General features: G+C 41.4%; 6 protein-coding genes and 1 long non-coding RNA gene across 14 annotated transcripts; 2 read left to right on the top strand and 5 right to left on the bottom strand.

Moving 5' to 3' along the window:
* Nucleotides 1-33,585: 33,585 nt before the first annotated feature.
* On the bottom strand, nt 33,586-50,238 carry LOC109564584 (transmembrane and coiled-coil domain-containing protein 5B). Its single transcript, XM_070797219.1, has 12 exons — nt 50,129-50,238; nt 49,238-49,282; nt 48,419-48,568; nt 47,989-48,106; nt 47,653-47,703; nt 47,008-47,076; nt 45,230-45,286; nt 44,686-44,745; nt 44,052-44,116; nt 35,530-35,605; nt 35,224-35,267; nt 33,586-33,950 (listed from the first exon to the last, which is right to left on the bottom strand). The coding sequence occupies exons 2-12, from the start codon at nt 49,270-49,272 to the stop codon at nt 33,752-33,754; spliced, it is 924 nt and encodes a 307-aa protein (XP_070653320.1). The 5' UTR covers nt 49,273-49,282; nt 50,129-50,238; the 3' UTR covers nt 33,586-33,751.
* Nucleotides 50,239-97,816: 47,578 nt separating this feature from the next.
* On the bottom strand, nt 97,817-103,479 carry LOC139185149 (uncharacterized). The gene is made up of 3 exons (XR_011568678.1): nt 103,268-103,479; nt 99,438-99,578; nt 97,817-98,827 (listed from the first exon to the last, which is right to left on the bottom strand). It is a non-coding gene; the product is annotated as an uncharacterized lncRNA (long non-coding RNA).
* Nucleotides 103,480-106,910: 3,431 nt separating this feature from the next.
* On the top strand, nt 106,911-665,982 carry RYR3 (ryanodine receptor 3). Of its 8 annotated transcripts, none has more exons than XM_070797214.1 (103): nt 106,915-107,193; nt 290,613-290,732; nt 323,021-323,128; nt 353,428-353,502; nt 355,748-355,826; nt 361,723-361,835; nt 362,942-363,041; nt 365,822-365,915; nt 370,999-371,073; nt 373,831-373,987; nt 385,699-385,872; nt 389,777-389,898; nt 401,955-402,123; nt 403,468-403,603; nt 407,075-407,170; nt 408,608-408,726; nt 418,001-418,134; nt 420,278-420,519; nt 431,673-431,865; nt 444,997-445,213; nt 450,666-450,770; nt 452,437-452,540; nt 453,997-454,080; nt 455,865-456,024; nt 457,362-457,509; nt 458,384-458,589; nt 459,149-459,323; nt 469,729-469,937; nt 471,496-471,671; nt 472,551-472,587; nt 474,383-474,546; nt 477,518-477,683; nt 484,924-485,010; nt 485,424-485,650; nt 488,366-489,161; nt 491,574-491,774; nt 498,619-498,721; nt 499,508-499,645; nt 517,392-517,665; nt 520,788-520,902; nt 522,378-522,507; nt 523,709-523,812; nt 525,583-525,718; nt 536,880-537,060; nt 538,499-538,607; nt 541,239-541,359; nt 546,724-546,893; nt 549,834-550,054; nt 554,283-554,373; nt 556,234-556,374; nt 557,838-558,001; nt 560,239-560,317; nt 563,494-563,583; nt 564,655-564,801; nt 564,986-565,048; nt 566,219-566,294; nt 566,406-566,529; nt 568,952-569,067; nt 569,607-569,674; nt 570,635-570,756; nt 574,067-574,116; nt 574,494-574,554; nt 576,939-577,177; nt 578,536-578,617; nt 588,967-589,097; nt 596,260-596,580; nt 598,849-599,089; nt 607,865-607,952; nt 608,053-608,145; nt 615,425-615,595; nt 615,887-615,946; nt 618,527-618,658; nt 619,138-619,250; nt 622,323-622,419; nt 624,245-624,351; nt 624,751-624,802; nt 625,786-625,842; nt 627,079-627,178; nt 627,329-627,408; nt 628,870-628,946; nt 631,472-631,545; nt 631,801-631,818; nt 632,239-632,319; nt 632,775-632,863; nt 633,813-633,941; nt 636,879-636,983; nt 638,744-638,825; nt 639,484-640,817; nt 642,893-642,951; nt 644,086-644,257; nt 645,517-645,603; nt 646,823-647,023; nt 648,663-648,793; nt 653,094-653,136; nt 653,573-653,700; nt 654,117-654,177; nt 654,460-654,606; nt 658,670-658,804; nt 660,063-660,219; nt 661,280-661,344; nt 661,758-661,858; nt 664,006-664,057; nt 665,004-665,982. In XM_070797214.1, the coding sequence occupies exons 1-103, from the start codon at nt 107,143-107,145 to the stop codon at nt 665,097-665,099; spliced, it is 14,601 nt and encodes a 4,866-aa protein (XP_070653315.1). In that variant the 5' UTR covers nt 106,915-107,142; the 3' UTR covers nt 665,100-665,982. The 8 variants fall into 8 exon arrangements, with proteins under 8 accessions (XP_070653317.1, XP_070653316.1, XP_070653315.1 ...); XM_070797213.1 differs by having other exon boundaries at nt 538,496-538,607; XM_070797211.1 differs by having other exon boundaries at nt 474,386-474,546; nt 538,496-538,607; nt 566,219-566,529.
* Nucleotides 665,983-666,110: 128 nt separating this feature from the next.
* On the bottom strand, nt 666,111-858,168 carry AVEN (apoptosis and caspase activation inhibitor). The gene is made up of 6 exons (XM_070797218.1): nt 857,753-858,168; nt 818,367-818,544; nt 677,095-677,165; nt 670,831-670,926; nt 667,411-667,771; nt 666,111-666,616 (listed from the first exon to the last, which is right to left on the bottom strand). The coding sequence occupies exons 1-6, from the start codon at nt 857,996-857,998 to the stop codon at nt 666,501-666,503; spliced, it is 1,068 nt and encodes a 355-aa protein (XP_070653319.1). The 5' UTR covers nt 857,999-858,168; the 3' UTR covers nt 666,111-666,500.
* On the top strand, nt 789,858-878,276 carry CHRM5 (cholinergic receptor muscarinic 5). The gene is made up of 2 exons (XM_019968466.2): nt 789,858-790,723; nt 873,545-878,276. Exon 2 carries the CDS (start codon nt 873,622-873,624, stop codon nt 875,218-875,220), a length of 1,599 nt encoding a protein of 532 aa, XP_019824025.1. The 5' UTR covers nt 789,858-790,723; nt 873,545-873,621; the 3' UTR covers nt 875,221-878,276.
* A 7,710-nt stretch (nt 878,277-885,986) lies between these two features.
* EMC7 (ER membrane protein complex subunit 7) lies at nt 885,987-903,270 on the bottom strand. The gene is made up of 5 exons (XM_019968465.2): nt 902,982-903,270; nt 899,050-899,169; nt 892,000-892,138; nt 890,387-890,467; nt 885,987-888,250 (listed from the first exon to the last, which is right to left on the bottom strand). The coding sequence occupies exons 1-5, from the start codon at nt 903,212-903,214 to the stop codon at nt 888,098-888,100; spliced, it is 726 nt and encodes a 241-aa protein (XP_019824024.1). The 5' UTR covers nt 903,215-903,270; the 3' UTR covers nt 885,987-888,097.
* A 29,049-nt stretch (nt 903,271-932,319) lies between these two features.
* Nucleotides 932,320-987,942, bottom strand: KATNBL1 (katanin regulatory subunit B1 like 1). The gene is made up of 10 exons (XM_019968464.2): nt 987,783-987,942; nt 953,370-953,500; nt 952,423-952,463; nt 950,762-951,041; nt 947,827-947,945; nt 947,097-947,147; nt 946,913-947,002; nt 946,494-946,583; nt 944,494-944,587; nt 932,320-942,778 (listed from the first exon to the last, which is right to left on the bottom strand). Exons 2-10 carry the CDS (start codon nt 953,484-953,486, stop codon nt 942,746-942,748), a joined length of 915 nt encoding a protein of 304 aa, XP_019824023.1. The 5' UTR covers nt 953,487-953,500; nt 987,783-987,942; the 3' UTR covers nt 932,320-942,745.
* Nucleotides 987,943-988,506: the final 564 nt, after the last annotated feature.

Here is a 988,506-nt window from a genome sequence, read left to right as displayed (position 1 = left end):
AGATGCACGCCCTAGACTGATTCGAAGCAATGGGGGGAAGGGAGCGGGTCCATGGCAACCACGGTTTCTGAGATTCCCACGCCTCGGAGACCCCACAAGGCTCTGCTGCTCCAGTGATCAGGTCAATGGCCACTGCCCTTGCAACCCTAGCAACCCCAGATCATAAGTAGTGTTGCTGCTGCTGCTGCTGCTAAGCCGCTTCAGTCGTGTCCGACTCTGTGCGACACCAGAGACGGAAGCCCACCAGGCTCCACCGTCCCTGGGATTCTCCAGGCAAGAACACTGGAGTGGGTTGCCATTTCCTTCTCCAATACATGAAAGTAAAAGTGAAAGTGAAGTTGCTCAGTCGCGTCCGACTCTTAGCGACCCCATGGACTGCAGCCTACCAGGGTCCTCCGTCCATGGATTTTCCAGGCAAGAGTACCTGGAGTGGGGTGCCATTGCCTTCTCTGAAGAGCTAACCAGGTTTGGGCAAAAATCTGAACAAGGGGACTCGGCAATTCGGGAAAGGAATGCTGAGTCCGGATGTCAAGAGGCCTCACAATGGGGGGTACCTGCTTGCTGGCATTGTGTGCTGGAGAATCAGTGTACTTGATGCCAAGATAAATTATTTTTCCCCTAAATAAATGTAATTATTACTGGAATGAATTACTCTAAAACGTTTCATAAGAGGATTTGAAGCCTGAATGATACAGTGATTCTGTCTGTGATTTGGATGGCCTATCTGTTCCAAGTGGGTGGGCAAGAAGGGGCATTGCCTTTAATCTGCTTCCTGATAAATGCAAAATGTATCATCCTTCTGGGACTTAAGAAGAGCATTCAATCCCGAACAAATTCTGTGCAGATAATATTCTGTTCAAATCATAAATAAATGTGAAAAAAATTGGAAAGTTATTTTAAAGTGATTTTTATTCCTCAAATTTTTTTTCTAGATAATAGTTTATGGATGTTCTGATGTATTCTTACTTATATTAGTCAAATACTGATAGGCACTTTTTAGTTATCTCCTTCAATCCGTACATCTATCTTGTGTAAATTCCACCTTTTAGATAAGAACACCAAGGCCAAGATCAAGTAACCGTCCCAGGATCTTATAACGAATTAGGAATTGAGTCAATACTTCTTTTTAAAGCCCATGATTATCATTTAGAAGAACAGAAAACGTTAACACCACTCATTACTTTAAAACTTTTTTTAAAAACCTGAAAAACTATCTTAGAGGGACCCAATTCTCACACTTTTTGAAACTGCGTTCAGAAGCACTTCCAAGAGTGAAGCATCACCTCTGAAATGTGTTAGGAGCAATTGCAAATTAGCTTTGCTCATAGAACACAAATGGATTTGATATTGATGCTGCTAAGTTGCTTCAGTCGTGTCCGACTCTGTACTACCCCGTAGACGGCAGCCCGTCAGGCTCTCCCATCCCTGGGATTCTCCAGGCAAGAACACTGGAGTGGGTTGCCATTTCCTTTTCCAATGCATGAAAGTGGAAAGTGAAAGTGAAGTCGCTCAGTCGTGTCTGACTCTTAGCGACCCCATGGACTGCAGCCTACCAGGCTCCTCCATCCATGGGATTTTCCAGGCAAGAGTTCTGGAGTGGGGTGCCATTGCCTTCTCTGTGATATTGATGGGGAGGGAGTAAATTTTTCCAGGGCTTGAACCTAACTCGATTTTAACTGAAGTAGGAAGTAAGGATGGTGACTGCAGCCATGAAATTAAAAGACGCTTACTCCTTGGAAGGAAAGTTATGACCAACCTAGATAGCATATTGAAAAGCAGAGACATTACTTTGCCAACAAAGGTCCGTCTAGCCAAGGCTATGGTTTTTCCAGTGGTCATGTATGGATGTGAGAGTTGGACTGTGAAAAAGCTGAGCGCCAAAGAACTGATGCCTTTGAACTGTGGTGTTGGAGAAGACTCTTGAGAGTCCCTTGGATTGCAAGGAGATCCAACCAGTCCATTCTGAAGGAGATCAGCCCTGGGATTTCTTTGGAAGGAATGATGCTAAAGCTGAAACTCCAATACCTTGGCCACCTTATGCGAAGAGTTGACTCATTGGAAAAGACTCTGATGCTGGGAGGGATTGGAGGCAGGAGGAGAAGGGGACGACAGAGGATGAGATTGCTGGATGTCATCACTGACTCGATGGATGTGAGTCTGAGTGAACTCTGGGAGTTGGTGATGGACAGGGAGGCCTGGTGTGCTGCGATTCACAGGGTCGCAAAGAGTCAGACACGACTGAGCGACTGAACTGAACTGAACTGAACACAGCATTGTAAATCAACTATTAAAGTGAAAGTGTTAATCGCTCAGTCATGTGATCCCAAGGACTGTAGCCTGTCAGGTTCCACTGTCCATGGAATTCTCCAGGGAAGAATATTGGAGTGGATTGTCTTTCCCTTCTCCAGGTGATCTTCTCAACCCAGGGATTGAACCTGGGTCTCCTGCATTGCAGGCAGATTCTTTACTGTCTGAGCCACCAAATCAACTATACTTCAATTAAAAAAAAATGAGTTGATAACACACAAAGAATTGTATTTTTGTTAATGACCACATTTAGCAAAACAACTGGCATACCAGTATTACAGTAACAAACACATTTTTCTTTTGCTGTCAGTTCAGTCACTCAGTCATGTCCGACTTTTTATGACCCCATGGACTGCAGCACGCAAGACCTCCCTGTCCATCACCAACTCCCAGAGGCTACTCAAACTCACGTCCGTTGAGTCAGTGATGCCATCCAACCATCTCATCCTCTGTCATCCCCTTCTCCTCCTGCCTTCAATCTTTCCCAGCATCAGGGTCTTTTCAAATGAGTCAGTTCTTCATATCAGGTGGCCAAAGTATTGGAGTTTCAGCTTCATCATTAGTCCTTCCAATGAATATTTAGGACTGATTTCCTTTAGGATGGACTGGTTGGATCTTCTTGCTGTCCAAGGGACTCTCAAGACTCTTTTCCAACACAACAGTTCAAAAGCATCAATTCTTCAGCACTCAGCTTTCTTCATAGTCCAACTCTCACATCCATACATGACTACTGGAAAAACCATAGCTTTAACTAGACAGACCTTTGTTGGCAAAGTAATGTCTCTGCTTTTGAATATGCTATCTAGGTTGGTCATAACTTTTCTTCCAAGGAGCAAGTGTCTTTTAATTTGATGGTTACAGTCACCATCTGCAGTGATTTTGGAGTAAAAAAAATAAAGTCTCTAACTGTTTCCACTGTTTCCCCATATATTTGCCATGAAGTGATAGGACCAGATGCCATGATCTTAGTTTTCTGAATGTTGAGTTTTAAGCCAGCTTTTTCACTCTCCTCTTTCACTTTCATCAAGAGGCTCTTTAGTTCTTCTTCACTTTCTGCCATAAGGGTGGTGTCATCTGCATATCTGAGGTTACTGATATTTCTCCTGGCAATCTTAATTCCAGTTTGTGCTTTATCCAGTTCAGCATTTCTCATGATGTACTCTGTATATAAGTTAAATAAGCAGGGTGACAATATACAGCCTTGAAGTACTCCTTTCCTGATTTGGAACCTGTCTGTTGTTCCATGATCAGTTCTAACTGTTGCTTCTTGACCTGCATAGTTTTTGCTGTAGTAGAAAGCTGAACTACCTGCTGGTTTAGAGGTGGCAGGCCTTTGTAGGAAGTGTGGATAGAAGAAAACATCAGATCCTCATTAGGTGGTCCTTGCTCTTATTTGTCTTTTCCCTTTTCCACAGGGAATCTAAGTTCCAGCTCAATCACTAGCTTTGTCTTCTTCCTGGCTGGGAGCATCCTCACATCTCATGTGACTCCAGTGTCCAGGCATTAGATGCTCCTGTGTTAAATGAGAAAAAATTTATCTGAACAGCTTATCTGAAAGAAGGTCCATTGTGAAATCCAGCCAAAAATCCCAAATAAGTAGGAATGATATCTGTCAGTGAACGAATTATGTTATCTGAGATGAGGCAAATCCAGAAGAGAGGGATCTGGAAGGTTGTGAATGTGCATTCTGGTTCCTAAAAAGCTACATTACTGTGGGTAGAACCAAAGCTGGGTGGTGTTACACAAGAATTGTCATGTAACACAGGTGTAACACAGGGATTGGGGTGAGGTGGATGATGCTGGGGAGTAACTTGGGGGCTCAAAATCCATTTTTTGCCTAGATTCAAATCTGGGAGTTAGACTTTCAGCCTAAAGCAGAGAATAAAAACAACCCTGTCATGGGAACAAAAAGAATGCAAAATGCCAAATGCGGAAAAAACCCAGCAACAACTTGCTTAGGTAACAAGGTGGGCAGAGCACTGAGGCAGATGGGGATGGAGAGAGGAAATACACACCATCAGATAAGCTGTTGCTTTGGCAATTAGGGGCAAATACTTTGCTAACCATATTGGAAGGAAGCAAAGTCTTCTTATAATAGCAAAATAGATACACAAAGTTAAAGTTAATTGTGTATAATTCTGATATTCACGCATTGTGCTGAGCAGAGTACTAAATGCTTTGTCACATTTTAATTAAAAAAAAAAAACAACAACAGAAAAGTCACATTATGAGGAAAGCACAGATAAGAAAACTGAGGTTTACCAAGGTCTTGTATCTCCAAAATTACCGTTCAGATCAGATCAGATCAGTCGCTCAGTTGTGTCTGACTCTTTGCAACCCCATGAATTGCAGCACACCAGGCCTCCCTGTCCATCACCAGCTCCCAGAGTTCACCTAGACTCATGTCCATCGAGTCAGTGATGCCATCCAGCAATCTCATCCTCTGTCGTCCCCTTCTCCTCCTGCCCCCAATCCCTCCCAGCATCAGAGTCTTTTCCAATGAGTCAACTCTTCGCGTGAGGTGGCCAAAGTACTGGAGTTTCAGCTTTAGCATCATTCCTTCCAAAGAAATCCCAGGGCTGATCTCCTTCAGAATGGACTGGTTGGCTCTCCTTGCAGTCCAAGGGACTCTCAAGAGTCTTCTCCAACACCACAGTTCAAAAGCATCAATTCTTCGGCGCTCAGCCTTTTTCACAGTCCAGCTCTCACATCCGTACATGACCACAGGAAAAACCATCGCCAAAACTAAAACATAAACCCTGGTCTCTCATTGCAAACACGTCCTCTAACCACACAATTAAACTGAATCCACTGAAGTGTGTTCGCTTTGGTCACTGCTGTGCACCTGAAACTATCACAACATTGTTAGTCCACTATGAAAGCCAAAGTGTCTGTCAGTCCTGTCCGACTATCTGTGACCTCTATGGCCTGTAGCCCACCAGGCTTCTCTGTCCACGGAATTCTCCAGGCAAGAATACTGGAGTGTGTTGCCATGCCCTCCTCCAGGGGATCTTCCCTACCCAGGGATCCAAACCGGCCTCCTGCATTGCAGGCAGATTCTTTCCCATCTGAGCCACCAGGGAGGCCCAAATCAACCATACTCCGATATAAAATAAAAAGTTAAAGAATAAATAAAATGTGTCAGTTTTGGAAACAAGAGCCTTGGGAACAGGATATGACTAGGATCAGCTACAACATTTATGGGACTCTGTGCAAAGTGAAAATGCAAGGTCCCTTTTCTAAAAATTACCAAAAATAGTGAGAGAGGCAGCAGAGCACTATACAAAGTGTGAGCCTTCCTCGCTGGGACCCTGTATGACTATGCAGGTCACATGCCCATGAAGCTGTACTTGGATTTGCCATCAGAAAATGGAACTGAGACCCAAGAACACGAACTAGACAAGAGAAGAGGAATCCAGTGCATCCATAAGAGAGAACAGTAGCCTCCCCTTTCCCAGCCTCTTTCATCAGCTGAAAGTGGAAACGTATATAGGAAGTACTTTTCATTGTATTTGTAGTTTGTGACATATAGATTACACAGTAAAATAAATGTAGAATTCAATTTCTCTCCTTGTTTCATAAAGTTCTCAGGTTATACAACTATTCCAGTGTTGTTCTCTGGACTAAGTCCTTCCTGACCATGGCTGTCAAGATTTTGGTGACCCAGGTGTGTGACTCTAGGTAAGCCGTCCTGCCCCACCCCCACACCTCGCTAGTCCTCTCCCGCAGGTGTGGCTTTTGTCAGCCATGTGGTGTGATTTCAGTCCCAGAAGATGCCACATATACTACATACAATTCATGGGTAAGCCCCTGCAGCCCTCACACACCCTCAGTTTGTGCAGAAGGGACTGAAGGACAGAAGCGAGGCAGTCTCGTACCTAATGCACTTTCATGAACGCAGTGCTCCCTGGGCAGAACCATGAAGCTCTCGAACTTGGGTACAAATCGCTTCTCTCTGCAGCTCCTCTCACCTACCAGCCATCCATTTCTCCTTAGTGTGCAGCCTCCTCAAGGGGCCCTTTGTTCCTACTATTCCTTTACCTCCTTCAGCTTTGCCCATTTCCCCATCAAGCCCAGACCTGCCTCTTTCCTTTTCTCAACAGGTCGCAGCTGACTTCCATTTTACTCTCAGGGCTGTCCTATGTGATTGGCCAGGAGGAAATTAATCTCCTGCCCTCATTTGTGCTAAGACTAATGGTTAACACTAATTTGATGGATTGCTTTCACCTTTCAATTCCTTAGCTCAAGGATGAGTGATGAGGGCCCGTTAGGTACCCAGGCTGAAGCTTTGCAAGCAATATCTTCAACAGAGGGGCTATTCCTGCTGCCTTTGACTGACATTGACAATAGCGTACTTATTTCACGGACAGGAAAGTCTTGCTCTATGAGTGGCAAATGAAAAATACAACAGGCAATAAACATTTGTTCACTGTTAAAGGAAAACTTCAATGATACATGGTTTGCTTGCCAAATGTTGAAGGTAAAAAGAAAGATAATTAATGTTGAAGAAGAAGTGAAACTTACACATATACACTGCAAGAGAATAAACTGGTACACATGTTCTGGAAAGAAGTTTGGCAGTTTGGTGGTCATGATTAAACTATACAAATACATATATGTACACACATTATATAAACAAATGTTGTATATATGTATGCATGTGAGCATGCTCAGGCACTTGAGTTGGATCCAACTCTTTGTGACCCTTTGGACTGTAGCCTGCTAAGTTCCTCTGTCCATGGGATTCTCCAGGCAAGAATACTGGAGTGGGTTGCCATACACTCCTTCAAGGGAACTTCCGGACCCAGGGATCGAATTTGTGTCTCTTGAGTCTCCTGCGTTGCAGGCAGATTCTTTACCCACTGGCCACCTAGGAAGTCCATGTGTATATATATGTATATATGTATGTATGTATGTATGTATATATATAATGTCTACACACATACATGTGTATATATATGTATACACACATGTATATATACATACGTAAAAATACTTGAAGGACTTAGATGCCAGCCAACAATGCCCTGTGGAGTCTGACCCTGTCTGCCTCTCCAGGCTCATGTCCCCTCTCTCCTTCCAGCTCTGAGTCTATCCACACTGGCTTCTTTCAGCTCCACAACACACCTCATGTTTCCTGCTGCATGTTATTCTTTCTGCCTAGGTGGTTCTTCATCCATGTTTTCACCAATCATTTCTTGCTCATCCTACAGACCTCAGGATGGTCTCAACCTACAGACCAGTTTAATAAGAGTCACCTCCCCAGGAAGCCTTCTCAGACCACCACTCCTCTCCCTAGACCCCCTAAGACTGGACAGACTCCCTTATACTCTACTTTTAGGGACTAGATTCCTTTCCTTGTGCTACTTAGCCTAGTAAGTCTTGATCCTCTCCTTTTCGTGGTTATATTGTTCATGTCTCCCCTGGTCAACTGTAAGCTCAAAGAGAGCAGGTTTGTGTTCACCTTTCCATTCTTGGTGCTTAGAAAAGGACCTGGTATTTAGGAGGGGCTCAAGAAATACTTGTGGATTAAATAAATGAGATTAAAATCCACTTTAATTTTCTCCTTTGTGCTTTCTTGAATTTTTCAAATTTCAACAATCATGGGATACTTTTATAATAAAAAGACAATCATTTTAAAAAAGCTTTTCCTTTCCTTTGAGGCTGCAGCTGTTCTCTGCAGAGCCTGCTGCCTTTGGCACTGATTCCTCTGACTACTACTGTTCTAGGCTAGCCTGAGCCATGGAACAGGATTATGCTGCATTGTCTGAAATTGTCTCCCTAGCTGGAGACAGTCTTCCCTGCCCATCGCCTCTGAGTTATTGGCCACAAAGCAGAGGCTTGCTCCCATGACTCAGCAGATGACTCTTGGACAAAACTGTGTGCGAAGCGTGTCTTGCCAGCTAACGATGAGACAGCGGGGTTTGACTGAGTGCAAGCTCTACTCTAGTGTCTGAGGATATATCTCTTGGCATGAAACCATCACACATCACTCCACTCCACTCCCCTTCATTAAAACAAAACAAAACAAAACTACAGTTATTATGACTTTTCCTGTTGAGTCAAACCTTATCTTTTCCAGGGAATTAATATGAGAGAGTTAATGGTTTCAGTTTGAGACTCAAGTTCCTACTTTCTTCCTACAAGCTGACAGCATAAATGCAATAATGGTTGTAGCTTAGTGAGAGTAATTTCTCCATATGGCACTTCAGGTGGCATTTGAGATATTTTTAATACTTCTGGCAGGCAAGTTAAAAAAAAAATCTTTCCAGCCTGTTAATATTTTACCAGCCTCCACACATGCTCACCTATACATGGCAACATTCCAAGGATTATTTGTCATTTCAAATCCTTTTTGGAACGAGTTGGAGAATAAATAAATACGGATGATGCATCAGAAGGGATGGAGCCCCCTCAGTCTAAACAGCCATGATTCTAGTGGTCTGAATGGGAGTATAAATATAATATCACTGTTATTTAAGTTCTGGCTTTTCCATGGCTGACTGATGTTTGCTCAGACTGTGAATCCACATCAAGAGACAAAGTTGCAGCACAAAGCCTTGTTTTTCTGTGTCTGAGATCCCTGGGTGTGCTACAGAGATTGGCATCTTAGCACCATGGAGTATTTTCAGGAAATTTGGGGGTGATGAGCAGTTATCAATTGACAGAATAGCATCTATATTAGGATGAATGTGGCAGCAGGCACGATGCATTTATCCGGTGTTGAGATGAAAAGCTGATTACACAGCCGAGGGCAAATGAGGTGGAAACATCTTGGAGATTAGGTTTGCTCCCTGTGTCCTACATTTCAGAGGGATGCGATCATTGGTTTAATGTTTCCCATGGACAGCTTTTCTCGGGGTTGAAATAAACAGAAAATCTATCCTGGAGAATGTGGCATGTAGAAATTCAGCTCAGTCAGGACAAAGAGCGACATTAAAATCAATGGTCCTATGGTTGGCATTCTCGGATAATTGTGTCACCCCCTGTCTGGGACGGGGGAGGACACTGAGATTCAGACTGATTAGGGTGGTTTGGGCCACATTGTGTACTGAAAGTGTAAACCCTTTCTAGAATGATGTGATGCTGCTGTATCCTGTCAGAGCACAGTCCTTCTGTTGAAGGGCAAATACATTCCCCTGGGAATGCTCACTGGGGGGCTCTTCCTATCTGTGTTCCCGTGACATTTTCCAGAATGCACTTGCAGTGTCTAGTCCCCACGTTCACTCCAGCTGGTTTCCCCTTGGCATCCACACAGGAGATCTACAGATGCCTGTTCGCTGACATCAGTTCTTCAGTACAAGACACTCCTTGCTTCTGCCTGGACACATAATGGGAAGGTGGGATGTGGGACTCGAGCCACAGATGATGCCACCTGCCACATCTTATCTCTTTGTTCCCTGTGTGGAGTGGCATCCCTCCAAAGGGAGCAACCAAAATGTCCGTGTCCTTTCCTCTGCACCTGGCTTCTCTGCTTCTTTTTCAAATACTTCTGATTTTTCTTTGACACTGAAGTCACCTACCTCAGGGAAAGAGAGAGATGCAATTAAACATAGCGAATCACTTATTTTATGCAAGGCATTATGGTAATAAAGGATTTCCCTGGTGGCTCAGGCAGTAAAGAGCCTGCCTGTAACGCAGGAGGCTTGGGTTTGATCCCTGGGTCAGGAAGATCTCCTGGAGAAGGAATGGCTACCCACTCCAGTATTCTTGCCTGGAAAATTCCATGGACAGAGAAGTCTGGCAGGCTACAGTTCATGGGGTCACAAAGAGTTGGAAATGACTGAGCGACTAACACATGGGGATAAAGAGGTAAACCACTGCCAATCCTCTCCCTCAAGTTGCTTTGAACCCAAAGGAGGGAACAAATATGTCTGCAGCCCTTTATGAGGGACAAGGAGATAAGAGAAGGGCAAACAGCGTGCTACAAAAGCATAGAGCTGGACATGAACTCTGACAGGGAAGGAAGGAAGGCTTCAGGGAGGAAGTGGCTTGTAAGCTGAAGCATAATGGAGGAAGGAATTGCTTATTTCATTCTCTGAATGGAAGCACTTAGTGGTTGACCTGACATTCATGGTTTTCATTGACATAGCAGGTCACAGTTAGACTGAGAAGCATCAGGTATATGGAGGATCCATCTGAAGATCCATTCATCTTTCTTGTAAGAAAGGGATGGTTTAATCTTTTGAGAGAAGTTAATGATCAGTGAGCACTAGTAATGTTTCTTGCTGTTACAGGTTATAGTGGAAGCATAATTGAACAGGTACATTGCAGATGTTCCCTTCCCCAGTCCAAGGTCAGGAGTAGTCATCTTTGGGCATTAAGCTGCTTGAGTTATTAAATACATTTTACACAAACAGTACTTGAGTGCATAGGAATCACCTGGGATATTTTATGACACTGCAGCTTCCAATTCAGTAGGTCTGGGGTGGCTCTGAGATTCTTCATTTCCAATAAACTCCTAGGTGAGGCTGACCTGATTTCACTAGAAATGAACTAGGAGGTAATAAAGAGAGTTTTGGAACAGATGGGGAGTTAGATGAAAACCTTCTACCTACTACTAAGGGCTTAAAAAAAAGACATGTAAACATTACATGAAGCCCAAATAGACATGAACCATCTTTCGTATTTTCTTGCTTCCCTTTAGAAAGTGGAGTACTTTGATAAACTGACCAAATTCAGTATTTTAAAATACATACCACATATTTCAGAGAGGGGTGCATTTCTATGGGGCTTATTAGAGATAGCTTCTTCCCTTAGGGAGGCAGAATGGTGTATTGTAAAAATGTGGACCCCTGGGTCTGAAGGATTTGGAATGAAGACTTTCTGAACTGTGTAACCTCAAGTGAGTTATCATTCTCTCTGATCTCACTTTCTTATCTTTGGAATGAGGATAATACTCACCTTGCTAGGTGGCTGTGAAGACTGGCAATGATGTTTACAAAGTGATCTCTTCAAGCCTGATCCAGACTGTGTCCTCAACTCAGTTGTGCTTCATCTCGGTCATGAAATTGGTTTTACTGAAATGGACATTTTCAGAGTCTAGTACAGCCACTAACATTTATTCAGTTCAGTTCAGTCACTCAGTCGTGTCCGACTCTTTGCGACCCCATGAACTGCAGCACACCAGGCCTCCCTGTCCATCACCAACACCCGCAGTCCACCCAAACCCATGTCCATTGAGTCGGTGATGCCATCCAACCATCTCAACCTCTGTTGTCCCCTTCTCCTCTTGCCCTCAACCCTTCCCAGCGTCAAGGTCTTTTCAAATGAGTCAGCTCTTCGCATCAGGTGGCCAAAGTATTGGAGTTTCAGCTTCAATATCAGTTCTTCCAATGAACACCCAGGGCTGATCTCCTTCAGAATGGACTGGTTGGATCTCCTTGCAATCCAAGGGACTCTCAAGAGTCTTCTCCAACACCACAGTTCAAAGGCATCAGTTCTTTGGTGCTCAGCTTTTTCACAGTCCAACTCTCACATCCATACATGACCACAGGAAAAACCATAGCCTTGGCTAGATGGACCTTTGTTGGCAAAGTAATGTCTCTGCTTTTCAATATGCTATCTAGGTTGGTCATAACTTTCCTTCCAAGGAGTAAGCGTCTTTTAATTTCATGGCTGCAGTCACCATCTGCAGTGATTTTGGAGCCCCCCAAAATAACATCTTTCACTGTTTCCACTGTTTCCCCATCTATTTCCCATGAAGTGATGGGACCAGATGCCATGATCTTCGTTTTCTGAATGTTGCGTTTTAAGCCAACTTTTTCACTCTCCTCTTTCACTTTCATCAAGAGGCTTTTTAGTTCCTCTTCACTTTCTGCCATAAGAGTGGTGTTATCTGCATATCTGAGGTTATTGATATTTCTCCCTGCAATCTTGATTCCAGCTTGTGCTTCTTCCAGCCCAGCGTTTCTCATGATGTACTCTGCATATAAGTTAAATAAGCAGGGTGGCAATATACAGCCTTGACGAACTCTGTTTCCTATTTGGAACCAGTCTGTTGTTCCATGTCCAGTTCTAACTGTTGCTTCCTGACCTGCATACAGATTTCTCAAGAGTCAGGTAAGGTGGTCTGGTATTCCCATCTCTCAGAATTTTCCACAGTTTATTGTGATCCACACAGTCAAAGGCTTTGGTATAGTCAATAAAGCAGAAATAGATGTTTTTCTGGAACTCTCTTGCTTTTTCCATGATCCAGTGGATTTTGACAATTTGGTCTCTGGTTCCTCTGCCTTTTCTAAAACCAGCTTGAACATCTGGAAGTTCACAGTCCATGTATTGCTGAAGCCTGGCTTGGAGAATTTTGAGCATTACTTTACTAGCGTGTGAGATGAGTGCAATTGTGTGGTAGTTTGAGCATTATTTGGCATTGCCTTTCTTTGGGATTGGAATGAAAACTGACCTTTTCCAGTCCTGCGGCCACTGCTGAGTTTTCCAAATTTGCTGGCATATTGAGTGCAGCACTTTCACAGCATCATCTTTCAGGATTTGAAATAGCTCAACTGGAATTCCATCACCTCCACTAGCTTTGTTCGTAGTGATGCTTTCTAAGGCCCACTTGACTTCACATTCCAGGATGTCTGGCTCTAGGTCAGTGATCACACCATCGTGATTATCTGGGTCGTGAAGATCTTTTTTTCAGGTATACAGCAAGTGATTCAGTTATATATATTTCAGATTATTTTCCATTATAGGTTACTGTAAGACGTTGAATATAGATCCCTGTTATACAATAAATCCTTGTGAAATGAAAGTTGCTTAGTTGTGTCCGAATCTTTGTGACCCCGGGGACTAAATACAGTCCATGGAATTCTCCAGGCCAGAATACTGGAGTGGGTAGCCTTTCTCTTCTCCAGGGGATCTTCCCAACCCAGGGATTGAACTCAGGTCTCCTGCATTGCAGGTGGATTCTTTACCAACTGAGCTATCAGCCTATATATTTTATGTATAATAATCTGTTAATACTATCCTCTAAATTTATCCTCGTCTCGTTCTTTATCCTCCCCACCTTCCCCCTTTGGTACCCATAAGTTTGTTTCAAACTGTTTTCAACAATCTGTGAGTCTGTTTCTTTTTTGTAGGTTAATTTATTTGTATAATTTTTTTGATTCCACATATATGTGATATTATGTAATGTTTGTCTCTCTGTCTGCCTTACTTCACTTAGCATGATATTCTCTAAGTCCATCAATGTTGCTACAAATGACAATATTATAGTATTTTATGGCTAATATTTTATTGTATGTATATATTATATATATAATTTTTTTTTACTTTAAGGATACTAAATTCATAAATCTATTCCATGTTTGAAGCGATAGCCAAAAATCCACCTGATCGATGGCACATGCTTCACAATTCTGGCCACTAAGCTACACCGAGTTAGGATGAAAATAATGCAGCTTTCAGGCTTTAAAATGCCTACATTTAAATTGCCAAAAGCGTCATGAGGTTGTCCGTGCAGGACAGCATTCTCCATCACTTACAGAGTTATATTTGGCACGTCAAGAAGAGAGAACATAATCCCACAGCAGCAGCCATTTAAAATAGAAGAAGACAGTCACCAGGATTCATGCAGAATACTTTAAATATTCCCATTGAGCAAAATGATTTAACTGATTTTTGTGCAAGGGCAATGCTCCTATATGCATCCTCTGAAAAATGAAAGATCCTAGAGTAATGTCTTCCATGTGGGACATCTTGAAAGATAATATTTTGGTTTCAGTGAGTTACACACCAGTTATTGATAATTTAGCAGGTCTGTTTAGTGACAGATTTTATTTTCTTGGGCTCCAAAATCACTGTGAATGGGGACTGCCGCCATGAAATTAAGACACTTGCTCCTTAGAAAGCTATGAAAAGTCTGGATAGCTAGCATATTACAAAGCAGAAACATCACTTTGACAACAAAGGTCTGTACAGTGAAAGCTATAGTTTTTCCAGTAGTCACGTACAAATGTGAGAGTTGGACCATAAAGAGGGCTGAGCACTGAAGAACTGATGCTTTTGAATTTTTATATATATCACATTTGCTTGAACCAATCAACTCTGGAGTTCATGTCTCAAAGTATTTTTAAAAAAGCAAGTTCACACCTGGAATGGTGGGGTGGGTGTAGGACTAAGGTGACCAGGTGTCTCTGCTAATCATCAGATTTATTATCTTCCCTAGTACACTTATCTGGCTCCATGCTGGAGCAGAGATTCATTCGCTCCTTGCAGAACTCAGCATGACTTGAAATATCCATGTCTTACACAATTTTAGAATATGAAAGAGAGAGATGAGATTAATTGATTGGAAGATAGTCTTCACTTTTAGAATTTCCTTTCTCATCAACTTTTATTTTAGAGATCTGTGTATCATTGATTTAGGGCTGCAATCCAGAATTAGTTCATCCTGATCTGTTAAGCTCTAAGACAAGACTCTTTGTGACCCTGTGCACTGTAGCCTACCAGGCTCTTCTGTCCATGGGATTTTCCAGGCAAGAGTACTGCAGTGGGTTGCCATTTCCTCCTCCAGGGCGTCTTCCCAACCTAGGCGTCGAATCCAGGCCTCCCGTGTTGTAGGCAGATGCTTTACCATCTGAGCCACCAGGGGAGCCCAAGACAAGACATAGACTGAAGATACTTTATCTTCACTATATGAAGTATACATTAAAAAAAAAAAAAAACCAGGAGGGCTGGGAGGAACCTCCTCCTTTTGTTTCATTTTCAGTAATTTTCCTAAATGAGCTAATGGGTTTATTTTAACTTAATGTTAAAAGTGTTCTTGCAATCTGGGTCCTTGGAGGAAATGACTGGGGAGGTTTACAGATTTTAAAAAGCCCCACGTAAACAAATGACATTTACATAAAGTTAGTAGTAGGCAGAAACTTCCTAAAAATAAACCTCTTTTATAGTATGTATGTGAAAGATTAGAAAGTCATACCATTGCACCAGGTGGAAGCTTTTATGTTCATATAGTTGGGATCACTCACTCTTCTTTACCCTTCAGCCTCATGATAATGTATAAGGGGAGATGCTGCAATTGATCTTTGAACTCCTGGGAACCTGGAATCTGCCTAAAGATGAACCTGGTAAAACTGTACATGTAGCCCTAAGGCTTATGATATTCAATCACACCAACAATCAGTGCTCCAGCTGAGCTAGCAAATCCATTTGAAGTTTAAATCAGCTATCCCAAATCCTTCACAAACCAGATTCAGAAGGTGGCTTCAACTGGCTAATTTGAAATAGAGACACTTTGGCAAAGGCCCGTGAACCAGAACGATGCACTTTGGAGAACCGTTGTGCCACAATTTGACTTGTTTCGGGGAAGCGAGGCTCGATTCTGTGTCGTCTTTGTGCTTAGTTTTGTTTTGTAAAAAGATTTTACAGTTGTAGTTGGAAATAAAAACCTGAGTAACTCTAGATTAGGGACTATGGATTGTATAAGGACGTAGAGAATGAATATTTGCTTGGGATGAGAGAGGCTCGGGGAGGGACAATCTTATGGTGTTAACAAAAGCAGTTCCCAGGATCCTCCAGAACCTATGTTCTCATCCAGAGAGCCTAAGAAAATAGCCCCTCAATTAAGATTAATATCAGAGCACATGAAGGATAATGGTTTCATTGAACATTCAGTTATAAGGACACTCCTTCTTTCTGAGTGGGAACGCCTTGTCAATCTCATTAAGAATTTGACATCAGAGAATAAGGGAACAAGTGCAGGCTAGAATAATTCCTAAGAACAGAGTGGAGAGGATCCCTATTCTAGTTTAGCTGGAGAGGGAATCCAAGGAAAATGAGCTGATGGTTGGGTTTAGAAGTGTGTGTTTTTTATATAACATTCAAATTAGGTCATAGATCATTAAAAAAAAAATCTTAGCTGTCTAGGGAGGTCATTGAGTCCATTCCCTTGACTTTGGAACATTTCTGGGAAATTATTTTCATGTTTTGTAATCTAGTTGTCTCCTTTTGAATTTTTAAGTAAATGGTATATGAAGATTAACTTAGCCATATTTTGTGCAGAGTTCTTTCTCTGCACCTCACATTTATCCACTGTGTTTTCAAAAATGTGATTACATTATGATTTACTTTAGCCATTTCATCATGATGTTCTTTCATATTTCATACTCACATAATATTAAGAAGGATTTTCTATAACAGATGTATTCACAAACTTGTAGTTCTTATTTTCTTTGCATTTCACATGCAAATAAGTCAAACACACCAGAGTTTTCATTCTGCTGGAGTTTAATATCAAGTCCCTGTGAGTAAACTACATATACCCAAGACTGTGGCTCTTTGGCTCCTTCATTTATCTCCCTGGAATTTTAAATAGGATTCAACTTAATCATGAATAACAACATGGTCATCCATTATGGCTAATATTGTTAAACACCTGCTATCATCCAGTGAAAGGGTCAGTTGCTCAGCTGTGTCCAACATTTTGCAACCTCATGGCCTGTAGCCCACCAGTATCCCCTGTCCTTGGCATTCTCAGGGTAAGAATAGTGGAGTAAGTAGTCATTCCCTTTCCAGGGGACCTTCCTGACCCAGGGTTTGAACCTAGGTCTCCTGCATTGCAGGCAGATTCTTTACCATCTGAGCCACCAGCCAGACACTATACTTAATGGAAGAAGCAATTTGCCATGTATTCTGAGCATCCCTGCATGTTTGCTGAGTGTGCGGAGAATGCAAAGCTCTGACCAGTCATTGGCCAAGCCATTTCTCAGAGTTGTGTTTGTAGCACATAACCTTGACTTCTGAGGTAGTTACTCCCCCTGGACCAAGAGCAAGTTTGCTTCTGCTTATAAGAAAGTGGTAAATCCCCAAACTTAACTTAGTGGTGAATCCTGCAACTTAACCTGTTGTGTGTGCAAGTGTCTCTCACAGGCCTCCTATTGCCTCCATGGGACTTGGAGAACACAGAGAACCAATCCAAATGAACGGGAAGTTCTGGCTACAGTGAGTAATAAAGGTCTCTGTTTTTGACTTAAGAGTCTTGTCCCTCACTTCTGCCAGCACCCTACAGCAGGCTAACTGGGCAGCTTTTAAGTAGGGTAAAATTACAGACCCAGACTGCACAGTGTCCACCAAAGTTTTGTATGTTATCACATGTAAGGCTCATGAAGCCCCTATGAGACTTTTCCCCCCTGACTTTTCTGAAGTTATTCTTGACGAAAAGTTAATCAATGGTCATTCTAAGAAAGAATGGAAAATTTTATTTGTACCAACCTGACGATTATAACCTGGGAGACAGTCTCGGAAAGCTGTGAGGACTGTTCTAAAGAAGGTGAGGGGATAGCACAGACATGATTTTGGCAAAGGGGTATGTGCAATCAAGCACACACCTTGGCAGAATGGTACTTCTATTTTCAAGAAACAAATATCTTAGTTAATGGTTTTAGTGCTTTTCTACTTAGGGGAAGATGCAAGAAACCGGGCTAATAAAATTTTCTCCTAAAAATAGCTAACCATCTGAGGGCCTGTCCTGCCAGTCTTCCCAGAGCACAAAGTGTCTGCGTCATCCTGATCTTCGCCCTGAATTCCTTTCAGAGAGTATTTATTGTAGGTCAATGACGTCAAGCCCTGGAGAGAACTGGACGGTGGGCAACATTCTTTATTTCACAATCCCTTCCCTTTCGGTCTTGACTTCAACCTGGGTGTGGGAGACATTTAGTGACCAGTTTGTCCCATGATGCCAAAATGTTTAAGCTAAGAACTTTCACTAGATTCAGCCCAGCATCTCCCCAGGTGGTATGACCCAGTCAGTTCCACACCATTTTCTATCTTTAAAGGAAATTATTTATCAGCATTGTACTTATGGTTCACCAAAGACATTTGCACATACAGGGCTAGTGGTTTGTCATCATGACCTCAAACAGGATTGAGAAAGGAATGGTATCTTCTAAGCCATTACATTGCTGGAGCCAGAAGAGCAGGCCTGTCTGCTATTGGAGAGGTCTGGTTAATGCATAATGCAGATGCCCAGTGCATGCCAGAAGAAAGGGAAAAAGTCCAAAGGACAGGAAAAAAAAAAAAAAAGAAAGAAAGAAAAAAAAAAACACCTCTGCTATTTCTTGTCTGGCCTTAAAATATGAATTTTATTTCATCACTGTCAACACTCTACTGATCACATTTTCCTTCATCACTAAGTCAAGAATCCACTGTCATTCATTTGTCAGCACCCTCAACTTCATATGCTTCCCCTCCAGACACCAGGTACAACCCACGAAGCTGGACAATCCCAGGTAAACTTCTCCACACCTGTGCTGTTAAGAGCAGTGCTTTCATCTGCAGACAGGGAGAGTCACCTCACATAGCCTCGCTGAGACATCTCTGACTGCTCTTTGCTTGTCTAAGGAGTGTCTCCACCTCTGATCCACCTCAGGTCCTAAACTTCACTCTTTCCAGCAATCTCTTCCTCTAATTCCTGGACTTCAGTGTCCTAATTCACAGAAAGCATAGATATTCTTGGGAAATGATTTTATCAATTCCCATACACACAGACCATTAAAGATGTGTTTGTGAACATGGTCCCCACAGCTTCCATTCTTAAAACCCCAAGCTTTTCAAGTCAAATGTTTCCCCCCAACTCATGCCTTTGATCTAGTCTCTCTGCCCACCTATTGAAACAGCACATAAAACATTGACAAGCTTAAACTGGTTTTGCCTCCTTAAATAGGTTGTTGATTAATCAAACTTTGAGTTATTTTACAGAGACAGTACTGTGCATGTGTAAGATGACCTCAGAACCAAGAATTTCCATCTATGGAACTCAAAGAAAAGAAATATTAAGACCACAGACCTTTATAAATCAAGAAGCCCTCCATTAAGGAAAATCTAGCTTCCAGCAGTGTGGTATCTTAAATGGATTGATTCAAGACTAGCCAATCAGCTTCTCAGTTTGACATTTCCCTAACCCTTTAAATTGTCATCCAGATCCCGAACCCAAGAGACAGATCTGAGAGACTTCCTTCTTTTCTCCTTGGTGGTAGACCTCACAATAAAGCTTTTTCTTTTCTTAAAAGCCAGTGCCATAGTATTGGCTTCTGTTGCCCTTGGGCAATTCTCTCTGGCCCACCAGTCCAATTATGCTTGAACAGTCACAGTCTATAAACATTCTCCAATCCCTAGCCTTTACACAAAAACCTTTTCTCTAGACTTCTCTAGGATCTCTTCCTCCTTTTCTTTTCTATTCCAGCAAAGATTACTCTTCCCTGTCTTTGCTCCTCTTCCAGGCTTCCATCCATTGCACCTCATAAGTACTCTGGAAAATTTTAACTAAGATCTTCTGACTGCCCAGTCTGGTGGATCTCTCTCTTCTCTATACATCTAAGCAACAAGACAAAGGTTACCAGAACCAGGGAGATACAGGATTCGGTTGTTCTGCCCTGGTTAAGGGACATAGCCAGAGGGAGGTAACCTCTCAGGGAGTCGCCGTGAGAATTAATACCCTTGTCTCACTTTCCTCTCTCCCTCTTATCTGTCTTGGGTACTAGACCCAATGGAAAGTAGGGAGCCCTCACGGATGCAGGCTGAACAAGCCAGCCTCTAGGACCAGAGAGCAAGTGGAAAAGGATGAGAGTTGACCAGAAGGGCAGATGGAGGGCATGTAGTACAACCCAGCACAGCACACTATGTGAGAAGGCTTAGAGATATTTTTTCAAATTTTTAATAACCTAAATTCCTGTCTTGGAGACAAAAAGGCAGAAGGCATATATATAGCAATCAAAACAGGGCACAGAACCTAAAATTACAGATGAAATAAATGACTTTCGATTTTCTCCGTTTACACAGGCAAAAGCAGCACTTAAACTTCTATGATGGGCTCAGACCATGAGGCTGAAATGTTATTCTTAAATGATTGTAAGATGCCAAGTATTAACTATAGTAGGAGTTGACGTTTGAAGAGGCTGGGGGAAACTGATAGGTAATTTAGAATGAATGACCTTCAAATAGGTTTTGTTGGACATTTGTTACATAGGGAAGGCAAGAGCTAATTTTTTTTTTTTTTTCAGTTTCAGGTTAATTTATTTGCATCATTTTTGGATACTATTTTTATTGTGTGCTCATGTGTGCTGGGGGAGTATGTGGCATGGCCACCATTGCTGTTTAATTTCTTTAGAAACTTAAATGTTTAGCTTAAAGTGCAAAAATTAGATATTTCATGGCCCCATGACATCCTTTGGCTGAGCTCTGTATTTAATCAGTTGGCAACACCTTCCCCTGTGATGTCTGCCAAGGACAGACATCAAGTGTAAGAGCAGTAAGGACCTTGAAGATTACTGCATCTGACACCAAAATTTTACTGCTGAAACTAAGATTCAAGGATGCTGCAGGAATTACCCAAGGCCAAGCAGCAGTTTTTGTGAGAGATTAAACCAGAATTCAGTTACTCATAATACTTAATAGTAAGTCTGCTCTTATTTCTACTTTCCTGGTGTTGCACGGGGCCACTCAAAATGTGGAGCAAATGTTCTCTTAATGCTGTTCTGTTGCCTAGAGTCTCCTTCACCTGGAAGCAGCGGGGAGAGATGCTCGGTGCCCAGTGCTGAGCATTTGGGCACCCATGTCAGAACCCAAATTTGACCTAGAAGCATACATGCCCTTTTTCTCCTACTGGGCCTAAATTTCTCCTTCTGAAAAAAAGCAAGGGAGGGGAGTTAGGACAATATTCCTACGGTCTCATTCAGATCTATTTCTGCACAAATGCAAAAAGGAAAGCTTGAGTTACTGCTGTGAAATTTTGTTTTATGGAAATAAAGATGTGGGTGTACTATATCTGCAGGGCACTTTAAATCTCTCTACAGATATTCAAGGAGATTTCTAAGAATTATGATTTATCTTTTAAGTGGATTATTTTCTTATTTCTAAAATAAGGACACTTACTGAACTTTAATAACATCAGATTAGAATCACAAAAAATGCTATATATCCACTTTTGAAACTGGCACACTTTCACCCAAACATTTTAGCGAGCATGATGGGAAAGGATGTATCGTCATATTCACCCTTCTATCTATCCCTCCTGAAGGTTGGAGCCCCTTACTTAGATCTGTACTCATGCCATAGCCTTCCTGCTCTGGGATAGATCTGCCTTGTACTGGAGACCTTATTGCTAATTGCAGGAAATGTGTATGCTCGCAGGCTAGTAGTCATAGTTCAAATCATAGGTTCAAAAGTCATAGGTTTTAGTCAAAGTATATAGGTATAGTTCAAAGTCATAGGTTTTAAATCTAGATTCTCATCTGTAGTTAGAGTAAAGTGCTTTCCTCCAATTTCCATCCTTTAAATGCCCACTGCCAGATTTTTGTCACTTGGGAATGGGTTGCAAATAGATACAGGCAAAATTGGTCAAACAATCTCTCTTAGGTCCTTTTTAACAAAACAACAACCAAAAAGGTAGTCTCTAAATAGTTAGAGATGACCAAGGATTAGCAATCCTCAGGCTGTAAACAACCAATTTGGAATCAAGCCTTGAGTCCACACACAAGGTATAGACTATATGCCTCCCTGGATGCTTACACTCTCTGTTCATGCATGGATCAGTTCAGTTCAGTTCAGTCGCTCAGTCATGTCCGACTCTTTGTGACCCCATGAATCGCAGCTCGCCAGGCCTCCCTGTCCATCACAAACTCCCGGAGTTTACTCAGACTCATGTACATCGAGTCAGTGATACCATCCAGCCATCTCATCCTCTGTCATCCCCTTCTCCCCGTCCCCAATCCCTCCCAGCATCAGGGTCTTTTCCAATGAGTCAACTCTTTACATGAGGTGGCCAAAGTATGGGAGTTTCAGCCTCAGCATCAGTCCTTCCAATGAGGTGGATCAAAAATGTCTTGGCCAGATTTACTTTCATAAAAAAAGAGGGGATAATGAAGGGATAGAATAGAGAAAATGCTTTTTCATTTAATAATTTTTAATATTTCCAGATCATGTTTCATCTTGCTTTGCATGTCCCACTTTTATAAATGCATTGTACATAATAGGTATGCTTTTAATCTCCTTTATAAAATATAATTAAGACATATTGCCCTTTGGCCTGTAGAAATCATTTGGAAATCTTAAAAAATGTGGCCAGTCACAAAACAAAATACGCTTCATTAACAGTAAAAGCCAAATTTCTAATATTCAAACCATTTGACTAACCATTAATTTTATAGATAAGCTCATTTTTGAAATTTATTTCATTACCCAAGTTTCTGGTGTTGGTTGGTGATGGATAATAGAAGTGCATGGAGTTATTGCCTTCAGAACATGGGCTCCCTTTTTTAAAAATTTTATTGGAGTATAGCTGTTTACAGTGTTATGTTAGTTTCAGGTGTACAGCAAATTGAATTAGTTATATATATACATATATCCACTCCTTCTTAGATTCTTTTACTATACAGGCCACTGCAGAGTAGTGAGTAGAACATTGACTTTCTGATTAGATGCTAGCTGACCCTCAAGGCCAGCTGCATTCATGAGTGCAGCACCAGCTGAAGCTGGGCTGCAGCTTAACCCAATCTGATACAGACACATAATAATATCATGCCATCCATGCTGAAGTAATGAGGTAATTTCTTCCTCTCTGAGGAACCCTGGGGCTCTTCTTTCTATCACGCCTCTGTCTGCTACAGGGATGTGAGCTGGCCTTAATGAATTTCCACTGTTGACAAGAAATGCCTCCCTCCCTTCCCACACTTCCTCCTATCGCCCCACATCTCTTCCTCCCTCCCAGCTTCACTCTGAGTAAAGCCAGCTGTTTCCTGCCTCAAGGCTTTGTCCTTGGTCTTCTCTCATCTTGGAGTACTTTCCCCTTGGCCCTTAGTTGCCTGGTTCTTGCTCGTGCCTTCATTCTCAAGTTGAATGTCACGTCCATAGAGGACCTCTCCAGTGTACCCACCAAATTCATCTGACCTTTTCCCCCAGCTACACTGTATAACATCAGAGTTGTTCCTGCATATATCACTTTCCACACGTTTTAATTTTCTTGTTATTTGTTGTCTTGTTAATAGTCCGTTGCTTTAACTGTTTCTTATTCATTGTCTTGTTTTCAGAGCCACGAGGTCAGGTACCATGCCTACTTTGTTTACTCCTGTCTCCTTCATTACTAGAGTAGCACTTGCACCTAGTAGGTCTTCAATATTTGCTGAAAGAACCTACATGGTCTCCCCCACTGAGCAGGAGAGGGGGACCTCTAAACACTTTAGCTTACAGCAGTCAGGGTTTTCCTGTTTATTCATGTCAGGTTACCAAGGACATTTTGAGGGTCTTGAAAAAATAAATATTCTTTTACTTATCACTAGAGCTTTTATCCTTCATGCTCAACAAACTCCCTTCACTCCCTGTCTATGGAAATAGGATTGCTCAGTTTATCACACATGGCTTGTATAGGTCTTTTCCCACCATTCACTTAAGTTTTTTTTGTCCATTATAGACTATTGACTCTGAGCTCCAAATTCGCCCTATTTGCCTTCTCTGTGAAAATGGATCTTAGCCCAAGCACTGTTTCTTTGCCAACTGGCCAACTGTAAACTTTGCCAGTAAAGGACACAGGAGAGACGCTGCAGGAGGAAAAGATTTTGGTTCCTGGCTCCTGGTTTACTGTGCACAGATTCAGCAGAGCCTGTTAACCTTGTAGAATGTCTATTTATCCATGGCTGGAGACACAAGGCCCTGAATAAACATTATAGTGGAATAACACTGGGTTATGCTAGTCTTAAATTCTAGCATGAGAATTCAACATCTCAAGAGAACTGTCTGGTCTCTATGGACTGTTGCCAAATCATTTGTTAACAAAGTTTCTTCTAACTTACCAAAATCTACTGACAATGTGGCAGGGAATGTGAACTCCTGGTTCCTCCAAAAATTGCCCAATTTGTTAATAGCTCTGAAAAGCCTAATTCATCAAAAGAATTTATTAAGAGGCCCTATGCCATAGATGTCCAATAGACACTACAAAAGAATATGAGATGAATCAAAGCTAAAACCCTTCATTAAACTAGAACAACTATAAGGAGCACAGCAAGTGCAAAGTGACATATTGGATCCATGAAGAGATGAATGGATAAACAAAGAGTGGCATATATGTAAGTGGAATATTATTCATCTCTTAGAAAGGAGTGAATGAGCCTTAAGGACATTATACTAAGTGAGATAAGCCAGACACAAAGTACGTAATTGAATAATTCCAATTAGTGGGGTATAAAATCAAATTCATAAAGACAAAAAGTAGAATGATGATTTCCAGAGGCTGAGAGGAAGAGAGAAAGGAGAGTTATTGCTTAATGGGTGCAGAGTTTCAGTTCAGGAAGATGAAAAAGTGCTCAAGATGGAGCATGCTGATAGTAGCAGAATATTGTGAATAGACTCAGTGCCACCAAATTTTACACTTACAAATGGTTAAAACAGTAAATCTTATGTTGTGTACATCTTACTGCAATAAAAATAAAGTGACATTCCAAAATGAAAGCCTAAAAGTGTATCTTGCCCTGATCCCTTCTACTTCCACACTCACTTCATCCTGATTTTGTGAATATCATACTTTTTCCTCAGGAAAACGGCAAGAAATAGCTCCATAACTACAAAAATGTGCTATTTTACTCAATAGGCAAATCACTCACATGTTTTAAGTCAGTGGTATCCAACAGCAATAGCAGGTGAGGTATGTGTGAAATTTTTAATTTTTCAGAGGCCACATTAAAAGGTAAAGACAGGGCTTCTTTGGTGGTCTAATGGTTACAAATCTGCCTGCCAAGGCAGGGGACTTGAGTTCAATCCTTGGTCCCATGCACCACAACTACTGAGCTTGTGCTCTACAGCCTGTGAGCCGAAACTTCTGAAGCCTGCATGCCCTAAACCCCATGCTCCAGAACAAGAGAAACCACCACAATGAGAAACCCATGCACTGCAATGAATAGCCCCGTCTCTGCAAACAGAGAAAGCCCATGTACAGCAATGAAGACCTAGCAACAAAGACAGTCAGATAAATAAATCTTAAAAAAAAAAAAAAGTAAAAGCAAACAGGTAAAATTAATTTTAGTGTTATAGTTATCTAATCCAAAAAAATCCAAAGCATTAAATCATTTAGTTACAAACCAGATTTCAAAGGCTTCAGTTCAGTTCAGTCTGTCATATCCGACTCTTTGCGACCCCATGAATCACAGCACGCCAGGCCTCCCTGTCCATCACCAGCTCCCGGAGTTCACTCAAACTCACGTCCATCGAGTCAGTGATGCCATCTGGCCATCTCATCCTCTGTCGTCCCCTTCTCCTCCCGCCCCCAATCCCTCCCAGCATCAGAGTCTTTTCCAATGAGTCAACTCTTCGCATGAGGTGGCCAAAGTACTGGAGTTTCAGCTTGAGCATCATTTCTTCCAAAGAACACCCAGGGCTGATCTCCTTGCAGTCCAAGGGACTCTCAAGAGTCTTCTCCAACACCACAGTTCAAAAGCATCAATTCTTTGGCTTAGAATGATTAATATCTCTAGTAGTAATTTTCTGTATTGCTTATACACTGAAGTGATATCCATATAGATATGTGGATATTTAGTCTGCCTCCCACATTTGGAAAGACAGAAGTTTCTGCTTTACCCTGATCTCTATGGAATAGAAAAAAAATAAACAGGCTGAAGAAACTATTAAAGAAGGTTGAGTGCCAAAGAACTGATGCTTCTGAACTGTGGTGTTGGAGAAGACTCTTGAGAGTCTCTTGGACTGCAAGGAGATCAAACCAGTCAATCCTAAAGGAAATCAGTCCTGAATATTCATTGGAAGGACTGAAGCTGAAGCTCCAATACTTTGGCCTCCTGATACGAAGAGCCAACTCATTAGAAAAGACCCTGATGCTGGGAAAGATTGAAGGCAGGAGGAGAAGGGGATGACAGAGGATGAGATGGTTGGATGGCATCACAGACTTAATGGACATGTGTTTGAGCAAGCTCCAGGAGATGGTAAAGGACAGGGAAGCCTGGCATGCTGCAGTCCATGGGGTCACAAATTGTCGGACGTGACTAAGTGACTGAACAACAACAACAAAAAAGTATTCTTATCAGTTTAAGGTAGAAGGCAGCAAATGTAGACCCAGGTGGAATACACCAAAGCAGTTATAAATAGGAAAGGAGAATGATCAGATAGGTGGCTTCATATTGAGGTGAAGCCTCTGTTTTCCCACATAGAGATGTCCCTGCTTCTTCTTACTTTCCCAATTTGGAAATAGATGCCCACACCTTTCACTTTGCATAAAGAATCTGGTGGTTACTCTAAATGCTTTTAGAACAGTGGTTCTCAGCCTTGGCTATATATTGGAATCATTTGGAATGAGGGTGGGGGCTTTTCAAAACTATCAGTAACTTTAAATAAAATCAAGATAGCTAAGGACCCTCTTCAGAGCTTCTAACATCTGCAGGGAGCCCAGCCCTGCTAACATCTTGATTTTAGACTTCTGGCCTCCAGAACAGCCCATGTCTTATGTTGCTGCTGAGGAATTTTTTTCTTATTAAATATATGTATATATCTCCAGGTGATTCTAATGTATTATTCTCTAGTGGGAGTCTCTGGTGTAAAGAAGTAACTGAATTTCTCTTCTGCAGACTCACAAAATGTCCTTTTCCTTTTCTTTATGTTTTGTTTTGTTCTGAGTATCTCTGAAAATCACTGGTTTTAAAGATTTAAGAATTTTTAAAGTTCGACCAAGGAGGGTGTTGGAGAAGGTCATCAAGAGGACATGACTACTAATTGACCGACTAGCTGGACTTGGACAATCAGGGCTCCTTACCCCTCCCCTGTCCTTGAAATGTGTGTTTCACCTGTTCCCCCACCCACTCCACCCCACCCCCACACTAGAAGATGCCTCAAGAATGCTGCCTTGAGAGAGTAATGTTTTGTTGAAACCATCTGGGTGGTACACGTGACTAAGGCCCATTTAAGGCCTCTACAGAAACTTTGAGATCTGTTGGTTGGTGTGGAGGTCTCCTCATTTTTTTTTTTCCTAAGGCAAACCTCCTCAGCTTCTTGCTTATTAAACTGCTGCCCACCAACCAGGAGTGGTTTGCTTCTTCTGTCTCTCCTTACCCCTGGTGTATGGGGGCTAGTTTGTGAACCAACAGGGGATGCTCAGGGTTACCTGGAAAATTTGCCCTCCAATTGTGTCAATATTTAATCCATTGAAGACAGACGTTGCCTGAATCCGCTTTGGAACTCTTTCTTGAGTACCAAATATAAGTGAATAATTAATAACGTCTCTTGAACAATTAGTAATCAAGTAAACTGCTGTTAAGATTTTCTCTCTTGAGAGAATTTTCTTTCTAAGTTGAAAGGATTAGTGGAGCTCAACTCTTTCCCTGGGCCTTTTAGATTAGTTTATTTACAAGACCAGGGAGTATCTGAATCACCATTTCTCATCTTCCTTTCCAACTGAAAGCCCTTCCTTTGTCTCTGAGAGTTGAAATCTGTCTCTCTGTCAAAGCCTATTTCAAATGATACCTCCTCATCCGCTCCTTCCTGCTCTAGATATAATCTATTTCCTTTGAGCCTCCTTGACACTCTGTATCCTTTTTTTTTTTTTAATTTATTTTGAATTGGAAGATAATTGCTTTACAATATTGTGTTGGCTTCTGCCACACAACATCAATCAGCCATAAGTATACATAGATCCCCTCCCTCTTGAACCTCTCCCCCAAACCCCACCCATCCCACCCCTCTAGGTTGTCAGAGAGCACTGGGTTGAGCTCCCTATATTATACAGCAACTTCCCACTAACTATTTTACAAATGGTAATGTGTATGTTTTAAGGCGACTCTTTCAATTTGTCCCACCCTCTCCTTTTCACCCCACCCTTCTCCATGTCCTAAAGTCTGTTCTCTATGTGAGTCTGTATTTCTACTCTGCAAATAGGCCCTTAATGGCGCTCACCTCACTTTGCTTTACCTTACAGTTACTTAGTACTTTCTTCCCCTTGCTAGTAGATTATAAACTCTTTCAAGGTAGAAGTTAGGTAATCAATACACAATTCTGCTATGTGCTAGGTACGTACGAGAGACATGAAAAATTGTTGAACTGACTCTTTTTCATGCAAGGTTGGTCAGTGGTGATCTTCCCAGTTGGACAATACCTCAGGGAGAGGATATGTTTCTCATGACATAGGAAGTCACTGGTACGCTTGGCTCCCTGCTTTTGTTGACTCTGATCTAGTTTCCTAGACCAGAGATGCTCAGACTGTGCCTCGAGAGGCAGATGGATCTTTCAACACCTTGTCTCAAATTTACCTCTGGTTTCCAGACTGCAGCACTGACTGTGAATTGTACAGGGTTTACACGCTCATGTGGTTTTGTTTAAACTTGACTGAAAATGTAGTTCTAGGCCCAAGAGTCCTGGAAGGTATAGAATCTCCTAACCACCTACATTTGGAGCAGGAGAATTCTAGCAAAAGGAGGGATCCAAAGGCAGGAAATCTATTCCCCTTTTCATTAAACCTTCTTGACATTCCCCTCTGCCAAGCTGCCCTAGCCTTCACCTCCATCCCGTCTTACTGCCCCCTGAATTGTGACTCTTTTAATGCCTGCTTAAAGTCACTTCCCTCGTTCCCTTCACTCTTCTGTGAAATAGGTCTGTGGAGCTGAGAAAAGCCTCAGGCTAGATCCAGGCTTCGCTAATCTTCCAACAAACCTCCCAGAAGAAAACTAAATGCTGAGCTCCAAACAGGGATCAGTCTCCTACAGACTGTAGGCAAAGGGTGGACAGTCACACGCTAGGGCAACTTTGCCAGCTGAGCAGGAAAACCTTCTTCCTGCCGGAGCAAGTGGAGGGAGCAAAACCCGCTCATTCGTCGTCCCTACCACAGGGCTGGCAGCTCTTGAACTCAGGGACCATAGAGTCCACTGAACTCCCAGAGGGAGCCACTAATGTTGTTCTTTCAAGCCGGCACCCACACGCAGGGGGTGAATGACATAAAGGCATAAAGACAAGGATTTAAAAAGATCTGATGAAGTTCTAACTGGTGTGTATATATGGTGTGTGGGAGAATGATCCACCAGGAACGATTCAACTGGGCTTTGCAAGAGAGCGATCTGCAGGGGACACTGGCACCCCTGGACAGGGTCTGGTTCCCTCCAGGTCCAATTATTTTGTACTAAAAGATGTAACATGAGAGTGGCATGGTTATATGTAAGAACTAAAGCTTGCAAGTGGACTCCCCAAGGTCTGTCTCAGGCAAAGTTGCTCTAGACAAGTTACTATTCTAATGCTTACTTCAGTGTCCCTGTTACTACCTTGATTCAATACCCTCACCCACCTTCAGGTGACAACGGCCTTAATATTTCTTTCAGCTCCTCCCTTCCCCCTGTAAAATCCAGTTCTTCCACTTTGTATTTGTACTAAGATACAAATGGCCCTCAATGCCTTGATAAAACATTTATCCAAGTTATCTTTTATTTTAATGGGAATCATTAAACTAGAGGAATAATTCAGCTCCAAAGGAAAATTTAAGACAGTGAAAGGAATTATACTGGATCTCAAGAATATAAGTAATGGAAAAGTAACTAATTTATGAGTACTGATTCAATAGTTCTAATACTCAGCAGATTAATTTTATATTAGAAGATGACTTCAGGGGTCTAGATTATGTCTTTCTTACTTGCCCTGCATGTGTCCTAGAGGAGCCCAGAGGTGGCCTGTGAGCTCTGGCTCTGCCATTTACCATCTGGATAATATCAGGCATTTCAGCAAACTAGGAGATAGAGATCATAGGCCCAGAGAGGGTATGTGACTATTTGGCTTGTAGAAAATCAGCTACATAACAGAAAGACTGGGACTAGTGTCCAAGGCTTACTTCCTTATTTGGTGCTTTTTCCTAGACAACACTGGTGTTTACAAAAAGATATTATAAAGTGCATTTTTTAAAGGTACTTTTAGTGCTATGTTTGGAATAGGAAAGATGAAGGGTGGGCCACGTCTTAGGGTATGCTATATAATGTTAAAAGATAAGAGTCTATTCCACTTCAGCCTTCTTTATCAAAGAAATTGATCTTTAGCATGGATAAGAAATTTATCTTTCACATGGATAAGAAAAATAGCCAAAATAGTTAACTGGTTCAAGTTTTATGATAGGTTAAAAGATACAAGGAAAGTGCTTAATCCATTTAACTGAAGTCTTCAGCCCAAAAGACTTTCCATTTCAGAATACTGGAGAAAAAAACTTGGCAACTGCTGCAACAATTTCCTGAGGGAGAGTATAATTAGCTACTTTAAAGCCAGGGTTAACTAGCTGCCTGGGGTCAACAGTTATTACAAAACTGAAGACCTCTCTCCATCCAAAGTTCAGCAATGTCTACTCTACCAGGTGTCTCAGGTCATTAAATGGACCAGTAACTCCTTCATATAGTCTGAGTTTTGATTGCAACAAACTGAAACAAAGCATCCAAACCAACAAATGAAATTTAATAGAGCAAGCAGTAAGTTCTCCATGGTTTTTAGTATCGTTTTGTTTGTATGATTTTTTTTTAAATCTGTACAAATAAAAAAGAAGGGATGTAGGATAAAAATAATTCATGTCTAAAAAGGTTAAGAATCTCGGTTGACTCCAAGCTCATATTTTTGAGAGATATAGCAGGCAAAATGACTAATGAAATTTTAGGCAGTATTAATAAAGTCATAGTTGTTTAAACTAAAGGGATAATAGGGCTACAGTATTCTTGCCTGGAGAGCTCCATGGACAGAGGAGCCTGGTAAGATACAGTCCATGAGGTTTAAAGAGCTGACCATGCCGCTGACCATGCCTGAGTGACTCTCTCACACACACACACACACACACACACACACACACACACACACACACACACTCGGTGCCAAACAGACCTCATCTGTAGTATATTCTGTTCATCTCGGTAGGTGCCAGGGAAGGGTAAATCAGATAATACAAGATCTAGAAGCCATGTCATGTGACAGCTCAGAGGACTTGCACATGTTCATTTGGAGAACAGAAGGCTGTTCATTTTAGTGACTAAAATATACAAGAGGCAGTCACTTTGCTGTGTTGCTATATGAGGTTAACTGCTAGATGAAGGCAAACTCTTATATAAAAGAAAGGAAACTCTTGTAGTTGAATGCCCACCATGTGCCCTTTGCTGTGTTAGGCGTGTTATATCATTTTGTTACAATCTTTCAGAAACCGATGGGTATGTGAGGGTTGGATATGAAAAGCTCCCATTTGCTGGAAGTCCAATGTCCAGCTCAGCACTGTTCATTTAAAGCAGCAGTAACCACTCTTGTTCTTCCCAGACCTTTGAATGTTTTCCAGGCCCTTCAGGACTCAGCATCCTTCTTGGAGCCAGGCTCTCCTGGCGGCAGAAAAGGTCACTGTGCTTCTGCAATGTGAATTTCCAATACAACTTGAGGGTTTCAGTCCCCAGTGGATTGCTGACTACAAATAAGGAGGTACCTAGCCACAGTTTTCCTAACCCGGTATTTCCTAGCCAGTCTTGATTGGGACGGGCCCACATCTATCTAGGATGTGATATGGGAAGGGCTGGGTATTGGAGGGGCACCTAGGCATTTCATGCACTTATGAGGGACTGTGTGACCAGAGATGGGAATGACTCAGGAAGTAATGTTCTGTGGATACATCTCTTGGCCAGTTGCAGGTGTTTTCCTCACATACACCTGTAGTTTAGAATCAGCCCAGTCCTGAAATCCTCCAGCCTACGGCATGTGTCTGGCCAGTGAACAGAGGATCAGCCAGGATCTTGGTACTAACCAGTAGGCTATCCTACTCCTACTCAGCTCAGAGGATTCCAATGAAGAGAGTTTAACGAAGGGATTATTAGAGAGGTGTGAGCAGGAAATCAGCAAAGGAAACTCAAAAGCAACAAGAGGCACACTCCACTTTCTAGGCCAGGTACTTTCTGTCTCCTAATTGGCTCAGCCACTCACCTTGGTACCCGCATGCCTTCATTTCCTTCAGGTCTTGGTTATAATGCTACCTTCTCAAGGGAACATTGTAACTGCTGCTCATCATCCTTTCTTTCCTCCTCCCCCATATCTTAATACATCTGATATTTTTATATTTCAATAATTTATTATCTGACTCTACTCACTACAGCTTCCCAGGTGGCTCAGTGGTAAAGAATCTGTTGTAACACAGGAGATGGAGGTTTGATCCCTCAGTCAGGAAGATCCCCTGGAGGAGGAAATGGCAATCCACTCCAGTATTCTTGCCTGGGAAATCCCATGGACAGAGGAGCCTGGTGGGCTACAGTCCATGGGTTTGCAAAGAGTTGGACATGATTTAGTGACTGAGCATGTACACACCCACCACAATGAGAGCAGAGATTCTTTTGCTGTTTCATTCATTGCTTTAATCCCAGAGCCTGGACCAAGAAAAAGGTTCAATGAATATTTGTTGAATGAATGAATGAACGAATACTAATTGGACTTCTTAGAGCTCAGACAATTGTCCAAGACCCATCTTTCTGCTTCAACTTGTTAATCACACGCCTGCCTTTTGGAGGGAAGCCCGCTGAAATGCAATAGAGCTTGTATTTGACCACAAGAGGGTGGTGTTGATCAGTTTTTCTTTTTTTTTTAGGAGTCTTGAGACCACTCATTCACCCTCTCCTCCTTAGACCCCCAAAAGAAAATGTGGGATAGGGTCATGTCTGCAGCCAAAGCGAACACACAATGTGTCTCTTCCACCTCGACATTGCTATGCAAGTGAAATTCAGTTAAAACCTTTGCAAGAGAATGGTCTTGGAAGGAGAAAAGTCACCAGAAAGCAAGGGCCTCAGAAATGCATAGGAGGAAGGAGCTGCAAAAGGAAGATGCCTCCACTACTCAGCTTCAGTATCCAGGAGACGCTGCTCTCCAAGGAGTCTTTGTAAAGACGTTATGCTTGGGGCCATGTGTGCTAATACAGAATCTAGGTATCAGAAGCCCCACCCTCAAGACAGTAATGATACTGCAAGGCAGAAGTGGGCAGGCCAGTAAGGGAAGCCTGGAGAAGGTGGCAGCAGCATTTGGATGATCAGAGGAGGCATTATGGGAGGGAAGGCATTTGAATTATGATTTGATTTTATTATAGCACTTGAATTTTAGGGTAATTTTCTTCTCAATTGAGAATGAGTAACCATCTGTGTACATGTAAAGGGTCAGCTTTTCAGGCAATCCCACTCCTATAAGACATAGAACAATATAAAATAAGAGAACTTTAGGGAAGATAATGTATGGTTATCTTCCCTAAAGGACCCATGGACCAAATTCTCAGACTAACACAGTGGACTCTGATCAAACATATGTTTTATTTGAAAGAGAGACACTCTGGAGAAAAAGCATGGGAAAAGAATGAAATGAAGAGGTCAGATGTCAAAGCAGCAGCTCTGAGTCAGAGCTCCTACTTCTTTCCTGGCCCATTCCCCACTTGGGGGCTAGAGCCATGCCCTCCTCTCCACTTGGGTGCAGTGTGAAGCCTCCGGATCACTCCAGACTAATGTGGTAGAACTTCTTCCACCTCTAGAGTGAGGAAGGGAAATAAGGCATCCCTCAGCCTCGTCAAAGTTTCTCTGCTCATGACCATGGGCAGGGCGTCCACAAGGAGGTCTGGGTTTATGTACTGCAGGTAGAAAAGCACGTAACCCAGCAGCCTAAAGAAGATCATGACCACGAAGATAAAGTACCTGAAATGCCTGCAGAGAGACATTCATCGTTAGCGTAGGGGAAAGAGACGGCCTGGGAAGCAGCAGCGGGAGGTGAACCTCACCTTTGTAAATGACCGTGAATCGCTTTGGTTGGGCCGGCCTGATGAGGACGTGGGGCATGCAGACATAAAGGGTGAGGGCAGGGGGTAGGTGATAATAGAAAAAGACTGATGTGGTCGTGAGGACTGGGATACAGCCCTCCTGACTTCTAAGCCCTCCAACAGAATAGATGTCCACACAGAAGAGCTGGAGATGCAGAAGGATAAGACCTTCCAGGTACTATATATGCAGGCCTTTGTGGGGGTTGTCACAAGAGATCCAGAACTGCACTCTTGAGAGTCTCTCATCAGTGGTCCTCCCCACTCTACTAGAGCAAGAACTTTTAGACTGCGAAATATGTCTGGGCCATCTCTGACATTAACATCCACAGAAAATGATTGGGTTGTGGGTTTCTTTTTTTTTTTTTTTTTTGCTAAACATCAAGTGCCAAAAGAAACCAACTTGGGAATTCCCTGGTACTCCAGTGGATAGAACTCCATGTGGGCTTTCACGGTTGAGCGTGCAGTTTCAATCCCTGGTTGGGGAACTAAGATCCTACAGGTCACATGGTGTGGCCAAAAAAGAAAGGAAGGAAGAAAAAAAGAAAATAAGGAAGAAAAATAAACTGAAACAATAATAGGTTGTGTGCATGTGTTTTCTTGTGTGCACCCAAGAAAATTCCACCCTAAAAACTGGCCCAAGGCTTTCCATCTTTAACTATACTAAAATGTCACAAATTGGAGCTTTTCATTAAAGTGCCACATGGAGCATCTTAGTCTCCTTGTTTCAAAAATTAAAAAAGAAAAGGCATGGAGTTCAAGTGATTTTTTTTTCCTCTTAAATTTTACAGCCTGCAGTAAAAGAACTAAGAAAATTAATGCACCTTAAACTCTCTTTCCAGTAAAGAGGAGAGCAGATTATCAGGTTCAGGATCTGAAAAATAGAAAGAAGCCCTACTATGAATCTTAAGAGTGGAAATTGAAATTAAAATGCAAGCTTCACCTTAAAGGTCTCCAAAACAGCCATTTTCTCCAGCCACCAAGTCCTACATAACTCTGGTTTTCAGAAAAGAAGAAAGGGAGAGATGGCAGAAATCTGGGGCTGCCTGATATTTTCTGGTTGGTGGATGTGTTTATCCTTATTCTACATGCTCTTATCAAATCCTTATTGCTACAGACTGAACGTGACCTAGATTAGGAAAACAGGAGATTCCACCACTTACCTGTACCAAAAGATTCTCTTCTGTTTCTTGACGATGGTCTTCTCCTGTGGGAAGCAATAAAAGCCACAGGTATGCCTGTCCATGTGCTCATAAAAAGGCAGTGTAGTAGGGTGGCTAAGAGCTTGACCCAGGAGTCACTGCTCTGCCACTTCCTAGCTGCTGTGGTGTGAAGCAAGGTACTGAGCCTTGTTAATTTCCTACCTCTAAGGTTATTGAAAAGAAGGGATGGGACCAGGGGGCAGGAAGGGGGAAGCCAGGGTATGAAAGGACAGAGGAAAACTCCAATTTGGGACAAGGAAAACTTACCATATTGCTTTGGATGGTCTCCACCAGAGTTGACCCCGGTTTCACTATTTGGGTGGCGTTGTTCTGGGCTTTGCATCTGGGTGACAAAGATCAGATCCAAGAATTAAGTAACATAATCTGTGAGACTGATGAAAGATGCTTTTCTAAGTCATGCAATGTATGTGATTTATTTCCTAGATTCTTGATAACATTCACAAGGCTCAATATTCAAAATGCATAATTGGTCAATACGCAAAGAAACAGGAAAAGGTGGTCCAGTCTCAAGAGAAAAGACAACCAATGAAGAGTAACCATGAAACAACCCTGATACTGGATTCACACTGCAAAAATGTGAATTCTGTCTCGTGCTGGCAGTTCAAACTTCAGTTCAGGTCTGATGTCCTCAGCTGGCCACAGAATGCCTTGGGAGTGCATGGTTTTGGAGGTCAGCTTGTGATTTGGTCAGAGTTTAGATAAAACTCGAGACTCTCCATCTCTAGCTCTCTGTTTTTTAATCCAGCAGTTTGACCACACTGAGCTCTGTCCTCTAGTTTCTATCTCAGAAAGACTGTACAGTTCCCTCAAGACTTTTAAATTGGCCTTCACATCAAGTTTAGCTTACCCTCAGACTCAGTTCAGTTCAATTCAGCCACTCAGTCATGTCGGACTCTTTGCAACCCCATGGACTGCAGCATACCAGGCTTCCCACTCCATCACCAACTCCCAGAGCCTACTCAAACTCATGCCCATCAGGTCAGTGATGCCATCCAACCATCACATCCTCTGTCATACCCTTCTCCTGCCTTCAATCTTTCCCAGCATCAGGGTCTCTTCAAATGACTCAGTTCTTCGCATCAGGTGGCCAAAGTATTGGAGTCTCACCTTCAGCATCAGTCCTTCCAATTAATATTCAGGACTGATTTCCTTTAGGATTGAGTGATTAGATCTCCTTGCAGTCCAAGGAACTATCAAGAATCTTCTCCAACACCACAGTTCAAAAGCATCAATACTTCAGCACTCAGCTTTCTTTATAGTCCAACTCTCACATCCATACATGACTATTGGAAAAACCATAGCTTTGACTAGATGCACCTTTGTTGGTAAAGTAATGTCTCTGCTTTTTAATATGCTGTCTAGGTTGGTCATAACTTTTCTTCCAAGGAGCAACCATCTTTTAATTTCATGACTGCAGTCACCATCTGCAGTGATTTTAGAGCCCAAAAAAAGTCTCTCACTGTTTCCATTGTTTCCCCATCTATTTGCCGTGATGGGACCAGATGCCATGATCTTAGTTTTCTGAATGTTGTTTTAAGCCAACTTTTTAACTCTCCTCTTTCACTTTCATCAAGAGGCTCTTTAGTTCCTCTTCACTTTCCACCATAAGGGTGGTGTCATCTGCATATCTGAGGTTAGTTATTGATATTTCTCCCGGCAACCTTGATTCCAGCTTGTGCTTCATCTAGCCCGGCATTTTGCATGATGTGCTCTGCATATAAGCTAAATAAGTAGGGTGGCAGTATACAGCCTTGACGTACTCCTTTCCCGATTTGGAACCAGTCTGTTGTTCCATATCCAGTTCTAACTATTGTTTCTTGATCTGTATACAGATTTCTCAGAAGGCAGGTCCAAGGTGGTCTGGTATTCCCATTTCCTTAAGAATTTTCCACAGTTTGTTGTGATCCACAAAGTCAAAGGCTTTGGCATAGTCAGTCAAGCAAAAGTAGATGTTTTTCTGGAATTCTCTTGCTTTCTTGATGATCCAGTGGATGTTGGCAATATGATCTCTGGTTCCTCTGCCTTTCTAAGTTCAGCTTGAACATCTGAAAGTTCATGGTTCACATACTGTTGAAGCCTGGCTTGGGGAATTTTGAGCATTACTTTACTAGCATGTGAGATGAATGCAATTGTGTGGTAGTTTGAGCATTCTTTGGCATTGCCTTTCTTTGGGATTGGAATGAAAACTGACTTTCCAGTCCTGTGGCCACTGCTGAGTTTTCCAAATTTGCCAGCATGTTGAGTGCAGCACTTTCACAGCATCATCTTTTAGGATTTGAAATAGCTCAACTGGAATTCCATCACCTCCACTAGCTTTGTTCATAGTGATGCTTCCTAAGGCCCAGGACTTCACATTCCAGGATGTCTGGCTCTAGGTGAGTGATCACACCATCGTGATTATCTGGGTCATGAAGATCTTTTTTGTATAGTTCTGTGTATTCTTGCCACCTCTTAATGTCTTCTGCTTCTTTTAGGTCCATACCATTTCTGTCTTTTATTGAGCTCATCTTTGCATGCAATGTTCCCTTGGTATCTCTAATTTTCTTGAAGAGATCTCTAGTCTTTCCCATTCTATTGTTTTCCTCTGTTTCTTTGCACTGATCACTGAGGAAGGCTTTCTTACCTCTCCTTGCTATTCTTTGGAACTCTGCATTCAGATGGGTATATCTTTCCTTTTCTCTTTTGCCTTTAACTTCTCTTCTTTTCTCAGCTAATTGTAAGGCCTCCTCAGACAACCATTTTGCCTTTTTTCATTTCTTTTCCTTGGGGATGGTCTTGATCCCTGCCTCCTGTATAATGTCATGGACCTCTATCCATTGTTCTTCAGGCACTCTGTCTATCAGATCTAATTCCTTGAATCTATTTCTCACTTCCACTGTATAATCATAAGGGATTTGATTTAGGTCATCCCTGAATGGTCTAGTGGTTTTCCCTACTTTCTTCAATTTAAGTCTGAATTTGGCAATAAGGAGTTCATGATCTGAGCCACAGTCAGCTCCCGGTCTTGTTTTTGCTGACTGTATAGAGCTTCTCCATCTTTGGCTGCAAAGAATATAAGCAATCTGATTTTGGTATTGACCATCTGGTGATGACCTTCAGACTAAAAGTGATCAGATGAGAAAATCGCCTCTTGCCTTTCCCTTCTTCCAATTGTCAGCCCCCCCTCCAGAATTTGCTTGGTTTTATTCACTCTCCAGGGCCTTCTTATTGTTCATTCATTTGTTTTATTCTGTTGCTCAGAGTTTAGAACTGTGTCCTGCCAGAGGGTCAGTTCCAGTAAAAACTTTTAGACTTTTCATGGGAATCTTTTTGTAATCATCAAATATAGAAGAAAGGAGAGAAGCAGCCCAGATTTCAGGATCTGGCCTTGATGGAATAGTTTGCATCAGGCTAGTCCATCTCTACAACCAACTATAAAAACTGGACAAAGTACATAAACAGCCATTTGAATGAATTAAAGAATGCGGTCAGAAGATGAGGGGATACATATCCTGAGCAAAGTAAAGCATACTGAGATAATCCCTTCATTCATCCCAGGCCTTTCCCCAAGGGCACTTGTCAATTTGCGGTACAGTGAATAGAGTCCAAGCAGCAAGTGGCAGCATCAATTGGCTGAGGAGACAGAGATTGGAGTTTAATTCCCTAAGGGGGAAAGTCCAAGGAAAGAAGGAACCATAGAGAAATGAGTTCAAATATCTGCATGAACTTCCCTTAAAGTGATAGCTGGCTCTTAAGCTGTATATGAGTAGCTCAGGATTCCAAGAAAGCCCAGAAAGCAGAAGATGCCTCAAGAGCTGAGAAAAGATTATAGTAGTCATGCTGTTCTGGGAAGTAGAATTTGGAGTTTGAGACCTGTTACACTCAGACCCTGATGCTGGGAAAGATTACAGGCAAAAGGAGAAGGGGTGATAGAGGTTGAGATGATAGGAGAGGGTCACTGACTCAGTGGATGTGAATTTGAGCAAACTCGGGGGGATAGTGGAGGACAGAGGAGCCCGGCATGCTGTAGTCCATGGGGTCACAAAGAGTCGGGCATGACTTAACAAATGAACAACAACAAACATGGAGACAGAGACTGGAGTTTAAGATTGTGAGAGGGAAAACCCAAGGAAGGGTTTCAGTCCTGAATCTATCTGAACTATTCCAGCTTCCTGCCCTTCATTGCTGCTGTTCAGTCTCTCAGTCATGTCCGACTCTTTGCAACCTCATGAACTGCTGTGTGCCAGTTTTCCCTTTCCTTCAACATCTCCTGCTGCTGCTGCTGCTGCTAAGTCCCTTCAGTCATGTCCGACTCTATGTGACCCCATAGACGGCAGCCCACTAGGCTCCTTTGTCCCTGGGATTCTCCAGGCAAGAACACTGGAGTGGGTTGCCATTTCCTTCTCCAATGCATGAAAGTGAAAAGTGAAAGTGAAGTCGCTCAGTCGTGCCCAACTCTTAGCGACCCCATGGACTGCAGCTTACCAAGCTCCTCCATCCATGGGATTTTCCAGGCAAAAGTACTAGAGTGGGGTGCCATTGCCTTCTCTGAATATCTCCTGAAGTTTGCTCAAATTCATGTCCATTGAATCGATGATGCCATCCAACCAGTTCATCCTCTGCCTCCTTCTTCTCATCCTGCCCACAAGCTTTCCCAGCATCAGAGTCTCTTCCAGTGAGTTGGCTCTTCACATCAAGCGGCCAAAGTAATAGAGCTTCAGCTTCAGCATCAGTTCTTTCAGTGAATATTAAGGGTTGGTTTTCATTAGGATTGTCTGGTTTGATCTTCTTGTAGTCCAATTAACTCTCAAGTGTCCTCTACAGCACTACACAGATCGAAACCATCAGTTCTTTGGTGCTCAGACTTCTTTATGGTCCAACTCTCACATACATACATGACTACTGGAAAAACCATAGCTTTGACTATACAAACTTTCATTGGCAAAGTGATGTCTCTTTTTTTAAATTTGCTAACTAGGTTTGTCATAGCTTTTCGTTTAAGGAGCACGTATCTTGATTTCATGGCTGAAGTCACCATCTGCAGTGATTTTGGAGCCTAAGAAAACAGAATCTGTTTATACTTTTCTCCCACCTATTTGCCCACTACTATGAGGTGATGGGACTGGATGCCATGATCTTCGTTTTTTGAATGCTGAGTTTTAAGCCAGCTTTTTTACTCTCTTCTTTCACCCTCATCAGGAGGCTCTTTAGTTCCTCTTCACTTTCTGCCATTAGAGTGGTATCTGAATATCTGAGGTTGTTGATATTTCTCCCAGCAATCTGTCCTTGGGTGAATCATTTATTAATTCCTTTGCTTTTGAGGGATAGCGGTACATGAATTTTCAACTGTGCAGAGGACTTGTGCCCCTAACCCCCACATTGTTCAATCTATAAATGAATTTTTTTTTATATACCATTAGTAATGAATTAGAAAATCAAATTAACAATTTTTAAATTTACAATAGCATCAAAAATATCAAATATCAAACCTAGGAATAAATCTGATGAAAGATGCACAAAACACTATAGAAAACTACAAAACATGTTTAAGAAAAATTAAATAAGATCTAAATACATGTAGGGATAAAAATGTTCATGACTTGGAAAACTTAATGTTGTTTAGATATTGTTAATCTCCATATTTATCTATGAAGTGAAGTGAAGTGAAGTCGCTCAGTCGTGTCCGACTCTTTGTGACCCCATGAACTGTAGCCTACAGTCTCCTCCGTCCATGGGATTTTCCAGGCAAGAATACTGGAGTGGGGTGCCATTTCCTTCTCCAAAATAGATTCCATATAATTATAATCAAAATCTCAGCAATTTTTTTGGTAGAAATTTAGAAGCCAATTTTAAAATTTATATGGAAATTCAAAGAGCCAAAAATAGCTAAGATAGTCTTGAATAGTCTTGAAGAAAAGCAAAAAGTTGCAGAACTTAAGATATGCTAAATCAAAACTAATTAGAAAACTAAATTGTAATTGTAATCCCTGTCAGTCAGTCAGTTCGGTTGCTCAATCATGTCCAACTCTTTGCAACCCCATGGACTGCAGCACACCAGGCTTCTCTGTCCTTCACCAACTCCCAGAGCTTGCTCAGACTCTCATCCATCGAGTCCGTGATGCTATCCAACCATCTCATCCTCTGTCGTCCCCTTCTCCTCCTGCCTTCAATCTTTCCCAGCATCAGGGTCTTTTCCATTGAACCAGTTCTTCACATCAGGTGGCCAAAGTATTGGAGTCTCAGCTTCAGCATCAGTCCTTCCAATGAATATTCAGGACTGATCTCCTTTAGGATTGACTGGTTTGACCTCTTTGCAGTCCAAAGGACTCTCAAGTGTCTTTTCCAACACCACAGTTCAAAAGCATCAATTTTTGGTCCAATTTTTTATGATCCAACTCTCACATCCATACATGACTACCGAAAAACCATAGCTTTTATTATACAGACATTTGTCGGCCAAGTAATGTCTCTGCTTTTTAATATGTTGTCTAGTTTGGTCATAACTTTTCTTCCAAGGAGCAGGCGTCTTTGAATTTCATGGCTGTAGTCACCATCTGCAGTGATTTTGGAGCCCAAGAAAAGAAAGTCTGTGACTGTTTCCATTGTCTCCCCGTCTATTTGCCATGAAGTGATGGAACTGGATGCCATAACCTTTGTTTTTTGAATGTTGAGTTTTAAACCAGATTTTTCACTCTTGTCTTTCATTTTCATCAAGAGGCTTTTTAGTTATTCTTTGCTTTCTGCCATAAGGGTGGTGTCATCTGCATATCTGAGATTATTGATATTTCTCCCAGCAATCTTGATTCCAGCTTGTGCTTCATCCAGCCTGGCATCTCGCATGATGTACTCTGCATATAAGCTAAATAAACAGGGTGACAATATACAACTTTGACGTACTCCTCTTCCAATTTGGAACCAGTATATTGTTCCATGTCCAGTTCTAACTGTTGCTTCTTGACCTGCATACAGATTTGTCAGGAGGCAGGTAAGGTGGTCTGGTATTCCCATCTCTTTCAGAATTCCGGTAGTCTATGCTTGTAGTCTACACCTCTATCCTTGTGTAGTACTGGCGCAGGATAGAGGCACAAACCAATGGCACAGAATAAAATATCCAGAAACAGACTCACACAAATATTAATATGTCACCTTACTTATAAAACAAGGCACCACTGAAAATGCATGCTCTTTTAAATAAATGATGCTGGGCCAACTGGCTACCCACACATGGAAAAAACACATCTTGATCTCTACCTCACACCACACACACAAAAAACAAATTTTACATGAATGTTTACATTCATTTGAATGTAAGAGGCAAAACAAACAGAAAATTCTTTGGCAAAGCATTAAAGAATAGTTTTATTACCAAGAAAAAGTACTGAGCAAAAAAAGAAAAGAAAAAACTTTCATGGATTGGATTTCCTTAAAATTAAGAAATTTTTTTATCAAAAGATTCCATTAAAAGAGTAAAACAGAAAAGCCATAGAAATGACTGTAACGTGTGTTTGTGTGTCCATCCATAACTGATGATGGACCTCATTAAAAAATATAAGGAAATCCTATAAACCAATAAGAAAACGATGGATAATCTCCCAAATAAAGGCAAAAGACTTATTATAAAAGGAGATAACCAAATTTCAAGTAAGCATTTTAAGGTATATATATATATATATATTAATAATCAATAGTGAAATGCATTATTAAAATAAAAATTAGATCTCACTATACTCCTGCCAGAGTGGTTAAAATTAAAAAGACTGTAAATATGAAGTGGAAATGAGGAACAGAATAACTGGAACTAGTATAGATTCTCATTGGAGGAGATTCTGGTAATCCGCTTTGGAAAATCATTTGACTTTGTTTAGTAAAGCCACAGATATGTATACTCAATGACTTGGGAATTCTACTCCTTGGTATATAACTTACAGAAATGAAATATATATGTCAACCAAAATACATGCACAAAAATGTTTATAACAGCTTTAGTTGAATGACCCCAAACTGGAAATGACCAAAATGTTCATCAATGGGAAAATAGATAAATCGTGCCATATTCCTACAGTAGAATACTATATACACAGCTAGGAAAAGGATGAACCACAGAGCCATGCAGCAATGTGGATAAACATCAGTGAAAGCCAGAGACAAGAGAGAACATACTGAGTTCACATGAAGTTCAAGATCAGACAAAACCAAGAAGAAATGATGGAAGTTAGAATCACGGTTACTTTTGCAAGAAAGGAGGACTGAGAAGAGAGCACAGGGAGCCTTTTGGTGTACTCAGAATGTTCTGTATCTTGATCTGAGTCATGTTAACACACCACTTGAGATTTGTGCACTCTATGTATATTGCGTAATACAATATAATACATAACATAGTTAAAGAGTATAAGCAAACAATGGAAAGTGTGTCAAGTCCTAAACCACGCAAGTCTACAAATACAGAACGTATGTAAATGGCTCTCACCGGGGCCCCCAGTGGGGGTTCACCATGTCCTGGGAAAGGGGTCAGCACAATCAGTTTTTTCAAGAACAACATTCAACTGAGGACGCATGAAAAGAACGTAAAAAAAAAAGAGACCTTTTAAACACCAACTGCTGAGAAAGGCAAGAGAGAAGCCTGAATGCTGATGATTTTTCAGTACAGAACATGAAGCAGAAGTTGACAGGGATAACTTGTTGGGGGCTATTTATAGTGACACAAACTGGTCTGAGAAGTACTCTGTCCTTCAAGGACCACTGGGGACTATAGCTTCATCCCACCAATGAGGTCATTTTTCCAAACTTACACTTCTTTTTCAAGAAGAAGCATCTCCTTTTCCTTTTCCATCTGTCTCAGAATTTCCTGGTATTTCTTCCCATGGAAATAAAAAAAATATTTATCATAATCAAGAATTTCTGTATTCTGAATTTCTGTATCAATGACATTGATAAAAGATTCTCTTAAGACTAACTCCTAATTTTCCAAATGGTGCATGCAAGAATGTACACACACAAGTATGAACACATTCTAATAAAAATTAGGACATTAGTGACTGGATGGATGAATATGGAAAAAAAAAAGGAAAAGAATTCTCTCTTCGGAGCCTGCTTGTAGGAAAATCCCAGCTCTCACACTTACTAGCTATGTTTTCAGAGCGCATTACCAAACTTCTTTGAACCTGTGTCCTCTTGATCATAACAACATGATCCTCAAAGGGTTACTGGACAAACTAATTGAGGAAAATACTGTATGTAGATTGCTTAAAAATACTATATGGGCCAGTATAAATAAATCCTTAACATACATCTGGTTCTTGTTGCTGCTGTTGTATAAACGGTATTTCCCCTAGTGGCAGATTTTAGCCTAAATGAGAAACCAAGGGATCCATGGCATTGGAACAATTCTGCCTCTACTATGACTTGTCCCCAGAGGCAGTGTACCTTTATGTAGTGGGCCTGATCCTCACAGAGCTGATACACAGATTGATAGTCACTCTCTATCTAGAAAGAAAAGAGAATTAACAAATTTCATGGATTAAATCACAGTGAAGCCTGGGCTGCTCCCAACTGGTGCATTGGCTATTTGGCTGGTTACCTAGCAACTTCTTACCAGGGAAAGCAACCACATCATAAAACCTTTGATCTCATCATTCATGAGCAGGGTCTAATTTTGAGCAAAGAAAGTTGTTTTCCCAGGTTCTCATATGCCTTTTACATGAGACATCAGGAGATGTTTCAGGGCACTTAGATATGGGCTTCAACAACAGTGTTTGAGTATTTGAGGTAGAGGGGTATTTAAGGAATGACAAGACCAGTACTTTTAACATAAGTTTTCTTTTCCTTTACCTGCAGGTGAGTCAGAAATTCACTTGCCAGATATTCTTGCTCCTCCCCCTCCCCTGCCTCCAACTGTTCTTTCTAAAACCTTTGGGGTTCTCTCTCATTTGTATCCTGAACAGACCCTCAGTGGAGACTCCACCTCTACCTTGACCAATTCCTTCTCTTGACTGGCACAGGATTCTGTTGACTTCTGTAGTTTCACCTGTTAAAGACAGCGTGAGACAGCAGAAGGTTGAGAGCATTCTTCTGTGAAAGCAAATGGGTAATATTCATCTTCCCCAGACAGACAATGAGCATGACAATGGTGGTGGTGGTGGTGGTTTAGTCTCTAAGTTGAGTCCTTCTCCAGGGGATCTTCCTGATCGAGGGATCTAACCCATGTCTCCTGCATTGCAAGCCGTGTCCTGCATTGCAGGTGGACTCTTTACTGCTGAACCACCAGAGAAGCCCAGGGCATGATGATAATGTATCATATAGTGAGGACTGCTGCTGCTGCTGCCACCAAGTCATTCAGTCATGTCTGACTGTTTGCGACCCCATAGACGGCAGCCCAGCAGTCTCCCCTGTCCCTGGGATTCTCCAGGCAAGAATACTGGAGTGGGTTGCCATTTCCCTCTCCAAATAGTGAGGACAGACCATAACAATCTGGAGTGGGCAATATTATTGGCCCATTTACAGGTGCTGCTGCTGCTGCTAAGTCGCTTCAGTCGTGTCCAACTCTGTGCGACCCCATAGATGGCAGCCCCCTAGGCTCTTCTGTCCCTGGGATTCTCCAGGCAAGAATACTGGAGTGGGTTGCCATTTCCTTCTCCAATGCATGAAAATGAAAAGTGAAAGTGAAGTCGCTCAGTCGTGCCCGACTCTTAGCGACCCCATGGACTGCAGCCTACCAGGCTCCTCCGTCCATGGGATTTTCCAGGCAAGAGTACTGGAGTGGGGTGCCATTGCCTTCTCCGATTTACAGGTGAGGAGGAGACAAAAGCAAGGAGAGGTTTAGTGCATGACTTATTTAAAATCACACAGTGGCAGAGTCAACGTTTAAGCCTTGGTTTTCTGACTGCCCAGTCTTTGGACCTAATCACCCTTCTTCCTCCAGTCCTACTGACTAAAGTGCCAACCTGTTCCTCCATCTTATACTCCACTGGGTGCACTCACATGCAGTTTGAATCATGGAGCACAAGAGAAACCTTCTGCCTCTTTTTCAGAGAAAAACAGAACAGCAGTGCTCTGGCATGCTGGACTCAGCCAAATGGTCATATTTGCCACACAAAGCTGCAGAGAGCATCTCAACAGGATTTCTGCCCTCTACTGGGCATCCAGTTCATCTTTTCATTCAACAAATATTTAGCGAGCTACTACCATGTGCCAGACATTATTCTAGAATCACACAGACAAAACTTCATGCCCTCATTGGGTTTGCCACCTAGTAAAACATTCAATTCAATTAAAAAACAAACAAACAAAAAACTCCCTTAAATTACAAACAATGGGTTAGAAAATCAAATACAATTGTTGACCTATCCTTCTGCAATTGTGGAAGTTAGTATTTTCTTCTTCCTTGACTACCTGCATTTGTGTGTCATTTAGATAATAAATTTTTAGAGGGCAGGTCCCGATGGGCATTCAGAATGTATGTCCTATTGACTGATGGATGAAGAGGTTTCTGGAGCAATTCCCTTCTCTTTGGGGCATTGTAGTCATCTCTGCCACCAGTGTGACTAAAACTAAAGTTACGAATGCTGCAAAATAATTTATGAATGCCGCCCAGGTCAGGGGATAAAGCAGAGGGAGCAAAGGACACTGGCTCACCTCTGTGAGCACACAGACAGACTTAGCCTGGTGGGTTCTTGGAAGCTGTTCCTCCCCAAAGTTAGAATGACACCACATCTCCCAGAAAATCGGTAGATTTGCTTTTCTACTCACCTTCAATTCTGCCAACGTCTGCTTTAGGGCTTCTTTATCCAGGCCAACATTCTTAAATTTCCTTGAAATCTGAAATACCATCCCCCAAATTGTAAACTGAGTAAGGCATCCGGACATGAAAACGTGGCATAGAGTCAGACTTGAAGGTCTCAAAGTAGCAGAACAGTGGTTAATTGATTCAGATCCCAGATGGACGCTTAATAGAAAAGTGTCTCTTCCTTCCTCTGGAATCTGCCTGACTCCATGCCAGCTGAACAGACCCTTTTGTTCCCAGAGCCCATGAAAAGTACAGCACAAGGGAGGCAAGGCAGGTGGGGAGAGAGGGAAGAGAAACTGGTGCAGAGCAGCTGTGGGAGGGAGGGGCAATTCTCTCCTCTCACCTTCCTGTAACCTTCCCATCCCAGAGCTGTAATTCCCAGAGGACAAAGGATGGTATCAATTAGCCAGTTTGTTCTAAGAGATTTGGAAGGCAGATTGGGAGGGAGCACACACATTTTGCCAGTTCCTCTTCCTCCTGTCTTTCTGACTGGGGAGTTCAGGAAGATGATGGATCCTATTGGGATTCCTAAGAAATGAGCCTCCTTTCAAGGGTGGGCTTATTATGGGACCACCCTCCTTCCCCCCCAAAATCTGGTCCCACTTTACCTCCTTCTGTACCTCCACCACACTCCTGCTAAGAATTTCCTTATTTTTTTCCTGGGGAAAGAAAGAGGTAAAGGATACAAACCGCACGCTGCTCTCAAACCCTCTTCCTTGCTGGGCCACTGAAATCCCATCCAGGGACGAGGGCCCCACACAGAGGATCTGGGAACAGAGCCCCGGTCTCGTCCCCATGCCAAGCACATCATGCCCAAAACACTTTGTTAGACAGCTGTGATTTCCAGACACAACAATGACCAGCAATGATGGCCCCCTGGGAAAGAGAGACTGGTGGATTGCAGCAAAATGCATCACACTGTCCTTTTCTAGACACCTCCTTACCAGCTTGGCCGTCTCTAATTCCAGGTCCCGCAGGGCTGCCTCCTTCTCAGCTGTGCGGTGGTCCAGCTCCTCCCTCTCTCTGGCTTGTCTGACAGACAGCGTGATATCTCTTTCCAGACTGAAACACAGTCACCCAGGGGTGGCTCAGTCCAAAGGAAGCTGCCAGGGCCCCAGCTTGAGAAGCTACGCCAAGGTCTCAGGGAGCCAAAGTGATCACCCATTGCAGTGGCAATAAAATAATGACTTAATGTGGAAACGTAGTGAAAAATCTGTACATAAAACCTTTTGAGGACGCCACTGTTTATAGTTTAGAATTTAAACAACTTGCCTCAATTCATGGACAAAGAGGTAAACTTTCCTCCCACCCACCTCTTGATCCCAAGGGGCCTTCAGATGAGGAGACCTTTCCCATCCAACTACAAAGCCTGACCTTTGAATAGTTTCTTCTTTCTCTTGAATTTTTTTGAGAAGAACCTGATTTGCCTCATCCATTCTCTGCAGGTCCTTTTCAAGGTCTGAGTTCAGGGAGTCCAGGTTCTGCTTTGTGATCTCTAGTTTCGGTATTTCCATCACATCCCGCCTGCAGGAAAATCATCCCATTACCAAACTCAGGACAGGAAAACAGATGAGCTGACGTCTCATTTATCGCCCTGTCTTATGCTGTCACTATGCCTCACCAGCCTTGCATTATCATTGTCCACGATAAATTGATTTCTATGATGTTTTGCATAAAACAAATTCTTGGAGTCAAATCACATTTTAATTTAAAATATTATAAATGGAACCCGTTACAACACAAATCTTTTATGAAGCAAAAGAAGTATTTTTTTCATTTGAATAATTATATTCTAACTTACTTGTTTTCAAAAAATTTATACAGAGTATGTGGACTCCACGCCACACATATAAAGAATTCAAGGAAGAGGCACGTTTTCAGTTTTCCTTTGTTACAGTCTACTAAGGAGTTTATTATATTGAAAACCTTCTGCACTAGTCATGTAGGAACATGGACTTGGTAGGGGGCAGGGACGAGGGTCTTTTCCCTAAATAAGACTGATTTGCTTTTGGAGACATTGGCTGTCTCTACAAACCCCACTTCTAGTCTGATGAAGTCCAAAGAACTGAAACCGCCTTTCCTCCCTAGGAAGGCTTCCGGGCTTGAGGACACTGTCCTGCACAGTCAAGGTTTCCTTCCTTACTGAATTGCAGTAGATGCGTCCCATACCAGTTCCTCCTCCTTGTTACTTACACATCATCCAACGGGTCCTGTCCAGCTTCTTCCATTGTAGGTCTCCTATGTTGTGAACATAAACATGTGTTATGGAAACAAAGCTTCTACTGTTCAACATAGTCATTAGCCCAGGAAGGAGCAGAGAAAAGGTTTGACCAGGCAAGACAGAACCAAGACAAAACTTATGCCTCCTAGACCCTTTCGTATTTCAGGATCAGTTGCAATATTTTGCTAGATTTCAGTAAGCCAGATCATATCTCTTAAATGAATCTCATAAACGAATCCCATGGGAGTACAGAAATCTTTTTGTTTTCACAAAAGTGTTTTTACACTTTGGCTACCTTGCCCCTTTCTTGCCTGCACATTAGCAGCTAAAATGCTAGGAGAACTCAAGTTTGTGTCTATTGGCAAACACACTGAGAGTTTATTTCTAACCCTGACCTTCAGGGAGACTTAGGAAAAAAGAATAATAGAAAAATTGGAGGATATAAAAGAATTGGTTGGCTGATTTCTTTCGGTCTATAGCCATCCTACTTTTTTACAAACTCTAGATATTATGGCTGGGTTGATGCTGAAATGGGAACAGATAAAGCAGTGGGGGCAATAGGATATAATAACTGAAAGGAGTCATATGAAAATGTCAGGTTCTCAGGGATGGTATCTGCTCCACTGCATCAAAATTAAAGTTCACGACTGAACCCAATCTAACAAAAGGAGAACACCAAATCTCCTTTCACATTCCATCTTCTCTTCCTTCTCTCTTTCTTTGAAGCTTTTTTGGTTTTAATTCCCCTTTTAATTCCTTTCTGTACCTTCTTCTCCTTTCATAGCCCTCCCTGAATTTCCCTTTTCTTTCTACTCTCTTTACACATTAGGAAGCCCAGCTTGTGATGATGCCCTTGAGCTCACCCTTCTCATCCCAATAGAGATTTCTTCTGCTCCCACTGAGATTTCCAACTGAATGTCACAAGTTTCAGAAAAGGTATGTCCTTGATGATGGCATGCTCCACATACAGCTGGACCTGTCATCTCTAGCCGGGTGGGGCAGCATGTCATAGTGGGTAGGGGTGGGTGGGGTGAAAGCAACTCCTTGTCATCTCTGTAGGCAGAATGAGAGCAGAGTTCAGAACTTTAGGACAGTTTAATTCTCTCCCTAAAGAGCGATAAGACCCATGGAACAAATTTCTGGACACAGTTTAAACTGCTCTGAAACAGCACTCATCTCTATGGGACACATTCCTTCATTTCCCCAAACCCATTGACCCAGCAGTAGTTGATATCATGCTCATTTCCTTCACAACCTCTGTGTGGTATGTGAGCAAATTACTGTACCCAAATCCAAACCAAGCACCTCTAGTCAATGCAGTTAAGAGGTGAGAGGCAGGAACATCTGAGAGCAGGGTAGGAAGAATATGAAAGATGTCTTATCTATGAGCCAAGCAAATCCTCATTCTTAATCAAGTTGGATTTTTGGAGCAGCAAAACAAATTTCTTTATTTTTCCTAAGGAGGCACAGCCAAGTCATTGGGAAGGAAAGCCTGGTGTTTCAAAGGTAGTTCAGTATGTGGAGGTCAAGCTGGAAGGAGGAAAGAGGAGGGTTAGGTCCAGAGACCCTACTCAACTGCTCACTTATAAATAATTCTATCCTCATTTTTTTGAGATCTTAAATTACTGGAATAGTAGATGGGATTTTACATTATCAATGTCACTCTACTAACCAGTTCTAGATTCCTCTCTGTATTGATGGAGGAAATGAAGCGAGATACAGAATTGGCGAGATATCTATAAAGGGGTGTGCTTGGACTTCATATCTTTCATTTCTATCCTTCTTACTTGGTTCACTTCTCCAAGATTTAAGTCTAACCTTTTCCAGCTAAATTATACTAACCTTAAGTCCTTGGAAAGGCCTTACAGAACATACCACTCTCTCTCCAGGAAAATCTCTCTCCCACACAATTATCTGTCATGAGCTTACCCATCTTTCCCAGCTCAGCTCAAATGGTGCTTCTTCTACACTCTTTCAGATACCACACCCTCAAATCCTAACAGAATTAATCCCTCCAACCTCTATTATCTTTTCTTATTTTATGTTGTTTTTAGAAATGTGCTCACAATGGTCTTCACAGTTAATCTATAAACTTCTGGAAATAGCGTATTTTAATCAAAGCCATTTTGATTTCCCCCCTGATTTGTGCTCCAGGGGTACCATTTGCAGAATTCAATAGGAATGGTGCCCCGTGGAGTTGTTCAAGAAAAGGATGACCCTGAAAACAGAGAGTGGGTTAGATACAGAAAGCACACAAATCAAAACCGAATTTCATTGGATTTCACTCTATCCTGGCACTTGGAAGCTGTGGTACCCGGGACATTACTTAATCTCCCTGAGGTCAGGTTTCCTGATCTGTAAGATGTGCATTACTCCTGCTTCACAAAGTTATGTGTGCTCAGTTGATTAGTTGTGTGCAACTCTGTGCCCCATGGACTGTAGCCCACCACGCTCGTCTGTCCATGGAATTTTCCAGGCAAGACTACTGGTGTGGTTGCCACTTTCTACACCAGAGGGTCTTCCCAACCCAGGGATCGAACCTACATGTCTTGCATCTCCTGCATTGGAAGGTGCATTTTTTACTGCTAGTGTTACCTGGGAGATTAAATGAACTAACATATGTAAAACTCCTAACCTTATGTGTGCCATGCGTAAGTACTTAATTCTCATCATTAGCCAACACAAAATATGTTTCATTCTTTAATCTTATATTACTTTTGCACATGGCATACGCTGAATGTTTTTAGAATGAAAGAATGAACAATTCATTCCACTCCCTTTATCTAGAACACTAGATATATCCTCCCTGTCCTTTCCACCCTCCTGGGAGATGCTTACCTGTACACTCCCATTAGGACACTCATTGGCAGTACAGCACCCCATAGCGGAATTCTCAACAAAGGGCCACATCCCCCAGGAGGCCAATCTGTAATCACTGGGGATGCAGTTTGAAAGCCTCTGTTAAACTCCTTAGAGCAGTAGGCACCTCTGATTGAGAATCAGTGATGAAGAACATATTCTCTCCACTAATGGCAGCCTCCTTTCCTTAAAGACACTACACAAGGACTTCCCTGGTGGTTTAGTGGTTTAGACTCCACACTTCAACTGCAGGGCACACGGGCTGTCCCCTGTATTGGGTTGTAATTATCTTTATTTTAGCTATTCTAACTGATTTGCAGTAATAGCTCATCATGTTCTTGACCTGCATTTACCTAATGATTAACGATGGTGAACACTGCTTAATTTACCATTTGTATATTCTCCTTGGTGAGATGTCTCTTCATGTTCTTTGACTATTTTCTTCTTGGATTATTTTTTCTTGATGAGTTTGGGAAATTATTTATATATTTTAAATACAATCCTTTGTCAAGTATGTGATTTGCAAACATTTTCTTCCAGTCTATAGCATTTCTTTCATCCTATCAACAGTTTTCACACAGCAAAATTTTAAAATTTTAATGTCAGTTTATGGATATTTTTTATTTTATGGATCATGCCTTTGTTTGATCCAAGCCCTAAGTCCTTAAGTTATTTTATTATGTTTTCTTCTAATTTTATTTTTAGTTTTCTGTTTTACATTTAAGTCTATGATCCATTTTCAGTTAACTTTTTGTATGAGGGTTTATATTGAGGTTCATTTCCTTGTCTATGAATGTCCAATTCCTCCAGCACTGTTTGTTGAAAAGATTAACATTCTTCCAATGAATTGTTTTTGCACCTTTGTCAAAAATCTATTGGCCAAATCATGGTCTTTCAACAGGTTCAGCTAGTTAAATCCAGTTGTGGTAATACAACATTTAGCTCCTAGGTAAATGCTGTTGTAAGTGAAAATTTTTTTCCTTTTCATTGGAAAAGTAGAACTGTAGAGGTAAGTCTATTTTTATTCTGGGCTTCTCAAGTAACTCTATTAGTATTTGGGCTTCCCTTTTGGCTCAGATGGTAAAGAAACTGCCTGCAATGCGGGAGACATGGGTTTGATCCCTGGGTCGGGAAAGATCCCCCTGTGGAGAAGGAAATGGCAACCCACTCCACTTAGTATTCTTGTTGGATATGACTGAGCAACTAACACTAACAAACAAGTAACTCTTAGCATTTAGCAAGTGCATATATATGACTAATTAGTAAAGGGTATTTGGATCTTTCTATGGAATAAAACATAGTTTGAAGTCCTGGGCCCCTATATATATAAATTTTTAAGAGTATGGCCCATATGTTCCTTCTCCTGGTACAGTGTGTAATCCATGAATGTGAACCACTTGCTGTGAATACAAACCCAAATATATGCCTTCTTGATGTAGTTCTGTTCATGTGACCCTGGCAAATAGAAAGAATGATATATGTATCAAGAATATGAAGACCTATTTAACACATCAGTTTTTTTTTTTAATGAATCTAAAAACAATTAACTCTTTAGATTCCCTATGGCACTCCCTACACCTAGCTGTCCTCTTGTAATGAGGCACCAGAGAACTCTAAGCTTCAGCAGCTTAGGGAAACAAAGAATTGATGGTTTCCATTTACTGTTTTGGACTTCCCTGGTGGCTCAGACGGTAAAGCGTCTGTCTATCAATGTGGGAGACCTGGGTTTGATCCCTGGGTCGGGAAGATTTCTGGACAAGGAAATGGCAACCCACTCCAGTACTCTTGCCTAGAAAATTCCATGGATGGAGGAGCCTGGTGCAGGCTACTGTCCGTGGGGTCGCAAAGAGTCGGACATGACTGAGCAATTTCACTTGTTTACTATTTTGAGTTCTGACTCTTTATCTCAACAGCTTAGTTTTACTGAGAACTGCTCCTGTTTTGTTCCAGTACCTAAGGCTATAGAGGAGGTCTAGACTAATTAGCATGACTGCAGAATGCAATTTTAACCATTTTCTTAGAAATCCCACAAGTCAGAAGGATTTGTGCTGTCGTGCTATTTTAGCTCCCTACAAATATCACAACATAGCAAGACAAATTGTTGCAGCGTCAAGAATTAACTTTGTTTTCTGATTAAGGAGAATTCGTTTTCAGTCGTTGGATTGCATAATGGAAGAAGATCAGAAATGTAGCCTTAATACAGTTTAAAAATCTTGCATTACTCTCTTAACATGCAGATATGTGAAAAACGAAATCTTTTGAGATTTAAAAGAATTCACTTATTTTTCATTTTTATAACTTTTCATAACATTAAGACTAACTTGTCAATCAAAACTAATAGAAAAAAATAAAATTTCCTGTATCATTATTAGAGCTGTTCACAAGGTAACAGTGAATTTGCACACTTTGTGATCAAAGTTTATGACATCAGGATGGTAGAGGCCTTGGGAATGCCACTGGAGGCTGGAGGCTGTGTGATGTGGTCTCTGACGTAGAACAATGAATGTCCCTGCATAGGTCTGGCATCAGGGGATGAGGTTGAGTGGATGGCTGCCCCTTAGTCCTCACAGCAGTTGGATGAGGAGAATGTCAGTAGGGTCAGTAGGGACCATGATGTATGGCTAACTCTTCTCTCCCATTTTCCTGAAAGAACAAAAGCTGAAGATCCTGGTTATAATACAAGGAAGGGTGGGTGGCAAGGGGAGGAAGCAATACAAACATATTGATATCAGGTATCCCATTGATCTTGAAAAGGTGGGCTGAGGAACAGATTTGACTTGATGAAAAAAAAAAAGATCTTTTTTTGTACCGTGATTTCTATGGGAACATTCATTCATTCCATTTATGCAGTGTTTTACAATGACCTATTTTGTTGGGAGTTTTGGGCTTCCCTGTGGCTCAGGCAATAAAGAATCTGCCTGCAATGCAGAAGACCCAGGTTCAATTCCTGGGTCGGGAATATCCCCTGGAGAAGGGAATGGCAACCCACTCAAGTATTCTTGCCTGGAGAATTCCATGGACAGAGGAGCCTGGCGGACTACAGTCCTTGGGATCAAAAAGAGTTGGACACAACTGAGCAACTGACACTTTCACACTTAAAATAACATCTAAATGTTTCCAGTCCCTGTCTTTCCTCCCATTCAGAAAAAAGAATCTTGTGTTTGCTAGCATCTTCTTACTCTCTTGATCTCTGCTGATTGATCCCAGAGCAGTTGCTATACTTGAACTGCCAGAGTAGAATCAGAAATGGGTGAGAAAAAGTGAGGAGAGGGGGGAAGTGAAGGAAGGTAGCTAAATTGAGCTTCATCACATCAATAAATAGTGGGAGAGAGGGGAAGGGGAGAAAATGGATTGGGTAGAAAGGGGTGGGGAGCGTCTTGACAGGTGAATCAGCCTGAGGGCCAAGTGGTGGGAAAGAAATCGGTAGAGGACAGAAAGGTAAAGACCAGGGTGCTTCAGTCATGAAATAAGACCTCCCCTTAATATTTAAAATTTATTTAGTAGTTTGACAGACACCATATAAAGAATTGGAATTGCTCTTTGGCAGTAGGTGGGAGAATGAAGTCTCATTTGGACCTGATGCTGATACTTACAGAAGCAAGGCGATGAGAATCCAGGACTCATAAGCGTTACCCCACAGCATGGAATCCAACAGATCCAGACTCTGTAGAGGGGACTTTCACTTAAGAGGAGGGATGTGTCCAACTTTAGAACTGGGCAGGCAGAGGAGCAGATTCCAGTAAATCAGACAAGACATTGGTAAAGTCCCGAATCCAAAGGGAGTTGGTAAGGATGGTGCAAATTCGAATGTGATCAACCAGAGCTACAGCAGAAGTTGAGCACTGTCTCTATTTCTCTACTACTTACAGGGGTGGGAGGCTCTCATGTTTTGGAAGGAGGTCAGATGAAGTCAAGGAAACCCTGAGCTGAATTACTGCTGGAGTCACTAAAAGATCCTAAAAGGGAAAATATTTAGTAAATGTTTTTATACTTATTTTCCTCACCTGACCATGCCAAACTGTTGATTGGTGGGTGTTTATTTAGAATATAAACAAACGATTTTTATGATTGCTGTCACATACCATTCTAAGTATTGGAATTCAAATTAAACTCATTTAAATTCAATGCATATTTGCATAATGCCTATTGTTTATATAGTATTGAATTTTGCTGATTGTGCCAATAGTAGTGCCAATAGTGCCAATTCTGACAGCAATTTTTCTATATCTAGGATCGCACATCTCATTTAGTTGTCCATGTCTTTTTCTTATTATTATTGAAGTACAGTTGATTTGCAAATTTGCGTTAAGTTTCCAGTATGCAGCAAAGTGAATCAGTTATACATATATCCACTGTTTTTTTAGATTCTTTCCCCATATAGGTCATTACAGAGTATTGAGTAGAGGGCCCTGTGCTATACAATAGGTCCTTATTGATTTTGTGTATAGCAGTGCATATGTCAATCCCAAGCTCCCAATTTATCCACTTCCTCTCTGGTAACCCTAAGTTTGTTTTCTATATCTGTGACTCTATTTCAGTTTTGTAAATAAGTTCATTTGTACCATTTTTTAAAATTCCACATATAAGGAATATCCTATGGTATTTGTCTTTCTCTGACTTCACTCAGTATGACAATCTCTAGGTCCTTCCATGTTGCTGCAAATGGCAGTATTTCGTTCTTTTTTATGGCTGAGCAATATTCCACTGTATATATGTACTACATTTTCTTTATCCATTCCTCTGCTGAGGGACACTTAAGTTGTTTCCATGTCTTGGCTATTGTAAATAGTGCTGCAATGAATATCATGGTGCATGTATATTTTCAAATTATTATTTTCTCTGGATATATGCCCAGGAGTAGGATTGCTGGATCATATGGTTGTTCTATATTTAGGGATTTTTTTTAAATTTATGTTTGTTTTTTGCCAGGCCACCTACCTTGTGGTATCTTACATACCCACCAGGGATGAACCTGAGCCCCTGGCAGCAAAAGTGCAGACTTCTAACCACTGGACTGCCAGGGAATTCTCTATATTTAGTTTTTTAAGGAACCTCCATACTGTTCTTCATAGTGGTAGCACCATTTACATTCTCACCAACAGTGTTGGAGAGTTCACTTTTCTCCACACTCCGTCCAGCATTTATTGTTGGCAGATTTTTTGATGATGGCCATTCTGACCAGTGTAAGGTGATATCTCACTATAGTTTTGATTTGCATTTCTCTAATAATTAGTGATGTTGAGAATTTTTTCATATGCTTTTTGACTATCTGTATGTCTTCTTTGGAGAAAAGTCTATTTAGATATTCTGCCCATTTTTTGATTGGGTTGTTTGATTTTTTGATATTGAGCTGTGTGAGCTGTTTGTATATTTTGGAGACTAATCCCTTGTTGGTTGCTTTGCTTGCAAATATTTTCTGCCATTCTGGGGGTTGTCTTTTGGTTTTGTTTATGGTTTCCTTTGCTGTGCAAAAACTTTTAATTAGGCCTCATTTGTTTATTTTTACTTTTATTTTTATTACTCTAGGAGGTGGGTCAAAAACTATCTCTGTTTGCAGTTGTCGTGTCTTTCTAGCCTTCTTTTATATGAAACAGTTCTGCCTTCTTTTGTTTTCATGACCCTGATACTTTGAAGACTGTAACCCAGTTGTTGCATGAAGTATTCCTCATAGTACATAATCTTCTTAATATTAAAAAAGATACAGATAGAGAATATTCTTGTTCAAGGAACCTGAGAAATTATCCCACATTGCTTAATTTTACAGATGCGAAATCTAGTCTGTAAGCTAATTTAAAGTTAATTTTATATGAGTACTCCAAACATTACAATTTCATTAGGCAGCTGATGCATATAAAGGGTTTGGTGGGGTTGCAGTACATTCAGACGGTCCCATGGAGGCATCGGGAGGCTGAAGACTCATGAGACCTGGAGAGACAGAACACAGAGCATCAGGCCCCCCGTGAACAGGACCCCTCAGCAGAAGGAACCACTTTGTCACATTTTCTGAAGATGGCCGTATGTCTTTCTAGGACTTGGCCATTCCCTTATCAAGTGAGGAGTCCAAGTCCCTTCCTCCTCTAATCTGGCCAAACTTGTGACTGTTTTCATAAATAGAATGCAGTGGTGGCGACACTGAGTGGCTTCCAAGTATAGGTTAGAAAAGCCCCTGCAACCTTTGCCTGGTTCCCCTGGAATTTAGCCACCATACTTTGAAGAAGCCTGAGCAGCCCATGAAAAGGCTCAAAGTACTAGGCTCACAGGTCTGGTTGAGGTACTTGGAAACAGCCAGTACCAGTTTTCCAGCCACATGAGTGAGAAATCTTGAAGGCAGGTCCTCCATCCTCCAATCAAACAGCCCCAGCTAATACCTTGGAAAAGAGACTAGCTGTTCCCATGAGAACCTGCCCAAGTTGTAGATTTGTATGCAAAAAAGGAAATATCTTAACTGTCTTCAGCATCTAAGTTGTATGTGTGGTTTTTTTCCCAGAGATGTAGATAACCAGAACACTAACTTTCAGATCCTGTGAGCAGGAGGCAAGAAAGCAAGAGCAAGGTGCTTAGAGTCCTTCAGACACAAAACCAAGAACAGGGTCCCAGTTTAAGCATACTGCAACTGCAGGTACCCAACCAGAAGAAGTTAAACAGAGGGCTCTTTCCATCTACTGGACCTCATGAGCAAGACTCACTAGTCACTCCTGAAAGACTGCAGCCGAGAAATCCTGAGGGTCATCCCCGGTTCCCTGCGTGGCTCCAAGAAGCTTTGCTGGATTAACCTTCACCTTCCTGCACTCCATCCTTGGCCTTCACACTAAATACCACATCTCATCTTTGTCCTGCTTCTCCAGTTTGTAGTGAGTCTCTTCCATACCTCAGTGAGTCTCTGCCTCACCCTCAGTGCTTAACTCCAGGTTTTTGAAACTGGGACACTTGAAGCTGAATTGTAAGCAGTTGCCTCTATAGTATTGACCCAAAGTGTGCAAAGGCAATCAGAGCCATCATGCCTAAGACCAACCCACTTCCATAAGAGCCACTGCACCAACTACCCAAGTCCTGAGACTGTCTCAGGAAGATAAAAGCTAATCTATGGCAATCACTTCCCAAATGCGGGGTGAGGTTTTCTCCCACAGGTTGATAGTGGGCCCCTTGACAGTCATCGAAAGAGCTTTCAATCTTTCCTCAAATTTATTAGCCACTCATTTTCCTTTTCTCAAGTACATCTAGGGAGTAGTTGAAAGGCTTAATTGCAATTGATAAACTCTAATTAGGGACTTACGGTTTCTCTAGAGTTTAGGACCAATAGCTACAGACTCTTATTAGAAAATGTAATTAATGTATTCCCATTACATTTTCACTTACTAGTGGAGAAACCAGAACTGTGGTGGAAAGCTTTTCACAAAAATGAAAAAAGTTAGGTAAATTACCATTTTTAAATCTCATTACAGAAGGAAAACCCTCTTTTAACACAAGCTCATTCAGCTAAATGAATAAAAATGTTTCTCCACATTTTTTTTTAATTCCCATTTTTCTTCCTTGTTTTAAAATAAATTAAGGCTTAAAAAGATATTCCAGTTTCCAGTGAAATCAGTTCCTCATGGATTGGGAAAAATGTAATCATGGTCATAAAGAGCAAATGAAACAAAGATTCCCATGGCTAAGACACAAAGTTAACATCTGATGATTCAAGGGAAGGATGGTATTTCACAGTTCTGTCCATGCTGTGACAGAAGACATTAAAGCTACTGTACTAAGACATATCCCCACCAATCTACCAAAATGACAAAAATTCCACAAATAAAGATTCACTGCTACTGCTGCTGCTGTTAAGTCGCTTCAGTCACATCCGACTCTGTGCGGCTCCATAGACAGAGGCCCACCAGGCTCCCCTGTCCCTGGGATTCTCCAGGCAAGAACACTGGAGTGAGTTGCCATTTCCTTCTCCAATGCAGGAAAGTGAAAAGTGAAAGTGAAGTCGCTCAGTTATGTCCAACTCGCTTAGTGACCCCATGGACTGCAGCCTACCAGGCTCCTCCATCCATGGGATTTTCCAGGCAAGAGTACTGGAGTGGGTTGCCATTGCCTTCTCCGAAAGATTCACTACTTTTTACTAAATCTTTTTGCATTTGGAATCAACCTGTTAAAATACTATTATTCCTGGAAAGAGTACTATATCAATTATGACCAGTTATTGAGGTTTTATCTCAAACATTTTGCAATAAAGAATTGCTGCCTTAAAATGAGAAAACAAATGTCCTAAGTGAATGAGGGTACAGAACAGATGCTTTGGATATGAAAAGGAATTTCACAGCGTTTCAGGAAAGCTGGTCTTCGTGGGATACAGAAAGTTGAAGAACTAGTCTTCTCATCTTCCAGGGTTGGCCTTCATCTTTGTTAGCACACCCAGAGTAAACTATATTCTAATTGTGTGTTGTGTGTGTTAGTTGCTAGTCATGTCCAACTCCATGGACTATAGCCAGCCAGGCTCCTCTGTCCATGGAATTCTCCAGGCAAGAATACTGGAGTGGGTTATCATGCCCTTCTCTAGGGAATCTTCCCAATCCAGGGATTGAACCCTGGTCTCCCACATTGCAGGCAGATTCTTTGTCATCTGAGCCACCAGGGAAATCCAAGATTATAATTACATAAAAATAATGACAGAATTAAGCATAATGAAAATTTATTCATGCTATGTTTTTCCTCTTTAGCTGGAAGTCTTCTGCACTTTTTTCCCTTGGAAATGCCTAGTCTCTTCTCAAGATGTAGCTCCTTTGTGAAACTTTCCAGGAATCTCAAACTCCTAGAGCAATTAATTACTCTGTCTTATTTATTCTTACAGAATTTTGTATATACCTCCATTATAAATGTATAGCCCCTGTTAGAACATGAGCTCCTAATTTTTTTTTTTTTTTTTTGACCACATCCTGCAGCATTAAGGATCTTAGTTCCTCTGCCAGGAACGTAGCCACTAAACAACTAAGGATCAAACTCCCATCGCACACAGTGGAACAGTGTGGAAGGTCAGAGCTTTAACCACTGGATGGCCAGGGAAGTCCCAACTCCTAATACTTTGATGGTGCCTATAGGTGAAAAATACGCCTGCCAATACAGGAGAGATGTGGGTTCAATCCCTGGATTGGGAAGATACCCTGGAGGATGGCATGGTAACCCACTCAAGTATTCTTGCTTGGAGAATCCCATGGACAGAGAAGCCTGGCAGACTACAGTCCATAGAGTTGCAAAAAGTCAGACACAACTGAAGCAGCTTAACATGCACACAGGCGAACAGAAGAGTGTCTAAAGGTTAAGAGATGTGAGAAGCATTGGGACACCTGCAATTTCTGTGCTATAGAATTCTTTTCCAATTCAAATGCAACTCATATGTTATTTTTCCTTCAGGAACATTCAGAATAGAGACAAATAGAAATCATCAGCAATATGCAAATCAAGAAACTATTCCCAGTTAATGAGTATATATTGGCAGGCATTTTACCAAGCTTACTTAACAAAGCAAATCTCCTAAGAAATAAACTCGATGAGACCCTATTATATAACATCTGAACGTGTACATTTGCAAATCAGAAAAACAGAACTCTGAAATTAGCAACAAGTGCCTTGATACAAGGGAAACAGCCATTTAAGGCCAGGCCAATAACAGCACTCAGTAGAATCCGAACAAGCAGGAAAGGGTGCAGAGTCAGAAAGAAATAATTCACTAATTTTCTATAAGGATAGATTGGAAGTTAATCCTTAAATACCATGATATAGCATTTTTATTTATTCTCTATTGATCTATCATTTAGACACTGAGTTAACTGAATAGTAAACTATTGTTCTTGTTCATCAATGTGAGTTCAGGCATTCTCAATCCTTTGATGAAATTTTCAAAAATTAGAAATAATTTCTCAAGTATTATCATAGAGAGTTATCTCAGTCGATTCTACTGATTCAAAAATTGCAAAGGTAATTTGTAAAGGTAACCTTGGTATTCAGAATGAATCCAACAGATAAGCTTTTTTCCTTATAGAATTTTCCCCTAAGAGGCACATTTCTGTCTGATGTGCTATACAGCCTCCAAGCATACATTCTCTCTAATTTTATATTCCTAAGTACTAGTACAGTGACTAACATATGTGGGCACTCAATAAGCATCTGTTTATGAGTGAATCAAAAGGCTGCCATAGTTCCTTTCAGCTAAACACCAAAGGTGAGGCAGTTGAGTGTTTTACTGATGGGTACATAGTCTATCTTGCTGTTGATGATAAATATCATACAATAAACCTATTGGTACAACAGTGACTTTCATTAAATCAAACTGTGTGTGTGTGTGTGTGTGTGTGTGTGTGTGTGTCTTGATTCTTTACCAGCTGAGCCACAAGGGAAGCCCAAGAATACTGGAGTGGGTAGCCTATCCCTTCTCCAGTGGATCTTCCAGACCCAGGAATTCAACCAGAGTTTCCTGAATTGCATGCAGATTCTTTACCAACTGAGCTATCAGGGAAGCCCTTATATTAAGCAGCTCATGTAAATAATGTCCTTTTTTTTTTTTTTTAAATAGTGAGGTCTCTATAATTTTTTAAAAAGCGTGTTCTTACAGAGAAGATGGATCTAAATGGGGTCAATGAGAACTTTGAGATAATACTTTCTCACTTCTGGTTTAGTTTGGAATCCAGAAAATAGTGGTAATGAAGATCAAAGATATGGGGTTTCATGCAAAAGAGCATTTTTATCCAAAGGTACATCAGCTCAAGTTTGTACACACTATTTATGAAACTTTCGATTCTTCATCTCTAAACCAAAGTGAGCCCCAAAAAGCTTTTCTGAATCAAATTTAGATTGATTTGGGTCAGTATCTCAAAACTAGAATCTGAATGAGGATTCTTCATGTCAAATTTTAGTTAGGCTTTCTTAAAGCCATAAAGTATCCTCTTTACTCATGTGTTCTTCCAAAACTAGAAAAGTAGATATTTCTTTTTCTGATAAAGACATATGCCAAAGTCATAACTGCTACTTAAAATGGGGAAGATGGTAGGAAAAAATTAGTCTAATTAACACTTGGCAGAAATGCATCACTACACATATTTTTAATTAAAGTTTCTGAAACTAGACTCAACGTCAACACAATCAGTAGTAGTCACCATTTGTATTGACACATCAAGGTAAAACTGTAACTCTGGGATCAAAGAAGAATAATGAGTTGTGACAGTAAAGAAGTCTTTTATTAATTTGTAGGTTGAGTTATGCACAGAAAACTCTTCTCAGATTAGAGTCAAGAGATGGTGCACACAAACACGATCAACTTGAAGGACTGAAATGCTAAATAGTTCAACTCTCATTAGTTTGATTAAAACAGCATCTTTTATTGCTTAGAAAATATCCAGTCTTTGAGAGACCACATTTATTGTTCTCAGGCAACGCTTTTGTACAGTGGCTCTAAGTAATAAAATAGTTCTTAAGTTGGAACCAGAAGTATGCTAGCTTGTGGGAAGTCTAACCCAGTTCAAACCAAGAGGCAGGAGGGCTCAGAAATGACCTGATAGCTGTAAATAGAACCCCTATCTATTATCATACAGTCTGACCAGCAGAGAGAAAGGGTTGGCCAACTTTCCTATTTTATATCACTATGCTAATTCAACCCTTTTATTACATGGAATGGAGACACAGTCATTGAGGTAAAAAATAAATAAATAAATAAGACAGATCATATGGATACACAAGAACCAACCCTTGCAGGTCTCGGGATCTGAGGTAATTCCATTAACAACGTTGTTGTTCAGTGATTAAGTCATGTCTGGCTCTTTGCAACCCCATGAACTACAGCACACTAGGCTTCCCTGCCCTTCACTATCTCCTGGAGTTTGCTCAAACTCACATCCATTGAGTCAATGATGCCATCCAACCATCTCATCTTCTGCCACCCCCTTCTCTTCCTGTCTTCAGTCTTTCCCAGAATCAGGGTCTGTTCCAATGAGTTGGCCCTTCACAACAGGTGGCCAAAGTATTGGAGCTTCAGCCCTTCCAATGAATATTCAGGGTTGATTTCCTTTCAGAATGACTTGTTTGATCTCCTTACTGTCCAAGGGACTCTCAAGAGTCTTCTCCAGCACCTCTGTTCAAAAGCATCAATTCTTTGGCACTCAGCCTTCTTTGTGGTCCAAATCTCATATCCTTACATGACTACTGGAAAAACCATAGCTTTAACTAGACAGACTTTCATTGGAAAAGTGATGTCTCTGCTTTTTAGTATACTGTATAGGTTTGTCACAGTGATTCTTCTAAGGAGCAAGCGTCTTTTAATTTCATGCCTGTAGTCACCATCCACATTGATTTTGGAGCCCAAGAAAATGAAATCTGACACTGTTTCCATATTTCTCCCATCTATTTACCATGAAGTGATAGGACCAGATGTCATAATCTTTGTTTTATGAATGTTGAGTTTTAAATCAGCTTTGGCATTCTCCTGTTTCATCTTTATCAAGCGGCTCTTTAGTTTCTCTTCACTTTCTGCCATTAAAATGGTATCATCTGCATATCTGAGGTTGTTGATATTTCTCCTGGCAATCTTGATTCCAGCTTGTGCTTCATCCAGCCTGGCATTTCACATGCTGTACTCTGCATATAAGTTAAATAAGCAGGGTGACAATATATAGCCTTGACACACTCCTTTCCCAATTTTGAACCAGAGAATTTTTCCATGTTCAGTTCTAACTGATGCTTCTTGTCCTGCATACAGGTTTCTCAGGAGGCAGATAATGTGGTCTGGTATTCTCATCTCATTAAGAATATTTTATAGTTTGTTGTGGTCCACACAGTCAAAGGCTTTCAGTTCAGTTTAGTTCAGTTCAGTTCAGTTGCTCAGTCGTGTCCGACTCTTTGCAAACCCATGAATAGCAGCACGCCAGGCCTCCCTGTCCATCACCAACTCCTGGAGTTCACTCAGACTCACATCCATTGAGTAAGTGATGCCATCCAGCCATCTCATCTTCTGTCGTCCCCTTATCCTCCTGCCCCCAATCCCTCCCAGCATCAGAGTCTTTTCCAATGAGTCAACTCTTTTCATGAGGTGGCCAAAGTACTGGAGTTTCAGCTTCAGCATCATTCCTTCCAAAGAAATCCCAGGGCTGATCTCCTTCAGAATGGACTGCTTGGATCTCCTTGCCATCCAGGGGACTCTCAAGAGTCTTCTCCAACACCACAGTTCAAAAGCATTAATTCTTTGGCGCTCAGCTTTCTTCACAGTCCAACTCTCACATCCATATATGACCACTGGAAAAGCCATAGCCTTGACTAGACGGACCTTTGTTGGCAAAGTAATGTCTCTGCTTTTCAATATGCTATCTAGGTTGGGCATAACTTTCCTTCCAAGGAGTAAGCGTCTTTTAATTTCATGGCTGCAGTCACCATCTGTAGTGATTTTGGGGCCCCCCAAAATAAAGTCTGACACTGTTTCCACTGTTTCTCTGTCTATTTGCCATGAAGTGATGAGACCAGATGCCATGATCTTCGTTTTCTGAAAGTTGAGCTTTAAGCCAACTTTTTCACTCTCCTCTTTCTCTTTCCTCAAGAGGCTTTTTAGTTCCTCTTCACTTTCTGCCATAAGGGTGGTGTCATCTGCATATCTGAGGTTATTGATATTTCTCCCAGCAATCTTTATTCCAGCTTGTGCTTCTTCCAGCCCAGGGTTTCTCATGATGTACGCTGCATAGTAGTTAAATAAGCAGGGTGACAATATACAGCCTTGACGTACTCCTTTTCCTATTTGGAACCAATCTGTTGTTCCATGTCCAGTTCTAACTGTTGCTTCCTGACCTGCATGCAAATTTCTCAAGAGGCAGGTCAGGTGGTCTGGTATTCCCATCTCTTTCAGAATTTTCCACAGTTTATTGTGATCCACACAGTCAAAGGCTTTGGCTAGTCCATAAAGCAGAAATAGATGTTTTTCTGGAACTCTCTTGCAGAAGTCAATTTTTAAAAATTCCCTTGCTTTTTCTATGATCCAACATATGTTGGCAATTTGACCTCTGATTCCTCTGCCTGGTCTAAATCCAGCTTGTACATCTGGAAGCTCTTGGTTCACGTACTGCTGAAGCCTAGCTTGAAGGATTTCAAGTTAACCTTGTACTCCTTGTTCTCACTCTTGGCTGGTGAAACCAGCCTCTCACAAGGTCTTGCTTTACTGGGGCTATCTGTTTTATCATTCTATGTCCTTATTTTTAGATGAGGAGACTACTTCCTACTACATGGGACTATTGCAAAGATTAATGAGCAAATTACTAACAAGTACTTAGAGCAAGTGCACATTTTTAAAATCCATTCAGAGACTTCTCTTTCTTTCAATCTTCCAAACTTCCTGCCCCAATCTCATTCTCAGCTGATGACCTGCTTTATATTTCTGCAAATCCAAAACAATGAGAAGAGAAGATCCATAAACCCCCACTACCACCTCACCTTGCTAACCAGCATCTGTACCAAGCTGTTCTGCCTCCCATCCTAGAATCACAGAGCAGGTCTGTCTGTGCACCCCTCTGCTCATGCATCAAGCCCTTACCCTCTTTTCTACACAAGGTCACCACACCTGCAGTGTTCCTCTCTCTTCCCTGTATTATCATTTTCTCCTCTCTAGTGCATCATGCCCACCAGCATACAAACACACTGTAATTTACCCTACCTTGAAAAAATAAAAATCAAAGACCTTCTCTTGACTCTCACATCTGACTCTGGCTACCACCCCCTCTACCTTTTTCCCTTTAGGGCAGAACTTGCAGAAAGAATTGTTTATTCTTTTCCCAATTCCTCATGTCATATATTGTTTTGAAACCACTCCCACTGAGCTTTCATTCCCCCATGGCTCCTGAAGACATTAATAATTCCCACACCTCCAAATCCAGCTGTCTCCGTTGGCCATCTGCAGCGTCTGCCTCTTCTCCTCCTTCATTCTTCCTTCCTACTCCTTGTTTCCCCCCATCTCCCTGGGTCTCAAGCTCAATTTCATATCCTTGTGTTACTTCACCTCCCAGATCTCTAAATAGTGATGAGATCTAGGGGCGGTTATTAAACCTTTTTTCTTCTCTACCTATTTTTCCCTAGTTAGTCTTCTTCTGTGTCATATGCTGGCATTCTCAAGTATATGCCTGAAGGACAGTTCTCTCCACATTTATGCCTGCATTGCAGGAGACCTGGGTTCGATCTTTGGGTTAGGAAAATCTCCTGGAGAAGGAAATGGCTACACACTCCAGTATTCTTGCCTGGAGAATCCCATGGACAGAGGAGCCTGGTGGGCTACAGTCCGTGGGTCGCAAAGAGCTGGACAAAATTGAGCAACTTTCACATTCACTGTCACTTTATGCCTAGTAAGCACCACAAACCTATACCTGAATGAACATCTGATAATCACCCACCCCCATGGTTTTCCTTGTCACAGGAAAAGGCAATTTTATCCTTCCAGTTGTTCTGTCAGTCTTGATTCCCCTCTTCCTTTGAACTCCACATATAAATGGTCAGCAAATCCTGTCAGATCCATCTTTAAAATATGTCCAAAGCTTACCACCATGACTCCGACCTCCATCCCAGCCTCCATTGTCTGCCCCCTGGGGTGTTACAGTAGCTTCCCAGCCACCTGAGCCCCAGTAGTCTGCTCTCGGCATGTCAGCCAGAAGGAGCTTTTAATAAAAAATCAGAATATGTCACTCTTCTACCTCCCCCATCCAGGGACTCTCATTTGACTTGATGGTAGAGGCTGAAGTCACTACAGTGGCCTCTAAATAATGCCCAACACAAACCAGCCCTTCCCTCCACTCATCAGCCTCTGTCCTTATCTCCTCTATTCTCCTTATTCTGCAACCCAGCCTTTCTGGTTGCTCAGGGCCTTGGCACTGGCTGTTCCCTGGGCCTAGAACGCTTTTCCATGTGACTCATTACCTGACCTCTCCTTGGATGCTAATTCAAATATCACGTTCTCCTGATAGATGTCAGGGGTTCTCCTGACCACTGCTTTCAAAATCCAACTCTCAGACTTCCCTGGTGATCCAGTGGTTAAGAATCCATCTTTCAATTCAGGGGACACAGTTTTGGATTCCTGGTAGGGGAGGATCCCACATGCCACAGGGCAACTACGCCCATACACCAGAGTCTGTGCTCCACAGCAGGAGAAGCCGCCACAAGGAGAAGCTCACACCGCAACAGAGAAAGCCCACCTACAGCAGTGAAGACCCAGTGTGGTCAAAAATAAATTAATCATTAAAAAAAATCATGCTATCATCCTGTCCACCCCCCCTTTCCTGATTTATTATCCTTCATTGCATTCATCACCATTTAGTATACTTCTTATCTCACTTGTTAAAAAAAATTGCCTCATGTGAGAATGGAAGTTTCATGAGAGCAGGGTTTCGTTATGTTTTGTTTCTGCATTTTCAGCATGTGGAAAAATGCTTGGAACAAAGTAGGCCCTCCAGAAATATTCAAATAGTGACTGGTTCATGGTAAATGTGTCATAAACATCAGCAATAATTGTCATCTGCTCTCAACTGACCAATTTTACTTCTCTGAGCAGAGGACAGTTCATGGGGAAATTTCAGTTTCAAGAGAATGTGCTATAAAGAAGAATGAAACTGAGTCATTTGTAGAGATGTGGATGGACATAGAGGCTGTCATATGGAGTGAAGCCAGTCAGAAAGAGAAAAATAAAGGTTGTATATTAATGTACATATGTGGAGTCAGGAAAAATGCTACAGACGAACCTATTTGCAGGGTGGGAATAGAGACACAGCTGTAGAGAGCAGACATGTGGACACAGGAAGGAAAGGGGAGGGTGAGACAAACTGAGAGAGTATCACTGACAATATAAACTGCTGCTGCTAAGTCACTTCAGTCGTGTCCGACTCTGTGCGACCCCATAGATGGCAGCCCACCAGGCTCCCCCGTCCCTGGGATTCTCCAGGCAAGAACACTGGAGTGGGTTGCCATTTCCTTCTTCGATGCGTGAAAGTGAAAAGTGAAAGTGAAGCCACTCAGTCGTGTCTGACCCTCAGTGATCCCATGGACTGCAGCCTTCCAGGTTCCTCTGTCCATGGGATTTTCCAGGCAAGAGTACTGGAGTGGGGTGCCATTAAGTGTGTAAAATAGCTAGCCAGTGGGGAGCTGCAGCATGGCACTAGGAGCTCAGCTCAGTGATCTGTGATGACCTACAGGGGTGGAATGTGGGGGGTGGAGGGGAGGCTCAAGGAGGGGACATATATATACTTATAGCTGATTCACTTTGTTGTACAGCAGAAACTAACACAATATTGCAAAACGATTATACTCCAGTTAGAGAGAGAGAGAACAAGGGCTAAGCAAACTCCCAGGGTGTCTGTTTCTATGTTTTTGCAGAGCAAACAGCAGTCTGCTCATACTGCAGCCAGGGCATTCCACCCTGGCCTTCCACCTGAATTCCACCCTAAGAAGCTGGTGAACTGTGCACGCTGCTGGCCCCCTCTGCCCTGTCCCCCATTTGTCACCCCTGGGGACAGAAGGGAGGGATCAAGGGCAACTGCGACAGAAAAGATCAGAACAACAATGGATGGAACCCAAAGCATCTAGAAGAATCAGTAGGCTGTTAATGGCAGTTCTCTCTGGGAGGGTTTTGTCTTTTTAATATTCTGTGATAAACAAATAGAAGGAAAAGGGTTGAAAACTTCGTTTTATAAAAATGAGAAAGAAAAGTTACATTCAGAGATTCTTCTACCAGCAGCATATCTCCAGAAAGTCCAAAATAGCAAGTGCCGTGAGACTGGAACCTGCTGCCCTGGGGGCGCCTGTGTCCTGAGAGAGGGCTGGAAATGCATCCATTCCAACATCCGTGGGCCAGAGGTTCACCCTACTTGTTTCGCTTGCTGTGATGTTGTGAGCACCAAGCAATATTCTGATAATTTAGTATCCCAGGAAAATTGCCTACAGGGAGAGGCACGTGAGCATTCATCTTGCTGAGAGTTACATTTTCTTCATTAAAAATTAATATATTAGCTTTCTGGATTCGGCTTTTAAGATGATGAAATTTTTTTTTGCAGATCCTAGCTGAGAACAAACTCAAAGCCATTTTATTCAGAAATCCTATTTCCTTCTGGCTAACATGTTTGCCCTGGTATGTCCCTGGCTGAATGTGAGCCCTGCATCTTACCTGGTAGTAAAAAGTGGCCCTGAATTTCAGGTAACAGCTGCAACCAATGACCGAGCCCCTGGCAAAAGATCAAGTATTTTGTTGATACTATGATGAGCAAGAGAAGGGAGACTCCACTGAAAGAAGCAAATGTGTTTATGATGACAGAGAAGTAACTAAACCTCACTTTGGTGCATGGCTGCACGTTAAAAATTTATATCATGCCTGTAGCTAAAAATTGTAATCTCCTTCTTGGCGAGTGAATGATACAATTTATGCCTAGCAATATCTCTATAATTTTATTTGCATAAAAATCTCCAGGGGAGCTCATTTTAGTTGGAATCCTAGAACCCACTCTCAAACTCTGCTTTTGGTCAGCACAAGAGAGTGGACCTTGTTTGGCAACTTGGTTCTGCGCCTTGAAATCCAGCAAGGCTCGGCCCCTCTTCTTGTTCTGTCTCCTCAGTCTGTGTCTGCTCCTCTTGTCTCCTGCGTGCACGCCTGCTCAGTCACTCAGTTGTGTCCGACTCATTGCAACCCTATGAACTATAGTCCACCAGGCTCCTCTGTCCATGGGATTCTCCAGGCAAGAATACTGGAGTGTGTTCCCCTGCCCTTCTCCAGGGGATCTTTCTGACCCAGGGATCAAACCCAGCTCTCATGGGTCTCCTGCAATGCAAGTGGGTTCTTTACCCCCTACCACCTGAGAAGCCCCTTGCCTCTCGGATCTATTTGTCCTGTAGCTCCTCCCCTACCCCTCAGGTCTGATGTCTGTTAAGCCTCCTTCAGACCTCAGCTCAGCTTCCATCTTTGGTCCATTCTTTCTCCTCAAATCTGTGGTTTGCGATCATCCCAACCCTGATTTTAGGCCCATGATGGAATGAGAATAGAGGCTGGGAGCCATTGCCATAGGAAAAGTATGTATTCAAGTTTAGAGTCCACGAAAGATATAAAGGACTCTGCATTTTAAAATAACTCCAGGAGATTCTGATATACTGTGTGTATTGTGGGAGGTCTTTGGATCACATTTTGAGAAACACTTTAAAAGGCAATATACATTTTTCAAATTACAGATCTTAATCCACTAGGGGGCCATGACATCAATTTAATGGGTCACTACCAGTATTAAAAAATAATGACTAGACTAGGACAAAACAGGATAGACCAGAGTGTTACTGAGTCCAAGTTCATACTGCTCAGTGCACAACAGGCCAGTAAATCAAGAGATGAGTTGTCGGGGCAGGAATAGCGACTTTATCCAGAAAGCCGGCAGACAAAGTATATGGTGGACACATTTCCCAAAGAATCATCTTCCCTGAGCTAGAAATTTAAGCTTCATTTCTACTAAAGAGGGAGGAGTGGACATAAAGTCCTGGTTCCCCAGAATCTGGAGGGTATATGTTAATTTCTTTCTTCCTGCATTTATTCACAGGTGGGAAATAGCAACCCACTCCAGTGTTCTTGCCTGGAGAATCCCAAGGATGGGGGAGCCTGGTGGGCTGCCATCTCTGGGGTCGCACAGAGTCAGAAACGACTGAAGCGACTTAGCAGCAGTAGCAGCAGCATGGTTCAGGGTGTTTCCTGTGAGCTAAACAAAGGTAGCTCATTCCCTGGGAGGCAGGGTTCCCAGAGATGAGCCATTACAAATAATTTAAGCTTATAGGCAACATCCCTTTAGTGATTAACTTATAATGAAATAGAAAGGCTCTTCCCTATTATAAAAGTACATCATGGAAAATAAAATGTATTTCTTATTATGTGTGTGTGCTAAGTCACTTCAGTTGTGTCCGACTCTTTTTGACCCTATGGACTGTAGCCAGCCCTTCAGGACCCTCCAAGTGCCTCCAGACTTCTCTGTCCATGGGATTCTCCAGGCAAGAATACTGGAGTGGGTTGCCATGCCCTCCTCCAGGAGATCCTCCCAACCCAGGGATTGAATGCGTGTCTCTTACATCTCCTGCATTGGCAGGCAGGTTCTCTACCACTAGCACCACCCTGGAAGCCCATTTCTTATTATAGGTTACAGTTAAACAAACCAAAAAGGAAAAGCTCTGGCTTAAAGGATAGACTTAGGAATCACAAACATGAAAAAAGTTCTTCATAAAATGCTGATTTTGCTTTCCATACTGGAAAAGTAGGTGATTTGTCCCTATCTTTTTTTTTTCATTTATTTATTTTATTTTTGGCTGTGCTGGGTCTTCATTGCTGCATGCACTTTCTCTAGTTGCAGAGAAGGGGGCTGCTCTCTAGTGATCAGCAGGCTTCTGCTTGCAGTGGCTTCTCTTGTTGCTGAGCACAGGCTCCAGTCATGCAGGCTTCAGAAGCTGTGGTGCATGGGCACAGTGGTTTTGGCTCCTGGGCTCTAGAGTGCAGGCTTAGTGGTTGTGGTGCACAGGCTTAGTTGCTCTGCAGCATGTGGGATATTCCCAGACCAGGGATCAATCCAACTGGTGTCCTTTTCATTGTAAGGTGGATTCTTAACCACTGGACCGCCAGGGATGCCCTGTCCCAGTCTTTTTTATGCTCATACACTCTTCTGGGCCAGTGGTATCTCAAGTTCTGATAGTGTGTGGTTCACCGTTGCTATGGCAATTTTGATTTTAGTTCTATCCAATGGCAATTCCTTAACAAACATGGCCCTCCTCAGTCTCTAAGCTTAATTTGAGATTTAATTAGACAGAGTTACAAACCCCTCTTAATTTAGACAGCATTTATTCAAAGATTATTTTATAGCATTTTCTATTTAATTCCTTAAAGTAACAGTGGAGAGGAATAGCAACCTGTAAGACTGATTTTAACTGTTTATAAAATCATTCAGAAAGTATTCATAAGTGATCAAAAACCTTCACGTCCCAGGTGATGATAGAGTGATGGAAAGGAGTGAGATGACTGGGCTGGCAAGCCTGGAGCTCTGTTCCTGGCTCCCTGTTGGCCTCATCTTGCCTGGGAATATGCCCATGTATCCTGCAGAAAGGATGGGAAGTGCTGGGGGAGCCAGGGCAACAGCAGGATAAAGAGATTAATATGAGGGGGATCTTCATGTAGGAGCAGATGGCTGGGATTGAAGATTTCAAGAATGGGTACCATGACATGATCTAAGAGGTCTGTTTGGGACCAGCCACACTGTAGTGATCACCAGTTAAAGATGCAGATCAGATAAGCCATACTATTGTAAAGACCAGCAAGCCCCGGGGGATACCTACCGTAGGAACCCAGGAAGATGCATCATAGACCTCTTAGGAGGAAGAGACAGCACTCTGGAACCTGAGAATTTACCCAGAGAGACCAAGTCATCCAAAATATATGCTTTATACTAGCCCCCCTGGGAAACTGGACTGTGAATAATCTGATTCAGGAGATTGTTTAAACCCTAAGAGACAGAAACTTTAATTAGCAAGTTAATTAGTAAGTTTTTCTAGTACCTAGGGAGGGCTGAGGCTTATGGAAAATTAACTACATTTTTTTTTTTTGTCCATTTGAATATAGAGTCTGAGTTATTTGTAACCTTGCTATGTTGACTGAGAAAAACACACATGAAACTCCAAGGAAAGTTCTTTCCTTCACTTTTGCTTTATTGCAAACTAAGCTTAGTTGGGGAGGCAAAGGGCTGGGTGGACCCAATCTACCTAAATCACCCAATTCCCCGTCTATGAGCTCAAGTGTCACTGTCCATCCTTTAAAGTTATGCTCTGTGGGTATTTATCTCACCCACAGTGAATCGCTCCTCAAACCTCTTCCTCTTCCCTAACTCCTAGTGACCGAATGGTAAGGCACATATGACCTTCTATAACTAGAAGTCCAGACAGTTCAGGCCTGTTTGATTCAGTGGCCCAGCCATGCTACTAAGTCTCTGGTATGTTATCATTAATGTTGTCTTAACTCTCAGGCAAAAGTGGAAACAGTGAAAGATTTTATTTTCTTGGGCTCCAAAGTCACTGCAGACAGTGACTGCAGCCATGAAATTAAAAGACATTTGCTCTTTGGAAGAAAAGCAATAATAAGCCTAGACAGAATATTAAAAAACAGATACATTACTTTGTGACAAAGGTCCATATATTCAAAGCTTTGGTTTTCCAGTAGTCATGTACAGATGTGAGAGTTGGATCAGAAAGAAGGCTGAGAGCTAAAGAATTGATGCTTTCAAATTGTAGTGCTGGGGACTTCTGGAGAGTCCCTTGGACAGCAAGGAGATCAAACCAGTCAATCCTAAAAGAAATCAACTCTGACTATTCACTGGAAGGACTGATGCTGAAGCTCCAAAACTTTGGACACCTAATGCAAAGAGCTGGCTTATTGGAAAAGACCCTGATGCTGGGAAAGATTGATGGTAAGAGGAAGAGGGGATGCCAGATGGTGAGATGGTAGGATGGCATCACCAAATCAATGGACGTGAATTTGAGTCAGCTCTGGAAGATAGTGAAGGACAGAAAAGCCTGACATGCTGCAGTTTGTGGGGCTGCAAACAGTCAGACATGACTTAGCTACTGAACAACAACTCTCAGGCTAGGAGAAGATGACTGAGGAGGCAGACATAATGGTGTCCTTAGGAAGCAAGACCATTTCTTTCTGTACTTCCCAGCAGCTCTCAGCAGATTACTGTAGAATCTCATTGGCAGAATTTTGTCACCAGCCTATTCCTAGCCAAATGCTGGCAAGGGTGATGGAATTACAAGATGACTTAATCTATCTTCAATAAAACTAGTATTGTGGGATCAATAGCTACCCATTCCCCTTTCCCATTTTTCCTGCTCCAGTAAAGTATGATTCATTTCTCCCCAGCCCTTGAAATCTTGAGTACTTTCTTGGAGGGAGTGTCCCCTAATCTCTTCTGAAAACTTCAGGCTGGTAGCATCATACCGTTCACTGTGTGGAAGCTTCTGATACAGAGAGGAAGAGACTTCAGGTCCTGAGGGTGGAGCAGGCTGGGAACTCCACTGAGGAGTTCTGACTCCAGCCAAGAGCTCACTCTATTTATTTCTCTTTTCCTCCCAATATTATAATCATTTAAAAAGAAAGAAAAAGGAATCTCTCAGTGTGGGAGCTAATCTTCCACCTCATGTTTGAAGCCTGTTGTGTCAAGAGAGTGAGCCTCTGCCTCCCGGTCTGGGTTCATCCCCTACAGCTTTCTCCTCTTAACTTCCAACTGATTTGCCACAATTAGCCACACGTGATGTGTGCTTACTAGCTTGACCTAAGCTAGCCGGCCGTGGGATCAAACCATCACACTAATTGTTAAATATTTATTGGAGTAGAAAATGGGAAGACTCAAACAATAGTCAGGGAAGAAGCTGGATCCGTACACAGCCAAGGCCTGCAGAGATGAGCTCAGAAGGAGGAAGAGAGGAACTTGGTGCTGTGTCTGAAGTCTGTGAAACTCTAAGTTCCAGGCCATGAGACTTGCCTCAGTTCTCATTGCTACTTGAACTCTAATAATGTGAAGCTGAAAAGGAAATGACTTGCACATTATCTGTACAGAGTATAGCTTACTTTATAGCTACAGAGCTCTACTATAGTCATTAATGGTCAACTATTATTATAATTCCAATTACATAGTTACAAAATATTACCTCCATTAGAAAGTACACATATTAACTTAATGAACAGAAGAAAACATTCATAAAAACTTATTTTTTTCCAGCTGATAATGTAAAACTTGTACCTTACTGAAAAATTATAAAATGCAAAAACATGGCAAGAATAAAATAGCTGCAATTCCAGTGCTGTCACCGGTTATAATCTTCTTTGTCTCACTCAAATAATTTTCCTATGCATATACCCACACATACACACACACATGCATGCTTATACTCATTGAGAATACAATACATTTTATAAATACATTTATTTATCGCTCAATCGTGTCCAATTCTTTGTGACCCCATGGACTACAGCACGCCAGGCTTCCCTGTCCATCACCACGTCCCAGAGTTTGCTCAAATTCATGTCCATTGAGTCAGTGATGCCATCCAACCACTTCATCCTCTGTCCTCCCCTTCTCCTCCTACCTTCAATCTTTCCCAGCATCAAGGTCTTTTCCAATGAGTCAGTTCTTTGAATCAGCTGGCCAAAGTATTGGAGCTTCAGCTTCAGTCCTTCCAATGAATATTCAGGGTTGATTTCCTATAGGAATGACTGGTTCAATCTCCTTGCTATCTAAGTGTCTTCTCCAGCACCATAGTTTAAAAGCATCAGTTCTTTGGTGCTCAGCCTTTTTTATTGTCCAGCTCTCACATCCATACATGACTACTGGAAAAACCATCAGTCAGTTCAGTTCAGTCGCTCAGTCATGTCCAACTCTTTGCGACCCCATGAATCACAGCACGCCAGACCTCCCTGTCCATCACCAGCTCCCAGAGTTCACTCAGACTCACATCCATCGAGTCAGCGATGACATCCAGCCATCTCATCCTCTGTCGTCCCCTTCTCCGCCTGCCCCCAATCCCTCCCAGCATCAGAGTCTTTTCCAATGAGTCAACTCTTCGCATGAGGTGCCCAAAGTACTGGAGTTTCAGCTTTAGCATCATTCCTTCCAAAGAAATCCCAGGGCTGATCTCCTTCAGAATGGACTGGTTGCATCTCCTTGCAGTCCAAGGGATTCTCAAGAGTCTTCTCCAACTCCAACACAGTTCAAAAGCATCAATTCTTCGGCGCTCAGCTTTCTTCACAGTCCAACTCTCACATCAATACATGACCACTGGAAAAACCATAGCCTTGACTAGACGAACCTTTGTTGGCAAAGTAATGTCTCTGCTTTTCAATATGCTATCTAGGTTGGGCATAACTTTCCTTCCAAGGAGTAAGCGTCTTTTAATTTCATGGCTGCAGTCACCATCTGCAGTGATTTTGGAGCCCAAAAATTAAGTCTGACACTGTTTTCACTGTTTCCCCATCTATTTCCCATGAGGTGATGGGACCAAATGCCATGATCTTCGTTTTCTGAATGTTGAGCTTTAAGCCAACTTTTTCACTCTCTACTTTCACTTTCATCAAGAGGCTTTTGAGTTCCTCTTCACTTTCTGCCATAAGGGTGGTGTCATCTGCATATCTGAGGTTATTGATATTTCTCCCGGCAATCTTGATTCCAGCTTGTGTCTAGGTTTATTATTGCTTTTCTTTCAAGGAGCAAATGTCTTTTAATTTCATGGCTGCAGTCACCATCCACAGTGATTTTGGAGCCCAAGAAAAGAAAGTCTGTCACTGTTTCCATTGTTTCCCCATCTATTTGCAATGAAATGATGGGACTGGATGCCATGATCTTCATTTTTTGAATGTTGAGTTTTTTCATTCTCCTCATTCACCCTCATCAAGAGGCTCTTTAATTCCTCTTTGCTTTCTGCCATAAGGGTGGTATCATCTGCATATCTGAAGTTATTGACATTTCTCTTGGCAATCTTGATTCCAGCTTGTGTTTCATCCAGCCCAGCATTTCACATGATGTACTCTGCCAATAAATTAAATAAGCAGAGTGACAATATACAGCCTTGATGTACTTACTCCCTTTCCCAATTTTGAACATACTATCTTATAAGTTGCTTTTTTTTTCACTTTAAAGTATATCATGAACACTTTCCCATTTCATTAATTCTCTTGAAATGTATTTTGGTTTTTCCTTAATAATTATTAATCATCATGATGAACCTGCTATGTTTGGGGGAACTTGAAAAAAAAATGGACTAGAGCCATTTTTTAGCTTACATTTTAGATTTTTAGCTTACATTCTAACAAACCATTCTACCTGATGCCTTTCATTTTATCAAGTTTTCTGACCTTTTACATAATAATAGGACCACTCACTTGCCATCAGCAGTGGTTGTAAACCCTGTTTTTTAAATTGCCATCAGCACGTTAGTCTCATAATCTGAAGTTATTTTGATTGTCCAGATAAATGTCCTTTGATTGCGGTCTGAGAGAGGATTCCTTTTCACAAGCCTTTCTTTGGGGAAACATCTTGCCTCAGTATGTTTTCCTAGTCCCTGAGGGCACATTGTTAATTCTGAGTACACACTGGCCCCTTTCTGCCAAACGGGAACACTTTCATCCCTCTTCCTGCCTAGCTGGGTCCTGCTGCCCCCAGCACTGGCTGGGAAGTACCACCGTATATGCAAATAATGCCACAGGGACCAGGGATATGAATGGGAAAGATGTGTTTAGAGAGTCCAAGGTGGAGTTAATATATGCATAGTTCTATATACTGGAATTTGGTGTAAAATCTTGACTTCAGCATTGAGAACTGCCAACCATTTGACATAATGTTGCTCAGTGTCCTTCCTGACAAAATGATCCATGATGAGTGTCTTCATTTCGTTATTATGGTCGTAGTGCAGATTCCCTGATGTTGGGTAGCCACCTGTGTGGGAGCGTTACTCATTTAATGAATATATACTAGGAGTCTGCTGGTGGCCACTCATGAAGGAAGATGCATCAGGTAGACACAGAGACTACCTGCAAGGAGTTAGAGTCTGGTGAGGATGCCCACGTCTAAACGGGTGAGTCCAGCATGGTGTCATAAAGGCCAGGCATGCATGAAGGGAGGGGCTGAGGGGGCTGTGACAGCACCAAGGGGACACTTAACCCAACACTTAACCGCCTCCTGGGGAGGGGGTGGCAGACAGGGAAAGCATCCCAGAGAACGCTGTCTAGGCTGAGAATGGAAGGACTGCAGGAGTGGCCAGAGAAGACAGCAAGGGTGGGAGGAGTTGGGGGAGATACGACAGTAGGAGGGTGACACCTGAAAACTCACAAAAGTCGCGAGCCATACAGATTCTTAAGGAGGCTGTGGAGGGCTGCTCTTGTGCTTCAGACATTCAACACACCCTACTCCAGGCCCCAGCTGTTCAAACCCTGAAAGAAAACATATAGTGCTTGTCACTTAAAGGCATTCGGCAGGACAGAATTTCATTTATGGTATGTTTTATGAAGAGCATTCCTAGCAAGCTTAGTGGTACGCTGATACTTGTTGTCCAGTTCTTTGCGACCCCATGGACTGCAGCATGCCAGGCTTCCCTGTTCTTCACTATCTCCCTGAGTTTGCTCAAACTCATGTCCATTGAGTCGATGATGCCATCCAACCATCTCATCCCCGGTCATCCCCTTCTCCTCTTGCCCTCTATCTTCCCAGCATCAGGGTCTTTTCCAATGAGTCGGCTCTTCACATTAACATTTAGACACCACTAACTTGAGAGCTTTTTATTGCCCCCATGAAACAATTATATTCAGATAGCTAAATGCTGGGATAAAAGAAAATCCCAATTGTACATCAACTAAACTTCAACAAAAATAAATAATAATAAAAGAAGAAAATCCCAGCAAATACTTTGATCCACTATACAACAGAAATGTCCTGTGGTGCATAGGGATACTTACCACTGGGCTTTTTGCTTTTATTAATGTCCCATTTTAACAGGTTTTTATCTTCCCTCTGTCCATGAGAATATCAGATGTTTCTCCTCCCGAATGTCAGTATCCCTTCATACAGGCTTTCTCTCCTCCTCCAGTCAGATGTGGCCTTGAAACATAGGACCATATTTGCTATAAGTACATGCAATATAAAAACATATAGTCTGTGAGTGAGGAATTCTCCTCTGAAAAATAAATTTCTGCCATTGGGCCTGAATATTGGGAGAATTTATGGTTTTCACTATTTCTAATCATTTTTCATTCCTTTTCAGCTGTGTTCTAAAGAGGAAAGCTTTCTAAGTAACTGAATTTATTTAGAAAGGTGAGGACCTCTTTGTTCTGAATACTGCCCATCTCATGTCTATTTCCTGATCTGTGGGCCTGTAAACATTCAGTGGGGTTGCAAGGACAGGGAATTGCCATGATGGGTCAGAGTTGTAAGGTGGGGACCAGAAACCTTATGATCCATGGATTAAGGGTGGTTTGTAGAGGGAAGCCAGAGAGGCCAGAAAAAACCAGGAGTTCAGTTCCAAAGAAAACATCTAAAGTATCAAATCCAAGAGGTGAGTTAACAGCTGCAAACCAAATAGACAAGAGACTGGTAGTTACTCATCACTTTTTATTGTGATTATGCTGTGTGATAAACAACCCCAAACTCAACAGTTGCAACAATAAACTTTCATTTCTTCCTCTGTCTGTTAGGTGATTTGTGGCTCTGCTTGGCTTGGTTGGACTTGGTTGGGCTTGTCTAAGACTTGGGTATAAGGATTTGGGTCCACATGGAGGAAGCAAATTGAGCAGTCATTAGCCAGAGTTTGTGGTCCTGGCCGAGCAGAGGAGGACAAAAGAGGAAACAGAAACAGATGATGCTTCTGCTCAGAATTTGCATCTGTCAAGAGAGGAAACAGAAACATATAATCCTACTCAGAATTTGTACCTGTCATTTCCTCCAGATGGCCCAATCCAGAGTCAATGGGTGGGGAAGACCACAGGGTGAACAGGAAGGGAAGGAAGAATTGTGAGCAAGAGTTCCAGAAATACATCTATTTCTGCTTTATTGACTATGCCAAAGCCTTTGACTGTGTGGATCACAATAAACTGTGGAAAATTCTGAAACAGATGGGAATACCAGACCACCTGATCTGCCTCTTGAGAAATCTGTATGCAGGTCAGGAAGCAACAGTTAGAACTGGACATGGAACAACAGACTGGTTCCAAATAGGAAAAGGAGTTCATCAAGGCTGTATATTGTCACCCTGTTTATTTAACTTATATGCAGAGTACATCATGAGAAATGCTGGACCGGAAGAAACACAAACTGGAATCAAGATTGCTGGGAGAAATATCAATAACCTCAGATATGCAGATGACACCATCCTTATGGCAGAAAGTGAAGAGGAACTCAAAAGCCTCTTGATGAAAGTGAAAGTGGAGAGTGAAAAAGTTGGCTTAAAGCTCAACTTTCAGAAAACGAAGATCATGGCATCTGGTCTCATCACTTCATGGCAAATAGACAGAGAAACAGTGGAAACAGTGTCAGACTTTATTTTTCTGGGCTCCAAAATCACTGCAGATGGTGACTGCAGCCATGGAATTAAAAGATGCTTCCTCCTTGGAAGGAAAGTTATGACCAACCTAGATAGCATATTAAAAAGCAGAGACATTACTTTGCCAACAAAGGTTCGTCTAGTCAAGGCTATGGTTTTTGCAGTGGTCGTGTATGGATGTGAGAGTTGGACTGTGAAGAAGGCTGAGCGCCGAAGAATTGATGCTTTTGAACTGTGGTGTTGGAGAAGACTCTTGAGAGTCCCTTGGACTTCGAGGAGATCCAACCAGTCCATTCTGAAGGAAATCAGCCCTGGGATTTCTTTGGAAGGAATGATGCTAAAGCTGAAACTCCAGTACTTTGGGCACCTCATGCGAAGAGTTGACTCATTGGAAAAGACTCTGATGCTGGGAGGGATTGGGGGCAGGAGGAGAAGGGGACGACAGAGGATGAGATGGCTGGATGTCATCGCTGACTCGATGGACGTGAGTCTCAGTGAACTCCGGGAGTTGGTGATGGACAGGGAGGCCTGGCGTGCTGCGATTCATAGGGTCGCAAAGAGTTGGACACGACCGAGCGATTTATCTGATCTGATCTGATCTGATCTGAACACGTTCCACCATGATAGTTGGTAAGAAGAAATTTATTGGGAAATGCAAAGAGAGTGGAGGCTTAACATTTCAGGATATTGAAATGCAGATGAGAGAGCACCAGCAAGCTCTGGTTGACAGAGGCCTTTCTTATTGGGCCCAGTCACCTGAGAGGCCTGTTAAGGCCACAGAGTTGAGTGGGACAGCAGGTTCTATGAAAAGGCTGTGAGTTCAATAGGGATGACCAGCCCAGCTAAGCAAGGCACCTGTGCTCTTCTGAAAGTTTATCTCACAAGTAGGGGCTTGCTCTTGTTACCTTTCAGCATTCAGGACTCTTCGTCTTCATTGGGGATAAAAGCAGTCCTTTTCTGGCTGGGTGCACAAATACAAATTTACCAACTGGACCACAGTTAAATTTAATTGGATACTTTAACAACAACAAAAACTGATCGACTCACCTAATAAGTATTCAGGGATTCTAGTCGCAGTCCATATTATTCCCCTTCATGTCTCTTTCCTAGAATTACAGTTTTTATTTTGCAATATCATCAGTAACTCTCTACCATTCTCTCTGGCACCTTGACTTGAACATGTACCCCAGTGTTCCTCGCAGCACTGTTTATAATAGCCAGGACATGGAAGCAACCTAGATGTCCATCAGCAGACGAATGGATAAGAAAGCTGTGGTACATATACACAATGGAGTATTACTCAGCCATTAAAAAGAATACATTTGAATTAGTTCTAATGAGGTGGATGAAACTGGAGCCTATTATACAGAGTGAAGTAAGCCAGAAAGAAAAACACCAATACAGTATACTAATGCATATATATGGAATTTAGAAAGATGGTAACGATAACCCTGTATGCGAGACAGCAAAAGAGACACTGATGTATAGAAGTCTTTTGGACTCTGCGGGAGAGGGAGAGGGCAGGATGTTATGGGAGAATGGCATTGAAACATGTAAATTATCACATGTGAAACAAATCGCCAGTCCAGGTTCGATGCATGATACAGGGTGCTTGGGGCTGGTGCACTGGGATGACCCAGAGGGATGGGATGGGGAGATAGGTGGGAGGGGGGTTCAGGATGGGGAACACGTGTACACCTGTGGCAGATTCATGTCAATGTATGGCAAAACCAATACAATATTGTAAAGTAAAAAAAAAGAAAGAAAGAAAATCCCAAGTCATCTGAGTTATCTATTGTGTTGTCAATACGGGCACCTTCACCTGTATAATGTTTCTTGCTTCCTTCTCCCGTCTATTCCTGCCTACACCTGGCACTTATCACCTCTCACCTGAACCGTTGCAAGCCCCCTAATCAGTCACTCCACTCCACTCTGGCATTACATTATGGAATTTTTTTTTCCCTTAAACTTTAATTTTGACATATATTTGGTCCTACAGAAAAGTTTTAAGAAAAGTGCCAAGAATTCAGGACTATCTTTCAGCCAGATCCTTCAAATATTAATATTTTATCACATTTTATATTTTTTTCTCTCTGGGTAGATAGATAGATACACATACACCCCACATATGTGTAGTTGATACATATATTACATACACATACATATGCATGCATCTATATTTCTGAACCATTTGTCAGCTGCAGAAATATGTCCTTTTACCCCTAAATACTGAAGAGGACATTTCCAAATATCCTCCCTAACACTCTGCCTCACTTGCCTTTTAGATAAACCCATTATATTATGTAATCCTTATTCTCTGCCTGCCTTCCCACTTGACTACTTGCTTATTGTCTGTTACCATGATTTCCAGAAACTGCCTGTTGGACTGAGTTCCCTCCAACACTAACATGCGGATCTGTCTTCTGATGTCCTAACTCCCCTTCAACAGGTGAACTTTTACAGCTGGATTCTTTCCAAGTTATCCTAACTTGCCTTTCCTGGCCCTAGATAGCCATACTATCTCTCATCCCTGCAGAGTGTTAGCTAATTAAATAACTATATGTGTAGTCTGTTGATTGCTGGCTCAATGCCAGTTTGACAGGAGCTCTCTAGAGAATACTGAAGGGCTCTAGACTTTGTGCTGTACTGCTCAACTTTTTAATTTTTATATTTTAATCAAGGACTAAAGGAAACTAGAAAAAATACTCATCAAATTTTCAGATGATCTGCAGCCTTGGGAAATAGAAACTATGAATGAGTGAAAGTCGCTCGGGTGTGTCTGGCTCTTTGCAACCCCATGGAGTATACAGTTCATGGAATTCTCCAGGCCAGAATGCTGGAGTGGGTAGCCGTTCCCTTTTCCAAGGGATCTTCCCAACCCAGGGATTCGAACCCAGGTCTCCCGCATTGCAGGTGGACTCTTTACCAGCTGAGCCACCAAAAGGAGTCAGACTTTTGATATTTTGAGAATATTCTAAGACTACTATGAAAGGGCAAAACAAATAATATGAATATTAATGTTAATACTTTATTAAGTATTATTAAGTGTACTTAATAATACTTTATTAATACATTATTATACAGTATTAATACTGTATTAATACATTATTAAGTGTAATGACCTTTACTTAGGTTCTAAAATGTAACTGCTCAAGTACAGGAAAGGAAAAATCTGGTTGTCAGTGATTTACACTTGACAATCCAGCAATATAGAACCACCAATAGTTCCTTTTTACACCATGCTCTCTCTCATTCTCTGGGCCTTCCCTTGACATTTTTCTTTCATCTAGAAAGTCTTTCCCAGTTCTTTCATCTACTCGAGTCTTTCTCATATTGTAAGACTCAGACAGCCACCTCCTTCAGAGGTCTTGTTCCTCTTCTATGGCTCCTATGGCTCCTCCATCATCGTACTGATCATATTAGATGGCCTTTGACCATTGCCCAAAAGGAGGCTGTGAGAACTCTGAGATCTGGATTAGATCATCTTCATATTTTCTACCTAGTGCTTAGCCCAGGCCATAGCAAATAGGAAATAATAAGTGAAAGTGCTGGAACAGTCTTGGTCTTCTTCATAGCTTTCTCTTGTTCTCTGGGCTCATTCCTGGAAGACCTAAAATTGCTCCAAGTTTTCATTCTGGATACCACCTCTTTAACCTGTGTTGCAACTTTGCCTGTTTCTGCTCGAAACCATTTTACTATGGATCTTGGTTTTTATCTTGATTTGCTCCTTAGCTGTTAAATTTCTATTTTTCCCTTGCTTTCTGGCCTGCCCTCATTCAGGACTCCTTTTTCCATTTTCTCCTTAGCCTGGGCCCCCAAACTTAGGACAAGGGCCAGCCTGGTTCACTCCTCTGTCCGCATGCCCAGATTCTGTTCCAGAGACCCAGCAAATGTAAGAGACATTTCCTTAACTAGCCCTCCCTTCCCACTGCACAGTATAGTTCCCTTGGCCAGGATGTTGGCTGGAACAGCAATTTCTAGGGCTTTAGTTGATCCTGGATACCAAATATTCTTGGCTTCCCAGGTGGCACTAGTGGTAAAGAACCTGCCTGCCAATGCAGGAGACATAAACAATGTGAGTTTGATCCCTGGGTCAGGAAGATCCCCTGGAGGAGGGCATGGCAACCCACTCTAGTATTCTTGCTTGGACAGTCCCATGGACAGAGGAGCTTGGTGGGCTACCATCCACATGATTGCAAAGAGTTGGACACGACGGAAGCGACTTAGCATGCACACACACCAAATATTCTATAGAGTGTATACCCTATGAGAGAAGTCAGGCTACATAATTTCTAAGGTCTCTTTAGCTTCTGCAATTCTGATTCCACGAACTTATAAAGCACCCATTTCAGCCTATTTTCTAGTTGCCTGATTGGTCCTACTGTATTCTAGACTCCTTGCATATATGGATATTTTATCTTATTCACATTTTCTACACTTAGAAGGATACACACATTACAAACAGATTTACTCAATAGGTATCTGTTGGGAAATGACTGGATGAATTGATGAAAGGATCAAACAAGAACCCGTGAACTTCTCTAGGAGTTTTTCTGTGATCTTGAGAAGGCCCTCATTTTTTTTTCCTCTAATTAATGAAGTGGACATTAACTAATAATCCTTCTGCCTGCAGTGTTAGAGGAAATAGCTAGTGTATGAATCTAAAAACACTGGAAACATAAAAATGTTAGACAAAAATCATACTAAAAGAGTACTTCACCAATGATCTTTGATCTTGTCTCAAATCCTTCTATTAAAATTTGACTTTTTTTTTTTCAAATTATGGAATTTTATAGCAGATATTTAGGGCTTCTGTGGTGGCTTAACTGGTAAAGAATCTGCCTGCAATGCAGGAGACCTGGGTTCGATTCCTGGGTTGGGAAGATCCCTGGAGAAGGGAACGGCTACCCACTCCAGTGTTCTTGCCTGGAGAATTCCATGGACTGTATAGTGCATGGGGTTGCAAAGAGTCGGACACGACTGAATGACTTCCACTTTTCACAGCAGACATTAAGGCTCAGATGCATTCTTACCTAAGAGATTAGTTTTTTTTTTTTACTATTATATTCCTTGTAAGAAATCTTAACAGAGACATAAAACTTTTTTGTAGCATGAGGTAGAATATATTAAGTGAATAATATAACTTTAGTTCTACTACCTAAAGTCAATGAGATAAATAAAAAATATCCACTTCCTTGTTAATTATCAACAAAAGTAGCAGCAGGGTAAACTTGTACTTATTGGGGTCAAATCTAGAGATCATTCACTTATTTTAGACGATATGAATTTTATCCTTGCAGTGGACATCTGCTGAGTTACCTGCCCCAACCCCCAACCCTATCCTACTCACCCTGCTTGCAGTCATGGTTATGTGGACCTGGATGAACCCTTGCCCAAAGCTCATTTATAGACTCTTCCTTTAAAATTTGAATTTGAAATTAAATGTCAGGCCCTCTCCCTGCAGTTGTGTCCATAAAATGTCCACTTTGATGTTCATTTCTGCCATATTTTCCACTGCCTTTTAAATAATCAGAGGAAACCTTCTTCATGTATTCATTGTTTTTAATTATCTCCCTAATGTGTGTACACATATTATTGGTCAATGCTGATTGCAGCTTTCTGCAGAATACTGAGTTAATGTTACTTTGGTTAATATTTAGGTTGCAAGTAATACTGGAAACACTTAAAGAAAAAAGAGGAAATTAAAAAAAATTATTTCTTTATTTATGGCTGTGCTGGGTCTTCATTGCTACACAGGCTCTTCTCTAGTTGCAGGCCATGGGCTTCTCATGGCGGTGGCTTTTCCTATTTATTGCAGAGCATGGGCCGTAGGTTGCAGGGCTTCAGTAGTTGCGGCTCATGGGCTTAATAGGTATTGTTCCTAGGCTCTAGAGCACAGGTGCGATGGTTGTGGTGCACTGGCTTAGGTACTTTATGGCAAGTGGAATCTTCCTGGATCAGGGATGGAACCTGAGTCTCCTGTATTGGAAAGTGGATTCTCTACCACTGAGCCACCAAGGAAGCCCGAGAAAATTTATTTGAATATCATCAGAGTATCTAGTGAAATCCAAGAACACAGAACCAGACAGTGACAGTATCAGGGCAAGAATCCTGTCTGTTTATTAATTATTAATCCTATCTGCTTAGACGATGGTTGAAATTCAATTATTACCTTTTTTCCCCCTTATCACCTAGTTATTTTCAGTAATTGTTGGCCTTCAGGTTCATTTCAAGTAGGTTTGTGAAGGCTGTTTTGGCTGAAAACATCTACTTATAAATCAGAGTGTTTTATTTGCCATCAACAGTGAAAGCTTATTTTCCAGGCTTCCTATCAATCTCAGTAACAAAGAATCCCTATTAATGATACCCCTCCCCTTTTTATAAAATAGTCGAATAATTATTACTCAGGTTCTTCAATATCCCAAATTGCTTCCTGAATTATTTACAAGAAATTTAAAAGAAACTATAAGTAGTTTATATTTTATGGTTTCTTTATTCTGTAAAAATTGTGAGTTTGTATTTTCTTCATATGAAAACGCTGTTTACCAAAATGTTGAACTCATCAGAGGGAAGGCAGAGGATAAGATTAGCTCCTTGCCACCAGAGGGCGATCTAACCTAATTATGGGGATGCTCAGAAGTCAGGAAGGGTGATGGATGGATCAGAATTGGTTGTTGCTGTTTATTCGCTGTCAGTGTCCAACTCTTTGCGACCCCGTAAACTGCAGCACGCCAGGCTTCTCTGTCTTTTACTATTTCTCAGAACTTGCTCAAATTCATATCCATTGATTCAATGATGCGATCTATCTCATCCTCCTACTTCCCCTCCTCCTCCTGCCCTCAATTTTCCCCAGCATCAGGGTCTTTTCCAGTGAATTGGCTCTTTGCATCAAGCGGCCAAAGTATTGGAGCTTCAGCTTCAGTGGATAGATATTGGAGATGAATGAGCTGGATCTGGAGGGAGCCTCCAATCGTTGAGGGAGAATATCCTCAACAAGAACACACGTTTGGAAAATTAAGCATACACATGCTTGCAGTCTTCCATCTCCCCCTCTTCATACTTCCTTGTTTCTAAAAACCTGTTCATTTATTAAGGACACACTTACTATTTGCTACTTGATATTTTAATGTCTTGTCTTGGTTATTTTTAAACCCTGCCATTGCCTCATTGTTATTGCAATAACAAAAGTTTCTTTAGGTCAAAGTTCATGTGGAGGTCTTCCCTGGTGGTCCAGTGGTTAGGACACCATGCTCCCACTGCAGGGTGTGTGGGTTCAATCCCTGAGTGGGGAGCTAAGATCCCCCATGCCATGTGACCAAAAAAAAAAAAAAAGAAGAAGAAGAAGAAAAGATTAGATAGAGAATAACGCACTATAGTATTTGCAACTCACTGCCTAAAATTGATGGAGAAGGCAATGGCAACCCACTCCAGTACTCTTGCCTGGAAAATCCCATGGACGGAGGAGCCTGGTGGGCTGCAGTCCCTGGGGTCATGAAGAGTCGGGCACAACTGAGCGACTTCACTTTCACTTTTCACTTTCCTACATTGGAGAAGGAAATGGCAACCCACTCCAGTGTTCTTGCCTTGAGAATCCCAGGGACGGGGGAGCCTGGTGGGCTGCCGTCTATGGGGTCGCACAGAGTTGGACACGACTGAAGCGACTTGACAGCAGCAGCAGCCTAAAATTGAAAGATGGTTTCGAGCCACTCCTAACATGTAGGGACCCCTCCTGCTTTAATGATGCACTGAAGCATTTGTTCTATTTTCTCCCCTGTTACTACAGCAACAAAGTTCTGGTGACTTAACACTAATTCTAATCCACATTTTCCTCCTTTGTCCAGTAGTGATGGAAACAGCTTGTTAAACGCAGAAAGTTTTGTTTTATCTTTCCTCGGTTTTTCGCTCTTCCTATTAAACAATATGCATTCTTTTTAGCTTCTTTTCAGACATTACTTGGCGTTACAACTCTCTAGCTTCGTTGTTATTTCAGCGCCCTTTTCTGAAACAAACGAGTCAGTTGATTTCACATTCAGCACTCTTTCATTCCAACCCTCTGCATTAACTTGCCTCTTTGGGTGCCTTGGTGAAGTGGTGGGTGTTCGTTGTTTTCTTCAGTTTTACTTTAAACTCACACCAGAACCAGCCGTTTGGTGTGAAATCATTCTGCTTGCCATTCCTTCAGCAGAACAGGAGAGCAGTCCCCAAACCTGTCTCCAGACAAACAGCAGATCATTACCTGAAATTGGCCCTTTGATTCTCAAATGCAGATACCAGGCGAGTCACAGTCCCCTTGCTGCTGAAAGATCTTTTTGGGGGCAGGCTGATGACAGGGCTCAGCCTACAGGGGCCTGGGGAGGAGAGAAGACTTTGAAGTTAGGTGGCTGCCGCCCTGTCCTCGGTGCACATCGCTCATAGCGTTCATCTCTAATAATATCTCATGAAGACAGTCTTTCCTGGGAAACAAATCAGGTGACTGCTGCAATCTGTGTGATGGGCTTCCAAGACGTGTGTCACACTACAAATATGTGGGCATTTAGGAATATGTTTTCCTGGCTCCAGACATGAAAACCAACTCTGTGCTGACAGTTAACCAGCAGCCCAAAGATCCTTGGCAAACAAACACGCTGCCCGGTCAGAACCGTGCCCTTTCCCTCCAGCAAGAGAAGCTCCTGTTCCAACTCAAACAGGATCTTGTTGGATTGAAGGGGATTGTCCCAAACTCACACACAGCAGAAGGTCAAAGTGGAAGCACTGTGTCTTTAATGCCCCAGTGGTTGTCCTGCATTTCCGGGCTTTTGATGAGAATGAAGAAAGAAGCAAGACAAATCTGTGTTTTCCTTCCTCATCCACAGCAAGCACTGTGGGAAACAATGGTTCTCTCTAGTGCTTCGAATATTAAACATTAACGATCAAGTAGGAGCAGAAACTTTATTTTCTGGCCCCTCTATTCTGCCTAACACAAAAAAGTGTCAGGCGTATAAGAGCAATAGTATTTCACATTTTTTTCCAGGTGTTTCGTGGCGCCAGGCCCCTTTGCTGAACATTTGGCATACATTATATCATTTAATATTCACCACAACCTTTTCAACTTGTATTACTAGTATTCCTATTTTACAGATAGGGACACTGAGGTTGGTAGAGTGTAAGAAATTTGCTTAAGATCTCACAGCGAGTAGGATGAGCTTTGATTCAGCACTTGTAACTGTACTTTAGTCTGGACTTAAAAACTGTACAAGATAGACATGTACACAGTCAGTATACCCTGGGTTATATATCACCAGTCTCTAATCTGTAGTTGATCTAAGATCCAGGCTGTAAATATTGGTGTCCTGGCCTGCTAGTTTCTTGAAACAAAGGAAAACTTCAAAATCTCCTGGACCTAGTGACTCCATCCATGTACTGAGAAAAGGCTTCAGGCTCTAGGCTGTATGTGTGTGTGTGTGTGTGTGTGTGTGTGTGTGTGTGGTGGGGTGAGGGGCAGAGATTCCCACAAGGTCATTCAAGGTTCCACCGGAGAAATAGAATCAATGAGTTCTGCATTTATCTATACATCTATACACATATATGGATGCTGATGGCCCCCAACTTATGATGACTTGGCTTATGATTTTTCGACTTTACAATGGTACAAAACTGTTCATGTTGTAGCTTTTGAGACTGATATTAAGTTTCTTGAGCTGCATGACAGAGACCTCCTTACTTCAGACTAATACATTCTGCACAATTGAAGATCAACAGACATCAGTCAATGCATTTTATACAGTGTATGTTGTGTACTCATGGTCCTTCTAGGTTCTGTAGAAGACAAAGAAGGAATATAAAACACAGCCTCTGATGTGGATTTGACCATTAAGGAGAGGAACAGGCTTGAGGCTCCTTGTCACTCTAAACTGCTTCCAATTCCTGAGGCTGGCCAGTCAACCCCCACACCCACACCCACACCCCCGGGGTACACTGTGCTTCTCAGTCCAACAGAAACATAATCAGTGATGTATAACCACAGTTTCTCAAGCATTTGGTTTTAGAACTCTTTACTCTCTTCAAAATTACTGAGAGCACAAAGAGCTTTTGTTTATATGGGTTATAGCTAATGATATTTCTCATACTAGAAATTAAAACAGATCAAATTTCTAAAAATAGGCATGTACTAACTCATTTAAAATAATAATAAACTCATTGTGTGTAACATTTTATGTAAAATATTTTTTCCTGAAAAAACTAGTGAGAAAAAGACCACAATGATACATTTTTTCAAATCTCTTTCATGGATGACAGTAAAAGAGAACATGACTCTTAAATCTGCCTTTTCATTTCTAATATGTTCTAATATGCTGGTTTGGTTGAAGTGGATGAAGAATATATAGTATCGCACAGAAATACAGGTGGACATGGACAACCTAGCAGACCCCTTGAGAGTATGTTGGGGACCTGTTGGGATCTTGAGACCACACTTTGAGATGACTGATCTTTATGTGGATCTTTAACCATTTTGCATGGTTTAATATCAGTCTGTGACCATGTATGGGAAAGGGCACAGGAATGTGTATGAATACGGGTAGTTGATTAGGTGGCTGAGTAATAGGATTTGAGGAGCGTGAGGAGGAGCTCCTGCCCCAAGGTATTCTCTTTCACTGCCCCTCATGGTACATGAACCTGACCATTTGTCTTATCACTGGGTTAAGACACTGGATGCTCTTATTTAAATGTAAACTTACCAATCGGTCTTCAGGTAAACCTGTACAAAATGGCATAAATTGCAATGCTCAGAGCTAGGAATGTAAATGTGAATAAAACAGAGTAATAGAACGATGTATTGGCAATGAGGTCCCTGAGAGAACAGAAAACATGACAAGTAAAGCTTTGATGGGATAGGGAAGAGTGACTGAAAAAAGTCTGAAGATGGTGTTACCAGGGACTAATTCAGACCAGAGGGGAGATGGCCAGCATGCATAACTTGAGGGACATCCAGAATTTTCATCGCAAAATAAAAGTATCACTAACAATTCATTTCTTTACATTAATCAACTCCTGTTTTAAGATGAATGTGAGCCTGCCTCTCCCAACCACTATAGAGACTGCTTTCAGAACTCTTGGACATTCCCACCTGTGTCATTCTGGGTGCTACCAGAGAAGTAGAATCAGCAAGCTGTGTGTTTAGCTATATATCTATAATTCCATGGACAGAGGAGCCTGGTGGGCTACAGTCATGGGGTCATAAACATGCATGCCTGCATACTCATATATGGATACAGACAGTCCCCAACTTATGACAGTTTGACTATGATTTTTGACTTTACAGTGGTGCAGTAGAAATCATACTTCATATTTTGATCTTTTCCCAGGCGAGTACGGATACTCTCTTGTGATGCTGGGCAAGGGCAGCTCTCGGTCAGCCACGTGATCAGTAGGATAAGCAGCTGATGCACTTACAACCGTTCTGTACCCTTCAGCCACTCTGTTTTCCACTTTCAGTACAATATTCAATAAATCACATGAGATATTCAACATTTTATTATGAGAGAGGCTTTTTGTTTGATGATTTTGCCCAACTGGAAGCTAATGTAAGTATTTTGAGCATGTTTAAAGCAGGCTTAGGCTAAGCTATGATGTTTGGTAGGTTGGGTGTAGTAAATGCATTTTTGACTTAAGATATTTTCAATTTACATTGTATTTATTGTTTTGCTGTTGTTTAGTCACTAAGTCCTGTCTGACTCCTTTGTGACCCCATGGGCTATAGCCTGCCAGGCTCCTCTGTCCATGGGATTTCCCAGGCAACAATACTGGAGTGGGTTGCCACTTCCTCCTCCAGGGGATATGTATATGAAAAGAAATTGACTTAGGTGATTGTGGGAACTAGGCAAGTTCTAAATCTGCAGGGCAAGCTATCAGGACAAGAAATCTGGAAACTCTCAGGCAGGAGCTGATGTTGCAATCTACAGGCAAAATTTCTTCTTCCAGGAAACTTCAGTTTCAACAGTTTAGATCAGTTCCACTCATATTATTCAAGATAATCTCCTTTACATAAAATCAATGGACTATAGATCTTAATCACACCACAAAGTATCTTCACAGCACCAACAGATGGGTGTCTGAATGAACAACTGGTTCCCATGGTCTAGCCACACTGACATAAAAATGACCACCCTACCACCTTCTGGTGAATTTGTTTGATCTTGACTTCTTCCTTCCTAAAACCTTTTTATAAATTAAAACTTAAAAACAACCTAGGGAGAAAAAAGGATAAAAGATTAATATATACATAAATAGACGGGGAAACAGTGGAAACAGTGTCAGACTTTATTTTTGGGGGCTCCAAAATCACTGCAGATGGTGACTGCAGCTATGAAATTAAAAGATGCTTACTCCTTGGAAGGAAAGTTATGCCCAACCTAGATAGCATATTGAAAAGCAGAGACATTACTTTGCCAACAAAGGTCCGTCTAGTCAAGGGTATGGTTTTTCCTGTGGTCATGTATGGATATGAGAGTTGGACTGTGAAGAAGGCTGAGTGCCGAAGAATTGATGCTTTTGAACTGTGGTGTTGGAGAAGACTCTTGAGAGTCCCTTGGACTGCAAGGAGATCCAACCCGTCCATTCTGAAAGAGATCAGCCCTGAGATTTCTTTGAAAGGAATGATGCTAAAGCTGAAACTCCAGTACTTTGGCCACCTCATGCCAAGAGTTGACTCATTGGAAAAGACTCTGATGCTGGGAGGGATTGGGGGCAGGTGGAAAAGGGGACGACAGAGGATGAGATGGCTGGATGGCATCACTGACTCGATGGACGTGAGTCTGAGTGAACTCTGGGAGTTGGTGATGGACAGGGAGGCCTGGTGTGCTGCGATTCATGGGGTCGCAAAGAGTCGGACACAACTGAGTGACTGAACTGAACTGAACTGATACCTCAGGAGAGACTAGGAAGAGAAAGCTGGTCAGGTGGGAGGGGAATGGATGAGAGACAGAGAAATTGCCAGAGAGACCCAAAATCAGAGCGGGAAAGACAAAGGACAGGAAGACAAAAAGAGGGAAGAGGGATTGTTCCTCAGGTTAATTTCTCTTATCACTAACTTTACGGTTGGAATTAGAGAAGTAATTATCCCCAGCTTTTCCTTTTCCTTGTCCTTGGAGCTAAATGGCAAAGTTTGCAAGGTAGGGAAACATAATTCCCAAAGCGTAAGTGATCTGAAAATTATAAACTTTAGCTGGTCTCAGGCTAAGACATTCCATCTCTATGCCCTTTGTTGACACAGGTTTGGTTCTTCTGAATTTGACCATAAAGAAAACTTGTCCTTTTCCTCTCTTGATCAGTGCCTTAGGCTCTCAACTCAGACCGTGTGGAATGCATCATGCCCTCAATGATCCTGCTCCCTGGTATTGACAACTTTTGTATTAATATTATACACTCTGAGAGTGGGTAGGACTATGTAAAGTATGAGATAATACATACTGTTTTAAGTCACTAAGTTTTGGAGTCACTTGTAATACAGCAATAGATAACGATACAAGCTGCCTGTATTTAAATCTCACCACTGATTTACTATGTGACCTTGGGCAAGTAACTTTAATTCTGTGCCTTAGCTAACTCAATTGTAAAATGTGGACAATAATAATAATACTGACTATATAAGACTATTGTAGGACTAAATGATTTAATACATATAGAAACCAAATAGTGCCTGGCACACAGTCAAAAGTAACACAGAGCTTACTACCTCTACAGTGGCTATTACGATTATTATCATCAGCACCGTTAAAAGTTTAGGGAAGGATCATTGTGTATATCCTTCCAGAGAAACACACAGTCACCTCCAGATAATTAAGACTAACCGCTGCTCCTTAGGGAGTTAGACTTACATTTTCAACATTAACTTCCCAAGCTCGTGCTAGCTTCATGTGATTCTAAATTTGGAATGGCATGTCCACATACACAGGTGGTCCCAGAGAGCCTAGTGCCTCAAGGAGCCCAGAATATCCTAAAACCTTTCTGAAGTATTTGGAAAATGACTTCTAAAGTGATCCTTTTGTATCTGTTCCCTTTCATCCTGGTATGATTTTACCCAAGGATTTCCAGCACCCAGTTATGGATTTATCTGATTAAAAAAATTGGAGAAGACCTCTGGCCTCAGGGATTGGCAAGCCATCACTTAACCGGAACTCTGTGAAGAGCCTGCATCTGCCTTTCCTGTGATCTACTCCAGACGCTTGCAGAGTATTTTCTCTGGGGATGCTAAAATGGGAGGAGGTGGGTGGGGGTGTGGGGGGGTGGGCAGGGGAGTGTCTGCAAGAGGGAAAGGCCAAATTAAAGGATCGTTATTGGCCATCTCTCCTTACCTGTAAATAAAGAATAATATTTTACTCTCTTTACTTTCCTAAGCTGTCATCAGAAATGAATGAATGAATGAATATCTGAATGATGATATCTTTAACACATCTGTTACAGTGAAAGGAGGCTTCAGGTAATGAATACCTTTGATTAAAAAAAAAAAAAAAACTGCCAAAAGGTAACAGATGGAATGTTAAGTACTAGCTGAATGAGCCCTGCAATTTTTGCAGAAATGGGGCTGAACTCAGATCTCAAGGAATTCTTCTTCTCCTAGAGATCCAAGAATGCCATAAATGCACCATCTGTTGACCAAGGCAAGGAAGCTGTCACTCAAATGGATCTCAATCTATTCTCTTTTGTCCCTTTCCAATTTGTTTTCTCTAAGCTTGCAGCAGCTGCTGGGATAGAAGGAGCCTTAGAAGCAGTCCCCATAACAGTGCTGATACTCAGAAGAAAAAAACTATCAATATAAGTGCTTTAAATCAGTCTGCAGGATCTAATGTGACTATTCCAAATTTCAAGTAATTAAAAGAGTTCTTTGTCTCCTCTTTGCTTGAAATGAAGGCATCAAGTATAGTGATTTGGTGTGGGTTTGAAATGAGATAGACTATGGTGCAAATTCAAATTTAACTTTAGAGATATTCCTTAACCTCCACTCTTAATCTCCTCATCTGTAAAGTGGTAATAAAAATGCCTACCTCAAAGAGTTGTTGATAGTTATTATGATATGAAAGGTAATGTTTAAGATGGAAAATCTGTGCAGGGGTAGAGAGAGAGACTGAAAGCTGGATCTGCCTTTAGGAGTGCTGGTTTAGGGAGAATGGCAACACAGCTAGCATAAATCACATTGCATATTCCAGGGTAACTGACAGACCTTCCAAAGCAGCAAGTCCCAGCCCCTAGGCTTTCGGCATTGATACCTAGCATCTAGGACACTCTTGGGCGATAACTAGCATCTAGAAAACACTTGGGCCCAATCAGTGTATTGCTACCTCTTGTAAACTCTACTCTGCCTTTGTTCTTGTAACTGACAACTAATCGTCATGTTGTTGTTCAGTCACTAAGTCGTGTCTGACTCTGCGACCCCATGGGCTGTAGCCTGCCAGCCTTCTCAGCCTATGGAATTTTCCAGGCAAGAATACTGAAGTGGGTTGCCATTTCCTCCTCCAGGGGATCTCCTCGACCCAGGGATCGAAAATGTGTCTCCTGCACTGGCAGGTGGATTCTTTACCACTGCACCACCTTGGGAAGACAGTCGGCATATAGGGCTGAGTTTCATCCTATTTACTCCCTAGCGTCCATTCTGATAGCCCCAGTTCATGACAATCTCAGCCTTTCAAACAACTTCTACTCCACTTGCTGGACACTGAGCAAGTCCTAATTTCCATTGCTGCTTACCTTACAATACTATGTTTATAGTTTGTCTCAGGAACTAAGCTGCATTTCCTTAAGGATGGAAAGGATCCCAGGAGCAGCCACCATGAACTGTGCTTCTCAAACTGCTCTGTAGATCTCTAAGATTCTGTGCAGAGAACCGGGTTCCCCATGCAAACCTTGGGCTCATCACCCCCACTCTCTCCTCTCAGCCAGGAGAGCCTGGCTTTCATCTGTTTGCCTTTGGACTTCCACAGTGATGATGAAGATGTGTATTTATTGAGCATACTGGTAGACAATGTCCCCATGTATCTCCTTGGGCCCTACTATTGTAGGGGACTTGCCAGCCCAGTTTCCAACTGCCTGAGGGCTTTCTATGGCAGCCAGAGCTGGTGAAAGTGCCAGAGAATTCACTTCCCTGGGAGTAGGCTTCAACACTGACTGACCGGAGTTAGTATATAAATACCTCAGCCTCCTTGTCCTTCTGGGGGTGACTCTGAGGTGGGTGTTCCTTACTGACCCCTAGAGTTCCCCAGTGAGATTAAGTGTCCACTTTCTCACAGGGAAACTGACTTGATAACTTACCCCTTACTGGCTTTCTTCCCTTACCTGCTTCTTCCCTTCCCTTCCCTTCATCACTTACAGGTATTTCCTGGGATCAACTCCTAAATCCATGTCTCAGGTCTACTTCTGGGAAACCAGACTTGAACACAGTGTCTGTTCATTACCAGTCACTGTTCTAAAAGCTTTACAGATAGTGACCACTTTTAATTTTTCAACCATCCTATTAACAATTTTTAATTTTGAAATTGAAGCAAGGAAGAGCCGGGTGTCTTACCCAAATTCACAAAGTTAATATATGTTGATACCAGGATTCAAAGCATAGGGTTCCAGAGTGAAGAGACCTTGAAATTTGCTGATCCAGGTAGATACCACACCTATTCGAGAAGAATCACAGTTTTCTCCAGAAGTCTTTTGGCCAAGCTCATTTTCTCTCATTAACTTCTGAATCTTGTCTTTGCTTTTAAATATTTTAAGTCTAGATGACCTTGGTCTCTAGTTTGATGGTGATTCTTTGGGGGGCATTATATTTTTAAAAATTGAAGTTTTTTTTTAAAAAAATACTTAAAAATCCTTTCTTAAATTTTTTTAAAAAATGAAGACTTCAAAAATTGCAGATTTACAATGTTGTGTTAGTTTCAGGTGTACATCAAAGTGATTCCGATATACATATATCTATTTGTTTTCAGATTCTTTTCTTTTATAGGTTATTACAGAATATTGAGTATAGTTCCCTGTGTATATACTAGGTCCTTGTTGGTTATCTATTTTTTATATATTAGTGTGTATCTGTTAGTCCTAAATCCCTAATTTATCCCTCCCCGTACTTTTTATTTCTTACAGACAGTAAGGGCAGGGCAGTACAACAGGGAGAAGCAGAGTGTATTGATATCTTGACTGAGTGGTATTTATTATTTCTGCTGGTTCCCTTGTCCATGTCACTGGAGGAATAAGGGCTTGATTCTAGAAATTGTTCTTTCAAGGATGGTGGTACCAATAACAGAGATGTAGACACTGGGAGGAAAAAGAAGACAGCTGGTGTGGAAAAGGAGAGTTCATGGGGAGGGCTCTTACTTATGATATGAATTCTGCTTTAGTCACGTTGTGTTTGAAGAAACGGTGATACACACAGTTGGAAACGTTCAGCATGAGGTTAAACAAAATGAGTTTGGGACTTGGAAGAACTGGTAATAAAGATTTGGGCTTAGAAGTGGTGGTAGCTAAAGTTATAAGAAAGGATAGGCTTGGATTTTATAGAGGATGAAGGAGGGTCAAAGATGGAATATTGGGGAATGCCCATTCCTGATGAGGAAGAGAAGTCATCAAAGAAGGTGGAGACATAGGAGTGCCAGGGTAGTGCTCCTCAAGGATGGACCCTAAGGGTAAGGAAGGAATAGCGTTAGTTCCAAGAAATAGTAACTCATCGACAGGGCTAAATAATTCAATGGTCAAAGAGGAGAACAAGAACTAAAATTAAAATGCCATGCTTGGGATGTCGCTCTCAACCTTGGACGTCAGAGACTAAAATATTGAGGTAGACACTAATAGGAGGAAGGTCATGGAAAATGACTTTCACACAATCAATTTGGTCATGTAATTTAGTAAATCAATCCTCCACTTTTATGAAGGCTGTTCTGGAACCACCCTATCCCCAAGCCACTTCAACATACTGTTTTAATGTATAAGTGTTAATAATCTTTAAGACTGACCTCAATCTTAACTTTCTGGGTTTGTTTTGTTGTTACTGGTTTTAAAGACTAGGAAATCATTCCTTTGGGAACAAGGACTCCAGTTAGCCACTAGAGAATTCCCAAACAGGTATTTTTTATTTCTAAAGAATTAGACCATAGTCAATTCACTTAATATTACAACTTAAGAGAAGGCAAAATAATTGTATTTGATGATTAGGAAGACACTCCAGGATCAGGCTGTACCTCTGGGACATTACCCTGAATTTCATTACAAAGAAAACTGGAAAATAAATACCAGACAAGGAGCCAGAAGGTCTGGGTGCAGCTCCAGCTTTCATCAGTTCAATTAAACCTCAGAGAGGCTCCGTTTTCCCAATCAGAGAATAAGGAGGTTGATTCTCAGACCAGAATTTGTCTCTAATGATGTTTGCATCTCCTTTGCAGCAAAGGAGGGTAGATGGGGGAGGGGAGAGAGAGGGAGGAAGATAGAAAGATAGGAAGAAAGAAATTATGTAGTGAGTTGTTTATAAAGTAAAATTTATTTTTAATTCTAAGATTTGTCATTTCTACTGTTATGCTAAAATGTTCTTTATTTTATAAAACAATGGTCTAGGCATTCAGTTCAGTTCAATTCAGTCACTCAGTCATGTCTGACTCTGCAACCCCATGGACTGCAGCACGCCAGGCTTCCCTGTCCATCACCAACTCCTGGAGATTACTCAAACTCATGTCCGTTGAGTCAGTGATGCCATCCAGCCATCTCATCCTCTGTGGCCCCCTTCTCCTCCCACCTTCAATCTTTCCCAGCATCAGGGTCTTTTCAAATGAGTCAGCTCTTCGCATCAGGTGGCCAAAGTATTGCAGGTTCAGCTCTAGCATCAGTCCTTCCAGTGAATATTCAGGACTGATTTTCTTTAGGATGGACTAGTTGGATCTCTTTGCTGTCCAAGGGACTCTCAAGAGTCTTCAATACCACAATTCAAAAGCATCAATTCTTCGGTGTTCAGCTTTCTTTATAGTCCAATTCTTATATCCATACGTGACTACTGGAAAAACCCTAGCTTTGACTAGATGGACCTTTGTTGGCAAATTAATGTCTCTGCTTTTTAATAAGCTGGCATTAGCAACTGGATTTTTTAATGTGTTTACAAAGCAACAGGAAAAGCTGGCAACTTCATGGTACTGCTGACAATTTCCTCTAGATTTTTATTGGTCTATGGACTCAATGGGCTAGAACGCTTATCTCCTCTTCAACTCTAGGTTGAATGAGGCAGGTAGAGTTTAAAACCTCTGACTTTTATTTTGATCTCAGATGAGAGCAACAGGAGGCAACCAGGAGCCCTGCCAGTCTCCGAACTCTTATCAGAGTCTTGGAGCGATCTGCCACACTTGTCAGCAGCAGTGACATATTGAGAAGAAATTTCAAAAGCCGAGCTCGTGTCCCAGGACACCGCAGCTCTGAATGCCAATGGAAAATTGTGCATCCTTGTAAAGAGCAAGAAGATTTGCTTTGATAAATTCCTTAATCATTGTAAAGGAAATTTCACCAGCTCAAAGACACTGGAAATGAGATCTGCTCAGCACAGGCTGAAAAGACAAATTAACCCAGAAGTTGGTTATGGAAACATTACTTTAGAACCAGAATAAAAGTTGTTTACTTCCATTATTACCTCCTGAAATGTGGGTCTTACCCTGGCACCTGAAATAAATGACACGAAACTCCATTTATCTCCTTCCCACTGTGTACCTGCCTATTTCAGCAGCAACTCTTAAAACCGTAGCGGGTCAGAGCAAATTGTTGCTGGCAACAGTTTCAATAAATCTGTGCCACTGAACTGCAGGCAGGAAAAATTAAAATGCAGAAATTAGAAATCAAAGGCATTGAGTTGAGTGTAACTGAGACTTATCTGATTAAGTGTAGTTTCAGAGATCTCAGTCTCATAAAGCCCTAGGCAAAACCTGACGATGGAGGTGGGCAGGGAAAATTCCACCTACCAGAGGAAGCCATGAATTTCAATAAGCCATGGCAACAGAATACATTTCTCATTAAAGATGTGGACATAATACAGCTCGGAACAAAACTCTGTGGGAAACAAGCACCGAAAAGCAGTGTCGGCCTTCACCATGAACTCACAACACATGAGATTGGCCCAGAACGTTTTGCTTATTGGGGCATGAAATTGGGTCCTGAAATCAGAGGCATTGTGTCTTTCTTGGTGGGGAGAGGCCTCATGACAAATCAGAAGAGAAAGGAACTTTGACAGAGGCAGACCTATATACATTGTTTTTAAGATATCCTTTTCCATTATGGTTTATTACAGGATGTAGAATACAGTTCCCTATGTTGGCACAGTATTGTAAATCAACTATACTTCAATTTTTAAAGAGGCACTCAAATAGATATGAAGGGCAGGCATTGGAAACCAATACAAAGGAAGAGGAAGGGGATGGATCTGCAAGAGAGATCTCAGGATTTCCTACTGAGCACTTTTACTCTGCTAAGCATTTTCTAATCACTAGGTCATTTAATCCTTAAAGGAACCTTGAGAAGTAGGTCTTTTCATTCCCATTTTCCAGATGAAATAGGTTCTGAGAGCTTAAATCACCTGCTCAGGGTCATAGAACTCAAACTCTCATCTGTTTAGTGTAAACTTTGTCCCATGTACTAGCCAGAGTACAAGTTTAAGGTTAAATCGTGGTTTTCCTGGAGGCAAATGTAAATGAGCAATGGTCCTATTGTTAATCTATTGCTTTAACAACTGTTCCAGCTGGAGATGCCCTGAAGCTCAGCTGCAAGGAGACAGGGGGTGCGAGGATCCACCCTTCAGGCTTCTGCTGGTGTGCTCAGCTCGCCTCCAAATCTGTATTTGTTTTGCTGATGTTTAGTTGCTAACTAGTAGCCTCCAGTGTTCTTGCCTGGAGAACCCCAGGGACAGGGGAGCCTCGTGGGCTGCCATCTATGGGGTCGCACAGAGTCAGACATGACTGAAGCGACTTAGAAGCAGCAGCAGCAGCAGCCCACCAGGCTCTTCTGCCCATGGGATTTTCCAGGCTCTTCTGCCCATGGAGCAAGTTGCCGTTTCCTTTTCCAGGGGATCTTCCCAACTGAGGGATCGAACGCGTGTCTCTTTTATTGGCAGGCGTTTTGTTTTTTTTTTTAAACCACTGAGCTACCTGGGAAGCCTTTCCATATCTGCTGAAATTCAGTTAACCCCCTCTCCTTTGTCCCCTCTTTGAGTGGTTCACTAAAGTGGCGATTTAACCTTATTATATAATCTTCCAATCTTAAGGTGTCAGAAAAAGAATAAAGACATTTTTCGTGTGTTAACTGCAGGAAGGTCTCTTAACTATGACATCTTGTTTATGTTAAGCATTTGTGATGTCTGTGACTTTTATAAAAGAGATAAAACAGATATCAGTACAAGAAGATAAATATTTTTCTGCATCTGTCCCCTTGCTAATGAAAAAAAGGAATTCAAGTCAAGGCTTTTTGGTATGACTTCCAATTCTTTGGCAGAGACGGCAATGGCACTCCACTCCAGTACTCTTGCCTGGAAAATCCCATGGACGGAGGAGTCTGGTGGGCTACAGTCCATGGGGTCTCGAAGAGTCAGACACGACTGAGCGACTTCACTTTCACTTTTCACTTTCATGCATTGGAGAAGGAAATGGCAACCCACTCCAGTGTTCTTGCCTGGAGAATCCCAGGGACGGGGGAGTCTGGTAGGCTGCCGTCTATGGGGTCACACAGAGTCGGACAGGATTGATGTGACTTAGCAGCAGCAGCAGCCAATTCTTTGGACCAAAGGAAGTTATCAACTGAGTAACTTATTGCAAAACATTTTGGGAACTAATGATAATCACTGCTTAACATTAAATTAAAAAAAAAAGACATCTGTAAGTTTATACGCCATCATTCCAATCAGGGCCAAATCAAAAGCAGGTGTCCTTTTTAGGAATTATTTCTGTTCATGGGCTTAAATGGGGACAATCCTTTCTTGCCCTCCCATCAGTAAAAGAGCTTCACAATTTAAATACTTAGAGAAAAAGCACAGAAATGTGTTTTTTTCTATTTGTTAATGAAAAATTAAATAAATCTTCAGTCAATTTATAAATAGTACTTACATGTGTAGTGTTGGATCAGAAAAGGTGGCAGCTAGCAGAGGTCAGCCCCTCCTCTACAGTTTTTCCATCATTGCCTTTGATACTTTCCCCAGGTGGAATCTGAGTCAACTCAGGCCAAAGTCATGAGCACAATTAACTGGAGAAATGTATTTTCAGTAGATGGATGACTCCTGTAGTTGGGAAGTGAGGTTGAAATGGATGTTGAAGACGGATTCAATGTTGTGTCGAGTTTAATATATCTCTAGTACGATGGGGACGGCTATCTCTATCAAGTGTGGCCTCTTAGCTTCTGTCTCTCCAAGCATGGTAGGTCTTAGTTAGTCACAAGGCTTGGACCTGCCTTTCCTATGGATAAACCAGCAAAGATTTATGAGGCTCTTGGCCAGAGTAAAGGGACCAAGGTCTTTGACCAGCAAATAGAGTGAGACTAACTGGCCCTCCTGGAATTGAATCCACAGCCCTGGCCTTATTAATACCACTTGAGCAATTGACCACCATGAGTAATAAAGCATAGCAAATAAGATACTGAATTATATGACTACAGCAATTTTTCATTAATATTTTAAAGCTATATCAATCTTTCTGATAAAACACATATAAAAGGCCCTGTAATGTGAGAAAATCCTCAGGACTTCATTTGAGAATTTGCCAGAGGAAAAATAAATACATGAATTTTATTTCAATAATCAGGCTTTAGATTTTTTTCAGGGCTTTAAAATATGTATGTAAAAGGAACGTATATAAATGTACATATATAAATGCAAGGATAAAAATGTCCAGTTTGGCCCCATAGGCCTCAGAGTTGTTACAGTGTGCTTTCCAGCTGTTGGTGATATTGGCTGCTCAGCGCCCTACCTCCAAAGTTGCTAGCTTCCAGGGCTGTCTTTGAACAACTTGAGCATCCCAATGGTATTTGATTGCTCTGTGGACACCTTCCTGAAAATTTAATAATGACAGACAACTTTCAAGGATTTAGAAACCTGAGAGGCTTGGCTTTTTCCAATGAGACTATAGTAGATGCTAAGTCCTCTAAGAACTGAGGTCCAAGTCCTCTAGCTTTCTATGAAGAGTAACTAATTTTCCGAGAGATAGTTTGAAATACAGGGTGTAGGAGAACACGCCTGATATGTGATGGTGTTGGGTGGTGGGGAAGGGGTATATCAAACTGATGGTTTCCACTTTACTGCCCTAGAAGCAAGGTGGCACAGGACAAAAAGTACCAAAAAGTATTAGGCTTGGAGTCAGACAATCCATGTCTGAATGACAGCTCTGCCACTTACCAGATGTATAACTTAAGACAAGTAACAATCTTAGTTTATTCTATCCCAGGCTTCATGGAAGGACTAACAAAGCCCAATATCTGAAATCTGTCATCTATCTATCTTATCCATCCCAGTTTCCTTTCTTTCAAGTGTCTCTGAGAACAAGGGATTCAGCTGTCGTATTCAGTGTTATATCTGCAGACCTGGATTAAATAAATCCTAAAGTAATGAGATAATGTTTTCACCTGTTTAGAGCATCACTATTGGTGAATTTGGGGGACATTTTAAAGATTGGAAGAGGATTTCACATAGGGACAAATGTTCTACGTTCCCCTAAATGTATGCTGAGCCCCAGAATCAATCCTAGACTGGATACTTAAACAGCTCACTTTTAAACACACTAGAGGAATGTAAGGATCACCCAAAATCCAATTGGATACATTCACAGTGTTAGATCACTCATTACCACTTCCTTTTTCTCAGAGGTTATTTGACCAATAAAGCAAGTAGTGTTCTATCTCACATATCTTGATTTCAGTAAAGTGTGTGAAAATGTACTTGTAGTCTCATGAACAAGAAAAAATTAGGGATGCAAAATACTATATTTATGTAGGTTCTTTATCTGTCAAATAGTCTTAGATGAAAGTATGCAACATCACCCAAGAAGGTATGGCAAAGGTAGGCCATACTATAGATTAGTGATAATCAGCACTTTGAAATGGTATAATCTAGATTTTAAAAATGTCTTAAGGGACCATAGATAGAAATAAAATAAATTATAAATATTTTTTAAAGCTGGTACTTATCAATATTTGGACATGAACAAAATGTTAAAGTTTTGATGTTAGTGGCTCATGTGGGAAAGAAAAAAAAAAAAAAACACTACAGAAATTCTAGTTAAATGTACACATAAAGTGTCATTGGTGCTGCTCCAAAGCCAATCCAATTAGGCTTTGTGTACAGACTGTCCAAAGGAGGAGAGCACTCTGATTTAGGAGGAAGAAGACAAACTGGAATGCTTATAACAAGGCCATCAGAGATGATGGAGGCTTTGGAAACTATGCTAGAGGACGGCGAAGGAAAGAGGAATCTTTAGTCAGGAGGTGGGAAAAGTGGATGAGGGTGAGCATGACAGGTGCCCTCCAATATGTAAAGGGCCAAGATGTGCAGATGGCTTGGTTTATTCTAGGCAGGCTTCAGAAGAGGAACAAGGGTCACGGTGCAACCTCTGGAAGGAAGCAGCTTTGGTAAAATATAAAACAACACCACCACATTCTTCTTAGCATCTCTGATGTCCAGTAGACAAAGCAGAACTGGAGCCCAGGAAAGAGGTCTTAAGGCAGAATCAAGAGAGAGGCTGTCCACAAGGAAGCTGCGGAATTGGTTGAGGTTTCCAGTGTTCTGTGCCACCAGTAGCCCAGAATTGTCACCCATACCTCTTTCCGGTTTCTTTTCAACCTAGGTGTGCAGCTCTTCCTAGCGTGCCTTCTCTTGAAAGCTTCTCTGGCCCTGGAATTTCTTGGCCAGCAGACAGAAGGGGACATCCTGAAACCTCAGCTTTAGCAATGAACAATCTGACAGCCTCCCAGCTCCAGAAAGTGACCTAAGGCTGAGTGAGATGTCAGCAGTCCGAAGACAGAAGAGGTCTCACTGTTTCTCTTTTACAGAGTTCCCAGGGCTGGTACGCTAAAATGCAGAAGAAATTTAGGAGAGGAGGGTAGGCAGAGAGAACCAGTTCATGCCACCTAACCTCTGAACTGTGGATGGAATGGGGGAATCCCTGGAAGGTTTCTGAGGTGCAGAGAGATGGTACTCCGTCCACCAACAATGGATAATTAAGCAGTTTGGTAAAACATACTGACTGGGTTTTGCAGAGGAGAAGGGGTTCTCAGAAAGGGCCATGCAAGCAAAGGCAAAGGCAAACTTTGTTAGGAATGGACAGACATCCTAATTGCACCGTTTGCTCTCTGCTATCAGAAGATCACAGGCACGCCTCTCTCAGCCTTCCGCGGCTGGGGGTCCGAACGAGGCACTCAGGTTGGAGCAAAGCATTGGAGCCCAATACACACACATACACACACACACATGCACGAGGGCAGAGTGGGCAAAGAGAGAGGGTAGATGCCTAGTCTGGGCACGCTGGAGCTAAGCAACTGGCCTTTGTTTGCGAATCCGAGCAGGGTAGGGGCACTCTCTCGTCGCCGCGGGGCGCACGTCTCCGCTGAGCTGGCAGAGCGGCGCGGTGCGTTGCGGGGGAGGCCCCACTGCCCCCGCCCGGGTCGCAGCGCCGCCCCCGCCCGCTCTGTGCGCCAGGCGCTGCGCTGTCCGCGGGCTCCGTGGCCGCCGCGCACTTGGCTGGGGCGAGAGGCGAGAGGGTAGGCGGGCTGCTTGGTTGGCGTTGGCGCTCTGCAGTGCAGTGGAGTGTTGCCCAGCTCCCTATATGGTCGGGGATTAGCTCGGTGCTGCTGAGGCAGAGCCAGGAGCCGGAGGAGGAGGAGGAGAAGGAGGAGGAGGAGGAGGAGAAAGAGCGCAGCAGCTGCGGGCGCACGCCGAGCGGCTGCCGGTGGAAGCAGAGGCGCCGGAGGTTGGGGCACCGCCGACGCCTCGGGAGCCATGGCCGAAGGGGGAGAAGGAGGCGAGGACGAGATCCAGTTTCTGCGGACTGTGAGTCTTCGCGGCGGGGGCGAGGCGGCGGGCAGGTGGGGAGGAGCGCGGAACCGGGCGAGGAGGGGCTGCGCTGCGCCCAGGTGCCCGATGCGCGGTGCCCGATGCGCGGTGCCCGATGCCCGGCGCGTTCTCCGCACCCGCGGGCTGCAGAGACGGACCGGCCACCCACCCGCGGGGCCGCAGGGGGGCTGCGTGGGAAGGGGCATCTCTTCCTGCCTGTCCGTTTTTCCCCTATCGCCACCCCCACCCCAGACCCCCATCTTCCCCCGCCTCTACTGCTCTCCCGGCAACTTGCTAGTTGATCTGAAACCTTTGATGCCCAAACTTACAGGCAGGGTTTGCTCATGGTTCTGACCCGGAGGATCAGAAGTGGAAACTGTTGCCCCAGAGTCGACCCGCTCTTTCACCCCAATATTCCACCCCAGGCTCCTGTCGCCTCCTCAACGCACTGGAGAACCGCCAGAAGGAACCAGTGGGGCAGGGGCGAGCTTGGGATACGGAGAAGCCGGTGCCCGGGCTGGGTCCCGGACCTAGGATCGCTTGGAAGGGAATTCGCCCAGCACTGCCCCTCGCACTTTAAGCCCCGAACCAGCAGCTGCTGCTGGAGCGTTACTTGACTGCTCCGAGTGTAAGAACCGTGGTTTCTGCTGTTCGCTCTTCAGAGCCCGGCAGGACAGGGAAACCCCGGGCTGTGGCTCCGCGTCACTCGGGTCCCCTCCCTGGCACCGGGGGGCGCTGCTCCGCCCCAGATTTTAGGGCAAGTGGCGGGGATAGTGGTGGGGGTGGAGTTCCTTGTAATCACATCAACCTTGCCCCTTAGGAGTTAACATAAAGGTTTTCCAAGTGGATAACAATCAGGAGGGGTGGGAGCATTGGGATGCAGTCCCAGCTCTGACTTTCGCCAAGTGACCTTGAGCAAGTCGCATAATCCACCCTTCCTAGCCTCAGTTTCCTCATGGGTCAAATAAAGAAAATTACACCAGCTTTTCAGGGTGATAAGGATTAAATGAGATAGTGAATGTCCTAATGTTTTGTAAGCTGTAAGTTGCTCTGTAAGTGTTAGAGCATTTTATTTGTTGCCTGGATCTCAGGAATTGGAATCCTTTCCAATTCTCTCCCTCTTTTTCTAAGTGCCACCTTCAAACCTGGTTTCTGAAGATCCCAACTGAGCTCTTGTCCTTCTTTTGCACCATTCCCCTCTCCTTGGAGTGTTCCCTACAAATCCCTTTAGTTTTACTTCCAAATATGGTTTCTCTTTTGGGGCTGGGACTTGGGTCTTGTTTGGGACCTACTACCCTTTGGTACTACCCTTTGGTCCTGGAGAAGGAAATGGCAACCCACTCCAGTACCCTTGCCTGGAAAATCCCACAGACCGAGGAGCCTGGTAGGCTACAGTCCATGGGGTCGCAAAGAGTCGGACATGACTGAGTGACTTCACTTTTTTTCTTTCTTACCCTTTGATACTGCCTTTTGATACTATAGAATTATCCATCTCTTCATCCTGACTCTGATCCACAGACCCAGACCTCAGTCTCAGCTCTCACACTTTGAACAAGACAGCCTCATGTTTACCACTCTTTACAGCCTTTTTGCTGTGAATCTGCCTGTTCCTTCACACCAACAAAGCCCTGTGAAATCCTTAGGCTTTCCTTCCAACAGGTGTTCTTGGTATTGAATGGTTGGCAGCTCCTCCAGGTGCTTCCTGCCTTTTGCCTTCCTCAGTCAGTCATTTCTTCTGCTTATTATTAATGATCCTGTAGCTATTGCTGCGGAGAAGGCAATGGCACCCCAGTCCAGTACTCTGGCCATGGACGGAGGAGCCTGGTGGGCTGCAGTCCATGGGGTCGCTAAGAGTCGGGCACGACTGAGCGACTTCACTTTCACTTTTCACTTTCATGCATTGGAGAAGGAAATGGCAACCCACTCGTGTTCTTGCCTGGAGAATCCCAGGGACAGAGGAGCCTGGTGGGCTGCCATCTATGGGGCTGCACAAAGTCGGACACGACTGAAGCAACTTAGCAGCAGCAGCAGCAGCAGGTATTGCTGATTGGAGAAATTCCATTCTGACAGATAGGCTCAGTCCGAATGGATAGATGACCCAGAAGGTCAAGGTGAAGTCCTGATGGTTTTCTCGAGATCTGATGCTGTGTATTTCCTTTGGCTTCTGTGACCATCCTCCTAGACTGTTCCTCTCCATCAGGCAGTGTCGCTGGTTTTTTTTTTGTTTGTTTTTTTGGTACACCTGTAACCAAGGCTTACTGTAGGACAATGCTTCTTAAACTGTTTGTGTCAGTGGGTGTTCTGCCCCTAGATCAGAGCAGGTGGGTTCATTTTAAAGCCCATTTGTGGCCTCCCATGGGGTTCAAGGTCCCAAGGTAAGAACCTCGGAAGAAGTACTGAGTATCAGTTATGGCTTTGATCCAGACCTGCAAGTGACCATGAGGCTAGTGACTCCAAATGTGGTATTGATCCCTTTACTTCAAATAATGACCTTTAGATGTGTTCCTCAGTAAACCTGAGAAACAGCTTAACTTCCTCATCTTTAGCTTATTGGGGGCAGAATAGGTGATGAAATGGAAGCATAGGAAATTCAGTGCGTTGGCCATCGTTGCCCAGCAAGTTACTAATAATTGTCATTCCATAATGTTAAATTCCCGCTAGAGCCTGGCCTTGAGCATTACTCCAGAGGTTATTTATAATCTTAAGAATATACTGAGATGAGAACTGCCATTTTCTGAACCCTGACACTGTCTCCATATCCATGAATTAGGCAAAGTTATTTCTTCAAATCTAATCAACATGAGTTTTTGATACAAGATTTTGACTTTAACTTGCTGCTTTTAGGGCTATCAGGAATCATGGGGCTGTGCTGTCTGTGGAAATTTTTCACCTTTGACCAAGACTGGGCTAAAGAACATATTTTAAAGTTCCCCACCTATCTTTACCTTAGAGTTTCTTTCTTTTCCCAAAACAATATCTTTGAAAGCATTTGGACTGTGTGTTAGTCATGTTATGTCTTTTCACCTTAACATTGTTTTTAACCAGAAAGTCCTGAATCAGAAGTCGATGAAATAGAATTCTACCTTTGCAACCATGAACTTCAGGGGTTGCTGCTCCAAGAACAGATGCCTTTAAACCTACTTAAAAAAAAATAGATCATAGAATAGCGCTGTGTCAAGGACCCTTGGTGATCACTGTGCCCTATTTATCATAACGACAAAAATGAAAGCAGCTAGAACTATGGGTGACCTGAAATGGGCCAGAATTACTGCAGTAATCACTGGAGGCGTGTGGACGGGGGCTTCAGGCACTTGCTGGGTGGTGGTGTTCACTTTGACTCCATCCTCTGATTGAAGCCCACCCTCTCCTAAGTTGGAGGCAGGTCCTACACAAGGGGTTTGAAAGCGTAAGCCTTTACTAACTAAAACCTCCTGCACCCCCAACTCGAAAATGGCTGTGTAAAGATACCTATTTCCTTCTGGCTTTCTGAAATCAGTGGCAGTCATCTAAGTCAATGTGAGCGAGTCAGCCACACGAACAGACCTAAGAATTTTCTTGAAGGCTACAATCTTCCCTCCCACCTCTGCTGGCAGTGGCATCATGCTCCCTTCCGATTGCTCTTGCTGACGTAGCCAGTGTCACTGACGCGGCTCCGAAGCTGCTCAGAAGCAGATAAACCTGCCAGCCACTGATCTGAAAGCAAGAAGTTACGGTGAGAAGAGTGACAGTTACCTTCTCTCCAGACAGTTGGTGGAGCGGCTGGCACCGCGTCAGGCTTTGAGAGTGCCAGGGAGAAGATGGTTTCTCCGCCTCCCCACTCCCATTGTTTTTCCCCTTGGACTGCAGCATCCTTGGAAAAAGAGAGAAAGAAAAACCTCCAGGCCTCAGCTAGTTGTTTTTAAAATGTCATAGCCTTCTCTTTGCCAGCCCCCTCTCCACAATAAAGTTAACTGAAACAGAACTCAGCATGAGAGAGACACTCATTTCTATTAGTTTCCATTAAAAATTGGTCAAGTAGATGCCTCATTTAGCCCTCCTCATAGAAAGTTGTCCTCCTACATCTAAATTTGCAGCTCTCAAGTGACAGAAGGCACTTGGGCTGAGAATTGAGACTGCTCCTGTGGTCTTGGGTTCCAGCCTCGAGGAAGGCTAGGACAAATCCCTAAATTTGAGCTGCAGCAACAATGTGAGCTCATGTCGGTCCAGAAAATGGAGTAGTCCCGGGTTGGGATGACAGTGAACTTGGCCTCCACGGTATATAGATTCCTGCTTGGTTCTGCCCTCAGCTGAGTCTGATTACATAACAGCGGCATGTTGCCAATGCCGTGCCTTTGATCACTTTTCTCACGGAGGCAGGGGGGAGGAGGAGGACACCAGTGACTTCTTCAAGCACAGCGGCTTGGAACAACAGTGTGTGGTGATGGAGGCAGTGCCAGAATGCAGACCCAGTACCAGGCATATGTGGCTGGAAAGCAGGGCTGGGCTGTCCTGTAGAATCAGGTTTGACGGTTAAAATGGCAAAATGCAGAATGTCCCCCTACTCTGGATCTCCCAACATCACTTCCCACCTTCTTGGTCTCTTTTCCTTTGACTTTGGGAAGCTGATCTTATTAAGGAGCTGTAGCAGAATAGCTGGACATCCAATATCCCCTCCTTTCCAGGGAAATGGCCCAGGTGGACAAAAAAGAAAGCCAGGTCCTTCTCACAGAAATTGACTTGTGTTAGAAAGGTCACATCTGCACTGGGGGTGGCGGGGTGGTGGTAGCTTCTACCTCGAGGCACTGATTGTCCTGACCAGGGTTGTCCTGAGGGATTGTGAGCCATCGAGTTCCAGAGAATGAGGCGATGATAACTGTGAAATTGGAAATATTGGAATGCATTTTAGCCCAGTGTAGGAAGAGTGAGACCAGAGCAGGTGGGCAGTTGACTGAGGTGTGTCTGATGTTGGCATAATTTTTTTTATGTGAATATGATTGTCAAGCAGGACGAGGACACGTCAGTGAAATGCATTTTTTAAAACAGTTCTTTGTTTCCTTTCCAATACTGAATTAGAGGAAATACAAATATATTGCTGAGTTCCTTAGGGTCGATCTGAGGGGGAAAATGTTGAAAAAGAAAGGGTGAGAGGAATTTATCTGGAGAGTGAAATACCCTAGTAATTATTTTTTAAGGATTTGTATTATTAAATAGATTTTATTATGAGTATCTGTGTTTATTTGCTTCTGTTGCTTTTTTTGTGATCACCTGTTTTCACTGCTTCCTGGGAAGGATTATTCATTTCATCATTTGACTCTACCTTACAGATTAAAGAATGTTGAGTTTAGAAACAACTGGCTCCATCATTTTCTAATTGACCTGCATCCTCCTGCTTGATTCTCCCTCATCTCTTGTGTGGGCCCAGGAATGTCTTCAGAAACCAGCATTCTGGTTCATTTCCTACAATCCCACATCCATATAAACCCTTCTTTATTAGCTCTGTCTTTAAGCTACCCTTCTTACGAAATTTATCCAGTAGAGGTGGAATGATGTAATAAAAAGAATTAAACTGGAGGCAGGAATTCTTGTTTCTGTCCCTAGCTCAGTGTGACCTTGAATGAGTCCCTTAAGAAAATGAAGGTTTTCCTCTCTGTCTGGAGGTAGAACCTGCTTTAATTGCTTCACAGAAGAGTCACGAGTGGCAGTGGTCTTTCAACAGTACTTCAAAGGAGCGAAGAGGGTGTATTTCGTCAGGTGTTATTGCTGTGTTTCTCTTGCACGAGAAAAATCAACCCTACATGTGACTGGGTCTTGTTGAAAAGCACATTTCCCTTCATCTGACGTGCTCTCTGCCACAGGGCTTCCCCTTCATCCCAGAGTTGTTAAGTGGGCTCCAGTGTTGGTTCACCTGCAGCATATCTGGGAAATTACTTGACTAAAACCAACATCAGCTTCTCTCAAGCTATTTGACCGAAAGACTTGATTGAGAAGGCAGGTTACTTGGTGCTAGAACCTTCAAAAAGTACCCCCCCACCCCCCACCCAGGATTCCAGCCACCAAACAGAACATTCAGAGTTATTTTTTGTCTTCCCAGAAAATTACCAACGCTATGATTTCTTGTTGGACCACCTTTCCTTATTGAATCCCTTTCTCACTGAATATCTTCCTTTCAAAGCTGTCCCTCTCATTGCTTTTATGAGCCCCTTCCCCAGAGCATTGGGACCAGCTTTTCTCTAAAGCCAACCCTGATTTTCCTCCTAGAGATTTTGCTGCTTCAGTCACGTCTGTTTGGAGAGTCAGGACCTTTGAAGAGTTCCTTTTTGGCCGCACCTGGAGGAAGCAGATGCTTTTATGGCAGGATCCCAGCCAATGCTGAGGCTGCAGGGCACCAAATCTCCCCAGGGAGCCACGTCGGGTCCTTGGGCTGGCATCCTCTCAGTCCTCTCCCTGTTTAAAAGCCAGTGGGGTATTTTAGGGACAAAGACATTTCCAGTCACTGCATCTTCCTGTGCTTCAGTGAGTTTTGCCGTTATAGCACCTCTTCAACTCAGGGAATGAAAAGTGCTGGCGCCTTAGTCCTGATCCTGCCATGGGGATAGGCCTTGGGAGGTGCCAAGCTTGTTTTTTCCCTCCTCTGTCATTTCTGATTCCTGATTATTAGAAAACAAAGTTCAGATCAGCTCTGAGACCAATGATGCAGTGTTCAAAAATACAAGAGCTGTGCTTCCTCTCCTCACATGCACTGCTTCCCTTGGCTAGCTCAGAGCACTTGCTGACTCCACAGGAATGCTCAGGGCTACTGCCCTTTTAGGCTGGACACGGTCATACAAGTAGGAGACACTGAGGCATGAGGCCCTGATTTTCTCTTTGTTGGCTCTTTCTTCATTTTCACCTTCCATCTCCTTAGGCAGCGAACTCCTCTCATTGGTTACAGGTCTTGCAGCCCCATTCACAATTTTATTTATTTATGGTTATGCTCGATCTTAGTTGCTGCGGGGGCTAATCTCTAGTTGCAGTGGGCAGCTTCTCATTGCGGTAGCTTCTCTTGTTGCAGAGAACAGGCTCTAGGGCATGTGGGCTTCAGTAGTTGTGGCTCATGGGCTCTCAAGTGCGGGCTCAATAATTGTGGCGCACAGGCCTAGTTGCTCCATGGCACATGGGATCTTCCCGGAACAGGGATCCAACCTGTGTCTCCTGCATTGGCAGGCAGTTTCTGTACCACTGAGCCACCAGGAAAGCTCCCAGCCCCCGTTCAGGCTTGACTATTTGAAGAGGTCTTACTTTACTGGGCCCAGTGCCCAAGAAGGACAACAAACATTATATCCTAAAATCAGATCCCAAAGAGATTCAGAAATTTCACTCAACAGGAGCCATCCCCTCAAGGGTGGCAGCTGCTTGCTGCTGCTTACTGTTCAGAGAGCAGAGGAGGCAGGAGAGAACTCCAGAGACGGAGCAGCTGCCCCTGTGCAGAACCTTAAGCACCATCAGCAGTTTTCTACTGAGTTTATGTGTGATTTTATGCCATAGGAACAAACCCATGTGATGAGCAAGGCAGCATAGCTTTCAGGGAAGTGTAGGAACGGAAATCTGAGTTGGTGTCAGTGTTACCCATAGGGCTGTAGTTCTCCTTGGTCTGCCTTTGGGATAAGGCAATGACTCAAGAAATTCCCTCTATCAAAAGATAGAAATGCGAAATTGTTAGCTCAGTGGGTACCATCAGTGATTAGCATCATTAACAGCTGAGCAGAGCCAGTTTCTGAAGCACTAGGAATTGGATTGCTGTCACCTGAGAACACCTGGGAGAACTCCTAAGTGGGGCAAGCCTAGGTGAAGCACTTCACTGGTTCTTGGGGAACCCTGAGTAGGCAGAAGAAGCATCAGGGCATAGAAGTCTGGCCTGTGGGGGTGGTGGCACAGATACCCCCATCTTTATTTGCATGTGACTTTTGATCAGAGGTGAGGAATCCTTGAGCTACATAGAAGAAAGTAACCAACCTCATTTCAGGCATTAGTAGGATCACTGTTTACAGCCAGGATTGGTGCTACTTAATACTTTGTTTTAGATAATTCCGAATGAGAGACAACAGTTAGAAAAAGACGGACTCTGATTGTTATACAATAAGGTGACTCTACGGCAAATTGAGCACTAAGGCAGTGCTTTCTTGAAGAAGGAAAGAGTTCAAGCCACAAAACTCCATTGTCATTTATCATGTTTGGTGATGTGTTGCTCATCGTTATCCCAAACAAATGCTCCAGAGTCCCTGAGACCAATCCAGAGACAATTAGAACAATCCTGCAGCAAAAAAGAATGCCAAGGAAAGCCACCTATCCTCCAGTGGAGCAAATAGGGAAGGCTCTTACTGGAAGGTACACACCAGTGATAAGGCCTGGCATTTACTCCCTGATAATTTCACAGCTGAGTTCTCTAATGGGCCTGAGCAGAGAGAGCTAGTCAGTGGGACTACAGGAAGAAATGGAAAGTTCTCCATCAATGGCACGTAAATGTCTACAGTGTAAGAAGTATTGATTGACACTGCTGTACTCCACACCATGGACCAGATCCAGACTGTAAATAACACTGAGGCGGTGAGAGATCTGGTTGGCCGCAGCTTCACATTGATTCAAAAGCTGAATCCAAGAGGTCATATCGAAAGAGAGCAAGCAGTCCTGGAGGACTGTGAGCCCCTCCTAAGCCCCATCATCTCTATCATACAGGACATGTGGCTGTTATTCTCTACTACTGCAGTGGTCCACCTCCAAGTCAGCCTCTCTTCTCTCCAGGGTGTCTGGCAAAGAGGAGTCCAAGAATAAACCATGGTGATGTCTTGAATAAATCTCATTTCTTCACAAGAGGGGTTTTAAGATGAAAAATGTAACAGAGAACATTCCAGTCTAGTGGGTAAACTCGGAGTGAAAGCATTTGCTTTATTCTGGGGCATTCCATCACTGGATACCTGTAGGATTGTCTGTCCTTCCCTGGGTTGTAGTTTATCCATTTCTGAAGATGTGGCCATAATGAGTGTATCTCAGGGATGCTTTGAAAATAGGAGTGAGGTGATCCTGAGTCTCTTCTAGGAGAATTAGATATGTGTATATGGAAGGAGTCATTTGAAATAAAGGATATTTAGTGGCCTCATTGCATGAAAAGTTTTCTATCCACCTGAAGAGCTGACTATAGATTATAAATTTTAGGAGCACAGAGGTCTCTATTCAGTCTACTCCAAATCCCTGGGTACCAGTAGATTGGAGGACTCACTTTTAAACACTTTTGGGTCCAGGCAGGTAATGAAAATGGTAACCCACTCCAGTATTCTTGCCTGGAGGATTCAATGGCCAGAGGAGCCTGGCAGGCTGCAGTACATGGGATTGCAAAGAGTCGGGCACGACTGAGCTACTGACCCTTTCACTTTCAGGTAACAAAATGTGTGAATCTAGCTTTATTTGCAAAGAAAGGCAGGCCTGATCTACACATTCAAATAAAAATTTTAAACACTGCCAGCCAAGCAAAACACATCTGCAGCGGGATCCTGAGCTGTCTGCCAGTTAGTTTGCAGCCGTGGACACACCTTTAGATTCTGAGCGAATGTGCTCCCTGGAATGCATGAATATTTTTATGAGTAGGATCAGGTTCACAATGCACGTCAAGGTCCTTGGATGAAAATGTCAACATAAAAGACAATGTATCATCTGTCACAGTGTATAGGAGAGATTGGCAGGCAGACAGATTAGTAGGCTTAATAAATGATAGACTTGATCCTCAAAATGAATGCAGATTGTTCTAGCCTTTAAATACCCTTTAAAGTTGTCACATAGATATAGATATTGTGAAATATAAGGTAAGCAGGGTATTCATTCAACATTTATTGACCAGCCTGGCCCTGACAAGTGACCGGGAGTTGCATAGATGAGTAAGACATCTTAATGTACCACACCTCTAACAGCTGAAGGTCAAGAGGGGGCTCAGTTTGCTTTTGAGGTAACAAAGATATCAGTCACTTCAGATGCATTTATAACAATTTAACTTTCCCCTACTTCAGTGGTCCAGAAATTTTCTTATTAAAATCTACGACCTTAAGGACGTTTCTTAACATCTGTACCTATTTCCACATGGGTTAAATGAGAGTAGTAATAGTGTGTGTCTCCAAGGGCTGATGTGAGGATTAAATGAGTTAATCCATGTAAGGTACTTGGAAGAGTGCCTGGCATATACTAAGTCCCCAATAAATATTAGCTATTAATATTGTCTCAACAATCAGTGTAAAACATTGACCTTAGTCACATTAGCTACTCCAAATGTCATTGCACATCCATTTTAGAGTTGGAAAGTACAAAGGGACCGTACCTTGGGATTATTCCATGGTCTGGATTGCTGACATTCTGCTTAAGTATAATATGACCAGGCCTTGTGAATGAAAATGAGCTGGGGATGTACATGGCCCCAAGTGCACAGACTGAAAGGTCAGTTCTCAGAGTATCTGCTTCACACAACCTCTTGATGCAAATGCTAACTGATTCATCCTCTGGCAATTTTTGATTATCTGTAAGAGTGGATGGACAAAGTGGTTTGCAAAATCCTAAACACAAGCAACTCATTGTCCTTGGTTTGGCGAGACTTTTCTCAACCTATGTCTTAAATATAGGAATTTGCTTTTCAGGAAATTTTCTGTATTTTCAGCAATGCAGTCATCCTACTATAAAGATCAGCTATGCACCTTACCTGATGCCCTCTCATGTCTGCGGCTGCAAAGTCTGAACCTAACATAAACCTTGATACTTGCTTTAGAGCTCTCTATCCTGAGGGGTCCTGATGCAGGCAGTGGCCCAAGCTTCTGGTTTTTACCTAGCTCCTTCCCTACCAAACATTATTGCCATTATTTCTTCTTTGCTTTCTGTGGAATTAAGTTGGATAATGTTGGTTATTTAATCTTTATTAGAAATTTTCCCTTCCCTGGATGAGGGTAGATGTTTACCTAGTTAAATCTCTCTGGCCCTTGAGGTGTGGCAGGTATAATGGGAGTCTAATCCCAGGGATGGGGGAGCCTGGTGGGCTGCCATCTATGGGGTCGCACAAAGTCGGACATGACTGAAGTGACCAAGCAGCAGCAGCAGGCACGTGGGCTAGCTGATGGTTTCTTGTTTTTGATTAGGTTTTAACCCCCAGTGGGCTCTTTATTTTCATTCATAAAGCTGGTTCCAACAACCAAAATGATTGGGCTCAGTAGATGAGAAATTATGCTTTAAACAATTAAAATGAGATTTCCTCCAACTAATAGAGAATGGGTGGGCTTTTGATTTCTTTGAAGAAAAGAGATTTTTTGGGGGTGGGGTTACTGAATCTGGGTGTTTCACTAGCAATAAATTTCACTTTTTTAGTTGTGAATAGAAAACTAAAGTCTATGGATGAGCTATTTCATTGAATCTAGCCTCAGTTTCCTAATCTATAGAATTATGACTATCATAATTCATGGCAGAGGTCAGGATGAAATGATCACACCCTGAGATTCTCCAGAGCCATACCCTATTTTGTTATTATTAGTTGCCTGTTTCCTCCCAATACTTGATAATGTCTGGTGCTTGAGAATGTCCTCAGACAGCATCTTTTGCAGAATATAAAATGCTGTCAAGATGTCACACGTGCATGTTAGAACCTGGGCAACAGTGAAGTCTGATTACATATATAGAGAGGTGACTATTATAATCAAATCCATTTTAGATCAAAGTTATTCTGACATATTTATTTTTGTACATAAATATTGTGGTGACTTATAATTAGGCATAATTGTACACGATTCACATAAATGACTATAATTAGTATAAATGTTGCCTAGCAAGACCATTTTTAAAAATTGCATGTCTTAGCTCTCCTGTTATTAACAGTTCTTCTGTTGATGGTTTTTCTAGCACTACTACCGTTTTCAGATCACCATTACCTTCATTAACATCAGTGTCAACACCATCGTTGTATATCGTCCTTGATAAGAGAGTTTAAGAGCTGCAGGTCAAACAAATCTGAGTGTGAATTTTGGATTGATCGTTTGCACAATATAAGATCCTGATAGTTTCCTCATCTCTCAAATGCACATATTGATAACTTTTCATGTAACTGTTGAGATCATTGAGGGTGGTAACGTTTGTATAGCTGTAATGAGCACAGAAGATCATGGCATCTGGTCCCATCACCTCATGGGAAATAGATGGGGAAACAGTGGAAACAGTGTCAGACTTTATTTTGGGGGGCTCCAAAATCACTGCAGATGGTGACTGCAGCTATGAAATTAAAAGACGCTTACTCCTTGGAAGGAAAGTTATGACCAACCTAGATAGCATATTCAAAAGCAGAGGCATTACTTTACCAACAAAGGTCCGTCTAGCCAAGGCTATGGTTTTTCCAGTGGTCATGTATGGATGTGAGAGTTGGACTGTGAAGAAGGCTGAGCACCGAAGAATTGATGCTTTTGAACTGTGGTGTTGGAGAAGACTCTTGAGAGTCCCTTGGACTGCAAGGAGATCCAACCAGTCTATTCTAAAGGAGATCAGCCCTGGGATTTCTTTGGAAGGAATGATGCCAAAGCTGAAACTCCAGCACTTTGGCCACCTCATGCGAAGAGTTGACTCATTGGAAAAGACTCTGATGCTGGGAAGGATTGGGGGCAGGTGGAAAAGGGGACGACAGAGGATGAGATGGCTGGGTGGCATCACTGACTCGATGGATGTGAGTTTGAGTGAACTCCGGGAGTTGGTGATGGACAGGGAGGCCTGGCGTGCTGCAATTCATGGGGTCGCAAAGAGTTGGACACGACTGAGGGACTGAACTGAACTGAACTGAGTGAGCACAGTATCTCATGCTGTGCCTATGTCCTCCTCTGCTACAATATATGTGATGTGATAGGATACAGATTCTCATGGTAGGTCCTCCCCCACAGTGGCTGGGGATTCCCTTTGCCAGGTCCCCAGCTCCCATGCCCAGCCTGTGCTTCTATGAGCCACCTGGGATCCTGAAGCAGCTGCTCTTCAATGATATGGGAACTGTTTAGAGGGTAGAAAATGTACTTAAAACTGTTTATTTACTACAATTTCTAACTCAATTAATTGGAAAAAAATCTAAATAGCTCTCCCACCTGCTCCCTAGAAGCCTCCGCCAACTGAAATCCTGTGGGCGTGCACATGTTCCTCCTTGGTTTTCTGCACTCATGAAGGTTGCAGTCCCAAATCGTGCTTTTAACGAAGAACAGGAACCTGGGCCTGACTCCTGGATGCTTATTGCTGCTGCTAAGTCGCTTCAGTTGTGTCCGACTCTGTGTGACCCCATAGATGGCAACCCACCAGACTCCCCCATCCCTGGGATTCTCCAGGCAAGAACACTGGAGTGGATTGCCATTTCCTTCTCCAGTGCATGAAAGTGAAAAGTGAAAGTGAAGTCGTGTCTGACTTTTCATGACCCCATGGACTGTAGCCCACCAGACTCCTCTGTCCATGGGATTTTCCAGGCAAGAGTAGTGGAGTGGGGTGCCATTACCTTCTCCGGATGCTTATTAGGTGATGACAGATGCAGGTACTGATCCCCAGGCTCTGCTCTGGTCCCTGGTTGTGCTCAGTGCATATCACTCATGTTCACGTCCTGGCAGGGCCCCCAGAATACAAATCGGAAGGCAAATGTCTCACAGAGTACATTTAAACTCTTGAAATCAAATAAAAATTAAAAGTAGGTTTATTGGGGTTTTAGGGTTAAAAAGATTTAGGGTTAACCTCTCTTTAGCCCATAGGTTAAGTATGTCATTGGGGAAGAGAGGCCCCTTTGCCCGAGACTTCTCTCTCACTGTGTGACAAGGTGCATGAAATTCCTGATGTTCAAGAAACTCCTTTAGCTTAAGGCATTGTCTCTATAGTTTGGGCTTACCTGGTGGCTTAGTGGTAAAGAATCTCCATACCGATGCAGATGATGTGGGTTCTATCCCTGGGTCAGGAAGATTCCCCTGGGGAAGGAAATGGCAATCTGCTCCAGTATTCTTGAATGGGAAATCCCATGGACAGAGGAGCCTAGTAGGCTACTTTCCATGGGGTCACAAAAGAGTTGGACACAACTTAGCAACTAAACAACAACAAACATATTGTCTGAGGATAGGGGAGTGGCTTTAGATGTTGCTATGCTTCCTCTTGGATTATCAGATTATCTAGAAATAAAATACTGATCTCGTAATATAGCACGTGGGGCTGAAAGAAAAAGAATGGTCACCAGGACACTGGCAGTTTCAATTCCACAGTTGGTTACCCGGAATCTCCTAGGGGAATAAAGAGAAGGTATGTTTAAAAAAAGTAAATAGCACCTAAAGGATAAGGATAAGGAGCAGAGAGGCCAAGCATCATTAACTTCATAATTTTCATCCCAATTTATTTTGTAAATGTCAGTATCTTAGATGGAACTCAGTGTTTGCAATTGAGTGACTTTTATGTTAACTGTCTTTTCTTACTGCTGATTTTTCTTCACCTTTCACACTTACCAGCGTCTAGCATACTACTTATTTTATTTATTTAATCTCCTACTACTCGAGGGTCAGAATTTTATCTTTTTTCCTTTGTTAGATTTTCAGTACTAAGGATGGTGCTTGGCACATAGTAGGTCTCCAAGAACAGTTGTTAAGATAGTGAACACATTCTCACATGCTGGTCTTCCAGTCCATGTCCCTACCTTACTGTGTTCTCACGGCCTGATTTCCCTGTTCTCTTCCCCTCTCTGTGCCCTTATAGTTGGTGACATTGAAGCAAGTGAAATGTGGTTTACCATGAAGATAAAAATCCCAATCATATAATGGAATAATCCAGGCTTGGGGATATGAGGACTAATGTCTCACTTTCTGACCTTAATACTTACACGAATCAGCTTATAAAAAAATGGGAAATGAGAATGGCTCTGGATCACATATATGTTTGCCTGCCTCTCAGAATTAAACACGCATGGGACATTTCTAGGTCCTTATGGAAAGAGAAAATGAATATGGGGCAATTCCATATGTATGGAACATATGTCTGCGCTACATATCATTGATATCAGTTTGATGACTACTGACATTTTTATACTATTTGTGTTTCTAGATGTTTGTAAACTGATGCTTATTTGAGTAGCTGAAGGCTGTTCTGATGTCAGTCTACTTTGGGAAAGATTTTTATGTGCTTTCACAGTCTTTAATCTGTACAAGATAGAAACCATTAACCCTTCTGTATAGGCCCTTTATTTCCATGAGATTCTCGAGCACTAGCAACAGCATATAGCAGCATCCTCCACTGGAAGAGGCATGTTCACTGCACATGCAGATTTGAAGTAAAACTTAGCCACCATTCATATCTACAGATGAAAGGAAGTGTTTTACTAGTAGTTTAAGGTGTTGCTAATTCAAGATTTATTTTTGTTCGGCTTTGAAATGTCCTTTCCTACATTGCTTTTTGCTCAGCTTGTTTCTACTTTTATGCTACCACTATTTCTATTTCCTCCAAGTACTAGCCCTCCTTTAGAACCTAGAGGTTCTTCTAGACCCTTTTCTGAGATTTCTTCCTGTAGGATCCTGAGTAAGACTCTGGTGAGGCTCCTGTTTCTTTCTTGTGTGAATCTAATGAGATTTTTTTTACCCCCCGCTCAGTGTCTACTGAGCTAAATGAGAACTAATAGCTTTCTAAAAGAATCCTAAGACATTTATAGCTAGTTAATGTCCCTTGGAAATCATCTATTAATTTTTATGTTAGGAAACTGAGATGCTATGTGTTATTCATTCATCATCCATCTATCCATCCGTCCAAAAAGCATTTTTTGAGTACTTACTGTGTGAAAGAGACGTGCTAGGAACTGAAGAAGACTTCAGTTTCTCAGTTGTGTCTGACTCTTTGTGACCCCATGGACTGCAGTGTGCCAGGCTTCCCTGTCCATCACCAACTCCTGGAGCCTGCTCAAACTCATGTCCATTGAGTCAGTGATGCCATCCAACCATCTTATCCTTTGTCATCCCCTTCTCCTCCTGCCTTCAATCTTTCCCAGCATCAGGGTCTTTTCCAGTGAGTCAGTTCTTTGCATCAGGTGGCCAAAGTATTGGAGCTTCAGCATCAGTCCTTTCAATGAATATTCAGGACTGATTTCTTTTAGGATTGACTGGTTTGATCTCCTTGCAGTCCAAGGGGCTCTCAAGAGGCTTCTTCAACACCACAGTTCAAAAGCATCAATTCTTCTGCGCTCAGTTTTCTTTATAGTCCAACTCTCACATCCATACATGACCACTGGAAAAACCGTAGCTTTGACTAGATAGACTTTTGTTGGTAAAGTAATGTCTCTGCTTTTTAATATGCTATCTAGGTTTGTCATAGCTTTTCTTCCAAGGAGCAAGTGTCTTTTAATTTCATGGCTGCAGTCACCATCTGCAGTGATTTTGGAGCCCAAGAAAATAAAGTCTGTCACTGTTTCTATTGTTTCGCCATCTGTTTGCCATGAAGTGATGGGACTGGATGCCACGATCTCAGTCTTTTTGAATGTTGAGTTTTAAGCCAACTTTTTCACTCTGGCAAAACATGGTCCACTGGAGAAGGAAATTGCAAACCACTTTAGTTTTCTTGCCTTGAGAACCCTATGAATAGTTTGAAGAAGATGTAAAGGGGAACAAAATACATAATCCTATCCTCAGGCAACTTAAAGTTTTTAACAGTAGATTAAGACAAGGATAAAAGTTATATAGCCTAAATGGTTAATTTTGACTAGAGAGTCAGGAAAAATTTGAGGAGAGGGAGTATTTGAACCAGGTGGATTCTATAAAGTGTTGGTAAACGGAAAATGGGGTTAAAAGTGCATTTCAGACAGAAGTATCACCATCAAGTAACACCCAGAGGTGTGAAAATATATTACACATTCACAGAACACTAAAGAGTAGAGTCGGAGAAGGCAATGACATCCCACTCCAGTACTCTTGCCTGGAAAATCCCATGGATGGAGGAGCCTGGTAGGCTGCAGTCCATGGGGTCGCTAAGAGTCGGGCACGACTGAGCATCTTCACTTTCACTTTTCACTTTCATTCATTGGAGAAGGAAATGGCAATCCACTCCAGTGTTCTTGCCTGGAGAATCCCAGGGACAGGGGAGCCTGGTGGGCTGCCGTCTATGGGGTCACACAGAGTCCGACACGACTGAAGCGACTTACCAGCAAAGAGTAGAGTAGAGGGGGTACATGAAAGATTACTGGCGTATAAGAGTGGAATGTATGTTGGAGTTGGACCATAAAGAAGGCTGAGTGCTAAAGAATTGATGTCTTTGAATTGTGGTGCTGGAGAAGACTTTTGAGAGTCCCTTGGACTGCAAGGAGATCAAACCAGTCAATCCTAAAGGAAATCAACCCTGACTATTCATTGGAAGGACTGATGCTGAAGCTGAAGCTCCAATACTTTGGCCATCTGATGTGAAAAGCCAGCTCACTGGAAAAGACCCTGATGCTAGGAAAGATTGAAGGCAAAAGGAGAAAAGGGCGGCAAAGGATGGGATGGTTAGATAGCATCACTGACTCAAAGAACATGAATCTGAGCAAACTCCTGCAGATAGTGGAGGACAGGGAAACCTGGCGTTCATGGGGTCACAAAGAGTTGGACACAACATAGTGACTGAACAACAACAACGATAGTGGAAGACTATTTTGAGAGCAAATCAAGATGATCTGACCTTAATTCTTTGGGTAATGGAGAACAACCTATCATAAATACAATTGGTTCTGAAGATCTGAAGATATATGCTTATGGTAATTCACTATTACATAGCTTTGGTAGAGTAGAACATATAGATCCAGCTTATGTAAGGGTACTCTTTTCTACTGATTTCTTCAGTTCACAGTTGTATATCTGATACTTTGAGAATCCAGTTGTCCCTTTATGGACTGCTGCTGCTTCTAAGTCGCTTCAGTCGTGTCCGACTCTGTGCAACTCCATAGATGGCAGCCCAGCAGGCTCCCCTGTCCCTGGGATTCTCCAGGCAAGAACACTGGAGTGGGTTGCCATTTCCTTCTCCAATGAATGAAAGTGAAGTCAAAGTGAAGTCGCTCAGTCGTGTCTGACTCTTCGAGACCCCACGGACTGCAGCCTACCAGGCTCCTCCGTCCATGGGATTTTCCAGGCAAGAGTACTGGAGTGGGGTACCATCGCCTTCTCCCCTTTATGGACAGATACAGATAACTCAAGCCTCATCATCTGTAAAGACAGGACTTGACAGGACTTAGGCTATTACCAGCGAGAACCTTCACTAACAGGGTCCTGGCCTTGGCCATGGAATGGAAATGAAAGAAGAGTCTCATGTTGTACCTAAACTTTCCCTCATGGAATGAGATCTACTCTATAGCTATAGAAGATGTTTCATCTTGGCTCAGGACAAGGCTTTAAGGTAACAGAAAAAGCAGTGGGCACTTCAGGAACATCTAGAAAATAGAAACTGGCTAGCGCTGAAGGACTGTAGCTCTATTATAGGTGTTACTGAGGGAAGACTCTGGCTGTTAACAGTTTAGTATCATCAGTGTCCCTCATACCTCAGACAGTTTAACTTTGGCTCCTGTGCTTCTTCCAGAGGCCATTTCTTGACCACGGGGCACCTGAGCCCTAAAGCCACTGTAGTAGTGGAATGTGACCCTTTCTTGAATAGACTTTATAGGCTTTTCTACCCTGGTTCTTGCCTTTGCTGCCCTATCATATGGTTATATATAATAGTGAGGAAAAATAGGAGATCAGAATTCAAATCAGCACATTCAGATGGTTTGTTTAAAATTTTGCTAAAAGATTAGTGTGGACTATTACTGGAAAGTGCTCGCTAATTATTGTTGTCTGAACTAAGTAATCTGGCACTTGATCATATTGTGCAAACTTGGTTTCATGAGTCATAAATCTCCTTTTTTTCTGCAAAACAGAATTGCTCTCTAGGGGCAAGGTCTTCTTTAGTTGGTTTAATTTCTAACAATTCCTATCAGTGCTCATGTTCATGTACACAGTGGCTCAGTGATTTCTTGCATGATTTTTTATTGTGTTTCTGCAAGACCTCGTTGCTTAGATTAGGTATTCAGCACACCCAAATGGTGTGTTTTTACCTGCTGCTGCTGCTGCTAAGTCACTTCAGTCGTGTCCGACTCTGTGCGACCACAGAGACGGCAGCCCACCAGGCTCCCCCGTCCCTGGGATTCTCCAGGCAAGAACACTGGAGTGGGTTGCCATTTCCTTCTCCAATGCATGAAAAGTGAAAAGTGAAAGTGAAGTCGCTCAGTTGTGTCTGACTCCTAGCGACCCCATGGACTGCAGTCTACTAGGCTCCTCCGTCCATGGGATTCTCCAGGCATGAGTACTGGAGTGGGGTGCCATTGCCTTCTCTGGTGTTTTTACCTAGTTACTTACAAATTGCAGATTCCATTCTGAATTAGACAGTGTGCACTTCTAATAGGACTGACTCGTTTCCCATAAAGGTTAAAAAGTGTGTGTGTGTGTGTGTGTGCGTGTGTGTGTGTGTGTGTGTGTGTGTCTGTTGGTGGTGGTATGTCTGTGATTAAGGCATTTTAGACTTTTGCTGTTGTTTCTAATGTATCTCCAATGGCAAACAGGGCACTATAGCCTACGGCATGTACTGAGTAAATACTTACAGAACAACCTAATAAAACAAAGTGGAGAAAATAGGAGGAAACTTAAATTTATTTGAAATCTGATACCTCATGTTCTAACTAAACTCAGTCCAGGAAATGGAGCTGAAAGTTGGGAGTTAAACATAGCGGTATAAATGGGCAAAAAAGAAGTGATCCTGGATCTAAATACAAAGACCTCAAGGGTCTTTTAGGGCAGCCTGGTTATACAGGCTTGAGACATTGTGGGCCTAAGTCAGGCTGGTCAGTTTTTACTTGTGCTACATTCTCTGGAGGCACCATTCTGACCAATCCATCTCAAGAGTAACTAATCTCAAGGTGCTGGTTCTTTAATTTTGGGTAACATTTTCTTCATCCCCAAATTATTGGGGTACACCCTTTCATGGGCTCCCTTGTCTTCCATTCACCAGCCAAACCTACTTGTACTCCCTCCCCATGCCCCCTGTTTACTTCCAGAACGTACACTAAATAAAGCTCAAGGAAGTGTGTCCTTGCCTTTGTTTTTATTTTCTTTGCCCTGGTATCCCCCTTTCTGAAGAAGTCTCACGGGAACAGTTGCCCGCATGGCTTTTTTGCTCCCCAGCTTTCCTCCCACAACTGATGGTGCCTTCCTGCACACACGTACTTGGGAGTGCTGCTCGTAAGCTAGCTCATCCAGGAGGCTATGCTGTGCTCAAATTGTCTTCTTTTTCTTCCCTTCCGAAGTCTGCCTTCCCAGGGTTCCTTTACATCATGATTCTATTCAATATCTTGTTCCTATTGCTATGAATTAGTTTGAGCTAAGATATTAAAGAATTACCAATACTGTACCTAGATAGTTTTATTTTAAAATCAGTCTTCAATGCTTTGATTCATATAAGTGAATAATAACTGGGATTTTAGGTATACTACCAGCAGGATGGCATAGACTGTGGCTACAATAAGAATAGTCACTCACAGGCACCCTAGTCCTATGGCCATCACGTTCCTTCATCAGTCTTATGGATATTGTTGCACAGAATTAAAATGAACTAAAGAGCAGTGAAATATTTGTTTTCACAGGATTATCTCTTGAAAGTACACACTCATTTAGCAACTGGGTTGTAGTCTTAACTATGTCACTAATTCTGCAAATTTGAACTACTGCACATTCATTTCTAAAATGAACGTGGCTAGATAATTTGGCCTAACATTCCCTAATAATAACAGTAACTGACATTTTATTTATGAACTGTCTGTCTGAGTAAGCATTTCATTATTCTAGTATTCAGCAAATGTTTTTTGAGTGCCTACCATGTACCAGGCACTGCAGTAGGTACTAAGGATGTGATAGTAAACCTGACATAGGAAACTCCTGCCCTCACGAAGCTTACGTTCCAGTGAGGGAGACAAAGAGCATACAATAGGGAGTAAATGTAACTTCATAGAAGACTGAAAGCTATGAGGAAAAGTAACATATGATCTGGGTATAGAGAGCGAGGGTCTGCGAAGGTCTAGGTGGTTATTTAAGGTGAAATGATTGTAATGTTGGGCTCCGCCAGTGATGCAAGTGGTAAAGAACTTGCCTGCCAATGCAGGAGACTCAGGTTCGATCTCTGGGTTGGGAAGATCCCCCAGAGGAGGACATGGCAACCCACTTCACTGTTCTTGCCTGAAGAATCCCATGGACAGGGGAGCCTGATGGGCTACAGCCCATAGGGTCACAAAGAGTCAGACACGACTGAAGCGATTTAGCATGATTGTAAGGTTATATTTGAGTTGAGCTCTGAATGGTATGAGAGAGAAGCCACAGCGAACATAAGAGAAAAAAGAAAGAAGACAAGTCAGAGCCCTAAGCCTGGTGAGGCTGATGTGGAACGGACAGGAGGAAGATTGCAGGATGTGAAGTTGGAGGGAGTCAGCAGTGGGATCTCATAAGCCTTGTTAATCGTATCATGTGGGAATCATGTCAACCCTATGTTATAGGTAGGCGTTGTTATTATCTCCATTGTACTTATAATAAAACTGAGGCTCAGAGAGGATAAGCAATTTCTTCAGGTTCACACACAGTCTGCCCAAGCCTGAGCCAGGTAGTCTGTCTCCAGAGAATCCACCTCTGACCTTTGTGCTCTGTTTTTAAATAGGAAGTTGAGATTGAGTTGAGATGGTGTTTTGATAAGAAGTGGTTGGGGGGTTTTAAGAAGAGAATGACATGGCTGAAAGCTCTCGTAGAGGAGAAGTAGGACCAGGGAAACGTGTTGGAAGGTGACTGAAGTGGTCCTGGTGAGGAGGTAGTGGCTTAGATAGAATACGGTTTGCTTGGTCTTAGACCAAGATAGATTAAGGAACACTGAGCCGTGTCAAAGACTGATGTATGTGATTATGCACTTGTGCATCTTCATGCTTATTTTTATTTTCAAAATTATTTAGGCTTAAAAGTCCAAAAAACAAAAAAACAACCCACCCATTTCTTCTACCCACCACCCCATGCCTCTGGTAACCATCAGTTTGTTCTTGGTATCTATGAGCACACACACACACACATATGTATATACATATACATATATACACACTAAATATTTAAAATTCCACATATAAGAAAGATCATCTGTGTTTTTCTTTCTCTAACTTATTTCACTTTAGTATAATGCTCTTGAGTTTGTCACAAAAGGCAATATTTCATTATTTTTATGGCTGAATAATATATATATATATAATTGTGATAATATAATAGTATTTCTTTATTCATCCATTGATGGATGTTAAGTTATTTCCATGTCTTGAGTATTGTGAATAATACTGCAGTGAACACAGGAATGCATATGTCTTTTTGAATTACTGTTTTGTCTTCTTCGGATTAAAAACCCCAGAAATAGAATTGCTGGATGATATATGATAGTTCTACTCTTAATTTTTTGAGGAACCTCCATACTGTTTTCCATACTGGCTCCACCAATTAACATTTCTACCAGCACCACATAAAATTTCCCCTTTCTCTACATCCTCACCAGCTCTTGTTTTTTTTTTTTTTTTTTTTCCAATTTGTTTTTAATAGCCATTCTAACAGGGGTGATATCTCACTGTGGTTTTGGTTTGCATTTCCCTGATGACTAATCATGTAGAGCATTGTTTCATGTAATACCTCTCTTTGGGAAAATGTCTACTCATGTCTTCTGCCCATTTTTAAATTGAAATATTTCCTTTTTTTGCTATGGAGCTATATGAGTTCTTTACATGTTTTGGATGTTAGCTCCTTATCCAATATGTGATTTGTAACTATTTTATCGTATTCAGTAGGTTGCCCTTTTCATCTGATTGTGGTTTCTTTGGCTGTACAGAGGTTTTCTAGTTTGCTGCAGTCCCACTTGTTAAGTTTTGCTTCTGTTGCTCTTGCTTTTGGTGTCAGATTCAGAGAATCATTTCCAGACCTATCTCAAGGAGTCTACTGCCTGTGTTTTCTTCTAGGAGGTCATGGTTTCAGATCTATGTCCAAGTCTTTAATCTATTTTATAGTGGCAGAAAGTGGTCCACTTTCATTTTCCTGCATGTGACTGTCCACTTTTCCTAACACCATTTATTGAAGAAGTTGCCCTTTCCTCATTGTATATTCTTAATGCTTTTGTTGTAAATTATCTCACCATAGATATATGGGTTTATTTCTGGGCTCTCTATTCTCTTCCATTGATCTATGTATTTGTTTTTATGCTGATACCATATGATTTGAATTACTATAGCTTGGTAATAGAGCTTGGAATCAGAGAGCGTGATACCCTCAGCATAATTCTTTCTCAAGATTGCTTTGACTTTCCAGAATTATTTATCTCTGTGCTCTTATCTTTCCCTCCTGTATCTTTGTGCTCAGTATGTCTGTTTTAGTTTGGGCTTCATTTGGGATGGAAGAGGGTACATTTGATGATTTAATGTATTCAGATTTATCAACCTCCTATAAATACAGAGGACTTCACCTCTCCCAAGAGCAGAGCACTCAAGTGGCAGTGCCTTTTTTGCAGTTTTATGAGCTGAGTTGAGAGAATCTATTTGAAAGGTTGGTGTTTGAGGTTTTCAGCCTCTTCACTCTGTTGTATATATTTTTTAATACATTAGAGTTAACATCATTTTTATGGACAAATATTTTTTGTGTCTTTTGAAAAAATAATCTTTTAAAATTGATTCATTCTCTTTTAAATATATATTAATTTAGTATTCTTGATGTCAAGCACCTTGGGGTACATTCACATAGTTAAGGCAAAATAAACTATCCTTAAGTTCATTCTCTCTATTATGTTATAGCTGTTTAATTTGTTGATGTTCTTATAAAGTAGATCACTAGCTAATTCCACATTTAGGAAGATGTACTGAAGCATAGTCTGGTTTAATTAACTAATTTTTGGTAGCAAATTGGAAATAGTCTCTTCACTAGCAAATAAAATAAACTCTTAATAGTTTAACTAGAAATAGCCTTTTAGTTTACTTGATTCACCTAGAGCTAATGCTTCTAACTATTCAGTGACAAAAATATATACATACAACACATTTATATAGTACATATAGTAATTTTATAATTACTTTAATAAATATGTAATTAATTCCAGGGTGACAAAAACATATACATAAATATATTTTGCATATTAAGGGAGGAGATATCCAGTGAAATTATCTTTCAAGTATAAAAACTAAATATGAATATTTATAGACAAAACAAAGCCAAGGAGGCTTGCCACCAACAGGACTTAACTAAAAAATATATTTTATGTGAAATAAAAATGATCTCAGGAAGAGGGTCTGGGAAGAAAGAGGAAATGGTAAAAACAAAGCAAAACAAAAATAGTGAACAAGTTGATGTGAAACAGTAACAGTGAGTTTGGGGGTTAAAAGAATCTATATATATCTACAATTCTGGAAAATAATAGCATATAAATTGGGAAGGAGGTGATTGCTTCTTTTATTGTTGTAGGAAGGTAAAGACATTAATTTGAGACTTTAGGATAAATATATGTTAAAATTTCTAAGTTAACCTTTAAAACAAGAAAGAAAAATTATGTAACTTTAAAGCAAGTAAAGAAGAAAATACAGTGAAGGAAATGTCTAAAGGCAGACAAAATGAGAAATAAATCAGATAATCAAAGTAATCCAGATATATCAAATAATTATTATCAACTAAATGGACTTAACATCTAATTAAAGTTAAAGATTCTGAGTGGATACATAAAAAAATTCAACTATATTCTATTTATAAGAGACACACTTATGACATATGATTAGAAATGAATATCATTAGAAATGAATAGATACAATGCTTATCTTCATAAGAGAATCAGTTCACCTGGAAATTATAGAAGGTTTAATTGTTATATATCTGAAAAAGTGTGTATGGTCAGTGCTATAAGTGAAACTGATAAATCCACCCTTTAGTGGGGAATTTTAATACTTTTTTTCAGTAATTAATTGTTTGAGCAGACAATCAGTAAGGATACAAAAGATTTTAAAGATATGATTAATAAGACACTACACATACATATGTATAGAGAATACATATTATTTTCAAACATACATTCATTTCAGTTCAGTTCAGTCGCTCAGTTGTGTCTCTTTGCGACCCCATGAATCGCAAAAAATTACAAAAGTGATCATATACTAGGCCAGGAATAAAATTTCTAAAATTTTTAGAAAATTAATGTCACACAAATCTACCTTCTCATCATAGAACAAGTTAGTGTTCAGTTACTAAAAGCCTTGGGAGAAAAAAAACATGTTTGGAGAAAGATGGTAACGATAACCCTGTATACGAGACAGCAAAAGAGACACTGATGTATAGAACAGGCTTATGGACTCTGTGGGAGAGGGAGAGGGTGGGAAGATTTGGGAGAATGGCATTGAAACATGTGAAATGTCATGTATGAAACGAGATGCCAGTCCAGGTTCAATGCACGATGCTGGATGCTTGGGGCTGGTGCACTGGGACGACCCAGAGGGATGGTATGGGGAGGGAGGAGGGAGGAGGGTTCAGGATGGGGAACACATGAGAACTAAAATTAAAAAAAAAAAAAAAAACTTTCTAAATGACATATGAATCAAAGAAATCATACTAGATATGAGAAAACACAGAGTTCAGAAGAGTTATGCAAATATTATGTAGCAGAATTTGTGATGTCACTCAAGGAATACTTAGAGAAAAATCTATATCCTTAGAGCAAACTTTTTCTGTAAAGAAATAGCTACTAAAATATTACTAGTTACAGACACAGTGTTGTCATAACTACTCTACTTTGCTGTTGTAACACAGAAGTAGCCACAGACAATATGAAAACAAATGGGTGTGGTTGTGTCCCAGTAGAAGTTTATTTACAAAAACAAGTCTGTGGGCTATTGGTTTGCTGACCTCTGCCTTAAAGATGGATGTTAGAAAAAGTGAGTGGTTGAATTAATGACTAATCATTGAACTTAAAAACTTTTGAAACAAAACAGAAAATAGACCCAGAGAAAAGAAGAGGAAGGAAATGGTAGACTCTCTAAACCAAAGCCAAAATCTGATTATTTAAAAAGGTTACTTTGGACTTCATTGGTGGAACAGTGGATAAGAATCCACCTGTCAATGCAGGGGATGTGGGTTTGACCCCTGGTCCGGGAAGATCCCCCATGGCATGGAACAGCTATCCAGTGTGCCACACTGGAGCCCATGTGTTCTAGGGCCTGTGAGCCACACAACTCATGAGTCCACGCACTGCGAATACTGAAGCCTGTGTGCCTAGAGCCTGTCTCTGCTGTAAGAGAAGCATCTACATTAAGAAGCCTGCACACCACAATGAAGCGTGACTCCCACTCACTGCAGCCCCCATTCATTGCAGACCCCGCTCATGGCAACTGGAGAAAGCCTATGCACAGCAATGAAGACGCAACCGAAAATAAATAAATAATTTTTGAAAAAAAGACTGCTTTAGCCTCACTGCTCCAGAAGGCAGATCCTTACTTAGGTCAAGACTGAAGTTATGAACACTTTTTCACTTGAGAGATACAAGCCCAGGGCTGTGGGAGTAAGGTTAAAAAAAAAGAAAAGAAAAAGAAAAAAGAGAAAGCCCAAAGAACTATCAAAGGGCATAGTCCATCAGCACATTCATTCAGCAGTGTGACCTAGCATCCAGGTGACAGTGGAGGGGTGAGCCAGTGTGAGAGGGCCCCGTGCAAGCGAGAGAAAGTAGAATGTGGTCAAGAAAATCCAAGAATGCACATTATGTTACAATACAAAAACTAATAATATCTTTCAAAGTCTGATAAGATTGATATAAAAAGGAAGAGAAGGCATGAGTAAACAGTATTAGGAACAATATTGTTAAATCTCTGATGTAGCAGACACTGAAATGATAAGAGAATATCATGAACCACTTTTATGCCAATGATTTTGAAAACTTGGGTGTTAGGTCAAATTCCTAAAAGAGTATAAATTAGTAAAACTGATTTGAAATGAAAAAGAAAATTGGAATGCTCCTAAACACTATTAAATGAATCACTGTATTTATAAGTTTCCTTCAAAAACTGGGGCCTAGGTAATTTATTAGACAAATTGTACAACGGCAAAAAAAAAGAAAAAATCAAGCAACTGGTATTTCCAATCTTGCAAAACTTTTTGAAGGAGTGTAAAGAGAAGGAATACTTCCAAATTAATGTGTGAGGTCAGTATAACCTTTATATTAAAATCAGTTAAATACTATTTAAGAAAGGAAAGTTACCAAATTTACTTTTAAACACAGATGCAAAATCTTAAACAGAATATCACTGACTGATTTTTATCAACAGATGAAAAAGTTATGAGTGTCAATTGGTATAGCCGCTTTGGAATACAATCTAGTATTGCCAGATCACATGCACATACCCAGGGCCCAGCAGTCCTAGAAGCAGTCTCTAAACTTACACACATGTACATGTGTTCAAACATGTTCATAATATTGTACAAACACCCACATACCAGTCAGCAACAGAATGGAAAAGGGTATGCATACTGTACATATATATTTATGTAGATTTGTAGAGAACAGTGAAATGAATTAGCTACGTGCAACAACGTGGGCAAATCTTATGAATCCAGTGGTAAGAAACAAGTCCTTGAAAGCTACAAACAGGTGGTCTCTCTTAAAAACAAGCAAAAGTAATAACATTATTCATGGGTACATAAAAATCACTGCAGATGGTGACTGCAGCCATGAAATTAAAAGACGCTTACTCCTTGGAAAGACAGTTTTGACCAACCTAGATAGCATATTCAAAAGCAGAGACATTACTTTGCCAACAAAGGTCCGTCTAGTCAAGGCTATGGTTTTTCCAGTGGTCATGTATGGATGTGAGAGTTGGACTGTGAAGAAAGCTGAGCGCCAAAGAACTGATGCTTTTGAACTGTGGTGTTGGAGAAGACTCTTGAGAATCCCTTGGACTGCAAGGAGATCCAACCAGTCCATTGTGAAGGAGATCAGCCCTGGGATTTCTTTGGAAGGAATGATGCTAAAGCTGAAACTCCAGTACTTTGTCCACCTCATGTGAAGAGTTGACTCATTGGAAAAGACTTTGATGCTGGGAGGGATTAGGGGCAGGAGGAGAAGGGGACGGCAGAGGATGAGATGGCTGGATGGCATCACTGACTCGATGGATGTGAGTCTGAGTGAACTCCGGGAGTTGGTGATGGACAGGGAGGCCTGGCGTGCTGTGATTCATGGGGTCGCAAAGAGTTGGACACAACTGAATGACTGAACTGAACTGACACAAGTGGTAAAGCTACTAAGGAAATCAGGAGACTGAAAAGCTTGCATATCAAGGAGACCTCTGGCAGATGGAAAGAAGGAGAAGAGGGCTGTGTAAGATGGGTAATAGGTGACATTCTGTTTCTTATATTGGTGGTGGGGATATGAGGGTTGTTGTTGTTATAGATGACATTTCACACACACACATGCTCAGAGGAAAAAAATAATAAGCATTTCCCCAAAAGAGTTAAGACTACCAGATAATTCAATCCGGTAGAGGGAAGGGTCATGCTGGGTTTGGGGACTGGAGAAGTGTGGGGCTGCTGTGCCTGTGGAGGGATGGGCATGTGGCTGAAGGGTGGACTGGAAGGGCCGATAGGATTATGAAGAGCCTTGTCTGAGATCTGTCTTTCGGAAGGCAGACTTCTGACCATCTTTTGGAGAGAATATGAGAGGGTAAGTCAGTGATCAGGAGACAACTTATAAAACTTTGAAAGTTTAGCTCTGGCAAGAGGTGACGAAAGGATTATCAAAAACAGTGGCAGCCAGGACAGAGAAGAGAGGAAAGATTTGAAAGGTATTTCAGAGACAGAATGGACAGGACTGGGTGCTGCCTGGTGGATATGGAAGAGGAAAATCAAAAACATTAAGATGATTCTAGCTGGCATCATCAGAGGGATGAAAATGCTGTTACCTAGGCTATGGAAGCAAGAGGAGGCATTTGTGTGTGTGTAGTCCAACATGGAAGGAGAGAGGAAGATTACAGAGCTTGAGGGATATCCAGGGTTGGCTTGTCCAAAGGACATTTGGTCACTGCCCTCCTAGACCCTGTCCGTCTACTACTGCCTGCTTCTGCGGGAAGACAGGAACCTCATACCTAATGTTATTCGTTCTTTCTTAACTCTTCCTGATTTAGTGGCCCCGTTAAGCCCTCTTGTAGGGCTTCCCTGGTGGTGCTAGTGGTAAAAAACCTGCCTGCCAATGCAGGAGACATAAGAGATGCTGGTTTGATTCCTGGGTCACGAAGATCCCCTGGAGGAGGGTATGGCAACCCACTCCAATCTTCTTGCCTGGAAAATCCCATGGACAAAGGAGCCTGGCAGGCTACAGTCCATTGGGTTGCAAAGAGTTAGACACGATGGAAGCGACTTAGCACACACGCACACACACACAACCCCTCTTATGAGGACCACTACTCTCATATGACTGTGTCAAAATCTTTGCATAAGATGCAGGTTTGGAGAACTTACCCTCTGAGCAGTGTCTGGGATGTGTGCATGGTCAGGGCTCTAGGAAGCCCTCTTCTTACCATCTGTCCGGCTGAAGAACAGCCATTCTTGGGATTCATTTGTTTCTTTACATCTCAGAAAAACTTGTTAGAATTCTAAAGTCATTTTAATTGACATAATAGATTCATGTCCAGAGAATCAGAGGACCTGGAGTATTCATTTGCTAGAACTGTCATAATAAAATGCCACAGCCTGAGTGACTTAACAGAAATTTATTTCTCACAGTTCTAGAAGCTAGAACTCCAAGTTCAAGGTGTTGGTCAGTTTGATTTCTCTTGAGGCCTGTCTCCTTGACTTGCAGATGGCTACCTTCTCTCTGAGTCCCCACATGGCTTTTTCATTGTGTGTACACATTCTGGCCACTTCTCCCTGTTGATATAAGGATGACATTTCATTTTAGAGGCCCACTCTCTGACCTCATTAACCTTAATTACCTCTTTAAGGCCCTGTCTTCAAATTCAGCCACACTGGGGAATTAAGGCTTCAACATATGAGTTTGTAGGGAGGACATAATTCTGTCCGTAACATTTGATTCTAATCAAGGCCTAACCATACGTTAGAGGTGCCAGCTTGGGCAAGTGACTTTTCTTGCACTCCTGCCCTCTTCATCTGTAAAGGAAGGTCCAAGGACTAGAACAGTGGATCCCAAACGTTGGCATGCATTAGAATCACCTGTATGGCTTGTTGAAACCCAGATTACTGGGTCCCATCCCCACAGTTTTTGATTCAGTGGACTAAGGCGAGCGAGACTTTGCATTTGAAAAAGTTTTCAGGTGCTGCTGGCTGCTGCTGGCTCAGGGACCACACTTTGAGAACCAGTAGGATAGAATGGTTTAGCTTTGGCATTCTATGATGATCCTATGGGAAAGTCATAACTTGCAGCCTTTCCCAGTTGGAGTTGCTCATCTGAATCACATAACCTGAAAGTTGATCTGAGAGGCTGTTTCTCAGTTCTCCAAAGGATGGTGCATAACGTGTACCAATCTAGATGCATAAAAGGGAGGTTCTTTCATCACAGAGAGGGGATATCTTAGAATATGAAATCTTCACCCCTCATGGAAACTCTGTTGAAAAGGACTGATAATTAGCGGTCCAAGCATACTCAGAGGACTCCAGTAATGAACTTTTACTTTTCTCAAGGTGGTGTCCACAGCCTGTAAGAGAGCAGAAACTCTATCTCATCTGTCATTCCTTTCTGTCCAAAAAGAAATTTTAAAAAAATCAAAAGACAGTGGAGTTCAAAGAGATTGTAAGTTATTTCTAGACCAGAAAGCAATTTTTTTTAGAAGAGGAAACTGAGATTCAAGGATGACCTACTCAAAGCCACACGACAAATTGGTGGCAGGGCCAGAACTAGAATTGAGGTCTGATGATTCATCTGGCCAGTCCAGGTGCTCCATACCTACTTAGCATGATAAACAAATGATTCAGCAGGACAAGTAAGAGGGACAATAAGGGAGTGGATGGGCAGGGCTTCTGCTTTCCAGTGGAGCAGCAGGTCCTGCCCCTGCAGCTGCGGTGGGGTGGATTACATCAGCATTTAGGAAGGGCTGCATATGTTCCATAAACGCTCCTGCGGGGAGCCTTCACTGACTTCTGGCCCCTGCCATCTGCAAATTTCCGTAGTGTGGGGTTTAGAAAACTGACAATTAGTTGTGTTGCCTCAATCTCAGTTTTCACAAATCAGGAATAAAATACAAGATAATGAAAGTTATGCTCCTAAAAAGAACTTTGTACCCGATCAAAGTTGAGAGATGGTCTTTCTTCTCAGCTGAGCTGGGATGTAGTGTTCATTTCTTATACTGACATCAAGCTCTGATGCCCATTTTCTGCTTGATGCATTGATATCTGTTGACTAAGGATTGGAATGTTTTAATAAGGGAAATTTCCATGACCTGCAATAGTTTAAAAAATCATTTCAAGGTACATCTCTCATTGATGTACCTGATTTTATCCAGTGGTCTTGATGAGGGTAGTTAGAGCCAGTTCGTGTCAGTCAGTTTCCTTTTTATATTCCTTTTTCCATCCCCCAAGTCCAGAATTAGAAACAAGATGCTTCCCTTCAGAACTGCAGGGTTTTTATTAAAGAAATTTTTTTTTCCAGCTACCAGAATTTTTGCCTCAGATTTTAGCTCTTATTACAATTTTAATCAAACTATGAATTTCCCAGCCGCACTCTGAGACTAAACCTCAAAACCATTTCCAAAAGACAAAGACATTTCTTGTTGATGTTAACTCACAGCTCAGAGGTTCTGTTCAAATTCTAGCCCCTAGGTCCCTCGTCCTAGGTAATGTTGGAGAACAAATAGTGATCTGTTAAGAGATATTTAGATATAATATCTCAAGGGATTCTAAAGGTGCAGAAGTATAAAACAGAGTTGGTTGTTTTAAATGTTTTGTCTTGCTCCAGCTAATTAAGACAGAAAAAAACATCATAGCAAAGCTCTTTCTGATAATGGAAATGAGAAATTGGAGTCAGGGAACATCATGATATATATGTGTGTGTGTGTGTGTGTATATATATATATATATACACACATATATATAAGAGCAGTCGTTAAGGTAATGCATGCTGCTGCTACTGCTGCTAAGTCGCTTCAGTCGTGTCCGACTCTGCGACTCCATAGACGGCAGCCCACCAGGCTCCCCCGTCCCTGGGATTCTCCAGGCAAGAACACTGGAATGGGTTGCCATTTCCTTCTCCAATGCAGGAAAGTGAAAAGTGAAAGTGAAGTCACTCAGTCGTGTCTGACTCTTCTTGACCCCATGGACTGCAGCCTACCAGGCTCCTCTGTCCATGGGATTTTCCAGGCAAGAGTACTGGAGTGAGGTGCCGTTGCCTTCTCCCAAGGTAATGCATGGAGCTGTCTTTACTGGGAGTGCAGTATTTTATAGCATCATCATGGTATAAGTAAAGTCTACTTCCACAGATCCTCTGAAAGTTCTGAGTTCTTTAAAAACAAGGGGATAGCTCTTTGCTTCCCCACAAGCTCCCAGTTTCCCTCACCTGCCCTTTGTTGTCAAATGAAAAATAAAAAATGGCCTTCATCTTTTATTCCCTTTCTCCTTTGAAGCCTAACAAACACCTCCTTTTGTGTTTTTTTTCTCTGTACTGCCTTCTCTGTGGTACCTCCTGCTGAATCACACAAGAGAATTTATTTTGGGCTATTTTGTCACTATTTTTTGCTCTCCCTCACTCCCCTAGTTTGACTTCCCAGAAACTCACACTTTACTGTCTTTTGAATTTTTCTGCCCTTTGCATCTTCAGGATGATTTGTGATCATCCTTGCCTATTTTTTTTTTTTTTACTGTTTGAGGAAAAGAGATTGCTCCTTTAAGTGAAAAAACATTTTTTTTTCCTCTTAGTGTTTTATTTCCTGTCCACACATTTTGAGATTTTCAAAATAGTTGGACGTTTATTATTATCTTCTATCCCCATTGTTTTGATTTCATTTTTCAGATGAAGTAGCCAGGAGTCATGCCATCCCAAGAATAGAAGCAAGCTTTTGCTTCAGTTTCTGATTATCTGGCCCAGTTGCAAACAGCTTGACTACTTAATCAAAAAGATGTCTTGGGTGTTTGCATTTTTCCTGTACAGTAGTAATTTGTGGTAACCTCTGGCTTTGGAGCATGATTAGTGAAATGGAGAAAGGCTAAGGAGATTGCCAAAGATGGCAGCTTCTAGCAATCTTACTTTAGGATTCAGAAAGCTCTCTGAGGAAAAAGTCCTGAATTGTTATTGCACGCTTATATTCAAAAATACTTATTCACCTGCAAGAATTTTTATTGTTGCTTTTTTTACAAAGCAGTATTACTGCCCAGTGATGAGAAGTACCAAAGACAGAAAACTCTTTGCCTTTATTGAAGGTGAAGTTTCCATCCATCCTTGTAAACACCCACAACTCCATTGACTTAGTTTAACGTTGTATCTAGTACCAAAATCTGCCAAATGGCTGAACAGATGTTATGGAAGTACTGAGTTGAGTAATGAAAAGTTATTGCTTCCTAGAACGTATTTCCCAGTACTGACCATGTTCCAAATGAAGGCTGGAATTAGGACAGTTAGCCCCCACGGTGGCTGTATCCACACTGGTAAGTGTTTCCTAACAAAGCTCTCAGTTCTCCATTTGCTTGTTTTTAAGATATTCATTCTTAGCGGACACAACTTTTTTCCAAAAGAAGTTTTAGAATCAGCCAGTTCATATAGAAAAAAAAATGTTTATTTTCCCAGGCAAAATATTTTTTCTGGGTGGCACTTAAAACCACAGGTTTCAAAACATTTCTCAAATGTTTCCACTCAACTCTGAAGACTGGTTCTGCATTAAAGACTTTTGCTGAGTACATTTAATACAAGCATTTTGAAGATGGTTTCTTTAGACAACGTGATCTGTTTTCTATTCGTTCTACTTTCAGTTGAGTTATTAAATCTATGGCCACTAGAAAGCTGAAGTGGGCAAGGAGGAGGGTTACGAGATGTGACTTAATATACAGAATAAAAGAGCAAGACATAAAGGTTATATTTAATAAGTGTAAAAGCCCTGGGCTTAGACATAACTACTCTCACATAGGATGACAAAAGTCTGGATGCTGTAGCTTATTTTCAGAGTTTTTGTTGAAATCCACCTTCCCAATCCTCCCCACATTTTATAGATATGAAAGAAGAGTTCAGAGATGTGAAATGACTTCCCTAAATTTGCACAGTTGATAAACAGCACAACCAGAAACAGAACTCCTGTTTCTTGGTTTCTAATTCATTTCTTTCTTTTTTTTTTTTTCAGTTGTTGCTTTTTTCAGTATGAAGTAACTGTGTGATATAGTGTCTAAAATATATGATGCAGTCAGGTAAGAGAAGAATAGAGCAGAGTGTAAACCTATCTATTCTCAACAGTCAGCTTATGCATTCAATAAATATTTATTGAGTAACCACTGTAAGTCATGAATTATGCTAGACGTAGCATTAAAAATGGCTATTCAGGATGTCATTGAATAACTATTCTGTAATTTTGAATCATGTTTACAATTCTGGGGGTGCTGTGCTTAGTCACTCAGTTGTGTCGGACTCTTTGTGACCCCATGGACTGCAGCCTGCCAGGCTCCTCTATCCATGGGATTCTCCGGGCAGGAATACTGGAGTATGTTGTCATTCTCTTCTCCAGGGGATCTTCCCAACCCTGGGATCAAACCAGGTCTCTTGCATTTCAGGTGGATTCTTTACCATCTGAGCCACCAAAATTCCAGCAGAATTTTTTGGGGAAATACCTCCGAACTCCTAAGAATGAAGTAGCTGTCTCATGAGGTGGTGTGGTCCCCATGTCCAGCCAGGAGCTGAGTAACCACCAGGTGGAGATTCAATAGAGCATTTCTGCCATGAATGACATCATAGCTTAAAGTCCTGCTTGAGCAGAGGAGAAGGTAATAGGACAGAAGAGTGCCTCAGACTTCATTCTCTGTCAAGTGTGGGCTCTACCTGGGTCCTGGTAGAACAATCTGTGTCCTGGTGCACAGACATCTCCTGAATTGCCAGCACCTCCTTTCATCAAGCCACATGATATTCAAGAGAAAATACATTTTTTAGTATTGAAAAAGTTTCAAATTATAAAATTAATATTCTCTGCTTATAGAAGTTCAAACATGACATAAATCCATACACACAATTTTTTATCACATCATCCTCCTATAGAGGAGTTTGGAGTGCATTTCTCCAAAAGTTTCTTCTGAATATACTAACATATATTATTATATATAACTAATGTATTAGTATATTAATTACTATATTATTAGTAATATAATAACACATATATAATTAATGTATATTATACCATATTAATGTATTCCCTTTCTGAATAAAAATCAAATTACATTATGCTGAGTTTGCAACTTTTTAAATTTAATCATCCTAGATGTTTTTCCATGTTAGTATGTTTATTTTAAGAGGCTATTTAGCATTCTATTGAATGGGAGTATCATAATATAAAACTATCTTTTATATTTTTTCTATTTCTAAAATAATAATACTATAACAACTTCTAAAGGATGTTGAGTTTTCTTTGTTAAAAGATAAAGATGACAGGTGACTTTTGGAATATGGAAGAGAGAACAAAACTTTCTTGTTCTGTGTGTGTGTTGGGGTGAGAGACACATAACTGATGGAGAATTGATCATAAAAATTTACTGAAAAAAAGAGATTGTAATTTCTAGACGGACAGTGACATTCTGTTGTTCTTACTGACCTAAAGTGGTTTCAGTGCGGTGCTAGTGAAATGAATGGAGTAGACCTTCTTCTCATTATTTACCTTCATTCTTAAATAAAATATGCACCAAAGTATGGCAGTGCCCTAGGGAGCCATAAGACCAGGAACCCCAGAATCATCTGGGAGAGGCATACAGTGACTTTCAAGGATTTACTTCCTAATTGGAATAATTGTATCCAGGGAAATGTTTCAACTGTTGATATCTAAGTGTAAGAATTGACATGGGTTTTACTGTATAAGGTCAGAATCCTTCAAAATATGCTATTTTGGGGGTATATCCTGTCATAATTAGAAATCCTGTTAACATCAGAAAAAATTGTATGCAAGGTTCTCCTGTAACTCCCTCTTTATAAAATACCAGAAAAAGTGAGAGGCAACCAGCATACTCATATTGCTTTGCTGGTAAATGCCCTAAGAAAATAGTGTGCCAGAAGACAAATTAATGTTGTGGGGTTTTTTTCCATAAGCTTTATTTTTCAGAACAGTTTTATATTTACAGATAAAAATGAGTAGATAGTACAGAGTTCCCATATTACTCCCCTTCGCCCTCATGCAGCTGCTGCTGCTGCTAAGTCGCTTTAGTCGTGTCCGACTCTGTGAGACCCCATAGAGGGCAGCCCACCAGGCTCCCCATCCCTGGGATTCTCCAGGCAAGAACACTGGAGTGGGTTGCCATTTCCTTCTCCAATGCACGAAAGTGAAAAGTGAAAGTGAAGTTGCTCAGTTGTGTCCAACTCTTCGTGACCCCATGGACTACAGCTCACCAGGCTCCTCCGCCCATGGGACTTTCTAGGCAAGAGTACTGGAGTGGGGTGCCATCGCCTTCTCCTCCCCCTCATAGTCTCTTCTATTATTAGCATCTTACATTAGGATGGTCCATTTGTTACTGTTAATCAACTGATATTGATACCTTATTATTAACTAACATCCATAGTTATTCAGACATCCTTAGTTTTTACCTAATGTTCTTTTTCTGTTCCAGGATCTCATCCAGGATTCTACATTACATTTAGGTGTCATGCCTCCTTTAGATTTCTCATGACAGTTTCTCAGACTTTGTTGTTGATGACCTTGGCGATTTTGAGGCGTACTCATCAGAGAAGGCGATGGCACCCCACTACAGTATCAGGGATACTGTAGAAGGCACCTCTGTTGGAATTTGTCTGGTTATGTTTTTCTTATGTTTAGGCTGTGGTTCTGAGTTTTTGAGAGGAAGATCACAGGGGTGGAGTGTCGAGTTCATCACATCATATCAAGCGTACATGTTATCAAGATGGTTTATGACTCATGGTGCTGACCTTGATCAGCCAGCTGATTCAATGTTTGCAGGTTTCTCCGCAGACAAGGTGCTTTTTACCTGCCTATCCACATTGTCATCTTTGGAGGGAGGTCACTATGCATGGCCCACATTCAAAGAGTGGGGAGTTACGCTCCGCTTCCTTGAGGGTGGAGCATACATACATTATTTGGAAGTCTCCTGCATAGATTTGTCTCATCTCCCCCTTTATTAATGCATTCACTCATTTACTTTAGTGTGAAACAATGCAATGATTCCCAGTCTTTTTGGCACCAGGGGCTGGTTTTGTGGGAGACAGTTTTTCCACAGACTGGGGTTGGGGGGATGGTTTTGGGATGAGTCAAACTAATTAAATTTATTGTGCTAAGGATAATCTGTATTTGCAGACACTCCCCAGTGCTAGCATCACTTTCTCAGTTCTACCTCGAATCATCAGACAGTCCATTTTCACAAGGAGCATGAAACCTAGATCCCTCACGTACACAGTTCACAATAGGGATTGTGTGCGTATGAGAATTTAATGCCACCAGTGATCTGACAGGCGGTGTAACTCAGGTGGTAATGTAAATGATGGGGAAAGGACCCCAAAATAATGGATATTTGTTTTATACTTTGAGTTATAATCCGGTATCACTTTGTTTTGTGGCTCCTATTATTTGAGCTCTTGGGAGCTCTTTCAGTTGGCTTCTGTGCTCTTTTGACATACCCTTGTCATTTTATTTTTCCAGTAGTCATGTATGGACATGAGAATTGGAGTAAAAAGAAAGCTGAGCCCCAAAGAATTGATGCTTTTGATCTTTAGTGTTGGAGAAGACTCTTGAGAGTTCCCTGGACTGAGAGGGGATTAAACCAGTCAATCCTAAAGGAAATCAGTCCTGAATATTCATTGGAAGGACCCATGCTGAAGCTGAAACTCCAGTACTTTGGCCACCTGATGCAAAGGGCTAACTCATTGGAAAAGACCCTGATGCTGGGAAAGATTGAGGGCAGGAGGAGAAGCGGACGACAGAGAATGAGATGGTTGGATGGCATCGCCAGCTCAATGGACATAAGTTTGAGCAAACTGCGGGAGTTAGTGATGGACAGGGAGGCCTGGTGTGCTGCAGTGCATGGGGTCACAAACAGTCAGACACTACTGAGCAATTGAATTGAACTGAGTGAAAAATTTGTTTCCATCCATCCACCATCCATTTACTTAATGGCTCACTTCTGGTCTACACGTGTAACAATATCAGAACTGTTGACCCTTTGTTTCCCTGTGGGAGACAACTATGTCTACTAGAGTACAGGGCCATGTGCAGTTCATTTTGCCTGTAGTCTTATAGACTTCATTTCCAAAGTTACATGGAGTAGCGTCTTCTCTGCACTCCTCAATACATTTATTTCATACATTTGCAATTAAAATTAGATTCTCGTTGTCATCATAGTCATTCTTTTTCAATGTTTTCTCATCTTCCAAATGATTTTTCTAAATGTGCATGCATTAAGATTCACTTTTTACGTTATACAGTTCAGTAAGTGTTGACAGATGTTTAGTATCGTATATCCACATTATAGTATTGTATGGAATAGTTTCATTGCCTAAAAATCCCCTGTGCCTAATTTCACCCTTCCTCCCCTGGACCCCTGGCAATCACTGATCTTTTCACTGTATCTATAGTTTTGGCTTTTCCAGAAGATCATATATGTAGTTAGAATTATATAGTAGGTGACCTTTTCACACTGGTTTCTCTCAGTTAGCAATGTGCACTTAAGATTCTGCCATGTCTTTTTGTGGCTTGATAGCTCTTTTTATTTTTTTTAGTGAATAATATTCCATTGGACGGAGAAGGCAATGGCACCCCACTCCAGTACTCTTGCCTGGAAAATCCCACGGGCAGAGGAGCCTGGTAGGCTGCAGTCCATGGGGTCGCTAAGAGTTGGACACGACTGAGCGACTTCACTTTCACTTTCCACTTTCATGCATTGGAGAAGGAAATGGCAACCCACTCCAGTGTTCTTGCCTGGAGAATCCCAGGGACAGAGGAGCCTGGTGGGCTGCCGTCTATGGGGTCGCACAGAGTCGGACATGACTGAGGTGACTTAGCATTCTATTGGATGGATGTATTCTAGTTTGTTTATCCATTCACCTATTGAAGGACATCTTGATTGTTTCCAGTTTTGGCAACTGTGACTAAAGCTGCTATTAATAATATTCATGTGCAGGGTTTTGTGTGGACATAAAGTTTCAAATCAATTCAGTAAATACATAAGAGCATGAATGCTGGACTGGATAGTAAGACTGTGTTTACTTTGTAAGAGGCTGCCAAACTGTCTTGTAGAGTGGCTGTACCATTTTGCGCTCCCAGCAGCAACGAGCGAGACTTCCTGTTGCTTGGCAACCTTGCCAGCATTTGTTATGTCAGTTTTCTGGGTTTAGCTGTTCTAATAGGTGTGTGGTGGCATCTCATTATTATTTTAATTTCCAATTCCTAATGACAAATGATGATAAGCAATTATTCATAGTGCTTTTGACCATCTGCTTATCTTCTTTAGGTGTCTATTCAGATATTTTATCTGTATTTAATTGGATTGTTTGTTTCTTATTGTTGAGGGCTTTTTTTTTAGCCATGCAGAATCTTAGTTCCCTGGCCAGGAATCAAACCTGTGCCCCCTGCATTGGGAGCACAGTCTTCACCACTGGACTGCCAGGAAAGTACCTATTGTTGAGTTTTAAAAGTTCTTATTATACATCTTTAGATACAGATCCTTTTATCAGATATGTGTTTTGCAAATATTTTCTCCCATTCTATGCTTGTCTTTTCATCCTCTTAACAATATCTCTCATGTGTTGTTAAATTTTTTAGTCTCAAAGAACAGCTTTAGGTTTGAAGCCTTCTGGTGGTAAACAAGATCAGTTGTTCTGATACAGCCAATACTTTCTCCCTCCCCTTTCTGTCTTGATATCCACTGTTCCAGATTCTCCCTGCCAGACGAAGCCCACCACACTTTGGAGTCTCTTGCATTGACTTAACTGGGCTAAAGCAGTAGGGAAATAGGTACAAAAAACTCAAGGGATTTGATGCTTAGTTCTGGCTCTGCTTATTGCTAGCTATGTGGCTTTAAAAAGATAGTGGTATTTCTTTGCATCTCAGTTACTTTGGCTCTGGTACTCTGTGTGTGTGTGTGTATGCTTCCTCTGATACTCTTTTAGCTAATAGTGTATAAGATATTATTCACAGGCAAAAGCTTTAGTGTCAAAGCTTTTGATTAGTCTCACTGAGGCTTAAGGTTGGCTACTACAATTAGTCTTTTTTAAAAATTGAAGCATAGTTGGACTTCCCTGGTGGTCAAGTGATTAAGACTCCAAGTTTCCACTGCACGTGTGTGATCCCTGGTTGGAGAACTAAGAACATGCATGCCATGCGATGTGGCCAAAAAAAAAAAAGAAAGAATTGAAGTAGAACTGATTTATATTTCAGGTGTACACCAAAGTGATTAAGTTATGTATACACACACACGCACACATATATATGTATATATTATTTTTCAGATTCTTTTTCATTATAGGTTATTACAAGATACTGGATATAGTTCTCTGTGCTATACAGTAGGTTCTTGTTGTTTATTATATATATATATAGTAGTATGTTTCTGTTAATCCCAGATACACAATTCCTAATTTCTCCCTCCCCCTTTTCTGCTCTGGTAACCATAAGTTTGTTTTCTAAGTCTGTGAGTCTGTTTTGTGAATAAGTTCACTTGTATCATTTTAGATTCTACTTATAAGTGATATTATATGAGAGTTGTCTTTATCTGAGTTACTTCACTTAGTAATCTCTACATCCAGCCACGTTTCTGCAAATGTCAGTATTTCATTATTTTTTAAGGCTGAGTAGTATTCCATTGTACTTATGTACCAAATCTTCTTTATCCAGTCGTCTGTTGATGGGCATTTAGATGACTTCCTGTCTTGGTTATACAATTAGCTTTTAAAGCGGAACCCTGTCCTACTTCTGTTCATGCAGGGTGGTGATTTAAAGAGTCAGTGTCAAAACTATCACTGGATCATTTCTAAAAAATATATAAAAGCAACTCTAAATGTCTCACTTAACACATCAGGACTTTGTGGACCCATTTGCTTTTCTCTTAGAGTATTATGTTTACCATGGGCTGTAAACATCCCCTAGACCTAAATGAGCTTTGCTTTGGAAAATGCTTCTCAAAATGTAGAACCTACGCTGCAGGGTCTTCTTCTAACATTGTTATACCAAATAGAAAGGTTTAGAACTGCAAACCCAGTATTATTTCATCGTCTTCACTCTTCTGAGATATATAAATGTATTTTTTATTTAATTTGAATTTCAGTAAGAACAGCCTTATTTAGAAGGTAGCAATGTACAGGCAAGTCTGTTTTTTTGCCTTGATAAGATATTTCTGTTATTCCATTTGCCAAAGGAAGCAGCTGAAAGAGTTTAAGGAGGATATTGATGTTTTGATCTCTTTTTAAAAGAGCTTACTCTTAATGGTTCAAAAGATATATTATGGGGACAAGAGTGGAAACAGGGAAACACATTAGAGAGTGATTATGATGGGCAAGACTAGGAAATGGCTTGGACCAGTGGGGGTAGAGAGGCAGCATCAGAGTTGGTGCCTATTTGGGGGATTGGGCTAAGTAGACTTGCTGAGAGATTGAACGTGATTGGTGGTTGGTGGGGTAAGACAACCAACCACACTGATTCACCCAATACTGTCCCAGTTTTATCACGGGTCATGTTAGTAGGGAATTATCCACTCTTTAAAATCAGACATTGGATTAACATATCACGAAGGTTCTTCTTGGCTCTAAATTGTGTGTTACTGTGATTCTGTGAAATACTCCTTTTAAAGCAGTTTTCCCCCCAATTAATAGAAGGTCTAACAGCAATCTTGGTTTGTTTTTACCCCAGGGCAGACACTTCAGGAGAAGTCTCCTCTATAAGAATAACATATCCCCCCTCATCCCATAACATCTATGTGAAAGAGAGTTCTCTCCCAGTAAGGGAGCTTTAGCTTCTATAAAAGAGATAGCTTTCTAACTGTATAGCCCTGGGAAATGGAAAGCTGTGACTCCCCGCTTTTGAGAGATCTTTGAAGAGCTGTTTGGACATCCATTCATCTGAAGGCTGCTCAGAATCAAAGAAAAGGTTGACATGACCTTCTGAGATCAGTTTGTGATTCTGGCAAATGGTTTGAGATCTATAGCAAAAGAAGATGGCAAATGCAATTTAATGAGTGTTTATTGTCATTACCCAAGATAAATGTTTAACATTCCACTTTCTCAGATACAGGTGACGTCCATGAGAATCCTTAGAGATGCATTTGACCTTGAAGCTATTCAATTCAACCTCTCTGCAGCACCTGCCAAGAAATCATTTGTGAAAGAACCATGTAGTAAGATGCCCATTTGTTAATGTTTTGTCCACTCAGTTTTAATCCTCTCTTTGGAATCTGGTCTGCCCCCACCTTTTCTGATATAGCATTGCTTTCTATTTGCTTTTCTTTCTGCAAACTGTACACGTTAAATGCAAACATTTTGACTAATGCCATGTGTGAAGCCCTGAAACTACCCATGGGGAAATATCTGGAGTCTTTTCAAATTCTGTAAATGAGAGCATCTTTACAAAAAAGAAGAACTGCTAGGTGTCAAGTAGCACTTCATAATGCAGCTCTTGACTCATTATTTGAAAATGCAAGGCCTTTCATCTGCTTTGCAAACCTGCTCTGGTTGATTTAATCAGCTTTCTGAGCATGGCAGGAAATTGTGGTACAGGAATGGGGGTAGGGAGTAGTTTCTTACTAACTCTTACATATGAAGCTTCAATACTTTGGGCACCTTATGTGAAGAGCTGACACATTTGAAAAGACCCCGATGCTGGGCAAGATTGAGGGCAAAAGGATAAGGGGACAAAAGAAGAAGAGAAGGTTGGATGGCATCATTGACTCAATGGACATGAATTTGTGCAACCTTGGGGAGATAGTGAAGGATCGGGAAACCTGGAGTTCTACAGTCCATGGGATTGCGAAGAGTCGGACGTGACTGAGTGACTGAACAGCGAAGGACAATAACTCTTACATATGCTCTCTATAAAATAAGGAGATCTTCCTTTCAGGGAAGAGTTTCTCCAGGCTGAGCTGGAAGTGTACCCTGTCCTGTGACCTTTGATTTCCCTAGAAATTCACAGGTAAAGGAGCTGGACTTCATTGGCTAGTCTGTGACAGAACCACCTATGAGCACATTCACCACGTACCCTGACAGCCAAGAGCATGGCATCAGCAGGCAGGCTTATCATCCTTATATCTTCTAAAAGAAGCATGGGATTTGGAAAATTGTGTTTTCAATATTTAATCATGAAGGTTTCTAACTTGTGGTCATTTAATGGCAAGGAGAATAAAACATGCTTTCCTTATGTTCAAGCTGTTTTTAGAAAAGGCAGAGGAACCAGAGATCAAATTGCCAACATCTGCTGGATCATAGAAAAAGCAAGAGAGTTCCAGAAAAACATCTATTTCTGCTTTATTGACTATGCCAAAGCCTTTGACTGTGTGGATCACAATAAACTCTGGAAAATTCTGGAAGAGATGGGATACCAGACCACCTGATCTGCCTCTTGAGAAATTTGTATGCAGGTCAGGAAGCAACAGTTAGAACTGGACATGGAACAACAGACTGGTTCCAAATAGGAAAAGGAGTTCGTCAAGGCTGTATATTGTCACCCTGTTTATTTAACTTATATGCAGACTACATCATGAGAAACGCTGGACTGGAAGAAACACAAGCTGGAATCAAGATTGCCGGGAGAAATATCAATAACCTCAGATGTGCAGATGACACCACCCTTATGGCAGAAAGTGAAGAGGAACTCAAAAGCCTCTTGATGAAAGTGAAAGTGGAGAGTGAAAAAGTTGGCTTAAAGCTCAACATTCAGAAAACGAAGATCATGGCATCTGGTCCCATCACTTCATGGGAAATAGATGGGGAAACAGTGGAAACAGTGTCAGACTTTATTTTTCTGGGCTCCAAAATCACTACAGAAGGTGACTGCAGCCATGAAATTAAAAGACACTTACTCCTTGGAAGGAAAGTTACTACCAACCTAGACAGCAAATTCAAAAGCAGAGACATTACTTTGCCAACAAAGGTTCATCTAGTCAAGGCTATGGTTTTTCCTGTGGTCATGTATGGATGTGAGAGCTGGACTGTGAAGAAAGCTGAGCACCGAAGAATTGATCCTTTTGAACTGTGGTGTTGGAGAAGACTCTTGAGAGTCCCTTAGACTGCAAGGAGATCCAACCAGTCCATTCTGAAGGAGATCAGCTGTGGGATTTCTTTGGAAGGAATGATGCTAAAGCTGAAACTCCAGTACTTTGGCCACCTCATGCGAAGAGTTGACTCACTGGAAAAGACTCTGATGCTGGGAGGGATTGGAGGCAGGAGGAGAAGGGGATGACAGAGGATGAGATGGCTGGATGGCATCACTGACTTGGTGGACGTGAGTCTGAGTGAACTCCGGGAGTTGGTGATGGACAGGGAGGCCTGGCGTGCTGCGATTCATGGGGTCACAAAGAGTCAGACACGACTGAGCGACTGATCTGATCTGACAATAATAGCTAATATTTATTTTGCATCATGCAATACCTCATTTATTACCCTCCTATTATCACTGAGAAGTATGTTATTAGCTTCATCAAATAGATGAGGAAATTGAGGTTTGCAAACTTTAGGATGTTTGTCCAGGCTCTTTCTGCTAATGAACATTAGAGATGGGTTTGCTGCTACTCTGGCTACCCCATAAGACAATCAAAACTATGATTATCTTTTCTTCTGCCATATTTGCTCCTGGGATATTACAGAACCAATCTTAATCCAGTCATGAGACATCTAAAGGGTCTGAACCTCTCAGGCTGGTGTTTCTCCTACTGCAGCTGCATTTGTGGAGACTCTTTGTCAATTGAACTGCTGGAAGGAAATGGCTGCTCTCACCCCGTTCTGGTCTGGGCAGCACTGATGCCAGTGGTACTCAATGGTGCTGAGATGCAGAGGATGAGAGCTTGGTATCTCCTGGTTCCTATGCTGACCAGGTTCCCACCACGTCACCTAGCTCAGTTATGGGACTTTCTCTCCTTTTTCCTTTGAAATTATTCATTTATTTATTTATTCAGTAGTTACTATTAAGTACCCACTTTTTTTATTTTATTTTTTAACTTTAAAATATTGTATTGGTTTTGCCATATATCAAAATGAATCCACCACAGGTATACATGTGTTCCCCATCCTGAACCCTCCTCCCTTCTCCCTCCCCATACCATCCCTCTGGGTCGTCCCAGTGCACCAGCCCCAAGCATCCAGTATCGTGCATCGAACCTGGACTGGTGACTCATTTCATACATGATATTATGCATGTTTCAATGCCATTCTCCCAAATCATCTCACCCTTTCCCTCTCCCACAGAGTCCAAAAGACTGTTCTATACATCAGTGTCTCTTTTGCTGTCTCGTATACAGGGTTATTGTTACCATCTTTCTAAATTCCATATATATGCGTTAGTATACTGTATTGGTGTTTTTCTTTCTGGCTTACTTCACTCTGTATAATCGGCTCCAGTTTCATCCACCTCATTAGAACTGATTCAAATGTATTCTTTTTAATGGCTGAGTAGTACTCCATTGTGTATCTGTACCACAGCTTTCTTATCCATTCATCTGCTGATGGACATCTAGGTTGCTTCCATGTCCTGGCTATTATAAACTGTGCTGTGATGAACATTCGGGTACACGTGTCTCTTTCCCTTCTGGTTTCCTCAGTGTGTATGCCCAGCAGTGGGATTACTGGATCATAAGGCAGTTCTATTTCCAGTTTTTTAAGGAATCTCCACACTGTTCTCCATAGTGGCTGTACTCGTTTGCATTCCCACCAACAGGTTAAGAGGGTTCCCTTTTCTCCACACCCTCTCCAGCATTTATTGCTTGTAGACTTTTGGATCACAGCCATTCTGACTGGCGTGAAATGGTACCTCATTGTGGTTTTGATTTGCATTTCTCTGATAATGAGTGATGTTGAGCATCTTTTCATGTGTTTGTTAGCCATCTGTATGTCTTCTTTGGAGAATTGTCTATTTAGTTCTTTGGCCCATTTTTTGATTGGGTCATTTATTTTTCTGGAATTGAGCTGTAGGAGTTGCTTGTATATTTTTGAGATTAGTTGTTGTCAGTTGCTTCATTTGCTATTATTTTCTCCCATTCTGAAGGCTGTATTTTCACCTTGCTTATAGTTTCTTTAAGTTTTATTAGGTCCCATTTGTTTATTTTTGCTTTTATTTCCAATGTTTTGGGAGGTGGGTCATAGAGGATCCTGCTGTGATGTATGTCAGAGAGTGTTTTGCCTATGTTCTCCTCTAGGAGTTTTATAGTTTCTGGTCTTATGTTTAGATCTTTAATCCATTTTGAGTTTATTTTTGTGTATGGTGTTAAAAAGTGTTCTAGTTTCATTCTTTTACAAGTGGTTGACCAGTTTTCCCAGCACCACTTGTTAAAGAGACTGTCTTTAATCCATTGTATATTCTTGCCTCCTTTGTCAAACATAAGGTGTCCATATGTGCGTGGATTTATCTCTGGGCTTTCTATTTTGTTCCATTGATCTATATTTCTGTCTTTGTGCCAGTACCATACTGTCTTGATGACTGTGGCTTTGTAGTAGAGCCTGAAGTCAGGCAGTTGATTCCTCCAGTTCCATTTTTCTTTTTCAAGATTGCTTTGGCTATTTGAGGTTTTTTGTATTTCCATACAAATTGTGAAATTATTTGTTCTAGCTCTGTGAAGAATACTGTTGGTAGCTTGATAGGGACTGCATTGAATCTATAAATTGCTTTGGGTAGTATACTCATTTTCACTATATTGATTCTTCCAATCCGTGAACATGGTATATTTCTCCATCTATTAGTGTCCTCTTTGATTTCTTTCACCAGTGTTTTATAGTTTTCTATGTATAGGTGTTTAGTTTCTTTAGGTCGATATATTCCTGAGTATTTTATTCTTTCCATTGCAATGGTGAATGGAATTGTTTCCTTAATTTCTCTATTTTCTTATTATTAGTGTATAGGAATGCAAGGGATTTCTGTGTGTTGGTTTTATATCCTGCAACTTTACTATATTCATTGATTAGTTCTAGTAATTTTCTGGTGGAGTCTTTAGGATTTTCTATGTAGAGGATCATGTCAATATGTGAGACAAATGCTAAAAAGTATGAAAGGAGAAATTAACAATAACACAATAATAGTGGGAGACTTTAATACCCCACTCACACCTATGGATAGATCAACTAAACAGAAAATTAACAAGGAAACACAAACTTTAAACGATACAATAGACCAGTTAGACCTAATTGATATCTATAGGTCATTTCATCCCAAAACAATGAATTTCACCTTTTTCTCAAGCGCACACGGAACCTTCTCCAGGATAGATCACATCCTGGGCCATAAGTCTAGCCTTGGTAAGTTCAAAAAAATTGAAATCATTCTAAGCATCTTTTCTGACCACAATGCAGTAAGATTAGATCTCAATTGCAGGAGAAATACTGTTAAAAATTCCAACATGTGGAGGCTGAACAACACGCTGCTGAATAACCAACAAATCATAGAAGAAATCAAAAAAGAAATCAAAATTTGCGTAGAAACGAATGAAAATGAAAACACAACAACCCAAAACCTGTGGGACACGGTAAAAGCAGTCCTAAGGGGAAAGTTCATAGCAATACAGGCATACCTTAAGCAACAAGAAAAAAGTCAAATAAATAACCTAACTCTACACCTAAAGCAACTAGAAAAGGAATAAATGAAGAACCCCAGGGTTAGTAGAAGTAAAGAAATCTTAAAAATTAGGGCAGAAATAAACAAAAGAAACAAAAGAGACCATAGCAAAAATCAACAAAGCCAAAAGCTGGTTCTTTGAAAGGATAAATAAAATTGACAAACCATTAGCCAGACTCATCAAGAAACAAAGGGAGAAAAATCAAATCAATAAAATTAGAAATGAAAATGGAGAGATCACAACAGACAACAGAGAAATACAAAGGATCATAAGAGACTACTATCAGCAGTTATATGCCAATAAAATGGACAACGTGGAAGAAATGGACGAATTCTTAGAAAAGTACAACTTTCCAAAACTGGACCAGGAAGAAATAGAAAATCTTAACAGACCCATCACAAGCACTGAAATTGAAACTGTAATCAGAAATCTTCCAGCAAACAAAAGCCCAGGTCCAGACAACTTCACAGCTGAATTCTACCAAAAATTTAGAGAAGAGCTAACACCTATCCTGCTCAAACTCTTCCAGCAAATTGCAGAGGAAGGTAAACTTCCAAACTCATTCTATGAGGCCACCATCACCCTAATACCAAAACCTGACAAAGATGCCACAAAAAAAGAAAACTACAGGCCAATATCACTGATGAACATAGATGCAAAAATCCCTAACAAAATTCTAGCAAACAGAATCCAACAACACATTAAAAAGATCATACACCATGACCAAGTGGGCTTTATCCCAGGGATGCAAGGATTCCTCAATATCTGCAAATCAATCAATGTAATACACCACATTAACAAATTGAAAAATAAAAACCATATAATTATCTCAATAGATGCAGAGAAAGCCTTTGACAAAATTCAACATCCATTTATGATAAAAACCCTCCAGAAAGCAGGAATAGAAGGAACATACCTCAACATAATAAAAGCTATATATGACAAACCCACAGCAAACATTATCCTCAATAGTGAAAAATTGAAAGCATTTCCTCTAAAGTCAGGAAGAAGACAAGGGTGCCCACTTTCACCATTTATTACTATTCAACATAGTTTTGGAAGTTTTGGCCACAGCAATCAGAGCAGAAAAACTACCCACTTTATTCAGGAGCCTGTTGTAGATACTGTGAGGGAAACAAGCATAAGACCTACAGCTAGGACATTTGGATGGAGATGCCTAGCAGATGGATATTAGAGCTATACTTGAATTTGGGAGACAGATGAGGACTGTAGCAAAGATTTGTAAGTCATATATATGATGAGGTTCGATGAATCTAAGTGAAGCAAGGTGACTCACTGGAAACAGCTCAGAATTTGAAGTAAGAAGTTCTATGTTAGTCTCATTTCTCTCTATTCCTGAATGGTTGACCTCTGGCAATCTATATAATCTCAACTAAACTCAAGATTCCTTATCTCTTAAAACAGAATAATTATCAATTCTACTTCACAGCTTTGTCACAAGGAAAGCAATAAAGTATTCTGACATGCTGTTAATGTTCTATCATGGTTTATGTCATTGTTACTATTATTACTATAGTTACTGTCATTAACAAATGAGAAAGACAAAAGAAGGTGAGGGTGGATCTTCATGGAATCAACTCCCTGGCTACTGGCTGTCATTTTTGAGGTGGGCTTAGAAGTCTGAATTTGAATTGCTAGACCTTCCTCTATGGACAGATGCAATGGTACAGTCAGAAGAAACAATGATAGTTAAGAATACATCAAAATAAAATGTATAGAAAATATTGTCACATAGTCTCTCTGAATTTTGGTCTCTTCCTTAGTAAAATGGAAATGATTCTATATTCAACACATATATGTTTGTTTTGAGAATAAATGAAATTAACAATGTGTATACAAAGCCTCTTAACATAATCATTGCCCATAATAACAATGCAAGGCATTGGCCTAATGACTACTTAGAACAGTCTGGTGTTATGATGGTTGGTTAGTGCTGCCACCTGCTTTGACCACTTACTCAAGTGTTAGTCCCTCAGCTCTCCCGTCTGTATATAGATGGTTTATTGTGACAGTGCTTGCCACATACTAAGCATCCAATCAGGGTATATATTATTAACATAAGTTTGTATATTGAGTTAGTATGAGAGTTGAGATCCATGGAAGCTAAATACTTAGACAGATGGGAACAAATGGGAATTTCCCACCTGTTTTTTCCATTAGTCAGCATCAGTTGTCTAGACTGGTAGGAAGTTAGGACCTGCTTCCGACTATTCCTATATTCAACAGAGCCTGAGACAAAGGACCTAGAAAACACAGGTGGACCTGGAATTGCCACAGGTGAGCTATTTATAGGTAAAGATGAGAAACAGAAGTAAAAGTAGAATTTATTGCCCAAAATTGTGTAGGGAAAAGGAAAGATTTGCTCATTTCACTCACTTGCAAGACTATAACCAAATAAAATATTAAATTTATGGGCTTATGGATTCATTAACTTCAGTCAGCATCATAGGCTGTCAAACAACCAAAGATTTGAACTGCAAAACAATAATTAGAGTGATGGATTGTTATGGTAAGTCACAGTTTGTCAAAAGTAATTTATAAAAGCTATTGTTATAAGTTTATGTAAGAAGTCTTTAGTTGTATTCATTATATCAGAAGCACAAGAATCTTTCTGGAGGGGCTTACTCTTAGCAAATTTGAGAATGTTTTTGTTAAAGTCTGGTGATTTGGTGATTTCTCAAATCGAAGTATGTACAATAGACCACTAGAATTGAAGTGAATGAATGATAAAAATATCATCAATCTGTAAAGCTAGTCTGTTTTTAAAAGGTGTTATCTTGGATTAGATTATCAGCTTTTAGCCTTGACTGAAGGAAGATTTACTTTAGAAATGAATTTAATAATAGCAGCTTATACTTCCTTAGTAATGCTATTGACTTCTGTGATTCGGTTTCTTAAGCCTGGCAAAGCTCCCTCCCTGGACTAGCAGGGTGGGGGGCTCTGGGCCCAGCCTTGGCTCCTGAGGTTCTGAACGGAGGGTGGGGTCAGGCAGAGCTGATCACAATACATCAATCAAGGTAATCTGAGAGGATCTTGCGGGTGTGTTGGAAATCAAAATCCAGGGAGCCCCTCTGAAGAGGCTCCTGAGAGGGGACCAAGACACAGAGTGGAGGCAGGGACACAAGTTCAGACCAGGAGAGTGTATGGAGACTTCCCTGGTGGTCCAGTGGTTAAGAATCCATCTGCCAATGCAGGGGACGTGGGTCCAGTCCCTAATCTGGGAAGACCCCACATGCCACAGAGCAACTAAGCCCATGTGCTACAACTACTGAGCCCATGAGCCACAACTGCTGAAGCTCATGATCTTTAGAGCCTGTGCTCTGCAACAGGCAAAACCTCTGCAGTGAGAAGCCTGCACATTGCAACTAGGGAGTAGCCCCTGCTCGCTGTACCTAGAGATAGCCTGTACACAGCATGAAGACCCAGTGCAGCCAAACAAAAGGCACTATAGTTGCAAGATGAGGTTTACTATTGTACTATTGTTGCATTTGGAGAAAACAAACAACAAAAAAAGAGCATGTGAAGCTGGGTAAGGAATGAAGGGGAGAGAGTCCGCTGAGTCACTGGGATGGAGTCTCAGACTCATAGGACACTTGCAAGCCTTCACGAACTCTGACATCTGGAAAGAAAACCTTTATTCCAAGTCTTAAGAAATTGTTCAGTAGATAAGATTGAGGTTTACTCTCCAGGCACCAAGGCAACATTTAACTTCCCTCTTACTTGGCATAAGATAAGCATCCAATCCAATCCAACCAGTCCATTCTGAAGGAGATCAGCCCTGGGATTTCTTTGGAAGGAATGATGCTAAAGCTGAGACTCCAGTACTTTGGCCACCTCACGCGAAGAGTTGACTCATTGGAAAAGACTCTGATGCTGGGAGGGATTTGAGGGCAGGAGGAGAAGGGGACGACAGAGGATGAGATGGCTGGATGGCATCACCGACTCGATGGACGTGAGTCTGGGTGAACTCCGGGAGATGGTGATGGACAGGGAGGCCTGGCGTGCTGCGATTCATGGGGTCGCAAAGAGTTGGACATGACTGAGCGACTGAACTGAAATGAACTGAACTGAACTGAAGCATCCAATAAATGGTAGATAGTAACAGTTATAATATGGAAATACAGGATTTCAGGGGCCAGAGTTTAGCAGAGTTATTGATTATCAGGTGGTCTAGTCCAGATGCTTCTTTAGAAAGGACTGAGTCCCATGCCTCGTGACTTTGTCTGATTCTCTTGGATGGGTCTTTAGGAAGTGGAGGGTACGTTCCGGCCTTTCTGTTCTGCCTGCCTTTGCTTGTCTGTTTGCTGCCACTGTCTTTGTTTTCTCACCATGTGGTCTGGTATGTGACACGCGTGGTGTTTGCAGCAATGCTATGCTATGCTAAGTCACTTCAGTCGTGTCCGACTCTGTGCAACCCCATAGACGGCAACCCACCAGGCTCCCCTGTCCCTAGGATTCTCCAGGCAAGAACACTGGAGTGGGCTGCCATTTCCTTCTCCAATGCATGAAAGTGAAAAATGAAAGTGAAGTCACTCAGTCGTGTCAGATTCTTCGCGACCCCATGGACTGCAGCCTACCAGGCTCCTCCGTCCATGGGATTTTCCAGGCAAGAGTACTGGAAGAGGGCCTAGCCCTCCTTTTCTGACACTTAATCAGGTCTGTATTATTTAGGTACTACCTACTGTACTTCTTTAAGATGACTCTGTTCTTGAAAGATCTGAGAAAGAGCAAACAAACAAGACCCCCTGCTCTTGTAGGGACTTACTTATTTGGGGAAACTTATTTGCCACATTGCTCTTGCTTACTTGACAAGAGAAATGTAAGGCTGTGTAGATCAGAGAGTGATCTGGGACATCACTGTCATCCCTGAGGGACCTGCATGGCACCCCATATTACCCTAATCTATCATGGATTCTCCTAGGCTTCAGAATTTTTCTAATGTGCAAACACCTTCAAGTTTTAAAATTTGAATCTAATTCTACAGACTAAGCCATCCAGATTTCCCAACTTGCTGCGTTTTTGTATTTAAAGTTATTTTATAATGCCTATGTAAAATGAGCAAGGATCAAGCTTTCCTGGTGTCTGTGGTAGAGAGTCCGCCTGCCAATGCAGGAGACATGGGTTTGATCCCTGATCTGGGAGGTTCCCATATGGCAAGGAGCAACTGAGCCCTTGTACCACAACTGTTGACCCTCTGCTCTATAGCCAGCGAGCCACGACTACTGAAGCCCATGAACCCTGGAGCCTTTGCTGTGCAACAAGAGAAGCCACTGCAGTGAGAAGGCCATGCACCGCAACTAGAAAATAGCCCCTGCTTGCTACAACTTAGAGAAAAGCCTACTCAGCAGCCAAGACCCAGCACAGACAAAAATAATAAATAAATAAATAATGAGCAATGATCTTTATACATAAGCTAGAAATTTTAGAATTTATAAATATTGTAATACATAGCTTCTCCTTTCACTAACTTTTAATTACCATTTAAACACAAACATACAGAGTACTTTCTCCCTCCTGCCATCACTGTTGAACCTGATCATGTTTGGGGTCTTTTAGATGAGAAGTATTTTACATAAATGGCAAACTTGTATTGGATCAGATTGGAAACTTCACTGGAAGAAGGGCTGCATCGAAGACCTCTTTTACAAAGCAGTATAGCATCACTGCCTTTCACCTTAACAAACTGTGAAGGGACTTGCTTCACCTCTGATTACTTTCTTCTGTGCTGGCAGAGGAGAATGGAGTCAAGTTGGTTCAAATCCTGGCTGAGTGACCATTAACAACTCACGTATTTGCACTGTGCTTTGCTTTTTACTGTGATAAAATGAAGATAATTATGCTCACTTCATGGACTTGGCCAGGGAAACCACACCGGATCAAGCGGGCAGGGGCACAGGTGTGGCTGTGTCCTGCGCACTCCTGCCTATCTGTGAGCTCAGACTTGAGCAGCCATCCGGGAAAAGTGTCAGGGTTTCTCCTCTGGAAAACTCTCAGCCTCTGTATCACTCAGAGTTTGTTTGACAGTGTCTGTTGCCGACTCATACAGAAAGGGGTTCAGGCAAGACTGAAATGCATCAGATTCAGTTCTGTATCCAGGAGTAAAATTGTCTGTTGTGCTAATATGAAAAAGAGGCTGCAGAAACATAGCGACCTGACATGATTCAGCCTGGGACCCGGATGGAGCTCAGGTCCTTAATTCCTGCCCTAGAGTCTAATGTTCAGAAGAGTTTTGACTTCATATCCTTGTAATGGCTGTTATTGAAACAGGGGTAACAGTAGTGTGGGAAAAGTAGGAATAATTTTGCCTTAATTTTAACACTATTAAAGTTTGCTTCAGTCACAGTCCCCAGCACCTCAGCAGCAGTTAAACTTGTGAAGATGAGGCCCCCTCACAACCCTTTGACCAAGAACACAAAGGGCTGCCTTCCCCACAGGGATGATGGCTGTTCTTTTACCAAGAAGAGTGATGATCGTAGCTCACAGTGAGTCCTTAACTATATGCCAGGTGCTCTTTTAAGCACTTTTCAGGGGCTTAGCATATTCTAAGCACATTTCTATTCCATTTTTCTTACAATATTCTAAGTACTATTCTAAAGAGTATTTCAAGTGCTTAGAGTATTCTGAGCATGTTTTAAGTACTTAGGTACTTAGAGTACATGGACTTCTTTTGTTTTTCTTCAGAGCCTCTTGATGAGGTAGGTACTCTTTACTAGTTTAACTTGACCCACCTTCTGCCTCCTCCATTCTTACAGACGAGCCCTGGTCACTGCCACTTCTTGCCTGGGTCCTGCAATAGTCTCCTAACTACTGCTTCCATCTTTCCTTCCTTCCACCTCTGTTATGCAAAGCAACCAGCATGAGACTTTAAAAGTATAAATCAGATCATATAAAATCATTTGTTTCTTATACTAAAAAGAAGATACAGCAGTAACAATAATAATAACAAACAAAAATTTCCACTCATTTTCCAACATCAGTTCAGTTCATCACTCAGTCATGTACAACTCTTTGGGACTCCCATGCACAGCAGCACGCCAGGCTTCCCTGTCCATCACCAACTCCCGGAGCTTACTCAGACTCATGTTCATCGAGTTGGTGATGTCATCCAACCATCTCAACTTCTGTCATCCCCTTCCCCTCCTGCCTTCAATCTTTCGCAGCATCAGGGTCTTTTCCAATGAATCAATTCTTCGCATCAGGTGGCCAAAATATTGGAGCTTCAGCATCAGTCCTTCCAATGAATATTCAGGACTGATTTCCTTTAGCATGGACTGGTTGGATCTCCTTGCAGTCCAAGGGTCTCTCAAGAGTCTTCTCCAACACTACAGTTCAAAAGTATCAATTCTTTGATGCTCAGCTTTATTTATAGTCCAACTCTCACATCCATACATGACTACTGGAAAAACCATAGATTTGATTAGATGGACCTTTGTTGACAAAGTATTGTCTCTGCTTTTTATTATGCTTTCTAGATTGGTCATAGCTTTTCTTTCAAGAAGCAAGTGTCTTTTAATTTCATGGCTGCAGTCACCATCTGCAGTGATTTTGGAGCCCAAGAAAATGAAGTCTCTTACTGTTTCCATTGTTTCCCCATCTATCTGCCATGAAATGGTGGGACTGGATGCCATAATCTTAGTTTTCTGAATGTTGAGTTTTAAGCCAGCTTTTTCACTCTCCTCTTTCACTTTCATCAAGAGGCTCTTTAGTTCTTTGCTTTCTGCCATAAGGGTTGTGTCATCTGCATATCTGAGGTTATTGATATTTCTCCCAGCAATCTTGATTCCAGCTTATGCTTCACCCAGCCTGGCATTTTGCATAATATACTCTGTGTAAGTATTAAATAAGCAGGGTGACAATATACAGCTTTGATGTACTCCTTTCCCAATTTGGAACTAGTCTGTTGTTCCATGTCTGGTTCTAACTGTTGCTTCTTGACCTGCATACAGTCTGGTGGTGTTGGAGAAGACTCTTGAGAGTCCCTTGGACTGCAAGGAGATCCAACCAGTCCATTCTGAAGGAGATCAGCCCTGGGATTTCTTTGGAAGGAATGATGCTAAAGCTGAAACTCCAGTACTTTGGCCACCTCATGCAAAGAGTTGACTCATTGGAAGAGACTCTGATGCTGGGAGGGATTGGGAGCAGGAGAAGAAGGGGATGACAGAGGATGGGATGGCTAGATAGAATCACGAACTTGAGGGACGTGAGATTGAAATTCTTCAGTCTCTTGCTCCTAGAATGTTTATATTACATGTGTGTCTCACGTGACATCTGTTGGACAGTGCAGCACAAAACCGTGCATCTCAGTGGTTAGCTCATTGTTCACAGCACAGATCTATTCTTTCTCCATATTCTCAGTGTTTTATGTGGACCAAAGAGGTTCTATGATTACCTTAAAACAAGTGATTAAGCAAAATTGCTGCCTTCTATGCATACCTCATGAACACTCCTTTGTAGGATCCCCATCTTTACCTTTCCTCTAGATTCTCATTTTAGCCAGATCATGATTTTTGTTAGCAGCTTGTAAAACCATGGGCACAATACTGGGAGAAATGCAAGATACAGTTACAGTGAGAGACTTCAAATATTTGGACCTGTGCAGACAAACACATTCAGCTGAAAAGCAGAGGGTGAGACAATGCACTGACATGCTTTACAATAAAGGTCCTCTTCTATGATGGGGAAGAAGTGACAAGGTAGACAGAATTTTGCCCAACAAAGAAGCCCCAGATTGATGACCTGGAGAAGAATGCACTCCAAAAGAAAGCAATTCTCTCCTTAGAGTTTATTATAAAAAAAAATTTAAAGAAGACTAGACAGAGAAATTCTAGACTTGAACAAGGCAGACTGTAGGAATGTCAGAAAAAGCAGGAGATATGATTCCATGGTATCTAATTCTAACAGAAAAGAGACATCAATAGTGTTGGGGTTTTCTCAAAAAAGTAACTCAACAACTCACAAATGATCTCCACAAGGAAGAAAAGAAGATATTTAAGAACATATATTTAAGAACTTACCTTCTTTCCTTCATTGCTGAGATTCTTTGCAGTTCCCTTAGGAATGCTTAGGGAGCTTCTTCAAGAGCTCAGAGGAAGAGAGCACGTATTCTAAAGATGGAGAGAAGGACAAAAAGGAGTATGACAAAGCAGCAACATGTAAAGACAGCACTCAGAAGGCTGAAGCTTCAGGTCTGCTGATGCTGGTGAAAACTAATGGCAATGTTAGGAGCCATTTTAGTTCAGTTGGTGAAGAAAGGATAACAAGAAAGGACAGTCTGGATAGACTTCCTCCTTGGGGCCATGATACTTATCCTTGTCTTAAGATGGGGAGAACAAACATTAATTAGTTGTGGGGAATTGAGAGCTCGTGGCTTGTAGCCTGGATGAATTACATCTGAGGGGACCAAGGAACAGTAAGATCACTGAATTTTCTACAGAATTTCTAAGAGATTGAAAGGAGAAGAAAAGTGCTCAGAGCTAGGAGAAAGAGAGATATAAAGTTTCTAGATTTAACAAAAAAGGAAGGAAATTATAAAGACCAGTAGATTGTAAAGAATGAATTTGACATCAGTTCCATCCAATACTCAAGAATAGGTTATGAAAAGGGTAGTTTGTGAAAATTAGAAAAAGCTATCAGTGGTCAATAGAAGCAAATTTAGGTTCACCAAGTATAAGTAATCTTAGAGAAGGTGATTTTCCTTAATTTGTTAAGATTGAGATAATTTTTAACATATACACCCACACTTTATACAGTACTAATAGGGTCTCTTGTGAAAGTGTAAAGAAAAAAGAGGAATGTAAACTGAATGATACCAGAATTGTATTTGGTTACTAATGCTCACACTTAAAGGACACATCATATATTACTAGAATGCAAACAATTTTATCAATGAATTAGGTAAAGTTTAAAAAGACATGCTTTTCAATTTGTAGATGTCATGAAGTTTTCAAGAGTAGTTAATATACTGGATGGCAGAATTTTAAAAAATTGTAATAGGAATGACAGGCCCCATTCAAGGTAAATTTTTAAAATTAATTTTTATTGGAGCATGGAGACTCTTGAGAGTCCCTTGGACTGCAAGGAGATCAAACCAGTCCATCCTAAAGGAAATCAGTCCTGAATATTCATTGGAAGGACTGATGCTGAAGCTGAAACTCCAACACTTTGGCCATCTGATGTGAAGAGCCGACTCATTGGAAAAAACCCTGATGCTGGGAAAGATTGAGGGCAGGAGGGGAAGGGAATGACAGAGGATGAGATGGTTGGATGGCATCACCAACTCAGTGGACATGAGTTTGAGCAAGCTCTGGGAATTGGTGATGGACAAGGAAGCTTGGCGTGCTGCAGTCCATGGGGTCGCAAAGTGTTGGACACTACTGAGCTGAACTGAATGGTTATTTTACAATGTTATGTTAGTTTCTACTGCACAGCAAAATAGATCAGCCATACATATATCCCTCCCTTTTGAAGTTCCATCCCATTCAGGTCACCACAGTGCATTAAGTAGAGTTCCCTATACTATGTATACAGTATGTTCTCATTAGTTATCAATTAACACATAAATGTGGAATCTAGAAAAATGATATAGGTGATCCTATTAAATATTTGCAAAGCAGAAGTAGAGACACAGATGTAGAGAGCAAATATATAGATACCAAGGGGCTAAGGTGGAGGAGGAGGGGTGGGAGGAATTGGGAGATTGGAATTAACACATATACACTAGGATGAAATTTTGTAGGAATTAATGTTGGGCTTTTTGTTAATACTTAGTTTCAAAAAACTAAGAGAACCAGCTGCAGTGGTACATGTGAACAAGACTTAGGGGTTTTGAATTGATAGTAAACTCAATATGAATTTACTGTGTGGTGTGCTTGTTAAAGAACTAATGTGAATTTGGGTAACACTGAGATAGACAAAGATAAATTGGAGCATGGGTTTGCTAGGAAAATGACTAGATGTTGACTAGTTTAAGCATCATGAGCTAGAAGGAACTATTGGACCCATGGAATCATAGAGCTTGGAGACACACAATCGATGGCTTTACTCAAAAAATAAGAGAATTTTGCTATATGCGAGAGATTTGCTATACATGGGCCAAATGCAGAACAATAGGACCAGTTGGTAGAAAATGGGGGAGATGGATTTTAGCCCAACAACAGGGAGCATTTTCTAATAGTGAAGATGGAATAGAATATCATAGGAGGAAACAAGCCACCCCATCTCTAGAAGGGGGCAAGGATGCCTGGATGACACTGGGTATGTCTCATATCAGAGAGGTCATTCTGTTTAGTACTGGGAGTAAACCTTTTATTTATTCATTTAAATGCTACTGAAGACATGCGGATGATTTACGAGCTATGAAAAATAAATAACAAAACAGTATTTTTATTTTTTTAAGTGCATTATTTTCAGCAGCCAGAGGCTGTGATCCCACCAGTGGTTATGTCATCAAATCAGAAAACATGCAGTTTACTACCAGATGTTAAATTCTGTCACATTGCGTTTCTGAAAAGAACTTCAGAAACTATAAAGAAAAGAAATAGAAAAGAAGTAACTACAGAGACCTTATCTTTATTTCCTCTGAATTCTTAGTCTCCTCTTTTTTCATCTCTGCCTCCTTATTTCTGCCCTTTTTCTTGACTCTCTTGTTATTTTCAGATAATTGATTTATTTTAAAAATATTTATTTTGACCTCAAAGTTTTAAAAACCTTTTTTTGTGTTGTTTAACATGTACAACACGACTATATAATCCACATGTGTATTGCAAATTGATGGCCATAAGTGGGTTAGTTAACACCTCCACTTCCTCACATAATTATCATTTGCATATGTCTGGTGATACCATTTAAGATCTACTCTCTTCACAATTTTCAAGTATACAAGGCAGTATTACCAACTGTAGTCATCATGCTATATACACATTATACCTTCAGAACTTGTTCATCTTATACCTGGAAGCTTGTCCCTTTAACCAACATCTCCCCATTATTCCCACTCCCTAGTTCTCCCTTGGTAACCACCATTCTACTTTCTATTTGTGAGAATATATAGTGTTTGCCTTTCTCTGGCTGACTTCTTTCACTTAGTACAGTGTCCTCAGGGACCATCCATGTTGTTACAAAAGGTAGAGTTTTCTTCTTTCCTGTGGCTGACTAATATTATTCTTTTATGAATCCATCCATCTGCTGATGGACACTTAGGTTGTCTCTGTGTCTTTGCTGGAGTGAATAGGGTGACAGTGAACAAAGGGGGCACAGTTATCTCTTTGAGATAGTGATTTTGTTTCTTCTGGATATATACTCAGATATGGGATTCCTGGGTCACACAGTAGCCCTAGTTTTAAGTTTTTGATGAATGTCCATACTGTTTCTTATAGTGGCTGCACCAATTTATACTCCCACCAATAGTACACAAAGGTTCTCTTTTCTCCACATCCTTACCAATACTTATTTCTAGTCTTTTTGATAATAGCCATTCTAACAAGGGTGAGGTGATATCTCATTGTGGTTTTGACTTACATTTTCTTAGTGATTAGTGATATTGAGCACCTTTTAATATATCTGTTGGTCATTTCTGTGTCTTCTTTGGAAAAATGACTATCCAGATCCTCTGTCCATTTTAAAAGCAGATTTTTGTTGTTGTTGTTATTGAATTGTATGAATTTCTCATAGACTTTGGGTATTAACCCCCTTTATCAGATGGGTGGTTTGCAAGTATTTTCTTCTATCCCATAGGTTGCCTGTTCATTTTGTGATTGCTTCTTTTGCTCTGCAGAAGCTTTTCAGTTTGATGTAGTACCGCTTCTTGATTTTTGCTCTTCTTGCTTGTGCTTTGGGTGTCATAGCCACAAAATTGTCTCTAAGATCCATGTCAAAGAGCTTTTTCCTACCTTTTCTTCTAGTAATTGTATAGTTTCAGGTCCTACATCTTCAATCCATTTCAAGTAAATTTCTGTGAGTGGTGTAATCCAAGGGTCAAATTTAATTCTTTTCCATGTGAATATCCAGTTTTCTTAACTATTTATTGAAGAGACTGTCCTTTCCACACTGGATGACCTTGGCTACCTTGCCAAATACTGCTACTGCTGCTAAGTCACTTCAGTCATGTCTGACTCTGTGCGACCCCATAGGTGGCAGCCCACCAGGCTCCCCCATCCCTGGGATTCTCCAGGCAAGAACACTGGAGTGGGTTGCCATTTCCTTCTCCAATGCATGAAAGTGAAAAGTGAAAGTGAAGTCGCTCAGTCGTGTCCAACCCTCAGCGACCCCATGGACTGCAGCCCACCAGGCTCCTCCATCCATGGGATTTTCCAGGCATGAGTACTGGAGTGGGGTGCCATTGCCTTCTCCATGCCAAATACTAGCTGGTCATGTATACATGGGATTTTTTTTGGCTCCTGATTCCATTTCATTGGCCTATGTATTTGTTCTGTGCCAGTACCATACTGTTTTGATACCTGTAGCTTTATAGTCATTTGAAATCAGGACTTGTGGTCCTTCTATTTTGTTCTTCTTTCTCAGAATTCCTTTGTCTAATTTGGTCTTTTGTGGTTCCATATGAATTTTAAGATTGTTTTTCTTCCTCTGTGAAAAATACCATTGGAATTTTGATTAGGATTGCATTGACTCTATGTATGGTTTTTGTCTATCAACATTTTAACAATATTAAATCTTCTGATCCTTGAAAACAGATACCTTTTCACTTATTTGTGTCTTCTTCAATTTATTTCATCAGTGTCTCTCAATTTTCAGCGTGCTGCTAAGTCGCTTCAGTCATGTCCGACTCTGTGCGACCCCATAGATGGAAGCCCAGCAGGCTCCCCCGTCCCTGGGATTCTCCAGGCAAGAACCCTGGAGTGGGTTGCCATTTCCTTCTCCAATGCATGAAAGTGAAGAGTGAAAGTGAAGTCACTCAGTCGTGTCTGACTCTTAGCGACCCCATGGACTGCAGCCCACCAGGCCCCTCCATCCATGGGATTTTCCAGGCAAGAGTACTGGAGTGGGGTGCCATTGCCTTCTCCAAATTTCGGTGTATGGATTTTTTACCTTCTTGGTTAAATTTATTCCTAAGTATTTTATGACTTTTGATGCTATTGTAAATGGGATTGTTTCTTTATTTCTTTTTCAGATAGTTTATTGTTACTATGTAGTAATGCAATTTAGCTTTGTGTACTGTGTTTATATCCTGCAGATTTACTGAATTTGTTGATTAATTCTAAGAGTTATTTTCGTGGAGTTTTTAGGATTTTCTCTGTATAAGATCATGTCATCTGCAAATAGTTTTACTTCTTCCTTTCTGATTTGGATGCCTTGCATTTCTTTTCTTTGTCTAGTTGCTTTGGCTCAGACCTCCAGTACTATGTTGAATAGGAATGGTTAGTGTGGGCACCCTTGTCTTTTTCCTGATCTTAGTAGGAAAGCTTTCAAACTTTCACTGTTGAGGATTATGTTGGCTATGGGTTTATGATATATGGCCTTTATTATGTTGAGGTACTTTCTTTTTATACCATTTTGTTCAGGTTTTTTTAATTATGAAAGGTTGTTGAATTTTGTCAAATGCTTTTTCTGAATCTATTGAGATGATCATATCATTTTTATCTTTCATTCCATGAATGTGATATATCATATTTATTGATTTTTATGAAAACCATCCTTGCATCTCAGGGATAAATTCATGCTCACGATGTATGACCTTTTTAATATACTATTGAATTTGGTTTGATAGTATTTTTTGAGATTTTTTGCATCTATATTTATCAGAGATATTGGCCCATAGTTTCCTTTTCTTGTGTTCTTATCTGGCTTTTGTATCAGGGTAATGCTAGCCTTGTAAAATGAGTTTGGGGGTATTGTGTTCGAGTACCTGGGTAGGCAGGTCTTGCATCTGGACTAGAGAGTGGGGAGGCTTGATGTTTCGGTATATGGGGACAAGTCTGGAGCCTGCTGTCACTAGCGTGGGCCTGGTGTTTGAGTCCATGGCGGGGGACCTGGCACCTGGGTCTGCATGGGCAGGCTTGCATGGTGGATCAACAGGTATCAGAGACCATAAGTGTGGGCTCAGCACCTGGGACCCTGGGAAGTAGTCTGATCCTGGGACAGGCTAGGAGCTTGGTTTCCTGGGAGCTGGCCTGGTGGTTGAGTCTGTGGGGCCCTCTGGTGGTGAGGCAGATCAGGAGTCTGGGTCCATGGGGGTTGGCTTGGCTGGGCCTGTGGCTTTAGTGGTGAGCCTGGCAGTGGGTCCATCTGGAAGGTTGGGTTTGTGGGTACCCACCTGGAGTCTGGGTTTGCAGGAGCTCATTGGAAACCTGGGGCCACAGGAACTGCCTGGGCCATGAGTGCTGGCCAGTGCTGGGATGTGCTGGGGGCTGGGTTTGATGGAGAACCCCGGGAGCCTTTTTGGATCACAGGAATTGGCTTGGTGCTGGGTTGGGCTATGCTGAGGTCTTGAGTGAAATGAGTACCCACTTCACTCTCCTCTCCTAAAGGAAGGCTATTTCTCTCTGAGCTGGGGTGCCTGACTTGGGGGAAAGAGAGATGGGGGTGATTTGAATCTATTTTTTTACCCTCCTCAATTCATCTTCTCTTATTTCTTCACTTCATCTAAGTGCTATAATTCCTCACCTGAAATCCTTAGATCCTGTGAAGGTATTTTTGTGTGAAGATAATGGTTCCAGTTGATATTTCTGGGAGGGGACAGGTATTAGAAATTCCTGTACCAACATTTTGTTGATGTTCCCTCAGTTGATTTAATTTAAATGGTGGGGAAATCCAATTGCATTAATGAGAAAATCTGAACAAGAAAAGAAAACTACAGACCAGTATCCCTGATAAATATATAGCTGTTCCAGTCATGAGAACATGTACACAGAAACTTTGAAACAAGAAGAAAGAGAAAACGAAGCCCTCGAATGCTTCTGAGACTTAGGCTGGATGAAGACCATTTCAAATGAGCACGATTATTGGTTTGATACTAAGGCTGCCAGTAAAGGGATTTGTTCTTAACAAGTTAAACAATGCCTGTGCATGTTGTTGTTTAGTTGCTAAGTCATGTCCAACTCTTTGCAACTCCATGAACTGCAGCATGTCAGGCTTCTGTATCCTTCACTATCTCCAGGAGTTTGCTCAGACTCACATCAGTTGACTTGATGATGCCATCCAACCATTTCATCCTCTGCTGTCCCCTTCTCTTCCTGCCTGAAGTCTTTCCCAGCATCAGGGTCTTTTCCAATGAGTCAGCTCTTCACATCAGGTGGCCAAAGTATTGGAGCTTCAACTTCAGCATCAGTCCTTCCAATAAATATTCAGAGTTGATTTCCTTTAGGATTGACTGGTTTGATCTCCTTGCAGTCCAAGGGACTCTGAAGAGTCTTCTCCAGCATCACAGTTTGAAAGCATCAGTTCTTCAACACTCAGCCTTCTTTATGGTCCAAGTCTCACATCCATTCATGGCTACTGGAGAGACCATTGTTTTGACTATATGGACCTTTGTCAGCAAAGTGATATCTCTGCTTTTTAATGCCTGTGTATCCATGATGGGGAACACATATATACCTGTGGCAGATTCATTTCGATATTTGGCAAAACCAATGCACTGTTGTAAAGTTTAAAAATAAAATAAAATTAATTAAAAAATAAATAAATAAAATAAAATTTTTTTAAAAAGGGAAAAAAAATAAAAACAAAGCAAAATTCACCCCCCTCTTGATGCAGAAGTACAATATTATAAATTTCTGAGCTGCCCCCATATTCCTGAAGCTGACCCAGTAGCCGTTCTGGCTGATCTGATGACAACATATTCCTTTAAGTGCCCAGATTTTGTATGTTGCAAAGAGCTCAGGAGATCACCCCATTCAGCCTCAACATTTTGCAGATGTGAAAATTGAAGCCCGCAGAGATAATTGACTCATGTAAAGTTGTGTGGCTTCTGTGCAACCAGTGATCTCTTAGATTGGCTGTAAAGTTTTCCTTTGCTGTGCTTATGGGACGCATAGTCTAATGAATGTATGTATATAGATATTATTACTAGTGTAGACAGGAAGGGGGAATACAGGCTTGAACTGAACTCTAGTTTTATTGCAATTTTGTTATTCTGCCAGTAAATTGCAAAAACCCATTCACTTTGCTCAGGCTGCCTAGTCAATCCCCTTTGGAAAATCCAGCCCAGCTACCAGCTCTTCAAGGTAAATCACAAAAAGACATTAGGACTCAGCCTAAGGAACAAACAGACCCCTACAGAGTTTGAATTGCCTCAGCTCTTCTGAATATATCCTTTAGACTAGATTCTGGGTCATAGCCTGGTTTTGCAGCTTGAGGAGGGGAATCTCTCTCCCTGTAGTAACAGTTTCCCCCTCTTTCCCATGCTGGCTTCTTATCCTGAGCCCTGGTGAACCATTTTGCTTCTCTCCTTTCAGCATCAGCCAGGCTTATAAGTAAGCTTGGGTTGGGGATGCAGGGTTCGGCTTCAGCAGCCCTCATGTTGGTCTGTGCAGCCCGTTATCTGTTGCAGGCTTTGCCTTTGAGACCCTTCTGAGGTCGGACACGACTGAGCGACTGAACTGAACTGAGGCTGTTTAAGCTGAGACTATAGGTTGTGGTGAGATTTACAGATGTGCCTCCTGGCCCCATTTTAGTGGTGGTCAGTTCAGTATAAAAAGGGCGCAAAATGCAGTGAGGCGCCCCCTGTTGGTCCACCCCGTCAGAACAGGGTCTCTTCGCTCACAGGGTCCACAGCATGGCGCCCTCAGCAGGGAGAGCAGTGAGAGGGGTCTCTATCTGACGGTAGAAACAAGCCTGAAGGGCCAATCTCACAGCAAAGTCCAGAAGAGAAGATATCAGTCAGAGGGAAGGCAGTGTCCCCAAAGCTTTACCTTCCTCAGTGCACCTCAAAACGATGGGTCATTATCAGGGACATTTAGACATCACCAGGAACATCTCCCAGGTTGGGGGAGGGCCTGAGTGATCCCTGGCTTTGTGCCAGCACGCTTACATGGCAGCAACCACTCTCTCCTTCGTTGTAACTCATGTCACTATGTGCCTGATTCTACTTTACGCATTTGAATGATATAAAAATCATTTAATCCCTAAAACAACACAATAATCCCTGGTTTGCAAAGAATGAGACTGAATCACCAAAAGGTAAAGTTCACTCACCTAGGAAGTGGCCACACCAGGCAAGCTGGCTCGGAAGCTAAGTCCTAACTGCTCTGCTCTGCTGTCCCACGATGGACCTTGTTAGCTTCCTCCTTCCACCTTCTAGCATTCTCCTTACATTCTAGCCATTCCACTGTCACAAGAACGGCTGGCACTCTTCCATCTCTGTGCCTTTGTTCAGCTTCTTGACCTTGGATACTCCTGGCCTTCTCCCTGTTTGTTAAAACCTACATATCACCCATGGCCAGGCCCCTATGCTGTCTCTTCCATGAAGCCTACCCTTCTCCTCCTAGCTGTAATAATTTCTTCACCTCTGTGCTTAAGGAACACTTTTATTATACAGTCTTGTCCTGTTACCTTCATGGCAACCATCACTTTGTAACCCCTCATCTGTCTATCTTTCTATCTATCCATGTATCCACCCATCGTCTATCTATTCATTGATCATCTATCAATCTTCTCTCTATTATCCATCTATCTATCTTTTGCTGTTTAGTTGCTCAGTTGTGTCCAACTCTTTGTGACCCCATGGACTGCAGCACACCAGGCTTCCCTGTCCTCCACTTCCCTGTCCTTCACTTCTATCTATCTTTATCATTCAGCACTAATTTATCATCTGTTGCTCAGGTGTCTCCCTGCCCTAGTTGGAAAAGGAAAGACAGCCTGCTTATTTTTCTTCTCTTTTTTTCTAAAAAATTCTTTTCCACTATGGCTTATTACAGAATATTGAATATATCTCCTTGTGCTATACAGTAGGATCTTGTTGTTTATCTGTTCTATATATATTTTGCTTATTTTTTCTAATCACTGGATACCCAATATCTATAAGAGATCTTGGACTCAAATATTCATTTAATGAATGAGTTAGTAAGTAAACAGACATTTGTACCATTCCTTTAGCTGCTATCACATTCTGCCTTATGTTTTAGTTCTCTTTATGAAGTATTTCTCTGCCAAACTTGGTCATAAACCTCTAAGGCTTAGAGCATGGACAGCATCTGATTCATCCCAGCCTCTATCCCACACCTAATCCAGTGTGCCTAGCACATAGGAAGCACTCCTCCATGGATATTTGTTACTTGAATTGCAGGGGCCTCCTGACACTTTCAGCCATCATACTGCCATTTATTTGAATATTTCAAACAAGTGTTTGAAAATGCATCTTTTTTCTCCCTTGTAGGAGCCTTGGTACCATGGCAACAAAATTGGTTTGACTTGGAAGTATGTCTTAAGAGCTGAAGGCTTTTTCTTCTACCTGCTGCTATAAAAACCATGCAGTGAGACACTTTCCAAAAAGAGCTTTTGTTTCCATCTGAACAGATTTGAGTAGGTAGAGCCCTTCGCACTGCACCCTCTGACATGGTTTCCACCTGGTCTTCCCCATCTCCACTTCTCACCCCATTACTGATGAGTTATTTTGAGGCCTGTAATCATGATGTCAGAAAATCAACAGTGATCATTCCCTTGGTGCTCTCATTGGCTTGGAACACTGAAGTCCAGACCTCCCATGCCAGATGTGCTGAGAAAGGCAGCTGGCAAGCAGTGCTGCTTGCAGAATGGACACAGCTGGCCGTAAAGAGTGCTGACTCTCAGTTCTTGGCCAGGTTTCTCATCTTTCATGTAGGTAATCACTGTTGTGGCCCCAATGTAAAATAAACTTTTTGAAGTGGTGATATGTACCCAGTTTTCCATTTTCCAGCTGGGCATTTTATGGGAATTGTTGTGCCAGGATGCTGGCATCTTTGGTGCAAGACAAGCAAGGCTGGGAGCCAGGATGGAGCAAGTCAAGTAAAGTGAGTCAGGTAAAGCATCAAGAGGAACCAGAGGCAAAGCAGGAACCAAGGCAAAGTCAAGTTTAAGGCCACTTTAGACAGGCAGGGAAGACAGAAGAATGCATCGGAAATGAAGATAACTGAAGAAGCAGCTGTTAAGAGATAGGTGCTACTTCACACTGTCTACCACCTGCATTCCAGGGAGATTCAGGCCCTAGAATATAAACACCAGGAGACAAGAGTTTGGGTCTAGTTTATATCCTATTTGATCCTCACCTCCAAGTATAGTTCCTGGCAAGAAAGGGTGCTCGGTATATATTTGGTTAATGAATAAATGAACCGAAGACAGATTTTTAAAATTTAATATTTATAGCATATTTAGCAAAAGCATTCACCCACCACATCCCATGTGATCCTGTAGCAACTCTTTGAGGGAATATATTATCCTGTTTTATGAATGAGGGAGTAGGCAGTGGATAAAGGGACTAAGCAATGGGGTCACTCAGCTGGAAAGTGGCATCTCAGGGCCTCAACCCCGAGCTCCTTCTGCATTTGGAGTCAATCACCCCTCAGCAGACAAGCCAACAGGGATGGGGAGCTGGGAGCCAGGAACAGACTGACATCTGACAAGAGACCTCATGTCCGTTTTCTGAGAGTCAGGGGCTGGTTCTTCAAGTGGGCAGTGCAACACTGGAGATGCAGCAGCTCTTGATGCTTTGTGGGCTGTGGTGAGCGTGGCCAGGTTCTAAAAACAGTGCGTTCAGGGCCGGCTGTGAGGTGGGGGTTGGCAGAGGGCCAGTGGCCTGAGCCAGCAGTGCTGCTGCTCTGCTGAGCCCTCCTGAGCATCAGCCAGTTTATTTATGGGGTGTTTCTGCCAAGATGCTGAGGCCTGGAGGGCTTTGATACTCACCCTGGCTAACGAGCCTTTTGCCTTCCTGATGCCGCTGCGTGGATGAGAGCTGATACCTGTTGATGCTTGGTTTGCCAGGCCCTGTGCTAACTGCTCCACATGGGGCCCTTACGGCAATGCCATGGAGGAGGCACACGTGCTATTCTCAGTCTGTAGACTAGGAGACTCGGGCTTTGATGGTATCCTTGCCTGGCTCATGAAGCTTTGCCATCTCTTTACTGTATGAATCTGCCTGCAGTGCAGGAGACCTGGGTTCAATCCCTGGGTTGGAAAGATCCCCTGGAAAAGGGAATGGCAACCTGCTCCAGTATTCTTGCCTGAAGAATCCCATGGACAGAGGAGCCTGGCAGGCTATAGTCCATAGGGTTGCAGAGTCAGACATGACTGAGTGACCACGCTTTTATATTTTGATCACTATACAGTGTCTAAACAGCTTGCAGGTCCTCTCCTCTTGTGAAGAACCTGGCCTTTCACCGTGTGTCTCCTGCTTCACCTGGACCACTGGCTGACCCTTGTTCTGTCCTCTTCCTTCATCTGCCTTTGCTGGCCTCCCACCTGCAAGACCCTCTGGTTTTTGTCTCTCCTTGTGATTTAAAACTCCACTCAAGTTTCGGCTCCTCATTGGCCTTCCTGACTATTCCAATCTAGGTTAAACTATGCCATCTTCAAAATCATGAGTCCTTTAACTTAGTACATGACAATAGATACCCTTGCATTGCTCATGTTTCCATGTCTATGTTATACCTGATCTGGGTTACATTCCCTTTGTAGGCAAGGGCACTGTCCTAGCCTGCTCTGGCTGCCATAACAAAATACCATAGACTGGTGGTTTAAAAAAAAATACTTTTTGTTTTTTCTCACAGTTCTGGAGGCCAGAAGATCAGGGTGCCAGCCTGGTTGGGGTCTGGTGAGAGCTTTTTTCTTGATTTGCCATCCAATGGCATTTATGGAGTGTTCTCATGGGATGGGCAGGGGACAAAGTGAAAGGGGAGGGACAGAGACAGGAAGAAAGAAAGGAGAGAGGATGAAGGATAACTTACTCTCTTCTGTCTTTCCCTATAAGGGCACTAATCTCATCGTGAGAGCCCCACCCTCATTATCTCATCTAAATCTAATTACTTCCCCCAAAGCCCTACCTCCTAAAACCTTCTCTTTGGGAGTCAGGGCTTCAACAAGAATTTGATGTCATTTCCAATAGAAAACACTGTCTCATACTTCTCAGGTGTGTCTCTGCCTTTGCTCCAATCAATGAGTTTACTGACCTGCTCTATTTTCAGCTAGTTTTCTAGGAATGGTGGATTTTTGGTGTTTGAGTCCTCTCTTTCCTAGTCTCTTTTGGATCCACATCTGCAAATGGCTGATGAGAAGAGTCCTAGTTCATCACCTTCTGTCTTAAGAGTGCATCTCTGTTTTAGACTCCCTACTTGTTTCTGCCTTCTTTATCATCTCTATATAAACACCAGGGAAGATCTAGATCATTTGAGGTATTTATTCCTAGTTCATCTACCAGATGAGAGATTTTCAATAAATTAAACTTCTTTGAACTTTGTTTCTGTGTCCATAAAATGGACCGAGTAGTATCTATTTTCTAAGTTTGCCACAGGATCTAACCAAATTAATGAGGCAAAGGGTCTGGTATAGTAAATGATCCACCTATTTTTAGGGGAAATAGTGTTGGGGATACACCACTGAGTGGAATGAATATATATTTCTGGACATGTGTCAGATATTGACTTAACAACAGCTCTGTGTTTTGTTTTTTATTGTCCAGGATAAGTTTTCAGGAGATGACTTGCTTTTTGTATTCTGATGTGTTTTAAATTGCATATAATCCTAGAAAAAGGCATCATAATGCTTAGTTCTGCTGCAGATCCTCAACAATGAAATTGGATTCCCTTGAATAGGTTCGAGACGATTAAACTGAGGGCTGTTGGAAGTAGTAAATGTGGAAGAGGAAAGGCAGTACATGATCTAATTTGTGTCTCAGTCATCGTGGCTACATGAAGATGCAGTCAGTCCTTGGGGTTTGCGTGAAGAGGGTGAGAGGGAACTGTGCTCTTCAGAGTAGTACAACCCCCTACCTTTCCCCCACCCACCTCCCGTGAGCTTTGGGGGCTACATCATCTCAGAGCACAGTCCTTCCTCAAGTACCCTAATGGCTTAATTTATAAGCAGCTTACATGGTATGTGGAACTGAAAACATAACGTTTCCTTTTAAAATAGCTAAGAGTTCTGACCTTACAACCTTTAAAATACAATATACATCTCAGGGAGATTGAGCAAACAGCCATTTCATGGCACAGGATTTGGTCCCTACACAGTATCTATTTCTGACTCCCGATACAAGTGTCTAAGGCTTTTCCTCCCAAGAGCTGCCAATATTTCTGGTATTTTATAAAAGTGCAAGACAGATGAAATGGAAGTTGAAATCATTTTAAAATATGTTTCAGTAGGAATAGAGAATAAGAGGACAGAAACTATCAAAGATAATTAAAATTCACAGATGATTAAAGAAAATAAATCTAATTTTACATGATGGTATAAACCACCTTCCTCATAAGACCTTAAATCAGGGATTCTGGTAGAAAACAGAGTTTCAGTTGGTATCTTTTTATTTTCTCTGTCAAATCTCCAATGGAGCAACTAATCAGTAGTGAAATGTTGAAAAGATAGGTAACTGGAGGGAAGAAGATGAGTAACAACAACAGCAACAAAGAAATTAGAAAAGAAAAGCAAAAAGCTCATTTCAGACCCTGGATCGTCAGCATTAGAATAACTGAGTGTTGACTGTGGCTGCCTTCCTAACTGACCGATGTGGGGCTAATTCTAGACTCATCCCTCATTTAGTCAGTGGCTAAACATCACTCACACATATACACCTCACCCCCCACCCCCCACACACCCCCAACCCCCCAATCCCATTCTTTCTTTGTCTTGCTCAGTGCCATCTCTGCCTTTTTTGCTTCGAGCAGCCCAAGCAGAGGGAAGTGAAAAATATCCACGCTCAGTGGCATCGAGAAAGATGCCAGTTTCTCAACATATCAGATAAAATGTATTTCTTTGGGACAGTTTGAAGTCATAAATGGTGGCCTGAAATGAATCTCACTGGAGTTTAAAAAAACCAACAGCAAATCTGTGTTTTGAATGGTAATGAAGTAATGTTATAATTGAAAGCAGGTGTGAAGTATATTGCACTGAACATTCAACAAGCAGAAATGTAATTGTGGTAGCATGTGTTTGGGGCATTTTGGATGCCCCCCAAAGCCCCCCAGGACATTCAGCAGCTGCAGTCTGCTGCTGCACAGCCTTGGCCTTCCGTGGGTTATCAGATCAGTCGCTCAGTCATGTCCGACTCTTTGTGACCCCATGAATCGCAGCACGCCAGGCCTCCCTGTCCATCACCAACTCCTGGAGTTCACTCAGACTCACGTCCATCGAGTCAGTGATGCCATCCAGCCATCTCATCCTCTGTCGTCCCCTTCTCCTCTTGCCCTCAATCCCTCCCAGCATCTGTGGGTTATAGCCAGCCTAAATCAGAGCTTCAAGTTCATGCCTCTTGACTCTAAACCAAAGAAGTGCTATTATTTATTTTTAAAAGCTTTCTTGAGTACTTGTTATAATCATCACATTATTAAAAGCATAGCTATCATTTTTTATTCAAGTAAGATATTTTATTAAATCTGTCAAAAGAAAATATTGTCTAGTGGAGAGGATCCAGCCTTTGGAGTCAGTCAGTTCAGTTCAGTTCAGTCGCTCAGTCGTGTCCGACTCTTTGCGACCCCATGAATTGCAGCATGCCAGGCCTCCCTGTCCATCACCATCTCCCGGAGTTCACTCAAACTCACATCCATCGAGTTGGTGATGCCATCCAGCCATCTCATCCTCTTCCCCTCGTCCCCTCTTCCTCCTGCCCCCAATCCCTCCCAGCATAGAGTCTTTTCCAATGAGTCAACTCTTCGCATGAGGTGGCCAAAGTACTGGAGTTTCGGCTTTAGTATCATTCCTTCCAAAGAACACCCAGGGCTGACCTCTTTAGAATGGACTGGTTGGATCTCCTTGCAGTCCAAGGGACTCTCAGGAGTCTTCTCCAACACCACAGTTCAAAAGCATCAATTCTTCAGTGCTCAGCCTTCTTCACAGTCCAACTCTCACATCCATACATGACCACTGGAAAAACCATAGCCTTGACTAGACGAACCTTTGTTGGCAAAGTAATGTCTCTGCTTTTGAATATGCTATCTAGGTTGGTCATAACTTTCCTTCCAAGGAGTAAGTGTCTTTTAATTTCATGGCTGCAGTCACCATCTGCAGTGATTTTGGAGCCCCAAAAAATAAAGTCTGACACTGTTTCCACTGTTTCCCCATCTATTTCCCATGAAGTGATGGGACCAAATGCCATGATCTTCATTTTCTGAATGTTGAGCTTTAAGCCAACTTTTTCACTCTCTTCTTTCACTTTCATCAAGAGGCTTTTGAGTTCCTCTTCACTTTCTGCCATAAGGGTGGTGTCATCTGTATATCTGAGGTTGTTGATATTTCTCCTCGTATTCTTGATTCCAACTTGTGCCTCTTCCAGCCCAGCGTTTCTCATAATGTACTCTTCATATAAGTTAAATAAGCAGGGTGACAATATACAGCCTTGATGTACTCCTTTTCCTATTTGGAACCAGAGTTGGGTTTTAATCCTGGGCTCTATGAATATGGGTAAGTTGAAAATTTTCTTTGAGTCTTTGTTTTCTTAACTGTAAAATGGGGATAATAATACCTACTTTAAGGGGTTGACCTATTTTTAAGTGAGATAAGGTATAGATTGAATGTTTGTCTTCCTCAAGAATTCATATATTGAAAACTCACCCCATGGTGATAGCATTAGAAGGTGGGGGTCTTTGGGAGGTAATTAGATCATGCAGGTGGGGCCATTACAAATGGAGTTGGTGCCCTTATAAAGGCGGTCCTAGAACACTTCCTTGCTCCTTCCACCATGTGAGGTTCTGTGTATGAATCAGGAAGTAAGCTCTCACCAGATACCAAATCTGCCAGTGCCTTGATCTTGAGCTTTCCAACCTCCAGAACTGTGAGAAGTAAATTTTCTTTGTTTATAAGCCACCCAGTCCATGGTATTCTATTACAGCAGTCCAAGTGGACCAAGACAGTAAACAAAGCATTTAGAACACCACTCGACCCACGGTAAATACTCAAGAAAGGGCAGTGACTGTTACTGGTGTTGCTATTGCTATTGCCCTCCCTGGTCTGGGGATGGAAGAGAGATTGATTCTTTAGCTGGTAATATAGTCTAGCCACCTGGACTAAGAGATGGAGAGTAGAGATAAGGAAAGAAGTCGTCATAGTCCTCAAAGAACCTTAAAACTCCTAAAAGGAGGGAAATCCAGCTCCATTAAATTCAGGAGAGATTGAAGGGAGAAAGGCGGAGTTCTGAATGAGGCTAGCTAGGGAAGTTTCAAGGCTCCAGACTTGAACATGGGAGTCGTGTTGTGAACCACTCTTTAAATCCAACACAGTGGGATCAACAGTGGTAGAAAACTTCCACACATGGGGGTAAGAAAGGGAGCCCAGATTTGAGGCAAACACTTTTTATTGAAATAAAATCTTCATGCCACAGTAAAATGGAAGGAGCTTGCATGTAAAGTTTGAATTTTGGAAATTCTATAACCCCCGTTCTGATTAGGACATAGAACTTTTCTGTCAACACAGAAAGATCGTTTTTTCTACTTTTCAAGGAACTTCCTCCTCATTTCAGAGACAACCACTTTCTAATTTCTAGTACTGTAGTTTTACCTGATTTGGCATTTTATCCGAGTGGAATCACACTGTATGTACTTTTTCCTTTTTGGCTGCACCACACAGCATGTGGAATCTTAGTTCCCCAGATTGAATCTGAGCGCCCAGCTTTAGAAGCCCAGAGTCTTAACTACTGGACCACCAGGGAAGTCCCCCATATGTACTTTTTTGTGTGTAGCACAACCTAATGGTTTTAAGATCTTCCATGACACTGGATATATCAGCAGTTGGTTGTGTTTAATTGCCAGTGGTATTCATTTGTATGACTATCTCACAACTTGTTCATTCTCTTCTGATGGATATTTGGGTTTCCGTTTGGGGGCCATCATGAATAAGGCTACGGCAGACTAAATCTTTTGTGAGTATGTTTCATTTCTCACAGGAGAGCCCTTCAAAGTTGTCCCAAATTACAACAAAGGGACAGGTCTGTTTTGTTCCCAGTCATTGGATAAGAGCTGTCTCTGGGGACAGAATCTAACTCTAGCGAGGTAGATCCCTTTTGCAGAAGGAGGCATCTGGGAAGAAACTCAGCTGTGAACCACAAAAGCCAAACACTTGCAGCTAGGGGAATGAGGGTTTTGGTCTAAGAGGGGGCGCCTAGGTAGCTCACCACAGCATCCACTACACCGATCTAAGAAATTCTCTCCTACTGCAACGTCATGCTTTCTTTTATGTTTTCCTCTGAAAGTTTCATAGTTCTTTTACATTGTCTATGACTCATCTCAAATTTATTTTTGTGCATGGCGTGAGTTAGGAATTGAAGTTTTTTTTCTTTTCTTTTTTTTTAAATACAGATATCCAGTTGTTCCAGCACCATTTGTTGAAAAGACTTCCCTTTCCCTATTGAATTTCATGACGCCTTTGTTGAAAATCAATTGACCACATATGTGTGGGTCTATTTTTGGACTCTCTATTCTGTTTCATTGATCTATTTATCCTTATATGAGGCGGTGTTTGAAAGAAATCTGGCAGAAACAGCATAACCCTTTTTGATCAGGAAGGTAATTTAGTAGCTTAGGGAAGCAAGGAAAACATTATGGTTTATGCAGACTCACTAAGGCAGATTATACAATAATGGGCCCCCATAATTAAAACCCGAAGTAAATTGCATGGTATGTGCTCAGAATTGATGAGGCCATGCCATAGTTATAAACCAATCTTGAAATCTTAGTGGCTGGCTCTTACAGAAGTTTCTTTCCTGCTCACATCACACCTGGTGTGAGCTGAGTGACTCTCCTGGGTACCTCTTCTCCAAGCGATGACTGGGGACACTGCAGCTGCCTCCGTCTTAGAACTATGCCATTTGAAACTTAAGCTTTCCACAGTGCCATGGACAGGGACGAGAGAGCTGAAGGTCCACATGGGACATTTTTAATTGTGCGCCCTAGGTGTGCTCACACCACTTCTGTTGGTATTTAACTGCTCCATACCCAGTCACATGACATTTAACTGCTCCGTACCCAGTCACATGACACAAGGAAGACTGGGAAACGCAGTCTTCAGTAAACACAAGAATTGTCTCTGCCACAGCTGCCACGGGCCTTTCCTCGTGGGAAGCTTTTTAGTAGAGCTGTTAAATTCCTGAGATCTACGGCTAGATTTTTCCAGGTTCAATCCTGTTTCTTCCCTCTTACTACGTGGGTGACCTTGAGCATGTCACATATATTTTCTGATACCCCAGATTCTTTGTCTGTAGAATGCAATGGATAATAATACTAAAGTAGTTGTGGTGAGAATTTAAAGAATTAGTGTACATATAACCCTTCAGAGAAGGCAATGGCACCCCACTCCAGTACTCTTGCCTGGAAAATCCCATGGACAGAGGAGCCTGGTAGGCTGCGGTCCATGTGGTCACTAAGAGTCGGACACCACTGAGCGTCTTCACTTTCACTTTTCACTTTCATGCATTGGAGAAGGAAATGGCAACCCACTCCAGTGTTCTTGCCTGGAGAATCCCAGGGATGGGGAAGCCTGGTGGGCTGCCGTCTATGGGGTCTCACAGAGTCAGACACGACTGAAGCGACTTAGCCACAGCGGTACGTACAACCCTTAGCATAAGCTTGGCATACAGTAAGTATTAATATTTAATAACATTGTGGTTATTATTATGTGCATTCATAGAGACCTGCAGGCATTACTTGAAAGGGTTCAGATCCCTAGGAGCCAGTCAGCCTAGCTTCCACCCGTCTATTCAGTGTTTTGTTCCACAAATCCTAGGAACTCTTGAAGGGACCGCAAGAACTGAAACAGCTCTGTGCTCCACTGCCTGTTTTCTGAGCCTCACGCTGCTTTCTGTTTTCAATTAAAGACATTTTTTTAAAATTAAAGTACAGCTGGCTTACAATATTGTGTTTCAAGTGTATAGCAAAGTGATTCAGATATATGTGTGTATAGTATATATATATAATTATAATTTTTTTGATTATTTTTCATTACATGTTATTATAAGATATTGAATACAGTTCCCTGTGTTATGCAGTAAATCCTTGTCTTTTATCTGTTTTATGTATATCAAGCTTTACACTGCTTTGAACTTACAGGTGTTGTTTCCTGGGATAATGTTAAGGGCTCAAAGGCCATACGTAGCAGAATTTTAAAAGAATTTTTAGTTCCAAGCATCTTGGATTGTAAGAATTTTGAAGCTTTCTCATCATCTTTGATAGAGGCTAATGTGGTCAGTGATAAGCTGATTTGCGATGACAGCCAGTGAAACCCAAGTTGTTTAAATGAAAAGCAGATTAGGAGAGAGGACCTAGAGTCTTTTTATGGAGCAAGCTAGAAATGTGTACTCAGTATTTGTTTGGCTTGTCACAAGTTAGTTTTAGGACAGAGGGTAGATTGAAAATATGTTTTATTATTTTGATTAATCAGAGTTATAGTCTTGTCTGTGTTACTGCAAAGGTTCCCTTTTCTTCCTTCTAAATAACAGTGGATAAACTACTTCACCCTTCTGAGTGTCAATCTCTCCACATCTAAATGGGAAAAAATTGTAGACAGTGTTGATAAAAGACAACAGATTCTGATAATCTTCTGATCAGGAAAAAAAATGATAATCTTCTGATCAGTAGCAGTCTGGCTCCTGCTTGATAATCACATACAACTGGAGAAATGTTGGTGACATTGTGAAACACTATGGTTTTCAAGAATTTGAAATGCTGTTGATGTAATATTCTGAAATAAAGATAAAAATGACCCTTGGTTATTGATGACTAGTCATGCAGCTGTTCCTTATTATAGTCTGCTGCTAAGTCACTTCAGTCGTGTCTGACTTTGTGCGACCTCATAGATGGCAGCCCACCACGCTCCCCGGTCCCTGGGATTCTCCAGGCAAGAACACTGGAGTGGGTTGCCATTTCCTTATCCAATGCATGAAAGCGAAAAGTGAAAGTGAAGTTACTCAGTCGTGTCTGACTCTTAGCGACTCCATGGACTGCAGCCTACTAGGCTCCTCCATCCATGGGATTTTCCAGGCAAGAGTACTGGAGTGGGGTGCCATTGCCTTCTCCTATTATAGTCTAGAAGGACTAAAATTGAAGTGTCACGCTATGGGGGAAGCAGTTGGGGAAGATTGGACACTAAGGTCTGGTTTGACTTTTTTGTTTATTTGCTTTCAAAGAAGTCTTTTGTTATTATTCTGTTAACAAAGTGCACTTGACTTTGACTTGGACTATCCTGCCACCTAGATTTTATCATTGTTTGCTTATTTGTTTTTCACTTAATTGGAAGCAAACAATGGAATTAAGTCAACAAGAATAGAACTGAGACTGAGCCATCAAGTTCTGCTTCAGTTTCTAAATTGGTGACTTCTCTCTCTGCCGATCTTATCTAAAGAGGCTTCTGGTGCCCCAGCCTCAGCAAAGGGACTGACTGGAGTCTGCTCTTGGAGGCAGGAGATAGAACTCTGTATGGGGGGTTCTTAAGCAAGTGCCTATTGCTTGCTCCAGGGAAATCTTTCCAACATTTTATTTTAAGGTATTTTCTGGCAGGGAACATTTGTCTTTGAGTGACTTCTAAAGTTCCGTTAGCCATGGGAAGGCTGAACTAGAAATGGCTTTGTGATTAACTTCCAGGGTGGTAAGTACTCTAGTATTCTCTAGCGAAAGGGCTAAAGATAGCAAATTCCACATGCTGTACTTATTATCAGTATGCCAGGAAGACAACTCACATTACTTGGGCTTCATTCATCTTACATGGTGTAGCCAGGTGTGTATTTACACGTTGTAAAGCCGAACCCCTTGGAGTGTTCTGCATCTGGTACAGGCTGTATGGTATTCCTCTGGCATGCAGGACATTCCTTTGTAGCCTGTGAAGCAACACATGTACCCTTAAGCCTAGTCTTATGGAGATCCAAAATTGTTCTTAGCCTGCAGATCTATCTCTAGTTCTGTTGTTCTCAGCTAACATCATGGCAGTGAAGCCTTGATAGCCAGCTATTTAATAGAGACGGTATTTTTAGGAAGCAATGGCTTATTCATGGTTTATCAAATCTATGCTATTCACCCATGAATTTCAATCTTAGGATGTAGGTCTGGGTCTTCATCACCTTATAAAGATCAGTTATCTCTTAAATTGTTTCCAACTTCCTTTTTTTTTTCCTGCCTTCAGTTGATCAGACCAAACTCCTTAAGCCTCTTAAACCTTGAAAGTGTCCCCCATACACAGAAAACACAAAGGCTTTCTGCTGCCCAAATGAAGAAGTCCCACTTCCGTAGCTCTGTCATCTGGCTCCACCAAATTTCTAACCTTTTCCTATTAATCTTAGACTGTTGGAGAGAAAAAAGATTCCAATCTTAGAAATGCCCAGCACCCGTACAGTGGGGAAGCTTTGCTCAAGGTTACACTGGGAATTAGCAGCAGAACCCCTGGAATAGATGCTCTGTGAGGTCACAGCAGTATTTTGCTTCTTGCTGACACTGGTGTCCAGAACAGCCAAAGATTCAATAAATGTTTATTGAATTAATTCATGAAGGAGCCGGCCCTACACTGCCAGTCATCAAAATCTGAGCTCAGCTCTCTTCCTGTCTCCCTCTCTTCTCTGCAAACCCTACCCCATTACTCCTCCGGGTGTTTGCTCAGGGCATACTCCCTACTGTGATGGCTCCTAGTCATCACAGAATTAGACTCTCAGTCTAATTCTTCCTTCAAGACTCAGTTCAGTCCTGAAATAAAAGTGAAAGTGAAAGTCGCTCAGTCAAGTCCAACTCCTTGGAACCCCATGGACTGCAACCCAGTAGGCTTCTCTGTCCATGGAATTCTCTAGGCGGAAATACAGGAGTGGATAGCTGTTCCCTTCTCCAGGGGATCTTCCCAACCCAGGGATCAAACTCAGGTCTTCTGCATTGCAGGCAGATTCTTTACTCTCTGAGCCACCAGGGCAATTCAGTCCTACCACCCCTCAAAATCATTCTTGATGGCTCCAGATCTCGCCTTCTCTCACTCAGTTGGCCTCCTATGGTATAATGCATAGAGCAGAGTATAGCACAGGAATCCATGGAGTTCAGATAAGGAAGGACACCAAAATTAAAATTTGAGTACTTTTAGAAGAGGAGTGAAAGTTGGCCAGGCAGAGAAGGGCAGAGAGGACATTACAGGCAGATGTAACCCAGAAGCACAGAGTCTGGGGAACTGCACATAGTGTGGTGTGGCCAGGGAAAGACTGTGCATGGGGAAGTGGGGGAGATGAAACAAAGGGTGTCGGCAGCAGCCAGATGCCAAAGAACTTGCCCGCAGAAGAGTTTCAACTTGACTCCGCACACGTTGTCATTTTGTTTCTGAGAGTACAAGACTGGAAAAATGACATAAATCCTCACAGAGAGGTGCTAATTAAATATTATGGTTTATACTTGGAAATGAATACCATTCAGGAGAATAAAGTACATCTGTATGTGTTCATATGAGAGAATCTACAACTTAAAATGGGTAAAAAACATTTATGTAAAATTACAAATATCCATGCATATATCACAGAAAAAATTGTGATACCTGAGAAACTACTAATAGTAGACTTTCTCAGGGTCTGAGATGAGTGAAACGTTGACATTTCATTGTCTATCCTTTAGTAATATCCAATACTTTGTCCACCTGATGCAAAGAGCCGACTCATTGGAAAAGACTCTAATGCTGGGAAAGATTGAGGGCAGGAGGAGAAGGGCATGACAGAGGATGAGATGGTTGGATGGCAACTCTGACTCAATGGACACGAGTTTGGGCAGACTCTGGGAGATAGTGGAGGCTAGGGAAGCCTGGTGTGCTGCAGTCCATGGGGATTGCAAAGAGTCAGATATGTCTGAGTGGCTGAACAACATTAAAAAACTCAAAACTGTATCTGTATCACTTTGACTAAAAGAAAATCCTTACTTAAAACATGAGCAGTTACCTAGGGTCACTTGGCATCCTGAGAGATTTTAAATAAGGAAGTGATGTGATAAGACTTCCGAAAGATGGTAGGCCAGCACTGGAGAAGGCAATGGAGAATGCTGCTGAAGGCTGGAGACCAAGTGGTGGGCTGAGACTCCTGCAGGAATCCCAAGCAGTGATGAGAGGCAGCAGCGGAAGTCAAGATCAAGTGTGATGGAAGAGCAAAAGATGAGCATGTGAGAGCTCCAGGACAGGCATATGAGGAGCAGGGAGGAAGGTGGCATGACTACCAGGTTTATATTGTTGAGCAACTGGCTACCTAGTGTTGCTGCCACTGGAGAGGGAACATGGGAAAAAGATTTCTTATTTTAATGCATACAGTTTTTAGATACGTCACATTTGAGGTGCTTCTGTTAGGCAGTTAGTATTCTTTAACTAAGAGGACTGGTTGTCCATGTTGGTGTCTTCCAAGAATTGCCTTATAGATTTCACACTCAACATGAATAGACACCCACCATTTTCATGGCATCCACAGCACCTGAGTCTTGCCTTTCAAACCACAAGGGTCCAATTAGTCTTTAGTTAGTAGGACCAAGAAAGCAGAAAAACCAAAGCAGCTTCGGCCCTGTGTCCTGTGCCCCTGTTTGATAGGAAGGGAAGTTCTGTCTCCTTGATCTTGAATATAAGACCCATCCTCCCCACCTCCCAAGAATCTTGCTATTTGTGATACAGTGTGATACCAGTGTTTGAACCCAGACTAAAGAAAGATGGTTTGACTGCTTACGCTCTTTTTTAAATTTTCAGAGCCCAGCAGTCTAGTTTGTCTGCTTCTCTAGGTACTTGAAAAGGTAAAATGAAGGAACGCAAGTTTAGTTTACCAACCTATTTATTAAGTTAATTTCATTTACTAAATAATACATCCCAAGGGCAGCAGGGTGGGGGCGTGTTTCTCCAGAATTATCTGGATACTTCCTTTGAGCCTCTGATTGTAATTCAGTTTCCTGGACATAAATTGAGTACTTTGCACTTGTTGTTTTGACTAATGATTTTCCAAAGGTTGATTGGGGTGGTATGGGATTTCTAGGGCTATCTCATAAGCATTTAAAGCTAAAGGGTAACTATGGAAGGAAAAGGAAAATCAGACTGTAATACAGTAGCCTTGATATTTTCCCCTCCAAACCTAGGTGGTCCTCAGAATAGAAAGAAGGCTAAACCCCTTCCTAGGAAATTTGACATAAACCAGTTCCTCAGCTTTTTCTTTATTCTCCTACTTTTTTGTCTATATTAAGGATTGTTTAATTTCAGCATGTGTACAGCACTTGCCATTTCACTCATGGAAGCGAGATGCTGTGTGATTAGTTAATAAGTGTTTATTGATTACTTCTGGGCCTCTTGGCAGAATTGAATTACAGCCAGGTGCTACCTCTTTGTACTCATTGGTAATTTTTTTTTTTTTTAGTTTCCTTGTAGAAGATGAAGAAATATATTCTCTTTGCTAACAACAGTGACAATGGAAATTTTCTTTCTTACCTCTGTAAATGCCAAGATACTTAAGTGTGGCTTCCTATTTTTAGCTGCATGATGAGCAGTATGATTCAAGTCATTTTTTTCTGTAGCTACCTCCAGTACAGTTTTTATATATAAAGGGAGGAGACCTGAAGTTAAAAAGTGGCTGCTTCTTCCTACAGTAAAAAAACAAAAGCAAAACCTGAGAGTTTAAAATCTGAATGACAAAGCCAAATATTTATCCTCTGTCACTGATTTAGGGCAGGAATGCCTTGTCTCGTTAAAAATTTTCATGAAATGTATTGATGCCACTACCCTCCTTTCTTTTCTCCAAAAGTGCCTACTTTTGTAAAACAGAAACAACACTTTTTCAAGAAGAATGTATGGATTTAAAAGTCTGAAATGTTTATAATTTTTTTTAATTTCTAGCCGATTTATGCAAGTTGGTGGCAATTCATTTTATTCATAGGCCCTGAAATTCTTTCCCTTCCAGCATCACTCCCTTGTTTGCTTTATATATTCTTAGAAGAAGGTATAATTAAGGATAGAATGCCTAAGTTCTTCTACTCACTGGCCTTTCATTCCTTGATACCTTCATTTTAGTATAGCCATGACTTATTTCCAAATAATGCAACAACTTTTAAGGTATCAGAGAGTCCATTCTCTTGGAGAAAAAATGTTTATATGAATGTGTAATATTAATATTGATCATTGTTGTTGTTGTTCAGTCACTAAGTTGTGTCTGACTCTTTGCAACCCCATGGACTGCAGCACACCAGGCTTACCTGTCCTCCACTATCTCCCAGAGTTTGCTCAAGTTCATGTCTATTGAGTTGGTGATGCTAGCTAACCATCTCATCCTTTACCACCCTCTTCTCCCCACCCTCTTCTCCTTTTGCCTTCAGTCTTTCCCAGCATCAGGGTCAGAGTCTTTTCTAAAAAGCAGGGTCTTTGCATCAGATGGCCAAAGTATTGGAGCTTCAGCATCAGTTCTTCCAATGAATATTCAAGGTTGATTTCCTTTAGGATTGACTGGTTGGGGATCATTGCCATATCCAAAATTCATAAAATTGACATGAACTGGTACACTCAAATCTATTTGAAACCATGCCAGCATGGGCTGAAATGATAATTACCGAGAAATAATGGGCAGGATCACAGTGCTTCTGCTATAGCTTCCTGTAAGTGGTTGCTTTTAACCATCTTAACCACTTTAAATGCACGGAACAGTATTAAGTATATTCACACATTCACATGATTGTGCAACCGTGTCCATAACTTTTTCATCTAGCAGAACTGAAATTCTATACCTTTTAAACAACAATTTCCATTTCCCCCTCCCGTAGCCTCTAGTAACCATGATTCTTTATAATTTGGTTGCTCTAGAAACCTTACATAAGTGGAATCATACAGTATTTGTGTTTTTGTGACTGGCTTATTTCACTCAAGATTCATGCATGTGTGTGTCAGACCTTCTTTCCTATTTTAAAGTTGAATAATAGTCCATTTTATGTATATACCGCGTTTTGTTTATCCACTGATGAACAACAGTGTTGCTTTTACTTTCTGGCTATTGTGAATAATGGAACTGTGAACATGAGTGTCAGACAGTTGTTCTAGACTCTGCTTTTGATTCTTTTGCATGTAATCACAGGAGTGGGATTGCTGGATCATATGGCAGTACTGTGTAAAAATTTTTTTGAGGAACCAAATACTATTTTCCATTGCAGATGTATCATTATATAGTCCCACTAACAGTGCACAAGCGTTCCAATTTCTCTACCTCTTCACCCACACTTGTTTTCTGTTTTGTTAGTAGTCATTCTGATGGGTATGAAGTACCTGTTTGCTTTTTGTTACTTGATTCTTAATTATGAATAATTAAGGACCACCAGATAGTTGAAGAGAGTTTGATAAATGAAAAAGAAAGAAAAATGAATAGAAAAAAATGACCTCACAGAAAATAGAAATTAGTCAAATGGTAAGAGAGCTTTTTTAGTGATTTTTCAAGAAATTGTAAGTAGATATTGTACCCATAAAACAAGATGCTCTAAAATGAACAAATGCTCAGTTAAAATGTGACTTGATAAATAACAAGGTTCTACTGTATAGCACAAGGGACTATATTCAATATCTTATAATAATGTATAATGGAAAAGAATATATATATGAATCTATTTGCTATATACCAGAAACTGACAAGTTACAGACCAACTATACTTGAAATTTTTATTTTATTTTTTTATAAATCCATAAAATGTTGAGTTTTATTTTTTTTTAATTTTTTTTAAATTTTATTTTATTTTTAAACTTTACATAATTACATAATTGTATTAGTTTTGCCAAATATCAAAATGAATCCGCCACAGGTATACATGTGTTCCCCAATGTGACTTTTGAAATTTTAAAAATACTGAAAGCATAAAAGGTAACTTTGATACAGTCTCTTACAAAATAAAATAAAGAGATAGAGTAATGGAAAAAAGTAAGTCATGGAGAATAAATATGGAAGGATGAGACAGAGAGAACAAACAAAAGAGAAAGAAGAAACTTACCAAGCATATGTTTAAGATAATTTCTTTAAACTGAAAGACAAGAATGAAAAATTTGCTCAATGTCCAAAACAAATGAATAAAGCATGGTCTACAGAGAAAACACACAGTTTCAGAAAGTTCTGAATGCTTGGAATAAATGGAAGGTTTTATGAACTTCTTGAGAAAGAAAATAACAAAATAAACATAAAAACAGGCAAACCACAAGGGAACAAGAATCACAGCAAAAAGGGATATAATTTGTTCATGAGGTAAAACTTCAGGTTTTTGAGTGAAAATTTTCAATTTAGACTTGCCTATCCAGCAAAATTATCAGGCAAATGTGAGAGTAGAGTACAGATATTTTCAGACACTCCTTGAGAGGGAGAAAGAACAAAAGAGGAAGGTGAAGTTCTGAAAATAATTTCAGCCCAGGAGTATGAAGAAGGAGAGTACCAGGATAACAGCTAGGTTGTACTGACTGGTAGCAATTAGTCTTGATTAGAACAGGAGAAAAGATTGATTTAGGAAGAAGTTATCAGAGTAGGTGTAGGTGACAGAAAGACATTCCCATATAATATATCACTCCCTTTAATTCTCTAGATAATATAAGAAGGTGATACAGATAAACATTATAAGAAGGAAAACAAAAGCAACTAGAAACTCAAGGAAAAGTAAAGAACCATCAGTTCAGTTCAGTTGCTCAGTAGTATCCAACTCTTTGTGACCCCATGGACTGCAGCATGCCAGGTTTCCCTGTCCATCACCAACTCCTGGAGCTTGCTTAAACTCATGTCCATCGAGTCAGTGATGCCATCCAAACATCTCATCCTCTGTTGTTCCCTTCTCCTCCTGCCTTCATTCTTGCCCAGCATTAGAGTCTTTTCCAGTGAGTCAGTTCTTTGGATCAGGTAGCCAAAGTATTGGAGCTTCAGCTTCAGCATCAGTCCTCCCAATGAATATTCAGGACTGATTTCCTTTAGGATTGACTGGTTTGATCTCCTGTCCAAGGGACTTTCAAGAGTCTTCTCTAACACCACAGTTCAAAAGCATCAATTCTTTGACACTCAGCTTTCTTTATGGTCCAACTCTCACAGCCATACATGACTACTGGAAAAACCATAGCTTTGACTAGACAGACCTTTGTCTGTAAATGTCTCTGCAAAGTAATGTCTCTGCTTTTTAATATGCTGTCTAGGTTGGTCATAGCTTTTCTTCCAAGGAGCAAGCATCTTTTAATTTCATGGCTGCTGTCACCATCTGCAGTGATTTTGGAACCCAAGAAAGTAAAGTCTCTCACTGTTTCCATTGTTTCCCCATCTATTTGCCATTAAGTAATGGGACTGGATGCCATGATCTTCATTTTTTGAATGCTGAGTTTACACCAGCTTAATATAACCATACTGTACCATTTAGCTGTCAGAGTGAACAATATTTATGGAGTCATCATCATATAGATACTGTTTAGCCTAATTCTAAAAGTTGAAATCAATATGGACAAAGTGTGGAAGTGACTACAAAACAGCATGTAAACGATATCAATCTTACACTATAAAAATGTAAATATGAGGAACAGAAGTTCAAAATTGGAAATTGGATGGAGAAATGAAGGGTATTCATAACCCTTCATTCCCAGAGTGGGAAATCAAGAAAATCATTACTTATAGCAGATGGAAGAAGAAATGAAGAGATAATTTGTTGTTGCTTATTCACTAAGTTGTATCTGACTCTTTCATGACCCCATGGACTGTAGCCCATCAGGCAAGAATACTGGAGTGGGTTACCATTTTCTTTTCTAGGGGACCTTCCCAATCCAGGGGTCAAACCTGCATCTGCTGCATTGCAGGCGGATTCTTTACCACTGAGCCACGAGGGAAGCCAAAGACATAAGTATAGTATCTGGGTTTCCCAGGTGGTGCTAGTGATAAAGAATTCGCCTGCCAATGGAGGAGACACAAGTGATGTGGGTTTGATCCCTGGGTTAGGAATATCCCCTGGAGGAGGAAATGGCAATGCACACCAAGAGAATCTCAAGGACAGAGGGGAATGACAGCAGATGAGATGTAGTAAGGCTGTTGTGATATTTTATTTTAACTCATTTTTTGACCACTTGATTTTAAACAATATGTATAGGTTACATTGATTAAATGAGAATTTTTAATAACATATTAAAAGTAAACCTATAGCAAATAATGGAATGTAATAATAGCACATGACATTTATAGAGAAACACAGAAAATATTTGTTGTACCTTGAACAATCTGAAAGTAGAAATACAATGTGATCATAACTTCATCAAATATATATGCATGTGAGCAGAAATTAAAATGTAATATTCTGATAAAATAGGTATTTATGAAATTGTGAATGATTCTTTCTTTGCAAAATTTAATGTTTTTATATTACTTTTTCAAGGATGCAGTTTAGTATTTATTATTATTATTATATGCAGCTGTTTTACCTTTCAGAAATATTTACGAAAATGTAATGTGACAGTGAATTACATGAGAAAATAGCATCCTATAAATATGCTGGTTTGGCACTAAGAAAGGTCACTTTGGCTATAAAAGAGTTACAATGAAGAGGACCATTTATAAGGCTATGCTGATCAGTTTCCAATTTCTCTCATTTCAAACATAAATTATTGCTGAAAACATGGTTTATGTTTGTCATAAATGGATTTTATGTCACTAGATGAGTTGGCTTCATTGCTGGAAATCTATGCTTTTATTCCAAGCAGTGTCTTATGGTTGGGAGACAGGAGAAGAGATGGGCTTAGTTTCTAACGTGCTTTGCAAATGAAAGCAATCATCAAGCATAGCCCATTTGTGTTGTCAATTGGAGATTTACAAAATCTGGGGTTGGTATATTCTTTGGGCTGGGCCAAGACTGGCTTCAATACCTGTATACTTGGAGGCATCAGGCACTATGCCTGAGCCACTTAATACTGATGTTTTCCAAACTACTCAGGACTATAGAACTTCCTACTAATTTACTTTTCTTTCTCTATTGATCTTAGGATGTTGAAAATAGGGGGAAATGTGTTCTATTGGTTTTCACAAATTCTTATTTACAGGAATGGTAGATGTGCAGAAAAGAGTTAATATAACAGGCCTGAGGCCTTTTTTTTAAGGCTCTGCTTACAAGGCTGGCCCTTGGCTAGCATTTGGGAAAATGTGGCACTTGACTCCTTCCCTTTAGAGATAAGGGCAGTCCACTGTGCCTAGACTGTTCACACAATGTGATCATGCCAAACACCTGTTCGCTTCTGGGAAGCTAGCGTGGTGGTATGCGGTAGGCAGAGGGTGCCTGTGTGACCATACCCCAGTACCAACCTTGCATGCTGACCCTCTGATGGGATCCCTAGACATAAACATTGTACATCATTGCATTTTTAGTTGCTAGAGAAAGGAGAATACACAAATGTACGCTTCCACGGAAGGAGAGGGCAGAAGGAAGCCTGACATTGATTTTTCTGCCTGTCTTTTTCTATTATGATCCAGTTGTGTATTTTTACTATGTGGCTGTGACATATCCTAGCTAAGAATACAGTTATATGCTGAGTTCCATGAAACCTAGTAAATTTCCAAATAAGGAGGTGACTTTTTTGGGACCCATAAAATAGTAAGAAATAGATTAATCATGACCCCTTTCTCTCATTTCTCCAAACCACCCCTTATCACCACCAAGTCAAAGATTTAAGAGTAATTTTCAAACACTTTTTCTAACAAAGGACTTGAAGTCCAACCAGTCTGAACCAGTATGTCTCCACTGGGGTTATGCTTTCCACTTTACTTTTGAATAACTTCAAGATTTCATGTTTTTAAATGGAGTTGTTGTTGAGCTGCTAAGTGGTATTTGACTCTGACTCTGCGATTCCATGGACTGTAGCCTGCCAGGCTCCTCTGTCCATGGAAATTCAAACAATTGACTGGTTTGATCTCCTTGCAGTCTAAGGGATTCTCAAGAGTCTTTTGCAACTCCATAGTTCAAAAGTATCAAGTCTTCGGCGCTCAGCTTTCTTTATGGTCCAACCCTCATATCCATACATGACTACTGGAAAAATCATAGCTTTGACTAGACAGACCTTTTTCAGCAAAGTAATGTCTCTGCTTTTTAATATCCTGTCTAGGTTGGTCATAACTTTTCTTCCAAGGAGTAAGCGTCTTTGAATTTCATGGCTGCAGTCACCATCTGCTGTGATTTTGGAGCCCAAGAAAGTAAAGTCTGTTACTGTTTCCATTGTTTCCCCATCTATTGTGCCATGAAGTGATGGGACCAGAAGCCATGATCTTTGTATTTTGAATGTTGAGTTTTAAGCCAGCTTTTTCACTTTCCTCTTTCACTTTCATTAAGAGGCTCTTTTGTTCCTCTTCACTTTCTGCCATAAGGGTGGTGTCATCTGCATATCTGAGGTTGTTGATATTTCTCCCCGTATTCTTGATTCCAGCTTGTGCTTCATCCGGCCAGGCATTTCGCATGATGTACTCTGCACATAAGTTAAATAAGCAGGGTGACAATATATAGCCTTGACATACTCCTTTCACAATTTGGAGCCAATCCATTGTTCCATGTCTGGTTCTAACTGCATACAGATTTCTCAGGAGGCAGGTCAGGTGGTCTGCTATTTGATCTCTTTAAGAATTTTAAGGGATTAGAAGAGGGTATAGGTTTTTCTAGGTGCTCCAGCCACATTTGCCTTCACTCTGAAACACTGTCTCCTTAAGCCTCAAGGCTTTTATAAGTGTTGTTTCTCTGCCTGGGGCACTATTCCACCTACTGTTTACAATGCTCACTCCATACCCTTAGATTAGTCTTTGGCTAAAAGCTGCTTCTTAAGGGAACTCTTATCCCCACATGTAGATAGGTGTTTTTTGTTTTTTAATACTCTGGTTGTGTTCTGTACTTTGTCTTCATAGCATCCATCAATTAAACCTTTTTTTAATGTCTTTCTCTTCTGCTAGGGGCTGCCTTGGTGGCTCAGATGGTAAAGAATCTGCCTGCAGTGTGGGAGACCTGGGTTTGATCCCTGGGTTGGGAAGATCCCCTTGAGAAGGGAATGGCTACCTGCTCCAGTGTTCTTGCCTGCAGAATTCCATGGACAGATGAGCCTGGTAGGCTACAGTCCTATAAATTTAATAAGAAAAAGATGGTGTCTGTCTTGTTAACTGTTGCAGCCCTAAAACCCAGGACAGTGCCTAGCAAACCCTCAAAAAATTTATGTTGAATAAAGGCATGAAGAAACTCTGTTTGGTTGCAGTACTAAAGGTTTTGGTCTCATTGCACGTGTCTGTTTCTTAGGTTGGACTGAGCCACAAGCATATCTTAAGATAAGGTTGGAGTACCAGTAGTTTATTTAGAAAGTGATTTCAAGAAGCATTGTTAGGGGAGCTGGGAAGCAAGGCAGGGAAGGGAAGCCAACCCAGGGTGAGTAGCAGGTTATCTCTGTGGGCGCAGTGACTCAGTCCTGCTCAGAGCCTCCAAGACTGTGCAGAACATGCCTCAGAGTTATTCTGAGGGGTGAGAAATTGGGTATCTAGTCACTAATTCCCTTTTCTATCTTGTCTGAAGGCTGCTTCCAGCCTATTCCATTTGAGGGCCTAGCAGGCTCCTGCAGTGAGGGATGCCTCCTAGGCAAAGAGGAGAAAATGCTTATAATAGCAGGACCTCAGCCTTTAGTGGAATGCTGTTGGGGGGATATCATGGTGGGTCACCAACAGCTTCTGGGACAGGTAGAAATGCAACTGGATGAAACTGAAGCAAAGAGTATCTATAATTGTGTCCCGTGGCAAAAATTAAAGGAAAAATAAAAACTTGCATGTGCTCAGTTACTCAGTTGTGTCTGATTCTTTGCCACCCTTTGGACTATAGCCCACCAGGCTCTTCTGTCCATGGAATTCCCCAGGTGGGAATACTGGAATGGGTTGCCATTTCCTTCTCCAAGGGATCTTCCCAACCCAGGGATCAAACCAACGTCTTCTGCACTGGGAGTTGGATTCTTTACCGCTAGTGCCATCTGCAAAGTCCCCAAGCTTTGTATATGCAGTTGTTATTGTTGCTCAAGTATATTTGGGAAGTGTGTGGGCCAATGAATTTGCACAAGAAGCTGCACATGATGTATGTATAGCTGTAATCACAGGAAAGCTCATATTGGCTTAAAGTTGGAGATGTTGAAAAAGGTTCTTTCAAAGTCCCTGAATGAGGGGCTGAGACTGTCTCATCTCTGTTCCATGGAGTCATCTCTGCCAAGAGGGATGTGGTCAACAGTGTTTAAGTGTGTTTTGCAATTGCTCAAACATTTTTAGGAAACAGTCCTCCTAGCTAGAATCTAATAACTGACCTGACTTTAACAGGGAACTGAAAGATCCCAGGACTGAGTATTGGACCATAATCATTGCTTGCTTTCAAAACATCAGCAAAAATGTCAACTTTCTATGTACCTACTGACTTTCCTCTCTGTGGAGTGGTTTTGTTGCTAGAGCACGGCTATTGTAAAGACCACAAGAATCATGCTGAGAACCTATGTAGCATGTGTGAAAATGCAACATTTTCTATGTCATTTCTGGGACTCAGGGGAGAAAGAATCACATATTACAAAATAAGGGGTGGAAAAGGAATCAAAATAGTAAAAGTTGATTATTTGTTGGGAAGGAAGCAATTACTTGTTTTAGATTGAAATTGATCATGAGCCCACTCTAACCCATTATACTTGAGAAGCAAGATGGGAAAAATTCAACAACATGAGGTGATTATTGGGTTGGACTGCAAATTAGGAACTCTCTGTTCTGTTTTAGGCCTGGCATATTGCCAGTTTGGTGGCTCTCGGAACCTCTGATGGATGCTGGTGCCTAATGATAAACTTGAATTCCAATCTTGAATCCTTGCATCACCACATGGCATCTTCTGTTGGCTTTCCTGATTGATCCCAGGGAAAGAGAACAAGCACCACTGAGCAAAGAACATGTGCCTGACCCAGCAGTAGGTGTTCTATCGTATAGTACCTCATTTAACGCTTCTAGCAGCCACATAAGCTAGATGTTGCAATCTCCTTTTCAGATGAGGAACCTGAAACACAAAGAAATTAAGCATTTTTTCCCCAAGGCCAGACATCTAGTAAGTGGCAGGGCCAGACTCACATGTGTCTGGCTCCAAAGTTTGTGCCACCTTGTGGCACAGGTGACCTCTCCATTTTCCCATGACCTTGGGAAATCAGGTGAAGTGTTATTTCCCTTGTTTCCCCATGTTGGGGAATGTAAGGCCATACATTTAACACTGCTCAGCAGTGTCTCCTTCCCAGAGCAAAATAGCCCTTTATATTAGTGTGGTGGCCACCCTATAATGGGCTGAGATGGTGGGCAAGGAAGCAAGGCATTACAGGATAACAAAGCTCTCACTAGGGTTCAACAGTGTTTCAAATATTTTCTGCAGAACCAAAAAGTGAGTTGGGAGAATCAGAATATCAGACCATGTGGTAATCTGAATCCAGTGGTCAGAAAGAAAGAATTTATGTTTCATGATCTAACTTTCCGTGTGGTTTTAATTGGCCCAGATTTCAGATCTTTTGTTTTTTAGACCTCAGGGCACAAAGGTGGGTGGGTGTGAGACACCTTAGTTTTTTCCATCACTTTGAGTCACAAGTTGTCACTTTGTCTGCTGAACTGATTTTATCTCTTTGGGGTGTTATCCTGTGAAGAGAACTGTAATATCAGTGGAAGAATTCTTTCCTTCATTGCATAAGATTCTTGGCTGAGGCCACAAACTAATTTGATTCTGAAATGATGCTATATAGAAAACCTCATCTTTGAATCTCTGGGGCTTCCTCCAACTGAAATGTGCCGACTCTGTTTTTCACAAGTCATGCTAATTTCCACATAATGTAGCGATGGCTCAGGCAATAAGAAGGGGGAGGGAAATTGATTTTGAAAGCCAATTCTGAGAAATGAATGGAGAAAAAATTGGAATTTGAAAGGTAGGGAGAACTGGTATATGGTACACCATGAGTCATGACGAGTTTTAAAAATGCTGATGCCTGGGTGCCAGAGGTTCCGGTTTCATTTGAATGATATGGAGTGAAGCTTTGGCACTGGGATTTTACAAAGCCAAAATTTGAGAACCACCAGGTTAGAAAGTAATGTGTGTTCTTCCCCGAGTTGTGATGTCAAGATAAGTTTTAGAGAAAAAACAAAATTTACTGAGATGAACCAGAAGGCTTCCCTGGTGGCTTAGTCGGTAAAGAATCTGCCTGCCATGCAGGAGACCTGGGTCAGGAAGATCCCCTGGAGAAGCGAAGGGCTACCCACTCCAGTATTCTTGCCTGGAGAATTCCATGAACAGAGGAGCCTGGCAGCCTACAGTCTACAGGATCACAAAGAGTCAGACACAACTGAGCAGCTGACACTAGACGAAGAAGGTGGTTGTAAGGTCTGATTGAGAGAAACTAGTCCCTGCCCTCTTAGTGTGCACACATCGAAGTGTCACTTTCCATATTAGTCACAAACCCAGGGGGCTAGCTGGAGCTGGTACCTCAAGCAATGGACTAATGGGAAAGCATTTCTTTGGAGATGATGTTTTTAGGTTTCATATTTCTTTACCCAGAGCTCCGGGAGCACTGTTGTGCTTGTAATAGTTTGAAATTTAAAAGTGGAAGCCATCCAGGGCCCTTTTATCTCTACCATGGGCTACATAATGCACTGCGCAGAAGTAGTTTGGCACCAGGCATTTCTAAATGTCAGACTAGGCTCTCGGATGACTGACAGGCAAACCAGAGAGACAGGCAGAACATAAAATTTGAGCTGGTGATAGAATCTGTGCCGGACCCACTGACTGACAGGCTGCCAGGGAACCAGGCAGGAGCTCTACTGAGTCTTTCCTCTGGAGCTGGAGCCCCACATTTGTCAGACATCCTAGAAATCATATCTGGCTGCTCTCTGCAGTGACGAACGTGGACTTGCTTCAGTCTGGGGCTCCTGCCTGTTAAGTCTCCTCTGGTTAGCGGAGTGATTTATTTTGGGGACCGCTGGCCTCAGAATTGAGTGTTTTGGTCTGCTCTGCCTGTCCCTGGGGACATCTGGCTCGCGTGAGTGGGTGTCAGACTCCATCCACCTGTGTTGTCATTCAGGGACACAGACGTTTTGAAGTCATGACTTTTCCTTGGATTCTGAAGAAATGTGGGTGTTTTCTGAAGTGATCTTGTATTCAGTTGTTGGCCCACTTGGGTAATTCTGAAAAGTTGGGTGTATTCTAACCCAAAGTGGCTCACTGAAAGAGCCCAGCACAGGCTTTGTTGGGACTGCCCTCATTTAGATTAGAAATTGGAAAATATACTCAGCCTGTGTGGATGGGAGTGGAGCGCCCCCCATCATACCCTTGTGGTTAATGTCGTGGGTGGCACAGCTGACCCCTGCCCCATGGGGACAGTCATGGCTTTCACCTCAGTGGTCTTCTCCTGGCCTCTGCCCACTGAGAGCCGTTATCGCCTGCTCTTTGAAATAATGGGACTTTATCACAAGCTGTCCAACTCCTGTCTCCTTGACTCCACTCTCTAGATCAGAGATCTCATGCCCTTATGAGCACATGGCCAGACAGATGACGCAGGGGTGTGGCAGGTCAGGGTAAAGGACACTGGGGGTTCTAGGGACTGTGGCGAACTGGAGAACAGGGGACCCATCTGCTGAGAACACCTGCTACTGAACTTCAGCCAGTTGTTGCCGAGAAGGGACTCGAGCCCCCAGAGTCTCAAGACAAACGGTAAATACAGAATAATGTGAAATCTCTTGATTGTATATGTTGACAGCAAGTTAATATTTTAAAGAGAACGAGACAGACAAAAACTTCTATGTGTCAGATATGGTCTGTGGCTGCCACTTTGGTCACTCTCAGAAGCAACCTCTTTCAGCAGTAAAAAGAATGAATTGTTCTGTGGTATGATTTACAAACAGTTCATCTGTTCCCTTGTTGATGAAAATTTGGATTGTTCTCAGCTTGGAGCTATTATGAATAAAGATGTTATAAAGACTCTTGGTTAAAAAAAAGAAGGAAAAGAAGCAAGCTCTTTCTATGCCTCTGGATCTCTCTATCCTTCTACTGCCGCCCCTGCCTCTTGCTGCCTCTCAAAACTATACATGAGCATGTAGGAGGGGCCAGTCCAATATCAGGGCTCACTGTTACCAGTGAGAGAACAGATGACGTGGTTGTGGAGCCCTTTCACCCACAGAAACCTCATCCCACAGGATGGAAGACTTGGGCACCTTCCTCCTTCAACACCCTTTATAATCTTTGAAACCCAACCAACTTCTTTATTTCCTTGGTCAAGAAACTAAGCCAGATGTATTTTGTTAATACTGCTAACATAAAGCAAAGAATAATGTTTGCAGAAGAATTGGAGCTTGTATATTCCCTGAGAAGGAAACAATACATTTGATTTTTGTGATCTGTCAAAAACCTAGTATTGCCATGCCCTTCTCCAGGGATCTTCCCAATACAGGGATCAAACCCAGATCTCCTGCATTGCATGTGGATTCTTTACTGTCTGAGCCACCAGAGAAGCTATCTGATTTAATATTGATAATAATAATATAATTTATTTAAACTCTTTCTCTAGTGTCCCATTCAACTCAGGATTCCTTAAAGAATGATCCTTTATAAATTTAAGGTACCCTTAAATAAAATGTGTGACAAACACACAATGCTTCCAGAAACTATTCAGGAGCTTTCTTTGTTTCTAAGTTTTGTTTTATTTTTTAAGAGTGTATGGATCATGAAATGTCAGTGGTCAAAGCAAAGCTGATAGGTTTTGTTATTAGAAACTGTCAAGGTGGCTGTTCATCCATAGCCTTTGTGGATATCAGGTGTGCTAGACTTTGGTGTAGCAGCAGTAAGAGGAATTTGTGGCTTTGTAATATCTTTACTGTCAAGAACATAAGTAGCAGACTCAGGGAATAGAGTCTGGCAACCTCAGAGTCAGAAAACTGGGGATCTGAGTCAAAATTAGGTCACTGAAGAATTGTGTTGTACTGAAGTGTACTGTGGGGTCTTCCCTGGTGGCTCAGATGGTAAAGAATCTGCCTGCAGTGTGGGAGATCCAGGTTCAATTCCTGGGTCAGAAAGATCCCCTGGAGGAGGGCATGGCAGTCTACTCCAGTATTCTTGCCTGGAGTATTCTGTGGACAGAGGAGCCTGGCAGGCTACATACAGTCCACAGGGTCACAAAGAGTTGGACACGACTGAGCAACTTTCACTCACTCAAAATGTACTATGCTTGATAAAATGCTGTCCAATGGCAAACGAATCTGTACTGGTTTCACTATGTGTAAACCAAGTGTATGGGGTTTCAGGGGGAGAGACTGTCCCATGCTTTCCTTGCCCAGGCAGGGCAGGCTTTGGTTTCCTCCTGAGGGAATGAGGTTGCGTGGGGGGCACTGTGAAGTGCAAAGGTGGGCAGGGACCTTATGTGAGGGGTGATATGTGGTGCAGGCCCCTGGGTTAGAGCTGAGCCATGCATCTGGCTCAGAGGATAGTGAGGCCCCAACCTGGAGGGGTTCCCTCACCCTGGAGGATGTGGGCATCTCCAGTGGTCAAGGTACCTGGGTGCCGATGGGCACTATAAGCTGTTACCTGCCCACAGCATGCTAAGAATGGACCTTTCAGATTGTGCTGATATTTCTTGATTTTCTGCCTTGACTATTAGGTTTCTCCTAATTGTAGCATTAGACATAAATCCAGAATCCTGCACTGGGGTTGGGATTTAGTTGAGTAGTAATTGAGTCCTGAAATCACAGAGACCTCATGGTAAAGAACTCAGGCTTAGCATCTATGACACCTGGAGCCAGATCCTGGTATCACGTTTGACAGGGGACCTCCTCTGTCTAAGTCTCTATTTCTTTACCTGTGAAATAGAGTTGTGTTGTGGCGAGACTTTGATGACATAATTTGTATTTGCCTGTTACCAGTTTAAGGACAACATTTATAGTACTTGTTAAGGTCTGCATTGTTACAATATAATAAATCAATTGACCCAGAACTGAGCTCTCTTTCCCTATATTTAAAAAATATAACCTTGAACTGTTCATGGGTCACAGCTCTTTCAGAGAAGGCAATGGCACCCCACTCCAGTACTCTTGCCTGGAAAATCCCATGGACGGAGGAGCCTGGTGAGCTGCAGTCCATGGGGTCGCAAAGAGTCAGACACGACTGAGCGACTTCACTTTCACTTTTCACTTTCTTTCCTGCATTGGAGAAGGAACTCGGAACCCACTCCAGTGTTCTTGCCTGGAGAATCCCAGGGACGGGGGAGCCTGGTGGGCTGCCGTCTATGGGGTCACACAGGGTCGGACACGACTGAAGCGACTTAGCAGCAGCAGCAGCAGCAGCACAGCTCTTTACCTGTACCCTCCCACCCACAGGCAGGCAAAAAGTGATATGGCAGCTGACACTAACGTAAACCCAAAAGAAAGGTACATTTTTAGTTACAGCTGTAGCTATAAAGATATCCATATAAATATATATGCATACATATAAAGATATATGTGTACATATGTGTGTACATATGTGCAAACAATCAAATCCTAAAGCTATATTTTTAGTAAACTTCTAAAATTGAAGTATTTTTACCTGGGAAATTCTATGGGGTCACAAGGAGTTGGGCATGACTTAGCGACTAAACCACCACCAAACTTGAAGTAGAACAAATAGAGAAGTCCCTATATCATTACAATGCAGCTCAATGAATTATTACCAAATCTATATAACCCTAGATCAGGAAATAGAATGGATTATTAGAATCCCCAAAGCCCCTCCCATGCCCCACCCCTCTCCTTCCCCCTTCCCCCAAGGAGCACTCTGACCTGACCGGCTTTGTAACCCTGTGGCTACCTTTTGCTTGTTTTTGAACTTCAGATGGAATTGTGAATGTATTCTTCTGTGTCTGAATAATTCCACTTAAGAGTTACACTTGTGAAACTCAAACATATTAATGTAAAAGACAAAAAAAAGTATGTCCTAACACTAGGTGAATATAAGTTAACTGGGACCATCCTGGTTTATATTGTCTTATAATTATCGATGGCATATTTTTTCACTCTTGAAAGTGTCCTGATCTGGATAACAAATTGGATGACCAACCCTGCCTACCACCAAGGTAAAGCGTTGAAATCCTTCCTCACACATACCCTACAGGCTCCCCCTTTGTCACTCCTCTTTCTGTAAAAGCCAGTCGCTCAATGATGAAGATAATTGATTGAACCTATTGCCGTTGCGTTCACGGGGTGGGAACGCGCACGTGACACCCTGGGCCGTTTCCCGGCTGAGAACTTGGTGAAGCTGCCGAGGGCTGAGCTCCATCATTAACCTGAACTTCCTTTACCAAGACCGTCTTCCTTCATGGGAGCTGTGAGAACAAGGTAAGAAAAAGGGGTGCTTTCCTGAGGTGTGGAAGGAAGGGGTAAGGTGTCTTGATTCTTTTGGAGTTGGAAAGAAAAAAAGTAGCTCCCGTGGTGAGGTGCCTGAGTTGGTGTCCATCGGGGAGCAGTATTGCTAAAATTATCACTGATTTCTTTCTTGCCCCAAATTCACAGTTTAACACTCTGAAGCTATAACCTGAATGAAAAACAGCAGCCCATGAATCCACTTTTACAAGGGTTTTGTGTGTGTGTGTGTGTGTGTGTGTGTGTGTATTTTTCTTGCCTTTTACCTCTGAGTGACTGTTTGGGTCAGTTATACTCACTTAGAACCCAGGCAACATGGCCGGGTTCATCTTAGAGAAACAACTTGCCAGGCCAGCTGCCTGCCTTTACCACCCACAGTGACCTGGTCACCCTGAAATAGCTTTAGTTACCATAAGAAATATGTCCTAGTAACCAGGACACATTAAAGGCATTACCAACCCTGGGCGAGATGTGAAGCAGTACTCTCTTTTAAAAAATTATTTACTTGGCTGGGTCACATAGGTCTTGGTTGTGGCATGATACGTCATGCAGGTTTGTAGCACAGACTTCCTAGTTGTGGCTCACGGGCTCAATAGTTGTGCTGCCCGGGCTTAGTTAGTTTCCCAAAAAGGGATCGAATCCCTGTGTCTTGCATTGCAAGGCAGATTATTCACCACTGGTCCATCAGGGAAGTCCCAGAACTAGGGCTGTTATTCGCACCAGGTGAAGTGTGTCCCTTGAGCATCTCATTTAGTGTTATCTTCTGCTCAGCTATTATGAGATCTTAAAAATAGCACGGCCTTGTTGGGACAACCATCCTGAAGGAGAATAGAGTCAAGAAACCCCTGGGTGCTTTCATTTAGATGATGGAAGTTCTGCCTTACGTTTCTAGAGCACTTGTAACTTTTCAAAGCTCATTCAAAAAGTTAATATTTTTATTCTTAAAGTAATAGCCTTGGTCAGCATAGATGTAACTTTCTTGTTGATTTCACAAGCACTCTGTATTGTATGAATTTAAGCCACCTGGTAAAACCCTGTAACACACCATCCAATGATTACATTCAGCTGTCCCCCTCCCCAGCTGAATACTATGTAGCCATTAAAATGATGCTGTAAAGACAGAAATATAGATCAATGGAACAAAATAGAAAGCCCAGAGATAAATCCACACACCTATGGACACCTTATCTTTGACAAAGAAGGCAAGAATGTACAATGGAGAAAAGATAATCTCTTTAACAAGTGGTGCTGGGAAAACTGGTCAACCACTTGTAAAAGAATGAAACTAGAACACTTTAACACCATATGCAAAAATAAACTCAAAATGGATTAAAGATCTAAACGTAAGACCAGAAACTATAAAACTCCTAGAGGAAAGCATAGGCAAAACATTCTCCAACATAAATCATAGCAGGATCCTCTATGACCCACCTCTCAGAGTAATGGAAATAAAAGCAAAAATAAACATATGGGACCTAATTAAAATTAAAAGCTTTTGCACAATGAAGGAAACTATAAGCAAGGTGAAAAGGCAGCCTTCAGAATGGGAGAAAATAATAGCAAACGAAACAACTGACAGAATTAATCTCAAAAATACACAAGCAGCTCCTGCAGCTCAATTCCAGAAAAATAAGTGACCCAATCAAAAAATGGGCCAAAGAACTAAACAGACAATTCTCCAAAGAAGACATACAGATGGCTAACAAACACATGAAAAGATGCTCAACATCACTCATTATCAGAGAAATGCAAATCAAAACCACAATGAGGTACCATCTCACACCAGTCAGAATGGCTGCTATCAAAAAGTCTACAAACAATAAATGCTGGAGAGGGTGCAGAGAAAAAGGAACCCTCTTACACTATTGGTGGGAATGCAAACGAGTACAGCCACTATGGAGAACAGTGTGGAGATTCCTTAAAAAACTGGAAATAGAACTGCCTTATGATCCAGCAATCCCACTGCTGGGCATACACACCAAGGAAACCAGAAGGGAAAGAGACACATGTACCCCACTGTTCATTGCAGCACTGTTTACAATAGCCAGGACATGGAAGCAACCTAGATGTCCATCAGCAGATGAATGGATAAGAAAGCTGTGGTACATATACACAATGGAGTATTACTCAGCCATTAAAAAGAATGCATTTGAATCAGTTTTAATGAGGTGGATGAAACTGGAACCTATTATACAGAGTGAAGTAAGCCAGAAAGAAAAACACCCATACAGTATACTAATGCGTATATATGGAATTTAGAAAGATGGTAATGATGACCCTAAATGTGAGACAGCAAAAGAGAGACAGATGTAAAGAACAGTCTTTTGGACTCTGTGGGAGAAGGTGAGGTGGGATGATTTGAGAGAATAGCATTGAAACATGTATATTATCATATCTGAAAGAGATCACCAGTCCAGGTTCAATGCATGAGACAGGATGCTCAGGGCTGGTGCACTGGGATGACCCAGAGGGATGGGATGGGGAGGGACATGGGAGGGGGGTTCAGGATGGGGAACACATGTACATCCGTGGCAGATTCATGTCAATGTATGGCAAAACCACTACAATATTGTAATTAGCCTCCAATTAAAATAAATTAATTTTTTTTAAATGGTGCTGTAGAAATTCTAGAATTTCTGATATGTAGAATACTTTTTATAGGGACAAATGTTCACGATATTTTGTTGGAAAAATTAGGTGATGAACAGTATGTTCCATGTGAGGCCATGTGGAAAAATATATTTAAGACTAGGACAAATCGTTTTCTGTTTAACATTTTTGAATTAAGGATACATTTTACAATGTATGTGTCCCACTCTTATAGGGTTCTTATTAAAAGAAGGGTAAGTCTTCTATTTGATAGCATTTGGAATCAATTATGATCTCTCCCCCTCTGTCTAATCCATATCCATATAAATAATTGAGCAAGGATATCTACCAAGATGTTAACAGTGATTTTCTCTGGGAAAAGACTGTGGGTGACTTAATTTTCCTTTTTCTTTCTTTTGTGTTTTACAAATCTTCTGAGTGAATATTTATTCATTTCAACAATGACTTTTGTTGAACTATTGACAATGTGTTAGTTTCATGTATATAGCACATTCAGTTACACATATTTAATATATATTCTTTTAAAGATTATTTTCCCTTATAGTTGATTACAAAATATTGTGTATAGTTCCCTGTGCTATATAGTAGGTAATTGTTGGTTATCTATTTTGTATATAGCAGATATACTCCTAGTTTATCTGTCCCCCAGCCCTTTCCACTTTGCTAACCAGAAGTTTGTTTTTAAAGAGTCTGCAGATGCTTAAGGCGCCAAGATCCTTTAATCCATGGTAGTAGTCCCTAACAGAGAAAGATGAGATTCTTTCCCCATTATTATTATGAAGTAGCAGATAGAGAAGCAAAACATCTACAAATATGTCCTGCAGAAATTATGAAAAGTATTTAGAGAGAGGTTGCTTTGGGGGAAAGGGGATAGAAATCAGTCTAAATGTTGTGTTTTAAGAGTGCTTTCTTGGTCATAGATATTTCTGTACAATGTAAGAATATCATATGGGAATGGCATTATAAGACACTAATACCTTCAGAGTTATTTTTGTGGTTGATTCATTTGCAAATGCCTTCCTCATAGACCAGAGAGAATTTCCAAGAATGGTAAATCTTATATTTGATAGCATTTTGGAATCAATTATGATCTCTCCCCCTCTCTCAAATCTGCATCCATATGAATAATTGAGCAAGGATATCAACCAAGATGTTAACGGTAATTATCTCTGGGGTAGGACTGTGGGTCGGAGAAGGCAATGGCACCCCACTCCAGTACTCTTGCCTGGAAAATCCCATCAACAGAGGAGCCTGGTAGGCTGCAGTCCATGGGGTCGATAAGAGTAGGACATGACTGAGCGACTTCACTTTCACCTTTTACTTTCATGCATTGGAGAAGGAAATGGCAACCCACTCCAGAGTTCTTGCCTGGAGAATCCCAGGGACGGGGGAGCCTGGTGAGCTGCCGTCTATGGGGTTGCACAGAGTCGGACACGACTGAAGCGACTTAGCAGCAGTAGCAGCAGCAGGACTGTAAGTGACTTAATTTTCCATTTTAGTGGTCAGTGAGTTTTCCACATCTGTTTCCATTTTATAGATGAAGAGGGGCAATGAATAGCACTGCTGAAGTGGTATGATCAGTAAATACCAGTGGAATTTAGATTTTCTGATTTGATTTTCACTCCCCAAATACTGAAGGTGCAGAGGAGGCTTGCATACACCTGTTGCATCTGATATGTGAAAAGGTATTCACCAGGTGCTGGGTGTTAACTGTCATACTTGTGCCAATTCCCTATCTACCTTGGATAAATATCTTTTATTCATTGTCTTAACCCAGACCTCTACTTGAGAACCTGATATATGAAATACAGACAGTTAGGCTAGTGTTGTTTTTGTTAATACTAGGCTGAACTTAACATATTAAACAGCTTTGCTAGACTTAGGCCACCAGCTCTGGAGATGATCCATTCGGCATAAATCCTGCACAGACTAAGAGCATGTCTCTCAGGACTTGTCCAAAGCATGAGAACTACTACTCAAGGACTCAGAAGATTTGCTGCTGTGGGATATCAAGTTTGTGTTTTTAGACTTGGTGCTATTTGTTGTTATGAAATCCTATGCCCAGTAGGGCTGAGACTAATGAGGCTGACCATGGTGTCAGCTGCAGAGATGTTAGTGGCCAGTGAGTTTCCCACAGATGGACAGCGGGCAGTGCCAGCCCCTTGGGCTCAGCCATGACCCTATTGTGTGTGACTACATCTACCATCACATGAATAGAGACAGGGTTATTTAAATGAGCAATTATTGGCATTTCACTCTGGTACTTTGTGTCTTGTTTATGGGACGGCAAAGACATGAATGAATGGCTGGGACAGCTGATTGGGACATCGGGAATTGTAAAGACTTCGCTTCTGAACCAGGACTCTATAAAGAGGTTTGAAATCCAGTAACTGATGAAAGATCCCATTAGCCAGCTAACTATATTGGTATTTGCTTTTTAACCGTGTATGGCAGCAAATTAAACCTGTGAGAATGCTTTTTCTTTTTTAAAAATTCTGAACCAATATCTTTATAAGATACTTGAGTTTGTGAAGATAAGCAAATATAAACTCTAAGATATACACTTATAGCCATAAATCTAATACTGAAGACTATGCTGAGAAATGCTGAGATTTGTCTTGATTTTTACTGTTAGTGGGTATTAGATGCTTTTAGTAATCAGAGATGAAATACTTTATATGTCAATGGTGAGTGACTGAACTGGACAATATATGCCTGATATATTTTAAATATAAACATTCTTAGTACATAAATATATATATATACATACACAAGAAATGAAGATGTCTTTCAATATTGATAGGTTTGATGAAGTCTCCGAATATTCTTCCAGGTCAAATTTCACTATAGAATAATAATTCTGTAAGAAAACTTTTAGTAAACATGTATGATACATTGATATAAATATAATTTTAGAAAACATAAAATGAATCATTTTTCTTTTTTCATTGAAGTAAATAACCATGATATTGTCTCCCATCAGCTTCTTGGCCAATAATTATATTCAAGTATTTCTGTGTATGCTTGATATCCAGTGCTGAACTTAAACAGTTAAAAGGAATCTGTTCATAATCAAGTCCATTGTTTTCTCCAGTTTCTTCAAAACATCATCACTCTTAGTTAGATTTGGCTGAGTTCTTTAAATAAATCCTGGATGGTTTCCAAATTAAAGCCAGAAGAGAGATTCTTAGCCAGCCATAATTTTAGATGAGTTGTAAAAAAATAAATGGCATTGCCAAAAAGCATATGGAATATCTTGTCAACCTAGAGATAAACAGTTGTTTTGCATGGATATTTCTCACTTGTAATAGCAGGCCACATGTTCCTGTTCTGTCAGAAGTGTTTTGCCTCTTCCTTTCAAGGGTGATGTGGTAGTAAAAAAACAGTTAGCTTGCATCTGGGATGGTGCCTTTTATTAGAAGAAATGATGACAGTATATAAAATCAAAATATTGCTTGTGCTGTTGTTTTTTAGCTTATACTGGTGACTATAAATGACAGACATATTGGTGATCTTTAAAGGGAAGAAATTCTTTTATTGAACTTTTATGTGTCTGTTTCAAGGCATCTGGTTCAATCACTTCATGGGAAATAGATGGGGAAACAGTGGAAACAGTGTCAGACTTTATTTTTTGGGGCTCCAAAATCACTGCAGATGGTGATTGCAGCCATAAAATTAGAAGACGCTTACTCGTTGGAAGGAAAGTTATGACCAACCTAGATAGCATATTGAAAAGCAGAGACATTACTTTGCCAACAAAGGTTCGTCTAGTCAAGGCTATGGTTTTTCCAGTGGTCATGTATGGATGTGAGAGTTGGACTGTGAAGAAAGCTGAGTGCCAAAGAATTGATGCTTTTGAACTGTGGTGTTGGAGAAGACTCTTGAGAGTCCCTTGGACTGCAAGGAGATCCAATCAGTCCATTCTAAAGGATATCAGTCCTGGGTGTTCTTTGGAAGGACTGATGCTAAAGCTGAAACTCCACTACTTTGGCCACCTCATGCGAGGTGTTGACTCATTGGAAAAGACTCTGATGCTGGGAGGGATTGGGGGCAGGAGGAGAAGGGGACGACAGAGGATGAGATGGCTGGATGGCATCACCGACTTGATGGACATGAGTTTGGGTGAACTCCAGGAGTTGGTGATGGACAGGGAGGCCTGGCATGCTGCAATTCATGGGGTCGCAAAGAGTCGGACACGACTGAGCAACTGAACTGAACTATGTGTCTGTTTACTCATTTAATCCTCAAAATGATTCTAAATGGTAAACAATCATCCCTTCTTAACCAATTTGAAAATTGGGCTTCAGAGCTGCTGACTAATTTGGCCAGAGTCACGTAGATAGGGGTGGCTGTGATCTGAATCAAAGTTTATGTGATACCAAAGATCAAATTTGTTGGGCTAGACCATCCTCATTAGCCTGCTGGTTTGTCCACACACAGTGACTCTCATTGAAATGGATAATTCAATTAGCACAATGACTTAGCACAATAAACATAATACAAAATAGGGACCACTTTTAAATGAAGAATATCTGCTTACTATTGTTGTTACTTTCAACTGTCAAATTTGGAAAATACTAAGCTTGAGTCATTGTGAAAAGCATATAAACCAAGCAAATTATTTAAAAACCAAAAAATGTTACTGGTATAACAAAGTCTTAATGCAAATGGAAAATAGTTGAGTTCATAACCAGATTTTTGAAAGCTACAGACTAGTTTTTGTTTTTTTCTTTCTAGACAGTTATAGATTAGTTGCCAAGTCATATCTGACTCTCTTGTGACCCCATGGATCCTACGTAGCCTGCCAGGCTCCTCTGTCTATGGGATTTCCCAGGCAAGAATACTGGAGTGAGTTGCCATTGCCTTCTATTCTTTCTAGACAGAATATGTGCTTTTAACCTATACATATAATCTTTGCTTAAAGTCCTCCCCCACCCTCCACACCCATTATCAGATATCAAGTGTCCTAGAGGCCATCTCTTGGGGAAACTTGGAAGCAGAATTAAAATAGCTGAGTCAAATGGTCCAAATTTAAGTCCTAGTTGTGGCACTGACTAGTTTGGTGACCTTGGACACGTGGAAAACCTTGGTTGTCACATTTGGAAAGTAGAACCATAGTACTTCCTAGGTTGCTGTGAAAGTTCCAGCGAGATAATGTTTATGGAAATACTGTAAAGACATAGAGTTCTCTGAGTCAAGAATGATGATATTTTCTATCAAACATAAAAAGAAAGCTTCAGTCTTCTTGGGTGGGTATTTTTAGTGTGAGCTGTGGCTTAGCGATCTGAGCGAGCAGCCATGGCTGGTTTTCATTTTCTACAGCCATAGTCCTGGTGCCAGGGACAGGCTGTAAACCACATTCTTGATACACTAGGTTAAGTATGTGAGTTGGAGTTTAACTGGGTAAGATGTGCTCTTTAAACTGTCTTCTGTCCACTCTCTAGGGATATTCCCAGGGACTTTTCACTGAGTTATTTGGCCAAGATTCTAGGCCAAAAGACAAGATTCTGGGACCATGGGAGGTTTATCTTGCCTTCCATAGTGAAAAGAAATATGGTTGAACAAATCTGGAGAACCATGAAACCTCTCTCTGGTGTGCTGATATAGTCTTTTAGCCCATACATATTATGTGTTCAATAAATAGTTTCTCCAGTAGAAAACAGCAGTCAACTCTGGATAGATCCTTCTCTGATACAAACAGGTAGTGCCTGTAGGTAGTAATGAAGTGTATTAAAGATATTTCAAGTACAAAAATCCAACTCAAATGAGCTTGCAAAAATGTGAAAGTTATTTGCTAATGTAATTGGATAGTGATGGTGTTGGCTTCAGACTCAGCTGAACTGAGGATTTAGGTGATGTCATCAGGATTCTACTCTGTGTCTCCTGGGCTCTGCTTTATTTTCAGGCAAGTTCTCTCTATGGGGACAAAGAGGCCCACAGTGACTTCAGGTTCTTAGCATCCTCACAACTGTAGATCCTGGAGAAGAGAGTACGTTCCTTTCTTCTCTGCCATCTCTATTCTAAAAAAGGACTTTCAGTGGCCATGCTTAGGTCATGTGCCTACCCTTGAACTAAGCAGTGTACCTTGAAGGATGTGTTGCTCTGGTCATTAGCCTGAGTTACCTGCTCATCCCAGTGGCTAGGAAGGGTATTCAGTTGTAGTCCGGGGTTAGGATGGGAAGAGCATCGCGGTGGTTCATTAACACTGTGTGTGCTTTGAGGGGCATACGTGGACACAGCAGTGTGCCTGTCTGTGCCTTTGTGTGCTCAGTCCTGTCCGACTCTTTGCGACCCCATGGACTGCAGCCTGCCAGGCTTCTCTGTCCATGGAATTTTTCAGGCAGGAATACTGGAATGGGTTGCCATTTCCTTCTCCAGGGGATCTTCCTGACCTAGAGATTGAACCCACATCTCTTGTGTCTCCTGTACTGGCAGGCTGATTCTTACCACTCGCCACTTGGGAAGCCCAGCAATGTGAATGGATGCCAAAGAAATGCTTTCTTCCCTTACGATCTTCTCTGATTAGAGAGGTGATTATGGAGGAGGGAGTCTCAAGCAGTAGATAACTGATGACAGATAACTAACGCCCTTTGGCCAGATGGCTGGACCTCTGAGTATTTTAGCGCCCCTCGCAGGAATCCTCCAACGGTTTTCCCCTCACCTACGGCCTCACCCCACCTCCATAAAACATCTATCTGTGATCTATTCCCATCAATCTCTGACAGTAAAAGGGTTGACCAAATGAGATTTAATTGCCTCTCAAGAACACTTACACTGGAGCTTTTCATTTTAAGGATAAGCTTTTAAGAGTCAAGGAATCAAATAGTGGACAGAGGGTCTCTAAATGGGGGTCAGACAGCCCTGCCCTTCAAATGCTCAAGTACATGCTATGCAGGCAGGCTCTCAGTCTGCTATGGGCTGCAGTTTCTGGCCCTGTGTTCTGAAGAATCAGTTTGGATGTGGCTGAAATTTAGCCAGACGATGAGGACCCTCCTGCTGAAGAGAGGAGAAAGGTATCAGGCCAGACTATGAATTCCTTCCATGGATGTTTATTGAGTTCCTGATACCTGCCAGGTTTGAGTCTGGGTTTTAAGGATATATCAAGGAACAAAAGCAAAGCTCCTGTCCTCATGGAGTGTTCATTCTGGAACAGAGAGAACAACAATAAATAAAAAAGCAAATAAGTATGTATGTCAGCAGAGAAGTAAAACGGAGCAGTGGGAGTAGGCTGTGTATGGTGGAGGGGAGGAGCCTCACTGGACAAAGGCCTGATGGCCGAGTGAGAGCGAGACTTAGGGGGACCTGTGGAGAGAGTTCCAGGAAGAAGGGACAGCAGGTACCTGTGCCTGAAATAGGCCTTGCTTGACATGACAGAGGAGCAGCAGGTGAGGTAGCTGGAGCCAGAGGGCTGGGGGCTTCAGAGGCCACTGTGAGGACATTGACTTGTACTGTGAGAGAGATGGGAAGGCCCTGGAGAGGTGACATGCCCCTGTAACCCAGCAAAGACCTGAGAGCTGGGTTACTCATTTTGTGTCATTGGATGGAGTAGGATGGTGTTCATGTAACTTCATACCAGCCAAGTGGAACCCTTGCTCCTTGGCAGTGGGAGAGAGTGAGTAAAGAGAAAATGGCGGTGTCTGCAGAAAACCAGAGTGTATAAAGAAAGGCATTTACTCCTAATATGGCTTTTGGCTTCCAGATTAACCGTGAGTTGTATAGTTACCATCTGAGTGGTTCCTGCAGCACGTGTATTCTTTCCTTCCCTTTTTCCCTCCCTCGAGAGTCAAATCTAGTAGGGTTCTCCTATACACCGTTGCTTGGGAGTAAAGTTCCCAGATTTAGAAAAGAAAAAGAGCACCCTACTAAACAGGAATTTCAGATGAACAAGTAACTTTTCTATATGTCCTAAATGCTATATGCCATCTAGTATTTTTATCTGGCAGCCCTCCTGGGCAGAACAACAGTATTTTTAGTCTGAACCTCAACTGCTGCCCTCGTTGAATAGAAAAATGAATCTTCAAGATTTATAGCCATTAACTTAAAGTGATTGATACGTAGAAAATATTCTTCACAAATTTGACAGAAATATACGCTCATGCTTATGTATCTAGAGGGGAGTTTAAAAAACCCGTAAGTACTTCTTTTCCATAATGCAGCAGGGGGTCCACTTTTAAAGTGCTAACCTGTGGCCTTTCTGTCTGCAAGTACAGACAGGAGAATTTCCAGTTATCCAGTTGGTTTGGCCAAAATCCTAGGTGGCTCCATTCTCCTTAGAAATACAGGACATGGTCTGGGGCCTTCCTCTCTGTGTGCAGCTCTCACCTCTCTGGTCCTCTGTTCTGTGCACACTGGCTATTGCAGTCTCTCCAGATTCTCAGCTTCATCTCTTTCACTCAGGCTCCCCCTGGGGGGCCCGTCCCCATGCCATAGCTTGAAACCCTCAGAGGCAGAAAGCAGGGCCAGCTGTAGGGCTTACCACCCTGCTTTGCCTGCTGGCCACTGTCTTCAAAACTGTTGTTTCATATGGATTATCTTGTCCTAGATTTTTTTCTTCTTTTTTTGTTGGCATTTCAAGTGGGAGGGTAAATCTGGTCCTTTTGTCTCGTCTTGGCTAGAAGTGGGTATACAAGAGACAGTATCTTAGGAGTTTCTCACTCCTGGAGTTCTAGCTATGCTTGCAAAATAGCTAAGTTAAAACCCACCTCTTAGAGGGAATCAATTTATTTTACAGTCTAAAAAGTTACAAGGGAATCAGGCAGTGCTTGTTCCCATTGCCTTTTTCCTTTGGACCTGGAATGGAGGAGCATTTCAACCCAAGAGACTCCGAAAAGTACCAGGGTCTGGTGGTCCTAGGATTCAAATCATGTTTATAGCTTGAAGCAGTCCAAAGCAGGGATAAATCCCAGAGATGTAGAAGTCAAGTTCAAATAGATTCTGTTTCCTTTCTTTCATTGTTTGGTTTTGAACTTGGGAAAATTGTGCATCTTCACTGCATAAACGGATCTGGGGCTCTGTGTATAGTGGTAAATGAGAGTGAGAGGAACTATGTAACTGGCCCATAAAATGCAGCTGCTTGGGGGAGACATGTCACAGCACTGATAAAGCAGATATTTGGGCCCAAGCTGTTAGCCCATCAGACTCAGGGGCGCTGTTGCTCCTTATGTATTTTTAAATAGCCGAGCATGACACTTCACTTCTTCAGAGCACTTGACAAGCCCAAGGCTCCCTATATTGGAATCATCTGAGAAGAACTGAACAGGCAGGTAGCCGCTACAGTGGAAATTAATTATTCACCACATGTCAAGATGTTGGGAATGATTTGTTACAAGTTTAGACAAACTTTTTGTCACTCAAGTTCATCCTCATTATTCAAACACAGGACCAGCCATCCATAATGGATTCAAGAAGAAAAGCTTGTCAGGCAAAGAAAGTCGACTGCTCAGAGGCACTGAGCAGTCTGTGTGTGCTTCATTGCCTTATTTTCATCTAATTGTCAGAGAGACTTGGAATTGAGTTGTAAACATCTCTTGGAGATGTTGCTCTCCACTGTAAATTGTTTCATCTCCAGAGTGATGGGAGGGGTAGGGGCCTTCAGACAGCACAGCAGTGGGTGGAGAGTCCATCTGGGTACGCTTGCCACATCTATCCCTGGCTTAGAAGCTCACTGCTGGTACCCTGCTTCTTAGGCCCCTCTGCCTGGATTTCTCTTGCTCTTACTATTTAAAAGTTGCTTCCCCACTGCTGAAATTGTCTTGCTGAACCCCTGGGAAAAGTTATGAGATATCTAGACTCAGTGTAAACAATAGATCATTGTCTCTACACAACGCTCAGCCATCATCTTGACATCTTTGAGGTATTAAGTGACACAGGTAAATGTGCTTCCTGCCTTAAGAAGTATGGGGCAGACATTTGTCATCAAAGCGAACAAATCTGGCACATGCTATTCAAATGCACATCATAAGAGGAGTTTGTGTGGCCACATATAGACATGAGAAGGAATAAGGTATAAGACTGGGTAGGTAGGATACTTGTGGGGTGATTAGGCAGCATCACCTGTTCCTTGGTCATGTTCTTTTTTAAAAAAACTATTTTTTTAAAATTTACAGATTGAATGAAGCTGCCAAAATCTGAATCACAGAACTTACCACAGCATCAAATTTACCTTAAGTTAATTTCCCTGACTGCTCATATACGATAGATCATGAGGGCTACAGAAGTTTCTCACTTTCTGAGAGGTTTCTGTGGAGGTCTCTGTCCTTTAACTCTATCATTGATGGCTTGTCATGGACCTCGCTGGTGGCCATCACCTCGGCAGTAAGCCCCAAGACATAGGGAGAAAACTATCAGACCTCTTGCAAATGTCTGGTCTGTCTCTCCTGTCTTGTGGAGGTTTTCAGTAGTCATCAGCTCCATGAAGATGTTTTCGGGCCAAATTAACCTCCAAGAAAGAATTTGTCACAGTTGTCCGCCAAGGGATCTCCTGTTACTGTGAATGTAGTATCAAATGTATGTTTCTTGTGTGTCAGTTACACCTGTTGATGCCACTCACTAGGCTCCTTAGTGAAGAGTTTCTAAGTTATTGAGGATATTTACTTAGGCAAATAGATATAAATACAGCCACTGAAATGAACTAGACATCGCCCTCTTGGACACAGTTTTGGGCTCACAGAGGGAGTAGTTTCTGGCAAAAGAATGCATCTAATGACCCCTTTGGCCCCCAGTTGGGAAGGGCAGCTGCCACTGGTCCCTGACTTACCGCTGACCTCTTCCATGTGCCAGAGGTATGTTCCCAAGCTGGATCTGGGTTTGGATGCCACTCCACCCGGGGGGCAAGCTGACAGTGGAAACTCCAACGCTTGTTAAGCCCTTAGGAGAATCAGCAGCTGGTAGTGTGTGGGTTTCCATCAAGTAAGTCAACTGTCACCATAAGGATCACTTTGCAGCCATCCCCACCAACAGACCATGTGTGTTGGCAGAGGTCTCCTGCCCTCTGGGGAAAGAAGAGGAAAGCCCCACGGCTTCCCCTCAGGGCCTAGCCTTTGTCACCAAGGCTCAGGAGGACGGGACTCAGGCCTTTTCCTGCCCTACTGGGGATGGATGGGGTCTGGTTGTAGCTCCGAAGCTGAGCAGAGTGGCTAAATTGAGCTCCTGCTCTGCTGGTGCATTTTCAGAACTGTCCTCCGGTTTGTCTGTTTCACACCCTCCCACTTCGGCAGCTTCCTGTTTGCAAACAGACTGGCTTGTTAAATGGAGAAAACCAAGTTTGTATGCATTTGTGTCAGGGGAAGGAGGAGGAAAGCCAGTCTTCCTGGAGGAAGGCGGCTGGGGTTGAGTCTTGATAGGAAAAAATATTCTGTTCAAGAAAATAAGGTTCCATAGGATGGTTTCTTATCTTTTCTGTTGTTTTCTTTTTGAGGATGGGAATGGAGTGCCCATCTCTGAGCCTGAAAGCAAATATACCATCTTGATAGTCATGATTTTTTAATACCAAGGTTTTTTCATGTATAAAATGACTACTTCTGGAGAAGAAAAATGAGGTGTTCTTGCAACCTCTTGAATTCTGGCATTTGTGCTTCTAGAAGGGGCCTGGCTCTGCTTTTTAATAAAGGAAAGTAACTAGTATTTTCAAGGAAACATGGTAAAAACACACTTGTATTGTCAAAACACTTTTTTTTTTTTTTTTTTTTTTTGCTGATTTAGAGGATTCTCAAAAGATTTATGTCTTGGATAAGAATTCATCCTACTTTAGCAAACTTCTGAAAACATGAACATTAGAGATTCTATAACAAGTGTAATTTCCAGAAGGCTTAAAAGAACTCTGAATCTTCTTTTAAAAGCAGTCATTACAGTGCAGTATGTTAAGTGCTATGACAGAAAAATGTCCCAGTGCCATAGGGGCCCTGAGGACAGCGAGACAAGGGAGTGATCACTGCCAGCTAGGGAGTGGGGAGCTTCGGAGAAGAGTTGACACTTGAACTAGACTTTAAAGGAAAATTAGAAATAGATGGAGAAAAAAGAACAGACTCTAGCCAAAAAGAAAAGCATAAATGAAGACAGCAGGATATGAAAGGGCTGGACAAAGTGGGTTGTAACAAGAGTTCAATTTGGCCAGAAAAGGAATCATGCAGAGGAAAGTGATGCAGAGAAGGCAATGGCAACCCACTCCAGTGTTCTTGCCTGGAGAATCCCAGGGACAGAGGAGCTGGTGGGCTGCTGTCTATGGGGTCGCACAGAGTCGGACATGACTAGAGCGACTTAGCAGCAGAAGAAAGTGATGCAGGGCTGATAGCTGGGGAAACTGGACTTTAGCCTATAGAAAACATCCTATAGAATAAGCTACCTTGTAAGGGATGTGTAACTCAAAGTTTTTGAATAGGAAATGAATTCAGGTTTGTATTTTAAGACAACTAGCTCTGGAGGTAGTGTGATTGAATAACTAGGAAAGGCAAAGATAGAAGCCCCGCCAAGACCAAGCATAAACTTGTTGTCCAGAGATATGAGGGCCTTGACTTCAGACACTGGGAACAAGAATGAGACAAGGTGACGCATTCATAAGATATTTAGATGGTGTAGAGAACAGGATCTATAAAGTTGAGTTGCTTTAGGGAGTCAAGGCAGTCTGCTGACTGGAGGGCAGAAGCCAAAATATAGTTCTGAGTTTTAATGGAATGAATGGAGATAAAGAACAGGCAGCTGTGAGGACAGATGACTCTATTTCCAGAAGCTTGGAAGTGTAGGAAAAGCAGAAAGTTGATCAGACTTTGGTGGGAGGGCATGAGGGCGGTACACAGCCATCCTGCTCTGTGTTTCAAGATGAGGGAAGTTTAAGCTCTTGGTGGCAGTGAGTCGGGGATAGGACCAAGTAGAAAGAGAACAAGTAGCATTATAAGAGCAAGGGGATAGTCAGTGGGCAAAAGTTTCTGAGGAGACATGGGCAGGGCTGGGAATCAAGAACTAAGTAAAGGAGAGAAGTCAAATTTGAAAAAGCCACCGTGACAAATTGAGGTTCCTGAAACCCTCAATTCTCTCAGTAACAGTGGCATTGTAGACTTGAAATTCTTCAACTTGCAACAAGCATCTTAGAGGTATCCATCCTGTTTATGCCTGCTGTTGACCTCTCTAGAAGGGGTGGGGAGTCCTTTTCAAGTCAGGAGGTTGGGACAGGCTATTGGAGGTGGCCTGTGCCAGGAAGCAATCAGTCTGATGTTGGACTCTAATCACAAACATTGAGTTCCTGCTCTCTTCACCTTTTTGTTCCCTTTTTAAAAATCTATATGCTTTTCTTTGGACTTTAGTTTGAAAAGACATAAGGAAATAGTGTCTTGTAAAGTGTTCTTTGACACTTAATGATGATAGTACCTTTGCCTGATAATGTGACCAAATAAAGTACATTTTTTGTGCTTCATTTTCTTTATCTCAGTAACTTGGGCATTAGGTTTGATTACTGCTAAGAATCCTGTTTGTAGCTCTAAAATTCTGTGGTGGTGGCTCTAAGTTGAATTGGTGCCCATTTATAAGACGTGAAACAGAAGGAAAAAGTGATATAGTGTGTGCTCATCAGTGAGGGAGCCAGTGTCGATGGGCCACATATGTCTAAAGCCCCCGTGTCGCCTTTCCAGGCATCTGCAGTGCAAGGACATTCTGCCTGAGTAAGCAGCATATGCTTCAGCTCAGAATATATGCCAAGCACACTTGAGAACTTTCATATTTTGCAGCTGAAGTACAACACAGCTGGCCTCCTAAATGATGTAAAGTCTTCCTCTCCACCAGCAGAATTAAAACTAAGAGACTGTTATGGTGCCTCTAAGAGAGCAGAGATGCAACCTATAATTATGAATTTATCAGACAATAGGTGACTTCCCACAAGCAATCCTTAACGTGTTACCCTAATCACACTTTTTCCTTTGGAGAATCTAGCCTTGTTTTCACAAAATTGAGTTGCGTGGAAGGAAAAGACGATGGAATAGGGGAAATGGATGTGTTGCTCATCCATCAAGGGTACAAAAGAAAATTGATGGGTTTTCTCCTTAAGGAGAAGGTGGCGACAGAGGATGACTTGGTTAGACGGCATCATCGACTCAATGGACATGAATTTGAGCAAACTCCAGGAAACAGTGGAGGACAGAGGAGCCTGATGCGCTACAGTCCATGGGGGTCACAAAGAGTCAGACTTGACTTAGCAGCAAACAACGTCCTTACCTGCCTCTGAGCAAACCGAAAGATAGAGGAATCAGAGTGTCAGGGAGATGGGTGTTCAGTAGGTGGCCTGGGTGTCTCAAGCCTAGGGTTCTCTCTATGTCTCTCCACAGAGCTTAATCCAGGCCTGTGTGTCATGTTACTTGTGTTGGTATTTAAGTTTAGCCACTGTTTGGTGAAATTTGTTGCCTTTCTTGCTATGAGAGAACCAGAAGGCTTGCACCATGTAAGGGAAGGAGAAAGAGAGAAGTGTGCACAGAGGAGACTGCAGAGGAGCATCAGGAGCGGTCACAAAAGGACAAATAGTGTATGATGCCTGCCACTTACATGAAATGGCCAGGATAGGAAAATCCATAGAGACAGAAGACAGACAAGTGATTGCCGGGGCTGGGGAGAAGGTTAAATGAGGAGTGACTACCAGTGGGTACAGCATTTCTTTTTGAGGTAATGAAAATGTTTGAACAGTAGGTGCTAGGGAAAGCTGTGAATTATATCTTAATAAAACTGTCCTGTATAAAGGCAGCTTCAGTAAACCAAGCACCTTAATTGCGGAAGAGGTAGGGCTAGTGCAGGGTTGGGGGGCAGAGGAATGTTGTAAATTGGTGCCAACTTTCACCTACTTTTCTCCAAATCCTTCAGTAATTAGGCTGAGCCCAGCCAAGTCAGGGAATTGCAGGTGCCTAGAAGTTTATGCTTACAATTCAATACATTAAAAGCAAGAGACCAGCGTGAGAGGGACAGCTCATTTCAAAATCACAAGACTGTGAAAAACGTTTTCCTTGGTGTGATAAGCACAAAGCAGCCACAGTGTAAAAGGACTTGGAGGCATCCAAGGCTTTGAATTACCATCATTTTTCACATCACTCCTGACAGTGTTTTCTTTTTTCTTTTTATTTAACCCCAGAATAAACAGAACCTATTCTTGCAAAAATGGCAATTTAAAATCTTTTGACTTGAGTATGTTTTCCATTATTCTGTGGGCTTACCCTCAGCCTTCCATCTGCTTGGGATCCTGCTGAGTTGCTGTTGCTTTAATTCTCCAGAGATACCCAGGGAGTTAAAATGGACAAGTTAAAATGAAAGGGATGTGAGGAGATCCAACCCAGCCACTAGTCAGAGCAGGCACATGGGCAGCACATCTGGGAGGGCCAGGTTCACGAATCAGTCTTAGGAATTAGTCAAATTCCAGTTTCTAGCTCTTAGGTTTGTAATGATCAGTTCTTAGTAGAACAGTTTGGGGGGACCAACTTCTTAAATATAAAGGATGTATACACATGCATTAAAACTGGAAATTCAGAGGCTCAGAGGAGTGACTGATAATCCCAGCTTCACATGTGGGATGAAGTCAGGAAGCCAGAGTTGAAACCTAGGGCTTCCACCCTCTTCTGCTCATCATCTTTTCTTCCTGCAGCATCGCTGCCACATGGGTCCATCTGAGTGAGGACTTCTGAACTGGACGTGCTAAAGGGCATATGTGAACCTTCTCTGGGCTTGGACACTCATGACTAAGCCAAGCCACATCCTTTTGAATTGAGCCTGTTGAAAGCCTCTATGAGGTTCTGATGAAATGTGGCATGACCTTCAGGTAAACTTCTCAGCTAGGCCCTTTAGGACTCAATCACACAGCATCCAGCTTGTTTCTTTTGGAATTCCCCCTAAGACCAGCATGATGCCTGACATGGTGTCAGATGGGGGCTCCAGGAGAGAAGACTCAGACACACAGGTCATTTATTTCCAAGTGGTGGTCGGGGGCCCAGGCTGCCCTAGGGGAGCACTGGCTCTGGCTTACTGATGATAAAACAACTCTGGAGAAGCAAGATTTTGATATTCCATTCTAATTCTGTTCTTTAGTGGATGCAACATTCTGGTAAAAATAGGATCTTATTAGCATGACCAGAGTGGCACAGGGGAGGTGGAAATTTAGTGGTGATTCCTATCGAGTCAGGCCAGGGGTGCTAAATAGACTCCAGCTGAAAAGTAGTAAAAAGTTTACTTTAAAGTTAAATGTGAAGGATATGGAATAAGTTTTCCTAATGAAATAGTGGTGTAAATGTGGGTTGTAGGTAATAAAAATTGAGCAGAGCTGAAATTAGCTAACTGAGAAAAGGAGGGAAATCTAGGGAGTGTAATAACCAGGTAACCTCTTGAAAGAGAGGAAGAAAGGAGGTGATCAGGGAAAGATCTTTCTTAATATAACCCAGCCCCATTTCAGTCATAAAGAAGTTCTGTAAACCCCAGATGACATCATTCCTACCTAATGTTGGAATTCTCAGTCCTAAAGAACTAAATTTTCATTTTAAATTATGCTCGTGTAGGGCTGATTAGACCTTAATCATGCTGACCAAACTCATAGGAATTTATCAATTAGAACATCAGTTTGTTAATTCTTATCTAGAAACCTATCTTTCTGATGACTGGAAAACCACCTGTTTATATCAACTGCATCTGCTAGGTAGTGCTTTGGAACAATAGCCCAATTATCATATGTATTTAGAAGCAGAACAACAACAAAAATGGTTGGATTTTAAAGGAGGTTTATTTAGTCAAATAAAATGTGGAGGGTCTTCTACTGAGGGACAGACATATTTAGTGGCAAAAAATAATAAAGTTACCAGTTTGGTAGTATTGGATGATGATTAACATTTTTATTTTTCACCTTCAGATTTGATTTCTTTGCAGTGCAACTCAGTGCATCTTTATAGTTGACCAATTATACTTCACTGGGAGCACACTTTCAATAAACTGCTTCCCATTTGCCTTCTTAGGGAACTTCTAAGTTTCAAAGTGTGTGGATTTCTTAGTAGTCCCATGAAAGTGAAAGTGAACTCGCTCAGTCGTGTCCAACTCTTTGCGACCCTGTGGACTGTAGCCCACCAGGCTCCTCCGTCCATGGGATTCTCCAAGCAGGAATACTGGAGTGGGTTGCCATTCCCTTCTCCAGGGGATCTTCCCAACCCAGGGATCGAACCCAGGGCTCCCCCATTGCAGGCAGAGGCTTTAACCTCTGAGCCACCAGGGAAGCCGTAGGTACGGGTGATTCTTTGCAGCTTTTCAAACTTGGAGGTGTTTTACTTCTTACCTTGTATTCATGCTGAAATTTAGTATCCATTGAGGAAGGGCATTGAGGTGCATTGAGGAAGTACCAATGTATTGGTAGAAGTACCAAGTCTGGTAGACTACAGACATACAAATAATCAATTGCTATATTACAATTGCTATTATAAAGGGATCAGTAAATAAAGGCAATGGGCCATGGGTAAGGAGGCTCAGAAGTCCAGGCAAGGCTTCATGAAACTGAAATTGGATGATAGATAAGGCGTTTGCTAGATCATAAAGGGATGGGTACATAGAGAGCCCTTCCTAAGCACATGGAACAGAATGGGCAAACCATGGTATGAGGGAGCCCCATGTTTCATGGGGCATGTCAGTATCCCTGAAGCATAGAATTAGCAGAAATGATGTGGCAGATGAGCCTAGACTTGGACAGGTAAGTAGGAACCAGATCAGGAAAGGCCTTGCATCTCCTGTAAAATAGTTTCCATTGTAGCCTGTAGGTTGTAGGAAGCCACTGAATTCTTTTGAATAGTGTATTTTGAAGGTTCCAGGCTCGTTTGCATATATTGTAATTCTTATCCAGCATGGGGGCCAAGTTCGACACAGTTCTATAAAGAAAGGTTGCATTTATTTTCTCTGGCAATGGTTGAGGCAACTGCACATTAGCTTTTTGTTTTCTTTGAGGAAATTTTTTTATTGTGTTTATATATATATATACACACACATATATATGTATACACACACACATTCATACATACATACATACATACATATTTAGAGCTTCCCTGGTGGCTCAGTGGTAGAGAATTGACCTGCCAACTCAGGAGATGTTGATTCAACCCCTTGGTTGGGAAGATCCCCTGGAGAAGGAAATGGCAACTTACTACAGTTTTATTGCCTGGGAAATCCCATAGATGGAGGAGCCTGGCAGGCGGTCACAAAGAGTTGGACATGACTTAGCAACTAAGTAAAAACAACAACATACATTTAAGTACAATCTAGTGGCATTTAGTATTTTCAAAATATTTGTAATCATCTCTACTGTCTATTTCTAAAACTTTTCCATCACCCAAAATAGAGACTCTAACCAAGAAGCAAAAGCTCCCTGTACCCCTCCCTCAGACGCCTGGTAACCTCTAGTCTTTGAGTATCTGTGAATTTGCCTATTCTAGACAATTGAATTGTTTCTGCCTTTCGGCCATTGTGAATAACGGTGCAATGAACATTGGCCTACATATATCTATTTCAGTCTCTGTTTTTAGTTCTTTTGGGTATAAACCTTGAATTGGAATTGCTAGGTCATATGATAATCCTATGTTTAACTTTTTAAGAACTGCTGAAATGTTTTCCACAACAGCTGCACCATTTCACATTCCCACTGGCCGTGTAGGAGGGCTCTAATTTCCGTACATCCTTGCCAACACTTATTTTTCCTTTTTGATGTTGTTTTATTTTATTATTATGGCCATCCTAGTGGGTGTGAAGCGCAACCTCATTGTGGGTTCATGCCCACTATGTGGGTTCTGAGGTATGCAAAGACATTTTCTAGTAAGTAATATCAAGCTCTGAAGTCATTTTTGTCCCTGAGGCTTCGTGTTTCTGTTTTTTGCCATGAAAAATGTTTGACTGTAGATTTTTATTTCCAAATGAATGGTTGTAGTTAGAGCATTCTTTCAAAAAAAAAAATTGTTTTATAAAGTAAGACAACTCTATGCTCTGAAATGCCCTCTATTGTATTCGGGATCAATTTGCTAAAACAGCAGCTACTGGCTATAGCAATGTGCTAGCGGTACAAGTCCTACTTTCTTTGCCCTGGTTCAGATGCTCCACAGCTCTGGGATGGACTAGGGCACTGGCCTGCTTTCTGCCCTTCTTGCCTGTGATCTCCCTCTCTTCTAGTTCTAAGAGCATAAGCATTGGAATCAGCCCCTCATCAGAGATCCTCAGAGCTGTCACTAGCTGTGACACCTTGGGCAAATCACTTAATCTCACTAAGCCCTGTGTTCTTACCTATAGAACGGGGAAGCAGCAGTGTCTATTTGACTTGTCTGCTGGGAGGACAGTACCTGCGGAGCCCTTGGTATCTGGCTTAGTATGTTGGGCACTCAATAATTGTTAATTTGGGGCCCATTTTGCAGCCAGCAGACTTACCTTTCTCATAATCTGATTATAGACCTCTTCTATTTGAACTACGTTGGATTTCTACTTTCTCAAAACAAACTTCAAACTATTTGGCAGTGCACACAGGGCACTTCATGCCCTGGGTGGCTAGCCTTGTGGACTGTCTCACCCCCTTTCCTCAGCCTCGTAAGCCCCCGTCTAGTATATCCCAGACACATTCGTGTCACCAGAGCTTAGTGTTTGCTCTTCCCTCTGCCTGACTGAGCCTCGCATAAGGAATTTATCCTTGATTCTGGAAGTCCGTAAGACGCCCTTCTGTGTGAAGCCCCGTCTGGCGTGCTGAGCTGGGTCTTGGCTCACTTCTCTATATTATAGTGATTGTCTGTTATCACATGAGTGTTTTTGCGTTGAACTCCTCTGTCTTACTCATCTCATTTATTTTACGCATCCAGTAGGGGTTTCATCAAGATGTGAATATGGTAATTAATTACCTCCGTAAGTCCTTTATAGAAAGCAGCTCTACACCCTTATTCTCTAGCTTGACATGGTTTGGGCAGGATTATGGGTAGAATTTCCTTATCTTAAAGCTCACCTGTCTTTCCTGGTAGCTGTATAATCATCAAAACAGACTCCTTAACAGTGAATCTTATTTGCTTCTGTTGATCTTGACCACAGTTTTTTGTGTAGTTTTTTTTTTCTTTTTTGTATGTGGGTTTTTTTTTCTGTACATTATTTTCCTCTTTTTTTAAACTTTTAATTTTATATTGGAATAACAACATTGTGATAGTTTCAGGTGGACAGCAAATGTGCTCAGCTCTATGTGTGCAGGTATCCATTCTCCCCCAAACTTCCCTCCCATCCAGACTGCCATATAACACTGAGCAGAGTTCCCAGTGATACACAGTAAGTCCTTGCTGGTTATCCATTTTAAATACAGCAGTATGTACATGTTGATCCCAAACTCCATAATTATCTCTCCCCCAGTCCTTCTTCCCCACAGCCATAAGTTCATTCTGTAAGTCTCGTGAACAACCATGTTTTATTTATTCAGCAACTTTATTGAACACGCAGTTTGTATAAGTCACTAAGGTAGACAAAGAATTGCATAAGAAGTTTCTGTTAATGAGGCTTCTCAAAATAAATGGTCTTGCTTACCTGTGGCTTTGAAAAATGTAAAATCTAGCAGGAGAACTTGTAGTCTTTATCATTTCCTTCAGAGGCCTTGGGAATTCTGAGTCCTCGTGGCATCACTGTATTTCCAAAACAGCTCATCCTTCTTGGTCGGCAGATGGGGCCACTTGTAGTCCTGACTCAGCTCCTGAATTTCTGGTGAAATCTGAAACTAGAGAGATGAGAGGAATCCTGCTGTTTGCAAAGAAGTCAAGAGGAAGCTCACAATAGGTAGCAAGCAATTCAGCAGTAAACACTCAACAAAATAATCCTGTGTCATCTAGAGTCTACAGTGAGTTTTCTTATGCCGGCTGTTTAGTCTGAAACTATACTAGGTTGAGACTCACAATTTTGTCAATTTTTGTCCTTTAAAAAATGTTCCTTCATTGTTTATAACCTGACTCCCTCATCTTAACAAAAACTACAAATTTAGTAGCATTCTTTTGAAAAGACATTAATGAAAGTGGGAGGAGGTGAGTCAGGAGAAAAGTGCTAGCAAAAAGCACAGTTTTGAAAACTAGACATAAAACTGAGTTCTAAGCTTCTTGACAGTTAAGGCAAAAGAGAATAAAAGAAAGAAAGAATAAAATAAATAAATAAAGACCAAGCACTGAATTAACACTTTGAAATATTATGATTTCAAAAACTTTGAAATTGCTTAGCTGAAAGTTTTTCTTAGTTTTTAAGAAAATATGATTATAGGTTTCCTCTCTGGTACTTCACATCTTGAGATGATGTTGGATCCGCACTTGGAGTGAGAATGGGCTTTTGTTCCTAAGTTTGAAAGACAGCCAGCTACGGGCACTCACTATTATTCCATGTTTTTCAGCTGGTCATTAAAAATGTCACCCCTAGAAGTGGTACCTTGCCATCCTTTTAGTGGTCAAAGTGTAGTATTTTTGTGCTAAAGGCAGTTTAGTAGGTACAAAATAACACAAGAGTTACATAGTTTATTAACTGCATCTAATTGGATTCAGCCATCCAATAACTCTCATTGTTCATCATCATCCACATTTAACATGGGTAAACTGAAACTCATAACGGTTGAGTAAATTAACTGCTGATCTGTGGCAGAACCAGGATGGAAATCAGGTCTGGGGATTCTCTGGCCTCCTTTTCTCCGTTCCACCACACTCAACAAGTATTTGCTGGGTCCCAGAGTTACTAGCTAATTAGTGCTTCTGATAGATGCAAGGGTTCACGGGAGAAGGTGCAGCGAAGCACTGACTGAGTGTGTATGGATAGGTGAGTCAGTGGGTGTTCATTAAAAAGATACAGTGGTATCAAAATTTAATGTTCTACTCTTGAATTTAGCCCCAATCTCATTAAGAGAGCTGGTGTCAGAACATATTTCAGACTAAGGATCAAAAAAAAGATTCAAACTGTGATGATTGGTAATTAGTAATAGAGAAGTCTACTCATAGCTATAATTTTGTGTGTTTATGAGTGTTCTCTTCAATAAATGTTTATAACTAGTATTCTTTCTTCCTTGAAAAATACATTTTTGGATGATGACTTAAAAAAGAAATAAACTTTCATTTTCTGAAACTGGCTATTGTATGGTAGCCCATCCGTGGAAGTTTATTCATGACTGTCTTGGAAATGAATTTTTATGCATCTGTGCAAAGCTTGCCTCACGTTTCCAAGTGGGACCAGTCACCAGTCAGTGGCATCACAGTGAAAGCCAGAGATGGAAAGGGAGCAAGTCCAGATCCACTAATGTAACATATGATACTGGAGTCAGACATTAAAGAAGTGTTATGGCTGCATATCCTTTCCCCTATTCCTGTTTGGAAATCTTTTTCTAGATAGGAGCTCTGATTCAAAGAAAATAGCAAAGGTCAGGTCTTGAGTAACCTAGAAATGTTGGTTCAGGAAATATTGTCTTGATGAATTCTCTTTTCTCTCCTTCCCTCCTAAGGCATCTCCTTGACCTCACCTCTTCCCCTTCATCTATCTCAACCATTGTGTATAATAATCTACCGTGTATGTCCAATATGTGTGTATAGTAAGCTCCCTGAAGAAAAGGTTGACATCTTTGTCTTGTTGTAGAAGGCCTCCTCTTGCCTGGAGAATCCCAGGGATGGCAGAGCCTGGTGGGCTGCCGTCTATGGGGTCACACAGAATTGGACACGACTGAAGCGACTTAGCAGCAGCAGCAACAGCAGCAGAAGGCCTCCTGATATTCTTCAACAACAAGGAATTCCTAGATAAGCCTCATGTTTGTCATACAGGGAGAACGATGGTACATTTCTTTCTTTCTCCACATCTCTCTCCATCTCTTGTATTACAATGTGCTACTTCTGTGTCAATGACACAGTGATGCTTGACAAATGAGCACTTAGTCATTAATAGCAATGGGCACTATCTCAGGTTTAACAAACTCTGCTCCATGAAGGATATCACGTTCTCTCCCTTTATTTCCTTTATGAAAATTATCTGTATGGGTACAGATATTAAGATCTATACTTTGAAGATTTTAATAATTCTTACCCAAATATTTTGATAAAATCCTCTATATTGTTGAACAAACAACAAAAACAGAATACCTCAGTCCCTTGTTTCTGGGTCTTCCCATATCTACTTAAGGGAAAATAAATCGCCCATGTGGAAGTATAACCAACTTTAATCTAATTTTATTCAGGATTTTTTTTTTCCTCCTGTCTTTGAAAAGGAAGATGTGTGACAAAAATTCTCAGATTCATTCCAATTCTAAGATTACTTGATTCCTTAGTCTTTTCTAGCATTCATATAGTCAGGGCCAATTCAAATGTTTTTTTTTTTTTTTTTCCCCTGCAACTTTTAAGAGTGAATAATACAATGAAATTTTATTTTAGAGGAAATATTTTAATGAAAAAAAAAGTTGTTAACATGACTCTTTAGGGTACTATATTCAGCTTTTCATTGAAGTGGTTTTTGAGAGATAATAGACATATTAGTTTCAGGCATACAACATGATGATTATATGTATGCATATGTTGTGAAATGATTCCACGATAAGTTAACATCTATCACCACACAAAGTTACAAATTTTTCCTCTTGTGATGAGAACTTTTAATATCTACTCCCTTTCAGTTCAGTTCAGTTGCTCAGTTGTGTCCGACTCTTTGTGACCCCATGAACTGCAGTGCACCAGGCTTCCCTGTCCATCACCAACTCCTGGAGCTTGCTCAAACTCATGACCATTGAGTCGATGATGCCATCCAACCATCTCATCCTCTGTCGTCCCCTTCTCCTCCTGCCTTCAATCTCTTCCAGTATCAGGGTCTTTTCAAATGAGTCATCAGGTGGCCAAAGTATTGGAATTTCAGTTTCAGCATCAGTTCTTCCAATGAATATTCAGGACTGATTTCCTTTAGGATGGACTGGTTTGATCTCCATGCAGTCCAAGGGACTCTCAAGAGTCTTCAGCAACACCACAGTTCAAAAGCATCAATTCTTTGGCACTCAGCTTTCTTTATAGTCCAACTCTCACAGTCATACATGACTACTGGAAAAACCATATCTTTGACTAGACGGACCTTTGTTGGCAAAGTGATGTCTCTGCTGATGTCATTAAAAATATGCTGTCAAGGTTGGTCATAGTTTTTCTTCCAAGGAGCAAGCGTCTTTGAATTTCATGGCCTCAGTCACCATCTGCAGTGATTTTGGAGCCCAAGAAAAGAAAGTCTGTCTCTGTTTCCATTGTTTCCCTATCTATTTGCCATGAAGTTATGGGACCAGATGCCATAATCTTTATTTTTCGAATGTTTAGTTTTAAGCCAGCTTTTTCATTCTCCTCTTTTACTTTCATCAAGAGGCTCTTCAGTTCTTCTTTGCTTTCTGCCATAAGGTTGATGTCATCCGGGTATCTGAGGTTATTGATATTTCTCCCAGCAATCTTGATTCCAGCTTATGCTTCATCCAGCCTGGCATTTGCATGATGTACTTTGCATATAAGTTAAATAAGCAGGGTGGCAATATACAGCCTTGATGTACTCCTTTCCCAATTTGGAACCAGTCTGTTGTTCCATGTCCAGTTCTAACTATTGCTTCCTGACCTGCATATAGATTTCTCAGGAGGCAGATAAGGTGGTCTGGTATTCCCATCTCTTTAAGAATTTTTCACAGTTTGTTGTGAGCTACACGGTCAAAGTCTTTGGTATAATCAATAAAGCAGAAATAGATGTTTTTTCTGGAATTCTCTTGTTTTCTCTGTGGCCCAACGGATGTTAGCAATTTAATCTCTGGTTCCTCTGCCTTTTCTAAATCCTGCGTGAACATCTGGAAGTTCATGGTTCACGTACTGTTGAATCCTGGTTTAGAGAATTTTGAGCATTACTTTGCTAGCATGTGAGATGAGTGCAATTGTGTAGTAGTTTGAGCATTCTTTGCAATTGCCCTTCTTTGAGACTAGAATGAAAACTGATCTTTTCCAGTCCTGTGGCCACTGCTGAGTTGTCCAAATTTGCTGGCATATTGAGTGCAGCACTTCCACAGCATCATCTTTCAGGATTTGAAATAGCTCAACTGGAACTCCATCACCTCCACTAGCTTTGTTCGTAGTGGCCCACTTGACTTCACATTCCAGGATGTCTGGCTCTAGGTAAGTGATCACACCATTGTGGTTATCTTGGTCATGAAGATCTTTTTTGTATAGTTCTTCTGTGTATTCTTGCTACCTCTTAATATCTTCTGCTTCTGATAGGTCCATATCATTTCTGTCCTTTATTGTGCCCATCTTTGCATTAAATGTTCCCTTGATATCTCTAATTTTCTTGAAGAGATCTCTAGACTTTCCCATTCTATTGTTTTCTTCTATTTCTTTGCATTGATCACTGAGGAAGGCTTTCTTATCTCTCCTTGCTATTCTTTGGAACTCTGCATTCAAATGATTATATCTTTACTTTTCTCCTTTGCCTTTAGCTTCTCTTCTCTTCTCAACTATTTGTAAGGCTCCTCAGCCATTTTGCCTTTTTGCATTCCTTTTTCTTGGGGATGGTGTTGCTCCCTGTCTCCTGTACAGTGTCACCAACCTCCGTCCACAGTTCTTCAGGCACTCTATCACTTCTAATCCTTTGAATCTATTTGTCATTTCCTCTGTGTAATCATAAGGGATTCCAATTAGTCATACCTGAATGGTATAGTGATTTTCCCTACTTTCTTCAATTTCAGTCTGAATTTGGCAATAAGGAGTTCATGATCTGAGCCACAGTCAGCTCCTGGTCTTGTTTTTGCTGAATGTATAGAGCTTCTTAATCTTTGGCTACAAAGAATATAATCAATCTGATTTCAGTGTTGACCATCTGGTGATGTCCAGTGTAGAGTCTTCTGTTGTGTTGTTGGATGAGAGTTTGCTATGACCAGTGTGTTCTCTTGGCAAAACTCTGTTAGTCTTTGCCCTGCTTCATTTTGCATTCCAAGGCCAAATTTGCCTGTTACTCCAGGTATCTCTTGACTCCCTACTTTTGCATTCCAGTCTCCTATGATGAAAAGAACGTCTTTTTTAGGTGTTGGTTCTAGAAGGTCTTGTAGGTCTTCATAGAACTATTCAGCTTCAGCTTCTTCGGCATTACTGGTTGGGGTATAGACTTGGTTTACTCTGATATTGAATGGTTTGCCTTGGAAACAAACAGAGATTAGTCATTTTTGAGATTGCACCCAAGTACTGCATTTTGGACTCTTCTGTTGACTATGATGGCTACTCCATTTCTTCTAAGGAATTCTTGCCCACAGTGGTAGAAATAATGGTCATCTGAATTAAATTCACCCCTTCCAGCCCATTTTAGTTCAGTGATTCCTAAAATGTCAATGTTCACTCTTGCCGTCTCTTGTTTGACCACTTCTAATTTACCTTGATTCATGGACCTAACATTCCAGGCTCCTATGCAGTATTGCTCTTTACAGCATTGGACTTTACTTCTATCACCAGTCACATCCACAATGGGGCATTGATTTTTCTTTGGCTCTGTCTTTTCATTCTTTCTGGGGTTATTTTTCTACTCTTTTCCAGTAGCGTATTGGGCACATACTGACTTGGAGAGTTTATATTCAATGTCATATCTTTTTGCCTTTTCATACTGTTTATGTGGTTCTCAAGGCAAGAATACTGAATCTACTTCCTTAGCAACTTCCAAATATAGAATACAATATTATTAATTGTAGTCACCATGCTTTCATTATATCCCCTTGACTTACTCATTTTATAATTGGAAATTTATACCCATGACCGTCTTTACGCATTCCACCTACCAGCTACTTCTCACCTCTGGCAACCACCGGTCTGTTCTCTCTATCTGAATTTGGCTTATTTTTAGACTCCGTATATAAGTGAAATCATACAGTTTTTGTCTTTCTCTGACTCATTTCACTTAACATAATGCCCTCAAGGTCCATCCATGTTGTCACAAATGGCAAGTTTATTCTTTTTTATGGATGAATAATAGTCCATTGTGTCAACATTCAGAAAACGAAGATCATGGCATCCGGTCCCATCACTTCATGGGAAATAGATGGGGAAACAGTGGAAACAGTGTCAGACTTTATTTTTCTGGGCTCCAAAATCACTGCAGATGGTGATTGCAGCCATGAAATTAAAAGACGCTTACTCCTTGGAAGGAAAGTTATGACTAACCTAGATAGCATATTGAAAAGCAGAGACATTACTTTGCCAACAAAGGTCTGTCTAGTCAAGGCTATGGTTTTTCCTGTGGTCATGTATGGATGTGAGAGTTGGACTGTGAAGAAGACTGAGCACCGAAGAATTGATGCTTTTGAACTGTGGTGTTGGAGAAGACTCTTGAGAGTCCCTTGGACTGCAAGGAGATCCAACCAGTCCATTCTGAAGGAGATCAGCCCTGGGATTTCTTTGGAAGGAATGATGCTAAAGCTGAAACTCCAGTACTTTGGCCACCTCATGCAAAGAGTTGACTCATTGGAAAAGACTCTGATGCTGGGAGGGATTGGGGGCAAGAGGAGAAGGGGAGGACAGAAGATGAGATGGCTGGATGGCATCACTGACTCGATGGACGTGAGTCTGAGTGAACTCCGGGAGTTGGTGATGGACAGGGAGGCCTGGCGTGCTGCAATTCATGGGGTCGCAAAGAGTCGGACACGACCGAGCAACTGATCTGATCTGATCTGTGTGTGTGTGTGTATCTCACAATTTCTTTATCCATTCATCCACTGATCAACACTTAGATTGTTTCTTTGTCTTGGCTATTATAATACTGCAGTGAATATAGGGGTGCAGATATTGTTTCAAATTAATGTTTTCATTTCTTTTGGGTAAATATGCAAAACTGTAATTGATGGATCATATTTTTATTTATAGTTCTAGTTTAATTTTTTTGAGGAACCTCCATACTGTTTTCCATGATGGCAGAACCAATTTACATTCCTACCAACAGTACACAAGAGTTCCCTTTTTCCCTCCATCCTTGCACTTCTTACCCTCCATCCTTGCACTTCTTATCCTCTTCTTTTTTTTTTTTTTAAATAATAACCATTCTGACAAGTGTGAGGTGATATCTCATTGTGAGTTTGATTTGCTTTTCCCTCTGATTACTGAGGTTGGGCATCTTGTCATGTACTTGTTGGTCATCTATCTGTGTTCACTGGCAAAATGTCTGTACAGATCCTCTGCCCATTTTTAAATCAAACTGGTTTTTGTGTTTTTGCTATTATATGAGTTCTTTACGTATTTTGGATATTTACACTTTATTAGATATATGATTTGCAAATGCTTTCTCACATTATGTAGGCTGCCATTTCATTTTGTTGATGGTTTCTTTTGCTGTTTAGAAACTTGAATTTGACATAGTTCTCACCTGATTATTTTGGTTTAGTTGCCTTTGCTTTTAGTGTCAAGTCTAAAAACTTGTCAAGACCCAAGTCAGAGTTTACTTCCTATGTTTTCTTCTAGGAATTTTATAGTTTCTGTTTGTTATTTTAATCCAGTTAGACTATGTTTTTTATGATGTAGCATAGTGATCCACTTTCCTCCTTTTTTATGGGGTTGTCCATTTTTATTGATTTCCTAGGTGGCTCAGTGGTAAAGAATCTACCTACCAATGCAGGAAACACAGATCAATCCCTGGGCTAGGAAAATCCACTGGAGAAGGAAATGGCAACCCACTCCAGTATTCTTGTCTGGAAAATCCCATGGACAGAGGAGCCTTGTGGTCTACAGTCCATGGGGTTGCAAAAGAGTCCAACATGACTTAGTAACTAAAGAACAACTGCTTTTCTCAGCACCATTTACTGAAGAGACTGCCCTTTATCATTGTATATTCTTGACTTGTCATAAATTAATTGACAATATATGCTTAGGTTTTTTCTGGGCCCTCTATTCTGTTCCACTGATGTGTCTGTTTTTATGACAGTATCATTCTGATTTTGATTATATTTTTATTCTATATTTATGATAGAGTTTGAAATCAGATAATGTGATTCATCTAGCTTTATTCTTTCTCAAGTTTGCTTTGGTTATTCAGAATCCTTGTGGTTCCATACAAATTTCAGGATTGTCTTTAAGCTCTGTGAAAAATACCATTGGAATTTTGGTATTGCACTAAATCTTTAGATAGCTTTGAGTAGTATGGACATTTTAACAATATTAATTTTTTCTAATCCATGACCACAGAATACCTCTCTATTTGTGTCACCCACAATTTCTGTCATCAATATCTAGTCATCAATGTCCAGGTATTTTATCTCCTTGGTGAAATTTATGTCTGTGTATTTTTATTATTCTTTGTAATTTGCAAATGGGATTGTTTTATAATTTCTCTTTCTGATATTTCACTATTAGTATATAGATATACTAAAGATTTTGGTATATTGATTTTGTATCCTACAGCTTTCTGAATTTATTAGTTGTAGTTTTTTGGTCATGTCTTTGGATTTTCTATATGGGTCATAGTATCTACAAACAAAGCAATTTTACTTCTTACTTTCTGATTTTATGTCTTTTCTTTTTCTTGCCTCATTCCTCTAAGACTTCTAATACTATGTTGAATAAAAGTGGTGAGAGTGAGAATTCTTGTCTTGATCCTGAAGTTAGCAGAAAAGTTTTTCAGTTTTTTCACCATTGAGTGTGATGGTAGCTGTGGGCTTTTCATATATGGCCTTCATTATGTTGACGTGCGTTCTCTTGGTGCTCACTTTATTGAGAGGTTTTTTTTTTTTTTTTTTTTTCTGATTACCTCCTATTGTTTCTGATATTACTTCTTTTTTTTAATTTATTTATTTTAATTGGAGGCTAATTACTTTACAATATTGTATTGGTTTTGCCATACATCAACATGAATCCACCACGGGTGTACACATGTTCCCATAAATGGATGTTGAATTTTGTCAAATGCTCTTTCTGAATCTATTGAGATAGCCATGATTTTCATCCTTCATTTTGGTTAATGTTGTATATTACATTGATTGAAATGCAGATATTGAACCATTCTTGCACCCTTGGAATAAATCCCACTTGATCATGGTGTACAATCCTTTTTAATGTATTTTTGAATTCAGTTTGTTGTTACTTTGCTGAAAATTTTTGCATTGATGCTCATCAGGGATATCGGCCTGTAATTTTATTTTCTTGTAGTATCCTTGTTTAGTTTTGATATCAGAGTGATGCTGGCCTCACAAAATGAGTTTGAAGTGTTCCCTTCTCTTCTATTTTTTGGAAGAGTTTGAGAAGGATTAGTATTAATTCTCTCTGAATGTTTGGTAGACTCCATTAGTGAAGCCATCTAGTACTGGGCTAAAGGTTGTTGTTGTTGTTGTTATTGTTTTATTTTGGCTACACGAGTCTTCACTGTGGGCACAGGCTTTCTCTAGCTTTAGCACAGGTGCGCAGCTTGTGGTGCGCAGGCTCTGGAGCATGCGTGCTCTATGGGTGCGTCTCTTGCTGTGGTGCGCAGGCTCTGGAGCATGCGTGCTCCATAGCTGTGGCACGCAGCCTCAGTAGCTGCAGCCTGTGGGCTCAGTCATTGCGATGTGCAGACTCTCTAATTTGCGACATGAGAGCTTAGTTGCCCCGTGACATGTGAGATCTGATCTCCCCAACTAGAGATTGAACCCACATCCTCTGCACTGCAAGGTGGATTCTTAACCACTGGACCACCAGGGAAGTCCCTCGATTAACGTTTTACAAATACCTGTCATTTGAGACAAAGTATGATTTGAGTGTCTGGTGACTTCTGTTCCTTTATGCTATTGAAATTCTCTGCCATTGAAACTTGAGAATTTTAAGAATAGCATCTACACAGGAACCTTGTTTCCCAGCCGTCAAAATGGCCAGTCAGTCCAGAATCTTGGGAAAGAAACAGTACTTTATGTTTAAGGATGGGACACTGCAGGAATTTATTTCTCATTTTTTTCTACCCTGATCCTTTGTATTTTCAAATATTCCTTTAGAATAGTTGTTGAAATAGATGATGCAGGAGGCCAATGAAGCTAGTTTTTCAATGTATCTAAGTGTTTTTAAGAGTCAAACCACCAGGGACCCCAGAGAATTTATAATTTTATTTCCTATCAGTTATTATGGGTTGATGTGGAGTTTTGTGAGAAAGCAAGGAAACATTTTTTAGCCCAATTAGTACCCTACAGTAGTGAAGTATAGGAGTCACCAAGGGTTGTCATGTAGCTCAAAGAGGTTTAATGTTTTTCTTATAAACTACCTTCCTTGCAACAATAAAAGCAGCTCCTTCTGAGAAAGGTTAAAAAAAATCTGAGATGATAAATTATAAGTATGTAGTACTGTAGGATTCCTCTCTTTTTCTTCCACTTAGCTTCTGGGAGGCTAAGCTTTTAATGGTGATTATCAGATTTGAGCTAATAATGGTGTTCTAATTTACTGGTTAAAAAGTGCCATTGATGACACTCATGTTTTTATTGTGCTTTTAATAAAGCCCTTTGAAGAGAAGAAATGCTCCTCAGAATTCTGAATACTTCCCTAACACTCCTCTACATCCCCCTTTGAAACACTATTTTGAGGAACTTCTTCCTTTGTACATTTTGCTTAAATAGATTTATTGAGAACCTTTTGAACATGTATAGGAAAATCACAAAAATCCAATGAATAAGAATCTTTTTAAAGTGACTGGGTACCTCTGACAGTTGGTTTTTGGAAAGGCCAAAATATCATTTTAATATTATGTTTATATTATATGACACAAATAAAAGTTATTTGCATAAGATAGGTTATTATTAGTGTTTCTTTAGGAAATGGAAATAGCAATGGGATATGGGCTTCCCTGGTGGCTCAGTGGTAAAGCATCTGCCTGCAGTGCAGGAGACACGGGAGATGCGAGTTTGATCCCTGGGTCAAGAAGATCTGCCGGAGAAGGAAATGGCAACCCACTCCAGTATTCTTGCCTGGAGAATCAATCCCATGGACAGCACAGCCTGGCAGGCCACAATCCACAGGGTTGCAAAGAGTAGGACACGACCGAAGCAACTTAGTACTAGCACACAGACAGCGATGGGATTAAGACATTTCTTTGGTTTTCTACAATTCCTTCAGCCAGAAGTTCTCCAGAATACATAGGGCCCTCTGGCTGGGTATGCCTGGAATTGATCTAATACAAAAGGGGCGTTCATTTGACTAAAAGAATGCATGAGATTTCCGGCCAACATCAGAAAAACTAGGAAAGAGGAAGTGTGTATTGTTTGAGAGAGGTGATTCCTAGGAAGCTCATCAAATATCAGCAGCCTCAGAAAAGTTTAAATTTCTTTCTTACTGCTCTATTTTATTTTTACCCACCTTCTCTATCCCTGGTCAGAAAATGAACTCAGGGGTCCAAAAAAGAGTGGATCAAAGTGAACTGCCCCAGATAAAAATGGTGACAGTATCAAAACTAGCTGAGAATGCAGGGTACCTGGAACTCTCCCTCATTACTAATGGCACTATAGATTGGTACCACTACCTTAGAAGGTGAATTGCAAGTTTCTAACTCAGTGTTGCTGCTTCAGTGTATCTAGCAGGAGATAAGCATAAGAGTATCCTTTACCGAATAACAGCGTATTTACATACCACGGTAAACTATGACGCAGTGAAAGGGAATAAGCTAGATCTGTTCTAGCTCAGCACAGAGGAATTTCCAATATGCACTGAGTGGTGGGAATAAAAGTTAAGAGATTATACACACACACACACACACACACACACACACATGCCTGGAGGAAGAAGAGCATTGTCTTTTTTTTGTGAGGGTTAGGGGTGAATTGGGGGAATTTATGGGGGTAGAGGAAGTTTTTGCATCATCAGTGATCTGCTGACGTATTTTAGAGAGCAAACAACTGGACTGATTGGAGATAAGAATTGTTTCTACTGCTGAGTCAATGGGTTACCCCCATGCCTAGTGCTTTCCCTTGTCTTACTTCTGATTTGACTACTGGTGGCTCAGACAGTAAAGAATCTGCCCGCAATGCAGGAGACCTAGGTTCAATCCCCGGGTCAGGAAGATACCCTGGAGCAGGGAATGGCTATTTTTTGCCTCCAGTATTTTTTGCCTAGAGAATTCTAGTAACAGAGGAGCCTGGTGGGCTACAGTCCATGGGGTTGAAAAGAGTTGGACACGACTGAGTGACTAACACTTTCACTTTCAAAATGTGAATGTAAGAGCTGGCTCTCATTTATCCCAAAATTGCCTCACAGATATTAATTATTCAGTTTCACATGAGAGTAAGTTGATGTTCTCTTCATGGCTGAATGAGTTTTTTAGAGAAAGCCAAGATGAATGTTACGGTAGGAGCTTGTGAGGATTATAAAAATCGTTGGTACCAACGCACAAAGTTGACTAGGACAGCAAGAAAAGAGCCACGTCTGCTTTAAGCTAAAAGGAAGAACAGCTTGGTCTCTAGGGAGAAGAGGGGATGTTATTGAACTGCATAGATGTTGTCTTGAAAACAACACACCTACATTTAACCTGCCAGCACTCGTCCCATAGCTGTAGCATCTGTTTGAGAAAAATCACTGTTCCAAGATTTTTCCTCCCCTCTGGGCTGTGAAACATCCTATCACTTGAAGAGTCCTGCTCCAAAGATTTGGGACAAGACTTCACTTAAGTAAGGTTTTCAAACAACTGTGGAACTAGTCCTGAGATAGAGTCAAATGTTTTACCCATCAACTTTTGACCGTGGGAAGCACTTACATTCCACTAGATTCAAAGCTATTATTTCTAGTTCCACTAATTCCACACTGAATTAGTTTGTGTGGAACTATGAAGTCAGGATAGAAAAATCAATAGACTCCAACTCTTTGGCCTAATTTAATCTTACAACCTAGGAAATAATGCCCATCGTATTGGCTGCATGAAATTAGTTTATTGATTAACCCTTTCACTTGATTTGTCCATTGTCCTAAACTGTATTTGGAGAAGGAAAGGGCAACCCACTCCAGTGTTCTTGCTTGGAGAATTCCACGGACAGAGGAGCCTGTTGGGCTATAGTCCATGATGTTGCAAAGAATCGGCCACGACTGAGTGGCTGAACACACTAAACTGTGTTAACCTTTACTTTTATCAGGTTTTGACTCAGGCTAACATTCTGGAGGAAGATGAAATGGGATCTTCCAGTTCATTGCTCTCTCCTGTATAGAGATGCATTTTAAGTTGTATATAGTCAGATATGTGTTTTCTTTTAGTGTGTATGAAGCATAAAACTGCCACCTGGGCTTGGACCCAGGCGTCCCCACACTGCTCAGCTTACTGTCTCTCAAGGAAATCCATTGTTACAGAAGAGCATCCTGGTGTGATTTTTTTTACAGCATTAGTATCAGAGGATAGGCCCTCAAGCCCTTTATTCCATTATTAGACCCTGAGTGTACCTTTGAATTCATCTAAAGCTATTTTGGTCATTCATCATTTCATTTAGTAAGTATGTACTAAGTGTTCAAAACTTGTTGTGTATGCTAGACATCAAAGATGAAAAACAAGTAAGGATGTATTCTCAAAGAATTTAAAGGATATTTGGAAAAATTAATGTGTAAATAAATGCAGTGTTCAGTTAAGTTCAGTCGCTCAGTCGTGTCCAACTCTTTGCGACCCCATGAATTGCAGCATTCCAGGCCTCCCTGTCCATCACCAACTCCCAGAGTTCACCCAGACTCACGTCCATCGAGTCAGTGATGCCATCCAGCCATCTCATCTTCTGTCGTCCCCTTCTCCTCCTGCCCCCAATCCCTTCCAGTAGCAGAGTGTTTTCCAATGAGTCATCTCTTCGCATGAAGTGGCCAAAGTACTGGAGTTTCAGCTTTAGCATCATTCCTTCCAAAGAAATCCCAGGGCTGATCTCCTTCAGGATGGACTGGTTGGATCTCCTTGCAGTCCAAGGGACTCTCAAGAGTCTTCTCCAACACCACAGTTCAAAAGCATCAATTCTTCGGCGCTCAGCCTTCTTCACAGTCCAACTCTCACATCCATACATGACCACAGGAAAAACCATAGCCTTGACTAGACGGACCTTTGTTGGCAAAGTAATGTCTCTGCTTTTCAATATGCTATCTAGGTTGGTCATAACTTTCCTTCCAAGGAGTTAGCGTCTTTTAATTTCATGGCTGCAGTCACCATCTGCAGTGATTTTGGAGCCCCCCAAAATAAAGTCTGACACTGTTTCCACTGTTTCCCCATCTATTTCCCATGAAGTGATGGGACCGGATGCCATGATCTTCGTTTTCTGAATGTTGAGCTTTAAGCCAATTTTTTAACTCTCCACTTTCACTTTCATCAAGAGGCTTTTGAGTTCCTCTTCACTTTCTGCCATAAGGGTGGTGTCATCTGCATATCTGAGGTTATTGATATTTCTCCTGGCAATCTTGATTCCAGCTTGTGTTTCTTCCAGTCCAGCGTTTCTCATGATGTACTCTGCATATAAGTTAAATAAGCAGGGTGTCAATATACAGCCTTAACATACTCCTTTTCCTATTTGGTACCAGTCTGTTGTTCCATGTCCAGTTCTAACTGTTGCTTCCTGACCTGCATACAAATTTCTCAAGAGGAGTATGAATAAGAGTAAGAAAACGTAAAACATGAGAAGTAGCCCATTTATTTCTTGATTATGTAGCATCTTTTGGAGTAATGAATTTCACATAATTCTATATAAAAATTACTTTTAGTGTTTTTAAAATAAAGCGAATATGTGTGAGAAAGCACCTAACTTAGTAGCTAGTACATTTCAGATTTTCAGTATGTGTTGATTTCTCCTTCCTTTTCTCAAGCTTTGAGACACCTAGTCTATAAATTGATACATTCCAGTTACATCCCTTTTCAAATCTCATCTTCTAGATTGGCAAACTCTTGTATTTTAGTGTGACTTCATTGGGTATAACTTCATCCCCTTGATCATTATACTTAATTTTTTTGAATCTTCTCCAGATCCATTACATTTTTCTTTAAGAATAACAATTTGAACGGCACACAATGTACCAAATACATAAGCACCCTTGTTCTCCAGAATTATAGGATAATATTTTGTACCTTTTCTAATGATAGTTGACATTTTGTTGGCCATTTTTCTGGGCAATAACACACTGGATCAGTGTCATTAAAAATAGTCTGTGATGTCATCAAGGCTTCTTTTTTAAGTTGTGCCAGGGAGAAAGCTCTTTAGGCAGCTGGGAAAATATGAGTTAATTTTTTTTTAGTAAAAATACTGTCTTCTGGTCACCTGGGATGAATTTTTTTAATTAATTATCTTTTTAATTTATTCTTTTATTGAAGGAAAATTGCTTTACAGAATTTTATTGTTTTATGTCAAACCTCACCCATGGTGAAATTTACTAGTTGTTTGTTTTGTTGGCTGTTTGCCAGTCACAGCTTCACAAACTTGCTCTGCACATCACCTCCAGTGCCATGGTGGCTGTGGTACTTACTGTTTGTATTGCTGCAGAAGCTCTGTGTCATCTGCACATTTAAAGATTTCAAAGTATATTAGCTCCAGGAGGTGTTAGAACTCAGTTGAATCTATTCTTTCCTTCCCATATTTCCAGTGTGTCTAAAACTATCTCCTCTCCATTATACAGAACAGCACTGACCAATTTCATGGCGATGTTTTTGAAAATAGAGTTTGGTATGGAACCTTGTCAGTTTTATGACATGTTTCATACATATAAAAATACATAGTACCTCTATGTAAGGTACAAAGAATAAAATGAACATACGTACTTATTATTCAGCTTAGCCAACATTATCAATAACCGTATGTGTCTCTAACTGTATTTCTTTCCCTCCTCCCCAGAGGTAACTCCTGGCCAAAATTTTATAGTTGTTATTCTCTTGCTTTTCTTTAAGATTGGCTACATTTCTCTAAGCACTAATAAACAATGTTTGTATTTTTTTTTAATTTTTATATACATGGTGTCATATTCTTCTGGAACTTGTTACTTAATAATGTGAGCTTCGTTTATGTTGACATATATAGTTCTCATCAGTTAATCTTCAATTGTCCTATGGTATTCCGATGCATACATTTATCACAGCGTATTTATCCTGTTAGTGGAGAGTTTAGGATTTTTTATGTGTGTGTTTGTGTGTGCTATGCCATGAACATTCTTGTACTTGTGTGAGAACTTCTGCAGGATATAGACCTATAAGGGAAATTGATGAGCTGTGTGCCTCTTCATTCATATTGTATCATGTCAAACTGTATTCCAGAGTGGTGCTAGTTTACATTCCCACCATCGTTGTCTGAATCTGCTTTGTTCTGTGTTCTTGCTGTACTGGTTTTTGTTGGACTTGCATATTTTTTGCAGATCTGACAGAGTGAAATGGTGTTACATGGTGTTTAATTCTTATTACTGTTGCAATTGGGTGTCTTTTTCATGTACTTACCAGATTTCTGTGTTTTTTTCCTTAATCCCTGCTTGTGACTTTTTCCCATTTTTTATACTGAGTTACTTTCTTTTCTAAATAATTTGTAAGAGTTCTTAGATCTTATAATGTACATTATACAGTAAATTTTAGCTGTTAAGCTGTGGGCTATATGTTACAGATATCTCCCAATTTTTGGCCTATACTTTTATATTGTTTTTTAATAAAGCTGTATTTTTAGTTTTAATGCAGTCAGGTGTATTAGATTTGCAAGATATGTGATATTGTTTGTTTCATGTTAAGTGATCTTTATTTATCACAATGCCCAAAGTATTCTTATCTTCTAAAATTTTAAAAGTTTTTCATTTTACACTGAAATACTTAATCCACTGGAATTGATGTTATATGTGTGGTGAAGTGAGGATCTACTTTTATTTTTCAGGTAGCTAACCAGTTGTCTAGATGTCACTTACTGTAATGATTTATACTTTTACCTCTATCAATATCAAGATTGTGTACATGTCTACATGCAAGTTAATACTCTCTTTGATTATCAGCAATAGAAAATATCACTAAAGTGGCCTGTTAAGCGAATATGAAACTTATGTATCTCATGCAATAACTACCTGGGGAAAGGCAGTTCAGGCAGACAAAGCAGTTCAAAAGCATCATCAAGAGCTTGAACTTATTTTACATTACATCTCTGCCATCCTTCTCATCAACATTTTCTTCATGGTTACAAGGTAGCTGCTGTACCTCCAGGGATCATATCTATGTTCATGTCTGGAAGAAGAGGGAGAATTGTAAAGGGCAAAGATCCAGTCTTTGTGATGCTTTTCCTTGTATTTTTTAGGAAGAGAAATTTTTCCTTAGGAAATCTTATTGTATACAACTGTTAAAAAAAAAAATGCTAGCCTTAGCTTAACAGAGATTAGGAATTTCAATAGACTGTTTAATTGGACAGCCTCTGATGCAGAAGAAAGCAAGATGGAATGAGGTAGAAATAAGTGTTGAGTGAGCCAGCTTAACAGTACCTGCTACAGTGGCCTGTTTCTGAGTTTTCCATTGGTTATACTTACACTTTTCCATTGGTATATGCTTATGTTGAGCGCAACACCACATTATCTTATTATAACTTTAAAAGAGTGTTGTGGTAGGGCACGTTCTCCTTTCTTATTCCCTATTGTTCTTCTTTCAAGCATCTTAGCTATTCTTTTTTTTTTAAAGAACTTTTTATTTTGGATTGGGGTATAGCTGATTAACAATGTGGTGATAGCTTCAGGTGAACAGCCAAGGGACTCAGCCATACATATACATGCATCCATTCTCCTCCAAACCCCTCTTCCATCCAGGCTGGCACGTAACATTGAGCAGAGTTCCATGTGCTATAGCATAGGTCCTTGTTGGTTATAAATATAGCACTGTGTACATGACCTTCTCAAAGTCCCTAACTATCCCATCTTAGCTAGTCTTACTTCTTTTATACTCCATGTAATTTTTAGAATTATCAAGTTAAGCACATGCGCGCACACACACACACTGGTTATTTTGTGGGTATGTGTGTTATACTGAATTGATATATTAATTTAAAGATAATTGACATCTTTATATCTTTGTTCTCTTTGATCATGGTCCATTTATTCAGGTCTTCTTTAATCTCTTTCAGTAATGGTTATGAGTTTCTGCTGAAATTGATAGATTTGAAAACATAATGATAACTGAAAGAAAAGTGTGGAATCAATGGCACATTACCTTGTATGTCAGGTAAATATACAGGCACATAAAACAGTAATCAGCACTTTACAAGGACTTGTACAAACAAGGATACAAATCAAACACATTAGGATGTTTTTCTATGGGTGCTCTGGAACTGAAGTAGAAATCAAAGTGAATGGGCCAGTGTTGATTTTCCGGGCCAAGAGGTAAAGAGTGTTATCAGCTCAATGTTAAAAAAGTTAAAAAATTCTAAGTCCTATAATCCTTTGTTAATACATTTTTTCCTGGTTTATTTGTTGTTATTTAAATCTTGTTATTTTTTTAAATTTTGTTTTGTTGGTTTTCATGCTTTTGGTTTTTTGGATGTTGATCTTAGAACCAGCCATTTTTAAAATTTCTTAATATTTCTGTTTGTCTTTGGATTCTTTGGGCTTTCTGTACATGAAAGTATATACATTGCACACAGTGACGGGGTTTTTCTTTTGTGATATTGCATAGTACAATGTTAAATAGGACTAGTAATAGTGGATATACTTGTTTTAATTTTTAAAGGGACTGTTGCCAGTGTTTTAATCACTGAAGATGACTTAGCAAGCTCCCTCCACTTCTTGGTTTGCTGGAGCAGGGAAAAGAGGGTGGGGGTATTGGTTGTTTTTTAAAATTCTTTGTGAATTAATATTCCAGTGCTTTTTCTTTAGTAAGATCATCATGCCATTTTTCTACCTTATTCCATTAATGTGACTGGTGCAACATCAGAAAGTATATTTATGTACTCAATCTTAGTATCCCTGGATTGTGCTCAATTAGATTATGACATATCTTCTTACTCTGTTGGATTCAGTTTGCCATTATTTTGTTGTTGTTGTTTTAATTTATACTCATGAATGAAGCAGTCTTTGTCTTTTCTGCTATTCTCCTTAAGTGGTTTTAATTTCATAAAATAGGGAATATTTCCTATGTCTTACCTCTAATGAAGTGTTTTAAGACTAAATTAACTACGGCCATAAAATGGTTGTATGACTGTGGACCAGTTACTCAAATCTCATTAAGTTTCACTCTCCACATGAATAAATGGGGATGATAATAGTACCAGTGCAATGAGATTATTGAGAGGATTCATTGAAATAACCTTATGAAGCTTTTAGCTCATCGACTGACATTTCAGGAAGCAAGTTTACAAAAAAATGATACATAGAGTTGTATTATCCTTCATTAGTCCCTTTTCAACCGTAAACATATGGACGTGCTCTTTTCTTATGGAAAACAGGTTGCCTTTTATGTGCTGTAATTACCCAAGCATGGATATTTGAAACCACTGAACGCACCAGGATTGATTCCCCTGGAGCACAGTTAGAATAACCAAACATCAGAGGGCAGGTCAGTGGGGGCAGAAGTTTGTTCCTTGGCTTAAAACTCACTCCTAATTTGACATCTGCAACTAGCAATGGCTAGTACAAAACAAATTCCCTTCAATTTCTTGAATTATAACTTGTCTTTTAACAAATTGAGTTCAACCTTGTGCAAGCTGTTATGGGAAATATGAAGAGAATTGAGACTGGGATGCAGAGTACTGACTTGAACCGAAGTAAACAAGGAAGACCCTAGGTGAACGCTTGAGCCCCACAGCTTCACTGAGGCAGTCTGCTGATCCTTGATCCCATATGACTTTAAAGACAAAATAGCTCAGTTTTTCAACCAGGGGCGATTTTGTCTAGTAGGGGGTGTTTAGTGGTGTCCAGAGATGTTTTTGATTGTTATCCACTGGAGTGTTGGTAGCACTCCTGGCATCAGGTGGGTAGAAGCAGGAGATGCAACTGAACATCATACCATGCACAGGGTAGCCCTGATAACAGAGATCCAAAATAGCAATAATGCTAACTCTAAAACCTATTATGTATTTAAGGGACTGTGAGTCATAGCATCTCTAGTATCTTTTGGGTTTCTTGTTCAAAATTGTAAAAATTGTAGGCTCCATCCCTAGAGATTCCTTTTTTCCCCTTGTTTTATTTGTTGTGTGTTTTTTTAACTTTTTATTTTGTATTGGAGCATAGCCAATTAACAATGTTGTGATAGTTTCAAATGGACAGCAAAGGGAGTCTGCAGTACATATAGGTGTATCCATTCTCTGCTCAAACTCTCCTTCCATTCAGGCTGCCACATAACATTGAGCAGAGTTCCTGGTGCTGTACAGTAGGTCTTTTTGATACAGTAATGTGTCCACGTCCCTCCCAACTCCCTAGCAATCCTTTTCCCCGGCAATCATAAGTTCATTTTCTAGGTCTGTGAGTCTGTTTCTGTTCTGTCCATAAGTTCGTTTGGATCACTTCTAGTTAGATTCTGCATAGAGGGGACTATCCCTAGAGATTCTGTTTCAACTTCTCAGAACCTTAAAACATGGATCTTTAAACATGCAGATGAATCTGATGTAGGTGATGCAGGAAGTTCACCTTAGGAAGTACTGAAACAGATCCAGTGTGAGCATTTTAATCAATGCATTGACCAAGTACCCAGTACAAGAAGTACACAAGTACAAGAAAGAGTAGAACAGAAGCAAGAATAATAGTGATTCATCGTCAGGAGCCAGGAGCAGCCAGGCTCTCATTGGCTTGTTCTCAAGGCACTTGCCTTTCTGAGGTGGTGGCTTCTTAGCCCAGTGACAGGCAGAGCATAGCTGAACGATTTCTGTCATTATCGAGCACTTTGTGCTCAGCCAGCCACATCTTCAGGGTCACTTCAGTGGTGAGGATCTGCCATCATTCTAGGCAGGCTACAAACAAGGCTGAGTGCTATGGATTAAATTTATAGTACTCTTCACAGAAATGTATTTATTGCAATCCTGGTTGCCATTAGGGACGAGAATATCTAGAGGAAATTGCACATCAGGCTTTATTCTCTGTTTGCCAGATTGTTCATTCTGGCTTTTGAATCATCTGTTTCTGCAGCAGTGTTAACTAATGTCACTTTGACCAAAAGTCCCTTTGTAGGATTCATCTTTGTATAATAGGTGCTTCTTTAGCTAATACTTAAATAGCACTTAAATTTTCCAGGAGTTTTTCTAAGTAGTTGACACTGATGTTTTAATTTTTGAAACAGCCTTGATGAGTAGGTGCTATTATTATTCTCATTTTTAAGATAAGAAAATTGAGGAAGATAAGTGATTTCCCCCATAGTCACACAGAGAGTGCAAAAGGAGACCGAAGTCATTGCTTTGTTCCAGAGCCCATGCTCTCAGCCACTTGACCAAACCAACTCTCTCATTTTCTGTGATTATCGAATTAAATTTACAAAATGCTCATGCCCTAAAAGTTCATTGTTTAAAGATCTCTGCTTTTAAGTGGATGCTCTGCTTTATACATTTGGCTCTTTAATCCATGTTATTTCTCCAGATGTCCTAAATACCTTACTGCTGTTGACTGTGAAATACCTGTTGCAGGTCCTTAAACATGGTCACCATGACGGATTCCATGGGGAACCTCTTGCCAGAGACTGAATCACTTCCTTGAGAATAGGAGAGAGAAGAGAAAAGGTATTACTTGTACAGAAAGGAAGTGGTTTTCAGGCATATCACTGGAATGAAGTGAAATGAAAGTTGCTCAGTCATGTACCACTCTTTGTGACCCCATGGACTGTAACCTGCCAGGCTCCTCTGTCTATGGAATTCTCCGGCCAAGAATACTAGAGTGGATTGACATTCCCTTCTCCAGGGGATCTTCCCCTACCCAGGAATCGAACCCAGGTCTCCTGCATTGCAGGCAGATTCTTCACCATCTGAGCCACTAGGGAAGCCCCATCACTGGAATATCAATTAGCAAATTAATTCTCAGTTACCACTTGGGGATTATTCATAGGTATTTCCAAATTTCATTTTCTCTACCACTCAGGTGAGCCATAGCAATTGACTAGAATGAAACCAGAGAGAAGGCAAAGCTAGAAACTGACGTTAGTGTTAGGAAGTCATTTTTGAGTGAAACAAAAAATATTTTTTAACTTCTCAACTTGGTATTTGTCCCCAGTATTTAAAAGTTGACTATAATGATAAAGTAATATAATAAATTACCCTTTTTTCCATCCAAGAGTGGAAATGTAGCCAGAGCATGGTTGTGAAAACAGTATTCAGCCAGGCGGTTGGCATTTACGTCATGAATTAGTTATATAATTTCATTCCATTTCATTTTTATATTCTCCCAGAACCAAGTTAGCTGTTGAATACAACTTACCTTTGAGCATTTGTGTTCAATTTTTTTATTTTCTTAATATTAGGTAGTTAAAAAACTTAAATATATTTAATGCCCTCATATTTTGCTCCTAAAATTCTTTTCACAGTTTCAAAGAAGAATTCGATTTAAGGATTTCAGTGTGAAATGGTTTTCTGTGATGCTTCTGGCCAAACTAAATGGAAAAGGAGTTTGCAAAGAAGTGACATTCAAAACTGGCAATGCTGATAACAAAGACAATTAGCACTACAGGTTATAACTACCTGACTGTATCAGCAGATTGCACATGGCTTGGAAATGTCACCTTTTATTTCCTTTCCTCAAGCCAATAAGTTTTAGACAGAAATTTCCATAAAGACAGTACTTCCTTTATCTGGAGGTCACTTATCCAGTCTTTGAACATGTAAAATATAACTGGCGATCTAATAAGCAGAGGCCTCCAAACAACCAAAATGAATGTCACAAAGCCAAGACACTAAGTGCATGTATTCACTCACCCCAAAGGGCCATAACCAAAGGGCATTTCTTCTTAAGTTAGGTAGTTCTAATTGTTTTGCTCATTAGGATTTCCAGACCACTGCACAGTAGAAGATGGGAGAAAGGAAGGAATGACAAAAACTGCGTAGGCAAAAGCACAACATTTCTAGTTGATAGCTAGAAAATGAACCAAACCCTGGAAGTCAAAAACAAGCAAAGAGAAGTGCCCTGGGGCTGTTCAGATGGGCCGCCTAGCACAGTAAGGCCACAGAATCATTGTCTAACTTGATTAAATGAGTGTATTACGTTCAGTAGAGGCAGTTTAATAAAGCAAAAGTTTATAATCATTTTAAAAGAGATAAATCCATTAGTTTGCCCTGAGAAGTTAGTAAACAGTCCCTAATAACAGGACAATATCATATCAGAAGTGCCACTACAGGGAGCCCAGTCTGGCCTCTGCGATGGCCTGGAGGGGGAGAATGGGGAGAGGGGTGGCTTGGGAGGGAGAGGATGTATGTGTCATTGTGGCTGATTCACGTTCTTGTGCCGCGGAAACCAACACAGCGTTGTAAAAATTTTTAAAAACACTAGGGAAAAAAAAAAAGTGCTGCTAACTTCAGATGGTAGAAACAAGTTGTGATGTTGTCCAGAGTAGTAATTGTCAGGTTGTAGAGCCCCTTTTTGTTTTACATGACACGGGGACCCCAGAGTCTGGAAGTGATGGAGCGGACACACAGTTAACGTGCCCATCTTGCGAGTGCATTTGGGAATTCATGGGCTGTGTCGCAGCCACCTGCACACAGTGGCGGGCGCTCTTTGTCACATTCTCCCTTGTAATTCCCTCTTGTGTTCTGCCTTCATCGAGCTCCTGCTATCTTTGGTGACTTCAGCCTACGTGTTGACAGTTCATCTGGGGTTTCATGTAAGACAGCCTGAAAATCTGTTCCATTCCCACACAGCACAGTTCCTGGGGGAGGCAGCCTAAGTCTGAAGTCGACTTCTCTCACACCATGCAGGTTACGTTGGGGTGATCATTGCAGGGTGCCTCATGTGCCTGAAATGAATTTGAGGGCTTTGTGGCTAGCCGTTTTTGTTTTTTTCTTTTTGTATTAAAATTTTTTTTTTAGTCTGGAAAACCAAGTTGGGACCCATAGTAATACAAGTTGGGTGGTGGTGGGTAGGGGCAGATTTTTTTCTATGTCATGGCCTATGAAGAGTCCATACTCAAAGCTATGACCAGGAGGCTATCACAGACTTGGTCAAGATAGGTAAGTGACACTAATTATTTAGCTCCATGAACGGAAGCTTGTTAGAGCCTGGTTTTCCTAGCAGCAGCTTCTCTAATTAAGCCGATTTGCATTTTAATTTCCTTTCTGAAGAAGAGAAGGTTTAAAAGTATTTCATATTTTGCTAATTTCAACCACAGAGCAATAAGGAAAAAGTGCCTCCCAATGCTGGGTTCAGCATTAGATAGCCAGAGTCCTACTTAGAAATCACCTTTGTTTGGTGGCTGTTTATTAGGACTTTCTGCTGCTGCTAAGTCGCTTCAGTCGTGTCCAACTCTGTGTGACCCCATAGACGGCAGCCCACCAGGCTTCTCCATCCCTGGGACTCTCCAGGCAAGAACACTGGAGTGGGTTGCCATTTCCTTCTCCAATGCATGAAAGTGAAAGGTGAAAGTGAAGTCGCTCAGTCATGTCTGACTCTTAGCAACCTTCTAATAAGTCCTAATTAGGTGGCTCAGATGGTAAAGTAATGTGGGAGACCTGGGTTCGATCCCTAGTTCGGGAAGATCACCTGGATTAAGAAAATGACAACCCACTCCACTACTCTTGCTTGGTGAATCCCATGGATGGAGGAGCCTGATGGGCTATAGTCCATGGGGTCGCAAAGAGTTGGACACGACTGAGTGACTTCACTTTCACTTTTCAGCCAGTCATGGGACACAATGTTAGAGGCCCTCCCTGCCCTCAAGGTGCTTACATTCTGGTGGGCAAGAGACAAAGAGAAAGCATATGAATAAATACAGATTGTGACAGGACCCTGATATATTAACAGTGGTGTGTGAGAGAGGGTAGGGGTTGGGGAGCTCAGCATCGGGTTCCAGACTTAGACCTGAGTGGAGTGGTGAAAGGGAAAGTCACTCAGTCATGTCTGACTCTTTGCAACCCCATGGACTATACAGTCCATTGAATTCTCCAGACCAGAATACTGGAGTGGGTAGCCTTTCCCTTCTCCAGGAGATCTTCCCAACCCAGGGATCAAACCCAGGTCTGCTTCATTGCAGGCGGATTCTTTACCAGCTGAGCCACAGGGAAGCTCAAGAATACTGGAGTGGGTAGCCTATCCCTCCTCCAGGGGATCTCCCGACCCAGGGATTGAACCAGGGTCTCCTGCGTTGCAGGCGGATTCTTTACCAACTGAGCTATCAGGGAAGTGAGTGAGCCACCATACATGGAAACTAGCAGAACAGCATGGCAGGCAGAGAGAATGGCAAGGTCAGAAGTCCTGAAAGGGAAAGGGCTTTACACATTCAGGGACTGAAATGAGACTGGAGTGGGTGGGTCCCAGTGACCCGGAGGGACACTGATGACAGTCAAGGTAGAGATGAAGGCAAAGGGGAGGTCTCGCTGGACCTTGGAGGGCACAGTAAGGCATTTGGATTTGTCCTGAGAAAAATTAGATACCACCGAAGGTTTGTAGCCAAGGAGTGCTTTGATCGCTTAAGTTCTATAAAGATTGCGTTTGACTGCTAAGATGGCCAAGGAAAGTGAAGCAGGAAGTTTGAGTTCAGCACTGGCCAGAGCAGAGGTGGTTTGAGCTTGGGCTGAAGAGTCAGCCATGAGGATGCTGTGAAGTGGCAAGATCAAATGTGGTTTGGAAGTGGTGCTGGTGGGAGCTGCCAAGGAACTTGGAGGAAGATAAGGGGGAGGATGGGATTGAAAGTGAAGATTTGAGCTTTGGACAACTGGATGAATGGTGGCATATTTGCAGTATTGAGGATGACACAAGAGATTAAAAGATCGATCTGGGGCATAGTCACACTGAAATGCCTATTAGCCATCTAAGTGAAGAAATACATCTTACTTTTCTTGATTTGAGGTCCCCCTCTGGGGAATGTGGCAGACACATGGTAGGCCTTACATCTGGTAAATATCGTTAAATTGCAGAGAAGCTGCCTCTCAGTTTTTCAGTCTCAGATGTGAATGTCAGTTCCCATCTCTCCTTATTTCATTTTGCCACAAGAATAAGTACATACACACGAAACAAACATGAAAACCCTTTTGAGACTAAAAGAAGAGATTCAAGGGAAGAATTGATTTTGATTGAAAAGTTTAAAAATCATATTGACAAAGTGATATATTTTTTTTTTGGAGGTTAAAAAATCAATATCAGATCAGATCTGATCAGTTGCTCAGTTGTGTCCGACTCTTTGCAACCCCATGAATCGCAGCACGCCAGGCCTCCCTGTCCATCACCAACTCCCGGAGTTCACCCAGACTCACGTCCATCGAGTCAGTGATATCCAGCCATCTCATCTCTGTCGTCCCCTTCTCCTCCTGCCCCCAATCCCTCCCAGCATCAGGGTCTTTTCCAATGAGTCAACACTTCACATGAGGTGGCCAAAGTACTGGAGTTTCAGCTTTAGCATCATTCCTTCCAAAGAAATCCCAGGGCTGATCTCCTTCAGAATGGACTGGTTGGATCTCCTTGCAGTCCAAGGGACTCTCAAGAGTCTTCTCCAACACCATAGTTCAAAAGCATCAATTCTTCGGTGCTCAGCCTTCTTCACAGTCCAACTCTCACATCCATACATGACCACAGGAAAAACCATAGCCTTGACTAGACGAACCTTTGTTGGCCAAGTAATGTCTCTGCTTTTCAGTATGCTATCTAGGTTGGTCATAACTTTCCTTCCAAGGAGTAAGCGTCTTTTAATTTCATGGCTGCAGTCACCATCTGCAGTGATTTGGGAGCCTCCCAAAATAAAATCTGACACTGTTTCCCCATCTATTTCCCATGAAGTGATGGGACCGGATGCCATGATCTTCATTTTCTGAATGTTGAGCTTTAAGCCAACTTTTTCACTCTCCTTTTTCACTTTCATCAAGAGGCTTTTTAGTTCCTCTTCACTTTCTGCCATAAGGGTGGTGTCATCTGCATATCTGAGGTGATTGATATTTCTCCCGGCAATCTTGATTCCAGCTTGTGTTTCTTCCAGTCCAGCGTTTCTCATGATGTACTCTCCATATAAGTTAAATAAACAGGGTGACAATATACAGCCTTGACATAACTGATCCTTATTTTGTACTGGGATACTGGATTATACATTTTATAACCAAAGAGGAAGATTGGTGTAAGTTTTCGTACCATCATAAATAACAGTAGAAGTGCTTTAAGTCAGACAATTAAGACTCTGAAGGTTCTGAGACGCTGAAGCACTTTAGTAGGAGACTTGCTTCCCTTAAGCCTGTACATAAACTCTCAGGAGTGACTTCAGTGTCTATAGTCCTGAGGACAGTGGAGGCAATTTCTTAAGAATATTCCCACCCCCACCCCTGTATTTATTTTTTGCATGAAAAAGTTTTAGAACGGGAACTAAAAACATATCTTTTTCCCGTATCTGGAGAAAATGCCTTTTATTACTATTGGTCTAATTTCCCTTTTCCTCTTCTCTTGTTCAAATTAGTGTTCTCATGAGAACCAGGCAAAAGAGATTAAGGTAAAAGGTATAAATTGAAGACATGGGAAAACTGAGCTTTTCCCTCCCAGGTATAGAAACTTTAGAATAAACAGCAACATCTCTTTATGTGGGTGGAAATTGTTATAGAAATAGACTGAATATACTTGTATTCGTTTTCTAGGTCAGCTTTAACAAAATGCCATATACAAAGCTATGGTTTAAAGAAATAAATATATTTGCTCACAATTCTGGAGTTGAAATTGGAGATCAAGGTGTCAGCAGGGCTAGGTTCTTCTGAGGCCTCTCCCTTTGGCTCATGGATGGCTCTCTCCCTATCCAGTATCTTCATGGCCTTCCCTCTGTGCCTGTGTCTGAATCTCCTCTCCTGTTCAGGAGACCATTCATATTGGATTGGGGACCAGCCTAATGACTGAGTTTAACCTTAATCACTCCTTAAAAGTTAAGGATTTATTAAGATGGTTATTAAGCTTATTAGTTGACTTCTGAGGTGCTGGGGTTAGGAGGTCAACATGTGAATTTGGAGGAACACAATTATGCCTGTAACAGTATTTCCATCTTGTAAAGCTCCTCCTCTCCACCCCCCACCCCCATAAAACTCACTCTGGTGTGGAAGCTTCCAGCCTTCTCTTTTATAAAAAGACCAATTGTTAACTGTCATGGATTCCCATGTCTACTCTGTCTCCTTGCACACCCTCCCCTTCGTCCTGCTCAAGTCCAGTTTTTTTCTGTTGTTCAGTTGCCCAGTCGTGTATGAGTCTTTGTGGCCCCATGGACTGTAGCACGCAGGCTTCCCTGTCCTTCACTGTCTCTTGGAGCTTGCTCAAACTCATGTCCATTGAGTCAGTGGTGCCATCCAAACCATCTCATCCTCTGTCACCCCCTTCTCCTCCTTTTCTCAGTCTTTCCCAGCATCAGGGTCTTTTCCAGTGAGTCAGCTCTTCCCATCAGGTGGCCAGAGCTTTGGAGCTTTATCATCAGTCCTTCCAGTGAATTTTCAGGGTTAATTTCCTTTAGGATTGACTGGTTTGATCTCCTTACTGTGGAAGGGACTCTTAAGGGTCTTCTCCAGCACCACAGTTTGAAAGCGTCAGTTCTTCAATACTCAGTCTTCTTTATGATCCAACATTCACATCTGTACAAGTGCAGTTAGAATCTAACTGATCCCCATGCCCTCCCTCCAGTTTGTTTCCCACACAATGTTCAGAGTGATCTGATACACAAATCCTGTTACTACCCTGTTTGATATCCTTCAGTGGTTTCCCATTTTCTAACAGAAAATCTAAACTCCTTAGTATAGCTTCTCATAGCCTATCCCCACTTACTTTCCTATATTCCTCCAAGAGTTGCCCCTTCAGTGTTGATCATGAGCTGCTGATGCTTGTCAAAGGTGCTGGGCTCTGCCCATGCTGCTTCTCTGCCAGGAGCATCCTCCCTTCCCTTACACACGTTGATGAAGGCAAGTTCTGTGATGCCTTCACAGCCTCGATCAGCTGCCTCCTGCTCTTTTCCCAACATCTGCAGTTGATTACAGACTCTTTATGATGCCATATTGTACTTCTCATCCTACACCACAGTTCTTTACTTGCTTCTCTAATTTTGTAGAGAGAAATGAAGTCAAGATCTGTGTTCAATGTTGTATTCTAGTGTTTTGCCTGACATTTAAGTGCTTAATCAATAAGAAGGTAAAATATGTACAAATGTTAGATTTAGCTTGAAGGTGGCGTGTCAACCCCCTCCAGTATTCTTGCATGGAGAATCCCACAGACAGAGGAGCCTGGCAGCCTGCAGCCCATAGGGTTGCACAGAGTCAGACATGACTGAAGCAACTTAGCATGTACAGGCGTAGCTTATATTTCACGTAGTGTGAATGAAGGTGACTTATTGTTCATTGCTTAAGACCTGGTATAAATTATTTTAAATTCTCATACTCTCATTAACCTCACACAGAGAACCCCCTGACTTCAGCCAGCCAGTAGTCATTAAGGTGACTAGATAATAATGATGATAATTCAGTGCAAAGTGACAAGTATCCTTCAGAACAAGTAGAACTGAATATCCCGTTAGAAGTAGGTCAGATGCACTCTCTTTGCCTGAAAGGGCTTCCTCTCCATCCCATACCCATTCACAAAGTGCTTCCCTCTGAACAGTACTGCACCCTTGGACTCCTTAGGAGATCAAGGTGATATTGTGCAGTGGTCTTTGGCCAGTGCAGGCAATCTACTTGTGCTCCCTGTGGGAAGGATGTGAGAATGGCAGCCTGCTTTGGAAATGTGATAAGATATACATCTAAAGCCGCAATGTCCAATATGGTAGCCACTAGCCATACGGCCATTTATTCATATTTAAATTTTAAAAAAATAAAATAAAATAAAAAATGTAACTCTTCAATTATGCTAACCATATTTCAAGTATTCAATAGCCACCTGTGGCTAGTGGTTACTATATTGAATAGCACAGATTGTAGAACATTTCCATCGTCACAGAAAGTTCTGCTGTTCAACGTGGCTCTGAACTTTGATCCTAACTTTTTGCTGGCCATCTACTTCAGTATGTGACAATGGTGGTCCCATTTAGTGTGCACTCATCATGTGTTAGACTCCATAAAATCTCAAGCTGAGCATGTGGAAGTGGAGGCTCAGTGAATCAAGTAAACTGCCCAAGATCCCTAAATTAGAAAGTAAAGATTGAAGGCAGGAGGAGAAGAGGCCAACCAGAGGACGGATGGTCAGATGGCATCACCAACTCAATGAACACAAGTTTGAGCCAGCTCTGAGAGATGGTGAAGGACAGGGAATCCTGGTGTGCTGCAGTCTGTGGGGTTGCAGTGAGTTGGACACGACTGAGAGACTGAACAAGTGCTAGAATAATAATAATAAATTAGTCTTAAGAATTACTTATTTAATAAGTATAAAATGGTCTTTCACAATAACTTCAATTTGCATTCAGCCACAGTGAAATTAAATAGTTCAAAGATGATCCTGGAGAGACAGTCTTATGCTCAGCTGGTCTCAGGTTGCCACTACTCACCTTATCTGGGTCCCCAGTGCCTTGAGGCAGCTGAGTCTTCCACTGAGGGGCTCCCAACCATGAGCAGCTCTTCTTGGAGAAGCAGAAGTCTGTCCAGCTGCCAGACTCAAGAGAATGTGAAGGCAATCCCCATCCTGACATATCTCATTTAGAAGGAAAGTTTTGAGCTTTTTGTTTCTCCTCCTTTTCTAGATCCAAATCATGTTTAGTTGGGGCTAAGAGTAGGTAGGACTCTGAGAGAGCATAGTCTACCAAAGAAAAGATGCTCTGGTTGAACAAGAAAAGAACCTTGAAGGTCTTAATGATGTCAATTCTTCATTCATTTTTCTATGTGACTTCCAGAACTCCCGGATCAGGGGAGATTATTGTAGCCCTCTTAGAGAAATGGACAAATATTTCTAAAGAAGAGAACAAAGAAAATGCCTTGACATTGAGATTTGAAGGTGACTGAACACTAATGAAATAAGGAAATGTACATAAAATACCAATAATAAAACAGCAGTTTTCACAGAGGGTGTCAAAATAATGAGGGGCCTTTAGCTGATAAAGCAAAGATGAGATTTATCTGAAAATCAATTCTGTTTCCGCATAGTTGGGCTCCTAAAGAAAATCAAAGACAGACTGAGGAAACAGAGGCTGTGGGAAGTGGATTCTGGGCCTCATAGGTGACAGAGGGTGGCAGGTGATGGCATTCTTCTCACACTGTCAGATCCTGAGGAAAAATGGCTTTGTCTTGGTGGTCCATTCCGATTGATTGAAAGGGACTGCCCAGAGAGTGGGGAGAGAATGTGGTGTCCACAGATTCCAAAAGGGAAGCAGAGTACACATGTCAGATACAGAGTAGTTAGTTATCTGCTGCTGTGTAACAAGTTACCCCCAAACTTAGCAGCTTCAAGCAACAAATATTTATGATCTCTGTTACTCTGGATCAAGAATCTGGATGTGGCTTAGCTGGGTCCTCTGTCTCAAGGTGTCTCACAGGTCACAGTCATCTCAAAGTTCTAATAGGGGGGAGATACTTCCAAGGTGACTCACCTTGCTGTCAGTAGCTTCTGATCCTTGCTGGCTTTTGGCCAGCGAGGACCACCCCACCCTCACCGTGGGGCTGCGGGCATCCACCAAAGAGAGCAAGAGAGAACGCGAAACAGGAAAGCCTCGGTCTCTTTCTAACCTAGTCTTGGAAGTGACATCACACCATTTTGCCATATTCTTTTCATCAGAAGTATGTCCCCTGGTCTAGCCACACTCCAGGGCCATGGAATCCACAGGAGTGGGGGATCCCTGGAGCCCATCTGAGAGCCTGTCTGAGGCATATTGTGGTGTGGGAGGGCAGGATATTGAGCACGTTACAGAAATACATTTGTGTTCCTGGTAATAAATTTTAAAATGTAACAGTGCCATGTGTAGTCCCATACTGCCTATAAAAATAACACAAATGCCATAATGAAACTCGGAAAAACCCCGACAGTTCCCTAAGGTTTAATCAGATTGCTTTTTGTGATGACATCATGAGCCTAGAAGTTTTGACAAAGTGTGTAGGAGGTCAGTAACTTTGACGCATGGATCTCTTTGCTCCAAAGAACGAGAGCCCGTGCTGGCATGAAAGGAAGGTATTCAGCCAGAGGGAAGCATTGAATACACTGACATTTTGGAAGGGAGGAGACAAAGAGCAGTCAGGGAAAGGGGATAAAGTCTAAATGAGGTGGGAGAGTACACCAAAGACAATGGAACCTGTTTTGAATTTTCACTTAGGGTCGGTCCTATCCTTCCTTTTAGAAAAGATGCAGGTGTTCTTTCTCCTCTCTCAGCCCCTTTTCCCTGCCTCCTTGTTGCTGAAGCACTGAAACCTAGAGAGGAGATAGGGCAGCAGCACGGGGCTAGTTCTGTTGACACCTTCACAGGAACACCCCTTTAATGGAAGAATGATCGAGTATCACTCACCTGTGTGGCCTCACCCAACAAGCATGAACAAGAATCTGAGATTCTCCAGTGCCCTTCTATACACACACATACACACACACACACACACACACACACACCCATCCACCCACCCTGCCAACTAATTAGCTGTTGAGTCTGTTGGCTACACTTGATTTGGAAAAGCAAGAGCCTGATGGAGAGTTTCTAACACAATAATTGATTCCTCAGGCTGGGAGGAGGTGGGGAGGGACTGGGTGCTGCCAAGCCCCAAGTCACGTGCCATAGCTTAGTGCGCTGCAAAGCCACATCTCCTGCCTTCGTCTCAGGCCTCCCCAAGTCAGATGTTTCTGCACCACCATTTACAGAGCCCTGAGTGCTGAGGTAAAACCCTTTGGATCAGAGTGACATTGTCTGTTACCAGAGAGAGCTCTAGCACTCCCTGGTCATTTTTGTTCACTTGTTTAAACACAGTGTCAGCCTATGGACAATATACATAGCCTTTGTTTAGACTACAGAGTCTGCAGGATCCTTATCTTTGCAGAAGTGTCAGCCCCAGCTCCCTGATCTTCACTTCCAGTCAACAGATTTTGGTCATGTCCCATCTGCATGCACCTGTAGGGGGCCAGGACAGAAAAGCCTTCCAGAACACGTGCTCTGGACCACAGGAAATAGAGCAATGTGTCTCCTACCCTGGGTGCTCCTCACCACCCTGCTCTGAGGTGGGAGGTATACTCAGTGGCTTTCAGCTCACATGTTCCAGTACCTATTTCCAGCTTTGCCATGATCTCTGAAAGAAGCAGAGATGAGATGTGCTTTGGCCCTTAGAGGCTTGTTGAGGGGGCTGGAGAAGCCCATTGCTGGCAGAGGCAATGTAAAGATGAGGTGACTTTTCCCCTGATCCCCCTCCAGCAGACCTGGATTCTTTTTTTCTTAGTTCTCCATACTGTACATTTCATATACATGACTTACTTTGCAACTGGAAGTTTGTATCTCCTAATCTCCCTCACCTATTTCTCTCCTTCCCCTAACCCCCTGGATTCTCATTTCATCTCTTACACTGTGTGGCTTTGGGTAAATGACATGCACTCGGAACCTTATTACTTTTCTGTGAAATGTGTACGAGGTTATCGTCAGTGTTGATGAAGGACTGTTTACAAAGTGCCCTGCACAGAACCGGAGCTTCTCAGTTAACAGTTGCCTTCTTCCTCTCTTCCCCAGCAGATAGCAAGACTCTCAATTATTTGTGGATTCAATCCTGTATCCTAATCTTTTTTCTCTCTCTTTTTCACCATTATGCACCTTTCAGGATAGTAACAGTTCCCATTTGCCTGGAAGAGATCATGTATATTGTCGTTGTTGTTTAGTTACTAAGTACTGTCCAAGTCTTTGTGACCCCGTGAACTGTAACATGCCAGGCTTTTCTGCCCTTCACTATCTTCCAGAGCTGGCTCAAACTCATGTCCATTGAGTCAGTGATGCCATCCAACCATCCCATCCTCTGTCACTCCCTTCTCCTCCTGCCCTCAATCTTTCCCAGCATCAGGGTCTTTTCCAATAAGTTGGCTTTTCGCCTCAGGTGGTCAAAGTATTGGATCTTCAGCATCACTCCTTTCAGTGAATATTCAGGGTTGATTTAGGATTGATATAAACTGGATGAAGAAAAGTGCCCACTGGCTGTGTAACTCTGTTAGAAGTTGTCAGGACTGTCAAGAAAGAGGAGCTCAAGTTTAAAAAACCAAACATCAGAAAGGATTGTACCATCATATTAGGGAGGCAAACAAGGAGGTTCCATTAACTCCTGGGTTATTGATGGCAGTGGCCTCCCAGAATTTAACTGAATGGAAGAGAACCCAGAAGATCAAGAGGCCAGAGATCAAGTCCAGAGAGGAGCTTGGGGATTCCCTAGCAAGGATGGTAGAGCCCCAGGCAAAATGGGAGACTAAAAATAAAGCTGAAGACTAAAAGAATCTTGGTCACTAAACTTTGTTATGATCAGATTGTTGCCCTGCCTGCATGGTTATGTTACTTCTTACAGTTGTCTTTGACTTGGGCATTGTTAATTTCATTTTGTAAATAAGGCTCATAGAAGTGAGGACTTATCCAGAGCCATGCAGCCAGTGACTCAACCTGGGAACTTGGAAATTTTGTTTTGGTGCTTCTGCTGTTAAATCCACTGTCATAAACTTAATCAGACTGTCTAGGACACTGTAAATCTGGTTGAAAGACTGAGAAATGCCTCCATACTCTAGCAACCAACTAGAACTAGAGAGTGGAGTAATACTTTGTGGTCCAGGGTATGTTTATTTGTCTCTTTCCCAGAATTATAACTGGTTGCAAAGAATGGGAAGGATCCAAGCTATATTGGGAATGAAGAGGCAACCTTGGTCTTGGGGTCTAGAGCAGGTAGTTACTTGCTGTCTGGTCAGTGCTGGTGATACCAAGAGTGTCCATTGCAGAACAGAAGCAGGATGTTTATCGTTTAACTGACAACATCCCAAAGCAGGACTGATACTGTAGGTGAGGGATTTTAAGTTGTTTAGGTTTAAAGTAGCATCTCAGTTGTTATAAAATCAACCAGAAAATCAAAATCAGCCAAATTTCTCTTTCTAAAACATGGTTGTAACTCTGAAGATCAGTCTTTTCTATTGTTATAGGGAGACATAGGCCATTAAATGTTGCTTATTCTTAGAGGCTTCTTAAATTAAGTATGGTTGTAATAGTAACAAAGTACCATTATCTATTGAATGCTTGTTATGTGGAAGAACAGTTCCAGGGTTTTATATTCACTAATTTATTCTCAAATGATGCCTGAAGAAATTATTTCACCACCGAAAAATATTGAGAACAAAAAGTGATACACTTTGCCAAAGGCCACATGGCTAGATTCAGAGATAAGATCCCAACCTAGCCAGTCTGATTTCAGAGCCTGGTGCTCTTCACCACTCTGCTGTAATGGATTTTATATGAAAATTGAAGCAGCAAAATCAATCAATGTGCAAGACAGACTTGAAAAACATCTTAATGCTTTAACCATAATTACATGAAAACCTACAGCAATATGTTACTGCCAGTGAGGGTTTTCTCTCTCTGAATGTGTAACTTGTCAGATAAAATTTCCAGAGCAGCAAGGCCCCCAGCATTCTGGCTCTATCTGTTTCTGTCTCTTCAAAAACTCTAGGGAGGTTTGCTGCTATTGAAACTAGGATTTTCTTCTTAGGGGCTGCAACTGGAATTGTAGCTTGGAGCTTCAGAAAGGAGTCTAGTGAAGCAACAAGTTGTATCTCTAAGCTCTAAATAAACTAAGACCTTTATTAAAACATCCATTTGTCCAGTGAAATGGAATAAAGTTGAGAAGGCTAAGTACCATCTTAAAGCAAGATTCATGGACAAATAAACCTTAACCACTACTATTTAGAAGGCTTTTCAGCACTTTATATCCATTTTGCTCTCATCCTGGCTCAGATGCAATGAATTCCACCAGCTTTTTCCAACTCTGTTAGTGGTTACATTTAACTGTTTGGGAATTTTGAATATATTCCTCCTCTAGAGCCATCTCCCCATAAAAGTCTGGCATTACATGTGTAGAAAGCAAGAACATCTGTTTCCATGATTGCCTGGGTGAGAAAATCCTGTATATCGATTATTTGTCCATGAAAAAGCAGAAATCTAAAGAGGGACATACGACAATTCTGTAGGTTTAATGCAAAAGTTTGTAGCTTTAATGGTACTGTATTGAGTGACAATTTAGCTTCCCTAAGAGTGTACATCTGTATGCAAATGTTGATGATGCCATTATACTGCAAAGTTGTTATATCCATACTTGGAAAATGAGCAGGTGACATTGCATTATCTTTGTGTTTCTGCAATAGTCAACACACAGATTTCAGTTTGGCTTTTTTTTTTTTTAATCAAAATACAAAGCAACAAGGATTTTAAAAAATATAATATTTCTGTCCTTGGCTGCACCAGGTCTTATTTGTGGCACGTGAACTCTTAGCTGTGGCACGTGGGGTCTATTTCCCTGACCAGAGATTGAACACAGGCCCCCTGCTTTGGGAGTGCGGAGTCTTAGCCACTGGATCACCAGGAAAATCCCAAGGATGTTGTTTTTAAGGGAAGTATTGGCTTCAGAGGGGTAAACATGAAATTAATGCTCACACACACAAAGCAGCTGAGATGCACAGCACTGAGCAACCCTTGGACTCAGCTGAAGAGGCACAACACGTTAGGCGTGGGCTTTCTTTTGCCATGGGTTCTTTCTGAGGCTCCATAGGTAGACATGGACTCGTGTTGAACTAGGAGTTGCTGAGTTCTTCTCAGGCTTGGGGGATGAAACTGCCCTTGAAAATTGGCAGCTGCTCAAAACCTGAACAGGCATAGTGGGAGTTCAAGTAAGGCTGGAGGACATCCTGCTGGTCTGTCCCTTTAGTTCTTTCTAAGGTGGGGGCTCACTTGGCAAAGTCCTGTGATGAGACTGGAGGAGAGAAGACCATGGCTCCTGACATCAATGAGATACCAGTGAAGAGAAGACTTGAAGGCTAAGAAACAAGGAGCAACACAGTTGTTGAGCACTTTTAAACCAGAGTAACCAGACATCTTTCCTGTCTCATTCTGACCTCAGTGGGTAACAGATGGTCACCATCTTCCATATATCAATCCTTCCCATACTTGCAGATGGATAATAAATTTCCTTTCTGTTTGGAATTCCCAAGGCTAAATAACTCTAATAAAAACCCGAAGAATTGACCTCATAGAATGCCAAGAGAATTAACTAGTTAACAGGCCCTGGCGGTGGGTAGACAGAGCAGGCTAGTACATAACGGAGGAGGTTTTTAATTTGTAAAGAGATGGCAGTTGAGGCGCCCGCTCCTAAGAATGTTGAAACCAGCCTGCTGCTCCATTGCATGTCACACTGGCCTTTTCTTTCCACTGACTTTCCCATCCAGTGGCCTGGCTGAACAAATGAAAAACTAGAAATTAGACAATGAACTCTATTGTATAACAGGCTAAGTTGAAGACCCTGGGCCAACAAGCTCATCATTCATTCATGAGGCATTTCCAGGGTACCTTCTCTGTGCACAGTCTTGTTCTCAGCATACAGATGAATCAGAGAATCAGACATAGTCCACATCTTTAGGGATCTTATAGCCAGCAGAGGGAGGCAGACAAAGCTGCAGTTAGGGTACAAGGTAATAAATATGCAACGAGTACTATGGAAACAGAATGGTGGTCCTTTCCAGATTGGAAGATGTGTCTCCCAAGTCTTAGAAAATGGGCAGTGTCTTGGGGATAGGTGTTCTAGACTGAAAGAACAGTGCGTGCAGAGACTCAGAGGTAAGAGGAGAGCATGGCACTTCAGTAGTACCTCCAGAGGACTGAAGTTTAGCATTGAGGGAGGGACAGAGAGGGCAAGGATAGGAACTGAAGCTGTAGAGAAGAGGGAGGAGCCAGAGGAGGAGGAGGAGTCTGAAAGTTACAGGGAAACCACTGGAGAGATGTAACTAATGGAGTGAACTTCTCAGATAGGCTTTCTGGGGATGTTGCTCTGTCAGGAGCACGGAGGGTTGGGGGAGGGCAGTGAAACAGAAGGCCAGGCTTGGTAAGGAAGCTATTGTGATCCTCAGGACCTAAAACAAGGTAGGAACAGTGGGAATGGAGAAGAGAGGAGGAAGAAAGGATATGTGAGAAGGAGAAGCTATGGATGACTTCCAGTTTCCTGCCATGGGCATGTGGATGCATGCATGGTCCCTGCACGCCCATACAGGGAGTGCAGAAGAAGCAAAGTTGGGGAAGGAAGGGTAATGAGAGGCTTTGGATGAATTGACTTGTTCATCAGGGACATCCAAATGGAGATGATCATTTTACTGATTCTAACATAGGGGCCTGGGCACAGATAGGAGAGACTGAGGAGTTGTAAGTGAAGGAGTTGTGAGTTGAAACCAGTGACTTGAATGGAATCACTTGGTAAATAGCATGAGCAGACAGAAGCCTGAGGAGCCCCCACCTCTCTAGGCATGAGTGAGGCTGAATGAGAGGTGAGATGATGGGAATGCACTGGGAGGTCATGTGCTGCCTTAGAAGCCAAAAGAGAAAACATTTCAAGAAAAATGTAGAGATTTGCAGTGCCCATGGCCTCATCAGTCAGTCAGTTCAGTCGCTCAGTTGTGCCGACTCTTTGCGATCCCATGAATCGCAGCATGCCAGGCCTCCCTGTCCATCACCAACTCCTTGAGTTCACCCAAACTCATGTCCATCGAGTCGGTGATGCCATCCAGCCATCTCATCCTCTGTTGTCCCCTTCTCCTCCTGCCCCCAATCCCTCCCAGCATCAGGGTCTTTTCCAATGAGTCAACTCTTCCCATGAGGTGGCCAAAGGATTGTAGTTTCAGGCTCAGCATCAGTCCTTCCAATGAACACCCAGGACTGATCTCCTTTAGGATGGACTTGTTGGATCTCCTTGCAGTCCAATAGCCTCATAGGTAAAAAAAAAAAAAAAAAAAAAGACAGTCAGAAAAGATCCCGCATATATGACAAACTGGAGCTTACTGGAGACCTACAGTGAAAGCAGCTGGCCATAGGAGCAGAGAGAATATCACACATCATGAAGTAAATGGATGAAGCTTTGTCACATTGTCACATTTGTCACAAGGGACAGACCCCCGGAATCCTGGTCTTTTGATGCTGGCTCTAGACAAAAGTATTAGGCACAACTGTCTACCTTGTTAAAGAGCAGCAAAAATACTTTATTGCCTATTTATTTGCACATAGTGCCATGTTAAACAGAGGAAAGGGAGAATTAAACACAGTTTATGCTTTCATGGAGCTCACATCCTCTAATGCATGAGTATCAAGATGCTAAAATTGGGTAAATCGACCAAAAATAATCTTCTTTTAATGGCTATTTCTGCAATTGTGTTTCTACTGAATTTCCAACCACAAGATACTTTAAACACTGCCAGAGGAGACAGTTCTGTATTCTATTTGTAAATAACTGTAATCCAGTCTTGATAATTTATGGTCGTGTTTAACCCTCACTTTCAGTAAGACCTTCCTCATATCTCATTTTAGTCTTTTCTTCCATATCTTCAGAGCTTTCCTGTCTCATTCTGACCTCAGTGGATAACAGATGGTCACCATCTTCCATATATCAGTCCTTCCCATACTTGCAGATGGATAATAAATTTCCTTTCTGTTCGGAATTCCCAAGGCTAAATAACTCTAATAAAACCTGAAGAATTGATCTCACAGAATGCCAAGAGAATTAACTAGTTAACAGGCCCTGGCTGTGGGTAGACAGAGCAGGCTAGCACATAACAGAGGAGGTTTTTAATTTGGAAAGAGAAGTGTGAAAATTAGTATTACATCTTTCAGTGGGTTTTTATCTTCTCTTTTGATGCTGCGCCTGTGATTTTTCTCCCTCATTTGTGTGAATGAGCTCCCGAGAAATTTAGATTCAATGACTGATGAGATGCTACTCCTTCAAACATGCTATGGTTCCACGTAGATGGTTTTTACTCCCTGTATCTTGGTTTGGAGGGATATTTGCACAGAGAACCCGACCTTCCTTGTGGGGAAGAGGGAGGTCATGAGCACTCTGTTAGTATTTTGCTGGTAGAGATGGATACTGCTTTGGGCTGTTGCTGGTATGGTCTGCTCTGTACCGTTTGAGTCAGTCAAATCATCAGAGCTACAGTTAATTGTAACCATGGCGTAGTAGGTAAATCCTGCAGTACAAGAGATGCAAGAGGCACGAGTTCAGTCTCTGGGTGGGGAAGATCCCCTGGAGAAGGAAATGATGGCCCACTCCAGTATTCTTGCTGGGATAATCTCATGGACAGAGGAGCCTGGCAGGCTATAGTCCATGAGGTTGCAGAGTTGGACACAACTGAGCATGAGATTGTCTTGACTTGCAGGATAAAATAGGGGCCTTTCTGTATCATTGATCTGCTTAATAAAAAAAGAAAGCTAAACAATAATTATATATATAACACTGTAAATCACCTATATTTCTATTTTTCTTCAGAAGTATACTTAATCCCTTCTAATATCTTTTACTCATTCATTCATTTGTTATTTTTAATTGACATATAGTTGATTTATAATGTCATGTTAATTTCAGATGGACAGCACAGTTACGTATATGCACATTCCTCTTCTGATTCTTTTCCCATATAGTTCATTGCAAAATATTGAGTAGCGCTCTCTTTGCTATACAGGAAGTCCTTATTGGTTAACTGTTCAATGTGTGGCAGTGTGTATATATTGATTCCAATTTCCTAATTTCCCAACCACCTTATTTCCCAACCACCTATACTTCAATTTTTAAAAAGTTAGAAACAAATAAATGAATAAAAGCAATGAATAGTACTACTTAACTCTAAGTCAACTCAGGGATATACAATCTAAAATTATTAAAGGAAAGGTTCTTATCCCTAGGACCATAGATATTACAGTGACTAGAATTCTGCTTATGTTCAACACATGCATGGCCACCTATAGATGAGCTGTGATTTCAGAAGTTTGTTTGAAATATATTTACTTCTAAGTCACTCAAATTATGCAACATTGTGTGATCCCAAACATAAACATACCCCACCTCTAGGAAAGAAGAGTAACATTGCTTTCTCTATTTCCAGGTAGAAAATACAAGGCAAAGAAGCAGATGGATACCTGTTAGCTTTGGGACATCATTTAGCTATTCTGCCTCTCTTCCCAAATCAGCCACTGGGCGACTCTGAATAGTTCCCTTATCCATTTTGAGGCTTGTTTGTCCCTAGCTACAAAACTCTTCAGTTTCTTTAGGGAATGTAAAGAGCGTTATTAATTCAGAATGGTTTTACTTACTCTTCTCTGAAGTTATCAGAAATTCATTCCTACTTGTCCAGGATGGGTTTGGGAGTGCATTGGGGAAAAAAGAGGAAGGATCCACAGGTTTCATGCATAGATAATTTCAGGTTCACTGAAAATAGTCAATAAATAGTCGCTGGCTGGTTGGCTAGCTTTCTGTTTTAAACTTCTCAGCCCATTGTTACTTTATGATTCACTGGTTTGGGATGTGTCTGCAAGATGTTAGTTTCTCCTGGTGACTCACTTATAGCTGACAGATCATCTTCCTATCCCCTGTACTTAGGAAAAGGAGTCTCATGAGGCAGTGTTATAAATACCTAGCAAAAAAAGAGAAAAAGGGCATCAGGCTGTGTTCTAGAGAAACATACCTGATGAGGTATGCTCTTGAGAGTCCCTTAGACTGCAAGGAGATCAAACCAGTCAATCCTAAAGGAAATCAGTCCTGAATATTCATTGGAAGGACTGATGCTGAAACGGAAACTCCAGTACTTTGGCCACTCAATGTGAAGAACTGACTCATTGGAAAAGACCCGGATGCTGGGAAATATTGAAGGCAGGAGGAAAAGGGAACGACAGAGGATGAGATGGTTGGATGGCATCATGGACTCAATGGACATGGATTTGAGCAAGCTCCGGGTGTTGGTGATGGACAGAGAGGCCTGTGGTGCTGCAGTCCATGGGGTCACAAAGAGTCGGACATGACTGAGCAACTGAACTGAACCTGATGAGGGGCCTGCATCATGACAAATGACTGGAGGGCCTCAGAATAACTGTGGCCTAGCTTTTGTATCCTTGATTAAAAGGAAATGAGGATACTTGCTTTCCCCCAGAATTTTCCTTTTATTGCATCCAGAGGTCACTCATTTTCCCCTGAGATTCTGTATCTGTATCAGGGTATCTGCCAGTCTTCTCTGACTTCCCCAGTTGTCACCTCTGACCTGAGCCTGGAAAGGAGTTCTCCACTCTGACTGTGGTGGGTCACCTGGTGAGACCGCACCCAGCATCGCTCCCCAGAGATTGCCATTATTTGGCTCAGGATGGGGCCCTGGTGTCAGCATAGTTTAAAAGTGCTCCAGGTGATTCTCATGTCTCCATGGTTGAGCACCCCTGCTTTGCAGCAGAGACAGGTTTGGTCATTTCCTGTTGACTCATCGAAATGAGAGAAATTGGAGAAAAAATAATATAGAATAAAAATGAGTTACTTCTTTTCATTCTCATCCAGACAGGCTAGGCTTTGAGTCCTGGATACCTGGGACTTCCTTTTGTCCTGAGGACTTTTATTTTCCAGAGTCTCTTCGAGGTGAAAATTGGAGTGATCCTGATAGGGGATGGGTCCTGAGGCTTGGACGGGGGAGGCAAAGTTGCCAGACCCGGCAAAGCCTTGCTTTTGGAGGCGGGGGGAAAGAGCATGGCAGGGGCTTCATAGGAGCACCTCCAGCCCTGCCCATGTGCTACCCAGGAGATGGTAAGATGATGGGACTCAAGATGCTGATCCTGAAGCACCAAGACTTGGGGACCACAGTCTCTAAGAAGGGCAAAGAACTACTGGATTCCTGCCAGCAAATGGACCACACAGGCTTGGAAAATGGGTATCTTGACAGCAATTTGATGGGACAAGGACCAGCTGCTTTGTTCCAAATTTTATGGACTGTATAAATCTCCTGAGATTGTTATATAGCTCTGGGGAAGGGAAAGTTTCCCTGTACATGACTGAGATTGAAATCATTGCAAGTTAAAATCTGGAGCCAGATGTTACTATATTTAGAAAAAAAAGGCAATATGGCATTATTTTTCACCTGAGATATGGAGTAAATTCTAGTCTGTATAACAAAAAGAATCAAGCAATCAAATAACCCTATTTCATATGCTTTTAATTTTATTGGGTTTTCATTAGATTTTGGCTTGGCTAAGATTTCTGAGGACTTTTGCTAATTCTGACGTCACTTGCATTTTCTAAGCCTGTTCATAGAATGTAGTACACTCTGAAACTTAAAAAAAAAATTCTTAGGTTCAGGCAGGATTTACGGACAGCAGTGTGATCGTGATCTAGTAAACAGAGTGCCTGAAGAACCATGGACAGAGGTTCATAACGTCGTACAGGAGGCAGCAAACAGAACCATCCCAGGGAAAAGTAAATGCAAGAAGGCAAAGTAGTTGTCTGAGTAGGCTTTACAAATAGCTGAGGAAAGAAGAGGAGCAAAAAGCAAGGGAGAAAGGGAAAGGTACACTCAACTAAATGCAAAGTTTCAGAGAATAGCGAGGAGGAGCAAGAAGGCCTTCTTCAATGAACAATGTAAAGAAACAGAGGAAAACAGCAGAAGGGGAAAGACTAGAGATCTCAAGAAAATTGGAAATATCAAAGGAACATTTCATCCAAAGATGGGTACAAAAAAGGACAGAAATGGTAAAGACCCAATAGAAACAGAAGAGATCAAGAAGAGATGGCAAGCATACACAGAAGAACTGTGCAAAAAACATCTTAATGACCCAGATAATCACAGTGATGTGGTCACTCACCCAGAGCCAAACATTCTGAAGTGTGAAATCAAGTGGGTCTTAGGAAACACTGCTGCCAATAAAGCTAGTGGAGGTGATGGAATTCCAGCAGAGCTATTTAAAATCCTAAAAGGTGATGCTATTAAAGTGCTGCACTCCATAGATCAGTGAATTTGGAAAACCGAGCAGTGGCCACAAGACTGGAAAAGGTCAATCTTCATCCCAGTTCCCAAGAAGGACAGTACTAAAGAATGCTCAACCTACCAACAGTTGAATTCATCTCCCATACTAGTAAGGTTATGCTCAAAATTATGCATGCCAGGCTTCAGCAGTACATGAACTGCCAGATGTGTAAGCTGGGTTTAGAAAAGACAAAGGAACCAGAGATCAAATTGCCAACATTTGCTGGATCATAGAGAAAGCAAGGGAATTTCAGAAAATCGTCTACCTCTGTTTCATTGACTACACTAAAACCTTTGACTATGTGGATCATAACAAACTGTGGAAAACTCTTAGAGATGGGAATAGCAGACCACCTTACCTGTCTCCTGAGAAACCTGTATGCAAGAAGCAACAGTTAGAACCTTGTGTGGAAAAACTGACTGGCTCAAAATTGAGAAAGGAGTATGACAACACCTTTTATTGTCACCCTATTTAACTTATAAGCAGAGCACATCATGCAAAATGCTGGGCTGGATGAGTTACAAGCTAGAATCAAGATTGCTGGGAGAAATATCAACAACTTCAGATATGCATATGATATCACTTTAATGGCAGAAAGTTAAGAGGAGGTAAAGAGCCTCTTGATGAGGGTCAATGAGGAGAGTGAAAAAGCCAGCTTAAATCTCAACATTCAAAAAACTAAGAACCTGGCTTCTGGTCTTATCTGTGGTAGATAGAAGGGGAATAGAAGGAAGAGGTGACAGATTTCCTCTTCTTGGGCTCTAAAGTCACTGAGGATGATGGCTGTAGCCATGAAATTAGAAGACAGCTGCTTCTTGGCAGGAAAGCTAGGACAAAACTTGACAGTGAATTAAAAAGTGTATTAAAAAGCAAAGACATCACTTTGCCGACAAAGATCCATATAGTCAAGGTTATGGTTTTTCCAGTAGTCATGTACAGATGTGAGAGCTGGACCATAAAGAAGGTGGACCACCAAAGAATTGATGCTTTCAAACTGTGGTGCTGGAGAAGACTTGAAAGTCCCTTGGACTGCAAGGAGATCAAACCAGTCAATTTTAAAAGAAATCAACCTGAATATTCACTGGAAGGACTGGTGCTTAAGCTCCAGAACTTTGGCCATCTGATGCAAAGAACCAACTCATTGGAAAAGACCCTGATTCTTAGAAAGCTTGAGGGCAGGAGGAGAAGTGGGTGACAGAGGAGCAGATGGTTGGATGGCATAGCCAACTCAATGGACATGAATTTGAGCAAACTCTGGGAGTGAAAGGCAGGGAAGCTGGAGTGCTGCAGTCCATGGGGTCGCAAAGAGTCTGACACAACTTGGCTATTGATCAACAGTATGGTAGTGAATGGCAGGGATGGGTTGTAGCCAAAAAGAATGACCCTGGGGCTTGAAGTTCTATTTGCATTTGACTAAGATAAAGAAACAATTGGGTGTTTATATCTTATTTAGGAAAGAGGAAACTACCCCTTGAATTAAAGTCTTCCAGCTATACCACCACCAGCCCTAGTAAGGTGAGAAATTGAACAACAGCATGACAAGGTGGGAGTGGTGTCAGTTATTAAATTACTGAACTGCTTTCTTCACCAAAAGGCCTTGGTACAGTAGGAATGATGTGGGTTTGGAATCACACTGAACAAGATTTAAATCCCTACTCACTAACTCAGATGCATTTTTGTCTTCTCAGGACCTAGTAGTGCATGGCGTATAATAGGCATTAATGAATACTTCATAAATTAATGAATAATGGATGAACAAAAGCAATAACGTCTGACTCTAGGCTGTTACTTACCACTTCTGAGCCTATGCCCAAGTGGCTCTGCCTGTACGATGTGCATACTGATGACTAACGCGATGAGGTTCTTGAAATGTTACAAAATATGAAGTTTTTAAACCTGCACCTGGTGGGTTCTCCTCGTATTTAATTTGCCTACTAGCACATACCTTTCCTCAGTGCTGTGTATTCACTGATTGGTGATAGCAAGTTCCTCACTGAATTGAAAGCATCAAGTATGAGAAATTTTTGCACACAGTAGTCACCTTTTAACCCCAGATTAGACTCTGAGAATGAAACACTGAGTTCTGCTCCAGGAGGATGTGTCCAGGTGAATCCCTGTTAATAGAAACAGGCTTGTCTTGGCTCTCATGAGTCCTCTGCTTTTTCGTGAGGTGTGTCTTATGATCCCGGACAGTGTCTGGTTTTGGCGCTCTTGGTCCACAGCTGTTTACTCAGCTCTGACCCACCCTTTCTCCCCACCTTCATGATTTTCATTTAACAAGCATATATGGCATGTTGGCCATATGGTTATTAAAGTGGAATGTGAAAGTGTTAGCTGCTCAGTCATGTCTGACTCTACGACCCCATGAACTGTAGCTCACCAGGCTCCTCTGTCTATGAAATTCTCCGGGCAAGAATACTGGAGTGGTTAGCCATGCCCTTCTCCGAGGGATCTTCCCAACCCAAGGATTGAACCCAGGTTCCCCACTTTGCAGGCAGATTCTTTACCATCTGAGCCACCAGGGAATACCATACAAACAAGATGGAGATGAGCAGGATATTATCCTTGCCTGCCAAGCAGAAAAAGATCTGGTAAGGGAGATTTTAATAAGAAATCCAAGAGTTACAATATGGAGGAGTCAGTTCTCCAATAGAAACACATACAGGAGTTCAGTCAGGAGACAGAAAATGTCAGAAAGGAGAGAGAAGTATCTCAACCATTCCTGTGTTCTTCTGTCTTACTCAGATTCATCTGATTCTGAACTATATCATCTTATATCATCGTCTCTGCAAACCACTGCCACCTAAAGCCTATTTGAGCTGATCTGTATGACCACATTGTCATCTACTTGGATTAGGGGCTCCAGGAGGGCAGACGCCTCACCTTTGTATATGCCACTTCACCCCAGGCCATGAAACAGAATCTGGTGCAGCAGTAGGCACACAAGTATTTCTTGCATGACTGAATGTAAGCTGGATGAAATGGATATATTTTTTTTTAAAGAAACTACCCCTGGACAGTTGATAGGGTTTTATGCACCATTAAATGATGAGAACACTTCTTTTGCCTTTAAGTGACCTATTTTCAAAGACTTTCCTTCTCAATGTCAGTCCATAAATTTCATTATAGTCTACTAACTTCATCAAGCATCTTTTTTGAGAGAGGAACAGTGTTCCCTAGCTATTAGATTGTGTATGGAAATTGCTAGATGCTTTGTTCTTGCTTTCAGATGCAACCTCTGTCAGTAAGCTGGTATGCACACAGAGTATATGCTACATGTAGGGTATTTTAGTTCAGTTTGCTTTTTCTACAAATCTTAAAGGGGAAAATTCCAGAAAGTTCACCATCTGAGGCACTACCTTATGCCAGTAGAGAGAAACTCGATGCTTAGTTTATGTCTAAGAAACAGAAGCAGATGGTACTGTGGCCTACTCCCCCAAGCACAGGGATTGTTAGAAGATCTGATTTAAAATGGGTGAACTGCCACAGGTGAATTACATAGCCCAGGGAGGTGTTATACCTCAAGTCAGAGAGGTATAACAAAGATCCCAGAATCAATGGCAAAATTAAAGGAAACTGACTTAAAGACTAGATCTAATGTAAAAATGTAGGTATCACTGCACAGTTCATCAGAGTCTCCCAGTAGTGTCGTTGGTAAAGTCAGAATTGGATACTCTTTGTCTCTTTCTAGGGTTTCAAGGCTCATGGTTTCTCAAGATGAAGGTGGCTTGCAAATGCATCAGCAGTTATGATACAAACATGGGAAATTAAAAAGTGTGCTGTTCACATTCCCTATTTATTTTTTTAAAGCTTAACAATTTTTTTATTTTATATTGTAGTATAATTGATTTACAATATTGTGATGGTTTCAGGTGTACAAGAAAGTGATTTAGCTACACCTGTACATATATTTATTCTTTTTCAGATTCTTTTTCATTATAGGTTATTACAGGATATTGAGTGCTACACAGTAGGTCCTTATTGATTATCTATTTTGCCTAGAAAATCCCATCGACAGAGGAGCCTGGTAGGCTGCAGCCCATGGGGTCTCGAAGAGTCGGACATGACTGAGCGAATTCACTTTCACTTTTCACTTTCATGCATTGGAGAAGGAAATGGCAACCCACTCCAGTGTTCTTGCCTGGAGAATCCCAGGGACAGGGGAGCCTGGTGGGCTGCCGTCTATGGGGTCGCACAGAGTCAGACACGACTGAAATGACTTAGCAGCAGCAGCAACTCTAATCTTAGTTCTTTGTAGGTTTTTTTTTTAGCTTTATTATGGAAAATTTTAAACATACAGAAGTAGAGAAAATAGTATAAGAAATCTCATGAACCCATTGCCTATCTTCCAGCTATTTTTAACTCATGGCCAATATTGTTTGTGCTTCCTTTCCATGTCTCCTTGCCACTTATTATTAGGATATACTCAGGCATTATATCAGAGAAGGAAATGGCAACCAACTCCAGTACTCTTGCCTAGAGAATTCCGTGGACAGAGCAGCCTGGTGAGCTGCTGTACATGGGATCGCCCAGAGTCAGACACGATTGAAGCGACTTAGCATGCATGCATGCATGCATCGGAGAAGGAAATGGCAACCCACTCCAGTATTCTTGCCTGGAGAATCCTAGGGACAGGGGAGCCTGGTGGGCTGCCGTCTATGGGGTCGCACAGAGTCGGACACAACTGAAGCAACTTGGCAGCAGCAGCAGGAGCAGTGGGTGTATGTTAATCCCAATCTCCTAATTTTCCCTTCCCCTCTTTCCTCTTTGGTAACTGTAAGTTTGTTTTCTAAGTTTGTGAGTCTGTTTCTGCTTTGTAAATAAGTTCATTTGTATCATTTAGGGAGGGATTCCACATATAAGTGATAGCATGTGATGTTTATTTTTTTCTGTCTGACTTCACCTAATAAGATAATTTCTAGGTCCATCCATATTGCTGCAAATGGCAAGATTTCATTCTTTTATGGCTAATATTCCATTCTGTGTGTATATATACACACACACAGACACCCACAAATATCTATATCTATGTATGTATACACATGCCATATCTTCTATATCCATTCCTCTGTCGGTGGACATTTAAGTTGCTTCCATGTCTTGGCTATTGTAACAGTGCCGTAGTGAACTAGGGGCGCATGTATAGTTTCAAATATAGTTTTCTCTGGACACCTCATGCGAAGAGCTGCCTCATTGGAAAAGACTCTGATGCTGGGAGGGATTGGGGGCAAGACGAGAAGGGGACTACAGAGGATGAGATGGCTGGATGGCATCACTGACTCGATGGATGTGAGTCTCAGTGAACTCTGGGAGTTGGTGATGGACAGGGAGGCCTGGCATGCTGTGATGCATGGGGTCGCAAAGAGTTGGACACAACTGAGCGACTGAACTGAACTAAACTGGATATATGCTCAGGAGTGGGATTGCAGAGTCATATGATAATTCTATTTTTAGTTTTTTAAGGACCCTTCCTACTGTTCTGTATGGTGGCTGCACCAATTTACATCCCCACCTTTTCCAAATTAGGTTCAGAGCAATGTTAGATCCACAGACTTACCTTTCCCTGTCGTGACTATTATCAACCCTTGCTCCCTCTTATACATCAAACATCATGATTGCTATAGTAGTCTAGCTTTTTGGCTCACTCTTTACCCCGGCTGATGTGTCTGAAGAAGAAAGAAACCAAAGGGGTATGTGTATGCTCCTGGGTATGGTCACTCACTTGCTTTGGGGGAGAATATTCAAAATATCAAGTTATGTACAATTTTATTGGGGAAAAAAAAGCAAACCTTCCTGTGGGGCCTGAAATTGCCTGGTACCAACTCGATCATTATTTTTCTACCCTGTGAGGATCGGAAATTTAAATAAATTGACCATTATTTCTTGGAGACGATGTTACGGGTCACTGCATTCTTCCATGTCGGCTAGCAGCCTAGTCTACCTGACGGAGTGAACTGCACCTGGGAACCCTAGGGCCTGCAGATCTCCCTAATCAGCTCAGGGAAGGCTTTCCCCCTTTGCCTTCTTCTCTGCAAGTTCCAAAAGGACCAAGCCATGGGGGAGGCTGCGGCAACTGTATCACCAGACTTCAAATTCAGTCTTCTTGGCAGTCGGAAAAGTTATCAAGAGAAAACAGGACACTTTTTCCAGGTCCCTGCCTGCAGGCTGTGGGTTGCTTCTTTTGTTTGTCAGCCTTTAACATAAACCCTTAATCCCAGACGAGTCTGAGGAATGATTGCACAATTCCTGCAAAGGAATAAACCTCTAGTCTTTTTCTCGGGGCTGAGTACCTACCTTGTGGGGCTTCCCAGATGGCTGAGTGGTAAAAAGAACCCACCTGCCAACACAGAAGACTCAGGAGATGCAGGTTTAATCCCTGGGTGGGGAAGATCCCCTGGAGAAGGAAATGGCAACCCACTCCAGTATTCCTGCCTGGATAATCCCATGGACAGAGGAGCCTGACAGGCTACAGTCTGTGGGGTCGCAGAGAGTCAGACAAGACAGAGCGGCTGAGCACATACTCATGTACCTTGTACCAGGCTCTGTTGTACACACTGGAGATTTAGTGGTGCCAAAACAGTATCCATGGAGGTTACGTTCTAATGAGGAGGGAATAGATGAGAAACAAACAAGTATATGTTCTTAGGTGGTAAGTGCTAGTGGGGAAGGAAGGCAGATGAAGCAAGATGGAAAGTGCAGAGTGGGAATGGGGGTGTAATTTCATAGAGGGAGGGCCTCTCTGATAAACTGACACTGAGCAGACACCTAAGGGAAGTGAGGAAGGAGCCCTGCGGGGAACTGGAGAGGAGCATCCTTGGCAAAGAAAGAGCCAGGGCAAAGGGTGGGAGGGCGCAGCGTGCTTCAAAAATCTAAGCTCCTAGAACCAGGCCAGTACAGCTGAGACTAAGCAAGCAAAAGAAGAGAGATCACAGGCAAGTGGGGCTGGTTTTAGGACCACAGTAAGAATCCTGCCATTTTCCTGAGTAAGACAGAAGGCCACTGAAGAGTTTTGAGTAGTGGGGAGATAGGATCTCAGTAAAAACCTTCCTCTAGCTAGTGTGTAGGGAAGAGAGATGAGGGGGAAATAAGTTCAGAGGTGCTTGCAGTAATCATGTCAAGAGGTGATGGTGTGACCAGGTGGTGTGGTGAGGAGGATGCAAGCTGGTCCAGTCACATAGATTTTGAGGATAGATTTGGTAGGATTTGTTGCTGGTGTGGAAGTGAGGTGAGAAAAAAATGAATTAATTCAAGATTTTTCTTTTGCCTGAGTACCTGAAGGATGGAGTTGCCATGTCCTGAGATAGACCATCAGGAGGAACACACAAGGGACATGATTATGAGTTGCACCTGTTAAGCAATTGGAGATAAAAGAAGTTTAAGCAGGTTATACAAATTTGAGAGTCATTAGTATTAATGACTGGAGCTTCCTTGGCAGCTTCAGTGATAAAGAACCTGCCTGCCAATGCAATAGACCAGGGTTTGATCCCTGGGTCAGGAGGATCCCCTGGAGAAAGAAATGGCAACCCACTCTAGTATTTCTTGCCTGGAAAATCCCATGGACAGAGGAGCCTGGCAGGCTACATACAGTCTATGGGCTTGCATAGTGTTTAGACACAACTTAGTGACTAAACAAGAACAATATTAATGACTACACATGATTTTTAAAGCCATGAAACCAAATGATATCACCAGGGAGGAGAGTTCAGGTAAGGAAAAGAACTCTGAAGAATAATGTGGGGGCACAGCTCCCGCATTACAGAGGAGAAAATGAGGCGTGGCCAGCCAAGGAACCTGAGAAGGAGATGCTCTCGAATAGGAGCAACATGCAAGAGAAAGTCTACCCTATGAGCCGAATGATGACTGTATTTTACAAAGGAAGGAATTATCAACTCTATCAATTTTGTCTCTTGGATCCTGGCATTTCCATTTTATTGCATTGTGCAACAAGCAATGAGTAGTAAGGAATCAGAGATAGTAGCTTAATAATTTTTAAAATGGGATTAAGAATATCTGTAGGTCTCATTGAGCCATTGTAGAAGTGAACAGGATATTACAGAGCCTTATATAACATTCCAACTGTTTCCATGTTGACATTCTAGACTCTACAAGGAAGGAAATGCAGAAATATCTTCATGATGCAATTTTTATATGTCAGTATTTTGTTAATATTACTAATTTTCAATATATATGGTTCTTTCATTAAATTCACAAGTATGTGCTTTTCTACTTAGTGCCAGCCACTATGCCAGACACTGAGGATTCAAGGGGAAATGAGAGGTTCCTGCCCCTGAGGAGCTTAGAATCTGAGGAAGCAAATAGTTAAAATGATTGATACCTAGGGCACAGTAGACCGCCAGTGCTGTTAATCCTTATGAAACAGTCTGTAGATGGTCCTGTCATCCCAATAACCCACTTATTTTTCATTTAAGAGATGCTTTTGGGTAAAGCCTTGGAATAAGTTCTCTCACCCATGTTGGTATATATATTTAGCAGGTAGCTCTAACTGTATCAGTTCCCAAAATAGTGCCTGCTGTTCAAGAAGAGTGGCGAGGCCACATATTCCTTTTTAAAGCAATAAATGGTTATGGATTGTCCTCTGCAGTCCTGTCTGCACTTAAAGGTAGGCCATGAAATCTGCTGGACTGCGCTCTGTCCCACATGCCCCTGCTCACGAGCTGCTCAGCACCGGTGATGTGCACAGCTAACTATAGGGCTGTCGTCAACTGCCTAATGCTCGACCTTAAATAGGGCTCTCAGCCATTTTGTTTTGTCCCAAAGAGTCCTCTACAAATGACCCAGAGAGAAGAGAGGGAGCCAGGGTGCCCCCATCCATCAACTCCAAGATGGCAAACACAGACCTTCTCTGGCCCTGGTGCTGGGAGTTGGGGTATAAGAAAGAAGCAGCAGGAATAGAACAGGCAAGCTCCATTCATTTTCAAGTTCAAAGTTCTCTAGCGGGGTATGGGAAGAACGTTGTCAGAGGCAACCTGTGATAATAGGACATCTCAGCCAAGAGAGCCAAAGGCTGTATATTCTTGTTCGGGGACAATCACTCAGCACCACCCAGGCTGGAGCTATGACAGGAATAGCCAGCGCTTGTGAACCACATGGCTTGGGGGGATGCTGATATACGATATACCTTGGATTTTAATCATCCCCCCACCTCCCCTGCACTGCTACAAGTTTAGGGATGATGTTCACTCCTTCCATTGTTATAGTCATGGGACACTGAGAAATTTGATTTTATTTGATTTTAAGGTCTCTGGCTGTTCTCTCTGGCATCATGCTCTCTGATTTGGTTACTTTTTGAAGTTGGATCACCATGTGAGAGGGCCAGGATATATTTATTTTTATCAACACCATCACCATGGGCCTTAGAATCAGGAAGACGTATTTCAAATCTATTGCTAAGGTCACTCTCTTGGAGTCAAGAGCTGTTTTGGCATCATGATCAGGAGGACAGGCTCCTGATTCATGTAATCCCAGGTTCAAGGTTGGAAACTGTTACTTACATGTGGTGTGATGCTAGGCAAGTTAATTAAGCTCTCTATGCTTCAGCCTCTTTATCTATGAATAGAGAGAATATTAGGGAAGTTGTAAGGACTAAACTGAGGTGCTGGAACATGGTGTCACATAGTGACTGTTCATTAAATGTTTATTCATTAAAATTAGCTAAATCCTCAGAGCTTTGGTTTCCTCATTCTTAGAATGGTTGTGTTGTTATGAGTGTTACATCATCTAGGAGGGGAGGCTAGATTTCAGCAGAGTGTCTGGTATAGAATGAATGGTTATTATTATCAGCAATAATAATTAAGCAACAGAAACTAAGAAATTTTGAAATGGGCTCCAAAGCCTCATTATGGCTTCTTCCCCATTCCTTCTTTATGTCAATATCTATTCTCTTTTTATAACTTTACTCAGTTCTGACTCATCAGTGAAGCAGTGACCCCTTCTACAAAAACTATTGTTCCATGAGAGTAATCTCTTCTTTTAATCAGATTTTGAATTCCAATCAGCCAACATGATTTTACCAAACACATTACATTCCCAGCTTGGATGGGGAAGCTGTTTTCTGCTCTAACAGAGTTTGTAATTAACTGGGGTTGCAAGGTGGAAACACACCCACTTAATAAGTTATAATTGGGTGCATGATGTGTTTAAGGCACCATGCTTGTGAGTATCCCAATAGGTGTAAAGGTGAACCAGATGGGGACCCTGCCTTCAAGGGGTAAATGGCCAACTGAGAGAAGTTGGGAAAGAGAATGTGGATACAGTCTGTCCAGACTGGATACCAGGCTCCACCCCTTGCCACCCGGAGACCTTAGGCAAGTTACTCAACTGCTCTGCACAGGGGCTTCTCATCTGTCACATGGAGATTACAATAGTACCTACATCACAGCATTGACAAGAAGTTTAAATGGGTTATTGTCCATAAAACACAGTGCCTGTTACACAGTCAGAGATCAGCAAATGTGAGCCATTTCCAAATACATAACTGGGGATACGGCATATTGTGAATAATCATTATGCAAGAGGACAGTAATAATTGCTATGGAAGTTTGGCAGGAGAGGCATAGTGACCTGGACTTCATAAAGAATATGATATTTAAGCTGAGCTTGGGAGGCCAGCGAATCTGTGATCACAGAAAAACGGCAAATCAAGGCACAGAGGTAGAGATGGCAAAGACGTCTGTAGGGAAGAAGTTGGAACGTGGAGGTCCTTATATATTGGTTTAAGAAATTTATATTTGTTTTGTGGACAGTGTAGAGTCATTGTGGATTTTCAGCAGGAAAATGATGAAGTCAGGGCTGTGCCTCCAGTAAAAGACCAAAGGAAGACTGCTTTGGGTATTGTTATAGCCTTGTTCTGAGCTCTAGAGCTCCAGTGTCTGCTTCCTCTGGTCCATATGTTGCAGAAGAGGGGAGAGAGAAGACTCAGATAGGAGGTGATGGTGTTTGAGCCTGGGCTGCAGAGGGGTTGGATATGTCATTGACAAATACAGGAATCATAATAAAAAGATGAATACATGGAAAAGGAAGCCTTTTGATGCAATGGAACATATTGGTTTGAGATGTTGAGAAGTCCATGGATCAATAGGTGGAGATTTGGAACTATAGAATGCCATCAGGTTGGAGGTGTGTGTGAGTGTGTGTGTGCTAAGTTGCTTCAATCGTGTCTGACTCTTTACAACCCTATGGACTGTAGCCCACCAGGCTCCACTGTCCACGGGATTCTTCAGGCAAAGATACTAGAGTGGGTTGCTATGCCCTTGTCCAGGGGATCTTCCCAACCCAGGGATCATCTCTTATGTCTCCTGCATTGGCAAGCAGGTTCTTTACCACTAGCCCTACTGGAAGTACAGATGGCATAATGACTCTCAGAATAAACCTGGAAGCCTGAAGAATGAGTGAGATTTCTAAGGGAAAATGACAAAGACCCATCCTTGAGTGATCCCTATATTTAGGGGTGGCAGGAGAAAGAGAACATGGGAAGGATCCATCGGAAAGGGAGGAGAACTAGGAGAATATGGAGTTGAATGAAGGAAGGAAGGATTTCAAGAGTTGAACAAAGGAAGGAGGGATTTCAAGGAGGAGCATTCCATGAACTCTGAGCAAGACTTATTTGGGAGATGGTAGGCAATAGGAATGAAGGAAGATAAGACGAGAGGTGGAGGGGAGAACTCAGTGGTGGAGACATTTTCAAAGCCAGGCCGAGACCTTTTGACTTATTTGGTAAAAGAAGGAAAACCTTCTGCGGTCTTATGCAGATAATTTCTTGGGGCCCCAGGAGATTCATAACGCCCACCCAAGGACAGAGGCTGGGTCTGAAAGGTCTTACTGTTTCTGATTATTATGCCCTCCAGACTAGTGCTTTCTTCCCTTTAGTTTGCCTCTCTTTCTATTATAGATGGAAGCTATTATTATTTGATATTGACTGAGTTAAGTCTGCTATAAGTCCTATGAAAAAGGAAAAAATTTATGATTGTGTTTCAGTGAAGCAAGGTTCAAACAAGTTGAGAATGTTACCAAAAATAACCCTCATAAATTTATTTATTGTTTGTTTTGATTTTTATTGGAGTATGGTTGCTTTATACTGCTGTGTCAGTTTCTGCAATACAGCAACATGAATCAGCTGTACTGATTCATATATATTCATGTACACATATATCCCCTCTGAACGGAATTTCCTTCCCATTTAGGTCACTGCAGAGCATCGAGTAGAGTTCTCTATGCCATATAGTTAGGTTCTCATTAGGTGTCTATTTTGTACATAGTATCAACAGTATGTATATATGTCAATCCTGATCTCCTAATTCATCCCACTCCCCTTTTCCCCCTTGGTATCCATGTTTGTTCCCTATGTCTTGATTTCTACTTTGTAAATCATCTATACCATTTTTCTAGATTCTACTTATATGATTTAGTACACAATATTTTTAAAACTCCCCAAACTTCAAAGTTGTGGTGTTTTATCTTTCCAAAAAATCAATCATTTTCCTTGCTCAGGTGGAGAAAATAATGACGATGGCAGTGTGCTCTCTTGGAACTGGCCAATTTGCTGAAGGGGAAAGCAAGAATAGTGCAATGAGAAAGCAAGCAAGAGAGAAGAGTGCATCTGTATAGTAAAAGTCCAGTTTTGGATTTTAGAACTGGATTCATTCTAGGTCATGACAAGGAAGTTTCATTAGAGTGTGTTACCAAAGCAGAGGGGCAATCATTAGGTCAAGGTATTCATTTCGAATTTGGAAAACTCAGCAGTGGCCACAGGACTGGAAAAGGTCAGTTTTCATTCCAATCCCTAAGAAAGGCAATGCCAAAGAATGCTCAAACTACTGCACAATTGCACTCATCTCACACGCTAGTAAAGTAATGCTCAAAATTCTCCAAGCCAGGCTTCAGCAATATGTGAACCGTGAACTTCCAGATGTTCAAGCTGGTTTTAGAAAAGGCAGAGGAACCAGAGATCAAATTGCCAACATCCACTGGATCATCAAAAAACACAAGAGAGTTCCAGAAAAACATCTATTTCTGCTTTATTGATTATGCCAAAGCCTTTGACTGTGTGGATCACAATAAACTGGAAAATTCTGAAAGAGATGGGAATACCAGACCACCAGACCTGCCTCTTGAGAAACCTATATGCAGGTCAGGAAGCAACAGTTAGAACTGGACATGGAACAACAGACAGTTTCCAAATAGGAAAAGCAGTATGTCCAGGCTGTATATTGTCACCCTGCTTATTTAACTTACATGCAGAGTACATTATGAGAAACGCTGGGCTGGAGGAAGCACAAGCTGGAATTAATTTTGCTGGGAAAATATCAATAACCTCAGATATGCAGATGACACCACCCTTGTGGCAGAAAGTGAAGAGGAACTAAAAAGCCCCTTGATGAAAGTGAAAGAGGAGGGTGAAAAAGTTGGCTTAAAGCTCAACTTTCAGAAAACGAAGATCATGGCATCTGGTCCCATCACTTCACGGCAAATAGAAGGGGAAACAGTGGAAACAGTGGCAGGCTTTATTTTTTGGGACTCCAAAATCACTGCAGATGGTGACTGCAGCCATGAAATTAAAAGACTCTTACTCCTTGGAAGAAAAGTTATGACCATCCTAGACAGCATATTCGGAGAAGGCAATGGCACCCCACTCCAGTACTCTTGCCTGGAAAATACCATGGACGGAGGAGCCTGGAAGGCTGCAGTCCATGGGGTCACTGAGGGTCAGACACAACTGAGCGACTTCACTTTCACTTTTCACTTTCATGCCATTGGAGAAGGAAATGGCAACCCACTCCAGTGTTCTTGCCTGGAGAATCCCAGGGATGGGGGAGCCTGGTGGGCTGCCGTCTATGGGGTCGCACAGAGTCAGACACGACTGAAGCGACTTAGTAGTAGTAGTAGTAGACAGCATATTAAAAGGCAGAGATATTACTTTGCCAACAAAGGTCTGTCTAGTCAAGGCTATGGTTTTCCCAGTAGTCATGTATGGATGTGAGAGTTGGACTATAAAGAAAGCTGAGCATCGAAGAATTGATGCTCTTGAGCTATGGTGTTGGAGAAGACTCTTGAGAGTCCCTTGGACTGCAAGGAGATCCAACCATTCCATGTTAAAGGAGATCAGTCCTGAATGTTCACTGGAAGGACCAATGTTGAAGCTGAAACTCCAATCCTTTGGCCACCTGATGCAACCTGACTCATTTGAAAAGACCCTGATGCTGGGAAAGATTGAAGGCAGGAGGAGAAGGGGATGACAGAGGGTGAGATGGTTCGATGGCATCACCAACTCAATGGACATGAGTTTGAGTAAACTCCGGGAGTTGGTGATGGATATGGAGGCCTGGGATGCTGCAGTCCATGAGGTTGCAAGGAGTTGGACACGACTGAGCAACTGAACTGAATTGATTCATTTTGAATAGATTGTCCACAAGAACCTTGAAATTACTTGAGATGATGATTAAAGCAGAGTGGAGAAAGGCTGTGGGCTGGCCTGTCAGGTGTCAGCTCCATTATTACAATATTAACATATCACCTCTTACAAAACCTGGTGTACTTCATGATACCCTGGAAGAATTCTTTGCCCTTGGACGGCACTCAATAAATGTCAGTTGAATTCACACAAAAATGTTTATCAAATTCCCCAATTGTCATTAAGAGTCAGATAAAGGATGGGAGAAGTCACTAGTCTGTTGATAGATTGCCAAAGAAGATGTGGAGATTGGCTATCATGTGTCTCAGAATAGAAGATTTTTGGCACCTGAGTTGAAAAGTAATCATCTGAGTTGGCACTGAGGATTGTGAGGGGAGCTAGAGTTTCTGGAAGAAAAGATAACAAAAGTGGGAGAATTTGCAGCCTTCAGTTAATGGGGCTTCCTCGGAAATAGCGTTATCTGGAAATTCCCAGATTTGCTTTAAAGCAAAGGGATAAAGGAAGAGAGATAACAAGAGGGGAGAAAGCATACATCAGTATAGGGATGAGTAAACTAAATAGAGTTGGTAATGGCCTAGAAGGGGTTGTGTTCTGTGTTCCACTAGGGAGTGAGAGAATTAATGAAATGAGTTAAATTAACTCATCTCATGATTCCAAATGGTGCAAAGATTTCCACATCAAGCACTCTTTCGCCCCAGATGTCTGTCTGTTGAAGGTTTGTGGTGCTAATAGCTGCTGTCTGGAAGGAAGGCAGGTACAGGCTGCCATGCCAGGTGGTGTCTACAGCCAGGTCAGTCCAAGCTGTACAGTTCCAGACAGCAGGTGGAAAAAAGTGAACGTGTTTGGAGAAGGGTAAGTTGGTCCAGAGCCGCACAGTCACGTGTATCCCCCAGAGTGCTGACTTGGACAGTGCCTGTATGTGAGTGCTCTTCAGGAAGTGGTTACTGAGCCAGGGCAATTCCTTTATTTCATGAATTGATTGGTAGCCTAGGTTATGAGGATGTGAATTACAGCACAGGTCAATTTCAGAAGACAAATAGATCCCTGAGGCAGCTAGTGCAAGATGGTTTGGGCACTTTAGGGTGGAAAGAACATGGGAAAGGTGATTCTCTAAGACACATATTATAAAGAAAACTTTGTTGACTTTCTCTTTGTGAGAAATCTGGTCCATAGATCCAGTTCTGTGATTTCCAAATGCGTGTTTCCATTGGTGAATGGTACGTGGGTAGGAGATACTTAAAGTATTTCTCAACAGGTCTTCTTGACATTTTGGATGGAAAAATTATGTGTTTTGGGGACTGCCTCTTGCAGTACAGACCATTGAACTGCCACGCCCGTTTCGTGGCACCTTTCTGAAGTTTTGACAACTCAGAATCCTCCCCCATTCCCTGTGCCCCCCAGGGGGATGGTATTGGGCCTGGGATCTGGGGTATACTCTGCCTTGGGAAAAACTTCATTTTTTTCAGAGATCCCCCTGAGCCCACATTTCGAGAGAAATGATATTCTGGAGTTTTCTTCTGTCTCAACTCAATTGAAGACTGAATTCTGAAGCAGAGGCTTGAATTTACTACTGACTCAATTTAGTGATGAACAGTGACATTTCAGGGCTAGTGAAAGGATGGAGCCTTTTTTATTCCCTCAATGTTCACTTCATATGTCTGTGATTTGTGACGTCTCAAATTTCCCTGTCGCCGCTGGCCAATCCCTGGGCATTGCAGACCTCTTTGTGGGGGTTGGTCCTACTGAATCTCTTCATGCTCCCACCACATAGAGGATTTCATTTTTCCATGTGACTAGATGTGTTGTAGGCACCGTGGAGGAAAAAGCATGTCTATTTAGTGTGCCTTTCCAGTACTGTAGGATAGGATTGACACTAAGACAAGCGGATCTGGAACTGAGACGGGAAACAGGAGAGCAAGTGCTGAGAAGAAGCACTTCCACCTGGGGCGCCTCTGGTTCCCCCTTTAATTCAACTATGCCTGGAAGTCTTCTTTGATGTTTGAAACCCGAGGTCAGGTGGCGGTGGAGAGAGAGCATGTGGACTGACAGGTTGGAGGAGCAAGGATGGAGGGATGGGTAAGGAAGAGGTTTGCCGCTCCTGGTCAGGCAGGGTTGTGCAGGGGGTGATCATGTTCCTGTAAATGGAGGTCAGCCTCATTTCTGGACCATCAAGCAGAGGAATGCCACTCAAACAAGGTGTCTGCAATTGGAGGAGGGCTGCTTTTGAGGCTGCCGCCTAGGAGGAAAGTCCTTTCCTTGGCTTTTCTTTTTGACCACTCGTCCTTCCAGCCTGGATCCTCAAGGCTTCTCTCAGTCTTCCTTTCCTTTTAATCTTCCTTAGATGCATATCTAAAATGCATCTCCTTTCCCATGTAGATTATTACCGAGTATTGAGTAGAGTTCCCTGTGTTATATATGCTTGTGTTTATCTGAATCACTTTGCTGTACACCTGAAACACACCACATTCTCAGTCAGCTATAACTCAATATAAAAGAGAATTTAAAATTAAAGGCATCTGCTGGTATCCTCCACAGCCTCCTCTGTCATCTCCGAATGCGTTTCACTGCATACATCCCTCTCCTCCAACAAAGTATGTCTCTTTCCAGCCTGTCATAGAATGGACCTTCCCTCCACGGATCCTGCCTCCCTCTGATCTCTGCTGCCATCTCAGTTTCCCTCATTGTTTAATTGTTTATTTGGAGAAATTGCTTAGGTTTAGTTTAAGGTTCCCTCAAGGGTTGAAATCCTCTGCTTACCTGGATGGTGTGCAGTTTGTACGTTTCAGAAGGGAGGCTCACGCTGTGAACTTAAGTAGTACCTCTCTTCCAAGTCCTTGCTACCCCACTCCCCAGAGATGAGTAGAATCCTGACTCAGGGGAGGAGCTCAGGTATGCCATGCGAGGAACAAACTCTCCTTTATCTAATATTCAAAGGCATGTGCCCCTCAGCAGACCTGATGAAGATGCAGCAGGGTGCCTTAGGGGCTTGGCTCTGTGTTGGGAGGTAGTCCCTTGCTCCTCACATGGGTCTCTGTTCCCCTGGCAGGAAGATGAAGTGGTCCTCCAGTGCATCGCCAACGTTCACAAGGAGCAGAGGAAGTTCTGCCTGGCAGCCGAGGGACTTGGGAATCGCCTGTGCTTCTTGGAACCCACTTCAGAAGCCAAGGTGAGATTAACCGTCTGCTCTGCACCTTCCCTCTTGGCCTCCCAAGCAGTCGTCTGGGAATGGGACTGCTGGGAAGTGATGATGAGGGTGAGGAGGGTGGTGAGGAAGAAATTCGAAAGACATACTTATTTTTGAAATGGGAAGTAGATCCCATAACTCTCCCCAGCCTAGAAAGTTATACAGTGGAAGCCCAGAGGAATGCGAAGAATTAATAGTACCTATCTTTAAGTGTTCAGCAGCACATGGGGGAGATGCCTTGAGGTCACTGTCAGTCTTCAGGGAGAAGATGCTTTTATTATGCCCTGAACACCTTCCTTGTTGTTAATTCCTAGAAATCTAAGTATGTTTTCTTTACTCCCAGCTATCATTTTATTGCCTCAGCGATTCGTGGGTCCTTGGGCCTGTGTCTCACAACAAGCTCATCACTTTCAGTTGCAACTGTGCCAAGGTGGTTGTAACTGCCTGCTGTGACCCAGGGGCAGAAAGGAATGTTTGCCCTGGTCCCCGCCTGTGTGGGGGCATGTAGTGTTCTCTCTCCTCAGTGAAACTTTGCTTCCTCCATTTTCATTTGCTTTCTACTTTTCACAAACTGTATGTCAGGTGGATCTGTGTGCCCGTATTCTCACAGTACTTTGCAGTCCTGGAAAAACCTTTGTATCAGTCAGGGTTTTCTAGAGAAACAGAAGCAATAGGATCTCTTCCTTTTTCTGGACAGGTGGATGGATGGATACAGATTTATTTTAAGGAATTGACTTATGCAGTTTTGAGGGCTGGGAAATCTGAAATCCATAGGTCAGATCAACTAGAAACTCAAGAGTTGAATCTGTCTTAAGGCAGACATTTTTTTCCTCCAAGAAACCTCAGGTTTTATTCATAAGGCCTTTGAATGATTGGAGAAAGCCCACCCACATTATCAAGGGTAATAATCCCTTTTAAAGCCAACTGATTGTAGATGTTAATTATATGTACAAAGTATCTTCACATCAAAATCTTGATTGGTGTTTGATTAAATAACTGAATGCTATAGTCTAACCAAGTTGGCATACAATTATCCATCACCATACCTCCATGCTCAGTTTTTCCTATAGAATGTTTTAAATCAGAAAATGGTTATACTTTCCAGCAAAGCCGCCTGATTAGTATGTCATTTCTCCATGTTAACATATACAGCACAGACACATGCAGTTTGGCCAAATCCTAGAACATCAAGTGTGCCCCATGGTGGCCACGCCTCCCTGAAGCCCTTCTGCTCTTCATAACTTGCCTCTCTCCCATGTAGGGAGGTCCCTGGTCCACGAGCACAGGCATCTGTCAGTAGCACGAAGGACAGAGTCACATTCAAATAAATGGCAGAGCAAAGAGACAAAGAAGATTTTTATCTTTTAGAGGTCTTAGGTTTTATTTCCCTGAGGTCTTTCCTCATTTACTTTTGCTCTTAGTTAGGTATTTTTCTCTTCATTTCCAGCAGTCTGGGATAATAGGAAAATCATTAGATTATAAGTAAAGAAGTTGATTCTCAGCCATTAGCTCATCACGTGACCATGAGCAAGTCACTCAGTCTTGTTTCCAGGTTTTTCATCTTCCAGATAAGATGCAGTCTGGTGTAATGAAAAGAACATTGGTCTGAATTAGAAACCCATGTACCATTTGCTAGTCATCCATTGAGTAAGGTATAGGACATCGGTTTAGGGCATTGCTCTGGAGCCAGACTCTGAGTCTGAATCCTGTGTTCACCACTCACCAGCTAAGCTAGGGCCTTGAGCAAGGTACCTCACCATTCTGAACTTAGTTTTCTTCATCTGCTTAATGGAAATTTAGTAGTAACAACTTAAGAATGTTGTTATTAAGATTTAAATTAGTTAATATTTGTTTAGCAGTCCATGGGGTCGCACAGAGTCGGACATGACGGAAGCGACTTAGCAGCAGCAGCAAACTCTATTTCAGTTCAATTCAGTCGCTCAGTCGTGTCCAACTCTTTGCAACCCCGTGAATCACAGCATGCCAGGCCACCCTGTCCATCACCAACTCCCAGAGTTCACTCAAAATCATGTCCATCATGTCAGTGATGCCATGCAGCCATCTCATCCTCTGTCATCCCCTTTTCCTCCTGCCCCCAATCCCTCCCAGCATCAGAGTCTTTTCTAATGAGTCAACCCTTTGCATGAGGTGGCCAAAGTATTGGAATTTCAGCTTTAGCATCAGTCCTTCCAATGAACACCCAGGACTGATTTCTTTTAGAATGGACTGGTTGGATCTCCTTGCAGTCCAAGGGACTCTCAAAAGTTTTCTCCAGCCCCACAGTTCAAAAGCATCAATTCTTTGGCACTCAGCTTTCTTCACAGTCCAACTCTCACATCCATACATGACCACTGGAAAAACCATAGCCTTGACTAGATGGACCTTTGTTGGCAAAGTAATGTCTCTGCTTTTCAACATGCTATCTAGGTTGGTCATAACTTTCCTTCCAAGGAGTAAGCAGTCTTTCAATTTCATGGCTGCAATCACCATCTGCAGTGGTTTGGGAGCCCCCAAAAATAAAGTCTGACACTGTTTCCACTGTTTCCCCATCTATTTCCCATGAAGTGATGGGACCAGATGCCATGATCTTCGTTTTCTGAACGTTGAGCTTTATGCCAACTTTTTCACTCTCCTTTTTCACTTTCATCAAGAGGCTTTTGAGTTCCTCTTCACTTTCTGCCATAAGGGTGGTGTCATCTGCATATCTGAGGTTATTGATATTTCTCCCGGCAGTCTTGATTCCAGCTTGTGCTTCTTCCAGCCCAGCGTTTCTCATGATGTACTCTGCATACAAGTTAAATAAGCAGGGTGACAATATACAGTCTTGACGTACTCCTTTTCCTATTTGGAACCAGTCTGTTGTTCCATGTCCAGTTCTAACTGTTGTTTCCTGACCTGCATACAGATTTCTCAAGAGGCAGGTCAGGTGGTCTGGTATTCCCATCTCTTTCAGAATTTTCCACAGTTTATTGTGATCCACACAGTCAAAGGCTTTGGCATAGTCAACAAAGCAGAAATAGATGTTTTTCTGGAACTCTCTTGCTTTTTCCATGATCCAGCAGATGTTTAACCATTGGCTATTGTGATTTACTAGTACCTAGGCCAGATTACCTAAAACAAATTAAAGAGAACTATGTATCATAACCTAAGAATTCTTTGCATCCCTCAGGTGTAAAATAATAACCCATACCACTCAGAAGTGCATCAGGGATGAGAAAAACCCTTGCTAACACCTACTTGACTGATTGTTCTTATTTTGGTTTTTCATTTTAAATTTAAAACAAGATAACACAACTGAAGAAGTTTTGTAAGACATGTGTCATCTATGACTGTATTCCCTGTCCCAACTATTTTCATTTTTGTTTTTCACTCTGGCCTTTGTCCACATGTACCCATATATTTTCAAAGTCACACTCATCATGGATATTCAGACCTTCTGCCTTTTTTCTTTCACATTTCATCCAGTTCCATATTGCTATGTAATCTTCATGGTTATTAAAGAAAAATTCATGTACGTGGTTTTTGTTGGTTTACTCTTGCTTCCTGAATTATTTTTCAGGAGAAGAATTAATGGCAACAGAGTATAAACAACATTAAATTGGTTTTCCAAAAGGATAAACCAGTTGTTAGAGTTGGCACCCATGCTATCATTGCATGAGTGTGTGTCTCTTCTGTATGTAGTACGAAGAAAGTGCACCATGAGGGCTTCTCACAGAAAAACAGGATAAGTTCGTGGAAAGGATAGATAGGTCTTCAGAATTTCCTGTCACCACTCCTGGGAGCAGCCTGCTAGATTAACCCATTTTATGTGGCTCCAGGCTTTCCTATAGTCGGCTCCAGCTGTGCACACCCCTCTTCTGTCCTGTTCCCTCCCTTTTCACTAGCTATTTCTCCTAACTCTCTACCATCAGATTTCACAACCAATGGTGCCATTCTTACGCTCTTGGAAACTAATGTTAACCATGCAATAAAATGAGAAGGTGTGTTTTTTCCTGAGCCTGGCAAACTGGGTATAAGGCACAGACCTCAAATGTCACTCTTATCAACTGGCTACAGAGCCAGCTGGTGACCTTGGGCCATCCCAGTCAAGGGTATTTCAACTTAGTTGAGACTCAGAGAGGTAAAATTGAGATGAACTCTAGGGAGAAGAAAGACCTCAGAGAAAGAAGACATGAGATAAGGTACTTAAAAGATATTCTCTGTGTACAAGTCCTGAGAAAAAAGAGGTCATATTGAAGCAGGGAGCAAGAGGGTAGAAATACAGGAAGCAAAAGTTTTAGAATATCAACACCTGCCATAGACCAGGAACTGCTGAGCACTTGGGAGAGTTCTTGTGACTTTGAGTCTTGTTTGTCATGGCCTTTTCTGAAGGCCCCTGAAATTGCAGATATTAATTCACAGAAGCACCCTTATTCAGCTTTTCATTCAAATGAGCACAGTGTGAGGAGTTAAAAGGTATTTTGTTTTGTAGGGAAGATTCAGTGTTGAAACCAGGGAGCAGGCAACATTGAAGGGAAATGTTGCTTCTCTGTTTTTATTAATAGCAGCAAATGCTTATGGATGGTCATTTTGTAAAATTATTTATTTTTAATTGGAGGGTAATTGCCTTAGAAAATTATGTTGGTTTCTGCCAAGCATCAACATGAGTGAACCATAGGTATATATCCCCTCCATCTTGAACATCTCTCACACCTCCCTCCCCATTCCACCCCTCTAGGTTGTTACAGAATCCTGGTTTGAGATCCCTGAGTCATACAGCAGATTCCCAGTGGCAATTTATTTTATATATTGACAGTCATTTTTAAGTGGAAAATGTATTTCCAGGAATCAGAAATCGTCTATTTTTCCTCTAGTTCTTAATATTGTGTCTCATCTATGTTGTATCTGCAGTGTCCACCAAGAGGTTGCCTTTGGTTCAACTTAACATCCAGACTCATAAGATGCTGGTAGACCCCAATCTGCTTAGTAGGACAAGAGCCACAGCTTGCCTGCTGGGAAGTGTCAGGCACTTCTGCAGAAATCCTTGCAGCCTCCAGGGTCTGCCTTCTGAATCCCCACCCCAAATGACAGCTCAGGCTCAAAGAGACAAGGTCCACATCAGGCAAGTGTAGAGTCACCATGGCTTAAAAGGCTCTGTACCACAGGAGCTGATGTATCTTGTAACAACTCCACATGCGTAGCTTTTGAAGGACCACCCCTGATACAAGGGTCATCACACTTGGGGAATCACAAATAGAGGGCTTTCTATGAAGTACTGGTGATCTTTCCAATCCAGATGCAGGCTACAAATTAGGGATCATTTTCACCCTAAGCAATGTTCTCTCATAACATAATTAGCATATCAGTTTTATCAGGTTGTCCCAAGAACAAAACTGGACAATTAACTGAAGGTCAAATTCTCAGGCAAAAAGAGGAGAGTTTCATACGCCTTACCCCACAGGAATCTTCAGTGATGGTAGTTATTTACGATCATAAGCCAACACCTTTCCAAATCCTGACTTCTACCTTCCTTAATTGTAGAGCACCAAAAAAGAAGAAAAATATGGGAACTTTTTGTTGAAAATCAGTTGCAACAGACCAAGGTTTGTTTGTTTCACCAATTTTAATAATGAAACTGATGTTGATGAAGTGAAACAGTTTACCCTGGTGCCCTTTAAAAGTCAGTGTCACATCTGAACTCTTTGGGCTCTCACAGAAAAATGTTCCACCTTTCTGTCAGGGAGCACTGTGTCTTGCTGACCATGGTTTACTCAAAATGGAAAATCCAGTTTCAAATCTAATTTTCAAATTGAACATTTTCCAGGAAAATTTTATTCCTATTGTTTTCACCTCCTCTTTTGAAAACTGAAAAAAAAATAGTGTCCTGTGGTTTCTGAAAACTTGTATAGGTGCTGAACACCCAGAATTAAACATCTGTGTTTGTGCAAACATCATTATGTCAATGACATAAATTAGAACAGAATTCTTGGCTAAAAAAAAAAAAAAAACCCTTATTTTCTGTTGCTTTTATTATCTTCAGCTCAGAAAGATTTACTGTTTACTCCTAAAAAACTAAGTCTGTGCAAATTTATGGAAACAGAGGCTCAGTCTGAAGTTGTATACCTTTTTTTTGAACTTCTCAATATAATTTTAGTGTGTAGTCTTCTCTATGGCCTTGAGATCTTATAAAATCCAAACTATGATAAAACTGTAAAAATCCCATGTCTTTTAATATAGAGATTTAAGCATTGAAATTCTGATCTTTTTTTTTTAACATTTATCAAACATTATAGTCTGTGTGTTGTGTACTGTTGTGGGTGCTTACACACTCTCATTTAGTCTTTACAACCTATGAAGCAAAAATTGTTCTCATTGATTAAAAAAAAAAAAAAAGATAAAACAATTTAGAGTTAAGTCACAAAGTTAAGTGACTTCCTGAAGATGGTTCATTCCAAACTCAAATCACTGTCTAATTTCTATAATACTCAGGAATAGAGAGCATTATGATTCTTATTTAATGATAAAGAAGCCATATTTCTTCAAGTGGCTAGATTTTTAAGAATACCCCGGGAGATCTCCATACGCCCTCCCACAACCTTGTCGCATCTGTCCTCTGAACGCCTGACACTCCAAAGTTAGAAATATGTATTTGCTTAAATCAAACAGAATCCATTAAAATGCAAATGCTCTCAGTACATGAAGCAATATTGAAATTTTTATAGCTAACTTTTTTTTATAGATATAAAGATTATCATATTTTTTTCTAGAAAGTATGTTTTTAAAAGAGTGATAAGGCAGATGTATTGTGCCTCTGTATTGGGATATAAGGCACAGAAGCACTGTAAATGGGAGGGGTGTGTCAAAACATCCATTGCATTGATTTATGATGGTTTACCTGTCTTTTCTCCTGCACTCCACCACTCTATGTTAAAGTTGAGGATATGGGTATCATCAACTTTAAAGTTAAAGATTATATGGGTATACCTTAGAGATATTGCACGCTTGGATGCAGACCACCACAATAAAGCAAATATCCCAATAAAGTGCGTCATACAATTTTTTTTTTGGTTTTCCAGTGCATATAAAAGTTACATTTACATTGTAATATTGTCTATTAAGTGTACAATAGCATTATGTCCAAAAATGTACATACCTTAATTTAAAAGTATTTTATTGCTAAAAAATGTTAACCATCATTTGAGCCATCACTCAGCTGTAGTAGTAACATCAATGATCACAGCTCACTGTTACAAATATAATAATTTTAAAGAAGTTTGAAATATTGTGGGAAGTATCAAAACATGACACAGAAACACAAAGTGAGCGAATGTGGTTGACAAATGGTGCCAAGAGACTTGCTTGACTTAGGGTGGCCACAAGCCTTCAATTTGCAAAAAAAGGAGGGTGTAATATCTGCCCAATTTGGAACATACTGAATTCAAATGCCTGGAAAACATTCAAGAGGAAATTTTGATAGGCATCTGGATATATGGAGCAGAGAGGTTGAAATGGAGATAATATTTAAGAGATATTGGCTTAAGGTTAGAAAATTATGCTTGGAGAGAGTGAGTGGAAAAATTATGGATTAAGAAGGGAAGAGAAGAGGGCTTGAAAGTATAGATATTTAAAGATGAGTAGAAGAAGAGAAACAGAGAATGAGGGGGAGAATCCTAAGAAATCAGAGGTAAAGTAGGCATTTGCAATGTCATAGAAGCCACAGAAACCAAGGGAAGACTGTCAAGGACTATGGTCCACGTGGTAGAATATCACTTGGAGGCAAAGTAATGTGAGGTTGGGATGTCCATTAGATGTAGTAACATGGAGGCCAATGGCAGTCTTGGTGAGACCTTACTCACCAGGCTGACAAGCACAGAGCCAATTTGCCAATTTAGCAGAGGTGGAGTCCAAGTGGAAAATGAGAAAGACAGCCAGTGCAGAAGTCTCTGAAAGAGAGAGTGATGGCTGGAGAGGGTCGGAGGATGGAAGGATTTTTATAATAGAAGAGACTTAAATGTGCTTAAGACTTAAGCATGTTCCCATGCTGATGGAAAGGTACAAGTCAAGAAAGAGAAAAAAAAAGTGATGCAAAAGAGGGAATGGATGATTTAGTGTGCAAATTGCTGATATAGTGGGGAAAGCTGGTATTAAGAACAGAGGTGAGGAACTGGCCTTCAAACAAAAGAAGAGCTCTTATATCATTGAAAAGGAAGAAGGCAAAGATAGGACTAACCCTGTAGGTTTTGTGCAGAAAGTTTTGGAGAGTGAGACAAAACACTTGGCAGGGGTCTCTAACCCCATGCCATGGACTGGAACCAGGCCACACTGTAGGAGGTGAGCAGCTGGCAAGCAAGGGGAGGTTCATCTGTGTTTACAACTGCTCCCATTGCTCACATTACCGTATAATCACATTGCGCAATGTAATAATAATAGAAATAAAGTACACAATAAATGTAATACACTTGAATCATCCTGAAACCATTCCCCCATCCCTGTCCTTGGAATAATTGTCTTCCACGAAACCAGTCCCTGGTACCAAAAAGGTTGGGGACCACTGGCCTTGAGGAGACTAGTGCAATTGCTAAGTAGTGTGAGGGCTCAGCTGGAAGAGCCACTTGAGGTTGGTAACCATAACTTTTCAGTGTTACCAGTTTTCCAAATTGTGTCATCTTGTGCAGCAGCCCACCAGAGGCATGAAGAAAATGGATAGTTTAATTCTGCCAGGGTCAAAGTGTTGCTGGGTAAGTGTGATAAATGTCAAAAGGACAAGAGAGTTTAGGAGACTAGACCATGGTATCTTGGAATTTAAGCTGAATTGGGAAAGAACTGGGAGTGAAAAAAATTAAGGGGTATCAGTAGTGATAAGAGTAATTGAGTGAGCAAGCCAACTGGAAGGTGGCTGCATGGTTAGACAGTGGGGTGTGTCCCTGAGAGGCTTCAGAGGAGACCAGTTTGGCTGAAACTAGGGCCCAGATGTATGACCATGATAGACGGTGGCTGAACTGCAGTGTAGAATATCATTGATGAAGAGGAAGAAAAGTAGTTGAGAAACTGTAATATATAATAGATTATTAATATAGTCCATTAGTTGCCTAGGACAAATTAGCATAAACTTAAGTGACTTCAAATAGAAATGTATTCCCTTACAGTTATGGAGGCTAGAAGTCTGAAATCAAGGTGTTAACAGAGCTACTCTCCCTCCGAAGCCTCTGTGGGAGGATCCTTCTTGCCTACTCTGGTTTCTGGTAGTCCCGAGTATTCCTTGGCTTGTGACAGCATAACCCCAGTCTCGGTCTCCGTCTTCATATGGCCCTTCTCTCTGTATGTCTCTGACTTCACATGGTATTTTCTCCTTCTTATGAGGACATCAGTCTTGTTGGATAAGGCCTCACCCTAATGACTTCCTCTTTTTTTTTAATTTAAATTTATTTATTTTAATTGGAGGCTAATTACTTTACAATATTGTATTGGTTTTGCCATACATCAACATGAATCTGGCACGGGTGTACACGTGTTCCCCATCCTGAACCCCCCTCCCACCTTCCTCCTAGTACCACCCTCTGGGTCATCCCAGTGCACCAGCTCCAAGCATCCAGTATCCTGCATCGAACCTGGACTGGCGATTTGCTTCTTATATGATACTATACATATTTCAATGCCATTCTCCCAAATCATCCCACCCTCTCCCTCTCCCAGAATCTAAAAGACTGTTCTATATACATGTGTGTCTCTTTTGCTCTCTCACATACAGGGTTATCGTTACCATCTTTCTAAATTCCATATATATGTGTTAGTATACTGTATTGGTGTTTTTCTTTCTGGCTTCACTCTGTATAATAGGCTCCAGTTTCATCCACCTCATTAGAACTGATTCAAATGTATTCTTTTTAATGGCTGAGTAATACTCCATTGTGTATATGTACCACAGCTTTCTTATCCATTCATCTGCTGATGGACATCTAGGTTGCTTCTGTGTCCTGGCTATTATAAACAGTGCTGTGATGAACATTGGGGTACATGTGTCTCTATCAGTTCTGGTTTCCTTGGTGTGTATGCCCAGCAGTGGGATTGCTGGATCATAAGACAGTTCTATTTCCAGTTTTTTAAGGAATCTCCACAGTGTTCTCCATAGTGGCTGTACTAGATTTCATTCCCACCAACAGTGTAGGAGGGTTCCCTTTTCTCCACACCCTCTCCAGCATTTATTGCTTGTAGACTTTTGGATAGCAGCCATTCTGACTGGCATGAAATGGTACCTCATTGTGGTTTTGATTTGCATTTCTTTGATAATGAGTGATGTTGAGCATCTTTTCATGTGTTTGTTAGCCATCTGTATGTCTTCTTTGGAGAAATGTCTGTTTAGTTCTTTGCCCCATTTTTTGATTGGATCATTTATTTTTCTGGAATTGAGCTGTAGGAGTTGCTTGTATATTTTTGAGATTAGTTGTTTGTCAGTTGCTTCATTTGCTATTATTTTCTCCCATTCTGAAGGCTGTATTTTCACCTTGCTTATAGTTTCCTTTGTTGTGCAGAAGCTTTTAATTTTAATTAGGTCCTGTTTGTTTATTTTTGCTGTTATTTCCAGCATTCTGGGAGGTGGGTCATAGAGGATTCTGCTGTGGTTTATGTTGGAGAATGTTTTGCCTATGTTCTCCTCTAGGAGTTTTCTGGTCTTACGTTTAGATCTTTAATCCATTTTGAGTTTATTTTTGTGTATGGTGTTAGAAAGTGTTCTAGTTTCATTCTTTTACAAGTGGTTGACCAGTTTTCCAAGCACCACTTGTTAAAGAGATTGTCTTTTCTCCATTGTATATTCTTGCCTCCTTTGTCAAAGATAAGGTGTCCATAGGTGCATGGATTTATCTCTGGGCTTTCTATTTTGTTCCATTGATCTATATTTCTGTCTTTGTGCCAGTACCATACTGTCTTGATGACTGTGGCTTTGTAGTAGAGCCTGAAGTCAGGCAGGTTGATTCCTTCAGTTCCATTCTTCTTCCTCAAGATTGCTTTAGCTATTCGAGGTTTTTTGTATTTCCATACAAATTGTGAAATTATTTGGTCTAGTTCTGTGAAAAATACTGTTGGTAGCTTGATAGGGATTGCATTGAATCTATAGATTGCTTTGTGTAGTATACTCATTTTCACTATATTGATTCTTCCAATCCATGAACATGGTATATTTCTCCATCTATTAGTCCCTTCTTTGATTTATTTCACCAGTGTTTTATAGTTTTCTATATATAGGTCTTTCGGAGAAGGCAATGGCACCCCACTCCAGTACTCTTGCCTGGAAAATCCCATGGATGGAGGAGCCTGGAAGGCTGCAGTCCATGGGGTCGCTGAGGGTCAGACACGACAGGACGACTTCACTTTCACTTTTCACTTTCCTGCATTGGAGAAGGAAACGGCAACCCACTCCAGTGTTCTTGCCTGGAGAACCCCAGGGATGGGCGAGCCTGGTGGGCTGCCGTCTATGGGGTCGCACAGAGTCGGACACAACTGAAGTGACTTAGCAGCATATATAGGTCTTTAGTTTCTTTAGGTAGACATATTCCTAAGTATTTTATTTTTTTCGTTGCAATGGTGAATGGAATTTTTCCTTAATTTCTATTTCTATTTTCTCATTATTAGTGTATAGGAATGCAAGGGATTTCTGTGTGTGGATTTTATATCCTGCAACTTTACTATATTCATTGATTAGCTCTAGTAATTTTCTGGTGGAGTCTTTAGGGTTTTCTATGTAGAGGATCGTGTCATCTGCAAACAGTGAGAGTTTTATTTCTTCTTTTCCAATTTGGATTCCTTTTATTTCTTTTTCTTCTCTGATTGATGTGGCCAAAACTTGCAAAACTATGTTGAATAGTAATGGTGAAAGTGGGCACCCTTGTCTTGTTCCTGACTTTAGGGGAAATGCTTTCAGTTTTTCACCATTAAGGATAATGTTTGCTGTGGGTTTGTCATATATAGCTTTTATTATGTTGAGGTATGTTCCTTCTATTCCTGCTTTCTGGAGAGTTTTTATCATAAATGGATGTTGAATCTTGCCAAAGGTTTTCTCTGCATTTATTGAGATAATCATATGGTTTTTATTTTTCAATTTGTTAATGTGGTGTATTTGATTGATTTGCAGATATTGAAGAATCCTTGCATCCCTGGGATAAAGCCCACTTGGTCATGGTGTATGATCTTTTTAATCTTTAATGTGTTGTTGGATTCTGATTGCTAGAATTTTGTTGGGGATTTTTGCATCTATGTTCATCAGTGATATTGGCCTGTAGTTTTCTTTTTTTGTGGCATCTCTGTCAAGTTTTGGTATTAGGGTGATGGTGGCCTCATAGAATGAGTTTGGAAGTTTACCTTCCTCTGCAATTTTCTTAGAAAAGTACAACTTTCCAAAACTGAACCACGAAGAAATAGAAAATCTTAACAGACCCATCACAAGCACGGAAATTGAAACTGTAATCAGAAATCTTCCAGTAAACTAAAGCGCAGGTCCAGACGGCTTCACAGCTGAATTCTACCAAAAATTTAGAGAAGAGCTAACACCTATCCTACTCAAACTCTTCCAGAAAATGACTTCCTCTTAACTTAGTTACATCTATAAAGACCCTGTGTCCAAATTAGGTCATATTAATAGTTGCCAGGGGTCAATTGCTGGGGGTCATACATTTGAAGGGAGCACACAGTCCAACAAATACTGATGTGAGTGTTCTAATCACCAGGAATGGGAACGAAAAGGGGCCTGAGATTTCAGTGGAGATGGGGAAGGTGAAAGAAATACACAAATTGCAAAAAGGGAGGGAGCAAGGGGTGATGTCACCAGGCATAGGAAGCTTAAAGGAGGAGTTAACTTGTGGAAGAGCAACAGTCTAGAAACACTCCTGGGAAGGAGGAGGATGCAGACCCTACTTCCTAACCCTGAGTTATCTGAAGAATAAGAGAAAGAACATCTGGAATTGAGAGAACCCCAAGGGAAGATTGTTCACATTGGGCCAGGGACTTTTGTTGTTTTGCGTAGGCGGGACAAAGGACTCATTTCCTATTGGTCTATATGTAATTCATCAAGTTGAAGGACTGGAGTCCAATCCTAGGGATGCTCAGATTCTGCAAATCATGGCCGCATGGGGCAATTCTTCCCATTCAGCAGCTAACTGGTTTCCTGTCCAGAAATTTTCTTTCCATTTCTACATTCGTGTTGAGTCTCATGCCCTGCTGTTTCTAACAGTTAAGAGATAAGGGAAACAGACATTCAAATGAATAGCATAAAAGTTAAGAGCAATGCATATCAAGTTTATTAATGCATTTGTCGTTTGCCAGATATCTTCTCTAGTGAAAAAAAAAGGGGGGGGGGGATGTTAACCCTGAGAATTTGTCTCATCTATATTGTTCTCCTTCCTATTTGAGTTAATAATACTGTCTTGATAACATACCTGCTTGAGGCATTACCGTCCCTTCTTTTTATTTAAAGACAGTCTGTACCTTTAGAGGTGGGAATCTTCACAGAGAATTTATTCAGTGTAAAGTGGCACCATAGCTCGGCTGCTCATTTGTCATTCACTTGTTCACAGCAGGCAAATGGCCCCAGGTGAATTATGAGTAGGTATTATTCATACCCGGGCTCCTCTGCAGCTCTTAGTGCTTTGCTCTTCAGACCTAATAGCTGCTATTTTGGTCTCGATTAGCAGTATTTTTTCTTCTTCCACCAACTCCTCAACTTATTAATTAGATTACAAAGACTTGCCTTTTTTCCCCCTGTGATTAGAAGAACATCTCTTTTCCAGTTGTTACTTTTACATGGAATTAAAATGATGCATTGCATTTATGTTAGAATTTGTCAAGAACCCCAGGCATGTGACACCCACCATTTTTATTCCTCATGGGTGTTTTAAAACCTGGGGATAAAACCTAAATCATGCTGATGACCTTTTATGTGAGCTTTTGAAATGATGTGCATATTCATAGTTCACAGTTGAAATAATTGTTTACAAAGAACATTGGATAGTGATTCAAGAGATCTAGTTTTGCTCTCATTCCAACATGCTTTAAAATGTTACACAAAAGAACCTCTCAAATCTGATTTGCCTGGCCATCACAGGAGAAGAGTCTTGTAAAGGAAATGTTTAAATTGTTTTAGAAGTTAAGATTTTCAGTTTAGTTGACAACTTTATTTCTCCTTTTCAGTAGTTTTCAGTGGTTTCATTGGTTTGTAAATAGTGACCTGAAACAACTACATAAACTGAAATATTTTTGAGTCATTTGGAAACAGTATCTTGTTGGTTCTTAAATTCCTGTTGTTGTTTAGTCACTAACTCATGTTCAACTCTTTGCAACCCCATGAACTGAAGCGTGCCAGGCTCCTCTGCCCTCCACTATCTTCCAGAGTTTGCTCAAACTCATGTCCATTGAGTCTATGATGCCATCCAATCATCTCATCCTCTGCCACCCCCTTCTCCTCCTCTGCCACCCGCTTCTCCTCCTGCCCCCAATCTTTCCCAGTGTCAGGGTCTTTTCCAATGAGTCGGCTTTGCATCAAGTGGCCAAAGTATTGGAGCTTCAGCATCAATCCTTCCAATGAATATTCAGGGTTGATTTCATTTAGGATCAACTGGTTTGATTTCCTTGCAGTCCAAGGAACTCTCAAGAGTATTCTCCAGCACCACAATTTGAAAGCATCTTAAATTCCCGATGTATAGCAAGCAGTTGATTTTAAATAATTAAAAATGCTATGGAGAATGAGTTTTTCTTCATCCAAATTATTTCAGGGGATGATTACAAATTGTTCTTAAGACAGTCATTTAAGGATTTAGCTGCTTTCTCTGTTAGGATGTTTTCCAATCATTTTTCTTTTTTAAAAAAATTTTATTTTATTTTTTAACTTTACAATATTGTATTGGTTTTGCCATATATCAACATGAATCCGCCACAGGTATACACGTGTTCCCCATCCTGAACCCTCCTCCCTCCTCCCTCCCCATACCATCCCTCTGGGTCGTCCCAGTGCACCAGCCCCAAGCATCCAGTATCGTGCATCGAACCTGGACTGGCTAACAAACACATGAAAAGATGCTCAACATCACTCATTATCAGAAAAATACAAATCAAAACCACTATGAGGTACTATTTCACGCCAGTCAGAATGGCTGCGATCCAAAAGTCTACAAGCAATAAATGCTGGAGAGGGTGTGGAGAAAAGGGAACCCTTTTACACTGTTGGTAGGAATGCAAACTAGTACAGCCACTATGGAGAACAATGTGGAGATTCCTTAAAAAAACTGGAAATAGAACTGCCTTATGATCCAGCAATCCCACTGCTGGGCATACACACTGAGGAAACCAGAATTGAAAGAGACACGTGTACCCCAATGTTCATCGCAGCACTGATTATAATAGCCAATCATTTTTCTTCCATTCCACATAAACTCAGTTGAGCTTTATGCAAAGCCTTTAGATGAGAGCAACTGGTACAAGAAAGCTTTTTGTAAGCCTCTGTCAGATAGCTGTTTTTGAGCTATTGAGTGGTTGACAGAATTTAAAAACCCTTTACCCTAATGATCTATTTCTTATTAGAGCACTTTCATCAAAGACTTTAGCCATAAGCCCCACTTGAGCAGTTCACTATACATCCCAACATATTTCTGCTTCAAAACAGAAGAAATTATCTTCTCTTTGGGCTGATTCAGGTACAGTACTGCCTCAGAATACCAAGGGTGGAATAATTGATTGCCACCCCACCTCTCCCATACGAAGAGCAGTCACCTGAGACTTGAAATTTGAATTATTATCCTGATAATAATCAAACAGTTCCTTTGCCTAAAGACGAGAGGTTTTAGAATGTAATGCCAGCTCTGAGACTGAATGAACACAAGAAGGCTTACTGTTATCATTCAGCAAAGCATAGTGGATCACGGCTAAAGAGAATTACTTTTTTTGGTGAAGAATATAACCAAGAAAAACGAGGACTTTATGATGTCCATGAGGAAGTTTCCACAACCTACTCTGATCACTTTTCAAGTTGAAAAATGAGCACTGTGGTTTTGCTCACTCGCTGGTTTCCCAGATAAATTATGTCATGAATGCTTTGTCTTTAAAGATGGTGATCTTAGCCAGCATCTGCAGGGTTTGGCACCAAGCTCACCCAGAAGGGCTGTGGTTCTCAAACTTGAATGAGCACATCCTTATCTTGGGTGGGGCCAAAAATCTGCTTTTATTTTTTTAAACAAACTTCTGCCTGGCTCTTAGGCAGTTGGTCTGCAGACCTCACTTTTGGAAATTGTGGCAGGTCTGAATTTGCAGTCATCAGCCTTATACATCTGTTTCCCTGTTTGATTAAGTAATGACAAAGTAGCTAGATGGCATCACAAAATGAGGCAAACTACCACCAACCTTGACTTCATTAGCATCATGTTCACACTTAACTGCAGCCTGCCATGGAAAGTTTCCAATTGCTTTAGTGATGAATGAACTTGCTTCTTTCCCAAATGTGCAAGTTTACTAGAAAGCCAGACATGGCACTCAGCTTCATCTTGTTCACAGAGAACTTTAGGACAGATGGTGCTGGAGGGCAGCTGATTTGAGACATTTATCTTCATGCGGTCTGACAAACATCTTGGGTCACCATGAGCAAGGACTTTACATTTTGAGGTGTGGCATTGGTCTGTTGGTTTCTATCAGTGTGTTGATTCTCATGGTACCGAGCTGATACAACCATTGTGTACTGGAGGTATGAGTCCTGATGATGGCTTTTCCTTTCCCGTTCCCTCCCTGATAATCTTCTCTCTCCTCATTGTTGATGGGAAACCTCAGTCACCTGGGTTAGCTACCTAGCAGAGCTAAGGAAGGAAACTCAAGTTAAGGCTCTGTCATATGAATTTGGATGGGTGGACAGGAGCAGTATTCGACATGGTTATTTCCTAGGCACCTTCATCAGATGCTGAGTGATGGGTTGGGTTCAAGTTAGAAGAGACTGAGTCTCCTAATGATTTCCCTGTGATTATCAAATCTGGCACATGAGCTGAGTGAAAGGTATCGGTGACTTCAGCAAGAGGAGGTTTGGAGAGAATGGCATCCAACAGATCTCCATAGTTCAATGATCTTGTTGATGTTTGTTTGTCCTTCATACTTGGAATGCTTCCGGGTAAGGAAGGCACTAGTGAAATAGACACAGACCACTCCACTGTGAGAGTGCTTATTATTAAGTGAGCATTTTTAACTCATGCAGCTACTTCCCGAGGAGCAGTGCTAAATCTCTCTCCAGTGTACATGTTTTAAAATATCTGTGTTGAGTACTATATTCTCCCTTGCAAATGGGGCCTGTGGTGCTAATCCTTGCAAATATGAACATCTCCTGGTAGTAGTTTAGATCAGATACTATGAGGCAGTTGAAGGGGATGGAATACTGGAGGATTTGTACGTATTGGAGAAAAGTTTTATAAAACTTTAAACTATTAACATTTATAACTATTATTTATTTCCACAAAGGTTTTTAAAATTGCAACTTTTATGAACACATACCCATATAACCCTACCGAAAAAAATATTTTCGAATCCGGAAATGACATTTTAGGGATATTTACCAAAATGAAAATTCCACAGAGGGGACAAAAAATAAAAACTGTGTTTCCATTAGGAATTTGGACTCAGTTTGAGAGTAGGAAGGAGGTGTTGGAAGAAAAATTCAAACCATTTGGAAACCAGGCTGTTGTTCTTGGCCTTTGGTGCCCTGAGCTTTGTGTTCACTTCAGACCCTGAGTCCAAGAGCCTTGTGAAGCTAATGCTGCAGTCAAGCAGGACTCCGTACACAGAAGGTTCTCCCTGTTAGTAATTGTGGTGATCATTGCCCCTAAGGGGGACAGCACTGCTGTTGGGTACCCAGTGTCTCTGTTCCATCAGCCTTTAGTTGAGCTTGGCATTTTCTCTGCTCTGTGGGCGCCTCAGAATGCTTCCCCCAATCTTCTCCTTCCTGTTATGCAATGAGAGGCCAAGAGAAACACATTGTCCTCTCCTGCAGCTGCTGGATACCACTTCTGGGTATTGGAGAAAAGCTTCACCATGGTTTCTAAATTCTCTAACAACCATGTCATTTCACAAAAGGGATGCAAGAGCAAGTGAAATTGCCAAGGAATATGGGGGCGGTGCCCTGCTGGTCAGTGTTCCTCCTACCAAAGCTAAAGGAAACCAAGCTCGAGACTAAAACACAAACATTAGGTTGAGACTAGGCTTTCCTGCCAGCCTGCCCCCCTCAGCTTTGATCTCATCACTTGACATTTCTGTCAATCGTGCTTCATTCTTGCTCTTCCATCCTATGCCCTCTGCTGCTTTGCTTGCTGATGCTGACACCCCTAATTTATTCACAGCACATGGAAAACACATGCTGGTTTCATCTCCTTGCTGACACGCTGCCTTTCCTCTTTCCTGAGCTCTGCTGTTTTTCCAGCATGTAAGCTCTTTGGAATAATAACTTCAGTTTCTCGTAGTAGATCCCACTGAAAACTAGGAATTTAGGGTCCTATTTCTTACTACAGAGCTTGTTGTATTGCCTGTGCTACTCATTAAGTTAGAGTTTTATTTATGGCCATATTTTTTAGGACCATATAAAGAGTCATTGTTTCCACTCTGTCTATAAACAGTAGGTATTGTTTGCTGCTCCTCCGCACAGCTTGTTTTTGCCAGGTGCAAGTGTTCCGCATTTCCACCTTTTGGCACCTTTGTTATTTAACACGTCAGCCATGCCAGGCAGGAAAAACTTGGCTCAATCAAGAACCAAATCAACCATCCAGCCTGTCAGTTATGCATTTTCCCAGCAGGCAGCTTTACAAGCCAGCTGCCCAGCATTTTGACTCTCATTCTTTGGCTGCCCCTTCTTCCTCATTTTAAAGAACACAAGCTTCACAGCACTGATTTTTGCCAGGCTCTTGGTGGACATTCTTCCTAACTGTGCCAGAAGCAACTGATGCTTGGCAAAATATTGGTGTCCAGAGTACCTCAGTGTTACTTTTGGTTGGGGCCATAAGGCAAGATCATATAAACAACAATTATGTGTATTTCAAATTATTGGGTTATTCGTTTGAAAGAAATTCTTATATTTTGATGAATTGAGCTCTTTAACAAAAGATCTAGAGTAAAAAATCAGTTACTGTCCAGGGACCTGAATTTACTTGTTTGGTTCAGTTTCTCTGTGGTGTCTTTCAAATTAAGGTTAGAGGCATCCTGCTTCAGAGTCATCTGGGATATTCTTTTAAAGTACCACCTGAAGAGTCTCAGGAATCATAAGTGTCAGCAGTCTTGCCCTGAAGATTCTTGGGCCAGCTGTGTTTCTACATTCACAATTCCATAACAAGCTTATTTGTGCTGCCTCTTGTGAGAAATCTCTGGGCATCATCAAAAGGATAGGTGATGTTGCCAGTGTGGCTCATATTTGAATTAATAAATATTCTCCCTGTGAGAGGCTAGACTGTAAAAGATCTGTTGATCAGTGTCAATTAAATAGCCAATATCTGGGCATTTGAGGGATGAAGGAAGGAAACAGTGACTGAATGTTTTTAGTTCTTTATCACTTTCGGCTGGTATTTCCGGGCAGGACTTCTCTCAAAGGATATTTGGCCTGCAATTTGGATTTCCTGCTTCTAAGTGACAGTGGCTCCTTGCTCACATAGGAAGTGTTTCAGCGAATGTTTTACTCAAGTAAATTTTTAACTCCCTAGTAGAAGCTTTCTATTTGATTTTTTAAATATCAACACCTTTCTGTAACCTGATAATATTCTTCCTTTCTCTTGTGAGTGATCAACCTACTCCATCCCTTTCCTTCTGAATAATCTTTCTTTCTTGAAGTAAACCTCAGGCCAGCATGGCATCAGACGCTGAAGTCACTCTGCTCCGGACCATGATTTTGCCTAGTAAGTCTCCTTGCGCTGCGGTAGTGATTTTCCACAGCTGTCAGTCCTCCCACGGATGCTCACTGTTCCTTAGAATAAACAGCCACCAGGAGACTGGTGGACGCTGAGAGCATTGCCTTCCTGTGGTTGATTCCTTGGGCATCAAAAGGCACTTTCTTTACTCCATTCCTTTAAAACATAGTAACATCTTTGTCTTCTCCTCCCCAAGAGAATGTTTTCCATCTCTGAGTTTAAATTCTGTGTGCCTTGCTATTCACATACATGATTTTTGTTAGCAAAGTCCAGGCAAAAGTTGAACTCAAATGTTGTGAACAGTTTCTGAGTATAATATTTTCAGAAAGACCATCTAACCTTTTCCATAGCAAAATACATTTTTTAAAAACGTATACAAGGTTTTATACATTTTAAACTTGTTTCACACTGACTCTTAACACAGGCAAAGTCTCTTCCCTCAACATGTGTAAAATCTGGATGTATACATGTTTAAAATCTACATATGTATTGTGTCCTTAGTGGAAACTTGTCTCGTCATGCCCAGAGTTGAATTGCTTTTTGGAAGAGAGCACTTACCTGGTAATAAGTCAGTGTCAGATTTCAGAACTGTGTAATGATGGAAATAAGCTTGCCTGCCAGGAGTCTCAACTTGAGAAAGTTCTTGAGCCCAGATAGTCCCACCAACTGCAGTCATAATCTTTGCATTCCCAGTGGCCATTCCAGACCCACCCTTCCTGAGATAGTCAAGAACCTAATATGAAGTCCTTAAATTATTAAAGTATAAGAATTGGGAGGGGACTTCCAGCCCAGTGGTTAAAATTCTGTGCTTCTACTGTGTAGGGCTGATACCTGCTGGGGGAACTAGGATCCCCACGTGCCACATGGTGTGGCTAAAAAATAAAAATTGGGAGGGGGTAGCCTTGTAGAGTTAGAGTCCCACAACATTGGTGTAGAGATGAGAACCTTCTCTTCAGGAATATTGACACAGTATCAGAAAGAGTTGAATTTGGAATTCCCGACTTGAATGCTATTCTCAGATGTGGTAATGGGAAAGCCTTTCAGCCTTTCTGACTTACAAACGATCTATAATTTTTTGTTAAAGAGTTGATGTTAGAGTTAAATGAGATAAAATTTAGTACAATACCTGCTATGATTATATATATAGGTAAATGGATACATTGTAAATGTATATATGAATTCTGTTCTTATTTCTCCACTTGCCCATATTAAGTTTTACCTAATTCTTGTGTATCTCAGTTGAGCCAACTCGAAAATAGTTGTAACTGTTGGTCTTAGTTGCTCAGTCGTGTCTGACTCTTTGTGACCCCATGGAGTGTAGCCTCCTGGCTCCTCTCTCCATGGGATTCTCCAGGCAAGAATACAGGAGTGGGTTACTGTTTCCTCCTCCAGGGGGTCTGCCTAACCCAGGGATTGAACCCAAAGCCACCAACTATTTTTGTAGAAACACAGAGACTGAGCAACAACCTTAGATTTAAATATTCACTGTTAAAAATAAATAAATAAATATTCACTGTTATAACTTTCCTCATTATATTCTATCAAATATTTTGCAGAAGTAACAAAGGTAAATGTAAAAGGCACTTAACTGCATAAATACTTAAACCTGGCTGGGACAAGATATAGGTGCTAGTCTGGTTAATGATTGGCTCTGCCTTTAAAGTATAAATACAATGCAAATAATTATGTATTATCAATGATAGAGAAGCAGTCCACAAATGAGCTCATGTCTGCTGTAGATGGATGAGATCATGTCTATGAAGCGCTTAAAATTCCTGAAATACAAGCTGTATGTCCCGTCTCTAGCCATCCTGATGTTCTCCCATGGAAAGTTGGTCTTATCCAAAGATTTCTGTACCCAGTGGGGCCAGATTGACCTGGAACATTTTCTGGAGGAGAGAATAATTTTCTGCCCTCAAGGGCTTGGGAAATCTTCTCATCCACAGTCTTTGAGTAGGACTCCACTGAGCCTCATGGAATGAACCCAGGTTGCCTGCATTGCAAGCAGATTCTTTACTCTCTGAGCCGCCAGGGAAGATTCCTTGGAGCAGGGAATGGCTACTTACTCTGGTATTCTTGCCTGGAAAATTCCATGGACAGAGGAGCCTGGCAGGCTACAGTCCATGGAGTCACAATGAGTCGGACATGACTGAACAACTAATACTTTCATTCTTTTCACACTGAGCCTCATAGGGAGATTTTATCAATCCTGTTTGAGGCACTGTGGTGAAACGGAACAAACGAGTCATGTAGAAGCCAGACCACTGGGGACAGAGTCCAGCTCTGTCCGTCACTAGCAGACATGGTGCCCACAGAGATGAGTTGGAGGTGTGGCTGAATTAGGTGAAAAAGCAAAGGGAAGTAAGGACAGAGGTCCTGCAAAGCCTATAACTTAAATATTCAGCTTCAACTAGTGGAATTTTAAACAGAAAGAAAGAATCCACACAAGAAAATGGAAAAAGAACTCTCTCATCTTGTTCATTCATTAAATACAAATTCAGGTTCTGGCTCTGTGCCAGGAACTGCTTGCTCTTGTAACCCCTCTTCAGGCCGCACTCCAGCCTGGGCTGATCTTTTCCATCACAACATTGTTTCTGGGTCCAGCAAACATAAAACTCAAACTGCTCAATTTAGCATTGAATATCAACTTTTATATCGTTTCATAAAGCCTCATGTATGGTAGATCTGTCTCTTCAAATAGCTTAAAAATTCTTTAAGGTTAGAAACCATGTCTTTCTCTTTTTATTCCCCACAGCAGGTGACACAGTTGTTGTTCAGTCACTAAGTCATGTCCAACTCTTTGCGACCCCATGGACTACAGCACGCCAGGCTTCCCTGTCCTTCACTATCTCCCGGAGTTTGCTCAAACTCATGTCCATTGAGTTGGAGCTGTCATCCAACCATTTTATCCTCTGTTGCCCTCTTCTCCTCTTGCCCTCAATCTTTCCCAGCCTCAGGGTCTTTTCCTGTGAGTTGGCTCTTCACATCAGGTGGCCAAAGCATTGGCGCTTCAGTATCAGTCCTTCCAATGAATATTCTGAGTTGATTTCCTTTGGGATTGACAGGTTTGATCTCCTTGCCATCCAAAGGACTCTCAAGAGTTTCTCCAGCACCACCATTTGAAAGCATCACTTCTTTGGTGCTCAGCCTTCTTTATGGTCCAACTCTCACATCCATACATGACTATTGGAAAAACCATAGCTTTGACTAGATGGATCTTTGTCAGCAAAGTGATGTCTCTTGTTTTTAATATGCTGTCTAGGTTGGTCATAGCTTTTCTTCCAAGGAGCAAGCATCTTTGAATTTCATGGCTGCAGTCATCATCTGCAGTGATTTTGAGATATTTTTTTATTAAGAAAATAAAGTCTGTAACTGTTTCCATTTTTTCCCCATCTATTTGTCATGAAGTGATGGGACCAGATGCCATGATCTTAGATTTTTGAATGTTGAGTTTTAAGCCAGTTACTCACTCTCCTCTTTCACCTTCATTAAGAGGCTCTTTATTCCTCTTTACTTTTTGCCATTAGCATGGTGTCATCTGCATATCTGAGGTCGTTATTTCTCCTGGCAATCTTGATTCCAACTTGTGAGTCTTCCAGCCCAGCATTTTGCCTGATGTACTCTGCATATAAGTTAAATAAGCAGAGTGATAGTATACAGCCTTAAGGTACTCCTTTCCCAATTTTGAACCAGTCTGTTATTCCATGTCTGGTTCTAACTGTTGCTTCTTGACCTGCATACAGGTTTCTCAGGAGACAGGTAAGGTGGTCTGATATTCACATCTCTGTAAGAATTTCCCACAATTTGTTGTCATCCACACAAAGTCTTTAGCTTAGTTAATGTAACCAAAGTAGTTGTTTATTTTTTAATTCCCTTGCTTTTTTCTGATCCAATGGGCTTTTTCAATTTGATCTTTGGTTCCCTCTGCCTTTTATAAATCCAGCTTGTACATCTGGTAGGTTCACATACTGTTGAAGCCTAGCTTGAAGGATTTTGAGCATTACCTTGCTAGCTTGGCACAGTACTTCATGCACATTGTTCAGTTCAGTTCAGTTGCTCAGTTGTGTCCGACTGTTTGTGACCCCATGAACTACAGCACGCCAGGCCTCCCTGTCCATCACCAACTCCCAGAGTTTACCCAAACTCATGTCCATTGAATCTGTGATGCCATCCAATCATCTCATCCTCTGTCGTCCCCTTCTCCTCCAGCCCTCAATCTTCCCCAGTATCAGGGTCTTTTCAAATGAGTCAGCTCTTCGCATCAGGTGGCCAAAGGATTGGAGTTTCAGCTTTAACATCAGTCCTTCCAATGAACACCCAGGACTGATCTCCTTTAGGATGGACTGGTTGGATCTCCTTGCAGTCCAAGGGACTCTCAAGAGTCTTCTCCAACACCACAATTCAAAAGCATCAATTCTTCGGTGCTCACCTTTCTTTATAGTCCAACTTTCACATCTATACATGACTACTGGGAAAACCATAGCCTTGACTAGACAGACCTTTGTTGGCAAAGTAATGTCTCTGCCTTTTAATATGCTGTCTAGGTTGGTCATAACTTTCCTTCCAATGAGTAAGCGTCTTTTAATTTCATTGCTATGATTACCATCTGCAGTGATTTTGGAGCCCAGAAAAATAAAATCAGCCACTGTTTCCACTGTTTCCCCATCTATTTCCTATGAATTGATGGGACCAGATGCCATGATCTTCGTTTTCTGAATGTTGAGCTTTACGCCAATTTTTCACTCTCCTCTTTCACTTTCATCAAGAGGCTCTTTTGTTCCTCTTCACTTTCTGCCATAAGGGTGGTGTCATCTGCATATCTGAGGTTATTGATATTTCTCCCGGCAATCTTGATTCCAGCTTGTGCTTCCTCCAGCCCAGTGTTTCTCATGATGTACTTTAAATATAAGTTAAATAAGCAGGGTGACAGTATATAGCCTTGACGTACTCCTTTTCCTATTTGGAACCAGTCTTGTTCCATGTCCAGTTCTAACTGTTGCTTCCTGACCTGAATACAGGTTTCTCAAGAGGCAGGTCAGGTGGTCTGGTATTCCCATCTCTTGAAGCATTTTCCACAGTTTAGTGTGATCCACACAGTCAAAGCATATTGTTAGGTTCTCTAAATACTGGCTGACCACCTAATGGGGATGGGAAAGGAAACGGAGGATACTTGGGCTGATTTTGGCTGCTGGGCCTCCAGGAATTCTCCTTTTGTGGAGAACAGGTGTCATTCTCTCCAATTCCTTATGTTTTCCCAGATGAGCCTCCCTCTGCTGACACCCTCAGGGCTACCGCTATATCACCTTAGAGCCTTTATTCTCCCATCATCATTCTGTTGCCCAAATGGAGATCCAGGGAAAATTTGCTAAATGTAATTGCTATCTGTGTGGTTCTTCTAACTCTTGGGGTGGCTTGTTCTTCCTGAATTTTTTTTTTTTTTTGCCCTCTTTTGCCATCCGATAGAAACACTGACCATCTTCCCCTCCTCTCCTACATCCAATTCGTCACCAGATCTTCTCTCTCAACTTCTGCAGATTTTTCTAATTCACTACTTTATCTTCATGTCTACCACCATTACTTTACTTCATGTCATTGTTATCTTGTAAGCAGTTTATTGCAACAACCTCCTAACTTGTTTCTCTGCCTTGGTTCTAGCCCCTTCACACTGGAACTGCAGTGACTTTTCAGAGATGCACATTTGATCCTATCACTTCCTTTGATGTCACCTATTGCCCTGAAGATGAAGTTCAAAATCCTTGGCAAGGGACTCATGACCCTCAGTCTAATGCCTGCTTCTTCCCCAACCTCACTTCTCACCTTCTTTCCTTGTTCCTCTCTCCCACTTCAGCCCCACTCAGCTCCGTGTGCTTCCTCACACACTTCCTTCTCCTTCTGTGGGCCTTTTGAATCATACTTTAAAAACTGTCCATTTGTTTTCCCCATACACCACGAGACCACACAGCCTTAATGGGCAGGGATTATCCTTACACAAAATAAGAACTTGAAAAATTATATACATGAACATTTAAGAGAGTTATGGATGTTTGGACTTCACTGCCCTCTGTGGATAACATTTGACATTTATTTAGTACTTACTATGTGCCAGACTCTACATATAAGACTCTGTTTAAGTTCTTTAAACAAAAAAACTGAGTTTATTCTGAGGAGTAGGTACCATTAGATCTCTACTTTACAGACAAGGAAACTAAGGCACAAAGACACAAAGCTACCCACCTAATATCATTCAGCTAATAAGTGGTTGAACATAGATGGGACCTCAGGAAGTCCTGTATTACAACATTCGCTCTTAACCAATAACCCATTAATGTGTTCACAGAGTGTAGCATTGAGTCTTGGCTGTGTGAGGGCCAGATGGATCAACAGTAAATGGGAGCAGACCCATGACAATGAGAGAAGAAAAGTCCCTTGAATCTTAAGCTGGAGACTTGGGGAAGGGGCTCAGCCGGGCAGGTGTGTGCTCAGTGCAATATGTCTGCAACCACAGGCACCATCAGTCACGTGCTCTCAGATAGTCTAGGACACAGAGTCCATTTAAGAAGGTTTGAGTTGAGTTCTTGATGTTCTGTGTACTTTAAGAAACCAAAAGTAGAATCAGACACATATTTTACAAGATACCCACAATTTAGTGAAACAGATTGCACCGTGTGAAGAACTATGTAAGCCACAGAAGACTGTAGTTAACAGTGTAATGGAGAGAGGACAGCCCCACTTCTGTTAACTAATTCTTCTCTTCATTTCCCTGAAGGTTTGCCTCATACCAATTAGTACCCTTGTGAGTGTACAATGTGGGGTTGCTAGGTAGAAAAATGTTATGTGAAGCCAATAATAGAAATGTCAAATTCCCACCATCTTGGACTTAGTAAGCCCCAGAAAAATACTTGGAGTACCTAGATTAAGGGAACATGGAGGGTCCATAGGCCTTTTCTTTTGTTCTTTTCTATGTATTAGGGCTAAATGAATACCTAGTTCCTGGCTTAAACAGAGCCCTGGCATCTCAAGGTTTTCTGTAGGACATTTGGAAATGGTGCTTCTCTAGGCTGAGGACTGGGCTGCGGAGAGTGATGAGGAGCTATTTCAGAACAGATGTCAACAGAGCCCTTCTCTCCATGCTGAGAATCATCAAACACATGCCCCACGCCTGCCAGGCAGTGACTGAGGCTCAGCCTCCAGAGCACAGAGACAATGAGCCGGCCTCCTGGGGGCTCTTCTGCTGCAAACAAATTAGCTCTGATGGACCAGTAGCCTCTGCTCATTCTTGGGAAATGTGGAGGTGGGATCTCTGGCCGGTGTGGAGTTTAATTAAGGATGGCAGCTGGCGGAGCAGGTCAGATGGCTCTGTGCTCTGCACTTCATGTCACGAGTTGTTAGCTGCTTTTTGTTTTTCTCCACATATTCCCGTTGCCCTCTTCCTTCCCTTGCTACTGCCCACATGTCATTCTCTGTGCTCTTGGAGTGGTGTGTGACCTTATCCCTGAGTATGGAGAGTCCAGGCAGGACCACACTCTAGAGGTGGAAAAAATAAACTTTGAGGAAATGATGTAAACCTATGGGAGACACAGTGCTCTCACAGGAGATGCTTCCTCTCCATGCTCACTGTCTCTCTGTAAATGTACCCATTGGTACCAGTAATTAAATCACAACCATCTTGGGACTTTTACCTATTTTTAAACTTTAAACTTTTTATTTTGTATTGGGGTATATATAGCCAATCCACCTTGGGACTTTTAATATCTGGGGGGAAAAGAAAAGTTTAACTGGAGCCTGCCTAGTGTCTGGTATCAGGTTGGAGGATGGTGGTGCCCGAGGAGAATTCCTATCTTTGTCCAAGTAATCCAGACCAGGAGGGAAGAGAGCTGAGTCAGAATCACACAATCTTGTATAAGGACAGAATCTCTAGCACTTGGAGCTGTGAAAGTTTGTGTCTTAAAGAGACTGGACTACACGGGGTTCTTGTCAAAGTTAGCATGAATATCGGGGTTATTCAGTTAATTAACCCAAAATGCACCCCTTAAAGTACATTACACCCCTTTAAGTACAACTACACCTGCTGATGTTCCTGAATAGAAAAAAATTCCAAATCACATGTTCTAGTGAAGTGAAGGAGAAAGGAAAAACCCTCAAACCCTGGCTTTTTTGGCCTCCTATTCTGGGGACTTGAGATCCAGATAGACCAAGAAGTGGTAGGAGGAAAAACCTCTGTAAAATCTTGTGAGATGGCATCCTCTTTGGGAAGACTGAGTCAGACAATATACGTTTATGGCATATGATCTTTATGGAAATGCTTTATCATATTATTGTCAGCCACTTATAATGATGCGATATGTGCTCTAAAAACACTCCCTGAATGTGAAGCCTTGCCCTGCATCACCAGCTGTCTGCTTCCTCAAGTCCCATACAAATGAGTTAATTACCTGCAGCAGGAACAAACCTTGAAAACAAAGCAAGAAGTGTGTAAAATAAAGGCTGTTGTCTCCTGGTGGTACAATTTCTCCTTGGTTATATCATGTTCATAAAGAGAACTGGGCAGTTTCCTGTAATACCAGAATTCTAGGAAGTCTGGGTTTTTAGGATTTCTGACTGCAGAAACCCTGAATAGAAAAGCATTGAAGCGGCAAGTACTCAAAAGGTGAAGTTGCCCATGGGCCAGTAGCCTTTGGGATAGGATCGCAGATACTTGGATCAACCTATACTTGGTTGTTGTTTAGTTGCTCAGTTGTTTCTGATTCTTCATGACTCATGGCCAGTACCTCTCCAGGCTCCTCTGTCCGTGGGATGTTCCAGGCAAGATTACTGGAGGGAGTTGCCATTTCCTTCTCCAGGGGATCTTCCCGATCCAGAGATTGAACCCAATTCTCCACATGCTCTGCAGCACAAGCAGATTCTTTACTGCTGAGCCACTGGGGAAGCCCACTCTTGGCTTCTGTTCAGTTCAGTTCAGTCGCTCAGTCATGTCCGACTCTTTGCAACCCCGTGAATCGCAGCACGCCAGGCCTCCCTGTCCATTACCAACTCCTGGAGTTCACTCAGACTCACATCCATCGAGTCAGTGATGCCATCCAGCTGTCTCATCCTCTGCCGTCCCCTTCTCCTCCTGCCTCAAATCCCTCCCAGCATCAGAGTCTTTTCCAATGAGTCAACTCTTCGCATAAGGTGCCCAAAGTACTAGAGTTTCAGCTTTAGCATCATTCCTTCCAAAGAAATCCCAGGGCTGATCTCCTTCAGAATGGACTGGTTGGATCTCCTTGCAGTCCAAGGGACTCTCAAGAGTCTTCTCCAACACCACAGTTCAAAAGCATCAATTCTTTGGTGCTCAGCCTTCTTTACAGTCCAACTCTCACATCCATACATGACCACTGGAAAAACCATAGCCTTGACTAGATGGACCTTTGTTGGCAAAGTAATATCTCTGCTTTTGAATATGCTATCTAGGTTGGTCATAACTTTCCTTCCAAGGAGTAAGCGTCTTTTAATTTCATGGCTGCAGTCACCATCTGCAGTGATTTTGGTGCCCCAAAAAATAAAGTCTGACACTGTTTCCACTGTTTCCCCATCTATTTCCCATGAAGTGATGGGACGGGATGCCATGATCTTCGTTTTCTGAATGTTGAGCTTTAAGCCAACTTTTTCACTCTCCACTTTCACTTTCATCAAGAGGCTTTTTAGTTGCTCTTCACTTTCTGCCATAAGGGTGGTGTCATCTGCATATCTGAGGTTATTGATATTTCTCCCGGCAATCTTGATTCCAGCTTGTGTTTCTTCCAGCCCAGCGTTTCTGCATAGAAGTTAGATAAGCAGAGTGACAATATACAACCTTAATGTACTCCTTTTCCTATTTGGAACCAGTCTGCTCTTCCATGTCCAGTTCTAACTCTTGCTTCCTGACCTGCATACAGGTTTCTCAAGAGGCAGGTCATGTGGTCTGGTATTCCCATCTCTTTCAGAATTTTCCACAGTTGATTGTGATCCGCACAGTCAAAGGCTTTGGCATAGTCAATAAAGCAGAAATAGATGTTTTTCTGGAACTCGCTTGCTTTTTCCATGATCCAGCAGATGTTAGCAACTTGATCTCTGGTTCCTCTACCTTTTCTAAAACCAGCTTGAACATCTGGAAGTTCACGGTTCACATATTGCTGAAGCCTGGCTTGGAGAATTTTGAGCATTACTTTACTAGCATGTGAGATGAGTGCAATTGTGCGGTAGTTTGAGCATTCTTTGGCATTGCCTTTCCTTGGGATTGGAATAAAAACTCACCTTTTCCAGTCCTGTGGCCACTGCTGAGTTTTCCAAATTTGCTGGCATATTGAGTGCAGCACTTTCACAGCATCATCTTTCAGGATTTGAAATAGCTCAACTGGAATTCCATCAGCTCCACTAGCTTTGTTCGTAGTGATGCTTCCTAAGGCCCACTTGACTTCACATTCCAGGATGTCTGGCTCTAGGTGAGTGATCACACCATCGTGATTATCTGGGTCATGAAGACCTTTTTTGTACAGTTCTTCTGTGTATTCTTGCCACCTCTTCTTAATATCTTCTGCTTCTGTTAGGTCCATACCATTTCTGTCCTTTATCGAGCCCATCTTTGCATGAAATGTTCCCTTGGTATCTCTCATTTTCTTGAAGAGATCTCTACTCTTTCCCATTCTGTTGTTTTCCTCTATTTCTTGGCTTGCTGCTGCTGCTGCTGCTAAGTTGCTTCAGTCGTGTCCAATTCTGTGCGACCCCACAGACAGCAGCCCACCAGGCTCTCCCGTCCCTGGGATTCTCCAGGCAAGAATACTGGAGTGAGTTGCCATTTCCTTCTCCAATGCATGAAAGTGAAAAGTGAAAGTAAAGTCGCTCAGTTGTGTCTGACTCTTAGCAACCTCATGGACTGCAGCCTACCAGGCTCCTCTGCCCATGGGATTCTCCAGGCAAGAGTACTAGAGTGGGGTGCCATTGCCTTCTCCGATTTCTTGGCTTAGGGGATGTTAAAACTTTACTAAAGGGAAAGAGTGAGCGAGTCCAACAAGAGGGACGTCATTTTTTTTTTTTTTTGAGGGCATTGAGGCTGAGGAGGAGGAAGAAGGTACAAACACTTGGAAAGTGAGGAGAACTTAAAGATTGCTGATTGCATAATATTTATTTAATAAATGAAAATGTTGTGAAGCAGAGGGCTTGTCTCTGCTTTAGCAACAGGTTTGCTTTAGCTTTTTAGTTGAAGGTTCATGAAAGCAATGTTATCTGTCTCTGAGTGTTAGACATAGTTGTGGGTGACTTCTGGCCCTCATTCCTGGTATTCTCATGGTGCCAATATTACAGGGGCGACAAAGGCTCGATGTGAAAGGTGAATGTAAGCGGTATTCCCAAGGGAAATGGTGCGTCGTGGAACCCGGTTGTAAACTCCTAAAAAGTAGTTATTTTTGTTTGCATGTCTTTGTATCTTTCTGAATACCAAGCGCTGTGTCTTACAGAAATATAATACTTAAATATTTGCTGATTGAAAATATTGTAATTGTGGAAAAAATCTGCAGTGTTGTCAGCAGCAGGAATAGAGTTAGATGTATGGATTTGAATCCAACTCATCCAAGTGTAAGCCATCACCTTGGACAGATGACCTACCTTCTCTGTGTCTTACTTTCCTTTGCTGTAAGCTCAAATACTAATAATATCTATACATGAAATAGTTGTGTGGGTTAAAGGAAATCGCTTAAAGCAAAGCACTTAAAACAATATCTGGCCTAGAAAAGTACTCAATGAGCATTAACTGTTACTACAGTCTACAGAGAAGGCTATCTTTGTTTTTGAAAAATGTTTGAGAATATCATGGTATTACCTGAGCAATGATGTAGAATGATTGCTGTAGGGATAATCAATTCTTATAGTTCTGGACATTTCTTTGTTCAGAAGTAAATGTATGTAGCTCCTTTTACACTGTGGTATCCAGATCTTCTGAACAAGTAAATGGATTCCCTATTTTGGTCACTGTTGTTGAAAGCCAGTTTGCTCTTGTCTGCTTACAAATTATTATGGATAAGTGATTTTCTCCCTTTGCTCCCACCCAGACATCAGTGTCAATCAGCCTTCCCTGCTTCAATAAGGCTGTATGTGTAGTGTTCTCCCATGGGTGCCCCCAGCCCTCACTCAAGTTGATCCTGACATCTTGGTCACTGTTCCCTTGAGACTTTGGGATTTTCTTCTCTTCCTACTTTAGAATCCAGCTTGAAACTCATCTTAGCGTGAACAAGAAAAAATCTGCCTTTTGTACTCATCCATCCATCCATCCATCAAATGTTACTTTGATTCATAGGCTCTTTGCCCTTGAGATGTTACTGCATGACTGATCCCCAATCGACATGAGTAGGCATCCTCATTCTGGTTTTATTTCCACAGTATGTTCCTCCAGATCTCTGCGTCTGCAACTTTGTGCTGGAACAGTCCCTGTCTGTCAGAGCCCTGCAGGAAATGCTTGCCAACACAGGTGAAAATGGCGGTGAAGGGGTGAGTACCTGAATTATGTCCTGGGAAGGGAGGGATTGGGACACACCATAGCCCAAGAGTACACACTTCATTTCATTCCTCCAGTTTTGAACTAGAAAACCTTGATTTTCCAGTTTCCTTGAATCCATCCTCATATTCCTCTTATTCAGCAGCCCTACTTCCTTTGGGTTAACCAGCTTCCACCAGAAAATAGACTAGACCACCTTAATGCTGCCTGAGCGGGGCATAGGTCATTGAACCCATAATCCACCAGGATATATGGAGAGGCTGACAGAGCCTTGGGAAGGGGAGAGGGAGTTATCTGTTAGGCTGATTCTTTTTTCTTGGAAAAGTCTCATCAGAGATTTATGACTATGCCAATGAAGCACAGCCAGGTTACAGCCATTTGGAGAGGATTTCCTATAGAATTCAGAGTCATTGACATGTACCCAGATCTTCATGGTTTCACTAAAGATGAGCAAATACAGAGCTGTATTAAGTTTCTATTGTCAGTAAAATTGTTTCCAAGTCTTTAACTAAGGGATAATGGCCTCCCAAAGGTCTCCCAGGCAAGACATTGACTAGAGACTTCAGAATAATTTTTGACCCTTTCCCTAATGACTCACCTAGTTATATTCATTTATCGTTTCAAATATTCTAACTCTATGGACTGAATATCTCACATGCAGACACCACTCTCCTACGCCCCTTAGATACTGTGTTAGAGGACTATCCTTTATCTTCTGGGTTATTACATCAGACTCACCACTCTGATTCCTTCTGTGCTTACCTCATCTACTATTTTATTTTCCCTAAGCTGACATAATGCTCTTCACAAAATATAGACCTAATCATCACACTTTACCATTTAAAAATTGTCTTTCTGCCCATTACCATGAATGAAATCCCATATTCCTTAACTGGGCATAAAGAACTTCAGGATTTGAGTCCTGCTCACCTTGCCTGTCCTGTTTCTCACCACATCTTCCCAAACACCCAGTGATCCAACCACATGGAATTATTTTCAGTTCCTCAAACATAACCATTCTCTTTGCCTCAGATCATATGTGTCAGTTCTTCCCTCCATTTAGAACAGCTTTCTCCTCCTCTCTCTCTCCCCTTATATGATCTTTACTTCTCTTTCAAGGAACAAGTCTAAATATTAGGTCAACGGAGAAGCCTATAAGTTGACCCTGAAATTCTAGGATGGGTACCCTTTCTTGAGCAATGGCCAGTGAAGTGTTCTTACTACTGTGTGCTATAATTACAAGTCTAGTTCTTTACACTCTGTAGTGTGTGTAGGTAGGAATATTTATAGGACCTAGCACAGTTTATTTTTTGACTTGAATGAACTCATATATAATGAAGTGTCTCATTGGTGGTAGAAGAGACAATATCTGTAGCCCCAAGGGAACCAATATTTACATTTAGGTCATCTTTCAGCTCTTAATGTGATCTTACATAAATCTTTTAATCTCTTGGGACCATAGTGTTCTTATCTATAAAATTAGGAAGTATAATTAATTTGCTAGGGTCCTTAACACCAACATTTGTGATTCTTCACTCTTTTGGCTTAGAATAATATGCTTTCATCAACCACCTGAAAATAGCTTTGCTTTGTACCTTAGAGCATAAACACAGGTGAGATTTTGTTCTTTTCAAGTTTATCTCTCCCTGACATTGACCTCAGTACCCCCAACCTTTCGTCCTTAGGCACACACCCTCAAACATTTCCAACTCAGTGAAATAAATTAGTTTTTAATTGCTCACTTTTCCTCCAAGATAATTAACTCATGATTTATAGACATCTTTGGTGAGGAAGACCTGGCTGATTTGGAATATCACCACTTTCAGTGTCAACCAAGATCAGCTAGACCCTGCCAACATATGGCCCCAGGATAGAAATTGGGAAGATAGAAGCTATGCTCACTGGATAATTATTTCATGGGCATTCTCTTGTCTTCTTTGTTTACAAATTGCATTTCTAAGGACTTCTTTTTCTTTACCATCTAATTTGTGTAGTTCAGGGAATCCTGCAGGTGTCAAAGTCAACTAAAAAGTTCTGGTTATAATCCATGCTCTTCTTTGTTGCCAGGAACTTAAATAATAGTCTTATCCTGGTTTGTCTTTTGAAAAAGAATAACTAATTCATTTTCCATATAGAATAGAACGCCAGTCTAATAAGATTGAATGCATAGTTTTGGAATGTATGTCTAATACATACCTATAATTACCATCCATGTTCTAGCAGAAGTTTACTCCATGTAGTTATATATTTCAAGGACCATCTTTAATTTACAATATTTAAAGACCAATAGGTTAAGTCTTATTGGAGGATCCAGTCTCTTTGAAAACTCCAGTCTAAAATAAACAATCCATGACATTTTTATGATTAAATAGTCATTGGATAACAATCACCATATCGAGTCAGACTCTCAAATTTCCCATGTACTGTATTGCCATTTTGTGCTATTTTACCAAAGAAAAGACTGAGCTAATAGTGATTTCCCATCCTGATGTATTACTTCTATTGTAATTAATAACTGGAGATCTTAGAGCTGGAAAGAAGAGACTTGAAAAGAGAGCTGGGGCACAGATAGGAGAGGGTGCTGTCTTTAAATGATTTAGATTTTATTATTTGTTGGTGGCTCCACTAGTTACCCAAACAGCAGCTTCAGTTGCTAGAACCCTCTTGGAACTTGCTCACAATTCCATCTGGGCTCTCAATCTTTATTATGAGGAATAATATTTTTCATACAACCTCTTGAGTCTGAATGTTTTGCTTTTCTGAAGTGATTGCTGTATGCACTTACTATTAGTACTTAATTTGATTTGAAATGATAATATTCAGCAGGGGAGAAAAAGAAAAAAAGAAGAAAAATCAAGAAGGAAGTAAGTTAACACAACAGACCATAATGATTCTCTGGGGAGCCAAGGGATGTTTGAGTGGGTTGACACCTCCTCTGCATGCCAGTCCATTCTGTTTGGGAAGAGACATTTACTGCTTTTAAATGGATATTACTTACACTAATGATCATCACTACCACCAGACGGGATGCTTTGAAGAGTATCATTTTTCCTCCTGGGAATAAATTGGTCTGTGTGTGTCTGTTCACTGCTGCACAGCAGTTGGACTTTTTAAAAATGATATTTGTTTATTTATATGATGAGCATACAGAAGTCTTTCTGCAGGGATTGGTGGTTCTGCAGCAATTCCTTTCAGTAACAAAGAAAACAGAGGTGTCCACCTTGGTTTAACAACAGAGGGTTTATTATTGAAACATCCTTAGCTATAGCCAGTAGCAACTGAGAGTCAGCTTTATGTTGAAAAGGAAACTGAATGATGACAAGGCCCCAGGGGGGCAGAGGATGTCAGTGCCCCTCAGAGCCCACCCTGGCTAAGCTCATCCTTGGGTCACTTTACCTCTGGTTAAATCCTATCTGATGTTATTCTGGGAATATTACCAAGAGATGGATGCTTGGCACTGTAGCCAATTAAATAGCTGGACTTTGATGTAAAATCCCTGCATACAAATATAATATATTTTTACATTAATGGAACCTACAGTGTATGAGGTCCCCAGCCACCTTCAGCAGGACAGGGAACTAAAAAGGATGTCACATCTCCCTCTGAGTCCTCAGTCTTCATCATCCTATAACAATGACTGAACACAAAACTAGCAACATGTGCAGTGAGAGAAGCTCCATTTTTGGAGTCAGGTTAATATGTTTTCAGTCCAGGCTATACAGGAGCAAGTGACTTCTAGGACAAATTGCTTCCCCTTTCCGTACCTGACTTTCCACACCTTCAAAATGCAACCTCCCTCCTAGGATCAGGTGAGAATTACATAAGTGTTGACAAGTGCCTATGGGTGTGGAAATGAATATTGGTTCCTCTTTTCATCTCTGGTCTGCTTTCTCCTGTCACAGATCCTTCAGGCATACTCAAATGCCTCAAAGGAAGGAGATTCCCATGCTATATGACCATACCATATAACTACAAATGAATTTTGACATGAATGAAGATAATGCTTCTAAAAATGAAAGACCTTGGTTAACACAGTTACCAGCTGCACTCCTGATAAGGGCTCAGGTTTTCTCTAAAAGTTGACCTAATCACTGTCAGACTTTTACTACTTAAAAAAGGGAGATGCAATATATGTAAAAAGAATGAATGTTATGGTTGTATAAGATCATGCTTGACTTCAGATTCTAAAATCTCTAGAATGCAAATACACAATCAGCCTTTTAAACTTGATTGGGAGATGTGACCTGGAGAGACACTGTTTCTGTAAGAACCTCTCTCACAGATAAACTCACTGTGAAGGGGTCTTTTAATTCCCCGTATTACTTATGAGGGAAATCAACACTGAATATTCATTGGAAGGACTGAGGCTGAAGCTGAAGCTCCAATTCTTTGGCCACGTGATGCAAAGAGCTGACTCATTGGAAAAGACCCTGATGCTGGGAAAGACTGAGGGATGGAGGAGAGGGGCTAACAAGGGTGAGATGATTGGATGGCATCCTTGACTGAATGGATGCAAGTCTGAGCAAACTCCAGGAGTTAGTGAAGGACAGGGAAGCTGGTGTGCTGCAGTTCATGGGATCACAAAGAGTCGAATATGACTTAGCAACTGAACAACACTTAATTATGAGATGGTCCCTCTAACACGAAGAGGAGCTTCAGACTCCTTTCACGTGCCCCTGTCTTTGAGCAGGGAGTACTATACACAGCACAGTTGCTCAAGAAATGCACACATGTGGTGGCACATTTGTCATGCTCAAGAATGATGTGTTCATGCTTTCTGAGAAGCTAGAGGTTGCCTCCTGGCATTGTGTGACCTTCTAAACAGCCAAGGAGGCATAATCTTACATATTGCTGTATTCACGTAGATTTTATTTAAAGTATGTGTCGTGAGATACATTGTAGCCAAGTTCAAAGCATTCATCCTTCTTATAAAGTCACAGAAAATCTAGTCACAGAAAGGTGACAGCATCATTAAAAAAAGAATCTGCCAAAGATGCACCTCCCCTGATGTGGTTAGGTAATGAACAAATCAAAACAGATGCTGAGGAGGGCAATTAGAAGCCTGTTATCTAAAGTTTGAATTTTGGCTGTGCCCAGATTTAAGACATCTTGTGGGAACTTCCAGAATGAAGAAGGCCAATCAGAGCCTTACCTCTTTATTCCTGGGGCCCTGAGATCCCCCCATCATCTGTATATTACAGAAGAGAAGGGACAACCCCCATCAACCAGAGGTCACTTCTCAGTTTTCTGAGGTTTTAGTCTTCCCTCCGTAATTGTCAGAAAACAGCTGGAGTGAGAACTTACTTTGGTATGTGTGTGGGGAAGGGAACAAGACTGAGGGAGGAACTATATACACAATTCTAAATAAACTTCATCCCCATTGCTGTTGTTTAAAAGAAAGAAAGAAATTTGATGAGTCAAATCTAACAGGGGGTGTTAGTTGCACCTTTAAAATAGGACACATCAGATTTTCTTTGGAGAAAAAATACAAAGAAACCTCTGCCTGTTTGGGGATGTCAGTCCCAGGACTTGCCCATATATGCCTTACAGCGGGGGTAGTCAGAATGTGCCAGAATCACCACATTAGGTTTCCAAGTCTGGACTTCCTTTGTACTGGGTGGTGAGAAGCCACTGCGCCAAGCTCTGCAAGTGCCTCCTTGGTGCTCCCACTCAGGACCTCCCCTCGCCAGTGCCAGCGCCTGTCAGGTTGTTCATCCTGGGGATGTTACCCAAGCCTGCCTGCTGCCTAACTGGGAAGATCCAGATACCACAGTGTTAAATTCTTGTTTAACTTCATCCTGCTTTTTGTTTTGAAAGGAGAAAAATAACATGCTGATTTCAGATGCTTCCACTTCTTTTTTTAACCTATGGCTGGTCATCCACACCCACTATTAAAAAAAAAAATACTACTTTTGTATTAACAGAATCACCAAACCTGTTTGGTGAAATCCCTCTTATATGCAAAAGCTTGAGTTTATATATCAAAACCTCCTCTTGACAGTCTGCTCCATGTTAGAGTCTGCTCACATTTGCGAATGGCAGCCTGTTTTGGTGACAAAGCTGTGTCAGGTGGTTTAGCCCTAGAACTGCCACCTACTGGAGTTTTGCATGTTAAGTCGCTTCAGTCTTGTCCGACTCTGTGACCTATGGACTGTAACCTGCCAGGCCACTCTGTCCATGTGATTCTCCAGGCAAGAATACTGAAGTGGGTTGTCATGGCCTCCTTCAGGGATCTCCCCTACCCAGGGATCAAACCTGTGTCTCTTATGCCTCTTGCATTGGCAGGCAGATGCTTTACCACTAGCGCCACCGGGGAAGCCTTCCAGTGACAATAGCCCATCACTAATTGTGGAAACATTAACTTGTTTGTGTTAGTCGTTATTCTAGAGACCCTGGCTCCCATAATATTCGGTAGATGGATACATGGTTTTATTCTCTTTCTTTCTTGGTGTGAACAGAGAGAATTTTTCAAATTCCATCCATAACAGCAACCCTAAAGCTCTAAGTGATGACAACATGGTTTTAATTTTTTTGGAGACATGAATAGCCTATAAATCTTCTTATGGAAGAATATGAGAGGTATTTTATAGTTTTGACAGAATTTCTTTCTTCAAGAGCCAGATATCATTTTCAGAAATTATACAATAATGAAACATCTCCAAACTAAGGTTTTTAATGTATTTTTTTCACAGACCAAATTGTCATCAAACTATGCCCGTTCTCTTCTTTCTTTCCCCTCCTTACTATTCTCTCATTATGCTATTTTATAATTTCATGCTGATATAATGGATTTAAATGTTTCTCTGATAAGCTAATACTAATGAAAATGTGCACAAGTAACTCATATTGTTGAGCTGGCCTTTCAATAACATGATATCATTAAAATTTGCCATCTGGGAGACTTTACTTCATGGTAAGAAAACTCCTCTTTGGTAAAAGAATAAGTCTAATTGGTTGCTTGCAACATTTCTAAGAAAAAGAAATTCCAAATTTTCTGATGTAGGTACTGACCATAGTCCTTGGGTGGATTTTCTTGCATAAATATAATTACAAAAAAAAAAAAAAGTGCTACAGACAAATTTAGGCTACAGTGTGTGGCTTGTTTGCCAGTTTCTTGATGACATCAGCATGGTACTGGAAAAGTAAAAACAAACTTTTACATCTAGTGCTGCTGCTTAGTCCTAGCTAAAATCACAAAATATTCACTAGGTAGGAATTTTATTCCCATTGGGGTTTTTGCTCTTCTAAGTATCAGCAGATTCCTCAGATGACTTGAACACTTTCAGCGGGACTGGTCCACACTCAAATATACATTGACTGTTTTGTGTTTGATTTGCTAGCTCAGTGGCCTCTTGGAATGGGTATGTTATTCACTCCTTTACTGTATGTGTCTTTGCATGGACAGCTGACTCTAGCTGCATTTGTAATGAGCTAGGCTTTTCACTTGTGAGTGTTCAAGGCCGTTTCCATCCTCTGTACCTCTACAATTTAAAAAAGCACCACCGCACCACACACCTCAATCTGGTGGAATCAGAGGTGCCTGCACACTTAGAAATTTGTTGCTAAGAAACCTGTTAAACTGCTGCTCTGAAATTACAAGGATGGCTTGCCTGTGGACTCATTTTTTCCTTTTCCTTCAACATATTGAAGTTCAGTTCAGTCGCTCAGTCGTGTCCGACTCTTTGCGACCTCATGAATTGTAGCACGCCAGGCCTCCCTGTCCATCACCAACTCCCGAAAATTGTTTCTAAAGTCTTTTTCCCTCTGACTATGGTCTAGACGGCCTGTGTCCATACGGTTCAAGTTTGTAAGGTGACAGAAGTGTGCAGCCTTGCCTTACTCCAAGCTTCTCGGTGCTTCAGACTCACCTAGTCTATTATGCAAGTCCAACTCTGCTCCTCTGGAAAGCTGCAATTCATAATAAAAATGGAAAAAGCTAGTTGGATACTTCCCATTTTTCATGCAGCATCCCCAAAGTGAACCAGCAGAAGAATCAAATGTTAATTTCAACAGTTAAGAATAACCATTAAAGTTAACTAGCTTTTTACATTTATTCATATCCTGAGTAGAAGCATTTTAAAGTGAAGAGGCCACAGAATTAATTTTTAAAGCTCCAGACTCTATCAAATCTACTTCTTTCTGAATATAATGTTTCAGCTTTATTGGAATAGCCTTTTCTTCAGTGGATTTTTTTTTTTTTTTTTTCATTCTGAAGTCAGTACCTCCTGCTTAGAGTAAATATGCCTGTGTCATCCTGGGGTTATTTTGCTAATGTTACATCAGCTTGGCTGATGTTACATAAACCCTGAAATTCCTCTTATTGTTGCTGTGGACATTCAAATGCTCTGGGAGTATAGTCATGTCATAATGACCTAAGTTATCTTAGAAAGCTTGAGCTTCTTTCCCAGGGCTAGACTAGATGTAGTTTTCAGTGATTATGTACGTTTGTGTGTGTGTGCTCCTAACATATTAATTGCAAAAAATTAAACATCTTCATTAAAATTTCTTAGAGGAGTGAGGAAGGATTGGCATACTTAAACTTTCTCTGGAACATACTAAGAGGTAAATAGTTGTATTCTTACATGCGATATTTTGAAGATAAATTTGCTGAACTTAAAAAAAAAAAAAAACTAGTTGAAGAGTCAGAGATGAATTTCAGCTACATTTTTAGGAATTTGATTTAATCCTAAATTGTGGAATAGTTGAATTAGGGGAAATCTTTCAAGAGACTTGCTTACCTTTTAAAAATGAAGCACATTTGGAAATTCAAGAAATCCTGGGAGAATCGGAACCTTTCAGGTGATTTATTAGACTTCCCTTTGATTGTGAAATTTGCTTTAATAACTAGCAGGGTTTAAATTATATTTTTGTAGGGAAAATTGAATGAACTAGAAGAAAAGACCTCTTATTTATTTTCATTTCATGAAGCTTAATGTAAGCACCTATTTGGAAATTCTAGTAAAGAAAAATTTACTTGATCTCAACTGGTGCTTTAATCCTCACTGGAGTAAAAACCATGTAGCCAGTGTCCCAATGCTATGATTACTAATATTTGGTTTTCAAATGGAAGGATCTGGAATGACTAAATGGAATCAATGGAAAGAAAGCAAGAATAAAAACAAGGTTTCGGGAGTTTGTGTGATAAAAGTATTCCCGCTCTGTAGAAGAACAGGAGGAAAGCTAAAGGAAGGATGTATCTTTTTATCTGGCATCTCTGGTAGCTGAGACTTAGGCTGGTACTGAGAAGGAGAAGGGAGTGGCTGAGCCTTGTTCCTCAGTCTGGAGATACTGCTCTGGTGGGAGGGAGTAAATGCAGGACTAGAAGGGGCTAGGCATTCTGGCCCGGGCATTGCTCCTCTCTGGGCCTTGTTCTGCCCCTTTGCAAAATGGGGCTTCTGAACTACACTATTGACTCCTGAGCATCTTTAGACTCTCTTCCAAGACAAATGTCTATCCATGAGGAAGAATTTGCAAGTCATCAGGGAAACTTGGAAATAAAGACAATGTATGAATTGTTTCCTTAAGCAAAGTTTATAAATGGAAAGGTCTGCCTTTCTTATTTTCTGTGATTGTGGCATTTTTTAAAAATGTTTTACTTTTTATACCATTTTAACTGTTATACTGCATTTACAGCTACAATAGAAAACACTGGCTATATTCCCCATACTGTACCACACATCCTACACCCAGCGGTTTGTACCTCCCACCCAACTGGTGACCACTAGTTTGTTCTCTGTTTTTGTGAGTCTGCCTCTTTTTTGTTATATTCACCAGTTAGTTGTGTGCTTTAGATTCTAGGTATAAGCGATATCATACAGTATTTGTCTTTATCTGACATATTTCATTTAGCATAATGATTATGTCCTTCTTAGTATTTTATAACATAATTGTAATAAAGCTAGTGTATTTTCTTTTTGAAAATTGTAGTGATAATAGGGGACAGCTTTCTTTTTTAAAATGCAAAATGTATTGGGCCAAATATAAGATGGGCAACCACGGATGATCCGTTTTGGTCCTATTATTGAAATTGCACCAGTTCTTGAACTTGTGAACCTCTCAGGACTGTCTTCATGTACAGCTTGTGGACTTAGTATATTCTAAGTAATTCCAGCCAAACACCAGACATGTGTTTTGACTTCCAAAAACTGTTTTGATGAAACCCAGAGGGTCAATGCCCTTGTTGGTAGTAGGCACTCACATCTTCCTTGGTGGATTACTCTGGGTCTTAGCTCCATGATGGAAGGAAGGGGGCTCTGAGTTCCTGGGCACCAGTTGCCTGTGTTTTTGGTATGGAGAGACAAGTGAAGACAGCACATTATTAAGAATCACCTGCTGCCATTAGTGATATGGAGCTAGAGGCTGGGTTCCCTGCCTGCATTTCTCTGCTGTTCATCAGCTTTTATAAGGTGGAGGGCAGTGGGCAGGAGAACCAGGATGTTGCTCCTGAGAATGAGTTCAAAACTGTGTCTGGGTCAATGTGGCCAGCCCTAAGCAGGCTTCTGTGAAGAAGAGCTTTTGGGAATTTGCTTGAGGAAGTGTTTCCTCTTCCTGAGCCCCCTGAGTCCTGCTCTCTGGGTGGGGCTGGGCAGTGATGAAAACTTATGGCTTGATCACTACCGAAAAATGCCTGTTTTCATTCATGTCTCTGGTGAAATATTAGAAAGGTAAGATGAATGCATGGCTTTTTTTTTCTTTAAACTATGTGTTTATCTTTAAATAGTTGTCCCTTTTCTGAAGCTTATGACTTGGTATCAGAAGTTTTCAAAATTACAGCTGGAGTACAAAAATCTCTAGATTTTATCTTATTAGTGGATACAGGTGACTGAATTATCATTCTTGAGGCACCTTTAGTCAGGCAAGCAGGTGGAGCTATCCGTGGTGCTGATTCTGTAGGTTAACGCAGCTCACCTCGTGTTCATTCAGTTCAGGACACAGCTCCAGGGGTGAGAGGACCAGGCCTTTTGCTCCAATAATTTGTAGGACTGTTTCTCCATGTTACAACCCCAGCAACTTTACCTTATACCCTACCCTTGTGGGGATATTTCCATGTCAGCTTGCTAAAGGGACTCTTGGGAAACCCTGATCCAATTTAGGATTTACACAAATTTTGGAAAAAAAATAACCTCATGTATTACAGTATCTCAAATTCACCATTCTTTCTCTCAGCCTTTAACAGGGTCCAGTAACATGTTTCTATACCAATTTCATCCATTTTCAATAATGGGAAAAATGGAGGGTGTGTATTTAACAAGATGCTAGCATTTTCAAACCTCTTCCTCCCCTCAGGGTTGTAAATTTTGTGGTGAATTCAACTCCTTATTCTACTCCTGCATTGTACCCAAGCAGGCCTCAGCCCTAGGTGATGCTAAGGGCCAGGGGGTGGTCTGAGCAGCAGGAGTCACAATTCTCTGACCCAAAGTGATTGGCCTGCATCACCAGAAGAATGAGCAACTGCTGTTTCCAGTTCATTGTTCCCTCTGGGCAGCCGCTTCAGTGTGTAGGGCAACAGGGATACACAAATCCATGATTTATTGGCTACACTCATTTCAGTCAGTGTCGGTGGAAGAAACAATAGGACTGTGGTACTCCCAGGCTCTCTCAAGGATGCAGTCTCTTACAGACATAGAAAACAAACTTATGGTTACCAGAAAGGGGAGGGGGAGGAAAGAGAAGTTAGGAGTTTTGGATTAACAGATACACACTACTATATATGAAATAGACAAAGAACAAGGATCTACTATAGAGCACTAGGGAACACTACTCAATATTTTGTGTTAATAATAACTTAAGGGGAAAGAATCTGAAAAAGAATGGATACACACACATACACACACACACACACAAAACCAAATCACTTTGCAATACACCTGAAACCAACCACAACATTGTAAATCAACTATATTTCATTTTTTAAAACATCAATGTTCTAATCATAAGGAAAGAAAACTGAAAAATAGAATGGACTGTCAAGTTAACCTGTTTATGTAAAACTCCAATTCCTTGTCTCAAAACCTCAGTCTTTTCCTAGAGCACAAATCCCTCTTAAAATTTTAACTGTATCTCTCCTACAAATGGAGCTACCCAGGCCATAGTTGCTTCACCTCTAATGCTATTGACTTAGCTGGTAATTTTTTATTAGATTTTATTAGATTGAGCTGTTCCCAGGGCAACCAGGAATAAGCTCACTTGCTGAATCCCAGAGCTAACAGGTCAATTGGCAACTGATTTCTTGTTTCACTTAGTTTTTGTGTGTGTGTGTGTGTGCTTGTAGGAATATAAAATGCTCCTGGGTTCTGCCAGTCCTTTTCCCCCATTTTTCTGCCTGTCCATAAGGACTCACTGACTTGTATACTTTTTTCAAAAATGCATTCACTTCATTTTAATCCTGTTAATGAACCTTGAGATTTTTCTTTCTCGTGAATAATAAAATATCAATCAACATTCACAACATTCCTTCAAATTTACACTTGTCTTTCCAAACGTATCCTCCTATATAAAAGGAATCTATTTGTGTCTGTCCTTTTTATTTCATTTATTTATCCACTGTAATACTCTGCTACTAAACTATAGTTTAATAGAAGAAAAAAGGCTCCATTTAGTTTCTTGCATTAAATTATGGTGAAAACTTGCTTAAATCTCTCCTCTAAAAGGTGATATCCTGATTGTCGTTTATTGTGAAACATCCCAAATGAATTAAGAGATTTCCACACCAGACATTCACTCTTGTTTCATCCAGTAAGGGCTACTTTAGCTGATACTCAGGTCTAGCACAAAACATAGGTACAGCCATCCCCAGATGATCTTGTTTTTAGCGTATATACCTATGTGTATTCCTCCAAAACAAAAGACATCCAAATCTGTAAGATCTATTTTAAATATACTCACTTGATCTAGGACAGGAGTCTCAGGTTGAAGCCAGTTTTTTCCTTCAAGTCCCAGGGTCCTCAAGAGCAGGGAAGGCTCAGACTCTACCTCCTACACATGGTCCCCAACCTCCTTGAAGCTGGGACCTCCTGACTCCAGAAGGTCCTGTTTGTGGTTCATGAGGCCTTGTGCACCATTCTGTCCCAGATAGAGCACCTAAAATTCTTCATAACAGATTTTTTTTTTTTGAAAAGTGATCCCTGTGGTAGTTCACCAATAAGGGACAACTTGGGTCACCATGTTATTATAATCAGTGCAAGAACCAAACACACAACTCCAGTGTTCTCCCACTTTCTAAACAGACTTTCTACTTTCTACTTTTGTTTAATAATCTAGTGAATGAAAAATAACATCGATATAGGGCTATCATAATTTGAGCTTAGAATCCCTGCTGTAAGGCTGGTAGGAGCTCATGTGTATGTTATGGCGACACTTTCATATACTGTGTCATCGCATTCCTGCTTTAGTATCATCTTAGACTCACACCTCTCTTCAGGTACCTGGCACGTCCCAAGATGCAGCCTTCACGTTCTCTGTGATGCCCAGACCCCGTCTGTGTGGCCCAAGGCGGTGCTCATGAGCCCTTTTAGCTCCCGCTGAGGTCTTTGACAGCAGCCTTGTTTCCTTGCAGGTGTACGGTAGCCCAGGCCCATCTTAAATTTTTTTCTTTTTGATCACAGACATGAAATTGCATGACTCTTTAAATTCATAGTGAATAATATTAGAGATTAGATTCTGTGGTGAGAGCTGTGTGTTAGATTGACCGCATCATGACTGGTAGGAAGGAAGCATTCGTATGATACCGAAAGGAAATATTACTTATAGCACATGGTGATCAAGACTTCATTTTTATGAAGAACATGAATTTAAAGTTCACAATGATAACTCTAGTGTAATTTCAGCCTTACTTAATTTTTCTGCCTTATTAAAACATAAGCACTTGTGAAATTATTTTTGCTCTTTGAGGTGACAGGTTTCCTGTGACACTGTATTGGGCTGTCCTTTCTCCGTTTATTTAAAAAGCACTTAGGGGATCCTTTTGGTATATCCTTTCCCTCCTCTGGTTTCATGGCACGATTTTCTAGTGTATTAAGGAAGATCTTGAAAGTGCATAAACAGGTATATATAGAAGCATATTGATTATTAGACAGTGATAAATTACCACGAATTTCTTAACTGCTTTCAATCGAGACTCTCTGTTCCTCTGAGTTTCCCTCTCACTGCAGACTCTGTAGATAACAGAGTTACTTCTTCAGGTTTCTGAGGATCTTTCATAGACAAGCAGTGATCCCTCCCAGTGTAAAGAGGAGAAATCCACTGCAATATTCTTTTTGTTGCTGTTGTTGCTTAATTGGGATAGAATTGATATACAACACTGGTATTCACTGAGACAACTTGGCATACTCGTATTGGAAAACAATTACCATAGTAAGTTTTGTTGATATCCATCACCTCTTATCCACATTATTATAATTTTTTTCCTTGTGACAAGAACTTTTAGGATTTACTCTCTCAGCAACTGTCAAACATACCATACAGTAGCGTTACCTATAGTCATCATGTTATACACTGTATCCCCAATGCTTATTTATCCTAAAACCAGAAGTTTATACCTTTTAACCAACTTCACCCAATTCCACCACTCCCAATCCCTTGTCTTGGTAACCACAAATCTGATATCATTTGCTATGAGTTTGAGTTTTAGATTCCAAATGTAAGTGAGATTATACAGTATTTGTCTTATTTCATTTAGCATAATGCCCTCAAGGTCCATCCAGGTTGTTGCAAATGGCAGGATTTCCTTCGTTTATGGCTGAGCGGTAGTCCATTCCACCACGTTTTCTTTATCCATTCACTTCTGTTGATGGACTTAGGTTGTCTCCATGTCTTGGAAACTGTAAATTGCTGCACTGGACATGGAGAGTGTGGATATCTCTTTGACATAGTCTTTTCATTTCCTTCAGATAAATACTCAGAAGTGGACTGCTGAATCATATGTTAGTTCTATTTTAATTTTTTTTTAATTTAAAATACTGTTTTCCACAGGAGCTGCACTTCTTTACATTTCCATCAACTGTACACAAGGGTTCTCTTTTCTCTGTGTCTTTGCTAGCATTTATTATCTCTTGTCTTTTTGATAATAGCCATTCTAACAGCATAAAGTGATATCATAACATTTCCCTAATGAAGAAGTGCTTGTACCTCTTCATGTACTTGGCCATTTGTATGTCTTTTTTGGGGGAAAAAATGTCACTTCAAGTCCTTTGCCCATTTCTTAATGAAGTATTTGGAGTTTTGGAGGTTGTTTTGTTTGTTTGTTTGTTTGTTTTTTTTCTCTTGCTATTGAGTTGTCTGAGTGTTTTATATGTTTTGGAGAGTAACCTCTTATCTGATTCTTAATTTCAAATTTTCCTCCATTTCCATTTTGTTGATTATTTGCTTTGCTGTGAAGACATTTTTATGTTTGATATAGTCCCACTTGTTTATTTTTTAATTTTGTTGCATTTGCTTTGGGTGTCATATCCAAAAACAAATCAAAACATTGCCAAGACTTGTGGCAGGAGGCTTTTCTCTAGGTTTCCGTCCAGGGCTTTTGTGGTTTCAGGTCATACATTCAAGTTTTTAATCCATTTTGAGTTAATTTTTGAGTGGTGTAAGATCATTCTTTTGCATGTGAATATCCAGTTTTCCCAGCACTGTACTGAAGAGGCTGTATTTTCTCCACTGAGTATTCTTGGCTCTCTTGTCATGTATTGGTTGGTCATATATGCATGAGTTTACTTCTGGGCTCTTAATTCTGTTCCATTAGTCTATCTGTCTGGTTTTTTGTCAATACTATACTGTTTTGATAAAAGTTGTAATATAGTTTGGTTTCATACAAATTTCAATATTATTTTTTTCTATTTCTATGAAAAATGCTATTGCAGTCTTGGTTAGGAATGCACTGAGTCCATGGATGACCTTGAGTAGTATACATATTTTATCATCTAATCCATGAACACAGGACATCTTTCTATTTATCTGTGTCTTTTTCACTTTCTTGCATTATTGGTCTTGTATTTTTTCAGTGTAAAATTTTTTTACTGCCTTGGCTACATTTTTTCCTAAGGATGTTGTTGTTTGATGTTATCATAAATGGGATCATTTTATTTCTTTTTCAGCTAAATCATTGTTTGCAGTGTTCTTTTCTGTACCAAATCATCACATCACACTCCCACTGGGAAATGATTGATTGATGTTTCTCCAACCATTAAAGGAGTCAGATATTAGCACAAGTGTGATTTAGTTTTGCCTATTTTGGTATAAGTTGTTTCAAATTGTAAACCATGCTTGACATTTCTGAGCCATTCACTGTCTTCCTCCTCCTCTTCTCACAGGTTCAGTTCAGTTCAGTTCAGTCGCTCAGTCATGTCTTGACTCTGCAACCCCACAAACTGCAGCACGCCAGACCTCCCTGTCCATCACCAGTTCCCAGAGCCTACCAAAACTCATGTCCATTGAGTCCATTGAGTGATGCCATCCAACCATCTCATCCTCTGTCATCCCCTTCTCCTCCTGCCTTCAGTCTTTGGTTGGTCATAACTATCCTTCCAAGGAGTAAGCGTCTTTTAATTTCATGGCTGCAGTCACCATCTGTAGTGATTTTGGAGCCCAGACAAATAAAGTCAGCCACTGTTTCCACTGTTTCCTCATCTGTTTGCCATGAAGTGATGGGATCAGATGCCATGATCTTCGTTTTCTGAATGTTGAGCTTTAAGCCAACTTTTTCACTCTCTTCTTTCACTTTCATCATGAGGCTCTTTAGTTCTTCTTCACTTTCTGCCATAAGGGTGGTGTCGTCTGCGTATCTGAGGTTATTGGTATTTCTCCTGGCAATCTTGATTCCAGCCTGTGGTTCCTCCAGCCCAGTGTTTCTCATGATGTACTCTGCGTATAAGTTAAATAAGCAGGGTGACAATATACAGCCTTGATGTACTCCTTTTCCTCTTTGGAACCAGTCTGTTGTTCAATGTCCAGTTGCTTCCTGACCTGCATACAGGTTTCTCAAGAGGCAGGTCATGTGGTTTGGTATTCCCATCTCTTTCAGAATTTTCCACAGTTGATTGTGATCCACCCAGTCAAAGGCTTTGGCATAGTCAATAAAGCAGAAATAGATTTTTTCCTGGAACTCTCTTGCTTTTTTGATGATCCAGTGGATGTTGGCAATTTGATCTCTGGTTCCTCTGCCTTTCCTAAAACCAGCTTGAACATCTGGAAGTTCACGGTTCACATATTGCTGAAGCCTGGCTTGGAGAATTTTGAGCATTACTTTACTAGCGTGTGAGATGAGTGCAATTGTGCGGTAGTTTGAGCATTCTTTGGCATTGCCTTTCTTTGGGATTGGAGTGAAAACTGACCTTTTCCAGTCTTGTGGCCACTGCTGAGTTTCCCAAATTTGCTGGCATATTGAGTGCAGCACTTTCACAGCATCGTCTTTCAGGATTTGAAATAGCTCAACTGGGATTCCTTCACCTCCACTAGCTTTGTTCGAAGTAATGCTTTCTAAGGCCCACTTGACTTCACATTCCAGGACTTCTGGCTCTAGGTGGGTGATCACACCATCGTGATTATCTGGGTCATGAAGATTTTTTTCATACACTTTTCTGTGTATTCTTGCCACCTCTAATCTCTTCTGCTTCTGTCAGGTCCATACCATTTCTGTCCTTTATAGAGCCCATCTTTGCATGAAATGTTCCCTTGGTATCTCTTATTTTCTTGACGACATCTCTAGTCTTTTCCACTTCTCACAGGTAGAAGGTACTAATTTTAATGTGCCTTTCTCCTCTTGCCTGGAAAGCTTTGCTGTGGTTTCTTGCGGCTCTAGTTGGTTTTACTGTCAGTCCCAATCGGTTATCCTATCAATGTCCATGTGATGAATTTACTCTCTGTACAAAGGGGAGAAAATAGTTCAGGTAGTGCTTCCTCTATCCAGGGCCTGGCTTCTATTCACAGGCCAGAAGAAGAGACTTTTTCCCTCAAAAAATTTTTTTATTTTTCTTTTTGACAGAAGAATTAGTTGGTAGCAAGAACACTTAGAATTAAGCTAGGCTTTTGAAAGCAGCCATGTGAATCACACTGCCCAAGTGTTAGATGATTCAGAACAACTCTAAGAGACATTATAGATGTATGGAGGAAAGTGGAGTGTTATCAGTGAGAATGCAGAAGGGCCAGGAACACAGAAACCAGAGTGAGAATAGAAGATTGGAAGTGACTGAGTAGGGATGGGGTGACCAAGTAGTGAGAGAAGAAAAGTAAAAGTCGCTCCCCCTCATCTGTTCTGTTTTTTTGCCCTTAACTTCATCTCTTCCCAGGCCTTATAAAATCCAGACTGGTGGGAGAGGGAAGGCCAGATTGCAGGTAACACAGCTCAGGAAGGGTCTAGCTGGTCTTAGATCCATGACGATGGGTGTAGAGACCTAGAAGTCATGGGCCTGGACTCTTTTTAAACCAAGTCTAAATTGTCTAGAGCCCTCTCCACACAGGTTTTGCAGCAGTTATCTGTGTCTTTCCACCTGTCACAAACATGGCAGCAGAGCTAAGAGACTGAGAGTTTTAGCTGAACATGAGTCCTCGAGCTTTCAGGGACCACGGGCAGCAGCCATGTTTGTTCTTTGCTTTGGTAGGATTCTGGAGAAATGCTAAAAGAAAAATCAGCTGCTGGTCCAGAATGAGGCTTCTGAGAACAGGGAGGTACTTGCTGACTGTAAGCATCATATAGAGTACTTATATGAAGGGCCCACTGTGGCTGAGAAGGTCTCAGAAGGTGGTGGCTCTTAAGCCTGGCTATGTCTTAGAATTATCTAGGATTCCTAGGACTCATCAAAGATCTATCAAATAAGAGTCTTAGGAAAATAGCCCTGCCTTTGGGGTGTTTTTTTTTTTTCTTTATTTTCATTTTGAAAGCCCTACTAATGATTCTGATGGATATCTGGGATTGAGGTGCAATTCTGTATGATCAACCCATGAGAGGTTCTGAAGACCCATTGCCTCTGAACAGTGTGTGGTCCACAGACACATAGGAAGTACTAGGAGCACCTGTTCTATCCATCCACTGGCTCGAACATACACACAGAACTCTGAGAATCAGCTCCTCTACCTAAGGCCACTTCATATCCTTCAAGGAAAGATCAGGCTTTTGTGTGTTGTTTTTCTTGGAAGTGTAAAGTTGGCCCTAGGCTTATTTTGTGGATGTAGAAAGAACAGGATGGAGAAGGCAATGGCACCCCATTCCAGTACTCTTGCCTGGAAAATCCCATGGATGGAGGAGCCTGGTGGGCTGCAGTCCATGGGGTCACTAAGAGTTGGATACCACTGAGCAACTTCACTTTCACTTTTCACTTTCATGCATTGGAGAAGGAAATGGCAACCCACTCCAGTGTTCTTGCCTCGAGAATCCCAGGGACAGGGGAGCCTGGTGGGCTGCCGTCTGTGGGGTCGCAGCGACTTAGCAGCAGCAGCAGCAGCAGAGAGAGCAGGATACATTTATCTCTATGCAGCAAGAACATAATTGGGAATAGTGCAAGGGAGTTGGAGGGATAAAGGAAAAAGAAGTGGTGTTGATAAAGAGAGAGAGAGAGAGAAATAGGTTAAAGAGTGCAGGGGAGAAGGAGGACCAAATAACAGAATATACTAAAGTTCATTTTCTTCCTCATAGCTCATATGAATAGAGGTATTTGCACACAGTAGGACTCAATAGTGGTTTTGTAATAAAAACTGACCCCTATTTTGTTAATTCCCAGGGTGAATGGTGATTTTTCTTTCCCCTAGAGACATAGTAGATTAAAGATAGTATTTGATTTTTCATGTCAAGGTAATCTGACCTTTTAGATTTTTGTTGGAAATATTTGTTATTCATTAGCTTGGGTGAAAGGAAATGGTTGAGCACAGTTTTTGGTGCCGCTGGTCTATAATTTCATCAGAGGCCTGATGGATGATGAGGATGTGTGGTTCATATAAAAACTAGAGCAGTGACTGGAAAACAGATCTGGCTGACAGGGGCCTTTCATGTAAAGAATGGACTTGGCAATGTCAGGTTCTTACAAATCTGTTAGTGAGCTATAGGAGAAAGGGGGAAAATTAATTCAGAGAAGAAAATAATTGCTTCACCTCTTTCAAGCTATCCTTGTCATCAGCCTAAATGTCATTAATACCCTGACAAATATCTCCTGTCAATTTGCTTCTTTATAAGATACCATAATAGAAAATAAGTTCAAGCTGCCACCCTGGCTGTCACGTGTCTACCTTCTAAGAAAAGCACAGATTCATCTAGAATGACCCCATGCTCAATTTGGAGGCAATCCCATGTCCACCTTTGTTCCCCCTCAATGAAGAATGCTTATCCTCCTGTTTCACAATCAGCATTTGTAAAATCACAGCCCAAGTGGGAATCTCCAGAAGTCATTTAATTATTTCCTCACATGTCATGGGTCGGGAAAGAGAGGCGAGAACACGATTGCATGTGTCCACCAGTCTCAAAGAGCCAGGACCCTTATTTTTAAAGACTTGAAAGGCAGAAGATTCCTCAGTTGCCTTTAGTCATGAGTACAGGGCCCACATCTGCACCATCCACAGGTTCTTCCTTCTCATGACTTGAAGTACTCACAGGAAATTGTGAACTCGGGGTCATCACAGCAGCTCCTCTGCGATCCCTGTTATCTGAGCCATCTCTCAGATTTTCCTTACCCCTTCAGCCAGATCTGTGCAAAAGAGAAGCCCTGTAAGCACTTGCCTGAAAGAAAACATCTTCTTGCTGTGCAGCTTCTTGTTACTGATGATGCTTAAGACCCAGAACTTACACTTCCGCACATCAGGTTCTGGCCTTTCATCCTTTTGTCCTGAACTGTTCCCATGTGGCAATGAAATTAATGACTTGAACAAAAATGAGTGTCAAAATCCTCCTCACTGAGGAAGAATAATTCCAGGTGCATCCACGAGGGAAGGTTGGCTGAATTCAGTGAATTGTAAAATATCATTTGGCATTTTTGGTACAAACTATGGTATATTTGGCATTCAGTGCTCAGTCGGGGGATGGATTATTGAGGTTTTGCTTGTGTTTTCTCTATTTAAGAAGTGAAAGAAATTAATGATGCTGACCTGTCTTTGTGCACAGCTTCTGGAGCATCCTTTCCTTGGGCTCTGGGATATGCAGTGGTGGAGAGGAGGCAGCCCTGAGCGGGTGGGAGGTGGGGCTCCTTGGAGTCACAGTCCCCCTGCTGACCTTGCAGGGAGAACACGGCCACAGACAGAGCAAAGGCTGCCATAGGCCCTCTGCAAACCAGTTTCAGCCTTTTCTCTTTGGAATCTTGTTGTGCCTGCAGCCTGTGAACCGTGGGCCTGTCTTGTCATTCATGCAACTGGGGAGATGATCATGATCACTGAACTTGGGAAAGAGGGAGATGCTGCACGTCCTCCTCTTTTCTGAACTTCATCAAAATTCTGTTTCATGATTTCAGTTTTTAACAATATCCCTAGAGGCCCACAAAGGATGCCAAGAATGTGGCCTCCTTTCATGTGTTTTTATCTTAGGGGCCTGCACTTTCCTGGTTGAGTTGGCCCAGACTCGCTTAGAAGGTTTCTTACAGGGGAAACCTCATTAGGGGACTCTGTCCTGATGCTGTTGCTTTCTCAATGGCCAATGTCTCAGAAATCTTTGACTAAGAGTTTTAGATCCAGGTTAATTATCTTTTTACAAGTGGAAAATCAAGGTGTCAAATTAAGAGAATGATACCTTAGACTTTTTAGAATGTCTTTGTATCGTGAAATAGGGACCCAAAAGCTGGACTTGGCAATTACCTAGCTGAAGAATAGAGTATCGGATCCAGAAAAAGTGGTGAAGAAAAGGATTTAGTGTCCTGCATTGGGTTTTTCAGGATTTCACATATAGTGAGGGAATGAGGATGACTAGGATGTGCTTATAGAATTGCTCTTGGCATATTCCCTGGCTCTGACTCCAAATCACAAGTCAAACTAATCTGACCTTCTGACCTCGGCTCTTTCTAAAGTCCAGTATACTACTTTGCTGCTGCTGCTGCTGCTGCTGCTAAGTCACTTCAGTCATGTCCGACTCTGTGCGACCCCATAGACAGCAGCCCACCAGGCTCCCTAACTGTCATTAAAAATGGAAAACTGTCTCTGTTACCAGCAGTTTCCAGTCTAAGACCTGTTTGGAAAATGCCCCATTAGTTCCTTTGGTGCCATTTGAGCTGGCAGTTCCCATCTGTCCCTGATTATGCAGTTCTGTCAACCTCTCCTAGAAAAGTAGGGTGCTTAAGTGGAGTCTTGGGAATTTAGCCAGAGGGGCATGATGGCTTGTAGCAGTTGGCGAAGGTGGTCCTAGAATCTGATGGCTGGTTGAGGCAGCGTTGGAAGCATAGAATAGTGTAGAAACCAAAGTCTCTAGGAGCAAGGATGGAGAAAGAAATGGCAACCCGCTCCAGCATTCTTGCCTGGGAAATCCAGTGGACAGAGGCACCTACAGTCCGTGGTGAGCTATAGTTCATGGGGTCGAAGAGTTGGACACAACTTAGCAACTAAAGAGCAAAAGGAACAAGGATGGAATCCAAGGTGAAGGGTCCACTAAGGGCTATCAGAAGAGCCAGTGTGTTTGAGATCCAAGCAAGAGTGACTCCCTGGGCAAGAAATGTCCCCTGTGGAGTCTGGGCTAAGCCTGAGGGAACTCAGAGGAGAACAGAGGTGTCTGGGATAAAGCCTGCCTTTCTGATCTTTCCATCCAACATCAGGGTAGGGCTAGACCATGGAATCAGTGCCTAATTGCTAGCATGCTAAGTATGCTTTGCCAGCCACCATTCAGGCAGGTAAAGTCATTTACAGAGAATCCTGGCAAATTAATCAAACCTCAAGGAACTGAAGTTTTAAGAAAGACAGAACACTTTCATAGCCCTCTTTTCCTTAAAAATACATGCAATACAGTGCTGCCCCCCATGCACACACACTCATTACTGAAATGACCTTTTAGTAGTGGTGCTAAAGAAGAATTTGGAAAAGCAAAGTCCAGTGGTTCTGCACCCAGTCAGATGGCTGTTTCATTTTTATAGGTTTCCTTATCATTCTTACATATATACTAATAGTGGAAGGCATATTGCGCTCTGCCTTTTCCACAGTGGTCTATCAAAACCATCTTCTGTGTTTCTAGGCACCTCTGTAAATTGTCTTCTTTAATAGCTGCAGGATAGAACAGCCTGAAGAAGCCCCGTGTTTTACTTGACAATATTTTTCTTCTGGATATTCAGGTCCTTTCCAGGTTTTTTGCTTGTTCCACGATGATGCTTTTTTCACAACAGTACCCATACTGTTTGGCTTTTTTAAAAAATTACTCCCAGAAGTAGGATTACTACAGCAAAGGTTTTTCATTTCTTTATGCCTCTTTTTTTATATCACCAGATTGCTTTGCAAAAGAGTTGTACTCGGTGCCACCTTGTACGGAGTAGCACCAGCTAAATTATAGCTCTGATGGCATTCACACTTTTGCTCCATTTTTGACAATATAGTTGATAAAACATGATACATCAAAGTTGCTTTAATTGTCTTTCCTTTCATTACTAGGAGGAAGAAAATCTCTGCCATATGTTTTAATTTTATGCCTGATATGAATCATTTATTCATATCCTTTGCCCGCTTCTTTATTTGATGCTTTTCCCCCTACATTTCAATGAGATGTTCATCCTTTTGTCAACGTGATAACAAAGAGTTTCTCTACTGTATTAAATGTTGATACTTCCATTGTTCTGAAGTTTAGTAATCTTGGTAAAATCCTGTCTTTTATTCCCTGTGAGTTTATCTGTTGCTTCAGAGCATGGAGAAGCATTAGGTCTATAAAAGAATGTGGGCTGTTTATTACATGCTAGTTGTCATAGAATTTAATTTTAAAATGAATTATTTAACTGTTACCCACCCAGAATCTATCTTTTACATTTCCTGTGGATCTTACTGAACACTTTTCTGTTTTGCTATCCACATATCAAAGGGACATTTACTTAATAATCGTGTCTTCCCCTCATTGTACTAAAAAAATCTGCTTTATCATGTGCTGCATTTCAGATTTGTTTATGGACTATTTGTATTGTATTACATTCTTCTTTTGAACCATTACCAGAATCAATGAATGAATTTTGCTTCTTGACATTTCCTAAAACGTGGTTCCTTTTTAGAGTAAAACTTTCTTACTGTTTATGTTTGCAGATTAATTTTATAGTGATTTTGTTGAATTCCAAAATACCCTACCTGAATTTTCATTAAAACTACATTGAATCTGTAAGTTCAGTTTAGGAGACTGAGCATTAGCAAACACTAGTATTCTCATTCTATGGGCACCCCACTGCAGTACTCTTGCCTGGAAAATCCCATGGATGGAGGAGCCTGGTAGGCTGCAGTCCATGGGGTCGCTAAGAGTCGGGCACGACTGAGCGACTTCACTTTCCCTTTTCACTTTCATGCATTGGAGAAGGAAATGGCAACCCACTCCAGTGTTCTTGCCTGGAGAATCCCAGGGACAGGGTAGCCTGGTGGGCTGCTGTCTATGGGGTTGCACAGAGTCAGACATGACTGAAGCAATTTGGCAGCAGCAATAGCAACGAAGTACACCTTTGCATTTCACCAAATCAGTTTTTATTTTATAGAGCAAAAGTTTGTGGCTTCATTTTGAGTGTTTAACTCAACATTTAGGTAAATTCCTTAAAATTTTAATGTCTTGTACCAATGGTGTATATAAACTTTCGCTGTGTTTTCTAACTGAACATATTAGGTTCCTTTTGCTTCTGCTGCTAGGTGGTTACTAGTTTTGGGGGTTTTGGTTTTGTTTTTTTTTTTTTTTTCACTTTTATGGCATCATGGTTACTTAGTTGTCACCTGTGTCAGAGGAAACCTCCTGGGTGATGTAAAAGGCCCCCATGTGTTCAGGAAATGTTGCTCTGTGACCTTCTAGCAAGGCCTCTTTCTTTCTTTGATGGCCTAAAAGAATGGGGGTGGGTAGGGGGAGGAAGGAAGATGGAAGTACATACATCCCTACCCAGGAAGTAATGTCATGCCTTGCCAGCCCTCCAGGAAGTATGCCCCAAAGCTTTCACAGCTTATGTTGGATCAAGGAGTCTCTCCAAATCCTAGGACCCCCTAAAGTGGAGTCTGGGGTTCCAGATTATAAAAGAAGGTGGTTTAGAGATCTGATAGTCTTGAAACATGTATGGCTGGAGAGAAACAGAGTTACCCTCCCCTTTATTGCCATATCGGATTTATCTTACTGGGTGACAGTGTCCTCTGGGAACCACCAAAAGAAATGTCAGTGACAGAATCACTTTTGCAATTACAGATGAGATGATTGAATTAATGATCTAATGGAACATTTTACCGTAGGACATGGCATCAGGGCACTTTTGCTGGCTTCTCCCCTTGCTCCACTCCAGTCAAATGAGATGGTACCACTTATTCTCATTCTGCCAATGATGACAGCCAAGGTCACTCCGAGCCTAGACAGAACTGCCATCCCAATAAAGTCTCACTAACTTGAGGTCTGGATCCCCCTTATGAACAGACCCAAGAAGTCTTCTATGTGACACATCATTGCTTTCCTGGGATGTTATCCAGAATTAGTGTCAAATAATGAAAAGAGTTGGTAGAATTTGTAGTTAGACTCAAGTTCAAATCCAAATTCATTGCTCACAAGCTGACCATAAGAGAGTTTCTCTTTTCCCATCTGTGTAAAGGAGGCAAAAGGACCACTTCATCCAGTTATTATTCATTCATTCAGGAAATATGAATATGAAAATGACATTAAGTGCTTGTTTGCCAGGCACTTATAAGTCATATAGATGTGACAGAGAACATACCAAAGACTCATGGAGCTTATGTCCTCGGGGGAGAGAGGGAAGAGAGATACATATCAAAAATAATATATAAGCTAATAAATGCCATGAGAAATAATTTAAAAAAAAAATGTTATCCAGTAAGGGGGATTGTCTTTTAGGAAGGATGAACAGAGAAGGCTTCACTAATGAGATATCTGAGCACAGAGATGGATCAGAATGAGAATGAGCCATGAGAATGTTGAAGGAAGAGCACAGAGGGAAGCGCATGTGCAAAGGCCCTGCAGGAGGCATTTGCCAGTCTGAAGAATAGAGTAAGGGCCATGTGGCTGGAGCAGAGTGGGTGGTGGAGACCCTCCTCCTGGCAGGTGACGAGGTCAGATAGGTGGAGGGGACCACATCAAGTAGGGCAGGGATCACAACAGCAGGTCAGGTCTAGCCTATGCTTGTTTACATACAGCCCTCTAGGTAAGAAGAGCTTTTAATTCATGAAAAAGTTGTTTCAAAAAGAAGACTATATTACATGTGTCCTGCAACGCTCCAGTTACTTACTGTCTCATCTTTTATAGAGAATATTTTGACAGTTCCTGATGCGCAGCCTTAGAAGCCACAGTGTGAAAGGAAATCATGAGGGGAGGGTTGAGTAAGAAAGTAATGTGAGGTGATTGACAGTCTTAAAAAGACAGCTGTGACTGCTGTGTTAGCTCAGACTGTAACCAGAGAGGGTGCAGCGGGGAACGCGGTTAAAAGGCCATCGTTATAGCCGGGGTGAGACGGAGCAGTAGGAGGGACCAGACTGAAAGCACAGGGCGCTGGGTAGTAGGTGGATGGAGAATATATTTTGAAGGCGGCACCAAATGTGCTTTGGATGGACTGTGGCATGTGAGAGAAAGGGAGAAGTAAGGGATGATTCTAAGATTTTTCAGCCTATATCCTCTCTTTAGGTTGTCTTGGAAACTGAACGAGAGAGTCATCTTTTCTGTCCTTAGGTTTGATGCCTCCAGTTCTTTTACCATTTTGCAGTCAGGGTTACCTTCCTAAGGTACAGTTTTTATTGTTCTCCATTCCAAAGTCTCCCCCAGTGTCCCATGAGCTGTTGAACCATCAGATGTGGCTCTCCATAGTCTAACAGCCCCAAGTCATTGCCAGCTATTCCCTTTCTTCCAACCCTAACCAGTGAATTGTCTACCAGTCCCCCCATGAACTTCATAGTCTCAACCTCCAACCCTTTGCCTGTATGGGGTCGTTATTTTTTTTGTTTGTTTGTTACATTGTTAGATGTCAAGGATCCTACCAGAATATTATGGCCTACGTTTTTGATAAAGCAGCTCCTTAACACCCTCATCACCTTCCTGGTCTATTCCTATCCCAATGATGTTTGGCTTCCCCTCTTTTAACAGGGATGTCTCTCTGTAACATGGGTTTTTATGCACAAGCCTTGTCTCCTGCCAGAATACAGACAAGAAAATATTGTAATAGAGCACATGGTGAAATCCTCCCCTTTATTAAATCCCAGCTCTGCCCTTGGAACCTATATGACTGAGCAAGTTACTTTACTTCTCAAAGCCTCGGTTTGCGCTTCTGTAAAATGGAGGTAATTCCATTGTCACTTTGCAACACTAATCAAGAAGTAAAATGAGGTGACTCGCTTACTATAGTTCTGTGCCTGCCATATGATCAGAGCTCATTTAATTGACACAGTTGTGTCCGTTCTCCTTCATGAAGCTGAGGAGCTGAGACAGTATCTTTCTATTCTTCCTGGTGCTGTGTTCCCTGATTTTGTACACTGTAGGCAAATGAATATATTATTTAAAAAATTGGGTGAAATGAGTCAGGTTTTAGACTTAACTCTGAGTTCAGTTCCCCCCACCACCACATCAAGCTGTGTGACATCTAGGTAAGGCAAGAGCCTTACCTCTGAGTTTCAAATTCTTCACATTCTGAGAGTATGAAATCACCCCTACCTTGAAAAGTTAGGAGAATAAGCTATGATGGTTGTAAAGCACCCAATGTTTCTAAAGTGTGGTTTGTGCCAAGGATAGTGTTCTCTGGAATGATGATTACCAGAGCTTCTGCAGAAAAAGCTCCTTTGCTGTACTGCCACTGAAACTTGATCATTCCTTAAAGCAGTGGTCCTCAAAATGTGGCTTCTGGACCAGCAGCATCAGTCAATGCCATTTTCCCCAGAACCCTTTAGAAACGCATGTTCTCAGGCTCACCCCAGGCCTAATAAAGCAGACGCTGTGGAGTGGAGTCCAGCAGTCTGTGTATTAACAAGCTGATATTCTCAGGCACCTAAGACCCACTGCCTTAGCAGAGGGAGGAGGTGGCTTGTGATGACCCATACAAGCCCAGTGGGGTAGTTAAGTCACTCTGCTTTTCGTTTGCATCAAAATAGAGGACATGAGGGCCAAGAATGTTGCCAGCATTGGCAGAGAAGGGGAGCACAAGCCCCTTAGTGCCACTCTGGGGGGCCAGCAACTCCTGATTCTTTACTTAACGAGTCCTCGAATTGGAGGAAAGTGTAACCCATGATAAACAATAGGAAGTATAGTTCAGTTTGAGACACAAGACTAATCTGAGAGCATAAACCCACACCATAAACCATCACAAGCTATCAATTCACTTGCAGTAGTACAACTATACAGGAAGAATACCAGTGAGACTGACGAGATATGAAAACTCTTTTAGTACGACTAATTCTAAAGTAAGCTGTTGACACATTTGTAAATACAGCAACTAAAGTTAGTTCAGATGGTTTCAAGAAATCCTAAAACATTGCAAAGAACATTTAATCTTTTCATAGTATTAAAGTCTAGAGAGCATTTAAATATCTCTACAGCTATGGAAAAAGCACAGCCACATTCATATATAGTTGCTGGCTTTTTAACAAGATACCACATTTATTTTTTTCCTTTTCTTTAGGCTCATGATATGACATGAAAAATCATGTCTTTGACAGGGGGATTCTGTTAATCCAAATTTAGTCTGAATAGAGTTGAAATAAAAGTACTCTGCCTTCTTTCCCCCTTATTGTCTGTGACCCTGAAGGAGGGTCAACACAGGAGAGGAGCAGACCCTGAAACCAGCCCTTGGGCTGCTGCTCTGAAGCACTGGCTAAAATACCATGCATAAGGGGTGCCCTTGGCTTATGGAAAGAAAACATTAGAATTTCTCTGTATGATTACTTTTTTTATTCTACCTTGGCTGGCCAACAGTTTTTTTTTTCTTTTTTTGCCACTTTAGTTTTTTAATGGAAGGATAATTGCTTTACAGAATTTTGTGATTTTCTTTCAATCATCAACAAGAATCAGCCATAGGTACACCCATGTCCCCTCCCTCCCCAACCTCCCTTCCATCTCCCTTTCCATGCCACCCTTCTAGATTATCACAGAGCCTCTGTTTAAGTTCCCTGAATCATACAGCAAATTCCCATTGGCTATCTATTTTATATATGGTATTGTAGGTTTCCATGTTACTCTCTCCATATTAATTTTTAATCTCAGGCTTTGAACTTTCTTTTTATGTATATTTGGGGATGGGAGCCTACATTCACATATTTTTTCCTAAAAGGAGTGTGTGATCAAAAAAGTGTGACTGCCTCTGAGGGTAAGTTCACATGACAGGGAGAGACTTGGGTAAAAGGTTGAAAATGATGGGGGAAAAAATCTAGAATCTTCTATAGATTTCAGTTTTCCGTGTTACCTGGTCACCTGTCACTGGAATACATAATGGTTTTGTCTCCTATCATGTCAATACTATTCAGATCATGGTTGTGCAAATCAAATAAAAGGAAAAGCAAGAGGCAGACACCGTGGCTTTATGTGGAGCTGTCTCTTCTTCTTGAGTCTGTCCCATTGCTCAGACTGCCACTGAGTGGACAGCCAGAGTGGTGCTGCCTGGTGGGGCAGAGAGAGGGCACCTAAATGGCCCCTTAAGTAGAGGAGATATCTATTCCCCATCACTGGTTACCCTTTTAAAGACCCGGATATCGGAGCCATCACTCACTGGTGAAATGAGGGTAAATTAGACCCGTTTAAGTGAGCGAGTAGGAGGCACAGGTGCCTTAAAAAGTCCACAAGGCACAGACTGAGTATATGATATGCCTTGTCCCTCCCACCCCGTACGCTGCCTTTCTGTCACTAGGCTGTAGTTACATCACATTTGTTTCTCTCTCTCACTGAACGCTTCTGAGAAGTTTCAAAGGAAGGTAAGCAGTACCTATCTCATCCACGTGCTTTTCTGATAGAACAGCTCTGGGTTTCTGCTGATCCCGGGCAGGGGCCATTCTGGAGAAGAGGTTTGGCCCCACTCGCCCTCTCCCAAGGATGTTGCATGGCTGCGGTCAACCAGTCGCACCCCCCCGCCTGTAGGCTGGCCACTCGCTTCTAGAATGAATTCCTTGGGAGCTTCGCCATGGGTCTTTCCTCTGTAGTGTGTCCTCCAAGAATGCTTTGCCCTCAGAGTAGCCACGCCTGGCCTGTGCTGACACTTCTTGCCCTCTTTCCCCACAGGCAGCACAAGGGGGTGGCCACAGGACCCTGCTGTATGGCCACGCAATTCTCCTGCGGCACTCCTTCAGTGGCATGGTAAGCTCACCTGGATCGCTGTCACCACTCAAGGAGGCTGAGGAGGAGGGAAAGGGTGGGAAGCCAGCGAGTGTCTCAGTCAGGTTAAGAAATCAGCAGGAGCCACTCGGAATGGAAATTATAGTACATTACTGTCTTAGTAACTTACCTCACTTAGCAGTTGTACATCTGTGTTTGCTTAACGTCTGACCACCTTCCTTCCCACTCCATAAGGAAAAGGATTATGTCTTTTTTTAAAAATTTATGTAACTAAACCTAACTTGACCAAGTGTGGTGCTCTGATATACTAAATGCTTAGAAAATATTTGTTGAATGGATAATCAGATAAACCTGGAATAACTGATGACTCGCATGTATAAGGATAACCAGCATAGGTGGAAAATCAATCAAACGGGATTTTTGTGAAATTTCTCTTTTACTAGCTAAAGGAAATAGGATGCTATCTGGTCCTTCATTCCTGAATTTGAAGGTATTATGTTAATCCAGAGGCAGGAGGCAGATAAAGAGAAGAGCAGTCACAGAAAGCAGATCAAGCTATAACTATTCAGGGATCTAGAACTAGAATTAACCGAAATGAGATAACTCAGTATAACTTGAATTTTTTTTCAAGTTTTAATAAATGTAATTTTTAAAATTCAAATATTCCAGTTCTTTTGCAGGGAGTGTTAAGAGGAATATCATGACCTCAGTCAAGTATAATATGAGGCAATTCTAAGGATATTTACCCCCAGTTCCTACATGTATCATTCTCCCTTACTATCAGTGTAAGGAACATTTCTTTCTCTAATCCCAGTGGAAAACTGTTACGTTAACTCAGGACTTTATTTTCATACGTTTTACACCTGCAGCGGACACTGCAAAATTCATCTCAGAGCTTGAACTGTCAAATTGGCAGGGAGAACAGCAGCTGCTTCTTAAATAATTTATTTATTGCAGCATTTTTTTTTCCTGAACACTGGTAAGAAGTTGACCTTTTCAGCCTGAACGTTCATCTGTGATAGTCCCTTGTGGCAAAGGACAAACAAAAATGACCAAATGGAAGGTTATCTGAGCAGGAGATGGGGACCATTCGAGAGTAGGGAAATTTTGCGCCCTGGCAATCTCTAGAACTGAGAGGTGATCATTTATCTTTAGGAATCTGGTGCTTATCCATAGGGTAAATAAAACCCTAGCACCTCTCTTTTTCTCCCTAAATAGAATAAATAAAAGCTCAAACAGTATACTTCTCTTGGCTTTAAAAACTCAGGCTAGCATTGTGCTACAAAGAGGAAGGTTTACATTATTCATCATTAGGTTGGTTGCCCTCTACTCCCAAGAAATCCCACTCACAGTTAACATGAACTCTATACTAGCCAGTTCCTTTTAGGAGTAGCTCTGAGAATAAAGCCCGTGAGAGATGTCTATACCATACAATGATTCTGTGTTTTCCTGTTGCAGAGAATTAGAATTATAACTCAGGAAGTTTGTGCCAAATGCGTATCTGCCTCTCAGTCCAATTCTAAGACCACTTGCTGTGGCTGTCAATAAAAGAGGCAGGGAATAGGCTGTGGACTTTTTTCCTTTATTAAGTTACCTTTGAAAATAATTTTTAAATTTTACATGCACGTGTATTTTTATAATAAGAAAAAATCAGATATTACTTGAGAAGTTTTAAAGCTAATAAAAAAACTGAAAAACAGAAAATAAAAGAAATGAGGATATTATCATGGATGTTCCCACTGTCCAAAGACAACCTGCTATCAGTTTGGTGTAATTCCCTTTAGCCTGGTTGCTGGCATTTGAACTTTGCATACGTAGCAACCATACAAGTACACTGTTTTGTTTATATTCCATACTGTTCTACACTCTTGATAAATATTCTCCATGGTAACATAATATTCCATAAAATGAAGTACCAGAGTTTATCAACCTTTCCATTATTGTTGGTCATTTATGTTCTATTCATATTCTCAGTTTAAAAGTTTCAGAGTATCTTTGAACCAAAACATATTTCATATTTCAAACTTTTTCTATTTAAACTTATTTCTCATAGTCCTATGAGTCAAATCACTGGGTCATCAGATAAGAACATCTTTGAGGTTTTAAATACATTATGAAAATATATCCCAGAAGCACTGTAGCCATGAACAATAAAGAAACCCTTTTCATAGTAGCTCAGTGTTGAAACTGAGAAGCCAGCTAATGGTGAGATGCCAAGATCCGAGAGAAGAGTATGACTTCACTAGCATCTGCTCTTATTCCACAGTATCTAACATGTTTGACCACATCAAGATCCCAGACGGATAAACTTGCCTTTGATGTAGGTCTACGGGAACATGCCACAGGTAAGTCAACACACCCTAGATCTGTTGATCAGTGGGATCTTGGGCTAGGGGGTCTTGAGAAGGAGGCTGGATGCAAATCATTTGGGATTCCACACCAACCTGGTCAAGAAATAGGTCTGATAGAACTCTGCAGAAGAATAATAATAAAGAATATTATTGGAATGCAGAATGAAAACATAGGAATGCAAAATGAAGGTGAGCACGAGGCTTTAACCACAGTCTGCCAGAGTCTCAAAGAAAAACAATTTTTAGGGGTAGATACTGAAAATAGTAGAGAAGTTAATTCCACATAAAAACCAATGGTAATGAATAACCGCTTTAAAAAACAAAGCATAATGAAGGTTTACATAATAAAGTATAGTCTAGATTTTAAAAAAGTAGTCCCATTTTGTTCTGCAGCAAATCAGCTATTTTTAAAGCAGTGTTTCCAGATGTTAATCAATGATATCCACCTTCATAGATTTGCCATTCCTGTGCATCAACTTTATTATTAATTTATATTTTTCCTTAAATTTACTTTTGTGTTTAAAATTTTATAGACAAAACTAACATCATTGCTGTAAGTAGAAAACTGGTATTGTTTGCTGTAAAAAAGAATATAATGTAAAGAAAACCGTGTCACTCAATAATTGAAGAATGTTGGCAAATATTAGAAAAGTGTTCATGGTATACAAGTTCCAAACTGAAAACTTTCTGTTAGAACCAAAAGGTTTGAAAGTAGTAAAGGAAATGTCTCACTATATGACTCAGTGTTGTTTAATCGCCCTCCACCATTAGCACTATACATCATATACTATGGGAAACACTGGCTATTTTTTTTATTTTAGTTCGATCAAAAATGACAGTCAAGTGGTGGATCCTAAAAAAGATGGTAACCAGGACGATGCAGGTTTAAATGAACAACAGAAGACTAAGATAACTATCAACAAATGTTTCTAGTTAATCAAACAAGGGGCTGGCTTGCTGTAGGTTATTCCAAAGACCAGTGGAACAATGGATAGAAGTAGAAAACAGGCCCGTTTCATCTCAGTGAAGGAAATCACTTTGTAATATCTGCAGTATCCAGCAAAGGAACAGCTGGCCTCGAGATGGAAGGTGTTTCCTGTGGCTGGAAATATTCATGAGCAATCTGTCTGCCAAGGGCATTACGTATGTAATTTCTGCTCCGTTTAGAGGTTGGGCTTAAGGACCAATCAGGATTCTTGGTTGCAGACAGCAGAAACTGACTCCGTTAACTCAAGCAGAAAGAGAGTTTACTGGAAGGATGTTACATAGACTTCCTCTGAAGCTGAGCCCCAGGCTTAGAAATTGGGCAGGAAGAAAGGCCAGGGAAGAGCAAACAGCCTAGGTCACACGGCAGGAAGAGTCTCATTGGAGACAGTCTTTAATATGACATTTTCCCCCAAATAGGAGGGGAGTTCCATTGTTGGGGTCAAAGAAGGACAGTTCAGTTCAGTTCAGTCATGTCCATGTAATTATTCTAAAACTACAGCAGTTCATAAGGAGATGGTCCAAGATTATCTGATTTTACATATGATTTAGAAAAAAAAACTTATAGTTTAACCTGTTTTAAAATTAGCCTCCAATTAAATAAATAAATTTATAATAAAATAAATTTAAAAATCTAGAGATTAACCTAGATTTAATCTGGCGGGAAGGAATCTAGAGTTTACCTGGATCTGTTATTTCTGGATCATACATAGTCATGTCCAAGAACACCTGACGTAAGCCCCCTACCTCTCCTCCTCTTCCCCTTTTTATACAGAGCAGAAGAGTGGGCCTGCCTCAGCCCACTAGGTTTGGTTTTTTGTTTGTTTGTTTGTTTTACTAAAGTCAGATTATAGTTGAATATGATCTGAGGTTGCTTTGTTTCCAGCTAAAGCGTGTTATTCTTAAAATATAATCTCCTCTAAGGTGTTGTCAACCTTTGCTGAAAATTACAAAATGAGTGACGTGACACATTCTGAGTGTAAGCTGACTGACCTCTAAATATAAACTGTCTGTCTGTCTTGGAGCACATAATCAGAAAAGTCATATATGGTCACACTATTTATACCAGTAAAATGACTTTAGACTTTTTGAGACTTGGGAAGAAATTTGAGAAATAACCACTTTCTAGTCATGTGTTCAGGAAACCTGTTTTTTGTTTTTAGTTACTAGAGGCTTCAATAAAAATATAGGGAAATAGCAGAGAATATTACTCATTCTACCACTTTTTTTACCCCAAATTCCTAAAATCAAACTGGGTATGAATTCTGCTAACAGATGAGGGAAACACATGCATCAGCCCAGGTTCAAGCTGGCTTTTCAGAAGCTGACGTTGGCAGAAAGACGGGGGGACAGGGTTGACCAGGTGTTCGTGAAAACCTAGAACCTAAAATAATTTATTTTACCTCCCTCATCCCCAACCCATTTCATGTTCTCCTTGAAGAGAGTCAGCTTGGTATATGTGGGAGAGGGGAAGAACTTCCCGGCCGCTCAGATACAGTTCAGTAAGGCCTGGGGTGAGTCTCCTCTCTTTAAGAGGAGGGTTGCTCAGGAACCGACAGAATAGCATTGCTTCATTTACCCAGGTCATCCTGGGAATGCACTTTTCACTCAGAAGCCGCTTTTGAATTGAAAACAAATAGTTGAGTTGAATCTCTAGGAGAATGTGAGGAGAAGTTTGGAAGCAGTTTCTTGAATATTTCTGGAAGTGTTTCCCCTACACAGTGAAATGATTTGACTGACTTAACAGAACTGATGACCATTTTGCCCTTGGTTTTGCTTAAGGAGTTCTTTCTTTTTTCCCTTTGAAAAGTTTTTGTTGTTTTCTAGACATAGATTTAGGATTTGTTTAGAATTGGGGGAAAAAAACACCGAAAGGTATTTTGGTAGGAAAAAAACACCAAAAGGTGTTAGGTATTTTAGGACCCTCAACTGGCCCTCACATACCCTGCTGACTTGGGGATTGGCCCATTCCTGGGCTCCAGACCACTGCCCTGTCCCCAGGAGAGGGCGAGAGAGCAACAGTGCTCTTCGCCTATGCATCTCTTTAGGACCCCTTCATCCTGACCCCCCTCAGTGGTCCAGTGCACATGATGGATACACGCCTGTCATTTTCCTCTTTGAATGTAGAGACCAGCCTCTTCTGTTACAAAATTTTAAGTCTAGTGTAATCAATGTCATCATATGTATTTATCCAAAGTGAATCAAAGTAATACCTGTACATAAAGAGAGACATAGTGCTCTTTTGCGTACCGAAAGCATCTACCTCTTGCCCCGCGCCTCCCTGCTCTGGACCCCACCTCTCTCAGGCATCCACGTCCAGCTCCTTTAGTACGCTTCCCACTGTGCATAGTCATATGGCTTACTGATCTTTAGTTATTCTTTCCAGATTGGGCATGATATATTGATGTCCTAAATGAATAATAAAAACGCACCTCTTGTGGTCCTCTCTTCTCTATTTTCTCCTTCCACCTGCCTAGTATATTTGCGCCTATTTTTTATATAACTATCAAGTCAATATTAACTACTTACATTGGCATAACTGTAACTTTTATTTGCAAATGAGACTCATGATATACTATGGTCAGTTCACTTTGTGGTATTACTTTTGTGCTTTCCACTACTTAATAATTGTCTTGTTTGTTGCTTTACTTTCCGTGACCTAGTCATTTATTTCCAAACTGCCCCACAGAACAGTAACTGTCCCTGATTAGATCCAGTCACAATAGCTGTTCTGTTGGTTACATCTTCTTAGAAACATACACCGTCATGAGGGAAACTCCTGTTTCCTCTCTCCAAGATTCTGTATTTTCCAGATCTCATGTTTTCCTGCCTTATTGGTTGATCACACCATTTTGGGGGAGCCCGTTTCCCGTAACTTTTACAGAAAATATCCATGGGAGACAAACTGTTGTCTGAAAGTTTCTTAATTTCAGCTTCACAAGTAATTCATAGAAGCATTCTACATGGGAAATATTCTTTTCTCAGCATCCTGAAGGTTTTTTGTTTTCTTCTAGCTTTTGGTCTGGCTGTTGAGACGTCTGTCCACATTATGCTTCCTGATCCTTGGTGTGTGACCTGTTTATATTTTCTGAGATATCTGGATCTTCTCTTTGGCCCTGATGTGTACAGTTCCACAGTGATGTCTTGTCCTGCATCTTTATTGTTCTTTTTTCTTTCTTTCTTGTTCTTAGTCTCACAGGAGTGGACCCTGGTGTGTGTGTGTGTGTGTGTGTCTCCATTCTCCACTGTGCTAGGGACTCTGCGGGCCCCTTCACTATAAAAATGTTTGTCTTTCAGCCTTGGGAAAAGTCAAATATCTTTTAGTTAATGTTCTCCCTTTATGTTCTCTTACTGCTTTCTGAAACTCCTCTAGGTCGGTTTTCTAATTTTCTTTGCAGTCTTGTTTCTAATCTGCTTTTCTTCATTCTTCATTGTGGGAAAAATTTTCAACTTTATCCTATAACCTTCCTGTTTCTTTCTCTCTTTTTCAGGATCAAAGAGATTTCTTTTTCTTTGAAGGGACCCTTCATGGATACTCTCCTAGCTGCTTCATGAATGTTACTTTTTCTTATGCCTCTGAGATGATTAATTCTAAGAATTGTTTGAAGTTATCTTTAGCTCTCTGTAATCTTCATTTTTCCCCTTTCCTCATTTTTTGGTTTGTTCCTGTTGTTCATGTTAGAGACTTTCCTTACATGTCAGCTTATCCCTGGTCCCAGCTGATGTTTAGATCGAGGCAGTAAAAACCGACAGGAAGCCCCAACTGTGTGAGTGGCTTGCCGTGTCTTAAGTTTCACTTTGGGATAATCTAGCAGGGACCTGGACATTGCACTGGATATGCCCAAACAGCAGTATGGTTTTTGTTGGGTAGTTTTGCTTCCAAACTAAACAGTAATCTTCATTTGGATTGGGGATGGTTCAGCATCACGGCTGGCATTCTGGAAGCTGAGGAACGGAGGTAGAGGAAAGGGAGCTGAGATTTTACTAACCAGAGCACCAAATTCCAATTACTCTCCTTTTTCAGCGATACTCTTTAGTTCCACGTCTGACAGTGCCTGATACCTGGAGTGGTTTGTCATTCCACAGATATCACTTCTATTCTTCTGTAGACTGGAGGAGGAAGAGTTGCCTGGCATGCAGGATAGAGAAAAAGATCAAATGTTCCCTTAAAGCTTTCAGCCACTCCTCCTGTTTTCAACCCCATCTTCTATGGTTGCCTTCATAAGGAACTGTTATCTCCAATTCCACAGAATTTCTGGAGAATATGTAGCAGGAATGGCCTTACTTCTTAAGATCAACTTCTCAATCCATTTTCTTACCCAGAGACTGCAGTTGTAGCTTTGTCTTGGCTAAAAGCATCTTTCAACATTCCTTTTCCCAAAATATCAATTTTTCGCCTTTGCTATGTATTTCTCACCTGCTGTCTTAGACCTTATAGATTTAGACCTTTTGAAAACTTCTGATTTTTTTTTCTAGTGAAATTACTGATGATTTAGTAGAATTTCATGGGGAAGGGGTGAGGCAAAGATAACGGTCTATAAGTGGTCAGTAGACCAATGAAGTTATTTCTGAAATATTTGTAGGTGCATATGAAAAAAATATCGTTTTTCTGTATGTATTAAAAATGCTCAAAGGCTTCTATAGCTTTTGGGCTCCAGTGTTCTTCTCCAAACACTGTCTTTCTGTTTGTAAAGAAAATGAAAATGATAAACATACTCAAGAGCAGACGTGGGGGTAACTGGAATGCTTATAGATAAATAGAAATTGAGGTCTGGAGGGTGTGTGCATGTGTCTGTGTGTGTGTGTGTGTTTCAGGGATTCTGAACAGGAGGAAGGAGGATGAGGGGCAGAGTTAGGGACACTGACTTCTGTGATGCAGTCACTAACTCAAGGAGCCTTTGTGCAGGAGAAGCCTGTTGGTGGACCATTCATCCCGCTTCCAAGCAGAGGTCTGAGGGAGAAAAGGTTCGAATTGGTGATGACCTCATCCTCGTCAGTGTGTCCTCTGAGAGATACCTTGTAAGTACCTCCTAACACAAGCCTCTTTCATTTCCAGAATTGCTTCTTTTAGGAATGGATGGCCAGGGAAAACAGAACCACATCCGATTGGGTAGGATAAGATTACCTTTACACAGTATACTTGAGACATGATTAAATTGTCTTTCCTGCCATATTGTCATGGGGCCTGAAATGTAACTTTTTTTTTTTTTTTTTTAAGATTAAAGCACTGTTCCCAGCTTAAATGCCCCCAGGCACTTCCTAAAAAGCCAACAATTGACACATTAGTTTCCTTTAATAGTAGTGTTAGTTGTTCAGTCTTCCAACTCTTTGTGACCCCATGGAATGTAAGCCTGCCAGGCTCCTCTGTGCATGGAATTTTCCAGGCAAGCATACTGGCATGGATAGCCACTCCCTTCTCCAGGGGATCTTCCTGACCCAGGGATCAAATCTGGATCTCCTGCATTGCAGACAGATTCTTTACCATCTGAGCCACCAGGGACTCAGTTTATCACTTTGGTTAGCTCTTGTCTAATTAGGAACAAGCCAGAAAGTGTTGGATATAAAAACATAATTGGAGGGAGAAAGAGAATTGGACATGTTTCAGAGTGTGGGATGTCACAGTGGTTGGAAAAGGCAGGTGAAATTTTGCCCCTGGTAGTGGTATTTGCATACCATACAAGATGTCAAGCAGCATTGACATCAGGCCCTTAAGGGATGGGGGCAATTCCTTACAGATCAGAGAAATGTCAGAGATAAGTTTTTAAGTTTCTCAGCACCAGTTCTGCCAGCAGATTTTACTTTGTCTAGACCAAAGGCTGGATTAATTTTTCCCAATTGTAAGTCCCCTTCTCCTGCCAAGGATAGATATTTTGTAACTTCCTGTTGAATTTGAGATCCAGCTGAGGGGATGAAGTCAGCATGTCTGCCACCTCTGTAGCTGCATACTTCCTCTTCCCTGAATAAAGTGTCCCACTTTGAAGCTGCTTCAAGATGGGGTGGAGCACTCTCCCACAGTCTAGGTAGAAAAAGCCTGATGAGAGTAATCCTTGAAATTCTAGGTGAGCTGCTTCTGTCAGGACTGGCCTGGTGATTTAAAGGATGTCTCATTTCTGTTTCTGCTGCAGCATCTCTCAATATCAAATGGTAACATACAAGTGGATGCCTCCTTTATGCAGACACTCTGGAATGTACATCCTACGTGCTCAGGAAGTAGCATCGAAGAAGGTGTGCTTCTTTCTGTGCGTCCAGCTCTCAGCCCGCCTGTTTGTCTTGTGCTACGTATATTGACGTATTTTGTGACTTTCCAGTTCTGGCACGGGTGTCTCGGTACCCACTTAGTGTGATTTTTGGTTCACCTGAATTCCTTTCTCTCATGTTAATATGGATTATTTCCTGTCCTGATTTCTGATTTCATGAGCACTTCTGACATGATTTTTCAATTCTTTCAACGTACCATTGTTTTGGCACTGTGTGCGTTCAGGACCTTGGAGACAAACCTTTCTTCTCCCACTGACTTTTCAGTTTTATTTATGGTTATAAGTATACAGACCTTAGCAGGTTCAATTTTAGAAGACATTATTTGCCAAGAAGGTGATATTTTTTATATTTCTCCCCAATGCATCTCTCTCTACAGGTGGGAGGAGGACTTTCTCTATAATAAAAGGATGTTTGGCCATTTGTTTTTACTTATATTTATGGAAGTCCATTTAAAAATAACAAATGGCATTTTCTCCATATTTTATTTCTCCCTTAGAAGTAAGATCATCAAAGTTTGTTCAGCATATTCTATTTTTTGGAGCTAGGCAAAGTCAATAACACCTTTCAAGTTATATAATAAATACACTGGCATTATTTTACTCATGGGTAATATCACTGCTGAGCAGGATAATCAGATGCCAGTGACCTAAGGGATATCACATCATATTCTAGGACTTTATAGCAAGATCAGAATTTTTTAAAAATACTCATATCACAGGTTCTAACCCTATTTTAAATCTTGAGTCTGTGAAACCTCTTTCTATTAGATGATGTTGGAAAATGGAAAATTGAGAGTTGTCAAGGTGATACCCCAGTTTCAGGAGGCATCACAGCTAACTTGAAAAATGAGGAAGCAGCAAATTTTTAACTCTTTTGGCAACTGAAGGAAGGCTTTTCAAAGGCAGGATGTGTTCAGCTCTCTTCTTTCACACCAGAATTCACCCACTGCTCTAAATGTTTTGTCAGTCATTCCCTTTCTCTCAGGAACCAAGGAATCCCAGGTTAAAATATTCCCTGAGGAAGTTTTGACCGAATCTTCTCTGCATTAATTTTGTTCATTTCCACTATAGGGATAATATTAATGCCCAGTCCCACAAGAGGGTTTGTGGAGATTAACTGCAAATCATTTCACAACAATGCTTTTAAAAGTTTTGAGTGCCCTTGTGGTAGAGCTTGGGCAGCTGATCACTTGCGTTATCTGACTCTGCAAAATGTTCTCTCAGCATCTGCTGGTGAGAAACCCACTTCAGCCCTTGAGAAAAGGAGTGCTCCTCCTCGTGACCCTTCTCTCCTGATTATTGCCCTGGTATATTTCAATTAAGAAATGTTGTAAACCGCCAGCATTTGGCAGCTTCCTCCATGCCATAGAATATTGATTGGAGAAGCCTAGGGACTGTAAATGATGGGCTGCAAATGGAGCATGGCTGTGCCGTTGTAAGATGATAGATCATTTAATCAAGAACGTGATCATGGAAGGGGTTAACTTTCTAAATAAGTTGGCTGTTAACAGTGCCCCTACAGTATATCATGAATTATTTTAATGCAAAAAAATATACAATTGTAAATATTTGTACAGTAAAAGAGAGGAAGATGAGAAAATGACTTGTAAACATTTGAGGAAAGCTTAAGAGGAACTTGCCTTACCTGGACAGATGGAGAAAATGAACTAGGGAATATCAAGACTATCCCTGTATAAGATGTATTGATAACACCCTTTTCTCCCCTGGCATGACTTTTCCTTCTTACTATTATAATCCAACACTCAAAATAGTTTCACAGGCCCTAGAGTGATCTAATTATGTGATTTTCTCAAAAAATCCTGATACAGACATTGAACATATTAAGTCCATATGTCTCCTGAGAACAGACTAGTTGGGAGAAATTTTTATTTCAAAGGGATGACAAATTCCGCTTCTTCATGTAAAGTAAAGTTCATACTGGGACCCTTCCCCTGCTACCATGTTTTTTAAATGGAGACTTGCCGTTTATTTGAAGACTATTTGGTCATCATGTCCTTGAAGTTCATTGTTTCCTATCCGTCTCTGAACTCCATGGCTGTTGAGATTCCTTTCCTGATTGTGAAAGCTAAGGGCTAGGTGACAGCTGCCTCTCTGCTTGGCCACTCAGGGATTCCGGAATGTCATTCTGCCTTCTCTTGGTGTTGGGATAGCATTCAGGTTTGATCTGTGTTTACTTAACATGTTCGGAAACTAGCTACTCCTAAGAAAGCTCAGAATAAGTTTGCTTCTCCTTTCCCAGTATCATCTTACTTTCTCATGACTGCAATTTGATTTGAAACTTACCACAAAATGTACACATCCACATTGTAAGAGCTTATCCAGGAACTTGGTGTTGGGTCTATTTATGTCCTCAACAATTGGAAAATCCTTATCTTCCTAAGAGCAGCAAGTCAAATTTCCTTTTGGTTGTGTGTGTATTTTTTTAATGTATTATTTTATTGAGGCATAGTTGATATACATTGTATTAGTTACAGGTAACCTTTTGGCTTTTAATGACATGAATTGACATTGTTTTCACCTTCCCTTTTGATACTGGGCTTGTTCATCTCTGAAACCCTATTTAGCTTTCAGTGTTAGAATTGGTTTTTTTCTACCTGAGGCCTAAACTCGTGGAATCTGTCGTTTCCCAAATGCTTCTCTCTTTGTGTTTTCTAAAATAACTGACTCAAATATGTTCTCATTATTCAGCTTCCTGTCAGCTCATGGTAGGACATAATTCTGTTACAGGATACCTACTTGGTGGGCATGTAGTACGTCTTTTCCATGGTCACGATGAGTGTTTGACGATACCATCTACAGACCAGAATGATTCCCAGCACAGGTAAGCCAATAGCTTCCTCCTCCTTCTCTTGTCTCCTGTCTCTGGTGACTCAGACTAAAAATTTTGCATTTGGATATGTCCGCCAATGAATTCTGTAAGTGTTGGTTAACTGACAGACTTCTGTCCAGTCGTGAGTTGCAGTTGTAAAACAGGAAAGGCAGTATGCTCAAGTTTGCTCACAGGAATAGCATGCACATGCTGCTTCTTAGGCAAGAAATTCCATCATGCTTTTCAATCCCATTGTTTTCTTTGGTTACTCTGGAATCTAAGGAGTTTCTGGTAGCTTTAATTGCAGACTTAAGCCCCCATTTTGGTGATGGAAATCAGGGTAATCATTCTAGTGAGTCTGTGCACTTATATACATTATTCACCAGGTTCTTCAAAGGTAGATCATCTCTGTTACTCCCCCTTTTATGTGCTATGAAGGTGGAGTTCAGTGGTTTAATTCTGCTTATCACCAAATAGGATTGGAGAAACCAAATGTCAGTATCCAGACAGAGCTGGATTTAGCAGAGGACAGTGCCGAAGGGAGTGTGTAGAAGGAGCTGCTGAGGATGGTGCTTTCTCTGGTCCTCTAGTTATCCTCTCGGTGGATGTGTTTCCAGAATTCAAAGTCAGGAGATGGAAGATGTTAATCTAGATCTTAACTTCATGCTGAAGCATCCTTTTGTATTCTGTTTATATACAGAGGAACAGAGTATACAAACTTGGCCTCTGTAATTGTGAAACCCTGATATATTTTAAAAACTCAAGTCTCAGATCCAAATTAAACTGAACTTGATATAGCAAAGAATCCACCTGCAATGCCAGAGACCCCAGTTCAATTCCTGGGTCGAGAAAATCCGCTAAAGAAGCGATAGGCCACCCACTCCAATATTCTTGGCCTTCCCTTGTGACTCAGCTGGTAAAGAATCCACCTGCAATGCGGGAGACCTGGGTTCGATCCCTGGGTTGCGAAGGTCCCCTGGAGAATGGAGAGGCTACCCACTCCAGTGTGCTAGCTTGGAGAATTCCATGGACTGTGTGGTCCATGGGGTCACAAAGAGTCAGACACGACTGAGCAACTTTCACTTTCACTTTTTCACTTGAGACAACAGTGAGTCTGATCTCCCTGTTGTCTAATACGTCCTTTGTTTTTGCATGACACCTGTGGGAACCTCATTAACTGCATTTCTTTACTTTGTTAGAAACACAGGTTCACATCTACACATGTTAGAAATCGTCTAACTCAGGCTCCTGCCAAACATCACACACTGGATGATTTCAGTTGGGACCCTGAAAACCAGAGATGCTAACTCTCTAGCCAGGGCTCCTTCCTTATTTCATGTCCTAAATGACACTCAGGAGCACTGTGCTTGAGTGTGTTATTGTACATCTTAGAAACTATCCCTTGGCAATGCTGTGCTGTGCTTAGTTGCTTAGTCATGTCTGATGTTTTGCCAACCCCAGGCTCCTCTGTCCATGTGGATTCTCCAGGCAAGAATACTGGAATGGGTTGCCAGGCCTTCCTCTAGGGGATGTTTCCAACCCAGGAATCGAACCCTGGTCTCCTGCATTGCAGGCGAATACTTTACCATCTGAGCTACCAGGGAAGCCCATCCATCAGCAATGTCTATTGTTCTGAGCCTCTCCCGACTCACTCTGTCCTCTGTGTGTCCGTTTGTGGGAACCAGATGTGACCCAGATGGTGTTTAGGACACATAAAACACAGACCTCTGGCAAGTGCCTGATTAATTCTCATCCCGTGGCTCATGGTTATCTCTGAGTAGAAAAGAGGCTGAGTTGATGTCCATTGGAATTAAAGATTCCCTATGCTAAATGACGTTATATGATCCTATTCAGGTGCGATTTTCTTTTCCTTGTTTTTAAACTGTAAGGTTGTGCAGTAGCCCAAGTGCTGTCTCTGTAATATCTTATTCTGCTGCATTAAGGGGAAGGCTTGCAGAACTGAAATTTTGTGAGTAGGTTGTGCAGAGTTGTCTACATCTAAGATGGAACACGTTGGAACTCACTAGTTCTTTCCATCCCATTCTTTTTTTTTTTTTTCATTCCTATTCTTTTTTAAGGAAAGAAATTTGGAAAAAATTAAAATAACCTGTACATGGCCCTTTATCCCACTCCCTCACCTCCACATGCACACATGCGTGCGCGCACGCACACACACACACACACTCACATGTCATTACATTTAGAATGAAATTAGAAGCAGCCTAGGCAGAAACTGTGCTACTTGGAGAAGCTTATCATTTTCTGGGCATTCCTGTTGAGTGGTTCAACAAGATCCTGACCCAAAAGAAAGTTTGGACAAGAATTTGAAAGAAGATGCTGGGGAGAGGAATTCCCAGAATGGGCCCCCGAGCCAGGCTTGCATGCCATCATTGAGTTAAGGGTAAAGGTAGCTTTCCTTTGAGGATTTCATGTGAGCTAATTTGTATTTTGGAATAAAATAGATTAAAAACCTAGATAAAAAAAGAAATAGATAAAAAAAAAATTAAAAATTTGTAAGGAAGCATGAAAGGGTTGAGACTGGGTTGTCAGCAGTGGCTCCTTGTACTGGAACTTGGATCTTTGTAGTCACTGGTCTCTCATTCAACACAGGATGCTTTAGCATTACTTGATGTCTTTGTGAGGTGAGTGATAAGCCTCATCATTGTCATGAATCATCAGATAAACCCCCAGAATGGGCCAGGATGGCCAGGAGTACCAAAATGTGGGAGAGCGCAAAGAAATAGGAAGTTGAGAATATTCTAGGAGGTCCCCACAGCCAAGAAATCATGCAAGTGATTCCACTGTAATGGGGCTGGCTTTCCAGAGGAAATAGCTTGTATTCCTTGTAAAACCTGAGAGCAGCCAGGCCCGTGAGAGGCTGACCCTCCCAGGGTGCAAAGCCAAAAGGATAATCTAGCGTTCTGAGCTCTGATCCTTGGCTCTGCCTCGGGCTTGTCAAGCACCCTGGGGTAAGTCACTTACTGAAGCCAAGGCTGAGCTGTCAGCCACGCTTTCAGAATGCCTCAGTTCCCCACCCACTCACCTCCTCTCCTGGGGTTATTGTTTTAGAGAATGGGAACAGGTTGTTTCAACCCCTGTAACCTTGCAAGATTCACTGGAGCAAGCCGCCTCCTTTTCCTAGATGGGAAGAACTAACCTTCTAGAATTCTTTATATGTCAAAGGGAAAGAGTCCTCAAATCATGTGACCTAAGGTGACCTGCTCCACCTTCTCTACCTGAGAGACCCTTTTGCTCTCACTGAGGATGGAGACACATCCATGAAAATCTCAACTAATTTTCCTGTGGAGCTAGGTCAGAGCAGCCTCATTACTACTCTGGGCCTGGCACAGAGACACCTGGGATGCTAGACCTCCCTTTTAAATACTTACTACATATTTCCTGATAGTATGTACATTTGCAAAAAGTTTAGAATGTCTTCTATAATCCTACGAACCAAAGTTAACTATGGTTGATGTAGTGTTTTATTATATTTTTGTGCCATGTAATGTAGCTTTCCATGCATGTTCATAAGTGTCTATAAACAAAATTTGGATAAATCAATAGTACACAATATTTTGTACATCCATGAACATCTTTGTACATGTTCCTTACTTTAAAGAAACCACATTAAATGCTCACAACCATGCCTTGACGTAAATACCCTATTAGGTTCATTTTACAGACAAGGAAGCTGATGCATAGAGATTTGAAAGAACTTGGCAAAGTCATGAAGCTAATAGCTTCAAATTCAGGTCTACCTGACACCCAAAATTAATATTTGTAAGCAACTCATAATTATATTACTTCCTGGGAGAAAGAAAGAATTACTGTACTTTTCCTCTTCCCCTCTGTTAATTAACTGTTGTCTCAAGACATAGGTCAAGATTCTCCTGGGGTTTGAGTAATTCAGTAGTGATACATCCAAACCTTCTACAGTAGAGGTATCTTTTTAAATTAGTGAAATTAAATGAAGTTAAATGATCAGTCTTGAGCTAAAGTCACAGGATTCTCAGAAAGTATCTGGATTCAGTATGCCCGGTAATCAGGGACCACTATTCATGAGACGTACCTTTAAACGAGGATAGTTCATTTAATTTCTCATAATCTGATAGAGATAAGTTGTTCCCTATTGTGCAGATTTTAAAAAATAGACTTTGCTAATCATCAGATAGACATTAGACAAACCCATTTTTACAAAAAGCCTGACCTGTACTCTTCAAACCTGGCAAAGGCATGAAAAACAAGAAAATACTAAGAAACTCCAACAGACCAAAATAAACAGGGAAAACATAACAACTAAATGAAATGTGACATCCAGGATAGGACTCTGGAACAGGAAACAAAATTTATAGAAAAACTGGAAAAATCGAAATAAAGTCTTGAGTTTAATTAGCAGTGATGAGCCAATGTTGGTTTCTTAGTTCTGACAACTCTACTTCATATTGTAAGATGATAACTATAAAGGAACCTAAGTGAGACTTTACAGAATCTCTCTGGACTATCTTTGCAACATTTTTATAAATCTACAGTTAGTCCAAAATAAAACTTTTAGTTAAAAACACTTTAAAAGATGATTATTAATGCAGGAAAGGGGAGAACAGTGTAGTAATAAAACCCTGAACACCACAGTAGCTAAGCATAGAGCTTTGTCCCCAGCTTCCTAGAACAATGGAAATGAGTTCACCCTGTACTGCATATGTTTTACAAGTACAAATACATTTTCTAAAGATGTGAAAGTGCATCAGGGAGCTGAACGTGAGAGAAACGGAGCATTCAGTACTTAATCTGATGATATGTGTCTGGACTGTTTTGACTCCTGATGTAGAGATGGAGACGGTCCTTTCACTGTGCGCCTGACAGTCCATGAGTGTCCACGACGTGTATGTGGTGAGCATTGCCCTCGCCTTTAGCACCTTTTTTCCCTTTTAAGAGAGAATAGGAAATTGTGTCTTTCTTTGAGGTTTGTTTCTCATTTTGCTTACTATGAGTCCTGAGAAATACAGCGTGTTCTGAGCAGCCTCTGCAGGGAACTGTCCCCTGCCCAGTGCTGATCAACATCACACACGGAGGATCTAATCTCCACCTCTGTTCACAGAAGGATATACTATGAAGCCGGGGGAGCTGGCACGAGAGCTAGATCACTATGGAGAGTGGAACCCCTTCGGATAAGGTAATGGAGCTTCAGGGTTGCATTCTTTTCAAGATTGGTTTTTTGTTTGTTTGTTTGTTTGTTTTCCCGGACAACCTATTGTCTTAAATGTTACATTTGTTCTACATTAGCTGGCAAACTCTCCAAAGTTACTTGGCAGAGGTAAATTCTGAAATGTCTGTGACTTTTGTTTTTGTTTTTAAAGCACAACGCGCGCGCGCGCGCGCACACACACACACACACACACACACACACACACACACACACGACTTCCAAGACTTCTGCTTTGACTCTGAAGTTAGCAGGCTCTATTGCTTGATCCAAGCCCCCAGCTCCTGCCACCCTTGCAGTGGCTATGTTATAAAAGGCAAGCATAGACATGTCCACTGAAAGCCATCAAAGCTCTTCTCCCATTTATTTTCTTAAATAGATTCTATGGAACCCAGGTGAGTCTTCCTCCTCCCGGTAGCCTTGTTGGCTCCAAAGCAAAGTTAGCTTTAATTGACAGAGTGGCGGCTGTGATGGCATGAGGTAGGGAAGACTAAAATATCCCTGGACGTGTAGCTCTGAAGGAAACCACATTTACCAGAACTTGTCAGAAACAATTGGCTGGAAGGAACAGGACACCAAGACTTTGGAGACAGGGACTTGAGTAAAAGCATGGCATCTCTACTGCAGAGGAGTTCAGTTAAGCTCTGGACTTTTATTTTGCTGAGTGGGATCACAAGTTAGGCTCAAGCTAAACTGCTCAGGGTAAGAGCAGAGGGTCAGTGTGGCCATTTTTTGTTTTCTTTCTCTGCCTTCCCCTCTAGCTCTCTGTTCCATCTCTGCCTGAACACATGTTCAAAATAAAATCTCTAGTGGGTGGGGGTGTATGTGCCTCCAGGGAGTTCTCAAGATAATCCATTGGTGATCAGGAGAAAATATTAGAATTTCTCTTACACACACATACAGGTACATTCAATTTTTTTTTTATTGAGGAACTCTAGAAGAGGCTGACTGAAAGGGTATGGTGTCCTAAGGAGTACCCACTTGTTAGCTGGCTTGTGGCATTTATATTCTCTTTCAAGCCTGTTGAAGTTTTTATAGCAACATACTCTGTTTTTTTCAGGATATTAGGGCTTGGTTCTTGTTTAATGAACTTTTTAAAAAATAAAAATAAGTATGTATATATAGTTCCAGTTATGGTTCTTTATTTCCCCAGAGTCTTAAACATGAAGAATTTAAGGCTTCTATTAATGTAATTAGATTCTTTGGTACTCCAAAGAATTAGATCAAGGGGAGAGTCATTTTAAAAATTGATACATGTATTTCTGAAACATTTTGTTCTAACTGAAAAGATAATTAGATACAGATTATTCAGTGAATAATTTCTGCCCTAGCACTTACCATGACTTTTATTGAATGCCAGCCTTTTGATGTAGGACCATATGGTTCTACAACCCATTCAGCATGGACTCTCACTTATCGCAATCATCTTATTCTGCTTTACTTTTTCCCATGGAATTTAATGTCTTGTAACATTCCACAATATTTACTTATTTATGTTTGTTTATTATTTGTCTCTCCCTGGTGACTGTAAACTGCATAAATATTTCTCTTAAAGAGAGGATTCTTTTCATTATTAAAGTAGGATTGACATACAGTATTATATTAGTTTTATGTGTACAGTATAATGATTTGACATTTGTTTACATTGCAAAATGATTACTGAAGTAAGTTTAGTTATTATATGTCACCATTACAGAATTGCAATTTTTCTAGCAATAAGAGCTCTTAAGACTTACTTTCTTAGCAACTTTCAAATTGTGATGATAGTCAATAATATATATATATTACTATTACTATATATAATATATATATTATATAATATATATATTACTACCATGCTGCACTTTACATACATCCCCATGACTTGTTTTATAACTAGAAGTTTGTACCTCTTGATCCCCTTTAACCATTTCTCCCACCTCCCCAACCTCCCTTCTCTCTGACAACCACCAATCTATTCTGTTTCTCTGAATTTTGTGTTGTTTTGTTTGCTCATTTGTTTTGTTTTTCAGATGCCACATATGAGTGAAATTATATGGCATTTGTCTTACTCTGTCTGATTTATTTTATTTAGATAGTACCCTCAATATCCATCCATGTTATCACAAATGGAACAATTTCATTCTTTTTTATGACTGAATACTATTCCATTGTGTATGCATATATGCCACATTTTTTTATTGATAAACACTTAGGTTGTTCCCGTATCTTGGCTATTATAAATAATGCTGCAATGAACGTAGGGGTGCATATGTCTTTTCAAATTAGTGGTGGTAGTAAAATACTTGAGTGGAGACCGTGCATTTGGAAATGCCTCACTTTCCCAGAAACAAGTTTCTCTTCAAAAGCGGGCTTCTCATTTTTGTGTGTAATTTTGGCATCAAGACATTTCAGTGAAATGAAGGAAAACTTGGAAGCTTGGAACTTCCAGTTACATTAAACCATGGACCTGCCCAGAGGGCGATGTTCCTTGTTGGTGATCTTAAATGTTAGAAGAGAGCTCACAAGAGAATGCCATGCTGAGTTGTAGACAGACACTTGATCTTAGCCAGAAGACTGAGAAGTGATGAGTTGGAGGCAGAAACACAGTCCTAGAGCAAGCCAGGAGTCAGGGGATGTACCGTAGAACGGTACTGAGTCAGAACATATGTAAAAATGCACAGGGTAAATATTGAAAAAGACCTATTTTTTTGTGTAAATGCAATTTCTTCTCTCCCATCTGTCCAGCTGGAGTGGCAGTAACATCAGATGGGGACAGGCTTTCCGACTCCGGCATCTCACCACAGGCCACTACCTGGCCTTGACAGAAGACCAAGGCCTTATACTGCAAGACCGGGGAAAGTCGGACACCAAGTCCACGGCCTTCTCTTTTCGGGCATCCAAGGTGAGGTGAATTTTGACTTTATTCTCAAAGTGAAAGCTCTGAAACCTCCAGGTAGAACTATGACTGCAAAGAAAATAGGCTGGAACAAAACGGAGTTGGAAATTAGACCAATGATAAATACTTAGTTCTTTTATCTTTTAAACTGAATTCATAGAGGAATGTGTACCCTGGATGAAGACTGAAGTCTTAAGAGAGAAAGGCTTGAATGGAAAGTGGAAAGCCCTAAAAAACAAAAAGGATCACAAGAATGGACAGTGTTGCTCTGAGGCTACTGGAAAATGTTATTGTTGCTTAATACGTTCTGAATTGTTTTTACTACTTTTAAGTCTTATTAGGGCTTCCCTGGTGGCTCAGATGGTAAAGCGTCTGCCTGCAATGCAAGAGACCCAGGTTCAATCCCTGGGTCAGGAAGATCCCCTGGAGAAGGAAATGGCAACCCATTCCAGTACTCTTTCCTGGAAAATCCCATGGACAGAGGAGCCTGGTAGGCTACAGTCCATGGAGTTGCAAAGAGTCAGACATGACTGAGCCAACTAACACTTTCACTTAAGTCTTATTGCTTCACTCCCATACAGCAAAGATAACGTGGAGGCATGAGTTTCAGTGTTATGTTTATTTAAATCAAAGAAGTAATTTCTCTCAGGTGCAGAGAAGGCTTAATTCTGGACATGGCATCGTCTTGCAGTTATTCGTATTATACAGAATTACTAGTTCCTTTTCCTTGTCATGTGTTTTCTGCAGATCTCTTAGCTCCACTGTGCCTCACCTGCCTCCACGAAGAGCACATTCTGTGGTAGCTAGGTTCACCTCAAACATGTAGATTTGCCATTTGATGTGTAGAGAGAAAAATATTTTTTTAAACTTCTGTCTTTAACGGTCAGCCAAGTTTTGACTCTGTGTCACTCAGAGTCTGATCTAGCTGGATGGTCAGAATCACACGCTGAGCTAGCTCCTGATGTACAGTTTGGTGCTCTGCCACTTTATGATTGTTCTGGAAAGAGCACCCAAGCATGAGACAGGCTCGCACAGTGTATCCATAGTTATAGCAGCCCACACTTTCTAAGAGGCTCAGCATCTCCGTCGGGAGCTTCATCTCTAGCTTCACTCTTCTTTGCTCCTTTCCAGACACAGATCTTGATTTGTGTTCTCAATACGATTTCCATAAAGGGTTATTGATGATTCTGTTCGTGTAGGACTTGGTGTCAGGCTTACAGTTGAATTTCCATGGGGACATCTCTGTTTCATAATGAATCAGAAGAGGCCAGTTTTTCAGCACCACCTTCATTGAAGCAGGGGGTCAGACTCCTTTTCCCCTCTCTTACAGTCCTAAAGGTTTTGAAGCAGTGAATCTCTTTGGCTTAGAGATTTTTCTCCCCTAGTTACCCTGTATCAGATTTAGGCTTTCCTGCACCCATCGTTCAAAGATTAAGAAATGAGAGCTTCCTGGGACTTCCCTGGTAGTTCAGTGGTTAAGACTCCAAGCTTCCAGCACAAAGGCAAGGGGTTGATGCCTGATCAGGGGAAAAGATCCCATATGCTGTGTAGTGTGGCCAAAAAAAAAAGAAGAAAAGAGAGCTTTCTGCCCTAGATTTCCTTCAAGCATCTCCTTCTCTTTGCTTCTCTCTAATGGCGCATTAGCTCCTTGACTCCATTCAGGTTCTCAGAACACATCTCCATATGTTACTGTCACTTTTATTTTTTTAAGATTCCCCACACAAGGATTTTAAATTCAATTTTATGACCATGGAGTAAAAGATTTTTACCTCCAGGAAATGAGTTAGGGCATTGCAATTGGCTAAAAGGAGCAGCGAAAGAAAACAACAGGAAAGTCCTAAGAGCAGAGAGGAGTCTTCCCATTCTTCCCTGAGAGACACCTCGGATGTGGGATGTGGAGGCAGGGCAGGCAGGGGAAGCCAGGGAGGGGCGGAAGATAAGAGGTGACTCATCGTGGCCTATGACCAAGGAAATGCCTTTCTAAGAATGCCAACTTGGCTTGTCCCCTCTTCGAGCATTCCCTCCTGGTCTTCTCAGCCCTGGACAAACCCCGACTTGGAGACCTTTACCACTGCAGAAAGAGGCTTCTCTTGTGACAGCAGAAAAGTCAGATGGCCTTCCAGGCAGCTGGCAGGATCCTGTTCCAAGGGGACTCTTCCCTTCCATTCCTTTCTTGGCTCAGCCTCACGGAGCATGGCTCGGCGCTGTGCTGCGGCCTCTGTGGGAAGCCAGAAAGGCTCAGAGCACCACAGAGAGTCTCCATAACACTCCTTTCACTTGGCACCACTTCCAGCCTATAAGCACAATTTACCCTCAAAAGGCTCGTTGCATATCTCCCCCCGATTCCCACGCACAGGGAGGCCAGCAGCGGATGGCTGAAAGCCGTCGTGGTACCAGGGGCCTGCCCACATGGCAGGGCTGGACAGAAAGCTGCCCGTGAGTCACATTGTCCTGCGCACTTGGCGATGCACTTGCATTTCATTGGCGTCACGATGTTAGAGGTTTAGATAACTCTCAGTGCAGTGGTATTCAGCCCAGTTACCTTTATTTTAATTTGAAAGAAACTGAAATTAAAATGCCCTAGTCTCCATATCTGATCAAGATAAGGCTGCTTCCCCCAGGAGATCCGGGATTCCTTGGGATATTGTGTGGGCAGGGCATTGGGCATCTTAGCCACGAAGCTGCACAGGAAGGAAGAACATGCAGGAGCCCATAGCTCTGTCACCAGCAATCTGAAGAGCTCCTGGGGAAGAACTCTAGAGATGCCTTGATTTCTCTGGGCCTCCAGACTCCTCCTCAGTAAATGTCTTTTTTTAACTTCTTTTATTTTTGGCTGCAGTGGGTCATCACAGCTATGTGCTGGCTTTCTCTAGTTGCCATGAGCAGAAGGCTATTCTCTAGTTGCCATGAGCAGAAGGCTACTCTCTAGTTGCCTTGCGGGAGCTTCTCTTGTTGAGGAGCGTGGGCTCGAGGGCTTCAGTAGTTGCAATGCACTGCTTAGTTGGCCCATGACATGTGAAATCTTCCCGGACCAGGAATCAAACCATGTCCCCTACGTTGGCAGGTGGATTCTTATCTACCGGACCACCAGGGAAGTCCTAGTAAATGTCTTTTTACCATTCTTGGCACAGGGCCTCTGCCTTAAATACACTCTCCACTGTGCTTCCGCTCACTTGGGAATAGTGATGTTCCCCAACAGAGGGATTAGTTGGCTTTGGTTTTCAACAGCCGGAAGGTGTTACACTGTCTTTCTAGCTCTCGGCGGTACCAGGTGCTAGGTGATGGAGCAGACAGCAGAAAGTTGTCTGAAATAGTGGCCCAGGTTCTGAAAGGTGGCACAGGGGTTGGGGAAACTCACTGGGAAGGCTGAGAGGAAGAGATAGTGTGTTCTTTGTGCCTCTGTGAACGAGATTGAGTGGGGGATTATCTGATTATCTGATCTTCTCTGTATGCTGGAGAATCTGAAAAACAAGAGAAGAGACTCCTGGAAGGAGCGCCGTTTAGGCTCCTACATTTATAGGAGGACATTGGGGAAGCTGGGCTGTGAGTCATTGGCAGTGATGGGCTTCTTACCCCACGTTTCCTGTCAAGTTGCGTTAACCCATGACAGCTATGACTACAAGATCAGGGGCCTGGGGACAGCTGCAGGTATGTGTTCACATCCTCAGCAAGATGACCTTACAAGGCAGATGGCAGGTATCCATGTGAATCTTGTACCCACAGGACAGGACAGGGATATGACTGAGCCTTACTGTGAGGGGTCGAGGTCAAGCATCGGCTGCAGTGTTGCTTGGTTCAAATGGAATCAAACTGTGGGCTCTGAGAAAACTGTGTGACTGAGCAGAAAGGGATCTTGGTCAGAGCTCGCATTCCTCTCCTTCACCAGGAGATCCAAATCAAAGTGGAGGTCTGGGAGCTGTTGAGGGCTCTGAATTACAGCCTTACACCTGTCCCCTCAGTCTGGAAGGAGTAGGGTGTCAGATAGAGCATGGCTTCCAAGTCACCTAGATCTGGCCTTGACTCCCATCTACCCTCTGTGGGACCTTGAATACAATTCTTATTCTAGCTGCACCCCATCTGAAGTCTGTCGTGAAAGATGCTCTGAGAGCCGACCCCTGGGGACTTACCTGGCAGTCCCGTGGTTAAGACTTCACTTTCCAGTGCAGAGGGTACGGGGTCGATCTCTAGGCAGGGAGCTAAGATCTCACATGCCTCCAAGCCAAAACCCCAAAAACATTAAACAGAAACAATATTGTAACAAATTGAATGAAGACTTTGAAGAGCCAACCCCTGCCTACCCTTCCGTAATATCTCTGGCCACCAGCTCATGTTTGCCTTGAGCTCTAACATACTAAGTACATACTGTGTTTGAACATGGTATCTTTTCTCACAGCTAAACGTGTAGCTAGAATACCTTTTAACCCTCCATGTACCATAATCAGCAAACTCCTCCTCATTCTTCAGACAAGTGTCAAGTGCCCCTCATGGGAAGAAGGCCTTTCCCCGTAGGGCCCTTTTCGTGACTCCATTATAGCCATCACTCACTTGACTGGGAGCCCCTAAATGACAAGGAGCACACATCCCTCCGCCCGCCTTTTCTGCACCTCTGCACCCCATGCAGTGTGGAGCGTGTAGTAAGTTTGAATATCACTCACCAAAAGGTTATGTAAGTGTGGTCGTACAGCAAAATCCTTTCCATTTTAACCTCCATCCTCTTCACAGAATTTTATAGTCATTGTGTAATCATTTTCAATCACAACACAACCCCGCAAACATTCAAGGAGAGAGATTCATTAATTTGAACATCAAAGTCAAATTTCTGTGAACTTGATTTCGCATCATTTTCCCATGGTCTTGACATTGCAAGGCCATTCCCCAAGGATCATCCGGTAATGTGATTTAGTATTTACTCTGGCGCAGCAATGCTGTCTATTTAGATGTCACGTCTCCGAGTCAGTTTATAACACTCACTTCCTTTCAGGGAAGGATGAATTAATAATGTTAAAGCAAGCCTTATTATATGAAGCCATTCACTTTTTAGCTATTTTTTTAATGACTCTACCATAAGTCCAGAATGATTGAGATAGGATCTCAGATTTTGCCTCCTTTATTACAGAAAGCCAGAGAGCTATCACTGTTCTCAATTAGAGGAAATTTTTTTTCAGTGTGTAAAAACAATTCAAATCAGTCAACATTTGTCAAATGTTGCCTGCTATGTCCTGAGATCTGTGTTCTTGGCCAAAAATGATGTTTCCTTTGAAAACTGCCCACCGCTCTCTCTACTGTGTGCAGAAAGCATGCTTGTAGACCGGATCCTCTTCTACTCTTTAACCTCAGCGGTCCTGCCGGAAACAAGAGGGCAGCTGGGTTCACAGCATATCCCTCTGTGAAATCATGGGCACTGATGCAGTGCTGTTTGCGCATGTCCCCTTGCTTGCTCTGCAAGTTCTCAGTTGGGGAAAGAGAGGGTATGGAGGGAAGGGGAAAGAGCAAAACGTGGACCTTGAGATTCAGTCGTCGCCAGACCACACCACTTCCTGCAGTTTCAGTTTTTTTTTTTTTTTAAGTATTTATTTTTGGTTGTGCTGGGTCTTCATTGCCGCGCATGGGCTTCCCATTGTGGTGGCTTCTCTTCTTGCAGAGTACAGGCTCTAGGCACACGGGCTTGAGTAGTTGCAGCACTTGGGCTCAGTGGTTGCGGTGCCCGGGCTCTAGAGCACAGACTCAGTAGTTGTGGCACATGGGCTTAGTTGGTCCATGGCATGTGGGATCTTCGCAGATCAGGGATCAAACTCATGTTCCCTGCATTGGCAGGCGGATTCTTAACCACTGGACTGCCAGGGAAGTCCCTGCAGTTCAATTTTAAATAAAATCTACAAAGCATTTAAAAAATTTAAACTGACAATTTCCCAAGTCTTAATTGTTTCAAGTGGGCCAGACAGAGAGGTAGTCAAGAAGAGCCTTGAGCTTTGGAGTAGAAGAAACCTGGGTTTGAATCCTGGCTCTGCCTTTGCTGTTTAGCCTTCCTGTCCCTGATTGTAAAAGCGAAACAAACAAACAAAAAACAGGAGTGAAGAAGTGTGTCTTGAAGGACTCTTGTGAGACCAGGAAGATGACCTAAGAGACTGTTTCCTTATCCATGAAATGGCAGGAATGCTGCTTACCTGAAGGTGATTGTGTAGAGAGGGACTGACGAGAAAGAGGGAGGAAAGAGCCCAGCACAGTGACCTGCTCAGGACATGCACCTTCCCTGATGAGACAGACAAGCCCGCTCCCCTAGCATGCTGGAAACAGCGGAGGGCTGCCCTTGGCCTCCCACCAGCAGAGGCTCTGCAGCCAGCCTTGGGGCCAGTCAGGCTCCTAGCAGTGTCCTGCAGTGTGCGATTTTTTTAAGGCCATTCTAAGACATCCCACTCGAAATCATAAGTTCAAAGGGGGACTGTATTCATGGCAAAGTGACTCTAAAGGTAATTTCTGAAAGTTAGTCCTGGGAGTTTTAGGAAGCAGTGATCTAACCAGCACAGTATTGGTGGCTGACCCCAGCATCCATGAATGAGGTCCATCTTCCCATGTTTCCTTTTTCTCTGAATCTTTTTTGGTTGCTTCCTGTCTGTGGAAAGCTACTTTCTTGTCCTCTGTGGACATAGGTGGCTTAAATATGTCAAGTTCAACAAATTCCTGTCTAAGTAATAAGCATGAATTAGAACCTGCTGCTGCTAAGTCACTTCAGTCGTGTCCAACTCTGTGCGACTCCATAGACGGCAGCCCACCAGGCTCCCCCGTCCCTGGGGTTCTCCAGGCAAGAACACTGGAGTGGGTTGCCATTTCCTTCTCTAATGCATGAAGAAAAGTGCATTGTGAAATCGCTCAGTCGTGTCTGACTCTTTGCGACCCCATAGACGGCAGCCCACCAGGCTCCCCCGTCCCTGGGATTCTCCAGGCAAGAACACTGGAGTGAGTTGCCATTTCCTTCTCCAATGCATGAAAGTGAAAAGTGAAAGTGAAGTCGCTCAGTCGTGTCCGACTCTCTGCGACCCCATGGACTGCAGCCTACCAGGCTCCTCCGTCCATGGGATTTTCCAGGCAAGAGTACTGGAGTGGGGTGCCATCACCTTCTCCGGAATTAGGACCTACTCTGTTCCAAATATCATGCTCGATTTCTATTACCATGGCAAAAACTGGTCTGTCTCTGTGTCTTCATTTCTTTTCAACCCATCATTCACCTTGTGGCTGGAACAATTGTTCTAAGATACAACCCTTGTGTTTTCCCCGCTTAAAATTCTCGGTGGATTCCCATTACCTGCAATAGCTTTTCCCTAGAGGTGTTCCAAACAATGATTTATGAAAAAGATTTAAAATGCTTATGTGAAACAGTTGAATAGGTTGTTTTGGTTCCTTTTGTTCTTCTTTGTTTTTTACTGTAAGACTCATAACAATCTAGTTTATACTATCCTAACATTCCCTTTACCTCCTGAAAGAAAATACGGTACTGTCGGAAGTCCTCTTTTCCCACAGAAAGTCTGCAAACGGCGTGAGTTTGGGAAACATGCACCTGTAGGAGAAAGTCAGTCCTTGTTGTTCAGGTCTTTTCTGGACTTCGTCACTCTTCCTGCCACACTACTCCTACCTTCCTACAGTGTTGTCCCCTTCCATATTCCTCACCTCTCCTCTTTCCCCTAGCCATGCTCACATCAAGCAGAAATTGGTATAAAAGCATCCTGAAGTCCCCAGGCATGGTGAATTTTTCTCTCTTCCAAATTCCAGTTGCACCTTCAGTATGAACTCCATCACTTTGTTGTCATTGGTGGTTGGTGTGTGGGACTCCTAAAGCTTATACGTTAGAACCCAGAGTTATTTTTCATAAAATAATAACATATATTTTCAACTTCTTTGTAACAGCATCCTAATACCTAAAACATTAATATAACCAATGCTTAACTGTGCTGATGGTTACCATTCCAAAAATTATGTTCACATGACCAACAGGCTTTGGATTTACACTTGGTTTTGCATTCCCTTTCATCACTTACAAGCTATAGGGCTTTGAACAAATTGCTCCAACTCTACAAGCCTCAGTTTTATCATCTATAAAGTAGGAGAAATAAAAACAGCAGGTCCACTGAAAGGTTTAGAGAAAATGTTTTTAAAATGTCATGTATAACACATATCACTATGTAGGCCCTTGGTAAATTCATGATGGTGTTGTTATTATAAAGTACTTGGCAAAAATGCTTTGCTCAAAGTAGGCATTAAATAAATACTCATTCCAGTTACCTTTCTTGTCTCAGAAATTTTAAATCAATCTGGAGAGCAGCAACTTACCATCTAAACTAAATACATGTTTATGTGACAATTATTATGTGGTCACAACCATTTCCTTATAAACTCTCAGTGGAGACAAGGGATAATGATGATTATTCCTCTTCAAAACTTTGTTAGGGCCAAGTAACTTGTTCCTTCTCAGAATCCACTCATCATCTAAGATATGAAAGGTTGGTGCAGATACACAGATAAATTGATGCCCACTGACCAATAAAACAAAAACAAATTATTTGCAGCCTAGCAGAGCTTAGTGTGAAATGTAAAGACCAACAAACCTCAGTCTTGCCCTTGGAGAATTTCCAACCAGGCAGAGGACAGGAAGTCTACCAGCAAAAGATTCCTATCACAGAAGATGGTAAAGAGCCTTGAGAGAGAGTAAGGGAGGTGCCGTGAAATCAGAGGACATGCACAGTTGGATCTGGGAAAGGCTGATGGATAAGATGTAAAAATTCAGAGATAAAGTAGAGGCCTTCCAAGCAAGGAGTGTAATGTCAGTAGAAGCCCTGAGGGAGGGAATACTTGGTATAGCACACAAACATAATCCAGTTTGGTTAAAGCATGTGGCATATAAGAACTTTAGAGGTGAGAATTATATTCTGTAGGAATCAGGGAGTTACTGAAGGGAGTGATCAAAAGACCCCTATCATATGGGAAGGTTCCCATAGGAAGATTCAATAGAGGAAGGTTCCAGCCATAGAGTAAATACATCTGGGCCACATTCAAATGAAGACAGAGGGTAGAGCATTAGTTCATGACTTGAGTCGGAAGCTCACCCACCTGTGACCAGCCAAGTCCAGCTTCTCTGCCTCAGGACACTCTCATTTCTTTAAGCTGTGTCATTGTTGTGTAGTTTTGGGTAGAGTTGGCTTTAGTGTTGGGTTGTTTCTATGTTTTGGTTTTCATTTTTGTTGCTCTTGTTTTTCTTTAAATTAGAAGCAGTCCCAACAATGCTGGCCATAGAACTTTGGGAGTTGATGCTGTTTTGCAAAAGCAAAGACACAGAGAGACAGTCCATTCTATTATCAATAATGATCCATTTATTTTAGAGACTCTAAAAAAACAAATCTTAGTATTTATTTTATTTTGGCAAAGTCATATTTAAATTAATGACAAGTGATAAAACAAGTGAAATCATAGTCATTCATCATTGGGGAATATGCGCTATTTTAACTATGACCTCTTGGTGATCACCATAATTATTCATATTTAACAGTTGTAGTGTATAATATGTTTACTTTGCTGCATTGTCTTTGGTTAGGAAATAAGCTAGAGATGAAACCTTTGGCATATTTTAATTACATCTATTGGTTTGAGTGTCTGTACCGCTATGGACATTTTTGAAATGAAAATGAAGTATCCAGTATTTTATAGAATAAATGCATTCTTGACCACTTGCCTGTGGATAAATCCTTAAATATCAAATTCTGTTTTCCCATTGACTATGTTATAAAATCAGAAATATTTTCCTTTGGAAATGTTCATTTTGAGAAATGTCATTTTGAACAATCCAACCAGTGCTTCAGCATATGCTTAAAATAAGAATGTTCTTGTAGTGTATTAATATTGCTCAAAATGATCCTATAAATGTGTGCAGAATAACTAATTTTGCTTTCTTGAGGGTTTGAAGGAAAGAAATAAGAGCCGAAATGAAAAAAATATACATTTGAAAGAAAAATGACTCAGTTGTATACATTTGTTCCTTCAACATATGTTTGTTAAATAATTGATAGGTGCTGGATTCTCTGCATTGTTGTTCCATCGCTAAGTCGTGTCTGACTCTTTGTGACCCCATGGACTGCAGCTCTTCATTAGGAATCCAAAACTAACAATCATCTGGCCCAAACCCTTCATTCTCATAGCCTGGCAAAAGGAAACATCATATAAACAAGCATATTTACATTATAGTCTGTTAAGTCCTCAATAGAGGGATGAGACTCTGCTGGAGAAATACAGCAGGAGAAACTAACTCTGCCTTCACAAAGAAGGTGACACCTGAGCAGGGTATTGAGGATGAGTAGGAGCTGGGGCCATGGGACGGGCATGGTCTCTGGAATCAGACTTCCTGGTTTAACTCTTCCTCTTTCACTGCTTCTTGAGTGACTGTGGACAAGCTGTTTCTTTGTTCCTTCATTTGCTCCTCTGTAAAACTGGAATATTTGTAGCTACATCTGAGGCCATTATGAAGAGCTGGCATACGTAACAGACTTAGAACACTGCCTTGCACATGCAAAGAGCTCAATGCCTATGTTCCTGTTGTTCCATCATTAAGAATGAGAGTAAGGTTGGCACAAGCAGAGGAAACAGCATGCTGCATTTTTATTCCATGAAAAATTTAAAATATGCCCAGCAATTTAACACAAGATGTAGAGAAGAAATGGAAATAGGATAGGGCCATTCAGAGGCCCTGATTAATGAGGAGGGGGACAGAGTTACCAGACTACTTCTTGACTCACTTTGACAGGCATCTTAGGTGTGCCTAGATTTCTCCATAGGGAAATGGTCAACGAGCATTTATTCTATGAAACAATGGATACTTGATGCACAAAGGGAGGATGCATACCTGGTACACAGAAATTCCCTCTTCTGTACTAGCAATGAGTTTTGTGAAACAGTGGCAATTGAAGAATGAAATCCACTGACTGCAACATACAACTGAGGCCATAGGAACTAATATTGGGCTTCCCTGGTGTGTCAGTGGCTAAGACTCCATGCTCCCAATGCAGGAGGCCCCGGGTTCAATCCCTAGTCAGGAAACTAGATCCCATATGCCCCAATGAAGATCAAAGGTCCCACATGTGGAACTAAGACCCAGCACAGCCAAATAAATATTAAAAAAAAAACTAAAAAATATAAAATAAACTAATACAACAATTACTGCATTAGACGTAAGGCACAGTAGCCCCCTACCTTCTGCAAGAGTCTGTTTCCTCTGCTGATTTCTATAAAAGATATTTATATGATTTTAACAGATATATTTAAAGCCCCAAATGAAGGCTTTTATATAACTATTAAAATTATCGAAGGTACAACTTGCTGAAAATAAGTTATTTGGCCATTAAGGGTGAGTTATTATCTAAGTCAGGATGAGGAAAAGTAAAAAAAACATAATGGGGAATTATATAAAACCAGAACCAAAGAGAGACACTATAGGCTGCCTCCATTTCCCATGGATATAAATAATCACTAAAGTAGCCAAAACATGAAATCCATTGATTTTACAATTAGCAGCAGATAAGGGAAGCAAGCCTTTTTAAAATCCTGGCATGGAAGGCGTATCATGATTTTTGTGGTAATCGGTTCCTTGGCTTACAAATTCTGCACCAGTGACCTGTTTTATACATTGCATTTCTATTTAATCAGACATGCCTACGTTTGTTTCATTTTCTGTGAAATAGGAAATCAAGGAGAAATTGGATTCCAGTCACAAGCGAGATATAGAAGGCATGGGAGTCCCAGAAATCAAGTATGGAGACTCTGTCTGCTTTGTCCAACATATAGCCAGTGGTCTGTGGGTGACCTACAAAGCACAAGATGCCAAGACATCCCGCCTGGGACCTCTGAAAAGAAAGGTGAGGGGTCAGAAAGGCTGAAGCAACTAGGCATGAGAAGTGATTGTGGAAATAAGGTGGGCATGATGGATTTTTACTACTCAGCTTCCCAGATGGCTCAGTGGCAAAGAATCAGCCTGCCAATGCAGGTGTGGGTTGGATCCCTAGGTCAGGAAGATCCCCTGGAGAAGGAAATGACAACCCACTCCAGTATTTTTGCCTCTAGAATTCCATGGACAGAAGAGACTGGCAGGCTACAAGTCCAAGGGGTCACAAAAGAGTTGGACACAGCAACTAAGCAAAAATTCTTACTATTCTGAAGAATTATTTCTGTAACAGAGTGTGTAGCCTAGTGTGGTTACTTTGACTTCATATTCAGTGTGAAAAAGAAAAAGTTAAATAGATGACAAATCTGTGAAGAGGGGATACAATACGATCCTTGTGCTCTAGAACCTGTACTAAATGACTTTTGGTAGAATGCTATTTGGGGATTATCCACATCATTTCTCCTTTCATTTAAGTGGATAATTGAGTTACTATGCAGTTTTCATAATATACAGACTAAACAGAATCCCTACAGAGAGATGCAGATTGCATGATAACAAGCACACAGGAACCAACATGCAGAAAGATGAGATACTGTTGAATGATACCGTATCCACAGAGAATGGATCCAGGTCTCAGAGATCTGTTACAGCCTGTGACAGTGGGAAATCCAGCTTGAATACACAGAACATCTTTTTTTTTTCCAGAAAGTCAACTGCCATAGTAGGGTTTCTTTTGATAGGAATCAGGAAACAGATGCTCAAGTCATGCTTTAAAAAAAAAGCCCTTACAAAGCACAGGTTTGGATAGGCAAGGAGGCCCATGATAAGGTTCTAGGAAACGTACAATGTAGTTTGTGTAGGTCAGCCTAATATGGAGATGATGAAAATTTTCCCAGAATGCTGGTTATTGTAAGAAAGGAGGTTGGGGGGAACCCATAAGGTAATAGCTTATTTTTGTGCAAAGTAAAATTTACGAGGAAAGGGGAAAATTATGAAAAGGAGATAGAAAATAGAACACGAGGCCACAGAGACTCGCTTGTAGAAAACAGAATACGAGACCACAAAGACTGCTTGTAGGAGCCCAGAGCTTCCTCTGCCAACAATTGTAAAGGCTGGACTAAACATGGAAACATTGGAAGACTTCAACAGCAAGACACCCAGGACGTGAGTGCTGAAGATCCCACTAGAATGGAAGTGCACTAAAGTGAGTTCCTCCTGTATCACCACTTTGCCCTCAGTGTCTTGCTGAGATACCGCACAAGAAATGGGATCGCCTGTTAGTTCTGTGGGTTGGAGAGCCATAATTGTGGTAAGGTCAGCCGAGGTTTCTGAGACTTACGGGACCATATTCCAGAGTGGAGGAAGCCACAGAAGCATGAACTTGAAATTCCAAATGCGGTTTCTCCTAGTATCTTAAGCAGACCAGGAATAGGGTATAAAGCTAAGATGGCAAACAGAAAATGATATTTCTCTATGGTGGAGAAGAGCAAAGCAGAGATGTGAACAGTGTGACGGTGCTAGGGAGACAGAGGCTGGAGTACAAAGTCCCTCAGGCTGGAATGGCCTTGAAAGTACAGTGGACTTTCAATTGAATTCCAAATAAGGGCTATACCCCAGGAGTAAGGGCAAATGGAAAATAGATGCCAAAACCTGATCATCTACCCTAACAGCCTATCAGAAGAAAATGCAATCCTCTGAAGAGTATGATAATATCATCCAGAGTTTCCACAATTTTTCACACCTACTAAGATAAAGATGATATTGAAAGAGAGTAGAATTTGTGGATCTGGGCTCTAACTCTGGGTAGGTGGGGACGCACTTGAAGGACCCTGTCAACTAGGGGAGACCCCAGTTTATGATGTTGGTTTATTGTGCCTCTCCCTGCCTTTTTCTTCTGGGACCATAGTCCGTAGGTCCATCTAACTGCTGGAATGTGGATTGGGGAGATGCTTTCAGAAACTCTCTCTAATGATGCCCTAATGCTAAGCCATTTTTCAGGGCTTCCCAGCTCCATTTCCTGAAGAACAAGTTAAGTTCTCCTCTAAAAATACAAAGGATGTCCAATCTTGTTAATTGTTTTATGAAACAAAATAGGAATTTAGAAAAACCAGTGGGAAATAGACATAGTGAGAAACCTGATGAATGGTAGCTCACCTTTAAGGAAGCACCCTCTTTCCATTGCCATCTTGGGCTTCTGCTTTCTGCTGTCAGTTATGGAATTCCTCCAGGAAAGAAAAGAGGACCTTAGGACGTGAGCTGCAGCAATCAATAGGACACATCATAACAACGTTCTAACAGCTGCATTTCCCCCATTTCTCATTACATTCTTGTTTGACTGGCCGGTTTGAATGTGTTATCTGAACAAGCAAAACATAAGGAGGTGGGTCTTTAGGGACCCAAAAGCTGGGACTAAGGCCAGAGTAAACCTAGTGAGATGCATTGCCAAATCTAAATGCAACACTGATAAGCAGTTGCTGGGAATCTCAAAGTAATGTTTTGAAAGAGTTGGTGAATCCAATAGTAAGGGCATCCTTTGCTAATGCTTAAGCTACGGTATATAGATGAGATGCAGGTCTCTTCAAAAATGAACATAAATTTATGCAAGCCAGCATGCTTCTTCCTGGGTGAATTCATTAAATGAGGGTGCATTTTCAGAAGAATACAAATGAGAGGTTTTCACCTGGAAATGAGGAAATAGGTTGTTTATTTGTGCTAAAAATGAGAGATACCAAAAACCCTTATTCTAAAGATATTTTTTGGAGCCACATGTTTTGTTTAATTGATATATAAACTGACTGATTCCCACTCCACTTCCCTAGGACCTACAGATGGTCTCACTTCACTTACTCACATCAAGAGGAAACCATGCCAGGAAGTTGAATCAGAATTTGACCCTGACCTGAATCAGGGTCAAACCATCCCATTTAATAACCACACATATTTGGTTGGCCCTTTCAAGAGAAAAAAAAAGCACTGACCTCCACACCAAAAGCTGCTAGCCCCATCTTAAAAAAAAAAAAAAAAAAATGTATCATGATGTCATTTGTGAGCAATAAGTATACTTAACTTCCTAACAACTGATTTGAGATCAGTAATATGCTGTCCCTTAAAACAAATATTCATTGAATACCTTTTATATTGTAGGTAACATGCTAAATGACTGACATGTAAATCGTCTAGTCTTCCAAACAAACCACTAAAATAAGTCCTCCTGCAGATGGTGAAGTCAGAGCAGAGAGAGGTTAAATAATTTGCTGAAAGTCACACTGCTGAGAAGTGACCTAGAGGGATTAGAAGTCAGGTTGGCTGGTACCTAAGCCCATGCTTTCAAACCCCCTCTCTAGCTCCATGAGAAGCAAACCACTGTCTCAAGCTGCTTCCCTGGTTCCAGTCAACTAACCCAGTGTGGCCATCATCCTTCAGGAGAGAAAGCCACAACTCATCCCAGTAGAAGGTTTTAGAGGATTTTACTTTAATTTGTCTTTCCACTTCCTTGGTTTATCTTTGGAGAAAAAGGCTCTGAATATAGTGATTTTTCTCATTTCCAGAGATAAGTTTTTGTGTTCATTTTAAGAGAAAAATCTATCATAAAACTTGTTTTCACCCATTCAAATTGGCCATACCGGCCCAAGGAATTTATTGTAACTCAAACCATAGTGGCACATAAAATTTCATTTTCATCAAAGCACTGTGTCTCAGGAATGAATCATATATCAGTAATAGGGTATATGGACAAAATAACTTTGTTAATGTCCCACTTTCAAAATGAACACAGGGGAACTTGGTCCATTGAAGGAATACAAGGGATGAGGAAAATACTGCAAAACACATTGACTGTCCAATGTAACCTGGCCCTGGTGTCCTTGGCCCCGGGATAGGTCATACTACATCAGGAAGGCCACATGGATGATGGATTAACCCTGCAGAGATGCCAGCGTGAGGAGTCCCAGGCTGCTCGGATCATCCGGAACACGACCGCCTTATTCAGCCAGTTTGTAAGGTACGTGAGCTCCTTCCTTTTCTCTACTTGTTGGTTTCTATTTTGCAGCCATCCGATCCCACAGACCACCCCCTTTTAATACTATGGATTTTCAGGAAATAATTATGTACCAGCGAAGAGTTCTACCAGAAAGAGCTTGGGATTGAAACTTATTTCCCACTAGGCGAGCTCCTACCAGCTTCACTCTTGGCCCAACAAATGCCCAAGACTCTTCAGTTGGTGTCATTAGTTGGCATTCAGGTTGGCGCCATAAACAGCCAAGGTCTTCTTATGAAAATTAAATGGAAAGAGATGGAGTGCTGTAAGTCCCCTTTGTATTAGCGCATGAACAGGAGAGGAGAGAGAAAAAAAAATGGATCTACAACCTCTGTGCTATTTAGAAAGGTTTTCTACATCTTTCAAAATTGTTGCTATGGTTTGGACACGAGAAGATTTGCATGGAATGCTTGGGTCACCCACCTACGACTGGGACTTAAATGGGGAAAGTAACTTAACTACCTACTTGGATCATAATCCTTCCAGCCTCAACAGTGCTGCTAAAATAGAATTCTGGATTGTATTCACCAATTACCACACACACACACACACACACACACAAAAACAGATTCTGTTGTAAACAGTGCAGTGTTGCAAGCCATCCTTCTCTCATAGGAAAATCTCTCTAAAGCCTAAAGGATTTCAATTGCATTTGTGGATCTGCATGAAATGAGAAAAACCTTTGTTAAGGTCCCACTATACCTTTATTTTCCTTCCTGTTGAGTCACTGTGATCCAAGGGATATGTATTAGTTAGGATACAGGCTAAGCTGCTATTGTGGTTCAGAATAAACTTATTTCTTTTTCAAGTAATAGTATAGGGGAGGCAAGTGGTTTAGGGAAAACAGACCATCCTGCTACTGGGACAGTTTCCTTCTGTCTTGCTGCTTTGAAATCTCTGTAGGTTCTTAAAGTATGTCCAGTCCAGCAGCATCACCTGGGAACTTGTCAAAAATACATATTCTTGGGGTTTATCCCCAGACACCTAAGAGTGGTGCCTCAGAAAAGTTGAGTTTTGATGGGTCCTCCAGTTGATGCCGATGCATGCTAAAGTTTACAAACTACTGCCCTGGAATAAAGGTACCTGCCCTTGGCCAGGTATTAGATTCATCTGGGAAGCTTTTAACATCCTGATGCCAAAGTAGCATCTTCAATCAATTACATCAGAATCTCTGGAAAGTGAAAGTGAAGTCACTCAGTCGTATCCGACTCTTTGCGACCCCGGGACTGTAGCCGTCCAGGCTCCTCCGTCCATGGAATTTTCCAGGCAAGAATACTGGAGTGGGTTGCCATTTCCTTCTCCAGGAGATCTTCCTGACCCAGGGGTTGAACCCAGGTCTCCTGCCTTGTAGGCAAACGCTTTACTGTCTGAGCCTCAGAATCTCTGAGGTGGGGTCCAGACACAAGAGCCCCCTGGATAATTCTAATACTCAGTCACAGTTGAGAACCAACTGTCCTGGTATGTTTTCTTCAACTGTGTGATTAAAAATAGTGTACTAGCACCATGTCTGAGGTCTGACCTGAAAAGATGAGAGAAGAAATAGAGGGCAAGCCATTTATTTTTTTAAAAAATATAACCCAGAAGTAGATCGCCTTATCTTATACTCTGTTAGCTAACACTAGTCACATGGCCACACCTAGCTAAAGAAGGCTGAGAAATATCTCTGGTGGGTTACAACCAGAGGGTCTTGATACTAATTGAAGGAAGAAAAGCAGATGGTAAGGGTATTCTTGCCACAAGGTGGGACTGAGGCCTGAAAATCAATTATCTTTGCCTGATTTTGACTCTGCCACTGGTTTCCCATGATTCTTGAGCAAAATATATCCTCCTTTCCATTCTGCATTACATCCGAATTGCTCCCCTTCTTCACAGAAAGAGTGTAAGATTGAATGGCTTGGTATAGGTAGAAAAAATTAGCTACATGCATACATGAATTTTGCATGTAGTCTCTACTAGACCACAACCATTACTATAGGGAGTGGATAGTTTTATCTAATTCTCAATTCTCTCAACTTCTGCCCTTATATCTTTCTTAAGTCAAGGCCCCTAATTCACACATTTACAAAAATTAATTCAAAATGGATTAAAGACATTATTGTAAAACTTAAAATTATAAAACCTGTATGAGAAAACATAGGCTCAAATCATCATGACCTTGAGTTCAGCAATCTTTTATTCAATATCATACCAAAAACAAAACCTACAGAAGAAAAATTAGGTAAATTGGACTTCATCAAAATCAAAATCTTTTTTACTGTGAAGGGCACCATGGAGAAAGTGAAAAAACAATTCATGAATATTTGCAAATCATAGATCTGATAAGGGAATTGTATCTAGAATAAAGAAATCTCACGTCCCAACATTAAAAAGACAAATAGACCAACTGAAAAATGGATGAAGGATCTAAACAGACATTTCTCCAAAGATGATATACAAATGACCATAAGCATATGAAAAGATGTTCAATACTATCAGCCATCAGAAAAAATTAAATCAGAACCACAATGAGATAATGCTTCGTTCTCACTAGGATGGCTATAATAAAAAGGGCTATCAATTAGAAATGTGGGGCAGGATGTGGAGAAATTGAACCTACACTGCTGGGGGAATGTAAAATGTTGTAGTCACTATGGAATACAGTCTGGGAATTCCTCAAAATTTTAAGCATAGAGTTACCAGATGACTCAGCAATTTCATTCCTCAGTATGTGCCCAAGAGATGTTAAATATTGATCAGTTGCTCAAGCATGTCCTGCGTCATGCCAGGTTTCCCTGTCCTTCACCATCTCCCAGAGCTTGCTCAAACTCATGTCCATCGAGTTGGTGGTGCCATCCAATGACTTCATCCACTGTCATTCCCTTCTCCTCCTGCCTTTGATCCTTCCCAGCATCAGGGTCTTTTCCAGTGAGTCTGTTCTTCACATCAGGTGGCCAAACTTCAGTTTTAGCATTAGTCCTTCCAATGAATATTTAGAACTGATTTCCTTTAGGATTGACTGGTTTGAACTCCTTGCAGTCCAAGAGACTCAAGAATCTTCTCCAGCACCACAGTTCAAAAGCATCAGTTCTCCAGTGCTCAGCCTTCTTTATGGTCCAACTCTCACATCCATACATGACTACTGGAAAAACCATAGCTTTGACTAGATGGACCTTTGTCAGCAAAGTAATATCTCTGCATTTTAATACACTGTCTAGGTTTGTGATAGCTTTTCTTCCAAGGAACACGTGTCTTTTAATTTCATGGCTGCAGTCACCATCTGCAGTGGTTTTGGAGCCCAAGGAAATAAAGTCTCTTACTGTTTCCATTGTTTGCCCATCTATTTGCCATGAAGTGATCAGACCAGATGCCATGATCTTTGTTTTCTGAATGTTGAGTTTTAAGCCAGCTTTTTCACCTTCCTGTTTCAGCTTCATCAAGAAGCTATTTAGTTCTCTTCATTTTCTGCCATAAGGGTGGTGTCATCTGCATATCCGAGGTTATTGATATTTCTCCCCATAATCTTCTTTCCAGCTTGTGCTTCATCCAGCCCAGCATTTCTCATGATGGACTGTGCATATAAGTTAAATAAGCAGGGGGACAATATACAGCCTCAATATACTCATTTCCCAATTTTGAACCAGTGCATTGTTCCATGTCCAGTTCTAACTGTTGCTTCTTGACCTGCATACAGGTTTCTCAGAAGGCAGGTAAGGTAGTCTGGTATTCCCATCTCCTTAAGAATTTTCCATGGTTTATTGTGATCCACACAGTCAAAGGCTTTAACATAGTCAATGAAGCAGAAGTAGATGATTTTCTGGAACTCTCTTGCTTTTTTGATTATCCAATGGATGTTGGCAATTTGATCTCTGGTTCCTCTGCCTTTTCTAAATCCAGCTTGAACATCTGGAACCTCTTGGTTCATGTACTGTTGAAGCCTGACTTGGAGAATTTTAAGCATTACTTTGCATGTGCGATGAGTGCAGTTGTGCAGTAGTTTGAACATTCTTTGACATTGCCTTTCTTTGGGATTGGAGTGAAAACCAACCTTTTCCCGTCCTGTGGCCACTGCTGAGTTTTCCAAATTTGCTGGCATATTGAGTGCAAGAGTTTAACAGCATCGTCTTTTAGGACTTGAAATAGCTCAGCTGGAATTCTGTCACCTCCACTAGCTTTGTTCATACTGATGCTTCGGAAGGCCCACTTGACTTCAAACTCCAGGATGTCTGGCTCTAGGTGAGTGATCACACCATCATGGTTATCTTTAAGATCTTTTTTGTTTAGTCCTTCTGTGTATTCTTGCCACCTCTTCTTAATATCTTCTGCTTCTGTTAGGTCCGTACCATTTCTGCCCTTTATTATGCCCATCTTTGTATGAAATATTCCCTTGGTATCTCTATCTTTCTTGAAGAGCTCTCTAGTCTTTCTCATTCTATTGTTTTCCTCTATTTCCTAGTATTGATCACTTAGAAAGGCTTTCTTATCTCTCCTTGCTGTCCTTTGGAATTCTGCATTCAGATGTGTATATTTTTCCTTTTCTCCTTTGCCTTTCGCTTCTCTTCTTTTCTCAGCTATTTGTAAGGCCTCCTCAGATAACCAAACAAAAACTTGTACACAAATGTTCGAAGCAGCATTACTCATAATAGACAAAAAGTGATAGCAATGTAAATGTCTATCAACTGACGAATGAATAAATAAAAGGTGCTGTATCCATATACCAGAATATTATATGTCTGTAAAAAGGTATGAAGTTCTAACACACACTACAACATAAATGAACCTTGTAAACATGCTCAGTGAAAAAAAGCCAGTCGCAAAAGACTACATATTGTATTACTGCATTTATATGAAATATCTGAAATAGACAAATCTGTAGAAACAAAGTACAGCTGGGAATGGTATGATAGCAGGTGATAAGGGGGATGGGATTTGAGGAAAAGCTGATGAAAAATTCTAAAATTGACTTAGGTCATGGTTGCACAACTCTGTAAATATACTAAAAACAATTGTACCGTTTGAATAGATTATGGTATAATACATGAACTATATTTCAATAAAGCTGTTATTTTTAAAAATTCAGTGGGAGTTACATGCCTAACAATGGGAAAATTATTTTTAAACAGCTTTATTGGGTTATAATTTGCATATCATAAAATCCATCCCTTTAAGTGTACAACTCAGTGAATTTTAATAAATGTATACAGCTGTACAGCCATTGTTACTATTCAGTTTTAGAACACTTTCATCACCCCAAAAGGATTCCTTATGCCTATTGCAGTTTATACTAGTTACCACTCCCGGCCCCAGGCAACCAATCATCTGCTTCTCTCACATTTTAATGCATTAAATTGATAAACCATACAATATGTGGTCTGTTGAATCTGGCCTTTACATTTAGCATTACATTTTTGAGGTTCATCCCTATTGCAATATGTAATGGTGTTCTGTTCCTTCTTATTGCTAAAAAGTATTTCTGTGAGTATGTTTTAAATACGTATTACATATATAAATTGTACACACATACATACACAAAAAGGTATGCTGCTGCTGCTGCTAAGTCGCTTCAGTCGTGTCCGACTCTGTGCAACCCCATAGATGACAGCCCACCAGGCTCCCCCGTCCCTGGGATTCTCCAGGCAAGAACACTGGAGTGGGTTGCCATTTCCTTCTCCAATACATGAAAGTGAAAAGTGAAAGTGAAGTCGCTCAGTCATGTCCAACCCTCAGCGACCCCATGGACTGCAGCCTTCTAGGCTCCTCCATCCATGGGACTTTCCAGGCAAGCGTACTGGAGTTGGTGCCATCGCCTTCTCTGACAAAAACATATACATGTATGTGTATATATATATGATTGTGTGTGTATGTGTGTGTGTGTATATATATGGAGAGAGAGAGATACACAAGTATACTCATCTCACATACTAAAACATGTTTATAGTAAAATAGCACTATCTTGATTAATATACCTTTATAATAAGTATTAAAATCAGATAGAGTCCTCCTACAATGTTGTACTTTTTTTGATATTATTTTAATCCTTTGCATTCCCATATAAATTTAAGGGTGAATTTATCAATTTTTGTAAGAAAGCCTGCAGGGATTTTGATAGATATTGCAAAGGATCTACACATCAATTTTGGGAAACTTTTATCTTAATAAATCTTTCAGTCCATAAACACAGAATGTCTGTCCATTCATTTATTCTTCTTGGATTCCTTTCAACACGATATTAGAATTTCCAGTATGTAAATCTTACACTTTTTTTATGAAACCTATACAGTATTTATTTTTGATGCAACTACAAATGGAGGTGTTTTCTTAATTTCATTCATTTTTTTCTTAATTTCATTTCAGATTGTTCACTGCTGGTGTCTATAAATACTAACATGGAGAAACTGAGTTTTTAACATGTCAGCCATGTATCCTATGACCTAGATGAAATTTTTTATTATAGCGGGGGTATTTTTTGGTGTGGATTCTTTAGAATTTTCTACATACAGGATCGTGTCATCTGTGAATAAAAGGAGTGGTTTTTTCCTTTCCAATAAGAATGAATGCCCTTCATTTCTATTTTATTTTGCATGATTGCCCTGGATAGAACATCTACTACAATATGAAATAAAGTAGAGAGAACAGACATCCTTGTCTTGTTCTTGATCTTAGTGGGAAAACATTTGGTCTTTGACTATTAAGTTTGGTACTTACTTGCAGAATTTTCATAGATGTCTTTTGTCAAGTTGAGGAAGTTCTCTTCTACTTCTAGCTTGATGAGAGCTTTTTATATTGAATGAATGTTAGTTAGATTTTGTCAAATTGTTTCTGTCTATTGAGTTGATGGTGTGGTTTTGTCCTTTATTTATATAGTTTATTACATTATCTGCTTGAGAATGTGATTGAAATCAGTATTATTGTTGAATTGTCTATTTCTCCCTCAATTCTGTCAATTTTTACTGCATATATTTTGGTCTCTGTTACTGGGTGCTTTGAAAGTGTAAGTATTAGTCACTCAGTCACATCCGACTCTACAGTCCCATGGAGTGTAGCCCATCAGGCTCCTCTGTCCATGGAATTTTCCAGGCAAGAATACTGGCGTGGGTAGCCTTTCCCTTCTCCAGGGGATCTTCTCAATGCAGGGATCAAACCTAGATTTCCCACACTGCATGCAGATTCTTTACCATCTGAGCCACCAAGGAGTTTATAATAAATATATCTTCCTCCCAAACTCATTCTTATAAAATATCGCCCTCTTTTCTTTTTTTTTTTAAATTATCCCCAAGTGTTTCTTTTCTTTGAAATTGAAATAGTTGATTTACAATATTATATTGGTTTCAGATGTACACTGTGATGACTCAATTTTGAAGATTACATTTCATTATAAGTTATCACAGGATAATGGCTATAACTTCCTGTGCTATGCAATATATCTTTGTTGCTTACGTATTTTATACATAATAGTTTGTATCTGATAATCCCATACCCCTATTTTGCCCCTCCCCACATCCTTTTCCCCTTTGTTAACTACAAATTTGTTTTCTGTGTCTGTGAGTCTGTGTTATATATACATTGATTTGTATTATTTTTTTAGGTTCCACATATAAGCGATATTATATAGTATTTGTGTTTTCCTGTGTGACTTGTTTCACCCTGAATAATATTCTCTAGGCCCATCTGTTTTGCTGTAAATGGCAGAAGGTTATTCTTTTTTATGGCTGAGTCCCTCTTTATGTGAATATTTTTTGTCTCAATTTATTTTGTAGAGCCGCTCCAGCTGTCTCACACGCTAGTTACAGTTACTGTTTGCATGGTGTATCTCAGTCCTTTCACTCTCAACTTATTTGCGTCTTTGAATTGGAAATGTGTCTTGTAGATAGCATACCGTGAACCTTTTTTTCCCCCCAAAATGCCGTCTGACTGTCTCTTCCTTTTACTGGTGTGTGTAATCAATTTATAGATAGTGTAATTATTCAGATGATTGGTTTCATGTGTGCCATTTTGCTATTTGATTTTTATATGTCTTTTTGTTCCTCTATTCTTCCTTTACTGCTTTCTTTTGTGTTAAATTGACATTTTCTAGTACTATTTTAATTCCTTTGAGTGTTTTTAACTACTTTTTTAAGTTACATTCTTGGTTGCTCTAGGGAACTTAGTATGTCTTTGATACGAAATAATCTACTTCACATTAATATGAATTTAACAAGTAAATCAACTTTGCTCCAATATTGTTCTCTTCTCTCTCAACTCCTTTGTGACAATACTGATATATATATATATATTATAGCTTCATGTGGTATAAGCCCAGCAATACAGTTTTATAATTATTGTTTTATGCATTTTTAATTAGGTATAAGAACAAAAAAGAGAAACATTGGTACATATTCATATTGTTTTACATTGAACTGCATAGTAACCTTTACCACTGCTCTTTATTTCTCAGGATGGATTCTAGTAAGTGTCTCATGTCATTGACTTTCAGCTTGGAGTACTTATTTCTTGTGGGGCAAGCCTCCTACCCTTTGCTGATAGACCTGTGTGTGGGTTGGATAATATGTCCAAAGGTCAGGCAGTTTTAAGTTCATCCTGAATTTTACTTTCTGCTTGCACAAGGCTTCATCATATTCAGCCAGAGATGAATAATACCTGGGGCCCCCTCTGGTTCTTCCGGAGTGTGTCTGTCTGGGACCTTGCACATGGCCTGCCTCACCCTGTTAGACCTTCTTTTCCTTGGAGCTAGGGGAGAGGACCGGAGAAGGCAATAGCACCCCACTCCAGTACTCTTGCCTGGAAAATCCCATGGACGGAGGAGCCTGGTAGGCTGCAGTCCATGGGGTTGCTAAGAGTCAGACACGACTGAGCGACTTCACTTTCACTTTTCACTTTCATGCATTGGAGAAGGAAATGGCAACCCGCTCCAGTGTTCTTGCCTGGAGAATCCCAGGGACGGGGGAGCCTAGTGGGCTGCCGTCTATGGGGTTGAACAGAGTCGGACACGACTGAAGCAACTTAGCAGCAGCAGGGGAGAGGATGGGAACTATCTCAGGTTGAAATATCGTAGATTCCCACTGTTCTTACCAAGGTTCATTATTAAAAAAAAAAAAAAAATACTTCTCAATTTCCTGTATACCTTTGGTCAATTTCCAGAATCCTAAAACAGTTTTTTGGATGATTTTGTCCAATTTTGTCACTTTTATTGGGAGAAAGAACTCACTGAGCTCCTCATTTCTGGAAGCCCCACCTTCAGTGGAAGAGATTCTTGATTCTCCCTGACACAGGATGTTTTACAAGAAAGGAAGGCTAATGAATAACAAACCAGTACAGCAGAGGTGAGGGCTACAAAAGCCACGGTGCTTACATTTTGCAAGAGTTGGAAAGTGATGGATGACAGCATAATTTGGAAATAAATTCTCCTCTCTCACCCCTTTTGAGAAACCAACAGTGCATGTGATGTACAAATGGAAACCAGAGAGATTGACCTTCTGCAAGAACAAGTTAAAGGAATAAAGAATGAAGAAGAAAGAACAATGAAGAAGATAATGTTTAAGTTTCCTGTACTGTCTCATCATCCCCTGTGTGGTTGTTGGGAAATGTCCCATAGGACAAATGAACAGTGTGATGGACCGAGGAGTCTCAGATGTCCTGCTGGAGAGAGAAGATGCTATCCAGCTGTCCTCTGAGTTTAGCTTTTGGAGGGGAATGATATATAAATAATTATGGTAACTGTATGGTAAATGGGAGAAGGCAATGGCACCCAACTCCAGTACTCTTGCCCAGAAAATCCCATGGATAGAGGAGCCTGGTAGGCTGCAGTCCACGGGGTCGCACAGAGTCAGACACGACTGAAGCGACTTCACTTTCACTTTCTACTTTCATGAATTAGAGAAGGAAATGGCAAGCCACTCCAGTGTTCTTGCCTGGAGAATCCCATGGATGGAGAAGCCTGGTAGGCTGCAGTTCATGGGGTCGCACAGAGTCAGACACGACTGAAGCGACTTAGCAGCAGCAGCAGCAGTGTGGTAAATACTCAGAATCACCTGAGCATTTACTTAAGAAAAGAAGTCCTTGTCAAAGATCTGAGAACATAATGGGACAGTGGCTGTAGGGGCCGCAGGAAGGCTGAGCTGAGACGGGGGCCAGTTGTAATTAGTTCTGAACTGCGGCATCCTCTTGTCCCTGTCTGTCTAGATCCATCTGGGTCTCCTACCCCGAGGTTCTAGAGTAGACTGCGAGCATCATGAAGCCATTCAGAGGATGCGGCCTCAATGCCAAGCATATATTATGTGTTCTCCTTTGAAGGAAGGAAGCATTCTCCCTGGAGGACTGTCAGATTGATGTTTCTTCAAGAGGCAAGATGAAGTGATCCAGCACTTAGAACCCACAGGAAAAAAAAATTAGCCCCAGAAGGATCCTGGCAAACATAGTGTCTACCTTCCTATGTTTCAGTTAAATTGAAGCACAGGAGTCTTAGTGGCACTCCAAGGACCTCAGAGTTAAATGGCAGTGACTGTAACCTGGGCTTTCCCACCCTCTGTATACTGATGTGCTGCCCCATCAAGCTACAGAAATGCCTACAGACCTCTTCTCTCATCCTCATTTCTCATCACACGAGGACATACTCTTCACTTGACTGGCCTGAGTGTCTCTGATATATGGAAAGTATTAAATTTTTAAAAAGAGAGGGAGAGAAAAAAAAACTCTGCAACTAGCTCAGAAATATTGAGGAAAACGTATTCATTCTTACTGAATGTGCAACTGGGGAGTCATTCCTGATTGAGTTCTCTTTCCCAAACCTTCACCTCATATCCATGTGGGATTCTCTTCCTCACTGTCTCTGAATCCAGTAATATCCCAGAGAATGTTTAATAATCACTTCCTGAGCACCTGCCGTGGGCAGAGGACACACTGCTGAGAAGTGCCTCCTGCCTGTAATTCACTCTTTCTCTCATTGTGTGCACTTGGCATTTTTATACAGAAGTGGAATTACTGTCATCTCATGACCTGAATATTTTCAGGACTTGTTTATAAGCTTTGTCTGAGGCCTAGCTCACAATCTTTTCTTTAGCTTGTGTGCAGACAGATATGTAAGCACATCTTCAGTAAACGTAAAGGATGGCTCAGTAGAAATTGACCACAGAGGAAAACCCCTGATGTTATTTACTCACAAAATAAGTTCCCATTCCACTAGGGTCTCGACAGTGGGGTCTCAGATTCAGTTTCATGGACTGCATCCACTCCCGCTTCCTCTTCTTAGCCTTGGCCTCTGAAAAGCTCACCAGTGTACCTCTCAAGGAGACGGGAAAACAAAGGGTCATTTTGTCATCTGTGGAGGTTTGTGGCCTCTCTGTGTTGGAAGGACTCAGTTATAAGATTTGTTTGGAAAATTATGACATAGGGAGTCAGACCCACATACATATAGGATAGGAGGAACACAACAGGGGGAGATGGTGGGGGTGTTGAAGCAGAGAAGAAGAATGTTGAGAGATGGGACACTGGTGGGGGGTGGAAAAACAGAGACAGGCCACACAGAGGAAGTTGAAAGGAGAGACAGAGCAGGGAAGACGTCAACACATCAACAAATAGGGCGCCTGCAAACATACAAACATTAAGAGGAAAACACCCACAGAGATATCACAAAGACACATGGGGAGACAAAAGACAAAGATGTAGATGGAGGAAGAGACCAGTGATGAAACCCCTTCCAGCTGATGCTTAACCTGTCTCAGGAACATGTGGTAGTCTAAAAGAACTATGGGTTAATAATTATCTATAAAAGTACTTCTACCTAAAAAGGAAGACCTGGCAGACAGCCAGGGATCCTTTCCATTGATTTATAAAATGGTTTGAAAATTGAATCAGCAATTCCTTCCCATTATGCTGTTTGTCAGCAAACTTCAATTGGAGGTTATCTGTACAGCGACTATCCCAGGTGCCCAACAACCATACCAGTCGCTGTGCCCAGTTCAGGGCAGGGAGGAGCTAGGACCTAGTGGACGCTCGTCAGGGTCCTGCTAGAGACCCGCTGCCTAAGCCATATCCATCTGTGGTTTCAGTGGAAACAGTCGCACAGCTGCCCCGGTCGCCCTGCCAATAGAAGAAGTCCTGCAGACCTTACATGACCTGATTGCCTACTTCCAGCCCCCGGAGGAGGGGATGCAGCATGAAGGCAAGCAGAACAAGCTCCGCTCACTCAAAAACAGACAGAATCTTTTCAAGGAAGAGGTAAGTCCAAAACATTAAAAAGTGAGACGCTTTTTGTGTCCAGAGGTAAAAGTACCCCGATGACTGCAATTTAGAGTCTCCATGCAGTCTCTGTCTCCATGCATGCATGTGTTCAAGAAAGAGAGAAGAGCAAAGAGAGAAAGTTGGAAAGAAAAAGATCCATTGGGAGTTACCCTTTCCTGTCAGCACCTGGATCACATTAGCAGCAAACATTGTCATGCTTGTACTTTGGTACATTCAAACCAGATTAATTTAAAGCTTCAGTGTCGCCTATGTATCCAAAATTGGTCTTTCGTAAAATCTCAGCTATGACAGTATGGCATTAGCTGTGATTCCCAAATTTTGGAAGGTATGAGAACTATCTTAGAACTTTGTTGGAAAAATATGAATTCCCAGGTTCCACCACATCAGAAATGCCTGGAGAGCTGGTTTAAGACATACGGATGCTACTATGTCTCAAGGTGAACTTGAGCATCTGAGTCACGAGGGATGGGCATAGATATGGGGAAAATACTAACTTGGGGCTCAAGGAGTCCTGGCCCTAGTTCTGGCTTCATCCCTGGCTGTGTGTGATCTTAGATCACATGGCTTTTCTGAGCTTGGACATGATGATTTGGCATTAATTTTAAGGCCATGGTCATATTCCTGCGGCCTTGCATTCCTATGGACAGGGCTTGTCCTTTGGGCATTTCTAAAGTGTGGGAAGTAGACCTGTCCCTACTGAGCCTTCTGATGTGAGCAGACTTTGGCTGGGGGAACTTTCTGTGTGCCTTTATAGGCTGCTGAAACTACACTTAACATTTCCCTCCTGCTCTTTAAGAACAGCTGGGCACAGATGTTTTTAGTGGGTGGCATAGTACTGTAAATTAGATGGAAAGGTCGTTTTAGAAAATCCTCTTTTAGTCTTATTGTCTCTAAATTCCCTTTTTGGAGCAGATGGGGAGATGCACAAGTTTGCATCTTAAAGAAAAATAGATCCTATATCCAAGGGCTGTTTCTAGGTGAGTCAGAATCATTTCACACCAGACAGAGCAGGCTTCTGTGAGACTCATTCGTGTTCCCTCTTCCTCACTACGTCCTTGGTTTAAGTTAAACACGTGGGGGCAAGCCTGTCAGAGGAGACTGCTGACTCACTTCCAGAATGGATGCTATTTAGGTCTCTGAGGCATAGACATGCATATTTTGTTTTGGGGAGGAAAAAACAAAACCCAAATTGGCACCGTGAAGGTCTGTTTGTACATTAGTATCACCAGCTTTGAAAGGTGAATGATATGGGAGAGGAAAGAACAAAAGGGATCCTGAGATCTTACGTATTTTTACTTTTTTCCCAACTCGCCTTCACAGGGAATGTTAGCCCTTGTGTTAAACTGCATTGATCGCTTAAATATCTACAATAGCATAGCACACTTTGCAGGGATCGCCAGGGAGGAGAGTGGGATGGCCTGGAAAGAAATTCTGAACCTTCTCTACAAATTGCTCGGTAAGTACATGCCCAGAGCTCTCTCCCTGGGCAGGTGGCTATGGAGGTCTATAGGCATTTTTGTTCCAGGAAGGGGGAGCCCAAAAGGGGACTCTTATCTAACATTCAGAAATGAGTGGTCTAGATATATGTGCTAACAAAACAAGAGAATTTGTTGGGAAGGGGCACCTGGACGGAGAGGAGAGTTAGGGAACCCGGGAGGACTGCTCTGTCATGTGGCTCACAGTCTAGGGTCCTACGGTAATGGGATTAGTTTCCAGGTTGTCTCTGGCCAATCACTCTTACTCGCGTTCTCCCTGGTCGTGCATGCATTGCTCAGCCAAGATGGATTCCAGCAAGGAGAATTCTGGGAGGTCAGTAGGATATGTGATGTCTCCTTTTGACCTTTCCAAAATTCTTCCTGTTGGTGGTGCTTTGTTAGTTCTATGTTCCTTACCAGGATCTCCTATTGTAAAATAACTCATGCAACTGATTACTGTGGTGCCTGGCCAGGGTGGGTGGTTTCAGCCAATGTTTCCCTTAACATTTTCATGGAACAAACTGCTATTGTCATCCAGCCTCATTCCTTGGAAGATTGTGTTAACCACTTGATTCTAACCCAGTGGGTTATCAAATCAACCCTGAATATTCATTGGAAGGACATGCTGAAGCTGATGCTCCAATACTTTGGCCACCTGATGCGAAGAGCCAATTCACTGGAAAGACCCTGATGCTGGAAAAGATTGAGCACAAGAAGAGAAGGGGGAGACAGAGGATGAGATGGTTGGATGGCATCACTGACTCAATGGACATGAGTTTGAGCAAGCTCTGGGAGATAGTGAAGGACAGGGAAGCCTGGTGTGCTGCAGTTGATGGGCTTACAGAGAGTCAGACATGAGTTGGTGACTGAACAACAACTAACCCAGCCATTCATTGTGTTAACTGGTAACTTATTTTACTTTCCAAAATGACAGCAACTGGAAGCAAATGGTGATTGGTTTTATCAAACTACCTGTGAAGCACTTGGCAGTTTCTTACACTCCCTGAACCTCATCATTAAAATGAGAGAACAAGGCAAAAATATGTTTAACATACCCTCCAGTTCCAGACTTCTGACACCTGCAGTCAGAGGATGTCTACTCTCTTCAAAAGTGTACCCTTTCACTGTCCACTTGTTGGGCAGTCATGATTCCTGCTGTTTTGGCCTGTTTTTATTTCATTTTGGTGGAAAGAAAAAGGAAATTGAGTAGAGATGTTCCAGCATCCAATCTTTCTTCTCACAACTCTGAATGCATGGTGACCTTCCAGTGCCTGCTGTAACCAATGCCACATGGGCCCAGGCTGCCAGCCTGTGGGAAGAAGACAGTGCAAGATAGTATTGGCCTCTGCAAGAAGGTGGCCACCGATAATGATTTGGCCATGGTAACAGGGCAGCATTTTAGGGCTTTTCTCTGATGTAAATGTTCCATTGAGAGGAAATCCATGGAAAGTTGAGCAGGTCAGAGGGAAGCCTGGAGAAATCAGGTCAGATTCATTCAAGTTGTCAAGGGTCAAGCTGATTAGATTGTGACTGTACTGAGTGACCTCATAAAGTCTCTTCCAACTCTTAACATTTTATGATATGGCTTAAACTCAGTAGTAATTATTACAACAATAGTAGCTAACATTTGTTGATGCCAGGCAGTAGGATATCTCTTTTTGATCCTCAGAGCAACACTGTGAGGTGTAGGTACTCTGACCATTTTATTGAAGAATCTGATGCTCAGAAATGTTCATAACTCATCCAGGGTCATACATGTTAGAAGAGTGATGGAACTATGGCTTGAGTCCAGACAGCCTGGCTGCAGAGCCTCAAGCTCAACCCCCTAGTTGTTCATTCACTAAGTCACATCTGACTCTTTGCAACCCCATAGGTTACCACATGCCAGGCTTCCCTGTCTCTCACTATCTCCCAGAGTTTGCTCAAACTCATACCCATTGAATCAATGATGCCATCCAACCATCGCATCCTCTGTCACCCCCTTCTCCTCCTGCTCTCTTTCTTTCCCAGCATCAGGGTCTTTTTCAGTGAGTCTGTTCTTCACATCAGGTGGCCAAAGTATAGGAGCTTCAGCTTCAGCATCAGTCTTTCCAATGAATATTCAGGGTTGATTTCCTTTGGGATTGACTGGTTTGATCTTGTTATGGCTGATCTGAGAAGCAGGATAGGAGATCAGACTGAATTCTGCCCTTTGATGGCTGTGGAGGTATGAAGCAGAGGTCCTGAGGAAGAATTTCCTTATCCAAATACCTTACAAATGTCTGTGAATACCACAGTCTTTGAAAACCAGCAGCATGATGAGAAAGCCTCAGGGCCAATCAGTTTACATGGACTTGTTCCAGAGTCCCGTCCATAGTACTGGCCTATGGAGGGAAGGCTACTTGGTCTTATAGTGAAAATCTAGTGACAGCATATTCTCTGTCTACCTTTTCAGTATCATCTACCAGTGGTCCTCAAAGATGAACAGGCCTCAGAATTAGCTGGAGGGCTGGTTAGAACACAGATACTGGGCCCATTCCTGGAGTTTCTGGTTCAGTAGACATAGGACAAGGCCACGAATTTGTGTTTTTTAACACGTTCTCGGGTGATACTGACATTCCTATCCGGGGATCACACTTTGAGAACCACTGTTGTGTACTGATGCATTTTAGATATTTTAGAGTTTCATGTTTTGTTATTACTTGCCTAGTTTAGCCAACCCTTTCAGTTGTACTCATTTGGATGCCTTCTTTTAGCAGTAAAGAATAGCAAGTATTTAGCTAGATTTATGGAGAAGGCAATGGCAACCCACTCCAGTACTCTTGCCTGGAAAATCCCATGGGCGGAGGAGCCTGGAAGGCTGCAGTCCATGGGGTTGCGAAGAGTTGGTCACGACTGAGCGACTTCACTTTCACTTTTCATTTTCATGCATTGGAAAAGGAAATGGCAACCCACTCCAGTGTTCTTGCCAGGAGAATCCCAGGGACGGGGGAGCCTGGTGGGCTACCATCTTTGGGGTCACACAGAGTCAGACACAACTGAAGTGACAGCAGCAGCAGCAGCAGCTAGATTTAAGAAAACGTTAGAGGAAATTGAGTTCTGAAGCCAGCAACCAAGCAGATATTGTTTTCTTGCTTATCACTACCTAAAATAATTTTTTTTTTAATCTGTGTATATTTTGTCTCTCTCTCCCATTTCACAAAGGCAGGGAATCTGTTGTTGTGTTCCCACTGACTTTTCCCAGCAAGTAGACAGATGCCTCATACACAGTGGAATCTCTGGAAATATTTGAATGAATGGTAGATTTTTTTTTGCTCTTCGAAATGTAGAGACAGGAATGTATCAAAAGGCTTGGGAGGGGAAGGGGACTGTTTCATTCTTTCTAATTGCTAAGCAGATGGAGTATTCAACAGCATCCCGTTCCCATCACTGTGCCCTTTAACCTACATGATCAAACATGTTCTCATTCACAGCTGCTCTTATTCGTGGAAACAGAAACAACTGTGCTCAATTCTCCAATAACCTTGATTGGCTGATCAGCAAATTGGACAGACTAGAATCTTCCTCAGGTAGGATTTGACAGGAAACACAATGGGAGAAGGTGGGGTTTTTCATTTGTTTGTTTCTGTTTAAAAGAGAGAGAAAGTTTAATCTCTGAACAATTCTGCCCCACCCCCCACCCCCCAACACACACACACTGGATTGCAAGCAATCCTCAGTAATTACTTCAACAAAAGAAACATAACCCTAAATCTTCCTGGCACTCTTAAAACTTTGTTGATCAACTTCAAGCCAGCGTCCAAACTCTTTCTTTTCCTGCTTCATTTTTCACTTTGTGCCCTCATCTCCTCTCCCTGGGTCCTTGAATCATTCCCCACCCAGTCTGAACGTGGTCCTCTCAACTATTTAGAAGCAGGACTGAAAAATGACCAAGAACTTACAGGAAATGATACGCCTCGTACCCCCGAGTCACCCTCAACATCATATCTAGAGCCCTTCTTGATGATTCACAGAGAACTTGAGCCAAGAAAAGTGGTCATCGTTACTAAGTGACCATGCCAAGAGGCTCTGCAGTTTGCTTCCTCAGAGATAAGAGAACGTGACAGGTGTGGGTCCCCCTCTGGGAAGCTGAAAGGTTTCAGTGCTCTTTTCATCATTTAGAGATGACAGGAGCTTGAACAGACAAGCCAAGGGAAAGCTCCTCTAATGATCATCCGCCTCCACATATATCTTCTTCTTAAGCCTCTGTTTCCTTCAGTACCTCCTTTCAGGGCCAGACCACATTTTAGGGTAATTTATGAAAACCTTGGGGAAAAAAGAGAATCAAGAGGACTCTTCTCAATGAAACCTATAAAGATATTAGCCAACAACTTTCTGTGCATTTCCACCCCAGTGTTACATGCAGGTGCCAGGCTGCAAGGCCACCTGATCATTTTTCTTACACCTTCGCTTAATACAGAAAACCATCCACTGTGCCCAGAAGAGGGGACAAAGCCCAGTAATCTTTATTTGGTGAGCTTACAGATTACTCATATACCATACCAGTGCATCTAAAAATATTCTGGAGTAATTCCTAGAAAAATTCTTTTTCAAGGAACATTCAAAGCATTTTCTAAATTATTTGAATGACCTTTAGAATTTTTAGTAAACTAGGTATCCCTTTTTCTGTTTTTAAATTAAGTATTGCTTGGTTTTATTGGGTTAAAAATTCTGTTCTAAAGCTGCTTCTCTATATTTTGACCCAGAAGGATCATGTCTTCGTCCAGGAAGAGGGAGGAGGGGTTAGTAATAAATAAACTCACCTCTAAATTACGGAGTGTTGCCCCAGGGGCTCCTGAAGTCTATCCGAGATGGCCACATCTTTCTTCTGGCTGGAAATATTTAATAGATCCAAAGAATGATGGTATTCTGTCCCCTTAGGAGGATCATTTCTCTCTCAGGTTTCTAGTTATAATTAGCTCTGCCAGTTATTTAATGTCCAAATGATTTTTGTGGCATACATGCAGGTATCTTGGAAGTTTTGCACTGCATCCTCATTGAAAGCCCAGAAGCCTTAAACCTGATAGCAGAGGGCCACATCAAGTCCATCATCTCCCTGTTGGATAAGCACGGACGGAATCACAAGGTAGGTGTGGAAGGAATTCGGAACAGGGATTGACTTTACCTGACTTTTCCTTCCCTGCTGCTTAGTAACCCTTGTGTGTTATGGAGAGAGTATTGACTACTCTCTTTCTTGGCTTTGATTTTTTTTTAAAACAAATTTAAAAATAACAACAACAACAACAAAAAAAAAACCTCTGGAAACTGAGATCCTAAAAGAGAGAGAGTGATGACTACTCTCTTTCTTGGCTTTGATTTAAAAATAAATTAAAAAAAAAAAATCTCTGGAAACTGAAATCCTGAAAGACCTTTCCTTCTTAGGAGCACACTCTGAGCCAGTCACACAGGCCCTTGGGTGGTCCCCTCAGTTTCCACCAGCTTCCCAAGTCTGGCTCATCATTACCCCCTTAACACCCAGCTGGTTTGCGAGGCATTCAGCTCTATACAGGGTCGGCTGCAGGAACTGATCCCACCCTCGAGTCTAGGAGCTTAGAAATGAAACAGCTAGTGCCAACTTTATAAAGAAGCTACACAGAAATCAGATTTAGGATAATGTAGAAAGTTTTGGCAACATGGCATGTTCTTAAATGAAATCAGAGTTGCCATGAGTCAAAGCAGGTGGAAAAAAAAAAGGGGGGGTTTTCATGAACAAGCCAGAGGGGATGAGCGGTAGGGCTGTCCCCTGAGAGAAAACAGTTGCATGACCTTGAGCCCCCATCATTTCAGCTGTAAAATGAAGACAACGCCACCTCACTTACAAAGGCAGAATTCTGGGTCAAGTTTTTTGTTTTTTTTTTTAAGTTCTCTTAAAGTTCTAATTTCTCTATTTGTATGGAATTACATTTCTAAGACATCATGATCTCTGGGGATTAGTGTTAGCTGCTCAGTCGTGTCCAACTCTTTCTGACCCTATGGACCGTACCCCTCCAGGCTCCTCTGTCCATGGAATTTTCCAGGTGAGAATACTGGAGTGGGTTGCCATTCCCATCTCCAGGTGATCTTCCCAACCCAGGGATCAAACCTGGGTCTCCCACATTACAGGCAGATTCTTAACTATCTGAGCTATGAGGGAAGCATGATCTCAGGAAAGTCTATTAAAATATGTCTTATCCTGACCCACTGATATCTGCCCCGTACATGGAAGGCGATATCTTACTGACTCATTAGTGAGCAGGCAGGTACTATAAGGCTGAAGAGGAGCATTTCAAGATCAGGTGGCATATTTGGATGTGAGGGACAGCAGCTGGGCTCAGGCAGAGTGGAGAGAACACAGCTTGGTCACTGGCCCTCTCTGCTCAACCTCAGCTGGGGGGCACTGCACATCGGAGACATGTCTTGGAGTGGGGGGTCCAGGAGAACAAGCCTCTGCAGCACTGCTCAGATGATATGTATCATCCTTAGGAAACAAACAAGCCATGGGCCTTTGCATCTATGAAATTGCTTGGCGAAAAACAGAAAGAAATATGGGGGGTTGGTAATTGCTTTCCCAAATGTGGTAAATCAAAAGCAGGCATGAGGCTCCTGCTTCAGCCCAGCTTCGCTATGTCTGAACATGCCCCTTCCCATCTGCGAAGTGTAATAAGAGTAATTGATAAGCACCCGAGTAACCCATGGCCTGAGTCGGGAGCCATGGGCACACGTCAAGAGGAGCTCTTAGAAAGCAAAGCTGCTCTCCTTTCATTGCTCCTGGGGCTGCTTTGTGATCATACTGCAGAACACACTTAGTAGATGACGAACTTTGTGATGGCTTCTTTCAGCCAAAAGCCACAAGCCCTTACTGGATTGTCGCTCAGTAATGGCAGCTGAATACTGTTCTGACTACGGTATGAGTATTCCACGGTTGAGAATACTGAAACCTTTTGTTGTTGTTGTTGTTGTTGTTGTTCAGTCGCTTAGTTGTATCTGACTCTTTGTGACCCCATGGGCTGCAGCACGCCAGGCTTTCCTGTCCTTCACTATCTCCTGGCGTATGCTCAAACTCACGTCCATTGAGTCGATGATGCTATCCAACCATCATATCCTCTGTCACCTCTTCTTCTCCTGCCTTCAATCTTTCCCAGCATCAGGGTCTTTTCCAATTAATTGACTCTTCGCATCAGGTGGCCAAAGTGTTGGAGCTTCAGCTTCAACACCAGACCTTCCAATGAATATTCAGAGTTGATTTCCTTTAGGACTGACTAGTTTGATCTCCTTGCTGTCCAAGGAACTCTCAATGCCTAGGGACTGAGGGCTAGGGAGCTTTATTATTGTGCTAGGAATCCATGCCTGGCCTGATACGTTACCTGAATGTAGTAGCATAGTACTCTTACATCTTCCAGACTGAGAAGTTCTGGGCAATGATGTCAAAGCTGAGGCAATGTGATTGTGGTACAAAAAGAATCTCTTCTAGAATGTCCCATTTTTTTGTTTTCTGATGGATTTTTTGGATGGGGACTGGCTTGTCATGAATTCAGTTCCATTAGAGTTATTCATGTACATGACTTTTATTTTCAAGGGAAACCTAGTCTCAGATCATTACCAGGGATATTTGTGGTAGCTTGGCAAAGAATGCTGGGTGCAGACTAGACCTCCATTGCAGCATTGTATCTTAACTTGGAAAATGCCAAAGCAATGTTTTCCTATCCAGGCTGCTCTGTTTTCCATAGTCCCAGGTGTCCAGACACCTCTGACCTATTCACTTAGGTTTCTGTGAAGAGAGTGATTCAAAATACATAGAATTTTAGAGCCCAGGGCACCTCACAACTCCTCCAAAAACAGTGATGGTGATGATAATGATAGTGTACGTTTATTTTGCTTCTGACAAATACCAGGTGCTGTGCTCAGTGTTCGCATGCATTTTCTTTCTTCCTTGTTATTATTCCATGAAGTATTATTTCCACTTGAGGCGAAAACAAGGCCAGTGTATATGACACCTTAAAATATTAACTAAGGTTGCCAGACAAACCAGGACCATAATTTAGGTCTCCAACAGTAAGTTCAGTATTCTTTCCAGTGTTTCTCAAGCTGTAGTCTGGCATGTTCTATGAGACTATGTTTAATTTTGTGTTCCAGTTTTTTTTATTATTATTATATAAATATAAAACTCTTCACAGTAAAAAAATTCACAATCAGAAACCATTTCGTATAGTAAGTTAGTATTTCTCAGACTGGAATTTGAGAGTTCCTGTGGGTCCATGAAGGTGGTCTTCAGGACCATGACATTTTTTGTTAAAGGTTTATAGATATAGTGGGTTTGAGAAACATCCTTACTGTACCGCGCCTCCTCCATTCATATGTTTAGAAAGGAAAGGCATTCTTTGCTTCCGTTCTGAGCTCCCTCAGGGCTCACCATTCCAGTAGCTATACTGTGATGGCTGTGACATCCTTTGTTTACTGATATGGCAAGTAATATTTTAGTTCTCAGCTCTATACTGGCTGTGAAAAGTGTTGCCAGTCATCTAAAGCATGATCGAATTTAGGTCAAAAAGTTAGAGAGAAAGCACAATCTTTGGAGTAAAAAGAACAGAAGTGGGGTGTGCTGCCCCAGTTTCTGAATGGACTCTACCCCCATGACCTCACAAGTGACGAGGCTTACTCATCCTCAGCATCTCCTCACTTTCTACTTTTCCAGATCCCATCAAAATTCTCTTTGCCTTCAGAACAGTTCAGATGCCACCCTCTCCATGAATCTTTCTCTGAATCCCAGCTGGATGTGATCTCCTCTCCTCCCCTGTACACCATGCACTTTGTTCCATGGTGTTTCCACTCTGCCTTTCCTTGCAGATATATTGCGTGTATATTTCTCTCAGAGACTAGGGACCTTGTGATCCCCATAGTGCCCAGCTCACATGTTACACACAGCAGGCATCTAATACATGTTTTTGAGGGTGTGATTAAAAAAAAAGAGGAATGGATGAGTAGACCCACCATCTCCTCCTGTCTCATCTTGAATGGATGGAAGCTCACAAATGCACCCAAGTCTCATCTCATCCAACAGATGGCTGTTGGTAGTAAGAGACACACTTACTATGTTGGTGGCACCGATTTTATAGAGTAAAAAGGACAACTGTTGAATATTCTGACAGCAACCCTCTAATTTTTCCATGAAGTAAGATTCTAATAATACAAATAAAGTATGCCCTTTTCCCTCGTCCCTGCAACCTAACGTACTTCACACCTGCTCCATGTTATCACAGATGAATATTTTTTTATTCTTTGTTTCACACGGATTTGGAGCCACCTGTGATAAAATACATATATATATATATATAGTAAAATAGTCATATCATTGGTCCTGAGAAAGTGTAAATCAGAACTGAGATGTTAGCCCTAACAGGTAGGTGGGGTGGGCATGGCACAGAAGAGTACCAAGGTAAGGAAACCATTAACTCCCACAGACTTGCTGTAATAGCGCCACAAAATCACCTCTGAGATCCCAGGCAGTCAAGGCAAGATAGAAGTGCTCCAAACCACTCAGTTCACACCACAGGGAGAACAGAATCTGTTCTGCAGAGAGAAAGCACTCATTTATCAAATAAAAATTCACCACATTAAGTACCTTTTGTATTTTAAAAAATAAAGCTATTTTAATAGAAAGCTGAGGACAAAATGCAAGAGACAAATGCTATTTCCATGGATATGCAATGCCTCTTTCTTACCTTTAAATCAGAATTCCCATGTGAGCCTGTGTTTTGGGTAGTTGACTAATGGAGATTAAATGTGCAAGGAAAGATCTTGGATGAAATGTGGTGTCAGTGGTGAAAATGGCTTTACAATTAAGCAGCAAATGAATTTCACAGAGTGGCCCAGGGAAATTCTCAAGTTGGACCAATGTATAGATTCATTTCACTTCAGTTCAGTTGCTTAGTCATGTCTGGCTCTTCAACACCATGAATCACTGCACTCCAGGCCTCCCTGTCCATCACCAACTCCCGGAGTTCACTCAAACTCACATCCATCGAGTCAGTGATGCAATCCAGCCATCTCATCCTCTGTCGTCCCCTTCTCCTCCTGCCTCCAAACCCTCCCAGCATCAGGGTCTTTTCCAATGGGTCAAATCTTTACATGAGGTAGCCAAAGTATTGGAGTTTCAGCTTTAGCATCAGTCCTTCCAGTGAACACCCAGGACTGGTCTCCTTTAAGATTGACTGGTTGGATCTCCTTGCAGTCCAAGGGACTCTCAAGAGTCTTCTCCAACACCACAATTCAAAAGCATTGATTCTTTGGCGCTCAGTCTTTTTCACAGTCCAACTCTCACATCCATACATAACCACTGGAAAAACCATAGCCTTGACTAGATGGACCTTTGTTGGCCATATCTTGTTGTAATATCTCTGCTTTTTAACACGCTGTCTAGGTTGGTCATAATTTTCCTTCCAAGGAGTAAGCGACTTTTAATTTCATGGCTGCAGTCACCATCTGCAGTGATTTTGGAGCCCCCAAAAATAAAGTCTGACACTGTTTCCACTGTTTCCCCATCTGTTTGCCATGAAGTGATAGGACCAGATGCCATGATCTTAGTTTTCTGAATGTTGAGCTTTAAGCCAACTTTTTCACTCTCCTTTTTCACTTTTATCAAGAGGCTTTTTAGTTGCTCTTCACTTTCTGCCATAAGTGTGGTGTCATCTGCATATCTGAGGTTATTGGTATTTCTCCCGGCAATCTTGATTTAAGCTTGTGCTTCTTCCAGCCCAGCATTTCTCATGATGTACTCTGCATATAAGTTAAATAAGCAGGGTGACAATACACAGCCTTGACGTACTCCTCTTCCAATTTGGAACCAGTCTGTTGTTCCATGTCCAGTTCTAACTGTTGCTTCCTGATCTGCATACAGGTTTCTCAAGAGGCAGGTTAGTTGGCCTAGTATTACCATCTCTTTCAGAATTTTCCACAGTTTATTGTGATCCACACAGTCAAAGGCTTTGGCATAGTCAATAAAGCAGAAATAGATGTTTTTCTGGAACTGTCTTCCTTTTTTGATGATCCAGCGGATGTTGGCAATTTGATCTCTGGTTCCTCTGCCTTTTCTAAAACCAGCTTGAACACCTGGAAGTTCACGGTTCACGTATTGCTGAAGCCTGGCTTGGAGAATTTTGAGCATTACTTTACTAGCGTGTGACATGAGTGCAATTGTGCAGTAGTTTGAGCATTCTTTGGCATTGCCTTTCTTTGGGATTGGAATGAAAACTGACCTTTTCCAGTCCTGTGGCCACTGCTGAGTTTTCCAAATTTGCTGGCATATTGAGTGCAGCACTTTCATAGCATCATCTGTCAGGATTTGGAATAGCTCAACTGGAATTCCATCACCTCCACTAACTTTGTTCGTAGTGATGCTTTCTAAGGCCCACTTGACTTCACATTCTAGGATGTCTGGCTCTAGGTGAGTGATCACACCATCATGATTATCTGGGTCATGGAGCTCTTTTTTTGTATAGTTCTTCTGTGTATTCTTGCCGCCTCTTCTTAATATCTTCTGCTTCTGTTAGATTAGAGAAGCCTAATTCCAAGACAGATAACCCCAGATTCTCACGGTGAAGTTACTGTCTGAGGCTGGCCAGTGGGAGGGCTCCATGCTGTGTGGTCATTCAGAGACACACTTTTCTTCCATCTAGCAGCCTCACTGTCCCCTAGGACAGGACTTCACAGATTTTATGTGCTTGTGAATCTCTTGAGAATTGTGTCAAACTGAAGGCTCGGATCTGATAGGTTTCTGGGGGTAAGTCTGAGCATTTGTATTTCTGGCAAGTTCCTACATGATTCCAGTGCTGCAGGATCTCACTTGGAGTAAGGAAACCCTTGGGATTGGTAATCCTTCCTTGGATCTCCACATCCCACTGGAAAGGGAGAGTATAGGGGCCAGCCCTGAAAGCAGTGGACATCACATCCACCCACTTTCCACTGGCCAGAACTCAGTCACATGACTCCACAACACTGCAGATGTGCCTGGGAAATGTAGGCTCTGTGCATAGGACGAGAAGGAGGCAGAGTCTGGTGACCACTGGGAAGTACCCGCCACAGCCAACAAGCACCCCAGAGGTCACTGAGATGCTTCATCTCCATCAGGAAGTACAGATGACCCCTAAGGACTGTGTTTGCATTTCCCCAGGGTGGACTGACCCATCTACATGCCCTTCACTTTTCAAGAAAAATTTATTGGGATATAGTTGATTTACAATGTTGTGTTAGTTTCAGGTGTACAGCAAAAGTGATTCAGTTATACATGTATTAGTTCTTTTTCAAATTCTTTTCACACATAGCTTGTTACAGAATATCGAGTAGAGTTCCCTGTGCTATACAGTAGGTCCTTGTTGGTTGTCTGTTTTATATACAATACTGTACATGTGTTAATCCCCAGCTTCAAATTTATCCCCCCATACAACGTTTCTCCTTTGGTAACGATAAGTTTGTTTTTGAAATCTGAGTCTATTTCTCTTTTGTAAATAAGTTCACATATCATTTTTAAAATTAGATTCCACATATGAGTGATATCATATGATATTTGTCTTTCTCTATCTGACTTAACTTCACTCAGTATGACAATCTCTAAGTCCATTGCAAATGGCAATGTTTCATTCTTTTTATGGCTCAATAGTATTCCATTGTGTGTGTGTGTGTGTGTGTGTGTGTATGCATGCCACATCTTCTTTATCCATTCATCTGTGGATGGACACCTAGGTTGCTTCCACATCCTGGCTGTTGTAAACAGCGCTGCAGTGAATGTTAGGGTGCATGACCCCAAGAAACGCCTGGTAAAATAAAGCCTGAACACTGTCAGCACATTCTTGATGGCATCGTTTATTTGTAGGTGATGTACTATCCCATTAGGCTATGTGCTTTTCAGAGCCTTTTTTCTCCTCCCTGATCCTATTGTATGTGGATTAAGCTCTACTTTCCTTCCGGCTTGACAGCAAGGCTCCTACAGCCGTCACTTCAAGGCAAAACAGATGAAAATGTGCGCTAGGCTGGATGATAAGTATTTAATTTCCTGGCCATCTATGGGCTCTTTTCTTAGAGGGACAAATTATCCTCTGGATTTCCAGTGCCACGGTCATATGTTTCATGGAGTGGTAATGGTGAGAGTCCTCCATAAAACTGCCTTTGCAGTTCTTTTCTGCCTGTCCCATTAATGTGCTCTGTATTTATTTGGAATGAAGTTGACATTCAGTGAGCCAGGTAGAAAACTGATTTGTGAGAATTATGGATACAAATCCCATCAACAACGTGAAGCTATCCAACCCCACTAAGCATGGAGTCTCCGGTGGCCACTTTGTAAGACTGAACTGGGGCTGCCCCCTCCTTATCAGCGCAGCCTGCCACGGTCCTGGCTGTTATTCATCCACTGCCGTTTGCACACTCCTCCCCATGGGGGAGACAGGGAGGAGCAGTGCCTGGCCCAGCATGTTTGCTCTGCCACGTTAGGAACATGAAATACGGATGAATGAGGATTCAGCACAAGGAGACTGGGCGGGCAGGCCAGTGCATGGAAGAGGTGGCCAGAGGCTGTTCCCACTTCCCTGGCAGCTGGCATATGAGGTGGTTTAGGCACAGCTCGTGGTGGATCTGGTAGATTCAGGGTCTGCCTGGTTTGCTCGCTCTTATGGTTGACTCTCACTCTACGGGGGAAAAAAGCAGGTGAAATGTTTCTGAATAGGTATTTCTAGGAAGATAGGGATATCTTAGCGAGCTTTCATGGTATCATAGCAGAAGACCAGCACTCGGAATCTGCCCTGTCGTCCCCTCTACCCGACCCATGCGAGGATCCCAAGCCTGCCACGAGCAAGGGACTTTAGCCAGATGGGAATCTGAGTGTCCTTCAGGAAGCCCTGTGTGAGTGCCTGCTGACCTTGTGCAGAGGGCCCCCAAGCCCAGGCAGGAGCACGTGCTTCAGCCTGAGGTCCATGGGGGCCCTCCCAGCACCTACCCTGAGAGGAAGTTGTTGCCTCACCTCACCCTAGTCCTGGACCTCGCTGGAAAAGAAACCTAGACAGGCTATCTTCAGAGCTCAGACTCTTACCCTCTTTAACAGAACAGTGACCACAGGTGGCGTGCCTAGTTTGGAGGGATGGGTCACAAGACTAGAGCAGAGTAGCTAGAAAGGAACCCAAACTCATTTCCCCAAGGGCCAGCAGGCACCTGGGCATCACTCACTCATGTCTGGTGAGGCAGGTGTGGCTTCCTTGACTCTGAACAGGTGCTCACACCTGTCACCTTGGCCCTCACCTTCGTGAGGCGGGCTTCCTTCCTGTGCTGTGGCCGTCAGGTCCTGCCCACTATGCACCCTCCTCGGGTCCTAAGGTTGGCTGGGGTGTGTCCTGCTGCAGGTTCTGGATGTGCTGTGTTCCCTCTGTCTCTGTGATGGGGTCGCAGTGAGAGCCAACCAGAATCTCATCTGTGACAACTTGCTGCCCCGGAGAAACCTGCTCCTGCAGACGCGGCTGATTAATGACGTAACAAGGTAAGGCCACCACCATCATTGCAAATGCCCATCTTGTCCCCAGAAAGGAAAGAAAGAGTGCTGATCTCAACTCCAAAGCCACCTACCCATCATCTCCATTCTGATGTGACCACATAAGATAAGACCAGCAAATATGCACATCTTTTAGTGCCTTGTACTCCAACCCCTTCAGCTGAATTTCTCAAACTTCTCCCCATGGAGTAAATACACCACCTGAGGACTAAAGAATTTGGCCTAAGGGAGTGATCTACCATGTTTTATTTTAAACATGAATGTATATCTTATACCTTCTTCATAACATATTTTATTTTGATATGCCAACATTTTTTTTTAAATCTTTTGATAGCATGGATGTCCCATGTTGAGACCATGGTTTCTTTTATCCTCTGGCACTTGGCCATTTACCCCCAGGGCCATCTGTGAAGTCCAGAATGGGCTCATGAAGAACCCTGGGAGTCATGAACTCACTGGACCTGGACTAGGGAGCAACTTCAGCAGCTCTCCACTTGGGCTCCCTCCCTACTCTGCAACGTGAGAAAATGACGTCCCCTCCAAAGTGCAGAGCAGGTTCGGGTCTGTGGACATCACACAGGCTTTCTTCTGGGTATCAGTCTGGTTCTTCCCTTGCCCACCCAAAATGGACACAGTCTTATCCCAGGACAGTGGACCTCTAAGAGTAGGATTCCAAGAAGAAAAACTCCAAGTGAGCATGCACGGGTTAAAACTCCCAAGCTTTTAACCATTTTTTTCTGGATACATTAGAATCTCTATTTCTTAACAGGGTTGCCTAATACTGATGTATCTGCCCCCCACCTTTTTTGTCATAGAGGTTGAATTTTTTTCAGCTTTATTGAGGTATAATTGACAAACAAAAGTGTAAGATATGCTAAGTATACAATGTGATGATTCAACACATATAAATATTATGAAAGGATTCTCTCTCCCCATGAAGTTAATTAACACTTCCATCACTTCACACATTTACCATTTTTAAATGAGAACATGTGAGTCCTACTCTCTTAGTGAATTTCAGTTTTATAATACAGTGTTATCAACTGTGCGTGCCTGCATGCTCAGTCACTTCAGTCGTGTCCCCATGTGACCCCATGGACGTTAGCCCACCAGTCTCCTCTGTCCATGAGGATTTTCCAGGCAAGAATATTGGAGTAGGTTGCTGTGCCCTCTTCCAGGGGATCTTCCCAACCCAGGGGTTGAACAGGCATCTCCTGCATTGCAGGAGGATTCTTTACTCACTAAGCCATGATGGGAAGCCCATTATCAACAAAGTCACCATGTTATATCCTCAGACTTTACTCATCTGATAAGTGAAAGTTTGTGCCCTTTTATCAACTTCTCGCTATCCCCCTGCCCCTACTCTCCAGAACTGCTTTTCATTTCTCCCTTTCTAGGAGTTGGACTATTTTTTTTAGATTCCATGTGTAAGCGATACTATGCAGTATTTGTCTGGATTATTTCTAATAGTGACTTCTTAATGCTTTTAAGAGGCCATTATTATTAATAATGCCTATGGGGAAAAGCTTAAATCAATTTACCAGAAGATGGAACCTGAGTAAGTCATTTCTTACACTTATAGAAAGAAAGAGGAGTTTGCAATCATACAACTCTACACGATGTTTTCAGCATCTTTACCTATGGTTGGCACTCAGTAAATGTGTGCTGCCTTGAATATTGGAACATATATCTTTTATATTTTATAACGGAATTAATGTTGTCCTGACATCTCCCACTAAGAACTTGATCAAGTGTTGGAGGCTTGAAGATTATTCTGCTTTAGAACAAGACAAAAATCATGAAATTGCCCTTGCTCTCAGTTTAATTGGGCTTTCCTGGTGGCTCAGACCATAAAGAATCCACCTGCAATGCAGGAGACCCTGGATTGTGAAGATGCCCTGGAGAAGAGAATGGCAACCCACTCCAATATTCTTGCCTGGAGAATCCCATGGACAGAGGATCCTGGTGGGCTTTGCGGATCCCATAGGGTCGCAAAGAGTCAGACATGACTGAGCGACTGTCACGTTCACTTTTTGGTTTAATTGGGCCCGTGCCTCCTATGGTCTGGTTCAGTTTGCTTTCCTATTTCTTAAGAGTCTGTAGGTGCCACCTGTCTCATGTTTAATTTCAGTATTCGGCCAAACATCTTCCTGGGAGTTGCTGAAGGCTCAGCACAGTACAAGAAGTGGTACTTCGAGCTTATCATCGACCAGGTGGACCCCTTCCTCACAGCAGAGCCCACGCATCTGCGGGTGGGCTGGGCCTCTTCCTCTGGCTACGCTCCTTACCCTGGAGGCGGAGAAGGATGGGGGGGCAATGGTGTTGGTGATGACCTATACTCCTATGGCTTTGATGGACTTCACCTTTGGTCAGGTGAGCACCTTGCCGGGGCTTCGGCCCCTGATTGTTCAAATGGAAATGGTTACTTCTTGTTGAAATGATACAGGCTCAAGTCTCAACTAAGTAGATGGTTAAGTAGGAAGAGCACCACATCTGAAATGAGACTGCCCTGCTTTTTTGTATGTATGATTTTATGTGTTTGTTGGCTGTGCTGGGTCTTTTGTATATATGATTTTATGTGTTTGTTAGCTGTGCTGGGTCTGTGTTGCTGCATGGGGTTTTCTCCAGTTGTGTGACAGGTGGGGGCTGCTCTCTGGCTGTGGTGCACAGGCTTCTCATTGTGGTGGCTTGTCTTCTGCAGATCACAGGCTCTAGGGTGCATGGGCTTCAGTAGCTTAGTTGTGGCACTAAGGCTCAGTAGCTGCAGTTCCCAGGCTCTAGAGCACAGCTTCAGTAGTTGTGGCAGCTACTGAGTTGAGTAGTGGCAACTACTCAGTAGTTGAGGCTAAGTTGCTCCAAGGCCTATGGGATCTTCCCGGACCAGTGATCGTACCCACGTCTCCTGCACTGACAGGTGGATTCGTTACCACTGAGCCACCAGAGAAGCCTGAGACTGTCCTCTTTTAAACCACAAGTCTGTACTTCAGTTACATCATCTAGTACAGATCCCTTAACTTTTCTCAAGCTCAGTGTCTGCTGCTTTACAATCCTAATTGCATGGATTTGTCAAGGTTACATGGGCCAACAGGAAAGGAGAAAAAGACTGAGCATTTATTGACTTTGCAGTAAGCTGCATATCTTTTGTACCTTTTTCCTCTCATTTTATCCTTACAATGACCCCCTACAGTGGATAATATTGATCTCATACTACAGACATGGAAACTGAACACAAAGATGTTTAGTTAACTTACTCTCAGTCATGCAGAGAAGCCTCCATATCTGACTACAAGTCTGTCATCTGGTGGCTGTAACATGCCGCCTTGTCATACACCTTATAAGGTGTCTGGATCTGTACCTGACACACAGTAGTTGCTAATCTCTTAAAAGATTTCAAAACTTCCTTTTTAAATATACAGTTACACTTTCCCCAGAAATGTCCGTGGTGGTTGCCTGTGGAGAAGTGAGTTGGCTTCTGAATGGGTGGAAATGTAAGACTAACCCTCATACTTTTACCCACAGCAGAGGCTCTACCCCTCCCCTCTCCTATCTACAGCTTGTCTTATCTGTATCTTTTGCAAAACTGGAACTGGAGATATAGTGTTCCTTATAGAAATTTCTTAGGTAAGCATTGTGCTGTGTGCCTCTTGCATAAGGAACCAGGACATACAATCCTCTGTAAATCCAGTACAAGGGGAAAGTTTGTATGTACAAGGCAGACCTATGTATTTTCATTTGTAACCAAGAACTACAAAATCCATCACATTTTCCTCCTCCTTTTAGCTTCCAGCTGAAACCAATAGCTCAGGTCCTAGTGACATGTTTCTTACAGTTGATCTTTACTTTCAACTGATCAATATTTTTTAATATTTGTGCTATTTTATATTCAGTATAAACATTTTTTTACCTCTTAGGAATGATGCAAATATGTTTGTTTATATACGTATCTGGGATCATTTATAAGAAGAAATTGCCTGATTCTGTGTTTTGTGTATCCCAGGGGACAGTGTGTTGCAGACAAAAGTGGGTACAAAATGGCAGGATGATAGAGTGAAGTGAATGTCTTGTTCTCTTATCCTCACAGTTTAACTTTCCATTTCATGAGGGGTGAAGGTGGGTCTTCTCTGGATTCACAGAGCCCCACTGTAGAGGCATGGTTTCTGTGGTCATACAGTTGTAGTAACATTTAGCTTAGGTTATCATCAGATGGCATAAGGATCTCAGAAAGTTATCTCTGGGGAAGTGATTTGAAAACAAAAAATCACTATTCTCATATACTTACAGCTCCTGAGTTTAGTAAAATTGAACCTGTAGGGGGATGAGTGGGGTTGATGAGAGAAAAGTGTTGCCCACTGCCTGCTGGTTGCTGCTCACTTCCTGCCCTCTCTTCACCACAACCCGAGCATATTCTCTGGATCCCAGGTGCATGCGCTCAGTTGTGTCCAACTCTCTGCAGTCACATGGACTGTAGCCCATCAGGCTCCTCTGTCCATGGAATTCTTCAGGCAAGAATACTGGAGTGGGTTGCCATTTCCTACTCCAGGGGATCTTCCCAACCCAGGGGTCAAATTTGCATCTCTTGCACCTCCTGCATTGGCAGATGGATTCATTACCCCTCACTACCTGGGAAGCCCTCCCTGGACCCCAGGCTTCACTCATGGAGAACTCTGGATTGACTGAGGCAATATGAAGTCTACCAAGACCCTTAGATGGAGCAGATTGGCCCCTAGTTTCAAAGAAAAACCAACCATTCTCAAAAAAAAACCACATTTATTCCATCTTTTCCAGATTTCACAGCCCTCCATGGGGCACTTGACATATCCCTTTATAAAAATTTGCAAAATAAATGCAACAGTGAGTCAGGAGGCAGAGAACCCACAAATTGCACATCCAGAAAGCACTGCTGTCAGTGCATTTTAGGACCTGGACGTCCATCCTGTTGTAGGATCAATCCATCCTATTGTGTGTCATTCCAGGAATGTACAATGCTCCCTTTTTCCTTCTTATCCAGTCAAGACCAGAAATCCAGGTGAATATTACCCACATAGTAATATAACTTCACCTAGGAGCATTTTGGGGGTCTTCATCACTCAATCTTCAGCATCTGGTGAGATGTCAAGAAACCAGCATCCATAAAATTGGCATCTTTTATGCTCACTAAAATGCAAAGCTTCCTTGGGTCTGGGCATCATTCTGAATTCTCCAACTTGCGCCCAGGTAACATTTATCTTGCAGAAGGCAAAACAGGTAAATATGTCAGCGTGTGCACCAGTGGAAGAAATAAGGTTTCTGTTAATGACTCCCACCAGGACAGCAGTGAATTTTGGACTGTCTGATGAAGAGGTCTAATAGTTGATGGAGAAATGAAATGGAAGTGATGCTCCGACTTACTACAGGAGAGAATAGAGGGTGGCTAGGGAGAAATGGTGGATACTGGTCTGACCATTTTTCTTCCTTTCTTGAGATGTAAATGCCTGGGTCCACTGCCTGTGTTTCTTATTGGAGTATAGTTGATTTACAGTGTTAAGTTAGTTTCAAGGGCACAGTGAAGTGCATCAGCTATACATATATTCACTTGGGTTTTTTTTAGAGTGTTTTTCCATATAAACTGTTACAGAGTACTGAGTAGAGTTCTCTGTGCTACACAGCGTATTCTTATTAGTTATCTATTTTGTATATAGTAATGTATACATTATCAATCCCAATCTCCCAATTTATCTCTCCGCCCCCCAATCCCCTGGTAACCATAAGTTTGTTTTCTACATCTGCGCCTCTACTTCTGGTTTGTAAACAAGTTCATTGGTACCCTTTTTTTTTCAGATTCCACTTATAAGTGACATCATGTATTTGTCTTTCTCTGTCTGACTTACTTCACTCAGTGTGACAATCTCTAGGAATGGGAAAATGTTTGTAAGTGAAGCAACCAAGAAGGGATTAATCTCCAAAATATACAAACAGCTTATTCAGCTCAATATCAAAAGAATGAATAATCCAATCAAAAGATGAGTGGAATATCTAAATTGACATTTCTCCAAAGAAGACAAACAAATGGCCAAAGGCAAATGAAAAGATGTTCAACATCACAGTTATTAGGGAAAAGCAAGTCAAAACTGCAATGAGGTATCACCTCACACCAGTCAGAGTAGCCATCCTCAAAAAATCCACAAACAAATACTGAAAAGGGTGTGAAGAAAAGGGAACCCTCTTATACTATTGATGGGAATGTAAATTGGTACTGTCACTAGGGAGAACAATATGGAGGTTCCTTTAAAAAACTAAAATTAGAACTACCATATGACCCAGTGATCCCACTACTGGGCATATTCCCAGAGAAAACCATAATTCAAAAAGATACATGCACCCCACTGTTCATAGTAACGTATTTTACAATATCTAGGGCATGGAAGCAACTTAAATATCCATTGCCAGATAAATGAATAAAGAAGATGTAGTACATATGTACAATGGAATATTACTCGGCCATAAAAAGAACAAAATAATGCTATTTGCCACAGTGTGGATGGTCTATTACCTTTAAACTTATCTATATGCATAAATTAAGCCACAGCCTTGAGCTGGACTTTACTACTTATTAAAGCACAAAGGATGTTGCTGAAGTTGGAAAGGATGGCAGAGCCCTTAATACTTTTGTCAATAGAGAAATTTAAGAAGCAGCAGTGTGACTTTGGAGTTATCCCTGGGTTTGAATCCCAGCTCTTCACTTACTTGGTTTTTTTGACATCAGGCAAATTACTTAACCTCCCAGATACTTGGTTTCCTCAGATGAAATGAAGATGATACAAGACTTTTAGGAAATTTAAATGAGATGAAGGATGTGAAGTTCTTGACACACACTAAATACAAAATAAATATCTCTTACCTACTTGCATTGTCTATGAAGTCAACTATCATAGAGATCAAGTGCAGAGTTCCGGGTACCTCCCTCGAGACCATGAGATTAGCTCCATCCTGAGAGGAAACAGAGCCCAGGTTCCATGCTGAATGGGGAAGAAGGTCTCAAAGTGACATCCTGGGAAATATGAATGAGTTTTTCCTCTGTATAGGAGGAGGGCAGCCTCCATAGGTCTTCACCAAGCCTATGAAGTTTCTTTCAATCATCAGCTGTACAAATATCCCCCATGTGAACCCTGCCCAACCCTCCCTACAGGCTCCTGAGTCAGCCCAGCCACTGTGAATATCCTTTCAGAGGAACGGCTCTTTTCTTGTCCTCGCATCACTTTCCCTCTCCTGATACAGCCTTTACATATGTAGCCTTTCAGAACTGCAGTTGGGGGTGAATTTGGCTCTCTCCAACCAGTCCATTCTAATGGAGATCAGTCCTAGGTGTTCTTTGGAAGGAATGATGCTAAAGCTGAAACTCCAGTACTTTGGCCACCTCATGCGAAGAGTTGACTCATTGGAAAAGACTCTGATGTTGGGAGGGATTAGGGGCAGGAGGAAAAGGGGATGACAGAGGATGAGATGGCTGGATGGCATCACCAACTCGATGGACGTGAGTTTGAGTGAACTCCGGGAGTTGGTGATGGACAGGGAGGCCTGGCTTGCTGCGATTCATGGGGTCACAAAGAGTCGGACATGACTGAGCAACTGAACTGAACTGAGCCTATATAGTAGGGCTTCCTAGGTGGTTCAGTGGTAAAGAATTTGTCTGCCAATGCAGGAGATGCAAGATATGGGGATTCAACCCCTGGGTTGGGAAGATCCCTTGGAGTAGGAAATGGCAACCCAATACAGTATTCTTGCCTGGGAAATTCCATGGACAGAGGGGCCTGGTGGGCTACAGTCCATGGGAGTCACAAAAAGTTGGACATGACTGATCATGCACACACATGTACACATACACATACACAGCCATACAGTACATCACTGATTAGGGAGCAATTTCATAGGAGGAAATCACACCCCCTCTTCCCTTGTTGTAAATTTTCCCCTTGAAAATTTTGAATAAGCAAAGGAATTCACCTTCTCAAGAGATAAAGTGATACAGAAAGTAAATGAATGGGATAAAATTCTTTGCTGATTCCTTAGCACTTCTGACTCATCAGGACAATTTGATGAGAGGGCTCCTGCATCCCTACTAGGACGAGCTCCAGGGTATTGGTTCATCTATCAAAACACAGCCCACTGTGACTTGGACTTTTCCAACCACAGTGCTATATGTAGAGGATTCAAGAAGTTAGCTGTAGGACACCACAGTTTTGATGTATCTGGATCTTCTCTGTTTCCAAATGCCTGAGTATTTGTGTTTACGTTATAACACCAAACTCTGCGGTGCCTGGGGCGATGGAGATGCTGAGTGTCAGTGTTTCCAATTGTCTACATGACTCATCAGAAGAAATAAAAGCCTGCAGTAACACATCCTTAGGTTCATTTGAAGATGTGTGGCATGTGATTAAGTGGCTTTTTCCTTCATCTTAAAATTGCTAGGCTTGGAATGGCCTTTCCAAGCCCTCTGGGACCTTCCAACGGTCCTGAGCCTGTAAGTCAGGGGTTTTCTTCAGACTTACAGAAGCTGCAAGTCTTCCCAGACTGTCCCAATAGGTGGTCTCTAGGATTACTCAGAGTTCCTAATATCTGGCAAAGCAGTTAAAGTGATTGAGAAATACTCTCCGTGTCATATTTGCTTCTCCTTTCTACAGGATCACATGCCTGTTGGTTGTGCCAAAAGCATCCAGTACATTTTAAATGTATTTGAAAGTGCCTGTTTAGAGCATGGTCTTTCAGTAAGATTTACTGATTTTTCAGTAACTCAATTTTCAAGTCACTTTCCTGGACTCAGTCCTCAATGCTATGATTCTCTGTACTGTTGTTTTTACCTAATATTATAAAGGACATACTATCCCAACAATATGCTAGTAAGCTTATCTCCTATTAACCTAGTAATGGAAGTGTCTGGAGTTACACGAGCAGTAGAAATAGCATTTATTGTAGGTTGCACTGTGTCAGGCTCTTCCAGTTACTCTTATGGAATAATTCATTCAAAACTCACAGTCACCCCTGGACATTATTATTTTCATTAGATAGATGAGGAACCTGAGTTCACAAAGGTAAGTGACTTGCCCAAGCTCACGCAGTAAGTGGCAGCACCAGGACTCAAGCCCAGGGAGCCTGGTTCTAGAAACACCCTTTCCTGCTACGTGCAACTGCCTCTCGAGAGGTACACAGGACGTAAGTCATTGTCTTGTCAAAATCATGGGAATAATAATTTGCTGTGCTCAGTCGCTCAGTCATGTCTGATTCTTTGTAACCCCATGGACTGTAACCCATCAAGCTCCACTGTCCGTGGGACTATCCCGGCAAGGTTACTGGAGTGAGTTGCCATTTCCTTCTCTAGGGAATAATAACCATACCTTAAAAAACCTCTTGACAGCATCACTGGGAGCATTACTGTCCCCATTTTGTGGACATAGAAGCTGACTTTTTAATGAAATCACAGCAGGTAAAGACTGGGTATTTGAACTCAGCCCTTTCTGTGGCTCTGAGACCGCTCTCACCCCCACCCAACCCCCATGCCACCTCATTACAGGCAGTTGGAAAAACAAGCATATTGTTTAAATGTGGATGTAGAACCCTTCAGAATCATCTGGAGTCATGAATACTCTCCTCAGGTAGAGATTGCTTCTTGCAGATGGGAACGGTTTTATGAAACAGAATGTACAAAAGCAGTCTCACAATTCCAATTTTCTAGTTTCAAATCTTTACTCACGTTTTAGAGCTGATGTACTTTATCAAATGACCTTTTACAACATGAATGTTACATGAAATGGACTCTTTTATTCAAATAGACTTCTCATTACATTGCCCTAAGCACATGCTTTATATCCAGTGATTAACCACAGACTCCCTTCAGTTTCTGGATAATACTGATCCCAACTCTATAGTCTCTATATGTTTTAAATATAGGCTCAGACTACGATTTCAGCTTGCCTACAGATGCTCTTAACAAATGTTCCAATGGCAACTTCTAGGCTCGCAGCCTCTTAAAATAAGGAAGATAAAAGACAATGTCCTTCACCACAAGGACACAGTTGCTCATCCTGGTGGTGGCTTTCAACCGAGGGAGCACACTGGACAGAAACTCTCCCAGCCATCCTTCCTCAGGAAGGCCCCTGGTGCTGTGGTATAAATAAAGCTTGGAAGCTTGGTTTCTGATGGCATCAAAGCACTGCTGTGTGAAGAACATCCACCATGAAGGCTACTCTTCATCTTTTTACTGGCTGAGTCTCAGACTGGCACAGAAGCCAGGAGTAAACTCTGAGAGGGTGGGATGAGGGTGCCAGAGTCACAATTCAATACGGTCAGTTTTGTCCCAGTTAATGTGGATCTCAGAAAGGTGAGATCTGTTAGTATCTTTGTTTTCTCAGCTGTGTCAGGCCTTAGTTGCGGCACGTGGGCTCTCTCTAGTGTGGCATGCGGGCTTAGTTGCTTCTCAGCAAGTGGGATCTTAGTTCGCTGACCAAGGATTGAACCCATGTCCCCTGCACTGAAAGGCAGATTCTTAACCCCTTGGCCACCAGGGAAGTCCCTTCATTTGTATCTTTATCCAGTAAGGATATGGATACTTTTGAAGTTAGTTGTCTAACTCAGCATTTCAATTAATTCCTGGTTTTCACAAATCCATAGAAATCTCTTGGGATTTATTGAAATGACTGCAGTGATATTTTCCAGAAGTTAAACTAATTGAAAAAGAAACAGTTGACACAGGAAAGATTGGTTTTTAATGGAAAAACAAGAGCTCTTAAGAATGAGATAATTATGGCAAGGTTTGCTGAGGCCTCTTGAGAAACCTGTATGCAGGTCAGAAATCAACAGTTAGAACTGGACATGGAATAACAGACTGGTTCCAAATAGGAAAGGGAGTATGTCATGGCTGTATATTGTCACCATGCTTATTTAACTTCTATGCAGAGTACATCATGAGAAACCCTGGGCTGGAAGAAGCACAAGCTTAAATCAAGATTGCCGGGAGAAATATCAATAACCTCAGATATACAGATGACACCACCCTTATGGCAGAAAGTGAAGAGGAACTAAAAAGCCTCTTGATGAAAGTGAAAGTGGAGAGTGAAAAAGTTGGCTTAAAGATCAACATTCAGAAAACAAAGATCATGGCATCTGGTCCCATCACTTCATGGGAAGTAGATGGGGAAACAGTGGAAACAGTGTCAGACTTTATTTTTTTGGGCTCCAAAATCACTGCAGATGGTGACTGCAGCCATGAAATTAAAAGACGCTTACTCCTTGGAAGGAAAGTTATGACCAACCTAGATAGCATATTCAAAAGCAGAGACATTACTTTGCCAACAAAGGTCCATTTAGTCAAGGCTATGGTTTTACCACTAGTCATGTATGGATGTGAGAGCTGGACTGTGAAGAAAGCTGAGCGCTGAAGAATTGATGCTTTTGAACTGTGGTGTTGGAGAAGACTTTCGTGAGTCCCTTGGACTGCATGGAGATCCAACCAGTCCATTCTAAAGGAGATCAGCCCTGGGTGTTCTTTGGAAGGAATGATGCTACAGCTGAAACTCTAGTACTTTGGTCACCTCATGTGAAGAGTTGACTCATTGGAAAAGACTCTGATGCTGGGAGGGATTGGGGGCAGGAGGAAAAGGGGATGACAGAGGATGAGATGGCTGGATGGCATCACTGAGTCGATGGACCTGAGTTTGAGTGAACTCTGGGAGATGGTGATGGACAGGGAGGCCTGGCGTGCTGCGATTCATGGGGTCGCAAAGGGTCAGACACGACTGAGCGACTGAATTTGCCAGTGTGCATTGAATGTTTCAGATGCTGTTGTGCTGTTACTGTGCTGGTGGTCCAGGTTCTTTATTCCCCGACCACCCGTCATCAAGCCCAGCCTCTCCAAACTCTAGCCATTCTGCAGATATGTCATACACTCATATACTCCTTTTGCACAAGCTGTTCCTTCTGTCTGGAATGCTCATTTCTTTCTCATTTATCTAGTGAACCTTTCTTTCTTCATTTTAAACTTGTTGCACACTCCCAGGCTGACTTAGCATCTTCTGCCTTTAAAGACATCTCATCATGTACACCTTCACTCAAACTGTTACACTGAACTGTAGTTCTTTATTTGAACTACGAATTTCTTCAGGACTGGAACTGGGTCCTCTGTCTTTGATCCCCAGCCCCAAGTTCAATATCTGCCTCATTACTGTTTGTGGAAGGGTGGGAGGGAATATAGTATGGTTTTGTCAATTACCCAAAATAACCAGAAGTGGGTACCTAATTTTTCATTAAGGAGAATGTAGTAGTTTCACTATTTTAAAATCCACCACTTGGTTTGGAATCTATTACTAGAATAGTAATAACCACTGAAAACATTAAAGAGTTCTAAATAGAGATTAGAAATATTACATAGCATAGATGTATGTACAAGATTTATGAACAGCTCATATACTCATCATAAAGGGATTTTTAAATTACCTTTTAATGGTGTGTTATTGTCATTAAACTCTATTTTCTGATGAATATTCCATTATAAAATTAAATATTTGCAATGTGATAAATGGAAAAAACAAGTTACAAAACCTACAATATCCCAGTTTGAATATTAATATATGAAAAAGTTAAAATTTTTTATTTTACATTTTTCCATTATTTATAATTTTCTATATATACAGTTAACATTTATAAAAACGTGTACTGCTTCCATGATCAAGAAACACGATATACACTTCTAAGAGCTTTGCTTGAAACCCTGTTCAAGGGTTTTTGACGAAACCTTTTGCCCCTTCATTGCCCCCAACTGAACTGAAAAGTTGGTAGGGGGATGGGCAGAGTGGTTCCGATAATTTACTTCTAAACCTTTCAGAATTAGATGGTATAACATAGACAACTTAAGAGATGATTTTCCTACTACTTCAAGTTAGGTCAGGAAATGATAAATCATCTTACAAAAGATAAGCAACAATAAAAGAAATCAGCAGTACAGCAAATAACTGACAGTGGGTTTCCCTGCCTCAGTAAAGTAATAAAATTCTTTAGAACTAGCAAGTAAACTGTTGGTGACTAGATAGTCTTGCCCTACTCACTTGGACAGCTCCTTCATCCAGTGCTGAAGCAGCCATGTCTTTTAGAGGACAGGGAAGAGGGGAAGGTCTTTGAGTATCTGTGAATACACACACGCACGCACGCACGCTCGCTCGCTCACGCTCTCTCTCTTTCTCTCTCTCTCTCAGCCATCCCTAGCAATGCAGTTTGCCCATTACCTTAGACACCAGGCCAGAATCTGAGCACACATTGAATGGGTTGAATTCTCCTTTGTTCTCATTCCTGGCAGCCTGAGCGTTTGCTCTGGGACTCATCTCATCATGGCTGTCCATTCGCAGAGCTTAGGAAACCACTGCTCATTGCTCACCTCACACAGGAAAGGCAAAGTCACATTTAAATGCAGTGTATCCAGACCTCTGTCCCTCCTCCCCGCCAGGGTGGCCTGTGAATGTGTCCCCAGAGTCCCACATGCCTTCCTCCTGTTCTTTGCTCACCAGGTCGCATACCCAGAGCCGTGGCCTCCATCAACCAGCACCTCCTGAAGTCAGACGACGTGGTAAGCTGTTGCCTGGACATGGGGGCACCCAGCATCTCTTTCCGCATCAACGGGCAGCCTGTGCAGGGGATGTTTGAGAACTTCAACACAGATGGGCTCTTCTTCCCTGTGGTGAGCTTTTCAGCAGGTGTCAAGTAAGTTATGGCTGTGATTTTATGGAGAGTAGTTGTTCCCCCACCTCCCCATCATTCCTATGAGCTGGCAAGCATGGCAATCTCCTTCAGGGTTTCAGCACCATGAACCAAACTCCCCCAAGAAAGCAATGGAGAAAGGGGAGAAGCAATTTAGAGTCACGTGTATATACTTTTTGGACACATACCTCCTGCCTGGGTTTATATATAATGTCCTCTGATAAATAGTAAGATGAATAAGATAAATCTTACATAGAAAATGACCTTCATAATTATAGCAAGTATTTTATGCTCTTTATAAAAAAATTTCAAAGATACCATTATAAATAAGACAATAAATACCACCCATAATCCCAGTGTTTACTTATAATCTCTATTACTATTTTGGTGTATTTTCATCAAGATTTTTATATTATAGATACATGTATTTTTAAATTAACATCATACTAAGTAGGAAGTTTTATGTCTTGATTATTTTTTATTCAACAATAAGTAGTAAGTATTTTCCTGAGTTATTAAGTATCTTCCTCAAAATGATTTTTATGGCCAATAATACCCTTTTATTTGGCCATCCATAATATAACCATTACTTTGTGTTAGACTTTCATGCTGATTTCATTTTTATTGTCACAAATGAAATTATTATCAACATCCTTGAGGATAACTCATTGTCTGCATTTCTGTTTAGTTCCTCCCAGAAGCAGATTAAAAGGTATAATATTTTTAAAGTCTAACCTTATAGTTGCTTGGCTGAAAAGACTTTCAGAAAGATTGTATAAACATTCAGAATTCATGATCAACAATTCTAAAATCTAAAAAGCTCTGAAAAGCATCCATTTGTTCTTTAACTGATTTCACTGCAAAATCTGACCTGAACTCATTTTATGGCAAAAACCGTCATCAACAGAAATCAGACTGTTTTCAATTTTTCGTGTATTCTATTTCTTGTGAATATTTACGTGTAACTGCAAAAATGTCAGTGTGTTTAATTATGGAGTACAGCCTCTCACCTAGCTGGAAGTTCTGCTTAATATATACTACATCTTATCTTTGTTCTTTTTTATTTATTATTATCATTTGAATTGGCAGCTCCAGGTCTTATTTGTGGCACATGGGATCTTCGATCTTCCCTGCAGTATGCAGGATCTTCTTAGCTGCAGCATGCGGGATCTTTAGCTTTGGCAGAACTTTTAGCTGTGGCATGTGAGATCTAGTTTTCTGACCAAGGGTGGAACCTGGCCCCTGCACTGGTATCAGAGAGTATAAGCCACTGGACCATCTAGGAACCCCTGTCTTTTTTAAAATCTAAAGTCCCAAGTCTGAAGAACAGCTGCAAAAGTTTCAGAAAAAGGATTTGTGCCTGTGGTATCATTTAAAGTAACCCAACTGATTGGCTCCTCGTTAACTTTTACTGTTACTGGTTATTTTTAATCTTTGCCAATTTGAAGAAATTGTATCTTAAAGTTTTAGGTTCCTAGTTCTTTGATTACTGATGTGGTTAAACATCTTTTATGCTTACTACTCTTACATACTATTTCAGCCCAGTATTTTTTAAAATTTTTGTCTTCCCTGCCTTTCTGGTATTCATTTCATGAGCAATTTTTATATATTAAGGTTATTAAACTATTATTGCTTTCATGTATTTTCCTAGTTTGTGATTTACCTTTTTTAACACTGTTTTTTTCCCCTATTTTTTCCCTTTTACAAAAGTAATGCAAGTCCAAAGAAAAGAAATACCAAGAACCCATAATTGTACCATCCAGAGATAATCATATTACTTTTTACTTAGACATCTCAATAATTTTACATTACATTGGGCTTGTACTGTGCCTACTGTTGTCCTTCATACTTTAACAATGCCAACAATCATGTTCATTGTTCTGTCCCTTTCCTTGTACCAGTTGGATGCTGTATTATTTTAGTCTGAGAATACACTTTAACATTTTTAAGGCAAGACTTCATTATAACGCTCTTGTTGCAAAATTTTCTTATCCATTCTTGATCCCTGCTTGCTAAAGAGCTCATAATTGAGTGGGAAACTAGAGTAAATACATTTAAAATCATGTTGATTTCCATTTTAAAAGGGTCATGAAAAGAGGAGAGTTGTGGAGAAGGCAATGGCACCCCACTCCAGTACTCTTGCCTGGAAAATCCCATGGATGGAAGAGCCTGGTAGGCTGCAGTCCATGGGGTCGCGAAGAGTCAGACATGACTGAGCGACTTCACTTTCACTTCTCACTTTCATGCATTTGAGGAGGAAATGGCAACCCACTCCAGTGTTCTTGCCTGGAGAATCCCCAGGGATGGGGGAGCCTGGTGAGCTGCCATCTATGGGGTTGCACAGAGCTGGACACGACTGAAGCGACTTAGCAGCAGCAGCAGCAGTGGAGAGCATACACTTAGATCTGGGACCACGAAAAAAATCCATCTGAGAACTTCTAGTACCCTAGTGATGGGACTTCCAGAGTGATACCACTGTGACACCACTGTGACAGATCTTAGTACCTCCCGAAGGTTGATAAACCAAGGCATATGCAAGTATTCCCCCCCAAAAAATGGACATAACTTTCTGTTTCAGTTAAATAAACTATTTAGGAGTAAAGAGTTATCCTTTGGGTATAATATTTAGCCTTTGGAATTTGCCACAGATATGCAAACATATATCGTATATAGGGCTTCCCAGGTGGCACTACTGGTAAAGAACCTGCCTGCCAATGCAGGAGATCTAAGAGATGCAAGTTCAATCCTTGGGTCATGAAGATTCCCTGAAAGAGGGCATGGCAACCCACTCCAGTATTCTTGCCCGGGGAATCCCATGGACAGAGGAGCCAGGCGGGCTGCAGTCCATAGGGTTGCAAAAAGTTGGAAATGATCGAAGCAACTTAGCACACATGCATGCATGCATAGTAGGCAGTACAGTTGTACCTTGTTTTATTGCCCTTCACTTTATTGCAGTTTTTACAATTTGTAGGTTTGTGGCAACCCTGCATCAAGCAAGCCTATTTTTCCAACAGCATTATTTATTCATTAATGTATGTACATTGTTTTTCAAGACAGAATGCTATAGTGCATAACAGACTGCTGCTGCTGCTGCTAAGTCACTTCAGTCGTGTCCGACTCTGTGTGACCCCATAGACGGCAGGCCACCAGGCTCCCCCGTCCCTGGGATTCTCCAGGCAAGAACACTGGAGTGGGTTGCCATTACTTTCTCCAATGCATGAAAGTGAAAAGTGAAAGTGAAGTCGCTTAGTCATGTCCGACCCTCAGTGACCCCATGGACTGCAGCCTACCAGGCTCCTCTGTCCATGGGATTTTCCAGGCAGGAGTACTGGAGTGGGGTGCCATTGCCTTCTCCGATAACAGACTGCAGTATAGTGTAAATGTAACTTTTACATGTACTTGGAAGCCAAAGTATTTGTGTGACTCACTTTATTGTGATATTTGCTTTTGTGATGTCTAGAACCAAACTCATAATATCTCCAAGGTACGCCTGTAATGTATGTTTGCAACACACGTACCAGCACACGTATGCATACACATGTACAGGCATATTTATAAATATAGCCATGTAGATGTATATAATATATTGAAATTAAGCATTTTCATTGTTTGAGGTTCTTGTAACAAAAGAAGAACAAGTATAGTAAAACCTTGCTCTAATTGCTAAATCATGTCCTACTCTTTTGCTACCCCATGGACTGTAGCCCATCAAACTACTCTGTCCATAGAATTTTCCAAGTAAGAATACTGGAGTGGGTAGTCATTTCATTCTCCAGGGGATCTTCCTGATCCAGGGATCAAACCCATATCTCCTGCTTGGCAGGTGGTTCTTTGGTCCTGAGCCACCTGGTCAGTGACTAGGGTTGTAAATCTGCCCATCACAGGTTCAAGCCAGAGATGCTAACATCAGCATTAAAAACTATATTCTAAAGAGTTAAGAGTCACAATATTGTAAAGTAATTAGCCTCCAATTAAAATAAATAAATTAAAAAAAAAACAAACAAAAAGAGTTCTTTACCTGTGTTTCTCTGTGCTGAGAATATTTCCTTGAGAATGCCACCCCAGTTCTTCCTTTTGAAGTGTGACAGAATGTATCGTTTCTATTGCAATCCATAAGGAGCATGTAGAAAACATTATTGAAAGACACAGCCACTATAAACACAAAGATTGATTGGGCAAGATTCTCTGGCAATCAGGGAAAACCAGTACAAGCCACACTGTACATCTTTCCCACTCCATTCCCTGGGAATAGAGAGAAATGTGCCGAAATCTAAATCCAACATAACAGCATTTGGATCATCCACCTGTTGGCTCGGTGTCCTCTCTGGAGAAGCAAGGTCACTGATCAGTTAGTTCTCAGGACCATGTTTGCCTGAGTAGTTAATGACCTTGGTCACCCAGCATCAGTGCCATCCCTGTTTTGTTTGACCGCATCCAACTCTCTGGGTTTTGCAAATTTTCAAAGAAAGCTCACCTACTTCCCAAGAATCTCATGTGAGAAAAGTGCTTAGCTTGTAGTCAAATCTCTGGAGAAGATGTCTTTTCCAATCTGCTGGCTAATGGATTTTTCTGTGCATTCTGTATTTAGCTAACAATACATCTGATCCCACATGTTGCATGATTTTTAGTTATTAACCCATCCATCCAGTCTCCCTCAGAGCAATGAGGCAGGATTTTTAGAGTATGTACATTTTTGTTGTTTGCGATCTTTTTTTTTTTTTTTTAATCTTCTCTTGGTAAAGTTCCTGGTGGCTCAGATGGTAAAGCATATGCCTACAATGCGGGAGACCTGGGTTCAATCACTGCGTCGGGAACATCTCCTGGAGAAGGAAATGGCAGCCCACTCCAGTATTCTTGCCTGGAAAACCCCATGGACAGAGAAACCTGGTAGGTTACAGTCCATGGGGTGGTAAAGAGTTGGACACAACTTCACTTTCACTTTCACTTTCTCTTGGTAAAGATCATGGCTAGCAGGGAAAGACATAGGGGGCTGAAAGGTATGCATATGGAGAAGATGTTTCTAGTATCTTGTGACTAGGTCAGTGGGTCATGCATCCTTCTCAGTACACAGGAGGAAGAGAAGCAAAGATCCAAGATAAGAATGATGAGACATCTAACCCATTTAGAAGGCATAATTGCTGAGAGAATTTGAGAGAGGGGAGTCCAGATACAGGGACTTTAAAAGTTAACACCTTCAACATAAGAACTTCTTGCTTACAGAAATTGAAGGAGCGTAAACTGAAGAGTGGTGCTCAGGAACTTGATGTCTCTTTAGCCTCCTTGCTATCAGGAAAAATATTGCCTGTGACATATTCCTATCTTTGGTTCTCAGAACACAATATGGTCTGAGCAGAGGTGGAATCACAGTGGGTTGCATACATGGGAAATACATTTTACTGAAATACATACAGTCCATCACATGATGTCTTTACTCACGGTCAATGCCAGTCCTCTGTTGAAGTAACCAATTTGTTTATTTTCACTTTTGAGCAAAAGGGATCAACGTACCAGTACTTACTCTTTCACCTCAACTGGTAAAATATCATTTGGTACTGAAACTCAGCCATTCCCCTCTGTATTATTTTGGTTCACTTCTGCAAAAAGCTAGAAAAAGAAAGCAAGATATTAATTCCAAGTTGAAGTATCTTTTTGAAAATAAATGTATTTAGTAACAAAATTGAAAAGAAATTAGTGTTTTCACCCAATATAGTAGAATACTTGCATAGTTTTATAATGTCATTCTCAGCAAGATGCAAGGTTATTCCTATTAAGACAGAGATTTTTCTCCCATCATACAAGAACTCAGAATTGTTTCTCATATTTAACTTCTCCCATTTCCTCCTCTTTATTCATCTTTACTGAGGTCATAGTCTTGAATTTGTGATCCCACAATTATTTTTATAATTACAAACTATGTTGTTAACAGTACCTGATCAGGATGTTCCTGCCAGGGGCATCAGAGAGCAAAAATCTTTTTCAATTAGATTTACCCACAGTGAAGTCAAAAGCAGTATGAGTAATTACTAACAAAATCCACAAATCAATATGTGCTCTCTTTTCTAACCATTATCAATGTGCCTTCTTAGTGTCCTTCCCACACTAGTTTGTTTGTGGAGGGTATTAGGAGTGTAATAAACCCTCAATGTAACAACCCTATTTGTTCTAGGACAGAATTTGGGATGAAGCATGTGTACCTTGGAGCCCACCCAAAAGGTTGAATTACTTAGATATCAGAAAGCTTTTATTAAAAGGTAATCTCACCCTGCCAAATGGCATGATGGTGTGTGCCACACAGAGAACATTGCACTAAAGCCACAGTATATAGTGAAATTTGGGTGCTTAGTTTTGCCAAAAATTGATGAGTTAACTTGCTGTAGTAGAGTATATTTTATAGCTATGGTTAAATTCCCCTTGCGTGTGTGCTGAGTCACTTCAGTCATGTCCAGCTCTTCGTGACCCTATGGACCATAGCCCGCTAGGCTCCTCTGTCCATGGGGTTCTCCAGGCAAGAATACTAGAGTGGGTTGTCATGCCATTCTCCAGGGGATCTTCCTGACCCAGGGATCAAACCCGAGTCTCTTAGTCTCCTGCATTGGCAGGTGAGTTCTTTACCACTGGCGCCACCTGAGAATCCCAAATTCCCCATCGATTAATCTTCATATGTAAGTCTTTTACCAGCCTTTCTAATTTATTAAAACAACACTCTCCAAAGATGGTTGGTATTTGCGGTTGCTATTTGTTTTCTGCACCAGGCTTGGCTAAAATTCAGGTAACCAATAGCTTAGCTATTTCCAGCTTGCTGTGGTCAATGCTGTGGAAATTATTGCTGAGATAAATATACTTCTGCAGAGAACATGATGAGCACTGGCTGAATTGCCCTGGGCTTTCATCAAACACTGGCCAGAAAGAAATATGAATGTGGGAATGTACATAACTCAAATTGTTCTCCTGTCTTAGCAATGTGGACTAAAGATGCAATTATGAATCATGACTTATGAGTTGAATTCAGGTCAACAAAAGCTTACCATTTCTTTCTGCTGCTAACCACAGCCTGTATCTTTTTCTTCTTTGGAACACTGTCCCAACTCCTGGGAGGGATTCAGTAAGAATAATGAGACATCTAGTAAGACTAAAATGATTTCACACTTTGCTAGTACAGGATGATTAAGGAAACTTAGTCATCTTTTTTGAGTATGGCAAAGGTTTGTCTTGATTTTTACTCTATTTTTTATTCATGGGTCAGTCTTTCAAACTTGGGGATTTACGATAGGTTTTTTCATCTCTTCTGCAAATTGGTAAGTAAAAATGCACAAATCTTAAAAGATGAAATTGTAAATGCTAGTGGGGATTTTTTCAATGCCGTTTTCTCTGTTTATGAAATTAGCCTAGTAAATAAAAAATTCCTCTATGCATCCTCAAACTTCACTACTCCCAGGTGACTATTACTGAATCTATTGCTCATCTTTAAAGTAGAGAAATCTAAGGAACCTTCCCTTATCCTAATCACTTTAGGAAGAAAAAAAAGCCTTGGAGAGCTGATGGTGCATCTGAGTTATAGGAAGAACCTTAGAAGCTGATACAAGTGCTTTAGTGGAAGAGATTAAATTGATTAATGAAATTGATTTTCAAAATCTATTAATGTAGAGAAAAATCAGAGGATGAACTAATTTTAATGACCTCTTAAATTATCTTTTTATTTTCAATTTAATATTTTTTTGTGATACTAAGAGATTCAGTGGAACCCAAGGAGCAGGGAAGACTACACCAAGGGAAGAGAGGTTTATATTCTAATTGAAAATTTCTCATTGATGAATGAGGCCAAAGGATTTAAAAGATTAACAGTAAGTGCCAGATAACAGATTTATTAGAAAAAGTAGATAGGTGTAACTGTTGTCTCTCTCTCCACGCCTTTAAATCCTTTCTCTGGACTCCTGGATAAGTTCTTGGGCAGGTTCTGTAGCCCTTATTACTCCTTTTAAGACCAGGAACCATCTTGCCAATACTTAAAAATTCCGTCTTTTGAAAAGTATAAAAACTCTAGATTTGTATCCAGTTACCATTTGAGCCCTCCCCTACTCCCCCTGCAGTTTGAAGTCAGGCTCCTGCTCAGCCACCAGCTCCTGTCTCAGGCTCCTCCAGTGCCTAGGGTCCAGCCCAGACTCAAGATGATTTAAGGGTGAGCACATTCCATGGAGTTGGTTCAGCTGCCTTGTGACATCAAGCCTTTTTGTAGCTGCTACGTAATTGCTGCATCTTTCTCTTCTGAGGCTCTTTGGTAGGTTTCTTGGAGAGCCCCAGGCTGGGAGCATCCAACTTCAAATCTCTTGACTTGGCTTCCCCACCTGTGCTGGCTGCTCCCTTCTGGCTGACCCCAAGCCTCCTCCGTTCCCCTTCCCCCTCCAGTTATGTGGGCCTCCTGCCTCCCCCAAGCCCTGGGTTTCTGATCTCTGCTTAGTCATTTGCCTTTCCAGGCAGGATTCCTTTCTGATGGCTAGCAGCTGGCTCATCTGTCCCTCTGCTCTGCGCCATCACTAGGCAAACATGTCCCTTGCTGCATTCCAGGGACACTCACAAGCTTCTGAGTAGTTCCTTTAAGCCCTCATTTGACTCCACATGAGAAAGGACTCCCATCCCCTTCTTCCTGACAACTTTCTCCAAATGAATTCTTTACCTTTCTTATCTGTGTGGAGGTAAGGGGTGGGCTAAAGCTGCACTGATTTCACAGTTTTTTCATGGATCCTCATAGTTGGTCCAGCACCTCATTTCAGGATGAGAAAACATTGACATCCTCTGAATTATTTACATCTGGGACCTCTGCTAAACCAGAGACAAAGGGGGATCCCATTTTAATATCCTTACATCATTAAACTGGTCTTCAAGTATTTTCTTTCTTGCTTTTGGTTGTTCCCTTTACATCTGTATTTTATCCCTAATTATTCCCTTTGACCTGGTTGCTGTGGGTCTCCAGGAGAGGGTTTATGAGGACCACCGGCCTTCGTGGTGGTTTGTTGGAGCCCTTCCCGAAGACTCTGGGCAGCGAGGGGAGGAGCCACAGATGGTGGTGTGCCCGCACCGGCTCCTGTCCAGTCCTGCCTGCTGGGGAGCAGGGCTCCCGTCTGACAGGGCTTGGGAAGCCACCCAGAACCCTTCTTTGCTCCCACCGAAGCACAGCATAATGGCACTGGAAGATGAATGCTTCAGTAAGCAGTAAACATGTTAATTTTTATTTTACTATCTTTGTGGCCATTCAAGGCGATAAGATTAAAATTTACAACCAAATTATCATTCTCCTTTTAATAACTGAATATAAAAGCAGCATTGTTCTCCCTAAGTGCTACATGGATTTCTACCTTTATTAATTTGTTCTCTATCCAGAGGACAATAGCAGATTTTAAAGCATAAGAGAAATGTTAAAACTATATGTAACTGGCAATAGGGCTTATGAATAATTAAGTCCATCTAGACGTCCTGGTAAGAGATCATTTAGTTGGTCTTAGATCCATACCGGAGAAGGCAATGGCACCCCACTCCAGTACTCTTGCCTGGAAAATCCCATGGACGGAGGAGCCCGGTAGGCTGCAGTCCATGGGGTCGCTAAGAGTCAGACGTGACTGAGCGACTTCACTTTCACTTTTCACTTTTATGCATTGGAGAGGGAAATGGCAACCCACTCCAGTGTTCTTGCCTGGAGAATCCCAGGGACGGCAGAGCCTGGTGGGCTGCCATCTCTGGGGTCACACAGAGTCGGACATGACTGAAGCGACTTAGCAGCAGCAGCAGCAGAATCCATACACTAGTGAGTAACAAGAAATACACCAGTTGTACAAGCTCCTCTTGGACGTTCAGCTCTTCACCAAAAGAATGCTCAGAAGGGAAAAGCAGAAAACTTCCCACACAAATTCTTTGCTCAAAATGATTTAGTTTTGTCCCATAGTTCCAGCATGTTCCAGCATGTCTGTAATCCAGTCTGTTCTGTTGCAACTGAATTTTGGAAAGTTCACAAATATTAAGGCCTAATTATTATTTCCTTAAGGTTTACTAAATTAGTAACATTGCAAGCTAATGACTCAATTTTGTTCTAATATCATTGTTCATATTCTTAATACCCATAGATTGTGTCCTGTTATATAACGGTTAATGTAGGAACACTCACAGGGACTAATTGTGGTTCTAATTCTCTATTATTGTTGTTTAGTACTTTACAATGGGAAAGTGGGAGGCTTCATATGATTTCTGTAATTAATTTTAAAACAGCATTTTAAAGAATTTGTTTATGTTGGGAAGGGGGGAAGAAACTTAATATCTGTTACTTGGAGAGCCTTTTCTTTTCCAGTTTTACCATTAGCTGCTCATAATCACAGTTATTCAGCCAACACTGAGACTCTGCTGCAAGGCTTCCCCCCACTAGAATATTCCAGTTAAAGGAAGTGAGACCTAGTGGAGAGTATTGCTGTGAGAGCTTTGCTAGGTCATAACGTTCCCACATATCCCTCCACACACAAAGGCCCTAACAAGCCAAATTCCAAAACAAAATTGGACTCTAACCACTGCTTTCCAGCTTGGTCTTCATCATCTTGTTCCAACCCACCCTCATCTCTCACTGGGACTAGATTAATGTCAGGTGCCTCCTAATTGGCCCCAGACCTGTCTACATGAAACGGTGAAAAGAAGCCTGTGTTTCTTCTCCTTAAATCCCTCAGAAGCTCTTCACCTGAAAGAAACAGACCCTGCCTGATTTACCCCTGCCACCTCGTCTCTTACCCCTCGGGCTGCCCATGTTCTCGCTCACACCGCCCTCCACCCACATCTTCCCTACCTCAGGGCCTTTGCACGTGTTGTTCCTTTCACCCAGAATGCCCTTCCTCAGATTCTGAACTCATGGGCTTCTCCTTTTCCTTTAGGGTTAACAGAAATATCTCCCCCTCAGAGAAGCCTTTCTAGGCCCCAGTCTAGCACCCCCTCCTTCCCTGAGTTGTTTCAGTCTCCCTCTTTATTCCCTCATCAAATGTCTCCCCATCAGTTGTTATGACTGTTTGCCTCGTTGGATGTCTGCTCTGGGACACGGGGGACGGGGTGTTCTCTATTGCTGGATCCACAGTGTGGAGAACAGTGCAGTTCATGTGGGCTCAGTAAATATCATAGTTGGTTATGCTGAGGGGAAGTGGGAGGGAGCGAATACCTGTAGCTGCTATGTATGTGGATGGGTTTTTCCTGTGTAAGATTATTGGTGACCCTGCAGGACTGTGTGTCTTGTCATGTCCTAAATACTTAATGTTACCGTCATATTTTCTCATCAATTTAATATGGTTTACAGATGATTTGCAAAAGCTGTATTTCTAGTCTCAAACCTGAAAGCCTATAAAGTGTCACGTTGAAATACTTCATTTTCACTCTCTTCTTGCAGAGGAACTTTGTGCTCTAACCCTAACTTAACAATATATATGAGGCTGATATTCAGCCAGAATGCAAAATTAAAATATTTTTAAAATTTCAGCTTATTGGTAATCAGTGCCAGCCGTGACTGTGGCCCCATAAGGATTCTTCTTCCTTCCTTGGGAGGTCCCTGTAGGCACTGCTGGAGTGGGCCAGGGCACTAGGCCTGGGTGCCAACAAGGCAGTGGTGCCCCCTAGAAGGCTCTTGGAACCCTAGGGAGCAAACACTGGAGGCCCGTTTGGCCCCCCATGGCTGTAACCAGCTGCTGATACTTGCTCACAGTCTCCCTCATATGGCTACTTTGGGAACTGCAGCCTCTTCAGTGTATCTTTTCTATTAACATCTCCCGCCATGTATACCATTTCTGTTTAATATTCTCTTGTTACTTGATCTTTTTGCACCTTAAACTAGGAATTTCCTATTTTCCCCAAATATTTATAGCATGTTTTCTTTCGTTGTTGTGTGAGTAATCTCTCTCAAGTAAAAAGACTTGAAGTTCTCTACTGTTGTTTCAATGTGATCTTTCCAGAATCTGGCATTATCACTGTTACTCTTTTCAAACTATAGTAATAATATCTATATTAATGATATCTATAGTAATGATTCTCCAACTAGGGTAAGGATGAACTTGATTTTGTAAAATCTAGTGATTTTAATATATGATTTTTTTTTTCTTTCCGACTCACTTCACTCTGTATGACAGATTCTAGGTCTATCCACATCTCTACAAATGACACAGTTTCATTCCTTTTTATGGCTGAGTAATATTCCATTGTATATAAGTCATATCTTCTTTATCCATTTATCTGTCAATAGGCGTTTAGGTTGCTTCTATGTCTTGGCTATTGTAAATAGTGCTGCAATGAACATTGAGTGTATGTCTTTTTGAATTATGGTTTTCTCAAGGTATATATGCCCAGGAGTGGGATTTCTGGATCATATGATACTTCTATTTTTACTTTTTTAAGTGCCTCCATACTCTTCTCCATAGTGACTGTATCAATTTACATTCCCACCAACAGTGTGGGAGGGTTCCCTTTTCTCCACACCTCTCCAGCCTTTATTGTTTGTAGACTTTTTTGATGATGGCTATTTTGATGAGTGTGAGGTGGTACCTCATTGTAGTTTTGATTTGTATTTCTCCAATAACTGGCCGTGATGAGCATCTTTTCCTGTGCCTCTTGGCCATCTACATGTCTTCTTTGGAGAACTGTCCATTTAGATCTTCTGCCCATGTTTTGATTGGGTTGTTTTCAGTGCTCTGTGATGACCTGGGGGGGTGGGATAGGAGTGGGTGGGAGGGAGGCCCAAGAGAAAGGGGATATATGTATACATGTAGCGGATTCACTTCATTGTGCAGCAGAAACTAGCACACCATTGTAAAGCAATTATACTCTAATTAAGAAAAAGGAAAAAATCTAGTAGTTTTAATGTATCTTCATTTTTAATGTATCTTCATTTCACTTAGCTGACGTGGTCAATTGAGAATTGTGGGCAGTATGAACTGATACTTGCCTTTATCTCCAATTTAGGGTGTTCACTGTGATGTGTACTTTAGGGTGTTCACTGTGATGAATCGGACATCATTCACTTCCCAAAAAAATAATTTGGACGGGGGGAGCTAATCTTTAATTTTCACTTATTTAGGCTGGCATATAATTTTTTAACCTCTCTCTTCCTGGTCTCTCCAAATAACACAGAGTCCGTTTCCTGCTGGGTGGACGTCATGGAGAATTTAAGTTCCTGCCTCCCTCTGGCTATGCCCCTTGCTATGAAGCCTTACTTCCAAAAGAAAAGATGAGATTGGAGCCTGTCAAAGAGTATAAACGTGATGCTGAAGGAATTCGAGATCTGCTGGGTACCACCCAGTTCCTCTCCCAAGCATCTTTCATCCCATGCCCCATAGATACCAGTCAGGTAGGTTCAGGTTGCCAACAGGAGGCATCCCATGGAGATAATGTAATAGGGTTAAATCCTCCTTGCTTCTTCACCATTGAACTATTCTTATCATACATTTTGTAGCATTGTCATGATATGTGAACAACCATTATTCTTTACATTTCCACCATATGCGGCAATTGAAGTATGTCTCAAGATTCTCTGGGAATTCTCAACCAAGTTGAAGAGATAAGGAAAAAAAAAAAAGCACACGTGTAATTTTTTTTTTAAGTCTGACTTTCAGGCTGTGATTGACTAAGGAACACTTAATTTAAACAGATTATCTTATTTAACCAGTAAAACCCAAATACAGTAGTCATGTTTGCTAATAGTTTTTCCAATTTTGCTCCTTATCAAAACATCATGCCACTTAAGTTTGACTTTTCAATAATAAGTCGGTTTTTTAAAAGACTGTCTTTAGTCAAAAGTCAAATAGTGCCTTTCATACATAGCCTAAATATTTTATTGCTACTTTTCTCTGTAGTCTCCTTGTATATCACTGACTTGGTATACTTTTTCTAAAAAAACAAACAAAAAATTCTCTATGAGCTCCCCTCCTCAAACATAATTGGGAATTCTGTAAATAATGGAAACACTAATAGTCATATCAGAGCCAGGGAGGTGACACAAAAGGGAAGCAGGTCAAGGGTGCAGGCCCTCCTGAAGCAGGTGGCGATTTTTTAGCTCTGGCTTACAATCGCCAAGTAAAAGTGTCAAGACAAAGTTAGAGTCTTCCAACCGGTCAGGAGATATTAGAAATCTGAATTTTTATATGAACATTCGCACTTCTTATGAACTGTCAACTAATAAATGAAAATGGTAATAATTGTTTATTGTTGTTACTGTAGTAGTAGTCAATTAGAGAAAATAAGGGGGAGAAAAGAGAACTTGAGTCCCCAGTTTGTGACCTCTGTGGGAGAGGAGCAAAGTGCCGGGAAAACATAGAGAAACTTTCCCTGAAGGTCCTGGGGAAGACACTGAGACACTGAGCTAACAACAGAAGGATAAATATTGGGGGAGTTTGTATTAAAACCTTTAGCTTCTCTTCTTTTCACAGCTATTTGTAAGGTCTCTTCAGACAACCATTTTGCCTTTCTGTATTTCTTTTTTCTGGAGATGGTCTTGATCGCTGCCTCTTGTACAGTGTCACAAACCTCCATCCATAGTTCTTGGGGCACTCTGTCTATCAGATCTAATCTCTTGAATCTATTCTCACTTCCAGTGTATAATCATAAGGGATTTGATTTAGGTCATACCTGAATGGTCTAGTGGTTTTCCCTACTTTCTTCAAATTAAGTCTGAATTTTCCAACAAGGCATTCATGATCTGAGCCACAGTCAGCTTCTGGTCTTGTTTTTGATGACTGTATAGAGTTTCTCCATTTTGGGCTGCAAAGAATATAATCACTCTAATTTCGGTATTGACCATCTGGTGATATCCATGTGTAGAGTCTTCTGTTGTGTTGTTGGAAGAGGGTGTTTGCTATGATCAGTGAGTTCTCTTGGCAAAACTCTATTAACCTTACAAATAGCTGTGAAAAGAAGAGAAGTGAAAGGCAAAGGAGAAAAGGAAAGATATACTCATTTGAATGCAGAGTTCCAAAGAATAGCAAGGAAAGATAAGAAAGCCTTCCTCAGTAATCAGTGCAGAGAAATAGAGGAAAACAATAGAATGGGAAAGACTAGAGATCTCTTCAAGACAATTATAGATACCAAGGGAATATTTCATGCAAAGATGGGCACAATAAAGGACAGAAATGGTATGGACCTAACAGAAGCAGAAGAGATTAAGAGGTGGCAAGAATACACAGAAGAACTATACAAAAAGATCTTCATGACCCAGATAATCACAATGGTATGATCACTCACCTAGAGCCAGACATCCTGGAATGTGAAGTCAAGTGGGCCTTAGGAAGCATCACTCTGAACAAAGCTAGTGGAGATGATGGAATTCCAATTGAGCTATTTCAAATCTTAAAAGATGATGCTGTGAAAGTGCTGCACTCAATATGCCAACAAATGTGGAAAACTCAGGAGTGGCCACAGGACTGGAAAAGGTCGGTTTTCATTCCAATCCCAAAGAAAGGCAATGCCAAAGAATACTGAAATTACTGCACAATTGCACTCATCTCACATGCTAGTTAAGTAATGCTCAAAATTCTCCAAGCCAGGCTTCAAAAATACGTGAACCATGAACTTCCAAATGTTCTGGCTGGATTTAGAAAAGGCAGAGGAACCAGAGATCAAATTGCCAACATCTGCTGGATCACCAAAAAAGCAAGAGAGTTCCAGAAAAACATCTACTTCTGCTTTATTGATACACCAAAGCCTTTGACTGTGTGGATCACAACAAACTGTGGAAAATTCTGAAAGAGATGGGAATACCAGACCACCTTACCTGCCTCTTGAGAAATCTGTATGCAGGTCAAGAAGCAACAGTTAGAACTGGACATAGAACAACAGACTGGTTCGAAATCAGGAAAGGAGTACGTCAAGACTGTATTTGTCCCCCTGATTATTTAACTTACATGCAGAGTACATCATGAGAAATGCTGGACTAGATGAAGAACAAGCTGGAATCAAGACTGCCAGATTATCAATAACCTCAGATATGCAGATGACACTACCCTTATGGCAGAAAGTGAAGAATAACTAAAGAGCTTCTTGATGAAAGTGAAAGAGGAGAGTGGAAAAGTTGGCTTAAAGCTCAATATTCAGAAAACGAAGATCATGGCATCTGGTCCCATCACTTTATGGCAAATAGATGGGTAAACAGTGACAGACTTTATTTTTGGGGCTCCAAAATCACTGCAGATGGTGACGCAGCCATGAAATTAAAAGACGCTTGCTCCTTGGAAGAAAAGTTATGACCAACCTAGACAGCATATTAAAAAGAAGAGACATTACTTTGCCAACCAATGTCCATCTAGTCAAAGCTATGGTTTTTCCAGCAGTCATGTATGGATGTGAGAGTTGGTCTATTAAGAAAGCTGAGTGCCAAAGAATTGATTCTTTTGAACTGTGGTGTTGGAGAAGACTCTTGAGAGTCCCTTGGACTGCAAGAAGATCCAACCAGTCCATCCTAAAGGAGACCAGTCCTGAGTATTCATTGGAAGGACTGATGTTGCAGCTGAAACTCCAATCCTTTGGCCACCTGATGTGAAGAGCTGACTTATTTGAAAAGACCCTGATGCTGGCAAAGATTGAAGGCAGGAGGAGAAGGGGACAACAGAGGATGAGACAGTTGGATGGCATCACCAACTCAATGGACATGCGTTTGGGTAAACTCCGGGAGTCAGTGATGGACAGGGAAGCCTGGCGTGCTGCAGTCCATGGGATTACAAAGAGTCAGACACGACTGAGCGACTAAACTGAACTGAACTTGTATTAAAACCAGATCTGGGTAGCAGTTAAAGAGGTATAAACAGATCTTACTTAGCTGCTGCTGCTGCTGCTGCTAAGTCGCGTCAGTCATGTCTGACTCTGTGCGACCCCATAGACAGCAGCCCACCAGGCTCCCCCATCCCTGGGATTCTCCAGTTTTAGCAAGAATCTTGCTAAAATCCAGCCACTGGAGTGGGTTGCTATTTCCTTCTCCAATGCATAAAAGTGAAAAGTGAAAGTGAAGTCACTCAGTCGTGTCCGACTCCTAGTGACCCCATGGACTGCAGCGCACCAGGCTCCTCCGTCCATGGGATTTTCCAGGCAGGAGTACTGAAGTAGGGTGCCATTGCCTTCTCCCGATCTTACTTAGAAGCTCTTGCAATAGAGGAAAGGGAACTCCATTATAGAGCTGGGGTCAGTTCTGAATACAACACAGACAAGTGGAGATTTACAGCCAAGGAACAGGGTGGGGGTGGGGGTGGGCATGTCAGTGATGCAAAAGTAGTTAGTAGAACATTGGGGTTGGGATGGATTCTTACTAAACTGACCTAACAATTCTCTCACTGAAGGCAGGTCTGAGTGATCTGATATCACCTGGGGAAGGATTGGGGTTAAATAAATTTGTTCAGACGTGGTGGGTGATCAGATATCAAGGGTGTGGGTCAGTAAACTGAATTAGCAAGATTCTTGCTAAAACTGGAATCCTGAAGACAAGGCCCAGGATTGAGCCTACAGAAAAATAGCTCAGAAGCACCCATCTAGAGATTGGGCCAAGGAGAGAGTCTTTGTCATTTGTCATATGGCACGGGGGCAGGGAGAGTATACATATTATGTGTATTACAGGGAGTACTAATAAGAATAAAGGTTGCATATTTAAGGGCACAGAACTGTGAGACAGTGTGACCTTTTGGGGAGAATTTCAGGAGATTTGGAAAGGATATGTTTTGGGAGGACTGTGATGAGAGGGCTGAAGAATAACACTATATTCTTGATTAATACATCTAGTCTGTGTCTTAGAAGAGTCAAGGCATACTTGGGATGCTCAAGAGGAGAGTGTTTTGATGTAGTTGTATTATTGTCAGCTCATCACTCTGGTCACAGTGTGAAAAATAGATTGGTGGGAGTTGGCGAGACCAATTGTGCATGGTCTTGTAATGGTCCAGGTAGTAATGGTCCAGGTAGAAAATATCAAGGTTGAGTGATGTGAAGGAGGGGAACCTTCAAAAATATGTTTAGGAAATAAGCATGTTGGATTTTGTGACTGATTAGTTGTGGTTGGTGGGGGGATGAAAGTGGGAGTATAATGCCAAGACAAAAGACACTAACATGACTTTCAGGTTTAAGGCAATTGTGGACACATTCATTCAACAAAAAAGAGAAGCTAAAAATAAGAAAAAAATTTTAAAGGGAAAATAATGAATTCCGCCTTGAGCAACATACTGAGTTCACTTTGGGGGGAAAATCCTGCAGGCAGTTGGAATAGTGTATCTGAACTGCAAGAGAGACCATGAATGGAGGCTGGATGGTCAGGCGTGACCTGCGGATGGATGAGATCTCTCAAGAAGAGAGCATAGGGAGAGATGGAAAGGGAGAGATGGTCCAGAGGAAGCCAAGAGAGGAAGGAGTCTATAGAAACAGCCCCTCTTGACTGACATGTTGTTCAGTTCTAAGTTGTGTCCAACTCTGTGACCCCATGAACTGCAGCACACCAGGCTTCCCTGACCTTCACCATCTCCCAGTCTCTGCTCGAACTCATGTCCACTGAGTCGGGAATGCCATCCAACCATCTCATCCTCTGTCACCACCTTCCTCTCTTTCCCTCAATCTTTCCCAGGTCTTTTCCAATGAGTTGGCGCTTCACATCAAGTGGCCAAAGTACTGGAACTTCAGCTTCAGCATCGGTCCTTGCAATGAATATTCAGGGTTGATTTCCTTTAGTGACATGTAGTGAATTCAACTGGGGTGTCTGATCTGCCTAGACTTAATGATGAGATCTTAATAAAATTGATTCTCGTAGTTCTGACTTCTCATTTGTTGTTTCCTTTTAGGTTGTTTTACCACCTCATCTAGAGAAAATACGAGACAGGCTGGCTGAAAACATCCATGAGCTTTGGGGAATGAATAAAATAGAGCTTGGCTGGACTTTTGGCAAGGTATGTGTTTGAGTGACCTGGCTAGAGTGGAGGGTTGGGTAGCCTTTTACCTGGAAGAGTTCTTCAAAGACTCAAATGATAAAAAACAAAAACCTCACGAGCCCAAACCTACTTCTTACTGAGTCCCATCCAGCTCTCACTGTGTCCAGCAGCCTTGCTCAGAAGTTTGTTGAACTGTGGTTAGGTGTGCCAGGGAGACAGGCTCTGCACAGGCTGACCATGCAGTTGGCCTCCTCCTTACTCCCAAATGCTGGGTGTTTTCTTCAGGGAATATCGAGTGTGGTCATCCCTCATCTCCTCCTCGAGCGCCCTCACATCTTATTTCTCTTCGGAAAAAGCTGTCCTCTCTGCATGGCTGGTGAAAAGAGGCTGATTCATTGTTGTGAATCAGAATTTGTTTATTGTGGTTTTCAGATGTATCACTAAGATTCATGGATACTCGGAGGAGGTTAAGAAATCTCTTTCACTAGAGAACCTTGTTCAAAGAGCATGTAAATGGACTTTCTTCTGTGAATTGTGTAAGGTCATGTCCAAAGGCAGAAGGATCCATGATTCTAAAGCTTCCTATGAGCCTGACACTCTCAAATTATGTACCATCCAGCTTACTTAAAGGGTCCCTGTACCCCAGCAGTTATATATTGATACAGCTCATAAATATTCTCTTTATATGTGACCCCCTCTCTGCTAAATGCTCTTGTAATCACAGTTGCAATTCAGCACTTAATTCTTTGATGATTGTATTACTGCCCATAAGACTGTATCCTGTCCCAGCTCACCATGGAACTCCTAAGGTCTAGCCCACAGCCCACCACCTCGTGGACATTCAGCAAGTGTTTGTGAAATAAATGAACGAATGAATGAGTGAGTTACTGTCTGGATCTGCACTGTTTAATACAATAGCTGTGGGCCACATGTGGCTCCTAAGCACTTAAAATGTGACTAGCCTGAATTGACATGTGCTGTAAATAGAAAGTACACGGTGGCTTTTTAACACTTTCTATGAAAAGCCAATATAAAATGGCTCAGAAATAATTTCTTAATTATTTGTTAAAATGCTAATGTTTTGAGTGTATTAAGTTAAGTAAAATACATTATTAGAATTCATTTCACCTGGTTTTGGCTTTTGCTTTTTGGGGTTTTTTGTTTTGTTTTCTTTGGGGTTTTTTTGTTTTGGTTTGGGGCAGGGGGTGGAGTTTCTGTTGTTGTTGTTTTGCTTTTCTCATGTGGTTCCTAGGAAATTTGAAATTGCAAATGTAGTTCCCATCGGTGGCTGATTCTGTGTTTCCATCAGACAGTGCTGGTCCAGAGTCTGTAGTCCTTTATGTTCTGAAGAATGCTACCCTTCAGTGGCACCAGGGTTCTACAAATCTGGGACAGGCAGGAGCATGGTTGCCATGAATAAAATTGCTTCTCTGGGAAAGTATGTTCTGAATGCAAACACTTGACTAGAAGCAGTGCACAGAACGCAAGCCACCAGCAGCTCGGGGACTGCATGTGTCACTTACTAGAGAGAAGACTGTCTATTTGTCTATCAGCAAATAGCTGTCGTTGTTCTGCCCGACACGAATTGCCTGGGCCATGTCTTAAAGTGTGTCCTTTTCTGTTTCCCCAGGCAGTGCTGGTTGTGAAAACTTAAAATTATATTCTTTCTTATGTTGTCACCTAGATACGGGATGACAATAAAAGACAGCACCCCTGCCTTGTTGAGTTTTCAAAGCTGCCCGAAACTGAGAAGAATTATAACCTACAAATGTCAACTGAAACCTTAAAGTGAGTGTTTAATTGAATCTGGATTAAACAGTGAGCAGATGATTTAATGCCTTATAACTAAACTACAAACCTGTTGTCTCTTGCCTCGAAAACATGATGCAGTCTGACAAATTAGCAGGAATGGGGATTATTCATGCCACAAAAGGGTTTAGCATAGTCAGTAATATATCTGCTGTTGTTATTTAGCATATATAGTTCTTTAGAGACCATTTTGGACAAGGAAAATGTAGGCAGAAAAAAAGAGAAACTTGCAAAAGACTGATTGCTTCTTTTGTTGTTTAGTTGCTAAGTCATGTCCAGCTCTGGGATCCCATGGACCATAGCCCGCCATGCTCCTCTGTCCATGGGATTTCCCAGGCAAGAATACTGGAGTGGGCTGCCTTTCCTTCTCCAGGGGAGTTGCCTCTTTTAGTTCATGTATCATTAAGAAAAGAAGATAAGATATACAGTAGATTCTAGGTCATATTGAAATTGGACAACTTAACCTAAGTCTCTGTTCTCTCATCTACAAAGTGAGGATAGTAATAGTTCTTATCTTTTCATAATTGTTGTAATGCTTAAATGAGATGCTGAACATTAAAAAATAAGGATACAGTATTTCTAAAAAATCAATGGGAAAACATAGTTTAATTAACTAACATTCAACTTAAAAATAACTTTTAGCTTCTCTATGATCCCACCCATAGTTTCAACATTAATTCAGATCTTCATTAGTTTTTTTAGCCCAAGTTTATATCTCCCTTCTTCAATCCCTTTGTACTTGTTACCTGTGCTCTCTGCCTAGTGTTTCTCTGTTCGCTCCTTGTCAGTACAGAACTTTTTAACTTCAGGTTTGCTGGCATAGTGATGCCTTGTCTCACAGGAACCCACGTGAAATGTCTTCCATCATAGCGACCCTCCTCAAGGGTGGGGCTTTGGTACCTCGTGGTGTCCAGCACAGCTCAAGACACTGTGTGCAGGGAGCACCCAGGAAATGCTTGCTGACTTCTGGGTTTGCTATTAGGGTCCCATCTGTCCTCTGGAATCAGAGAATCAGGATACAATCCTAATGCAGAGTCATAAACTAGAAAAGGTCTCCCAGAATGAACAAACTTTTTGTTGCATTTTTATGCTATGCATTCAGGAGTTGGCAAACTAAGATCCACAAGCTTATCTAACCAGCCACCTATTTTGGTTAAAAAAAAATGTTTATTGTAACAAAGGTAGGCTCTTCATATTGTCTTGCATATCGTCTATGACTGTTTCCCCTCTGCAGTGGCAGAGGTGAGTAACTGTAACAGAGACCTAAGGACCACAAAGCCTACACCATTTCCTATCTCACCTCTAAGAAAAGTTTGGCAACCTCTGGTCTAATGAGTGAATATCGTCTGTTTTTATCACTTCTGATGGAGGTGGGGGCTCTCACTGAACTCTACCTTGCCGTTGACCTGTGTTTTCTCTGTCCACTACATCACAGAACTCTCCTGGCCCTGGGGTGCCACATTGCTCATGTTAACCCAGCTGCTGAGGACGATCTCAAGAAGGTCAAATTGCCCAAAAAGTAGGTGATCTTTTAATGGTTGGCAACTTTAATGCTTCGGTCTTAATGTTTAAACTGGGAGGACAGGAGGTCCACGCACAGAGGCAGGGAACTGCCCCAGATACTTCCAGCACCAGGTCAGGCAGTTCCTCCAGGTGCCTAGACTGCACTCAAACCCCAAGCAGAAACCAGCTGAAGTACAGGGTTTCCAGGCCTCCTCTCTTTTTACTCTTTCTGCCTGGACCCACACTACTATCTACTATTGTTAGTTTTGAGCCAGAAGATGCGGCACTCAGAAGGATAAGCTGTCATGGTCTATAAGAATAGCAATTGGCACGAGAACTTGAATATGGTCGGTAGCCACAGCAAAGATTCACTCCTCTGGCCTTGGGCCAGCCTTGTAAATCTTGCAGAAATGGGCCTCTCTGCCAAGATTTAATTTGGCCCCTAAATCTGCACGTATCCTTCTCTCCCTCTCATCCGTACATTCACTCGTCATGTGTTCTCACACTCTCAGATATGGGCTTGCTGGCACATCCCCTGGCTCTCTTGCTCACTCACACATATGCCAGCCTTGGGGGCACACGCATTCACACGCAGGTGTCATGATGATTTGAGAGCCAAGGCAGTGCCAGCTCTAATCGAATGCTTATCTTCCCCTTCCTCCCTGTGAAACCCCAGGCTGCCAAGCTCCACTCTCAGAGGCAGCTCCTGGGGCCAGGAGCCACACGTGTGAGAGGCAGCAGCTGGAGGGGTGGCTGGGCTCAGTGCTCAGCACATGGTGGCCCTGCCCAAGGTCAGGCATCCCTAGAGGGTGAGTGAGGGATGGCATGGTGCTACAGTAGACCTCGCATCCCCTACTGCTCTGAGGTTCTTGGGTGGAGTAGCTCCGGTCTGCAAGTTGTCAGATTTAGGTTCTGGCCCTGATCTGAGCAGTCAGTGGCCTTGGGGTCGTGAGTGCCTCTGGACTCATGTTCCCACATGACTATGGTCAGTTGCTCTCCTGTGAGTCACTCCACATGGACCCCTGCTTCTTTCCGTTCACACGATGCATCTCCCTGGGCTCCTGCTGAGCTTTTCCCATCCTCATGTTATCTAGCAAATTACAGACAACTGTGGCTGTGATTCCTGGACTGGACAGCAAACCATGAAGGTCATTTCACAAACTCTCTAATGCTATGATTTTTTTTTTTTAATTCTCAAAGTGAAAGTTTAGTTTTCTAAAACTGAGCAATCATATTCTGCTGCTTTATAAGAAATCATTTGGCTCATGGTCGCGTCCTTGCCCTGTGTATCATAACCTTTGTGTTTGTGAAGTGAGGCAAAGGAGCTTTGGTGATGCTGAATTATACTGAGTGTGCCCATGGTTTGCACACTGAGAAATAAGGATGGGTTTAGGTTGATGAATTAAGGGCCACATCCGAAGACTTGAAATCAAACTGAGCTATCCATTCTGCCAAGGGGAGAACCTGTGCTTGCATGCTCAGTTGCTCAGTCATGTCCAATTCTTTGTGATCCCATGGATTGTAGCCCACCAAGTTCCTCTGTCCACAGGATTCTCCAGGTAAGAATACTGGATTGGGTTGCCATTTCCTCCTCCAGGGGATCTTCCTGACCCAGGGACTGAACCCTTGTCTCCTGCATTGCAGGCGGATTCTTTGCCACTGAGCCATCTGGAAAACACATAGAACCTGTGACTGTAGCCTTATCTTTCTAGTATTCTGACCCTGTGCTATTGGTCAAAAATCCGAAATGAGAAAGATTTACAGTTCTGTTCAAAATATATATTTTGCATTTACTTGTAGCTACATGATGTCCAATGGCTATAAGCCAGCCCCTTTGGATTTGTCTGATGTGAAGCTGTTACCTCCTCAAGAAGTTTTAGTGGATAAGCTTGCAGAAAATGCACACAATGTCTGGGCAAAAGACAGAATAAAACAAGGATGGACCTATGGCATTCAACAGGTGAGAGATGCTGGGTCAGGCCTGATGGAGAAGCCAGGAGATGTGATCATCTATCAAAAAGGCATTTTGCTTTGGTGGGTATTAGATTGGAAGATGGAGGTTGCCTTTGCAGTCTGTTGCTCATCCCTCAGCACATTCATTGTTAATAGAATCATGGGGCTGAATGGAATTCACGATGGTCATGTTGACATTAACTCCAGCAGTGCATAGGCTTACGTTTCATTTGTTAGTCCGATACACTTGTGATCAGGTTGCCTTGTGTATATGGCCTCTGGCTGCATCTTCTCTTATTCCCTGTCTTGCTGCTTGTCCCATGGAAAGCTGAGCTTTCACTCACTCTCCAAGGCCAATGTAAGGTTCACATGAATCAACATCACAGCTCAGCAATATTTTTGGAGTGGTCCCAAGTATGTACCACTGAAGGGGAAACCAGCCCAGGAGAGGGGCAGACCAGCCCAACGATAAGCCTGTGTCCCCTTACTTCAGTCCACGGGGCCAGAATTCCCAGGCAGAGTTCTTGGCTCATCCAAAGGCAGCATGAGAGCCCAGCAAGAAGTTAGGTGGCGTTCAGAACCATGATTCAGCGCTAACCCACCTGCTGCACCTCTCACTCTGAAATAACCGCCTCATCTCAGGAAGGCTCAGGATCAGGGAAGTTCACAGATAGCTGTGTGCACACGTGCTCATTCATTCCTGAGCCTCTCAACCTGCACATGTCTGGAACCAAGAAGATGACAACTAGGAAACCGTGGCAGGGAAGGGAGTGGCGAATTCAAAACAGCATGTCAGATTATAACAACTTATCACTGCCATTGTCATTGTCGTCTTCTTAGTCCCCACTAAGGACCGGAAAAGGACTCATCCAAATACGTGCTATTATTACAGGGCAACAGCCCCACCGTGGCTCTGCCATCTTTTCAAATGTTTCTCTGTGAGCAGAGATGCCTCTCTGTGAAGGATCTGTTGTGAGGAGGCCATAGCAGTTTAAATCACGCATGATCTTTCATCGGGGAATAGTTACGCAAACCCCCATCTGCCTCGCCTTGGGAATGGAGAAGTCTAACTAATTTCATGACACTTCATTTTATTCAAGGGCTGGCATTATTAAAATGTGATTTTTACTGCTGGCTTTGAATGTTAGTACAAATTTTCCATTTGTACTCATTTAATCCTGAAGTGGCAAATATGTTCACTGGTAAATATCAAGGCACTGGGAGAAGAGCTGGCAGACTCACATGAGGAAACCAGGACTGTTGCTGGGGATATGTGAGTGGGAGGAGCTCTTTGTAAAGATGAAATGCATTTTCTCAGATTCTCTTTTCTCTGGCTTCACGTAGGATTTAAAGAACAAAAGAAATCCACGTTTGGTGCCATATTCATTGCTGGATGAGCGTACCAAGAAGTCAAACCGGGACAGCCTTCGTGAAGCTGTCCGGACGTTTGTTGGTTATGGCTATAACATTGAGCCATCAGACCAAGAGCTAGGTAATGAGTGCAGATTGTTCATTCTGGCTCCAGTTTGCTAAACACATCTTCTTCTGGAGGAATACTGATGTTCAATAGGTCTAACTTGCACTGTTAGAAATACCGTTGGTGCTAAAAAACATTAAAAACAATGGTGAATTTTAGGAAGTAGGGGGGTGGAGGGGGAACCATGTTGATCATAGAGCTGTGTTCCATTGACCAGATATTTCTGTAATGAGCACATCTATGACCCAGCCCCACAGGGAATAAGTTATCCTCCAGCATAGCTGAGCTTTTCAGGATAGTTGGTCCCAAAACAAAGTTAACCATTATTTCTCTTATTTTCCGAACATGAATATCATCTCACTTTGGGGCAGGTAATGTCATCTCTCAACTGAATTCTGTCACTGATTAAAATCACCACCTTATGAGTATTTAACATGTCACTGCCACCTCATACCTCAGGGGATACCATAGGCACGTGGGGCAGTAAAAAGTGGTTTAAGGGGATGGATTTGGAGTAAGACAGACCTCAGTTCAGATCTTGGCTCTCCTCGGTTTATTGGCTCTATGACCTTGAACAAGTGAACCTCAGAAGCCTGTTTCTTCATTGGTAAAATGAAAACAATAACACTGATTTCATAGGATTATTGGGAGGAAACACTGAGATTTCATTTCTACTGCAGAGCACTCACACAGTGAATGGTAGTTTGTGTTTTTATGAAATGATGATGATGGAGATGATTCTTTTATGAACATTATGTTATATTGACTAGCAGGAGATCTGCCATCAGCCTTTGTTGTTGAACATCCTTCGAGGAGTCCTCCCTAAATATTAAAAGCCTGTGTTCTCTCTCCTTCTCCGGCAATCTCTCCTCCCTTTCCTTCTTGATAGCTGACCCAGCTGTGGAGAAAGTCAGCATAGACAAGATCCGCTTTTTCCGGGTAGAGCGCTCTTATGCCGTGAGATCTGGAAAGTGGTATTTCGAGTTCGAGGTGGTGACCGGAGGCGACATGCGTGTTGGCTGGGCCCGGCCAGGCTGCCGACCCGACATTGAGCTGGGGGCAGATGACCAAGCCTTCGTGTTTGAAGGCAGCAGGGTGAGTCTGGCTGGTGCTCGCCACTCCTCAGTCCAGGTTTTTCTGCTCCAAGCATTTCTCCAGAAGTGAGAAGTGCTGAGTATCTGGACCTCTGGCTTCAAAAGGGAGGAGCCACCACACGCACTGATTTAGACCACAGCACACTCATCCCCTAGTGTTTGTCCCTTTGCTCTAGGGCAAAGGGGAGGGCTTGTACACTCTAGTCCTTTCTGTGATCACCTCCATATCTGCCTTGCCCCTGAACCCACAGAACACTGTGCAGCCAAGCATGTGGGGCAATCTTACCACTTTGTCTTCAGGGGAATCCAGCTCATTTACATAGCTGACTATGTATTGGGAGACTTGGCCACCTTTTCTGATGAGCCTTGTATACCTTGGTTTCCCACACCTGTAGATAGACCACTTCTCCCTGAGCACTGTCCTTGGTAGAAAGGGAAGTATCGTTTGGAAACCAGGCACCACTGCCCATTAGGAGAAATTGTTCATGGGGTCACTTCTCCAGCAGCACAGGGGCCTCTAGGACCTCCATTTCTCTAATCCCTGGGCTCTTGTCTTCTAGGGCCAGCGTTGGCATCAAGGGAGTGGGTATTTTGGACGGACCTGGCAGCCAGGAGATGTGGTTGGATGTATGATTAACCTGGATGATGCTTCAATGATCTTCACGCTGAATGGGGAGCTGCTGATCACCAACAAAGGCTCTGAACTTGCCTTCGCTGATTATGAGATTGACAATGGTAAATCCACCAACCTCCCCACCCCTTTCCATGTCCACAAGATGAAGGGAACTCCAGGGAGTGGGGTGAGATCTTATGCCTCCTCACTCATGGAACACTGACCTTTGCAGATCTAAAGCCCTGGGGTGAAGACAGCTCTTATACTATCATTTTTGAAGAATCAAAACAAATAATAGAGATAGTTGATATATGCAGCATAAATGTAAGTCTGAACTTCCAGAGAGATTGACCAAGGAAAGTGTTGGTTGCTCAGTCATGTCCATCTCTTTGCAACCCCATGGACTGTAGCCCACCAGGCTCCTCTGTCCATGGGATTCTCCGGGCAGGAATATTGGAGTGGGTTGCCATTTCCTTCTCCAGGGGATATTCCTGACCCAGGGATCGAACCCTGGTTTCCTGCATTGCAGAAACTCTTTACCATCTGAGCCAGATATAGGCATAGAATGACCAAGGCGCTCCCCTCTAATTCCCTGCTTTGTGCCTTGGCATGGTAATGTTCCCCAGGTTTCTCAGGATCACAAAGGAAGTGCTAATTGCCTGTGCACTGATGTCCCTGGCAGGAGAGAAAAATCAATGAATTAGAATTATCCTCTTATTCTGATTTGAATTGTCATTGTGAATGTTGGTATAATTGAACTTAATGTTTTGATGAGAATCACTGAAACATGGAAGTTGACTTAGCTGTTCCTTGAATGAAATAGAATTTATTCTGAAACTCAAACATGCTGTGAAACCCAAGCACAGTTGCACTTGTTAATGGCCAGGAATAGACTACAGTCAGGTTGGTGCTTCCAGCTACACAAAGGGGCAATAGGTGCTTCTTATTTCTTGTCTACAGAACTCCCTTATGTGCACAAGGCTGCTGGCCCCAGGACTAGGAACACTGGACTGTGAGTCAGCTGCCTTGCTCCTAACAAGCTGTGGGCTCCCAGCAAGGCTTGGTTTGACTCCTCTGGGCTTTGCCTCCTTCATCTGTACCAGAAAACAGGATGATAGACCATATAAATGCCAACATCCTCCTCAGATGTAATATTCTGTGGCAGTGACTTAATACCCGCTGTGATCACACCTCTGGTCTTGGTGCTGTGCCACTCTCTGCTCCTGCAGTACAAAGGAGGAGAAGGCAGGGAGGCTGAGAGGGGAAGAGGCTGCTCCAGGGCAGAAGACCTGGGTTCCCATCTTGCCTCTGTCCTTCTCCTCCTGTGACATCTCAGGTTGACTTTATTTAACCTCTTTGTGCCTCTTTTCCCCATCTGTAAATGATTAGGGTTCCAGGTAGCTCTAAATTTCTGGCACTTTACAAAAAGAGACAGTCTCCTCTCCCTGCATCAAACGTTAAAAAAGATAAAATTGCAGAGGCAAGAGCAGCAGAAATAAATGAGCATATAATTGAGGCTTCCCAGGTGGTGTTAGTGGTAAAGAACCCACTTGTGAGTGCAGGAGACATAAGAGACACAGGTTCAATTCCTGGGTTGGGAAGACCCCCTGGAGTAGGACATGGCAACCCATTCCAGTATTCTTGCCTGGAGAACTCCATGGACAGAAGAGCCTGGCTGGCTATGGGCCATAGGGTTGCAAAGAGTTGGACACAATGGAAGCGACTTAGCGTGCATGCATATTTTTAATACATATAAAATATTCTTTATTTACAATGTGTTTTAGCTTTATAAATCATTTTCATACTTTGTACAGACACCTATTATCTGCAACATGCATATCAACTGGACCTTAAAAGAGCTTTAAAGATTTTTCTAAGAGCCGTATATTTGGGATAATAGAAAAGCTGCAAGTCAGTGTATTTTCTTAGAAAGACAGGATGACTGAAGCAATATGGGTTCGTGTTTTAATGCCTTCTGAAAAGGTTTAAAATATGAATTTTAAAGAATATATTTTTGGAAACAACTGGGAAAGAAGTTGCTAGCAGAAAGAATGGCCCACGTACTGGTTCTGAGGCAAAGAGGGAGGAAATGTTGATGACATGAGGGGGTTGGGGACGAGCCATCCTCTGTCACTGCTCTTTGGAAACAGATATTCACTAAGTACCCAGCACAGGCAGTGCTCTCTTCATGTTGTTGTTGAGTCACTAAGTCGTGTCCGACTCTTTGGGACCTCATGGACAGCAGCATGCCAGACTCCTCTCTCCTCCACTATCTCCCAGAGTTTGCTTAAACTCACGTCCATTGAATCGGTGATACTATCCAACCATCTCATCCTCTGTTGTCCCCTCTCCTGCCTCAATCTTCCCCAGCATCAGGGTCTTTTCCACTGAGTCAGCTCTTTACATCAGGTGGCTCAAGTATTGGAGCTCCAGCTTCAGCATCAGTCCTTCCAGTGAATAGCCAGGGTTGATTTCTTTCAGGATCTACTGCTTTGATCTCCTTGCAGTCCAAGGGACTCTCAAGAGTCTTCTCCAGCCCTACAATTTGAAAACATCAATTCTTTAGCACTCACTCTTCTTTATGGTCCAACTCACACATCTGTACATGACTACTGGAAAAACCATAGCTTTGACTATTTGGATCTTTTTAGAGTCATCAAAGTGATGTCTCTGCTTTTTAATATACTGTCTAGGTTTGTCATAGCTTCCTTTCAAGAAGCAAGTGTCTTTTAATTTCATGATTGCAATCACCATTTGCAGTGATTTTGGAGTGCAAGAAAATAAAATCTTTCACTGCTTCCACTTTTTCCTCTTCTATTTGCCATGAAGCGATGGGACCAGATGCCATGATTTTAATTTTTTTAATGTTGAGCCAGTTTTTTTCACTCTCTTCTTTTGCCGTCATTAAGAGGCTCTTTAGTTCCTCTTCAATTTTTGCCTGGTATCATCTTCATGTATGAGGCTTTCTTCAATGAGCCTGGAGAAAAACAAAGAACTAGGTAATTTAGGCTCATCCCCAAGGAAAGGAGCTTCCTGGAGTAGGCAGAGTCCAAAGTCCAGTGACCCTGTGGACTCGGGGAGCTTAGTTATCTATAAGACTTTGGCTCAACATAAGGAAGAGAAAAAGATCTTGTCAGTTTTCAGAGTTGTAAGAACTCCATGAGGTCTAAATCCTTGATAATCAAAAGTGTGAGCTGCTTGTTATAAATGCAGGGTCTCAGACCCCACGCTAGTCCTACTGATTCAGAAACTGCATTCAAATAAGATACTCTGACAGCTCCCATGCACTTTGAAGTATGAGAAGCAGTGGTCTAAAGTATACACAAATGTAAATAGTAGCAAAATGAAGGAGTTAATTTTCTAGTTCAAAAAATAAATGAAAATACAGAAAGGTAACTACCAATAAAAAGCGATAGGTCAGAAATGGCAGTTTACCAATACAGGATGAAAATTCTAGAAGACTGGAATTGGAACTGAAAGTTAAATGAAAACTATGAACTGTCTCAGCAACTACAGATGAGCTTTTTACCTCTAAGAAGGGTCTTCTTCTCGGGGGAGGGGGTTGTAAGTAGAGTAATAGAGAGGAATCAGGAAACTGCAGAAAAGAGTGATAATAGCATTTGGATGATTGTGTATGGAACTTATAGAAGACAAAGCTGGAAAGAATGAGAAGTTACAGATTATAGCCTTGAATACCAAGACTTGGTCTTTTTATTCAGGAAACTGTATTGTCTAATCTGGGCCCACTCTTCTTGGACTCCACTCTCTGTGACATGGGGGGCTGTCCTAGGGTTTGAGCAGAATACTATAAAGAAAGGGGATGCTGTAGGAGAACTCTGCTTTTAGAGATCGTCTGTGCTGTAATGAAAGAGATGCCTCATCGACCCTTTGTACAGAGAGACATGATTTGACCTTCAGAATAACAAAGTCTATTATTAGGACTCTGTTTTATAATAGAATTGTACTGTATTATGTTAACACATTGTACTGTAGCATTGCACTGCACTTTAATAACATGGAGACAAGATAATTGGGAGGGCTTTTCAGTTCTGTGATGGCTCAGGAGTCAGAGGAAGGGCAATTGAAAGGGAGTCTGCATGCAATTCTTTGACTACAATAACCCAGAGGCTTAGAATAACCATAGAGCAGCTCTTTAACCATAGAGCAGCTCTGCATAAAATGGAAAGAGCCAGCAATTCTTGCCTTGAGCTGTTAGGAAAACCATCTGTTGAATATAAAACATTGTGTGCATTACAGCCCCTCAGAAAGCAAAATCCCGTTTGTGTGTGTGTTCTGGTCGCCAACACACCAGCCTTGATTCAGGCCATTTACCCTGCTGGGGTAAGTATTTTTAGTCCTTTGGGGGAAGGAATGGGAGCAGGCACTACGATTCGTGGCTGATTTTTTTTCTTTGGGTGATTTATAAGCTGTCATCTCCATCCTCGTCTGTGTCATAGGTGACATACTCTTATCAGCTTCGTTTTCCTAATCATTGTTCTCTACTGTGTTCCCTGGCCTGCACCCTCACAGCTCTCAATGTTGTCACCGAAAGGCATCTGGAAGCTGAGAAGCTCTCACAGAGAAACCTTTGCTGTTAGTCTTCCCTTTGATCCCATTTAAAGGAAAGGAAGATAAAATTCTGAACATCATTCTGGACCTCAGAACATGAGGTCTGAAAGAGTTTAATTTAGAGCTGGTCTCCCTTGCTGCTGCTGCCAGACACCCCCTGGGCACACCCTGCTTCGCTACAGCTTCAGTGTCTGCAGGGACAGCCTCCCAATCTCTTCCTCTATCGGCGTGTCACGGCTTAACAGATGCCCCAGCTCTGGCTCTACCAGCAGCCCTTCCACAGGCAGCAGATGAAACTTTCTAGCAGGCAGAGTCGCTGTCGTCTGCACAAGCACGCTGGCACCTAGAGCCCCCCGTCATTCTCTCTCCAAGTGGGTGCTGTGCTCCAGGGAGCGGCTGTGGCAGGGGAGCGCGGCCTCCTGTTCCCCGCATTTTCGACAGAGCTTGTGACAATCTTGGTGCTGTCCCTGAACTCCCTCTTTGTGAGGCTTAGGAAATTAAAATTAATGGATAAAACATGAACTGCTGGATGGAGACTGAGAAACACCCCAGGAATGGTCTGGGCAGCAGTCTCACCACTTCTCCCAATGATCTCAGTTTTTCCGCTACTGGGGAGTGATTGGCTCTCAGTAAATTTCTTCAGTTTGACATGGATTTTAAAAAGGATCCATGGTTGGTGTGGTCTAGAGAACTGGTTTCTTTCCAAGCTCCTGAATTATAAAAAGATGACCTCCTGGGGGTCCCTCTTCCTAATCACGCAACCCTATGAGGCCTTGTGATACAAAGTTTATCAGAACCTGGGGCCCTCTGCAGCATTTAAATGAATATGTTCTTGACATTCCTTTCCTCAAACAGGGATTCTATGTACATCTAGGTTCCAAATAATGCCATTTGCAAATTTCCTCCTCAGACCTCTTCAATGACGTCAGCATAATTGCATCTTCTAGTCTTCATGTCGGGATGGAGTATTGTTTTTCACTTTTATTTTTCCATCTTGTTACATCTCCTGTCTCATTTGAGCTGGGGGTTATAGTTGAGTTGTGTACAAAGTGTGGATCCTTGTGTGTAGGTGACATTGTTCATGGTGATGCCATGTGGTCTTACCAAGTGGCTCTGTCCATCCAGGTAAGACCACACCAACTCCAGGGAGCCATGCGGCCACTTGTGACAGGCAGCCCTTCTCCTCCTGGGGGCCTGGAGTGCTTCGTGGTCGAAGGTCTCCCGCTGCCTGACCTAGAGGCAAACTAGCCAACTATATGACACTTAGGAAAATCATCTGAACACTGAAGGAAGAGTTCATCACAAAGCCAGTCACCGGAAGTGAGAGTTAGAAAGCAGGCATCTGGGCCTCAGTCCTCACTGCTCACTCTGGACCGCTCCTCTGGCAGTCTTGTTCACATGCTGGCCCTGCATGCACTCCAGGAGACAGTCCTTTGAGCAAGTTACTCAACTTGTTAGGCCTCAGTTTCCTCACTGTAAGACAGTCACAGTAATATATCCATAGAGTGCTAAGCCCAGGGCCTGACACCTAGAGGTACTTGATAAATATTAGCTGGTGTGGTTTATCATCGTTGTCCCTCCCTCCTCTGTCTGTCAAGCAGAGTTCCTAAGTTGCATGAAGTTGTAATGTCTCAAGTAAGGAAGTTGTGGAGGAGTGATCCTTAGCTGTAGCCTCTCTACCAGGTGGAGGGAGCTGATCCAGTTTTAAAGTATTCCTCCCCAGGAGAAAGTGCTGGTGCTTGTGAGGATGTCGCTTTGTCTCAGTCCTTTCTGGGGTTTCGCTTTTTTGATGCAAGCCTGGGATTTAGGCTCTCGTCTGCCACTGTACAGAGTTGCCCCGCTGTGTCCACTTAGCTCCCAGGAGGTCCCTGAAACTCCCTCCCATTGCTTTGACATACCTGACTTTTGCTGCTGCTGAGGAGCCTGTTTACAGGCAATGTTCAGCTGGCCCCTGTAGAGATGGCTTCTGCCCCAGAGGGCCAGTGCTCTGCTCTGTAATGAGGGCAGCCCTCCGCCCCCGGGACATGACTGCTATTTAGATCTGGGGTATTCATCCCCTGTAACCTTCCCCCCTTGTCTTGCCCACTGACTGGCAGCTGGTCTGTGACTCAGAGGGACAGCAAAGTACTGTCCCCTCTGCTGATGTCTTAGGAACAATGAGGAGCCCAAGTTCCTTAGAAAAAGGGCTTTGAGCAAATATGACCTTTTTTCCTTTCTGTGTGCATCTTACATTGTCAGAGTGTCTATAATTAGGAAGTCACTGATGTGACCTGAAGTTATTCAGAAGTCCTCATGTTTTGAATCTGCTGCTTACTTATCCTATCATTCACGTTATTGGAGAAGAAAGGGAAAGAGTGGCTTTCTTTTTTTATTGATTTTATTGAGGTACACTTGATTTACAATATTGTGTTAATTTCTCTTGCACAGCAAAGTGGTTCAGTTTTATATCTATACACACACACATATATATACATACTATATGTGTATATATATATATGTATTTTTAAATTCTTTTCCATTATCATTCATAACAAGATATCAAATATAGTTCCCTATGCTATACAATAGGACCTTGTTGTCTATCTATTCTGTATATAATAGTCTGCATTTGCTAACCTCAAACTTCAAACATCCCTCCTTACCCCACGTCTCCCTTGGCAACCACGTCTGTTCTGTATGTCTGTGAATCTGTTTCTGTTTCATAGATAAGTTCATTTATGTCATATTTTAGATTCCATTTATAAGTGGTATCCTATGGCATTTGTCTTTCTCTGACTTACTTCACTCAGTATGATAATCTCTAGGTCCATCCATGTTGCTGCAAATGGCAGTATTTCGTCCTTTTTATGGCTGAGTGGTATTCCATTGTATATATGTACTGCATCTTCTTTATCCATTCATTTGGCAATGGACATTTAGGTTGCTTCCAAGTCTTGGCTATTGTCAAGAGTTCTGCTTTGAGTATAGGGGCACAAAAATCTTTCAAAATTATAATTTTGTCCAGATATATGCCTGGGATTGGGATTGCTGGATCATATGGAACTCTACTTTTAGTTTTTTGAGAAACTTCCATCAGATCAGATCAGTCGCTCAGTCGTGTCCGACTCTTTGCGACCCCATGAATCGCAGCACGCCAGGCCTCCCTGTCCATCACCAACTCCCGGAGTTCACCCAGACTCACGTCCATCGAGTCAGTGATGCCATCCAGCCATCTCATCCTCTGTTGTCCACTTTTCCTCCTGCCCCCAATCCCTCCCAGCATCAGAGTCTTTTCCAATGTTCTCCATAATAGCTGCACCAACTTACATTCCCCACCAACAGTGTCAGAGAGTTCCTTTTTCTCCACTTCCAAGAGACTTTCTTAAGATGTCATGTCTCTGCTCACATCAGGGATGGAATGCTTCAAAATCAGGTCTTCCAGATAAAGCTAACTCCAGTGGTACTTGTCCAGGTTGGAAACAAAAGTACTGTCTTGCAAGTGGGAATGTCTTACCACACACCATTCACTCTCCCACTTTCCACTTGTCATCCTCATTTCTCTAAGCCCCTGGCAACCAGGATGATTTCTTTTCCTTCCTTCACATCTCACAGCATAAAGCAGAGCCCTCTGTCCCAGTAGGCTCCCCAAAATTGTGCCAACAAGTAGTCCTTATTCCATACTAGAGTCATATCTTCAAAGCTTCCTTACTTATAAAAATCTCTGTCTATAGAAGGGGGTAGTTTCATCTATTATAGTCTCAGAGGCTATGAAACATAGTCTGAGGAGCAAAACAATACTCAGGAAGGCCCATGAATCTGATCGACCAGACCTTCCACCTTCCCGAGGGATGGGGCCACCCCCAGTGGTCCTGGGTGGAGGCTCTTTGTACAGACATCACCTGCATTGCTAGGATTTCATTGTAGCTCTCTTACTTAGAAATAGTATTAAACAGTATCACATAGTATCTTAAATAAATTCAGTTTCTGAAAACAACCAACTCAGCTTGGGAGGGATTTATCTTTCACTTATATGACTTATTTACATAGAAACTTTGTGATTTAGGTAACAGTATATACACACTGACTTTAGGAAGAGTGAATTTTGGCCTTGATCTCTATGAGTGACTTACTGTTGAACATAAATTCTCCCAAAATTGACCTTTAAATGTCCCTCACATAAACACTCCTTCCTTAGGAGTGACACGATTTTCTTTATGGGGGTGCTCCAAGCCCTGGTTTAGCCTCCAGCCTCAGAGCCCTTCGTCCTTTTCCGAGCAGTCTGCAGCCTCAGCTGCCCTCCAGCTGCCTGCCTCATGTCTTCCCAGGTCTGGGATAATTAGTGCTTTCCCAACTCTGCTGATTTGTTGGTCCACAATTATGATTCATAAATAGCCCACAGACAAGAACACCAAGCCATCTGAACTTCTGCTTTGGGTCTGTTCTGCATGGCAATGCTTTCTTTATTATCATGAGGACACAGAAAAGAGCTTGGAGAGACAGTAACTGTAGGAGCGAACAGTTTTCTACAGCTCCTGCTTGAAAATCTCACTTTCCTACTTAGCAGGGGACTGTAACAGTAGACTGGGAGGATGGGGTTTGTAAGATGTATTTTGTAAACAAGCAGTCATAGTGTAGCATCCAAAACTTCTTAGCATATTCTCAAATGACAAGAGCCACTGTACCTCTCATTTCACTGGAGAAGATGCTGGGACCTAGAGAAATTTAGCAGTTTACATCAAGTCATTCTTTGGGCTTCTTGCATTGTTTTATTTGGGGCAAAATTTAAAATTACATAGGGTTTAAGATATGGAAGCACTCTAAGTGCCTATAAACAGATGAATGATTAAAAGATGATGTGTCTGTATATGTATATACATATGTGTGTATATATCTATATCCACACACATACACACACACAGACACACACACATTATTAGTTATTACGAATATTAGTTAGCCATAAAGAAAGAATGAAATTCTGCTATTTGCAGCACCATGGGTGGATCCAGAGAGTATTATGTTTAATGAAATAAGTCTGACAAAGTCAAATGCTGTATGTTATCACTTATATGTGAAATTAAAAAATAAAACAACTGAATATATATAACAAAGCAGAAAGAGACTCACTGATACAGAGAACAAACTCATGATAAACAGTGGGGAGAAGGTAGAGGGAAGGAGCAAGATAGGGGTATGAGATTAAGAGACACAAACTACTGTGTATCAAAGAGATAAACAACAAGAATATATGTACAGCACAGGGAAATACAGCCATTGTTTTGTAATAACTTCAAATGGAATACAATCTATTTAAATATTGATTCACTATGTTGTATACCTGAAACTAATATAATATTGTAAATCAACTATAACTCAATTTAAAAGAAAGTATATCTCCAGAGATAAATAACTAAAATTACCCAGGGCCTAATTGGTGCTAGTGATAAAGAACTTGCCTGCCAATGCAGGAGACGTAAGAGATGCAGATTCAATCCCTGGGGTTGGGAAGATCCCCTGCAGGAGGGCATGGCAACCCACTCCAGTATTCTTGCTTGGAGAATCCCATGGGCAGAGGAGTCTGGTGGGCTACAGTCCATGGGGTCACAAAGAGTCGGGCATGACTGAAGTGACTTAGCGCACAAGTAATATCAGTTTTAACTAAGACATAAATAAAGAATTTCACTTTCTCTCTTATTGGTTTTACTTTTCCAGATGACATTTATTTACATCTTGGCTGGATGGTTATTTTTTCTGCCAGTCATTTTGAACCAGACTCGCTTGTCTTTCCCATATATCAAGGGCAGCTGTCAGCTCCACATGGCCTCCTGTTGTTGAGTATATGGGCCAGGAAGAAAGAAAAGGATGCTGTCCTATCTTTTCTACTAGGACTCAAAGCCGTGAGGGAAGCAAGGGTTCTGCTTCCTCCCAGCCTCCAGGGACAGTCCTGAAGGCTGACCGAGCTCTCTCACCATTCTGCAGGCTTTGTGCCCATCTGCTCTCTGGGGCTGTCTCAGATCGGCCGCATGAATCTCGGGATGGACGCCAGCACCTTCAAGTTTTATACCATGTGCGGCCTCCAAGAGGGCTTTGAGCCTTTTGCTGTCAACATGAATCGTGACGTGGCCATGTGGTTCAGCAAACGCCTCCCAACATTTGTCAACGTGCCCAAGGATCATCCGCAGATAGAGGTATGCTACATGTACACATCGTGGGGGACGCTGGCAGTGCAGGGGGACCCATGCACTGAGCTCCCACTGATGTTCCTGTCACAACTGGTGCTTGCCCCAGTCCACGCCCTGGCTGTCCCCAGTCACCTCCTTGCCGGACTCCAGAGCTGTCATTACAGGCACCTTAGTTGTGGCAGCTGAGTGGCATCTTACAAGGGATAACCAACCACCTTGGAGATCCATATCCCCAAATCTTTGGGCCACTACATATTCTCCAGATGTTGCTATAGTAGTATTAGAGCAAAACAGTATCTAGAGTCCTTAAATGTCATTTTCCTAAAATAGTTCAATACCTGCACTTAAGATGATATGTCCCGGACATTGTTCTCCTCTGCTCAGGACTTAATGTCTTTTAGGCTGTGTTTAATTCCTGCAGAACCATCTCCAGCTTTTTAGGTGGAGGTGCAATAGTTGATTATGATGCTTGTACCTTGTGTGGGGAGCAGAGAGGCAGAGAAGCCAGATTGTAAGGATCCTGATTTGGGTTCTGGTTCTACACCTCCTTGCCCTGCGTCGCCCACACACACCACGATTTTTTCATGGTGTCAGGGTGAGATGGGAGCTGATGGGATGTCAGACAGATCAACTCCACTGAAGCATTAGATTCAAGGGCTCGCTTCCACCAGAGTGTGTCTCCTTCACTCACCTCCCAATCTGAATTCAGCAAGCATCAGCTCTTCATCTCCCCTTTCCCCCAAACCCTTAAATAGTAGACTTGAATTTCTTCAATTTCTACCTGATAGTTACTTTAGAAAGCTGGCTCATAAACTTTTTGGAAGTCATGAGCCCCTTTGACAAACTGAAAATATGCAGACCCCACAAACCTAGGTAAGCATGCTCTTGGACCGCAGGATAGAAACTGGCTCTAGAATGCAGGGAGAAGTGCTCAGATCATAACAAAATCATCATTGTAAGTCTGCTCACTTTCTCTGCTCCCCATCCCATCCCCACACATACACTTCAAACACCCAGTTGTGATCTTTCCTCCTCCACTGCACTCCTCCAAGTGCTCACGCCCTGGAGCTGGGAATTTCCTCCTTTGTCAGGATCCTCTGTTTGACTCAGGCTACAGGTAAAGGCGGGAAGTCCACCAGGTGGGAGACAGGGTCCTCTGAGGAAACTCTAATGTCACTTCTGGAGTCTTGGGCTTTCTGGCGCCTTCCCCCTTAGATATTCTTATGCCTACTGACATGGGAAACCTATGAAAAGTTTCTTCTTTAGCCACTCGCCACCTTCCTAAAAGGTCAGCATCAGCAAACGCACTGCAACACCCCTGCTGCCTGGTGCCCTTGACCTTGCAGAAAACCCAGCAGTCATGTTTTCAAATCCCTAATCTCCCCAGCCAGAAGTGGGTCTATGATATTTTATTGGGCAGGGTCCACATTACGATAAGTGTAACGGTTGGGCTACCACTCATGACAACCTTTGCCGTTCGCAGAAAGCCTTACGTAGGTAGTCAGTGAGGGAAGAGAGGGTGGGCGGGAGTCAGGCTGTCAGGTGAGGATGGTGGCATTTCCAGGTCGTGAGGATCGACGGCACCATGGATACCCCTCCGTGCCTCAAGGTGACCCACAAGACATTCGGCACCCAGAACAGCAGTGCCACCATGATCTACTGCCGCCTGAGCATGCCCGTCGAGTGCCACTCCTCCTTCAGTCACAGCCCCTGTATGGACAGTGATGCTTTCCAGAAAAGGTGAGGGAGAGGGGGCTCCAGCTCTCAGAGGTGCTCAGCATGTCTGCTGCAAAACTGACTTTGTCTGCTTCTCACTGCACCATGGCACAGCTGGAGCCCGGTCTGTAGGGTTCCCTCTGCTTTCAGTCAGGAAAGAAATAAGAATGTGTGCTCATACGTGTGTGTGCCCATGTGTGTGCGTGTGTGCCCACAGTGTATAATTAGGGGGCCAATCAAGCTTGATTACGTCACATCCAGTGGACACGTTTCTGCTGTTCTCAAGCTCTGAGTCCCTAGCCTCCTTGCAACTTGTAATTCCTATGTTTTGGAGTAGAAAAGAATGTAAGTGCAATTGTTGTTGCCATTGTGTGAAATTAGAAGCTTCTGTAGGCAAATTCTACCTTCTTTGCATAACTATGGCCAATGTCCAACCCAGTAGCTGTGTGACTCATGAGTGATGTGACTTCCTTCTGCCTGATAAGAAATATATTCCTTGCTATCTTTCTTCCCTTTCATGTCTATTTTTAATCACTGATATAAGGCTGGTGCAGGTTTCCTCAAGAGTTTTACTATCTACCAAGCTTTAAAGAAGCAAAGCTGTTTGAGAGAACAGGATAATGTATCCCAGGGTATCCCTGCCTATATTATTAACATCTCCCCAGCCTCCCCCTTGCCCTACCTTACATCTGGGCTGAGAGACAAGAGTTAGAAGGCATAGTCCTGCCTGCTGGTAGCAGGTTGCTGATGAAAAGTTCCAAGATCAGTTGGGATCACTCATATGTGGGAAACATGCAGCTTCCTAAACTTGTCTTCGTCATTAAAGGTAGATCAATTGCCTGTCAGACTTGTTGGCTTCTTTATAGAGCTGAAGAACTAAAACATGGATTATCTTCCCCCCAGGAAACAGATGCAAGAAATACTCTCTCACACAACAACAGTAAGTAAATGTGCTCAATTATGGTTTTAATTATTTGATTCTTTGCCATGCCTGGTAATATGCCCCTTACAGCAAAGATCTGTCTAGAGATCCTCTTTAATTGCCAATTACTCTGCCTTTTAATATCCATCTTAATGCTTCCAGAACATATCTATGGCATCTCTCAAGTGGGGGAAAGAAAAACAGTTATTCAGTGCAAAACAGAACTCTACCTAGAGCATCTAATTGGGCATCATTGTGTACTTGGTGCCTATTTGCCACCAGGGACCCAGCACTGCCTTTCTGATTGAAAGGAACACCAGTTGAGGGGGAAAGGGGGGCTGTTAATTTAATCCTTTTGTTTGCTCTTTTATGTAAACTGTGAATCAACTCTCCCATCTCTCTGAGCAGTGCCAGGAATGATGTTGAAAGCAGTCAAATGAAAAAAAAAGAGCAGGGAGCCAGCCCAGAAGATGCAGGCTGCTTTTGATTCTTTTCTATAAACAGTGGTCAGAAAGCAATGCTTCCTAATTTCTTTCTTCCTTTTGAGCTTTCCTGGTAGTTCAGTGGTAAAGAATCTGCCTCCCAATGCAGGAAATGCAGATCTGATCCCTGGGTCAGGAAGATCCCCTGGAGAAGGAAAAGGCTACTCACTCTGGTATTCTTGCCTAGGAAATCCCATGGACAGAGGAGCCTGGTGGGCTACAGGACATGGGGTTGCAAAGAACCAGACACGACTTAGCAACTAAAAAACAACTCATTTTTATTTAGCACCTGACCAAAAAAAAAAAAAAAACTGTTTGTAAGAAATGCATGTCACCCCTTCAATAAAGTTACCCTGCAACCCGGTAATCATAGGTTAACTGTCTGGCATAAGATTCTTGCCTTGGCGTGTCACACACCTGCTGTGTGCAGAGCACTGCACGGAGCACACTGTGTCACCTTCCCCCTTAATTTCCACTGCAGCCCTGGGAGATGAACAATCTCTTGCACTCCAAGGCACAGAAGACAAATGACTTGTCTAGGGTCACACGATTAATAGCTGCCAGCCCCAGGATTCCAGCACAGGTTGTGTCTGGCTGACTCTTTTCTCTTCCAATCAAAAAATTGGAGATAACAACAAATATGAGGACTTCATTTAGAATAAACGTGTTCAGTTTCATAAAGAAAATGATGAAGCAGTCACTTAACTCAGTGCTTCAGTTGCTATTACAACACAGTGATAAACTTCACAAATTGTTACAGTGCCTACCTAAGAATGGCTATGGTTTTCAGCCCTGCCTGTCACTGAGCCTAATGGCCATATGAAGCACCTTTGGCCAAAATGTGGGCTTTTTCTTTTATGAAGCACCTTTGGCCACAATGTGGGCTTTTTCCTTCTTAAGACTTAAAAAAATATATCCCTGGACTTCCCTGCAGAAGTGGCAAGTGGCCTTGTTCTCTGAACCTTGACTGTTCTCTCTGAAGGCAGACAGTGCCCAGCTCCCCCCAGCAGCCCGAGGAGCCAGAAGAGAGTGAGGGTTCTATGTTGACCGTTGAGTGGCTGCCCCTGATCTCTGCAGCAGCAGCATCTTCTGGGCAGAGGGTGACAGAATAGGTGCCTGATTGTCTAGGTGCTAAAGCACAACAGAAAGCGGGAAAACAAGGAAGCCAAGTTCTCGCATCAGCCCTGCCCCTAGTCCAGAGAGCAGGGCACACTCCAGTACAGAGTGTGCTTTCTAAGAAAAGGGGACAAGTGGGCTGCTGTGTAATGTCTACCTCTTGAGCCCATTCCCCCCAGCTGGGGTCACTCACTCCATCTGTGGTCTCTCCCCAGCAGTGCTACTATGCGATCCGCATCTTTGCCGGACAGGACCCCTCCTGCGTGTGGGTCGGATGGGTGACTCCGGATTATCACTTGTACAGTGAAAAGTTTGACCTGAATAAAAACTGTACTGTGACTGTTACTCTGGGGGATGAAAGAGGCCGAGTCCACGAAAGGTAAGAGGACTTCCAAGGGGCAGGTTTGGCCATCAGGTTCCTCCCTCTCTCATCCAGCAGTCTTTTTCCTCTCTCTGCTCACAACTCAAAGAAGGAAACATCCCAACTTCTATTATAAAGAGGGGAAAAAAGCACAGGCTTAAAATCCTTGAGTGAATGAGCTTGGGGTGGGGCTGTGGAGAGGGTACTATGGTGGGCGAAGTTATTATCAGCCAGAATAAAGGGCAGTTTCATTACGTATATAAAACATGACCCAGGAATGGGAAATACAGATGGACAATTGAGAGGTCTAAGCTCCCTCTAAGTCTTTTCTCTGTGATTTCTGGACAAGTCCCAATTTCTGCAACATTAGAAAAAGGCAGAGAAAAATCCTCAGGTGCTTGAGGGAAATCAGTTCCAAAGAAATAAAAAGATGTACCACATCATACACAGCAGCTGATCAACTCAGAACTCCCCATCCTAAAAGTTGGTAATGGCTGAAAGAATAAAGACCATCAAAGAGACATGACGAATTCAGGAATAATTACCGCTGAGTAGAAATTAGGGATCTTAGAGAAAAACATGCCTTAGGTACACCCATATCCTCCCACCAGTCCACTAGAACTGCCATCAGAAAAAAGATCTTTGGCCACCATTGCCCCAGAGATGAACCAGCAGACTTTATTTCTACCTCAGTGAGATTTCCTAGAGTCCTTGCCCATACAGACTTATATAGAAATGTAAGAAGTTGGTCCTCATGCTGACCTTTATCCCTAAAAAGTCAGGATGTTTTGCAATCAATGCTCTTTAGATGCTACTTGCTCATCAAAGACTAGGGGCTGAGGTCAGGCAGGATTGCTGTGTCCTGGGAGACCATTGTGGTGGGTAGTTAAGAGGATAGAGGAAGCAAAGAGGACAATGGAAGCAAATTGCCCCCATTTTAAACTCAGTTCCAGTGTTTTCTAGAGGTGTGACTTTGGGCCTGTTACTTAACCACCCTGGGTCTGAACCTCCTCATCTATAAAATGAGAATAATAGTTCTAATCTAACAGAGTGTTATGAAGATTGAGATAAAACATAGGTAAGTGCCTACAGCAGTGCCTTGCCCCAAGTACTCAATAAACATTGCTCTTATTACCATTACTGACTGTCCAGCATGTTATGAGACCCAGAGGAGATGCTGTAACCAAATGCAACATCTGGTTTGGTTACAAAGAAACGTATGTGAAAGCCCTTGTCCAGTCCAGACTTCACTCTTCAGCCAAAAGAACAAAAAGCCAGACAGTCTCCTCCCAGCTGGGTCTCTTGCTCCAGTTTTCTGGCTGTGCCACACCAGACTGATAATTTTATTTATCTGAGCCTCAGACCACACTCACTGAGAAAAGTATGTGGCACATTGGCACCTAGAATAAGACGCAGGAAATAGTAGGTGCTCAATAACTTCACTTCAATAACTCTTGGTTCTTTGTCTTGTATAATAAGAAATAAACACGGGATCGATTTTCAGATGTTTTCGGGCATTTCAAACTTGAGCCCTTTAAAATAGGACCAAAGCGTAGCACTTCACACTCCCGTGACTTTCATACATTATTAACTGGATTCTGTAGTCATCCATGTACTTAGTACTCTAATCACTGAAAAGTAGTAGTAACACAGCTGCAGTTTAACCTTAATGAAAATCTAGCAATGGCTATAACTCACTTGAAGGGAGCAATTTGCACTGGCTCTGCCTGAGGGCATTTTCACTGCGAAACCAGCCCCACTGGTGCCCTAGAGAAGAGGCAGGCAGAGGAGGTGAAGGCATGCTTACAAAGGGGATTTCTAGTTGTTGGGGAAAGGGATAGACTTTGAGAATCAGAAAGAACCTGGAAGAATTCTAATCAAACTCTTGGCTTTCCAAGGCAAAATCAGATCGACCTTAGGAAGTTTAAAGGGCTGATGTAGTGTCCCATATAGAGTCACTTTCTCCTTTGTGTGTGCTTAGTCACTCAGTTGTGTCCCACTCTTTACAACCCCATGGACCATAGCCTGCCAGACTCCTCTGTCCAAGGAGAGAATACCAGAATGGGTTGCTATGCCCTCCTCCAGGGGATCTTCCCAATCCAGGGATTGAACCCAGATCTCCTGCATTGCAGGCAGATTCTTTACCATCTGAGCCACCAGGGAAGTCCTTTAGCCTGAGACAAGTCATTTGATGCAACTTTAAGTTCTCAGGTCCCTCAGATGGACACACGAGGGCTGGGCTTGCCCTCAGCCATCATAAGCGGCTCTGGGAACTCATCTACTGCTTCTTGAGAGCCCATCCAGTGGTTGAAATCTTACCATTAAGAAATTGGGCTTTGGGGGTTCAAAATCTTTTGGTTATTATAGTTGGCATTTTCATCAAAATGCCTGTGATGGAGTTTTCTTTGTGGGAGTGGTAGCCAGCTAGCTGAGAAAGGTACCCAAGTGCATAGGTCTGGAAGGGTGAGGGTGCGGAAGGCAGGACTCCAGACAGCTGGGAGGGCAGGTAGTACAGGTCAAGAGGAGAGAGGACATCAGATATTAACTTTATCTACTTTGCAAGTCTTCCGTGGCCCAGGCCTGCCATCCTAGGGAACGTGGGCCTGCATCTCAAGTGTCCAGTGGCCTTTTGCCCTGGCACTGGGCTGGGACTCAGGACACAGACCTTTTTGTTCCCACCTTTTATACCAAACCTCTCTCTAAGTCCACAGGCACCTTTAGTTCTCCCCTCTAATACTGTGGTCCCTGATATCTGTTTCAGAAATGCGAATTGACATTGAGCCAGGAAAAGATTACCTGAATACTCTGTTCTTTGAAGCAGATAGATTGCCACATTCCTAAACTCAGCGAATTCACTTAAGAAAAACAATTATTGGGGGCTGATTGGAAAGCTTCCCTGGAGGCTTTGGGGGCATTTCAGTCCTGAGTCTTGACTGCAAACTGCCCCAGTCCAGGTTATTCTTTGTCTTTTGCTCTCTTTGGCTCCTAGCGTGAAACGCAGCAATTGCTACATGGTCTGGGGTGGGGACATCGTGGCTACATCCCAAAGAGCGAGTCGCAGCAACGTGGACCTGGAGATTGGCTGCCTCGTGGATCTGGCGATGGGCATGTTGTCCTTTTCAGCCAACGGGAGGGAACTTGGCACCTGCTACCAGGTAGGAGTGGCATCAGGGACCATGACAGTGGCATCCCAGGCCTGGGTGCTCAGGGCTGTGCTCCTCAGTCTTCTGTGTGGTTGGCGTCTTCACCACAGCACATGGAGTTGATGTACCTACATGGTCCAAAGCTATCTAGGAAAACAAACAAGAACAAAATGACTTCATTTTGTTCAAAGAGGGAAAGATCTTATTTACTGGTTGATTAGAAATGCTGGTCATCTTTCTAGCAGATAAAAAGGTTTTTCTGTGGCATTGGGCTCTGAAAGGCTATTCATTAATTCCATCAGTATTTCCTGTGCAACTTTCACATTACCTACTCTAGAAGGCAATGGCACCCCACTCCAGTGCTCTTGCCTGGAAAATCCCATGGATGGAGAAGTCTGGTGGGCTGCAGTCCATGGGGTCGCTAAGAGTCGGACACGACTGAGTGACTTCCCTTTCACTTTTCACTTTCATGCATTGGAGAAGGAAATGGCAACCCACTCCAGTGTTCTTGCCTGGAGAATCCCAGGGATGGGGGAGCCTGGTGGGCTGCCGTCTCTGGGGTCGCACAGAGTCAGACACGACTGAAGCGACTTAGCAGCAGCAACACTATATAAGATACAAAGTCTAAAAGGTCAACAGAGATACTCCTCACTTTAAGAAACTTCTGTGCTCAAAATATAGACCTATAAAAACTGATTAATTTGCCAGGGAGTATTCCCTTTGCAAAAAAGGTTATTCTCATTCACTATGGCTTCTTTGCAGGGTCCTTAAAAAACTGCATTTATGTAAATAATGTATCTCCCTCTTTCACTGATTATAAACTGACAGAACTCCTTGGGGAAACTATCAACTATATACATGTAGGTTTACCTGTCATTAACCACAAGAAAGCTAATCTGCTTTAAGTCGGATTTTTCACCTTTGATGGCCAAATAAGCTTGGGAAAAGCCACAAATTATATCTTCCTTTGGAAGTTTCACAGTAAGTGTTAGTACAGGAAAACTTTAAGAAATGGTTCAGAAAGAAACCTAGCCAACCATTTCTCATTTAATCAAGAAAAGCTTTTTTTTTTTAATTTAACAATTAGTAATATTCTATCAGCCCAGAGTTCTACAGAGCATACTATGAGAAAGGCTAAGTTAAGGAATTAAATATCTGTATTAAACCTTCTTGACACTTCAAAGGTAGAATGGAAAGCTTCCTGTATGTATGGATAGAGTGTTATCCAAGTTCAGAAAAGGAGTCTACTTCCATGGAAAGTAGCCAAGAAAAATTTATTACAGAGAAATCTTGATTATGAAACAGAATACTTCCAGGTAGAGAGAGAGAGGCATGTACTTGGTTGAAAGAAGGGCACAAAAGCATAATGGAGATGAAGGCATAAGCGATGTTTATGTTTGAGGAATGATGGACAGATTAGAATGGGTAATGGTTGATGGTAACAAATTTGGAAAGGTAGGGAGGAATTAGGAAGCAACGAGGAGCTCCAAAAGTGTTCTCAGGACAGTGGCAAACAGTGTTGAGGGGAGCTCAGCCAACTGCTGCTGCTGATGCTGCTAAGTCACTTCAGTCGTGTCCGACTCTGCGACCCCATAGACAGCAGCCCACCAGGCTCCTCCTTCCCTTGGATTCTCCAGGCAAGAATACTGGAGTGGGTTGCCATTTCCTTCTCCAATGCATGCATGCATGCTAAGTCGCTTCAGTCCTGTCCGACTCTATGCCACCCTATGGACAACAGCCCACCAGGCTCCTCTGTCCACAGGATTCTCTAAGCAAGAATACTGGAATGGGCTGCCATGTCCTCCAGCTCAGCCAAATACAGGAGATAAAAAGCTCTGCTGTAAATGGCTCCTGTGTCAATGGCTAAAGCCCCAGATTCCAGAATCAGCCCCAGGTTACAGCCTGGAGGCTGAAAAGCCCCTTGGCAGCCCTTTGTCTGGCTTGTGGTTGGAGAGCAGGGGTCCGTAGCTGCCCCAAATCTGAAATGTTAAGTGACTGAAAACACAGGCAGAGCCCTTTCTGAGGGCCAGGGACAGCCTGCCAGTGTGGCGGTCTTCCCCAGGACCTCCTGCAGTGGGTAGCCCCCTGCACACTACGCTGGAGCTCTTCCTCCTCCTGGAAAGAAGTGGAATCATCACCACTACCCAGCAGCTGGGACCCCACCAGCTGCTCCCAGAAAGCGGCCTTTGCAAATTCAGAAAGTAACATAATGTTCTTCCAGTACTTTCTCATGATTCCACCTTCCCCTCCCCTCTTAAGTCCCCTGAGAGGAGGCTTATATACATTACTATCGTCCTTCAGAATCCATTAGCTTTTTTCCATTAACTTTTGAAATGAGTTTGACTAAAGGGTCCTCCCTGAGCTGCTGAGAGTTCCAAGGCATCTAATCACATTTAAGGTCCCTAAATAAATAAATAAAACCCAACCCAGGGCATTTGCAGCAGCAATGACTTGCCTGCTTCAGGAAAGAGCCTATGATGATAAGAAGATGTTACAGCAAAGAGCAGATTCTGTGCCATTTGTGTCCTGTCTTCCACTGCAGTTCCTGGATGATGTGAAGTTGGTCAGTTTTCTGAGCTGCCTATTGGTATCTGCATCCCAGGGTGGATGGTGTGACTCCATGTGTGTAAATCCTCATGACTCTGCTCAGGGCTTCCAACCAGCTCCCACCCTGGGGTGGGAATGGGGAGGAGGTCAGGGCTCTGAGCAGGAACCCTCCGGAAACTCCCACCCACCCAGCCCCCTTCTCATTCCCGGCGAGACAGTTAACATGTCCAGCCGTGTGTCTGGTCTCCCAGCCCTGGGATAATTGTTATTCTGCAGTTGTAGCCATTTTCATTTTTCAATTATCTTGAGCAGAGCAGGGTAGTAATATTTATACACTGGCTTTCCATTCAGAAAGGACCAGTAACCAAAATAATAAGGATTCTCTCCAAGGTTTCCAGACCTCCCCATTAAATACTGCTACGCAATCTGAAAAGCTTTTTCTGTCTCACTTAATGTAATCATGGGAGAAATGAGAAATAAAATGTATGTTCAAGAGATTGTCCTCAGTTACTGCCATCCCAGCCGCACAGCTCTGCGAGCAGAGGCCAGCTGTAAGATTCAGATTTACGAGAGGGGTTACCTTTCAATTCAGGCTGTTTCCTACGCCCTGACCTTCACACATGATTAGAGATAGAATGTCCATCATTGCAAAGACAAAGTAGATCAGCCAGCGATAAAAAGGGAAGAAACACAAAGGGAAGAAAGTCCATGGCACTTCGTGGCAGCCTCAAATCTGGACTCGCTGCTTATTCTGTCAGGCTGCAGTACCCCCTTCCAGAATATAAGCTCCTTGAGGGCGGGGCTGCCTCCCCTTGCGGGTTCACTCCCGTATCCCAGAACATGAGACCGTGGTACCTGGCGCCCAGGGAGTGCTTGCTAAGTATTTGTTGCAAACTGACCAACTTGGCTGGGAAGCCACTAGATTTTAGTCGCTGCATAACACATTACCACAGAATTAGCAGCTTCAAGCAGCATCTGTTTATCATTTCATGGTTTTGTAGATTTGACTGGGTTCTCTGCCCAGGTCCACACAAGGCCAAAATCAAGGTGTCAGCTGGACTGAGCTGGCTCTGTCCTGAGGCTCTGGGCAGCCTCCCTTGCAAGCTCCTTCATGTTGTCAGCAGGATCCAGTTGTGGTTGTAGGCAGAGGTTCTGAGGTCCCCACTTCCTTGGTGGCTGACCCCTCTCTGCTCCCAGAGGTGCCCACATTCCCTCTCACGTGGTCCCTTCCATCCTTAAAGCCAACAAGGGCACAGCTGGTTCTTCTCATCCTTTGACTCTCTGATTTTCCATTCTGCCCCCAGCAAGAGAAAACACTTGTTTTTAAGAATTTGTGCAATTGGATTAGGCCCACAAGGATACTGTCTCTATCTTAAGGTCAGCTTGTTAGTAGCCTTGCTGACAGAATCAGTTTTGCCCCATGACATCCAGGATCACAGGACTAACTGAGGGGTCAGGAGGGCCGTCTAGGATATTCCACTTACCGCACCATCAGTTGCAGTTTCTTTCCTTATGGACACCCATCAGGTGCTCACACTTGTGTGTTCTTGTTATTTTAGTGATTGAAGAAAATTTTCCATTGTTCATTGTGGTGGGAATGTACTCTGAGGGTAGAAATAAACCAATCCCAGAGCATCCATCCTACATGATTTCAAGGACCTCCTCTCTGCGGGGAAGTTTGAGGAGGACCCTGCCGTTTGACTGGGTAGCTTATGACGTTTGCAGGGATCATTCCTGAGGGACCTAAAAACGTGTCACCTCCTTTAGCCTGTCACTCCCCATGATGGTACAATTGAGTTCAGCATCAGAAATCTCTGAGTGAGTGCATTTCTCTCTCTTCCACCTGGCTGATTCAGGCAAAATTTTCTCACCCACCAGACCTCTGTTTGCTTCAAGTTGCAATGACTTGAGAGGCACACATTGTTCTAGAATGTTACCTGTTAGAGTATTTGAGAAATCTGGGGCCAGCCTAAAGATGACTCTTGCTTTGTGACCAAAGTCACACAGCAGCAAATCAGAATTTCCCATTTGTGTCTCTCACCCATAAACCCAGATCCTGGCACAAAGCAGGTATGTGATAGGCACTAAATAACTGTTGAATGTCCTCAGCAAAGCTTATTTTAGACATAGCCTAGGCAGTTCTCAGAGAAGGCAATGGCACCCCACTCCAGTACTCTTGCCTGCAAAATCCCATGGACAGAGGAGCCTGCAGTCCATGGGGTCGCTGAGGGTCAGACACGACTGAGTGACCTCACTTTCACTTTTCACTTTCATGCATTGGAGAAGGAAATGGCAACTCACTCCAGTGCTCTTGCCTGGAGAATCCCAGGGACGGGGGAGCCTAGTGGGCTGCCGTCTATGGGGTCACACAGAGTCGGACATGACTGAAGCGACTTAGCAGCAGCAGCAGGCAGTTCTAGCAGCTCCATCCCTACCTATTAGTTTTACTAGCATCATCCTTTCATAATCATCCAGAGGTACCTGAGGCATCAGGTATAAAGCAACTGTCTTATCTGAAATGTGAGCCCACTGCAGTGTGCTTGAATGCCATATGCTGGGAACAAGCCTGGTGTTTAACCCGTCTGGCCTCTTCATCATAAGCCAACAGCTCTGAACCAGACAATCCTTTAAGTCACTTCCAGTCTTAAAAATGTGTTTATAAATATTATGTCTAAATGCATTGAGGAAGTTTATTATTTACAGGAAGCCTGTAACAAATATCCTGGAAGAAAGGAAAATCGCTATATTCATTTTCTATTGGCTCATAACAAATTACCACAAACTCGGTGACTTAAGGGCCTCCCAGGTGACTCAGATGGTAAAGAATCTGCCTGCAATGCGGGAGACCCAGGTTCAATCCCTGGGTCGGGAACATCCCTCTGGAGAAAGGAATGGCAACCCTCGCTAATATTCTTGTCTGAAGAATTCCATGGACAGAGGAGCCTAGTATGCTACAGTCCATGGGGTCACAAAGAGTCAGACACAACTGAGCAACTAACCCTTTCACTTTACTTTCAGTGACTCAGAAGCATTCATTCATTGTCCCATGGTGTCCATGGGTCAGGGGTCAGGACAGAATTTATCTGGGTCCCAAGCTCAGCATTTCCCAAGGCTGCAGTCAAGTTGTCAGCCAGGCTGTATTCTTTTCTGGAGCTTGGGGTCCTTTTCTAAATTCATGTGGTTGTTGGCAGAAATTCAGTTGCTTGCATTTGTAAAACTCAGGCTCCATTTCTTGCTGGCTGAAGCCAGGAGCTTACCACTTTCAGCCCCATGAAACCCCCTAGAACTCCTTGCCACATGGCCCTCTCAAAACATGGCAGTGTACTTCTCTGAGGCTATCTGGAGCAACTTCTTCTCCAGTCTGCTGAAATGGAATCTTCTCTATAATACAACCAATCAAGGGAACGACAGGCCTTTAGCTTTTGCAATAACCTGTTTGCTGGAAACAAGACACAGATTCTAGAAGAGGCGATTATTCAAGGGAGTAACTCACTGGGGGACGCTTTTCAGGTATGTCCACAACACCCAGAAGCCCCTAATTTGATGGGTCAGGAGAGTTGTAAGCATGTCCTAATGTCTGAATTTGCTTGGGCTCCCGTCTGTGGGGTTGCACAGAGTCAGACATGACTGAAGCGACTTAGCAGCAGCAGCAGCAAAGGACTTTCACTGGTGGGATTAAAGTCGCATTTCTTCTTCCGTGGTCCTCCAAGTCTGATCAAAAGCTCCACATTGAAGTAAATAAGTGATAAATGAAGGCCCTGATGTCATAAACATATCACATGCCTCATTTAAGCAGCAGCTAAAAGGCAGTTGGTGAATCTCACACTATTTAATGTAAGAAGTAAAATCATAGAGTGAGGAAGGGGTGGAGAGAAGTCTAGAGGAACCAAGTGAGGAGGAGAGGTTTTGAGGGAGGAGACAGGCTCTGGGGGCAGCTTCTTCATGGAAGTACCATGTGGTCCTTGCCTGCAAAGTTAGCTCTCGAGTGGGGGGACTTCTCCCTTCAGGGACATCGGGCCATCTCTGGAGATATTTTGGGTTATCATGACCATGGTGGGGTGGAGAGTACTACTGACATGTTAGTACATAGAGGCCAGGGATGCTGGTAACTACTCTACAATGCCAAGGACAGCCCTCACACAGAGACTTACCCAGCCCAAACCATCAGTAGGACCGAGGTTGGGACATTCTGCTATAATTTCACCAGGCTTGCCTGACCAGCGCCACGTGCCTTCAGAAAGAATACTGAAGTCACCTCACTGCCCTCACTCGTCACCTCCCATGAGCAGGAGTAATGCATGATGGTGCTCCCTGAGGGTCTCCTTGTGAAGAGCCAGTACCCTACCTTGTTCTGTGACCAGAGCATGCACTGCCTCTGGTGGGCAGATGGTAGCTCCCACCTGTGACTGCCCTCCTGCAGGCTGGAGAAAGCTGCTGGCTTCTCAATTACCTGAGAGAGAAAATGAAAGGATGTGAGACCACTCAGCCCTGAGTGGAGAGAGGAGTATTGAAGTTAGGAACAGTGACAGTAGCTACCAGTAGGCCCTGGGTCTCTGGGAATTTCTGAACAGTGCCCAGTGAGCAGCCAGTTAGCTGTCCTCTTTCCCCTCAAGTTAGAATGAGGGCATTGATTGAAACACTCATGACTTAGCCCCCTAGGATTTTATAATTCTGGGCAAACCTCTGGATTTGTTTTGGTTTCCAGGTGGAGCCCAATACCAAAGTGTTTCCAGCCGTCTTCCTGCAGCCCACAAGCACCTCTCTGTTTCAATTTGAACTTGGGAAGCTGAAGGTATTTATCTGTCCCTTGTCTAATGGCTATACATAAGATGCACAGGCCATTATGGGGAGAAGCTCAGGCATGAGGAAACCAGGAAATCTCTGACCTCCTGCTTCTCAAATGCCCCCCCCCCACCTCTACACATCCATGTGAAATTCATGCCGCAGAACATAGGTTCCCATTTTCCCCTTCCCCTACTTCTTTTGGGTTCCAAAAGGATTAATGGATGCTCATATAACCCATTATGTCAGGTCTTTATTAGTGCTGGAAAAGCCCTCATTGGTCCCTGGATGCACTTGTCTCTCTTTAATGTACAGCTCACTTTAAGGTATGGCTCACTGTTGCTTATTGTGGGCTGACTGGACTGTGCAGTCACTGAGCATCTCTGAATTGCATGTGTCTGACGCCTTTCTGCCTTGTCCCAGAATGCCATGCCCCTGTCAGCAGCCATATTTAAGAGTGAAGAGAAGAACCCCGTCCCTCAATGCCCACCACGGCTGGATGTCCAAACCATCCAGCCTGTGCTCTGGAGCCGCATGCCCAGCAGCTTCCTGAAGGTGGAGACGGAGAGGGTGAGCGAGCGCCATGGCTGGGTGGTGCAGTGCCTGGAGCCCCTGCAGATGATGGCACTCCACATCCCGGAAGAGAACAGGTAGTAGAGGGTCCCATGGAGGAAGGGGAGGGGCCAGGAGATGGGGAGGCGGAGGCAGGACCCAGCAAGCCAGGGAGGGAAGGGGGAACATCCTCACCGGCCAAGGTCCAGGGTGGTTGCTGATTGCCCCAAAGCATGGGTTTTTCTTTTCTTTCCCTTCCCCACTTTAACTATCACTCGGAAATAGGAGCAGGATATTCACGATGATGTGCCAGCCATGGGGCTTTCACTGTAGCTCTGAGTTCTGCACTCAGGGACATTTCCGTGCCTTAAATTAAAAAAGGCATGGTCCAGAAATCTATTATGATGGCAATACTGGAAAGAATGAGGCAAGCCTAGATTGCTTGGAGAACCAAGAATCAGGCTCCTGGCCCCCCTTCTCATTAAGAGATTCTCCTGTTTTATGGCCTGGGTTCAGTTCCAGGGCTGCCACTTGCTGTTTGCGGCTCTTGAGTGATCTACTGGTACACCCCAGGCTTCAGTCTCCTCATCAATACAGTGAGATCAATGCTCACTCAATGGATTGCTGGGAGGGAAGAAAGGAAGTTGTGTAGGTAAAATCGAGTTCAGTTTCAGTTCAGTTCAGTCACTCAGTTGTGTCCAACTCTGCGAACCCATGGACTGCAGCACACCAGGCCTCCCTGTCCATTACCAACCCCCAGGGCTTACTCAAACTCATGTCCATTGAGTCCATGATGCCATCCAACCATCTCATCCTCTGTCATCCCCTTCTCCTCCCCTCTTCAATCTTTCCCAGCATCAAGGTCTTTTCAAATGAGTTAGCTCTTCGCATCAGGTGGCTAAAGTATTGGAGTTTCAGCTTCAGCATCAGTCCTTCCAATGAATATTCAGGACTTTCCTTTAGGATGGACTGGTTGGATCTCCTTGCAGTCCAAGGGACTCTCACAAGTATTCCCCAACACCACAGTTCAAAAGCATCAATTTTTCAGTGCTCAGCTTTCTTTATAGTCCAACTCTCACATCCATACATGACTACTGGAAGAACCAGTCTTGATTAGATGGACCTTTGTTGGCAAAGTAATGTCTCTGCTTTTTAATGCTGTCTAGGTTGGTCATAACTTTCCTTCCAAGGAGTAAGCATCTTTTAATTTCATGGCTGCAGTCACCATATGCAGTGATTTTGGAGCCCAAAAAAATAAAGTCTGCCACTGTTTCCACTGTTTTCCCATCTATTTGCCATGAAGTGGTGGGACCAGATGCCATGATCTTAATATTCTGAATGTGGAGCTTTAAGCCAACTTTTTCACTCTCCTCTTTCACTTTCATCAAGAGACTCTTTAGTTCTTCTTCACTTTCTGCCGTAAGGGTGGTGTCATCTGCATATCTGAGGTTATTGATATTTCTCCTGGCACTCTTGATTCCAGCCTGTGCTTCATCTAAGCCCAGCGTTTCCATTATGTACTCTGCATATAAGTTAAATAAGCAGAGTGACAATATACAGCCTTGACATACTCCTTTCCCTATTTTGAACCAGTCTGTTGTTCCATGTCCAGTTCTGTTGCTTCCTGACCTGCATACAGATTTCTTAAGAGGTAGGTCAGGTGGTCTGGTATTCCCATTTCTTTCAGAATTTTCCACAGTTTATTGTGATCCACACAGTCAAAGGCTTTGGCATAGTCAATAAAGCAGAAATAGATGTTTTTCTGGAACTCTCTTGCTTTTTCCATAATCCAGTGGATGTTGGCAATTTGATCTCTGGTTCCTCTGCCTTTTCTAAAACCAGCTTGAACATCTGAAAGTTCACGGTTCACATATTGTTGAAGCCTGGCTTGAAGAATTTTGAGCATTACTTTACTAGCGTGTTAGATGAGTGAGTTCAGTTTATGGACATAGAATTAAGTAAGTTTTATTTTGTAAATGTTATTACCCCTTGACACTTGGACAGGAAAAAAAAATGGAGGGCAGAGCTACATTGACATCCATGTAGCTCCCACTTAGGTATTCCACTGGGTCATGGACAGCAGCAGCAGCACAGGCACTTGTAGGGAAGGAGCAGAAAGGAGTCCTGCCAAGTAAGCTAATTGCAAAGGGTCCTCAGATTCTCAGTGAGAAGACAAAATGGAAAAATCTAAGCAGAGATCAGAGCCTGTGCCCTGGACCCCCACACCCATACACAGCTAAAGATTGCTACAGTCAGGATGGAGAAAGTGAATTGACACCAACTTACCTCAGGTTGGAAAGTGTTTCCTCTCTAGACAAGAGTGCAGGCATGTGTTTGTTTTCAGGAAAGGGAAAGCTGATGGTAAATTAGAGATCATGTAGATGAAGCAGATGGTAGATTGATGGAGAGCTTTAACTACATCTTCTTCAAGGGCAGAGGATGTCCTTGAGCCTACAAATAAGAAGACAGAGTCACCTGGCATGGACCTGATGAATGTTTTCAGTATTGAGGTTTGGACATTTCCCTAATGATGAGGACTTGGGTATTTGGTAAGCTAGTGTCTTCTTTAAGTCTTTCAGACTTTTGAGACCCTTATAGTTAGAAATAGTGGATTATCAGGAGCTGGGATATGGACCAGAGCTGCAAAAGGAGTAATAACCTGTAAGCCCTCTATCTGCTCTGCCTTCCTTGGGCTGCATGAAATCTGGGGATTCCCAGAGTGAGCACTCTGCTGAATCCTGGCACATGGATTCACGTGGAGGAAATTCACATTTCCTCCACATGGAGCAGTTGATTGCTTGTCTCTTCCTCAGGTGTGTGGATATCCTGGAGCTCTGTGAGCAGGAGGACCTCATGCGGTTCCATTACCATACACTGAGACTCTACAGCGCCTTGTGCGCCCTGGGAAATAGCCGCGTGGCCTACGCCCTGTGCAGCCATGTGGACCTCTCCCAACTCTTCTATGCCATTGACAACAAGTACCTCCCTGGCCTCCTGCGCTCAGGCTTCTATGACCTGCTCATCAGCATCCACCTGGCCAGCGCTAAGGAGAGGAAGCTGATGATGAAGAATGAGTACATCATCCCCATCACCAGCACCACCAGGAAAATCCGCCTGTACCCGGATGAGTCCAAGAGGCACGGGCTCCCTGGAGTGGGCCCGAGAACGTGCCTCAAGCCAGGGTTCAGGTTCTCCACCCCCTGTTTCATCACCACCAACGAGGAGCACCAGAAGCAGAGCCCCGAGATTCCCTTGGAGCTTCTCAAGACGAAGGCACTGGGCATGCTGACGGAGGCAGTGCAGTGCAGCGGTGCTCACATCCGGGACCCTGTCGGGGGTTCCGTGGAATTCCAGTTTGTGCCTGTGCTGAAGCTCATCGGAACCCTGCTGATCATGGGGGTGTTTGATGATGATGACGTTCGGCAGATCCTCCTCCTCATCGACCCCTCTGTGTTTGGGGAGCACAGTGGGGAGACGGAGGAGGGAGCAGAGAAGGAGGAGGTGACGCAGGTGGAGGAGAAGGCTGTGGAGGCTGGGGAAAAGGCCAGCAGGGAGGCTCCCATCAAAGGCTTGTTGCAGACCCGATTACCGGAGTCCGTCAAGCTGCAGGTAACCCGGGGCAGCCAGCATCTTGCCCTTGGAAAGAACTAGGGAGGGAGACAGGGCAGCCTGGTGATGCGTCTGGACTGTGGACATGGGCCTGAATGTGGAGTGGAGCAGAGATGAGGGAGAGCACCCCCTGGTCCTGCTTGTTTCTGAGCTGGAACGTACTCTCTAGTGAAAGTGAAAGTGTTGGTTGCTCAGTCGTGTCCAACTCTATGCGACCCTATGAACTGTAGCCCACCAGGCTCCTTTCTCCATGGGATTTCCCAGGCAAGAATAGTGGAGTGGGTTGCCATTCCCTTCTCCAGGGGTTCTTTCTGACCCAGGGATTAAACCCAGGTCTTCTGCATTGCAGGCAGATTCTTTACTGTCTGAGCTACCAAGTCTCCCTAAACCAAAATGAGAATACCAGCCCTCATCAATAAGGTACCTGTTTTAGAACTGTTTTTCTGGTACCAGTGATAGATTTTCCCTGATCTTATCTCCTATTCCTTGGGACTAAAGGGCTTATTGGTGAGATCTTGTCTAGAGACAGAGAGGAGCCTTTGACTGTGCAATTGACCAAAGGAATTGGCTTATAGGATGACCACACTCATCACCTACTCTCATACATTGCCATACCCTGATCACCAGGCTGATGTGGGCCTGTTATACTGGCATTCAAAGAAAATGCCATCTGAGCTAAGAGTCCTACTCATTTAGAGTTGCCCCCTTGGCATCACCTGAGGAACCTCAGTATTTCTTAAGACATAGTCTTACTAGACATGAGCTAGCATCAGTGATGTACTGGGGATGATGGTGACTTTGTCTTTTCAGCATTGAGAAAAGAGAAATGAAAAGAAATAGAGGAGAAATTAACATAGTGCTGTAAATCAATTGTACTTCAGTAACATTTTTTAATGAGTTAAAAAAAAAAAGAAAAAAGAATAATGGAGGAGAGGAGTTTGTCTTAGTGGAGTGAGCCTAGTCCAGGAATCCCTGGATTTTAATTCCTGCTCCTTGGCCACTTACTAGCTGAATAAATTTGCCAAGTTAGTAGCCCATCAGTCTTAGCTTTATGATTTTTAAAATGTGGATGATGATATAATTGTAAAACAATATTAAAATGTGTTTTTATAAAATATAATTTGAAATATATTTAGTATAAAATATATTATAAAAAGTAATCTGCAATTAAGTTCTCTTATCCAGTGTGATGGTGTTCATTTCATCAAAGCCTTAAATATAGAGCAGAAGCATAACAAATTTCACATATGTACCTTAAACATTTTATTAAAACATATAAATGTGCTATTCTGATGGAGGGCCAAGACCTTTTCTTTAACGTGAGTCCCTGACTGGCTCATTGAGCTCTCTCCTCCATAGATGTTACCTGTCATATACCATCTATGATTGCCAGTCTGGGGTCTTTAAGGTACCCTGAGATCTAGAGGTAATCAAAAGCAAGCTGAGTGCAAAATGCTTCTGGATTTTTATGATTTTCCTAATTTTTTATACTTGTCTAACACTCAGTTTTAGCATTTTGTTTTTTTAAAAAAACTTGACTTTCTCAGATGCTCCCTAGTCACTCAGCTTCATTTTCCTATTGTATTGACCTATGTGACTTTAAATGGTAATTATAATCACAAGTAGAATGGGTGTAAGAGATGGGTCCCACTTTACCTGGTGGGAGCAGAGGCTGTCCTGCTGGGCAACAGCACCCCACCACCAGGGGCCTTGTCTGTGCCCAGACACGCTGGAGGGTGCTCCTTAGTCATGTGTGTGGTGTTAAGTGGAGATGGGTGAATAGAACTTCTGCTTTAGTAAAAATATGCAAAAAACACATAAAGTATGGCAAGTGCCTGGCACAGTGTCTGGCAAATAGCTGGTGCTCAGTAAGCTACAGCTGTTGTTTTTTTTATTAGTATAAATTCTAATATGATAAGATTAGCTATAACAATCCTGATAAATTGATCAAACAGTGCCAATAAGCAAAAGCAATGAAAGATTCATAGAGAAACCAAAGACTGACTTACCCATCACCTAGAACCAGAAGATGTCAGAGAAGAGACTCAGTCCTCAGATGTGCGATTTGGTGATGGTCTCTGTACTGAGCTTTGAGCCCTGGGAGAACACCCTCCTACATGCTGTTCTCTGTCTCCACAGGCAGACGTGCTTTATGTCTAATGAGCTCATTTCCCTGTTGTAGTTCTGGTCTCAGCAGTGAAGAACTGGGCTCTAGGTTCAAATACTATTCCAGAGTCGTCCAGTAATAGCCAATTTGGATTCCAGTAATAGCTCTGTGGTTACTGTATAACACTGGGCAAGTTCCTCAAATTGTCTAAGCCTCAGTGTTACCGTCTGTAGATTGGGAATGATAATTGCATCACCAGGGGACATGAAGTGTTATTATATTCTCATGTGTGTACACTTTTACAGATGTGTGAGCTGCTCAGCTATCTCTGTGACTGTGAGCTGCAGCACCGGGTGGAGGCCATTGTGGCCTTCGGTGACATCTATGTCTCCAAGCTCCAGGAAAATCAGAAGTTCCGCTACAACGAGCTCATGCAGGCCCTGAACATGTCTGCGGCCCTGACCGCCCGGAAGACCAGGGAGTTCCGCTCGCCCCCACAGGAACAGGTGAGAACCTTCCAGCCTGTTCCTAGGGAAGAACGGCACCCTCTGGAGCAGGGTACACATAGCCTTTATGTGAAAGGGCAGCCATGAGAGCTAAGGGAGATGGAAAGACCCCAGCTAGCACCAGCAGACAGGCTAGTACTGGGCTGAGCTGATAAGCATCTGCCAGGCATCTTGGGTGGGAAGATAACCTTCTGAAACCGCATGGGGAGGGGGCCAGGCTTTCTCCCATCCTGCCATCCCACATGCCAGGGCCTCTGTCAGTAAGGCAAAGGCCAGATCACATCACATCACTAGACCAGCGTCCTGCTTCACCCTTTAGAAGAATTTTTGTCTAGTCCATCCAAAAGCCACTCCTCTCCATCAGAGAGCAACAGAATATGGTCAGCATTTCCTGATTCATGAGGGCAGGTGCACATTCTTTCTCATCTGAGGGCCCAAACCTCTCACCCAGTTATGGAGACCCCCCTGGAATCCGCCCCCCAACTCCAGCTCCAGGAAGCCTGGAGAGCAGAAGTTGTGTGAGGAAGTCCCTCCTGTGATGTTCTGTCTCCATTCTCTGTGGTCCCCGCCTTGGCCTCACTCAGATGGAAAGACTGGAAAAGAATGAAAATCCTGAGAAACTTGCAGATAACAGAGGGACATCTTGTAAAATAATAGTTTCCAGTCGTCTCTGCTGCCCAGCTGTTTCCATATATCCTGTAAGCCATTCAGCAAGGCTCCCTTAGCGTTCAAGGGAAAAGATAGATCTTTCAGGGAAGAAATTCATTTTCTGTCTCCAAAACCAAATCTTTGGATCTTATACATATTTGATAAGCAGCCTATCCATAAATTGTTGTCAGTATGATTACCACCACTTTATATTAATGAGTCCACCACAACTTGGTCCAGTTACTTTCCTAAAATCTGTTTAAAACCTGTTTTATAGGCTACAGATATTTATACTGGCTTAAAAAGGAATGGCCTCTCTGGGTTTTTTAAGATTCCTTTGAATGATACTGGCCTTGATACAGAGCAGATCCATCTGCTTCAGAACCCTTTGCTAGAGGCAAAATGCGAGGCCCTGTGGACGGATGGGAGCAGATAGTTTGTGCTGTGCTAAGGAAAACGGAGTGAGTGTGCAGTGAGCAAAGTGCAGTGAATTATTCTTGAAGGCTTTACAAATGTTGTCAGGCTGCTTTTAGACTGGCAACAGGTGTGAACATTCCCTATTTTGGCTGGGCAGATGCTGACTCACATTTGTGAAAAATGGGATGGCAGATGATGTGGTGATTAAAACACCGGTGTTGGCTTCAGAGCCTGGCTGCCATTCCGGCTCTGCCATCACTCATGGTATAGTCTTGAGCATATTACTTCTCTCTGTCTCAATGTCTTCAGGCTGCAAAATGCAGATAATGTTTGTGAAAATCCCACGAGATAATTCACTTAGTTTGCTTGGCAGGAACTCAGCCACGTAGTAAACATTCTGTAAGTAGGAAGGGCTGTCATCAGTTTTCGTGTCAGAGGTATTTGCCTTTGCCTCATGCCATGTTAGCTCAGTTGGTAAAGAATCTGCCTGCAATGCAGGAGTCCCAGGTTCAGTCCCTGGGTGGGGAAGATCCCCTGGTGAAGGAAATGACAACCCACTCCAGTATTCTTGCCTGAAAAATCCCATGGATAGAGGAGCCTGGCAGGCTACAGTCCGTGGGGTTGCAAAGACTCAGACACGACTTAGCAACTAAACCAAGTTCTATGACCTTCTGTCAGTGAGTCGGTGACTAGAGTTTACTCATGTTTTCTGGCATGTCCTCAGCTCAACCAGGACTGCATTGTCCATCTGACATTATCTTTATCAACCCAGCTCATGATCCTGGCCCCTGGAAGAACCCTTTCACTCTTACTGCATTCTGCCTCCTTACCTTCTCTTCTGCCATCCTCGGGGCTCACCATCACTTCCTCCTTTAACCTTGCAGGCAGTCCTCTGACCAATCATTTCAGACCCCTTTCAGAAGTCTCAAGAACTTCTTTCCTTATGTGTTAGACCAGTGATTCTTGAGCAGACATCAGAATCCCTGAAAGACTTAATAAAACACAGATTGCTGGTCCCACCTCTAGGGTTTCTAATTCAGTAGGTCTTGGGTAAGTCCTGAGAATTTGCATGTTTAGTAAGTTTTCAGGTGAGGCTGAGGTGTCCAGAAATGAAATAAAAGAAGGAACACTCTTACCAAACTCAGTAGTCTCTTTTGCCGCCCCTCCCATAGTATTCATTTTGAGAAGAATCTGCCAATAGAACTTTCTAAATAATTAAGAATTTAATAAAGGATTTGGAGGATTTCAGTCAATTTCAGGGCATAGGAATGCAAGATCACTTGGAAAATAAGATACATAGGAATTAGAATTTTAAAACAGTGATATGATTACCTCACTCTTCTGTAACTTTTGAGAATAAAATAGAGGTTTTCAGCCCTATATTCATTCACTGTTTAAAAAGATGAAATAGAAACATACTTGGGGGATATAACTAAGTATAAAGGTAGTAAAGCTAGGATTAGTCCAGTGATTGTTGGCAAGTTATTCAAGCATAGTCAGTAAGCCTTTCACTTTGAAAAGGACTTCATTTAGAGGGTATGACCTGCAGCAGAAAATTCAGCTCACTCCCATTTTTAGTTATGCCCTGAGGGCTCCCACTTGCTTCCTAAATGTTCTACCAAAAGGAAAATCTTTCAGTAAAGAAATTAACTTTTTGATTCTTGGAACCAGATCTTCAGATCTTATTTTAATGAACAACTCATTGATATATGTTGCTGATACAGTTACCATAATTCAACCAATCTTACCATCATGAAACAACTACAAAAATAACATTTCCAACCTGTGTTATGCATATTATACAAACAATAGTTTCAAAAAATTATTTTGCAGTAGAAGCTTTGAATAAGGATCTTCCTAACAATATTAAATAAGGTTCATAGTTTAATGAAAGACATTATAAATGTTTTCACCTAGAAATCCCAAACAAAAGGAGAAAATACCCCTTTGCCTGGTGTTTGGGTTACCCTATATGATAGAGTAAAATGGACAAGATTGCCTCTGGTGATTTTTATTTACTTATTTATGGCTACGGTGGTTCTTTGTTGCTGTGCGTGGGCTTTCTCTCTAGCTGTGGCAAGCAGGGGCTGCTCTCTCGTTGTGGTACGCAGACTTCTCATTGCAGTGGCTTCTCGTGTGTGGAATACAGACTCTCAGCACGTGGGCATCCGTATGCGGGTTCGGTAGTTGCATCTCACGGGCTTAGTTGCTTCACAGCATGTGGAATCTTCCCAACCAGGAATTGAATCTGTGTCCTCTGTATTGGCAGGTGGATTCTTAACCTCTGGACCACCAGGGAAGTCCTACCTCTAGTTATTACTTCAGTGCCTCCACATATTTACTAACCAGGGTCATGGGTCTGTGGAAGAATTTAGACATCAAGGAATCTGAGTGTTAGCTTTTTTTTTTTTTTTTTTAACCAAATTTTCATTAATTTCTAATAGCAGTTCTTTCAATTATTGATGTAGGCAGCAAAGCAAATACTTTGTCACCCACAGAAATTGTATATTTTTTCATATGGTATCACAGTGGTTCTAATACTTGGTAATATCATTTATATTCATCACTGCTTCAAGATCGCAATGGGTATGAGGGCTGCCCCTAGATCTTTTGTCTAATGAATTAATAAATAAGTATATATGTTGCTGCTGCTGCTGCTGCTAAGTCGCTTCAGTCGTGTCCGACTCCGTGCGACCCCATAGACGGCAGCCCACCAGGCTCCCCCGTCCCTGGGATTCTCCAGGCAAGAACACTGGAGTGGGTTGCCATTTCCTTCTCCAATGCATGAAAGTGAAAAGTGAAAGTGAAGTCGCTCAGTCGTGTCCAACTCTTTGCAACCCCATGGACTGCAGCCTACCAGGCTCCTCCGTCCATGGGATTTTCCAGGCAAGAGTACTGGAGTGGGGTGCCACTGCCTTCTCCAAGTATATATGTTACTATATCACAAATATGTTTTTTATGATCTTGATAATTAGATTTCATTATAACTGTTTCTCTTTGTAATCCCTTATATATTTAGGTATTTAAAATATTAATTTGAGAAAAACATCCATGAGTTTCACCAGACTGTCCAAGTAGGACATGCATGATCAGTAACCCAATTGTGTCTGACTTTTTGCAACCCCACAAACTATAGCCTGCCAGGCTCCTCTGTCCATGAAATTTTCCAGGCAAGAATACTGGAGTGGGTTGCCATTTTCTATTCCAAGGGATCTTCCCAACACAGGAATAGAACCTGCATCTCTTGCATCTCTTGAATTGGCAGGCAGATTCTTTTCCAATGAATCACTGGGGAAGTCAGGGTAATCCATGGCACAGAAACAGTGAAGTATCTCTGACATAAAATTGTAAAGGAAAGGATGATAGGCTGGCTTCAAAACATAAAACTGACATGTCAAAAAAAATTCTATAAATAGAATTAAAAGCTCACTAAAAACTAGGAAATGTATTTGGAATTGCAACCCCATGGACTGTAGCCTACCAGACTCCTCCATCCATGGGATTTTCCAGGCAAGAGTACTGGAGTGGATTGCCATTTCCTTCTCCAGGAATATATATTACCAAGAGATAATAGTCTATAGAGATGTGCAAAACACTTGCCAATTAATTTTTAAAAGATAATCACACAACAGAAAAATGGAGGAAGAACATGGATGGGAAATTTATAAATGATGAGATAAAAACAGTCCTTCTGTGAGAAAAAACAGATCAACCTCACCAATTAAATGCAAATTAAAGCAACAGGGATATGACATTTTTTACTCATTAGATTGGAAAATATTTGAAAATATGTTAATTCCCATTACTGTAATGGCGTTGGCAAAGTAATACACACTCTTGTATAAATTTGGTAATAATGCAAACTGTTGTGAGCTTTCTGGAGAGCAATCTGGCAATTCATATCAAAAGCCATTAAAATGTACAAACCTTTTGATCCAGGCATTTTGCTTCTATGAGTTTATCCTAAGAAAATAAACAGAGATGTGAACAAAAACTCCATAAAAGGAAATTCAAACTGACTTTATTTACAGGGATAAAAAAATGAAAGCAACTGAGATATTTCAGAGCAGATCATTAATTTTACATACATTTTATATAAATCACTGTTCATCCTTGTGATGAAATGCAGTGCACCTGTAAGAGATCGGGTTGAGAACATTTTAAAATGCTTGTGATAAATTAAGTTGAAAAATTGAGTTTCAAAAAAGTCAAGTTAGATTGTAATCTCAATCTGCCTATATAAAGATATTAACTAAAATATTAATGGCAGCTATCTCAGTGGGGAGATCTCAGTAAATTTTCTTCTTTAGCTAATCAAGTTCTGTATTACCTTTATAATCAGAAAAAAGGAAAAGCTACTTTTATTTTTTTAGCAACTCACAGTTTATGGCTTTATCTCATTAGTGTATTATTTACATCTTTGTATTCTCATGACCCATCTCTCCAAAGATCATTTAAAATGCATGCCCTGAATGCATGACTTTTTTCTCAGAATCATGTATTCCTTCTTAAAGGCAGGGATTAGAGCCATAGTCACCAAAATAGTTATTCCAAAGGAGGAGGGTAGAGACAGTATTTTGGTGATGTCAAGCAATATTGCTAGAATATTTTCTTTTCCTTTTTTTGCATTTGTAGTGGGGTCCCCCCCACCCGTTGTTGAGGTTTGGTTAACACAGAACACTGTATAGCTTAAGGTGTACAACCATAATCACTTGATATCTGTCTATATTGTGGAAGGATCATCACAGTAATTTTAGTTAACTTCTATCACCTCACATAGTTATGAATTACTTTTCTTATGATGAAAACTTTTAAGATCTAGTCTCCCAGAGGGGGAAGGAGAGAGCAGGACAAATTGAGAAAGTTGCACTGAAAGTCACACTACTACATGTAAACTAGGTAAGGATGAGGCGGTCAGACGGCATCACCCACGCAATGGACATGAGTGTGAGCAAACTCCAAGAGATAGTAAAGGACAGGGAAGCCTGGCGTGCTGCAGTCCATGGGGTCACAAAGAGTCAGACACGACCTAGCAACTGAACAACAAGGAAGCAGAGTGAGAGAAAAACTTTGTGCTGAATATATTTTGTACTTATTTTTTATCTATATGTATGTTGCCTAATATGGCAAAACCAATACAATATTGTAAAGTAATTAACCTCCAATTAAAATAAATAAATTTATATTGTAAAAAAATTAAATAGATTAAAAAAATTAAAAATTAATAAGAATTAATAGAAAAAAATAAAATAAATAGCTAGTGGGAAGCTGCTGTGTAACACAGGGAGCTCAGCTCAGTGCCCTGTGATGACCAAGAGGGGTGGGATGTGGAGTGAGGGTAAGGTGGGAAAAAGACTCAGGAGAGGGGGGACATATGTGTACTATGGCTGATTCTTCTTGTTGTACAGCAGAAACCAACACAACATTGTAAAGTAATTATACTCCAATTATAAATTTAGAAAAGATCTACTATCTTAGCAGTTTTCATGCACAGTGTTGTTATATTACTACCCCAGACTTACTCATTTCATAACTGGAAGTTTGTGCACTTTTAAAAAATATTTTTAGTTTTTTTATTGAAGTATGGTTGATTTATAATGTTTCAGGTATACAGCAAAGTGATTCAGTTATAAAAAACTATTTTTAAATGTTGGCTGTCTTTACACACACACAAAATCGAGTTAAAAGTTTGCAAAGAATGTTAGGTGTCTAAGGTTGGATCTGAGTTCTTTAGACAGACATTGAGAACCAACTAGCCAATCTTTTTTGCCCCTCCAAGATCAACATGCTTCTTAACTTTCAACTGGGGGAGAACTGCCCATGCCCAGAAGAGATCCGGGAAGAGCTGTACGACTTCCATGAGGACCTTCTCCTTCACTGCGGTGAGCTTCCAGATAAAAGCTTTATCCAAGACAAGGCTGTTCATGGTTCCTTGGTTAGAAGTTCATGGGGGGTTGTAAAGTTAATTTCTGTTTAAAATTATAGTGCTAATTGTCCAAGAAATAATTCTTTCCAAACTATTTGGGTCAGAGAAGATACAGGACATAATCCTGGGATAATACATGACTGAAACTCCTTCTGTCTACAAGAAATGTTGCTGAGATCTAAGAGAGGGGACTGGGTCTCTCAAGAAGGAAAGAAAAGAAAAGATCTTTATATAAACCTCACCCAGTTTATCTCAAGTTAGATATCTGGGACACTCTTCCCAAATGAACCAAGATTCTGATCACCTTTGCTTTTTAGCTTCTGCAATGATATGTCTGCCCTTAAGGATTCTAAACCAGCCATTTCTACTTTGATATGTATCTGCTGGTTTTAAGTGCCCATCAACAAGTGTACTGCTTTTGAAAGCTATGTGGATAACAGATGACTTTTTCATTTGAAGTAACAGATTGGTAACTGTTTCTTTCTAGATACTCTGGAGCCCATTTGGAGTATGGGTTAGAAAAACTTAAGTCTTGGGGTTGAAATTACTTTATGTTTTTGTATACAAGAAATTATAATTTAAAAAGATTGCCAAAAGACATGTAGATAAATATTTATAGGAGGCTGCCTATAGTATATTTAGAAAGTTCCAAAGGATGGAAAGCAGTGTTTCTATGTTCTTTCAATTATCTGGTGGCTTTGTGTACTGTTTGAGGTTGTCCCTCTTTCTGTGGCTTGCTTAGGGGTTCCCCTGGAAGAAGAGGAAGAGGAGGAAGAGGATTCCTCCTGGACTGGAAAATTCTGTGCCTTGGTGCAGAGAATCAAAGGCCCTCCCAAGCCAGAGAAGGAACAACCAACGGAGGAAGAAGAGAGATGCCCTAGTAAGTTCCCATGCCTTTCCATTATGGTGCTCCCAACCCAAGGCTCTTCTAAGGCATAATTAAAGTAAAGTGAAAGTGTTAGTTGCTCAGTCATGTCCACCTGTTTGTGGCCCCATGGACTATAGACTGCCATGGGATTCTCCAGGCAAGAATACTGGAGTGGTTTGCCATTCCCTTCTTCAGGGGATCTTCCTGACCCAGGGATCAAACTCAGGTCTCCTGAATTGCAGGGAGATTCTCTACCATCTGAGCCACCAGGGAAGCCCCTAATTAAGGTAATGAACTTCCTAAACATATATTGTGGGGTGGAGAAGGGCTGCTTAGCTTCCAGGAAGCATCTGGGCATTCTGTTATAATTGATGCTCTTAATGCTCTATATCTGGGGCTCTGCTTTCCTTCTGACTTAAGGAGCTTACTTTCAGAGTCTTCTGAAAGGGATAGATTGCTTGGTAGGTCTGCTCTTGTCTGTCTACTTTTAAATGCCTGATACCTGTACACAGATTTCTGTTTTTCTTTCTTTTATGTTTTCATAGTCTTCCTCTTGTAACCCTCATTGTTCTTGTCATTTTTGTTTGTGGTTCCTTTGCATTGAAAATCGCCCCATACTGTCTGAGCTACCAGGGAAGCCCCTTAGCAATCAAAGGGAATAGGTTGTGGAGTTTGGAGCAGGGAAGTTTGTTTTCATTTGGGGGCTATGATTTTCCTAATACAACACCCTAGAGGACTTGGACCTTCTATCTTTCAATTTTCCTGAACCTTGTTCAAATCATTTCTCTAATCTTTATATTACAGATAATTCCTACCATTGAAACTATTCCCATTTTGAAACAAGATCATTGTTTGTAGTGCAAGACAGTTTACTGTCCATAAACTATCTATACTTCAAGAGGAAGATTGTCTGCATATTATAATCAGTCTGCTCTGTACTATGAAATTATGCAAAGATTTTACTTGTCTAAAGAAGAAAGAATTTTCCAAGTTTAATGTAGTTGTCTTATTCCCTGTTCCTATCCATCTTAGAACATGCTTTCAAATTATAGACTAGAGCAATAAACTGTCAAGATATGATCAGTTTTTCTGAAAACACTGCTTTGGGGTTCATACATCTTATTGCCCTTTCTATTGACCTTCCATCTTTGTCAGACTATCTCTGAAGGGAAAGAATCATCCCCATTTATCAGCAGAAGTGTTGAAGCCTCAAAAGAGTGCCTGGGGTACTTGGCAGCAGTTGTACTGGCAACCCTTGATCGGTCCTATTTCTCAACATGGAGGGGGGAGGTCTTTGGTGAGAACATGCCAGCATGATTCAAAGGTTCATAAAAGTGAGTTTAGAGTTCCTTTGTGCTTACTGCCAAAGCAGAACTAAAAATAGACTGAACTGACCCACATTACCTGCGGAGAGTCTGTTTTTAAAACGGATGCTTCTTTCTAAGACAATATGTCACGACCAGGGGTCCTCCAAGGCGACCACTTCATGTTAGGTAAATAGAGTCAGTAAGATGAGCCCACCTGATTCTGAAGTCTCCCTGACTCTAAGAATGGTTTTCAAGCTCCAAGAACTACAGTGGTTAGCATTTGCTCCCCCAGGGTTCAGGCAGAAAGATTATGTTGTATCTGTTCTGGCAGGACATGTAGAGCAACCGGAAAGGCCACTCCAGCACGAGACTCCATGGTTCATCCCACACCTCTTCCCTTCCACAAGCAGAATTATGAGGGGTTCAAACTTTGTGTCATAAGCCTCCTATCCTGCAGTCCCAGAAATAGAATAGAAGGTGGCCAAGCATGTCTGGTTGGCAGCATATGGTTCCCTGCCAGGTGTTCCAGGGACACAAAGCTCCTCAATCAGGGCTGACTTTTTAAAAGAAAATCTTGGAGATGGTTTTACTTCCATACTCCCCGCCAAGATTGTTTTTCACTTGATTGAATGGAAATGATGGTTCTGAATACATACCCAGTTGCCATAAAGGATTCTAATCCTTTAAAATATTGGTAACGTCACCCATGTTATTGCTTATGATTTCTCTTACCCTTGTATTTGATAAAATATTAAAAGTTTAGATGATGAAAATAGCATGCTATGGTGAACTGACAATTTCCAAAATGCTTCATATGTATTAGTTTACTGCTGTTAGTTTTTGTTACTCTTCCATTGCGTAGTTGATGAACATAAGACTCAGAAGAGTTAAAGGATACTTATTCTTTCCAGCGTTACCTGGTTCTAGAAGAATTTCCAGGTGCTTGATGTCAACAGCCCAAGGTAACCAAGATGAGTAAAGCCGTGACTTGATTGAGGTCTTCCGACTCTGATTCCACACTCTTTCTGTCATCCAATGAAGCTTGCCATAGAAGTTACCAGCATATATATTAATATGATGAGCCCCCAACCTACATATTACATATAGAATGCCTTCTTGAAACCATCATCTTTTTATCTTGCTTATTGTATCTGTGAGGTAACTCACTTCTGTGACTTACTGTTATGTGTAGAAATCTGAACCCAACAGAGGTCAGAATTTTAACATCAAAAAATTGACCCAGCCAAAGACCTGGACTCAGGCTTTTCAGGGTAGGTGGTGCAATTTCTCCTCTATGAGCAATTGGTGTTGGCCAGATAACCTGCAGGGGAACCTCAACATCTAGGAAAGAGGAAGAACAGTGTCCTGAAACCCATAAGAATCCTGCTAGCTGGTTCAGTGTTAAAGGGATTTGCCCAAAGTAATTCCTACCCATATTGTGATAGAAGTTGCTACAATCTTATCAAAAAATTATATGATAATGAAGAGGTTAAGAAAAATAGTAGCAGCCCACCATACAAAGTAGCATTTTTTTTTTTTTAATATCCCAACCCAGCAAGTTGTCCAGAAAATCTTTTGCCTGTTAGTTGGAGGCCAGTGCTTCTCAGAAACACACTACAATTTAAGTAGAGTTTCCTTGAATTTAAATTTGTAACCACTGAGTTTTTCCTCCAGAAAAGGCCAACCAGCTCTTTCTGCTAACTTCTAAAATTAAAAAAAATAAAAGTCACTTGTCACTTCACAACTCAAAGTCGGTGCCTCCCTGACCTCTATCATTCACTGAGTGTTTCCCCATGGCAGGTTTTTACACTATCTTCTCTCTGCAAAGAAAGCTGCTGCCTGTATCAGCTCTCACCCAGTCACTGAATAACCTGAGGGTCCAAGCCCCAGATTCTCCCCTGCCTACATGCTGCAGCCTCTTCTCATGCTGAGGAGGGAAAACAGTCTACTGTTCACTCCCAAAATAAATCCTGGACCCCAACACAGATATACACAAAGTAAGATAATTTAGCAGTAGGTGTATCTGAGGTGCTCAGGCAGTGTTTCTAAGCCTCCTTAGATTCTCTCCAATCAGCTTCTCTCTGAGATGTACACACACAGATACGTCCTCCAGGAAGTCTTTTTTTTCCACCTCATCCTCCATCTCCCTGCCCCTGCCACGTTGTCACTAAATTTCTAACAGGGCATGTCATCCAGGGCATGACATAAATTTCTAACATTGCCATGTGTCTTACAAGGCAATGTCAGGAAAGTCATGCCACCTTAGGCAAAGTATTTTTTACTGGGACTTTGTACAGAGACCACATCTTACTTGTTTCTACATTCACCTCATCAGCACACATCTTTTTGACCTCTAATACATGTTAATCATTTGAGACTCACAAAGATGAAGAAAATGTGGCCCTTACAGACAAAGGAGGAAATGGGTGTGGACAGTCAAACTCCATATAGCATGCGGTCTGGTGTGCTACAGTACAGATAAAAGTACAGATAAGGGACAGCAGGTGGCCAAAGGAGGGGAGTGAAAACTCCATAAAGATTATAAATTGGTAGATGTAAGAGGGAAAAGTATTTTTAATGAAAGGAGCTACTTCAATAAAGCCCAGAGGGGGGAAAAAAAAATCATATTCCAAGAGTGGCAGTGAATTGAGATTGGCTGAATTGTCAAAGGAATAGAATGAGGAAGTGTAGGAAAGGCAGGGTGTGTTAGAGCAGCGTGTCCTGAAAACTCCAGTGGTTCACAGTCTCAGAGGGTGACATGTGGTTCTTACCGTGTATTTTATACTACTTGGCGTTACAGCTGCCAGGAGGGAGGGGCTGGCACTTACGTGGTGTACCCACTGTGTCCTGAGTGTTGTCCTGGCGCTTGTTTGAGTATCACTTCATTTAATTCTCCCAACAAAAATATGCAGTCAACAATGTTATTCCTATTTTACAATTGAAGAAACTGATGTAAAGACAGGTTAAATAACTTGCCAGAGTCACACGGAGGGTAGCATAAAAATTCAAATCTTTGTCTATCCCACAGCAAACAACCAGATATAGTGGCAGCCAGGTCCCCGTTTTGTACGCCAGGCAGCTTAGCCTGAGAGAAGCAAAGTAATGTGGACAAGGTTCTGGCAACAAGTGGAAAAGAGGCCAAGATGAGAATCACGCTCCATATCCAGGGCCCCTGATCTTTGAGAACTGTGCAGGGATGCTGTGGGGGTCGGGGGGAGAGGGCAGGGGAGGATGGAGAAGCTCAGAGATCAAGGATGCATGGCCAGGAGCTTGCCTCAGCATCAGTTTATTCTCCAGACCGAATAGACATAGACACTAAAATAAAAGCAATTTGATTACCTTCCCAACAGGGTAAAGACAAAGACCTCAGGTCCCTGAGTCTTTTGCTGTCCCATCTGTGTCCCATCTTCGTTCCAGGGCTTTCAGGGGCTTCCCTCTCTAGCACGTCAGCAAACATCATCTGTTCTGTCTGTGCTCTCTTCCCTGTTGTCATCATCGGTCATTTAATCGCCTGAATGTTTTCTAGAAAGTGATTATGAGGCTGGTTGACTGATTTCAAAAACAACAGGCTAATTATCTCCATATGATGGATGAGACCCCAAGAGGCTGCAGAGATGGGCTGGCAGAAGTGCAGTCTCACGGATGCTTTGTGAGGCTGCCTCTGATGGGAAGGGGTGTCCGGCCAGCTGGGGAAATGGTCCTGGGGGTGACGCAGTTGCTTCACAAGTGGGGAGGCTCTAGCCAAGGTAGAAAACCACTGAGAGAGGGAAACAGATTTAGCAGAAATAGTCAGCCACCAGGAGACTGTCCACGCACAACCAGCCCTGAGAGCCAAGGTCAAGGGCAGCCAGACCAGGGGGACTGGGAGTTTTGTGGGGTCCAGTTGTGCAGAGACGGGAAAGGCTCATCTCTTGTACAGCCCTAACTCCCATGCTGCCTCAGCCTGTAGATCATCTATAGACTGGAACCGTGATTTGTTTATTAAATTGTAGTGCTTCTTGGCTTAAATAAAAAGTAAAGCAAGGATTAGTCTAACAACAGCCATCAGTGTTGGGGAAACAATTCCTACCACATCTGTCTTTTCTGTTCTTACCTGATGATCTGGAGAGTTAAGTGATGATTCAGGTACCACATTTAGCACAGAGTCAGACTCACAAGAAGTTCTTAGCAAATATTGGCTACTACTGTTGTGATGAGAAATAGAGTGTTCTAGCAAGCTGCCTAAACTTTTACCCTTATTTCCCAGACAGGGAAGCCAAAAGAGAAGGAAACAAGTGTGCATGTCTACAAATTAAATATACAGCTGAGATGAAGGAGAGCGGGGTGCTTTCTTAGATGTTCAGCTGCTTGCCATGGAGCCCGGGGCGGCGGGGCAGTGGGGGAGTTGGCACATGACGTGCCTCTGGGGGTCTGACAGCCAGTGCCTGTTCACTGGGCCCTGATGACACAACATAGACAGAGCGGTTCTTTCCTGTCAGTGGGGAACAATGTCCAGTTGTCTGCAGGCTTTGCCTTTCAGGTTTTCAGAGCCTTGCAGCCTTGCTCTCAGGGATCTCTATAGAATCCTTGTTCTACTGAAATGAGGCAAAAGTGGTACCAAGTGCACAGCCCAGGCCAGAGAGGCACCAGGAAAGCTCAGAGAAGTTGTTTCGTCACTAAGTTGCGTCTGACTCTTTTGCAACCCCATGGACTGTAGCCTGCCATGGACTGTAGGTTCCACTGTCCATGGGATTTCCCAGGCAGGAATACTGGAGTGGGTTGCCATTTCCTTCTCCAGGGGATCTTCCTGACCCAGGGATCAAACCTGCATCTCCTACAATGGCAGGCAGATTCTTTACTGATGAGCCACCTGGGAAGCTCCAGAGATATTAGCATGATGAATTTTCCAGATATCCTTGAAATGTATGGATTTAACTTTCTCCCTAACCTTTTCTGCTAAGAAGTCGTAGGTATTTGGCCACTTTGTAACACAGAGCAGACTTTCAGCCCAGAGGAAGCTCTGGAGCATGGAGCACAGAGGGCATGACACTCTCCCTAGTAAATCTTCCCAACTAAATCTAGCCGGTGTTATTATACCATCTGACCCCTGACACAGGAAGGGCTCTTTCTCCACCAGCAATCAGGACAGTCATCAGAAAGGCCATCAAGTTGCCACAGCTCATCTTCTCGATGTAAGTGATTAGCGATGTGCAGTGATGCTTTGATAATGGCCACTTCTTCGCCAGGGTCAGTAACCACTGGCATTTAAAGATTTTATTTCCTCAGTCTCAGATTTTACTATTAGCAAGTACAAGCTGGGTAACATGGTGATAAGGCTGGTTGGCATTAAAATTCAGTGGTAAAATTCTTAGTGCTTATCAGTTTAACCCAGTGAAGACATAAGTGTTCATTTCACCATTTTAATAAACTAGGACAACCCTTTCAAGAACTCAGTGGGTCAGATAGACACAGAATTGTAGAATATTAAGCCACAAGTGACTTGACTTCATACAAGTGAACAGAGCCACAGAGAGGTAAAGCATCTTGACCAAGGTCACACAGGCGGAGCAGGAACCAAGTACCCAGCACTCTTGTCCCTAGATGACACACTCATTCATTTTCTTCAACATGAATTTTATATTGTTCACTTCATTTTATTGGTGAAGAATCTGAGCCTCTTGGGAAAGTGACTAATCTGCCCAGCTCAGAGTCAGTTAGAAAAAGAGCTAAAGCTTTATAATCTTCAGGATTTATTTCTGAATCCATTTTGGAGTTTATGAAGAGCGCTTCTAAGCAGTATAATTTAAATTTAAAGCGTTAATAAAGATAACTATTTTTCTGAATTTTACAAAGCTATTGAGAGTAAGCAGCGCTAAGATGGTAACATAGGTGGGTTTAGACTCCAGCAGGCAAGGTTTGATTCCCAGCTCTGTCACTTACTGCTTATGATATTAAGCCAATTTCTGAAACTTTTCTGTTTTAGTTTTCTTGTCTGTAAAAAGAGAATAATAGTTCCAGTCTCACAGGGTAGGAGAAGGGAATATAAGAACTCAGTAAAGCAGTGCTCAGTTTAATGTTCTGGTACTTAGAAGTTGGTGTAACTTTCAGCTCCTGAAGTGAATTTAAAAGGTATAGTTCATACATAAGAACTTCACTTCCATGTTTATCATTTCCGGTGCTTTCAGTAAAAAAAGAACAGAAAACCCAATTCAGATGGAGTAGCTGATAAAGGAATTTTATGACTGGTGTATCTGGAGATGATGGCCGCAGTCCCTTTGTTGAATTAATTCCTTGGCTCTCCTCACCTCCACAGCCAACATGGTGGTTGCATTTCTGGGCCTCATCCATCCCTTGAACGGTGTTCAAGGGAATGGTGAGAAGGTTTCTTCTACTCTGGTATTCAAGGCAAGAATCCTGCGATCACTTTTGACTGGAGAACTTGATCAGGGGTCAACTGTTGAACCAATGGGTGTGACCTAGAAAATAACGTGCTGGTGACTTAGTCGCCAGAGCCACCTTTGGAGGAGGGTTGGGTCCTTTCACAGAGGAACATGGCCATGAGGTAGAGAGGTAGGTATCTGTACAAAAGCAGGGTTCTGTTGAGAAGGAAGAAGGGTCAAATAGATGCTGACTCGGTGGTCAGAAATATTCAATATGCCATGATGGTCATCACCTCCAGCATCTTTCATTTATTCAGTGGGTAGTGTTGAGATGTATGCAGTTCTGCACTTGATGTTCAGAAAGGGAGTAGAGGCCAAAACGCTGTGTTACAGGAACTAGAGAATGTGCTGTCTGAAACGTGTATGTGTTATCTAATGGGCCACCACGGTTCTGTGGTGAGTACTTTCTGCATTTACTGTCATTCGCGTTTGACACAAGCCCTGGGCCAGATCCAGACAGTCTTCGCTTGTGTCACCAACGCTGTCATTTATCTACTCCAGTTGCCTCAGCAAAAACTTGGAAAACTAGCTCACTCTCAGGTCTGATGTCTGTAGTTCTTGCTCACTGAAATGCTCCTGTCTGATTTGGATCTTCAGAAAAGGACTCAAATATCCTCAACCCAGGACTTTCTATCCATGAGACTATGTCAGTTTCCTGCCCTGCTGTAACAAATCACCACAAATTTGGTGGCTTAAGGGCTTTCCTTGTGGCTCAGCCGGTAAAGAATTCGCCTGCACTGCAGGAGACCTGGGTTCGATCCCTGGGTTGGGAAGATCCCCTGGAGAAGAGAAAGGCTACCCACTACAGTATTCTGGCCTGGAGAATTCCATGGACTGTATAGTCCATGGGGTTGCAAAGAGTCGGACACGACTGAGCGACTTTCAGTTTCACTTTTGGTGGCTTAAAAACAGCACAAATTCATTACCACCCAGCTCTAGAGGTCGTAAGTTTAAAATGAATTAGTAGCATTACAGTTCTGGGGAGAATCCATTTCTTGCCTTTCCCAACTTTGAAAGGCTGCCTGTATTTTTAACTAGTGGCCCCCCAGCAGAGGTGCCAGTCCACCCTCTGCTTCTGTCATCACAGGTCCTTCTCTGACTCTCAACCCTCCTGCCTCCCTCTTATAAGGACCTTTGTGATTACATTGAGCCCACCCAGATAACCCAGGATAGTCTTCCCATCTCAAGATCCTTAATGTAATCACATCTACAAAGCATCTTTGACATATCAGGCAACATGGTCACAGGTTCTAAGAATTCAGAGCTGAACATCTTGGCGGTGGGGTGGAGGGGCCTTATTCGGCCTACCTCAGGGAGGAAGAAAGCAGAGGTTGAAATACACTTGTTCTTCCTACTTGAAATTGATCTACCACCTGTTATGCCTCCAGAGCATTTACGGCATACCACAAGCTGACTTTTAATCACCTAGAATTTAAAAATAAGTCTACGTAATTAAGAGGTACATAATTATTTTTCTTTTCCCATTGTAAGTGTGAGCGTTATAAATTGCTTTCTAAGTTTAAGTACAGTGCAGTTTTGTTCGCTCCTTCTCCACAATGTAATCAGAATACTTTTTCTTCCAAACTGACCCAGATTTAGGAGCACACTCAAAGAAATGTCACAGCAGCCTAGGCTTGGGAATCTGTAAGATGTTGGGATTTGCTTTGCCAGTGACCAACATCTGCTCTTTGATATTAAGCATGCACCTCATTGCTTGATGGCCAGTTGGACTGTGGTCTAAATTTAGGGATGAAAAGATTCTTTCCAGACCTCTGAAGCCTAAAAATTTAAACCTGTACCTTGAGAATAAATGATCTTTCTCTTATTATAGTTGGCACTGCAAAGCTGGTAATTTGACCATTTAGGAAAGAGTTATATCAAGGATGATGGGTGACTCCCTAGAGAAATTTCTTGCAAGTTTCACAGAATAAAGGACTTGAGATTCTGAGGTTCCATAGCTAGTTATAAAGTGACAAGTGGAAGGAAATAAGAAACCTACAAATAAATACTGGGCTCCAACACTAATATATTAAACCTAGGTCTAATTTGAAGACACTCTAATACTTTCTCTTATATGGAGTATCTATCTGACTAGTCGAGAAATCGAGTAGTGAAGTAGCTGTTTTTCTTTTAGACTATCTTTCAGTCATCAAGTCTCCCTAAATAATACAGTGCCTTAGAAATATTTCCACTCTGAGTTAACCTGAGCAATCATTTAAAATGTGGCTTCTAGATCATATACTTGATATAATTGCCTGAATGTGACTATCCCTAATTACACTAATTACAACAGTGGAGTGTGAGTCAGAAAGTTAATAATTTCATAAACGAAGCCATTTATAATCATCAAGGAAACCACGCGTATACATCTGGCTTCCCAAAGGCATTCTGTTTCATAGGAGCTGATTTTATTTCCCATCAGAAAAACAAGAGCTTGGTTCCATATCTTTCTTTCTTTTTCCTTTTTGAAAAAAAGCACTATAGCTTTTTTAAAATCCCATGAGCTGAACCATTCAGTGCACTTAACAAGGCCTTCTTGGAAAAGGTAAATCGGTGGATAAAAATCCTACGATTGCAACCAAGACTGTGGAAGCAACTTCATCACATGGTGGGGGGGTTCTAAGTGGAGCAGCTGGACGTCTGTGCACATGTGGGAGACAGTAAGAGGGGCCAGTCATGAAGGCAAATGGCAGACTGACCTCTTCGCCTCACTTTTATGTTTTGCCTAGAGCCTCATCCCCTTCAGGAGGTGTGTTTCTTTTCTCTTTCTCTCTCTCTCTCTCTCTCTCTTTTTTTTTTTTTTTTGTAGTTTTAACAATTTTATCTTCAATTGATTAACCATGTTATGTTAGTTTCAACTGTACAGAAAAATAATTCAGTCATAGATACACAAGTATCTATTCTTTTCAGACTCTTATCCCATGTAAGTTTTTACAGAATATTGAGCAGAGTTCTCTGAGCTATACAGTAGGTGTTTGTTTATCTATTTTAAGTATACCAGTGTATATACTTGTCAATCCCAAATAGGCTATCCCTTCCCCAACCCTTCCCCTCCGGTAACCCTCAGCTCATTCTCTAAGTACAGAAACAGTCTCCCAGACTTGGAGATGTTTTTCTTGTGAACACCAAAGTGTTCTCAGTCATGAAAGGGCAGCGTTTCCAAAGATGAACTTAGAAAAACAGCAGAAATGAAATCAGTATTTAGTTGTATCTGTCTCTGCTTAAGAAAGAGATTTAAGTATTCTTGAGAATCATCTCCATTGGCTTTTCTGAAAATCCTTCCAAAATTGTCAGCACTTTCCCATTGATACCAGAACAACAACAACAAAATAAGTATTTACTACATGAACTACTTGTGTAAATTATCTTTTGAAAGGAAATGGCATTGCAAACCATCGGAATGTGTTTTCTCTCAGATCATTTCATATCTTCCTTGGGAGATAAATTCATGATAGAATTTTTTCCTCCTTGCTTCTTTAGTCTCCATGCAGTGTGGACCTACAGCTTCCCCTGTGGCTCAGTGGTAAAGAATCCACCTGCCAAGCAGGAAAGGCAGGTTCAATCCCTGGGTCAGGAAGATCCCCTGGAGAAAGGAATGGCTCCCCATTCCAGTATTCTTGCCTGGGAAATACCATGGAGAGAAGAGCCTGGCGGGCTACAGACCCTGGGGTCACAAGAGTCAGACAGGACTTAGTGACTAAACAGCAGCAGCAATATGGACTTATTCTAGAATATAAAGAACTTCAGAAAAAGGACTCATCATTAAGGGGAAAAGTAAGAGAGGAAGATCTGATCATTTCTCTTCTCTGATTTCTTTTGGGCATGTGTATTATAATGGAAGTTGTACCTTCTTATAAATGGTCTCATTTCTAAATGTCCTGGGCAAATACAGTTTTACCCATTATTTTACACTTTATTTACATATTTAGTTTTCCCGGCTAGGCTGCTGTGGGTAGTAACTGTGTCTTGAAATAGTTTCATATAGAGTACTTTATTCAGTATTGGGCATGTAACAGAAAATGTCATTCAATTGATAAGCTAACTTAGGGGTGACATAACTAGAGGTAATTCACCTACTAAGATGAGGACAGGCAGAAATGGATGAGTGAGGTGTGTCCTGAGGCGTGGTTACACATGACCTCCAGAGCAAACCCTTCTAGAGCAGACCACCCTGGTTTCAGGTGTTACTGAAAATAAAGTCTTTGCTGAAGGGTCACCAAATGTCAGGGGCAGAAAATTAGTGCTTCCCTCTACAGCCTGCAGCCCTCCTTTGCTCTGTGCCTCACTGTACTGGCTGCAAAGCAGGTTGCAGAGCAGGCTGCAGAAGGCCTGGCTGCCTCGGTGTCAAAGATACCTGGCTCCCTCCTTGCTCCCAAGGTGACTCATCTTCAACCCAAATGAAAGAGGGAAGCTTAGGGCCCTTCAGGCTGGTGGGGAGCCCTTTGGTAATGAATGAATAATGGGCCAGGATTCAATTTTCAAAATAATGATTCTTTAATCTTCACTTTATTTCTCACGTGAGCTGTCTTACTCTCTTTATGCTCATTTAATTTACCTCTCATCCAGAAACAGAGAAAGCTTCCTAAGGCACAGTTTTCAAGGTTCTGGTCTCAACCACTTGATTAGAATCACAGTCCAACGGAATAGGGTTTATCTTAGCCAAAGGGAATGATTTGCCTTCCAGTAACAGCCATCCCCTAAGGTAGACCCTTTTATAGAGACAGTGATCCTCTAAATTTCAGCCTTGAGGCCCCTTTACGCTCTTAAAACTTAGCAAGGATCCCAATATGCCTTAGTTTATGAGGATTGTATCTATTGTATTACACAAGTGAAACTAAAATAGATTTTAAAACTGAGATTTTTTAAATATTTGTTAATTCATTGAAAAATAAGAAACCCACTTATGCTTAATGAAATAAGTCAGAGAAAGACAAGCCCAGTGTATTTATCACCTATGTGTGGAATCTAAAAAATAAACAAATGAATATAGCAAAACTGAAACAAACTCACAGATTTAGAGAACAAAGTAGTGATTAGCATTGGGCACAGTGGGGAGAGAAAAGAGGGGAGGGGCAAGATTGGACAGGGGAGGAAGAGATGCAAACTATTATGAATGAAATAAACTGGCGGATTCATGTTGATGTATGGCAAATCCAATGCAATATTGTAAAGTAATTAGCCTCCAATTAAAATAAATAAATTTATATTTTTAAAAAAAGAAGTAAACTATGGTGATATCGTGTACAGCACAGAGAATATAGCCACTATAACTTTAAATCAAATATAATCTATAAAAATATCAAATAAGTCTATTGGATACCTGAAACTACTATAATATTATAAATTAACTGTACTTAAATACATAATAATAGAGTAAACCCATTACATGTTACATAAATAACTTCTATGAAAAACAACTAAATGTTTAATAATTCAAAAAAATGATTTGGGATATTTTGCATTTTTATAAATCTCTTATGTCTGACTTAGAAGATAGCTGGATTTTTTTTTTTTATTCTTATGTCTGGTTAAAGAATTGGCCTCACACAGATATATAGTTGGAAAGAGAAGGACTACTATTGGTAGCCTTTTCAGATAATTGTGGATATTCTTTTGATACTATGTTAAGTCTCAGCAAGTAATAGTTCCTCAAAAGTTATTTGCTATGTGGAATTTGAAATAATAGTAAAGACTTTTTTTTATTGGGTTATATAACAATCCATTGGTCTATCTCGTTTGTTAATGGATTCTTTTATCCATGATGTTTTTTGTAACATTACACATTGATCATTGGGAAATGACTGGTTCACTGAGTTATACAGAGCTTTCAAATGTCGACACAGTTTATTATAAACTGTTTCTTAAGTTACATTCATTAATATCAACAACTTAATCAAAAAAGTCTTTAAATATTGGGAAGCTATCAAACTCACAGTGGCAGAAAAACATTTTTCCAAAATTCTAGTTTTCTCTTGAAAGCTTGAATTTTAAACTTGGCAACAAGTCCTAAGAGTTATTTTCCTTGAAGTGACAGGCTTGTTTCATTTTTAAGAAAATATCTGTCAGTTACTCAAGTGTGATTAACCATAGTTTGTCTGTTGTTCTCTTAATTAAGGTGGCATTCCAAGAAAGAAGCAGCTAGTTTAGCTAGCAACAATCATGACAATCACACAGGTGTTTTTCCTCAGCAAAACCACTGGCCTTTGTACAACAGAAGTGCTTTAGAAATATGTATACTCAGGAATTTGTTGTTCAGTTCAGTCACTCAGTCATGTCCAACTCTTTGCCACCCCATGGATTGCAGCACGCCAGGTCTCCCTGTCCATCACCAACTCCCGGAGTTTACTTAAACTCATGTCCATTGAGTCGATGATGCCATCCAACCATCTCATCCTCTGTCATCCCCTTCTCCTCCTGCCTTCAATCTTTCCCAGCATCAGGGTCTTTTCCAGTGAGTCAGTTCTTCACGTCAGGTGGCCAAAGTATTAGAGTTTCAGCTTCAGCATCAGTTGTTTGTTGTTAATAAAATTAATAATCTTTCTATGCCACTCAGAGCATTCTAATGCAAGCAGTACCGGTCATTGGTCTGGTAATGCAGCAGGAAAGCATAGAGTTTGGTGCTGCTGTCTTGATTTTGTGCTAAGGACCCAGCTTTTGTTTTAGTTTGTTTGTTTTTGCCCCACTAGTTTTACCCACTATTGCTTTTGCACCATTAGTGCAGCTGATCACACAATGAAAAGGGCAAATAGCATCTTGGAAGTATTATGAAAGTACAACAGGCCTTGCAAACTGCCTGAAGGGTCTTGGAGACCCCAGGGGGCTGTGAACCAAACTTTTATAGTTACTGGCACAGATAGCATAAGAGTTACCTTTTATTAAGCCCATGGTTTATGCCAGAGACGGTTATGTGCATTAATTATTTTAATCCCCAGATATGCAGTTACATGAAGAACCTATCACATTCTAGAAAATGTGTTCTCTTTAACCTCTCTACCCTGGTTCATTTATGCTGCTCTGTTGCTGGTTCGTGGGAGCTAATTAAAGTCTTAGCAATTTTCAACAGCATTGCTGCCAGGGGTATAAAGCTCCATTTTCTCAGTCCCAGAGGTGTTTAGACCTTTAAAAATTCATTATTCAGCCTAGGTTTGCTTGGTGGGTGCTAGGTCTCCAGCATATGTCAGGCCGCAAAGTACACCGTGCTTCTCAGGGCTCTTAAGAATGTTTCTCCCCCGTCCCCAGTTTGTTTTCTTCTCACAGTTATACTTTCTCTCACTTTCCGAACCTCGGTCTCACAATCTGAAACCTTGTCCAACAAGAATGGTCTTAAATGCTGTGCCTTCTACTGAATTACATCTGCCTATCGATACACGATGATGAGGTGCTTTTTCTGTTGGGAGCTTGGGGGTCACAATTTAACTGAGCATTAACTTGGTCACACATAGATAATTGTTTATCCCATTGCCTCACATATATGTTAAAGGCTGACCTGGACAAAGAACCCACGGGGCATTTCCTGTTCTTCCCTTTCAGGCTAAAGAGCTGTTTCCCAGAAATGGACTCACAGACATAGGGAACAGACTTGTGGTTGTCTAGGGGGAGGGGTTGGGGGAGAAGGATTGGGAGTTTGGGATTAGCAGATCCAAACCTATTACATACACATTAGACAACAAGGTCCCCTGTATAGCACAGGAAACTGTATTCAATATTCTGTGATAAACCACAATGGAAATGAAAATTTTTTAAAAGACTGTGTATATATATAATATATATACACACACATATACATAACTGAATCACTTTGCTATACAGCAGAAATTAACACAATATTGTAAATCAACTATACAAAAATAAAATCTTGCCCTTTCCAAAAAAAAGTAGCTATTTCCTTTCCCATTTGCCCTCTCATGAGGTGTTGTGCTGAAATGAACCATTCTCTAGGCTATAAATGTTGATTTGGATTGGTAAGTCAGTGTGTGGCTAAGAGCTCACCCGAATCTTGAACTAATCTGAAAGACAGGTTAGGGGAATATTTACATGATTTCAGTGTGACTCTGTAGAATTCCCTGTTGAAAAGAGGATGGTCCTTGAGCTGGTTAATACTTATGGTTGCTTTTCATGTGTGGCAGGGACTGTGGTCACGTGTATTATCTCTGCAATGAATTTGGTTGTAAGTATTGAGAACTGTAATTCTTTCAGTCCAAAGTCAGGCTTAAGAGGAAACTGTACATACAGGACCGGGTAAGCTTATGTTGCATACAAAAACATCTATGGTTTTCTCCTGCTTTTATTCATTAGTGTGACTATTAAGTAGGAGAAACAAAAACTTTTACATTTGACTGCAGAGGAAATAAGTTCCTGAGAGGAGACGAGGCTTAGATGGTAAATAACTTTTCTCCCCCAGAAAGTTCAGGTATTATCTAACCTAACAAATGTTAGTCAGCAATCCCTGCCTAGTGAGTTCTCTTAGGAACATCTTTTAACTGTGCTTCTCTCTGCCTTGGGTATCCTTTTTTTTTTTTTTTTTTTTTTAAGTTTTTTAGCTTATGTCTCCTGTCTAAACCTAAAATATCCCCAGGGTTGATAGACACAGAAGTAAGTTGAATTCATCCTTTACATCTAGATCTCTTCTGGAGCTTTGGTAACAAAGTTCAGTTTTCATATCCTTATGATGAGCCGTTATCGTATGTAGAGAAGACACCTGCCATATTTAGTGTCACAGAGGTAGAAAACTATATAAGACGGGGCACAGGCTACTGAAAGCATCTGAGTTTATTCCCAGTGCTTTCAGTGAAGGACTGCTCAACCCTCACCAGCCCCTGAGCTCTGCCTTTATCACGGGTCTGAATTAAGGGCCTTGGTGCCATCCATACCTTGCAAGAATGTGCCAGGCAGAGCTGGACTTGGAAGCAGTTATAAGAGCAGCGTGTCTCACCTGTGTTACAGCATCTTCTGGAAATGTGCATGACACGGAGCGGGGTGAGCAGTGCCTCCCAGACGTTCTGGCAGGATCCTCTATCACACTGTCCTCCTGCTCAGATTTGCATCTCCCTTTTGGTCATCTTCCCACACCAGTGACCATCAGCACTTTGTGGGGGCCGTTCAGCTCAACCTGTGAAGGTCCCAGTGCTGGTTTGCTTCCCACTTGAGCCATCTTTCCTTTACTTGTGCAGCCAGTGGTGTTTCTGTGCAACCAGCATGAGCCCCGATACGTTCTGAATTCACTCATACTGGATCCTCCCTTGATGCTTGTAAAGCATCTGACACAGTGTCAGCTGACTCCTGCCAAAGATCCAGGACAACACAGTCAGTTCAGCGGGTGATGGTCAGATGTCTGGTTGCAAAGTCTTTGGACCTAATAGAAGGTTCTCAGTCTACTTCTCTCCATCCCCTAGTGTATTTTTATGTTTGTGTCATCTCAAATATAGTTTAGAGTTCTTGAATCAGTGGTATGGCTTACTCAGTTCATGGTGGATAGTATCTTTAGGATACTTGGAGGATAGTATTTATGGTAGAGAAATCCTAGCACCTAATAGTGCTTTACTCCTAAGAGGCAGTGCCCAACGTCTTCTTATGTTTTCGTCCATCCAGAATCACTCCCCACTCTATCCTGTGGCACTTATACACAACCCCATCTTAGTGTGTATTGCATTGTATTATGAAATAAGGATAAAATGTAGCTTTTAAGTCAAAATGAAAATGTGAAGAACCAAGTTGTGAGCACCCTGATGGCAAGAAGGCATCTTATTTTGTCTTCCTTGTCAGCATCATTCAAGCATCACTGAATGCCATTTAATCCAAATAGAGCATTTAGCCTTCTCAGTTCAAATTGAAGATATTCGTTTATTATAATGTGGCTCATGCACCTGCCTTTTGGTATGCGTTCTACTTCTCTGTGTGCCATAATCCACCTTTAAGAATTTTTTTAACCCTACCCAGCTGATGTTGTACGTTATCACTGAGTGAAGTGACAGAGTGCGCAGTGCTCCTGAGCCTCGACAGCCACAGTACTGGTGCTTCCCCTTGTCCTTCCAGCGACCCTGAAGGAGCTCATCTCACAGACCATGATCCGCTGGGCCCAGGAGGACCAGATCCAGGATGCAGAGCTGGTCCGGATGATGTTCAACCTTCTGCGGCGGCAGTACGACAGCATCGGGGAGCTGCTGCAGGCGCTGCGCAAGACCTATACCATCAGCCAGGCCTCCGTGAGCGACACCATCAGCCTGCTAGCTGCCCTGGGCCAAATTCGCTGCCTGCTCAGCGTCAGGATGGGCAAGGAGGAGGAGCTACTCATGATCAACGGGCTGGGGTGGGTCATTCCCATCAAGGGCAAGCTTGCAGAGGAGGCAATTCTGAAATCAAGTCACATAAAAACCTCTGGGTTCCCCATCCTGATTTCACTCATTTTCAGATTATATGCTCATTAAATCAGTCCCCTTCAATAACCTCAGAGACCAGACAGTGGGCTACTTGGGGTGAAGGGCCGTGGCCAGAAGAAGGAGGAAGGAATCTTGGAAAAAAGCAGATATTTAGTTTGAATCTGATAAAAATAGTCCCAGGGAAGCAATGAAAAGATTCAAAGGAGGGGACAGTGTGTTCAACCCAACAAGAGAGAGACTTTTTGAGCACCTAAGGTTTTGACTGGAAATCTTCTGAAACTTCCCTTTGAATAACTATAGCCCTTTTCCTCCCTTTTCTTGGGAGTAGAGTCATTGTCATCAATTCTTCAAAATGTGTTTCCTCATGACAGTAGCTTGTAGATCTTCCTTAGAAGCCACATCACTAGAAAGATTGAATTTTTTTTTTTTTCCACCCCGCCCCCACACACACTGCTTCTGCAGGCTGAGCTCTCTGGATAATCAGAGATAGTTCTACACATGTGAAACAAAGATAACAGCACAATTCTGGGGTGGGGTTGTATTATATATAGTTGCTTTTATTTCATTCTTTAAGGAAACATGCCAAAGAATCTCTAGATATGCTAATATAAAATACTTTATAATGAACCAAATTCTCCCAGTAGACTATCTCACTGGTCATAAATTAAACAATCTGGTGGCTGTATTTACTCTCTCTGACCTTCAGTAACTGTCACTTTGCAGAATGGCCCATATGAAGAAACAAAACAAAGTAGAGGAATGGTCCTCCATGCCAGTTTGCTAATAAAGTGCCACTTCAGTTCCCTAAATGAATTTCTAGTGGCCTAAAAGAGTTGACATTGATCCTAAACCCTGTCAAACTTTAAGGAAGGAACTTAGAGGCTAGTAGGAAAAAGTTATAAATTATTAGATTTTTAAAGATTAAAGATGAAATTTAAAAAAACACTAGCACTGTATTCACACCTTAAGCCAAGAAGTGAAAGCCAATCTTTCTAGAAGGCAAGATGGGGCACAGTGATCTCAAATCTTAAGAATTTACTCCAAGAATAGACTAAGAATGCACTATATACAATGCTACTGGTTACAGTATAGAAGTGCATTGTACAGAATGCTGCTGCTTTCAGTATTATGGATTGAGGTGGCTATTTGCTACAGGCTAATTGAGGAGGGCAGCTAAACCTTTGTGGGATCACTATAGATCTGAGACTGGATCTAAACCTAAATTTACTTGTGTCATCACGTCATTCTCCTGATTAACATACTCCAGTGGTTTCCCATGGATCTAGAGTGAAGTCTATAAAATCTGTGACATGGCCTGCAACATCCTGCCTGATCTAGCCCTTGTATATTTCATGAGCTAAGGCTGGATGGTAGATTGAATTTTATTTGCTTGTTTTTGTTTTCATAATTTAAATTTTTAATTTTTAAACAATTTTAAAGGTTACTTCCCTTTTACAGTTATTACAGAATATTGGTTAAATTCCCTGTGTTGTACAATATATGCTTGAGCCTATCTTACACCCAACAGTCTGTAGCTCCCATTCCCCTACCCCTGTATTGCCCCAGCCTCTCCTCCCCACTGATAACCACTAGTTTGCTGTCTGTATCTGTGAGTCTACTTCTGTTTTGTTATATTCACTAGTTTCTTGTATTTTTTAGATTTCACTTATAAGTGATATCATACAGTGTTTGTCTTTATCTGTCTTATTTCACTTAGCAAAATGCCCTCCAAGTCCATTCATGTTGCCGCAAATGGCAAAATTTCATCTTTTTATGGCTGAGTAGTATTCCATTGTATATGTATACCACAAGAAAGATCGCATTTTAGATATCAAAAAGATTTCCTTTAATTAGGTAATATATATTGCAGATGAGAAACCTAAAGCCCCCCCAAAACATTCACTGACTAACCCACAGTTTTACCTGAATAAAATCGAGCACTAGAACCATAGTCTCCCTGCTGCTGGAACTGTCATCCTACCACCCTCAAACCAGCAAAGTAAAGGAGCGTCACTGAGACCCGGAACAGGGATGCTGGCAGTTGAGGCAGGACGAGGGGATGCATGCATTCCTTAAATTCATTTCCAAAGAGGACTCTTACAACAGAGGTGAAGAGACTTTTATGGGAAGAGGAAACAGCTGCAGAACTAGCCTTTCTCCAGCCCTTGTGGTAGACATAGCTCCACTAAAACCTACTGCTGTCTCCTTTTAACAGCTGCAGCCCTCTGGAGAAAGGGATATGGGCTGAGAGGAACCACGTGCAAGGAATTACACAGCCAGGCTGCAGGCTGCCTCTGTATTTTGATTTGCCTGCAGCTTTATTATGAGAATTTATGTCAAATGACTTAAAAACGTAATTCTTTTTATGTTTCATTTTGATCATTTTATTGAGTGCTACTGTCCCAGAATATCATTGGCACCTAATACACAACTGCCTTAAGAAGAGGGTACAACCCTGCCCTACCATTTGGATAACTAAGGTACATAGAGATATAGATATAAGGACAGGAGAACAAAAAATAGAAGACCCTTAATACACAGAGGAAGAGAATTCAGTGGTTTGGGCTATCTCAAAACTATCACAAGCAAAAAAAAACAAACAGACAAACAACTGAGGGGCAGCTACTTGATGTCATCAGAAGGAAATATTTAAAAGAAAAAAAGTAGAAATAAATGAGCATAAGATATTCCTTCAGCTAAAAATGGCCCTCCACATATATTCCACCAACCTAGTACCTTCTGACCATCTTTCCAGCAGATGGCATGTACATTAGAAGTGAAAATTTTAGTCCCTCGATCGTGTCCAACTCTTTGTGACCCTATGGACTGTAGCCTTCCAGACTCCTCAGCTCCTCTGTCCGTGGAATTTTCCAGCCAAAAATACTGGAGGGGGTAGCCATTCCCTTCTCTAGAGGATCTTCCCAACTCAGGGATCAAACTCATACATTAGTTCACCCCAAATGTGTGTTCATGTGCATTTGTGTATTCTCAACCCTGCATTGTTGTAGCATTGAAATAAGCAAGTGCTGACTTCTCTCTGTGATTACCCTAGAGACATAATGAACAACAAGGTATTTTACCAGCACCCCAACCTCATGAGAGTCCTCGGCATGCATGAGACCGTCATGGAGGTGATGGTGAACGTGCTGGGTGCAGAAAAGTTGCAGGTAATTCTCCAAGGAGAATTTATCTTGAATTTGACCCCTGCACGTGGCTGGTGCCCACTGCCTAGTGATTCTTCCCAGGGAGGGTACGGGGAGGAGCAAGGAGATGGGACCCAGCCAGTGTTAACAGTTCTCACTCATTTCACTGGGCTGCTCAGTCTCCTTCCCATCCTCTTCTGCAGTCCTGCTCCTTCCAAGATGGAATTCCTCCGGGTTCCACTTAGGAGCCTGGTGTGTTTGGTGCTGTGTCAGAAGGCAGTTCTAAAGGAAAATAGGATTTTAATAACGATCCTGGCACTGTTCCCATTGGAGGGTACGTGTTTCCTGTCTGAGCCAAGCTCCTGACGATGTCGATTTCCTAGCCAGCCCTGCCATAAGGGGCCCGGGAGCTCCTGCTGCCAAGGGACAGGGAGTGCCAGTAGGGCCCACCTGGGCAGGTAGTGCACCTTGTCCAGGTCCTTCTCAGAGTCAGAGAGGTTCTAAGGCAACAGATAGGGGATGTTTTTAAATATTGGAAATTCGAGAGTACCTGGTCCTAGGAAAGCAGTGCCACCAATATTGACAGGTGAGCATTGTGAAGGAAGAACACAGGAGCCCCATTCACCTTGCTCCTCATTTGCTTCCTTCTGATCTCTCAGGAAAGTGGACCCTCCCCAGAAGACCTCTGAACAAACGTCTGTGTGCCTCAGCAAGCAGACAGACTAACTTTTAGAATCTTACTTCCTAGAACACGTTCCATGATTCTAAAAGTGGAAATCAAGGGCTTTCTTGGATCCTGAGCCAAGGTTAACACTGACACCATTTATTGAGCATGATTGATCAAACAGAAGATGCGGCCAGCTCCTGGAGATGCTAATTACTTTGTTAAGCAGAGAAGCCAACCACTTTTGATGGTAATGGAAGTTGGCACTTTGGTGCTAAATTGTAAGAATCATGTTATGAATGCTCTAGGAGCACATAGGAGAGTGGTGATCAAGGACAGAGGTAATTGGGGGAGGCTCACATTCTGAAAGGGTGATGCTGTTGAGGCTTCTACAGCAGTAGAGGCCGACCTTTACCCAGAAGACTCAGGTTTGATACAGTGCTAGGTCTTATTTTCTGTGATCACCCATCTCCCTTTCTGTCCCCTCCCTTCCTACTCAGAAACAGTGGTCTGATGTAGGGTTGAACAATTTCACATGACATCTGAGGATGACTAGAATTCTGTCTTGACATCTGTTTTTTTTTTTTTTTTTTGAAAGAAAGATACTTCAGGAGCTATAATTAGCCCTCAGTATTTTTAGAAGCCTCTTCTTAGGTGTCTATTCTCTGTCCCTCCTATGAAAACGTCTTGGAAACAACCGGAAGCAAGGAGAAAATTCTTTTTCCCAACTGTTCACAGCTTGGAAGGCTCCAACCTAAGACTCTTTGAAGTCAGCCTTTTCAGAAAGACTTCACGATAGATTCTTCCCCGTGACACTTTCTACTTCTCCCTACAGATTGCCTTTCCAAAGATGGTTGCTAGCTGTTGCCGCTTCCTGTGCTATTTCTGTCGAATCAGCCGACAAAATCAGAAGGCCATGTTTGAGCATCTAAGTTACCTGTTGGAGAACAGCAGTGTTGGCCTAGGTAGGTCATATTATAACTTCTGCAGTTGGCTCAGGGGTTACCCTTCCCCTGCTGGCCACTTAGGCAGTAAAAGGAAAGAAGTCACATGTGTGCTATGGTATTTTTAAATAGAAGAAGGAATCCTGCCTGGTCTCAAAACATGTGAAATAATAATAATATGTCTCTGCTCTCCAACCTAAGGAGAGAAGTCACTGCCAACCAGCCGTGGTGACGGTAATGATGACAGATTTGTTTTGGCTTAGGCACAGTTTATAGTCACACAGTTTTGCCTCCTCTCTCTGGGGACCCGGGGTTCATGAAATGCTACCTGAGATTATGGATGTAGTCTGGAGATCCAGCACCTCCCAGCCCATTCAGCGGACCAGGGAGCAGTGCTAATAAGACCAAGGTCATGGATCCAATCCCTTCTTGGCAGGCTGGCTGCAGGCTACATGCCTGTCCCATCAGCTAACCAGCCAGTGCTTTCATAGCTGCAAGGCAGACAGGCCAGGAGCAACTATGGACAAACAGTGTAAATCCAACACCACCGCTGGAAAACCAATGCATGCACTTGCTGTACTCACTCTTCTGTATGTAAACTAAATGAATTTGTGGAAGACGCAAATACATTATATGCACGTGAAATCTGTAATCTCAGGTTTCCTGTTTCTCAAATGCAACCTCATGGGATTGCAAAAAGAGTTGGACATGACTTAGGGACTAAGCAACAACAAGCTTAGACTACACAACCTTTTTATAAAATGCCACCTAAAGTTTTTCTCAGTTTTAGCCTAAGAACCAAAGGGAAATGAAAGACAATGTTGGTGAGCTGATATAATTCTAAGAGTTGAGGTTATTTTTAAATTCTAGGTGGTGACCCCAGAAATGACCAAGTTATGTGAGCTTGGTTATCAAGTGACATCTGAGACTTGAATGATCACCAAACAAGGGCCCAAGAACTTCCATGTTAGAAAAGCACTTGAAAATACACGGTCCCAGGTGCTCCTATGAACTGATTTTCTAACTTAAGCTATATTCACCGTCAGTAATAAGTGTAGGGAGGAAGGATAGAAAACAAAGCTGTCAGCCCCCCCTTGAGGACAGCGATGTTTCCAAATTTTGTGTTTGCTGACCTCTCCTGGCCATTACTGGGCACTGCAACCTCAGCTCAGCACCGGGTGGCCTCTTTCTCCCTCTCTCCCCTTCTCTCCTTCTTCCTCAGCTTCCCCCTCCATGAGAGGATCCACCCCACTGGATGTGGCCGCTTCCTCCGTGATGGACAACAATGAGTTAGCGCTGGGCTTAGAGGAGCCAGACCTCGAGAAGGTAACTGGCCTTGGGGAGGTGCTATGCTTGCTCTCCCCTGCTTATAGCGCAGCCAAGCCAAGGAAAAGCAGACCAAAGGCTGAGCCTCATCAGAACTTCTTCAGCGTGTAAGGAAAGTGTGGCGGGATGTGAGTCCTGGGAGCCGTGTGATAATTAGGACCACAGCATCTCCTGTGGACAGGACTTGCCAGCTCCACAGACACCTTCACCTTCTTCCTATCCCATCTTCACTGTTTCCTTGACTGGACAGCTGACGAGACTGACAATGCACTTTCTCAGCTTGGAGGGGAGCCGTCTAGTCAGGAGGAGGGGGACAAGGAAAGGGCTGTCCACTGTGTGGTGGGTTTGGGAGCAGCTAGGAATGGGCATCTGACCCCAACAAGGGGATCGGGAAGGGCTCTCAGCAAAGAGGTGACCCTGAGGGTGGGCAGAAACTACTCAGTCATGTTGAAGACAAACATGTGCCAGGAATGTTTGAATTTCAGAGAAGAGAGCATGGTGTGCTTGAACTTCAGAAAGCTGGCTGTGACCAGAGCCCTGAAGCTTGTGGGAAGTGCTGAGAAGGGAGGAGAAACAGAAATGAACGGACCTTATGCTGCCATTGCTGCAAACCGCAGAGGTCCATACATCTGTGGAATCACTGCCAGGCCCCACTCAGAATTAAGTCACGTGATCCTTAGGACAAGCCTTTTTATCATTGCCCTAGTTATAGGAGAGGAAACTGAGGCATAGAGAGATGAGGCAACATCCTCGGAGTCATCGGGTTCGAGTGTCAGAGCCGGGGTCGAAAGCTCTGGGCTCTAGAGGCCGTTCTGTTACCTGTGATGTTGTGGGACCTCACTCTAGAGCCTCAAGCCACAGAAACTGCTGGAGGGCTTCAAGCAGCGGAGAAACATGACACAGTTTTTTATGTTCTGGAACACGTCCTGGTTTTAGTAAGAAGTGATTGGAACAGAAACAAGACAAACCCTGCCCCACCCCATACACACATGAACTCAGGAGCTGTGCACCCAGCAGCAAGTTACGTGATTGCTGTTATGTGAATGTCCTGGGCATTCCTGGCCTCTGCCTCTGAGGGGACAGAGTTTAGTCAGACTTGGCTATTCATCCATTTAAACGGCAATAAATACCTCAGCTTTCATTTAGGTGATATGATGCTAACTGACACCTGTATTTAAAGTTAGGTAGTGATTCTCACACGATAAGATAGTGCCCCAGGATGCCATGCTCAGCAGCCCACCCTCAGCCACATTCACCTGTTCACATGATAACTGCTTATCCGGGACCCTGAGTCTCCCTCGGAAGGGAGACCAGGAGGGAGGGAGAGGAGAGAGAGGGTACCCGGGGAAGTCTGTAGAGAAGAAGGAGGGCCTACCCAGTCAACCAGTGACTGAACATTTTGGTTTTGAAAGCCCATGGTCAAATGAACAGGCCCAGCCTGCATCCACCGTCGTCTCCCCCGGGGGAACCTTAGTTAGGCCTACATTTAAATGCCATGTCCCTCTTGCCAGAACCGGGAAATCATAGCATATGGCTTATATCTACATAGCAGTAATCATCAGTCTTGTCAATTGCTTGGAAACAAAAATGAGTAGAAGGTTCCAATTTCAAATCTGCTAAATTATTTACTTGGAAAGTAGTGGGCTGTCTCCAGCTTCTAGAGAAATGAAAGCCCTTCAGTTCCCAGAAATGTGCATGCCTTACCAACTATATAAAAAACTTACATTAAAAAAAAAAAAACTCACTTAACTTTTGTTTTGTTCTTGGCAGGTGGTGACCTACTTGGCTGGCTGTGGCCTACAGAGCTGCCCCATGCTTCTAGCCAAAGGATACCCTGATGTCGGCTGGAACCCCATTGAAGGGGAGCGCTACCTGTCCTTCCTGAGGTTTGCCGTCTTCGTGAACAGTGAGTCTCAGTTTCCCATGCCTTTCAGACCTAGGATGGCACAATCACAGTGCGTACTAGGAAAAGGAAATTCTTTGCACTGCTTCCTATCCATAAACACGGTAGATTGTATAGGTAGGTGGCAGCTGATAGAAAAACCTCTAGGACAATCAGGCTAGACAAGGATCAAGAGTGGAATCCAGTGGAGAGAGTCCTGAATGCTAGGACCAGAGCCTATAAGGAGCTCACTACATCGGCCTGGGCTTGTCACCTCTTCGTACCTCTTCTTCTAAAAGAGGGCGCTTGTTAATATCTTTGTTTCCCAGAATTAAATGCAAGTGTGTATCTAGATTCTTAGAGTTTTGAATGGATGAATGAATGGTTGGATGGATGAATGGATGATTGGATGGATGGATGAATGAATAAAAACATGGAAGAGCTGATAGCTGTTAAAGGTAACTAAACTCCCAGTAGGGAAAAAAAATAAAGAATTGCAAAAGAAACCCTAAATATTCTTCTTCTTAATGCAAACCGCCTCTCATTTATACTGAATTCCAAGTTGACACAAACTTTGCATTTCTACTAGTTTAATATGCTGAATTGATCACTGAGGAAGGCTTTCTTAATATCTCCTTGCTATTCTTTGGAACTCTGCATTCAGATGCTTATATCTTTCCTTTTCTCCTTTGCTTTTCACTTCTCTTCTTTTCACAGCTATTTGTAAGGCCTCCCCAGACAGCCATCTTGCTTTTTTGCATTTCTTTTCCATGGGGATGGTCTTGATCCCTGTCTCTTGTACAATGTCATGAACCTCATTCCATAGTTCATCAGGCATTCAGAGTGAAAAAGTTAGCTTAAAGCTCAACATTCACATGGCATCTGGTCCCATCACTTCATGGGAAATAGATGAGGAAACAGTGGAAACAGTGTCAGACTTTATTTTTGGGGGCTCCAAAATCACTGCAGATGGTGATTGCAGCCATGAAATTGAAAGACGCTTACTCCTTAGAAGTTATGACCAACCTCAATAGCATATTCAAAAGCAGAGATGTTACTTTGCCAACAAAGGTCCATCTAGTCAAGGCTATGGTTTTTCCAGTGGTCATGTATGGATGTGAGAGTTGAACTGTGAAGAAAGCTGAGCACCAAAGAATTGATGCTTTTGAACTGGTATTGGAGAAGACTCTTGAGAGTCCCTTGGACTGCAAGGAGATCCAACCAGTCCATTCTAAAGGAAATCAGTCCTGGGTGTTCTTTGGAAGGAATGATGCTAAAGCTGAAACTCCAGTCCTTTGGCCACCTCATGTGAAGAGTTGACTCATTGGAAAAGACTCTGATGCTAGGAGGGATTGGGGGCAGGAGAAGAAAGGGACAACAGAGGATGAGATGGCTGGATGGCATCACCGACTCAATGGACATGAGTTTGGGTGAACTCCAGGAGTTGGTGATCGACAGGGAGGCCTGGTATGCTGTAATTCATGGGGTCACAAAGAGTCAGACACGACTGAGCGACTGAACTGAACTGAATATGCTGAATATTGCATAAAATGAGTAGTTTCTTAAAACTGTACCTTGTCTCCAAAATTGTGTTATGATAGTAATACTAGCTTACTTGTATTTACATTATAGTTACAGTCTTTCTCCCTTTTCCCATTTTGGAGTTTCTGGCTAACAAACCTAGCTGCGCTAGTTAAATGATTGCAGAGAGGGATTTCAGCTAATAAGCAGTCATGCCGATTGTTCTATGAGAATTCACCTAAAAATGTATTGGTATCACACGGTCATTGTCTTGCCATGTGCTCTTCTTGTCTCCTTCTCCCCAACCCCCTGCTTATTTTCCTACATCATAATGCATTCTGTTCTTAATATTTGAATGGTTTCCAGTATCCCGGTTTTTTCCCTTTCTTGACTTGGTCACAGACCTTGAGATGTTTGTCTTTTGTCCCCCTAGGGCTTGTCCAGACAAGTTTTCAGGGATTTGGGTTTTCTGCTTCCCTCTGCAAGTTCCATACCTACTATGTCTTCATCATCAGCATTGCTAAACTACCATTTTCTTCCTCTGCGGCCAGTATCAGAATATCCTCTGATAGCCTGTCTTACTTCTAGTCCAGATGATTGAATATCCCAAATTAATGCAGAGTTATCGTGGTAATAAAGGGGATTTTGAGTTGATTTTAAAGATTCATCAGTTCAGTTCAGTTTAGTTCAGTCACTCAGTCATGTCCGACTCTTTGCGACCCCATACATCGCAGCACACCAGGCCTCCCTGTCCATTACCAACTCCTGGAGTTCACTCAGACTCATGTCCATCGAGTCAGTGATGCCATCCAGCCATCTCATCCTCTGTCGCCCCCTTCTCCTCCTGCCCCCAATCCCTCCTAGCATCAGAGTCTTTTCCAATGAGTCAACTCTTCACATGAGGTGGCCAAAGGACTGGAGTTTCAGCTTCAACATCAGTCCTTCCAATGAATACTCAGGACTGGTCTCCTTTAGGATGGACTGGTTGGATCTCCTTGCAGTCCAAGGGACTCTCAAGAGTCTTCTCCAACACCACAGTTCAAAAGCATCAATTCTTTGGTGCTCAGTTTTATTCACAGTCCAACTCTCACATCCATACATGACTACTGGAAAAACCATAGCCTTGACTAGACGAACCTTTGTTGGCAAAGTAATGTCTCTGCTTTTCAATATGCTATCTAGGTTGGTCATAACTTTCCTTCCAAGGAGTAAGCGTCTTTTAATTCCATGGCTGCAGTCACCATCTGCAGTGATTTTGGAGCCCCCCAAAAATAAAGTCTGACACTGTTTCCACTGTTTCCCCATCTATTTCCCATGAAGTGATGGGACCAGATGCCATGATCTTCGTTTTCTGAATATTGAGCTTTTAGCCAACTTTTTCACTCTCCACTTTCACTTTCATCACGAGGCTTTTTCATTCCTCTTCACTTTCTGCCATAAGGGTGGTGTCATCTGCATATCTGAGGTTATTGATATTTCTCCCAGCAATCTTGATTCCAGCCTGTGTTTCTTCCAGTCCAATGTTTCTCATGATGTACTCTGCATATAAGTTAAATAAGCAGGGTGACAATATACAGCCTTGACTTACTCCTTTTCCTATTTGGAACCAGTCTGTTGTTCCATGTCCAGTTCTAACAGTTGCTTCCTGACCTGCATACAGATTTCTCAAGAGGCAGGTCAGGTGGTCTGGTATTCCCATCTCTTTCAGAATTTCCCACAGTTTATTGTGATCCACACAGTCAAAGGCTTTGGCATAGTCAATAAAACAGAAATAGATGTTTTTCTGGAACTTTCTTGCTTTTTCCATGATCCATCGGATGTTGGCAAATTAATCTCTGGTTCTTCTGCCTTTTCTAAAACCAGCTTGAACATCAGGAAGTTCACGGTTCATGTATTGCTGAAGCCTGGCTTGGAGAATTTTGAGGATTACTTTACTAGCATTTGCAATTGTGTGGGGCCACCAAATTCTATAAATAGACTGTATGATACATACCAGATCCAGGAAAGACCCATTTATTCGTCTCGGCCAACTTCACAGGAAGATCAAGGGTTTTATGAGTCAATTAGTGGGACTGTCTACTTGGGTTATGAAGGTTGAGGAATCCACTGGCTGTTTTCTTACCTGGATGGCCGAATTCCAACACTTGCTTTTGCTTATGTGGTACAACCATATTCAACTAAACTCTGAATATGTTCGGTCCACCCTCTTTGCTTTCAGATTGTTTTATGCCTTTTTAATATACTCTACAGTACAATTTCATAACGCAGTAAACTCCTGAAAATCTATTAGACCATCAGTAGGAAGCTATGTGCACTTTAACCTTTATTATGTCTCTTATCATGTGAAGGTCACATTTGGTTTTGGCAAAGATTATTGGCTTCTGCTTTGAAAGAATTGACAGTCTACTAAGGGGAACAGACATGGACAGAGGTCACTATGATAAGGAGTAGAGTAAGGTAGGGACAGAGTACTAGTGGGTTTCATGAGGGGACACTTACATCCTGTTGAGATCAGAAAAGGCCTCTTGGGGAGGTAATATTAGTGATGAGCTTTGAAGGGTCAGATTTCCAGATGCTAAGATACAGGAGAGGAGCCAGTTGAGCAGTGGCCTGAGGGCTAAAGCACATGTGCTCAGAAAACACAGTGATCAGCTGGTCTTGGAGGATAGATGCACAGATGACAGTGCTAAGAGACAAGGTGTAAAAGGAAGGCAGGCAGCTCTGATGGGGAGGATTGAAGTGCCAAGCTGAAGAGTTTAGTCTTGATTCAGTGTGCAGAGAACTGGGAAACCTTTTCATCAGAAGAAAGACTGGCAACCACTGGGAACTTCTGTGCCCAGGTTAGGATAATGAGTTTCTGAATTGTAATGGCGGTGATGGGAATGGGATAGAGGAGATCCATGTGAAATAAATAATAGAGACAGAATTTATAGGACTCGCTGGTAGTGAGGATTATAATGGCTGGGTCCTGGGTATGTTGACATAAGGAAAAAAACAGGTCACTTTAGAGCTTAGAGATCTAAGGGAGAAAAGAAGTAAGGGTGGTCAGAAGGACAAAGTGGATGGAGATGGAGGGTCATGGGCTTGTGTGTTTTGGGGAGTAATTTTGCAGTGTGTGACCTCCCAGATGGAGATGCCCCAAATTGAGGCTATAGAATAGAGATCAATCAGGCAACAGATTGGGACCAATTGGGCCTGCAGGTCACCCGCAGTTGAAATGGTAAGAACAGACTGTCCAGGGGAGAACATAGAAGAGAGCGGGATTCATATGTGCAAACTGGTTCATTTATATAACAACCCAGTGAGTTAGATATAGTTATTGTCATCATTTTATGGATAAACACCTTGATGCTTAGAGCCATTAATAAGTACCGTTGCCAGAATCACACAGCTAGTAGACATTTGTGAGGATTTGAACCAGAACAGTTTGGCTCCAGAGGCCAAACTCCACTCAAACCATTATATAGCATTGTCTTGTAAACAGTGTCTCCCTAATGAACAAGGAGAAACAGCATTTTCTCCTTTGAGTTGATCAAAAATTGGAATTGTTTAATTTCTGTTTGGTGCTAGTGTTTGTTTAAAAATAATTTTTTTTAAGCCAAATCAAAAGCTCTTGCTATATCAAAATAATAGAATTAGAAAATTCTTTTCTAACATTATTTTAGTAGTTTCTCTTAATGTTGGTGTTAAATCTTCTTAAACAAGATTTGTTTTTAAGAGAACTTCTTAAAGCATATAATTTTCTCCACTTTATTTTTATTAGCTTGCTGGGAAACCTTGGGTTGTGTTTAACTCTGGGAGGACTAAAGTTGAGAGGTTTCTATTAACCCAGCAATTACAAACTTTATAGCCTGTCTAGACACAGATGTGTCTGGGTGTGTGATTAATCCCTTCCTAAGGTAGATACCAAGTAGGAAAAGATTCCTTACAGATCCGCAAGAGGAAGGGGAATTCCCTGGCAGCCCAGTGGTTGGGACTTGGTGCCTTCATTGCTGAGGGTCCAGGCGCAGTCCTTGGTCAGGAAACTAAGATCCCACAGACCATGTGGCACAGTCCAAAAACAAAGAAGAAAAAGAAGGGGGAAAGTAAATCTGTGCCTCCATAGAGTCCTTGGAGCATTTTAGTGTGTCTTCCTCAGGCTGCAAACTTATCTGAAAACACAATGTGTCCAGCTTTACTGAATCTGTTTCCCTAGGCAGCTTGATCATAACTCGGACGTCCATCGTGTGACATGTGAAGAGTGCATGAGGGGCTGTGAGAAGTGACAGGAGACATGCATGAGAAGCTCTACCCTGAAGTCACTGAAAGTCAAAGCAGCAAACAGAGCAAACTGAAGCAAAATGATCAAAATCATTATATACATACTAAAAAACTCAACTGCACCCACCTCCATAGTGACACATGTGGCTGTGGGCAGGCCAAAAATGATGGTGCTTGTTGGAATCTTGGAATAAAGGAATGCCTGGGGAAGAAGGCAGATGTTGAACAACATCCTGAGGAAAGAAACGGACCTAGTTTAACAGAGTAGTCAGGGGAGAGCATACTGAGAGGCGCTGAGCTGGGAGCCAGAAACCTTTTAGGGTATGACATTTATATCTCAATAATGCTGAAAAAAAGGTCTTTTAGGATCAAGAATACAAATTTAGCATGTTAGCTTTGAAGGGCATAGTAGGTACAGATGCTTAAAAGAATCAGCTGGTTCTGTATTCATGTCTTTAGAGTCATAAAAAATGTAATAACCACTCTTCATTGTGATTGGTATTGATGACTGGGGATGGTTAAGATTAAAATGTCTAAGATTTTGTTCTTGTTGTCAAATTTATAATCCTAGGAAATGGACAGCCTCAGTTCTTGCAAACAACAGCTGATAATTGCGTTGGTAATGCAGTGATGGATAATCACCCTCAGCATTCCATTTGATCCTTTCAAGCCTGTAAATGACATTAACAAGAGGCTTGAGCGTACAAGGTTAGATAATTCAGACATGGACCGTGTTCTCATTAAATATACAGTCTAGTATGAAAAATACAGATACCAAAACATTCATTAATTACACTTGTGTACAATGCTTTAAGAAATAAGATGGGGCGTTTTGGAGGATTACATCCTCTGGAACTTTCAAGTTTAAGCTGATCCTCAAGGGCAAAATGGAATTGCATAGGTCAAGGTTTTATGTCAAAGGAATGGAAAGGAAGAGAGCATTCCAAGCAAAAGAACTTAAAATAGGAATTGTGGTTAGAATACAGACAGTAAGAAAAGCAATGGGCAATCATGATACTCTTGTTAATCATTCCTGTGATGAGAATGACTGCTTAAGATTAAAACGGAGAGAATCATTCCATTTCCATCTAACTTCTCAGGAACATTGAAAACAAGGTGGTAATACGAAGGCAGTGTTGAGAGACTTTGAAGAGAAGCTCTGTGAATGTGCACCGTTATTAATCTTATTATTCATTTGGAACTCCAGCAAAAACACTGTTGTAAGCCCTTGGGCAAAACTAGTTTACCTCAGATCTCTCTTTCCCTTGAAAAATGCCTTCAAGATCAGTATTCCCCTTCTCCCTTGGGATTTGGTTGGCAGCCCAGCTTACTGAGCTACAGGTAATTAGAAGAGACTGTTCTCTTCTCTTCTAATCAGACCAACCTTTCTACCTTGCAAAACCTTCAGAAATCCTTTTCCTTGGTCCCCTCTCCAATTAGCATCAATGGTTGCACTTCAGTTCCTTCCTCTTGCAGAGTGCTCTCTGCATCCCCCACAGATGACCAATATCCAGTGATCAAGCTATAGCTTCCTGGATCCATTGTACCAGCCAACCTAATTAGCTTAGATGTGGCATCTGGTCCCATCACTTCATGGCAAATTGATGAGGAAATAATGGAAACAGTGAGAGACTTTATTTTGGGGGGCTCCAAAATCAGTGCAGATGATGACTGAAGCCATGAAATTAAAAGATGCTTGCTCCTTGGAAGAAAAGCTATTACCAACCTAGACAGCATATTAAGAAGCAGAGATATTACTTTGCCAACGAAAGTCCATCTAGTCAAAGCTACAGTTTTTCCAATAGTCATTTATAGATACGAGAGTTGGTCTATAAAGGAAGCTGAGTGTTGAAGAATTGATGCTTTTTAAGTGTGGTGTTGGAGAAGACTCTTGAGAGTCCCTTGGACTGCAAGGAGATCCAACCAGTCCATCCTAAAGTAAATCAGTCCTGAATATTCATTGGAAGGACTGATACTAAAGCTGAAACTCCAATACTTTGGCCATCTGATGCGAAGAACTGACTTATCGGAAAAGACCCTGATGCTGGGAAAGATTGAAGGTGGGAGGAGAAATGGACGACAGAGGATGCGATGGTTGGATGGCATCACTGACTTGATGGGCATGAGTTTGAGCAAGCTCCAGGAGTTGGTGATGGACAGGGAAGCCTGGCATGCTGCAGTCCATGGGGTCTCTCAGACAAAGAGTCAGACACGACTGAGCAACTGAACTGAAGACATAAGATTCAGATAAAATAAGGCTACCTTGGCAAATGAATTTCAATAGCAAACTCAATACAGAACTCACAGTCTTAATTCTTCAAATCCTTTTGGACACTGTGGTCCACGTTCCATCAAGCTTCATGACACTGATCACTTTGGAAAGAACAAAGTTAATTTCAGCATACTGGTTAAGACAAGGGTTGACCCATAAGTGTTTCCATTCTGAGAACTGAGAGAATCTGAGCACAGTGTTTAAATAAGCTTGACTAATAGGGTTGAATTTTTTCCTCCATTTTTGACACTTAAAATGTCAAAGTTTTAGCTTCATTATTCTTGTAATAGGAAATGACAACTGGGAGTGTAGATATATGTGCTACCTGAAAGGTGTTGAAGGCCAACAATATTTTAAAGTTGTCAACTGTGGGTTACATCTATAACTAAAAATACTTGCTTTCAAATATACTGATTCTCCTGGTGCTTTTCTTTAAGTATCTCTCTGTGAATAATCTCTATCGTGTATAAATGCTAGGTTGACCTCATGGAAAACATGTCCTTAGAACTAGCATCACTTCTTTATCTGAACTCCTCTGTAAACAGTACAATGTCAACCTCCCCTTGGGTTCCTTTCCTTCCTGATTCTTTCCACCATATCATTATTGTGACTATTTTACCCTTTCAGCATCTCCTGAGAATTTTCTTCACGTGGATTCTGGTTTAGTTAAAAACAAATGCTGTTTTGATACTATATTAGATGAAACTTGAAGAAAAACTTCTTTACAAAAAAATGTAGTCTCTTCTTGAAGGCTTGAGCTATAAAATAGTGAATGCATGCTGATGGGCTGTATAAATTCAGTTTAATGAAACTCTATTCTGAATCTAATTACACGGTTCTAAAACTTATGTTGGTGTAAACTTAACAATCTTGGATTTTACCTGTGGTATAGAAGGTCAAGTGATAAGAAAGGATGTCAGCAGGCCACGCTTAGACCAGGAATACTGGTAGACTGTCCAGGGCTGTGAGACACAGCAGTGTGTTCACATGTGAGTTTGAGTGGGACCAAGTTAATTTCAAGTATTTGGAAGCAAGCTCAGCCCTTCTAATGCTGTGGACATGATGGAAGAAATCTCTGCACATGAGTAAGACTAATGGACTCACCCTAAAACTAGAAGAGGCACGAGTATCTCAACAGGACAAATGAGACTTGGTGAGCTGGTGCAGTGTGCCTACTCACACAGGGATTTGCTAAAAATCTAGAGGAAAAGCCAAGCTTTATAGGTTTCCATTCTAATGCGCCATTGTAAGTTGATTCATAAAAATGTTCATTACACAGAACTTAAACTCTTGTGATAGTTTTAAAATACATCTCTAAATTCTTCCTTGTACCTCCCTCCAAAAGACGGAGCCTACTTCTTCTGCCTTTGAGTGCGAGCTGGATTCAGTGAACCACTTCTCATGGATAGGATATAGTAGAAGTGACAGTATGTGACAAGGTTGTAAGAGGTGTCGCGGCTTCTCCCTGACGCGCTCTCTTGGATCCTTTGTTCTGTGGGAAGCCAGCTGGCATGTCATGAGAACACTCAAACAGCCCTATCAAGAGGTCTCACGGTGAGGAGCTGAAGCCTCCTGCTCACAGCCATGTGAGTAAGCACGGAAGCTGATACTCCACGTCCAGTCAGGCCTTCAGAAGACGGCAGCCCTGGCTGACATTTTTACTGCAGCCTCATGGGAGATCCCGAGCCAGGGCTGCCTCGCTTAGTCACTCCCAAATTCCTGAACTACAAAAACTATGAGATAATAGTTAGTCTTAGCCTGTTAAGATTGAAGATAATTTTTAATGCAAGGATAAATAATTAATACAACAGCATATCAAGATGCAACCTCTATTATAGAATTGAATCCTCCAATAATATCTAGTAATTTTATAAAAATATTTTTCTTCAGGTTTCATCCAGTACACAGTGTCAAAAAGCCTTGTCTTTGAGGTTTGGCCCAGGGGTGAATTCTCAGACGCAAGTTAAGATTTTGTATGAGACACTGAGACAGAAAGTATGTCTCATGAAATTGTTTGAACAAGCTGTAAAACTACTTTGGATTTTAAAACTGACTCTGAGAAGCATTGGCGATCCCTGTCTACATGTGGCAGTTCACTGCTTAATCACTTCTTTGGGAAGTGATACCCTGTCTTGGTTATCTACGGTTTCTTCCAAACAGAAATACCAGCAAACACAGTCATCCAGTCTTTAGCTCCCCACAGAGCAATTCTAAGAACAACTAAGACAACTGTACCAAGTAGTTTCTTACCCAGATAAATGATTTCAGAAATGCCCTGAGGTCCATCCCCGAGAGTTTCCCTGGTGGCCCAGACAGTTAAGAATCTGTCTGCAATGTGGAAGACTCGGGTTGGATCCCTGGGTTGGGGAGATCCCCTGGAGAAGGAAATGGCGACCCACTCCAGTATTCTTGTCTGGAAAATCCCATGATACAGAGGAACCTGGAAAGCTACAGGCCATGGGGTCGCAAAGAGTCAGACAGAACTGAGCGACTAACATTGTCATCCCCAAGAGAGACATACCCCAGAGAGAACAGCTGAGGCACGTCACCTCTCCAGATGCTAACCGAAACACACCAGCTTGAGTTACCCTATTACCTCACCTCAAGGAAGCAAGGAAATACCTAATAAGCACCCCAAGGGAGTTAATAAAGACATAAAGGTCCTCTTTCTCTAAGTCACTTGTGAATTAATCAGTAATCCATGGTAGATGCAGTAGTCTATTTCTTGCCCTCTGAGGACCTAAATATACTGAAATAATGTGAATGGCATAAAATCCTGAACTGAGAAGCAAGACTCTGTTCTAATACTGGTTAATTGTACTACTTCAGATAAATAGATTCTGACCTAATTTATCAAAGCTTCCTCTGCATCAGTATTAGCTACTAATCTTAAGAGTATGTGACAAGCTAAACCAAAACTGTTCTTCCAGCCTTATCAGTTAGAAATCAATTCTGGGCAACTTTGTCAGCAGTCCAGTAATTAGGACTCCACGCTTTCACTGCAGGGAACACAGGTTCAATTCTTGGTCGGGAAGCTAAGGTCCTGTAAGTCACATGGCATGGCCAAAAAAATGAAATCAGTTCTGAGGTTGTCCCCTCCAGCGAGATGGTAAAAATGCCTCTTTCCCTTAGGTGAAAGTGTGGAAGAAAATGCTAGTGTCGTGGTCAAGCTGCTCATCAGACGCCCCGAGTGCTTCGGCCCCGCCCTGCGGGGTGAAGGAGGAAACGGTCTGTTGGCGGCCATGCAAGGCGCCATTAAGATCTCTGAGAACCCAGCCCTCGACCTCCCCTCACAGGGCTACAAGAGGGAAGTGTAAGTGAATAGAATTGCCTTCCCGCCTCCGTATGGTTGGTGAGCTCCCCAATATTCTCAGTACATGCATGATAAAGCAAGTGTCAATAACCTCTCTCTGGTAGAAGAAGCACAGGCTCCTTACAGCTGTTGCTCAAACAGCTTAGATCACTTTGTGAGCTTGTTATCTTGACTCTCCCGGTAAGCTTCATGATCAGTCTTATCTTCCCTGCCTTCCATTTCCCCTTCTCCAGTCAGGTCCGTTGGCAAATCCAGAAGTCGCAAGCTCAACCCCCATCACACCCCACCCCCATGCCTCCCTGTGGCATCCCCACCAGAGGAAACTGTATCTAGGCTAAGAGGCCTGGACCAACGGGCTCCAGTCACTGTCTAACTCCAGCCTGTCCCCTTCAGTATTTTGAATCCCACTGTTTCACCTCATACCTCTCATACTTTTAAAAAGAAGGAGCAACCTCCACTTCCTCTTCTGAAAGTGTCTGATTTGATTCCTGGGGTAAAAAGAAAGCTGCAGAATGTGAAAAAATCACAGCTCTACTAATCTTGGAATTTAACAGTTAAAGATATAGTTAGTACATTATCGGCCTTGTGACCTTCCTTTCACTATGTCTTGTGACCATTTCCCTTTTATCACGGCCTCTAAATTAGACCCCAGAATCTAGAGAAGGGATATAACTCAGCCTAGCTTGGGATATAACTCCAGCCAGGGGCTCTTTTTTCTTTTCTTTTCTTTTTTTTTTTTTCTGGTCATCATTTCTGGTAGGTGATCTGGTAGAATTAGAACCCAAAACATAAGCTATCCCAACTTCCTCATGTAACCTGAGAAAAACTGAGGCCCAGAGTCATATAGCTTCTTAGCATCAGAGCCAGGGCCTGAACTTGGCCTTCCTGACTCCTGTCCAATGTGCTTTCCATGTCTGCCTAGCAGGAAAATGATGGAACGGTTGGTAGATGTTTTGGACTTCCCTGATGGCTCAGACAGTAAAGCGTCTGCCTACAATGTGGGAGACCCGGTTTCAATCCCTGGGTGGGGAAGATACCCTGGAGAAGGAAATAGCAACCCACTCCAATATTCTTGCCTGGAAAATCCCATGGATGGAGGAGCCTGGTAGGCTACAGCCCATGGGGTCGCAAAGAGTCGGACACGACTGAGAGATTTCACTTTCACTTTCTTTCACTTTGGGGGTCACAGTGCTGCTCCATGAGTGAGTGTAGTCTTCATGATCCACTCATGTCAGTTAAGTTCATGGGAGTATATTTGGGTCATTTGAGCTTGCTGAGTTAAACCACCTCATTAACATCTGGGGGGAGAGAAAGAGTCCAGTGGAAAGGATGCATGATGCCCAGGGTGAGCAGAGAAAGTATTTCCATATCGTGTCTCGAGCATGGTGCCACCTGCATGACTTCTTTACAGCTCCTTGTGTCGCTTCTGTCTCAGCAGCACAGAGGACGATGATGATGAAGAAGAGATCGTGCACATGGGCAATGCAATCATGTCATTTTATTCGGCTCTTATAGACCTGCTGGGCCGCTGTGCTCCTGAGATGCACGTAAGTGATAAGTGCCCAGAGAGCAGCTTTGAGGGACTTGAATCAGGAACATGGTAGATGTCGTGAAGGTCATTTCTTCTTCTGTCCCTGGCATGTGTGAACGTGCCTTTCTCTCTATTCCTTCTAGCCAAAATCAAAAGTAGTTTCTGCCTCTGGTACCTGATTCTACAGCTTTCTGAGGAATGACTCCTGGGAAAATCTCTGTGTTGTATGATTTCTCTGTGACCCTAGTAGGGCATATCTGCTACATATTCTTGTTTCAGAAGCCTCCAAAAATTACATTTTCTTGCACCTCAGCCTGGTCACAATGTGACCAACTTGATTTCATGGTTGTCTCTGTCAGGACACTCCACATGGAAAATCTTTTTTTGATGACCATGGTGTTAGGCATCAGGAAGATAGTCACGATTCATGTTTGGTTATTTCCCAGCGGTAAGCTTTGCAGATATACTGGAAAAGATGATTCTATTTTTATGAGATGTCTTCTCAAACATTCAGTTTCAAACTGAATTTGTGTATTCAAAGTTGTGTTTTCACCTTCCCTTTTTCATCTCTGCTGAGGGTGGAGACACATACTGGCCTTATTTCTCATAAAGTCTCACATTATTAAGTGAGAGAGGAAATAATTGCTGCTTGTAGGAAAACAGAAAAGATAGTTCTTTCTATTTTAAAAGTACTTGGTAACTGTGTAATAGAACTTTGTTCATTCAGGGCTCAGGTGCTCTCTCCACAGTGTTCACTGCATTTGGATTATGCCAGTGTCTCCTAAAAGTACTTGCAATGCAGACTAGGATGATATAAATAGTGGTTTCTGGTATTGATGAGGTTATATATTTGGTCACAGCCAAGATAACAGTGGGTATGTTGTATTTAGTGCTAATGAAAAGATAGCATTGATTTAAGTAATGGCTTTCAAATTCTTTTGACCAAAAAAATTATTTTAACCATAGTAAGAAATTTGGGGTGGGCTAACAAGATCACTTGGGTTTTTCTGTAACAATTTGATCCAAACAAACTTGTTGAGAAAATTAATATCATTTACATTGTAACCTAATATACATATGTCCAGAAACAAAACTTATCCTTGCTATGGATACTGCATTCTAATAGTTTCTACTCTATTCTAATATATTTCATGCTTTTTAATGCTGGTGACAATCCACTAACTGATTTTATAACCCACTAGTTGGTCAAGACTACAATTTGAAAGATACTGCATTAAAACATAAACTCTTATCTTTCTTCCTGTATGTCATGTATTATCTACTTAACAATGTAGCCTGTTTGGAAATCCATCTACAAGGGTTTAGGGGAACTCTTCCGGTATGGAAGAATCTAGGGTAAAAGTACTGTGTGCTTTTGTGACCCCATAAACTGTAGCCCACCAGGCTCCTCTGTCCATAAGATTTTCTAGGCAAGAATACTGGAGTGGGTTGCCATTTCCTTCTCCAGAAAAGTACTGTAGAGAAAAGAAAATCTAAATCTTCAAAGGGGAGGCTGATCAGAGTTCTTAACTTGTAATAGTTTCTAGTTCCTACTGTGGAACTAGCACCTTACCCACATGGGCAAATCTTTCCATTTCTGTGCTGTTAAACAAATAAAGGAAAATGAAAGGGAGCTAGGGAAATTCTCAGGCGTCCTTCTGTCTTAGGGTGGGGGGTCAGTTCCCTTGATCACCTGTCATCTCTTCACAAAGCAGGTTACACAGTTTGCCTAGTCCCAGGAAGACTGGCCACATGGGATAGCTAAACCCTCAGAGCCCCACCTGGGAGAGAGTTTCTTCCTTGCTTACTGCCCCTCAGATTCAACCTCATAAACACATACACATACTTCTCCCATGGCCCTTCCTGTGTGAATAAGGGGAAGGGATGATGCAGTCATCACTCACAGCTGTGCTCATAGCTAGGGTCACACATAGGTGTCCCCCTGTCTCTGATTCTGCAAGCATTGTGTCCCAGCATGTCACCCAGCTACCTCCTAGGTAGGCTCAGTCCTGAGCTCATGACACTTCCATTGCCAGCTAAGAGCCTGTGCCCAGAAGCGTGCCTGCTGCCCCCACATCCAGGAGGATGTGGCTGTGTACATGCCCACCGTGGCCATAAGAATCAGGCTATCCATTCCCAAATAACTCCCTTGAGATTCTGAAGTTCTCTCTGACATCATCTATATCCCTCTTGTTGCCCTGTTCTCAGCATTAATCAAACTTTTTTAGGAAAGCAAAACACCTAAGTCATGTCTACATTGAGCAGAATTCCAGGGTCTGGAATCATGGCCACATTGTCACCACACTTGTCATGGCTACCTAGAGCTCCCAGGACTGCAGTCACACTGAGACTCAACAACAGGCTGCCATCACTGCTGAGACTACACGACTGTTGCTATCACAGCAAAGGAATCCACTTGCCTTCCTTGGCCAGAGTTATTCCCTCAGTAGCACCTCTTCTAGAAAATCAAGAGAAAGTGCTTCTTTTTTTCTGTGGCCACCCATGTCTAGAACAATTAGGGAGACACAAAAGTGTACCCAACCCATCCCCCTACAAGGAGAATAATTTTACTGCCCAAACTTTTAAGGTGGGGTGGAGTGGGCATATGGGAACTTCATTTATCTTACTCTCCAACCCTACCTTGCAGCTTATCCAGACAGGGAAGGGAGAAGCCATCCGGATCAGGTCCATCCTGCGCTCCCTGGTTCCCACCGAGGACTTGGTTGGAATCATCAGCATCCCCTTGAAACTGCCTTCCCTGAACAAAGGTAAGGGAATGGCTGAAGACTGAGTCCTGCCAGCCTCCCCAGGGCCACCCACTCGCAGCAGGACCCTGTGTGCAGTGCAGGGGTCCTCCCTGCCTCCTACTGCAGGGCAGGCTTCACAGGGACAGGATCTTGCTCTTTTTCTGGCAGTGGGGAGTTCTCTCCTCCCAGCTCCAGCTGGCTGCTTGTCTCCTCTGCTCCTTTGGGTTGAGACTTCCCTACACCATGTCCTATAAATATGGCTTGCCGAGACCTCACTGTCTTCTGAACTCCAGTTGTCTGGAGGGAGGCTGATGGACTGGCACCAACAAGAGCTCTCTCCAAACCTCCCATCTCCTTTGCCTCTGTGCCCCCAAACTGTGCAGCCAGCTGGGGCAATGGAAGGATAGGGTCTGACTCAGGCTCCCTTGGCCATAGTGCTATGTGCCTCACGGCCATGGACCATAAAGGGTCTTCTTCCACTGCTTCTTCTGACATTGGGCATCAGTCTGTGTTAACATTACAAAACTTATACTCTCCCCAAAACACAGAGGCTCTCCATGTCACTCCATCTGCTATCCAGTTAGTTTCCTCCTGGCTGGTGGAAAAGGTGGAAAGATAGCATGCTGCTGCTGCAGTGTTTCGCAAACTGGTGTTCCGCGAGACATTTTGGTAAAGCATGCTAATTGCTGTACATGTTAACAAGGGGTTTGGAGTCAAATAAGTTTGGGAAACCTTGGGATATACCACATTTTTCTGTCTTTACTGAGATATAATTGACACATAATGTTGTATAAGTTTAAGGTATACAGTATGATGATTTGATATGTTTATCAAAATAAAGTAAGTAAATGCATGCTTCACCTTGCATAGTTATCATTTGTTGCTGTTATGGTAAGAACATTTAAGTTCTACTCTCAAAGTAACTCTCAAGTATACAATACAGCGTTGTTAACTATGGTCACCACGCTGTACATTAGATTCCCCCAAACTTACTCATCTTATAACTGAAAGTTTGTACCCTTTGGCCAACACCTTCCATTTCCCTCCCTTCCCCCAACATGTAGTAACCATCAGTCTACTCTCACTTTCTATGAGTTCAATTATTATGAGTTCAATGTATAAGTGAGCTCATACAATACTTGTCTTTCTCTAACTTATTTCACTTAGCGTTATATCCTCAAGGTGCATCCATGTTGCTACACACGGCAGGATTTCCTTCTTTGATAGCTAAATAGTGTTACTCTCTGTGTGTCTGTGTGTGTCCTTATGTATGTACAGACCACATTTTCTCTATCCATCTATCTGTGGACACTTAGACTATTTTTTTCTATGTGTTGGCTATTGTGAGTAATGCCGCAATCAACCTAAGGATGCAGATACCTCTTGAAGATACTGATTTTGTTTCCTTTGGCTATATATCCAGAAGTGGGGTTGCTGGATCATTTGATTGTTCTGTTTGTGATTTTGAGGAAACTCGACACTTTTTCCATAGTGGCTGCACAATGTGTATTCCCACCAACAACAAGGGTTCCCTTTTCTCCTTATCCTCGCCAACATTTTTTATCCCTTGTTTTCTTTTTTTAATAATCTTTCTGCTGGGTGTGAGATGATATGTCCTTGTGGTTTTGATTTGCATTTCCCTGATGGTGAGTGATGTTAAGCATCTCTTCATGTATTTCTTGGCCATTTGTATGTCTTCGGAAAATATCTGTTTGTATCCCTTGACCATTTTAAGTCAGATCATTTGTTTTTGTTGTTGAGTTTTTGAGTTCCTTATATATTTTGGGTATTAACTCCTTATTAGATATATGGTTTGCAAGTATTTTATTGCATTCTGTAAGTTGCCTTCTCATATTGTTGATTGTTTCTTTTGCTATGCAAAAACTCATTAGCTTAATTTGTCCACTTGTTGATTTTTACTTTTGGTGTCATATATCCAGAAAAATCATTGCCAAGATCCTATCAGGGATCTTACCCACTGTGTTTCTTTCTAGGAATTTTAAGTCTTTAATCTATTTCTAGTCAACTTTTGTGATAAACTTTTGTGTAAGATAGGAATCCAAATTCTCTTCATCTCTGATTTTAGACAATTTTATTATAATGTGTCTCCGAGAAGATGGTTTGGGATTGAAATTTGAGGGTGACTTATTAGCTTTATAAACTTAGATGTCCAAATATCTCCTCAGGTTTGGGAAATTCTGTCATTATGTCTTTAAGCTTTCTGCTTCTTTCTTCCTCTTTTCTCCTGGACTCCAGTGATAGGTAAATTGTTTCTCTTAATGGTGTCCCTTAAACCCTGTAGACCTTCTTCATTCTTTTTTTCTGTTTGCTGAATAATTTCAAATGATTTATCTCTGAATTCACTGATTCTTCTGCTTGGTCCAGAAGACACTCTCTATTGAATTTTTCCATTTAGTCATTATATTCTTCAGCCCCAATATTTCTTTTCTGTTCTTTTTAATTTTTTTAATGTTTTGTTCTATCACTTTGTTGAACTCATGTTTTTGTTCTTGCTTTCTCTATATCATTAATTTGTTTATCTGGATTCTCTTGCAGCTCTCTAAGCATCTTTAGAATAACTATTTAAAAATCTTTGTCAGGCAATTCATGCATCGCTGTTTGTTTGGTTTCAGTTACTAGGCATTTACTGTATTCTTTTTGTGGAGCGTGTTTCTCTTGTTCTTCATGAGCCCTGTAGCCTTGCATAGGTATTGTGCATTTGAGGAAACAGTCACCTCTTCCAGACTCTACGGACTGACTTTGGTAAAGAAAGACCTTCGCCTTCAGGTGGGGCTCTTCTGGTATAGGAATGTAAGGCAACTTCAGGTCCAGACAGCACATGATGTCTTGTTGCCTCGGGCCCCTGGGGTCAGCAATATTGACAACTGCATGGTCCTTGGCCGGTGCTGCCTGGGGTCCTCTGTGACCGACAGGGCTGTCAGCTCCCTAAGCAGTGCTTCAGGTCTAGCTGCTAGGGTCCAGGGCAGGCAGTGGTGGTGGTGGCCAGGGCCAGTGGCACACACGCTTGCAGGGACCAGCTGCAGACACACATGTAGTGGCAAGGGCGGGGCCAGCAGCAAAGACCAGAGCCAGCTGTGGGTACACTGGCACCTGGGGAGACCCTGCTGGGTCTCACCTGGTGCATGTACAGCAGTGAAGGCCCAGAATCGGAGCTGGGCGGGCAGTGTGCGGGTGCACAGCTGGGGCGGTAACCCTGCAGCTGAAGGAGTCTAGATGGTGTCTCATGCTTGCACAATCACAGAGGCCGGGGCTGGCTGCTGGTGCAGATTTGGGGTTCTGGCTGTTCCTGGGGAGCAATGGGGAGAGAGTCAGGTGACTGGGCATCTGTGAACACACACAAACCCATGGGACAGAATCCTGTGAAATCTGGATTTTGTGGTGGCTGTGCTGGCTTTTAGTTTCTTCAGTGGCAAAAGCTGCTGGGTCCTCAGCAGGCAGGTCACTGGAAAACCAGGATCTCCTACTGTGTGGCTGATACTGGTCACCCCTGCCCTTCTTTCTTGTTCCTAGGTGTCTCTAGGCATCTCAGCTTTGCCAGTCTCTGGGTAGAGTGAAACCAAAGCTGGCCCTTCATGCAGTGCCCCAGAAGGCTCTGGAAACCAATCACACACCCTACTCTCAGTAACTGGCAAAAGAAACTTTCTAGTTGAGTTTCCTTCTTGGCACTGAGCAGGGCCAGCCTGAAGAATGCGGGCAACATGAAGTCACCCTTCCCTCCCTTTTTGTGCACTTACTTTCAGATGTTTTATTCCACTATATTCATTGCAAGGATTGATGCTGAAGCTGAAACTCCAATATGTTGGCCACCTGATGCAAAGAGCCAGTTCACTGGAAAAGACCCTGATGATGTGAAAGATTGAGGGCAGGAGGAGACGTGGGCAACAGAGGACGAGATGGTTGGATGGCATCACCAACTCAATGGCATGAGTTTGAGGAAACTCCTGGGGATAGTGAAGGACAGGGAAGCCCAGTGTGCCTCAGTCCATGGAGTCACAAAGAGTCGGACACGGCTGAGTGAACAACAAATGTTGCCGCAGTTTATTTGGTGGGGCCCTCCCTAAGCCCTCCAAAGCCCTCCCAAAGCTGGTGTTGCCCATGGGTAGCTGATCTTTGGGGGAGATCAAGCTTGTGGTCTCCTACTCCCCCCATCTTGGTGACGTCATTCTTGAACGTATCACATTTTATAACTTCATGAAGCCTCTGAGAAACCTTGTGGTAAAGAAGATAAATGTTGAACTCAGTGTTTCCCAAACTTTTTGAACACAGAACGCTCATTAGTATCCCATAAAAGTACTGTCTTTTAGACAGTATACTGGATATTTGAGATACTAACTCAGCCTCCCCTGTTCATAAACAGCTCCCACTAGTGCTCAGGGGAGGAGACGCAGGCAGCGTCCTGTCTGGAAGGAGTCCTCTCCTTGCTCTCCCAGAGTCCTGCATAGATGCCTGGGCTGAATTAGGTTTGGGACTGGATAGCACTAAATGTTTGCAACTCTCAGGGTGCCTTATGATGTACAGAATTTATATAAGGTGTGACTTTAGCTTGATCATTCTGGAGCTCTCTTTTCTAGTTTTTGGTCTTAACTAAACTGTAGGAGGAAGACTTTTTCTTTTTTATCCCCTTTAGAGATCCTTTTTGTTCTCCACGTCAAGAAAATTTTTTTTTTTTGCTTCATGGCACTTTCCTCACCTTATCTTTGACCCTTTTTATTAAAATAAGGTTACAATTCTTGGATGATTTCCTGATCTAAATTTCACCTAAACCAGATAATACTCACTAAAGACTGAAAGAGCATGTCCTCAGTGTTGTGCTATTTAGGTTGCAATGCTTATAAGCATGACATACTTTTCAATTTAATCTGCCTTACATTTTTCTCCCTCCCTTTTTTGTGCCATCATTGAACAAAGCAGTAAATCAAGCCCTGACTCCTGGCATTTGCTCACCAACCTCAAGCTCCCAATGCGATATCGCTGAGCATAGAGTTGGACAGAGAATTCACATAGCACCCTGCTGTACTGAATTTCCAACATACAAATACAATACATGTAAATAAAATCAAATATAGATTATAGTACAATAATTGGGAAGTGTTAAGCTTTGAATATTTGTCATGTTTTAAAATATATACTTAATTACAAAGCATAATTTTAATAATGGACATATCTAATATCGGGCTCACTAAATTCCTGAAATTTTAGCAATCAACTCTTCCAAGCCAATATAAACTGACTCTAGCACATTGTATTATTTCAAAAATTCCTATTTCTTGTCAGGAGAACAAGCCATAGACAGACAAGCTCCGTGTTCCACTTGAGACTGTGGAGACAGAAAAGAGAATATGACATTCTCTGTGTTTCTTTCAGATGGGTCGGTCAGTGAGCCAGATATGGCAGCCAACTTCTGCCCTGACCACAAGGCGCCCATGGTACTGTTCTTGGACCGTGTGTATGGCATCAAGGATCAAACTTTTCTGCTCCACTTGCTGGAAGTTGGATTTTTACCTGACTTAAGAGCCTCTGCCTCTCTAGATACAGTAAGTGGTTAAAATGAGAAAAGTATTATTGGAATTAGAAGTGAAGTTTCTATCTACTCCCTGATCACATATTAGTAGCTTGCTTTAAAGGGTGAGAAAATAGAGAAACAAGAAACGGAGGATCTGAATTTCCTGGTCCAGAGACTTAAATGTAGGTGAACTGGACCTGAGATATTCAATCGAGCTCCATCCAGTGCAGTGTCCTTTCCTCAGCACTGTGGTGGTGGCAGGGAGTGGTGCTATCCCGTGCATTGCAGGGTGCTTAGAATCATCCCTGCCCTCTGCTGGTGCTACACACCAGTAGCACACCCCCCAAAGCAATTCACCAGATGTACCCTGGGAGACAGTCACCCTCACATGAGAACCATGGCTCTATCACTTATGAAGAAGGATGGCTGGCAAGCATGATAGGCTGGAAATACTCTTCCTACTCTGACTTCTTACGTTATATGCACTGACCATCAGGAAGGATAGTCTGAAGCTCAGGGCATGACAAGGTCAAGGTAACAGGCCAAGTACAAATCCAAATTTGGCAGTCAAGTGTGAGGTAGGGTAATCCATCATCGACAGACATCAAGACAGGAGGCCCAGGAGTTCGAAAACAAGAATGCCAGGTACTCCAGATCAGGACGAAGCAGAGAGATAGAACACTAGAAGTTCTGGGTTTAAGGGGGAAAGACCAATGAGATCAGCTTAAGTTTTAAAACAAATATTGACCAGCTTAGGGTTGTTTTTAAATTGTATTATTATTTATTTATTTATCTAGCTGCGTTGGGTCTTTGTTGCCACATGTGGGCGACTCTAGTTGTGGCACCCGGGCTTCTTGTTGCCGTGACTTCTCTTGTTGTGGATCACAGGCTTCTAGGTGCACGGGGGCTCAGCAGCTGTGGCTTGAGGGCGTTAGAGCACAGGCTCAGCAGCTGTGGCTTGAGGGCGTTAGAGCACAGGCTCAGCAGCTGTGGCATATGGTCTTAGCTGCTCCACTGCATGTGCGACCTTCTGTACCAGGGATCGAGCTAGTGTTCTCTGCATTGCAAGGTGGATTCTTAACCACTGGACCCTCAGGGTTGTTTTTAAAGAGCCAGTGGCATATCTTCTTGATCAGTTGTAAAGTGTCTCAAAGGCACCACCTGGTGTCCAACAGCAGTAGAAGTCTGAGCTCCGGTGAGGGGTGGTCAGCTAGCCAGTACCTTAACTGGGGTGAATTCTACTTGAACAAGTTACTCAGAAATGGATGGGGTCACCCAGAAGTGGAAAGCAGTATGAGCCCCAATCTGAATGGGCATTCCATCCCTATCTGCGGCATGGAGGTAAGAAATGGTATATCCGTGAAGGCATTAGGGGCATATGGCTGTTTTGTAAAATTAAAACAGTTAAAAGCTTCCACTGCCTTTTTTTTTTTTTTGATCTTTCTTATAAGTTCTTTGATTTAAAAAATAAAAAAAGATTAACTTGTAGGACATTTCCAGGTTTCCTGATCAAAGCGTTCACCTTGTTTATAAATCAGATAAGCAGCAAATAATCTTCTAGAATTTGGTGTTCAAATCATAGGCTTATCTACACACTAGCTTCCACAAAAGAAGCTTTGTATTCAGTTTCTCAGCACATGCATTTTCATGCATTCTCTTTTGAAAACTTTTAAGCCACTGGCATCAAAGCTCTTCATCATTTTAATAACTCTGTCTTTTAAAGAGATAAATGTGGAAGATTAGCTATTTCTTTCCATATGATTACTGCAGCTCCTAGAAGGCAAACTTTTGATAATTAATAGAAACACCCAGAAATATGGACCATTCAAAGAAAACAGTTTATCAAATCATGTTATAGGAAATGTGTTATAGATATAATGGCTGTGATCATCACAGGAAACAAGGATATTTCATCTCTGTGGGCCACAAGGTTTCTTTAGAAGTTCTTCCCTTAAAAAAAAAAAAATGACAGTTAACCATGCTTTGGCTATATTTAGTGTCACTAAGTGGGCCTGCCTTAAATCCAGCCTGTCTAAATGAGCAAGAGAGAACAGTGTGAGTGATGATTACAGCTGAGTTTTAGAGAAGGCCGTAGGTTTCTATTCCATGTACACGTTTTCCCATGAAGAAGTGGGTTCCCTTTAGTGATGTCTTACCCTCGTGCCAATGATCAGATTTCAGATTGCTCACAGTGCTCGTAAACTAGGTGATGGGGTCAGAGCTCCACTTTCTTCCCGTGAAACTGTCACAAAATCAGTGTTTGAGTGCTTGCTGAGCCTCAACACCTTGTGGTGTTGGTAGTTTAGTTGCTAAGTCGTGTCCAACTCTTGCAACTCCATGGACTGTGTAGCCTGCCAGGTTCCTCTGTCCATGGGATTCTCCAGGCAAGAAAACTGGAGTGGATTGCCATTCCTTTCTCCAGGGGATATTCCCTACCCAGGAATCGAACCCACGTCTGCATTGCACGCAGATTCGTTACCACTGAGTCACCAAGGAGCCTGTAACCATTTGGTAATCTCGAAATCACAAGAGGACAGCTTGTGAGTCTCCATAATGTGAGAAAAGAGATGGAGAACCAGAATAATATTATAAATAATAATACAGCAACTTGGAAAGTGGACTTTGCAGACAACAAGGGTGTTGGGTTAGACTGGTCATCAGCTCATTTTAACAAGGGTTTGGGATTCTTCTTGAAGGAAACAGGTGTTTGTGGGCCATTCGGAATGAGTAGCACAAGTCAGCCTTTGCTTTTCTTTTGTTTATTATTTCTTTTAACCTGATTCTTTTTTTCCTTTAAGATGCAAAAGAGAAACAGGTCTCTTTAGACAGAGTAGGCAGTTGTTCAGTCTGTCACTGTGAAACACACATATGAGTACACCTCCCTGCCCTGCTGGTTGTGAGCTCAGCACAGGGGAAGCCTGGCCCTGTCCTTCCCAGGAGACTGACCAGCATCTCAATCCCCTTTTCGTAGGTTTCCCTAAGCACCACCGAGGCTGCACTGGCACTGAACAGGTACATATGTTCTGCTGTGCTCCCACTCCTCACAAGATGCGCCCCTCTCTTTGCCGGGACAGAGCACTACACTTCTTTGATTGACTCTACACTGCAGACAATATACAGGCTTTCCAAGGGGCGATCCCTCACCAAAGCTCAGAGGGACACCATAGAGGAGTGTTTGCTGGCCATTTGCAAGTAAGTGCACACTCCCATGTGTTTCACTTCTGTGTATGTATCTGTGTCAGCTGCATTTAACTGTGTAAACCTAGACCTGGCGAATCTAGTCTGAGGATACGCTCAGACTCTAAGATTGTGCTGGGTCCCCTACTTGCAACAGGCTCTTTCTTTGTTTTTAATGTTCTGTTGAAAAATAGTTGATTTACATTGTTGTGTTAAGTTTCAGCTGTAGAGAAAAGTGATTCAGTTATATATATATATATATATATATATATTCTTCTTTAGATTTTTCCACTGTAGATTATTAAAAGATATCATTCCCTGTGTCATACAGTAGGTCCTTGTTGTTTATATATATATATATATATATATATATATATATATTACACAAACACACACACGGGCATCCCAGGAGGCACAGTTGTAAAGAATCTATCTACCATCTCCTATGTAGGAGATATGGATTCGATTCATGGGTGGAGAAGATCCCCTGGAGGAGGAAATGACAACCCACTCCAGTATTCTTGCCTGGAAAACTCCATGGACAGAGGAGCCTGGAGGGCCACAGTCCACAGGGTCACAAAGAGTCAGACATGACTGATTGAGTATACACATGTGCATGCATGGGTGTACACACACACACACACACACACACACACACACACATACATGTAATAAACTCCTAATTTATCCGCAGGCTCCACAGGCTCTTTCTGATGAAGCTCGTCTCTTGCTCTGGGGCAGTGATGGGACTGACAGCTCAGGCTCTAGCCCTGAGGATCGGTAGGCCAGGAGATGAGACCGTCTCTCAGGCCTGAAGTATTCAGATTAAGAAGTGGTAAATTAGGCGGTTAGGATTACATAGTACTATATGTAAAATAACTAACAAAGACCTACTGTATAGCATACAGAACTCTACTCAATATTCTGTAATAATAGATGTAATACATGGGAAAAGCTGAAAAAGAATATGTGTGTGTGTATATATAACTGATTCACTTTGCTGTAGACCTGAAACTAACACAACATCGTAAATCAACTATAGCAGTAGCGGTAATGTTAGTCACTTAGTAATGTCCAATTCTTTGCAACCCCATGGACTGTAGCCTGCCAGGCTCCTCTGTTAATGGAATTCTCCAGGCAAGAATATTGGAGTGGATAGCCATTCCCTTCTCCAGGGGATCTTCCCAACCCAGGGATCAAACCCAGGCCTCCTTCATTGCAAGCAGATTCTTTACCTTCTGAGCCACCAGGGAAGCCTAAAATCAACTATACTCCAATACAAATTAAAAAAAAAAAAAAAAGAACTAATGCTTTAGTTCCTAAACTAGAGCCAGAAGCAGGTTTTCCCTTCTGGGTAAGTAGACCTTCACACAGAGGCCAGACTATAAAAGCATGAGTCAAAGCAGCCCTCCTCTATGCCACATTAGACCTGAAATAAAGAAAAGGCATCTCCAGTCCCCGTGGGGAATCAAGGCAGGAGTGCTCACTGCCGCAGATGGGCAACCAGGGACAGAGTGTCAAGCCACCCAGAGACCCAGAATTGTCAGAAAACTACATCAGATCTCGTGGGGTCAAAGGAAAAAGGGCTCTTCCAATGGTGAGCCTCAGCCACACAGTCCAGGACCAGGCTCTGCTGTTTAAGCCAGTGGTTTTCCACCTCAGCTATGTATTAGAATCACCTGGATGTCCAGGCCACATCTCAGTCCCTAAAATTCAAACCTTTAGGGATGGGAGCCAGGCCCCTAGCTTGTGAAGCTCGTCAGACAACTCCATGATGCAGCCAAGACTGAGAGTCACTGCTGTAGGTTGTCCTGGAGTCAAGCCCGGCGGTTTTCCCTTTAGTGGCCAACTAGGTCTGGCCCTGATTCTTGTTGAGTGGGTTGTTTCCTAGTCACACTAGAGATGACTGTGCAGTGGTGGGACTGGGGCTGCCTAGAAAAAAGCAATTGGTCAGTCCGTTTAGGACATCAAATTAAAAGGCCATCTCACATTTATGTTTCAAATGTAACGTGGTCCTTCTATTTTAAATGCTTTATTGAAATTAACCTTTAAATGCCATCTCGTACGGGAAGGGAGGAGGGAGGAGGGTTCAGGATGGGGAACACGTGTATACCTATGATGGATTCATGTTGATATATGGCAAAACCAATACAATATTGTAAAGTTAAAAAATAAAATAAATTTTTTAATAAGTTAAAATGATATAAAGAATCAAAATAAATAAATAAATAAATGCCATCTATCATCTAAGGCCTATAGACCTCAACTATTGAGTTGCCTGAAAAGTTTGTTCAGGTTTTCCTGTTAGACATAGAAAAACTCAAACATTTTGGCCAACCCAATACTTTTATGGGTTAAGCTATGTCATGCACAGTGCTATTTGCCTAGGATGTGGAGTGGAGGATGTGGGCCATCCACCCATGCCCCATAAAAGGGGTTTCTCTCTGAGATCCTCTACCAAAATCAGGCTCTTATACTCTGACAGCACTTCATTCATTCCAGTATCATTAGAACTGGCAGAGAAGCTTATTTGAATGCTCTTGGTCCTGGAAGGGAAACAAAGCTTGGTAAACACACTGCAGGCCTCTAGGAATGAATAGGGTGACTAAGGTTTCCACGCCACCACTTCACAAGGAGGAGCAGGAGCCCCTTGACTAGTGGATATGGTTGGGCATCTACTTTTCTCCTGAGTAATGGCCAAGGGAATAAACAGTGAGTCTGCACAGAAATCCTTCCTGTCAGCATCGGTTCTATAATTGGCTGGTGGCTATGTCCATCACAGCTGTAGGTCTTGTTCGACCTTTTCCTAGGTCTGAACTCACCAGGTATCTTGGGAACCAAACCAAAAGTCCTGTCTCCCAGCATAAGCTGCTTCCTAGTTTTTTTTCTTTTTTTTTTTTAAACTGATGTTAGCATATATGTTTTTAAAGAATCAGACTAGATGTTGGGAAAATTAGAATTTTGTATCAAACCAAAATTAGAGCTCACAGCCCTATTCCTATGTTCCTAGGAGCTTCTCCACTCCTCTTCTTGGCCATCTGAGCTCTAGAAACAGCAGACAAACTGATACTTAACTAGCTTTATTATTTATTAAGTTAGTAGTTAATTGAGTTTGAGATTTATGTTACTCCTGGATTTTATTTGTTAGTCTAAGGTGATACTGCTAATTAGGTAAACAGTGTAAAAAAAAAAATTTTATATGTTTATGATTATTACATTTAGAGACAAGATTTTACTTGCTATACATCATGATTGACATTTTCACTCCAGGGATTTTTATCGCAAGGCCAGTTCTAGCAAAATTTGTGAAACAGACGAGCTTTGTTGTCCATCTCCATTCACATCTAGCCTCCTTGTTCTAGATGCCTCTGAGGCTCTTTGTGGCATTTTAACATTCAAGATCAGAGTTATTAACTTTGCCTCCTTGTCTCTTAGGCATCTCTGGAAAGGGGCCTGTGAGCTGAACTTATGTGCCAAATTGTGTCTAAGTGTGTATTTTATCTGGGAAGAATCCAGAGCTTCCACAGGGTTTTAAAAGGTTTGGCAATCTAAAAATAATGGCTAAGTCAACCTGGTTTATCTCTTTTCTCTCAGAATTTACTTGTACCAATACCAAGGCCATGAATGCTTTGATAATTTGATATACTGTTCTCTAATTATTCAATTTGCTTTTTAAAGAAGTTTTTTTTTTTTTTTTTTTTTTTGAGGACAAACCCTTAATCCCAAAACATGATTTCGATAATGAGAATTTCAGGTTCAGCAACTCAGAGCACCTTTCAAATCACCAGTAGGTGTCCTCAGATTCCACCTGTGCAGCTGGTCACCTCTTGCTTCTTCCTTGGCAGAGTTCAGGAGCATGGTCAGTCTGTAGAGAGTTCTAAAACCACCTGGACTTTCTTTCTGTTGTATTTCTGTCATATATATTTCTTTGCCCATAGTCAGTGGCTGTATTTTGATTGAGTGTCATAGACCCTAGAACATCCTGTCACATGGTGATTAGAATTTAACCTTAAGGATCTCAAGCCGTGAGCCCCACTCTCTCTTTCTGCATTTTAACTACACTTGATTTTTAAAGTGTTTTACCATCGACTGTGGTTTTATCCATGATCTTGTGATTTAGGAGCTAAGTGTTTTGAAGTTTAGCTCTAATATATGGTTATCGCTGCTGAGTATTTCTTTCATTCTCTCTCCCTTATTTTTTTTTTTCATTATATCCTTTTGTTTTTCTTATTTTGTATTGCAGTCACTTGAGGCCTTCCATGTTACAGCAACTCCTGCGACGTCTAGTTTTTGATGTGCCCCAACTCAATGAATACTGCAAAATGCCTCTTAAGGTAAACCTCTCTGTTACAGAAATAGTCTATGGCGCAGGAAACGTGCCTTGTAAAACATGATCTTCACAACGAGGGGAGCAAAATACATCTGAAATGGGTTTTACCCCTTTGACTTGATAGCAAACTGAATACAACCTCCAAAATCAAGCCCTTTCTTTTTTATGATTTATTTATTTTTAATTGGAGGATAATTGCTTTACAAGATTGTGTTGGTTTCTGCCCTACATCAATTACATGAATTAGTCACAGGTATATATATGTCCCCTCACTCTTAAACCTCCCACCCCACCCCCCCCTCCAAGTTGCCCTAGAGCCCTGTGGAGGGCTGTGGAATCTCTGACAACATACAAGCTCTTGTCAACATACAACATACAAGCTTCTTGAGTGTAGAAGTTAGAAAGAATAATTCTGCTGGATTCATTAACGGCTCCAATTTGCCATAATCGATTTCCACCAATTACTTGTTATTTAGCAGAGGTTAGTGAGGGGACTTGGATCTTTGTACTTTCCTGCCCTAATTAGGTTTTCAGAAGGTTTTTAATCTCAAAAAGCTTTGAAGTCCTGTGAGTCTTCATTTAGGTACAGAAAGTAAAATGTCCCTTTTCTTTTCCATACTATGTTACGCTTTTTTTCCCTTTTATAACAGATCTTTAAAATTTTTTCACTTCTTTTCTCTTATTAGTAAAAAGTAAGGCCACAGAGCCCTGTTTTCATCATCTGGTTTCTGATTTTCTCACAAATTACCAACGTTTTATTGCTGGTATGGCAAGCATTCCGGCCTGGGCGAGAAGACACCAGAATCAGTCACCCACAAGGGCAGTGTTTTTCATCTCTTACCTCTGAGGCACCTGCACTAGTTGTATATTCAAAAGGGTCAGCAGTTTCCAGCCACACCTGAAAATTCTGCCTGGTGATTTCAACAGAACTTTCCTTCTTTTCAGAAATAATCTAAGCAAAGATTTCAGGAAGTGTTTTACTGGGATAAACAGAATTCCAAGAGGCCCTTAGTCCATCCTCTTGTTCCATGCCAGGTAGAAGACAGCTTGTATGTTGTCAGAGATTCCACAGCCCTCCACGGGCTTATTCTTCTGTCTAACCCTAAAACTCTTGGTTTTCTTCCCAAAAAGTCCTTTAGATAAAAAACACAAGTTTTTACAGTTAGCTTGGCATTGCTTCCTTGGAATGCCTGTGCCATCAGCTGAATTCTGGCTCCCAAAGAGACATCATCACTAGCACTCAGCAAGCTCACTTTTACCCCTTAGATCAGCAGGATTTTTCCTGGAGGATGTGGATTCCCGCCTGCTGGGATGGGACCTTGGCAGTGTACGTGTCCCCTCTACTGGCCACGTGGGGAACTGCTGTGACATGGCTAGACCATCAAAAGGCTCAAGGGAACGGCAGGGAAGCCAGGGGCAGGAATCAATGTGGAGAAATCTGTGGACCCACAGCCTGCTCCCTGCCCGCCCCTCCTCATATCAGCATTACCAGATTTACAAGCAAAGATCTCAGAAGAAATTTTCCTCAGGCCTTACTGGCTGGAACACAAACACTTCCAGAGGGTAGCATCTTCCCAGTGGAGTAGTAACAGGCCCTCTCCCATTTTATAGCAGCCTCTGGGGGTGATTGAGGAGGTATGAGAGTTAATGGGGCAGATTCCGTTTGGGCTGAAGCTTGTGAGGCACAAGAGCAGACCATTCCCAGTGCATCCGGGGGCCTCTCTGTAGACAGCCTAACTATTTGCATTGTTGGTTTCACTCTCCTCGTGGGTCTGTGCTGTTTTCTTCTTCCCTGTGTGCTGTCGATGCCTGCGGATCTTCTCTGCCCCACCCCACTGGTGCACACTTGTTCTCAACCTGCCAGCTTCTGACGAATCACTACGAACAGTGCTGGAAGTACTATTGTCTGCCTTCGGGCTGGGGGAGCTACGGTCTGGCCGTGGAGGAAGAGCTACATCTGACAGAGAAGCTCTTCTGGGGGATTTTTGACTCCCTCTCTCATAAGGTAATGGCAGTGCTCCTGGAACAAAGAGGGGGGTAAGGGTGGCTGGACCTCGGTGATACAAGCTGATTCCCAGTCACCCTCTGCCATGTGCCCGAAACTCTGCCAAGCACTTTGCAAGCAGATCACATGCATTATCCCAGCTACCCTGACCCTCATTTGACAGGTGGGAGATCTGTTGGTAACTTGCCAAACTCACAAAGTTAACATAGAGAGAGCTACTTTCAGAGTAAATCAGAAGAATACCTCTTGGTTCCAGGATTAATGACTTCATCCCCTTCCTTCCCTCCCCACCCACCCCCACCCCCAACCCCCATCGATGTTATATGGCCCCTGTTAGCCTGCTTTCACCAAGTTCAAGCCTAGAGAAGTCCTAGCATCTACCCTGAGGTGGGGATGTGGGATTCCCAGGAGACCCTTCGGGGAGGAGCTGTCCGGCCCCTGGGGAGGAGAAGCTTGGGGGAGAACTAAGGGCCTCTGCATCCCCAGCCTTCCTGTGCTGTCTGATTGGAACACAGCCCCGATCTCACACGTGCTCCCCTTAACATATATTTAGATTTGTGATGTGACCAGCTTTAGATGAAGTCAGTAACATTCAGGATGGTATGGCCGTAGATAGGTCACCAGCTTTAAAGTTTTTCAGGTTTTCATACAGAAGTCGAGAGCAGGTATACAGCTGCAGTCTGGTGTTGGTTGTGTGTATGTGCTCAGTCATGCCCGACTCTTTGAAACCCCATGAACTATACCCACCAGGTTCCCCAGTCCATGAAATTTTCTCCAGGCAAGAATACTGGAGTGACTTGCCATTCACTTCTCCAGGGGATCTTCCCAACCCAGGGACCAAACCCCCATTTCTTGCATCTGCTGCATTGGCAGGTGGATTCTTTACCACTGCGCCACCCGCACTTAAATGATCTTCACACCTGTCTTCTTTGGTCTAGTACAAGTAGATCAAAGGTTGTCCCTCACCCCACGTGTTTCAGCTGAGATTCCTTCCTGGCGAAGTTTAGGAGAGAATGGTGATACCGAGCAATCTGCTGACACTATCAGCCTGTGACCTGCATTGGCTACTGGGGGGCCCAGCCAAGCTGCTCTGCCCTCTCCAGGCACAGGCTGGATCAGTTTCTATAACCGTCTATGGCCGACAAGTTTGTAGACTTTTCTGGCCTAGTGAGAACCACTTTAACCTTTAGATATTCCTGCAAGTAGCTAATGATGAGACTGATTTAAACAGCAAATGGTGACTTGAAGGCTTTACAGATTGTTGCTTTTCTGTGACAAGGATACCTCAGTTTCCACCAGAATGCATTATAGGTCTTACATGTTCCCCATTTTGGTTAACCTGGGAAAATGCGTGTGTGTGTGTGTGTGTGTGTTTGTGTTTTCCCCAGCCAATCGGTGAGTGGTTCTGCCAGTGGCTGTGGTTCTGGTGTCTGTGCTAACATGGTTTTTGTCTTTTCTCACAGAGGTATGACCCAGATCTCTTCCGGATGGCCCTGCCCTGTCTCAGTGCAATAGCGGGGGCCCTGCCACCAGATTATTTAGATACCAGAATCTCAGCCACATTGGAGAAACAGGTCTCAGTGGACGCAGATGGCAACTTTGACCCCAAACCTATCAACACTGTGAAGTGAGTCTAGAGTCATCTCTAAGCTGGTCCTTGATTTTACCCCGTGGCTAGTGTTTCTCTTTCAGAAGAAAGCCAGAAATTTAAACTTCCTTCCCTTGTCTCCCTTCCCTTCCAACGCTGTTCATCATGTCCCTTGACACTACAAGTCACATCAGGTGCTGGATTTTGACCTCAACTCCTGAAGGTTTAATCCATCCATATCTGATTATATGTTATATTATTCTATTCTGCACTTCTTTTTGGAGGGTGGAGTTGGTTTATTTATTATAAAAAATGGATGCTCTCCACATATGTCTCCCAAGGCATTTGTAAGTATTCTGACAAATGATGCAATTAATTTATTAATGAGTTTTTTGACAAAATCTTTGCTCTTTGTGAATTAGGCCTGTACAGTACTAATAGCATCTTACATCAAAGCCCCTCCTTAAATAACACCCAGCTGAGCTCCCACAAGACTTCAGGATGTGAGGGCAGAACAGCGCGGGGGGGTGGGGGATGGTACTTATTTGAGAGACTGGACCTGCTCTTTACCAATGGATGCTGGATCTTTGGAATGACTCTACAATAACTCCTTTTAATTCCTCCCACTGATTCTCCAGCATGCCTCACTGGTGGTGATTAGGCCATGGACAAAGTATTAGACAAGATCTACTCGATTTTGCCTTTGGCAATTCTGCCCCAATTATGATTATGGGTCATGGGGCATACAGGCTTCATCTCCAGCTGCATTTTCAGTGAAAAGCTCCAGACCTGCTGTGATATGAGCAGGGAGAAGCAGGCATCCTGTGATGGACCCCTTGGACTTCTGTTTTACGGCAGTAGTTCTCAGATGAGAGCCATAGTCTGAGCCCTTCTCTGGAGCTGTCAGCTTTGATAACATATAAAATTCATCTTTGGGGAAATTAAATACACATTCCATCAGCAGACCCTTGAGCTGAATGAATGGTGGGAAATAGAATTGAACCTGCTGTAGGAGAGAGGTAAGGGATGTGGTATACCTTCAGGCTGGCCAAAGGGAAGGCAGGTATTGATTTTGGAGAACTCAGCCCCGTGAAAACATCATGGGCCAAAGAATGCCGAAAGGTGTGACAACATGGACGTTTTTAACATTATAAGACAGTGTGAAACTCTAGCAATTGTATGCCAATGATGACTTGTTCCACGCTAATTTGAGAACTCTGATTTCTTCAGATAGATTTCTGACATCAGAGGTTCTTTGAGTAATATGAATAATGAAGACTAACTCTGACCAAAACTTAAACAGAAAAGGACCTTATCGTAAAAAGATACAGGGTCATTATTAAAATCTAGGCAAAGGCTGACTAAGCAGGCCTCAGCAAGGACAGGAACTAAAGCAGAGTGACCACATGGACATTCTCCAGGTGTCCCCACTGGATGCGTCACCATGAAGAGTTGCTGTCCTGGTCTCACTCAACTCAAGGTTCAAATTATAAGTTCTCTGGTGGTCTAATGGTTAGGATTTTATGCACTTTTACTGCTGTGGCCTGGGTTTAGCACCTGGTCAGGGAACTGAGATCCTGCAAGCTGCACAGCACAGCCCTCCCCCCAAAAAAGATTCAAATTCCAGAGAGAATGAGTCCAGTTGGCCTCATCAGAGCCAATCCTCAATGACAGTTCACATAAGACTACACACAAGGCAGGGAGACTTGCTCCTTAAAGGGAAGCAAAGGTGTATTAGCAACAGATGGGGTAAAAGCTGTGGGGCTAACGGAAATGACAGATGTCCACTGGACTGTTGTGATTCTAGCATTTAAGCATGAATCACCAGACCTCAAAAGGTAGACAGGCACTACTTTGGATCACTAGGTACTCTAGCTACCCACTCCTACCATCCCCCGCTTGGAGTTGTGAGATGGCAGGGCAGTGTCTTTGATGAATGCATTCTCACAATCTGGCCAGGACAGGTCTGCCCCAGGCGCTGAAGTGGTTCTTAGGAGCCGAGGGAACCCGGGGCAGCTGGAGGGAGGCCGCCTGAGAAGCAGAGGCTGCTGCAGAGCCGCCCTCTGATTAGCCGTGGGTGTGTCTGTGACCTGGTCCTGAATGTGCCACACCTGGAGCTCAGGAAGATCACCGAGTCTGGTGTTCAGCTTCAAATCTGGAGTCAGCTGGTTGATCACATCCAACTTCTGTCGGTTGATTGTTGGTTCTATCTTTTTGGCACATCTGGCCGAAGTGCTTGGGGAGGTAGTAATTTTATTTTTCCCCTCCTTTCACAGTTTCTCCTTGCCTGAAAAATTGGAATACATTGTCACCAAGTATGCTGAGCACTCCCATGATAGATGGGCCTGTGACAAGGTAGGGATTATCATCCAGCTGACAGTTGTCACGGGGGGTAAAAATAAGCAGCCCAAGAACATTAAAGTGTTCAGTCCAGGAAATCTGCCTGACGCGTCTAAGTGACAGACTTGCCATGCCAAGAGCATTCATTATTTTTGAGTGGCCATTTCCCAGGGATGGTGGAGGTCGGAGAAATACGTGGTGGCAGCTGCTGATGCACCTTTTCTTGTCTCTCAAGAAAATGATTGATTCTGGGAGGGCTGCTGTCTCTCTTCCCATTGCATTTCCTGGAGTTGGTGCTCAAGCACATGCTTATGTATGTTTGACATAAATGCTTAATGTGGGGCCAGAAGCTTTTATTCAATTTTATTTTTTTAATGTACCATTAGGAAAGGGAAAATTGAATGGAAAGCTTTACTCTCACGTTTTGCCAGCAAGCTGAATTTTGGTCTAGGGAAGACACCCGTCTTCCTGTGACAGGCAGTGCTGGAACTTCCAGACTCTCCCTTATTAATAAGCCCGTCCATCTGGTGTTTAAAATTCTTCACCACATGAGGTCAGGCTGCTTAATAAGTTTAATTGCTCTGTCAGCCCTTTAATGCTGGCAGGCAAAAGGAGAGGAATATGCCAAAGCCATCCCGGAGTCCTGTAGGGAGCCCGTTAAGCACTGGGGCCATTGCTCAGCTGGAGTTTACAGCCCGAAACGGTGGACCCACCTCCGCAGCACGGCCGCAGAAACCACCTCCCTGGTTGCACGCTGGATGAGATACAGCTTGAAGCCCTGGCTCAGCCTCTGTCATGAGCTGGGCTCAGCTCTGATTCTTTCCTGAGCTACTGTTTGGGGCTCATGACAACAACAATCATTGTATCTGTAGAATGGGCTCATGATTCTAGAACAGAGGTTGGCATGCTTTTTCTGTGAAGGGCCAGATAATAACCATTTTAGGATTTGTGGGCCAGACAGTCTCCATTGCAACTACTCATCTCTGTCATGGTGGTGCAAAAGCAGCCATAGACAACATGTAAATGAAGGAGTGTGCCTATGTAATACAGTAAAAACTGTATTTCTAAAACAGGGACTCAGCTGGATTTGGCCCAAGGGCTGTCTGTAGCTTACTGACTGTTGCACTAGAGCATCTGTGTTTTCTCAGCACTCCTTCATATGCCCATCTGGGCAGCTTGGACTTAGGGACAGGGACATGTCCATGAATCATCCAGTGCATCCCTAGGTCACATGCATTCTACCTTTTTAGTCACTCCTGAATTTGTATAGTTCTGTCTGTCCAAGCCACGCTTTTAGACCAGGCTGCACTCATCTTTTGCCCAGACAATGTGATGACCTTTCAACTAGTCTGCCCATGTGTATTTTCTCCAGTCTGCTCTTCATGCTACTGACAAGCAATGGTTGCAGGGGAGCAAGCATGTGAACAGGTACAGAGTGAAGGCTGTGGAAGCAATGGACACAGACCCTGAGAGGCAAGAGTATGTGGTGGCTTTCAAGGAAGTTTGTTTCAACATGATGGGGTCACAGAGTAGGGCAGGGGCAGAAAGCAGGACACGAGCCTAAAGGAGCCAACAAGCCCTTTGCTGCCGCCACAGAGGCCAGAAAGAGCTTGGATTTTTACCGTGATGGCAGTTGTGAATCAGAAAATTTTACAGCAGCAGAGTGCCCTGATCAGAGTATTTTATAAAAATCACCTGACAGTGGTATTGAAACTGGAATCCATTAGAGATGGCAAGACTGGAGGCAGGGAGACCACATAGGAAGCAGCTGCAGTAATCCAGGTGACAGCTGATGGTTGTTTAGCTGCTAAGTCATGTCTGACTTTTTGAGATTCCGTGGACTCTAGCCCACCAGGCTCCTCTGTCCATGGGATTTCCCAGGCAAGAATATTAGAGTGGGTTGCCATTTCCTTCTCCAGGGGATCTTCTCAGTCCAGTGATCACAGCCACAACTCCTGCATGGCAGGTAGATTCTTTACCACTGAGCCACCTGAGAATGCCCAAAGATGGCTTCTTATTGTTGAGTTGCTAAGTCATGTCTGACTCTTTGTGACCCCATGGACTGTAGCCCACCAGGCTCCTCTGTTCATGGGGTTTACCAGGCAAGAATACTGGAGTGGGTTGCCATTTCCTCCTCCAGGGGAGAGCAATGGCAGCCTGGGCCAACGCACTGGCAGGAAAGTGAGGGCAAGGCAGATGATAGGTCTGAGAGGTTGAACACATGTGAACAGGTACAGAGTGAAGGGGATGTTGAAGAAGGCTCCCACGTTTCTGGCTTGGAAAGTGAGTATAAGCTGATGCTGTTCATGGAGATACAGGAAACCCAAGAACAAGAGCCATTTAGAGAAGTGCAATGCTGGGTTCTCTTTCTGACCTGTTGAGAGGTACCTGTAGACATCCAAGCAGAGCTCAAATAGGTGTGGAAGTTATGGATCTGGACTGCAGATACTGATTTGGTATTCATTTACTTATGGACCAGGGCCTAGATTACATACCCCTGGGAATAGTGTGCCCTGAGAAGGGACACAAGCTTGAAAAACTCCACATTAACAAGTGGGAAGAAGCAGAGACTGAGAAAGAGCAGCCAGAAGTCCCTGGGGGATGAGGTTATGAAAAACAGACTCTGACTTATCTCTGTACCCACAGTGCCTGGGACAGAGTCTACAACCTACTGTCGTAGACACTCAACCAATGTTTGTTGAATGATTTTTGAAATTCGTCAACTTCTATGATTCTAGGAAACATGTTTTGCTATAGTTTTGCTCTGGGTTTTGCGGGCAAAGGGAGCAAACCAAATCAGTTCCCTCCATGCCATGGCCAGTAGGTCCATTTATCACAAGCATTCAGCCTTGACACCTGTCCTTGCCTGTGATTGTGACACATTGACCTGAAAAGCATTGTTCTCGGGTCTTTTGAAGCATCCTTTCTGTCTGTAGAGGGCCTGAAACACAAGCAAGTAAGTGGAGGGGACAGCCACTAAAACAGGAAGAAATAAAGGAGCAGGGTTCACAACTCAGGGGGCAGAGAGCCTGACAGCCTTAAAAGATCAATTAGATATTTTGGGGGGAAATTTCCAAGCTCTGTCACATTCCATTATTCTATTTGTTCAGTGAAAATAGAAGCTGGGCTGTGGGTCACATAGCAGGGCTCTCAGGATGCCAAGGATATTTGAACTGAGAACATTTCTACAGAGTCAGAATGGATGGAAATACGGAATTTCGCTGGATGAAAATGTGAAGACCCATCCATTGATCCGGCCTTTCAAGACATTAACCGAGAAGGTAAGGACCACTGAGTGGCCATGCTGGTTTCCCTTCCCAGGGGATTATATCCCAGCAGAGGAGCTGAGGGCACATTCACGGTCCAGCTCCTTAGAGACTTTTCAGGACTGGAGAAGCTCCTCAGGAGCTGGCCTATGACCCACGGCCCCAGGACCAGCTTCAAAGAGCCCATTGGAGAAAGAAACACTGGTCAGCACTCAGAAGCTGGACCAAAATACATTTTGTGGTTCACTTGGCAACTGAAATAGGAAAGGCTTTTGTTAATTATTGGGGGGATTATTTTGTTAAATTTTTTTTGGCGGGGAGACATGAATTCAGATGGAAAGGACTTCCAATCACGAAGGATGAAAGGAACAGAGAAGAGAATCCCCACGGAAATATGAACAGGTCTCATAGTTTGGTTTGCTTTGTTAATTATGAGATTTGGTTCAGCTTAACTCTGAATTCCTATCTTGCCATCAGTAAGAGTTCTCTGTAGGCTTTAGATTTACCATCACAGGTAAAGGATGATATGTATATCTTTATATGCATATTCACTGGCTATAAAATTGTGTATCACTCAAAAGAGAATTGCAAATCTAAGGAAATCTATTTCCCAAGCTCAGAGGAGAGCTTTGTGCAGACGCATTTTGACGTGCGCCATCTTGAACACCTACCAGACAACAGAAATCACTCTTGAGAGAAAGGGGCGGGGCCCAGGCGGGTGACGCTTGCGCAGTAAGCGCTGCCTGGAGGAGACCGAGGTGCCAGTGCTGGAGGGAGTGGGGTGGGGAGAGGGGAAGGGAGGAGTTCATTGTCCTCTTGTTGCTTCTCTTTAACCACAAACTGTGGGTAATGTCTGGCACATTCCCCTTAAAAGCCGGAGACTGTAGCGTCTTTTACTTAAAAACCTCCGAAAGGCTGAGGACGTGTTTCAGATGGGATGCTGCAGAGGGTATTTTGACCCGATCAGAGGAAGTTTGAGCCAGTTAGCCCCCTCCGCTGTGGGCTCCAACGTCTTTTCCAGGAGACAGGCCAGCCGGAGTGCTGGAGCCTGCCCTACACAGCTCTTCTGCTCCAATGTTCTTCCAGGAGAAGGAAATTTATCGCTGGCCTGCCAGAGAGTCCCTGAAAACCATGCTGGCTGTAGGCTGGACTGTAGAGAGGACCAAAGAGGGAGAAGCTCTGGTTCAACAGCGGGAAAATGAGAAGCTTCGAAGCGTGTCCCAGGCCAGCCAGGTACGACCATCACGCCCAAAGGCCAGTGCCCAGCCAGTAGAACCCATGGAGAACCTGGGAATGCTCTCCCCAGGTAGCAGAGATGAGGCTCATCATCCATGAGCCCTGGGAATCTTTTGGGACATACCTTTGGCCACTGACGTTGGGGATGCTGATAAGAATGATTCTGCCTTTACTTCCCTAGGGCAACAGCTACAGCCCTGCCCCTCTGGATCTCTCCAATGTCGTGCTCTCCAGAGAGCTCCAGGTCAGTCTTGATGCCTTCAGAGCCAGCGTAACTTACTTTCTAAAACCCCTCAAGTACAGGGAATGTCAAACTCCAAAGAGTTAAAAAAAACAGAAAGGAGAGAATGCCTGAAATATCACCACTGAAATATCAAAATTAGGAAGGGCTACACAGAGCAGAGGCCACTTATCTGAGATAGTCTCAGCAGAATTGACCAATGGTCAGAGGAGGTGAGGCTTTGCACTTCTTCTTGGGACATCGAAACAGGTCATAACTCACTAAGAGGAAGAACAAACAGCAAATTCCTATATCAAAACCCAAAACAGAACTGATAAGAGCCAGGAGAAATAACTAGTAACAAAACTAATAACAACTAGGAGAAAACCTATGAGCCGCCCCTGGGTGGGGGTGCTGGCCTGGTCACAGTAGGTTTGTTTCCCCAACCTTGAGGACAACCGTGTATTCCATGGTGGATTCACGAAAGTTGCCTGTGGTGGTGCAGATGAGTCATCATTGCAGGGTTTCAGGACATGAAGCCAAGAGGATGAGATCAAAAGCCCTAAGTGGCTTCCTCCCACTCCCACCTTGTGCACACATCGGTGACTGTGATGGAAGCAGCTACTCCTCGGAGCATCCATCAGACCAATGCTTTATACCTTAAAGTTCCTTTCCAAAGTACACCCTTCATTCCAGGTCACTAACTTATGAGCCTTATAAAGATGAGTTCTATTTGAGAAATCTCATTTTTGCCCCAGTTTTCTGCAACATGGGGCCATTTTTTAGTTTGCTAAGCTAAAAGCTTTTGGGGATTCTAGATTTTTGCTTGACCTCCCACTTACAGCTCGCTTTCTCAGGTCAGGAGTAAGACACTCAACTCCTGTGACAAATGAAGTGCCACCGGCATGCAGTTTGCAATGGAAATGTGTGTTCTCTCAGAAAGGCATCAAACTGCCAAGATAATAAGTTACCAGGGAAGGCCCGAATTAGAAATTGTTTTCTGTGTGTATGGGAAGATAGAAAACTAATGAGGTGCATAAGCACAGACTAATTAATGACAGGAGACACTCAGCAATGTGCAGTTAGCATTTGGTGGTGCTTTGTTTCCAAGGCTGCCTGAAATAGCCTGGCAGATATGAACCCATTTTTCTTGCTTGCTTTCTCTCTGACCGTCGTCTCCCTGGTGGGACCCAGGGGATGGTGGAGGTGGTAGCTGAGAACTATCACAATATCTGGGCCAAGAAGAAGAAGCTGGAGCTGGAGAGCAAAGGTGAGCTAGGTCCACAGCATCCCCCACAGAAGGTGAGCTGGGGGGCAGGTGTGTTTTCCCAAAAGTGCAAAGAGCCAAATATTTTGTCATCTCTCACTTTACGGACCCCAGGTGGTGGCAGTCACCCTCTTTTGGTACCCTATGATACCTTGACTGCCAAGGAAAAGTTCAGAGACCGAGAGAAGGCCCAGGACCTGTTTAAATTCCTCCAAGTGAATGGCATTGTGGTTTCCAGGTAAGCCGTCTTCCAGGTGATGTTAGTGGGACAGGGACAGGCTGGTGTGGTCTCTCCTGCTCTAGATCTTTAATCACCTGCCTAGGACAGCAGTTGGGTCTTTTGAATTAGGTAAGTGTTTTGGAGCATGAAGTCCTCTCTTCTGTCATAAATAAGACTGATCGATGTCAATTTCTAAAAAAAATCAAAGATGCATGCAAAGAATCTACCAAAGAGTCATGACAAATTATACGTACATACCTTAAACATTTAATTTTAACTTAAAACATACAAATATGCATTCATTCACAAATCTTGTACTGTAGACCCCAGACCTTATTTTACTTTGTTGTTTTATTGATTGGAATTATAAAGCACATCCATAATGCATCCTCAAACATCTGAAACTTGGGCTTCCCTAAAGAGCGGTGAGGATTAAGGCACATACAAAACACTGTAAGCGCAGCATTCTAGGGTTTTTTTTTTTTTTTTTTAACAATTTCCTCTCTATGTTTTACAGTTTTCTTACATCTAGTTCAAAAACTCTGTATGTGGAAACTTACAATTGTAGGTCTTTGTAAAACATGCAGCCTAGTTCTCACAGAATCACCAGTTCTCTTCACACTTGTATTTTAATGTTTTATATGGTATTTAATAAAATGCCACAATAACAATAGAGACCATGACTGACATCAACAACCCTGGAAAAAAGACTAGTTCCTGGAGAGACTGAATGAACCGTGATTTCTGAAGACTTTATCTCCAGCTTATGTTGATCAGAATCATCTAGATGAAGGTTTTAGATGAGGATGGTCTGGGCTGCTTAAGTCTTAAAGTTAGAATCTGTTTTCCTGCTGGTCAGGTATCAGCAGTGGGCTTTGCTTGCCAAGTCCTTTGTAGAATGGAAAACAAACAAGTGTCCCATCCTGATAAGCCATTTCTTCTGAAAGAAATGTCTGCCGAGCCAGCTGCTGTTTCTTCTCTTGGTTTCCTACAGAATTTTTGCCACTGAATGGCAGAAACCCCAATAAAATTCTATACAAATATTTCTATTGTAGCTCATATTAAAGAATAACAAAACTTATTTGCCATATTGTTGAGTGGGAAAGGTCAGGCAATGGGGGATAGCCCCTGGGGAAGCCTTTGAGAAAAACTCACATCATCATTTTAATCCTGTTCTTAATGCTGCGATGCATGCAGACTGTGGTTTGCCAATAAATAACTCGCTCACAGAAATGAAAAATTCCTCTTTATGATAAGGAAATCTAGGAAACAGGGAGGAAAAGGAAAAAGATCACTGAGTTCAGCAAACATATCCCTTAGCGGCTTACCCTGTGCCAGAACCTATCATGGGCACTTGACTATACCAATGAGGAGGCGACATCCTATCACTAAGGAAAACCCCTTGGTTCCTGCTGCCCACACCTCAAATCTGCCCCATCCTCAGCTTCCCCATCACTTGATGACACCCCTTTCTTCCGAGTGCTCAAACCAGAAACCTTGTCTCTTCTCTTTTTCCTTCAACTCGCCTCCACTTCTTTAGGAAATCCTGGTGGTTCTCCCTATAAGATACCCAGAATCTAGCCACTTCTCACCTTCATGCTGTCACTATTATTGCTGAAAGGGCTTCCTTCCCATGCTCCCTATTTCAACCTTTGGCCTCAACAGAGTACTCCTGTTAGAATATAGATCATATCGTGTCATTCCTCTATTCAAAACTTTCAATAGCTTCCCATCTCAAAGCAAAAGCAAACTGCTAAGGACAACCCATGGCATCCTAATGATTGAGCCCATTGTCCACCCCATGCCCCTCTGAACTACTCACTTTCATTCCATCCACACTGGCTTCACTCAGCATGCTTGCTCCCACCTCAGGACCTTTGCACCCTCTCTCCCAATGCCTTGAAAGCTCTCTCCCCTGATGTCTCTCTGTCTTCACCTTCCCATGTCATCCTTCCAATAAGCCCAGCACTGATTTAACACAACAGTCTGCTCACCCACCCCTTCAGGTACTCTTGGACCCTTTCATCCTTTAACTTTAGTTTTTCTTTTATTCACAAAGCTTATTAACCTCTAACACTCCATACACTTTATGTTTTGTTTTATGTAGCGTTCATGCCTGTTCATAGCTGACATGTAAGTTCCGTGAACACAGGGGATTCTTGTTTGCATCTCTGCTTTAGTTCCATCTCAGCATTTATTGAATGCATGATGCAGATCTTTCTGAAAAGTCTTTTCAGAAATTATTGTAGCTCAGATGTTGCATGCTCATGGAGGCAAGTTCCAAATTCAAGGGGAAATGAGTCAGATGGTGAGTCAGATCACTAAGGCAGAAAAACCATTAACATTTGGAAAACAGAGTTGACACAGGGAAAATTGCTGGTGCACTGAAGTCACAAAGCTGTCTCTGTTCCCCCCTGGGGTTTACCTGTTTCCACCCTAGAGGTATGAAGGATATGGAGCTGGATGCCTCCTCCATGGAAAAGAGGTTTGCCTATAAGTTTTTGAAGAAGGTTCTGAAATATGTTGATTCGGCTCAAGAGTTTATTGCCCATTTGGGTAAGTATCATTGTGAAATATCACAAAAATGTGTGCTTCTCCTAATATCAAAAAGAATTCGATATTCATTTTTCAAGGAATGATGTTTTCATGCCATAATTGTTCATGATGCTTTTAGGCATATGGTTTGGGGAAGGACACAATGACTGAGATATTCCCCCCCACACACCCCATTTTTTTAAAAAATCAGCTTTGTCTTTGGTTTTCCTTCTGGATTTGATTGAATCATTTGTCATTTTTAATATAACTCATCCTATTCTAAGTGTTCCATCTTTTTGCTTCGTGGCTCTGAGATTATGACTCAAGCTCTCTGAAGCTGCCTTCTCATCACTAAGATGGTGAAATGGGTGGTGATACTCTAGAGAATTGACACAAAAAATAACCAGCTCTCACAATTGCCAAGTACTTTGTAAAATATTAGATATTTTGTAAAAATCAAATGGCCTTTTCATGATGAAAAGCTTCTCTGTCTCTACAATGCTGTGACTGTTTTTGTTTTTTTTGCTCTGGCCAACTTCGTGTCACTTTTGTCTTCGTAGAAGCCATTGTCAGCAGTGGGAAAAATGAAAAGTCTCCCCATGACCAGGAGATCAAATTCTTTGCCAAAGTAAGTGACCCTGTGCGTTTAACTAGATTACTTTTTCCTTGGCAGCCGCACAAATTAGGGTACAAGTTAACGCAGATTCAACAAAGATACTCAAAACCCCAGTAATGGCTTTGATCATACAGAACTGTTTGTTGTGGAACAGTCCTGAGGCAGGTTGGGCAGCCTGCTTTGCTCCATGCCATCACCCAGGGACTCAGGTTCTTCCTCTCATGATGTTCTTCCATCTCCTAAAATGTAATCCCTGACAGTTTGGTCCAAACAGACACAACTGTACCACATCTGTGAGAAAGAGGGAAAGGAGAGGGGAAGGAAAGCGTCTGTTTTATTAAAGTTCTATCCCAATAGCTAGAACAGAATCATTTTAGCCTCAGCTAGCTGCAAGGGAGGCAGGTAATGCATTTTCTAGCTGGGTGACCCCATTCCCAGCTAAATTACAGGGGTTTGTACAGCTAAGGGAAAGAAGGGGAGAGTGAACATGGAGGCCAGTGAGCTGTCTCAGCCACATAACCCTAGGCAAAGGACTAAATACAAGTGAGGACTTGAGGTAGCCATGCTCTGAGAAGCAGAGCCAGGATGCTCCAGGCTAGTGGTGCTAGCCCATTCCTCAAGTATACTGATGAATGCCATGCCCAAGAAACCACATCTGAGCGCAGGCTAAGTACAGGACACCCCTGAAAGTGTTGACTCAGGGCCCCATGTGCACTTCTTTGGGTGCTTAGTATCTTCCTCTGTCCCTTCACATGTACCCAAGGCCTCTGGTTACAGGACTAGGAAAAGAAAATGTGTTGGAAACTGAGATCCGCAGGATAGTGTTTCCTGGAAATTCCAGGACCAGCGTTCAGAGGCTTTTTGCTCACTGAGAAGGAACTTTTTCAAAGGAACCAGAGGAAGGACTTTTGCCAGCTTCCTAGAAGTTTATCTCTAGCGGATCTTTCAGTTCATTTCTGGTGGATCTTTCAGGTTCTCCTCCCACTGGTTGACCAGTACTTCATCAATCATCGCCTGTACTTCCTGTCCTCCCCTCTGAAGCCCCTTAGCAGCAGCGGGTATGCCTCCCATAAGGAGAAAGAAATGGTGGCCAGGTGAGTCTACAGAAGAGAAGGTCATGGTGCTGATGTGATTTCCATGAAACCCCAGATTCCTGGAACTTAAATGGTGAATCTTTTGGAGAAATGAGCTGTGGCCTGACAATCGGCAGCTCAGAGGTTTCTGTTATCATCTTTTTTCTGAAAATGACTTTATTCATACTTATCTGTGTATTATTTTGGCAACCAAGAGAAGTGTACTGTTTGTGGGTATCACTAGGATTAGGGGGTAGATTTATATACTCAGATCAACTTCCATCCTGAAATATATTTAGAAAAAGGTGAAGGTAATTCTGAAGCTTGGGGAAAGCAAACACACAACATTGAGAAGAAACAGATTAACACTGCTTTCAACCCCATTCTTATCAGGTTTTTAAAGATTAAATTGCTTTTAAAGAATCAGATTTTACAAGTCTTGGTATGGATGACCTGAGATTTGAAATCTAGGCTGGCATAGTTCAATTTAAATTTCTAACAGGAAACAAATTTTAATCAAAAGTGTCAGCTTGCCTTCTCGTTCCACTAGATGAGACATGGGGATGTCTCAGCAGAACTGAGAACAAAGCGGGGTGCTTCATGATCAGGCTATGAGGTGGATCCCACCATGCCTCAGGTTCTCTCTGTATTTGACTTATGAGTGACAAAGGCATGGGTTAGATTTCTAAAGAGCAGAGAGTTAAGGACTGCAATCAGAGTAGTCTATTCACCCTTTCCCTAGCATCCATTGGTGGTGAAGAGTGTACTTTATATTTTATAAGGACCTAGCCATTGACAATCTTGGGAGGATTGTCTCAGCAGTGAGCTTAATTTTTCATATGCACAAATAATTGCCCACCTGTGGAAGTATCATTGTGAAACACCACAGTGCTTTAATTTCTAAGAACCACCCGGATATTATGATCTCCATTTTGCATATGAGGAAACTGAGGTTTGAGCAGGTTCCTTCCAGTGCCTAAAGTGACCCCAGATAATGAGAGCAAGAATGAAAGCCCACCCCTCTTTATCCAGACCGAGGGGCATTTTCTCTATACTGAAATTACTTCATTTACTGATATTTGTTAAACAGGGAGAAGCCCATGCTGTCAAAATGAGATGCACTTACAACCAGTTACTGACCTAACATTTCCTAGATATTTCCACGATGCACTAGTGTATTTTGTAAGAAGGAAAATGAGGTGCCAAGTGAGATATTCAGATAAGCCAACAGAGGGCAGGTGTGTCTGTTCTCTTCATCTATTTTTCTTAGATTATTAATTCATGGAAATGTAACATTTGTTCAGCCAGGAACCATTTGTCATGGCTGGAATACAACCTGGAGCTGATCAGCCTTGCAAATAGCTTTCAGATCCGTCAGCATGCGTGCCGCCCTCCCACAGCCGTGGTCGTCTCGGCCCTGAACACGCTCCCACTTACAGGCCCCTCTGGTCTGCAGCCTTCATCCATGCCCCGCCTCTCCTGCATCTGCTGCCATGTGTCACTGCTTTCCAGAGTCTTTCCCTGAGGACCTCTTTATCACCTTCTAACTCTGAGAGGAGACTGAGGTGCCGGGGGATGCTGGACCTCATAACTCTGGGCAAAGAACAGTGCTTCTACTTAAATGGTGGGCCCCAAAGGTGACCCAAAAAAAAAAGGGCCTTTGAAAATTTCAGGCCCTGGCCTTGGTGTGCCTGAGAGCACTTCTGACAGCAAGGGGAGCCACATTTTTATCAGAATCAAACAACCCAAGGATCTGCTTTAGCTCTAAAAAATGTTGTTTGTACAGAGTGGGTCCACTTGGAAGCATTTTGCCAGAAATAACTGAGTTTATTAGCCCCTAATTCTGCAGACTAAGAGAGTCATGTTATGAGTCTCTGCCTACAGATGAGAAAGCTAAAGCACAGAGGAGTGAGCTGGCTTCATCATGACAGCCAGCTAGTTCTGGCAGATGCACAGGACTCATATTCCTCCAGGATCCCTGCCAACTCCATGAGTTTTCATCACATACATAACTCAAAAAAAAAAAAAAAAAACACCCTGGGAAGAGAGAAAAGGCCCCATTTCACACTTGCTGGCTGCCAAGTTTCTGTTAACTTATTCTGAGCTCTCCTAAGCTCGAGGCCAGGGTTTCCAACTTATTTCCACTGCAAAAACAAATGACTAACCAGGAGAGACTTTGGCTCTTGTTTCCAGTAGACAGCCCAGAAAGGCTCAGGGCATTCACTGAAAACTGTTTAGAAGTGAATAAGTTTTCATCCCCACCAACACTTAGATGGATTTCTTCTTCATTTGGCCTTCCCACAAAGACTTCTGCCCTGTGTTAGAGCATGAGTTCTAAGACCATGGGAAGGACTTCACCTGGATCTCATCTAAGAATCCCACAGCCTGTGCTGAGTGATTTTATTCTACATTCCCTCTTCCTGTTCCTCCAGGAAGGACTGCTCCCTGAAAGGGTTGCCACGTTCTTGTCTAGCTGTGCCAATGTCAAATAATGTCAGCATTCTCAACAATCTCCTCCAGGAACACAGGTCAAATGATGGCCATAGTGCCCTAGAGGGGGGGCCATCAGGAGAGTGTTCAGAAGCACCTATGGGCTCTTTGCTGACTGCACAAGGCACTCTATTAGGCACTGTGAAAAGTAAAAGAGTAAGACACAACTGGACTCCAGCAGGTTCCATAGTAGAAAATATGGGTAAAGGCACCGAATAGGGTCAGAAAAAACACAAAAGCATGGCAGGTGGGATTTCCTAGCTTCAAAGACATGGATCAGACAGCAGTTAAGCCTGTAGGCTAATGGAGATGACAGAGAGAAGCCATTCCTTGAAATGTTTCTGGTGCAAAACAGTATTGCCCATACCTGAATCTTTATTCCAATCCCGCCATCTTGCCCACCTCCCAACTAAGGCCTCACACCCCTCACCCAGTGAAGACAATAAAAATGGCTTGCAATCCATTGCAACAATGGAAAAATCCTTCCAGAACCCTTTTTTACCCAAATGTGGGTAATGTTTTTAGTACTCTATAACAAGAGATGGTTTACAACAGCTGGCTCATTGCAAAATATTGTAGCTGTTGCAGAAGGATTGTTTTCTGTAACATTGTAGATGCCTGCAAGGTATCTTTCATGATTCTCCAATGAGACAGGGGGAACCTCATGTTTTCCTAGTGTGGTCCAGAGGACCCTTTGAGGGGAACGCAGTCTGTCTTCCTGGGCATGGAGGGGGGCATTCTGTGCACTTTGTTTTGCCGTATGGGCGGCTGAGGGATAAGGTTTAAGTGGGTCTGCCTTGAATCTCTGTCCCTTTCCCACTTGCATTTTTTTCTGCTTTAGCCTGTTCTGCAAACTCGCTGCTCTGGTTCGACACAGGATTTCCCTCTTCGGTAAGAGAAGTATTGCTAAAGGCTGCACGTCCTGTGATTACCCTCAACTCATGTCCCACAGACAACCTGAGCCTTAGGACTAAGGTGTCACCTAAATTTGCCATAGAAAATTGGGCTGAAGCATGATAAATGACCTCTGTACCCCTCAAACAGCTTAGATTTTCCATGCCAATGAATGTTTTAAGCTTTGCCTCTAACATCCATCACAAAGCCATGTGTCAGGCTGGAGATAAATGCCTTGGCCCCAAACAGAGCCCTGGCACTTTGCATGTTGGTGGTTAATTATGCTGGGCTGTGGTTTGTGCTTATTGAGAAGATTGGGTTTAAATGACAGGCTGAATGGCTTGGGGAGTCACAGGTGATATTTTTTATTTTAGGGAGCGATTCTACGACAATGGTGAGCTGTCTTCACATCTTAGCTCAGACACTTGACACAAGGTAAGTGTGCCCAGCATTCTCCAGTATTTTCTCAGGACTCCCCCCTCTGACTCTTTCTCTTCACTTATTATTGTATGGAAGAAGAAATGTGCCACCACTCTGCAGGAGCCAGGGAGAGAAGGGAAGACAGGGAAAAGATGGAAATCACCCTGATGTCAGCACACTTTTTCTCAGCTCATGATGGAGAGCCACTGTTGTGACAGATACTGAATGCTGAAAGCTGAGCATTTGATCAATTCTTGTCTTCTCTGACTGAGAAGTTCATCTTTCAGAAGATAAAACAGACAACGTGGCAAAGTACCACTTTGTACCTAATTCTCCACAAAAAAAGTAAAAGCTATCTGATGGGTGGTGAGGCTGTAAGGATCCTGGGAGAGGGACTCAGAGCACTCTGAGTTCAAAATGGCCAAGGAAGGGACATGATTACCAAAAGATCAAAAACAAAGATAGATTCCAGCCTGAAGGTGTCCTGAGGGTCTGTAGGAAAGATGGCTGAACAAAAAAGGAAGTCTTCCTTCCTTTCACGCATTGGATTGACCAAAAAGTTTGAGTTTTTTTAATAAGATGGATAACATCTATGTATATAACATCAGATGTGTGTGTGTGTGTGTGTGTACATATATTATGGTAGTATCAAGTATTTGATGAGATAAAAAGAGGCAAAGAACTGAAGGGAGCTTTTATAAGCAGACTTGTTAAGCAGGGCTGTTCACAAAGTCGGGAGAACATGCTTCCCAAAACCCAAGGCAGAAGAGAGGCAATAGCCTAAAAGAGTGACCAGATGATAAAAATCTCTATAAACTAAAAATGGTTTAAAAAAAAAAGTTAAGGGCAATTAAAGGGGATTTTCAGGTTTCTGAGAGAAACATGTTGTGGAGGTACTAAACCCCTTAAAACTCTTGTGCACATTCAGTTGTGTCCAACTCTTTGTGACCCCATGGACTGTAGCCTGCCAGGCTTCTCTGTACGTGGGATTTCTCAGGCAAGAATAATAGAGCGGGTTGCCAATTCCTACTTCAGGGGATCTTCCCAACTGAATCTACGTCTCTTGCATCTCTGGCACTGGCAGATGGGTTCTCTGCCAGTGTACCACCTCGGAGGCCCAGAAGTACTAACAGCACAAAATTTGCAGGATCAGACCAAAGCATTCCAGGGGTGCAGTGGGGTGAGGAATCTTTATTCCCAAAATTTGCAAAATGCCTTAAGAGCGGGTTTTCTTCCTGCAAAACTAAACAGAACACAAGTCAGTGTGTTTCATAGTCATTCCTGAGAAAATCTGAGGAAGATGGTTTATAAATACTTACAGGATAGGAACAAGCCTCACTGACTTTATTTCCTTGTTTTTATGTTTCTGATTGGCTGGATGATAATCGTGAAAATGCTGTAGATAAAAAGCATCTGGCCTTGTGGCAAGCCTGTCATAATCTTGTGAATAAGATGTAGATATATGGAAAATAAAAGATAACTGATAGGCTTTGTTCCAGTGCTGAGTTTTATAAGATAGTTTTGAGGGAAAGCCCCAGATACCCATAGCTAATCTCTATTCCCATATGGTTTCTTCAGTGGTCTGAGTAAGCTGTTTTAAAAGGGGGTGACCCTTCTTCCCTCCCCTTCTCCAAGCCGGAACATCCCTGCGAAGTGATAGAAACATAAGCTTCAGTTGATTTAATTCTTTGTCCTCTTTTTCTAAGAGGTCCTGCATCACAGGAGAGCTAGTATTTCTAACTAGCCCTTATAAAAGTTGCGGAGCCCATGGGGAGCTGAAGAAAAGTTCTCTCTGTGTCCTTTTAATTAGATATTTCCAGAAGAATGTAGCCAGCTGCAATATTATATAGATAGCAGGTGACCAATATCAGTTTCTCTCTAGATCGTCCTGTCCATTCTCTAAGAATTGAGCAGTGTGTCAATGTAAAGTGTAGACAGCAACCCAGAGCAGTATTACCAGTATATGTGTGCATACTCAGTCATTTCCAACTCTTTCTGACCCTGTGGACTGTAGCCCGCCAGGCTCCTATGTCCGTAGGATTTTCAAGGCAAGAATACTAGAGTGGGTTGCCATTTCCTCCTCCCAAGGATCTTCCCAACGCAGGGATTGACCTTGCATCTCTTGTATGTCCTGCATTGGCAGGTGGATTCTTTACCACCATGCCACGTGGGAGTCCCAAGAGTTGAGCAGTCATGCCCTCAAATCAAGCCTGCCTTCCAGTTGCTGGCCCATGCTTCAGGATTCTGTGATCCCAGTTTCTTTTTGGGTGTTAATAATTACTGCAGTGACAGGGGTGTCAAATGTCTGCCCGGGTTGCACTGAAAGTCCCCAGACTCTAGAAGGGAATTGGCCAAAGGTTTGGGTTATGCTTCTGGTTTTGAACATTGTTTGCTTACAGGACGGTCATGAAGTCAGGCTCAGAGCTGGTGAAAGCCGGGTTACGGGCATTCTTTGAAAATGCAGCGGAAGACTTAGAGAAAACTTTGGAAAACCTGAAGCTCGGCAAGTTTACCCATTCCAGAACACAGATCAAAGGCGTCTCTCAAAATATTAACTACACCACGGTGGCTCTGCTCCCCATCTTGACATCCATCTTTGAGCACGTGGCTCAGCATCAGTTCGGGGTGGACTTACTTTGTGAGTTGACCTGCCGTCTGTCATGGATTCATGTGTACCCAGCTGCAGATCCTTAGGAAGTGTGGGGTTCATTCCCTTAGGCTGACCTTCAGGGCAGAGTAGAGACAACCATTCCACACTTTTTCCTTCTTAATTAAAAAAAAAAAGGAGTAGACTCTTGGAGGGGAAGAGATCCCCAAATATCAGTTTATAAATATTTCACCTTTTCCCACTGTACCCAGGACCAGTCTTCCACCCACTGGTTTCACTCTCAGCCATTGTGTTCTCTCTTAATTTGAAAAGGTTATCTGTGAAATCTGTCAAGAGATACAGGTTTGCTCCCAGACACCAATTTTCCTATTAAGAAGCTTTAATTTATTCACTGTATATCAGGAGCAAAGGAAAGCTGCTAACATCTGAGCCGCCAGAAGAAAGACCATAGTTGGTTGGTTTTACTTTGCGTTTAGTACTATGTTCAGCCTTCTTATCCTGCCACCAAGCTTCAATTTTACACTGTAAATGGTGGCACATGATTGAATTAGTTTAACCAATGGCCAATGGCTAAGGCTGTGTCTTCCATAGCCCTCAGTAGTGAAAATCAGTTGTTTCCATGGGCTTTGGGGGAGAAGGAGGGGAACATCCAAACTCATTATTCTGTGTCATGGAAACAGCACACTTTCTTGTTGAAAAATAAGAAATTAAACTAGTTCTTTGTGTTAAATTAGTTCCAGCCTTATTGTGAGTTCCATACATTAATAGAGGCATGTAGCCTGCCCATTAAATTCTGAGTACCTAAGTGAATGATGCCCTTCCCTTGAGAAACATGGCAAAATCATAATACAATTGAATTACCTTTTGTAAAACATCTATCAGAGAAGCTGGGACAGGTGGACATGAGGTATTTTGCTCTGTCTCATAAGAAGTAGGGACATTGTACACATCTCCCTGGAAAAGGAATAAAAAGCTCACTCAAGCTTCAGATTCCTTTCATTCTTCCTTTCAAAAAAAGGAAATAGTGCTCTGGATAAAATTTGACTGCAGTGTCTCCCTCTATTGGAGGGGAAAAAAAAATACCGCATGGAAGGACTCACTGGTCAAATGATTCCTTTCCCTGAGAAGCTATGTGATCTGTATCTGGGATTCCACAAAGGACCTGGGATGGCACAGTGGTGGGTGTTTTCCTTATGGTGTTTTCTCTTCCAGCTCAGCAACTGGCATTTGAAAAGAGAGGGGCTCTATTTGTTAAAAAGAAAAAAAGTGAGATCTTTGGCTCTTGGGTGAAGCCAGTGTGTTTTCTGTTTGCAGACCCTTGCTGTGTGCAGGAGGTGGACCTCTGGGGTTGATGCACGAGAATGACAGTTCTTGTTTGTTCTTTCCAGTGGGTGATGTGCAGCTTTCATGCTACCATATACTGTGCAGCCTCTACTCCCTCGGGACAGGAAAGAACATCTATGTTGAAAGGTAATGAGTGAACAAAAGAGGCTAACACGTTCGGGCTGAATGTGTTACTGAAGTCTTTAAACACTTAACAGTAGCATCTTTCCAATCCAGCAGAAGCAAAATGCTCACTGAAATGGCTTAGTGATTTTGAGCCTCGCTCATGAAATGTTTATGGCAGTATTTAGAAGTGTTAATGAGGCTTCTAAGATGTATGACTTCCGTGGAGATAGCTGGAGAATGTACGTGGCTGGAGGAGCAATATAGCCAAACTAAATCATGTGCTGTTGGCCAAAAAATGTTGAAGAAACATCTCTTTCTTTATAATCACAGCTTTCAGAGAGCTTCCAGAGTTCCTGTGGTTAAAGCTTGCTGAGAAGCTCAAGGGAAGTGAGGCGGTTGCTTTAGTGTTTAATGAGTTTCTATGTGATACGGCCCTGGACCTTTACCATTCTTGGCTGTCAGATTAACTATAATTTTTAAAAAGTTCACACTTCGGGAACAGAAATGCTACTCAGTGGTCTTGAATCTGAACAGGCTGACTTTCCAAGGTGTTTGAGTTCCCACTCTGCTCTCTAATCTGCCTGGAGCAATGGAGGCCTTTGGCCACCCCTTGCTTTTCAGAATCAAATGTCATGTGTTATGTATTTCTGTTTAAATCCATGGAGAAGATCAGAAAGATAAACACAGTGTTAGCCAAACTCTAGATGTAGACTTATCCTTGGAAGATTTTTTTTTCCTTTTTTGCCTTTTCAAATAAGGAAACTGGAAAGAATTTGATCTGTGCTTAAAATTGCTTAATCTAAACATCCTGTTGATATCCACGATCTGTAGACCTCCTCAATTTATGATCCTTTATCAAACAAACCAACAGTATATCCCTGTTTCATATCTAAACTTACATAAATTCTAATTGCAGTTTCTCAATAAAGCAAAAAAAAAGACTTTGACTCCTTCAAGAACTCAGGATCTGATGACTTGAAATCATGTGCTAATAACCAAAGCATGTTGAAGAAATGTCTATGTCTTCATAATTACAACTGTTAAGTAGCTTCTAGAGTTCAAGAAATTAATTGAAGAACTAACAGCTAGTTTATTTTGATTATGAGTTTAATTCCTTAGAGTTACATAGCTTTCCTTATTGTTTTACATGAAATATAGATAAATAGTCTTGTCCTTTAATAGGAACTGGGCAGACAAAAGTTATAAACATATTTTATACCAAATCAAGAGAATTAAAATTTTTAATATTTAATACAGAATTTCACCTAGGGAAAGTGTCTTTACTTTCATTAAGCATTTGTGAATATTTTCTCAACATCATTTCTTATTCTCTTGGTTTATATGTATGTTCATGCATGCTAACTTACTTCAGTAGTGTCCAACTCTTTGCTACCCCGTGGATTGTAACCTACCAGGCTCCTCTGTCCCTAGGATTCTCCAGGCAAGAGTGCTGGAGTGGACTGCCATGCCCTCCTCCAGGGGATCTTCCCAACGCAGGGACTGAACTTGTGTCTCTTATGTCTCCTGCATTGGCAGGCAGGTTCTTTGCCACTAGCGCCACCTGGGAAGATCCTTGTATGTATGTACATGCGTCTATACGTATACGTGTTTTTTTGGTACAATTTTTTGAAAAGCTTATGCATTACTCTCTCTTGTTTAAAAAAAAAAAAAGTCAAAGAAAGGTCAACTCTGAAATGTCAGACCAGAAAAGAGACCATTCTTCATATGACTTTTTATACTTTATTCATGTACTCATAGTGCTGGCAATATCGGTGCCTGTGTTTCATATTCCACGCAGGTAGAAAGCCAGGCTTGAAGAAGCACCTCGGTCAAGTCTGCCCCGATTGTCTGTCTGTTAGTTAAGCAACCAGGATATAAAGATTTAAAATCCTCAAGTTGTGACGCTGCCATTAGTGACTTTTATGTATTTTCTATTGTATTGTGAAAGTAAGACATACTTATTTTTTTAAAAAATCAAACAGTACAGACCTATGTAAAATTAAAAGTCTGCTTCCTTCTTCACCCCAGATCACCCCACCTAGTAACAGTTTGTGTATACCATTCTAGACGTTTTCTACATGTGTACATTTTTACACATGTTAGGATCATAATATTGCTTTATAACTTTGTCTTGTTGGATGAAGTTAAAAACTGAATTTCCTTAACATGTAACTCATATATTTTTCATTTATCATTAATTAAAATAATTATTAATGCTCTACTTTTAAAAAGATTACCAAGTTTAATACATTTGCATTTCTGGCACTTCCTATCCTTTCTACCTTTCGTTTTTTGCTGTGTAATTCCTTATAACACATACATTTTACCCTGGAATATTTTAGGACTAATATTCCTTGAGTTGTTTACCTTGGTTTATATTTAAATGACTCAGTGTGTAGCCAATCCTTCTAAATTGTGATTTGCCCATCCTAAAACTTTTATTTTGATTTACCTCTTAGGTGGCCAGATTCATCTTATGTTGTTTTTTCTGTAAGAGTGCTTACTCTTGAGTGTTGGCATATTTTGTAATATCATCTGCCGACTTTATATGTGAACAGTTTCCATGGTATAAAATCCTTGGGTCATAATTTTCCTCCTTCAGAAGTGTACAGACTTCGCTTCTCTGTGGTCTGACAGTGTGTATTCCCGGAACCCGGTGATTTGTTCCCTGCACACTTGACTCTGCTGCTGCTCACTGGGTTCCTTCTTTGGTCTTGAAGCTGTTTCATTTCCCTGTACCATGTCCCCGGGTTGTCCTTTCCATATCAACCCCTGCACTTATTCTCAGAACTTAATACACCCCCTCAGGTTCCAGAATTGGATCTTACTTTATTTAATGAATCTTCAATTTTATTATATTGTTGCTGAGGTTTTTGATCCTAGCTGTTGTTCAAGGAGGGAAATTATTTGTATCTATTGACTGCGATTCATGCGGTCGCAAAGAGTCGGACACAACTGAGCGACTGATCTGATCTGATCTGATTGACTTCTTCCTTAACTTTCCTCTCTCATTTTCTCTGTAGTAACTTTTAGCTAATTGTTCTTTTCTGAAACTTTTTTGATTTGGTATGTATTTTTCAGTGTGAAGTTAACACACATTTTCTAATTTCAGCATAGGTCTAAATTTCTCCTCAATTTTCCCCCAGCTCTTGTGGGTTTTAAAGGGGAGAAAATATAGTGAAGCCTACCATTACCATTTCTCTGCCATGTTTTACTGAAGTTTCTTGGCTAGCATATGTCTTATAGGGTTGCAAAGGAACCACTCAATATTTGGTTTCCAACTATAGCATGAATACACTGTAAATAGAAAAGATTCCAGACACCTCCATGATAGGGTTGACTGTGAGGAGGAAAAAAGTCATTGAAACAGATTAGAGGCCTTTTGAGGGGGAATATTTTCTAATTGAGGCTAGACTGAGACAGTCACTGACAGGTAAATTTTCAGGTACAAAATTTCAGAGTAGGATAAAGGCTCTTACCTGTGTATTTAAACGTGGAGAATGCTTAACATTCTTTAACCTGAATATACTTTGATTGATTTTATTACTATTTATTCATTTGGTTGCATTGGGTCTTCATTGCTGCATTCAGGCTTTCTCTAGGTGCAGTGAGTGGGGGCTACTCTCTAGTTGCCGTATGTGGGCTTCTCATTGAAGTGGCTTCTCTTGTTGACAAGGGCTCTAGAGCGCAGGCTCAATAGTTGTGGCACATGAGCTTAGTTGCCCAAGGCATGTGGTGTCTTAGTTCCTGGACCAGGGATCGAACCTGTGTCTCCTGCTTTGGCAGCTGGATTCTTAACCACTGGACCACCAGGCAAGTCCCTACTTTGATTAATTGATAGAGCATTTGATGGAGATAGATCAAGAGACTAAGTTTGGTAATTGACTACATTAAGCATTGAATCTCCATTTTATTTCAGATTAAAACTTTGTTTTTGCCTTCACACTTTAGAGATATTTATATTTGCCTTCCTGCTCTGCCCGCTTTGACCAGTTATTTCCTGATCAAACGTTGCTCTCCCCAAACTGCTGAGATCACTGGTATTGCTGTCTAGAACCTTGCTGTGCCTCCACTTTCTGCCCCCCTGCTCCCTGTTACTTACTCTCTTTTGCATCCTCTGGAATTTACACAAAGGAACTTTCAAAATTGCAAAGCACCAGATACGTGCAGGCATAATTATTATTAGAATGACTTTGTCTCGGCCGATATCCCTGATGATAGACTGTTGAGAAGCAGGTCCCAATTCATGGGACAAAAGTTGAGAGACTGACTTAGGAATTAACAAAACCTGAAATACAAATTGAACTGAAAGAGAATGAGGAGAGGGAGGGATAAATTAGGAATTTGGAATTAAAAGATACACAGTACTATGTATAACATAGGTAAACAAGGACCTACTGTATAGCACAGGGAACTATTAATATATTCAGTATCTTGTAAAAACTTATAATGGAAAAGAATCTGGAAAAGAATACACACACACACACACATATACAAGATTACTTTGCATTGTAAATCAACTGTGAAAGTGAAAGTCGCTCAGCCGTGTCCAGCTGTTTGTGACCCCATGGACTGTAGCCTGCCAGGCTCCTCTGTCCATGGAATTCTCCAGGCCAGAATGCTGGAGTGGGTAGTCATTCCCTTCTACAGGGAATCTTCCCAGCCCAGGGATCGAACCCAGGTCTCCCGCATTGCAGCCAGATTCTTTATCATCTAAGCCATACTTCAGTTTAATGGGGAAAAAAAAAATTGAAGTCTCTTCAGCCTGTCAGCATTGACCAAGTACTGTTATATGAAAAATACTGTTCTTAACAGTAATAACTGAGGGGGCTTGCAGGGAGAGTGCATTTCTCTTTCCAGTGGTAAACTCTTACAGTATGCCCTTTGGTTGCTATGGAGCTGTTTCTGTAGCCCTTGCTTTGCTTGGTCCACACCCACAATGCCCCCTGGCAGGTGCTAAAAACCACCAGTATTTTAGCAGCAAGTTTTGTCTAGCTCAGTTGGTCTTGGACCTGGAGGCGAAGGTCATCCCTCTGGTATTTCACAGCCAGGAGCATTAACTGGCAGACTTCTGGGCTTTTACAGAAAGAACTTTCTCAGTGAGGCCAGAACTGTTGTTTCTCCCTCCAGCTTATTAGCATCATTGTGTGCTCCAGACTAGAAAATGCCTGTGGTGAGCTGGCAGAGACTCAGTTTGTCAGTAACTAAATATCATGCTTGTCCCTCTTCCTAAAGTCAGGGAGTCAGCATAACACCAGAGAACTGTCCATTGCCCCCAAGGATTGCCTTTCATCAGACTAACTGTAGAAATCCACTTTTGGGAGATCATAACTTTAATTTTGGTGAGTGAAAGAGAAGAGAAGTAGTATGGATCAATTAAAGTAAAGAGTCCCTTGGACTGCAAGGAGAGCAAACCAGTTAATCCTAAAGGAAATCACTCCTGAATGTTCACTGGGAGGACTGATGCTGAAGCCGAAGTTCCAATACTTTGGCCACCTGATATAAAGAACTGACTCATTGGAAAAGACCTTGATGCTGGGAAAGATTGAAGGCAGGAGAAGGGATGACAGAGGATGAGATGGTTGGATGGCATCACTGACTCAATGGACATGACTTTGAGCAAGCTCCAGGAGTTGGTGATGGACAGGGAAGCGTGGCATGCTGCAGTGCATGGGATTGCAAAGAGTCGGACATGACTGAGTGACTGAACTGAACTGAATGGGTCAATTTAGTACCAAGACAGCCCAGGACCAGCTGTATCCTAGATTCCTCTCCCTGCCCCAACTAAAAATTTGCTCTCAGATTTGATATCACCCCTTGTCACATGAAGACATGTGGCTCTTCATGTTCAATGTGCAGAGGCCCTCACTCCAATCATCTGTCCTGAGGGTTGGCCTTTCCACCACCACCATGAGCTTAGAAAGAAGCAAAGGAGTGGGAGAATGCCAGGGTCCAGCCCCAGCAGGATCCAGGGGTACCCTCAGGATGACGGCTTAGGCAATAAGGATAGAAAAGAGAAAACAGGGCTTGATCTTCCTTGATTTACACAGAAAGCCAATAAAGCCCCTGTGTTCCAAGGAGTCATCCTGAAAGAAGAACAGAGAGAGAAAAGGAGGGAAAAGGAAAAAAAGAATGACACGGGGAGACCAAGCTTCGGTGAGTGAGGCCCATAACTTTATTTTCAAAAGGAACTTTTATACCTTGACTTGTACATAGAGGGAAATGAAAGATGCAAAGTCATACAGAGTCAGCCCAAACATCACATCTGTTTTGTCTTTATCAAAACCAGGATTTTTTCTGCATACCTTTCCCATAAACAATGTTGTGTACATTATCTTCTGGCCTTGGAGACCTGTGGACATTTTATGACCCTTTTTTGATAAAGGCTGCTCAACCAGAAAACTTATTTTCCCTTGAAGTGTTTTTTCTTTATATTTCTCCCAGCCTCAGAAAGTACTAAACAGAGTTACATTCTCACGGAGCAAAGGTGCAGTGGGTCACAACAAAGAAAGAACCAATTAGCTCAAAGGTCTGATGTGGTTAATTCCAAGGCTGCTGCTTGTTTTTCTTACATCCCAACTATGTTAACTAATGCACTCCCAGGTGCACAATGGATAAGGGATATGGGCACTTGGCAGCAAGCGTTGGCTCAATAATGAAGCCCTTTACCAGTACTATCTATTCTAATAATTTTTCATCCCTTAAAGGACTCTCTGCTTATTAGGACTTTTAGAATGTTTTGGCTTCCCGTGCCTTTCAAGGTTGGGGAGTTGTGAACAATCACGTGTGTTAATTGCAAGAGTATGGATAAACCTGTCAGGCAAGCTAGAATGCCAACAGAGGGGTTTGAATTGAAACACTCCTGTCATGCCCATTAACTAAAGCCCTAAGTTGATTTTTTCCAGAGAAAGGTGGTCGGGGATAGCCCCGTGTTAATGTCAGAAGAGTTGGTGAAAGGCACAAAGTAGTAAGACAGACAGATTTTGGTTTTGGGGTAGATGCTCAAGCAGATTCAGGGTGGTCCCTTGAGTTCTGATCAGCCTTGCTCGTCAGATCTCTTCCATATGACCTTGTCATGGGTGGGATCTCCCGTGGTGGCTCCCAGCAGGAGAAGAAAAGGTGTTGAGGAGGAGAGATGGGGAACAGGACTGGCCAGGGCCTGTTCAGAAGTGAAGCAGCTTTGCAGAGCTCTCTGGAGAGACCCTTGGGCTCTGCAGTCTCCCCAGCCCCGCCCCCTCCCTTCCTCCACCACTGATGTGCCATGGGCTCAGTCGTGTCTGACTGTAATGCTGCCAGGCTTCCCTGTCCATGGGATTTCCCAGGCAAGAATATAGGAATGGGTTGCCATTTCCTACTCCAGATAATCCCAACTCAGGGATCGAACCCACGTCTCCTGCCTTGCAGGTGGATTACCTGCTGGGCCAGCAGGGAAGCCTCTTCTACCACTGATGCAGCTCCCAAATAGACCTTCCAGAGCAGACCTGGATGGGATGATTTAACAGTCAGATCTTTCACAGAAGGACAAGGCTGTGCTGTTAGCTAACAAGTGCTTATCTGGCTGAGGGCATTCTTGCTTCCTGGAGGCTGATTTGAAAATGATTTGGAAGCTCAAATACTTCAGGCCAAGTAAGTTGTCAGCTAATCCCCTAAAAGCTGAGCTCAAGAAGAAGATAGAAAAGAAGGGATAAAATCATATGTATTAGTTGTCTTTTAAAGTAATTAAAAGATCACATTTGTCTTAGGTTTGATAACTTGGCTAAGGAGTGTATGGAAGTTCCAAGGGGTACACAGCTTTATATCGAGATTCACCCACCTTCACCCTCCTCCCTCTCTCTGGTCCAGCAGACTCCTCTGGCATCTCAAGCAGAACAGTTCTGTGGACCCCCAGGCTAGCCCCCAACACATTCTGACTCTACCCTAGATAGTCTTGTCAAGGCATTTTTTTTCAGGACCAGTTAAGACCACATTTCTAACCCAACTCAAATGTGTATCCTTTGTCTCTGCATAATGAAGTTGCAAGTTGATTCTAATCTTTATGAGACCATAAAGACATGCTATTTTGTCACACTGCAGCCTGCCAGGCTCCTCTGTCCATGGAATTCTATAGGGAAGAATACTGGAGTGGGTAGCCATTCTCTTCTTCAGGGGATCTTCCCAACCCAGGGATCGAACCCAGGTCTCCTGCATTGCAGGTGGATTCTTTACTACCTGGCTTACTTCTCAGACAACAATGGCTCCCCTAGCTACCTCCCTGCCCTGTCCCCTAGTAAATGTTTGTTATCCTATTCAGAGACTCTATAGCTTTGACGGTCTGGTGTCTTGGTACTACTGGAATTATTGGCTGTTGTCATAGTGAAGGACAATTAATGGGATGCTGGGTATGGGTTTCTTTTTCCTTTTCATAGCACTTTTATTTAACTTTTTATTTTATATTGGAGTATAGCAGATTAACAATGTTGTGATGGCTTCAGGTAGATAGCAAAGGGACTCAGATACTCTGATATGTATATATCAGAGAAGGCAATGGCACCTCACTCCAGTACTCTTGCCTGGAAAATCCCATGGATGGAGGAGCCTGGAAGGCTGCAGTCCATGGGGTCGCTGAGGGTCAGACATGACTGAGCGACCTCACTTTCACTTTTCACCTTCATGCACTGGAGAAGGAAATGGCAACCCACTCCAGTGTTCTTGCCTGGAGAATCCCAGGGACGGGGGAGCTTGGTGGGCTGCCGTCTATGGGATCACACAGAGTTGGACACGACTGAAGTGACTTAGCAGCAGCAGCATATATATAGTATTGCTTCTCCCCCAAACTCCCCTCCCATCCAGGCTGCCACATAACAGCCTGTTATGCCTCAGTGAGCAGAGTTCCCTGTGCTGTACAGTAGGTCCTTGTTGATTATCCATTTTAAATATGGCAGAGTGTACATGTTGTTGGCCATGGGTTTTGGTGGGAACTGAAGGTAACTGTGAGAACTGAATGCCTTCCTGTCTCTGCAGAACTGCAATAGTGGGGTACACGTTTGCTCTTGGCTCCAAGCATGCCCCCTCTAGCTGACAGTTTTCTCCACAATGGCTCTGTAATATCCCCCAATGTGCAGCCTGACATCCTCTGCCCCCAGGGCTTCTCCTGGTGGGCTTCGTGCACAGTATCCACATTCATACTGATGAGTTTAAGCTCATCAGTCACAGAGGAAGGCAAACATGATGGACTTGAACCCTGTAATCCCTTTGATCTCTTAATTATTTACCTAATGTGTGCCTTTTCTACTAGTTACCTTTGTATCACGGTCTAACAAAGGACTCACATTATTGGTTTATTTGAAGAAATTTTTCCTTGTATTTGGAAACTGGCATCACGTATGTAACTCACAAGGCAGGTGTGTGTAGTCTGTCTGTAATCGAATGCCAGAGGGTGGCAGGGAAAAGATATTGATGGGTGGAAAACAGATGGCTCTGGTCTCCCATTCATCAGGAAGCAACAGATGTCAGCCCCCTAATGGGGCCCTTTGAGCCAGCGCTACGACTGTATATCATCTCAGTAGCAGAAAGAACCTGCTGGATTAGATAATAAAAATCCAGAGCTAAGCCCAGGTCTGAGAGGGGAAGCACTCTTTCAGTACTAGCTCTGCTTTGACCAGCTGGTGGCTTGTAGTCCATCACTTACTCTTGCAGCCTTGGTTATCCTGCAGGTAAGCATAAGTCCTCTTAGCCGGAGCACTAAAAATCTGAACTAGGAATCCCAAGCATTTTGATTTTGATTGATTGCGTCTTTCTCAGAAAGACTTAAAAACGAAAGTTTAGTGCATGGTGGACACTCAAGTGTTTGTGGAAGAAAGAGAAGTAATAGGTGTTAGAGCTCTTTTGTCTACATCAAGCGATTTGTTTTGGACATGTCAGTTATCTTGCAAGGCAGAACTTTAATTTGGTGTCTTATTGGTGTTTTTGGCCCATTGTCTACGGTTCCAATTGGTCAACACAAGCTCTACTCATAACAGGGACTAGACAAAGAAATTCCATGAAAGATTTTAAAACATTTTAAGAACTGGGAGGATCTGATTCAATTTGGATGCCAGCCAAACTTGCTCTCAGAGATGCTGGGAGAGAACAAAGCTACATAGTCTATATCACCTTAGTTATTTAAGAACTAGGTAGCAGGGAATGAGACCATTGTAAACCATTGGTTAGTGTCCAGAAACAGGGGAGGGAGGGGAAGAACATGCAATCCAGCTGAGCTCAAGGCCCAGGATGTCCAGTGGAGCCATCTGTGGGGAAGTGGCCTGAGACGTCCTGGAAAGAGAGCTGATCCACCAATGCATGGGGCCAGCACGGAGATAGCACCACTTCTAAATGGACTTCTTTGTTTCCAGGCAGCGTCCTGCCCTTGGAGAATGCCTGGCCTCACTGGCAGCCGCCATACCAGTGGCATTCCTGGAGCCCACCCTTAACCGCTACAACCCGCTCTCCGTCTTCAACACCAAAACCCCCAGGGAGAGGTCTAGTAAGTACCATCCATCAGAGGTCATCACTGATGTGCTTAGAGGAAAGCAGTGGGAGAGAAAGCCAGAAAGGCAAGGCCAGCAGCCCCCAGCCTTGTCAGTCACGTGGTCTACAAGGGGCCAGGAGGTCAGAACTGGTGCCCTGTGACAGGTCTCCATCTTGCTGGAAAAGTGGACACAAGCAAGTTCTTTGTTATCTTTAGACTTTGGTCTCCTCTTCTGTGAAAAGAGGAGACAGTGCAGTTGGTTTCAACATCCCTTGCATCCTAAGAGCTCAGGTTCTCCTGTCTGCCCGGATATCCGTTCTCTTCCTGCACCTGGGGATGTGACTGTTCTTCTCTGTTCCTCTCCAGAGAGTGGGAGCAAGGGGGTAGCACAGAGCTGCACTGATAACCTTGGTATACTCTTCAAGTCCACAGCACGGCTGTGCTTCCAAGGATGATGACCATGTATTCTTCATCTTCGTGAAGGATGGATAGAAAAACACAAGAAGGAATTGAAATTCTACACAACAGAGAATTTGACAGGAGTGTTGACATACTGAGTTCTAGAACAGTGCTAGGCTGTGGTCCAGATCTGGCCTACTGCTGATTTTTATAAATGGTGTTTTATTGGAACATAGTCTATCCATTCATTTACATGTTGTCTGTGGCTGCTTTAGCACTGTGTTGTTGTTGTATACTTTAATCACTAAGTCATGTCCAACTCGTTTGTGACCCCATGGACTGTAGCCTACCAGGCTCCTCTGTCCATGGGATTTCCCAGGCAAGAATACTGGAGTGGGTTGCCATTTCCTTCTGCAGGGGGATCTTCCCAACCTAGGGATTCAACCCACTTCTCCTGCATTGGCAAAGCACTCTTTACCACTGAGCCACCAGGGAAGCCCTTAGCACTGTGTAGGGAAGGAAAAATAATTTTCCCTTTACCCTTCATTGTTCTTGCCTGAGACCTCCCCTCTGAAAAAGATAGATTGATGGGAGGGGGAAAAAAAACTTAATTATGGACATATGTGTACATAAGGGAGCCCCCAAAAGATGTGAGACTCAAAAGCCAGCCCAACATTTGAGACTTATATACCATCCTGAGGAAAAGGTTAGGAGTCTAGGGCTTCAGATGGGGTAGGAATCCATGGGAAAGTGAGAAGAGGAAGGGCTTGGTAAGCAGTGTGCCCCAGCAGGCTCATGAATCTCTCAGATGAAAAAGTGATCTTTGGTAAGAGCTCTCTTCTGGTACAGGCTCCCGTAACTAAGGTAAACTTTGTTTGCAAAGGTAGATTTCCCTTACAAAATGGTAACTCTGTTTTCAGACATTCTCCTGGATCTTCAGTTTCTTAAAAATAATCAGCTCAAAGTAATCCCTCTGCCAAAGGGGCATATTTGGGGGTGGCCCATTCTGTTCCCCTTCAACTGCAGTGACAGAGTTGAGTAGTGGCAGCAAAGACTGTTGGCCCTGCAATGGCTAAAACATTTACTGTCTGGCCCCTTTATAGGAAAAGTTTTCCCACCCCCCTCTTCTAGAATAACCTGGAACTGGAATCCAAGGCAGGTGGTAAACCTGCTTCTGGGGGATGGAAGAGAGGAGACCCCATGTATGGATAAGTGTGATCCTGCTGAAGGACCATGGAGTAGATCAGAGGCCCTTCCAACAGGAACCTTGAATGAAACTCAGCCTCCAGCTGGAAAGAACTACCTTGACTTGATGTGACATGAAGCAAAAGCTACCACACGATGGGTTAGATTGATGTTAAGAAAAGCAGACCCCCCCAAAAAAAAAAAAATTATAGCAAACCATTTCAAACCAGAATATATCCTGTTCAGAACCAGTATTTTCTTAAAATATTGGCACACAGTACCAGCAGATGACTAGACTGTTCCTCAGTTCCATTTGGTTCAAGCCCCCTTTTCAAACTGTCGTGGGTCCTAAGAGTCCTAAGAGAAGAAGGGTTCTTGCTACATTTTTCTCTGTCACTCTTCTTTCCATCTAAGAATCCAGAGTGCTAAGCTTTAGCAGCTTTGTTCCCACTTCAGATAAAAGCAGCACCTGGTCCCCAGTAAACATGACCAGGACATTTGAGACAAAATTGCTTTTAAAACTTCTCTTCTTGAGCTAAAATACTGCGGAGACCAGTGTTCTCAGAGCTCATCGAGAGAGATATATTGCCAAGATGCCTCCATGTTCCAAAGTCTCACATGGCATCTCTCAGTTAATTCCCCAATCCCCTCAGCCTCATCTCACCCTTTCTCCCCTTTCATGGACTAGGAAAATTATAGTCCCAACCTTGTTTTTCTCTGCTGTCTTATGATTCCACATGAGTTATGTCTTGCAGCTAAAGTAAGAGTTAAATGACAGAGCAGGCTTTGGTAATGATGAGGAAGGGCTGTGGCATCTGTAGACAGAAGCCAGCTAAAATATTGCTCCCCAGCCTCATGACAGTGCTGGATACTGATGTATTTATTTAGCTCCAGCTGTGGTTCAAGAAAAAGTGTCTCTCTATGTCACCAGTGCGTAGAGCTTGCACCTTGGGAAAGAGAGAGATCTACTTTGCTCTTGAACTCATAGAGGTAGTTGTTCAGTCGCTCAGTCATGTCCGACTCTTTGTGACCCATGGACTGCAGCATGCCAGCCTTCCCTGTCCTTCACCATTTCCCGGAGCTTGCTCAAACTCATGTCCATCTAGTCAGTGATGCCATCCAACCATCTCATCCTCTGTCGTCCCCTTCTTCTCCCGCCTTCAATCTTTCCCAGCATCAGGGTCTTTTCTAATGAGTCAGCTCTTTGCATCAGGTGGCCAAAGTATTGGAGCTTCAGCTTCAACATCAGTCCTTTTAATGAATGTTCAGGGTTGATTTCCTTTAGGATTGACTGGTTGGATCTCCTTGCAGTCTAAGGGACTCTCAAGAGTCTTCTCCAACACCACAGTTCAAAAGCATCAATTCTTTGGCACTCAGCTTTCTTTATGGTCCAGCTCTCACATCCATACATGACTACTGGAAAAACCACAGCTTTGACTAGACAGACCTTTGTTGGCAAAGTAATATCTCTGCTTTTTAATATGCTGCCTAGGTTGGTCATAGCTTTTCTTCCAAGGAGCAAGAGTCTTTTAATATCATGTCTGTGGTCACCCTCTGTGATTTTGGAGTCCAAGAAAATAAAGTCTGTCTCTGTTTCCATTGTTTCCCTATCTAGTTGCCATGAACCAATGGGACATAGAGGTAGAGTAGCAGGCAAATTTGAAATTGACCCAGATGGAGGAAACCCTAGACTGGCTTTGGAGGGAAGGAAATGACTGTGTCCCATTGTTCTCAAGGGCTATTAGAAATATGTTTCTTCTTATCTTATATACCTTTACATTGATTTAGTAAGATATATTCATAAATTAAAAATAAGTATCCATCGTTGCATACTCCATAGGAAGAAGGGACAAAGTTGTAATTAATGATGACACTGTTGTTCATCCATCAGTCACACACTGTGGACTCAGGGCCCAAGTCCTCTGAGCCCGTATTTTTCATCTTTCAGTTAACAAAGAGTGAATTCTGACGATGTGTACGGCTCTCGAAAAGCAGAATGTACATAAATATGTATTCTGGGATAGCCATGTTTGCCTGGAGCCAGACAATGACTGATAGCTTGATGGACTCTGAAAGGGTAGATTTCATTCACTACACACAGTAGGTGGCCTGAGGGACTGAAGGAGGAGGGAAAGGAATGTGACAGAAGGTGTGAGTCTTTGGTTGAGAAATACAATATGAACTGATTTATCAAGCCTTCAGTCAATTGGGCATCTCAATTAATGAAGTTTCCCTGGTAGCTCAGATGGTAAAGAATCTACCCACAATGCAGGATACCCAGGTTCAATCCCTAGAGAAGGGAATGGCTGCTTACTCCAGTATTCTTTCCTGGAAAATCCTATGGACATAGGAGCCTGGCGGGCTGTAGTCCATTTTGCCAGCAGAGTTACTCATATTGGGGTGTCTTCTATCTTGTAACATCCTGGAGAATTTTTTAACTCATCCAAAATTGTTAAGATATGTCTAGAAAAGGTTTATCTAGCTGTGTGCTAGATAAAATCTTTGGTTACGTGTGGCAGTGGTTTATTAATCAGAATCTTGTTGTTGACTCCATTCATGAGTAGAATTAGATCTGTGTGCATGTATACTCAGTCACTAAGGTGTCCAACTCTTTGTGACCCCATGGACTATAACCCACCAGGCTCCTCTGTCTATGGGATTTCCAGGCAAGAATACTGGAGTGGGTTGCCATTTCCTTCTCCAGGAGATCTTCCCAACCCAGGGATCAAATCTGCATCTTCTGCAGTGGCAGGTGGATTCTTTACCACTAAGCCACTAGGAAAGCCCAGTCAGGATAATAGATTAACCAAAACATCCTACTCACCAGCCAAGTTTACTTTTCAAATCCTTATTGGAAAAAATCAACCAGAGAGGAAGGAGGTCCAGTTTCCATGTAGGTTTCCATGTAATACTATAGAAGTGGTGCTCTCTGGTGCTGTCATCTTGAGGGAAGAGCTGCCTGGTGAAAAAAATACAGCTGTGGACTCGAACTCAGTCTTTCCCAATGGTTCTCTCTTGATAGCATGTATGAGGATCACTCAAAAGGCTTGTTGAAGAATGCCAAGTCCTACCCTTAGAGTTTCTAATTCAGTAAGTCGAGATTCCAAAGGTCCTAACAAGTTTCCAGGTGATGCTGCCATTGCTGGCAGGACAGTCTCACTTTGAGAGCCATTGATGTGGAAGATGAAAGGACAGTGTGTTCTAATGGTTCCCCCTTACAGTCTTGAGTCTGATTCTAACAGGACCCAACTGAGCTTTCAGGTAGATAACTCAGCAGCATTCATTCTGCCGGTTTATTATGTGGCATTTGAAGTACAAAACACCACCGGAATCGCAAATGTTTCTTCCCCTCAAGGACCAATTACATATAAATAACTTTTAAAGGTCATTATAATGACTCCAATGAAGCAACCTCAAGCAACTCTGTGTTAGGTAGGAGGAAAAAAAAGTGTCTATGACGATGGATTGTCTATGTGACATTTAAACACACACATGCTCCTAGCCTTCTCATGTATAATTTTATAGCCAACAGTTGTAAACTTCAATTGCATCTGTGGCCGTTGGCACTGCTCTGTGTGCAGAGCCTGAAGGTAGAATGTTTGACTTTACCATTTGTACCTATTTATCTGACACCGTACGTGTCAAATGATTTTGTTTGTGAGAGTCTCCCCAGACCCCCACATTGATGTCACCCCTGATTCTTATTGCTCTGCAGCAAGGTACAGGCCAGACTTGTTCTCTGCAAATGACCAGCATTGGCAATGGATTGTGTCTGACCTGTATAATTCCCTTCGCTGTAAATCACAGAAGTTCGATGTTCTTTGGCTTTCATGCTGCTAGTCCTTTTGAATTGTCTGGATTTAAAGGACATTGCTTTACTCCTAACTTCCAAGGAAGAGTAATCAGCCTTCTACTTACCAAAGGCCATACCAATAGCAAGAGAAAAACATAATTAGGGCAAGTGTTAGGACACCCCCGGCAGGGCCTCCTCCATAGCAGGGAGGCTCTTCTGAGTCCATTGATTTGCAGCTGCACACCATCCTGTAGAAGCGATTGTATCAGCTACAGATTCATTGTCTCCTGGATGAAGGTACCACAAATGCCTTTCCTCCCCACCCCAGCCCAGGAACCAAGATGCCTGTATTCTCTTTTCATCTCTTAGTCTATCTTCACAGGATTTTTCTGTATCTTTGCTCTAGGCAGTACAGTCATGAAGGAAACCAAGACAGACTCTTCAATTGACTGATACTCCTAAAAGCCAAAGCCTTTGCTGTGGCCTTTTCTTCATTAACCCTTCCATTCCTATGGACTTAAAATCTAGAAAAGAGAGATTTCACACCAGCAGTAACCCCATGGCACAGGGCCTAAAGGTAGAACCCAACTCACTAAATGTCACATTTTATTTGAAGTTTCCTGCTTTTTCCTTTGAAATTCCTGAGGACTTTGTGCTTTACTTTTAATATCAAAAATAATTTCCTCAAATCTTCTAGTGGATCTAATGTGCTCCATTAGTGGATCTAAAAGGTACCACATTTTCCTGTTGCTTCTCTGACTCCCTAGGTTCCGTGGTGCCTGATGCTTTGGCCCCACTCTAAGAAGTTTAGCTTGTGGGTGGAGTCTGCACATGAGCTGCCGACCAGGATGCTCTGCAGAACTTCCAATTCTTGTTTCTTCCTCAACTAGGCCATGGCTTGCCACACAGAACCCTTATTTGCATCTCACCCATCAGCAACTTCAGGTTGCATCTGGTCTCTCCTCCTATCTTGGAGGAAAAGAGTGTCCTTTGCCTTAAGAAGAACAGGACAGATATCCTCTTGGCTTTTTCCATTTACCATTCTTGTACCTGACAACATTTCATGTTGAACTCTGTAATCATCTCATCCTGTCTGTCCTTGTTCAGCGAAGTGACCTCAGTTATTCACTGTGAGGAAAAGACAGGGCTAACTCACTATTCCTTGCCTATAAGCCTTCAAAAACAAAAAGGTCTAAGTGATGGACAAGAGCTCTTGGCAAAGGTTACTTCAGATCATCAATCTTCTTTTGTAAATGCAGAAATCAGTGGATGTGCAATGTTTCCCGCCCCCCGCCCCTGACAGGTTTCAACTGGATGGAAAGCGTTGTCTCTGGTCCAGCTAAAAGAATCTTTGATGCAAGAGGTTTCTTTTTCCTTTTCAAAACAGTACAGACATGATCTAGGTGACTGAACCACAAATTGGCAGCTCAGTATCTATGGGTTGCTTTTCTGTTTTGAGTCCTGCCTTTCCTGCAGTGCATGCACTGAGGCCAGGAGAGAAAAGCCAAGAGACTGACTTTTTCACAGAGAAGTCTTGTGAAATGTCCCTCAGCCGTGTCTCTGTTGTGTTCCTTTAAGATTCAGTTTAAGTGTTTTGACCTGAATAGAACATCTAGAAGATAACCCAGCCTCTGGAAGCTGCAGCCTTTACCATAGCTCCTACGTATCCAGTGCTTGCTTGTTTAAGGTTCTGGGGTGGAAAATTATGTCTCAAGATCAAAGGAGGGGTGGACAGAGAGAGAAGGTTGCACTCTGTTTTGAATCACTGTCCCTTTATTATTCCTGTACCCTCTTGGTCAGTTCTGGGGATGCCAGACACAGTGGAGGAGATGTGCCCCGACATCCCCCAGCTGGAAGGCCTGATGAAGGAAATCAACGACCTGGCCGAGTCAGGGGCCCGGTACACAGAGATGCCCCACGTCATTGAGGTCATCTTGCCCATGCTCTGCAACTACCTGTCCTACTGGTGGGAGCGGGGGCCCGAGCACCTGCCCCCCAGTGCAGGGCCCTGGTGCACCAAGGTCACGTCTGAACACCTCAGTGTCATCCTGGGCAACATTCTGAAAATCATCAACAACAACCTGGGCATCGACGAGGCCTCTTGGATGAAGCGCATTGCAGGTACCACGCATGTCTTTCAGCCCTGGCATCGAGATGCCTAGACTCTTTTTCTTCTCTTAGTCTGTCATTAAGCTATCCCCGCTCCCCACCTTAGATATTTAACAGTAAAAAGAACTGACTTATTCCCCTATAGGGCTTCCTGGAGCAAATGCTCCTGCCTGACTCCCCAACTAATCCAGCCCCTCAAATCTCCAGGAAGCCCTTCTTAATAAACTGTGCAAGATTCTGATGATCATTTCTCATTTGCTTTTGGTACTTAAGAATCCCATTTGCTCTTACAGTAATAATTGTTCATATTTTCTGGGTAAGTGACCTTGTGTGTTTTCCACATGTATGAAACTCACTCCCACCTGGGCTGTACTGTAAGTTTCTAGCATTTGTGTTTCACTTTATGCTTTGTAAGACACTCTCTGATTTAGGCTCATAGTAGCATCACTTTGATTTTGGGTTTGTTTTGTATTCCTCTAGAACTCCTTGCATGCAGTAGGCTCCTAGTGAGTGTTACTTGCTGATTTTCTGTTCTCAAAAGAGGAGAGGATTGGAAAATTAATAACCACACTTTCCACAGTCAGGAAACCATGAAGATTTTAGGGTCCTCTGTCACGGTAAAGTCAGAGGAGACAGAAGCTAAAGTCATTGCCTTTGATAGACCTGCAGTTTAGATACACAGTTCCACCATAGCTGTTTCACCCCTATACTTTCCTGGACCATGAAACACAGCCATTGGGTCAATAGGAGCTATTAGCTTCCTGGACAAATAAGTAGATACCCCTCCGCAAGACCAAGGAAGAAAACTTCCTACCCTCTTCCTGTCTCTGAAATGAACTGAGATTCAAATTATATTAATAAATACTTTGGTTACTGACGGCTCCTGGATAGTATAAGACCCCTGGGAACATATGAATAGGTAAATTGGTGTTCCTTTCTTATCTTTTAGCCCAAGAATATTGTTAACCCTTAAGTAATTTGTTGAGGGCTCTACATTTGTAAATCTGGATTAAGGGAAGGAAGGAAATCAAAGAATTAACTCCCTTAGATTCCCCAGGGGTACGAAGGAAAGAAGTCACAGCACACTGATGAGAACTGAACTTGGCCTGTTATTTCACAAGGGTGTCCAGATCTCATTCAGTCAGGTCACTTCGCTCCTGGTGTGTAAACAAAGTCAGTTTTCAAGAGCAACCTCAAATCACCCATATCTGGAAGAACCTCTCTGATTCCAGGTCCAGAGCAGAGGTGCACCCAGGTGAGGACCGGGTATGAAATGGGAGCCATCATAGTGCGAAGTTTCGACTTCTGATTAACACATTGCAACAGAGAACTGCCTTCACCTTCTCTTTCTAAAAAAGTCTTTTTTATGAAAGCAAAAAATAAGGCACAGTGAGATGAAAAAGTGCTGGAATATAGGCTGTTTCCAACTGAAAAGCCCTACATTAAAGAACTTTGAAATACACAAAATACATATTGTACTTTGCGAATGGTTCATGACTCTTGAGAATTTTTTTTCACATATCTAAATAATTACTCTGATTCTGACCTTTATTATGCATTAGACCATTAGGATATTGCGTTTTAAAAAGTCAATGAGACATGTAGGTTTTATCTTTCTCTTTAAGAGGGCCAGAATCGTAGTCCCAAGTCCTACTGATGGTTTGTTTCTGCTCATTGACTTTTAGTGGCCACCCTAGCCTGCCTCTTCATTATAAATGATAGTAGTTTGTCTGCTTTTCTCAGGGCCTAGAGGAGCCCCAAGATAATAGGCTGGCAGTTCTCAAGTCTTGGGGGCTGAGAACTATGGTTAGGTTTGTGTATTTTTAAGAGATTTCTCTATAAAATAACCAGAAAGCATAGTGTTAAGTGTGTACTCTTGACTCAGCACAGTGCTGTTTATATAAATAAAAGACTTCCTTCAAGGAGTTTATAACGTAGCTAGTGAGCCAAAGTCACTCTTCTAAAATGAAACAAGATGGTCTGTTATGAAGAGCTCAGAGATATAGCAAGGGCCATGCCTGAAGAGTTCAGGGGTGGCTCTTCTCATAACTTGAAGAAGCAAAACAGGAAGAGGGACCTTCTCCTGTAGCTCCATCCGTGCCTACCCCCACCCCAGCAACTGTGACTTCATGAGACAGACATGCCAAAAGGAAGATGAAGGAAGGGTGCCAGTGTGAGTCAAGGGCTTTCCATAGCCTCACCATTGAGTGTCCCTTCTTTCCTTTTCTCGACTGTCATAACTTGTGGAATGAGGGGGAGGCCCTTTGTTTGCAAACACAGTGTACGCCCAACCGATCATCAGCAAAGCCAGACCAGACCTGCTGAGAAGCCACTTCATCCCGACCCTGGAGAAGCTGAAGAAGAAGGCCATCAAAACTGTGCAGGAGGAGGAGCAGCTGAGAGCTGACAGCAAGGGCGACACGCAGGAGGCTGAGCTGCTCATCCTGGACGAGTTTGCTGTCCTCTGCAGAGACCTCTATGCCTTCTACCCTATGCTCATCCGCTACGTGGACAACAACAGGTACAGAGGCGCCTGGGCAGGGCCGGCCCCCGATGGAGGGGTGGTACTGGGTTTTGTTACAGGCGAGAGAGGGAGGTCACGGCTGCCACCACCAGCACCCCCCACCCCCACCCCTCTGCCTCCATCCCTGCTGTGGGACCTCTGCGCAGCACTTTCCTTGCCCAGTGGTTCTGTATGATCAGTGGCATGGCCACCCAGTCCATCCTCACAGGCCACTGAAGAAGGGTGGCAACAACCCCTTCCGCCCCTCTGCTCTTCTGTCACACACTCATCCAAGAGATATTACTGACTGTGTGCCAGGCACTGTTCGAGAGGACAGGCAAGAACACTACAGAAAAAAAGATGTTGGCTCAGGGAGCTTTCACTCTGGCAAGAGAGTGGGGTGAGCAAATGATAAACAAAGTACTTAGACATTTACAATATACTTCCCTATGTACTTACATATTTACCTATAGCAATGGCACCCCACTCCAGTACTCTTGCCTGGAAAATCCCATGGACAGAGGAGCCTGGAAGGCTGCAGTCCATGGGGTTGCTAAGAGTCGGGCACGACAGAGCGACTTCACTTTCACTTTTCACTTTCATGCATTGGAGAAGGAAATGGCAACCCACTCCAGTGTTCTTGCCTGGAGAATCCCAGGGATGGGGGAGCCTGGTGGGCTGCCGTCTCTGGCGTCACACAGAGTCGGTCACAACTGAAGCGACTTGGCAGCAGCAGCAGTGTACTTACCTAAGTAAACTATACAAGCAAAGTAAATGGAATCAGGAGTGCCAGGTGGCAGTTTTAAAAGAATGTTACTGAGAAGGCGACATCTGAACACAGACCTGCAGGAGGTGAGGTCGGAAACCATGTGGATCTGGGGAAGAGGTCTGTTCCTGGGAAGAAGGAATATCCGGTGCAAAGCCCTGAGGGAGGGACGAGTGGGGATGTTCAGGGAGTCACAGGGAGGCCAGAGAGAGAGGAGTCGAGGGGTGGGGAGAGCAGCAGGAGACGTCAGAGTGGCCAGTTTCTCTCCACGGGGCCGAGAGTACAGGGCTTTTCCTCTGAGTGAGATGAGAGGTTGGCGCAGCGTTGAAGCTAAGCTCTGATGTGATCTGACTCCATCTTCAAGCACAGTGGTGATGGATCAGGGCAAATAAAGGAGGTGAGGAGGCTGGCTGGGAGGCTTACAGTGGCCCAGTCAAGGGCTGAGGGTGATTTGGAGTTGACAGAGCAAACCAACCCTAACCTTAACCCTAATCCTGGTGCCCTAATCCTAGTCCTGGTGCCAGGCCTGGGGCAGAGAGGGATGGGGCCACTGCTTAGTGGGACTGGGGTTTCCTTTCAGAGTCCTGAAAATGTTCTGCAATTAGATAGTCATAGTGGTGGTCCAACACTGTGAATGTACTGAATGTTGCTAATGAGTAATTTGACATGTATGTTACTACAATTTAAAAGGAAAAAAAAAAAAGAGTTGGTGTTGGCTGGGGCCCAGTTGGTAGCAATGAAAGTTGACAGAATATGTCAGATTCTGGACCCAGCATCTTAAAGGTAGAGTCTTTGGGACATGCAGACTGGAAATAAGAGAAAAGAGATGAGTCAAAGATGATTCTGAGCAAATGGAAGGAGGGAGTTCCCAACAATTAAGTTGGAGGGGATTGTGGGTACGGAAGTGTTTTAGGGGAAGATGAAGAGATCCCTTTCAGACATGTTAATTTGAGTTGCTGCTTCCATATAAAAATGAAAATGTCAAGTGGGCAGTTATATGAGTCCAGAGTTCATAAGAGAGGTCTGGTGTGGCCCTAAGAATTTGAGAGTCGCCTACATATTGGTATGTGGTCTTTGAGAGCCATGAGACTGAATGAGATAAATAAAGGCTTGAGAGGGAAAGAGAAGCGTTCCAAGGACTGAGCCCTTGTACACAGGTCAGGCGGAAGAGAAGGAACCACGAGTGAGACTGAGAGGAAGCCACCAGTGAGACAGGAGGAAACCAACAGCGTGTTGTGTCCTAGGTACCAATTTCACAAAGGATTTCCAGGAGGAAAGAATAACGAATAAATGATTGGTGACCTTGATAAGAGCAGTATCAATAAAGTGATGGAGTTGAAGGCCTCTTTGGAGTAGGTTGGAAGAGAATAGGAGAAAAGGACTTGGAGATAGCACTACAGACAACTTGTTCAGGGAGGTTTTTGTTTTTGTTTTTTTTATTTTGGCTGCTCTGGGTCTTCTTTGCAGCATGCTGGCTTTCTCTAGTTGCACTGCGTGGGCTTTATTTGTTGGGACACAAGGCCATCTTATTGCAGTGCGTGGGCTTCTCTAGTTGTGGTGTGTGGGCTTAGTTGCCCCACAGCATGTGGGATCTTAGTTCCCCGACCAGGAATCGAACCCACGTAGCCTGCATTGGAAGGCAGATTCTTAACCACTGGAACGTTATGGAAGTCCCACAGGGAGTTTCACTATAAAGAGGAAGAAAGAAATGGGCTGCTAGCTAGATGCAGAATAGGTTCAAAAGGAGAGTTTTTAAGATGGGAGACTTTTCAACTTGTTCCTTTATGAATGGGAATGAGCCACTGGAGAGAAGAGAAATTGCTGATATAAGAGGGAGAGAGAATTTCTAAAGCAATGCATTCAAACAGGCAGAGGATCAGCCTGAGATCATTCATCTACAGTGATGGGCAGGAGGGCAGGGGGCATGGGTGCTGCTGCTGGCAGACGCACAGACAGACAGATGCACATGCGCACACACGCCTGTATGTGTTATGGCTGGCAGTCTGTAGGAGTCCTTTTCTGGTTGCTTCCATTCTCAGTGAAGTAGGAAGCAAGAACATCAACTGAGAGGGAGGGTGGGGAGAATGTACTTGGAGGGTTGAGGAGGAAGCAGACGATCTGGGGCAATGGCTTTGACAAGTAGGGGGAATGGATGGACCAGGGGAGTGCAGTGGTTGCAAGGCAGCATCAGTGGCCCCACTTGAGATCTGTGGTCATGGACTTAAAGTGGGATCATCAGCAAGTTGTGATTTTCTCCAGCCAACTTGGCTGCCACGTACAGGCTGAGACTAGGTAGAGAGTTGGATTTAACCAGGGTTGGGGTTTTGCAAAATGAGTATGATGAAGGCTAATTATAAGCATTGATCATGGAATTTAAGCTGAATAAGAATAGTTAGATCATCACTGACTCAAGGAACATGATTTTGAGCAAACTCTGGGAAATAGTAGAGAACACAGGAGCCTGGTGTGCTGCAGTCCATAGGGTCGCAAAGACTTCTCCACTGAACAACAACACCAAGGAGGAAATGAAAGCATAGGAACCTTAGGTTCACGAGCAGGCCAAGGAACAAAGAACAGCTGGTCCCAGTGGAAGGCAAAGACCAAATAGATACTTTATTAAACCACACCTTCCCAGAGCTTCGAGCCCTCAAATGGAAGTTTGGAGTGGTTTAATTTTAAAATACCCCATTGTAGATACAGAAAAGACTTAGAGACATTTGGGGGAACACTGCTAATTTTTGAGTGTATGCCATTCTGTCATGGGCAGGGAATAGGTATGGATATGCCTGTTTTAGCATTTATTTCATAAGGTAAATTATACTTCCTATTTAAAATATCTACTTAAGATTACTTATGTTTAGCTTTGCAGAATAAACATATGCACACTATATATAGGTGTATGTGTGTATATAATTCCTTAACTATCTATGGGCAATTTTACTCACTTTTTCAAAAGAAATCCTGCTCTCAGGGTCATCATTTTAGTCATTTCTGATAACATAATTATGTTAGCAGGTTAGCAAAGAAATTTGTCAGTCTGAGGTGAAAGCAAGAATGAGAGTAGGGTAAGATTGCTCCTGAAATAGCTCTCTCGTTGCATCTGCCACTATTGACAATCAAGACTCAAGATAGAGTGTGTTCCACTTACGTAGTATTTGAAAGTTGCTAAAAATGACAATGTCAGAGAGTCTTTGAGATCATCATTAATTCATTAATCCCCACTTTTCAACCCGTTCTTCCCTGAGCACCAGGGAGCATTAAGGCTATCTGAGCCTCACTTATAAATGCTTCCTTCCTATGTGTGTGCCTTTGCCTTCCTTGAGTCCTTTCTTCACCCTAAAGAATTGGCTGGCTTGGACGTACAGGACTGTGGAGTTGGCAGGAATATGAGAGGTCGGCTCATCTAACTGGACAGATAAACACCCCCTTCCTTTTTCCTAGTGGTGCCTTTCCCTCCTCTCGTTATCCACCACGGTTATGCACAACAGACAAAGCTGGACGCATGCGTGCCTTCCCCTTCTAGTGTCAGACATTTCAAGTCATTTTTTTCAACTCCTTCTCATTCATTTTTTTCTTCTGGTTTTATTGAGACATGATTGACACAAAGCCCTCTGTAAGGTATACAACAGAATGGTTTAACTTACATACATCAAGAAAGGCTTACTACAGTAAGCGGAGGGAACGTCCATCATCTCACACAGGTACAAAATAAAAGACAAAAAAGTCTTTATTCCTTGTAATGAGAAAACTTAGGATTTACTCTCAACAACTTTCATGTAACATACAGTGTTAATCAGATGAGTCATGTTTAACCTTACCTCCCTAGGACTTATTTATAACTGGATGTTTATACCTTGATCTGCCTTCATCCAATTCCCCCAACTTTGAACCATTTTGAGTTCAGATCTGTAACTCCTATCAGCTCTGCTTTTGCTCTTTAGAGCCACAAAACTCCTCCAGTCTCTCCCTAAGCAGCTCTTTAAATATTGAAGAGAGCCATCTTGCCCTGTCTTCCCCTGTTTTCTCTTGTTGTATTAAATCTTTGTACTTCCTTCAGCCCTGTCACAGCAGTGTGTCAGGTCTCCTTGACATCTGAATAGAAGCTTTGGCGGGTCAGTGATCAGCCTGAAAATGACCCAGAAAGAGTGAGAGTTCCAGGCATGCTGTGGTCATAGCCTGGTAACTCAGGGCTCCATCTCCTCAGGCTGGGAGGTTATAAATCAACATAGGTTCAACAAACCTCTGTACACAAATCAGCTTCTCAGCTTCGTTTCTGGAAATCAGAGACCCTGAACAGAGACGAACAGCTTTTGTGCGATTTGGAGTGAAAACTCATCTCTCAAACTGTTGACGGGAATCCAAGTAAATCCTGTGCGGTGACTGCCTCAGGCTGAATCCTCTATAAAAGGCTCAGGAACAAGGCAGAGATAAGCTCTTACCGCTTAGTCAGACAACCTGACCGTGAATACAGGAGCAAGGGTTTACTTTCTTTCAAAAGCCTGATAACTGGCTTTACTTTCTTCAAAAACCTGATGACTTGTCATTTTGAAAATAGCAGTCTAACTCTTCTCACTCTTGCCTTTCTCCAAGATTTTGTTCTCCTGCTTTTTGTTTCTGTTTTACCTCTAAATCCAACCTTCTTCCGCACCTACAGCCTTGCATTTCCCAGCTGCCTTTTGGCAGCACAGAGAGCAGATGATGAAAGAAACCCACATTCAGTTAACTACCTCCAAAAGGATCAATTGTCTGAATGTTGAGAGAGATCTTGAATTCTGTGAAATGCTGGGAGCAGCGGGGACAGAGCCTGGTTACTTCGTTTGGGGGTAGGAAAAGATTCGGACAAAATGGAGAGGCAAGGTTGGAATCTTCTGCCCTCCTGCAAATATTGTCTTAGTCTGGTTTGAGAGGAGCAGAGAATTTATGTGCCTGGGAGAAAGCATTTAATGGTGGGTTCATGTGACCCACCATTCTGAACCCGAAGAAGGACCCTCACTAAAAACAAAGAGTAAAAAATCTGTCTCTTGCAAGAAAGATGTTCAAAACAAAATTCACTGAGCTGAAAGCCAAGATATTCAAAACTGCTGCTTTCTCCTGTGAGCAGATGTTCACCTGATATTTTGTTTTCAGCGTTCCTGCAGGTCACATTCCCTGTGGCTGGACTTTTCTTCGGCAGGGTAGGATGTGTGCCCTTGTCTCTTCCCACTAGAGGCATAGGGCAAGCCTATAAAGCTCATTTAAGCTAGAACTCGGCAGAAGGAACAGCTGGTACTTCTGATAAAACTTGACACTTGACTCTGAAAAGGCGCTCCTGAAAAATCAATATGAAAGAAATCAAAAAGCATTACCAATCTCAAGCCTCAAGTTTGGATGCATTTGGCCCCTAGTGATGGATACCTTATAGAGTAGCTTAAAGTAGAAGTTAAATCTCACACATAAAAGAAGTGCAGAGATATCCAATCCATGGCCAGTGTTGTTGCTCCTCACCCCTCTCTCTTCCTGTCCTTAACACTGACTTCCATCTTCAAAGTTACTTTATGGTGCAACATGCCAATTAGAGTTTAAGCTGTCATATTTTCATCCCAGAGAGGAAGTAGAAAGGCAGGAGAGCACCTTCAGCTATCTGATGCTTTTTAGACAGCTCTTCCAGGAGGCTTATCCAACAACTTCCTCTTCCAGCTCATCAGAGTGTAGTTCCACAGGTGTCCCTCAGAGGAGGCTGGGTAATGTGATCTTAGCAGCACGCAGTGCCACCCAGGGTACAATGGGGTTTTCTTCCTAAGGAAGAGGAGGAGAATAAATGTGGCAGATCACCTGTAGTGTCTACCTATAAAACAGAGGCTAGTTGAAGGAGAAAACAAGAAAGATTAAACAGAAACATCCATGAAGCTAGAACTCAAGCAGTGAGGAACTAAGGAGATGAGAGAGGTGTCCACAGGTGGTCTTGGCCTTACGAGTCTTTACTTTCTTCCTTAGCCTAGTAATGGGCAGAATGGGCAGAAGGTACAGGCAGCTCAGGACAACAACAGCCTGAGGATATCTCAGGCTGATATCCCAGGTATAGGGAACTGGCTTTTGATAGCTATTCCCCTGCAGGCACCAAGGGACATGGAGTTTTTTAAACCATTCATGAGAGCCACAGTTTTCTTTAAGAAAGATGATACACAATTTAACTCCTAGTGCATTACTTTACACAGATATTTGAAAGTGGCAAATCATCCACCCCTTTCAAAATATAATATAATTCAAATGGGCAAGATGATTAGAGGCAAGACAACTTTTCAGTTCAGTTCAGTCGCTCAGTCATGTCCGACTCTTTGCGACCCCATGAACTGCAGTATGCCAGGCCTCCCTGTCCATCACCAACTCCCAGAGTTCAATCTAAATCATGTCCATCGAGTTGGTGATGCCATCCAGCCATCTCATCCTCTGTCGTCCCCTTCTCCTCTTGCCCCCAATCCCTCCCAGCATCAGAGTCTTTTCCAATGAGTCAACTCTTCACATGAGGTGGCCAAAGTATTGGAGTTTCAGCCTCAGCATCATTTCTTCCAAAGAACACCCAGGACTGATCTCCTGCAGAATGGACTGGTTGGATCTCCTTGCAGTCCAAGGGACTCTCAAGAGTCTTCTCCAACACCACAGTTCAAAAGCATCAATTCTTTGGCGCTCAGCTTTCTTCACAGTCCAACTCTCACATCCATACATAACCACTGGAAAAACCATAGCCTTGACTAGACAGACCTTTGTTGGCAAAGTAATGTCTCTGCTTTTCAATATGCTATCTAGGTTGGTCATAACTTTCCTTCCAAGGAGTAAGCGTCTTTTAATTTCATGGCTGCAGTCACCATCTGCAGTGATTTTGGAGCCCCAAAAAATAAAGTCTGCCACTGTTTCCCCATCTATTTTCCATGAAGTGATGGGACCAGATGCCATGATCTTTGTTTTCTGAATGTCGAGCTTTAAGCCAACTTTTTGACTCTCCTCTTTCACTTTCATCAAGAGGCTTTTGAGTTCCTCTTCACTTTCTTCCATAAGGGTGGTGTCATGTGAATATCTGAGGTTATTGATGTTTACCCCGACAACCTTGATTCCAGCTTGTGCTTCTTCCAGCCCAGTGTTTCTTATGATGTACTCTGCATATAAGTTAAATAAGCAGGGTGACAATATACAGCCTTGGCATACTCCTTTTCTATTTGGAACCAGTCTGTTGTTCCATGTCCAGTTCTAACTGTTGCTTCCTGACCTGCATATAGGTTTCTCAAGAGGCAGGTCAGGTGGTCTGGTATTCCCATCTCTTTCAGAATTTTCAACAGTTTATTGTGATCCACACAGTCAAAGAAAGTGACTAAATTCTGTTGTAGCTTAGCCTTCTTGCCACCACTGCAAAATTTCTTAACTTAGGCTAGTATTTTAGATATGGAATTTCCAAACCATTTCAGAGAGCAAAGGAGTATTGGTCTCTGCATGTACACTTCAAATATCAGTGAAAAACATTCTTACAGATTTCATTCATAAAAGTGGCTTTGAAAGGAAAATAGGTGAGGCCTGAACTGTTTATAGAGTACTCACAATTTCAGACACTTGACAGTAACAGATGTCCACAATAAGATTATATGTCACAGTGACCAAGACTTTCCTGATCTTGCTAACCTTATGGATTAAAGGAGGCTAGTCACAAAACTTAGAGTGTAACTCTAATCATCTCTTCAGTTCAAAGGACAAAAAAAACCCTACTTTTGACTCTTTTGAAATGTTGATTTCTAATGTCTGTTTGCTAAGATAATCCTGGCATCTTTTAGTAAAATGGAAATGAGTATTGTAGGTCCTTCAAACAACCTACAACAATTGCATGTCTGTATCTAAGCATGTGAGGAGTATACTGATATTTAGCCTGTCTGAAGAATGCTTTTGGTGGGGATGCAGTTTTATCTGGATAAATGTGTGCATCTGGTGTTGGTATAATTTTTAGAGTGTGACTGTTTCAATCACTGATGAATTCCACATGCATACTCATTTGTCTTTCGCCTCAGATCTAACTGGCTCAAAAGCCCCGATGCAGATTCTGACCAGCTCTTCCGCATGGTGGCAGAGATCTTCATCCTGTGGTGTAAATCTCACGTAAGCACACACGGAGACCCTGGACTTGGAGTCAGTGGTGAAAGGTACACACCTCGGAAGACTTTCTTGTAATGTTTGTTTTTCTGTTCCCCCCACTCAGAACTTCAAGAGGGAAGAGCAAAATTTTGTGATTCAGAACGAAATTAATAATTTGGCATTTTTAACTGGAGACAGCAAAAGCAAGATGTCAAAAGTAAGTCCATAGAAATCAATTCCGAAGGCTCTCCAGCCTTGAACCAAGCTACATGTCCTGGGTGTGTGAAAGGATAAGCTCCTACTGCGTTCAGGTCAAACCACACAAAACCAACAGTCTCCACTGTTGTTTCTTTGAGAATGAGCGAGAAGAAACTGCTCTCAAATAAGCATGGGCATCACATTTGATGAATAAGTAGCTGCTTTGTGTGTCAAAAAGTTTGTTTCGAGACTTGCCTAAGGCATTTGAGAGGTCTGCAAAACCAAAGCTGCACTTACCTGTTTTAAAGTAGAAGTACTTCCTGTGTGGAAAAGCTACAAAAATACACGTGCCTATGAGCCACCTTTTAACTAGCTGTAAGGACATTACTTTGAAGATGTTGTTGGCACATATTCTTACAATGCACTAATTTTCCTCCTATCTGGAACATCTAATAACTGCTTTATTTCAGCTATGCTGACCTCTTAATGCCTTCTATTTATTTTCCATACAAGTTGCACTCAGAAACCCAAACATTTATCCATCCCATTATAGGAAATGTTTGAAAGAGGGCATTCCAAACATCTGTCTGAAAACAAAGTCACCTATAGGGCAGGGTACAGCAAAAATAGAGCAGGGGGAGCTGGCCCCCCTGCTCCTCCTGAGTCAGTTCTGTACAATGAGGCTTCGCCATTTTATGGGAGAGAACTCTCAGACACACTCCTTCAGGGGTATACACAAAAGCAAGGCTTACTTAAATGTGCTGTTTCATTCCCAGCTGTTCTGGCTTACCTGAACTCTCTTCCCCTGAGAAGTGTCCCTTGACGAGGGTTGACTGTATTGTCAACTGGATGTGATATGTGACACCTGAGATGTCCATCTCTCATGGCTGGGACAGTGCTGCCTTTGAGAACCAGGAAGGTGGAGGTTGCATGGGGACCTCTCAGAAGTGAGAGTCAGTTCTGGAAAGATGACAGTCATGGGTTGATAGTGAAGCCCTTGGTACATCTTTCCAAATAACCATTTGCGATAGAAGATCTTTGTTTGCACAGTTGCGGACCAGGGACTGGTATGACACCAAAAGTGAAAACTTCAGCACCCAAAACTTCACGAAGCATGTCTAGCTCTGGTCAGCTGCAGTCTGAACTTTCTGTCCCTTCCATCTTTAAGCTATATTGACATTAACACTTCTTCCAGCATCCAAAAATTTATTCTCAGAGTTTCAAATCTGATGTATGCTGGTTAGTAAGTTTAATAAATAAAATTGTGCACTTACAATGCAGAGAGATTAGGTATATATATATTCACAGTCAAGAGGAATCTTTGCTGCAAAGGGATCTTACTTAAGATGTATCCTTTTGTGCTTTAGATAATTTTTATTTGATTTTCCAGAGTTTATTTTGCATTCAACTTCTGGCAAACAGCTACTTGTGTGAGGTACAGGAGAAAGGATATTTTCAAACTCCTGATCTCTGGACATCTGTCCTTCAGTTCCTCTGAAGACTTTTCTTACAGTCATTGCAAGCTCTCCTTTGACCCTGCTCACCTACAGAAAGTCACTGATGCTCAGATTCCTTGCTTCCTTCAACTTGGGGGTAGATCTTTTGGCCTTTGGTGGATCCAGGTAGCATCCACTGTTATTGTCAGCGGATGACAACAAAGCAAAGGAAATGACTCTGATACAGGGATTTCGATCCCAGATGAGCAGAAATGGCAAAGATACCTTAACCCTCTGGTGATGCGTAGATACTTAAGGTCCTTGGGTTTACGCTTGGAAAGAGATGAGGTGACAAAGAATGATGTTCTAAAACTAACCTACTAACAAACTAACCTGAAATTGTTCATTCACATCATTGAATGAGGAAAAGAGTACATTAGCCTTGTCAGAAGATAGTCAGAATCAGAACTCAGGTGGAAAGAAGAAAGAAAAGCAGGGTCTTTGGGTGCATCCTCCCTGCTGGTAAGGTTAGTCCACAGGAGCAAAGGCTTTCGTTTGGTTTCCATTGACATTGTATGCCAGTTTTTTTTCTGAGTGATGTTGGAAAGGGTAAAAGTTACAGTGTAATGGATGGAAGGACACTCCCTAGATGTTAAATAACATTTTCTGTACTCCTCAGGGTAATAAATATTCATATTGTTCCAGTTGCCTCAGTTGAGACACAAAGTGTAGTAGTAAACGGAACTAGATACCAAAGGAAACAAAAGTCCCACGCTTGGCTTTATGATGAGTATAAGGATGGCCTTGCAACATTCACTTAACTTCTCTGGATCCCAGTTTACTAGTTTGTAGAATGGGCTTGAGCTTACTGCCTGACTTCTCCCAACTCTACTAGTATGCCCTGTTAAAAAGTAAATTTTAAATGCATCTCTTGAATAATATGACATAAATGCAGCACATTATTTCAGATAGGGAGATACCATGCCTCCAAAAAACAGTAACCCATAGCTATTTCTGGTACTTTTTGGATGTAAAAGTACTGATTAAGAGGATGGGGAGGGAGTGTTCTCTTTAGCATCAGCTGAATCCCCACTGCCACCCTGCATTAGATGTTCTCTCTTCTACCTGATCTGAATAGTCATCTGTGCTTGCTTTCATCTCCTCTCTTAATTGAATTCTGGTGTTGTATAAATGATCTTGGCCTCAGTGCATATGAGAGAGGTGTGTGCCAGAAAGCTGCATGCCCACACACACCACACATGCATGCTATTGCAGACAAAAAGGAAGTGGAAAAAATATACAGTGGGGCACACTGTTCACGCTTAATGGAAGGTCAGTTCAAAGATATGTCCTTTTTCCAGCAGCGAAAGCACATTTTGAGGAGAGCTCATTGTATATTTTGTTAAACACCGGTTTGCAGATATGTCAAGCTGTACATAACTGAGCTGAGCATGTGTTTTTTTGTTTTGTTTTTAAACTTGTTTTGTTTTCTGGAAAAATGGCAACAGCTTCCTCGGAGGGGAGTGGTAAGTTAGAACACGTTTAGCCCAAGAAATGTCAGTTCCTTGACCAAGATTGTAAACAAAAGAGTTGTGATGCAGGAGATGTTAGGGTGCCTCATTGTTTAAAGCCACTCCACCCTGTGAGTGTGATTTCAGTGTATTGAGAAAGGACAGGGACATGCTGAAAAGACACCTTTATGCTCCTCAAAGGTATGCAGAATGACATGTGTGAGCGTGCTTCTTCCTCCTCAGTGACTCCTCAGTTGGCCACTCACCTGTCTCTCTCATTGCCCCCTCCACCTTTTCTCATTTGTATTCCCTTTGTTCTTGCACTTGTACAGTTCAAGTGCTGTTTGTCCCTCTGCCCGCCTTCTCTCTCCCACTTCCTGTTCTCCCTTTCTTTTTCTCCAGCCTTTCCCCCTGCTACCCACCCCTCACCCTCCACCCCCAACCCCCACCCTGCCTCCCTCCTCACTTCCTCTCTCTGTCCTCCCTGCCCCCGCCATTCACTCTTCTATCCTTCTCTCTTCTCTTACTACCCTCCCTCCTTTGTTCTCTCTCTATCTCTCTCTCTCTCTCACACACACACACTTTCTCATTCTCAGACTGGCTTCTGGAAATTCATCTTTCTCTCTACTATCCATTGTAGACTTGACTGGTCTCTACCTCCCTTACCCTCTCCCTGGGAATGAGCGCTTCAGATCGCACACCTCTGCCCTAGTTCTACAGCCTCCCTCCACTCCTCCAACTCCCTTTCCCTTAAGAGTCTCTGGTTTTTCCTTAATTTCACACATAAATTGGCTATTTGATCATAAACTATTAGTGGTTAAGTGTGCCAAAATGAAGTGATTTTTAATGTATAGGAATTTCTAGATTTGTTTGTAAAATGAAAAGTTTCAGCTAACATTTAAAAATAGATTAAAATATATTGAGAGAGCATGCACGAGAGAGAGAGCATTCAAGCATTAGGGAAATGCACTGAGTTAACTAATCTTAGCAATATGTGAGGAAAAGAATAAAATTAGAACTTATAGCATGTAGGAGGAGCCTTTGACCTAAGGTATATTTGAAGGTCACAGCACAGGAAGGGAGATGCCCCATCTTTTGGGTCATGAGATGATCCTGAACCACCTTGGATATTCCTAGAGTATGGTTTGTAGCAAACCTTTATTTAGGGGAAGCACATACATAGCCCCTTAGCTCAGTTCTCCTCACTCTTTTTGTAACCACAGATCTTCTGGTGGTGATAATGTAGTGGGTGGAAGAAAGAAAGAAAATCAGGGTCTTTGGTTATGTGACAGATTGTTTGCAGCCCACCCAGGTGACAGGATGGAGAGGGGAGGAGAGAAGGCGTGAAATCTAAAGTCACTTGGGTGGCCAGATCTGAAGACCATCTGGGTCTGCACACTCTGGAATGTGTGCAGAGTGTCACACACTCTGGAATGCTGGTCTCTGAGATGATGTACTGCATGATCTGGGTGTAAGTCCTTTCAATCCAATTAACCTCCATCCTAACTTCCCACCCCCTCTTCATGCCATGGTCAACTGGCTTCCAGAGTGGTTGGTTTTCTGTCATGTTGGCTAAGGAATGGGGGTGGAAGAACTGTGACTAACATGCTTATGCTTTGGACCCCTGCTTTCACTGACTGACTTCTCCTTGTTTCTTTTCTCTTATCTTTCCACACAGGCCATGCAAGTAAAGGTACAGGTCAAATGCATGACGTGTCTTTTCTGTCCTAGTATTAGAGGGGCCAGACTCTGGCCACCTTCTGCACTGTGATCACCATGGGGGTGGTCCAGAATGGATTTTCCCACTTGGAGGTCCCCCAGGCCTGCTCCAGGGAAGACAACTGCCTGTCAAAGAGTGAATGTAGGCCTACCCACCTTTGGAAGGGGGAAGCCGGGGAAGCCAGCCAAGCCTCGCCCTATCCGAGGTCTCCTTGCCATCTCTGCTCCCTTCCCAGCTGCCTACTCTGCAGCCAGCACACTAACAGAGATAGGGACGCTGACCAGGGCCCTGAGAGCCCAGGAGACTCCCTCCAATTACCTACCGTTAGTGGTCCCAGCCCTACCCCACTATACATGTCTGGCTCTTGTGCAGGACTCCAAAGAGTCAGAGAGTTTTCCAAAGACTAAAGTCAAGGATTTGAAACCAGCAAGGATTTCAAATAGCCGTGTTTGCATAAAATGTGCACCCAGTGGAATAAACTCTGGGACAGTTTTCTAGTATCCTATACCGGTTATTGCTTGGAAGTATTTCTCTTTCTCTCCATTAACATATGTCTGCTGCCACTGTCCCAAGACCTTTGCACCAGGTCTGTAGCAGAGACACGGAGATGTGCAGGAACCAGGTCACATGCAGCTCTTAGTAAAGAAAAATGGAGCCATGGCCAGGTAGATGTCGGTCTGGATGTTGGCCCAGACTCATAACTGCTGTGTGTCCTTAGAAAAACATCACTTAACTTCCCCGAGCATCATGTTCCCCTTTATATAACTGACTTCTTGTTATCTTAGCATTGTTGGGAAGATTACAAATGCTTTATCTAAGTACCAGGCACATTGGAGCCACATCATATATGCAGCATTTATAGTTAGAACAACATGAGATTGGCCAAAGAAAATAGCAAACAAGAAATTAAACTGTATATCACATCCACAATTTTGCATATTTATTGTATATGCATGTTACTATTTACCTCTTATATAATGTCCATGTAATTATACCTCATTTTATATATATATATATATATATATATAAAAAACTGGGTTCTATCCTTTATGGATAATTTGAGGTATTTTCAAGGGTAATTTAGACTTACAAGTTTTGCCTTAGGCACAACCTGTAGAATTTTATACCTGATACTAGAACATCTAAGGAAACCAGCAAGCTCTCAGTAAAGGTGGGAATTTCTGTAGGAATCAGCTTTCCAGCTGTGTGTCTAGAATACAAGACACTTTGTATCCTGCCTCAACCCCACCCTCCTCCACTGCCCCCTCCCACTGCTGTCTGGGTCTGACCTGTTGTTCTGGAATACCAGACACAAGTAGAGTTGTCTGGCAGCATTTGGTCAGACTGGATTTTGCCTGCCAGGGATTTCACTGTGGTTTCTGCGGTGTAACCACTTGAAAGCTTAGCCACCACAAGCTGGGTAAAAGAAGTCACCTCCGTTTTGAGAAGATCCATTCATAATACTCCTCCATCGCACTTTGAATGTAAAAAGATCGGCGCTAAGGTGGTGTGATTCTGACCCTACTTGGTCTTCTCTCAGAAAACCAATCCTCCATAAAGCAAATTCTACTCCAGCTGGGGGTCTCAGGTCTTACATGCCGTTTTCAGAGGAGGGGTTTAGCCTCCGCAGCTCCCGGAGCACGGAGTGTGTGTGTCATTGGAAGCCACTGTGCAATCACAAGGAGGCCACAAACACTCACGGCCACTCACGGGCACCTCATAAAGCAAAAGCTTTAATAAGCCCCAGTTCTCCCCCATCATGGACCCTGACTTCAATCTCTGCCTCTGGCCTCCCAGCCCTTCCTTCCTTCCAGCAGGAGCCCACTCAGCTGGGGCAGAGTCCAGCAAGTGAGGTACAACGTGGGCCCGGCAGAGCCTTGTTTTCTTGGGCCCACCCATATCCACCTTCTGTTGTGGGTGCAGAGGGTCCACAGTTTGTTGCCTGGGGCTGCCACAAACCAGCGCCACAACCCACTGCAGCTCTTCTTGCAAACCTCCCACTTCGCTGGATAAACGCACCAAGAAAGGGTCCAGAAAGTGTAACCAAAGGAGGGTGGACTCTCCCAGACTTGGGACGGTTCCTCTTCACCTGTCTGCACTGTTTCTCCTAACTTTGCCCCAGCCAGATCCCAAAGCAGCCCTACCAACCTGGGCAGTCCCGTTTTCCTGCGGACCTTAGGATGCCTGTGCCCCAAAATGCTCGCTCCAGCCCTGGCCAGGAGCTAGTATTCTAGGGCAGATGCTCTCTCACCTGTTTACTGCTGCCCACCATCAGGATTCTTAGTTCTTTTCTGCAGTCATTTTGTCAGTTAGCAAATTACTCTTTTTGTAAGAACACCACTTGTTCATTACATCCAGATGCAAGCGAGCAGAGACCGTGGGTGTTGGTGCTGTGTGTCTGGTCACGTGGTTCAGTGAGCATGCGCACAAGGAGAAGGCTTAGCATCAGGGCTGGCCTTGAATGGCCCCTTGGTTGGCTTTGTGTATCACAATCCTTTACTGGCATCTGAAATGTAGAAAGGCCCAACCTATACGAGGAAGGACCTATACAGGAGGCAGGCTGCCTCCGAGGTGAGGCAATGCCTTTCGGAGTCATTGAGCCCCTCTGTTTGTTTGAACTTCATCTCCTAGTCTGGAGGACAGGACCAGGAGCGGAAGAAGACAAAGCGAAGGGGAGACTTTTATTCCATCCAGACCTCCCTCATCGTGGCTGCGCTCAAGAAAATGCTGCCCATTGGTCTGAATATGTGCACCCCAGGCGATCAGGAGCTGATCTCCCTCGCAAAATCACGGTACAGCTATGTAAGTCACCCATCTGCTTTGGTGGAGCATTTAATACAGGTGGTGGTGATCTGTGCTCAGCCCTCCATCCCTGGGGATCAATGAACAGACGCCAAGGTGCACAGAAGCAACACGCCATCATCTTTACAGCTGATTTGGCAGTCAGCACATGCTCTTTCGGATAAGTCCCTGTCTGTCCTCTCCTTTTGTCTTGTAGTAAAGATCCCAGCAAAACTCTTAGTACATCCCTGCACCCCACTTTATATTTCCATAGTAACCTATAGGAATAAAATTTCACATCTCTTTCCACAGAAGGACACAGATGAAGAGGTGAAGGAACATCTGCGGAATAACTTGCACTTGCAGGAAAAGGTGATGTAGCAGGAAGACAATGAGAACTCACACAGGCTTCTTTCTGGCTGCAGGGTGCCCCACACCCACTTAGTTTACTCATATTTTTCTTAATGTGTTCTAAACACAGTCTCAGAGTACTTGTGCTTAATTGGTAGAACTCTCTGCCTTTAATTTTTCATTTTTTGGTCCTTGATTTTTGTTTTTTCTTTGCCAGTTGCAAGGAGGTCCAGTAAATCATGTCTCCCCACCTCCCACTGTGTGACATCAAACCATGGCAGGGGAGTCAGATTAGGTCTCAGAATTTCCTGACTGTGAGGTGTGTTAGAGTGTAACAGAAACCTGGGGGAAGTTCTAGCACTTTCAGCTTTAGAGATTTGTGAACAAAGTAACTTTATGTCTGAGTTTGTATAACCCCCACCCCAAAATCAAAATCAAGACCAATTTTTATTTTAAGGCTATTTAAAATTTTTCCAGGTCTGCAAATCTGAACAGCTTTCCCCCAAAATATGTTATGCCCTAAGATAGAAGACTAAAATGATACAAATAGCTTCTCCTTTATACCCCAACTATATAGGAATGGTGGGTAAAGTATACTATAAAAAAGGCAGTAAAAAGAAATTCTAAGTGCCAGAAAAAAGAAGCCATTCTAAATCTTAGTAATGAAGAGAAGATGATGAAGTGAGGAAAACTCATAGAGCTTTCCTGACCAGATACATATCATAGGGGATGAAGGTTTTAGTAATCTGGAAGAGGAGTGTGGACCAAATTTCCCATGCTTAGCATAAATTTAGAGCAAATCTGGATGACACCAAACTATGGAAAATTCGTAAAGAGATGGGAATACCAGACCACCTTACCTGTCTCCTGAGAAACCTGTATGCACGTCAAGAAGCAACACTTACAACCTTACATAGAACAACTGATTGGTTCAGAGTTGGGAAAGAGTACGTAAAGGCTCTGTGTTTTCACCCTGCTTGTTTAACTTATATGCAGAGTACATCATGTGCAGTGCCAGGCTGGAGAAGTGACAAGCTGGAATCAAGACTTCCAGGAGAAATACCAACAATCTCAGGTATGCAAATGATACCTCTCTAGTGGCAGAAAGTGAAGAGGAATAAAAGAGCCTCTTGATGAAGGTGAAAGAAGAGAGTGGAAAAGGTGGTTTAAAACTCACCATTCAAAAAACTGAGGTCATGACATCCAGTCCCATCACTTCATGGCAAATAGAAGGGGAAGAAGTGAAAGTGGTGACAGATTTTAATTTCTTGGGCTCCAAAATTACTGCGGATGGTGACTGCAGTGACAAAATTAAAAGGAAGAAAGGCACGCTATGACAAATCTAGACAGCATATTAAAAAACAAAGACATCACTTTGCCAATGAAGATCTGTATAGTCAAAGCTACAATTTTTCCACTAGTCATTTTTAGATGTGAGAGTTGGACCATAAAGAAGCCTGAGCACCAAAGAATTGATGCTTTCAAATTGTGGTGCTGAAGAAGACTCTTGAGAGTCCCTTGGACTACAAGGAGATCAAACCAGTCAATCCTAAAGGAGATCAGCCGTGAATATTTAATGGAAGGATTGATGCTGAAGCTGAAGCTCCAATACCTTGGCCAAATGATGCCAAGAGCTGATTCATTGGAAAAGACCCTGATAGTCAGAAAGATTGAGGCCAAGAGAAGGGAGCGACAGAGGCTAAGATGTTTGGAAAACATCCTAGACTCAATGGAGATGAGTTCAAGCAAACTCCCAGAGATAGTGAAGGACAAGGAAGCCTGGAGTGCTGCAGCCCATGGGGTCCCATAGAGTCTGACATGACTTAGCGACTGAACAACAACAGAGCAAGGAACTTATGTAAAATGAGCCTTGATGCAGTGACACCCATGAATTGCCGTAAAAACAGCCATGAAACCATTTAGAGAGACTCTACCTGCTAGAATATGGGCCAGTCAACAAAACTCCTGAGTACAAGTTCATATTTTTAAAAAACAGTGTGGAAAGAAATCCATGACCATTAGACAGAAAATCAACAAAAGGAAGAATTCAAGCCTAAGGAACTACAGAAAGGAATTTTTTAAGTATTATAGAAATATTTAAAGAGATAAAGGCAGCCATATAAGCTATAAATCAAGCCTTGGACATTATTTTGCAAAGAAAGGAGAGGGGATGTAGAATTGAAAAAGACCTCACAGTGATTTACAAAGTTAAAAATAATCATTGAAATTAAAAATCCCATCTGTATACGGTATGGAGATTCCTTAAACAACTAGGAATAAAAACTCCGTATATAGGTTAAAAATGTAGTAGATACAGCTGAAAAGAGAACTTATGAATTGGGCGGTTGATTTAAGGAAATCATAATGCAGCACAGAAAGAAAGGGATGGAATATATGATAGAAGGGTTGAGACATATAGGCTATAATGAGAAGTTCCTATGAAGCATCTACCCAGTTCCAGAAAAATATGATAGAGAAAATGAGAGAGGAATTCGTAGAAAAGACTCTTGAATGCTATGGAACCCTTCTAGGAGACAAAGGCCTTTTCTATAGAAGAGGTATAAGAGATTGCTCATCTCATGTATGTGCTTCAATCTGCAGTCTGATGATCCAGCTGTAAAGTGGCAACTGAACCTATACAAAGATGTTTTAAAGAGTGAAGAACCTTCCAACCCAGAAAAGACAGTGGAGCGTGTGCAGAGAATTTCAGCAGCTGTCTTCCACCTAGAGCAGGTAAGTAGCATCTACCCTAAGGCTTGAGGAAGCAAGACCGCCTTGCAGAATACAAAATTTATCTTGACACTCAGCTTTTAGTTTCGGACACCCTGTAAGCACCCTTGTAAGAAACCAAGAAGTAAGGATCATCCTGGGTCATCCCAAAGTGTCTTCTTGGTGCCTCTTGGTAGCAAGACTCCTTAATGCTTAACCCTTCCAGTGTTTTACAAATTTTTGCCATTAGTTCAAATAACCTATCTAAGTTCCTTGCTCATTTGTAAAGCTACTATTAAGCAGTAAGCAACCAAAAGGCTTTGGGAGAAGAAAGAAAACCTAAGACTTTTACAAAGTGAATCATTTAGTGCTGAGTACCTTTGACCACAGTTGAGAAATCCTATTTCTTCCAGGGTTGAGAAGTGTGGGCTGTAGGTGACTATTGGTATTTTCTGCCCCCCAGATCAGCTTAGTGTATACCTAGCCATGTGATTTCTTCTTAGGTGGAACAGCCTTTGAGGTCCAAGAAGGCGGTCTGGCACAAACTGCTATCAAAGCAGCGGAAACGGGCAGTGGTGGCCTGTTTCAGGATGGCCCCTCTCTACAACTTGCCCAGGCAAGTATTCTGTCTTTTTCTCCTGGCATGTGAGTCAGAGATGAGAATTAAGGTATCTTCCTATAGCTATGCTCTCTTCTGGCTCTGACACTCATGATCCCAGGGGTAGAGATTGGAGTCCTTCACCTGCGGAGCCATCGCAGTCTGCAGTATAGTATACTGGCCTACAAAGGTAAGTATAAGAACTGAAAACAGATGAGATTTCCTAGTGCCCCCAAGCCTCTCACTTCACCTTTTTGCACTGTAAAGTCAGCCGTGTAAGCATATGGAAGCTCTCTAGTTTTACCTAGGTAAGATTCTTTGTGCAGCTGTAAAGGCATACTAGAAAAAGGAAACTTTTCTAAAAGACTTTACCCCAAATTCCATCCATAGATCAAGCAATATTTCCATGTTCAAGCACTTGATTGATACCAAAATTATGTTTCCTCAGCAAGTACAGAAATGTAACCCGAGAATCCTTCAGCCTAATGTACTTGGCTTTCAAGATGAAACTAGGGAACTGTTTAGAGATGCCCCAAGAGGCCAGTCATGAACATAAGGCATTACCTGGATGTTTAGTCTGTACTCTGAAGTCAAAAATATGTGAAGGCTTTTCTGGAATGTGTGTGAACATGTGCTGTGCCAGTAAAGGGCAGAGTATCGGTATAGACTGGGCCATTGTTGACCACTGAGAGTGTCGCTGGTGGTGTGGCGGCATTCCCATCCTCAGACTAATTGCAAAGTCAGTAAGTCTGGGCCTATGATCAATAAACAAAGCTGGTAGTTGAAGAGCCACTGCTTGATCAACTTCCAGTCAGTCGGAATATCCTCACCTGGTCAGGAAGAAGAAACTGATGTGGCCAAGTAAATTCTGCATCACATGTAAATACATGTGTTTCTTTGGAATCCCAGATGAAAGACTATTCTATGTTTGACATTTTGCTTTCATCAAATTGTGTATGTTGGCTGTCATTTGCCCAGAGTGTCCCATATCCCTGTCCTGAGCCAGCTGGCCAACTGAGCTCTCTGAATTAGGGTCTTTGAAGATGGTGCAGAATCATGGCTTCTGAGACACACACCTGCTCCTATAGGTCTCTTGAGAAAATAGACTAGTGTCTCTGGAAAGGTTGAGGCATCACAAATCAAATAGAATTCATTAATTTAAGAAAACTGAAAAATTAAGTCAGGCAGTCATGGGCATGAAGGTTGCTGAAGTCTTGGCAGACAAATGAAATTTATAGCCCAGTAAAAGAAGCAAAATTGCCTAGGATTTTTGTCTGTTTTCTAAAAGTGGTAAAACATCAGAAGGCATTCGCTTCCCCTTCTGGTAGAGAGCCACACCCGATGTGCTTTAACATGACCTCCAGAGGGCTCAGCTTTAAGCTCGTATCTCCCAGGCCAGCTCAACAGCGATTACATCTGTCAAAAACAAGCATTTTTTTCTAAACGCACTGAAAATGATAGTACCATCTTTTAGTATTTTGGTTGCTCCCTCAAGAACTCTGCCACTGAATGGATAATAGTAAGTCCAAGAATCCACTGTCTCCTTGATGAAACATGGCCACCCCCACTCCTAACCCAGCTGTTTTTTAAAAACAAAAACAAAAACACTTTATTTTGCATTGGAGTATTGCTGATTAACAGTATTGTAGTTTCAGGTGGACAGCAAAGGGATTCAGCCATTCATATACATATGTCCATTCTCCTCCAAACTCCCCTCCCGTCCAGGATGCCACAAAACAATGAGCAGAGTTCCCTGTACTTTGCAGTGGTTCTTGTTAGTTATCCATTTTTAATGTCGCCGTGTCTAACACAGCTGTTTTGGAGAGGCTGCCCTGGAGTTCTGCCTAGAAGTTATACATAGGAGGATTGTATCCCTAGGAGGATTATACATAGATTTCATAATAACAACAATAAAAATGAACAAGAGGCTAGTAGTCAGTACCATGCCTTTTCTCCTTCTTATGAGAATCTAAACTGCATGGAGTCTTCCAAACTAAAGGGCTAAAGGGATTTATTTTTATCATGTGGAAACTTTCTCTGCTGTGAGTTTTTAAAAGAAAACCTGTATGCTTTTCCCCAGACACAAAATTAACAATTTCTTCCTGAGCACCTTTCAACGGGTTTGGCTGGAAAAGGTTAATGAAAAAACTCAGTATGACAGGCTTATACTCATTTTAATGGTAATGTAACCTGTGGAGAGACCCACTCATTCTCTGCACACTTCTCCTTTCTTGACCATGATTTAACATGACCATGAAAACACAAATTTGTACAATTTTTTTTAAAAAACACCTCTGATTGGTCAGATTTTGAAGAAAGATGGTAAGGGCTATATTCTACCAGAAATAATGACCAAGGCTTGATGAGTCTGGTCTTGACCTTCCTTTTCGCTTTGGTCCTCCTCACATTTTGGTAACCACTTACTTGCTCTTCAGTGGTTAATATTCCCAGAAGTCCGTCATGTCCTGTAGAGAGGGAGTGGCTTGTGCCAGTTTATTCAGTGTTCCCAGATACCAGGGCCAGCACTGGAACCTGTGAAGCATGCAGAAGTTTTGCTGATGAGTACAACACACCCAAGCTTCATTTCCTGAGTACAGACTGGAGCCCTTGCAGCTGTGGTACCTCACAGGCCCTGTAAAGAAGGACACTCTGCTGCTTTGAGTATATCTGAGACTACACAGCTCACCATCAGCATAATTTAGATTGGATTACCTGGACAGTTGATCAGTCAAAAGGAATCACCAAATTGCCATATTCACAGATAACTCAAGGCTGTTCTTCGAACTAGTGAATTCTCATTAGAGGGGAGACGTGATAAAGACCCAGTGAGACCAGAGCAGGGTAAATGTGACCTCCAGGTCTTGAACTAACCATTGTTAGTTCATTCAGAAGGCTGTCTAAATATTCAGGATCTGCCACGTTAGCAGGTTCTGGTTTCTTTGAAATAAATGCTTATAGTGTGCTCCTGGCTACCCTGACCAATCAGAAGATAAGAATTGTACAAAACTGCTTACTAACCGTTAACCGCCCAGACTAAAACAAGGTGTCCCGTGGACCCCTCTTGACCTCATTCTCACCCCTTCCGCTCAGGCACCGCTCTATTAACCTCTTCCTCCATGGCTATCAGAGATTTTGGATAGAAACAGAGGAGTATTCCTTTGAAGAGAAACTAGTACAGGATTTGGCTGTAAGTACTGACTCAACTGGGAGCAGATATGGGTACGAATGAGTTTGATTTTTGTATTCATGTGTGTGCATTATAACTTTGAAAGATTCACAAAGAATCGGGTGTATAGATTCTCAGAGGAAGCCCCGCTAATAATAGTCCTAAGAGCCAGAGGATGAATTTCACTTGGAGGTGCTGGTCCTGTGATCATCCTCCTCCTCATTATTAACAACTAATATTTCTTGGGATGCACAGCCGTGCCTTGGAAAGCTCATGCCAAGTTAAGTTTTGAGCACTCTTGGTTGCAGGAGGCCAGCCCACCCTAGCCAAGGCCCTGCATTTCTGGTGGGTAGCTCCCCTTTGGGGAACGCACCTCTAAACGCCCTTCCTGCATCTCACATTTCTGTGTTTGGCCTTTCTGAAGATTTGCCACGCCCCGTCTCTCACAGGCTTCATGTGCTTAAACTACTTGAAACAACACGCAAGGGGTAAAGCTTACTGCAGCAGTATCACTGAGCTTCATCCTGGTTCAGAAAGAAAATACACCCTCCTCACCTTTGGCCAAGCCCTAGTTCTATTCCTCTTTCTCTTATTTCTCCCATTCACCTTTTTCTCTAATCTCTACTCTCTCCATTAGTCTTACCCTGTGTATCTCACGTTTATACTTGCCATGTGACTTTTTCTGTATTTCCTCATCTCCCTGGTGGCTCAGAAGGTAAAGCATTTGTCTGCAATGCAGGAGACCAGGGTTCGATCCCTGGGTCAGGAAGATCCCCTGGAGAAGGAAATGACAACCCACTCCAGTACTCTTGCCTGGAAAATTCCATGGATGGAGGAGCCTGGTGGGCTACAGTCCATGGGGTCAGAGTCGGACACGACTAAGCGACTTCACTTTCACTTTTCTTTACATCTCCCTCAGTTTCTTTTCCTCTTCTTGTCTTTTGTCCTTTAATCCTTTCTTTCTCATTCTCTTTCAATTTCTCTTTATGCACATCTATCTTTTCATACATTCCTGTCAGCGAGAAAGACATTTGCTTGATTTCCCGTTTCTTGATTAGTGTGAAGTTGACAATGAGCATCATTTCAACCTTCCCCTTCTTCTGAACCATTCACACAACCTATGTAGTTCTCACCAATTTACTGAGTATGGTCCACCCTGCTGGTTCTACCACTGCTGGGAAGTCAACTTATTCATCTGGCATCAGCTGCTATTTCTGTAAAAGGAGACAGAGAAAAGACTTTCTCAGAGGATAAACTGCAAGGCTCACAGCTCCAGGATAGCATCTCTCAGGGACAGCAAGATTTTCAGGATAAAGGTTGAGTTCAGGAAAGAGAAACATTTCACTGGGTTCAGTCTAGGATAGTAGTAGACGCCCAGATGGCCCCAGTGCTTTGTAACTCTTGCCCCACCCCCATTCCCAGCCCAGCTCTCCAAGAGAAATGTCAGGTGTTGGTGGAGAGATACAGCCTCTTCGGTACTCTCCAGGGCTTCCCTCCTGAATGCGGGTGCCCAGAGCTTGCATGAGAGTTCTGCTGACTGGAGTCTGGAGCGCCTCCCCTGCAGTCAAGCTTTTGCTTTTCCTTCCATTTTGTTTTAACCCAAAATTGCAATGTTTATTTAATTGGCTGAAAAATATATTTATATATATATATATATACACACACATTTCATTCCCAGACCTTGCACCCTTAGGGCTTCTGTCCTGAAATAAACGTGTGACGTCGTGGTTCTCTTTGTGCTTTGAGTTGATGCGCTCTGTGCCTGGTGCTTCGCCTTTGTTCGCATGCGGTGGTATGCCACGTGCTGAAATTCATGCCTGAAACCTATCTGCCTCGGTTTGTGTAGAAATCTCCCAAGGTGGAAGAGGAGGAGGAGGAAGAGGTGGAAAAGCAGCCAGACCCGCTTCATCAGATCATCCTCCACTTTAGCCGCAACGCTCTCACGGAGAGGAGGTCAGCACCCTGGAGCATCCTGCTCACATCCCAGGCATGGCTGGGTCCTCCCCATGCTGTCCTCCCCAAGTGGCAGTGTGCACAGAGCGGGTGCCAGATTTGAACAGCCCTCCTTGCTGTCTTGTTCTTGGCCATCAAGAAACCTCTAGGGGAAAATACAGAAACCATAGCCCTAGCTTGACACTGAGTCTGAAGATGAAGCAGCCTGAAACTGGAACTTCATCCCTGAATTCCGTGTCAAGCCAATAATGATTCAGATTTTCAGAGTGGTTTCTAAGAACTGGGGTGAGGGAGGAGGGCTTCTAATTAATTCACTGGTATATTAGGATTTATATGCCTCCCAGTCTTTTCTACTGTGTCCAAAGTCGGTCTGCTAAATATTTCCTCCATTCTTTCCAGCAAACTGGAAGACGACCCTTTGTACACCTCCTATGCCAGCATGATGGCCAAGGTACACTTGGTTTACTTCCTGTCATTGCAGTCTTCCTGCTTCCCTTTGACCTTTTCAGGCACATGGAAACTGTCACATTGAGCAACTAGCCTGGGACTTAGGTCATGGTGTGGGCTCCAGGCTTTGCACAATTCACGTGCTCTGCAGGCAACATTAGTAAACTATTCTACCATCATCCTATGAAAACAATGCTTTGCAGAAACAGTGGGGTCTGGTGCCTGGGTTCACATGACGTTTCTCAGCCAGCTTCACAGGGTTCAGACATCTAGATCATCCTCGAATTTTCACTTGATGCTCAGAACACGTCCAACAGTTCAACCATGTCCCTAGGTGATGGAAATCCAGTACATTTGAAAACAGGCTTAGAAACTAGAGGAAGTAACTAGTGTTCTAGAAGAGATGAAGTGACCAGAAATGATGTTTCTAGGTCACATGGGGTCAGTGGCCTCTGGAATGCCGAGTGATTGAGCGAAACTATTGCTCCTCCGGTAGGAGCACTTCCTGTCGGGCAGAGATGGGGTTGTGTGGGGAGGTACGGGAGCACCCATTTTTCTGGCAGGTGCTCCGTGGGGTCACTTTGGGATTCACATCCTGGCTTTCCCTAATCTTATGGCCAAGCCTCTGACTCATGTTGAGAATGGGCAGGTTCTTTGCACTCCTATCTCTCGATTTACACCAGAATTTTACAGAACTCTCTTAAGTAGGAGAGTTCGGGTCTGTGGTTAAACCAGGGATGTCCCCTTTGACTCGGCGTTCCCATTTCTCTTTTCTGAACTCCTTGGTAACCACAAAGGTGGTATTTAGAGTAGAATGTTGCCTGCTGGGATCCGAATGTTCTCAGTTTCACAGAGTGCTGAGGTCCAGAGGCGCCTGTGAGTTACAGCCCGTCCCCTGCCCTCACACAGTAGAGCAGAGTCCTGTTTACTAGGCCCACCTTTAACCTGACTGTTTGCCTCCTCCTCTCCTGGCTGCATGGAATCCAGAGCTGTCAGAGTGGGGAAGACGAAGATGAGGACGAAGACAAGGAGAAAACATTTGAAGTAAGTTCTCACTAAGCTTGAAGCCAGCCAGGAGGGCCTTCAGGGGTGGATGCTGGCATCAGCCACGCAACTGGCCCACCGTGTGTGTCAGGCAGCAAGGACGCCAGTCAGCCTGGATGAGCGCACTGGTGTGGTCGCGTCTGTTGGCCTCATGAAAGGTAGCAGGCAGCCAGTCAGCAGACGGTCCTTCAAGTTTGTTCTTGTAGGAAATCTCCTACATCAACCCAAGTATGGTAGCAACAGGGGCCATGGAAGGGCACGTGCAAACATTCAAAAGTGAAAATTCACAGCAGTGGAGACACTGGATGGTTTTTGCACTATTATTCTGTAAATGTACTTAATGACAATCTTGATTTGGGGCAGTGTGGGACCCTGAGTCTCTCAAAATAAAACTCCATTAGTTTACTTGTACTGTTTTATAGACGAAATATTCAAGAGCAGAAGTAAATGAATACAGGGGTTTCTCTGGTGGTCCAGTGGCTAAGACTCTGCACTCCCAATGCAGGAGGTCTGGGTTCAATCCCTGGTCAGAGAGCTAGATCCTATATGGTGCAACTAAGACCCAGGGCAGCCAAATAAAGACATATATTTTTTAAAGTAAATGGATACAGTTCTGGAAAATTTTGGCTTCTAGCATCTCACATTTGTTAAGTGTGGTCTGAGCTTTCTGGATAAGTAGGCGTATGCTGTGCTCAGATGAATTCCAGCTGAGCCCTCAGCAAGTTTTCCTTTATAACATTGAAAACAAACCATTTTAGTCTGAGGTCACTGTTTTTTGTTTTTTTTTTTTTTGGCCTATGCTGGGTCTTCACCGGGGTATGTAGGTTTCTCTAGTTGTGGTACATGGGCTTAGTTGCCCCATGACATGTGGGATCTTCGTTCCCGACCAGGGAATGAACCTGGTTCCCCTGTTTTGGAAGGTGGATTCTTAAACACTGGATCACCAGGGAAGTCCCTGAAGTCACTTTCTATAATCATAGTGTCACTGGAGAATGGACTGTGTTTTGTACTTATCAGTACAGACTTAGAAATTTCAGCATCAAAATGTGAGTAAATTATAGATGGACAGTTTTGGAAAAGTGGGTCGCATCTAAAAATAAACTTCCAAGATCTGTTTTGTTTGAAATTACGTGTATTGCCTTCCTAGCAGAGTAAAGAGTCTCTCTCTCAACTCATCTGACTACAGTGAATTCTCTGGGGGTAAACACATCCCCTCCGCCCTGCTATTTTTTCCAGGAGAAAGAAATGGAAAAGCAGAAAACCCTCTATCAGCAAGCCCGGCTGCATGAGCGTGGAGCCGCCGAGATGGTCCTTCAGATGATCAGCGCCAGCAAAGGTGAATGCAGAGACTTGTGCGTGGGTCCCTTAACTAACACTGACATGTCACCCTGTGACATGAAGTCATTATTAAGGAATCTGGATAAAGCCCAGTAGATGTGATTTACCCTATTTCCTCGGTGATTCCACCAAATCTTTACTTCGACAGGTGAGATGAGCCCCATGGTGGTGGAGACTCTGAAGTTGGGGATCGCCATTCTGAATGGGGGCAATGCCGGTGTGCAGCAGGTAATGGGGGCTCACAGGAGGTGGTGCAGACTTCCTGGGGGTATTTCCAGTTAACAGCTGTCACATTTTGGGGAAGAGAGGTTGACTCTGCTGCATGGATGGCCACCAAGAATCACCTTTGCTGGAGTTCTGTCCTCAGTGGCCAATTACATTGAGTAGCTGAAATCAGATAAGACCAGGACTGGGAGTCTGCAGACAAACATGTGCTTACTAAAGAGGGGTCATCTAGGGTTCAGAAAGAAAAACATTACATTTGTTTTATCATTAGGTGATTTTCTGCAAGTTATACTCTAGAGGAAATTTTCTCAGCCTTTGGTTTTTATTTCAACACTTTCATTTATTAGTTGCCTTACTGTGAGCAAGAAGCTTGATCAGTTAAGTGACATTCATAACCCCACACACTTGTTTGTTCAGTCATTCATATTCAGTCATTCATATTAACAGCTGCTTAGTGATCACTGACTATGTACTAGGGCCAGGCTCTCTTCTATGGGTAGAGGATGTAGCAGTGGATCATGAAAATAAAACTCCCTGCCATCATGCATTAAAAGAGAGAACACACAGAGATATATAGCGGAGTGCCTGGCGCATGGAATTCATTCAACCATCTGACCTGGAACTGGCTACAGATGACAGACATGCAGTAGTGTCTCCTGAGCACTCCAGGCTCTAGCTAAAAATAAAAGCATCTGTGTGCACAGGAAAATGAAATTTCAAAGACTGTTGGCATTCCCAGGGCCTTTGAGAATCTCCAAATCCATAACTACCACTATTGCATATAATTTTTCTCAGGCTTTAATTCATCGCAAACCAAATTTCTCATTAAGAACTACCATTTCAGAGGCACCCCTCACTTTCTGTTCTCTTCCATCACCACTCCATCAGTTGCTTTCTTACAGAGCCCTTTAAAAAAGCTAAGAAGATTCTTACTATGCCAGACCAAGTTCCTAGCTTGCCAGTAACAGAGAACAGAGGAAACAGTCTCTTTGTGAGAGATACTGTGCTCTCAACTAGCCTCCTTACTAGCTAAGCTCCTTCCTCCAATGCATTAAACATTGCATGAGCTGTTCAGATTTTACCTCAGTAACCATAAACATTACTAGAGCCTAGTCCTAGAACCTGTTCCAAAGAGAAGAGGCTTCAAACAGTAAATCTTTGACGTCAAAGATCTACCGTACCAACGGTGTAGATCTATCAACACCAGTGGACCTTGGTAAAATAAAACATCTGCCCTGAGAGATTCTGGTTCTTTAAGTAGAGAGTGGGGCTCAGGCACATGAAAGGCTTAAGTCCACAGGTGGAATATTTTCATGCTTACCCAGGGTTACAAAACCACCTCCTGAATCTCACTTGGTGTGCCTGAATGATTGGGAACTGCCATCTGTCCATCGCAATAAGGAGGGTCGATATTTGTGCCAGAGTTTTCATTGTTTTTCCTTTTCAAATGTGTCTCCCTTACAGAAAATGCTAGATTACCTAAAGGAGAAAAAGGATGCTGGGTTCTTTCAAAGTCTTTCTGGTCTTATGCAGTCTTGCAGGTAAATATGGGAAAACCACCCATGGCAGTTTTTAAAAATTATTTACTGTTCAGGGAAAGGGGCGTGGGATGGGAGAGTGCCACATAAATAAACTGGCTTATCGTGGAATTATTGAGAAAAGAATACCTACTTCAGAAGAGGATGGGTATTATTCCTCTAGCCTTCAGGATTACCTTCAAATAGCATTCAGAAGGGAAAATGTAACACACACACACAGAGGGGAACATGTAACAGACACACACACACACACACACACACACACACACACACACACAGAGCTTACCTCTCTACATCTGTTTAGTGTTTGAATTGCCCTTACCTCCTTTTTTGTTATGTTGCTTTCTTTGGAGCTGAGTGTGAGTTTCTCTTATTAAACATGTGTACTCGTAAGTCAAATTAGCAAAGAATGGAAAAGAAGAATACTCAGTGTGACTCAAGGCTCTGTGTTCATGAGATCCATTAGGTACTTTGTTCATCTCTATCCTTAACAATTCTTTGAAGAGATATTTAGTGGGTACATATTTTGACAGAGGTACATCCTGATGTGGGAACATTTTGACATTGTCTGAAAAATGAAGCATTAAACTTTCCATTTATATTACCCAGTTGTGTAAGCCTCCCCTCTGACAGATGAACAATAGGTAACCAAAAGTCATAAGGTTACCATACTCGCTCGTTTCAGAAACAAGCCAGCAGTCTAAGAAAAGTGTTCTTATTCTTCAACATTCATATATATATTGAATCATCTGCAACTCATTCCAAAAGAAGTCAAAGTTATAATTACCTAGCTCTTTTGCTTCCAAATAATAATTCTTAAAATTGGAACATTGGTCCAGTTGAAAATTTGGGGGATGGACTTTTTACTTGGTGAACTTCATAATATTGCTAGTCATATTGGATTGGGTAAATATTGTACCCCGGGGTTGTAGGGAACATATCTGAGCTTCAGTACAATCCCTTGTGTTCAGCTCCATTTTCCCCTCACCAACAGCCAATTCGTTTATTTCAGGAAAAGAAAATGTAATATTGCCAGACCTGACTCACTGAGGATAAAATAGTACATGTGGACTCAAAGATGGCAAAAATCAAGGCAGTTCAGTTCCATATTGCTCATGAAATTCTCAGTTAAATTTCTGAGTTCCCTTAGTAGTCTGTAGCACTTAATATTGCTAAGCTAATTTATAATGATGTCTTAGAGGGATAGGTGACATACTCTTAAGAGGCCAACTGAGTCCTACCAGAACTTTTAAGATATTTTAATGGCTTTTTGCTGATTATAAAAATAATACATATTTGTAAAATAGTGAGCCATTCAAGAAATTAAATTTTGAAATGGGTATTTTGGGATGGAATAAAGGTCAGAAATGTCTGCTACACAGATTGTCTCCTGAATCAGCAGTGATGCTTCAAAGCAGCTATGTCCAAATGTCCTGTGTCCATATTCTCCTCCCAAAATTGAAGGATGGTGTTGTATTATTTTTTTAAAGACCTGTTTTACAGCAGGATCTGGGAAAAACCAACACGAGGGCAATAGGAATTTTCACTTCCTCTGTAAAATTTATCTAAATTCCAGAACATTATGTGACTCCCTAAAAGGGGGAGAGGGGTGCTGGATTTTTCCCTCGAGTCTTTTCAAGGCAACAGTCATTTTCTTTGCCCAGTCGTTAAAGAAAGAGGGGAGTTTACAGAATCTTACTGGACTCTGCCATAGGCTTCCCTAAGGTCTATATTCTTGTGAAACTTTGTGGTCTTAAGTTCTATGAAATCATTCATACTGTGGAAAGAGATAGACTCTGTTAGAGAAACAGAGTGAGCCTCAGTTGGAAATCATATGGTCCTTATCCTCGTGACCACAGCTTTGTGGTTGACCTAGGGGTTCCTGGCTAAGCAGGGTTTGGTGGTGGTTGTGACTGGGAAGGTTATGGAAGGTGAGGACCAAATGAAAGCCAACTTGTCACAGGTTCAGGAACACATAGGGACACCATGGCCTCTCAAAAGCATTATCTTGGCTACTATTGGCTCCTGAAGCATAGAGTAAAGGAGGTGGCCCTTCAGAATCTGAAACTGTTGCTCTCTCCATGGATATTTATCCTAAGCACTAAAAGCCACAACTCCTTGTGTTTCTCAGGAAAAAAAAAAAAAAGTAGATGAATGTGGGAAGAACATGAATTAGAGGAGGTTAAAGTAACCTTTCCCTTAAGAAATCTTAGATACAGGTTATTCCTTCTTTATTTGGAAAGCCTTTCTAAATCTTCAACCATAAGGAAGGACTCCAACTGGACAAACAATGACAGTCACTGTAAGTGTGTCTGAGCCCTGTCCTTGCGTGTGTCAAGAGCTGTGAGCTCCAGGCACTGCTTGTCACAAACCCAGAGAACCGTTAGACTCAACTGCACTGTAACGTGTAATGTAATTTATGGTAATACAAGGACAGGATATTCTTAGTTGATGGCTACATTGACATTAAAAACCCATTTTCCCAGTGTGCATAGCCCTGAACCTTGTTTTCTTTCGTCTGTTACAAGTGTCCTTGATTTGAATGCATTTGAGAGGCAGAATAAAGCTGAAGGCCTGGGGATGGTTACTGAGGAAGGAACACGTAAGTAACTGACGAAGGTGAAGGCTGCTCTCTTTCCGATTAAAATCCTGGTTAACTATTTATGGTTAGAGTTCCTGCTCACTGCTACGTAACCTCCAAGGACTTGCTCCATTTTAGCAAGATGTTTCCATCTGTAGTTTTGATAAAACACATCCAGGCTGATGTGTTCACAGAACCAGTCTTAGCTAAAGACACTCTATCTTGACATTTGTGGTTTTCTTACTCTGTGTTCTTCTGTTTTTCTCTTTTCACCAGTCATTGTTCGTGAGCGTGGTAAGTTTGAATCTCTGGCCTGAGTTCCTGCCCTGTGTGTGAGTCCTAAGGGATCTTATTTAATTGGCCCAGCACAGACACATTTTCGGCTTGGTGGTTGCATGTTGAGTTTAAGTCAGCAGTCTGTTGTTTAATTAAAGAAGTGTCTTCCATCTTCTAAAGCATGGGTTATGGACTGTGAACCGTTACTGCCAGCAGCCTAGTTGTTTTCCTTCCAAATGCATCCCGGGGCTGACAATCCTAGCTTTGTTGGGCATTGCCTCAGTTCCAATTTAAATTGGCTTTGTCACCATTTATCCAAAGTTCCCTTTCCACACAGCTCTGACACAGTTCCTTTAGCATTTTTGCAGTCATGTGTATCCGAAGGTATTCTGTGTTGAAAAAGCAAACAAATGCTTGCCCGTATTCTGTGTTTTCAAGGTGAAAAAGTACTCCAGAATGACGAGTTTACACGAGATCTCTTTAGATTCCTGCAGTTACTTTGTGAAGGACACAACAGTGGTAAGTGGAACACATTGATTCGTCAAGGGAAAACAACATTCAGGTGCAAAATTATGATTCATTCCGTGTTGCCACCCTTAACACAACCAATTGCTAATTCAAGGACAACAGTTAATCCATTCCTCGATTAAAAAATGCTATGTAACATGAGCTTTAAACTTCATGGCTAGTGTTATTTAGTGCCATCCAGGCTAAGTTGCTTCCAGAACCTTCAGATGTTGAAGTTAAATTCCTACCCCTTGCTGTCAAGTTCCTCAGAGTTCACGATGTCCAGTTTCTGGTGTCACTGGGATGGGTGGGCTCAGGGTGGTGCTCTGACCACCTGCCAGGACCCAGACAGGGTGCCCTTGTCAGCCTTTCCACATAGTGTGTCTCTTCGGAGCTTAGCCGAGAGCGTAAGACTTGCTCCTCAGGCATGACAGGGATGAGCTCTGACCCAGCCCTGGTGTGCTCAGATTTCCAGAACTTCCTGAGGACTCAGATGGGCAACACCACCACGGTGAACGTCATCATCAGTACCGTGGACTACCTTCTGCGTCTGCAGGTGAGTGGGTGCTGGATGGTGGCTCTCCTCGTGTACACTTCTAGAAGCTAAAGACAGTTACAGAGGCCAGGGACGACTGAGGGTACGGTCCAGCCTGAGTGCAGCAGATACTGGAATCCATGTCCACACACTCATGGGAAATCAAATACCTAAATGTGAGTTTGAAGACTGACGTGTTAAGAGGGAGCGCTTAAAAACGAAATCTATTATAACCTGCTGGTTTACTGTAGTTTAGCTGGTGTAAACTTAGCCACAGTGCTCCAGAGCTATAAAACAGCCTGTGAGTGAAAACAGACTTTCACTAGGAAAAAGAGATACAAAAAGGATGGGAAATGAGTTTACAAGTTCTTAGTGTTCAGACATCACTTGGTTTAATTGTTTGAAGGAAAATCCAAATAATTTCAAGAAGATCTACACAAACATAAAAAAGGATTCTTTTTTCTCTTTGCTAATTTCTCAGCCTGGTTCTGCCACTTGCCAGTTCATGACCTGGAGCAATCTATCAAGCCTTCTTGTGTTCCATTCTCCTCATCTATAAAACGAGGAGTGTACTGTCTTATTGGGTGGTAGTAAAGATGAAGAGGTTTAATACATGTAATGTGCTCAGAACAGTGCCTAGTACTGACAGTGCCAGCTAGTATGTTGCTGAGTATTTGGGTGATCATATTTATCTTTAATGTAACATTTTGCATTGTGAATAAATTGTCCTATAACATGGTCACCCAGCTCCGGCTGAACACTGTCCTCTCTTTCACCTGTTCTTTCCTGCAGAGGGGAAGTGTCTGTACTTGGGATCAGATGTCTCTGTGTTTTTTCATAGAGTCCCAGGCTCCTCTCATAACAAAGTGGTCACGGAAATGTAGGATTCTCTTGTACTCTTCCCGAACACGAGATTTAGCTTCACTTACTGATATGTGAGACATACTAAACTCTCCTTGTTTGTTCTTAGGAATCAATCAGTGATTTCTACTGGTATTACTCAGGGAAGGACATCATTGATGAATCTGGACAGCACAATTTTTCCAAAGCCCTGGCGGTCACCAAGCAGATCTTCAATTCTCTTACAGAATACATCCAGGTATGTGCTACGAAATGTTTGCTTGCAAATGAAGGGAACATTTTTAACATTCCCATATTCTGTATTCCCTGCACATGTGGACTGTGGATCCAGCTCTAGCACTGACAGTATTTCTTATATAAACAGGAACCAATAGTACCTACACTCTTGTCACACTTGATTTGCATTGATCTAGTTAACATTTCGGAGAATGCAATGGCACCCCACTCCAGTACTCTTGCCTGGAAAATCCCATGGACGGAGGAGCCTGGTAGGCTGCAGTCCATGGGGTGGCAAAGAGTCAGACACGACTGAAGCGACTTAGCAGCAGTAGCACTTAAAATTTTGCTTTCCCTCCTAGACTGAAATTTTTTTGCAGACAGAACATTTCTTAGGTGTTTTAAAATTCTTCATTTCTGGCATGTGTGGCACATCATAGGTGTTCAGTTAAGCATGGAAAGTGAAGCAGAGAAATAATTGATAGTATAGAGGAATAAAGGGACAAATGATCTTATCTTGAGCCTTGATGTTAAAAACAGAATTCATGAGAGCCTACTCATTTGTCAGAAATCAGCTGTATGGAAAAGGAACTTCAGAAGCACATAAACTAAGTACAATGAAAGGCAAATCAACAGGTGTATTTCAGGGTGAATGTCTACACCTTACAGCATTTTCTATTACATCTTACAGCATTATGTATTCATTGCCTGCAGTGGTCTCATGAAAGGAGTAGAGGACGTCCTCAGGCAGAATTTGCTGTAAAATCAGTAATTATATCATGGTCCTCTGTGATGGAATCTAAGATTTTTTTTAAGATCTATATGATGAGCCAACTGGCACCCTCAGATCATATCTGCTCACTGAAATAAACACAAGACTAAGATTTGAAAAGAAGAAGGAGTTCCAGAAGAGATTGATCCGTCTTTACTCAAGGATTGTAAAAAGATAGGGAGATACAGCTAGGAACATGTGACCAATCTGAAGTTTCACAGCATGTGAACTACTTGTGAAGATCATTGAGCAGATTGACAAGCATCTGATTTGCTCTCTGCAGAATCTATCCTAAGCTCCAGAAAATTCCATGGAGCACTTAGCCCAAAAGTAAAAGAAGATTCACCCTTATTTGGGGTGAATCTGAGATTCTTTAGCAATCAGTTTTATTTCAAAAAAGAATCTAGAGGCGTCTTGGGATCGCATAACATATGTACATGAACAGTGAATTTTAAACATGCTTACTTGATTTTCAGGCAAAATTTCTCCTGCTCACCTCTTCCCTGGGAATTCAGCCAAGCCTTTTCTAGAACTTGATACTAGAACACTAGTATCAGTGTTCCTTTTGAATATTGATTGTGTGATTTGGAGAGTGATTAAAGGGTAGAAAAATACAGGAAGAAGCATAAGGAACATAGGCAGAATGTGGCAGAAGACTCAGTGTATAAAAAATACATAAAATAGTCTCATTGAAGAGATAGAAAGATGCTGGCCTAAGAAACTTTGGAAATGAGAACAGTCTGAAAGACCAAAGGCAAGAAGAACTTTATATAAGCAGTTTAGGTGATGAAGTTTTTCCCATGTGGGTATGTGTTAATAATTCTGAAACCGTACATACAGTGGGTTGGCCAAAAAGTTCGTTCGGATCTTTCCATATAATTGTATAGAAAGCCCTGAATGAACTTTTTGGCCAACCCAATATAATGGAAATGAGCCAGGTTTCTCACTGATGAGCAAGCAGAGGAGACTAGAAGATCCCTCTGGGAATGAAGGAGAGTTAGAGATACCCATATGCTAAACTCATGTTCATCTTAACATAGATATAAATGGTTACATATGGAAATATTTATGGATATGTGTACATATCTATTTCTGCTGCTCTGTCAGCCAGAAGGACCTAAAAAAATGATACCCCAGTAGCAGCAAATACAACTAGAGCCCAGTTCTTGGTTCCTAATACCACTCTCCATTGAAAGGAAATAAGGCTCCTTAGAGAAATGGCTGATTCTAGAACTAGAGCACGAAACATACAAGATGAGCCTGGAGAATCCTGTAGTGCAAGAAAATGCTAAAAAATAATGATGGAGGTATGTCAAAGGGATACAGGAGCCAACTGAAAGAGATCCCAATGGCCAAAATTAGAAAACTTAGAGCTACAAAATAATGTAAATAAAGTAATATTGAATTATAACCCATAGCATAAAATGAATATGTGAAGCCCATACTGATGTAAATAAATGCTAAATAAATAAGAACAGACAACTCTCCATTCAGAAGAATTCTAAATGATTTATTTTTAAAAAGAAAAGAAACAGTGGTTCAATAATGATCTTCAAAAGTAGGGAAGGTTATTAACAGAAAATGCAGAGTGGTCATCAAGTCATCCCTGTTTGGCTTTCAGAAAAGATAGAAATGATATACCTGACATATAGGTTAATGATAAGAAAATACTAAAAGTAGTTTAACATTCATAATTCAGATTTTTTTTTTACTTGAGTAGATAGCCATGTGGCCATCATATTTAATGAGTAGCTTTGCCTGCAGACAATGGAAACACATGGGCCTCGTTTTCAAATTGTGCTCCTTGGAACCCTGGAGCTCCTCAGAACCCCTCCTAGGCCAAGGTGGGGGGCTGGAGTTGGCAGGAGTACCCTTCAGCCCTGTTTCAACCAGAACATTTACTTTTAAAATAATGTTCTTTAACATAAGAACAAACACTAAATAAAGTCTCTGAAAATCACCACACTGTGAAAGTCCTAGTGACTTTTCCTAGAAATAGGATCTTAGGATGGGTTGGGGGGTGGGGTGCACACAATGGAGTTGGGGGAGAAGTAATAAGTAACCTGGGAAAATATTGAGCTACAAGATATGTGACATTTGGAAAGAGCTGATGTCAGATGCCCTTACTAAGGCAAATTTCAGAGCAGCTTGTGATGCTTCAGTGAGACAAGAATGTCCTCTCCCCAGGGCCCCTGCATTGGGAACCAGCAGAGCCTGGCTCACAGCAGGCTGTGGGACGCGGTGGTCGGCTTCCTCCATGTGTTTGCTAACATGCAGATGAAACTCTCCCAGGTACTGTGGCCTGTTCCCCGTTCCCCATGTGTCATTGATGTGAAATGCTTAGTCGGTCCCCACCCCCTGGTCTTCCCACTGTGGATGTGGCTGCTTGACCACCTGCCTGGAAAAGCCAAGCAGATCAGATCTCATTTGTAAAACGAGGGCCTCAATGGGAGATGGGAATGAACACCTCCTGGGGGGTCCCAGACAGGCTTTTGCATGAACACAGCTTCCTCCTTTGTGTTCTTCCCACCTACCCTTTCCATCATTGCCTCAACAGTTGCTTTTTATGGCGCTGATCCCCTTTGCTTCCTTGTCACTGTTTCACAGGTTATGAACATGATCCACCACTTTGTCTGATCTGTCCAGTGTCTGCATGTCTCTAATTCACATCTCCCTTCTCTCTCAACCTTTGCTGCCCCTCCTCCCCATCTCTGCCTTTCCTTCTCACTCCCCATCTCTCTGGCAAGATGAATTGGAATCACTCAGAGCATTTATTACGAACAAATACATGTAGTGTCTGTAGTAGTTGGTCACCTCTCTCCATGGCAACACATGCGGGAGAGCTTTAGGATATGTTTCAGGCTGATTAGAGTCACATCGGCAGCATTCATGTAAATAATGTGTATCTAAAATTGTCAAGGCTGTCACATCTGCCTCTCCTTTTGGAATGTGCTATTTACCCCTTTCGTTTTTCCCCTTTTGACTCTGGCCTTATGGGAAGATAGAGTTCTTGGGAGGGCTGCCAGTTTGGCAGTCATACATCCACTGCTGTGTCAACCCCACAGGGCAGTGTGGTGCAGAGTCCCTAGAGACAAAATCCTGACCCTGCCACCTCCTCTTGGGTGTCTTCTGGGAAGTCACTTCCCCTTTCTGGTTTTTACTTTCATCATCTAGAAAATATTGGGAGTTAGAATAGATGATGACCTCAGAGGGCTCTTCTAGCTCTAACAGTCTACACTTCTGTGATGTTTTGTGGATATCTGTGACACCCTCCAAAGGTGGGAGGAAAGCCTTCTGAAATCTGAAGGGCTAGCTAAAGAACTATGTCCTGGTGAGAGAGCATCTGTAAAAGAAGTGTGGCCCAGAATCCATATTTTTAATCTCACCCTCAGATTCCCCACCTCAGACCTTCCAAGGGTTGTTTCCCTTCTGTGACACAGGTATCAAACCCAGAGCCCACTTGGCAATGCCCTTCTCTCCCATGCTGAAATGAAAACCAAACAGACTGGTATCAAAACCATCCGGAGGAATAGCCTCAATGATACAACATTTTAAGGGACGAGTGGTACCCAGATCACCACCGATTAGAATTAGGAGAACCTAAATTAAGAAAAAAAAAAAAAAAGGAGAACCCATTTGGTGATTGGAGATTGGAACCTTGGTAATTTAATTGGATTGCAATAGTATTCCCCAAAAGCTCACCGGTAATTCTTCAGCATGAAAAATGGCAACCTAAGCTACTAGAGATACCTAACGGGTCTTTGGTGGATTGGGTTGTTCAGTAGTTTTGGACAATTGGTGTTATCTGACATGTTGTGCTAATAAAAGGAAAACTGTAAAGGAACTCTTCTGGATGAGCCCTGTTACAGCGAGCCTCCTGATGCTACAAAGAGAGGATGCTAAGATGTCCGCTTCCACCATGAGAAGGGAGCTCATTCTGGAGATGGACACAGCCTTCACCTGACCCTCCCAGAGCAGGCTCTCCTTGCTCGCTGCCCTGTATTTTGCTGAGGGATCAGATAGCTCAGGGGTATCTCCTGTTTCTGTTCTAGGATTCCAGTCAGATCGAGCTGCTGAAGGAACTCTTGGATCTCCTTCAGGACATGGTGGTGATGCTTCTGTCCCTCCTGGAAGGTTGGGCTGTTTGGTATAACTAGGCATTCACACGACTGTCATTGGTCCGAACACTAACTGTACTAATCACGCAGAGTATCCTTCTGGCAGGTCATTGATGCCAGATGACATTGGTTAGAAAACCAAATTTTCAGAAACAAACAAAAGAAAATGAGTGAGGGGCACATGGCCTGATGGACAAAGCCTGAAACCAACTCATTTTGTATCAATAGGAAGCCAGAATGAACTGGGGAAAACCTCCAAGCTTTGCTCTTCCCTATCCTCTCCTCTCCCCATTGCTTTTCAATACATCTGGCTGCCAGTGTGTATGCCAGCCATCTAGTTGGGCACCCTCCTAGGTCTAAGGGGATTAGAGGGGCACAACTTATCCCTATGTGTCCCTGATAATCTGATAACAAAGCCACTGTCCAGGCCCCAGGCCAGGTAAAAGGCACTGGCGTGGCCATCTCCTCCTTCCCTGTGTTTCTTTCCCCCTTGGCTCCTAGTGGTGTAGTCTTTATGGCTTGCTGCTCCCTCCTACCCATTTCCAGATCATCATGGTCAGAAAAAGAGCTGACCGATTTGGGATAGAAGTCTTCTAAAAATATCTGCCTGACCAGTTCCATGATGACTTGGGTTTATTTATGTATCTGTGTGTCTTTTTGAACCTGCCTCACAGGGAATGTGGTTAATGGAACCATTGGCAAGCAGATGGTTGACACACTGGTAGAGTCATCTACCAATGTAGAAATGATCTTGAAATTCTTTGACATGTTCTTGAAACTTAAAGACTTAACCAGCTCAGACACCTTCAAAGAATATGACCCCGATGGGAAAGGAATCATTTCCAAAAAGGAATTCCAGAAGGCCATGGAAGGGCAAAAGCAGTACACACAGTCGGAGATAGACTTTCTCCTTTCATGCGCAGAAGCTGATGAAAATGACATGTTTAATTACATCGATTTTGTTGACCGGTTCCATGAGCCAGCCAAGGACATAGGGTTTAATGTGGCAGTGTTATTGACAAACCTCTCTGAGCACATGCCAAACGATTCTCGCCTTAAGTGTCTGTTGGACCCAGCAGAAAGTGTACTCAATTACTTCGAACCATACCTGGGACGCATTGAGATCATGGGTGGGGCCAAGAAAATTGAGCGTGTTTATTTTGAGATCAGCGAGTCCAGTCGAACTCAGTGGGAGAAGCCCCAGGTGAAGGAGTCTAAGCGACAGTTCATCTTTGACGTTGTCAATGAAGGTGGGGAGCAAGAGAAGATGGAGCTGTTCGTGAACTTCTGTGAGGACACCATCTTTGAGATGCAGTTAGCATCGCAGATCTCGGAATCTGACTCAGCTGACAGGCCAGATGAGGAGGAGGAAGAAGGTGGAGATTCTTCTTATGTGTTAGAAGTGGAGGGTGAGGAGGAGGAGGAGGAGAAGTCCTTTGAGTGTGCCTCTGCATTTGCCATGGCTTGTGGCTCAGTGAAGAGAAACGTGGCCAACTTTCTGAAGAGGGCCACCCTGAAGAACCTCAGGAAGCAGTACAGGAAGGTGAAGAAGATGACCTTCAAGGAGCTGGTGAAGGTGTTCTTCTCTTTCTTCTGGACGTTGTTCGTGGGGCTCTTCCACTTGCTCTTCACTATAGTGGGAGGAATCATTCAGGTCCTCTGGAGCACAGTGTTCGGAGGGGGACTCATAGAAGGGGCAAAGAACATAAGAGTCACCAAGATCCTGGGTGACATGCCTGACCCAACCCAGTTTGGTATCCACGATGATGCTATGGAAGCTGAGAGGGCAGAAGTGCCTGAGCCAGGCATCGCCACAGAACTCGTGCACTTCGTAAAGGGGCAGAAGGGAGATGCAGACATCATGTCAGATCTCTTTGGACTCCACCCAAAGAAAGAAGGTGGCTTAAAGCATGGGCCTGAAGTGGGTTTGGGTGACCTCTCTGAGATTATTGGCAAGGACGAACCCCCTACCTTAGAGAGTACTGTCCGGAAGAAAAGGAAAGCACAGGTAAGCACGTGACTTGTTTCTATCACCTTTCTTTATCCCCAGAAAAAGACTAGCCACTCTACCTTTCAGTCAATACTGATACCAGTTCTCTAGGAGCAGACACTGTATTAGACACCAGCTCTTCCACGATGACCCTAATCTGATAATTTCAGCTTTGTCGTGTCTGCAGAGATGAGACTTAGATGGTTGTCTCAATGTCTAGTTGCTGAATGGTCTTCCAGTTTACACTGTAAGAGTTCAGACAGGGGGATCCATGACCTGCCACTTGCTTCCACACCTTTTCTTAGGTTAATTTGCAAGGCACACAGGTTCATTCAGTAACTGAAAGAGTAGAAAACCAGGCATACCATAAAAGGAGACCTTTCTGATAAGGTCATATGTCTGCCATGTCCTGGAAGATCCAGGTGTTAACATACAGTTTAGCACAGTGCCCGATAGTTTTGTCACACTGGGGACATTTTCATCCTTGTGCTGCCCCCACTATCCAATTTGGTCTTTGAGTCAGTGGACTAGATTGAGTGAATAAGATAGCAAGAATTCAGAGCCCTTTGGCCATCAAAAGTTCTGGATATTGCAGCATTCAACTCACAGCATCATTCTAGCAGTCGAGTATGGAGCGAAGTGTGAAGAGATCAGAGCCCAGAGACAACCTTTATTCATGAATTACATTACTGTTTACCAAATAGTTGGTGTACACTTATCACTGTTTTAGGCTCTGGGAATACAATGGTGAATGAGAAATGCATTGTTCCTGTAATTTAGTGAAAAAGGTTGACATTGGACAAGTCAGTACAAGCATGGAGAATATTAGGAAGGAGGACCATCAGTGCTATGGAAATGTGTAGGAGAGGTGTGGAGAATCAAGAAAGGAAGCTTCAGAATCATAAACCTTCTGACAGTATTACTTGATGTACTCTCTTTTGCTCCCTGGTGTAACCCAGGGACTAGAGCAGAGTTGGAAACATAACAGGGACTCATTCGAGGCCTGCTATATGCCAGGCTGTATTCCTGGGATATGGGAACACACTGGTTAACAAGAGAGACAACATTTTTGCTTTCATGGAGCTTAACATCTAGTGGAAGAAGACATCAAATAAATAATTATCATTTGGAGCACATGATGAAATGAATGAACAAGATTGTGTGTTACAGAGTGATTATGGGCCCTACTATAAATAGGATGCTCAAGGTGCATCTGAAAATGTGTCCTCTGAACCAAGTCCTGAAGAATGGCAGGCACATCAAAAATGAGGACAGTCATATTCCAGGCAGAGGATACGGCTTGTGCTACGGTTCTGGTACAGGGAAGCATGTCTCAGGAAAGAAAAGGAGGTCTAGGTGTTTGTGTTGGAAATGAGTCAGATGGTACAGATGAAGATGGAGAGAAAGGCCATAGTCATAATGGCTTTAAAGGCCTTAGTGTGGAACTTGAGAGCTTCCCTGATGGCTCAGCAGTAAAGAATCTGCCTGCAATGCAGGAGCCATGGGTTCGATCCCTGGGTCGGGAAGATCCCCTGGAGGAAGACATGGCAACCCGCTCCAGTATTCTTGCCTGGAGAATCCTATGGACACCAGAGCCTGGTGGGCTCCAGTCCATAGGGTCACAGAGTCGAACATGACTGAAACAGCTTAGCACATGAAAGAGCTTGAATTTTATTTGCAGTGCCATGGTCATCCATCAGAGAGGGTAGGGTAGTGGAAGAGGATTGAAGACGGGGCAGGGATGCGGTCTGATGGAAGCGGGTTCTGGATTAGACCTACCATGACTTGTGTTCCATCTCTCCCTGACCCCATGGAGCAGTGGGACCACTGCCACAGGCCTCAGGCAATGTCCTAGCACAAGTTTTCTCTTTAGATTGAATAATAGCAGGGAGATTTTCAAGCCTGTAATCTTTGATCTCTCCAGAGCCATGTAATGTATAGCAGGACACTTACATTCTGTGATCCTGAGAACTGCCAAAGCATAAAGAGAGAGCCGTTGGGATTTCTGACCATGCACAGTGGCTAGTGATATGGTTCATCATCATGAACATATTTATTTGAGGAAAGTTTAACTGATTGTTATTTTTGTCTAGGCAGCAGAAATGAAAGCAGCTCATGAAGCAGAAAGAAAAATAGAGTCTGAGAAGGCAGAGTAAGTTCCTGGTAGCTATTCTAATTGCTATGATTGATAGTTCTCAATATTAACTACTATTCTGTGGCTATGGTAAATAGAAAGCTTGAGTTCTATTAACAAAGGGAACAGATATTGTGCAAGCTTTGGATACATTTCTTTTTTCCTTTTTTATGACTGAGTAATATTCCATTTTGTGTGTGTGTGTGTGTGTGTGTGTGTGTGTGTGTGTGTGTGTGTGTGTTTATCCATTCCTCTACTTATAACTTCAGTTGCTTCCATATCTTGGCTATTGTAAATAGCGCTGCAGTGAACACTGGGATGCATGTATCATTTAAAATTATTGTTTTTGTTTTCTTTGGATATATACCCAGGAGTGGGATCACTGGATCATCTGGTAGCTCTCTTTTTAGTGTTTTGAGGAAGCTCCATACTGTTTTCCATAGCGGCTGCACCAATTTACATTCTCACCAACAATGCACAGGGGTTCCCTTTTCTCCACATCCTCAGCAGCATTTATTTCTGTTCTTTTTGATGATGGCCTTTCTGACAGGTGTGAGATGATAGCTCATTGTGGTTTTGATTTGTATTTCCCTGATGATTAATGATGTTGATCATCTTTTCATGGGTGGATACATTTCTTTTTACCCCAGACAATAAACACATTCTAATAATTGTGTTCACTTCACAGTCCAAATAGTAGATCAGGATTTCACCATCTGACCAAGCAAACGATCAAACTCTCACACTTAGCAACTTCATATAATGTTGATGATGGTGCTATCTATTGATAGTAATTACTGAATAACTGCTACACACCAAGCCTTTTGCTAAGTTCTTTTATGCGATACTTCATTTAATTCCTAACACAGACTTGAAATAGGTACTATTGGCAATTCTCATGAAAGCTTAGAAAATAAAGGACAACATTTCTGAAGGGGAAAAATTCGATAAGGCAAATTTCAGAAAGCTACTAAATTGTATATGTACACCTGTGACCATGACTCATCAAAGCAGGAAATCAAGACCTGAGATTCCCGGGCTCAGGGAATAATATGTCTCCCTCCCCTCTCAGCCCAGATTTCTCTTTAGTCTCCCTGTCAGGGTCAGGCCTCCCTCTGCCCTCTGTGCTGAGGGGCTTTGTCATTCCTGCAGCATGGAAGATGGGGAGAAAGAGGACACAGCCAAAGAAGAAGAGCAGGCCGAGGCCCTGTGGGCAGACGTGACCAAAAGGAAGAAGCGACGGTGTGGCCAGAAGGTTGAGAAGCCTGAAGCCTTCATGGCCAATTTCTTTAAAGGGCTGGAAATCTATCAGACCAAGCTGCTGGTAAGCACTCTGGCCCTGTCCCACTCGGGTGCGGGCGTTGGCATGGGCAGACCTCAGAGAGGTGGCCGCCGGCTTTGTTTCACCATTCGCTTACTCGTGCTTCCTCATCTTCCTCATCCCTCTTCCTTGCTCTTCTTGATTACCTGCTTGTCCCTTCTGTGTTGGAGGGAAGAGAAAGCGAAAGTGTTAGCCACTCAGTCATGTCTGACTCTTTGCGACCCCATGGACTGTAGCCTGCCAGGCTCCTCTGTCTATGGAATTCAGCAAGAATACTAGATTGGGTAGCCCTTCCCTCCTCCAGGGGATCTTCCCAACCCAGGGATCAAACCCAGGTCTCCTGCATTGCAGGCAGATTCCTTACCGTCTGAACCACCAGTTACAGGGAAAGGAAAAGGGGAAATGCAAGCGCTCCAGCTCCTCTGCCCTGCGCTCTCTCCAGGAGGGAGAGCGTTATGTGTGCCCTTGGGGACTGGGCCCATGCCAGTCAGAAACTTCAGAAGTAGTGAGATCATTCGGATGCAGAAAGAGCATTCCTGTGGTGTGGTAGGTTGTCATACTAGTTCTCAAAAGTTCTGTTACTCCACAGGTCCTCAGCCCAGCTTGTAGTATCCTTTCTCTGGTGAATTGCTCACTGAGGCCAGTTGCTAAAGGCCGGGACCACAGCCTCCCAGCACCACTGGTGGGAGCCTTTTCCACGGAGACTGAGCACTCCGCAAGCAGCTATACCATTCCTGTCCTCAAGTGCTGCTGTTTCCACTGGGCACGGGAATGGGGAGAGGCAGGGGAGCTCGGGCTGTGACTTTCAAAGGACAAGGACTCTCGGCCATAGTCTGGCTCCAGTTGGGGTGGGAGTTGCAGGGTTCTTTTGTGGGCCTAGATCACTCATAATTTCCAAATTGACTACTTCCTTTGCAGAGTACACACACACACACAGACACACACACACACACACACACACACAGACACCCTTCATAGCACCATTTGAGACCTGTGCTAAGGGTATGTTTAGGCATTTGGTTTTCTGAGCTTTAAATTAAGTAGGGTTCCCTTGAGCGTCATTTTAAGCAGTTTTTTAAAAAATCATCATTTTTGATCCCCCACCAAATAAGTCGTAAGGAGGCCAGGATTGTCCTGGATGAGTGGTTACGGAAGAGCAGGACTAGCCCTGTGTAGACCTCCTCTGAGACCCTCTGTGTGAGAGAGGGAAGCTCCCTCCCCTGCCAGCACTCTCCTACTTCTGCTTGTCCTTTTCTTTTCAGCACTACCTGGCCAGGAATTTCTACAACCTGAGGTTCCTTGCTCTGTTTGTAGCCTTCGCTATCAACTTCATCCTGCTCTTTTACAAGGTGATACTTCATTTGGGGGCTATTTGCTGAATAGATTATATGCTTTTTTTTTAAGTAAAAGGAGTTATGTTCTTAATTTAAGCAAAAATTCTAGTATCTAAGGAAATTTCTGAGACACTAGCTTCTAAAAAAGGATACTGTCTTCAGCAATGGGGGGGGATGGAGAGACAGGTTGCAAGGGAAGCCAGTTAGGGCACCATTTCAGTCGTTCAGGATTGTTCTAGTTGTTACTTAATTCTTCAGATATTTGTTGGATGTCTGCAATGTGCTACACCCTATACTAGGAGCTATAAGGTATTTCAAACTGAATAATAAATACAGTTATTTCTGTGAGGGATAAAACTAACAGTCAGCCATGATAGCTGACCCGTATGTTAGAACTATTACAAAGAAAGAATGAATAGAAGTTGGTTTCTGGATGTGGAGGAGAGGGACTCATCAAGATAAATGGAGATTTTAAACATTGGTAAGTGAATCTTGTCACTGTAGGTGCATAATACATGTTAGTAGAATGAATTAATGAATGTCATAGGTCCTGGATTCTTGACATAGTCTTTAACTGGTTGTTGTCACTTGCCTCTCCCCCTTCCTATTTAAAACCACAGATCTAATTTGTATAAAATATGCTCTTACCCACATCAGTCTTGCATTTGACAAATGAATGGCTTGCTCTTGCCCATGGTAGAAAAATGGAACTGTGTCGAAGGGCATGGTGAAGCCTGGCTTTAAACACATTGAGACTGAAGTGATTCAGACAGGTAGGCAGGTGTAGAGAGCCAGCAGGCAGCGGGATCTGCAGGGTGGCAGCTTCAAAGGCGCTGATCTGGGAGTCCCTGTGTGAGGATGGCTGTGACGTTAACAGCCCCTGAGAAAGAACAGAAATGTTTTGTGTGTGTTATGTGTGCACTTGTGCACACGTGTTTGGCTTAAGTCTCCTCCCAGGCCATAGCATTTCAAAGATTACCTCCTGCAGCAAAGGGATTGTAGAATATGTAGTAAGACATTCCTAACTTTTAAATTTGGGGCTTATTTTCAAGAGCGAGGATTTGTCTCTTAAAAATATTGTTGGAATAAAGTACTTAAAAACCTTATTCACTCATCAGGTAATATGGAGTCACTACTATTTGTACAGCAGATGCCAGCAATATAAAATATATGGGGAGAGCCTAGTGGCAGAGGTCTTTCTGGTGTTTCTAAGAAGGTGTGTATCTTGGACCAGGTCACCGAAGAACCTTTAGAAGAAGAGACAGAGGATGTTGCAAACCTATGGAATTCCTTTAATGACGAGGAAGAGGAAGAGGCGGTGGTGTTCTTTGTCCTGCAGGAGAGCACTGGGTACATGGCGCCAACCCTGCGGGCCCTGGCCATCATCCACACCGTCATCTCTTTAGTCTGCGTGGTGGGCTACTACTGCCTAAAGGTAGGTTGCCAGGCACTCGGAGGCTAATCAGAGCCCTTGGGGAACAAGTGTGTTAGTTTCTGGTATACAACAAAGTCATGCATTCGTGTGTGTGTGTGTGTGTGTGTGATTCATTCATATGTTCAATCATATATATGAATGTATTCATATTCATTCATATATATGTATATGTATACACATACACATGCACACATACATACACACATTTTTTCATATTCTTTTCCATTATGGTTTATCACAGGGTACTGAATGTAGTTCTTGGCTTTCTCTGCTTCTCCTCCCACATCATCCGTGAACCAACAGCAGTCACTGATTCTGCACTGTGCAGTGCTCATGATCAGCCTTTGCCATCTTCCTATCCTGAGTCTTTTATTTCCTCAGTGTTGTTTCCTTGTTTTTAAGCAGCAACTGTATTTAATATCCTGTGATAAAGCATAATAGAAAAGAATATGAAAAATAATGTGTGTATGTGTATGTATATATATGTATATGTATATATACATATATATATCTGAATCACTTTGCTATATATCAGAAATTAACATTGTAAATCAACTGTACTTCAATAAAATAAATTTTAAAAATAGAGGAGAGGAAAAGGGTAAGTAAGCAGTAACTCTTTACAAATCATTATCAAAAATTTGCCTTTTTGTCTTGGAAATAAAGGAGCAGTGTGAGGGGTAGAGATATCATGAGATTTGAGAAAGCATTATTGGGAGAAACAGTTTGGAGACCAAGGTCTCAGGGACGTTGCCAAGTAACTAGTAGCTTCCCAGCTGAGGAGAAGCCCTGGCTCTATCTGAATTAAGCTTTTGTGGCTTGTGGAGCTCTGACTATCCTGCCTTCTTATATCCTGAGATTCCAGTGGTATCCTCTGACCTTACTAACTAAAGTTTGTGTGTCTGGTGATGGTTGGGACAAGTGGGTTGCTTTCCCAGTATTTCCTGTGTACGTACCTCCTTTGCGGTAGGTCTTTATAAATGTGTCACCATTTCTAGGCTAGAAGCAAAGTCATAATTATAAGAGAATGGGAAGCAATGGTAGAGAACAAGTAAGTGTGCCAGGCAGGAGCTCTTCTCAGAAGGTACGTCAGGAAGAAAGCTTCAGTAGCAAAAGACTGTATACAGAGCCCAGTGGATCCTCTCATTCTAACTATTAAACCATATTTCTTTAACCAAGTTTCAAAGACATGAGAATATGACCCTAGCCATTGAAGGAAGTTGGAACTTTTACCGTGTTATCCCAGCTGCTCAATATAGTTGATTGAACTAGAATAGTTTATTGTCCTTTCTAAATCTTGGTCAACCTCCAGCCTGACAGTTTTAGGAGACCTAACTCATTCAGCCCTGTGATTCATCTACATGTGGTCTTCTCACCAGCACAAGCCAGAAAGTCCAGTTTGTAGTACTGTCAGCTGTTTGAAGGCTGGCCCAAATCAGATCAGCTCTGGAGAGGGAGGTATATGAGCCAAAGGAGTGAGAGGTGATTTATTTAGCCTTGGACCCACAACTAGGCACCCTAAGAATCCCACTGCAGAGATTGCTGCCCTGACATTGGAAGGCCCATTTGTGAGATATGCATGGGAGAGGATGCTGTCATTAGAAAGCCTACTCTGAGTACAGTGTCTTCCTGCTCCTAGGTCCCTTTGGTCGTATTCAAAAGAGAAAAAGAAATCGCCAGGAAGCTGGAGTTTGATGGCCTGTATATCACTGAACAGCCTTCTGAAGATGACATCAAGGGGCAGTGGGATCGCTTGGTAATCAACACGCCGTAAGTTTTGCCCCCACCCCAAAAAGGAAAAAGGAGTTTCTACCATAAATAAAATAATACCTTTTCAGCAGCCCTGGAGACTGATTAATATAAGCCTTCCTTTGATTTCTGGGACTTGTTTTCTCCCCTGCCTTTTCACAAAGTAGCGTCTTGTTCCCCCAACAGTTGTATGTATGCTATGCATTTAATGGCAGACAGAGGATATTATCAGAAAGTGCTTAGCATATTTAATTAAGACCAGACGGTCCAGCAAAAATACTACCTAATCTAGTTTTCCATGTTTGAGTCATAGTGTTTCCTTGGCCCAGGAGTTTGGAGATGAAGCTGATCAGCTTCTTCAGAGTCCCTAAATGGCACAGCTGTCCTGTGACAGCAGTCTCAGAAGTCTTCTCCTAAAACAGATAGCCTAGTGGATACCAGAACTCCTCCCAATAGAATTTAATAAGCATCTCCACGGGCAGCTAAAATAGGATCGTCTGGGTGATGATGTTAAGACCTGTGGCGTTAAGCCTGCCTTCTTGGTAGGCATGTGTATAATTGCTAATGTGGTAGGAAAAGGCATTGATTCTGGAGGCAGAGAGGTAGAGTACTGAGTCAGCTCTGTCACTTAGGTTCTGTGACCTAGGGCAAGGGAATCAAGTTCCATAAACCTCAGTTTCCTCTTTGTTAATAGACTGATGAGAATACTATTTCCTACAGTCCTGGGATGTCACGTGGCTGTGAGTTTCCTTTCACTGTTAAACAAAAAAAAATGGCCATCACCAATAAGTCAGACAGAGAAAGATAAATACTGTATGATATCACTTATATGTGGGAATCTAAAAAATACAACAAACTAGTGAATATAACAAAAAAGAAGCAGACTCACTGATACAAGGACCAAGTAGTGATTTCCAATGGGGAGAGGCGAAGGGGAGGGGTAATTTAGAGAGTAAGAAGTAAAAACGTTTAGGTGTGAAATAAGCTATAAGAACATATTGTACAACGCAGGAAATATAGTCAAATGATTAAGATTGTAAAGTTATACATATTTTAACCACAGTAAAAATTTAGAAAAGAAACGACCATCACCATTAGCAAAGGTGATGCTCTAATGCCAGTGTATTCACAATAGGGAAAATGAGAGCTGTAAGATAATGCGCTGAAAGAAAAGCAAAGCAGCAGGGCTGACTGTATAAACAAAGGTAACTTTTGAAACACGGCTGCACCAATAAAATATGTACATCTAGAAGCAGCAGCCCTGACTCTTGGGGGAAGAAAATGCTGCTTATCCAAAGTTAAGCAAATTGAGAGACGCAGCTTTGCAAAGGCACCGCTGAGCTTTGTAAAATAGTCCCTAGTAAGGGAAGGCTCGACTATTACGGGAAAATAGGTGAGAGCCTGCCAATCAAAAGCATGTTTCTGCCTGCAGGTCACTGCCAATCTCCCCACTTAAAACTAAGGGAAACTACTAAGACTAATTTCTGAGCCCTCGTTATTATAGTACAAAAATTTTGAGTATTAATTACAGAAAGCTTACCAAAGACAGATCATGTATCAGTTAACGCTTGTGTCTGTGGCACAGGATGATATGGCCTTAGAGTCCCAGTAAAAAGACAGTGCAGTTTCTAGAAATTTATCCTCAAGAGATAATGAGACACGCACACTAAACTGTTTTGACAAGGATGGTTACTAACATTTATTTGAAGTGGCTGAAATACCCGTGAATAGGGAAATGCATGTATAAGGAGAACAGCTGCTTTAAAGCATTTCAATCAATGAACCTTTTTCTTCACAATAATGGTATCATTGTACATGTAGTACTTTGTAACCTGCTTTTTTAAAGTTAACTGTTATGTCATAGAGAGCTTTCATATTTTTATGTTGTTAAATACATATAGAAGAAGATATAGAATGCATGTCTATTTTAAAGTATAGTAATAAAATGAACTACAAATCTTTAAAATTGGAACATCAGTGAAAACTTTGAAGTCTTAGGTATTCTCCTCCCTGTCCTCCCCAGGCCCCAGCTAACCACTCTCCTGATTTTACTGGTACTTTGTTTTGCTTTAGCATATAGTGTTACCACTTAGGTATGTGTCCCTAAACATGTGGTTTCACGTTAACTACTTTTGAACTTTATATAAATGGAATCAGACCATACGCATTGTACTGTCACTTGAATCGTTTGTTCAGCACCCCATTCAAGAACTCAACTAGGTTGATGTGTGTGGCTGTAACTGATCATTTTCAAAACTGTGGCACTTTCCATTCGGTGAGTATATTATTGTATACTTAGCTGTTTTCCTGACAGTGGATACTTCAGCTGTTTTCAACTAGTGGCTGTTACAAACAGTGCTCTGAAGAATATTTTTATACCTGGTGCACAAGTGAAAGAGTTTCTCTAGACTAGAGGCCAGGAGACGAATTTGCTGAATAGTAGGATCTGCAGATATTTATCCTGATTTCCATTGAGCCCGCGCCCTGCGAGAGTTCCTGCTTCTCTGTCTCCTTGTCAGCACTTGTTATCCTCACATAACTTAGCTAATCTGGTAGGTGTGTAATAGCGTCTTCTTGTGCATTTTCCTAATTTCTAAGAGATTGAGCCCCTTATGTTACTTTTCTTGACCATTCGTACATAGATGTGTCACTTATTTATGCATTTCCCTTCTGAAGGTTCTTTGCCTACCCCTGACTTAAAGGAATATTACCAAGTGGAATTGTGCTTTCTACCTTGTAGGAGTTTACATGCCTAGTCAGGGGACAAGAATATTCAGATCAAAGTAAGATCACCTCTGTGAAAGGGGCTTGACCAAAGCTTTCTGTCACTGGCCCTTCAACATCACTTGTGGAATCCTCCACTTATGCCAAAATGTGGCCAAGGCTCAGTTGTGTGTTACAGACAATTTGTATAAGATTTAAGAGAAAGGCGATATCAGTTGTGGATAGAGAAAGGGTGGCTTATTTTTGTTTTATTTATTTTAAGTTCTAAATATAGGACATGAAAAATACCAAGTAGCAGAAAAATGGACAAAGAAGAAAATCAAAATAACTATTTCCATCTTCCGTAGATAAAATCTATTAGCAGTTTACTTTGTAAGCCCAGCATTTGTTTTTTGCTTTTAAGAATCATTTGGACATTTGAGAGTGAGACTGTTTCAAATATACAAAAAAAATTTTTTTTAAGATTGCTACCCTGTTGTGGGAGAGGTGGCATTTGCTCAGGTTTATTCTTCTGAAGGGTCCGTGGACAGAGGGTGGCCCCCCTTCCTCATCACCAACTTGGGTGGCCTCTATAGAATAGCTCTGTGTTCCAGAGCTAACAAGAATGACTTAAATGAAGGAAGACATAAGTAAGAATGTTTGCATCAAGGGCAGAGGTTCCTTGGCTGCAAACTAGACTCAAATGGAACCTCTCTGGTAGGATTAATCTTTCTAGATAGGAGCAAAATATTTTAAATGGTTTCTGCCAACACACCTGAAAGTAACAGTTCTTTCTTGACTCCAACAATAAGAAGCTATTTGCAGTGGAGCTGGTACAAGCTGCCTAGCAGAAGAAAGAAGTTCCCTCGTGGGCTTAAGGTTTGGATGGTGTAGGGACCATCTCCGAAGGAGAGAGGGATCTGATGCCTGGAGAAGGGGGAAGCTGTACCCCACAGGAATTATGCTGGAATGGAGAAGAGAGGAGAACACGCCATTAGGAAAACCCCTATGTAATTAGCTAGTGGGGATTTCCAGACTGGAAATTTCACAGTTAGGGACTTTGTCCACACTTCCCACCACTGTGACTGCAGTACCTACCCCAATTACTGCTGTAAAGTAGGCACTTGAAGTGAAAGTGAAAGTCACTCAGTCGTGTCTGACCCTTTGTGACCCCGTGGTCTATACAGTTCATGGAATTCTCCGGGCTAGAATACTGGAGTGGGTAGCCCTTCCCTTCTCCAGGGGGTCTTCCCAACCCAGGAATCGAATCCAGTTGTCCCGCATTGCAGGTGGATTCTTTACCAGCTGAGCCACATGGGAAGCCCAAAGAGGGCACTTGATGAAGCTTTATTGCATGTGTTTCCTGGCTCTTAACCATAATTTTGAAGTAGAAAATGCAAAGTAGCTTTTCAGGTGTTTCAGATGAGAACTCACCACAAAGTGAGATCAGAAATCTGGTAGACCTGTGGTGACTCTGAACTTCAATCAAATCTTGAATTCTTCAATGAACAGGACAAAACCCAAAAAGATCATAGGTCCAGACACTCGAAAACTGCCAAGTTTCTTGATGTGCTTGCCTTGATGTTAAGAAAATCTCCTTTTTCATTTTCATTTTCAGATCTTTCCCTAATAACTACTGGGACAAGTTTGTAAAGAGAAAGGTATGTCTTATCAGGGTGGCAGGAGAATTCCATGACCTCCAAAGAAATGTAAATTTCTTCAAGATCTCCATTAACAAACATGGATAAATTTAATGCTGCTTTTATGATGGTATCACAGGAGAGTAAGTCAACAGAAAGGGTTTTATATGAACTTATGTCATTTGGGGGCTTAGTTAAACAGCTTAACACAATCACTTTTCTATGTACTAGGTTTTTTCCTCCCTTCCAAAATGATAGCCAGAAAAGCAGCTTTCACTTAATTGTCTTTATTGCTTCTGTTTTATGTGGGGGTTACTCATTCTCCTTTTGCATTTTGATTCATATCAACCCCTTGGAAGAGCCCAGAGTGCGACACAGCTCTGGAGACATCGGGGCTGGAGAAAACACTGATGGTGGTGCATGACCTGAGCGCACCCTGTTCTCTTCTCTGCTTTAGGTGATCAACAAATATGGAGATCTCTATGGAGCAGAACGCATTGCTGAACTCCTGGGTTTGGACAAAAATGCCCTTGACTTTAGCCCAGTGGAAGAGACCAAAGCAGAGGCGGCCTCCCTGGTGTCATGGTACACAGCTTAGGAGTTAAATCTGAGTCTGGCTGCCTAGACCCTTTGTCTTTCCAGTTGTCCTCCCTGTGCTGGAGGCAAAACTCATAATCCTGTCTTTGTTGTCTCGGGCTCTAGTTTAGCCTGTTTCTTCTAGGTTCTAATATATTGGGGCAGCAGGGAGATACTGCTTTAAAAAAATGTAAAGACAGCCTTCATGCCTGATAGAGCTGAAGGAGAAAGACATTAAAATTTCAAGATGTGTGATTCAGCCACTCTCATTCTCATGGTAACACATACAACTTCATAAAGCTCAGAGCTATATTTATAGATTTATTAAACCCCAAGAGAAAAAAAAAAAACAAACAACTTTTTTCCCTTATTAAACACTTAAATCTTGACATTTATAAGCTTTGAAATGACTTGTTCCCCTTTAGGCTAAGTTCCATCGACATGAAGTACCATGTCTGGAAGCTGGGAGTTGTTTTTACTGACAATGTAAGTATGGCATCTGGGAAAGTGAAATCCTGTGCCCCCAAGTCTAGGGATGTCATTAGATGCCACAAAGAAACAAGCTATGGAGGCAGCCCAGGAAGGTGCAGGGAGTTCTCATGGAAGACAGACAGCCTTAGGGTGTGGGGGGACACTTCTCTCTCATGCAATAGTATAAGGCAGAGGGGGGGATCACATGGCAATTCTTGGGTCAGTTCACAGCCCAAGATGAGAAAAAGTGGGTTTCATGAATGCCTGAAAAGCTGCTCAATTTCTTCCACTCCCCAGTCCTTTCTCTACCTCGCCTGGTACACGACCATGTCAGTCCTGGGCCACTACAACAACTTTTTCTTCGCGGCTCATCTTCTGGATATCGCGATGGGCTTCAAGACTCTGAGGACTATTTTGTCCTCTGTCACTCACAATGGCAAACAGGTACGGGGTTTATACTGGTGCAGAATGGGAGGGACCAAGATACGGATAGGAAAAATAACCAATAACAGGTAGTACACTAGTGTATGACAGGAAGATATGTGTTGTAGTGTATAACGTGCCTTTCGTGGTCAAACGCTTGAATGAATAGGGATTGGTTTTGCAAAATTGCAGCCAATTAAAAGGAAGAAGACCTTGATTCAGAGACCTTTAACATTTAGATCAATGTATGTACTTAGAAAAGTCACTAGGTACTTCTGATGGAAGTATGGAAGTGAAGTCGCTCAGTCATGTCCGACTCTGTGACCACATGACTATAGCCTACACGCTTCCAATTAAGAACCAATGACAGATATCTGTGAAAGTGAAAGTGTTAGTTGCTCAGTTGTGTCCGACTCTGCAACTCCATGGACTGTAGCCTGACAGGCTCCTCTGTCCATGGAATTCTCCAGGCAAGAATACTGAGTGAGCTGCCATTGCTTTGATCTTCCTGACCCAGGGATTGAACCCAGGTCTCTGGCATTGCAGGCAGATTCTTTACTATCTGAGCACCAGGGAAGCCCCATAGATATTTATCTACACACATATATACAGCTATATGCAGACATACACAGCTATATATACATGTATGTGTGTATGTCTATATATATCTGTATAGTCATTGCTCTATATCCAGTCTCATCAGTATCCAGTCTGTCTACTACAGAACTGTCAGGGTCAATCCCTTCATTAAAATTCACAAATGGCTCCTCCTGTCAACAAACTCTGTAGCATTTTACTCCTCATTAAGTGCAAATCCACGAATGAGACATGTTCCCTCACATCTCTAAATCTTTCTAGGAGAAAGGAGAAAAGAAGGTGAAGTTAATTACAGCCATTATAGGAAACAGTACGGCAAGTCCTCAAAAAATTAAGTATAGAACTGCCATATTAATCCAGCAGTTCCACTTCTGGGTAGATATTTCTCTCTCAAGGAAATGAAATCAGTATCCTGAAGAGATATCTATATTTCCATGCTCATAGCAGCATTATTCCCAACAGCCAAGATATGAAAACAACCTATATCCATCCTGGATAAACAAAATTTGCTCTGGACATAGAGCAGAATATCAGTCAGCTATAAAAAAGAAGCTTTGTCATTTGCAGCAACATAGATGAACCTATAGGGCATTATGCTTAGTGAAATAAGCCAGACACAGGAAGACAAATACCATATGGTGTCATTTTATGTGAAATAATAAACAAGGCAAACTTCTAGAACCAGAGAGTAGGGCAGTAGTTACCAGGGGGTGTTGGGGGAAATGGCAGTATTGGTCAAAAAGTACAAACTTTCAGTTATTAAATAAATTAGCTATTTAGTTATTAAATAAATACATAAATTGGGGATCTAAAGTAAAGTATGGTGATTACAGTTAAAGCTACTGAATTGTATACTTGAAATTTGCTTAGAAAGTAGCTCTTCAGTGTTTTAAACACACACATACAGAAAATGTGTGCGATGATGGACGTATTCATTAACTTGAGCATGGTGATCATTTTATAATGTATGCATATATTGTCATCACATTGCACACCTTAAAAAATGAAAATTCCAACCAGAAAAAAAAGTTAAATTAACTTTTAAGTGTTCTAAAATGAAAGGGTGCTAGATCATCAGATATTATGATGGTTTATTTCTTCTAGGCTTCTGGTAGCAGCAACAGTTTCTTGGTTGTTTCTTGGTTGACACTAAAAAGAATGGAGGGAAGGTAGAGACAGACATTTGCGGCCACAAAAGCTAAAAGTCTGGGGAGGTGATAACAGAACCGGTCATACAGATGTTTGCTTAGAGCGGTACATTCTTCCTTACAGGATCTGGAGAGAAATAGCATTGTGTATCATTTTTCCATGTGTGTCTTGGGAAGTTTTATCCTATAAAAGTGGCCTCTCCCAAAATGTGATTTATGGAATGCCAGTTCTCCAATATGTTTTTTTTTTTTTTTTTATCAAGAGAATTATTTTCTTCCCCTTTACTCAGATATTGAAAGCTCACATTTTGTTATTTGGCTTAGTGGCATTATACAGCAAAAGTACACCTTAAATGAAAAGTATAAACAATCATTTTTTTTTATATGGGCTTGCTGACTAAACTCTGACAAGATGGTTTTTAAAAAATGTGCCTAGCTTGTACCATGTGCCAAGTGTTGCAACAGGCTCACAACCAAAGTAGATGTTATACTCACTTAAGAGAATTGAGACTCAAGAGAGGCTAAGTATTTCACCCAAGAGCATTTTAGCGCTTCTGTCTGTGAAGTGTGCTATTTAAGATATAAAGTTACTAAATTCATTGTTCAAGAAGTCACTGAATACATCAGTTCTGGTACTTATCTTGCCCGCTTCCTTCTGTGTAGCAACTTGAGGGCAAAGATTTTATCTTGTTGATCTTCACCAAATGCAGCCCAACACCTGTTTCCTGGCGTAGGCCAGATGAGCAGGTCTTCTGTAGTCCTCATTTATGGTGCTTCCTACAAGCCAGGAAACAAACAGGCCCTATGACGCCAGCAAAGGTCCAAGGTAGGTTTCTTCATTATGAAAGATGTCACTCTGAAGTTACTGTAAGAATTTTTATGGTTGAGCAAAGCTGTGACAGTTACCCAGTTCATGGTTCGTTATGAAATACTGTGATGTGGGGATAGATACCCACCAGCCCAAGGAATCTGTAGTTTGCATTTTTTACAAATGTTATTGAAGTATAGCTGATTTATAGTGTCATGTTAATTTCTTCTGTACAGCAGTGTGACTCAGTTTTTCTTTTTATTGAAGTATAGTTGATTTACAAATGTGTTAATTTCATGCAGTTTCTTTAGAAGCAGCATTAGAACTTAGTTACCAATGGGGGTAGGGAAGGATAAATTAGAAGTTTGGAATTAACAGATACAACTACATATAAAATATAAACAAGGACTCACTTTATAGCACAGGGAACTATACTCACTATTTTGTAATAACCTATGGGGAGAATATGAAAAAGGATATGTATGGGGGTATGTGTATAACTGAATCATTGTGCTGTACACCTGAAACTAACCAACATTGTGAGTCAACTACAAATAAATAAGCAGCAGCTACATCATGAAGCTTCAGGTCATTGCTCTCTCTGTAAAAAACCAAAGTAACCACCCTTAGAGTGCCGTGGCTCTGCTCATCCTTCAGTCCCACATGGCTTACACGTGCCCCTGTGCAGCACCCCAGGCGTTAGTCTGCCCAGGCCGTTGTAGCAATGTACAGTAAGTCCCTACTTACGGTGTGCCCTGTGTGCCAGCTGCTGTCCACTGTACTTTTCAAGGTGCTGTAAAATTTAAAATGTCTTTATTTTTTGTGTTTGTTACGTATTATTTATGTGAAAAGTATTCTAAACCTGTTACAATACCGTACTATATAGCCAGTTGTGTTAGTTGGGTATCTAGGCTAACTTCGTTGGACTTATAAATACCCTCGTGGAATAGAACTCATTCGTACCTAGGAGGCTTACTGTACTCAAGACTGGAGGCTTAGACAAGACATTGATTTCCTCTCGGTTCTGGAGGCTGGAAGTCCAAGATCAGGATGTGGGTAGCTTGGTTTCCCTGAGGCCCCTCTCCATGGCCTGCAGCTTTTTCACTTTATTATGCTTCAGTGCATACCTGGTATCTCTCTTGAGTCCTAACCTTCTCTTCTTGTTAAAAAAACCGAGTCAGATTAGAGCAGTGCTCACCCTAAGAGCCTCATTTTAATTTAATCACCCCTTTAAAGGCCCTAAATCATCTCTTTAAAGGCCCTGTCTCCAAAGGCAGTCACATTCAGAGGTGCTGAGGATTAGGGCTTCAACATATGAATCTCAGGGACCCCATTCAGTGCGTGAGAGCTCATCATTACTCTTCTCCCGACAAGCCTGTTTTTCTTCTCTGGTCTCATCTCTCGGCATCTGGAGTGTCACAGCCTCTGTTCCCGTCCCCTCATCGTTCCACTTTGCTGTTTTCTTGGAGTCTCCCACCAGCCTTTTAAGGTGAAGACCCACTTCCTCTTCTCTCTCTCTCTTTGCTCCCAGTTGGTCCTGACCGTTGGTCTCCTGGCTGTGGTGGTTTATCTCTATACCGTGGTGGCATTCAACTTCTTCCGCAAGTTCTACAACAAAAGTGAAGACGACGACGAGCCCGACATGAAGTGTGATGACATGATGACGGTGAGTTCCCTGTGGGGCCGCCCAGCCTGGCAGGGGCAGAAGGGCTGTGGGCAGAGTGGCAGCATGGAGACAGAGCATGACAGAGATGAGAACAGAAAACTGATGTCTGGTCCAAAAGCGAGGCGGGCCCTGGAAAGACAGAAGTGCTGGAATATGCCACTTGTCTGGGTCCAGGTGGAAGGAGAAGTACACAGGTAGGCGGGTCATCTACCCACATTTGTGTGTGGTGAAGATGTGAGTTAACCTACGTCTGTATCTCATGGAAGTGAAGTTTGGATTCTTTGCCTTTGAGAGCTGGGAGCAAAGAATCCCATGAACCTGGCACTCAGTGTATTTCAGCAAGCCAGTGGGCCTTCTTTCAGAACACATGTCATCTGAAAAATGTCACAGCAGTGGGATCAGGTTGGGGCAGCAGGGTCCTTTCAGGGCAGCCTCTGCGGGGCTAGAAGGGCCTAGCTGCAGCAGCATCTCTAGACATTTATAGGGACCAGATTTCAGGAAAAGAATGTGTGTAATAGAGACCAGTGACAGTACACTGCTCCCCTGCCCCCACTGTGATCATTTCTCCAGAAAATGGAGGCACTTTTTGGCTAAAAACCCTCCATATACCTTCTCAGGGCAAGCACCCCTGACACACCAACACTACAGTTGCTGAAGCCCCAGTGTGGCCTGCCCAGGCTCTGTGCTGCCCCTGGGTTTTGATTTACGAGCCCTTAGATTGCTTCCCACACTTGCATCCCGAACCCATCACAGCCAGTCAGGAGACGGGGCAGCCTGATCTGTGAACCCCACCTGGTGCATGTGTGCAGCTTGGGAGGAGATGCTCTGGGGAGCCCCACGCTCCTCGGTGTGCGGAGAATGCAGGAGGAGGGCAGCCTTTTCCTGGAGGCTGAGACTTTAAAATTAAATGAGATAAAATTCATATCTGGCCTATGCCATCCTCCTCATAGCCTAAAGTCCTTTTATCTTATACACGCCTAGAGTGAATTCTCACGTGTGTGTCCAGTAGTTCAAAACTGTTTTTTAGAAAAGGAGCAAAAAATATCATTTAAAGGCTACATGGAACAGCAATCTTTGCATCTTTATAGACACCAGGGGGTGCAAGCCCAGAGTTAGCGGTATGAATATTATTGTGAAGCGTACCCTTCTCCTGCCTCAGGGCTGTCATATTTTTAATTACATGAATGATCAGACCATCTCCATAACAACAAACGAAACTCTGCAGCTTTTACTCAAATTGCCATGATTTTTCTTCTAGTGTTACCTGTTCCACATGTACGTGGGAGTGAGAGCTGGAGGTGGCATTGGTGATGAAATTGAAGACCCTGCTGGGGACCCGTATGAAATGTATCGCATCGTTTTTGACATTACCTTCTTCTTCTTCGTCATTGTCATCCTGCTAGCCATCATCCAAGGTATGCTTACCAGTTATGTTGTATGTACGGGGCTCAGTCTAGTTCTCTTTACCTTTCTGCATCTATCACTTAATTGTTTTATGTAAAGAGGTTTGTGCATTCACTTGTTAATTCAAACAAGACATTTCTAGACATCTACTATATAGAAGGCCAAAGATATACCCAGGCAGTGATACCAGAAACTTGAACATCCTTGCAGAGGACCACCCTCCTTCACTGCCAAATCTGAACTGATCATTTCCATCTTATTCTGCTTCCTAAATATCTCCTGTGGTTAGTATGGGCCCTCATGATTTCTGCCCTGATCATTTACCTCCCAGGCAATCGGGTGGGGAAGGAGCAGAAAGAGGAGCTGTGAGTGTGTGACATGGTTTTTCCTTCTTGGCAGGGAGAGGTACTGGTATGTTAGTAGCTTGTCAGGAATTAGAGAACGATGGTGACAGATTTAGTTTAAGTCATGACAAGTCGAGAGACCTATGAGCCATAGAGGTATTGAGGACCAACAAGCAGTTAACTCTAATAGGTCTTTTAGGAGACAAATCAGGAATGGTATAAGGTAAAAATATTACATAAGGACGTATAAAATAAGTATTAATGAATGCAAAAATAAAAAAAATGGGATCCATTAGTGGTGGTGGTTGAAGATGTGGGTGTAGAGATTTCCCAAAAACAAAAGCAAAAAAGCTGAGGAGGAACCCCAATTGATACACATCAGTGCCTAAGGGGCTGGAAGAGGAAGAGCCAATAAGGAAGACAGAAAAGGAACAGCCCAGCAAACAGCAGGACAAGGAAGGAAGGATGAGAAGAAAGAGTCAAGGAGGAGTGAGTAGTTAGCATCAAATATTGCAGAGAGGTAGAGTAAGAGGAACCATGAAAAATGATTAACCAGGATGCAGCATCTGAAAACACAAGTGGGTTTGTTTGTTTTTTTTTTCTGATTTTGGTTTAATTGTATCATTCAGCTTCATAATTCCCCTTTTTATTTTTTAAACAAAGTGGCCTCTGCTCTGAACTACTAGACAGGTTATGCAAAGCATTGTTTTCATATTTAAAATTCCAGGTCTTATTATTGATGCTTTTGGGGAGCTGAGAGACCAGCAGGAACAAGTACGAGAGGATATGGAGGTACCTACAGTTCTACTAATCCCAACTCCATTTTTGTATCTCACAGCACATGGATTTTTTAAACAATAGGTTCTGCTATTCCTCAGCCCTAGGCAAAACTACTACCCAAGTTTGTTTTCCATGCCTGTCCTTTTATCTGTGCCCATCCACCAGCTCTGGGCATTTCTTCTGCTCCACCCTCTGTGCCTTACCCTCCTCCCACCTGCCACCTCTGTCATGCCCCAGGCTTGGGCGAGAGCAGGTACCCTCCGCTAGCCAGAAGCTAGGTACGTGACACTGTGGAGTAGGTGACTAATAGCCTGAAGCACAAAAGGGAAATATTTTTCAGTATCTCTCAATTCAGAGATCATCACCCTTTTTCCAACTGCCTGTAATGTCACGCCTACTCACGCCTTTTCTGTTATTTTTCTCAGACTAAATGTTTCATCTGTGGGATTGGCAATGACTACTTTGACACAACGCCTCATGGTTTTGAAACACACACCCTGCAAGAGCACAACTTAGCCAACTACCTGTGAGTATCCTTGGTCAGCGGAGGCGACAGGGTTGGGGGAAGGGCAGTGGGTTAAGTGCAGTTTACGTCTTACAGTTCGCGCTCTGCTAATGTCTCTTCCTCCTTGGTCTCTGGAAAGTAGGCGCAATCAGGAAAGAACTTGCAGGAGTCCCCATGAGCCATATCTTTGCCATATACCCTGCCTCTCCTGTTTTCCTAGATGTGTGCAGACTGTTTCTCCACCTGGAATTAGATCCCATCCCTTCCCAAGGTCCTGTTAGCTCCAGCAGGTTGTCTCTTGGGGATTTTTCCTAGCACCTTATAATATTTTTTAATCCTAAACAAAGAAGGCTATGGCCCCACTTTTCCTTCTCTTTCAGAAAAAATGGAAAAGTGTGCCTGTTCACAGTCTCCAATTTCTCTCTCTCCCCCACTCTCCTTAGAACTCACTCACTCTCCCCTGCAGTTGGCCTTCCTCCCGACCAATTCCTATTTGCTCTTGTCAAGGCAGCCCCTGACCTGCACGATGCTGGATTCCAGGGTTAATTTCCAGGCTGGGTTTCTTTAAGATGTGTGTGTTTTCATATTGCTGTATCCCAGCACCTGAGGCCTGGCACCCAGAAGGTAAATAATAAATATCTCATTCGGGCAGAAGATATTCAGAGTCTACTGTGTGCCACAAACTGCCTAGGAAACTTACAGAATTTGTAGGGAATATACATCTCCTGAAAATTCAGATTCTGTAAGTGATCATCATTTTCAAGAAAAGAAACTGCTGGGCTCTGCTAACTGGCCTGGCCCCTCCCCTCTGAGTCTACCCTTTATTGTTTAGAAAACCCTAATCTTTCTTTAGGATAGAATGGGCCTTGCCACCGAGGGAGGTTATTGTCAAAGAGAAGTAATGATGTCTTTTTGCTAAAATGAGTTTAAGACAGAAACACAGGTTTAAAAAAAAAAAATCACTTTGGCATACCTTTCCTCAAACCATGAATGTTCACTGTTGTTTGCATCTTCATGGAGGTGATCAGGATGGATGTACTTCTAGAAAAGGTGAGCCTGTGGCTCATCTCAGGCCCGTGGAGAGAGAACAGTTGGGACTCTTGAAGGTACTTCCCATGGCACTCTACATAATAGTGTATTTTCTCTGTGCCCCTCCACTAGCAAGCTTGAGGGGAGAGAACCAGTCTTACTCATGTTTAAAACTTCGCCCCGCCCCTGAAAATTGTGCTTTGTGAATTAAATGTGCTAGGAAAGCAATAATGTCCTATATGACAAGATACTGGTCACGTTTCCTTTCTTAGTCTGATAAAAGGATGGAAAGTAGTTATTGCTTCACCATGGGCCACAATCTGAGTCTATAAACCTAAGAATATCCTGGGAGAACTCAAAATCTGGGGCTCACGCTCTCCTCACCCTCCCAAGGATGCTATTTATGCTTTCTCTTCCTTTCACCAGCCTCACAGTCATTTTCCTGAAGGGCACAGGCCGAATCCCTCGGATGCCGTCTCTGAGACTGCATAATGTGAGCTGAGAGGCCAGCCCCAGCCTCCCATGATTCTGTGTTCCAGACATACTCAAACCTTAGACACAAGCCTCCTGGTTAGAGCAAGTGAAACTACACTGGCCTACCTCCGTTGTTTGTTAAAAACAACAACAACAACAATAAAACTACACTTCTGGAAAAATCAGGGCAACTTCTGAATGAGAGTCACTACTTTTATCAACACTTTTCTGTGACATATCTTTGAGATACATATGATTTCAATTCTGCATTCCTATAAGAGAATAAACTAGCCAACTAAAAATTATATGGTTAGAGTTTTGGCTACCATTTTATTTTTCATATTAGGACTTAAAAAAAAAAAACAGTAAAATGGTAGCTACAAATGCTTCCTCAGAAGTGATCTTAGCTCAAGGTTTGGTGATAGTAAAAAGGACCTCTCTTCAGAGAAAGGCTCATTTTGAGATTTATGTATATTATTATTAGAAAATAATGGTGTATGTTGTCACGCCATGTTTCCCCAATTCTGAAAGGTACAGTGGTCAGCATGATGCTAACCAACATGCTTGATCCTCTCTCCAGTTCACTTAAGTGAACTTTAGTTTTCTAACCAAAGTATCTAATACTGTCTTTCCTTCGGTCGTTAAAGCTTTTTTCCTTGTTCCAGGTTCTTCCTCATGTATTTGATTAACAAAGATGAGACAGAGCACACGGGACAGGTGAGAAATATCCAACAGAATCACACCCCTGTGTTAGGGCTTCCCCTTCCTAAGTCAAAACTCAGTAGAGAAATGACCCCATCCGTCTCTTCTGTGCATTTCCCCACTGCTTCCTGCATGATTATACCATCTCTTTGTAAATTTCAAAGTCAAATTTTAAGGCAACTCCCATCTGTTTCAAAAGGCCCCCTGGTTATCCTTCCCAGCACACACTGGCGTTTGCTAAGCCCTTAGGGTTGCTGCTTCTGAGTCGAATAACTGGAGGTGGGGAGAACATTAACAGAGAAAAAGACAATGTGAAGCGGAGTGGGCGGTGCAGCAAAGAGCAGGCGCCTCAGAGTAAAACAGTGGGAGAGACAGCACAAGGAAGACAACGACCTCCTATGTGGGTGACTCAGGGACGCAAAGGGGTGGGTGTGACAGAGTGTGCGTCAGAGGGATTCTGTGACTAAGTATGAACAAGAAACAAAGGCAGAGAACAGGAGGAAAAGGTAGGTTACCAAATATTCAAACGTTACTGGCTTTGTAGGAAAACGTCATGGCTCAGACACTTAAAGGCAACTGGCATCCGTATCTAGCCTCAGCTCTCCTGGCCCCGGCCTCAGTGGGCGCGCTCTCATCATACATTCTGCCTCCTCCCAATTACAAATGATGTGGAATCAACTCACTGCTAAATCTTTAAGTATTTTTAGTGGCAATCATTGAGTTGGTTTCACTGGGGGTTTTTTGTTAGGGATGGTGGAGGGGAGGTGGTGGTCAGGAGAAGGGAGAAATGACTTCTTGCTCCCAAAATAGCCTGGGGGTGGGGTGGTGGCTGGGAATAGAGCAAGAAAGAATGTGCCAGTTGGGACCTCATACTTATCCACATCAGTATTCCCAAAGGGAGACACAGAGATGGAAAATAAATTGCGTTTCAGCTTACTGTGGTTGGTTCTCACTATTTCAGGAATCTTATGTCTGGAAGATGTACCAAGAAAGGTGCTGGGATTTCTTCCCAGCTGGTGACTGCTTCCGGAAACAATACGAAGATCAGCTTGGATAAATGGGAATGAAAGAAGCCTCCACCATATTCTGGATGGTCAATAAAATCCTTCTCTTACAATTCTGCAACACACTGGAAAAGTGACATTTCCTAAAGGCCTCCCGTACAAGGAAGAGTTCATTACACATTTGTGATATTTTGGAATTGACTTGGCTTTTTGTACCTAATGGACTTACACTGTGGGAGATGACCTGTCAAAATGTTAAAAGGATGGCACAGCATCAAGGAAGCTCTAGTGGACAGTCTTCACGTTTTTCAGTTCTAACTAGTATGTTGGGATGACACCACGGAGGGAAGGGCTGGAGATGTAGGGTTTTAGATGCATAATACCTGGAATTTTAAACATGTGAATGCCATGTGACAGTAGCCCACTAATGATTCATGGTCTGAGCTACAAAAAAAAAAAAAATCATTTTAACTGCAGTCTAATTTTTCCCATGGTACTTGCTAGTGAATGTATCCAGAATCAGCTTGAAAAGCTTTAAGCAGTTAAAGAAATAGAAAAAAAAAAAAAAAAAACAAGAAACCACCACTTTGTCGACACTGAAATATCGATTAAGTGCCTTAAAAACCTCTTTAGATATAGCTATGCAAGTTTTTTATGTTTATGTTCAAGATGGACAGTTCCATTAATCAGTTGTGTTGATCTTCTTTTACTTTATGAAACTGCACTTGAAAAGTTATTCATTTTTTTTTTCAGTAACAGCTTACCAATTGCTGTTATTAGAAGTACTGTACTGAAAATTCAAAAAAAAAAATCTCAACCTTAAGCCAAATTGAGCAACGCTTTATGGTCCCTTGTAAGTAGTGGAGCTGCTCTATTTAGGTGAATCTCCTTAAGTAACATGAAGTGCCCACTGCAATAAAGTCATACACACCACTCCACGGCTTGGCCTCTTGTAATGAACCACCTTCTGGCTGATTCCCAACCACCCTGTGACTGCAGGGAAAGGGACATGGGAGTAACAAATAGCACACAGCTCCCCACACAAGAAAGAAAGAAAGAAAATCTACAGACCAGTGTTTATTTTGGCCAAATGCATGCCCGGTTGCTTAGCTCTCTTCTCTTCATCAGCAGCACCTGCTATGCTGTAAACACAGAGAGGAAGAAACTGGAAACAAGGGCCGAAACATCTCTTGCCCTTAAGACATCTATTCAGTTACTAAAGCCAGAGAACAAATGTAGCGAGCCTCTTAAACGTCTACTTCAGATGTTGTTGAACATGGAGGAAGGCGTCTACTGTGCTAAGCGTGATGGACACATGGGCTTGGGGTCATGCTTGTAAACCAGCTGTTCTAGGACAGCCTTGGGCCTGCGCACCCTTACAAGGCAACCAAAATTGGCTTCAGGCAGTTTTCATTTTCTTTTCCCTCTCTCTTTTTCCCTTTCTTTCCTTGTCATTAGGAAATCATGCTGTCCAACCAGTCTTCAAGCTCTTCCTCGGTAACATTTCTGGATATACTTGGTTGCCCCGAGGTCACGTTCTTTTCTTCCAACACAAATGGGTTTGCAGGTTCTAAGAAAATAAACGCAATGTTAACAACTTAATGTTAGTCTCAGAATTGAGGGTTAATGCTTCCCTGGGGTTTGATCCATGCTAGAAATCAGCCAAGTTGTTACTTTGCTCCTGATAAGAGGAAACATTGTCATTGTGCCTACTCCCTAAGAAGATCCAATAATACCTAAACACGTTCATAAATGGGGTAGATTTGCTCTTCTATTTATTTGAATGGTGAATCTCACAGTTCATGAGGTTTTTTTTTTTCTTTTTAAAGACCAATAGCTCTGTTTCCTTTTTACTAAGCAGTGATCCTGGAAAGCCATCAGAGGGTCCTAAGGGCAGTGTATGGACGGGGCAGTCACTAGGCCTCTCCCTGTCAGATGGGCCACCATCTCACAGAACGGGCATGTGAGGAACTCTCCTCCTTTTTAAACAAAAGCAGAATAGCAAGCGAGAAGCACACAGACTTGGTCCACAGGCCTATTCAGACAGTCGATTAAAAGGTCTGCTGCTGCACAGCTGAGGCCACAAGGCTCTAAATGCCTTTTATAGCATGAGTTCCATTTGTAGCCCCAGGTTTAAGATTGCAATCAGGCAGGTAGCAGCTTTGGAAGGCCAGTATTATCGAGTGAGAACGATGTCAGAAAGGTCAGCTCAGGGGGAAGCGGAGATGTGAGCACAGAAATAGATGTCAGTGAACGAGGCCAGATCGATGGCAGACACCGATGAAGATGTGTGGGGATGTGAAGCTATTTTCAGAAAAACACCAGAATCAAGAAGATGGGTGGAGAATAAAATAAAAACCATACCTGCTGCTGCTTGGACCAGGTCCCCCCTTTTCTCAGATTCCAGGTCCTGAGCTGTCTGGTCTGATAAGATGTCACCTCCCTCTTTCACAGGCGCGTCTAAATTAAGCAGCAGATCTAGCTCTTCTTCCAAATGATCTGCTGCCAACTGCAGCAGGGAAGTGGGGTTCTGAGAACCCTTGGAAGGACCCGATCCTGGGCCGTCTTTACCCGGGTACACGGGGAAGCCAGTGGTGGTGGATTTCATCTCAGAGAGGGACCCCTTTCCTCCAGGCCCCGAGGGCCCCTTTAGCTGCATCCCTAGTCCCTTGCCATCGTTATTTCTCTTTGGTTTCACCTGAGGGAGCTCTAAAGGAAGGGCAGTCTGAAAGAGAAACACAATATCTGAGTTAAAACTGTGAGTCCTGCCCTATTTGCTTAAGCAGGAACTAAAGCAGAGGAAGCCATCAGACTTTGTGGAGTAGGAAATTCAGTTCAGACAGGAAGGTCACGAAGTTTCTCCATCCAGATTTGTCCCAGCACCCCTTCTAATTAATACGGGTAAATGTGGGACACCTCCCCGCTATGTCCACCTCAGCCTTGTGCTAACCAGATTAGAGCTGAAATCAAAAGGCCCATGCATTCCCATCACTGGCCTGAGATCAGACAGAGCCACAGGTCAATGTGAATACACACTTAACGCCTGTGACGAGGCAGACATCTGTAAAAGGCATGGAGGAGTAATAAGTAAATCAGATCTGCTCATCGTACTAAAATGCACAAATACAGAGGTGAAGGGACACATTCACTAAAAAGAAAAATAATGTTACTAGTGGTCATTCGGAGAAGGCGATGGCACCCCACTCCAGTACTCTTGCCTGGAGAATCCCATGGACGGAGGAGCCTGGTAGGCTGCAGTCCATGGGGTCGCTAGGAGTAGGACACGACTGAGCGACTTCACTTTCACTTTTCACTTTGATGCACTGGAGAAGGAAATGGCAACCCACTCCAGTGTTCTTGCCTGGAGAATCCCAGGGACGGGGGAGCCTGGTAGGCTACCATCTATGGGATCCACACAGAGTCGGACACGACTTAGTGACTTAGGATAGCATAGCATAGCAGTCATTCATGACTAAAAATTGCCAGACACTAAAGAAAACATTCTATCTGATTACATTTGTAAAAACTCCCCATACAGGCAAAACTAACTCTTGTCAAAATAGTGGTTTTAGGAAAGTACTGCCCTGGGTCAGGGCTGGGTGCAGTGGGGGTGGTTCTGGGCGGGGGCAATATTCTGTTTCTTGATCTAGATGGTGATTCCATGGTTATAAAGATTTACATGTGCACTTTTCTACATGTTGGAATTTAATAGAGTTAGACCCTCCCCTCAGGTGACTGTAATGTAGAAGAAGACTGAGAACCATAGTTCTGGAGGGAAGACTGGGGTGACCAGCCTGGCAGCAGTCGGGTAGGTTCAAAAGGAGGTTCAGCTGCTCTTGGAGCCACTGTTCCCTTACTCGTACATTTAAGCATCCTGAGCAGATCCAGTCTGCTAGTAACTCCTCAGGGCTTTTGAGACAGTACAGCCTCACACATGAACTTGAACACTCACCCAGCACTGTCAGTAGGCAGGGTGAAGCTGGGATGTGGGCCCCGGTTCTAATCTTGTGATCACTCAGATGGTCTGGACTGGCTGTCCAGCATGGTTTTTGTCTGTTCACTCCCCAGGTAAGTAAGGTACAGACACAGTTGAGATTAACTGCTCTGCATAACGGGGGAGGGATGGTATTTTAATTTCAAAGTTCCTGTAATTACTTTATATCTTTCCTCTTCAGGCGTGCCATCCTTCACTTTGGATTTCTCCTAACACTTCACCCCGTTTCTCTCCTCAGTCCTGGGGTCCCCATCACCTTCACCCCAATTAGGTCCTGTTAACCATCCCTCATTGTGTGGGACCAAACCACACATGTCCAAACTCTAACCATCACTGGACACCCAGAGGAGAAGTGACACTTGCCCTGTCATTAAGACAAGCCCACGCATTCCGAAAGAAGCCCCAGGTGATTCCCCATCAGAGGCAAATGCCAGCCTTTCTACTTCTCAGCCCCGAACTGTCCCCCAGCCCTGAATCCTACTTGCCCTAAATCTGAGGCAAGTTAAGTGCCACAGAAACAGCAACTGGATGTGTAGCCAGTTCATGGTGATGTTTAAGCTTGGCATCATATTCATCTGTAGAACAAAACTGATCATTTTAGTTGCTTGCATTCTATTTAGTACTGCCCAGGGTTTCACTTAAAAAAAAGAAAAAAAAAATCCAGTCAAGTCTCAAAGAAATTTCAAAGTTCCTTCTGGTTTAACTGTTGGACGCGTCCTCTCTTATCCCATTCAGTGGCTCCTCTTACCTACCTTACACTGGTTGTAACCCCCAGATTTATATTTCTAGTCCTTAATTCTGAACTATAAATTTCTACATTCAAATTACTATTATTTTCACTTTGAAATCTCAGAACAAACTCATACTCTGTCCAAGCCTCACTGATACTAGCCACCACTGGGTCGCACAAGCTGGAACACCCAGAAGAATTCTCTGCCTGCTCCTGCTCCATCACCAGCATTTCACCAAGTCCTATTAATTTTACTTTTATAGTTCAGTTCTTGGTAAAGTGCAGTTCCCCACCATTGCTGGTCCAGGCTACAGTATTACTCACCTGAACCATGCAAGAGCCACTTAATTTGCCTCTCCTCATCTATTCTACTCTTGCATGGGTGTGCATATGCAGACTTCCCCATACACACACTCACCCCAATCCCACGTCTTCTCTCCATTCTGCCGCCAGAATGTTCTTTGTTATTGTTGTCATTATTACTAGCACTGCTATTACAGATCTGATTGGGTTACCCTTCTTTAAATCTCAACTCAAATGTTCCTATACTTTGGCTCTCAGTTTATCTGTAACTTCTTCAGAAAAGTCATTCCTACATCATACAGGTTCATTATTACAAACTCTCATAGCACATAGTGCTTATCCTTCACAAACTTAGTGCAATTTGATAACTGGATTAATACCCATCTTTCCTGACAGATTAAGCTCCATGAGGGCAAGAACCATGTCTGTCTATTCACCACTGTAATCTGAGTGCCTAACACAGAGCCTGACACATAAACATTTTGGGTACAACACAAGCCAGACTCTGTACTTTGACATTTCATTCGATTCCATTACATTTTATCCTTTAAAATGTTCCAAATATATCAATAAAACAGGATAAAAACTTTGAAAAGTATTTCATTCTCCCTCAAAACTACAAAATTCTATCTGATACAAAACCCTCAGCCTGTTGAAAGGAAAAGCTGATTCTGAGACATCCTACAGGGAGATACTTTTCAGTTTTCTTCTTCTGCCCTAATTTACACCAGCCTCAAGATGTCATCAGGGTTCTTACCTGAACCAATTCAGCAGCAACATTGAGTCGGAGTGAGAGAGGCAATTCTTGAAGGGCTCGAACCAATGACTCACAGTCCACATAAAATGCTGAATTCTACAGAAAAGAGAAATTGATCAATCAAGATGATTACATATGACCTTTCAGAAATAAAAGGGCACAAGACGCTAGTAGTAACTGTAAATAAATCATCCATTACTTTTAGCTGGGAGTGACCCAATCATAAATCATATGGTTCTAATTTCTATCATCTCTGCATGAAGATAAGCAAAACCAAAACCACCTTCTTGAGCCACAGCTCAGGTGGTCAGAGTAGCAGCAGGGTAGCAATCACTCGAATCAAAGACTCTACGGTATGGGAATTCCTCAGTGGTCCAATAGTTAGGACTCTGTGCTTCCACTGGACGGGGGACGGTATGGGTTCGATCCCTGGTCAGGAAACTAAGATCCTACAGGCTGCGCTGCATGGCCAAAGGGGGAAAAAAAAAGACTGCATGGTAATCTGGAAACTGTGGACATTCTTGGAATTACAGAGAAAATTCAAAGCATTTAATGAAACATAACTGGACACCTCCTCCATATTCAGATGGCTGGCCTTTGGGAGAGCAGTGGAGAGCTGTCTCGACAGTGACTTGGGGCTGACGGCACAGCCAGAGGAGTCCATGTGCGTACACTTCTCTTCCAACCAGAAATCAGGGGATGGAAACTTACCTTCCAGCTGGCAGCTCTATGTGTGAGGCCAACACTAAAACTCCCTGGGACTCCATTCCCATTCACAGGCACAAAGTCCCTTCCAGGCAATGCCTTCACAGATTGACTGTATTTGAGAAGGCATTCCAGATTATCTCATGACCCCTAACAGCTGCTTCTAGGTACCCTGGCCATCCAAGAGAAGGGAAAAACTAAAAGGGGGGTGAAATCACCACATTAAGAGTCAGATACCAGCAACCATCTCATCCACCAAGGACTGTCACAGGTCTAGGTAGAACTGTGCCTTCTGCTGTGATCACAGACTTCAAGTCAGAGAAAACCCAGGGGTCATGGAGTCTCAAATCCACTATAAGGATGTCTTGGGTAGATGCATTTATGATGACTGGAGGTAGGGAGTCATTCCTGGTATTCTCAAGTAGAGCCCCAGCACTAAATCCAGACCCACTCAAACTCCTGAGCCTCACAACAGAAGTACACAGCGATCGAAAAATGCAATATGGCTTTTCAGCTGCCCTTTTGAAACTTTCTGAAGATGGCTAGCTCTTAGGGGAGCAATGCCGGCAGCAGCAGATGTGGCCCCTTGCCCTAGAAAAAAAAAAAACTTACATCTAAAAATAGAGTATTTAGGGAACAGGATGGAGGAAAACAAAGCTCTGGCAGGAGAGCAGGAAATTTAGTACACACACGCCCTGCCTTGGTCCTGCACTCAGCACACCCAAGACTTCATGAGGGCCAGCACGGCCAGCCTTTGTTTTGAAGTTTGAAGAAAATCTCTCAGACCACTAGAAAAATGTGATCCTGAATGTGTAACACACGAGTAAATCGCCTCATTACAAAACGGAAATCTCACCCTTCCCACTGTATAGACCCCCTGCTCCCTCCACCATGCCTGCCAACTACTCAGAGCTGCCAACCACTCTCAGGTCTCCAGAGGAGGGCCTCTGAGACGTGCTGCGGTCCAGCCACAAGTGCTCAAACTTCCTCCCCACTTTCACATCAGGTGCAACACACTACGAGGTATGCTGTTAACAAGGAAGTCTGTGAGATGTGAGGAACGGCCAGGCTGTGCCTGTGTGCTGAGTCCTGAATGACGGACCTTTGGCTGCTCCCACCCCCGTGTCTCTAATTCCCACCCCCCATCCAAGGCCCAGGTGACAAGGTGCTGTCACCATAAGGCCCTCACGACACCAGCCCAGCACAGTGGTTTCTGCTGGTCTCCCTGTAGAAGTCCCAGAGCCTAGAACCTGCCCTCATCATACACCACTGCGTAAGAAGACTTTCCCTTTTTTGGTCACCACTTTGTCTTCTAAAGAGCTAAAGCTGAATGCCTTCGACATAAAGGGAGCTGTAGTGAATTCCTTGTAACAGTAAAGTGTGAATTTGAAGACAGGTTTGACTGGAATAACCACCATGAGTTAGCTTTTTTTTTGCTCCATGTTGTAAAGTAGTTGGTGGGTTAACTGTGCCTGGAGTGCCTGGCTTCCACACCTACCTGGCCAACTCTATACCCATTCTCAGTTGGAGCGTGTGTGATGCCTGGCCGCCTGGTGCCTCCTCTTCTGCAGACCTGGATGCTGGGAGGGCACAGCGAGCTAAAACTCCACTTACAGCCTCTAGTCAGACCATTATACCTTCCTCGGTAGCTACAGAACTCATCGTCCACATGTGGGGACTCAAGGCCCCTTTACAGCGGAAGTGCCCAAATCAAGCAATACTTAGGAGTAAGCTGGGGTGCCTTCCATGTACAGAGTCCCATCCAGAACTGCACTCTTGCGGGGAACTGAGGGAGGGCATATACACCATTAGGAGCCACGTGTTCAGGAACCACCACATGTCACCCAGTGCTTGCTGGTGCTTGAGGAAGCTCTATGGAATAAACAAGTCACTAGTCAACAGAACTGAAAAGTAAAATGAAAAGAAAAAAAAAAGCCTCAGATGATTTTTAAAAAATAATGGGCCTATTTTTTCACCCTACAAAGTTCTCCTCCCACCTCACATTCCCTCCTCCCATGTTCCCCCACTGTCCAAAGAACAGGTCTGAAAACGTCACTCAGGGATCCAAGGGACCAACTCCCCTGAAGAAATGGGGCCAGCGTGGCTGAAGCAGGGACCCTGACTGCCAGGCCGCATCCCCTTCACCCTGCACGTGAGCCACAGACTTGTGAAGGCCAGTCACAGCCACGGTGCTGGGCGCTCTCCTGTTAGGGGCTTCACCAGGACCCGCTGTCAGCTCTACTTCCTCATGTCACCAGCAGCACTGGGGACAGGGAAGCACATGAGGGATAGACAGACAGATATTGGATAGACAGACAGGTAAGGAGGTAGACAGATATCGGGTAGACAGACAGGCAGGTAGGTAGGTAGACGGACAGATAGGTAGAAGATAGATATATAGACAGATTCTCCTTTTCTTTTTCTCTCTCAAGTAAGCAAAAATAAAGAGAACCAAATGAGGAGTGAAGTGGGACATATAGCAGTTCTGATGGCGAAGTGATGAATTCGGTTTGGGACATGTCAACTCAACACACTCATGGTCAAGACTGCCTTCTTCTGCTCCATTAGCTGTCACTGCTCACCTCGTCATCGTGCTCAGAGCCTCAGAGCCCTTGTGAATCTTTCTTGTCCTTATGTCTCCTGTCTGGCCCGTGACATATTCTCCCTTGTCCTCCACGCAGTCTCATCCATCAGGGAACTGTCTTCCCTGCCACGGCCCCATGCTGTCAGCCCACATCCCCTCCCGTTAGCCAGCACAATATCCTCCCACTGCTTTTCCTCCTCCAACCTCTGACCTCTTCAGTCCCTCCTTCCCAAAACTGTGGAGGTCCAATCTAGCCATTTCCATTTTCTTGCTAAACAATACTCTTGTGAACAAGTAACAGTAGGAATAAAGGCTAATTTTGAGTGTTTCCCATGTGTCAGGAACTGCACAGAACTTTTATTTATAACCCAATCTAATCCTCATGACAACTCTGAGTTATACTTAATGATTAGTTCCATTTTACAGATGAGAACTAGGATTTACACTCAGGATTGTGTCTCTAAAGGCTATGCTCTTACCCACACGCTAAACTGCCCCCAGATGAAAATGAAAACCCAACTGCTGGTACTAAGTGGCCTAGACCTACCCTGGAAGCCTCCTCTTCTGAGAATACCACAGTGGGAGCTATGGTCCCAACTCTGACCACAGCCTGGTCTTTCAGATCTCATCATTCTCCTATTGTTCCCCAGAGAGGACCCACCAGAACCATACTTATCCACCAAGGCCCATTCAAATGGTCTTCATCCCATGCTCCTACTCTCAATCACTACCAGTCCAAAGCAGATTTCTCCCACCAAGGCAATGGCACCCCACTCCAGTACTCTTGCCTGGAAAATCCCATGGATGGAGGAGCCTAGAAGGCTGCAGTCCATGGGGTCGCTAAGAGTCCGACATGACTGAGCGACTTCACTTTCACTTTTCACTTTCATGCATTGGAGAAGGAAATGGCAACCCACTCCAGTGTTCTTGCCTGGAGAATCCCAGGGATGGGGGAGCCTGGTGGGCTGCTGTCTATAGGGTCACACAGAGTCGGACACAACTGAAGCGACTTAGCAGTAGCAACAGTAGCATTATACCAATTATCTTATGTTGCATTCTTTTTCATTTATCATCTAAATATTTACTGATCATCTACCACATGTCATCTACCACTATGTTATAAGGCAAGGGGCCTAGGGTGGTGAACAAGCATGAGCTCTGTCTCATTCATCTTTGAATAAGGGGCATCTAATAAAACATAATAAATAACAAGTGCTCAGTGTTTTGATGAATGAAGAACCTTAGAATCATCTGAAAATCTTAAGATAACTCAAATGTTCTCTTTTAGCCAACATGGTTCAAAGGAGTTGAAATGAGAACCATTTGGCTTTCACTGAATTCTTCCGTTAATCTGTTTTTAACTTGTCCTACAACTCTAAACCATACTCAGTTCAGTTCAGTCACTCAGTTGTGTCCGACTCTTTGCAATCCTATGAATCACAGCACGCCAGGCCTCCCTGTCCATCACCAACTCCTGGAGTTCACCCAAACTCATGTCCATCAAGTCCGTGATGCCATCCAACCATCTCATCCTCTGTCGTCCCCTTCTCCTCCTGCCCTCAATCTTTCCCAGCATCAGGGTCTTTTCAAATGAGTCAGCTCTTCGCATCAGGTGGCCAAAGTATTGGAGTTTCAGCTTCAACATCAGTCCTTCCAATGAACACCCAGGACTGATCTCCTTTAGGATGGACTGGTTGGATCTCCTTGCAGTCCAAGGGACTCTCAAGGGTCTTCTCCAACACCACAGTTCAAAAGCATCAATTCTTCAGCACTCAGCTTTCTTTATAGCCCAACTCTTGCATCCATACATGATCACTGGAAAAACCATAGCTTTGACTAGACGGACCTTTGTTGACAAAGTAATGTCTCTGCTCAGGTACATCCCAAACAGACTCAAGAAAAACATATATTTCTAATTTCCAACTTTTTCTATGTTGTAATACATACTCTTTGTAAAGTGACAGGCAGTTATTTTACAAGTCACTTCCCTCGCCTCTGTCTTTCTGAAAAGTCAATGTCCATCCCAAACAACTGAACATAACACCAGTCCACCTGGGAGTGCAAGCCGCCTACTGTGTGTGCACTGAGCTGACAGCAGAATGGGGAGGAAGGGACCACCCCTTACCCAGCAGGTCTGTGGCTCGGTCTCCCGTCTGAAGCTGTGGGCGGACTGTCTGATCACTGTATCAGACAGTATGCTCTAGCCCTGGGGTTGGGGAGCATATGCCAAACCACCACTCATTCATTCTCTGTGCATTTTTACAGGGTGAGAATACCTGTCATCTCTCATATGAAAAGAATCAGTGAAATCCTGCTTGGAGAATCATCAAAACTCCTTTGGGAAGAAAATATGGCAGGAATACAAAGAAAGTGTGTGGGTTTTATGGATTCATTGAAAGACTATGATACTTGTTCTTATTTTATAGTTTTCTGCTCCTAATTATAGATAAAAGAGTTATTTAAAACTACAAAGTTAAGGATTCTCTTCAGTTCAGTTCAGCTCAGTCGCTCAGTCATGTCTGACTCTTTGCGACCCCATGAATCGCAGCACGCCAGGCCTCCCTGTCCATAATACCAAAAACAGTGTGGGAGAAAAAAACTGAATTCTCAACTGATTCTAAGAGGAATTTTCACAGAAAGGGAAAAGTGGAAGGCCAAACAGCAAGGTAATCCACTCAAAATCATAACCATAATCTTTGGCCCTGCAACCCAGTCTGTATGAACTTTAGTCACAGATGAACTGTATGAGGAGTTCACACAGTGGCCTGGTATGAAGGTCAACTCCAGCTCCAAGAACTTGTAACATTTAAGCTCCCTGAAAACTTTCTGAGCAATTTAGGTAACTGAGACTGAACTGTACACGAAGTACTAGACTCTCCTCTATGTGAAGACTCCGTCTAAACAACAGTGCGAAAGGTGCTGGTCTTTATCCTTGAGAAGAGCCAACCCCCATTCAACACAAAGCTTCGCCTTACCTGCTTGGGGCATGAAGCTTCACCATCCCATTCTTTCTCCTCGGCAAACCGGAACTGTGAGAAGGAGTCCCCTGGGAACAGAAAAAAGCACACAACTTTATATCAAAGCCAAAGGCGAACACTCAGTTCTCTAAATTTCCCTTTGGAAGGAAAAGTGCTGTTTCTGAAGAGCTGACCATCCCAAATATGGTGATACCATTCAATAGAAGGTCCCGGCCCACATCTTTCCACAGAAACCTGTGTGTAGGGGGCACTTGAAAATATTGTTGACAGCTGTATTCATTGTTTTATTCAACTCTCAATAAGCCACCAGCCTACACACTTGAGAAACAGCTAAACAGTCCAGGCCTGCAGACATGGCCATCTACCCATTTTAAGCATATTTTCATCTCTCTATAATGTATGCAAGGAAACTGATATGTATAATTTTGGGGGTAGGCAAGTAGAAAAGGAAGGAGAAAACCAGAACTGAAGGAAAGCAATTCTCCACTGACCCATAATATGATGACTTAAAATATCTCTTTGAAGTGAGGTTACCAACCTCAACCATCACTCCAAAAATCACCTGGTAAGAATGTCAGATGCAAAATAAAACCCAAAGGATGTGCCTTAGATTAGTCAATGTGAATCATGACGCATGGCTGGAATGAGCATGAGCTCCCAGAATGAAGGAAAATGAATCAAAATAAACAAGCTTGACAGATGATTCTGCACAAGGAGCCTGACACAAGGCTTATTTTGTAAATGTGTACTTACCTGATTATTTGCATTAGGGATAGCCAATTTATAAGCAAAGAATTATTTCTCTACCTAGCTTTCAGGATCCTCCAAAATGTGGTCCTACCTCATTAATGAACATTTACTTCCTATTTCTTCAGACTTTCTGCTCCAGAGTCAGCCTCTTTTCACATTTTGAACATACTTCATTTTCTATCCTATCCTCATTTTTCTTTTAATCCTTCTTCCTTGTCTGAAGACCCACACACTTCTACCCATTCATATCCTATTTATATTTCAAGATTCAGGTACAGGCCCACTTCCTCCTCCTATGATATCTCTCAGGTTATTTAGCCATAGAATCCATTCTTTTCTTCTAACTTAAAAGAGGGGAAAAAGAAGGGAAGAATTCCAAATTAAAGAGACAAAGATAAAACTTCCAGCATCTAACACTTGACAAGATCAAGTTCAAGGTAAAACAGACCAAGAACATCAGTCTTTATCATGAGGAAGGGTAAAATCACAATCATTAGTCACCAGCAAATCAATGTGATCTCCCAAAAGTATGATATAAAGGATCTGAATTAATAAGGTCTTGTCTGTGCATGTGGATATTTAAGTGCATGTGTACATATATGTATTGTGATTATATGTGGATACTTCATAAATATTTGTGCAATATCAGTATTTTAAAAGGACTATAGAAAGGTTACCAAAAAAAAACCTTTAAAAATATCCTAAAATGTAGCAGTCATACAAACCATATTTGCCAATGATAAATTTGTAGCACATATAGGCAAAGAGCCTATCTCTCACATACAAAGAACTTCTGCAAATTAACCAGAACAAAACCACCTAGTAGGAAAACAGGAAAGGGGGGTGAGAATAAGAAATACAAGTGGCTAATATGTATACATGAAATGAATCATGAATAAATAAAAAATTAATCTGCTAGATTTTTTTAAACTTGGTCAAACAGCTGACTATTTTATGAAGTAGTGTTACTTTTGATATTTGTGAACTTCTATATTAAAAATGATCCTATGACTGCATGGATCCTATACTATGTAATCAGTACTAGATATCATCAGTCATCAGTTCAGTCACTCAGTCCTGTCTGACTCTTTGCAACCCCATGGACTGCAGCACGCCAGGCTTCCCTGTCCATCACCAAGTCCTGGAGCTTGCTCAAACTCATGTCCATCAAGTCGGTGATGCCAGCCAACCATCTCATCCACTGTCATCCTAGATAACAGTAATGCAAACGAGGCATGCTCTATGTATTTTTAATATCTAAATATTCAACTTCAAATACAGGTAAGTTTCCAACAGTGGCAAATAGCTTGTTTGAAATCAATGCTCCTACAGAAAACAACTAGGAACATTCCCCCACCACCATCCCAAAAAATCTACCTGAAGACATTAGACAGTTACCAAGGCAGTGAGGATGTGAGGGACAAAGTTCCCAGATTGAAGAAAAGCACAAAAAGGTGAGTCTAACATTTAGAACTGCTTTTCCCTTTGAGTTTAGTTTCCAAAGTGATACAGAGAGACTGAAAAATTAAGCATCAAGTAATAACCAGGAGATGGTAAAACTACCGAGAACTTCCACTAGTTTTATGGCACTGGGTGGACAAAAATGGGAGTTCAGGGTCCATGGGTGAAGAAGAGTCCTGGAAAATCAAAACTTTTAGATGAAACCCTTGAGGACTACATCTTAGAAGTAGGGATGAAGGAGAAGAGGCCAGCCTCACAAAGTCTGAGGCAAAGGAGTGAATCAACTCAATCTCTGATTCTGACTAAAAGAAGCAAAAGTAAATCGTTTTTGGAGAAAAATGACATTATCAATAGCCTAGAATTACCTCTACTATATATTATATACAGTATTCAAAATTCATTAAAAACCATCAGGTATATCAGGAGATGAGACCAAGATAACAGAAAGCTAGAGAGAGGATTAAACCAACCAACCAACAAAATCCAATCAAAAAATGGGCAGAAGACCTAAATAGACATTTCTCCAAAGAAGACATATAAAGACAGACAAAAAGCACATGAAAAGATGCTCAACCATGCTAATTATTTAGTTCGGTTCAGTTGCTCAGTGGTGTCCGACTCTGAGACCCCATGGACTACAGCACGCCAGGCTTCCCTGTCTATCACCAACTCCTGGAGCTTGCTCAAAATAATGTCCATTTCATCGATGATGCCATCCAACCATCTCATCCTCTGTTGTCCCCTTCTCCTCCTGCCTTCAATCTTTCCCAGCATCAGAGTCTTTTCCAATGAGTCAGTTCTTCGCATCACGTGGCCAAAGTATTAGAGGTTCAGCTTCAGCATCAGTCTTTCCAATGAGTATTCTGGACTGATTTCCTTTAAGATTGACTGGTTTGATCTCCTTGCAGTCCAAGGGACTCTCAAGAGTCTTCTCCAACACCACAGTTCAAAAGTTTCAATTCTTCGGGGTACAACTTTCTTTATAGTCCAACTCTCACATCCATACATGACTACTGGAAAAACCATAGCTTTGACTAGATGGACAAAGCAATGCCTCTGCTTTTTAACATGCTGTCTAGGTTTGTCATAGCTTTTCTTCCAAGGAGCAAGTATCATTTAATTTCATGGCTGCAGTCACTATCTGCAGTGATTTTGGAGCCCAAGAAAATAAAGTCTGTGACTGTTTCCACTGTGTCCCCATCTATTTGCCATGAAGTGATGGGACCAGAGGCCATGATCTTCATTTTTTGAATGTTGAGTTTTAAGCCAGCTTTTTTCACTCTCTTTCACTTTCATCAAGAGGATCTTTAGTTCTTCACTTTCTGCCATAAGCGTGGTATCATCTGCATATCTGAGGTCACTGATAGTTCTCCTGGCAATCTTGATTCCAGCTTGGGCTTCATCCAACCTGGCATTTCGCATGATGCACGCTGCATAGAAGTTAAATAAGCAGGGTGACAATATACAGCCTTGACATACTCCTTTCCCAATTTGGAACCAGTCTGTTGTTCCATGTCTGGTTCTAACTGTTGCTTCTTGACCTACATACAGATTTCTCAGGATGCAGGTAAGGTGGTCTGGTATTCCCATCTCTTGAAGAATTTTCCAGAGTCTATTGTGATCCACACAGTCAAAGGCTTTGGCGTAGTCAATAAAACAGAAGTAGATGTTTTTCTGGAACTCTCTTGCTTTTTCTATAATCCAAAGAATGTTGGCAATTTGACCTCTGGTTCCTCTGCTTTTTCTAAATCCAGCTTGAACAGTTCTCGGTTCATGTACTGTTGAAGCCTGGCTTGGAGAATTTTGAGCTTAAAATTTTTAAGAGCCATTAAAAAAAAAATCCAGTTATCAGACACTAATCTTATGATTTTTGCAATGTAAAAATTTCAAAAATAGGAAAAACTATAAAAAATCACAATGACCTTCATAAAGTCATTTTTTTTCTGTTCCATTATGGTTTATTATAGGATAGTGAATATATTAATAGTTCCCTGTGCTATAGAGTAGGATCTTGTTGTCTATTTTGTATATAATAGTTTGCAACTGCTAATCCCAAACTATTAATTTATCCCTTCCCAAACCTCTTTCCCCTCTTGTAACTGTAAGTTTGATTTCTATGTCTGTGATTCTGCTTCTGTTTTGTAACAGAAGTTCATTTGTATTGTGTTTTAGATTTCACATACAAGTGATATTGTATTGTAATTGTCTTTCTGACCAAGAAGTCATTCTTGATTGATACCAAATACTCACATAAAAAATATAAAGAAAAGAAAGTGAGAAAAATAAGATATTTAAGCCCTTTTTGTTTACAGTAATCAAACTTCAAAACAACACAATTTTAAAATCCTAATGAAGCACATAGAGGCTAATCTTAAAAAAATAAGCTGGTTAAATGACTACTAAAGAATGTCTTACATGGAACCTAAAAGACCTCAAATTACTAAAGCAATCCTGATGGAAGTAAAGCAGGAGGCACAGTGCTCTTAGACTTCAGACAATACGGTAATACAAAGTTACAGTAATCAAAACAGTATGGTATTGGTATTATACAAAAACAGACATATGGATCAATGGAACGAAACAGAGTGCCAAGAAATAAACCCACATACCTACAGTCAATTAATCTTCAACAAAGAATGCCAACCTCTCTAATTCTCTCACTAAAGATGAAAGTGTGTCCATATTTGTCAAAATTACAACTCCTAGAATCAAGAGTACTTCTAGAAAACATGTTACCAAAACTCTTCTTATGTCGAGATGTACAAAACAATGGTGGTATTAGTAAATGTGTTACTCCTATATCTTGTACATCAGACATTTGGATTCCTTTCAATAAAAAAGCATGATGTATTCACAATGCATTCAATTCTGCTCCTGCTTTACTCTCTGGTTGAGAGAGTTCCTGTCTCTCACACTAACAGTATGCATCAGAATGAAGAAGTACAGAATGGAACCCAGTGAAGAACAGGGAAAGCCAACTGTTGTTGACATGGAATAAACATGGTGAAATGTGTCTTAGGAGTCATAAGCATTCAAAGTTTTAGACACTCACCAGCTGAGTGTTCAGAAAGTAATTAAAGCAGAGCATAATGAACAGAACCAGAAGCATAAAACAAGTATAGCACTTTCTTCCTTCTCTTTCTTCAAAGACTAACTTCATGATGTATAAAAGGTTGTGGAACTGCCTTGCTGTTTACTTACACCATATTCTCAAACAAGATGGAGACAAGCTAGTGTTTATTACATAAGGTGCTTGAATAACAGCAACAAAATTCCATAATACTCTACTTCGCAGCTAGTGTTTATTATATAGGCTGCTTGAACAACAGTAACAAAATCCCATAATATTCTACTTTGCAGATAACAATAGCAAAATAGAAGGCCTGCTAAATCCAATGATTATTTATTATGAAGTAATTTATTCACTAGAATCTGCTGAAAATGGGGGAAGGGGGAAAAGAGGGATTTAAACAACACTGATGCACCCTGAGAATTCACATTTTTCCTGTGTTATAAAAGTCCCATTCTATTGCAACAAAGCTGAGGTTGGTGTAATGCAATAAAAGCTGAGATACAGGTGATACGGAAACAATTCTGTGTCTCTTGAGGTTCAACAACATCGCTCTACTGCCACATTTCTGGAGCCAAAATTAATGACGGATTTTTTTTCTAATCAATCAATTGCAAAAAGCAGCAAAAAAAAAAAAAATGTTAGCAAGTTAGGTATATGTGATCTTAGGTATCAGAAAGAGTATTTCAAGCAGTGCACAATGCACATGAAAAGATATTCAACATCACTAATTATTACAGAAATGCAAATCAAAACTACAGTGAGATATCACCTCATACCAATCAGAAGGGCCATCATGAAAAAGTCCACAGCCTTTCAGCCTGTGGACACTGTCAAATAAGCATCACTGAAGTCTCTCCCTGCTCACTGTCATCATTTCTAGGTCAGTCTCTCTCAAAGAGCCTGAACAGCTATGGAAGCTTTTCCTTCATGGACTGGGCTTTGAAACGACTGATGAGAGTCTGAGAATCCATTTTGAGCAATGGGAAACGCTCACAGACTGTATGGTATTGAGGGATCCAAACACCATGTGTTCCAGAGGCTTCGAGTATGTCACATTTGCCAATATGGAGGAGGTGGATGTAGCCAAGAAGGCAAGGCCACACAAGGTGGACAGAAGAGTTCTGGAACCGAAGAGGGCTGTCTCAAGAGAAGATGCTCAGAGACCTGCTCCTCACTTAACTGTGAAAAAGACTTTTGTTGGTGGCATTAAAGAAGACACTAAAGAACATAATGCAAGAGATTGTTTTGAATAATATGGGAAAATTGAAGTGATTGAAATCATGACTAAGTGGCAAAAAGAGAGGGTTTACTTTTGTGACCTTTGATGCCCATGATTCCGTAGACAAGACTGTCATTCAGAAATATCACACTGTGAATGGCTACAACTGTGAAGCAAGGAAAACCCTATCTAGGTAAGAGATGGCTAGTGCTTCATCCAGCCAAAGAGGTCTAAGTGGTTTGGAGACTTTGGTGGTGCTTGTGAAGGTGGTCTTGGTGGGAATGACAACTTTGGTCGTGGAGGAAACTTCAGTGGTCGAGGTGGCTTTGGTGGCAGCTGTGGCAGTGGTGGATATGGTGGCAGTGGGGATGGCTACAGTTGATCTGGTACTGATGGAAGCAATTTTGGAGGTGGCAGAAGCTACAGTGACTTTGGCAATTACAATCAATCTTCAAATTTTGGACATAAAAGGAGAAAACTGTAAGCAGAAGTTCTGGCCCTTATAGTGGTGGAGGCCAATACTTTGCCAAACCAACGAAACCAAGGTGGCTATGGTGGTTCCAGCAACAGTAGCTATGGCAGCAGCAGCAGGCTTTAGTTACTGCCAGGAAACAAAGCTTAGCAGGAGAGGAGAGGGAGAGAAGTGACAGGGAAGCTACAGATTTGTGAACTCAGCCAAGCACAGTGGTGGCAGGGCCTCGCTGCTAAAGAAGACATGGTTTAGACAATAGTCATGTGTATGGGCAAAAAACTTGAGGACTGTACTTGAGATTAATTGCATAACAGGTTATTTTAGTTTCTGTTCTATGGAAAGTGTAAAGCATTCCAACAAAGAGTTTTAATGTAGATTTTCTTTTTGTGCCAATGCTGTTGATTGTTATATATAACAGTCTGATCACAATGCTGAATTAATATGTCTTAAAAACAACTATAAATATTAAATTCTGGAAAAGGGGTGGAGAAAAGGGAACCTTCCTACACTGTTGGTGGGAATGTAAGTTGGTATAGCCACTTTGGAAAACAGTATGGAGGTTCCTTAAAAAACTAAAATTACCTCCTAGAGTAATCCATGGACTGCAGCCCACCAGGCTCCTCCATCCATGGGATTTTCCAGGCAAGAGTACTGGAGTAGGGTGCCATTGCCTTCTCCAATGGAAATAAAAACAAAAGTAAACAAGTGGGACCTGATTAAACTTAAAAGCTTTTGCACAGCAAAGGATACTATAAGCAAGGTGAAAAGGCAACCCTCAGAATGGGAGAAAATAATAACAAATGAAAGAAGTGACAAAGGATTAATTTCCAAAATATATAAGCAGCTCATACAATTCAATACCAGAAAAACAAACAACACAATCAGAAAAAAGACCTAAATAGACATTTCTCCAAAGAACATACAGATGGCTAACAAACAGTTGAACAGATGCTCAACATTGCTCATTATTAGAGAAATGTGAATCAAAACTACAACAAGATATCACCTCAAATGACCATCATCAAAATGTCTACAAAAAGTGCTGGAGAGGGTGTGGAGAAAAGGGAACACTCTTGCACTGTTGATGGGAATGTAAATTGATACAGCCACTATGGAAGACGGTATGGAGATTCCTTAAAAACTAGGAACAAAACCACCATATGACACAGCAATCCCACTCCTAGGCATATAACATGAGGAAACCAAAATTGAAAGAGACACATTGTTCATTGCAGCACTATTAACAATAGCTAGAACATGGAAGTCACCTAGATGTCCATCAACAGATGAATGGATAAAGAAGTTCTGGTACATATACACAATGGAATATTACTCAGCCATAAAAAGGAATGCCTTTGAGTCAGTTCTAATGAGGTGGATAAACCTAGAACCTATTATACAGAGTGAAGTCAGTCAGAAAGAGAAAGATAAATGTCATATATTCTAATGCACATATATGGAATCTAGAAAAATGTACTTGAGAATTTACTTACAAGGAGAAACAGATATAGAGAATAGACTTGTGGCCATGGGGAGATGGGGGAGAGGGTGAGATATATGGAAAGAGTAACATGGAAACTTACATTGTTACATGTAAAATAGATAGCCAACAGGAATTTGCTGTATGGCTTAGAGAATAGACTTGTGGCCATGGGGAGATGGGGGAGAGGGTGAGATATATGGAAAGAGTAACATGGAAACTTACATTGTTACATGTAAAATAGATAGCCAACAGGAATTTGCTGTATGGCTTAGAGACTCAAACAGGGGCTTTGTATCAACCTGAAGGGATGGGATGGGGCGGGAGATGAGAGGGAGGTTCAAAAGGGAGGGGATATATGTATACCTATGGCTGATTCAGAGGTTTGACAGAAAACAACAAAATTATGTAAAGCAATTATCCTTCAATAAAAAAAAAAAACTAAAGTAGATCTACCGTATGATCCAGCAATCCCACTCCAGAAAATATATCTAGAGAAAACTCTAATTCAAAAAGATACATAAACCTCAATGTTCACAGCAGCACTGTTTTCAACAGCCAAGACATGGAAGCAACCTAAATGTCCATTGACAGATGAATGGATTGAGAAGATATGGTGTATGCATGTATTATATATTACTGAGCCACAAACAGAATGAAATAATGCCATTTGCAGCAACATGGATGGACCTAGAGATTATCATACTAAGTGAAGTATACTAAGTGAAGAGAAAGACAAATGCCATATCATATCACTTACATGTGGGCTCTTTAAAAAGATAATACAAATAAACTTATTTACAGAAACAGACTCAGACGGAGAACAGACTTGTGGTTATCAAAGAGGAAAGGGCTGGGGGAGCATAAATTAGGAGCTTGGGGTCAGCAGATATAAACTACTATATGCAAAATAAACAACAAATTCCTACTCTATAGCACCGAGAACCATATTCAACATTGTGTAATAAGTCATAAGGGAAAAGAATATGGGGGAAAGGGCAGTGCACAGTGCTTCAATTTGGAGGATTCCATCAATGAAACTCATGATCAAACAAATCTCCACATCTAGCAGTTAATGAGGAGATAAATCTTCATCTAGTCTATTACCTAGTTTTTATCCAGTTACTCTTAGAAAGTACAATTGTGCGGAGTACCATTACCCTCAACGGTATTCTATTCTGGCAGAACTAACCAAATAATACTGTGCTCCTCCACCTACCTCAGCCAAGCTAACATCTGTTGAGTATCACAAATGTGTAGGATGCGGTACAGTGACTATAGGACAATCTAACAGCAGACAGTGGTGAGAAATGAGAATGCCTCTATATGGTCAAAATTAAACCTGGCCACTAAAAACCTTCATAATCAAGTTTTAGATTTGAAATTTCAGATTTTTTTCAGGTATTTCCGTACATCCATTCTATAACAGTGATATTTAGCTTTAGCTGCAGCTGAATATGATTCAACACTTGACATTTTGGCCAGAATACATATTTAATGTGTATACAATAGTCAATTAGTGACATTTTATAAGGTCATTTTAAAAAAATACAGTAGTTTATATAATGTATGTACATCATGGTGACTACAGGTAATACTGTACTGCATAACTGAAACTTGCTACGAGAGTAGATCTAAAAGTTCTCATCACAAGATAAATAAAACTGTAACTATGTACGGTGATGGATGTCAACTACACTTATTGTGGTGATCACTTTGCAGTATATACAAATACTGAGTCATGATACTGTACGGTTGAAACTTATATATCAATTATACTTCAATTAAAAAAATAATATAGCTTTGTATGTACTGCCATGGAAAGATGTCCATCATCTCAATTGTTTCGTGAAAAAAATCAAGTTTTAGTACAGTGTGAATAATACACACACATGTATACACACACATATATGTACATGCTATATATGCACATACATATGTGTACATATCACAAAAATACTAATACATGCGTAGAAATAAGTCAAGATGATTCTATTTTAAGAATGATTCTCTCTCAGAGGGCAGGGTTGAAGGATACTTATCCTTTCTGTATAATACATATTCCAGTTGAATTTTCCTTTGTAAATAATAAGCACTTGTTACTTTTGGAACTGGGCCAAACAAAACAAGGAAAGCTAGAAAAAAGCTGAAACTTCTTAAGGGCAAAGACCTTCTCAGAATGCATTTAAGACAAAACATCCATAGACTTCAAGAGCTACAACACTAGGTGTCATTCATTCTAACGCTCACTTTCTAGAACAATAAAGAAACTTAGGCTCAATGGCCTGACTAGCCAGTTAATGACTGGACACTAAGACCTTGACTCTTAACATCATTATTATACCTATAACTATTAATAACAAAGCTCTTTCCATTATTTCTACTAGTCTTCTCAGCCATCTGAGTTCCCTAGGAAAAAAACATACTCAATAAATATTTCATTTACTGAGTAGTGATATTTGATACACTACTGTTAACAATATTTGAAGATATGAAAATCCAAACTCAAAAACAGAATTCCTCACTTTAGGAATCATTTCAGGGGTTCCTGTAAATAAGTACTTTAAAAAATAAGAGTAGTTTGTAGACCTCTAAGTATTCTAACAGCAGTAGCATCAGAGAAATAAAGGTGATACACCACCCATCACTGTACGGTTGTACCCAGGATACTCCCTCTGCCTGACTTCTCAAACTAGTCTAACACAAATTTTAGGATCAGTGACAAAGTGGACACCAAACTTGCTAGACTTCCACAATACCAACATGCTATCAAAAAATGTACCCTTTAGTCATAGATAAGACAGCTTTGAATGTTAGGTTTACCCTTTCAGCTATATCAGCATAAAAGAGCTTTCACTCAAGTAAAAGAACTTAACATAACCAGTAAAAGTTCAGGCACAATCTTTATCTGGGCAAAGAAACCTACAAGACTTTCAATTTCAAAAATACAGGTCAGATGTATATAAAGAGCAAATGTGGAAGATGGACAATACACCCAATGGAGTGGCAATTCCCATAACAGACATCTATCCTAGGTATTTGGATCTTTTCCTTATCGAACTGGCCCAGACCCTTGTTGTATGTCCATTTGGAAAGCAATTGTAGAAAGCAAGAAGAATGTAGCACTACTTCTGGATGCGTATTTCATTTTAGGGCTTCCCTATTGGCTCAGACGGTAAAGAATCTGCCTGCAATGCGAGAGACCTGGGTTCAATCCCCAGGTTGGGAAGATCCCCTGGAGGAGGGTATGGCAATCCACTCCAGTATTCTTGCCTGGAGAATCCCCATGAACAGAGGAGCCTGGAGGGCTGCAGTCCAAGGTGTTGCAAAGAGTTGGACACGACTGAGCACCTAGGCATGCACACACTTCATGTTAAGCTCCATTTTCCTAGCTCTTCTTTATTGTGATCACCTTCCTTACATCCTCCACAGCCCTCAGAATATGCCCTCAATCAGGACACCATGTCTATGGGAAATCACAAACAACTTTATAGGCTGACATCTTCATAAAAAGACACTATGTCCCAATGGTCAACATCATGGCTGCTATAGAAAATGGAACATACCCTTCTTCTCTCTGAATTTCTCTAGCTCATCTATAAGACATAGATCCCAAATCCACACACTGACACAGATCAATCCAGAGATGATCCACAGTTCAGTCTATAAGGATGTAAAAAAGTCCTTGCCACCCCCAATTTCTAGCTCCCACTGATAAGTCTTTCTATTAATAGATTCACAGGTCAAGCACTTCGGTATTTATCCTGAAACAAAGCAACAGCTAACACTTTGGTCTTTGTGAGAAAGACTATAAAAGCCACAACTTAGAAGTTATGTTGTTGCAAAAGAACGAGAAAGTTAGAAAACTCTCTCCTCTAGCTCAACAGTGACCTATAATTAGCTTTCTCACCAGGTATGGGGCCCCAAAGGCCCTTGAGCATCAAATATCCACATTGAGCGCTACATGATAGGATGTGCCTATCTTCCCAATGCCCCTAAAAAGGTGCTTCCCCATCTGCATGGATACATTGAAGGAAATGTCAAATATACTCAGGTACCACAGAAGGGTTCTAGGCTTTATGAGCAAAGGATGATGCTGACATTCTGGAACTTAGAATCTAGCTTGTTTTCCCCAAAACAGTTGGCAAATATTCCATATTAACCCTGTTCCACAGTAGACAATCTAGTAAAATTTCTCAGATCAACTGTTTTCAGAAACCAGGCCAACACCAAACTCTGGTAGATGAGAGTAGAACTCAAAGATGAGAGTAAATGTTCAGACAAGGCTGAACACATAAAAAAATATGAAGACTATTCCTCAGATGGACAATGAAGTCGTAAGATCCTAGAACCGATCTGTAGTAAAAAGCGTGTCAGTGAGGATGATGTCTGGCTGCATGTAATGAAACCCCAAAAATTGTGGCTTTCATAAGATAAAGCCCCCACTGTTGCTACAAAGAGAGGGGCTTGGAAAGACCACAAAGATCAGAAGCAATTGCTCCTAATCCCTTGAGTCCCTTGAGGTCTTGCCCTGCCAGTGCCTTCCTGGAGGCCAGACCAGTATCCTACTGCCTTCTATACTGGGACTTTTGTGTCACAGCTGAGCTATTATGGGATGAACTTCCTAACATCTTCAGTTGACCAACCTAAAAGTGCTGGAGACTTGACGTCCCATAGGGTCATCCCTGACCATCCACCAGCTCCCAGCTCCCACCAAATACTTTCTTCCAAACAGAGTGTAGGGAGACAGCAGCTTCAGACAGCCTTTCTGAAGATACCAAGAAGAGAGGGAGCTGGCTTGTTATCAAGCTATGGTAATTCAGAATGCACAGCTGCATTTATTTTCCTCCTCCCCTGCCTCTGCAGAAGGCATTTAGTGGTAAAGAGACTGCTTGCCAATGCAGGAGATGCCTAAGACAAGGGTTCAACCATTTCTGGATGAGTACTTCATTTTAGGGCTTCCCTGGTGGCTCAGATGGTAAAGAATCCGCCCACAATGTGAGAGACCTGGGTTCAATCCCCAGGTTGGGAAGATACCCCTGGAGGAGGGCATGGCAACCCACTGCAGTATTCTTGCCTGGAGAATCCCACGGACAGAGAAGCCTGGTGGGCTACTATCCATGGGGCTGCAGAGTTGGGCACAACTAAAGCAACTTAGCAAGCAGAGCAACATGCAGCAAACAAGATAAAAGGTTCTATTTCTGTCAACTAAATGAAGTTGAAATTTAGGTGGTCAAAGGCTGGGATGATGGCCCAGGCTCCCTCCAGCTCATTGATCTGATATTCCTACAGAAGCACTTCTTGCCACGATCCCAGATGATGACCAGAATGCCTGCTGCTCCTGCCAGAGCTGACACCAGATCCTCATTCAAAAGCTGTCCGTTTGGTTCAGTCGCTCAGTTGTGTCCAACTCTTTGTGACCCCATGGACTGAAGCATGCCAGGCTTCCCTGTCCATCACCAACTTCCAGAGCTTGCTCAAACTCATGTCCATTGAGTCAGTGATGCCATCCAACCATCTCATCCTCTGTAGTTCCCTTCTCTTCCACCTTCAGTCTTTCCCAGCATCAGTCTTTTCAGGTGGCCAAAGTATTGGAGTTTCAGCTTCAGCATCAGTCCTTCCAATAAGTATTCAGGACTGATTTCCTTTAAGATGGACTGTTTGGATCTCCTTGAAGTCCAAGGGACTCTCAAGAGTCTTCCCCAACACCACAGTTCAAAAGCATCAATTATTCAGCGCTCAGCTTTCTTTATAGTCCAACTCTCACATTCATACATGACTACTGGAAAAACCACAGCTTTGACTAGATGGACGTTTGTTGGCAAAGTAATGTCTCTGATTTTTCATACACTGTCTAGGTTGGTCTTAGCTTTTCTTCCAAGGAGCAAGTGTCTTTGAATTTCATGGCTGCAGTCACCATCTGCAGTGATTTTGAAGCCCCCAAAAATAAAGTCTGTCACTCTTTCCATTATTTCCCCATCTATTTGCCATGAGGTGATGGGACTGGATGCCAGAACTTATACAAGACTGGGGAAACAGACTCTTGGAGGGCACAAACAAAACCTTGTGCACACAGTTTCATTGAATTAGACAAGGCTGTGGTCCATGTGATCAGTTTGATGAGTTTTCTATGATTGTGGTTTTCATTCTGTCTGCCCTCTAATGGATATGGATAAGAGGCTTATGGAAGCTTCCTCATGGGAAGAGACTGACTGAGGGGGGATGTGAAAAGAAAAGTGAAGGTGAAGTCACTCAGTTGTGTCTGACTCTTTTCGACCCCATGGACTGGAGTCTACCAGGCTCCTCCATCCATGGGATTTTCCAGGAAAGAATACTGGAGTGTGTTGCCATTTCCTTCTTCAGGAGATCTTCCCACCCCAGGGATTGAACTCGGGTCTCCTACATTGTAGGCAGACGCTTTACCATCTGAGCCATCAGAGAAGTCAACTAAGGGGAAACTGAGTCTTATTCTGATGGGCAGGGCCATGCTCAGTAAATCTTTAATCCAATTTTCTGTTCCCTCCCTGTTGTTTGACCTGAAGCCAAACTATGGTGGAGGTAATGAAGATAATGGCAACCTTCTTCAAAAGGTCCTGTGCACGTACTGCCCCACTCAATGCCCCGACCCTGCAGCAGGCCACCGCCGTCCCACACCCCCGCTGGAGACTCTTGGACACTCATGGGCAAGTCTGGGTCTATCTCTTGTGGAGTCACTGCTCCTTTCACCGTGTAGGGCCACCCAAGATGGACAGGTCATGGTGGTGAGTTCTGACAAAACATGGTCCACTGAAGAAGAGAATGGCAAACCACTTCAGTATTCTTGCCTTGAGAACCCCAAGAACAGTATGAAAGGCAAAACCTGTCAACCCCTACCTTTAACAGGCATTAACATAAATGTTTAAGTCACAGGGTCCAGAGATAAGAGAGAAAGCTACAAGGAAAACAAAAACCAGACAGAACCAGCTGGAACCATGATGGCAATGAATCTGACCTCCAAAAGACTCTGAGTCTCATTATATGTGGATTTTACTACATTAGCATATTAAATAACATACCTACCACAGCCAGGACTGGAAATCAAGGACCAAAAATGGATAAAAAGGGAGAGGCATCCCACTTCCCCTAAAGCCCTGCCCCTTCCCTTTGAAAGTGAAAGTGAAGTCACTCAGTCGTGCCCGACTCTTTTCGACCCCATGCACAGTAGCCTGCACCAAGCTCCTCCGTCCATGGGATTTTCCAGGCAAGAGTACTGGAGTGGGTTGCCATTTCCTTCTCCAGGGAATCTTCCTGACCCAGGGATCGAACCCAGGTCTCCCGCATTGTACACAGACGCTTTACTTCCCCATCATTAGCCACCCCCCTCCCCTCTTTGTCTTTAACTCTTTAAATCAAGTGCCTCTCATCACCTGGCCAAGAATTTCATCTGTGAATGAAGCTGCTGCTTCTCTGTTCTTTGGCCACTGAACAAAGCTTGTGCTGCAACAATCTCAAGCTTTGGTTTTGTTATTTGGCTACAGAAACCCAAACAGAAAAAGAACCTTTTACCACCAAGGCAGGGGAACGGCCTTGGCCAGGCTGGGGTCTGAGCAGAGTCTTCACACTTAGTTCAGTAACACTATCCCAGCAAAATTCTACACAGCAAGATGGAAGAGGAGTTGGAGAAAAAGAGGCAAAAGACATGCAGCAGCTATCTGTAAGGTTTTCCCAGAAGCTACCACAGAACATTTCCACTCTCTTTCGGCTAGAACTGTATCTATCCCTTTATCAAGCCACAAGGAAGGCTGGATAATTAATTTCTTCCCCACCGGCTATGTGTTCAGATAACAACCAGGGGTTTGAGTCAAAAAGGAAGAATGCATATGAGGTAGGGAAGCAACTGCAATCTGTGACAAACTATGAGAGGGTCCTACTCAAGAGGTCATTAATAAGAGTCAGCTGCCAGTTAGTGATGGTGTGCACCAAAGTATGAGTTGCCTCCAATGATTTCAGAGAAATTCATGTAATTTTCAAACTTCTCAAACTATAGTTAACATTAATTTTAGACAAAATGTGCCATTCAACTTTTTTTCCCAATTCTGTTATGAAGAAAATGAAAAGTAAAAGTATCAGTCGCTCAGTCATGTCTGACTCTCTGTGATCCCGTGGACTATAGCCTGTCAGGCTCCTCTGTCCATGGAATTCTCCAGGCAAGAATACTGGAGTGGGTAGCCATTGCCTTCTCCAGGTTATGTTAAACAACAATGACTTTAAGAGGAAAAATTCATTCATTAAATTTATTGATTTTTTTCATTCTTTCATACATTTTTCAGCACAACTGTGTCAAACACAACTGGATGCAAACAATATAGAGAAGACTTACTCCCTGGTTTACTTGCTCTCAAATCCTGAGCTGAACAAGACAAGAGGAAACTACAGAAAAATCAACAAACAAAAGAAAAGGAAATTTAAATTCCAATTCCAATTCCAATTGCACTCTCTCCCTTTGTTTTAAACATACATTCACATAAAATGACTCACTCGTGATGCTAATTTCCTCAAAAAAGATTTGGTCCACCTAAATCTTTGCTTAGGCTTTTTTATTTATCTGACACCCAAAATGTTGACTCTGTTGGTTATCACAGCTAATGAAACCATCATACATATAATCTAAGGTTCCAGGTCTAATCACTCAAGGAGTAGACTGCCCCCTAATCTCATTAGCAATCTTCCAACGACATACAATTCACTTCCAGAGGAAGTAGAGGAGAAAGAAAAGCCAGATCAATGCCAAATCATCATTATCTAGAAAGCAGCCTGAATTGGTAGGATGCCACTCAGATTCAAGCACATGCCTGCACCCACTTCAGTGCAGGACAGAAAAAAAAGCACAGTCCCACAAGGACAATGACACTCTCCTTTCCAAAGGTCACTGTAAAACTCCCAGCAACCTGGTCCCACAGTGGAGTCAAACCTTCCCTGAATTTCCTGGCCAATCATCCATTCCTCTCTACTATTTAATTTTCTTTTACTATATTGTGTACTTTTTTTTGAAAGTCAATCTATCCCTATTACCACTTACACCTCTCAAACATAGTATTTTCTACCTTAATCTGCCCAAGTTTTCCTCTTGCAATTAAAAGCAATGTTAAATAATTCAAATCCCCAAACACTGTAATCCCGTGATGAAGCAGACACTGGATGATGCCCTCAGAGAAAACTGAGCATTTGTGAAAGAAAATGTCTGAACCGCTTTCTATCAGGAATATGAGATGACTTTCAATTTGTGGTTTACTAGCTAAATGTAGGCCAGACTCTTATATATTAAAGGATAAAGAAGTCTTATCTATTAGCTTTGATTGGTTTCACCATTTTCTTCCTACATATCAGCTCAATTCATCTTTCTGAAACTAATTCATATCTTCATAGTATAAAATCCAAATTCACATCCATATCTTTAGCTACTGACTGGTCTTTTCTCTCCTTCTAGCTTCTACTTTCATTTAAGATTCTGTAAAGTCTTAAATCATGTAAGAATTCACTGCTCACCAGCACAATATTCTTCATAAAATCTCCAACTGGCCAGCTCTAGTAAGCACAAACAATGCCAAGCTGAAGACAGAGGACCATTAGTCAATATACTGTTTTCTTTTTTTTAATTGGTTTTCTTTTTTTTAATTGGAGGATAACTGCTTTATGGGCTTCCCTTGTGGCTCAGCTGGTAAAGAATCCGCCTGCAATGCGGGAGACCTGGGTTCGATCCCTGGGTTGGGAAGATCCCCTGGAGAAAGGAAAGGCTTCCCACTCTAGTATTCTGGCCTGGAGAATTCCACGAACTATATAGTCCATGGGGTGGCAAAGAGTCGGACACAACTGAGCAACTTTCACTAACCCACTCACTCACTGCTTTATAATGTTGTGTTAGTTTCTGCTGTACAACATGAATCAGTTTTATATATATTTATATATATATATATATATTCACATATATCCCCTCCCCATGCACACACATACATAGACACAAGCACATGCACACCTGCCCCCTATCCAACCCCCCCCTCCCCGCCCCCCGCACACTCTAGGTCAGCGAGCACTGGGCTGAGCTCCCCGTGCCACACAGCAGTTTCCCACTATCTATCTCACACATGGCAGTGTAGACATGTCAATGCTACTCTCTTAATTCATACCAACTTCTCCTGCCCCTCCTCCCCAGTGCCCACAGTCCATTCTCTACTTCTGTGCCTCTATTCCTGCCTTACAAATAGGTCCATCTATACCATTTTTCTATATTCCATATATATGTGCTAATATATTTGTTTTTCTCTTTATGACAGACCCTAGGTTCATCCACATCACTACAAATGACCCAATTTCACTCCTTTTATAGCTGAGTAATATTCCATTGTATATATGTACCTCCCCATTCCTCTGTCAATGGACATTTAGGTTGCTTCCTCAATATACTTTTTTTTGAGGTCAACTCAGGCAGGCAATGTAGAACCTGTGCAAGTTAGTTCTGATTAACTTCATGTCTCAGATCCTTGCTTTTCTTTTTAAAATTCTCTTATTTCTAGCTCTTGGGTACACCAGGAATGAGTTCAGTAAGGCAACATCTCCCCAGAGGAAACCCATGAGCAGAGGCCTCAAGACAGAATTTTGGCCACCGGAGCAGCAGAAGGCAGGCCAGTGTGGCTCAAGCATGGTGAGGGGTAAAGAGGCGAGGCAAGGCAAGGCTGAAGACAGGCTGGGTCATATTCTTTATGTGACTCAACAATGTCCAACCAGGTATTAGGTTCCAGTGTTTAACACTATATTCCACAATAATAACCAGGCTTAGTGAAATCCAGCTCATCCTAGTTCTTACCTGTTAAACACATTTTACATGAGTATCCACCCTAATTCTCATACTAATTCTCAAGGACAATTACCTTTACCATTTACAGATTAATAGGACAACACAAAAGAGTAAAAACAATTTTTTAAATAAAATAGCAGGGTCTGTCAAATTGTCACCTTCAAAACAAAGAAGGTAGAAGATAGAAAAGTTATCTTTTCATAGAATAATAATTGTCCTCATTAACGTTACCATGGCTACATGTCATCTCCCCCAGCCATGTCTGAGAAGCAGAAATGTAACTATGACGCTAAGGAATTTGGCAAGCTATCCTAACTAGTAATTAGCTCGGGGATAAATCTGGTGGGACCTCTACGAAGTTTGGGCACAGAAAAATCTCCATGCTTAAGAACATGGCAGTTTCCTATTTAATATCCAGAGTGACTAATCTGGAAGGCAGACCTTCACGTTGTCAGTGACAGGAGGGAGACGAAATATGAGAGAATGAAACTGGGGAGTACATACCTCATAACCTGATACATCCCTATTGCCTGTTCCAGACTGGCAGAGAGGCAGCGGTTAGCCTTCTGGTTCTCTCTTCCTCTTATTCACAGATTCCAGCCCCGGTGTTGCCTGGCGCGGGCTTCTGAACCCTGTCTCCCAGACTTCAGCTATTTAAGACCAGTTGTTTTGTTCATCACCTTTCCGGATGCAACTCTTAAATATGAATCTCAGCCTATGTTTTGATGACATTTAGCTTCTAGCCTCTCCCAGTCCATCATTTTACTGTGGAATCCATTTCATGGCTGTTTTGTTCTTCACATACATGGCCACTACATATTTTGACGATAGCTGGCAAGTGTTCAACTTTTAAGTGCAGAACTATGAAGCCAGAAAAGCAAACGGCATACTTGGAAGCCTTAGTATTTGTTTTCACTGAACAAATTTTAATGGGTACTTTTAGGGTCCTGGCATTATTTATGTGTTGTTTGTCGTCTAGTCAAGGCTATGGTTTTTCCTGTGGTCATGTATGGATTTGAGAGTTGGACTGTGAAGAAGGCTGAGCGCCAAAGAATTGATGCTTTTGAACTGTGGTGTTGGAGAAGACTCTTGAGAGTCCCTTGGACTGCAAGGAGATCCAACCAGTCCATTCTGAAGGAGATCAGCCCTGGGATTTCTTTGGAAGGAATGATGCTAAAGCTGAAACTCCAGTACTTTGGCCACCTCATGTGAAGAGTCGACTCATTGGAAAAGACTCTGGTGCTGGGAGGGATTGGGGGCAGGAGGAGAAGGGGCGACAGAGGATGAGATGGCTGGATGGCATCACTGACTCGACGGATGTGAGTCTGAGTGAACTCCAGGAGTTGGTGATGGACAGGGAGGCCTGGCGTGCTATGATTCACGGGGTCGCAAAGAGTCGGACACGACTGAGCAACTGAACTGAACTGTACTGGAAAGTCACAAATTACCTGGTATTGCGTGGATCTGTTTAAGAAGGTCAGTAGTGTCGATGTTGATTCTCATTATTTATGGCTGCCTTAGAGTATACTTGGCTTGCTTTTATCTAAAGTTTCCATTCCACGCCTAAAAGACAGAGTGCTAAGTTTTAAGAAAATCTGATATACAAAAAGCCAAAGTTATAAGAAAGTAACTTGATAAGCTGGACTATTATTTATTGACTTTTACCAAAGGATTTACCAAATATATTTACCAAAGGATTCATGAACGGATTCAGAGATACTAAGATTCCTTGACATATTTAAAATGTGACTGAATTTCCAAAAGCTTTACTTAACACTTTTCAGAGTATGTTTATTGTTCAATGGTAGGAACATCAGTGGATTATCTATAAAGAAACATCTGTTGTTTGGATGCTAACTCTAAAGTGTTCCTGATTTGATGATCATGTTTGTGTTTTATTATATACTCAGAATACATACTTTGATTTTCATGGGTACTGTCAAAAGTAGCAACGTCTTTTCAAGGCTTCAAAGCTCAAAATGAAACCTGCATAAATGAACTATTAGTCTCTCTAAATCATTAACATGTCTCTCAGGTTTTAAAAGTAGGGCAAGCGTAGTAAATGTTGGGTTTGTGTTTTTGCTTTTTTAAAGCAAGAACTATCTTATAAATCTTTTTAACACAAAACTATATAAGAAACTTTAGACAAGGTGCCAGTGGAATAAATCTGTTTATTAAATTCCATTTGACAAATTTTAGGAATTACTTTTGACAAAATTAATCAACTTTGCCCCATTTCATGTTTGCTGTGTTTCCAGGAGATGCCACTGGGCAGAATTCAGCAAGTTAAAGGCCTATATGCTTTCAGCACCTGTATCTACAAATATAGTCCCACCTTAGGCTTTCCGGGGGTATTAACCAAACAGCATGCTTTTTTTAAAAACTTTTGTATATGCCTCTAAAGTATAAGGTCTCTTTTTTAATAACATAGGAATAATACCATATGTAAAACAGCAGTAGTTAAAGAATAATATTATCAAACACATAGATAATATTTAAGTACACCCATAAAATGTTTTGGGTTTCTCTTAGGAGGAGGAGAGATGGAAGAATTTTTTTATAGTTAATGCATTCAAACCATAATCCAAATAAATTCCCCACAAGGCATTCAGTTGATTTGTCTCTTAAATCTTTTTAGTATTCATAGCTTTTTTGTTGAGGAAAACTGAGCATCTGACCTCTTGGTCTTTTCACTTCCTATATTTTGCCGATTGGTATTCTCATATTATTGTCTAATCTATTCTTTTATTCCTTGTATCTCCTATAAACTGGTAGCTAGAACTAGAAGCTTGATCAGACTGAAATTCAATTTTTTGGAAGGATGATTTTAATCAGAGAAAATTAATTGAAATGTATAAGGACAGAATCCAATTTCAGATAAAGGCATAATGTTGGGCTTTTGGAGTTATCTGGACTGAAGGTAAGTATCCCTATGTTTGCCAGAAATTTTTAGGAAAGGAGCATATCCTAAAATTGCTCATCAGTAATATCATTTAGTAGTGAAATTAAGATAAGCTTCCATTAGGAGGGGAAAGTTTTATAAAAACTGAAGTGACTGATAATAATGCATAACTATATGGCCATCAATAATAACATCACATAAAATCTAGGTGTCATTGACAATGAACTTTTATTCAGATGAGAGCAGATTAGATCATGAGCAGCCAGGGAAATGACTGTAGACAGTCCCCAACTTATGATGGTTCAACTTACATGACTTTTTTACTTTCTGATGATACTAAAGCAATATAAATTAAGTAAGAACTATACTTTGAATTTTTATCTTTTCCACCAGGCTAGCAATATGCTGCTAGGAGAAGGCAATGGCAACCCACTCCAGTACTCTTGCCTGGAAAATCCCATGGACGGAGGAGCCTGGTGGGCTGCAGTCCATGGGGTCGCTAAGAGTTGGACATGACTGAGAGACTTCACTTTCACTTTTCAGTTTCATGCATTGGAGAAGGAAATGGCAACCCACTCCAGTGTTCTTGCCTGGAGGATCCCAGGGATGGGGGAGCCTGGTGGGCTGCCGTCTATGGGGTCGCACAGAGTCAGACACAACTGAAGTGACTTAGCAGCAGCAGTGATATGCTGATACTCTTTGGTGATGCTGGGCAGTGGCAATGAGCCACAGCTCCCAATCTACCACATAATCATGTGAGTAAATGACAAAAACACTTACATCCATTATGTACCCACACAATCATTCTGCTTTCCACTTTCAGTACAGTATTCAATAAATTACATCAGACATTCAACACTTTATTTACAAAACAGGCTTTGTGTTAGATGACTTTGCCCAACTGTGGGCTAATGTTAAGTGTTCTGAGCATGTTTAAGGTAGATGAGGCTAAGCTATGATGATCAATAGGTTAGTGTATTCAGTGCATTTTCCACTTAATAATACTTTCAGCTTATGTAACCTCATTGTAAGTCAAGGAAGGCCTGTATTTGTAGCCAGTTTTGAACTCCTCTTGTTTTCCAAAGAGAAGAGGTAGCAAAAGGAGAAGAGACAAGTGCCAGCTTCCATGCCATTCTCCCACCCTGGTTATTTAGACACGGAATACAAAGAGAAACAGATGCATGCCCAGGGCAAATTCAGAATACTGTCCAAGGAAATTTCAAAAACTGGTGCAAAATTAAACTGAGATTTCTAAAGGGGGAATTATAAGCTGTTTGAGGTTCTTTGGTCCATGATCCAGGCTGGCTGCTTTGTGGGCTCACAGAATGGCATGACTTGCTCTTGCAGAAAGGGTGTGTGCACCCACCACATATGGGCCCCCTATTCCAATACCCACACCACCTTAGGGTTCACAAGTCTGATCCTTTCATCTCCTTGCCTAAACATGATGTGTGGACTGCCTTCTTTTCTCACACTAATCCAGGGATTCTGACACTGAAGGGAACCTAAACCTCTCCCTACTCCACGTAGCTGTTTCCAATAAACTGTATTAAGCATCCTTTATGTGCTCTCAAATTTTAGTGAATGATACCTATTAAGTGCATGTATTTACAACTGTCATTGTGAAGCTATAATCCCACTAAAAGTCTTTATGTCAGAATTGAAATTAATTGCAAGGTGGTATTTTGCTACAAATAAAATTTCAATTTCTATCACCTCCCCCCCTTCAGGAGAAGATGTTAAGGTTTTCTCTTTTATGGTGGAGAATAAGGGAAAAACTGATTTGAAACATCAATGTTTCTAAATCCAATATATATTTTACACTATTTAAATGTAATAAATTCTGGCATTGCTTTCCTTTGGCTGCTTTTTTAGAGAGGTCCATCTTCCTGCCAGATAAGAAGTAGATTTTTTTTAATACTGTGACATTTAAAAGCCAATAATTCCATTTATAGATGTAAAGCCCTTCAAGTAAATTCCTGTCTCTAGAGAAAGACTGGATTATGTATTTTACCTATGTTTTGTTATTTTAACTGAAATTTCTCTGAGAACTTGGTTAATTAACATGGTTAATTTTTGCTTTTCTTGGGTTGGTTGCTGGGCCTGTGATCCCCAAATGGCATGAAGACCACAGGAGGCTGGCTTCACAGTGGTGCACTTAAGTAATGAATACTCATAAACTACATCAAAATATACACTAGCCATCAACGTGAAGGAAAAAATAGCCATGCCACAGATCCCAAAATAAAATGGCAGAGAGCAGCATTATACAGATGGCCATCAACATAAAAGGAGGATTCTCCTATGAAGACTTTCCAAAGTCCTCAAAGCAGGTCTGCTCATCAAGGACTATGAAGCACGTGTGTGGCATACAAGGCCACATGTTCTTGTACAAGCAAGATCCAAGATGATGTGCTTGCTCTGATGCTAAGAACCAGAGCTGAGAACACATCCTCAACTGCTCCTGCTACCCAGAACCTGGGCAAGAATCCACAGAGGAACCATCAGCCTGAGAGAGGTCTTTCAACAACGCTGCCAGCACCAGGTAACTGATAACATGGAAGAGTCTTTATCTGACTCCAGAGTGTCAGATCCAAAGATCATGTAACACTGCTGACAAGGGATATGGTAACTGGATGTTGTGAATACAACAGGAAATTCACAAAGCATACATTTGAAAGTTTAAGATCAATTTTTTTTTTAAATTTCATAATGTTTTAAAGAAATAAAGGTTTGCCTGACAGATTCAATGACACCATACTATATCATGAAGAAGTCAATGATACTTTTAAAGGTAAAGGACTGGGTGCTAAGGGGAAAATGAAATCAACCTTAAGGATACCAAGTCAAATTCTTGTAATTTTCAAGGAAGAGGAAAAAGACAGAAGGATATCAAAGAATTAAAGTGAGCAAAATTGAGGGTGTTAATTTAGAGAAAATTATTTTGGTAAATCAAAGTATAAGTAACACATATATGCCTTTCTGGTTGTTAAGTAATTAGTCTCTGCAGTCAGACTGTCTTGAGTTTGAACCCTGGCCCCACTATTTAGTGGCTGCATGTCTTTAAGGGAGTTGCTGATACTTTCTGTGCCTCTGCTACTGCTGCTGCTAAGTCGCTTCAGTCGTGTCCGACTCTGTGCGACCCCATAGACGGCAGCCCAGAGGCTCCCCCGTCCCTGGGATTCTCCAGGCAAGAACACTGGAGTGGGTTGCCATTTCCTTCTCCAATGCATGAAAGTGAAAAGTGAAAGTGAAGTCGCTCAGTCGTGTCCGATTCTTAGCGACCCCATGGACTGCAGCCCACCAGGCTCCTCCATCCATGGGATTTTCCAGGCAAGAGTACTGGAGTGGGGTGCTATTGCCTTCGCCTCTACTTCCTGTAAAATGAGGATAATCATAGTTCCCAGTTTAGCAGGATTATGAGAATTAAATGACCTATGCACAGTCACCACTGGCAGACAACAAATGCTTCATAATTTTAGTTCATGTCAACATAATCACTGAGCAGTAAGCAGATACTATGATGCTGCTCCATCCTGAGTATCTGTGCCCCCTAAAGGCAAGCACTACCAGGGCTCTCCCAAAAATGTCACTCAGGCTAAATTTCCTGTACCAATTTTGGAAAGATAAACAACAAAGAGAGAAATCTTTTGCCATGGGACCATAGGAGTTAAATAAAATTGAGAGAGTAATAGCCAGTATGGGGATTGTTTGAAAGCTCACATTTGCTTTCTACTGTAATGAATTTCTTGAATGAGAGTGAATAAAAAAGTAAAGGTAAGAAATTCCACCTGAATAAGTAATTGCCTTCAAAGACCAACCATCTACTTCCAGATATCAAATGTTGAGCCTAAATTATGAGACCTGTAGAAAGAACTGGCATTGTTCCAAGGCATTCAAAGTACTTTTCAGTACACCGATGTCAAAAAAAAAAAAAAAAAGGTAAATTATTCATGTATCACAATAAAAAGAAAAATATAAATACAAAATATTAAAATTCTTTATTTCTTTACCTAGAAATAGCTCTACATCACATTTCAGTATATAATTTATCATCATGCCAGGAAATTATTCTGGAATAAGAGGGAAAGATAATCTCAAAATTCACCCACCAATTATGATTCCAATGACCAAATCAGCCTCATATTCACCTTGCTCATCTGCATAACTCATTTACAGTAATATAACCAAATTTGCTCACAATTATACACACACATATATTTTAATGGTGCTTAATCATTTAACTCAGATGACCATTATATCTACTACTGCGGGCAGGAATCACTTAGAAGAAATGGAGTAGCCATCATAATCAACAGAAGAGTCTGAAATGCAGTACTTGGATGCAATCTCAAAAACAGAATGATCTCTGCTCATTTCCGAGGCAAACCATTCAATATCACAGTAATCCAAGACTATGCCCTGACCAGTGACTCTGAAGAAACTGAAGTTGAACATTTCTATGAAGACCTACAAGACCTTTTAGAATAAAATCCAAAAACAATGTGCATTTCATTATAGGGGACTGGAATGCAAAAGTAGGAAGTCAAGAAACACCTGGAGTAATAGGCAAATTTGGCCTTGGAGTACAGAATGAAGCAGGGCAAAGGCTAATAGAGTTTGGCCAAGACAACACATTGGTCATAGCAAACACCCTCTTCCAACAACACAAGAGAAGATTCTCCACATGGACATCACCAGATGGCCAACACTGAAAACAGACTGATTATATTCTTTGCAGCCAAAGACAGAGAAGCTCTATACAGTCAGCAAAAACAAGATCGGGAGCTGACTGTGGCTCAGATCATGAACTCCTTATTGCCAAATTCAGACTTAAATGGAAGAAAGTAGGGAAAACCACTAGACCATTCAGGTATGACCTAAATCAAATTCCTTATGATTATATAGTGGAAGTGAGAAATAGATTTAAGGGACTAGATCTGATAGACAAGAGTGCCCGATGAACTGTGGATGGAGGTTCATGATGTTGTACAGGAGACAGGGATCAAGACCATCCCCAAGAAAAAGAAATGCAAAAAAGTAAAATGGCTATATGAGGAGGGCTTACAAATAGTTGTGAAAAGAACAGAAGCAAAAGGCAAAGGAGAAAAGGAAAGATATACCCATTTGAATGCAGAGTTCCAAAGAATAGCAAGGAGACATAAGAAAGCCTTCCTCAGTGATCAGTGCAAAGAAATAGAGGAAAACAATACAATGGGAAAGACTAGAGATCTCTTCAAGAAAATTAGAGCTACCAAGGGAACATTTCATGCAAAGATGGGCTCGATAAAGGACAGAAATGGTATGGACCTAACAGAAGCAGAAGATATTAAGAAGAGGTGGCAAGAATACACAGAAGAACTGTACAAAAAAGATCTTCACAACCAAGATAATCATGATGGTGAGATCACTCACCTGGAGCCAGATATCCTGGAATGTGAAGTCAAGTGGGCCTCAGGCAGCATCACTACAAACAAAGCTAGTGGAGGTGATGGAATTCCAGTTGAGCTATTTCAAATCCTGGAAGAAGATGCTGTGAAAGTGCCGCACTCAATAAGCCAGCAAATTGGGAAAACTCACCAGTGGCCATGGGACTGGAAAAGGTCAGTTTTCATTCCAATCCCAAAGAAAGGCAATGACAAAGAATGCTCAAACTACTGCACAATTGCATTCATCTCACACGCTAGTAAAGTAATGCTCAAAATTCTCCAAGCCAGGCTTCAGCAATACGTGAACTGTGAACTTCCAGATGTTCAAGCTGGTTTCAGAAAAGGCAGAGGAAACAGAGATCAAATTGCCAACATCTGCTGGATCATGGGAAAAGGAAGAGAGTTCCAGAAAAACATCTATTTCTGCTTTATTGACTATGCCAAAGCCTTTGACTGTGTGGATCACAATAAACTGTGGAAAATTCTGAAAGAGATGGGAATACCAGACTACCTGACTTGCCTCTTGAGAAACCTATATGCAGGTCAGGAAGCAACAGTTAGAACTGGACATGGAACAACAGACTGGTTCCAAATAGGAAAAGGAGTACATCAAAGCTGTATCCTGTCACGGTGCTTATTTAACTTATATGCAGAGTACATCATGAGAAACGCTGGGCTGGAGGAGGCATAAGCTTGAATCAAGATTGCCGGGAGAAATATGATTAACCTCAGATATGCAGATGACACCACCCTTATGGCAGAAAGTGAAGAAGGACTAAAGAGCCTCTTGATGAAACTGAAAGAGGAGAGTGAAAAAGTTGGCTTAAAGCTCAAAATTCAGAAAACTAAAATCATGGCATCTGGTCCCATCACTTCATGGAAAATAGATGGGAAACAGTGGAAACAGTGGCTGACTTTATTTTTTTTAGCTCCAAAATCACTGCAGATGGTGATTGCAGCCATGAAACTAAAAGATGCTTACTCCTTGGAAGGAAAGTTATGACCAACCTAGATAGCATATTCAAAAGCAGACATTACTTTGCCAACAAAGGTCCGTCTAGTCAAGGCTATGGTTTTTCCAGTAGTCATGTATGGATATGAGAGTTGGACTATAAAGAAAGCTGAGTGCTGAATAATTGATGCTTTTGAACTGTGGTGTTGGAGAAGACTCTTGAGAGTCCCTTAGACTGCAAGGAGATCCAACCAGTCCATTCTGAAGGAGGTCAGTCCTGGGTGTTTTGGAAGGACTGATGCTAAAGCTGAAACTCCAATACTTTGGCCACCTTATGCGAAGAGTTGACTCATTGGAAAAGACTCCGATGCTGGGAGGGATTGGGGGCAGGAGGAGAAGGGGACGACAGAGGATGAGATGGCTGGATGGCATCACTGATTCGATGGACATGAGCTCCGGGAATTGGTGATGGACAGGAGGCCTGGCGTGCCGCAATTCATGGGGTTGCAAAGAGTCAGACACGACTGAGAGACTGAACTGAACTGAGGCTGCATTAAGAGTCGAAAGTATAATACTACATAGTACATTGCCCCCTTGAGTTCATGGTTATTTAAATAAGCAATCACCATATTTCATGAAAGACACAATATCCTATAGTAGTACTGGGAGGTGGGGAAATGGGGGATAATTAATTCACATTGGGGCAGTGTTAGGACTCCTAGAATAGATGATGCCTGATCTGAAAGATGGCAAAGTTTTGTCAAAATCAGAGAATGAAAAAATTAAGATATTGTGGGTTTCCACAGGCAATTTGGTGTTACTGGAGCATACAATTTGAGGAAGGAGTAATGAAAGATAAAAAGGTATAAATGGAAAAATAACATTACTAAATAAAATCTTACAATTGTAAAAATGTCAGTTACTCTCCAGTATTTATACTCAATGCAATTCCAATAAAAAATCCCAACTTTGAGTAGAGGGAGAATTTGTCAACTCTTCTGTTTCATTTGCGACAGTAAAATGTGTAAGGACAGTCAAGACTTCTCTGAAATTTTTTAAATAAAAAAGAAGAATAAGCCCTACTTATCAAATCTAAATAGCAGACTGTAAAGTTATAGTCATTAGACAGTACAGTCCTGGCAGAGGAATAGGAAAATAAAATGCACACTTCAGAAAGAAACACAGACATACAACTTTGTATGTGATCAAGATGGCATTTCATATCAGTGGGGAAAGAACATAATAGCCAATGAGTGGTACAATTTCCTTATCCACATATAAAAGGCCAATATCATTAATATACTGACAGCACTAACACACCAATTCAGAAAACACACTGAAAAAATACAACACTCAGAATAGAACTGAAGACAAAAGAATAGACAAATGAATTAAACACAGGAAAAGATGCTCAAGCTTACTAGTTGCCAAAAATTTCAAATTTAAAAATCATAAGAGAACACTCCAGTTTTTGAGCATGAGACACAAAAATTTTAAGAACTGATAAATCCAGGATTAGTTAAGAATGTGGAGAGATGGGGCATTGTATATTGCTAGTAGAAATATATCTTGGAACAAGTTTTTTGAAAGGTAACTCGGCAGTACCTTAAAACTAACCAAAGAAAATCTACTTTTAGAATTTAGTGTATATGTGTAAGCATTGCTTATAAAAATGAGAAACTTGAAGCATCCTCAATATTCATTAATAGGAGAATAGTTAAATAACTAATGGCATATTCCTAACATAGAATACCAATCAAGTCATTAAAGAGAATGAGATAGGTCTGTATAATTAACATAGAACTGGACGTTTGCAGGGCACAGACGCATCAAAAGAGCAAGCTAAGGAACACCATTATATAAGGGGTCCCTGAGACCACCGTCAGGTTCAATGAAGGATTCATAGGACTCAACATACAGTTGTACCCATAGCTTTATTATACCAAAAGAACACACAGCAAAATCAGGCAAGGGAAAAGGGGCATGGATGAAGTCCAGAGGCAGAAGCTCCGACAGTGTTCTCCCAGTGGAATCACCTGGATCTAATTTCTCCAGCTACAAAATATGACAATACATGTAAAATATTGTCCACCAGGGAAATTCATTAGGGACTTGGTGCCCAGGGAACCTACTGGCAGCTGATCACAAAGGCACTCACTGCCTAGGCCTGTTCCAATATTCCAGATATCCAGAGGATAGCGGGTGTCTATCATAAACTGTATTGTTTGTACAAAAAACTTAGCTATGGTGAGCCACTCTGATCAGTTCTGGAAAAGGTGAGAATCCTCCCAAATTCCAAGTTCCCATAAATCAGCCAATGGTCAACCTGGCAGGCAGGCCCTCCTAAAGGTAAGCGATCCCGGGCCTACTTTGTTAACACTGTACAACCATGAAGCGTAAAAGCAAACCACATGTTGGGAAAAAGATGCATTTAGAGTTGGGACAACCTGGTTCTAGTTCCATCTTCACTAACTCCATTGTCTCATCTGTAAACTTCATTCTTTCTTTTATATATTGGTTCAATGTTTATTGAGCACCTATTTTACACTGCCCTAGAGTGGGGGGTGATACAGAGGTGAATCAAACAAAGGCCTTGCTGTCTTGGAGCTGACATTCTATCTACACATGTAGTCTGTCCAGCAGCTGTCAGTGCTGTGCAGAAAAACAAGCAGGGTACGAACAGCTGGGACCAGGGAGGGAAGGTGGACTGCCAAGTCATTAGGGAGAGGTCAGGAAAGGCCTCTCTGATGGTTAGCACTGTGCTGCCTCCTCAAGGAAGCAAGGATGGGAGTGTGCAGATTTCTGGAGGAAGAGCATTCCAAGAGGAAGGGAAACCGGCACAGCCTCAGGAGGATGCTTCACACATGTGAGGAGCAGCTGAGCCCAGAGCAACTAAAGCTATGGGTCATTACCTTTCTTCACAGGATTGTGAGAGGACCCGAAACAATGTGTAAATGTACTTTATAAGCCAAATTGGCATTTTTATTCAATAGCTTTAGACTTGGGGAATTTATCATCTATAGGAAATACACTGGGAATTCTGCTTTTTGCCTATTTTGGTACTCAGGTAAGACATTCTCTTACAGATATTTATAAGAGATTATCCTTTTAATTTACAAGTACAAGAAAATTTACCATTCAGAAAATATTTAATTGTTATATTTTATATTTTGAACATTTGCCATTTAGAAAAAGTAAAAACATTAAGAATCTCTTCTATTAATAAAGCTATTAAAATGAGCCTCTTTACCTATTGCACTACAAAGACTTCAAATGACAGATATATTACATTCAACAATGTCAATACCCCACCATCCTATAGTGAGAGGCTTCTCTGGTGATTTAGACAGTAAAGTATCCACCTGCAATGTGGGACAGCCAAGTTCAATCCCTGGGTCGGAAAGAGCCCCTGGAGAAGGGAATGGTTACCTACTCCAGTATTTGGCCCAGAGAATTCCATGGACAGAAGAGCCTAGCAGGCTATACAGTGTATGGGGTAGCAAAAAGTCAGACATGACTGAGCAACTTTTTTTTTTTAATCCTCTAATGATGACCTTTTAATCTAAATCAGTATAATGAACCATTTCCAACCAATACTAAAATAACTTCTTTTAGTATCCAGCAGACTTCTGGCTTTTCTGCCCTCTCCACTGTTGGCTTATGAAGTCTGCTTTGTTGCTTATTTTTGCACACACTATGAGGTCAGCTGAAAACTCAAGAAAAATATTAGGCTCATTAAGAAGTTCACGTTGTGGGGCTCCCTTGCTGGCTCAGTTCTAAAGAATCCTTCTGCCAAAGTAGGAGACGTGGGTTCGATCCCTGGTTCAGGAAGATCCCACATGCTCGGGAACAAATAAGCCCACGCCACAGCTACTGAGCCTATACTCTAGAGCCTGGAGCCACAACTGCTGAGCGCACATGCCGCCACTATTGAAGCTCGAGTGCCCTACAGCCCATGCTCCACAAGAGAAGCCACCGCCATGAGAAGCTAGCACACTGCAACTGGAGAGCAGCCTCCACTCTCGGCAACCAGAGAAAAGCCCACGCAGCAACAAAGACCCAGTGAAGCCAAACATAAATAAATACGATTAAAAAAGAAGTTCACATTGACCCCTGGATTTGCCCTCTCACATGCCAATACAAGTCATTTGTTGCTGTTGCTGCGTCGCTTAAGTCGTGTCCGACTCGGTGAGACCCCAGGGACTGCAGCCTACCAGACTTCTCCGTCCATGGGATTCTCCAGGCAAGAACACTGGAGTGGGTTGCCATTTCCTTCTCCAATGCATGAAAGTGAAAAGTGAAAGTGAAGTCATTCAGTCATGTCCAACTCTTAGCGACCCCATAGACTGCAGCCTACCAGGCTCCTCCATCCATGGGATTTTCCACGCAACAGTACTGGAGTGGGGTGCCATTGCCTTCTCCCAATACAAGTCATAACTGTCTGTTTTTCTGCCTCATCCTATTCGAACCAATGCATATGAAATACATTTCTGTGTGGAAAGAACCATCAGTATCCAACTTGTATTCTCATCGCATTACATTTTCTTTACTTCTATTTTTATTTTTGAAAACACTAAGTGAACTGTTAGTCACTTAGTCGTGTCTGTTTGTGACCCTGTGGACTGCAGCCCACCAAGCTCTTCTGTCCATGGAATTCTTCAAGCAATAATACTGAAGTGGGCTGCTATTCCCTTCTCCTGGGGATCTTCCTGACTCAGGGATTAAATCTGGGTCCCCTACATTGCAGGTAGATTCTTTACCATCTGAGCCTCCAGAGAAGCCCTGAAGTATTATTCTATCAAGCTATGATATAAAATAATATGCAGAGTAATTTGAATCTTTAAAGTTTTTGTTTTGCCTCCCTGTCAAAAAAATAAATAATGTAAGAACTGTGATTTTCTGTGGGTTGAGTCTTTCCAGACTTATAAAGCAGCTATGGTTCCTTTCCCTCACCTACATGGAGAGAAAGTCTGGTGTACAATTTGACCATAGGAGTGGGTTGAGAAGTGGTAATCACAAAGCCTGGTTGTGAAAATTACGTGCAAACAAATGCACTTCCCAACATTGGGGTAGGGGCACAGCAAGGTAGCTGCAAGCTCGGTGTTCTGCTACACTAAACTTCACCCCCAAACCAATCTACCATAAGGTATTAACCCACATTCCCTTCCTCATGAATCACACTGACCTCACTGGTAGTGTCAACGCATCACTGATAGGGTCTCAGTTTTTATTCCTTGATAATGAGATTTTTTTTTCCTGTTCCTTGAGAGGAAAGGGGTGAGGCAAATGATCTGATCTTTGTGGGGGATCCACCTCATCTTGCTCCATGCAAAGCCAAGGTCATTTCTGCATCTTATACACATTCTCTAAAGCAATCATCTCAAGTACAGTAACCGTCAGGGCTTATTGTTTTCATTATCACGTCCTCCTGCGACTAGTGCAGTTTCTGGCACAACAGTAGGCAGTTAGTAAATGCGTATTTACTATATGAATAATGCATAAATCTGTGCATGCAAGAGTGAATAAGCAAATGAGTAACGTACAAATCAAAGAACAAGTCAGCAAATGATACAAGTAATCTATGTGACATAAAGAAGGTAAAGGATAGAGAAATGAGAAAAATAGTAAACATTTTATTTTCATAAAACTTGCCAGAATTTAAGTCACAAACATAAAATGCAGAATTATATTGACAATCAGAACCTTCTGTTAAATCAAGGACCTCAACTGAGAACAAGTGGGAAGGAGGAAAAGTTACAGAGATTTTCAACTGGAAATTCTCTTATACTGCCCTCTCAAAATGAAAAATATCATAACACCACCATCCAAGGCAAGTGAATGGTACAAATTGATGAATATGATCATTGCAGGAAAAAGCCCTACAGCCCAACTAATTTTTGACAAGGACAGTAAGAAAACACAAGGGAAAAGGACAGTCTCATCAATAAATGGTGCTGGGAAAACTGGACAGCCACATGCAAAAAAGTGAAACTGGATCCCCGTCTTACACCAGTCAAAAAATTACCTCGAAAATACATTAAAGGCTGTAATTTAAGACCAGCAGCCAGAAAATTCCTTGAAGAAAACTTAGGAGAAAAGGTCCTTGACTTTGGTCTTGGCAAAGATTTCTTGGGTAAGACATCAAATGCACGGGCAATGAAAGCTAGTGGGACTACATCAAACTAAAGAGCTTCTTCATACAAAGGAAGTCATCCACAAAATGAAAAGGCAGCCTACGGAATGGGAGAAGATATTTGCAAACAGTGTATCTGTTAAGGGATATATATATATGAAAAAAGCAAATAACCCATTTGAAAATGGGCAAAAGACCTGAACTGACATTTTCCTAAAGACAACATACAAATGGCCAAGGGTACATGAAAAAGTGTTCAAATCACTAATTATCAGGGAAATGCAAATCAAAATCACAATGAGATCACCCTGCACCTAGTAGGATGGCTATTATCAAAAAGACAAGAGGTAATCAGTGTTGGTGAGGATTTGGAGAAAAGAAAACTCTTGTACTCTGTTGGTGGGAATGTAAATTAGTGCAGCCCACTACAGAAAATACGGTGGTTCCTCAAAAAGTTTAACATAGAACTATGATATGATCCTGCAAACCCATTCTGGGGTGTCGGTACAGCCAAAGGAAATGAAATCAGAATCTCAAAGAGATGCACACCCATATTCACTGCAGCTTTATTCACAATAGCCAAGATACGGAAACAACCTAAACATCTTCAAACAGATGAATGAATAAAGAAAATGTGGTGTTTGGAATACTGAAATATTAATCCATTAAAAAAAAAAGGAAATCCTGCCATTGGCAACAACATAGATGAACCTAGAGGGCATCATGCCAAGTGAAATAAACCAGACAAATACAAATACTACATGTGGAATCTAAAGTGGAAAACTTACAGAAGCAGAGCAGAATGGTGGTTGCCAGGGGCTGGGGGAAATGGAAATGGGGAGCTCTAAGTCAAAGGATACAAATTCTCAAATTAAAGAATAAGTTCTAAGGATCTAATGTGCAGCATGGTAACCATAATCAACAATACTGTACTGCATACTTGATAGCTGTCGAGAGTAGTCTTAAGTGTTCTCACCATTAGGAGGGGAAAAAAACAGCAAACTATGCGAGGTGATAGATATGTTAATCATCTTGATGTCATTTCACAATGCTTATGCACAGCAAAATCAATACATTGCACACTTTAAATATATACAATTATATTCACAAGAAAGCTGTGGAGGAAAATCATTAAAATAAAAAGGAAAAACACTAAACTATTAGAAAACACAGCTTTAAAATATTCCACTTGCAAACTAATCCCGTATGCCACAACTATTGAGCCTGAGCCCTAGAGCCCAAGAGCCACAAGGACTGAAACCTGTGCCCGCCTAGAGTCCTTGCTCAACAAGAGAAGCCACCACACCAGGAAGCTCACACAGCACAACTAGAGAGGGGCCCCCACTCGCAGCAAATGAGAAAAAGCTCACGTGCTGCAGTGAAGACCCAGCGCAGCCACAAATAAGCAAACACAATTTTTTAAAAATAAAATATTCCACTTGTACAAGGACCTACTGTGCAGCACAGGGAAGTATACTCAATATCTTGTTATAACCTATAATGGAAAATAATCTGAAAAATAATATATATGTATGTATGTAGGAATGTATAACTGAATCACTTTGCTTACACAGGAAACATAGTTCCTGTGAATCAACTATAGTTCAACAAATAAAATATTCTACTTGTTATTAATAGGCAAGTTTTAGAAACCTTAATATACAGGAGAAGATTCATGCAAATACCAGTCCTACTTGTATGATTAAGCACTATTTTCCGGAAGATTTTCTACTTCTAAACTATTTTTGCAATACATAATGAGCTAATATAAATTCTTTAGAAACTTCCTCTTGTCCTTTTCACACTTTATTTTTCCTGAATAAAAACTGTGGTCAGCACTACTAGGAAAATGAAAATGATCTGAGATGTCTCCGAGCTGATGGGAGGAACTGCAGCAGTGGGCAGGCACCCCTTAGGTTCTATGCTCAGCAGCACCTCTGGGCAGCTACTTCTGATTTCCATCAAATGTAAAATAAATGGTAGCAGAAGTTGGGAGAGAGCATGGTGACAGGGTTTCATCAATGATACCAAGTTCCTTCTCAAGGTTTCTCCTACAGAAAAGAGTGGAAAGGAGGAACAATCATAATGCCAAGAATTTTAAATAGCTCTTCACCAGCTCCTAAGAATAGAGAACTGGGAAGAAGCTGTTGGATCCTATCACATTTCCAGAAGGACCCTGCTCGGTTAGAGAACCTTTCTCGGAATCTCAGTTTCCAGGGCAGGAGCACAAAATGGGTGGCTTAACAGAAATGTATTCTTTCAGAGAGGCTATATGGCCACACTCTCTCTGAAGGCTCTAGAGGAAGATGCTTGCCTGCCTCTTCCTAGCTTCTGAAGTTACTGGCAGTCTTTGGCATTCCTTGACTTGTAGCTGCACCACTCCAACATCTGCATCTATGGTCACTGGCCTCCTTCCTTGGGTCTCCCTTCTCTGTGTCCAAATTCCCCTCTTCTTTTAAGCTCATTAGATTAGGGCTGAACCTAAAGCGGTATGACCTTATCTTAACTATATTTGCAAAGACCTTATTCCCAAATAAAGTCCTATTCACCAGTACTGGGTGTGTGTGGTGGCGGGCGGAGGGGGGGGCGGCGGGGGGAAGCTGTCATGACTTGAACATATCTTCCGAGGGGACACAATTCAATTCCTAACACTCACAAGTAGTTATGAAACAAGGCAAAATATGACAAATAATACAATAAGAAGTATAAAGTACTTTCATTCAGAAGCTCTAGTGGAGTTAAGAGAGGGCTTTACAGTATATGAAATATAGTATTTGAGACAGGCTTGGAACAGAAGAGTATGATTTGTGTCAGCAGATATGCAGCAGAAAGGTGGGACATTGTAAGTTAAGGGAAGAAATGCTATGTTTTAAACCAAAGGCAAGAAAGGGTGGATAAGCAGAGAGGAAGCCAGTTTGGTGAAGCATTAGCTCTAAGTGTGACACACATTGAAAAGGTAGGTGGAAACCAGGTAGCAAGTGGTCAAATATCTAAAAGAGGAGCCTGGGGACTTCCCTGGTGCTCCAGTGTTTAAGAATCTGCCTTCCAATACAGGGGATACAGGTTCGATCCCTGGTTGGGGAACCAAGATCCCACACACCACGGAGCAACTGAGCCTGTGCTCCACAACAAGCGAAGCCTGACAGCCTCAACGAAAAGTCAATGAAGCCTAAATAAATACACAAATAAAACGGGGAGTCTTACTACATTCAGGAGATGCCTGGGGGCCACCAAGGGACTAAAAAATGGTAGAAAGAGCCCTCTTTTATCATCTCTGCCTGGTTATCACATGGAAGAAGTTCAAGTAACATGACAGGAGACTTTCCAAAGTAATTCACTGGACTGTTCATATCATGCTCAGGTAGTATGTGTTAGTCACTCCGTCGTGTCCAGCTCTTTGCAACCCCATGGCCTCTAGCCCACCAGGCTCCTCTAGCCCACTAGGCTCCCTCTGTCCATGGAATTTTCCAGGCAGTAGTACTCCCATCCAGGAGATGGGTTGCCATCTCCTCCTCCAAGGGATCTTCCAACCCAAGAATCATACCCACGTCTCCTGCATTGGTAGGCACATTCTTTACCACCAAGTAGTTATTGGACTGTTCATATCACTCAGGTACCACTTACTGATCCCAGGCTAAGAATTTTCCCTACTTATTCGGCTAGCATCTAATAGAATTAGAAACAGCTGTAGGGCCCCAAACATTGTGACTACATGTAGTCTATTTCACTCATCTGCTGAAATGTTTCAAGTTTCCTCTTGAAAATACAACATTCATTCAAAAGTGTTTACACTATTTGCCTCAGTAAAAGCCTTCTATAGTATTAACTGGCAAGCTAGCAAACAAAATTTAGTCAAGTTTCTAACTCACAGGAGAACAATTTTTGTAGGTAATTCCTCTCTCCAAAGAAGTATTTCTGGAGTGTAAACCAACTCATTCTTTTGAGTTACAAAGCTGAGGATCCTCAAACCATAACTATGTTATTTTTTACAAACAAGGAGAAAGTCATGTGCAAACAAGTACACAGAGTAGAGGATCTGGTTGACAATAATTCTGCTGAAATTCAGAGGGGGAATGCCAAGGCCACAACTATTGCATGTACTCTTGTCTAGCATCTTATATCTGTATTTAAGAACCTTCTCCCCGCCAACCCCCATTTCTTCTAAGCCCTCTTCCAGGATTATGTAATTGCAATTGCTCTATAGAAAAGAGTCCTTGAAACCCTCTGGATTTAGAAGGTCACCTCTCCCACAAAGCTACATTGTGTAGCTTTCAAATGTTTTCAATTCTCTGAGATCAGAGCAACTCTAGTACAGCAAAGTAGATGGAGAAACATTTTTATTTATTTTAAATACAAAATATCTGATTATATTAGCTGAATAAGTTACTGAAAGTATCATTTCATTTTGGTGTCCTATTTCCTTCCACCACAACATAATTTTCTTAAGGACTAAAATGACATTCAGCTACAAGTGATAGAGATCTTTTATAAAGTAAAAGAATGATAAAAATATAAACTTTTAAATAAAAAAGTTTAAATCAAAATTCTTTTTCTAACTTCTAATCGATCAACTTCATAAATGGCAGCATCAGTCAATTGCATTACCAGTGACTAGCTTACTGTCTCTCCCTCAGTAGGAACTGTAAGAAGTCTTTCTCCCTTTCTCACACAGATGGCCCAGGCTGGGGCTAGGGAGAAGGAAGTGGTGAGCCAAAGGAGGCTGAGTATGTCCCTCTCACTGGACTTCAAAAGCAAACACAAATCATGTAAGGATAAGCCACTGATTCATATTTTTTGTGCCTTTCCTATAATGGAAATCACGTAGAGATAAGCCATTGATTCATATGTTTCGTGAATTATTTATATCTCAATTATATATATCTCAGTTATATCTCAATTAACTGAGAGCCTTGTTTTCTAAATTTTCCCACTTGACTTCATTTTCAACAACAGCTTTGAGATACAATTCATATACAATTCACCTACTTAATAAGCACATTTCAATTTTTTTAAGAATATTCACGCAGTTGTGCAAGCATCATGATAATCAATTTTGGAACATTTCATCATTGCAAAAGGAAACCTGTACCCATAAGTGGTCACATCCATTTCTTCCCTACACCCCAAACCCTCGACAACTACATTTTCTCTCAACGCATTTGTCTAATCTGGAGATTTCATATAAAAGGAATCAATATGTGGTCTCTTGTGACTGGCTGCTGTCACTTAGCACAATGTTTCCAAGGTTCATCCAAATTATAATACATACCAGTGCTTCACTTCTTTTTAATGCCAAATATTCCCCTGCATGAACATAACATTTTATTTATTCACTGAACAGTTAATACTGCTTTGTTTTCTCTGGACCCAGATTGTGCTTGCTTTTACATTTCAAGTAAAATAATTTCTGCCTTAATCCTATGTCCTTATCTTTAGCTGTCTCTCCTATCGTTTGATGATATTTGCCAACAACCTCCCAGAATTGCTAAAGCACTGCCACCTATTCGAAGTCACCAGATCTGAATCCCCTTCCTTATAAACTGTCTTCTTCCTACAATCAAAGCAGAAAATGCCAGCTATTCCATTTTTACTTCTCCAAGACATAGGCACGTAAACAAGGCCACATTGATCACAAATATTCACCCCAATGGTTGAATCAAAAGCTGATGACAAGGATAAGGGACCATTATTCAGAATCCATTATTAGTGTTGGGTGGTCACAACTATAACCAGGCTCCAGGAGCACAGAGCAGTGCCTGGTGTGGGCAACACAGTGTTGGTGGTGCAAGTCGCAGAGTCCCGCGGCGCGGTGGCAGCAGCTCCATCAGTTCTGCAGGGTAATTTGAGGCCCTGATCCCAGCCCTCTAGCCCTGGGCCTGGTTATCAGCCCCTTCCAGAGAGTCTGGGAGCTGCCAGTACATTTCTAATAAACTCCTTTTCTGCTTTAAATTAGCCTAAGTCAGTTACTATTACTTACAACTAAGACCCTGATTGATATAGCATCTTGATCTACTTAATTTTGCATATTTTGGGCATTATATAATCTAATATAAACTTCCTATCAGTTCAGTCGCTCAGTTGTGTCCGACTCTTTGCGACCCCATGAATCACAGCACGCCAGGCCTCCCTGTCCATCACCAACTCCCAGGGTTCTCTGAGACTCACGTCCATCGAGTCAGTGATGCCATCCAGCCATCTCATCCTCTGTCGTCCCCTTCTCCTCCTGCCCCCAATCCCTCCCAGCATCAGAGTCTTTTCCAATGAGTCAACTCTTCGCATGAGGTGGCCAAAGTACTGGAGTTTCAGCTTTAGCATCATTCCTTCCAAAGAAATCCCAGGGCTGATCTCCTTCAGAATGGACTGGTTGGATCTCCTCGCAGTCCAATAAACTTCCTATAGATAACTATAAACTATAACAACACATATAGTTTATAAATATAAACCACAGATAGGATCCTATGTAAGGAGACAGATTCAGGGGGAAAATATATATATATATATAATATTAACTCTTTGCAGTGAATAGATGCTCATTTGTTCCAAAAGAATGACTGTCAAGGAAAAACTCAGCTGTTTTCCTTTCTATGTAGGGAAAAACCCCATTCTCTTTTGCATCTCGCTTTACCTTTAGAAAAAACACTTCACTGCTAGTCACCAAATATGTGGAGGTTTTTCCCCACAACAAGTAATTCTCTGCATCACCAGCTGGGTGTCCTACCATTCAACATAATTCTGACACTGTGCACCCAGAGACAGCATCAGATCCCACAGGTAAGGGCTCAGCCCAGCAGACTGTCCCCTCAGCCGCACACATACACACACACATACACAGACACCAGTCCAGCTGCAAGCCCAGGTTGCCACCTGTGCTTCCAAGCAACCCACTATAGACTGGAAATTCTGATGACCTCCCCCCGCCCTACTCCACTGGATTCAATTAATTTGCTAGTACAGTTCCCAGAATTCAGGGAAACATAACTTTCATTTACTAGCTTATTATAAAAGGATATGATACAGGATACAGATCAAAGCAGATGGAAGAGATGGTATGGAGAAAGGGCTTGGAGTTTCCAGGCTCTCTCTGGGAGCACCATCCTCCCAGCACCTCCAAGTGTTCACCAACCTGGAAGCTCCCTGAATCCCATTTTGGTGGAGCTTAGGGAGGCTTTATTACATAGGCACAGTTGATTAAATCACTGGGCACTGGCAACAGACCCGACCATCCCTACCTCTTCCCTCCCCAAAGGTCGGGAGGGGTGGACTGAAAGTTCCAACCCCCTAACCACAGGGTTGGTACTCCTAGCAACCAGCCGCCATCCTTAGGTGGGGTCCGAAAGTCATCTCATTGATATAAACAAAAGAAAACCTTTGGCTCTCAGTTGCTTAGGAAATTCCAGGAGTTTTAGGAGCTCTGTGCCAGGAACAGGGAGGAAAATCAAATATATGTATTTTTTAACTACAAATCACATAGTATATAAAAAATAATGTGAACTTTAATATCAGAAAGAACTACTTTTCATTGCTTATTTGCTGTGACATCTTGAAGTTATTTACATCTCTGGGTCTTAGTTTTTCTCACTGGAAAAAAATGAGGATGATCACACTCATCCTGTAGGGCTATTTCCAGGAGAGGTCTTGAGCGTCCCTTGGACTGCAAGGAGATCCAACCAGTCCACTCTGAAGGAGATCAGCCCTGGGATTTCTTTGGAAGGAATGGCGCTAAAGCTGAAACTCCAGTACTTTGGCCACCTCATGCAAAGAGTTGACTCATTGGAAAACACTCTGATGCTGGGAGGGATTGGGGGCAGGAGGAGAAGGGGACGACAGAGGATGAGATGGCTGGATGGCATCACTGACTGGATGGACGTGAGTTTGGGTGAACTCCGGGAGTTGGTGATGGACAGGGAGGCCTGGCGTGCTGCGATTCATGGGGTCGCAAAGAGTCGGACACGACTGAGCAACTGAACTGAACTGAATATAGCTAACACACCTACTCTAGGATCTGACATGTATCCATGCTAAATAAATTTTCACAGTTCTACCGTCATGATCTGACCATCCTGCCAATGTCAAATCCAAACTCATCTCCAGGAGTTCTTTCTTTCCAGCTAGAGGAAAGTAAAACTCACCCCTGGACCCAATCTAACCAAAGCACTGACCCCAGTGAAACAACATCCTTTTTGTTTAGTACACTAGTAAGCACACGGTCTGCCCTACATTTCTAATTTCTAGATTTTCTGAGTATCTCCTATACATGAATTACTGTCCTTATATCCACAAAGGCATGTTTATATTAAGTTGTTAAATTTGACTTTTGTAATGTAGCTGTCCTAACAAAAAGAAAATGATTAAGGCCGAGTTCAAAGCCACTCAATTATCTAAGAGCAGGTGCTTGCTTCCTTTGAGTTCTCGATTGGACCTGGAGTCAAGTGCACACGTGTCTGTCCTCCTGCGTTGTCAGATGGGTGGGGTGGGCAAAGGTCAGGGAAGACAAACACTGAGGAGGAAATGGAACATTCAGCCACAGAAAGGAGAAGCCCTCCACGCAGATGCATTCCAGAGAGTATCAGAGACACCCGAGGTTTTCACAATCCTCTGATTCAACTGCTTCACTATACAGACATAAAATATGAGGTCCACACTGGTTAACTGACTTTCCAAACTCAAGCAACCGTTAATGACAGAGCTAAGGACCAAGTTCTTGCAGATAGTTCACAGCTTTCCCCACCAAACCATGCATGATGAGAAAAATGATGAGGGACTTGGAGTGTCTTCCCCATAAGCATCTGGACCACAGAGCCTTGTATTACAGCATTCCAGGAATCAGTAGGATATACCCCTGCTCGCCCAACGCCAATTCCCTGCTGACACCTACGAGGCACCAGGTTAACTGGTCTCTCATTACAATTGAGCCTTCAGATGATGGAACTGGAGGCCATCTGCCTCTCTCTCCATTCAGACACTGCAAGTCTCAAAGGCAGACACCTAAGGTCATGATCATGACAGGCTCTAGGGATGTTAAGGGGTATCTCATAGGAAAGCTTGGGGTACCAAGGTTACCTTGCTTCCAAACTGGATTATGCTTTTTAAATGATACATTGGTTCTTAAGGGACAAGGCCAATCCTCTGCCCCTTTTTATGCTAAGTTGGTCCATCCGGAACGAAGGAAATGCAGCTGTGCTTTAGGCCAGCATGCTGTGAGCGTCCTCATCATTTATCCTACCCTGTAAGCACAGGTTTTGTATTGCCCTGTGGTTTCCATTGCCCTCACCGCGCCATACTGACAAGGGTATACAAGTCTAAATTTAGCTGTCTGTAAGAATCGGAGAGCAGAGGTTGTTCCCCTCAGGTCCTGATAATGCTTGAAAGTAATGAGGCACTTGCTCTACTCCCCTAAACCTCTCAATTCCCAACATTAAAAGATTTTTTAAAAGGTGAAAGTGCTAGAAGAAAACATGGGTAAAACTTATTTTTATAACCTCGGGGGTGAAGATGACCTTTGTAAACATGATACAAAATGCCTATGACTCCACAGCATGCAAAGCATCTGTACAGCCAAAAGCCATGAAGTCAAAAGACAAATGACAACGGAAGAGCAACATCTGCAACTCAACAGATAAGAAGACTGCTCACCTTCTACAATGTAAACCTGATAAATCAACGTTTTAGAAATGTTTGTGGTAAAATAGATATAACACAAAATGCACCATTTTGATCATCTTTAAGTGCACAGTGGTATAAAGTACATTCACACTGTTATACAACCATCACATCATCCATCTCCAGAACTTTTTTCTCCTCCCACACTGAAATTCTGTACCCATTAAACAATAAGCCCCACTCCCACCTTCCCCAGCCCCTGGCAACCCCCATTCTACTTTCTGTCTCTATGAATTTGACTACTCATGCAAGCATGAGGTCCTTTTTAGTGACTTATTTCATTCAATATGTTTTCGGGGTTCATTTATGTTGTAGTATGTGTCAGAATTTCCTTCCTCTTAAAGGCTGAATAACATTTCATTCTATGTATAAAGCACAAGGTTTTTGGTTTTTTTAAGAATTTTGTTATTTTTATTCATTTGGCTATGGTGGGTCTTCACTGAGGCAAGCCATATCTTTGGTGCCATGTGTGGGCTCTTAGCCATGGCATGTGGGATCTAGTTTCCTGAACAGAGATTGAACCTGAGCCCCCTAAAGTAGGAGAGCGGAATCTTAGTCACTGGACCACCAGGGAAGTCCCTACACCATGTTTTATCCATTCATTCAAGGGTCATTTACTCGGTTTCCATATACCAGCTATTGTATACAAGTCAATGTTTTCAAAAGACAAAGAATCCAGTTAATGGACAAAACTCAGGAGGTTAAGGGCCCGGCTCCTGCAGAGGGCTGTTGCTGGGGAAGAAAAACCAGCTGAGACAGGAGCAGTCCTGTACTTTTGGAGTGACAAAGCTGGAGATCTGAAACGTGACTCGTGTCCCTTGCACAATGCTTGCTGAGTTCTGAAGACGCTGCAGGGACTAATGTGCTTTCATATATTTTTACTATCCTCTCCAACAGCCTGCCACCACTCTGAGTTGCCTCCTGGGCTGTCCCTCAAATGACCTCCCCAAGCAGTACTTATTTTTTTGGTGCTTGAGGCAGTTAGTTATCTGGTCACAAACCTGCCTAAGTTCTGAGTGGCCAGGTCCTACACCTGTTTTTCCCTTAAGCCTTATTATTTTAGTGTGTGATTTTGCAAAATTCCAGGTTCCTCAAGAAGGCATACAGTAGAAACAGCTTCACTTCCCTACCCAGGAACAAAGAAGACATTTCATACCTTCTACTTTAGAGAGAGGGAGAAAGCTAGGCAACAGGCAGGCAATTCAGAGAAAAATACAAAAGTAAAATACTCGGGGCACAGGAGGGGAAGTAAGAGCTCTTGCGTAAATAAACTATTTGCCCATTTGTTATTATAAGATGATTTTACACTAAATTAATACACTAACAGTAATATGAATGAATAATGATATGTTACTAGTTCAGGGTTTGAACCAGAAAGCAGGAATCTTTTCTTCCCATTAACAATAACACTTGCTGGAAGACACAAAATCGTCATCTACAAAGGTGAGAGCTTCTTAATTGCAGGCGCTGTCAGCACACTGTTCCTTGGAATTAGCAATTTAGCTTTAGAAGTGAAAGAATTTTGGCTAGATACTAAAAAGTGTCAGTTATAGTCTTACCCCGTCAAGTTACCAGTTAAAAAGTATCTAAGTATTTTTTTAATGTTTAAAATCAATACACTTTTAGAATGACTAAATTACTATAATCTAAAAGGTATATAAAATTATACACACAACTTTACATTTAGGACTCCTTTTTTTAAGCATTAAAAGCCTATGCTTAGTAAGCAAGGTGTGCATGTATGCTCAATTACTTCAGTCGTGTCCAACTCTTTATGACCCTATGGATTACAGCCCACCAGGCTCCTCTGTCCATGGATTATCCCTGCAAGAATACTGGAGTGGGTGGCCACTTCCTACTCCAGGGATCTTCCTGACCCAGGGATCAAAGCTGCATCTTCTGTGGCTCTTGCACTGGCAGGTAGATTCTTTACCACTTGAGCCACTTGGGAAGCCCTAGTAAGCAAGGTACTGCCTGTTAAAATGAGTCTCTTTCAGGGGTCCCCTTGCCTCTGTGGGAGGCACACCTTCCTTCTTTTTCTCTGAGATCTGTTAATGGGGAGCTCCAGTGTTAAGAACAGAGAAAGTGGGAAGTTGTGAGTTGGCTGGGAACTTTGTCAGAAGACTACTGAGTTGTCTATTTAGAAATCAGCCTCAAGAAAGATCAGAAGAGAAACAAAAAAATAATACAAAGCAAACCCATTTACCACATATCCAATATCTGCAAAGTTTGGGCCTGGTGCTCTAAGAATCAGGAGAAGAGCGGATGGATGTTAGTTATCGGGGTCTGAAGATCATGCTCCCAGTACCGGTGCCTACTTACCTGTCCCGTGGCTAAAGTGATGCCAGCAGAGGCTTCCTTTCTCACAGACACCTGTGGAATTTCTGCTCCAGGATTTTAGAAAGTGATTGATTGCACCTCACCTCATAAATGCCCAACTCACCAAAAGGAGCCTTACTCATTCTGCCAGAAGGAGATCTGTATCAGGGACACAGTGGTGAGGCTGGAATAAAAGGAACATTCTACAGAGTGCGCTGAGACATTTACTCCTACAGGGACAGACCTGAAAAGAAATCAGAGCTGTCCAAAGTCCAGCCAAGAGGAGGCAGCTCTGACGAAGATGGAGGGGACACACGAGTTCCCCCACCACTGCCAACTACTCACCGTTTCAACTCTCTATTTGCCTGCTTCTGGGCAGATATCAAGATCATGAACATCCACTATTAAAGTGCCTTGAGCTCTTTGGAAGGAAAGCAACCTTACACAAATGAATCATGACTCAGCACTGAATTAGGGGAGAGAAGCTAAAGCAGTAAGAACAATTTCACAAACTAAACTGCACTACTGAATCCAATTCATTAAAACCCTTCCCACAATACTTACAGATACTAAATCAATCTTCCCTATTCCCCTGGGGACCAGCTCCAGCACTCTCACTTTTCTTTAGCATTCTCAGCATCAAAACCCGGTCTGTGCCCACACTATGTTAGGGGTCAAGCAAAACACATGGTTAAAGCTTGCTCCACAGAGCAGATGTCACCATGAAGGCAGCAGATAAAAACCAGCACTGGACACCCTGTGAGAAACAAGAGAGGACCACAGGCACGACACGCTCAGCAAAATCAACAGTGTCATTAGCTGTCACTCTCATCTGTGACACTTTAATTTGTGTTTCCTTTATTTTGATGAGATACATTTAAATGACCAAATATTTTACATAGCCTTTCACAGGGCACTGCACATCTTTCATTCTAAATGACTCAGAAATAATGCAATGTCTGGAAAAAGAGGCATTTTATCCAGTATGCCAAGACCAAATGGGAATAACTCTGTTAAAAGCACATGTGACACTTGAAATCTAAGGCACTCCTGGGGCCAGGGTCTTAAAATAAGAAACTCTGCATCATAAACTGAGACAGTTAAAGAGCTAAACACAATGGTTAATATCACAGAGCTTGCAAAGTTAAAGCATATATTATTTAAACATTGAGAAGCCATTGTGTATTTGTCTAATAGGCAATATGAGAAGATTAAACTCTAACTTTTTCTAAATTACACAGAAAAGTGGGATGGCAATTAAGAATCATCTTAGCAAACTTCCCAGTCCTTAGAGGCTGACAACTAGCTGGTGACTTACATAGTTTCCTTGATTATTATCAGTTATATATTGAGAGAGAGAGAGAGAGATGAAACCCAAGTCGGTTTACTCTTTTTAGAGTGGATCTTCCAATAACTAGAGTTGAAGGAAGTAAAGGGAAGGAACTCTAGGCTTCAAGAAGGATCTGTGATGCCTGTACGTTCCCTGCGTGGTGTAAGTTACCCGTGGGTCTTTGGAAGCTGAAACTGTACAAGGGAAAGGAAATGAGAGAGACGTGTGCCTGAAGTGCAGTTCCACAACTCATCAGCTCTGTGACCTCAGTAAGGTTAACTAATCTCTTAACTTTCTCATCTGTAAAATAAGAGTTAATTAAGCCTATCTACTTCATAGAATGAGTCCAGTAGAAGCAAAAGAACACAGAATGTCTTTCAGAAGAACACAATCGTTAGTGCTCCCTACATGCTCTCCCTGTTCACCACTCACCAAGGGAACAGACCACAGCTGGAAGGCATCCTATGCAATTTGGTAGTTTTTACTTACTATTTTAAAATGATCAGTTATGGGACAGTAATTATTAAAATTTGGTTTATGAAAAAAAATTTTAAATACAAGAAATGGAAAACATTCGTAGCAAAGGTTATTTAAATATAGGCATCTGAATGAGAGGCCTCACAAAATGATTATTTATAATTATATATAATAATTATATATATATTTATAAAATATAAAATGTTATTTATTATTCATAATTAAATGTTAGGGACGATTCTTGGTAAAAGGGCAAAACTACAATATGACACATTACAAGTATGGATTTCCCCCAACACGTAACCTAATTCCTCTCAAAGAGGACACCTTAGTTGCTATTCTGCCCATGTGGAATGCTTAGCTGTTCTAATCTTAGCTCTTTCATGTTCTCTTTGAAGGAAGAAGCTTGTCTTTCCCTGCTAATTGGCCAAATCCATCATCACACTCAGACTGATGACACACGACACTCACATGTACTATGCTCATGGACTGCTATCCTGACGGCACAGGGAAAAACCTGAGTGCTAGAGGTCAGTGACTAGACTCCATATTTGGCAAGATTCTTCTAAAATTCATTAGTAAAAATAAAATACTCATTTATAGTCTGAACATATTATTTAGATATTGTTGCATAAAAGCTATAAAAGGGAAAAAATAATATAAAGGGGCTTTAACTTAAACATAGCAGCCATGTCTACTTTAAAACAGGTCAAAGTGAAGTCGCTCAGTTGTGTCTAACTCTTTGCGACCCCATGGACTGTAGCCTACCAGGCTTCTCTGTCCATGGGATTTTCCAGGCAAGAGTACTGGAGTGGGTTGCCGTTTCCTTCTCCAGGGCATGTTCCCGACCCAGGGATCAAACCCAGGTCTCCCACACTGCAGGCAGATGCTTTAACTCTGAGCCTTTTAAACAAAGGATGAAACCAAATGTTCAACTTTTGAACTGACTGATTTTAAAGACAGTTGAAATATACATATAGATGCCAAATAACACTGATTACCGGTCAGCATTACAATTGTTCAATTAAGGAAGAAGGTAATAGAGAAAATCAAAACATCATTAATTTGGGACTGTACAGCACATTATAGAACATAAGGGGCTTTGAGCAGATTTACATTCCTAATTATGTTTTGCTTAATCTAATATTAAAATTGCCTTGCAGTATTTCCTCAGCCTCGTGGTGGGATGACTAGCAATACTTGAAGTGGCAAGTGCAGTGAGCCTGGGAGGAGATCTAACACAGTAAGTCTCTCATACACAACTCACCCGAAGTCATTAAAGTTTACATGTTTACACTCAGCCCACTGAGTCATAATAAGATGACCAATAATATAATTAGTCTTGGCATCTTGAGTGCTTTTCCCATAAAATCAGAAACAGGGCAAGAATGCCCTCTCCCATCACTTTGAAAACACAAAAGGAGACTCGAGTGCGTGAAAAGCTGCCCCCTGCTCTTGCTAAGGACATCTCAGCATCATCAAAGGGTACCAGAATGGAAAACGGGACCCACAGACAATGTAAATATGTGAGGAGACATAAAAGACCATTCTTTTTCTCTCAATTTTTAAAAGACAACTGATGCTTAAGGCAAAAGTAACAACATTTTAAGGAGGAGTTCATTACTGTATGTGGAAGTAAACAATAGTACCAACAGTGAGGAGGAAGTGAATGGGGTTAAATTTACACTTGAGGACTCTGAAGAGTAAAATGTCAGTTCTTCTTACGTTAATGTATCAATGTCAGGAAACTCCCTAAGATGGCAATGAGCTCTTTTACAGTAGTTTTTTGTTTGTTTGTTTACAGTAGTTTTATAGTTGTTCTTTAAAAAAAAAAAAGAAGTTCGAATGTGAAAATAAAGATTCAAGAACAGCTAGGAGGACATCAAAAAGAAAGTCATGAAAAAATATTAAAACACATTAAAAAGCCTCTTTGGGGGCTTCCCTTCCACTTCTTATCCAGAAGTGGATAAGAATCCACCTGCCAACGCAGAGAACATGGGTTCGATCCCTAGTCCAGGAGGATTCCACAAGCCACGGGGCAACTAAGTCAGTTTGCCACAATTACCGAGCTTGCGCCCTACAGCCCAAAACTGCAACTACTGAAGCCCGTGTGCCGAGGGCCCAGGCTCCACAATAATGAGAAGCCCAAGCACTGCGACAAAAAGACCCTGCTTGCTGCAAGTAGAGAGCAAAGCAACAAAGACCCAGCACAGCCAAAAATAAATAAAAATTTAAAAGAAAAAGCCTCTTTCATTAAAAGGGTATGTAGTACACAAATACACAGAGATGCGCCTGGGAAGTCCAAAATAAACCCATCTCTGCCATAGGAGGGAGATGTATCTCAAAGCACTGAGGCAAAGACAGCTGTTTGAACAAACAGGACTGGTACAAATAGATAGTTATTGGAAAAAAGATAAAATGAGACCCATTCCTCAAACCATACAGGAGAATAAACTCCAAATGCACCAGAAACCTAAATGCAAAATATGAACCTCAACAACTACTAGAAGAGACTATAGGTGGATTCCTCTTTAACAGGAGATAGAGAAAGGCTCTTTAGAGAGGATTTAAAGTCCAGATGCAAGGAAAGAAAGACTGATAATTTGTCTACATAAAAACTTTTACATAAGCAAAATTGAAAGACAAAGTGGGGGGGAAATATTTGCAACATACAGCAGAGATAAAGGGTTAATACTGAGCCCAGCACAGCACAGCTGTGACAAACCTAGACAGTGTGTTAAAAAGCACAGACATTATTTTGCCAACAAAGGTCCATATAGTCAAAGCTACAGTTCTTCCAGTAGTCAAGCATGGATGTGAGGGTTGGACCATAAGGAAGGCTGAGCACCAAAGAATTGATGCTTTTGAATTGTGGTATTGGAGAAGACTTGAGAGTTCTTTGGACTCCAAGGAAATCAACCCTGAATATTCATTGGTAGGACTGATGCTGAAGCTCCAATACTTTGGCCACCTGATGCGAAGAGCCAACTCACTGGAAAAGACCTTGATGCTGGGAAAGATAGAAGGCAGGAGGAGAAGGGGATGACAGAGTATGAGATGGTTGGGTGGCATCACTGACTCAATGGACATGAGTTTGAGTAAGCTCCAGGAGATGGTGAAGGACAGGGAAGCCTGGCATGCAAATCCACCTACAGTCCATGGGATTGCAGAGAGTCGGACAAGACTGATCAACTGAACATCATCATCCTCCTCTAATATAAAAGGGTTAGTATCTTTTAATTTTTCAAATTTTATTGAAATATAGTTGACTTACAACAGAGAGGTTTTTAAAATGGAGGAAGAACATGAATACAAATCCTACAGAAAAACAGGAAAAGACAATTCACAAGAAGATAAAAAATGTCCCTCAAAATATGAAAAGATATTCAACTTGACCCATGATGAGAGAAGTGCAAATCTGAACAATCGTAAGATTCTATTTTTCAGCCACCATATTTACAAAGTTTAAAAAGCTTGATAACGTACTTCATTGGTAAAATTATGGGGAGACAGACACTTGCTCATTGCTGGTGAGAATGCAAAATAGAGGAGAACTGCATTATAATACAGCTGTATATGCATTTTCCCTTTGATCCTGCAGTCCCACTTCAAGGAGGGTACCCTGAAGATAATCCTCAACAGTGTGAGGGTATATGTGCACATGGTTCTTCACTGCAGGACCATTTATAACTGAAACAGATTTAAAACCAGCTACATGTTCAAGAACAGGAGAACAGCTGAGTGAACTCTTTTCAATACACACAACAGAGCACTAAGTAGCTAATTAAAAAAGCAAAGATCTCTATGAACTGACATGAAGTAATTTCTAGGAAATACAGTTGAATGCAAAACAAGTCAAGTGCAAAAAGAGTACATATAACTTGCTACTTAAAAAAATCTTTATTGAGATATAACTCACACCGCCATACAACTCACTCATTTAAAATGCATAATTCAATGGCTTTTAATATCTTTCGAGTTGCGCAGCCACTATTACGATTTTAGAACACTTTCATCATCCCAGGAAGAAATTCTGTACGCATTAGCTGTCACTTCTCATTCACCCCCCGAGTCTACTCTAGCCCTAGGCAAACACGTATTTACTACTTTCAACCTCTTAGATGTGCCTATTCTGAACATAGTGTGTGAGAAGGAAGGGGAAATGAAGAAGGCATAATATTCCCATCCTTATGAAATGAAACATGAGAAAGATAAGCAAGAAAACAGTGAGGGAAATTATCCACAAGGGGTGGTGGAAGCAGGGTAGGAGAGACACTGAAGGCAGTGAGGCTTCTTTGGATGTACCTCGTACACCACAGTCTTAACCTTTGGAAGCTTTAGCCATGTTATAGATACAACTGAATTAGTATGGGTGGGCAGAAGAGGAAACATCTAAAACAGAGGGAAAAAAAAAACTTTTTTGTATTATATTTCAAATAAATATCATAACCACACTGAAGGAGCAGGTAAGACTGACACAAGATATTCATTTTAAAATAAAAAAGAAATTTATAAACACCATATTTGACTGTACACTCTTAATTGTGGGGGGGAAACAGCAAGTAAATTCCCATCTCCTTCTGGTGGCTTTGATTTTTGTAGTGGAAAAGGAGAGAAGAGGTTTGGAAATTAGACTAGTATACCAGATGAATTATAGGACTAAGAAAATAAATAAATGGGTTAATACTGCTGAGTGCCAGAGTTCTCACTGTGAAAGAAGGAACATACAAATATGAAGGAAAAGGCAAGAAGGAGCTTTGGGGATAGGCTGGAATTGGAAGTTCTAGTATGAATTTATGACCATGAAAGATAAAAGTATCTGTAGAGATATATACGTGCGTGTGTGTGTACTGCTGTATGTTTATATACACACATTCATGTGTGCCCTACCTCTGACCACCTAGGCAGGCACCCCGGGAGCAAGGCACACACCTAGCACCATATCTTGGTCTTTGAAACCATCAGCACTGAAAGGAACTAGAGCCCCTGAGACAAACAGCCACTTCCAGGATGGGGACAGTGCAGGTTCAAGATGAGTTTGGAATATCCTGAATGACTGAAAGGAAGTACTTCCCAAAATTAGGAGGCATATCATAAGCATACAGCAGCTAGCTAAAAGGGGCTTCCAAATGACCAAATTCAAGATAATTTGAAGTGTGCTGCAGCCAAGAAATTAAAAGACGTTTACTCCTTGGAAGGAAAGTTATGACCAACCTAGATAGCATATTCAAAAGCAGAGACATTACTTGGCCAACAAAGGTTCGTCTAGTCAAGGCTATGGTTTTTCCTGTGGTCATGTATGGATGTGAGAGTTGGACTGTGAAGAAGGCTGAGCGCCCAAGAGTTGATGCTTTTGAACTGTGGTGTTGGAGAAGACTCTTGAGAGTCCCTTGGACTGCAAGGAGATCCAACCAGTCCATTCTGAAGGAGATCAGCCCTGGGATTTCTTTGGAAGGAATGATGCTAAAGCTGAAACTCCAGTACTTTGGCCACCTCATGCGAAGAGTTGACTCATTGGAAAAGACTCTGATGCTGGGAGGGATTGGGGGCAGGAGGAGAAGGGGACGACAGAGGATGAGATGGCTGGATGGCATCACTGACTCGATGGACGTGAGTCTCAGAGAACCCTGGGAGTTGGTGATGGACAGGGAGGCCTGGCGTGCTGTGATTCATGGGGTCGCAAAGAGTCGGACACAACTGAGCGACGGATCTCTGATCTCTCTCTGATGTATAAAAAAACAGATTTCAAATGTTTAGTACTCTCCTACCAAAATATATATGTGTATAATACCTCAGTTATTTTTACATTGGTTAAATGTTGAAATGATAACATTTTGGATATAGCTAATTAAAATATATTAACATTAATTGCAGTTTTCTATTTTTTATAATTTGGCTACTAAAAACCTTAAAATTGCAAATGGCTCCTATTATTGAACAGTATTGTTATTCATTAAGAGATTAAAACAGAGAAGGCAATGGCAACCCACTCTAGTACTCTTGCCTGGAAAATCCCATGGACGGAGGAACCTGGCAGGCTGCAGTCCATGGGGTCGCGAAGAGTCAGACACGACTGAGTGACTTCACTTTCACTTTTCAGTTTCATGCATTGGAGAAGGAAATGGCAACCCACTCCAGTGTTCTTGCCTGGAGAATCCCAGGGACGGTGGAGCCTGGTGGGCTGCCGTCTATGGGGTCGCACAGAGTCGGACACGACTGAAGTGACTTAGCAGCAGCAAGAGATTAAAAAAGATTAATTTTTTTTAAATGAGCTAAACTATAATGTCTAGTTTATAGACACTATATGTCTGGGGCTTCCCAAGTGGCACTAGTGGTAAAGAACCTGCCTACCAATGTCAGAGGCTTAAGAGACGCAGGTTCGATCCCTGGCTAAGGAAAATCCACGACAGGAGGACATGCAACCCACTCCAGCATTCTTGCTTGGAGAATCCCATGGACAGAGGAGCCTGGTGGGCTACTGTCCATAGGGTCCCAAAGAGTTGGACACAACTGAAGTGACTTCACACACATAATGTCTAGAGCTACATTTGGGTAAAAAAAAGAAAAAACTTTTTGAAAACACAGGAAGTCATTACTACAAATCAGTACAGTGGTTACAAACAGAAAGAAGGACTAGGCTATGATGAGGCTGGTGGGCAAGGAGGAACTGTGGGGTATGAAGTTTTATTTCTTGACCTAGGTGGTGATCACAAGGGTATCTGCCTTGTGCTTAATTATTCTGTGCAGTTTTCTGTACCTGTTTTATTCTAGAATTAAATTATGCAACAAAAAAGTGAAATAAGATATTTCACTTTAAACTTTCTTATGTAAGAGCAGATTCATATACGTATCTAAGAAAAGCAACGCAGAAACAATTGGCAGACCTGGAAAAGAGTAATCACCTTTTAAAATTTTCTTGAGGCTTCTTTAAAATGACCATAAAAAAAAAAATGACCATAAAGTTTAAGCTCATTTAGCCCCTCCTCAGTACTTTCAAAATCAAACCGATGTTTTAAATCTAGCAACCTTCTTCTAAATCTTGTTTGTTAGACAACACATGTTGAACACTGCCATAATCTGTGTTGAAGAAAGACAGAGCATTTTATGAAATTTAATGAAGCATGTTATGGCTTCCCAGTTTTTTAAATTAAAGCATTTTTTAAATAATTAAGTTTCTTATAAATTATATCATTTCAAATGACTAAACAATTCTTCAACAGGGAGAAAATTAATCTTTTTTTAAACAGAGGTTAATGCTGTTGACTTCTCAAATATGAATAGCATATGCCTCTGCTTTTGTCTGTATTTTTAAGAAAAAGATCCATATTAGTATCCTACTGACAAATTTTCTAAGAAGGAAGAAAATAAATTCTAGACACTACTTCAAACTTCAATAATGTCTGAAAACATTGGATAATGGTCATACTATACAGCTAAGGCAAATACAGTAAGGTAATTCTAACCTTAGAAAGATTAAGTATTTCTCAAAAAGTAGGTGTGTAACTTTCATCTATTTCAGATTTACAGGGTAGAATCAACATATATAAAATTATCCCCAAATCTCAGTGGAATATTAATTCCCCTTAGACAGAAAACAAGAAGGGTATGGGAATGGACCATATGAAGGCTGAGCCCTACTCGGCTAACACCTCAGCAATCTGCGGCTCAGAATAAGACCACATAAGGAAAAGATGGGCAAGCAAAAGGCATTTTCTATGTGTGGGATGCTCCTTCCAGATACGTGAGACTCAATATACACATATTCTTCAACTGATCATTTTATGGAGCACATTTAATCTCATTCCCTCAAGCATTACAAAGTACCACTAAGAACAATTTCAAGCTACCTATAAGCAGCTTTCCATCTAACAGCAGGATTGAATTTATAAGGAATGTAGGTTAAGCATCACTTCCGCAGAATACATATAAACTTCCGTCACCTATTCTTGCACTACAGACTACTGTCTTTTTGGCATCTTCTCAGTATATGCGCTCTTTAGGAGCTCTTACTAATCTCTTATTTATTCCTCATCCATCCCCTTCCCCGGAGCTAAGTGACTACGTGTGTTTACTCTCATCAGTTCAGTTCAGTCGCTCAGTAGTGTCCAACTCTTTGCAACCCCATGAACTGCAGCACGCCAGGCCTCCCTGTCCATCACCAAATCCTGGAGTTTACTCAAACTCATGTCCACCGAGTCAGTGTTACTCGCATCAGCACCCCTTATTCCCTTCTATGCTGGTCCAGCAAGACCCTAACCTTGGATTCAAGACACATCTGCTTCTCTAGGCAACAGGGCACTAGCGATTAACTATGGCGTGAGGATTTGTCCTACTTATTGTGATAAAATATACATAAAATTTACCACATTAATCATTTTTAAGTGTACAGCTCAGCAGTGTTAATTATGTTAATATTGTTGCACAACCAATCTTCAGAACTTTCTCATCTTGTGAAACTGAAACTCTATACCCATTAAACAACTCCCATTTCTCCTCTCATCCAACCCCTGCAACCATTTCTACTTACCACCTCTATGGGTTTGAATACTCATCTAAGTGGGATCACACAATATGTGTCTCTTTGTGACTGGTTTACTTCACTTGGTACTATTATTTTCTTGTCAATACTCTATAGTATTCCTTTTTATAGCAGTCTCATTCCTAATTTTGACTGCTCTCTTAGTCCCAGTATTCTCTTTCATCTTTCTCCTACTACTTTTAAAAGGACAGGCCTTTATTTATGATTATAAAAGTAATCCATGTTCAAAGCAAAATACTTGCAAAAAAACAAAAAAGACTTTGTTTCCTGAATTCCTAGTACCTAAAAAGAATCACTATTAACATTAATGATATTATAGTATTAATAAGGTCCTTAGAGTCATTATTTTCTGTGTCTTGTTTCTGTACACATATGGATGCAGAAAAAATTTTTTAACAAACTGGTATTATAACATACACACTGGATTTTTCTTTCCTGTTGCCCTGTTGTGTTTTTCTCATGTTCTAGGTCCACTCCTGCAAAGACCATTAACCGGGTGATCTTTCTGCCTTTAGTCTTGTACTTTTAAACCACATGCCATATATTTCACCAGAGAATCTTCTTAATTTGAAAATTTCATTGTTACTCTTCTCTTAAACCCCTGAGGAACCAGTATGTAGAAGACAAAGTCTAAGACCTTTAGGACTCCCAAGAGGGCACTGTTACCTGCTCCCTGCCTGCCTCATCAGTCTGACCTCTAACTACTACTGCCTCCTTACCGTTCAGTAACCAGCACACACATGCTTCCACTCTGCAATATACTGAGATGGATCTCTCCATGCCCTGGCTTTTGTTTTTCTTTCTCTCTGGAATGCCTGTCCCTCTTTCTCCTTTATCCAGCTCACTCCTATGTATTTTAAAAGCAATCATCGTCAACCTTCATTGTCCCCTTCCAGAAGGGTTCCCTTTGCCCACTTCTGCCTGTATTAGCGCCCTCTCCTGCTCACTGTAACAGCCAGGACTTCCCTCTTCTACTAGACATACTACATTGTGCCCTATTGATTCTGTGTATGTCTGTCTCACCACCGGACTGTGAGCCTGAGGGCTAGGGCCACATCATCTTTGGATTTCTAGCACAGTGGCAAGTACATAAAAGACTCAAAAAATTGCTTGATGATTAATTTTCTCAATACACTTCCTCATTTCTTCAATAGCTAAATTTTTACCTGCCCTTGGTAATTTTCAATGCTTTTCTACAAAGTCTAGCTTCAACCACTTATTGTGACCAAATTCCTTCCATTGAATTTCAGCTTTAAAAAAAGTGACACTCTCTACAATTAAGATTCTCATTCCTTTAGGCTGCCAAGAGAGAGAGGCAAAGTAATGAGGTTCAACCTCCCTAGAGATTAATTTCAAATCAAGAAATATTTACAGGACACCTGTTTTGTACCAGGCTATACTTACTGCTGGGGAAACAGTGTGTTTATAAGCGGACATTGACACAGGCCATTAGAGAGCTCAGACCGCAGGAGAGTACAGCCATTTGTTTTTTAATAACATTTTACTAATTATAAAAGTAAAAACAAGGTCTTTACAACTTCAATAAAGTATACTGAAACTATACATAAAACTAAAATTACCTGTTATTCCACCATAGTTAGACAACCCATCATTGCATTTTCATCTGGTCATGCTCTGTGTTTATAATTTTATAGAAATTGTACATATTCTAAGTATACCATTTAAAATCAATATGAAATCACAAATGTGTCCAAAGTTACATATATCCTTCTGTAGCCCAAACTTAATGGCTGTATGATGCTCCCTTTTATAGTTATCACACAATTTAACCATTCCAACATTTGGAAATTTAGATGGGTTTTCACTTTTCATCATAAATGATGATTCAATTAACTTTATTATGCATAAATCTTTATCTGATGCTTTATTTCTTATGATAGAATCAGAATAGTAAAGTTTTTAAAAGGAAGAACTTTTTATATCTAGAAATGTATTAATACTTTAACTAAAAGATTAATTACATTGCCAATAATATAATGAGAGCGCCTCTCACACTATACCTTCATCAACAGTGAACATTATCATCTCATTTATACTGATTTGATATGAAATATTTTACTTTTAACCATTTTAATCTGTATTACATTGATAAGTATATCAAAATAACATCTAATCTCACTCGTTAATAACCCACCTTGTCCTTAACAGTCATAGTTTTAAAATCTACTTCTTAATCTCACTGAGTTGATTGATCTGATAGACCCAACCTTCTCTCACCCTCCCTACCATGTTCTGTACTTACACAGTCATTACTACTGAATACCTAAAAGCTTAGAGAATAATACCTACATTTTATAAGCTTTGAGACAGCGCCCCCTCCTTACCAATTCTTGTCTTAGTGAACATGACTTCCATTTCCACATGTCTATTTCCTTCTTCTATTTATCACTTTCTATACCAAGTCTTTTTCCAAATTAAAAAAGGGGGGGGGGGCATCTTACTTTGTACATATACTTCTTTTCAAGTTGCTAGTTATTATAGCAAGAAATAGGCTAATGTCAGCACTCTCCTTGTGGCCACCTCATTAAGCCTTTGGGGATCTCACAGTTTATTGAAGGGAAAATTTGGCCAGTCAGGCAAGATCTCCATTACAGAAAACCTGACTTAGGAAATCAGTGTGCTCGGAGAATGCTTCTTGTGTTTAGGTAGCATGAATTCCGCAGGCATCAGAATTCATCTCAACTACAGTCAAAATCTCTTGAAGGCATAACCAGCTTCCCTGAGTAACTTAACCTCTTAATCACCAATGAATTCCTGACTTATTTTAGCACATTTAAAAGAAAAAATGTTCGCTCTGACATATCTCAACAACAATGACAGAAACTAACAAAAAGAAGTGGCAGCAGTTCTCCTGTGTGCCAGACCCTGTTCTACACTCTTCACACATCACTCACTTAACTTTCACAGCTACCACATGCAATAAGTACTATTACTGCCCCATTTTACAGATGGGGAAACTCAGGAATACATAACTCACAAAAAGGTTAGACATGAGCAATCCTGGTGGCCCAGGGATTTGTACTGTCTAGTCAGTTTTCATTCCAATCCCAAAGAAAGGCAAGGCCAAAGAATGCTCAAACTACTGCACAATTGCACTCATCTCACACGCTAGTAAAGTAATGCTCAAAATTCTCTAAGCCAGGCTTCAGCAATACGTGAACCATGAACTTCCAGATGTTCAAGCTGGTTTTAGAAAAGGCAGAGGAACCAGAGATCAAATTGTCAACATCTGCTGGAACATGGGAAAAGGAAGAGAGTTCCAGAAAAACATCTATTTCTGCTTAATTGACTATGCCAAAGCCTTTGACTGTGTGGATCACAACAAACTGTGGAAGATTCTGAAGGAGATGGGAATAACAGACCACCTGACCTGCCTCTTGAGAAACCTGTATGCAGGTCAGGAAGCAACAGTTAGAACTGGACATGGGACAACAGACTGGTTTCAAACAGGAAAAGGAGTACATCAAGGCTGTATATTGTCACCTGCTTATTAACTTATATGCAGAGTACATCACAAGAAACACTGGGCTGGAAGACACACAAGCTAGAATCAAGATTGCTGGGAGAAATATCAATAAACTCAGATATGCAGATGACACCACCCTTATGGCAGAAAGTGAAGAAGAACTCAAAAGCCTCTTGATAAAAGTGAAAGTGGAGACTGAAAAAGTTGGCTTAAAGCTCAACATTCAGAAAACGAAGATCATGGCATCTGGTCCCATCACTTCATGGCAAATAGATGGGGAAACAGTGGAAACTGTGTCAGACTTCTTTGGGGGGGGGGGGGCTCCAAAATCACTGCAGATGGTGACTGCAGCCATGAGATTAAAAGACGCTTACTCCTTGGAAGGAAAGTTATGACCAACCTAGATAGCATATTCAAAAGCAGAGACATTACTTTGCCAACAAAGGTCCATCTAGTCAAGGCTATGGTTTTTCCAGTGGTCATGTATGGCTGTGGGAGTTTGACTGTGAAGAAGGCTGAGTGCCAAAGAATTGATGCTTTTGAATTGTGGTGTTGGAGAAGACTCCTGAGAGTCCCTTGGACTGCAAGGAGATCCAACCAGTCCATTCTAAAGGAGATCAGTCCTGGGTGTTCTTTGGAAGGAATGATGCTAAAGCTGAAACTCCAATACTTTGGCCACCTCATGTGAAGAGTTGACTCATTGGAAAAGACTCTGATGCTGGGAGGGATTGGGGGCAGGAGGAGAAGGGGACAACAGAGGATGAGATGGCTGGATGGCATCACCGACACGATGGACATGAGTTTGATTGAACTCCGGGAGTTGGTGATGGACAGGGAGGCCTGGCGTGCTGCGATTCATGGGGTCACAAAGAGTCGACACGATGGAGCGACTGAACTGAACTGAGAGTCCTCTACCCTTACCCACCCTGAGCCTCTGCAGTGTTAGCCTCTTGCACAATTGACATGTCTGGTTTTTAAAGATAAACACAAAACATAGGAATACAAAGAAAACAAGTATCTCATCAACCTGAAAACTATGGCCCTGACCATATTTTATTACATTATTATTATTCAAGTACTCTCAACACTGGGACCCACTCCTAATAAAGAATAACCTCTGCCATACTGTACTCATGTACCTAATGCACACACAACTGTGTCCATCCTTCAGGAGCCCGCAAAATAATTAGGGACAAAAACAGTCATGTTCCAGGTGACTTACGCAAACAATGACTTACCATTATACTTCAGGAAAGAGCCTCCTGTAAACTGGTTGGCAGAACAGGTGAGATTTCATCCAGAACTGAGAGAGGACTGGAGCTCAGGCTTGAGTGAGAAGAGAGAGTGAGAGGGGGCACCCACGGCAGAAGGAACTTTCCAAAAGTCACAGGCATGATGGAGCCACGTGGGAGGGACACGTGGTTCTCTCTTGTTGGCAAGGAGGATTTTTTAGGAAAAGGGAAACCAAGCGAGTTGGAAAGGTAAGCTGGGGCCAGACTGCATTGCCTTGATATGGTGGGAGAAGATACTTCAAACCACACCCCACAGAGTGGCGGCAGAAGTGGTGAGAAAGCAACAACCCAGTAAGGACTGAGAGTCAGAGAGATTCATCTGGATACTTGACTTCCTATTCTGAAAATATATGTATAAGAATCATACTCAAAATTTAAGCATATCCACAAATTTCCATAAATGTTAAGAAAAAAGAACAAAAGAAAAACTCAGGGCACATGCTATAATTGACATGGCTTTACTGTCCTGCCTCCATCTTCCACAGCACAAATGTTTGTATGTGAGCAGGGGTGGCAAGGAGGGAGGGCAACATGACTAGGGAGAGAGACGAGGAAGTGGTTAGCAGCAAGCCTCCGATTCGTTTTCTCCCTTTTTGGGGTTAGATAGACTGGGGTATGGAAATGCTCTAGAAGAGAAAGAGGTCAATTAACCTGGTCAAGTCTTCTTGTGAACAACTAGTGTTAGAGCTCTTGATCAAAAAAAAAAAAAAAATCAACTTATGTTTATTAGCTGGAGAGTCTTTACCTATGGAATCCTTTTGGCAAGATGTACCTGATTCATCTGGGCTTCCTTGGTGGCTCAGAAGGTAAAGAATCTGCTGCAATGCAGGAGACCTGGGTTCAATCTCTGGATCAGGAAGATCCCCTGGAGAAGGAAATGGCTACCCACTCCAATATTCTTGCCTGGAAAATCCCATGGACAGAGGAGCCTGGCAGGTGCAGTCCGTAGGGTCACAAAGAGTCAGACACAGCTGAGCAACTAACTTTCACTTTTTTTTTTCCCCCACCTAATCTGTCTAGCATGGATTACTTATCATTAACAAATCTGGAATCTTTGGATTTATGAAGGATAATACCTTGGAAAATATGTCATATAAGTTTTGTCACCATCAGAGCACAAAATGGAAATGCTTCCCAATGGAAATGCTGTCCTAACACATCACAGGCATTGCTTAGGGATGTGGTAACTGTAAGGCCAACCAGGGGATCCTTTTGCAGCCAGAGAGGACCTGGGGAGTGGACAGGGCAGTCCTGGTCCTCATAATGCTTTGTGGAGCCTCAGGACCATCTGTGTCCTTAAAACATTGTTAGTAAAGACTAATGGGAGGTATGATCTGATTCTTGTGAGTCTGATTTGACAATCAAATCTTCAGTGTTATCTTAGAGACCGTCTCTTCTAAACAGATATTTCATGAAATACTGTTTTATGCTTTACTTTTGATACACAAATGTTCCTCCCCACCCTCTTTTTTTTTTTTGGGGGGGGGGGGGGGGGTCCTGTGACCATATCCTAAAGACATTCACAATTCCTTGTACAAAGCTCAAAGTTTTGTTAGGAATAAACAAGTGAATGAATGAATATTAAATTTATATCTGCTTTACAAGTATTGTAATTAGTATCATGTGTACATTTAATAAATATTAATTTAAAAGAAATCTTATGCTTTGTGAGTTAAGAACATATATTTTACAGATACAAGTTTTATATAATAATTAGCAAGCTTTCACAAGATTAAAGCAAACTACATTAAAAAGGGATACACTGAAAAGACGGGTATATAATCTTGGTAATTACCATGCTTTTGTTCCATTTCAATGAAATATCTTCATTAGGCAGAAAAAAGAATTAGTAATGTAAGATTTAGTCAAACATTGTTTTACCAACTAAAGGAATGAGTATTAATACTTGGGATCTCATGTTCTCTCTGAAATATGTATTCACTTCCAAAATGTTGATGGTAATTATATGTAACCTTACAATAATAGTCAAGCAGATGCATTAATGAGGAGTAATCAGTTACTTCACTTAGGCATACTAATTGATTTATTCTGTGATTACTAAATTTTAAGAGCCTGCGATATCATAAATGTGGAGTGAAGATTAGAAAACTTTTTTTGGCAAAGGGATAAACACTATTCTAGGCTTTATGGGTTACACAGTCTCTGCCACAACTACTACCTCACTATTATAGTGCAAAATCACTCATAAGCAATAAGCAAATAAATGAGTGACTGTGTTCCAATAAAACTTTATTTACAAAAGTCAGCAATGGTCCAGATTTGGCCCTCCGATTGTAATTTGTGCACCTGTGATGCAGAGCATCTTCATCTCCACCAACCACGTACTGAATGCAGAGGACAGGGATATAGCCTGGCCCCTGTCCTCCAAAAAGTAACGAAACTGGCCAATAACAAAAGCAGCACATACTGAGCATAAAAAAGTTGAAATTTTAGGATTTCACAAGCAAATAAGAAAACAGCTGAGTGAATTCTATGTGGAAAAGTGATCATGAAAGTGTGACACAAATTCTGAGAGGAATGCAGGGCAGGCAGGTGAGATGGGCAGCTCTACATAGAGGAGGAGGCAAGGTCACTTTCAAATCCCAAGAGACCTGTATGTGACTCCTAGGTCAACAATGAGAGGCTGTTAGATTTAACACAACTCTCAAGAGTAGCACTGTCTAGAAGACCTTTCTGAAATGATGGAAGCATTTTATATCTGCTCTGCCCAGGAACCAGTCAGCAGAATCTGGTGGATTTCCTGAGAATCTTTCATTACATTAAATCATACCTCATATTATGCTTTTTATAGTACATCATTTTAAGGTTTACTGTGACTGCTGGAATTCCAGTTGAGCTATTTCAAATCCTAAAAGATAATGCTGTGAAAATTCTGCACTCAATATGCCAGCAAATTTAGAAAATCAGCAGTGGCCATAGGACTGGAAAAGGGGTTTTTATTCCAATCCCAAAGAAAGGCAATGCCAAAGAATGTTCAAACTACCACACAATTGTACTCATCTCACATGCTAGCAAAGTAATGCTCAAAATTCTCCACGCCAGGCTTCAATGGTACATGAACCGAGAATATCCAGATATTCAAGCTGGATTTAGAAAAGGCAGAGGAACCAGAGATTAAATTGCCAACATCTGCTGGATCATAAAAAAAACAAGAGAGTTCCAGAAAAGCATCTATTTCTGCTTTATTGACCATGCCAAAGCCTTTGACTGTGTGGATCACAACAAACTGTGGAAAATTCTGAAAGAGATGGGAATACCTGACCACCTGACCTGCCTCCTCAGAAATCTGTATGCAGGTCAAGAAGCAACAGTTAGAACCAGACATGGAACAACAAGACTGGCTCCAAATTGGGAAAGGAGTACGTCAAGGCTGTATATTGTCACCCTGATTATTTAACTTCTATGCAGAGTACATCATGCGAAATGCTGGGCTGGATGAAGCACAAGCTGGAATCAAGATTGCTGGGAGAAATACCAATAACCTCAGATATGTAGGTGACACCACCCTTATGGTAGAAAGCAAAGAACTAAAGAGCCTCTTGATGAAAGTGAAAGAAGAGAGTGAAAAAGTTGGCTTAAAGCTCAACATTCAGAAAACGAAGATCATGGCACCTGGTACCATCACTTCACGGCAAATAGATGGGGAAACATTGGAGACTGTGGATGACTTTATTTTGGGGGGCTCCAAAATCACTGCAGATGGTGACTGCAGCCACGAAATTAAAAGACACTTGCTCTTTGGAAGAAAAGCTATGACCAACCTGGACAGCACGTTAAAAAGCAGAGACATTACTTTGCCAACAAAGGTCTGTCTAGTTAAAGCTATGGTGTTTCCAATAGTCATGTATAGATATGAGAGTTGGACTATAAAGAAAGCTGAGCACCAAAAAATTGACGCTTTTGAACTGTGGTGTTGGAGAAGACTCTTGAGAGTCCCTTGGGCTGCGAGGAGATCAAACCAGTCAATCCTCAAAGAAATCAACCCTGAATACTCATCAGAAGGACTAATTCTGAAGCTGAAACTCCAATACTTTGGCCACCTGATGCGAAGAACTGACCCACTGGAAAGAACCTGATGCTGGCAAAGACTGAAGGCAGAAGAAGAGGACGACAGAAGATGAGATGGTTGGATGGCATCACCGACTCAATGGACATGAATTTAAATGAGCAAGCTCCGGGAGTTGGTGATGGACAAGGAATCCTGGTGTGCTGCAGTCCACAGGGTCACAAAGAGTCAGACACGACTGAGCGACTGAACTGAACTGAACTGATGACTGTGTTCTACTACTTTAATGGATATGCTCTAGGAATTTCTTCAAAGCATTCTGAAGCAGTGTAAGGATTCAGAACACACTCCTGCTTCTCTTTGTAGAGTATCCCACTGTTTTCATGGATCCAGAATTACTGGCATTATTTGAAGAAGGAGAATGGATCCATCTATATGTATGGTTGAGTCCCTTTGCTGTGCACTGGAAACCATCACAACATTGTTAATCAGCTATACTCCAATAAAAATTAAGTTTTTTTAAAAAAAGAATGAAGCTATTTTATATGTACTAATATTGGACAATTTCTGATATATAATGTTAGAAGAGTAAAGAATATGGTATATATTTTTAAGAAAGGAAGTCCTCTCTGTTTGGTAACACACTGGTACTACTATTAAAACACATTCCATGAAACCCCATGATCAACCATGCAACAAAGACCAGAGCAAACTGTTCACTGAGTGCTGTCAATTCAAAGATGAGTCTGCATGAGAAAACTTGAAAGCTCTGTAATCTTAACGCTCATGTCATTTAAGAAACCTAAGAGAGGTGTTCCCAAATGTGACTGAAGCAGGGCCAGCAGGGTGAATGAAGGAGATCAACCAAGGCAAGCAAGGCTGTAGGGCTAGCGGCAAAGGTGGCCATGAAAGAATTTGAAAAAGTGGCGGGGAATGCCTTGGCCAGCAAGCACTGAAGAATGCATTTTGAGGACTAACAGTACAGGAGTTTGAAGCTGAGTACGGGGAACAGTAAGACAGGCAGAGCGCTCTCCAACAAGTAGCTGATTGGTGGGGAGAGAAAACTTGCTCTCGGTGGACCTTCAGAATCCTGGACGCGGAGAATGGGATGCTTGACCCAGAATAAGCAATTATGCCCAGCACATAAAGTATATTGTTCTATCAGTCTTAGTACCTGAGTCTTACTTGCTCTCTGCTGCATTCTGCCTCCCACACTTCTCTTTATTCCCTCCCAGGTCTGTAGGTTGACTGTCAGTAATGCTGACAGTCTACCCAGGAAATGTAAAGTTACACGTCCAACGTCCTGATTGCCTATTTTGAGTGATGATTTCAAGCAAGCTGCTCACACCACACAGCTGTAAGTACTCTTTCAACAGTAAGGACTGGGATCAACCTCGGGTGAAGGGAAAAAGGAAAAACACTCGCACGGGTGCTGGTCCTAGCCTTGTGGGCAACCAAAGAGAAGGAGGCTAGTTTTCAAGGCTGCTGAATTGACAAATGCTTCAGGGATCATTGGATTTTTAATTGTTTAAACCAACCATGAAGCTAAAGCAAGAATTCTCTACCACCATTGCAAAATACGAATTTGTTCCAGCAAGCAATCTAAATTTGCACACAAAATGGGGAAGGGGAGCCATTACCGTGACTAATTACTCTTTACTACCCTTTTCAAAGATAGATAAAAACAGCCTTTAACAAATGTCAATTTAATTTTACTGCTGAAGATTAGCAGCAGGCGATAAATGGGAAACACAGTGTCCCTAAATACACACTGAAGCAGATCAGTCTAGTCTTCACATATCTCAGAAGGGAAATTTATTCAGAACAAATAGGAACATAAGGCATTAAACTACTAACAAACCAAATAAAAAAGTATATGATAACAGACTGATGAATAAAGTATGCTAGGTTAAAACTGGCACAACTACTGCTAAAAAAGAAAAAAAAAAGAATCCATCCAGTCCGTTCTTCATAAGTGCTGCTGCAAATCAAGCATCTGCTTGAGACATACCAAAGGAGTCCTATAAAGGCACCAGCCTTTTGATGAGCAGACTTAAGTAACTGCCCCAATATGACACGGTCAGTCCCCAGGACAACAGGAAAAAATTTAAAACGTCTTTCATCATATTACAAATAACCTTCTGCTATCTTTCTTTGTCCCTCTGTCTGTGGTTTCCTAACCAGTTAGGAGTAAACAGAACCGTGGTCCAAAGTTGAGAAGATTTTATTAGGGGGATAAAATCTGATTCAGGATAGCATCTTGACACCTAGTAACTTGAGACAAGGAAGTAAACCATGATACAAGAACTATTTTGAGGCTATCTGCGACAAAGAACCACTTGAGTAATCCTTAGTGACAGTTTATTAGCCAAATACTAATTTCAAGTCCAGTTTAAGCCAAGAAAAAGTATGGTCCTAGACATATAGAGACTTTCCACAAAAGAATGCTAGCAAGAATAAAACACATAAATTATAGTCCACAACTCTTTAAGCAAAATATTCCCTCTTTCTTTCACATGAAACGGCCTATACTTTTTTTGCTAAATATAAAATGCTGTGGAAATAGTCACTTAGGCCCCAAATTGAAATTATCACAATGAATATACAATTCTGAATAAAAAGCAATCTGTAATAATTCAAGAAATACTAAAAGCAGATTGCATGGTAATCATAATAACCATGATGTCATGAATTTTAAACTTCCCCTTTTCTTCCCTGGACAGATCATATATTTTACTTGCATACACCACCCATTCCTTAGAAAAATTAGAAGTTACAAATAGGTGCTTTTCTTTCAGAATGACTACAATGAAAAGTATGGTGTAAGCAATGAGTAAGTTATCTATAGTCTGAATCACAAACCATGATCCGTCTTCACTTAAAGAAGGAGGCTAAATTTCAGCTTTCAAAAACTGAAATTTAGGAGCCTATTATACAGAGTGAAGTAAGCCAGAAAGAAAAACACCAATACAGTATACTAACGCATATATATGGAATTTAGAAAGATGGTAACAATAACCTTGTATACGAGACAGCAAAAGAGACACTGATGTATAGAACAGTCTTATGGACTCTGTGGGAGAGGGAGAGGGTGGGATGATATGGGAGAATGGCATTGAAACATGTATAATATCATGTATGAAACGAGTCGCCAGTCCAGGTTCGATGCACGATACTGGATGCTTGGGGCTGGTGCACTGGGACGACCCAGAGGGATGGTATGGGGAGGGAGGAGGGAGGAGGGTTCAGGATGGGGAACACATGTATATCTGTGGTGGATTCATTTCAATATTTGCCAAAACCAATACAATTTTGTAAAGTTTAAAAAAATAATAAAATTTAAAAATAAAATAAAATAAAACTTAAAAAAAACTGAAATTTAAATATTTCATTCGATTTATAGGATCTTTGTATGGATTTATTTTGAAATTATTTCAGTCAGCATATGACCATCAAATTAAGAGACATTTTTAAACCTATTTATTTGCCAAAAAGAAACTATGCTGAATATTTTCATTAAAATTAGAATAAACAGTACGACAGCAAAATCAAGTATTTAAATTTAAATATTTCGTCTTTTTCTTAAGAGACTGGTCATTAGAATCAAGGAGTAAGCAGAACACACTATCTAACTGCTTAGAGCGATTCCTTTCTCATATCTAGAAGTATAGCTAATTTGCAACAGACGAAATAGCTCATCATCGTCAAAATAATCCCTTTAACAGAAGTGAAGGCTCAGAGAAAGAATAAAATATGAAGTTCACACTCGAATAAGCCTAATTCTGAGATGACATTGATCTTCAGGGAAATAAATTACAATGAGAAGTAGTATCTAGCATCCTATGAAGTCAGTTTGAACAGACTCCTAGTCTGTAAGTATATCTTTCCAGGTCAGCATGCAGGCCAGTAAGGCCATTAATGGTACAATCAAATTACATCTGACTGACAAGAATGAGCTAAAATCTGAAGAACAAAAACAGATTCTAAAAACCTTTGGTCTTCTTTGTAATATACACTACACTAATATATACTCAATTTGGCAAGTTCATAACCATTATTTCTAAACCAACAAAACAGTTTGGAGTCTCAATTTCCAACCAGTGGACACACATGTTTAAAAGTCACATGGTAATCTTCTCAGTTACATTCGCACATACAGAAGAGAGTTTCAAAACAACAGTGTGTTATGTATACTACAAAGTACATTGGTAAACTGTCTCCTTAAGTCAATACTGTTTTTAAACTCCAAGTCTTGGCATATTAGTGTTTTGTTAAACCAACACAGTAGGCATCTTCCAATTAAATAAATAGAACATATCAAAGACATTGCATGTGGTACATACAAGATTTCATGAGTCTTATTTCTGATGGCAATACAAGCTGTATGTCTTACTTGGATCCTGTTCAAAACAGTTTGAAAGCCAATGCCTCAAGCACTGCCTCTACAATCCAGAACACGAATAACCAGTGCCTGACATGAAGGGAACCCTGAGAGAATCCTGCTCCTTCTCAGAGCCTGCAGCCCTAGAACCACAAAGGTTATTCTAAGCAGGTCACAATCACTGTGCTGTTGGAGGAGTGGGAAGTATTCCCAAGACGGCTCTTGTCCACACACTGCTGGAGTAGAATGGTCTTTCAAAAACAGAAACAAGGCTGTGAAGCTCTGAGAGAACATGGTCAGACCTAAGTGATCTGTCCAGCTCCATGCAGAGACGCAGAGAAACCCTAGGCCAGGACATATGGCAACTATATAACAGCCAGTAACAGAAGCTTTCAGTATTTCAGTAATCATTACAGGATGAGAAGCTACAAGAGAGGAAGCTGGGTTATTACCACGATACAAAAAAAACATCCTGTCCATATCTTGATGGCTGTGAACCTGACAAGTCTAAAATACAGACTAAAAAATGTTTTCACCTGTAAGGTTCAATCTGTTAAAATGACCATTGTTTTCCCATAGACTCACCCTAGTCCCCATTTACCTTTAAAATACTTACGAGATGGACTTTCCTGATGTTTCCAGTGGCTAGGACTTAGTGCTTCCAACGCAAGGGACCTAGGTTCAAACCCTGCTCAGGGAACTAGATCCCACATGCCATAAGTAAGTCCTTCCCCTGCCACCCATCCACCAGAGCCAAAATAAATAAATAAAAAAAAATACTGATGATATGTGGCCTATGTTTCAATCACTTTCTAACATCACTAGTCACATTATTAACACTAGCTGGGATGAAGGTCTCAGTGAGAAGCTATTTTTTCTTTTTTTTAAAGCTCAAAGTGAGAAATCAAAAGGAAGTTCAGGACAACTAAATTGCAGAGTCAAGACATTACATCTTTCAGAATTAAGGCATCTAAGAAAGGGAAAATCTTTGTTCTAAAGGAATCAAATGACTCTGCCTTCAAAATAAGCTCAAAGACCCAAAGATACTATGAGAGATTATTTCTCTCGAAAAAAACTAATCATAAACTAAATAAAATATTAATAAATGTGTAAGTCTGTTAAATGTGTGCTGCCAACATGCTTTTTATGGCTACACAAAACTTTAAATAGGTACCGTCTCAGTGTCAGAAAAAGTTCTAAAAGCATTTGAAGGAGAACGTAGTGAAGTCTCATTCAAAATGTTATTTGAATTAAAAAAAAGAAAATCACCAAGTCAGTAGTGAGTTCTGCTTGCAATGAAGATTTGGATCACAAGATATGAAAACAGTTTACCCAGCCTAGATTCTACTTATCAAACAAGTCTAAAATTAAAAATTAGCATCAGCAAAAAGAGGGACCCATAATGGTAAAAAAACTGGTTTAAGAAAGGAATTTTCACTGCTAAAGAAATCCCTCTATGTCCATTTCTGAGGCTCAATTATTTAGCAAAAGTACCTAATAAAATTAAGATAACATGATCAAACAGATCTTCGGGAGCTAGATTACAAGCAATTTTTCTAGGAACCCAAAGAAAAGAATTTGTAGGTGGTGGGGTGGTGGGGGCGGGGGACAAAAATCAAACAGTGTCACCTATACCCAGTTTGGGTTTATTTTGTTTTTTATATTGATCTATCTCAAAATAATCTCGGAAGGCTATTCTTAGCAATGCAAATGCCAGCTGGCTCCCTTCACAGCAACCTCTCTGTTAACTCTCTCTGCAGAATATTAGCATCCTCACTAAAGAAGATAACCAACTGGTGAACAATGAATGTATTCAACTCTTTGCATCTTGAAATCAATATGCTACAGACACAACCTGAATATAATGTATTTACCTAGTGTTCTGGTTACACGGCCTCTCAAAAAGGAAGTAACTTAATGAAAACAACACGGGTTCTATTATCAGAAAGATGTGGTTTCAAACACCATTTCTACCACCTTCTGATTGTGTAACTCGGGAAGTTACCCACCCGAATCCTAAACCTCAGCTTTCTCAACTGTAAAGGGTAAATAAGAATATGTACTTCACACGGTTGAGTGAAAATCAAATGAAATCATGTATGTAAAGCAAATAGTGTACTGCCTGGCAAAGTATAGGTCTCAAATACTATTTACTTTGAAAATAATCATGTCCATCTCAAATCCCAGAAATAATTTGATTTTCAGGTTGTTCATCTATAAAATAGGAAACTGAAACAGATGTCTCTAAGGCTCTCTTCAGAAGTGGTGTGATTCAAAGTGCTATGGTTCCATGGTAATAACGGGCAGATATGGTGCATGTATTCTGATGGCTGTATTTTTTTTGTTTTAAATCACAAATGCACAAACTGAAAACTTAGAGACATTTCATATAAAATTGCTTTGTCATAGTTGCCATGAAAACAATGTTTCAAGGCATGGGAAGTCAGGCATAGCAGTCCTTTTTCTAGGAATCTATCACATAAGTATAATCTTCTGTGATAAATCTGTCACTAGAGTAAGTGAAGATGTGTGTACATGAGTGTCCATAGTCTCTTAGTCAAAAACCGGGAAGAACTTTAATAGAGAAATGTTTGAATTACAATGTATTCGTAGAAGGAAGTTCTAAGTAGCATTTTTTAAAGTCTTGTATTGTTGCATTAGAAAAGTTGCCAGATATATATAGCATGATATTAAAAATGTATAACAAGGAACTACAGTTTAGTACATGGAACTCTGCTCAATGTTATGTGGCAGCCTGGATGGGAGGGAGGTTTGGGGGAGAAGGGATACAGGTATATGTGTGGCTGAGTCCCTTCCCTGTTCACCTGAAACTATCACAGCATTGTTAATTGGCTTTACCCTAGTACAAAATAAAAAGTTCAAAAAAAGATATATATAGCATGTTCCCTATTGGGAATTTTTTTACAGTTGTGTATGTGTATATATGCAAATGATCATAAATATTTATAATATATATATAAATAATCAGTCTACTTCATTTCTGCATGCGGAGAAAAAAGGAACAATATACACGAATCTGTGGTCACCAAGCAGGAAGCAGAGATGGATGGAAGCAGGATACCTTGACTTCATAAAATATGAACAGAACGGAAGTGTTTAGAGAGGTTATGACTAATGTTTACTTCCTTTAATGTGTTTGAGTATTTTTCAAATTTTCTATAATGTACCATGAATGTTTGATTGTTTAGAGATTCTTTATTATTTTACTTTTTTTAAAAAGTTATTCTTATTGAGTCAAGATATGGTCACACATTAAGTTCTGTAGGACTTCCCTGGTGGCTTAGACGATAAAGCGTCTGTCTACAATGTGGGAGACCTGGGTTCAATCTCTGGGTTGGGAAGATCCCCTGGAGAAGGAAATGGCAATCCACTCCAGTACTATTGCCTGGAAAATCCCATGGACAGAGGAGCCTGGTAGGCTACTGTCCATGGGGTCGCAAAGAGTCCAACACGACTGAGCGACTTCGCTAAGTTCTGTAATACCACTGGCAAGAAATGAGTCTAAGAGTAACCATTTAATTTCCTGAAGACACAATCATAAAATGAACCACTTTCAAAAATCTTAAAAATCAAAAACAATATTTGGAATAGGAGGGAACTTCCTTAAACTGATAAAAGTTATATAAAATCCTCAACATACATAATGCTGAAACTTTACAATCATTTCTAATCAAGTAAAAAACAAAACAAGGATGCCCTACATCACTGCATCCATTCAACCTGTGCAAAAACTAGTGTGATAAGAAAAAGAAATCAGTGATATAAGAAGTGGAAAGGAAGAAACAAAACTGGTTTTGTACTCAGACAACCTGGCCAGCTACATGAAAAATGCAAAAGTATCTGCAGACAACCTGCAAGAATTAATGAGAGTTTACTAAGGTTACTGAATCAAATGTGTTCCACTGATAACTAGAAAATATAATTGATAAAAAGTCCTATGCATCATTACAACCAAATTATCAGAATAAATGCATTAAAATATATCAGACTCCTGTGGGGAAAAAGTTACAATATCTTATTCAAAAATAGAAAAGAGCTAAATAAATGCAGTCTGTGCCATGATCATGAATGAGGAATCTCAATATCAGTTCAGCCCAAATCTTCTATAAATTCAATGCAAATCCAGACATAATTCTAAAGTTTGGGGTTTTAAAAAATGTTTTTGTTTTATATTGGAGTACAGTTGATTAATAATATTGTGATCGTTTCAGGTGGACAGCAAAGGAACTCAGTCATACATAAATGAGGCTCCATTCTCCAAGTTTGGGGCTATTTTTCAGTTTGTGTGTGAAAACTAACTAAATTTCACGTAGAAGGGCCAAGAATGGCCTAGAAAAGTTAAAAGCATAACAAAGTGGCACCTTGCCTTCTCAGATATTGAGACTTACTATATAACTATAATAATTATGACAGTGTGGGAATGTTACAGGGAAGAGCCAGTTTTGACTCCATGGTGGATCTGGTTTCTTTCTCTTTAACCTTTGCTTTGCATTGTTTTTGTTCACTAAAAGGATACTGTCCATACAAAATGGCCTACCTAGGGGAACCCTGCCCCTCTGCCTGAATTTTAAACCAAAATATCTTTGTTCAGGACCCTGTCCACCTGTGGATAAGCTACAGGAAGGAAAAAATTAACACCTTCTCTCCCTGAGACTGGCTATTCCAGGAGACATAAATAAGACTAATAGGCTTTTTACTGGAGAAGGAAATGGCAACCCATTCCAGTGTTCTTGCCTGGTGAATCCCAGAGACAGAGGAGCCTGATGGGCTGCCATCTCTGGGGTCACACAGAGTCGGACACGACTAAAGTGATGCAGCAGCAGCAGCAGGCTTTTTACTTTACTTCCTCACTTCCCCACTTCTCTGTTCTATAAAACAACCTGGCATCCAGACCCCATAAGTGGTTATTTTGAAACATCAGTCTGCCATTTCTCGGTTTGCCTCCTTTCTGAATACAGTTGTATTCCTTGTCTCAGCACCTCATCTGCAGACTTATTGCCACACAATGGCAACCCACTCCAGTACTCTTGCCTGGAAAATCCCATGGACAGAGGAGCCTGGTAGGCTGCAGTCCATGGGGTTGCAAAGAGTCGGACACAACTGAGTGACTTCACTTTTACTTTTCACTTTCACGCACTGCAGAAGGAAATGGCAACCCACTCCAGTGTTCTTGCCTGGAGAATCCCAGGGACGGCGGAGCCTGGTGGGCTGCTGTCTATGGGGTCGCACAGAGTCAGACACGACTGAAGCGACTTAGCAGCAGAGCAAAGTGAGCTTGGACTGATAGGAGTGATACAATTGAACAGGAGTGATACAATTAAAGATAAAACAGTGATTAAAAATTAAGACTCCAAAAATGGACCTCTATGTCATTATAAATCAGTGGGGAAAGAAAGGCTGATGCAATGAATGATGCCAGGACAACTAATGAGCTGTATAGGAAAAAAATAAAACAAAATTCCGCTAAGGATTGAACAGTGTCTCTCTAAAATTCTCCCGATGTGATGATATTAGATACAGCCTTTGGATGGCAATCAGATTTACAAGATCATGGGAATGAGGTCCCCTTGATAGGATTAGTGCATTCCCTTTTAAGAAAAAAAAACGAGAGCTTGTATACTTTCTACCCATCCCCACCACTACTGTGTGACGACACATAAAAGATGACTATCTGCAACCCAAGGAAAGAGCAACTGTGCCGGGACCTTGACCTTGTACTTCAAGTCTGCAGAATTGTGAGAAAATTAATTTCTGTTGTTTAAGCCACCCAGTCCATGGTATTTTAAGGCAGCCCGAGATGATTAATACAAGTGCTTACTTCACACAAAAAAGCTATGACAAACCTAGACAGCATATTAAAAAGCAGAGATATCTCTTTGCCAACAGAGATCCATATAGTCAAAGCTATGGTCTTTCCAGTAGTCATGTATGGAGCTGAGAGTTGGACCATAAAGAAGGCTGAGTGCAGAAGAACTGATGCTTTTGAACTGTGGTGCTGGCAAAGACTCTTGAGAGCCCCCTGGACTGCAAGGAGATAAAACCAGTCAATCCTCAAGGAAATCAACCCTGAATATTCATTGGAAGGACTGATGCTGAAGCTCTAATACTCTGACCATCTGGTGCGAAGAACTGACTCATTGGAAAAGACTCTGAGGCTGGGAAAGACTGAAGGCAGGAGGAGAAGGGGACGACAGAGAATGAGATAGTTGGATGCCATCACTGACTCAATGAACATGAGTTTGAGCAAACTCTGGGAGATAGTGAAGAGCAGGGAAGCCTGGTGTGCTGTAGTCCATGGGGTCACAAAGAGTCGGACACGACTTAAATGACTAAACAACAACTTCACACACACACACAATCACGTAAGAAATAAAGTACTAACTGTGAAAATTAAGGAATTAAAAAGAAAGAAAAGAAAGCAAATATATACATATAAGATAGATTAGGGGAGAAAAGAAAGATTTCTTGAAGTAATAGACCTGAAACAATAAAGGGAAATGCTAATAATTTAGTTACTATAAAATATAAATGTTACATTCAGCAAAGGATGCCATAAACCAAAGTGAAAACCAGGCCACTCTCTTTGCATCATGTGAGAACACAATGAGAAGTCAACAGCCTAGAAGAAGGCTCTCACCAGAACCAACCACACCAGCACCTTGACCTTGGACTCCCTAGCATCCACAACTGTGAGAAACTTCTGTTGTTAAAAGCCACCAAGTTCATGGTGGTGCTTTGTTATAGCAACCCAATCAGACTAAGACAGGTGAAGACAAACTCATTAATTTTTCTCTTTTATAATCTGTTCAATATGAGTCCCATTTGAAAAACACTCGCCTAACTCACAATCTCAAAGTTTTTCTGATTGTGTCCAGAATTTTTTAAATTGTAGTTCTTATTTTTCTAGTTTATGATAGATTTTGCTTTATTAAATTGTACAAGGTTTAAAAAAAAAAAGGTTTTAGCAGGCCATTCCTTGGGAGAAAATATTTAACTCATACAGCTAATCAAAAATTACCATCTAGTTCTAGAGCATATAAAGAACTCCTACAAATCTAAACTACTTGCTGGACGTGTACATGGAACCTCTTAGCAGCACCGTATTAATCAAACTGAGAATGCACTGACTATATAATCAGAGTAAATGATACAGTTACTTTTTCAATGAACTCTAAATGTCTTACTGAATGCATCAAGTGTCCTGCCAAACCCCCAGTGTCAGACACGCCTATTTCCTTTAATGGCACCATCACTGCCCAGGCCATGAAAGCCTTGAAACCTCCCAGCAGTCTTTTACTCTTCCCTCTGAAGTTATCACTAAATCTCCAATGCAGTCACCAGAATTTAGTTAAATTTTAATACTCAGTTATAATTCATGAATTGCCAAAGTGTAAAATGGCACCATTTTAGGAGATATGATCAGAGGCTAGAAATCAGTATCAATCTTTTTTTTTTTTATGGAGTAATATGTACAACTGAATAAAAGATGCAAAAGATAAAGCCCTCTACAGAGGTAAGCTCTAAAGGAACAGGGAGGGAGAGGGGGGAGAGCTCACAGCCACACTAAGAACTTGAGAATGCACTGGAAAGAATTTTAAACTAGGAAATCAGGAGACCCAAATTCTAGTCTAAAGCCTACCATAAATTAACTGTGAATAAAGCAAGTGACATAAAAACCCTTAGTCCTCAGCTTTCTCATTCTTAAAAACAGGGTGAAATAATTGTTTAAAATTCTAAAAGCTCTAAAATTCTATGATTCTAAACTCTTCTCCATGGATGGGGAAAACGTGGCACAGTGAGCTAAAAATACAATTTGGACTGACGGGTAATGTAAATTAATATACCATCTCAGTTTCCTTAAACAATCTTGGAAAACTATTAATAAAAGAGATGGTAAATATCTTATGCAAAATTCAAAAGAGTGTAAAATCAAATAAAATAACACCAAACATTTCAAGAAAACAAGACTCCTTTTCTTTTTCCTCTCAAACACTTTCACTTCATGCCTGTGTTCTGAAGCGCAAATAAGAACAATGTTCAGATCAGATCAGATCAGTCGCTCAGTCGTGTCCAACTCTTTGCGACCCCATGAATCGCAGCACGCCAGGCCTCCCTGTCCATCACCAACTCCCAGAGTTCACTGAGACTCACCTCCACCGAGTCAGTGATGCCATCCAGCCATCTCATCCTCTGTCGTCCCCTTCTCCTCTTGCCCCCAATCCCTCCCAGCAACAGAGTCTTTTCCAATGAATCAACTCTTCGCATGAGGTGGCCAAAGTACTGGAGTTTCAGCTTCAGCATTATTCCCTCCAAAAAAATCCCAGGGCTGATCTCCTTCACAATGGACTGGTTGGATCTCCTTGCAGTCCAAGGGACTCCCAAGAGTCTTCTCCAACACCACAGTTCAAAAGCATCAATTCTTCGGCGCTCAGCCTTCTTCACAGTCCAACTCTTACATCCATACATGACCACAGGAAAAATCATAGCCTTGACTAGACGAGCCTTTGTTGGCAAAGTAATGTCTCTGCTTTTGAATATGCTATCTAGGTTGGTCATAACTTTCCTTCCTCATCCAAGGTAAGGAGCAATGGCTGCGCTTTGCTGGAGCAGCCCTGAAGAGATACCCCACGCCCAAGCTAAGAGAAACCCAAGTAAGATGGTAGGTGTTGCAAGAGGGCATCAGAGGGCAGACACACTGAAACCATACTCACAGAAAACTAGTCAATCTAATCACACTAGGACCACATCCTATCTAACTCAATGAAACTAAGCCATGCACGTGGGGCAACCCAAGATAGGCAGGTCATGGTGGAGAGATCTGACAGAATGTGGTCCACTGGAGAAGGGAATGGCAAACCACTTCAGTATTCTTGCCTTGAGAACCCCATGAACAGTATGAAAAGGCAAAATGATAGGATACCGAAAGAGGAACTCCCCAGGTCAGTAGGTGCCCAATATTCTACTGGAGATCAGTGGAGAAATAACTCCAGAAAGAATGAAGGGATGGAGCTAAAGCAAAAAGAATACCCAGCTGTGGATGTGACTGGTGATAGAAGCAAGGTCCGATGCTGTAAACAGCAAAGTTAGGGGCTACTGATTGGCAGGATCTCTCCTCTCCATTGCTTTCTGTCCCCAAAGCAGATTTCAGTCATACCTATGAGACTGGACAGCAGAATGCCAATGTAGAATCTAGCTGAAGTGTCTATGTGATCTGTGAAATTCTTATCTGTTAAGCTGACCATCAGGGATGCAATTTTATTTGGACCACACTCCCATCTTGTAACCTACAACAAAACTCTGGCTCTAGTCATGGCTAGTCCATCTTTCTACTGTTTGTCCTACTGCGTATTAGTCCGGCAAGATGCCATAAGATAAAAAAAAGCCCTGTTTCAGAAACGCTGCACACTATACCTCATTCTTGAGCAATTAAAAATGAACATGCAAATATTAAAGGCTCTAAGAAGTCCCAAAGATGTATATTGATCTAATTTATACTTTTTAACATTTTAGGGATCGCTGAACTAAAATGGACTGGAATGGGTGAATTTAACTCAGATGATCATTATATCTACTACTGTGGGCAAGAATCCCTTAGAAGAAATGGAGTAGCCATCATAGTAAAAAAAAAAAAAGAGTCCAATATGCAGTACCTGGGTGCAATCTCAAAAATGACAGAATGATCTCTGCTCGCTTCCAAGGCAAACCATTCAATATCACAGTAATCCAAGTCAAGGCCCTGACCAGTAATGCTGAAGAAGCTGAAGTTGAACAGTCTATGAAGACGTACAAGACCTTCTAGAACTAACCCCCCAAAAGATGTCTTTTTCATCATAGGTGACTGAAATGCAAAAGTAGGAAGTCAAGAGATACCTAGAGTAACAGGCAAATTTGGCCTTGGAGTACAAAATGAAGGAGGGCAAAAGGTAACAGAGTTTTGCCAAGAAAACAAACTGGTCATAGCAAACACCCTTTTCCAACAACACAAGAGACAACTCTATACATGGACATCACCAGATGGTCAATACAGAAATGAGATTGATTATATTCTTTGCAGCCAAAGATGGAGAAGCTCTATATAGTAAGCAAAAACAAGAGCGGGAGTGGACTGTGGCTCAGATCATGAACTCCTTATTGCCAAATTCAGACCTAAATTGAAGAAAGTAGGGAAAACCACTAGACCATTCAGGTATGACCTAAATCAAATCCCTTATGATTATACAGTGCAAGTGACAGATTCAAGGGATTAGATCTGATAGACAAGTGTGCCATGGACAGAGGTTTGTAACATTGTGCAGGAGGCGGTGATCAAAACCTTCTGCAAGACAAAGAAACGCAAAAAGGAAAACGGTTGTCTGAGGAGGCCTTACAAATAGCTGAGAAAAAAACCAATTCATCCATCTGAATGCAGAGTTCCAAAAAATAGCAAGGAGAGATAAGAAGGTCGTCCTAAGTGAACAATGCAAAGAAATATAGGGAAAATACAGAATGGGAAAGACCAGAGATCTCTTAAAGAAAATTAAGAGATACCAAAGGAACATTTCATGCAAAGATGGGCACAATAAAGGACAGAAACAGTTATGGACCTAACAGAAGCAGAAGATATTGAGAAAAGGTGGCAAGGATACAAAGAAGAACTATACAAAAAAAATCTTAATGACCCAGATAACCATGACTGTGTGATCACTCACTTACAGCCAGACATCCCGGAGTCCGAAGTCAAGTTCTCCTTAGGAAGCATCACTATGAACAAAGCTAGTGGAGGTGACAGAATTCCAGTTGAGCCATTCAAATTCTAAAAGATGATGCCATTAAAGTACTGCACTCAATATGCCAGCAAATTTGGAAAACTCAGCAGTGGTCACAGGACTGGAAAAGGTCAGTTTTCATTACAGTCCCAAAAAAGGGCAATGACAAAGATGTTCAAACTACCGCACAATTGCACTCATTTTACATGCTAGCAAAATAATGCTTAAAATTCTCCAAGCTAGGCTTAAACAGTATATGAACCGTGAACTCCAAATGTTCAAGCTGGATTTTAAAAAGGCTGAGGAACCAGAGATCAAACTGCCAACATCTACTGGATCATCAAAAAAGCAACAGAGTTGCAGAAAAACATCAGCTTCTGCTTCACTGACCATGCTAAACTAAAGCCTTTGACTGTGTGGATCACAACACACTGTGGAAAATTCTTTAACTGATGGGAATATCAGACCACATTACCTGCCTCCTGAGAAACCTGTATGCAACTCAAGAAGCAACAGTTAGAACCAGACATGGAACAATGGACTGGTTCCAAATTGGGAAAGGAGTATGTCAAGGCTGTATATTGTCACCCTGCTTATTTAGTTATATGCAGAGTACATCATGCGAAATGCCGGGCTGGATGAAGCACAAGCTGGAATCAAGATTGCCGGGAGAAATATCAATAACCTTAGATATGCAGATGACACCACCCTTATGGCAAAAGGGAAGAGGAACTAAAGAGCCTTTTGATGAAAATGAAAGAGGAAAAACTGGCTTAAAACTCAACATTCAAAAAATGAAGATCATGGCATCTGGTCCCATCACTTCATGGCAAATAGATGGGAAACAACGAAAATAGTCACAGACTTTATTTTCTTGGGTCCAAAATCACTCCAGATGGTGACTGCAAGTCATGAAATTAAAAGACGCTTGCTCCTTGGAAGAAAAGCTATGAGAAACCTAGACAGCGTATGAAAAAGCAGAGCCATTACTTTGCCAGCAAGGGTCCATCTAATTAAAGCTATGGTTTTTCCAGAAGTCAGGTATGAATGTGAAAGTTGGACCATAAGGAAGGTTGAGCGCTGAAGAATTGATACTTTTGCACTGTGGTGTTGGAGAAGACTCTTGAGAGAACCTTGGACTGCAAGGAGATCCAACCAGTCCATCCTAAAGGAAATCAGACCTGAATATTCATTGGAAGACTGATGCTAAACTTGAAGCTCCAATACTTTGGCCACCTGATGCAAAGAAATGACTCACTGGAAAAGACCCTGATGTTGGAAAAGATTGAAGGCAAGAGAAGAAGGGAACGACAGAGGACAAGATGGTTGGATGGCATCACCGACTTGATGGACATGAGTTTGAGCAAGCTCCGAGAGATGGTGAAGGATCAGGAAGCCTGTGTGTTAAAGTCCATGGAGTCGCAAAGAGTCACATCAACTGAGCAACTGAACAACAACATACTATTTAATCTAAGGTTCCTCAACCCCAGGAACCACAAAAGCCTTTCTGCACAGAATATCTATTAACACCTTATAAAATCAGTGCTCCAGGGAAGCCACTTTAGAAGCTGCTTGCTTAAACATAATTTGCTCAAAATGTGATGATATTTAATTCACACATTGCTAAACAGAAACTGATTCATTTTCTGCAGCTAGCATTTTACATCAAAGAGTCATTTACTCATTTCTTGATATGAAATTAGTTCTTCAACATCTAGTTGTTTGAGGTTGAGTAAACAGTAAGGCTGTCCCCTGACACAGGCACCTGAAACCTACCAACCAAAGAATATAGCCAAGTGTGACAGGAATCATCACCAGCTGATCCAAGTACTCAAATTACTATTACCCCACCAGAATGTAACACATCCACTCTAGTCTGGTAGCTTTAGTATTAGTTTTGGTAACTGCACAGTTCAGTTCAGTCGCTCAGTCATGTCCAACTCTTTGCGACCCCATGAATTGCAGCACACCAGGCCTCCCTGTCCATCACCAACTCCCGGAGTTCACCCAGACTCACATCCATCGAGTCAGTGATGCCATCCAGCCATCTCATCCTCTGTCGTCCCCTTCTCCTCCTGCCCCCAGTCCCTCCCAGCATCAGAGTCTTTTCCAATGAGTCAACTCTTTGCACGAGGTGGCCAAAGTACTGGAGTTTCAGCTTCAGCATTATTCCCTCCAAAGAAATCCCAGGGCTGATCTCCTTCAGAATGGACTGGTTGGATCTCCTTGCAGTCCAAGGGACTCTCAAGGGTCTTCTCCAATACCACAGTTCAAAAGCATCAATTCTTCGGCGCTCAGCCTTCTTCACAGTCCAACTCTCATATCCGTACATGACCACTGGAAAAAACCACAGCCTTGACTAGACGGACCTTTGTTGGCAAAGTAATGTCTCTGCTTTTGAATATGCTATCTAGGTTGGTCATAACTTTCCTTCCAAGGAGAAAGCGTCTTTTAATTTCATGGCTGCAGTCACCATCTGCAGTGATTTTGGAGCCCAGAAAAATAAAGTCAGCCACTGTTCCCACTGTTTCCCCATCTATTTGCCATGAAGTGATGGGACCGGATGCCATGATCTTCGTTTTCTGAATGTTGAGCTTTAAGCCAACTTTTTCACTCTCCACTTTCACTGCACAGTTGACACTTAACAAATGAAATAGAGCTTTGAAGCAAAAGGTAATTAAAATACAGCCAAAGAAAGTCACCAGCAGAGGAAGGGTGACTTAAAACCTGAAAATGGACAGATCTTAGGATACATTGATATACCACACCAAAGAAGAAAAATTTATATGTGAATAAAAAAACATAAGACTTATGGAATAACAATCTTACAGTCACACATTGAAAACATAAGTCATCACTTGAATTAAGATTGACTTAGATCCACACAAGATGGGACCATACTTGCAAAAAGTAGAGCACTTTGTTAGCTGCCTATACACTTCAGTTTTTCACCATTTTCTCTCTTGACAGTAACTGCTCTTTCTCCCTTCAAGCCATGGCAAAGAAAAAGAAAACAAAGGCAAAGCCTACCGTAAATCACAATCATCAGAAACACTTGGTCCTAGGGGATTGGCTAACAAAATGCTGTTCATCAAGTAGTTGTTTAAACCCACTCCATACAAATTTAGTGACACAAATCATCATGGCATTTGAAGACTGTGTCAGATCCCGAAAAAAAGAAAAATGTTCAACCTGCCCTCATTAAATAAATTCACAGTTACTAAATCCAATTACAACTATGACTCAACACAGAGAAGAAAAAGCACTGAGTATTAGCTGCCAGTGTCAACTTCTATGATTGCGTCCTTGTGTCTCCATTTCCTTTAGAGGAATGCATATTCTTCGTGCTGTCAATTCACATTTACCATCCTCCTTCCAGCTCCTTTTCAAAAATAATCACTTTCAGGGAATCTTGTGTTGCTGACATAATTAGACTTCACTTCCCTACTAAATGCCTGTGGTCCTAAGTGTTAAAAGATGAAGTTGTTCTTTGTGACATGCTGCTTTGAGAAGATGTTTTTCTATCTTCATGTACACGCATGGATTCTTCTCAACTAGATTTATCCTGAGGATTTCTTTTGCAGTTCAGGGCTTCTGGAATTTTTTTTTTTTTTTTTTTTTTTTACCGAAGTACTCCTTTTGTTAAAGGATCTACTACAGAATCAAAATTTATTTCAAGGCTTCTGTTTTACCTTTCAAAGTTATTCAAAATGTAAGAGTCAATACCATAGTACATTTGTTTTAACATAAAAATAAAAATATGTTAATGTGGGTGAGGATGCAAAGAGAGTGGAACACTTTTACACTACTGGGAGTTTGTAAAATGTGACTGCTATGGAAAACAGCTATAGAGGTTCCTTCAAAAAATTTACAATGGATGATCTACCACATGATCCAGAAATTCCACCTCTGGAATATATGTATATATACACACACATACACATATTGGAATGTATACACCAAAGGATTGACACGAGTCTAAAGGACGTAATTGCACACCTACGTTCACAGTAGCACTATTCACAGTAGCCAAGCAGACGCAACCCACGTGCCCACTGACAGGTAAGGTAATACATGAAATATGATATATACGTACATTTTACATGTATATTATATGTACAGTAATATACATATTATTACTTATAATATATTAAGGTGGAACATTATTCAGCCTTAAGAAAGCTGCCTTACTGAGTGACTTAGCACACACACACAGTTTGCTTCTACTAATCCCCAATTCTTCCCTCCCCAGACCCCTCCCCTCTTGGCAACCACAAGTTTGTTCCCTGTCTGTGAGTCTGTTTCAAGGGTAAGCTCATCTGTGTCGTATTTTAGATTCTACAAGGATAAATTCTTTACTATTCTTACAGTATTTCTACTGTATCAACTATGCAGCCCTGAATGTGGCTCATAGAACAAAATCTGCTTCTCTCACATTTCCTGCTCAATTCACCAGATATCAAGCAAGCAATAAGTATGTGGTAAGTGAAAGAGAATATAAAGATTAATTAGGCCATGATCCCTGCCCCGGGGCAGACTGGAGAAACCAATTGTACCCAGCTCAATACTGGGAACCTATTATCTGTGCAATGAATTGACCAGGTCTACAGTTCTCAATTATCTCCTAAATTGTAGGAGGAAAGTGGGATTTCTCTGGACTGATGTTTCTCTGGGCAAAGTTCCCCTATAATAAGCACAAAGAACAATACCCACATGTGAGACAGAAGTCAATACAAATTTTAAAACATTCAAAGAACCAAAAGCTCTTTTGTTAACAGAAAAACTTGAAGTAAAAATGACAGAAAAGACCTTCCACTAAAGCGGATATATAAAGAATCCTTAAGGCACTTAATAGCCTACCGCAGCAGGGATGGGCTCTCCATAGCAACAACAGACAGCAAATACTGTTCAACAGAATAGAAATACACAACTGGATAAAATACAGAATTTATGGCAGCAACAGCAATAAAGAAATGTATTAGCACAAATTCCCACATTTTATCCATCAGACCAGTTGAATTCAGTTCTGGGCAGCCTCTCATAATGACGGCACCTGGAGCTGTCCCCTAACAGTAATAACCCATGTTATTCTCTTGTGGGTCTTTTTGTGTATGGCAGTATCAACTTTGTCATAAATCCTAGTATTTCCATTCTGGGTACAACCACAAGAGACAGTCTCTAAAACCAAGCTTACCTTCCTTAATAATGGTATATGGCAGACTGTATTACCACAGAAACAGCACTTTACCTCCAAGGGAATCTGATAACATGGGCATTATGGGAAAAGCGGCTTTGCTCCATCCTCAGGGTCTCATCTTAGGCCTTCATCATTTCTGGATTATTTTAAAAGCCTCCTACCTGCTCTCCCTTCCTCCAGTCTTGCATGCCTCAAACCCATCCCAGTTTATACTCGAGTCAATCTTTCTAAATCCAAAACTTATCACAGCACTCCCCTGCTTAAGATCCTCCATGGTTCACAAAGCCTTTAGGGCCTCTGACATGGCATAGGAGACTCTTAATGATTTAGTCCCTGTGTGACACATTAAAAAAAAACAACAGTTTATTTTCAAATAATTTCAAACTTTTTGAAATACTGTAAGAATAGTAAAAAGAATTTATCCTTGTAGAATCTAAAATATGACACAGATGAGCTTATCCTTGAAACAAACAGACTCACAGAGAACAAAGTTTTGGTTGCCAAGAAGGCAGGGGTCTGGGGAGGGAAGAATTGGGAGTTTGGGATTAGTAGATGCAAACTATGTGTGTATGCTAAGTCGCTCAGTCGTGTCCGACCCTGTGAGACCCTATGGACTGTAGCCCACCAGGCTCCTCTGTCCATAGGATTCTCAAGGCAAGAATACTGGAGTCGGTACTGCAGTGGTTATGCCATGGCCTCCTCCAGGGGATTTTCCCAATCCAGGGATCGAACCTTCATTTCTTATGTCTCCTGCATTAGCAGGCAGGTTCTTTACCACTAGTGCCACCTGGGAAGCCCAGATGCAAACTACTACATATAAAACAGATCAACAACAAGATCCTACTGTACTGCATAGGAAACTATATTCAATATCCTGTGATAAACTGTCATGGAAAAGAACATCAAAAAGAATGTATAGGTAACTGAATCACTTCGCTATAGAATAGAAATTAGCACATTTCTACTGTATCACCTATACTGATTCTTTCATCCAAATTCACCACTCAAGAACCCCAGGAAACAACCTCAGTAAGAACAGGAACTGTGCATTTTATTCACAGCGTCTGGCACAGAGTTGATATTCAATAAACTCATGGAAGAAATTAATCTGCAAGTGGATTGACGGAGGAGCTGATGAAGGGCAACTTCTGGTTAAAGAGAGTGGACTGAACACAAAGTTATCTCCACTGTTCCCTGAATATTCACTTAAATAACTGTTAATCCTAAAGACAAAGAGATGGCAGCAGCCAAATGTGGGAAGGCGACTGACCTGGCAGCCCAGTTATGTGATCCTCAGAAGAGCACCTCAGAAGAAAGGCTTAGGAATGGAGACACAAGTGTCTGTGACACTTGGGTAGAAGAAGGGCTGCAAAGGGAACGGCGGGCTGAAAAAATACGGGAGTGACTAGTCTCCCCAGAGGTCCTGCCCAACATGACACAAACATGTAACCAACTCTCCCTTCAAGGTCAGCAGGAAAATTTCTCTAGAGAAATGTGTTCAATTGATGGACAGTGAGCAACTACTCGGTGCCAGGCTCGGTCCTGGATGCCCAGAAATCTCCATGGCAACACAGCCAAGGCCTGTCCCCATGGAGCTTCTGCCTTGTGGGGGAGGCATAAGCCAGTGGACTGTGATAACTGCTCTGGAGCAAGTGGCAGTGGGGCAGGGAGGGTGCCGTGCTTGTCGCTGGAGAGCAGGAAGCTGAAAGGAGAAGTGAGCCGTGCAGACACCCAAGGGAAGAGCACCTCAGACAGACACAGTGGGCTGGACGCACAGACCTCGACAGGGAAGCGTGCTCAGTGAGCGAACAACGTGGAACCTGACGTGATGGGGGCGGTGATGGGGGAAGTGAAGGTGAAGGGGACAAAGGGAGCCTTAGATGGCGTGAGGGGTCAGATCACAGAAGGATCCACTGATTTCCCCAGCTGGCTGCATTCTGGAATCACCTGGAGAACTTAAAAAAGTGTGAGTCCCACCCTAGAGTTTCTGATTTGAATTTTTGATAGGTATGGGGTGTGGCTGGTTATCAGTAGTTTCAAAATCTCCAAGGGGGATTTCAATGTGCAGATGAGGTTAGGACCATGGAGTCAGAGGAGTTCTGGGCTCAAGGACACCAGGCATAGCTGTGGGAAGAAGTGGGGAGCTCCACTGAAAACAGGGAGATTAAGAAAAAGGCGACAAACCCCTAGCCGCTCCCACCCCCTTTCCCACCTAACTCCAAGAAACCACTGACGGAAAGTCCTGGCAGCCAGACTCATGCATCCACTGGAGACTGATTCGGCAGCAGTGAATGCCCAGCACGAGGCAGGGAAAGCCAAACAGGGCACACCTAGGGCTTTAATTTCTTGAAAGCCAAGAGGCATACATACCCCAACTAACAGAACAGGAGAAACGAAAAACTGCCATAACCGCTGAGAAAAAATGAGGAGGAAAACAGAAATATCTGTAATATAGATGTACTGGGGGACTATGTAATTAAGTAAGTAATTTAACCATGAAGTATGACTGCTTAGACACCCTTGAACACAATCATTGGGAACAAAACTGAGAGCCAGGCTCTGTAATAGATGGAAACACTGCAATAGCTTTTACTAGGTAGAAAATACATGAACAATTCCAACAGTTTTAAAGCCTTTTCTTTTTCCAGAATGATATAAAATCTCTTAAAACTATATGTATAACATACTCAAGTATATATACAATTAGATATAAACATGAGACCAGATGCTATTTCTAAAAATATCTAATACACTTATGAGAACATCAAATATCTCTTAATTGCCTGTATCAGCTGTCTCACTGTACAGAAACAATCATTAAACAAATTTATCTTGTATACTTTAAAAGTAAAATTTAAATACCTAAATGTCTAAAGATCAATATTTTAAAGATGCCAATGAGGCAGAAGGCAGAAAGTAACAGTATTTTAAAGTAACACTTCTAGTATCTTTTAATAAATACGTAAAAATGTAAAAAAAAAAACAAAACTCTCTCTGTACTCACGGATATTATTGCAGGAGTTTGAGATCTTAAGAATGCATCTAAAATAAAGTATAATTTTGGAGGGTTGTTTAAGCATGACGATTCAACTCATTTCCACAAACATTGATGTCCTACTATAAGCCAAGTATTCCATCAGGTGCCGACACCTCAAAGATGAAAAGTATTGCCTCTGTCTTCAAGGAATTTAAAAGTCATGAGGAAGACAGACACCCGAACACTTCAAGTTGTCATTACAGGTCATTACCAGGGTTGTGAGATTGCGGGTCCAAGAGACACAGCCAACACAGAAAAAGGAAGGAAGAAGGCCTGACCGCGCTGGGCCATCAGGGAAAATCCCAAGAAGGAAACAAGGATGAGTGCGAGTCTTTGAAGAAAAGGGAAAAGCTGGTTAAGGGAATAATCAGACGAAACACCTGGTTAAAAGGTAGAGAGTCTGGTATGTTCCGGAAACTGTAAGCAGTTGCTACTGTTAAAAGAAGCGTGAACTGGAGAGAGGAGGTAGGGCCTCGGCCGAGGCCAGATCTAGGGAAGTTTCGTGTGGTGCTCCTGTCTGCATCCCCAGCACCAAAACCTGCATGAAGGCCTCCTTGAGAAAGAGGCAAACTGTTCAAGGAGTAGCTTGCTTCACAGTATTCCTGAAACAATTTCTCAACAGTTAATATTTCGACTATGCCGATGTAATACAATACTTACGTTGTCAATGTAATACATTATTCCCTGAACAAAAATTAAAGACTAAACAAGCCTTCAAATCCCTTCATTCATTTCCCTTTCCTTCCTTGTAGAATTTCATCTCATTATTCTGGAGCCCACGCTCTTCCATTCTCATCAAACCTGTCTCCTTGAAGGCAAGAGACATTTTACCCAAATGATTCCAAATACATAAGAAGCAAATTTCCTTCCCAATCTATGTCAACAGACACAAATTCTCAAATTGAAGTTCTGCAATCACACCCTTCAGCACATTTTCTCTACAACCTCAGTAATTCTATAACCTCTATGTCCATGTTCTAATTCACATTCTTTCTGAATTCACTTACACTAAACATAACACTAGATCCTTGTCAGGAATTATGCTACTGGTTTTATGTCTACTGTATTTCCAGTTTATGTGAGTGTAGCATTGCTCTTTAGGGTTCCAGGAGAATAAAGAGTGGAGATAACAAACAAAAAATGACCTATGGCATTGTTGATACGATATATCCTCTCCTGCTGCTGCTACTGCTGCTAAGTCGCTTCAGTTGTGCCCGACTCTGTGCGACCCCATAAATGGCAGCCCACCAGGCTCCCCTGTCCCTGGGATTCTCCAGGCAAGAACACTGGAGTGGGTTGCCATTTCCTTCTCCAATGCATGAAAGTGAGAAGTGAAGTCGCTCAGTCATGTCCAACTCTTAGCGACCCCATGGACTGAAGCCTACCAGGCTCCTCCATACATGGGATTTTCCAAGCAAGAGTACTGGAGTGGGGTGGCATTGCCTTCTCTAATATCCTCTCCTACATCCTCGCAAACTTTGATCTACTGATTATTACTCCCTTTTCTTTCATTTCAATGTCATCCTTTATGGGCTTCTTTGCAACCCACTTACAAGCTTAAGTTTCCTATACTTGAAAATGTTTGAAATATTCTGCAATCCACGCACGTCCTTTCCTTGGATTGTCCATCCCTCAACCTCTGCCTCTTCTCCAACAAACTTCTTAACGTGAGCTAAACCTACTCTCCATTTTCTTCTCATTCATCCTTCAGATCCCAACACGCTGGCTTCTGTACTCACTGCCCCACTGAACTGCCCTCACCACGGCGACTCTCAAGCCACAACTATTTATTATAAATCCTCATCCTGCTTTGCTGTTATATGGCATTTAACATCATTTCTCCTTGAAACCTTTGCCTTTTTCATTTCCATCAGAAACTCTTTCCTATCTTTACCCTTCTCTCAAGTCCAAATTCCTCTTCTGTACACTCCTCAAATATTCATGCTCCAGAAGGCAATGGCACCCCACTCCAGTACTCTTGCCTGGAAAATCCCATGGACGGAGGAGCCTGGTAGGCTGAAGTCCATGGGGTCGTTGAGAGTCGGACACGACTGAGCAGCTTCACTTTCACTTTCCACTTTCATGCATTGGAGAAGAAAATGGCAACCCACTCCAGTGTTCTTGCCTGGAGAATCCCAGGGATGGGGGAGCCTGGTGGGCTGCCGTCTCTGGGGTCGCACAGGGTCGGACACGACTGAAGCGACGCAGCAGCAGCAGCAGCAGGAGTACCCCTCAGTAAAGCTTTCCAAGGAGAATAATCACTTCCTCTTTTGTGCTCATACCCTTTCTGTGTACCTCTACCAGATGCTGGTCACATATTTGCATACTTATCCACTCTGCCAGTCTGAAAGCTCCTCCAGGGCAGGAACCAAGTCTTGTTCCTCTTTGTGCCCCTACCAACCTCCCCAGGGCCCTAGCACAGTACCCAAACACATGGTGTTGTTCAACAGATGTTTCTGGAATGAACAACAAATCAGTAATCAAGTTAACAAGACTATTTGTATTTTTAAAATATATGTGCATGTAATACTGAGATAATTCAGCTTACAGTTCCTACAAATAATCCTTCTTACAGTTCCCACAAATGAAATTTATTTTAAATATTTAACCAAATAATATAGTTAGAGTGTCTATAGTTTATCATTTTAATTACCTCTACAGCATCCAGTTCATCTGGTCTCAAAGGCCATAAAAAGTTACAAGGTACCTTCAGCCAAATGAGCCAGCATGGCCTCAAAAGCCAAATTCACTTTATGCCAAATGGCAAGTATCTCTAGCATCCATAATAAGGGATGAAGAGGGAGGAGGAGGAGCAGGGACCGTGTTGGGCCATGAAGGTGGCAAGAAAAAGCCCCTAAAGCAACCAAGAAGCATACTGAGACGGAGGAGGAGGATAAGGTATTCGGGCAGAAAAAGAACTAGAAGCAAAAGAAACTGAAGGAGCTAAAAGCGAAGGCAAGGAATTCCCTGGTGGTCCAGCATTTAGGACTTGGTGCTTTCACTGCCGAGGGCCCAAGTTCAATCCTGGTTGGGAAAATAAGATCCCACAAGCCAGAAGGAGAGGCCAAAACCAAAATAATATAAAATAAAAGCAAAAGCCATGGAAAAAGGCCCCCTGGCCACAGGTGGAATTAAGAAATCTGGCAAAAAGTACACTGCTCCTTGTGCCTGAAGCAATGATGATTCCTAACTCCATTCCTGTTTAAATTTAATTCCATTTAAACATCTGGATTCCCTGCCATAACATCTGTTGCCACACATAGTTAGAATGAAGTACTGTCTTGGAACCTACTGTACACTTAAGAATAAATTTTTGTTAAAAAAAAGAAACTAGGGAAAATTTTATTATTTAGCTACTCCCAACTATGAGGGAAAAGGTATTTACCAACCCAATTAGGGTCACCCTAGAACAAGCCAAGCAAACCAATAAGCAGAAGAAGATGGAGGTGGGGGCTACTTCCAAAGTTCAAGGACCACACCCACTATTGAAGTATCACACATACAGTGAACATAAAATAAAGAAGAAGTTATTTAGGAAAGACCACGGCAGCAGAGGAGGAAAGTCTGATAGCTAGACTTCAAAGTTAAACTGTATCTTAACTAAGAAGGATGTTTCTATTCTTTAGGGAAATCACTCTTTCTTCCATCGATAAGGCCAGATAAGACCAATGCCAAACACTAATTTCCTAAATACCTACCACACACAATTCACTCTTCTCCATTCATGTAAACACAGCTCTAGAGCTCAAAAATCCATTCCATTTCAATAGCAAGATCTCCAGATCACCAAGGGTTTATGTGACTATAATAACAGAAGACATGCTTTAGGACCAAATTCTCTTTATCTGGCTTAGTTTTTAGCAATGAGTCTATGCCGAGGTGGGTACATATTCAACAGATAACAGAAGCTCCCAAATGAAGGTGGGGGGAGTGGGGATGAGTAATATTATCTTCAATTAGAAAAATCCCAGTTCTGTTTTCCACATCAAAGAGGAAAGAAAAATTCGCTCTAATTTTCAAGGGTGCAGATGGAGGGACTTGGAAGAGGCAAAGCTCTGAGCAGACAGCAAAACACCTTGCAACCTATTTCCTGAACTATTAGGAGACGACTCCTAAATTTACCCTACTCTGTGTAGATGTTTGCCCGTAAGTGGTAGCACCTGTAGTACTTGTTGGTTAGAGGCAAATATGAAACTAAATCTCATTTACTGCAATTTCAGTATTTCTCCTTTCTGAGTCAGACATCAGCATACTCAATGGCAAAAATTACAATGAATCTCCGAAAAGAGATGAAATGGCATAAATAATGAAATAGAGTTACTTTTTTTTAATGGCTCCCAAACAGCATAAATAGAAAAATAGAGTAAATATGCATTTGATTTTTGTATAACAACTCAAATTTACCTAATTTTCTGAGACAGCTGAACTGGGTATGGGATGAAACTGTTTGAGGAAAATATAGACAAAATGTCAATCGATAACTACATTTGAGTGTCTAACATAGCACTATAAGAAGACAGCCACATACACACAAGAATGCCAAGTCTGACCTGACCTTTGTCCATAGAATCTAAAAAGGGAAATGAACAAAACATTTCAAGGAGTACCCCAGTATTAGTAAATAAGATTTTTTCATTTACTTTTAGTCTCACAAACTCAATTCTTCTTAATTCAGATGAATAGCACCTGAGTTATCAATGTCACCATTTCTCAATCATTAGCTTCTACCTAGATAAGTCTCTGAAAGGACCACTGACAAGTAGCAGATGCTTATCTTCCTACAACTTTGCACTGAAAAGGTTACAAAACATCTTGCTTAGTGACTACCTATTCAAGAATTCAATACAAAATGATATGCTTACCTTTCAGATACCATAGAGGATACATGGCTGCCTTTTTGTTTCCTAACAGCACCTACAGCCTTGCCCATCAGAAAATCCTATAGGATCTGTGTTCATCAGCATTCAAAGTACCCTCTTAATGTTTATCTTTTTGCTAAAGCTTTTGCCTTAGTGACTCAAAGAAACTATTGAAATATACTTGGGAAAAGGATTAAGTTTTTTAAAAAATCTAGACAGCGACCAGAATGTGAGTAAGAAGGAAAATGTAAATTAAGCTAATGTTCTGGGTTGAGCAGATAATTACAGTCTTTGATAGGAATGCAAGCAGACAAAAATCTCATTAAATATTTGGTGCCCTATTTGCCCCTAATACTTATAAAATCTGAAGGCATAATCCACAATGTATAATATTTAAACCATGGAGACTGCAGAGAATGATAACATCCTAGACCAAAAGGCATCTCAAGTAGCCATCTGATCTCACCTGCTGCCTTCAACACTAAACTAGTCATGACAAGTGACAACAACCTCATTTTAAAGAGGATCATGAATTTTGGAATTCTGAGAATAAAATGAGCAATGAAGCAGAAGTAATAAAAGGAGGATAAGAAAAATGAGGGGAGGGGAGGGAATGGAAATTAAAAATAAAAGTGTGTGTGCGCGTGCTCAGTTGCGTCTAACTCTGCAACCCTATGAATTGCAGCCCCCCATGCTTCTCTGTCCATGGGATTCTCCAGGTCGGAATACAAGACTGGGTTGCCATTTCTACTCCAGGGGATATTCCTGACCCAGGAATCGAACCTGAGTCTCCTGCATTGGCAGTCAGATTCTTTACCACTGAACCACCAAGGAAGCCTAGATTATTATATACCTAATAGTTTGTATCTCTTACTCTCCCCTACCACTATATTGCCTCTCACCGCTTCCCTCTTCCCTTGGTAGTTCAGTTCAGTTCAGTTCAGTTCAGTTGCTCAGTCGTGTCCGACTCTTTGTGATCCTATGAATCGCAGCACACCAGGCCTCCCTGTCCATTACCAACTCCTGGAGTCCACCCAAACCCATGTCCATTGAGTCGGTGACGCCATCCAATTACCTCGTCCTCTGTCATCTCCTTCTCCTCCTGCCTTCAATCTTTCCCAGAATCAGGATCTTTTCAAATGAGTCAGCTCTTTGCATCAGGTGGCCAAAGTATTGGAGCTGCAGCTTCAACATCAGTCCTTCCAATGAACATTCAGGACTGATTTCCTTTAGGATGGACTGGTTGGATCTCCTTACAGTCCAAGGGACTCTCAAGAGTCTTCTCCAACACCACAGTTCAAAAACATCAATTCTTCAGTGCTCAGCTTTCTTTATAGCACCGTGTAGGTCCCAAAACTCTTTTTTTTTTTTTTTTGGTCTGTGCTGGGTCTTAACAGCTGCATGTGGCATCTTCCTCTGTGGCATGTGTGATCTAGTTCCCCAACCAGGGATCAAAATCGGGCCCCATGCATTGGGAGTGTGGAGTCTTAACCACTTCTGAGTGAAGTCCCTCAGAACTCTATCTTAATGCTTTCCTTAAATAAAAACATGTTGGGTATAACGCAACCTTCTGCGGTTACCCTGACCAGTCATTATAAAGTGACCCTTTTAAGACTACGATACCTCAGGGCTGTTTGCCTCCACCATAATGAACACTGAGTTTTGGCTTCTGATGTCTGCTGCTGCTGCTGCTGCTAAGTCGCTTCAGTCTGTCCGACTCTGTGCAACCCCACAGATGGCAGCCCACCAGACTCCCCTGTCCCTGGGATTCTCCAGGCAAGAACACTGGAGTGGGTTGCCATTTCCTTCTCCAATGCATGAAAGTGAAAAGTGAAAGTGAAGTCGCTCAGTCGTGTCCGACTCTTAGGGACCCCATGGACTGCAGCCTACCAGGCTCCTCTGTCCATGGGATTTTCCAGGCAAGAGTACTGGAGTGGGGTGCCATTGCCTTCTCCTAGTTTCCCCATCTTCTCCCCAACATGAGTCTGTTGCTGTCACTCTTTGCTATTGTCTATGTGCTTGGCCCCATTTATCCCGTTCTCTTTCAATTTATTGACCCTACTCTTTACAGCCTCTGTGTGTCTGCTCCTGCTGTTTCCTCAACCCCAATGCCCTTCTCCAGCTGCACCCTTGCCAACATGGTGTCTCAAACTTTCTGACATCTGTCAGTCTGAAAGCTGAAAAATATGGATTTCAGTTCAATTTTAATTTGCATTTCTCTTGTCATGAGTGGGTTGAAAATCTTTTCACATATTTAAGAGCCATTTGCATTTCATTTGCTGTGAATAGTCTGCTCATAGCCTTTGCCGATTTTTAATAAGGTTGTTAAAACTCATCACATACATGTTGGAAATCAGTTCTCTGCAATGAGTTATAATCCTCTCCACCAACCCCCACCACCATGCATATAATCATATGTCTTTTGGCTTTGGTTATGGTTTTTGGCATGCAGAAATTCTAAATTTTTATATGAGTAGATTTAACAGTCTTTTATGTTTTCTGGATTTTATGTGTCATTTAGAAAGACTTTCCCCATTCTTGGGCTTCCCTTGTGGCTCAGCTGGTAAAGAATCCACCTGTGGTACAGGAGACCTGGGTTCGACCCCTGGGTTGGGAAGATCCCCTGGAGAAGGGAAAGGCTACCTACTCCAGTATTCTGGCCTGGAGAATTCCATGGACTGTATAGTCCATGGGGTTGCAAAGAGGTGGACACAACTGAGCCACTTTTACTTTCCCCACTCTGACATTAGAAAAGAATTTGTCCGTGATTTGTTCTAATACTTTCATGTGATTTTTGCTTTACATTTAAAATTTTGACACACATTGACTTTTCCCCATTATACAGTCTGAGGTTTGAATCCCACTTTTTCCCCAGATGGTAACTCCACTTGGACCATCATCACTGACTGACAAAGCCATCTTTTTCCCAGTAATAAGAAATGTTTGAAGTTTGGGGTGTTTGATTACGTCATGATTCTTTGGTGTTTAGAATATCCAGAATAATGACATTGAGGTAAACTATAATTAAGAGCAACTTAGACTTTAAAGCATGGCCTTATATCTTTTTAAAGTACAAGAATTTATTTTACCTGTGAGATCCTTGGGGCAGGTATGTAGGACCCATGCACCTTTCTGTGACTAGCATACAGTAACTGTTTAATAAAGGTCCTTTGAATGAATAGTGATCTACATTTTCTACGACCAAGTACAGATTTAAATTCTCTCAGGATCTGGAGAGAGTTGCATCATTGTTGATTAACTATGTATATGCCCCAAAGGATGATTTTGCCAAATTTCCCCTATCCACTCTAGCCTTTTCTTTGACAAAAGCCCTTCAATCTAGTCAAAATCTAGTAACCTCACTAGAGTTCATCAACAGTCAATCACAGTTCAACTAGTTATACTACAACCACTATGGAAAATGATTTGACAGTTTCTTAGAAAATTGAGCATATATCTACCCTATGACCCACCATTTCGACTCCTAGGTATTTACCCAAGAATGATGAAAACGTGTGACCACAAAGACACTTGTACATAAATGTTCATGGAAATTTTATCCATGATAGCCCAATACTGGGACTAAAACAAATGTGTCTAAACAGAATCAATAAACCAACTGTGCTATATGCAGATGATAGGACACCACTCAGCAGTAAATAGGAATAAACCACATGCAACAACACAGGTAATTCTCTCAAATCTTCACATGTATGAAAAACAGCCAGACACAAGAGAGTACATTCTGTGTGCCTCCATTTGCATGCCATCCAAAAAAAGGTAAACTAATCACGATGACAGAAAACAAGCCATGATTCCCTGAGGAAAGAGGAGGAAAGATCGCTCTGGATGGATGGTAACACTTTCTATCAGTGATTTTCAAAGTGCTGGCCTTGGACCAATAGCGGGGAGCTTGCCAGGGATGTAAGGTCTTAAGTCCCTGCCCCAGACACACTGAATCTGAAACTGAGGGTGGGTCGAGTGGGAGCGATCTATGCTTTAACAAGCCAACCAGGTCTTTATGATGTCCCCTGAAGTGGAGAGCCACTCTTCTGTATCTTGTGTGTAGGGTGAGTAAGGGTTGTATGCACACAGGTGCATACAACTATCAAAACGCAAGTAAATGTTCACTTAATCCAAGCATTTTACAAGCAAACGATAACCTCAATTTTTAGAATTTGGATACAATTCCTTAAAAACTATCTTTAACCCAAATCTAACTCCACCTCCTGTTTTCCACAGTTTGACATCTGGCAAAATAATCCACCTGGAAGTTTGAATGAGAAATCGTCCTCTTCTACTGCTTCCGCTCCTTTGCTCCATGCAGTCAATCACCGCATCTGGTACGTGTACCTCTGAAATGCCTCCCCGCCTCCATTTCTAGTCTCCCTCATCCAACATCCCAACTCAGCAGACGTCCTCATTGTTTCACCTGGCTTAACCAAACAGCCTATCTCTCTCATTGACTGATTCAGTCTCTAAATCACCAGGACTATTTCTCTGTGTCAGCTCAGCACTTTCTTACTTTCTTAAAGACTTTTTCTTATTTTTTTAAAGACCATGGCTCCAATCTATCTCAAGCACAAAGTCTACACCAAAAACTTTTAGTAACCTTTAGTAAACTATGCAGTACTTTAGTAAAAATGCAGTACTTAGATGTAGTGTCAAAAAGACAGAATGATCTCTGCTCATTTCCAAGGCAAACCATTCAGTATCACGGTAATCCAAGTCTATGCCCCGACCAGTTAATGCTGAAGAAGCTGAAGTTGAACATTTCTATGAAGACCTACAATACCTTCTAGAACTAACACCCCCAAAAAGATGCCCTTTCATTATAGGGGACTGGAATGCAAAAGTAGCAAGTCAAGAAACACCTGGAGTAACAGGCAAATTTGGCCTTGAAGTACAGAATGAAGCAGGGCAAAGCTAGCTAATAGAGTTCTTCCAAGAGAATTCACTGGTCATAGCAAACATCCTCTTCCAACAACACAAGAGAAGACTCTACACATGGACATCACCAGATGGCCAACACTGAAATCAGACTGATTTTATTCTTTGCAGCCAAAGATGGAGAAGCTCTATACAGTCAGCAAAAACAAGACCAGGAGCTGACTGTGGCTCAGATCATGAACTCCTTACTGCCAAATTCAGACTGAAATTGAAGAAAGTGGAGAAAACCACTAGACTATTCAGGTATGACCTAAATCAAATCCCTTGTGACTATACAGTGGAAGTGAGAAATAGATTTAAGGGACTAGATCTGACAGACAGAGTGTCTGATGAACTATGGATGAAGGTTCGTGATACTGTACAGGAGACAGAAATCAAGATCATCCCCAAGAAAAAGAAATTCCAAAAAGCAAAATGGCTGTCTGAGGAAGCCTTACAAATAGCTGTGAAAAGAAGAGAAGTGAAAAGCAAAGGAGAAAAGGAAATATATAAGCATTGGAATGCAGAGTTCCAAAGAATAGCAAGGAGAGATAAGAAAGCCTTCCTCAGTGATCAATGCAAAGAAATAGAGGAAAACAATAGAATGGAAAAGACAAGAGATCTCTTCAAGAAAATTAGAGATACCAAGGGAACATTTCATGCAAAGATGGGCTCGATAAAGGACAAAAATGGTATGGACCTAACAGAAGCAGAAGATATTAAGAAGAGGTGGCAAGAATACACAGAAGAACTGCACAAAAAAGATCTTCACGACCCAGATAATCACGATGGTGTGATCACTCACCTAAAGCCAGACATCCTGGAATGTGAAGTCAAGTGGGCCTTAGGAAGCATCACTACAAACAAAGCTAGTGGAGGTGATGGAATTCCATCATCCTGGAAGGTGATGCTGTGAAAGTGCTGCACTCAATATGCCAGCAAATTTGGAAAACTCAGCAGTAGCCACAGGACTGGAAAAGGTCAGTTTTCATTCCAATCCCAAAGAAAGGCAATGCCAAAAAATGCTCAAACTACCACACAATTTCACTCATCTCACACACTAGTAAAGTAATGCTCAAAATTCTCCAAGCCAGGCTTCAGCAATATGTGAACTGTGAACTTCCTGATGTTCAAGCTGGTTTTAGAAAAGGCAGAGGAAACAGAGATCAAATTGCTAACATCCGCTGGATCATGGAAAAAACAAGAGTTCCGGAAAAATATCTATTTCCGCTTTATTGACTATGCCAAAGCCTTTGACTGTGCGGATCACAATAAACTGTGGAAAATTCTGAAAGAGATGGGAATACCAGACCACCTGACCTGCTTCTTGAGAAACCTGTATGCAGGTCAGAAAGCAACAGTCAGGACTGGACATGGAACAACAGACTGGTTCCAAATAGGAAAAGGAGTACGTCAAGGCTGTATATTGTCACCCTGCTTATTTAACTTACATGCAGAGTACATCATGAGAAACACTGGACTGGAAGAAACACAAGCTGGAATCAAGATTGCAGGGAGAAATATCAATTACCCCAGATATGCAGATGACACCACCCTTATGGCAGAAAGTGAAGAAGAACTAAAGAGCCTCTTGATGAAAGTGAAAGAAGAGAGTGAAAAAGTTGGTTTAAAGCTCAACATTCAGAAAACGAAGATCATGGCATCTGGTCCCATCACTTCATGGGAAATAGATGGGGAAACAGTTGAAACAGTGGCTCACTTTATTTTTCTGGGCTCCAAAATCACTGCAGATGGTGATTGCAGCCATGAAATTGAAAGACACTTACTCCTTGGAAGGAAAGTTATGATCAACCTAGATAGCATATTGAAAAGCAGAGACATTACTTTGTCAACAAAGGTTCATCTAGTCAAGACTATGGTTTTTCCTGTGGTATGTATGGATGTGACAATTTGACTGTGAAGAAGGCTGAGGGCCGAAGAATTGATGCTTTTGAACTGTGGTGTTGGAGAAGACTCTTGAGAGTCCCTTGAACTGCAAGGAGATCCAACCAGTCCATTCTGAAGGAGATCAGCCCTGGGATTTCTTTGGAAGGAATGATGCTAAAGCTGAAACTCCAGTACTTTGGCCACCTCATGCGAAGAGTTGACTCATTGGAAAAGACTCTGATGCTGGGAGGGATTAAGGGCAAGAGGAGAAGGGGACAACAGAGGATGAGATGGCTGGATGGCATCACTGACTCAATGGATGTGAGTCTGAGTGAACTCTGGGAGTTGGTGATGAACAGGGAGGCCTGGCGTGCTGCGATTCATGGGGTCGCAAAGAGTTGGACACAACTGAGCGACTGATCTGATCTGATCTGAAAGGCACATCAATATGAGATTTAATCAAAGATCAAGGAGATCCCTCTGTGCCAAGGGAGCCAGTGTGAGAAGCTCCGCCCGTGGCAAAGGTCATGTGGAAGGAGGCTCGGCATACGCAAAGGCGGGATCGAGCCTCAGGAGTCCCCCTGGAAATTCTCGAGCATCTACCCCTAAAACCAGAGTCTGCCTACTTTCTGCTTTGTGCTCTCACCTACACCTCTGACTTTACGGGGGGCTGTCCCCCACTACCTCTCTCTGAAAAAAGAGTTAACTTACAGCTCCAGTTAATAATTCCTGGGTGTGACAGTGTTTCAACCTACAAACTCCTTTGGAAGTCCTCTAGCCTGCCTGAATAGGTTTTTCCGGCCACATGTGATTGCTCAGAGCCTCCCAACTGTGACAGTCATGCGATGTTCTAAACTGTCTAAATACAGATTCCTTTGAGCAGTTAAAAGATTGATTAGAAATGGTACTGGTGAAGGGTTTTTCACTTGTTGGGCCAATGTTTGCTGCTAAGTCTCCATATCCCTTACCTACTGTGTCCCTGGCAGTGTATTGATTGATATAATTGGTGTATAGAAATGTAAGTAGTAGCTTTAATGTTTGTAACCTTGGACCCTTGAGTTAATTCTTTTTCTTGTTATAGCCCACCACACCTTTGCCCTGTAGGAATGCAACTTTATCTAATGCTTTTGGAGGGTGGCGCCTGACTAATCAATCTTTAGAGAAAAATAAGTTTTCTGAAGAAAGGGTCTTGAAATGTTAACAGGCCTCCGGGCCAGAAGATGATGCAAATCACCTAAACTTTTGCATATGATAAGTTTGCAGGAAGAAAGCCTGGCTTACTGCATGACTCTACCCCTTCCCCCATTATCCTCTATGCATAACTTAAGGTATAAAAACTACTTTGAAAAATAAAGTGCGGGCCTTGTTCACGGAAGCTTGGTCTCCCCATGTCGTTCTTTCTCTCACCTTCTGGCTGAATAATTCAGCCTTTTTTCTCCACTGAATTTTCTCACTGGGCTATCCTTATTCTATTACTCTTTATATCCTTAATTAACGTTTAATTAAGCTATTGTTTCCTGATCCTCGCCAATGCTATCCGGCTTCGAATTCCCTGGATCCACAGGGGCTGGACCCTGGCACCTCTGCAACTCCAATACCATCACTGCTCTGGTGTATTAACTACTAAATCTTTGTTGAATTATTTGCCCTCAGGCATGTCATTTAACCCTTCAGAGCTTCAATTCCCTTATTATGAAATAAGAGAACTTGATCAGATATGGAGGATTTTTTGAGCAATACAACGTTCACAAACAAAAGCAGAATCCTAGAGACACTGAATATGTGGACTTTGTCAGCATGAGGGGAAGAGAATGACTTCTGGGTACTCAAGTAGATGGGAACATAAAACTGATGGATGGGATTTTATGTCACATCAGTGAATATGACATTGAATTTTAAACTCCTGAAAACTGCAGCTTATATGGATCTGCTGACACAACCTCAACCACACCAGCAAATGCACTCCCATAATCAGGTTGTTATGGCAACAAGAATACTTGGGTTAAAAAGAGGAAGAGAATATGTGTGCGTGTGTCTCAGATTGTTGCCACTCTTATTATTTGAAATGTTTTTGCACATAATCTCAATCTAATTCTCTACTTAGTACACAACAAGCCTCTTGTTCATGTTTCAGGATAAACAAGGAAAATAAAATGAGCTTCATAAAACTGATTCTTCTGGAGGGGTTCAAACAACACTGAGCCAATACCTATCCCCAGCACACCTCCTCTCCAAAACCTCCCTGATCTCTCCAGCTAAAACTGTCTCCTCTTGCGTGCAAGCCCCATTTTACTGACTATTCCACAGCCACTTTAGTAACCATCACACTAAGGACAGCACTGTTTGTTTCGATGCTTGTCCTCCCCCGCCCCCACTCTGTGTCAGCTGCCTGGAAACAGTTTATCCTCAGTGACCTTTACCTATCCAGCCTAGATTGCTTCAGATATTTCAGGTGCTAAACTGTTCAAAGACTAAAATATCAATCCTATCAAATGATAAACATGAAATCTCTACAGAAGACGTTTGTACTTTATCCAACATAATTCTCATAAAACATATTTCACTTCTGTTATTACTCATGAGAATTTGTTTTACGAGAGAAAACTGACAAGCAAAAGGTATGTCTCATGGAAAGAAGTATAGGCTGGGAGTCCGATTCTTGAGGTTCTACTCTCTACCACGTCTACTTTCAACCAGCTGCAAGATCTGCATCTTTGGGTAAATGCCAACCTCTCAGATGCTCAGCATTTTTATCTAGAAAATGAGGTGTCTGGATCATCTGAGGACAGCCCTTTCTGCCAATGAGCCAGGGTGACCAAGAAACCAAAAAACAGAGAAATCTGGACATGTCAAAACTCATTCATAGAAGATTTTTTAAAAATTATTCTCAACCAAGTAAGGGTGGGGATGGAAATATGCAGGGGCATATTCTCTCCTACAGTGGCTCTTTTCAAACCACACCCTGTACAGAAAGACTGATATATCAATTTCTTTCCTACCTCCCTGGAATACCTGCAAGGAGAGAAGTTATGATGAGTGTGTATTACACGTAAATAGTGCAGACAAGAAAAATCAAAAGTGAGGTTAGAAGTCATCATTTAAGACAGAGAAAAAGGCCTATTTACAAAGATTACATGTAAGAGTATGTTGACTCACACATAAAAAGCATTCAAGTATTTAAGAAGGTAAAACACCGATCCACAGCCCAGACTGTTGAACATTTCTCTTCTGATCTTCCTCTTCCCAAACCTGCTCCCCAGGCAGCTTCCCTGGTTTCAGCAAATGGCATCCCCATCCAGCTACTCAAACCAGACTATTGAGCATTCACAACTCCATCACTCCTCAATTCATCAGCAAGTTCTATCTTTCATATTCCAAAATATTTCTTTAATCTGTCCACTTCTTTTCTTTTCCACTGTTATTACCTGAATCTGAGGAACTGTGATGGACTGAATGTGTGTCCCCAGATCCATATGTTGAATTCCTAATCCTCAAAATGATGACACTAGGGTGTGGGGCCTTTGGGGAGTAATAAGGTTCAGATGCGGTCACAAGAGTAGCACTCCCAGGAAGGGATTAGTGCTCTTATAAGAATAAGAGACAACAGAGCTTCCTCTCTTGGCTATATGAGGATACAGCAAGAAGGAACCCATTTGCAAGGAGGAAAGAGGCCCCTCACCAGAACCTGACCATGCTGGCATCCTAAATTTGGACTTTCCTGTCTCTGAAACAGTGAGAAACAAATGTCTGTTGATTAAGACAGTAGTCCATGCATAGAGAAAATCTAAATGTCCACTGAATGGATCTGAATGGATAAGAACATGTGGTAACTATATACAATAGGGTATTATACTCAGCCATAAAAAAAAAAAAAAAAAAAAGAATGAAATAATGCCATTTGCAGCAACACGGGTGGACTTAGAGATCATCATACTAAGTGAAGTCAGAAAGAGAAAGACAAATATCATACGGTATCACTTATATATGATGCAAATGAGCCTACTTATGGAACAGAAACAGACTCACAGACACAGAAAACAAACCTGTGGTTGCCAAGCAGGAGAGAGGGTGAGGAAGGGATGGGTTGGGAATTTGGGATTAGCTGATGCAAACTATCTCATAGAGAATAGACAGACAACACTATATTCAATACCCTGTGTTAAACCACAATGAAAAAGAATCCTTAAAAAGAATGTGTGTGTATAAACATATACAAAACTGAATCACTTTGTTATATAGCAGGAATCAACACATCGTACATCAACTATATTTCAGTAACACATACTTGTGAACTACAGAAGATGTATTAAACTTCGATTAAGTATTTCTAATAAATTTTTACTTAATTAAAAAAAGACACCAATCTATGGTATTTTGTTACAGCAGCCCACGCTAAGACAGCAAGCAACATATTTTGCCTAGATCATCACAGTCATCTCCTTACTAGTCTACCGATCTCTTCATTTCTTACCATGCCACATGGGACTCAGAGAGCTTTAAAAACACAGCAAATCATGGAATGCCCCTGCTTAAAACCTTTCTGTAACTCTCCCCTTATCTTCAGGCATATCATCACATAGTTGTTATCAATATTATTTTCACCTGTTCATGCCCACACTAAAATGGATCTACCATTTCTCACTCATAGAGCCCCACTCTGGGATTTCTCCCTAATGGCTTTATATACTACTACCTAATCTTGGGCCTTTTCTCTTATTCTCTGCGTTTCCAATAATCTATTAAAATGTTAAATGAAACCTATCTCAGCTCCTAGAAAATTCCCAAAGCTCCTCCATTCCAAGAACTGGTGTCTATCTCTATACAGTTCTCTCACCAGCTCAGACAATTGGGCTATCCACTTAAACATCTCCAAAATTATATATTTAGCTATTTACTAAGGTTTTAAAAATAGATTTTAGGGTATACACTTTGTCAAAAATCTTTTAAAATCTAAAATATAACCCCGTTTCTACTCATCCATTTCGTTATTTATTTCTAAAATCAAGCTACCTTTTTCTTCAATTGCTCATCTAAGTATTCAAGGATTCCACACTTTTAAAAATAGATCTACCATCCAGAAAGTTACTAATCTATTATTTTCAGAATTCCCTCTGGAACCTCCAATACAGATAAAAAAACTAACAAATTGCCAGGTTTTTTATACCACCACTGTTTATGTAGAAATTTTTAGTGCTTTTCAAATTTCACCCTTAATTTCTTTTAAAATTCACAATTGCCATTTACTTCAAAATATTTATCCACATAAAAACTCCTATGAAATAGAGTAATCATTAAGCTGATAATGACTGCATCAAAATTTTGGCCTTCCTACTCTGGAATGGATAGCACTGAAAATAAAAACTCCAGTTAAATAGATCATTTGAAAGAACACTATAACTTACTGTGTAAAATAGGTGATTAAACTATCTCTGAAGTTCTTCCAATACAAAAATTAAATTAAGCCCCATGATCACAATAAGTGCTGGTGTTTATTGAGCATTTCCAATCTATGTGGCAGGTGCTATGCTGGGTACTCTTCATGGATCACTCAGAGTAAGACTGTAAGCATGAACCTAGGAAATCACCCCTAACATAAGAAATGCAAATGGGACACAGATCCTTCCTTAAAAAAATGTCTGTAGTATAAAGCAAAACGGAAATGGAAGACCCTGAACTGTGGGGATTACCTTGTTCCCCGAAATTGGGGAGGCTGACTCCTATCTGAAGTGATTCCCTAAAGACTAGATGCCTAGAGCCACTGAGACAAACAAAAATAAAATAACAGAGCTTATCCAAATAATCTTGTTTGCCCCAGAGAATGGGTTCCCTGCCAGACTGATAAAGCTGCACTATCTGGGCTTTCACTATCAGAGAAAGCAAAAGTGATTTCACAACAGATGAAGAGCTACAGAGTTTAAGAATATTCATAGAGCTTTGATAAACCTGGAAATCTGAAGGGTCCTAGTAACTGGGATCTAAAACATATGGATTTCCCTGGTGACTCAGTGATAAAGAATCTGCCTGCCAATACAGGAGACGTGGGTTCAATCCCTGGTTTGGGAAGATCCCCTGGAGAAGAAAATGGCAACCCACTCCAGTATTCTTACCTGGGAAATCCCATGGACAGAAGAGTGTGGCGGGCTGCAGTCCATGGGGTGGCAAGAGTCAGACCAACTTAGCAACTAAACAACAATAAAAAGGATATCGTGTGGCCATGCCTAACATTAGTTTTGTGACCATGTGCTCACTTTAGTGTCCCACTAGGCTGCAGGCCTTACCTTTTTTTGTTTGTTTGTTTTAATCTAGCCCTGGAAATGGCCTAGTCTGGGACCTGGAACATTAGAAGCACTTAATATTTAATGAGAAATACTAGTAAATGACATCCCCAGGAACATATCTACCCCATTCACTGGGGTGAGCCTGGTAAAACCAGCCTTCTGCAGTGTGGTCTGGAGACCTCTAGTGGTCATCTGCAGCTCCCCTGCAGAACCTCTAGTTCTGCAGACCTCTAGTGGTCGTCTGCAGAACTCAAAATCTGAAGGACAGATGGGATGGAAAAGGTCAAATGCCAGCACACAGGTTAAGCCCAAGATAAGAGAAACAAGTGAGTGCTATTGTAATAAACTAAAGAAGTTTAAAAGTGAAACAAAAAACTAATCCAAAGAAGATAAAATTTCAATTAGTTTTATCTGAATGTGATACATATGAAGGACTGTTTTCTATCAATTTCATATCCCCTCATAGCACCACACTGTTTAAAAATTTTTAATTAAAATGTAACTGGTATTCTGAAACATACTACTATTTGAGAGCCTATAAAAGAATAAAATGAGTAATTTTAGAAAAAAAAAACACCCCTTTTAAAATGCTAAGCATGGAAGCTAGAAAGGAAACATTCCTTCTATATTAAATCCACTGTGCTTCTCTCAACAACAGTCCAACTCTTAGGGTCATCTGCCGGATCATGTGGGATCTCAGAGAAACTGCAGACCTCATTTTGATAGTGTTGATCATGCCACTCTCAGAATTATACTGGGAGTCTCACACATAAAGAAAAAGGCTCCACTATCTTTTTCCTAATGTTAGGTAGTTAGAACAGGAAAAAGGAGTCCAAAATGGTGGTGGCTAAAAGACAAAGAAAGGAAAAGCCCACGTAAACGGAACAAAAGCAAATCTGAGGACCAGAGAGAGAACCTCAGGTGAAACAAACAGCCCTCCTGGCTAGCCCAATTGACATAGGGCAGGCTCAGGGGGAGGAGAAAAAACACATAAAAAGGGGAGACAAAATGGGACACTGCTCTTCCTTTGGATCAGCCCTCCCTCATACCTTGAGGATGTATTTTCCTCTGCTTGCCAAATAAAATGGAGCTGTAACACTGGTCCACGGTTCCAAATCTTTGCTTCAGCGAGACAGAACCAAGGAAATTACACGCTCCCCCGACACTGAGTAGGGCATCTTACTGGGTTCATACCGCAGTTCAACATATTACTAAGCTAAGTCTCTTCAGTTGTGTCCAACTTTGTGCGACCCCATAGATGGCAGCCCACCAGGCTCCCCCGTCCCTGGGATTCTCCAGGCAAAAAACCCCACTAGAGTGGGTTGCCATTTCCCTCTCCAATACATGGAAGTGAAAAGTGAAAGTGAAGTCGCTCAGTCGTGTCCGACCCTCAGCGACCCCATGGACTGCAGCCTACCAGGCTCCTCCGTCCATGGGATTTTCTAGGCAACAGTACTAGAATGGGGTGCCGTTGCCTTCTCCCAACATATTACTAGCTGTGTCAAATTGAGCAAGTTACTTAACTTCTCTGTATCTCAGTTTCATCCTTTGTACAACAGGATTGATAACAGCCTGCTCCAAAGCTACAAAAAGTAGATGTATTATACACACAGAGAATATAGAGTTGTATCGTGTAACTAGGAAGGAATCAAACATTTGTTAATTTTTACAATTAATGGGTGAAAGTGATACAGAATGACCCAAGTAGGCCAACAAAGATTTGATGTCTTTAATAAGAGCAACTGGAAAAAAAAAAAAGGATATTTATTTTAGAAAGAACTTGTGGGATTCCAGAACACTCTTAAAATGCAACTTTTTTCTTAATTAACTGAAAATAATCACATTCAACTGAGATTAAAGATATTTTAAATGCCCTAAAAATAAGTAGTTGCCACAGAAGTAGTTCTGAAACAGAAATCTGAAACACGTCTAAGGACTGGAGAACATAAAGAAGGGATTATCTTTTACTTTTTCTTTATAAAAGCAGTTATAATTTTGCAAAGACTCAAAAACAGCTATTGAGCATACTTCTTGGTATGGACCAAACATTCTTGCAAGAAAGAACTTTGTGGGGAAAAATCATTTATTGTATTATACATGAAACTCTTTTATAAATCCATGAAGACCAGGAAACATCTGAAGTTCTTTACTCAGTTTTATAGTAGAAATGGGTGAGTTTAGATTAACTTAAATTTAGAGAATAAAGGGAGTTGCAAAATGGGAGATGGGAGTTGAAATGTCTGAACAAAGGAAAACTGAGCTTTATCGTGTGCATCAAAGAGAACATAAAAGTCCCTGAGACTTTCCCTCCACTTCCTGTGAGGGTGGGGAGAATAAGCCATACACCCAACCAACTGCTCAACCCATCAGATCTTTGAACAGTAGTATTCACAGAGACAAAGCCTTACTTCGAAGCAGGAAGTCCATCCTACAAAAAAGCAGGTTTGGGCTCATCTTTTTCTATTCAGTTTATGTACATAAAATGGTCATAGTCGTTAACTACTTACCAAGCTTTCACATATGTAGATAATAAACACATATACTCCTTGTCCAGCAAGATTTAAGGGACAAGGCATAATTTCAGAGTATGAAGAAATGCTACACAAAGTGACCAAACAGTCATGTGACAGGAGATACAGCCAGGGTGCACCACTGTGGACATCTTGGGAGAGCAGAACTCTACAGCCCTCCAGAGATACGGGAGCATGGTCCTTACACTGGCTCTGAATCCGGGTATAATTTCCATCCATGCCCTTTTATTGGCTCCCCATATTTCACCTTCCCATTCTCATTTATCAAGCCAACCAGGAAGATGGAGAGGGAGAGAAAGAATCTGGATGAAAATGAAGAAAAAAATCTCAACAGCAAAGAACACAGCACACAAGTTATTTGACAACCTCATATTATTGCACTCCTAGAAAAGTTAAATAGGCAGCCAAATGCTCTGGTTTTTCAGAAAGGAACTGGGAGTTAAATCTAATTGGAAAATAAAAATTCATAGGAAAAAAATGTATTACTGGGAAATAATTATACAATTGGCAAAATTATATTATCTTATGGATATTATATAATTATACAGTATTACAGTCATTTGTCCACATGCACACAATGACGTCTGTCTTTTTAGATCATCACAGAACTTTAAGACACATTTAATTGCTCAAAGTGGCTCAATAATCAATGGCTTTAAATTGGAGTGTTTATTAGAGCAATGTTCTATTGTGGTTGACAAAGTAAACCAGCAAGATGGTCTTTCTCAGCAATAAAGCAAAAGTAACTGGAATGCGCTTGACTGAATATGCCCAGCCCCAAAGGTAGGCTCCATAGCTTGGGCAGAATCCTAAACTACATACTCCAGAACAAGTCAAAACCAAAATTTACAGAAAGCAATGAACCTAACCAATGGCCAATCATTACCATACAAAATGCATAATGTTGGATGGAAAAATATTCAAGAAACATGTTCTCTTCTATGGATATTCATATTATGAATGTGTCTAGAACACAATAAAACTAAATTTTATCTCCTTCTCATATGTGATCATCTAAGACAGTGTTTAAAATTCGAATGCTTAACAACTAAATATAATGTGTGGGCTATATCTAGATCCTAATTTAAAAAAGAATCTATGGAAAGAGACAGTTTCTGAGACATGAGAAGTTTTAAACAGGCTGCATATTGTTGTTCAGTTGGTAAGTCATGTCTGACTCTTTGCAACCCCATGGACTACAGCACACCAGGCTTCCCTGTCCTTCACTATCTTCCTGAGTTTGCTCAAACTCATGTCCGTTGAGTCGGTGATAGCATCCAACCATCTCATCCTCTGTCATCCCCTTCTCCTCCCTCCTTCAATCTTTCCCAGCATCAGGGTCTTTCCCAGTGAGTCGGCTCTTTGCATCAGGTGGCCAAAGTATTGGAGCTTCAGCTTCAGCATCAGTCCTTCCAGTGAATATTCAGGACTGATTTCATTTAGGATTGACAGGTTTGATCTCCTTGCAGTCCAAAGGACTCTTAAGAGTCTTCCCCAGCACCACAGTTGGAAAGTATCAATTCTTTGGCACTGGATATTATATGACCCCAAACAATTATTAACAAGTACTCCTTTGTTAATTATTATTAAGCATGATAATGGCACAGTGGTCATGTGAGAAAGCGTTCACGCTTTAAAAATATACCTACTGTTTACGGAAAGTCCCAAAGTGGAAAATTTCCATAAACTGTATCTTTTGCCTTTTCTGAAGACAAAACTGGGGGATACAACCTTACATTACCAGCATGGACTTGGGTTAGATATAAGAAAGAATTTCCTGACAAATGAATGAGAGATATTGGATCATAAAACGAGTGACCAAGAAAGAACAGACTTGAAATAAACTAGTTGGCAGGGGTCATGCATATATAACTTATATAGACTAAAGTACACAGGAGTGAAATGAGATTTACTTTAAAATACCTCAGCTAAGGAAAAGAAAAAAGCTAAATAAAGCTAAAGTGGCAAAAATCTTAAAAAAAATTTTTTTTACCTGAACTATAATTGCTTTGAATATTGTGTTATTTTCTGCCCTATGACAACGTGATTCGGCTACAATGTATACATATCTCCCCTCTCTCTCTTAGCCTCCCACTCCCGCACTCCCCATCCCACCCTCTAGGTCATCACAGACCACCGAGCTGAGCTCCCTGTGCTTTACAGCAGCTTCCCACTAGCTATTTATTTTACACATGAGTGTATATATGCCAATGCTACTCTCTCAGTTTATCCTACCATCTCTTCCCCCGCACTGTGCTAATGTGGCAAAAAAAAAAATCTTCATAATTATTGAATCTGAGTAGTAGGTTTATGGACATTCATAGATATTTTTCATCATTTTGTATAAGTTTGAAATTTTCATAATACTTTTTAAAAATATTTGAAAACATCCTATTGCCCAAAAAGTCTCCTAAAGGGACTCTATGAACAAGAAAGAAAAAAAAAAATCTTGTGATATGTTAAAAATGAAGTAAAAATTATGAAACTGACATTTTAGATCTATTAATTTATACAACTACTCAAAATTCCATCTAAAGAACATTGTAAAAGGAAAACTCTGCTAAATTTTTATGTCAAGTGATGCTTTATTCCAAAGCAACAAAATGCATGTGCCTAAAACATATGTAAAAACGTAAAAATATATATTTCAAAAAGCAGCTTTTTCTCTGCTTTCCCTCGGATTTATGTCTGAATACAGCTGACAATTTTTTTTTTACACATCTTTCACAAAAAGCAGCCTTTTTACTGCTATAATTTTTTTAAACTCACAATATACTTTTCTATCTCAAAGACTCTAAAAATTATTTTCCTTCTTTAGGGAAAGCTATATCATGTGTAAATAGCTCAGCAAAATCCCAGCAAATAATGCAGAGGTAAAACACGAATTACTTTCTTCCAGCCAAAAGGACTAACAGAGAAAAATGAACATTTTCAAAAGCATTTTGGAGACTTATTCCAGCTACCTCTGTGCTCAGCTCTCTTTTCCCTCCCCAAATACGTCACTTAACTGTCTGTCAAAACAACTCTTGCCCACTCTACCTGATCACATTCCAAAGCTGCAGCTTTCCCTGGATGCACTTCTCAATGACAAGCTGCTCAAACAGAGAGCACCTATTTAACCGAATGTGATCCTCTGCTCCTTCCTTCTTTCCTTTCAGGGCACACTGCTGTCCATCAGGAGAAGTAATTAATGGGTTTATTATGTATGAAAGCGTCAGCCCATCAGTTTGCTGTCTGGTTTGAATAGCTCATATCAGCTCTTCATTCATGCCAAGCGTGCTCACTGTCCGGAGATTATGACAAAGCCGTACCTCCTTTTGGATTTTTTCCTCACTACTCACAGAACAGTGGACCAGAACTGCGTGTTACAGAAACATGAGAGGAACAGAAGAAATCCCTCCATCCTCTGCAGAAAGGAAGCTCATGGACTGAAAAGTTGATAAAGGGAAAAACATGGAAAGCAAGAGAATGCAAGACAACAACATCCATGTTTCTGATCCAGACAATTTTTTTTAAGGCAACTTGATTCGGAAGCATGTGTAATTCTGAAATATGAACAGAACTTTTGCAGAAGGTAAAATGTGTATAGAAAGACTCAGGATTTTCCAATTGATGAAACAGTCAATGAATTTTTAATAAGTTCTGGACACTCACGTTGTCTGTGGTCAGACCAAAGGCTGTTATCAGAGAAAGGCAAAATTTACCCTTCTGGTTCTAGCATCCTATCCAGAAGGAACCTTCATCTACTGCATGCCATCCTAACTAATGCTAGAGGATTACCAGGAACACAGATACAGAGACTCGGCAGGAAAGAAAACACGGTGGTAAAAGGAAACACAAAAGGAGGTAGAGAAGGCATTTCAGGTATCGAAGCTTACCATTTTCAGCCAGAGTTCAAATGACTGAGCTTCAAGCACACCACTGCCAGGTAAGATTTAATTTTATAACATTACTCTGTGTCTCAGCCACTGAAAGCAAACCTGCTGCTGAGTGAGCCAGTAGCTTTGAATCCCATGCGATCCTCTCTTAAGCTCTGTGCACATTTAAGCCTTGTAAGGTAAACGCTTGTTTTTACTTATGCTGCGTAAACTAATCATCCATAACTAGCTAAGAAAATACTCCAAAATTCCATTCATTTTTTTCCAATAAATTTGTCCCATCTTTGTCTTCATTTTTAAAAGCTCAATTTTAGTATATTTAATAGCTTGAAAAAAAATGCTTGAAGAAAGCCCTACACAGGGCATAAGAGACATTCCAAATTGCTATTTACCAAACATACTTAAATGTAACTTATATCCCAGGGCACTTGGTAGAACAAAGAAAACATAGTGTGTTTTAAAGTCATTTCTAGTGAAGCAAAAGAACAAAGCTCAATGACTGATTTTTATCATTAGCCAAAAAAAAAAAAAAACCACACACACACACACACATTTGTGATGTCATTCTCATTCACACTCAAGAAAAACAATCTCTAGTAAAGCAAGATATAGCACTTTAGTAGAATACCCTAAGGTTCTGGACATATTTTCATTTATAAATGAAGACTTTTTTTGATTTAACAGAGCAAAAAAAATGTCTGATGTCTTAATACCTCAAAAGCTTTAACTCAGATCAAATGGTCCAAACTGTACAATGCAAAGAACTACCAAAACCGAAGAATTTTATTTTTTTTTTTTTCATGTAAAGGTTTTTTTTTTTTTTTCTAATTTTATTTTATTTTTAATCTTTACATAATTGTATTAGTTTTGCCAAATATCATAATGAATCCGCCACAGGTATACATGTGTTCCCCATCCCAAACCCTCCTCCCTCCTCCCTCCCCATACTAACCCTCTGGGCCGTCCAGTGCATTAAAGGGCACAGTGCCTTTTAGAAATGTCCTAGAAATCACTCGAGTGAGACTTTAAGACTGTCTTATGTTTTAAAAAAGAAAAGGGTTTGTCAGAATTTGAATTCCTTAGATTTAGCAAAAGTTCAACCATATTAGTTAACTTCAATAGGAAAAGTTCAAAGTTTAATCCTTTCATAAAGAAGCCCTATAAGGGACTTCCCTGGGGGTCCAGTGGCTGAGACTCTGAGCTCCCAGTGCAGGGGGCCCAGGTTCGATCCCTGGTCAGAGCTAGATCCCACATGCTATAACTAAGACCCAGAGCAGCCAAATAAATAAAAATTAAAAAAAAAAAGAAGCCCTATAAATAATATGCTTCTATTATCTTAGAAGACAGAAGAGAAACAACAAAAGCCACTAAAGAGATCTTCTGATATATAAGGAAATTTATCTAAAGTAATTATTCAGTACTTGCCTAGTATAGTCAAATGTGAAATTATTCCACGTCACTGAATTCTTTCCTTATCTCAAATTTTAGTTGATAGAGTAAATTACATGACCCCATCACTCTTTTCAAGACAGTCTGTAAATAACCTTAAATATCCTAAGTCTTTTGCATTGGTATTCATTACAGAAATCCACCCATCATTTTCCAATAATGGAAAGCAGCAATTCAGATACAAGCATAATAGTGTAGTGTACCAATTCATTGCTGAGAAGAATGTTTACTTAAAAATTTCAAAATGCTTACTTTGTATATCAACCCTAACTGACACGGAATTAAAGTATTGTTTTCTAACTCCACTGAGATGCACCTGAACCCTTAAGAATTCTTTTCTTTTTCCTCATTATATTTTGTAAACTGACATGCTTTGAAAATATGCATATATTTTTAAGTTAAAAAAATAATATTGTAATCCAATTAAAGAATTGCTTAAGTAACTTAGAGAAAAACAGGAGAGTAACAATATTAGGCTCAAACAATTTGCTTTCAATAAATAGAACTGAAGAGAGTATAAAATTCCATTCCTCAAGTCTTCTGGATTTTATGTACTCACTAAGGTACAAAGAAACCCCTGTCTCACCAGTCTGGGGACTCTGTTTCTGTGGTTTATCTTCTAAAGAAGATGGATAGACAAACCCACCTTCCCTTTACCCTGGTTAGCATCAGTCCCAATGAATCCTCATTTTTCTTTCCCATCTAAATTGATGTTTCTCTAAAACTCATTCTGAATAATGATTATTGAGATTTAAATAACAGCTTTCAAAAACCTCATTTCAAAAAACAATTTATTTCAAATTATTTCAATATATAGTTTCTTCTTCATTTTATGTGAAAAGGTAAAGAATAAAAACATTAGCTAATTTTTAATACATCATTTATCAAATGATTCTAGTGAAAATTGCTTCAACTTTAGCATCCCATGGTACAAATAGATAAGAGATTTTATGCTAGAAGATTTGGTTTGACACCTAAAGATTTCATTTGTTTATGGGACTTTTTGTGTTGTGTGTTGATAGATTTAGTAATTGAGATTTTTGAACGTGCTTGGGAAGTATTCAATGACTGTTTCTGTAATTTAGGATGCTTTTATGCACATACGCTATAAAAGTATTATATTATACAAGTAATATTATTGTGTACTAATGGATTCTTTCATAGAAATAGAGCAAATATTTTGGCTACCATATCCTTGCACTGATATTTATCACCGCTTTTTTAGCTTCTGCTCTTTTTAAATCACCTAAAAGCTACACTTTTTATTTAAACCATGAAAGTATATAAGTAAGTGTATAGGTCAAAATAAAGTACATCCATTTAGTGTCTTTGCTGACTTTTTTTAGACATGTTATCTTTGTCTGAAATACAAGCCGCATGATTTTACACAGAAAATCAGAAATATTCCTGTAAGTCATTTTGGAGTGTTAATATTTAATGCAAAGGGACTGGTACTACATAATATTTTTAATTCAATAAATATTTACTGATATCTATATTATTATAACTCCCCAATTTTTCCTTAGAATTTGTGAAAGAATTTCCCTCATTCCAGTATCATGGAAAAGTTTTTCAAGCTTAATTCAACAGGGTATTCCAACTAGCTGGTATCTTTCTTCCTTGTCATGGTTAATTTTTCTTCATGAAATGACCAAATTTGAATAAGGCTGATGGTTCATCATGGAGATTCATCTCCTTTCCGGCTTTTTCCTGCTGAGAGAGAATCACCTTTGGTTTGTGGCATCACAATCTGAGCTGGGGAAGTAGCTTTGATAGCAAACCAATGGTTATATCCTTTCAGTGTAAACGAGCTGCAAGAGATGTGAGCACTATCATTTCAAGCCCTGTCACAGAGACTCAACAGAGACGCGGGACAGGAGCCGAGCTAGGGAAAGAGGCCTGCCCTGCATTTGTCACTTTTACAGTATCAACCATTAAAGACAAAAGTACCATTTCACAGTTTATTTGATTAATAATTCAAAGAAGGAGCAAACATCATGTTAATAAAAATTCACAGATGATGATAAAAGGGGAGGAGGAAGTACCAGCGAGCAACCAGGCAATAAAGAGGGACCAGGAGAGTGAGGGATGGACACCCAACCCCACCCGGGTTCAAATATATATGGACACTGCTCAGGAAATGGCGAAAATTATCAATACGCTCGAAATGGGAAAGAATCTCTCTCAATGAGAAATAGCCCCTAAATATAGGTTATAAAATGATCTGGTGACATAATTAATTAGTGTTAGGCACAGTACTGGGACATGGAGGTGAGAGAAGGAAGCTGGCAAAATCCTTTTAAGAAAACATGAATTCATAAAACAGGGAAACAAAGCTACTGTGTTCTACAAAAGTCTTCAACAAAAATTTGCAAAAAACTTATAAAAGTAATTTGGGAGTTAGAGTTCAATAAAGGAGACAAAATGAGTGCCCCTCTTACATACATGTAAACATTACACAGACCATCTCACCTCTTTGTATATTTTATGCAGTTTTAGCTACAAAGGAGAGAGCAGAACCACCAGTCCTTCTAGTGAACACATGTGCAGTTTATCCTTTGATTAGTTGCAGTAGCCGTAATTCAAAACATCACTTATGTCTTAGCCTGCTAAACTCAGAGTCGACGTAAAGATTATGTGCAAAAAAACAACTACATGAATTCCTAGAGGCCAACCTGAAGACACATCTATAGTTACTTGCTTTGCTTAAAATGACACTGTGTTAGAGAATTCCTAAAGCAATCTTCCAGTCCCATGCACTGGTTAATTACCACCACTGTTATTCAACAGTTGTTTGAAGATCCTGTCATTCTCCACTTTTCATATGGTATTGAAGGTATTAGTGAAATAGCTTGATAATCCAGTTTAAATATTACCACTTTTATAGACTCACAGTGTGATGCCACACTGTTGTCATCGTCAGAACACATGGGCTTCCTATTTGCTGAGTATCATTATAGGAATGTAGCACTGAATAACATGCTCTTTGAGTAGCAAAAGTCAAAGCCAGCTTCCAATTCAGTTATCTTTATATATATACAGATATATGTAGCAGTTCAGTTCAGTCGCTCAGTCGTGTCCAACTCTTTGCAACCCCATGGGACTTCACACGCCAGGCTTCCCTGTCCATCACCAACTCCCGGAGTTAACTCAAACTCATGTCCATCGAGTCAGTGATGCCATCCAACCATGTCATCCTCTGTCGTCCCCTTCTCCTCCTGCCTTCAATCTTTCCCAGCATCAGGGTCTTTTCCAATGAGTGAGTTCTTCGCATCAAGTGGCCAAAGTATTGGAGTTTCAGCTTCAGCATCAGTCCTTTCAATGAATATTCAGGACTGATTTCCTTTATGATTGACTGGTTTGATTTCCTTGCAGTGTCTAGCCAACAATCACACCTGTCATACCATATTATGGTTCAGGACTTCATCAACAGTCCAAAGGGACCAAGAACTGACCTTACTATTAAAAGGTGATTACAGAAGAACTGGGATAAGCATCTTGCAAAAGAAATTAAAGCAGTACTACAATCAGCTTGCTACTCAAAGATCAGAATGGGGAAGTGGCATACCTACAAATCTTACATTTATTCTGTGCTCTGTGTGAGGAATGCATCTATATAGGTATCAGGTCTTCTGAGTTTGAGAGCCACTGTCATCTATCTGTTAAATCTATGCCAATAATGGTGATCTCATTCAAAGTAGGGACAAAGGCTGAAATCTATGTTGCACCTGATCCTCTCTGATAGAAATTAAGATAAGAAGAGTGTGGAAGCAGGCCAGCATCACTCAGAATTCACCAGCATATGTGTTGGGATGGAGTCAGCCACAGTCTCTAGAAATGGGCAGGATAACCAGGCAGGTGCATCCATTCATCCTCAAGGAAATCTGTGGTTTGATGTTAGTGTGCACAGCTTGAGGTTTTTAAGTTTACCCCATCATTTTTTAGCAGGGTTGCATTCTTTCAAGCAAGATCTCAGATATGAAAGCGGATTTTCCCTTGCTGGGTTGAGATAGAAAGCCTGGAGCTCTGTTAGCTAGAAAGTCCCCTCTGTCCCCCATTTCTCCTTGCTCTCCCCTCCCCACACTTCTTGGAAAGGTTCCTGAGGAGTATTTGCTGTATTTGTTCTGCCATCTAGAGGATCCACAAAAGCATTCCTCCTTATTTTAATACACATAGCTGAACCAATATAGAAACTGCCGAATGCCGAACACTTTTATCTAAAATTCCTGGAATGAGTTACGTCTAGTCCTAGCCTTCGCTAGCCCAAACAGGCACGTGTTACAAAACAGTGCTGGCTAGACATGCAGACTGCTGCTCAATTATTCTGTTGTCTCAACAGTGATCAAGCAACCAAGAACAAGGAGTCAAATTACAAGTTGATAAACAAGGATTAAACATCTGTAATTGGGGCTAGGATATCCCAGAAGTAACTAAAATGCACAAAATCTCAGAAAATTGTATCATTTGCAATCAAGAAGGCATGGAAATCAAAGAGTGATAATTTGTCACAAAAGGAGTAAAAAGCAACGAATTGTTGGAAATCCAAGAAGCTTTCTTTATAATATTCTTTCATTTATAAGGTTGTGCCACACATTTTCGTTGCCTTCAGTTGACTCCAGGTTTGTGGGTTCTGTAATTTACTTTGAGAGTGAGATAGGGCTTAAGTATTTAAACTGCAAACAATACATAAGTAAATGTTTTATCTAGCAGGACAGAGTGGATAAGAGCAAGCTCTTTTTTTCCAAGAGGAAATATCATTTTCCATCCCTCCATCCCTCCATGTTTCAACTATGGTGACACACTGATTATGTAATAATTTATTCATTTCCATTTACTGACGATCTCCAGCACGACTTCCTGTTTACTAAGTAATTCTCACAACTATTATTCCAAAATCTCAAGTGATTCCTATTTGAAGCTAATCTTCTACACGAGCAATGTCTTCTTCTTCCCTAAAATGTTTTAAAATACTTTGAAATATTTTCTTGATATTCCGTTTTTAATATTTTACTTTGAATTACTTCAAACAAATGGCCAGCACCCATGTGCTTACCACCCAGCTTTAACAAGTATGAATTTTTGACATCTTTGCATCATATTTTATGTTCCCTTCATAAATAGGTCTGTGAACAAAAACTCCAGCTGGCAATACAACTGCTTTCTCTAAGATAAGCATATTAGGAGCTAGTTATAATTCTACATCTTTATTTAGGTTTTTAAGTATCAGATGGATACTTAACTAGTTATTACAGAACTATCCTCATTACAACATTTTGAATAACTGTAAACATCAAGACAAAGATTTTTTCTTCATTTATTGTACCCTTCCTATCTCAGACGACCAGCTGAACTTCTGAAATAAATGTCCTAGACAACAGAATCATAGGCAGTTTCTTTTACCTCCCGGCTGTGTCAGCTTCCTGTGGTGCAGTAATATCCTGGGTAGAAGTAAAATAATCAATATTACAGGGTCCCTGGGAAGGAAACCGACTCTCAACAGTGATTTCTTATGTAGAAAAGAGATGACCTCAACTTGTGGTCACAAAGGCATGAACTAGGTATGGTAAGGTTAATACTGTGTTTTTTTAAAAATGCATGTTTGACTCAAGTTGGTACCAAAGAGGTAGGAAGACTGAAAATATACATCTCCTCACTTGAACAAAAATCAAGATACTCCCCTTTTTAGAAAGAAAATAAAACAAAAACCACAATAACCACATTTAAAGAGAATATAAAGGCTAGACTTCTTACAGGGAGACAAGGAAGCCTGCCTTCAGGATAACAATTGGGAGCGAGCTCCAATACTCTCACCTCTTAAAAAATACTGTTTCTCAAGAGGAAAGGTGGAGGGTGGGATAAATTAGGAGTTTGAGATTAACATACACACACTACTATATATTAAATATTAGAAGCAACAGGACCTACTGTAGAGCTCAGGGAACTCTACTCAGTATTTTGTAACAATCTCTATGTGAAAAGAATCTGAAAAAGAACAGATATATGTCTAACAGAATCACTTTGCTGTACACACGGAACTAACACAACACTGGGAATCACTATGCTCAAATATAAAATAAAGATCAAATATTAAAAACTACTGCTTCTCATACACTATTATCATAGAAAGATCCAATGTAACGTATCAACAAATGCTGGAGATGAGACAGTTTCAGACAAACCCTCCTTTCCTCATCACCTCCTGCTCCTACTCTCTCCTGCCTTTATCCACTAGCACGTCAAATACTGTACATCACAGCAAGTTCCAACTTTATACATTCACTTCATCTCTCATTAGGAGGCTCTAACAGCATACTTAAGAGTCAGGCTGTTGTATCCCAGCCGAGTGCCTTCACCCAGCACAACGCATGTGTTCTCTCTCCTCAAGGACACTTTGAAAGAAAGGATGGTCCACGCACATTTTCCTTTATGCCCCTATAGCTCTGTGAGATTTTGAACCTTGAAACTCTCTATGAATGGAGAATCACAGGTGCTCTATTAAACTCTAAGTTTCCAATAATAAAATCTTCAGATAAGTGAGTCCTCTCTGTTAAAGCAGCCAGGCTTCAATCGGAAAGACTTTGAAAATTCACTGCTCCTGTTTAAAACTACAAATGAACTGGTCCAAAAAATGGGGGATCAGAGTAGATGATGAGAGAAGAAAATCTCTCTGGGCAGAGATTTGATATAGATAGATTGGTCATTCTGATCAAAGTGGCTCTTATGTATTATTACCATTTCCTGAAAAACCTCAGAACACACTGTAGTACTAGAATATGGTAGATTTTTTGCAGACAGAGGAGAGCTCTCATGAATTTTTTTTTTTAAGGAAAAGAAATACATTTTTAAAAATGGGGAAAAAGTGAAAATTAAACTGTACAAATCGGTCCTTAAAGGATCTGAGAAAAACAGAAATCAGTCTGTTTTTTTCCTTTCTTACAGTTCCTCCACCCAAGAAACATGAAAAGGATATAAACCACAAACATGGAAACCAGGTAGTAGTAATATTCGCCTTCACACTGAAGTCTCAGGTCTAATGAAAGCAGACATGGAAAACTGACACAGAAGAAAGATGTGCACTCGTATCAGGCAGGAGTAGAGAGAAGGGGTAGCAGAACAGTTCAGTTCAGTTCAGTCGCTCAGTCATGTCCGACTCTTTGCGACCCCATGAATCGCAGCACGCCAGGCCTCCCTGTCCATCACCAACTCCCGGAGTTCACTCAGACTCACCTCCATCGAGTCAGTGATGCCATCCAGCCATCTCATCCTCTGTCGTCCCCTTCTCCTCTTGCCCCCAATCCCCCCTAGCATCAGAGTCTTTTCCAATGAGTCAACTCTTTGCATGAGGTGGCCAAAGAACTGGAGTTTCAGCTTTAGCATCATTCCTTCCAAAGAAATCCCAGGGCTGATCTCCTTCAGAATGGACTGGTTGGATCTCCTTGCAGTCCAAGGGACTCTCAAGAGTCTTCTCCAACACCACAGTTCAAAGGCATCAATTCTTCGGCTCTCAGCCTTCTTCACAGTCCAACTTCACACAGCCCCAAATCAGACAACAGATGGGATTTTTTTGGCTTATGTGGTATCCCGAGTTTCTTTTTCATCCTATATGAATGTTTGGGAAAGTTTATATACTTGAAAATATTGTGTAATGGTAGTTCTTAAATCTCTATTCTCTGGGTTTCAGAACAACTCACTTTTTCACTATGATTTTGAGTGTTAAAAAAAAAAAAGAGCATAAGAATAATAGGGGCAAAGGTTCATGATATTCTGGTTGAATTCGTACTATTTTTTTTAATGATCCCCTAGTAAACTAGTATGGCTCATAGCAACCAGACATAGTAGAGATGAGGCACAAGAAAATCAAACAGGTAGAGATGAAGATACATTGCTTTAAAGTCACATCAGGAACAGCAAATTCTCTAGGAATTATACTGTATAGCTGACAGACATGCATACTCCTACACAACCGGATTTAATAATATCTTTTTGTTAGCAGCTTACCTTTCAAGTACCAGTGCACAGAGAATGTCTTAACTTGACAAGACCTCACCCAGCAGCCTGCTCTAAAATGATTTCACTTTACCTGTTGTTTTTCTTACGTTAGAGTGTCCTAGCGTGGTCCCTCACATGAACGCTCCAAATGGACTGCCTCTCAAGCAACGCTCCCTCTCATTTCTCCAACTGTGGCCCAATGGTCATATATGATATGAGCACAAAATATGAATACAAAATATGCAAGGATGGGCTTCCTGGGAGAGGTACCTCAAGAGCAGGCAAAGCATAAACGAGTACCTAAAAGCTTTGGGCAAGTACTTAAATGGGAAAGAAAAGAAAGAGCCACAGAGAAAAAAAGAGGCAGAGGTGTAAAGGTAAAATGTGTCCCTCAGAGTGTCCTATTTCTCATTAGCTATATAGGCAAAAAGCCCCAGAATCACTTCCTGCTCTCAGCAGAGGTATAGACAAGTCCATGAGCTGTTCTCAAATTCCATTTACATCATATGCAAATTAAAACATTAAATATGATGAGAACTACTAATGTGCCATATCATTCTGACTTCAAAATGTAAGGGAAAAGACTGCTGTTTAGTCACTAAGTCATAACTAACTTTTTTGTGACCCCCTGTACTGTAGCCCGCGAGGCTCCTCTGTCCATGAAATTTCCTAGGCAAGAATACTGGAGTGTGTTGTCATTTCCTTCTCCAGGGGATTTTCCCAACCCAGGGATAGAACCCTCATCTCCTACATTGTAGGCGGATTCTTTACCACTGAGTCACCAGGGAAGACCAAGGGAAAAGATACAGATCTCATTAAGATAACTCGTCTACCCTAAAAATGACATCATGACAGCTTCCAATCAAAACTCAAAGACAAACCTGGGATTCAGAAATGCTTTGCAAATAAGTATGCTCACACTTAAAAACAGGGATCACCAAGTTGCAAAAATGTTCAATGGTCTACTGAGGTTACAGTAGACCAGTTTATGTATGAATATTACAATCAACTTTTTCTATGACTCCTCTAAGCCCTGGCAACAATCCCTTTGGATTTTCTCTCAAAATTATGGTAAGATGTCTAAATAAGAAATCCAAAAGGATAATGTGAAAAATATTAACAATAATGATGCCTTGTCAATTTTCCTAATGAATCAAATGAATTTCATTTACACATACACAGCACATGGGTTAACATAATTATCTTCTTGCTTGAGTTGATAATTATCAGCAGTCAAGAAACTCATTTCCATATCAAAGCTCCAGACTACTTCTGTCATAATAAGTCAGATAGTTGAAATAAATCCCTATTTAGTTTTCCATATTTTTCAGTATAAATGAAACAAATAGCAGGTAATAAGAGCCATGCTTCCATTCTCATGACCAGATAAAAAAGCACCAAGCTATCCAACAAAGCTAACTTTTTAAAAGTAGCTAAAAGTTTTGTTTTGCCTTTTCTTTTTTTTATTAAGGTGCGGGTCAGGGGCGCAGAATATAACCATTCCCAGATCGTGAAATGACTTGATTTCTATCAGATCAGATCAGATGCTCAGTCATGTCCAACTCTTTGCGACCCCATGAACCGCAGCATGCCAGGCCTCCCTGTCCATCACCAACTCCCAGAGTTCACTCAGACTCAGGTCCATCGAGTCAGTGATGCCATCCAGCCATCTCATCCTCTGTCGTCCCCTTCTCCTCTTGCCCCCAATCCCTCCCAGCATCAGAGTCTTTTCCAATGAGTCAACTCTTCGCATGAGGTGCCCAAAGTACTGGAGTTTCAGCTTTAGCATCAGTCCTTCCAAAGAAATCCCAGGGCTGATCTCCTTCAGAATGGACTGGTTAGATCTCCTTGCAGTCCAAGGGACTCTCAAGAGTCTTCTCCAACACCACAGTTCAAAAGCATCAATTCTTCAGCTCTCAGCCTTCTTCACAGTCCAACTCTCACATCCATACATGACCACAGGAAAAACCATAGCCTTGACTAGACGAACCTTTGTTGACAAAGTAATGTCTCTGTTTTTGAATATGCTATCTAGGTTGGTCATAACTTTCCTTCTAAGGAGTAAGCGTCTTTTAATTTTATGGCTGCAGTCACCATCTGCAGTGATTTTGGAGCCCAGAAAAAGAAAGTCTGACACTGTTTCCACTGTTTCCCCATCTATTTCCCATGAAGTGATGGGACCAGATGCCATGATCTTCGTTTTCTGAATGTTGAGCTTTAAGCCAACTTTTTCAGTCTCCACTTTCACTTTCATCAAGAGGCTTTTGAGTTCCTCTTCATTTTCTGCCATAAGGGTGGTGTCATCTGCATATCTGAGGTTATTGATATTTCTCCTGGCAATCTTGATTCCAGTTTGTGTTTCTTCCAGTCCAGCGTTTCTCATGATGTACTCTGCATATAAGTTAAATAAGCAGGGTGACGATATACAGCCTTGACGTACTCCTTTTCCTATTTGGAACCAGTCTGTTGTTCCATGTCCAGTTCTAACTGTTGATTTGTATACAATATACTAAAAAGGGCCTGAACGCAGAGTCAGAAGGTAGGAGTTCAATAAAGAACAGTGATGGGTTTTGGAATCAAGCTGACAGGTAATTACATTACAGTTCCATCATGTAATAGTTATGTGACATTAGGCAAATTAACTTCTTGAGTTTAATTTGTCACATCTGTAAAATGGTCTAATACTAACCCTGCAGGGTTATCTTGAAGTTAAATAGAATATTGTATACAAAGTACCAAATACCTAGCCAGGTGCTCTACAAATAATTATTTTAACACATTTGTTTATGTGTATACCTTATCTAGGGCTTCCAGGATTATGCCAGTGGCAAAGAACCTGCCTGACAATGCAGCAGACATAAGAGACACAGGTTTGATCCCTGGGTGGGAAGATTCCCTGGAGGAAGGCATGGCAACTCACTCCAATATTCTTGCCTGGAGAATCTCATGGACAGAGGAGCCTAGCAGGCTACAGTCCATGAGGTCACAAAGAGTCAGACACGACTGAAGCAACTTAGCGCACACACATGTACCGCATCTACCTCCTTGACCTCAAATTAAGGCAGTTATTGTTACTCAACATAAGTTAGTATGAAATAGCCCCAATACATTTCACAGCAATGTTGCCCTCTCCATTGCAAATTCCTGGTACCCCCTCTTATCCAATCCCTACTCTGATGACACCAAGAATGAGAAATGCTGTGCTCTGCAAAGAAGAAAATAAATCAAAGTATTTCTGACAATAGCTCATCACTAAAATTATTCTGGAGCAAAGCAGTAACCTGCTTAAAAGACCAAATTTCAGTCTAATGGTCAGATTCAATATGATGGACTGCTGTTAAATCATCACTGCCAAATTGTATTCATATTTTTCTTAAGATCTTACAAATTTTTTTAAATGCTGTAAGTCCTTTCCCATATCTAGCACTGTATCAAATACTACTATTCCAATTTTCTCTTACTCAAATATCTAAGCAAGAATGCATTCAGATTATGGGACTGCTGAGAATAGCAGTAACAAATAAATGGTTATATCATACATCAGAATGTCATGATTTTTTCCCCTTATCAAAATCTACCTTATCAACCTTAACCACAGTATCTCTCTGGATCAGCCCCTGTCTGGACAGCACCCCAGGGGCAACAAGTCTTCCCTAGAATTACTCCCACTTCCATGGAAGATCAGCCATATAGGTGGTATATACTGGCTCAATGAAACATGCCTCTTTCTCATTTGTCAACTTCTGCTAGGGTAGCTTTCGAAACATGACACCTCCAAATTGCATGGGATACCATGCCTGTCTCTTGCATAAGAAGTTCAACATTAAACGAAGTTTTCTTTAAACTGTAGTTGATTTACAATGTTGTGTTATTTTCAGGTGTACATCACAGTGATTCAGTTATACTTATATATCTATCCTTTAAATGAAGTTTTCTGACCAATGGATTTTAGACATGTATACATGTCCTTTGGAATGAAGCTGTTCATACACACACACATATACACATACACATATATAAACACATATATTACATATACACACATATGGCTTTCCCAGGTGGCTCAGTGGTAAATAATCTGCCTGCCTTACATCTATATTTATATATATATATATAATATATATTTATACATACACATACATATACATACACATACATATGTACCTTACTTGGGAGCCAACACATTCTTAGAGATAAATAAACATTTTGTAACTGATTAATGAAGAAATTAAAATCAATTGTTGATGTTTTAACCTTGTTTAACAGATGTACCCTCATTCACCCCACTCAGTGAATATAAATACTTCCATTCTTCAAAGAAATTGACAGAAAGATCAATGACACCAGAATAGCACCATTTACATAACAGATAGCTCTGCAATAAAGCATAAATAAATTGAAAAAGTCAACTATTCAGTATTATAGCATTCCTGCTTATCCCAGGCAACTCTCAGCCTCATTCTGAGAAAACTGGTTCCCCTGAGGCTTTAAAGAGAAAAAGAACATTTGCACAGCCTCAAAATATTTCCCCCAAGATGTTATTTACTTCATTTTTTAACATATGCCCACAAGCTGATACTCCTCCTGAGTAGGTAAAGCTTAATTCCCATTCCCTAGGGAGTGAGTAGGACTCAATGATCAGAGTAGGAAGTAATTTGACAGTGGAGAAACCTGACAAATACCATCTTCATCAAGGGATCAGAGTCAACACTATCAGTAGTACTACAATGAATCATGTATGCCAACAAGAAAGGCACATCACCTCTGTGGTATCCCCTCCAAAATCCATAACCTCAGTCTAATCATGAGTCAACATCAGAAAAACCCAAATTAAACATGCTACAAAATCCCTAACCATTATTCTTCAAAAGTATCAAGTCCAGAAAAGACTGAAAGACTGTCACAAACTCCAGGAGACTAACGAGATAAATAAATGCAATGTGGTATCCTGCTTTAGAACAAAGAAAAAACATCAGTGGGGAGAAAACAGGGGAATTCAAATGAAGTCTGTTGTATGCCAATGTGATTTTCTTAATTTTGATAAAGGTACTATGTTTAAGATGTTATTTAACATTAGAGAAAGCTAGGTGAAGGATATTATTGCAACTCTTCTGAAAAATCTAAATAGTATTAGAAAATTAAAATATCAAAAATTAATAATTGGGCCTTAAGTGAAGATGGCAGGCTTCCCTGTAGCTCAAATGGTAAAGAATCTGCCTGCAATGCAGGAGACCTGGGTTCAATTCCTGGGTTGAGAAGATCCCCTGGAAAAGGGAATAGCAACTCACTCCAGTATTCTTGCCTGGAGAATCCCATGATCAGTGGAGCCCAGCGGGCTACAGTCCAAGGGATTGCAGAGAGTAGGACACAACTACGGAGAAGGCAATGGCACCCCACTCCAGTACTCTTGCCTGGAAAATCCCATGGATTGAGGAGCCTGGTAGGCTGCAGTCCATGGGGTCGCTAAGAGTCGGACACGGCTGAGCGACTTCACTTTCACTTTTCACTTTCACGAACTGGAGAAGGAAATGGCAACCCACTCCAGTGTTCTTGCCTGGAGAATCCCAGGGATGGGGTCACACAGAGTCGGACATGACTGAAGTGACTTAGCAGCAGTAGCAGGGGCAGGACACAACTGAGCAACTAAGGGAGGACTGGATCTGAGGTTGGAGTGATGTTCCCACAAGCCAAGGAACATCTGGAACCATCAGAAACTGGAAGAGACATGGAACTATTTTTTCCTAGAGCGTTCAGAGGGAATACAGTCCTGCTGATAAGCTGATTTTAGACTTCTAGCCTCCATAATTATCAAAGAATAAATTTCTATTGTTTAAGCCAAATAAATAAATGGGTCTTCATATCATTTAGTATTAAATAAATCCACATGTAAGATATTCTGCAACTTTACCACCTTCCTCACTTGTTGGAATAGATTTATGCTAGGCTACAAAGTAAGTCGCTTTTCATTGAAGACTATCTTCCCAGGGCTACAGTTCTTAAAGAAGACAAAATGTAGTACCAAATGTATGGACCACTGACGCAGTAAATCACACCCTGTGCTTCTCAAGGGAAACGCTGAAACCACAAAAACTATCTACTTCACTAGTAAATAATAGATGAATAGATGAAGGAAAAAAGTTCTCAAACTTCGTGATTTTAAGAGACTAGCAGTATCATTATTAAAAATGAAATATTTCTCTCCATGTACAAATACACAGGATGCAGTATTTAAGGGATGATAAACAATGACCAAGAGACTATAAGTCCCTTTTGCAAGTGCCAATGAAATACGTAAGATACAGGTTTTATTTCCAAAAGTAATTCTCACCACAGATTATGAAAAGCAGTAAGTAGACATCCTCACTATTCATGGAATGCACATCACACTCAGCAAGTGAATGAAGCAGGACATATTGATATTTCATCAGCATCAGTTCCATTCTTCGGTAACTGAAAATGCTAAGACCAATGTAACAAATCACGTGGAAGCATTCCTCCCATTCTCTTTAAGTATGACAATACACTAAGAATATACAATGCAGTATCCTGTATGTGTTCTAATCTTTTGATTTATGTCACCACCTTTCAACTGGAAAAGGTACATTTGAAGTTTTTTCCCAGCAAATTCATTTATGATATTGACTTTAAAAAACAACAAAAGAATCGATAGCCCCTGGCAGTCCTTGGATCTGTCTCTTGCCTCAGCAGTGATGGGTGGGACAGACCCAAGATTCGTCCCCATTCTCCAGCCTCTGATCTTCCTCCAATCCCCTCTTCAGCTGCAGCCCCCAAGACCATCTCCACGCCACTCCTTGCTTCCAACAACAATTAATACCAGTTTTGTGGTTGGCTCCTTGTCCCCAGTCAACCATGAGCTCCCAGACCCGCCAGAATTATTCCGAAAAGGTCAAAGCTGCAATCACCCACCTGGTCAAGCTGCATCTGTGGGCTTCCTGTACATCTCTCTCTCTGGGCTTCCATTCCAACTGCAAAAGTGTGGCGGCCAGAGGTACTGGGAAAATGCAATGGTGCCATACATCTCTAGAAGATTAGAAATTAGGGCTGTGGCTGAGTCTTCTTCTGGGACATGCAGAAGCTGCCTCAAGATGAGTGGGGTCACAGCCTTGGTGCCAAGGAAGAGATCTTGAGCCCAGAGGAAACCCTGAATCAGGTCCTGCTGTGAATCTGCAAGCCCTGGGTTCTGCCCACAGAGATGCCCACCTGACTTCCTGAAGAAATGTTTCCTGGATCACAAGGTGAAGTTCATCAAGAAGGACAACCACCTGACAAACTCCTCAGGCCAGCCTGAGGCAGGGCTGGGTGAGACCTCTTTGAAATGCTCACCCTTAAGCATGACTAGAAGCATCCAGGAGCAGCACCTTCTGAAGACTTGCTGCGGCTCCCTGGCCTCCGGACTTCAGCCGGAGTCTCTGCCTTTAACTTCTTAACCAGCCACAAACCCTCTCCCAAGCTGCAGACCAGGTGTAAACAATAAAGCTTCCTTTTGCAGAAACAAACAAACATACAAGAGAATGTGTATCTTAATGATATATATGTAGATTTTAATGGACAGTATCAAATGGGAAAGATACCAACTCTGAAGCCAGGCATAAGATTAATCCTTATTCGGTTACATGTGAATGTTGTACATATTTAACACTGTTTTTTAAGACTTCATTTTAACACATCTAGAGATAATGAAATCTATCCTATAGTAACAGTTCCAAATCAATGATACTGAAAAAAGCCTTTGTATCACAGCTTATACAGAGCCTTCACCTGGTAGGTACCCAGGAAATGGTAGTACTTATTGCCATCAGCTTGTTAGCTTAAGGTCTTTTGCTGTCACAGGGTCACTAACGGCCACAGGGATCCATTTACACATACATCTCTTGCTTATTTATTTTAAGCCTAACTCTTCCGAGAATGCTGGATGTGTTAACTTAATGCACTTGGGTAAAATGCTATAGAAACTTTGCAAAATTTAAAGAAGCCAGGAGAACAAAATTATAGGGTTAAAAAAAATTTCTTGGGAGTTCCCTGATGGTCTAGTGGTTAGGATTCAGCACTTTCACGGCCATGGCCCAGGTTCAATCTGTGGTTGGAGAACTGATATCCTGGCAAGCCCTGTGGTCAGCCAAAAAAAATTTTTTTAATAAAAAGTACAATAATATTCCTTGATAAATCACCTTGCCTGTCCCTGTGCAACAGGAAAGACCATTGTTGAATCCATCCCAGTCAAATGAAACCATACCCATATTGAAACGTTTCCCATTAAAACAATTCTACAACTCTCCCTTACATGCCTAGTCAACATTTCATATACAAAATACACATAAGTTTCCATCTCCCTGACATTTTAGTTGAGCACATTTGGCTTTTTTCCACTGTCTTTAGGGGCTGGAACACATATGACATAACTTTTAAATCACTTCTCAGACTTCTTAGCATCACAAACCTTTAATCAGAAATCCAGTTTTTCCCATTTTTAATCATCTTTCAAGTTCCCTGTAGTTATAGAGACTGAAAGAGGTCGACAAATCCCTTAAGAGAGAAAACAAACTAATGGTCACTGTGTTTTACATTCTAATTATGTGTGTCATATCGTGCTGTTATTTTAAAGATGCTCCTATGTTAATGGCCCGACTTCAAACACGAAACTAGCTTTTCTCAACCATCACACTTATACGATATATTCTACTCCAACAGTTTGCTTATCTTTGTCTATAAAATAATTCTTAGCTTTTTATACCACTTTATAGTCTAAAATTCTACATGATCCCTGCAACCAATTGGATTAAAGCAAGGCAGGTATTATTTCTAATTCACAGTTTAATAAAAATAAAAAAGGAAGTTCCCAGAGTTTCACTCCCTCCAGAGTATGTAGTTAATAAGTAACAACCAGAACCAAGACAGTTCAGCTGACATCCATCAATCCAATGGACTTCTATTCTACAACCAAAATACACATGACACTTCAGGTATACTTACTGAAACAGAGAACTTTGTTATCACAATCCTGTGGTTATATCTGCCCTTCTCTTAGCTTTAAATTCATGTTCCATGCTTTTTATATTAGAAGAGGTTCTACTCTGACTTTCATTAAAGGCTTATACCAAAATAATTCTTTTCAAATCTTTCTAGAGCTAGTAAAGAAATTTATCAACTTCCACTTAATTATGACATTGATCATGGGCATTTATTTGCTGTTTTCCAAAAGCCTCCTTTATACGATGGTAATTTTTTAAAGGGAAGTATCAGTCCCCAAGAATAAAGAGACTGACAGGGTAGACAGGAGAGTCAAAAGGAACGTGCCAGATGCTGTTAGAATATAACACGCAGACTTGATGATGCAGACAGTTAGACATTTATCAACCAGAACAGTATCTGGAATACAAGTAAAGTCCAAAAAGATTCAATAATGTGCTCTCATTAAGATTTCTAGTAAGAATAATTTATCTAACAGTGTAGGTAAAAAATGAACTTGAGACACTGTGGTCTCTGCCAGTGGACCCTACAGCTAAGCTCTGAAGGACTAGGCTCAGGAAGGCAGCCAATAGAGCTGAAAACAGTGCTGGTAAAGAAATGGCTGCTCTGGGACCAAAACCCGCCAGCAAACCAAGTGTTATTTGAATGACTTTAATTTGCCATGAGATAGATTTTTTAAGGAACAGATCAAACTGGATGAAAGCTGGGTACCTCTGGAGATAATAAAATTCAACAGGTTAAAATGCCTACAAACTTATAATAGAAATATTAAGAAAGTCAAAGTCAGAACTCATGAAAATAAAGATAAACCTAAAATCAGAAGCTCTCCATGTAAAACTTCTGATGAGTATAAAATGTCTGATGACTGTTAACTATAAAAAATAATGTAAAAACAGATCCATTTATAAAAGGATTCTCAACTGGCACAACCTATGGTGACAAAAGAAATATTAGTAGATAAAGGGCAAGCACAAAGTATTCAAATGAGAAAAACATTTACAAAGCATTTAAGAATTTATATTGTAGTGTCTGATTTTGCTAAAAAGTTTAGAGACCTCTGATCAAAAGTATAAAGACAGATCATCTAATGCTTTTCAAGGAAGATTAATTTGCAAAAAAAAATAAAGGAGTGAAAGAAGGCAAAATAAATCATAAGCTAAATTAAGGCCTAGACAAGAGGAAAAAAGACAGTGCTGTAAACGCTGAAATGAAATCTCCACAATAAAAGATTGGGTGTTTTCTGAAATTTTATGGATGACTTAGATGATCTGACCCAGAGAAGATCAAGACTTCCTCTTCTCAAATTGTAAAGAAATAACGTGGATAGACTTTATCAAAGGTGAAAAAGAGAGATATAATTCTATTTCATGAGAAAGCAATAGAAATAATAGATATGGCTGAAGAAGCCAATAATGGTAACTCCAATTAGAGAACAAAAGAGAGAGATGAGGAGTACGAGCAGAGGTACAAAACACAGCCCTGAAAAAATCATGGTGCATCAACCAGAATCCCTCAACAAATGGAATCAAAAGGTCACAGACTTAAAGGAAAAGGAATTAAAGCAGCATAGGCTGCATCTGTCGAAAGAAAAGTAGTCTCAAAGCAAGGAAATGAAAACTGATAGCGATGGTGTACATGATAAAAATGAGGCAGCTGGACCAGTAAAAACAAAGAGCCTCAATCAAAACAACAGAAAATACAATGGTGCAGGAGACCAGTAGGGTAGCAAACACATTTCTAGGTATTCAGCTGCTTCTATCTTTGGAGGTTTGGAAAAAAAAAAAGAAAATCAAATTAGACCCAATTCAGTGTCCAGCTAAGAGAAAGGAAAAGACCTTTTTGCTTCCATGGTTTAACGTTTTTGTTTCTGTTGTTCAAATAAAGACTGTTTTAATGTATAGTTCTGCTTGTGTTACTTCAAATGATTCAAACAGCAAAGAAGAGTTTTTCCACTAAGTTGCCTTTGTAATATGAGAATATATTAGCAGAAACTAATAAAATACATACCAAATAAAAAGAGAAAAACAAGAGAACTGAATCAAGGAGGTCAAATACAACTCAACTATCTTGCTGCTTCACGGAAAAAAATGTTCCAAGTTTAATTAAAAAATACAGGTGCCAGAATGACAGCCTTTTCCTTTTTGGTCTAACTGCTGGCAAGAGGATATAGAGGCAAAGAAATCAAATATCATTATAATTAAAACCTCCCCCCCAAAATGAACTTTCATAAAATTATGAGGAAGATAAGATAGTAGTAGCTTTTTATGAAGGTCTAAATTGGTTTTATTCAATGACCCATGAATCAGGCAGCATCCCATCCATAGGATAGACAGGCTTTTCCTGTAATAGCTTCAAATAAAAACATGCCTAGACAGCTGTGCTGACTAAACTGTAGTCTAATCATTTCGTTTTTATTTGTTCCACTTAAACAGCTTATAGACTTGCACATAAAAGATTGGTTTTCTCATGTTTATCTTCAATATTGCCCCAGTGCATCCTGTTCACACTGTAAACAGTTTTCTAACTCTGTTATCAGAGGCATCTTAAATGAGAAAAAAAAAAAAGCATATGGCATGATTTTAATAACTCACCATTTGGGGGGAAAAAAAAGAGAAGGCAGAAAAATTGCTTAAAGATCTCAGTTTTCATGCGTCAATGTGAGAGCATGGTACCCTTTTTAAAACTTTTAAAATATAACTTAGAATTGCAAGGATATTGTTCAAAAAGAAGAGCTAAAAGCATGATTAGCTATAAGCTGAAGGCTTACAGAAAGAGTACTAAAAAGATATCTGAAGGCTCCCAATCCTATCAGAAAGAGTAGGACTTCAAGCAAGCTAGTCCCCTTCCCATATCGTCCCTTTGTAAAAATGGGACGCCAGAGCCCCTGGCCAGAAACTCAAAGCAGAAAGCACCTGCACGTCGAACACACAAGTTGAAGGTGCAAATACAGCCTGCCTCTCTCAAAAGGCTTCTTTTGGTCTGTGGTAGTATCTGAAATTCTACCATAAGAAATCCACTTTTAGACTTTTTTCCTTATATGTTGCTGCTGCTAAGTTGCTTCAGTCGTGTCCGACTCTGTGCGACCCCACAGACAGCAGCCCATCAGGCTCCCCCGTCCCTGGGGTTCTCCAGTCAAGAACACTGGAGTGGGTTGCCATTTCCTTATATAGAGAGATACATAAGCAATACATATACACAATTTAAAGAATTATTAAACAAACATAAGTAACTACTATCCAGATCAAGAAACAGAATTCAGCCATCAACAGAGCCATTTCCCTCATCCCCACTCCCCACACCCACTACACACCCCTCCCCAGTTATTACCCCTTATCTCTCCACTGGAGGTGACCACAGTCCTGATTTTTATAATAATCATTTCCTTGATTTTCATTTTACCGTTTAAACATGCATCCCTAAACAACACTATTTACTTCTTTTTCCTCCTGTTTGAACTTTATATGAATAGAATCCCACTGAGGTATTGTATACTTCAGTTATATATACTTGCACCCATACAACAGAAGGTGAATGGGAGGAAACATACCCTTTCTCACCTTAAACTCATGACCATCAACCTCCAGTGGGCTTCCATTAGCTCTCAGCAACCATATCACATTTTCCTATTTCATTCAAGTTCCTACACCCTGGTCTACTATGTGCTGCTTTTTTTAGTATTTTTTATTATTGAAATGTAGTTGATTTACAGTACTGTGTTATTTCAGATATACAACAAAGTGATTCAGTTTTACTTTTCAGATTATTTTTCATTACTGAATAAGATATTGAATCTAGTTCCCTGTGCTATACAGTGGGATCCTATTGTTTTTCTATTTTATATAAAGTAGTGTGTATCTGTTAATCCCATGCTCCTAATTTACCCTCCCCTCCTTTCTCTTTTTGGCAACCATGATGTTTCTTTTCCTATAGATAACTCTCTCTTAACTTCTACCCTCTCCTCACATTTCCAGTATCTCCTCTCTGACTCTCACTTACAGCTTTCTTATTTCACTAAGAAAACAAAGAACCAGAAGAGAGTTTCCTCAAACCCCCATCACATCTATCCAACTACCTAAATATTATGTGTGTGTGCACGCATGTGTGTGTGTGTGCTGAGTCGCTTCAGTCATGTCTGAAGTTTTGTGACCCTATGGACTGTAGCCAAGCAGGCTCCTCTCTCCATGGGATTCTCCAGACGAGAATACTGAAATGGGTTGCCATGCCCTTCTTCAGGGGATCTTCCCAACCCCGGGATGGAACATCTCTTCTGTCTCCTGCACTGGCAGGTGGGTTCTTTACCACTAGCGCCACCTGGGAAGTCTGAGTATCCTCCAATCACAGTTGAAAAACTGTCCAAGCCCCTAGCAGTGGGCAATCAACTCCATCTCTACAAATGATTCCATCATCTCATGGAGACCAAAGAACACAGATCCTCAATTCTCATCTCTTCTCAGATTATTTTTTACCTCTTTTCTGGATGTTTTTATCAACCAGTAAACATTGAATTACTTCTCCCATGTTTAAAAAAATACGTTTTGATCCACTTCCCCCATCAGCCCATAACTCTCCTTCCCTTTAGAACAAAACTCAATATTAATAGTTGTTTATACTTTCTCTGACATGTCTCTCCTTCCATATTCTTATTAAATGCAAGAAGAGTTTATCCCACCACTCCAGTAAAACTGCTTTAGCTAAGATCACTAGTAAATTCAGCTGTCAATTCTTGCTTGTCATCAGCTGCATTTGACACTGACCCCTCTTTTTTCTTGGAAATATGTTCATTCCCCTTTGCTGGTTTTTTCTCATCCGTAACCACTAGACACTGTGGTACCCAGTGCTCAGTACCTTTCTAGCCAGTAATTCCCTTGGACATCTCACACGTTCTTGTGACTTTCAACACCATCTACAGGCTGGCTTCACCCACATGTGAATCTCCTATCCAAACCTGGGTCCTGAACTCCAGACACCTTCATCCAACACTCCACTTGACATTTCCAGCATTTCCTGCCGGGCGCTGTGCTCCAGTCCAGATTCAGTCTCCACTGGTCTTCTCCCTGTTCTGCCCAGAGGTTGGTCTATACAGATCACAGCTACAGGTTTTCCTTGCCTTCTGACTTTCAGTAGGTTAGGCTTATGGGAAGCCGTGGCAGGACAATGGAGGAAAAAAGGAGTCTAAGACCGGAGTACTTATCGCCCTGTCCTTCTCCTGGTGGAGCCACCTTTGCTGGCTACATCTTTTGACCAAGGTGATTCATCCTCTCAAGGTAAACATCTCACATGACGCTCTCCTTCAGCGTTCTAGTAACAGGGATGTTAACATCTCTGTCTTTACCCGCCCTCCCAACACCGTACTGTCTTTGTGTTTCCTCTACATCCTACCCACATCTTTGTAAGTGATTCCTTTGTTAAAACTGCCTTATAATTATACTGAGTGTACCATCTATTTCCTACAGGATTCTGACTAATACAGATGTCTAACTGGCATCTCACTTTTAACACATGTAAACTGAGAACCTCCTACAGTTTTATCCATCTCAGTTAATGTTAACCCCCTTCTTCTAGCTGTTCAGGCCAGAATCTTGGCATCATCTTTATGCATCTTTTCATCTCATACCCACATTTGCAAGTCCAATCTCATACCCTACATTTGTGCTTGCTCTGCACGTGAAGTCACTTCAGTCATGCCCAGCTCTTGCAATCCTATGGACTGTAGCCTGCCAGGCTCCTCTGTCCATGGGATTCTCCAGGCAAGAATCCTGGCGAGGGCTGCCATGCTCTCCTCCAGGCAATCTTCCTGACTCAGGAATTGAATCCATGTCTCTTACGTCTCCTGCACTGGCAGGCGAGTTATCACTAGCGCCACCTGCGAAACATTCCTTCCAAAATAGATCCAAAACTCCACCATGTTTCACCACCTCCACAGCTCCCACCCCTGGCCCCTGCTACCATCAATGCCTGTCTGCATGACAGTCGGCCTTCCATATCTGCAGGTTCCTCATCCACAGATGGAAATCTGCAGATGCTGAGTCCACAGAAACAGAGACTTGACTGGGCTGCATACCACCTATTACGCCACAGAGACAGACAGTTGACTGTTACGTAAGGAGCTTGAGCATCTGCAGATGTTGGTATCTGCTAAAAGTGCTGGAACCAGTCTCCCATGGGTACTGAGAACAGCTTTACTGCAGTACCCTCTCTGGTCTACCTGCTCCTTCCCTCACCTGTCTTCAGGCTTTTCCAACTCAGCAGATACACTGACCTATTAAAACAAGAGTGAGCTGTATCACTCTTCTCTTCAAAACCCTCCACTGGCTACACATTTCACTCAGAATAAAAGCCAACATCTTTATAACGGTCTATAAGCTTCCATGGGGTCTGGTCACGTGACACCTCTCTGACTTCGATGCCTACCTGCTTACTTTGCTCCAGCCATGCTGCCTCTGTGTTATTTCCTTTACTCCTATCTCAGAGCCTTTGAACTTGCTCCTCTCTCTGCCTGGAACACTCTTCCCACACACATCCTCAATGCCTGCCCCCTCACCTTCCTCAGGTCTTTATTCAAACGTCATCTTATCGGTATGACTTTCTCTGGCCACCTTTATAAAATGGTAACAGCCCCTCCTCATTTCATTTCTATCCTAATTGTAGCCATTTAATATCTTATACAGTTTCCTTTTCTTTATTGTGCGTCTCCACCCTCTAGAATGTTAACTCCACAATGCAGGTGTTTGTGTCTGTTCTGTTTCACTTCTGTATGCTCATCCTCTGAAATGGTACCTGGAAATGGTGGGTGCTCCAATAATTGTTGAAGAAATCTCAACTAGATACCACTCAATCAATTGGCCAAAAGAAAAAGAAAAAAGGTTTAACAGCTCTACATATTGGCAAAAACTAGGAAGTTCAGCTTGTCTCCTCTTTGGAGAGCAATGTGTCAGTATCTAGGAAAGTTCATGATGTGAACGTCTATGATATTTTTTCTGAGTTATAAATGTATTTATACAAACTAGGACAGTATATTAAAAGTCACAATCATTCTAAGGAATATGGTCAGCCTGTCTATAGGACATTCTTAATGTTTTATGATTACAGAATGAACTCCACTTCTCAAAAGTAAACCAACATAGCCCTATCCCCACCAGAGAGGAAGAAAGCATGGCAGCTCTTCTCAGGCTTATGCTGCAGTGAAAAGAAAATGATAGAATCGGCAGCAGAGTGGGGAAGAAATGTAAGCACATATCAAGATGGGATGGCTGTGATTTCCCAAGAAACTAACTACAGATAAACAAGCCACTCAGGAAATCAGTAAGCAGAGACAGGCTATAAGAAAAATACATATGAGACCCAAACCATGCCAAGCTTTAAGTTATAAATAAAACACTAAAATAAGTCACCAAAATCATAAGCCAATGCACATAAGAGTTGGGTTAGACTAGAATTCTGAATTGCCTTCAAACATTTATACAGTATAATTTATTGCCAGATAGTGTCCTAGTAACTGACTACACAAGTGATTCAGTCAAATCCACTGGTAGGAAGTCCACATGTTAACTTTATTGCAGTACTTCAATTTTCCCCCTAAATCTTTTAGCAAAGCAGCTGATTAAGAACTGAAACTGACCAGCTCACATTTCACCTTTCTCCTATTTGAAGAAAAGAGCTTATAAATCCATAACTGGCCAAAATGCAGACAAGAAGAAGGAAACACCCATCTGAGTGGCGAAAAACCCATCACTGAACAGTCAGCAAGTTGGACGCCACCAACCACACAAAGGGGTGATGCTACTGGCATAAACATAATGACCCCAGGCTGAATCTGTTCTCCTGCTGCTGCTAAGTCGCTTCAGTCGTGTCCAACTCTGTGCGACCCCATAGACGGCAGCCCACCAGGCTCCCCCGTCCCTGGGATTCCCTTGGCAAGAACACTGGAGTGGGTTGCCGTTTCCTTCTCCAATGCATGAAAGTGAAAGGTGAAAGTGAAGTCGCTCAGTCGTGTCCAACTCTTAGCGACCCCATGGACTGCAGCCCACCAGGCTCCTCCGTCCATGGGATTTTCCAGGCAAGAGTACTGGAGTGGGGTGCCATCGCCTTCTCCGTCTGTTCTATTCATATCTAATTCTCTCTCCCCTTACCTCTTCCTTTCCTACTCAAAGGGTTTCTTCTATTAAGTTAGAAGAGAATTCACTTTATGATTCTAAGTTTGGTACAGGCATTTAAAAATACAGGTAGATGAGAAAAAAAAGTGTACAACTTAACTGCAACATAAAAGCTGGGAAGAAGAGGGAATTCAAAACCAACTATCTGAAAACACTACTGTCATTTTATTTCTCTGCTTCTCACGGCTTCATCCTTTACTTTTTTTAATCTGGAAATTTTTTGAGGCAATTATAAATTCACATAGTTATAAGAAATAATACAGCAAGATCTCCTATACAGTTGGCCCCAATGATAACATTTTTCAAAACTATATAGTGGAATATGCCACTCAGGAATTGACATTTGACATAGAATCCAATCTTATTCAGACTTCCCGTCTTATTTGTGCTCACTTGTATGTATTATGAGTGTGTGTGTAAGTTTGTGTGTTCACCACCACAATCAAGATATTGATCAATATGAGCACTAACTCCTGAAAACCACAAGTCTATCCGTCATTCGTCACTTCAGTTCTTAGGCCATAGCCTGGTAGCAAATGGCCTTCTATACAACCAGCTTTGCTCCATTTCCTGTCACCACTCTCCAGCTTCACACTGCTGTGCATCACTCCAGGGAGTCAATCTTAAACAGATGGTCATAGAAGTAATTAGTTTTTCACCTTACTGATAAAGAAGACTATTCAAAAACAAAAAGTGTGGTGTTCGGGTACACATGGCTTCAGTGGGCCTACCCGCTAGTATGTATATTCCTGGCTATAAAAGAAGGAAGAATGAACATATATTCTAGAAACATAATAAAACTTTGTATAAACTTAAGTACCTATTCCTCTGAAATCAGCCTATCCAGTTTAGCGGGGCACAGTTTAGCATTTCATTCCCATAAAGCCTTTTACCCATTTCAACCAGAACTTAAGTCATCCTACACCAGTATGTGGAAACCCAAGGCTTCCAATGAAAGAAATATCCCTTTTTCCTTGCAAACCATTAGATACTGTCCTTTACCTGGATTTAAAATCCAAACAATGAATGCTAGTTATTAAAATGCTATTTAAAAAGGAATATAAATGTCCATGCAACTTTCATAGCACTAAGTAGTATGAACTGGGATTCATACCTGCAGAGCTGAGAAGAACACTGAAATCTGTCCCCCTCTGTGATTCTCCACTTTCATTATCAACTTCTTTTTCAGTGTCTTGATATCGATCCCAGTTAGAGACTATCTTCCTTTTAGAATAATTTCCCTGTTCTTCATTCTCTTCTCCATAGGTTTCTGCATCACTGTCATCTTCAATCTGCAATCATTAGAGACAAATCGATAAGCTGGCAGTAGAAATTTTGACCTTAGTCGCCTTAGCAATAAAGTATTTAAAAACAAAACAAAAACACAGTACATAGGTATCACAATAAAGAGTACCTTATATAAGCCAAGCTCTCTGAAAACGTTAAATAGTATTTCAAGAGAACCCCATTATATCATACATTGTGCTTTCTGGGCAAACTTTTCATTTTGCTGTCAAAAGGAAATCTGATGAGTTCCTACCTAAAATTTGTGTGACTGAATCTCTAAAGTCTACCTGAATGTATCCTATTTCAAGAGTTATTTCTCACTGAAATAATCAAGGCTGTAAGAGTCACAGGCAAAAGACTTAAAGGCAAAAATCACTTCTTCCAACTTACAGATTTTACAAACACACCCCATAAGTATATTTTATAAGCTTTAAATGGGAGCCCTGCTCAGATGCATTTCAGACGATAGTTTCCAGTCTTGGGCATTAAAATATTGAGAGAGCATGCAGAAAAATGCAGAATGTGACAAATTACAAAAGATACAGGTCTAGTTTCTTCAACAAATAAATTACAAGGGGAAAACGGTGGGAGAAGGGGGAAAAAAACCTATAGATTAAAAGAGCTCAATGGACACATAACCACTGTACTGTGGGAACTTATTTGTACTCTGATCCAAATAATATAACTAGTGGGAATTCTCTGGCAGACCAGTGGTTAAGAATTGATGCTTTCACTGCCATGGCCTGAGTTCAATCCCTGGTCAGGGAACCAAGATTTCACAGGCTGCATGACATGACCAAATATACATATCAAACAATTTAACTAGAAAAAAAAAATCATTTCTAATACCATTGAAGAAATGTGAACAATAACAAGGTATTTTCTTATATTAAGGAAATATTTTATCTGCTTATTGTTTGGTATGATACAATTATTTGTTAAATATTTTTATCTTTTAGAAATAAATATTGAACTATTTATTGATGTAAAGCTATGATGTAGGATTTGCTTCAAAATCATAGGTGGAGAGGACTGGTGGGTAGAGATGAAATAAACTGAGCATAATTGATGATTCCTGAAGCTGGATGATAAGTATTTGGAAATTCATTATATAATTCTATCTACTTTAGTATATGTTTGAAATTTTCCATAATAAGAATTAAACTAAAAAATCATGCATATAGAATCTAAAGATACAATTCAAATGAATAGGCCAAAGATTATAAAATCTTTATGAAATACTATAAAACTTGTAAAGCACATTAAAATAATCCATTTGTACAAGATGAGTTAGACTTTACACTTTTATTGACATGGGAACAGGACATGTATATTGCAGAAAATTAGGAGGGAGAGACAAGCCAAAAAATAAAAACCCCAGGTTTCCATCACCTAGGCACACCACTATGAACACTTTGCTATACATTCTTTCAGATCTTTTACAATGTTTATATTTATATATACTTTTGGTAACCAGACTTTTTCATCAATATTCTCCACCTCTGCTCTTCAGTAAATTTCATTCTCTACAGCATCCAGACTATTTCCAAATTTCCCTAACTGATCCCCAAAATTTCCTTTAGAGTTGGTTTTTCCAAGACAGTATTCAAGACCATGCATTATATCTCACTGCTTGTCCATTAAGTCTCTTTGAATCTACCACAACCTCTATTTTTATGACATTTATTTACTGAAGAAGGCAAAAGGACCCACGTTCTGTCTGGTTATTTCCTTGTGGCATTAGTATATTAATTTATAGGAAATAGTGGATAAAAAACATTTTTAATCTAAAAGCTCAATAGACTTGAGTTAAATATTTTTGGCTAAAATACATCACAGATGGTGAATAACATATGATAAATGGCTGAGCCATGAGTAAAGTGGGAAAGCAGAAAGTGTTAGTTGCTCAGTCATGTCCAATGCTTTGTGACCCTAGGGACTGTAGCCCGCCCGACTTCCCTGTCCATGGAATTCTCCAAGCAAGAATACTGGAATGGGTAGCCATTCCCTTCCCCAGGGGATCTTCCTGACCCAGAGAAGACCTGGCCCAGGTCTGCATTACAGGCAGATTCTTTAGCATCTGAGCCGCCAGGGAAGCCCCAACATAAGTAAAGCTAAGACTAACCAATGAGTTTGTATCATGAAGCCTGATCTACCCACCATAGTGAGGTTTTTCCCTGTTGCATCAAGCAAATTATCTGTGTGGTGTTATTTTGGTCCACTACAAATTTCAGGTTGCCCATCAACCATTCACATATCAAGTTTAAAACTAGTCAATAATCCTTGCCTGAATCAAATTTCATAAGCTTTCATGAAGCAATGGAGTAAGCGACCTTTCAAGATCACTTTCAGCCCTCATATGTCATCATAAACCTCCTGGACAGCACAAAAAGATGGCAATCCACGTTATAATCTAGAGATCTTGAAGGCTGCCTGAAACCTAATGTGAAACCTAACGTGAAACCTGTCTGAAACATTCCTGAAAGCTTCTCAGAACCAAAAGATGATGGCAAATTAAAGATAAATGACTGAATGAGATCTGCTATATAAATAACAAATGCCAGGAACATGTCAAAGAAAATACCTTGCAACTGATGAGAATCTGATAGGTAGACTACAGCTGAAAGTATCTGCAGGGTTTAATTTGGGAAAATTCAATATTCTTTTGTTGACCCACTGGGTAAGGAGAGTTCAGAGAGGCTTCTCCAGTTAGTAGAAAACTTTGAACACAGATATAGCCCCTTGCAAAAATGTAAACCTGAGCAAAATAATTAGCTGGATGTGAAAGGATTATGATCTGAAACACCCAAGGAACTATTAACCAGAAATAAGCACTGAAATGGGAGACTGGAGATCTAGATAGAATTAATGATCCTGCCATCACCATCATTTAATATTTACAAAGTGTATATAATAGCTTGGGCCTTGCTGCTGAATGACTCACTAATCCCCAACTCAGAAGAATCACTGAACAAGAATCTCATTATCTCCACCTAAATGTGGAGACAAGAGTCATCATTAGCCTCCATCACAAGAGGGTAGTAAGAGGTAATAAAGTTTGGAAGACATCTGACGTAACTTAGAGAAAGGTATATCTTAAAACTCCTAGAGATTTTATGTTTACTTCATTTTGCAAAAATCTGGGACAGGATAAAATTTGCAAAATCCCATGATGGGAGAAAGAGCAGAATAAATAAGAAAATACTGATGAAAGCAATGTGAAAACTAAATAGGAAGGCATCATTATATAAACATTATTATGAAATGCCTGGTGTATACTGTGTACTATAAGACATTGATGAAAGAAATCAACAATACAAAATGAATGGAAAAGTAGTTCATGCTTATAGATCTGAAGAATAGTTAAATGTCCATACTATCCAAAGCAATCTACAGCTTCAATGCAATTTCTATTAAAATTCCAATGGCATTTTTCACAGAAATAAAACAAACAATCCTAAAATTCGCTTTACCTTCTGAGCCACCAGGGAAGTCCTGAGGAAACACAAAGACCCCAAAGAGCCAAAGCATCACAATTCCTGGTGTCAAACTATATTTCAAAGCTATACCAATCAAAACAGTATAGTATTGGCATAAAAACAGACACAGTTCAATGGAACAGAATGAAGAGCCCCGAAATAACCCCACACACATATGGTCAATTAATATATGGCAAAGAAGCTAAGAATATACAATGGAGAGGGAAAAAAAACAGTCTCTTCTTTAAATGGTGATGGGAACACTGGCGAGCTACATTCAAAAGAATGAAACTGGGCCCCTATCTTACACCATATACAAAAAACTCAAAATGGATCAAAAACTTGAATGTAAGCTCTGAAACCATAAAACTCCTAGGAGAAATAATAGGTGGTAAATTGCTTGACATCAGTCTTGTAAGTAAGTTTTTGGACTTGACAACAAAAACAAAAATAAACAAGTAGGATTACATCAACCTACAAAGCTTCTGCACAGCAAGGGAAACCACCAACAAAGTGAAAGGCAACCTACAGAGCGGGAGAAATATTTGCAAATCATATATCTAAATCAGCTTCTCCTTTAATAACCGACTTTAAAAGCAGTTATAAAATAATAAGTGCATAATTATATTTCTATATGTTATAAACCCAACAATAAGGCTCTTGCAATAAAAGCTATAAATATATGCTTACTCCTCTTTCTTCTCTCATAGTCTTTAAAAGACATAAAATTATATAAGGTAATAATTATAACAAAATATGATTAGCTTTGTGACATATAGAGGTAATATACATAAAACAATAGAACAACAAAAAGCGGAAAAGAGGAATAGAGCTCTATTAATGTCTCTATATCTCACTGGAATTAACTTAGTTGATGAAAATTCTAAGTTAAAATATAAATGGTAAGCCCTAGAGCAACCACTAAGGAAACAACTTCTTTAAAAAGTGGGGGGAAAATTAAAAGAATTAAACTGTTGCACTAAAAATATTCACTTGGTGCAAAAGAAAGCAGTAAAAGTGGAATATAGGAAAGATATACATGAGACCTGTGGAAGAAAAAAAGTAAAATGGCAGATATAAATACCCAACTGTGTCAATAAAAATATTAAATATAAATAGATTAAAGAAGGAAAAATGGAAAAACAGGCAGAATAGATTCTTTTAAAATCCAACTATATGCTGTCTGCAGGAAATATGTTAGATTCAAAGATTAAAATATCATTAAAATGAAGTAAAAGAATGGGAAAAGATACTCTATGCAAATAGTATGCAAAAGAAAACTGGGGTGGCTATTCAAATTTCAGACAAAATAGACTTCAAGGAAAAGCTGTTACAAGAGACAAAGAACATTGTTCAATGATAAAAGGGTCAATCCATCAGAAAGATAACAACATTTAAACATATGCTGCTAACAAGAGAACCTCACAGTATAGGAAGCAAAAACTGACAGAATTATGGGGGAAAATATCAATAGTTCAACAATAATATCTGGAGACTTCAACACCCCATTTTCAGTAATGGCTAGAGCTAAACAAAAGGTACCAATATACACAGCAGAACCAATAAAAAGATTTACTCCCTGAAGATGAGGTCCTATTTTTCTTATAACAATAATTTACATTAACTTACAACAACTTAAATTTAATTGGCCAGCCTATGAACACTATGTTTGATCGACATTATATTTAAAACATCCTCTTACTTTCTTTTTTCCAAAAAAGCAACAGTTGATATTTAATGCTTATCTTTATCATGAAGAGCTTGCAGATAAGCCAGTATAATTTGGGATGCTACTAATACATACCTAGACAACATATCCTCTTTAAAGCCTTTTATACTCGGGAACCTAGGTTCTGAAGGTCCCTGTTCTACTTTCTTCTGGAGTAAATGAGTATAGAAAAGGCTTTCCTGATTTGAACCTAATAAGGAAGTTGAAAATAATCAATCACACATTTTTCAACAACCTTGTTTGTTCCTCATAAAATGTAATTATACCACAGGAGGGACAGAGTGAGATAAAATATATATATATATGAAAGAAAGCATATTTAAGGAAACTCCCCTACAGAAAGTCACTGAAAACTAATTTCAGTAATTAAGTTAAAAAGTCAAATACAGCCAACCAAAAATGCTACAGTGTAACTGGAAAATTATATTAATTCATCCTACTATAAAATTTTTAAATGTTATAAAACTCTAAAACATATCATTAGTTAATAGTCTAGTTGACAACTTTTATATCTATAACTCTATTAAGGTTATTTTTATCTTACATAATCATTGGGTCATAAGCAGAAACTGATCATAGTTCAGAGTTCAAGAACAGCTTTTAGTATTAGAAAAGTGTGCTTCAAACTTAGAGAATGAACTTACTGCTACCCGAGGGGAAGAGTGATGGGAGGGATAGTTAAGGAGTTTGGGATTGACATGTACACACTAGCATATTTAAAGTGGACAGCCAACAAGGTGGAGAAGGCAATGGCACCCCACTCCTGTACTCTTGCCTGGAAAATCCCAGGGACAGAGGAGCCTGGTGGGCTGCAGTCCATGGGATCTCAAAGAGTCAGACACGACTGAGCAACTTCACTTTCACTTTCCACTTTCATGCATTGGAGAAGGAAATGGCAACCCACTCCAGTGTTCTTGCCTGGAGAATCCCAGGGACGGGGGAGCCTGGTGGGCTGCCGTCTATGGGGTCGCACAGCGCTGGACAAGACTGAAGCGACTTAGCAGCAGCAGTAGCAGCAACCAACAAGGACCAAGTGTATAGCACAGGGAACTCTGCTCAATATTAGATAACAACCTAAATGGAAAAAGACTTTGAAAAAGAATAAATAATGTTGTACACCTGAAGTAGCACAACACTGTTAGTCAACTATACTCCAGTATAAAATAAAAAGTTTTAAAAAGTGCTAGCAAAAATAATTTTTGTATCATTTCAAGAAGCTAAATTTTAATAAATGACTGCATAAAAAATATACCATGTACATAGTATACAGGTATACCAAGAAGGATATTTCCATTTGTCATTGTGTATTAAATAAAATACATATTGGAGCACGATCATATTTGAAAAAGTTAGTAAGTGTAATATATGGCATACATACATAAATTATTTATTGAGTCCAGAACAATGTACATAGCATTAGAGCTCCAAATTACTGTGGCCATTAAGAACTAGGAAAAAAAGTGATCCAGACTGTATTGAAATTCGACGGTTTTTCCAGCACAAAAACTGTATACAACCTCTTTTCTTGTCCCTCCTTGTGATCCGTGTATGCGAAAGAAGAGAAGGAAGAGGCCCCTGAGAACAGAGAAAATGGTAACCCCACCTTCAAAGCAGCTGTTCAATGACACTTCTCCACAGGGCTCCTCTTTCACCCTGCTGCTGCCGCTGCTAAGTCACTTCAGTCATGTCCGACTCTGTGCGACCCCATAGACGGCAGCCTACCAGGCTCCCCCGTCCCCGGGATTCTCCAGGCAAGAACACTGGAGTGGGTTGCCATTGCCTTCTCCGCCTCTTTCACCGTAGTCCTTACATTTTTCTCAAGTCCTTCTATCTGTCTCACCTGTGTAATTGTTTCCAAAATTGCCTAAAAATAGGAGGCAGAGAAAGCTAATTACCATTTGCTGGCAGCCCACCTAAGAGCTTGAGAGTTTATTGCTTTCATGACTGAACGGCAGTCTGGGAAATTAGGCTGCAGTAACTTTCACTGGGCCAACTGGTGATTTTAAACTATCTTTTGTGTAAGTCCTTTAATGGAAGTCCTTATGGAAAGGAGGATGTGGGTGGCAATAGAATGAATCAGTTTCATTTTATCTGCTTTACAACTTGAGCTCCATTTAAGAATTCAGGCTAAAAAAAGGTTTCAAAGTTACCAAATTAATCCACCTTGTAAGTCCCAACTCTCAGGTAAAATTCCACAAATTCAATTAACATCAATGGTTTTTTCCAGTAAAGGCACTAAACGTAATTATAACCAAGACAATTTGCTTCTTGCTATGGTTACGATCTCAAACAATAACTAGAAATCCAACTAAAAGGCCTTCAAATAAAAACTTTGCTTTATTAAAACATTTGACTAAAAGGTTTTCTGAACACAAAAATAATCAACCTTCATATGTGGAGTGCATGTAGACTGAGCATCTTTGGGCAAGTTCAGTGTACAAAACATACCCTCCTCCACCACAGCCACTGACAGCTTACTCTTCCTAAGAAAGCAAACGGCACTTCAGGCACACCAGCCTCTGTTCAGTCTTCCCAGGGATTACACTGCATGGGTTTAACTGCAAACAGCCAGGTTTTCCTTTTTTTAATTAATCTGTCTTTACTTAAGTATAGTTGATGTACAAGATTACAGAAGTTTAAAGTACACTACATAGTGATTCACAATTTTGAAAGGTTAATATTTATGGGGCTTCCCTCGTAGCTCAGTTGGTAAAGAATCTGTTTGCAACGCAGGAGACCTGGGTTCATTTCCTGGGTCAGGAAGATCCCCTGGAGAAGGAACTGGCAACCCACTCCAGTATTCTTTCCTAGAGAATCCTCATGGACAGAGGAGCCTGGCAGGCTACAGTCCATGGGGTCACAAGAATTGGACACAACTTAGCAACTAAAATCACCACCACCATTTCATTTATAGTTATTGTAAAATATTGGCTATATTCCCTTTGCTGTGTAAGATATCCTTGTTCGTAGCTCATTTTATACCTTTAAACCCCTGCCCCTATCTTGCCCCTACCCGCTTCTTCTCTCTCTCTACTAGTAACCTCTAGTTTGTTCTCTACAGGCCAGATTCTTTTTGACTGTCTCAGTTAAATTTTCACCTCACTTCTCTATCAACACAAGGTTGGTTTCCTTAGTTACTGAGGTCTTAAGGTCATCACCTTCCACTTTCCAGAAAAATCACAGGCCACTAAATAGCTGTTGTTTATCTGGCCAATTTTAAGACACTCTCGAAACTTTCAAATCACCAGAGAGAACTTAATTAGTAAAGAATTATCAATCTAGAAAGAGCCTGGGTAGCCCTGGCCCACCTTCTGCCCTCAGGCAAGATCATGTAGATATCACACTGGGCCTGTCTCCCGGGTCTGCGTTTTCTCTTACATAAATTAACCATATTTCCTCCTTCATAACAACAAAGTTCTAATTCCTTAATCATTATCATTGATTATTCTACATTTCTAAAATTCTCCATGACTGTACAGAAGAGATGTAGTCAGCCAGAAACTGATGATTCAAGAAGCATCTGATGTATGAAACCACCTTTCCTACAATAACACCACCTTGTATCTATCAAAACTCATTCATGAAATTATCTTTAATTTCAAAGAAGCCCTGGAAGACAGAAAAGACCTTACTTACACATAATCAATTACATGTATACAGATGAAATACAGTTGAAACAGGTCATACCCACTCCCAAAACTTACCAACCACACAAAGTTCACAAAAATGTATCCATGGTAACCTGTTCATGTTAATCATTGGAAATAGCAAGATTCACGAATGGGGAAATGATAGTAATAAATCACTTATAGTTAAAAGCAATAAAAATGACCAGAGACTGGGGGGAGAAGACACATATAATCAATGACATGAAGAAAAACATGCAATTTAACAGGGAAGTTGATTAACATTTGCAAAAATTGTTGGAACTGAAATAAATGATGATGTCAACGAATGACAGACTGATAAAATGTGAAAAAAAACTACAAACAGGTGTGATTTAAATCTTATGCTGTCTGTCCTTGTTAATTAAAGAATGAATGCCACCATCTGGTAGAGTACAGTTCTCACACTGCCTCACAACTCAAATAGACTACAATTTTCACTGCACTTTCCATAGTGACTTTCAAAGTTACAGCTGTGAGGCTAGAAATCTGTGTGCCTTCATACAAGTTCTATATGTCACCTCATTCAGATCCCTTGACTGAATTACAATCTTACTTTCCTTGTGGCAAAAACCTATAAGCTTAACTAGGTCAAATTTCCTGAGATAAAAGAACACTTTTTAGCTGTTCTCTCTTTAAAGACAAGGGCTTAACTCAGGCCCTACTCAGCAAGAGCTGTTTAATTTGCCATTTCACATGAAAGAACAAATGGACCTAAGAGACTTCTCTTAAGTCCCTACCATGTATAATGCGGGGCAGCCCGTACACACCCTGACCGAGTGAGGAGGAAGGAATCACCTGAAAAGCCGTCCTTGGTACATGTCTTATCTGACACCTAGATGAGCGGATGTATGCTTCCATCGCTTGCTTCCCACCATCTGAAGCTCCTCTTTTGAATTTGTCCTCCTACTCAGTTCTTCCCTGATGAACAGAATCTGGACACAATGCATAATATTTCTCTTTTGTGGGCATGCTGATTTTTCTTTTAACATTACAATCTTTTATCTTCAAGAGCACTTACACATGACAACGTTAACCTGAAAAGGACGCAGGCCCGGTCAGTCGGCTCCCTGAGCGTCCACAGAATTCGGATGACAACTTCTACATCATATTTAGAGATTTCAAAGGCAAATATTCTGTGGATGGCACTGAAGACAAGTGCCTGCGTTAACCATGAGCCCTGCATTCGCCACACAATGCATAACATTTGCAGGACGCTCGAGCTCCCATGCCCTTCTTTTCAGGCTGAACTGCCTTTTCTGTTCCTCTGCCATCAACATAACGACATCATGAGTCAGATCAGATCAGATCAGTTGCTCAGTCGTGTCCGACTCTTTGCGACCCCATGAATCGCAGCACGCCAGGCCTCCCTGTCCATCACCAACTCCCAGAGTTCACTGAGACTCATGTCCATCGAGTCAGTGAGTACATATCAGTAAAAATCCTTTCCTTCCCACCCACAGTGCTTTAACCAAAATTGAGAAATGAGACAAAGAAAATGCACTTTCCGGAGGCAAAGAAATTCGCTAGATGATTTCCCCTGTGAAAGGACAGCATGCTACAATCTGCATTTCTCTTCTGTTCTCTTCAAGTGTGACCTTTAGGAAGCTCTCCCAACATTAGGGAGGAAAAAACTTTAATTAAAAGAAAGGGCAGCAAAGACATGTAAGGAAGGGAGAGAGCTTTTTACCTGGCATTAGAGAAAGGTGGATTTTCTCAAAGCTCTCAATCCACAAGGACAAGACGCAAACCCCAGGACCAGGATTATGGAGTGCACACAAGCCGAGCGCCTTGAAGCTGGGCCGCGGCACAGTGAGCCTGAATAACCGTGTCTGGTAAAATTCTCTTGGAGCTAGCAGTACTGACATTACCTGTGCCTCCTCTTTGTAAGTGTGAGACTCTCTCCGCCTCATAGAAATGCAAAGCTACGCTGAACTCCACCTTGTCTTGATCCCCACCAGCAGTGTGGGTCTTCCTTTTGTGGAGGAAGCACAAATTAAACTCACAGTATTGCTCTCCTCTAACAGGGCGACCTGTGAGTGGAAAATCTTCATTGAAACTCTCAAGAGGCATAAATATGAAAAGCCTCTTAGAACATGAGCTGTAACCTTAGCAGAAGGAAACTGCTGTCTCTTCCCGTAATATGCTCGGCAGAAAAAGGCGCATCTGCCCCCAAAGAGTAGCCCCACTGGTATGTCTAAAGAGGCAACACACTGATGAAAGCAACTTGAAAGTCAAAGCCCTCCCCTGAGAGTAACACACTGTCGTCATCACAGTTTAGACAAGAAGAGAAGATAATGTCGGGAGCGTGATATATCATTAAGACAGTTCTGAATGGGCACTCAGGGAAAGCCCTAGAGAACAGAAGGGACAGGAAGAAGGCCCTGGGTCTGTCCCAAAGAAAATGTCAATTACCGGCAAGATAAAGCTTGCTTCTTTCTGCACACCACCCTCAAGACCAGCCTTCAGGCTGGTTATTCACAGCACTTCAGTGCACTAAAGGTTAAAAAGGAAAAGGGAAATGCCTCATTATTTCTAATGGTCCTGAAGTCACTCAAAAAGCAGTAAGATCCAGAGTGGTAGATTTTGTTAGCTGAGGCACACAATTCACTTGGAAAGACATCTCAGGGTTACCAGTGTGCAGAACAGACAAGCTCTTCTCTCACCACTGAAGAGAGCTGATGATCTCCTCAATGCCGAAGTATGTCATGCGAAAAATAATAACCCTCTTGGTCTGGAATACTTATCTTTTTAGGATCTGATAAAAACTCTAATTAGATGGTCTCCAATAATTACTCCCTTTTATCAATTTCCATATAGTAAAATACAAAGTTTCGATAAATGGAGTCCAGATAACTACCAGCACCAAGATACAGGGCAGTCCCACTGCCCCAAAGCTTTCCATCACACCACCCTCCAAGCTCTCTCTCAACCGAGTGCATTCGCAGTGGATTCACATGCTGTTCTGAGTAAAAGTGGTTCATCACTTTTTACCACTAACTTCTAGTCCTTCGTATAGTTCGTGTATTCATTCACCAGGTAAAGAAATCTTTGGTTGTTTCTGGCTTTTGGCAATTACGAATAAACAATCACCATACACATTCAAGCATAAGAGTCTCCATTTCTTCGGGGTAAATACAGACCTAAGAATGGGATTGCTAGGTCATATGAAAAATTTAACCTGATAAGGAACTGCTGGGATTTGGTATTGTCAGGTTTTTTGAAGCCATTCTAACAGACATAGGGTTTCCCTGCCAATGCAGGAGATGCGGTTTCAATCCCTGGGTCAGGAAGATGCCCTGGAGAAAAAAGTGGCAACCCACTCTGATCTTATCTGGGAAATCCCATGGACAGAGAAGCCTAGAGGGCTACAGTCCATAGGGTCACAGAAGACTCAGACACCACTTAGTGACTAAACAACAGATATAAGGTGGTTTCTCTTTGTGGTTTTACTTTGGATTTCCCTAATAACAAATGCCGTTGACCACCTTGTGCTATTTGCCATCAATCTATTTTCCTGGGTATACCATCTGTTAAGTCTTTTCCCCATTTTTAATGAATTATTTACTTTCACATGGAGTGTTGAGAGCTCTGTTTTCTGGATACAATCCCTTGGTTGGATATGTGATTTGAAAATATTTTCTACCAAGTCTGTGGCTTGTTTTTTTAATAGAATTTATTCTTTATTAATAAAGCTTTATTAATAGCAATTTTAGGGCCACAGAAAAACCACATGAAAGGGAACAGCAATTTCCCATATAGCCCTGTGTAGCTTATCTTTCTATTTTCTCAACAGCATCCTTCCCAAAGCAGAGGTTTTTAATTTTCAGGAAGTCCAACTTAGCTATTTCTTTTCTTTTGCACGTCATCCTTTTGGTGCTATATCTAAGAAATGTTTGCCTAACCCAAGGCCACAAACATTTCCTCCTATGGCTTCTTCTAAAAGAAGAATGGCTGTCTTTGCATTCGTGTCAAGATACTTTAATTTATGGAGGGAGCAGGGTTATAATGATTGCTTTAAAGTCTGGCTCAGAATGCCATGATCTGAGTCATCTATGGGGCTGGCATCTGTGAATTGTCTTTTGCCTCAAGAATTAGTCACATTTTCCTGGTATACTGTAAAACTTTGGCTGTAGAATAACATTCTGAATATGAAGTTCTTTAGACTCTGGGTCCCGTTTAAAATCCTCTGGAGAACATTATGGTTTTGTTTGTTCCATTTTATTAGGCAACCAATCTGGTTAGCTTCAGACAATAAGTTCTGTCTCATCCTCTGTGGGCGATAGTTCAGTGTCTTCTCAGTTCTCAAGGTTTTTGCTCCTCTGCTGCCTCCGTCTGTCTGCCCCACATGCACTTCTGAGTGAGCCTGTCTTTGGCCGTTTCATGCTCCAAGAGGATCCCCTTCCAGCTCTCTCCTCCCTAGGACTGTCCCAACCCTCTGGCCCAAAGGTCCGGTTTCTCTTAAGAGTTCTAGCTGCCCACACTGCCCCTCAAAGAGCAAAACAAAGAAGGATAAAAAAGAAAACGGACATTTTCTCATGCTCTTTGGACTGCAGGAACCCTGTTTCCTGGTTCCTCTGGCCAGAAAGACAGACTTATATTTCAGCTGCCAGCACCACCAGCCAGCCTGGCTCTCCAAAGGATCTGCTGCCCACTCACCCATGATTCAAAGGAAGGAGGTGACCTCCCCCCATCCTCTCCAGCTTGCATTTTCCTGGTCTTCTGGTTAAAAAGATGTAACTCCCCTTGGTTTTTAGCTACCAGGGACACAGCTCTCTTGACAGCCTGCCTTAGATTCAAGACTGGATAGAAAGCAAACACTGAGAAACTCTCACCCCTGGTCCCGTATACAGGTTGCTTACCCAGGTTTTCACCCCCAGGACCACCTGTTAGCTCTTCTTTGCTTTTCCAAGTCTTCAAGTAACCTGTCCACAGCGTTGAGCTGCACACATCGTCACCAGCTCTCCCTTGGTGCGTCTTCCCGGTAGTTCTGCTGCTGCTCGCGGTGGCAGCAGCTCTCTCGACCTCTTCAACTATGAGATATGCCACACACCTGAGCTGAGGGCCAGCCTGTTTCTCACCTTCCACTTGATAGTATCACTAGGGGAAAGAGAACCCCATCACTGAGTCTCATAAAACCACGGCATCCGTGCACATTTCTCACTCTCCTCTTGGGTGTCATGGTTTATCTTATACCCTCAAAAACACAGGGAAGAAAACCAAAACTTCCTGACCTCTGGACCACTGTCCTATCCTACTCCTCACTCTGGAGGCCTTGCCTCTTACGCTCCCCGCCAATCACATGGGGTGTAAGAGGCTGGTGGGTGGGGAACTGTTCATTGTAAACAGCTGCTCATCAGGTATGCCGCTAGAGACTAAGAAAGACTAATCCACACATGTTCCGGCTGTTAAGGGCCCCAAAAGAAAGAAAGCCGATGTTGGAAATTCTGATAGATGCTTCTTTCTTGGGCGCAGGCATTTAAAGTCCTTCTGGCTCTTTTCACCGATGGCAAAATAGAGGACTGTATGCAGAGAGGAGCCCAGAGAGCGGATGAGGTTTCAGCTACACTCAGCCTCCCTTTAGTGCTTTTAGTTTTAGCAGGAAAGCCAGAAAAATACTAACAGAAAATAAACATGAATGTTTCCAGAATATTCTAATGCCATGCTTAAAGACAAACTCCATTATTCGGTCACATAAGTATCCACTGAGAGTCTACACTACGCCAGGTACTGTTTGATGTGCATGAAACATTCCCTGCCCTCTTGAAGCTGACGTTCTACTGTAGGAGTCAAACAACCAACACATAAACAGATATATAATGTTTGTATAACTACATGCATAAAACACAGTGCTTTCAGGTAGTGACAAATAAGACCCTACAAAGATAAAGCAGGGTAATGCTTTAGAGAATGATGAAAGCACTATTTTATATAGAATCATCAGCAAACCATCTTTAGAGACATTCAAGCAGAGAACCAGATAAGTGAGGGAGTAAGTCATGCAGGGACCTGGGGGTGAAGAGGCAGAAGGGTCAGGCCCTTAGGAGAGAACAATCTTGCCACATTCGAAAACCAGAAGTGAAGCCAGTATCCTGGCTACAGAGTGAAGGAGCAAGCTCTGAGAGGTTCACAGGAGTCAGAGCATGAAGAGCCTTACAAAGCAGGGTGAGGAATCCAGATTTTATTCTAAATGTAATGGGAAGGGAGACCCAGAGACATGAAAAACGCAAGGTTTAATCTGATCATCTCTCATTCTCAAAAAATTTTACTAACCAAAAAAATTACTTTCAAACTCAGAGCTAAACCTAATATTCAAATCCACTTTACAGTCAGCCTTCACAGATTAAGAAGCCAATACAAAGTCAAATCACAGAGTTTAAGAACAAAGCATAATTAATCAACCCCCCAAACACAAGTTATTTTTCATAAATAATGTTCTCAAATGCCAAATTATTCCTTTTCTACTAGAAAACAGAATTGACAGCATGATTTCTTGTTAATTATAATAAATCAATATTGGTTCATTAATTGTAACAAATGTTCCTTACTAATGTGAGATGTTAATAATGGGAAAAAAACAGCATGGGATATTTAGGGACTGTCTATACTAGTCTCTTAATTTCTCTAAATTTAAAACTGTTCTAAAAAGTCTATAAAGTCTATTTTGAGAAATATATTTATATAAAATCTCCCTGCAGGATACATGCTCTGAGACCACATACCAACAAAAGCAACCACCTTATCCTACTGCTATGAGTTATTCAGTTGGTACAACGAGACTGAAAATCAGCCTCTAATCAACTAGGTAATTCAAGTTGTAGATCTTCCACTTTTTCCTCAACAAGCACTATCCATACTCTACCTACCTCTTAAGTATATGAACATGTTTAGAAAATGTGAGGCATGCTTACTTCTTTAAATAAGTTCACAATAACAACAGCAAATAATTACTATTATGGAGAAATGGAGCTGGTAATAAGAATAAAGCAAGCTCGAGACATTTTTAAGTTGAGCAAAAGTGAGAACATTACATCCCAGAGCCTAAAATACTCCAGAAATCTGAAACAGTGGCCCAGTTGTAGGCTAAGTACAGGTGTGACAAACCTTATTTAGCTCAAACACTTGGGTGGGGGAGGGTACGTGAACATTTTAGAGGGAAAAAAGCTAACGTGTTTATTATTGAGCACAGAATAGACAAGATTTTTGTTTTTCAAAAGAGGACACAGGTTTAGGCAATTGAGAAATACATACCGCGATCCTTCCAAGAAAACACAGGCTGAAAGGTAAGAACAATTTTCCAAGCAAAATTTTCTTATGCTTTGTTAAATATATCACTTTCTGCCTGTGATAGGCAGAATAATGGCTCCCCAAAGATGTTCAAGCCCTAAGCCCCTGAATATAGGAATATGTTTGGGTACACTGCAAAAGGGCCATAGGATTGCAGATAGGAATTAAGGTTGCTAATTAGCTGACCCTGAAATAGGGAGATTGCTCTGGAATATACAGATGGGCCCAATGTAATCACAAGAATTCATTAAGAGTAAAAGAGGGAGGCAGAAAAAAAAGGAAAAGAGATGTGACCACAGAAGTCAGAAAGATGCTATGTTGCTGACTTTGAAGACAGAGGAAGAAGCCAAGAGCCAAGGAACGTAAGCAGCCTCTAGAAGCAGGAAACATTCTCCCTGGAGCCTCCAAAAAGGAACACAGCCCTGTAGACACCTGATTTTAGCTCAGTGAAACCCATAGTGGGACTCCAGAGCCATAAGATAGTCATCTATATTGTCTTAGACCACTAAGTTTTTGGTAATTTGTTACAGCAACAATGAGAACGAATATGCTACCTCTAAAAAGAACTCTCCTGAGTTAAACAGTAAAGACTTTTTTAACCCAGTATCAGATGGCATCTTTACCATAGGCCAATTAAAGGCGGGGAAAGGTGTCATTTGCATATGAAGTAAACAATCACAAATAAGAGAATCTAAAGATCAGTAACTAAAAGAACTGATATATGTAAGCTACAACAAAAACTAGACTGGACTATTCATTTCAGAAACAGTCAAGTGGTCTTAGTTTGCATTAAAATTCCCATCAGTTTCTTAATCTGTTTCATCTGAAGTCTTCACACTAACCAATATAAAACTATTTATGGTTAGAAAACCATCTGTATTAGTCATACAGACTGCCAAAACAAAATACCACAGACTGTGTGGCTTAAACAGCAGAAAATTATTCCTCATGGTTCTGGAGGCTGGGAACTGCAAGATCAAGGCGGCCGCAGACCTTGTGAGGTCCTCAGGTCAGTAAGGACCTACCTGGCTGGTTAGATGCCTGCCTTCTCGCTATATCCTCACAAGTCAAGGAGAAAGGGCTCTGGTCTCTCTTCCTTTCCTGACAAGAGCACCAGCTCAATCAGACTAGGGCCCTGCCCTTACGACTTATCACCTCCTCGTAAGCCCTGTCTTCAAATGCCATCACCTGGGGGTTAAGGCCTCAAAGTGTCAGTTTTGGGGAAACAGAAACATTCAGTTCTTTACATCATCAGTAATCATTATTTAGGTCAAGAAGCAAAAAAGGAACATATTTTGCCCAGAAAATATTCATTAGGGAAAACTATTAAGTCACATAAATTAAGAAACTAAAAACTGGGAATATAAAGAGCTTCCAAATAGTATATTAACAATCAACTTATATATTTATTAACATGCTAATATATGTGTAGATATAGAGAGGGGCACAGGCCAACTGTATGTGTTTATACAACATATACAGTCAGTTCCTACACTAAAAAAAGAAAGATGCCTCTTTAATTTGTTCTTTTAAAATAAATCTGTTTTTAAGGATATACTAGCTTTGGAAGTGGGAAATACAGATGGCTAAGGCACCAAAAGCCACTGTATACATAAACTGCAAATATAAACTCAATTTCTACAATCCAGAAAATGAAGGAGGTAAACACAAGTCCATGTATCAGAAGAGGCACATAACTCAAAAGAAACATACTTCCAAAGTTTGCTGTTTATTCTAAAAAATTTATTCTGTAAGCTCTACCTTGACTCTAAGCCACTAATGCCAACAATCAGTGAAACTATACTGAAATTTCACAAATATGATAATACATACCAGATCTGGAGTTCATACTGCAAGTCAGTTTCAGTCAAATTTTTCATCTAGAAAACCTACATTAAGGATAAATGAAGCACCATATTAAACTCACACATTTGTTCATCATCCTTGCCTGAATTACCCTTAGCCATGACATATGCACCAAAGCTCACACATACAAAAGATAAGAAACTCCAACATCAAAAGAAGATTTTCTCCTACAACTTGTTTCTCTGATTCTCACTCTTTTTTTCCTCTATGGTTACGACTGTACTAGTCTAACAAAACATGGAGAGAAGAAACACGAAATGATGAGTGTATATCATTTCTCAGATTCTCAATCTGGTTTGAAATAATATCAACAATCTAAGTAACAGTCAAAACTGAGGAGTGAAGAATTATAATTACAATGAAGATTTTGTTGCTGCTGTTCTGATCCACTCAGTTAAGGTTTGAACACACTCAGGTTGGCACGCATTCCAAGGTTGTTCAATCCATCACTAAAGTATGAAAATGAATGTTACTCCCATTTGGAAAAAAGTTGGACTGCCTACCCCACCTGCTGTTCAAGGCTAAAATTGCTTTGGCTTCTGGTTTCATGTCAGCTTTGAGCAGACACACATTCGGTGCAGCAGATGATGCCTGGGGGTGGCCTGAAATTTTATTTTCATTGCTGTTTTGGAGCCGGACAAGGGCCTTGGAGTTCATACATCTAGTTCAACATGCATTTGACAGACGGCTCAACTGTACTTTATTTGATTAGGCCAAAAAGCACTTACACATTCACTTTTATCTCTATTATTCACTTCTTATTTGAAAAAAAAAAAATCCTTTAACTTTTGTAAAGAGAAAGAAGCATCACCATTTCAGTCATTTTTAAGCAGTCTGCTCTACAGAGCACATCTCAATCTAACATGATTTTTAAGCTACAGGATGATTTCATTGATTATAAACTATACTGATGATATTCTAAAATTGAGTGGTTTCATATGATTTTCACACTTAAATGTTTTATAAGTGAGAGAGAATGAGAATAGATTAATATTTGTTTGCTATCAGATCAGATCAGATCAGTCGCTCAGTCGTGTCCGACTCTTTGCGACCCCATGAATCGCAGCACGCCAGGCCTCCCTGTCCATCACCTCCCAGAGTTCACTCAGACTCATGTCCATCGAGTCAGTGATGCCATCCAGCCATCTCATCCTCTGTCGTCCCCTTCTCCTTCTGCCCTCAATCCCTCCCAGCATCAGAGTCTTTTCCAATGAGTCAACTCTTCGCATGAGGTGGCCAAAGTACTGGAGTTTCAGCTTTAGCATCATTCCTTCCAAAGAAATCCCAGGGCTGATCTCCTTCAGAATGGACTGGGTGGATCTCCTTGCAGTCCAAGGGACTCTCAAGAGTCTTCTCCAACACCACAGTTCAAAAGCATCAATTCTTCGGCCCTCAGCCTTCTTCACACTCCAACTCTCACATCCATACATGACCACAGGAAAAACCATAGCCTTGACTAGACGAACCTTTGTTGGCAACGTAATGTCTCTGCTTTTGAATATGCTATCTAGGTTGGTCATAACTTTCCTTCCAAGGAGTAAGCATCTTTTAATTTCATGGCTGCAGTCACCATCTGCAGTGATTTTGGAGCCCCCCAAAATAAAGTCTGACACTGTTTCCACTGTTTCCCCATCTATTTCCCATGAAGTGATGGGACCGGATGCCATGATCTTCGTTTTCTGAATGTTGAGCTTTAAGCCAACTTTTTCACTCTCCACTTTCACTTTCATCAAGAGGCTTTTTAGTTCCTCTATAGACGTCCCAATTTTAGAAAGAAAAGAAACTGAGAAGGGAAGGGAAGTGGGATGCAAAAGTTTCACAGTTTTTTTAATATCTTTTGATATCTTTTTAATACCACATAGCACAGTAGGCCACTAAAGGAACTGGAATCTGGGGGATGGAAGCAAGGCTTTTATCAGTCTGGGAAGTACAGTGTGGTAAAACCACACCCCAAGACCAGGATACTGGGCAGAAACCTCCATTTCTGTTTCATCTGGTGAAAATCTTAAATTCCCAACCTCACAGTTTACTACCCTCTCTTCTGCTATCTCTAAGAGCAATAAGATACATACAGAATAAACTACAAAAGCTTAAGTTAATAAAGTTCTAAGGGAGAAACTAAAATTCAATGTAGCCTATTTGCTATAATAGAAAAGAAAGATATATATGCTTGATAGGAAAGCATGAAAAATACATAACTCTTCTAAGAGGGAAAAAACAATTCACAATTCATTATTTTAAGCATTCATAAGCAACAGCAAAAAAAAAAAAACTTATCCTAGAAGTTACAAACCTCAAGTTCAAGTATTCATCCCACCACCAACTAGGTGGCTGTATTACTTAAATGGCCTAAAGTACACCCAACTACTAATTTCTTCATCTATAAAATCACATTCAATACTGCCTGCCTCCAAAATATGGAGGTTCTGATCATAATTTAAATGTAAGAATGACTTTGAGAACCTACTTTGAAAAAGCAGTTCTAGTTAACTTGATGTTTGATTTGTTTCTTTACTCATATGAGTGATGTCTGTTCATGGCAACAAAATAAAAATTCAAATACTACAGAAAGATATGCCTCTTGAGAAACTGCATGCAGGTCAGGAAGCAACAGTTAAAACTGGACATGGAACAACAGACTGCTTCTAAATAGGAAAAGGAGTACATCAAGGCTGTATATTGTCACCCTGCTTATTTAACTTATATGCAGAGTACATCATGACAAACGCTGGACTGGAAAAAGCACAAGCTGGAATCAAGATTGCCGGGAGAAATATCAATAACCTCAGATATGCAGATGACACCACCCTTATGGCAGAAAGTGAAGAAGAACTAAAAAACCTCTTCATGAAAGTGAAAGAGGAGAGTGAAAAAGTTGGCTGAAAGCTCAATATTCAGAAAACTAAGATCATGGCATCTGGTCCCATCACTTCATGGCAAATAGATGGGGAAACAGTGGCTGACTTGATTTTGAGGGCCTCCCAAATCACTATAGATGGTAATTGCAGCCATGAAATTAAAAGACGCTTACTCCTTGGAAGGAAAGTTATGACCAACCTAGACAGCATATTAAAAAGCAGAGACATTACTTTGTCAACAAAGGTCCGTCTAGTCAAGGCTATGGTTTTTCCAGTAGTCATGTATGGATGTGAGCGTTTGATGGTGAAGAAAGCTGAGCGCAAAAGAACTGCTGCTTTTGAACTGTGGTGTTGGAGAAGACTCTTGAGAGTCTCTTGGACTGCAAGGAGATCCAACCAGTCTATCCTAAAAGAGATCAGTCCTACGTGTTCATTGAAAGGACGGATGTTGAAGCTGAAACTCCAGTACTTCGGCCCCCTGATATCAAGATTTGACTCACTGGAAAAGATCCTGATGCTGGGAAAGATTGAGGGCAGAAGGAGAAGGGGACGACAGAGGATGAGATGGTTGGATGGTATCACCGACTCGATGGACATGGGTTTGAATCGACTCCAGGAGTTGGTGATGGACAGGGAGGCCTGGCATGCTGTGGTTCATGGGGTTGCAAAGAGTTAGACACGACTGAACCACTGAACTGAACAGAAAAATATAAAGGAAAATCCTCCTTTTCTACTAGTCTTCTTCCCAAAAGGTAACCACTACATGCTTCCTGTATAGCCTCCTATTCTACGCCTATGTGTGAATATCCTCTTTTTACACAAATGCAGTAATACTATACTTACTTTTCTGAAGTAACCTTTTCCCTTAATATTAGACTTTTCCTGTATCTATCCTGTTATTTAACAGCTGCAGATAATCTCTGCATGGACATAACATAACCAGTCCTTCTGCAGAGAGATTTAGGAACTTGTTTCTAGATTGTCCTTATTTTAAACAATGTTGCAAACAACAGTCATCTATTTACATAAGCTAACTATTCAGATATATACATAAGAGAAATTGCTAAATATGGAATTGCTGGACCAAGGCTATATCATCAGGTAGCTTTAAAAAATAACTTCTCTAATATTTAATAACTGACCAAAAAAATGGCAAAGGTAAAAGTGGCAGGACTTCAAAGTGTAAACAAAATTAAGATCCAAGTTTAAATAATACATGCAACAAATGAGTTTAAAACATAAATAAATTAATTAAAAAAAATTTTTAAACACGAATAGAGAACAAAATAGTGAAAACGGGTGCTATATAAGACTCCTGGATACTATAATTCCTATTTTATTCTCATAGTTTAAAAACTCTGTTGTTTGCTCAAACTGGAAAGTTTAAATATTTAGAACAAAGAAAATATAAAATCCAATGCGATTTAAAGCTGTTGTATAGATCTGGCCCTTGGGAGAGCAGTAATTTTTTAGTTACTAAGCTTTCAACCATCAAAAGAAGGGTACTTCAAATAGAGTAACAAACGCAAATGAAACATAATTCTGCTGACCTGAACTCCCCAAATGGCACTGTCTAAAAACACAGTACCTCTCTCAGTTCAGTCGCTCAGTCATGTCCAACTCTGCGACCCCATGGACTGCAGCACACCAGGCCTCCCTGTCCATCACCAACTCCTGGAGTTTACTGAAAGTCATGTCCATTGAGTTGGTGATGCCATCCAACCACCTCATCCTCTGTTGTCCCCTTCTCCTCCCGCTTTCAATCTTTCCCATCATCAGGGTCTTTTCCAGTGAGTCAAATCTTGACATCAGGGGGCCAAAGTATTAGAGTTTCAGCTTCAGCATCAGTCCTTCCAATGAATATTCAGGACTGATCTCCTTTAGGACGGACTGGTTGGATCTCCTTGCAGTCCAATCTCAAGAGTCTTCTCCAACACCACAGTTCAAAAGTATCAATTCTTTGGTGCTCAACTTTCTTTATAGTCCAAGTCTCACATCCATACCTAACTACTGGAAAAACCATAGCTTTAACTAGATGGACTTTGTTGGCAAAGTAATATCTCTGTTTTTTAATATGCTGTCTAGGCTGGTCATAACTTTTCTTCCAAGGAGCAAGCATCTTTTAATTTCATGGCTACAGTCACCATCTGCAGTGATTTTGGAGCTCAAAAAAAAAATAAAGTCTGTTACTGTTTCCACTGTTTCCCCATCTATCTGTAAGGAAGTGATGGGACCAGATGCCATAATCTTAGTTTTCTGAATGTTGAGTTTTAAGCCAACTTTTCACTCTCCTCTTTCACTTTCATGAAGAGGCTCTTTAGTTCTTCTTCACTTTCTGCCATACGGGTGGTGTCATCTGCGTATCTGAGGTTATTGATATTTCTCCTGGCAATCTTGATTCCAGCTTGTGCTTCATCCAGCCCAGCGTTTCTCATGATGTACTCTGCATATAACTTAAATACGCAGGGTGACAATATACAGCCTTGACGTACTCCTTTCCTAATTTGGAACCAGTCTGTTATTCCATGTTCAGTTCTAACTGTTGCTTCCTAATCTGCATACAGATTTCTCAGGAGGCAGGTCAGGTGGCCTGGCATTCCCATCTCTTGAAGAATTTTCCACAGTTTGTTGTGATCCACACAGTCAAAGGCTTTGGTGTAGTCAATAAAGCAGAAGTAGATGTTTTTATGGAACTCTCTTGCTTTTTCGATGATCCTTTGATCTTTGGTTCCTCTGCATTTTTTAAATCCAGCATGAAAATCTGAAAGATCATAGTTCACGTACTGTTGAAGCCTGGATTGGAGAATTTTGAGCATTACTTTACTAGCGTGTGAGATGAGTACAATTGTGCAGTAGTTTGAGAATTCTTTGCATTGCCTTTCTTTGGGATTGGAATGAAAACTGACCTTTTCCAGTCCTGTGGCCACTGCTGAGTTTTCCAAATTTGCTGGCATACTGAGTGCAACACTTTCATGGCATCATCTTTTAGGATTTGAAATAGCTCAACTGGTATTCCATCACCTCCACTAGCTTTTTCGTAGTGATGCTTCCTAAGGACTTGACTTCACATTCCAGGATGTCTGGCTCTAGGTGAGTGATAACACCATCGTGATTATCTGGGTCATGAATATCTTTTTTATATAGTTCTTCTGTGTATTCTTGCCACCTCTTCTTAATATGTTCTGCTTCTGTTAGGTCCATACAATTTCTGTCCTTTATTGTGCCCATCTTTGGATGAAATGTTCCCTAGGTATCTCTCATTTTCTTGAAGAGATGTCTAGTCTTTCCCATTCTATTGTTTTCCTCTATTTCTTTGCACTGATCACTGAGGAAGGCATCTCTCCTTGCTATTCTTTGAAACTCTGCATTCAAATGGGTGTATCTCTCCTTTTCATCTTTGCCTTTCACTTCTCTTCTTTTCTCAGCTATTTGTAAGGCCTCCTCAGACAACCACTTTGGCTTTTTGCATTTCTTTTTCTTGGGGATGGTCTTGATCCCTGCCTCCTGCACAATGTCACGAACCTCCATCCATAGTTCTTCAGGCACTCTATCAGATCTAGTCCCTTAAAACTATTTGTCACTTCCACTGTATAATTGTAAGGAATTTTATTTAGGTCATACCTGAATTGTCTAGTGGCTTTCCCTACTTTCTTCAATTTAAGTCTGAATTTGGCAATAAGGAGTTCATGATCTGAGCCGCAGTCAGCTCCCGGTCTTGTTTTTGCTGACTGTATAGAGCTTCTCCATCTTTGGCTGCATAGAATGTAGTCAGTCTGACTTCAGTATTGACCATCTGGTGATGTCCATGTGTAGAGTATTCTCTTGTGTTGTTGGAAAGGGTGTTTGCTATGACCAGTGTGTTCTCTTGGCAAAACTGTTATCTTTTGACCTGCTTTGTTTTGTACTCCAAGACCAAATTTGCCTGTTACTCCAGGTATCTCTTGACTTGCTACTTTTGCATTCCAGTCCCCTATAATAAAAAGGACATCTTTTTTGGGTGTTAGTTCTAGAAGATCTTGTAAGTCTTCATAGAACCGTTCATCCTCAGCTTCTTCAGCATTACTGGCTGGGGTATAGACTTGGGTTACTGTGATATTGAATGGTTTGCCTTGGAAATGAACAGAGATCATTCTGTCATTTTTGAGATTGTATCCAAATACTGCATTTCAGACTCTTGTTGACTATGATGGCTACTCCATTTCTTCTAAGGGATTCCTGCCCGCAGTAGTAGATATAACAGTGATCTGAGTTAAATTCACCTATTCCCGTCCATTTCAGTTTGCTGATTCGTAGAATGTCGACATTCACTCTTGCCATCTCCTGTTTGACTACTTCCAATTTGCCTTGATTCATGGACCTAACATTCCACGTTCCTATGCAATATTGCTCTTCACAGCATCAGACTTTACTTCCATCACCAGTCACACCCACAACTGGGTGTTGTTTTTACTACCTGTCTAGCTTGCCCCTTTTACCTTATAAATCCTCTACTTGCCCAAACATCACAATGCTATAACATGTACCAGCCTTCAAGTAGCTTACAATTAATGACAGTAATACACAATAACTGACTATAATAAAATGAAGATGAACACTAACTGCTGTACTTACAAAGTAAAACTACTGATGAAAACTAGAAGCTTCGTGAAAAAAAAAGGTGACTTTCAATGAACTGAGCGTGTGAAGATGAATAAGATTTTGAAAAAGTGCGAAAAAGATAATCTATTAGTCAAAGTTTGGGTTGCAAACTGTAGAAATCAATTATGGCTAACTCAGGCAGAAAAGAGGAGAAGGCGATGGCACCCCACTGCAGTACTGTTGCCTGGAAAATCCCATGGGCGGAGGAGCCTGGTGGGCTGCAGTCCATGGGGTCGCTAAGAGTCGGACACAACTGAGCAACTTCACTTTCACTTTCCACTTTCATGTATTGGAGAAGGAAATGGCAACCCACTCCAGTGTTCTTGCCTGGAGAATCCCATGGACGGAGAAGCCTGGTGGGCTGCAGTCCATGGGGTCACACAGAGTCGGACACGACTGAAGAGACTTAGCAGTAGCAGCAGGCAGAAAAGAAGTTTACTAAAAGAATTTCAAGTAACTTATAAAATGAGAAGTGTAGAGGTTGAAAAAAAAATAAAAATAAAAAACAGCAGGAAATAGGCAACTGAGAACCCAGCCACTTAACAGAAATCGACTAGTGAGGATGCCACGGTAAGTGCCACAGTGAATTGTCCTACATCTGTATGTCATTCCCTTGAGATTCAAAGCCTAACGAAGTACATTATTGGGTCAGCTGGAAAAATCTCAATAAGATTAGATTACAGCATTGTACAATACTGTTTAATTCTTGATTTTGATAATTGTGCTAATGTTATATATGGGATTGCCTTGCTTTTAGAAAATACAACTGCAGTGTTTAGGGGTAAAGGGACATCATGTCTACCATTTACTCCTAAAGATTCAAGAAATCTTTAAGAAAAAAACAAAACAGTGTGTGTATATGTAGAGAGAGAGAAATAGGAAAAAAGACAGGAACATAACCAGTCCAAGCTAAAGTGATCCTCTTTCCACAGGAAGCCCTCTGTATGATGCATGACACTATTCAGTCCTTCCACCCAAAGATAATCCCTATGATTTGTAAATGCATATCCTCTTGCCCACCTGACTCATCTTATTTTCTAATCAAAGTTCATTTGTAGAATCCTCTTTCCAAAATGGCATATATTTATATTTCTAATAACACACAACTATAAAAAAAAAAAAAAACTGAATGAAGGGAACAATAAAGTTCCACAAACTCTATCTTCCCCACTCCACATAGATAGCTTGATATGCATTCATACCCTTTTAGGATATTTTAAATGCGTGTATATATCTTATAATTTCCAGTAAACACATATTATCTTTTTTTCCTTAAAAGTCTTATCATGAAAAAAAAAAAAAGTCTTATCATGACATCTTTCCAGTTTCATTTAACATCAAAATGTTAAACAGTGGTTATATCTGGGTGGTGATATTATCGTGCTTAGTCCTGTCCTACTCTTTGCAACCCCATGGACTATAGCCTGCCAGGCTCCTCTGTCAACAGGGATTTTCCAGGCAAGAATACTGGAGTGGGTTGCCATTTCCTTCTCCAGGGGATCTTACCGAACCAGAAATTGAACCAGGGTCTCCTGCACTGCAGGAGGATTCTTTACCAGTTGAGCTACCAGGGAAGCCCCATGGTACTTTTTATTTTTTTCTTGGTATTTTTCTGTAATTTAAAAGAATAGGTAGAACTTTTGGTCTTAGAAGATACATTTTTCTCTGATACAAAAGAGAAGGAAAGGTAACAGACTGATTTTGATAACATGGGGAGGCGTGTTGAAAGAGGTCAAATTTGAGATGAGTTTAGAATTGAAAAAATCACATAATGGAAACCATGATGTAGTGTGCATCAGTCACACATAAGTGAGTGTCATCCAGGATGTACTAAAAAATACAAACTAAATTAGGAGCCAAAATCTTCAGAAGAATCATGAAAATAGCCTCATAAAATGATAAAATATATTTGGCTAAATAATTAAAAATCATTAGCTGTTGCCTACTTAACATATTCTAACATATGTGATCAATCCCAAACTGACAGCTTCAAAAAAAAAGTCTCTCATATTAAACACTAAAAAGTCTTCCGAGACATTTTTAGTCTTAAAAAGATCATGGCATCTGGTCCCAATACTTCATGGCAAATAGATGGGGGAAAAGTGGATGCAGTGGCAGATTTTATTTTCTTGAGCTCCAAAATCACTGCAGATGGTGACTGCAGCCATGAAATTAAAAGACGCTTACTCTCTGGGAGGAAAGCTATGACAAACCTAGACAATGTTTTAAAAAGCAGAAACATCACTTTGTTGACAAAGGAACTGTGGTGTTGGAGAAGACTCTTCAGAGTCTTGAACACCAAAGAGATCCAACCAGTCAATCCTAAAGGAAATCAATCCTGAATATTCACTGGAACGTCTGATGCTGAAGCTGAAGCTCCAGTACCCCTGGCCACTTGATGTGAAGAGCCGACTCATTGGAAAAGCCCCTGATGCTGGGAAAGATTGAGGGCAGAAAGAGAAGGGGGTGACAGAGGATGAGATGGTTGGATGGCATCACCGACTCGATGGACGTGAGTTTGAGCAAGCTTCAGGAGATGGTGAAGGACAGGGAAGCCTGGCGTGCTGCAGTTCATGGAGTTGCAAAGAGTCAGACACAACTGAGCGACTGAACAACAACAATGTAAGTTCATGTATATGACTAAGTGTGTAGCTTTCCATTTCCCCTGTATACTCTGAGAAGACTGCACGGATGAGGACAGCGGAGTGAATGTAGATAAAAGAGCCACCTTTGATTGTGTTCATCTATTTTCAGTCTTTACAATTTCGTAAGGTAGACACTCTTACTCACCCTATATAGTAAGAGAACTGAGCTTTAGAAAGCTTATGCAACTTTCCTGAGGTTTTACAACTAATAAGTGGGGGTTGGAAGGTAGGATTCTAAGCATCTGCTAAACTGCAAAACACATTGATCACCATGAGATATAACCCCTGAAAGAAAAGTGAAAAAACAAAAACACAGGTGGGACAAAAAGGAAAGAAAGGAAGAGAGACAGGGAAAAATAAGATACTTAGGTTTTGAGAAGTTATACCTTAGCTATTCATTTGTCTATAAAGTCCTGCTATCTACCACCTAAAAACAGTAATTCCTATTTGTCCATAATTCAACTCTAATACTTAAGCTTTCAGGGACTCCATCCTACATGGGATCACCATGGTGCCCCCGCCAGCATGGACAGCCTGACATCAACAGACATTTCCCATCTCCTCCCTGACCCCTAGGAAGCCACGCCAAAAACAGATGAGATACAAACCTGAAGCCCCTCTACCTGCCAACTCCATCTAGAAACCTTCCATTTTAAGTCTACTTCCAAATTGTAAAAATGAAAAACCGCCTTATCTCCTTAATTTCCCCCTCCAATGTACATAAAATAACCGCTCTTAAAATAACATTTTCTAGTCATGTCTTAATTCAGTGATTCTCCTGGCTGTGAAGAAAAGAAAGATACCTTTTAAAACTTACCAGGGAAACAGCAAGGACTTATTGTACAGCACTGGAATTCTACTCAGTATTCTGTAACAATCTATATGGGAAAAGAATCTGGAAAAGAGTAGATTTATGTGTATGTATAACTGAATCACTTTGCTGTATACCCGAAACTAACACAACATTGTAAATCAAATATACTTCAATAAAAATTAAAAATAAACTTAATAAAAACCAGTCCATAAAATCATAGACTGCCAACATAAAAAAGCAGCAGGAAACCAAAACACAGCCTGGGAGTGGGGTGAAGGGCAGTAAGGAAAAAAAGGAAGCCAAACTCTGTCTCTCTAAAAATACTCATTTTTTAATCGAGCTTTGCTCCCAGAGAACTCATTTAAGTTTTTCAGAAGGACTTGAAGTTTGTGTATCTATAACAAGGATTAAGCCTTTTTCAGTAGCATAAAATAAGATTAGGCTTTTATTAACCCAAATATTAAACAAAGACATATTTTATAAACCTTGTAGTAAAAAAAAAAAAGAGAGAGAGAGAGAGAGACTGAAATATTCTAGTCCTCGGAGAAGGCAATGGCACCCCACTCCAGTACCCTTGCTTGGAAAATCCCATGAACGGAGGAGCCTGTTAGGCTGCAATCCATGGGGTCGCTAAGAGTTGGACGTGACTGAGCGACTTCACTTTCACTTTTCACTTTCATGCATTGGAGAAGGAAATAGCAGCCCACTCCAGTGTTCTTGCCTGGAGAATCCCTGGGACAGGGAAGCCTGGTGGGCTGCCATCTCTGGGGTCGCACAGAGTCGGACACGACTGAAGTGACTTAGCATAGCATAGCAACATCGCAAATCCAGCTACTGGGATGTAAACTTTAGATTCACTAAATCCACGTTTTAAATGAAATTCACACTTTCTTAGACTTTGAGAGTGAAGGCTAGTTAAGTATTTTACATTTTTCCAAATTGCTGATGTTAATGGTCCTTTCAAGCCAGAGACTATAGACAGCTAGATTTGGTGACTATCTCAGAATATACATCCACTGACAATCTCCCAGTGTAACTTTCCACAGCTAAATAGAGAAATGGAAGAATCACAGCACTGATATATCCAAGAGTATACATAAATTTTAGATGAAAGTTCTGCCATCCCAAAGCTTTGCCTATATTAATATTAAAATGTGGTTCCTATCCCTCAGTATGGAGAAGGCAATGGCACCCCACTCCGTACTCTTGCCTGGAGAATCCCATGAATGGAGGAGCCTGGTGGGCTGCAGTCCATGGGGTCGCAAAGAGTCGGACACAACTGAGCAACTTCTGTTTCACTTTTCACTTGCATGCATTGGTGAAGGAAATGGCAACCCACTCCAGTGTTCTTGCCTGGAGAATCCCAGGCATGGGGGAGCCTGGTGGGCTGCCGTCTATGGGGTCACACAGAGTTGGGCACGACTGAAGTGACTTAGCAGCATCCCTCAATATAAGTTTGACTTGGTACTAAGGATCAGACATATTTGTATCTGTCCTTAATAGCAAGAAGATGAAGGCAAGATTAAATAGGTATAATAGGGAATTCATTCTATCAATCTCCTATGTTCTAATTTTAATTCTATTTGCACATACCAGTGATGTGACATGGATGGTACAAACAGCATCCTTGGGAATACTGTTCTTTACAGAAATTGTCTTAATTAATTTAAGGTTGACAAACATTAGGTCAGTCCAATTCTAAAAACAGCATTCTTGCAACACCAGGATAAAACTTCACATATCAATTTGTATTTCTCAACATCCTTTGACACAATCCACTCAAAAGTGAGGGACTGATTTCCCTTGCAGCTCAGCTGGTAAAGAATCCACCTGCAATGCAGGAGACCTGGGTTCAATCCCTGGGTTGGGAAGATCCCCTGGAGAAGGGAAAGGCTACCCACCCCAGTATTCTGGCCTGGAGAATTCCATGGACTGTATAGTCCATAGGGTCGCAAAGAGTCAGACACAACTGAGTGACTTTAAAAAAATAAATAAATAATTTTTTTTTAATTTTTTAAACTCAGAGACTGTCTATAACAATTCCCAAAGCAATGCTCCATGACACCTGTTTGGAATATATTCAGACCGAAGTTGTTGATTATTTCCATCCAAAAGGAAAAAAGGAAAAGTATTAAAGAACTTATTCTTGGTACCTCAATGTACACACACAAATGGCTCTAACAAAAGAGAAAGATATTTTAAAGAGAATGAATGTAGTGCCCTAATAAGTTAATCAGTGCATGCGTGCTCAGTCACTCAGTCGTGTCCGACTCTGCAACCCCATGGACTGTAGCCCATCAGGCCTCTGTCCATGGGATTTTTCAGGCAAGAATACTGGAATAAGTTGCCATTTTGTCCTCCAGGGGATGTTCCCGACCCAGGGATCCAACCTGTGTCTCCTTTATTGCTTCTATAAAATAGAAATAATTGTGTCAATATGGTCTTTATTTCTCCCATTGGTAATCCAAACTGCAGCAGAAAATAGTGACATCTGAATAGAAAACACCTTCACAGCCATTTAAGTTAATTTCTTAAAAACAGTAAGTCAGGCATGCTGTGGTGTGGTTATGACCCAACAACTTACACAGCCTCTCTAGAGGCTACTTACCCAGGATTGTGAAAAGTAATCACTACTTTTTCTAAAGAAAACAGGAAGAAGCAGAAATGGTTTACTACCTAATTCCCCAGGAAACAGCCTGGTAGTCTGGAATTACGAGCTTGCCGTTTTCCATCCCAGCAGTAGTTTAAAATAAAGACAGTAACATTACTAAGATTGACAAAAGTTGGAAAATTGAAAACATTATTCTGCACATGTCAAGAAACCAAAAAAAAAAAACCACCAAAGAAAAACAAAAACACACCCCAACCCTCTTGGTGAATAACTGCATTAAACTATATTGTGTTCAGTTGTGTCCAACTCTTTATGGACCCATGGACTACAGACTGACAGGCTCCTCTGCCTATGGGATTTTCCAGTCAAGAAAACTGGAGTGGATTGCCATGCCCTCCTCCAGGAGACCTTCCCGATCTCCTGCATTGGCAGGCGGGTTCTTTACCACTAGCGCCACCGGGGAAGCCCCACTGAGCAGGTTGTGGGGAGGGAGGGTTAGTACTGTGATTTTTTTTTTTTTTTTCCAACTTTGAACAGTGAACAAGGCAAGCCCCGGTTGTCTAATACAAATCAGAATGTCAAGAACTGAGGCAAGATGACAAGGCAGCTCAAACAAGGAGCACTGAGCCAAGCGGGAGCTGTGGTTCAGGATATTCAGGAAGAGCATGCCTAAGGAGGAGACCCTGAACAGGGCCTCGACAGTCCTGCAATTAGCAGTCTTCACATATTGATTTTCTCTGTTCCCAGGCATTACCTTTTTCACAAGGCTCCACACAGGCTCCAGATAGAAAGAAGAGCTCGTTAAGTAATGTGATCTTAGTCCCCAGGCCTCAGATGGAGCAAGCAGAGGTCTGGGGGTTCATAAAGAGTTTTTCAATGGGTTTTTGAGCACGCATGTTTTTAAAAGAATCAAGTTCCAGATATTCAAGGTCCATACTCTTTCCTAAGAGCAGTCTATCTTGGAAATACAGGACATGGGGACTTCCCTCACAGTCCAGTGGTTCAGACTTCACCTTCTAATGCAGGGGGTGCAAGTTCCATCTCTGGCTCGGAAGCTAAGAGCCCACATGCCTCATGGCCCAAAAAACCAAAACATAAAACAGAAACAATAGTATAACAAATTCAGTAAGGACTTTTAAAATGGTCCACATCAAAAACATTTTTTAAAAGAGAGAAAGAAAGAAATACAGGACACTTAGCCCTTGAGGGCAAGGAAACTTCTCGGCCATTCTCAGTCTGTGCTGTGTTCCCTGAACCCCAAGAAAAGGTAATTTGAAATATAGGTGTAGATGTTGAAAAAGTGTAACTCTAAAGACCATTCCCAAATAAGTAGTTTCCAATTCCTTGTTTTCAACAAAATTGAAGTGGGACCTAATCTAGTTGTCAGCTGACAGAGTATTCAAATGTTTTACAATAATGATTCTGGCATATAACCAGAAAGGCATTCAAAGAACTGAGTGAGACATATGATGAAACCCCAACCATTCCCATCTACCAATGTATGAGAACTATGTTCCTCAGTACCTATATCTTTAAAAACAAAACTTGGGAAGAGAATTGATGGTGAATCTTGTCTCATTCAGGCAATAAGTAATATTCATTCACGGACACCCGACTAAACTCACTAAGGAAAATGTGATGCATTCACAAAATCTTACATTTAACAATTGCTAATTAAAATATACTGCTATAAATCAATGTGATTTTAATTTAGTCTAAAAGAAAAAACTTATACCCAAACCTTAAGGTTACAAAACAGTTTTAAAATTTATTTTTAATTGCAGGATAATTGCTTTACAATATTGTGTTGGTTTCTGCCATACATCAACATGCATCAGTCAAAGGTATACATATGTCCCCTCCCCCTTTAACCCCCCTCCCTCCTCCCTCCCCATCCCACCCCTCTAGATTATCTCTCTGGCTTGCGCTCCCTGAGTCACACAGCAAATTCCTGCTGGCTATCTATTTTACACATGCTGATGTATGCTTTTCCATGCCCCTCTCTCCATTCATCCCACGCTGTCCTTCCCACCCTGTGTCCACAGGTCAGTTCTCTATGTCTCGAATTTACATTGTTTTAAATCACAGTTTTTTTATAAGGAAGCAGAAAGGATCATCACTAAAAAATTTTCAAGTTCAAAAATATATTACACTGGGCCCAATTCTATGGGAGATGTGAAATTAAAACAAAAGTTAGAAGGAATAAGGAATAATATCAATCTTCTTACTGCTAAAGAGTTTATTAATGTGGTTCCTAAATAGATGGTGGTATACAAACTTCCAGTTATAAGATAAATAAGTACTAGGGACTTAAGGTACAACACAATAAAAACAATTAACACTGATATATGTTATACGTAAAAGTTAAGACAGTAAATCATCATAAGGAAATTTTTTCTTATTTTTGAATTTTGCATCTATATAAGATGACAGACATTCACTAAACTTATCATGATAATCATTTCATGATATATGTACCCAAATTATGCTGCACATCTTAACTTGTAAACAGTTATATATCAATTATACCTCAGACTGCAAGAAAAAATACCAAAAAAAGAAAAGAAAAAGGTGGAAGAACAGATACATAATGACAGTGAGTATTAAATGACTAGTTTTCAGTATATATTTATTTTATGTTGGAAATTTTATATTCTGAAACAATCAGAACCATTGATTTAAAAGTTCATAACAAAGTACAACCTCTTACATAATTTATCAAAATATTTTTAAGCAGGCTATAAGCAGGAAGTTTCGAGGATCAGGTGCCTTTGTTGATAATGAAAACATGTAAAAGAAGCAATGGCCAGCGAGAAAAGCAGACCTCCATCAGGTACATTAGCAAGGAAGGATAAGGATGCCAAAATAGTTACAGGGTTGGAGCGGCAGTTCGCAGCAGCAGGGGAGAGGGCCAATTCTGTGATTACCAAAAGCTAATCTCAAAGCAATCTTCTTTTGGGACACTTAAGCACGTTCAGTTTCTAACCTAATTTATTTCAAGCTTTCTGAAAATAGGAGCAATGCAGTCTAGAGGCTGTCATTTGAGTTTGAGCTTTAATAGGCTCTCAGTCTCTGAGAGCTGGCTGACATGATGCAAGTGACTCCCTTCAGCCACAACGAAAGAGCAGGTGCCTTTGACTGCCAGTAACTTTGATTTGCCATTGTTTCTTCTTACCGGTTCACACTAAGCTTGAACACCAAAGTCAGAGAATTCCATTTTACTAAGTAAAATAGTAGCAGTAAAAACGTCAGAAGCATCTAGTATTAATGACTGACTACTCATGCAAAGGATTTACATCTCTGTTTGCAAAGCAAAAATGTTTCATCCAAAAAAATAGCCTATAAGTCTACTCTCCTTAATGCAATCATAAACAACTGTCTTATCTTTTACTGGACAGAAATTTGTATGCAGGTCAGGAAGCAATAGTTAGAACTGGACATGGAACAGCAGACTGGTTCCAAATAGGAAAAGGAGTACGTCAAGGCTGTATAATTGTCACCCTGCTTATTTAACTTATATGCAGAGTACATCATGAGAAACGCTGGGCTGGAAGAAGCACAAGCTGGAATCAAGATTGCCAGGAGAAATATCAATAACCTCAGATATGCAGATGATACTACCCTTACGACAGAAAGTGAAGAGGAACTCAAAAGCCTCTTGATGAAAGTGAAAGTGGAGAATGAAAAAGTTGGCTTAAAGCTCAATATTCAGAAAACGAAGATCATGGCATCCGGTCCCATCACTTCATGGGAAATAGATGGGGAAACAGTGGAAACAGTGTCAGACTTTATTTTTCTGGGCTCCAAAATCACTGCAGATGGTGACTGCAGCCATGAAATTAAAAGACGCTTACTCCTTGGAAGGAAAGTTATGACCAACCTAGATAGCATTTTCAAATCATAGACATTACTTTGCCAACAAAGGTTCGCCGAGTCAAGGCTATGGTTTTTCCTGTGGTCATGTATGGATCTGAGAGTTGGACTGTGAAGAAGGCTGAGCGCCGAAGAATTGATGCTTTTGAACTGTGGTGTTGGAGAAGACTCTTGGGAGTCCCTTGGACTGCAAGGAAATCCAACCAGTCCATTCTGAAGGAGATCAGCCCTGGGATTTCTTTGGAAGGAATGATGCTAAAGCTGAAACTCCAGTACTTGGGCCACCTCATGCGAAGAGTTGACTCATTGGAAAAGACTCTGATGCTGGGAGGGATTGGGGGCAGGAGGAGAAGGGGACGACAGAGGATGAGATGGCTGGATGACATCACTGACTCAATGGACGTGAGTCTGGGTGAACTCCAGGAGTTGGTGATGGACAGGGAGGCCTGGCGTGCTGCAATTCATGGGGTCGCAGAGAGTCGGACACGACTGAGCGACTGAACTGAACTGAATGAATCTAAAAATGGATAAAAGCGACTGACATAAACATGGAGCAAGAAAGCAAAGATCTGACACCCACAATAATTGAAAATGGTATGTGTCACCTTAAAACCTTATATCAAATATCAGGAAAACAGGTACGTGAAAAGGATCCACACATCCCCTCTTCGAATCTCAAAGTCGCTCCAGAGCTAAAATGCCTGGGCAGAGTTCAGGCTCTGCAATCTGGTAGTTGAGTTATACTGGGTAAATTACCTAACGTCTCGTAACTGTGCCTCAGTTTTCCGATCTCATACTAAGTGCTCAATAAATGTGAGTTACCATTAATATTACAGGGAAGAAAAAAATTTCCAATGACTGCCAACAGGCCTTGACTTACTCTGTTAATAGTTCATCAAAAAGATTAAACTAAGAAAATGCTAGTACTTGGGAATTTTTAAGTTAATGATTGCATTAAGTACAATATTACACTTCTAGCAGATACTCAATGAAAATAAGTAGCCTTACGACATGCTTACTCAAACTCCATAGATTTGGGGTTCACATCTATAGACGGAATGATTTAAGAGCAAATGCCTAGTAGGTTCAACATAATCAAGTTACTGTGGGATATTACATATCAAGAAGTTGTTTTGTTCTCTTTTCCATTTATAAGTCATGTATCCGTAGTAGTCGAAAGCAGAAAGCAAAGGGAACAGACAGTATTATACTCTGGAGTTAGGTACCTGGTCCTTACAAAACTAAAACTCTGTTGTAAATTTTTTCTTTCTAATCATTTCAATGAGTCTCCATTTGGGGTACAAACACACCGTAGGATATGAGAACAAGAAGTCAAAGGCAGCTTAACCAACTTTGTCCCGTTTAGTCTTTAGGCATCAAGAATGGTATTCTTAGCAAGCCTAAATAGGAACAGCACTTCAGAACCTGAGAAGCAGGAGTGATTCAGAGGCCACCAACCTAAACCAAAATGAAGGAATAATCTTTCCAACCTCTCTTCATCCAGCTCTACCTGAAAATATGATGGTGATAGCAAGAGTGTCTGCAGCTACTCCCCAGGTACCGTGCCAAGCATCTACGCTCACTGACACACTGAATCCTTAAACTGTAAAGTGAGAAAATACTACAAGAAAATAAGAGATGGAATTTTCCAGACCATTCTAAAAATTGATAAAAACCTGAAGTCTTAATAGTTACTACATTAGTGCAAATTTTAAATTATTCATCTCTAGATGATCTATCATTTTACTCAATTTAGTTCAATGAAGACCAAATACCAAAGAGACCACAACTACAATTACTGTTAAAACATGATCCCTGCAACCAAGGAGTGTCTGCTTTGTTCTCAGTAAAGCAGTAATTGATTCGCAAACATATGAGAAATAAAACACAGTCAAGGGCTGTGTGTGCTTAGTCGCTCAGTCGTGTCCGACTCTGCAACCCCACGGACTGTAGCCCACCAGGCTCCTCTGTCCGTGGGGATTCTTCAGGCAAGAATACTGGAGAGGGTTGCCATACCCTCCTCCAGGGGATCTTCCCAACCCAGGGATCAAACCCACACCTCCCGCATTGTAGGTGGATTCTCAAATGAGCCATCAGGGAAGCCCTGGGCAAGGGCAGCTGGGTGTAAATCCCAGCTCTGCCACTACTGGCTACAAGAGCTTAAGCCAGACAGTTAATCTATAAAAACAAGATTTTATACATAGAAAATTTATATTGTTTTGTTGTTCTAGTTGCTAAGTTGTGTCCAACTCTTTGCCACCCCATGGACAGTAGGCTGCCAAGGCTCCTATGTCCGTGGGATTTTCCAGGCAAGGATACTAGAGTGGGTTGCCCATAAAGTATGTATATGCATATAATAAATTTGTTATAAAGTTGAGATGGTTGGATGGCATCACCCACTCGATGGACATGAGTTTGAGCCAGCTCCGGGAGTTGGTGATGGACAGGGAAGCCTGGCATGTTGCAGTACATGGGGTCGCAAACAGTTCGACAGGACTGAGGGACTGAAGTGAATTCAAAGTTGTTTAAACTTCAAGTTGCTGTGAAAAAGTTGTAATAAAGTTTAATATACATTATGTTATAGAGACAAAATGTGATATATACAGTGTGCACTGGACTGCTCAGGTTCATTTCCTAGTGAGTTAAGAATTTCTTCATACCTCTCAAATTTTACTCATCATCTACCTTAATCAAGGTTGAATATGCCAAACCTAATTTTAAGCTTTTTCATTTTCTTCCAATTCTCTTTCTGTACACAACTCCTTTCTTTAGGGACATTCTATTATGCCCTTAAGATATTATAAATACTTCAGTAATAGGAAATTCTAACCAAAAATAAATTTTCACTCTATGCACATGGGAATTCAAAATATAAAGACGGTTTTGTACTACAAATGTTAAAATAACAGCAGAATAGTTCATAAAGACAGTGATGTAACTCCTGTAGCTAAGATAGCAATATAGTAAAAGTCTGTCCCCAAATCATTCCCTGCTTCAAGCTGTAAGACATTTTCAAGTATGAATGTGTGAATACGCCCGATTATACTATTAAAATTGAGACCTGACTGCTGAAACATTTACAGATTGCAAGTTCAGACAGATGAAGACCATGACCTCTGATTCCTATACATATATAATAACAGAGAACTACGTTATTAAAAAAAAAAAACAACGAACTATGCATCTGATCCTGGCCCCAAATAGTATAGAGTCCAGCCCGTCGGGGTCATTCTTTCATTCAATAAACATTTGAGACTACTGTGTGACACGCATTGCACAGGCAGTGAACAAACTGAGGCCCAAATCTCTTCTTTCTTACTAACATAAACATTTCTCTGCAAGGTCAGACACCAGAAACCACGCCCTGGCTGCCCTGCCCATCACACTGACACCGTACCCGAACCCAACGCGCCCCCTAGACTTGCGGACCCACAGGCTCGACCGCCGGGTTCTTTAATAACTGGGCCAAGAGCCCTTAGGTAAACTGAAGAAGCCCTCCGCCCCGAACCTCCGGGTGCGCAGTGGAGAGGCCGGCAAGGAGCTCACCCCAGCCGCGCCACGTGCACAGCCCGGCGCGCGCCCCCGCCGCCCTCCGCTCGCCGCCCGCCCGGCGCAGGCGCCGTCACCGCCCAACTGGCGCGCGCCCCGGACGCCGCTCCCGGTTCTTAAGTCGCGGAGGGGTCCCTCACCAGCCCCGGTCCCACGCGGCTGCGACCCCCACTAGACCCCTCCCGCCGTTGCCTCTTACCGGTTCGCTGGTCCTGGCGCCCCAGCCTCCCGGCTCCCGACGGCCGCCTCGCGGGGCGCCTCCTCCTCGGCCACCGCGGCCGCCCCGGAATCCCCGGCCGCGGCCTCGGCGGCCGCCTCCATCTCCACCGCCACCTCTCGCTACGGCGGTCCCGGAGCCCGCCCGCTCGCGGTCGCGATCGCCGCCCGGCCGGCCGCGGCCGGGTCGGCGTCCCCGGCCGCCCCGAGCTCCTCGCTCCGCCTGCATCTGGCTGCCGCCGGCGATGCTGAGCGCGCGGGAGCTGGCCGCCCGCAGAGACGCCCTTGCCCCACCGGAAACGGGCCCCACGGAGGAGCCGCGAGCGCCGGGCCTAGGTGTCAGCGAGCGCGGGGTGCGGGGCCGGGGATGGAAGCCGGCCGCGGCGGGGGCGGGGCTGCCCTGAGGCTTGGCAGGTGGGGCCGGAGCCCGGGCTCCGGGAGGGCCGAGGGTTTGTAGGAAAGGCCTGACCAGTGGGAGCTGCAGGTCAGGAGCAGGGGTGTTTCTGGGGGAGTGGCCGTGGTAAGTAAAAGGATGGGTTATAAAATAAACAGCTAATGTAATATGAATTCATTTTTTTATTAAAAGAATAAAGAAATATTGATATGGTGTATTTGCATAGGGTCTTTAAAAGTATATATCAAAATATTAGTGTTATTTTGGGACCCCTCCCAAAGTCCAAGCTTCTACTTCTCACCTTAGGACACGCTAATAAATTGAGAGATGAGTTGTTGGGGCAAGGAATAGCCACTTGGTGGGAAAGCAGCAAACCTAGAAGATGATGGACTCCCACCGTCCAAAGAACTGTCTCGCCTGAGCTAGCGTTTTAGGCACCCCACTCCAGTACTCTTGCCTGGAAAATCCCATGGGCGGCGGAGCCTGGAAGGCTGCAGTCCATGGGGTTGCTAAGAGTCCGACACGGCTGAGCGACTTCACTTTCACTTTTCACTTTCATGCATTGGAGAAGGAAATGGCAACCCACTCCAGTACTCTTGCCTGGAGAATCCCAGGGATGGGGGAGCCTGGTTGGCTTCCATCTACGCGATCGCACAGAGTCGGTCACGACTGAAGCGACTTAGCAGCAGCAGCAGCATACTAAAAGGGGAGGGAGTAAACTCAAACATTTACTGATTCCAGTCGGCCTTAGGAGAGGACTGCTCAGGCGGGTCTGGTCAGGATGTTTCTTGTAAGCTACACAAAGGCGTTTAATGCTCTTTACCTGGGAGGCAGGTAATGAGATGGGCTACTATATACAATTGAAGCTTATAGGCAACAGCCCTTTAGTGATTAACTTGTAATAGAATAAAAATGTTCTTCCGTTTTACACTAGTGGTTAGCTGTGCTGAGCCTTTCAGTGAGTTAATTTTTTTTTCCCTTTTTTTTCCTGTTTAGTCTCCTGACTTTCACGAATGAATATGTGTAATTATTAAAGTTATACTGAACTCTGAGTTCAGAAAGAGGTATGAAGAAGGTAAGGGAAGACCTTCAGGTGAGAGGCGGAGGCTGCAACAAGCCACTGGGAGTAGAGAGACAGGACCTCAAAAGAATTTTTCTGGAAGTGACTCCTTTAGCTCACACTTACTGAGTGCATGAGCGTTAAATTCTCTTATCAGCCCTATGTGGTAGGTACTACTGTCATCCTATTTTACAGATAAGGAAATATCCCTAGAGAAAGTAAACCACTTGTCTGATATGACACGACTATGGTAGTGGTGGAACGAACAACCTAACTCAGGCAAGCTCAGTCTGTTCATGTGTGTGTGTCAATGTCACTTATTTAGTAGAAAGTTTTGGGGACTCACCCATGTTTTGTGTTTTAATATTTTGTTCCTTCTTCTTGCTAAGCGGTAGTCCATTTTATGGATCCACTCTTAACTAAGGAGGAAAAGGGCAATTGGTTATATGGATACATGGGAGCCATTTTTAACTTTCTATTACAGAAACCACATAAAAATAATACAGAGAAGGGTTTACAGCATCCCTCAAACAATCGGTGTCGCAAAACATGTTTTCTTCCCAATCCTTTCTTACCCTTTTTCACATTCATATACAGTTAACACTACTCATTGCTTCTAATTATCTACTCTGTGTTAGGCACAATGCTTGAAGATTTTTTTTTTTTTTTGAAGAAAAAAGCCACAGTCCTTGTTCTCCAGTGGCTCACTTCCCATAAGGAAGATAATAACTCTGTAGAGGGAGGACTGCACCATTGCACTGAGTACAGTGAGAGGTTCAAGGTGAAGGCCGGAAGGAAGAAAAGTTACACTGCCTAAATAAATGAGTTTTCCAGGGCTACCTGAGAAACAGACCCAGGAGCCAAGGCCTGATGGTTGAGCAGGAGTTTGCCTTGTTGATAAATGGAAATAGGGAACTACTGAAGGATTGTAAACTGGAGAGAAACACAATCTTAAAGTAATACAGAGCATAGTTCTAAGTATTGATACTTCCCATACAGCACTTCCTATAAACCTCACAGCAGCCTTATGAGGTACTACAGCATGCGTGCTATGTCGCTTTAGCTGGGTCTGACTCTTTGCGACCCTGTGGACTGTAGCCCATCAGGCTCCTCTGTCCATGGGATTCTCCAGGCAAGAATACTGGAGTGGGTTGTCATGCCCTCTTCCAGGGATCTTCCCAACCCAGGGATTGAACCCACATCTCTTATGTCTCCTGCATAGGCAGGTGGGTTCTTTACCACCACCTGGCAAGCCCCATTAGGTACTACTTGTGTTATCCATGTTTAACAGATGAGGAATCTAACACAGAGATGTGAATTAACTTCCAAGATCACAGAGCTAATGGATTGATTCCACAGCTAGTAATGGAATGACTGGAACCCAGAGCTGTCTGACTTCAGACTATGCTGTTAACTAACCACTATGGCTCAAACGGTAAAAAATCCTTCTGCAATGCTGGAGACCCAGAGTTCAATCCCTGGGTTGGAAAGATCCCCTGAAGAAGGAAATGGCAACCCACTCCAGTATTCTTGCCTGGACAGTTCCATGGACAGAGGAGCCTGGTGGGCTACTGTCCATGGGATCACAAAGAGTCAGACACAACTGAGCTACTAACTTTCACTTTCATATTCAGAAAACCATTCTATACAGGACAATCAGAATTCTAGGCAGCCCTTAGGAAACAACTGGAAGAGTCCAAGTGACAGATAATTAGGGCCTAAATTAAGTTGAGAGCTAAGAAAGAAAATAACCAGACAGATAGATGGGAGAACTGATAGGCTTCTTGTCCATTTCTAAGTGGGAGGTCAGGGTAAGAAGTTAGGGGTGATACCTAGGTTTCCTGTTTGAGTGACCAGGGAGTTCATGATGCCATTAGTCAACAGAGGAAATATAGGGTTATGAGAGGAGATGTGTCAGGATAATATTATTTTTTAAACATTATACTCTGCATTTTTCTTTGTTACTTCTTTGTCTTAATAATATTTTTGTCAATAGACACTATTACTTCTCACCCAATACATCAATTTTTCTTTCTTTTCCCTCTCTACTCTTCTCTGGTCTTTCCCCTTTATCCCCACCCTATCCTATTTTTCTCTCTTTTTTTAACCTTGTCTTTATTTGTGAAATTAAGACTGTCAGCGGCACTCAGAATTAAGTTATTCATTCTTATGCTAAACTCTCAAATTCACACTCCCATCCCTAGAGAAACACCAAACAGGCAGATGGGAATAGTAGCAAGAATTTTATGCTTTTCTTTTCACCCCATAAAGGAACTAACAGAAGAATCCACTGGACAACCTGGGCTCTCATCCTCTGTGTGGCCAGGAGCTATAATGGTTTGGTACATTATCTTTTCCTAATTCTACAGAAAGTTGGCTGCTTGAAACCAGTTACAGTGGGAATTTTTTTTTAGTTATTTATTTTTGGCTGTGCTGGGTTTTCGTTTGCTGTGTAGGCTTTTCTGTAGTTGCTACGAGCGGGGGCTCCTCTCTAGCTATGATACGCGGGCTTCTCACTATGGTGGATTCTCTTGTGGAGCTCAGGCTCTAGAGTTCAAGCTCAAGTAGTTGTGGCTCATGGGCTTACTTACTCCAGGGCATGTGGGATCTTCCAGGACAGGGATTGAACCCATGTCTCCTGCATTGGCAGGCAGGTTCTTTACCAGTGAGTCACTAGGGAAGCCCTACAGTGGGAATTTTTATACCACAGAAACTGGCAAAATTAGGACTTTTGAAAGTGGGAGTGGAAACAGATAGTTAAATATTTATCAGCATGCCACAGGCTCAGGCTCTCCCTAAGATGAAGAGCCACATAATTAATCTCACACCAGACAGCACAAATCGGGGCTTCTCAACTTTGGCACATTTAGGGCTGGATAATTTTGTGTGTGGTGGTGGCTTGTCCTGTGCATTGTAGAATTTCTAACAGCATCCCCAGCCTCTACCCACTAGGTGCTACCCACTGGCAACCCTCCCTCCCCCAACTTATGGCAACCAAAACTGTCTCCAGACATTTGTCCCATGGGACAAAATCACCCTGGTTGAGAATCGCTAGCACAAATTGATTTAACTATATGACTGTCATTCTAGACACCTCCAAAATTATGAGGTTGAAAAGATCAGTGGGTTTTACATTAAGCCAACCTCATTAGGACATGGAGAGACTTTATTTGTGGATAGTTAAGAGCTAACATTTATTTTGTCCCTGGCAAAACTCCAAACACTTTACACAGGCTAAATTTAATCTTCATTAATATTTCTATGAATAATAGAAATACTACTTTTCCTACTTTACAGATAAGAAAACTGAGTCACAAAGGAGTTCAATCATTTGCTCAAGCTAATGAGTGACAAAATTGAGATTCATACCTGATCAGTCTGGTTTCAGAATCTGTGTTCTTCAGTCTATACTTCAGATGCCATCAGAAGTGCAGAAACTACATTACTTTGCCCTCCCCATCTATCAGTTCAAGGGTCTTTTCAATTAAACCAAGAGTGTTTAGGATATGGAGAATTCAGGGGTCTCCTGCTAATACCTAATTAGAGGACACCACTAGTAGAAATTCTTTTAACCAGGATGTTGAGTGTATTCTCATCTGATTATGATCCCATCGAAAAAGTGTCTGTCACTTACTACATTGCATTAAAAAAAAATAGAGAGATCTTTTAGTTTTATAAATAACAAAGGGAAGAAGGGAAGGAGGATTTTCTGCTATTGCTTTGACTTGATAGTCCTGATTTTAAATATATGCCACTGCATGAATAAAAAATTCAGTTTTCCCTTAGGTAGTATTCATGAGATACAAAAGCAAAGTCCTAAATCACATAGGTGAATCCTTAAGAAAATAAACCACTCTTTGGTATATTTTTACATATATATGACCTATGATGTCAATTCCTTAAGGCAAGAGTTCTCAAAATGAGGGCAAGCAGCATAGAGTCACCTGGGAACTTAGAAATGCAAATTTTGGACTTGCCTGGTGATCCAATGGTTAAGAATCTACCTGCCAATGCAGGGAACATGGGATCGATCCCTGCTCCAGGAAGATTCCACACGCCAAGGGGCAACTAAGCCCACGCACCACAACTACTGAGCCTGTGCTCTAAAGCCCGAGAGCTGCAACCACTGAAGCCCGCACGCCCAGAGTCTGTGCTCCACGACAAAGGAAGCCACTGCAATGAGAAGCCAGTGCTCCACAACTAGAAAGTAGCCCCGCTCACCACGGCCAGAGAAAGCCCACGCTGAGCAGTGAAGATCTAGCACAGCCAAAAAATGAAAAAGAAAAGAGAAATGCAAATTCTCAGGCTTTAGCCCAGAATCAGAAATGTGGGGATGCGGCCTAGCTGTCAAGGCTTTAACAAACCCCTCATCAGGTGACTGTGATGAATGCCCAAGTTTGAGAACCACTGTCTCAAGGTAGAATTGGGCATTTAAATATCACAAGAAAGCCTCCTAATTCCTAGTCCAAGACCATGGATTTCATAAGTGCTCATTGTCTAATGAAAGCACATATTATGATAGGATTTTTTAACGTCCCTCTCCCCTTGCAAATATTGATATAACTTTTCTGGGGGAAAAAAAGCAGTTCCTGATTCTTCTCTCTGCAGGCAGGCAGATTTTCTACAGTTTAGTCGACTTCTGATGCATAGTCCATGAACAATGCAAACTGGAAAACACTGATAAGATCTCTCAAAAAGAAGTCCTTTTATTTACTTTGTGTTTTGAACAGCAGCATCCACTATTGAGGGTTGCCCTCAGGCTGCAGGGGAAGGGAGTCTGGCAGGAGCCAGCCTTTCAGGCCAGGATCCAGCCTATAACCCAGTGAAGATGAAGGCAAGCGAACTCTCTGTCAGCTCACAATGTTGCTTTGGCTTTGAATGGAATTGGGGGTAAAGAACTCCCCAAAATCAACAGAACAAACTCTCAACACACAGAATTCATAACCTGATCCCTTCTCCTCTCTCCCTCCATCCTCATTCCCAGCTGCTGTTCTTGCTTTCTATATCACAGAGAAATAGAAGCAATCAGAAAAGACTTTCCACCACTGCCATCACCACAAATCCCTACCTCCTCTCCTGTTCTCCAAATGGGCCTCAGCTCCAGTGCAAGGCCAATTCCTCTACTATTGTACTGGCTGCTCTCCCTGCTCACCTACTGGAGGACATCTCTCCAGCAACATCGGATAGTTGCTAACTGATAAAACAGTTACTCACAGTAGGCTGCAAAAATGCTATATTTCCACCATTCTTAAAAAAATAAAAAAACAACTCTTGTCCCTGCATTCTAGTCCAGCTTCTGCCCCAGTTCTCTACTCCTTTCTAAAGCAAAGCTCCTCAGAAGAGTCATCTACGGCTCTCTTATTTCTTCTCCCATTCAGCCTCTAATTCACTACACAAGGCTCTCATGCCCACCACTTGACCAACGTGATTTATGATCTCCATGTAACTAGATCCAGTAGGTTTCAGCCTTAATCTTTCTTTTTTTTTAATTTATTTTTTTTATTGAAGGATAATTGCTTTACAGAATTTTCTTGTTTTCTGTCACACCTCAACATGAATCAGCCATAGATATACATATATCCCTTCCCTTTTGAAAATCTTTCTTGATTTATCAGTTTCATTTGATGCAGTTGATCACTCCGACTCCTTGAAACATTCTCTTGCTGCTTCCAGAACACACCAGGATGGGGAATTCAAAGATGCATATATAAGGCACATCTCAAAGCCTGTTAAGAAGACTTGGACAGTACAGTCAGAGCGTCTGAACTTCCAGTTCAGTTCAGTTCAGTCGCTCAGTCGTGTCGGACTCTTTGTGACACCATGAATCGCAGCACGCCAGGCCTCCCTGTCCATCACCAACTCCCGGAGTTCACCCAGACTCACGTCCATCGAGTTAGTGATGCCATCCAGCCATCTCATCCTCTGTCGTCCCCTTCTCCTCCCGCCCCCAATCCCTCCCAGCATCAGAGTCTTTTCCAATGAGTCAACTCCTCGCATGAGGTGGCCAAAGAACTGGAGTTTCAGCTTTAGCATCATTCCCTCCAAAGAAATCCCAGGGCTGATCTCCTTCAGAATGGACTGGTTGGATCTCCTTGCAGTCCAAGGGACTCTCAAGAGTCTTCTCCAACACCACAGTTCAAAAGCATCAATTCTTCAGCGCTCAGCCTTCTTCACAGTCCAACTCTCACATCCATACATGACCACTGGAGAAATCATAGCCTTGACTAGACGGACCTTTGTTGGCAAAGTAATGTCTCTGCTTTTGAATATGCTATCTAAGTTGGTCATAACTTTCCTTCCAAGGATAAGCGTCTTTTAATTTCATGGCTGCAGTCACCATCTGCAGTGATTTTGGAGCCCAAAAAAAGAAAGTCTGACACTGTTTCCCCATCTATTTCCCATGAAGTGGTGGGACCAGATGCCATGATCTTCGTTTTCTGAATGTTGAGCTTTAAGCCAACTTTTTCACTCTCCTCTTTCACTTTCATCAAGAGGCTTTTGAGTTCCTCTTCACTTTCTGCCATACGGGTAGTGTCATCTGCATATCTGAGGTTATTGATATTTCTCCTGGCAATCTTGATTCCAGCTTGTGCTTCTTCCAGCCCAGTGTTTCTCATGATGTACTCTGCATATAAGTTAAATAAGCAGGGTGACAATATACAGCCTTGACATACTCCTTTTCCTATTTGGAACCAGTCTGTTGTTCCATGTCCAGTTCTAACTGTTGCTTCCTGACCTGCATACAGATTTCTCAAGAGGCAGGTCAGGTGGTCTGGTATTCCCATCTCTTTCAGAATTTCCCACAGTTTATTGTGATCCACACAGTCAAAGGCTTTGGCATAGTCAAGAAAGCAGAAATAGATGTTTTTCTGGAACTCTCTTGCTTTGTACATGATCCAGCGGATGTTGGCAATTTGATCTCTGTTTCCTCTGCCTTTTCTAAAACCAGCTTGAACATCAGGAATTTCACGGTTCACATTTTGCTGAAGCCTGGCTTGGAGAATTTTGAGCATTACTGTACTAGCCTGTGAGATGAGTGCAATTGTGCGGTAGTTTGAGCATTCTTTGACATTGCCTTTCTTTGGGATTGGAATGAAAACTGATCTTTTCCAGTCCTGTGGCCACTGCTGAGTTTTCCACATTTGCTGGCATATTGAGTGCAGCACTTTCACAGCATCATCTTTCAGGATTTGAAATAGCTCAACTGGAATTCCATCACCTCCACTAGCTTTGTTCGTAGTGATGCTTTCTAAGGCCTACTTGACTTCACATTCCAGGATGTCTGGCTCTAGGTCAGTGATCATACCATCGTGATTATCTGGGTCATGAAGATCTTTTTTGTACAGTTCTTCTGTGTATTCTTGCCACCTCTTCTTGGTATCTTCTGCTTCTGTTAGGTCCATACCATTTCTGTCTTTTATCGAGCCCATCTTTGCATGAAATGTTCCCTTGGTATCTCTAATTTTCTTGAAGAGATCCCTAATCTTTCCCATTCTGTTGTTTTTCTCTCTTTCTTTGCATTGATTGCTGAGGAAGGCTTTCCTATCTCTTCTTGTTACTCTTTGGAACTCTGCATTCAGATATTTATATCTTTCCTTTTCTCCTTTGCTTTTCGCTTCTCTTCTTTTCACAGCTATTTGTAAGGCCTCCCCAGACAGCCATTTTGCTTTTTTGCATTTCTTTTCCATGGGGATGGTCTTGATCCCTGTCTCCTGAACAATGTCACGAACCTCATTCCATAATTCATCAGGCACTCTATCTATCAGATCTAGGCCCTTAAATCTATTTCTCAATTCCACTGTATAATCATAAGGGATTTGATTTAGGTCATACCTGAATGGTCTAGTGGTATTCCCTCCTTTCTTCAATTTAAGTCTGAATTTGGCAATAAGGAGTTCATGATCTGAGCCACAGTCAGCTCCTGGTCTTGTTTTTGTTGACTGTATAGAGCTTCTCTATCTTTGGCTGCAAAAAATATAATCAATCTGGTATCGGTGTTGACCATCTGGTGATGTCCATGTGTAGGGTCTTCTCTTGTGTTGTTGGAAGAGGGTGTTTGCTATGACCAGTGCATTTTCTTGGCAAAACTCTATTAGTCTTTGCCCTGCTTCATTCCATATTCCAAGGCCAAATTTGCCTGTTACTCCAGGTGTTTCTTGACTTCCTACTTTTGCATTCCAGTCCCTTATAATGAAAAGGACATCTTTTTTGGGTGTTAGTTCTAAAAGGTCTCATAGGTCTTCATAGAACTGTTCAACTTCAGCTTCTTCAGCGTTACTGGTTGGGGCATAGACTTGGATTACTGTGATATCGAATGGTTTGCCTTGGAAATGAACAGAGGTCATTCTATCGTTTTTGAGATTGCATCCAAGTACTGCATTTCGGACTCTTTTGTTGACCAAGATGGCTACTCCATTTCTTCTGAGGGATTCCTGCCCGCAGTAGTAGATATAATGGTCATCTGAGTTAAATTCACCCATTCCAGTCCATTTCAGTTCACTGATTCCTAGAATGTCAACATTCACTCTTGCCATCTTTTGTTTGACCACTTCCAATTTGCCTTGATTCAGGGACCTGACATTCCAGGTTCCTATGCAATATTGCTCTTTACAGCATCGGACCTTGTTTCTATCACCAGTCACATCCACAGCTGGGTATAGTGGCAGTACTGCCCAGACTTGCCCATGTCCTGGCACACATAAAAAGATAACACCTGCCCAGTACTGTGGGATGAGACAAGACTGATCTCAACAGAAGGCAACCCACCTAGGCAACTCCAAGCCCTGAGGGTCACAGCACATGCATTGAAGGACTCCAGTTTATGTCTTCATGTAAAGCAATCCCACCTCTGTTTTCCAGATACAATGAAAATACAATCATTTGAAGACCTCGGTAATAGACTTTTCTGTCGCATAACTATAAAGGCTCGACCATTCTTATGTCCTCTTTTTCTTAGAATTGTAAAAGTTTAACTCCTTCAGTTCAAGAACTATTGTAGAGCTCTTATATACCCCATGGCTTGTAGCCCAGTGGTAAACACAGAACATGTTTTTTAAAACATATCAGATTAAAATTCTGCTTCAGATATTATTGCTTCAGCAACACTAAGAGTTTTGTTTTTTTTTTTAATGAAAACAGATTTATTTAGAGAGATACACATTCCACAGGCAGAATGTGGTCTGTCTCAGAAGGCAAGAGTGGCCGACAAGCCCTTTCTTAATCACTGTACACTTTTGGACAGCATTCTATTCTATCAAGAGTTGGATAGAACTTACCTGACAGAAGAAACCAAAACGACAAGGCCAGAACCTCCCTTAGTCACGCATGTCGTCATTGGAAATTGGAAGCTCTTTCTGATATCTAACTTGATGGCAGGTATCATGTATTTACACTTACTTTCTATGATTTATCTTTGAAAAGGAGGGAGGGGGAAGCAGCATCTGAATACTCTATACAACAGCATGAGCTGGTGATGGTGTGTCCTGACATCACTGGACTATAGATGCTACTGAAGTTTTCCACTGTGGTTGTTATAGAAATAGTGAGGAGTGGTTCAGGCGTAAAGCTTCTCAGAGAAGAGGTACTTCAGAAAAGCAAAGCCCCAGAAGTCATCAAGGCTACTCCACAAGGAGAGAAATTCATTTGGTACAGTGTTACCTTTTTTGTTTTTATGCTGTCTTACTTCATTTGTTGACAACAAAGAAGCAAGAAGCAATCTACCAAGGTCAGGAACAAGAACACTTTTATTTCTCCGAGATTCTTGTTTTCTGTTCAGTAGTGGAAAATAAACCAGGGATGATTATCTGCTCTCTGTTGATTCAGGCACCCTAGAAATAAACATACTCTCAACACTATGGTGAAAAATGGTAACTTTTAAACTTTGAATAAATAAGAAGGCTTCCACAGTGGCTCAGAGGTAAAGAATTCACCTGCAATGCAAGAGACTCAGGTTCAATCCCTGGGTCAGGAAGGTCCCCAGGAGGAGGAAATGGCAATCCACTCCAGAACTCTTAACAGAAAAATCCCACAGACAGAGGAGCCTGGTGGGCTACAGTCCACGGGGTCACAAAGAGTAGGACATGACCCAGAGACTGAGCACACACGCAACTCAACCAAATAACTCAAAAGAAATCTCACCCCCACTATAAACACTTACACACACACACACACACACACACAAATTTAAGATTCACCCCTCCATAAATATAATTTTTCAGTCAAAAACCTTTCAATGATTCAAAAAGCTTATTGTAGAATACTATGATGCCTTAAAGTCGGTTTTCACCCTCAACTATCATCCAGCTATTGTAACAAAAAGAAATCAATCTTTCAGTCATGGAACGTACTTCATGTCCCAAATGACCTTGTTTGTGGAAAGATCTGTACATTCCCAGCAGCTTAGGAATTGGGGTGGGCATGGGGGGAATCATTCTCCCAAAAGTGAAGCAGTGGGAAAAAATGAAAGAATAGAGGGAACTTAAGGTGGAGAGGAAATATGTGTTAATTTCAAACAGGAGCAGTAAAAATAACTCGGAAGGCAGAGGGGGGATCTGAATTGTTACTGGACATTTCAGTTGGAAAATTCCAATTTCAGCAGCACATTGTAAGCTATGGTTCCCCTTTTCTAGGAAGTTCAGAAATTAACCTCAGCCTTGCTATGTACAGTTCCTAGATCAGCAGCATTTAGAGGTTTCTAGAAATGTGGAATTGCAAGCTCCACCCTTCTTCAATTTAACAAGACCCCTCTCCCCAGGTAATTCATGAGCATTTTGAGAAGCACTGATTCTGTTCTGGTCCTGGGGATCTTTCAGATTGAATGTGCTCACCTTGAATGGCACGGATCTAGAGAGGGCACTGGCTTTCCACCCTGGCTCCACATGAGACTCACCCAAGTAATTTCACAGCAACATGGACCCATGTCTCTTCACATATTTAGATTTTGAGTTAACAGGTCTTGGGGGGAACCCCAGACATTAGTATTTTTAAAAAGCTCCTAGATTATCCTAGTACATGGCTTAGGGTAAGATCCACTTACCTAGACTAACTCTTCATTTTGTAATAATTAAAACCCCAAACTGCCACTAGAAAAGGACCTGGTGGTAGCCCTACATAATCTGATTTGGGAGTCCTCAAAACAACCTGTAAGGTGGATACAGCAGATATTGTTGTACTCTTTTACAAATATTATTATGTCTGTTTAATAGAAAAGAGCTGCTTTCACCATATTATAGAGCAGTTAAATAACTATTTCCCTGACTGAAAATAGAGGAAAGTCAAGGTCGAAAATTAATACAACATCCAGTGTTTTCCATTGTAAGTCTATAAGAAAAGCCTGAACTCACTTAAAAGAATAAATCACCAGTGCCAACCTCTTAATTTTATATGTAAGGAAACGGGCCCAGAGATTTGTCTCAAATCACAAGATTTTAGCTGAAATGAGAACTCAGATCTCCACCCTCCTAGTTCAGTATGTTTCCCACTACACTGCATTTCCCAAGTGTGATCCATCTTGTGGGATTACACAAGATACTAACTGCTGTTCCACTGAAAAATGTTAGATATGCTAAGTCACCTCTGGGTTAAAACAAATTCAGGAGTGTCTTGACCTCAGGACCTCTCAGCCTTCACTGGGCTCCTGTGTCTTCTGAGTCTCTGAGAGCTTTTAGATGGCATTTCCACAACTTACCAGACTATGGAAATACTTTTTTCAATCAAGAATCTTAAGGTGGTCTTATTCCAATGAGCAGACTTTGAGGAGGACTGTAGGCTACTTCGGAGAAGGCAACGGCAACCCACTCCAGTACTCTTGCTTGGGAAATCCCATGGATGGAGGAGCCTGGTAGGCTACAGTCCATGGGGTCGTGATGAGTTGGACATGACTGAGAGACTTCACCTTCACTTTTCACTTTCATGCACTGGAGAAGGAAATGGCAACCCATTCCAGTATTCTTGCCTGGAGAATCCCAGGGACGGGAGCCTGGTGGGCTGCCATCTATGGGGTCACACAGAGTTGGACACGACTGACATGACTTAGCAGCAGCAGCAGCAGTAGGCTACTTGGCTTGAGTGGTTGGAAACAATTTGTTCTGCCCCCAGAGGTAGGGCACCAACTCTAGTAACTGAAGGGGAGAATATCATCAATACCATGAAGCATCTGAAATGGCTGGCTCAAGGTTGCAGAAATATGGCCTCATCATTTTATTCCACCTTATCCCTAATGGACCATGCCTCAGACCCATACTCACAGTAGGAAGAGTCATTTTTGACGTCCTTCTTGCCGGATTGCTACCTTGTAATGAGCATTTTCCTATGTCAGTCTCTATGCAAAGCACCTAACCTGGATTATTTTGTTTAATCTTTAAAACAATCCTATGAGGTAAGGACTCTTAGTGTTGCTGTTTAATTGCTAAGCTGTGTATGACTCTCTTGCGACCTCATGGACTACAGCCCCACCAGATTCCCATGTCCATGGGATTTCCCAGGCAAGAATAATGAAATTGGTTGCCATTTCCTTCTTCAGAGGATCTTCCCCACCCAGGGATCAAACCCACGTTTCCTGCATTGGTAAGAAGACTTTTTACCATTAAGCCACCTGGGAAGCCCTAAGGGTCACTATTTTTTTCCATTTATCAAAGTGCTTATTCCATTTATCTGTGGGGGGGGGGGGGGGCGGGTGAGGGCGCGGGGAACTTTTTGAGGAATTTTTAAGAACCAAGGGAGCTAACAAGTCTGAAATGTGCAGTGCAGGCCAGTAGGCTGGAAATCCAGCAGGAGTTAATGCTGTAGAATTGACTCTGAAGGCAATCTGGAAGCAGAATTCTTTCTTCTCAGCCTTTTCCCTTAAAGATTTCAACTGACTGGAATCATCCAGTCATCAGTTATGGAGGACAATCTGCTTTACTTGAAATCTACTGATTCAGCATGAAAACACAAAAGACCCTGAATAGTCAAAGCAATCCTGAGAAAGAAAAATGAAGCTGGAGTAATCAGGCTCCCTGACTTCACACTCTACTACAAAGCTACAGAAATCAAGACAGTATGGTACTGGCACAAAAATGGAAATACAGATCAATGGAACAGCATAGAAATCTCAGAGATAAACCCATGCAGCTATGGTCACCTAATCTATGACGAAGGAAGCAAATAACACATATAATAAAGAAAAGACTGTCTCTTTAATAACTGGTACTGGGAAACTGGACAGCTACATGTAAAAGAATTAAATTAGAACACTCTCTAAGACCATACACAAAAATAAACACAAAATGGATAAATGGATTAAAAACCTAAATATAAGATCAGACACTATAAAACTCTTAGAGGAATACATAGAACACTCTTTGACATAAATCACAGCAAGATCTTTTATGATCCACCTACTAGAGTAATGAAAATAAAAACAAAAAGTAAATGGGACCTAATTAAACTTAAAAGCTTTTGCACAGCAAAGGAAACCTTAAATAAAACAAAGAAGACAACCCTTAGAATGGGAGAAAAGCTGTCAAAATACATGCTGTTAGCATTGATTACCCTGGCAAGATAACATTAGAAGAAACTTTTGCTTTCCAAGTTATACATTTTTACATTGCTTGAACTTTTACAAGGAACGTATTACTTTATAATCAGAAAAAAAAGATAATTTAAAACAATTTGTGACATTGCAAACAGCTCCAAAATGGAAGAGGGGGGATCATCATCTTTAGCCAATGAGGCAACTTTTGAACCTTTTAGATGAAAACTGGGTATACATGGGGAGTTTGTGCATTAAATCAGGGAGAAGTGGTATAATACAGCCTTGGTTAACAACAGTGAATAATGTTTAATAACTGAATTTATAATTAAACTCAATGTTTAATAATTGGACTTATAAAGTAGATACAACCTGTCTTTTTCCCAAGTGCATGAAAAAATAGGTACCTTACCACCAGAGCTTAGAAAAACAGAGGGTCTTCCCTCAAAAAAGTAAGGCCATAGTCTAAGGTAACTTAACATCACCCGTTTTCCCCTCTTTACTGCCTTCTAACAATTCAATTCCTTTTTGTTCCCATTCTGATTGCCCTTGTCATCTTACTGTTTTTTTAAATTGCCAGTTGGAACCACAAGAGGGCCTCATGTACAAGAAAGGCTCTCAGGCATTGGTAATTATAAAAAGCAAAGGGAGGAGACACCTATAAAAAGTGTCATTAAAATTTTAGAGATTTCAGCATCTTGCTGTCAATAGGTGTGGGACCACATTTAATGTCCTGTTGGAAATTATAAACAATGAGTGGAAAAGAAATTCATGCTGGTGAGTGGAACTAATGAATTTCCCTCTCTTCTAGATGCTGACCAGAAGAGGTGAGATAGAAAAGAGAACTGTCTAGAACCTAAGACTTCTGATGTAGACTCTTGTACCAGGATGGAAGGGGAACCTTACCACAATGCATCTACCGTCAACAGCACCCCAGTGAGCCACCAGCCTTTGGAACGCCATGGGCTGTGGGAGGTCATCACCATTGCAGCTGTCACGGCCGTGGTGAGTCTGATCACCATCGTGGGCAATGTCTTCGTCATGATCTCCTTCAAGGTCAACAGCCAGCTGAAGACAGTTAACAACTATTACCTGCTCAGCTTAGCCTGTGCAGATCTCATCATTGGGATCTTCTCCATGAACCTGTACACTACGTACATCCTCATGGGACGGTGGGCTCTCGGGAGTGTGGCTTGTGACCTTTGGCTTGCGCTGGACTATGTGGCCAGCAATGCTTCTGTCATGAACCTTCTGGTGATTAGTTTTGACCGTTATTTTTCGATCACAAGGCCCCTCACGTACCGGGCCAAGCGTACCCCAAAGAGGGCTGGCATCATGATTGGCTTGGCCTGGCTGATCTCTTTCATCCTCTGGGCACCCGCGATCCTCTGCTGGCAGTACTTGGTTGGGGAGCGGACGGTACCTCCAGATGAGTGCCAGATCCAGTTCCTCTCTGAGCCCACCATCACTTTCGGCACTGCCATTGCCGCCTTCTACATCCCTGTTTCTGTCATGACGATCCTCTACTGCCGCATCTACCGGGAAACGGAGAAGCGAACCAAGGACCTGGCTGACCTCCAGGGCTCAGACTCCGTGGCTGAAGCTGAGAAGAGAAAGTCAGCCCACCAGGCTCTGCTCAGGTCCTGCTTCAGCTGCCCCTGGCCCACCCTGACCCAGAGGGAAAGGAACCAGTCCTCCTGGTCATCCTCCCGCAGGAGCACCTCCATCACTGGGAAGCCATCCCAAGCCACCGGCCCGAGCACCGAGTGGGCCAAAGCCGAGCAGCTAACCACCTGCAGCAGCTACCCCTCCTCAGAAGACGAGGACAAGCCCACCACTGATCCTGTCTTTCAAGTGGTTTACAAGAGTCAGGCCAAGGAAAGCCCAAGGGAAGAGTTAAGTGCTGAAGAGACCAAGCAGGCTTTTGTGAATGCTCAAAGTGAAAAAAATGACTATGACACCCCAAAATACTTCCTGTCTCCAGCTTCTGCTCATGGGCCCAAGAGTCAGAAGTGGGTGGCCTACAAGTTCCGACTGGTGGTAAAAGCTGAGGGGACCCATGACACCAACAACGGATGCCGCAAGGTAAAAATCATGCCGTGTTCCTTCCCAGTGTCCAAGGACCCCTCAACAAAAGGCCTCGATCCCAACCTCAGCCATCAGATGACCAAACGAAAGAGGATGGTTCTCGTCAAAGAGAGGAAAGCCGCCCAGACCCTGAGTGCAATTCTCCTGGCTTTCATCATCACTTGGACTCCTTACAACATCATGGTCCTGGTTTCCACCTTCTGCGACAAGTGTGTCCCAGTCACCCTGTGGCACCTGGGCTACTGGTTATGCTATGTCAATAGCACTGTCAACCCCATTTGCTATGCCCTCTGCAACAGAACCTTCAGGAAGACCTTTAAGATGCTGCTGTTCTGCCGATGGAAAAAGAAAAAAGTGGAAGAGAAGTTGTACTGGCAGGGGAACAGTAAGCTCCCCTGAAAAGTAACAACTCCCCTCAAAGAATAACCACTATCGAGGATGGGCAAGCTGATTCTGGTTTACTTTCCAAAAAGACATCTGTCCTTTTGAGTCCCTGAGAACTTTGTAAAGGATCAAGGTCTACTGTCAGAAGGAAGGAGTCACAGCTGCCACAATCGCTGCCATACTGAATGATCCTTGTATGACCAGGACAAGAGTGTCTGATGCCAATGGAGCTTGCCACTGAAGTAGATAGACAAACTCACGCCCCTTCCAGGAGGAAGCACCCTGGGTCCCAGTGACCCATGGCCGAGGGAGCTCCTGTCTAACCTTCTGCAGGGACAGCGAGAATGGAAACCTAGTCACAGAGTTCGTGCAGGACGTTTGTGTCTATGCAGTTGTCTCATCTCAGCGGAAACTGGGAGGATGAAGTCAGTGTCACCTGTTGACAAGAGCGCTATTCAGCTGGTTTCTAGGACTCTATTCCTTTTTAAACTGTTCCGTATTTATTATGCTGCTATTATGTGTTCTGTACCGTGGTGTGTCTTCCTGTTCCTACATCTGAGCGAAGCTCTTGCTCCTCCCTTTCACAACTGATGCCACTTCCTGGTACCCACGGAGGCCAGGCTGGTCCCCACAGAACCACCCTTCCCCTCAGAGTCTCGGGTCTGGAAGGACACTGGAACCCCATCACACCCAGTCCTACAGAGCGGCCTCTATTCTGCTAATAAAGATCACCAGGTCTATACAGTCAATTATTTTGCTTTTACCAATTGGAAGTTTTTCCTTTTACACAAACAAATACTATCTATTCTACTTTGTGCCCTTTTGAACCCATTTACTGAGGCTCCTCCTTAGGAAGATTCATTGTGTGAAAGCCCTTTACTGGGTAAAGACCTTCTCCAGTCTATTTAATCACGGTTCTCAAAATGGTTTTCAGAAACCTTACATTCTCATTTCTTCACAAGGCAAACCTGAGGCAAAATGCGCAAAACAAATTTGGTTTTGCTCCATGCTTTTGAACTTCTTCCAGTCCTTTTGGGCAGGCCCTCAACCAGACCCCCCAATTCACACCCAGGCACAAGCAGGTCATTGTGATGCTTCCAGTCAGAAGTGCTATCTAGAGAGACAGTAGGGGAAAAGCTGTTTAAAAAAAAAAATAGATCTTTCAAATCATGGCTCAAAAATGACTGACTTATTCATTCATCTCTAGATTTCCCAAAACAAGAAGCCCATAAAAATACAGTTGGGCTCCAGTAAAGCTGGCTATACCCACTCCAGTGTTCTTGCCTGGAGAATCCCAGCGACAGGGGAGCCTGGTGGCTGCCGTCTACGGGGTCACACAGAGTTGGACACGACTGAAGTGACTTAGCATAGCATAGCAAAGCTGGCTATGGTCATTAAAAATGAGCATGTTTTCTTTATAAGCAATAATGTAGGCCACAATAATATATAAAAATAAAGTTACCAACTTAGGGAATTCCCTGACGGTCTAATGGTTAGGGCTCCACACTTGCACTGCAGGGTGCACAGGTTCGACCCCTGGTCAGGGAACTAACATTCCACATGCCATGCAATGTGGCCCAAAAGGAAAAAAATTGATCAACACACATATAAGTATCAGGATTATCAAAAGAAAATTTTTAATTGAAATCTGTATATAAATAAACCAAATCTAAGAGTTTCCTTTGATAATTCTGAAAATTAACATGCAAAAAATTAAAACAATACAATAGGGCATAAAATTAACGGTCCACAAAGAAAGCAGCAATATAGCACCCAGCAAGGACTTTAAAGTTGAAGCACTTCTGTCAGACGGAAGCTCATACTTAACCTGTCGACTATAGCCGCAGTCATATGTAAAAATCACTGGACTTCTTTTCACCTAATGTGGGCCAGTTCTTTTTCAGCCTCATTTGCTAAGGGGATGTAAAAATAGCAGGCTTCGTCGTCCTGGGAATTTGGTAAGTGGATATAGGAGAGCTTCGAGGGAGTCCCAAGAAGGCTTCACGGAAGTGGAAACCCAGGCCTCTCCAGCCCTGTAGGAACTTAAGGCTGAGATGGAACATCTTAGAAGCAGTGTAGCTGCTGAGTCTTTATGAAGGGCAGGTTGATGCCTGCCAAGAATTTGATAGAGAATATTAATGAACTGGCTCAGTTCTCCAAGACAGAGGCTCCCAGGTCTACAGGATGCCAACAGGGTGTGCAAACCTGTTCCACCAGCTCTAGATAAAAGTTGATTATTTTAGTTTAAGGCTTTGACTCCGGACAAAAGTGAAAATTCCTCCAAGAGGTTAGTGCTCTGAGCTCATTCACTGTTCACGGTAGAGAGAGAGATTAAGCTAATTCCAACAAAAGGACGCAGAACAGAGGGGGAGGGTTGCTGGGGGCACATCTTTCTCACTCCACAATTGCCTAGAACTTAGGACTTTTGGTTTGTCTTTTGGGAAATTAATTGAGAGGCCTAGGTCTCCTTCATCATAGCTTTGGGAGGCAGCCAGTTATGCAGACTACCTATGTCCCTTAACAAAAACAAAAAGGATGCCTTAAACTACTAGGGGAAGCAAGACTTCTTTAGAATAGGGCCTCTGGTGGGGTCCTCAGAATGAACAGCTCCAACTGTAAACTACAGGGACCTGACTGGTGGATGGGTGGGGTGTGGGCCAGCTTTGAATTTTAGGCCTTCTTATGTCCCATCTCCAAAGCTCTGTCTGTGGTAACTTATGTGCAGCCTTGATTAGTTGCCTATTGGATGCTGCCATGTTGCTAATATTGTGGTTTGCTTCTCCTTGGTGTGAATTTGATGGCTTGTCAAGGAATCTGTTTTCAGTACAGTTTTTGGTTAAAGCATTTTGTCCATAATCCTGGCTTCTGCTTTGTTGCTTTGGTGAATGTCCTTTGAGGGTGATGCTGATGTTTGGCTCTGTCATTGTGAAATCTGTACCTAATCTCCAGCTAGGAAAATACCATTGTCTCCTGTAAATACTGGAATTACAGCAAAGGATGTGGGAACTGGGCTGCTTTCCTGTATTGTACTAGCATTATTCTGGATATTAAAGAAATGTAACCACACAGTAGTCCAAGGCTAAGTGTTAAGTAAGAAAATGGTCTCAGTGAGCTTGCTAGATCCACCTACGTTAAAAATTACACACACACTCACGTGGCCTGGCCTTTTAAGAGCAGAGGGATTGATACATAATGTAGACACATGTCCCCCTTGTCACCTTTGTGATTTCCCCCTTTCCTCTCATTTACCAAGAACCACATTAAGATGAAATAATGCTGACAAAATTCCTATGACTAAAATGCTTCCATTTCCCTCCAGGACAAGGGAGATGAGGCAGGCCAGAATACTGGAGTAGCCTTTCCCTTCTCCAGGGGATCTTCCCAACCTAGGGATAGAACCCAGGTCTCCTGCATTGCAGATGAATTCTTTACCAGCTGAGCCACAAGGGGAGCCCTTATGGCAATCTATTTGTTCAAAAGGTCCTCTTCCTACTTTATATGTCCCTTGAACAAGCCTCACATCACCAGATGCCCTTCGGCTCCTGCTAAGAGCAATTCTCCAAAGAGTTCAATTCCAAGACTTTGGCAATGATTTTCTAGAGTCATCCTGCATGAATGCATCTCAGTGGTATTCCAGTAAAGGAATGGGTACTCATCTCTAACAAGGAGCTGCTCATACTCAACCCATTTATCCCCAGTATCACTCACTGGGGAGCTGGTGGTTTTTTTTAGCAATCCCATATATATCCAAAGACAGGTTTGTAGTCCAGCTATTTTCAGTGAAAATTCATGATGCTACTGACCATGGTGTACCAACTACAGGCCAGTCCCCCTATTGTAGTTTACAGTAGGCTATAGTGGGAAACACTATGGCTGGAAGACAGGTTTGAACTGGGATTTGGAGGACTACTCTTCTCCCTGAAAAACTAGATAGCCATGACTGGAAAACCTTTTTGTTGGAGCCTTTGTGCCCAAAAGTAGAGCCTATCCTCAAGAGTCAGGAAAAAAAAAAAAAAACTATACTAGGTTTTATAGTCATTTTTATGATATAGTGATTAATAAAATAGCATATAGTTGCTTAGAAAATTTGGGAAATAAATAAGCAAATAGCAAAAAATTACCAGTAATTCTACTACCCAGAGATAACCTCTGCTAAATATCTAAGGGTCTCTCCTTGTAAACTTTCTGTGTACAGAAACAGATATTTTAAAACACACAGAGCTGCTAAGTACTGTTTGGCATGGATTATATCCAACATTTTACTTAGACGCTCTTAAGTTATTCTTTGGTCTTTTTTTTCCCCTCAGTTTGGTTTCCAGGCCTTTCAGAAAGGAGTCTTGCCCTGTCTGGATATAGCCTAACCTTCCTATTCCATAATCCAATCCCTTCTTAAGGTAGAGGTCAGGTAGGAATGCAGAAGTTAGAGAAGGTACCAGTAGGACTCTGCAAGAATAGTTTCAAAATCAAATACACACAATCACACACACATTTACATACATAAAACGAGTATGTGTGAGGAGAGAAGAGCCTGGGGTTCAGAGTGGCAGCCGTTGGTTTGGAGTGAGGGCTGAGAGCATACTGGGAACTCAGAGTCCTCTGAGATGCCCTGAAGAAGAGCAGAAACTTCACTCCCAGCCAGTCCCCAAAGAAGATGAAGAGGAGAAACTGTTTCATGCCAGAGATCTCTGCTAGATCACATCATTTAAAGACATGAGGTTGGGCCAGATGTGGGCAGAAAGCAAGTGAGGAGGGAAGGCAAGACTTGTTTTTCTTCCATTATTATCTCAAAAGTGTTGGGGTCCTTGAGGCTTTTGGGCAGTGATTTTCATATCCCGCAGTTTGTGTGCTCAGTCGTTTCAGTTGTGCCTGACTCTGCAACCCCATGAACTTTAGCCCACCAGGCTCCTCTGTCCATGGGATTCTCCAGGCAAGGATCCTGGAATGGGTTGCCATGCCCTCCTTCAAGGGATCTGCCCAACCCGGGGATCAAATCCATGTCTTCTGCGTCTCCTGCATTGAAGGCATATTCTTTACCCACTGGTTATCAACAGTCAGCCACACTGGGTGACTATGGAACACCATACACAGGGTTTTCCCTTACCTTTTGTCTTGAGAGGAGTGAGCTATCTTTGAGAAGGTAAATTTAAGCCTGCAAGGCCTCCAGGTCCTCCCACCTCTTCAGGTCCTCCCCTCTCTCCTCCTCCGCAAGTGCTCCAGTTACACAGCTCTTTCAGTTCCTTCACGGGCCGACCTCCCTCCCACCTCAGTTCACACTGAGAAGCTCCTCTCTCTCATCCTTTCTTCTCAGGCTCAGCCTTGTTAATTCCTATATAGTCTTTCATACAGGTCACTTTCTCAAAGAAGTGGTCCTGCATTGGCCCTCTACCCTCTCATCTCGTGTTATGAGCTTTTATAGCACCCAGGACTTTTCCATGGAGCACCTATCAAGGTCTTCATTACACACATATATGTGCTTGGTTATTCATGTCCATTTCTCCTGCTAAACTCTAGCTCTAAAGCCAGAGTTCATGCTATTTTGCTCAATGATGAGTCCCCTTACTTAGCAGACTCTGGCACATCGAGGGAGCAGATAGCTGCAAGGTTAGGCTCCAGGGTTTTGTGGGTTTTTTCCAGCATAGCTAGTACCTGTGTGGCTCCCTGAGAAGTAGCAGCTTAATTCACGAGTCTCTGATCTCTTTGATGATTTGAGTTGGAAATCCCTAAAAATGATGATGCTTTATGTTGCAGCCACCACAGAACTGTTTTAGTGGATTTAGAGTCTTCCCAACCCTCCTTGAGGATAGGCTGGTCGTATCACTAGTACTTTACCATCCAGGGAAGTCGGAGAAGTAAAAAGGTGGTCCAAGAAAATGAAATTCTATAATGGTGTAAGCACAGGCGTGATAAGGAACCAAGGCTCTAATCCAAGCCCTAGGGGCATTTGGAAGACTTTTGTCAAGGGTGATTTCCACACTGTCCTAAAGAAAATGTAAGAAGTAGACAAGAGAAAGGAGTAGGGGTGAGGTAGAGTTGAGAGGAAGAAATAAAAAGGCCCAGAGGTGAGCACACATGTAGAACTTAAAGTGGGGAAATGAGGAAAATTCAAGATTCAAGCAAAAAGAAAGTGATAAGAAATGAGTCTGTATGGACCATGGTCAGAGGGTTTATCTTGAAGTCTATGGAGCGTCCACAAAGGATTTTTTATTAGGGACTGACGCCATCACATTTACCTTTAGGTTTACAGTGTCTGAAGCTCTAGGCACCAGAAATTAGGACTAGAACTGCTTTCTCCTGGAAGTCAGTTTCTCTTGACTACACCACCCTCTTCTCTCGGTGTCTGGAAGGAGAGAAGCAAGAGCCCAGATCATACCAGCAGAGGGAGGCAGAGGGCATGCAAGTGAATAGATGTAAGGCTGTGTATTGATGGTGTGCATGTGAATCTTTAGTCTTTTCAGTTTAGCTTGTAAGAGAAGCACTGTAGGAAATGGTTCACAGGATTCGCTCTAGGTTACCAGCTGGTGAGTCTGGGAAAATTTTAACCTTTGTTTCCTCATCTGAAAATTAAAGTGAACATGAAGACGCTAAGTCGTGTCCCACTCTTTGCAAGCCCATGGACTATAGTCCACCAGGCTCCTCCGTCCATGGAATTTCCCAGGCAAGAGTACTGGAGTGGATTGCCATTAAGAATATTAATAATTACAGGCTTTCACTGAACACATAAGAATAGGGTTACTATAAATATTAAGTGGGATAATACACATAAAGTGTTCTAAACAGTTTTACTTATGAAGTAGATACTTCCTTCATTTTATAGATGAAATCTGTAGTCCATTTTACATTTGATGAAACTGAGGCTTGGAAAGGTTTCTTTTCTAAGATCATATAACTAGTAACTGATGAAACAAGGACATGTGTTCATCCAATTTCTCCCATAACTCAGAAAGTTCCTTGTGACCCATTCATTCAAGATGATATAGAGGCAACACAGCCCGATTTTTCACTGACTGAGGGAAAAGGAGAAGGCTTTCAGTAGATTAGAGATAATTTTAGTCAGCTCTGGAAAAGTACGTAAGTTAGGACACGTGGGTTCAAATAATAGATACCTATTGGAACTAGCTTAAGTAAAACACATAAACACTATACTAGACAGGAGACCTGGTTCTATTCCTGGGTCGGGAAGATCTGCTGGAGAAAGGGATAGGCTACCCACTCCAGTATTCTGGCCTAGAGAATTCCACGGACAGAGGAGTCTGGCAGGCTACAATAAATAGGGTCGCAAAAGTCAGACACAACTGAGCGACTTTCACTTTCACACAACGTAGCCGAGTTCCAGGGAATGTAAGAGAAAGAACACAGTGGCCCCAGGGAAGGATTTGAACAAAGGCACAGTTCTCAGAATTCATCTTCCACTTCAACTTGGAACCTGTTTTCTGTAGTGTGTATGATAAAGAGCCATGAACATCTTGCAAATTTATATGTTGCAAACTACTTTGATCCCTCAGTTTTCATTTCAAATTCCCAAGAGATAGCCTTTGGCCTATGGCCTAACCTGGATGGCAGGCCCACAAAAGCAGAGCCACACAGCACAAACAGAGCTTCTGGGATGACACTTCTTTGGATTGCACTCTTTCCCAGGGGACAACCAGTTAGGCATAAGCTGGATGACAAGTCAACAGATGTACATTAAAGGAAGGAAAGCTCGTAGAGTCAGAGTTTAGATTTTCCTCTGCCCTTCCCCACTGTCCAATTTTGTTGATATTCCTCACATTCTGAGAATAAAATAATTTACTTTGGGGGATAGGAAGAAGTTTAAGAGACCAGTGCTGTGCTATGCTGAGTCATGTCCGACTCGTTGCAACCCCATGGACTGAAGCCCACCATGCTCCTCTGTCCATGGGAATTCTCCAGGTAAGAATAGTGGAGTGTGTTGCCATGCCCTTGTCCAGGGGATCTTCCCAACCCAGGGATTGAACCCAGGTCTTCCACATTGCTGGCGGATTCTTTACTGTCTGAGCCACCAGGGAAACCCAAGAATACTGGAGTGGGTAATCTATCCCTTACTCCAGGGGAACAATTCCCCGGGAATTGAACCAGGGTCTTTCGCATTGCAGGCAGATTCTTTAATAGCTGAGCTACCAGGGAAGCCCAAGAGACCAGTAGGTGTATATATAAACCCTCCTAAGAGGTGACTTTTGCCCAGTTTTTTAAGACTGCCAAGAAAAGTAAATCTGGTCACTGGCACATCACCATTTTGTTTACCATGCCAAGAAACTCTTCTTCACAAGAAACTAATTCCTTTTGCTGTATTTAAGTCCATTTTGTTTTTCAGACCTTACTGAGGAATACACAATTCATCAGAATTTGCTTTAGAAAGATTATTAAGCATTTGAAAAGTCCCCTTAGCATTCTTTACCAAACTAAAAAATTATAGCCACTTTAATTCTTCTTAAAGTACACCTAGTTATTATAGTCAGGGGTCAGTAGAATCATTTGTATAGAAAAGTATGAATATTAATCCCTGGCAGCTTTTCTCTAGACCTGCTCGATGTATCTTACTGTAGAGGCTAACACTGGACACAGTACTCTTCAAATCAGATAAATGATAAGTAAGGGGTTAGGGTGCAGATAGTCGGGGAAGGGATTCAAGAGGCTTTCACTGAATCCCTGCAAGACCAACAGAATCTCCACAGACTTGAAACGCTGTCCAGCAGCTATTTGCTCCCCCAATCTCTGGAGTTACCATGGTCTTTCTCCCAGTTGGGCATCTGTCATGCTCTTTGTGAGCCAGATTCCTTAGACCATTGATTCTGCTTACCTGTAGCTCAGGATCAACATACCACCTTCTCTGATCCAGTACCACCCAACTGACTGGCTCAAGTCCCACCCTCAGTCCAACCAGCTATGGGTGAGAAGACAGGTCCATCCAGGCCTATAGAGAGACAAATGCAAAATGAACTTTTTCTCTTTCCTATGTATGATGCACACGATTTCATAACAGTGATTGCAAGGAAGCTTTCCTTATACATCTTCTCATGGTCCCTTATGAACCACCTCATAACACTTTAAGAATGAGTCCATTTCTTAATATTAATGCCAAATTTTCATGATCATTTAATTTTAAAGATTTTATAACTTTACTAGTTACTTCAAATATATTTTAAAATATCCAAATATATATAGTAGGAGCTCACTGAGTGGAATTACTTTATATATATATATACACATACATATAGCCATATATACATACATGGAAAATTTTTATTTCAGCATTACCTAACGAGATAAAGATGTGAATCTTCAATCATTACTAGTTTATAAATTTTAGTGCAAGTAAATGCTTGTCAAAGTTTTCTGTTGCAAGTGCTGTGCACAGCCAGTTTTTTGGCTCTGCCCATTCCTCTTGTTTACCACCTAACATTATTAATTTACTCCTCCATCTTAACAGGGTTGCCCAGGCTAGCCCAATCCTACCTGACTGAAGGCATTATGAAAGGTTTCAGTTCCCTATGCTCCCATGATAAAGCTGTTACTGTGGGAAAGGAGACAAGCTAATACTGGGTGCTACTTGGGGGAGGGAGAATTTTCCCCTAAAATAGCTATTTTAGTATTTCATCTTTCTTTTTCAGGAATATTAAAACAATGTTCATAATTTATAGGCAACATTTGAATTTTACAAAATCTACCCTTCTCAAGTTCTCTAAATAATTATAAGTACTTATTTCAATTGGATATTCTCATAAACCTTACAAATTAAAACAATAATTGACTTGGATAACAATAATCACACCTAAAATGCTGAAAGGAGAGCACAACTAGGTCCTGCCTCGACGTGCTCTTTGAATAGCACTAAAAGACTGGGTCACCAGTTTCTATTGTGTTCTCTGAAGTTAGTGCTTAACAGAATTTTATTGGGTTAAAATACAAAATGCATATACAAGCCATCCTAAAAGATGACTTTTTGCCCAATTTTTAAACAGTTGATCATAACCATGCAAAAATGTGACTATGTGACCTGGAAGGCAATTTTTAAAAATGAAAACAGTTGTTTCAGTTTTTTCTTTAAGCTATTTAATAAAAATATTTTCAATAGATTTTTTTTAGTTGAAGACACACACACAAAAAAACCCCAAACTTTCTCAAAGTTTGAGTAACTACTTAAATGAAAAAGGTCTCCTTTATTATTATTGACCTCTTCGGGACCTTGAAATCATTCCAGTTACTGAAAAGTACACTGAATGGTTGCTTCTTCTCTCCTGTCAGAGGTAACATAAGAACAAAATGATTACATACTTTACTACTTTGGGCATGTTAGGTAAAATACCTAATTTTTTCAAAATGTTAACCAGACTCGAGATGAGTCCTGAGGTTTTGACTCCCTAAAAAACTGAAAATCTGGGAGCTATTGATACATCCCAGGTACTCAGAACTTCCTGACAAGAATGGGCAACTAAGATCTGTTTTGCACAAAGCTGCTACTCAGGTTTAATTTAGCAGAAGTGAAAAATTTTTAACCACACAGGTTATATTTAAAAGGAGATAAATGTAAACTGAATCTAAGAAATACTTTTAAAAAAGAGAAACATACTGTGTCTCCGTGTGGGAAATAGCAAAAAGAACCCAGGGAAGTAAAAAGAGAAAAAGTTGGCACAAATCATACAGTTCTTCAGGGTAAGAAATAATAAGAACTGGGTTAAAATTATATTGGAATTTTGGGTCTGAAAAGGAATTTACAGGTCTAATCCAAATCTCTCAGTTTTACAGATGAGGAAACTTGAGGCCCATTTATTCATTCAACAAACATTTATTATGTGTCTGCATGCTCAATGTTGGAAACACAACAATGAACAGGACAAGAGATGGTTCAAAGTGGGAATCTGACTTGCCCAAAGCCACAAAGCAAGTGAGCAACTCAACAGAGGCTCTTTGCACTCAACTACATATTGTCTAATATACCATCATTTCTGCACCTGTAAGCACACTAAGTATTTGATGAAGGGTCTGTGCAAAGATAAAAGTTTCATATACAACCAATGCAGTAACATTCTGTAATATGATAAGGGGTATATATATTATGTTCAGACTGTGTTAAAATCTATGTAAAATAATCACATATACTTTTTAAATTAGCATGGAAGTGCTTTCTAATTTCTAGCTTATCACATAGTCCATGTGCAAATTCTGACAACCCAAATTTTCAAACTTTTGAACATAATTTCTGGCCAAACAACTATGACTCTTACTATATTCTGACTCTTTTGAACTGCAACTTTAACTCAATTCATGCTCTGATATTTTAGCTATTTCAATAAATAATTATTTTAAAAGACCTAGTTCTACCATTAACCAGTTTATTCACCTTATTTATTCATAGCTTAACTAGTGTGGTAACTTTAGTGTACGTAATGTAATCAGAGATACAGTTTTTAAAATGTCCTGAATCAGAACTTCTTTTTTTTTTTTTTTGGCCAAGTCACATGGCATGCAGGATTTAGAGCCCCAACCAGGGATCGAACCTCTGCCCCCTGCAGTGGAAGTAGAGTCCTAACACCTGGACAGCCAGGAGATTCTTTTTTTTTTTTTAATTGTTTTTAACTTATTTTTTTAAAAGAAAACTCAAATACCTCATTTCAAAGTGAACAATGGCCAACAAAGACTCAGCACAGCCAAAATAAATAAATGAATAAATTAAAAAAAATTTTTTAATGAACAATGGTACTTATTATAAGAAGGAAAATAAGAATTTAGAACCAATCCTTTTTTTTTTTTTTTAAACTTAATAATCCTAAGAAAGCAACAGGGGGGTTCTTTAACAGGAGAAGATAGGAGCCCTACTAGAAGCAATACTGTGGCATCAGAGTTCTTTAAATTAAAACAATCCAAAAGAAAAGTTGCCATAACTTATCGAAATAAAAAGGTTTTGAGATACTCCTAACTGCAAAGTAGTAATTTATATTCCAATACCGCTGAGAATCAATAATGGGGAAGATGAGAGGATTTGTAAGGACCTCTGCTCTACTATCAACATGACAACATGGAGCTGTGAGATTGATTTTCCATCCTCAGACTCTATAAGGCTCTCCTACTCCTGTGCTTCTTTCCCCTGGCCACTCACTCTCTGTCATTATTTGTGTTTCCTCCATACATAATAAGCTCTATTGAAGACAGGCACTGGGTATTATCCATCTCTGTATCTTACTTTGAATCACAGTATAAAGCTGATGTTCAATAATTATAAAATGAAACCACAGATGGTAACCAGAATTTAAAGATTGATAACATCCACTCTAATTCATACATCCACACTCTGAAACCAGCTGTAATAATAAAGATTAAAACTACATCAGGAACATGTGGTTCTACTTCAAATATCAGGGAATGTTAAAACTACAGGGCAGGACTAAGAATTTTAAACAGTCTAGTTACACAGAAACCCATGGTGCATGCTGTTCTAAAAACACTAAGCACTCTTTTTAAACAGGAAAGGTTAAGTTCAAGCCTCATATAATGAAAGACAGAAGAAAACCGTAAGGACTAAAGGAAACATTAAAGTGAAAAAAAAATGACAAAATAACTTTATCTCTGGATTAAGACTTATTTTAATATACATAATGTATCGTACTTCATATAATTTATTAATGTCATTTTCTATAGGACACTGTAATTAATTCAGTGACATCAATGTTGACCTCATACAGACAAAGGATGAAAGCTGGGTTTCCTTGTGTACCAAATACAAAACCTGTGCTGAAGAGTTATCACACATGACAGTTGTAAGAGATCAACTTTCAGGATGACTCAGTTTACAGTAGTTGCTTCACACGGCTTTCCCTCGGGACATGGATGTCACCCAGTGTTACTGCGTTTGTGCAAATGCCATCTCTGGCCTGCCTGACTACCTCCTTTTGCCAGCCCCACTTTTGCCTGTTTTACTGCTGCCACTGCTAGATTTGCCAGATGATTTTGAAGAGAAGAGTCTTGTCATGAACTCAGAAACATCAGGCAGTTCGTGGTTGGAATTCAGCATATTCATTGACTGCTCCATCTCCTGTGGGAAGGCAAAGCACATTGGTATGAAAGTCACAGGGATCCTTCAAGTCATCCAGCAACTAACACTTCCATTAAGGAAGGAGGAGAGAAACGAAAAAGGTACTGGTTCTGAGCAATGACGTAATGTCACACCCAACAGCATTTCGAAACCATGTTTCATGCTCCCCTTGTATCACTCAGCATTCTGACCTCAGTAAATGCTCAAAAGTGTTGCCTGGGGTTTGATTCCATTTATGTTTTTGTAAAGGGGATTTTCTCTGATAATGGACATAATGTGATTATATTCCTGCCACCTATGTTGTTTTCTGATTAAAATACTTTATTTTAACAAGTATTTTTAAACTCATGCTTCTTCTAGATGCATTTATCTAGAATATCAATCTTTATATATCAAGCTATCAGAAAAGTTTGAAGATAACTATAGTATTTCCAAGACTTTATTCCTAAGGGCCTTAGTAAATCTATGAACACTGTATGACTTGAGTCACCTCAGTTACAGCATCTAAAGCAAGCAACACAAATGTTAAAATGTTACCGTCACTCACAGGACCTAAGGAAATAGTGCTTTTATTCTGAGGTTTCTGTCCTACCCCTTACTGGGCCAACAATCTCCAAAGTACTGTTCCACTTTTGACAATATTAATGTCTGCTTCATTTGAATTTCATGTGACATTACAAAAGTGAACTCATAATTGTATTGGTTCAGACATGAAAAAAATAGGAAATACCCTATTATCTATCATTTAAAATTGAGTTTTTAATTCAATTATTAGTTAGGGCTTTCTCTCCAAAGGTAGAATTTATATATGAGTTTTCAAGGAGAAAATGCTTTAAATAAGCCCAGGAAAAGAAACATTATAAATATAAATCACCTATATTAACATCCCCTAGTAATCAAGAATTAAATGTATATAGTAACAGGTTTTGAATCTCTGCAAAAATACATCAACTCTGTTTTTGAATCTGTTCAATTCTGAAGCTCTTAAATGAACAACTTTTTACACTGCATACTATGTGAAAAGCATTTTGCAAGAAATGAATTTTTAACCCAGTATGACTTCTAATGCTTCCTTCTGTTGATACCACAGAGAGTTAACTGCCTTAAAAGATACAAGGATACAGGAGGTACACTTTCCAACCAACACTGAGGCAAAGATGCCAAAACTTAGCAATAAAACATTTTGAAACATCATAAAGTGTTCTTCTTTTATGAAGTTTTTTTTTTTTGCCATTCCAGCATGGGATATATGCCTTTACAGAACTTAATCACCTAGTACCTCAGCAGACATTTTTATTTATGGATAGCTTATTTTTCCATTTAAAACACACACATGGAAAGAAGAGTGCTTTATAAATCCATTCTATTTCCTATATTTAACTGGGCTTGTTGACAACAGAGATGACATATAACCCATCTTTGTATCCCCTGTATCTAGAACCTAAAAATTGATAATAAATATTTATTCAGTAATCAATAGGTGTAAATACATCAGTATATTAAATACAACAGAAAAACTTGGAATTCGGGAGATGTATGTTGATGGTTTGGGGTGAAGAATAGATAACTTTTTCTTTTTCAATTCTGAAGATTTTATACAGAAGCCAATATTTAAAAGAGATGAGATGGTGGGACTAAATTTGAAGCATCTTATTGGCAACTCCTATCCCCCTCACCAAACAGTACGATCTTGTGGTAGAGTTTGAAAACCACTATTCTATTTTTCTCCTGTGGTTTATCCAAATGTCTTTTGTGTGTCTGAACATAAACTAAAGGCATATACTCTGAAGAACTTTATAAAATAAAGGTAGATTATAAGAAGCTACCATTCAGTGAAATATTTAGATTAGGTATACCAGAATCATTACGCATTTCAACTATTTAACAAGTGAGTCACAAAGAGGCAAGTACTAAATAGAATGTCTTAACTACATGAAGAGATCCAGGCTTTTATCAGACAGATCCAACTGAATTTATCTGGTCCAATGGAAACAATTAAATACAAGAAACATACAATACTGTATCAACACAACCTATAGATGAATTTGGCTTGGGAATTAGGATAAAGCTGGACAAATACAAGCCATTCAGCCACAATGGATGACCAGGCATCAGAACATGGTTCAGTCATCTTACCCGCCTCATGTCAGGATCACTTGTGTTGACCACTTTGGGTAGAAGCACAAATATCAATAATGGAAGAACCATCATCATAACCTATGAAAGAAAAAACATTCAGAAAATGTTTTCCCCACTTAACTGTAGTACAAAATCTGAACTTAACAAACAATGATGGAATTAAATACTGTAAAATAGAATAAAACTAGCAGTCACCACTTCAATTCTATTGAATGAGGACTGCTGACATCAAGGTGCACTGTTATAACATTAGAGCTTTATCTATAAGTTTGTGTGGACTTTATACAGACACCTTGCTTCATATCTGTGCTACCTATCATTTTGCAGAGTTCAGAGTTTTATTTAACACAAACAGTTTGCAAACAGAACTATTCGTTCACTTTCTTCAATCTGCAGTCTGCCACTGAGACTGGTGATCGTGATGACCAGCTGAGCTTTTTCCAGATGACTTGCGGTTTTTGGAGAAAACAAAATATCCCCCTTCTAACGTACAATATACTACTGCTGCTGCCAAGTCACTTCAGTCTTGTCCGACTCTGTGCGATCCCATAGACAGCAGCCCACCAGGTTCCGCCGTCCCTGGGATTCTCCAGGCAAGAACACTGGAGTGGGCTGCCATTGCCTTCTCCGACAATATACTACTAGGCAACAACTATAGCAGACAAGTTTTAAAAAATGACCTAGGATCTTCTCACACTGCATACGTTCCCATGGAAATTTCAGAAATGAGAACATGGAAGATATTTCTCAATTAGCTTTGGAGTCTCACTACTGATTTCATCCATCCACTCTACCCTCCTGCTTCCTCAGGCCTAACTGCAGATTCCAGGTACTAATTTATTCCTCTCAAAGGATGTACAGCCTGAAACATCCCTATTTGTGATCTAAATAGCTATCATCAAGAAATATGATTAACACTTAGATAATTCTAAGGTAATAATTTAAGTTTCAAAAAACAGCAAAGAAAAAAAAAGTTAACTTTTTTCTGAAGAATTATGCTATTAGAATTTTATATTAGTGGATACCGTAATATCATTTCATGAAAATACCAGGTACTTAGATGACCACAGAATAATTTTTCTGATCATTCCATATTCAAAAGAGAGAGAGAGAAAAAAAAGTACATGTCCCATCAAGAGGGCAATTTATTAAGTGATGGCACATTCATCAATGGTCTAATATGCATGTAGTATGAAGGAGAGCTAACTCCATACATGTGTGACTTACCATACATGTGACTTATCACATGACTTATTACATGTGTGACTTATCACATGACTGTGTGTGTGTTTAGTTGCTCAGTCGGATCTGACTCTCTGCAACCCTGTGGAGATTTACCACATACTCATTCTGTGTGAATTTTAAACATAACTATTTATCTAATTTCTGCTGCACATTTCTATGTCAAATCTACCATGCCATTCTTGATACTATTTTTTTCATTATGTAGTTCCAAAGCTATTATTTTCTTGAAATTCATAAACTAGTCACAATAATCCTTTCATCCAACAATCTGACCCCAGCTTTCCTATCACAGGGTTAGGATTTTTCAATTGCCTATAAGCAAATTAGAGATTAGTAAAGGTACTTTAGTATAGCCTGATACATACCATTGGGTTCATCAGAAAGTCTGTCCAGCCCCAAGACTCCCTTTTAATAAAGTAAGAAGGTGGGCCTGAAGATTTCATTTGGAGAGGATAGGGCAGTCTGACCACTTCTGATGTTTTGATGTAATTCACGTATCTCGCTCTGATAAAGCAACATGAAAAAAGCATCAGTAATCCTATTACAAGCATTACTAGTTAAAAGAACTGCTTATAATATATTGGCAATGCCTTAATTACCTTTAGCTTTTTCCAGAATGCTTTGGCATTTTAATTTTTGATCTTGAAAATCTGATCAAAGTAGCTTCATCTATATGTCTAAAATACTTAGCAAATGTAGAGAAGAAACTAGATTTGGAATCAAGAGACCTAGTTTCTAGTTACAGATCTGTTAATACCTAGGCTTGCAAGTCTTAAGTTCTTAATGTTTCTGGTTATACCAGAAGTTCTTCTGGAATTCTTCCAGCTCTAAAGCTCTTTGATTTTATTTAATAATAAACTTATTTTGCTATAAATATATAAAAATGTTAGAATTTTTTGGTTGTCTGAGATATGCATTATGGGGTATACCTAATTGCAAAGGGTATTTTGCAAGAAAAACATGATTCAAGAAAGTCCTGCAACAGTGTCATAGGTGTTAACATTACATTTTTACCAGACATGCTATGCATTTTAATCACCCATGTCCACACATATTTCAGTGTACTTTTTAAAAATTGTTTCCCCCCTTCCTCTTATCGTTTCCTTTTGGAGCTTCTATTAGACAAGTGTTAGATCATTTCATTCTTTTATGGGGAGGCGGACAGAGGGGGCAGGGGAGCCTGTGCTGGGTCTTCATTGCTGAGCAGGCTTCTCATTACAGTGGCTTCTCTTGTTGCGGAGCACCGGCTCTAGGGCTGGAGGGCTTCATTAACTGCGGGTCCTGGGCTCTAGAGCACAGGCTCAATAATTGTGGAGCAAGAGCTTAGTCGCTCCATGGCATGTGGGATTTTCTTGGATGAGGGATCAAACCCATGTCTCCTGCATTGGCAGGCGGATTCTTTACCACGGAGCCATCAGGGTAGCCCTTTTTCATTCTTTACTCCACATCTTGTTAAACTCTCACATTCAGAGTCCTTTCCTTCATCTGTATTGATTTCTGGCTAATTTTTCTGATCTGTCCTCCAACTTATCAAACTTCTGTTCAGTTGCTCAGCACATCCATTGAGTTTTATATTCCAAAGCAAAATTTCAATTTTTTTTTTTCATATGGTCTATTTGGTATTATCTATGGTCTATTTTGGTATTATGGCAATAAGTATTTTTGTTTAAAGCATTTTAAATATACTTTAAACCATTTTATATAGTCTATATCCAATAGTTATACTATCTAGAGTTCTCAGGGCTTCCCTGGTGGCTCAGTGTGAAGATTCTACCTGCCAATACAGGAGACATGAGTACCATCCCTGATATGGGAAGATCCCACATGCCATGTAGCAACTAAGCCCGAGTGCCACAACCACTGAACTTGTGCTCTAGAGCCCAGGAGGCGCAATTAACGAAGCCCTGGAGCCCTAGAGGTGGCGCTCCACAACAGGAGAATGCACGCAGTGAGAAGCCCTCATGCCACAACTAGAGAGTAGCCCGCCTGCTGCAACTGGAGAAAAGCCCGCAGAACAACAAAGCCACAGCGCAGCCAAAAATAAACAAATAAAATTAGAGTTATCAGAGGTCTGATTCATCTGCTGACTCCATGGACATTGTTTTCTTGGGTATTTTTTATAAGTAGACTTTACTTATGTGTGGGTGTGGACAGAGAGTATCTGCCTCCAGAGAGGTTATGCACTTGTCTCTGCCAGGAGTCCAGGATCATGACCAGGGACCATCTTATTAATTTTTCAGAATGGAATTTTTTGGATCATGCAGGAAGTAATAAGTATATCAATTTTCAGGATAGATTTTTCCCTCCAAAAGCCAGGGCCAAGTTGGGAATCTGATCTCTTGGATCTCAGGCCAAGGGTCGAGGAGGGAACAAGTCTCTAGTCTGACTGACTCCTAGCATGCCCAAAGCCTGCCTTCCATCTACAAACTGCTAATAAAATCTAAGCCTTTTGGTGAGAGAATAATAAATCCCCCAGGTGGGAAAGCAGTTTATTCTCTGGGGAGTTCCCTTACTTTTGGGGGAGTTATACATTTAAAAGGAAATTTTTATCATGTTTTATCCAGCATTTCTAAAATTTTTCATTTGGCCAAAATGTCAGAAATGGAAGTCCCATTTATTTGAAACTAATTTATCATGCATACTTACAAAACACTGGTCAAGACTATTAGTATCTTATATAAGTCCTTCTTTGTTCTCTACTGTCGCCCACCCCACAATGATTAAACTGATAAGGGCCTTTTTTTTTTAAGTTATGCTTCAAGTATCCAATCAACAGGAGTAAATCTGCAAATATGAATCCCACTGCTGCAACCAGTCCTTAAAAGTTAAAGCAGGCAGTACTCTTTATCCAAGGTGAAAAGGCGAATAAAAGTTTGTATTTTAGGAAAATATTTCTAACTGCTTAGACTACTTTATTCAAAAGAGGAAAAGATACACCCAACTGAATGCAGAGTTTCAGAGAATCGCAAGGCGAGATAATAAAGTCTTCTTAAGAGAACGATGCAAGGAAATAGAGAAAAACAATACAATGGGAAAGACTCTCCAAGAAAACTGGAGATAACTAAGGGAACATTTCACGCAAAGATGGGCACAATAAAGGACAGAAATGGCAAGGACCTAACAGAAGCAGAAGATATTAAGAAGAGGTGGCAAAAATACACAAAACTATACAAAAAAGGTCTTATATGACCCAGATAACCATCACGCACCTAGAGCCAGACATCCTGGAATGCAAAGTCAAGTGGGCCTTAGGAAGCATCCCTCCAAACAAAGCTAGTGGAGGTGATAGAATTCCAGTTGAGCTATTTCAAATCCTTAAAAATGATGCTGTGAAAGTGCTGCACTCAATATGCCAGCAAATTTGGAAAACTCAGTGGTGGCCACAGGACGGGAAAAGGTCAGTTTTCATTCCAATCCCAAAGAAAGGCAATGCCAAATAATGTTCAAACTACCATACAACTGCACTCATTTCACACGCTGCTGCTGCTGCTGCTGCTGAGTCACTTCAGTTGTGTCTGACTCTGTGCGACCCCATAGACGGCAGCCCACCAGGCTCCCCTGTCCCTGGGATTCTCCAGGCAAGAACACTGGAGTGGGTTGCCATATCCTTCTCCAATGCATGAAAGTGAAAAGTGAAAAGTGACGTCGCTCAGCCGTGTCCGACTCTTTGAGACCCCAAAGACTGCAGCCCACCAGGCTCCTCCATCCATGGGATTTTCCAGGCAAGAGTACTGGAGTGGGGTGCCATCACCTCCGTTTCACACGCTAGTAAGGCTCAAAACCTTCAAGCTAGGCTTTAATAGCACCTGAACTGAGAACTTCCAGGTGTACAAGCTGGATTTAGAAAAGGCAGAGGAACCACAGATCAAATTGCCAACATCCATTCGATCATAGAAAAAGCAAGAGAGTTCCAGAAAAAATCTACTTCTGTATCACTGACTATGCAAAAGCCTGTGTGGATCACAACAAAGTGTGGAAACTTCTCAAACAGATGGGAATACCACATCACCTGACCTGCCTCTTGAGAAAACTGTATGCAGGCCAAGAAGCAACAGTTAGAACTGGACATGGAACAACGGACTGGTTCAAAATTGGGAAAAGAACACATCAAGGCTACATGTCACCCTACTTATTGAATTTATATGCAGAGAATATCATGCAAAATGATGGGCTGGATGAAGCACAAGCAGGAATCAAGATTGCCCAGAGAAATATCAACAACCTCAGATATGCAGATGATACCACTCTAATGGAGCCTCTTGATAAAGGTGAAAGAGGAGAGTGAAAAAGCTGGCTTAAAACTCAACATTCAAAAAACTAAGATCATGGCATCCAGTTCCATCACTTAATGGCAAACAGATGGAGAAAAAATGGAAACAGTGGCAGATTTTATTTTCTTGGGCTCCAAAATCACTGAGGATGGTGACTGTAGCCACAAAATGGAAAGATGCTTGCTCCTTGGGAAAAAAGCTATGACAAATCTACACAGCGTACTAAAAAGCAGAGATATCATTTTGTGGACAAAGGTCTATATAGTCAAAGCTATGGTTTTTGCAGTAGTCATAAATGGATGTGTGAGCTGGACCATAAGGAAGGCTGAGCTCCTAAGAATTGATGCTTTCGAACTGTGGTGCTAGAGAAGACTCCTTGGACAGCAAGGAGATCAAATCAGTCAACCCTAAAGGAAATCAACCCTGAATATTCATTGGAAGGACTGGTGCTGAAGCTGAAGCTCCAATACTTAGGCCATCTGATGTGAAAAGCTGACTCATTAGGAAAGACCCTGATGCTGGGAAAAACTGAAGGCAAGAGTTGGGAGCAACAGCGGATGAGATGGTTGGATGGCATCACTGACTCAATGGACAACAATTTGAGCAAACTCCAGGAGATAGTGAAGGACAAGGAAATGTGGCATGCCACATTCCATGGGGTCGCAGAGAGTCAGACATGACTTAGCAACTGAACAACAGCTTTAATCAAAATTCAAAGTAAAAAGAATAAATAAAAATAAATTACAGTTTTTAATCAACAAATATCCTGTTTTAACAACTCTCATTCCCTCCAGTATTCAGTTTTTTGTTTGTTTGGTCTGGCCACTTGGCTTGTAGTTTAATTCCCCAATGAGGGTTGAACCCAGGCTCACTGCAATTAAAGTGCAGACTCCCCACTACTGAACCCCAGGGAATTCGCAGTATTTTCAGTATTTTTTAAAGACTCTCAAACTTATATAAAGTGCATATGGTAAATCTACTAACCCCCCTCCATGTCCACACTTGCAATCCTAAAGTATATAAAAAGTCATGATATGTTCTTTACAATTTAGATATTAACATACTAGTTTTATATATAAATATATATTTTTAAAATTCTATGCCTCTAAAAAGACATGAGAAAGTCAATAGCTAATAAGGTTCAATTACTTTGAAACAATCCATTTATTACCCCCAAAATATTTATAAATATATTTGCAGGATATTAGTCAAGTTTTACCCTTAGTCTGAGTAGCCAATAGCAAGTGATATTAGAATCTGGACAAAGTATTCTAAGACAATAATTTAACTTCAAAAATATATGAGAAAGTAATTTGTTTCTAAAGAATTATTTTTCATAGCATTGCGTTTCATAGCATAGCATACCAATAGCATAGCATTATTGGTTTCATAATAAAACTAAGAATTTAAATTACACAGAATAACTGTGTTCAACACATGCTAAAAGAGGAAAAAGAAAACTCTACCTATCCATTATCGGAGCTGACATCAATGAACTAATATACAGCTGATATAAAGGATGTATGATACAAAGCTCAACATAAGACTATTTTAATTACAGCATATTTACATATTATACTTTAAAAATGTTCAATAATCAAAAAAAAGTAAAGGAAGAAGGAAAGTATTTTAGGAGTAAACGTTAACTCAAATATAAATATTATGGTACAAACTAAACACCTCTCTTATATCAACTCAATCTAAGGTCTCCACAAATCAACCTAAATATGCTAGGCATGTGAAGAAAAGGTCAGTAATAAAATACAGTTCCTCTACTTCTACTGCTACTACTACTACTACTACTACTAAGTCGCTTCAGTCGTGTCCAACTCTGTGCGACCCTACAGATGGAAGCCCACCAGGCTCCCCCGTCCCTGGGATTCTCCAGGCAAGAACACTGGAGTGGGTTGCCATTTCCTTCTCTAACGCATGAAAGTGAAAAGTGAAAGTGAAGTCACTCAGTCATGTCCGACTCTTAGCGACCCCATGGACTGCAGCCTACCAGGCTGCTCTGTCCATGGGATTTTCCAGACAAGAGTACTGGAGGGGGTGCCATTGCCTTCTCCGACAGTTCCTCTAACCCCCAAATTATTTTTGCCTTTGCGTGACCTCTTCTTAATTACTGCATGCATGCTTAATTGCTCAGTTTGTCAGACTCTTTGCAATCCTGTGGACTGCAAACCGTTAGGCTCCTCTGTCCATGGGATTTTCCAGGGTAAGAATACTGGATTGAGTCACCATTTCCTCTCCAGGGGATCTTCCCAACCCGGGATTGAACCCGAGACTCCTGAGTCTCCTGCATCGGCAGGCAGATTCTTTACCACTGAGCTACCTGGAAAGATTTATTATGGCAACACGAAGTAATTTTGTGATAGCTCAAACAAAGAAGAGATATTACCATTTTAAATTGTTTGGTACTTGTCAATTACAGCTCAATAAAGCAAACAAGCAAGAAAATGGCTTCCTATACCTCCTGGTCAGATTACACCAAAGAGAGCACTATTGGCACGAGACTAATAACAAATAATCAACTGGGCTTATAATAGCAGAAGGCTAAATCTGAACACTGTGGACATCTACACAACTGATTCCGAGTTGAAAGGGGTCTGTGGTATTCCAGAATTAGAGCCTGAATTAGTCCAAAATTTTCACTCAACTTCAAAGCATGTGTTCATCTACTTGGAAATTCTAAAACTTTTTCCTGTCTTCCAGCCTCTAATACTGTACTTTTTCTCATTATGATCCTCATTTTGAAATAAACTCCATGAAATTATCAAAATATCCCAATGAAAAACAAATGATAAATATTTTCAACTTAGAAAAGTTAAATTATTTCCAACTTTAATAATCGCATTTCAATTAAAACTTTCACAGTGCTTTTGCTCCTATAGTAAGTAATCTTACCTCTTCTCTATATATATCAGGAGTTTTAAAATAAATATTAAGGCAGAGCAGGAGAAAGTTCAACTGTACAATATTATCAATGCTCAAATTAGAACAATATAAGGATGCTTTAAATGTTTTAAGGAATACATGCAGTTTAAATAAGAATCCTTTCAACCTTAACTATAAACTCTGAAAGGAATATATAATGAGGTATTCAGGAGCCTAGCCTTTGGTAAAAATTAAATCAGCTGTCCTTACCTCATTTTGCCTTTTGAAGTGATATCCACTCGGACAGGATCAAACCTGTAAGCTGGAGAAATAACTTCCACTACATAAGATCCAGAAGGTATATCATGAACCACAAAACTCCCATCCGTCCTGGAAAAATGAAATTATCATTATTTAGTCATTTATGATCAACAGTTTATTTCCTTGTTTTAAATCATCAGTTAACTCCCAAACCAATACCCCCCAAAATGACACAGTATTTAGCAAAACAAAACAAACCCAAACTGGTGAGAGTTGTTCCACATTTCAGCTTCCATGATTACACTGCATGGGTAATGAAAATGCCCCAGACCATTCCACAGAGAGCCCTGACACAGAAAGCACTTCTATTCCTTCTGCAGGATAGAGATGAGAGGTGACAGCAGTACAGGTCCAACTCTAAAGTCATGTCTTTATTCAAGGGAATGAATATGTTATTCCTACAATATTGGGGTTCCAATTTTGCCAAACCCCTCCAATAATTTAATTAAAAATGGCTTTTTCCCCTAGTTTTAATTTGTATTTTGTTTTCATTTTTACTTTTTTACCAAAAAAAAAAAAAAGGTAATTAAATACTGCTTGTTCCACTTGTTTCAAATAGTTCCCATCTATTTTAGTTACTTCTTTTTGGCTATGTATAAGTTTAAAATATTTATGTGAGTTAAAACCATCCACTTTTGCCTTACTGATTTCTTCTAAACCTTCTAGACTAAGAAAACTACCCCATCCAGAACTAGTCATTTCAGGTTCACAGACCAAAATTAATTTGTTTTGCTAATGAGAAACTGCCATTCTGATGGGAAAAAAGTTTATGATTCAGGAGAACAAAGATTCTAAAAGGACTGACTTTATCAAAGAATTGCCAGTCTCATAATAATGTTAAAATAATGTTCCTTAAATCATTAGGCTCTTTCACAGTTAAAGGAATGATTCTGTTACATCCACATGTTTACTAAAAAGTAAGGGGAAAAAGTTCCATACTATTTCAAAGAACACGCTAAACTGAAATAGAGTTGAAATATAAACATCAAGTTAACTTATTTCTGGGCTGGATGTCTTCTATTTTCCCTCAGATCATTCTCCACCCTTCTCTCCCAACAGCAGGAAAGGAAGAAAACGAGCTTAGTATACCTTCCTCCCAGCTCTTTCCATGCAAGGACCCCTAACTGGCTTTGGCAAGGGATCCATCTCCTCTCTAGGCTGTTCTTTGCTCTTTTCTAGATTCCAATAACCTTTATTTCCTAGCCTCCATTCAGGCTTAGAGATGACAATAGCCTTGAAGTTGTAAACTTTGGAGTACTGCTTAATCTGATTGTTTCCTTACACCATGACTACCCTGGTTAATCCTTTCATTAAACTTTCCTTGAATTATTCTAATTATTCAGTTTCTTGATGGGACCCTAAATGAATGAATTTCAAAATTTTTTTCTAGGTCCAGAAAAAAAGAGAATTCAATTAATTCCTGTGCAACATAAATAATAGCAGAACTAATGGCATAAATAAAAAGCAAATATATTTTTCATCCTAGGGTAAACAGTTTACTTTAAAAGATAACATACACATTTTACAATGAAAACTTAAAACCTGGTTTTTAAAATGTACTCTGCAATACACAGACCTTGCTGGACTCTGATTTGAAAGAACAAGCACATTAAAAGTATTTCTGAAGTAAGTGCGGAAACATAAAAATGGACTGGGTACTAAATGACACTATTATTATTTAGTGAAACAAATAACGGTACTGTGGGTTTTTTAAAGCCCTTATCTTTCAGAGATACATAACAGTGTTTTTACAAGTGAAATTATATTATGTTTAAGATCACATTAAAATATTCCAGAAAGAAAGTAAAGAGGGGCAGATAGCAGATATGAAATCAAACAGTAAATTGTGATGTGTTCCTAAGTTATTGTTTATTTTAGCATATGTCTGAAGTTTTCCATAATAAACAGTTCAAAAAAGTTACAGTATATAATCTTACATAAAGCATAGCACATAATTTCAAAAAGCTGAAAACTATCTGCTGCTGCTGCTGCTAAGTTGCTTCAGTAATGTCTGACTCTGTGCGACCCCTTAGATGGCAGCCCACCAGGCTCCCCCGTCCCTGGGATTCTCCAGGCAAGAACACTGGAGTGGGTTGCCATTTCCTTCTCCAGTGCATGAAAGTGAAAAGTCAAAGTGAAGTCGCTCAGTCGTGTCTGACCCTCAGCGACCCCATGAACTGCAGCCTTCCAGGCTCCTCTGTCCATGGGATTTTCCAGGCAAGAGTACTGGAGTGGGGTGCCATTGCCTTCTCCGGAAAACTATCTAAATGCCCCCAAACAGAGGACAAGATAAATTAAGTTCACATACACAGTGATGAGAGCAAGAAGTGGCATGGGTAGTCTTCAATTGAAACTCCCCCAATCTTCATTTAGTAAAGTCTCAAGTCACCTCCAACAAGCATAAACACAGTCAAAATTGCATGCTAGTTATGTATAACAGGTACAGGACAAATTACCTATACCTCTTCCGAAATGGTTATCACAATAAGCCCCTCATATTAATTCTCAACCTTTCTACATATAAATGAAAGAACATGAAATGGCACCAGAAGCTGCTCACAAAATATTAAATGAAGAAAAGCAAGTTACAAAGCACTGTATATTGTATATTAGTATTAAAAATGTCATATAATTCCAAAAAGATACAATAAAATGTTAAGGCTTGCTATCTCTACTCTATTTATATTTTCTTCAATAAACAAAGCAGAAATTATTTTCAATAAAAATAATGCTTATTTTAAAAACTGTATATGGCAGAAGAGAGATCAAATGGTTAATCATGGCTAATTTTCTAAAGCTTAATGAGATTTTTATTATTAAAAGATCATTTATTAGGGTAAAACTTCAAGAATGGCCTAATGCCAGATTTTTAATGATAAACAGCACTTTAAAAATGATAGTAAGCTTCTCTTCATTGTTTATTAATTTGAGTTTGAAATTCTCATTCAAAGGCACCCGGAGACTCTGAATATTTACAAAACAGATTTAGAATTAAATTGTCTTGTTTTCAGATACCACTTGTTAGTAAACAAACCCATCAGAGGAACACTTCACCAAATACTTTCAGTTCAAAGTTTCACTTTCCAAGCAGCAATTGAAAGATTTAAAACATCATATTACACTTATGCCTAGACATCTGAAAAGCAAGCTGAGAGAACTGCAGTGCTAATAAATTCACCATGTCTTTTAAATATAGGCTCAAATCCTATTTCTACTCACTGCCAGACAGGACAGATGAGCATAAACACCGTAGAGTCTTACATAAATGACAACAGTGATGTTGCAAATCCCTCGATAACTTCAAGTGTAAAAAAGAACAACAATCCCACTTCCAGGCAAAAAAAGGTGTTTTGATTAGGGACTTCAGGGCCCATTAATTTTAGAAGTAGCAACATTAGCCTCCAGTCTGTGTCATCACTAGAAATCCTGTGGGCTTTGAGAATTCCCACTTGCTTAGCATCATTCTACATAACATGAAGCTACCAAAAGACTGAAATGAAGTGCAAAAAGAGGCCAAATTCCAGGGAAACCAGATGAGATGCAAAGGAAAGAATTCATCAAAAGACAAAAAAAGGGTCCACCTGTCCCTAGGGCCCAGAAGTGGCCGTTCCCATCCAGGGCTAAAAGGGAGTTGAAGATAACTGACGCCACTGCTCTGGCCCTGGGACGAGCACCTGCCATCCTCATTTCTGTGGTACAGGATCGGGAAGGGGAAAACGTCAGACTGCCTGACAAGGTACCCCCGGCACAGACCGCTAACAGTGCTCGCCCTTTCACCCTCGGACAGCGACGTCGTCAGATTTTGACACCTAGCGCCCTCAGGGGGAATTCCCTTCCAGCTTCCATCCCAATTGCTTTCGCGCTGCCCTCAGGATGCTCACTTCAGAAAGCCGACATGCTCTTCTCCGTCTACCAGCACTCGGGCCGCCGAGATCCAGTCCTGGGGTTTCACTCCAGGAACAACCGCACGCCCCTCAATCTTGAAGCGATCTCCAGTGCCGACCCCACTCCCTCCTGACCCGTCGGAGGTAGACCCAGACACCTCCGAGCTCTGGGCATCCCTTGATAGCAGCAGCAGGAGGACGGAAAAGAAGGCCCATAGAGTGGCCGCCATGACAGCAGCTCTCGGCGGTCAGGCCGGTAGCCCCGGAAACCCTCCCCGTCTCTCGCAGTCGCTGCAGCGGCGCGCTGATGTCGTCATCTCCGCGCGCCGGGTTCGGGCGCCCACTGTGGGCACAAACCGCAGCGCAGGAGTCTCGGCCAATCCACTAGCGAGATGCGAGTGTTGCGGAACTTCCGCGCGCTAGAGAATGGAGGGCTCTGTGAGGTGCGCCACTTAAGGCAGCTGCCCACGAAGCGAAAGTGAAGTGTGAGTTGCTGTGGTCCCCACTGAGAGGAACGAGGTTCTTAAGTGTGTGTTGCCTGTTAAGTCGCTTCAGTCGTGTCCGACTCTGCGACCCTTTGGACTGTAGCCCGCCAAGCTCCTCTATCCATGGAATTTTCCAGGAAAGAGTGGGAGTGGGTTGCCATGCCCTCCTTCAGGGGATCTTCCCAACCCAGGGATCGACCCCTCATCTCTTATGACCCCTGCATTGGCAGGCGGGTTCTTTTTTTTCTTTTTTTTTTAATCACTAGCGCCACCTGAAAAGTGGGAAAAAAAAAATTAAGACTGAGAGGGATGAGGATGTTAAATAGTGTCTGCAAATGAGGCTCTGATTTAGATAGAAATAAGTCCAGAACAGAGCGTTTAAAAAGCCTTTAGAGATTCCGCAAGACGTGCAAGATGAAAAGGCTCTCGTTTCTATGTTTCAGTTCAGTTCAGTCGCTCAGTGGTGTCCGACTCTTCACGACACCATGAATCGCAGCACGCCAGGCCTCCCTGTCCATCACCAACTCCCGGAGTTCACTCAGACTCACGTCCATCGAGTCAGTGATGCCATCCAGCCATCTCATCCTCTGTCGTCCCCTTCTCCTCCCGCCCCCAATCCCTCCCAGCATCAGAGTCTTTTCCAATGAGTCAACTCTTCGCATGAGGTGCCCAAAGTACTGGAGTTTCAGCTTTAGCATCATTCCTTCCAAAGAAATCCCAGGGCTGATCTCCTTCAGAATGGACTGGTTGGATTTCCTTGCAGTCCAAGGGACTCTCAAGAGTCTTCTCCAACACCACAGTTCAAAAGCATCAATTTCTTCGGCGCTCAGCCTTCTTCACAGTCTAACTCTCACATCCATACATGACCACTGGAAAAACCATAGCCTTGACTAGACGAACCTTTGTTGGCAAAGTAATATCTCTGCTTTTTAATATGCTGTCTAAGTTGGTCATAACTTTTCTTCCAAGGAGTAAGCATCTTTTAATTTCATGGCTGCAGTCACCATCTGCAGTGATTTTGGAGCCCCCCAAAATAAAGTCTGACACTGTTTCCCCATCTATTTCCCATGAAGTGATGGGACCAGATGCCATGATCTTAGTTTTCTGAATGTTGAGTTTTAAGCCAGCTTTTTCATTCTCCTCTTTCACTTTCATCAAGAGGCTCTTTAGTTCTTTTCCCTCTCTGCTATAAGGGTGGTGTCATCTGTGTATCTTAGGTTATTGATGTTTCTCCTTGCAATGTTGATTCCAGCTTGTGTTTCATCCAGCCCAGCAGTTCTCATGACGTACTCTGTATGTAAGTTAAATAAGCAGGGTGACAATATACAGCCTTGAGGTACTCCTTTCCCAATTTGGAACTAGTCTGTTCCATGTCCAGTTCTGTTGCTTCTTGACCTGCATACGGATTTCTGAGGAGGCTGGTCAGGTGGTCTGGTATTCCCATATCTTTAAGAATTTTCCACAGGTTATTGTGATCCACACAGTCAAAGGCTTTGGTGTAATCTATAAAGCAGAAATAGATGTTTTTCTGGAACTCTTGTGCTTTTTCGATGTTCCAACATATGTTGGCAATTTGATCTCTGGTTCCTCTGCCTTCTCTAAATCCACCTGGAACATCTATCTGGAAGTTCATGGTTCAGATACTGTTGAAGTCTGGCTTGGAGAATTTTGAGCATTACTTTGCTAGCGTGTGAGATGAGTACAATTGTGGGGTACTTTGGCATTGCCTTTCTTTGGTACTGGAATGAAAACAGACCTTTTCCAGTCCTGTGGCCACTGCTGCGTTTTCCAAATTTGCTGGCATATTGAGTGCACCACTTTTACAACATCGTCTTTTAGGATTTGAAATAGCTCAACCAGAATTCTATCACCTCCACTAGATTTGTTCGTAGTGATGCTTCCTAAGGCCCACTTGACTTTACATTCTAGGATGTCTGGCTCTAGGTGAGTGATAACACCATTGTGATCATCTGGGTCATGAAGATCTTTTTTTATATAGTTCTTATGTGTATTCTTGCCACCTTTTCTTAATATCTTTTGTTTCTGTTGCTGCTGCTGCTAAGTCGCTTCAGTTGTGTCCAAGTCTGTGCGACCCCATAGACAGCAGCCCACCAGGCTCTGCTGTCCCTGGGATTCTCCAGGCAAGAACACTGAAATGGGTTGTCATTTCCTTCTCCGTTGTGTGAAAGAGAAAAGTGAAAGTGAAGTTGCTCAGTCGTGTTCTGTTCAGATCAGATCAGATCAGTCGCTCGGTCGTGTCCGACTCTTTGCGACACCATGAATCGCAGCACGCCAGGCCTCCCTGTCCATCACCAACTCCTGGAGTTCATTCAGACTCATGTCCATCCAGTCAGTGATGCCATCCAGCCATCTCATCCTCTGTCATCCCCTTCTCCTCTTGCCCCCAATCCCTCCCAGCATCAGAGTCTTTTCCAATGGGTCAACTCTTCGCATGAGGTGCCCAAAGTACTGGAGTTTCAGCTTTAGCATCATTCCTTCCAAAGAAATCCCAGGGCTGATCTCCTTCAGAATGGACTGGTTGGATTTCCTTGCAGTCCAAGGGACTCTGAAGAGTCTTCTCCAACACCACAGTTCAAAAGCATCAATTCTTCGGCGCTCAGCCTTCTTCACAGTCCAACTCTCACATCCATACATGACAACAGGAAAAACCATAGCCTTGACTCGGCGAAACTTTGTTGGCAAAGTAATGTCTCTGTTTTTGAATATGCTATCTAGGTTGGTCATAACTTTCTTTCCAAGGACTAAGCGTCTTTTAATTTCATGGCTGCAGTCACCATCTGCAGTGATTTTGGAGCCCAGAAAAATAAAGTCTGACACTGTTTCCACTGTTTCCCCATCTATTTCCCATGCAGTGGTGGGACCAGATGCCATGATCTTTGTTTTCTGAATGTTGAGCTTTAAGCCAACTTTTTCACTCTCTACTTTCACTTTCATCAAGAGGCTTTTGAGTTCCTCTTCACTTTCTGCCATAAGGGTGGTGTCATCTGCATACCTGAGGTTATTGATATTTCTCCTGGCAATCTTGATTCCAGTTTATGTTTCTTCCAGTCCAGCGTTTCTCATGATGTACTTTGCATATAAGTTAAATAAACAAGGTGACAATATACAGCCTTGACGAACTCCTTTTCCTATTTGGAACCAGTCTGTTGTTCCATGTCCAGTTCTAACTGTTGCTTCCTGACCTGCATACAAATTTCTCAAGAGGCTGTCCTTTATTGTGCCCATCTTTGCATATAATGTTCCCTAGGTATCTCTCATTTTCTTGAATAGATCTCTAATCTTTCCCTTTCCATTGTTTTCCTCTATTTCTTTGCATTGACCACTGAGAAAGGCTTTCTTATCTCTCCTTGCTATTCTTTAGAATTCTGCATTCAGATGCTTATGTCTTTCCTTTTCTCCTTTGCCTTTCACTCCTCTTCTTTTCTCAGCTATTTGTAAGGCCTCCTCAGACAGCCATTTTGCTTTTTTGCATTTCTTTTTCTTGGAGATGGTCTTGATCACTGCCTCCTGTACAATGTCATGAACCTTCGTCCATGGTTCTTCAGGCACTCTGTGTATCAGATCTGATTCCTTAAATCTATTTCTCACTTCCACTGTATAATCATAAGGGATTTGATTTAGGTCATACATGAATGGTCTAGTGGCTTTCCCTACTTTCTTCAATTTAGGTCTGAATTTGGCAATAAGGAGTTCATGATCTGAGCTACAGTCGGCTCCTGGTCTTGTTTTTACTGACTGTATAGAGCTTCTCCATCTTTGGCTATAAAGAATATAATCAATCTGATTTTGGTATTGACTATCTGGTGATGTCCATGTGTAGAGTCTTCTCTTGTGTTGTTGGAAAAGGGTGTTTGCTATGACCAGTGCATTCTATTGGCAAAACTCTGTTAGCTTTTGACCTGCTTCATTTTGTACTCCAAGACCAAATTTGCCTGTTACTCCAGGTATCTCTTGACTTTCTACTTTTGCATTCCATTCCCCTATAATGAAAAGAACATCTTTTTGGATGTTAGTTCTAGAAGGTTTTGTAGGTCTTCATAGAACTGTTCAACTTCAGCTTCTTAGCATTACTGGTCGGGATATACACTCAGATTACTGTGATATTGAATGGTTTGCCTTGGAAACGAACAGAGATCATTCTGTCGTTTTTGAGATTGCATCCAAGTACTGCATTTTGGACTCTTTTTGTTGACTATGATGGCTACTCCATTTCTTCTAAGGGATTCCTGCCCACAGTAGTAGATATAATGGTCATCTGAGTTAAATTCACCCATTCCAGTCCATTTTAGTTCGCTGATTCATAAAATGTCTATGTTTACTCTTGCTATCTCCTGTTTGACCACTTCCAATTTGCCTTGATTCATGGACCTAACATTCCAGGCTTCTATGTAACATCGCCCTTTATAGCATTGGACTTTACTTCTATCACCAGTCACATCCACAACTGGGTGTTGTTTTTGCTTTGGCTCTGTCTCTTCATTCCTTCTGGAGTTAGTTCTCCACTGATCTCCAGTAGCATATTGGGGACCTACCGACCTGGGGAGTTCATCTTTCAGTGTCCTATCTTTTTGCCTTTTCATACTGTTCATGGGGTTCTCAAGGCAAGAATACTGAAGTGGTTGCCATTCCCTTCTCAGACATTCCCTTTGTCAGACCTCTCCACCATGACCTGTCCGTCTTGGGTGGCCCTACGCGGCATGGCTCATAGTTTCATTGAGTTAGACAAGGCTGTGGTCCGTGTGATCAGATTGCTTAGTTTCTGTGATTATGGTTTTCATTTTGTTTGCCTTCTAGTGGATAAGAGGCTTTTGGAAGCTTCCTGATGGGAGAGACTGACTGAGGGGAAACTGGGTCTTGTTCTAATGGGCAGGGCCATGTTCAGTAAATCTTTAATCCAATTTTCTGTTGATGGGCAGGGTTGTGTTCCCTCCCTGTTGTTTAACCTGAGACCAAACTATGGTGGAGGTAATGATGATATTGGCGACCTCCTTCAAGAGGCCCCATGCATGCACTGCTGCACTCTGCCCCCAACCCTGCAGCAGGCCACTGCTGACCCACACCTCTGCCGGAGACTTGACACTCACGGGCAAGTTTGTGTCAGTCTCTTGTGGGGTCTCTACTCCTTTCTCCAGGGTCCTCGTGTGCACAAGCTTTTGTTTGTGCCCTCAAGAGTCTGTTTCCCCAGTCCTGTGTAAGTTCTGGTGGCTGTATGGTGGGGTTTAATGGCAATGCCATTTAACCTCCAAGAGGGCTTATGCCATACCCAGGTCTACTGCACCCAGAGCCCCTGCCCCTGCAGCAGGCCACTGCTGACCCATACTTCCACAGGAGATACTCAAACACAGTTCTTGCTCAGTCTCTGTGGGGTCTCTGGGTCCGGGTGCACACAAGGTTTGTTTGAGCACTCCGAGCATCTCTGGTGGGTGCAAGGGTTTCTATTGGCCTTAGACGTAGCCACTCTTAGAGCTGGCCTCCCAGAGAAGAGCAGCAAGAACTGAAAAAAAAAAAAAAAAAACGAGATACAAGAGCCAAGGGCTCTGAACCCCTTGGCAGGGAGTAGTGATGCAACCTCCGGGGACCACCCCATACTCTATTCTGAATGTCAGCAACTGCAGCTTAGGAGTACTTTCCCTGAGTCTTCTGAAGACAGCCATTTCTAAACATTTAAACTTTTGAAAGAGCAGAGATGTTTTAAAAAGATCATGTGCTCCAACCCTCCCCACAAACACCAACCAGCAAAACTATGCTAAATTATAAATTTCACTTTTCACAAATGGTACAAAAAATTTACAAATATGCAGAAATAAAAATAGCTTCATCCCAAATTTTTCCCATTTTCTTTCACACATTTTTGGTGACCCTGCCTTGCTGATGCCTTAGGCACATGTTCAGTTTGATTACTTTGTAATCAGTATTCATCTTAATACTCCAGGTAGAAGCTGGAAAGTTTATTTTTTATGTGGGGCAAAGGGTGGCAGAGGACCAGTGGCACAGTGTAACTGCTCTCTCTCTATCCTCATTTCTGCCTTTCTCTTTCTGTCCCTACCTTATTGTCACTCTAATACCAAACTATCCAGTGATTTGACCCTTCAACTGCCTGGTTTATACCCCTCTCCAGAGGCATTAGAAGAATTGATTTCCAACTGTCCTGCTGGAGAAGACTCTAGAGGGTCCCTTGAACTGCAAGGAGATCAAACTAGTCAATCCTAAAGGAAATCAACCCTGAATATTCATTGGAAGGACTAATACTGAAGCTCCAATACTTGCCCTGATGCGAAGAGCCTACTCATTGGAAAAGACCCTGATGCTGGGAAATATTGAGAGCAGGAGTAGAGGGTGACAGAAGATGAGATGGTTTAATGACATGACTGCCTCAGTGGAAATGAGTTTGAGCAAACTCTGGGAGATAGGAAAGGATAGGGAAGCATGGCCTGCTGAAGTCCACAGGATTGCAGAAAGTCGGACAGCCTTAAGAGACTGAAGAACATACAAGAGGCAGTAGATGGAGAAGAAAAGCCTAAGTAATGCTTTCTGATGGTGTGAAATTCTGTTATCTCTGATGTTTTTCAGGTAAACCACAGGAATTGCATAGATATTCAACTCCAAATTATACAAGCCATTCCATAATATAACATAGAAAATAAACTATAATTATAATGATATATTTTAGAAAGATTTTGTACTAGACTTGCTCTGTTTGCCCAGTCAGATCCACTTTCTACCCTTCACTCCACTTTGTGCCTGGAAGGATTGCAAAAACTTGATTCCTTTTCCCTCTGAGTGCTTCTAGTTGGATTCAGCCAATAGGAAGTATGAGTAGCACATCCTTTTTAGTTTTCTTCAATGTCCATACTTCCAAGAGAGTTTAACAAAGTGATAATTTACAATCACCACTTCACATCTTCCATCTGTTTTCTCAAAGATCCTGACCCATGTGAATTTCAAGCAGACCTACTTTATTATGGAAAATGATGTAAAAGTGAGAGGTGATCAGTTTATCCTTCAGGATTTTTGCTTTCTCTCATTTTGCTGCCTGGTTCTTGGTTTCTTCAAATCATGGCCACAAGGGGGTGAGAAAGGATAGGGACAGAGGCAGAACTCTAAAACCAAACAAGGGATATTTATAAATATTGGATTATACCACAGAGGTCGACTCTGGGTTTTATAGGTAATATTTATTTTCTTTTTCAAAGAGTTATGTTTCTGGTTTTTTAAAATATTTTATAATTACAAGTATAAATTATTAAAATATAAGGCTATCTTTGAAAAGAAACTAAAATTGCTAAATAATATATAAATAATAGGATTTGTTTTGAACTCTTAAGATTTGAATCAGCCAAAAGGCAGTTGCCACGCTTATCCAGAGTTTTCATGATCACTTAATGTGGACTCTTTGGTGATAATTCTAATCTCTTTTCCCACTGTCTCAGTATTCTGTGTGTCAGCATCTCACAGTGTCATGGTGCTTTTCCAACCATTCTTCACACTTTTGCTGTCATAGTAGGTTATAAGGTGTGACTACAAAGTAATGAGGATCATACTTTTAGCTTCTCTGCTTATATTTAAGTCAACGGGTTTATTTTTAAAAATAGGAGTATACTAGCTGAATGCTTGGGAAACTTGAGCTGTGCTAATCCCCAAATACCCTGCTACTTACTTTAAGTGATTTCTGCCCTCTGAGTTTTCAAACCTCATTTACTTCAAGTAGGTTAGCTAATCTTTTTCACTCAAGTAACCTGGAGCCAATTCCCTTAATATTTAAAAATGCCTATCATCCACTAGGACCCGAGGTTTGACTTTCTAAAGTTCCCTCTGGAAGTCTTCTGAAATGAACTCAGAGTTCAAGAGGCATCAAATTTGTCTTAATTCCTACAGAAATAAATCACAATGGAGATTTCACTTTTTTGTTTTACCCTAAATTCTGATCTCTTCCACCACATTCTGTGAAAATTTAAGTATAAGAAAGTAAGAACTTGTGAAGATATGCTAAACAGCTTATAAATATGAGGAGAAAGCAATCATCTTTGACATTAAGAGGCAAAAATTTAAACATCCCTTGTTCTAGCAAAAGTGCTCTAAATTTGCTAAAATATACATATTGTTAATGTATTTGAACAGTAACGAAAAAGCCGATGTGTTAGAATAAAGAAGTTACGTAACACTTAACTGCCTTCTGTGCTTTTGGGCTCTTCAGGCCTGGTGGACCCACTTCGCACTAACTTGTGTTGCAGGGTAGGAATGTTCGACGCACCACAGGAACCAAAGCTAAAGGACTGACTCCAAGACCAGTCACAGGACCTGAGAAGTAACTGTAGTTGAACTCTAGGCTCACACAAGGCCTTTGTAAGCCCCTCTTGTGCTTTCTTTCTATTGTCTGTCTCACACGCCAACCCTTAGAAAACATTTGCCCTCTATTTACATCTGCGCATAAGAAGTCTGAAAGCTGGATATTCTTCATGCCTTGATTTGAGTATTACTGCTTTTCAATAATTGTGATAAAATACAAATGGCGTAAAAGTTACCATCTTAATCATTAAGTATACAGTTAAGTATATTATTTACATTGTTGTACAACCAATCTCCAGAACTTCTGGAACCTGCAAAACTGAAACTCTGTACCATTAAACAACTCTCCATTAACCCTGCGGGCTTCCCTGGTGACTCAGACAGTAAAGAATCTGCCCGCAAGGCAGGAGATCTGGGTTTGATCCCTGGGTTGGGAAGATCGTCTGGAGGACACAGCAACCCACTCCAGTATTCTTGCCTAGAGAATCCCCATGGACAGAGGAGCCTGGAAGGTTGCAGTCCATGGGGTCGCAGAGTCAGACATGACTAAGCGACTAAGTATGCATTAACCCTGCTCCAAGTCCCTGGGAACCACCATTCTATCTGCAGTTTCTGTAACTTGAATACTCTAGATAACACATGTAAGTGAAATAATACAGTATGTGTCTTTTGCAACTGGCTTATTTTACTTAGTATAATATCGTCAACATTCATCCTTTTTGTTGTTGTTTAGTCACTGAGTCGTGTCCATCTGTGCAACACCACGGACTACAGTACACCAAGCTTCCCTGTCCTTCACCATCTCCCAGAGTTTGCTCAAACTCATGTCCATTGAGTTGGTGATGCCATCCAACCATCTCATCCTCTATTGCTTTCTCTTCCTGCCCTCAGTCTTTCCCAGCATTGGGGTCTTTTCCAATGAGTTGGCTCAATATGTCATAATTTTCTACCTTTATAAGGCTGAATAATATTCCACTGTATTTTTATTACATTTCTTTTTAATCCATCTGTCAATGGACTTTTGGGTTGCTTCCACCTTTTAACTATTGTGAATAATAGCAGTATGAATGTAGATGTACAAATATCTATTCAAGTCCCTGCTTTCACTTTTTCTGAGTATATACCCAGAAGTGGGATTGTTTAATTATATGGTAATTCTATGTTTAATTTTTTGAGCAAGCACCATATTCTTTTCCCCAGCAGCTGCATCATTTTACATTCCCACTGCTGCTGCTAAGTCACTTCAGTCGTGTCCGACTCTGTGCGACCCCAGAGATGGCAGCCCACCAGGCTCCGCCGTCCCTGGGATTCTCCGGGCAAGAACACTGGAGTGGGTTGCCATTTCCTTCTCCAATGCATGAAAGTGAAGAGTGAAAGTGAAGTCGCTCAGTCGTGTCCGACTCTTCACAACCCCATGGACTGCAGCCCACCAGGCTCCTCTGTCCATGGGATTTTCCAGGCAAGAGTGTTGGAGTGGGTTGCCACTAGCAATGCACAAAAGTTCCAGTTTCTCTGTATCCTTCACAACACTTATTTTCTGTTTTGTTGTTGTTGTTTTAAAAGGCCATCCTAATGGATGAAAAGTGGTTCTCACTGTTGTTTTGATTTGACCAGTGCTATGATCTAAATATATCACCTCAAAATTCGTATGTTGAAATCCTAACTTCCAAAGATGATGGTATTAGGAGGTGGGGCCTTTGGGAGGTGACTAGGCCATGAGGATAGAGCCACCATGAATGAGGTTAGTGTACTTAAAACAGACACCTCACAGAGATCTCAGGCCTTCCCACCATGTAGGGACTCAATGAAAAGATGACCATCTATCAACCAGGAAGTGGGACTGCACCAGAGTAAGACTGTGTTGGTGCCTTGACTTTGGACTAACCAGTCTCCAAAACAGTTAGAAATAAATTTCTGTTGTTTATAAGCTACCCAGTCTGTGCAAGTTTGTTATAGCAGCCCAAAGAGACTAAGACAGCTAGTGATGTTGAGTATCTTTTCAAGTGCTTATTAACTATGGGCATATCTTCTTTGGAGAAATGTCTCTTCAAATCCCTTGCCTATTTTTCAAGAGACTTGTTTTTCTGTCGCTGAGTTTTAGGAGTTATATATCTGGATATTAACTCTACCAGATATAGGATTTATAAATACTTTCTCCCATTCCATGAGTTCCCTTTTCATTCTGTTGATAGTATCCTTTGATGTATAAAAGTTTTTAATTTTGATATAGTCCAATTTATTTTTACTTTTGTTTGGTATTATATCCAAGAAACTGCTGCCTAATCCAATGTCATGAAGCTTTTCCCCTGTGTTTTCTTCTAAGAGCTTTATAGTTTTCTTATTGTCTTTTTGACCATCTTTCCACATTTGTTGGAAGATTTCTCTGCTTCCTGTAAGATCTGAACTACTCATTTCTTGATGAGTACAGTTGTTGGTTAAAGATTTTTTTAGAAAAGCAAACAGTATTACTTTTGGAGAAGTCTCTCCTACTAGAATGAAGAACATTTCCTAGGTAGAGATTCTTCTAAACCTGGCAGTGCTCTTGATTTTCCCATGCATACATATCACCTGAGGATTTGTTAAAATGCACATTCTGATTAGCAAGGCTGACTAGGGCCTCGGGTTCAGAATCTCTACCACATTCCTTTCTGTTGCTAGCCCTATGTCAGAGAGAGCTGCGGTCACTGAAATATGGCCCTCTGTTTATGGGTGGACTATGAGGATCCTCCAACTCAGATGCTGAAACACACATTCTTTCTTTAGTTCTTACCACATGACAAACAGCTCCATAGAATTTCATATAGCATTAATTGCTATTATGAGTTATTAAGAGCCATTAAAATGTGGTATCCATGAGCAACATTAGCAGAGTACTAGAGCTTGAAATAAAAGCTTTACCATGATTTCACAGAGAGCCCTAGGCACTCCTGCCTTTGCAGACCTCTTCCTCCATTAAAAAAATAAAAAAAAATTTGTAATTCTATTCTATGACTGCACTGATATAAAGACAAATATAATCCAGGCAGATTCATTACTGTATATCCATTACTGTTTTATTTTCTCCTTATTTTAAAAGAAATCAAGACATTTGTGGGCTCCTGAAAGCATCCTGCACCCTAGGCACTGTGTCTACTGTGCCTAATACATGAATTGGCCTTGGTATATGAAGATTCCCAATTAGAATTCCACAGGAAGACTGGCAGCTGCACAGGGCTTGGCAGGTTGTTGAACTCCCACAATTAATGAGCAGAGGCAGATAGTTAGAATTCCTACAATTTTCAGATGGACTGCTGTCTGAAACAATATGTCAGCAGTGCTGTGAGTTGGTCATAATTTTCCACTGCTGCTCTTCCTACTTTTTGCTTGTAAAATTAGTGTGCTTTATCTGTTAGTTTGTGTGGGGTTTACCCAAGAAAGTTTGATATAAATCAATATATTTTTGCCTATTGACTTTCCAAAAATCAGACTGTAAGCTATATATTATTATAGTTCAAATGTCAATTAGTCTCTTTTTGCTAAACAGGTAGTTTGCCATGGTGTACTTTTCAGTTATCAGAGCATCCTCATAAGTTCATATTCTTCTCTTAGAAAATACATACAAGTGAAAAAAAGATTTTTCTTGTACTTTATTTTATATCTGAAGAATCAACTTGAATGTTGAAAATGCCATCAGTGATGGTAGGAATCTAGATAGAATCACAGGCTAAAAAAGTGGTGGCAAAATATCTTGAATAGGTTGGTTAAAAGTGACAAAAAGAGATAACAATAATTTCAGGAAAGATGATCCATGATAGAAGGACAAAAGTCTGGATGCTGCAGAGGAGACAGAGGAGAATGCTGGGCCCAGAGAAAGGATACTGGAGAAGGGACTGTCTCTTGGACATAGTTACCTTTTACCATAAACTGTAACTGAACTGCAGATTTTCTATGCTAGTAAATGCTAATATAGAGTACTGTTTCCACGTGTGATTAAAGCTTCTTTCATCCTGGCCAGTCTATCTGAATGGTCACAGTACTAACTAACACTTGTCTTGCTTATCTTCTAAAATTTGAACCTCAAATCCCAGAGTACCTACAGCAAGAAAGTCCTAGGAAAATGTCTCTTCCCAACACTGGTTTAACTTACTAGCTTCCACCTGTATCTGACTCTCATTGAATCCAGGCCACAAAAAGTTAACATTGGTGGCAACTGCACCACTGGTTATGACACATTTGCAATTTTTCTCTTGGGCTCCAGAACAAGTTCTAGTCTGTGGGAAAGGATGGTGAGAAGGAAATGTGTATCTAAAAGAAGAAATGTTAGAACTAGAAATTCTTGGGCAGTAAGGACATGAATGTCCTTTTTTCTTTTGAGCTGCAAAGGAACAAATGAATCACAGGAACTTGATGTACAGTATATTTCTCATTTAGAAGAGACCGATCAACAACCACCAGGGTTTTAGAGGATCTGAACAAAGCACAGAGAAAGTAAACATGTTAAACTTTAAATCCGGCTACTACGTCTAATATATCATACTAGTGACCTTAAAAGGAATAAAAGGAATTTAGAATGCTTTAACAACATGCAAGATCACATTCCTTTTCCTGTCATACAGGCTCTGTATTTAAATATAGAGTATTTAAGAGTACAAACCTATAGTACAAACTACTATATATAAAACAGATAACCAACACGGACCTACTGTTTAGCACAGGGAACTATACTCAATATTTTGTAATAACCTATAAGGGAAAAGAATCTGAAAATTATATATATATATCTGAACTACTTTGCTGTACACCTAAAAGTAACACATTGTAAATCAACTATGCAGTAATACATACATACATAAATGAAAACACGCTCACATAAAGAATTACTAAAATTTATTTTTAAAATATGAATCAATGAATTTAGTTCTATAATTCTAAGAAAATAGTCTGACAAGATGATGACATGGCCATGGCACAAACAGTCTCAGAGAGGCATTCTGTGAACTTTCAGAAACTAACAATCAGGGAGTTACTTTCTTGACCAAAGGTTTTGGCTGATTTGATTTGAGTAAGAAGTTCTGATAAGGGGGTCAGAACTAGGACCCATGTACAGAAGCTCTTGAGAAATGGATTTCACCTCATTATAGGGAAGAACTTTCTAAGTCAGACAGAAGAGACTACTCCCAGGAAAAGCCAGCTTTCTAGCAGAAATAGGCCACTTGGTGGAGATGCTGTAACAAAGAATTCAAGCAACATATGGTTTGTCCATGATGACTTTAATCTTGGGATTTTGTGATTCTTTATTTGGAGTCTGAACAGTTGTTGTTTTAAACTGCTTGAGATTTTATTAATAGCGGTTATAGGAAATATCTTTCACATGCCAAGTGAAAAAGATACAACACATACAAAAGAGTACTAGTTATTATCACAAATAAACAGGAAAAAGAAGAATGAGATGACAATCAATTTCACTGTGATAGGTCATAATGCAGACATTGCCCATTAACAATTATTAACTTAATTTAGACAGGATAATAGTTTTGGAATTCATGAATTATCATTTACTCATTCCCAAACTACTGTGAAGCCCTAAGTAAGTCTATAAACTTGAGAATTATCATTCCTAAAGAATCTTCCCATTGTTCACAGACCCCAGTAATTTTCAAACTTCTATGTATGTCAGAATCACTTGAGCAGCTTATTAAAGATCAGATGGCTAGTCCCCACCCACGGAGATTCTGACTCAGTAGGTCTGGGGTGGGGCCCTGGGTATTTTCATGTTTACAAGCTCCCTGGGTGATTCTTATGGCACCCCAAATTTGGGAACTGCTTACCTATCTCAGGAGAAAGCATCTGCATTAAATAAGTAGTCTACTAAAGCTCTTAGAAAACAAAGTATAATATAAATGCTAAGCTTTGTTGTTTTAAGCAGAAGACATCCTGTGCACCTATTGTTAGCAAATTTCCAAAAGCAGAAATTAGTATGTTCATATATCAGGATGCGTCCCTTGTGGTTCAGAATCCCTTGTGGGATTCCCTTGTGATAAAGAATCTGCCTGCAAAGCGGGAGACCTGGGTTCGATCCCTGGGTTGGCAAGATCCCCTGGAGAAGGGAAAGGCTACCCACTTCAGTATTCTTGCCTGGAAAATTCCATGGACTGTATAGTCCATGGGATCGCAAAGAATCAGACACGACTGAGTGACTTTCACTCATTCACTCATCAGGATACTGATTTCTCTCCAGTTCCAACTCAACACTTGAAGCATTGTAAGGGTTAAAAATACACACACAGGCTTTGAAGTCAAATCAGGGACTGAATATTGGCTGTCAATCATGAACAGTGAAATTTTGGCTGGGTACTTCACTTTTCTGAGTCTCAATTTCTTCATGTGCAAAAAACAGGAATTAGAGTATTTGTCTCACAGGGTTGTTATGAGGATTAAATGAGATAATGGAAATAAGGTTTTTATCACAGCTACAGGCATGTGGAGAGTACTGAATAAACAGAAGTACTGTTATTATGGTGACCAATCCTAGATGATTTCAGTGTGATCTTGCTGTGATTAATGCAGGGTAAGAAACAGAATCAATTTAACGAGCTTCCTGTGACCATGTATTTGTTTCAGGGGAGGGTGAAACATACATGTGTTTTCATTATACACACTACAATCAAATGTTTTATCTATTTTAAAGTAATTTTATCTTGTCTCTTCCATTTTGCATTTGTTTATATCACTTAGAAATAAACTCCCCTATAGTCACATGAGGAGATCATTTTACAAAAGAAATTAATAGCCGAAAATGGCCACCTGTGTGATAGGCCACACAGCAGACACAAGCTATGGAAATCCAAGATCTTAAAGACTAATTTTTATATCCCAAACAAAATTCTCCTCAAAACCAGAATGTTTTTTAAAAATTTATGTATAGTTGACTTATAATATGTTTCAAGTGTACAACATAGTGATTCAATTTTTATAGATTCAGAATGCTTTTCTAAACAAGAAATAAATTAATCTTACAGAAATGAGCTTACTTCCTAATTCCAGACAAAAAAGTGATAACAGAAATCAGCAAACAGTATTAAACACTGTTCTTTCAGTGGAGTACTCTGACCCATTACATTAAAATGAGTATGAACGATTTTCAGATAAACCCAGACTTACCCAACTCTGGTTTTCAAAGGCCCCTAATCTTTTTCATTCCCACTTTATGATTTTTGGATGGGTAAGACTGGTCAAAAAAGGCCCCAGAGCTAGCAGAGGTTGATAGTGCTGACATCAGAATTACTGAGCTCCCTGATACCATCTCTGTGTGGGAACTGGTCAGAGGAGCAACTGATAGGGTGTTGACCAACATTCGTGCCTGATCTACTAGGAGAAATACGTATGAGCTGTTGGAGGTTCCCCTGTTTTATTGTCATTATCGGCACACGTCAATAAAACTGTAAAAGGTACTCTGCTGGCTACCTTATCAAGCAAGCGCCTTCCATTAATTCTGCAACAAAATATAGTGTCTTACAATCCATGTGTTAGGCAGCAAATCCCAATGGCAGTAACAGGAGGGTTTGCAGATGTGCTTGCTGACAGCATGGCAAGGTCCTGTTACAGGAATTCTATTACTGACTGAATTGTCCCCACAGAAAAACAGGTGCGAGTTGGTGGTACAGCCAAGAATGGATGACTGATAAGTACAGACACCTGGGACTTACCCCAATGTTCTGGTTTAGTAAAAACACCCAAGAGCCGTTTGTTTACTCATTTATTCAACAGATTTGTGTTGAAAGCTTCTTATTTAGGCTGCATGGAGCTGGTTGCTGGAGGTACAACAGTGTGATAAACAGACTGATCCTACCTAAGAGCTACTGACAAAAAAAAAAAAATAAAATAAAATGGAGTATTGCCGATTTATGTACCATGGTAGCAGCAGTGCAGAGTACCCTCAGAGCAGACAGAGTAACACCTCACATGAACAAAAACTGGGGGAATTCCCTGGTGGTCCAGTGGTTAGGACTCCATGCTTTCACTGCGGAGGACCCAGGTTCAATCGCTGGTGGGGGAACTAAGATCCCCTAAGCCATGAGGTGTGACAAAAAAAACAACAGAAAAGTGGAAGTGAAGAGAAAACTAAGAATCAAAGGTTCAAGGAAGGGTTATTTTTGGAGGAGGTGAAGAAGGTAGTTGGAGGCAAAAGGCAGAGAATGGGGAAGGAATGTTCTTGGCTGAGGGAATAGCAAGTTTGAAAGCTTGGAACTGAAATTTCAGTGTCAGATGAACTGGGTAAAGAAAGCACAGCCCCTCAGTGCAGGTATGATGTCAAGATGAGATGAGGCTGGAGAAGAAAGCAAAGCCAAGAAAACGACGGGTCTAGCAAGCCAAGGTATTTTATCCTGAGGCAATGCACAACTGCTGACGTGTTTCAAGTCTTGATCTCTTTCCATGCTGGAAAGATCTCTGTAGCTATTTGCTACAAAAGACAAGGGAGAAGATTTAGTAATTTCCTTCATCTCCTCCCTCAAAGACAACCTGTCAAATAGGTTCATAAAGTTTTATCTTTCAAATTTATTAAAACCATATGAAGGTGCCAGGAAGGCCCAATGAGGTCACTGGCAGCACTGGGTGGAAGAGCTTCCATCTGAGCAGATTCTGAGCCAGACTGAAGAGGGTTAGGCATCTTTGCACTGTAGGTGTTGCTCCTGTCACCCCTTAACTTTATCAAGCCTGTCTAAGCCTAACTAACTGTAAAATATGGAGAACACAGACAGCAGTTTGGTTGACATCAGTAGTAAATAAAAACTATTTCAATTAGAAAATAAAGAATTTCTGTCCACAGTAAGTGTATAAAGGTTTTGTCGAAACAAATTTGGCATTTGATATACACTGCTTGAAATCTGAGTGCAGAGACCATGTTTTCTAGATTCCTTCAAACTAATCAGCCTATGTCCAAATATACCTACCAAAAAGAAAAATAAACAAAAGCAACACACACAACCACACCCCTCCCTCCACAGGCTTTCTGCAACTTACATTTTAGCTTCTTTTTCCATGAACCTCCTTAGAGAGCAGACAGAGCCTTGCATATAGCAGGTACGTAGAACAGGGTCTTTTAAAAATAAAGGTACGGTTTTAAAACGCTACTTTTAAGTGTATAACAATCTGTTGGCCAGAACACACTTGGTGATTCAATTCAGATTTCCCACCCTCCCAAACAGAGAGGTAAAGTAGTAGGAACTTCTGAAGAGATCGACCCAAAGGATCTTCAACATGGACCAGAGGCTCACCAAAGGGATCCTAATTGTGCTGACTTCACTTTCCACTGCAAAAACTTGACATTTGAAATATACTATTTGAAACTGTAATCAAGCACAAACCTATGAGGCCTTCCCAGGAAAAATGCCTCCATCTCTTCTGCCTGCCTCTTGTTTCTAAGAAAATTTTAGCCTCCTAGGCCTTCCCCGTTTCAAAGAGCACATTTAATCAGACAAGTGAGAAAATCTAGAAACAAAGGAAAACAGTCAAACATGGCAAAATAAAAATATTTTAACCACTAAACAAAGTCAAGGATCTTTGGTTCCTCCTCAAGGGCTAAAGATAACATTCTGAGTCACGTTGTTGTTGTTCAGCCACTAAGTTGTGTCTGACTCTTTGAAACCCCATAGACTGCAGCAGGGAAGGCTTCCCTGTCCTTCACCATCTCCCAAAGTTTGCTCAAATTCATATTCATTGAGTCAGTAATGCTATCTAACCATCTCATCTCTGCTGCCCTCTTCTCCTTTTGCCTTCAAACTTTCCCAGCATTGGGATCTTTTCTAATGAGCTGGCTCTTCCCATCAGGTGGCCAAAGTATTGGAGCTTCAGCATCAGTCCTTCCAATGAATATTCAGGATTGACTTCCTTTAGGATTAACTCGTCTGATCTCCTTGCTGTTCAAGGGACTCTCAACAGTCTTCTCCAGCACCATAATTTGAAAGCATCAGTACTTCATTGCTCAGCCTTCTTTATGGTCCTTCTCACATCCACACATGACTACTGGAAAAACCAGAGCTTTGACTACATGGACCTTTGTTGGTAAAGTAATGTCTCTGCTTTTTAATATGCTATCTAGATTTGTCATGGCTTTCCTGCCAGAGACCAAGCATCTTTTAATTTCAAGGCTGCGGTCACCGTCCGCAATGATTTTGGAACCTAAGGAAATAAAATCTATCACTGCTTCCATTTTCTCCCTACCTGTTTGCCATAAAGTGATGGGACTAGATGCCATGATCTTTGTTTTTTGAATGCTGAGTTTTAAGTCACCCTTTTCACTCTCCTCTTTCACCCTCATCAAGAGGCTCTTTTGTTCCTCTTCACTTTCTGCCATTAGGGTGGTATTATCTGCATATCTGAGGTTATTTATATTTCTCCCAGAAATCTTGATTCTGCCTGTGATTCATCCAGCCTGACATTTCACATAATAAGCAGAGTGATGATATACAGCCTTGACGTACTCCTTTCCCAATTTTGAAAGCCATCTGTTCCACGTAAGATTCTAATTGTTGCTTCTTGACCTGCATATGAAACTTGTTAGACAGGTAAGGTGGACTGGTATTCTTATCTCTTTAAGGTAATTTTCCAGTTTGTTGTGATCCACATAGTCAAAGACTTTAACATGGTCAATGAAGCAGATGTTTCTTCATCTGCTTCATGCTTTCAGAGAAAGCATGAAATTCCCTTGCTTTCTCTATGATCCAATGAATTTTGGCAATTTGATCCCTGGTTACTCCTGCCTTTTCTAAATCCAGCTTGTCCATCTGGACATTCTCGGTTCATGTACTGCTGAAGCCTAGCTTGAAGGATTTTGAGCATAACCTTACTAGCATCCAAAATGAGCACAACTGTACAAGTAGTTTGAGTATTCTTTGGCATTGCCCTTCTTTGGGATTGAAATGAAAACTGACCTTTTCCAGTCCTGTGGCTACTGCTGAGTTTTCCAAATTCGCTGACATATTGGATGCAGCACTTTCACAGCATCATATTTTAGGATTTGAAATAGCTCAGCTGGGATTCTATCACCTCCACTAGCTTTATTGTAGTAATGCTTCCTATGGCTCACTTGACTTCACACTCCAAGATGTCTGGCTCTAGGTGAGGGACCAGACCATCTTGGTTATCCAGGTGATTAAGACTTTTTTTTGTATAGTTCTTGTGTGTATTCTTGCCACTTATTAATCTTTTCTGCTTCTGTAGGTCCTTACCTTTTCAGTCCTTTATTGTATCATATCCCTTAGCTATTGTGCATATACTAAAACCTCCACCAGGTGGAAAAAGTTAACTGCATGCTGACCACAAACACAAAGATCCCAGACCTGTTTGAACAGAAGGTTGATACTGTTTGCCTCACCACCAACCAATCAGAAGCATGTTCACAAGTTGGTCACACATCATATAACCCTCTCCCTCACCTTGTCTTTAAAAACCTTTCCCTTAAAGCCATCAGAAGTTTGAGGCTTTTGAGCACAAGCTGCCCACACGCCTTGCTTGGCTTAGCTTGCAATAAAATGCTGCACTTCCCTTCACCACAGTCTAGTGTCATCAGACTGGCTTTACTGCCGGTAGGTGAGCAGATCCAAGTTTAATTCAGTAACAAAATGATTAACTGCTAACCTTGAAGAGTAAATGACAGATTCCTGGGCTTTTCAGGGTGCTCTGTGATACGCCCAACATAAGCCACCATCCTTTACTTTTGTGAAAGAACAGGTCACTTGGAAGGCCTAAGACACAGGTTGGCACAGGGCTGCCTTACTGCCCATGTTCTAGTCTTAATTTTCATTCTGTCATCTTAGGGACAGCCAATATATTTCTTATGTTAAAATCTTAAAGGGGGAAAAAAAGCACAAAATGATTGCAAGTTTCTTTTATCGGGGCTTCTGATGTCACTCTATCTCATTTTTTCTTTGTACTGGCTCTTACAATCAAATTAAGAAATTGTAATTTGTGGTATTTTCTAATTTTCATGGTATAAATACTCCCACCACGACCAAGGCAAAATATAATGTCATGCCACTGAAGGGAGAGTTGGGATATGCACAGCTGACTTCTCCAGAAGTTAGTGCAAGCTGGTTGCAGCATACCAAAGGATATGATCATAGTTGAGTCACACCAACAACATGTCAGTTGAGTCATCCCCACTTAGGATCCAGTCATGGCAGAATAGATATGATCTATTCCTGTGTGCCCCGCCCAAATTCCTGACTCCCAAAATTGTGAAGATAAGAAGATAATTGTTTATTTTTAAGCCACTAAATTAGAAAACAGCTTTATTTGAAACCTAATTCGCATACCATATAATTCACCCATTTTAAGTGTACATTCGAGTGGCTTTTCGTATATTCATAGAGCTGGGTGTCCATCACCATAATCAATTTTAGAAAATTTTCATTACCACCCCCTCAACCCTACCCTCTTCAGCTGTCACTTCCCAATCCTTCCTTAAACCCTTTCCCTAGGCAACCAATAGTCTATTTTCTCCCTCTACATATTTGCCTATTCTGGACATTTCATATGTCCAGATCATACAATGTGACTTTTTGTCACTAATTGGACTAATTTGGACTAATTTACTTAGCATACTGTTTTTAAGGTTCATCAGTGTTGCAGCAGATATGAATATATCACTTTTTATTATCAAATAATATTTCATTGTATGAATATACCACATTTTATTTATTATTAGTTGGTAGGCATTTGGATTGTTAATCCTTTATATTAGTCCATCCAGGCTGTAACTCACAAATTAGGAATCTTGTTTTCATTTTGTGACCTTACTATATGGTGTCCTAGTTACAAACAGAATGAATGACTAAAGGACTTTCCATACTACTCCTTAAAGATTTCCTGCTTTGTGGCTGTATCTGAATAATGAATACATTTACATACACAAGGACAATGAGACAAATTATCTAAATTAAATTGTGGCAAAAACGAAGTAGATATAACAGCTACACAACTGTTCCTTTTCTCTGCCTTCAGGCACAGGTTTAGTAGAGTTATTTTAGCATCAATTTTCTTACATAGTTTTGCTTATATTTATGAGGGTATTGGTAGATTAGACCTGATCTTGCCAATTTTGATGCAAAGGAGGTTTTGCTATCTACTACAACCTCCATAGTTACGGAAAAATATAAGCAGGAACACCTTTGATTTCTTGCTATACTTAGCAAAATAAATTTTAAGTGAAAGTTTTCTTGTACCACCTATAACTGAAAAGGCATGACACCATGTGAATGATTTTGTGTGCTGCTGCAGTAGCACAGACACATAGTTAAAAGTATACATAACAGGTATGGACACAGAGATATATTTTAGATCTTATAGAAAAATGACTGCTATTAAGAACTGAAACTTAGCAGAAACTGATCAAAACATCTATACTTAATATGTATCATAAAAATATTAGATACATGTACATGCTGGGAGAATAAAACATTATTTGAAGAATCAAAAAATTCACATGTATCAGGGATGATAGTAATACCTAATTAAATGCCATATTCAAATGTCAAATTTTGTTTAGACTGCCCCACCTCCACTCTTCTTTCCCACCTCCTTTCTCTTACTATTTTAGGAGAGAATAGTTCAGTGGTTCAAAGTCTAGTTGTCTGCTTTGCCAGTTTGGGGCAAGTTGGTTAAATTCTCTGTACTTCTATTTCCTGATAAGGACAATTATAGAACCTACTATGTGGTGGCTTGAGGACAAAATGAGTTAATACACATAAAGTGCTCAGATCACTGCTTGGCACACAGTATTCAGTAAGTGTTAGATATTATCATCATCTCCAGAAACTTTTTCTTCTGAGGGCCTTCAATGGTAACAAAGACTTCCAGAAACAGTGAAATATTTGTGTCCTTTAGTACTGTCACTTTTTGATCTGCAATAAGACATAGATAAGCACAATATCAAGAAGCTAAATGATTAGAAAAATGCTTACTAAAGTAAAGCTGCAAGCACCAATAACTCTTGGGAGAGAAATGACAGGGGAAGAGTATTACTTGATTCTCATAACCCTCTGACTTGGGCAAACTGTCTTGGGTAAATAGACATAAAATGTTGGAAGAGCTCATGAGTAGAAATCAAGAGTTGCAAGTAGGAGTCAAAAATGTGCTTATGGGACACAATTAAGCTTTGCTGTTGCTTCACAGAAACAATGTTTAAGTTCCCTAAAAGTGCTGAAGGGATCACAAATTGAATCAAGTGACTCAGCAAATCCTGTTAGAAGGCAATGTATGCAATGAGTACTCTTCCAACTAAAGTGTAATATTTATAAATATAGAAATTTAAAACTTATAATCAACCAGCTGTTGTGTATTTATTGAGATCTTTAATATCTTAAATACACAAACAAAAAAGAGGTGGGGGGTGGGGTGGGGGGGAAGACCAGGCTACAGTAAAGGAGCTAAGCTTATTAAGGATTAAGGATTTAGTTCTACTTCTGGCACAGCCTTCAGAAACATAAAAAGGTCTCAGCTGATGTAAAACATTGTCTAAATCTGCCTTCCCAAGCCAAATTTGACATCACTTTATCAAGATACTCTTTCTCTGTGAAAGCAGAATTTATTATCATGAACCAGAGTTAATTATTATTTTAGGTACTGAGCTAAAGTCAAACCCATTTCTCCTAATTCACTATGTAAAACCTACTTCACTTCATAATCTGAGTCTGTTTTTAAATGTTTAAATCTCAGGGTCCCCTGGTCCTAATCCAACGCTCTTTCCCCTCTGTCACACTACTTGTGACTCTGCACATGCTAAGCAACAGCTATCTTTTGAATCTTTAAAAGGAAAAACTCAAACTCCCTCTAAGAATGAAACGTTCAGCAATTTCATCTAAAATAGTTCAGGGAATGTATTTATTTCAGGCAAACCACACCCATACAGAGGGAGTGCTTTTGGCATATGGCTTTATCTTGTACATTAGGAATGCAGTCTGCAGTCACTGAATAACACTGTACAATGCCAATTTCACAAGGCAATGGTACTTTAGCTAAAATAGTTGTATTAGTGAGGTGAGTGATAGGTATACTTAAAGGCTATGATTTTACCTACTTTATATATCATTTTTAATAAAAGACAATAGCATCACAGACCCAAAGGACAGCTGCAGTTTTGCTTTTACATACATTCATAATTAAAATATAACTTTCCCCTGAAAAGTCAAAAGTACCCATTTAGAAAGAATGTTGCTGCAACAATTCGGGAAAGAACAAGTGACAAACAGATACTTAGAATTTGACAAGCAAGCCATTACTCAGATGATACAGGACACAAGCACTGAGGGCACGTGCAGCCTAGCAGATCTTCAGTCTAAGTATGAACAAGGATGCACATGCCCTGCAGAAACATCAACGTAACATAAAGGTAAAGAGAAGCTTTATTTTTAACAAAAATTTGAAGTATATCAGCTTAAGGGATCATTTCCATCAGTATCCAAAGGTATTAATGGCTAAATGAGACAGTTATTAACTATAGGCACTATGTTTAGAGTAGACTTCTAGAACTTATAGATCTTATATAACTGAAACTTTATACTCATTGAACAGTTATTCTCCATTTCCCTCTCCCCTCATCCCCTAGCAACCATCATTATTTTCTGCTTCTCTAAGTTTGTTTTTTATAAATGTCTCATATAAACGGCAACATGTAGTATCTGTCTGGAAATGAGTTATCTCACTTATCATGTCTTTATGTCCAACCATGTTGTTGCAAAAGGTAAAATTTTATTCTTTTTTAAGGCTGAGGAATATTCCATTGTATGTATATAACAAATTCATTTGTCTGTCAGTGCACATTTGAGTTGTTTCCTTATCTTGGCTATTGTGAATAATGCTGTACTGTGCACTTAATATTTTGATAAGAGGATATTTCTTGCCACACATTCACACACAAAAAATATCCTTTCACATAAGGCAAGTTTTGGAGGTATGGATGTTTATTACTTTGTGACATAATAAACATCAAATTGTGTGTATTAAATGTGCAATTTTTGTACACCCCAATAAAGCTGTAAAAATTTTAAAATAAGCTTAAAGATGATCTGGAAACGATGTAATCAAGAGTTACAGGGAGGGGAATTCCTTGGTGGCCCAGTGGTTAGGACTCCATGCTTCCACTGCTTTTATAGTCTTTGCTTTAGAAGAAAGATCCTTAAAAACGTTGCTGAGATTTATGTCAGAGTGCTCTGCCTGTTTTCCTACAGAAATTTTATACTATCTGGTTTTACATTGCTATGATTTATGTGAAAGGGTGTTCTGCCAATCTTTCTTCAAGGAGTTTTATAGTATCCACTTTGATTTTATTTTTGTATATGGTGTTAGAGAATGTTCTAATATCAGCTTTCTACCTGTACCTGTCCAGTTCTCTCAGCACCAATTATTAAGAGACTGTCTTCTCTCCGTTGCACATCCTTGCCTCTTTTTTCATAGATTAGGTGGCCACAGGTATGTTGGTTTATCTCTGGACTCTCTGTCCTGTTCTACTGATACATATTTCTGGTTTTGTGTCAGTATCATACTGTTTTGATTACTGTAGCTATGTAGTGCAGTCTAAGGACAGAGAGCCTGATTCCTCCACTCCTTTTTTCCTTCTCAAGATTGTTCTGGCTATTTGGGGTCTTTTGTGTTTCCATAAAAATTTTAAAATTATTTTTTCTAGTTCTGTAAAAAAAAAATGCCATTGGTATTTTGATAGAGATCCACTGAATCTATATGTTGCCTTGGAAATTATGGTCATTTTAATAATTTAAGAACATGGTACATCTTTTCATTTATTTGCATTGCCTTCAATTCTTTCACCAGTATTTTATAGTTTCCTGAGTACAGGTCTTTTGCCTCCTTGGTAGATTTATTCCTAGATATTTTATCCTTTTCAGAGATGGTAAATGGGTTTCCTTAATTTCTCTGATATTTCATTGTTAGTGTATAGAAATGAAACAGATTTCTATATATACCCTGCAAGTTTACTGAATTCACTGATGAGCTCTAATAGTTTTCTGGGTGGCATATTCAGGATTTTTCTTCTGATTGCTGTGGCTAGGACTTCCAAAACTAAGCTGAATAAAAGTGATGAGGGTCCATATCCTTGGCTTGTTCCTATCTTAGAGGAAATGCTTTCAGTTTTTTCATCACTGAGTATGATGTTAGCTGTGGGTTTGTCAGATATGGCCTTTACCATTTTGAGTATCGGAGAAGGCGATGGCACCCCACTCCAGTACTTTTGCCTGGAAAATCCCATGGATGGAGGAGCCTGGTGGGCTGCAGTCCATGGGGTGGCTAAGAGTCGGACATGACTGAGCGACGTTGCTTTCACTTTTCACTTTCATGCGCTGGAGAAGGAAATGGCAACCCACTCCAGTGTTCTTGCCTGGAGAATCCCAGGGACGGGGGAGCCTGGTGGCTGCCGTCTATGGGGTCGCACAGAGTTGGACACGACTGAAGTGACTTAGCATTAGCATAGCATGTTGAGTATGTTACCACCATGCCTACTTTCTGGATAGTTTTTATCATAAAAGAACATTAAATTTTATCAAAAGCCTTTTCTGCATCTATTGAGATGACCATCAGTTCAGTTCATCAGTACCCACTCAGTTGTGTCTGACTCTCTGCGACCCCATGAATTGCAGCACGCCAGAACTCCCTGTCCATCACCAACTCCTGGAGTTCACTCAGACTCACGTCCATCGAGTTAGTGATGCCATCCAGCCATCTCATCCTCTGCCGTCCCCTTCTCCTCCTGCTCCCAATCCCTCCCAGCATCAGAGTCTTTTCCAATGAGTCAACTCTTCACATGAGGTAGCCAAAGTACTGGAGTTTCAGCTTTAGCATCATTCCTTCCAAAGAAATCCCAGGGCTGATCTCCTTCAGAATGGACTGGGTGGATCTCCTTGCAGTCCAAGGGACTCTCAAGAGTCTTCTCCAACACCACAGTTCAAAAGCATCAATTCTTTGGCACTCAGCTTTCTTCACAGTCCAACCCTCACATCCATACATGACCACAGGAAAAACCATAGCCTTGACTAGACGGACCTTTGTTGGCAAAGTAATGTCTCTGCTTTTCAACATGCTATCTAGGTTGGTCATAATTTTTCTTCCAAGGAGTAAGCGTCTTTTAATTTCATGGCTGCAGTCACCATCTGCAGTGATTTTGGAACCCCCAAAAATAAAGTCTGACACTGTTTCCACTGTTTCCCCATCTATTTCCCATGAAGTAATGGGACCAGATGCCGTGATCTTCGTTTTCTGAATGTTGAGCTTTAAGCCAACTTTTCCACTCTCCACTTTCACTTTCATCCATATGGTTTTTATTTTTTGTTACTGCATGTGATACAATCAATGTATCATACTGATTGATTTAAGGATACTGACAAGCCCTTGCATCCCTGGAATAAATTCTTTCCCCCCTTGATCATGGTGTATGATCCTTTCAATGTGTTGTTGCAGTTTGACAGTATTTTGTTGAGGATTTTTGCATCTATGTTCATCGGTGGTATTGCTTGTAATTTTCTTTTTTGTGATATCTTTGTCAGTTGGTATCAGGGTGAAGCTGGCCTCACAGAATGAGTTCAAAAGTATTTCTTCCTCTGCAATTTTTCGGGATAGTTTCAAAAGGATAGGTGCTACCTCTCCTTTCTAAATGTTTGGTAGAATTCACTTGTGATGCCATCTGATCCTGGAATTTTGTTTGGTAGAAGTTTTAAAATTACTGATTCAATTTCATTTATTGTGATTATCTTGTTTCTTCTTGGTTCAGTATTGGGATATTGTGCCTTTCTAAAAATTTGTCCATTTCTTGGAGATGGCCTATTTGTATATAGTTGCTTATAGTAGTTTCTTATGATACTTTGTATTTCTGCGGTGTTGGTTGTAACTTCTCCTTTCTCACTTAAGATTTTGTTCATTTGGGCCCTCTCCTTTTTATTTCTTGATGAATCTGGCAAAGAACTAGTTTTTAATTAAAAATTAAAATTTTTAATTTTAATTTAATTTAAAATTTAAATTTTAATTTAATTGATCTTTTCTATTTTCAGTTTCATTTATTTCAGTTCTGATCTTTATGATTTCTCTGCTTCTACTAACTTTGGGTTTTGTTTGTTCTTCTTTATCTAGCTGGTTTAGATGTTAATGTGAGGTGGTTTATTTGAGATTTTTCTTATTTCCTGAGGTAAGCTCGTGCTGCTATAAATTTCCATCTTAGAAATGTTTTTGCTGCATCCCATAGCTTTCAAACTATCATGTTTTCATTTTCATTTGTCTGTAGGTATTTTTTGACTTCCTATTCAATTTCTTCAGTGATCCATTGGGTTCTTTAGTAGCATATTTAGCTACCACATATTTGTGTGCGTGTTTTGCAGTTTTCCCCTTGTAGTCGATTTCTGGTTTCACAGCGTTGTGGTCAGAAAAGATGCATGATATGATTTCATGTCATATTTTGTTAAATTTACTGAGGCTTGTTTTGTGGCCTAGCATGTAATCTATCCTAGAGAATGTTCCATGTGAACTTGAAAAGAATGTGTATCCTGCTGCATTTGGATAGAATGCTTTCTATATGTCAATTATAACACTAAAGATAGCCATCAAATCACAAGCTGCTGCTGCTGCTAAGTCGTTTCAGTTGTGTCCTAGTCTGTCAACCCCATAGATGGCAACCCACCAGGCTCCTCCATCCCTGGGATTCTCCAGGCAAGAATACTGGAGTGGGTTGCCATTTCCTTCTCCAATGCATGCATGCATGCTAAGTTGGCTTCAGTCGTGTCTGACTCTGTGCAACCCCATGGACAGCAGCCTACCAGGCTCCTCTGTCCACAAGATTCTCCAGTCAAGAATACTGGAGTGGGTTGCATTTCCTTCTCCATCAAATCATAAGAGAAGAGAACAAAAGAAGGGGAAAAATTACCTACAAAAATAAATCCAAAACAAAAATTAACAAAATGGCAATAAGAACATATATATTGATAACTGCCTTAAATGTAAATGGACTAAAAACTCCAACTAAAAGACACACAGAGGCTGAATGTATACAAAAACAAGACTCATACATATGTTGTCTACAAGAGACTCATTTCAGAACTAAAGACACACAGAGTGAAAGTGAGGGGCTGAAAAAAGGTATTCTATGAAAATAGAAATTAAAAGAAAGCCAGAGTAACAATAATTAGACAAAACTGACTTTAAAATAATGACTGTTAGAACTCCCCTGGTGGTCTAGTGATAAAGAATCTGCCTGCCAATGCAGGAGACATGGGTTCAATACCTGGTCTGGGAAGATTCCACAGGCCGTGGGGCAACTAAGCCTATGAGCCACAACTACTGAGCCCATGTATCCTAGAGCCTCTGCTCTGCAACAACAGAAACCGCTGCAAGGAGAAGCCCACAAACTGCAACTAAAGCCCATGCACAGCAACAAAGACCCGGCACAACCAAAAATACATAAATAAAATAAAAACTTCTTAAAAGGAAAGTTACAAGAGACAAAGGGCACTATGTAATCATCAAGGGATCAATCCAAGAAGACGTAACAATTGCAAAGTCTTACCCAATAGTATGGTTTTAGACCATGGTACATGTATTATTTTATTTTAACACAACTCTTTGAAGACAGGTACTATACCTAACCTTTCTGTTTTAACATCAACATGCATATAACAAGTAACCTGTTGATTACGGACTGCCTAACTACCTCAACCAGCCAGTATCTTATTACTACTGGGTATCTGACAGCTTAATGCCTCTGATTTAGCATCTGGAAACAATGACAGATAGTATACAGAGAATTTTAGACACAGCCTCAATCACACCTGTTAATATTCACTGGGACATGAATTCACCTTTTTAATTTTCCAATAAAGTTTCAGGAAACTGGGGACTCCCCTGGCAGTCCAGTGGTTGACACACTGTGTTTTCACTGCAGGGGGCATAGGTTTGATCTTCAGCTGGTGAACTAGGATATTGCATGCTGTGCATTGTGGTCAAAAAAGAAAAGTAAGTTTTAGGAAACTTATGTGAAATATGATTTATAGGGAGCTATATAATCAGCATGACTAACAGGAAAAAAGAAATTTCTATTAGTTTTACTTGAGGAGAAAAAAAATTTCACAGATTGAAGTTTAATTTTGAAGCTCTGTTCTTTATAAAAATTTAAATACTTGTTAACTTTTAATTGCTCAATGTTTCAAATAGGTTTCTTTGGTATTTGTAAATGTTTAGCTTATAGTGCTTGTACATATATTTCTAAACTATCAGTGTTACAATTTCCTTACATCAGCACTAGTAAATATTACTAGTATGTATTTGAGGAAGCTTTTCTTTCCATATATTCAGCTGTTGCTTTTTACTTAAAATAAGCAATGGAAAAGATTGATCAAGAGATAAAAGTAGCAGACATGAAACTCATACCACATGTGATTTGACAAATGGGGGTGAGCCGGCTGCTACAAGCAGCTCATGGAAGCGGTGTATATTTTATAAATATCTTAATTAAAGTATATGATTTCAAAGATACAATGCAGTTCCTCATATATCATACTAGTCAACAGCTGAATTAACATTTTAAGAAGTACTAAGCTGTGTCATTTAAACACAAATCTTATAACTGAGTCCTCCCATATCAATTTATATTTGCAAAGAATTATTAGGTCCCAGTATCCTAACAAAAACGGAAAAACAAAGTCACACTATTTTCATTTAGTTCAAATTACAAAAGTGTATCATTTGTTCAAGAAAATCTTAGAATGGTTTAGTACGTCTCTAAAACATTAGCTACTCTCTTGACGACTACATCAAACACGTCAATTATTTTAATAACCATAGTTTTCACTATTTAATTCCAAATTTACATCAATATTTAGGTAATAAAATTTACAAAAAATTACTTTAAATAATTTGACCAATATAATTTCTAGTTCTGAAAAAGTTTAAAGCAAACTTTTGCTATATCATATTTTGAAGATTTATAGAATGAAGTCATTACACATATTAATCTAACTACATTCTGATTGAGCAGAAATTATTAAATTATTAGACTAAGGCAACAATAACATGGCCCTGAATCAATACTATCCGACATTCTTAAAAACCTAACAGGTTAAGATGTTTCAATTGCTATCCAGTCACCTTTAAAAACTAATTTTTTAAAACGCTCATAAATAACAAAGTCATGTAGTATTTGAATGTGTAAAACTTAATTAGAAGGGTACTAAATAATTTTCTATTGATCTGTTTTGCTGTTAATTGGCTTTGAAAGTGCAAATCAAAGAAAGCAAAACTATACTAGGTTAAATCACCAAAAACTTTAAAACATGGAGAAAAAATTTTGCTTTTCTTTAAAACACTTAAATGGTTATGAAAGCAAGCCAATATAAATTATGATCTCAGAATTGATGAAGACTAAGAAATTTTACCTAGTTAGTAGTATTCAGTTCAGTTCAGTCGCTCAGTCGTGTCCGACTCTTTGCGACCCCATGAATTGCAGCATGCCAGGCCTCCCTGTCCATCACCAACTCCCGGAATTCATCCAAACCCATGTCCATCGAGTAGGTGATGCCATTCAGCCATCTCATCCTCTGTCGTCCCCTTTTCCTCCTGCCCCTAATCCCTCCCAGGATCAGAGTCTTTTCCAATGAGTCAACTCTTCACATGAGGTGGCCAAAGTATTGGAGTTTCAGCTTTAGCATCAGTCCTTCCAATGAACACCCAGGACTGATCTCTTTCAGAATGGACTGGTTGGATCTCCTTGCAGTCCAAGGGACTCTCTAGAGTATTCTCCAACACCACAGTTCAAAAGCATCAATTCTTCGGCGCTCAGCCTTCTTCACAGTCCAACTCTCACATCCATACATGACCACAGGAAAAACCATAGCCTTGACTAGACGGACCTTTGTTGGCAAAGTACAGAAGAATGTTCATTCAATAAAATCATTTGTGTGTCTATTTGTAAGAAAATCCCACTCCCTTTATTCTCCATATAGTAATTTTATGACTGACTATAGCATAATAGGTTGATCTTAGGCACAGGATAATATACACATTATGTATGTATTTGAGCATGTGTTCATCAGTATGTATAATTACTAGCTTTACTTACCTTTGTTTCTATTCACCATTAAGTAATGTTTTTCTCTACTTCCAGCATTAAGTGACTTTCCTCCACGATAATGTAATGATTACTTTTTAAATAAGAATATAGAATCTGGGGTTTCCCTAGTGGCTCAGTGGTAAAGAAACCGCCTGTCAATGCAGGAGACACAGGTTCGATCTCTGATTCAGGAAAATCCCACATGCTGCAGAGCAACTAAGCCCATGAGCCACAATTACTGAGCCTGTGCTCCAGAGTCCAGGAGCTGCAACTATTGAGCCCACATGCCGCAACTACTGAGAGCCCAGGCTCTGCAACAAGACAGGCCACTGCAACGAGGAGCCTGTGCACTGCAACTAGAGAGCAGCCCCTGCTAGCCCCAACTAGGAGAAAACCTATGCAGCACCAAAAAGCCAGCACAGCCAAAAACTAAAATAAAATAAATCATATATATATATAAATACAGAATCTGAAGAGCAATTATTTAGGTAGAAGAGAAATTATTCAGTTAGAAGCAACTTATTAGATGGACTATGTAGAAGATGTTTTAAGAGTCAGGTTATTCGGAATTGATTTGGATGGGGTTGAATCTTTAAAATCTTGGTTCTATACAGACTTAACATTATAGTATTGATCAATGTTATGCCAATTTCATAAATAATGGCTGAACTATTATTTATTCTGAAAATTAAGAATTGATGGTTAAAGGAAATATGCTATAGCAGACGTTGAAATTTTGTTTTGGAAAACAATCATTTAAATTAACTTATGTTTCTTTTCAAAGTACAGAAGTTATACTCTTTTTCCTTGTAAGTCTTCTTCCTAAAATAAAAATTTTTATCAAGTATGTAATGATTAGGAATGGTCAAAGAAAACAGAATCCTATATTAAGAATGCTTCAAAAGTAAGTCTCAAACATTCCTTTTTTTCCAATTTCCTCCAAGAAATTAATAGTAACTATTTTTAATGTATAGCTTTAATACACATGAAAGTTCTTCAGTTATCTTCAAGCTTTCCCAGCATATAGAAAGTAGGAAACAATATACCAAGTATGGTATGTAGATTATGAACCCATTTGCATTAAAAATATGCATACATATAGAAGAAAATACAGTGTCCTCATCCTCCCTAGGTGGATGAGACTATGGGTGTTTAATTTTCTTATTTTTCTTATTCCATTTTCAAAAATAAGGATGCTGCTGCTGCTGCTAAGTCGCTTTAGTTGTGTCCGACTCTGTGCAACCCCACAGACGGCAGCCCACTAGGCTCCCCCGTCCCTGGGATTCTCCAGGCAAGAACACTGGAGTGGGTTGCCATTTCCTTCTCCAATGCATGAAAGTGAAAAGTGAAAGTGAAGTCGCTCAGTCATGTCTAACCCTCAGTGACCACATAGACAGCAGCCCACCAGGCTCCCCCGTCCCTGGGATTCTCCAGGCAAGAACACTGGGGTGGGTTGCCATTTCCTTCTCCAATGCATGAAAGTGAAAAGTGAAAGTGAAGTCGCTCAGTCATGTCTGACTCTCAGTGACCCCATGGACTTCAGCCTACCAGGCTCCTCCATCCATGGGACTCTCCAGGTAAGAGTACTGGAGTGGGGTGCCATTGCCTTCTCCGAAATAAGGATGAACGACTCTTAATTTAAAAAAGGAATTCATTAAAAAAAAAGGCAAAACAAAACACTATCTCGCATGACTCTCAATTGTTTTAAGATAAAAGCAGAGGAGAAACACGAACTTCAATATCAAGAAAATTTATGTATTTTACACATTACATGAAAATACCTTAATTTTGAACTTCATAGATGGTCCTCACTTGCACAGATCTTGTGTGGAATGTAGAAACCATACAATAGAAAAACAAATGTACATCTTATGAGAATCAGACATTTTAGCTAAGGTTTTTATTTCCTTGCAGCATGAACATTTACAAACCAATTTCATAAAACAAAAAAGTGATAGAAGAAAACTGGATACTTTTATTGCAGAACTACTCATTTTTAGTTGCAATGCTATCTCAAAATAGCTCTGGATTACTAAATTACTTTCTCACCCAGCTTATGCCCCAATATGCTACACTCTTGCATTTTTATTCCTAAGAATTAAATGTCTGTTACTGGTAAGGCTGGGTAAATGCTAAGTCCTGAGAATGTGACAGAGAGCACAGACCCTGGTCTCATACAGCTATTAATCTATCTGGGATGACAGATAATAAGCAATTGCAAAGCACTACATGCTCTTAAAAACAGATTGGAGATGAAAATGTGGACAGAGCCTCTAACAGCAGAAGAGGCTTCAGAGAATGCTTCCCAGATGTATTGTGTTTACACTGAGGCCTGAAGGCTAAGGAAGTGATAAATGGGTGAACTTCAGGAGAAGAGTGTTCTGATAAACATTTGCACAGAAAGACTAATGTTTTCCAGAAACTGAAACAAGTTCTTTCTAGCTGGAGCATTGGGAGGGGCAGAGAGGAGGTGGTACTATTGAGAGAATCCAGTCCGGAGGCTGCTGGAATAATGTAGAGTAAAAGTGAAAGTCGCTCAGTCGTGTCTGACTCTTTGTGACCCCGTGGACTATACAATCCATGGAATCCTCCAGGCTAGAATACTGTAGTGGGTAGCCTTTCCCTTCTCCTGGGGATCTTTTCAACCCAGGGATCAAACCCAGGTCTCCCGCATTGCAGGCGGTAATGGCAGAAGTGACGAAATGTAGCAAGATTAGAGAAATTTAGGGGGTTGCACCAACATGATTTGATGAGTGATTTGGAGATGACTCATGAGTTTGTGGCTTGATAACTACTGATATGAAGAATATTCAATGAGAATGGAAATCCAGGACCCTTGGTGGTAGTGGTGGGGCGGGGACTGGATGACAGTTTGGTGGAAAGGAGTGGAGGGAGGTGGGAGAGTGAGGTCAATTATGGATAATATTTTATTTAGGATGTCTAAATGATATCCGGATGAATGTTTCCGGTAGGCAATTGGATATACATAATGGATGAGCTAAGATTTGGGTTTAGAGCAAGATATTGATTTGAGAATGATAAACATACAGTTCAATGTTTTCTCAACCTTTTAAAAAATCCATGCCTATTTGATCAGTCAGAAAATAACCTCCCTCCCACCCCCAAATGAGAACAGTTAATGTTGACAGTAAGGATGCCATGTAGAGTGAGAAGAGTTTAACACAGAACCCTGAAAATACCAATGTCTAAGAGAGAGGCAGGGAGGTCTCTAAAAGAAGAAACTGAGAAGTGAACTGATTTCTTCCTTCACTATTTCTTGTCCTCTAAGGGAAAAAGAATCTGAATGGCTAAGGGGAAAAAATAAGCATCTTCAAAATCCTCTTGTAAGCTTTAGAATCTGCCTAAAAAGAAGTGTTAACTTGCATTTCTCTTGCTGTTGTTGAGGCTAGGCTACTGTGGTACAGAGAGGAAACAGTGAATGCACTGCAGGGCAAGTGGGAGCTGAGGTGGGTCCTCTTTCACCTCTTCAAATAACTTACACAAAGGTCTAATGAAGTTTTTTGCAATTTTTCTTTTTTCTCTTCCCCCTTTACTTTCTTTCTCAAATGAAAGTAGAAAAGTAAATGGACACAAACTCTGCTTCTGATTTTTGGAAAGTGAAGACTAATTCCCATCCAGGCCCCAAATTGCAAGTTTGCTTGATAAGTGCAATACAGTAATTCTAGAAGCAAGTAACTCTAGAAATTTGGTGTATTTCATGACTCCCACAACTTTCTTACCCTAGAAAATATCTGGATCAACTCTTCTTAGCTTCGTGTAAATTCATAGTGTCACAATGGTCTTGACCAGGTCTAGGATATTGAAAAAATGAAATCCTGGTTTAAATCTGAATGAAAATACAGAATACTGTAAAGCACAGAACTTGAAGAGTAGTTCAAGCATGTTTGGGGGCTGACTGCTTATCTAGACTCAGAGTATCTCCCAACATAAAACTTATAGTTCAGAGAATAGTAACTCTTCAAATATATAATAAGCACTGCTATAAAAAATACTGGCAGCTGTGGGGCTGCCCTTTCACAGAACTACTGATACTTAGTAACAATGTCTTTTCATGTTTTATGAGTAGAGTCTATAGAACAAAATACTGTGCTATACACAGTTTCATCTGTACTTGTACTTAATTTTTAGTAAACTTTGATTTTAGCATTTATTGTCAAGTCAATGATCTGACTCAGAGAAAATTATGATGACTACCATAATTTTAAATATTATATTAAGTAGAGTTTTGGAAAATGCACTCAGTATACTGAATATATGATATGCAGTATTTATTCTTATTGTTATCCTTGGTGCTATTACTGAATCAATCAAGCCATATTACACATTAGAACCATAGAGTGTTTAAGGATGAACTTTTTATTCTATATGCCTGTTACAGAATTTAAAAAGGAGGGGGAATAGTGTGTCACAAAGTTCTATGACAATTTCCATAGCTAGAAGAATTAAGAATTAAGGGTTAAAGAATAACACAGAAGTCAATACCTACCAAAATGTCCAGCAATACTATTTTCATCTGAAATAATTTAGAAAATAAAAGTCTGTGTTGAAAGATAAGTAGTGCATCCAAATAGATCACTCCAGTTAAGTCAACTGTTTGTGATTCTATTTTTTTTCTTTAAATCAAAAAAGCCAACGGACGTTACCATTTTGTTCTTAAATAGGAAGAAAAAAATAACTGGGAATGACTACCAAAATGTTAACTAAAATTCTGTTTTATCAAACTCCTTAAGTAACTAAATAAACATTTAAATATAATTTCTATTATCAGCATTTAACAGCTAATAATCATTACTCAAATTAGATTCCATTGATATTAATTATATCAACAACTTGTCACATATAGAAATGGTCTAAGTTTGAGAAAATTATTTCAAAGTCCAAATATACAGCTTTGAAGCCACACAACCATTTTTAAGGTTAGGACAAGACACATACCAAGTATGTTTAGGGGCATTAGGATTTAATTCCTCAGGGGCCCTTAAAATTCAGTGCTGATATTAATGATTCAAAGTGGGTACAGATATTTATTTCTAAATTCTTGTACCTCAAGATTCATGTAAATAATGTATGCCAATTACCTTCGAAATTATTGCCAAAGGATGTTTTTAAAACCATTGCATAATGCTTGCTTCCTAACTTCTTTTCTCTGAACACTCATTATAACATCATTTACTTTATCTCTATAATTTGCTTTATAATCAAGCCAATTACTTGATTATAACCCTCTACCATCTTAAAAAAACTGAGTAAGGTACAAGAGATAGAAAGGCATAGAGACCTTGGGTAGTCCTTCAGTTATATTGCTTAGCAGCACAGCAACAAGAGAGTGATGACAGACAGCAATTGTTTTAATCTAGGTCAATACAACAGCCAAAATACTTTGTAAACACTTTCTTTGGCTCTTTCTGGAGATCAACACTGTTCTGATTAAACAGCATGAGAAGGACTCGATAGCAAAGTAAGGGTTCAACAATATGTACTTATCTTTTATCCAAGAGTCTTAAAATCACCTAACACTAATCATAACCCAGTAACTGAGAGAGGTAGGTACTAAGGTAAACTGCAAAGGCCAAGAACAGAAATTGGGAGTGTGGGCCACTGAATGATATTTATAAGCTAAAGACTGCTGCCTTATATAGCTCTGAATGTAAAAATGAAGTATTATCTACTATCTTTTAAGAAACTCAAACTCAGCAAAACAGGGGAATACTTTTTCTTACTATGTTTCATTTATATTTGTACCAACATGTTAACAAGATAATACCTTTTCTTACTGTTTCATTTGTTATTTGTACCTAATTTTTACTGAAAGTTTGATTAATTCAAGTTTGGTTTTCAGAAGACACTGTTTAGCCATTGATCGTAAACAGAGAAAACTAGTGACACAGAATTTTAGACATTACATTATTTTAAATATTAGATTAAAAGTCTATAGTTTTCCATGTGCCAATTATTTGAATTATCTTTCCATTGAAGGGTTTGTGTTATGCTGTACACACCATCTTCCTTGTGACCTCGAGTTGAATTTGTGAGATGTATGCTTAAGGTGCAATCTGTAGCCATGAATAGTTCTGTGTATGTGTGTAAAATTAACAAACACTTAAAAGGACTGAAATCCGTCTTTAGCCTCATTAGCACCATGTACCAACTGTATTAACTGGTTGAAACTGTTAGATAAGAGAGTGAAAACTAAAGGAACGGGAACAAAGAAAGGTTATATTTCATCATCTTAAGGTTTCACAGAGATGATGCAGGTTTACAATTCAAATTTCCACCCCCTGAAAAATGACTTCTTAAATAACTCAACTCTCAAAACTCAGAAATGCAGTAACCTGAAATTATTCTAATCTAAAACCTTTAGAGAATAATCAGTTACTACAACTGATGTTCACTGTGAAGAATACATAGCTATATAAAATATAGCTACACAAAAAAGAACTCACAGAAAAAACATTTAAAGCAAGAAGATGTGTGTTTCAGATTCACATTAGTAGTGGCTAATTGGGTAAATGCTAAAGATTACATTCAAGTGCTTAAAAGGATTACTGCACAGAAATTCAATTACTAAAAGTCTTTGTTCAGATGCCTCTCAGGCTGATTAAAGATGAGACGATATGCGAACCGAACCACCAACAGTGGTATTTAAACCCCAATTACTTTCAAGGTAATGTATACAGTTCTTAAGACATTCCAGAAGTGGGTTCTTTGATACTAAAAATGGTATTAAAATAAAAGAGAGACCTCATACAGTCTGCTGGTATTTCATACCAACCTTTGGAGGAGGTAGTAAAGTGTTGGAATTTAAAATACAAGGTCAGCACTAAGTGTAAACATTTCTAAAGCATTGTATGTAATTCTTAAACATATGTAGTGAAAAAAAGTATAATTCATATAAAATCAGAACTTAAAAAAGCAAAAAATAGAAATATTTAGTCAATTTACTCAAATGAAGAAAACTTAAATGATACAGAACTGAATATATCAGAAATCTATATACAATAAAAAGTGAATATAAATTAGTCAATTCCATAGACATTTCCAGTTAAGCATTCATACAAATACAGATTTGCCTTTTTCTTATATATAGGAGTAACACATACATACATACATGACATGATTCTGGCAAAAAAAAAAAAAAGAAAAATCAGAGATACTAAAAATATTCTCAAGTTTTAAGAATGGTGTAGAATAAGTTTTAACAACATTCTACATGAATGGAAACCCCTGATTTAATTCCATGATTTTATCATGCCAGAAGCATGTTTGCTTTTAATTTTCTTAAACAGATATTGGTATCATACACATTGGCTTATTAATAATTAAGGCATTTTGCATATACAGTATCTCAGTGCGAACAAAAAACTTTTAGTACTGATTATTTGCTATAATGGTTTAAACTTTCAAAGTCTTTTCAACATAAGAAAATAGTAGCTGCACACATTTAAGTGTTTTCTTATAAAACACAATCTTAAAAAAAAGTAATGATGATTGGTCTCTGTGATTCCTAGTAATAAGTCCTGTCTTATTTTTCACATAGTATAAATTATATTCTTATGCAGGATTGCATTAAGACCCAGTAGTTCTTAAACAATGTTACCAAATAACCATATAAATCCCAAACGCAGCAAAGGTGAACAATCTTCGTAGTGCACTTTCACCTCATTGGAGCTGAAGCTGCTCCTTTTGGATCTTTTTCCACTTCAATGTGAAGTAGATCGGTAGCATTTCATTAGTGGTTTCAACATACGTTTCTCTTTAAAGGAAAAAATGGTTTTGATTTCTTCCATAGTTCACAGTTCTCAGATGAGATATTTCTGGGGAAATCATATCGTCCAAGGATGTTTTGAATAGCCAAATGCTATAGATGAAGTCTTTCAATGCAACTGTAATAAATAAGCATCTACATCCTTAGAGAATAAAACAGAAGCATTTCATTAGCCAGTACTGTAAATACACATATACACACCCCATTTTCTTCTCCCTTTTTGTCACTTGTTTTGCCTTCGTGACCCTTTGAGTGCAAAAGATCTGCCCTACTCAACATTTTATCTGCATTTTGGTAGCACACAGCATGTGCTCAGGAAGTCTTTGCAAAGTGCTCAGGGAATGTTCTAGTTTCTGTTATCAAACAACTCTGCCTTTATAGCTCAGCAAGATCATTACATCATTCACAGCAGTTCCTTCAGTGCTATATAAATGCCAGGCCAGCTTGATGATGGCCATTCTGATTTCTACCCTCAAAAAATTACAGTGAGGGTTTAATGTTGTTAAGGAGGCTTTATCATAGCTTAAGGAACTTCACAGAACTTTTAATCACTCAATATTGTTTGTAATAACAGAAATAGTACCTTGCAAATTTCTAAAGAAATAATCTTTCAGTTCTACTACTAAGAATACAAGGTACTTTCAGAATAACGTGATATATCATGTATTCTATTTTCTATCAACTTTTACTTCATTTTTCCTCCTTTTAACCAAAGAACAACAAATAATAATTTAAAAACTTTAGGAAATTGATTCTGTTCATTAAATTTTCATCATTAAGAATTCTACAGAGTAAAATTATACACATTGGTATAACATATTTGCTTGATACAAGATTATCCTTCCTTTCATGAAGGTATTTCAAGGAAAATTTTATAAGTCAGTCCAAGACATAAATCCTTTTTTTAAGAATATGATATTTTTTAAACCAGAGGAAGTTTTTATATTTCTGGCTTAATGCCCATTTATATGATAGAAGTATGCCCAGTAAAAGGGTGGAAGTATTTTTTAACAATGATTTACTTTGCAATTATATTTTAACTACCAATGTTTTCTGGAGTTTAAATATTAAAATCCAAAACAGTAATGCACTTTTTCCTTTAAGATCAAGTAAGTCAATAAAGAATGATGTCAAATTCATACTGTGATTTGAACAACTTAACTTTCCCCTAAAAGTATGGCGTTAGCAAAAGCCAAGTTAAAAATACTCCCAAACTATTTGACTACGTTCCTCACCTTGCTTCCTGAATATCATTGCCATTTCAGACGCCTTCCTAACCTGGGTTCTTAACTTTTTTCCAAATATTTTTCTGTAATTGGAGCAAGGTCATTAAATACCTACTAGCACATATTTATGGCTGTATATGAAACACATTCAATGACTAATTCTTATGTTCCTTGCCAAAGTCATATTCATATCCAGAGCACCTTAAGTGTTCATAAATATGAAACTGACTTTAGATCGTGTTAGAGTAGTATTTTAGAGAAGGCAATGGCACCCCACTCCAGTACTCTTGCCTGGAAAATCCCATGGATGGAGGAGCCTGGTGGGCTGCAGTCCATGGGGTCGCCAAGAGTCGGACATGACTGAGCGACTTCACTTTCACTTTTCACTTTTATGCATTGGAGAAGGAAATGGCAACCCACTCCAGTGTTCTTGCCTGGAGAATCCCAGGGGCAGGAGAGCCTGGTGGGCTGAGAGACTCTGTGGGGTCACACAGAGTCGGAGACGACTGAAGTGACTTAGCAGCAGCAGCAGCAGAGTAGTATTTAACTGGACATTCGAATGAGTTCATTTATGATTGCATAATACTATTACATTATTCCAAATTTTTAGTTAAGCTTAAATATAGATTACCTTGGCTATATTACCAGTATATCCTGGAACCAAAGTAAGATGGTTTTCCTGTTCCCACAACCCACTTAATTGCTGTTTTAAAATCTGAATATTTCTAGGAGAAAAAAAGAAAAAAAATACAAATATAATAAGTTATAGACTTTGGTAGCTAATACACTTAATGAAAACAGCTTTAAAATTTTCAAGTCTTCTTCAGGATAAAATTATACCATTTGAAGTCAAGCAACTCTTTAAACTAGTTCATGTCAATCATGGAAATTAAAGGTTACTCAGGTGTTAAAGCAAGTAAGAAAACAATGAGGTATTTGGGACATTTGGACATCCAGTTCTTGGGTATGAAGTGGGGAAGTCCTGAGAGCCTAGAAAGCAAATTATGGACTGAAAGGAAACTGTTGGGATATATATATATTTTGTAGTTTCATGATAATCTGGCTCCTTTGGTAGAACACCCACATACTTTCACATCAAGACAATACTCAAACTATGATTATAATTCAGTTTTTAGAACTGTAATCATCCACACTGGATTCTTACGTTAATGTCCTTTGGCTATCTGGTCCAGAGAGCCATAGGACGCCCCCAGGATGACTCCATTCCTGGGTCTCAATTTTACTCCACCAAAGGTCATCTCTTTTTCTCTCACTCCTTTATAATGGATATAAAGGTTTTGTCTCTCTCACTCCTTTATAATGGATTTAAGTCTGTGCTTTTGCCTTCCAAAAGGGTATGGTTCTGCCAGAACAATAGACACAGGGGGTTACTGGGCTCTGGAATTCAACTTTCACATGTAACATTCCAAAGATGAATAGTATCCCAATTTATTATTTCTCTGAAAATGAAGAGAATAAGTATTATATACTGACAATCTGCTTCACTGACTATGCTAAAGCCTTTGACACTATGGATTACAACAAACTGCGGACAATTCTTTAAGAGATGAGAATAACAGACCACCTTACTTCCCTTCTTAGAAAGCTGTATGCAGGTCAAGAAGCAGCATTTTGAACCAGACATGGAAAAACAGACTGGTTCAAAACTGGAAAAAGAGTATGTCAAGGCTGTATACTGTCACCCTGCTTATTTAACTTCTATGCAGAGCACATCTTGCAAAATGCCAGGCTGCATGAATCACAGGCTTCTGGAATTAAGATTGCCAGAAGATACACAGATGATACCATTCTAATGGCAGAAAGCAAAGAGAAACTAAAAAGCCTCTTGATGAAAGTGAAAGAGGAGAGTGAAAAAGCTGGCTTAAAATTCAACATTCAAAAAACTAAGATCATGGCATCTGGTCCCAATACTTCATGGCAAATAGATGGAGAAAAAGTGGAAACAGTGGTAGAGTTTATTTTCTTGGGCTCCAGAATCATTGAGGATTGTGACCGCAGCCCAAGAAATTAAAAGATACTCACTCCTTGGAAGACAAGTAATGACAAACCTAGACAGTATATTAAAAAACAGAGATATCACTTTGCTAACAAAGGTCCACATGGTCAAAGCTATGGTTTTTCCAATAGTTGTGTACGGGGTGAGAGGTGTACCATAAAGAAGGCTGAGCGCCAAACAATTGATGCTTTCGAACTGTGGTGCTGGAAAAGACTCTTGAGAGTCCCTTGGACAGCAAGGAGATCAAACCAGTCAATCCCAAAGGAAATCAACCCTGAATATTCACTGGAAGGACTGATGCTAAAGCTGAAGCTCTAATACTCTGGCCACCTGATGTGAAGGACCAACTCACTGGAAAAGACCCTGATGCTGGGAAAGACTGAAGGCAGGAGAAGGGGGGTGACAGAGGATGAGATGGTTGGATGGCATCACTGACATGCGTTTGAGCAAACTCTGGGATACAGAGAAGACCAGGGAAGCCTGGAGTGCTGCAGTCCATGGGGTTGCAAAGAGTTGGACACAACTTAGCAAATGAAAAACTGATAATCATAAAATAAAATTTCCTGAAAAAAAAGTCTTTAGTAACATGAGTTTATCTGTAAAGGTATACTCACCCATCGTTCATAATTTCTGTTTTGGATGATAGTTCTGACCACCACCTTTTAATGACTGCTTGAAGCCAGTTTAAACCAACTATTATATATCTGAAATGACATTTTGTTACAAAATTCAAGTGTTTTCATCCAAGAAGCCTTTAGAAAAGATACTCTACTGATCTCAAAAAAATACATACACACTGATTAAAAAACACACAGATACATCTTTAAAAATTAAATTTTCACTACTTTCACCAAATTGTATTTTATGTAACATGTTTATAGATAGTTTTCTAATTGTTCTTTAGTCAGTCTATATTCTTAAAACATAAACCATGTATGTCTCAGGGAGCTCAATCTACCATTATGTACTTGTAAGGCACAAAATCAAGGATGTTGAAACAGAAAAATGAATTGAGATTCAGATTAGCACTTACTCTTCAAATCTGCTTTTAAGTAGTGACTTTACTAGAGGCAACAAATCTACACAGCAGCCAAGTGAGATATACTGTTTTTCCTCCTGTAAACTAAAATAAATAAATACTAAGTTATAAAATATGAACAGGTTGTACTCTGTTCTTCTTTAAACTTCCTTTTTTTTCTGAAAAATAGTCTTCTTACCTATTGGTGAGCACGGGAAGGCAATCCACCACAACTCCAAGGTCCTCTATCCTGTGGGAACAAAACTGCTTAGACAGCTGATTTCTTTATTTCCTTTCATATTATAACCATCACACTGCTTTTAAGAAATTTAATCCTCAACAAATGATCTGAGTGTCTATGATGAGTCAAGTGTTAGGGATACAGCAGTTATCAGAGAGACAGGGCTTGTATTTCAATGCATGTGTGAGTATGGGAGGAGGGGTGGAGAGGGCAGCAATAGACAATAAACAAATAAAGTACATAAAGCATGCTGACTGTGAGAAGTACTGTGGGGAAAAATAAAATGGAAAAGAGGGACAGAGAGTGAAAAAATATACATATTTAAATAAGGTGGTCAAGGAAGGCCTCACCAAGGTAACATTTGCGAAGACTAATACAGTGAGAAGGTAATAGTTAAAATTTTTACTGAAAGGAAATTTTTTAAAAGGTTGGTTTTTGCATAATGGTATCTCTTAGTTTTATAGATAAGAATCTTAGTCAGAGAAGGTAAAATGTATGTTCAATATGATAAAACAAATGGTTTTCTGTATTTTGGTTACTTAGACTATAGATAAATATAATTTAAAACATATTGTCACTATGAAGCTAAACATAGGAAGTTTAATTTTAACCAGTATAACATAAAAAAGAGGAGATAATACACTGGAAATTACTTTTACTGAACAAAACCATTAAGGGTCACACTTACCTTACTAAATATGCTACAAGTTCACTAATACTTCTCTTTCTCCAGAAAGTTAAAGCTACATTCAATCTCAAGTTCCTGCTGAACAAAACCTGTGCCATTGTTTCATGGTCCTGAGAAACCTGAAAGGCAGTAATCTAATTTGTTAAAAAGCACATCGAGGTATGACATAAAATCATCTTTTTCAATTAAATCATTCTGGTAAATGTATTTTAAAATTAAGCAAAGGTGATTCCTTTTACTAGCCCACAAAAATAAATATTGCAGCGAACATAGTAAACATATGATTTGAAACAATTTAGGACCTGTATCAATACTCTTTCTTATTTGTTACTATTTCCTTTTAAATCTCAATAATTCAAAGAATAAATTATTTTTACTCACCTACAAACCTAGGATTTAATTTATAATGTGAATTAAAGGAAAAGGTAACCATACAGGCTAGTCATATCAACTAAATAGGATGAATAGGGAATCACAAAAATTCAGTTTTATGACAAGATTTAAATTCATTCATTTTTTTCTATATAATTAAGGTAACATATTCCTGGATCATCGAAAAAGCAAGAGAGTTCTAGAAAAACATCTATTTCTGCTTTATTGACTATGCCAAAGCCTTTGACTGTGTGGATCACAATAAACTGTGGAAAATTCTGAAAGAGATGGGAATACCAGACTACCTGACCTGCCTCTTTAGAAACTTATATGCAGGTCAAGAAGCAACAGTTAGAACTGGACATGGAACAACAGATTGGTTCCAAATAGGAAAAAGGAGTACGTCAAGGCTGTATATTGTCACTCTGGTTATTTAACTTATGTGTGGAGTAGTACATCATAAGAAATGCTGGGCTGGAAGAAGCACAAGCTGGAATCAAGATTCCCGGGAGAAGTATCAATAACCTCAGATATGCAGATGACACCACCCTTATGGCAGAAGTGAAGAGGAACTAAAAAGCCTCTTGATGAAAGTGGAAGAGGAGAGTGAAAAAGTTGGCTTAAAGCTCAACATTCAGAAAACGAAGATCATGGCACCTGGTCCCATCACTTCATGGGAAATAGATGGGGAAACAGTGTCAGACTTTATTTTTTGGGCTCCAAAATCACTGCAGATGGTGATTGCAGCCATGAAATTAAAACTCCTACTCCTTGGAAGGAAAGTTATGACCAACCTAGATAGCATATTCAAAAGCAGAGACATTACTTTGCCAACAAAGGTCTGTCTAGTCAAGGCTATGGTTTTTCCAGTGGTTATGTATGGATGTGAGAGTTGGACTGTGAAGAAAGCTGAGTGCTGAAGAATTGATGGTTTTGAACTGTGGTGTTGAAGAAGACTCTTGAGAGTCCCTTGGACTGCAAGGAGATCCAACCAGTCCATCCTAAAGGAGACCAGTCCTGGGTGTTCACTGGAAGGACTGATGCTGAGGCTGAAACTCCAATACTTTGGCCACCTCATGCGAAGAGTTGACTCACTGGAAAAGACCCTGATGATGGAAGGGGCTGGGGGCAGGAGGAGAAGGGGACGACAGAAGATGAGATGGCTGGATAGCATCACCGACTCGATGGACATGAGTTTGCGTGAACTCCGGGAGTTGGTGATGGACAGAGAGGCCTGGGGTCTCCCTGGGGTCCTTTTCTCTCCTTTGCGGTCCATAGGGTCACAAAGAGTCAGACACGACTGAGAAACTGAACTGAACTCATAAACAAATAAACTCACAGAAAAAGATCAGATTTCTGATTACCAGAGGCATGCATGAGTGATTGAGGGGGAACTGCATGAAGACAGTCAAAGGTACAAACTTCTAGCTGCAAGTACTAGGCAATGTAATGTATAATTTGGTAACTACAATGAACACTGCTGAGTGTTATATATAAAAGCTGTTAAGAGAGCAAATCCTAAGAGATCTCATCACAAGGAAAAAAATTCTTTTTCCATTTCTAAAATTTTGTATCTATACATGATGTTTGCTAAACTTAATGTGGTGATCATTTCATGACATATTTATCTCAAATAATTAAGTGCATACCAAATGCTGTACGTCAATTATATCTCAGCAAAACTGGAATGGAAAACTGTACAAATGTTATCTAATTACATGGAAAAACATTAAAATTTATTAAATTTTATATAATAAAAACCAAGTTATATATAACATAAAAACCAAGTTATCGAACAATATGTATAATATGAAAAGATACATCAAAAACTTAACACTGCTATCTATAGATGTTGAGTTTATGGATAATTGTTTCCTTTAGGTTTATTTTCTACAACATATACAATAAATGTAATAATTATTTTAAACTTATGTGTTTATAAATTTTTCATCAAATCATTCTTTCAAATGATCATTTTTTAAAATTTGTTTTCCTGAGTTATAATTTACATACCATAGAACTCACATATTGAAAGTAAGTAATTCAAAGATCTTAAATAAATTTATGTATGGAGTTGTGCAACTATCACCACAGTCCAGTTTTAGAATGTTTCTATTACCCAAACAATTCCCATAAGCCTGTTCAAACAACTAACTTTGCCTGAGCCAGAAGAGCAGCAAAACTAAGCAGGTTTGCCTAAACAAAGTTTCCAATGGCAATTTTGACAGCCCAGCAAAATATGTCTGGATAACTGGCTCCGTGGTCCACTTTTTATGCAAGATTTATGATCTCTTCCCTTTCTTTAAATCTCTACTGGCTAACTTGCCATTCTGGAAATTTATAGCAGCTTGTCAATCATTTCATTCCATCTCAGATATCCCTAACTTAGAAAAACAGAATAAACAACAGATTCAAATTTGGTTAATCTAGAAAACTGTTGCAGGGAATTAAAATCTCTCAAATAGTCTGAATTCAATAAACAGTGAATTATTTTACTAGTAGACTATAGGAAGGAAAAAGTCAATAATTGAAAAAAAAAGTTAAGTTTATATAAATGACTTACCTCAGAAAAAAAGCCACTATATTTTGATGATGGGCTTTCTGTCTGTGAAGAACCAGAATCACTGGTGTTAATCAAATATGTTCGGCTATCATGCCGTAATTTTTCAGGGAGGTGGCCTGCACAAGCCAGTTCATTTTCTTTATTTGCCATGACACAGCCCCCACTTTTAGGGGACTGCTTTTTTCTGTAACAAGGATTTTGAATAGGATGATGAACTTTCTTTCTTCTATAGATCACCTTACGTAGTTTATCTGGGCTTTTCACAGCTTGTCCAACTGTTCTGTAAAAAGAATTGATTTTCTTAAATGATAGAGAATCATATGAAAAGCTTTAAAAGTTTTTAAGAGACAGACTTAGTAGGCCACATTCTGTGATCACTACCTACTAAAATTAGAAGCAGAATAATTTTTAAAAATCTTAAGTCTTAGATTGAAGAGAAAAATAAAAGGGAAATTACAAACTATCTGAAAAGCAATGAAAAGGATGATACTTTGTACCAAAAGAAAAGGAAGCATCATAATAACTAGATGCTTTTAAAATGTAACGTTACAAGGCATTCACAAAGTGAAAATTAAAACAATTTCTTTTCACCTAATCTTTTTATAACAAGGTGACACAGTAATTATGCAAGTTTGAATCATGCAGGTCTGAACATACACTTTAATATAAAAGAGAACACTTATTTTGATTAAGCTGAAATATATTTAATTTGAATAAGATAAAACAACAGAGAGCACATCTCATGGTTTAGTAGAGTGGCTCTCAAATGTTTTGGCCTCAGGATGCTTTGCACTCAAATTACTGAGGTCTCAAAAAAATTTTTTGTGAGCAATATCTACTGATACTTGATGAATCAGAAATTAAAACATAAAATTTGTTCATTAAAAAAAGATAAACTCATTACATATTATATAGAATATTTTAAAAAATCCTTTATTTTCTAAAACAAAAAATACAGTGAGAAGAATGGCACTGTTTTGGATTTGTGTAAAATCTCTAATATCTGGTTTAACAGAAAACAGCTGGATCCTCATATCTGTTTCTGGATTCAATATCTTACATCATGTAGCCTCTGGAAAACTCTACTGTACACCTGGAACAGACTGAAAATGAAGGTTAATAATGTCTTAGTATTTTTCCCTGGAGGGGGAAATGGCAACCCACTCCGTACTCTTGCCTGGAGAATCCCATGGACAGAGGAGCCTGGCAAGCGATACTCCATAGGGTCACAAAGAGTCATAGGGACATGACTGAAGCGACTTAACACATGCATTGTTATGAAGATAGTTTTGATGTCATAAACTCCTTGAAAGGGCTTTAGGGACCTCCGGGGTCCCAGATCATACTTTGAGAACCAGTGGTTTAATGGAAAGTGCCTTTGGAGTTCAGTATACCTGAAAGTAAATGCTGTTTTTACCACCTTCTGGGTGTATAACCCTAAAGAGAGCCAAAATATTTTTTTTTTTTTTTTTAACTCATCACTTGTTTAGGGTAATGGTACCCATCTATCTTATACTGATATGTTTAGCACAGTGTTTGGCACAAAGGAGTTGCTTGACAATAAATTATCATACTAAAACACAGTATTTTTTTCTCCTATTTTCACTCTTATCCAGCTTTCAATATTTGCTGTTTCCCACAAATTTCAAAGAAGTTCTTACCTAGTTATGTAAGTAGCCAACTGTTTTGGAGATTTCTTAACCTGAAAAACACACGTAGAGTTGCAGCATATGTTATTTAACTAAGCTACGTAAACTTTGTGATTGATGTCAACAAGTGTGAAATTCAAGTTAAACTTTTCAGATAAAGCTATTTACTGTACTGATGCTGTACTTTCAATTATTAGTTACAACAACACTGTATGTATTTTTGACAATGCAACATATCTGACTAGTTTCCATGCTACTAGTCATATATTAGATATGCAGGGTGCTAAATAAATGGGTTGAGTTTTAATATGGTTTTAAGAAATTATATCATTGCTAACGAGCCTTGCAATGGTGAACAAAAAGCACTTCTGTGATTCCTATAAAATTAAAATATTTAAATTGTATCATATCGAAACAATACAGTGGCCAAAAAGTTTTTAGATTTTGGAATATAAACAGATTTCAATTTTTTATTAATTCTACCTAATTTTGGCAGATTAAGCAAAACTATCACCCTCCCATTTACTCAGAACTACCCATAGACTTAACTGTTTAAACTGTATCAAACTGAATGACTGTGTTTCCCTGAAATTCCTATGTTCAAACCCTAAATCACCCCCTCCCCAGAGTGATGGTATTAAGAGTGAGGGCTTTCAGAAGGTGATTAGCTCATGAGGGTAAAACCCCATGAACAGGATTTGTGTCCTTATAAAAGAGAGTAGAGAATTTGCTCTCCCTCCTTCCACCATGTGAGGAGGTAGATGACAGCTATCTATGAATCAGGAAGTAGACACTAATTGGATACCAACTCTGCTATGGCCATGATCTTGGACTTCTCAGCCCCTAAAACAGTGAGAAATAAATTTCTGTTGTTTATGAGCCATCCAGTCTCTGGTATAATGCTGTGGCTATCTAAATAGACTGAGATACTGTCTTAATTCTAGAAACCATGGACTTACCTCCTTCATGTTCTTATTAGTGAAATTAGAGATCCTTTTTCTAGGAAGATCAATGGAATGATCCTCAGTATGATTACAAAAGTTGCGTTTTTTAACATTGTGGGTTTCAGATGCCATAATCTCTTAAATACCTAGACAAAAAATAAAAATAATAAACAGAAAATACAAAAAGCAAAAGAGCCTAATCTTTTCCTTAGCACACATAAAAACAGAACAGCTCTATGCTGCATAAAAGAGGCTTACAAGTACAGCAGAGGACATAAAGGCATACCTCAATTTATTGCACTTCACAGATTTTTTTTTTAAACAAATTCAAAGTCTGTGGGAACCTTCCATCAAGGAAGTCCATTGGCACCATTTGTCCAGCATTTTGTTAACTTCGTGTCTGTGTCATATTTTGGTAATTCTCACAATATTTCATACCTCTCCATATTTGTTACAACGTTCTGTGATTAGGGCTCTTTGATGCTACTACTATAATTGTTTTTGAGCAATAAGATGTGTCCATATAAGGTAATAAACTTAATTGATAAATGTGTGTGCTCTGACTGCTCCACTGACCAGCAAGTCCCATCTCTCTCCCTATTCCCTAAGGCACAACAATATTGAAATTGGTTAATGAACAACCCTACCATGGCCTCTAAGTGTTCAAGTGAAAGGAAGAGTCACAAGTCTCTCCCCTTAAATCAAAAGCTAGAAATGATAAACCATAGTAAGGAGGGCATGTCAAAAAGTAAGAAGACTAAAAGCCAGGCCATGTGCACCAGTCAATTAAGCTGTGAATAGAAAAGAAAAGTTCTTGAAGGAAATAAAAAGTATCATTCCAGTGAACACATGAATGGTAAAGTGAAACAGCTTCATTGCTGATATGAAAAAGTTTTAGTGACCTGAATAGAAGTTCAAACTAGCCACAATATTCCTTTAGGCCAAAACGTATTCCAGAGCAGGGTCCTAACTCTTTTTAATTCTTTAAATGCTGAGAGGTAAAAAATCCAGAAGAAAAGTTTGAAGCTAGCAGAGGTTAATTCATGGTCGCAAAGAGTTGGACACGGCTGAGCGACTGAACTGAACTGAACTGAAGGGAAAAAGTCATCTCTCTGACACAGAAGTGCAAGGCGAAGCAGTAAGTGCTGTTGCAGAACTACAGCAAGTTATCCAGAAGGATCTAGCTAATTGGCTATACTAAATGACAGATTTTTCTATGGAGATGAAACGGCCTTCTGTTGGAAGAATTTGCCATCTAGGACTTTTATAGCTAGGAGAGAAGTCAAACCTTATCTTCAAAATTTCAAAGGACAGTTTGGCTGTCTTGTTAGGGGCTAACGTGTTTGATGACTTTAAGCTGAAGACAATGCTCATTTACCATTCCCCAAATCCTAGGGCCCTTAAGAACTATGCTAAATCAACTCTACCTGTGCTCTCTAAGTGGAACAAAAAAGCCTGGATGAAAGCACATCTGTTTACAACATGGTTTACTGAAGTTTATAAGCCCACTGTTGAGACTGACTGCTCAGGTAAAAAAAAAAAAAAAAAAGACTTCTTTCAAAATATTACTGCTTATCCACAATGCACCTGGTCACCCAAGAGCTCTGATGGAGATATACGATGAGATTCATGTTGTCTTCATGCCTAACACAACAACCATTCTGCAATCGTCTACGGACCATGAAGCAATTTTCACTTTCAAGTATAATTACTTAAAAAAATATATTTTGGAAGGCTACACAGCAGAGTAAACTGAAAACCTTCTGGAAGAGATTCACCATTCTAGACACCATTGCAAAACATTCTTGATTCATGGGAAGTCAAAATATCAACAATAACAGGATTTTGGAGGAGTTGATTCCAACCCTAATGGACAACTTTGAGGGGTTCAAGACTTCAGAAGAGGAAGTAACTACAGATGCGGTAGAAATAGCAAAAGGACTGGAATTAGAAGTGGAGCTGGAAGATGTGACTGGATTGCTGCAATTTCACAATAAAACTAACAGATGAGGGGCTGCTTTTTCTGGATGAGCAAAGAAAGCAGGTCCTTGAGATGGAATCAACTCTTGGTGAAGATGCTGTGGAAACTGTTGAAATGACACAAAATAATTTAGAATATTGCACAAACTTAGTTGATAAAGCAGTGGCAGGATTTGAGAGGACTGACACCAATTTTGAAAGAAGTTCAGCTGTGGGTAAAGTGCTACGAAACAGCACTGCATGCCAGAGAAACTGTGAAGGGAAGAGTGAATCAGTGTGGCAAATTTCACTGCTGTCTTATTTAGGAAATCGTCACAGCCACTCCAACCTTCAGGATCCACCTCACTGATCAGTTAGTAGCCATCAACGTTGAGACAAGAACTTCCACCAGCTAAGAGATTATGACTTGTCGAAGGCTCCAATGATGGTTAGCATTTTTTTAGCACTGAAGTATTTTTATTTTATTTTTTTGACCAAATTGCACAACTTGCAAAATCTTATGTTCCCCATCTGGGTATGGAACCCACGCCCGATGCAGTGGAAGCACAAAGTCCTAATCACTAGACCACCAGGGAATTACCAGCAATAAAGAATTTTCAAGTTAAGGCATGTACATTTTGACATAATGTTATGGTACACTTAATGGACTACATGTAGTACAGTGTAAACTTTCATATACATTAGAAAACTAAAAAATTTGTGTGACTTGCTATATTAAGGTGGTCTGAAACCAAATCTGCAGTATCTCTGAGATATGAATGTAGTTCTAAGTTAAACATTTTTTAAAGCCTTAAACACAGAGGGAAGCACGAGGCAGGGCATTCCAGAAAATTACAATTCTGTTCTCTTTCTTAAATTGCAAACAGTTACAATAATATGGCATGTACTTTTGACAACACAACATGTCAATCTTCCCATTTTCCTTATCACAAGCCATGTATTAAATTTAAAGTTTATGAAATCAGGTCTAATAGTAGTGGTATCTTGACATTCAAACATATTCAAGCCTAAATTTCTGGAATCAAATCACTGGGTCATATACAACCTAAGCAGTCAGGGGACCCAAAATTGGATTATATATATCTGAGTTGTTTTATATCTAATTTTTAAATTTTTCTTTCATTCATGTAACTAGCTCTCCAGAGTTTTCTTCCACTTTTGAAAAAAATAACCCACACCTTGTTACTCCTCCAATTATATTCAAAGGGCGGAAAAAAGATGCTGTGACTTCATTTATGTAGGGGCTTTCCAGTTGGTGCTAGTGGTGAAGAATCCATCTACCAATGCAGGAAACACAAGAGATGCAGGTTTGATCCTTGGGTTGGGAAGATCCCCTGACATCCAAAATGGCAACCCACTCCAGAATTCATGGATGGAAAATCCCATGGATGGAGGAGCCTGGTGGGCTAGGACATGAGGCTGCAAAGAGCTAGACACAACTGAGTTGTTTTTATTTCCATTTATGTAATAGAGGAAATTAGTAATTTTCCCATTTGCACTCAAGTTTCACACAGCAAATTTATTTCAGGTCATGGCCTGAAACCCAAGTTTCTCCCTCATCTTTTCTTTATACATCTACTGAGTATTCACTATATGCCAGGCCAGATGGAGGTCTTGTTCTACCGAATCATTTAGGAAGCTTTTTGAAAATACATCTTTCTGGGCCTAATTTCATGAAAACTACTATTTATTTAATGGCCATACTGCATAGCTGGTGGGATCTTAGATCCCCAACCAGGAATAGAACTTGGGCCTTCAGCAGTAAGTCTGGAGTCATTAACCACTGGGCCACCACGGAGTTCCCCTGGACCCTAATTTCAGCCTATAACTCAGCAGGTATCAGGGAAAAAGCCCAAAGCAAGTATACATTTAGGAAGCCCCACAGGTATTTCCAATGCACATTCTTAGTTAAAAAAAAAATTGACTTAGTTGAACTGAATTTTCCAAAAATATGTACAAACACATGAAATTCTGCCATCAATTTCAAGGTATTCTAAAATTTATTGCTGCTAATTCATGGACAGCCCATCCACTTGTGCCCTCAAGTTCAGGAACCTCTAGTATAAGACTTTTATTAAAGCAAATAAATGACTGCAGTAATACAATAAGCACATTGACAGAGGGGCACCCATGCAAGTCAGCAAAGCTCCAGTGAGGAGAGTCTTCTAGGGCAAACAGCACACTGAGAAAACAGCACGTGCAGAACTGAAAGGCATGAGCAACATGAACTGTTTGGCAATCTCTTAAGTAGATGCATGTGACTAGAGCTTAGGCTGGGGGCGAGCTGCAGTGGAGTCATAAGTGAGGCTGGAGAGACAGGCAGAAACAAGACGGTAAAGGATCTTGGCCACAGGGTTGTTTTCTTTTTTTGTAAGGGGACTTTTAAAGATGATGGACTGAACACATGCAATTACATTTACCTTTCCCTGAAATCCTATTACAATGACAGTAAGGAAGATTTTAAAGGCATAACCGCCAAAAGGACAAAGAACAGAAGATGAGGTGATGACAACAACATTTTGGAAACGCAAAGCTTTAGGGATAAGAAACAGCAGATCTGAGAAAGCCAAACCCTAAAGCATCAGTGAGGAAAGATGAAAAGCAGAATCCTCCAAAGGTTTAGAAACTGGCAATACTGAGGGCCTTAAGAAGAGGGATAAAGGTGCACTTGGAAACAAGTACAATGAATGAACATCCATTTAAGACACAGAGTCCTAGATCTCCTTCCCCATTCCAGTAAAAGTCTGGAGCTTTACCATGTGGAAAATCTAAAACAGTCTTTGCGATAGGAAACATTAGGCACAAATGAGGGTGAGAGGAACATTTTCTAAACAGGGGGATCAAGTGAAAGTTTACATATTAAATGTTAAGACCGCTAACTTTCTACCACTTGCCTCACAGAGGCTTGCAGCCAGGCTTAAATACTCCAGAGAAGAGTATAGAAGATGTTTCTTTGGGAACTCTAGTTAGTCCCAGAGGAAAACACACACAAACACCCCTAAAAATACTGACATCAGTGATGGTCAAAGTCCCCAAAGAACTGTTTTATGTTTTGATTATGGTGGTAATTAGGATAAATTTCTCCTGTATGTAAAATACCTCAATAAACCCAACTTTCAAAAAAATCCTCACGAGATAAGAATAAACTGCATCCATGAAACACAAATGAGACAAAAACAAACTGACAAAGACTCTTGGAAATTAAAAATAGGATGTAGTAATTAAGCTGGCAGAAAAACTCAACTGAAGTTGGAAACAAAGTTGAGGGTATCTCCTAAAACTTAGGGTAAAAAGACTAAAATATACACATATGTACAAAAAACCCAGATTAGCTTATAGGCAGCAACATCCAAATAAATAGAATTTCAGAAAGAATACAGAAAAAACCCAAAGAGGAAATCAAAGAAATAACTGAAAACTGTTCATGGTTGAAGAACATGAATTCTCAAATCGCAGGCACACACTAACGGTCAGCACTGCAGATGGAAACAGACCCGCAAGGCACATCACTGTCACATTTCAGAGCACCAGGAAAGCCAGACAACAACGAACAAATTAGCACCCCCTACCAAACCCAAAGCAAGTCAAGCACAAATGGTAAAGACAGAACAATACCTTCAAAATTCTTAGGAAGCTTAAATTTTTATATCTTAACTAAACATCACCTGAGTGCAAATGCAGAAAATAAAAATCTTCAGAAACTCCAAGTTCCAAAAACGAATTCTTCCTATACCAATCTGAGAAGTCATAGGAAAAAATTAGAAATACAAGAAATGGAGAGCCAGCAGGGGAAAATGACAAGAACCATTCTCATGATGATTATGAAGAAAGATCCCATGATGAAGGCTGTGCACCAGAAGCACACAGCAACTGGATCAGGTTAGCAGACTGAAGGGAGAAGTCCTCACATAGGTGAAACTGATTTATTATACCTGGGCCTATTAGAGAAGAGAGGGAGAGAACTGAGGGAGAGTCCCAAGGCAGCGGCGCATGTATCGAGTACTAAAACAAAAGAACTGTCAACCCAGAATTTCCTGTGTGGAAGAAATATCCTTCAGGGGTGAAGGAGAAACCAAGACATTATCAGATAAAAGGAAATTAAAGAAGGAATCTTAGAACAACAGGGAGATAAAACAAAAATGATAACGTTAAATTATGTTTGAGGGTTGAAACAAAAATTATAACACTATTTGATGTGGTTCAAAATACATGTAGTGGAAAGTTTTAAGACAATTATGTTGTAGGGAAAGACAAAGAGACGTAAAGGGAGGTAAAGTTTCTGCATTTCACTCAAGCAGACTATGATAAAATACAGATGTGTAATATAATACCTAGAACTATTTGCTAGAAGCTACTGCTACTGCTATATCAAGAAATACACTAAAAAGAATATAGATAAATCAAGATGTAATGTTTAAAATGTGTTCAAATAATTCATAGAAAGGCAAGAAAAAGAGAAACAGAAGATATTTGAAATGGGAAATATAATTAGTACTTTTCAATTCAAGATCTCAAAATTGTTTACCAGTCTTCCTTAATAAGGTAGAATATTCTGGTCACCAACGTTAGACAAATTGTCTTCCCTCTGCACTCGGAAATAAGTTTCTTTCAGCTAAACTACAGATAAAAACATGGAGCCAGAGGATGGGATCAGGTTTAAAGTCAGTCAGGTTTAAATATTAAAGTGATAAGCTGGAGTAATAAATATACGGATAACTAAGGGGAAAGGGGAAGAGTGGGATGAACTGGGAGACTGGGATTGGCATACATACACTACTGACACTCTGTATAAATTAGATTAACTAATGAGAACCTACTGTGTAGCACAGGGAACTCAATTCAATGTTCTGTGGTGACCTGAATGGGAAGGAAACCCAAAAGACAGGGAATATATGTATGTGTGTACATATATATATAGTTGATCCACTTTGTTGTACAGAGAAAACCAACACAACACTGTAAAGCAACGATACTCCAATAAAAATTAAATTAAAAAAACAAACACACAAAAAGCCACAATGAGATATTGCATCACAACCACCTGTATGGCTGTAACAAAAATGACAACCAATAGCAAATGTTGAGAGGGATATGGAGAAACCGGCATTTCCACACATTGCTGTGGGAGTGTAAAATGGTAGTTTGGCAGTTTCCTAAAATGTTAAATATAGATTTACCGTGTTGTTGTTGTAGTTTAGTTGTTAAGTTGTGTCTGACTCTTTGTGACCCATGGACTGTAGCCCTCCAGGCTCCTCTATCCATGGAATTTCCTAGGCAAGAATACTGGAATGGGTTGCCATTTCCTCCTCCAATGCATCTCCCTAACCCAGGGATCAAACCTATGTCTCCTGCGTCTTCTGCACTACAAGTGGATTCTTTACCACTCAGCCACCAGGGAAGCACTAGATTTACTGTATGACCCAGCAATTTCACATCTACATATTTACTTGTGAGAAATCAAAGTTCTTCATTGTTTGTTCTTCAGTCGCCCAGTCGTGTCTGACTCTTTGCGATCTCATGGACCCCTTCAACATGCCAGGCCTCCCTGCCCCTCATCATCTCCTGAAGTTTGCCCAAGTTCATGTCCATTACATCGATGATACCATCCAGCCATCTCATCCTCTGATGCCCTCTTCTCCTTCTGCCCTCAATCTTTCCCAGCATCAAGGACTTTTCCATGAGTCAGCTGTTTGCATCAGATGACCAAAATACTGGAGTTTCAGCTTCAGCATCAGTCCTTCCAACGAGTATTCAGGGTTGATTTCTCTTAAGATTGACTGGTTTGACCCCCTTGCTGTCTAAGGGACTCTCAAGTCTTCTCCAGCACCATAGTTCAGAAGCATCAATTCTTCAGCCCTCCAGCTTCTTTACAGTGCATCTCTCACAACCATACGTGGCCACTGGGAACACCACAGCCTTGACTATACAAAACTTTGTCAGCCGGGTAATGTTTCTGCTTTTCAACACTCTAAGTGTGTCTTAGCTTCCCTGCCAATAAGCAATTGTCTTCCAATTTCATGGCAGCAGTCACCATCTGCAGTGATCTTAGAGCCCAAGAAGAGGAAAGCTGTCACTACTTCCACCTTTTCCCCTCTATTTGCCATGAAGTAATGGGGCCGGATGCCATGATCTTAGTTTTTTTAATACTTAGTTTTAAGCCGTCTCTTTCACTCTCCTTCACCCTCATCAAGAGGCTCTTTAGTTCCTCTTTGCTTTCTGTCCTCTGGCCATGGGAATTTCTAGGCAAGACAACTGGAGTGCGTTGCCATTTCCTCCTCCAAGGGATCTTCCTGACCCAGGGTCAAACCTGTATCTCCTACATCTCCTGCATTGTAGGCTGATTCTTTACCACTGAGCCACCAGCGAAGCCCTGGATTTACTGTATAACCCAGAAATTTCACTCCTACATACATACATACTCATGAGAAATGAAAGTTTATGTCCACACAAAAATGTGTGTGCAAATGTTTATAACAACATTATTCAGAACATCCAAAAAGTGGAAATGACCCAAATGTCTATCAACTGGTGGATAGAGAAACAAAAAGTACTATGTCTGGAAATCTGGAACATTACTCAGTAACAAAAAAGAAATGAAATACTAATACATGTCACAATATGTATGAACCCTGGGCTAAGTGAAAGAAGGCAAACACAAAAGACTATATATTACATGATTCCATTTATATGAAATGTCCATAAAAGTAAAATCTGTAGAGACAGAAAGTAGATTAGTGGTTGCCTAGGGCTGGATTGGGAGTGGGAATAAACACAAATGGGCACAGGGCTCTTTGGTGGGCAATGGAGATATTCTAAAATTAGATTTGGGTTGGTAACTACATAATTCTATGTGTACTTATAAATAGTGAACTGTACATTTAAAATAGGTAAATCTTACAGTATATAAATTATACAAAAGTTTTAAAAAAAGAAAACAAATTATCAACATTGTAATAATAAAATCTCATTACAAAGAATCTTTACAGTATACATTCCATTTTGCTTTGTGTCATATGCATTTATTTGGTAGTAAATGATCAAGACCATCTCCAAGAAAGAGAAATGCAAAAAGGCAAAATGGTTGTCTGAGGAGGCCCTTACAAATAGCTGAGAAAAGAAGAGAAGCAAAAGGCAAAGGAGAAAAGGAAAGATATAATCATTTGAATGCAGAGTTCCAAAGAATAGCAAGGAGAGATAAAGCCTTCCTCAGTGATCAAAGCCAAGAAATAGAGGAAAAAGAATGGGAATGCCTAGAGAACTCTGCAAGAAAATCAGAGATACCAAAGGAACATTTCATGCAAAGATAGGCACAATGAAGGACAGAAATGGTATGGACCTAACAGAAGCAGAAGATATTAAGAAGAGGTGGCAAGAATACACTTACCCAAAAAAGATCTTCATGACCCAGATAACCACAATGGTGAAATCACTCACCTACAGCCAGAAATCCTGGAGTCTGAACTCAAGTGGGGCTTCAGTTCAGTTCAGTTCAATCACTCAGTCGTGTCTGACTCTGCGACCCCATGAATCGCAGCACACCAGGCCTCCCTGTCCATCACCAACTCCCAGAGTTCACTCAGACTCATGTCCATCGAGTTAGTGATGCCATCCAGCCATCTCATCCTCTGTCGTCCCCTTCTCCTCCTGCTCCCAATCCCTCCCAGCATCAGAGTCTTTTCCAATGAGTCAACTCTTCGCATGAGGTGGCCAAAGTACTGGAGTTGTAGCTTTAGCATCATTCCTTCCAAAGAAATCCCAGGGCTGATCTCCTTCAGAATGGACTGGGTGGATCTCCTTGCAGTCCAAGGGACTCTCAAGAGTCTTCTCCAACACCACAGTTCAAAAGCATCAATTCTTCGGCTCTCAGCCTTCTTCACAGTCCAACTCTCACATCCATACATGACCACAGGAAAAACCATAGCCTTGACTAGACGGACCTTTGTTGGCAAAGTAATGTCTCTGCTTTTGAATATGCTATCTGGGTTGGTCATAAAGCATCAATACAAACAAAGCTAGTGCAGGTGATGGAATTCCAGTTGAGCTATTTCAAATCCTAAAAGATGATGCTGTGAAAGTGCTGCACTGAATATGCCAGCAAATGTGGAAAACTCAGCAGTGGCCACAGGACTGGAAAAGGTCAGTTTTCATTCCAATCCCAAAGAAAGGCAATGCCAAAAAACATTCAAACTACTGCACAATCGCACTCATCTCACATGTTAGCAAAGTAAAGTTCAAAATTCTCCAAGCCAGGCTTCAACAGTATGTGAACCGTGAACGTCCAGATTTTCAAGCTGGATTTAGAAAACGCAGAGGAACCAGAGATCAAATTGACAACATCTCTTGGATCATCAAAAAAGCAAGAGAGTTCCAGAAAAACATCTACTTCTGCTTTATTGACTATGCCAAAGCTTTTGACTATGTGGATCACAACACACTGTGGAAAATTCTTAAAGAGATAGGAATACCAGAACACCTGATCTGCCTCCTGAGAAAACTGTATGCAGATCAAGAAGCAACAGTTAGAACTGGACATGGAACAACAGACTGGTTCAAATTGGAAAAGGAGTATGTCAACACTGTATATTGTCACCCTATTTATTTAACTTCTATGCAGAGTACATTATGTGAAATACCAGGCTGGATGAAGTGCAAGCTGGAATCAAGATTGCCAGGAGAAGTATCAATAACTTCATACACGCAAATGACACCACCCTTATGGCAGAAAGCGAAGAACTAAAGAGCCTCTTAATGAAAGTGAATAAGGACAGTAAAAAAGTTGACTTAAAACTCAACATTCAGAAAGCTAAATCATGGCATCTGGTCCCATCACTTCATGGCAAATAGGTGGGGACACAATGGAAACTGTGAGACTTTATTTTGAGAGGCTCCAAAATCACTGCAGACAGTGACTGCAGCCATGAAATTTGACGCTTGCTCCTTGAAAGAAAAGCTATAACGAACCTAGACAGCATATTAAAAAAGAGAGACATTACTTTGCCAAAAGAGGTCCGTCTAGTCAAAGGTATAATTTTTCCAGTAGTCATGTATGGATGTGAGAGTTGGACTATAAAGAAAGTTGAGCCCTGAAGATTTGATGCTTTTGAACTGTGGTGTTGGAGAAGACTCTTGAGAGTCCCTTGGACTGCAAGGAGATCCAACCAGTCCATCCTAAAGGAAATCAGTCCTGAACATTCATTGGAAGGACTGATGCTGAAGGTGAAACTCCAATACTTTGGCTACCTGATGCGAAGAACTGACTCATTAGAAAATACCCTGATGCTGGGAAAGATTGAAGGCAGGAGGAGAAGGGGATGGCAGAGGATGAGATGGTTGGATGGCATCACCGACTTGACGGATGTGAGTTTGAGCAAGCTTCAGGAGTTGGTGATGGACAGGGAAGCCTGGCATGCAGCAGTCCATGGGGTTGCAAAGAGTTAAGACAGGACTGAGCAACTGAACTGAACTTTCCTGGGCTATCACACAGGATTATACTTTTCCCCAAGAGCATTTAATAGTGTTATTCAAATAGCTAAAAGCACTTACTGAGGTTTCTAGGTGTTTCCTAAACTCCATTTGATAATACAAGCAAAGAGAATAATCTGAAGTAGGACTAAGAGTAGTCGAAAGCAGTGGTAAGAAACTGGAAAGGACACTCTTTTAATGAAAAAAAGAATAAAAGGAAACAGGCCTTAAGAGAATAAAAGCCAAGAGATAACTATTCTGAATTTGGATATAGGGGAGCATGTTTTCTTAAATCAAGACAATAAAGTGATTGCTTATGGGTATTTTCTTGAGAAGGTAGAAAAATGAGTGGCATTGTAGAAGAAGCTGAAGGGATGAATTCCTTTTCTGTTATATAATACTTATCTCCTACCATAAAGATGAAAAGGGGTCTATTAGGATAATCTTACAAAGGCTATCAAATCAAAAGACTAAATAATTTTAAATATTACTTAGATACTTCTCATCTACTCACAACAATGAGAAAAGCTCATCATACATAAATAAAACATGTCTGGACTTCTGTCTCCAATAAGTTACAGCTCAAGATCAAATGAACTTAAGCTTTCTTTTTACATCAGTATGCTACAGCATATCAATTATTTGCACTGTGTTTAACTCTGCAACTTAACTAGGCAATTTCATTCCTCATCTTGAAAACTTTGCATAGGTGTACATAGAATTATAATAATAATTATTCCTGGTATCCGTGATTCTCCTCCAATCACCACCATAGAATCACTCTCATCACAAAGAGCGTGAACTGTATTCCCTCAGAGTCTTGAGGCTTAAAACTCACCACTATTGTATAGTGCTGCTGCTGCTGCTAAGTCGCTTCAGTCGTGTCCGACTCTGTGCGACCCCAGAGACATCACCAGGCTCCCCCGTCCCTGGGATTCTCCAGGCAAGAACACTGGAGTGGGCTGCCATTTCCATCTCCAATGCATGAAAGTGAAAAGTGAAAGTGAAGTCGCTCAGTCGTGTCCGACTCTTCGCGACCTCCTGGACTGCAGCCTGCCAGGCTCCTCCGTCCATAGGATTTTCCAGGAAAGAGTACTGGAGTGGGGTGCCATTGCCTATTGTATAGTAGTTAGATATAAAGAGGCTTTCAAATTTAAAGCTTCAGCCTAATATTTTTTTTCCACCTAGAGAGATCAAGTAACTTGCCCAAAGGCACTTAGCTAGCTAGTGGCAGAATGTAGGGCACAGAATCTATGCTATTCTACCACATCTTTGATTTCACTAACTGAATCCAATTCATTCCCAACTACAAGAGAGTCACCATTTTCAATTCTAAATAGTCAAATAAGATGAGAGTGCCAATTTTTCTGAGGAGATGACAAGAGAGGGACAAATGAACAAACTATAATGGAGCCTTCCCTTCCCTTATCCTATAAGGGCAACCTTTTTTCTCTCTTCCAGGGCCCATTAGGGAGTTTAAAGGGCTTAAAGACAAATCAGAGGTTTCCCCAAGAGACAGATGCCACACACAAAATGAAAAGGAAAATGAACATGGACTTTTTCCCTCAAGAATTTCAGTGCAGGAGAGAGGGACAGAAGGTAAATTGAGATTTTATGGGGCAGTCTTTAGGGCCTGGAGATGCTGATTCTTTCCCCCTAAATTCAGTTATCAGACTCTAAATAAATGCTTTGGTATCGTAAGTCAAATAATGGAATTTGGATCAGGTTAAAAAACAAGGTGATAAAAAAGGAATTGAGAATGCCAAAACTGACTGAAATGGGATCAGTTACTTACTACTGAATATTAAAAACACTATTTTCAAATAATGTCTTGTGAAGTGGAAGAATAATAAAAAAATAACAGTATTATAAAAGGCAGGATAGAAAATTAAAAGTACAGTATAATTCTGGCTTTTCAAAAGGTATATGTATATAATCAATACATTCAAAAGAGCTCTATCAAACATTAATAGAAGTTATTTATGCTGGTAGAATTACAGCTAAGTTTTTTTCCCTTCATTTACACACTTCTCTATTTTCTACTATGACTATGAAATATTTTCAGTTTGAATAATATTCTAACTTAAGGGGGTTATAAAAAGAAGTCTTATGAAAAAGCAGCTAAATTATTTAAGTACCTTATAGTAAAAAAGTGAGAAAGGTCTAAGTGTCAACACAAAGAGGTAACATTTCATAGGAATTTAACTTTTCCAAAATTAGGGCAAGGCCATCCAACTTTCTGAGTTCTGGCCTTCTCACTTCACTTAGGACTTAGCTCCCACACACACTTTTTTATCTTCAGTGTCTCCCTTTGAACTGATTCTTCTCTTCTGCTTTCAAACTTGCTCAGGTTTCCCCTATCAACTTCTATACTCTTTCTCTACCTCTCTTTCCTGCCAAATTTCTACAACGAGTGCTTTTTAGTTTCCATTTTCTCTTTAACCCTTTAGAGCCTTGCTTTTATTCTGCCCTCTTATCAGAAAAAAACAAAAACAACTGTATCTTCAAGGTTACTTGAAGCTATAAGGGAGCCTTTTGGACCACCGATGATGCCCACTGAGGTCAGCCAAGCCAACTCCACAGACTTTGCTCGTTCTTCATCACCACCATCAGCTTTTTCATCACTTCACCCTCAGGCCCTCCATCTCCCTGTTCGCAGGACACAGCACTACCTTGATTCTCCTTGTTCCCTTACTCCTTTCTGACAACTTTTCCTTTATCAACTCTCTCCTCTCTACACTAAAATTGGAAAAATAGGCTTTCACAGCTTCAGTTTTTTCCATAGGTCCAGGCTCTCCTCTAACTTCTATGTATTTGACTTCCTGATCTACCACTGCTAGGTCCAAGTCAACACACCTAGAACAAACCTCTCTGATCTCTTCCAATGGTGGGCCAAATGGCTCCCCTCCTAGCTACCAAATATTAAATTACTAGCATCAAATTTCTCTCAGACTGGAAACCTAGGAGTTATTTTGACTCCTCGCTCCTTCCTTTGAATCAATCACTAAGTCGTTTGTTTTTTTCTTTTTCTTTTTTTTGGTCACTCCTTAGTATGCAGGACCTCAGTTTCCAGAGCAGGGACTGAAGCCAAGCCCCTTACAGTAGAAGCGTGCAGTCCTAACCCTGGACTGTCAGGGAGGTCCCAATCATGATGTCTTCTTGAATCTTTCTTCAAAGTATTTCATGGATCCATTTGGACCTTTCATTTTCCACTGTCAGAACACTAGGCCAATCACTTCAAACCTACTTACTGTATGGATTATTTGATTTTCTTGCCTTCAGTCTCTCCAGTCCCTACAAATCAGTCTTTGCAAGCTATGATGTTGATAGTAAAATCCCTAAATCTCTAAAAATTTCCTACTGTTTACTACAGAATTTCCCAAATTATGTTTAGAGTATCCACATAGATTTTATGGAATATTTTACTCTGTTTACATAAGTTTAGATTTGTTAGATGTTAAATTACTGCTTGGAAATTAGTTAAATACATTAAAAAGGCTCTGAGGGACCCTGAAAATTTTATTTAACTGATTCCCAAACTCGACCACCATCCTACTTCTTAAAAAAATTTAAAATTTTGACCAATACATGTAAAATTTGAAAGATGCTGATGTTCCAAGAAAGAGTTTGCAGAATTGATTTACTACATCAAGACTAAACTATTTATCTAAATATTGAAGGCCTCCATAATCATAATAATAGTATTATATATAACCATCCTAATGATACTATTAGAGATTAATAATTTTTTTAATTTAAGGAAAGCTGAGCAAAATATTCCTTACTATATTTTTTTACATGGAGGAAAGGGAGGTTTTCTGTTGAGGGAGGGAGGTTTCATCGCAACAGTGTTAATGAAATAATGGTAATATAATTAAAAATAATAGCACCCTTTATCAAAAGCTTACCACATGCTAGCCATAGGCACTGTAGTTACATCATATTACACCCTTTCTATAGTCTAGAAAACTGAAGGACAGAAAGATTATACAATTTGTCAAACAGCAAAAAAGCAGTAAGAGTTAGGACTAGAACTCAGGCATTCTGTCACCACTGCCTCCACTCTTAACCAATACACTAAACTGTGTCTCAACTAGTAGGAGTTATTAAGAGTAAATGTAGAGAGAGACAACGCACATTTTAATCACTTTCAATCTCGTGATCAACAGATCAGAATTTATTCTATTCTCAATCAGTTTTCTCAAACACAAAATAAGACTGTTGCAAAGTTCAAAATAAGATTACATGCAAGTTACTACTGCTATTATCACTCATATTTATGTTAAGTGTAAATATATATGACTGGTATTTTGGAAGGCAAATCTGACAAAACTGTAGAGCAATGAACTATGACCGTATCTTGTCACCCAGTTTACAACAACCATACAACTTATCATGCAAGCCAGGACACATTTGAGAATAAAAGAAAATACAACTAAAAATTATTATGGGTCAAGAAGCATAAACCATCCCAAGCAAATCTGGATGTATGGTCACCCTCATCTTGGCCCAGTTAAAACGTTTAGTTTTCTAGATTTATTTTCTGTATCAACTACTCAGTAATAAAAAAGGAAAAAAATTATTGAAAAACATGATGTATGAGTAAGTTTCAAATGCATTATGCTAAATGAGAGAGACATTCAAAAGGCTATATACTATACTTCATTTTTGACCTTCTAGAAAAAGCAAAATTACAGGGAAACAAAAATACCAATTTTTTGCCAAAGTCTGGAAGAAGGGAGATGTTACTACAAAGGGATTAAGAGGGTACTTTTCGTGGTGAGGGACATGCTCTATACCTGACTGTGGTAGTATTTATACATCTGTGCATATGTCAAAGACCACATAAATAATATCTCAATAACCTGACTTGAAAAAACTGGGGTGCAGAGCACATGTCATTATGAGCTTTTCACTAGGCTCCTTGGATACTAAGAACTCACTTGATGGAACTGAGAAATAAGGCTCACTGGGCTCACATCCATTCTTTTTTCGCCAAGAAACTGAGGTCCACACTTCAGGCCTAGAGGTTCCAGAAACATTCTTCAAAGCATCTGGAATATGTATCTGTTTGACAGGTGATTACTGAGGCCTGCCCTTCTGGCTTTCTCTATATTCTACTCATCCATGTGGGCTGTATCCAGCCCTGAGGACACAAGATGCCCTCGATGCCTTCCCAGTGCAATGATGCAAGGTGACTGCCCTCACTTGGAGGCCAAAGGAAGTTAAAATCTTAACCTGCAAAGACCTCCAGGCACCTTCTGCCGCACTCAGCTGTCTAGAAATCTTTCTGCTCACTATGCAGTAGGAATTACAACTCACCATCTGGGTGAAAATTTAAAGACTTATTCAACCTTAAAGGTAAGTGTAGCAGTAGGAATTACAACTCACCATCTGGGTGAAAATTTAAAGACTCATTCAACCTTAAAGGTAAGTGTAGCTAAAAGATTAGGTCAAACAGACCCATGTTCATCTTCCCAGCTTTCCCACTTACCCAGCTACTTGGGAATGTCTGAGCCTCATTTTACCCTTCTATCAAAGTGAAAATGTATGTGTATTTACCTGCTTGACTCCAAAATTAGAAAACCTGCAGACAGGAAGATCTAAATATATAAAGCAAATATCAATAGACATAAAGGGAGAAACTGAGAATGTGGTATCGGGACTTCAACACCCTCATTTACATCAATGTACAAGATCATCCAGACAAACTCAACAGAGCAACAGGGAGCATATTAGTATCATCATGATCAAAGTATACTAGTTTTTAAGGTTAATTTTTTAAATAATTAAAGACAAGTAAGCTATGTATTCAATTCAACATGCATTTACTGAGAACCCACTATGTGTCAAGATTGATGTGTTGCCTGGACTTCCCTGGCAGTCCAGTGGTTAAGACTCCATGCTTCCATTGCAGGGGGAGAGGGTCTGATCCTGAGTTGGAGAACTAAGATCCCACATACTGTGTGGCCAAAAAAAAAAAAAGTATACACCTTATTTCTCAAGAAGTTCATAGCCTGGTGGGAAAGAAAGTCAATAAATATAAAACAATTAAGAGCTATAAAATAAAAATAGCACAGACTGCTTAAAAGGAAAAAAAAAAAAAAAAAAACAGCAGTAGCAGCACATCTAAGGTGAGGGGCAGTGAAATACACAGAAATATGTCTCAGGTTACACTAGATCTAAGTCCTAAAGAAAAACAAGAAATTGTGAAAATGAAATGAAGGAAAGCTCCTATTAATGAACCATTGTAAAAACAAAATAAACTTATGAACTCAAAAATCAGTATCGAGAGCTTTCCTTATTTCTGTATTGTCAGTTCTCCTTCAAAAATGGTTATTCAATTTGAACATGAATAGAAAGCAAAAAATAGATTCAGAAGCTGATGGAAAACTTCACAATGGATAAATCAGGTTGACAATATCCAAATCACTAATCAACTTTAACATTACAAAGGAGGCAACCAAACATTATATGCCTCCTGATGTCCCAATGACGTGATACGTACAACAAGAAATACTACAAAACACTACTATTAAGTATTCTTGTCAAAAAACCTAACTATATTTAACCTGAGTGCAAGCCTCAATTATCTGTTACCAACTACCAGTTTAGAGGAAATACAGAGAGGAACCCACTAAGCACTATAAGGATGGAATTAGAAAATATCCAGAATATAGAAATTTTTTAGGGCATAAAACTCAGTTTCCTCAACAAATACTTTGCAAGGAAAAAAAGAGGAGGAATCTGCATATTAAGAGAGGCTGTATCAACCAAATATATCTGTCCTACTTTTAAAAACTGTTAAGATGTGTAAGAATCAGGGAAATTTGAATATCAACTGGATATGTGATGTTAAGAATAATTATTTATAACTCTAAAGTATAAGTAACATGGCTCAGATGGCAAAGAATCCGCCTGCAATGCAGGAGACCCAGGTTCAATCCCTTAGAGAAGGGCATGGCAACCCACTCCAGTATTCTTGCCTGGAGAATTCCACGGACAGACGAGCCTGGCCGGCTACAGTCCATGGGGTCGGAAAGAGTCAGGACACGACTGAGCAACTACACTTTCACTTTCAAACTTCACACATTTAAAGTGTATGTATGGGATTTCCCTGGTGGTTCAGTGGTAAATAATTTGTCTGCCAATATTGGGGACACGGGCTTGTGTCCAAGAAGATCCCACATGCCATGAGGCAACTAAGCCCGTGTGCCACAACTACTGAGCCCACACACTCTAGAGCCCATGCTCTGCAAGACAGAAGCCACCGCAACAAGATGCCTGGGCACCACAAGCAGAGAGAACCCACACACGGCTAAGACCCAGTGAGGTCAAAAAACTTTAAATAAAAAGTTATAAAAAAATAAAAGTGTACGTACATATACCGCCATTAAACCATTATCAATAGTGACTCTTTCACCTTCAAAAATTTCCTCTGTTCCTTTTTAATCTCTCCCCAACCACTTGATCTGCTTTCTGTCACTATAAGCTATTTTACATTTTCTAGAATTTATGTAAACAGACTCATAGAGTATATACTCTCTTTTTTGGAAGGGGATAGTTTCTTTCATTCAACATAATTATTTTGAGAATAATCTATGCTATATATACATAGTCTATTCTTTTTTATTGCAGAGAAGTATGGATATCCACAATTTGTTTATCCATTTATCTGCTAATAGCTATTTGGATTGTTTACAGTTTTGGCTATTACTAATAAAATTGCTATGAATAGTCATGTACAAGTCTCAGGATGAACAGATACTTTCATTTCTCTTGGGAAAAGACCTAAGGAATGGAAAAGCTATTATGGAAGGTGTTGTTTAACTTTACAACAAAATCACCAATGTTTTTTACACTATTTTACATTCCCAACAGTATATGAGAATAAGACATTATTAATTATTTCTAGTTGAATCATACTGTGGTTACATCTTTTTTTAAATGAGTCTTTCAGAGATATATACATCATACCATGAAAAGAGATGATGTATAGGATTTGCAAAGAGAAAGAAAATCAGCGAAACAAGAAATGTTAGTAACTGCTGAACCTGGGTAACTGAGATGTTCATACCACCATCCTCTCTATTTTTCTATGTGATTAAACTTTTATGTTATAAGAACTAGTGACTCAAAAAGCAAAGCTTATATGTGGGCTATATATATTGCAATGTTCTCAAAGACACAGTTAAAATGGTATGTCCTTGTTCTTTGGGCTAGAGGTGGTATTCCTTTAGTGACTATAGATGCAGTCAGCTTTGTCTCAGCAGTAATACCGTCCTTCAATTAAAAATAAATAAATAAATGAAAATAACACTGTGAAAGTCGGGTGGGGTGGGAGGAGACAGAAACAAAAACAACTGTCCCTCCCTCCCTCCCCAATCCTGGATTTGGCAGCAAATGAAGCCTGCTGCATAAAAAGAAAAAAAAAAATCAGAAATAAACACTGATAAAAATTATCTCTCACTTTACAATATTCCATGAAACACTGAATGCTTCTACAGAGGTGAACTGCACAGGTGGGGGCAGCTGAGAAAGTTTTATTTTATATTCCCTTTATACTAAATTTTGCATTTCATGCAAATGTTACTTAGTTTAAAACAAATTAAAATTAAAAATTTTATTTTAATACTAATAATTCAACCACCAAATAATACTCTGGTGTTTTTTTTTCTTATGCAGTTAGTTTTGTATGTTGCATTTTGTCATTAATATATATACTTTACTATATATTAAAAATTCTTCTTGGAAATGATTTAAATTAATATATATTTTATCACATGGATACTGTTTGTTTTTATTTCTGCTATTACAGAAAACACTTGATGAACATCTGTATACGTAAGTATTTGTACACATCTGATTATTTCCTTTGGATAAGCACATTACTGGGCTGAAAAATATGGTTTTAGAGCTCTTGAAATATATAGTAAGAATCCTTTCATATAATGTGACAGGGAGTGGTGGCTGATCATTTAAAATCATTTAAAAAACCATTTTGAGAATTCACACACAAAAAAAGTGACAGATGTATACACATACCTTAGACATTTAAATTTAAAATCTAAAAATAATGCATACTCATCATCTATGACTTCTACTTTGGATTTCTTTAAAGTGGCTCAAGAACTCATTGATACAAAGCCTCACCAGTGCAAAATCCTAAACTGTTACAGTTTTACTTTACTTATCTTTAGTTTTCTAACCCATACTGAATTTGACAGAAAGTTGTTGAATCACTTGCCTTCATCCAGTCTATCCAAAATACCCTCATTAGTTTTCACAGAAACAATGTTTTTAAACTCCTATTTTACATTTTCACATTTTCTAAGTTGGGTGACCAGGTAAGTGCAGCAAATGTGGCCGAGATGGACAGCTGCCCCCCAGATCCAGACTCTGGCCAACAGAGGTAGAGAAAGAACCTTCTCAGCACTCCCAGTAAGAGAAGACTCTGTATTATCAATTTTTCCCTTTCAAAATTTGACAGATAATAAACAATGTTTTAGTTTGCGTTTGAAATATTTAATAGGTTGTATTTTTCTTATGTGATAAAACTGAAAGGACCTGGCAGTATGTGGTGATCGAGAAACAAGTCCTGGAGTCAGACGTCCTGGGTTGGAGTCCTGCTTTAACCATTTACTAGTTATGTGATATTAGGCAAGTTACTTCACCTCTTATTTTCAAAGTAGAGTTATGAGGATTAAAGAAAATAATCCACTTAACCACAATGCCTAGCACATGGTTAATCACTCAGTAAATGTTAGCTCTCACTGAGTTATACATGAATATCACTAAGAAAGCTGCCTCTGTTGTGAGAAACAAGACTCATGGTGTCAGCAAATATTAATACCAGCTCCTAAATTTGTTAAATGTTTCTGTCTACGTGGACATGAGCATAGGAAAACAAAAGACACTGAAAGGCTAACAAATTCTTCCTGAAGAGTGGTATTACAGTGAATTCTTTTTTTCTTGTTTATGTCTCTACAATATTAAGACTGAATCATTTTCTTTGGTTTATTCTTCTGTATCAGTTTTTCGCAGTTAAAAAAAATTACATTTTAAATAAAAGAATTGTTTCTTTTTAAACATAGAAGGACAATACATTAAATAGGAAATATGTTTCTTAAGCTTTGAAACACACAAATTCTAAAGTTATGTAAAACAATACAAAATAACTGTAAAATTTATGACTTAAATCACTTTAGGTAGAAGAAAAATCTCAGTATTACCTACAACTACATCATAGTAACTAGCAATTTCCTGCTTCATTCCTGCTTATAACCTTAAACTTCCTAAACTTTCCTACTGTAAAATTCTCACCATCATCATCATATTTACAGAGGGAGAAACACAAGCAAGCAATTATAATAGATTATGTTAAGCACAGTGGTATCATGTATCTAAGAGGGGGGTGGGGTGGGGTTGCTCTTTGAGTTAAAAATATGAAATAGAATAGAATGGCTTAGAGCAAAGGTACTTAAAGAATCATTCTACGGAGATTAACAATAGATTCAAGGCCAATAGGACTCATCCAGCTCAACACTCCACTCAATGAGTGTTTTACTAAATTTTAATCAACGTGTAAGACACATTTTCATAACTATTTCAACAAGAGTGTTCAACATAAAGGGTGTGCTAAACAGACCATGTGACCCAGTGTAGAGCAGGCACAACTTATCACAAGTAGGAACTAAAAGCACATGCATTTTAATGTCAAGCCAGATTAAAAAAAAGATTACATGATTCCCTAAAGGTGACCTTCATTTCTCAGTATATCTGGGTGGGGGTGGTTTAGAAAAGGCAGCGAGCATTTATACTACTCAAAGTGACAAAGTGGTATGTCAAGTGTGCTTTTTATAAACTACATGAGACACTATTACACTGGCAGGGAAATGATACATTCTGTTGATTTGTTTCATTTCTTTTGAAGCCTTGTAATCCCTTCAGGAGGAGAAGGGGACGACAGAGGATGAGATGGCTGGATGGCATCACTGACTTGATGGACGTGAGTCTGAGTGAACTCCGGGAGTTGGTGATGGACAGGGAGGCCTGGCGTGCTGCGGTTCATGGGGTCGCAAAGAGTCGGACACGACTGAGTGACTGATCTGATCTGATCTGAATCTGACTGAAGGTTAACATTTTGAAATATGTGTCAATGAGACGGGGTATAAACTGGAGCGGGGGAGACAGGAGGTGAACAATGATGGGGGAAGAAAAGAGAAGCACAGAAACAAGCAGAGCTGGTGCTTATTCATGCACTGTCCAGGGAAAGGGTGCCCCATCAAGTGGTCCAGATTTTCCTGTATATTTTTAGGTTTATTCCTATTGAGGAAATGGATTTATCAAGTTACCAGAGCCTGATATTATTAAATGTTCAAACCATAAGACTTAGGTACTCTCATTCTGACGCCATGTCCTTAACAACTCAGAACCCCTAGTATCTGGAGTAAACCCCAGAGGCTTTTTTATTTGCTGAGTGATTCATCATTCTTCTCTTAATTCAGTTTCCCAGGGAAAGCTGGTGTGAGAGATGTCAAATTCAGGAAAGTGGGGCAAGCATGAAAATATAGATTTCTGGCAATTCAGTGGGTTCAACATGATTTCAATCAATTAGACCAAACAGAATTCCAACTCTCTTTTGACTAACTTACCCTGAAATAAAAATTACAAAATTGATACTCAGTGGGAATTACCAATGCTACCACCAACTCCTCAGTTTTAATAATTAACCCCCCTCAGCATACATTAAGGAACTAAGATTAACAATGGGAAAAAACAAAGTTAGCTAAATTCTGATAAGTAGGTGTTTTGTTTATCATCATCTTTATTAACAGTTTTGGACTCACAGTTTTTTCAGTGACTTTATGCCTTTTACTGGGAAGTTGGCAGGGGCTGGTGGAGGTGGGAGAAATAAGGTACAGAACAGTATTTTGTTACCTAGGTAAAAGATGAAGTGTACATGAGTGATTGCTTACATATTCACGGAGTATCTCTGGAAGGATACACAAGAAACTGGGGACAAAAGTCATTTCAAGAGAGAGGACATGTGTGGTGGGGGGGGTGAGGTGAAAGGGAGACTTCCGCAGACTTTTTAAATTTTGTTATCAAAAGCAAATATGGTGTTTTATTTTCAGTCATTAAAAAATTGAAATATAGTTAATTTACAATGTTGTGTCACTTTCGGGTGTGTAGCAAAGTGATTCAGTTTTATATATATATGATTTATGTGTATATTATATATTCTTTTTCAGATTCTTTTCCATTAAGTTATTACAAGATATTGAATACAGCTGCCTGTGCCAGACAGTAGGTCCTTGTTGTTTATCTGTTTTATATATAGCAGTGTGTATATGTTAATCCCAAGCTCCAATTACGTCCTAACTAAATTAAAATGTATTATATATTACTCTTCTTATGGCTATATAAATATCCAAATCTTTGGGAAGACTTAAAGAGTTTCTTAAACCACGCAGATAATTATCTTAGCATGTTTTGATGAATATCCCTTTCTCTGTTAAAATATTCCATTATTTTTCTGGAAAAATTCAGAGAGAAGAAAAACACTCTAATCCTTCCCAGTTGTCTTCTTAAACTCTGAAATGTAACTATATATACACATGTATAAAATGTCATCCTTAAGGTTAAGGTCCTTTTTGACCCCTTGTTTAGCTACTAAAGATATTTCTGATGTTTTCAAGATAGACTCTATGTATGTGAAAGAATATGCCAATAAGACACACAACTCTCAAAAAAGACAAACTAATACAAATTAATTTTAACACCTTATCTTCGTGATTTGGACTAGGGTCATCAGTCTATGAAGTCTGGTGGACTTCCCTGGTGGCTCAGATGGTAAAGCATCTGCCTACGATGCGGGAGACCCAAGTTTGATCCCTGGGTTGGGAAGATCCTCTGGAGAAGGAAACGGCAACCCACTCCAGTACTCTTGCCTGGAAAATCCCATGGACAGAGGAGCATTGTAGGCTACAGTCCACGGGGTCGGAAAGAGTCGGACACAGGGTCACAAAGAGTCGGACACAGGGTCACAAAAAGTCAGACACAACTGAGTGACTTCACTTTCACTTTTCACTTTACCAATCTATAACACTTTTCTAATTTTGAAATCAATAGCAAGAAGTATATGCTAACATCCTATATATTAGGGTAGACTGCCCTTTGAAAATTAAATGAAATCAACAGAAGATGATGTTAGCATCCTTTTATAGCAATGGTTTTTAATGCTTCATACACTGGAATGCTTATATGCAGAGTACATCATGAGAAACGCTGGGCTGGAAGAAGCACAAGCTGGAATCAAGATTTCAGGGAGAAATATCAATAACCTCAGATATGCAGATGACACCACCCTTATGGCAGAAAGTGAAGAGGAACTAAAAAGCCTCTTGATGGAAGTGAAAGAGGAGAGTAAAAAAGTTGGCTTAAAGCTCAACATTCAAAAAACGAAGATCATGGCATCTGGTTCCATCACTTCATGGGAAATAGATGGGGAAACAGTGGAAACAGTGTCAGACTTTATTTTTTGGGGCTCCAAAATCACTGCAGATGGTGACTGCAGCCATGAAATTAAAAGACTCTTACTCCTTAGAAGAAAGTTATGACCAACCTAGATAGCATATTGAAAAGCAGAGACATTACTTTGCCAACAAAGGTTCGTCTAGTCAAGGCTATGGTTTTTCCTGTGGTCATGTATGGATGTGAGAGTTGGACTGTGAAGAAAGCTGAGCGCCAAAGAATTGATGCTTCTCAACTGTGGTGTTGAAGACTCCTGAGAGTCCCTTGGATTGCAAGGAGATCCACCCAGTCCATTCTGAAGGAGATCAGCCCTGGGATTTCTTTGGAAGGAATGATGCTGAAGCTGAAACTCCAGTACTTTGGCCACCTCATGCGAAGAGTTGACTCATTGGAAAAGGCTCTGATGCTGGGAGGGATTGGGGCAGGAGGAGAAGGGGACGAGGAGGATGAGATGGCTGGATGGCATCACCGACTCGATGGACGTGAGTTTGAGTGAACTCCGGGAGTTGGTGATGGACAGGGAGGCCTGGCGTGCTGCGATTCATGGGGTCGCAAAGAGTCAGACACGACTGAGCAACTGAACTGAACTGGATACTGGAATGCTTGAGAGGATTACAGTATCCAACTGTCAGTTACAAAGGTTTGTTACCACCATTATCTCCTGTGCTGAAAGCAGAAGAACATATACTGAAGGTTGAACACTCCCTTAGGCAACACTCCCTTCTCTTAGGGTACACTCCCTTCTCCAGCAGAGGAATCACATACTGCTTTCAGTTCAGTCCAGTTCAGTCACTCAGTCGTGTCTGACTCTTTGCGACCCCATGAATCGCAGCACGCCAGGCCTCCCTGTTCATCACCAACTCCCGGAGTTCACTCAGACTCATGTCCATCGAGTCAGTGATGCCATCCAGCCATCTCATCCTCTGTCATCCCCTTCTCCTCCTGCTCCCAATCCCTCCCAGCATCAGAGTCTTTTCCAATGAGTCAGCTCTTCGCATGAGGTGGCCAAAGTACTGGAGTTTCAGCTTTAGCATCAGTCCTTCCAAAGAAATCCCAGGGCCGATCTCCTTCAGAATGGACTGGTTGGATCTCCTTGCAGTCCAAGGGACTCAACAGTCTTCTCCAACATCACAGTTCAAAAGCATCAATTCTTCGGCACTCAGCCTTCTTCACAGTCCAACTCTCACATCCATACATGACCAATGGAAAAACCATACACTTGACTAACTGGACCTTTGTTGGCAAAGTAATGTCTCTTCTTTAAGGAGATATAATGACTTCCAGGTCTCAGACTTAAGTGTAACTTAATTTAACACATAAGCCTCATTTCAAAAAAATAAGTAAAAAATCACTTGTCTCAATGTTTCCCCTAAACTCTGGACTCATATCTTTAATGCTTTAAAAGTCAGTTCCACGTGGATGTCTAACAGTCATCATTCTTGAACTTAACATACTGAAAATAGAACCCTTAATGTCCACCGTCTCAAACCTGCTGCTCCTAACTACCTATAACTCAGTAAATGTAACAATCATCTTCTCAGTTGCTCAAGCCCAAAACAAAGGATCCGTCCTTGATTGCTCTTTTCCTAAGTGCCCTGCTTCCAGTCTACTGCCTCTGCCTTTATAACACACTCCAAAACTGTCCATGTGTCTCCATTTTCATCATCCTACATCTAACTACCATTGTCTCTCTCTTGGACTATGGTATCAGCTTGCTCCTAAATGCTCTAGTCACACTGGTCTGTCCTTAAACATGAAAAGCTCATTTTCATTTTGTGGCACTCCTTCTGGTTAAACTATCCACCGCTGCCGCTAATACACTCTCAGGGCTGCTGCTTCCCAGCTCAAACATCACCCACTCCAGAAGATTTCCCTGACCACCCAATCAAGGAAAACCCCACTCTCACCTCCGGTCAGTCTCTATAGCAGTACCACATTTCCCCTCTCCATAGCACTTATTACTATCTGAAATTAACTTGGTTATTAGGTTATTGTCCATGTCCTCCCACTAGACTGTGAGCTCCATGAGACCAGAAACCATGTTCACTGTATCAGGAATAGTGCCTTATATATAGTGGGTACCTAATAAACAGCTGATAGATGTAGGAACATATCTAAAGAAAGTTCCCCAACTGTGGTAAACACTAAAACTGTGTTATGATATTCCAGTTCTTCTTTCAGATACATGATAGGTTTATACCTGCCCATCACCCTGAAGTTAGGCATGGTAAGATAACCTGCTCAGTACTCCTGAGCAAGGAAAACATAGAGTCGAGATCCCAGACAACCGTTCGCATGTAACACGAATTGAGAAGAAAGAATTCTTTGTTATTTTAAACCACTGAGAGTTGGTGGTTATTTGTTACCGCAAAATAACAAAGCCCAGGCTTTCCTCGTGGCTCAATGGTAAAGAATCTGCCGATGAAGGAGACTTAAGTTCAAGCCCTGATCTAGGAAGATCCCACATGCCATGGGGCAACTAAGTCGATGAGCCACAACTATTGAGCCTGTGTTCTAGAGTCTAGGAGCCACAACTACTGAGCCCATGTGCCCTCAAGCCCGTGCTCCACAACAAGAAAAAGCACCACAATGAGAAGTCCGTGCATCACAACTACAGAGCAGTCCTGCTTGCTGCAACTATAGAAAGCCCTGCTCAGCAACGAAGACCCAGCATAGCCAATAAATAAATAAAATTATATCTATATATATATAAAAGCTGGCCCATCCATACTGATAAACCAACCAAGCAATGTTGTAGGCACAGAAGAAGACTCTTGAGAGTCCCTTGGACTGCAAGGAGATCCAACCAGTCCATCCTACAGGAGATCAGTCCTGGGTGTTCGCTGAAGGACTGATGCTGAAGCTGAAACTCCGGTACTTTGGCCACCTGATGCAAAGAGCTGACTCAACTGAAAAGACCCTGATGCTGGGAAAGATTGGGGGCAGGAGGAGAAGGGGACAAGAGAGGATGAGATGGTTGGACAGCATCACTGACTCAATGGACATGAATCTGGGTAAACTCTGGAAGTTGGTGATGGACAGGGAGGCCTGGTGTGCTGTGGTTCACGGGGTCACAAGGAGTCGGAGACGACTGAGCGACTGAACTGAACTCACTAACTACTCAACTAATACTACTAACTATATATACTACACAGGTACTTAATTTTTTTCTGATTAGGCCTTAGTTTTCAAATATGTCTGCCAACAAGGAGAGAAAAAACTGTTTATGTAGAGTTTAAAGGATTCTTGTTTCTTGATGTTATTTTTCAGTAAATTAATAAATTCAGTAAACTAATAAGTCAGCCAAACAATGAATGCCACCTAATAAAGGCTTCTTGAGAAAGTCTGTCAGCCTCTCCTTATCTGAAAACATACTTTCTAGGTAAGAATAATTTTTTTGTTTCATTATTATCTACATCAACTAGTCAATAATGAAATAATTAAGAGTCCAGGAAATTCTCTGGCAGTCCAGTGGTTAGGACTCTGGGCTTTCACTACTGACAGCCTGTGTTCCATCCATGGGTAGGGGACAAAGATCTGGCAAGCGGTGGGGTGGAGGTGGGGGAACAGTTAAGAGTCCAGGTCACTACAGAGAAAAGACTTGGACAGATTAAAAAGCTATGTTGGCTAAAATGCAGAATCACGGAATGCTGGGTCCAGGATTCTGGAGTTTGTAGACAAAAAAGACTTACTGCAAAGTTTTACATAGGAACCATATGACTAGAAATATTCCTGAAGATTATTTTATATGGTAGTTGTAGAATTAGAACGACCAGAATGGAAAAGCCAAGAGTGCTGGTCTCATCCACGCTAATGCCATGAGTCCTCCACAGATGAAAGGCCAAATTTTAATCAACATATATGATTTAGTTTTGCAATAACGCTAACCATACTGTTAATAATGTTATTAAGTGGTACACGGAATAGGCAAAGCACAGATTTTTGCAAGTAAAAGGAACACTGAAAAGTCAAGCTGGCACCAACGTAAGGCCTGGTGATGGACACAACTGCACTTTGTGAGCACGAGGAGCAGTCAGGACAGTGATTAGTAATAGTTCTGAAAGGCAGTCAAGTGAACAGTGGACGCTTTACAACAACTAGGAGGTATGTTTATATTGTAGGAATGACTGGGTTGTAATCAGGTAAATTTGCATTCTGAGTTCTTTCAAAGCTTGTCTTTCCTCAAAAACAACTCATTCCTTCACTCATTCAACAAATATTAGGTACATGAAAAAGGGAAGTGACAGTGTCGGTGGCTCAGTCATGTCTTACTCTTTGCAACCCCATGGACTATAGCTCACTAGGCTCTCCGGTCCGTGGAATTCTGCAGGCAAGAATACTAGAGTGAGCAGCCATTCCCTTCTCCAGGGGATCTTCCCAACCCAGGAATCAAACGTGGGTCTCCTGCATTGCAGGCAGATTCTATACCGGCTGAGTCATCTACTAATTACCATTCTAGCCACTGGAAACAAAAGTGAACAAAACAAAGATCCCTGCCTTCCTGGAGCTTGCATTCGAGCAGCACTTAAAATTCCATTCTAAAATTCCACTCCCAATTTTATTATATGGGAGTCAGCTTTTACAAATGCCTTTGGAAGAAATCACTTATGATCTATGAGTAACTCACGCTAAGATGTGAAAGACGAATAGTCTTCCGGTGGTAACTTCAAAAGCAAATGCTTCACAGATTCACAGGCTCTTAAGAGCTGGAAAGGACCTTGGAGATAATTTCGATTTACAGATAAGATTAAGGGATTTGCCCAAGAACGCTCAGCCACTAACAGAAGAGCCAGGCTTAGAACTGTGACTTTGTGTTACAGCATTTCCTATGTAACACCAAGCTGCCTGCTTTAAGATTATACTAAAGAGAAGAAATGCCAGAATGGGCATTTGTGATTCATACATAGGTGGGAGGTTCCTGAGTGACTTGTCCAAAGGCAAAAAGAATTTTAGGCAGTGTGTAACACTGAAGGGGAGGGAGGTGATTATAGCGAAGACAAACTGGGGGGAACTTTCAGAAGTTTCTTCCCATCTCTACCCTCATCATGTCCCAAGAACAAAGAAAATACAAAACTTCTCCAAAGTCAATGGATTTGAACTCTAAAGAGTCAATAGTAAAAAAAGCCAAATTACATCCTATCCAATTTGAAAAGCATATATTCCCAGTAAAAGTACCATTTGTATTAGCTTTAAGGGTTTTTTTTTAAATTTACTTTTCTATGTTTTCCACAAACTACCAGATTAACTGGTATAGATCAACAAATATAATGATTGATAAAACAGCAATGTAATATTGACCGATATGATGTACTGAGGCATCTCACCAGTGGACAAGACTTTCTAAAGATAATTCCTCCTCCTCTGGGAGAATTACATTTCGCCTCTTACTTATAAATTTTGGCAATCTATACATTTAAAAAAACCCAAACTAGTCATTTAATCTTTCAAAGTAAAGATTCATGATCAACAAACTTAAGCCTTACTTAGTATTCTAAAAAGAAAACGTATTTTTGAAATGGCAAAGGAAATGGTAACCCACTCCAGTAGTCTTGCCTGGAAAATTCCAGGGACAGAGGAGCCTGGTGGGCTCTATGGGGTCACACAGAATCAGACATGACTGAAGCAACTTAGCAGCAGCAGCAGAAAGAAAAACTTGCTAAGAAAGAACTGAAAAATAAGCTTAGTACAAAAAAAAAAAGTTACAAAAAAAAGAGGAAGATTACTAATTATAGGAGTTATAGGAAAAATGAAAGCTGATAAGCATCAAGGATCCTCATTAAAATCTCATTATGTGTCTCTGTAAATAGCAGTTTATATACCTAAGATGCAAAGTATTATGAGAAGCCCAGTTTTTAGATTTTTTTTAATGTGAACAATTTTTTGAAGTCTTTATTTGATTTCTTACAACACTGCCTCTGCTTCAAGGGATTTTTTGTTTTTGTTGTTGTTTAGCTGCAAGGCATGTGGGATCTTAACTCCCCAACCAAGGATCAAACCTGCATCCCCTGCATTAGAAAGTGAAGTCTTAACCACTGGACTGCCACGTAGTCCCAAGAAGCTTGGTTTATTTTAGTAGCTGCACCATTATTTTAGCTTCCCAAACTTAAAATCTTGGAGCTATCATAAACTTTTACCTCTACTGTTTCCTATAGTTAATCAGTCATCATGATCTAATATGTCGTCCTTCAAAATGTCCACAAGGGCTTCTCTTGTGGCTCAGCTGGTAAAGAATCCTCCTGCAATGCAGGAGACCTAAATTCAATCCCCAGGTTGGGAAGATCCCCTGGAGAAGGAAAAGGCTATCCACTCCAGTATTCTGGACTGGAGAGTTCCATGGACTGTACTCCATGGGGTTGCGAAGAGTTGGACACGACTGAGCGACTTTCACTCAAAATGCTCTTTTGCATACAAAGCAAATATTTCCAACTTCAAAACAACACACACACACAAAAGCCTGACCATTAAAAAAGAACATTTTTCAAAGAATGAGAAATATTCATGATCTGCTGAGTCAAAAAAAAAAAAAAAATCCCCACAAGAAGAAAAGTGCATAATCCTAGATTTATAAAGGAAAACAGCAATCATCATTTAAAAAAATTTGAAAAAAACCACCACAAGAAAATGTTAACAGTTGGTCTTTCTGCTTGGGGGATTTTCTAAGTGGCTTTCCCTCTTTTCACACTTTATTTGCATTTCCTAAATTTCCTACCATGAACATACATTACTTTCAAACTTAGGAAAAATATTATTTAAATCATAGTCTCATTTCACCACCTGTGCTTTCTTAAGGCATGCTCAGTCGTTTTCTGACTCTTTGCAACCCCATGAATGTAGCCCACCAGGCTCCTCCGTCCATGGGATTTGCCAGGCAAGAATACTGGAGTGGGCTGCTATTTCTCCATCCTCACTGCTCCTATCCTAACTCCTTACAGCCTCTCCTTCCCCCAAGACTCTAACAACAGTTGTCTTCTTGAGGTACCTGAAGCAGCTTCTCCCTAACTTTAATATTGCTTGTACTCCTGCTCTGAAAATTCATCATTCATACTTATCTAAAGCACATGGAAGCAGAGGCTAGCCATGTAAACAAAGCTTTAAAGAGGGTTTCTCAACCTCATCAGCACTGACATTCGGGGTAACTAGTTTTCATGTCCTGCTGCAGGATGTTCAGCAGCATTCCTGGCCTCTATCCACTAGATGCCAGTAGCTCCCCACCCCCCAAGTTGCAACACTGCCAAATGCCCCCGACGGGCAAAACTGCCAGCAGCTGAGAATCACCATTTAAAAGCTTGTAAACTCCTAGTATCATCTCTCTCTCCTTATATTTACGTCAGACCTAAACTTCTGTGGCGTATGGGTCTTATATAACACTCCTGGCACTCTTCTGCCATAATCTTCTTCTCCTCAGTAGGAACTTTCCAAAGAGACCAGACTTACTGTTCCCTAGAAAAATAATTTTCACTCCCAATTCCAAATCTTTGAACACACTGCTTCCCCACTAAAATTCCCCATTCATATTATTCAAGGTCCTACATCCAATCTTCAGTTTGGGTTCTCTGCAGAAGCCTTACTGATCTGAGTCCAGTTCACCACATACCCACAGCATTCATGAAGAAAATCTCATGTATCTTTTTTTTTTTGGTGGTGGTTGTTAATTTTATATTCCAAACTAGACTAACTTCCCTCAGGTTTTGCTGCCCTGGCACATTTCTTTTGTATAACTAATTGGGCCTAACAGTGCTTGGTAACTGATGAATGAAATTTAAATTCTCAGCTGTAAATAAGCGTAAACGGTTATTTCTTCTGAAATGATTTTGCTTTTGAATCCTATTTCTTGTCATGGGGGCTTCCCTGGTGGCTCAGAAGGTAAAGCATCTGCCTGCAATGTGGGAGACCTGGGTTCGATCCCTGGGTGGGCAAGATCCCCTGGGGAAGGAAATGGCAACCCACTCCAGTACTCTTGTCTGGAAAATTCTGTGGATGGAGGAGCATGGTAGGCTACAGTCCATGGGGTCGGACATGAGTGAGCAACTTCACTTTCTTGTCATGGAGTTATTATTTAAGCTAATTCAGTAAGTTTTCAGAAACAAACATTAATGTACAATGGTATATTTTAAGGAATACATAGGTTTCAAACTCTACACTTACAGGAAATGATAAACGAATTAAAACTATAAACTACAACACAAACTTAAACTTTATACATTCTATTTATCTTAAAATAGCCAATGGATTTTTTGCTTAATGCACAAAAATTAAGCATGTCCACGGAAGAACTTGATTTAACAGCATGTGCATGTACACCAGCGCACCTCACAGGTCTATTAGCTCGCCAGTTGAGAGAAGTAAATGAAATGAAACTGCTTTGTAAACTAGGAAGAACCACATGTAAAGGAGGCAGCAGAGGAATATAGCTAAAAGAGCAGAGCCGATGTGCTTGGGTCCCAATCATATTAGCTGTGTAATCCTGTACAAGTCACTTTTAACTTCTCTGTGCCTCAGTCCCCTCCTTGTCAAAATGATAATAAGTCTGCCCAAAGCAAAGTTCTCAAAACAGTGCTTGGCACACAGAAAGCACAAAATAACTATTAACCAGTGTTATTATTATAACGCTAATTATTGGCCAAGTTAAAGCCTCAATGTATAAACTGATTCTAGTCTGAAGTTGTTTTAAAAAAAAATACACAACGAAATAAACTATAGAAACTGAAGCTATTAGGTAGACTAGTTTCTCATAATTTTTGCCAAGTGCTAAACTGGTGATTGTTACAGACAATCCTTTTTTTTTTTTTTAAGATCTCAAAGAAACTGACATAGACACCTCTGTTTTCAAGGAATTTTACGAGCCACAAGAAAACAAATCAGCTCTTTGTTTTCTCCATACTTAAGCCAATTTAAGAGCGTGGTAAAAGCCTAGGTACAGTTACAGAACAACTTTTCAGAAAATACAATGAGGTTTTTAAAGTTACAATCAGCAATTCTTATGCAGTTATGTCAAGTTTTTGTCCTGCTGAACAAAAGGTTATGTGTCAGGGAAGCAAGGACCCGGCAGAAAATAAGGAAATGCCACTGCCCGGCCTAGGCGGCTCTTGGGAAAACCTGTCCTCAAACACAGTGCCTCAGACGCCGGCGTCCTTCCCCCTTCGCGGGATGCACACGTCGGCTCCACCCGAAGATAAATAAGTGACAGCAGGTTCCGTCCACGCCTCTCCCGGCCCAGACCTCTCGCGCCCACCCGAGTGGTCTCCATACCTGCCGCCCCGACCCTCCTCGCCCTAGTAGCGTAGGGGGCTCCACCGGACACCGCCGCCTCCCCGCCCCGACTCCCGACCCCGGCAGCGTCACGCGGGCCAGGCCGAGGAGAGGCCGCCGCGGGGCCTGCAGGTGGGCCCAGGGCGCGGTCAGGCCCGGCCCCGCTGGCGCGAGGCAGACGCAGGCCCGCTCGTCACTTACCGGCGCCTCATGGTACCGCGGCGCCTCCGCCCAGTCCAGGCGCTGACCGACTGCGCCCGGCAGCCCAGACTATCCCTCGGCTCCCCGGCCGAGATCCAGGAACGGCCATTCAAACGCCGCCGCGCGCGCGGCCCGCCGGGATAGCTCCCCCTAGGACTTCTTGGAGGCTCCGCCCAATGCTGGCTCCGCCTCTTTCAGGTGGCTCAGGGTTGGAGGGAGGGGGAAGACAACGTGTGGCCACAGTGCCCCCTGGCGGCCACAGGTACGCAGTATGTAGTCGTGCTATGTATGATGTGGCAAGTAATACCGCTCTAGGAACTGAGTTGTAGAAGTCAAAGAATGACCCCGCGCTAGTGACAGTCTAGTGGATGAAACCGTGCTTTAAGTGTTGGACCAGAAGGAGCAAACAATCTGCTATAAAACTGTGGTGCAGGGAGAGATTTATTCACTCACGCTCATTTAAGTGCTCCAAGGCAAAATTTTTGAAAGGGCAGACTGGAACTCTGCGACCTTTGGGAAATCATATAAACGCCCTTAAGCTTTGGTTTCCCCATCTATGAAATGGGGTTATTAATGGTATGTGCCTCATAGTTCTGAGGATTACATGAGTTAACACATATAAAATTCTTAGAGGACTGTATCTGGCACATAGTAGTATCAGTCACTCAGTTGTGTTTGACTCTTTGTGACCCCATGGTCTGTAGCCTGCCAGGCTCCTTTGTTG

This window comes from Bos indicus, chromosome 10, assembly GCF_029378745.1.
Source record: "Bos indicus isolate NIAB-ARS_2022 breed Sahiwal x Tharparkar chromosome 10, NIAB-ARS_B.indTharparkar_mat_pri_1.0, whole genome shotgun sequence".
Taxonomy (NCBI): domain Eukaryota; kingdom Metazoa; phylum Chordata; class Mammalia; order Artiodactyla; family Bovidae; genus Bos; species Bos indicus.
This window is presented reverse-complemented; position numbering and strand designations above follow the sequence as displayed.

Excerpts from the sequence above, each read along its gene's own strand:
- LOC109564584 (XM_070797219.1), bottom strand. The coding sequence starts at position 49,272 with ATGGAAGAAGCTGGACAGGACCCGTTGGATGATGT. Across the intron at positions 48,107-48,418 it reads AAAGAAGAAACTATTCAAAG|TCTGGAAAGAGATATCACGC; the intron begins GTCAGGCTTTGT and ends ACTGTGTTTCAG. Across the intron at positions 44,746-45,229 it reads AAGAGAAGGAATTGGTCAAG|ATAGAGAGTGACTATCAATC; the intron begins GTAGAGGTGGAG and ends TTTTCTTTCTAG.
- RYR3 (XM_070797209.1), top strand. The coding sequence starts at position 107,143 with ATGGCCGAAGGGGGAGAAGGAGGCGAGGACGAGATCCAGTTTCTGCGG. Across the intron at positions 566,530-568,951 it reads AATGGCATTGTGGTTTCCAG|AGGTATGAAGGATATGGAGC; the intron begins GTAAGCCGTCTT and ends TTTCCACCCTAG. Across the intron at positions 654,607-658,669 it reads TCACTCACAATGGCAAACAG|TTGGTCCTGACCGTTGGTCT; the intron begins GTACGGGGTTTA and ends CTTTGCTCCCAG.
- AVEN (XM_070797218.1), bottom strand. The coding sequence starts at position 857,998 with ATGCAGGCGGAGCGAGGAGCTCGGGGCGGCCGGGGACGCCGACCCGGC. Across the intron at positions 667,772-670,830 it reads TTGCTGCTGAATTGGTTCAG|ACTGCCCTTCCTTTAGAGCT; the intron begins GTAAGAACCCTG and ends TTTCTCTTTCAG. Across the intron at positions 666,617-667,410 it reads CCTGGTCCAAGCAGCAGCAG|AACCTGCAAACCCATTTGTG; the intron begins GTATGGTTTTTA and ends TTATTTTCTTAG.
- CHRM5 (XM_019968466.2), top strand. The coding sequence starts at position 873,622 with ATGGAAGGGGAACCTTACCACAATGCATCTACCGTCAACAGCACCCCA.
- EMC7 (XM_019968465.2), bottom strand. The coding sequence starts at position 903,214 with ATGGCGGCCACTCTATGGGCCTTCTTTTCCGTCCTCCTGCTGCTGCTA. Across the intron at positions 890,468-891,999 it reads ACTTTCTGATGAACCCAATG|GTTATGATGATGGTTCTTCC; the intron begins GTATGTATCAGG and ends TTTCTTTCATAG. Across the intron at positions 888,251-890,386 it reads GTGATCCTGACATGAGGCGG|GAGATGGAGCAGTCAATGAA; the intron begins GTAAGATGACTG and ends GCCTTCCCACAG.
- KATNBL1 (XM_019968464.2), bottom strand. The coding sequence starts at position 953,486 with ATGGCATCTGAAACCCACAATGTTAAAAAACGCAACTTTTGTAATCAT. Across the intron at positions 947,946-950,761 it reads ATAGTGGCTTTTTTTCTGAG|GTTTCTCAGGACCATGAAAC; the intron begins GTAAGTCATTTA and ends ACTGCCTTTCAG. Across the intron at positions 946,584-946,912 it reads CTTAAAAGCAGATTTGAAGA|ATATATAATAGTTGGTTTAA; the intron begins GTAAGTGCTAAT and ends ATGTCATTTCAG.